This window comes from Lissotriton helveticus, chromosome 4_1 (assembly GCF_964261635.1).
Source record: "Lissotriton helveticus chromosome 4_1, aLisHel1.1, whole genome shotgun sequence".
In the NCBI taxonomy this organism is placed as follows: Eukaryota; Metazoa; Chordata; class Amphibia; order Caudata; family Salamandridae; genus Lissotriton; species Lissotriton helveticus.
In genome coordinates this window covers 1517019483-1518172915 of record NC_136063.1, presented here as the reverse complement: position 1 = coordinate 1518172915, position 1153433 = coordinate 1517019483, and the positions used below count along the sequence as shown (strand labels likewise).

The 1153433-nt window shown below is 43.0% G+C and overlaps 1 protein-coding gene across 5 annotated transcripts; it reads left to right on the top strand.

Annotated features, from left to right (window-relative positions):
• Positions 1-223528: 223528 nt before the first annotated feature.
• Positions 223529-1057238, top strand: LOC144829208 (aromatic-L-amino-acid decarboxylase-like). Of its 5 annotated transcripts, none has more exons than XM_078688111.1 (16): positions 223529-223607; positions 335594-335821; positions 401290-401403; positions 420449-420568; positions 552966-553100; positions 630344-630487; positions 824789-824855; positions 830058-830246; positions 873870-873964; positions 924457-924524; positions 964733-964809; positions 985540-985559; positions 1010003-1010101; positions 1040949-1041050; positions 1045224-1045444; positions 1057079-1057238. In XM_078688111.1, the coding sequence occupies exons 2-15, from the start codon at positions 335618-335620 to the stop codon at positions 1045437-1045439; spliced, it is 1650 nt and encodes a 549-aa protein (XP_078544237.1). In that variant the 5' UTR covers positions 223529-223607; positions 335594-335617; the 3' UTR covers positions 1045440-1045444; positions 1057079-1057238. The 5 variants fall into 5 exon arrangements, with proteins under 5 accessions (XP_078544237.1, XP_078544239.1, XP_078544240.1 ...); XM_078688112.1 differs by lacking the exon at positions 223529-223607 and adding an exon at positions 324653-324700; XM_078688113.1 differs by lacking the exon at positions 830058-830246.
• The last annotated feature ends 96195 nt before the right edge of the window (positions 1057239-1153433 follow it).

Genomic DNA, 1153433 nt, shown 5'->3' with positions numbered 1-1153433 from the left:
GTACATTTAAGAACTAGATCTTTCATTCATGCTAGTAAGTTGGAAGAAACCAAACGTCCAGTAACCACCACCCACCCCCACACAAAATAATATGAACGCGTATACTATGTTTTGGTATGAAAAATAATTATTAAGAAATATATTGAGGTAGTCAAAAAATGAAATAAATTAACCCAACTCACCCCCCTACCTAACCCCAACCAATGTCCAAAAGTCCAAAAGTCCCCTTTCCCAAACACCCAATTCCCACCCCCCCAACAGTCTTTAAAAAAGGGGCAAGGGACAGTCATTTCCTCCGGTGGCTTAGTTTTGCAAGCTGTTGCTTCATGTCCCGCTGCTCTTTGCGGAAGTCCCGGAGCTGGCACTGATGTTTCTCGGCCAACCGCTCCAGGTAGTCCACTCTTTTGCGTAGTCGGCGCACATGAACGATCCAGGATCTGGGGGGGCCGCTGATTTTGTTGCTGCTGTGCGGCGGCGGCGGGAGGCTGTCGGGCCACGGCTCTGTTTGGCTGGAGACTTCTGGCTGGTGGACCCGGGGGCAGTGGAGGAGGATGTAGATGTTGATGTTGTCTCCTCATGCTCCCGAGCCCACAACCGCCGATACTCGACACAAATAGCCTCCAGCTTACGGGCCCTGGCCCGGACAGCCATCTCCTTACGGGTGAGCTTTTTGGGAGTAGCATCTATGAAAAAAGAAAGAAAAATACTGTAGCCAATAGTCCTTAACATAAAGTCAAAATAATTCAACGGAAGGATGACACTCAGTAACACCAGCAAGTAGCAAACACAGTATAACATTTTGGCCTGTATATTTCCGCCGTCTTTGTAAGCCTGTGACACTGTGAGTTTCAGGAATTCCACTAGCAGCACTATAGGTGGACTCACTACTGGACTCACTACTAGTACATACATAGTCAGATAGTACTAAAAAATGCCTTTTTTACTTTTTTTCTATTGTTTTGCAAAAGAAATTACTGGTACGTGAACTTGTGGTAGCCGCCATAATGGCAGCTCACTCAGCTTTAATCCAAGAAATACAGACTCAGGCCATGATGATGCAGACTCGCAGTACTTTAATAGGGAATAAGAATGTCTTACTTTTCTATAGGGTTGGCACTGCCACTGGCCATACTTCATCCACTCAGCATCTGCTCTACTACATCATACACCTCTGCTATCGACGAGGAGGATAAAGAAGATAACATCCAGGCTTCCAAAGTACGTCTATGATTCTTCTTAATGTCTCAAATGTACCAAAATTTCTTTTTGTCAACAACCAACTAACACCATTTTCGTTATATTTTGGAAACCGCCGTCTTCTTTCTTATGTTGAATTGCATTCAACAAAACCATTCTTTACAGTCATAAATAAATATTAGGACTCGCTTGTCCTTCGTTTAACCCTTCTTTAACTTTTCGTTCTTCACATCCCTAAACTACATCTGATCTGATATGACTTGGCTTCACAATAAACATTTTCCAGCTGAGTTCAAGTGAAATAGAGGGTGCCATTGGTTACCAGGGAAGTACCGCCGCTAATGCTATTACAAGTCAAGGTTGACTGTCTTCTCCGTGATAGCCCAAAAAGTAGTTATAAATTAGTAAATGTTCTTGACAGTACAGTGTACTTATAGTGCACTGTGTACTACTGTACAGTACATCATACACTCCTTTACGAGCCTACTCAAAAAAGTTTCAATAAGTAAGGAGTATAATAACTTACCACCATCCACCGCCGCTTAGTCCTCCCCCCCAGCTCCTCCTGTTGGCGCCGCCGCATCCAGAGTGGACCCCTCCGCACTGCTGGCCCTGGCACTGGTGATCATCTGTGCCGCATCAGATGTTGTGACTTCTAGGAAAAACATGTCATATTTTCAGATGCCATACACAACACCCTATTTTGTCTCGTAATGGAAGGAAATGTTACATAACACATTTTTTATTACTGGGATTGAAAAAAAGTAACGGTTTTGGGGAGGGTGTTAACCTTTTAGATGCATATTCCATTAAATGCTACACTTCTTCTTATGACAACTGATGAATGCTTGCTTAACGTGCACCATTTTTCTCATTACAGAAAGAAGATTCCATTGCCCTTCTGCCAGACGATTCACCAACTACTACTGAGTCACCACCAGCAGTACATTAAAGAAGGTGGGGGCTCACGCACAGTTATTCTACTAATTTCCTGTGTCTGTTACTGTTAACTATTATTAAGTTTGAGTCATACTAATTTCATTCATGGGAATGTTGTTTAAACTTTAACGTCATCTTCATCCATAAGAATACTACGCTATTAAAAATAAAGAAATAATATTTTCATTTCTCAATTGAAAATAAAACTTTAAAACTAACAAACACTGTGTTGTTTTTGTTCACGAGTGAGTGAGCGGAAAGGTTTGAACTACTGCACTTGGCAGTCATGTTTCAGTGACTCAGATAGGCCGGGACTCGGAGGTAGTTTTCTTCTGTTCTTCTGGGTCGTAAAATCATTGGTCAGACATTCTAGATAGTCGGTCAGGGGAATGGGGGTTCAACTTCTGGTCGGACTGAGGTATGTAGTCGAACTGCACCTATCATCAACAATGTCCTATTTATCTTGTCCATACTTCTTTGTGTGCAGAATAGTCCCTGAAACACTTGCGGTATGGGATGTGCTCCTCTCAAATCAAAAAGGCAACTGCTACCTTTTACTTGGTGTAAAGAATGACATTTTGTTGTTGGAAATTGTTAAAGCACTTACATAAAGAAGACTAGAATAGACAGCAAGGGCAACCCAGACGACTGCACTCAGTGCCTAGAGCTATTGCTGTATCAGAGTTTTGTTTCACACCATTTGCCGAATGGGCAAGCTTAGCTACCTACATAGACCGACTCATAATTGTAAATAGTAGTAGCACAGAGAGTGATGGTAGAGGCAGGATAAGAATGTAGAAAGTAGTCTACATTAGAAGAAGATCAAAGACTATTTTGTAAAACATAGAATTATTAGGAACCAGTTTGTAATGAATAGGAGCTGTAAAAGTTAGGGAAGTATAAGTATTAATATAACAATAGAACAACTTACTGGGGCCAGCAGAAGAGCCTGCAAGGGACTGAGCCTCTCCACCTTCTGCCACTGGAGTCTCTGTCGCCGCTGCCGCCTTGCCCCTGGGAGGTCCTGGTGATCATGAAATATAGAAACACAACATGGATGATTGTTTTTTGGGAAATATTTGATTTCTTTGTACTCAATCTAAAATTATGTCGGGGAAACAAATTAACATCAATTGCATCTGATCTGGTCAACTAGGAAGATAGTAGTACAGTATTGCAGGATTCACAAACCATCTAATAGGAAAGTTATGTAATTCACTAACTACATCAACAACAAAAAGGTTCTACTACGACTGCCATCACTCAGCAGCACGAGACGTCGCTTGACAGACACAGTCCGTCATCATGATTGCAGACCACTAACAAATGTCCTATTACAAGTAAAAAATAATAAACTCAACGTATCAATCCACCACTATCTCATCAAAGTGGCAGCAGCAGGAGTACAAAGAAGGACTAGACTTGAGTGTACTGTCTCTAGCATTTCGCAGTAATGCTCTCAAATAACTAAAGAGTTGCAAACAAGTAAGCATTGTAGCAACGCCATTAACCAGGCGAGCACCTGCAATGGCAGAAGCTATTTAAACATTAATTTACCTGCAATGTAATTGAATCAGCAGCATTCGTACTCTTCACGAAAAAAATAGATTAGCAATGTAACAGAGCAGAAGGAACAAAAGTAGTTATTAAATAGCTACTTACCAAGGCCAGGGATCTCCACACGAGCAGGTCGACCATGTCATGCTCCCGGTCCAAGATGTCACTCCACCGGTGCGTCACTTGCTGGTAGGTGCGCCGGACCCCAGACTCCTTGTACATGTGCCGGCACTCCATCTCCAACAGCTGGCGACGCTCCGGAGGCCGTAACCGGAAGCAATCCGCCCACCTGCTGCCACGGTTTTAGGGAGGTGGACTTGCACAAACACCATCAAGGCGGCCACCTCCACCGCGGAGAAGATCTCCGTGGCCTGTACTTCCTCGCCCCTCAAACGCCCGCAAGGGAGCCGGGGACAGGGTGCTGGGCCCTTCCCCTTGCCCTTGTCGCCCCCCTTAGCCATGGTCCTGGGCACAAGAAGAAGGAAAGAAGAATAGGTGTGAAACAAAATAGGAGAGAGGGCGAAAGAAATAAATTAGGTAATAAAGTAACAAAAAGTTTAAAAAAACACAAAATATAGATGTAGGAAATTGAAGAGAGAGATAATAAGCAAAAAAAGACAAAAAAAAGTTCAGAAAAACATAGGATTACGAAGATGTGAGATGGATAGAAAGGTAGCATGCCCAACCATAGCAGTGAATGAAAAACAAGATGGCCGCGCCCATAGAGGACCGGGTGGGTAAGTTTGCGCGATATTTTCCCCAACAGCACGCAAAACGCCCATGAACACGTAATTGCGCGCCGCATACATCGCGAGCATGCAACAAGCGCCCGGAAACGGAAACACGTCACGCAAACAAGATGGCCTGGACCATACACGACCGCATGGGCAACCTCGGGGTCGGTGCGCTGCAAGCGGTCCGCGAATAAGCAAAAAAACGCGCGAATACGCTGTGATGAACCAGAGGGTGGCAGGGATGAACCAGAGGGTGGCACTGATGAAGCAGAGAGTGACAGTGCTGTACCAGAGGGTGGCAGGGGTGAACCAGAGGGTGGCAGGGATGAACCACAGGGTGGCACTGGTGAACCAGAGGGTGCTGTGATGAACCAGAGAGTGGCAGCGCTGAACCAGAGGGTGGCAGTAGTAAACCAGAGGGTGGCAGGGATGAACCAGAGGGTGGCAGGGATGAACCAGAAGGTGGTAGGGATGAACCAGAGGGTGGCAGGGATGAAGCAGAGGGTGGCAGGGATGAAGCAGAGGGTGGCAGGGGTGAACCAGAGGGTGGCAGGGATGAACCAGAGGGTGACACTGGTGAACCAGAGGGTGGCAGTGCTGAACCAGAGGGTGGCAGTGCTGAACCAGAGGGTGGCAGTGATGAACCAGAGGGTGGCAGGTATGAACCAGAGGGTGGCAGGGATGAAGCAGAGGGTGACAGTGCTGTACCAGAGGGTGCAGGGGTGAACCAGAGGTGCTGTGATGAACCAGAGGGTGCTGTGATGAACCAGAGGGTGGCAGTGCTGAACCAGAGGGTGGCAGTGATGAACCAGAGGGTGGCAGTGATGAACCAGAGGGTGGCAGGGATGAAGCAGAGGGTGACAGTGCTGTACCAGAGGGTGCAGGGGTGAACCAGAGGTGCTGTGATGAACCAGAGGGTGCTGTGATGAACCAGAGGGTGGCAGTGCTGAACAAGAGGGTGGCAGTGATGAACCAGAGGGTGGCAGGGATGAACCAGAGGGTGGCACTGGTGAACTAGAGGGTGCTGTGATGAACCAGAGGGTGGCAGTGGTGAGTGCTGAACCAGAGGCTGGCAGCAGGGGTGAACCAGAGGGTGATGTGATGAACCAGAGGGTGGCAGTAGTGAGTGCTGAACCTGAGGGTGGCAGGGGTGAACCAGAGGGTGGCTGTGATGAACCAGAGGGTGGCAGTGGTGAACCAGAGGGTGTCAGTGGCGAACCAGAGGGTGGCAGTTTAAACCAGAGGGTGCTGTGCCCACATACACAACCGCATGGGTAACTTCGCAATGCAAGCGGCCCGCGAACACACAAAAAGCCCAGAGAACACGCAAAAATGCCCGCGAACACGCAAAGAAACACAGATTCGCAATTTTGCACGAATTCGCAAAATATGCGGATCACGAATCCGCTTTCGCACGATTTCGCAGACCGCGATTTCGCTGATTTCGCCCATACCTATTCTCTTTTAGGGATCACTCCGAAGCCACCTTTTCCAAGTTTCGTGGCTGCCTGCGCAACATCTCGTCCTGGATGGCCCTTAATACCCTCAAGCTAAACTCGGATAAAACAGAGGTGCTATTTTTTAACCAACCAAGCCTTCAGCCTCCCTCCCTTTGATGGCCTCTAGATCCCCTCCTCCCGAACCAGTGACATCGGCCAGGAACTTAGGGGTCAGATTCAACAGCGAACTCTCATGCAAAAATCAAATTGATCATGTATCTGCAGCCTTCTTTGGAAAACTCCACATGATCAGGAAAATCTTCCCCTTCCTCCCTCAGGACTCACGTAGGACCGTGATTCATGCACTTATTACTTCCCATTTAGACCACACTAATAGCTTGTACGCAGGGGCTCCTGCCTACCTGATTAGATGCTTACAGATAGTCCAGGATGCGGCAGCTATGTTGATTTACAATATCCCTTACCGCCACTCGATCTCACCTTTCCTGAAGAAGCTTAACTGGCTCCCTGTTGCAAAACGTATCCAATTCAAATCTATGATCTTAGTCTTCAGAGCACTTCAGAATACGGGTCTGGCCTATCTGAAAGCTCGACTCAGACAGGCCCAATCTAATCGTGCTTTCCGATCCAACCACTTACGACTCCTCATCTCCCCCTGCTTTCGTCGCACTAGAATGGGCGGCAGAGCCTTTGCGAAAGCTGCTGCTAAAGTCTGGAATAGCCTATCTTTGAGTCTACGACTGACTAACTCAGAATTCATCTTCCGCCGAGACCTCAAGACGTGGCTCTTCTCCAGCTAGTAATTTCACTGAGTCTACTCTCTCCTTTGCCGTCCAAGTGCCGGGATACCCCCGTTGGGGGTAGCGTTGCGCTATATAAGCTCCAAAATAGCGATGGCATCTGTGGCCTGGAGTGGGATGTGGAATAGCTGTGGAGTCGATGAGCCGTGGCGGGAGACATTGATGTGCGCCCGTACCTGGTGGTGAAGTCTGGCAGATTGCATGGAGACACATAGCTGACCTGTGTGAGAAGCCCGCCTTGTGCACCTAGGTGCAGTCAATGGTAGAGGTGATTCTGTGCACTAACATAGTGAGGTCCACTTTGCATACTATAATCCACCACTACACCAGGGTGCACGGAGGGGATTACCAACGCTGAGTACCATCTCCTTGCATCACAGGATGGATGATGTTGGGCTGGCCGGACGCTCTGTAGGGTGAGGCCCCTGTGCTATGCCGAACTTGTATGCTCTGAGCACTACAACTACACACCTAAGGGAACATCAACTGCATCGGGTCGTCCACTGGTGGACTACACGGTGACTGCTGTACCCAGCCCAGTGAAAGCACACCTGGCTCAGGCTCCTTCTGGCTGAGTCACAGATTTGGAGTGAGTGCAGTGGACTGTCCAGGTAAGGAGAAGGTGGGACGCATACCATAGTAGGGCTGGGCCGGGGGGAAGTCCCTCATGCAAATAACACGTAGATGACGCACACGCAGCGGCGGCCCCACCACTACGTTGGAAAATCATTGCCTCACCACCTTAAGCAGGGCAGAAGAGGAACACTCATCACATGATGATAACTCAATCAATCACTCAGGGGAATTGTAAGCGTGCTACTCACCCGTGAGAGTCTTGCGTCACTGGTTGGAGGGGGGCAGATCTGTTAGCCGAAGAGCCAGGTCTTGAGGGTCTTCCTGAAGGTGTTCAGGGAGGGGGTACCTCTGATGTCTGCTGGTAACTCATTCCAGGTATTGGATGCAGTGTGGGAGAATGATCTCCTGCCTGCTCTGGCTCTGTGGATGTGCGGGTTTCGGACAGTGTGAGGTTGGAAGATCGGATGTCTCATCTGTGTACGTGGAAGTTGATTCGCCGTTGAGGTATTTGATTAAGTTGTTGTGCAGGCATTTGTAGGCATGAGTAATGATTTTGAAGGTGACTCATTTCACCACGGGGAGACAGTGGAATCTACGTAAGTGTTGGCTGATGTGTCATTGCCGGGGGATGCCAAGGACGAGTCTGGTGGCATTGTACTGTAATGTTGGTAGTTTGCTGAGTAGAGACTTGTAAATGGTGGCCTAGAGTGTATTTCCATAGTCCATTCTGCTGGTGATGATTGCATGGGTGACTGTCTTCCTTGACTCTGGGGGTATCCACTTGAAGGTCTTGCGGAGGATGCAGAGGGTGTTGAAGCAGCTGAAAGTGACAGCGTAGACCTCACTGTTCTTGGTGAGGGATAGGTCAAGTACAATGCTGAGGTTTCCGGCATGGTCCGAGGGGGTACGTGGGCTTTCAAGGGCGAAGGCCAACATGTGTTGTCCCATGCTGAAGGGGTTGGTTTCAAGGACAAGGACTTCTGTCTTCTCGGCATTGAGCTTTAGGCAGCTGTTGGTCATCTAGACTGCAACGCCCTGCATTCCTTTCTGGAAGTTGGATCTGGCGGTGGTGGGGTCTTTGGTGAGGGAGAGGATGAGCTGGGTGTCATCAGCGTAGGATACGATGTTGAGGCCGTGTTGACGGACAATGGCATTGAGGCTGCCATGTAGATGTTGAAGAGGGTCGGGCTCAGAGATGAACCCTCTGGGACTCTGCAGGTGATTTACCTGGTATCGGAGAGGAAGGTTGTCAGTCTGATCCTGTGGCCTTTTCCGGGGAGGACTGATCGGATCCAGTCGAGAGTTGTTCCTTGTATGCCGGTGTCGTGTAGTCTGGTGACTACAGTGTGTGGTGGGAGACAGTGTTGAAGGCTGCTGAAAGGTCGAGTATGATGAGAGTTGTGGAGTGGCCTTGGCCCAGGAGGGTGCAGATGTCGTCTTTGGCGATGAGTAGGGCGATCTCGGTGCTGTGGTAGATGTTAGGAGGGCAGGAGTCAGTGGGGTGCCCTGAGTGGATGCCTGTCATAGTCGAAGCGGTGTATTCGGTTGTGACCGGCATCCAGGTGAAAATGGTGGGCTGACTGGTGTGCTGGCGGAGGAAGGGGCCAGCTGTGGCATCTAGTGGATGGACAAAGTTGTTGTGGAGTATTTTTGATCCAGGGGTAGAACTAGGTTCAACGCTTATCACAGAGCTCTTGGGATGGGGTGATGTCTGTGGCTTCGCTGCGTGGGTTGGTGAATTCATAAATGACCTTAAAGAGTTGACTGGAGTTGTTGAGGATATGGTTGTGGTAGTCCGTCATGGCGTCCTTGTAGTTTGTGTAGACTTCAGGTGCCTTGGTGTTTCTCCAGTTCTTCTCCGGGCATCGGCAGGTGTGTATTGCTTCTTGGAGATCAGTGGTGACCCAGGTGGCTTTCCTGAGGTGCTGTTTGTCAGGCTTGCATAGCGGGGTGAGCTTGTATGTGCAGTTGGAGGTCCAAGTGTGGAGTTCACTGGCTGCGACGCTGGCGTTGGCTGTTTTGGAGGCCGGGGTGGTGGTTAAGGTCTGGCGGCAGTGGAGGCAGGTGAACTGGCTGTGGGTCGTGTTTCGCGAGGCCTGTTGTCAGTCTCTCAGTTTTCCGTGGTTGAGTGTGTGGAGGATGGCTGAGCTGTAGCAGTGACTGGCTCAACATCCAGGGTTTCTGGCGCTAATGGCGCTTGGGACACGGACAGGCGCAGATGGGCTTGCCTTAGGCACGCCTTCAGCACACCAGCAGGGCCCGACTGCACAGCAGCTACCATTAAGAAGGGGAGTGGGGAGAAATGATTATCTGGGATGTGGGAATGCGCAGGGCAGTGTTGCGGGGCCACAGGGGTAGCAGGCGCAGGAATCGAGAAGTGCGGGCTCAGAGAAGACAAAAATACAGAATGAAAGGGGAAAAACAAGGGAAAACTAACTAATGTGATCATGCTATGTATCCTCACTGCATGGGAGGGTGGGTAGGACTGCTCCAAACACTGAGCAGGGTAGGGTTGATTTGCATGCCCACTCAACTGCGCAATGACAGTTTGGTTGGCCTACACATGACGCCCAAAGCAATCATGGGCACTACCCAGTCAGCGTTTCAGCCTGGATGGAGAACATGGCCACCCCTCAGGCCTCTGGCTGCATGACTTGTCCCATTGCCAATTACCAATCATACCACAGCATTGCAGCGTTGTGATTGACTCAGGGTAAGGAGCCTGGCTGCCTACTTCCTTTTTCTGGAAGCAGACACAGGAGTGCAGGAGCTATGAAGACATGGGACACGTCTTCGAGCTAAGACTTCCCTCAATACATTTTTAGCAACACCCGCTCACACACACAGCCCCGCATCCATGCTCCATCCAGTGTTCTTTCCGGCATTTACCACCTCACAGCTGTCCACCCCCGCCCTTCTCAATGGTGGCTGTTGTGCGCCCATGCACAGCAGGCATACCACTCATGTGCCAAAGGCACTTACGTACTTGCAACGCATGCCATAACATCGCATTCCATTACAATGCATACTAGTGCTAGGCACATTGCAACAGTAGAGTAGGTGTTGCATAGCGGAGACTTTAAGAACACTGTTCCCACTTCGGTGAGTGCAACCCAAAACTATCCTTTCCACCACAAACCCAACCGTGAAGCCTGGAATTCCTGTTTGAGCACCCACAACACACCCAAAAATCTCATTTGATACTTATGCACATCCCATTTTTCATACTTTACCCCATAATACACCCCATTTTCATATTTTACCCCAATAAACACCCACATTTAAATGTTTACATCCGAAACCCATACCAACCTGAAATACTTAAATTACACCATTACTGACCTCACAATGCTTTGTATTCAAATGCAATGTAACAGCACCTGTGTTGTCAGAGTTGCATTTTTAACAATGTACTTCCTGCATTGTAATGGTAGTCTCCCAACCCAAAGGCAACCATAGGCTACACTGTTTGTGTCCGACTGCCCCTGGATCGGTCTTAGCACCAAGGATGATTCCTCCTGGACACTCCACCGATATAATGCCAGCAACCTCCTCGCCATCAACCCTGGACACCACCTCGCCTGCCAAGCCAAACCTCTGCTTCGGACATCGCCATCGCCGTCACTGACGGCTGCAGTATCACCCGCAAGGAGCACCCTGACCGTCAGAGAGGAGGTATTGCCATCACCTACAGAAGCACACTCCAACTGTCCACACACTCTAATGACCCAAGGGTGACCATGAACTATGGCAACTCCAAGATTCATGTGCAGACCCCCGGGCCATGACCACCATTCTCCAACTCCATTGTAGACCTCATTGCACACCAGGGTCTCCCATCCACAGATGACATCCAACTCGGTGACCTCAAGTTCCACCTGGGCAACCCAAGTGACCAGAGCACCAGCCCCTCCTGGGGAGGGTCACCGACATCAGACCCAAGCAGCAAGGCACCTCAACAGGCCACATAGCAAGACACACGGTCAAGCACATCGCCTACGCCAGCGGGTACTTCCACTACAGCCACGACTCAGGACTCTCCTGGCACTACCGTCATTGGATCAATCATGTCTTCACCTTGACAACCAGGCGCCAGCGCCATCATCTCACCCCCTCGCTGCTGGATCAAGGCCACTGCAGAATGTCTTGTCAACTCCCTCCGCACCGGCACTCCAACAATGCTTCCAAACGATGACACCGCAGCGCAGCCACCACTGATGGATTTCCAACAATGCCAACATTTGGGCACCCCTCATGAACGGCACTGTGTCAATACCTTCCGCCTGCCTCATGGCAGGTGTGAGGGTGGGGCAGTGCCATAGGGATAGGCTGACACCATGCATTGCTAAAGTTGCATCATGGTTGTGACACGACGGCAGCAATGCCGGACTTTAGTGCAGAAGATACGTCCGGGTTCCTGACGTACCTGTCATAAGTTGCGTCATGGAGCGCTTAAGCATGGGCGTAAAATCCGTTCCGCTCGCAGAATTAGCAAATTTTTGACAAATTTGCGTTCCGCAAATCGCGCAAATTTGTCAAAAAATTCTCAATTCGCAAGCTTGCGGATTTTTTTGCTTGGTCGCGAGACTTTTTGTCCGCGAGCACGCAAAAACGGACACAAACACGCAATTGCCCGACGCGAGCATGCAACTAGCCCATGTACGACGCATTGGTAACCTCGCGATTGCCACGCTGAAAAAATCTCGCGAACACGCAAAAAGCCCCGCGAACACGCAAAAAGCCCCTCGAACATACAAAAAAAAAAGCGGATTTCGTGGACCATGAATTCTCTTTCGTGCGAATTCGCGGACCGCGAATTCGCAAATTTCGCCCATACTTAGGAGAGCTGTCCAGTGAGTACAGCGCATTGATGCTGTTGTAAGGGGGGCGTAATGAGAAGTGTTGCAACGCTGTCTTGTCGCAGGACAGCAACAATCTTATTGATGGTGCGCATTGCTGCACTGTATTTTTGTCACAGGGCAGCACTGCAACATTGCTTGCAGCGCTGTCCAGCACCAAAAACATGCATAGATGTGGGCCCAAGACTTATCCCCCTTCTTAATACCAGCTACTTTCTGGTCTTAAGTTCCTGCAGCTAACGGGTCTTAGCGCGACTTTGTTTGTTGCTTCGCGGGTCCGGGTCATCCTTGCTAATAGGGAGAAGTGCGGTTAGCTGGAGTTTTTGGGATATTTAGAGATGGAAAGCCTACCCTGCATGTCATTAGCGAAAATTATCGTTGGCACGCAAGGCGATAGAAAAACTGGCTGCTATCGCCGGAAAGCTGTCATTAACGCCTGTAAGGGACAGCTTGCTAATAGGGAGATATATATTGCCACTAAAGCGGCGATAAGCCCTTGCTAATATGCCCCCCAGTGTAGTGTCTGTGACGTAATGACTCTCAATATACTTACTTGCAATGTAATGACAAAGGGCCAAATTTAAGATGTGGTTGATGGCCTGTTTCTCCACTACGTTGACAAAGTAAATGACTCTGTAGCCTTGGCAGAGGTACCATCCGCCAGATTTTGAAACTAGCGCCAGGAAGGCGATCATTTCTTAAATCATTGCCAGGAAATGCAGTCATGGTGGTTTCTGTCAATGCTTTTTGCAGTTTGGTGCAGGGCTTCATCATTTTGATGGAGTCCCGCACAAAATAGTTTTCTTTTTTCTTTTCAAAAAGCAAATCAAAAAATTGGATTTTGTGTTTTGAAAATAAAAAACAAATTCCAAAGTTCTGGCCGCATCTAAATAAAGTGGGCAGACCATTGTGTTGGTGGTAAGCATACTCCATCACCTTTGCAATGGAGTATGCTTACAGTCAACTTATAGTTCAGGCCCATAGATCGCTTCCAGGTAGTGTTTATTTTTTGTGTATAATGCAGTGGAAAACTCTTTCTAAAACAGTTCATGATACAGTGCAAGCTACATTTGCTGTAATTTTACTTTTTTACACATGTGGCTAACAAGTACATTTTAAGCTAAATTGGTACTTCAATGTTGTAGCGACTTTTACAGGGAGTTCTTTCCCTTGCAGTATTGCTGAACTTTTTACACATGATTAAAATAATGTACATGTTTATGGACATACACTACCACTGTTTTGTGTATTTCCAACACTCTGCAAGAGAGCATCCTTGTGCTGATCTCTAAATAAAGTGACATGACCACAGTCACCTGACTAGGAATTTCACAAAACCTCACAGTTTAGCATCCCTGAAGCAAAGGTCACTTGACCAATAGAGTTAGGGTTTACATGGGCCATAATTCACCTGAGTGTTAGTGCTAGTGCTTCCATGGGTGCAGTTGTTAGGGTTCCCCTTGCTTCCAGGCATAGGGTTCTCATTGGTCCCAGGGCTAAGGGTACTCTGTGGTTCCTGAACTTTGGGCTCTTATTAGTCCCAGGTCTTAGTGCTCTTAGTGGTATATCTCCCAATGCAGACACCAAGATGGTAGATGCCACAATGCAAGGTTGTGAAGCCCTTCTAACTAAATGCAAACAGGAGCAGCCGGCACAGGTAACAGCAGTGGGGCGGTGGGCGGGGAGGGGCAGGTGGTGTAGAAGTTGACAGACAACTGGATAGGAAAAGTAAAACAAAAAAAATAAATGAAACCACTTACCTAGTGCTCGCTGCATTGCTGAGTCGGCTATGCGGCGAGCGCTAGGTAAGTGGTTTTATTTATTTTACTTTCCCTATCCTGTCATCTGCCCACTTCCCCCACCCGTCACTCTCAATGGCTGTTGACTTTGCCAGCGTGCCTGAAATCAAACCCGGCCCCACTTTCATCTGCAACTTCTTCTAGCTCACCCAACAATGTAGCATTGACTAATGCTTCCTTTGATGCAGTATCAGATTTGTCACTCAAACTCTGAAATATATATAAACTTGGTGACCTAATCACCTTCGTTTTTAATAAACAAATGTGCCTCAACCATATGCCATTATATTAGGAATAAGCAGACACAACTCACAATAGATTGTCTGTGGGCCAATCCACATAGCTGGTCATATGTCGGATAATTGTTTTCCAACCTTGAGCTAATCGCTGTTCAACAAAATTCTATAGTCACATGGCCTGACCATCACACCATCTCACACCATCTCTTTCTGACTCGAAATTCCAAATCAAATATCAACTGAATTCCACCACACCTCTGCAGCTTACACCCATGGGAACAAAGTAAATACGCCTCAGTTAGAATCTCACCTAATACAACCACTCTACTGGAGACAATAAACTCAGTAGAAAAGCTCCTTTAAAGGATGAACACAGCTTTTGGCATACTAATCCAAATAAGAAAGTCAAAGCAGGACAAAAAGAAAAAGCTTCTTGGATAAATGAAGAGTTAAGAATGATAAAAGGACAAATAGCAGTTCAGTAGAGATGGTAAAAATCCAAGAGTACACAAGACAAAATGTGTTTGCATAGACACAACAGAATTTACAAATAAAATATATAAAACATTCATTTGCGATCTGCTATTCAAGAGGTACTGACAATGCCAAATGTCCACCCAAGGAACTATGCAATACTTTATCTGAATTGTGCAATGCGGAAACCGACCATACATCCACCTCACCTTCACAAGACTCCCGGCATAAGCTAGCAGCATTTAACCAAAGCTGACATATTGGTTCAATATCTATCAATCAAGTCAGCCAGCTGTAGTTCAATCATACCACCAAAAACCATCACAGCAGAAAAGCAATCTCCATCTATTTAATTTTTTCCAGATATTAAAACCTCAGAATTGTAGGGCCCTGGTAAAAGCCAGCAGCATGACTGGCACCCATCAAACCCCTGCTAACCATAAATTGTCTAAAAGAATATTCTATCAACATCTGCAGCTATGTCATTAAGAAATATTATCAATAACTGGATTTTTCCCATAGGAACTGAAGATGTCATTGAGGATAACGGAATTTGTTTCTGTCACTTCCTTCAGGTCTAGGTCAGCTATTTCTTTTTCTAGGTTGTCTATTTCAATTTGGAGTTTTGCTTCCTTTTGTTTAGCGTTCTTTATCACAATGTTAATCAGTGTGTTAGAATTGGAAGTGGGAGTCTCTTCCCATTTGCCTAATAGATCATCATCCAGATCGTCAATTGTAGGGAAGATCTGACAACGCAGTCCTCTTGGAACTCTGTTAAGTCTCAAGTACTGCTTATGGGTGGCACCGTCCCACCACCTGGAGTTCCCAGTCTTCTTCAGTTTTAAGAATTTTTCCTTAAGACCCTCTTTTCTTGGGGTGTTTCCGCTAGTGGATGCTGGACTGCTCGTGATCTCCTTTGATAAGTTATCAAAAAGTTCTGATGCGACCCTATCTCTATGCATAACCTAATGTGGTAGAGTAGTGATGTGAGTGTTAGTAAGCTGCAGCTGCCCTACCTGAGACCAAATAGTAATATCTGGACGTAGGGTTTTCAGTAAAAACAGGAAGATTTGTGCTCAGACTAGTACACGTTATGGTAACTATGCTCGGAATATACACGGTGCTGCCAGGTCGGGGGAATGACCCTATAACCCCCGTAAGTGTGTGAGTCAAAGAACCCACACCAGTTATGAGAAAACAGTCCCGGGCACACGTATTGAGGATATGACAAAGGTATAAATGTCTTGCATAGATGAAATTGCTGCGGTCGACACCAGTGTATTGTTCTAAGTTATTTAAAGATGCAACAACAAAAGAAAAACAACCAGCCGACACGTGTTTTGTCGCAAAGGGGAATTGTCCCATGGCTCTTCAGGGCTGGGGAGGATACAAAACATGGGGTGGGAAGAATGGAAATAATATAGACGGTTGTTGCTGAACAGTAAAAACACTATAAGGGGAATGTGGAAAGGGAGCACTCTTAGTACATGGAAACCCTGCGTACCAAAATGAAAATAACAAGGAAAGTGACTTTAATGCGTGTGCCGCTATCATGATGTGGTCATCATGACTCATTCGCAGAAAAAAGAGTACAATAGTAATGTGACACAGTACAGTAACGTGGGCAAATGTGGTGATGAGCTGAGTAGTGGGTGTCCTGTGCTCAATTAAAAAGAATCCTGTGCATAACTCTATAAAACACACTGGAACACGAAATAATTCGTAATGTTATAGTTAGCCAACGTCGAGTGACATAGGAATTGTAAATAGCCACCAGCTAGTCAAATAAAGGCACGTTTGACATTGGTTGAAATGACTAAGGAGACAACAGTTCATGCACGGTGGCTGGACTGTCAAAACAAGACTGGCCCCAGAGGAGTGAGTGCCAGGTTGTCCTGAAAGTAATGTGAACCTCTATAAATCGTAAGTCCCTGCATAGAACGTGGTAAGGTAAATACCCGTGTAGCATTGTAAAAAGAGATGGTGGTCCCCAAGGAAAGGAAAAACAAGAGTGAGAACGAAATGAGCAGAGTATCTACGCAACCAGGTTAGGAAGCCCAAGAGGGGGCGCAGCAAACTCTAGATAGAAAGTTAAAAACAAATTATGGCTCACAACAAGGCCGGTGTTAATTCCAAACCAGCCAGGGGATCAGGGAGGACCGAGTGATGAAGGATGAAGTGGATGAAGAGGATCTCTTGAGAGTAGTATACACGTCTCAGGTACAACGTGTAGAAGAGATGGGGAAGGCGAGAAAGTATCAGCCACTGCAGAATGGAGGGAAAGAATATGGTGAGTCAAGGAGGAACGACTAAAGAGAGACAGCACAGGCAAAGTTAGGAATGATCTTACCCTCTGGGGAAATTAGTACATGTGAGTACAATATCTCGCGTAGACAAATGGGGCGGATGCCCCAACTTGCGGGATAACTTCAAAGACTGAAAGGATGAAGGATATGAAATAATGAGAGGGAATTCAGGGGTGGGGAGGAAGGACCAGGAGTAGTAACGAGGGATCTTACCCTAGGTGCACTGCGATCTAGTTCATCTAGTGTCTTGGAGGGAGTCAGAAAGCGGGTGCACTGTACTGTGGCAGAATAGTCAGAAGCTGGAAAGGATGGAGCGTATTAAAACACTGCGAAGGAAAGCAAAGGGGGGGGAGATGAGAACAGGAGCGGTGGGGAAGGATCTAACCTGAGTGCAATGCGTTCATGTCCATCCAGGATCTCGGAGGGAGCGAGAGGGCGAGTGCGCCCTGCTGCTGGGTTAGAAAAGATGGGAGAAAGAATCAGTCAGCGAGGACTGAATCAGTTGTAGGGGACTGAGGTTGAGAGCCATGAGAAGCTCATGCAGCCAAGGAAGGGTGCAGCTTACCTGACGTCCATGTGGTGGAGGCAGTAAGACACTGGTTCCATCTCAATTTCCTGGTGCTGAAGTTGGCGGAAACCAGTGCGTGCTATAAGTACCGACGCTCACTGGTAACATCTCTGGAGATAAATACATGCAGGAGCAGGCACAGGTGGATGGGAAACATAAGCGTGGTGTACACTGTAGGGCATCGACACAGGAGGTCGTCATATGGCAATGCGCATGCGTGGTGTGAAGGAAACAACAAGACAGGTCCATGGATGACTGAGGACCTAGAAGGCATGCACAAAAGCACACAAGCGTATGTGAAATTATCCTAAGTTAGGAATGGGTACAGTTGAGAGACGTTTAGTGGATCTTAAAATGTTTACAGCCATCACAAATTCTTGTGCATCTTGTTGTATATTGAGTGTAAATTGCGAAGAACCAGTACATATATCCGAAAGATGCTGAATGCAAGAAGCAGTATGGACTTTAGTTCTATCAGTTACCAACTTTTGAGAAATATAATGAAATATAGAACAGAATCTTTTTTGTCGATTTTTCATAATTTCATGATGAAGATCTTCTAGATAAAAGACAACATTCATAATTACATTAGCATAGCAGTTTGTACCTTAACTATGTTCTAACTGGTAGCCTACAATATCATCAACAGTGTCCATTTTCATTTTCTTTACAGCTTCATCATTCTGTTGAATTGTTTTCTTGTTTTGAATTACACTAGAATGTTTCTCATATTTCCGCTTTGGAGATACTACACATTTCTCATTATGGGATATTGGATATTCACCTAATTAGGAGCGTTAAGTCTTCTTAACCGATTATACTCTCTTACACAATTTGTAGCAGAACTAATCTTATTCTCAATCAAATACCAACCAGATAATGTTCTTACTCGAGACAATGCAACGTATGCCATGCCCTCTTTGAACACTGTACGTCCAATATCAACCAAAGCACTGTCTACACTTAAACCTTGAGATTTATGAATGGTCACAGCATATGCTAAAGAAAGAGGAAACTGTTTTCTACGAACATACAAGTCTATAGAAGCAAAAAACGAACAGTACAACATACAATCCGTTTTACCTCTTCAATTTGATCAAATTACATTTAAAAAAATTCAATTCTATCTCTGTTATGTTAATTAACAAAATCAACAACGTTTCCCATTGTTCCATTTACTAAACTTTTTTCTAAATCCAAATTACGCCGTAAAATTACCTGAAAGTTCACACATACACATAGAGTCTTTTCTAAACCAGAATTCTTAGATACAGATGTCTCCAATTTTTTACTGTAATTTTTCTGAGAGAAGAATAGTAACTCCTTCAAGTTCCATTTTATCAATGGCTTCCATTTTCACTATTGGTTGTTTTTCCAGTTTCAAACATTCTTTATTAAATTTAGAACACTCTTGCAGTGTTGGCATTAGGCACACCCTAGACTTGTTTTCTCCAATTATTTTATACATTATATCAGTTGCAATGTTTTCATTTGGAAACAAGTTTGTTAGTAGCCAACTCTGTAAAGCTTATTTACCACCTTTTGTCAAAAAACCAATTCTTATATCTTGAAGAATGATTCCATAATGATCATCACTTGCTTGTTGCATATTCTTAATAAGTTCTTCATATTCAAAATGAGATCAAATGTTTCCATTTCCAATATTTCCCAAAGATTCCCTAGTATCTTTATGCACAAGTGTTTTAAAAACTGGTTGCCCTTTCACAGAAGTAAGTTGTAGTAGATTGCCAAATACAATTAAATGTTTTCCTCCGAATAAAACATCATAATCTGTTGCATTCTTAAATGTACAAAGGCAAGCATTAAATTTGAGAACATGCTCACCTCATCAATGACTGCAAGTTTCATTTTCTTTATTACTCTTGAGACTTCATAACAAGCTTCTCCAGATAGCATGTGATATTCCAACTTATTTTCATATTCAGATGGTAGCATGAGTAATCAATGTAACGTAATCCCTTTAATGTCATATGCTGCAAACCCAGTTGGTGTTACAGTAAACAAATGATGGACCGAATGCTGGCAATGCAAACATTCTCCCCCAGGCAAAAGATCTGGGTTAAATCCATTGTTCTTTTGCCTAGTACACCACCCCAGTTTGGACCCAGCCATAAGCAAATCAGTCTTGACCCTGTGCCCCATGGGAACATTCCAGGCCAAACTGTCAGGCCAGGTTCTCCCTGGACCAGAAATAAGCATCCTGGGACCGGTTTCAGGGTATGTCACCCTTCATCAACCAGGCTAGCTTGTATCCAGTAGCTCAGTGAGCAAGGGACCCACGTTTGGGCATACCCATTCCACTTATGGTGAAAAGTGTTACAGCAAACAAATGATGGATGGAATGCTGACAATGCAAACATTCTCCCCCGGTCAAAAGATCTGGGTAAATCCATCATTCTTTTACCTACTACGTCACCCCAGTTTGGCCCTATGCAAATCAGTCTTGGCCCTGTGCCCCATGGGAACAGTCAAGACCAAACTGCCAGGCTAGGTCCTCCCTGGACCTGAAGCAAGCATCCTGTGACCGGTTTCATCATATGTCACCCTTCATCTGCCAGGCTAGCTTGAATCCAGTAGCACAGTGAGCAAGGGACCCACGTCCGGGCATGCCCATCCCACTTAGGGCGAAAAGTGTTACAGCAAACAAATGATGGACAGAATGCTGACAATGCAAACATTCTCCCCCAGTCAAAAGATATGTGTTAAATCCATTGTTCTTTCACCCACTAAGCCACCCCAGTTTGGACCCAGCCATATGCAAATCAGACTCGACCCAATGTCCAATGGGAACAGTCCAGACCAAACTGCCAGGCCAAGCCATCCCTGGGCCAGAAACAAGCATCCTGGGACCAGTTTCAGGGTATGCCACCCTTCATCAGCCAGGCTAGCTTAAATCCAGTGGCACAGTGAGCAAGGGACCCACATTTGGGCATACCCACAGCAAACAAATGATGGACGGAATGCTAACACCACCAATGTTGTAAAACATAACACTATTAACATAATTAATTAATCATGAATTAATTAATTAAAATTAACAAGCAATTAAAAAACAATGAATAATAATTTAATTCACACAATTAACAGTATACATCAATTTAAAATACATTTTATAATAAAATGATAAAAAAAATATAGAAATTAAATTACCTCCTAGCCTACTCCCCTATCAACACACAACCCACTCTTTAACAAAATCAAACAAATACAATAATTAATAATTAATCAATAATGATTAATAACCAATTAATAAATCATTACCATTATGTTATTTACCACCATTTACAATATACATTTTTAAAAACATAAATATTACATTATTAAAAATATAAATGCATTAATTATTATTAAATTACTACCCACCCTACTCCCCTATAAACCCACAACACGCTCCTAAAAAAGTAACACAATTTACATAGTTACCAATTAATTCTTAATAATTATCAAACAATTAATAACTAATTAATAATACATTAGTCATCACAATGAACAATATAAAATGATAAATACTTAATTATAAATAATGGACATTATTAATCAATTTATTATGAGTAAATTACTTCCCACCCTATTCCCCTATAAACCCACAACCCGCCCCTAAAAAAGTAACACAATGAAGATATTTATAAAATAATTAATGCTAATTAACAACCAATTAATAAATAATTGATAATAGATTAATTACCACAATTAACAATATGAATATTAAATATACAAGTATGAATTAATAAAAAATATTAAATAATTAATTATAATTAAATTACTTCCCACCCTATTCCACTATAAACCCGCAACCTGCTACAAAATAAAAACACAAAAATTAATTACAAATAATTAATAATTTCTAAAAATTAATATTACATTTAATATAATTAAACTACTTCCCACCCTATTCCCCTATAAACCCACAACCCACTACAGAACTAAAACGCTAAATTTACTTTAATAAAAATAAATAACTTCTAACGATTAAATACATATATTAAAAAAATACAATACTTAACCAAAAATATAGAACACATACATTTAAAATACATACTAAAATACATAATACTAATATAAACATCGATAATATTAACAACAATATTTTTTTAAACGATATTACTGACTTTGATATTAACAAAAACAATATTTCTTACTTTCATTTTGATATTCTGGTCACCGATATTCTTGATGTCGATATTCTGTCCCTTGGATATTGCCAACTCGATACTTTTGTACTTCAAAAATAAAAACTAAATATTATGTCTGTGCATCATTTCTAAAACCATGTATGCATATGTCTGTATCTTTTCCTAGCAGCATCATATATAAAAGTAAAACACAGATAAATGTATACCTGTGTTTTATACATCTATCATCTTCAGAGGCATAACACATATCATAATATATGTGCAAGTAGACAGATGTCTCAGTCAGAACACCCTCCACAGCTCAAAACTTCACAGACTACACTTCAGTTTGTAAACAGACACTGATAATTATGCAGTAAATATAAAATATAACTTTCCATACATCATACAAATTACTCTAATAAATACCATAACACTTCTACAAAAATCACAAACCTCACTTTCGGGCTGCTCCATTACCATTCTATAACTACTTATAATATTACAACCACCCAAAAAACAAAACAATTCTGACCATATTCCTAAAAGAATACTTGAATACGTCTGTACCATAACACTATCTAAACCTTAAAAATTCACGGAACAAACTTCCAATTTCAAGCAAACACCAAAAATTATGTGGCATATTACAACTGTACCTCTCTAGAAACTTTAAAAAAGGCATAATCACTAATACCGTATGGCCACATCTTTTAAACCAAACTATTATGTAGCATCTTCACCTTTCACCTTCACCTTTCCATTAATACTCACAGTCTTGAGCCTACCACATAAAAAGCAACAACACCTCTTTATTATACATCATGCACCTTCAAATGTATGACATATGAAAATACTTACATATACAAGTAGAGACACACTTGAAACCAAAGTCCATGCACACCTTAAAACTTGACAGACTCCTCCTCCAATTTTAAAGCAACACCTACAAATATGTGGTATATTACAAATGTACATATCCATACACTAAAACAAACTACCATAATCACTAATCCATCTTCCAATACACATATTACTATACAAAATCTATTTCAAACAACATTTAACTACAATAAAACAAACTACAATACACATCTCTACATTTAATAATATATTTCAAACATCAGAGTTCATCAATAGTTTTTAAAGATTAAAAATAAACCTAATACATAATACACCTTACAAATGTATAACTCACCTTCCAAATTGATTTATAGAATTTAAAATATCACAAACTCATAAAAGATTTTCTTATGCGCACAATCAATGTAATGCAGCACTCTCAGCAAGGTAAAACCAGTAATGGCAAACTTTCCCCACACAAATCATATTGCTTCCTACATTATTTCAAATTCTAAAAGACATTTCTATTGGTTAGACATATTAACTGTTATCAACTGACTTCTAAAAGTGCACAAACGGGTTCTGGAATTTTTGGGAGTTATAAATCCAACATGCACCAACGCAATTGAGCCAAGAATCCATACGAGAGTTCAAAAATATTACAAATAAAAATACCTCTATTGTTTAAGAACACATCACTTCGAAAGATAGTACTGGCTTGGGAAATCTTACTTTAATAAGATATCACTTATATATAAATTACAATTTCAGATTTTAAGTCCACAGTCAAGTTTTCAACCCTTCCCCCATTCTGCTTAATGCCAGTTTCCATAGTAACCGTTCATGGAACATTCAACTGATCTGACAGGTCACAAGTTCACCATATTTTCAAGTTCAGCACACAAAAGTTTGCAAATGCAAACAGCAGGTATGTTGACGTTTGCAAAATATGACCTTTAGCTACTGTACCTTTCAAGCATGTTTTACTAACTAATAAAAAACATGCTTTTTTTAAAAAAAAGTGACATGCTCCCTTTTTAATGTAGAATGTTAAACAGCCAATTAATTCTCTCCTTTTAAAAAAACAGCATCTTGTCCACCATTTTAGATACCTCTCATTTTAACAACTGACTACCTCAGCTACAGACATATGTTCTTTACTTTCAGACATCCCTTCAAGATGCTTACAGTATATATTGTTGGGCACAGCTATGTTTTGTGGTGCAAAAGGTATGCTGAACGCAGAGGTATTGACAAAGACCTAGCTTTGCAAAATGTGGATATTAAATGGATTGCACACGGAGGATTAAAGTGGCACCAATTGATGCCTTTGGTTAAAACCTTTTTGCATCTCCAACCAACTGACCTCATGATTGTGCACTGTAGTGGCAATGACCTAGGCACATTGACTGGGGTGGGTCTGAAAATGCTAATGAAAGACACCTTTGCACAACTGATGTTTCTTTTACCTCAAACTGTCTTTGTATATGTCAAAGACAGAAATGGAAGTGGTCAAATCAATTTTGTCCACAGATTGAGAAAGCTAGAAAGAATGTCAACGCTGTTTCTGCTTACCTCAGAGACCATTGGATGGGCTCCATCTATGACAACAATCGATGTTTTGATATGGATGACATCTACAGAAGTGACGGAGTACACTTCACATATCAAGGAAACAGAGTCTTTCTCAACAACCTAAAGCTGTGCATCCGCACTTACATGTAGCAACAATAAACTCTTAATGAAAACAAGGCTCTTTTTAGAGCCACCTTATAACATAGTAGCGAATATAATTTTTTTTTACACATACTTAGTTTTTTTACATTTTTTATGGATTTCCGCACCGACGCGAATCTGCAAAAGCAGGACTTCAATGTACTACAACACAATACACTTTTCAAGTTTAACTATACATTTTTTATGTTATATATTTGTAACAACTCCATACATTGTATTCTTGTCTTTAACTGCAAACCCAGTAACTCTTTAAAACACCCTCACAAATAAAAGACTACCTTCTAAATTATATACTATTTAATTATTTATTTAAGGTGAATTCGCTAATCCAACGCAATGTTACATGGATAGAGCTGTGTTGGGGTCGCGACTCCAAACTCAAATGAAAAATAACGCTCTCTTCCATTATTCGGTATTTGGCCCGGAGATACCATCCCCCAGGGCCTACCAGCAGTTATTTTTTTTTTAAATAATAACTGCCAATAACGGCCAAAAATGGCCTGGGGACCAATCCCCCAGAACCTGCCACTATCTTTTTTTTTAAGGGAGGGGGACTGCGCCACCCCCCTTCTCAGGCCAATATTGGCCCGAGGACCCCATCCCCCGGGGTCTGTCTCTATTTTTATTTCTAAAGATGGGGCTGCCTGCCCCCTCCTCAGGCTAATAATGGTCCTGGGACCCCATCACCTGGGGCCTAGCCTCTGTGGTGGGGACTGTGGGGGGAGCCCCAATGCCTCCACGGTCCCAGCCGGCTCCCCGCCTTCTGCGGGAGCCGGCATTGCTTCTGGACAAGGGGAACTCCTAACATGCAGCTGCCCTTGTCCAAAAGCAATTCTGCTTCTCTTTAATGAACCAAAGCAGTGCACGGCTCCCACCCTGCCACAGCAATAAGAAATTTCTCAGGGGTGGGCACACAGGGACATTGCAGGAGCCGGCCCTGGTGTTCCCCATGGCCATCAAGAGCTCCAGGAGGGTGGCCGCCCCCCCCCCCTTGTGAAAATAGCCATGTGGATTTGGAGGGCCCTGGGGCCAAGGGGCCACAATGGACCCCCGTATTTACAAATTCAATGGCCTGGGGAGGTGGTGGTCCCTGAGGCAGTGTGGGGGGGCTCAAGCCCCCCACACTAATTATTTATCAAAGCCCAGGGAGGTGGAGGTCCCCAGGGCTTGGGGTGGGCTGCAAGGCCCTCCCACCCTATTTTGATTAAGCCCCAGGAGGTGGCGGCCCCCAGGGCTGGGTGGAGCCCATGAGTCTCCCCCACCCTTATACAAATAAAGCCCCAGTGAGGTGGCAGTCCCCCAGGCTGCCAGGGCCCCCACAGGCCCCTGCTATATAGAAACACATTGGCCCCAAGACCCGGCCCTCCCCGGGGCTTAAGGAAAACAAAGCACGGGAGACCGCGCTTCATTTTGTTTACATTTTCTCTGTGGGATTTGTGCAACAAGCGCGACTTCTGCAGAGAAAAACAAAAAAATATGCTTTTTTTTTGCCCTGGGGTATATATATATATATATCTGTATGGCGTAAGTATGGGCGAAATTTGCGAAATCGCGGATTTTTTTGTGATTAGCACTGGAGTACTTTCTACTGGCTAATCCAGTAAGTGCTCCCTCGTTGGGTAAATATATAGTGCTTTTACTACACTGCTTTTGGAAAAGGGGGGTGGTGATGGACAGAGTTTCTGAATGATGCAGAATACTCTTACCAAGTCAAGAGATCATGGTTTTAATCCATCACCGTTTTTTAGCTCACTGCACCATCCCAGCTCAGAACCTGGCTATATGCAAATTAGTCTGTTCCTGTCCCAGTGCATGATGGGAACAGGGCAAACCAAACTACCAAGCCAATTCTTATACTGGGAAGGAAACAAGCTTCCGGGGACCGGTTTCTGGCATCACAGCCTTCTTCGGCCCGGCTTGCTTGAATCCTGATGATGCAATGAGCAAGGGACTCACGTCTGAGTATACCCTCCCACACATAGTGTGGATAAAACCGATTTTGGAAATGGGGGGGGTCGTCATCTTTCCCAAAGGGGTTAATGTAGCATTTCTAACCTGCAAATGCCTTCACCACCTGGACTTGGGGATCCCAAATTCTATCAATCCTTACCAAGCCGTCCCGCCAGGATGCGTGTAGCTATAGTTGCGTGTTCTTAATTATCCTAAAGGGCGGCGCTCTTTCTCTGTACAGTTCACAAGTTGGGATGCCACGCCCCTGGATATTAGGTGCTCCCTCCTTTAGTGATTTAGAACGCCTCTTTAGGTGATACACGGCACTAGAAACTGCGTAATGGCGCTATCTAAGTGCAGTAAGTCTTCTCTTTTCCATAGCTCATAATCCCCTCAGTGTCGGGAGAACTCAGAGCGGCATACATCAGAATACAAATAACCATCATAAAAACATAGCTAGCCATGCCTTGTGATGCCACATGGTTTCTGAGACGAGTCTCACTGTTTACGCCGGGTCTGGTGGCTTAGTGGACTAATGCACTCACTTGAGGGGCCTCTGTTCAATCTCCTGGTCACAGGTTGAAATCCCAGCTGGTCTAGTCGGCTTTTCATCCTTCTAAGGTTGATAAAACGAGTACCATTGAATTGTGTAACAGTAGAAATCTGTTATTCAGTGCCAACATACTCTTCTGGGTGAACGTGTGCGTTACAAATACTACAGTTGTTTGAATTTTACAATGTTTCTTGTGCAGCCTAGCCGTGGCACCGCTTTACCTGCGTTTACATAAATACATTGTGCTGCACTCTCTTTAAGAGGAAAGAATTCTGTTGATTTTAGCCCCTGCTCTGCGTTTAAGCATTCCGAGGCAAGATAAGGCAAAGCCTTAGTAAATATTGAAGAGCAGACATTTCATCGATATAATTTAACAAAAGCGCCTTGATGTCAGCAGCTTGTGATAAATATGCCAGCAGGCACTCACTCCTCTACAGTATCATAAGGACATTTGCATCTATTTCGCTGGGCCCAAGTAAAAAGCATCGAGGGAGGACATTTCCGGTAAATCATTCAAGAAGAATGCATTCTTCTCACATGCCAACTTTAATCCATCCTTTGAACATTGATTTAAAGGCTGGCGAGGGAAGCATTTACTGAGGAGGGTGGGGGCTCATTTAAGCATTTATATATGGTTATCATTCATTTGGCTGCAGTCACATACATTATGTTTCATGCCATTCGGTGTCATCTGAGTTTTCAGATTACTAAATCGATTGTATAAATGAAATGATACGTTCTTTGTGAGCATCGAGTTTTCAACTCAAAAATGTAGATGTTCGTGAAAACACCGTGAAGGGCTTAATTTCTCACCTCAATGACAATGTTTTAAAATCTCGACCATACTTTTTATGTTTATCACATTTAGTGTAGAGCGGACACCCTGGCTCCGGTTTTTAAAGTGTGTACCCTTCCTTTCGAGTTTATCTATATTTATTGCTGCCTTATCTTATTTGCTGTTTATCACTATTTATTTTTGGACAGTGAAGCAATGAAGTTGCAACCATAGGCGCCTCGTTGCCTACTTGTAACTTTTCTCTGACCCTGCTTCGAGGGTCAGAGCAGGGTCAGAGAATAGTTGCAAGTAGGCAACCAGGCGCCAGGAAGCACTTACAGGGTTACAGCAGCGAGTGCCCAAGTTGAAGTTAATTTCTTCGTAACCCTTTTGTAAATGGTTACAAAGAAATTAGCTTCAACTTGTGCACCTGCTGCTTTAACCTTGTAAGTGCTTCCATGAAAATTCGTCCCGTTCGCGAATTCGCAGATTTTCCGCGATTTTGCGAGATTCACGGAACGCAAAATTGTGGAAAATCCGCAAATTCTGCGACCGGAACGAATATTCTGCCCACGCTTAATATGGCGGATAAGGAGCCATGTATTAGACAAATGCACTAAGCCAACTCAGTGACCATCTGTGCTATGCTAAAATACATAGAAACACCTTGCGGGAGATAACCACCAATTTTACTCAGATCTAAACCATTGGAGAGCAGTGGGAATTATCTCACAGACAGATTGTAAAATTCCTAAACGTCGAAGCACCAGTGGAATAAAAGTATTTCCATATTCATCCTTAAATAAATGTCAATAAATATAAAAATATTGCATTTCTATCGGCCTGTTGGGAGTGGATTTGAATCCAGTTGTATCAGTTCTCTACTTGATACCAAACGTGCATAAAAACATTGATACACCCCCTGGCCGACCCATCATTTCTGCCATAGGAAACCTCTTTGAAAACACCTCCAAGTACCTGGATTATTTTCTACAGGTCCCAGTCAAAAAGCTGCAGTCATACACCAGGGACACTGGAGATTTTCGGAAGAAAATCTACAATGTAAGATGACAAAGGGATTACATCATGATCACACTTAATGTTACATCCCTATATACTAGTATCTCACACCAAGACGGATTAAGGGCAGTACAACACTTACTAAGCTCACGGCAAATAACACTATAAAAGCACACAGAAATACTGTTGGATATGCTCAAGTGGTGTTTATGGAATAACATCTTTATGTTTGGATCCAATCTGACTCAGCAGATGAGGGGCACTGCTAAGGGCACCTGCTTCACCCCCAGCTATGCACATTTGCATATGGACTAATGGGAGGAGCAGGTGCTCTCAAAGAAATTTGCCACTGAAATGTCTGAGAATGTGATTCTATGGTCGCGCTATATAGACAATCTTTTTGTCAAATGGCGTGGAGACAAAGTTTCTGCCACAAGTTTTGTGTTGGGATCGAATGACAAGGAGCGTAATCTCTAATTTACCTCATACATATTTGAGGAAGAGGTTGAGTTCCTTGATCTTACTATCTATGTGGTGGATGAGACTCTGCAAATTAAGACAGTCAGGAAAAGTACGGCTTGGAACACGGTGCTGCATGCCCATAGCTTCCACCCAACAAAGTTAAAAAACAGCATACCCTATACAGAAAATCTCTGGATGCGGAGAAATTGCAGTGAGGAAGAAAAGCTTAAAATTGCAAAAACAGAAATAACAAAGAGGTTCTTAAGAAGAGGGTATGGTAAAACAACGTTGGATTCAGCAAGGGCTATAGCTAATCAGAGTCCCAGAGCAAAGCTCATTTTCACAGAAGAAAAACATACACATAAGTAGACAGATTCAGGGCAACCCATAAGATTCATCACGGGCTACAGTAATCAACATCAAGAGATCAGTGCCATCTTTCAAAAGCATTGGCACTTGATTTGTAGTGACCATATTTTTAGGCCCTAGAATCCAGAAAAGACCCCTATTAACTTTCCGGAAGGCTAGATCCATGAGGAATGATTTAGTCAACAACACCCCGGTATCTAAACAATTGCAGGGTTGGCTTAGTGAGAGCAGAGGCTTCCGCCACTGTCACAAATGCCAGGTATATAAGTTATGGATAAATACAACTGAGGTATTGCTCTAATTTACAGAAACAAAGTGGCAGATCCTAAAAACCCTAAACAGCAGAAGTAAATATACTATATACGCCTTGAGATGCAGCTGTCTCAAACTGTGTATAGGGAGCACCACCCTAAAAGTACATCAACATATCCTGCAGCACATATGTGCCATCAAGCATAATGACCAATGATACCCTGTTGCTAGACACTTTGAAAAGTCCACATTCGTGATGTCAGAAATGTAGAATACTTTGTGTTGGATGAAGTGTTGTTAAGACCTAGAGGAGGCAACAGAGAGAGGTTTCTGGGGCAATTAGAATCAAGATACAGCTTGAGATTCAATACGTAAATACCACAGGGCCACAATACTGAAGAAGACCTTTACATCCATTTGTAAGGCAGTAAGGTTCAGTTTCTTAGAAGTTACCGTTAGAATTAATGATGTCTCCCAATTGTCTGCCAATAGCCCTCAGTGATAATTTGTATGAACAGATTTTAGGAATATAGTATTGTTATAACTCTATTTCCTAGTATAATCCAGAGCATAATTAATATATTGTTGGTATATGTTTTCACAGAGTAACATATTATTTTTAGGTTTTAGCATGATTATTGGAATTTATTTGCAATCTTTGCCGCTAATCAATAACTTTGACATGACTTGGTTGAGGAATATCAAAATGAGTAACTGGTGTACTACACTGGGGATTGTATCTAGACCTCTAAGGAACACAGGTTATGTCAAGAGTGGGTCCCATTGGGCACTTGCCCGGGATCACCTGAATGTAATGATGAAGATACGTTGCATGCAACATCATTAGCCAGCTAAGAATCTCATGAGTGGCTATCCCAGACAACCGTCACCTATGTGTGAAATATTATTTTAAACAATATGTTTGTCAACGCTTTGCATATTATAATGAGCTGAAATGGGTACAGTACTATGCGGCAATGTGTGTATGTCACTTTAAATGGTAATGCACTATGTCACTTTAAATGTATGAGCACTGTCACTTTAAGGACTGTGGGAGGCCCGGGAACATGTGTATAAAGAAAAAAAGATGGCAACAACAATTGGTTTGATGAAGACAGCTACTTCGGTTGGAACGCGCCACTGTTGTTTTGACTGCAAATAAACCGCAATTGATAGCAAACTCGAGCGTGCTGGAGTCTGTCTACACTGAAAGGCTGGCTTGTGGAATTTATATAAATATATATATATATATAAATATATATTCACTGAAAAAACCATAGGTTTCAGGAGTTATATAGTTAGGAATTAGTTTTTAAAAAACCTTTGAAATTCACTCAAAAAACTATAAGTTTTAGTGGTGTTATAGTTAGCTGGACATTTTACTCATACAAAACCAATGAAATTCCTCCTATATAGTTAGTTGTACTAACTATATTTTGCGCACCCGCAATCCACTCCTGATGATGTCACATATTAGATCATTCATGACAGGGTCAGTGATATCACTGATGACATCTCAAATGACATCACTGATGACATCACTGATGACATCATCCAGTAAATGTGGTTTGCTTCGTTATTTAACTATGCATTATATATATAGCAATTTACATTGAAGAATGAGTGGATATATATAAATAAATATTTGGATGGAGGATTTAGTAGCAGTGTAATTGACTGTTTACTTGACCAATTTATAATGTCTCACTAAATATAGTGGATAGTGACTAAACTGTGTGAATATCTGTATCACTTTGTCAGTTGTTGTGTAAACTGATTCTACAGTTGGTTACTAGCTATGTGAAAGTCTATATTAGTTATTGATTAGTTAACTGAGTATTTGTATGGGAGTGTGAAAGTGTGTGTGGTTCGGTGGGGGGTGTGTGACTGTCCAAAGATGTGTGAATAGTTGATTCAGTAGATATATGAAGTTAAAACTACATGTTCTAACAGTTTGGGTGAGGGAATCTCTTTATGGGTGTGGTGATGAGCAAATATATTTCTCAAAGGTACAGGTCCAACAAACTAGAAAAATAAAAGGCAGTGTATGTGTCAGTTGTTGTATATAAATAAGTATACATAAGATACAATGATTGTGTGAGTGACTCTATGGATAACTGTATACTTGTAATAATGATTTTATCTAAATGAATAGAAGAAGTGATGTTTGTATAAGTGTTTTGCTAAGTAAATATGTAAGTATGATCCATTGTTTGCATAAGTGAGTAGGATGACTTCATATGTGAATAGGATGCGGGCTGTTGTTTAATGTCGATATAGATGTATAAGTATCTTTGATAGTGTTCTATTGTTCATTGACAGCATGTATGAGTGAATCCATAGGTAAGTGATTAGATGTGTGTATACATCTATGAATCACTGAGTGGATTTTTAGATACTTGTATTGCTGTGACAACGGATTTAAATATGATACTCTGTATTTTACAAACAGTGATGAAAAATTGTAATAGTGTATGAAAAGGTATATGTGATTGTCACATGGATGATGTCATCAGTGATGTCATTTGAGATGTCATCAGTGATGTCACTGACCATGTCATGAATGATCTACTATGTGACATCATCAGCAGTGGATTGCGGGTGCGCGAAATATAGTTAGTACAACTAACTATATAGGAGCGATTTCATTGGTTTTGTATGAGTAAAATGTCCAGCTAACTATAACACCACTAAAACTTATAGTTTTTTGAGTGAATTTCAAAGGTTTTTTAAAAACTAATTCCTAACTATATAACTCCTGAAACCTATGGTTTTTTCAGTGAATTTCAAAGGTTTTTTTAAATGCTAATTCCTAACTATATAAGGCCTGAAACCTATGGTTTTTTCAGTGAATTTCAAAGGTTTTTTAAATGCTGATTCCTAACTATATAAGGCCTGAAACCTATGGTTTTTTTAGTGAATTTCAAAGGTTTTTTAAATGCTAATTCCTAACTATAACTGGTGTGTAACCTATGGTTTTTTCAGTGAATATATATATATATATATAAAATTTCTATGGCAAAATGAAACTCCTCATTTTGTTCCTTTTCAAATTTAAGGTATTAAGTGTTACCACTTTATTCCAATCAAGATGACTTCAGGTGTGCCATACTTTTGTCATAAGTAAGACTGTTAGCGTTCTAGTTGTTCTTTAGGACACTCTGGGACATTCTGTCATTGGGCTACATCTGGCTGCTATTTGGGAAACATTTGGGCTCTTTTGTCTCTGCTGGCCATCTTGGGAGACTGCATATCAGAATTGTTTTAATGAAATATAAGAGGATTTGAGAAGTCACTCAAAATGTGCCCTAATTTTTCTTTCTTCAGCACTAATCATAATTTCTATGGCAAGATGAACCCCCTCATTTTGTTCCTTTGCAAATTAAATGTTTTAAGTGTTAACACTTTATTCCAATCAAGATGACTTCAGGTGTGCCATACTTTTGTCATAAGTAAGACTGTTAGCGCTCTAGTTGTTCTTTAGAACACTCTGGGACATTCTGTCATTGGGCTATAGTTGGGCTACATCTGGCTGCTATTTGGGCTACATTTGGGCTCTTTTGTCTCTGGTGGCCATCTTGGGAGACTGCATATCAGAATTGTTTTAATGAAATATAAGAGGATTTGAGAAGTCACTCAAAATGTGCCCTAATTTTTCTTTCTTCAGCACTAATCATGATTTCTATGGCAAGATGAACCCCCTCATTTTGTTCCTTTGCAAATTAAGTGTTTTAAGTGTTAACACTTTATTCCAATCAAGATGACTTCAGGTGTGCCATACTTTTGTCATAAGTAAGACTGTTAGCGCTCTAGTTGTTCACACACTGGGACATTCTGTCATTGGGCTATAGTTGGGCTACATCTGGCTGATATTTGGGCTACATTTGTTTTTTTTGTCTCTGGTGGCCATCTTTGGGCTACATTGGGCTACATTTGGGCTCTAACATATATAGCCCAATGTAGCCCAATATATATTTTTTCAAAGTTAATTTTCGTAAAAACCACTGGAGCACATATCTTGAGACATAGCAAAGGCACATCGGGCTACCAGTCCCTACAATTTTGCCAAGTTTGGTGGAAAACCATTCAGCCGTTCGGGCTAAAAGTAAGTGCAACCGCCCTATGGAAATTAACATGGGGAGAACACGTTTTGGGACCCCCCTTTTATCTCGGCCCCCGCTTGAAGAATCTCCCCAAACTTTCAGGGAAGGAGCGGGGCGCCGCGAGGCAAAGTTAAGGAAAATTTCAGGAAGATTCCTCAACCGGCGCCAAAGTTATTCCCAATAGAATGTTGCGATTTCCCTATGGAAAACAATCCTAACTGTATATACCTACTGGCTATCGCCAGTAGGTAATATAAATATATATATATATATATATATATATATATATATATATATATATATATATATATATATATATTCACTGAAAAAACCATAGGTTATAGACCATATATAGTTAGGAATTAGCATTTACAAAACCTTGAAAATTCACTGAAAAAACCATAGGTTATAGACCATATATAGTTAGGAATTAGCATTTAAAAAACCTTATTTTACTCACACAAAACCATTGAAATTCCATATATAGTTAGTTGTACTAACTATATATCGCGCACCCGCAATCTACTGCTGATCATGTCACATATTACATCATTCATGACATGGTCAGTGACATCACTGATGACATCACTGATGACATCTCAAATGACATCACTGATGACATCACTGATGACATCTCAAATGACATCACTGATGACATCATCCAGTGACTGTGTGTTTCTGTAAAGTTTAAATATGTTTTACATATTGAAGAATGAGTAGATGTAGAAGTGTCTGGATGAAGGATTTAGTAGGTGCGTGACTGACTGTATGAGTGAGTGATTAAATGTGTCTCACTGAATGCATGGGTTAGTGACTAAACTGTCTTAATTTGTGCATCATTATGTCTGTTGTTCTGTAAACTGCTGCATGTGTTGATCAGTAGCTATATGAGTAACTATATGGGTTATTGATTGGTTGCGCAAGCATTTGTATGGGAGACTGAGTGTGTGTGTGGGTGGCTGGGAGGTGTATGACTCTGTGCATATATGTGTGAGCAGTTGATTCACTAGATGTATGGGTTCAAAAGTGCATGTGGAAACAGCTGTATGGGCGGTTGACTGTGTGCATGAGTGTATTGGTGAGTGAATGGATATCTCAGTGCTACATGTCAAAGTAAGTACATATGTAAAATACAGTACATGTGAGAGTTGACATATATAAATAACTGTGCATAGGAGCCAGTGAATGTGTGAGTGGCTGTATGCATCATTGTGAACTTGTATCCAGGATTGTATAAGAGAGCAAATATGTTTTAGTATATGTTTGAATAAGTAAGGTGTGTATAACTGTATAGTTGAGAAAATGGAGGTGTGATTGATTCTTTGCATGGCTGACTAGGTGTCTGAGTAACTCCATGGATGAGTGACAGTCTGTGAGTGTATGTTTACACTGAGTGTATCTAAGGTTATATTAGAGTCTGAAGAGGTTCATTGTATTATCACATGAATGATGTCATCAGTGATGTGATCAGTAATGTCAAATGAGATGTCATCAGTGATGTCATCAGTGATGTCATTTGAGATGTCATCAGTGATGTCATCAGTGATGTCATTTGAGATGTCATCAGTGATGTCATCAGTGATGTCATTTGAGATGTCATCAGTGATGTCATCAGTGATGTCACTGACCATGTCATGAATGATGTAATATGTGACATGATCAGCAGTGGATTGCGGGTGCGCGATATATAGTTAGTACAACTAACTATATATGGAATTTCAATGGTTTTGTGTGAGTAAAATAAGGTTTTTTAAATGCTAATTCCTAACTATATATGGTCTATAACCTATGGTTTTTTCAGTGAATTTTCAAGGTTTTGTAAATGCTAATTCCTAACTATATATGGTCTATAACCTATGGTTTTTTCAGTGAATTTCATTGGTTTTTTAAAAGCTAATATCTATAGCTGTAAAATGTATTCTTCTTTCAATCCAAAAATATATTTTATATGTTTATTAATAATTTTTTTTTAAATATTTTTTTGTTTCGCTCCCGGTTCGGAACCGGGAAGCTTTCCGTTAGCTCAATTTGATGCCGCGACCCGGTCCGCGAACCGGTAAATGTTCCGTTAGCGCAACTGCCGCGTTAGAAATCAACATCGTGACGCGTCGCGGAAGCGCGACGTATCACGTTGTCGCGTAATGCCTCTTATGACGCGCTGCATGAGCGCACCCGGAAGTGCTCCGGTACGCGAACTGAGACGCGAAGCGTAGCTCCCCGGAAGCGATCCGCGGCGCTTCGCGAAAGCGCGACGTATTGCGTTGCCGCGTAATGCGTCTTATGACGCGCCGCGTTAGCGCACCCAGAAGTGCTCCGGTGCGCGAACCGAGGCGCGAAGCGCAGCGACCTGGAAGCGATCCGGGGCGCGTTCCGCAGCGCGTAACATAAGCGTGAGAGGTCATGTGACTTGTTAATAAAACTTTTCATTGGTTCATTTAACTTTTGGTTTCATAATCATGTAAGGCTAGGTCAGGTGACCTAAAAATAACACTTTTCATTGGTTTAGAACTATTGTTTTTCCCAAATGATGAAAACCCCTCCTTCTTTCCTCACTCTGACTTTCATCATTGTGAGAGGAAGACCTTTATTCATAGTAGAGCAATGGCTTCAGTAGTTGCTTCAGCTGGTGCACCCCCACCACCACCTCCACCTCCTCATGGGAAGAGAGGACCACCTCCCCAGGTCATCACCAACACAGAGGAGGAAGAGGAAGAAATAGAGGAAGAGGAGAGAGAAGGACCACAGTTCTTGGAAGAGGTGCCCCGGGTTTCCCATAGGAAAGCCAGTTTCATTTGGCAGTTTTTTTCTATCCCTCCAGGGCAGAAGAAAGTAAATACGAGGTATGTCACCTGCCTCATTTGCAAAGAGAAATTATCAAGAGGGACTGATAAAAAGTATAGCTATGGGAACTATACCATGCATAGGCACATGAACAGGTGGCATCCACTGAATTACAGCCGGGCGGAAATACGAGACATGGAACAAAACCCAACAGCAACTCCTGTGGCCAGGTCAACCTCGTTAATATCATTGACCGCAGCAGAGGCACGGGAAACCGTGCCAAACATCCAGGAGAATTTTGGGTATATGAAATATACTTGTCTGCACTGCGGTGCATTGATATCATGTGGTAACATGAGTATCAATTCAATAAACCTAGCTTATAACAATCATAATTGCCCTAACCGCCCCAGACAGTAATTTTTTTTTTGCTCCTGTTGAGCCCTTTTCAATGCCTGTTTTTGTTGTTTCCCCCCCAAAAAAAAAAAAAATATATATAAAATTGTTCAAAAAATACAAAAAAAAAAAAAAAAAAAAAAATATAAAACAACAAAAACACACAAAAAAAGTTCTTTTCAGAACTACCTCCCCTTTCAAAAAAAATTGCTAGAATGTTTAGCACTCTGGCAAGCTCTATTTCTTTTAGTTCGCTTCCCAGTTCGCTTCCCGGTTCGCGAACCGGGAGCGAACCAAACAATTAAAAAAAAAAAAAAAAGAAGAGTAAGTATAAGGAAAGTAAACAGAGAGTGATGTTAAAAGAAAGACAGCTATAGGGAGTAAACCAGAGATACTGTTTAATAGATCTATTTACCGAAGAAAAGACGGAAGAGGGTATAATTGTGGAAAACAAAATAGATAAGGAAGTGAAAGAAAAAAAAGAGAGTAGAACAATAACAAAGAAGAGTTTCTTGGAGAATGTGAGTGAATGTTCAAAATAAGATTAAAACATGGGGAATAACAGAGAGAAAAAATAGAAAACAGAAAACAAAAAATAACAGAAAAAGATTAATTGAAACAGCAAAGAAATGTAAATAACATAGAGCCATATCATCAACATAGGCAATAAAAGTTTTGCAGCTTTTATCGGCAGAAATATGTCACCAAAGCCGCTTTTGCGGCAGAAAACTGCCGCTAAAACCACTTTTGCACCAGTTTTCTGCCAATAAAAACAGCAATAATTTTATTGGCTGTGTTCATAATATGCCCCTTAGTGTGCTTCAACTACACAGAGAAAGCATTATGAACAAGTAGTGAAAAAGTGATCAGTCAAAGACACTAAGAGTAATAGAGACGGAGTGAGTGAACAAGAGTGAGGAACTATGAGAAGAGAGGGACTGAGAAAAAGAGTGGAAGGAGTTGAGTAAGTAGGTAATAGAGAAAGGAATGAGGAAAGTAGCAAAGGCAGGAAACTGAGGGTTAAAGAAATGAAGCTGTGGAACTAATAGTAGGTGAATGTGATAGAAATGTAACGAAAAGAATACAAAACATTTACCTTATAATTGTCGTTAAATTACTCACTTTTTGTTTTTATACTTTCAATCTGTGAAAGAGACAACAAACATTTGAAAAATATTAAAACATGTATTTAAAAATTACAAAAGACAAGGGAAAAGATTGAAGGACAAACAGTTTTTCAACAACTTTGACACTGACAGAAGCTTCTGCTTCTCCAGGCCCCCTACACAGTCCTAAAGATATACATTTTAAACTAACAGTATCTTGATGCAGATGAAGTGAGGCCTATCTTAAAACATGGTGCATCTTTTGCACTGATGTTGTCTCAGAAAAGTGTTGCAAGACACTAACATTTTAAATGATTGCTTCAGGATGCCAATAAGATGTGTCCTATCCAGAGGTTTGTTTGAGGTGAGACCTACTCAGGGTTCCAAATGAAATTTCGAGTTGTTTGAAGAGAACAGAGGACATAATACATGTGAAGGCCTACCAATGAAGTAAGTCATGTCCACTTCACTCTTGAACAAAGGCCAGACCTCTTCTGTGTCCGTGGACAGACCTAAACTTCATCTGCACAATGTCATTCATAAACTTAGGAAACACAGGTGATGTAATTGAAAAATGTGGAGTTTCTTTTCCTAATTTCACAATCACATCACCTGTGTTGCCTTTGCTTAGGTATCTCATAGTGCAGATGTAGTCCAGCATATTAAACAGTACCTAGAAGTGCAGCACTGCATGCAACAACTTTGACACTTATAAAAGCTTTTGCTTCTGCATGCCCCCTACACAATGCTAATTATATACATTTTAAACTGATGGTATCTTGCTGGAGATGAACTGAAACCTATCTTGCAACATGGTGCATCTTTTACACAAAAGTGACCCACAATGGAGCAAAAGAGGCGCACGGCCACTATAAATCTGACCCTAACATTTTAAATGATTGTTTCAAGATGCCAATAAGGTGTAACCTATCCACAGATTTGTTTCAGGTAAGTCCTACTCAGGGTTGCAGATGGAATTTAGGTTTGTTGAAGAATACAGAGAAGATAATACATGTGGAGGCCTACCAAGGAAGTGAGTAATGTCCACTGCACTCTTGAACAAATGTCAGACCTCCTCTGTCTCCAGGAACAGGCCTAAACCTCATCTACACAATGTGGTGTGTAATGTTAGGAAACACAGGTAATATAATTGAAAAACATGCAAATTTTTTTGCTCATTCCACAATCATATGACCTGTGTTTCCTTTGCTTAGGTATCTCATTGTGGAAATGTAGTCTATCATATGAAAGACTACGTAGAATATGAGCACTGTATGCAAGAACTTTGACACTTACAGAAGCCTCTCCTTCTCCATGCCTCCTACACAGTTCTAAATGTACATCATAAATGGAAACAGTACAGAATTAATTATACATGTTAAATGGTTTATTTTTGCTGTTCTCAGAATGTATCAAATTTCACTAAAAACAGTGACTTGAAGGTATTCATCATATAACAGCGGGGAAAAAAAAATACAATCAAAATGATTGTGTTTAAAAAACCCATACAACATAACAAATCAGAATTCAGAACTCCTTAAAGTTAACTTACTTTCCATGACGTCAAAGGATGTCCTATGAACAGCTTACACTCTGTTGTGCTGTTTCAGCCCGCCACTTTCTGAAAGAAAACCTCCATCGTTTTGAAAAACATGTTACATACAATAAATGACTTCTTGCTCTCTACCACAAGTTTCCACAAGGCCAAATCTTGTCAGAGACATTTATAACTCTTGGATTTCTTGTAAGCCAATCCCGTCATTTGGCATTTCCGCAACTTTCAGAATTAAAATGTTGAAGATCATTTTCACAATCCTGGACTAGTAATATCTTCCCCTTCTTCCTCAGTCATGTTCTACATTTCCTATGACACTGATACTGCTTACTATGAAGCAGACTTACACTACCTCTATGACTACTACAATTATTTAATTCTCTACATCACTTTTAATCACAAAGCAATGTAAAACAGTAGACAGCATTGCAGACTTACATTCCCTCTACTCTATGTTTTGATTGGCTGCTTCAATTAGCTTATAAAAAGAAATAGTTTTTCTGAACTCATTCAAAGTGCACTTATTTCTCCGTGACGTCCAGTCTTATGGTTAGAAGTTATGTCTCTGAACTACACTTATCCTCAAGGCCAAATCGTGTAGGAGCCATTAGAACTTCTTGAAATTCCTCAGAGCACATCACGAGATTCTTTCCCTAAAATTTTGGTTTTAAAAACACCAGGTAAGAGTTTTTAAGGTCATACGGCAATTTTTTTTTGAAAATTAAAACAGAATCATTGCAGAATGACCAGCCATTTCTAGACTTTAAATAAGCTGTGTAATGTCCTGATGTTGTTGAAGGACCGTCATGATATATAATTGCTGCAGTTACAAAAGTCCTTCCTGATATTGACAACTGCGAAGCCACAAAATTTTTAATTAAAGTTGTCAATTTTGTTCCATCAGGCCTACATCGTTGGAACATTAAAATGACATACTGGCCATATGTTCGTATAAATAATGTGGACATCATTTCAGATTTACATTGGCTACACTCCATGTTGTGATCAGCTGCTTTTACTAGCTTATTAAAGGAGACTGATTTACTGTCTGGCAAAGTTAAATATATAAATCTTTCTGAGTCTACACTAGTAGTACTTGATACCCTACAGTTCTCGCAGTCATGCTGCCATTGATAAGAAAGCCCAAACAGCTGATCTACATCTACACCTTCAGCATGCAATACATCAAGCATATACATTAAAAACTCCTGACAATCTTGCTGAATATTTTGAGAGAATTGTGTTTGGCCTGAACATCTGTCTAACAGATTTCGAATTTCAGACACACTTTCTATGTTTGTTCTATCAGTGCTACAATTTTCTAAGACAGAATTTAACAAACTGCAAAATCTTTGATCAGAATTGACCACAATCTCTTCTTTTACATTTTCTAGAGAAAACAAAACATTAACCACTACATTAGCATAGCAGTTGACACCAGAACTGTTTTCAAATTGAAAACCAACAACATCTTCAACAGAATCCTTTTTGTTTCTGCTTATAATTTCAGGTTCATCGACTTTTCGTCTTTTTGCTACAACCTCCCCAGTATTGGTCACATTTCTTCGTTTCCGGCCTACCACACGTTTCTCAAACAAAGGATATTGAGGCAAATGTGGCGCATACTCTCTTCTTAACCTATTGTATTCCTTAACACAATCTAGATCCGCACAAATGCTTGTGACATCACACTCAATCAAGTACAATCCGGATAAAGTTCTAACTCGTGACAATGCCACATATGCCATACCCTCCTTGAACACAGAACTGCCAATATTCACCAATGCACTGGCTACACTTAAACCTTGCGATTTATGGATTGTCACCGCATATTCCAAGCAAACAGGAAACTGCTTACAGCGAACATATAAGTCTTTTACAAGCAAAAATCTAGCAGAACAACGACCAATTAGCTGTACTTCCTCAATGCCATCAAATTTAATTTTTAAAAATTAAATTCCATCTCTATTTCTGTATTTTACAAAATCAACAACATTACCCATTGATCCATTTACCAGACCTCTTTCAACATGTAAATTCCTTCTTAAAATTATACGGCAGTTCAAGCACACATTCAGAGTCTTTTCAAAACCTGCAGTTTTAGATATACTCTTCTCTAATGAATCCAATTTTGTTTTCAGATTCTCAGACAAAATAATTGTTGATCCCATATGCTCTACTCTGTCAATAGCTTCCAGTTTCACAATCTCTTGCTTTTCTAAATGCAACATTTTGTTGTTGAATTTGGCACATTCTGCAAGAGTTGGCATCAAACATATTCCAGATTTCTTCTCAGTAATTTTCTGAAAAACATTCTCAGGCAAAACATCTTGTTCTGGATATAAATTTGACAGTAATCGTGCATGTAAAGCTTCTTTCCCATGCTCGGTCACTTTTCCAATTCTAACATCTTGTAGAATAGTCTTGTAAACTTCATCCTTCGCCTGACGCATATTTTCATGCAGTTCAGCATAATTGAAGTTTAACCATATATTGACGTTGCCAATGCTGCCTAGGCACTTCCTGGTATCTTCATGCGTGAGCATTTTGAACACAGGTTGCCCTTTCACTGGTGTCAGCTGCAGAAGATCTCCGAAAACAATGATGTGTTTGCCACCAAATAACACATCATACTCTGTTTTGAGAACTTCTTGCATTCTCAAATGCACAAAGGCAAGCATGACATTGGAAACCATGCTTACTTTGTCAATGATAAGAAGTTTCATTTTCCTCAAGATTCTTGAAACTTCAAAACAAGCATCTCCAGATAGCTTGTGATATTGTAATTTGTTGTCATGCTCCACTGGCAGCATCAGTAAACGATGTAAAGTAATCCCTTTAATGTTATGTGCTGCCAGTCCAGTTGGAGCGGTGACAACACAAGACAGCGATGACTCTGTCCTTTCCTGCAAATAACATGAAATTGCTTTAATAAGGAAACTTTTTCCAGTTCCCGCTTCTCCACTCACGTACAGTCGGACAGCCTTCAACGACGTACATGAGCACTCTTTCTTGTCATGACTTAATCCATGATCAATTTGCATGGTAACTTCGTCATATATTTTCCTCTGCTGAACGTTGAGTTGTCTTTCCAACTCTTCTAAGTTAACCGCATCCTCCTGAGCATGTGCCATGGCTCTTTCCACTTCATTCATAGCAGTGGCAGCTTCATTTTTGATAACAGGTCCTCCTAGTGGATCCTGACTCAATGAAGCAGAACTCTGACTGTCCTGAGAACTGTCTCTGGCAATCTCGGCTGCAATCATTGCTTCCTGCTCAATTTCCGCATTCAACATTTCTACATATTTGGGAAAAGCAGGACATTCTATGGTCTCCTTGGCGGCATTGAAAGAGTCTTCGTAACAGAGAAAATCTCCAAGCAGTTCCTCTTCTGCACGCCAAGGCTTGAAAAGTTGCAAAAGTGCTAAATAGAAAAACTCCTTTTTTTCAGGAGATTCGCCACTCAATTTTCGATGGTTTACCAAGTGGCATTTTCTTTGCTTGACCAGACATCCCTCACTTCCTATTACAGCATACACTCCTTTCTCAGTATCTTCTTTGATGTTCCTCTTGAATATGTAATTTTGAAGAACCTCATACAGACAAACATTCTCGAGGTGAATGCTTCGATTTGGATAATATGTATCCAACATGTTGGTCTTCAAAATGTCGGTACTGTTTGGCTCCTTTTCCGCCAAATACTCAATTTCCCGCACAGGTTTGAGAACTCGATTACGCGTTGCAGCAAGACCAAGACTCGCCCAAACGATACTCCTGGACTTGGCATAGAGACTTGCTGAAGACAACCGGTCAGAACATTCGTACGCTCCAATTTCTCGATGCGACAACATCTTCAGACTGAAACTGTACAACTTCTTGCTGAGGCTCTTTTCATGGGAAATGTCCTCCCACATATCCTTCAATTCTGTCTTCTCTTTTTTGGTGATGTAAGACGTCACATACCGAGCCACAGCCATACAGTTATCAGCCACAAACTGTATATCCATGTTAGCATTCCACATGGACAAAATCACCGGGTTGTAGTCTTTGATGTACTTGGACTCTTCGTTCCTCTTCAAATTGTATGTGTTTTTAAGTGATTTCTTCATCACATTATGTCGCAGCGAAGACATCAAACTGTTTACTCTTCCTTTAGAAATCACCGGTCGTGGAAAGCCGAAACGACATTTGGTGTAGAACTTGTCCTTGTTTCGGAATTTACGACGACAGTACTTTCCACATCGATGGCTTTGGAAACGCAGAACTTTTTCTCTTAGGCTTTTCTTCTCCTTTGCATTTGGAACAGCACACGTAGAATACTGTTGTATAAAACTCATCACTGAGTCTTCTGGATCCGTTCCAAATTTAGGTGCATCCTTGATCCACAGCAACATATGTATATGAGGAGCACCTCTTGCTTGGTACTCCTTTCTCCAGAAGAAATCCAACACCTCTCCAAGAGGTGGATTCTTCTTATTCATGATGAAAGACATCATAGCTTCAAATCTATGATTGAAGTACCTACATACATTGACTGGATCCAAAGAGCACAGTTCTCCGGGTGTCTTGAATTCGATGTTTTCTACATTAGCATTTGCCTCTCGTAGAAATTCAAGTAAGTCTTCCCAGCCATACTCGGCACAGCTCAGAGTGAGGAACCATGTGGGAGTTCCTAAGTTCCTCAGCATACATTTTAAATCACCATGACGACGGTACCAGTACTCATTAGTACCACGCTGACACGCCATGAGATTAATCAGGTGAGAATCCAAAATACTGTCTTGGACATTGACTTTATCCATAAAGTCACTTGCCGAGATGTTTTGCATGTGTATACCACTTTTCAAGATGTGGTTCACTGCATATGACAGTCCAGACAGATCGCTTTCAAACAGGAGATGAAACAAATAAGGAATGCATTGTCGAAACCTAGCATCTCCTGCATACAATCGCAAAGTCCGGTATTCAGAAGCAGGAATTTGATGAGGTCGCTCATCATATCTTCCTCCCTGACCTGTTGGAAAAAGCTGTGGGAAACACCGAGCTTCCAAACTTTCCTCCCAAACACTAATGGGACTCCCTTTGGCTTGTTTCATTTGAAACAACTCAATAGCATTCCCCATGACTTCCTTGGAATGCAAAGGATGAACACTATAATGTTCATATATTTCTTCACTAGTAGAGGGTTCTACTTTCTCAATTTGACCAGCACACAAATCGCTATCCTCTTCCTCACTTACTTCCTCTTCTGCAACATATACATTCTTATAGTATTTATTATTTTTTTTCAAATACAATGTTGCCTTTTTAACTTTCCTAACATCCACTAAATCTTGCCATATTTTCTTATTCTTTGTCGGAACCCCATTAACTAAGATAACCAGAGGTTCCTCTTCCACTTTTTCTACTCCAATTGTGTTAATGTTTTTCTTCAAATCTAGAGGCAAATAAACAACTCTTCCCTTTAATCCTCTCTGTAAATCTGATGGAGGCAATTTCCCTGTCTTTGGCTCCATTCTTACAATAGCCTGAAAGGGATGGATACTTTGAATCAAAATAGATTCATAAGTATTTAAATCCTTCAATTCAGAAGGAATCTCAACCAATTCCAGATTATTATGAACTGCTCTAGCAGGCATCTGGTTTTGATTTAATTTGCAACAACAATAAGTACACACACACGTTGATCCAATCCCAAATCAAAACAATTTTCTGCCATCAAGTATGTTGCGAAATCCTTCCATTCACTATTATTTTCCCTTTCACTTTTTGCATATAAATCCACTAACTTAGTCTGATTCTTATAATAAGTGCGTCGACAACACACACAAGTGAAATTTGGCCTCTCACTTGATTTGACCTGAAACGTCGCAATTTCCTTCTGGAAATTATCTGTACTGGAAACCTGTACACTATCTTCCACATTACCCGCTTCTTCTTGGTCAATTTCAACATTCTCCTCTTTACTTCCAAAGTAACAAAACTCAATTTCTTCACATATATTCTTCACATCTATTTCAGAACCATGCAAAAGAGCAGCGCATAATTGTTTAAGCATAATTGCTGGACTCTTAGCATAATACAACATTCTAACTAATTTCCTCACTTTATTATGATACACTGCTAGCATCCTGAAATGATGAAAAACACTCTGGCATACTCTCCTGGAAAGACACGCCAGTGAATGACCATGCAAACCTGTCACTTCTCTCACTCTGCAAGGATCTAATTCTTGCAACAACCTCATTTTCTGCTTCAAACTTTTCTTATTAAATGACCGTACAAAATCACAAAGCAAATTGATGGAATCCTGTCGCACACTGCAAATACTACTACACTTCCAGGTGTACACAGGACCCTTAGCACGTCTTCCTAAAACCTCATTACCTAACACCTCTTCTGCCTCTGTTGTCACAAGTTTTTCTTTTTCAACTGGACAACCATCTTTCACTTCATAAGCACGACCACTGGTGTCAACTGCATGCACCAAATCATTATCCTGGAAATAACTCTCCTCATTAAAAAATGCCTCACAGCTTGAACTATGCATCCATTCTGCAGAAAAAACTTCACAAAAATTACTACGATTAACTATTCTCTTCCATCTACTATTTCTTTTGAAATCATAAATTGCCTTGTTTAGCTTCCTAATTCTATTGATTATCAAAATAAATAACTTACGTTTAATTTCAAATGCCTGATCAATAACTTTCTCAACTTTTTTTTTTCTCTTATAAAAAACCACTTTCTGTTGACCTTTCTTAATATTTTTTAACAAATTGCCAATTATCCTGTTGCGGAACATTCGTTTACGAATGTCCCTAAACTGTTGTTTCCTTCTACTATCATGCACAGAGTTATCTCTTACTCTAGCAGTAACATTTTTCATTGGCCTTTCCTTTCCGTTTGAATTGCTTCTCTTTTTCTGGACTGAAACATTTTCTGTAGTAATATTTTTTTTACTACATATATTTCTTATGAATGTTTTTGTACTCTTACCCGGTGCTTTCTTGGTGACTTGACAAATCTTTTTGTTAGAGGACTGCTGCTTTTTTTCATTAACCTGCTGTCTTTGACGTTTTGCAGCCTTTCTCACTCTTTCTTTGGTTGGCATGCTGAAATCTTGAAATGATCTGCAGTTGAATCTGTGGTAAAATATAATAAAAAATGTTATTAACCACTATTACCCAACAGTAAATCAATAACAGTAATCAAAAACTTAAAACACTACTTGACATTTTTACATAGAAGATTTTTTAGTGCTTGGCAAATTTAGAATACAGAAATAGCAGAAAAGAAATGGAATTTATATTCATGTTACCTGTGCTATTTTATATGTGAATCTGATCTAATTTTATGAGCATATTTTAATATTTTATTGAAGACACTACACATAACCTGTTTTTGAAGGTGTCTTTATTTTTAAATTAAACGGTTTACATTTTTACTTTTTATTTATTATAAATTTTTAAAATAAATGTTTATAGTTCCATAGGCTCAAGCACGTCAGCTTCCCATCCTATGTCATACAATTCGGACAAATCTGCATCCTCATCACGTTCTTCTTCATCCTCAGGATTTAAATCATCCAAGGGATCAACATCCACTGATGTTTCAATTATGAGTTCAATGATGAGGTCAAAATCAACTGATTGCTGATTGTCGCTCATGTTGATGTTGTCTTTATCTTTAAAGAAAGATAACAACAATGAGATGTTGCAGAGTAAGAGACAAATCTCAGAGATTATAATAGTAAAATTGTTTAACAAGAGTAACATTTTGCAGCTATTATATAGCCATGTCCAACGATGCTGAGCAGGTGAAGCCTATGTCTAATTTTTCAGGGAACAGGACTCATCTCTTCTTAACCTTGGATAAGCCTCACCGACTCTGTGTCCCCTGCACATACTTAAATGTAAAGGGGCAGATTTATGTTAAATGGCACATCCCCAGGCATGCACCAAATAACGTGCACCGCTGCTCTGCCACTCATGGTGTGCCGCATTTACAATCAGATAGGAGAAAGCTACGTCAAAACCCTGCGCCTGCTTGAAGCAGGCATAGGTCTTGACGCAACATTGTGGAGATGGGGCACCCCTGAGCCTTGCTGGAGCTGCATCACACTTGCGATACAACTCCAGCAATGCGCCACCTTTACGGCACAGATGCGTCACGCATCTGTGCCATTTTTGCCCCATGCTGCGCCGCATTGTAAATGCAGCACACCATGGGTGGCGGAACAGCAGCGCAGGATGACTGGCACATCCCTGGTGATGCGCCAGTCATCATAAATCTATCCCTAAGCTTCTTATCTTGTTAGAGATGAACCGCCATATGTATCATCAAACTATTTAGCATTTCCTAAATAGCGAATTTTAAGGGATAAATAGCAATTCTTTACCATTCCTAATTTGCGATGAGCAAATTGCTAATTGCAAATTACCCATTCATTTCCATGGGCCAGGAGGCTCATAGGAATGAAGGTGCAATTTGCAATTAGCAATTAGCTCATCGCAAATTAGGAATTTTTCCAAAGGTGCAGGGGTGTCTCAAGAACACCCTGCTGCACCCCTGAAAAAGAAATTTGGGGGCATATGGCGCACATACATGCCCTAAGGGCATGTATGGGCGTCATATGGCACCTTTTGTTTTTTGGAAAAAAAGCTTTTTGAAAAGAATTCGCAAATTACCACCAACTAGAAGTTGGTGGTAGTTTGCAAATCCTTAATGGCATTTTTTGCATATTTTTTGTTTGATACATTGCATTTAAGGAATCGCAAAATTTGCAAATCCTTCAGTACAATCGCAAAATAAGGAATAGCAAATTTTGCTATTCCTTATTTTGCATCAAACTTGTTTGATACATACCATTTGTCTAATTAGCATTCGCAAAGGCCGAAATTCGCAGAATTTTGACCTTTGCGAATGCTAATTAGCTTGATACATATGGCCCCAAGTGAGGCCTGTCTTGCAACATGGTGCATCTTTTGCATCACTGCTGCATCGGTTTCATGTGTCACGTTTTTTTTACACCATGACACATCTGCCTAAATGCATCAATTTGTAATTTTGTCGCCTCATAGCAAATCTTTTGCACCGCCGCTGCATCAGAAAAGTGACGCACAGTGGCGCAAAAGAGGCATACACCTATCATAAATCTGTCCCTAGCATTTTAAATGATTAATTCAGGATGACGATAAGGTGTGGCCTATCCAGAGGTTTGTTTAAGGTGAGGCCTACTCAGGATTGCAGATTAAAGTTACGCTTGATGAAGAATACAGAGGAGATAATACATGTAAAGGCCTACCAATGAAGTAAGTAATGTCCACTTTATTGCGCCAGTCATCATAAATGTATCCCTAAGCTTCTTATCTTGTTACAGATGAACCGCCATATGTATCATCAAACTATTTTGCATTTCCTAAATAGCGAATTTTAAGGAATAAATAGCGATTCTTTACCATTCCTAATTTGCAATGAGCAAATTGCTAATTGCAAATTACCCATTCATTTCCATGGGCCAGGAGGCCCATAGGAATGAAGGTGCAATTTGCGATTAGCAATTAGCTCATCGCAAATTAGGAATTTTTCCAAGGGTGCAGGGGTGTCTCAAGAACACCCTGCTGCACCCCCTGAAAAAGAAATTTGGGGGCATATGGCGCACATACATGCCCTAAGGGCATGTATGGGCGTCATATGGCACCTTTTGTTTTTTGGAAAAAAAGCTTTTTGAAAAGAATTCGCAAATTACCACCAACTAGAAGTTGGTGGTAATTTGCAAATCCTTAATGGCATTTTTTGCATATTTTTTGTTTGATACATTGCATTTAAGGAATCGCAAAATTTGCAAATCCTTCAGTGCAATCGCAAAATAAAGAATAGCAAATTTTGCTATTCCTTATTTTGCATCAAACTTGTTTGATACATACCATTTGTCTAATTAGCATTCGCAAAGGCCGAAATTCACAGAACTTCGGCCTTTGCAAATGCTAATTAGCTTCATACATATGGCCCCAAGTGAGGCCTGTCTTGCAACATGGTGCATCTTTTGCATCACTGCTGCATCAGTTTCATGTGGCACGGTGTTTTTTACACCATGACACATCTGCCTAAATGCATCAATTTGTAATTTTGTCGCCTCATAGCAAATCTTTTGCACCGCCGCTGCATCACAAAAGTGACGCACAGTGGCGCAAAAGAGGCATACACCTATCATAAATCTGTCCCTAGCATTTTAAATGATTAATTCAGGATGACGATAAGGTGTGCCCTATCCAGAGGTTTGTTTAAGGTGAGGCCTACTCAGGATTGCAGATGAAAGTTACGCTTGATGAAGAATACAGAGGAGATAATACATGTAAAGCTCTACCAATGAAGTAAGTGATGTCCACTTCATTGCGCCAGTCATCATAAATGTATCCCTAAGCTTCTTATCTTGTTAGAGATGAACCGCCATATGTATCATCAAACTATTTTGCATTTCCAAAATAGCGAATTTTAAGGAATAAATAGCGATTCTTTACCATTCCTAATTTGCGATGAGCAAATTGCTAATTGCAAATTACCCATTCATTTCCATGGGCCAGGAGGCCCATAGGAATGAAGGTGCAATTTGCGATTAGCAATGAGCTCATCGCAAATTAGGAATTTTTCCAAAGGTGCAGGGGTGTCTCAAGAACACCCTGCTGCACCCCTGAAAAAGGAATTTGGCGGCATATGGCACACATCAATTTTAACAACATTCCTTTACCTCAAAAACGATTTTCAAGTCATAATTTGAAAACACTGCCCACGGGGAAATGACTTAAAATGTCCTTAAGACACATGAAAGTGTTTTTTTAAAGCCTTTGCAAGTTTTTGGGTCACTTTTAACATGGCTATGTAACTCAAACAGTCAAAATCTAAATTTACCATGCACAGGTGGGAGCATATTTACAAGGAATGTGCCCCACGGGGAAAGGTCTTTTAATGTAATATGGGAAAAAAGACATCAGAGACACTGAAATGCCTTATAAAGAAGCATACACCATTATATCCTTGTCATAAATTTACAAACCATTCCTTTTCCCCAAAAACGATTTTCAAATCATAATTTGAAAACACTGCACATGGGGAAATGACTTAAAATGTCCTTAAGACGCATGAAAGCGTTTTTTGATTGCCTTTCCAGCATGGTTGGGTCACTTTTAACATGGCTATGTAACACAAACATTCAAAATCTAAATTTGCCATGCACAGGTGGGAGCATATTTACAAGGAATGTGCCCCACGGGGAAAGGTCTTTTAATGTAATATGGGAAAAATGACATCAGAGACACTGAAATGCCTTATAAAGAAGCATACACCATTATGTCCTTGTCATAAATTTAAAAACCATTCCTTTTCCCCAAAAACGATTTTCAAATCATAATTTCAAAACACTGCACATAGAGAAATGACTTAAAATGTCCTTAAGACACATAAAAGCGTTTTTTGATTGCCTTTGCAGCATGTTTGTGTCACTTTTAACATGGCTATGTAACGCAAACATTCAAAATCTAAATTTGCCATGCACAGGTGGGAGCATATTTACAAGCAATTTGCTCCACAGAGAAAGGTCTTACATTAAAATGGGAAAAATAACATCAGAGACACTCAATTGCCTTATATTTATTTATTTCTTTATTTCGGCCAACGGCCATAAAAGACACACATAAATACATTCATTAACTCATACATTTAGAACATAATACATGTGTAAGATCAATTAAAACAATAATTACAGTAATAAGGTGTAAAGTTAATTCTCACCAATTAAATCAAGGATATAGTTCATTCAGCAGGCAAATACAGTTTTAACAGCAGAATTCACTATTTAAAATCTATCCATCTTCAAAGTACCTGTCCCATTTTCTTTCGGACAATAAAAACTGAATGAAGAAACCTACTGATACTGAATACGATAAACTGTGCAGTATTAGTTTTTAGGATCCTGTATGCTATATAACAAGATCTAGTGCCTAAAAGAGCACACATTGGTTTGAGCCATTTTTTTCGAGCTTTCTGGTATGCTTTGCATATGAATAACATATGCACCTCATTCTCCTTACATATATCTGAGCACATAGGGCATCTCTCACTTATATTATTAGGACAATCCAGTTTTTTATTTGCCCAACGCTCAGTATTAGATTTCAGCATGAGGTTCCCATACCTGAACTTCAGGAAGAGAGTCTTAGCAAGGGGAGGCTCTATTTCGTCCAAAAACGATTCAAAACATGGTTCAGTTTTAAAGGTTAAAAAAAGATTGGTTAGGGTGCCGGTTCTACTATCATGAATATATCTGTCATTCATGAAACACCAGTATGCTCTTTTTACTGTATTTTTAGCAAGAGCTGGTAGATTCTCTTGGTTTTCCCAGAAGGAACTCAACCCCAGATTGTTAAACCATTTTTTAACATGCCCGAACCACCGAATGGAATTGAAGGAGTCCAGATTCAATACTTCTTGGAGACCATTTCTGTAATCTACCAGTTCCGGAGTGGACCAAATCCTAATCCAGAACATTAACGGTCTTATAATAGCTAGGTGGTCGGTTCGTTTAAAGTTCAAATCGAGATGAAGAGGTATTAGAGGTGTGCTGGTTGGGACCTTTACAATCGATCTCATAAATTTGTTATCGAGCCCTTGGAAACTCTCCCTGGCCCAAGGACCCCATATCTCAGCCCCATATAAAGCTGCGGATTGAATTTTAAATTAAAAAAGTTCAAGTACGGGAGTTACACTTTTACTTGTACTAGCATTCAATCTACAAATTATAGGTTTTGCATTATGGGCATATGACACCTTACTTTTTTCGATTTGCGCTTTCCATGTCAACTTTGAGTCAAGTACCACCCCCAAATAAGTAAAATTCTCTACAGTACCTAAAGTTTCCCCATTCAGGGTCAGGTTCCCTCTATCCGGTCTAATAGGATTTAAAGCCATACATTTTGTTTTGTCAATATTTATTTCTAGCCCTTTAGTCTCACAGTAACTGCTGAAGGAGTTTAAGAGTGCCTGGAGGCCCTTCTTGGTTTGGGATATTAAGATGGTATCATCCGCGAAGAGCAACGCAGGCACTCTCTCTCCATTCAGTTGTGGTGAATCGTTATTGCAAGTATTGAGATAATCAGGCACATCATTAACAAAAATAGAAAATAGAGTTGGGGCCAGGACGCATCCCTGTCGGACACCACGCTTGATCGGGATATCACGCGTCAGTTCACCTTTTGGACCCCATCTGATATTTGCGTGATTTCTAGCATGCAATTCAATAATGTGGACCAAAAGGCTTTCTGGCAGACCGGCTATGTTTAATGATCTCCATAGCAGATTGCGAGGAACAAGGTCGAATGCCGCCCTCACATCAGAGACACTGAAATGCCTTATAAAGAAGCATACACCATTATGTCCTTGTCATAAATTTAAAAACCATTCCTTTTCCCCAAAAACGATTTTCAAATCATAATTTCAAAACACTGCACATAGAGAAATGACTTAAAATGTCCTTAAGACACATAAAAGCGTTTTTTGATTGCCTTTGCAGCATGTTTGTGTCACTTTTAACATGGCTATGTAACGCAAACATTCAAAATCTAAATTTGCCATGCACAGGTGGGAGCATATTTACAAGCAATTTGCTCCACAGAGAAAGGTCTTACATTAAAATGGGAAAAATAACATCAGAGACACTCAATTGCCTTATAATGAAGCATACACCATTATGTCCTTGTCATAAATATTATAACCATTCATTTTCCTCAAAAACGATTTTCAAGTCATAATTTGAAAAGACTCCACAGCTCCTATGCACAATAACACCCTGTCAGTACTAATACTTCACATTTTCTCCAATTACATTTTCTCAAAGAAACAAAATCTATTTGTAAAACACTTGAGACAAAGCAACATTTGAAAAACACAACTTTCTTCATAATTTTCTCCTTAAAGCACACTATTCTCTATCTAAATTAAAGAAATCTTTTCTCACCTTAGCAAATACTTTGAGTTTCAAAACAGTCTCAGAAACACACCAATTTGTCTTCAGCAGAGCAAAAGGTATGCACTCCAGAGTCTGCAGCTATCAAAAGCACAGAAATGCTGTAATTCTTCACACATATCTCTCATGTCACCCAATCAAAACTCTTCCCTCACTTTTTTTCAAATGAAAACCCTTCCCCCCTCTGCCCTTTCTGCCTTTTTTGCATGGCAACCACGTCTTGGAAGACCTCTGGGGTTTGCAAGTTCACACAACAATGTTGCAATTGAACTCTGAACTCTCAGTGCACCTCATATCCAGTGCATTCTTTCATTTAATGATTTTTTCTTGACCACTCAAAATACATCTTTCAAACAACTCATCCATGCACCCTAACTTTCTGTTTTCAGCAATCAAAATCCACCAATCACTGTTACTGCTTCATTAACACAGAAACTCCACAGTTTTTTTCATTTTAAACTCTTATTTTTTCAACTGCCATTTCATTGCCACACTTCATCTGACTGCAGGAGAACCTTCTCTCATCATGTTTTCTGTCTGGATTGTTGGACATAGTTACATCTATTGGGCTCAGAGGTATGCTGAGAACAGGAATTTACCTAACCTCAATTTACAAGATGTGGAAATTAAGTGGTTTGGCCACAGAGGATTAAAATGTCACCAATTGATACCATTGGTGAAAACCTTTATGCATTTGCCAAAACCTGACCTGTTAATTGTGCACTGTGGAGGTAATGATTTGGGCACTTTGACTGGGGTAGGTCTGGAAATGCTTTTAAAGGACACCTTTGAGCAATTGATGGCACTTTTTCCTCAGACTGCCTTGGTATATTCAAATATATGCCAAAGACAGAAATGGAGGTGGTCAAACCAATTTTGTCCACAAATTGAGAAGTCGAGGAAGCATGTAAACAAATCTGTTTCAGTTTACATGAGAGACCATGGAATGGGCTCCCTGTACAACAATAACTTGCGTTACTACATGCAAGATATCTAAAAAGGAGATGGAGTTCACTTCTCAGATGAGGGCAACAGAATTTTCATTCTGAATTTAAGACTGTGCATTGGTACCTACTTATAAGTACCTAAATGTACCATAAACCCCAAAGCTCTTCTCAGAGCTACCCTACATCTGATCACTCACAATTATTATTTTACTCTAACATTTTTCACTAATTTTCAACAAAGTACGCTCCCTGGGGCGCTACCCGGTACGCGAACCGGGAGCTAACCTCGCTAAATTTAAAAAAAAATGTTTTTTTCCGCACATATGGGCCTCCTCAGCCACCCTCAGAAAACCTAGGGGGTCAAGATAAGTCTACCGTGCCCCCTTCTACCCATTCTGAACATTATTTGCCCTCCATCTTGTATCTTAATTCGACCGAAACACAAAATGGTGGACTCCCGTAACGCTTAAGGTTCGCGAACAGGGGCGCTCACCAGTTCGCGTACCGGGTCGCTCCCTGGGAAGCGCACCATCAAAAAAGGTGGGAAAGTAGTTTACAGAAAAGCGACTGGAGACAATTTCACCAAATATAGATTAGCTCATACTACATACCAATGCCTACCATTTTCACAAATTTGATTGAAATTCCATTTAACCATTTAGCCTGTAGACCTCTCTAAATACCCTGAGGTAAATTACTTCACAAAACACATCTGAAGTGTTGGAATTGACAACCAATTAAAATGTTACTTTCATTTTCTACTTTTTTTACCTGACATTTGATTGGCTATGTACCTGAATATATATAAAGGAAGAGAGAGAAACACAGCCATTTTGACTACTACTTCCTGAACTACATTGCAAGATCATTTTCACTCACAACTTAAACTTGTTTTTAGAAGGTGAGATATTATTTTATAAATTTGAAAACATTTTCAGATAGTTATATACTATCCCTCTGTAAGAGTTAGACATTGAGAAAGGCTTCTTTATTATAATTATGGATTGATTTAGGTTTCTGTGGTATAATTATGAATTTACTTAGGCTTCTTCACAGGCACTTTTTAATAGTACTACTTCACGCCTGAAACCATACAGTGAAAGGCTTCTTTATTATAATTATGGATTGATTTAGGTTTCTGTGGTATAATTATGAATTTACTTAGGCTTCTTCACAGGCACTTTTTAATAGTACTACTTCACGCCTGAAACCATACAGTGCCCATAGATTACTTCTCTGTTATAAACTCACAAGTACCTGTCTGAACTTAAACCCAACAGTGCCCTATCTCTACTGATATATTTATTTTTTATGCAAATTACAGCAATAAAATGGAAGGTGAGCAGAATGTTTCCTTCGAAATTGTTCTGGAGAACAACACAGAAAAAGATATTGAGGACAATGATGACTCAGATTTCATGGATGAATCACGGGACCATGAATTAGTTCAAGGTAGAGAATCTGTGGATCATTTACTTCATTATGATGACGGTCAAATGTGGGAACTTATGTTCACTCAACAAGAGGACATATCGGACAGTCAAATGCTAGACGTTCTATTAAATTTTGAAAAACAATCCGAAAAATAAAATTGTATGTAATATTAAAAAATTGTTTGAGTCTTTAATCATTTTTATATGTAATTCATAAACTAGTTAAATGTTAGAAATGTTATTAAATTTTCAAACACAATCACAATAATAGATAATTGCTTAAAAAATAAAAAAATTAAAAAATAATCAACAAAACCAACAATCAATTAACATACAGTATTTGAAAAGTCTATCATTCTTTTTTCCTTATAGTACGCTGCCCAGAACGCTTCCCGGTTCGCGAACCGGGCGCTACCCACGCAAAAAAACAAATTTTTTTTAAATGTTGTTTTGCCCCGCGGGGCCCTTTTAAAGCCTCCACATTAAACCTAGGGGGTCAGGGAGGATCTACTATGCTCCCTTATGGTCATTTCCCCCTTTGTTTTGGCCTCCTCTTGTCTCTCAATCCTACCGAGAGACAAGATGGCGGCCGCTCCGGACTGTTTAGAATGTTGACAGACACCGGAGAGCCAATCAGCTTCGCTACGCGAAGTTCCGTTACGCGTAAAGTCCGCGAACCGGAGCGCTGCCCGGTCCGCTGTTACAGATATATATCTTTTTTTGAACGTTAATTTCTCAAAATCCACTGAAGCACATATATTGAGACCTAGCAAAGGCACATCGGGCTACCAGTCCCTACAATTTTGCCAAGTTTTGTGGAAATCCATTCAGCCGTTCGGGCTAAAAGTGAGGCCAACCGCCCTATGGAAAACTCAATGTTAAAAACACGTTTTGGGACCCCCCTTTTTTCTCGGCCCCCCCTTGACGAACCCCCCCCAAATTTCCAGGGGCTGCTCAGAAACAAAATGTTCCATTTTCCAGAACATTTCAGCCATTTCCGTCCACAAACGCCAAAGTTATTAGACATAGAATTTTCAAAAATCCCATAGGGAAAAAATCCTAACTATATATACCTACTGGCGACCGCCAGTAGGTAATATATATATATTTTACTTTAAAAACAAAGGTTGCAGAGATGTTATAGTCAAGAAATAGAATTAAAAAAACATTAGAAATTTTCTGAGAAAAACCAAAGGTTAAGGGAGGTTATACTTAGGCTTAGATTTCACTCATACAAAATCAGTGAAATTCAGCAGTTACAGTTACCTGAGCTAACTATAACTTACACACCTGCAATGCATAGCTTATGACCTCAGTTATTACAGCATTCTTGACATGGTCAGTGACATCACTCAGAATCACTCATGGCATAACGATCACTTCAAATGAAGAAATAATTCCTAGGCAGTCAGTACAATTCACGTTACAATAATCTGTTCTTAACATGTTGTGGGGGATAACCCAAGCTCAGTGCAATAAATCAACAGCTGTTTATAACATATAAAATTCTTTTTTATTGAAATTTATCTAGAAAATGAAGCATAAGAAAACAAAAACTCAAAACAAATGCGTGTGAGTGCATATACATCAGATACAACGTATTTACAATGAGTTACGGTCGGTAAGCACTTCATCCAAAACAATGTAGACATAAACATATACATATAAAACAATACACATATAGGTGATTCTTGAGAAGTTTATAAAAGAATTATAAAAATGGGGCAACTGATATGATGTGGCTGAGTGGTGACAGTTCTCAGAGCTCTCAACGTGCGTTTCGGCATGGGACGTGCCTTCAACAGGAGAGCCACAAAAGTATCTGTCAATACATGATTCATTTAACACAAATTAAAATATAAACATTATTGCACTGAGCTTTAAAAGTGTATGGGTGATATCAGTCTACTCAAAGGTTGCCATAACACGAACAATAGACAGAAAATGTGAAACGTGTGTCTGATAGTCAAAGCCATCACCAAGATAGATCAGTTGAGATTTTTGGTGAAGAAAGGTTACATCACCTCAGTGTTTTTCCAGATTATAGAGCACCTAGATTAGAGTAAGATTTAAGAAGGTGATCACCAATAGGACCCATTAATACCAAGACATGAGGATATGGACTTACAAATGAGGGCGGTTACGAAGGACTGAAGAACTTCCATCAACGGTGGAGGAGCCCACAAGTAATAAGTGGTGACGACCTCCACTGTTAACGACCTATAGTCAGAAAATTATAGGATGCAATTGGAATTACTGGAGGCTCCAGAGGTACATTATAGGTGCCTTGTGGCACTATCTACTATTATTTTAATTGAACTGTATCATTTACTTACTGTAAGATAAAGTAGGTACCATTTGCTGCATAACTTAGGCTAGTCTCTTGAGTGGTACTTATTATTTTGAGAAGACTAAGGGTCAGCATAATCACATTTTATAAAGGGCAGGAAACGCGAAATCTACTGGTCTTGAATCTATGCTAATAAATTTACACATGGTGGTGGACCAAAATGGATAAACTTATTAATTAACATTGTAGCAAAGATAAGAAAAAAGGCCAAAGCTGGTCTCACCCTATCTACGGTCTTCTTGCATGGAATGGGTAGAGGGAGCCATGTCTAGCTAGGCTTTTCTTGTTGCTAATAGGTGCTCAAAAGGGTAATATAGACTCACTTTGCCTGTAGGTGCACAATTCCACTAGGTTTGTCTTGGCATCAAACAGAGATAAAGATAAAAAGATCCAGTCAGGAACCACTGGTAGTCCTGCTCTAGAAAGACAAGTAGTTGAAATTAATACAAAGTACGATTAGACACGGGTGGACCATGGTAGTTATGAGGGTTCTAGAATTACCTTTGTAAAGGTGATTCTGTAAACTGCCGTGTTCGGAATGGACGCAGTGTCCGTTTATATGTGGAAATGATTAGCGTGGATTACCGGCACCAAGGAGCTGTACGATAAAGATAAAAAGCAAACAGATTTGACCGTTGATTGTTGATGGGTCAGGGGACTTCATCGGGGAAGTACAGGCTAACTTTATCTATGAGGCATAATAGCTGGCAAAAGGCGGTTCAAGTAGTGTACTTACTTAAGAGGAGATATGTATATAGTCACTGTAAAGCAGCGGGTTTATCTTTGAATGGTATGTGTAAAGAACATCTACACACTGGTTGGTCAGAGACTAACGCGGGACTGCCGCAAACTCATGCTGGAAAGATATGGGGGAAATACAAAAGGCGCGTATGTACGTCGCGGATTGCGACTTCTGTAAGCTACTAGTTGCTCACAGTAGGCAGTGTAAAGTGAGTCGATGGTTGGTTTTTGCCTAGTATGGTAGTGGCGTGGGGGAGCTAGCTTACCTGTCATAGCTTTTCATTCCGATGAAAGAAGCTGCCATAACCGGGAGTTGGCGTGTATACCGGGGCTGTATTTAAGTACCCGCCCACTAGATCACAAGGTGTGGTATGTGTAGACAGGGAAAACAGACTAAGCGATTCTCGCGTCTGTAGAGTGGAGGGTACACGTGCCTGAAAAAATGTTTTTTAGTGGAAACTATAAAAGTATAAGAAATTGATGTAATCATGCTATGAAAAGGAGAGTCGTAAAAATAATAATATTAGAGAATTAACATATTACGGAACCAGTAAGGGTGAAAGCATTTGGCCAGATAGTATATCTGTCTCAAAATAGGTAACGGATAAAAGAAAGGGAAGGCCTAGTTGGTCAAGGGGCTGTGCGAAGATAGATGTTAACTGGCAGTAGCCCAGTAATTGAAATGAGCAAAGACCCGAGTGGTTGCAAAAAATTATATTTAAAAACTATATGTATGCCAAAAAGTATCTGGGCTTCAGCTGTGGCTGAGAGGGGATTACTAGGCGTTAGCTGACTAGCGTAGTGACTATAGAGGAGAGAAGAGATGTATGTGACCTCCAAAAGTTCTATACAGTATTTACCTGAGCAGTGTAATGGCTGTCAATGATTACTATAATGTTTACAGCTCTTAGGTATTGAATAGGATAGCGTTTTCCCATGGAAGGTCCATGTTTAATCCCTGTTTTTTAGGTGTTCAGGCTAAAGATCCAGAATACCTCACGTTTTTTTCCTGATGTTTTTGCTTCTGGACTCAGTAACATTCTGGATTTTCTCTAGGATGTACCAGATTTCATATCCTTATTGGTGTGTTTAAATTCAAGCTAGTGTTTGACCATGGGTGCATTAAGTTTGGCGGTACAAATCGCGGACCGATGTTCTGTTAGCCGAGTGGCAACAGCTCTGCTGGTTTCCCCTACATAACCCAGATTGCAAGGGCAGGTTATGAGGTAGATGACATTGCTTGTTTTGCAGTTACACATGGTATTAGATTGAATCATGGACCCATTATCTGTGTAGGAGCTTCCCTCGATGGCACCCTCACATGCCTTACATTTGGAATGCAGACATCTGAAGGTGACTACGATGGGTGCGTTTCCATCGATAGTTTTTTGGGCAAAAGAGGTTTTCTTATCAATGCGGGAATGTACTATGAGGTCCTTGATATTTTTGTTGCGCCTGTGTGCAAAAAGGGGCTTTTTGAGTTTCTTTTCAGTATGTTGGTCAGTATTAAGTATGTGCCAATTAGCATTTACTATCTGCCTTACCTTGTTGTTCATGGTCGAGTGTTTAGTGACACATACTATTTCTTCTGCTTTTTTGTTAGGTGTCTTAGATCTAAGTAGGGAGTCCCTATCATAGAATCTTGCGCGTTTGAGGACCTCTCGTACCAGCCGGTGCGGGTACCCTCTTTCCAAATATTTCAGTTTCATAGTTACAGCTTGGGTGTCGCAGTTGGCCAAATTGGTGCAGCTACGTCTTAGTCTGAGAAACTGCCCAAATGGGATACTCTGTTTCTGGGTTTTGGGGTGGTAACTCTCAAAATGCAGAAGAGTATTTCTGCTCGTGGGTCTCGTGAATAGATCCACTTCTAGATGGTCCTTGTTACACTGTATCAAGATGTCTAAGAATTCGACTTGTTGGTTACTTATGTAGCTAGTGAATTTGAGATTCACATCGGTAGCATTTAGCCATAGTAAAAATTGTTCCAAATTTTCTGATGTATCGGACCATATGAAGAAAATGTCGTCAATATAGCGGGACCACTTTTTTACTGATTCATAGAAGGGGGCTATTTCATTATGAATGATTTTCTGTTCAAAAAGAGCCGGGTATATATTAGCCACTGATGGTGCTACAGTGGCCCCCATGCTTACTCCTCTGGTTTGTTTATAGAGCTGACTGTCAAACTCAAAAGTATTTCTGTGAGTACTATCTTCAAACATTCTAGGACGAATATTTTGGGACAATCACATCACTCTGCCTACATATCTATATTTCCTTTTTCTTTAGTAACACCATGACTACTAAATCGATTTACACCAAATTACAAAAAGGCCTCTTTTCGGACCAAGAGCTAGCTTTCTGCCAAATTTGGTGTAATTCCGTCCAGCAGTTCGGGCTGTAGTTATGTTCAAAATCCCCATGGGAAATTGCATGGGAAAAACGCGTTTTGGGGCCCCCCTTTTTTCAGCCCCCGGTTTGAAACTTTCCACACAGCAGCTGAACTAAGGTGTGTACTGGTTTTCAGAATTTCGGGACGATTGGTTGAATGATGCAAAAGTTATTATCTATCTATCTATCTATCTATCTATCTATCTATCTATCTATCTGTCTGTCTGTCTGTCTGTCTGTCTGTCTGTCTGTCTGTCTGTCTGTCTGTCTGTCTATCTATCTATCTATCTATCTACCTATCTACCTATCTATCTATCTATCTATTCACAGACCTTGTTTCAGCACTTGCCTGCTTGTCATTACCGCTGGGAGCTCTTCTTTTTCGGACCCATCGCCCTGTTGGTAGGCAGCTGTGCGGGTCACCACATTTCTAGCATCTTAGCTCAGAACTGCTCCATCGCCCAGGAAGAAGCCTACAATATCCAGGGTGCACCACATCCAGCACAGCTGCTGCGAGTGAGGGGGAGGCGTGGTGACAGCACTTAAAGCACTGCCTCACCCCCCACGGTGAGGGAGACCTTGTGGCAGTTCGGGCTGGACTGTTCTGAGGCACAGGGTCAAGACTGATTTGCATATGGCCATGTCTGAACTGGAGTGGTGTGGTGAGCAAAATAACGATGGATTAAACCCAGATGTGTGACTGGGGTTGAATGTTTTGTCATTGTGCAACATTCCATCCATCAATTGTTTTTGCATTTATCACCCGAGTGCGATGGGTATGCTCAGACGTGAGTCTCATGCTCTCCATGCCACTGGAATCAAGCTATCCTGGCTGATGACGGCTGACAGTCAGAAACCGCTCCTAGGATGCTTGATTCGGGTCCAGGGAAGACATGGCTTGGCAGTTCTGGCTGGACTGTTCCCATGAGGCACAGGGTCAAGACTGATTTGCATATGGCCATGTCTGAACTGGAGTGGTGTGGTGAGCAAAATAACGATGGATTAAACCCAGATGTGTGACTGGGGTTGAATGTTTTGTCATTGTGCAACATTCCATCCATCAATTGTTTTTGCATTTATCACCCGAGTGCGATGGGTATGCTCAGACGTGAGTCTCATGCTCTCCATGCCACTGGAATCAAGCTATCCTGGCTGATGACGGCTGACAGTCAGAAACCGGTCCTGGGATGCTTGATTCGGGTCCAGGGAAGACATGGCTTGGCAGTTCGGGCTGGACTGTTCCCATGAGGCACAGGGTCAAGACTGATTTGCATATGGCCATGTCTGAACTGGAGTGGTGTGGTGAGCAAAATAACAATAGATTAATCCCAGATCTGAAGGTGAATGTTTTGCCATTGTGCAACATTCCATCCATCAATTGTTGTTTTTGCATTTGTCACCCCGAGTGGGATGGGTATGCTCAGACGTGAGTCCCATGATCTCCATGCCACTGGAATCAAACTATCCTGGCTGATGACGGCTGATAGCCAGAAACTGGTCCTAGGATGCTTGATTCCGGTCCAGGGAAGACATGGCTTGGCAGTTCGGGCTCGACTGTTCCCATGAGGCACAGGGTCAAGACTGATTTGAATCTGAACTGGAGTGGTGTGGTGAGCAAAATAACGATGGATTAAACCCCGATCTGTGAATGGGGCCGAATGTTTTGCCATTGTGCAACATCTCGTCCTCAGCCTGGATGCAGTCCGGATGCAGCCTGGACGAAGCAGGGACCAAGGGCAGGCTTGTCTGAGCCCGTCAGATACTGGAGGAGACTGGGCTGGGCCCCCCCCCTGCCTTTGTGATATTGCACAAGTCGTTTAGTTGTCTGTATAATTTAATATCTGTGCCGCTTATTCTTACTAAACCAGGGGATAATGAATAAAATCAAGCACAAGTGGTGGGGGGTCAAGAGTAGTGGGAACTTTGGATGCGTTTCTTTCTCGGCCTGAATCTGTGTTAATGCACGAGATTCAACTAACAGAACGCAGACTCTCATTAGAACCCCCACCTCCCCCTCCAGGAATAGCATTAACCCCGTACCCGAGCAATCGCAACAGTTAATTGTTCCCCCAACCAAGTCATACACCTCGGGTGCATTTGCAATTGGGGCCATCCTCTGCACCTAGTTTGGACAGTATTTCATTCATACCGCCTGTTTCTCCAGCCAAGGTACTTGCAAGGCGGCAAAAGTCCACACAGGCTCTTGGTGGGGAACCCTTACAAAAAAAGAGCAAAACACGTGGCATACCTAAGACCAGCTATCAAGCTTCTAAAATCGTGAAACATAAGCCTGCCACAACAGGAAGGTTTGACACCTGTACGTATACCCACAAATTCAGGTGCTGGTCAAACTAACACAATTGTAACTGAGGAACAGCTACCCCGTAACATTGAGGCTGACTTCCTCAACCGGGTTGAAGAGAAGCTTTTAGCTCTGATCAATCCTCTGATGTGAAAACAGTCAGCATTACATATAAGATCAGCTAAAATAGAACAACATATTTTTAAAGCCCCCTAACCCTTCTGTGAGGATCGGCAGGAAGGAATGGTTGATATTAGACAGGAGGTTAGACTTGACAATAGTTTACAATCTAACCTTGCAGTATGTCCTCCCCCTCTCAAGGAGTTGCTCCCATGGTCACCCCTCAGGCAAATCCACTACAAAGTGGTATATTGGCTCACACATCAGTGCCATTGGGTCTGCAGGCTCCACCGCATGGTATGGGTTGGGCCATGAACACCCATATGTCCCTTTATCTCCTTCCTGAAGCAACTACCTATACTATAGTATTTGCCAACGTTTCAGTGCTTCCAGCTAATGCCCAGGAACACTGGTCTTCTCTTCAGAACAAGGCACTACACCTGTTGAGTACTAGGACTGGAGTTAGGAACCATCTTTTTTCGGAATTTAAGATGGTCTGAAGAATATCGTGGATTGGCAAATCCCACAAGGCTTTTAGTGGTGACCGCGTGATTCTAAGTCGTAGGTCCCCGGGCTTGGTCCAGTTAATATTGGAAAGGGCGGGGTTTGGTCATTTAAGTAAAGAAGACATTAATATACTGCTGCTAGGTTTCTTCTACCAAACCCGTCCTAACAGTGGAAGGGGAGTTTTGAGGGAACCTGTTAATAACTCGGGCCCCTATAACTACGCGGACCCCACATTTAATAGCTTTGAAGCATTTGCCTTACTGGATGATATTGATTGACTCAATCCCAGTTTCGCTAGTCTCAAGATACAGGGACCAAGGGAGTCTTGGGTGGCCAATCCTGAAGTAGATATCCTTGATTTAGGAGTATCTCAATCACCAAAGCCAACGGTTCAGACAGAGGGAAGTTACTAATGTGGCAGTCAACTCTGTAGGTGAGGTAGGGGACAGTAGGCTCTCCCAGATTAATGTTCTTTCAGGTGAGGGTGACAAGAGTCACCTCCAAGTAATTAATAAACAGTCTATACCCCACAGCATAAACAGGAGTTCCCCTAAAACAAACTTTCGATTAGTTTTCTGGAATATAGCAAGGCTACTGTCAAAAATACCCTCAGTAGAATGTTCCACTTATATGGAAGGCCATGGTATCATGGCCTTTCAGGAAATTTGGGCCCTGGATCTTGTGTATCAACAAGGGTTTTTAAATTTGTCCAAAACAGCACAGGGGGACCAGAGGGGAAGACCCAGGGGGGCCTCACAACCTGGGTGAGACAGTCAGATAGCTACAAGGTAGAGGGACTATGTATCGATAGTAGGGATATTTTAATAATTAATCAACAGATGTTTAATGTCCCTGATCTACTGATCATTAATGTTTATGCAAGAGGGTTGCCAGGAGGAAAAGCTGTTTGCTCTCTTGGATACTTTTCTGGACCAGCACAAAGGTGCGTGTAATCTGATAATTGCCGGAGATTTTAATTGTTCTTTAGAACCACTAGATAACAATGACGTTAACCTTGGCACAGAGGAGGACACCCATTGGAACATTCCACCACTGGCCCTCTCACCAATTAAAAAATGGACTGAAGCTGCGCAGCAGCTAAAAGCACTATGTTTGGGAACGAGGGGTAAGGGCTGTTAACGGGAGGTCTGTTTCTGATAGGCAGGGCTCGCAAACCTTTAACAACGGGTTGAGAAGCAGTCATATAGACTTACTCTGGCCCTCCCTAACCGACATGGTAGTTCAGGAGCGGTCCGAAAGCGATTATAACCCCCTAGTACTAACAATGCAGCTTAAGGGTTTTTCTGCCATTGATAGCCCGGCATCAGAAAGCACCACTGTAGAAGTCCATCTTAGCAATGACACTAGATGAGTCAAATGGTCTAAATGTATCAATAAAGAAGAGCACCTGGAGCAGATAAGGGAGCTGGTGTCAAGTGCAACAGCTACACTCCTAAACGGTATTACACAAGAGGAAGTCAATGTAATATTTCTACAGGTCCACAAAGAACTGTTTAACAGGCATAAAGGCCTTTTTACTACAAAGGGTAAAAACCCACAGAAAAAGTCTGGACCCAAGGTGGCAGGATGGTATGGGAAATCCTATCGAGAGGCTTACAGAACCCTAACCAGAGCAATAAGGTCAAAGAATATGGAAGATATCAAACGGGCAAGGGCTGGTTAAGCTAGTTCAACAGAGGGCTAAAAGGGACTGGGATGAGCAACATTGGAATGAGTTGCTCAAGGCTAGTAAAGACAGAAGTATGGTTACTTTTTGGCATCTTGTGAAATTGGGCAGTGGTACAACAAGCAAAGCTCCAGTTAACCACGTAGCACCGGAACAGTGGGTATCACACTACAAGGCCCAGTTTTCCACCGCAGAACTAGACATTGAACAGTTTGAAATGCCCCTATATACTTCCTCTCTGCACTTTACAAAGCAAGAGGTAATCACCTTGCGACTGACTCTTGCCGCTGGGAGCCGGATTTTACCAAGACTTTTGTACCCACGCCTTGCCGGACCCGCTCCACGGGTCCCGCTGCGCCTTCCTGGACCCTGGGGTTGCGAGGACTGAGTGAGTAACATCGACTCTAGGCACCGGCAGGGCTGTGAGCAGTACTGCAGGGACTCAATATCCCAGGAGTCCCAGCTTGTCACACCTGTGGCTGCTCTCCCTGCCGGCAACGCCCCCGCCCCTTCTTTACTGCGCTGGTGGAACTCTGCTGTGGGAATCACCTTGCGACTGACTCTTGCCGCTGGGAGCCGGATTTTACCAAGACTTTTGTACCCACGCCTTGCCGGACCCGCTCCACGGGTCCCGCTGCGCCTTCCTGGACCCTGGGGTTGCGAGGACTGAGTGAGTAACATCGACTCTAGGCACCGGCAGGGCTGCGAGCAGTACTGCAGGGACTCAATATCCCAGGAGTCCCTGCTTGTCACACCTGTGGCTGCTCTCCCTGCCGGCAACGCCCCCGCCCCTAGCTCTATATCAGAGTTGGAGGTCCCCGCAGCGCGGTCGCGCGCGGGAGCACCCGGGGCTAAGCCCGGGCAAAGGGCGGGCCCTCTGTGGCCCTCAGAGGCCTGAAGAGACTGGACTGGCCATAGCCCTATGAATATTTGTTCCCTTTTGTGTAAGCTGTAATCAAACTTACCCTGCGTATCTTACCATTGTTGGCTGTTTATCATAAATGTCACTTTTATCGTTAAGTGCGGATATAGTTATGCCTGATAAGACAGGGGGGACGACCAATGGCACCTTGGATACTTATTTCACTAAATCAGTGGGGGACGACCCGAGGGATACTACTTTAGCAGAACGACGAGCAGAACGCCGTTGTTCTGTAGAAAGTATGAAACTTAGGCCGGTATTGCAGTCACCTGTTTCCGTTGTCCTCATGGACCGAGGGAGCCCGAAAGGCAACGAAAGACTATCACAAACGGATGACTTGCCTTTAGTATTTAGAGACTGTATACCTACTCCTGCCACTTCTCCCAAACCAGATCTAATTGTCCTTTTCCCCACACATTGTATAAGTACGCCCTTAACAACGAAGGCCCTGATCACCCCCGCACCTCCACCTTGCATTAGCCTACGGAACAAGGCAAAAGCCAATATTCCGCTAGATAGAAATTATGGCCCACCCCCGACAAAAAAAAGGCGGAAAAGGGGAGAATCCTTACAACCAAAACTAAGTCATTCAGATTTTGGTAAAAAGACAAAAACTATTTCTGGGTGTGATAAGGTTGTAATAGGTGCATCACAGTCCCTAAATCCAACGTCCCAACCGTTGGCCGTTCCTCAATCTAAGGGGGACTCCTATATTCCTATCTGCCCAGATACCATCACATCCCGAACAGTCCAAACTCCTGTAACTTTAGAAAGTATTGAAATTTTAATAAAAAACTATTGTTTAGCAATTTTATGGAGATTGGACAAGGTCGAAGAACGACTTGGAAATTTAGAAAAGGAACTGGGGAAGAGGGACGCTTCCACCTTATTAGTTCAAAATATGGTTACTCAAACCAACCCATCGCCTGTCCAATCTACTACCCCTGCCCTTAGTTCTGTATCATCTAAGGCCCCAACTATAATGAATACTGCTGACAATAAAGGTGGGAGACTTCCACCAACCCTATCAAAGTTACAACCTGCCCAGACTCTGGCCACAATAGCCTGTAAACAATCAATCGGAATAGGAGGAACATTACCGAAAAAACAACTACAGGAAACCGAGGGCCTTAGGCATAAGCAGGGAAGATCACATAGGGTCCCACTATTAGAACTACCCCGGAAGCAGTTCCCTTTGTAGTCGTCCTAACAGGGGTCCCCGTATTAGAGGAAAATAAGCGGGAAGGCTATGCCCAATTAAAAAATAAGATCATTCATTGGCTTAGGCTAAACCGCCCACTTCCAAGTGGTATAGATGGTGACATCATAAATGTTCGCCGAACATACTGGTTGGGTGGTAAACACAAGGACACTATGGGCGATGTAGTGGTGGTGAATTTTAGGGACCCCAATGCAGTCCATTTTATATTAAACTGGCATGCAGGCAATAACACCAATATTATTCCCCGACCACTAACTTACTTCTACCCTAGACCAGCTGTTTTTCCATCTCAGTACCATCCTTCTCAACCCATGCAAACACAAGCTTGTCCCTCGACTGCACATGATGTTAGGATGAACCCTTACCCATCGTACCCTCTGTTGGCTCCAGACCCTTATGGCTGGAACCAAGTACCAACAAGGCCTACTCTTTCCTCCAATAGGAAAATGGATTATCTACACCCATTCACGCCCCTGGAGACTACCAACAGATATGATATTTTCAACGGTCTAGATGAGTGTGATTGACGCTCTATGAGCAGAGGAAATTATGGAAGAGGTATTAATCTCACCAGAGCAGACGGTAAAGAGGTTGGAACTGAAGGGCTGGTGAGTGTAGGGGTTAACTGTTTAACAACAGCAATACTTACCAATCCGGCTGTAGTTGTGGACACACCAGCCTTGAGCTCGAGCGATAACATCCAGCAACTTGTTGGGTGTAATGTCGATCTCCAAGTCTCCACAAGTACACTCAGGGATGGCCGTCTTGAACGGAAGTTAAATGTAGTACATCCTACAAGGGAGTTGGATGATTTGAGCTCCATGGGAAATCCCCAAGATATAGATATTGGGGCTGCTTTGGGTTGTTGGAACGTTTTGCTCAGACCCATATTAAATGTATCTCTGAGGGATGTAAATGTTGGGGTGGAGGATGGAATGGGACATGATGTATTGGGTGCTGTGGAAGAAGGAATGCCGAGACGCCAACCAATGTCCTTGGAGACAACTCTGGTAGGGCAACCCACGACCTCGGCCGATGTGCTCGAGCACATAAGGCTGATCTCCTGGAACATAGCTGGTGTCTCAAAACATCTGAGGGATCCAGAATGGGCAGGATTTGTTGATACTAATGATTTTTGCTTTTTACAAGAAACTTGGGCAGTGGTAACACCCCATAGAATAGGGTATAAAACATTTGGAATAGGCGCCACCCCATCTAGGAGCGGCAGGCCGTCGGGGGGTCTCCTAACTTGGGTGAAAGTCGATTTAAAGGTTCAAATTGAGGTGGTAGATGCAAACTCACCAGACATACTAGTGCTTAAGATCATTACACGCGAAGGGAAAAAATTATATTTAATAAATGTTTATAATAGACCATCACCTCTATCAAAAGCTTCGCCAACACTAGCCAAATTAGACATTTTCTTAAGTGGGTTAGACAGTAAAGATGATCATGTCATTTTGGCAGGTGATCTAAATTGTAATTATGAACCAGTCCTGGGACTTAGTGAAATTTTTGAAGATGAGGATAATGTAAACAAAATCCCCGCACTAGAGAACGCCAAACCGATTAAATGTTCAACTTTGGCTGTCCAGATAACAAATATATGTGCGGCTTATTCTCTCAGGGCCTGTAATGGACGTTTTTCGTCTGATATCCTGAAAAAATCAACCTTCAGTAGAAACAATTACAGGAGTAATCTCGATTTTGTAATTGTCTCTATTTCTACATGGCACTGCATCCAGGACTTCGAGGTCAAGGATAGAACAGAAAGTGATCACTTTCCACTAAGTCTATTAATAGAAGTATCATTATTGCAGGGTGATGTGGGTACTTTTCTAGCAGATAATGTCGCTAATACGGAGATACATGTCAGCAACAATAGACGAGCCCTCAAATGGCCATTCATATTGGACCATGGCGAGATTCTGGCGCAGATATATATACTCCTTGCAGAGTCTTTCGATTCATTCGCAGGCTCCAATGATATAGAAGGTAATCCCACTCATTTTATGTTCTTGCACAAAAATTTTTTTAACGAACTAAAAACGCTTGTAACCAAAATGCCCAAAAAAACCCAACAAAAAATACTGAATCTGTCTCATAGCAAACCATGGTATGACAGAATCTGCAAGGAATCCAAAAAAGTTCTCATTTTAGCTATAAAATCAAATACTTTACCTGAGATAAAAATTGCTAGGAATAATTATAAACAAGTACAAAAAGCCTGGGAAGAAGAATTATGGGCCGACATGTTGTTGGCTGTTAAAAACAATGACAATGTTGGTTTCTGGAGGTTGGTTGCCAATAGGAACCACGTAGGGAGAGTGGTTAAAGACGTCCACTTGGACGAATTAACGTGGGTTAACCACTTTACCAACCTATACAAAAAATATGAGGGCAGCGGAATAGATGTGGATGTTCCATGTCTCGAATACCCCACAGAGTGTATGGGTTTTACAATAGCCGAAACAGAGTCGGCAATTAAATTAGTAAAGTTAGGTAAAGCACCACGTCTGGACAAGATCCCCGGTGATCTTTATAAACATGACACAACAACCTGGGCACCGTATATAAATTACTTGTGTAATATATTATCCCTTTGCTTAGATTTCCCGGAAAGTTGGCGCGGGGCAGAAATTGTTTTAATTTACAAGAAAGGGGACCGGATGAACCCCTCCAACTACCGGCCAATCAGCTTGCTGGACATCCTCCAGAAAATTTATTCACGGCACATATTAACCCGTGTCAGTGACTGGATGGACGTGAACACAATTTTAACTAAATTTCAAGCTGGGTTTCGTAGTAAAGTAAGCACAATTGACCAGATATTTAGATTCTGCTGTCTCTACTGGAAATATGTTCACATCAAAAAGGGTCATTTATACGTTGCTTTCGTTGATTTGAGAGCAGCGTTTGATTTAGTGCCTCGCAATCTTCTATGGAAAACATTGTATGATGTAGGATTGCCAAATAGCCTCTTGGTTCAGATAAAAGAACTACACGAAAGGAACTTCGCGAAAATTCGATGGGGCCCAAATGGGGAATTAACCCAAAAAATCCCCATCGAGCGCGGAGTCCGCCAAGGCTGTGTTTTGGCCCCCACACTCTTTTCACTTTTTGTGAACGACATTCCAAAATTTTTAGAAGGATGCATTAATGACTCACCTAAATTGAATGGCGAAAGGGTGACATCATTGTTGTTTGCTGACGACACTATTTTGATTTCCCAAACAAAAAGAGGTCTCCAAGCTTTACTTAATTCGTTTAGCAGTTATTGTAGGAAGAAAGGCTTGGAGATAAACGGGACCAAGACCAAATGTATGTCCCTTAATCCACAAAAAACAGCTAAAGGATGTTTAATTTTGGATGGAATTAAACTAGAATCGGTCTCGCACTTTACGTACCTGGGTGTTACTCTAGATTCAAACTTTACCTGGAAAGACCAAAGGGAAAAAAGTAAGCTAGCATTCATTCAGAATGTTAAGCCAATCCTTAAAAAACAGAGTTTGAGCACTAGCAAAGCGGTGTCACCCGTAGTTGAATTGTTCAAATTCAAGGTTCAACCGTCAGCGCTTATGGCGCAGAAATCTGGGGGCCAGGGTCGAAAGACTCCTTTCGTCTTCTGGACAATAATTTTATGAGGAGCCTGGTAAGAGTCCCAAGAGGTACTCCTTTAGTTCCTCTTGAATTGGACTTGAACATCAAAAGAACCGACCACTATACCATAATCCGCCCGTTGATGTTATGGGTAAGATTATGGAGAGTGCCCGAACTACAGGACTACAGGGATGGGTTAAAAGAAATCACGGAATATGGTAACTCTTTAACTATCCCATGGATAAAGCATGTCAAGATTTGGCTCACTGAAATAGGTCTAATCCATTTCTGGGAAAATCCGGAACTTTTACCGCCCAATGCAAAATTAATTCTAAAAAGGGCATTCTGGAGTCGCATGGTGAGCAGGGCAACAAATGCTTCGGTTGTTGGAACTCAGGTAACAACATTTTTGAGCTTTAAGGATGAGCCTCTCTTCGAGACTTTTCTCGATGAGATAGAACCACCCCTAGCCAAGACCCTTTTCCTAAAATTTAGGTATGGCAATTTGCTTATTAAATAGACATTATAGGTGGGCCGCACTCCATATTCATCCGTTTCAGTCCATTTACTTTACTAGAAATTTCAACCAGATGCGTGCGTCCCTGGGTTGTGCAAGCCCGAATACACTACTTTGAAGTATAAACATATGGGGAGCGCGTAAAAACACACTCCACTCCCAGGTGCACTGCTAATGAGGATTCCAAATCCAACGTCATTTTCAACCATTTCAACTTTTTCCACAATTTAAACATTCTTCTTCATTGCTTTTTAACGTTATGTTCTTGTCGCTTTTGACCAATCCACACGATACTCATACTGTATTTAAGCAACTTCTCGTATTTCCATGTGTCCATCCGGACCTCTTTTGAAAATAAGATCCAAATACATCAGATTGTTCAGAGCAGCAATCTTTTATTTCATTTTAGAACCCAATGCATTTCGGGCTGCGGTTCAGCCCTTCGTCAGGGGTAGCTGAAAATGGATAATTATAAGCAATGTTTTACTTTTGAGTAGTAACAATATTATTTATAATTGTTTTTTAAAAAAAGAAACGTCTTAAAATCTCATTTGCAATACAAGCGATCTTATGCCAAATGTTATTACATGCGACATACATCAATGCTATCTGAATATATAGAACACATCCCTATAACAATCCTCAATTTCATGTGCAAACAATAAATCAAACTGAACTTCCATCATCTTGGGGAATCCATTCCGTCCGACATCAGGGGGATTTTTTACCAGATGTTATAACAACTTGTTAAGCATAACGATAGCGACACAGCATTTGAACGGTTATTTTCAAATATTACTTTTACTCATTTGTGCGCTTATCGCGGACTACAATCTTTAAGTCTTTCTTGCCCGCTAGTACAGTGCATATTAAACTTTTAGCCTCTTACTGCATCTTAGCGTTAAAAAGCAACCCCGTATTCGTGCCCGTCATACCTGCTATTTTAATCGTCTCATTCAGCTCGCGCTGCGCGCTGCCGGAAATAAAATCCCCCACACGTGCTAACATACACTTTTTATAACCACATCCTGCGCCGCCCATCTCCTCCCTAAATTTCATGTGTTCTCAGTTAGAGCCGGTAACTACATGCCCCACAGTGCAACATAATGCTTATATCTGATAGCACTTGCTGAAATAGCGTTTATTTAAGAAAACCGCTTGCAAAAAATGTCCGTGATCAATGTAGATTCAAGATGCTTATTTATCCTTCCATATTTACGATCACCACCTTCTTAGATTGTGGCTCCGAACACGTTGTTATATTCCATGCGGACTCGTGGGTATTCATCAAGCTTTTTTTTATATTTTTTCAAGGGTGCAATAACCAACGGGGGGCTTAAATTACTACGTAGACATTATAGGTGGTCCGCACTCCATATTCATCCGTTTCAGTCCATTTACTTTACTAGAAATTTCAACCAGATGCGTGCGTCCCTGGGTTGTGCAAGCCCGAATACACTACTTTGAAGTATAAACATATGGGGAGCGCGTAAAAACACACTCCACTCCCAGGTGCACTGCTAATGAGGATTCCAAATCCAACGTCATTTTCAACCATTTCAACTTTTTCCACAATTTAAACATTCTTCTTCATTGCTTTTTAACGTTATGTTCTTGTCGCTTTTGACCAATCCACACGATACTCATACTGTATTTAAGCAACTTCTCGTATTTCCATGTGTCCATCCGGACCTCTTTTGCTTATTAAAAGCACATTAGCAACATGGTCTAGGAGGACAACTGATCCTTCCTTGGAAGCTGATGATTTATGTACCATGTGTGAATGTAAACATCTTGAAACCGAGGCTCACATGTTTTTTATCTGTCCTGCTTATTCAATACCCAGAAAAAGATGGATAAAACCACTATGCTTACTGTTAGGTTTAAACTCATGTAACCAGGCGTTAAAAATAATTAAAACAAACTCTAACCAAGTAATAATATTTAGTGTTAGCCGATTTTTACATTCAATATTTTTTTTAAGGAAAAAAAAGGGACAACAGTTATAAATGATTGATGTATATTCCCACAATTGAACCAGCAGATGATCACCTCAAAATGGGGGTTATTTGGTATATTCTAAAGGATGTGCTAAAAATTTATTTTTTTGTTTTTAGGAAATATGTACATGTATAATTGTTTAGAAATGTTTAAAATTGTAATGTTTTGTGCTTGACTCTTTTATGGCATTTTCTGCCGAAATAAAGAAATTTGAATTGAAAGCAAGAGGTAGAAATGGCGCTAAACTCAGTCCCGAGAGGTAGGGCACCTGGGTTGGATTGTGTCCCCCCGGATTTATTTTTGCATGACAAAGCAAACTGGGTAATATCTATCCAGTTACTAGCGAACGCTATTGCCAGTGGTGCCCCCTTGCCTCACACATGGTCAGGAGCAGAAATCCTCCCAATCTTCAAGAAAGGGGACCGCTCCAACCCAGGCAACTATAGGCCTATAAGCCTCATAGATTGTATACAAAAAGTCACAGCCAGGCTGGTATTAAGTCGAATCCATGGACGAATTTGACATCTTATCTCCATTGCAGGCGGGGTTTCGTTCACATACCAGCACTTTTGATGAGTATTTTAGGTTTATTTTAATTTATTGGTGTGTGTTGATCATAGGAGATGGTACCATCTATGCAGCTTTTATTGACCTTAAGTCGGCTTTCGACCTTGTCCCACGTCCTAAACTATGGAGAGCATTTATGGAACAGGGCATGCCACTGAAATTACTGGCCTTTGTAGTTACATTACACAATTCTAATTATGCACAAGTACGCTGGGGCCAGCAGGGGAGTATTACTGATAGGTTTTCCATAAAAAAGGGGGTTCGACAGGGGTGCGTTTTAGCACCAACCCTCTTTTCCTTGTATATCAATAGGGTAGTGCAGTACTTTTAGAATCATCCCACTGACGCTCCTACCCTAGCAGGCATGAAGATTCATTTGCTTATTTTTGCGGATGATACCCTAATAATCTCTAAGACTCAAAAAGGCCTTCAGGCGGCTATCGTTAGATTTGAGGAGTTTTGTCTGGATCATGACCTTATAGTCAATGTGGAGAAAACCACATTTATTGTTCTGCATAAACACAAGCTTATTAAAGGTAGAGTAGCCATGAACAATGTCATTTTAGAGCAGACTAACGTTTTTACATATTTGGGCATTACTCTAGGTAGCAAACTTAATTGGAAACCCCACACTGACCAAATGGTCCTCAAACACGCCCAATTATCTGGTGCCCTGTTGAAGGAACAACGTTCTTCCTACACAAAGCCTGTTGCGTCAGTCCTAAAAATATATAATTCTAAAATCAGCACCTCGGTTTTATATGGGGCTGAATTATGGGGATTTGACAACTTAGCCCCTTTGGTTACAGCCCAAAAGAAATTTTTGAGGGGCTGTACTGATCTTCCCCAATCAACACCAATGCTGCCCCTCCTTTTATATCTGGGTTGTTATTCCATTGAGTACACAGCGCAATTTAGACCAGTGGCTTTGTGGAGAAGGCTTTGGGTTACACCAGAATTGTCCCTATATGCCCAGGCCCTTCTTGAAATCAGGGAGGCAGATGGTATGTGCAAAATCATCTGGCTGAGAAGGGCCAAGAATATAATGAGCGAGATGGGGATGAGTAGACTGTGAGAAAATCCCGTAGATAATCTTTTTCCCTCAAAGAAGGAATTTAAGGCGATGTATTGGAACATGGTCTACACAAGCGTTTCTCCTCTTTAACAAGGCCGTCATTAACAAGGGATTTCTTAGAGCTTGAACACCACTCAGAGTATGAAGGTTATTGGGATTGTATCACAGTTTTTAATTATAGGAAACTTTACCACCAATTTAGAGTGGGTTCACTCCCAATTAACTTGTTTGTAAGTAAATGGCACACCGAGAACCACAGTAAATGCCCCTTTTGTCGAACTCAGAACGAATCCTTAGTTCACATTTTATTTATTTGTCCTGCGTACAAAAGTCCTAGGCATAAATGGCTCTAGCCTGTTTGTTTGACTTTGGGGATTAGTTCTGGCACCGAAGCATTCGGGATCTTGAAAACAGACACTGATGAACGGATAGTGACTGCAGTTGCCAAATGTTTAAATTGGACATGGGCCTTAGGAGCAATAAAGATGAGGTCTTGATAATTTGTTTTAAGTGTATTCTCCTGGTAATTTATACCTATAAGCTGAGTTGCCGTTATAGACTTTTGTGGCTCAATTGTTAAAAGTTTTATCCATTTTAATTATTTATCTATTATGTATTAGGACCCTTTATCATTGTGGACCTATTTCTTGTGACCACCTTTTTGACATCTAAATATGTAATATCGTATGTAAATTAACTAGAAAATCTGTTTTAAATGTAAACGTCTTTTATGATTTTTAATCAAAATAAAGACATATTGAATTGAATTGAATTATATTCACTGAAAAAACCATAGGTTTCATGCACGTAATAGTTAGGAATTAGCATTTAAAAAACCTTAGAAATTCACTGAAAAAAACATAGGTTTCAGGGGCGTTATAGTTAGCTGGACATTTCACTCATACAAAACTACTGAAATTCCTCCGTTATAGTTAGTTCAGCTAACTATAACTCTCGCACCTGCAATGCACTGCTGATGACACATATTACATCACTCTTGACATGGTCAGTGACATGACTGATGACATCACTGATGACATCTCAAATGACATCACTAATGATATCAGTCAGTGAATGTGTTTTTTTTTTATTAAATATGTTTTATATATGTTTATGTCAAGGTCCATGGAAGAATAAATGGGTATATAAGTGTCTAAATGCATGATTTTCTTTTTAATTGATTGTATATCTGACTGATTAAGTGTTTCTTAGTGAAAACATGGCTTAGTGAGTAATGTTTAAACATATAAATATCTGTATCAGTCTCTCACTTTGTGTATAAGTGGCTGCATGGGTTGGTGAGTAGCTACATGAGTGTCTATATATGTTATGAGTTGGTTTATTGAGTATCAGTATGAGTGTCTGAATGTCTGTATGGTTCGGTGGGGGTATTACGTAGTGCATAGATGCATGAATGAGTGACTCACTGTTTGTATGTGTTGAAGACAGCATGTGTGCAGGACTGTATTGGTGCATGAGTGTGTGTATGGGTGTGTTAGTGAATGAATGACTGCCTCAATAGTGTCTTTATGAATAACTACATATGTTTTAAACTAGTATATGTGAGTATTGGTGTATATAAGTGAGTATATGTGAGAGTGAGAGATTGGAAGAGTTCCTGTATAAATTAGTCTGTGTTTCTATAAGTGATTGGTTAAGAGAGTAAGTATGTGTACGTTTCTGTAGCAGTAAGTATGGTGGTGTGTGTATAACTGTAAATGCAATTGAATGGATGTTTGATACTTTGCATGTGTGACTATGTATGTGAGTAACTCTATAGATGAGTGTCATTGTGTAACAGGATATATAGATGTATGAGTACATTTGATGAGTGAGTACATGAGTGACTGTAAATAACTATTGGTGAATGAGTGGATGTGTGTGTAGATCTTGGAATTACTAAATAGGAGTGTTGTAGGTGGTATTGGGATGCCCATTGTTTTAAAAAAGTTAGTTTCTATTTTTGAGTGTGTGTATCAAAGGTTATATTAGGGTGAGAGGAGGTCTGCCACTCTGTCACAAGGATGATGTCATCAGTGATGTCATTTGAGAAGTCATCAGTGATGCCATGAGTGATGTCACTGACCATGTCATGAGTGTGAAATGCTAGTTTCTAACTATGCCTACAGAGGTAGGACATGTGAAGAAAGAAGAACAAACACACAGAAAGAAAAAAAGTAATGCAGAAAGAAGCAACAGAAGTCCTCAAAGACGAAAAAAGTGCAGGAAGAAGGAAAACGTGAAGAAAGAACAAACAGAGGAGCAGAAAGAAGCCTTGTTGCAAAGTCATCCTGTACCCTCAACTTTTTCAGAGGGGTAATGGTGGTAACGGAGTCTGACTTACCAGTCCTACAGCCAGTGCTATCTTAAAAGACACTCAGAATACAGTGAAAACACCTACATACACTAGGGAACATTATGCGTTGCGGTACACCTGTGATTGCCAGGCCTCCTATGTAAGACCCTAGTACATAATAGGTTAATATCCTAGGAGAGGTGTAAAAAATATGAAAAAAATATGAAATGAAGGATATTCTCTATTTGTAAAAATATTGAATGATAAGTACAAAATCATATGTTGAAGCCCGAAGTCAATAATAAGGACTATTGTGGCAATCTATGGTGTCAGAGGTAATTCTGTTCATAAACATATTAGTTATTGATTTCGGCCTCGGTCCCCCTAAACTGAATCATTCCCCTGTGTTATAAACTCCCTGGTACATAATAGGGCAGGGGGATCAAACCTACCTCTTAAAACGCACCACATGGCGCGTTTGCACACTGGTGAAGGGAGGGGGGCTGAGGTGACATGTGTGCAAACACGCCTTGTGGCCGTTTTAATTTGGGAGACAAAGTCCCCTTGAATCCTGAGAGTCCCTAGGGTCAAACTAGCCCACTAGGTACCTCCAGTAAGAGCCGTGGCAGAGAGGTGTAAAAAGGGGCCTGGCCTCGACCACCTCTCTGCAACGCAGCGCAGTGGCACTTACTGGAAGCACCTGGTGGGCTAGTTGGTCCCCGGGGGCCCTCAGGATTGAAGGGTTATTATTTTCCCACCTTAAAATGTGCTGTCAGTCCATTTGGGCTGAATGAGTTAAGGTGCTGTCCCAGTATGCTAACACTAACATACATAGATAATTAGTTGCTTTTTAAAGTACAATAATGTCAGTAGAAGGAGTAAGATTTATGTACTATGTTTTACCTCACTTAAATGTCTGTTGCACTTGGTTGTATGGAGTATTATGTGACGATTAATGTTTTTGGTTTATTGTTTTGTTACAGACTCGAAGACCTGTATAGAAATGACGAGTGGAAGGCATGGGAGCTACACATATCTATCAACCCCTAGGAGGGGGCTTGAGTTGTTGATTATGCCTACTGGGGCTAGATTGACTTTGCTCGATATGACACTTTCTTTTCTCAGGCTGGGTTGCCTAAAATATTCTATGCGCAGACATGTGCTGCTATGGATTGGGTGCAATAATTGCTTAGCCCACAGGGGCTGTATACCACAGCTGGTGAAACCAGGGTCTTGGATATGTGATTTGTGGCCCAGCAGGATTGATTATTTACCCACAGTGGTGTGGTGCATGTGTTTATTATATACGGGCTTTTTAGCTGATTTTATATAATTATGAGATATATCCCACTAAGGATTGTCAGAACATTAGACACACAACTACTGAGACTAAATTGCATAGCGTAGTGCACGATTGTATTGTATGTCTAGCATTTGCAGCACGCCCTACCTGTTAAAAAAACCCTGAAAGAAAGTGCAAGTGCTAAAGTGCTATAAACATAAAATCCCATATCTGTAGTTTTAACATCTAATAATGCTAAAACCATTGAAAGAGGTCCCGTCCGGGGCCTCTGTATATGATTCACGATGTTGGGTTAAGAAAAAGAGGGCGATAAGAACAAACACTGTCATCTGCATTACTATGATTGAAAAATGTTTTGTGTATAAATACATTTTGCCAAGGAAATGTAATTTCCTCTTTGTAGTACTCGTCGATACAATCATTAAATTACATACATGACCATAATGGGACAATGAATAGAATTCCAAAGTATGACTAGAATATCCAAAAGAACAGACACCCTTAAATAAGGACTAATCCAGACCCATACTTAACACATTTCATGTCCTACTGTGATATCAAGTAATACGTATAATTTAAAATCTGTGCAAATGTCCCATTAAATAGTATAAAACCAATCATTCGTAAAACTCCATAAATAAATGGTAAAAAAACAATCATTCATAAGAACCCCATAAATAAATGGTAAAATACAAATCAAAAGGTCACACTACAAATATCTAGATTTATGAAACGTAAAGGGACTAGGAATGTGCCCGGATGATGTATACAAAATATTTAAAAAAACAAAGTGCTTATGTGCCGTAAGTTAATTCTGTTAGCTGCAAACAATGCCTGGCAAGTGATCTCATAAACAATAATGCAGATCTTCACAAATTTTTAGCCCTCTCGGACTCTTGGTATCAAGCTCGATTATGTATTTAGTTTCCAGTTGCCTCAATATTATATATATATATAAATGCATCAGGAACTGCCATGAGCGACTCATTCTTTCCTCGCCTGAGGAATTCTGTTTATGTTAAGAGGCTTGGTCTGCCTCGAGTTACGCTCCCCTATCAAGAGCGCCGAATACTGCCCGACCTTGACCAAACCTTGAACTTTGCGTGAGCACAATGGGCAGTCGAGCAGCCTCCAAGGACTGGACCTTGGAACAGTCCCCAGCAGCCTGAAAAGCGGCGTGCGGGGATTTCGTGACACTGGACTTGCTTTTTTTTAAAACTGCATTCAGCAACCTTGCAACAGGTAACAATGGACTACAGCTACCAGCACCTTGAGGGAGAGCCAATTTCATCATGTCACCACCAGAGGGCTGCAACCCTCCTTAACAAACTACGTGCTGAGGCAGCTGAACACACCTGGAATCGCCGTGGCATCCTTTTCCTTTGAAAAAGGTCAAAGTCTGACCGAAATGCATCAGGAACTGCCATACATGCAAGCTGCTATTAAAAGCTTTGAAATCACGGAAGGTGAGCGACTCATTCTTTCCTCCCCTGAGGAATTCTGTTTATGTTAAGAGGCTTGGTCTGCCTCGAGTTACACTCCCCTATCAAGAGCGCCGAATACTGCCCGACCTTGACCAAACCTTGAACTTTTGCGTGAGCACAATGGTCAGTCGAGCAGCCTCCAAGGACTGGACCTTGGAACAGTCCCCAGCAGCCTATAAAGCGGCGTGCGGGGATTTCGTGACACTGGACTTGCTTTTTTAAAAAACTGCATTCAGCAACCTTGCAACAGGTAACAATGGACTACAGCTACCAGCACCCTGAGGGAGAGCCAATTTCATCATGTCACCACCAGAGGGCTGCAACCCTCCTTAACAAACTACGTGCTGAGGCAGCTGAACACACCTGGAATCGCCGTGGCATCCTTTTCCTTTGAAAAAGGTCAAAGTCTGACCGAAATGCATCAGGAACTGCCATACATGCAAGCTGCTATTAAAAGCTTTGAAATCACGGAAGGTGAGCGACTTGTAGTGTAGTTCCTATATTCCCAATAGGCTCTGCGCATTGGAATAATATCTTCAATAGTATAGACGTAGGACAGAGGTTAACTAGGTCGTCTACTGACGATATTAGACTTAAGTTTTGTGTGCCAGCTAGCTCAGAGTTCACTAGAAACTTTCTCGAATAAGCGAGGAGGAGTTTAACCTCCCTGGATAGACAAGAAGGGATTTAGTTTCTGACAACCATAGAACATGACAACTTTGCTCTCCCAGATCAAGAGTATATCTCTAGAGTCGTGTGAAAACAAAAGACAGCTATTTTACTCAGTCAATACGTGCATACTTAGTTTCACCAGATTGCAGAGAAAAGGAGAGACGGGCGTGTTCAATAAAAGGTGTTATTTATTGATCAGTCTCTTTTCTCATACAAGAGAAATGAGTCGCTACAATTGCAATACTTATAGTTAAGTAAAGTGCATACAGTAAAAGCAGGATTATAAAATAATACTGTAAAAGCATTGATATGGTTTCTTAGCCATATGATACTTTAAAATGGATAAAAGATATACATACATATATACATTGACTAATCGTACTCAACTGGTGCTTCTAACTACGCCTACCCCGGTGTACCTGACCTAAGCCTAACACATGGGAGGGAGTAAGTAAGTAGCAGTTTAAGTTAAGTTTGTTTTGCCAAGAATCTGACTCAAGAATTCTCTATAAGGGTTTAGTCAGTTCAGTACCTGGGATTTAGAAGGCTGGGGGGCTGGTATCTCTTTCTCAGGACTCGGTATCCCAGTCACCCGCGAAGGTGGGCTGGAAACGCTGGAGGCTGGATTTCTCGGCAAGAGAAAAGACAGCGTCTTCCTCAGCGCGTCAAAAGGGGAGGGGCAGCGTCCGTGGGCTCTCGCATCAGCTGGGCTCTCCGGCAAGTAGTCACTGCTCCAGGTTCATCACCACCGTGTCTCTGCTTAGGGCAGCGTTGGTATATTTATACCTGAGAGGTGCTGGGTTTGACGTAAGGATGGACATAAGACGTCAATAAGATGTCACTGAGAACTGAGCGTTCTTGCAGTGCTTTACAGGATTTCTTGGACTAAATCAAAACATAGCAGGCGGGGATTTCCCAGGTTTGCTTGTGGCTTGGATTTGTTTAAGAACTCGGTGTGCTTTCTAGGGGGCTGGAGGAACAGTGATTGCTTAATGTGACAGCATGCGCTATGACTAATTTATGAAACGGGTTTCTGTGCCGTTGTATGGATATTAGTGAATTATAACCGGACAAGGGTCTGAAATAGGAGTATCGATACAGGTACCTAGATAAACACACGACACCCACTCCACGAATTCATGTCCATATTTACTAACCCAAGCAATAGTAAACATAACTAATAGTGCATGTGTATACCGAACCACCCCAAAATAAATTTTTTGCATTTGAAAAATGGCTTATGCGAAATACACGAAAACGAGTATAGGTACTGTATGCATTCAAGCAGTGTAATCATTCAAGAAAAAGATGCACATTTATATCAGCATGAATGATTTGCGAAATTACACATGAAATGGCTCTTAATATAGAAAAAAAAGTGCGAGACCACTTCATCACATATAAATACAACTACTTGTAAATATGCTAGAGGCTGAGGTAATGTATTGTCTCTAGAGTTCCTAAAAATAGAAGCTCTGTTCTCTAAGAATAGTTCTACTTTAAGCAGAGGACGAGTGCCAAAAGAAAAGGTAAATATTTTGGAATTCCGAAAAAAGTTTTCTTTTTCAGGGGAAGAAAAAAAAATAGTTCTCAGTAGCTTTGTTTTCTAAAACTGAAGGCCAAATTCAGAGTTCAGGGAACGCTGTGTGCTCGATTGCTTAAAGTTATTCTTTCTGCTCGGGGGCAAACATCATGTCAGACAGATTTTCAAAAAAGCAGTTTACCGCTTCAGGTGAAAGTTCGACCAAGTTGGAGAATGTCGCTACCATGCAGTCGTGCGCATGTTCTCTTTCAGTGATGTCTCGATCAGTATTGCTTACTGAAGGTCGTTCCTGGTTGATGCTGCTCTCATCTTGTACTTCACTACCCTTCAATCGTAGTGGTGAAGTCTCCACGAATGCCGTCATCAGGATAGGTAGCCGCTGGGGACAGCACGATGCATGAGCCTTTACTGGACCCAACAAAGTATCTGCATCCAATGGTACTTCTGATTGTAGTGTAAGACAGGTGTCCAACACGCATTCTTCGCCGCATAGCATGCATCTCAATACAGACAGGTAAGACACAATTTTGCCATATGGGTCTGAACGAAAAAAACCAGGTCATATTCAGATCTCTTAGCCGGGCTAATCCAAGGACTTTAGTTATGCGGTCCCGATAGCGTATAGCTAGGATAGTTTCTTCCATTGTTGCTGGAGTTTTGTCTGTGACATGGCTTGTCATAACGAAGCAGGAGTAGCAAAAATAAGATGCCTGCTACGAGTCCCAACAGGAGTGGAAGTCCGCCAAAGACAGAATGGACAAAATTGGGAAATATAACCAGGACTGCTTTGAATGGGGTTAACAGTCCCGAAAAAACTGTCTTAAATACACTCGCGATACCATTCGTATCAGAAATATTTAAGATTTCGTTTAGCATTTCTGCGAAGTGTAGGGGGCAATTTGTCGATAACAATGCATGTATCGCTCCCGTTGTCCTTGCAACTTGGAGATCATACGTTTCTTTTGATGACGTCAAATGAACTGGCGTCTGTAGGAGCACAGTCTTCATTCTGCTTAAAGTATCAATTTGAATAGAAGAGATTTTCAAACTGGGCCAAATTTTTCCCTCCCTGTCTGGAGTATCGTTTGGATACAATACTCGCTCACAACAAGTGACCATGGAACTCACGCTTACTAGATAAGGTTTTCCTGGCAGCAAGCCACAACATCTGTGATCCACAATTAGAATGTAGCTCCCGTTAGAAAGCTGTCTAAAGAATGGTTCTATTTGCGTTGCAGGTGTGCCGAGCTGGTGACATGAAAGGTTATTTGAAGTCCCCTCACAGGCCCCATGCAAATTTATGCCCTGACACAGAAGTATACCACTTAGTGATTTTTCACAATTGTTAACACTAAGAAATACACTCTGTCCTTTTTCACTATAACATGTGTGTGTATAAGGTAGGTTCCATGTTGACTTAATGTATCCTTTACCCAACATTTCATACTGGCCTGCCTGTATATATTTTTGGCAGTATCGAAATTGGAAAGTCGTTATCGGAATAGTTATCATCCCATGTATTATCCATTCAATGACAGGTCGTTCTGACACTGTCAATGGTAATCTCTCAAGTTTTTCAATGCTCAGAATTGTATATTCTGCACCCTTCTGTGCCAAGCTGATTTGTGTATCAGTAAGGTTATAGATAGTGAATAATGACGTTGTGCTGATTAAACGCCAAGGCACGTAGCCTGAACGCAGATTTTGTAACGTCCAGCCAAGCTGTACAATAGAACGTAATTGGGACTGACCGTGTTGCAACAACAGTAAGTCTTGCTCTATTTATATCGATTGCAGATGATACAATACTGTCCAGTGGATATATTCTGGAAGACGGAGTCATTAACCCATTGTCCACAACAGAAAGTGTTTTTTCCAAATTAATACGGTCAATTTCCCGTATTTTTTCTGCTGTCTTAATTTGAGTTACTTTCCAAGCTTCGTTGTAAGCTGCATATATAGAGGCCGCTATGAAACGTTTTTGGCGCTGTTTGCGTGGTACCATAATGATATCACGCAAGTCAGCACCTTCTTTAACTAAAGTCAAGTGTTGCTTAATTTCTGCCAGTGTGGATGTATGTAGCCATTCGAGGCAGAGTTTCCCTACACTGTATGTAGTTACAATCCCTGGATGTTGTCTCTGGGAGTATCTAGGGTCTGGCCTGGTCAATTTGAACCCCTGTATTTTCTTCAGGAATCTATCTTGACAGTTATTTGTGTCTGTGGGCCAGATCAACCATTTCTTCCAATCAGGATGTGTTCTGTTTTGGTTAAAAATATGGGATACGTCTATCTCAACATCTGTAGTGCTATTACTGTCAGGTGTCGGTTTTGGAATAGACGGTTTGTTCAAGTCTTTAATTTTGGCTAGGCCAAGACAGGTAGTCTGTTGAATTGTGTCATTCAAGAATATAATTTGTTCCGGGATCATGCAGGCTCTAAATAATGATTCTATACCTTGGACCTGCCAATCTTTAGTACCCCAGATGGTTTTCGTTTCAATATTATTGTTCCAGAAATCAAAACCGAATGTATTCATTTTTTCAAAAAATGATTCTGAATAGATTAATGTTGTATTTGTAAGCATGGTTTTCATTCCTGTCTTATTTAACAGTTTGAAATAAAACGTTTCTGCATCACTTGTGTTAAACCCTGAGAAATATGAAAATTTTTCATAAAATGTTTTTGAACTGCCTTTTGGTGGAGTTGCACAATGTTCCCATTGGTTATAATTAAAAACATTTCTAGGTTGAGCAGATTTATGCAGATAATGGTTACCATAGTGGTTGTACCAGTACATCTGGTCATAATTAGATGAACCCTGTAAATAATCATGTTCTGTAAATTTAGCTGACATCACTAGATCTGACATCATATCATTAATACTTTCAAAGTCCCAATCATCAGCGAATGTGCTCGCTTTTACAAAATCACTTAATGAAACCTTGAATTGATGAGGATACTTCAGAAGCTCGACCGGGCCATAGATTTCGTAATCAGTTTTGTCCCATGCTACCCCACCGGGTATAGGATTGGCTGTGAAGTTTACTGAAGAAAGTTCTCTTTTCTCGATGTGTGAAGACTTGTGTGGTTTCAGGACCAAGTTGATTTTCTGACTTGCTGTGTCCATTGTTACATATTTTCCCTCAATGAAATGTCCCAAGTATAGTACCATGATGATCCAAAGTATGAGGACAAATACACCTTGTGCCACCCAAAATTCAATCCATGGAGAAGTCAGATAGGTTTCTTGTAGTTGATGAAAGAGTTCTTTTGCTTTGTTTTTAAAAGTCTTTGATGTTGTTGGCTGTTCCTCAGGTTCACTCGGATCCTCAGAAAAATCATCAAAGTTGATGAAGTAGCCTGATGCTGTTCTGTCAATTGTTTAAATTGCTTCTGGATTCCTTTTTGTTTTTGGAATTTTCTTTGTTATATTAGCATAGTCTGTGGTTACATCATTGTAGACTGGTGTTTCTTGATGTAAGATTTGGATTTGGGTTTCAAGAGGTTTAAGTTCCAGGGCTTTGTTGCATAGTCCTTGTTGATTCACTGTAGGTTTAACAAATGTGATTAGTCTGTCAGTTTGAACCTCTGTGTTTGTAGCAAATTTTGGTGTTCTGCTACTTCTTGGGAGTCCACTTGGCCTACTACTTATTATCGGCCACATGATTGTGGTTTAACCAGGTCGATGGATACAACTCGGTTCTCCTTTTTACCAGCAAGGGGCGGTAATACAACTGATCTTGTCCCGTTGATAGCCAAGACAGGCACTGCTTTTCTGTAAGAAGGCCCAAATTCCTTCTTTACCGCGATCTTCTCTCTGACCAGATCCCTGATTTTTGGAATCCAGACAGGCCTTGCTGGGACAGGTGGTTTTTCTTCAGTGGTTGTTGGCTGTTGTTTCAATTTTATGTTGCTCAGGTCTTTTCTTTTTTCGTTTAAGTCCTGTAAAATAGCCAAACGATCTTTGATATCAAAGCATTTTTCTTTAACCACTGAAGTTTGACTATCAAGGTCCTGGATCAACATTCTAGTCCCAAACAATAGTTCGTACGGACTGAGACCTCTCAGAGAATTTCTTGGCAGATTATTAAGACTACGTTGGACACTTATTAAATGTTTGACCCACCCAGCCCCCGAACCTAATACCTTTGCCATTATAGATTGCTCTATGCCTTGGTTTTTTCTTTACACCATCCCGTTTCCCTCAGGAAGGAAGTGATAAGAGTCCCGCAATGCGATTCCCATGCTGGCCATGCCCTCCCTATAAGCTCGAGAGCTAAAGGCAGGACATTGGTCAGAATGTAGCATGCTCCTTGCGTATATGCCATTTTAGACTCGCAAATCTTTTCATAACAGTTCAGACGTCAGCCGAGAGCTGGGGTCTACATTATAAGTGAAAAATAGTCTCTACATGTTAATATGATGCATTATTCATACTGGGTATTTTTATATTTATTGCTTAATCCCATCTTGAGCGAAACGCCATGGCAATACACCGTCTCGGTCGCCACTGCGATCTCTGTTGCAGTTTGGACAGTTTTTTGCAATTATGTGATGTTGCAGGCTCATTCCTGGCCACCAGTATGTGGATTGTAATTCTTCCAGAGAATCCTTAAGCTTAAGGTGTCTAAGACCCTCACCCATATGTGCGTCTGCTATTAACAAGACTCTCCTGTTCGTGTTTGGAATTACTCTATCCCCCACTCCAGGGATTTGAGCAAAAGGAACGGAGTTTGCATCAATTATGTATGTATAATTGAGTGGATAGTTGATGGGTAGCGCTGAGCAGTCGCCTTTTGATGACGTTTTCACCGCCAGCATTGTTTCCCCGTCAATGTATTTTTCCGAACGCTTTTTTGTAGCTACGGAAGCCGATTTAGTTGCTTCCGCTGGGGCTGTTTCAGCCAATGAATTCCCTGCAACGTGAACGCCATCACGCTGATGACTCAGTGAGTGTATCACGTGAGTCTTTGGTAGTTCTTTCTGTAAAAGAACTACTTGTTCTCAAAGCGATTTTTGCTTTATTGTGGCACCTGTGTCATCTTTGTAACCGTTTTGAACCCAGATCTGTAAATCGTTATTGTATGATTCGACACAGTAATACGAATCGCACACTATTAGTGTCGGGAATTCGCGATCGGCATTATCTAGCGCCATTTTTAACGCTGTTATTTCAGTTTGTTGTTCTGAATTATTTTCCACTGAGTGTGTTTTCGTTAACAGAGGTCTTAATTTTTCTCCGCGCCACACGTTTTTTACAATCTCACATGTGGCGTTATAGGCTTGCTTTCCCCAAACTGAGGGTTGAGCATGTCCGTCTGTATATATCACACAGGCGTACTGTCGTATGGGCAGAATGTCGATTGGCAGAGGATATTTTCTTTCATATTCTAGATTTTTTAATTTTTTCATTTCCGGGTCAAAGTAGTATTTCACTCTGTCTGTAGCAAGAGAATTTTCCCATTGTATCCATTTTGGATTTAATGCCATAGTAGGTAAATTACATGGGCTTGTTAATGCCTCAAAGGCTGATTCTGCTGTTCTGACTGTAATTTGTCTGCCGTCAGCTTGGTCTCTTTCTCTTGCTACAGCTGTTTGAACCGCATGAACAATGTTTTCCTTACTGCTGAATGTTTTTTCAGCTTTTGTGTACAAATGTGATTTGTATGCTATTGGTACCGTTTCTCCCTCATTAGAGGTTAGGTATGTGAATCCGCATCTTCCTGGGATGACTCGGATTACAAGGTTGCGTGTGTTATCGCGTGTTTGCAATTTTGTTTTAGCTAACATGTCTGTTTGCAATGATCTCAAAATTTCTGTGTGTTTTTGATTCCAATTGATTGTTTTAAAATCTGGTTTTATTAGGTCATAGAGAGGTTTAACCCTCTCTGCATAATTTATAATGTACATTCTACCGAAATTCAGGAAACCTAGAATTGATTGTAAGTTTTTCAGCGTTCTTGGTGCTTGGATTACGGCACATGTCTCTAGGAAATTGTCTGCCAGGCTTTTGCCTTCACTTGATAATTCATATCCTAAAAACAGGACAGTTAGATGGGCAATTCTTGACTTTTTGAAGTTGAATTTATAACCCTCTGCTGCGAACCCTAGTATTATGGTGTTCACTCTTTTCAAGTGAGTATCCAAGTCATCATCTGTTAGATAGATGTCATCGACATAAGATAATGCCTCATCATCAAATATTTGTAGTAACTCTGTTACTCTCGCTGAGAATAATCCTGGGCTGTTCTTGAACCCTTGTGGTAAACGACAGAAATTTTTTCTGCAAGCCATTTATTGAGAAAGCGGTCAAATATCTGCTTTCGGGTGCTATATTTTGACAAAAGAATCCATTACAGATGTCTAATGTTGTTTTGTATTTTTTGCGCACTATGCTATTCATTAGTGGTGCACTGTGTGAGTTTTGTACTGCAAAAGTTTTGCAACGTGAGTTAAGCTGTCTGTAGTCCAAAACTAGACGATATGAATCATCTGGCTTGGAGACAGGAAACAAAGGATTGTTCATTTGTGAGGTGCATGTTTCAATCACCCCCTGGTATTCAAGTTGATCTAAGATCTCCCTGACCTGTTTTTTAGCTTCTTGTTTAATTGGGTACTGCCTTTGTGCAGTTGGTTGAGATTTTAACTGGATTTTGTGAGGAGGTGAGTCCTCATCCCATCCTAAATGGTTTTTATATAATGCAGGAGCTTGGGCTACTGCCCACTTTCTTGCAAGTGTATATTTTTTATGTATTAGAATGTGATTTGAGAAGGCAGGCATAATCATTTCTTCGCCATGAGGGCACTCCCTGACAAACTCCGGTGGCCAGTCTTTTACAGCTAAAAGGATGTCATAGCCTTTGGAGAGGTTATCCCAAAATAGACCCCTTATTTTCCTAGTCTTATCTCCCTCTATACGTAATGTTATTTCGTATATTTTATGAGGTTTGCTAACTCTGGTATCTGCAGTTTCCACTTGAATGTATTCATTCGTGTCCACTGTCTCCAGATGATTCATCAGGATCTTGCGAGCTATGCTCACTTCTGCTGCGCTGTCTAGCATTGTCTGAGCCCACTCTCCGTTTTTCAGCTGTGTCCTCAGTATCCTCGGCATGTTTAATTACTTTAATAATGGCTACCTTCTTCTTTGGAAATTGTAACTTTTTACTTTGATGAGCAGGTTCATTGTCTTTGGACTTGAAGTGCTCTTCCCTGTGTTCTGACCGTCCTCTTCTTTCCGATTTCTGTGAGGAAGTCTGAAAAGATCGAGAGGGACGTGTATCAATATCTTGATATCTATCAGGTTTCTTTAAATTATCCCTATTTCTAAGGTTGTATTTTTTCTCAGAGGGCTCCCTCTGGGGAGACTTGTGTCCTTGGTACGGATATCTTTCTCTCCGCCGAGGAGACCTTCCTCTGGACTGGAATCTTTTTTCTTTGGGAGTGGATTGTTTATTTCCATCCCAGCTCTTTTTTGGAGTGTTTAGATTATTTTTAATAAATACCTTTTCAGGATTTTCAGTTAGTTGGGGTTTCACTGGTTTCCCACCCAAACTATCTCTTCCTAGTTCTTTATAGGATTTGTCTATGATTCTGGCAAGTTCAAATGGTTGTTCTGCTATATCTGTTTCTTTCAATTTCTGGCGGATCGCTACAGATGCTGTTTCCCCTTTTATGTTGGCTAGTAATATAGCCGAGACCTGCTTGAAGTATTTTAGTAATTTCATACCCAGAGTTAAAGCAGGTTCTGGACCGAATTCGTTTTGAATTTGTCTTAGTACATCAGGTATTACCGCCATGGACGGAACACCATGTGTTTTTGTGTAAATGAAAGCAAAGACTGTGCCCCAAGTGTCACAGTCCTCCACATGTGGTGCGATCCCCATTGGAAGGCAGATAGTCTGAATTCTGTGTTTCTCAGTAGGGGTAGTATGTGGGATACTTGTAAAGCGCACTGTTACTCTACCCGAGTGTCCTGGCGCTGTAGACCGCTGGGGAACCCGTCCTGGTTTTCCCTGTGAGATGGTCCCTTTCTGGGTATATCCAGGGTGAAACCAGGCATCCCCGGCGTCTGTGGGGGGCCGTTGTAGAGATGAGGCAAGCTTAATGCCCAGAGTTGCCGAGTGTGTTCCCTGGTTAGAGTAGGCACTGAGGCGAGAATTATCGAGTCCGTTGACCCTGGTCCAAGACCCTGCCGCGTCGGGAATTGAACCCTGGTCCCGGGCCGTTCTCTGCTTACAGGTCTGCCGCCTCTAACCAGTGAGCCACACCACTCCACAATATCCGGAAATACTGCCTCTATTTGAGTGATTTTCTGTGCTAACCAGAATGGAATTTGTCCCCTTTTATGGGTACTTTACCCAGACATGATTGTATGTTCTGTGGTGTGATTTTATTTGTGTTCCCCTGATGAGGGGTGAGCTGTGGAATTTTAATAGCTGGTTGGACTGTTGAAGTCCGCATTACATATTGGACTAATTGTCTATGAATTTTAATCAGTATTTTAAGCTGTGTTAAAAGTTCTGGTACAGACATTTTTTCAATGTCTGGATGTGGTGTGTAGCTGGCTAGAACCGGCCACGTTGCTCTTGGTCTACCTAGTGGACCGAGCCTGGTGATGTGATTATTATGTTTTAGGGCGCCTTTAAACCAGAGCAGGTGCTCTTGGTATTTTAATGGTATTTCCACCTCCTCGAAAGGAGTGTACTCATCCGATGGTTCCTCTATTTTGTAATAGTGGAACTTATGTGTGACAGCGTTTGCTGCTGGAAAGTTTATCCATGAATAGAATACCTCTGTCTGCCGATATTCATGTGCCTCAATTACGAAATATGACTGTACCACCTCTTGATGTCAGTCCATTTTCTATTAGCTTAAGAGTTATAGTTTTTCTTATGCTGACCGGGATGAGTATAGCACCCGGGTCTTGCTGTAGGAGACTTGTGTCATCCGCTAGGAGTTGAGCTGCTATTCTAGCTGCCTCCCTTTCTCCTTCACTGTCTGACATTTTACTGACAGGAAGGTTTTTTTGTTGTTTTTTTTCTTGCAGATCAGGTTTCCAAGGAAACAAAGATTAGGTGCACAATATTTTGGAACACTGTATCCTTCAACGTTGAATAAACCAAAAACTATACATAGAAATCTCTTTCCACTAAGTTCCGGCGGATTTTAACCTTTGACCCATTCCAGACGTCTTTGGAGTATTTACGGGAGAAAGGGTCTGTGTGAAAAAGCCCGACTCAGTTACTCTAATGTCTTGCGTTAGATTTATCGCCTTACCAAACCGTTGGGCGCCATGTAGTGTAGTTCCTATATTCCCAATAGGCTCTGCGCATTGGAATAATATCTTCAATAGTATAGACGTAGGACAGAGGTTAACTAGGTCTTCTACTGACGATATTAGACTTAAGTTTTGTGTGCCAGCTAGCTCAGAGTTCACTAGAAACTTTCTCGAATAAGCGAGGAGGAGTTTAACCTCCCTGGATAGACAAGAAGGGATTTAGTTTCTGACAACCATAGAACATGACAACTTTGCTCTCCCAGATCAAGAGTATATCTCTAGAGTCGTGTGAAAACAAAAGACAGCTATTTTACTCAGTCAATACGTGCATACTTAGTTTCACCAGATTGCAGAGAAAAGGAGAGACGGGCGTGTTCAATAAAAGGTGTTATTTATTGATCAGTCTCTTTTCTCATACAAGAGAAATGAGTCGCTACAATCGCAATACTTATAGTTAAGTAAAGTGCATACAGTAAAAGCAGGATTATAAAATAATACTGTAAAAGCATTGATATGGTTTCTTAGCCATATGATACTTTAAAATGGATAAAAGATATACATACATATATACATTGACTAATCGTACTCAACTTGTGCTTCTAACTACGCCTACCCCGGTGTACCTGACCTAAGCCTAACACATGGGAGGGAGTAAGTAAGTAGCAGTTTAAGTTAAATTTGTTTTGCCAAGAATCTGACTCAAGAATTCTCTATAAGGGTTTAGTCAGTTCAGTACCTGGGATTTAGAAGGCTGGGGGGCTGGTATCTCTTTCTCAGGACTCGGTATCCCAGTCACCCGCGAAGGTGGGCTGGAAACGCTGGAGGCTGGGTTTCTCGGCAAGAGAAAAGACAGCGTCTTCCTGAGCGCGTCAAAAGGGGAGGGCAGCGTCCGTGGGCTCTCGCATCAGCTGGGTTCTCGGGCAAGTAGTCACTGCTCCAGGTTCATCACCACCGTGTCTCTGCTTAGGGAAGCGTTGGTATATTTATACCTGAGAGGTGCTGGGTTTGACATAAGGATGGACATGAGACGTCAATTAGATGTCACTGAGAACTGAGCGTTCTTGCAGTGCTTTACAGGATTTCTTGGACTAAATCAAAACATAGCAGGCGGGGATTTCCCAGGTTTGCTCGTGGCTTGGATTTGTTTAAGAACTCAGTGTGCTTTCTAGGGGGCTGGAGGAATAGTGATTGCTTAATGTGACAGCATGCGCTATGACTAATTTATGAAACGGGTTTCTGTGCCGTTGTATGGATATTAGTGAATTATAACCGGACAAGGGTCTGAAATAGGAGTATCGATACAGGTACCTAGATAAACACACGACACCCACTCCACGAATTCATGTCCATATTTACTAACCCAAGCAATAGTAAACATAACTAATAGTGCATGTGTATACCGAACCACCCCAAAATAAATTTTTTGCATTTGAAAAATGGCTTATGCGAAATACACGAAAACGAGTATAGGTACTGTATGCATTCAAGCAGTGTAATCATTCAAGAAAAAGATGCACATTTATATCAGCATGAATGATTTGCGAAATTACACATGAAATGGCTCTTAATATAGAAAAAAAAGTGCGAGACCACTTCCTCACATATAAATACAACTACTTGTAAATATGCTAGAGGCTGAGGTAATGTATTGTCTCTAGAGTTCCTAAAAATAGAAGCTCTGTTCTCTAAGAATAGTTCTACTTTAAGCAGAGGACGAGTGCCAAAAGTAAAGGTAAATATTTTGGAATTCCGAAAAAAGTTTTCTTTTTCAGGGGAAGAAAAAAAAATAGTTCTCAGTAGCTTTGTTTTCTAAAACTGAAGGCCAAATTCAGAGTTCAGGGAACGCTGTGTGCTCGATTGCTTAAAGTTATTCTTTCTGCTCGGGGGCAAACATCATGTCAGACAGATTTCCAAAAAAGCAGTTTACCGCTTCAGGTGAAAGTTCGACCAAGTTGGAGAATGTCGCTACCATGCAGTCGTGCGCATGTTCTCTTTCAGTGATGTCTCGATCAGTATTGCTTACTGAAGGTCGTTCCTGGTTGATGCTGCTCTCATCTTGTACTTCACTACCCTTCAATCGTAGTGGTGAAGTCTCCACGAATGCCGTCATCAGGATAGGTAGCCGCTGGGGACAGCACGATGCATGAGCCTTTACTGGACCCAACAAAGTATCTGCATCCAATGGTACTTCTGATTGTAGTGTAAGACAGGTGTCCAACACGCATTCTTCGCCGCATAGCATGCATCTCAATACAGACAGGTAAGACACAATTTTGCCATATGGGTCTGAACGAAAAAAACCAGGTCATATTCAGATCTCTTAGCCGGGCTAATCCAAGGACTTTAGTTATGCGGTCCCGATAGCATATAGCTAGGATAGTTTCTTCCATTGTTGCTGGAGTTTTGTCTGTGACATGGCTTGTCATAACGAAGCAGGAGTAGCAAAAATAAGATGCCTGCTACGAGTCCCAACAGGAGTGGAAGTCCGCCAAAGACAGAATGGACAAAATTGGGAAATATAACCAGGACTGCTTTGAATGGGGTTAACAGTCCCGAAAAAACTGTCTTAAATACACTCGCGATACCATTCGTATCAGAAATATTTAAGATTTCGTTTAGCATTTCTGCGAAGTGTAGGGGGCAATTTGTCGATAACAATGCATGTATCGCTCCCGTTGTCCTTGCAACTTGGAGATCATACGTTTCTTTTGATGACGTCAAATGAACTGGCGTCTGTAGGAGCACAGTCTTCATTCTGCTTAAAGTATCAATTCGAATAGAAGAGATTTTCAAACTGGGCCAAATTTTTCCCTCCCTGTCTGGAGTATCGTTTGGATACAATACTCGCTCACAACAAGTGACCATGGAACTCACGCTTACTAGATAAGGTTTTCCTGGCAGCAAGCCACAACATCTGTGATCCACAATTAGAATGTAGCTCCCGTTAGAAAGCTGTCTAAAGAATGGTTCTATTTGCGTTGCAGGTGTGCCGAGCTGGTGACATGAAAGGTTATTTGAAGTCCCCTCACAGGCCCCATGCAAATTTATGCCCTGACACAGAAGTATACCACTTAGTGATTTTTCACAATTGTTAACACTAAGAAATACACTCTGTCCTTTTTCACTATAACATGTGTGTGTATAAGGTAGGTTCCATGTTGACTTAATGTATCCTTTACCCAACATTTCATACTGGCCTGCCTGTATATATTTTTGGCAGTATCGAAATTGGAAAGTCGTTATCGGAATAGTTATCATCCCATGTATTATCCATTCAATGACAGGTCGTTCTGACACTGTCAATGGTAATCTCTCAAGTTTTTCAATGCTCAGAATTGTATATTCTGCACCCTTCTGTGCCAAGCTGATTTGTGTATCAGTAAGGTTATAGATAGTGAATAATGACGTTGTGCTGATTAAACGCCAAGGCACGTAGCCTGAACGCAGATTTTGTAACGTCCAGCCAAGCTGTACAATAGAACGTAATTGGGACTGACCGTGTTGCAACAACAGTAAGTCTTGCTCTATTTATATCGATTGCAGATGATACAATACTGTCCAGTGGATATATTCTGGAAGACGGAGTCATTAACCCATTGTCCACAACAGAAAGTGTTTTTTCCAAATTAATACGGTCAATTTCCCGTATTTTTTCTGCTGTCTTAATTTGAGTTACTTTCCAAGCTTCGTTGTAAGCTGCATATATAGAGGCCGCTATGAAACGTTTTTGGCGCTGTTTGCGTGGTACCATAATGATATCACGCAAGTCAGCACCTTCTTTAACTAAAGTCAAGTGTTGCTTAATTTCTGCCAGTGTGGATGTATGTAGCCATTCGAGGCAGAGTTTCCCTACACTGTATGTAGTTACAATCCCTGGATGTTGTCTCTGGGAGTATCTAGGGTCTGGCCTGGTCAATTTGAACCCCTGTATTTTCTTCAGGAATCTATCTTGACAGTTATTTGTGTCTGTGGGCCAGATCAACCATTTCTTCCAATCAGGATGTGTTCTGTTTTGGTTAAAAATATGGGATACGTCTATCTCAACATCTGTAGTGCTATTACTGTCAGGTGTCGGTTTTGGAATAGACGGTTTGTTCAAGTCTTTAATTTTGGCTAGGCCAAGACAGGTAGTCTGTTGAATTGTGTCATTCAAGAATATAATTTGTTCCGGGATCATGCAGGCTCTAAATAATGATTCTATACCTTGGACCTGCCAATCTTTAGTACCCCAGATGGTTTTCGTTTCAATATTATTGTTCCAGAAATCAAAACCGAATGTATTCACTTTTTTCAAAAAATGATTCTGAATAGATTAATTTTGTATTTGTAAGCATGGTTTTCATTCCTGTCTTATTTAACAGTTTGAAATAAAACGTTTCTGCATCACTTGTGTTAAACCCTGAGAAATATGAAAATTTTTCATAAAATGTTTTTGAACTGCCTTTTGGTGGAGTTGCACAATGTTCCCATTGGTTATAATTAAAAACATTTCTAGGTTGAGCAGATTTATGCAGATAATGGTTACCATAGTGGTTGTACCAGTACATCTGGTCATAATTAGATGAACCCTGTAAATAATCATGTTCTGTAAATTTAGCTGACATCACTAGATCTGACATCATATCATTAATACTTTCAAAGTCCCAATCATCAGCGAATGTGCTCGCTTTTACAAAATCACTTAATGAAACCTTGAATTGATGAGGATACTTCAGAAGCTCGACCGGGCCATAGATTTCGTAATCAGTTTTGTCCCATGCTACCCCACCGGGTATAGGATTGGCTGTGAAGTTTACTGAAGAAAGTTCTCTTTTCTCGATGTGTGAAGACTTGTGTGGTTTCAGGACCAAGTTGATTTTCTGACTTGCTGTGTCCATTGTTACATATTTTCCCTCAATGAAATGTCCCAAGTATAGTACCATGATGATCCAAAGTATGAGGACAAATACACCTTGTGCCACCCAAAATTCAATCCATGGAGAAGTCAGATAGGTTTCTTGTAGTTGATGAAAGAGTTCTTTTGCTTTGTTTTTAAAAGTCTTTGATGTTGTTGGCTGTTCCTCAGGTTCACTCGGATCCTCAGAAAAATCATCAAAGTTGATGAAGTAGCCTGATGCTGTTCTGTCAATTGTTTAAATTGCTTCTGGATTCCTTTTTGTTTTTGGAATTTTCTTTGTTATATTAGCATAGTCTGTGGTTACATCATTGTAGACTGGTGTTTCTTGATGTAAGATTTGGATTTGGGTTTCAAGAGGTTTAAGTTCCAGGGCTTTGTTGCATAGTCCTTGTTGATTCACTGTAGGTTTAACAAATGTGATTAGTCTCTCAGTTTGAACCTCTGTGTTTGTAGCAAATTTTGGTGTTCTGCTACTTCTTGGGAGTCCACTTGGCCTACTACTTATTATCGGCCACATGATTGTGGTTTAACCAGGTCGATGGATACAACTCGGTTCTCCTTTTTACCAGCAAGGGGCGGTAATACAACTGATCTTGTCCCGTTGATAGCCAAGACAGGCACTGCTTTTCTGTAAGAAGGCCCAAATTCCTTCTTTACCGCGATCTTCTCTCTGACCAGATCCCTGATTTTTGGAATCCAGACAGGCCTTGCTGGGACAGGTGGTTTTTCTTCAGTGGTTGTTGGCTGTTGTTTCAATTTTATGTTGCTCAGGTCTTTTCTTTTTTCGTTTAAGTCCTGTAAAATAGCCAAACGATCTTTGATATCAAAGCATTTTTCTTTAACCACTGAAGTTTGACTATCAAGGTCCTGGATCAACATTCTAGTCCCAAACAATAGTTCGTACGGACTGAGACCTCTCAGAGAATTTCTTGGCAGATTATTAAGACTACGTTGGACACTTATTAAATGTTTGACCCACCCAGCCCCCGAACCTAATACCTTTGCCATTATAGATTGCTCTATGCCTTGGTTTTTTCTTTACACCATCCCGTTTCCCTCAGGAAGGAAGTGATAAGAGTCCCGCAATGCGATTCCCATGCTGGCCATGCCCCCCCTATAAGCTCGAGAGCTAAAGGCAGGACATTGGTCAGAATGTAGCATGCTCCTTGCGTATATGCCATTTTAGACTCGCAAATCTTTTCATAACAGTTCAGACGTCAGCCGAGAGCTGGGGTCTACATTATAAGTGAAAAATAGTCTCTACATGTTAATATGATGCATTATTCATACTGGGTATTTTTATATTTATTGCTTAATCCCATCTTGAGCGAAACGCCATGGCAATACACCGTCTCGGTCGCCACTGCGATCTCTGTTGCAGTTTGGACAGTTTTTTGCAATTATGTGATGTTGCAGGCTCATTCCTGGCCACCAGTATGTGGATTGTAATTCTTCCAGAGAATCCTTAAGCTTAAGGTGTCTAAGACCCTCACCCATATGTGCGTCTGCTATTAACAAGACTCTCCTGTTCGTGTTTGGAATTACTCTATCCCCCACTCCAGGGATTTGAGCAAAAGGAACGGAGTTTGCATCAATTATGTATGTATAATTGAGTGGATAGTTGATGGGTAGCGCTGAGCAGTCGCCTTTTGATGACGTTTTCACCGCCAGCATTGTTTCCCCGTCAATGTATTTTTCCGAACGCTTTTTTGTAGCTACGGAAGCCGATTTAGTTGCTTCCGCTGGGGCTGTTTCAGCCAATGAATTCCCTGCAACGTGAACGCCATCACGCTGATGACTCAGTGAGTGTATCACGTGAGTCTTTGGTAGTTCTTTCTGTAAAAGAACTACTTGTTCTCAAAGCGATTTTTGCTTTATTGTGGCACCTGTGTCATCTTTGTAACCGTTTTGAACCCAGATCTGTAAATCGTTATTGTATGATTCGACACAGTAATACGAATCGCACACTATTAGTGTCGGGAATTCGCGATCGGCATTATCTAGCGCCATTTTTAACGCTGTTATTTCAGTTTGTTGTTCTGAATTATTTTCCACTGAGTGTGTCTTCGTTAACAGAGGTCTTAATTTTTCTCCGCGCCACACGTTTTTTACAATCTCACATGTGGCGTTATAGGCTTGCTTTCCCCAAACTGAGGGTTGAGCATGTCCGTCTGCATATATCACACAGGCGTACTGTCGTATGGGCAGAATGTCGATTGGCAGAGGATATTTTCTTTCATATTCTAGATTTTTTAATTTTTTCATTTCCGGGTCAAAGTAGTATTTCACTCTGTCTGTAGCAAGAGAATTTTCCCATTGTATCCATTTTGGATTTAATGCCATAGTAGGTAAATTACATGGGCTTGTTAATGCCTCAAAGGCTGATTCTGCTGTTCTGACTGTAATTTGTCTGCCGTCAGCTTGGTCTCTTTCTCTTGCTACAGCTGTTTGAACCGCATGAACAATGTTTTCCTTACTGCTGAATGTTTTTTCAGCTTTTGTGTACAAATGTGATTTGTATGCTATTGGTACCGTTTCTCCCTCATTAGAGGTTAGGTATGTGAATCCGCATCTTCCTGGGATGACTCGGATTACAAGGTTGCGTGTGTTATCGCGTGTTTGCAATTTTGTTTTAGCTAACATGTCTGTTTGCAATGATCTCAAAATTTCTGTGTGTTTTTGATTCCAATTGATTGTTTTAAAATCTGGTTTTATTAGGTCATAGAGAGGTTTAACCCTCTCTGCATAATTTATAATGTACATTCTACCGAAATTCAGGAAACCTAGAATTGATTGTAAGTTTTTCAGCGTTCTTGGTGCTTGGATTACGGCACATGTCTCTAGGAAATTGTCTGCCAGGCTTTTGCCTTCACTTGATAATTCATATCCTAAAAACAGGACAGTTAGATGGGCAATTCTTGACTTTTTGAAGTTGAATTTATAACCCTCTGCTGCGAACCCTAGTATTATGGTGTTCACTCTTTTCAAGTGAGTATCCAAGTCATCATCTGTTAGATAGATGTCATCGACATAAGATAATGCCTCATCATCAAATATTTGTAGTAACTCTGTTACTCTCGCTGAGAATAATCCTGGGCTGTTCTTGAACCCCTGTGGTAAACGACAGAAATTTTTTCTGCAAGCCATTTATTGAGAAAGCGGTCAAATATCTGCTTTCGGGTGCTATATTTTGACAAAAGAATCCATTAGAGATGTCTAATGTTGTTTTGTATTTTTTGCGCACTATGCTATTCATTAGTGGTGCACTGTGTGAGTTTTGTACTGCAAAAGTTTTGCAACATGAGTTAAGGTGTCTGTAGTCCAAAACTAGACGATATGAATCATCTGGCTTGGAGACAGGAAACAAAGGATTGTTCATTTGTGAGGTGCATGTTTCAATCACCCCCTGGTATTCAAGTTGATCTAAGATCTCCCTGACCTGTTTTTTAGCTTCTTGTTTAATTGGGTACTGCCTTTGTGCAGTTGGTTGAGATTTTAACTGGATTTTGTGAGGAGGTGAGTCCTCATCCCATCCTAAATGGTTTTTATATAATGCAGGAGCTTGGGCTACTGCCCACTTTCTTGCAAGTGTATATTTTTTATGTATTAGAATGTGATTTGAGAAGGCAGGCATAATCATTTCTTCGCCATGAGGGCACTCCCTGACAAACTCCGGTGGCCAGTCTTTTTCAGCTAAAAGGATGTCATAGCCTTTGGAGAGGTTATCCCAAAATAGACCCCTTATTTTCCTAGTCTTATCTCCCTCTATACGTAATGTTATTTCGTATATTTTATGAGGTTTGCTAACTCTGGTATCTGCAGTTTCCACTTGAATGTATTCATTCGTGTCCACTGTCTCCAGATGATTCATCAGGATCTTGCGAGCTATGCTCACTTCTGCTGCGCTGTCTAGCATTGTCTGAGCCCACTCTCCGTTTTTCAGCTGTGTCCTCAGTATCCTCGGCATGTTTAATTACTTTAATAATGGCTACCTTCTTCTTTGGAAATTGTAACTTTTTACTTTGATGAGCAGGTTCATTGTCTTTGGACTTGAAGTGCTCTTCCCTGTGTTCTGACCGTCCTCTTCTTTCCGATTTCTGTGAGGAAGTCTGAAAAGATCGAGAGGGACGTGTATCAATATCTTGATATCTATCAGGTTTCTTTAAATTATCCCTATTTCTAAGGTTGTATTTTTTCTCAGAGGGCTCCCTCTGGGGAGACTTGTGTCCTTGGTACGGATATCTTTCTCTCCGCCGAGGAGACCTTCCTCTGGACTGGAATCTTTTTTCTTTGGGAGTGGATTGTTTATTTCCATCCCAGCTCTTTTTTGGAGTGTTTAGATTATTTTTAATAAATACCTTTTCAGGATTTTCAGTTAGTTGGGGTTTCACTGGTTTCCCACCCAAACTATCTCTTCCTAGTTCTTTATAGGATTTGTCTATGATTCTGGCAAGTTCAAATGGTTGTTCTGCTATATCTGTTTCTTTCAATTTCTGGCGGATCGCTACAGATGCTGCTTCCCCTTTTATGTTGGCTAGTAATATAGCCGAGACCTGCTTGAAGTATTTTAGTAATTTCATACCCAGAGTTAAAGCAGGTTCTGGACCGAATTCGTTTTGAATTTGTCTTAGTACATCAGGTATTACCGCCATGGACGGAACACCATGTGTTTTTGTGTAAATGAAAGCAAAGACTGTGCCCCAAGTGTCACAGTCCTCCACATGTGGTGCGATCCCCATTGGAAGGCAGATAGTCTGAATTCTGTGTTTCTCAGTAGGGGTAGTATGTGGGATACTTGTAAAGCGCACTGTTACTCTACCCGAGTGTCCTGGCGCTGTAGACCGCTGGGGAACCCGTCCTGGTTTTCCCTGTGAGATGGTCCCTTTCTGGGTATATCCAGGGTGAAACCAGGCATCCCCGGCGTCTGTGGGGGGCCGTTGTAGAGATGAGGCAAGCTTAATGCCCAGAGTTGCCGAATGTGTTCCCTGGTTAGAGTAGGCACTGAGGCGAGAATTATCGAGTCCGTTGACCCTGGTCCAAGACCCTGCCGCGTCGGGAATTGAACCCTGGTCCCGGGCCGTTCTCTGCTTACAGGTCTGCCGCCTCTAACCAGTGAGCCACACCACTCCACAATATCCGGAAATACTGCCACTATTTGAGTGATTTTCTGTGCTAACCAGAATGGAATTTGTCCCCTTTTATGGGTACTTTACCCAGACATGATTGTATGTTCTGTGGTGTGATTTTATTTGTGTTCCCCTGATGAGGGGTGAGCTGTGGAATTTTAATAGCTGGTTGGACTGTTGAAGTCCGCATTACATATTGGACTAATTGTCTATGAATTTTAATCAGTATTTTAAGCTGTGTTAAAAGTTCTGGTACAGACATTTTTTCAATGTCTGGATGTGGTGTGTAGCTGGCTAGAACCGGCCACGTTGCTCTTGGTCTACCTAGTGGACCGAGCCTGGTGATGTGATTATTATGTTTTAGGGCGCCTTTAAACCAGAGCAGGTGCTCTTGGTATTTTAATGGTATTTCCACCTCCTCGAAAGGAGTGTACTCATCCGGTGGTTCCTCTATTTTGTAATAGTGGAACTCATGTGTGACAGCGTTTGCTGCTGGAAAGTTTATCCATGAATAGAATACCTCTGTCTGCCGATATTCATGTGCCTCAATTACGAAATATGACTGTACCACCTCTTGATGTCAGTCCATTTTCTATTAGCTTAAGAGTTATAGTTTTTCTTATGCTGACCGGGATGAGTATAGCACCCGGGTCTTGCTGTAGGAGACTTGTGTCATCCGCTAGGAGTTGAGCTGCTATTCTAGCTGCCTCCCTTTCTCCTTCACTGTCTGACATTTTACTGACAGGAAGGTTTTTTTTTTGTTTTTTTTCTTGCAGATCAGGTTTCCAAGGAAACAAAGATTAGGTGCACAATATTTTGGAACACTGTATCCTTCAACGTTGAATAAACCAAAAACTATACATAGAAATCTCTTTCCACTAAGTTCCGGCGGATTTTAACCTTTGACCCATTCCAGACGTCTTTGGAGTATTTACGGGAGAAAGGGTCTGTGTGAAAAAGCCCGACTCAGTTACTCTAATGTCTTGCGTTAGATTTATCGCCTTACCAAACCGTTGGGCGCCATGTAGTGTAGTTCCTATATTCCCAATAGGCTCTGCGCATTGGAATATTATCTTCAATAGTATAGACGTAGGACAGAGGTTAACTAGGTCTTCTACTGACGATATTAGACTTAAGTTTTGTGTGCCAGCTAGCTCAGAGTTCACTAGAAACTTTCTCGAATAAGCGAGGAGGAGTTTAACCTCCCTGGATAGACAAGAAGGGATTTAGTTTCTGACAACCATAGAACATGACAACTTTGCTCTCCCAGATCAAGAGTATATCTCTAGAGTCGTGTGAAAACAAAAGACAGCTATTTTACTCAGTCAATACGTGCATACTTAGTTTCACCAGATTGCAGAGAAAAGGAGAGACGGGCGTGTTCAATAAAAGGTGTTATTTATTGATCAGTCTCTTTTCTCATACAAGAGAAATGAGTCGCTACAATCGCAATACTTATAGTTAAGTAAAGTGCATACAGTAAAAGCAGGATTATAAAATAATACTGTAAAAGCATTGATATGGTTTCTTAGCCATATGATACTTTAAAATGGATAAAAGATATACATACATATATACATTGACTAATCGTACTCAACTTGTGCTTCTAACTACGCCTACCCCGGTGTACCTGACCTAAGCCTAACACATGGGAGGGAGTAAGTAAGTAGCAGTTTAAGTTAAATTTGTTTTGCCAAGAATCTGACTCAAGAATTCTCTATAAGGGTTTAGTCAGTTCAGTACCTGGGATTTAGAAGGCTGGGGGGCTGGTATCTCTTTCTCAGGACTCGGTATCCCAGTCACCCGCGAAGGTGGGCTGGAAACGCTGGAGGCTGGGTTTCTCGGCAAGAGAAAAGACAGCGTCTTCCTGAGCGCGTCAAAAGGGGAGGGCAGCGTCCGTGGGCTCTCGCATTAGCTGGGTTCTCGGGCAAGTAGTCACTGCTCCAGGTTCATCACCACCGTGTCTCTGCTTAGGGCAGCGTTGGTATATTTATACCTGAGAGGTGCTGGGTTTGACGTAAGGATGGACATGAGACGTCAATTAGATGTCACTGAGAACTGAGCGTTCTTGCAGTGCTTTACAGGATTTCTTGGACTAAATCAAAACATAGCAGGCGGGGATTTCCCAGGTTTGCTCGTGGCTTGGATTTGTTTAAGAACTCGGTGTGCTTTCTAGGGGGCTGGAGGAATAGTGATTGCTTAATGTGACAGCATGCGCTATGACTAATTTATGAAACGGGTTTCTGTGCCGTTGTATGGATATTAGTGAATTATAACCGGACAAGGGTCTGAAATAGGAGTATCGATACAGGTACCTAGATAAACACACGACACCCACTCCACGAATTCATGTTACTAACCCAAGCAATAGTAAACATAACTAATAGTGCATGTGTATACCGAACCACCCCAAAATAAATTTTTGCATTTGAAAAATGGCTTATGCGAAATACACGAAAAAGAGTATAGGTACTGTATGCATTCAAGCAGTGTAATCATTCAAGAAAAAGATGCACATTTATATCAGCATGAATGATTTGCGAAATTACACATGAAATGGCTCTTAATATAGAAAAAAAAGTGTGAGACCACTTCATCACATATAAATACAACTACTTGTAAATATGCTAGAGGCTGAGGTAATGTATTGTCTCTAGAGTTCCTAAAAATAGAAGCTCTGTTCTCTAAGAATAGTTCTACTTTAAGCAGAGGACGAGTGCCAAAAGTAAAGGTAAATATTTTGGAATTCCGAAAAAAGTTTTCTTTTTCAGGGGAAGAAAAAAAAATAGTTCTCAGTAGCTTTGTTTTCTAAAACTGAAGGCCAAATTCAGAGTTCAGGGAACGCTGTGTGCTCGATTGCTTAAAGTTATTCTTTCTGCTCGGGGGCAAACATCATGTCAGACAGATTTTAAAAAAAGCAGTTTACCGCTTCAGGTGAAAGTTCGACCAAGTTGGAGAATGTCGCTACCATGCAGTCGTGCGCATGTTCTCTTTCAGTGATGTCTCGATCAGTATTGCTTACTGAAGGTCGTTCCTGGTTGATGCTGCTCTCATCTTGTACTTCACTACCCTTCAATCGTAGTGGTGAAGTCTCCACGAATGCCGTCATCAGGATAGGTAGCCGCTGGGGACAGCACGATGCATGAGCCTTTACTGGACCCAACAAAGTATCTGCATCCAATGGTACTTCTGATTGTAGTGTAAGACAGGTGTCCAACACGCATTCTTCGCCGCATAGCATGCATCTCAATACAGACAGGTAAGACACAATTTTGCCATATGGGTCTGAACGAAAAAAAACAGGTCATATTCAGATCTCTTAGCCGGGCTAATCCAAGGACTTTAGTTATGCGGTCCCGATAGCGTATAGCTAGGATAGTTTCTTCCATTGTTGCTGGAGTTTTGTCTGTGACATGGCTTGTCATAACGAAGCAGGAGTAGCAAAAATAAGATGCCTGCTACGAGTCCCAACAGGAGTGGAAGTCCGCCAAAGACAGAATGGACAAAATTGGGAAATATAACCAGGACTGCTTTGAATGGGGTTAACAGTCCCGAAAAAACTGTCTTAAATACACTCGCGATACCATTCGTATCAGAAATATTTAAGATTTCGTTTAGCATTTCTGCGAAGTGTAGGGGGCAATTTGTCGATAACAATGCATGTATCGCTCCCGTTGTCCTTGCAACTTGGAGATCATATGTTTCTTTTGATGACGTCAAATGAACTGGCGTCTGTAGGAGCACAGTCTTCATTCTGCTTAAAGTATCAATTCGAATAGAAGAGATTTTCAAACTGGGCCAAATTTTTCCCTCCCTGTCTGGAGTATCGTTTGGATACAATACTCGCTCACAACAAGTGACCATGGAACTCACGCTTACTAGATAAGGTTTTCCTGGCAGCAAGCCACAACATCTGTGATCCACAATTAGAATGTAGCTCCCGTTAGAAAGCTGTCTAAAGAATGGTTCTATTTGCGTTGCAGGTGTGCCGAGCTGGTGACATGAAAGGTTATTTGAAGTCCCCTCACAGGCCCCATGCAAATTTATGCCCTGACACAGAAGTATACCACTTAGTGATTTTTCACAATTGTTAACACTAAGAAATACACTCTGTCCTTTTTCACTATAACATGTGTGTGTATAAGGTAGGTTGCATGTTGACTTAATGTATCCTTTACCCAACATTTCATACTGGCCTGCCTGTATATATTTTTGGCAGTATCGAAATTGGAAAGTCGTTATCGGAATAGTTATCATCCCATGTATTATCCATTCAATGACAGGTCGTTCTGACACTGTCAATGGTAATCTCTCAAGTTTTTCAATGCTCAGAATTGTATATTCTGCACCCTTCTGTGCCAAGCTGATTTGTGTATCAGTAAGGTTATAGATAGTGAATAATGACGTTGTGCTGATTAAACGCCAAGGCACGTAGCCTGAACGCAGATTTTGTAACGTCCAGCCAAGCTGTACAATAGAACGTAATTGGGACTGACCGTGTTGCAACAACAGTAAGTCTTGCTCTATTTATATCGATTGCAGATGATACAATACTGTCCAGTGGATATATTCTGGAAGACGGAGTCATTAACCCATTGTCCACAACAGAAAGTGTTTTTTCCAAATTAATACGGTCAATTTCCCGTATTTTTTCGGCTGTCTTAATTTGAGTTACTTTCCAAGCTTCGTTGTAAGCTGCATATATAGAGGCCGCTATGAAACGTTTTTGGCGCTGTTTGCGTGGTACCATAATGATATCACGCAAGTCAGCACCTTCTTTAACTAAAGTCAAGTGTTGCTTAATTTCTGCCAGTGTGGATGTATGTAGCCATTCGAGGCAGAGTTTCCCTACACTGTATGTAGTTACAATCCCTGGATGTTGCCTCTGGGAGTATCTAGGGTCTGGCCTGGTCAATTTGAACCCCTGTATTTTCTTCAGGAATCTATCTTGACAGTTATTTGTGTCTGTGGGCCAGATCAACCATTTCTTCCAATCAGGATGTGTTCTGTTTTGGTTAAAAATATGGGATACGTCTATCTCAACATCTGTAGTGCTATTACTGTCAGGTGTCGGTTTTGGAATAGACGGTTTGTTCAAGTCTTTAATTTTGGCTAGGCCAAGACAGGTAGTCTGTTGAATTGTGTCATTCAAGAATATAATTTGTTCCGGGATCATGCAGGCTCTAAATAATGATTCTATACCTTGGACCTGCCAATCTTTAGTACCCCAGATGGTTTTCGTTTCAATATTATTGTTCCAGAAATCAAAACCGAATGTATTCATTTTTTCAAAAAATTATTCTGAATAGATTAATTTGTATTTGTAAGCATGGTTTTCATTCCTGTCTTATTTAACAGTTTGAAATAAAACGTTTCTGCATCACTTGTGTTAAACCCTGAGAAATATGAAAATTTTTCATAAAATGTTTTTGAACTGCCTTTTGGTGGAGTTGCACAATGTTCCCATTGGTTATAATTAAAAACATTTCTAGGTTGAGCAGATTTATGCAGATAATGGTTACCATAGTGGTTGTACCAGTACATCTGGTCATAATTAGATGAACCCTGTAAATAATCATGTTCTGTAAATTTAGCTGACATCACTAGATCTGACATCATATCATTAATACTTTCAAAGTCCCAATCATCAGCGAATGTGCTCGCTTTTACAAAATCACTTAATGAAACCTTGAATTGATGAGGATACTTCAGAAGCTCGACCGGGCCATAGATTTCGTAATCAGTTTTGTCCCATGCTACCCCACCGGGTATAGGATTGGCTGTGAAGTTTACTGAAGAAAGTTCTCTTTTCTCGATGTGTGAAGACTTGTTTGGTTTCAGGACCAAGTTGATTTTCTGACTTGCTGTGTCCATTGTTACATATTTTCCCTCAATGAAATGTCCCAAGTATAGTACCATGATGATCCAAAGTTTGAGGACAAATAGTCCTTGTGCCACCCAAAATTCAATCCATGGAGAAGTCAGATAGGTTTCTTGTAGTTGATGAAAGAGTTCTTTTGCTTTGTTTTTAAAAGTCTTTGATGTTGTTGGCGGTTCCTCAGGTTCACTCGGATCCTCAGAAAAATCATCAAAGTTGATGAAGTAGCCTGATGCTGTTCTGTCAATTGTTTAAATTGCTTCTGGATTCCTTTTTGTTTTTGGAATTTTCTTTGTTATATTAGCATAGTCTGTGGTTACATCATTGTAGACTGGTGTTTCTTGATGTAAGATTTGGATTTGGGTTTCAAGAGGTTTAAGTTCCAGGGCTTTGTTGCATAGTCCTTGTTGATTCACTGTAGGTTTAACAAATGTGATTAGTCTCTCAGTTTGAACCTCTGTGTTTGTAGCAAATTTTGGTGTTCTGCTACTTCTTGGGAGTCCACTTGGCCTACTACTTATTATCGGCCACATGATTGTGGTTTAACCAGGTCGATGGATACAACTCGGTTCTCCTTTTTACCAGCAAGGGGCGGTAATACAACTGATCTTGTCCCGTTGATAGCCAAGACAGGCACGGCTTTTCTGTAAGAAGGCCCAAATTCCTTCTTTACCGCGATCTTCTCTCTGACCAGATCCCTGATTTTTGGAATCCAGACAGGCCTTGCTGGGACAGGTGGTTTTTCTTCAGTGGTTGTTGGCTGTTGTTTCAATTTTATGTTGCTCAGGTCTTTTCTTTTTTCGTTTAAGTCCTGTAAAATAGCCAAACGATCTTTGATATCAAAGCATTTTTCTTTAACCACTGAAATTTGACTATCAAGGTCCTGGATCAACATTCTAGTCCCAAACAATAGTTCGTACGGACTGAGACCTCTCAGAGAATTTCTTGGCAGATTATTAAGACTACGTTGGACACTTATTAAATGTTTGACCCACCCAGCCCCCGAACCTAATACCTTTGCCATTATAGATTGCTCTATGCCTTGGTTTTTTCTTTACACCATCCCGTTTCCCTCAGGAAGGAAGTGATAAGAGTCCCGCAATGCGATTCCCATGCTGGCCATGCCCCCCCTATAAGCTCGAGAGCTAAAGGCAGGACATTGGTCAGAATGTAGCATGCTCCTTGCGTATATGCCATTTTAGACTCGCAAATCTTTTCATAACAGTTCAGACGTCAGCCGAGAGCTGGGGTCTACATTATAAGTGAAAAATAGTCTCTACATGTTAATATGATGCATTATTCATACTGGGTATTTTTATATTTATTGCTTAATCCCATCTTGAGCGAAACGCCATGGCAATACACCGTCTCGGTCGCCACTGCGATCTCTGTTGCAGTTTGGACAGTTTTTTGCAATTATGTGATGTTGCAGGCTCATTCCTGGCCACCAGTATGTGGATTGTAATTCTTCCAGAGAATCCTTAAGCTTAAGGTGTCTAAGACCCTCACCCATATGTGCGTCTGCTATTAACAAGACTCTCCTGTTCGTGTTTGGAATTACTCTATCCCCCACTCCAGGGATTTGAGCAAAAGGAACGGAGTTTGCATCAATTATGTATGTATAATTGAGTGGATAGTTGATGGGTAGCGCTGAGCAGTCGCCTTTTGATGACGTTTTCACCGCCAGCATTGTTTCCCCGTCAATGTATTTTTCCGAACGCTTTTTTGTAGCTACGGAAGCCGATTTAGTTGCTTCCACTGGGGCTGTTTCAGCCAATGAATTCCCTGCAACGTGAACGCCATCACGCTGATGACTCAGTGAGTGTATCACGTGAGTCTTTGGTAGTTCTTTCTGTAAAAGAACTACTTGTTCTCAAAGCGATTTTTGCTTTATTGTGGCACCTGTGTCATCTTTGTAACCGTTTTGAACCCAGATCTGTAAATCGTTATTGTATGATTCGACACAGTAATACGAATCGCACACTATTAGTGTCGGGAATTCGCGATCGGCATTATCTAGCGCCATTTTTAACGCTGTTATTTCAGTTTGTTGTTCTGAATTATTTTCCACTGAGTGTGTTTTCGTTAACAGAGGTCTTAATTTTTCTCCGCGCCACACGTTTTTTACAATCTCACATGTGGCGTTATAGGCTTGCTTTCCCCAAACTGAGGGTTGAGCATGTCCGTCTGTATATATCACACAGGCGTACTGTCGTATGGGCAGAATGTCGATTGGCAGAGGATATTTTCTTTCATATTCTAGATTTTTTAATTTTTTCATTTCCGGGTCAAAGTAGTATTTCACTCTGTCTGTAGCAAGAGAATTTTCCCATTGTATCCATTTTGGATTTAATGCCATAGTAGGTAAATTACATGGGCTTGTTAATGCCTCAAAGGCTGATTCTGCTGTTCTGACTGTAATTTGTCTGCCGTCAGCTTGGTCTCTTTCTCTTGCTACAGCTGTTTGAACCGCATGAACAATGTTTTCCTTACTGCTGAATGTTTTTTCAGCTTTTGTGTACAAATGTGATTTGTATGCTATTGGTACTGTTTCTCCCTCATTAGAGGTTAGGTATGTGAATCCGCATCTTCCTGGGATGACTCGGATTACAAGGTTGCGTGTGTTATCGCGTGTTTGCAATTTTGTTTTAGCTAACATGTCTGTTTGCAATGATCTCAAAATTTCTGTGTGTTTTTGATTCCAATTGATTGTTTTAAAATCTGGTTTTATTAGGTCATAGAGAGGTTTAACCCTCTCTGCATAATTTATAATGTACATTCTACCGAAATTCAGGAAACCTAGAATTGATTGTAAGTTTTTCAGCGTTCTTGGTGCTTGGATTACGGCACATGTCTCTAGGAAATTGTCTGCCAGGCTTTTGCCTTCACTTGATAATTCATATCCTAAAAACAGGACAGTTAGATGGGCAATTCTTGACTTTTTGAAGTTGAATTTATAACCCTCTGCTGCGAACCCTAGTATTATGGTGTTCACTCTTTTCAAGTGAGTATCCAAGTCATCATCTGTTAGATAGATGTCATCGACATAAGATAATGCCTCATCATCAAATATTTGTAGTAACTCTGTTACTCTCGCTGAGAATAATCCTGGGCTGTTCTTGAACCCCTGTGGTAAACGACAGAAATTTTTTCTGCAAGCCATTTATTGAGAAAGCGGTCAAATATCTGCTTTCGGGTGCTATATTTTGACAAAAGAATCCATTAGAGATGTCTAATGTTGTTTTGTATTTTTTGCGCACTATGCTATTCATTAGTGGTGCACTGTGTGAGTTTTGTACTGCAAAAGTTTTGCAACATGAGTTAAGGTGTCTGTAGTCCAAAACTAGACGATATGAATCATCTGGCTTGGAGACAGGAAACAAAGGATTGTTCATTTGTGAGGTGCATGTTTCAATCACCCCCTGGTATTCAAGTTGATCTAAGATCTCCCTGACCTGTTTTTTAGCTTCTTGTTTAATTGGGTACTGCCTTTGTGCAGTTGGTTGAGATTTTAACTGGATTTTGTGAGGAGGTGAGTCCTCATCCCATCCTAAATGGTTTTTATATAATGCAGGAGCTTGGGCTACTGCCCACTTTCTTGCAAGTGTATATTTTTTATGTATTAGAATGTGATTTGAGAAGGCAGGCATAATCATTTCTTCGCCATGAGGGCACTCCCTGACAAACTCCGGTGGCCAGGCTTTTTCAGCTAAAAGGATGTCATAGCCTTTGGAGAGGTTATCCCAAAATAGACCCCTTATTTTCCTAGTCTTATCTCCCTCTATACGTAATGCTATTTCGTATATTTTATGAGGTTTGCTAACTCTGGTATCTGCAGTTTCCACTTGAATGTATTCATTCGTGTCCACTGTCTCCAGATGATTCATCAGGATCTTGCGAGCTATGCTCACTTCTGCTGCGCTGTCTAGCATTGTCTGAGCCCACTCTCCGTTTTTCAGCTGTGTCCTCAGTATCCTCGGCATGTTTAATTACTTTAATAATGGCTACCTTCTTCTTTGGAAATTGTAACTTTTTACTTTGATGAGCAGGTTCATTGTCTTTGGACTTGAAGTGCTCTTCCCTGTGTTCTGACCGTCCTCTTCTTTCCGATTTCTGTGAGGAAGTCTGAAAAGATCGAGAGGGACGTGTATCAATATCTTGATATCTATCAGGTTTCTTTAAATTATCCCTATTTCTAAGGTTGTATTTTTTCTCAGAGGGCTCCCTCTGGGGAGACTTGTGTCCTTGGTACGGATATCTTTCTCTCCGCCGAGGAGACCTTCCTCTGGACTGGAATCTTTTTTCTTTGGGAGTGGATTGTTTATTTCCATCCCAGCTCTTTTTTGGAGTGTTTAGATTATTTTTAATAAATACCTTTTCAGGATTTTCAGTTAGTTGGGGTTTCACTGGTTTCCCACCCAAACTATCTCTTCCTAGTTCTTTATAGGATTTGTCTATGATTCTTGCAAGTTCAAATGGTTGTTCTGCTATATCTGTTTCTTTCAATTTCTGGCGGATCGCTACAGATGCTGCTTCCCCTTTTATGTTGGCTAGTAATATAGCCGAGACCTGCTTGAAGTATTTTAGTAATTTCATACCCAGAGTTAAAGCAGGTTCTGGACTGAATTCGTTTAGAATTTGTCTTAGTACATCAGGTATTACCGCCATGGACGGAACACCATGTGTTTTTGTGTAAATGAAAGCAAAGACTGTGCCCCAAGTGTCACAGTCCTCCACATGTGGTGCGATCCCCATTGGAAGGCAGATAGTCTGAATTCTGTGTTTCTCAGTAGGGGTAGTATGTGGGATACTTGTAAAGCGCACTGTTACTCTACCCGAGTGTCCTGGCGCTGTAGACCGCTGGGGAACCCGTCCTGGTTTTCCCTGTGAGATGGTCCCTTTCTGGGTATATCCAGGGTGAAACCAGGCATCCCCGGCGTCTGTGGGGGTCCGTTGTAGAGATGAGGCAAGCTTAATGCCCAGAGTTGCCGAGTGTGTTCCCTGGTTAGAGTAGGCACTGAGGCGAGAATTATCGAGTCCGTTGACCCTGGTCCAAGACCCTGCCGCGTCGGGAATTGAACCCTGGTCCCGGGCCGTTCTCTGCTTACAGGTCTGCCGCCTCTAACCAGTGAGCCACACCACTCCACAATATCCGGAAATACTGCCTCTATTTGAGTGATTTTCTGTGCTAACCAGAATGGAATTTGTCCCCTTTTATGGGTACTTTACCCAGACATGATTGTATGTTCTGTGGTGTGATTTTATTTGTGTTCCCCTGATGAGGGGTGAGCTGTGGAATTTTAATAGCTGGTTGGACTGTTGAAGTCAGCATTACATATTGGACTAATTGTCTATGAATTTTAATCAGTATTTTAAGCTGTGTTAAAAGTTCTGGTACAGACATTTTTTCAATGTCTGGATGTGGTGTGTAGCTGGCTAGAACCGGCCACGTTGCTCTTGGTCTACCTAGTGGACCGAGCCTGGTGATGTGATTATTATGTTTTAGGGCGCCTTTAAACCAGAGCAGGTGCTCTTGGTATTTTAATGGTATTTCCACCTCCTCGAAAGGAGTGTACTCATCCGGTGGTTCCTCTATTTTGTAATAGTGGAACTCATGTGTGACAGCGTTTGCTGCTGGAAAGTTTATCCATGAATAGAATACCTCTGTCTGCCGATATTCATGTGCCTCAATTACGAAATATGACTGTACCACCTCTTGATGTCAGTCCATTTTCTATTAGCTTAAGAGTTATAGTTTTTCTTATGCTGACCGGGATGAGTATAGCACCCGGGTCTTGCTGTAGGAGACTTGTGTCATCCGCTAGGAGTTGAGCTGCTATTCTAGCTGCCTCCCTTTCTCCTTCACTGTCTGACATTTTACTGACAGGAAGGTTTTTTTTTTGTTTTTTTTCTTGCAGATCAGGTTTCCAAGGAAACAAAGATTAGGTGCACAATATTTTGGAACACTGTATCCTTCAACGTTGAATAAACCAAAAACTATACATAGAAATCTCTTTCCACTAAGTTCCGGCGGATTTTAACCTTTGACCCATTCCAGACGTCTTTGGAGTATTTACGGGAGAAAGGGTCTGTGTGAAAAAGCCCGACTCAGTTACTCTAATGTCTTGCGTTAGATTTATCGCCTTACCAAACCGTTGGGCGCCATGTAGTGTAGTTCCTATATTCCCAATAGGCTCTGCGCATTGGAATAATATCTTCAATAGTATAGACGTAGGACAGAGGTTAACTAGGTCTTCTACTGACGATATTAGACTTAAGTTTTGTGTGCCAGCTAGCTCAGAGTTCACTAGAAACTTTCTCGAATAAGCGAGGAGGAGTTTAACCTCCCTGGATAGACAAGAAGGGATTTAGTTTCTGACAACCATAGAACATGACAACTTTGCTCTCCCAGATCAAGAGTATATCTCTAGAGTCGTGTGAAAACAAAAGACAGCTATTTTACTCAGTCAATACGTGCATACTTAGTTTCACCAGATTGCAGAGAAAAGGAGAGACGGGCGTGTTCAATAAAAGGTGTTATTTATTGATCAGTCTCTTTTCTCATACAAGAGAAATGAGTCGCTACAATCGCAATACTTATAGTTAAGTAAAGTGCATACAGTAAAAGCAGGATTATAAAATAATACTGTAAAAGCATTGATATGGTTTCTTAGCCATATGATACTTTAAAATGGATAAAAGATATACATACATATATACATTGACTAATCGTACTCAACTTGTGCTTCTAACTACGCCTACCCCGGTGTACCTGACCTAAGCCTAACACATGGGAGGGAGTAAGTAAGTAGCAGTTTAAGTTAAATTTGTTTTGCCAAGAATCTGACTCAAGAATTCTCTATAAGGGTTTAGTCAGTTCAGTACCTGGGATTTAGAAGGCTGGGGGGCTGGTATCTCTTTCTCAGGACTCGGTATCCCAGTCACCCGCGAAGGTGGGCTGGAAACGCTGGAGGCTGGGTTTCTCGGCAAGAGAAAAGACAGCGTCTTCCTGAGCGCGTCAAAAGGGGAGGGCAGCGTCCGTGGGCTCTCGCATCAGCTGGGTTCTCGGGCAAGTAGTCACTGCTCCAGGTTCATCACCACCGTGTCTCTGCTTAGGGCAGCGTTGGTATATTTATACCTGAGAGGTGCTGGGTTTGACGTAAGGATGGACATGAGACGTCAATTAGATGTCACTGAGAACTGAGCGTTCTTGCAGTGCTTTACAGGATTTCTTGGACTAAATCAAAACATAGCAGGCGGGGATTTCCCAGGTTTGCTCGTGGCTTGGATTTGTTTAAGAACTCGGTGTGCTTTCTAGGGGGCTGGAGGAATAGTGATTGCTTAATGTGACAGCATGCGCTATGACTAATTTATGAAACGGGTTTCTGTGCCGTTGTATGGATATTAGTGAATTATAACCGGACAAGGGTCTGAAATAGGAGTATCGATACAGGTACCTAGATAAACACACGACAGACTCATTCTTTCCTCGTCTGAGGAATTCTGTTTATGTTAAGAGGCTTGGTCTGCCTCGAGTTACGCTCCCCTATCAAGAGCGCCGAATACTGCCCGACCTTGACCAAACCTTGAACTTTTGCGTGAGCACAATGGCCAGTCGAGCAGCCTCCAAGGACTGGACCTTGGAACAGTCCCCAGCAGCCTGAAAAGCGGCGTGCGGGGATTTCGTGACACTGGACTTGCTTTTTTAAAAAACGGCATTCAGCAACCTTGCAACAGGTAACAATGGACTACATCTACCAGCACCCTGAGGGAGAGCCAATTTCATCATGTCACCACCAGAGGGCTGCAACCCTCCTTAACAAACGACGTGCTGAGGCAGCTGAACACACCTGGAATCGCCGTGGCATCCTTTTCCTTTGAAAAAGGTCAAAGTCTGACCGAAATGCATCAGGAACTGCCATACATGCAAGCTGCTATTAAAAGCTTTGAAATCACGGCAGGTGAGCGACTCATTCTTTCCTCGCCTGAGGAATTCTGTTTATATATATATATTCACTGAAAAAACCATAGGTTATAGACCATATATAGTTAGGAATTAGCATTTACAAAACCTTGAAAAATCACTGAAAAAACCATAGGTTATAGCCCATATATAGTTAGGAATTAGCATTTAAAAAACCTTATTTTACTCACACAAAACCATTGAAATTCCATATATAGTTAGTTACACTAACTATATATCGCACACCCGCAATCCACTGCTGATGATGTCACATATTACATCATTCATGACATGGTCAGTGACATCACTGATGACATCACTGATGACATCTCAAATGACATCACGGATGACATCACTGATGACAACATCCAGTGACTGTGTGTTTCTGTAAAGTTAAAATATGTCTTACATATTGAAGAATGAGTGGAAGTATAAGTGTCTGGACGAAGGATTTAGTAGGTGCATGACTGAATGTATGAGTGAGTGATTAAATGTGTCTCACTGAGTGCATGGGTTAGTGACTAAACTGTCTTAATTTGTGCATCATTATGTCTGTTGTTCTGTAATTTGCAGCATGTGTTGATCAGTAGCTATATGAGTAACTATATGGGTTATTGATTGATTGCCCAAGTATTTGCATGGGAGACTGAGTGTGTGTGTGTGGCTGGCTGGGAGGTGTGTGACTCTGTGCAGATCAATGTGTACTTGTATCAATGATTGTATAAGAGACTAAGTATGTGTTAGTATATGGTTGAAAACGTAAGGTGCTCTATGTTTAACTGTATAGATTAGAAAATGGAAGTGTGATTGATTCTTTACAGGACTGACTAGGTGTGTGAGTAACTCCATGGATTAGTGGCAGAGTGTGAGTGTCTGTATAGGTGTATGAGTGCATATGATAGTGTTGTAAAGATGATTGATTGTATGTATGAATGATTGTATGGGTGAATGAGTGAATGTGTGTGTAGACGTAGGAATCAGTGAGTGCGTATGTAGTAACTAGTATTGGTGTGTCAATGGTTTCAAAAATTATACTCTGTATTTAACACTGAGTGTAACAGAGGTTATATTAAAATGTGAGGAGATGCATTGTATTGTCACATGAATGATATCATCAGTGATGTGGTCATTGATGTCAAATGAGATGTCATCAGTGATGTCATCCGTGATGTCATTTGAGATGTCATCAGTGATGTCATCAGTAATGTCACTGACCATGTCATGAATGATGTAATATGTGACATCATCAGCAGTGGATTGCGGGTGCGCGATATATAGTTAGTGCAACTAACTATATATGGAATTTCAATGGTTTTGTGTGAGTAAAATAAGGTTTTTTAAATGCTAATTCCTAACTATATATGGTCTATAACCTATGGTTTTTTCAGTGAATTTTCAAGGTTTTGTAAATGCTAATTCCTAACTATATATGGTCTATAACCTATGGTTTTTTCAGTGAATTTCATTGGTTTTTTAAAAGCTAATATCTGTAGCTGTAAAATGTATTCTTCTTTAAATACAAAAATATATTTTATAGGTTTATTAATAAAAAATGTTTAATATTTTTTTTGTTTCGCTCCCGGTTCGCGAACCGGGAAGCTTTCCGTTAGCTCAATTTGATGCCGCGACCCGGTCCGCGAACCGGTAAACGTTCCGTTAGCGCAACTGCCGCGTTAGAAATCAACATCGTGACGCGTCGCGGAAGCGCGACGTATCACGTTGTCGCGTAATGCGTCTTATGACGCGCTGCGTTAGCGCACCCGGAAGTGCTCCGGGGCGCGAACCGAGGCGCGAAGCGCAGCTCCCCGGAAGCGATCCGGGGTGCGTCGCGAAAGCGCGACGTATCGCATTGCCGCGTAATGCGTCTTATGACGCACCGCGTTAGCGCACCCGGAAGTGCTTACTTCGTCAATGATAAGAAGTTTCATTTTCTTCAAGACTCTTGAAACTTCACAACAAGCATCTCCAGATAACTTGTAGTATTGTAATTTGTTATCATGCTCCACTGGCAGCATCAGTAGACGATGCAAAGTAATACCTTTAATGTTATGTGCTGCCAGTCCAGTTGGAGCGGTGACAACACAAGACAGCGATGACTCAGTCCTTTTCTGCAAATAACATGAAATTGCTTTAATGAGGAAACTTTTTCCAGTTCCCGCTTCTCCACTCACGTATAGTCGGACAGTTTTCAACGACGTACATGAGCACTCTTTCTTCTCATGACTTAATCCATGATCAATTTGGTTGGTAACTTCGTCATATATTTTCCTCTGCTCAATGTTGAGTTTTCTTTCCAAGTCTTCTAAGTTAACCGCATCCTCCTGAGCATGTGCCATGGCTCTTTCCACTTCAATCATGGCAGTGGCAGCTTCATTTTCGATAACTGGTCCTCCTAGTGGATCCTGACTCAATGAAAGAACTCTGACTGTCCTGAGAACTGTCTCTAGCAATCTCGGCTGCAATCATTGCTTCCTGCTCAATTTCCGCATTCAACATTTTTACATATTTGGGAAAAGCAGGACATTCTATGGTCTCCTTGGCGGCATTGAAAGAGTCTTTGTAACAGAGAAAATCTCCAAGCAGTTCCTCTTCTGCACGCCAAGGCTTGAAAAGTTGCAAAAGTGCTAAATAGAAAAACTCCTTTTTTTCAGGAGATTCGCCACTCAATTTTCGATGGTTTACCAAGTGGCATTTTCTTTGCTTGACCAGACATCCCTCACTTCCTATTACAGCATACACTCCTTTCTCAGTATCTTCTTTGATGTTCCTCTTGAATATGTAATTTTGAAGAACCTCATATAAACAAACATTCTCGAGGTGAATGCTTCGATTTGGATAATATGTATCCAACATGTTGGTCTTCAAAATGTCGGTACTGTTTGGCTCCTTTTCCGCCAAATACTCAATTTCCCGCACAGGTTTGAGAACTCGATTACGCGTTGCAGCAAGACCAAGACTCGCCCAAACGATACTCCTGGACTTGGCATAGAGACTTGCTGAAGACAACCGGTCAGAACATTCGTACGCTCCAATTTCTCGATGCGACAACATCTTCAGACTGAAACTGTACAACTTCTTGCTGAGGCTCTTTTCATGGGAAATGTCCTCCCACATATCCTTCAATTCTGTCTTCTCTTTTTTGGTGATGTAAGACGTGACATACCGAGCCACAGCCATACACTTATCAGCCACAAACTGTATATCCATGTTAGCATTCCACATGGACAAAATCACCGGGTTGTAGTCGTTGATGTACTTGGACTCTTCGTTCCTCTTCAAATTGTATGTGTTTTTAGGTGATTTCTTCATCACATTATGTCGCAGCGAAGACATCAAACTGTTTACTCTTCCTTTAGAAATCACCGGTCGTGGAAAGCCGAAACGACATTTGGTGTAGAACTTGTCCTTGTTTCGGAATTTACGACGACAGTACTTTCCACATGTGTGGCGCCGCGGCCAGGGCGACTGACGCTGGAATCTGGGGACCACGGTTCGATCCCCGGCTCCGGCGGCAGGTTAGCCCAGCACCATGTGACTCTGGGCAATAGCTCGCTTAATCTTCACGACGGCCCCCCAGCGCCTAGAGACCCTTACGGGTGATTGTGCACTTTACAAATGTGGACTTTACTTTACTTTTACTTACTTTGGAAATGCAGAACTTTTTCTCTTAGGCTTTTCTTCTCCTTTGCGTTTGGAACAGCACACGTAGAATACTCTTGTATAAAACTCATCACTGAGTCTTCTGGATCCGTTCCAAATTTAGGTGCATCCTTGATCCACAGCAACATATGTATATGAGGAGCACCTCTTGCTTGGTACTCCTTTCTCCAGAAGAAATCCAACACCTCTCCAAGAGGTGGATTCTTCTTATTCATGATGAAAGACATCATAGCTTCAAATCTATGATTGAAGTACCTACATACATTGACTGGATCCAAAGAGCACAGTTCTCCGGGTGTCTTGAATTCGATGTTTTCTATGTTAGCATTTGCCTCTCGTAGAAATTCAAGTAAGTCTTCCCAGCCATACTCGGCACAGCTCAGAGTGAGGAACCATGTGGGAGTTCCTAAGTTCCTCAGCATACATTTTAAATCACCATGACGACGGTACCAGTACTCATTAGTACCACGCTGACACGCCATGAGATTAATCAGGTGAGAATCCAAAATACTGTCTTGGACATTGACTTTATCCATAAAGTCACTTGCCGAGATGTTTTGCATGTGTATACCACTTTTCAAGATGTGGTTCACTGCATATGACAGTCCAGACAGATCGCTTTCAAACAGGAGATGAAACAAATAAGGAATGCATTGTCGAAACCTAGCATCTCCTGCATACAATCGCAAAGTCCGGTATTCAGAAGCAGGAATTTGATGAGGTCGCTCATCATATCTTCCTCCCTGACCTGTTGGAAAAAGCTGTGGGAAACACCGAGCTTCCAAACTTTCCTCCCAAACACTAATGGGACTCCCTTTGGCTTGTTTCATTTGAAACAACTCAATAGCATTCCCCATGACTTCCTTGGAATGCAAAGGATGAACACTATAATGTTCATATATTTCTTCACTAGTAGAGGGTTCTACTTTCTCAATTTGACCAGCACACAAATCGCTATCCTCTTCCTCACTTACTTCCTCTTCTGCAACATATACATTCTTATAGTATTTATTATTTTTTTTCAAATACAATGTTGCCTTTTTAAATTTCCTAACATCCACTAAATCTTGCCATATTTTCTTATTCTTTGTCGGAACCCCATTAACTAAGATAACCAGAGGTTCCTCTTCCACTTTTTCTACTCCAATTGTGTTAATGTTTTTCTTCAAATCTAGAGGCAAATAAAAAACTCTTCCCTTTAATCCTCTCTGTAAATCTGATGGAGGCAATTTCCCTGTCTTTGGCTCCATTCTTACAATAGCCTGAAAGGGATGGATACTTTGAATCAAAATAGATTCATAAGTATTTAAATCCTTCAATTCAGAAGGAATCTCAACCAATTCCAGATTATTATGAACTGCTCTAGCAGGCATCTGGTTTTGATTTAATTTGCAACAACAATAAGTACACACACGTTGATCCAATCCCAAATCAAAACAATTTTCTACCATCAAGTATGTTGTGAAATCCTTCCATTCACTATTATTTTCCCTTTCACTTTTTGCATATAAATCCACTAACTTAGTCTGATTCTTATAATAAGTGCGTCAACAACACACACAAGTGAAATTTGGCCTCTCACTTGATTTGACCTGAAACGTCGCAATTTCCCTCTGGAAATTATCTGTACTGGAAACCTGTACACTATCTTCCACATTACCCGCTTCTTCTTGGTCAATTTCAACATTCTCCTCTTTACTTCCAAAGTAACAAAACTCAATTTCTTCACATATATTCTTCACATCTATTTCAGAACCATGCAAAAGAGCAGCGCATTATTGTTTAAGCATAATTGCTGGACTCTTAGCATAATACAACATTCTAACTAATTTCCTCACTTTATTATGATGCACTGCTAGCATCCTGAAATGATGAAAAACACTCTGGCATACTCTCCTGGAAAGACAAGCCAGTGAATGACCATGCAAACCTGTCACTTCTCTCACTCTGCAAGGATCTAATTCTTGCAACAACCTCATTTTCTGCTTCAAACTTTTCTTATTAAATGACCGTACAAAATCACAAAGCAAATTGATGGAATCCTGTCGCACACTGCAAATACTACTACACTTCCAGGTGTACACAGGACCCTTAGCACGTCTTCCTAAAACCTCATTACCTAACACCTCTTCTGCCTCTGTTGCCACAAGTTTTTCTTTTTCAACTGGACAACCATCTTTCACTTCATAAGCACGACCACTGGTGTCAACTGCATGCACCAAATCATTATCCTGGAAATAACTCTCCTCATTAAAAAATGCCTCACAGCTTGAACTATGCATCCATTCTCCAGAAAAAACTTCACAAAAATTACTACGATTAACTAATCTCTTCCATCTACTATTTCTTTTGAAATCATAAATTGCCTTGTTTAGCTTCCTAATTCTATTGATTATCAAAATAAATAACTTACGTTTAATTTCAAATGCCTGATCAATAACTTTCTCAACTTTTTTTTTTCTCTTATAAAAAAGCACTTTCTGTTGACCTTTCTTAATATTTTTTAACAAATTGCCAATTATCCTGTTGCGGAACATTAGTTTACGAATGTCCCTAAACTGTTGTTTCCTTCTACTATCATGCACAGAGTTATCTCTTGCTCTAGCAGTAACATTTTTGATTGGCCTTTCCTTTCCGTTTGAATTGCTTCTCTTTTTCTGGACTGAAACATTTTCTGTAGTAATATTTTTTTTACTACAAATATTTCTTATGAATGTTTTTGTACTCTTACCCGGTGCTTTCTTGGTGACTTTACAAATCTTTTTGTTAGAGGACTGCTGCTTTTTTTCATTCACCTGCTGTCTTTGACGTTTTGCAGCCTTTCTCAGTCTTTCTTTCGTTGGCATGGTGAAATGTTGAAATGATCTGCAGTTGAATCTGTGGTAAAATATATTAAAAAATGTTATTAACCACTATTACCCAACAGTACATCAATAACAGTAATCAAAAACTTAAAACACTACTTGACATTTTTACATAGAAGATTTTTTAGTGCTTGGCAAATTTAGAATACAAAAATAGCAGAAAAGAAATGGAATTTATATTCATGTTACCTGTGCTATTTTATATGTGAATCTGATCTAATTTTATGAGCATATTTTAATATTTTATTGAAGACACTACACATAACCTGTTTTTGAAGGTGTCTTTATTTTTAAATTAAATTAAACGGTTTACATTTTTACTTTTTATTTATTATAAATTTTAAAAATAAATGTTTATAGTTCCATAGGCTCAAGCAGGTCAGCTTCCCACCCTATGTCATATAATTCGGACAAATCTGCATCCTCATCAGGTTCTTCTTCATCCTCAGGATTTAAATCATCCAAGGGATAAACATCCACTGATGTTTCAATTACGAGTTCAATGATGAGGTCAAAATCAACTGATTGCTGATTGTCGCTCATGTTGATGTTGTCTTTATCTTTAAAGAAAGATAACAACAATGAGATGTTGCAGAGTAAGAGACAAATCTCAGAGATTATAATAGTAAAATTGTTTAACAAGAGTAACATTTTGCAGCTATTATTTAGCCATGTCCAGCGATGCTGAGCAGGTGAAGCCTATGTCTAATTTTTCAGTGAACAGGACTCATCTCTTCTTAACCTTGGATAAGCCTCACCGACTCTGTGTCCCCTGCACATACTTAAATGTAAAGGGGCAGATTTATGTTAAATGGCACATCCCCAGGCATGCACCAGTTAACGTGCACCACTGCTCTGCCACCCATGGTGTGCCGCATTTACAATCAGATAGGAAAAAGCTGCGTCAAAACCCTGCGCCTGCTTTAAGCAGGCATAGGTCTTGACGCAACATTGTGGAGATGGGGCACCCCTGAGCCTTGCTGGAGCTGCATCGCACTTGCGATACAACTCCAGCAATGCGCCACCTTTACGGCACAGATGCGTCACGCATCTGTGCCATTTTTGCCCCATGCTGCGCCGCATTGTAAATGCAGCACACCATGGGTGGCGGAACAGCGGCGCAGGATGACTGGCACATCCCTGGTGATGCGCCAGTCATCATAAATCTATCCCTAAGCTTCTTATCTTGTTACAGATGAACCGCCATATGTATCATCAAACTATTTTGCATTTCCTAAATAGCGAATTTTAAGGGATAAATAGCGATTCTTTACCATTCCTAATTTGCGATGAGCAAATTGCTAATTGCAAATTACCCATTCATTTCCATGGGCCAGGAGGCCCATAGGAATGAAGGTGCAATTTGCGATTAGCAATTAGCTCATCACAAATTAGGAATTTTTCCAAAGGTGCAGGGGTGTCTCAAGAACACCCTGCTGCACCCCTGAAAAAGAAATTTGGGGGCATATGGCGCACATACATGCCCTAAGGGCATGTATGGGCGTCATATGGCACCTTTTGTTTTTTGGAAAAAAAGCTTTTTGAAAAGAATTCGCAAATTACCACCAACTAGAAGTTGGTGGTAGTTTGCAAATCCTTAATGGCATTTTTTGCATATTTTTTGTTTGATACATTGCATTTAAGGAATCGCAAAATTTGCAAATCCTTCAGTGCAATCGCAAAATAAGGAATAGCAAATTTTGCTATTCCTTATTTTGCATCAAACTTGTTTGATACATACCATTTGTCTAATTAGCATTCGCAAAGGCCGAAATTCACAGAACTTCGACCTTTGCAAATGCTAATTAGCTTCATACATATGGCCCCAAGTGAGGCCTGTCTTGCAACATGGTGCATCTTTTGCATCACTGCTGCATCAGTTTCATGTGGCACGGTGTTTTTTACACCATGACACATCTGCCTAAATGCATCAATTTGTAATTTTGTCGCCTCATAGCAAATCTTTTGCACCGCCGCTGCATCACAAAAGTGACGCACAGTGGCGCAAAAGAGGCATACACCTATCATAAATCTGTCCCTAGCATTTTAAATGATTAATTCAGGATGACGATAAGGTGTGCCCTATCCAGAGGTTTGTTTAAGGTGAGGCCTACTCAGGATTGCAGATGAAAGTTACGCTTGACGAAGAATACAGAAGAGATAATACATGTAAAGCTCTACCAATGAAGTAAGTGATGTCCACTTCATTGCGCCAGTCATCATAAATGTATCCCTAAGCTTCTTATCTTGTTCGAGATGAACCGCCATATGTATCATCAAACTATTTTTCATTTCCAAAATAGCGAATTTTAAGGAATAAATAGCGATTCTTTACCATTCCTAATTTGCGATGAGCAAATTGCTAATTGCAAATTACCCATTCATTTCCATGGGCCAGGAGGCCCATAGGAATGAAGGTACAATTTGCGATTAGCAATTAGCTCATCGCAAATTAGGAATTTTTCCAAAGGTGCAGGGGTGTCTCAAGAACACCCTGCTGCACCCCTGAAAAAGAAATTTGGGGGCATATGGCGCACATAAATTTTAACAACATTCCTTTACGTCAAAAACGATTTTCAAGTCATAATTTGAAAACACTGCACCCGGGGGGAAATGACTTAAAATGTCCTTAAGACACATGAAAGTGTTTTTTTAAAGCCTTTGCAAGTTTTTGGGTCACTTTTAACATGGCTATGTAACTCAAACAGTCAAAATCTAAATTTACCATGCACAGGTGGGACCATATTTACAAGGAATGTGCCCCACGGGGAAAGGTCTTTTAATGTAATATGGGAAAAATGACATCAGAGACACTGAAATGCCTTATAAAGAAGCATACACCATTATATCCTTGTCATAAATTTACAAACCATTCCTTTTCCCCAAAAACGATTTTCAAATCATAATTTGAAAACACTGCACATAGGGAAATGACTTAAAATGTCCTTAAGACACATGAAAGCGTTTTTTGATTGCCTTTCCAGCATGGTTGGGTCACTTTTAACATAGATATGTAACACAAACATTCAAAATCTAAATTTGCCATGCACAGGTGGGAGCATATTTACAAGGAATGTGCCCCACGGGGAAAGGTCTTTTAATGTAATATGGGAAAAATGACATCAGAGACACTGAAATGCCTTATAAAGAAGCATACACCATTATATCCTTGTCATAAATTTACAAACCATTCCTTTTCCCCAAAAACGATTTTCAAATCATAATTTGAAAACACTGCACATAGGGAAATGACTTAAAATGTCCTTAAGACACATAAAAGCGTTTTTTGATTGCCTTTGCAGCATGGTTGGGTCACTTTTAACATAGCTATGTAACACAAACATTCAAAATCTAAATTTGCCATGCACAGGTGGGAGCATATTTACAAGCAATTTGCTCCACAGAGAAAGGTCTTACATTAAAATGGGAAAAATAACATCAGAGACACTCAATTGCCTTATAATGAAGCATACACCATTATGTCCTTGTCATAAATATTATAACCATTCATTTTCCTCAAAAACGATTTTCAAATCATAATTTGAAAAGACTCCACAGCTCCTATGCACAATAACACCCTGTCAGTACTAATACTTCACATTTTCTCCAATTACATTTTCTCAAAGAAACAAAATATATTTGTAAAACACTTGAGACAAAGCAACATTTGAAGAACACAACTTTCTTCATAATTTTCTCCTTAAAGCACACTATTCTCTATCTAAATTAAAGAAATCTTTTCTCACCTTAGCAAATACTTTGAGTTTCAAAACAGTCTCAGAAACACACCAATTTGTCTTCAGCAGAGCAAAAGGTATGCACTCCAGAGTCTGCAGCTATCAAAAGCACAGAAATGCTGTAATTCTCCACACATATCTCTCATGTCACCCAATCAAAACTCTTCCCTCACTTTTTTTCAAATGAAAACCCTTCCCCCCTCTGCCATTTCATGCCTTTTCTGCATGGCAACCACGTCTTGGAAGACCTCTGGTGTTTGCAAGTTCACACAACAATGTTGCAATTGAACTCTGAACTCTCAGTGCACCTCATATCGAGTGCATTCTTTCATTTAATGATTTTTTCTTGACCACTCAAAATACATCTTTCAAACAACTCATCCATGCACCCTAACTTTCTGTTTTCAGCAATCAAAATCCACCAATCACTGTTACTGCTTCATTAACACAGAAACTCCACAGTTTTTTTTCATTTTAAACTCTTATTTTTTCAACTGCCATTTCATTGCCACACTTCATCTGACTGCAGGAGAACCTTCTCTCACCATGTTTTCTGTCTGGATTGTTGGACATAGTTACATCTATTGGGCTCAGAGGTATGCTGAGAACAGGAATTTACCTAACCTCTATTTACAAGATGTGGAAATTAAGTGGTTTGGCCACAGAGGATTAAAATGTCACCAATTGATACCAGTGGTGAAAACCTTTATGCATTTGCCAAAACCTGACCTGTTAATTGTGCACTGTGGAGGTAATGATTTGGGCACTTTGACTGGGGTAGGTCTGGAAATGCTTTTAAAGGACACCTTTGAGCAATTGATGGCACTTTTTCCTCAGACTGCCTTGGTATATTCAAATATATGCCAAAGACAGAAATGGAGGTGGTCAAACCAATTTTGTCCACAAATTGAGAAGTCGAGGAAGCATGTAAACAAATCTGTTTCAGCTTACATGAGAGACCATGGAATGGGCTCCCTGTACAACAATAACTTGCGTTACTACATGCAAGATATCTACAGAGGAGATGGAGTTCACTTCTCAGATGAGGGCAACAGAATTTTCATTCTGAATTTAAGACTGTGCATTGGTACCTACTTATAAGTACCTAAATGTACCATAAAACCAAAAGCTCTTCTCAGAGCTACCCTACATCTGATCACTCACAATTATTATTTTACTCTAACATTTTTCACTAATTTTCAACAAAGTACGCTCCCTGGGGCGCTACCCGGTACGCGAACCGGGAGCTAACCTCGCTAAATTTAAAAAAAAATGTTTTTTTTTCGCACATATGGGCCTCCTCAGCCACCCTCAGAAAACCTAGGGGGTCAAGATAAGTCTACCGTGCCCCCTTCTACCCATTCTGAACATTATTTGCCCTCCATCTTGTATCTTAATTCGACCGAAACACAAAATGGTGGACTCCCGTAACGCTTAAGGTTCGCGAACAGGGGCGCTCACCAGTTCGCGTACCGGGTCGCTCCCTGGGAAGCGCACCATCAAAAAAGGTGGGAAAGTAGTTTACAGAAAAGCGACTGGAGACAATTTCACCAAATATAGATTAGCTCATACTACATACCAATGCCTACCATTTTCACAAATTTGATTGAAATTCCATTTAACCATTTAGCCTGTAGACCTCTCTAAATACCCTGAGGTAAATTACTTCACAAAACACATCTGAAGTGTTGGAATTCACAACCAATTAAAATATTACTTTCATTTTCTACTTTTTTTACCTGACATTTGATTGGTTATCTACCTGAATATATATAAAGGAAGAGAGAGAAACACAGCCATTTTGACTACTACTTCCTGAACTACATTGCAAGATCATTTTCACTCACAACTTAAACTTCTTTTTAGAAGGTGAGATATTATTTTATAAATTTGAAAACATTTTCAGATAGTTATATACTATCCCTCTGTAAGAGTTAGACATTGAGAAAGGCTTCTTTATTATAATTATGGATTGATTTAGGTTTCTGTGGTATAATTATGAATTTACTTAGGCTTCTTCACAGGCACTTTTTAATAGTACTACTTCACGCCTGAAACCATACAATGCCCATAGATTACTTCTCTGTTATAAACTCACAAGTACCTGTCTGAACTTAAACCCAACAGTACCCTATCTCTACTGATATATTTATTTTTTATGCAAATTACAGCAATAAAATGGAAGGTGAGCAGAATGTTTCCTTCGAAATTGTTCTGGAGAACAACACAGAAAAAGATATTGAGGACAATGATGACTCAGATTTCATGGATGAATCACGGGACCATGAATTAGTTCAATGTGTAGAATCTGTGGATCATTTACTTCATTATGATGACGGTCAAATGTGGGAACTTATGTTCACTCAACAAGAGGACATATCGGACAGTCAAATGCTAGACGTTCTATTAAATTTTGAAAAACAATCCGAAAAATAAAATTGTATGTATTAAAAAATTGTTTGAGTCTTTAATCATTTTTATATGTAATTCATAAACTAGTTAAATGTTAGAAATGTTATTAAATTTTCAAACACAATCACAATAATAAATAATTGCTTAAAAAATAAAAAAAATTAAAAAATAATCAACAAAACCAACAATCAATTAACATACAGTATTTGAAAAGTCTATCATTCTTTTTTCCTTATAGTACGCTGCCCAGAACGCTTCCCGGTTCGCGAACCGGGCGCTACCCACGCAAAAAAAACAAAAACAAAAATATTTTTATTTGCCCCGCGGGGCCCTTTTAAAGCCTCCACATTAAACCTAGGGGGTCAGGGAGGATCTACTATGCCCCCTTATGGTCATTTCCCCCTTTGTTTTGGCCTCCTCTTGTCTCTCAATCCTACCGAGAGACAAGATGGCGGCCGCTCCGGACTGTTTAGAATGTTGACAGACACCGGAGAGCCAATCAGCTTCGCTACGCGAAGTTCCGTTACGCGTAAAGTACGCGAACCGGAGCGCTGCCCGGTCCGCTGTTACAGATATATATCTTTTTTTGAACGTTAATTTCTCAAAATCCACTGGAGCACATATATTGAGACCTAGCAAAGGCACATCGGGCTACCAGTCCCTACAATTTTGCCAGGTTTCGTGCAAATCCATTCAGCCGTTCGAGCTAAAAGTGAGGCCAACCGCCCTATGGAAAACTCAATGTTAAAAACACGTTTTGGGACCCCCCTTTTTTCTCGGCCCCCCCTTGACGAACCCCCCTCAAATTTCCAGGGGCTGCTCAGAAACAAAATGTTCCATTTTCCAGAAAATTTCAGCCAATTCCGTCCACAAACGCCAAAGTTATTAGACATAGAATTTTCAAAAATCCCATAGGAAAAAAATCCGAACTATATATACCTACTGGCGACCGCCAGTAGGTAATATATATATATATATATATATATATATATATATATATATATATACATACATAAACAGGAACAGTTGACTTAGGGGGATTCACCCCACAACGCAATATTATGTTGAGAAAAAAAGTTGAAATGAGTCACTGCAAAAGATGAAATTTCATGTTATACACAAAAAAACGAAGTATGTACATAGATGAGATTATTATTGTGTCAATGTTATGTAGTTTTATCATGCACTTTACGCACTTTATACTCTCAGCCATTGAAAAGCAATAGAAATGTATGTGAATATGTACACTCTAAGATGGCCGCCCCACTCTTTTGCATGTATTGTCCGTCTTTTATGTTGATGTAAATACTAGAGGCTGGCGGGCTTTAAAATGGCTTTGAAACTTGAGCACAAACTGACACTGACGAAGCTTTTTACAGCAAAACGCGTCTGTCTGGGGTGAGGGGGGTTTGCAGAATAAAATTCTTTACACCGGAATTCCTGAGTGCTTGCCGTTTCTCTGACGAAGGAAAGTCAGATTGTGTTCTAGTTTACGAGCGTTTTCACCAGCGCTGGCTTGAAGCACCCGGGTGAAGGAGGAGCGACGGCGGTGAGAAACCTGTGCCTGAATCAATTTTGGCCGTTAGCCCCGAGGCACTGTGAGCGGAACGGAATGAAAGCACGGGAGATAGAAGCAAAACACTCCTGAGCGCACCAACCGGATGAACAACAAACGGTTTGGACTACGGAACTGCGGTACGGCAGGCTGCGGGGAAGACGTCGGAGGACATCGACTCGGCACCAACTGGGAACAGTGAGTAGACCAACCGGTCTGTATGAACAGCTAACAAACGCTCAGCCTCTAACCCGTGTGGGACCGAAAGTTAATGCAAACCCCCTTTAAACAGTGACTATACCACCCCACAAGACTCTAAATTCGTACATACCTTTGAAAGCTGCAATGCCAGATACGGAGGACATTTCAGGAGAGAGGGAATCAGCAGCAAACGTTATGTTCAGGTCAAGCACAGACAGACCACAGAGGTCTGAAAACATCGGAGTCACCCCAGTTGCAAGTAGCAATATAAAAACAATGTTTCAAAAACGGGAGAGACTATTAGAGAGAGAGGTGAGAAAATGGTGGGAAGCCACCTCTCTCCAACGCTATATTGAATGCGACAGAATTCCCAGGGGACTTCGCATATACACTATCCCATCCTACGAGAATACGGATCCGAACCTTCTAAAAGATTGGGCAGAATATACAGCTGATTCTGCTAAAGGAATGATACGGCTATTGATTAAATATGCCTGGAGTGACCGCGACAAGTGTTTGAAAGATATAGCCGAACTGGAAGAAATTATTAAAAAAGAAAAAGACACAAAAATGTGCGATGACCTTAAAGCTATAATGTCAAAGAGAATCAAGGAATATGAGATGGGCATCAGAAAGCGTAAGCAGAATAAATTTCAAAGGGATGAGCAGGATTACCTCTCGGGCAGGATATTGACATATGCTAAGAAATTTGATGTCACGCGAAAGAGACTGGCGCAAGAAAATGGAACAAGAAGTAATGTCGACACAGAAGAATCAGAGGTCGCGCTCTCGGATGGAGAGCAGGCTGTAGCCTCAGTATCCAAAAGTAAAGCGCCTGAGAAACCTTTTGTCGACGAATACCAGGTCATAAAAGAAACTCGCCAGAGACCCCAACAAACAAACCATCCACCTCAGTCAAATCAAAGAGGAAAACGAGGAGGGGCAAGAGGGGCAAGAAGAGGTACACAGTCCAGCACCTCACAGAGAGTAACACGAAGCACCACGAATCGTTGGAGACAATAATTAAAGATGACAACAACGTAATAAACCTATCTAAGAGAACACTAACAGACTCTGAAATACAGGTTCTCAAGAAAGGACTAAGCTTCTGCCCTACTAGCGAATTTGACCTGGTCGATACAAGAATCGATCTGTTCAGATACATGCGAAAATTAAAATTCAATAAAATCTTTTCATCAAATCCAACAAACGCGGTAATGGGAACGCGTCCGCTTGATATCACGGAATCACTGGAAGAAGTGGATACTAGTCGCCTGGCAGAAATATTGTTAGCCCCAACGCAAAATTCTCAAGAAGAGAGTCTACATACTGGCCAAGCGAATAATGTATCTGTAACAACACATCAAATCAGAGAACCTAGCAATTTGAAAAACAAATCAAGAAAACTGCCAATTTCTGCCCATGATGCAATAGATGTCTTCAATGAAGCGGTGTTAATGGATATGGAGAAAATGGCAAAAACTAGAATGGATATGAGGACATCAAATATCTCAAGGAAGGAGTGGGAGGCAATCAAAGCTCTAAAAAATGATCCAGCAATTGAGATAAAGCCCTCTGATAAGGGTGGGAATATTGTAATTATCAATAAGGAGGACTATGAACAAGAGGCACTAAAACAACTGAAAGATACTGAGTGCTATGTTACTATCAAAAGAATTGAGTATGTGAACAGTATTACAAAATATCACTCAATGTTAGACGAATGGAAGAATGATGGCATGCTCAATATGGAAGAACTTTCATTCCTTAAATGTAATGCTCCCATTTTACCCACCTTCTATCACCTCCCTAAGATCCACAAAAACGCCAAGAGACCACCAGGGCGTCCAATTGTATCCTCAATTGGAAGTCTTCTAGAAAACACTTCCCGTTTCATTGATCATTTCCTTGCTCCTATGGTCAAAGACCTGCCCTCATACGTGAGAGACACTCAAGACTTTCTCCGATTAATGGACAACATCTCTTGGGAGCCTAACATGCTTTTAATCACCCTGGACGTAACTAATTTATACACTTGTATAAAACATGAACATGGTCTAGCAGCTACCAAATGGTTCTTGGACAGGAAACCAGACAAATACCGGACACACAGTAGCATGATTCTTAGCATGATACGTTTCTGCCTATACAATAACATGTTTCTTTTTGCAGGACAAATATACAAACAAATAAGGGGTACTTCCATGGGCTCGTGCTTCTCCCCCAGCTACGCAAACCTCTTTGTGGGCTGGTGGGAGAAGCACGAGGCATGGGGAGGAACCAATGAAATCTGGAATGACAACTTATTGTTATGGACTAGGTACATAGATGACCTTTTTATAGTGTGGCGTGGAGACCAATCCTCAGCTGAAGCTTACATTGCGGCTCTTAATGAGAACCAGTGAAATTTGAAATTCACTAGCACAATAAGTACCACCAGTGTGTTTTATCTTGATTTGGTGGTTTTTGTATATAATGAAAGACTACAGACACGGCTTTACAGGAAGCCTACAGCGGGCAATGCCGTACTACATGCGGCAAGTTACCATCCTAGGAGCCTTGTTAAAAATGTCCCATATGGGGAACTCCTACGGTTAAAAAGGAATTGCTCAATAGATAATGATTTCATAAAAGCAAAAACTGAGGCAGGAGAGCGGTTTAAAGACAGGGGTTATTCCAGCAACCAGTTCAAAGAAGCAGTTAAAAAATCATCAGCTGTAAATAGGAGGGATCTCCTAGTATTCAAAAACAAACCCCAACAGGATGACAATGTAAGAATGATCACTACTTTTAATAACAAATCAGGTGATCTAGTACGGAGTTTTCAAAAAAACTGGCACATCTTGACCACGGACAATGTCTTAAGGAAACATTTGACAGATAGGCCTTTAATTACTGATCGCCGCTGTCAATCATTATCAGACCATCTAGTCCATAGTCATTTCATTTCCAAACCCCCACCTGCACCCTTAACGAAAACTAAGGTTTTTTTTCCTTGTTTGAGGTGTAAAGCCTGCAAAAACAGCAAAAAAGTTCTAGAATTCCCAGGTAGAACAGGTGAAGACAGACCTCACAGAAAAATAAAATATCTCCTTAATTGTAACTCTGACCATACGATCTATTGCCTAGAGTGCCCATGCAAGAAAAGATATATTGGCAGTACTATAAATGCTACGAAGCTGAGAATTTTAGAACATATGCGAGCAATAACAAATAAGGATAAGAATTATCCGGTCGCTCGTCACTTTGCCATATACCATCAGAGCAATAGGGATCTCCTCAGCTTCTACTGCATGGATCAAGTCTCTAAGGCAGAAAGAGGTGGTAACAGAGAAAGGGCACTACGAATCCTGGAGTCAAAATACATTATTGATCTCAAAACAACAACACCTTGGGGTCTGAATAATGATGAGGAGATGTGGGTTCACCTGTGAAACCAACGGAGGAGAGGGAAGTTAGAACAATGTAACATGGCTGATGCCAGAAAATGTGTGTGTATATATTTTTCAGAAACGTTAAAAGAAATGAAATAGGTCCCAATATACTATTACCCAATTTCATGTTGCAGCTCACTAGAAATATAAGAAATAGAAAATATAGCCCATACAGGGCAAAAAGACAGAGAAAAAATAGGAACAGTTGACTTAGGGGGATTCACCGCACAACGCAATATTATGTTGAGAAAAAAAGTTGAAATGAGTCACTGCAAAAGATGAAATTTCATGTTATACACAAAAAAACGAAGTATGTACATAGATGAGATTATTATTGTGTCAATGTTATGTAGTTTTATCATGCACTTTACGCACTTTATACTCTCAGCCATTGAAAAGCAATAGAAATGTATGTGAATATGTACACTCTAAGATGGCCGCCCCACTCTTTTGCATGTATTGTCCGTCTTTTATGTTGATGTAAATACTAGAGGCTGGCGGGCTTTAAAATGGCTTTGAAACTTGAGCACAAACTGACACTGATGAAGCTTTTTTACAGCAAAACGCGTCTGTCTGGGGTGAGGGGGGTTTGCAGAATAAAATTCTTTACACCGGAATTCCTGAGTGCTTGCCGTTTCTCTGACGAAGGAAAGTCAGATTGTGTTCTTATATATATATATATATATATATATATATATATATATATATATATATATATTTATTTATTTATATATATATATATATATATATATATATATATATATTCACTGAAAAAACCATAGGTTTCACACCAGTTATAGTTAGCTGGAAATTTTACTCGCATAAAACCATTGAAATTCCCACGTTATAGTTAGTTGGACTCACTATAACTTGCGCATGCAATGCACTGCTGATGACGTCACATATTACATCACTCATGACATTGTCAGTGACATCACTCATGACATCACTGATGACACCATCCAGTGAATGTGTGTCTTTCTGAAAAATAAATATGTTTTATATATGTATATGTAAAAGTTGATGGTAGAATAAATGTCTAAATAAGTGTGTAAATGGATGTTTTTTTTAAAAAAAATTGATTGGTTAACTGGCTTATTAAGTGTATCTTAGTGAATACATATATTAGTGAGTAATGTTTAAATATTTAAATATATGTATTAGTGTTTCACTTTGTGTATAAGTGGCTGCATGGGTTGGTGAGTAGCTACATGTGTATGTATATTGGTTATTAGATGTTTTTCTTAGTATCAGTATGAGTGTTTGTATGGTTTGGTGGGGGTATTACTTAGCACATAGATGCATGAATGACTGACTCTCTCTTTGTATGTGTTTTGAAGACAGCATATGTGCAGGACTGTATGGGTGAATGAGTGTGTATATGTGTGTGTTAGTGAGTGAATGACTGTCTCACTATTGTCTTATCAGTAACTACATATGTTTTAATCTAGTATATGTGAATATTGATGTATATAAGTGAGTATATGTGAGAGTGAGAGATTGTAAGAGTTCCTGTTTAAATAAGTATGTGTTTCTATAAGTGATTGTTTAAGAGAGTAAGTATGTGTAAGTTTCCTTAGAAGTAAGGTGGTAGTGTGTGTATAGCTGTATATGCAAATAAATGGATGTACAATAGTTTATTTGCATGTGTGAGTATGTGTGAGAGTATCTTTTGGATGACAGTCGGTGTGTAACAGGATGTATAGGTGTATCACTACATATGATGAGTGAGTATATGTATGAGTGACTATATAGAACTGTTGGTGAATGAGTGGATGTGTATATAGATGGTGGAATTATTGAATTGTTTGTTGTAACTGGTATGGGTATCTCCATTTTTTTGAAAATGTTAGTTTCTATTATTGAATATGTGTTTCAAGGGTTACATTACAGTGAAAGGAGGTCTGTCACTCTGTCACAAGGATGGTGTCATCAGTGATGTCATGAGTGATGTCACTGACCATGTCATGAGTGATGTAATATGTGACGTCATCAGCAGTGCATTGCACGTGCAAGTTATAGTGAGTCAACTAACTATAACGTGGGAATTTCAATGGTTTTATGCGAGTAAAATTTCCAGCTAACTATAACTGGTGTGAAACCTATGGTGTTTTCAGTGAATTTATTAGGTTTTTTAAATGCTAATTCCTAACTATAACTGGTGTGAAACCTATGGTTTTTTCAGTGAATTTCATTGGTTTTTTAAATGCTAATTCCTAACTATTACTGGTGGGAAACCTATGGTTTTTTCAGTGAATTTCATAGGTTTTGTAAATGCTAATTACTAACTATATATAGGGCCTCAAACCTATGTTTTTTTCAGTGATTTTCATAGGTTTTTTAATAGCTAATTTCTATAGCTATGAAATATAATATTTTTTAGAATAAATCCTATATTGTATATTTATGTAATACTATTTTTTATGTATATTTTTCCCTTTTTTTGCCATGGTGCGCTCCCGGTGCGCGTACCGGTGAACGCATGGGTAAGCGCAGTGTTATGGCGCACCCCGGTGCGCGTACCGGTGGGCGTCCAGTTAGCGCCATTGCCGCGAACGAAAACATCATCGTGACGTATCGCGTGGCCGCGTGATGCGTCTTATGACGCACGGTGTAAGAGCACCCGGAAGCGCCCGAGCGCATACGAACGCGCAACGTAAGCGCCGCCGGGCGTGCCCCCGGGCGCGTACCGGGGCACGTAGTGTAAGCGCGTCGGGTCATGTGACCTGAAAAAAACACTTTTCATTGGTTCAGAACAGTTTTGTTTTCCAAATGATGAAAGCCCCCACCTTTTTTCCTCATTCTCACTTTGTTCTTTGAGTGAGGAAGACCTGGTTCTATTCATAGAAAATGGCTACAGTACTGTCAGCAGCTGGAGCATCTGCACCACCACCCCCACCACCACCACCACAAGGACCACCACAACATCACATTGGTGGTGAACAAGAAGAGGAGGAGGAGGAGGATGAGAGAAGGCAGTTCCTGCCTGAAGACAATCTCCCATATAAACCTAAGGAGCACTTTATATGGGAGTTTTTTAAAATCTCTGTAAGGACCTGGTCCAACCCAGGTCAGACTGGGAGCTCAACCTTAGTCCAATTAAGGTTTCACAATTGTAATACTAAATTCGTCTTCACTTGTCCCAAATTAAACAAACAATATGCTATGAAAGGGTTCTGGTTGATAATATTCGTTTTTTACTGAACGTAATTAACCAAGTTCATAAGACTTGAACAGATCCAGAAATTGTACATATGAAATCAAAAGTTTTTTCTTCATACATTGTTATCTCACACATGTATAAATCATTGCGCTTTACAAAAGTTACATGTATAAATAATACACATCAAAACATATCCCAATGCATTTCGGGTCACTTGTGGACCCTTCTTCAGGGGATGATCCTTTCCAATCGATACTGGTCCTTGATATTCAATTAATATTCTGTTTATAAGCACTTGAATACTATTTTCAGGCACTGTGAAAATAATAACAGCCATAACAAAAATGTGAGTGTGGGCGTAATGTTAAAAAGATTTGCCGCAACTGCGCTAGATTGTATGTTGTTAAGAAAAGCCTACTAGAATACTATTTTAAGGCTCTGTGAAACTAAAAAATCATAACGAAAATGTAAGTGTGAGCTGGTACAATGCCATTATTTAAAAGATTTACCGTGACTGCACTAAGGTACCATGGTGTTAAGGAAAGCCTGCTACCACCTGTGAATTCTCTCAACCCCCTAGCGTTAAATAAAACGAGCCATTCACCAAACACTAAGTGATCAAGACCTTCAAACCAAGTGCATCTCATGTCCAACTGTATGGAGAATTACGGCTTACCCAACGTGCAAAAACTGCAGTTGGTTGTCTCAAGGACCCATAGGAATCGTCCGGTTCTAAAAAAACATATGTAAATGTGTTAATCACCAACTATTATGGGGAACAGAAGGCTACTCATGCGCAATCAATTAAAAAATGTACTGGCTTACCAAAAGATGAGTATTGCAAACCAAGTTCGATTCTTCCCGCTGGCAGCGGTGTGTCTAAGACAAATGGCCAAAATCCCTGAAATGTGAAGTAACGAATATATCAGTCACCCGCCTGCGCTTTACCCGTGTTCTAAAAAACCCCGAGAAACGGAGAACGCTTAGACGACTCCTACCTCCGTTGTAATGGCGTGCTCTGACCCTCGACCTCAAACTTCTTCCGGTAACAACATCCGGTCAAGCTTCAACTCCACTATATAGTGTTGCGCCGTATCCCTGAGCCTATCTCCATGTTTAAAGCCCTTGGTCTTAAAGAGCTCGACACTTATTCGAGGCCGTGAGCGATGTCGGAAAGTACTTAAGGGAGTACATCTGGTGGTGCCTATCTTTAGTGCGTGACGTATAATAAACGCGGCAATATTATAAAAAGAACTCGACACTCATTCGAGGCCGTGAGCGATGTCAGAAAGTGCTTCGGGGAGTGCATCTGGTGGTGCCTATCTTTAGTGCGTGACATATAATAAACGCGGCAATATTATAACAGTGGCATAGTACTCATGTAAGGTGAATCTCATGGTGAAAAAAATGGGAAATGTAAACAAATAACATTTCAAAACAAAGAAAAAACTTTGTGAAAATACAAAACAATAAAAAGTGCAACATAAGTGAACTCAATAAAGATTGATGCCGTGCTCTTAACAATGATATTCAAACAACACACATTAGGTCATGATGCCTACATGCAAACTACAACATAAAGGATTATCAGTGTTGTAGAAACGGTCTGAACAATAGAGGACATATTTACCGTGCATGTTAAATCAGATCATGTTCATGAGGCCACTTGTTTGTATTATAACAGTGCATGTTGAATCAAATCATGTTCATAGAGTCTCATTCATAATTCATGCCAGTATTACAAGACAATCAAGAGCATGTTTACACAGAAACGGTCTGAACAATAGAGAACATATTTACATTATGACAGTGCATATTAGACCAAATCCTGTTCTTAGGGCCACATATTTACATTGTAACAGTGCATGTTAAGTCAAATCATGTTCATGGGGCCACATTCGTAATTCATCAGTTCATAAAAAACATAACATTTCGTATTGGTCATTGAGCCCCCCCGGTGTGAGGGTACCTAATTTCCTAATCCAAAAAGTTTCTCTACGGGACAACGCCACATTATGATCTGTACCTGAGTGTTTTTCTACCACTTCTAATACTGTGTATCTCAATTGTGGTATGGTGTGTGATGCATTGATCCAATGTGTCGCTAAGCTCGAAGTGGTGGATTTGTTGCGAATCGTGCTTTTATGCTCTATAATTCGAGTCTTGATTTTTCTAGATGTGCGACCCACATATGTGAGTCCACATGGACACTGTATGGCGTAAATGACTCCTGTGGAGTTGCAATCAGCGTTGAATTTCAAACTGATGTCTTTACCAGTTTGTGGATGTGAAAAGGTCTTACTCACTATTGTGTTATTGCACTGTCCACAATTATAACACTTTCTCATCCCTTTGAAAGTGATCTCCTGGTTTCTACGAGGTTTTTTGAGTATCTCCCTTATATTCTTAGCACGAGTATGTGCTATAATAGGAAAGTTTTTGAATACGTGAACAAAATCTGGTTCATTCACGATCATTTCCCACCGCTTTTTCAATATTTGTTTGATCCTATGGGACTGGGTAGAATGTTTCATGACAAAAACTATGCGTTCATTTGGTGACTTCTCAGTTTTTTTTAACAAATTTTCACGATCTATTTGTCGTACTCGTTGTTCCGCTTCTTCTAGTACCTTTTTAGGGTAACCTCTCTCAGTATACCTCTTTAATTGCTCTTTGATTGAACGTTCACATTCACCTGCATCCGATGAGATTCTTTTGATGCGCATGAGTTGTGATGTAGGCAGATGATTCTTCAAGTTTCTCGAATGTGCACTGGTGTAGTGCAGCGCGTTATTGACATCCGTGGGTTTGCGGTAGACAGTAGTGGAAATCCTTTGTGACGTTTTTTGTATTTCTATGTCCAAGAAATGTATCCTTTGATCTTGAATATCGTAAGTGAATTTGATTCGTGGGTTACATTCGTTCAGTTCTTGAATTCTTTCAACTAGTTCTTGTTTGGTACCGTGCCAGAAGACCAGAATGTCATCGATGTACCTTAAAAATAGTATCAGGTTGTCCGTCCATCTGGTGTTTGTGAGTATGTGCTGTTGTTCAAAATGTGCCATGAATGTGTTAGCATACGCTGGTGCTCCTGCAAAGCCCATTGATGTACCTGTTTTCTGCAGAAAAAATTGAGATTGCCAGCTGAAATAACTGTGAAATAGTGAAAAGTGTAACAGTTCTAGTAAAAAAACACACAGTTGTTGATCTAAATTTGATTGTAACAGTCTCCATTCTATGGCTTCCAGGCCTTCCATATGGGCAATCGACGTATAAAGTGCCACCACGTCTATGGTGCACAGTATTGTCCTGTCGTCAATGAGATCGTTTACTTCTGATAATTTTATCAAACAATCTGTAGTGTCTTTCAAATATGTTCCCCATGATTGTACTAGAGGCTGCAAATAATAATCAACAAAACGTCCAACTGGTTCATGTATGGATCCACATCCAGCTACAATGGGTCGAAACGGCGGGTCCTCCAAGCTCTTATGAATTTTTGGCAGCATGTATATATGTGGCACTTGCGGTTCAGTAGTTTTCAGGTATCTAGCCGTATTAGTGTTAATGGTACCAGCGTTTTCTGCTTTGGTTATGATCTCATCTAGAAATGCACTAAACTCCTGAGTGGGATCCTGTTCAAGTTGAATGTACGTGGCTACGTCATGCACATGCTCCTCTACCTTTTGATCATAAAAAGTAGTGTCCATAATAACAAGTGCTCCTCCCTTGTCCGCCGGTTGAAAAGTAATGGAAGTGTCCTGTCTCAGATTGTTCAAAATGCGTTTTTCGCTTTTGGAAAGATTGGAATTCTTGGGTGTTTCATACTTGATGGATTCTAAGTCCTTTTTCACAAGAATCTCAAAATTATCCAGTATTTTATGCGAGATGGGGGACATGAATTTACTTTTTGGCTTGAATATTTCCCTCGGTCGCTGTGACCCATTTGATGTTGTAGTGGAAAAAAACCACTTAAGTCTTAATTTTCGTAAAAATTTGAAGAGGGCTATTTCTGTTTCCAAACCATTTGATACATAGGTGGGAACAAATGAGGTCCCTTTGTTTAGAATGTTCAGTTGCTCCGTTGACAATTGTCGACTCGAGATGTTCACCACTAAGTTACCTTTTTCGTGACCACTCTCTGCGGTCTTCCTCCTTCTGGAACTTTTTTTGCTACTTTGTCCCCTCCTGATCCGTTTGTTCTCGTTTCTGTTGATAAGTCGGGTGGGTGGGTTGCTGATTGTCCTTCCGCTAAAAAAGAAGGTTTCACACCTCTTGATGACCCTGATACTGTTGCTTCTTGAGACTCTGTGCTCACAGCAGGAGCTGGAGCCCTTTGTAGTGATAAGTCTTCATCCTGTACTATGCTTTCCTCTGATGATGTTTGTTTAGGAATCGGCCTACTTGTAAATCTTCTTTGTGCATAGGCTTCCGCCCACGTGTAGACTTCGTCTAATTTATAATCGATCGTGTCCCTACGAAACTTTCGTATTTTGCGATCATGCACCTCTTTCGCGTGGGTATCCAATCTTCGATTAATGTCCTCTAAGGTTTTTGTCCAGTCCTCTGTTGGTATGATTCTGGTTAGTTCCTGTAGCAAATTGTAAATATCTTCCTTCAAATCATTCAAAATCTGCGACAACTCCTCAATAATCAAAAGGATAAGGTCGAGTGAACACTTATTAAGAATCGCCTGCCATTTAATCATGAACGCCTTGTTAAATTTAAACAACATGGGTTTGAGTGCAATTCGAAGACCTCTTGGTATCCTCTTAACTTTGTGATATTCAATAAGTGTTGTCGCATGCAGCCGTTGGTTAACCTCTTTGCGCATAATATATTCTAGTTGCTTCAACATCTGTGCTGTAGTGCCTTTGGAAGTACTGAAAGTGCGAACCTGTTCTATTAATGAATATATGGATGCTGCCTCTTCTGTTCCATATACTTTAATTTCTGCCTGATTCAGTGTAAGGTTTGAGATTTCTTTAAAGGACGCCATTTCTCAATGATTATGCGGGTGCTGGTCTAGCAAATGGGCCGTGATAAAACTGCAATGTGAATAACTAGCCTGCACACCTTGCCAGTTTAAACCTGCTCTTCCAAATGTAAATGAAAGTTGCGTGAGTATGGGAGCATCCCAGTTGCGAATTGTGCCCACAATCCCTTGTCTAACAGCTCTGTAAGGACCTGGTCCAACCCAGGTCAGACTGGGAGCTCAACCTTAGTCCAATTAAGGTTTCACAATTGTAATACTAAATTCGTCTTCACTTGTCCCAAATTAAACAAACAATATGCTATGAAAGGGTTCTGGTTGATAATATTCGTTTTTTACTGAACGTAATTAACCAAGTTCATAAGACTTGAACAGATCCAGAAATTGTACATATGAAATCAAAAGTTTTTTCTTCATACATTGTTATCTCACACATGTATAAATCATTGCGCTTTACAAAAGTTACATGTATAAATAATACACATCAAAACATATCCCAATGCATTTCGGGTCACTTGTGGACCCTTCTTCAGGGGATGATCCTTTCCAATCGATACTGGTCCTTGATATTCAATTAATATTCTGTTTATAAGCACTTGAATACTATTTTCAGGCACTGTGAAAATAATAATAGCCATAACAAAAATGTGAGTGTGGGCGTAATGTTAAAAAGATTTGCCGCAACTGCGCTAGATCGTATGTTGTTAAGAAAAGCCTACTAGAATACTATTTTAAGGCTCTGTGAAACTAAAAAATCATAACGAAAATGTAAGTGTGAGCTGGTACAATGCCATTATTTAAAAGATTTACCGTGACTGCGCTAAGGTACCATGGTGTTAAGGAAAGCCTGCTACCACCTGTGAATTCTCTCAACCCCCTAGCGTTAAATAAAACGAGCCATTCACCAAACACTAAGTGATCAAGACCTTCAAACCAAGTGCATCTCATGTCCAACTGTATGGAGAATTACGGTTTACCCAACGTGCAAAAACTGCAGTTGGTTGTCTCAAGGACCCATAGGAATCGTCCGGTTCTAAAAAAACATATGTAACTGTGTTAATCACCAACTATTATGGGGAACAGAAGGCTACTCATGCGCAATCAATTAAAAAATGTACTGGCTTACCAAAAGATGAGTATTGCAAACCAAGTTCGATTCTTCCCGCTGGCAGCGGTGTGTCTAAGACAAATGGCCAAAATCCCTGAAATGTGAAGTAACGAATATATCGGTCACCCGCCTGCGCTTTACCCGTGTTCTAAAAAACCCCGAGAAGCGGAGAACGCTTAGACGACTCCTACCTCCGTTGTAATGGCGTGCTCTGACCCTCGACCTCAAACTTCTTCCGGTAACAACATCCCAGCACTCCCCGAAGCACTTTCTGACATCGCTCACGGCCTCGAATAAGTGTCGAGTTCTTTTTATAATATTGCCTCGTTTATTATACGTCACGCACTAAAGATAGGCACCACCAGATGTACTCCCTTAAGTACTTTCCGACATCGCTCACGGCCTCGAATAAGTGTCGAGCTCTTTAAGACCAAGGGCTTTAAACATGGAGATAGGCTCAGGGATACGGCGCAACACTATATAGTGGAGTTGAAGCTTGACCGGATGTTGTTACCGGAAGAAGTTTGAGGTCGAGGGTCAGAGCACGCCATTACAACGGAGGTAGGAGTCGTCTAAGCGTTCTCCGCTTCTCGGGGTTTTTTAGAACACGGGTAAAGCGCAGGCGGGTGACTGATATATTCGTTACTTCATATTTCAGGGATTTTGGCCATTTGTCTTAGACACACCGCTGCCAGCGGGAAGAATCGAACTTGGTTTGCAATACTCATCTTTTGGTAAGCCAGTACATTTTTTAATTGATTGCGCATGAGTAGCGTTCTGTTCCCCATATTAGTTGGTGATTAACACATTTACATATTTTTTTTTAGAACCGGACGATTCCTATGGGTCCTTGAGACAACCAACTGCAGTTTTTGCACATTGGGTAAGCCGTAATTCTCCATACAGTTGGACATGAGATGCACTTGGTTTAAAGGTCTTGATCACTTAGTGTTTGGTGAATGGCTCGTTTTATTTAACGCTAGGGGGTTGAGAGAATTCACAGGTGGTAGCAGGCTTTCCTTAACACCATGGTACCTTAGCGCAGTCACGGTAAATCTTTTAAATAATGGCATTGTACCAGCTCACACTTACATTTTCGTTATGATTTTTTAGTTTCACAGAGCCTTAAAATAGTATTCTAGTAGGCTTTTCTTAACAACATACGATCTAGCGCAGTTGCGGCAAATCTTTTTAACATTACGCCCACACTCACATTTTTGTTATGGCTATTATTATTTTCACAGTGCCTGAAAATAGTATTCAAGTGCTTATAAACAGAATATTAATTGAATATCAAGGACCAGTATCGATTGGAAAGGATCATCCCCTGAAGAAGGGTCCACAAGTGACCCGAAATGCATTGGGATATGTTTTGATGTGTATTATTTATACATGTAACTTTTGTAAAGCGCAATGATTTATACATGTGTGAGATAACAATGTATGAAGAAAAAACTTTTGATTTCATATGTACAATTTCTGGATCTGTTCAAGTCTTATGAACTTGGTTAATTACGTTCAGTAAAAAACGAATATTATCAACCAGAACCCTTTCATAGCATATTGTTTAATTTGGGACAAGTGAAGACGAATTTAGTATTACAATTGTGAAACCTTAATTGGACTAAGGTTGAGCTCCCAGTCTGACCTGGGTTGGACCAGGTCCTTACAGAGCTGTTAGACAAGGGATTGTGGGCACAATTCGCAACTGGGATGCTCCCATACTCACGCAACTTTCATTTACATTTGGAAGAGCAGGTTTAAACTGGCAAGGTGTGCAGGCTAGTTATTCACATTGCAGTTTTATCACGGCCCATTTGCTAGACCAGCACCCGCATAATCATTGAGAAATGGCGTCCTTTAAAGAAATCTCAAACCTTACACTGAATCAGGCAGAAATTAAAGTATATGGAACAGAAGAGGCAGCATCCATATATTCATTAATAGAACAGGTTCGCACTTTCAGTACTTCCAAAGGCACTACAGCACAGATGTTGAAGCAACTAGAATATATTATGCGCAAAGAGGTTAACCAACGGCTGCATGCGACAACACTTATTGAATATCACAAAGTTAAGAGGATACCAAGAGGTCTTCGAATTGCACTCAAACCCATGCTGTTTAAATTTAACAAGGCGTTCATGATTAAATGGCAGACGATTCTTAATAAGTGTTCACTCGACCTTATCCTTTTGATTATTGAGGAGTTGTCGCAGATTTTGAATGATTTGAAGGAAGATATTTACAATTTGCAACAGGAACTAACCAGAATCATACCAACAGAGGACTGGACAAAAACCTTAGAGGACATTAATCGAAGATTGGATACCCACGCGAAAGAGGTGCATGATCGCAAAATACGAAAGTTTCGTAGGGACACGATCGATTATAAATTAGACGAAGTCTACACGTGGGCGGAAGCCTATGCACAAAGAAGATTTACAAGTAGGCCGATTCCTAAACAAACATCATCAGAGGAAAGCATAGTACAGGATGAAGACTTATCACTACAAAGGGCTCCAGCTCCTGCTGTGAGCACAGAGTCTCAAGAACCAACAGTATCAGGGTCATCAAGAGGTGTGAAACCTTCTTTTTTAGCGGAAGGACAATCAGCAACCCACCCACTCGACTTATCAACAGAAACGAGAACAAACGGATCAGGAGGGGACAAAGTAGCAAAAAAAGTTCCAGAAGGAGGAAGACCGCAGAGAGTGGTCACGAAAAAGGTAACTTAGTGGTGAACATCTCGAGTCGACAATTGTCAACGGAGCAACTGAACATTCTAAACAAAGGGACCTCATTTGTTCCCACCTATGTATCAAATGGTTTGGAAACAGAAATAGCCCTCTTCAAATTTTTACGAAAATTAAGACTTAAGTGGTTTTTTTCCACTACAACATCAAATGGTTCACAGCGACCGAGGGAAATATTCAAGCCAAAAAGTAAATTCATGTCCCCCATCTCGCATAAAATACTGGATAATTTTGAGATTCTTGTGAAAAAGGACTTAGAATCCATCAAGTATGAAACACCCAAGAATTCCAATCTTTCCAAAAGCGAAAAACGCATTTTGAACAATCTGAGACAGGACACTTCCATTACTTTTCAACCGGCGGACAAGGGAGGAGCACTTGTTATTATGGACACTACTTTTTATGATCAAAAGGTAGAGGAGCATGTGCATGACGTAGCCACGTACATTCAACTTGAACAGGATCCCACTCAGGAGTTTAGTGCATTTCTAGATGAGATCATAACCAAAGCAGAAAACGCTGGTACCATTAACACTAATACGGCTAGATACCTGAAAACTACTGAACCGCAAGTGCCACATATATACATGCTGCCAAAAATTCATAAGAGCTTGGAGGACCCGCCGTTTCGACCCATTGTAGCTGGATGTGGATCAATACATGAACCAGTTGGACGTTTTGTTGATTATTATTTGCAGCCTCTAGTACAATCATGGGGAACATATTTAAAAGACACTACAGATTGTTTGATAAAATTATCAGAAGTAAACGATCTCATTGACGACAGGACAATACTGTGCACCATAGACGTGGTGGCACTTTATACGTCGATTGCCCATATGGAAGGCCTGGAAGCCATAGAATGGAGACTGTTACAATCAAATTTAGATCAACAACTGTGTGTTTTTTTACTAGAACTGTTACACTTTTCACTATTTCACAGTTATTTCAGCTGGCAATCTCAATTTTTTCTGCAGAAAACAGGTACATCAATGGGCTTTGCAGGAGCACCAGCGTATGCTAACACATTCATGGCACATTTTGAACAACAGCACATACTCACAAACACCAGATGGACGGACAACCTGATACTATTTTTAAGGTACATCGATGACATTCTGGTCTTCTGGCGCGGTACCAAACAAGAACTAGTTGAAAGAATTCAAGAACTGAACGAATGTAACCCACGAATCAAATTCACTTACGATATTCAATATCAAAGGATACATTTCTTGGACATAGAAATACAAAAAACGTCACAAGGGATTTCCACTACTGTCTACCGCAAACCCACGGATGTCAATAACGCGCTGCACTACACCAGTGCACATTCGAGAAACTTGAAGAATCATCTGCCTACATCACAACTCATGCGCATCAAAAGAATCTCATCGGATGCAGGTGAATGTGAACGTTCAATCAAAGAGCAATTAAAGAGGTATACTGAGAGAGGTTACCCTAAAAAGGTACTAGAAGAAGCGGAACAACGAGTACGACAAATAGATCGTGAAAATTTGTTAAAAAAAACTGAGAAGTCACCAAATGAACGCATAGTTTTTGTCATGAAACATTCTACCCAGTCCCATAGGATCAAACAAATATTGAAAAAGCGGTGGGAAATGATCGTGAATGAACCAGATTTTGTTCACGTATTCAAAAACTTTCCTATTATAGCACATACTCGTGCTAAGAATATAAGGGAGATACTCAAAAAACCTCGTAGAAACCAGGAGATCACTTTCAAAGGGATGAGAAAGTGTTATAATTGTGGACAGTGCAATAACACAATAGTGAGTAAGACCTTTTCACATCCACAAACTGGTAAAGACATCAGTTTGAAATTCAACGCTGATTGCAACTCCACAGGAGTCATTTACGCCATACAGTGTCCATGTGGACTCACATATGTGGGTCGCACATCTAGAAAAATCAAGACTCGAATTATAGAGCATAAAAGCACGATTCGCAACAAATCCACCACTTCGAGCTTAGCGACACATTGGATCAATGCATCACACACCATACCACAATTGAGATACACAGTATTAGAAGTGGTAGAAAAACACTCAGGTACAGATCATAATGTGGCGTTGTCCCGTAGAGAAACTTTTTGGATTAGGAAATTAGGTACCCTCACACCGGGGGGGCTCAATGACCAATACGAAATGTTATGTTTTTTATGAACTGATGAATTACGAATGTGGCCCCATGAACATGATCTGATTTAACATGCACTGTTACAATGTAAATATGTGGCCCTAAGAACAGGATTTGGTCTAATATGCACTGTCATAATGTAAATATGTTCTCTATTGTTCAGACCGTTTCTGTGTAAACATGCTCTTGATTGTCTTGTAATACTGGCATGAATTATGAATGAGACTATGAACATGATTTGATTCAACATGCACTGTTATAATACAAACAAGTGGCCTCATGAACATGATCTGATTTAACATGCACGGTAAATATGTCCTCTATTGTTCAGACCGTTTCTACAACACTGATAATCCTTTATGTTGTAGTTTGCATGTAGGCATCATGACCTAATGTGTGTTGTTTGAATATCATTGTTAAGAGCACGGCATCAATCTTTATTGAGTTCACTTATGTTGCACTTTTTATTGTTTTGTATTTTCACAAAGTTTTTTCTTTGTTTTGAAATGTTATTTGTTTACATTTCCCATTTTTTTCACCATGAGATTCACCTTACATGAGTACTATGCGACTGTTATAATATTGCCGCGTTTATTATATGTCACGCACTAAAGATAGGCACCACCAGATGCACTCCCCGAAGCACTTTCTGACATCGCTCACGGCCTCGAATAAGTGTCGAGTTCTTTTTATAATATTGCCGCGTTTATTATACGTCACGCACTAAAGATAGGCACCACCAGATGTACTCCCTTAAGTACTTTCCGACATCGCTCACGGCCTCGAATAAGTGTCGAGCTCTTTAAGACCAAGGGCTTTATACATGGAGATAGGCTCAGGGATACGGCGCAACACTATATAGTGGAGTTGAAGCTTGACCGGATGTTGTTACCGGAAGAAGTTTGAGGTCGAGGGTCAGAGCACGCCATTACAACGGAGGTAGGAGTCGTCTAAGCGTTCTCCGCTTCTCGGGGTTTTTTAGAACACGGGTAAAGCGCAGGCGGGTGACTGATATATTCGTTACTTCATATTTCAGGGATTTTGGCCATTTGTCTTAGACACACCGCTGCCAGCGGGAAGAATCGAACTTGGATTGCAATACTCATCTTTTGGTAAGCCAGTACATTTTTTAATTGATTGCGCATGAGTAGCGTTCTGTTCCCCATAATAGTTGGTGATTAACACATTTACATATTTTTTTTTTTTTTTTTTTTAGAACCGGACGATTCCTATGGGTCCTTGAGACCACCAACTGCAGTTTTTGCACGTTGGGTAAGCCGTAATTCTCCATACAGTTGGACATGAGATGCACTTGGTTTGAAGGTCTTGATCACTTAGTGTTTGGTGAATGGCTCATTTTATTTAACGCTAGGGGGTTGAGAGAATTCACAGGTGGTAGCAGGCTTTCCTTAACACCATGGTACCTTAGCGCAGTCACGGTAAATCTTTTAAATAATGGCATTGTACCAGCTCACACTTACATTTTCGTTATGATTTTTTAGTTTCACAGAGCCTTAAAATAGTATTCTAGTAGGCTTTTCTTAACAACATACGATCTAGCGCAGTTGCGGCAAATCTTTTTAACATTACACCCACACTCACATTTTTGTTATGGCTATTATTATTTTCACAGTGCCTGAAAATAGTATTCAAGTGCTTATAAACAGAATATTAATTGAATATCAAGGACCAGTATCGATTGGAAAGGATCATCCCCTGAAGAAGGGTCCACAAGTGACCCGAAATGCATTGGGATATGTTTTGATGTGTATTATTTATACATGTAACTTTTGTAAAGCGCAATGATTTATACATGTGTGAGATAACAATGTATGAAGAAAAAACTTTTGATTTCATATGTACAATTTCTGGATCTGTTCAAGTCTTATGAACTTGGTTAATTACGTTCAGTAAAAAACGAATATTATCAACCAGAACCCTTTCATAGCATATTGTTTGTTTAATTTGGGACAAGTGAAGACGAATTTAGTATTACAATTGTGAAACCTTAATTGGACTAAGGTTGAGCTCCCAGTCTGACCTGGGTTGGACCAGGTCCTTACAGAGCTGTTAGACAAGGGATTGTGGGCACAATTCGCAACTGGGATGCTCCCATACTCACGCAACTTTCATTTACATTTGGAAGAGCAGGTTTAAACTGGCAAGGTGTGCAGGCTAGTTATTCACATTGCAGTTTTATCACGGCCCATTTGCTAGACCAGCACCCGCATAATCATTGAGAAAAAGCGTCCTTTAAAGAAATCTCAAACCTTACACTGAATCAGGCAGAAATTAAAGTATATGGAACAGAAGAGGCAGCATCCATATATTCATTAATAGAACAGGTTCGCACTTTCAGTACTTCCAAAGGCAGTACAGCACAGATGTTGAAGCAACTAGAATATATTATGCGCAAAGAGGTTAACCAACGGCTGCATGCGACAACACTTATTGAATATCACAAAGTTAAGAGGATACCAAGAGGTCTTCGAATTGCACTCAAACCCATGTTGTTTAAATTTAACAAGGCGTTCATGATTAAATGGCAGGCGATTCTTAATAAGTGTTCACTCGACCTTATCCTTTTGATTATTGAGGAGTTGTCGCAGATTTTGAATGATTTGAAGGAAGATATTTACAATTTGCAACAGGAACTAACCAGAATCATACCAACAGAGGACTGGACAAAAACCTTAGAGGACATTAATCGAAGATTGGATACCCACGCGAAAGAGGTGCATGATCGCAAAATACGAAAGTTTCGTAGGGACACGATCGATTATAAATTAGACGAAGTCTACACGTGGGCGGAAGCCTATGCACAAAGAAGATTTATAAGTAGGCCGATTCCTAAACAAACATCATCAGAGGAAAGCATAGTACAGGATGAAGACTTATCACTACAAAGGGCTCCAGCTCCTGCTGTGAGCACAGAGTCTCAAGAACCAACAGTATCAGGGTCATCAAGAGGTGTGAAACCTTCTTTTTTAGCGGAAGGACAATCAGCAACCCACCCACCCGACTTATCAACAGAAACGAGAACAAACGGATCAGGAGGGGACAAAGTAGCAAAAAAAGTTCCAGAAGGAGGAAGACCGCAGAGAGTGGTCACGAAAAAGGTAACTTAGTGGTGAACATCTCGAGTCGACAATTGTCAACGGAGCAACTGAACATTCTAAACAAAGGGACCTCATTTGTTCCCACCTATGTATCAAATGGTTTGGAAACAGAAATAGCCCTCTTCAAATTTTTACGAAAATTAAGACTTAAGTGGTTTTTTTCCACTACAACATCAAATGGGTCACAGCGACCGAGGGAAATATTCAAGCCAAAAAGTAAATTCATGTCCCCCATCTCGCATAAAATACTGGATAATTTTGAGATTCTTGTGAAAAAGGACTTAGAATCCATCAAGTATGAAACACCCAAGAATTCCAATCTTTCCAAAAGCAAAAAACGCATTTTGAACAATCTGAGACAGGACACTTCCATTACTTTTCAACCGGCGGACAAGGGAGGAGCACTTGTTATTATGGACACTACTTTTTATGATCAAAAGGTAGAGGAGCATGTGCATGACGTAGCCACGTACATTCAACTTGAACAGGATCCCACTCAGGAGTTTAGTGCATTTCTAGATGAGATCATAACCAAAGCAGAAAACGCTGGTACCATTAACACTAATACGGCTAGATACCTGAAAACTACTGAACCGCAAGTGCCACATATATACATGCTGCCAAAAATTCATAAGAGCTTGGAGGACCCGCCGTTTCGACCCATTGTAGCTGGATGTGGATCAATACATGAACCAGTTGGACGTTTTGTTGATTATTATTGCAGCCTCTAGTACAATCATGGGGAACATATTTGAAAGACACTACAGATTGTTTGATAAAATTATCAGAAGTAAACGATCTCATTGACGACAGGACAATACTGTGCACCATAGACGTGGTGGCACTTTATACGTCGATTGCCCATATGGAAGGCCTGGAAGCCATAGAATGGAGACTGTTACAATCAAATTTAGATCAACAACTGTGTGGTTTTTTACTAGAACTGTTACACTTTTCACTATTTCACAGTTATTTCAGCTGGCAATCTCAATTTTTTCTGCAGAAAACAGGTACATCAATGGGCTTTGCAGGAGCACCAGCGTATGCTAACACATTCATGGCACATTTTGAACAACAGCACATACTCACAAACACCAGATGGACGGACAACCTGATACTATTTTTAAGGTACATCGATGACATTCTGGTCTTCTGGCGCGGTACCAAACAAGAACTAGTTGAAAGAATTCAAGAACTGAACGAATGTAACCCACGAATCAAATTCACTTACGATATTCAAGATCAAAGGATACATTTCTTGGACATAGAAATACAAAAAACGTCACAAGGGATTTCCACTACTGTCTACCGCAAACCCACGGATGTCAATAACGCGCTGCACTACACCAGTGCACATTCGAGAAACTTGAAGAATCATCTGCCTACATCACAACTCATGTGCATCAAAAGAATGTCATCGGATGCAGGTGAATGTGAACGTTCAATCAAAGAGCAATTAAAGAGGTATACTGAGAGAGGTTACCCTAAAAAGGTACTAGAAGAAGCGGAACAACGAGTACGACAAATAGATCTTGAAAATTTGTTAAAAAAAACTGAGAAGTCACCAAATGAACGCATAGTTTTTGTCATGAAACATTCTACCCAGTCCCATAGGATCAAACAAATATTGAAAAAGCGGTGGGAAATGATCGTGAATGAACCAGATTTTGTTCACGTATTCAAAAACTTTCCTATTATAGCACATACTCGTGCTAAGAATATAAGGGAGATACTCAAAAAACCTCGTAGAAACCAGGAGATCACTTTCAAAGGGATGAGAAAGTGTTATAATTGTGGACAGTGCAATAACACAATAGTGAGTAAGACCTTTTCACATCCACAAACTGGTAAAGACATCAGTTTGAAATTCAACGCTGATTGCAACTCCACAGGAGTCATTTACGCCATACAGTGTCCATGTGGACTCACATATGTGGGTCGCACATCTAGAAAAATCAAGACTCGAATTATAGAGCATAAAAGCACGATTCGCAACAAATCCACCACTTCGAGCTTAGCGACACATTGGATCAATGCATCACACACCATACCACAATTGAGATACACAGCATTAGAAGTGGTAGAAAAACACTCAGGTACAGATCATAATGTGGCGTTGTCCCGTAGAGAAACTTTTTGGATTAGGAAATTAGGTACCCTCACACCGGGGGGGCTCAATGACCAATACGAAATGTTATGTTTTTTATGAACTGATGAATTACGAATGTGGCCCCATGAACATGATTTGATTTAACATGCACTGTTACAATGTAAATATGTGGCCCTAAGAACAGGATTTGGTCTAATATGCACTGTCATAATGTAAATATGTTCTCTATTGTTCAGACCGTTTCTGTGTAAACATGCTCTTGATTGTCTTGTAATACTGGCATGAATTATGAATGAGACTCTATGAACATGATTTGATTCAACATGCACTGTTATAATACAAACAAGTGGCCTCATGAACATGATCTGATTTAACATGCACGGTAAATATGTCCTCTATTGTTCAGACCGTTTCTACAACACTGATAATCCTTTATGTTGTAGTTTGCATGTAGGCATCATGACCTAATGTGTGTTGTTTGAATATCATTGTTAAGAGCACGGCATCAATCTTTATTGAGTTCACTTATGTTGCACTTTTTATTGTTTTGTATTTTCACAAAGTTTTTTCTTTGTTTTGAAATGTTATTTGTTTACATTTCCCATTTTTTCACCATGAGATTCACCTTACATGAGTACTATGCCACTGTTATAATATTGCCGCGTTTATTATATGTCACGCACTAAAGATAGGCACCACCAGATGCACTCCCCGAAGCACTTTCTGACATCGCTCACGGCCTCGAATAAGTGTCGAGTTCTTTTTATAATATTGCCGCGTTTATTATACGTCACGCACTAAAGATAGGCACCACCAGATGTACTCCCTTAAGTACTTTCCGACATCGCTCACGGCCTCGAATAAGTCTCGAGCTCTTTAAGACCAAGGGCTTTAAACATGGAGATAGGCTCAGGGATACGGCGCAACACTATATAGTGGAGTTGAAGCTTGACCGGATGTTGTTACCGGAAGAAGTTTGAGGTCGAGGGTCAGAGCACGCCATTACAACGGAGGTAGGAGTCGTCTAAGCGTTCTCCGCTTCTCGGGGTTTTTTAGAACACGGGTAAAGCGCAGGCGGGTGACTGATATATTCGTTACTTCATATTTCAGGGATTTTGGCCATTTGTCTTAGACACACCGCTGCCAGCGGGAAGAATCGAACTTGGTTTGCAATACTCATCTTTTGGTAAGCCAGTACATTTTTTAATTGATTGCGCATGAGTAGCGTTCTGTTCCCCATAATAGTTGGTGATTAACACATTTACATATGTTTTTTTTTTTTTTTAGAACCGGACGATTCCTATGGGTCCTTGAGACAACCAACTGCAGTTTTTGCACGTTGGGTAAGCCGTAATTCTCCATACAGTTGGACATGAGATGCACTTGGTTTGAAGGTCTTGATCACTTAGTGTTTGGTGAATGGCTCGTTTTATTTAACGCTAGGGGGTTGAGAGAATTCACAGGTGGTAGCAGGCTTTCCTTAACACCATGGTACCTTAGCGCAGTCACGGTAAATCTTTTAAATAATGGTATTGTACCAGCTCACACTTACATTTTCGTTATGATTTTTTAGTTTCACAGAGCCTTAAAATAGTATTCTAGTAGGCTTTTCTTAACAACATACGATCTAGCGCAGTTGCGGCAAATCTTTTTAACATTACGCCCACACTCACATTTTTGTTATGGCTATTATTATTTTCACAGTGCCTGAAAATAGTATTCAAGTGCTTATAAACAGAATATTAATTGAATATCAAGGACCAGTATCGATTGGAAAGGATCATCCCCTGAAGAAGGGTCCACAAGTGACCCGAAATGCATTGGGATATGTTTTGATGTGTATTATTTATACATGTAACTTTTGTAAAGCGCAATGATTTATACATGTGTGAGATAACAATGTATGAAGAAAAAACTTTTGATTTCATATGTACAATTTCTGGATCTGTTCAAGTCTTATGAACTTGGTTAATTACGTTCAGTAAAAAACGAATATTATCAACCAGAACCCTTTCATAGCATATTGTTTGTTTAATTTGGGACAAGTGAAGAAGAATTTAGTATTACAATTGTGAAACCTTAATTGGACTAAGGTTGAGCTCCCAGTCTGACCTGGGTTGGACCAGGTCCTTACAGAGCTGTTAGACAAGGGATTGTGGGCACAATTCGCAACTGGGATGCTCCCATACTCACGCAACTTTCATTTACATTTGGAAGAGCAGGTTTAAACTGGCAAGGTGTGCAGGCTAGTTATTCACATTGCAGTTTTTTAAAATCCCAAGGAGTGCAAAGAAGGTAAACGCTGCAAAGGTGACCTGTCTTATTTGTGGCGCTGTACTATCCAGGGGGAACCCTGCCAAAAAATATTCATTTGGGAATCACACAATGATTCGCCACATGCAACGATTGCACCCCAATAACTATTCTGCAGCAGAGGTGAGAGAACTGTGCAGAAACCTTCCCCAATCGTGTTCCAGAACCTCAACAAGCAAAGAACCCACTCCATCGGGTCCAGAGGCAAGGGAGATGGTCCCAAACATACAAACCAAGTTTGGTGGATACAAAATCGTTTGTATATTTTGTGGAAAAACAATAACCTATGGTGAGCAAAGTATTAATCTCATCAACCTTGCTGGTGACAACCACAAGTGCCCAAAGAAACCTTATTTTTTTCCAGTTTTTTTTTTGCTCCAGTTGAGCCGTTTACAATTCCCTGTTTTTTGTTTGTCCCCATAAAAAATAGAAAAAAAAATAAAATTCTTCATAAAAGCCAAAAAAGTAAAAAAAATTAAAAAAAAACAATAAAAAATATAAAACAACAAAAAGAATAAAAAAACCAGTTCTTTTTAGAACTACCTCTAATTTATAAAGAAATGCTACATTTTTAATAAACTCTGTCATTCTTTTTTCTCCAGGGTACGCGTACTGGTACGCGTACCGTGGCGCACACCCAAAGAAAAATACAAAAAAAATAAAGGAGTGAGCATGAGGGAAGGAAACAGAGAGAGTGATGTTAAAAGAAAGAGAGCTAGAGGGAGCAGCACAGAGGGACTGTTTATTACATAGTAAGACAGAGAGAAGGTGTAATAGGGTGTAAGTAAGAAAAGGAAAATGAATAAGGGAGCGAAAGAAGGGAAGAGAGAGGAAGAAGACTAAAGCAGAGGTACTGGGAGAATGTGAGTGGGTGTTGAAAGTAAAAGGAAGGACAGTGAAGGATGGGGAATGAGGGGTAGTAACGGAACCGGAGTAAAGAAACAACGGTGAGGGAGGGTGAGAAAAGAGCAGTGAGTGTAAGTAAAGAGGGGTGAAAGAGAGTGGATAAAAGTGAATAAGGGTAAGACGTGGGGAGTGACAGAGAGAAAGAACAGAGAGAGTAAAGGAAGGAGTGACTGAAAGGCTCTGAGTGAAGCAGCAAAGAAAGGTAACTGAGGGAGTGTGGGTGAGTTGTAGGGAGTGAGCATGACGAAAGAGTAGTGACAGAGTGAGGGGACAGAGACAGCGATGGTAAGAGAAACAGAGTGAGGGAACGGAAGTGAGGAACTGTGAGGACAGACAGACTGAGAGAAGGAGTGAGAGGAGTGAAGTAAATGAGTAACGGAATGAGTGAGGGAGCGAGGGAAGGGAACAGAGGGTAAGAGAAGTAAAGTAGGGGGACTGAAAGAAGTTGAATGTGGTAGAAGAGTAAGGTAAAGAGGAGTAACCATGAAGGATAAGAATAAGTGAGAGAAGCAGAGTAAGGAAACAGGAGTGAGGTAGGGTGAGAGAATAGTAGTGAGGTTAAAGCAAAGGGTGATGACAAACTACTTTTTTTAGTCACACTTACCATATAATTAATGTAACTTTAATTACATGTTTTTACTACACTTTGTATCTGTGAAAGAGAGAAGAAAAAAAAAAGTTATAATTAGTAAAATATATATTTCAAAATAGAAGATCATAAAAGTGTACTAAGAAATAAAGTAAGAGTGAAGGAGACAGAAAGGGAAATAAACTAATGTAGAAGGACAAAAAGAGAGAAAAAGAAATAGAAGGAGAGCAAATTCCTAAGAGTAAGGGAGATACATTCAGTGACAGAGAGGAAAAGAAGAAGAGAGAAATGAACTGAAGGTAAGAAAGATACTAAAAGAATGTGAGTTAGCAAAACTATCTCAGGAAAGAGGAGTAAGTAAAAAGGGAATGACTGAGAGGGAAAAGGAGTCTGATTGAGGATGCATTTACAAGAATGAGGAATGGAAGATGACTGAGAGTGAGTGAAGGGGAGTCACAGAGTGAAGGGATGAAGGGAGAGAGGATAATATAGAAGGATTGAGGGAAAAGGAGTGAGGAAGTTAGTAGACAGAGGGACTAAGGGAAGGACTGAGTGAAGTGGAGTATAATGAGTGAGGAAAGGAAAATGAGTAAGGGAGCAAAAGAAGGAAAGATAGGGGAAGAAGACTAAAGCAGTGGTACTGAGAGAATATGATTCGGTGATGAAAGTAAAGAGAAGGACACTGAAAGATAGGAAATGAGGGGTAGTAATGGAACCGGACTAAAAGAAATGGGGTCAAGAACGATGAGAGAGGAGCATTGAAGTTGTTGTAAGAGAAATGATAGAAGGTAGATAAACACAAGTGAGCATAACACAAGGAGAGTAAGGGACTGAGGACATAGAGGTAGTGAACGGAAAACAGAGAGAAGAGGTCAAAAGAAAGGAGCAAAGAAAGATAAGTGAGGGAGAGTGGTGAGTTATAGTGACAGAATGCGACAAAAGAGGTGAGTGAGTAAAGAGGAATTACTAAAAGAGCAAAGGAGGAAAAGACGGAAAAAGGAAGTAAAGCAGAGAGACTGAAAGCTGAAAAGTGGTGCAAGGGGGAGAGGGGATGCAGATAGTTGAAATGGAAATGAGGGGTTGTGAAAGAAGTGGAGTAAACAAATGGGGTGAAACAGAGTGAGAGTAAGGCAGTGTGAGTAAGTAAAGAGAGCTGAAAGAGAGTGGAAAAAGGAAAGTGAGTGTAAGACAATGGGAATACAATATAAATTATACAATAATTTGTACAACATGTTAGATAGTTTATTTTTGCTGTTCTCAGAAAATATTGAATTTCACTAAAAACAGTGAGTTCAAACTATTCATCATATAACAGCGGGAAAAAAAACCACAAAAAAACCCATGTAAACTTACAAATCACATATGTACACTATTCTTTGATTTACTTGCTTTTCCTTTAGGCCAAATAGTACACCATGAAGGTCCTTTTCGTTGGAAAGTACTCTGCTGTTCTCTAAAACTTCCATTTCATCGACTTTCTATAAGAAAAACTCCAAGAACATCTGAAATATTTTTCAATGTTTTCCTTTCCTCCTTGTGTTCTGTCATGACTCTTTGCTCAATCCTTCACTTTTCCTTAAGGCCAAATAGTGTCAGATGTATCAGTATGTTTTCAAATTACTCAAAACAAACTCTGAAATTACCGTTTTCCTGACGTTCTGAAAGAAAAGCTCATAGAACATTTTCACAATGTTTAAATATTCATATTTCCATCTCTGGCTCACTTATATTCAACATTTCCTATAATACTGATATCACTTACTATGAGATCCACTTACAGTACCTATATGACAACTCAATTTTTTATATTATCTTGATCACTTTTACTCTGAATATAATTTTAAACAGTAAACTAACTTTTATTAACTGCTCCCGTCTTCATAGGCCAATTAACTTTACTTAAATTTTGGTTCTAAAAACACTAGGTATGAATTTTTTAAGTCAAAAGGCAAACGTTGTTTGAAAGTCAAATGAGTATCATTACACAGCTGCCACCCTTTTTGACATTTCAAATAGCATGTGTAATGCCCTGATGTTGTTGAAGGGCCATCATGATAAATAATGGCTACAGTTGCAAAGGTTCTTCCTGAAATTGATAACTGAGAAGCCACGAAATTTAATAGAAGTTGTCAATTTAGTTCCATCAGGTCTACATCGTTGGAACATTAAAATTACATACTGACCATAAGTTTGTATAAATAATGTGGACAGCATTGCACACTTACATTGGGTACACACCATATTGTGATCAGTTGTTTTAACTAGATTATTAAAAGACACTGATTTGCAGTCTGGTAAAGTCAAATATATAAATCTTTCAGTGTCTTTTCTAGTACTACTTGATAAACTACAATTGTCACAGTCATGCTGCCATTGATAAGAAAGGCCAAAAAGATTTTCTACATCTACACCTTCATCTTCCAATACACCAAACATATACATTAAAAATTCCTGACAATCCTGCTGAATATTCTGTGAAAATTGATTTTGACCAGAACATATGTCTAAAAGATTTCGAATTTCTGAAACACTTTCTATTTTTGCTCTATCGCTGCTACATTTCTCAAACACAGAATTCAATAAACAGCAGAATGTTTGATCCCGATTTTCAACAATCTGTTCTTGTAAATTTTGAAGAAAAAAAACAACATTAACCACTACATTAGCATAGCAGTTGACACCAGAACTGTTTTCAAACTGAAATCCAACAACATCTTCAACAGAATCCTTTTTCTTTCTGCTTACAATTACAGTTTCATCTACTTTTTGTCTTTTTGCTACTACCTCACTGCAATAATTCTCATTTCTTCTTTTTCGGCCTACCATACGTTTTTCAAACAGAGGATATTGAGGCAAATGTGGAGCATATTCTCTCCTTAACCTATTGTATTCTTTAACACAATCTAGATCTGCACAAATCTTTGTCTCATCACACTCAACCAAGTACAATCCTGATAAAGTTCTGACTCGTGATAATGCCACATATGCCATACCCTCTTTAAACACAGAACTTCCAATGTTCACCAAAGCACTATCTACACTTAAACCTTGAGATTTATGAATTGTCACCACATATGCCAAACAAACAGGAAACTGTTTTCGGCGAACATGTAAGTCTTTTACAAGCAAACATCTAGCAGAACAACGACTGATTTGTTGTACTTCCTCAATGCCATCAAATTTAATTTTTAAAAATTCAATTCCATCTCTATTTCTGTAATTCAGAAATTCAACAACATGACCCATTGATCCATTTACCAGACCTCTATCAACATTTAAATTCCTTCTCAAAATGATACGACAATTTAAACACACATTCAGAGTCTTTTCAAAACCAGCAGTTTTAGATATACTCTTCTCTAATGAATCCAATTTTGATTTCAAATTTTCTGACAAAATAATTGTTGCTCCCATATGCTCTATTTTATCTATAGCTTCCAGTTTCACAATCTCTTCATTTTCTAACTTTAACATTTTGTTGTTGAAGATGGAACATTCTTGCAGAGTTGGCATCAAACATATCCCAGATTTGTTCTCAGTAATTTTCTTAAAAATATTCTCTGGAAGAATGTTTTCATTTGGATACAAATTTCAAATTAATCGTGCATGTAATGCTTCTTTCCCATGCTCACTTACTTTTCCGATTCTTACATCTTGTAGAATATTTTTATATTCTTCATCCTTTGCCTGTTGCATATTTTGAAGTAGTTCTGCATATTTGAAATGTAACCATATATTAACGTTTCCAATGCTTCCTAGGCACTTCCTGGTATCTTCATGTGTGAGCATTTTAAACACTGGTTGTCCTTTCAATGGAGTCAACTGCAATAGATCTCCAAAAACAATAATGTGTTTCCCTCCAAATAACACATCATACTCTGTTCTAAGGATTTCTTGCATTCTCAAATGCACAAAAGCAAGCATTAGATTTGAGACCATGCTTACTTCATCAATGATAAGAAGTTTCATTTTCTTCAAGACTCTGGAAACTTCAGAACAAGCAACTCCAGATAGCTTGTGGTATTGCAATTTATTATCATGCTCAACTGGTAGCATCAGTAAACGATGTAAATTAATCCCTTTAATGGTATGTGCTGCCAGCCCAGTTGGAGCGGTAACAACACAAGACAGCGGTGATTCAGTCCTTTTCTGCAGATAAGTTGCAATTGTTTTAATCAGAAAACTTTTTCCAGTTCCCGCTTCTCCACTCACGTATAGTCGGACAGGCTTAAATGATGTACATGAGCACTCTTTTTTCTCATGACTGAATCCATGTTCAACCTGTTCTGTGACTTCGTCATATATCTGTTTCTGCTCAAGGTTTAGTTGCTTCACCAAATCTTCTAAGTTTACTACATCATCTTGAGCTTGTTCCATAGCTCTTTCCACCTCATCCATGGCAGTGGCAGCTTCATTTTGCATAATTGGTCCTCCTAGTGGATCCTGACTCAATGAAGTAGAACTCTGACTGTCTTGAGAACTGTCTCTAGCAATCTCTACAGCAATTGTGGCTTCTTGCTCTATTTCTTCGTTCAACATTTGCAGATAATTTGGAAAAACAGGACATGCTATGGTATCTTTGGTTGCATTAAAAGAATCTTCGTAACAGAGAAAATCTCCAAGTAGTTCCTTTTCTGTACGCCATGGCTTAAAGAGTTGCAAAAGATCTAAATAGTAAAATTCCCTTTTCTCTGGATTTTCGCACCTCAATTTTCGATGATTAATCAAATGGCCTTTTCTCTGCTTCACCAGACATCCTTCACAACCAATGACAGCATATATTCCATTATTGATATATTCTCTGATGTTCCTCTTATAAATATAGTTTTGCAGAACTTCATACAAACAACTGTTCTCAAGATGACTACTTCTATTTGGATAGTATATATCCAACATGTTTGTCTTCAAAATATCTGTACTGTTTAGTTCTTTCTCCGCCAAATACTCAATTTCTTGTACAGATTTCAAAACTCGGTTTCGTGTTGCAGCAAGACCTAGACTCGCCCAAATAATTGTTCTAGATTTGGCGTAGAGACTTGCTGATGATAACCGATCAGAACATTCATATGCTCCAATTTCTCGATGCGACAACATCTTCAGACTGAAACTGTATAATGTTTTACTTATACTCTTTTCATGTGAAATGTCCTCCCACATTTCCTTCAGTTCTGTCTTTTCTTTTTTTGTGATGTAAGACGTCACATATCGAGCCACAGCAATAGAGTTGTCAGCAACGAACTGAATATCCATGTAAGCATTCCACATGGACAAAATCACTGGGTTGTAGTCGTTGATGTACTTGGACTCTTCGTTTCTTTTTAAATTGTATGTATTTTTTGGTGATTTCCTCGTCACAGTATGTCGCAGAGAAGACATCAAATTATTTACTCTTCCTTTAGAAATCACTGGTCGTGGAAACCCGAAATGACATTTTGTGTAGAACTTGTCCTTGTTTCTGAATTTTTGACGACAGTACTTTCCACAACAATGGGATTGAAAGCGTAAAACTTGTTGCCTTAAACTGTTTTCTTCGGTAGTTTTCGGAACAGCACATGTTGAATACTCTTCAATGAAACTCATCACTGTGTCATCCGAATCTGTTCCAAATTTGGGTGCATCTTTAATCCATAACAACATATGTATTTGAGGGATGTATGACGTTATAACGCATACTTTTACTCCGCAGACCATTACAACGCGACTTTTACTCCGCATACCGTTACAACGCATAGCGCCTTGGGGCGCTGGATAGTGGTAAGTATAATTTACTATTCTAACTCCAGTCCCCGTGGACCCTAGGGAAGGTGTTGGATAGTAAATTATACTTATTCCCTATCCTAGAGCGCCCCCCAGCGCAATGCGTTGTAATGGTATGCGGAGTAATGGTCGCGTTGTAATGGTAGTGCGGAGTAAAAGATCCGTTGTAACGGGTTTATACCGTATTTGAGGAGCACCTCTCGCTTGATACTCCTTTCTCCAAAAGAAATCCAAAACCTCTCCAAGGGGAGGATTTTTTTTTGTTGGTAATGAAAGACATCATAGCTTCAAATCTATGATTGAAATATCTGCATACATTCACTGGATCCAAAGAACACAGTTCTCCAGGTGTTTTGAATTCTATATTTTGTATGTTTGCATTTGCCTCTCGTAGAAATTGAAGTAAGTCGTCCCATGCATACTCAGCACAACTAAGAGTGTGGAACCATGTAGGAGTTCCTAAGTTTCTTAGCATACATTTCAATTCCCCATGACGATGGTACCAATACTCGTTTGTACCACGCTGACATGCCATGAGATTGATTAGATGAGATTCCAAAATATTGTCTTGCAGATTGACTTTCTCCATGAAGTCCCTCGCCGAAACATTTTGCAGATGTGCTCCACTTTTCACTATATGGTTTACTGCATAAGAAAGCCCAGACAAGTCACTTTCATACAGTAGATGAAACAAATATGGAATGCATTGATGAAACCTTGGATCTTCAGCATATAATCTTAAAGTCTGGTATTCAGATGCAGGAATTTGAACTGGTCGATCGTCATATCGTCCACCTCCACCTGTTGGAAATAAATGTGGAAAACAACGAGCTTCCAAACTTTCTTCCCATACACTAATGGGACTTCCTTTTGCTGCTTTCATTTGAAACAAGTCAATTACATTCCCCATTACTTCTTTGGAATGCAAAGGATGAACAGTATAATGTTCATATATTTCTTCAATTCTAGACACATCAACTTTTTCAATTTGGCCGGCTGAACATTCACTGTCTTCATCTGCAGCTGTTTCCTCTGCTCCAACACATACATGTTTGTAGTGCTCATTGTTTTTGACCAAATACAACGTTGCCTTTTTGACTTTCCTAACATCCACTAAATCTTGCCAGATATTCTTACTCTTTGTCGGGACCCCATTAACTAGAATAACCAGAGGTTCCTCTTCCACTTTCTGTACACCAATTGTATCAATATTTTTCTTGAAATCTAGAGGCAAATAAACAACTCTTCCCTTTAATCCTCTCTGTAAATCTGAAGGAGGCAATTTCCCTATCTTAGGCTCCATGCGAACAATAGCCTGAAAAGGATGTACACATTGAATCAAAATAGATTCATATGTATTTAAATCCATCAATTCAGGAGGAATGTCTACCAACTCAAGATTATTATGAACAGCTCTAGCAGGCATTCTGTTTTTATTTAATTTATTATAACAATATTTACAAATACGCTGATCAGAATTTAAATCAAAAGAATTCTCCACCAACAAAAAAGTTGCAAAATTCTTCCATTCACTATTATTTTCCATTTCACTTTCTGCACATAAATCAACTAACCTAGTCTGAATCTTATAATGAGTCTGTCGACAACACACACAAGTAAAATTAGGCCTTTCACTTGATTTCACCTTAAACTTGCTAATTTCCTGGTCAAACGTTTCTGTACTTGAAATCTGTACATTGTCTTCCACATTACCTTCTATTACTGTGTCAATTTCTACACTGTCCTCTTTTTCACCAAAATAACAAATCTCAATTTCTTTCACAAATCTTCTTCACATCTAATTCAGTTCCATGCAAAAGAGCACTGTTTAATTATTTAAGCTTAAGTGCTGGACTTTTTGCATAATACAACCTTCTCACTAATTTCCTCATTTTGTTATGATGCACTGCTAACATCCTAAAATGATGAAAAACACTCCGACATACTTTTCTAGAAAGACAAGCCAGTGAATGCCCTTGCAAACCTGTGTTTTCTCTCACTCTGCAAGGATCTAAGTCTTGCAACATCTTCATTTTCTGTTTTAGACTTTTCTTACTATATGTACGTAAGAAATTACGAAGCAAATCGATTGAATCCTGTCGCACACTACAAATACTACTACACTTCCAAGTGTACACTGGACCCTTAGTATGTCTCCCTAAAACTTCATCAGTTAACACCTCTTCTGCATCTCTAGACACAAGTTTCTCTTTTTCAATCGGACAACCATCTTTCACCTCATATGCTCGACCACTGGTGTCAACTGCATGCACCAAATCATTCTCCCGGAAGTAACTCTCCTCATTAAAAAATGGCTCACAACTTGAACTATGCATCCATTCCCCAGAAAAAACTTTACAAAAATTAGTCCGATTAATTACTCTTTTGCCTCTACTGTTTGATTTGAAAACATCAATTGTCTTGTTAAGTGTCCTAATTCTATTGATTACTAAAATAAATAATTTTTTCTTAACTTCAAAAGCCTGATCAACAATCTTCTCTACATTTTTTGTTTTCTTATAAAAAGCAGCTCTCTGTTTACCTTTCTTAATATTTTTAACAAATTTAAAACCACCCTATTGCGAAACATTCGTTTACGATTGTCCCTAAATTGGTTTTGCCTTCTATTCCTATATATATTATTCTCTCCTGCTCCAGTAGTAATATTTTTGGGGGGCCTCTCCTTCCTTTTCAAATGTGCTCTCTCCTTCTGTATATTCACATTCTCATCAACATTTTTTTTTGATCTACATATGTTCCGAAAGAAAGACTTAGTTGTCTTACCAGGAGCTTTTTTCCTGTTTTTTGAAGTATTTGTTGTAGAGGAGTGCTTTAATTCCGTTGCTGTTTTTGATTTTTTCCGCTTGGCATCTTTTCTTCTCCTCTGCCTTGAGGGCATATTTCCTTACTATTGAAATCTTGATTTCAATCTGTGTTAAAGAAAAAAGATAACATATTTTAGACCACTATTACCAAACAACAAAGCAATGACAATAAGCAAACGATATAAACACTAGTTTACAACATATCTAAGTTTATATCACAGCAACTATGTAACTAGGAGTAAGACAGAGAAAAAGAGCTAGAGGAACTAATACAAAAAGACAGAGAGAGTCAGACAAAGAAACAGGTAGAGGGAGTAAAACATAGAGAAGGAGTAAGACAGAAAGAGTGTATAATATGCTGTAAGACAGAAAAAGGATGTAATAGGGAGAGGGAGTCAGTCAAAGAAAGGGACAAAGGGAATAAGTCAGAAAAAGGATGTAACAGGGTGTAAGACAGAGAGAGGGTGTAAGAGGATGTAAGACAGAGAGAGGGTATTAGAAGGGTAGAGGATGTAAAAGAGACTAAAACAGAGAGAGGCTGTAAAAGGGAGAGAGAGAGAGTAAGTTTGAGAGAGGGTGTAAGAGGAAGTAAATCAGAGAGAGGATGTAACAAGGAGTAAGTCAGACAGAGGGTGTAACAGGAAGAGAGGAAGAGAATGAAAATGTCAGAAAGAGGGAGAGAGGGTGTAAAACTGACAAAAGGTATAATATGGAGTAAGTCTGGGAGAGAATGTTACAAAGAGAAAGGTTGTAAGACGGAGTAAATCAGGAAGAGGATGTAAGAGAAAGTATGACTTACAAATTGCTGTAAAAAAGAGAGAGAGGGAATAAATTAGAGACAGGATGTAAGAGAAAGTAAGTCAAAGAGAGAGTGTAAGAGAGTGTAACACAGAGTCAGGATGTAATAAGGAATAAGTCAGAGAGAGGGGACAGGTGGAAAAATAGATTAAGTCAGGAAGAGAAAATAATATAATACCTCTAACGCCCTGTTGCTGCCTGGAAACTCTGCCACGCTGCCCACCAACCCTTCGCCGATTTCCTGACCCAGTGCGGACCCGCCCGCCTGTCTCCTGCTGCCCGGCTGCTCTCTGACATCCAAAGCGGGGCCGCCGAGCGGAGACCGGCGAGGGGCGGACTTCATAGTCCAGAGGCCCTTGCGGTAAACCGCGTCACCGGGGAGCGCCAGGAGGCGCTTAAATACAGCATCGGCTCCATCGAGGGGGTGTACCTCTAATGCCCTGTTGCTGCCTGGAAACTCTGCCACGCTGCCCACCAACCCTTCGCCGATTTCCTGACCCAGTGCGGACCCGCCCGCCTGTCTCCCGCTGCCCGGCTGCTCTCTGACATCCAGAGCGGGGCTGCAGAGCGGAGACCGGTGAGGGGCGGACTTCATAGTCCAGAGGCCCTTGCGGTAAACCGCGCCACCGGGGAGCACCAGGAGGCGCTTGAATACAACATCAGCCCCGTCTCGCGGGACGCCGGGCGAAGCCCGGGCCAAGGGGGGGCCCGTTTAAGCCCGTTCAAGACCGGGCAAGACTGGACTGGGCCACCCCATTAACATTTTCTTCCTCAGCGACTATTTAGCTCGTTGTATTCACTTAACGTATGCACCACTTTCATTTGGCTAACGCATGTTCCCCGTAATATCATTCTAGGTGCACGTTTTTTATTTTTTATTTTTATTTCCTTTAGATACATTTTGATTTTTGATTTTACAACCCACCATGAGCCCAAGGGGAACTAGGAGCAAAACAGCTCAGGGGTTAGCCCAGGTTACAGGACCCATTGACCAATTTATGACGAAGGCTAATGAGGCAATTAATCAGGGGATAATCCTTTTAGATAGAAGAGTCTCACAAGATCTTGCTGCAGCGCGTAGGTCCTCAATGGGCCTACTGGCGCTAGCTAAAACTCCAACGCAGCCAGAAGTAACGGGTCCTTTACATCTGGAAATTCCCGTAGATATCCACACCATCCCCAATAACGTAGATTTATCCGCAACCCAATTCTCAATAGACTCAGAAAGTAGGGATGATATAGAGAAAACACCCATTCTGACAATAAGTCCAACCCAAATTGTATCCCCTACCTAACCAGAACCAGTAAAAAACCAGGAAATGGGCATAAGGGAGGGAGCTATCCCAAAACAAAATAACATTAAGACGAGGCATGATCGTAAACAACAATCCATCATACCTCCCGTAAAGAACCAAAGATCCCATAAATCCACCTCTAAGCAAAATGGCCCAAATTTTGCAACCAGATCTACCATTAACCTTCCTTCAACATCGCTTAACTTAGATGCTACAGATATGGTGGAGGGTGAAAGTAATACAAATGAATCAAACAAGCAGTTGCTAGCCTGCATCGGGGATCTCATTAAGATATCCTTTCTCCCAATGGAGCGTACACTGATGAATATTGAAAAACAAATTGCTAAGCTGTCCACCCACTTAATAACTTCGACTAACCATAGTACACCAGGGGCCACCAACCTAGCGGGCCATAAAGGTACCACCGTACAGAAACAGCTAGGGTTACCACAACCTAACAATCCTAAAACTATCCCCAATCAAGAAAAACCTAAAGTAGTCCAAGTCTCCTCACAGCCTAATTCGGATACACCTGGAGGTCCTACTCAAATTGAAAAACAAAAGACAATACCATCCAAAACCCCGGTGTCAAAAGCAGAGGGACCAGATAAAAAGGGAGGGAAGTTTAGGCGTCCCATCAACCTTCCCCCGGAGGCAAGCCCTTACACCGTGATTCTAACAGGAGTCCCAGAACTATCCGAAAATATAAGAGAAACCACATGGTCTCTAACAAACAAAGTACAGCAATGGCTTAGTATAAATAGACCCCTTCCCCCGAATTGTAATTCTAGATTCTCAATTGTGCGTAGAGTCCCCTGGATTGGTGAAACAAAGAAAAAAACACAGGGAGACTGTATCATCATAAACTTTGACGACCCGGGTACGGTCAAATATATTTGCTCGTGGACAACATTGGAGAAAAAGGGAGGTATCGACGCTAATCGTCTATCCTTCATTTACCCTCCAACATATGATTATGACCAAGAACCCCCGTATCACTGGAATCAATGCTCTGATTGGAACTGGACCCAAGTAGAGCCTCGGAGCAGGAGGAGGGACTGGGAGCCATGGTCTTGGAATCCAAGAAGAGAGCAACCCTACATGGAAGGGTGGAGGGGCATTTCAACCAGCAATCGTTTTTCATCTTTAGAAATGGTGGATTGACCACCAGTATCCCAAAACCTATCTCACGAATTATCGAGGGTTACTAATAACCAGTTCAGTAACAAGGGAGATGAAGAACCTTCTCTTGAAGTCAAATTAGATAAATCCTTAGCGCAAAGAGACATTGTAGGAATAAACCATAGTTTAACTGAGCGAAGGGTGGGATTAACCCAAAAGGACCAAACTCAAACGAGACATAATAAAATCTCTGGGGAATGCCTATCCCTCGTATCATGGAATATCGCGGGTCTCTCTAAAAAAGCCACAGACCCATCCTTCCTGAACTTTGTAAACAACTTTGATTTAATATCACTCCAGGAATGCTGGGATCTGGCGCCTACCAATCTTGATGGCTTTAGCACCAATTTTACCCCGGCCATTCGGACTAGTATGGGTAGAAACTCAGGCGGTCTCTGCCTTTTTGCCTCAAATAGTGCAAACATAACCATAGAGAGTCTGTATTCACTCCAAGATAAACATACGAATAAAGACAAAAACACAAAAGTGGGAAATTCCATGCAGGCATTCAAAGTAAAGAAGACAGGGGCCCCCAATTTTGTCCTGATTAATCTATATAATAACATAACAAGGGATGATCAAGCAGCTTTCGTAGATGAATTATCAAATGTTTTGAATCAGGGACTGGGAAGTGACAAAGTGGAACATTGCGCCATAGTGATCGGCGACTTCAACTGCCACTTATGCCCACATACTGGAACAAATATCTGCGATATAAGAATCCTTAACGGTGAACTCACTACCCACTATGAACATACACACTTTGGTAATTTAATGAACAAATTCATACACGAGTGGGATCTAGGAATTTTTAATGAGCTAACTGAGCCAATGATTGATTTTCAACCCACTTTCCATGGCAGAGGGTCACATTCATTGATAGACTTTGTGCTAATGTCAAATACTCATTACCGGAGTGCTGTGGACTTTAAAAAGGAGGATATAGTCATGAGCGATCACTACCCAATTAGTGCGAAATTCGATGTCGGATGTAGTACCACCCGGACACCGGATGGAACGGAAACTTTACATTGTCATTCAATCTCTCTGGCACGCACAAATGGTTATTCCATAAAATGGTCCAAAGTAAATACCGAAATCTTTTTGAAAGATCTGATCACGGAGAATTTTGAACAATTCAAGATCTGTCTCGAAGACCCCCCAAACCCACGTGCAGTAAAATCCGCCTTTGAAGATATAGCAAGCACAATTAAGAAAAACCTTACCAGGAAACAAAAAAACGCGGCTAGGGATAAGTGTGTAGGCTGGTTTAACTCTGAGTGCTCTAAAGCACATACTACTCTAAAAGATGTATTAAAAAGAGTACCCAAAAATCAATCAGAAATTAGAACAGCACGACTGGCGTACAAACAATCAATTAAGAACAGAAAAACGGAACTTAAAAACGCCGCCTGGGAGCTAGCATTCTAAAAGACAATCTGGCCTTCTGGAGGGAAGTGAACGCACCCTTCTTCAAGGAGAGGACCACGGACCTCTGAGAAATCGCTATTATAGAGGACGTGTGGATCAACCACTTCACAGAGCTATATAAAATAGATGAGATGGTTGAACCACCTTATGTTGACCCCAGGATGCCACAAGAGAAAGATCTGCAGAGATCTATGGAAAACACATTCCCGCTACATATCCACTTCACACTTTCAGAGATAGAAGAGGCTATAGCGGAAAGTGCAAACTCTAAAGCTCCTGGACCAGATGGAATTCCAATTGACCTATTTAAAGATAATAAGTCTCTATGGGCCACCCTTCTCACAAATGTACTCAATTCTTATACCGTAGCAGGATTTCCTACAACATGGCAAGAAGCTATTATAATCTCAATCTTCAAAAAAGGAGATAGAATGGACCCAAAATGCTACAGGCCAATTTCCTTGCTTGACTCAATGATGAAGGTGGCAGGAAAAGTTTTGCTGAACCAATTACAAACCTGGGCCACAGAACATGGAATCCTCTCAAAATTCCAATATGGATTTGTTGCAGGTCTAGGTACAGTAGAACAATGCCTCAACCTGGCTCTGATTACAAACAAATACGTCGCGGTAAAGAAGACAAACTTATACATGACTTTTGTTGACTTAAGCTCAGCATTCGATTGTCTCAACCACAGCGTACTTTGGGACACCCTAAAGGAGATGGGAATAGATGTAAACATCCTTGCGTTCATAAAGGAACTGTATCGAGGGGCGGGGGCAATGGTACGTTACGATATTAATGGAAAATGCACCAAAAAATTCCCTATAAATAAAGGAGTACGTCAGGGATGTATCCTTGCCCCGTTCCTTTTTAATTTATATATAAATAGTGTTGCAGACTACCTGGTCAAGCTAGAAGTAGACTATCCTAGAATTAATGGTGCGGCAGTTCCAATATTATGATATGCAGATGATGCTGTCATTATGTCGCGAACACAAATAGGCCTGCAAAAAGCACTTATTGGCTTTTCCTCATACATGGGTTCTAGAGGCCTAAGGATAAACGTGGGTAAAACCTTTACAATGTGCTGTAGCTTGAAAAACAAAGTAGATTGTAACACCTTCTTAAACTCTACAAAGATAAGCTTAACTAAATCTTTTACATATTTGGGTATTGTTTTTAACAACAGGGGTTCATGGAACACAGCCATCAATACGCGCAACTTGGACTTCTGTAGAGAAATAGGTGCCCTAAAGAAATTTGCCAATAAACTGGGCGGTAAGCCGGTCCAGATCCTGCTCAATATCTATGCAGCGAAATGTGTTTCCACCGCAACCTACGGCGCAGGAATCTGGGGCATGGCGGACAGTCGTGAGATCCAAACCACAGAGAATGCTTTTCTGAGATTCCTGTTAGCAGTCCCAAGATCTACTTCGACCACCATTTGTCATAACGAACTTGCTAGGGTCCACATCACTGATATAATTAAGATAAGCCTAATTTTGTTGTGGCATAAGATATGGACCTCAAATAAAACAACATTTAGCAAGGAAGTGATCAGAGACTGTATGGGCTTAGCCCCCCTGCGAAACATACCTTGGCTTACTTATATCAGCACATTTTTAAACTCCATAGGGCATTCTGATTTTTATGAAAATCCTACGTCATGTATCTTAATTACAAAAAAGGCCCTCAAAGAATGCTGCTTAGGCCTATTACAAGATAGATGCTCTTACTTAGAAGGAAACAAGTCAAATCTTGCGCATCACTACCTCCTGTTGCACGGAGCTGGTATTCCACTATATTTATCTGCTCAATATACCATCTACACGAGATTGTTGCTGACAAGAATGAGGACTGGCTGTTTCTACAGACTGACAACATTTCCCACTGCAAATGATTGGTCCACTAACCTGTCAAGCTGTCCCTGCGATAATACCTCAAAACAATCAAATATCCATTGCATACTATTTTGTAAATACTATGAATGGGGAAGAAAGAGGTATTTGCTTCCGCTGCTAAAAATATGGGGACTCAGGCAATGCAGACCAGCATTGATTAAATTATACATGCTTCAGGATTAAATTACAGTGGCTACGGTAGCCAAGTTCCTGAAATATGCAGTGAAGTGTAGAGCATCAATGAATTAAATACTTTTTAAAGTTTGTATATATATCTTATGAAGAAATTTTTCACTTTTCATTTTTAACTTGTATAATCTATCTAATGATTGATAATGCTTTTTCTATGAAATGTGCTTTTATGGTTTTTATCCTGAAAAATCGAATAAAGCTATCTTTGAATTGAATTGAATAGAGACTAATACATTGTTGATAATGCTTGGTAAAGAAATGTTGGTGCATAAAGGAATTCTATTTTCTAAATGAGTGAGGTTTCAGTAGTGTAATGAAATGCTTATACATATGACCTGTGCTCTGTTTTGTAAATGTTATTTTAAAAAAGATTTCGGGCACATGAATTGGTTTTACATTATTGACAAGGATTAGATAGTATCTGCCTGATTAAAAAAAAATATTAGCACATTTCACAATCATGTCACCTGTGTTTCCTCAGATTAGTAAGCAGATTGTGCAGATGAGGTGAGGCCTGTCCACGGGTGCAGAGGAGGTAAGTCCTGTGTCCAAGAGTGCTGTGGACAGGACTTACCTCCTCTGCACCCCTGGACAGGCCTCACCTCATCTGCACAATCTGCCTAATAATTGAATGCTTGTACATAGGACAAGCGCTCTGTTTCTTGAATGTTATTGGAAAAACGATTTTGGGGCAAATTAATAGCTTTTACATTTTTGAGAAGGAATAAATAGTGTCTGCAAGATTAAATAGATATATTTGACCCTTTCACAATCATGTCACCTGTGTTTTCTCAGATTAGTAAGTACATTGTGCACATGAGGTGAGGCCTGTCCAGGGGTGCAGAGGAGGTAAGGCCTGTGTCGAAGAGTGCATTGGACAGGACTCACCTCCTCTGACCCTTGAACAAGCCTCACCTCCTCCGTGCACCCTGGACAGGCCTCAATGTATTGGGTATAATTGATGGTAACAGGATGCAGATAAGGTGAGGCCTAACCAGGAGTGCAGATGAGGTGAGGCCTGTCCAGGGGAGCAGAGGAGGTGAGGCCTGTGTCCAAGAGTACAGTGGACAGGACTTTATAAAGCCTCTCCCCACTGCACTCCTAAGACACAGGCCTCACCTCCTCAGCAACTTTCACAATCATGAAAACCATTTCGACTTTCCTCACCTCCTCTGCACCTTTCGCAATCATGTCAGGTGTGTTTCCTCATATTATGAATCAGATTGTGTTCTTTTATTGTTGCTTTCTGTTATTTTTTTGTTAATGCTTGGTAAAACTTTTCTGCTGCATAGAGGAATTATATTTTGTAAAAAAATGAGCTTTCAGTAGTGAAATGGAATGCTTGTACATATGACCTGTGCTCAGTTTCTTTAATGGTAATATAAAAACGATTAAAGGACAAATGAATGGCTTTAGAATTTTTCAGAAGGATTAGACAGTGTCTGCATGATTAAATAAATATACCTGCACTTTTCACAAACATGTGAGCTGTGTTTTCTAAGATTAGGAAGCAGATTAAACTTTTTTATTCTTTCTTTGTGTCATATTTCTTGATAATACTTGGTAAAGAAATGATACTACATAGAGGAATTGTATTTTGTAAAAAAAATGAGGTTTCAGTAGTGCAATGAAATGCTTCTATATATGACCTGTACTCTGTTTTTTAAATATTAATTAAAAATCGATTTAGGGCACATGAATTGGACCTCTGGACAGACATCACCTCATGTACACCCCTGGACAGGTCTCGCCTCATCTGCACCCTGTTACAATCAATTATACCCAATACATTTAGGCCTGTTTAAAAAACGATTTAGGGTTGCAGATGAGGTAAGGATTGTCCAGGGGTACAGAGGAGGTGAGGCCTGTGTTCAAGAGTGTACTGGAAGAGATGCGTGTCCTGTGGAGCAGAGGTGGTGAGTAATAAATAAATAGGGGCCCTCTGAAGTTGATGAAGAGCAGACCGGCAGGGGAAATAACAGTAAATAGAATCAAGAACGTGGCACTGCCCTATATATTTAGTTAAAGGCTCATTAAGAGTCCAAACATTTTTACAAAAGATCAATGAACATAACCATGAGCTCACTTTCAATTAGGGGCCATTCAAAAAAGGTTCAACACAGAATACAAAAATACATCTTTTTATTTTCATAAATATTTTTCAATCACATGATATTTTATACAAAACTGGTGATGGTTTAATCAAATTAGGTTCCATAGCGCGCCCCACGCATCCCATTCATTTCTTCCATTCACATCCTAACAGTTATTCTACACATTCATCACCCATACAAACACTCATACCTTATTTACACATCCAGAAAAAATTATACAGGGATACACTGGAAATATCCTGCAACATCAACTCAGTACATTGCTGGGAGGAATGTTGATGGTATAGGCAGGCTCAAAAATTAACACGCCAACGCGCGTTTCAGTGCTAGGCCCGATCTATGGCCGCACCTTCATCAGGGCATGTATACTGTGGAACACAGGTGGGGGCTACGACAATTCACAGAGAATGGCCACTCTATAATGCACATGAAAAAGGAGAGAAAAAACTTTTTTAGCATATGTTTATAGATAATCCCAAAATTTTTCTACTAAACAGTCAGAGACATATAAGCAGATTTAAACCAAACATATACATTTTTTATTTATATATTAAAACAAACTAAAGAGAGATGTTTCATTGCAGATATGCATCTAATTCTTTACAAAAACATCACCACAGTGAGCTCAGGAAACGTTACATTGAAACAGGGATATTTTGAGGTAATACTTACGCGGGATGCAGAACAAGGCCCGGGAGGGGCTTAGATCAAACAAACATATAGGAATCCCTTCAACAAACAATACGCACTACATTCATTGGATCATAGATCAAGTCAGGGCGAAGAGAAGTAAGGCAAACAGTCCCTGCACACAAAGACTTTAACATTGAGGGGTTTAGAATCTTCGAGTTTAGAATGTATAACAGAATATATATAACGAAGCTCCTAACTTTGTAATGATATTCAATCGGCTTGACACTTCAAGGTGAGTCATAGTTAGGCATAGATGGTTCAGGAAAATACCATCAGAATAAGATGGCGCAATTTTACCTCACATAAGGTGGTCGCCGGTCGCTAATATACCAAGACCCTGGTTAATTAGACATCGTGGTTCTCTTGTTTCATCGGACAGCGATTTACTCAGGTGGATGACATTCACAGGGTGGGGTCTGGCTGAAACCAAAATATATCCGCTTTAAGCAAATATCGGCTGGAAGATATCCAATATGTACAGAGAGTAAAAATGCAATGGGGAACTATCTAATAGGCACAAACAGGAGATGACCAGGCGTTGTCAGCTGGCTTACATGTTTTAAACAACAGTAATTAACTGGTTTTCACTATTCTCTAATCGGTTTTTCGTTTTACCATTAATTGTTCATGAAACTAAATAGGGAAGGGTCAAAATAAACCGAGATTGATTCCAAAACTTGGGCGGAACTAGGGTCTATCAATGCGGGTGACATGGCCAGTGTTTCGCAGTTTTGTTTAAATAACTCACCGTCTGAGGTTTAACACAGTGATCCGGGCTGCAGTCAAAAATAAAACTTCAAGGCAGTCCCAGCTACAAAACTGACAGAATGTAGATGAAGCCTAGCATAGGCTCGCTAAAAGAAACCGAAGGTAATCGTTAAGATGCAATAAAGGATTTTGTAAATACAGAGAAATGGTAATCATGGAGCTAATAGGACGAAACCGCTTAATATAGGTGACATAGCCGATGTTTTATGGTTGTGCTTAAATAACTCACCGTGTGATGTTTAAAACCAAGATCAGGGCTGCAGTCGGTAAAAACTTCAAGGCAGTCCCAGCTAGAGAAATACAAGGGGGGGCCAATAGGCCCCCACGCAAGCATGGCGGGGCCCGGTCCCTCCCACACCCCGTCCCTTTCGGGGCCGCTTTCCCCGCCCCTTCGCCCCGGAAGTACTGGTGTGCTTCCGGGGCGAGGGGGCGGGGGCCGTGGCGGCGAAAGGGTTAAAAGCCTGGGGAGCGCGGGAAGCGGCCTCTTTGTGCCCGCGCTCCCAGGCTCGCTCCTCGCCCCACCGTGGGGCCGTTTAATTTTCTACTTTTGTTTTTCAGGTGTGCTTCGCGATAGGAAACTGCGACGACGCGTTGGAGTGGAGCACTAGAGTGTTTGGACCGTAAGAGTTTTGCCGCGTTCGAGGCAGTGAGCGGAGGAGCCCGACCGACCGAGGACTGCGGTGTGCGAGGAGATCCAGAGGCGCACCGCCGAGCTGAGGGATTCGGAGCGACCATTCGGGACACGAGCGGAGCGAGGTCACTCCAGGTCGACCGGGCACAGAGAAAAGGGTCGCAACGAGACACGAGGTATTGTGCGGGGCGTGGGGGGGCCTTAGCGGACGTGCGCAAGAGCCGGTATCAAGGTATTGGGGTGAGCGCAGGCTGATCATTGTGCGTGATAAAAGTATAAGCTCATAGAGCTTACATCGAGGTATCGTAAAGGGCAGGGGGGGGCTGCAGCGGCGTATATTGGTGTAATCCTGCTTTGCATTACTGCCAGTTAAGCCAGTTTGAACTTTGTAATAGGTAGTGAAATCACGAATTTTCAGGAGCGGCCAGTCGGGTGTGAGGCTGCAGCGGTGTACAAGCCGGCGCTTGGAAAGCTAAGCAGGGACAGCTAGGGCAGGAACTGGATGGGGGACAAAAGCGGTTCACATGGAAATTGAGCACTGAGCCAGTTTGAACTTTGTAATAATAATCAAGGTGTTTCAATAATACGCATAACTTTGCCTGTGTTTGCATGTGTGGTCTCTCACTGTGAATTTTAACAAAAAACGCTTAGTTGGGATTGTGGGAGCACTTGGGGGTCAGTTACTGTGCTATATGGGTAGTGAAATCACGAATTTTATGTTTTGAACAAGGATTACTGCACGATTCATAGCGCTTTCATTCTGGGGGATACAGTTGTGTGTTATATTGGTGTAATCCTGCGAATATATGTTTAAACTGTAACACATACCATTAGATGCACATAGCAGGGTGCGCTATTAACTTAATCGTGCTGAAGGGGGTTCTGATACTTTCTATATGCTGATAGTTTTGGCAAGTGCTTGCAATTCAAGTATTGACGATTAAGCAGTTAATTATCCAGTGAGGGGAAGGACCTCTAGGGCACCAAGGGAATTTGCATTACTGCCAGTTAAAGAATTTTTGTGTGTTTATTCGGATTGGTGGGTAAGCAGAGGGGAATGTGCTAATATTTTTCCCGGTACAAGGTTTCTCTAGTTCATGGTCACTAGTTGGAAAGGTAACGCTCTTTGTTTTGCAGGACTACGAGACTAGGTGTGGTCGCCATACATCAGCACAGGCGCTTGTGATCGGGTCAGGTACTACAGGTCGTGCACCACCAACTGGGTCAGGTACGGAGCACGGTGTGCTCATAAATATGTCTCAAAGAAGGGGGCGTGTCAATCCAAATGTGGGTGTAATGTTACAAAAAATGATGCGCAGAATGTCTGCAATGGATAAGAGACTGGGGAAGGTTGATAAAATGGATAAGGCTTTAGCGGACCTGGGGGCCAAAGTAGATGCCCAGGCTGGTCCATCTGGAAGACCCAAGCGGACGATAGTACCACCCAAACCAAGGGGCGTCTTTGTGACACCACCCAGGCGGGCAAGAAATAAGAGGGTGGGGGGGCAGCCACAGGGTATTACTCCCATCCTACCTCCTGCTGCACCAATTCTGCCACCACAGGTGCCCCCTGCTGCCCCACTCCTGCCACCTCAGGTCCCGGTGCCCGTTCCAGCCCCGGTGCCCCAGTTGCCAGTGGCACTACCAAATGTGCCAGTAATACCGGCAGCGGCACCAGTGCCACCCGTCGCGCCACCACAGGCTCCGGGGCCCCTAGGTGCGGGCCATACTCCCATTCCCGCGCCAGTGCCAATAGACCTGGCAGCTCAGGTGGCGGCCATTCTCCCATGGTTAGGGGGGGGTGCGTTGCCGGTCAATACTGCCCTGACAACGGAGCAACAAACATTGCTGACTCAGATATTGTTGGCTAGTGGTAGGGGCGCAACGCCGCCTGCACCGGTTTCTCCCCAAACAGGTCCAGCGAATGATGGAGGCAGTGCCAAGACCGCGGAGGCAACGTTACCCAACGACAATGGGAATGGTAAGGAGATTGCCCTTCCTTTGCTGGGCGAAGGAACATTGCCCTCTAGGGGTGAGTGCTTAGCACAGCATGTGTCACAGAGTGTAAAGGAAATGATATGGGCTGATAAGTATGTGAACATGTTTTCATTGCTGATAGATAACAGGGAATGGGAATATGCAAAATCACAGAAGGAAATGTTGTTGCCCAGTGAATGGAGAGCGAAGTTGTACAAGTTTAGGGTAGAAGAAAACCTTATCAACTGGCTGAGGGCTTTTGCAGTGTTCGGCGCAGTAATGGGCGAACGTTTTAAGGGAATGCAACCAGCCATGAACTGCTATCAAAGTAGGATAACAATGTTCCATGAGAATCATGCAGGGGATGTATGGAAGGAATATGATGTCGCTTTCAGAAAATCCAAAGAATTTGATAAAACTTTATCATGGGACAAGGTGGATTCTATCTCATGGCACAATCAATTCGAGAAGGGTCAGGGGGCAAGCACAAGCACAAATGCGGGTAGAGGTTATTTCCCCAGGCCGCAGCAGCCGTTTCAACAGCCCTTTCGATCAGCACCGGGAGGGGAGACGGCCCAAAAGCAGAGAGCAAATGGAGGGGCGAAGGGGGTATGTTGGGACTTCAATAGGCGGACATGCAACAGGGCACCAGGTACCTGTAAGTTCAGGCACGCATGCAGCGTATGTGGCCACCCTTCCCACCCCGAAACAACATGCCGAAATAAAAATAGTGGTGCAGGAAACAGGGGTAGGAGGAAACCTGAATAGTAAGATCCACCCTCTAATAGCACATTCACCCATTCAGTTGTCAGCATTGATCCCCTGGTTGAACAGGTACCCGAATCACACGTCTGCTAGGTTATTACAAGAGGGTTTCACACATGGTTTTTGAATTCCTGCTGGGGGGTATGTCGGGAGACCACAGTGTAGGAATCAGCTATCAGTCCTTGCCAATCCAACAGTGGTGTCAACAAAAATAGCTAAAGAAGTGCGTTTGGGGAGGGTAGCGGGACCATTTCACGTCATTCCCACGCGGAATTTTGTGTGCTCTCCTCTGGGGGTGGTGCCTAAGAAAGAACAAGGGGAATTTAGGCTCATCCACAACTTGTCCGCACCGAGGGGGACATCATTGAATGATGCTATTGATGATACAATTTGCTCTGTGAAGTATGCGTCCTTCGATCAGGCAGCGGACATGCTGAGGAGTTTGGGCGCGGGAACACTGATGGCTAAGTCAGACATTGAGTCAGCCTTTATACTACTCCCGGTTCACCCAGAGGACCAGCACCTGCTGGGTTTCTCCTTTAAGGGGAAGTACTACATGGATAAGTGTATGCCCATGGGTTGCTCAATTTCATGTGCTTATTTTGAACAGTTTAGTTCCTTTTTGGAATGGGCATTAAGACAACATACGGGTCACCAGTGGGTGATGCACTACCTGGATGACTTTCTTTTTCTGGGCCCGGCGGGTTCACGGGAGTGTGCGTCAGCATTGCAGGAATTTTGCGTGCTCATGCGCTCTTTCGGGGTCCCATTGGCACAGGGGAAGACAGTTGGACCAGTGACATGCCTGGAATTTTTAGGCATTGAACTGGACTCTGTTGAGGGTTGTTTTAGATTACCAGCAGAAAAGATCCAAAAATTCAAACAGACTCTAGGACTGTGCTTACAAGCGAAGAAGGTGAATTTAGGGCTGTTGCAGCAGACAGTGGGACAGTTGAATTTTGCGTTGCGAGTCATTCCTATGGCTCGCCCATTTTCACGCTCAATTGCACAGGCCATGAGGGGTCTTCGTGAAAAACATCACCGGACACGGCTGTCTGCTGAGGTGCGCCAGGACATGCGGATATGGATGGCATTCCTGGCGGATTTCAATGGAAGAGTGCTGTGGGGTGCACCCACGGTGTCTTCAGAGGACATCGGTTTATGGACCGATGCGGCGGGCAGTGTTGGGTTTGGTGCCATCCTTGGCAAGAAATGGGTGGCGCAGAAGTGGCCCGCCTGGTGGGAGGAGAGCGTGCTGACGGTGAACATTGGTTTCCTCGAGCTCTTCCCAATCTGGGTGGCACTGAAAGTCTGGCCCGAGGAGCTGGCCAACAGATCGGTAATATTCTGGTCAGACAATATGTCAGTGGTTGAATGCATCAACCAACAAGCTGCAAGGTGTCCACTCATTTTACGCTTGATCAAAGAGATTGTGCTGTGTTGCATGACGAGGAATGTACTTTTCAGAGCAAAACATGTCCCAGGGGTGTTAAACAATGCAGCTGATGCCCTTTCTCGCTTTAAGATGCAGGTGTTCAGGGATCACTTGCCGGAGGCAGAGACAGCGCCAGCTCAATTCCCGGCGATTCTTTGGCAAATTGGTGCCCCCAACTACATGACCTCGTGGCAGCCAGCCTAGCACCCAAGACAAGGACGGCATACGAAGGGGCGTTCAGGTCTTACTGTCACTTTCTGGGACAGGGCTGGGAGAGTAGTTGGACTATGGAGGCTAGCTTCAATGGGTATTTAGGCAGCCTACACAAGGAAGGGCGCACGGTGGCAACAGCCAACAGGCACAAGGCCGCTATCTCCTTTTTCGCACGGGCACGAGGGGGCAGGGACCCTACGCACAGCTTCCAGGCCCAGAGGGCATTAAAAGGATGGCGGCGCATGCAGCCCCCCTCCATAGATTCTAGGAAACCCATAGGTTTTGAACGTCTATCAGCTGTTCTCCTCGCGCTGCCGGACACATGTAGCTCTACATCTGAGGTGGGCCTATTTAAAGCTGCTTTCTCTTTAGCCTTCTATGGGGCATTCAGGGTAGGTGAACTCGTGGCGGCCAACAAAGGTGATAAGATAGGCGGCCTTCAGCTGCAGGATATCAGCATAAGGGGCGACACTATGTGGATCAGCATCAGGAAATCTAAAACTGATCAGGACGCTAGGGGCCAAAGTTTGGCGTTACATCGGGCAAGGAACAATCCCTGCTGCCCGGTGACACATGTGGAGGAACTGATAAGACAGCGGGCACAGGAGTGTGTGGGGTCACTGCTAATGCATGGGGATGGGACTCCTCTTACCAGATTTCAGTTCCAGAGGGTACTAGCCATGAGCATGGCAAAAGCTGGTTATAACCACAAAGAGTTTGGGACACACTCCTTCCGGATAGGGGCAGCCACAGAAGCAACAGCCAGGGGTTTGACCACAAATAGTGTGCAAAGAATTGGGAGATGGTCCTCAAGCGCTTATAAACGCTACGTGCGGTTGCACATGTTGTGAGAGCTGCCGCCATGTGGAGTATTGCTAATACCTGCTGTTTTTCTGGTTATTTACAGTTTCACGGGCCTGTGACGCAGGACGGAAACTACCCATGGATCATCAAGGCAACTCTACTACAGCAGGGAGGAACCAGGAGGACATACAGAAGACCGTAGTCATTTGGGTAGTGGGGCATTCATATGTCAAACGTGCTAACCAAATTTTTCTTGCAGGTTCAGGCAAACAAAGGGTGGAAAGTAGGGGGTGCAGGGTCTCCTTCCATGGCAGGGGGGGGCTCCGCCTCAATCAGTTCAGGGACTATATGTCGGACCTACTAGCGCGACATACTACACCACCCTCGGCGGTAATAATTCATTTAGGGGGGAATGATCTGGCAGGTCTGGGCAGAAGGGTCCTCCTTGAAGAAATTATATCGGCAGCGGGTTGGCTAGCAAAGCGGTTACCAGGTAGTGTTGTAGTATGGTCACAACTGATACCAAGGATGCAATGGAGGGGGGGAAACTCAGTCAGCGCGTTGAACAGCTCGTTAAAGAGGGTCAACAACAAGCTGGACAGGTTATTTAGGACTCCGGTCTTACAGACCATCCCTCACGGTTGCATTTGGGGGGAACACTTCTACCTGCGGGACGGGGTTCACTTAACAGAGGAGGGGAATGCCCTTTTTATAAGAAACATCCTGGCATGGGTGGAAGTTTTTGCAGGAAGAGAATGACCTTTCTAGAAGGGGGGTGTTCTGGGGGGGGGCCAGATAGTCGGTTAACTACCTGGCCTGTGGCGGTAAGGTCATTAATCGGTGAGCAGCATTTTAAGGTCCTTACGGGGGGGGCGGACCCATTCACGAAAGGGGCCGCCCGCGGGAGGGGCCATTTGGTCTCTCTCAGAACTTCAGGGGCAGGATATGATCTCCATTAATTTAAAGGGTGCGGGGGAGGGAGTCTACGCTTTCCTCAGGCTGGTAGCCACCCCTCACAACACTATGACGTCACTAAGGTGCGCGAGTGTCTGGGCCCTCCTGTTATGGTTAAATGGAGTTCGGGGAGCGCACGTGGGTGTAACGTGCCCTGGGTTGCGCATGCGCATCTTCAACGTGAGAGCGCAGCTGTAAAAAGGATCTGACACCGGTTGGCGACCTTGCCGTAGGACTTTATTAAAGGTATTAAAAGTATTAAAAATATTAGAATGCAGTTTAATTTTCAGGATAATTAGATTACGTTAGGAGACACGCTGTATTAGCTATTTGTTAAGGTTAGCCCATCATACCATGTCGAAACGGATGTCAATCTAATATTCTGAAAAGTGTGCATTTTAATAATTGTCAGAAATGTTTATTTGATTAAAATTTTTGATTTGTTTTTATATTTTAATAAATACGGCCAGGGGGGGGGCCCCGTACCCCCCCTTGACTTCCAAAGACCCCCATGTGTTGACTGGTTGAATTGGGTCATTCAGTCGGTGTTCAAGGGGGGAGGTGGCCGGCAGTCCAAGACCATGATACAAGGGGGGGCCAATAGGCCCCCACGCAAGCATGGCGGGGCCCGGTCCCTCCCACACCCCGTCCCTTTCGGGGCCGCTTTCCCCGCCCCTTCGCCCCGGAAGTACTGGTGTGCTTCCGGGGCGAGGGGGCGGGGGCCGCGGCGGCGAAAGGGTTAAAAGCCTGGGGAGCGCGGGAAGCGGCCTCTTTGTGCCCGCGCTCCCAGGCTCGCTCCTCGCCCCACCGTGGGGCCGTTTAATTTTCCCCACCCTCCATCCCTTTTTTAGCAGACCTTGGGGGCTTGGCAAATGGTGAGTATCAGGTTTGTCAATGTGCCGGAACATAGATTAAAGGGGGGCTTGATCCAGTAGGCCTTGAATTTCCTGTTTACTGGAAGGAAGAACTGAATTTAAACTTTTGGTGCAGTGTTGTGATATTTAACTAATTCTTTCCTTAGGCCCTTTTTTCCCGCTTACAGGAGTAACTATTTATGTAGATGTTTGTGCTTTGCTGTGTGTTAACAATTTTATCCTTAGGCCTTTTTTTTCCTTTTAGAATAGCAATGTCGTATTTATTATGTGTGTCTGGCGGTAAGGTCATTAATCGGTGAGCAGCATTTTAAGGTCCTTACGGGGGGGGCGGACCCATTCACGAAAGGGGCCGCCCGCGGGAGGGGCCATTTGGTCTCTCTCAGAACTTCAGGGGCAGGATATGATCTCCATTAATTTAAAGGGTGCGGGGGAGGGAGTCTACGCTTTCCTCAGGCTGGTAGCCACCCCTCACAACACTATGACGTCACTAAGGTGCGCGAGTGTCTGGGCCCTCCTGTTATGGTTAAATGGAGTTCGGGGAGCGCACGTGGGTGTAACGTGCCCTGGGTTGCGCATGCGCATCTTCAACGTGAGAGCGCAGCTGTAAAAAGGATCTGACACCGGTTGGCGACCTTGCCGTAGGACTTTATTAAAGGTATTAAAAGTATTAAAAATATTAGAATGCAGTTTAATTTTCAGGATGATTAGATTACGTTAGGAGACACGCTGTATTAGCTATTTGTTAAGGTTAGCCCATCATACCATGTCGAAACGGATGTCAATCTAATATTCTGAAAAGTGTGCATTTTAATAATTGTCAGAAATGTTTATTTGATTAAAATTTTTGATTTGTTTTTATATTTTAATAAATACGGCCAGGGGGGGGCCCCGTACCCCCCCTTGACTTCCAAAGACCCCCATGTGTTGACTGGTTGAATTGGGTCATTCAGTCGGTGTTCAAGGGGGGAGGTGGCCGGCAGTCCAAGACCATGCTGATAGTACATGGACGGCGCCTCGCATAGGCTTACTGAAAGAGACCGAAGGTAATTGTCAGAATGCACTCGAGGGTTCTGCAGATATCACAAGGTAGCAATCATTGGGCTAACACAGAGATCTCACTCGGCACGATTTATGAAAGAGAGAAACACAAGATTTTCGAACATTTAGTGAGAATCTTACCGCGTCTTTCAAGGAAAAAGAGGACACGGTTTAGAGCTTTTTAAAAAAAAAAAATCATATCGTATATTATTGTACTAATGGGCATCGGTATATTTCTGATTAACAAACATGCCCACGACTCGCTGGTTATTTTTAAGGAACACTACATGAAGAGAACAATCATAATCACCGGGGGCCAGAGGTGTAAGGGCGGAGGGAGGCTTACCTCTTGGGAATCAAGTTTTCCTTACATAGCGAAGCGTCAGAGCCCAGGCGTCGGGTCAGCTACACGTCGGGAGAGCAAAAGGCTAACTCCCTTTATACCGACGGAAGCACACCCCGCCCTGGTTCTAAATAAAGATAGGAGAGGGTCATACACGGCAGACCACAAATTCTGAGATGGACTCCATGGCATATTCACGTAGTTGAATTAATCGTTCTGTTTAATTTCTGAAACAACCAAACACGGGCGCAATTGCAGGATTGATCCTGTTGGTGGCATTTTAATCTTTCTTAAGGGGCTGATAGACCGATAAAATAGACTATCACACGCAAAACAATGTGCACCGTATGCACATAGAGCTAAAAGTCAGAGTATGCCCATACTATAAATTTAAATGAAGACCCATAGCATAACAGGGCGGAGAAGAGATTTAGGATAAAGTGGTCATGGGTTTATGGAAGGTGCATCAGTATATCAAAGTCTCAACGACTGCTAGTGACAAACAGGAATGAGATATCCTTCCTATATGATTGCATTTTCCCAAGGGCAGCATTCATTAAGGCCTGACTTCACAGAGTCCAGAAAAATAGACGAATCCTTGCCATTAACACTGCGCACTTTTTCCAAAATGGACCATTTGAGTTCTGCCTCGGAATGTCCAGCCGTGATCCAATGTGTTTCAAGTGGCGCCCCACTTTTTTGGTTGCGGATGTTGGATTTGTGCTCGCCCATCCGCACCCGGCATTCACGGCCTGTTTCACCAACATATGGGAGCCCGCAGGGACATAGTATCACATAGATTATGTTGGTGCTACGACAATTGCTTATATTTGTAAGTGTAATACATCGCTCACCAATGGTAAGGGTATTGCCAATCAAGGCCTGTGGGCATGCATGGCACATGCCACAACGATGGTTTCCTTTGATCACTGGCAATCCAAATATGCCAGTCTGATTACGATCTTTGCGAGTCTTGACAGGTCCCTGTACAAGATGATTTCGCAGATTCTTATTGCGACGAAATGCAAATATTGGTTTAGTTATTTGGTTCTCCGTGTTGAGAATATGCCAGTGAGAATTAATCACTTGTCTAAGTTTGTTGTCAACAGTGGTGTGTTTGGTGATACACACCAGGCGTTCTTGTTCTTCATTGCTTTGTTTATCAAACATGGTGTCCCTATCAAAGTATCTAGCCCGTTTAAACGAGTTACGTATGATATGATGGGGATAACCTCTCGCTGCCAACTTCGTTTTCAAGATATCAGCTTGAAATAAAAAGTCCTTCATTTGAGAGCAGTTTCTTCTCAGCCTTAAAAATTGGCTGAAAGGAATTGAGTCTCGCTGGCTACGCGGATGGAAGCTCCCGTATTCCAGCAAAGTATTTTTAGCTGTAGGTTTAGTGTATAGGGATACATATAGTTTTTGATCTTGATGCTCAACCCATACATCAAGAAACTCAATTTTCTCATTGCTGGTGTTGGCGGTAAGGCGGATATTCGGGTCCGCCAGTTTTATCCAGCTAATGAATTCTTTCAGCACGGCCTGGTCACCGCTCCAGATGAAAAATATATCATCAATGAAGCGTGACCAGGCTCGCATGTTCTGAGAGAATGGAGCCATCTCGTTATAGATGTGGGTTTCTTCGAAATGGCCCATATACAGGTATGCCACACTAGGGGCGCATGCTGCCCCCATGCTCACCCCCTTGATCTGGTGGTAAAATTGCTGATTAAATTCAAAATAGTTTTCACTCAACACTATCTTCAAAAATTCCAAAATTACATGGGCATTCGGGAGATTGGTTTGTCTGGTCAGGATTTCCTCAAGGACACTCAGTGACCCTTCCTGTGGGATATTAGAATATAAAGATTCCACATCCATGGTAACCAAACACTCCGTAGAGGAATCAAAGGGCAAATTCTCGATCTTGGAGATGAAATCACCAGTGTCTTTGACATATGACTTAAGGTCACACACGATAGGTTTCAGGAATTTATCGATATATTTCGATAACGGTTCCAAAGCCGCACCAATAGTAGATACGAACGGGCGCATCGGGGGATCATGCTGATCTTTATGGACCTTGGGGAGACCATAAATTATGGGCATCCTCGTGTAGGTGGGGGTTAAATACTCGGCTTCTTTGATGCAAATGAAGCCTCCTTCGACTGCCTCAGTGACTTGATGCAAAATGCGTCTTTTTAGAGCTTCCTCCGGGCATCGCATGATGCGATTGTAATGGGTGTCCGAGGCGAGAAGATTATTCATTTTCTCCACATATGTCATGGTTTTGAAGACATCTATCCCCCCACCTTTGTCACATGGTTTTATGGTCAAGTCGGGGTTGTTGCGTAGTTCTTTAAGTGCTCGATTCTCTTCCATTGGAAGATTGTAAACAGGAGGTGTGAACGAATTTCAAGACACTATTTAGTTTATTCATCACTACCTTCTCAAATATACCAACCTCGGGGCCCAGGATATCAAGGCTGGGTGTAAAATTGGAAGGAGGTCTAAGACCAGACAGGTTCTCAGATTCTTCCAAGGTAGGTCTAGTTTGGAAGAATTTTTTAAGGCGGATCTTCCTGAAAAATGCATGAATGTCTTTGATAAATTCGAACCGATCTATAGTGGTGGAAGGTACAAATGTTAGACCGTGGAACAAGAGAGCCAGGGATTCGTCCGAGATATTGGAGTCTGACAGATTGAACACAGGAATATTTCTCACTTTCTCCAATATTGTGTGTTGCGGGTCTGAATATACCTCTGAGGACGGCCCGGGCCTTGCCGGAATTGACCCCGGTTCCTCGATCTGGGATTGCCTCGGCGATTGGATAAAAAATGGTTCTGACCAGTCGTTCTATCATATGAATCGGAATGTTGTTGATAACCTGTGTTATAGTTGGGATCATGGTTGGGACCATTGTCTCCATCTGAGTCTGTAGTGTCCGAGAATGTTTGGACCCTTCTGTTGTCCCCTCGTTGGTTTCCCTGATGTTGATCACCCCCTTCATTGCCTGAATAAAATTGGGGAGCGAGATATGGGTATGCCTTTTCCTGAGAAAAGAGTCTAACATATTTCCTGAATTTATCCATTTTCCTTTTTAAAAGGTATTCAGCAAAAGAATCCACCTCTTGGCTGATCTCTTCTAATTTCTTCAAGCCAAAGTCCACTGGATTGTCCTTTTTAAGTTTTTCCTCTAGTTCATCAATCTCTTTTGCCAAAATGGATAAGACCTCACGTGCCGTTTCAATAATCAGCATCATGTAGTCTCTTGAGCACCTGTTTGATATTAGTGCCCATTTTTCTAAAAAGTGGCGTAATTCAACAAACAAACCAGGAATATTCCTGACCCTTAGACCGATAGGTATAGTTCCGGCCTTTAGATAGTCCAGCATAAATTTAGCATGGGCTTCTGTTCGAAGGGATTTCTTTTTTAGATTGAGCAGTTTGTCCCACTCACCTTCAATTCCTTTCGTCAAGGTGAAGCGACTGCCTGCTCCTTCAGTTGAACCAATCATTCGCGCGAAGTCGTCATCGCTAAAACCAAAGGTTTTTATGCTGTCCATCGTAGGACGAGATAGTAACTAATTCTAATGGGAAAATACCCGCCTGAGATATTTAGAGATAAGGAAGAAAGTATCAAAGAGTGCAAAAGATTTTGCAAAACTTAAACCCTTCGCCTAGATAAATCATTCACCAACAACATGCATTCCACTTGAAAATTAATCAAGGGTTCCTCATTCAATTCACACATAAATGGAGAACCCCATAGCACAGGGCTGGGACAGGTACCTAATAAATAAATAGGGGCCCCCTGAAGTTGATGAAGAGCAGACCGGCAGGGGAAATAACAGTAAGTAGAATCAAGAACGTGGCACTGCCCTATATATTTAGTTAAAGGCTCATTAAGAGTCCAAACATTTTTACAAAGATCAATGAACATAACCATGAGCTCACTTTCAATTAGGGGCCATTCAAAAAAGGTTCAACACAGAATACAAAAATACATCTTTTTATTTTCATAAATATTTTTCAATCACATGATATTTTACACAAAACTGGAGATGGTTTAATCAAATAAGGTTCCATAGCGCGCCCCACGCATCCCATTCATTTCTTCCATTCTCATCCTAACAGTTATTCTACACATTCATCACCCATACAAACACTCATACCTTATTTACACATCCAGAAAAAATTATACAGGGATACACTGGAAATATCCTGCAACATCAACTCAGTACATTGCTGGGAGGAATGTTGATGGTATAGGCAGGCTCAAAAATTAACACGCCAACGCGCGTTTCAGTGCTAGGCCCGATCTATGGCCGCACCTTCATCAGGGCATGTATACTGTGGAACACAGGTGGGGGCTACGACAATTCACAGAGAATGGCCACTCTATAATGCACATGAAAAAGGAGAGAAAAAACTTTTTTAGCATATGTTTATAGACAATCCCAAAAAATTTCTTCTAAACAGTCAGAGACATATAAGCAGATTTAAACCAAACATATACATTTTTTATTTATATATTAATACAAACTAAAGAGAGATGTTTCATTGCAGATATGCATCTAATTATTTACAAAAACATCACCACAGTGAGCTCAGGACAGGGATATTTTGAGGTAATACTTAAGCGGGATGCAGAACAAGGCCCGGGAGGGGCTTAGATCAAACAAACATATATGAATCCCTTCAACAAACAATACGCACTACATTCATTGGATCATAGATCAAGTCAGGGCGCAGAGAAGTAAAACAAACAGTCCCTGCACACAAAGACTTTAACATTGAGGGGTTTAGAATCTTCGAGTTTAGAATGTATAACCTCCCAACCATGAAAGAGGAGATTAAGAGCCTGGGAGTCTGGCTGGAGCAAGATCTCTCCCTCAGAACTCACGCTAAAAGAACTGCGGGAGTCTGTTTTGCCCTGCTGCGGGCCGCGCGTAAAATTCTCCCGCTCCTTCCCTTTCCATCGAGGAAGTTGTTGATTCAGGGTTTGATAACATCTCGCCTAGACTACAGCAATGGCCTGTTTCTGGGCGCCCCTGAATCTACCTTTAACAAGCTTCAGCAGGTGCAAAACGCGGCGGCCAGACTCCTTATGGGAATCCCCCGAACAGAATCTGCCAGACCCGCTCTCAAGGCCCTGCACTGGTTACCAGTGCGGGAGAGAGTGAAGTTTAAGGCACTATCCATCGCACACAAAATTCTTCAGGGCAGTGGACCTCCTATCCTGGGGAGTTTGGTTGTGCCTTACAAAGCTAACAGAGCGCTGAGGTCTGACCAGAGGTGTCTGCTCCATGTCCCGAGAGTAAAAAGATCACGCACGGGCGGGAGACGATTCTCTGTGCACACAGCAACGCTCTGGAACTCCCTCCCCTTAAAACTTCGTGCTGAGACCTGTACCCTGCGCTTTCGCAGGGGTCTGAAAACACATCTGTTCCCCGTGTGAGTCGTTACTACTATTTCATGGTCCCACGGTTGATGCACTGTTCATAGCGCCGGGATGCCTTAGGGTAGCTGTGCGCTATATAAGTTTTATTAATAATAATAATAATAATAATAATAACAGAATATATATAACGAAGCTCCTAACTTTGTAATGATATTCAATCGGCTTGACACTTCAAGGTGAGTCATAGTTAGGCATAGATGGTTCAGGAAAATACCATCAGAGTAAGATGGCGCAATTTTACCTCGCATAAGGTGGTCGCCGGTCGTAAATATACCAAGACCCTGGTTAATTAGACATTGTGGTTCTCTTGTTTCATCGGACAGCGATTTACTCAGGTGGATGACATTCACAGGGTGGGGTCTGGCTAAAACCAAAATATATCCGCTTTAAGCAAATATCGGCTGGAAGATATCCAATATGTACAGAGAGTAAAAATGCAATGGGGAACTATCTAATAGGCACAAACAGGAGATGACCAGGCGTTGTCAGCTGGCTTAGATGTTTTAAACAACAGTAATTAACTGGTTTTCACTATTCTCTAATCGGTTTTTCGTTTTACCATTAATTGTTCATGAAACTAAATAGGGAAGGGTCAAAATAAACCGAGATTGATTCCAAAACTTGGGCGGAACTAGGGTCTATCAATGCGGGTGACATGGCCAGTGTTTCGCAGTTGTGTTTAAATAACTCACCGTCTGAGGTTTAACACAGTGATCCGGGCTGCAGTCAAAAATAAAACTTCAAGGCAGTCCCAGCTACAAAACTGACAGAATGTAGACGAAGCCTAGCATAGGCTCGCTAAAAGAAACCGAAGGTAATCGTTAAGATGCAATAAAGGATTTTGTAAATACAGAGAAATGGTAATCATGGAGCTAATAGGACGAAACCGCTTAATATAGGTGACATAGCCGATGTTTTACGGTTGTGCTTAAATAACTCACCGTGTGATGTTTAAAACCAAGATCAGGGCTGCAGTCGGTAAAAACTTCAAGGCAGTCCCAGCTAGAGAACTGATAGTACATGGAAGGCTTACTGAAAGAGACCGAAGGTAATTGTCAGAATGCACTCGAGGGTTCTGCAGATATCACAAGGTAGCAATCATTGGGCTAACACAGAGATCTCACTCGGCACGATTTATGAAAGAGAGAAACACAAGATTTTCGAACATTTAGTGATAATCTTACCGCGTCTTTCAAGGAAAAAGAGGACACGGTTTAGAGCTTTTTTAAAAAAAGAAATCATATCGTATATTATTGTACTAATGGGCATCGGTATATTTCTGATTAACAAACATGCCCACGACTCGCTGGTTATTTTTAAGGAACACTACATGAAGAGAACAATCATAATCACCGGGGGGCCAGAGGTGTAAGGGCGGAGGGAGGCTTACCTCTTGGGAATCAAGTTTTCCTTACATAGCGAAGCGTCAGAGCCCAGGCGTCGGGTCAGCTACACGTCGGGAGAGCAAAAGGCTAACTCCCTTTATACCGACTGAAGCACACCCCGCCCTGGTTCTAAATATAGATAGGAGTGGGTCATACACGGCAGACCACAAATTCTGAGATGGACTCCATGGCATATTCACGTAGTTGAATTAATGGTTCTGTTTAATTTCTGAAACAACCAAACACGGGCGCAATTGCAGGATTGATCCTGTTGGTGGCATTTTAATCTTTCTTAAGGGGCTGATAGACCGATAAAATAGACTATCACACACAAAACAATGTGCACCATATGCACATAGAGCTTAAAGAAAGAATAAGCCCGTAATATAGATTTATATAAAAAAAGACCCATAAGATCACAGGGTGGAGTAGACTCCAGATGGACTCCATGGCATTTTGGTGTAGTTAGTTTAATCGTTCTGTTCCATTTCAGAAACAGCCGATCACGTGTACAACTGCAAAATTAATCATGTTGGTGACATTTTTATATTTCTTAGAGTGCCGATAGACCGATAACATTCTCTATCACACACAACAATGTGCACCATACGCACATAGAGCTAAAAGTCAGAGTATGCCCATACTATAAATTTAAATGAAGACCCATAGCATAACAGGGCGGAGAAGAGATTTAGGATAAAGTGGTCATGGGTTTATGGAAGGTGCATCAGTATATCAAAGTCTCAACGACTGCTAGTGACAAACAGGAATGAGATATCCTTCCTATATGATTGCATTTTCCCAAGGGCAGCATTCATTAAGGCCTGACTTCACCGAGTCCAGAAAAAATATCCAAAAAACTTCACGTTTTTTTCTTAAAACAGACGAATCCTTGCCATTAACACTGCGCACTTTTTCCAAAATGGACCATTTGAGTTCTGCCTCGGAATGTCCAGCCGTGATCCAATGTGTTTCAAGTGGCGCCCCACTTTTTTGGTTGCGGATGTTGGATTTGTGCTCGCCCATCCGCACCCGGCATTCACGGCCTGTTTCACCAACATATGGGAGCCCGCAGGGACATAGTATCACATAGATTATGTTGGTGCTACGACAATTGCTTATATTTGTAAGTGTAATACATCGCTCACCAATGGTAAGGGTATTGCCAATCAAGGCCTGTGGGCATGCATGGCACATGCCACAACGATGGTTTCCTTTGATCACTGGCAATCCAAATATGCCAGTCTGATTACGATCTTTGCGAGTCTTGACAGGTCCCTGTACAAGATGATTTCGCAGATTCTTATTGCGACGAAATGCAAATATTGGTTTAGTTATTTGGTTCTCCGTGTTGAGAATATGCCAGTGAGAATTAATCACTTGTCTAAGTTTGTTGTCAACAGTGGTGTGTTTGGTGATACACACCAGGCGTTCTTGTTCTTCATTGCTTTGTTTATCAAACATGGTGTCCCTATCAAAGTATCTAGCCCGTTTAAACGAGTTACGTATGATACGATGGGGATAACCTCTCGCTGCCAACTTCGTTTTCAAGATATCAGCTTGAAATAAAAAGTCCTTCATTTGAGAGCAGTTTCTTCTCAGCCTTAAAAATTGGCTGAAAGGAATTGAGTCTCGCTGGCTACGCGGATGGAAGCTCCCGTATTCCAGCAAAGTATTTTTAGCTGTAGGTTTAGTGTATAGGGATACATATAGTTTTTGATCTTGATGCTCAACCCATACATCAAGAAACTCAATTTTCTCATTGCTGGTGTTGGCGGTAAGGCGGATATTCGGGTCCGCCAGTTTTATCCAGCTAATGAATTCTTTCAGCGCGGCCTGGTCACCGCTCCAGATGAAAAATATATCATCGATGAAGCGTGACCAGGCTCGCATGTTCTGAGAGAATGGAGCCATCTCGTTATAGATGTTGGTTTCTTCGAAATGGCCCATATACAGGCATGCCACACTAGGGGCGCATGCTGCCCCCATGCTCACCCCCTTGATCTGGTGGTAAAATTGCTGATTAAATTCAAAATAGTTTTCACTCAACACTATCTTCAAAAATTCCAAAATTACATGGGCATTCGGGAGATTGGTTTGTCTGGTCAGGATTTCCTCAAGGACATTCAGTGACCCTTCCTGTGGGATATTAGAATATAAAGATTCCACATCCATGGTAACCAAACACTCCGTAGAGGAATCAAAGGGCAAATTCTCGATCTTGGAGATGAAATCACCAGTGTCTTTGACATATGACTTAAGGTCACACACGATAGGTTTCAGGAATTTATCGATATATTTCGATAACGGTTCCGTAGCCGCACCAATAGTAGATACGATCGGGCGCATCGGGGGATCATGCTGATCTTTATGGACCTTGGGGAGACCATAAATTATGGGCATCCTCGTGTAGGTGGGGGTTAAATACTCGGCTTCTTTGATGCAAATGAAGCCTTCTTCGACTGCCTCAGTGACTTGATGCAAAATGCGTCTTTTTAGAGCTTCCTCCGGGCATCGCATGATGCGATTGTAATGGGTGTCCGAGGCGAGAAGATTATTCATTTTCTCCACATATGTCGTGGTTTTGAAGACAACTATCCCCCCACCTTTGTCACATGGTTTTATGGTCAAGTCGGGGTTGTTGCGTAGTTCTTTAAGTGCTCGATTCTCTTCCATTGGAAGATTGTAAACAGGAGGTGTGAACGAATTTCAAGACACTATTTAGTTTATTCATCACTACCTTCTCAAATATACCAACCTCGGGGCCCAGGATATCAAGGCTGGGTGTAAAATTGGAAGGAGGTCTAAGACCAGACAGGTTCTCAGATTCTTCCAAGGTAGGTCTAGTTTGGAAGAATTTTTTAAGGCGGATCTTCCTGAAAAATGCATGAATGTCTTTGATAAATTCGAACCGATCTATAGTGGTGGAAGGTACAAATGTTAGACCGTGGGACAAGAGAGCCAGGGATTCGTCCGAGAAATTGGAGTCTGACAGATTGAACACAGGAATATTTCTCACTTTCTCCAATATTGTGTGTTGCGGGTCTGAATATACCTCTGAGGACGGCCCGGGCCTTGCCGGAATTGACCCCGGTTCCTCGATCTGGGATTGCCTCGGCGATTGGATAAAAAATGGTTCTGACCAGTCGTTTTATCATATGAATCGGAATGTTGTTGATAACCTGTGTTATAGTTGGGATCATGGTTGGGACCATTGTCTCCATCTGAGTCTGTAGTGTCCGAGAATGTTTGGACCCTTCTGTTGTCCCCTCGTTGGTTTCCCTGATGTTGATCACCCCCTTCATTGCTTGAATAAAATTGGGGAGCGAGATATGGGTATGCCTTTTCCTGAGAAAAGAGTCTAACATCTTTCCTGAATTTATCCATTTTCCTTTTTAAAAGGTATTCAGCAAAAGAATCCACCTCTTGGCTGATCTCTTCTAATTTCTTCAAGCCAAAGTCCACTGGATTTTCCTTTTTAAGTTTTTCCTCTAGTTCATCAATCTCTTTTGCCAAAATGGATAAGACCTCACGTGCCGTTTCAATAATCAGCATCATGTAGTCTCTTGAGCACCTGTTTGATATTAGTGCCCATTTTTCTAAAAAGTGGCGTAATTCAACAAACAAACCAGGAATATTCCTGACCCTTAGACCGATAGGTATAGTTCCGGCCTTTAGATAGTCCAGCATAAATTTAGCATGGGCTTCTGTTCGAAGGGATTTCTTTTTTAGATTGAGCAGTTTGTCCCACTCACCTTCAATTCCTTTCGTCAAGGTGAAGCGACTGCCTGCTCCTTCAGTTGAACCAATCATTCGCGCGAAGTCGTCATCGCTAAAACCAAAGGTTTTTATGCTGTCCATCGTAGGACGAGATAGTAACTAATTCTAATGGGAAAATAACCGCCTGAGAAATTTAGAGATAAGGAAGAAAGTATCAAAGAGTGCAAAAGATTTTGCCAAACTTAAACCCTTCGCCTAGATAAATCATTCACCAACAACATACATTCCACTTGAAAATTAATCAAGGGTTCCTCATTCAATTCACACATAAATGAAGAACCCCACAGCACCGGGCTGGGACAGGTACCTAATAAATAAATAGGGGCCCCCTGAAGTTGATGAAGAGCAGACCGGCAGGGGAAATAACAGTAAATAGAATCAAGAACGTGGCACTGCCCTATATATTTAGTTAAAGGCTCATTAAGAGTCCAAACATTTTTACAAAAGATCAATGAACATAACCATGAGCTCACTTTCAATTAGGGGCCATTCAAAAAAGGTTCAACACAGAATACAAAAATACATCCTTTTATTTTCATAAATATTTTTCAATCACATGATATTTTATACAAAACTGGTGATGGTTTAATCAAATAAGGTTCCATAGCGCGCCCCACGCATCCCATTCATTTCTTCCATTGTCATCCTAACAGTTATTCTACACATTCATCACCCATACAAACACTCATACCTTATTTACACATCCAGAAAAAATTATACAGGGATATACTGGAAATATCCTGCAACATCAACTCAGTACATTGCTGGGAGGAAGTTGATGGTATAGGCAGGCTCAAAAATTAACACGCCAACGCGCGTTTCAGTGCTAGGCCCGATCTATGGCCGCACCTTCATCAGGGCATGTATACTGTGGAACACAGGTGGGGGCTACGACAATTCACAGAGAATGGCCACTCTATAATGCACATGAAAAAGGAGAGAAAAAACTTTTTTAGCATATGTTTATAGACAATCCCAAAAAATTTCTTCTAAACAGTCAGAGACATATAAGCAGATTTAAACCAAACATATAAATTTTTTATTTATATATTAATACAAACTAAAGAGAGATGTTTCATTGCAGATATGCATCTAATTCTTTACAAAAACATCACCACAGTGAGCTCAGGAAACGTTACATTGAAACAGGGATATTTTGAGGTAATACTTAAGCGGGATGCAGAACAAGGCCCGGGAGGGGCTTAGATAAAACAAACATATAGGAATCCCTTCAACAAACAATACGCACTACATTCATTGGATCATAGATCAAGTCAGGGCGAAGAGAAGTAAGGCAAACAGTCCCTGCACACAAAGACTTTAACATTGAGGGGTTTAGAATCTTCGAGTTTAGAATGTATAACAGAATATATATAACGAAGCTCCTAACTTTGTAATGATATTCAATCGGCTTGACACTTCAAGGTGAGTCATAGTTAGGCATAGATGGTTCAGGAAAATATCATCAGAGTAAGATGGCGCAATTTTACCTCACATAAGGTGGTCGCCGGTCGTAAATATACCAAGACCCTGGTTAATTAGACATCGTGGTTCTCTTGTTTCATCGGACAGCGATTTACTCAGGTGGATGACATTCACATGGTGGGGTCTGGCTGAAACCAAAATATATCCGCTTTAAGCAAATATCGGCTGGAAGATATCCAATATGTACAGAGAGTAAAAATGCAATGGGGAACTATCTAATAGGCACAAACAGGAGATGACCAGGCGTTGTCAGCTGGCTTAGATGTTTTAAACAACAGTAATTAACTGGTTTTCACTATTCTCTAATCAGTTTTTCGTTTTACCATTAATTGTTCATGAAACTAAATAGGGAAGGGTCAAAATAAACCGAGATTGATTCCAAAACTTGGGCGGAACTAGGGTCTATCAATGCGGGTGACATGGCCAGTGTTTCGCAGTTTTGTTTAAATAACTCACCGTCTGAGGTTTAACACAGTGATCCGGGCTGCAGTCAAAAATAAAACTTCAAGGCAGTGCCAGCTACGAAACTGACAGAATGTAGACGACGCCTAGCATAGGCTCGCTAAAAGAAACCAAAGGTAATCGTTAAGATGCAATAAAGGATTTTGTAAATACAGAGAAATGGTAATCATGGAGCTAATAGGACGAAACCGCCTAATATAGGTGACATAGCCGATGTTTTACGGTTGTGCTTAAATAACTCACCGTGTGATGTTTAAAACCAAGATCAGGGCTGGAGTCGGTAAAAACTTCAAGGCAGTCCCAGCTAGAGAACTGATAGTACATGGACGGCGCCTCGCATAGGCTTACTGAAAGAGACCGAAGGTAATTGTCAGAATGCACTCGAGGCCTGTGTCTAAGATTGCAGTGGGCTGGACTTCATGAAGCCTCTCCCCCACTTAGACACAGACCTGACCTCCTCTGCACCCCTGGACAATCCTCACCTCTTCTGCAACCCTGAACAGACCTCACCTCATCTGCACCCCTAGACAGGCCTCAGGTCATCTACACCCCTAGAGACGCCTCACCTCATTTGCACCCTGTTACCATCAATTATACCCAATACATTGAGGCCTGTCCAGGGGGCACAGAGGAGGTGAGTCTTGTCCAAGGGTCAGAGGAGGTGAGTCCTATACACTGCACTCATGGACACAGGCCTCACCTCCTTTGTACCCCTGGACATGCCTCACCTCATCTGCACAATCTACTTCCTAATCTGTGGAAACACAGGTGACATGATTGTAAAAGGTTCAAATATATTTATTTAATCTTGCAGACACTATTTACTTCTTCTCATAAAATATAAAAGCCATTCATTTGCCCCAAAATTGTTTTTTAAATAACATTTTAGAAACAGAGCGCAGGTCCTATGTACAAGCATTCAATTTCACTATTGAAACCTCACTATTTCACAAAATACAAATCCTCTATCTTTTTATCTTATCAAAAAACATGACACAAACCAACAAGAAAGAAGCTCAATGTGCTTCCTAATCTGATGTAACACAGGTGACATGATTGTGAAAGGTTCAAATATATTTATTTAATCATGCAGATACTATTTATTCCTTCTCAAAAATGTAAAAGCCATTCATTTGCCCCAAAATCGTTTTTTAAATAACATTTTAGAAACAGAGCGCAGGTCCTATGTATAAGCATTCAATTTCACTACTGAAACCTCACTATTTCACAAAATACAAATCCTCTATCTTTTTATCTTTTCAAAAAACATGACACAAACCAACAAGAAAGAAGCTCAATGTGCTTCCTAATCTGATGTAACACAGGTGACATGATTGTGAAAGGTTCAAATATATTTGTTTAATCATGCAGACACTATTTATTCCTTCTCAAAAATGTAAAAGCCATTCTTTTGCCCCAAAATCATTTTTTAAATAACATTTTAGAAGCAGACCGCAGGTCCTATGTACTAGCATTCAATTTCACTACTGAAACCTCACTATTTCACAAAATACAATTCCTCTATCTTGCAAATGTTGATACCAAGCATTATCAAAAAACATGACACAAACCAACAACAAAGAAGCTCAATCTGCTTCCTAATCTGAGATAACACAGATGACATGATTGTGAAAGGTTCAAATATATTTATTTAATCATGCAGACACTATTTATTCCTTCTCAGAAATATAAAAGCCATTGATTTATCCCCAAATCGTTTTTTAAATAACATTTTAGAAACAGAGCACAGGTCCTATGTACAAGCATTCAATTTTACTACTGAAACCTCACTATTTCACAAAATACAAATCCTCTATCTTGCAAATGTTGATACCAAGCATTATCAAAAAACATGACACAAACCAACAAGAAGGAAGCTCAATGTGCTTCCTAATCTGAGGTAACACAGGTGACATCATTGTGAAAGGTTCAAATATATTTCTTTAATCATGCAGACAATATTTATTGCTTCTCAAAAATGTAAAAGCCATTCATTTTCAACAAAATCGTTTTTCACATCACATTTAAGAAACACAGCACACGTCCTATGTACAAGCATTCCAGGTCACAACTGAAACTTCACAATTTTACAAAATACAATTCCTCTTTCCAGCAACAACTTTTTATCAAGCATTTTCCAAAAACATGGCACAAAGCACCATTAAAAAACCACAATTTGCTTCCAAATCGTCTCCATAGAGTATACAAGTCTCTATCTATATTAAATGAATCATTACTCACCTTTACAAATGCTTTGGGAGATTGAGACCAATGTCAGACACACACACCAATATTTCTTTAGCAGAGCAAAAGGTATGTACTCCAGGCACTGCAACCATGAATGGCACAGAAAACCTCTAATTCTACACACATACCCCTCATGTTAACCAATTAAAACTCTTCCCTCTCTATTTTCAAACCAACACCCTTCCCCCCTCAGCCCTTTCTACCTGTTACCATAGCAACTCCCTCCTCACTGACCTCTCAGGTTTAAAAGTTTATTCTACAATGTTGCAAATGAACTCAGCAAGGATGTTTGACCTCTCAATACACCAGCTTATCCGGTGTAATGTTCCTTTAAATGACTTTTTCTTAACCATTCAAATTACTTCTTTCACAGAACAGAACCATGCACCCGAACTTTCAGTTTTCAACTATCTGAATCCACTAATCATTGCTTGTGATTCAAGAGCACTGAAACTCCACAGTTTGTTTTTTGCAAACTCCTACTGTTCCAACTGCCATTTCATTCCTACACTTCATCTGACTGCACCAGAACCTCCTCTCACCATGTATTCTGTCTGGATTAGTGGACATAGCTACATCCACTGGGCTCAAAGGTATGCAGCTATCAGAAATTTTCACAACCTTGATTTACCAAATGTGCACATCAAGTGGATTGGCCAAAGAGGATTGAGATGTCATCAATTGATACCATGAAAACCTTTTACCATCTGCCACACCCTGACCTCATAATTTTTTTTTTTTTTTTTTTTTTTTTTTTTTTTTTTTTTTGCGTAAGACCTTTATTAACATAAAGTAGAATACACAGCATGAGCCCACAACCCTGAGGCCGGCTCGCCACTGCACCTTGTTAGATCAGTACAATCAGAAATGAATATGCAAAGTCATCTGTTAACGGTAGATAGAACCATCCGGTATTTTCCAGTCAGGGCACGCATTGTACAATCAACATGAGTCTTACATTTTGTGATTTTATCAACCAACCTCTAACTTCCCCAACTTAAGACCTGCTATTGCCTTCAGTGACATCCTATACAGTGAGCTAAGCAGTGTTCCATAATTCCTTCTAAATAGTCTTCAGGGGCCATAACCACACGACACTCACTCACCTCACGGCGTCACCCACACATCAACTAATCCTCCCCATTCTCCTGTAAGGAGTTCAAATAGTCTGTCAAAAAGCACCATACATCCTTGGGCTTAGATTTAGCAGGTAAGTTCTCTTCATACGTTTGTAGGTTATCACTACAAGTAGACATGCTATGCATCCACATCTTTACAGTCGGTATCTTACGGCTGTGCCAACATTGTGCCACCTGTCTTTTGGCCAACAGCAGTGCGATAGCACAGAATTTGCGCTTCAGCGCTCTGAGTTGGGGTATAATACCGAGCAGACAGACCTGTGGTGTGCAGTGCACCTCGTCATCCAACATGCTCGACAACGCGGCTGTGACCTCCTCCCAGTAACTCGCCACACGCTCGCACTTCCATGCCAAATGTACAAAGTCTGCCCCATCCCTGTTGCAGCGCTTACATTTGTCTTCCTCTTGAAGCCCATATCTGCGCATTTTCACCGGTGTGTAATAGCTTTGGTGGATGAACTTGTAATGAATAATCCTTAGATTCCCGTTTGGTGTAAGTATCTGAGTCAGTGCGCATGAACTGTACCATTCCGCCTCCGTCAGTGGAGCCTCCAGTAGTGTATCCCATCTTTCTTTGGCTTTAAGTGTGTGGCCTGCTATGTCCGATTGTGCAGCAGAGTAAAGTTTGGATACCAAATGAGACAGATCGCTCGTGGTGATCAGCATCTGTAATGGCGCTAGCGTTTCCGGCTCCTCCGGGAATGAAGGGTAATGTCCCTTCAATGCCCTAGTCAATCTGTAATATGAGAAGCGGAACATAAGAGTCTGATTTCGTATGTAATCTAGTTTATCAAGTTCTATAAATGTGCCCCCCTGAAACACGTCGCTCATTTTGTCGATCCCGGCTCTGGACAGTAGTGACATCCCCACTTTCTCGCTAGTGACTGATAAGGCCTGATGGTGCTGTAATGGCATGTTCGGTGCGTATAACGGGGTCTTGTGGGCCAATTGTCCTAGTTTATTCCATGCCTTGATCGTGGTGTCTACCGTGTTGATGTCTTTTGTATGAAGCGGGGGTCTAGTGTGTGTCAATATCGCCGATAGTGGGACCGGATGGGCATCCCCTTCCTCAATGGCCACGTGTGTAATGTAGGGGACTTCGTGATACCAGTACGCTGCGTACTGAGCCTGAGCACAGAGATAATATAGGAGAAAATCGGGAACCCCGAAACCACCCTTTGCCACTGGGAGCGTTAGGGTCTGTAATTCAATGCGAGCCTGCTTACCCGCCCAGATCAAGTTTAGTACTAGTGATTTGATGCGCCGAAAGACCTCCCGTGTAGGCGTGATTGGGATGTTGTTGAAGAGATACAACAACTTAGGCAGGATGTTCATTTTGACGATCGCTATTCGATCAGCTATGGACAATGGCAAGTGTATCCAGCGATTGACCTTATCTTCCAGTTTGGCGATGACCACTCCGTAATTCGCACGTATGACTTCGTCTGGGTCCCTATGAAACATGACACCTAGATAGCGTATGGGGTCGCGCTGCCACTCTAGTGGATAATCTATTGCAAAGGAATCAGTGGAATCGGTGAGGGGTATTAGCGAGGATTTGGACCAGTTTACCGCCAATCCTGAGTGACCCCCAAAGCGGATGTACTCCCTAAGGAGCGGGTTTAAATGTGTTTCTGGATCGCGAACATAAAGCAACATGTCGTCCGCATAGAGCGATATGTGCAATGGTCTGGACACAAATTGCAACGCCGATTCCCTGTAATTTTGACGCACTATGCACGCTAGTGGTTCCAACGCTAGCGCGAAGAGCAGGGGTGACAGGGGGCAGCCTTGTCTCGTTCCCCGACCAATGTCGAATGGCGCCGAAACGTACCCATTTATCCGGACCCTCGCACACGGTTTGGTATACAACAAGGAGATCCACTGAATAAATCTTTTAGGAAAACCCATCCTATTGAGGACGGTCAACATGTATCTCCATTCTATTGAATCAAACGCTTTGGCGGCGTCGAGTAGTACAGCCACTGCTTTAACCGAGGGTTTTAGATAGTGCGCCAGAGCAAACAGGGACCTTGTGTTATGTGAGGTGGATCTCGTGGGGACAAACCCTGCTTGGTCCGGGAGCACTAAGCGAGTCATCAGGGGGGAGAATCTGACAGCTAGTAATTTTGCAAGTATTTTTGAGTCCACATTTATTAGGGATAGGGGCCTGTAGGAGTCACAGTAGTCCGGGTCTTTAGCCGGTTTGAGGAGCGCAATGATCATAGCTTCACGCAGAGTGGGGGGGAGCAGTGAACCTTCAAGGGAGGTGCCGTACATGTCCACCAAATATGGGGCAATGATATCGACAAATTTTTTGTAAAATTCGGACGTGTATCCATCCGGACCCGGCGCTTTACCGTTTGGGAGCGATGCAATCACTTCAGTGACCTCCTCTACCGTGATCGGCCGAGCCAGATATTCCCGATGGGCATCTGACAGCCAGCCAATCGCCACATCATGGAGGTATTCGTAAGTTTCCTCCGCTGTAGCCGTTGGCTGAGATTGGTATAGTGTGCAGTAGGAGTCCGCAAAACATTTGACTATGTCCGCCGAATGTGTGTGAACTACACCCGCCTCAGATTTGACCCGAAGGATCGCCGAATGCCCCCGCCCTTCACAAATTTTCCGCGCCAGTACTCGCCCTGGCCTACCCCCTTCACCAAAAGCCCTTGCGGAGTGTTTGCGGTCTAGATACTTGATTTCTGACGTTAGGAAGTCGGCATGTTCTGTGTGTAAGTCTCGTAGTTGGGATAATAGCTGTATGTCCCGTGTATTTTCATATTGCAGTTCCAAATCCCTCATCTGACTTTCGCAGCGGCGGATCTGGCTCCTAATGTCTTTGAGTACACCTATGGTGGTGCTAATGCAGACGCCCCTTATCGTGGCCTTAAAGGCTTCCCAGAGTAGACATGGGTCGTCCGTAGTGTGAGAGTTATTAGTGAAGTAGTCCTTGATCGCTGTAATCAGGGTGTCAACATATACGGGGTCTGTGAGGGCCTGGGAGTTAAAACGCCAGTGAAAGGGGGGAGGCGTGTAGTGCGGAATGTCTAGTTGCAATACTACCGGATTGTGGTCCGACAATGTGCGTGGAAGCACCTTTACCGTACGAGCCCATAGTGCAATATCCCTGGACCCTAGCCAATAGTCCAGTCTGGACCAACTATTGTGCGATGCTGTAATGTGAGTAGCGCCTGGCTCGTCGGTATGTTGTAGTCTCCAGATATCCGCTAACGCTAGATCGCTCATCATGTGGTCTATCATAATCCTCGCCTGCTTGTGTTGTTCCACTGATTGGGAAGATCGATCCAGCCCGTCCCGCAGTGTTACGTTCCAGTCCCCCCCACATAAAATGTGTGTGCCAGTGTGGTCCTGTAAGTGTCCCCAGATTTCCCGATAAAAGTCAGGTGCGTCGGTGTTCGGGCCATATATGTTGAGGAGTGTAATGTGTTGCCCCCTGAGCTTGCCGGACACCAGCACGTATCTACCAGCTGGGTCTTGAGTCACATGTCTCTCTTCGAAGTGTACCCCTTTCTTGACCAAGGTGATCACCCCCCGGGAATAGGAGGAATATGAGGCTCTGTAGGACGATCCCGCCCATCTCGACCCCAATGTAGCGTGAGTATGCGGAGCCAAGTGCGATTCCTGCAGGAATGCAATGTCAATATTCCACCTGGTGAGACTGGCAAACACTTGCCTAATTTTCTGTGGGCGTGAGAACCCTCGTATATTCCACGTAAGGACGTTTAGTCCGTACTTGCTACCAGCATTGGAACCTGGCGTACCCATTTAACACAGTACCATTCAACCCTAAGCACGCAAGCAATCCACCCCCATCCCGACCCCATCCAGCTCCATGAACACCACTTGCAGACACAAGCCCCAGCAGGGCTAACACGTAACATGCACTGGTTTGCAATACCTTCGGTCTTAGTAAACAGTTAAACATCCCTCCTCCCCAGATCCCTCCCACTCCAGCAACCCCAACCTGCCGAAGCCTTACCCTCTCAGAGCACAATTCCCTCAACAGTGTAACCAACAACTTGGTGCTCATGGCAAAACTCATGTAGGGTTGTACCCTCATGGAGGACCGCTAGTGGCGCAGCACGGCACCCGACAGACAGGTGCAGGCGACATTAACATGAATCTAACTGAAACGCAAAGTATGTGTCCATTAATCCACATGCCCACAATCCCAGTACCACCCCTGCTTTGGATGTAGGCAATGATGCCGCCCAGAGAAAACAGAACCCCCTTCCATAATGTACAGACGTGTAGGGGAGGGGCCAATCTCACTCAAAGCAGTGTGTCTCTGTCCCCGCACTTAATTATTGCCCGGCCCCACCCAACCTGGACCTCAGCCGCCAGTGCGGTCGAGACGCCTCCAGTAGTGCACATCTCTCGACGTGGGACGAAGCACAATGTCCACCAGACTGCTACGTTAGAGGCCGTTCCCCTTCCAGTTCTGAGGGCTTGTGAGCACAGAGTACACATAAGGACCCGATCCAGTGCCCCAACGTGCGGTAGGAGCAGGCGCTTCATGGCCGTTGGTTCTGAGCTCCCATGTGGGAGGTCTGGTAGTTTAGTTCGAACATGAGTGCCCGCTACAGGTCAGGGCAGGATAGGGCTCTAGTTACAGTTAGTTCAGCCGCTCCCCACCCTTTCACCGCCCAATGCACAAATCAAAAATAAAACGCCAGCAGCTCACCTCAAGCAGATGTTCATCAACAAACCTTATATAGATAGCCGAAAGTGACAATGTGGCAGAACCTCGTGGCAGTTTGTGCAGAATTCTCCACCGCTCTGCAAAGTTTGAGTGGTCTAGGCGCCTCAGTCCGATTCTCCGTTCTGGTCTCGTCGGGCTTCCGATCTCGCCTCTTGCTGTATTTTCTTGACAAGTTCGAGGGCCGCCTTAGGTGTCGGTAGCACTATCGTCCGCTCCTTCCACACCACTCGCAGCCGGGCAGGATACAACATGGAATATCCAACGTTTAATTCTCGCAACTTGGCCTTGACCGCAGTGTATTCCCTGCGTGCTTGCTGCACAGCGACCGTGTGATCGGGGTAAAATTCCAGAGTGTTGCCCTGGTGAACGATTTTGCCCTTCTCCCTTGCAAGCCTTAGGATCACGTCTCTGTCCCTGTAATTTAGGATCCTCGCAACTATCGGCCGGGGCGTGGTACCTGGAGGCGGTTTGGGGCCTAGCGATCTATGGGCCCGCTCCACAATGAAGATCTGCGATAAGGCTTCCGGTCCAAATATATCCCTGCAGAGCCCCTCAACATACTGTTCCATGCGGCCCGTGTTGGTGGATTCTGGCAGGCCCGCTATGCGCACGTTATTGCGCCTCGAGCGCGCTTCCAAATCCTCCTCCTTTGCTTTTATTACCTCCAGGATGCGCTCCATTCCCGCGCATTTTGAGGTGGATGTGCGCGCCTCGTCTTCGACCGCAGAGATCCTAGTTTCGGCTTCATCCAGTCGTTCTCCGTGCTGTTCTTGTCGGGCAGCCATGCCATCCATCCTGCACGTTAGATTGTCCAACTTCCCGTTGATGTCCTGAAGATTTGTTTGGATCGCCAGTAGTATTTTCTCCATGTTGGTAGACGGTGGCGTGGCCGAAGACCCGCCAGCCTCCGCTGCGTCATCCACTAGCTTAGCCCCCTTCCTATTGTCAAAGGAGAGTTTTGGCTGTTGTTTGTCAGGCTTGCCCATGGTGGCGGGCGGTGAAGGCGCCTTACTCAGCTGGGGTCTAGCCGCCCTCGTCACCCTGGTCGACGTCGCCGTGTTTCCGTCTTGGTGGCAGGCAGTAGACGTACTCAATGGCTAGGTCGTTCCCAAGGTGGCCTTCTCCTGTTGTAGTAGCCCTGCAGTGTTATGGAAGCGATGTATACCTGCCAGTACCACAACGTTGAGGGTCGAGGGTGATGGTTGCGTACGTGCCTGTGCATATAGGGCGCCCTGTTGTTAATCCATCCGGGGCCACTGCCCCCTGTGCGTGTGGTTCGCTGCCCCCGAAGTCTGTCCTCCCTCCAGTCTCCTGCTCCTTGGCCTGCAAGTCGGCGGATGCCAGAAGGCCCTCAATGCGCTGTGCCCAGCCGCTATGCGTGCTGTAGTGTGCCCAGATCCTCTATGCGCCGGTCCGCCGTTGGGTCCGCCGTTGGGGCGCCTCGTTATTCGAGCAGGGGTCCGACGGCGTTAGGCCACCGATACCGCCACTACTGGAGGGGGTGCCGCCATCTTGTCAGGCAAAACAGGAGGTGTGGTGGCGGACTCCGCCGCTAGTACTCAGGTATGCTGCGTTTCGTTCACGCTCTCCGGCCCTGGTGGTCCGCGTGCAAGGATGGGCGCTGATGGTGGGGTTAAGCGGCTCTCCCGCTCACGCCCTTGCTCTGCTCGCAACGTACCTCCAGGCGGCCGCCGGCCATGTTGTCAGGCAGTCCGATGCCGGTCACCGCGACCTCGGCTTTTCTCCGCGATGAAGGGGAAGCGGCCGCCTCCGCATACATCCAACTGTGCTCCACATCATCCCACACTAGAACGTGGTCTTGCAGGGTGGTATGGTGGGGTTTTAGTGGCAATGAATCACATCGTGTGATATCGCCCGGCGGAGCTGCAGTTCAAGCAGCCATTCCGCTGTGCGCCCCCTAGCGCCTCCTCACCTCATAATTTTGCACTGTGGTGGAAATGACCTAGGCACTTTGACTGGGGTAGGTCTGGAGATGCTTTTAAAGGACACCTTTGGGCAATTGATGACACTTTTTCCACAAACTACCTTGGTATTTTCCAATATATGCCAAAGACAGAAATGGAAGTGGTCCAACCAATTTTGTCCACAATTTGAGAAAGCACGGAAACATGTGAATAAATCTGTTTCTGCTTACATGAGAGACTATGGAATGGGTTCAATATACAACAATAACTTGCGTTACAACATGCATGATATCTACAGAGGAGATGGTGTGCACTTCTCAGATGAGGGGAATAGAATATTCCTCCTGAATTTAAGACTGTGCATTGGAACCTACTTGTAGGTACCTAAATCAGCCAGAGAAACCAAAAGCTCTTTTCAGGGCTACCCTACATCTGATCACTCAAAATGATTACTTTACTCTAACTTTTTTTCACTGTTTTTCACCAAAGTACGCTTCCCGGTACGCTCCCCGGTATGCGTACCGGGCGCTCCCCCCACGAAAAAAAAAAAAAAAATTGGATTTTGTTTTGGCCTCCTAAGCCCCCCTCAGAAAACCTAGGGGGTCAGGGGGTGTCTACCGTGCCCCCTTTTCCCCATTCCCAACGTTGTTTGTCCTCCATCTTGTGTCTCAAATCTACCGAAACAAAAGATGGAGGACTCCCGTGGCGCGTACCGGTAAGCGCTCCCAAAAAATGTTAAAAGTTAATTTACATAAAAACCACTGGAGAGACTTTCACCAAATATAGAAAAGGCCCTACTACATACCAGTCCCTACCATTTTCCCAAATTTGGTGGAATTCCATTGAGCCATTTGGGCTGTAGCCCTGTCTAAATATCCTGAGGTAAATTATATGACAAAAACACATATGAAGTGTTAGAATTTACAACCAATTAAAATGTTACTTTCATTTTCTACTTTTATTTCCTGACATTTGATTGGTTATGTACATGAATATAAATGAAAAATGAGAGGGAAACACGGCCATTTTGACTACAACTACCTGAGGTACATCTTTAAAGGATTTTCTCATTTGTCTTCATCACCTTTCTATAAGGTAAGTTGTTAATTTGTAAGGGGCACTTTAAGTTAATTTGTAAAAACGTTTTCTGATAGTTATTTACTGTCCCTCTGTTATACTTATAGATTGGGATAGGCTTCTCTGTTATAGTTATAGATTGAGTTAGGCTTCTCTGGTATAATTATGAATTTACTTAGGCTTCTTCACATACACTTTTTTATATTTCTACTTCCTGCCTGATACCATACACTGCCCAAAGATAATTTCACTGTTAAAAACTCAGAAGTACCTGTCTGAACTTAAACCCAACAGTGCCCTAACTCTACTGATATATTTATTTTTTATGCAATTCACAGCAATAAAATGGAAGGAGAACAAAACAAAATTAATATTTCTTTCGAAATTGTTGTGGAGAATAATCCTGAGAAAAATATTGATGACTTGGACTTTATGGATCAGTCTCTGGACCAAGAGTTACTTAATTGTGTTGAAGAAATAGAATCATGGAATCAAGATGAGGAGATTCCAGATGATGTAATCTTGGAAGTTCTTTTAAATTTAGAAAAATCACAACAATAAATGTATATTTAATAATTAAAAATTGTTCGAGACATTATTCATTTTTATATGTAATTCATGAAATAGTACCAAAATGAATATAATATAAAGTGAGACTTACAGTATACTGTTCAACTTTTTTGTGTTACATAGTAATTTTGCTCATAGTTACTTCCTTTCTCCCACTATATTATCTCCAATGAGTATTTGACATCTCTTTTTCATCTCCTGCCTCCATGTTGTTTCTGCTTTCCTGACACACTATGGTATAGATTCCATATACCACAATAACTTCTGTAACAACATGCAAATTATCTACAGAGGAGACGGTGTACATTGAATTTAAGACTCTGTATTGGTACCTACATGCTGGTACTTAAATCACCCACACAACACAACAACTCTATTCAAAGCTACCCTACCTCTAAGCACTTTAAATTATTATTGTACTGTTTCACTGGGTTTTCCTCATGGTACGCTCCCCGGTACGCTCCCCGGTGCTCGTACCAGGCGCTACTCCCGCGAAAATCGAAATACTATTTTTTTCTAATTTGACCCGCGAAGCCCTTTTATGGCCCCCACATCAAACCTATGGGTCAGGGTGGGTCTACCCTGCCCCCTTTTGGTCATTTCCCCCTTTGTTTTTGCCACCTCTAGTGTCTCGATCCTACCGAGACACAAGATGGTGGCCGCTCCGGACTGTTTGGAATGTTGACAGACACCCGAGAGCCAATCAGCTTTCCGCTCGTGAACTCGCGTAGCGCGCTGGTACGCGCCCCGGTGCGCGCCCCGGTGCGCGTACCTGGGCACGCTTATAGATATATATTTTTTTTAACCTAAATTACTCAAAATCCACTGGAGCACATATCTTCAGACATAGCAAAGGCACATCGGGCTACCAGTCCCTACAATTTTGCCAAGTTTGGTGGAAATCCATTCAGCCGTTCGGGCTAAAAGTCAGTCCAACCGCCCTATGGAGATTAACATAGGGAAAGCACGTTTTGAGACCCCCTTTTATCTCGGCCCCCGCTTGACGAATCCCCCCCAAACTTTCAGGGAAGGAGCAGAACGGAGCGGGCCAACTTCTTTGAGAACTTCGCGAAGATTCGTCCACCGGCGCCAAAGTTATTCCCAATAGAATGTTGCGGATTTCCTATGGAAAACAATCCTAACTATAACTACCTAGTGGCGACCGCCAGTAGGTAATATATATATATATATATAACATACTGGCAGTTGTCAGTAGTTAGTTATAGTTAGGGCCTAGTTTCAGTAGGAAAAGCATTTATTTATTTGCCCATTTCTTTGAAACCGGTCGATGAATCTTCACAAAACTTACCCAACAAATTGTCAACTTAAGTTCTGTTGGGTATTGGAAGTTTTGCGGTGATTCATTTAGCAGGAGCTGAGAAAAAGGAGGCTCACGAGAAGTGCATTTTCCCATTTTAATTCCCATGGGCTGTATAATCGAACCTACAGCCCACACTGCTGGATGGAATTGCATTAAATTTGGCAGGAAGGTAGATGTTGTGATGCAGATTACTCTTTTTGTAATTTGGTGCAAATCTGTTCAGTAGTTTTTTGGAAATTGAAGTAGAAAAAGTTTGTGATATCTCTGACCGTGTCAAGGCTGCAGTACAAATTATAGATGATCGTGGTGAGGAGCGAGCAGAATGAAGGGCGGGTGAACAAGCGATCATCTACCATTTCTGCCACAGCATTGACGTGGTCCTCTGCTACTGACCCAAAGTGCACTAATTCCTTGATTGTAGGGTTGGCTTAGGAGACCTCCTTAGGTTTATTCAATGTAGGTACTTTTTTTACTTACTTCCCAACTTAGAGCCTCATTGCGATGTTGGTCGGAATTGTTCTGACCTACTTGGGTTCGGGGAGTCGGACTGACTGATTACAATGGTTCCAAACACCATTCAGTCAGACTCCCATTGACTTCAATGGGAGCCTGTATTCTGACCGACTACACAGGCTCCCATTGAAAAACGCAGTGGTTGCGGAAAACCTTGCACCCTGTGGTGGGCACCCGATGGCGCATGCCACAATGTGCATGGTTGCAAAAAGGGGTTCCATGGGTACCACCACCGGCCCAACCGGAGGGCTCCCAGTGAAGGGGGGCCTGCTACGCCCCCCCAAAGTCAGTTTCTGACAGACTTTTCTTGTCTGACAAACCGATTCAGAGGGGCTGTCCGAATCCGACATCGTAATACGTCGGTTGGAAACACAGTCCATAGAGCTGTACGATTTGGCTCCGACTGACTTGGAGTCTCCGAATGCCGATGAGAACCAAGTTGGACAGACCAAACGGTTACTTTTCATCATAATTGGTTGTTCGGATATGGCTTCTGACTCAGGTTAAGAAAATCCAAATTCCAACCGACATCGTAATGAGGGACTTAGTCATTTTCTGGTAACCATTTGAGACCATAAATGCATGCACCTAACCCTGACTAAGGGTAAGGATTCCTATTAATATTTTTTGGTCCTCAAGAAACACTATGGATCCCTCCTGGACCCCTGAGGCATGAAAAATGTCAACCTTCATATATTGAAAGATTGGCATTCTTCATAATTAGAAGTTAACAATCTACACATACTTTTTATCCATACCAAGAGACCCCTGATTAAATGTATCTCAGGTATCCCTTGGGTAGTTTTAATTCACACATTTCACTCACGCCACACACCCGCACTCACAATTGCAGCTATATTTAAAAGATCTCCACCAAAGAGGCCTCTTGAAAGGCGCATGGGGTATTGCACAAGGAGTTAAACCCGCTGATGAAGCATGACACCCTCATGGTGTGTGAGGGCACTACCTTCCAATAAGGAAGAACACCTCCCTCTTGCTAAAATCCAACCAGACGCACACTTTCTTAGGAACATTTACCCTACTAGTGTTTTCGTACTTGGGCTTGGGAGCAAGGGGTCAGGACCTGTTAACATAACAGGTGTATTTGTAAAGCGCACGTTCGCCCCAGCAACGGGGCATCTTGGCGCTGAAATAACAGATTTATATTGTTACCCAACTCAATGGTACTCATTTTATCGACCTCAAATGGATGAAAGGCTGAGTGGACCCGCCGGGATTTGAACCTGTGAACATGAGGTCGAACACAGGCCCCTGCAGTGGATGCATTAGTCCACTGAGCCACCAAACCCAGCTGGGTCCCTGGACCCGGCTAGCTCCCTGTCCCCCCCTCTTTGTGATTGTCATACTATTTTATCAATAACGAATATTGCTGCAACCTCATCGTCTCACTAACTAACCACTAAATCTGATGCAATGTTCACACCTCTGTAAGGGTGGGTGAGTCAAGAAGTTAAGTGTCTGGCTTGGATCATAGAGCCCGTCAGTGAGCCAGCCCTCAAAATGTTTGCTATGTAAATTATACAACAAACATCACTTAAATATTATAAAGTATAATAAAAATTTTAAAAATTGTATTTCTTTACCATGTGGAAGCTTTGACATTATTACTTCGCATTTAGCACTGCACTGAGAGGTACTTATTAAAAGTGACAGCTTCTAAATATGAACCATTTGTGAACTAAGATCACACAATTTGTGCAGGTTTTCTGGGTTCACTTCGAAACAAAACAACCAGTAAATGGTACTAATTTGACTTTGGTTATGTTAAGGATTTGTTCCTACCTCTTTGTGAATTGTTGTGCAGTTTTATATATCACAAATGTTTATTTCTTTCTGGCACTGGGAATATTAAGTGATGTGCCCAGAATCACAGGATCTTGAGCTGACACCAAGACTCAATCCTGGTACCCCAGTTTCAAAGTCAGCAGCTGTGGCCCTGACACCATCCTAGGTAGAGGGGAGGTGTCAGCCACATGAAAGCTCAGCTTTCTATGGTTAGAGGTTCCAATAGGATTTCAGGCTGAGCCATAGTTAGGCTTCAGGCTCAAGTCTGGCTAGAGCTTTTCTGTGGCTCACATACCTTTACCCCTCTGCCCAAAACCATTACCCAGAACACAACACCCCAGTGAGGTGACCTCTGAGCTCCACTCCTTTTCTGGCATGACATTTACACCCACATTCTCAGAGCACTCCTTTCATTTCCTCCCGCATTCACCCTACTCCTCCCCTTGCCACATTAAATGTTTGTCTCACGTGATTTTAATAAAAGCTCTCTAACATAAAGCGCACAACTGTCCATGTGCACAGCAGCAGCAAAAAACACATGAAGGTACCTCTAAATGTTCTAATCGATGCCTCTTGCCTCAATATCCTGGGGTGGGGTGTCTAACTGGGTCAGGGACCCCTTAATTTGATACCTTGTGCAGGCAGTCACGCGACGCCCACTGGCCGACACTGTGCACGGGCAGTGCGACCCCGGGCTTAAAGTTCCTGAATCGGGCGGGGTGGGAGGAGCACTCTCCAAGTACTTTGGAGCGGGGCCCCTCAAGTTTCGCTACGTCACAGTCCGCATAAAGCTCCAAAACACCACATCAGGGGTACAAGCACAGAAGCACTTCATAAATGCAGGTACAAAACAATATAATAGGAGAATATAGGCCACCCGTACTGGTGTCGGAATACTACATTCAGTGGCGTCACTGGGGATGGTGTCACCCGGTGCGGGTAACTCATGGTGTCACCCCCTCACGACTTACAGCATGGACCACCTCTGTCGGAAATGTACGGTGCTAGGTACTGTCTTACTCCCTCTAGCTCCCTCTCTCTGTCTAGCTCCCTCTCTCTGTCTTACTCCCTCTAGCTCCCTCTGTCTCCCTTTCTCTCTGTCTTACTCCCTCTAGCTCCCTCTCTCTCTGCCTTACTCCCTCTAGCTCTCTCTCTCTCTGTCTTACTCCCTCTAGCTCCCTCTCTCTGTCTTGCTCACTCTAGCTCCCTCTCTCCCTCTCTTACTCCTTCTAGCTCCCTCTCTCTCTGTCTTACTCCCTCTTGCTCCCTCTCTCTCTGTCTTACTCCCTCTAGCTCCCTCTCTCTGTCTTACTCTCTCTAGCTCCCGCTCTCTCTCTTACTCCCTCTAGCTCCTGCTCTCTCTCTTACTCCCTCTAGCTCCCTCTCTCTCTCTTACTCCCTCTAGCTCCCTCTCTCTCTCTGTCTTGCTCCCTCTAGCTCCCTCTCTCTGTCTTACTCCCTCTAGCTTCCTCTCTCTCTGTCTTACTCCCTCTAGCCCCCCTCTCGTACTCCCTCTAGCTCCCTCTCTCTCTTACTCCCTCTAGCCCCCTCTCTCTCTGTCTTGCTCCCTCTAGCTCTCTCTCTCTCTGTCTTACTCCCTCTAGCTTCCTCTCTCTCTGTCTTACTCCCTCTAGCCCCCCTCTCTTACTCCCTCTAGCTCCCTCTCTCTCTCTTACTCCCTCTAGCCCCCTCTCTCTCTGTCTTGCTCCCTCTAGCTCTCTCTCTCTCTGTCTTACTCCCTCTAGCTCCCTCTCACTCTATCTTGCTCCCTCTAGATCCCTCTCTCTCTTACTCCCTCTAGCTCCCTCTCTCTGTCAAGAGCCCTCTAGCTCACTCTCTCTCTGTCTTACTACCTCTCTCTGTCTAGCTCCCTCTCTCTCTGTCTTGCTCCCTCTAGCTCCCTCTGTCTCCCTCTCTCTGTCTTACTCCCTCTAGCTCCCTTCTCTCTGTCTTACTCCCTCTAGCTCCATCTCTCTGTCTAGCTCCCTCTAGCTCCCTCTCTCTCTTACTCCCTCTAGCTCACTCTCCCTCTGTCTTGCTCCCTCTCTCTCTATCTTAATCCCTCTAGCTCCCTCTCTCTGTCTAGCTCCCTCTCTCTCTGCCTTACTCCCTCTTGCTCCCTCTCTCTCTGTCTTACTCCCTCTAGCTCCCTCTCTCTGTCTTGCTCCCTCTAGCTCCCTCTCTCCCTCTCTTACTCCTTCTAGCTCCCTCTCTCTCTGTCTTACTCCCTCTTGCTCCCTCTCTCTCTGTCTTACTCCCTCTAGCTCCCTCTCTCTGTTTTACTCTCTCTCTTACTCCCTCTAGCTCCCGCTCTCTCTTTTACTCCCTCTAGCTCCCTCTCTCTCTCTTACTCCCTCTAGCTCCCCCTCTCTCTGTCTTGCTCCCTCTAGCTCCCTCTCTCTGTCTTACTCCCTCTAGCTTCCTCTCTCTCTGTCTTACTCCCTCTAGCCCTTTCTCTCTTACTCCCTCTAGCTCCCTCTCTCTCTCTTACTCCCTCTAGCCCCCTCTCTCTCTGTCTTGCTCCCTCTAGCTCTCTCTCTCTCTGTCTTACTCCCTCTCGCTCCCTCTCACTCTGTCTTGCTCCCTCTAGCTCCCTCTCTCTCTTACTCCCTCTAGCTCCCTCTCTCTGTCAAGAGCCCTCTAGCTCACTCTCTCTCTGTCTTACTCCCTCTCTCTGTCTAGCTCCCTATCTCTCTGTCTTGCTCCCTGTAGCTCCCTCTGTCTCCCTCTCTCTGTCTTACTCCCTCTAGCTCCCTCTCTCTCTGTCTTACTCCCTCTAGCTCCATCTCTCTGTCTAGCTCCCTCTAGCTCCCTCTCTCTCTCTTACTCCCTCTAGCTCCCTCTCCCTCTGTCTTGCTCCCTCTCTCTATCTTAATCCCTCTAGCTCCCTCTCTCTGTCTAGCTCCCTCTCTCCCTGTCTTACTCCCTCTGTCTCCCTCTCTGTCTTACTCCCTCTAGCTCCCTCTCTCTCTGTCTTACTCCCTATAACTCCCTCTCTCCCTGTCTTACTCCCTCTAGCTCCCTCTCTCTTACTCCCTCTAGCTCCCTCTCTGTCTTGCTCCCTCTAGCTCCCTCTCTATCTGTCTTGCTCCGCCTAGCTCCCTCTCTCTCTGTCTTAGTCCCTCTAGCTCCCTCCAGCTCCCTCTCTCTCCGGCTTGGTCCCTCTAGCTCCCTCTCTCTGTCTTGCTCCCTCTAGCTCCCTCTCTCTCTCTTACTCCCTCTCTCTCTGTCTTGCTCGCTCTAGCTCCCTGTAGCTCCCTCTCTCTCTATCTTACTCCCTCTAGCTCCCTCTCTCTGTCTAGCTCCCTCTCTCGCTGTCTTACTCTCTCTAGCTCCCTCTCGCTCTCTCTTACTCCCTCTAGCTCCCTCTCTCTGTCTTGCTCACTCTAGCTCCCTCTCTCCCTCTCTTACTCCTTCTAGCTCCCTCTCTCTCTGTCTTACTCCCTCTTGCTCCCTCTCTCTCTGTCTTACGCCCTCTAGCTCCCTCTCTCTGTCTTACTCTCTCTAGCTCCCACTCTCTCTCTTACTCCCTCTAGCTCCCGCTCTCTCTCTTACTCCCTCTAGCTCCCTCTCTCTCTCTTACTCCCTCTAGCTCCCTCTCTCTCTGTCTTGCTCCCTCTAGCTCCCTCTTTCTGTCTTACTCCCTCTAGCTTCCTCTCTCTCTGTCTTACTCCCTCTAGCCCCCCTCTCTTACTCCCTCTAGCTCCCTCTCTCTCTCTCTTACTCCCTCTAGCCCCCTCTCTCTCTGTCTTGCTCGCTCTAGCTCCCTGTAGCTCCCTCTCTCTCTATCTTACTCCCTCTAGCTCCCTCTCTCTGTCTAGCTCCCTCTCTCTGTCTTACTCTCTCTAGCTCCCTCTCTCTCTGTCTTACTCCCTCTAGCTCCCTCTCTCTGTCTTGCTCACTCTAGCTCCCTCTCTCCCTCTCTTACTCCTTCTAGCTCCCTCTCTCTCTGTCTTACTCCCTCTTGCTCCCTCTCTCTCTGTCTTACTCCCTCTAGCTCCCTCTCTCTGTCTTACTCTCTCTAGCTCCCACTCTCTCTCTTACTCCCTCTAGCTCCCGCTCTCTCTCTTACTCCCTCTAGCTCCCTCTCTCTCTCTTACTCCCTCTAGCTCCCTCTCTCTCTGTCTTGCTCCCTCTAGCTCCCTCTCTCTGTCTTACTCCCTCTAGCTTCCTCTCTCTCTGTCTTACTCCCTCTAGCCCCCCTCTCTTACTCCCTCTAGCTCCCTCTCTCTCTCTTACTCCCTCTAGCCCCCTCTCTCTCTGTCTTGCTCCTCTAGCTCTCTCTCTCTCTCTGTCTTACTCCCTCTAGCTCCCTCTCACTCTGTCTTGCTCCCTCTAGATCCCTCTCTCTCTTACTCCCTCTAGCTCCCTCTCTCTGTCAAGAGCCCTCTAGCTCACTCTCTCTCTGTCTTACTCCCTCTCTCTGTCTAGCTCCCTCTCTCTCTGTCTTACTCCCTCTAGCTCCCTCTCTCTCTGTCTTACTCCCTCTAGCTCCATCTCTCTGTCTTACTCCCTCTAGCTCCATCTCTCTGTCTAGCTCCCTCTAGCTCCCTCTCTCTCTTACTCCCTCTAGCTCACTCTCCCTCTGTCTTGCTCCCTCTCTCTCTATCTTAATCCCTCTAGCTCCCTCTCTCTGTCTAGCTCCCTCTCTCTCTGCCTTACTCCCTCTTGCTCCCTCTCTCTCTGTCTTACTCCCTCTAGCTCCCTCTCTCTGTCTTGCTCCCTCTAGCTCCCTCTCTCCCTCTCTTACTCCTTCTAGCTCCCTCTCTCTCTGTCTTACTCCCTCTTGCTCCCTCTCTCTCTGTCTTACTCCCTCTAGCTCCCTCTCTCTGTTTTACTCTCTCTCTTACTCCCTCTAGCTCCCGCTCTCTCTCTTACTCCCTCTAGCTCCCTCTCTCTCTCTTACTCCCTCTAGCTCCCCCTCTCTCCGTCTTGCTCCCTCTAGCTCCCTCTCTCTGTCTTACTCCCTCTAGCTTCCTCTCTCTCTGTCTTACTCCCTCTAGCCCTTTCTCTCTTACTCCCTCTAGCTCCCTCTCTCTCTCTTACTCCCTCTAGCCCCCTCTCTCTCTGTCTTGCTCCCTCTAGCTCTCTCTCTCTCTGTCTTACTCCCTCTCGCTCCCTCTCACTCTGTCTTGCTCCCTCTAGCTCCCTCTCTCTCTTACTCCCTCTAGCTCCCTCTCTCTGTCAAGAGCCCTCTAGCTCACTCTCTCTCTGTCTTACTCCCTCTCTCTGTCTAGCTCCCTCTCTCTCTGTCTTGCTCCCTGTAGCTCCCTCTGTCTCCCTCTCTCTGTCTTACTCCCTCTAGCTCCCTCTCTCTCTGTCTTACTCCCTCTAGCTCCATCTCTCTGTCTAGCTCCCTCTAGCTCCCTCTCTCTCTCTTACTCCCTCTAGCTCCCTCTCCCTCTGTCTTGCTCCATCTCTCTCTATCTTAATCCCTCTAGCTCCCTCTCTCTGTCTAGCTCCCTCTCTCCCTGTCTTACTCCCTCTGTCTCCCTCTCTGTCTTAGTCCCTCTAGCTCCCTCTAGCTCCCTCTCTCTCCGGCTTGGTCCCTCTAGCTCCCTCTCTCTGTCTTGCTCCCTCTAGCTCCCTCTCTCTCTCTTACTCCCTCTCTCTCTGTCTTGCTCGCTCTAGCTCCCTGTAGCTCCCTCTCTCTCTATCTTACTCCCTCTAGCTCCCTCTCTCTGTCTAGCTCCCTCTCTCGCTGTCTTACTCTCTCTAGCTCCCTCTCTCTCTGTCTTACTCCCTCTAGCTCCCTCTCTCTGTCTTGCTCACTCTAGCTCCCTCTCTCCCTCTCTTACTCCTTCTAGCTCCCTCTCTCTCTGTCTTACTCCCTCTTGCTCCCTCTGTCTTACGCCCTCTAGCTCCCTCTCTCTGTCTTACTCTCTCTAGCTCCCACTCTCTCTCTTACTCCCTCTAGCTCCCGCTCTCTCTCTTACTCCCTCTAGCTCCCTCTCTCTCTCTTACTCCCTCTAGCTCCCTCTCTCTCTGTCTTGCTCCCTCTAGCTCCCTCTTTCTGTCTTACTCCCTCTAGCTTCCTCTCTCTCTGTCTTACTCCCTCTAGCCCCCCTCTCTTACTCCCTCTAGCTCCCTCTCTCTCTCTCTTACTCCCTCTAGCCCCCTCTCTCTCTGTCTTGCTCGCTCTAGCTCCCTGTAGCTCCCTCTCTCTCTATCTTACTCCCTCTAGCTCCCTTTCTCTGTCTAGCTCTCTCTCTCGCTGTCTTACTCTCTCTAGCTCCCTCTCTCTCTGTCTTACTCCCTCTAGCTCCCTCTCTCTGTCTTGCTCACTCTAGCTCCCTCTCTCCCTCTCTTACTCCTTCTAGCTCCCTCTCTCTCTGTCTTACTCCCTCTTGCTCCCTCTCTCTCTGTCTTACTCCCTCTAGCTCCCTCTCTCTGTCTTACTCTCTCTAGCTCCCACTCTCTCTCTTACTCCCTCTAGCTCCCGCTCTCTCTCTTACTCCCTCTAGCTCCCTCTCTCTCTCTTACTCCCTCTAGCTCCCTCTCTCTCTGTCTTGCTCCCTCTAGCTCCCTCTCTCTGTCTTACTCCCTCTAGCTTCCTCTCTCTCTGTCTTACTCCCTCTAGCCCCCCTCTCTTACTCCCTCTAGCTCCCTCTCTCTCTCTTACTCCCTCTAGCCCCCTCTCTCTCTGTCTTGCTCCCTCTAGCTCGCTCTCTCTCTCTGTCTTACTCCCTCTAGCTCCCTCTCACTCTGTCTTGCTCCCTCTAGATCCCTCTCTCTCTTACTCCCTCTAGCTCCCTCTCTCTGTCAAGAGCCCTCTAGCTCACTCTCTCTCTGTCTTACTCCCTCTCTCTGTCTAGCTCCCTCTCTCTCTGTCTTACTCCCTCTAGCTCCCTCTCTCTCTGTCTTACTCCCTCTAGCTCCATCTCTCTGTCTAGCTCCCTCTAGCTCCCTCTCTCTCTCTTACTCCCTCTAGCTCCCTCTCCCTCTGTCTTGCTCCCTCTCTCTCTATCTTAATCCCTCTAGCTCCCTCTCTCTGTCTAGCTCCCTCTCTCCCTGTCTTACTCCCTCTGTCTCCCTCTCTGTCTTACTCCCTCTAGCTCCCTCTCCCTCTGTCTTGCTCCCTCTCTCTCTATCTTACTCCCTCTAGCTCCCTCTCTCTGTCTAGCTCCCTCTCTCTCTGTCTTACTCCCTCTCTCTGTCTAGCTCCCTCGAGCTCCCTCTCCCTCTGTCTTACTCCCTCTAGCTACCTCTCTCTGTCTAGCTCCCTCTCTCTGTCTTACTCCCTCTAGCTCCCTCTGTCTCCCTCTCTCTCTGTCTTACTCCCTCTAGCTCCCTCTCTCTCTGCCTTACTCCCTCTTGCTCCCTCTCTCTCTGTCTTACTCCCTCTAGCTCCCTCTCTCTGTCTTGCTCCCTCTAGCTCCCTCTCTCCCTCTCTTACTCCTTCTAGCTCCCTCTCTCTCTGTCTTACTCCCTCTTGCTCCCTCTCTCTCTGTCTTACTCCCTCTAGCTCCCTCTCTCTGTTTTACTCTCTCTAGCTCCCACTCTCTCTCTTACTCCCTCTAGCTCCCGCTCTCTCTCTTACTCCCTCTTGCTCCCTCTCTCTCTCTTACTCCCTCTAGCTCTGTCTTCTTGCTCCTTCTAGCTCCCTCTCTCTGTCTTACTCCCTCTAGCTTCCTCTCTCTGTCTTACTCCCTCTAGCCCCCTCTCTCTTACTCCCTCTAGCTCCCTCTCTCTCTCTTACTCCCTCTAGCCCCCTCTCTCTCTGTCTTGCTCCCTCTAGCTCTCTCTCTCTCTGTCTTACTCCCTCTAGCTCCCTCTCACTCTGTCTTGCTCCCTCTAGCTCCTTCGCTCTCTTACTCCCTCTAGCTCCCTCTCTCTGTCAAGAGCCCTCTAGCTCACTCTCTCTGTGTCTTACTCCCTCTCTCTGTCTAGCTCCCTCTCTCTCTGTCTTGCTCCCTCTAGCTCCCTCTGTCTCCCTCTCTCTGTCTTACTCCCTCTAGATCCCTCTCTCTCTGTCTTACTCCCTCTAGCTCCATCTCTCTGTCTAGCTCCCTCTAGCTCCCTCTCTCTCTATCCTAATCCCTCTAGCTCCCTCTCTCTGTCTAGCTCCCTCTCTCCCTGTCTTACTCCCTCTGTCTCCCTCTCTGTCTTACTCCCTCTAGCTCCCTCTCCCTCTGTCTTACTCCTTATAGCTCCCTCTCTCTCTGTCTTACTCCCTCTAGCTCCCTCTCTCTTACTCCCTCTAGCTCCCTCTCTGTCTTGCTCCCTCTAGCTCCCTCTCTATCTGTCTTGCTCCGCCTAGCTCCCTCTCTCTCTGTCTTACTCCCTCTAGCTCCCTCTAGCTCCCTCTCTCTCCGGCTTGGTCCCTCTAGCTCCCTCTCTCTGTCTTGTTCCCTCTAGCTCCCTCTCTCTCTCTTACTCCCTCTCTCTCTGTCTTGCTCGCTCTAGCTCCCTGTAGCTCCCTCTCTCTCTATCTTACTCCCTCTAGCTCCCTCTCTCTGTCTAGCGCCCTCTCTCGCTGTCTTACTCTCTCTAGCTCCCTCTCTCTCTGTCTTACTCCCTCTAGCTCCCTCTCTCTTGCTCCCTCTAGCTCCCTCTGTCTCCCTCTCTCTCTGTCTTACTCCCTCTAGCTCCCTCTCTCTCTCTCTTACTCCCTCTAGCTCCCTCTCTCCCTGTCGTACTCCCTCGAGCTCCTCTCTCTGTCTTCCTCCCTCTAGCTCCCTCTCTCTCTCTTACTCCCTCTAGCTCCCTCTCTCTCTGTCTTACTCCCTTTAGCCCCCTCTCTCTCTATCTTACTCCCTCTAGCTCGCTCTCTCTGTCTAGCTCCCTCTCTCTCTGTCTTGCTCCCTCTAGCTCCCTCTCTCTCTGTCTTACTCCCTCTAGCTCCCTCTCTCTGTCTAGCTCCCTCTCTCTCTGTCTTACTCCCTCTCTCTGTCTAGCTCCCTCGAGCTCCCTCTCTCTCTCTGTCTTACTCCCTCTAGCTCCCTCTGTCTCTGTCTAGCTCCCTCTCTCTCTGTGTCTTACTCCCTCTAGCTCCCTCTGTCTCTCTCTCCCTCTGTCTTACTCCCTCTAGCTCCCTCTCTCTCTGTCTTACTCCCTCTAGCGCCCTCTCTCTCTGTCTTGCTCCCTCTAGCTCCCTCTCTCTTATTCCCTCTAGCTCCCTTTCTCTCTGTCTTGCTCCCTCTCTCTCTGTCTTGCTCCCTCTAGCTCCCTCTCTATCGTACTCCCCCTAGCTCCCTCTCTCTGTCTAGCTCCCTCTCTCTCTCTGTCTTACTTCCTCTAGCTACCTCTGTCTCCCTCTCTCTGTCTTATTCCCTCTAGCTCCCTCTCTCTCTGTCTTTCTCACTCTAACTCTCTCTCTCTCTGTCTTCTTACTCCCTCTAGCTCCCTCTCTATTGCACATTAAACCCCATGAAACCACATGAAACTCTCTGTCGCTTTCATGTGGTTTCTCTTTTAAAGCTTTTCAAAATGCAAAAAGAAATCTGTGTACAAGGCACCAGCGAGTTTGTGAGAATTTTACGATATGAAACAGCTAAAGTAAAAGCTCATTTCCAATCGGTTAATACCCCCCTCCCCGGCCCCCCCTCTTTAGCACCGTGTCTTTTTCCATATAAATGGCTGGGGCCCCTCATTACTACACTTTTCAAACTTTAACTAATGAGAACATTTTAATTCGAATAGGTGAGAAAATATCTCTGTTCGCTTTTGTTTTTAAAGCGGATCGAGTCTCTCCGAGGCCTTCGGGTGCGGTGCAGGGGGTGCCATGTACAGAGGCCTGCTGGGGAGGGGGGGGTGGCGCAACCAGATGGTGTCACCCCCATGTGAGGGTGTCACCCGGTGCGGTCCGCACCCCCCGCACCCCCCTAGTGACGCCACTGACTACATTCTCGGTGCTGGGAAAAGTAAATTGAGGCACAACGTCTGCCAGTTACAGATTGACAAAGTTAGGTATTACTCAAGAGTACTAAATGCTGCGGTTGCTCACTCGGTGTCCCTCACCCACAGTTTACGTTGGAACGACTGAGTACTCTGCTCGAGATAATGAGGACGCTGTGCTCATTCACTAGGACCTCGTGCACCGCGCCTCGCGCTGCGCGCTTCCGGCAGTGCCGGCTCCTGCAGCTAAATGTCAGAGCCGCGCAAAGCACTTTACTCTGATTGGCTTAGAGGACATGGATACCTAGCCCATATAAACTCGCTGCGTGCACCACAACTGTCTGTCACCGTGGATAAGACGGAGAAAAAGACGAAGGGTGAGAGATAGCGAGGACGTCTCATCAGCTGTGGGTAAGTAACACTTCATAGCGGATTTGTACTCACCGCAAGGAAAACACAACAGTCACTGCGAGCGGTCTGCTGCGGAGTCAGGCTCCGCTGATTCTATAGGTGCCAGCGAGCTCCCGAGGTCTGTCGCTTTCATTACCACATTCATGTTTATCGTTCGAATTGCTTTTTAGCCTGCAATTATAGCAAGCATTGAAAATGCAATAGGTCTCCTCCTTTGATTAAGTTAAAGCCATTATAATCTTAATATTAAACACTGATCAAAAAATGGTGGTACACTACACACCTTTAATATGCTGTGGGATCGTCACTACAAAACAACTCAAGAACAGTGCACAAATTACTTCATTACAACAAAGTAGCAAAATTGTCCCAATGGGACGGGAGGGAACTCCTAGGTTTTTCGGAATTTTTGGAAATAGTAATCTCAATAGCAAAGAAAGCCCCTTCTATCAAAAAATATACAGTACTCCCCAAACCACTTCGGCAACTAAACATTGAAATAAATAAATTGATAAGGGGGCAATATTTACTGTTTAACCAAGAAAGGCACCATAAATTAGTCCTGTTAAAAAGAAGAAGGTCAAGGTTGAAGGCCAGATTAAAAAGAGATAAAGAGGATTCTCTATGGATTAAACTCCGGGAATCCTCTTATAAGGGTCAAGCCAGAACTTTTTGGTCATTAATTGGCAAGGGTTGCGGTTCTAGATCCTGTCCTACGCCCATCTCTATTGATGAGCAGATCTGGATTCAATATATTGATAAATTATACAGTAATAATGGCTTGCAACGGGACAAGGATCTCCCTTATGAGGATAATCTTCCATATGATTCACCGTCCGAAAAAGATATTGAGCTAGCTATTAGGGGCATGCGCTCTTCTGGCGCGATGGGTCCGGACGAGATCCCTATTTCTGTCCTAAAACAACCGAGTGAATTATGGAGCAAAATCCTTTATCAATGTTCAAATTTTGCTTCATTAGTGGAACCGTTCCTGCATCTTGGAAAGGGAGCATACTAGTCCCTCTTTATAAAAAAGGGGCTAGAGATCTACCTCAAAATTATCGCCAAATTGCTTTATTAGATGCTATCGGCAAGGTATTCGCAAAATGCCTTCTTAAATTAATCAACGAATGGGTGTCTATGGCTGAAATTTTACCGTTTGAACAAACTGGTTTTAGGCAAAGGCACGGTACCCTTGATAATCTGACTGCTCTCCAGGTTATAACAGAGAAATATGTTAAGGTTCGTGGGGGGCGAGTCTATGGCGCCTTCATCGATTTCTCCACAGCTTTTGATAAAGTGGATAGAACATTGCTGTGGGGAAAATTATTCGATTTAGGGATGCCATCATTTCTTGTTAGATTAATCCGTGCCTTGCATTCAGATACTTGGTGCAAAGTTTTGTTGGCTGGGGAAAGAGGATTATCAAGAACGATTCCTACAGCCAATGGGTTAAAGCAGGGTTGCCTATTGGCTCCTTTGCTGTTTTCCCTTTATATTGCTGATTTACCCCAGACCCTGTCTACAAGTACAGGTATAGCCCCTATTTTGGGGGGTCTCCAATCGTTTGTCTAATGTATGCTGACGACATCTTGGTTCTTGACTTAACGCCTAAGGGATTGAATAATCGCCTGCATGCCTTATATATGTACGTAGGAAAACATCATTTGCTGATAAATATCGCGAAAAGTAAAGTGATGTGCTTTTCGGGCAAGAAGAATTTTAAATATGCAAACTTTTCTTGGAAGGTGAGGGGCCAAAAACTGGACACAGTGAAATTGTATACTTTCCTTGGCAAAATCGTTATGAGTAATTTAAGTGAAAAAACTAACATAGTTAATAACATCCGCAAAGCTATTGTCCAGGGAAAGAGTTTGATGTCTTTATATAAAGCCACTGGTAGAAGGCATTTTCAATATTATTGGATGTATATCGAGCAAAAATTCCTGCCTCGTTACTCTATGGATTGGAGCTAATCGATATAAAAAGCTGGAGCTTCTTGAACTCTACTGAAGGTAAAATCCTACGCAGCATTTATCTGTCAATACAGCTAGTTCTACAGCTGCTCTTAGACAGGAATTCGGTTTACGCAGCAGTTGGGTTCAAGGTTTAGCGGGGAGTGTGCGCTGGATCTTTAATCTGTCAAGGGGTGAGCCTGGCATATTAAGACATTTTTCACGGATGGTCCGTGAGGGCTAATTCTTCATCTGTTATGGCATGGTCATGAATACAGCATTTTGATCCCGTATCTGTTTTCTGCCTGCCTTTCGTATAACAAACTTATACTCGTAATCCGTTTGTGTTCCTGAAGACTCTCTTTGCCGCTACAGGAGTAGCCTACCAACGCCTCCCAGTGCTGCTGATCTGTGGGGAAGCCTTGAGAGACCTAGTGGCCGCAGAGGAGGGTGAGGCGCCGGCCCCGGGACTGCGAGGACCAGCATACAACAGCTCCAGCTGGTCCTCTTCCCGCGTGAGCCGCGCCCCCTCCCAGTGCCACGCCCCCAGGACAGCGCGATAACTTCTCCCGGCACCCGCTTCGCGGGTGCCACTCGTAATCCGTTTGTGTTCCTGAAGACTCTCTTTGCCGCTACAGGAGTAGCCTACCAACGCCTCCCAGTGCTGCTGATCTGTGGGGAAGCCTTGAGAGACCTAGTGGCCGCAGAGGAGGGTGAGGCGCCGGCCCCGGGACTGCGAGGACCAGCATACAACAGCTCCAGCTGGTCCTCTTCCCGCGTGAGCCGCGCCCCCTCCCAGTGCCACGCCCCCAGGACAGCGCGATAACTTCTCCCGGCACCCGCTTCGCGGGTGCCACTCGTAATCCGTTTGTGTTCCTGAAGACTCTCTTTGCCGCTACAGGAGTAGCCTACCAACGCCTCCCAGTGCTGCTGATCTGTGGGGAAGCCTTGAGAGACCTAGTGGCCGCAGAGGAGGGTGAGGCGCCGGCCCCGGGACTGCGAGGACCAGCATACAACAGCTCCAGCTGGTCCTCTTCCCGCGTGAGCCGCGCCCCCTCCCAGTGCCACGCCCCTACAATCAAGCGCAACGTAAAAGCGACCCCAGCAACGCGCATCGCGGGACGCGCGCGGGGCATAGTCCGGGGCGAAGACCGGGCAAAGAGCGGGCCGTTTTAGGCCGTTCGAGGCCCGGCGAGCCCGGGAGATCGCCCAAAGCTCTATCTATTGGAAGCTACCTCACCTACCTTTCTCCACATTCGCTACCTAACTCATATCATCATAAATCACGAAAACTACCATCTATTACTTCATCATCTCATAGTATTACAAGATGGTAGCCACAAGAGGGTCTAAACAAAAAACCCCCGCTCCAGGGAGCGCCAGAAAGTTACTGGGACCCATGGACGATTTCCTGGCAAAAGCAAATTCACTCATTGATCAAAGTATCACCCTCATTGAAAAAAGAGTGTCACTGGACCTACAATTTGCCAAGCGATCTTCCCTGGGTAATCTCGCAGAAGCTAAAACTCCCGCCCCGACTGCAAACAAAAAAGCGCCAGTTATCTCGCAAGAAGGCAGACGCAGCCTTCCAAACAACATAAACCTTTCTGTTTCTGACCTTGCAGACTCCCCGCTAGCCTCAGAATTGGAAAAAACGCCAGAGCTACCACCTCAATCCCCTACCCAGAGATCCCCCCTGGAAGACATCCAAGCAAGAGGAAGGAGAGAAGGAGCGATTAGCAAAAGTAAGTTCCCCCAAAATAATTTTATACTAGCCAACACTGCTCCTCCTCCGAATATTCCTCAGATCGCACTAACGTCGACACTAATTCCCCTCCAACCACAGCAAGCACTTGCGACAGTAATAGTCCATCGAGAACAACAGGAAGGATCCACACCTATTCTGTTGGACTCGCCATCGCAACTACACATAAAGGCCCCTGAAAATCCGGATAATTCCATACTATTAGAGAAGATAACAGAAATCTTTAAACAACTACTACTACCTGTAGAATTAAAGCTAACTAAGCTAGAATCACAGATTTCGAAGCTCATCCCATCTTCACAATACTCCCAGGGGCCCTCCCCAAAGAAGAAAGGGAACGCAATTTCTTCTCACAACGCTCCCCCTAACTCTTCGAGCAGCACCACAAAACCCCCTATCCCCCACACAATCACCTCACAGACAGTACCACCCACCGTTCCCCCCCCCATCCCAATACCTCCAGCCACTCTGACCCAAAGTACTCCAAACCCTTCCACTGTAGGTCCGGCTACACTAAAACAAACCAAAACGCAACCACCCACAATCACTCGACCACAACCAGCCCCCAGAAAAACTGCTCCCCTTAAAACCCCGGCACACAACTCCTCCTCTCAACCAGCTCAAAAAAATCATCCAAAAGAGCATGGGGAAGTCAGACTCCATACGGAGCTTCCTCCCGAGGCTGCCCCCTACGTAGCAGTCATGATTGGAGTAATCGAACTACCTCCTAACACGGCGGAACCGCCGTGGTCCTTAAAGAACAAAGTTCATCATTGGCTGCAGACTAACCGCCCCATGCCGCCAAACTGCCATGGTAGGATCTCTTCACTTTATAGGACTCCGTGGGTGGGGAAAGGCAGCAAACAATACCCAGGGGACTGCATCATCATCACCTTCGAGGACCCATGGGTGGTAGATTATATCACCTCTGGGGAACATCCAAATCCAAAGGGAAGTATAAGAATTAAACCCCTCTCATTCTTCTACCCCTCCATCCAAACCCCAAACACTAATTTCTTCGAGGACCCCGCTTTTCCCTGGGTCGAGCCACTCCAGCGCCAACTAAGCTTCCCCGACAACAGACAATATGGCACTTCTCGCTTTAGGGAACAGGAAATCCCTTGGCAATTAGTCAACCAACGCCAGCCGGGAGAAACTCACGGAGAATGGGGATACCAACAACAGAGGAGGATCCGTAGAGCTCCACCTAGATGGGATCCCTGGCACAACATCCCAACAACAAACAGATACAGTCCCCTAGAAATGGTGGATTGACCATTAAGGGACTCAGAACAAATCACCCCAAGCTCGATACACTCCTCCTCCCAAAGTAACAACCCCGTCATAACTTCACCATCCTCTGCCCCGAAAGAGAACCCGCATACAATACCTTTACTATTCTGGAATGTGGCGGGCCTCCGAACCAAGATCAACGATCCTGTGGCAGTCAACTTCCTAGAGCAAGGCAAAATAATCTGCCTCCAAGAAACCTGGGCAACTTCGGAGTTACATCTGTTAGGGTATAAAACCTACTTTTCACCTGCTACTCGAAGCCCAATAGGCAGACCCAAAGGAGGTTTAACAATTTATATTGCAAACACTCTTTCCCACCTAAAAGTGTCTAACCTCTTCACTGACTCCAATTACCAGATACTTTCCCTCTCCTTCGCAAACGAAGATACCATCATACTCGTTAATTTCTACAACAACATAGCGGAAAACGACTTCCTCACCTTCATCGATAACATGCAGGAGAGACTAAGATCCCCCCAATACGGGGAGACTAATTCCAAAACGATCCACTTCATTTGGGGAGGGGATTTTAACACACATCCGTGTCCATTGGCAGATTCCAAAATTTGCGGTTTTTTGGATGATAATGATGCCCCACTAGCTCACTTCATCCATAATAAACCTGGCAACGCCCTGAATAACATCCTCTCAGAGCTTGACCTATTTATTTCCAATTCCCCGAAGGCTGAGAAAAATCTGTTTAAACCAACCTATGTAGCTAGAGGCTACCAGACAACAGTGGACTACATCCTGCTGTCCTACAGCCTTGCCGCAAAAGTCACAGACCATCAAGTAATACACAACCTACTAAGTGACCACTATGCATTAAAAACCGAACTTCATCTATCGGAACATAGATCCAAGGCTACGGACATTGCAGCTGCCCTTACCCAAAATAATCTACAACTGCACAAACAAAATGGCTATTCCATAAAATGGGAAAAGATCGACCCACAAAAACTCACAAAACAGTTAGTCAACCAGGCATACTCGCATATTATTAACTGCCTGGACTTAGCTTTAAACCACGCCGAGGTCCTGTCGAACTTTGCAGAAATACTGAAATTAGCCAAGAGCCTACTCATGGGGAAAACAACTAATAAACACACGGATAGGAAAGGTTGGTTCAACCACAACTGTACGAGAGCCCTAACTGATCTAAAAACCGCCCTCCATAAAAAACCAAGGGATGCGGGCCATATCCAATTTCTGAGAAAGAAATACAAGTTGGAACGTAAAGAAAAATTACAACAAATGAAAGAGAAACTCTGGAATGACCTAGATAAGAGCTCTCTATCAAAAAATAGTAAGGACTTCTGGAGAACGATCAGATCCCCTTTCCTCTCGGACAACAACTCTCCTAAGATAGAGGTGGCAATAGATGAGGGAACTTGGATAGCTCATTTTGAACAAATTTTCAAAAACCAAGAAATTACTGACCATCCACCTCATCACCACAACGAAGTACAATACCCAATCCCAATTTCTTTTGACATCACAGAAATTCTGGTGGCTCTGGATAAAAGCAAAACCGGAAAGGCCCCGGGTCCGGACGGCGTGCCTGTGGACCTTTTTAAGTTTAACCAGGAGCTTTGGGCACCTATCTTAACAAGAGTATGTATAGCAGCAGCTAGCGAGGGCATTTTGGACTCCTGGACAAGATCAATTATGGTCCCCATCTTCAAGAAAGGGGACCGACAGGACCCAAAATGCTATCGTCCCATATCCCTCCTGGACTCCCTTGGCAAAGTGGTGGGAAGGGTCATTCTGGAGAGACTACAACTGTGGAGTGAGGAAAAGTCCATCATCTCGGATTTACAATTCGGCTTTAGAGAAGGCCTGGGGACAGTTGAGCAGGCACTTAACCTCAGCCTCATAATGGCCAAATATATGCACGCAAAGAAATCGACGGTATACATGGTCTATGTAGACCTGTCTGCCGCTTTCGACTGCGTAGCACATTCCAAACTATGGACAGTCCTAAAAGAGATGAATGTGGACCCCTCATTGTTGGACCTTCTAAGAGAGCTGTATTCAGGTGCTTCAGCTAGAGTACGGTTCGGAAAGAACGGCGAGCTGACGGCATCATTTGGGGTGGAGCGAGGAGTTAGGCAGGGCTGTGTCCTGGCCCCCTTTCTCTTCTCGCTCTACACAAACGGCTTGGAGGAGGCAATGCTGAGAGGGGCCCAGGACCTCCCAAAAATGAAACAGAGATTGATTCCAGCGCTCCTCTACGCGGACGATGCCGTCATCCTGGCCCGAACCCCGCGTGAACTCCAGTACTCTCTAAATAGATATACCACCTTCATGAACTCCCTGGACCTAAAGGTTAATGTAAAAAAAACTTTTGTCATGACCACGGGGAGGGGGAAGAAAGGGAAAAAAAACATCTTCCTCGATAGTCAACCTTTGGAGAGTGCCACACAATATCCATACCTTGGGATTGTGATTGATGATAATCTAACATGGAGACCAGCAGTTGAGGCGAGATGTCACAACTTTAAGCGCGCAATAGCAGCCCTGCAGACTTTTTCCCGAAAACTGGGAAGGAGGCGCCCAATAGAACTTTTAGGAATCTACAATGCCAAGTGCCAGGCGATAGCTCTTTACGGAGCAGGGATCTGGGGTCATACAGATGTTGGAGCCCTCCAAATAATTGAAAATCGATTTGTAAGATTTCTTCTTGCCACCCCAAAAGGCTCACCAAACTACGCCTCTCACATGGAATTGGGTATTCCTTACTTGCAGGATCTCCTTAAAATTCAGCCACTACTTTTGTGGAGGCGTATTTGGACGTCGGAAGCTAACACACTATCACAGTCGATAGTGGCTGACACAATGTCACTCGACTATGCCTACAGAATCAAGTGGCTTAGCTACGTCAGAAACTTTCTCACCGACCTTGGCCTCGAAAAATATTACCTACAGCCAGAATCACTGGTAGCTCTCCCAAAAAAGGAACTCAAAGAACTCGCACTACGGCACCTGGAAACACTAAGACTGTCATCCGAGTCAGCAAAACCTTCAGTGGTTAACGCTAACACAATCCAGCAAACGTTTGGCATTCAACCGTATCTTACTCTTGACATTAAAACATTCGAGAGGATGTTACTTACCAGGCTCAGACTGAACCTTTTTTACAGACTGGTCGCCTTCCCATTAAACAAAGCCTGGGACCCGAACCTGCCTCCGTGCCCATGTGACGCGATAACAACCCAATCCAATATTCACGTCATTTTATTCTGTAAATTTTATCATCTCCACAGAAAATACTGGATACTTCCGCTGTGCAGGCGATGGGGCCTCAGACAATGTCGACCAGCCTTTCTAAGACTGCAAACCTTAGAGTCGGAAGAAGTCTGTTACCTGGTTTTAAACTTTTTAAAATGTATTTTGAACCACAGAAAAAACCTTTAGCAAACCGCACTAAGGAAAAAGTAAAAGGAAACTATTTAATGATCGAAGACTCTCTGAAACAAAATTACCTTTTTCCCTCTTTGCTCAAATGCACAAAATGTTTTCTTCTTATGAAATGGTTTTTCCTTTTTAAACTATGTATGTATGAATTTCTTATGTTATTTGCTTCTTTTATGGTTTCTCTTTGTGATTAACCGAATAAAGAATTATTATTATTATTATTATATTAAGACATCTAATAAAAACTGAGTTGCTGGGAAACCTTAATGATTATTCGTTAATTCTAAAAAAATTTAGATATGCTGTGAGCCAACTTCAATTAGATAAAACTGATTTATTTTCTTTATCGCAATTTCAGCTAAAAACCATCTTGAAGTCCGCTTCTTGGGACCTAGGGTTTAGATTAGATAGAGAGTTTCGTACTTTGAAAAAAGGCTCTACTCCTGTTATTAATTCATGTTTGGTGAAGTCGGCGCAACCATATGTTCACTGGAATATTCCCCATGGTGTCAGGCGTCTACTATTCTTACTAAGACAGGATTTACTTCCCCTGAAATCTCTCTTATCTAAATGGTATAGTTCTTCAGCTGTTTGTGATCTCTGCTATATGAAAGATCAGGATTTGCTCCATGTTATTTTCGTTTGCCCAGCCTTAATGTTTCATAGGCGTAAATGCCTAAGATCAATTTGTTTCCAATTGAACATTTTGTCTGCCTCCGATTTCATAGTTGCTATGAACAACCCCCCTAATGAAATGTTTTGTTTTAAACTGTATACATTTTTCAAATGTTTTTTGAATTTATATTAGGTGGTGATACTGATGCTCTGTTTTATTTTTTGCATTTTTTAATATTTCTTGCATATGTAATATCTCTTGTATTTGATTTGTTGGAATGTATTGTTTTTTTTTTTTATGTGGATCTCTTATGAGTTCCGTAATCATAAATAAAATAAACTGAAACTAAACAATGCAAAGAAAGAGGTAACGGTATTTTCATGTATAATGATCACTTGTGAATTGTGCCGCCCCCTAATTTAAAAGTATTTGCTTCCGAAACCCCTAACGGCTGCTTTTGTTGGTGCTGTTCTATTGTGGGGCTCAGCGGGCAGACAGAGTCTTCGGAATGTCTGAGGGTGTCAGGATACCAGAAAGGCTTTGCACATTGCTGTGGAGTGAGGGTATGAAGCGTGACAGTCAGCGTGAGGGTTTTGAGGTTGCCCGAATTGGCGGAGGCTTTATGGCATGTCCAATGACTAAATCTGCTTTGGCGGGTTGTTTGTGGTGTCCTGCATGAGAGTTAGCAGGGACATTCTCTGGACAGCAACAGACTCACCGAAGATAGTCCTGGACTAAGGAAGTGGGTGCTGCGGAGGCTCCCGTCCTGAACCTGCCTCCCAGAGTCCACTGCAGGCTCATGGTTCCCATGCCCGCAATACTAAACCGTTACACCTCACTGTATTGTTAGCCGCTTGCCGTGGTAAAAACAGCTGTAAGTCCTGAGCACGGCCATGATTCTCGACTCAATGCATCTAAGGTAGGGGTGACGCCTCTGCAGGTACAGTGTCTTGGACCACGTGGTGAATTTATAAGGCTGCAGGCAGACACACCAGAAGCAGATATGGGAGAGCTCAAACATCCAGCACATAGGTATGTTAGTAATATGGCCCAAACCAAGGTGGCATCCTTTTAAATTTACACACAAAAGGCTTGGCATTTCTCAGTAGCTTCAGTAGTGCCTACCTGCCCTCTGTTACTATGGACTGCAGTCACGGAGTTTGTCTCCGGTTACTGCCCTTCTATTTCTGGTGCTTTGCTGCAGTTTTAAGATATTAATTAGAGTTTCTTGATGCTCAAATGGGTGTAACTTCTGATATTGATATGTTTCTCTCATTTTCGTTACTTGATGTGGCTCAATGGTTAGAGCGGCAGACCCTGATGCCGAGGTCTAGCCCGGGACCAGGGTTCAATTCCCTACCTCGGCGCGTCTTGGGCTCAAAATTCCACAGACCTGACAATTCTCGCCTCGGTGCCTATTCCAATCATGGAGTCCCACTCTGCAACTCTGGGCAATAGCTTGCTTAATCTACACAACGGCCCCCACAACGCTAAGAATGCCTGGCCTCCACCTTGGGGGTGCCCAGGAGCGGACACCTCACAGGGAAAGCCAGGATGGGTTCCAGAGCGGTATTCGTACAAGCGCCTTGAGACCCTTGCGGGTGAGTAGTGCGCTATACAAGTATCAATTTACATTTTTTACATTTACATTTTACTCGTGTGAAAGTGTCACTCATAGTCGTTGAAATGTCACTCATAATTACACTGAAATTACGAAAATGTCATTCATAAGCAATCTGAAACCTTGGCAGCTATGACTATGCACTCCATCTTGATAACCCGTGAAACGGCATCTGTCTAAGAGGAGTGACAAGCATCTACAAACAGCCAAGAGGGAGATACGCACAAAGATAACGGCACCATTTGTGGTCCTTAGCGACAGATCCCGATGTGGCGGCACTGACAGGTGCTATTCTCGAGAGGAAAGGAGTTGTGCACTGGTAATTCTGTGACAGTATCGGATGTACAAGGACTCTGAAGCATCTCTGAATCCTAGAGCGAATGGAGAAACCCGATCTCTGCTCACTGGAGCGGACCCTGCGCCATGGGTGCTCACTCTGTGCTACACAAGATTTCTGGAGATAGTTTGTTCCACGGTTCCATGTTATCCTCACAGGCAGTGAGTACCCTTCATCCTGGAGGCTTGCAAGGAAAAGGGCCAGCGTCCGTCACTGATACATACCACTCCAAGTTGGAGGGAAATGTAATTACCGAAATGTAAATCGGTCACCCACACCTGTTACCAAATGTTGCCATGACAACTGACAGATGGTGCCTGCTGATATTACAATGAGATGCACAGGACTTCGTTCGCGGCCCGCCTTGTAAATGCGTTCATTTTCCAAAACCGAGCGTTTAATCCTAACACAATGGTTTAGTCCCTATCGGACAACAACTTAGTCAGGGAACACTGCAGCCTTTGTCAATGCGGCGAGCCCAAGTACTTATATGACTTATTCACACAATCAAGGAGTGCCTACCAATGTGCCTCTCATGGAGCTGCCAGGGTTGGACCAAAATAGTATAAAGACCGTCAGTGTATCAAAATGGTGTAGCCACGGTCTGTGCATGCTGTTGGTAGTCGCAACGAGAGTTGGCAGCAGATACGATGCAGCTGGAAAGCTTCACTCTACTATCACAAAGAATCTTGACATTTAGGGCGATGGCCCTAGCCAATTTGTATTTGTGAATGCTCTAAAAAAATATTTTGTAAGAGCAGGTAGTGGTTCCACTGACCATTTCTTACTCTTAAAAAATTAAACTTAAAGGTTTCATTTCCTTTTTTAAATGGATTTTGTTTTCCTTTATGGAAAATGAGATGCATAAAAAAAGATCGCTTTATTAAAAAAAAAAAAAAAAAAGCAATCACAGATATGGTGGTCTACTGACAACCATCCCTGTGATGATGGCGATTCATAATGGGTTGTAAATTGTGACCTACCTTATTAATATTCATTAGGTTGGTTGATTTGCAAACTACTAGGAATCGGTATTTTCTTTCATACTACAGGAATTCTGATTTCCTAATTGCAATTCAGAGACAATCACAATTAGGAAATTGGTATCCCAAATGTTGATACATCTGGCCCTTAGGACGGGTCAGAGGAGACTGAGTAAGGCAGGAAATGATATGATAGAGAATGGCTGGGGTGGGCAGAAAGAGTCCGCAAAAATAGCACAGAGGAAGCAAATGAGGTTATCATTTTGGGTTCATCAGCCAGAAGAGCAGGAAAAAGTAAACTTGAGATATCTCACAGTAGTATAATGCAAAATGATGGGGTCCCCTGAAGAATGCGTGGAGGATCTCTGAGACTCTACTAGCTCACAGATACTAATTGGCCTTGAGCTCAAGGTCCGCTCCCCCCGATCTGACAGCAGGGTCCTGTGTTACGCCCCTGGTCTCGAGAGAATGTTTACAGATATACTTATTGGATATCTGTTGAGTTGCAGATAGGTGCAAGGACAAAAGCCCACAATAATCTGGAGCCATGACGTCCAGCCCAGTTTTTTTTTATCCCTGAAAGTTACCCTGTCTTTTTTGCTGTAGGCAATAGTGTGTGTGGCTCTTGATCCTTGGAGACCCCTTAAACAGCAATATTTGATTTTTTTCCAAGGGCACAGTTTGGTGTGTCCTGAAATGAGGTGACCCCCCCCTTCATGTCCCCAATGTGTAATCTCAAGGAATGTCCTTTCTCATTTTGCTCTCCTCTGCCCTGGCAAGGCAAGAATTTTAGTTGCAGTGGCACACAAGGCAGATTTCAAAGGAATTGGGGTATATACTCACCAATTTCCTTTTCGTCCCTTCAATCTCCCAGATGGATCCCTTCTTCCAGGGTCCCCCTTCCTTGGCGCCAAGATCCGGGTACGTCCTCTTTGCAATATTTACCCATTGACTGGACTAAGCACACATGATAGTGGGAAAGTACTCGTAGTAGGTATTTTTCCACATATATCATGCATATGTGACATTTAAAAATTGTGCAGTCAAAATATACACACCTGCATCACCTCATATGGAAAAGTATTCCCCACCATCAGAAATGCAGCTGCTTGGCCAGCAGGTGCATCGTAATACAGGGGAGGAAGACCGCTGTGGCGGCGGTACGGCGGTCCGACCGACAAACTTATAATCAGGCACTATATGACTTTGGTGTCATTTCGTGCCTTTAAAGATGAAAGTGTATCTTCTTGAAGATCGATTACCAGAATAGCAATGATGAAATATAATCCTGAATTACTTTGTGTGAAATGTACAAGAGTTATCTATTCTTACACTTTTGATTAACTGCACTACTTTCAGATATTTTTTATACTAAATCTGAGTGTAAAGTTACTCAAAAGTATAGACTTACACATCTTCATCCCCTGAAAAAGGAGCTGGAGCCAGTTGCTGTGTCGGGAAGACCGACAAAATATTCCCTGTAGAAATGTAGGGCGTCAGCGACCTCTTGATGAGGCCCGAAGGGCCTTGATCCGCAGGCTTCGGTTCCGGAAGTCGGTGCAGGAGTCTTCGGGCCCTTGAAGTCACACGTGTTGCAAATAGAACTCCTCGCAGTTGAAGTCGGGAGCGCCCGAGTCGGCAGGCATCGGGGCTGCGGTGCGAAGGTCAGCGGTGCGGCATGCGGTTCCCTCAGGTCACTGTGTAGGCAGCAGCTCGGTGACGGTCGTAGAGCAGTGGCAGTGAGACCAGGGTTGCGGTGCGAAGTGATGCGGTGTTTGTCGCATGCTGGCAGGTCACGGTGCAAGCAGCGTAGTTGTCGTTGCTGAAGCGCTGACATCGGCTGACAAACTGTAGTCAATGGTGCCGACGTCAGTAGGCCAAGGCTGCTGTATGTAATGAGGATGGTATATCATGTAACTTATGACGGGTGCCCTCGAACCATGGTGCAAGTAGCGCCATCGATGTTGGCGTGGAGCGTCATCGTCAGGGATATCAAGGCGGTGTCATGAAGCAAGGTGGTGCGAAGTGCGGTGCCCACAAGTTGCCGTGTAAGCAGTGGCTCGGTGGCAGCATTAGGTGGTGTCTTTGGTGAGACAAGAGCTGCGTCGCTGCCCTCTGTGGTGCCTTCAGGTCATGGAATCGGCAGTGGCATTGTAAACAGCTTTGGGTTGCTTTTTTTTCTGTTGCAGCACAACACACACAGTCCCCATTGCTGATGGCAGAAGAACTTGGTGTCTTTGCTGTTCCTGAGACTTCAGAATAGGGGGTAAGCTCTACCTCAAGCCCTTGGAGAAACTCAATAAAGTCCAGTTCTTTTACTGTCCAAAACAGAAGCAGCCATGGCAGGCTAACACAGCAAAGCACTCAGCAAAGTGGTAGTTCTTCCTCACAGCTTCTCCAGTTCTTCTTCGTGGCAGTCTTCTTGGTCCAAAAGAATTCTAAAGTTCTGGGGTCTGGGCCCGAATATTTATACTCCAAATGCCTTTGTCCTCTTAGGCAGAGTGTGTCTGTTCTTAGTCCAAACCAGTTTGGTGTTCTCCGGTCCGGCGTTCCATCAAGAGGCGGAAACAGAATTGTCTGCAGCAGACCAGGCCCATTCAGGTGCAAGGAAATCTCCTCCCACTACTCTAAATGCATCCCAGGTCTATTCAGCCCAGTCCTGACTCACCCAGACTCTCTGGAGCCACTGCACATCCCCAGCCCAACCTGTCACTCCAAAGCCAGACAGTCAATACACATCCTATCAAAGGCACACAGGATGGCTAAGCAAGAAAATACATACTTTCTAAAAGTGGCATTTTCAAACACCGAATGTAAAACTCACTTGTACTAAAAGATGCATCTTTAGATTCTGAGTTCAGCCACACTAAACTTTATTTTTCTATCTGGTCCCAATGGGAAGATATATTTATACGATGTCATAAATTAACTCCCATGCTTTCCCATGTGCCAAAAAGCCTTTCAATAGTGAGAAACGAAATTGACAGTATTTCACTATCAGGACATGCCACACACATCAGGGCATGTCCTACCTTCCACATACACTGTACCCTGCCCACCGGGGTACCTTGGGCCTACCTTAAAGGTGACTCACATGTAAGAAAAGGGAAGGTTAGGGCTTGGCAAGTGGGTGCACTTGCCAAGTCGACATGGCAGTACGAGACTGGACACAGACACTGCAGTGGCAGGTCTGAGTTACCTTTGAAGTGCTGCTTGTGTGGGTGCCACAACCATCGCTGCAAGCCTACTAGCAGTATTTGATTTAAATGCACTGGTCACACACAGTGTACTGACTAGTAAATCAAATAACCAATCATGGAATCACCAATTCATTACAACCACTTACGACAGGAGCACTTGCATTTTAACACTGAACAGCAGTGAGAAAAGTGCACAGAGAAACTTAACCAGCAAAAACCGGGAGGTCAGTAAGCAAACAGAAAGGGGAAACATGCCAAAAGATGCCAAGTCTAACAAGTTTTTTCTGCGATCGTCATTGTTAAGCTGGTGAGCACAAGCAAGAAAACTCCTACTCCAGACCACCTACAGGCAAGATTTCTCATCGACGGGTGGTCGCAGATGGCTGCTACAGCTCACGTTGCGAAACCTTCCGTTGTGTTGAAGAAGGTCCTGCTCAAGTAGAACATCTACTCGAGCAGTAGAAAGTAGCATCGCCTTCTTGTGGTGCACATGGTGCAGTTCGCTCTGATTTTCCAGCATGGGGCAAACACCCGGCTCTAACAATCAGTGCAAGCAGGGCGACCTAACACATTTGTGAAACTCCGCGTAGTGCATCGGAACTCCGCAAACTCTGCCCAGACTTACTCTAGACATGTGTTTCTGGATTCATTCTTTCTTCAGTAGAGAGCAACAGGTTAATTTGGGGGTGCTGGAAGTGCTGTCCAAAGTCTTCTCAGGTCTCTGTACCACTCTGAAATGTGTCTAGAGATACAAAGCACTGTCATCTCAAACAATGGTGGGTACTAAGAACTTTCAACTGAAGAGAGTGTTATCATGCATTACAATTACCACAAATACGCCTGGGCTAATTGTGAGTTGGTATGCCGGGCAGTGTGATCCCTCCTCCTTTTGTGATTGGCTCCTTACATGAAATGGGTCATCATAAACTAATCTCTGTCACCTACATTTTGTCTAGAACATTCGTTCATCAGAGAAAATCATTGGTCACCGGTGAACCCTCTGCTTTCCAATTCTCGTATTCCCAGTGCTATAGCCTCAATCGATATAGACTTTGGCTAACGCTAAACCTCTGCAAATTATTTTGATAAACCCAAAAGAAACTTCTACCACCAATAGGGAAATAGACTGTGCAATTCCAACTATTTCTAATGCGATGATTCCATGTGGACGAACATCTTCTGTATCAGAGGGGAAGGATGATTTTTTAAAACAATGCCTGCAAGATACTCTCTAGAATGGTTTAACTTACTGCTGAACTTCATCTGCAAGAGTGTCCTTATTTTTGGTTCACGATAAGAACCAGTAATTAAGCTGTTTGAGTATTGGGGATTAAATCAGGTGACAATAAATGATTGCTACCCAATGGCTTGAATACAAAAACAAGAATCGTTACAGAAAAAGAACTCCACAGGTATACTATCTGCCTTGCTAGAAAGAAGGAGGCAAGTGCAAGACCACTCTTTGGATGCCTTTTTTGCATTGTAAGTATCAAGTAAGGAACTTTGGTCTCTTTAATGGCACCCATTTCTTCCAATCATTTTTTACAACTTTTTATCATATATTTTCAATCAGTTTGTAGTTATTTATTTAGATGACATATGGATATTTTTTACTATTGTGCAGGATCATGGAAATCATCACTTTACTAACAAGACTAAGACAAATCTGAGAAATTACAATTTGAAAAAAAGTTCTTAGCTATTTCCTGAGTTCAGTTGGTGTGTCTCTGGATCCATAGAAAGCAGCAGCCATTCAAGAATGGTCATTGCTAAATTCATTAAAGGCAAACCAATGTTTTTTGCTTAGCCAATTTTTCTTCTCAATTCATCAGGGAATTTACTCATGAGACTTGCTTTAGATCAAGCCAGCTCAAGAAAGAAAATTTGCTTAATGGATTCCTTTGGGAGGATCCAACTGAACAAGATGTTTAGGATTCCAAAAAGACCTTCATCGAAATCTCAATATTACTACCTGGTTCTTTTATACAACATAGCAAAAAGTTAGGGTGGCGACTGTTGGGCATTGGCCATAAATCATATTGCATAACCCAGGCAACGAATTTAGAGAACATTCAGCTTCCAGCTTTAAACAAAGGAGCATTAAAGAGAATACGGTAGGGGAGACCACTGGAACAACAATTGGCTGGAATACGCCCTTACCCTTCTAAGAGAGCGGGAAGATTCCATCTACAGACCAGTCTTTCATTTCTGGAGTAGTACTTTTTGAACCATGGGATATATTTAAAGTTCCAATTGCTAATCCAGCATTAATTCATCAATCTCCAAGTTTTAATCATACAAATCATGCAGGAGATACCCATAGCGCATTCGGGTATTCTCAGGGTCAAAATACAACATTTCAAACTCATACTGTACATATTAAAACAATGTATACAAATAGTAAATATAAAATTTAAAACAGCCATCAGTTCTTATTAATCAACTATCCAATACAATAAATCCTTAGTATGTATAATCTTTTCTCTCCTGAACATTAATGTTTTGTATACATATCTAGTTTTGCAGCTTTGGTTAGGTCCTCGTTTAGGGACGAAACAAGTTAGCTGAGCGCATCTCTGTTTTAACTTTCCCCACGAGTGTATCTTTCAATAGTGGGGCAAATTCAGTGACATCGGGGCTCAGTGGCTGTTTTTACTAGAAAATGATTGGATGGGAAGCAGGGAACACATTTTCTTTGTTGTATTAGGGTCCACTGCACTCTTGCTACACCACTGACATGCGTAGGGCACAGTCACCTCTCAACACCAAGACAATTGGAACAACAAAAACCTACAGCCTATAGCAGTTTGAACTACAATTTTACTTAGAGGCTCTCACACCTTGAAACCATAGAGTAAACAAAATTACAAATACCATGCATTCTCTATCTTTTCCCCACCTCAGAAATCTTTAGACATGAATTTGCGGCTGCCAAATATGTCAAAAATGTAGGCTTTTTTGCAGATGTATCACTTAGCACTTAGATGGGTGCAGTGGTGAGTAGCTGCTGTCATCTCATCCTTAAATTGAGACCCATCCTTCCCTAGTTATCACCGGAGCAGAGAGCTAGGGTGGTTGGTGCCACTATTAACTCGCAGCAAGACGACTATAATGCCTTCTAGTCAAATCTTCCTTTTTGTATAATCCCTAGGCTGATCTTTGTCTCTGAAATAAACCTGTTATAAGATAGGAAGGGATGTTTTAAGGCCCATGTGAAGTGATCTCTTCAAAGAGTAGTGAGCTGGTTATGAGAGCAGTCAGTTCTCATTTCAGTTTTGTACTTAAGAGTGCACCTGTGGAAGATTCTGTGTGTTGCATGTAGATATCTCTCTCCTTGGCAGGTCAGGGTGGGACTAGTCTATCACTGAGAAGGCATGCAGCCTCCAAGGCCTCGGGTGAAGTTTTCATTGTGTTTTGTGATGCAGCATGGAGTGGCCCACAAAGGGTTGGAAGACAGTGATATAAACACTTACTGCCATGCAGCAAAAACAGCAGTACATTGTTGGTTGTTTGTTGAGACTGTATGTTCACTAACATTCTGCAGCACACATAGAAAGAGGAAAACGCTGCACAAAAACAATCCTGCTTACAACAAAGCCACCCTTACACCATGGTGCAAAGGTACCTGCATTGCAATTAGGCTGCCAAAAGAGCACCAGTACAAGGGGAAAGGACAGGAATGCACTGCATTGGATAAATACAGTGCATTCCTGCTCTTTCCCTGTAATACAGGGCAGCACAACAAGGTGACTTGTTGCACTGCCCTGCACCGCTAATGTTATAAATATGTCCCTAACTCTGTTACAAATCAAGCATTGTGGTATAAAGTGAAATGGAGTCAGATGAACACAATTTGAGTATGCAAAGTAGTTGGTGTGTTTGCACTGCCTTGCGACCCAACATTCATTTTAAACAGCGACAGATGTACATATCAGTTGCAGAGCAAAATTACTATTTCGTAGGCTTTACAAAATCTTGCCCTATTAAAGATAGCGAGGCATGATCCTTCTAGAAACCCCTTCATTATTGACTGCAAAGGCATAAATGGAGGCCTGCAAAGTGAAAGCAGGTCTCCATCCCAGCATTTGCTTTCACAGTATGACAACCTTTTTTTTGGTAAACATTCTTTACAACGCAACTTTTACCACGCAGTGCCTTTACGACGGAACTTTTACAACGCAAACCATTACAACGCATTGCGCTGGGGGGCGCTCTAGGATAGGGAATAGATTTAATTTACTATCCAACACCTTCCCTACTATCCACGGGGACTGGAGTTGAAATAGTAAATTAAACTATTCACTATCGAGCGCCCCAAAGCACTATGCATTGTAAAGGTATTCGTTGTAAATACCGCGTTGTAAAGGCATGCATGGTAAAAGTATGCGTTGTAACATCATACATCCCTTTTTTTAATGCAACCCCTACAGACCCCCCAGGATATAGCGGCATGGATTCGCAAATTTAGTGGCACAAAAATGGAAATTTAGCGGCACAAATATGGAAATTTAGCGGCAATTTTGCGGCATTTTATTTGGCCATTTTTCCTACAACAAACACAGATATCTTACCTTTTTTAGTTATTTAACAACATGAAGCTATGTATATTTGGTTTAATTACAATGCAGACACTTTGTTTCCCTCGAAAAGCATGTACAGATATTCGAGTGTATCTCTGGATATGGTTTGGGAATTCTCAACGTGTCAAATCTTGGTGCTGGTCGTGGGGAAATGAAGTGGTGAAGTATTCCAGGGGCGTGACGTCATTGGACAGTCCGCACATTTGGTCTCTTGAAGTGTGTGCTCTGCTTGTTGTTGAACCAGACCTGGAGTAGGTGATGGCATGACCGAGTGAGAAGTCAAATGCAGAGATCACCCGAGTCCACCGTGATGCACACCCTTTGGCTCACAGCCCTACTTATGCATCATCGTGATGCACGGTGCACTTTTGGTTCTCTGCAGCTACATTTTGGCGCTACGTAATACACACAGATAAATATAAACAGGAAACATGATAGCCACAGGGCCTAGGCCAGCTCAATGTGCCTGGACTAGGCCTCAGTGGTGCCATTTCTTCCTGCTCTTTCGTGTGTGCCCTCTTCATTCAGTACCACTAGAACCCTCCTACAAATCATAATTTTGTACAGACAGGGGCAATGGAATTAACCAATTGCACAACCGCTGCATTGCCTGCATAATTATGAAGTGTCCCCACTTTCCATATAATATGTGCTTCATAATACACGTCAGCCATTTGGAAGCACTGAAAATAACCAGTGTTAATATCGCCTGATTTAATAGGAGTCAGTTTACTGGCCTCGGAATGATGGATGTCTGAGTTGCCAAGATTCAAACTGTGAATAGGATGATTTACACACAAATACCTCTGCATGCAGCCCAGCTGAACCTTGCTGGGAGCACCAGTTACCCTTCCTGTGCCAGAAGGGGTCTGCTGTCCCCAACGATTCATTCTGCCAGGGTGTGGCAGTACCCCCACCTCACGTGTGGGGCGGATGTCTCCATTCATCCTCCTATAGAAGGTGCATTCAAGAAGGGACGTTTGGCACACCTCCGCCGGTTTTGAAGGGAAAAGGCCAGCAGGGCTAGTAGTTGAAGTGCACCCTTCATACTCCAGGGCGTCGGTGCCACTGCACCTGTTGCAGTATTGGTAGCTCTGCCCCCTGCCTTTCTGTCCCTCGGTGGGGCTTTAGGTTTCTAAGCATGCCCACCTGGAGTGCCGTGTAAGGGGGTGCACATAAACAAAAGCCTTGTGTTTCAGCTGTCCTGCGTTGCCCACAGACATTTGTGTTTCTCCAAAGCACTTTGCTTGAGAGCTCAACGTCCAAAGGTATTAAACATGTGGGCATACAGTTGTGGGACATGGTGTGGGTGGCCCGGTGCGTAGAAAGTTGATCATAAATCTGAACGAGAGCAACAACATCATTGACTCACTCACAATATAAAGCAAATAAAATGCCTACATAGGACTCACTAGATGGTATTTTACCAGTTAGAGCAAAATCAATGTTCAACAGATCATCTCCTAGCTGGAAAGCTTGTAGTGAGGACCACTTGTGTTCACATGCGGTGGTCATGCATGCATGCGTGCTCAGCTCTTGAAAGAAGTGCTGCAGCACATCACAACACTCACCAAGTTCGAGCCACCGCTTTACCCAGCACCGCTCTTAGGACACCAGGTGAGAACAATGAATGCCCACCCATCTCCAAAGGGACGGCTGACAGGGACGACTACACTGCACATGCCCGGGGGCTCTGGCTGCCCCTTGCAAGAGACCAGGCGGAGTGATAGGCCACGGATGCCGCCACTCTTGAGGACTGTGTGGGACCGCGCAGCGGGTGTTAATGGTGCAGATGCGCCCGAGCCTGACACTGGGAGGGGGTTTCCACCGATCAAGGTCGGTAGCAGACCTCTATTACAGACAGCATCAGATCAGCCCCAAACCAGTCCGTCGTTACCTCTTTCTGAACACAGAAAAATGAACACAGGCTGCGACACTTACAACATATTCAATTAAACAGTCAGGGCCCAGCGTGCTTTCTCCAAGAGGCAAGGGATTATTTTACTGTGTTTTGACTTAAAAGCCTTTTTAGTGATTAACAAGAAGTGTCTGCCTTCTGAAAGCCCACTTTTAGTCAGACCCCCCAGGATATAGTGGCATGGATTAGCTTTTGTAAAAATAAGGCGATTTCTACAAAAGTGCCGATTTCGCTGGCACTTTTGTAAAAATCGCGGCAAATCGCGAAATCACGAAATCGCGATATCCTGGAGGGTCTGATTAAAAGGGACATAGACTGATTTAACAATAGATGTGTTATATTCTGAATGGCATTAGGGAGGCAGGCAGTGGTCTTATGGGCCACTATCTACTTTCCTCAGGACCTACAGCCTGCATTCACATGTTGGAACAGCACAAATGTCAGTATCCAAACAATGGTTTGTGGCTACATTGCTCCTACTTACAAATGATACATTCCATAGCGAACCATTCACACCCAATTTCCTTGTGATTAGTTATGGGTTGCAAACTGTATAATGTGACATAAAAAGATTTTTAAATCGAAATTTAGAATCGATATATTACAACACAGTATTTTGCAGTCGCAAAGCCTGTAATTTTGTGAATCTCTGACTTTACAAATGTAAAATCTCTGGATACTTCAGGCCCAGGAATTTAGGGGCAGCAAGGCCCTCACATAGTGGAAGAGAGCAGGTAAGCAGGTTACTGTAGCATCATTCAATGATACAGAATATTCAAGGGAAGAAAAACACCTAATATATGACTGAAATTTAAAGACATTCTCAGAGATACCACGTCTGGGTGCCTTTTTATTTATTTATTTTAAAAGTTTTATATAATACGAATGTTACCCTTGCGGGTATCAGATCACTTTACAAGTGAATGAGGGCAAAAATGTATAAATCAATGAACATAGTCTAAATACATAGAGGATAAGAGAACAGTTTGCCTGAAAAACGAAATTCTGAAGATCTTTTCTAGAAATGTGTTCATACATGACAGTTTGACTTCTTTCTTGAAAGATGTAGTTGAAGGTATCATTCCAATTACAGGGGGAAAAGAGTTCCACATTTGAGGGGCAATTTCAGAGACAGCTCTATTGTAAGTTTTCTACCTGAATAATCTCTGTGGTTTTAGCTCTAGGGTGCTGGAATTTGTAGAGGAGCTTCAGCCTCCAGAAAGTTCAAGCTTCTAGCGAGATAACTTGGGGTATTGAAGTGTAGAGCTTTGTGAGTCATGCAAGCAATTTTCAATTTAATTCTTGCTTCACTGGGGAAACAGTTCAGGGATTTCAAGTCAGGGGAGATTGTTCCTGTTTGATCTTGTAATGAGTCTTGTAGAAGAGTTAAGGGAGGCCCTTAAAGGGGCTGTTGTGGTTCTGGGCAAATCTGCGGGGGTTGTATAGAATCACAAGGGCTTGCACAGCAGACTTGAAGTCATTTTGAGGGAGGAAGAGTTTTTGTTTTCTTAATATGTTCATTTGGAGGTTTGCTCCTTTAGTGGTGGCACTAATGTGATTTTGCATTAAGGTTTTTGTTAATCAATTAATCAATCAGGGTTGGTAAAGACAGCTACTCACCCGTGAACGTCTCAAGGCACTAGGAGGAGGTGGGGTGGCTCCGTTGAGTGCTGGGGTTATCCGAAGGGCCAGGTCTTGAGGTCCTTCCTGAACTGGAGCAGTGGAGGAGGAGGTCGTTCCAGGACTTGGCTGCAAGGTAGGAGAAGCACTTTCCTCTCATTCCGGTCTGTAGTGTAGTTCCTATCTTCCCAATAGGCTCTGCGCATTGGAATAATACCTACAGCAGTAAAGGCCTAGGCCAGACGTTAACTAGGTCTACTACTGTCGATACTAGACTTAAGTTTTGGGTTTGCCAGCATAGCTCAGAGTTCGCTAGAAACTTTCTCGAATGTTCAAGGAGGAATTAACTTCCCTGATTAGACAAGAAGGGATTTAGTTTCTGACAACCATAGGACATGACAACTTTGCTCTCCCCTAATCAAGAGTCAATCTCGAGAGTCGTGTGAACAAAAGGCAAATTATTTTACTCAGTCAGTACGTGCATTCTTAGTCTCATCAGAATGTAGAGAAAAGGAAGAGACGGGCGTGTTCAATAAAAAGGTGTTATTTATTGATCAGTCTCTTTTCTCATACAAGAGAAATGGATCGATATTATTGCAATACTTATAGCTAAGTAAAGTGCATACATTAAAAGCAATAGTATAAAATAATACTGTAAAAACATTGATATGGTTTCTAAGCCATAAGATGTTTTAAAATGAATAAAATATATTTACATACACATATACATTTGACTAAACGTACTCAACTGGTGTTTCTAAATACGCCTACCCCGTGTACCTGACCTAAGCCTAATACGTGGGCGGGAATAGAGAGTTACAGTTTAAGTTAAGTTTGTTTTTGCCAAGTGACTAACTAAGAATTCTCTATGAGGGGTTATTGTAAGGATTGCAGGCTGGTTCCACAGGAGCGTCAGGAATCCGAAGAGTAATCCGCAGCCTTCCCCTACGGTCTTCCGACTCTATCAAGCACTAGAGTACGAGAGACACGCCAGGGGAAAACAGGGAAACAAAACAAGGAAAGATGGGGGAAGACAATGATGATTGATGGTACTCTCCAGTAGTGAATACGATGGTGTCTCTACGGAAGGAACCGGAACAAACAGGTAGGCTGTAATAACAAAAGGAAGTCAACAACTCTAGCTCTAATCCAGTAACTAGAATATACCAATGTACAAATACAACCATATCACATACCCCAGGTTCTTATTATGTAGCAGAGGTAACATGTGAAGGTGAAGACAATGGCACAGCGTCTGGAGCTATAACAGGGATGACACGATAGGCTGTTGAGCACCTGCATGTGAGATGGTGTTAGGTACAATAATGGCCCATATAACTCCCTTCTTACATCAACTATAATGGACCAGCCTTCGAAGACACCTTCCCTACTGTATGGCATATAATGACCTTTCCGCCCAACACTTCTGGAGATATTGTACACAGTGTATCACCATCTAGAAGAACCAAAGCAGGACATATAATTCATACATATGTATATATTGTACTAGTAAAAGATTGGTAGCGCATGTGCGCTCTTACCGCGATTCTTGGTAGTGTGGAATATGCACCCACCCTGATCCACGCAAGAGTGCCACCAAATATCAAGGAAAGAGGGTTCCAGTATTATCTCAGCGATAATGGCTGATGTTCAGGAAATAGGGGATAACAGGGACTAGGTGGAAACAGGATAGGGACAGGAAAATCGTGAAGGAGAAACTAACTAACTAGCTAAGAGAAAAAACAATAACCGGGGAATTTACTGACACCGGACAGCGGAGCAAAGCCCGGCCGCCGGGTGCAGTACACAAGTAGTTGAAAACCAAAAGGGAAAAAACAATCCCCACCGGATGGCGGAGCGAAGCCCGGCCGCCGGGTGGAGAATGCAGCCTGAGGACAATTAGAGAAGAACCCTCTGAAATGGATCCCACCGGACGGCGGAGCCAGGCCCGGCCGCCGGGTGGAGAACACAACCAGTGGATGTCAAGGAAGTACACTCCGGCGCTGAGTACAGGCTCTCTATCAACACCGGAGAATGCTGTGCCCGGCCGGATGGCGGAGCTAAGCCCGGCCGCCGGGCGGGGCACACGGAAAGGGGAAGAGGGGGATAGGCGTTCACGAGGTACGCCGAAGGCAGCGGAACACTGCCAACCAATGCTGCGTAAGCGTCTCCCGAGTTAGGAGAAGGCAGGGGACGCATACGCTCAACCAGCAACGGAACAGGAAAGCGAATCAGGAACTGCAAGGTCAGGCAACAAGGAATAGACGGAACCGGAAACAAGGGAAGCTTGACGCTAGAACGTGAAGCGTCGTTCTCTGTTTCCTGGTTCTTTAAATATCCTGTATCTTAAAGGGACAGCGTAGGGAAGACCCGAGGCATGACAGTTATTCAGTTCTGTACCTGGAAGTTAGGATGAATGAGGAATGGTATCTCTTTCTCTGCTCTCGATATTCCAGGCTGCCTGCGAGGGCTACCCAGAAACGCCGGGGCTGGATTCTCGGCAGGAGAAATCAGCGCGTCTCTCAGCGCTTCAGGAAGGCGGGGCTGCTGCCAGCGGGGTCTGCTCTGCTCTCGGCTTCGGCAAGTATGGCTGCTCCGTCTCGTCACCACGCGTGTCTTTGCATAGGGCAAGATCGGTAATATTTATACCTTTAAGGTGCCGAGATTGACGTAAGGATGGACATAGATACGTCAATAAAGATGTCATACGATTTGCTCGTTAGCACATTCTTTTACAAAAGTTCTCGGTGAAATCAAAACAATGGACGCAGGGTTTTGCCCAGGTTGTCATAGGTTTGATTTGTTATGAGAACTCCGTATGCCTTATCAGGGGCTGGAGGAATATCGCTTGTCTAATTAGATCGCAAGCGTTATGACCTAATCAGATAACACGTTCCTGTGCCGTAGTGTGACTGCGTCAGATAACGGTATCTGCATCATGGGGGTTTTCTGCCTCATGGGCTGACTGCTAGTTAACTCGTTGGTTTGTTTAACTAGAATAGGGTCAGGAATAGGGGGATCGATTCAGAACCGATAGGAATACATGACACCCACTCCACGCTAACTATGGACATATTTACTAATCTAGGCATAGTATAACATAGTACAACATACTATAGAGTAGTGTGTATACCTTACCACCCCAAAATACATAAATGCATTTTGAAATTTTTCAAATATACGGAAAAATTGCAGACATATATATATGGTATGCACTCAAGCTGTAGAAAAATGCCAAAGTAATTGCATTTGTATACATTATTGCTTATTTGGTATATGAGAATTACACATGAAATGGTTTCTGACAGAAAAAAGTTTCGAGACCATTCCATCACAGAATAAAATATCTTTATGAACATGCCAGCGGGCAGCTAATGTCTATAAGCTATCTAAATTTTAGAAACCTTAGTTCTCTAAGAATAGTTCTTACTTTAAGCAGAAGATAGTGTCCCGAAAAATATGCAAAAATATTTGGGGCTGCTGAAAAAACTGCTGTCCGTGAACTGGAGCGAAAATGTTCATGTGACTTTATTTTTAAAGTTGAAGGCCGAATTCAGGGAACGCCGTGTGCGGGCTTGCTCAAAAGTCTCTATTTCTGTTCGGGTGAGAACATCATATCATTTAGGCTTTCGAAAAAACTGTCAACAGCTTCCTGGGAAAGTTCCACTAACTCGGAAATAGGTGTAATCATGCATTCTTGCGCATGATTGTCTCCATTGACATTCTGATTTGCATTACTGACAGAAGGTCGTACCTGTTCGATGCTGCTTTCATCTTGAACTTCACTACCCATCAATCGTAGTGGTGAAGCTTCCACGAATGCCGTCATCAGGATTGGTAGCCTTTGAGGGCAGCACAAAGCATGAACCTTGATCGGGCTCAACAATGTTTCTGCATCCATCGGCGCATCCGATTGTAGCGTCAGACAGGTGTCTAACACGCATTCTTCTCCGCATAGCAGACACCTCAATACAGGTAAAACACATCTTTGCCACATTGGTCGAAATGATAGAAACCAGGTCATGTTCAGGTCTCTAAGCCGGGAGAGTCCCAGGATTTTTGATATCCGGTCCCGGTATCCAATGGCTAGGATTGTTTCTTCCCTTGTCGCAAGAGTTTTGTCTGTGACATGGGTTGCCATAACGAAAAATAAGGACTAAGAATACGATTCCTGCAATTAGTCCCAGGATCAGGGGAAGTCCGCCAAAAATCGAATGGACGAAATCTGGAAAAATACCCAGTATGGCTTTGAATGGTGTTAATGCCATCGAAAATACTGTCTTAAATACCCCTGAGATCCCATTGGTATCAGAAATATTTAAGATTTCGTTCAGGATTTCCGCGAAATGTACGGGGGAATTAGTTGATAATAATGTATGTATTTCTGCAGTCGTCCTTGCGACTTGTAGATCATACTTTTCTTTTGATGACGAGAGCCTGGTAGGCGTCTGAAGAAGGACTGTTTTCATTCTGCTTAAAGTATCTATTCGAATAGAAGTAATTTTCAAATCGGGCCATGCCCTTGCCTCCCTGTCTGGGAAGGAGCTGGGGAACAATGAGCGTCCGCAGCACTTGACCTTCGCAGTCGTAGTTACTAGATAAGGAGTCCCGGGCATAAGACTACAACATCTGCGGTCTACAATAAGAATGTAACTCCCATTATAGAGTCTTTGAAAGAATGGTTCTATCTCAGTTGCAGGTGCGCCTTGCTGGTGACATGAAAGGTTGTATGAATTCCCTTCACAGGCTCCATGCAAACTAATTCCGTTACACAGAAGCGTGCCGCTTAGTGACATCGCACAATTGTTGCCACTAAGAAACACTTTCTGTCCTTTATTACTGACACATGCATGTGAATAGGGCAGGTTCCAGGTTGTTTTAAGGTACCCCTTTCCCAATTTCTCGTACATGCCAGCCTGTATATATTTTTGGCAGTATTGAAACCTGAAGGTTGAGATTGGAATATTTATGATTCCATGTATTATCCATTCACTGACAGGTCGTTCTGACATTGTCATTGGTAATCTTTCTAGTTTTTCAATGCTCAAGATTGTATAATCAGCACCCTTTTGCGCCATACCGATTTGTCTATCAGTAAGGTTAAAGATTTGGAATAGTGACGTTGTGTTGATTAAACGCCGAGGCACATAGCCTGAACGCAGATTTTGTAACGTCCAGCCAAGCTGTACAATAGAGCGCAATTGTGACTGACCATGTTGTAATAACAGTAAGTCTTGCGATAATATATCGATTGCTGACGACACAATGCTGTCCAATGAAAAAATTCTGGAGGACAGAGTCATTAACCCATTGTCCACTACAGAAAGTGATTTTTCCAAATTAATACGGTCAATTTCCCGTATTCTCTCTGCTGTTTCAATTTGAGTAACCTTCCAGGCCTCATTGTATGCTGCATATACAGAGGCTGCTATGAAACGCTTTTGACGCTGTTTGCGTGGTCCCATTATGAAATCACGCAAGTCAGCACCATCAGTAAGTAAAGTTAGGTGTTGCTTAATTTCTGCCAGTGTGGAGGTTTGTAGCCATTGAAGGCATAATTTGCCCACACTGTAGGTGGTTATTATCCCTGGGTGATGTCTTTGGGGATATCTAGGGTCTGGCCTGGTCATTTTGAACCCCTGTGTTTTGTTCAGGAATCTGTCTTGACAGTTATTAGTATCTGTTGGCCAGATCAACCACTGTTTCCAATCAGGATGTGTTCTGTTTTGGTTTAATATATGGTTTACGTCTATCTCTTCATCTGTATCAGAGTTATTGCTAAACATTGTTGGCTTTGGAATAGACGGTTTATTTAAATCTTTGATTTTGGCTAGGCCAAGACAGGTGGTTTGTTGAACAGTGTCATTTAAAAATATCATTTGTTCTGGGATCATGCAGGCTCTAAACAAAGCTTCTATACCCTGTACTTGCCATTCTTTTGTACCCCAAACACTTTTTAATTCAACATTTTTGTTCCAATAATCAAATCCAAAAGTATTCATTTGTTCAAAAAATGAGTCTGAATATAACAATTTTGTGTTGGTTATCATGGTCTTGGTCCCTGTCTTGTTTGACAATTTAAAATAAAATGTTTCAGCATTACTTGTGTTAAAACCTGAAAAATATGAATATTTGTCGTAAACGGTTCTTGAGCTCCCTTTTGGAGGTGTTGCACAATGTTCCCATTGATTATAATTTAAAACATTTCTAGGTTGTGCAGATCTATGTAAAAAGTGGTTACCATAGTGGTTATAGCAATACATACTGTCATAATTTGTAGAACCCTGCAAATAATCATGTTTGGTAAATTTAGCAGACATTACTAAGTCAGACATCATATTATTAATGCTTTCGAAGTCCCAATCATCAGCAAATGAGTTTGGTTTTGCAAAGTCACTCAAGGAGATCTTAATTTGGTGTGGATATTTCAGGATCTCGACCGGACCATACATTTCATAGTCAGTGTTGTCCCAGGCTACCCCACCAGATATTGGATTGGCTGTGAAGTTGGCTGAAGAAAGTTCTCTTTTCTCGACGTGTGAAGATGTGTGTGGTTTGAGGATCAAGTTGATTTTCTGACTTGCTGTGTCCATTTTAGCATATTTTCCCTCAATAAAGCGTCCCAAAGTTAGTATCATCATGAGCCAAAGTATGAGGATAAATGCACCAAAACCCACCCAAAATTCAATCCATGGAGAAATCAGATATGTTTCTTTCAGTTGTTTCAAAAGTTCTTTAGCTTTATCTTTAAAGGTTTTTGATGATGGCTGTGTCCTTGATTCACTGAAGCCTTCAGAGGAATCATCGAAGTTTATGAAGTAGCCGGATGCAGTTCTGTCAATTGTTCCAATTGGTTCAGGATTTTTGTTTCTTGCATTATCACTTGGTACTTCAGTATAGATTGGTGTGTCTCTGCTAAATGTTTTTATTTGGGTTTTCAGAGGTCTGAGTTCTATTGCATTGTTGCATAGTCCTTGTTGTTCTTCTGTAGGCGTTTCGAATGTGATGAGCCTCTTCGTTAGGACCTCTGTACTGGTAGCAAACCTTGGTGTTCTGCTACTTATTGGGAGTCCACTTGGCCTACTGTTTGTTATCGGCCACATGTTGTGGTTTTACCAGGTCGATGGATACAACTCGGTTCTCGTTTTTACCAGCAAGTGGCGGTAGTACAACTGATCTTGTCCCGTTGACAGACAAGACAGGAACTGCTTTTCTGTAAGAAGGCCCAAATTCCTTCTTTACCGCGATCTTTTCCCTGACTAGATCCCCGACTTTTGGAATCCAGACAGGTCTTGCTGGGACAGGTGGTGGTTCTTCAGTGGTTGTTGGCTGTTGTTTCAACTTTATGTTGCTCAGGTCTTTTCTTGTTTTGTTTAAGTCCTGCAAAATAGCCAAACGGTCTTTGATATCAAAGGTTTTTTCGTTCACCACTGAAGTCTGACTATCAAGGTCAGAGATCATCATCCTAGTTCCAAATAATAATTCGTACGTACTGAATCCCTTCAGAGAATTTCTTGGCAAGTTATTTAGACTACGTTGGACACTTATTAGATGTTTGACCCACCCAGCTCCCGAACCTAATATCCTTTCTGCTATAGATTGCTTTATGCCTTGGTTTTTTCTTTACACCATCCCGTACCCTCAGGAAGGAAGTGAGAAGATTCCCGCTGGACTGTGCTCATTCGGCCATGTTTCCCTCCAGGCTGGTGGGCTTGAGTGAAAACAATGGTCGAACGTAGCATGCTCTTAGCGTATATGCCATTTAGACTCGCAAATCTTTGTATAACAGTCCGGACGTCAGCCGAGTGCTAGTGATTTACATTATAAGTGGAAACTAGCCTGTATATGTTAATCGCAAGCCATTCTTTTTACTGGTAATATTATCTGCCGTAATACCACGAGGTATAAAACTGTTTCTCTCCCCACTGCGATCTCTATTGCAGTTTGGGCAGTTTTTCACAAACATGGTGTGGTGCAGGCTCATGCCTGGCCACCAGTACCGTGATTGTAATTCTTCCAGAGAATCTTTTAATTTAAGGTGTCTGAGACCCTCGCCCATGTGTGCGTCTGCGATTAACAAGTTTCTCCTGTCCATGTTTGGAATCACTCTATCCCCCACTCCAGGGATTCGAGCAAAAGGGACGGAGTTTGCATCGATTATGTATCTATAATTGAGTGGATAGTTGATCGGTAACGCTGAGCAGTCGCCTTTTGATGACGTTTTCACCGCCAGCACTGTTTCACCGTCAATGTGTTTTAATGTACGCTTTTTTCGAACTACGGGAGCCGATTTAGTGGCTGCCGCTGCGGCTGTTTCAGCCAATGAATTCCCTACAACGTGAACGCCATCACGTTGATGACTCAGTGTATGTATCACGTGAGTCTTTGGTAGTTCTTTTTGTAAAAGAGCTATTTGTTCCCAGAGCAGTTTCTGCTTTATTGGTGCATCTGTGTCGTCTTTGTAACCGTTTTGAATCCATGCCTGCAAATCGCTGTTATATGATTTGACGCAGTAATATGAATCTGACACTATAAGTGTCGGGAATTCGCGATCCGCATTATCTAGCGCCATCTTCAATGCTATTATTTCAGTTTGTTTTTCTGAATTAGTTTCTACTGAGTGTGATTTTGTTAATAGAGGTTTTAGTTTACCTCCGCGCCACACTTCTTTTGTAATCTCACATGTGGGGTTGTATGCTTGTTCTCCCCAAACGGACGGTTGAGCATGTCCGTCTGTATAGATTACACAGGCGTAATGTCGTTAAGGCAGAATGTCGATTGGCAGAGGATATGTTTCTTCATATTCTAGATTTTTTAATTCTCCTAGTTCTGGATCAAAATAATAGTATACTTTGTCCGTTGTGATTGAATTCACCCATTGTATCCACTTTGGATTCAATGGAGTTGTTGGCAAATTACATGGTGCTGTTAATGCCTCAAAGGATGATTCAGCTGTTCTGACTGTGATATGTCCACCGGTAGCTTGATCTTTTTCTCTAGCTATTGCGGTTTGAACTGCATGAACAAGTTTTTCTTTTTTGCTGAATTTCTGTTCAGCTTTTGTATACAAGTGTGATTTGAATGCAATTGGTACCTTTTCTCCCTCATTAGAGGTCAGGTATGTGAATCCGCATCTTCCTGGGATGACTCGAATCACAAGATTGCGTGTGTTATCACGTGTTTCTAATTTTGTTTTAATTAGCATGTCTGTTTGTAAGGATCTCAGAATTTCTGTGTGTATTTGAGTCCAACTGGATCTTTTAAAATCTGGTTTAATTAGATCATAAAGGGGTTTGACCCTTTCTGCGTAATTTGCAATGTATGTTCTTCCGAAATTTAGGAAGCCTAGAATCGACTGAAGATTTTTTAGTGTTCTAGGTGCTTTGATTACGGCGCATTTCTCTAGGAAATTGTCAGCCAGGCTTTTGCCTTCACTTGATAATTCATATCCTAAGAACAGGACTGTCAGATGGGCAATTCTGGATTTTTTAAAGTTGAATTTGTAACCCTCTGCTGCGAACCCAAGTATTATGGTGTTCACTCTCTTCAAGTGAGTATCCAAGTCATCATCTGTTAAGTAAATGTCATCGACATAAGATAATGCTTCATCATCATATAGTTGTAGTAATTCTGTTACTCTCGCTGAGAATACCCCCGGGCTGTTCTTGTACCCCTGGGCTAACCGACAGAATTGTTTTTGAGTGCCATTTACTGAGAATGCAGTTAAATATCTGCTCTCTGGTGCTATGTTTTGACAAAAGAATCCATTGGAGATGTCCAAGGTTGTTTTGTATTTTTTGCGCACTATGTTATTCATTAGTGCAGCACTGTGTGAGTTTTGCACTGCAAAAGTTTTGCAACATGTGTTAAGGTGTCGGTAATCCAAAACTAGACGATATGAATTGTCTGGTTTGGAGACCGGAAACAAAGGATTGTTCATTTGTGAGGTGCAAGTTTCAATCACCCCCTGGTATTCTAGCTGTTCTAGTATTTCATTTACCTGTTTTTTAGCTTCTTGCTTAATCGGGTACTGCCTTTGTGCAGTAGGTTGTGATTTTAACTGGATTTTGTGAGGAGGAGAGTCCTCATCCCATCCTACATGATTTTTATATAAAGCAGGTGCTTGGGCCACTGCCCACTTTCTAGCAAGTGTGTATTTTTTATGAATCGGGATATGATTCGAGAAGGCAGGCATAATTATTTCTTCGCCATGAGGGCACTCCCTGACAAACTCTGGTGGCCAGTCTTTTTCAGCTAGAAGGATGTCATAACCCTTGGAGAGGTTATCCCAAAATAGTCCCCTTATTTTTCTAGTCTTATCTCCCTCTATACGTAATGTTATCTCGTATATCTTGTGAGGTTTGCTAACCCTGGTGTCTGCAGTTTCCACTTGAAGATATTCATTCGTGTCCACTGTCTCCAGATGATTCATAAGGACTTTGCGAGCTATGCTCACTTCTGCTGCGCTGTCTAGCATTGTCTGAGCCCACTCTCCGTTTTTCAGTTGTGTCCTCAGTATTCTCGGCATTGTTAACTACCTTGATACTGGCTACCTTCTTTTTTGGAAATTGTAATTTCTTTTTTAGCTGAGCAGGTTCCTTGTCTTTGGACTTGGCGTGCTCTTCTCTTTGTTCTGATCGTCCTCTTCTTTCCGATTTCTGCGAGGAAGTCTGAAAAGATTGAGAGGGACGTGTATCAATGTCTTGATATCTATCAGGTTTTTTAATATTATCCCTATTTCTAAGGTTATATCTTTTCCCAGAGGGGTCACTCTGAGGTGACCTGGGTCTTTGGTTTGGAGATTTCTCCCTTCGCCTGGGAGACCTTCCTCTGGACTGGAATTTCTTTTCTTTAGGATTGGATTGTTTGTTTCCATCCCAGTTCTTTTTTGGTGAATTATTGTTAAAAAATATTTTTTCTGGACTTTCAGTCAGTTGCGGTTTTACTGGTATTCCACCTAAACTGTCTCTACCTAGTTCCTCATAGGATTTTTCTATGATTCTGGCAATTTCAGCTGGTTGGTCTGCTATATCTGTCTCTTTTAACCTCTGGCGGATCGCCACGTTTGCTGCTTCACCTTTTATGTTGGCTAATAGTATAGCCGAGACCTGCTTGAAGTCTTTTAGTAATTTCATACCAAGAGTTAAAGCGGGCTCTGGACCGTATTCATCTTGAATTTGTTTTAGCACATCTGGTATTACCGAAATGGATGGAACACCGTGCGTTTTTGTGTAGATGGAAGCAAAGACTGTACCCCAAGTGTCACAGTCCTCAATGTGTGGTGCGATTCCCATTGGAAGACAGATAGTCAGAATCCTGTGTTTTTCTAACGGGGTGGTGTCAGGAAACACCGCCTCTATTTGGGTGATTTTTTGTGCCAACCAGAATGTTATCTGTTCCCGTTTAGCCGGTACTTTACCTAGGCAGGACTGGATGTTCTGTGGTGTAATTTTATTTGTGTTCCCCTGGTGAGGGGTCAGCTGTGGGAGTTTAATCGCTGGCTGAATTGTTGAAGTCCGCATCACATACTGAACTAATTGTCTATGAATTTTTATTAATTGTTTTAGCTGTATTAACAGCTCTGCTGCAGCCATCCTATCGATGTCTGGATGTGGTGTGTATCCGGCTAGTACCGGCCACGTTGCTCCTGGTCTACCTAAAGGACCGAGCCTGGTGATGTGATTATTATGTATTAGGGCGCCATCAAATAAGAGCAAATGCTCTTGAAATTTGAGTGGTACTTCCACCTCCTCGAATGGAGTGTAAATGTCAGGTGGTACCTCTATTTTGTAATAGTGGAAGTACTTTGTTACAGCATTAGCTGCTGGAAAATGTATCCATGAATAATATACCTCTGTCTGCCGATATTCGTGTGCCTCAATTACGAATATGACTGTGCCACCTCTAGGTGTCAGTCCATTTTCTATAAGTTTTAAGGTTATAGATTTCCTTTTGGTGACCGGGATTAGTATTATATCCCCGTCTGCGTCTTGTAGTGCAGTATCAGCTAATGTAACTGCCTCTCTTTCTTCATCACTGTCTCCCATTTTACCGACAGGATGGTATTATGTTTGTTTGCAGATCAGGTTTCTTATGGAAACAGAGATTAGATGCTCAATATTTTGGAACAGTGTATCCTTCAACGTTGACTATACCAAGAACCATACATAGGTTTTGGAGGATATAACCTTTCACCCACTCCAGACGTCTTTGGAGTATTTGGGAAAAGGGGTCTGAATGAGAAAGCACGACTGAGTTACTCTAAATGTCTTACGTTAGTTTTATCGCCCTTTCCAAACGCGTTGGGCGCCATGTAGTGTAGTTCCTATCTTCCCAATAGGCTCTGCGCATTGGAATAATACCTACAGCAGTAAAGGCCTAGGCCAGACGTTAACTAGGTCTACTACTGTCGATACTAGACTTAAGTTTTGGGTTTGCCAGCATAGCTCAGAGTTCGCTAGAAACTTTCTCGAATGTTCAAGGAGGAATTAACTTCCCTGATTAGACAAGAAGGGATTTAGGTTCTGACAACCATAGGACATGACAACTTTGCTCTCCCCTAATCAAGAGTCAATCTCGAGAGTCGTGTGAACAAAAGGCAAATTATTTTACTCAGTCAGTACGTGCATTCTTAGTCTCATCAGAATGTAGAGAAAAGGAAGAGACGGGCGTGTTCAATAAAAAGGTGTTATTTATTGATCAGTCTCTTTTCTCATACAAGAGAAATGGATCGATATTATTGCAATACTTATAGCTAAGTAAAGTGCATACATTAAAAGCAATAGTATACAATAATACTGTAAAAACATTGATATGGTTTCTAAGCCATAAGATGTTTTAAAATGAATAAAATATATTTACATACACATATACATTTGACTAAACGTACTCAACTGGTGTTTCTAAATACGCCTACCCCGTGTACCTGACCTAAGCCTAATACGTGGGTGGGAATAGAGAGTTACAGTTTAAGTTAAGTTTGTTTTTGCCAAGTGACTAACTAAGAATTCTCTATGAGGGGTTATTCAGTTCTGTACCTGGAAGTTAGGATGAATGAGGAATGGTATCTCTTTCTCTGCTCTCGATATTCCAGGCTGCCTGCGAGGGCTACCCAGAAACGCCGGGGCTGGATTCTCGGCAGGAGAAATCAGCGCGTCTCTCAGCGCGTCAGGAAGGCGGGGCTGCTGCCAGCGGGGTCTGCTCTGCTCTCGGCTTCGGCAAGTATGGCTGCTCCGTCTCGTCACCACGCGTGTCTTTGCATAGGGCAAGATCGGTAATATTTATACCTTTAAGGTGCCGAGATTGACGTAAGGATGGACATAGATACGTCAATAAAGATGTCATACGATTTGCTCGTTAGCACATTCTTTTACAAAAGTTCTCGGTGAAATCAAAACAATGGCCGCAGGGTTTTGCCCAGGTTGTCATAGGTTTGATTTGTTATGAGAACTCCGTATGCCTTATCAGGGGCTGGAGGAATATTGCTTGTCTAATTAGATCGCAAGCATTATGACCTAATCAGATAACACGTTCCTGTGCCGTAGTGTGACTGCGTCAGATAACGGTATCTGCATCATGGGGGTTTTCTGCCTCATGGGCTGACTGCTAGTTAACTCGTTGGTTTGTTTAACTAGAATAGGGGGATCGATTCAGAACCGATAGGAATACATGACAGGTCTTGTAGATGTGTGGGACAGTGGTCAGAGAGAGGTCAGCTTATTGGAGGAGTCTCTGGTGTGTGGAAGGAGAGGCAGTTGTTAAGGTATGCTGGTCCGATGTTGTGGAGGGCCTTGTATGCGTGAGTGAGGAACTTGTACTTGAAGGTTATTCTTCTTTCGATTGGGAGCCAGTGGAGATCGCCGAGGTGTTGGGTGATGTGGTTGTGACGGGGGATTTCTGGGATCAGCCTGGCTGCAGCGTTCTGGATGGCCTAGAGTTTGCGAAGTAGTTTCCGGTTGAATCTGGCATAGAGGCCATTGCCTTCGTCCAGTCTGCTACTGATGAGGGCGTGCGTAACCATTTTTATGGATTCAGGTAGGATCCATCTGAATGTTTTTTGGGGTATGTGGAGGGTATCGAAGCAGGCTGAGGATAAGGTGTTGATCTGGTGGTTCATCATGCGCGATGAGTCAAGTATGATGACGAGGTTTCATGAGTGGTCTAGCGGGGCGGTGGGGTTTCTGAGGGCGGGGACCATGAGGTGTCATCCCACGTTGAGGAGTAGAGCTTCTGTTTTCTTGGAGTTGAGTTTCAGGCAGCTCTTCTTCATCCAAGTGAAGACGGTTTTCATCCCTTCTTGGAAGTTGTGCCTGGTGATGTTGGGTTATTTGGTGAGGGAGAGGATGAGCAGGATGTCATTGGTGTTTTAGCAAGAGTTATTCCCAGTGATCTTAGTGAATCAATAATTTGTTGTGTGCAATTGAATACTGTTAGTTGCTTCAGCCATTCATTAATAGTGTGCAACTGACTGGGTGGGTGATTAGGAGGAATTCCAGTTTTTAGAGTGTTAAGTTTGAAGTGGTTGCAAGACAGCCAATTTTGTGTATTTTGAAAAATAGGATTGAGGAACCAGATGTCTTCGGGGGGAGACTTTCAGGTTCAGTTGGATATTATCAAAGTACATATGATAGTGGAAGCTAGATGATATTGGATTTCTGTTAGTGGCTCTATGAACAGGTGAAATACAGTGGGTAGATAATGAGGAGCCTTGTGGGACACCAAGTGTGACTGGAGCAATCTTAGAGAGGGACTGATTTACCTTGTCTTGACTTTTTGCGTTCTATTTGCATGAAATAAGGTGAACCAGTTTAGGAGGGGCTCTGAGATTCTCCGCCTGTGCTCTATTAAATCAAGTAGTTAGTAATGCTTAACCGTATCAAATGATGAGGATAGGTCCAAGAGGATTAGAAGGCATGATTCTTTTTGATCCAACATTTTTAGAGCATCATCCACTATATGTGTCAGGACCGATTCAGTGCTATGCTTGGAGGGGAAGCCAGATTAGAATCGGTTGAAAAGACTGAATTGTCAATGGAGTTACAGAGTTGGATGTGGACACATTTTTCAAGAAGCTTCACCAGAGTTGGAATGTTGGAAATGGGGCGAAAGTTGTTAAGGTTGGATGGATCGGCCATTGTTTTTTTGAGAATGGGGGTGACCTGCCCGGATTTTAGACAATCGGTGATTTTGCCCTGTAGTAGTGATGCACTTACACTCTTAGTCCAGACTGAGAGTATAGACATTTTGATTTCAAAGAGGTTGGGGGAGAAGTGGATCGATGAAGTGGGTTGAGGGTTTTAAATCCGTTCGAATTTTGAGAATTGTGTTTTGATCAATTGTTTTGAAAGAGCTCCAGGAAGCGTTGTTTTTGAGAATGTGTTACAGAAGATATGTGGGCCTCCTTATCAATTTGGGGGAGACTAGTGTATAGTGTGTGAGGACAGTGCTCCCGTGCCATCTCCAAGTCAATGTTCAATATGAATAAAGGACTTAGAAGAAAGATTTTCTCTAAACAATTTTGAATGAAGTCTGTGCATCATTTGATTTATATTCCTTGGATTGTACAATTATTTTTTAAAGAGAACAGGCAGTAGGAGCTGATAATTTTTTTAAAGTTTATATCTCTATATATATACATATGTATACACACACATGCTCACACACGCACACACGTACTTAAAATGGTAAATGTTGAAATATAGCTTTGTACGCATATGTGTATAGATCTATATACGTATTCATATATATATATGGCGGCGAAGGTGTTGCACGAATAAAGACTTCGCAAGCTACCTGAATGGGTCCGGTTTCGTTTTGTTCCTAAAGACAGCAGAGGAAGCAACGAAGTTCCGCGAGTATTCATATATATATATATATATATATATATAGATATATATATATTCTGCTCGCTTGCATTAAGTGAATGCACTCTCGGGCGGATGCCTTCGACGCGGCGGTGTAGCCGCGTCAACAATTATCGCTCTCTCTCCGTCATTCAGTCCGAAGATAGGCACTCACGGCGGTCACCACCGTGAGTGCCTATCTTTGGAGTGAATGACGGACAGAGAGCGATAATATATATATATATATATATATATATATATATATATTACCTACTGGCAGTCGCCAGTAGGTAGTTATAGTTAGGATTGATTTCCAAAGGGAAATCGCAACATTCTATTGGGAATAACTTGGCGCCGGTTGAGGAATCTGCCTGAATTTTTCAGCAACTTTGCCTCACGGCGCTCCGGTCCTTCTCTGAAAGTTTGGGGGGGATTTGTCAAGCGGGGGCCGAGATAAAAGGGGGGTCCCAAAATGTGTTTTCCCCATGTTAATTTCCGTAGGGCGGTCGGTCGCACTTTTAGCTCGAACGGCTGAATGGATTTTCACCAAACTTGGCAAAATTGTAGGGACTGGTAGCCCGATGTGCCTTTGCTATGTCTCAAGATATGTGCTCCAGAGGATTTTGAGTAATTTAGGTTCAAAAAAATTTATATATCTACAGCCGCGCCCCGGTACGCGCACCCGGGAGCGCTCCGGGCGTGCCACGCGACTTGCGCACGGGAAGCTGATTGACTCTCGGGTGTCTGTAAACATTCGAAACAGTCCGCAGCGGCCTCCATCTTGTGTCTTGGTAGGATCGAGACACAAGAGGTGGTAAAAAACAAAGGGGGAAATGACCAAAAGGGGGCAGGGTAGACCCCCCCTGACCCCCTAGGTTTGATGTGGGGGCCATAAAAGGGTCCCTCGGGTAAAAAAATATTTTTTTTATTTTTTTCGGTTACGCGCACCGGGGAGCGTACCGGGGAGCGTACCACAGGGAAAACCCAGTGAAAGAGTAAAATAATAATTTAAAGTGATTAGAGATAGGGTAGCTCTGCATAGAGTTGTTGTGTTGTTTGGGTGTTTTAAGTACCAACATGTAGGTACCAATGCTTAGTCTTAAATGTAATGTACACCGTTTCCTCTGTAGATATCTTGCATGTTGTTACAGAAGTTATTGTGCTATATGGAATGCATATCATAGTCTGTCAGGAAAGCAGAAAGAACATGGAGGCAGGAGATGAAAAAGAGATGTCAAATACACATTGGAGATAACATAGTGGGAGAAAGGAAGTATCTATGAGCAAAATTACTATGTAACGTAAAAAAGTTGCACAGTATACTATAAGTCTGACTTTACATTATAATCAATTTGGTACTAGTTTAAGAATTACATATAAAAATGAATAATGTCTCAAACAATTTTAGAATTATTAAATATAAATTTATTTTTCAGATTCTTTTTCCAAATTTAACAGAAGTTCTAATATTTGACTGTCAGAAATGTCCTCATTTTGAAGCAGCAAATCTACTGATTCTACACATTGGAGTAGTTCATAGTCCCGTGACTCATCCATGAATTCTAAGTCATCATTGGGTTCAATTACTTCTCCATTGTTGCTCTCCAGAACAATTTAAAAAGAAATGTTTTGCTCTATTTCCATTTTCGTGCTGTAATTTGCATAAAAAATAAATACATCAGTAGAGATAGGGCACTGTTGGGTTTAAGTTCAGACAGGTAGTTTTGATTTTTTAACAGTGAATTTATCTTTGGGCAGTGTATGGTATCAGACTGGAAGTAGAAATATAAAAAAGTGTATGTGATAAAGCCTAAGTAAATTCATAATTGTACAAGACTAGCCTAATTCAATCCATAACTATAACAGAGAAGTCTATCTCAATCTATAACTATTACAGAGGGATAGTATATAACTATCAGAAAATGTTTTCCAAATTAAATTAAAGTGCACAACATACTTCAGTTTTCAAAGTAACATCTTACCTTTCAAAAAGAAGTTTAAGTTGTCAGTGAAAATGCTCTTGAAATGTACTTTAGGAAGTAGTAGTCAAAATGGCTGTGTTTCCCTCTCATTCTTTATATATATTCATGTACATAACCAATCAAATGTCATGAAATAATAGTAGAAAATGAAAGTAACATTTTAATTGGTTGTCAATTCTAACACTTCAGATGTGTTTTTGTGAAGTAATTTACCTCAGGATATATAGAGAGGTCTACAGGCTAAATGGCTCATTGGAATTCCACCTAATTTGGGAAAATGGTAGGGACTGGTATGTAGTATGGCCTATTCTATATTTGGTGAAAGTCTCTCCAGTGGTTTTTATGTAAATTAACTTTTATAATTTTTTGGAGCACTTCCCGGTGCGCGCCCCGGTACGCGTACCGGGAGCGCTACGAGAGTCCTCCATTTTGTGTTTCGTTAGATTTGAGACAGAAAATGAAGGACAAACAACGTTGGGAATGGGTATAAGGGGGCACGGTAGGCACTCCCTGACCTTCTAGGTTTTCTGAGGGGGTCTTAGGAGGCCCATATAGGCCAAAAAAAATAATAATAATTTTCGCGGGGGGAGCGCCCGGTACGTGCACCGGGGAGCGTACTTTGGTGAAAAATAGTGAAAAAATGTAGAAAAAGATAATCAATAGGAGAGAACAGAGGTAGGGTAGCCCTGAAAAGAGCTTTTGGGTTCTGTGGCTGATTTAGGTACCTACAAGTAGGTTCCAATGCACAGTCTTAAATTCAGGAGGTATATTCTATTCCCCTCATCTGAAAAGTGCACACCATCTCCTCTGTAGATATCTTGCATGTTGTAACGCAAGTTAATATTGTATATTGAACCCATTCCATAGTCTCTCATGTAAGCAGAAACAGATTTATTCACATGTTTCCGTGCTTTCTCAAATTGTGGACAAAATTGGTTGGACCACTTCCATTTCTGTCTTTGGCATATATTGGAATATACCAAGGCTAAAGAAGGCCTCCCTTGATCCGGAGGTTTTAAAAAACTTCCGTCCGATCTCGCTGCTTCCAGCTCCAGCGAAGATGCTTGAGGTACACCTTAACAAGCACCTCGCTGCCTTTGTGGAAAGCTTGGGCTGCCTGGACTCCTCCCAGCATGGATTCAGGAGGGAACATAGCACCGAGTTGGCCCTCACCACTGTGCTTGATAAGATCCGCACAACTGTGGATGGGGGCCAGACTTCCCTCCTGGTCCTATTAGATCTAACTGCGGCCTTCGATACCCTCTCACCCTCAGTTCTTACTTCTCGTCTGAGGGATGTGGGGGTGAAGGACACAGCTCTGGATCTGCTGACTTCCTTCCTTGATGGGAGAGTACAAACAGTCAAGCTGGGGGAGTTTCTATCTCCATCCCGAACAGTGCTGTGTGGGGTCCCACAAGGGTCGGCTCTGAGTCCGACCCTATTTAACATCTACGTGACCCCACTAGCCAGACTTATAAGATCTTTCGGGATGGACGTAGTTTCCTACGCAGACGACACCCAAATCCTCGTCTCTCTCTCTCATTCAGATGTACGAACTGCCTCCAATTTTAGATCTTGTATGGAGGCGGTTGGTTACTGGATGATCCAGAATTCTCTCAAACTGAATGGGGAGAAGACTGAGGTAATGGTGTTCGGAGGGAAAGAGAATATCTGGTCAGCCAACTGGTGGCCTGACTCGCTGGGAGAGTGTCCTTCCCCCACAACATCGGCTAAGAACCTTGGGGTGATGATAGACCCTGCCCTGGATATGGGCAAGCAGGTGAGTAGAACCATCTCCACCTGTTGGGGATTGATTCACACCCTGCGAAGGATTAGGAAATACCTCTCCCCTCAATCTAGAAAGCAAATAGCGGTCGCACTTATTGGCTCACGTCTGGACTACTGCAATGCGCTGTATGTAGGGCTAAGCAGGAGCCTGCTACAGCGCTTGCAGGTGGTCCAGAACGCTATAGCCAGATTTGTCTTGGATGCTCCCAGACGCTCATCGGCCACGTTGGCCAGGAAAACACTGCACTGGCTACCGGTAGAATACCGAGTAAGGTTCAAGGCTTTATGTATGACCTATAGAGCCATCACAAAAATCAGTGATTCGGGAGTTGGTTCCATCATCTCCCTCTATATTCCCGGAAGGAGCCTACGTTCCTCAGGGAAATCGCTCTTGACAGTTCCCCGCACACGAAAGGCCAAATGGGGCGGCAGGGCCTTTTCTACCCTAGTTCCCAAATGGTGGAATGATCTTCCCCTTGACCTTAGGTCCCCGCCTTCCCTACAGAAATTTCGAAGTGCTCTTAAAACTCGCTTTTTTCTGCAAGCCTATATGTAAGGATGTATGTTTCAACTTTCTGATGGTATTGTTAGGCGCCTTGATACCTTCGGGTTATTGTCTTGCGCATTATAAATTTTATCAAATCAAATCAAGGCAGTTTGAGGAAAAAGTGCCATCAATTGATCAAAGGTGTCCTTTAAAAGCATTTCCAGACCTACCCCAGTCAAAGTGCCCAAGTTATTTCCTCCACAGTGCACAATTAAAAGGTCAGGGTGTGGCAAATGCAAAAAGGTTTTCACCAATGGTATCAATTGGTGACATCTCAATCCTCTCAGGCCAATCCATTTAATGTTCACATTTGGTAAATCAAGGTTGTGAACATTTCTGGAAGCTGCATACCTTTGAGCCCAGTGAATGTAGCTATGTCCAATAATCCAGACAGAATACATGGTGAGAGGAGGTTCTGGTGCAGTTAGATGAAGTGTGGGAATGAAATGGCAGTTGGAACAATAGGAGTTTGCAAAAAAAAAAAACTGTGGACTTTCAGTGCTCTTGAATCACAAGCAATGATTGGTATATTGAGATAGTTGAAAACTGTAAGTTAGGGTGCATGGTTGTGTTCTGTGTAAGAAGTAATTTGAATGGTTAAAAAAAAGTCATTTAAAGAAACATTGCACCAGATAAGCTGGTGTATTCGCAGGTCAATCATCCTTGCTGAGGTGATTTGCAACATTGTAGAATAAACTTTTAAACATGAGAGCTCAGTGAGGAGGGAGTTGCTATGGTAACAGGTAGAAAGCGCTGAGGGGGGGAAGGGTGTTGGTTTGAAAATACAGAGGGAAGAGTTTTTATTGGTCACCATGAGGAATATGTGTGTAGAATTAGAGGTTTTCTATGCCATTAAGGTTTGCAGTGCCTGGAGAACATACCTTTTGCTCTGCTGAAGAAATATTGGTGTGTGTATCTGACACTGTTCTGAATCTCCTAAAGCATTTGTAAAGGTGAGTTATGATTCATTTAGATAGAGAGTTCAGATTTAGAAGCACATTGATTTTCTTTGCTGTTGATTTGTTTGATGTTTTTTGAAAATGCATTCTTTCTATATTTGTAAAATAGAGGATTTGTATTTTGAGAAATAGTGATATTTCAGTAGTGAAGTTGGAGGGTTGTACATAGGACTTGCACTCTGTATCTAAAATGTTATTTTAAAAATCAATTTTAGGGTAAATCAATGGGTTTCAGTAGTGAAAATGAATGCTTGTACATAGGACCTGTGTTCTGTTCGTAAAATGGTTATTGAGAAACGATTTTAGTGCAAATCAATGGGTTTCAGTAGTGACAATGAATGCTTCTAAATAGGACCTGTGTTCTGTTCCTAAAATGGTAATTGAAAAAACGATTTTAGTGCAAATCAATGGGTTTCAGTAGTGAAAATACATGCTTGTACATAGGACCCGTGTTCGGTTCCTAAAATGGTAATTGAAAAACGATTTTAATGCAAATCCATGGCTTTAACATTTTTAAGAAGGAAAAATTGTGTGTGCTTAATTACATAAAAATATTTGAATCTTTTACAAACATGTTATCTGTTTTACCTCAGATTGGGAAGCAGATTGAGTTTCTTTGCTGTTGGTTTGCTTAATGTTTTGGGTAATGCTTCGTAGGAATGTTTACAAGAGATAGGAAATGTATTTTGTAAAATAGTGACTTTTCAGTACTCAAATGGAATGATTGCACATAGGACTTGCACTGTGTTTCTAAAATGTTATTGAAAAATCGATTTTGGGGCAAATTAATAGCTTTTACATTTTTGAGAAAAAATAAATAATGTGTGCATGATTAAGTAAAATAATTTGAAGCTTTCATAATCATGTCACCTGTGTTACCTCACATTAGGAAGCCCACTGAGAGCTTTATTTATGAAAACAGTGATGCATCACTTTTCACTGTGCACTCCTTGTGACACCAATGATGCATTATTTTTTAATGTATGACGGATTATGATTCTAGGACTTACAGATAAGTCAGTATTTGTGATGTATCTGTAAGCGCAAAAGTGACGAATTGCTGGAGTGTGTCACAAAAATGACGCAACTCCAGCAATGCATACTTTCACATGGGGAAAGCCCCATGTGAAAGCGTTTGCCTCAGTCTTACGCCTGCTGTGAGGCAGTGTACCGCCCAGATAATTTCTAGCCTTTCCTAGACTAAAAACGACTATAATATACCCTCATCTCAGTCTAAGCAATCTTTCTATTCAGTAATAGGGCTTAATTGAGAGCTTTAACAGGGTTTAATGCCTTTTAGTCGTTAGTTAGGCTTGTAGGCCCAAAACCATAGAGCAGCCATCTTGGATGGCTGTCTCACTCATTTCAGATAGCTGCCTCGTCTGTGCGAGGCGCTTGGAGAGCAAAGGGCATGTTTAGAGAAGAGATGTTATTCGCTAGCTAGAAACCGGTCAAGACTGGCCCTTATCGAAAGAATGTATTTTGTTCACTGGTGGTAGACGCAATACGCAGGTGGCCACTGCGGACGGCGTGAGACCCCGGAGGCTGGTACAGGAATTCGGTGGGAGTCGGCCTATGACTGGAAATTTCCATAGAGAAAGGGAGAGATATATTATCAAAGAGCAAGTAGCAGAGAGCGAGAGAGCTATGTGCGGAGCAGACAGATGAAGTTACCCTGAGAGCTGGTGATTAACTACCGGCTAGTAAACGAAGAGGAGGAAGAGATCAGGAATCCTGTGAGGTCAACATGCAGGAGTGGTAGAAACCGAGACGAAATCCAGACGAGGGTTCGAGTCCAGAACCAAGGCAGCGTAGATGAGGTGTAGCGGTGCAGACGTGTACCCGTGAGCCATAGTGGGAGAGCAGAGTCCCGAGCGAGTAAAGACCCGGGAGGGAGAGGGAGAGCTCAGCTCCACTGCCGAGATGGAAAGACGCACGAATAAGGTGCGGCGTTCTGAGTTAGTGTAGAATATATATATAGATCTAACAACCTACTTTTCCTCCCTTTTTAGGACGTAATGAGCTACTAATTGTAATTGTGAAATGTTGTAATAAAAGGATGTAAGATTCCCTAAATATATTTGAGTGTTGTTTCTTAGACAGGACTAACCTTTTTCTTCAACCAGATACTGGCAGGTTAGCAGGTGATTGGACCCTTCTAGCAGGTAACTGAGCAATGGGAGGGAGTGTTGTAGTCCATGGCTGGAAGGAACTCCCAAATGTCCTAATCCGATAACTCTTCTAAATTGAGACTAGTGAATATCGTTGGCGCATCTTAGGTGTGTGCCACTGACCCTTATAGAACCCCTGCCGGGAGACACAAGGTATCACGTCAGGAAGCATAGATAAACATAGTGGTCCCGAGAGACGTTAAATCAGGTAAGTAGAGTACAGGTAAGTACTCCGTCTGGCGACGTTAAATCAGGTAAGTAAAGTCTGGCGACGTTAAATCAGGTAAGTAAAGTACAGGTAAGTACACAGTCTGGCGACTATAAATCAGGTCCTGTAAATACTAGATAAGGGATCCTCTAGATGTTAGTTATATTCCTACTTGTATAAGAGGCTTGTAAATAGCTACTAACCACCTTCTCAGGTGAGTTCTCTAAATATCTTGTAAATAGTCCTCTGAGAAGACTGTGATTACGTAACGGCTGAGGCAGCCATTTTCGATAGGCCACCTACTCCAAAAAACCCAGTCGTTACAGGCAGGCGCAAGATTTTGACGTAACAGTGCCCTAAAAGTGACGCAGTAAAATCTCATAGATTTCACTGCGTCTTTTTTTAGAATAACATTTGAAAAACAGAGAAAAGGTTATATGTATAAGTTTTTCATTACACTACTGAAACATTTTTGGGACAAAATTATGTCTTTTACATTTTTGAGAAAGAATAAATAGTGTGTGAATGATTACATAGAAATATTTGATCTTTTCACAATCATGTCACCTGTGTTACCTCAGATTAGGAAGTAGATTGTGCAGATGAGGTTAGGAATGTCTGCTATGAGGCAGGCGCAAGATTTTGACGTAATAGTGTACTAAAAGTGATGCAGTGAAATCTCATAGATTTCACTATTACGAGGCTTTTTGTGGGGGAATGCCTCTTCTGTGTACATTACAGCTGATAGAGGTATATTGTGGCGCAGAGGTTTAAAAAGTGACGCATCTATCTGCATGCATCAGTTTTTAAATATGGCGCAAAAAGGTACATGTTTTATGCCGCCGATGCGTCACAAAAAGTGACGCATCAGCAGTGCAAAACTAACGCAGGGCCTCATAAATAAGGTTCATCTTTTTTTGCACATTACTCCAGTATAGTCCTGTTCACTGCACTGTTGGACACAAGCCTCACCTTTTGTGCTCCCCTGGACAGGCTTTATCTCATCTGCACTCCTGCTTAGGTGTCAGAATCCTATCACATAGCGAAAGCCCCATGTGAAAGCGTTTGCTTCAGTCTTATGCCTGCTGTGAGGCAGGTGCAAGATTTTGATGTAACAGTGTCCTAAAAGTGAGGCAGTGTAATCTCATAGATTTCACTGCGTCACTATTACGAGGCTTTTTGCGGAGAAATGACCCCTCTGTGTACATTACACCTGACAGAGGTATAATGTGGTGCAGAGGTTTGAAAAGTGACGCATCTACCTACATGCGTCACTTTTTAAATATGGCGCAAAAAGGTACATGTTTTATGCCGCCGATGCGTCACAAAAAGTGACGCATCAGCAGTGCAAAACTAACGCAGGGCCTCATAAATGAGGTTCATCTTTTTTTGAACACTACTCCAGTTTAGTCCTGTCTACTGCACTCTTGGACACAAGCCTCACCTTTTGTGCTCCCCTGGACAGGGTTCATCTCATCTGCACTGCTGCTTAGGTGTCAGAATCCTATCACATGGGGAAAGCTCCATGTGAAAGCGTTTGCTTCAGTCTTATGCCTGCTGTGATGCAGGTGCAATATTTTTATGTAACAGTGTCCTAAAAGTAACGCAGTGTAATCTCATAGATTTCACTGCGTCACTATTACGAGGCTTTTTGCAGAGAAATGACCCCTCTGTGTACATTACACCTGACAGAGGTATAATGTGGCGCAGAGGTTTAAAAAATGCCGCATCTACCTACATGCGTCACTTTTTAAATATGGTGCAACAAGGCACATGTTTTATGTCGCCAATGCGTCACAAAAAATGACGCATCAGTAGCGCAAAACTGACGCAGGGCTTTATAAATGAGGCTCATCTTTTTTTTGCACACTACTCCAATTTAGTCCTGTCCACTGCACTCTTGGACACAAGCCTCACGTTTTGTGCTCCCCTGGACAGGCTTCATCACACGAGCAGTCCTGCTTAGGCCTCATAATCTTTTTTTAGAATAAAATTTGAAAAACAGAGAAAAGGTCATATGTATCAGCTTTTCATTACACTACTGAAACATTTTTAGGGCAAATTAATGTGTTTTACATTTTTCAGAAAGAATAAATTGTGTGTGCATGATTACATAATTTTTTTTTGACCTTTTCACAATCATGTCTCCTGTTTTACCTGAGATTAGGAAGTAGATTGTGGAGATGAGGTGAGGCATGTCCAGAGGGACAGAGGAGGTGAGGTCTATGTTCAAGACTGTAGTGGGAGAGAGGCCTTTCCTGGGAAGCATAGGTGGTGAAGCCTTTGTATAAGAGTGCAGTGGACTAGACTTCATGACGTCTATCCCCTACTGGACTCTTAGACACAGATCTCCCCTTCTTTGTACCTGTGGACAGAGCTGTCTTCCACTACACTCTTCAATACAGGCCTCACCTCTTCTGCACCCCTGGAGAATCCTGACTTGATCTGTAACCCTGAATAGACCGTTTGCTTTTTGTCACTGCTTTGTTGTTTGGTAATAGTGATCTATAATGTGCTATTTTCTTCTTTAACACAGATTGAAATCAAGATTTCAAGAGTATGAAAAAATGCCTTCAAGGGAAAGGCGAAGAAATCAAGATAACCGCCAAAAAACAAAAAGAGCAACGGAATTACAGCACTCTTCCACAACAAATACTTCAAAAAACAGGAACAAAGCTCCTGGTAAGAAAACTAAGTCTTTCTTACGTAACATATGTACATCCCAAAAAAATGATGGACAGCATGTAGAAAAAGAGAATGAGAGAGTAAATTTGAAAAGGAGGGAGAGAACCTCAAAGAATTCTACAACTGGAGCAGGAGAGAATATTATGTATAGGAATAGAAGGCAGAATCAGTTTAGAGACATTCGTAAACGAATGTTTCGCAATAGGGTGGTTTTACATTTGTTAAAAAACATTAAGAAAGGTAAACAGAGAGCTGCTTTTTATAAGAAAAAGAAAAGTGTTGAGAAGATTGTTGATCAGGCTTTTGAAGTTAAGAAAAAATTATTTATTTTAATAATCAATAGAATTAGGACACTTAACAAGACAATTGATGTTTTCAAATCAAACAGTAGATGGAAAAGAGTAATTAATCGGACTAATTTTTGTAAAGTTTTTTCGGGAGAATGGATGCACAGTTCAAGTTGTGAGCCATTTTTTAATGAGGAGAGTTACTTCCAGGATAATGATTTAGTGCATGCAGTTGACACCAGTGGTCGAGCGTATGAAGTGAAAGACGGTTGTCCGATTGAAAAAGAGAAACTTGTGCCTAGAGAACCAGAAGAGGTGTTAACTGATGAAGTTTTAGGGAGACGTACTAAGGGTCCAGTGTACACTTGGAAGTGTAGTCTTATTTGTAGTGTGCGACAGGAATCAATTGATTTGTTTTGTAATTTCTTACGTACATATAGTAAGAAAAGTCTAAAGCAGAAAGTGAAGTTGTTGCAAGACTTAGATCCTTGCAGAGTGAGAGAAAACACAGGTTTGCAAGGGCATTCACTGGATTGTCTTTCTAGAAAAGTCTGTCAGAGTGTTTTTCATCATTTTAGGAATTTTAGCAGTGCATCATACCAAAATGAGGAAATTAGTGAGAATGTTGTATTATGCAAAAAGTCCAGCACCTAAGCTTAAACAATTAAACAGTGCTCTTTTGCATGGAACTGAATTAGATGTGAAGAAGATTTGTGAAGAAATTGAGATTTGTTATTTTGGTGAAAAAGAGGACAGTGTAGAAATTGACACAGCAATTCAAGGTAATGTGGAAGACAATGTACTGTCAAATACAGAAAAGTTTGAGCAGGAAATTACCAGGTTTAAGGTGAAATCAAGTGAAAGGCCGAATTTTACTTGTGTGTGTTGTCGACGAAGTCATTATAAGCATCAAACTAGATTAGTTGATTTATACGAAAAAAGTGAAAAGATGAATAATTATGAGTGGAAAGATTTTGCAACTTATTTGTGGGTGGAGAATTGTTTTGATTTGAGTTCTGATCAGCGTATTTGTAAATATTGTTATGATAAATTAAATCAAAACAGAATGCCTGCTAGAGCTGTTCATAATAATCTGGAGTTGGTAGACATTCCCCGTGAATTGATGGATTTAAATACATGTGAGTATATTTTGATTCAATGTGTATATCCTTTTCAGGCAATTGTTCGCATGGAGCCTAAGATAGGGAAATTGCCTCCTACAGATTTGCAGAGAGGATTAAAGGGAAGAGTTGTTTATTTGCCTCTAGATTTCAAAAAAAATATTGATACAATTGGTTTAGAAAAAGTAGAAGAGGAACCTCTAGTTATTCTAGTTAATGGGGTTCCGACAAAGAGTAAAAAAATCTGGCAAGATTTAGTGGATGTTAGGAAAGTCAAAAAGGCAAAGTTGTATTTAGTCAAAAACAATGAGTATTACAAAGATGTATGTGTTGCAGCAGAGGAAACAGCTGCAGATGAAGACAGTGATTGTTCAGGCGGCCAAATTGAAAAAGTTGATGTGTCTAGAAGTGAAGAAATATATGAACATTATACTGTTCATCCTTTGCATTCCAAAGAAGTAATGGGGAATGCAATTGAATTGTTTCAAGTGAAAGCAGCAAAAGGAAGTCCCATTAGTGTATGGGAAGAAAGTTTGGAAGCTCGTTGTTTTTCACAGCTATTTCCAACAGGTCGAGGTGGACGATATGACGATCGACCACTTCAAATTCCTGCATCTGAATATCGAACTGTAAGATTATATGCTGAAGATCCAAGGTTTCGTCAATGCATTCCCTATTTGTTTCATCTACTCTATGAAAGTGACTTGTCTGGGCATTCTTATGCAGTAAACCATATACTGATAAGTGGAGCACATCTGCAAAATGTTTCGGCGAGGGACTTTATGGAGAAAGTGAATCTGCAAGATAATATTTTAGAATCTCATCTAATCAATCTCATGGCATGTCAGCGTGGTACAAACGAGTATTGGTACCGTCGTCATGGGGAAATGAAATGTATGCTAAGAAACTTAGGAACTCCTACATGGTTCCTCACTCTTAGCTGTGCCGAGTATGCATGGGACGACTTACTTCAATTTCTACGAGAGGCAAATGCAAATATACAAAATATAGAATTCAAAACACCTGGAGAACTGTGTTCTTTGGATCCAGTGAATGTATGCAGATATTTCAATCAAAGATTTGAAGCTATGATGTCTTTTATTACCAACAAAAAAAATCCTCCCCTTGGAGAGGTTTTGGATTTCTTTTGGAGAAAGGAGTATCAAGCGAGAGGTGCTCCTCACATACATATGTTGTTATGGATTAAAGATGCACCCAAATTTGGAACAGATTCAGATGAGACAGTGATGAGCTTCATTGAAGAGTATTCAACATGTGCTGTTCCGGAAACTACAGAAGAAAACAGGTTAAGGCAACAAGTTTTACGCTTTCAATCCCATCGTTGTGGAAAGTACTGTCGTCGAAAATTCAGAAACAAGGACAAGTTCTACACAAAATGTCGTTTCGGCTTTCCACGACCAGTGATTTCTAAAGGAAGAGTAAATTATTTGATGTCTTCTCTGCGACATACTGTGACGAGGAAATCACCAAAAAATACATACAATTTAAAAAGTAATGAAGAGTCCAAGTACATCAACGACTACAACCCAATGATTTTGTCCATGTGGAATGCTAACATGGATATTCAATTTGTTGCTGACAACTCTATTGCCGTGGCTCGATATGTGACGTCTTACATCACAAAAAAAGAAAAGACAGAACTGAAGGAAATGTGGGAGGACATTTCACATGAAAAGAGCCTGAGCAAGAAATTATACAGTTACAGTCTGAAGATGTTGTCGCATCGAGAAATTGGAGCATATGAATGTTCTGATCGATTGTCGTCAGCAAATCTCTATGCCAAATCAAGAACCATCATTTGGGTGAGTCTAGGTCTTGCTGCAACACAAAATCGAGTTTGGAAATCTGTACAAGAGATAGAGTATTTGGCGGAGAAAGAACCAGAAAGTACAGATATTTTGAAGACAAACATGTTGGATACATACTATCCAAATAGAAGTCCTCACCTTGAGAACGCTTGTCTCTATGAAGTTCTGCAGAGATATATTTATAAGAGGGGGTAGCACTCTCAATGTTGAGAAATGTCCTCCGGGCTCCTCAAATGTCCGTATATGAAGGTTTCTTATAGAGTTGAGTATATGATAAATTGCAAAGTTCAGACGGCAATAATGTTCTGGTTTTTAATCAAATATTTTTTTCATGCATCTCGTTGTATTCACAAGTATACATTTGATGATGTCATCACTATTCAATGAATGCACTCAAACTTTCCCAATGCATTTCGGCATTGAAAACATGCCTTCTTCAGGGAACATATTCTGTTAATAAAGAGGAAACAATAGTGGTCTAAGTATTGAATGAAAGGAATGGAGGTTGGTTACATATATCGGCTTGGTGAAGTGATCATGCAGTAAAAGTTTGGGGTCGGTGAACGTGTGATTCAAAACGATAGCAAGTGGAGTGCTCCAGCATGTCTACTGATAACCATTGACAAAAAAAACGTATCATTACTAACACATTACCCCATTGAGATAGGTGGCAGTCTCGGGGAAAAAAGCGCGCTGCGCGGCGGGTGTTCGTGGTGAAGTTTAAAGTGAAGTGAAGGATGTATTCTGCGCAGTGCTTTGACTTAACGAGCAATCTGGTGACCAAAAAGTGAGCGTGTGGCTTACCGTAAACGTGCAAACGGGTTCCGACTCGTGTGTGCGAAGATTCTCATGCCGGGATTAGAGAAAGCTGAGCCCCGGAAGTGTTTTAGAGGGAGGTTACTGAGGCGGGTGGAACTCGTTTCTTAAAGGTGCAGAGTATAATTATCCCGACTGAAGATTCAGTGTACGTGAAACGCGATCAAAACTAAGGGATCGATGATAAAGGACTAAATCAAGGTGCTAGTCCATGTGTAGCTAACTGGAATAAGAAGAAAAGTATTTCAAAGGTAGACATACACTGTTTCAAACAGATAATCAATTATTGAACCAAAGACAAAAAATTTTAATGAAATGGTAAATGCGTGAAGCGTGAATCTAAAAGTCAACATGCATGCTGGTGACAAGTACATGTGATTGAAAGTAAAAATTGCTGATGCTGGTGAAGTAATCAATACTTGTAGTGTGACCATAAAGGTGACTGAGCTAGTCACTTTGCGCATTTAGGGAGCTATAGTCTAAAAAAACAGTCTGTTATAGATAACATAGATATTCCACACGATCATTGAGACCATGCGGTTTCATGCTGCACAGTGTAAAAATCCAGAAATTCTCTCTTCTAAGCAGTTCAATGTGATTGTCTCTGCCTTCTTTTTTGATAACTGTCTCCAAGGCACAATATCGTAATTGGCTGATTCCGTGTCCTGCTTCGAGAAAATGTTGTGCCACAGTGGATTTAAGTTGTTTAGTTCTAATGTTGGACTTATGTTCATTGAGACGTGTTTTTAATTTCCTCTCCGTTTGTCCAACATAAATCTTCCCACAGGGGCATTTTAACATATAGATGGCATTTGAGGTGTCGCAGGTTGCTGTCGCTCTAACCTTGATTTTGTTGCCCTTCATGGGATGGTTTATAGTGGTACCTTGAATAACACTGTTGCAGTGATTGCAATTTCTGCATGGAACTGTTCCTTTGAACTCAGTGATGGTGGATTTGGGAGACTTAAGGACTTCTCCTAAATGTTTTGATCTGGTGTAGGCGAAGATTGGTTGGTTATCAAAAATCTTGTTGAAGTCAGGTTCTATCCTGAGGATCTCCCGATGTTTTTTGATTTAGTCCTTTATCATCGATCCCTTAGTTTTGATCACGTTTCACGTACACTGAATCTTCAGTCGGGATAATTATACTCTGCACCTTTAAGAAACGAGTTCCACCCGCCTCCGTAACCTCCCTCTAAAACACTTCCGGGGCTCAGCTTTCTCTAATTCCGGCATGAGAATCTTCGCACACACGAGTCGGAACCCGTTTGCACGTTTACGGTAAGCCACACGCTCACTTTTTGGTCTCAGATTGCTCGTTAAGTCAAAGCACTGCGCAGAATATATCCTTCACTTCACTTTGAACTTCATCACGAACACCCGCCGCGCAGCGCGCTTTTTTCCCCGAGACTGCCACCTATCTCAATGGGGTAATGTGTTAGTAACGATAAGTTTTTTTGTCAATGGTGATCAGTAGACATGCTGGAGCACTCCACTCGCTATCGTTTTGAATCACACGTTCACCGACCCCAAACTTTTACTGCATGATCACTTCACCAAGCCGATATATGTAACCAAACTCCATTCCTTTCATTCAATACTTAGACCACTATTGTTTCCTCTTTATTAACAGAATATGTTCCCTGAAGAAGGCATATTTTCAATGCCGAAATGCATTGGGAAAGTTTGAGTGCATTCATTGAATAGTGATGACATCATCAAATGTATACTTGTGAATACAACGAGATGCATGAAAAAAAAATTTGATTAAAAACCAGAACATTATTGCCGTCTGAACTTTGCAATTTATTATATACTCAACTCTATAAGAAACCTTCATATAAGGACATTTGAGGAGCCCGGAGGACATTTCTCAACATTGAGAGTGCTACCCCCTCATATTACCCACGCCTCCAGTCAGAAGGCGATACTCTGGAGCACCTTACAAAATAAAATATACGACTCAAATAGCTGTGCGCCCAGTTACAACCCTTTTGTACATATTTATAAGAGGAACATCAGAGAAGATATCAATAATGGAATATATGCTGTCATTGGATTTGAAGGATGTCTAGTGAAACAGAAAAAAGGTCATTTGATTAATCATCGAAAATTGAGTTGTGAAAATCCAGATAAAATAGAATTTTATTATTTGGCTCTTTTGCAACTCTTTAAACCGTGGCGTGAAGAAGAGGAACTACTTGGAGATTTTCTCTGTTATGAAGACTCTTTTAATGCAACGAAGGATACCATAGAATGTCCTTTTTTTCCAAATTATCTGCAAATGTTGAATGAAGAAATAGAGCAAGAAGCAACAATTGCTGCAGAGATTGCAAGAGACAGTTCTTAAGGCAGTTAGAGTTCTGCTTCATTGAGTCAGGATCCACTAGGAGGACCAATTATCCAAAATGAAGCTGCCACTGCCATGGATGAGGTGGAAAGAGCTATGGAGCAAGCTCAAGAGGATGTAATTAATTTAGAAGATTTGGTGAAACAATTAAACCTTGAGCAGAAACAGATATATGACGAAGTCACAGAACAGGTTGAACATGGATTGAGTCATGAGAAGAAAGAGTGCTAATGTACATCATTTAAGCCTGTCTGACTGTACGTGAGTGGAGAAGCGGGAACTGGAAAAAGTTTCTGATTAAAGCAATTGCATCTTATCTGCAGAAAAGGACTGAATCACCGCTGTCTTGTGTTGTTACCGCTCCAACTGGGCTGGCAGCACATAATATTAAAGGGATTACTTTACATTGTTTACTGATGCTGCCAGTGGAGCATGATAACAAATTGCAATATCACAAGCTATCTGGAGATGCGTGTTCCGAAGTTTCGAGAGTCCTGAAGAAAATGAAACTTCTTATCATTGATGAAGTAAGCATGGTGTCAAATATAATGCTGCTTTTGTGCATTTGAGAATGCAAGAAAATCTTAGAACAGACTATGATGTTTTATTTGGAGGAAAACATATTATTGTTTTTGGAGATTTTCTGCAGTTGACTCCAGTGAAAGGACAACCTGTGTTCAAAATGCTCACGCATGAAGATACCAGGAAGTGCCTAGGAAGCATTGGAAACGTTAATATATGGTTAAATTTAAAATATGCAGAACTACTCCAAAATATGCGGCAGGCAAAGGATGAAGATTATAAAAATATTCTACAAGATGTAAGAATCGGAAAAATAAGTCAGCATGGGAAAGAAGCTTTACATGGACGATTAATTTCTAATTTGTACCCAAATGAAAACATTCTTCCAGAGAATATTTTTAAGAAAATTAACGAGAAGAAATCTGGCATATGTTTGATGCCAACTCTGAAAGAATGTTCCATGTTCAACAACAAAATGTTAAATTTAAAAAATGAAGAGGTAGTGAAACTGGAAGCTACAGATAAAATAGAGCATTTGGGAGCAACAATTGTTTTGTCTGAAAATTTGAAATCAAAATTGGATTAATTAGAGAAGACTATATCTAAAACTGCTGGTTTTGAAAAGACTCTGAATGTGTGTTTGAATTGTCGTATCATTTTGAGAAGGAATTTAAATGTTGAAAGAGGTCTGGTAAATGGAGCAATGGGTCATGTTGTTGGTTTTGTGAATTACAAAAATAGAGATGGAATTGAAATTTTAAAAATTAAATTTGATGGCATTGATGAAATAGAACAAATTTGTCGTTGTTCAGCTAGATTTTTGCTCGTGAAAGACTTATATGTTCGCCGAAAACAGTTTCCTATTTGTTTGGCATATGCAGTGACAATTCATAAATCTCAAGGTTTAAGTGTAGATAGTGCTTTGGTGAACATTGGAAGTTCTGTGTTTAAGGAGGGTATGGCATATGTGGCATTATCGCGAGTCAGAACTTTATCAGGATTGTACTTGATTGAGTGTGATGAAACAAAGATTTGTGCTGATCTAGATTGTGTTAAAGAATACAATAGGTTAAGAAGAGAGTATGCTCCACATTTGCCTCAATATCCTCTGTTGGAAAAACGTGTGGTAGGCCGAAAAAGAAGAAATGAGATTAATTGCAGTGAGCTACCATCAAAAAGGCAAAAAGTAGATAAAAGTGTAATTGTAAAGAGAAAGAAAAAAGATTCTGTTGAAGATGTTGTTGGATTTCAGTTTGAAAACAGTTCTGGTGTCAACTGCTATGCTAATGTAGTAGTTAATGTTGTTTTTTTTCTTCAAAATTTACAAAAACACATTGTCGAAAATCGGGAACAAACATTGTGCTGTTTATTGAATTCTGTGTTAGAGAAATGTAGTAGTGATAGAGCAAAAATAGAAAGTGTTTCAGAAATTAGAAATCTTCTAGACATATGTTCAGGTCAAATATCAATTTTCACAGATAATTCAGCAGGATTGTCAGGAATTTTTAATGTATATGTTTGATGTATTGGAAGATGAAGGAGTAGATATAAAAAATCTTTTTAACCTTTCTTATCAATGGCAACATGACTGTGATAACTGTGCTTCATCAAGTACTACTAGAATAGACTGTGAAAGATTTATATATTTGACTTTACCAGACTGCAAATCAGTGCCTTTTAATAATCTAGTTAAAGCAGCGGATCACAATATGGTGTGTACCAAATGTAAGTCTACAATGCTGTCCACATTATTTCTACAAAGTTATGGTCACTATGTCATTTTAATGTTCCAACGATGTAGACCTGATGGAACTAAATTGACAACTTCTATTAAAAATGTAGTGGCTTCTCAGTTATCGATATCAGGAAGAACCTTTGCAATTGTAGCTATTATTTTTCATGACGGTCCTTTTACAACATCAGGGCATTACACATGCTATTTAAAAAGTTGTAATGGTTGGACCCAATGTAACAACACTCATTTGACTTTCAAACAACGTTTGCCTTTTGGCTTTATAAATTCATACCTAGTGTTTTTACAGCCAAAATTTAGGTAAAGGTAATTGGCCTATGAAGACGGGAGCAGTTAATAAAGGTTATTTTGCTGTTTAAAAATATATTCTGAGTAAAAGTGATCCAGGCAATATAAAAATTGACTTGTCATATAGGTACTGTAAGTGGATCTCATAGTAAGTGATATTAGTATTATACAAAATGATGAACATGAGTGAGTCGGAGATGGTTTTACAAATACTTAAATATTGTGAAAATGTTGTAGAGCCTTTCTTTCAGAACGTCGGGAAAAAGGTCATTTCAGAGTGCCTTAGAATTAATTTGAAAATATACTCATACATCTGACACTATTTGGCCAAATGGAAAGGTGCAGGAATGAGTAAAGAGTCATGACTGAAAAAAAGGAGTATATGAAAATATTGAAAATATTTCAGATGTTTTTGGAGCTTTTCTTGTAGAAAGTCGATGAAATGGATTTTTAAGTGAACAGCAAAGTACTTTGCAACGAGAAAAGGACCTCCATGATACAGTATTTGGCCTCAAGGAAAAGTAAGTCAATCAAAGATTAGCGTACATTTGTCATTTGTCAGTATCTATGTTTTTTTTTAAGACCTTGGCTGCTAGAGGGTTTTCCCCTCCTGCGCTGAGCGTTGATGTTTCCCATCATACATGACGAGTTGACCTTGTCATGAGCACAGCTCCTGTGTGCCTCATGACGAGTTCACCTTGTCATTAGCATGGAAAAGGTTAAAACACAATCTTTTAGATTGTATTTTTTTCCCCGCTGTCATATGATGAGTAATTTGAACTCACTGTTTTAAGTGAAATTCAATATATTCTGAGAACAGCAAAAATAAACTATGTAACATGTTGTACAAGTTATTTTATACTTTGGATTGTGTAAATTAAATTGTATTCCCATTCTCTGACACTCACTTTCCTTTTTCCATCCTCTTTCAGCTCTTTTTACTCACTTATGTCTTTCTCTCATTCTCTGTATCCTCCGTTCCTTTACTCCACTTCTTTGACAACCCCTCATTCTCATTTCAACTGTGTGCATCCCCTATCTCCCTTGCATAACTTTTCAGCTTTCAGTCTCTCTGCTTTACTTCCCTTTTCTGTATTTTCCTCCTTTGCTCTTTTAGTAATTTCTGTTTACTCACTCAGCAGTATTATTGCACTCTATCACTATAAATCACCCGCTCTCCTTCACTTATCTTTGTTTGCTCCTTACTTTTGTCCTCTTCTCTCTATTTTTCGTTCACTACTTCTATGTCCTTAGTGCCTCACTCTACTTATGTTATGTTCACTTGTGTTTATCTACCTTCTATCACTTATTTTACAATAACTTCACTGCTCCTCTCTCATCGTTTTTCATCCCATTTCTTTTACTCTGGTTCCATTACTATCCCTCATTTCCTTTCTTTCAATGTCCTTCTCTTTACTTTCATCACCAAATTATTTTCTCTCAGTACCACTGTTTTAGTCGTCTTCTCCTCTCTTTCCTCCTTTTTGCTCCCTTACTCATTTCCTTTTGTCACTCATTGTACTCCACCTCACTCAGTTTTTCTCTTAGTGTGTCTACCTACTAACTTCCTCAGTCCATTTCCCTCAATCGTTGTATATTATCCTCTCTCCCTTCATCCTTTCACTCTATGACTGTTCTTCACTTACTCTCAGTTATCTTCTATTCCTCATTCTTCTAAATGCATCCTTAATTAGACTGTTTTCTGTCTCAGTCATTATCTTTTTACTTACTTCTGTTTCCTGATTTAGTTTTGCTAACTCACATTGTTTTAGTATCTTTCTTACCTTCAGTTCATTTCTCTGTTCTTCTCTCTCCCTTTGTCAGTGAATCTATATGCCTTACTCTTTGTAATTTGCTCTCCTTCTATTTCTTTTTCTCTCTTTTTGTCCTTCTACCTTACTTTATTTCCCTTTCTGTGTCCTTCACTCTAACTTTATTTCTAAATAGAGTGTTATGATTTTTAACCTCTTCATTTGTATCTTTTAATTTAAAATACATATTTTACTAATTATAACTTATTTTTACTTCTCTCTCTCACAGATACAAAGTGTAGTAAAAAAATTAATTAAAGTTACATTTATTATATGGTAAGTATGACAAAAAAAATGTAGCTTGTCATCACCCTTTGCTTTAAGCTCACTAACATTTTCTCAATCTACCTCACTCCTGTGTCTTTACTCTGCTTCCCTCACTTATTCTTATTCTACATGTTTACTCCCCTTTCCCTATTTCCCCTCTCATATTCAACTTCTTTCAATCCCTATTCTTTACTTCACTTACCCTCTGTTCCCTTCCTTTGCTTCTTCACTCATTCTCTTTTTCTTAATATTTACCTTACTCCTACACATACACCTCATCCCCCTTCCAACACATACACACACCTGAAACATACACCCCACACACACACACCACACAGACACCTCATACACACAAAAAATCCTCCCACACACACTCCTCAAACACATACACACATTCCATACACACACCTACATCGTACACATATACACCCCACACTCATACACTCCTCACACATATTTCACATACCCTCACCTCCACCCACACCGAAACACCCCACACCCAAAGACACACCTTACACACCCACACCCCGACCTACACTCACTGACTCCCTATAAGTCACACACACTGCATTACTTATCTTTCTTTGCTGTTTTACTCAAGCCCATTCAGGTACTGTTTCCTTTACTCTCTTTGTCCTTTCTCTTTGTCACTCCCCATGTCTTATCCAAATTCAATTTTACCCCCTCTTTCACCCCTCTTTACTTATACTATCTGGTCTTTTCTCACTTTCCCTCATCGTTCTTCATTTATCCCGGTTCCGCCACTACCCTTCATTCTCCATTTTTTACTGTCCTTTCTTTTTCTTTTAACAGCCAGTCACAGTCTCCCACTATCTCTAATTTAGTGTTCTTCCTCTCTCTTCCTTTCTTTCACTCCTTTAGTCATTTTACTTTTCTCACTTTTATCCAATTACACCTTCTCTAATTTTTACTATGTAATAAACAATCCCTCTGTGTTCATCCTGTAGCTCTTTTTCTCTTAACATAACTCTCTTTGGGCCAGATGTAGGTCGGCAAATACCGGTCGGTAACGGACGATTTCGGCCGTTGCCGACCGGTATTTACAAATGGAGATGCAGGGGCCTTAAAATTTACAGAATCGGTATATTTACCGAATCGATAAAGTTACCGATTTGGTAAAATACTGATTCTGTAAATTTAACGAATCGGTAAATCAATATGTAGGTGGCACTGACAACAGTGCCACCGGCCCTTACCGATTCGTTATTTACCATGTAATATTATTGCATGGTAAATAATGAATACCTGTGTACATGCACATCTGTGCATATACACCTGTGCCTTGTGGCACACATACATGCCCTAAGGGCATGTATGTGTGCCACATGGCACACAAGCCACAAACAGGGGTGCAACAGGGTGTCAAAGTGACACCCTGTCCCCCTTGGCAAATCGGTAATTTTACCGATTCTGTAATTACCGAATCGGTATTTGCCATTGAATCCTATGGGCTTCAAGGCCCATAGGAATCAATGACAAATACCGATTCTGTAATTACAGATTCGGTAAATACCAAATCCTACCGATTCGGTATTTTTTACCGAAAAATTACCTACATTAGATTTACCGATTCATGAATACCGAATCGGTAAAATTCGGTATTTATGAGTCGGTAAATCTAATTTACCTACATCGGGCCCTTTGTGTCCTTCCCTCATGCTAACTGCTTCATTAAATTTTTTTTTTCTTTTTTTGGGGGGCGCGCCCCGGTACGCGTACCCTAAGGACAAAAAATTGACAGAGATCCTTTAAAAATATAGGTTTAATTTTATAAATGAAAGGTAGTTCTAAAAAGAACTGGTTTTTTATTCTTTTTGTTGTTTTATATTTTTTTTTATGTTTTTTGAACATTTTGTACTTTTTTTGGCTTTTCAAAACAGTTTTATATTTTTTTTGTATTTTTTATGGGAAGAAACAAAGAGAAAGGGAATTGAAAATGGCTCAACTGGAGTAAAAATCAAACAACGGAAAAAATTACTTCTTTTTGGGGCAAATGTGATTGTCACCAGCAAGGACAATGAGCTTTACGCTCTTTTCACCATAGGCGATGAGCTTGCCACATTCACTACATGTGATTCTGAAATCAGCAAATCGTGGCTGAATGCAAGGCATCGTCTCCGTTGTTTCCGGTCCCGATTGAGTGGGTTGCTTTCTTTTGGAGCTGGGCCTTGAACACTGGGGGAGGTGACTGGCCAGTTCCCTGATCTCTGCACGAGAATAGTTATTAGGATGCTTCCGGGTCATATGTCGAATCATGGTATTATTACCAAATGAATATTTTTTGTCTGGATTGCCCCTTGAGAGTTCTGCACCACAGATTAGACAAGTTACCTTGGCCGCATTAACTTTTTTCTTGCCCTCTGGAAGAGAAAAAAACTCCCATACAATGTGTTCTTTTGGCTTGTATGGGGTATTTTGTTCAGGCAGCCATCTTCTCCCCTCCTTCTCTTCCTCTTCCTCCTCCTCCTCTTCTTCACCACCAATGTATTGTTGCGGTGGTCCTCTTGGTGGTGGTGGTGGTGGTGGTGGTGCAGATGCTCCAACTGTTGCTGCTACAGTAGCCATTTCAAAGTACAAAATAATTGTCTCTGTAGATGAAACAGGTCTTCCTCAGTCAAAGGACAAAGTCAGAATAAGGAAGAAAGGTGGGGTTTTTCATCATTTGGGAAAAAAAACTGTCCTCAACCAATCAGAAGTGTTATTTTCAGGTCACAAGACCCAGGCTTTACTCATTTGGAAACCAAAACTGTTCTGCACCAATAGAAAGTGTTATTTTCAGGTCACAAGACCCAGGCTGGTCACAAGACCCAGGCTTTACTCATTTGGAAACCAAAACTGTTCTGCACCAATAGAAAGTGTTATTTTCAGGTCACATGACCCAGGCTGGTCACAAGACCCAGGCTTTACTCATTTGGAAACCAAAACTGTTCTGCACCAATAGAAAGTGTTATTTTCAGGTCACATGACCCGACGCGCTTACGCTACGCTCTACGCTACATCACTCATGACATGGTCAGTGACATCACTCATGACATCACTGATGACACCATCCTTGTGACAGAGTGACAGACCTCCTTTCACTGTAATGTAACCCTTGAAACACATATTCAAAAATAGAAACTAAAATTTTCAAAAAAATGGAGATACCCATACCAGTTACAACAACCAATTCAATAATTCCATCATCTATATACACATCCACTCATTCACCAACAGTTCTATATAGTCACTCATACATATACTCACTCATCATATGTAGTGATACACCTATACATCCTGTTACACACCGACAGTCATCCAAAAGTTACTCACACATGCAAATAAACTATTGAACATCCATTTATTTGCATATACAGCTATACACACACTACGACTTTACTTCTAAGGAAACTTACACATACTTACTCTCTTAAACAATCACTTATAGAAACACATACTAATTTAAATAGGAACTCTTACAATCTCTTACTCTCACATATACTCACTTATATACATCAATATTCACATACACTAGATTAAAACATATGTAGTTACTGATAAAGAAGCTAGTGAGACACTCATTCACTCAGTAACACACACATATACACAGTCATCTACCCATACAGTCCTGCACATATGCTGTCTTCAAAACACATACAAAGAGAGAGTCAGTCATTCATGCATCTATGTGCTAAGTAATACCCCCACCAAACCATACAAACACTCATACTGATACTAAGAAAAACATCTAATAACCCATATATATACACATGTAGCTACTCATCAACCCATGCAGCCACTTATACACAAAGTGAAACACTAATACATATATTTAAATACTTAAACATTACTCACTAATATTTATTTTTCAGAAAGACACACATTCACTGGATGGTGTCATCAGTGATGTCATGAGTGATGTCACTGTATAGGAGCAACATGAAAGGGGTGTTCCCTAAATATCTAGAGAGCAAAACATCTAATCATACATTCAGCTCAACCCACAGCAACACCAACAAGAAGAATGTTTATTCAGAAAATACTTTTTTATTATTCATTTTTTTCATTATAGATTTCATGGAGCATTGATTTCATTTAGTCAGTAAAACAATATATATCATTAGAGTTTTTTTTGTACAGACAAACAGTATAAAAGCTAGGACACGCATACATACATATCATACACAGAAAAGCGCTTTTCTGTGTATGATATGTATGTGATTGTTTGTGTATGAATCTGACTGTACATAAGGTGTGTCTGAGTGTTTGAGTGAATGGATTTTGTGCCCCCCCCTTTTTTCGAAATTATGTTTTGCGTGTCCTAGCTTTTATACTGTTTGTCTGTACAAAAAAAACTCTAATGATATATATTGTTTTACTGACTAAATGAAATCAATGCTCCATGAAATCTATAATGAAAAAAATGAATAATAAAAAAGTATTTTCTGAATAAACATTCTTCTTGTTGGTGTTGCTGTGGGTTGAGCTGAATGTATGATTAGATGTTTTGCTCTCTAGATATTTAGGGAACACCCCTTTCATGTTGCTCCTATATTTTCTCGCCCTGGTGGGTTGTTCCCCCTTCTTGAATTCATTTTTTAGATTCAGGGCCCCTTTTTTGTTTTTGTGATGAGTGATGTCACTGACCATGTCATGAGTGATGTAATATGTGACGTCATCAGCAGTGCATTGCACGCGCAAGTTATAGTGAGTCCAACTAACTATAACGTGGGAATTTCAATGGTTTTATGCGAGTAAAACTTTCAGCTAACTATAACTGGTGTGAAACCAATGGTTTTTTCAGTGAATATATATATATATATATATATATACACACACACACACACATATATTCAAAGTCAAATTTAAACATGTTAAGCAAGCAGCACTGTTTTGAAGTGAAAGGTATTTGGAAAAATTAATATGTGTGGCAAGGTGCAGGGTCTGTTTTTTCTGCCTTCTAGTACATTTAGTAGTTGTTGTGTTTGGGCACAAGGAAGGGCCAAGACAAATAAAACCCAATCAGCCCCCCTTCCAGAGACACCACTGATGACAGCAATCGAGCATCACAAAGTTATAAAGTTTGCCACTTTCTCAAAATGTCGACCACGGGCAATAACAAAGCTTTTGCGTAATATGTTTCCACAAACACATTTCTTGCAGGATAATTCACCCACAATAATGTAAAGGGTTATTTAAGTTGTTTGAGGACGAGGTGCACAAGAAATCTTCTTACAAAGTGCATCAAAAGGTAAGTGTCTGTGCTACTAATTGAGCATCTAGAACTCTCTTTGCACCAGTTGTAGGGTGACAAAGCAGAGGGGGGTAAAAAACACAACTGCTGCCTAACCAATCATGCAAAACGTAATGTAACAGTAAATTCATGAATCAAACTATTCAACGAAAAGACTTGAAAATGTTGGTTGAACTGCCGTATAGCTGATAGATGGCTTGCTCACATTAAGGCTTTACAGTAGTAGCGAAAGCACATATACTTTTTGTGTCACAAACAACGGTTTATTTGTATATAACATTTTTGAAAAACAAGTTAAAGGTTGGAAATAGTCAATTAAAACTTGTACAAACTGATGTTCTTCAAACAACCATGCCATTGCATTCACCTTACTGAATATGGGCCCTTTTCAGCCTTGTTTAAACATTAGCATGGTATAGAAATCCATCAACATCTTCACAGTAGCTGTATTTGATATGCTTTGGGCCTCCTTTATGAAAATTGTTGCATCGACAAAACAGAGATGCAACAGTTTTCACTGTGCCCTCCATGAGACATGATGGATACGCCATATTTAATGTACGGTGCTCCATGTCGCAATGAATGATAGATACGTCAGGAATCCTGGCGTATCTGTTGGTGCAAAAGGCACACATTGATGGAGTTGTGTTGCAAGAATGACGCAACTCCAGCAATGCATGTGGCAGGCCTATACACATAGCACTGCATCACCCTTACGCATGCTATGAGGCAGGCATAAGGTTTTGACGCAGTAGTGTCCTAGAAGTGGCGCAGTAAAATTTGATAGATTTCATTGCGCTATTGCTATGAGTCTTTGTTGCGTGGTAAATGCCCACCCTGCATACATTATACCTGTCTAGATGCGACAGCTTGTAAATATGGAGCAACATTATTTATGCCACCGTCAAGAAAATGATGCACCAGTGGCGTAAAACTGTTGCAAGGGGCTCGTAAATAAGCCCCATTGTTTTTATTTGTTAGTTTGTTATTTATTTGGGAGATTTGAAAACAAACTTTGCTATGTGCAGCAGAGGGCCTGGCGTTCCAGTCAGATCTGCTCTCTTTGGGTTGGGATCAAAGTTCGAGTCCCAGGGTCAGCTCAAAATTCTGTGATTCTGGTTAAATCAGTTAATTTGACTAGCGTTGATTGCTTACCTCGCATTTCACTACAGAGGATTAAAAATGCAGTGAACAGTGCAACTAAACGAATCTCGCTGTCAAAGGACAAAACAGAATTTTTTAAGAAAAACCATACTTGGGCAGTGATTCAATCTTATAAGACGCTTAAACCACAACCATATTTGTCAGAACACTTTTCACATCATAAAAAGCATTATCTGATGATTTTTCGGTTGGGGTCATTACCCATGAAGGATCTAACCCCAAAATGGAAGCACGTATGGCTGACAAAAGAATGCCGGTTGTGTGGACAAGGAGAAGAGAGTCTATTACACCTCCTATGCATCTGCATCTCGCTTTTAGAAACTCAAATAATTGTCCTCCGCGAGCTTTTGAGAAAGAAACAGCTAAGGTCGTGCAGAGCCGCAGTCATGCACTGCCTTGGAGGCCTGCCAATTGACTATCTCGTAATACCATCACGTTTTGGAAAATGGCAGCCAAAGAAGTAGACAACAAAAATGAATGAACCTGAGTGGCTTCGACAAAACTGCTTGGACCTTTCTCATTTGCACTGATATTATTTCCTGATTTTTTGATCACTAAACTGCCTTGCATCGCTTAAAATTGCACTGATTACAAATGTATACTGTGTGTATTAACCAATTGATGATGATTGAGCACATGTTTGCGCTATGTTTTTAGATTTTGTACCTTTTTAACCCCATTTTTTAACCATGTTGTACTGTATGCTTTATCCACTCTTTTACGATTTTTAACAAAATCAAATAAAAGTATTTTTGACTGACTGACAGTTAATTTTTGTGTACCTAAAAAAACAATCTGACCTTGTATAATGTAACTGGTTCTCATGTAAAGCGCCCCAATGCCCTTAGACCGAGTTTGTGCTATGTAAAACTGCAAAAATAGGTCGCTTTTACAGCAACACAGACTATTGTCATGCATTGCAATAATGTTACTCCTTTTGCAGATGTGCTTTTAAGCTCCCTTAAATCCCAGCTAACAGTCGACACAAATGAATTCATCCTCAACTGACAATGGCTTTAAGTTGTCAGCACTGCATTGTCCTTCAAAGTATGGCCCCCGGTGCGCTATACAGGTGGCGGTCGGTTTGGGGCCCCTGGGGGCCGTTTTTGTTACAGGGCCCTGGGGGGGGGCACTTTGCCAGGGCTGGTTTTTGTTCCCAGTCCGGCCCTGCAGAGGATTACAATAATCGTAATAATCATGAGGCGTCGGTAGAGGGATGACTAGAGAAATAGAAGCCTGAAAACACCCTGCACTCTGGTCACTGGCGTTGATTGCTTACCTCGCTTTTACCTGGAAGTTCCACATGAAAAATTGGGCTTAGAAATTCGAGCAACCTTTCTAATATTGCAAGAATCTAAATTCAAACCTCTGTGACGTTTTGGTTATGGACTGTGGTTTAAACACCCTCTCTCATTTAGCAAGTATTTATGACCTAATTTAAGGTTTTTATGGTTAGATTTTCTGCATTTACCCATGATTTCCTTATGCTGGAATATATTCATAGTATCTTATTTAAGTAGGTAAGCATTTCACAGAGGAACAGCAGATGTACAGCTGTACAGATAGGATTACACTTTGTACATTTTGTGACCCATAATAATCAAGCTTTTTTACAATGGTGAAACGCTATAAAATGGTATTGACATCCAAAAACATGCTTCCCGATTCTACTAAATAGGTGAAAACTGTAAAGTTGAACATATGCAGTCGAATATGGTACTTCTTCCTGCTTCTATATTGTTGTAGCCTAAGAAGTTGCTTCATGATGTGATGGGTTAGGACAGCTGGTGGCAAAACAAAGTTGTTCAACTATTATCAAACAGGTGCCCTAAAAAAAAGTCAGACTTTTTGACTTTGCCTATGCTGGTTACTTTGTTTTCCTAAAGGTTCTCCTGTCATTTTCTTCTTTTATGCTGAGTTTATGGAACTCCTAATAACAAGGGTACCCCAAACTGGAAATCTTTTCATCCCAGGTGATACCTTTAGTGTGTTTGTGGGCTGGAAAGAATTTCAATATGTCTCCCGACCATACAATCATGAATGTAGTTACAAACACAACCCTTTCTCCAGGTTATAGATGATGAAATGTTTATAAATATTTTGAGAATACAGTAGTTGCAGCTGTGGTGATGCCTGCTGGCAACCCCATGTAAGTTAAGCACACTGACCTGAGGCAAGAGTGACTCACACGTGCTTTTTAAAAAGACTGCAGATGGGTTTTTTCCAAAGGCTGAATCTACTTTGCTTTATTGATTGCAAACATTGAACAATTTGATGATTGATTGCAATCAATCTCGTTCTCCTACATGGCACCCAAATCATGGAACAACCACCCACAACTTCAGAGCCTCGTCATCGCTTCATGACATCCACAAGAAGCTGAGGACCTGTGTCTCCGAATACCTCTGCGGGGACCAAACACCGACACACCAGCTCAAGTGCCTGGATACCCTCACAGCTGATGAATTCGCTTTGCAAATCAACAGTAACCTTTGGTGCACCTATAAAACACTAGAACAGGGGTATTGGGCCAAAAAATCTGCACTTTATCCAATCTATTGTGGTCCAGTGGATTTGCTGTGGGTGCTATTAACCTGAAGTCATATACCCCTAGACTCCCAACATAATTCAAAACAACACAATGGTTCAGCACCCCACACAGTGTGTATTTCACAATAATATTAGGCGCAGTGGTCCAAAAAGTACTTCAGTAAGACTTTTCGTTCTTTTCTTTCTTTTATTGGTAATCTTCCAGTTAAGAAAAAACGTAGCCAACGCGTTTCGTCTGTAGGACTTCTTCAGGGCGAAAGATATTCTTGCGTATTCTTTCAAGAATTTGCAATCAGGACTCTTTATATAGTACGTTTTCAATTTCTACTGTAAGCAGTATTTAACGGCCTTATTATTTGTTGCTGTAGTAGAGAGTCTCTTATTATTCCAATTTTTGTATTCCAATATTTTAATTTTTCAGAGCATCAAAAAGTACAGGGCATAAATGGCCTTACTGCGAAGGATGACTGTCAAGTCCTTCTGTGCATCATAATCGAAGGGTCATCAAGACGTAATTATTCATTATCCACAACCCACCAGTTTTCGATCACGAACAGCGTGTGACGTCTTACTCGATCCCAGTGGTTCGTTTTGGTGCACCTGTTTCCCCCACATGATTGCACACTCAGTGATGATGAACATACATTATAATTAGGGGAAAGAACATTATCCTTCCATACTGTGTTAGTTCTGAGAACGGAGTTAGTGATTTGATCAGGCAGTACCATCTTTGACATTCTTACACAGGAAGAATACAGCCCAACTCTCTTCCTGTAACTCTTGAAGGTGTTGCCCGCTTCTGTAACCCTGTAACATTTCCTCAGGCAAAATGTGAATTTAATAGGCCTAGTTTTTTTAAGATTGCACTTGTCTTGTTTAAACATTATTTACCACCTAGGGCTAGTGTTCTACCTAGTAGTCTTTTCAAGATTGCCGTTTGCATCACAATTCACTGATAATGCAAACGTTCTCAAATTTGCACTTTTGGTATTCATAATAAAACTTGTATGTGTTGGTGTTTATGCAGCACAAATCTATATAGGGTCATGGGAGCAGACTACATCAATATGCTGTAGCTGATCATGTATAACAAGTAGAGTTTGTGTACATATTACTGTGCATCTTTACATTTGGCACATATAGGCAACATAAGCGATTGGCCAGAAACAATCCCATTTTTTTCCACATGTTGAATTTGCGAATAAAACCCAGATTTTGAGGTCCCAAAGAGATGATATAACCACTAGACCGTAGACCCCAACCCTACATTCAGATTCAGGCTCTTCTAATTTCGAAATATGCTGAAGTTTAGCATCTAATAATAATGAATAAACCAATGTAATTTATCTCTTGTGCTATTTTCTGTAAACTTGGGACACATCATTGTTTTTACCTTTAACAACATCAAAACACACATTGGAAAACCTTGCAGGTCTGTATTCAATGTGCAAATGCATGCAAACACAGGCACACATAAATCACATAAATGTTGTTTCCATGAAAAGCCACAACGTTTGTCTTTGCCAATGATTGTTCTCTAAACTATGTTGAGTGTGCAGCTTTTGCCATTAACTATTAACTATCTTGCTGCATTGTCAGATTCCTAAACCGGGCGAGCCGTGAAAGCAAAATTGTATGCAACAGGTCTCGGGCACCTGATCTAAACCGGTCATGTGCTTCTCATGAAAGCACTGCAGCATTAGGCTAAAGCATGATGAAAGATGGTCCATGAAAGAATGTTCAAAGCTCTTGTCATGTGTTCTTGTTAAATGTACTCTTGACGAATCGAATTGGGAACGGCAGTGACTTCACAGCCACTACTAATATAGTGTGGATTACTGTTAATGATTGAAAGGAAGTTCTTATTCCCGAATCATTGTTTCGACATGCAACATTCCTTGATGTGGAGTCAGTCACACTGAGGCTTGAATATGTGGCTTGGGAGTACGCCAGCACACTTCTGTCAAACGTGAAATAACAGGTTGAGCCCATATATCTAATTATTTGTAAGAAAATCATGAGATCAAGCAGCATTAAGCAATATTCTGAGCATGTCTTTTCATATCGATTTGGGAAGGGGCACATAATTATATTGCACCATCAAGAATCCTTCCACCTGCTTTCCTCCCCACGCCCATGTCTCTCCTATACGTTTTGAAGTCCTGAGGCAGGAGGAGAGAGGAAGATGGCAGAACTATGACTGCCAGGACTGTCCCAGTCCTCACTGGTTTTCTTATGCTAGTGTATGCGGGCCCCTGATTCTTTGTGGCAGCGGTAACAGGGACAGATGCTGCTGTCCAGAGCAGGGATTGACGAGTGCAAACTGGGAAAAGGAAAGAAAGTCAAATATTCAAACTCAAGTTTTGAGATGGACTTTTGCCACTGTGACAAAGGTGTAAATGAGGGCTGCAGAGTACAGGCCCCGTCGCCTAGCAATGGCCTTCTGCCTCCCTGGGAAGCACCGAAGGGCCTGGAGATAAGCCACCTGAGTGCTAACGAGAGCCAGGGCAGGTGTGTGCGCAGCACCGTGGGTCCTTGCCTGCTATTAGGGAGGCGCAGGGATTTCTAGCTCGAGCAATCTTCCCCCAATCCCAATCAGAGTGGCGGATTAATCTTTTCCCCGCTGCCCCGTCTGTCCAGTGTAAACAGATAGCTTGCATGCCGGACGGCACCCGGGGCTGCTGCTGGCAGGTTTTCTGGGAGAGGCCCGGCTGCATTATTGATGTCTGCTGTCTCTATGGGCACGAAGGGCATGAGGGCGTGTCAGACCGCGCTAAAAAATAAACAGCATTCTGCTCTACCCTTAGTTTCCTGCCCCGGCTGTCTCTCGTGGGAACGCCGGGGGCTATTGGTTACCTGTCATTGTGATTTCCTCTGGGTGCTGTTAAGTCCTACAGATGCAGGGGATGATTTCCAAAATAAATAAACAAACGCGGCGTGAAAAACAGATGACACACTGCACCCAAGCTGAGCGGAGGAAAACTGTAGTTAGGCGCCGCTGCTTCGGGTCTATACGGAAGTTACCATAGGATAAACAGCCAACAGAAAGCAAGATAAGAACAGCAATGCCGGGAGGAGCTTCGCGAGCATCCAAGATGGTCGCGTGAGCACAGAGCTCCCGGGACCCTTGCCGCCCTTCGCAACTATCCTGAAATATATCCTGATTTCGAAGATGGGCTTTTGAAGACGCGCTTTAGCTGATCTCAATACTTTTTTGAGAATTTTATTTGGACGTCGGGAGCCACTGCTACATCGACTTCAACTTTTGCGGCCTGCCCCAGGACATGGCCGGGGGCTCTATTAGCCAGCAAGCCGTGGAGTAGTTGAATAACATCGGCCGAAGGGGTTTTCCCCCAGACGGCCTCATCTTAACTTTCGGTTTCGCTTTCCTACTCCGGGCCTCGTTCGATTGGAGAACGGCTCAGATCTACCCTTGATCCGGCTTGGCTTCGCCCCTTCGCAACGTGTTTCCTCTGTGAGCATTTTGCCTTCAACTTTTCCGGCACTTATCCCACTGTGGCTCACTTTTGCTGACTTTTGGCCTCGCCATAAACGGCCATTTTCACCAGGTCTCGCGGGCCCCTTCGGGGCACCCTTTTCAATATGGCCACCAGACCCGACCCTGAGAAGCGCAAGACTAAGACGCCTCTCCGAGGGGGACAGATTCAAACCAATGTTATGGGTCATTAGACCCATCCTAAGGGATCCCCCGGTGGTACCGGCCGTACTCCTGAAGATCCGGGAGCTGAATCTGCCGCTTCTCCTGAACTTTCCCTACAGGATGTCATGAGTGCCATCGCCGGCATGAAGGCTTCGATGGGTCAGCAATACGAGGCCCTTGCCTCGAAGATCGACACGGTGGCCGTCGACGTCACTTTGATTAGAGCGGACCTGGCGAAAACTAATGAGAGGGTCAAGTCCTTAGATTTGAAGATCTCCAGCCTGACTACCGACGTCTCCGACATATAGACTGAAGTCGGCAACCTGCGTTCCTCGAACGACTTGATGGCACACCGGCTTGAGGATTTTGAAAATAGGGCACGGCGTAATAACGTACGCATTATTGGAGTCCCTGAGAACCATGAACATTCTTCGATCGATCTCCTGGTGGAAGATCTTGTTTTAAATCATCTCACCCCCCTCCGGGCTCAGCAAATTCTTTGCCGTTGAGCGAGCCCATCGAGTTCCCGGTGAAAAACCAAAACTGGGTGCCCCCCCGAGACCTATCATTGCAAAACCTTTTCACTTTCGTGATAGAGACGCTATCCTGCAGGCCTCTCGGGTGGGCGGCCCGGTGAAGTTCGAGAACACGTCCGTTAACTTCTACCCGGATTTTACTCAGTTGGTTCAAAGGCAGAGAATGGGTTTTCAGGGTGTGAAACGGAGGCTACGTGACTTGGGCCTTAAGTACGCCATGCTGTTCCCAACTAGACTTCGGATCGAATCTGAGGATCGGACATTTTTCTTCGATCGCCCGGAGAGTGTCAGTGACTGGCTTGACTCTTTGCCTAAAAGGGATGATCGATCCGAGCACCCTGGTGGTGCCGAGGGTGGTTTGCCGGAGCAAGAGTGACACTGTGGTTCCTGATGTCTGAACTTTTCATTCGTATTTCAGCTGAGGCTAATATTTGTGTCTTCTTTTGTGCTGTTCTATATTGGCCCGGGGTGGCGGGGGGGTAACTCGGGACTCTTTCCTCCTCCTGGGTTTCTTTGTTTAGATTAGTTTAATGACTGGGCGACAGGCACACTGCAAGTTGGGGTGGCTATTGAGTAGTAACGGGTTCAAGTTGGGAGGTGGTGGGGGGGTGTTTGTTCGTTTGTTCTCTTTTGCAAGGCATCGCATTGTATTCTTTATTGCTTCGATTGATGTGTTCTTTGTGGAGTGCGCTCTGCAGTCTCTTTGGGAATGGGGGTAGTGAGTTGAGACTGCTGTCTTGGAATGTCAACGGGTGGGGGGACAGGATAAAACGAGGGGTTGTGCTGCAGTTTTTGAGACGTCATTCTCCTGATTTTGTCCTTCTGCAAGAAACACACTTAATTGGTAACGCTTGTCAAGCCATGAATAGACGAGGCTATCGCTTGGTTGCTCATTCCGGATTTACTTCTGGCTCTAGGAGGGTGGGTATTCTGGTCCGGTCTTCCCTCCCCTTTGAGATTGATGATGTAATACTTGATGATAGGGGGCGCTACGCCGCGCTCACTGGTAGATGGGAGGGGAAGACGCTCTCCATACTCACGATCTATGTCCCTCCTGGCCTGCAGACTCCCACATTTGCTGATATTGGACGGGCTGTTCTAGGGCTTCCTGAAGGTCTTTTAATCCTGGGTGGGGACTTTAACTCTGTTGTCTCTGGCACCTCGGATCGCTACCCTCCCAGAGATTTGGCTAGATCTCAGTTGTGGATGAGTGGGTTTTTAGAAACTTTCGGGCTGGTGGATAGTTGGAGGTTGATGCATCCTGTGCAGTTACAATATACCTTCAATTCAGGTGCCCACAGGAGCCTCTCCAGGATTGATTATCTCCTAATGCCAGCGGCTCAATCCTCCTCTATCAGGGAAATCCGACACCTTCCCAGGGGAATTTCAGATCTGTGGCTCTGTGTGGAAGATGGGGTGTGCAGCGAAGGCAGGGTTGCTCCCATCAACCCCTGGTATCTCCGGAATCCTAAGATCCGCTCGGAGCTGATAAAATCTATTGATCATCACTTCCTCGATAATGTGGGATCTGTTTCTTCATCTGTGTCATTGTGGGAGGCTTTCAAGACTGTTATACGTGGACATTCTTTGTCGTTAATTACTGGTGCCAAGAAGGCCAAATGTGAGGAACTGGTCCACATTGAAGCTGAAATAACTGTGATTGAGAGTGACCTCGAAAAAAAATATATATATATATATAATAAAAAGAACAGCAATGCCACAGGTAAACCAATGGCTAGCGGAAAAACACATTACAGGGACTTTCACCCCACATACAGATTACTTTAGGTCTCGCTGAGACAGTGCACCCACCGCATGCACTGCCAAGGCGAGACCTAAAAATAAGCAAGCACTTTTATTTTGTTGTTGCAAAAACATGCCATAATTAGAAAGAAAATAGCTAGCATGTAAAAAGAAGGGTGCTCAGCAGTCCAGAGATACCAGTCCTGGCTTCAAGTGCACTCGTTTTCAAGTGGCTGTGCATATGTGAACAGAAAAGTCCAGTGAAGCACAGTGCAAGAAAGTGTGTCAGTCAAGAGGGATGACACATTGCTCTATGTCGTGTGCTGTGGTGGGCAGAAGCAGAATGTGGATGACACTTGAACAGATGAACAGATTAAAGGGGGTGACCGAAAGCCCTTTGTGTTTTAATGTATGTATTTTTAATTTGACTATTTCAGAAAACATGTGCCTGGTGCAATAGTTACAGTTGTCTCCAGGCCAGAGCTAAAAATATTAGACACTAAAAAAGCCCCTCCAAATATCTCCCCATTGGGTGTTGGGCCACGACCCATTGGATTATGGTGGTACAGCCTCACGTGTAGCAGCATCTGTGTATTATTTTAACCCATGGTGGTGACACAATACTTCATTATAATTTAAGAACCTACATCTCTCAGTTCACTGTGGAGACAGTGGATTTGTAATGTAGTTCCTATATTCCCAATAGGCTCTGCGCATTGGAATAATATAAAACAGCAGTGTAGACGTAGGACTGAGGGCGACTGGGTCTCTACTGACTATATTAGACTTAATTAGTTTCGCCAGCTTGCTCAGAGGTCACTAGAAACTTTCTCGAATAAACAAGGAGGAGTTTAACTTCCCCGGATACACAAGAAGGGATTAGCTTCTGACAACCATATAACATGACAACTTTGCTCCCTCAGAATAAGAGTGTATCTCTAGAGTCGTGTGAAAACAATAGACAGCTATTTCACTTAGGCAATTGTGCATACTTAGTTTCACCAGAGTGCAGAGAATACAGAGACTGGCGTTTTCAATAAAAAGGTGTTATTTATTGAGCAGTCTTCTTTCTCATGCAAAAGAAATGAATTGCCACAATTGCAATACTTATAGTAAAGTAAAATGCGTACAGTAAAAGGAGTATTATAAAATAATACTGTAAAAGCATTGATATGGTTTCTTAGCCATATGATACTTTAAAATAGATAAAATATATTCATACATAAAAACATTGACTAACGTACTCAACTGGTGCTTCTAAATACGCCTACCCCGGTGTACCTGACCTAAGCCTAATACGTGGGAAGGAGTAAGTAAGTAGCAGTTTAAGTTAAGTTGGTTTGGCCAAGAATCTGAATCAAGAATTCTCTTTAAGGGTTTAGTCAGCTCCGTACCTGGGTAATAGAAAGCAGGAGGTCTGGTATCTCTCTTTCAGGACTCGATATCCCAGCAACCCGCGAGGGCGGCTGGAAACACCGGAGCTGGATTTTCTCGGCTGGAGAAAAAGACAGCGTCTTTCTCAGTGCGTCAAAAGAGAGGGGCGGCGTCCGTGGGCTCTCGCATCAGCTGGGCTCTCAGGCAAGTAAATAGCCGCTCTGCTCCAAACCACCATGTGCTTGCTTAAGGCAACGTTGGTATATTTATACCTGAAAGGTGCCGGGTTTGACGTAAGGTTGGACATAAGACGTCAATAAAGATGTCACTAAGAACTGGCCGTTCTTTCAGTGCTCGCAGGAGTTCTAGGACAAATCAAAACAGAAGCATGGGGATTTCCCAGGTTGCTGGAGGTTTGGTTTGTTTAAAGAACGGGTTGTACTTTCTAGGAGTCTGGGGAAGTAGCCTTGCTTAATTTGGACTGCATGGGCTACGACTAAATATGGATATGATTCTTATGCCTTTATAGGGATATTATTTATTATAGTATAAATCTAAGGAGAGTAACCCTTGTATCTCAGGGGAACAGGGTAAATTATATCAACAAACACAAAAAGTTCCCTTGAGTTCCTGTCTCTAAGTTTTAGGGGAGTTCTGATGTTAGTTAGAGGTCTCCAAAGCTTATTCACTTAACAGGCTTCCTGTGTATTAACTAACATGATTTTTCATTCACTCACAACTTCTGTCTCAATTCGAACCATCAAAGGAGCACTTACATTCTAAAATAATATATATTACGTAGCCAAGGTGTATGTGTTATTTCCAAAGATTTATTTTATCTTTATATAAAACAGTTCAGAATTACAAACACATTTTGCATTTAAAAATAAACATATATCACTGTTACATAGATATTCATATATGGGTTTGCATATGCTTATTCAGTAATATACATGCCTAATATCACAATAATCACAGAAATAAATAAATTTGCAAGATATCAAAAATACACTTAAAAATATAATCAAATCCAAGTCGACGCGTTTCGGTGGATCTTGCTGTGCGCACCACCTTCCTCAGGACAGTTAAAAACAATTCTTAAGTATGTTCACCTTTTGCCCCATTGATTAATCGAAGGCCAATTCCAACTTGTATGATTTTCTTTGTCTGGATAAAATTATGGTGTGTTTCTATTACAACCTTTTCACTATACTCTTTTCAGTATTCTTGACACCATGTGGGCACGTCTTTCTTATTCTTAGGAATACGTACTGGCACCAGTATTGATTTAGAATGTTTTTCAATCTGTCATTCCTCTTATTCGAGAGTTATGTCACTTCTGTTCACGCTTATTTTCGGGACTTCTTCAATTATCCCAACATCAGCGTTCTGGTGCCTCATTGTTCGTCAATGCCGCGGTCGGTGTCAACAATCAATACTGGTGCCAGTACGTATTACTAAGAATAAGAAAGACGTGCCCACATGGTGTCAAGAATACTGAAAAGAGTATAGTGAAAAGGTTGTAATAGAAACACACCATAATTTTATCCAGACAAAGAAAATCATACTTGTTGGAATTGGCCTTCGATTAATCAACTGGGCAAAAGGTGAACATACTTAAGAATTGTTTTTAACTGTCCTGAGGAAGGTTGTGCGCACAGCAAGATCCACCGAAACGCGTCGACTTGGATTTGATTGTATTTTTAAGTGTATTTTTGATATATTGCAAATTTCTTTCTTTCTGTGATTATTGTGATATTAGGCATGTATATTACTGAATAAGCATATGCAAACCCATATATGAATATCTATGTAACAGTGATATATATTTGTTTTTAAATGCAAAATGTGTTTGTAATTCTGAGCTGTTTTATATAAAGATAAAATAAATCTTTGGAAATAACACATACACCTTGGCTACGTAATATATATTATTTTAGAATGTAAGTGCTCCTTTGATGGTTCAAATTGAGACAGAAGTTGTGAGTGAATGAAAAATCATGTTAGTTAATACACAGGAAGCCTGTTAAGTGAATAAGCTTTGGAGACCTCTAACTAACAAAAGAACTCCACTAAAACTTAGAGACAGGAACTCAAGGGAACTTTTTGTGTTTGTTGATATTATTTATTATAGCCATACAAGGGCATGCATTGGGAATATCGAATTAGGGTCCTAGATAGAAATACAACACCCACTCCACGATCTAATGTCCATCATTACTAAAACTAAGCAATAGTAAACATATATTGATGCATGTGTGTTTTCCAACCCACCCCAAAATACATAAATCGCATTTGAAATGGTATATTGTAAATACACGAAAAATGAGTATTGGTACTGTACGCTTTCCAAGCAGTGGTATCATTCAGTTAAAAATGCATATATATATATATTAGCTGAATGAATTGCGAAATTCACACATGAAATGTGAAATTCACACATGAAATGTCTCTGAATACAGAAAAGAAGGTCGAGACCATTCCATCACATATTTATACAAATTCTGTACATATGCTAGAGGCTGAGGTAAAATATTGTCTCTAGAGTTCCTAAAATAGAAGCTCTATTCTCTAAGAATAGTTTCTACTTTAAGCAGAGTATTTTGTGCCAGAAAAAGGTAAATATTTTGGAAATGAAAAAAAATATTAATTTCGTTTTCAGGGGAAAAATAGTTCCAATTGTTTTCAGTAGCTGTGTTTATCAAAAACTGAAGGCCGAATTCAGAGTTCAGGGAACGCTGTGTGCTCGTTATTTAAAAAGAGTTATTCTTTCTGTTCAGGGGAGAACTTGCAAAAAAACTGGTCTACTGCATCAGGTGAAAGTTCGACCAATTTTGAAAATGCGGTAACAGTGCATGTGTGAGAATGATTGCTATCATCGATGTCAGGATCAGCAATGCTCACAGAAGGTTGTACCTGTGTGATGCTGCTCTCATCTCGTACTCCACTGCCACATACTCGTAGTGGTGAAGTCTCAACGAATGCCGTCATCAGAATAGGTAGCCGCTGGGGACAACACGATGCATGAGCCGTTACGGGATCTAGTAAAGTATCGATATCCATTGGTACTGCTGATGGTAGTGTGAGACAGGTGTCCAATACGCATGCTTCTCCGCATAGCATACATCGAAGCACAGGTAAGATGCAATCTTGCTAGATCGGTCTGAATGAAAGAAACCAGGTCATATTCAGATCTCTTAGCCAGGCTAATCCGAGGACGTTAGTTATGCGGTCCCGGTACCGTATTGCTAGGATCTTTTCTTACATCGTTGCTGGAGTCTTGTGTGTGGCTAGGCTTGCCATATCGGAGCAGAAGAATCAAAAATAAAATTCCTGCTACGAGTCCCAATAGTAGAGGCAGACCACCAAAAATGGAATGCACAAAATTCGGGATAAAGCCCAGAACTGTTTCAAAGGGTGTTAACAGTCCCGAAATTTTTTTCTTAAATACATGTGCGATACCACTGGTATCTGACATGTTTAAGATTTGGCTCAACATTTCTACAAAATGCACGGGGCAATTTGTTGATAATAAGGAATGTATCTCTACTGTTGTCCTTGCGACTTGCAGATCAAACGTTTCTTTAGATGAGGTCAAAGGCACAGTTGTCTGTAAAAGAATAGACTTAATTCTGCTTAAAGTATCAACTCGAATAGAAGAGATATTCAAATAAGGCCATATTGCCGCCTCCATGTCTGGATTGCTGTTTGGATACAATACTTGCATACAGCAAGTGACCATGGAACTAACGCTCACGAGATAGGCTTTTCCTGGCACCATGCCACAACAGCTGTGGTCACTTATTAGAACATAACTGCCGTTGGAAAGCTGTCTGAAAAATGGCTCTATCTGAGTTGTAGGAGTGCCTTGCAGGTGACATGAAAGGTTAATACCTTGTCACAGAAGTGTACCGCTTAGTGATTTTTTACAATTATTACCACTAAGAAATACCTCCCTTTTCTTTTCACTGTAACATTTGTGTGTAAGGTAATTTCCATGTTGACTTGATGTATCCTTTACCCAACCTTTCATACTGGCCCGCTGGTATATACTCTTGGCAATATTTAAACTGGAAAGTTGTTATCGGAATTGTAATTATTCCGTGTATTATCCATTCAATGGCCGGTCTTTCTGACATTGTCAATGGTAATCTCTCAAGTTTTTCAATGCTCAGAATCGTATAGTCTGCTCCTTTTTGTGCCAAACTGATTTGTTTATCAGTAAGGTTAAAGATAAAGAATAATGACTTTGTGTTGATTAAACGCCATGGCACGTAGCCTGAACGCAGATTTTGCAACGTCCAGCCAAGCTGTACAATAGAACGTAATTGGGACTGACCATGTTGTAACATTAGTAAGTCCTGCTCTATTATATCAATAGCAGATGATACAATACTGTCCAGTGAATATATTCTGGAGGACAGAGTCGTTAACTTATTGTCCACAACAGAAAGTGATTTTTCCAAATTAATATGATAAATTTCTCGTATATTTTCTGCTGTTTCAATTTGTGTTTCTTTCCAAGCCTCGTTGTATGCAGCGTATATACCGGCCGCTATGAAACGTTTTTGACACTTTTTGCGTGGTCCCGTGTGGATTTCTGTAGCCATTCGAGGCATAGTTTCCTACACTGTATGTTGTAACTATCCCTGTATGTTGTCTCAGGGAGTATCTTGGGTCTGGCCTGGTCATTTTGAACACCTGTGTTTTGTTCAGGAATCTATCTTGACAGTTATTTGTGTCTGTGGACCAGATCAACCATTTTTTCCAATCAAGATGTGTTCTGTTTTGGTATAAAATATGGGATACGTCTATCTCCACGTCTGTAGTGCTATTACTATCAGGTATGGGCTTCGGAATAGACGGTTTGTTTAAGTCTTTTATCTTAGCTAGGCCAAGACAAGTAGTCTGTTGAATGGTATCCTTCAAGAATATCAATTGTTCTGGGATCATGTAGGCCCTAAATATTGCTTCTAGGCCTTGTACCTGTCAATCTTTGGTACCCCAGATGGTTTTATGTTTCAATGTTATTTTTCCAGAATTCAAAACCAAATGTAGTCATTTTTTCATAAAATGTTTCCGAATAAATCAATTTTGTATTTGTCAGCATTGTTTTCATTCCTGTCTTATTTTGCTTTCTAAAATAAAACGTTTCTGCATCACTTGTGTTAAACCCTGAGAAGTATGGTAATTTCTCATAAAATGTTTTCGAGCTGCCTTTAGGCGATGTTGCACAATGTTCCCATTGGTTATCATTAAAAACATTTCTAGGCTGTGCAGATTTATGAAAATAGTGATGACCAGAGTGATTATAGCAGTACATTTCTTCATAATTTGATGAACCCTGTAAATAATCATGTTCTGTGAATGTGGCTGACATTACTAAATCTGATATCATATTGTTAATATTTTCAAAGTCCCAATCATCAGAGAAAGTACTTTGTTTTACAAAGTCACTTAATGAAACCTTGAACTGGTGTGAATATTTCAAGAGCTCAATCGGGCCATAAATTTCATAATCCGTTTTGTCTCAAGCTACCCCACCGGGTATTGGATTGGCTGTGATGTTCACTAATGACAGTTCTCTTTTTTCGATGCGAGATGATTTGTGAGGCTTTTGGACCAAGTTGATGTTTTGACTTGCTGTGTCCATTGTGATGTATTTTCCTTCAATGAATTTTCCCAAACATAGAACCATGATGAACCAAAGCAGGAGGAAAAGTACACCTAACACAATCCAAAATTCATTCCATGGTGAGATCAGATAGGTTTCTTTTAGTTGATGAAAGAGTTCAGTTACTTTGTCTTTGAAAGTTTTTGTTGCTGGCATTTCTTCAGGCTTGCTTGGATCCTCAGAAAAGTCATCAAAATTGATGAAGTAGCCAGATGCAGTTCTGTCAATGGTTGGAATTGCTTCCGAATTTTCATTTGCTTTTGTATTTTTCTTTGTCTCATTAGCATAATCTGAGGCTACATCGTTGTAGACTGGTGTTTCTTGACGAACTGTTGCAATTTGGGTTTCAAGAGGCACAAGTTCCAAGGCTTTGTTGCACAGTCCTTTTTTATTCACTGCAGGTTTATCAAATGTGATCAGTCTCTCAGTTCGAACCTCTTGTATTGTAGCAAATTTTGGTACTCTGCTATTTCTTGGGAGTCCACTGGGCCTAATACTTATTATTGGCCACATGATTGTGGTTTTACCAGGTCGATGGATACAACTCGGTTCTCCTTTTTACCAGCAAGGGGCGGTAGTACAACTGATCTTGTTCCGCTGATTGCTAAGACAGGTACTGCTTTTCTGTAAGAAGGCCCAAATTCCTTCTTCACCGCGATCTTCTCTCTGACCAGATCCCCAATCTTTGGAATCCAGACACGTCTTGCTGGGACAGGTGGTTTTTCGTCAGTGGCTGTTGGCTGTTGTTTTAATTTTATGTTACTCAGGTTACTTCTTGTTTCATTTAAGTCCTGTAAAACAGCCAAACGGTCTTTGTTATCAAAGGATTTTTCTTCTACCACTGAAGAGTGACTATCAAGATCCTGAATGTGCATTCTAGTACCGAACAATAGTTCATACGGAGTGAGACATTTTAGAGAATTTCTTGGCAGATTATTAAGACTACGTTGGACACTTGTTAAATGTTTGACCCACCCACCACCCGAACCTAATACCCTCGCCGTTATAGATTGCTTTATGTCCCCGTTTTTTCTTTCCACTACCACATATCCCTCAGGATGGAATGGAGAAGAGTACCGCAATGCAATGCCCATGCTGGTCATGGCCTCTTTGTAAGCTCGAGAGCTAAACGCAGGACCCTGGTCAGAATGTAGCATGCCAATTGCGTATGTGCCGATAAAGACTCGCAAATCTTTTATAACAGTTTTGGCGTCAGCCGAGCGCTAGGGCCACATCCAAATGAATCTTGTGCAGGAATCCACTGCGACCATGATATATTTATAGTTGCCATCCCTTTGTAAGGGACCACAGTGGTCCAGGTAAACACATGCTAAGGATTTATCAGAGATTAGAAGGGGCGTCTGTGCTGGTCGTTTCACTGTTGATACTTTCATTCTTTGGCATATTTCACATTCTAGAACATAGTTCCTAGTTTGTTTTCTCATGCGCCGCCACCAATATCTCTGTTTTAATAACGATATTGTGGCAGAAACAACAGCGTGTGCAGAAGCCAGCGCTTCATGTGCCGCTGTAATTAGTCCTAACCTGTGTTCCATGTTTGGAATTGCCCTAAACCCACTCCAGGGATTCGAGCAAAAGGAACATTATTCGCATTAGTTTGTATGAGTACTTACTGGAAAGCCTTCCAGGAGTGTTTTACTATCATCTTTTACTGAAGCACTGACAGCTTGCATTATATCGCTGTCTATTTTTATTTTTGACCGGGTGATAGCAGCTACGGAAGCCGTTTGCACAGCTGCCTTCGCGGCTTCATCAGCCAATGAATTCCCCGCAACGTGAACGCCATCACTTTGATGACTCAGTGTATGTATCACGTGAGTCTTTTGTAGTTCTTTCTGCAAAAGAACTACCTGTTCCCAAAGCTTCTTATGCTTTATTGTGGCACCTGTGTCATCTTTGTAATCGTTTTGAAACCAGTTCTGCAAGTCATTTTTGTAAGACTTGACGCAGTAATGCGAATCGCACACTATTAGTGTCGGGAATTCACGATCGGCATTTTCAAGCACCATCTTTAAAGATCTTATTTCAGCTCGCTGAGCTGAACCGTTTCTGAGTGATTCAGTTTTGGTGACTATTGGTCTGAATTTACCAAAGCGCCAGCGACCTTTAACAATCGCACACGCTGCGTTCTAGGATTTTTTCTCTACATCGTAGTGTTGTGCAAATCTGTCCTTGTAGATTACACTTGTGTACTGTTCGAGAGGCAGAATTTCGATTGGCAGAGGATATTCTTCTTCATATTCTAGATTTTCTAGTTTTTTCATTTTCGGGTCAAAATAGTATTTCACGTCTTCTGCAGCAAGAGAATTTTCCCATTGTATTCATTTTGGATTTTTTATGAATTGACATATGATCTGAGAAGGCAGGCATAATCATTTCTTCGCCATGAGGGCACTCCCTGACAAACTCTGGTGGCCAGTCTTTCTCAGCTAAAAGGATGTCGTAGTCTTTGGAAAGGTTATCCCAAAAGAGACCCCTTACTTTCCTAGTCTTATCTTCCTCTATACGCAATGTTATTTCGTATATTTTATGAGGTTTGCTAACTCTGGTATCTGCAGTTTCCACCTGAATGTATTCATTCATGTCCACTGTCTCCAGAAGATTCATCAGGATCTTGCGAGCTATGGTCACTTCTGCTGCGCTGTCTAGCATTGTCTGGGCCCACTCTCCGTTTTTCAGTTGTGTCCTCAGTATCCTCGGCATGTTTAATTATTTTAATACTGCCTACCTTCTTTCTTGGAAATTGTAATTTTTTAATTTGATGAGCAGGTTCCTTGTCTTTGGACTTGGCGTGCTCTTTCCTGTGTTCTGACCGTCCTCTTCTTTCCGATTTCTGCGAGGAAGTCTGAAAAGATCGAGAGGGACGTGTATCAATATCTTGATATCTATCAGGATTTTTCAAATTATCCCTATTTCTAAGGTTGTATCTTTTCTCAGAGGGTTCCCTCTGGGGAGACGTGTTTCCTCGGTCTGGAGATCTTTCTCTCCGTTGAGGAGACCTTCCTCTGGACTGGAATCATTTTTCTTTGGGAGTGGATTGTTTATTACCATCCCAACTCTTTTTTGGAGTATTTGGATTATTTTTTCAGGATTTTCAGTTAGTTGGGGTTTTACTGGTGTCCCACCCAAACTATCTCTTCCTAGTTCTTCATAGGATTTTTCTATGATTCTGGCAAGTTCAAATGGTTGTTCTGCTATATCTGTTTCTTTTAATTTCTGGAGATATGTTATATCATCCATTGCCAGTTGAACTAATTCTCTATATGGCTTTGTTAATTCTTGTATTTTAACTAAGAGTTCTTCGCTTGACATTTTTTCAATGTCGGTTTCTGGTGTGTAGCTGGCTGGAACCGGCCACGTGGCTCCTGGTGTACCTAGTGGACCGAGCCTGGTGATGTGATTTTGATCTTTTAGGGTGCCTTTAAACCAGAGCAGGTGCTCTTGGTAATTTAATGGGATTTCCACATCCTTGAAAGGAGTGCATTCATCCGGAGGTTCCTCTATTTTGTAATAGAGGAATTCTTTTGTTACAGCGTTTGCTGCTGGGAAGTGTATCCATGAATAGAATACCTCTGTCTGCCGATATTCATGGGCCTCTACCACGAATATGACAGTACCACCTCGTGATGTCAGTCCATTTTCTATAAGTTTAATAGTTATAGTTCTTCTTATGTTTGCCGGGATGATTATTGCACCCGGTTCATTTTCATTAAATCCTGTAACATCGAAACCCGGCTGATTCGCATCTACTGCAGTTTCACCGGTTTCGTTGCTGTCGCCGTTAGTTGACATTGTTTTAATGAGAGTTTGCAGAGCAAGTTTCCAGGAAACAAAGATTAGGTGCACAATATTTTGGAACACTGTATCCTTCAACGTTGACTAAACCAAAAAACTATACATAGGAATCTCTTCCTACTAAGTTCCGGCGGATTTTTAACCTTTTACCCACTCCAGACGTCTATTGGAGTTTTTACGGGAAAGGGGTCTGTGTGAAAAAGCACGACTGAGTTACTCTAACGTCTTGCATTAGTTTTATCGCCTTACCAAACGTTGGGCACCATGTAGTGTAGTTCCTATATTCCCAATAGGCTCTGCGCATTGGAATAATATAAACAGCAGTGTAGACGTAGGACTGAGGTCGACTAGGTCTCTACTGACTATATTAGACTTAATTCGTTTCGCCAGCTAGCTCAGAGGTCACTAGAAACTTTCTCGAATAAACAAGGAGGAGTTTAACTTCCCCGGATAGACAAGAAGGGATTAGCTTCTGACAAAAATATAACATGACAACTTTGCTCCCTCAGAATAAGAGTGTATCTCTAGAGTCGTGTGAAAACAATAGACAGCTATTTCACTCAGTCAATTGTGCATACTTAGTTTCACCAGAGTGCAGAGAATAGAGAGACGGGCGTTTTCAATAAAAAGGTGTTATTTATTGAGCAGTCTTCTTTCTCATGCAAGAGAAATGAATTGCCACAATTGCAATACTTATCATAAAGTAAAGTGCGTACAGTAAAAGGAGTATTATAAAATAATACTGTAAAAGCATTGATATGGTTTCTTAGCCATATGATACTTTAAAATAGATAAAATATATACATACATAAAAACATTGACTAACGTACTCAACTGGTGCTTCTAAATACGCCTACCCCGGTGTACCTGACCTAAGCCTAATACGTGGGAAGGAGTAAGTAAGTAGCAGTTTAAGTTAAGTTGGTTTGGCCAAGAATCTGAATCAAGAATTCTCTTTAAGGGTTTAGTCAGCTCTGTACCTGGGTAATAGAAAGCAGAAGGTCTGGTATCTCTCTTTCAGGACTCGATATCCCAGCAACCCGCGAGGGCGTCTGGAAACACCGGAGCTGGATTTCCTCGGCTGGAGGAAAAGACTGCGTCTTTCTCAGTGCGTCAAAAGGGAGGGGCGGCATCCGTGGGCTCACGCATCAGCTGGGCTCTCGGGCAAATAGATAGCCGCTCTGCTCCAAACCACCGTGTGCTTGCTTAAGGCAACGTTGGTATATTTATACCTGAAAGGTGCCGGGTTTGACGTAAGGTTGGACATAAGACGTCAATAAAGATGTCACTAAGAACTGTCCGTTCTTTCAGTGCTCGCAGGAGTTCTAGGACAAATCAAAACAGAAGCATGGGGATTTCCCAGGTTGCTGGAGGTTTGGTTTGTTTAAAGAACGTGTTGTACTTTCTAGGAGTCTGGGGAAGTAGCCTTGTTTAATTTGGATTGCAAGGGCTACGACTAAATATGGATATGATTCTTATGCCTTTATAAGGATATTATTTTTTATAGCCATACAAAGGCATGAATTGGGAATATCGAATTAGTGTCCTAGATAGAAATACAACAGATTGACAGGCTGAAAAATACCTCCTAGAGACAATCAATCAAGGCTCTTATAGAGCGCAACTACTTACCAGTGAGGGTCTCAAAGTGCTGAGTGAGGGGCCGGGGTGGATCTGCCGTTCAGTCGAAGAACCAGGTCTTTATTTATTTATTTATTTATATTTAAGTTTGTAGAGCGCACAGCTACCCGGAGGTTTCCCGGCGCTAAACCAGCAAGGAAGGTGTACAGTTGCATACATTATAGATCGAAAAGCCAAGTCTTTACATCTCTTCGGAACTTTAGGTAGTTGGGTTCAATTCGAATCGACAGAGGGAGAGAGTTCCACAGGGAGGGTGCCAGAAAAGCAAAGGATCGACCATCCATTCTGACTCTCTTCGTCCTGGGGATCAGAAGTTTGTGTTGACTGGATGAACGAAGAGTGCGGGAAGGAAGGTACGGATGAATTAGGGATTTCAAATACTGAGGGGCCCTACCAGTGTTAATCCTATGTATAATACAAAGAGCCTTGAATTTACAGCGATTGCTAATGCAAAGCCAATGGAGGCTACGACGATGCAGAGATGTGGAGGATTTATAAGGTAATTTACACAAGAGACGGACTGCCATATTCTGGACCGTTTGTAATTTCCGGATTACCTCTTTGCCCGCTCCCAGAAAGAGAACGTTACCATAGTCCAGGCGAGATGTTATTAGCGCCTGGACTACGGTTTTCTGGGTTTCCAGGGGAAGCATCCAGGTGATTTTCCTCAACCATTTGGGGATGGTTATACAAACGGAAGAGACTCTCACAGCATGTTGTCTCATGGGCAGCTGGTCGTCAAATATTATTCAAGGAAGGAAGGACTTCAAGGTCTTGAAGTCCTTCCTGGATTGCGGAAGAGATGGGGATTGCCTGAGGAGCAGAGGCAGTGAGTTCCACTTTTTCGCAGCGAGTTAGGAGAAGGATCTTTCTCCAGCAGTGGTCTTGCGGATAGGTGGGATGGTGGCCAAGACCAGCTGGGCGGAGCTGAGATGTCTGGTGGGAGTGTAGAAGAAGAGGTGGTGGTAGAAGTATGCAGGTCTGTCTTTGTGGTGGGCTTTGTAGGCATGCCTAAGGAGGTAATTCTTTTGTTGATAGATAGCCAGTGAAGGTCTCTCAGGTGGCCGGTGATGTGGCTGCGATGTGGGATGTTCAGGATGTCTGGCGGAGGCGTTTGGATGTTCTGCAGTTTCTGTAGGAGTTTCTGGGTATGTCGGCGTAGAGTGTGTTTCTGTAATCTAGTCTGCTGCTGACAAGCTCCTTGGTGACCATTTTCCTGGACTCAGTGAGGATCCATTTAAGGATCTTACGAAGCAGGAGGAGCATGTCAGCAGGAGGCCGAAACAGCATTGTTTTGGTGGTTCATAGAGTGAGTAGTCCAGGATGAGGTTGAGGCTTCATGCGTAACCTGTGTGTGTGCGGGGTTTCCGAGCACTGCGGGCCACCAGGAGTCATCCCAGGTGGTGGGGGTGGAGCCCAGGATGAGGACTTCATTTTTGTCTGAGTTAAGTTTGAGGCAGCTGTCCTTCATCCTGGTGGCAACTGCCTTCATCCTGTTATGGAAGTTGCTCTTGGCGGCTGTGGGTTCGTCAGTGAGGGAGGGTTTCTTCGGCGTTGGAGATGATGTTGAATCCGTGGCTTCTGACGATGGCTGCAAGCGGGGCCATGTAGATGCTGAAGAGGGTGGAGTAGGGACAAAATAATCATATGCTGTGTACAAGACACCCATTAGCCTCATTATGGAAGAAACAAATGGAACAATTAAGTCCCTTCCAAACCAGGGTGATGATGTGGAATATGATGGTCTGAAACATGTTGAGACCAGTTACTTCAGATTGCAGGTAAATACCAAATTTAAGCATTTTAACAACTATTACACCAAGCGGAAGAAAGGCGAGTCCATTATTGTCTTCTATGCACTAGGCAAGCTCATGCAATTTTCTGGTTTGGATTCCAACACAGATTTCATAATACTAGGGCGAAGGTCATGAAGCTTCTCTAACAGCAGCTTGGTGCAGCCAGAGATGCATCTCAGGCAGCTTGTAGAAATGTACAGATTTTGTCTCAGGTAGAAATTATAGCAGGAACAAGCCTTATGGCACATCTTTATGCTTGCTACACCCATGCATCATGGAGAACCATCATGTTTCACTTGGAATGGGCACTGTGAGGAAAGGTGACTGAACTGTGAGGGTAATAATGGTAGAGAGGTGGACTGCCCATGACCACATCTACCCTGCCTGTGATGTGGGAAACTATTCATTCAGCTAGGGTCTGCTTAGCAGTGAAACTCCCAAACCAAGCCCACTGTCGCACCGCTTGTTCACAAGTATGTAGGTGCTGATAGAGACAAGGGTGGAGCTAATTAAGAGGCATTCTTGATACAGGAAGAAATGTCTGACGGTGGTTTGTCAGAGGTCAGAGATCAAATTAAGTGACAACAGCACCATAGTGAATGTCATAGTGAAGATGCAGTTTGATATCTTGAAGACCAGGCACACTCTTCAACCACAATGCAAATATCTAGGTATCTGACGGTGCAGTTTCTTGGCCCCTGCTTTTGGTTTTCATGCATTGGTGCCCAGTGGTACAAATAACGCTATTGCCACTTTCTACCAAATGGACTTTGGGGTGGATTTACAAAGTAGTCATGCAATGCACCTAAGAGAAGGTGCTCTTGGTTTATTCTGTGCCTAGCAGCACACACATTTGGTGGAAAGGTATCTGCCTTATGTCTATCATCAGTTTTGTGCTGGAAGGGCACAGTTTAATTACAAAATACTACACTTATACAAACTTTAAAACTTTTCCCACTTTGCATGTTTGATGTATAGGGCAGCACAAATGCAAAGGTTTGGAGGAAAACAATATTGTTTTAAATGATCACCATTGCCATGTTTTGGCACAAAACCCTGTCTACAAATTTTAGTAGATAGGACTTTGAGTCAAAACCCATGGGTGGTTCCATGGGAAGACCCATGTGCTTCCCATGGTATTCACTCTTGATGCAAAGCAACAAAAATCAGACAAAATGATACTTTGCGTTGCTTTAGGGCTATTTTCCAGCACAAATAAAGTGTTTCACTGGAAAGTAAATCCCAAATAAACATTTTGCATAGGTGATGAAAAAAACCTGCATACGATATTAGTAAGTCTGCAATTTGTACATAATATAATGAGAATGGTTTTGGGGGGAACCTAGAATAATCTGCTTTCATTTTAAGGGCATAGATAAGATAAGCTGACAGACTAACAGGCAAACATTCATATTAAGTCTGTTAACTGGCAGTGTACAATAAGGCAAGGTACCATTCAATATGAAATGAAAGGAGGCTATGAGCCAGACCAAGATGCACAACAAAGGGATAATAGAGAAAAATGAGGGTTCATTACATGGATCTCCCCCGTATTAGGTGTGTGCAACCTAAGCATCTGAAGGATGTTCTGTTTACATAGCTATGCACCAACGTATCTGTTGTTTTAGAAGGTACCGCACTCCACACCTGCTTCTTCTCATGCCATATAAACATCAGGGGCCCTATGACACATAGGGCACACATTCCCTGTTTGCACCACAGCGCACCTTCAAACAGGTTTGCTGTGTGCAAACAGGGAAAGGGCACCCTATTAGGTTGAAACCTGTGCTGCCCTGGGGGAAGTATATTCAAGTGAAATACGGAGCGGCTTTGAAGCAGCAATTCCATGTTTCAGTGTGCAGGAGGCATCTGCCTGCACTTTAAAGAGAGGAGAGAGATCCTCTTGCAGGCGGGTGCAGTGAGTGACTGCACCCACCTGAAAGGTTATGCCTGGGGGTTCAATGGGACCCCATGACCCCTTCCAGATGGCTGCCATCAAGGGGGGGGGGATATACTCACAGTACACCACCTTTTTGTGCCACACTGTCAGTGCGCCTCCTGACAGCTTCTTTACCTTTGCATCTGAATCCATAATACGGCAGGGGTGCTGAGGCATTGAGATTGCCCCCTTTGTTTATGGCCAATCTCCCATGCAAATAAGAGAACGCCCTCTTGAGATAGCGCTGGTGCTATATGTGCACCAGCACTATCTGTAAAGGACCGCACAAGCGCCTGCCGCTCCTTCTATAATACTAAAGTGCACCAGAGGTGCACAAAGCAGGCGCAAACACTCTTTGCGCCCCCAGGGCACTTCTATAATATGGCCACTGCACTCTTTAATGACATCTTCAAAACCTTTTAGTATACTACATCTTCCACATTCCCACATTGTGGCTGTAAGATACACAATTTTAAGATATTTACCCACGTGGCACCATCTGGGCATATTTCCTCTCCAGACATCGAAAGGATCCCAGACTAGAGAAATAAAAAGAAGAATGACTGAGATAGATGTCCATGTTGTCATTTCTAACAGGCAATGTGGCAGTGGCTGTACGGAGGCCGATGCCCGCATGCAATCCAGAACAGTTCTGCAGATCATGGTCATGGGAGTACACAGACTTCTCTTCCTTACCAAATGTATGATATCAGTCTATAGTTATGGATGGATAGTCAAGTTATCCAGAGGTGGATTACATGTAGACTTCAGCCGTGAGGATAGTTCCTCTTAGCAGGACAAAAATGTGACTAGGAGAGTTGCAGTCTGACAGAGGTCACCATTACAAGGCAAGGAGTTCAACTCATATGTCAAATGTCTGGGCTGGCTGCAATTAAATGAAGAACTAGAATAATATATAAGGATCAACAACGTTCTGTGAATAGTGCATAGGATTCCACAGAAAAATGAGATGTAGTCTTTCAGTGCATGATGGTGTATCGAAATACCCTCCAGTCCTCAAATGATAGTGCCCCAGCATTGGTCATGTTTGGCTCCCAGTTTCATTTAACATAGCAGCACATAAATCCTGGCAACAGTGGCGGCTCCTCCGCTAAGCCTGAGGAGCATCGCCCCGCTGCTTGGCAGCAGTGAAGTAAAGGAAAAATAAAATTATAATAACTTGATGTTATTATCGTTTTATTTTGTCCTGCTGCTGCAGCTTGGCGGCGAGGAACTGGGCTGCTCTCCTCTCAGGGCAGGGGGAGGAATGATGAGCACACTCTGTAATTGCACATAAAATATTTGTCCGGCCGTCTCTTGCCAGCCAAACATTCATGCGCACTCTGCATGTTTGCCACCCAGGCTTGATTGCAAAACATTCCCAAACTCCCACTGCTTGTCTGAGCGCTGAACCATGGTGATCAGACCAATCATAACATTGTACTGCAGCATTATGATTGGCTTAGGGGAGCCTGGGTGTGTTTCCTGTTCCAATCAGAGCAAGGGACTACGGAGGAGAGATGTGGTAAGGAAGCGGCTAGAAGGTACATTTTTTCTTTTTTTACACTACTTCACCCCCACCTAGCCACTTCAGATACGTGCCGGCCTCCACTGCTTGGCAACCTAATTTAACGCCGTCTCCCAGAATTCAAGAGTAATGCTGAAAGAGCAGTAGACCTGTAAGTAGAAAGAGAGAAAATTATACCCTTGAGGGATATTTTACTAGTACATAATAGGTAATTAATATGGAATATGAACCTAGTCTTGAATTGATAAAGTTGTAAGGTTGGTTCAAAATAATCAGGTGGTAACCTGTAACACGTGTTTCTCTGAAAAGATGTAGCTCCCTCAGAAACAGTAATGAGGTAGATCATAGAGCTGATCGATCAGTCATCAAATAGACCAAGTCCATCCTCATGTTACTCACCCCCTTTCAAATCTTCGCAAATTTGTCTCTCAGAAACTTTACCGACATTCAACCAAACAACAGTGAGTTAGAAGAATAGGTTGCACTTCCCAAAGTTTGCAGGACTAACAAGAGACACCTGTGACTTTTGTTCTGAGCTGGCAATGCTCAGGCTGCAATTTACAACCTTAAGCTCTGCAGCAATCTAGACTCCAGTTCTAAATAAATTGGTCATGATCACGAAGTATTCTGTCAATCACAGTTCTATTTTATGCCAAAGCCCTGGTTTAAGAAGGTAGTTTGATGCTGTTTGAGCAGTATGTTATACCTAGGACAAATGATGTATGCTGGCTCAATTTGCATGTACCTGTGCTAGAGATTTTCCCCAGCATGCTGAGTGATGACTTATTATGTCTTTTAGGTAATCAAACTTTGTGGTTCACTGCTAAGGCAGAGCACAGCTAGTTTAACACTGAACTAAGAGAGCAGTGTCATTTGTACGTTTTTCGGAACAGCTCTGAATTGTCTTGGTGTTCGAGGGGAATAAAACTATTCAACGATTCCAAGGCTGTCACAGGCCAGAGAATTCCACGTTGGAGTTCACTTCTGAATCATCCCTACCCTCTGCGCTGCTCAAATGAAACATTCCAATCAGCAACAGAGCTCAGCTATTTTTGAGGTGTTGTTTCTGCACATACAGCACTGCAATCAATACTCCTAGAGTGAGCTTCATGTTTGCACATTATGGGGTGGCTTCTTTATCTATTTCCCGTTTTTGTTCCTATTTCAATGGCCTTGCTCCCTATTCTTGTATTCGTTCCACCTCTGGACCATATTTGTGAATTAGCGCTCTCAGGGAGTATATGGCCTGCTTCTTTCTCTTTCTCACTCTCTCTTTGCCCTCTCCTTACCTGACTGAGTGCACATTTGACCTCTTTTCCTCACTTCAGCAAACCCCCATCTCTTTCTCTGTGCACCCCAGTCATCTTTTTCCACTTTCGTCTGCCATCGAGCACTGCTGCGGCCCAGTCTCAATCAATCAATAAATCAGAGGATTTGTAAAGAGCGCTACTTACCTTTGAGGGTCTCAAGGCGCAGAGGGGTGGGGGGGGGGGAGCCGCTACTGCTTGAAGAGCCAGGTCTTGAGGAGCCATCTGAAGGTGAGCAGGTCTTGTCTCTGCCCGTAGATGGGTGGGAAGGGTGTACCAGGTCTTGGCGGCGAGGGAGGAGAAGGATCTGCCGCCGGAGGTCGTTTGTTGGATGCGCGGGACAGTGGCGAGGGCGAGGCTGGCGGAGTGGAGCTGGCGGGTGGGAGTGTAGAAGTTGAGTCTGTTGTTTAGGTAGGCTGGTCCGGTGTTGTGGAGTGCCTTGTGTGCGTTGGTGTGGAGCTTGAAGGTGATCTTCTTGTTGATGGGTGCCAGTGCAGGTCTCTTAGGTGGGAGGAGATGTGGCTGCAACGGGGGATGTTAAGGATCAGTCGGGCTGAGGCGTTCTGGATGCGTTATAGTCATCTTAGGTGTTTGGCCGGGATTCCTGAGTAGAGTGCATTTCCGTAGTCTCACACTCTCTCTTCCCTCCCGTATTTTTCTCTCCTGTCTCAGCCACCCATTGGTTTTGCCAATGCTGGATGCTTTCAAAATTGTGCTGACATTAACAAAGCAAATAGTGGCTGACAGTCTCTTTGTAAGTGTATTTTTTATACATCCAAGCTGGTCAACTGATTGCTTGATGCAAGATGGCGCAACATGGTGTGGCGCAAGGTGGCAACCATATCTGAAGTGTTATTTATATGCTTCCAAGGTGGCTGCCATATTGTGTGACACAGCATGACATAAAGCAGTGGCTATCTTGGAAGTGTATTTTCATCCTTCCATGATGGCAGCCATGCTACATGATGCAATGTTACAGCCATCTTGGTTTTGTACAAGATAATGTTCCAAAATGCCCAAAAATATTTTCTGTTATTTCAGGATGGCTGTAAAGTTATGACATGATGGCCATCTTGGAATTATAGAAGATGGTTGCCCACTGCTATTGAATTTGACAGTGAGAGATACACATATCTCCCTATACTTATTCACCACTAATCCTCTTTGGATTCCGGAGTAGCATGTTACTTGTTGAAAAAGTGCTTTGACGCCTCATCAGGGTTAGTAAGTGATATATAAATACAATTACAATTACAATTTAGTACGCATGTAAGCAATGGCAAAGCTGGACCTATTGACTTTGCTATTTTTTTTTTTTGTTGGTAACTACTGTGGCATAGCTAGGGCTTTTGATGCCAGGCGATACCTCAATGTGCCGCAGCCCAGTGCCGGTAAGGGAGGGGGGATGGGGTGCTGGTGAACAACCACGCCAAGCAGGGTGGCTACGGGCGACAGGCGACAATGAGCGTGGGGGTTTGTTTAGCAGCACCAAAGACCGAAGAGGGAGATTAACCAAGAAAATAAAAAAAAACTCAACCTGCGCTCTGGCTTGCCGCTGCCCCTAATAACTGACGCCAGGGGCGGACTGCACCTCCAATCTACGCCACTGAGTAACTGTTCCCCTCAGATGCCTACTGTTACCATTGAAGGTGTGCTACATTAGGTCACCTTTACAGAGTCATTGCAGCTTCAGTATACGTCCTCTACATAGCTCCAAACAGCTATTGTGCCTATTAGGAGATCAAAGATTTTAAATGCGGCTCGCTACCACCAGGTCGGACATGCTAATAATTGGCCATGCAAACATTATGCTTAATGACGTGCATAAAAAAGGAGCAGATAACATTTGCGTACATTGTTTGCCTTTTATTTTAACTGGTCACAAATAACACATACTGGTGCAAATGTTATTTGCGTTGCAGTAAGTTTGTAGAAGAGAATAAATAGGTTGATTGTGACAAGTTAAAAACGTCTCTGAACTGTCATCGCACAGTTGTTCCAAGACCCTTGACCAGAGAGTAGTCTCACAGCGGAGAATTTGCAAATCTTTCAAGAGATTATGTCAGGAAAGTCATTGGAATGTCTGCCTTTGCAGCATGCACTATGGAAGCACTAGGCATTTTGGGCAAGATAGACCTGTGCACTGTGTTCAGTTTTTCAGCCTTAGAAAAACATGACCGATGGAATAGATTGCACTCATCCTGCTGCCCTCTCCCACAACATTTGTGCATCACACAAATTGGGCTGGTGATATTTGGCAAAAGAGACATTTCCACTGAGAGATAAGTAGGAAATAACTTTTTGCATTAGTTGGTTCAGCGAAAAGTCAGTGCAAATATTCACTGGCACTGAATGAGCCTGTGACCTCCGGTCACAGGCTCATAGTGTGCCGGCGTATCGACGGAGAGAGCGGTGCACCTTTTCCTGAGATGTTGCCAGGTAGACCCAGTAGTAGCGGGTAACTACTTCCTATGAAACAGACAGATTAAGAATGGTTTCTGTCTTTGTATCCTTTTTGTTGCATCATTTACACTTATCTAGCAGCAGCATCATAGCTCCTGACGAAAGCCTGGCCTAAATCTAGGTTTATGGCTGACACATGTTGACCATTACTTTCTACTTCACCGTTGCGGTTTAAATCCATACCGCTGGTGCACTATTTTTAAAATTCTGGCAGGGGGCGTTTCTTAATAAAGTATAATTTTTATGCTCCTTTGCTAGTTTTAACTTCAGTATGCTCACTTTTTTTATTTTTTGCGCTGCGCCCTCATTCACACAGTTGTCTCTACATATGTGGATTTAGAATATCCTACTAGTTATTCAAAACATCCCTGAGCTCCTCCCTCTCAGAGAGGGGATTGTAGCCCCCCGAGGAACTAGGTTTTTCCTATGGGAGGAGAATCCCATATGATGAACCATGTCACCTCTGGTGAGTGAGGGATTTCGTCCTTAAAAGGGAAGTGCCCACAGTTAGTTCTGGGGCATGTAGTTTTTGGTTCTGTACTGTTCAGGAGGTTGTTGTTCACAAACTATTTTGTAGTGGTTTTCCACACTCTTAGATTCTAGCAATAGACCCAAGGATCTCGTACTGTTAGTAATCTATGGAATCCCACCTCTGATGTTAAAAACAGTGGGCCTTATTTATAAGCCCTTGCATCACTTTTGCCCCGCCGGTGCTTCACTTTTTGTGATGCACCAGAAGTGTAAAAAATGAGCCTTGTTGCTCCATATTTACAAAGTGATGCATATAGGTGGATGCGTCAATTTGTAAACCTCTGCGCCACATTATACCTGCCCTTCACCCCTCTCAAACGGGCTTCCACCCTGGTCAAGGGACAGAAACCGGCATGCTATCAGCAGTGGAGGAAACCAGGGAAATCCTGGATGCAGGAGGTACAGCTGCAATCATCCTCCTGGACCTAAGAGTGGCCTTTGACACGGTTAACCACCGTGTCCTGATCCACCGCCTTAGGGGGGGCAGGAGTGTCCGGAACAGCGTTAACATGGCTGCAATCCTTCTTAGAAGGAAGATCTTTTCTAGTCTTCCAAAACAACCTCACTTCACGAACCATGCCATTAGGGTGCGGAGTCCCACCCTCTTTAACGCATATGTGGCTCCACTAGTGGATATAGTAGCCCTATTTGGAATACATGTGGTTACCTACGCAGACGACACCCAATTGGTCGTAGTGCTGAGCCACCCCTGCCAACAAGCTAAGGGCCTCCAACCCTGCCTGGAGGAGGTAGTAAAGTGGATGAGTCCCTCCCACCTGAAACTCAACAGGGAGAAGACAGAACTCATGATCCCGGGTGACCAATTGAGCCTCTGAATAAATACCCTCTGGCCATCCTCGATGGGCTCATTGCCCTCCTCCAAAACAGAAAGAAAAAGTCTAGGAATATGGCTAGACCAGAACCTCTCCTTTAAAACCCAGGCAAGAAAGACAGCTGCCTTGTGCTACAGCCTTCTCAGAATTATTCGTAAGGTCCTCCCTCTTGGAGTGTCGTCTGAAAACCAAGTGATTGCTGAAAACCAAGTGATTGCTGAGTAGCATAAAATACTGGCAATAGCCAAAGTATAGAACTTAAGTAAGCATGTGGATAGCAGGAATCCTAGACTTTTTCTCGTGTAGTGCTAGAAGAGTAACTAGGGAGTAGCCAGAACATTGTAATACCCCCCCACTTTGATTTATCCGTTTAACGCAAGTGAGCAAGCCTGACCCACCCTAGAAGAGTAACCTTCACCCTTACATCCATCCATTCATGCTTTCAACCTACCATCCACTCATCCTTTCACCTTCCACCAATTTACCCAACCATCTATCCTATCGTCTCAACCATCCACCTGTGTAACCAAACATTCATCCAACCATCCTTTCATCGTTCTTCTGTTCATCCAACTGTCCTTTTAGTATTCTATCTTTACTTTCATTTATCCAAACGTTTCACCCATCAATCATCTCATTCACCCTTCCATTCATCCACCATTCACCCATTCACACATCTGTATATTCAACCATGCGCCCTTCAGACGATTCATATATCCTTTACCCATTCATCCATCTGTTCACCCGTAGATCATTTTATCCCTCTATCTAAATGTGCATGCATCATTCTGGCCTTACACCATTCTATCATTCCCTTGATTAACCCATCCTTTCACCTTTGCATACACCCATCGATCCTGTCACCCTTACATGGTCCTTTCACCCTTCCATCCAACCATCCTTTTGCCCTTTCTTCTTTCACATCCCTTCCTTTCACCTTTACTAGATGTCACTATTTCTTTCAACCTTTCTCCCTTTCAGCGATACTCTTAATTTCACCCATTCTTTCCTTCATATTTTCCTCTTTCTTTTCATAGTCGTTTCCATTCACCCTTTCTTATTACCTTCATTCTCTCCCTTTACCCACCTACCCATTTTCCCTCCCCTGCTTACTTTTCCACCATTACTTTTCTTTTTTTTTGGCATTTCATTTTCTTTCTCTGCCCTTCTCTCTCTTCCATTTTCATCAGTCCTCTTTCCTAGTCTCCTTCACTGTGCTTGGCTCCGCGCCACCACTCTGTCATGATTCTAGTTTAAATTGTAACTTATGAGCTTTTATCTGCTGATTTACTGGTCAAAGAATCCCATAAATAGCGCGGAAGCATTATTAAAACCCAGCTTACCAACCCAATGCGCCCAATACCAACACCTCTACCCAATTTAGCTGCTAAAATCGGGATTCACAACAAACCTACATCCTGCATTTCTCACCAGGTTCGTCAGAGACTGACAGTGCCAATCTTAACCAACACTGTACTTCACTAGGGTGGAAAGTGGAAACCAAGAAACACAAACTGCCCAGAAGATGAATAGAGAGAAAGAAAAAGACACCACTGGCACGCCAAGTCTGCGTTACAACGTTCTGTCCAAATTCAAATCAACTGAAGAAGGTGATCAACCAGAACTGGCACCTACTAAAAAACTTACACGAGAAATTTTCCAACAATCCCCTGTTAGCATTCAAAAAGGAAAGCAGCATTTCCAATTATATCGTAAGGGCGGCAATAAAACCAAATCCCAAACCCACATTAAGACAACTTATGGGATTGCCACCGGTTACAGGACGCCATAAATGTGGTACGTGTATATGCTGCGACTCCACTGTGGTAGGATCCCTCTTTTTACATGGGGGACATATTGGAAACACGAGTCATTTTCAAACTGTAAAACCAAATCTGTAGTATATGGGATAACTTGCCCGTGTGGCCTATTATATATATCGGTAAAACCAGCCAGGAAATCAGACAAGGAATTTGCCAGCACAATCATGAATTAGAAAAAAAGTCGAAAATGCGCCTTTGGTCAACCATTGGTCGAAACACGCACATACAGAACAGGACATGCGATGGACAATAATCTCCAAAATCGAGAGAGACCCCCGTGGTGGCGATCATGAGGCAAAATTGTCAAAACTTGAAGCCCTGTTAATTGTAAAATTTAACACCGCACTTTCAGGACTCAATGAAATTTCTGAATTATATCAATTGTAACTTTTTAACTATTGATGTACAAACTGCCCAATCCTTTGGGATATGTGTCATTAGCCAGACATCAGTATACCATCAAATAATGTCAAAGTTGACCGCATTTCACTTCACCATCCCCATTCAGACCTGAGGTTAACCTTAATTACCAACATCAGGTGTGAGTAAGAGCTCACACGTGAGCCAATCCCTGACAAGCGCAATTGTGGGCACACGGGCGCATAACTGAGGTCCCCCCACACTATAGTATAACGATGCCAGGAAGGGCTGCAACTATTTGGACACCTGTTTTTCGCGCACTCAACAATGTAGTTGGAGCACAGAATAAAGTTGTGATTGTTCCCTCCCGAGTACAGCAGCAAACAAGCCGAATCGCTATAGTAAATAAACAAAAAACAGAGAACAAATTTTCAACTACATTTGCCATAACCCTCGGGCAGAAGAATGCATCACGCCGCACCCATAAACAAGGAAGTGCTCCGTAACCGAGACGAGGTGTTCCGGAGTAAAGAAGAAGGTGATTCAGACTCCAGGACTCTGACGAAAGGGTAAGTGGACGCGAACGCCCGGACACTACTGCTTTGACTGGTGGAGGGTCATCCTAATTTTAGTACGGACAATCAAATGTGATTAGAATTCAACCAGAACATTGCACCATTCGCCCCCTTTTACATGCTCGTGCAATTGTAGCCAATAACCACGCGTTCAAGCCAGCTTGGGACGGACCCCCATTTTCGTTTCAGCTTACGGCGGACCGAAAACACGCTAAGCCTGACCCCCACGCGGATTGAACAAATACAGTGGGAGGTTAGACAGACTCTTTTGCTAACGGAGTGCTGTGATTATAAATCTTTAGAAAGGCGGTCCATAATAATACAACACCCCCCCCCCCCCCCCCGTTCTTTTAGGACACCAAAAGAAACATTACATGGGCTGGCCACATACGAAAAAGACCACCAGCTTAATATGCCACACACATCGTAAATCTAAGTGCGAGTACAACCTGAACAGTCAGAGAAACGACAATGGGTTTGGATTCATTTAGTTTCATATTTATTTGTATTCATTTTTTTCTTTGAAGTGCACAAATGAACAGGTCATTAAACGAATACATTTGATGCAAGGCACACTCACGTGAAAGGTAAGGAGGCAGACAAAAGGTGGGAGAGTTGTGAGGTTTAATTGGACACTTAGGAATAAGGTTGTGACGATATCCTTTTATTGGTTTTTTCATCAGGTTGGTCCTGAAGAGAACCTGTAGTTATAAGGTTCGAAACGCGTAGACCGTGGAATACCAAACAAATTGCCAATAACAACTGGTTCTGAAAGAGCTAAATTGATGTTATTGAAAACAATCAAATGTGTTAGATAAATAAGAAAAGAAATGTATATAGAATGTAATTATATGTTTCATTGAGTGCAATTGGGTTTGGTATGTTTGTGTGTGTGAATGTAAGGTTCTTTTGTAATTTTCTCTTTTTGTAAAATTGTAGATTCAGATGGTGCATGGCGTGTATATTCAGTGTGTCCCATTTAAATTGTATATATGTATGTTGTATAGAGATACAAATTTGTATTAGTCATTTGTTCTAATGGAATTGAAAAAAAATTCTCCCTGAAATTAATCAAATAAAAAAGCAATTAATAAGCTCGAAAATGGTTTGACGGTATACCCGCTCATTTTTCTTACAGGACTTAGTCACAAATAGATAGCAGTATGGGCTTTTGGTTTTGGTTGTTCAGAAGATGAATAGAGCAGAAAACCATCTGGAAAGATGGCTCCTTAGAGTCAGATCGAAATCAGAGTCCTATATTTTTTCACTTTTGATAAAAACAGTCTTTTGGGATTGACCTTATAATCAAAAGTTTCTCCAAGCATATACATTTTGGAAGGAAGCTATGCTGGACAACATTTAAACTCACTGTTGTAGTACTAAACTTGGACCCTATTAATGTCATGCACATTCTCAGTTTATTTAGTAAAATATACGTTTTGATTAATTTCTGTATTGTTTTTTTAATTTCCAAACAACATATTAATTATACAAAAGAGCAAGCGTCCGGCTATTGAGTATGTCAATTACAGTTATGGGGCGCACAAATGTGGTCTCTCAGTCCACTTGCCCATTAGACCACTGTATAAAAGTAACGTCTAGCAACCCATAACATTGATGTAATTCTGTTACTACCACTACAGTTATTCCTTGCTATCTTGTCCTATAATTACATTTTATACATATTCCGTGACATAACATGGGTTCGTCTCTGGGGAGGGTGGGGGGGGAGGGGTGGTTAGGGTGGGAAGGTTGGGAGGTAAGCTAAGGATGGTTAAAGTAGAATGAAGAGCATGCAGCAAGGGATATATATATATATTTATAAATATTCTTTCATATTCATACATACATTTTCACATGCAGCAGTCACTAGACCTTGATCTCGCCCGTTTTTATTGCCATGCAAATACATGTAGTTAAAGGTTGGGGTTGGAGCTATTCCCATGGAAACACTGTTCGGCTCGTAGATGGTAGAGGGTCTTGGCGTCTAATGCGTTTCTCTTATGTGGCCAGTCCGAAGAGTTCACTGGATCATTCGAAAAGTGTGTGAGGTGCACCAGTGTAAAATACAAATTTTTACCACCATTTAGGCTTTGGCCCCCAATTGCATCATTGTGCGGTAGCTTTGTCAGTGACTGATTTATCATGCAATGACGCCTTTTTGGTTGACTCTACAAAGGGCAGATACTAGTAGTGTATGCTAAACTGGTGCCCAGTAAGTCTGAAGTCGTGAGCAGCACCATAAAACGCGTGCAATGTTACATTCTTGAGAATTACATTTCCAGCAGCAGTCATCAGGAATCAGTTGTTCAGTCGTTCAGATGTAGTCTTTATGTGGACCAATACCAACTGTGCAGTATTTTTAAATATGTGCATTTAAGCCTGGATTGTCCAGTTTTCTCCTGTGTAGTTCAAGCTTAGGCGTTTTTGCCACCACTTTTCCATAGAGAGTGTTGCGGGTGCTGAATATAATCCCGAGCCCATCCCTCTATTATGTATCGGTAGTGTAAACGGTTTTGTATATGAGGGGCCCAACCCACTATGTAAGTAGTGCTGCAAATTCTGCACTGCCACTGTTGTGACTGTGGTAATCCTAATTCCGCACATAAATTCCAAAAATGTTTGGGTCCTTCATTACTTTTTTTTTTTTTTTTTGTAATCCTCATCTGCCCGACACACGTTCTTAGATACAAAGCGAAAAACCAGACCACCTCCCTGCCAATGGGAGCAGGCCCTATGAATTGAGCCGCAACACAACTAGGCAGATGTTATTACGAGTTGGTATGGAATTCAATGCATCTTGTTAACGTTTCTCCAAGCAACTAATTGCCTGACAGGCCAGTATGTATATATTGGAATCGGGGCAGACCACAAAACTGAGCCATGGAGTAAGTGGGCTTAATCATCGGATCTATGGGGAAAAAAAAAAAAATACCCCAAGAGGATGAAGGAGGCATCACTTCCAATCTGTCAAAAGCTTCCAAAATGTGAGGTTCTGGGCTCTACAAGATCTTGTCAAGTCAACCTTGGATGTTACATAAAGTGAGGTTAGCCAGGCAGAGTGAGTGGGGGGGGGGGGTGGTATCTACCCAGTGCATACATATCTGCCGTCTTGCCAATAAGATAGCGTAGAATAGAAAGGACCGCGCTACCCCTGTAATAGTCCGGTCATACCCAAAGATGACAAGTGATAAAGTTAAGGGAATATTAATGTTAGTAATTGAGTCTAAAGTGGTTTTGATTTCTTTCCAAAAAACGGATATATGGGGACATTCCCAAAACATATGTATATCAGAGGCTGCTAGCAGTTGGCATTTGTTACAGCATTTTCCTTCTTGATATTTAGATAAACGTAGAGGGGAAAGGTATGCCCGGTGTAGGGTAAACAAATGGTTTCGTCTAAGCCAGGCCGGATTAACTAGTTTATACAAAAGGGAAAAGTATTGTATCCACAGATCTTCATCTAATGCCACTGTTTCTCTACCCCATAGTTCCATTGGGAGATTGAAATCCCCATCTATCTCTTCCACTATGGACCAATACCAAAGGGCCACCTCCATGCCTCCTGTCTGCTTTTCAACTAAATTTTGTTCTAGGTGGCTAAGTCTCCCGATGTTAGGATCTTTCCTAATTGATTCTCTAGCCCAGCTCCTAATTTGTATATATTTAAATCTTGACAGGGTCGGCCCTACCTTCTCCCTGAGCTCCTCCCACTCTATCAAGGTGCCTCCAGATGTCAATTCGCCCCATCTTAAAAGCCCTGCTGTTATTAGGGGAGTTGCAAGAGAATCTTGCAAACACGGTGGAAGCCCAGGAGAGTCCCATATCTGTGCATAGTTAGAGTAGTATGCCAGCCCCACCCTGCGTTTAATTAGTACCCATGATTTCAATTGTGTTAACAAAATCTTCAACCTCACCTTTTTGAAATTTTTTCGATCTCCAAACTTAAATAGGAACCCATCTAGCGGGAGGTTTGACCCTACCAGCATTGCCTTGAATAATCTCCCATTTGAAGAAAGATCTGGTGTTTTCAAAAGCATTCTTGAGTGGGAAAGCTGGAATGCCCAAGAGTAATACTGCAAGTCTGGAAGGGCCAATCCACCTTTTTCCCTCCGCCTTCTTAATTTTTTCCAGGCCAATCTCGTAGCTTTATTGCCCCAAATAAAAGAATTTATGTCTTGCTGACATTTAAGAAGTTGCTTGGAGTCAAAAGCAAAGGGAATAGTGTTAAAAATGAAAGTCAGTTTCGGAAGGATGGACATTTTTATGATGTTAGTTTTCCAAAAAATTGAGAGTTGAAGGCCAGCCCAAGATCTGAATAGGGCCCTACATTCTCTGGACACCAAGTCTAAATTAACTTTTGCTAAAGTGTCTATGTCTTGCGTAATTTTAAGTCCGAGGTAGCGGATTGAGGATGCCACCCCAACGCCCGGATTAGCAATGTTCCAAGTCATTAGCTCGGTCTTCTCAGCATTGATATCATAGCCCGATAAGTTTCCGAATTCCTTAGCCTTTTCCACCACAATTGGAAAAGCATTTACTGGGTCGCTGGTGAAAATTACAATATCATCAGCGTAAAGCCCTACCTTCCTTTCCCATCCACCAAATTCAAATGAGGAAATTTTTGGGTCATCCCTAAAGGATTGTGAAAGTGGCTCGATATATATGTTAAAAAGTAAAGGGGACAGGGGACACCCCTGTCTTGTTCCCCTAGTAATCAGAAAGGGCTGTGTACATGAACCATTGACCATAATGCTTGCACTGGGATTAGCATATAAGAGGCCTATTGATCTCTGAAAGTTAGGTCCAAATGCAAATTTTTTCATGACCTCAGCTAAGTATGCCCAGTTTACTCGATCAAAAGCTTTTGTAGCATCGAGGGTCATAATGGCCAAAGGAAGTGAAAATTTTGAGGCTATGTCCACCGCCCCTATTAGATCATAGGTAAGGTCAGAGAGCTGTCTACCTTTTATAAAGCCCTTCTGGTTGGTGTGAATTATTGAGCCAACCTCACGTCCCAGCCTATTCGCCAACACGGCCGCAAAGAGCTTATAATCGCTATTTAAAAGCGAGATTGGCCTATAAGAGCCACATTTAGCTGGATCTTTCCCGGGTTTCGGGATCAAGACAATTGTTGCCTCCCCCCATGATTTCGGTGGAGTCACACCATTGACTAAAATGTCGTTAAAAAGTCTTGTAAGCACAGAGACAATTTCAGGTGCCAATACTCGATATAATTCACCGGGAAGTCCATCAGGGCCCGCTGCCTTACCCCGCTTCACTTTTTTAATAGTTTCATTCACTTCATCCTCTGAGATAGGCCTATCAAGACGATCCCTTTGTACTAAAGAAAGGGTGGGGAGAGCGGTCTTTTCCAACCATCTAATCTTTAATGTCGGTCGTCCGGGATCTCCTCCTTGTATATTTGCTGAAAATACTCCAGAAATGCTTCCCCAATGTCGCTAATAGAGGATCTTTCGTGGGTCTCCCCATCTACTCTGATGAGCTTTATGTATTTTTTAGCCTGGTCTGATTTAATTTTCCAGGCTAGGACCCTACCCGCGGATTCCCCATACTCAAAGTTGGAGAGCTTACTCACTTCCCATCTCCGTGCAACCCTCTCTTGAAGAATACTATCTAGCTCCTCTTTTAAAACTTTACGTTGCTCCTGCTCTTTGTTGGTCCCACATCTGGAGCCAGTACGTTGATCAAGCAGTGCAATTTCCCTTTCGATATTAGCGATCTTTGCCCTATATATTTTCCCTCGATATGAGGCCCTGTTGGTTATATGACCTCGCAAATAAGCCTTATATGCCTCCCATACTATACTTAGCTGGGTTGAATTTATGTTGGTGTCCATAAACATTTTTGTTTCTTGGATGAGAAGATCAGTTTCTTCAACCTCTAGAAGAATCGTACCGTCAAATGACCATGATGTATGCGGGGGTTGCTGAGCCAATTGAATGGAAAAAGAAATAGCAGCATGATCTGATAAGTGTGAGGGTATATATATTAAATCCTTTAGGGGATCTCTTAGTGAATAACTGAAAAGAGCATAATCGATTCTCGATTTATGATTATATTTATGATTATGATATGATACACCGAGTACATCGCCTGCTCTCTCTCTCCATGGATCCGCCAATCCGAGCGTTGACATGACGACCCCCAATACCCGCCTGGAGTTGTTATAGGTTAATGCCCTTGAGTTGGGGGATTTATCCAGTTTTGGATTGAGTACTAAATTAAAATCTCCCATCCAAATTATTGGACCTTGAGTTGTTAAGAGCTTGCTTTGAACTTTGTTCAAATATGAAGGGTCATCCTGATTGGGACCATAATAACCGACCAGATTGTAGGGTTTGCCCTCCAGACTTACGTTGACATAAAGCCACCTACCGCTAAAATCTTCTTCATAATTAAGAATCTGTGCTCTAACTTGCTTTTTAAAGATAATAAGGATGCCCCGGATATTCGCGTTGTGGTTGGTACAAATAAAACAATCTACCCATCTCGTTTTCCTCAACATGTCTTTCACTTCTTGTTGGAGAAGATGTGTTTCCTGTATGACAATGACCTGCGCAGGAGAGTCTCTCAAGTATTGTAATATTCTGTACCTCCTACTCTTAACACGCAGGCCATTGACATTCCAGGACAGAAATGTTATTCCCATCATATAATAATTTTACTCCGACTCTTTAGGGTTAAATATAAGAAGCAGCTCCCGAGGCAGATTAAGCAAACCTGAGGTGTGCCAAGTAAGGTGTATAAGTGTTGAATAGTGTCTGTCAAATGAGGATATTTTACAGTTATGGCCCTTCCCCCCCCCACCCCTCCCTGGAAAACCCCCCCTTACTTAATCTGGCCGTTGATGCCAGAATTGTCTCTCTGAGGAGTTCCCTCCCACCCAGCCAATTGCGGATGTTTGTTTGACATATGGACCGGCTTAACCATAATCGATACCCTTAATCGATGCCCCTAAGGGAGAATACTTCATGAAAAGAAACAGTTACTGAGGGTTTTAGCCTTCAAGGCAAGCAGGGATCTTAGGGGTTTCCTTTAATTTCTCCATATGTGTTTATTTATTTATTTATTTATTTACTTATATATTTTTTATTTTTATTTATATATATATATTTTATTTTAATTTATCTATTTTTTTTTTTCCTTCCTTTCCTTCTTTTTTCTTTCTTTCTTTTTATATTTGTTTTTCCTTTCCTTTTTTTTTTTCCTTCTTTCTATTCCCTTCCTCTTTTCTTTGATCTCTTCCTCCCCTTTCTCCCCTTTCTCCCCTTTTTATTTTCTTTCTTTATTTGAAACACCTTCCGTGAAATCTTCCTTTTTCCCTATAAACATCTCTTTTTTTTTTCCTTTCCCCTTTTCCCCTTTTCCTTCCCCCATGTCCTTAAGTGAATCTCTGCCGTGGTAAACTATCAGATAAAGTTAGTAGCGGGGTTATCCCGTATAAGGAGGGCAAAGTAGAATGATATAAAGTGGTTTAGAGAGCTAGGGTATCCTTATCTTTTAACTCTTCTTAAACCCCCTTGTCTACAGAACTACTACTCTATAGGGTACCAACGACTACACAGCTCCCTGTTGGTGGTCACTAATGGAAGCCAATAAATCGTCTGCCTCCGAAGGGGAATGGATGTTGTGCATTTTATTATTATACATAACCCTAAGGAAGGCTGGGAACCTCATCTGGACGGTGGCGCCTAGTGCCCTGAACTTCTCCATTTTCTGTCCTAATTCCCATTGTCTGTCAAGGGTTGTTTTTGACAAGTCAGACCTAATAACATAGGAGAAATCTGAGGCTTTTATGGCCGTGGATTTAAGCGCTAAACTCAGGATCTTCTCTTTGATAGAATAAGTTAAGAAGTTGACTAAGATCTTTCTCGGTTTAGATCTCCCCTGCTTTAGGCGAAATGGGTTCCTATGGGCTCGTTGGATGTCCCTTTCCAGGTCTTCGACAGACTCCTCTAAGTTCAAGGACTCTTTAAGCAGGCATTTCCAGCAGCAGTCATCAGGAATCAGTTGTTCAGTCGTTCAGATGTAGTCTTTATGTGGACCAATACCAACTGTGCAGTATTTTTAAATATGTGCATTTAAGCCTGGATTGTCCAGTTTTCTCCTGTGTAGTTCAAGCTTAGGCGTTTTTGCCACCACTTTTCCATAGAGAGTGTTGCGGGTGCTGAATATAATCCCGAGCCCATCCCTCTATTATGTATCGGTAGTGTAAACGGTTTTGTATATGAGGGGCCCAACCCACTATGTAAGTAGTGCTGCAAATTCTGCACTGCCACTGTTGTGACTGTGGTAATCCTAATTTCGCACATAAATTCCAAAAATGTTTGGGTCCTTCATTACTGTGAAAGTCAACTACCAACTTTATCCCACAGTTCTCCCACAGAAACCAATGTATAGCTTTATGTCCTTTCCTGATGTCACTGTTGTACTACACTGGTGCCTCTGAGTGCAAGAAGAGAATCCTTCTATGTCTTTTTCATGGCTATTGTCATGGGTGATAAAAGCACAACTGACGGATCACTCTTCAAGTAAAGGATGCCAAGATCTGGTGGTGCTTGTGGTCGGGATCTTTCTATGGGCACCCACAGAAGCTGTTCTCTGTATCCATCATTGCAACTGAGACAATTTGTGTTCATGGCTGGTAAACATAGCCCCCCAGCCCTGTGTCTGCATGTGATTTTGAAAGCTTTAGTATAGGTTTCCTGCCTTCCCAAATGAAGTATTTTTATGCGGTAGTTGATGAAATGTAGTACTGCTGTGTAAATAGGTAGTCGTAGCATCTCAAATACACAGTTAAATCTCGGGGCAATCACCTGCACCCTACACAAGATTGCAAGTTGTAGGGAGCACCATTGTTGGAAATGTGAGTTAGCTTTATCCAACAATGGTTGTATGTTATGTACCACCATGTATTCCAGAGCCCAATTGATTAGGATGCCAATATATTTTAATTTGGATGTTTTCCAAGTTAACCCAGAGTCATTGACCCCTCGCGTACATTGACAGCCATACATTGGCATGGCTTCATTTTTGCCCTAATCTTAAAACCAGAAAAAAACAAGAATTCATCAATGAAGGACATGAGGCGTGAAATCCCACGATGTGGGTCACTAAGTGTCAGGAGAATGTCATCACTGTATAGCATTATTTTGATTTCTCCTACTGCAGTCTCCATGCTTCATATTTGCTCTGCCTGTGGCTCTAGAGCCAGCAAAAAGAGAAGCGAGGGCACCTTTGTCTCATTTCCCGGCGTATCTGAAATGTGTTTGACTTGTGTCTTCCTCAATCTAACTGGACAGTTGGTTCTCTATAGAGCCAGCATAGTTTGCCAATAAAGTCTTAGCCCATTTTTTCGAGTGTTTGCAATTAGTACCCCATTCTACCCTATCATACACTTTTTCAGCATATAATGATGGCATTATTTTACTGTTAATAGCCCTCTTCACGAGCAAGAGTATGGTGGAAAATACATATATGATGTGTGGAGGAGCAGTTTACTTAGGATTCATATATTGGGATTGGCACTACTTTTTTCAGCTTATTTGCTAGCCATTTGGCCAGGATTTTTTATGTTTGTGTGAAATGGTATGAGCTTCAACATGCACAGCATGCTTGGTTTTTACCCTGCTTCAAAATCAGATTGATGATTGCCCTCAGTTCACCCACCTATTCTGCTTCCTTAAAGATTTTATAGATTAGTGGCACCATGAGTATCATGTTTTGCTATAGTGCAAACATCCTCTCCAGGGGACATATTGTATGGCAGGTCCGTAACAGCTCAGTCATTTCCTCGTCTGTTATTTCCCCCACAAGTAGTCGTTGAATGTCATTGGAAAGAGTGGGTATGTGGAACTTTTTCCAGGAACCTTATCTCACCATGGGTACACTTGGGGCTTTCAGGACTATACTAGTCCCTTAGAACTGAGCATATATGTCCTCTATTACAACTGGATGGGTCACCAGGCAGTCTTGCTGGATTCTAATGGCAGAAATAGCTTCGTAGGCTTCCCTCTGGCCCAGTAGTGTTGCCAGCAATCTGCCTGCTTATTCGCCATGTTCGTAATGTCTGTACACTTTAGGCAAAGCAAGGCATATTCTGCCTGATGGGTAAAATAAGGGGTTAATTCAAATGTAGCCTTTTCTAAGCATCGGAAGATTTGCAATATGGGACTATCATCATATTGCCCATTCAGGGTGTGTATTTTCATCTGCAACTTTTTTTGGTCCTCCTGAAATTTCTTACTCTCCGTTTTGGAGTCTATCCTCAGAAAACCTTGCATTGAAGCCTTGTGGGCCACTGCTTGGGATTGAGATGATGGGACGTAAGTATTCCCTCAACCATTTTATCTCGGCTGGCAGCTTATATCTGTTCACATTCATCTATTGTTGTGTGAAGACAGGGAAATATGTCCAAGGACAAGTTCTAATAGTATTAAGGCATGGTCTGAGACTTCTCCCTCATGTATTGTGCGATCTCGTCGCACTGGTAATACAGGGTGGATTGGTTTAGGAAAAAAACTCTATTCGTGAACCTGTGCCATGTGCACATGAAACTAATGTTTACTCGCTGTCCCTTTATTACTGCTTTTTGGTTGTTGTTTTCCTTTTATGCTCCCCGCTCCCCTCCTTTTCTGCCTTTCTCTTTTTCGGGCTCGGTCAAAATCTGATAATAAAAATAAGTCCCAGTGCTTAAAAATGACTGCAACAACCTGCTCAAATTAAGCACTGAATTGATCTGTCATTTTGTTTAAATGTGCACTATTAAGGTTAAACATGTTATATACAAATCAGGAGAGAGTACTGTAAAATGTTTTAGTTTGCACTCTATTGATGATTAACATCATCTGTGTTCTTCTTCAGGGTTTACTCTTATTCACTGCGTAAATGATGGATTCAGCCGAGTTCCGAAAGAGGGGAAAGGAAATGGTGGATTACATGGCGGATTACCTGGAGGAGATTGAAAAGAGGCAGGTGTATCCTGGAGTGAATCCAGGGTATCTGAGACCCATGATTCCTGCATCCGCCCCCGAGGACCCAGAGACATTCGAAGATGTCATGAAAGATGTTGAGAGGGTTATTATGCCTGGAGTAAGTAGACACGTTTTTAAAATATGTACATTAAGATGTTGGTTACTTCAGGCTTTCTTCTCTATTGAAGGTTTTTCATGTCAAGATTGAAAGTGCCACAGGATAAAGTAGGTGGCTTATCCAAGCAGACTTTTATGTGGGATAGAAAGGCAAGAAACGCATAATACAGCGGACCACAGTTTTTTTTTATTCCACATAGGGCCTCATTTCCAGGGGCCCAGTAACCGCTATGGGGTCAGTAACAGGATTTGTTAGGCCTATAGAGATTACCAGATTCACAATAACTATGAGGATCAGAAGAATTCCCCCACAATCCCCTACTAGAATTACTGTTGTCCAGGTATTGTCAACTAGGGTGAGGTGAGAAATCCTAGCCAGAAAAATGCACAGTTTGAATTGGCCATAGGGCCACAAGCGATAAAGTACCCAAGTCATACTTTCTTTAAACAACCATACACATTGTAGTGTAGTTCCTATTATCCCAATAGGCTCTGCGCATTGGAATAATACCTTCAATAGTATAGGCCTAGACCAGACGTTAACTAGGTCTACTACTGTCGATATTAGACTTAAAGTTTTGGGTTTGCCAGCTAGCTCAGAGTTCAGTAGAAACTTTCTCGAATAGGCAAGGAGGAGTTGAACCTCCCTGGATAGACAAGAAGGGATTTAGTTTCTGACAACCATAGAACATGACAACTTTGCTCTCCCCTAATCAAGAGTGTATCTCTAGAGTCGTGTGAACAAAAGGCAATTTATTTTACTCAGTCAGTACGTGCATTCTTAGTCTCATCAGATTGTAGAGAAAAGGAAGAGACGGGCGTGTTCAATAAAAGATGTTATTTATTGATCAGTCTCTTTTCTCGTACAAGAGAAATGGATCGATATTATTGCAATACTTATGGTTAAGTAAAGTGCATACATTAAAAGCAGAAGTATAAAATAATACTGTAAAAACATTGATATGGTTTCTAAGCCATATGAAGGTTTAAAATGGATAAAATGAATACATACACATATACATTTGACTAATCGTACTCAACTGGTGTTTCTAACTACGCCTACCCCGTGTACCTGACCTAAGCCTAATACGTGGGCGGGAATAGAAAGTTACAGTTTAAGTTAAGTTTGTTTTGCCAAGTGACTGACTAAAGAATTCTCTGCGAGGGGTTATTCAGTTCTGTACCTGGAATCTAAGATGAATGAGGGATGGTATCTCTCGTCTCTGGTCTCGATATTCCAGGCTGCCTGGGAGGGCTACCCGGAAGCGCCGGAGCTGGATTTCTCGGCAGGAGAAAGCAGCGTCTCGTTCTCAGCGCGTCAGGAAGGCGGGGCTGCGCCAGCGGGGTCTGCTCTGCTCTGGGCTTCGGCAAGTCTGGCTGCTCCGATCTCGTCACCACCGCGTGTGTTTGCATAGGGCAATATCGGTAATATTTATACCTTTAAGGTGCCGAGATTGACGTAAGGATGGACATAGATACGTCAATAAGGATGTCATACGACCAGGTAGTTAGCACATTCTTTTGCTGAAGTTCTCGGTGAAATCAAAACAATGGCCGCAGGGTTTTTCCCAGGTCTATCATAGGTTTGATTTGTTTTGAGAACTCCGTATGCCTTATCAGGGGCTGGAGGAATATCGCTTGTCTAATTAGATGGCAAGCGTTATGACCTAATCAGATAACACGTTCCTGTGCCGTAGTGTGGCTTTATCAGATAACGGTTCCTGCATCATGGGGGTTTTCTTCCCCATGGGATGGCTGCTAGTTAACTTGTTAACCAGAATAGGGTCAGGAATAGGGGGATCGATACAGAACCTATAGGAATACATCACACCCACTCCACGCTAACTATGGACATATTTACTAATCTATGCATAGTAAAACATACTGTAGAGTATCGTGTATACCTTACCACCCCAAAATACATAAATGCATTTTGAATTTATCAAATATACGGAAAAAACAGTCATATGTAATATATGCACTCAAGCTGTAGAATAATGCTAAAGTAATCACGCATATCTATACATTATCACTAATTTGTATATGAGAATTTACACATGAAATGGCTCTTAATACAGAAAAAAGGTTCGAGACCATTCCATCACAGCATAAAATAATTATGAACATACCAGCGGGCAGCTAATGTCTATAAGCAATCTAAAATTAGAAATTTTAGTTCTCCAAGAATAGGTCTTACTTTAAGCAGAAGATAGTGTCCGGAAAAATTCGAAAAATATTTTGGGGCTGCTGAAAAAAAATTGCTGTCCGTGAACTGGAGGGAAAATTGTTCATGGTATTTTGCTTTTCTAGTTGAAGGTCAAATTCAGGGAACGCCGTGTACGAGCTTGCTCAAAAGTCTCTATTTCTGCTCTGGTGAGAACATCATATCATTTAAACTCTCGAAAAAGTTGTCAACAGCTTCCTGGGAGAGTTCCACTAACTCGGAAATAGGTGTAACCATGCATTCGTGCGCATGATTGTCTCCATTGACTTTTTGATTAATATTGCTGACAGAAGGTCGTACCTGATCGATGCCGCTTTCATCTTGAACTTCACTACCCCTTAATCGTAGTGGTGAAGCTTCCACGAATGCCGTCATCAGGATTGGTAGCCTTTGAGGGCAGCACAAAGCATGAGCCTTTATTGGACTCAACAATGTTTCTGCATCCATTGGCGCATCTGATTGTAGCGTCAGACAGGTGTCTAACACGCATTCTTCTCCGCATAGCAGGCACTTTAATACAGGTAAAACACATCGCTGCCACATTGGTCGAAATGAAAGAAACCAAGTCATGTTCAGGTCTCTAAGCCGGGATAGTCCCAGGATTTTTGATATCCGGTCCCGGTATCCAATGGCTAGGATTGTTTCTTCCCTTGTCGCAGGTGTTTTGTCTGTGACATGGTTTGCCATAACGAAATATAAGGACTAAGAATAGGATTCCTGCAATTAGTCCCCAAATGAGGGGAAGTCCGCCAAAAATCGAATGGACGAAATCTGGAAAAATACCCAGTATGGCTTTGAATGGTGTTAATGCCATCGAAAATACTGTCTTAAATACTTTTGAGACTCCACTGGTATCAGAAATATTTAAGATTTCATTCAGGATTTCTGCGAAATGTATGGGGGAATTAGTTGATAACAATGAATGTATCTCTGCAGTCGTCCTTGCGACTAGGAGATCATACGTTTCTTTTGATGACGTGAGCCTTGTCGGCGTCTGAAGAAGCACTGTTTTCATTCTGCTTAAAGTATCTATTCGAATAGAAGTAATTTTCAAGTTGGGCCACGTTTCTGACGCTGTTTGCGCGGTCCCATAATGAAATCACGCAAGTCAGCACCATCAGTAAGTAAAGTTAGGTGTTGCTTAATTTCTGCCAGTGTGGAAGTTTGTAGCCACTGAAGGCATAATTTGCCCACACTGTAGGTGGTTATTATTCCTGGGTGTTGTCTTTGGGAATATCTAGGGTCTGGCCTGGTCATTTTGAACCCCTGTGTTTTGTTCAGGAATCTGTCTTGACAGTTATTAGTATCTGTGGGCCAGATCAACCACTGTTTCCAATCTGGATGTGTTCTGTTTTCGTTTAATACATAATTTACGTCTATCTCTTCATCTGTAGAGCTATTGCTGTTCTTTGTTAGTTTTGGAATAGACGGTTTATTTAAGTCTTTGATTTTGGCTAAGCCAAGACAGGTAGTTTGTTGAACAGTGTCATTTAAAAATATAATTTGTTCTGGGATCATGCAGGCTCTAAACAAAGATTCTATACCCTGTACTTGCCATTCTTTTGTACCCCAAACACTCTTTACTTCAACATTTTTGTCCCAATAATCAAAACCAAAAGTATTCATTTGTTCAAAGAATGAGTCTGAATATATCAATTTCGCAGGTGTTTTGTCTGTGACATGGTTTGCCATAACGAAATATAAGGACTAAGAATAGGATTCCTGCAATTAGTCCCAAAATGAGGGGAAGTCCGCCAAAAATCGAATGGACGAAATCTGGAAAAATACCCAGTATGGCTTTGAATGGTGTTAATGCCATCGAAAATACTGTCTTAAATACTTTTGAGACTCCACTGGTATCAGAAATATTTAAGATTTCATTCAGGATTTCTGCGAAATGTATGGGGGAATTAGTTGATAACAATGAATGTATCTCTGCAGTCGTCCTTGCGACTAGGAGATCATACGTTTCTTTTGATGACGTGAGCCTTGTCGGCGTCTGAAGAAGCACTGTTTTCATTCTGCTTAAAGTATCTATTCGAATAGAAGTAATTTTCAAGTTGGGCCATGCCCTTGCCTCCCTGTCTGGAAAGGAGCTGGGGAACAATAAGCGTCCACAGCACTTGACCTTCGCAGTCGTAGTTACGAGATAAGGAGTCCCGGGCATAAGACTACAGCATCTGCGGTCCACAATTAGAACGTAACTCCCATTATAGAGTCTTTGAAAGAATGGTTCTATCTCTGTTGCAGGTGTGCCTAGCTGGTGACATGAAAGGTTATTTGAGTTCCCTTCACAGGCTCCATGCAAACTAATTCCATTACACAGAAGTGTACCGCTTAGTGACATCGCACAATTATTGCCACTGAGAAACACTTTCTGTCCTTTATTACTGACACATGCATGTGAATAGGGCAAGTTCCATGTTGTTTTAATGTACCCTTTTCCCAATTTTTCGTACATGCCAGCCTGTATATATTTTTGGCAGTACTGAAACCTGAAGGTTGATATTGGAATATTAATTATCCCATGTATTATCCATTCACTGACAGGTCGTTCTGACATTGTCACTGGTAATCTCTCGAGTTTCTCAATGCTCAGGATTGTATAATCAGCACCCTTTTGTGCCATACTGATTTGTTTATCAGTAAGGTTAAAGATATTGAATAGTGACGTTGTGTTGATTAAACGCCAAGGCACATAGCCTGAACGCAGATTTTGTAACGTCCAGCCAAGCTGTACAATAGAACGCAATTGGGACTGACCGTGTTGTAACAACAGTAAGTCTTGCGATAATATGTCGATTGCTGAAGACACAATGCTGTCCAGAGAAAAAATTCTGGAGGACAGAGTCATTAACCCATTGTCCACTACAGAAAGTGATTTTTCCAAATTAATGCGGTCAATTTCCCGTATACTTTCTGCTGTCTCAATTTGAGTAACCTTCCAGGCCTCGTTGTATGCTGCGTATACAGAGGCTGCTATGAAACGTTTCTGACGCTGTTTGCGCGGTCCCATAATGAAATCACGCAAGTCAGCACCATCAGTAAGTAAAGTTCGGTGTTGCTTAATTTCTGCCAGTGTGGAAGTTTGTAGCCACTGAAGGCATAATTTGCCCACACTGTAGGTGGTTATTATTCCTGGGTGTTGTCTTTGGGAATATCTAGGGTCTGGCCTGGTCATTTTGAACCCCTGTGTTTTGTTCAGGAATCTGTCTTGACAGTTATTAGTATCTGTGGGCCAGATCAACCACTGTTTCCAATCTGGATGTGTTCTGTTTTCGTTTAATACATAATTTACGTCTATCTCTTCATCTGTAGAGCTATTGCTGTTCTTTGTTAGTTTTGGAATAGACGGTTTATTTAAGTCTTTGATTTTGGCTAAGCCAAGACAGGTAGTTTGTTGAACAGTGTCATTTAAAAATATAATTTGTTCTGGGATCATGCAGGCTCTAAACAAAGATTCTATACCCTGTACTTGCCATTCTTTTGTACCCCAAACACTCTTTACTTCAACATTTTTGTCCCAATAATAAAAACCAAAAGTATTCATTTGTTCAAAGAATGAGTCTGAATATATCAATTTCGTGTTTGTTATCATGGTCTTTGTCCCTGTCTTATTTGACAATTTGAAATAAAATGTTTCAGCATTACTTATGTTAAAACCTGAAAAGTATGAATATTTGTCGTAAACGGTTCTTGAGCTTCTTTTTGGAGGTGTTGCACAATGTTCCCATTGATTATAGGTTGTGCAGATCTATGTAGAAAATGGTTACCATAGTGGTTATAACAGTACATACTATCATAATTTGTAGAACCCTGCAAATAATCATGTTTGGTAAATTTAGCAGACATCACTAAGTCAGACATCATATTGTTTATACTTTCAAAGTCCCAATCATCAGCAAATGAGCTTGGTTTTACAAAGTCACTCAACGAGATCTTAATTTGGTGTGGATATTTCAGGATTTCAACCGGACCATAGATTTCGTAGTCAGTGTTGTCCCATGCTACCCCACCCGTTATAGGATTGGCTGTGAAGTTGACTGAAGAAAGTTCTCTTTTCTCGATGTGTGAAGATGTGTGTGGTTTGAGGATCAAGTTGATTTTCTGACTTGCTGTGTGCATTTTAGCATATTTTCCCTCAATGAAGCGTCCCAAAGTTAGTATCATGATGAGCCAAAGTATGAGGATAAATGCACCAAAACCCACCCAAAATTCAATCCATGGAGAAATCAGATATGTTTCTTTCAGTTGTTTCAAAAGTACTTTAACTTTATCTTTAAAGGTTTTTGTTGATGGCTGTGTTTTTGATTCAGTGAAGCCTTCAGAGGAATCATCGAAGTTTATGAAGTAGCCAGATGCAGTTCTGTCAATTGTTCCAATTGCTTCAGGATTACTGTTTCTTGCATAGTCGTTTGTTACTTCATTATAGATTGGTGTGTCTCTGCTAAATGTTTTTATTTGGGTTTTCAGAGGTCTAAGTTCCATTGCAGTGTTGCATAGTCCTTGTTGTAGATCTGTAGGCGTTTCGAATGTGATCAGCCTCTTAGATTGAACCTCTGTGTTTGTAGCAAATCTTGGTGTTCTACTACTTATTGGGAGTCCACTTGGCCTACTATTTGTTATCGGCCACATGATTGTGGTTTTACCAGGTCGATGGATACAACTCGGTTCTCCTTTTTACCAGCAAGCGGCGGTAGTACTACTGATCTTGTCCCGTTGATAGACAAGACAGGAACTGCTTTTCTGTAAGAAGGCCCAAATTCCTTCTTTACCGCGATCTTTTCTCTGACTAGATCCCCGACTTTTGGAATCCAGACAGGTCTTGCTGGGACAGGTGGTGGTTCTTCAGTGGTTGTTGGCTGCTGTCTCAACTTTATGTTGCTCAGGTCTTTTCTTGTTTCATTTAAGTCCTGCAAAATAGCCAAACGATCTTTGATATCGAAGCTTTTTTCCTTCACCACTGAAGTTTGACTATCGAGGTCTAAAACCAACATCCTAGTTCCAAATAATAATTCGTACGGACTGAATCCCTTCAGAGAATTTCTTGGCAGGTTATTTAGACTACGTTGGACACTTATTAGATGTTTGACCCACCCAGCTCCCGAACCTAATATCCTTTCTGTTATAGATAGCTTTATGCCTTGGTTTTTTCTTTACACCATCCCGTATCCCTCAGGAAGGAAGTGAGAAGATTCCCGCTGTGCTATGCTCCTTTGGCCATGTTTCCCATCTGGCTGGAGGGCTAGAGTGAAAACAATGGTCAAACGTAGCATGCTCTTAGCGTATATGCCATTTAGACTCGCAAATCTTTGTATAACAGTCCAGACGTCAGCCGAGTGCTGGTGATCTACATTATAAGTGGAAACTAGCCTGTATATGTTAATCGCAAGCCTTGCTTTTTACTGTTGATTTTTTCTGGAGTGAAACGACACGGTATTACACCGTTTCTCTCACCACTGCGATTTCTGTTGCAGTTTGAGCAGTTTTTTACAAACATGGTGTGATGCAGGCTCATGCCTGGCCACCAGTACCTTGATTGTAATTCTTCCAGAGAATGTTTCAGTTTGAGGTGTCTAAGACCCTCACCCATATGCGCGTCTGCAATTAACAAGTTTCTCCTGTCCATGTTTGGAATCACTCTATCCCCCACTCCAGGGATTCGAGCAAAAGGGACGGAGTTTGCATCGATTATGTATGTATAATTGAGTGGATAGTTGATCGGTAGCGCTGAGCAGTCGCCTTTTGATGACGTTTTCACCGCCAGTACTGTTTCACCGTCAATATACTTCACTGTACGCTTTTTTCTTGCTACGGAAGCCGATTTAGTTGCTACCGCTGTGGCTGTCTCAGCCAATGAATTCCATGCAACGTGAACGCCATCACGCTGATGACTCAGTGAGTGTGTCACGTGAGTCTTTGGTAGTTCTTTTTGTAAAAGAGCTATTTGTTCCCAAAGCAGTTTCTGCTTTATTGTTGCATCTGTGTCATCTTTGTAATCGTTTTGAATCCATGTCTGCAAATCGTTGTTATATGATTTGACGCAGTAATATGAATCGGACACTATAAGTGTCGGGAATTCGCGATCCGCATTATCTAGCGCCATTTTCAATGCTATTATTTCAGTCTGTTGTTCTGAATTAGTTTCTACTGAGTGTGTTTTTGTTAATAGAGGTCTTAGTTTACCTCCGCGCCACACTTCTTTTGTAATCTCACATGTGGGGTTATATGCTTGTTCTCCCCAAACGGAGGGTCGAGCATGTCCGTCTATATAGATTACACAAGCGTATTGTCGTAAGGGCAGAATGTCGATAGGCAGAGGGAATGTTCTTTCATATTCTAGATTTTTCAGTTCCTCTAGTTCTGGATCAAAGTAGTAGTATACTTTGTCCGTTGTAATTGAATTCACCCATTGTATCCATTCCGGATTCAATGTTGTTGTTGGTAAATTACATGGTGTTGTTAATGCCTCAAAGGCTGATTCTGCTGTTCTGACTGTGATACGTCTACCGTCAGCTTGATCTTTTTCTCTAGCTATTGCGGTTTGAACTGCATGAACAATGTTTTCTTTAATGCTGAATTTCTTTTCAGCTTCTGTGTACAAGTGTGATTTGAATGCAATTGGTACCTTTTCTCCCTCATTAGAGGTCAGGTATGTGAATCCGCATCTTCCTGGGATGACTCGAATCACAAGATTGCGTGTGTTATCACGTGTTTCTAATTTTGTTTTAATTAACATGTCTGTTTGTAAGGATCTCAAAATTTCTGTGTGTATTTGAGTCCAATTGGTTCTTTTAAAATCTGGTTTTATTAGATCATAAAGGGGTTTGACCCTTTCTGCGTAATTTGCAATGTATGTTCTTCCGAAATTTAGGAAGCCTAGAATTGACTGTAGGTTTTTTAGTGTTCTAGGTGCTTGGAGTACGGCACATTTCTCTAGGAAATTGTCAGCCAGGCTTTTGCCTTCACTTGATAATTCATATCCTAAGAACAGGACTGTCAGATGGGCAATTCTGGATTTTTTAAAGTTGAATTTGTAACCCTCTGCTGCGAACCCAAGTATTATGGTGTTCACTCTCTTCAAGTGAGTCTCCAAGTCATCATCTGTTAAGTATATGTCGTCGACATACGATAATGCTTCGTCATCATATGTTTGTAGTAATTCTGTTACTCTCGCTGAGAATACCCCTGGGCTATTCTTGTACCCCTGGGCTAACCGACAGAATTGTTTTTGAGTGCCATTTATTGAGAACGCAGACAAATATCTGCTCTCTGGTGCTATGTTTTGACAAAAGAATCCATTAGAGATGTCTAATGTTGTTTTGTATTTTTTGCGCACTATGTTATTCATTGGTGCAGCACTATGCGAGTTTTGCACTGCAAAAGTTTTGCAACATGAGTTAAGGTGTCGGTAATCCAAAACTAGACGATATGAATTGTCTGGTTTGGAGACCGGAACCAAAGGGTTGTTCATTTGTGAGGTGCAAGTTTCAATCACCCCCTGGTATTCTAGCTGATCTAGGATTTCTTTTACCTGTTTTTTAGCTTCTTGCTTAATTGGGTACTGCCTTTGTGCAGTAGGGTGTGATTTTAACTGGATTTTGTGAGGAGGAGAGTCCTCATCCCATCCTACGTGATTTTTATATAAAGCAGGAGCTAGAGCTACTGCCCACTTTCTTGCAAGTGTGTATTTTTTATGAATTGGGATATGATTTGAGAAGGCAGGCATAATTATTTCTTCGCCATGAGGGCACTCCCTGACAAACTCTGGTGGCCAGTCTTTTTCAGCTAGAAGGATGTCATAGCCCTTGGAGAGATTATCCCAAAATAGTCCCCTTATTTTTCTAGTCTTATCCCCTTCTATACGTAATGTTATTTCATATATTTTGTGAGGTTTGCTAACTCTGGTGTCTGCAGTTTCCACTTGAAGATATTCATTCGTTTCCACTGTCTCCAGATGATTCATAAGGACTTTGCGAGCTATGCTCACTTCTGCTGCGCTGTCTAGCATTGTCTGAGCCCATTCTCCGTTTTTCAGTTGTGTCCTCAGTATTCTCGGCATTGTTAACTACCTTGATACTGGCTACCTTCTTTTTTGGAAATTGTAGTTTCTTTTTTAGATGAGCAGGTTCCTTGTCTTTGGACTTGGCGTGCTCTTCTCTTTGTTCTGATCGTCCTCTTCTTTCCGATTTCTGCGAGGAAGTCTGAAAAGATTGAGAGGGACGTGTATCAATGTCTTGATATCTATCAGGCTTCTTTATATTATCCCTAATTCTAAGGTTATATCTTTTCCCAGAGGGGTCACTCTGGGGTGACCTGTGTCTTTGGTTCGGAGATTTTACTCTTCGCCTAGGAGACCTTCCTCTGGACTGGAATTTCTTTTCTTTAGGATTGGATGGTTTGTTTCCATCCCAGCTCTTTTTTTGTGATGTTGAATTATTATTAAAAAATATTTTTTCAGGACTTTCAATCAGTTGTGGTTTTACTGGTATTCCACCTAAACTATCTCTACCTAGTTCCTCATAGGATTTTTCTATGATTCTGGCAATCTCAGCTGGTTGGTCTGCTATATCTGTCTCCTTTAACCTCTGGCGGATCGCCACGTTTGCTGCTTCTCCCTTTATGTTGGCTAATAATATAGCCGAGACCTGCTTGAAGTCTTTTAGTAATTTCATACCAAGAGTTAAAGCGGGTTCTGGACCGTATTCGTCTTGAATTTGTTTTAGCACATCTGGTATTACCGAAATGGATGGAACACCGTGCGTTTTTGTGTAGATGGAAGCAAAGACTGTACCCCAAGTGTCACAGTCCTCCACGTGTGGTGCGATTCCCATTGGAAGACAGATAGTCAGAATCCTGTGTTTTTCTAACGGGGTGGTGTCTGGAAACACAGCCTCTATTTGGGTGATTTTTTGTGCTAACCAGAATGGTATTTGTTCCCGTTTAGCTGGTACTTTACCTAGGCAGGATTGTATGTTCTGTGGTGTAATTTTATTTGTGTTCCCCTGGTGAGGGGTCAGCTGTGGAATTTTAATTGCTGGTTGAATTGTTGAAGTCCGCATCACATATTGGACTAATTGTCTATGTATGTTTATTAATTCTTTTAGTTGTACTAAAAGATCTGCTGCAGGCATTCTTTCGAAGTTTGGATGCGGTGTGTATCCGGCTAGGACCGGCCACGTTGCTCCTGGTCTACCTAAAAGGACCGAGCCTGGTGATGTGATTATTGTGTTTTAGGGCGCCATTAAATAAGAGCAGGTGCTCTTGAAATTTAAGTGGTACTTCCACCTCCTCGAAAGGAGTATACTCATTAGGAGGTTCCTCTGTTTTGTTATAGTGGAAGTACTTTGTTACAGCATTTGCTGCTGGAAAATGTATCCATGAATAGTATACCTCTGTCTGCCGATATTCGTGTGCCTCAATTACGAATATGACTGTGCCACCTCTAGGTGTCAGTCCATTTTCTATAAGTTTTAAAGTTATAGATTTCCTTTTGATGACCGGGATGAGTATTATATCCTGGTCAGCTTCTTGTATAGAAGTATCAGCTGCTACTATTTCAGCTGCTAATCTAACTGCCTCTCTTTCATCATCACTGTCTACCATTTTACCGACAGGAAGCTTATTTTGTTTGTTTGCAGATCAGGTTTCTTATGGAAACAAAGATTAGATGCACAATATTTTGGAACAGTGCATCCTTCAACGTTGACTAAACCAAGAACCATACATAGGAGTTTCCTCCTGCGAGGTCTGGCGGATATTACCTTTTACCCACTCCAGACGTCTTTGGAGTATTATGGGAAAAAGGGGTCTGAGTGAGAAAGCACGACTGAGTTACTCTAAATGTCTTACGTTAGTTTTATCGCCCTTCCAAACGCGTTGGGCGCCATGTAGTGTAGTTCCTATTATCCCAATAGGCTCTGCGCATTGGAATAATACCTTCAATAGTATAGGCCTAGACCAGACGTTAACTAGGTCTACTACTGTCGATATTAGACTTAAAGTTTTGGGTTTGCCAGCTAGCTCAGAGTTCACTAGAAACTTTCTCGAATAGGCAAGGAGGAGTTGAACCTCCCTGGATAGACAAGAAGGGATTTAGTTTCTGACAACCATAGAACATGACAACTTTGCTCTCCCCTTATCAAGAGTGTATCTCTTGAGTCGTGTGAACAAAAGGCAATTTATTTTACTCAGTCAGTACGTGCATTCTTAGTCTCATCAGATTGTAGAGAAAAGGAAGAGACGGGCGTGTTCAATAAAAGATGTTATTTATTGATCAGTCTCTTTTCTCGTACAAGAGAAATGGATCGATATTATTGCAATACTTATGGTTAAGTAAAGTGCATACATTAAAAGCAGAAGTATAAAATAATACTGTAAAAACATTGATATGGTTTCTAAGCCATGTAAAGGTTTAAAATGGATAAAATGAATACATACACATATACATTTGACTAATCGTACTCAACTGGTGTTTCTAACTACGCCTACCCCGTGTACCTGACCTAAGCCTAATACGTGGGCGGGATTAGAAAGTTACAGTTTAAGTTAAGTTTGTTTTGCCAAGTGACTGACTAAAGAATTCTCTGCGAGGGGTTATTCAGTTCTGTACCTGGAATCTAGGATGAATGAGGGATGGTATCTCTCGTCTCTGGTCTCGATATTCCAGGCTGCCTGCGAGGGCTACCCGGAAGCGCCGGAGCTGGATTTCTCGGCAGGAGAAAGCAGCGTCTCGTTCTCAGCGCGTCAGGAAGGCGGGGCTGCGCCAGCGGGGTCTGCTCTGCTCTGGGCTTCGGCAAGTCTGGCTGCTCCGATCTCGTCACCACCGCGTGTGTTTGCATAGGGCAATATCGGTAATATTTATACCTTTAAGGTGCCGAGATTGACGTAAGGATGGACATAGATACGTCAATAAGGATGTCATACGACCAGGTCGTTAGCACATTCTTTTGCTGAAGTTCTCGGTGAAATCAAAACAATGGCCGCAGGGTTTTTCCCAGGTCTGTCATAGGTTTGATTTGTTTTGAGAACTCCGTATGCCTTATCAGGGGCTGGAGGAATATCGCTTGTCTAATTAGATGGCAAGCGTTATGACCTAATCAGATAACACATTCCTGTGCCGTAGTGTGGCTTTATCAGATAACGGTTCCTGCATGATGGGGGTTTTCTGCCTCATGGGATGGCTGCTAGTTAACTTGTTAACCAGAATAGGGTCAGGAATAGGGGGATCGATACAGAACCTATAGGAATACATCACAACATGCGTTTAGAAATCAAATGGTAATTGACTGAATGCTAATGTCAAAATGGACCCACAAATATCAAAGAACTCTGATCATACAAACAGATTACCCACAAGTACATTAGTCAGAATGTCACAGTTTTAAGGAGAAACAAGTGCAAGCTCAGGATGTGTCTGACACCTACCACTTGCCAACTTCCATAGGACTTCTTTGGAGGAAAAGATAAAATTAACAATTGTGTGGTTTTGCAGAAATTAAGTGTGTTAAATGATAACGTTTTGGCACTATCCCTGCTTGTTTAAAACCCATCTGCATGTGAATGTATGTGATGCCCTGCATCTCTGGGAGCATTTGCATCTCTGGGAGCATTAATAAAATAATTTTTACATCTGAATAATGAATATTGTGCACTGTATGCTTGGGTTATAGGAACAGCGGAATTAAGTCTGAATCCTACTATACCATAGTTTTAAATAGCGCTGAGTGATGCAGTTTTGTCAATTTGTAATGCTTTAAATAACAAGTATTGCTAGTACCCAACTCATTGGTGTTGCATTTTTTGACTTAGGAAGGATGACTGACTGAGGCAGGACTGAGTTAGCCAAATACTATTCAGATATGTGATTGCAACATGCACGGTCAAGCCAACATCAGAATGCGAATTCACTGAACTAATTTAGAAGTTTCTTTGAAAGACAGGGTCTTTTCTTTCATTTCACTGGAGTTATATACTGCAGCTCACTTTGGACCTCCCATGCCTCGTCTCTTAGTGTGCAGTGATTGACAAAGAGCCGCAGAGACTCTATGTATAATAATATGTTCATACATGTGAGGAAGGGTTGTAGATTTCATTCGTATTCCTTTCAAGTCATAGAGAACTGGTGCAGTGCTGCACCCTGTTTCACACCAACTGCGGACCGAAAACAAAAAAACAGATTCCACGCAACGCAGCAAATCAGCTTTCTGAGTGGGAGAGAACACAAATGCGCCATATGTACTAAGATATGGTGCTCTTCTGCGCCATGGTGCACGGATGTCTGGGTTACAGGCAGGATTATTTTTGTACAGGGATACTTTCATGCACAAAAACAGTCCTTAGAGTAATATTCCCGCAGCACGAATTAAAAAAAGATAACAAGGAGAAATAGAGATATTTCTCCTTGTTATGCCCCTGTCATGTAGGCACACTATTTTTGCACAAAATTAAGTTTACATGTCTTTGTAAATCTGGCCTTGGGTTAAAATACATGGGTGGATGCATGAGAATGCCCATGCTTCACCCATGTAACGCGTATCCCATGCAAAGTAAGGCAAGATAGCACAATATTCTGTGTTGAATTTCTTTTTATTTACTAAGCCAGGCTATAGTTAATGCCATAAAAAGATTTTGCATTAGTCTGAGTCACAAGAGTGGTGCAACCTCATCAGAAAATCATAGTACATCTAGGCCAAAATGAATACTTACTACCTGGGGCCATATTACGTATGCGGCACATTTTCCTTGTTAGCGTTGGGCGCACGTTTCATAAGGTAAGCCCACCTCTAACCAGGAAAATGCACCACATTACATTATAGTGAATGCACTGCCTCCATGGCAGCCGCGAACATGCGCTGCCCTAGGGGCAGTGCATTCAGGTGAAAAACAAAGCGGCTGCTTTGAAGCCATTCCATGTTTCACTGTGCAGGCAGCAACCCGCCTGCACTTTGAAAGGGGACTAGAGATCACCTTGCAGGCAGGTGCAGTGAGTGACTGCACCTGCCTGCAAGAAGAAGGCCGGGGGTCAATGGGACTACTTTTCACCCCCATAGGGCTGCCATCAGGGGGCGCACTGGCAGTGCGCCTCCTGACAGCTTCTTTGCCTCCGCGCCCCATCTGTAATACGGCACAGGTTCAGATGCAAAGGGATCCGCTCACTTGCATCGGGTCACACCCCTTGCAAATGAGGAAACGCCCTCTGATGATTGCACTAGCGCTTTATGTGCACAAGTGCTATCAGTATTACAGAAGTGGACACCCAAGCATCTGGGACCCCTTCTCTAATAGCAAAGTGCCCCAGGGACGTGCAAAGCGGGTGCAAATGCCCATTGTACCCCCACCCCCGGGCACTCAGGTAATAATGCCCCTGTTGCAAATGTTCTTATTTGTAAAGGTCAATCAGTGAAAATGTAATTTCTGCAATTGTTGGTTTGTGCAAACGATAAAGCAAAGTTGCACTGATACCAGCAAAAACAATCACCAATAGTGCGATCTTAATATGGTCCTAAGACTGATAACTGGTGAAGTATTAAAAAGGGCAACAGTGGAAAAAAAGGAAATCTGCAACTCCTGCAGCATCCCAGCACAGTAAAAATGAGGTGTTGTCATGTGGTACGGTTATTGCAGTGAACCATTGCTTTTAATGGAATAACAATAAAAGTGCAGCAAGCGTAGAGAGCCCATAGGTCTGGCCTTGTTAATCAGATGCTCATAGTTTTTATTTTTTAATGAAAGTAGATGCCACAAAGTAAAAAACAATGTTTTAAAGATTCATCCCTTTGTCTAAATGTTGTCGCCATTCGCTTGCAATAAAAATGTAATTTAAACAGAAATAAACAATCACAGAGATTCTTAATAGAACAGTTTGGGTGTTTCCCAGCAGGCAGTTGTACTTAAGACAGAAATAGAAATCATTTAAGCTTCAATGCACATCACAGGAAAATATGATTCTTCTTGGTGAAAACATAAAATCACATTTGACTTTGAATTACTGCAACCGGAATAAACAGAATTAGCACGAAAGTATCAATAACATTGTAAAGAAGCATAAAGAGAAGAAGAAAAAAACACACTGGCACAGTAATGTACTGGGTACGGATATATGACGGTACAACGCGTACCGTCACAACGCATACCTTTACAACGCGGCCGTGACAACGCAAGTCGTTACCACGACTTGCGTTGGGGGGGCGCGGATTTCGAATAGTTTAATTTACTATTCTAACACCAGTCCCCGTGGACCCTAGGGAAGGTGTTAGGATAGTAAATTAACTATTTTTAGACCTTGAGCGCCCTCCAGCGCAAGTCGTGGTAACGACTTGCGTTGTCACAGCCGCGGTGTAAAGGTACCGCGTTGTGAAAACATCGTTGTAAACGATGTTTACCACTGGGTACCATCCCTAGCACTGAAGGGCACTTTTCTTTTTTAGGGGGATAGCGCTAATCTAATCTGACAAAGTACCAACTGTCGCAATGCAAGCAAGCCAATAGCTGAAGTGGGCTGAGCCATTGCCCATGATATATGCATTGTTGGGTGGAACCAAAATATGAATGACGGGCCAACAGATCAATGGATTAACAAGGATGACCTAAAGCCTCTCTATGTAGGTACATAGGTATGCTTTTTTTTAGGATATGGACCAGCACTAAAAAAGAGAATGTTAATAATCTGCTTTGAGAGGGCCCAGATGTCTATGAGGGGAATCATGACACCTTCAGATAAATGAACGCACATGAAAGGTACTGCCAGAGACTTTAGGAGCAGTGGCAGGCCTGTAGCAGCCCTAACAGACCTCATGTATCTGCTGCTACAAGAGACAGTGCACAGCCACAAGCTATTATAAATACATGGGTTCCTGCACTCACAGATGCTTCTCTGGTAGAATATGGTCCAGAAGATAGATCAATATATGATCTTCGGTATGGAATAGGCTGCTAAAGGAATCAACATACTCAACCCTGTTTTCATGAAAGGAAGATCAAGATTTCTGAAGCACTTCAGACCAATTTCCTGCTGGATGGGAAACAAAAGTAGAGATATATACAATGAAGGCATTCCATACAATCAAGACTTCCATTGCCCCCTGAAGTCTTACCTCAATTGCCGAGTTTACTTTATCTTCACAGGTGGAGCATCTAAAGGGTGACTTTGTCTGGCTGGTACTGCACTCTAATGGAGGAACTCCAGTCTAAACAGTTATGGTTTTCCTTGAGGGAATACTAGCAGACAACTCTAGGAAAAACCTGTAAGAAAGAAGACTTGGATATGCTGATGGGGCCTTTTGGTAGAGGCCTCAGAGAAGCAAGACTGACATTCAGTTAATTCAAGCTGGTATATAACTGGCACTGGTCCAGAAAAGGGAGAGACTTGCAAACTTCTCCCAATCCTCCGATTGATGGAGATGTGGAGATCCTGGAGTGGATATGTTGCATTTGTTCTGGTATGAGGGGGTCAACACGATGAATACCTGAAATGATGTCCTACTCAACTTTTATCTTGCATAGGTAATTTACACACTGACATTGACCTCCTACATGTGTCCATCAGCATAGGAAGAGGTGGACAGACACAGCATTGGCTGTGGTGAAAATGTGTATTCTGAGTTGTTGGGGACAAGCCAGTCCCCGCCCACGCTGATATGACGTAGCTCTACGGCAGGGCAACAACAGCACTACATGAAAAAATAATTTAGCATTTAACTGATCAGTCTCAGATATATGAGGCTATGTCATCTCCCTTTTTATGATCCTAATCTTAGAGCATAAACTGCTCCGTTAATCTTAATATGGAGCTTGCTGAATATTAAGAAATTGTGAACTGGAACATGTACAGTACCTACTCCTATATACACCACTAACATAATGCACACTAACTCCATAACTGGCTGTTTAGTGGACCTTGCTTTAGTTGACTACTCTATATTAGGTAAAATATTACCATCGTTTTTAAAATTATGTTTGTATTTTCAATATTACTGCCTGGAGTGCGGACTTTTATACGGCGTCCATATTTCTTTCCTCCCCTTCTCCCCTTTTTTCATTTTACTTGTTCTTCTGTAATGGAAAGTAAACATGCATCATTGCAATAAACCGAATAATGATAAAAATAACAACAACAAAAGAAAAAACTTTACATATAGTTGAAGATGACGCAGAAACATACTCCAGCTGAACCTGGTGCAACAGTGATGCTCAATCAACAATTGTCCACTCAGTCCTTTCTTCAAAGTCCCAAAGGCCCAAAATGGTGGGCAATGACTTCACTTTGGAATTGATCGATACGTGAAGTCATGGGTCCCTCCACCTCTGTGGACAGTGTTCCGTTTCCCAGCTGGTGACTGTGGCAGACAGACCGAGGCCACTGGTGAGAGGGTTGGATGAACATAGGCACAGGCGAGAAGCCCTGGGTAAACAGTGACCCTGGCACATAGAGAAATAGCAGCAAGTGCAAGGGGCAGATGGGAAGTCTCCAGCAGTGGTAGGCGGAGAGGGAGGTGGGTTGGCAACACAATGTGGGCAGGGAGGCTGTAGGGGTAAGGTAAGGCAAGGTTTATTGTACAGTTAATAAAAACTCACAATATAAAAACGCACAAATGTATAAAAAAGCAACCATTGTTACAGTTGAAATATGAAAGGAGCAAGTGAATTTGCTCGTTAAAATCATAAGTGTCACGATGGGTTTTGATCCGACCATCAGGAACAAAGAGGACTCACAGGGGCTTAGCACAGTTTTGAGTTGACTAGTGCTTTAGGCGATCTATGTGTCTGTTTCATGAGTCTTCTGGCCACAATGTCAAAGAATTTTGTTAGTCTGCAATTTAACTGAGTTTCTTCAGGGTTAAAACACAGCATCACGGCCTCCCTACAGCTTGTTATGCCCTTCTGATTCTGTAGGGTCCGGAGTAGAGATCGCCTAATATCCATAAGGTTTGAGCAGATGCAAATTATGTGAATGAGGTCCTCTTTTCCTGATAAGCAGAGTCTGCAGCTGTTTGGTGAGCTTTCCCTTTTCCAAGGTGCCAGGTGCGACAAGATGGGTATAATCCCAAAGCGTAGGTTTAAGAACTTACTTTTTGTTATCTGTGTGAGGCCCATTTTTAGGTATTCTTGTGGTTTCAGAGCACTGTAGTCTTTAAACACGGTCCATCCATGGGCCCTCTTGGCCAGGGTTTCTTTGTCCTCTATTGATGAAATCGTCTTAGTTACTTTCGTTACTATTTTTTTTGAAGGTTTTGAGGTCTGCTGATGACTCCCAGAGGTTTGTTAGTTCCAATGTCTTCAGTGAGTCTTGTAGGTAGTTCCTTGCCGGTGAGTTTTCTCTTGTGGATAGTTCGGTCCAAAGTTGGGCGTTTAACGATCCGTGGTCGGAACTTCTAATATTCCGCCATGTTTTAATATATGCGCCCCTTCTCTCCACCGTTTGTTTTTGTAGCCCGAATTCGAGGCGGATTTGGGTGGGTGATGTTTATGTGGGTAAGTGGAATATTGCCCTATATGCACGACTTATGGTGTTATCTAGTGTCATGGCACCTTTTCCTTGCATGGATTCACTACCATACGTGAGCATGGGTTGCAGGCGCGCTCTTATTACCTGCAGAAGAGGGTCCAATGACCGGTCTGGGAGAGCTTTCTTCAGGGGTTTGATCGACACATAAAATGTCGCTCCCTTCCGAGGAATGGCCTCTAATTGATGTCTGTGTGATCCTCTGTTGTCTATGATAACGCCTAGGTATTTATAAGTGGTAACCTGCTCTAACCTCTGTCCATCCAGAAACCAAGCCAGTTTCCTTTTTTGTTATAATTCATTGTCATAACTTTTGTTTTATTTAAATTGATGGTTAATGAGTCATTTTTAGAAAATGTTTTGGTTGTTTCCAAGAGATTTTGGAGGCCGATCGGGGACCGGCTTATGAGGACCAGATCGTCAGCATAAAGGAGGTTTGAGAGTGTGGTTTCGCCTAGCCGTGGGGCGTGGGATTTGGTTTTCTCCAGTTCGCCGGGGTGATCTGCGAGGAACAGGTTAAACAGCATAGGGGGGATGTATGATTAAACAATTACCACTACAACAACGAATGCCTAAACCACGAAGGCTAAACCACGACCAAAGCCAAACCACTACATATTTAACAACGATTCACTAAACCACGAAAAGTTATTCATTTCCTTGTTACCCGAATCTACCACTACGTTCAAATGAACGCAAGATTGAAACATGTTAGAAATGTATTTAAATCAAACAACACTTATTTTTTAAACTATTTATAGTAAAGAAACTTAAATTTTCAGTCAAATAATCTTTTTCTTAAATTACAGACGAAATTACAGAGACAGTAATGTTCAGCAAAAAACTATCAAAAATAATTCCATCTTTTTTGTCACAAAAATTAAATTATATTAAAATGGATTCCAGAACATATTTTCATTTTTTTTAAAGAATTGACTCATATTAAACATATAATTAACGTCCAACCATCATTTTGTGACCAATTCAACTGTGAAAACCAGCGAGGAACATTTGCATCGAGCACAGTTCAAAATCATATAATTGGAAAACAACCCTACAGTGCCATCTACTGGCTAAACAATTTTAATTTATACAAAGTCTATTATAACGTTAGGGTAATTAAAATAAGGAAATGTATAAATCAATTTAATAAAGATATATATTTTTATCTTTTGTATTTAATTATTGACACTTACCTCTGGTTTTAGAGGTCGTGGTTCAGCTATAGTAGTTGTTAATGAGTTCGTGGTTCAGGCACAGGTCGTTGTTTGAGAGTCGTTGTTAAACCCACTCGTTGTAGGGGATTCGTTATTAAGGTTGTTTCCCGCATAGGGGCTAGGACACAGCCTTGTTTCAAGCCTTTGGTGGTGCTGATTTTCCTTAAGATGTGTGTGCCGGAGCCCAATTTGATCCTAACCCAGGTGTTGGTATGTAGCATGATCAGCTGCTGTAGGAGTGGCCATGGAATCCCCCATCTTTCCAGCTTCTGCCAAAGTTTGCTCTGGTCTACGTTGTGAGAAGTTGGCCTGGTATATGCTGCTCACTAGTTCTAGTGATCACCTTGTACCATGCCAAGCAACTCTTATGGTGCAGGTTGTAAAGTCAACCTTATAGACAAGCTATCCTAGGGGTAGCATGGACTAAGCAGTCTTAGGCTAAACTCTGTAAAGGCCTGTGAAGCAAGCTGTTTTACCATACACAATCCCTTGAATACCAAATGAAAGGACACCACACAGATATATATTGAAAATATATATAGATTTATTAACTACAAAGATACCCTATACTCTTTATGAGCACAGAAGCACAAGCGTTAAAACAAAACACAGTTTAAATATACAAAAGTTGCACGAATATGGATGAGCCCTAGGGGCCACCTAAACCATATACTAAAATAGTGGTATAAGGACCACTATGAGGAAAGTGAAGAGGCCTAGGGCCTAGGGAATCGCTGGAGCTGTTCGGGACTAACAGTGATGAAGTCGGGAAAGGCCCGCGGGACTCGGGTGCAGTACGGAAAGTGCACGCAATACCAATGCAATGTCATTGGTGCGTAAAAGTTACAAAGTTAGCTATTAAGGAACCTTCCGAGGGACCTACAGGAATGAAACTTTAGACACAGACCCTAGAGGTGTGTACCAGTGTGGGAACACCGGCGTTGCTGAGTTACCTCACCCACAGGAAGCGGGTGCATAGGGTCGAAGTAGTGTCGGGTTTCGTCACGCTGGTCGATGGTGCTTGGAGCTGAAGATGCTGCAGGCGGCTCGATGTGAAGAGTTCCGGTGGATCCAAGGGTGGATCTGAAGTCGTGAAGACCTGAAAGCAGAGGGGACAATGTTCAAAGTCACTAGCCAGTGACTACCGTGGAACCAGATTGGAACCAGGCGATGTCGGGTGCAAACAGGCGTCGAGGTGTAGTTTCTCTCTGCAGCCACGAAGACACGAGGGGTCGAGGACGTCCAGGAGTCGGTCACGAGCTGTCCCACGCAGGCTTCTCGCTGTTGGCGGTGTCGGCAACTTGATTGAAGCAAACAGGCCTTGGCTAATGCAAGCCACGTAGAAATCAAAAAAGGCTTGTCACTCCAACCAGCAAGGTCAGAGCGGGTGCTCCCTTTTACAGGAGCGAGGGCAAGTCTGGAGCAACCAGACCTGCAGTGAAAGTTGAAGGTTTCATTGCCAAGATGGCCGCTAGCCACGTGGCAAGTGGCCAGGATGGCGCGTTGAGTGGCACGGTGCAAAAGGGCCCCACGCAGATCGTGGAGATGCTGGGGGGCTGATCTTTGGTGCACGGGCTGCTCGAGGTTGGGGCTTCTCAAACCCCAAAGCACAGCATCGAGGGTGCCTCTGATGCTGCACAGTCAGCGTTTCGGGGGTCTTCCAAGAGGTCCGGTCCCACGTCTCTTGGTGCCTCCACGGGTCCCTTCTTTGCAGGGACTGTGGATCGGGCTGTGAGAAGTCTGGGAGTCTGGGTCTTGTCAGGCTCTGGGCTCGGGCTCCGGCGGGAGGCGGCGGCAAAGCAGATGTCGAGTTGCTGGTTGGTGCCTGTGTTCACAGGGTGGTCACTCCTTGGCCACAAGGGAGATTCTCTTCCGTCTTCTGAGCAGCAGAATGTCGAAGTCCAGTCTTCTTCTGTATTTCAAGTTTATTCAGGATGATCTAAAGTCTCAGGACACAGCTCCCACTCTTATTCGAATCTGGTGGGCCGGATCACCTACTAGGTCCCTCATCTGGGTGGAACCAGGAAGGGGTGTGGTTACACCCCCTTTCCTTAGTCCAGTTTCGCGCCAGGACTGGCGCAGGAAAGTCCCAGCACCAGTTTGAACTGGCCTATGCGCAGGGACACCTTGTGTGCCCCAGGCATGTCTGATTCTATTCAGCCCTGTCCTACCCAATACACAAAATCCTGTCTGGGGTGGTGCTAGCACCACCCAAGGCAGGAAACCCTTTGTCCAAGCTGCCCTCGCTGGAAGGACTCCCAGCAACAGGAGGTCAGACTTGTGTCTGTGGTGGCAGCATCCATTTTGCGATGCTGAGGCTCTGTTTAACTTTAACCGGGGTTCAGGTTAGGTACATGTCGTGCCCCTCTAGAAGGGTGGAATGCTACCCCCGTCGCCAGAACTGGCGAGGGGGTAGTATTCCAATTCGTATGACACCTTACTCGACATGCTTTGATAAAGCCAAACCTAAGATAGCATTTAAACGCAAGAGTATATGGTATGGCAGTATCATGAAACAGCTAAAGGACATGGTTCCGAAAGCTGCAGACAGGCTCAGCTCATGCCAGAGCACCATCTCACATATTTCCAAGCACTCTGCCTCCAGGATTGATGAGGCCTTCCATAGGAGTGACTGATAGGAACATATGTGTCCATTTTAGGTTAGGTATAGGCATACTACACCTAAGTAAGGGGTGGTTACACCGACGTACCCCAGCTGAGTGATCAGCCAGTTGTGTCAAATATGGAGGCCAGGCCAGGGGTGGCACAATACGTGCTGCAGCCCCTGGTAGGCCTTGGAAGCACCTATGCCCTGGGTACCTGGGTACACTGTTACAGGGGCTAATAAGGTGAACCAGTTCCAATTTCGTTATGCACCTAAAGTGCATGGGTTACAATTTAGAGAGAGAACAGCAGGCTGTGGGTCTGATTAGCAGGACCACAGCCACATTAAGTCATAAACCAGTGAAGCAAAAAGCAAAAATTTGGGGTGACCATAGGATAGCAGACCCTACTCTCCTACACAACCCCCCCCAAACGCAGGGACATTAGACTAACCTTGACCAGTTGTGTCTTCATGTTCTAAGTTGAAGTACCTGGAGAGACCATCTGCGTTGCCATGGTCAGTCCCTGGGCGGTGCTCCACTGTAAAGTCCATCCCCTGTAGGGAAATGGACCACCTGAGCAGTTTGGGGTTTTCACCCTTCATCTGATTAAGCCATAAGAGGGGCTTATGGTCGGTCTGAATCTTGAAGTGAGTGCCAAACAAGTATGGTCTCAACTTCTTCAGGGCCCACACCACAGCAAAGGCCTCCCTCTCAATGGCTGACCAACGTTTCTCTCTGGGGGTCAGCCTTCTGCTAATGAAAGCAATGGGCTGGTCTTGACCATCTACATTAAGTTGTGAAAGCACAGCTCCCACTCCCAACTCAGAAGCATCTGTTTGGACAATGAACTCTCTTGAGTAGTCAGGACTCTTCAGGATAGTTGCAGAGCACATGGCCTTCTTCAGGTCATCAAATGCCTTTTGACAGTATTATGTCCACTGAACGTTTTTGGGCATCTTCTTGCATGTCAGATCATTAAGAGGAGTCACAATGGACCCATAGTTATTAACAAACTTCCTGTAGTACCCAGTCAGGCCCAAGAAAGCTCTGACCTGAGTCTGGGTAGTTGGAGGAGTCCAGTCCTTTATGGTCTGAATCTTACTCTCCAAAGGTTGAACTTGGCCTCCACCCACAAGGCGGCCCAAGTACACAACCTTACTCTGCCCTATCTGGCACTTGGTTGCCTTGATAGTGAGGCCTGCCTTTTGCAGAGCCTCTAGCACTTCCTTCAGGTGGACCAGGTGATCCTCCCAGGTGGAGCTAAAGACAGCAATATCGTCCAGATATGCTGCACAAAAGTCATCCAACCCAGTAAGGACTTGATTCACCAACCTTTGGAAGGTGGCAGGTGCATTTTTCAAACCAAAGGGCATCACCACAAACTGATAATGCCCACTGGGGGTAGAAAATGCTGTCTTGGCTTTAGACTCCTCAGCTAACCTGATTTGCCAGTAGCCAGCTGTCAAGTCAAATGTGCTCAAATACTTGGCAGAAGCCAATTTGTCTATGAGCTCATCTGCCCTTGGAATAGGGTGTGCATCTGTCCTGGTGACAGCATTGAGTCCTCTGTAATCCACACAGAACCTCATCTCTCTCTCCCCATCTTTGGTGTGAGGTTTGGGGACCAGAACCACTGGGCTAGCCCAGGGGCTCTCTGAAGGCTCAATGACACCTAATTCCAGCATCTTTTGTACCTCAGCCTTGATACAGTCTCTGACATGGTCAGGCTGCATGTAAATTTTGTTCTTTACAGGAAGACTATCACCAGTGTCCACCACATGGGTAAACCAGTTAGTCTGACTGGGTGTCAGGGAGAACATATGTCGATATGACTGCAGAACCTGCCTACAGTCATGGTGCTGATGTTCAGTGAGGCTGCCATCTAAGGCCACACCATCAACTGAGCCATCCTCAGGGTTCTGAGTCAGCAGGTCTGGGAGAGGGTCACTCTCTTCCTCCTACCCCTCATCTGTAGCCATGAGCAAGCCCATGTCCGCCCTGTCAACATATGCTTTCAGCCTGTTAACATGGAGCACCCTGTGGGGGCTCCTGGGAGTTCCTAGGTCCACCAGGTAGGTAACCTCTCCCTTCTTCTCAAGGATTGTATGGGGTCCAGACCATTTGTCTTGGAGTGCTGCTGGGGCCACTGGCTCCAACACCCATACTTTCTGTCCAGGCTGGTACTCAGTCAAGACAGCCTTTTGGTCATGCCAGGCTTTCTGTAATTCCTGGCTAGCCTCAAGGTTTTTGGATGCCTTCTCCATATACTCAGCCATCCTGGAGCGGAGACCAAGTACATAGTCCACTATGTCTTGCTTGGGCTTTTTGAGAGGTAACTCTCATCCTTCCCTCACCAGACAGAGGGGTCCTCTTACAGGGTGCCCAAACAACAATTCAAAGGGGCTGAAGCCAACCCCCTTTTGTGGGACCTCTCTGTAAGCAAACAGAAGGCAGGGCAGAAGGATATCCCATCTTCGCCTGAGCTTTTCAGGTAATCCTTTGATCATGCCCTTTAGGGTCTTGTTACATCTCTCAACAAGCCCATTGCACTGTGGATGGTAGGGAGTGGTGAACTTATAGTTGACACCACACTCCTTCCACATTGCTGTCAAGTATCCTGACATGAAGTTTGCACCTCTATCAGATACTACCTCCTTAGGAAACCCCACTCTGGAGAAAACTCCAAGTAAAGCCCTGGCCACAACAGGAGCTGTTGTGGTCCTAAGGGGAATTGCCTCTGGGTACCTGGTGGCATGGTCCACCACCACCAGTATGAATCTGTGCCCAGATGCTGTAGGGGGATCCATTGGTCCAACAATGTCAATCCCTACCCTTTCAAAGGGCACCCCCACCACAGATAGTGGTATTAGGGGGGCCTTTGTGGTACTACCTGCTTTGCCACTTGCTTGGCAGGTTACACAGGAGCGACAAAACTCCTTTGTATCTTCTGACATGTGAGGCCAGTGAAAGTGACAGACAAGTCTGTCCCATGTTTTGTCCTGGCCTAGGTGTCCTGCTAAGGGAATATCGTGTGCCAAGGTAAGAAGGAAGCCCCTAAATTGCAGAGGTATGACCAACCTCCTGGCTGTACCAGGCTTGGGGTCTCGACCCTCTGAATAAAGGAGCCCATCATCCCAATAGACCTTATGGGTACCTTGAGCATTCCCAGCAGCCTCAGCAGCAGCCTGCTGTCTGAGGGGTTCAAGAGAAGGACAGGATAACTGGGCCTGCCCCAAGTCTGCCCTAGAAGGTCACCCTGTCCCCAGAAACTCAACCTGATCAGGTTCAAGCTCTATAGGGACAGTTCTTTCAGGGGTCTCAGAATCATCTTCCTGTGAAGGCTGATCCTCACTTGTAGGCATTTGGGAAGGCACAGCCTTTACCCTCCTGTTCCTTGTCTTGGGAGGTACTTGGTCCATTGTTCCAGGATCCAAGACCTGAGGTTCAGAGAGGCACTTTTTGGCCTGTGACCTGGTCACAGCAAGGACATGTGCTGATATTCCTAACATCTCTGCATGAGTCCTGTACTCAACTTCTGACCATAGAGAGTTCTCCAGGTCATTGCCCAACAAACATTCTACTGGGAGATCAGCACTAACCACAACTCTTTTTAGGCCAGTTACCCCTCCCCAGGAAAAGTTAACAATTGCCACACTATGTGTAGTAGTGACATTGCTGGCATTGGTCACCAGGTAATTGTCACCTGGTAGGTACTGTCCAGGGTCCACAAAGCTAGGCGTCACCACAGTGACACTGGCACATGTGTCCCTGTATGCTTGAGCCACTTTCTTGTTAATCAGAGGTGTCTGTCTGTTCTTGCCCAGATTATTGGGACTGACAGTAGGGGAAAAATCAATCTCCCCATCACAAATCAGAACAGCCTGTGTGGGGATTCTGACTAGGTCAGAATCTCCCTCAGTTCCCAAGGTGATACCCACTACCCCCTTAGTCTGTGGACCAACACTGCTAACTGTACTAGTGGGTGCAGGTGCCTTAGGGGCTGCAGTGTTGGGGGCTCCACCCTTTTTACAATCACTTGTCCAGTGAGTGGTGTTTTTGCAAAAGCTACACCAGGGTTTTCTTTGACCTTCTTTCTTCTTCTTCTTGGAAGTTTGGGACCCACCCTCAGTATTAGTTTGGGGCCCTGTTGAAGACTTCTGGTCTTTAGCTTTCTGCTCCCCACCCTTCTGGTCTGTTTTCTTTTGGTCACCACCCTGGTTCTGGTTCTGGTTCTTTTGCTTAACTCTGGTTCTAACCCATTTGTCTGCCCTCTTTCCCAATTCTTGGGGAGAGGTTAGATCTGAGTCAACCAAATGTTGATGCAACTGCTGGTTCTGACAGTTATTTAAAATATGTTCTCTCATAAGCAAATTGTACAATCCTTCATAGTCTGTAACCTTACTTCCCAGCAACCAGCCCTCCAGAGCCTTAGTGGCACATTCAACAAATTCAGACCAGTCCTGCGTCTGTGTCTTCTGGGTATCTCTGAACATTAACCTGTACTGTTCAGTGGTTAAGCCTAACCCATTAATCAGAGCACTCTTCAGGACTAGGTAGTTTCTAGACTCCCCATCACTAACTGTGAGGAGTCTGTCTCGGCCTCTACCTTCAAAGGAGAGCCACAAGATTGCTGCCCACTGCTCCTGAGGAACCTGCTGTACTTTGCAAGCTCTCTCAAGTGCAGTCATCCACTTGTGGATATCATCCCCAACCTTGTAGGGGGGCACAATCTTACTCAGGTTTCTATTGTCATAGGACCTGTCTTTATCCTTAGGGATAGTGCTGCCACCAGTGGATCCTAATCCACTCTCTCTAGGCTGCCTTGCTCTAGCAAGTTTCTCTTTGGCCAGGGCAACTTCCAACTCTTGCTTCTGGATCCTAAGTTCAGCCTCTCTCATTTTGGCCTCATGTTCCCTTCTCTGAGGGCTAGTCAACTCCCTTCTGGAGTTGCCATGAGAACCTCTAGAAACATGGGAAGTATTGGATTCACCTGAGTGATTCCTCCTCCTCCTATGCTCCTGGTTAAGTCCATTTGGGGGTCTGAATGGGTTGGACCCACCTTCAGTCCCAAATAAGCTTAAGTTAGCCTGGTTAAGCCTGCTGACTAACACCTGGCTATTTCTACCATCATCAGAATCACTTTCTTCCTCCTCCTCCTCCTCTTCCTCTTCCTCAGGCTGAGTATTCCCAGGGGTCTGGTCTTCCTCATCTATCTGGATGACAGGGGCAGGGGCATCAGAATTATCATCTTCAGTGGGAGAGCCTCCATCTCCAGTCCCTGAGGGGCCTGGGTTGGTGGCTTTTAGAGCTTCAGACTGGTCTAACAGCTCTCTGAGGTGTCCTGCTGTAGGAGAAGGACCTGTTTTGATTCCTCTCATGGAACACAGTTGCCTCAGTTCCTTAAAAGGAAAGATATCAAATTTGTATGGTGCCCTTGGAGGGTCACTCTCAACAGAGATAGGTCCAGTGGATCCCTCTGCTCCAGACATTGCTCTAGTGTGGTGGATGTGTTGCAATCTACCTACACTTGTGTTTTCCTACCAAACCTATCTAGTAGTTGTAGTCAGGGTGTGCTACTCCCTATCCTCTACAACAACTAAGTTCAGTAGAACTTAAGTATACTAGTCTTGTTTTAGTGTACCTATCAGGTACCTGTATGATCTTTCAAATGATACTCTCAAAGATTGTAATGGTAAAACAACAGCAAGCTCAAATCCCAATCCGCTGCTCACCAATGTGAGAAGTTGGCCTGGTATATGCTGCTCACTAGTTCTAGTGATCACCTTGTACCATGCCAAGCAACCCTTATGGTGCAGGTTGTAAAGTCAACCTTATAGACAAGCTATCCTAGGGGTAGCATGGACTAAGCAGTCTTAGGCTAAACTCTGTAAAGGCATGTGAAGCAAGCTGTTTTATCATACACAATCCCTTGAATACCAAATGAAAGGACACCACACAGATATATATTGAAAATATATATAGATTTATTAACTACAAAGATACCCTATACTCTTTATGAGCACAGAAGCACAAGCGTTAAAACAAAACACAGTTTAAATATACAAAAGTTGCACGAATATGGATGAGCCCTAGGGGCCACCTAAACCATATACTAAAATAGTGGTATAAGGACCACTATGAGGAAAGTGAAGAGGCCTAGGGCCTGGGGAATCGCTGGAGCTGTTCGGGACTAACAGTGATGAAGTCGGGAAAGGCCCGCGGGACTCGGGTGCAGTGCGGAAAGTGCACGCAATACCAATGCAATGTCAATGGTGCGTAAAAGTTACAAAGTTAGTTATTAAGGAACCTTCCGAGGGACCTAGAGGAATGAAACTTTAGACACAGACCCTAGAGGAGTCTACCAGTGTGGGAACACCGGCGTTGCTGAGTTACCTCACCCACAGAAAGCGGGTGCATAGGGTCGAAGTAGTGTCAGGTTTCGTCACGCTGGTCGATGGTGCTTGGAGCTGAAGATGCTGCAGGCGGCTCGATGTGAAGAGTTCCGGTGGATCCAAGGGTGGATCTGAAGTCGTGAAGACCTGAAAGCAGAGGGGACAATGTTCAAAGTCACTAGCCAGTGACTACCGTGGAACCTGAATGGAACCAGGCGATGTTGGGTGCAAACAGGCGTTGAGGTGTAGCTTCTCTCTGCAGCCACGTGGACACGAGGGGTCGAGGACGTCCAGGAGTCGGTCACGAGCTGTCCTACGCAAGCTTCTCGCTGTTGGCGGTGTCGGCAACTTGATTGAAGAAAACAGGCCTTGGCTAATGGAAGCCAAGTAGGAATCAAAAAAGGCTTGTCACTCGGACCAGCAAGGTCAGAGCGGGTGCTCCCTTTTACAGGAGCGAGGGCAAGTCTGGAGCAACCAGACCTGCAGTGAAAGTTGAAGGTTTCGTTGCCAAGATGGCCGCTAGCCACGTGGCAAGTGGCCGGGATGGCGCATCGAGTGGCACGGTGCAAAAGGGCCCCACGCAGATCGTGGAGAGGCTGGGGGGCTGATCTTCGGTGCAAGGGCTGCTCGAGGTTGGGGCTTCTCAAACCCCAAAGCACAGCATCGAGGGTGCCTCTGATGCTGCACAGTCAGCGTTTCAGGGGTCTTCCAAGAGGTCCGGTCCCACGTCTCTCGGTGCCTCCATGGGTCCCTTCTTTGCAGGGACTGTGGATCGGGCTGTGAGAAGTCTGGGAGTCTGGGTCTTGTCAGGCTCTGGGCTCGGGCTCCGGCGGGAGGTGGCGGCAAAGCAGACGTCGAGTTGCTGGTTGGTGCCTGTGTTCACAGGGTGGTCACTCCTTGGCCACAAGGGAGATTCTCTTCCGTCTTCTGAGCAGCAGAATGTCGAAGTCCAGTCTTCTTCTGTATTTTAAGTTGATTCAGGATGATCTAAAGTCTCAGGACACAGCTCCCACTCTTATTCGAATCTGGGGGGCCGGATCACCTACTAGGTCCCTCCTCTGGGTGGAACCAGGAAGGGGAGTGGTTACACCCCCTTTCCTTTGTCCAGTTTCGCGCCAGGACTGAGGCAGGAAAGCCCCAGCACCGGTTTGAACTGGCCTATGCCCCAGGCATGTCTGATTCTATTCAGCCCTGTCCTACCCAATACACAAAATCCTGTCTGGGGTGGTGCTAGCACCTCCCAAGGCAGGAAACCCTTTGTCCAAGCTGCCCCCGCTGGAAGGACTCCCAGCAACAGGAGGTCAGACTTGTGTCTGTGGTGGCAGCATCCATTTTGCGATGCTGAGGCTCTGTTTAACTTTAACCGGGGTTCAGGTTAGGTACATGTCGTGCCCCTCTAGAAGGGTGGAATGCTACCCCCGTTGCCAGAACTGGTGAGGGGGTAGTATTCCAATTCGTATGACACCTTACTCGACATGTTTTGATAAAGCCAAACCTAAGATAGCATTTAACCGCGAGGATTATAATGCACTTAAGAGTATATGGTATGGCAGTATCATGAAACAGCTAAAGGACATGGTTCCGAAAGCTGCAGACAGGCTCAGCTCATGCCAGAGCACCATCTCACATATTTCCAAGCACTCTGCCTCCAGGATTGATGAGGCCTTCCATAGGAGTGACTGATAGGAACATATGTGTCCATTTTAGGTTAGGTATAGGCATACTACACCTAAGTAAGGGGTGGTTACACCGACTTACCCCAGCTGAGTGATCAGCCAGTTGTGTCAAATATGGAGGCCAGGCCAGGGGTGGCACAATACGTGCTGCAGCCCCTGGTAGGCCTTGGAAGCACCTATGCCCTGGGTACCTGGGTACACTGTTACAGGGGCTAATAAGGTGAACCAGTTCCAATTTCGTTATGCACCTAAAGTGCATGGGTTACAATTTAGAGAGAGAACAGCAGGCTGTGGGTCTGATTAGCAGGCCCACAGCCACATTAAGTCATAAACCAGTGAAGCAAAAAGCAAAAATTTGGGGTGACCATAGGATATCAGACCCTACTCTCCTACATACGTGATCGAATGCAGCGCTATAATCAATAAAGCTCAGGAATAATGAGCTCTTGATGGCTTTTTCAGCGTCTGTCAGTAGTGTTAGCGCCATAATGTTGGTCGTTGTCCCGTGGCGTCTGCAGAATCCGGTTTGGGTAGCCGGGACGATGTGCTTTTCGTTTGCCCAGAGTGTTAAATCCTCCAGGACGAGGCCTGCATAATACTTAGCCTCTGTGTCGACTAAGGCTATTAATCGATAACTGCTTGGGTTGTTCCTTTCACCCTTTTTGTAAGTTGTAGGGGGGCACAATGTTCAAATCCAATGAGGGAGCACATAGATAAGGAAATGGGGGGGCACAAAACAAAGGAAATGCACTAGGGTGTTCCCTAGTGCACTATTAGTACGTACATGGTAATTCGTGGAGGAATAGAGAAATTAGCAGATAAACTCTATGGGAAGATTGTAAAAAGACTGCTGCTGGAGGACAACAACAAGCAATAGGCTGATTCAAACACATAATGCAGACTCTTCAAGTTCAGCTAGTACCGGTCAAAAGTTCCAAAACAAACACTCACGTTTCCCAGTCCTTTTTCATACTGCAGAACTTCAGGTTGCGCATGTCTAGAGCATTTATCTATTGGAAACCTTCATTGCAGATACTCCAAAATTTGTTATAAAAGCATATCGTCAGTTCAACGTGCCACCGGGCTATGCCATACTGCAACTTAATTGAGAAGTACTAGGAGTGGTCTCGGCCAGGGACCACTGCACACACAAAGAGATTAAACACTCTCTCTCTCTCTCCCCCCCCTTAGTGTGGGAACGCGAATCCTAGTGACTGTCGACCCCAAATCCGACACCAAAAACTATGCTCTGACTTAGGATCTGTACATACCCCAAAGAATTGTACTCTACTGCGTATTTGTTAGAATATGAACCCTTCGTCACTATTTGCAACAAAACCGCACCTCTCCCAAAGATAAATGTGATCATTTAGATGGTATGGCACATGCTCTCTGTATGGGACAAGAGTTGCAAGTGTCATATCACACCTTTGCCTGCAAGCCACAGTCCCCATTCACTCCCTACTGCTGTAGCTAGCAGCTGCCAAGACTTCTCTTTGTACTAGCCTGCTGACAGCTAGTGTGCTTTGCAGGCATATGCACAAAGGAAAACAGAGTTTAGTAGATGAACTTCAAACTTCAATGGCCAAATCAATAAAGTTAAACATTACATAATTACACCCAGAAAAGGTTAAGCACTGCAGAGCAATCACTGACATCATTAGTAGTGATTGAACACTGCTCCAAACCCGCTCACAAACGGGGGCAAACTAAGAAACTAAGGGCCAGATGTGCATAGCTAATTTGAGGTAGCAAATGTCCTGATTCTCGGAATCGGGCTGTTTGCGACTGCAAAACAGCATTTCTAAATGTACATAGGCTCAATATGCGATAGAAGATAGCCGCGATGTGGGGTTAGCCAGTAACCCTGTGTTAGCCAATGTGGTTAATATCACTTCTACCGCAAATGAAAACTTGGAAGTGTTGCTGTTAAGACATATATAAAAAACATATCGTACTTGATAATATACATATCCGTGCCTTCTTGCTCCATAGGCCTTCGTTAGGGAAGACTTACATAAATTGCTAAGGGAAGTGTGGGTTTTGCCCTAGTTTAAATGGCAAATTCGAACTAGCTGTGTTACCACTGCACTTCCAGTCTGCTGTGGCAGGCTGGGACCCATGTTTGTAAATTGTCACACGCAGCGTAGCTCAAGCAATGACGCAGCTCTGGTTGGACACTGTGCCTTACATGCCCTAGGTACCCTGGGTACAATATTAGGGACTTATAAGTAAGTCAGCCTGTGCCAATCGGGGATAGCCAGTTTGACATACTTTGTAATCGGTTTGAACACTGGCAGTGAAGTCTGGTCAGTTAGACTCAGTGCACTCTCAGTCCATAAACCAGCAGCATAAGTCTAAAAATGTGGGGGTGAACATGCAAAAAGAGGCATTTCCATACAGTACTCTTTCTAGTACCGTTATCTCTTTATGTACAAGAAAAGCCATAAGGCCACCTCTCACAGCAGTCCAAACTATAACCAGGAAAACCAGTGCTTGTGCAGCCTCTCAAGGATGCAAGGTATGTCAGACTGAGCGATCGCTTCAAATCCCATCCTCTTCCTGCCCCACTCTGCAACAAAGAAGTACACACCCAACTCTCTTCATCTCTTGAATACAATCACCCTACCAGAGATACAGGGGAAACATGTGAAGAATTGTACACAAAAGTATCTTCCCATCTGCTGCCACGATTTTGGCACTTCCATTATCCGCTCCCATAGTCAGAGACTATGAAAGCCAATTCTGCTCCTCTCCCATACACCCACCCATGGTAGATCCACGTGGGCCCTAAAGAACATGCACTTTAGAATGACCTTGCAGAGCTAGGGAGAACAGAAAGAAAGTCGTGCCTAATCTTTGTGTGGACTCAGTTTTCATCAAGTAGAAAAAGTCAAGTAAATAAAAGATTTGTCAGTAAGTCATATGATTATTGGTTCTAAGTAGGCTCTGTGTCACACATTGCTCAGTCTTTGTCACTCACTACATTTGTTTAAATATAATAACAAAGTATAATAAGAATGCTTATTACAAAACTCATTGTTTGGACAAAATATTGGTGAAAACATAATGTGTGGGCAAAATATTGTGTCAAGAATATCTGGGACAAAAATACTGAATGTAACTTCCTACAGGTAAGCAATTTACTATAAATGTGCCTTTGACTATATGTTTATCTTAGTGGTATATAGATATGGAGTTAAGAATTGTAAATCTATATTTACCTATTACCTTCTTAATATTTGTGTCCTCAATATTTTTGACACATTAATATGTCCATAAATGATTTTTATTTGCGATATTCTATCACAGGGGAAACATTAATAGACTAACTGCTTCTAAAATGGCATTGCTCTAAAGTCTAAACTACAGTTCTAAATAACTTTAAGAAATGTATCTATTAGTTAAAGGGGGTGATGATTGACCTTAAACAATATTCACAGTCCTTGTCAAGGTGAAGAAGTAAAGTACCTAAATGAACCTGACCTCAACGCCCGGTAGCTATGGCACAGAACAGACAGGCATGACTTAGAGGCAATGTGCAAAGTATTTTTATGCAGTACCGAAACAGTAATAGTGCCAAAAAACAAAACACAAACAATCCCAAAAGAATTTTCAAAAATAGATTAAATTCTAATAAATAAAATGACACCAAAAAAACAAAAACCCAATACTGGGAACCGGATATATGAATTTTTTAAGTTTATTGTTGAAAATAGTACCATAATGCATTAAGCACCAACCGTGGTCCTATGGTTGAGATTGACTGGTGCCTGAGCGCTAGTTAAGGATGACCACGATGGAGTACAGATGAATACAGAAACCAGCATCGACCCAGTAAGAAGTTTTACCTTCAGACTTAGACTCTGAAATGGAAGTCAAAATTCCTCAGCAGGGTAAGGTTTGAGGCTGTGGCTGAAGAGGACTTAACATTGTCAGATAGTCGGTGAAGCAGTTGACTTATGGCTGGGAAAGAGAATGGAAGTCAGGAGTGGAAGAAATGTAAATTTCAGACACAGGAAGGTCCCTTGCTGGCAGGACGCTTTAGGCACCTTCGACCGGTGAAGATTTCTACTTTGCGAGTTAGTTACTTTTTTAGAGCTTGGATTTTTCCAGTGGGCAAGGAAGCAGGCAGTAGCGAAGAGGGTTCCGCGAGGCCAGATGATTTTCCGTGAGATGCAGCTGAATCGGATTTGCTGCTGCTGAAAAATGATGCGCTCTTTAGTACAGCCGCAACGCAACCTTGTCAAATCGTTTTGGCAGGTTAGTCTTGGTCTTCCCTAGGTCTTTGGAGTCAGAAAGTTTCTTAGGTTTCAGGATTTTTTAGGAGGAGTACACTTTGACAGCAGCCAAGGGTTCAGGACCTTGAAAACAGCTGTTGGGGGTTAAGACTCCCTCCAGCAGATGCCAGCAGCAGAATCCAATGAAGGTCCAATTGGAATTGGTCAGCTGGGCAGAGGTAGGAACGGCCTCTTGTAGTTTATTGTGTCCCTGTAGCTTGAACCGATGGTCACTCTTATGATCCTCGGAGTCCACTTCTTTGTCCTGGGTACAAGAGGTAAAAGAGATTCACTCTTCTAGGTGATTCTCCGGTAACAGACAGTAGTACCAGCCCTCTTCTGCTCTTCCACAGGTCCAGAAAGTTTACTGAAAAGATTACTTTGGGTGAAACATGTACGGCTGTCACCCGCCTGTGGGTGTGAGTGACTTCTGGCACATCCCTAACAAATAGTGTTTGTTAGGCCTGTCATTCTTAGGATGGTCTTCCCCCAATGTTTTGCCAACTTCCCACCACTTTTTGCTGTATCCTTTTGTTGGCTTTAGGACCCTTAGCACTTTACCGCCACTAATCAGTGCTAAAGTGAATGTGTTTATCCTAAAACATGGTAACATTGGTGTACACCTGATTGGCATATCAAGTTTACCTAGACGTACCTTGTAAAGTGGAATACCATATACCCAGGGCCTGTAATTTAAATGCTACAAGTGGGCCTGCAGCACTGGTTGTGTAAGTCACACAAGTAGCCTTTCAAACTTATTTCATGCCTGCCACTTCAGGTCTTATGTGTGGAGTTTACTGCCACTTTACCTTTGCATTTAAAACCACTTGTCAAGCCTTAAACTCCCCTTTTAATACACATACATCACCTCTAAGGTAGGCCCTAAGTGACCCTATGGGCAGGGTGTTATGTAACTGAAAAGATAGGACATGGACTTGCACTTTTAAGGTTTACATGTCCTGGCAGTGACAAAAAGCTGAATTAATTTGTCCCTGCTGTGAGGCCTTCTGCTCCCATACGCTAGCATTGGGGAGTCCTTAAAACACTTTTTAAGTTGTACTTCCTGATCAGAAAGGAGTAGTTACATCATGTTTCATATCTTTTGAGTGGTGGTGTTAAATCCACTTCAGAGGTAAAGTTGGATGTGACATTACTTTTTTATAAATATGACTTTTAGAAAGTGCACATTTCTCTTCTCTTAACTTTGCTCTGTGTGCCTGCAGCCTGTCTTCAATACACATCTGGGCTGGGTGACAGCTATAATTTGTGCATTCCCTCTAGACAGCCACAAATCCAGGAAGGGCTTGCTCTGAGAGAGGACTCAGAATGCAGATGATAGCCTTCCTGGGCAGGTAGGTAGCTCACACTTACATATTAATAAGCTGTGTGCTCTCCTTACACAAAGGGCAGAGTAGCCCCTCAGAGAGCCTGGCAGACCGGACTGGGTTGAAAGAGATCCCTATGCCCTTCAGAGAACTCCTTTGAAGTCACCCCCTACATGAGTCCTTTTTGGGTAGAAGTACTAGGGCTCTGACCCTACTTTACCAACTCAGTACACTACTGGATCTGGGACGAACTCTGCTGGAGTAAAGGCTGCTGTGCTGTAAGGATTTCCACTCTGCTGTGCCTTCTCTGCTTTGCTGAGTTTCCCTGCTGCCTTCTGATCTTTGCCCTGCTGAGAACAAGGACTGGAACCATCTCACTTGAACCCAGAGTGACTCCAATGGCTTGCTGGCATGCCTCCTGTTTTCTCAAGTCTCAGGGACACAAAAGACTTCTTGAAATCCTGCTGGAGCTGCTGGACCCTGCCATCTGTGACTCCTACCCTTGCCTGAATCGACCCCTCCAGTCCTGAGCCTTAGAAGTTTATTCTGCAACTGATTTCTGCAAAACTGACGCATTGCCTTGACTGAGTGAGAATTTCTGCCTCATCGTCCTTTGATGCCGATTCAGGGACTGTTAGACGATGAAGAATCCAGCCTGCGCGGCTCGACACAAACCTTGGTGTGATTTGACGAAAAAGCATTGCATTCCCTTCAACGGAGCTCAATGATATCATACAAAGTGTTAAATCAACCAAACTTCTACTCATTAACTGGAAGAAAAATTATAATTCAAAAGTGTACGATAAATTCAGCTTTTACTTTTACATGCTGAAGAGATAACCAATGTAAGACTTAAGGTCTGATTTGAATTTCGGTTGCCAGGTTACTCCATTACAATAGTGATGGATATCCATCTGCTGAAATCTAAATTCCATTGTTTCATATGGACTCATATTTCGGTGGACGGGATATCCATCACCGTTGTGAAGGAGTAACCCGCCCTCCAAAATCTAAATCAGGCCATTGATCAACTGTGTTTTCCTGAATGGCAATATGTTAGCAATGACAAACTGATAAACATTATAAAACAAATGATATTTTTTAATATATAAAATACAGTACCACACCGTGCATATATAGTAAATCTATTTTAAAAGCACACAAAAAGTTCACAATATTTATTATCATGTATATGGACAATTCTGTACTGAATTATGCATTATGCATTTATACTGAATCTATTTTCTCAGCTGACACATAATCAATGGTTTAATAGAGAAAACAGCCCTTTTCCATGCATGCATTAAATATCTTACTCTGTGGCATCAGCTGTCCCACACCCCAATGCCTGTCATCAGTTTGACAGCAGGTCTTTGGATCAGATTTTTTTGTAAATATTCTCAAGCATAATCTCTTTCTTTTTAAACTGTTTTGTGAAACAACTCCTAGACATGGAAGCTGAGCCTCCTTGCATATTTTGCTCAAAAAGGATTAACAAAAAAGATGCCATTAAGATTGCTACCATGTCCATCAGGCAGCCTGGTACTGTCTAACACGTCTATTATTAATCTCTATCTCAACCTCATTACCTTCTGAAAACCCCAACATTCTCAGATAGCCTGTCTGTTGCACTTTTTGATATCTTCCCACTTTTCAGGTGCTTCTGACTGAGCCTGGCATGATCCTTTTCCTATTTCTCCTCAAGCTGCAATATTTTCCTAACTTCTAAGTGTTGTTGCTCAAAAACAGAACATATTTCTGTCTAGTCTCTGCATGCTGAAGGAAGGAAGCTGTAACCTCCCTGAAAGGTTCCGCTTACTTAGAAAGTTTACTCCCAATCTCCTTCTTCACCTTTTCTAAAAAGGGCATTGCTTCAATACAAGAAGAGACCTCGGCTATTGTTAGGTCAAATGAGTGTGTGAGTAGACCTATCATGCCTCTGAAAATAGAAATGTCACTTCCTCCAGTACGATTTCTATTGGGTTCTGTCTCAATTACATTCATATTGGCCGATACTTATCACCTAATGCATGAAAGATCCCCAAGTCTCCCTTCTCTCGGTATCTTGACATTTGAGGTAACATCAGCTCTTTACAAAACTCACTGAAAGACACATAACCACCCATACTCTTGCATAATGATTGCTTCTTAAGCACTAACCCCAATTGAATTTTTACTCCTCTGTACTTTTACTACCAGTGAGTTGACTGTCAGTTTCAATCCCCACCTCACTCAATAAAAAAAATAAAAAAACTGTGCATAAGAACGTGGGGGGTGAGGCAGGAGTTTGGGGGCCTGCAAAACACGAAAGAAGGCGACAAAAGTTTCTGCAGTTTGTCCCCTCAATCGCTTTTGCCCAGAATGCTGCTTTTTCCCCTATGTAGAGAAGAGTTGCGGGTATGAACAACAGTATGCACCATGCAGAATAGTGGGTTAGTAAAACAGCAACTTCAGCCTATTAAGTTCTACAAACTATTGGGGTGAAACATAAAGCCCATATTAGTACTACCACTGTTGAAGTTAAATGTGTCAATTTGGAGCGCTGAGCTGGGACAGAAATAGGCCCGGACACAAAAATAAAAATGGCCGCCATCGGTGAATCAGATATCTAAAAAATTGTCTGATGTTTGCAAATTGGGGCAGTTTTGAACTTGTAAAGACACGCTGTATAGTGTTTTGCAAAATATGGAAGATTGAATGGATTTGAGTTTGCTGCAGGCAATGTTTGTTTTCATATCAGGGAGCTCAACAGTAAAAACCCACCCACATATTGACCTGGTGTAAGACCAGTCCCTCGGGCACTGCCTGAATGCCTTACCCATATATAGGTGTGGTGAAATTGGTGGGTGGAGACATCAGAACAAAACTTGTGTGGTAAATGTCTTCAAAGTGAGGGGAGGGAAACAAAGAGAAAGCGTGGATAAAGTATTGAGCTTAGTTGAGGCTCTGACGTCTTTCCTTAATGAGATTACTGCTAGACTCTGCTCTATGTCCAGCATGCCAAACCCTGGCAGATTGGATAGCTGTTACTTTGCTTGAGGGCATGAGGGGGATTATTGCTCTTTTCCTTGCTTCAGTCACTTGTTCTGGCATAGAGGGCTGAAACATATTGTTGTCAGGAGTACATTCGCTACTGTTTCCACAACACAGACCGCCCCAACTCACCTCCGAGCCAAGGCTCAGGTGAATAGTTCTAAATGAGGTCAACTGCGCAGTGTGCGATTGTTAAATAAACCAGTAAAAATAAGCTTCGAGCCCACAGTTCACCTTAGGAGCCTGCCGCTGCTGGTCATGAATGCCAGGGCTGCCAAATACCAAGGCAGCCCCACCTAGATTCCGTCCCATGCTCTGTCTTCCACAATCTAAATTCTATGTCTTTGACTTACTCTTGTAGGTTCGTTTTCATCTCTGCCTTCTATCTTTTTCACTGTTTCCCTATATTTTTCAATATTTTTCTCTCTTTTTGCCTTTCTCTCTCTTTCTCTGTGTCAAAGTCTGATGATAAAAAAAAATAACCCCTGGGCTTCAGAAGTGTGTTCTCGTGCCCACCACCTGTGAGCACCAGCACAAATTAAGCACTGTAAATGAAGTTATTTATCTGAAAGGGCAATCCCAAATGTCCAACATGCCCAGCATTTCATAAACGTATGGGTGTGAGAGCTTTTTAAAAAGATGAAAAAATCCGACTCATTTTACAATTTGAAGACTAAATACATAAGCAGCTGCTGAAAGCGGCATAAGGCATGTCAATAATAGTACTACGCAAATACAACAAATAATAAGGGTTTGCAGTGGCGCAGCTGGGATGAAAGCTGACTCAGGTCTTGCAAATCTGGAGCAATGCTGTGCCCTTAGGATCACTGACAGAATATCGACAGTCAAAATATCGAGATGACAAAATATCGAGGTAAAAATATCGACTGCCAAAATATCGACTTCCTATCTTCAAACAGGTAAGTACAAAAATATCGACTACAAAATATCGAGTGTAAAAAATATAGACTGTCAAAATATCGAATTTTTTAAATGTCTTAAAAGTAATTTAAAAGTATTATAATAATAAATACAATTAATTTTAACTTATTTAAAATATTCAAATAAACGTAACATTAAAAAATAATTAATATAACGTATTTTTTTTAATACTTATATATATATATATATATATACATATATATATATATATATATATATATATATACATATTATTAAAAAAACATATACAATATTTTTACCGTAGGATAGCAAGAGGTTTAAATCTACTGTAACGACTCCAGTGAGTGCAAGAGAAGGGAAAGCGTTGGATAGCGTAGGGGTAAAAATTACTATTCCCACTCCAGAGAGTGCAACAGTAGGGAAAGAGTTGGATAGCGTAGGGGTAAAAATTACTATTCCCACTCCAGAGAGTGCAACAGTAGGGAAAGCGTTGGATAGCGTAGGGGTTAAAATTACTATTCCCACTCCAGAGAGTGCAACAGTAGGGAAAGAGTTGGATAGCGTAGGGGTAAAAATGACTATTCCCACTAAAGCGAGTGCAACAGTAGGGAAAGCGTTGGATAGCGTGGGGTAATAATTACTATTCCCACTCCAGAGAGTGCAACAGTATGGAAAGCGTTGGATAGCGTAGGGGTAAAAATTACTATTCCCACTCCAGACAGTGCAACAGTAGGGAAAACGTTGGATAGCGTAGGGGTAAAAATTACTATTCCCACTCCAGAGAGTGCAACTGTAGGGAAAGCGTAGGATAGCGCAGAGGTAAAAATTACTATTCCCACTCCAGAAAGTGCAACAGTAGGGAAAGCATTGGATAGCGTAGGGGTTAAAATTACTATTCCAACTCCAGAGAGTGCAACAGTAAGGAAAGAGTTGGATAGCGTAGGGGTAAAAATTACTATTCCCACTCCAGGGAGTGCAACTGTAGGGAAAACGTTGGATAGCGTAGGCGTTAAAGTTACTATTCCCACTCCAGCGAGTCCAACAGTAGGGAAAGAGTTGGATAGCGTAGGGGTAAAAATTACTATTCCCACTCCAACGAGTCCAACAGTAGGGAAAGCGTTGGATAGCGTAGGGGTAACAATTACTATTCCCACTCCAGAGAGTGCAACAGTGTGTAAAGCGTTGGATAGCGTAGGGGTAAAAACTACTATTCCCACTCCAGAGAGTGCAACAGTAGGGAAAGAGTTGGATAGCGTAGGGGTAAAAATGACTATTCCCACTCCAGCGAGTGCAACAGTAGGGAAAGCGTTGGATAGCGTGGGGTAATAATTACTATTCCCACTCCAGAGAGTGCAACAGTATGGAAAGCGTTGGATAGCGTAGGGGTAAAAATTACTATTCCCACTCCAGACAGTGCAACAGTAGGGAAAACGTTGGATAGCGTAGGGGTAAAAATTACTATTCCCACTCCAGAGAGTGCAACTGTAGGGAAAGCGTAGGATAGGGCAGAGGTAAAAATTACTATTCCCACTCCAGAAAGTGCAACAGTAGGGAAAGCATTGGATAGCGTAGGGGTTAAAATTACTATTCCAACTCCAGAGAGTGCAACAGTAAGGAAAGAGTTGGATAGCGTAGGGGTAAAAATTACTATTCCCACTCCAGGGAGTGCAACTGTAGGGAAAGCGTTGGATAGCGTAGGCGTTAAAGTTACTATTCCCACTCCAGCGAGTCCAACAGTAGGGAAAGAGTTGGATAGCGTAGGGGTAAAAATTACTATTCCCACTCCAACGAGTCCAACAGTAGGGAAAGCGTTGGATAGCGTAGGGGTAACAATTACTATTCCCACTCCAGAGAGTGCAACAGTGTGTAAAGCGTTGGATAGCGTAGGGGTAAAAACTACTATTCCCACTCCAGAGAGTGCAACAGTAGGGAAAACGTTGGATAGCGTGGGGGTAAAAATTACTATTCCCACTCCAGAGAGTGCAACAGTAGGGAGAGCGTAGGATAGCGTAGGGGTAAAAATTACTATTCCCACTCCAGAGAGTGCAACAGTAGGGAAAGCTTTGGATAGCGTAGGGGTTAAAATTACTATTCCAACTCCAGAGAGTGCACCAGTAGGGAAAGAGTTGGATAGCGTAGGGGTAAAAATGACTATTCCCTCTCCAGAGAGTGCAACAGTAGTGAAAGCGTTGGATAGCGTAGGGGTTAAAGTTACTATTCCCACTCCAGAGAGTGCAACAGTAGGGAAAGAGTTGGATACCGTAGGGGTAAAAATTACTATTCCCACTCCAGCGAGTGCAACAGTAGGGAAAGCGTTGGGTAGCGTAGGGGTAAAAATTACTAAACCCACTTCAGAGAGTGCAACAGTAGGGAAAGCGTTAGATAGCGTAGGGGTAGAAATTACTATTCCCACTCCAGAGAGTGCAACAGTAGGGAAAGTGTTGGATAGTGTAGGGGTTAAAACTACTATTCCAACTCCAGAGAGTGCAACAGTAGGGAAAGAGTTGGATAGAGTAGGGGTTAAAATTACTATTCCAACTCCAGAGAGTGCAACAGTAGGGAAAGAGTTGGATAGCGTAGGGGTTAAAATTACTATTCCAACTCCAGAGAGTGCAACAGTAGGGAAAGTGTTGGATAGTGTAGGGGTAAAAATTACTATTCCAACTCCAGTGAGTGCAATAGTAGGGAAAGTAAATACTTCATATATAAATATAAATAACATGAATAGTAATACCAATTACAAATTAATTAAAATATTTTACAATTGTATAAAATATATTAAATAATTATTTATAAATACAAATTAAAATTATTTAATTATAAAAATTACCTACTAATACTAAATAATTACCTATAAACAATAAATTAATTTACTATTTAAAAATTAATCAATTAATTTTAATTACCAATTATATTTTAATTGATTACCTATTAAAAATCAATTAACAATTAATTCTAAATAAATACCAATAAATTAAATTACATATTTAATTAATTATAATTAAATTACTTCCCACCCTATTCCCCTATAAACCCACAACCTGCAACAAAAAATAAATTAATGAAATTAACATATTTATCAATTAATCAATTAAAATTATTTACCAATTATATTTTAATTAATTACCAATTATTATTTAATTAACAATTAATTCCAAATAATTAACAATACATACATTAACATATTTAATTAATTATAATTAAATTACTTCCCACCCTATTCCCCTATAAACCCACAACCCGCTACAGAAAATAATTTAATAAAATTAACATATTTATCAATTAATCAATTATAATTAATTACCAATTATATTTTAATTAATTACCAATTAATAATTAATTAACAATTAATTATAAATAAATATCAATACATAAATTAACAAATTCAATTAATTATAATTAAATTAATTCCCACCCTATTCCCCTATAAACCCACAACCCGCTACAGAAAATAAATTACTAAAATTAAAATATTTATCAATTAATCAATTATAATTAATTACCAATTATATTTCCCCTATGAACCCACAACCCGCTACAGACTTATATTACACAAAAAAATTAATAATAATATTAACTTATCTTAAATTCGATATTTTTGTTGTCTATATTATGTCTAGTCGATATTATGTCCATTCTATATTTTTGATTCGATATTATGTCCATTCTATTCGTTATTAATTTTTTCTAGGAGATAGTTTTCTTGTCTACATTATGTCTAGTCGATATTATGTCCATTCTATATTTTTTACTCGATATTCTGTCCAGTCGAAATAAAAAACTCGATATTATGACTGCACACCGTGCCCTTAGGATACAATAATGCACACACTCGAGATAACATTAGGTGTAAATTACAGGGCATCTTTGTGAGCTAGGAAACACCCCCTCAAGGACACAGTAGCATTCTGTAAATGAGAAGGGAGGGACAGATCTCTGACTCAGAAGGTTCCCCTTTCACAATGGCAACGAATGATGGCGTTGTAAGGCATTAATCTTACGGATTCCTTGCTTTAAAGATAATCCCTTAAAGTCTAGAATTAGCATAATGCACCTGGGTTTCCATGAAAGGGGTGTGGTTAACATGGTACTTTGTCACTTGGAAGTTACAGAGTAAGCAGTGTGTTCACCATGTGACACAACGTATGGAGCTAGAAACAGTCATTCTTTCAAGATACCAGAGAATTTTTTAATAGAATGGAAAAAGGTGAAATAATGATATTGATACACAAGGATGCATATGGAGAGGACGATGACATTTTTAGAGCATCTCCTGGGCAGTGATTATCTAAGTATAAGAATGAAGTCTTGTACTCAGGCTAGGTTATATCATGACAGCTCGATACGTCAGGAAACTCTTCTAACCACCTTTGTTTTCTAACATACTCATCAGTCTGGTTGCATGGACTTGTGGGTGTCAGATGCAATGCATATGTCTTATTTTTAACCCTCGCTCCCTATATTTATCATGATCCATACCCTTGCAAAACCCCTTCAATAAGGCTTCCAGGGGTTTCGCTCTAAGGAAAGCCCTCACTTTCATGTGTCTATGTTTACAACGCTTCCCCACTATCAACTTCTGCCTTCTATCCTCCTGCCTCTTGAGTGACTGCACCTACCTGCATGGGGATGTCTGGGGTACATAGGATCCCCTGTCCCACTCCAGAGGACTGCCATCACCTTTTAGGTGGTGCAGTGTCAGTTTCTTTGCCCCTGTGCCTGCGTCTGTAGTACGGCACAAGCACAGAGGAAGAGGGATTCCGTCATTTGCATTGGGCCACCACCCCATGCAAATGAAGGAACATCCTCTGGTGATAGCTCTGGAGCTATATGTGCACCAGTGCTATCTGTGTTACAGAAAAGGCCGCACAAGCATCTGCAACCCTTTCTGTAATACCAAAGTGCCCCTAGGGCGCGCAAAGCAGGTGCACATGCCCACTTTCCATGATACTGGCCCTACTGTTTCTGACAAGTTTTGCAACTATAGATTTCTGCACTTGACTGCCTTTAGCTTTCTGGCTGCTTCCTCTGTATTATCCTCACCCCCACTCTCACCTAGTGCCAGAAAAACTTTATACTTTCTTCTATTGCCATGGTTACCCAATTACTCCATACTAGAAATGCTATGCTCTTGAAGACCTGACCTTCATATGCATACTGAAACAGGTACCAGATTTCAGCTACTAAACTTTTGAAAAATCTGTCTTTTCCTCTCTCTTCCACAAAGTTAAAGCCATAAGCAGAGCTTTGGTTAGAAGTAAAATTGACAGTTGCAAGAGCTTTTCAGTTTTGCTTCCTCTTTACTTCTTCTCCTCCTTTAATAAAGGTATTAAATTCGGCAACCATACTATCTTCAACATCCTCCAGGCAAACACTGACCAGGTGTCAAAAATAGGCCTCGGTTCAAATTTTGTTATATAGTGTTCATTGCTGTCCATGGCAGCTCTCGCACATATCTGTCTAAACAATGAGATGTAGTGGAGTACACACTTATTATTTAGGAGCCCACACTGCAACAGATAGAATCACTACAGTAAAAACAGTGAAGATAGAACATATGCGAGGACAGTGGAAGATAGTGGAAGCCAGTGAGGAGTACATTAAAAAGATCCAGATAAGCGAGGTAACAAATACATGGACAAAATACAGGGAAATAACTTGTGAAAAATGCAGGTAAAACTACAACAAACCTCCTTTTAATGTATACCAATGAACGAGCTATGTCACTAAAATAGTAGTAAATATTGCTAGTCAACCAAAAATCTTAAATGCCCAGGTCTTTTAACCCATTGTGGACTTCTTCTTTAAACTGCTCAACTTTTAGGTTCTTGGGGGGCGCTAGGTGGCACACGACCATGATGGCCGCGCACCAGTGAGTCTCCTGCCGGACCGGGCGGAAAACTAATCATTACCCTCATCCTTTTCATCTTACACGTTCCCTAATGTGCACCATCGGATGGCGGAACTTGCCCTGAGCTCAGCGGTACCTTTTGTGTGCGGATCCGGCGCGGCGGGCTGTACATGCCAGCTGAGACACTTGGCCGCGTGTGGCGCTTCGGCTGACCTGGTGCGCCGCGCCGGCCGGAGGAACTGCGAGAGGCCGCGGCTTCTGCGGCCTAGCGGGGTAGAGTGACCCGCTGCATCGGAGGTCCGCAGCATCTGTGCCGAGGGAGTGAGCGTAGGCGGTGCTGGGAGCGCCTAGAGAACACGGCGGAGCTGCGCTCAAGCAAGTTGAGAGTCGAGTGCTGTGGTGGACCTGGAGGGTCCTGCGACATGGATTCCTTGGAGGTGACCCGGGCCTGGTGCAGAGCGCGAGGTGAGGTGGCGAGCTGAAGCGGGGGTGGAAGGAGAAATTCCTGAGCGGCAATCACAGAGTACAAACGCAGTGCCTGTCGCCATTTAGACCCACCCCTGGCCTGTGTGGGGCCCTTACTGCGAAGCTGCTACTCTACATAGACCCCCACAAGAGAATAACTTGGAGGAGTCTGGGGTGTTGTGAGACTGCAGGGAGTTCATTCCCTTAAAACAGCGTCTGGTGGAGGTCTGAGAGGCGCACAACCCTACAGAGTGAATAGGCCCAGGCGGAACATACGCTGGCGAAGCCGCTTGCCCTGCGCTGTCATTGAAGCCCATCTAGAGGCCGGAGCGGTGCCCCAGCGGCGCCGAGTTTGGAAGCATCTTGAGAAAAGGAGAGTGGCAGCAAGCAATCTATTGGTGGTAATAACTGCACTGCAGGCACCCCACGCTGTGCGCTGTGACTGCGCATTCACAAGAAGGACACACCGAACATACCCTTAACCTGCAATGGGGAGGTCGGAGGCCAAAATGGCAAAGCTGACTTTTCACCAGCGTAGGGCACCACGTTCAGCCTCTTCGGACCGCCCGGGGTCGGGCGCCACTGAACCGCGGGAAGAAGACTGGAAGGCGATATTACTGGGAAGGAAGCAGTGCCTCTCCTCCATTGACGCCAAGATGGATTTCATGAATACCAGACTGGACGCGGTGGTCACCAAGCTGGATCAGCACGATCACAGGATCAAGGAGGCAGAACATCGGGTGTCGGAACTGGAGGATGGAGCAGCACCCAGTAAGAAACATGAGCAGCAAATGGACAAGTTATTAAAAGTGATTACGGAAAAAATTGAGGAGTTGGAGGCTCGCTCACGCAGAAATAACGTTCGCGTACTGGTCCTGGCTAAATCCACAAATACAGGAAGAATGGAGGACTTCATGGAAAAACTAATCACAGATCTGTTCGGAAAGGACTCCTTCTCGGCACCTATGACGATTGAACAGGCTCATCGGTCTCTGGCTGCTCTACCACCCCCGGGGGCATCGCCGCGTCCTGTGTTGCGTTTAACCCGTGAGATGGGATAAGTGAGATATGAGAATGCCACCCTTGCCTTTTATCCCGATTTTACACAAGCAGTACAGGAGGCTTGGCTTAAATTCGTAGCAGTTAAGAAAAAGCTCCAGTCGCAGGACATCTCGTATACCATGCTGTACCAGGCAAAGCTGAAGATCACCCATTTGGGAAAGCAACATTTCTTCCATAACCCCCAACATGTGGAGGACTACCTCAAACAGGCGCTCAAAGAGGCAGCCCGTGACCTGACCGCTTGCAGGAGATCAAGATCGCAGTCCCCCGGGATGAGTACATAATCGTATGGTATATTGTGTAAGAACCTGCTGGACTGCGAGACTGTTTCAGAATCATACAGAGTTGGTGATGTATCTACTTTGGTAATACCTGGTATGCCGTATTCTGCCCGGACGCTCACCTCCGTCCTGCTAATGTTGCCTGCTTAATTAGGCGGTGCGGCAGGCGGGTGTAATAGGGGGATTGAGTTGGCAAGGCGTGAGCCCCTAGTGACCCCTGTAGGAGGACATACCCCTTTTTTTTTGTTGCGTCTGTTAAGGGATATACACGGGAGGGTTGGGTTACATAGTTGGGGAGAGGGAGGAAGTCATTGCTCGGCATGTTTGGGGAACCGTAGTGGGAGGGGGAGGGAGGTTGGGGTATGGCGATGTTCTAATTGCAGAAATGGACTATGGCAGGACAAGTACAAACTATGTGCCAGCGACTCTTGGAATGAAGGGTGATGGTCCTAAGACTGTGAGCGGTATCACTATTTTATCGTGGAATGTGCGCAGGCTGAATGACCCCAGAAAAAGGAGGCAAGTGCTGAGTTATATGGATAGGCACGGTATCCAAGTGGCTATGTTGCAAGAGACACATTTGGGCCCGAGCAACCTCAATTTACTGCCCGATGGGCTTCCCAGCGATGCTTTGCCTCCGCCTCGAGTTACTCAGGTGGAGTGGCTATCCTGATTAAACATGGGGTACCCTTTGTGTGAGGGGGGAGAGGAGGCGGACTTGAATGGGCGGTACTGTTTGCTATGGGGAAAACTGAATTCTTGCGACGTTCTGTTCACCAATTACTACAGGCCCAATTCGGATGACCCACATACCCTGCTTGAGTTATAGGGCAAGATTCAGATGATAGGTACTATGTACGTGGTCTGGGGGGGGACTTCAACACTGTGTCAGACCCTGGTATCGACAGATCCCGCCCCAGCCCCATGCATTACACCAATACGCAAGGGACACTTAAGGATATCATATCCACCCACTGCCTGCTTGATGCATGGAGGTATAAGCACCCCACACTTAGGGAAGGGACACACTACTCCGCGGTGCACGAGACCTGGGCATGGCTTGACTATGTGCTGGTGACGGTGGTGATTACGCTGCAGCCCCCGTTGGACCACTCCCCCTACATTTACTGGCGCCTTAACCCCCTGCATTTCCAGGACCAAGTATTTAGAGTCGAAATAGAGCAGGAAATCCGGGAATTTTTTGAGCGCAATGTTTACTCTGTGTCTAGCTTGACCATTGTTTGGGAGGCCTTTAAAGTGACGGTGCGCGGCTAGTGCATCTCCAAGGGGGGAGGTATCCTGAAAGACTTGCGTAGGAGTTTGCGACAGTTGGAAGGGGAACTTAGATCCCTTGAGAGAGAGCTGGCGGAGGGGGACGAGACTGGGGCCAATAGAGCAGCGTTACGCACCAAGCTGCCTGAATATGAAGAAGTAGCCGATAGGGAATGTAGGTTCCGGGGGAAAGCGCATAGGGCACGTCTGTTTGGAGACCGGCCGGGGAAGGTGTTAGCAAATGCTGTACGACCCCCCAAGTTTACAAACTACGTAGTGGAAATACAGGATGAGCAGGGTCATGTACATAGGAACCTGCCGGATGAGTTGCGCACGTTCGTGGATTTTTATACAGCGCTGTATACATCCCAGAGGGGGACGCCTTAGATTTGCAGAGCTACTTTGAGGATACTGCCCTGGCGTGGCTGGGCGATACCCAGTGCAAGTTCCTTGCTCTGGATCTCGAGATTGATGAGGTCACTGAGGCTATAATGACCATGATGTCTGTACGGGCACCGGGTACTGACGGGTTGCCAGTAGAATTTTATAAGACATATGTAATGATTTTAGCTCCCTTATTGAAAGCGGTCTACTACGAAGCGCTCGTGGAGGGGGAACTGCCAGGGACAATGAGGGAAGCCCAAATCGTCGCATACTAAAGCCAGGGAAGGACCCGACATCCTGTGATTCCTACCGGCCTCTGACGCTTCTCTACTGCGACACTAAAATTCTGGCTAAGGTGCTAGCGACGCGCCTCATTCTCCTGATGGAGAGGGTCATTTTGCCTGACCAGGCGGGCTTTGTTCCCAACAGAGCAACGACACATAATCTCAGAACTTTGATGGCACTGTTGCAAGACATTGTTCCTAATAGTGCTGCGGTGGCGGTCTTTCCTGACGCCACCAAAGCCTTTGATTCTGTCAAGTGGGATTACCTCATAGGCACCCTCAGTTACATGGGCATGCCGACAACCACCCTCAATTGAGTGAAACTGTTATATTGCAATCCACGAGCTTCTGTGTTACTGAATGGCACCAGATCAGACCGTTTCCCCATTTCAAGGGGAACAAGGCTGGGGTGCCCGCTGTCCCCGGTCCTTTTTGCGCTTGCTATTGAACCCCTTGCGGCGAAAGTGAGGCAGCATCATAAACACAGAGCTCTGATCTATCCCACTAGACAATTATTGATCTCCCTCTACGCGGATGACATAACGTTATACATTCACAAACCCCACGAAAACCTAAACCCAGTGTTGAGGGAAATCACGAAATTCAGGGCTATCTCGGGGTTCAGATTAATTGGGCTAAATGTGCAGTGTTGCCACTGACCAATGAGACAGAGCAACACCAGCTAGACTACCCGTTTCAATGGGAGATGGAGGACTTTAAATACTTAGGTGTCCATGCCACTAGAGACAAAGATGAACTGCTGCGTACTAACTATGGCAGAGCTATGGATAAGGTCATGAATAGCATAACTAAATGGCTGAAACTGCCCCTCTCGATGGCAGGCCGAATATCCCTCATCAAAATGACGATCTTACCCAAATTTCTCTACTTATTTATCAATATACCGTACTACCCGGGTATTTTCTTCTTCCAACCTCTAAAAACACTGTTACTTTGTCTTATCTGGGGAGGGAAGCAGGCATGGCTGTCTTTGGCGACACTGATGCTGCCTTACCACCAAGACGGATATGATGTCCCTAACTTCGAACAACATTATTATAGCGCACAGGCACATTTTGCCATGTACTGGCTTCACCCACCTCCATTTATGGAGCATCTTGCTGTAGAGGACGGTTATATGGCCCCCATCCCCCCGGGAGGGTATTTATTTATGCCGGTGAAGGAGCATGGCTGAGACCCCTCCACGGTAGATTGCACGGTGGCGGCATGGAGATGGATGGCACGCAAGATGGAGGCCCCTCCTCATGTACTGCCCACGCCTCCCACTACTACGTAATCCGTTACTGCGGGTTACATGTGAGGGCCTTGGCTGCAGGATGCTACGCGCACTGAAATACAATACTTGGTGTGACCTATATACAAGGGGAAATGCCACACGTCTGAGCAGTTTTTTGGTGACCGCACGCCCACCAGTATGGACATGTTCCTGTACATACGACTAAGGCAGAATATTAGAGCAGTTACCCCTGCATTTCCAACAGAGCCCAATACATTTGCACCACTGCATATGCTGCTGCAGCCTGAGGCTTCCACACACGTCATCTCCCTGCTCTATAGACAGGTTTGACTGGGAATCTCTCAGGGGTCATTGCGAGCCAGGGTGGAATGGAACAGGGATTTGGATGAACCGCTGACAGATGACCAATGGGAGAGAAGCTGCACACAGACAGAGGCGGTCACTGGCAGTAGCCGGTTGCGACTCATACACTACAAATTCCTACACCGCGTGTACGATACCCCTGTCAAAATGCACCGCTTCGGCCTCTGGGAGCGTGATAGATGCGAACGTTGTGGTAGGGAGGTCGCAGACTGCATGCACCTGGCATGGCAGTGTCCTAGGGTGGAAACCTACTGGGCGGAGGTCTTCGGGGGGTTGTACAAATAGTTGCATCCCCACTCATGGGCCTCCTGGGGCTGACACATACGGTGCAGACAATACACAAGAAATTTCTCGCTATGGGACTCCTGATTGCCAAACGGAGGGTGGCATGCCGGTGGGGTCGGGGACGGGCACCTAAATTTAAAGAGTGGCTCTATGATTTATCAACATGGCAGGAACAACTGCATACCTATGGGGAGCAACTTCCTCTTAAGTCGCGTCCCAGAGACATCTGGGGTCCCTTGGTGGCATACCTCCTGGCACGAAATGTGGATAATGTGAATAATGATGTCACAGTGGAGGCAGCCGAGGAGGAGTAGGGTGTCGTGGGCACTTATGGATGGCCTAGATGCCGTGGGAAGATGTATGACGGTACTACGCGTACCATCACAACGCGTGCTTTTACAACGCGCGGATAGTAAATATTATAATTTACTATTCTAACACCAGTCCCCGTGGATACTAGGGAAGGTGTTGGAATAGTAAATTTACTATTCTTTATCCTCTAGCGCCCTCCAGCGCAAGTCGTGGTTACGACTTGCGTTGTAAAGGACGCGTTGTAAAAGTACTGCGGGGTAACATCCGCGTCGTAAAGGATGTTCCCCGCTGTGGGATGGTACTACTGGGGGGCGGAGGTGCAGCATGGAGTGGGAGGTCATGAGATTGCCCCTTGCCACTTGATATCAGTTGGCAAATATGAGCACGTCCTGATAGGATAATACATTCAGGCAATCCCCGGAAGGGAATGAGATAAGTGAATGTCCATGAATTCTGTAGCGTTCCAGAGCATATAGTCCTTGTCCAGTTACATGATCTTCTAGCTTGAGGGGTGGGGGGTTGGGAGGGGAGAGTGTGTTGTTGTAGAATGCAGAGGGGATGTTTACCTCAATGATATGAGCTTGTATACCACGATTATTGCAATTAAGCTTTAATAAACGTTTTTTTAACTAAAAAAAATAAAATATGCCAGACCTCTTTTACCGTTATCCAAAAAAAAAAAACTTTTAGGTTCCTCCACACCACCTTCTACTGTGCTGTGACGTTCCTCTTCAATGTGTTGCAGGAAACATCATTGATTCAATCATCACAGATCCCTTGCTCCCGAGAACATGTTTACCTAGATCAACCCACAATTGTATCAGATTTTTCCATCACAGTATTGTCATTGAGAAAATGTATAACTCTATTGAGGTTCCAACACCTCCCAGATACCAATTTCACAGAGTATCAGGCTTTGTCTATCACTTAAAGGGGCTTTAAAAATTACTTATCCTTGATCACAAAACAGAGATCTTTATCCTTGACCCGATGTTTTATCTCTACCTTAAAACCTTTAACACTATTCCAAGAGCCATAGAGACGTTTCATCTTCTCCTGAATGTGTATTACTTTTTGACAAACTTTACCCTGCATATCATCACAGATGTTTCAAGCTATGTGTTTGGTAAGCCAGCTTGAATTGATAACACAAATGGAAAGAGTTCTTTCAATGCCATAATTGGAAATATCATGTGTGGTGTGCGTTGGTAGACCCATAATTTCTCTTGAACAAAATCCCTGACATTCATCGTATTAGCCAAAGAGAAGTCAATACCTTCATTTACATTTATGTTTTTTAGCTATGTCATTGCATTGAGGGGAATACAAGGAAGTGAATGACATTTTAGGCCAACATTTCCTTCACTTTATCAGATAGAAATTGCACTCCATTTTCTGTGGTAATTGAACATGGAAACCCTCCCTGAAATAAAATTATTTAAGAAACCTAATCACATCTTCAGTTCACATAACATAACGTGTATTTGTAAAGAAGAACATCATAATGCAACATGATGTGTCCTACTACTTAATGATTGATAAGGACCTAAGAAATCCATGCTTAAATGCTGCAATTGTTTTCTTAAAAGAGAATTGGAATCAAAGACATCTTAAAGACATCTTGCAAAATGTAAGATACTAAATGGCATTTGAGCATTACATACATACTTTGACTTACTTTGAAATCCTATCATAAACATTTTTTGTGGCACACTCTCCCAAATGTCCTTTGTAGGCAACCTTGGAAAATTCTTACTTCGAACTTTCAGGAAGAACAAGCTTATCTTCCCTCAAAAAACACTCAAATGCCAACTCATATTTAACCGTCTAAAATACTTGTAAAATCTCTGTTTAATGACCCTTCACGAGACCTGCTATTAATAACAACATTTTAAACTCACCTCAATGTTCAATCTGCATGTCTTTCATTCAATTAAATTCACCAGAAACCGAAGCAACAACACATTCCTCCAAAACTTAATTAATTTCACTTTCATCCTCACTGCCTGGTAACCAAGAAAGACATCCTGCCCTTTACTTGCTATATATTTAACGTCAAAATTAAATTAGATGATGCCTTATCAATACCTTTACTTTAAAGGATGAAACAATTTTTTTAGGATCTATCTTCAGTGTAAAACGCTTACTTTAAAGAAATATCTTGACATGTTCCACACCCACATGCATCCCAGTGCAAATCTCTCTCTCTGTTGTGAAGTATCTCTTTCTCTTAGGGTTTTAGACCCAAAACCAATTATATTATCCGTCACACTTCTCTTTTTGACATTCTGTTCTAAAACTGCTCCATGGCCTATACCATTGGCAATCACAGTAACAGTACATTCTTTCTTCTGCTGAAATGATGTTAAAGGCGGAGACTTAACAGTAGTATTATTTATTTCAAGAAAATCATCAGTCATCCATTGTGTCCACTAATAATTGATGTTCTTCTTTATGCATATTCTCATACTCACACTATCCTAGTAATGAGGCTAACTGATCCTTGTATGTAGGAATTGCATGTCCTTTATGACCGTGACCGGAGAACATTTTGGTTGAATTCCCTATGAACGAAATACTGTGCCAAAAATTGTTTACATAGTGTTTGCACTTTTACTTCTGTCGGGTCATTCACCTACTTTGAATTATCTAAAAAATGTAGCACAAAATACTGTTATGTTCTTCAAGCGAACATACAAATACCAAGATTGTCATCCAGAAATGTAGTGACCCCTTCCATGATTCCAAGTAACATGTCTATAAGTCTTTGAAAACACGGAGGCGGCTGATGCTAGGCCAAAAGGTAAGCACAGATAGCAAAAGGCCCAATCAAGAGGTATAGAGTAGTCAAATCTTTGCAACTTTCTATCAATTGAAGTGAATAGTAAGCAGAGCGTAATTCTAATATTGAAAAGTATTTTGCTATACCCATGATGATGATGATTAAATCTTTTAATTTTGAAGGAGGATGGCAGTCAATTAAAATTTGTTCAAGGATTGGAGGTCGGGACATCTTATATCTCCAGACCTCTTTCCCCATGTTCTGGTTGTGGATAAAAACATTCTTATTAATTAGGACATAGTAGGCCCCCAGCCCTATGAACCCCACTACCGCTGTACCTTCTGCAATATTCATAGCTACGCCCCTGCCTCTTATGCAAAAGAATGAGTGGGGACACCCATTTAGAAGAGCATATGGATTCAATAAATCCAATCATGTACGTGTTTAAGCATATTTGCTCCTGCCCAATGCTTAAAGGAACATTGTAAAATGTAGGCTTTGCAGGAAAAGGATTCTCTTTACTTTTGACTTCATGTTGAAAACTTCTGCATTACCCAAGCAATTACAAAATATTTATTTACATTGTGAGAGAATCTGGTCAATATTATGGTTCACATCTAAAACAAAGGAAACAGGTGTTGTGCTTCCAGGTTTCGTGGTCATCTGCAAAATTCCCTGTTATTACTGTTTCAATAATTGTTGATCTTTTATCACTAAACATATGTTTTCTATTATTTAACTCAATTAAATTGAATGTCAGCAATAACAAACCCAACATACTAATTGAATTTTCACAGTACGACAAGGTTTTCACACTCATATCATACATAACATTGTTGGACCACTTTTGTTTTTTCATTGACCATGTAATTTGAACCAGAGTCTCCTAGAACACCCACAGACACTTTGTCAATAGAAATATCACAACCTGGTTGTCCACATGGTTTATCATCAATATCCAAAGAGGTTGAGGCTTAGTGGATGTTGTATTGAGATTCTGAAGAATCTAAATAATTTCCTTATGCCAGGAATCATGATTACTCTGAAATTTGATGACTCAAATCTGTCACTCTGAGTTAGATTGATCTTCAAATTCAATAGAGTATCCCCATGCTACTATTTTTCAGAAAGGTGCTGAAAACCTGGCTCTTTTCCAATTAACAGGATCAACACACCATTCTGGCAACCTTACTTGACCCACCAGTCTGTAGCATCAAGATGCCCCTGGGCAAACGTGCACTTTAGAAATGCACAAATCAAATCAATATGTTGCACACTAGAAAAGTGGCTCCTTTCTGCACTTGGAGCATTATTTTCCTATAGCTGGGCAATTTTTATAGTTGGCTGAGTGCTAAATTGAACTACAATAGCTTTAGCACTGTAAAGAGCAGTGGAGCTGATTCATTACCTGCATTTTGTAGTATATTTATTAGTACCACAACAGTACCAGTCACATTCTACAAAATGCTATTCAGACACCTACATGTGGAATTTTACTTCTCTCCTATCTTTTATGTGCAGAGATCTCTACCCAGATGCGGAGATCTCTAAACATGCATTCCTACGTTTTATTGGTAAATGTGGGCGGGACAGGGGAGTGGCTGGAAAATGAGGAATACTTAGTGCTAAATAGGAGGGGTTCTGGGAGGAGTAAGGAGAGGTTACAGAGGGAAAGAGGTACATGCACGTACCCACAGAGGTAAGGCCACTGATATTAAAAACAACCGCACTTCTTAAGCTACTACAGACTAAAAGGACCAATAACAGCAGTACAAGGATTCCAGATAACAGACTTGGAGTAAGTCCAGCACCACACATGACCAATCACTGGTGCTGCAACACACTATCCTAGAAAAATATGGAGGTGTAGACTCAAAATAGCATATAAAGGTAAAATAAACTGATTCATTTAGACATCTAAAAAAATATATATATACATTTAATTAAATATTATTAAATGTTTATATGCATTATATACATATAAAAAATAATTATTAGTTTACTTTAAAATATTTTAATAACGTGTTTTATCTAACAAATAAATGTAACTTTAATTTTGTTATGAATTAATTACATTGATTTAAATTAATTCTATACATAACTTTTGATATTTTTTATATCTTAAAATAAATATAGAAATGCTACCTTCGGTGATTTAAAAAAATGTCTACGATGTCTAAAATCTGGATTTTAAATAAATCTACTTTATCAAATATATCTAAAATACTTAAATGTTTAGTTGAGCATTAAGTTAATAGAGCTGCAGTATATTTATTTGTTTAGATTTAAATTAAATGTATGAAACCAATTTACATTACTATTTATCTTATTTACACACATTTCTTTTTTTAAATATCAATACATTTTCCCATACTTTACCACAGGGAGATCTCACACCAGTGCAGAGATCCCTCATATGTGGGAAAAGTTTCAAGTAGAAACTTTACACTCTTATATTAGGCACCACGCCATCATTTCAGGGGGTGGAGACATGTAATACTTTGTAGTAACATTACACTCATAAATGATGAATAGCAAAAAGTAGTACATTTACTATTAAAGTGTAACATAAACTAAAACATGTAGATTTACTCATATGTACGTTTACCTTTCTGATTAGCCCCTCTATCTTTATCTTTCAATTTGTCGTTAGTTCTACTTTCTTGTTTTGCCTTCATAAGTGTGCTCTTGATGGTACATACTTCGTTTGTAAGTTGTTGTGCATCGACTAATTCCCTGACAGGAAGGATAGATAGCTCCACACACTTGAACGTATGAACTGTTTCATAAGAGAGCGGCACCTGTGCCTTAATACTTTTTCTTGAATATTTTTTTTAAAGCAGTGAACCAATATTTTATCTCATATATAAACCCAGCATGCCATCAAATTTGCATTGTGACTCTAGAAAGCATATGTCTGCTACATATGCATCAATTGGTTCACTAGGAAGTTAAACTCTTCTGCAAAATGTGAGTATTTCCAATGCAATGTGAGGTTCATTCGTAAAAATACGCCTTAGAACAATCAACAGCTTCAGCAAATCCATCATAATCTCTAGCAGTTATGCTGGTAAGTGTGGAATGGTTAGGTAAGGGTTTAAGGGTGGGTTGTGCCCCTTTCCCAAGCAGATTGAGCAGCAAAACATTCTTTCAATATTAGTTTTTTCTACAGAATGCTGTAATGCAGTTGGTATACATTTTAAACCATCCATCTCACTTTATCGATGACTTTCCAAGATAGTCTAAAAAATTGGCGATGCCTTGCATTACATATTGGCTAAATAGCACACAGTTAGCATTTCCATTGTGTGGAGAAAAGCTGAGGTTAGGAACCCCCTCAAATAAGTGGTCATTTCGAAAACACACTGACTACAAGCCTCACCCACGTCAAAGGAACTTGAGGAGGAAGGTAGGTCCAGAAAATCACCTAATGTATGCCGAGCAAACTGGAGGAGGCTGAGCAGCTGAGGTTGAACAATGGTGCAGGTGCGCCACAACATGGAAAATGTGTCATGTGATGGTTGTCCTTTAATGGTGTCAGGAGGAGCAGTGAGCCATCAGGACCAGAATAGGAGGCTGAGAAAAACATTGGTGCAGGCTAAAATAAGCAGGATGCTCCCAAGACTTTGGTGCAGTGATGTCATAGAGATCCCATGATTTGGAACGCAGGTAAATGGCACTAGGGGCAGACAGCGGAGCAGCTCGTCACATAGTTAAACTATGAGATGGGGGTAAGTACAGTAAGAAATTGGGTTGCTGGCTGACTGGGGGGTGAGCCCTGGTCAAGCAGCAACCAGCATCCTTGTCAGGGTGAGGCATACGCCAACCCTAAATTAACCAGTGCGCAACCCTCTGGTAGGTAGGCCTCTAAAAACTTAGAGGCAACTTGCAAAGCTTTTGTACAACACTTCAACAGTAATAAAGTGATAAACGCCACACAAAAACGATCCCACCCCAAGTCAGAAAAATAGAGCTTTCTTTTATAGGGCATAGGTATGTAAGGGCCCTGTGGGGTATCAACCCCTGTGCATAACCCTTGGTGCCCTTATATACATTTGTAAGGGCACATTTGTAATGTGCACTGCAGTGACTACTGGAAGTGCTGGTTGAGGGAGCAGTCCCTCTATGTTTAAAAATCAATGGGTTTTAAAAATAAGGAGACTGTTCCCTCTCAGCTCTGGCCTAGTATCATTACAATTCCGCCTACTCCTACTTAAATCCTGGTTTGAGGAGCATTGCGAGGATGTGTTGCGTAGCTGAAGTGATGCATTGGTTCCGAGAAGCAGCGAGGCTGCGGTGCGAGGTCCTGTGTCATCATTGAGGATCCTGTCTGCAAGAGCTTGCGATGGGAAGGCAACATCGCACAGTCGAGCCGATGATTCAGTTCCAAGGAGCTACGAGGCTACAATGCAGAGTCTGGAGTCATTGTCAATGCTACTATCGATGCATGCGGGATTCAAGGGCCTGCACCAAGAATGCATTGCACAATGGCAGTTCCAATGGGTTACAATTTGATGCGGGTCTTTGTGATGGGTCCAACACATGCAGCAGTAGTGATGTGACGGTTCTGCTCGAGTTTGCACCATGCAGCAGAGGAAATGTGTCTGTTCTGCTGGACCCACAGAGGCTTGCAGAGCCCACGTCCAAGGGGCCAGGACAGGGGCAGCACATCTTGGCAGAGTAGTCTCACAGATGGTAGAGTTCACATACAGGTGCAAGGTTGTTGAAAGCATGTTGAGTACCTGAGTCTTCAGACCAGGAGGTCAGCCAACTAACCATTGGAGTCACTCTCGGGTCAGGGTTCAGGAGATACAGGTCCACTCCTTCTCACCCAGGCAAGAGGACAGCAGGCAGCAGGTAAGTAGGTCTGCAGTTATTCAGAGTAGCAGTCCATCAGAGTGGTAATCCTTTTATCAGCACAGCAGTGCTTCTTCCTGGCAGAGCATCCACCGGCCCAGAAGTGAAGTGAAGAGTTGGTATCTGACTTCCAATATTTATAACCAGTTGTGCCTTTGAAGTGAGGACTAGGTAGTGCACACGCATGACTGGAGCTCCGGAGTAATTATGTTGTAAAGGCTGAGCCAAGAAATTGCGCTAAGGAATGATCGCGGAGACCGGATGCGAAAAGGTGAAGCCCATTAGAACACATCTTTCTTCCTTGGGCACTATAATCGGGGTTGCAGTTCTGAGATATGTTCTTGGGAAAACCTCTGAGATAAATACTCACTCTGTCAAAGCCGAAGTGATAGAGAACCAGCCTCGGTAAAAACAACGCCAATCATACCTGACAGCGGGAGCGGGAGCCGACGTCGATACTGAGATGGCCCCGAAGGTGGTAGCGGTATCTGCAGCTGCTAAGGCCAGGGCTGCAAGGCTGGTGCAGCGCGAGGGTCCCGAGCTGGGCAGCAATGCAAGGGGAAGAGATGTGGCAGAGGCGCTGATTCTCTCAGACCCTTTCGACATCCAAAACGCCATCCAAAACGCTGAAGCGTGGAGCTGGTGCCACGACGAGAGGACGTTCGGCCGGCCCTACTGTGGCTGACCTGCTCCAGGGAGTGCCGGCGAAATCAACACTGGGTCAGCTGAGGCAGAGTGAGCTCACCTTTGCTGGGGGAGCAGAGGGAATGGAGACTGCTGGGGAAGGCAACGCGACAAACAGAATGGGAAGCACTGGTAAGGAGCTGGTCTGTGCCACGTATGGTACACCTGATGTCCCTGAATCGTCTGACAAGGTGGAAACTGGTCCATAGTTGCCGCCGAAATCGACTGCAAGGACTCAATCTACAGAGGGAAATAGAGGTATACCTTTGTCGCTGTTATCTCCACAGATAGTTGAGACTGCTCCTAATGCTGACAGAGCCTCAGGCACAACCATTATTTCCAAGGGCACTAATCAAACGATACATTGTCCTGGTAAGCTAATTAATGCACAACACATACAGCAGGCAGCTATGGGTGGACCTGATCAAGGGAATAAACAGAATACTGGCGAGGTCAAAGAGAGCACTGAGACTGGGGAAACTGGTGAAATCGGTCTTGATGATTGTGAACCAGAAAAATACCCTAGCGATTTCTTTTCTTTCTCGGATAGGGGTGAATGGTCAGAAGATATGTCTTCTACTACCGACGAAAGCTGCAGTGAGCAAACGGATGACCCAGGCTCCAGAGCTAAAACTATTGTAAGAAAAAAAATGAAATGGCATGGAGCAAAAGATCTTGCTTGGGATTACACCCCTCTCATTAACCCATCTCATTAACCATCCAAATGCCCCAAACGATGAACAGCCAGAGCATTTGAGGCACTCAGATTTGACAGGGGGACCAGCCCCAGTATCAGCCCCAACATTAGATACCATTCTTCAAGCTATCTCTCTGCACCGTGAGGAAACACGACAGGATGGGCGAAAAACCCAAGCTGCTATCCGCAAAGTGCAGGAGGTTGTTCGTAAACTAGCCAAGACATGCAGTGCATTTGGGGATCGTCTTACTGAGCTAGAATCCAGGATGGTTTCTAAGGAATCAGAATTGGCATTGAATCAGGAGCGGGTGGATTCCCATGAGGTTCAGCTAACAGACGTTAAATGGAAGCTGGAAGAGTTTGAGAACCGCCAACGGAGGAACAATCTGCGGGTTCTTGGGGTTCCTGAAGGGGCAGAAGGGGAGGATGCCCGCTCCTATGTGGTGGATCTCTTCTGGGACTCTATGCCTGAACATACTGGGTGGGATTGGGCCCTGGAAATCTAACGTGCCCACCGTGTTCCCTTTACGTTAAAACATCCAACAAAAACCAGGGCTTACCCTCATGCCATCCTGGTTTACTTTGGTAACTTACTGCTCCGGCAGGCGGTCTTCGAAAAAGCTAGACCAGAATCCAAAAGAACCAGGAATGCGGTCTCTTATTTTGTCCGCCCAGATTTCTGTTATTCCACCGGCGAGAGGCGGTGGAGGTTGCGCCAGCTAATTAAACCGACCCAGGATAAGAAGGCACAAGCTTACCTTAACAATTCTGCTCCGCTTAAAGTGATCTGGGGCGGGCAAACCAAATTCTTCCCTTCCGAAATAAAGGCCAAAGAATACCTTGATGGGCTATCGGGCTAGGATAAGGTTGGATTAGTGATATTTCTGCTCTGTCTTTGATGCAGTCAAATATACCTATATAATGGCCAGGATTGCAGCATATTACTGTTAAAAAAAAAAGAGAAATAAAAAAAAGGGGGAAAGAATAAGAAAAGAAATATAGGCAATTCGTGTGCGAGTTTTGGAGCTCAGCCTTTGATATATTTAGGAATGACACAGGGAGTGGGCTTTGGTCATGTGTTGCATGTTCATCACTAGCAGACTCTAACTGGAGTCTGTATGCCTGAAAGGGGGCGGCAGGTGTGTTTGTGGGGTGGGTGGGGTGGGTCGGGGAAAGGTGGTGGGGGGGCGTGGGCTAAATACGAAAAAAAGATGCAACTCCAGAATCAATGCTATAACAATGAAGCAGAAAGTAGTGGGAAATGGTATACAAAAGACAAACTATGTTCTGAAGCTGTGTAAGAGTTCTGGGACTGTTTTGGATGGATCTTTGAAATGAAGAAGAATAAGCTTTATTGTATAGTTAGTAAAAACCATTACAAAAAGTAGAAAAAGGAGCAGCGGTTTAAAATGAATGATCAACGAGCATCCATGATTTAGACTTAGCAACATTAAAATACAAGATTACATACAATGGACGTCAAGTGCCAAGTCAATTCAATTATATATTGTCCATTTACTTGTTGTGGAACGGTGAGTGGAACTCGTCTTCCGTTGACTACCAAAGAACAAACGGCAGGTGGAAGTCTTGCGTGACATTAAAAAAGAGAGAACTAAATCTTATTTACTCTAAAAATAGCGGTATAATCTTTGTCTTCATAATTTTTTTTTTCTTTTTCAAACTTGTGCGGTAATACCCCTTTTGTTCTCAAAGTTCGTGACAAGTTTGACTGATCTGCAGATTAATTGTGGATCCGCTGTACACAAGACTTGTATGACAGCGGAGCGGCAGGTACGTACTCTATATTCAATTAACTTTGGGGCATATTATCAAGGGGGTTTATCTCCACTTTTTTGGCGTTAAAAGCCAAGAAAGCGGAGATAAAATGATCTCCCTATTACCTAGCTGTCGCTCCACCAGTTAGCGACAGCTAGTAGGAGATAGCGACCATCTTGGGCCCCACTTTGCATGTCAGGGATATTTATCACTAATGACATACAAAGTGGGCGTGCCAAGATCTTAGCGACTGGAAACATCGCTATCTCCTATAACCAACTTTTGGAGATATTCACGCTAAGCGCGAATATCTCCAAAAGCTAACACCTGCCCTGAGTAGTTCTTAGCCATGTTATCCAATGAGAGGTTGATAACATGGCTAAGAGCATTAGCTCGGTAAGGCATGAATATCGCTGACTTTTCAGCGATATTCATGCATTGCGGCCGTTTTTTATCGCATTTGCGATAAACCTTGGTAATACCAAGGTTTATCTGCGATAAAAATTGCCGCAGCTCAGCGGTAAAATGTTGTCTCTAACCAAGCAATAGCGATAATTATCGCTATTGCTTGGTAATATGCCCCTTTGTCTTCAAGCAGTACCGTCGTTCCTGATCCAGTGCAGGACAGATGCAGAGTAGGTGGATAGAGTCTTGTTTTGCATCGCCACATAGATCACACTCCTCGGTGTCTGGTTTCCTCCAATCCGGTTTGTCTGCGTTTGTTGGCAGATTACCCATCCTCAAATTAAGGTATTTCGTTTTGATATATGAGGAAAAGGAAAGACCAAGATAGGCTGCAGTTTTAAGCACTTTGTACAATTGAATTATCATCCAGGCATGCGCTCGGTGACTGAGGATCGACTTGTCATTGATCAGCGAATGCCTGTTTGCAGCCTTTTTAATCGCTAGCTTGAATGATGATACCGGTAGCTTAGTTTGCCACAAGGATGTAAGAGTTTTGTGTAATCTGCCAGTTCGTGCAGGAGACGTTGCAGACCTATTTTTGTTTGACTTAGGAGCACCACATCGTCGGCATAGGAGAGATGTGTCAGCCGTAGTGTTCCTAGCCGCGGTGGGTGAGCATTAGTCCCATCCAGCCTTGAGGTTAGGTCTGCCATGAACAGATTAAAAAGATGCATCACTCCTTATGCCTGTGTCAAGCAGGCATAAGGTTTTGATGCAGTGGCATCCTAAATGTCAATCAGTGAAATCTTGTAGATTTCACTGCGTCACTTTTACAGGGCTTTCCTGCGTAGGAAAGCCTACCCTGCATACATTATACCTGATGCAGGTCTAATGTCACGCAGGGCTTTACAACGTGACGCATCTCCCTAGATGCATCACGTTGTAAATGGGCCGCAACTTTTACGCCGCCGCTGCATCACAAAAAGTGACGCAACTACGGTGCAAAAGTGACGCAAGGGGCTTGTAAATCTGCCCCTAAATTTGTAAACAGTATAACACCAGAACCCTCACACTACTTTAAAAAGCAGGTGTGGAGGAACTTGCAAAATCACTCCTCTTGCCTACTTAATTTACAGCGACAACATATTCCGCACCTTTGGGCCCAAGAATAGTACAGTGTCTGTCCTCTTCACTAGCAACATGCTGATAATATTGTATGTAGTTTTTTTTCTTTATTGCATTTATCTGTATAAAATAACAGGGATCTCACAGCTATATTATTTTATTTGCAGGTCACCCACTGGCAGAGCCCCTACTTCTTTGCCTATTTCCCTACCGCCAGTTCATATCCATCTTTACTAGCAGACATGCTGTGTGGTGCTATTGGATGTCTTGGGTTCTCTTGGGTGAGTTTACTGTCATTCACCCCACCTGTTGCAACCGGGAATTAGGAAGTTTTCATAATTGCGAAATTCTTACAGTGAGGTCTATGTGTAATGTATAATGTCTATGTGTAAAATGAAGAGAGTGGTTCTAAAGTAAGAGGCATGATTCAAATTATGGTGAACCCGTGGCATCTGTCTTTAACATCACTGTCTTTAATGGCAACAGGGACAGTTGACTCAGTCTAAACATGTTTAATGGTATCCCGGACCCAAAAAGTACCAATTCAACAAGAATCTGTACTGATTCTGAAATTGCCACTAAGAAATGGGAAGTAAAATTTGGAATCAGTGTTTCTGCATCAATTCTGGCATGTAATGACTAATTTGCTCGTCATTTTTACCTCCTACTGTCGGAGTGAGAAAACATTAGCTAGCAATATGATATTCCTGTATGATTTGTAACTTCGAAGTCCACAAGAAATACGGACAAATTATGAATTAAAAAGCCCTTTCAGTTGGGCCCAAAGAATGGTCAAACAGGCATTATATATAGACCTGCTCATATCACAACTGTGTATCCCTACCAGTGCTTAATTTGAACCTGTGGTTTCTGAGCACTAGCACTTAATCATCAACATGGGTGCTTTTCATGAGCACCAGTTACGCAATTTAGGGTCAGACATGGGGAGATTGAGTGATTTGCCCAGATTCACAGAATATTGAGCCAATGCCGAGACTCAAACGTGGTTTCCCAGCTCCGACGTCTGCAGCTTTGGCCATTATGCCACATACTCTACCTACTTTCATGGTTAGTTGTTGGTTCTGTCTTGGGCAGCACTAACAGGAGAAAAGGGCTGATGAAAGCTGCCTCCTGACGGAAGCCCAATACTTATTTTTTCCACAAATTAACCACTGACCCACAACATTGCTTTAACATTCCCTATTCATTTCAGTCTAGTAACTGAAGAATGCACATGTGGGCGTGTTAGTGGACTAAACACACAAGCCTTACTCAGAAAATCATTTAAATGTGTAAGCCTGACTTCTATATTTGAATTAATAAGTGCAGGATTTCAAAATGTGATCTCACTGGCATAAAACCTCCTGCTCGTGTGCTATATTTCACCACAAACACATACTGTTGTGCATGACTAATTTCCATTTAAGGGGTAGGAAAATGTGATTCAGAGCATGGCTTCCAAATAATGTTTGGGAGCATCCACAAACCTGAGAGTTTGTTTGTATTTTAAAATGCAACACTGAGTTTTTCCCAACCTCAATCAATCACAATTATGTTTATTTAGACCAATGGCCTTTAAACAGCACACCATTGAGATATAATACAAATACATATATAAAAATAAATTTCATCTAAAAAGACCATGTAGCAATTGCCATATAAAACGTGTTCCGATAGAATTTGCAGGTGCCCATTAAAGGTAGATCAACCCTCCTTCTAGTTCTCCATAAACAATGCTGTGGTAATTGAAAGTCCTTCGAGCCAGGTGTATAAAATAGGTTAGATTTATTTAAGCTTAGTTCCAGGTTAAGTTCATTAGAAGAAGATAAGTAGATATAAAGTAACCCCACCAGGAGCAGCCTCTCTGCTACTCAGCCTCCCTACCTTCAACTGACACTCCACACACAAGCCAGGCACTCAAACACTCCATAAGGTCGTCAGGCATTCTAACACTCACCCCAGCTGTGCAGCAGGGAAGACACAGCTAGAGCAAGTAAATACATAAGTAAATTATAACATATCCCCCTTCCTTAGGGAATCAACAATACAGAAGTAAAGGAAGGAAATGTAAACATCCATCAATGTATACAATGCATCCTGAAAGGAAAGCATTTACATTGCATCCTAAATACATTGAGATTAAACCCAAATAAAGACAATGAGATTAACCCCCATCCCACTCCCTTGGGGAAAACCCACACCCCACCCAACCGCACGGAGCGGTAGAACAGAACTGAGGCATACACCACCCCATAACCATCACGTAACATGGTAGACACCACCCTGTGGAACAGAACTAGGGCACTCCCCACCCCACAATCTCAACTTAATAGGGTACTAACCACTCTTGAAAACAAAACTGAGGCACACAGCTCCCACAATCATAGTAAAGTAATGGGTACTCACCACCCTAGGCACAGAACAGGAGCACTTAGCTTCCACAACCTCACTGCAAAAGGGTTCTCACCATCCTTGGAACAGAACTGGTGCACTTAGTTCCCATAACATCACTGCAAAGGGTACTCACCACCCTAGGACCAGAAATGGGGCACTTAGCTCCCAACACCTCTTAAAATTGAACTGGGGCCCTTAGCTCCCAACACCTCTTACATTTGTACTGGGACAGTTAGCTCCCAACACCTCTTAAAATTGAACTGGGGCCCTGACCTCCCATACAACCTTCCCATGACAGGGTAAGCAACACCCTAAACATTTTATTAAGTCACCAAACCAGAGCATGAACGGGTACAAGAGGACCACAAACAGAATACGAAACACTGACCACCCACTAAACGTCCTGGTACACCACCCCCATAACTCCCCAACGAAGACTACACAGTGCAGTAGTAAATTGTATGGAGGTTGCCTTACACCAGATAAAGGTCTTAAGCGCAAAACATGACCATGAGCACACACTCACAAAAACAAGTGCATGCATAACAATGGCAAGTTATAAAGAAGTGAAAGTCTCAGGCTCCAGTGAGCCATCTCTCACCCGAGGTTCTCTGTCAAAGTGAACCCAGAGTCCAAAGTCCAGTGTCTCCCATGTATTTCAGGGAAGAAAACTGACCACCCCAAACCTCAGTGGGTTGCCAGAAACTCATACGTCTCCATGAACAATGTGCTTCCTTCCAACATCATTAGAACACGCAGGGCATATCGTGGTTGGCAACACAAGTGAACTACCTGCTTGGTAAACTTAGACTCACCATTCTGAACCTCCGTGATTACAGACTTCACAGCGTCCCTATGGTACTACTCTGCCTCCTTCAACTTCCGGCCGTTAGTGCACACCTTGTGAGCTATACCTCATCAAAACTCCAACACTTCTTCAGAGTCAAGAGGCAACAGCAGAGCACCGAAGAACAAAGATGAGTGCCAACAACCTTTCCCCGGTAAACTTAGTGCTGAAATAACAAAATTGCAGCATCTTGATCTTACGCCTGCTGGGTGGCTCTAGGCACGTTTATGCTGGAAGAGGTCCAAAGGCAGCAATGAGATCTGCCTAGCCACGACGGGAAAATATCACATCGAACTCTCCAGCTGATCCGCGAGAAGAGGTGAGGAGTGCGTGCTGGTGCTCGTGGCGCACATTCAAATATTCAAACGTTGCGCACTAACGATTGAAATTCCCCAAATCCAAATAGGCTGGTAACAGTGAGCCATATGGCTTTAAAACTAACAGGCAAATCCAGACGAAAACGACATTGCTCCTGTGTGGCTCCTGTGTGGCGCTCCACTTTGAATTCAAACAATGACTACAACATTATCAAACACAACACGAAAAGGGCAATAAAAACAGGACTAACCTCACCCTAGATGGCCTCTTCGTGCTGTGGACACAGTGTCAAGCAAATTCCTTTGAGAGAATGACCCCGAATTCCTCTCCTAAAACTCATGCAGTTGCTACATTAAGCTGAAACTGGATGCCTCTTCTAGCTCAGGGGTGCCGGTTTTCCCAGCACACGGTGCTGGTGCCAATTCCCAAGCACCTGTTTCTATAGACAGCAGGGCAGGAGGAACACATCCATGGGTTGCAGCAATCTCCACAGCAGCTGCACGAATACCAGCAGTAGAAGGTCAAACGCCTTAGGGTGCAGGTTGTCCAGATTAAAGAGGGCACTGGTGAGGTTGACCGAGGCGTTTCCTTTGCTTAAGCTTTCAGTAGTTCCAATGTTTTTATAGTAGGTTCCTTAGTTGCAGTAGTTCCTTAGTTCCTTCAAACACAGTCTCTTTCCTTCACGCAGTAGGCTCTTTAAATCATCGCCAAATGTGGTAATTGAAATTCCTTCGAGCCAGGTGAATAAAATAGGTTAGATTTATTTAAGCTTAGTTCCAGGTTAAGTTCATTAGAAGAAGATAAGTAGATATAAAGTATCCCCACCAGGAGCAGCCTCCCTGCCGCTCTACCTGCCTGCCTTCAGCGGATGTACGTTGTTACAACACATGCTTTTACCATGCATGCTTTTACAACGCAGGTTTTTCAACGCAAGTCGTTTCAGTCGTGGAGTCGTGGAGAAGTGTGGCTCACCGGTTAGAGCGGCAGACCCTGATGCAGAGGTCTGGCCCAGCACCAGGGTTCAATTCCCGTCGCGGCAGGGTCTTGGGCTCAATGTCCTCGGACCTGATAATTCTCTGGCCTCGGTGCCTACTCTAATCATGGGTCCCACTCTGCAACTCTGGGCAATAGCTTGCTTAATCCACACACCGGCCCTAAAGCTAGGATGCCTTGCTTCCCCTTGGGGTGCCCAGGAGTGGGCACCTCAAAGGAACAGGCCAGGATGGGTTCCTCAGTGGTACAGCGCGGGGACACACTGGCTAGTGTAACCAGGCGCTTTTTAAACTCAGGATTATTATTATTTACAACGACTTGCGTTGGCGGGCGCTGGATAGTGAATAGTTTAATTTACTATTCCAACTCCAGTCCCTTGGATAGTAGGGAAGGTGTTGGATAGTAAATTAAACTATTACCTATCCTAGAGCCCCCGCCCCCAGCGCAATTCGTTGTAATGACTTGCGTTGAAAAACCTGCGTTGTAAAGGCACAGCGTGGTAAAAGTTGCGTCGTAAAGGATGTTTCCCCCTTCAACTGACACTCCACACACAAGCCAGGTACTCAAACATTCCATGAGGTCATCAGGCATTCTAACACTCACACCAGCTGAGCAGCAGAAAAAGACACAGCTAGAGCAAGTAAATACATAAGTCAATTATAACAGATGCCCTTACTGCCCTCATGAATCTTCAAATGGCACATCCTACATCTAAAAAACACATATAGGTTAAAAATTCAGCAGCATACCCCCGAGACATAATTCCCTATTTCAGGAATATTGGGCGTAACCACATTCTCCGCTGTTGTTTGATTGTTAGGCAGTCCAACAAAATATGCAACATATTACATTTAGTGTTCACACACAAGAATAATTCCCTCCTAAACTTACCATTTAAAGCTTTTATCATATCATTTATCTTGCAAGGGTTAAGACCATTTCTTACAGTTCTTTCCCTATCGCTTTTAGCTCACTTTTTGAAATTTCAGTCTGTAGGGCCTGCTGAAGCAACCTTACTTTCATATCTTTACATACAGCAACCATGTTGGTCCTAACCCTTCAAGCCCATTGAGTTCACTTTGAACAACTTTATTCTCGCACCATTGAGAAACTTTCTGTCTTTCCTCCCCATTCAATTTTACCCGGAACCTTATTAAGGCTTTTGCAGCCAAAATATTCTAGGAAATCATGCCAGTTTCCAATCTTATTGCTTGTATCATGGCAGAGCTGGGAAGTGAAAGCAAATATTTCAAGCAGTTCTCCTCCTCTGCATCCCACCTGCTTTTTTCCTCTAATGTGTAGCAATTCAGCTCCATATTGCAGTTGTGGGGGGATCATTGCTACGTAGGCGTTTAGGGCTGGTCTACATGACATTTTTCCAAAGGCCTTATTAAATGTTTTCCGCCCACTCACCGAGCCAATAGCCCTGGTCTTCAAGGCCTCTATATGAATTTTCTATTTCAAGGACCGTTCAAACCAGACTCCAAGATATTTATGTTCATCAACAAGTTCCAATCTCTCTGCGCCTAGGTGCCAATTAAATTTGCTTTTATATTTTCCAAAGCAAAGAATCATAGTTTTATCCATATTTAGTTTATTCCACCTACAATAATCCTCAAACTTGTCTAATTTTCTTTGCAAGCCTATTTCTGTCTTGTCTAAAATCACAAGACCGTCTGCATACAGGAGACACGCCACATGTTTGCCATTCATCTTAGGGCTAAACCAATGTGCAGCAGCTTAAGTCATTGGTAGATTGGCGACAAATAAAGAAAAGAGTAATGGGGCAAAAACACATCCCTGTCCTAATCCATTATTCTCTTGTATTTTTTGTGTTAATGTCCCCGCAATATCCATAATCACCTGGGCCCAGTTGCTCCTATGTAGTTCCTGAATCAGTCTTATTCAGTCTTTTGGGATATCTAATTTTTCCAAAGTCTCCCAAAGGTGTTTTCTATCTACCAGATCACAAGCTGCACGAAAGTCTACAAAGCAGCAGAATAAGCTCCCATTCTGCTCCACACACTTGCATGCAATAGACCAAACTGAAAAACCATGGTCAATTGTCTAGTGCCGTTCCTTAAACCCCCCCTGTTCAGGTGGTACTATGTCATTAAGGTCTGACCAATCTTTTAACATTCCTAGGATTACTTTTGCAAACAAGTTTTTGGCCACATCCATGAGATTCATTAGCCTATAATTTTTGGGGCTTTTATATCTCCCTTTTTATGCATCACCCTGATAATTGCACCTCTCCAGCTTTCAGGTATAATCCCTGTATCCAAAATTCTATCATTCGACCTATACAATAACTCCTCCCACCAATCTGGGTGAGTTTTTATAATTATTGCTGGCATATTGTCAGGTCTAGCAGCTCAGGTGAGGTTTAATCTTGCGATAATATCTCTAATGTTACTTAATGTAAACATAGATCTTGCATCCTCCCCGCCCACCTTCTCCCAAGGAGTTACTTGTTTTCTCCCTCGTCCTTTAGCTTTTTACCATATATCTCCTTCAAGTAGTCCACCTAAGCCTCTTCTTCTACCGCACAGATCATTTTTCCCTGGTTTTTCCCTGACACCTCTTGTACAAGTTTCCAAACGTTTTTTATGTTTTTACTTTCTATTGCCTCAATCATAAGTCTCCAGCACTTCTCTTTATGTTCTCTTTTCTGGTCTCTAATCTAATTTTTATACCTACGCCTTAACTTCATCAGCACATTTTGGCTTTCTTGGCCTTACCTTATTTTGAGGTTTCTCTCCCCTTTCCTTATCTGTGCCTTTAGAACCTTACATTCCTCAGTAAACCAGTTATTTTTATTGCTTTAATTATTCTGAATTTTTGAATTTCTTATTCCCTTACCTTTTCCAATGGCATTCTCATACCCTTCCGGATGGGTCTTTGGCTGGTTTGTTTTTGTTTGTACTGATCCTATTTGACATACAATCTATACCACATTAAACCTTGGAAGTCGACCTCCTTTACTTTTCTAAAGAACATTATTTTATATTTTTGGTTTTGACCACAAAGACTAAATACTCTTTATACGTGTGCACAGGACTTTGTCTCATATGGGTCTCCAAGTAATCACTTAATAATATCTTTTGCTGTAAATTTGACAATTTTTCCATATGCTCTTCAGTTAATCTAGTGGTCGGCCGTCTAGGATAGTCAATCTTAATGGGGATCACCTTTTCTCTTTGAATAACTTTTCCTCTCCTCAGTTTTTATTTCAGCGGATGGTGATCACTTCCCTTTTCAGAGCCCACTATTAAGTCCCTTATTTTGTTAAAGTTCCAAGCAGGCATAAACATGTAATCAATTGGGTATTACTGTTGACCACTCTTAAAAGTCTGTTGTGCTGGCCAAACCTCACCTACCCGTCCATTTCAACAGACTAGACCCTTAAAGCCTAAATAAGTTCCCAGCACTACATCCCAATTTGATCGTTTAGTTCTTGGGAATGTTGCCATCTTTATATTAAATAATTTTAGCAATTATTTGGTTCCTCTATCCAATTTAATTGGGTTCATTCTGTGATTCAAGTCCCCGTCAATATAAGAATATCTTTTGGATTACTTTCACACAGCCAGTCCTCTTTCATCCTTCCCATTTCCTGCCTATACTCCTTAGATCCCCCAGCCCTGTATATAGGCGTTAACTATTATCAGCTTTTCAATCCTTAAGAATGGGTCCTGAGGCTCCAGCTTACATGCTACCAGCCATTTACTTTTTCCTGATAGTGGTGTCACCTTTCTAGCCATTCTAGGTGATATTAGGACCCCCTGTAGGTCGTCCTTGCTGACCTTTTGTTGCAGACTTAAAAACCGGGACTTATCCTTCTATTATTGGGGTCACATCGCACAGCCAGGTTTATTGCAGACACACAATTGCATGGGTATGTATTATTTGTTTAAAGGCTCCATATTTTGATATTTTGCTTAAGCCAATAATTTTCCAAGAAAGAATCCCTAGGTTCTGCGATGTCCCGATATCCTAGCCTATTTCATTTAGCCACCCCTCCTCTCTCTGGGTTGGTGTAATATAATTCAAGGACATATATCCACAGTTTGTATCCCTCAATCCTTTTACCTTCCTCTCCCGGTTACTATGATTTCTGTACCTTCCTTTCCATCCAGTTCCTGGTCAATTAATCTTATTTGTCTTTGCCCTAGCCTGCATGGTGGCTCAGGACCACTGATCTTTGATTATTTGCTGTTGGTAGTTCTGCATCAGGGACTACCCTTATTCCTTCCTTCTCTAACTCCTTTTCAGTTTTTTTATTGTAGACTTCACTAAGCCGGAGTACATCTGGGCTTTTGTGACCCGCTTCCCGGTTTTATTTTGAATAAACGCTACTTGCCGAAGGTCGTTTGCCCCTGTTTCCTTTAGGCTAGCATATTTAGAGAAGGTTAGCAATAGCTGCGATTGATTTAAGGAGTGTAGTTTCCTTAATCCTTTACCCCCATCCCTATAGCTTAATGCTTCCAAGTACAATCATAGATTTTCCCCTCTTTATTCTCCTTTTCTTGTCTTTTTTCTGTGCTTCCCTTTTTCATTTCCCTTGTCCACGCAGTTGAGTTCCAACTAATCATTCCTTATCCAACCAATTATCTTTCCTTATTGGCAGTCTACTTGGGTCTCTAATCTCTAGCCCTCTTCTTTCATACTTTTCTGATCTTAATTGTATTTTCTTTCCTTTTTATTTTCATCCTTCATTGTGGGCTTTAGCTTTTACTGAGTTTTCTGGTACTTATTTTTTGTACGCAGATTTTCCAATTTCCTAATACTACTGTAACAAGCCCTAACGCTGGCACTGTTCTTTTTTCTAATGATTTCTCCCACCCTTTTATGTTCCTAACTACCCTTCTCACTCTAGGTATGTATTGTTTGTAACTGGTTGCCTCTCCAGATTTCTTTACAAGCATTGGGCACTTTGAGACGTATACACTGTGACCCCCTACTGTATGTGTAGCTTGCTCTCCCAGCTCGTTGTTTATATCTTCACTCCCTTCTGGTCTAACTATAGAAGGCATATATTCTCGAATTTGTTCCAACTTGCCCACAATTAACTGTTACTGTTCTTTTTGAGATTTCAGGATATCGTTATTCATCATGAATACTTCCAACAGTCCTTGTAGAGTCTTTTGCCGAATCACCATCACATCCAACATAGTTGAAGAAGGGGTCTAGGTTGGGGGTAGAGTCAAATACTGAGCTTACAGTTTCCACGCTCACACTTTTCAAGTTTCGCTCGGGTCTCACCTTCTGCCTCCCTTGATTGGACTCATTACTCACCAATCCTGAGATGCTATTCTCTGAAGGTCCCACCTTCTCCTTCTGTTGATGTGGGCTTCCGCCTGTTGGAGTTGTGAATAGACATGGTGATGAAGACAGCCTTGGGTTGAGAGTAAGGCCACTTTGGTTTAATAATGATCGGTTGGTAGTAATAGCGAGGTCTAACTTTGGTGGGAGCGGGCAGTCTAACCCGACCTTGATTTGGGCCATTAGTTGCTGCTCCTCTTCTCTTATGCCCGGACTTGGCATAGTCTCTTTTCTTTTAAAATGTTGGCTCACAAAGTTCTTGATAGGGTTATAAGGGGCGGACCCTCCACCCTTCTCATCTTGCAGGGGGCTTTCCTGGGTTATTCTGCTGTTGATCTGACAAACTGACTTTTTTACTTTACCTTCTGAGGCTGCCTAAGCTTCATCAACTGGGTCATTTCTCGTGGAGTCTGTTGACTGGCCAGTGTCTTTCCACAATTTGCCTCTGCCAGGTGCCATCGCTGCTACTTGCAACCCTTTTCCTTACACTTCTCTAAGAGCACCTACTACACTTTTGCATTGTGTAGATTAGCTTACTCTGCTTGGTTACGGCTCAAATGACACTGACATTGTTTTACTTATAAACCACACTTCCACTTACTTCTGCTGTGCCTGTTTGCCTATACACCTGTATGTTTTGTCCTCTCCTCTCACTGCCACCACCCAATTTTGCAGTTTCCTCCAATCTTCTCCGATGATAAAATGCTAGGCTTTTTAAACCAAGATTTTGTAGGCAGTCATAGGCAATTATGGGAGTTTATGGCTGATTTACCGTTTTTTCCAGGTAATCCAGTCTCTAACGGCATACTTCGGCCGTAGATGCTGCTTTTTGCCTGCTCTACCTCATAGCCCCCCTCCGTTGGGGGAGCTGAGGGATATTGAGCTGCTCTGTCTACAGCGTTCGCCCCATGCCTTTCCCAAAAATATTTTCCCCGGGCTTCCCAGGGCTTGGGGTCGACAACCGATGCAGAATTAGAATCTTTATTTTCTTAGGTTGATTCTGGAATATACGTCAATTTCAGTTTACAGAACGCCGGCGTCCGCGTTCAGTGCTGCAGGTGGGCGGGAACGAGCATTACAAGGCGAATGTGCATGATGCACGTCAGGATACAGCTTGGCAACAGGGAAGGTTCGGCTTCCCAACCTGAAATTTACCAGAGATTTACTCATGTCAAGGGTAGAGGGAGTTCTATTTCTAGTGTCGGAAAGGGATAGAAAATGTTATGTTATGTTATGTTATGTTATGTTAACTGTGTTTTTTATACCGCTCTGCTACTCCAAGGAGTGTCCCGGCGCTTTTATTTATAACCTGTAACAGAAAACACAACGGGGCAAAATAAAAAGAGACCAGAAATCAAAAGAAAGAGCAAATCTAGAGAACAAAAAGCCAAGTTTTAAGGCCCGTCCTAAATGCTAGTAGGTTGGAGGTGCTGCGCAGTGACACGGGCAGAGTGTTCCACAACTGTGGAGCCAACAGCCTAAAAGACCGGCCCCCAATGCGTGCCCTTTTTTCCCGAGAAACCACGGCCAAGAACAAAGACTCGGATCTCAGGGATCGGACAGGATGGTAGAAAGCTAGCCTCTTTTGAAGATATTTCGCTCCAGATGCATAGAGAGCCTTATGAGCCAACGTCAAGGCCTTAAAAACTATCCACTTCCGGATAGGTAGCCAGTGGAGTGACTGCAGGAGGTCAGATGTTCTGGCTCGCCCGCGTAGGCCAAAAATGGTCCGCGCCGCCGAGTTCTGGACCACCTGCAGCCGTTGCAAGAGATACTCCGGCAGGCCGAGATAAAGGACGTTGGAATAGTCCAATCTCGAGCCAATTAAGGCCTGCACCGTGATCTTCCTATGCTCTGCCGGGAGCAGAGGAAGAAACTTGCGGAGCATCCTGAGGAGGCCAAAACATGTTCCCGTTAGGCCCAGAATCTGGGATCTTAACGTCAAGCCGTTATCGATCTTCCCCCCCAGATTCTTGGCTAGCTGGGAAGAGCCTGCTGGAGGGAACATGTTAACAGGCCACCATTCCTGCAAGTCTGGATCAGACCGACAACCGAAGAAGAGTACCTCAGATTTATCTGAGGTGCACTTGAGGCTGTTTAGCTGGAACCAATTAAAAACAGCCCCAAGGCACCCATGGATACTTTCTCCGTCAAAGTCTGCTCCCTTCCCATACGTAAAGAGGAGCTGGGTATCATCGGCATGGGATACGATCTGGGCCCCAAAAGACTCCGCCAGTGCCGCCAAAGGGGTCATAAAGATGTTAAAGAGAGTCGGGTTCAACACTGAGCCCTGTGGGACTCCGACCTCCAGTGGCGGCACCACGGCAGAGCAATGGGGGGCCCAGACCGTTTGTCGGCGGCCAGCCAAAAAAGATCTAAAACAGCTGAGCACCGTCCCCCTCAGACTGATCTCATAGAGTCTGGCGAGGAGACCCTCATGGGGGACGGTGTCAAAAGCCGCCGACAAATCAAGTATCACAAGCATAGCCTTGCCTCCTGAATCCAGCACCTCCTTTATTGCCTCCGAGACTTCCAATAGCGCCGTTTCGGTGCTTAAGTTGGTACGGAAGCCGGATTGGGTGGAATGAAGCAAATTGTGGGATTCCAGGAAATTGGAGAGCACAGTGTGCACATGCTTAACAAAAGCAGGCAGGAGAGAAATGGGCCTGTAGTTGGCAGGAACCTCAGGATCTAAACTAGGCTTCTTGAGTAGAGGAATGATCATCGCCTGCTTCCAAGCGTGCGGGACCACCCCCTCACCCAAGGAAAGATTCAAAAGAGGATTCATCAACGGATTAATGACCTCCGCCACTTTCGCCAAAAATTTGGCAGGGCACGTGTCAAGAGGCGACCCGGATTTTAATTTGGCCAGAAGTCCCCAGGACGTGGAGACTGAGAGCGGCGGAAATTCTACCAGAACCGGATCCGATCTAGCTATTGAATCTAACCCACCCTCAGTGTTGGGAGATACTCCAGCCGTACTCAGGGGAAAAGAGTCCTGGATCAATTTTATCTTGGTGGTAAAAAAATTAGCTAGTGCACTTACCCACGGCTCCGCAGGAGCTGCCTGGGTCGAATTCATGCGTGGGGCCGTAAATTCTCTCACGATAGTAAAAATCTCTTTAAACGAGTTGGCGGCCGTCTCAATCCTCCTTGCAAAATAACCTTTCTTTTCAAGGAGGATATCACGATGGTAAGCTTTGACAGATGTCCTGTAAGCAAGCTTGGCCGTAGAATCATACTGTGAGCACCAGGCCCTCTCTGCCACCTTGCACTGCCGTCGCAATGTCGCCAGTGCTTCAGTGAACCAAGGGGCAGAGACCCGTTTAGCTGTTTTTTGGGGGGCCACCAGAGGGGCAAGGTCGTTAAGCCTATCCATCAGCCATGCTTGCAGAAACTCTAAATCCCTTTCCAGGTCACCTGACATAGGACAGGGATGATCCAGACATGCTTGTGCCAGCATTTCCGGGGTCACCCGATGATACGCCCTCGGTGCTTGACACGGCTGCAGGCGAGCAGCCCTGGATGTTTTTTTTACACCCAACACATGAAATTTGACCAGCCAGTGATCCGACCAGAGCATCGGCAAGGGTGCCGAAATCTCAACGAGGGTAGTGGAAAAGACCTGATCCAGGGTGTGGCCTTTTTCATGAGTCGGCCCAAAGAGATAAGGAGAGAGACCCAAGGGAGCCGTAACATCAATCATTTTGATCGTGTCCGCATCCAACCCATCATCCATATGGAAATTAAAGTCCCCCGCCAATACACAATGCTCGGATCTCAACACCAATGCTGAGACTACCGACTGGAGCTCTTCAAAATAAATCCAGACACTAAAATAAAAGTGGCCTTGATGATCAAGTGAAGTCAGATCTTTTAAAAGTGGCCTAAATTTCTAAATCACAGCCATTTTGAACTTGTAAAGGCAAACTTTTATATGTGTTTTGGAAGATTTGTATGACTGCATGAATTTGTGTTTGATGTAGCTTGATATAGCCAATGTTTGTGGCAATACCAGAGAAACAAATCGGCTCCCCAGATCATAAAACAGGCCCACAAGCAACCAGAAAGACTTCTAGATTGTCATGTAGGCCAATCTGACCCTGTCCATTTCAAAGGTGAGGAAGGAAACGGAAGAACCAAAAATTGGTGTAGATGTAGGAAAAGGGGTTTCTTCACACTGGAATGTTTTTTCCAATGGAAGAAAGGCATTTAAATATAACGGTGCCATTGCACGAATGCACTGGAATTTCACCATGTTTCGTTATGCAGAGCAGACAATTATGCATTGGGTAAAATGCCTCTGCCAAAGATAAAATGGGAATTCCCATGGTGTTTCCAGGACTACTCCTGAAAGCTGCAACTGGGAGAAGTTTCCAAGCATAAACCAGAAACGTTTGGAGAATTCCAAAATTCGTGCATCTCCATCCATGCTAGGTCACAGACTTGTGGGAGCGATATACAACTTTACTTTATGAACTGGGTCACAAATATTTTTTTCACATTCACTTGTGATGAATAGTGTGGGCTAGCACGTTCCTAATTACTTTTGAGTCCTTTGGTGTACACGCTCTTTGCATTAAAGCAGTCGTGCACTCTATATTTTAGTTACAGGGCCCAGCCTTTTAATGAGGTATCCGACCAGCAAACAGTGGTAATCCACCATACAAAGACCTAAGAGCATGTATCATTGAGTTTAAGTTGTTATGTCTATCATGAAACTGGGTTTGTTTTAGATATTTAAATTCGATTTGAGCAACCCTACCTAGAACAGATGTGGTTCAAAATGTACAGACTTTCAGGAGTAAAATGTTTCTTTGTTAACAGGTAGGGCTTTAAAAAGTTCGTGCACATAGCCTAACAGAACATGTCTTCTTTTGGCTGACACTCCGTATCTCACACAGGATGAAGTGATTGCTCCACCTCCTTCTCCATAAGCATACATTTAATTGTGGCTATGCATGAACAACTCTCGGATTAAACAGGTTTTACAGGTTCATGTGAACACCAGGGCTATTTGATAAGAGGTTATGGTGAAAAATTGCTCCACCATGAGCTAAGAGAGACCCCGCCTGTAAGAGTGAATTACACGGAAGTCAATATATAACATGCTTACATTTTTGTACCAGAGAATAAATATTATATCATATTTTGTTTTGTTATGTTCTGTTACGTTATTTCATGGGCATTTATATAGTGCTTATCATTTGTATGCCACACAAACATTTTCTGAATGTTAGAATTCTTTGTGTTGTGGGATATTCATCGAGTCAAAGTGGTCTGCTGTCATTTCATTTGGTTGCCTTTCTTATTGTTTAGTGAGCCATAGTAGAACGAGGTCACAGTAGACTACTGCAGTTTTTAATCTCTGACTACATTATTTAGTGGCTCTGCGCACTTAAGTCCCAGAAATTGCTTCATTGCTACAGCCTCCACCAAAGAACAATTCCCACTAGTCCCCACAGTCATCCCTCAAGAGTGTGACCCTTTGACAGATAACTTCACAATTCCCACGAAGACCCAAAGAATCCACAGGGTGGGAAATAGGGTTTCAGGTGTGTTGACCCCACCCTCAATCATCACGATGCACCCAGTAATAGAAAACAGTGGCTCTACACATCAGAGGCCATACGCCACAGACCTGATGCCTCCTTTCGTAAGGGGCCAACTCCATCAGGCTTTTCAGTGCTATGGCTTTAACTTCTAGGCCTCAGCAATGCCCACTGCCGCTTTGGCTCCCAACTCTAGGGAAGCACACAAACCACATTAGGAAAACCATTGGAATTTGTAAGCCTGACTTCTATGGTTGAATTTATAAAAAAGCAATATTTCTGAACAGCGCTACACCCACCCTGTTTCCACTGAACACTACACCAGGAGCCTCCCTCTCTGAGGCAAAGGGGAGAATTTTACAAAAGCAAGCCCCAGCTAAAAGCTATGAGTGATCAAACTGGAAAACCAAAGTGCCTGACCAAGACACCAGGCCTGATTGCCACAGTACCAGCAAATAAAGGGCTGTGAAGGCAGGGGAACACAAATTGCAGCCACAGAAGGACACAGTTCAGTAACAGCATGGAGGAGGGCTGCAACCAGGGCTGGCTTTAGGGGGATGCGACCAGTGACACAGCTTCTGGCGCTGTGCTACGGGGTGCTGTGTTTAGAAATTTCCTATGAGTTTATAAGCATTTGCTGCAGAGGTCCTTGTGTGTCCAGCAGTTTTCATGCATCAATAAAAATATCAAGATAACTCTGGTGATTAATGCTCCTGCTGGAGGGAGATGGAGTTTTAAATTGGCTTATAATTAATAGCAATCTGTTATTCTCTTCAGATTTCTTCCAGGAGGGAACTGCCTACCTTCCTTATAGGCAAAGAGAATAGCAGTATAGCTGACTTTATACTGTTATCCTCAGACCTCGCACCTTTTATTATAGACTCTAAGGATCTAACCAACTCCACAAGTAATCACAACCCTTTGTTAATTAGCTCCAATTATGATCTGCATGGGAACAAAGATACCAATTTTTTTTTCAAAAATCTAAGCTATTCTTCAAACAAGGGAGTACAAATTAAATGGGATAAAGTTAATCCAACTAAATATTTTACTAAACTTATAGTAGCAAATAGAGACAAGATCAATACTTGTTTATGAGCTGATGCCCATCATGGGGAAGTACTGAGTAGCTCTGAGGAGATCTGCCACTCTCTAGTATGCTGATATCCAACAAAACCCCAAAGGCCACCTCTCTTCATAGATGGCTTAATACTCTATGCTCGACTGCACATAGACACATTAGAGCTAGCATAAAAACTTCACTCCCTAACAGAGAGGCCTTTAAAATAGCTAGACACACATATATGCTGATATTAGAGCAGCCCAAGGAAGAATTAAGAGGGGTGATTTAGGAAGATATGAAGTCAGCGACTCAAACTAGGGACCCAAAGGCGTTTTCGGAAATTGTTTATCAACCGTACTTCAATGAGCACAACATGCCAAAGATAGAGTGTCATACCTACTCTTATCAGTGGGTAAACCATTTTCCTACGGTGTTTGACCAAGAGAGTGCTACCCTGACCCAGAATGACCTTACAAATCCTCCTATCTTCAACCCTGTAATGCCTTTAGTGTAAGTAAAACGACTGAAATCATTGACATGTCAAACATTATACTAAAATGAGCGGTAGGCAAACCACCCGACCCGGTGGTGTCCCTATCGATATTTTTAGGCAGAACTCTGCGCTGCGGGCACTGTTAATAACTAATGTTTTCTGTGCTGCAATAAACGGAGATCCGCCAAAGTCATGGGTGGAATCCATAATAGTAGCCATCTTCAAAAAGGGAGATAGGAGCCAGCCAAGTTTCTATCACCATATATAGCTTTCAGGATTACACCACAAAAAAGTAGAGAGGGTTATCCTCTAAAAATTAGAGGACTGGGCAATACAGCTTCCATCCTGGCATTATGATAGTAGAACAATCTTTAAACGTATCCCTATTAATCGAGATAATTGTCAAAGCCAGGAGAGGTTCATAAACAATGGCTTTCATGGACCTCTCCTTTGTCATTGACATGATGAATTGTGGAAAATTGTGGAACTTTATGGAAAAAATGGGAGTTGACAGCTCTCTCGAGGACCTATTTAGACATTTGCACTAGGGGACCTTAGTGAAAGTACATTACGGCCTGGATGGGGAATGTTCTTTTCTGATTAGGTCGGAATCAGAGGATTAGACAAGGATGTATTTTTGTATTTTTGCACCTTTTAATTCCTTTTTTTATAAAAGCTATATATGCTATGCTGCAAAAACGGTCCTGTAACAAAAACGGCCCCCAGGGGCTGAAAACCGGCCCCCACCCTCGCGGCGCACCGGGGGATTGCCCGGGGCCCGCAACGGCCAGTCCGGCCCTGGTCCAGAATGGGTGACAAAAAAGATTGTCGCACCAGGGACTGCATGCACTAAATCCGGCCCTGGCCACAACAAGTAACACGGGCAACAGGAGAGAGCACACAAAAGTGAGCATGGGTTGAGAGACAGCCTGGGAAGTGAATACAAAAAAGAGCAATCCGGCAATAGGAATAGGGAAGAGTAAAACACAAAGCTGTACACAAGAAGAGAGGATGGACATTGGGCAACTGGAGTGGAGACTGATGTCCACTGGATCCCAGGAGAGACCCAATTCCATCCATATTGAAAATGACCATATTGGGAGAGAATAAAAGAACATGCTTCAAACATTGTGAGAAATGTGCAAACTGTGTCGTTTTCTAAAGGTTAGCCCAATATGCACTCTGCCCCAATATGCCCTTTGCCCCAAAACGTAATGTTCCACTGTCAAACCAATTAAATGGTCTTCATAATGGTGTTTCCCACACCAGTGTCAAAAGTGCAATACAGTTTAGTAATGGCGGGCAAATGTGAAATCCAGCCCGGCAATACATGTGGAAATATATACTCCTAGTTTTAATAGGTCACCACAAGCCAGTTCACACTTAGCCGCCCAAAGTCAACATCCTGTATATATAGTGCATCTGCAGGAAACGCGATTCCTAGCTATATATTGACTGTACAATTGTTTGTCAATCAAAGCTCATTTAAATTAAAGGACAATTGTAGAGGTTTTGCTTCTACAGATATTTAACTATGCAGGAGAATGGTCACAGATATTGTATTTATAAAAATGTATTCATATAGGAGGATGTAGTCTTTAAGTGTAAGTAAGTCTGTGCAGGTTGAATATTGGAGTCTTCATCAGCATTGGCTCAGCAAGGCTGCTATGGGCTCCAACTCAAGCTAGGAAATTAGACCCTCTCCTCCTTTGCTGGGTAGTAAAAGATATCCATAATTAGGGAGTATTAGCATCTTCACATTCCTTTCCCTTGGTGCCACTGCACCCGCTGCACTAATAATAGCTGCGCTCTTGTTTGTTAGGCCTCAAAAATATTTAAATCTCGTTGAATGCGTGATCAGAGCACTATTTACCGACATCATTAAGGCATCTCATAATTAAAAAAATTACTGATTATTTTATGGGTTGATATGCTACGAAATGGCTTGAAAAGGAGACTGTAATATATTTAATGTATGTTAGTAATAAGGCGAGATACAACATATTACCAGAAGTACAAGAGAAGACATCAAGTCTGATGCACAAAACAGTTTCGCTCATCTCGATAACATTTGGATCATGGCACTATTCCAATTATATGCAACTGGAGTGGGAAGCTCTGGTGTGATATTAGATACTATTTGTTCATGGAAGGACATTCAAGTTTAAATGATGGAAACTAAAACGATGACTGAATCAAAAGTTAGCTGCTTGAAGCACTTCATTGGTTAAAGAAGGCATGAGTCAGTACAATACAAGCAAAAGGAAAGGTAATATTTGTATTTTTTTAAATTATGATTATTTTTCTTTTTTTTAAAATTATGTTTATTTCCCTTCTGCAGACTGCCAGCCCGGCTTGCACAGAGCTCGAGATAGTCATGTTGGACTGGCTGGCGAAGATGATCCATTTACCCAAAGAGTTTTTAGCTGGGGGTGACGGAGATGGTGGCGGAGTGATTCAGGTAGGTAGAAACAACAAAGAAGAAATATAAAAGAAACCCACAGGTCACTCATTAATGACTTACTCCAAACTAACATGCACCCAAAACAATAAACAGCAATTTTTGGGTAAATATGTTTTAATCAATCAAGTTCAAGTGAAAATTGGTCATGCTGTTTCACTCTTTTTCCTACTTACTCTGCTGGAGTGGAGCATTCAATTGCATGATAAAAGCCAAATCTAGAGTTGTGTCTGTTTGCTTCAATTTAATGTAAAAATGTATAAAAGTAAGTTTGCATCAATTGATGATGAACTACCCATCTGCTTAGGTCAACCTTTCTAGTTGAAAGCATAGATGGCGCGCACACCGTCAAGCAAATTGCATCTGGTTATTATATCCTCTACATCGATTTTCCCTCTTTTGCAGAGTCATGGTAGTCCCCTGAGGCTAAGTAAAACCTCTCCTAGAGCTTAATTAGGCTGTGGGGTTTTAGGTTTAAACCTATAATAACTGATAAAACCCCACTGAAAGAAAAATAGCCCTCACCGGTGAAAACATATAAACACTGAAAAAACACCTGCACAACCACAAACTAAATGCCATTCAAAGAAAGGGAAAAGAAAGTGAAAGAGTAATTTTGTTCTTACTGAAGGGGTCAATAAAATGTAACTTTGTTATACAAGCTAGCAGTAAGAAAGACTAGCTAACATTATTGTGCTTGAGTTTTGTTCTTTAGGGATGCCACTAAAATATTGTTTCTTCTTCCTTTTACTTTTTTCAGATTTATGGCCTTTGGTCTAAAGATGCAGGGTTTAGTTTCACGTTTGAGGTTTAGTTTAATTATTTTATAAATTGTAGAGAATCAGGACATATCAAACTCACATTTGATATTTTGGCTGAATTTGATTCTTTCACTGATAGGTAAAATGGCTAGTTTCATAAAAATCTTTCCTAATATGTGTCATCACATTTGCCCACAGAGAATGGGTAAAAACCCTTAATACATCAGACCATAGTTTCTAGTGGGTCAGTATTGATAGTAGGTGAATTGCCAACACCTCAGGCTTTAAACATTAAATGCAAGGTATAGTGACAAGTATATATATCACCAAGCATCTGGGATAGTGGTGAAAATGTGACACCAGACATTTGGAAAACATGGAACGCAGGGGCATATCACTAAGCCTGGCGAAATGACATTATCGCCGCTTTAACGGCCGTTTTCGGCCGCTAAGTGGCGATAATATCATAGGCCCTATTAGCAGGCTGTCGCTAACTGATGTTAGCGACAGCTTTTAGGCGATAGCGAGCAGTTTGGGGCCCGCTTTGCATGTCAGCGATGTTTATCGCTAATGATATGCAAAGTGGGCGTACCCAACCTGTTAGCGACTGAAAGCAGTCGCTAACGTCGCTATCGCCTATTAGCAAGGCAGGCGTAGCGATGGAAATATTCCCGCTATTGCCAAAAAACAACGTCTGCTCAGACCAGTTCTTAGTCATGTTATCCAATGGGAGGTGGATAACATGGCTAAGAGCATTTTGTTGCTAAGGCGTGAATATCGCTGTATTCTCAGCGATATTCACGCATTTCGCCTGATTTTTATCGCTTTTGAGATAAACCTTGCTAATAGCAAGTTATCTCAGCGATAAAAACCGGTGATGCGCGACAATAAAAATATTGTCGCTAACCCTACTTAGCGATAAATATCGCTATTTGTTGGTAATATGCCCCTCAGACTACCGTCCGATTGCGGTACTGCCTATGGTAACGAAGGTAATTGAAAAATCAATGAACAAGGTGCTCAGTGACTATTTAAATTCTCTTAACTTACTAGACCCGACACAACATGGCTTTCGGGCCTGTCACTCTACCGAATCGGCCTTGATCATTGCATCTGAGGAAATACGGAGGGTTGTCGATGAGGGGGGCAGGGTGGTCCTTATTCTCCTGGACCTATCGGCAGCATTCGACACCGTGAATCACACGGTGTTGGTGCAGCGGCTGAAGGATCTAGGGGTTGAGGATAACACCCCTGCCCTGCTCTCCTCCTTTCTGGAGGATAGGGAACAAAAATTGGTCTGGGATGGACTGGTATCTACGAGCTTTTATTCTCCATGTGGAATTCCGCAGGGATCTGCTCTATCCCCCACACTCTTTAATATTTATGTCACCCCGTTAGCAAGGCTCATCAGAAGGTTCAGCTTTACGTTGGTATCCTATGCGGATGACTCACGGCTTGTTATTTCCATCCGCAAGCAACCTGAGGTCACAGCCGCAAAATTCCATGCTTGCCTATCTGAGATCATTACCTGGATGAACCACAATTTTTTGAAGATCAATACAGATAAAACGGAGGTGATGGAATTTGGAGGGGGACCCCCTGTATGGAATGATTAATGGTGGCCAACTGAGGCTGGGAAGTGTCCAGTTCCAGTCTCTAAGGTTAGGAACGTGGGGGTCATCTTTGATGACAAGCTAAACTTCTCTGCCCAGGTCAATAGCCTGACCTCTTCTTGCTTCTTTCTTTTAAAAACACTAAGAAAGATTTTTCCATTTATCTCACATGAGCTTCAGAAGACAGTAATGGTGAGTCTTTTTTTACCTAAATTAGATTACTGTAATGCCCTCTTTTTGGGCATAGATAAAGCACAGATGGGAAAGCTCCAATCTCTCCAGAATGCAGCAGCAAGGCTGCTCTTGGGCATGCCTAGGGGCTACTCAACATCAGCGGGTATTAAATCAATGCATTGGCTTCCAGTACAGCAGCGTGTGGAGTTTAAGGCCTAGTGTTTGGTTCATAAAGCGCTGTATGGAGATGGTGCAGTCAAGATTTCTAAATTATTTACGCCTTATACCCTCACACGCCTTCTAAGATCGACTAATCTAGGTCTGCTTAAGATGTCTAGGGTCAAGCGGACCAGATGGGGAGGCAGAACACTATCCAATGGGGCAGCCTATCTATTGAATTTTTACCTCTGGACTTGAGATTTCAAGCTAATAGAAAGATGTTCAGGAAGAACCTGAAGACGCTTCTTTTTGTCACTTAAACTGCTGATGAATCAATTTCTGGACTCCTCACACACATCAGCGCCAAGACGCCACGGCAATCGAGCGCTTTATAAACTCGTATCCTATCCTATCCTATCCTCAGTGTCACTTGTTATGCTCTGCAAATAAAGGTTCTTTCCAAGTTGAACAAAGATTGGAGTGATATTGTTGGTATTTGTAGTGATTCAGCTATGTATATAAAAAATTTGTGTGATGACCTGTCAAAATTGATACCCGAGCTGAAGTGATTCCCTGTAGGAGATCCTTGCCACTTGTTAGATGGTATGCTGAAAGCATCTTTACAATCTTCAGAGGTTATGAGGGATGCTATTGACTTTTTAGTCCATTCTGGTGCACTGTTTTCTTATGCCCAGGAAATAAAACGCAAATATTTATAATTTCGTGCTTTATGTGGCATCAAAGAAAGAGTCATCCCAACTGTGCCCCTAAGTTGACGGTTCTCAGCCCAAGGGGCTATGAATGCTGAGAGGGCCTTTTCTCAGAACTTTACATGGGAAGGAAAGCGCGAGCGCACATGACTAAAGACTCACTGAAGAAGTATTGTATGGTGTACTACAATAAGATTAATTTGCAAAAATCTCTTTGGACCTCATAAACACTATATGTACACTGTCTATATACCATGTTCTTTCAGTGCAGAAAGCAAGCAATGATAAAAGCAAAACGTTCCAGAAACACCGGAAAAACAATTTCTGTTTTTTTTAGTGGGGTGAAAATGTGTAACCACTGATAACTGTTTTTTAAGATATTGAAAACACTGACAAAACCCCACCAGAATTTACCAAAAATAGAAACTGAAAACAGGACAGCCTAAGCATAATGAAACATATCTTCATTTCAATTTCTTTTATAACAAAGACTTTGGGACGACGTTGGGTTTGCTACGGTGCACTAGGGATAGTACACTAGAAATCACACTGTTAGACACTCCACCAACTACCGGGGCACCGTCCCACCCCGGGTGAAACTGAGCTAATACGAAAAAAAGAGCTGGGAGTGCAATATTTATGTCAGAAACAATTTAAGTGTTTTAATTTACAAAAAGAAACATAAATCAATCAATGATACAAGATCCTAAATTGCGAAAATACAGTCAAAATTCTTCTTTTTCTTGTTTTTCTGCAGCCGACGCGTTTCGTCCTAGAGGCAGGACGTCATCAGGGCTGCAATAGCAAACACACAATACAGATACATCAGTATATGTATACAATATCACTCAATAACCTTAGTAACCTGTGAAATGAAACAACGCATCTTCAGGTAACATATTAGATCCAATACAGCTCATTGTGCCGAATGATACTGTCCGAAAATTAATTGACATAACAGTTCTACAGATAAACGGGAAAACATTCCTCAAATCATCCAGTTGGTTCCAGCAAGTACATATTTCACAACATATTTGTTGTGCCTATTTTAAACACTTACATATTTAATCTACATCCTGTGATGAAGTGCTAGCAAACTGTTGTACAAGTGTTAAAAAACAATCATTCATAGATAGTGGACCGCTCACCTAATATTGTTGAAAATAAGACTCTTCTTTTATTATGGCTCCTAATTTTAAACCAGTGGTCTAGGCAACAGTTACTTCAAGAGGCCGATTCTTCATATGCACTCTAGTAATATTGTCAGACTAGGGTGAGGCAGAAAAAAAGGAAAGACCAATGAGTTATCCAATCAGTTTCTGAATGTCCACCCAGATAACCTTCACTACTCAGGTTCTCTTTTATCCTGTACTACCTCCATATGCCAAACCATAATAGCATCCATACCTTTTCAAACTCCACGTTTCGTCTTCTCTCTAAATCGATTTAACCATTCTTTAAATCGAGAGTCTCTTAAAAACGATCCACCCGTGGCTTCTCGCACCTACGAGATGTCCAAAACACAATAATGTAATCTAGAATTCTATATTTGTCCTCTTCAATATAAGCCCAGGGTGTTTCCCTATTAACTCACCGCTTTCCAATATAGTGTAGCCAAGCGGGAAAATAACTTCTATGTCTGCAGTCGCAATGTCCGTTTGTTCATAAACTGCTCATTCTAAAAAATATTTTTAACAAAAAAGGAACAGATGCTGTAAACTTGGCATATCTTATATTGGAATTTCTCTCTTGCACTCAACGCTACCTAAGTTTTTCGCTTACCTTCGTAATCTCGCCTCGTGAACCTATGACCACGCCAACCGGGTGCGATAAATCCCGGAAGTGCGGTTGTTCCAATCTCCCTTTGTTAAAAAAGAGTTCAATAACCAATCAGAACTCTCAAAAATTACGCGCGCATTATCATGCCGTTCACCTGTAAGTGAATGTGAGTTTACATTCAGGTCCGCTACCTTTTCGTTGCCGCTTGTCGTTTCCGATCATGCGCATTGCGCTGTTACGAGGTTGGATCGCTACCTCTGTTCATTACCGATAGTTATCCGGTCATGCGCAATAGACTATTCTGCAAGTCAATTTGTTCACCATAGTGTTTCCGGTCCTGCGCATTCGGTGTGCATGAGTTTCCAGTCTGGTCCGCCATGTATAAAAATCTTGATGTATACTAAAAGGAGGTTTTCCCTGGATAATCCTTGTAATCTCTGCATGATGATAACCTCTAATAATGCGCATATGCGCACTCATCTACAATCATGAAAAACCGTCTACACGTACTCGTCTGCAGTAAAAGCTACTAACCCGACACCACCGTACGCCATTGTCCTTTTTGCGCGAGATTACATCTTTTCATCTATACTAACACGTTCGTTTAAAATCTCCAAAACCAATTAGCAAACTCTCATCAGCAGAGAAGTATATATATCCAATGCCTCCGTGTACCAGCACACTCATAACAAAAATACCGTTGCGACCTCTACCTCTTCTTATTATTGCTGTGCTTATGTATTCCCCTTTGAGTCAATAATTTGTGAGTATATCTTCATATAAATGATTATCACACCGGGGCACATTTATGTAATGTTTCCATGTTACCTCGGAAAGCTTATCATCTGGTTGATCTAATAATAGATTATATATGTCTACACTCGAAAGCTTATCATCTGGTTGATCTAATAATAGATTATATATGTCTACACTCGATAAGAAAGTATCCCATAAGAAACCAACAGTTTGCCTGCTCAACATCTCAGGATGTGTACAATAGACACATAAAGTCTACACTTGATGAGGAAGTATCCATGAAGAAAACAATAATCATTGAAGATTTATGCCAAAAAATAGTGTAGTTCAGAATCAATATTTAAGCCATGAGTCATACTACGACATTTGATTATCCAACGTGCTTCTGTTTGACGGATTCGTAGTTCCCAATTCCCCCCCCTTACATGCTGCGGCACCTTTTGTATGCCATGGAATTTAAATCCCAAGTTGGCACCATGTTCCTTTTCCATATGCACGTAGAGTGGGGATCTAGTATCTCGATTCATTATTGCTCGTCTATGCTCCTGCATTCTTATTTTTAAGGGTCTTTTGGTGCTGCCTATATATACTTTGTTGCAGCTACAGATGATGACATAGATTATTCCTACACTGTTGCAATTAATGAAATCATTAATGTGAAATTGCTTGGATCCATTGAATCTGAAAGTTTTTGTTTTATTAATGCCGTGCGAACATATAACACAGGATCCACAGGTGTAAAAGCCTTTAGGCTGGGTGGATAACCAATCTGTCGTTGGCTTCTTTGTTGGACGAATATAATTCGTCGAAACTTTGTCCCTAATGGTCGGGCATTTTTTGAACGTAATTGCGGGTCTATCATCCAGTATCGTGGATAGACCCGGGACACCTTTCAACAGGGTCCAATGTCTACTTAATGCTTGTCTGATTTTTTCTTTTTGCACACAATATGCTGTGACAAAGGAAAGTTTGTGCCTGACTAATTCTCTCTTTTTTGGAAGTAAAGTGGTTGCTCTGTCAATTTTAGACACTTTCTCACTAGCCCTTGCTAGATCTTTTTTGGCATAACCTCTCTTACTTAGTCTCAGTTTCAGTTGATTGAGTTCTTGAGTATAGTCTTCATCCCGACTGCAATTTCTGCGGGTTCCGACCATTTCACCGTAAGGTATTCCCCCAATCACAGATCCTGGGTGAAAACTGTCTGCTCCTGAAGATGCGTTGTTTCATTTCACAGGTTACTAAGGTTATTGAGTGATATTGTATACATATACTGATGTATCTGTATTGTGTGTTTGCTATTGCAGCCCTGATGATGTCCTGCCTCTAGGACGAAACGCGTCGGCTGCAGAAAAACAAGAAAAAGAAGAATTTTGACTGTATTTTCGCAATTTAGGATCTTGTATCATTGATTGATTTATGTTTCTTTTTGTAAATTAAAACACTTAAATTGTTTCTGACATAAATATTGCACTCCCAGCTCTTTTTTTCGTATTAGCTCATTTCAATTTCTACCTACATCCTTAATGTCTGGTTTTAGCATTTTGGCACTCACTACATGAGTGGCTTCGGAGATAACATCTTTCATCCGTTCCACTCTCAAACATATATACCTACAAAAAGTTTGACTGGTTACAAATTCCTGATTCTTGCCAAGTCAAACTTCTGAAGGATTGGGTTAAATTCATATTTTGATTCTAATCACAGCATATTTGGAAACAATTGCAACACTCTGTTTCCAGGAGGGAATGAGAGATGTAGCCGCCTGGAAGAAAAACAGCTGCCTGAAGTTCAACTCGGAGAAGACCGAGGTCCTCATCCTCGGATCCTCCACCTGGGACATCACCTGGTGTTTCTCTGACCTCCGGGGTCCGCCCACCCCGACAGACCACGCACGGAACCTCGGCATCATCCTTGACGCCTCCCTCACCATGACCCGCCAGATCAACTCCATCGCCTCCACCAGCTTCAACTGCCTCCAGATCATTAGCAAGACCGTCAAATGGATACCCCCAAAATGCAGAAAAAACGTTACCCACATACTCATAACCCGCAGGTTGGACTACGGCAACACCCTCTACACTGGAATCATCAGAACTCTCCTACACAGGCTACAGACCATCCAGAACACCGCAGCCAAACTCGTCCTCGGAACACCACGGCACAAACACATGACCCAACACCTACGTGACCTACATTAGCTCCCCATCGAGAAGAGGGTTACCTTCGAACTGCTCACCCACGTATTTAAATCCCTCCACATCATCGGACCCATATACCTCAATGCGAGAGTCTCCTTCCCAAGAGTAACCTTTGCTCCACAGACCTTGCCCTTGCAGAGATACCCTGCTCGCATCCGCAGAACCAGAGCAGGAGGTGAGCTTACTCCTATGTTGCAGCCAAAGCCTGGAATGAGCTCCCTGTGAACATCAGACGCTCCCCCACTCCCCACATCTTCAGGAAGAAGCTCAAGACCTGGCTCTTCGATTGAACCGGAGCTACACCACCCCCCTCCACCCCAGTGCCTTGAGAACCTTACGAATGAGTAGCGCGCTTTATAATCCCCTGATTGATTGACTGAGGGATTACGTGTGCCTGTATTTGTGAGTATTGTGTTACCGGTTCCAATGTCAATCCTCCCCACGCCCAAAATGTAGCTCTTCCGGTACAAATAAGAAAGTTTGAGGCTGAACCAAATACTAGAGGGAAGAGGTAATTGGATTGAAAGAGAGAGAGAGAGCGAGAGAGAGAGAGAGAGAGAGAGAGAGAGAGAGAGACAACCAGAAGTCCCAGGTCTTCTGTGGCACCACTCTCTCAAGTATTGCATCTTCCATCACAGCAAAGGGCATAAAAAATGTTTTGTGGCAAAGTTAGTATCACTTGTAATAATGAGAATTTGCAGCTATGGTGTGAAAACACAGGATACTCACTAGCTTCAAGATGGTGGGCCACAGTGAATCTAAACCCAGCAGAAGGGGAGTCGGTAAATCAGCAAACATGCGATGATCCAGGGGTCCACTACCAGGTGAAGGGAGCAGGTAAAAAGCTCTGCAATATGATGAAGACAAAACTAAGTTGAATATTCATGGTCAGTCAAATTGGCGAAGGTCTGGTAACTGAGTAAACCATAGAGGCAGAAAATGACAAAGGCGAGGGGTGGTAATCGCAAACAAACTCAACAGCAAGCAAAATGCCAGTACAACAGGGAAGGTTGCCAGGTAGCTTCCATTTACCTAAGGACATCTACATTATGGCACTTTCTGATGTGACCTGGAAGTATTGACCTCTGGCCTGAGCTGGTCTGCTAGTCATGGCACCCCAACCTCTAGAGTCTGATCTACCTTAGTCTTAAATGGAAACACGTCTGAGGTTTACTTACAACAGTCCTTGACTCCAAATCTCCTGCTGATTCCTGAAAAGGTTCATGCTAATAGTTTTATTTATAAATGTATTTGAATATTTTTATATGGGCTTTTTATGTTTTGAGTGGGCACTGCTGATTCTTTATTTTAGTGAACTACATTTAATTTTTTAGTCTTTATTATGATATGCTATGGGTATATGTGGTATGCGTATGCCCACTACGATGTATGTACACAAGAACACACACAGATTGTACCTGCACACGGTTTTGGGACTTGTGCTATGTATGCACGAGCACATTACAACTTTACCTACACTGATTCATGCCTAGTATTGTTCATATTGCTACTTAATACCAGTCAGCGTTTATTATTGTCTCTCATTGGCATCCGCGTTAAAAGCAGAAAAGGCAGTGCTATATCAATTGGTTATTACCATGCTGTTTAAACGTGTTGGGAAAATTGACCTGTAATTGTAAGTGAAAGCTGGAATCGTTACTAACAGAAAGAAGGACAGAAGTTTGGCCCTGGGTATGCGGGTACGAGCCATCAGCGATAATACCTCTCCAGCGGGGGTCACCATAGAAACCAATGTCCATCTGCAAGAGATGAGGATTTATTATAACAGGCACGGCCCGGGGAGAAAAAGGAGAACAAATAGAGAGCAACGTGATCCCTTTATAGAAAATGTAAAAAAGCTGAACTTCGATGCCTGTCATGCATGCTTTTCTATGAAGAAAAGCAGGATAGCTTGTTTTTTAGTTTACGATCCTTAGCCATCTGGTAAATTAAAATGTCACAACAAAAGGTGTATCATATTTATAGAAGTTTGAGCAGATGTTTTGAAACAAAAAGGTTGATTTGAAATGCTACCATGGCCTATCTCCAAATTTAAGAATTGTCTGCTTTAAAACAATGAGGTTTGAAAGCAGATGAGATATGAAATAAAAAATGTATTTGAACTTTTAAATTCACAAACCGGCTCTTTGATCTGAGAAAGTAAATTGCCCCCTGACCTGGATAACTTCACTATGTCCAGAAGTAAACAGAAGTTGCGGGCGTTTATTCCTCCTTCCATCATCAATAGTCTTATCGAAATTTTAAGGAGCAGTAATCGTCAGGTCAGGAATCTCCGGGTAAATCCGCTGACAGCGGAGATTCCCGACCTGACGATTACTGCTCCTTAAAATTTAATTAAGACTATTGATGATGCGTACATCAACGTGTGATTATGAATATACATGATACTTTGCTGCCTGGTAAAAAAGAAAAAAGACTATAAACTAGCCCTGGCTCGACTTGCCAAACAGGGTGAAACTGTTCTGTCCTTTGTTGTAAGAATTACCTGCATAATGGATAAATGAAAAATGACCAAAATGGATGAAACCTTATGCTAACACTAATAAAAAGAACTCTGCTCACACAAATCAATTGGCACTGTGGTATCTCTACCAACTAAGGAAAATCTGCCCCTTGATGGCAATGAATGAAAATATTGGGAAAGAGGAATAAACGCTTGCAACTTCTGTTTACCTTTGTTCTTTAGGGGCTGGAGAGATCCAGAACCTTGAGCCAACTTTTCTCCAAGTAAAAGCCTATTTGGGATAAATATCCAGTCTCGGGATTCCTGGACCGTATTGTTTCTTCTCTACTATCTCCAGAAGTAGTTCTATAAAGATTAGAGCTCGTAACTGACTGTATTTAGTCCAATTGGTGGTGATCAGGCTCACGTAGAACACAGCACTAGAAATACGCTGCACTACATGTGGGGTGTAGTAAGGGTGCCTTCAGTTCCAATGCAAACGTAAAGCCCTTTTGCCACAGGTTGGCTAGTACAAAATAGCCATAATATAGTTCATTGGCCTCCTTCTTCAACGGTAACTGGTTGCACTCCATGCATTGCACTAATGGTAGCTACAGCTCCTGGATTAGATCAGCCATGACCTAGCCCATCGGGGACTTCTGCATAAACTGTCTTTCTATGGCTGTGTGACCTGCTCTGCTTAGTGCTCACTAGCCTTGCTCCCTTGATATCTCCTGGTGTACATTATATCAAAGAGAGTAGATAATTCTGAAGCATGCTCAGCTGCAATGCAGGTTTATATAGTACTATTTTTTTTTTGTGCAGAGTTTTATATAGCGCGAACTAGACCCGAACCGAATCAGGTATCAGAGCGCTTTACATAGCACCAGTTACGTTACATGAGGACAGACACCAGGGACCTCTCTTCTGCGCTATTCCCCTAGCGAACTTCGCTCATTTCTACCTCATGGTGATGGGTGTCGTACGGTATTCCCTGGTCGCTACCATGGGAAATCCCGTTGCCCGGGTTGTGGCTGGCGCCCGACCCGCTCGCTCTTCTCACGGCCCAGCAACAACGTCTCTAGAATGGGCTTTGGGTGCATGCTTTTGAACACCAGGTCTGCCTGCAAACATGCGCAGGACATCTATGAGCTTCTAGATGTAGATAAACCACTATGCCTTATGCTCACCGAGACTTGGTGGGGTGACTTCTCTAATACTGACGTCGCCCTGGCAATCCCGCCCGATTACAACATCTTTAGAAAGGACAGAACCAACGGAAGGGGAGGTGGAGTAGCGCTAGTGGTACGGAAGGGAACCCCTTGTGAGATCCTTCCAGCCTTTGACATCCGAGGTTCAGAAACCCTAGCCTTTTCCATCACTCTGTCGCCCCATCAATCCTTTAAGGGATTGCTTGTATACAGGCCACCTGGTTCTCCCGGCACCTTCTTTGAAGACCTGGATATGGTACTGGTGGAGCTGGCCCTGAAAGCCGAACATTTCATCGTAGCTGGTGATTTTAACTTCCGGATGGATGATTCATCCGATCCGGCAGCCGCTAAACTTTCGGAGGCGCTGACCCCGCTGGGGCTCACCCCCTATTTTCAGGAGCCTACGCATGAGAAGGGGCATACCCTTGACCAGGTCTTCTCGTCTGTTCCCCTTGAGGATATAGAGATCACTCCTGTCCTGTGGTCGGACCACTTTCTTGCAAAATTTGTCATCAAGGGCATAGTTAAATCTGTGCCTTTCCCGGTACACCAACAGGGTCGTGTCCACAGGGCTTTCCGTCGTGTTACCCCGGAGATGTTGGCCCAGGCAGCTGAGGCCCATCCCTGCCTTTTTGTGGGTGATCTAGACAGGGATCTACAGACCATGCAAGACTGGCTATTGGATAGGCTAAACGATCTTGCCCCGGAAGTAACATCTCGCCCGACACCGAAACGGGTCTCTGCACCTTGGTTTACCGCTGCACTGTCGGCTACGCGGCAGCAGTGCAAGGTAGCCGAAAGAGCCTGGCGGGCGCAATATGACACTGGCGCCAAGTTGACATACAAAACGGCGGTTAAGGCTTATCACCGGGATATCCGTTTGGAAAAAAGAGCCTATCTAGCAAGGAGGATTGATGCTGCGTCCAACTCTTGCAAGGAGATTTTCTCCATTGTAAGAGAATTCACCACACCTTGGTCCAACACCTCGAACCAAAAACCATCTAGCTCCTGGGCCACGGACCTTGCTGTTTTTTTTACAAGCAAGATCCAACGCATTCAGGAGTCATTCCGGGCACCAGTGTCTGCGGGCCAGACTGAACCTGACATTACCACACTGCCACAGGCTGGGCCAGGGGCGACGTTGAGTGTGTTTCCTCCTATCTCTGCTCCGGACTCTCTGGCTCTTATGGGCAATTTAAAATCGGGCTCTCCTCTTGACCCATGCCCTGCCAAATTTCTGGCGAAAGTCGCGGAGGTGATCAACCCGTTGGCTAATCCGCTTTTAAATCTTTCGCTGAGGCTCGGCGTGGTCCCGCAGGCCTGGAAGCAGGCGATGGTGATTCCATTGCTTAAAAAATCTGGCCTAGATCCGAAGGCCCCGGTTAATTATAGGCCCATTTCTTTGCTGCCGGCCCTCACGAAGATTCTGGAAAAGCACGTCCAAGGCGTGCTCTCCAACTTTCTTGAATCTCATGAGATTCTGCACGCCACCCAATCGGGCTTTCGTCCCCATCTCAGTACTGAGACAGCGCTCCTGGAGGTCTCGGAAACCATTAAAGGGGTTCTGGACTCGGGGGGCAAAGTCATGCTGGTGATGTTAGATCTGTCGGCGGCGTTCGACACCGTTCCCCATGATGGTCTTCTCGCCAGACTTTTCGAGATTGGCCTACGGGGGACGGTGCTCGACTGGTTTTCTTCTTTCCTAGCCGGCCGCCGGCAGTCGATCTGGGCCCCGCCGGATTCCGCCGCGATGCCGCCTCTGGGAGTCGGGGTCCCTCAGGGTTCTATTTTGAGCCCGACCCTCTTTAACATCATTATGACCCCATTGGCGGCGCTGGTGGAGTCGCATGGTGCCCAGATCGTATCCTATGCGGATGACACCCAGCTCCTCTTCTCTTGTAAGAGAGGAGGCGACTTTGATGGGGAGAGCATTCGGGATTGCCTTGGGGCTGTTTTTCACTGGTTCCATCTAAACAGCCTTAAGTGCAATTCCGACAAGTCCGAAGTTCTTTTCTTTGGGTGCGATACAGAACCAGACTGGCAGACCTGGTGGCCTCGGGATATGTTCCCTCCGTCCTGCTCCTCTCAGGTCGCTAAGAATCTGGGGGTGAAGATGGATAACAGGCTTTCCTTAAAATCCCAGATCCTGGGGGTGTCGGGCATGTGCTTTGGCATCCTCAGGATGTTGCGGAGGTTTCTTCCTCTGTTATCCGTGGAACATAGGACGCTGACTGTCCAGGCTCTGATCGGGTCCAGGTTGGATTATTCCAACGTTCTTTACCTGGGCCTCCCAGAGTACTTGTTGCAGCGGCTACAAGTGGCACAGAATGCCGCTGCCAGGGCTGTCTTTGGCCTTAGCAGGCGTTCCAGGGCCTCGGGTTTGTTGGCAACGTTACACTGGCTTCCTATCCGCAAGAGGATTGCCTTTAAGGCGCTGACCTTGGCCTATAAAGCCCTTCACAAGGAGGGAGCCAAGTACCTCCAAAAGAGACTGGTCTTTTATCATCCGACCAGGTCTCTAAGGTCGGAAGCCTTGCACCTTGCAGTTGTTCCCCGGGTAAAGAAAGCGCGCCTTGGAGGCCGCTCTTTCGGACTGCTGGCATCTCAGCTCTGGAACTCTTTACCACTGGCCCTACGGGGAGCGACCAGCCTACTGGCTTTCAGGAAGGGCCTCAAAACGTGGCTGTTTACTCAGTAGCCGGTCTCCCGCTAACTTCCGGCCTATTCTTCTGTTAGTTTTTATCTTGGTGTTATGTTTTTTATGTGTGGCAGCATTGTTTCTTTCTCCATTAAAGCGCCGGGACACTCTTTTTGAGTAGCCGTGCGCTATAGAAATCAATAAATAACATAACATAACATAACATAACACACATTCATTTTAGGCACGGGGAGATTAAGGGGCATATTATCAAGGGGGTTTATCTCCGCTTTTTTGGCTTTAAAAGCCAAGAAAGCGGAGATAAAATTATCTCCCTATTACCAAGCTGTCGCTAACACCAGTTAGCGACAGCTAATAGGAGATAGCGACCATCTTGGGCCCCGCTTTGCATGTCAGTGATATTTATCACTAATGACATGCAAAGTGGGCGTGCCAAGATGTTAGCGACTGGAAACAGTCGCTAACATCGCTATCTCCTATTACCAACTTTTGGAGATATTCGCGCTAAGCGCGAATATCTCCAAAAGCTAACACCTGCCCTGAGCAGTTCTTAGCCATGTTAACCAATGGGAGGTGGATAACATGGCTAAGAGCATTTGCTCGATAATGCATGAATATCGCTGACTTTTCAGCGATATTCATGCATTGCGGCCGTTTTTTATCGCATTTGCGATAAACCTTGCTAATAGCAAGGTTTATCTGCGATAAAAATCGCCGATGTGCGGCGATAATTTTTGTCTCTAAATAAGTTAGAGACAAAAATTATCTCTATTGGTTGGTAATATGCCCCTAAGTGATTTGCCCAGTATCACAGGAGGTTTTGGCGTCGTTACCGAGACTCGAACCCAGGTCCCCAGGTCCGAGGTAGAGCGCCCGAGCCGTTAGGCCAGCTCCTCTCCCCTAATGCATGCAGTAGGAGTTACATATAACATCGGCTGAGGGGTCGTCATCAAGGCAAAATAAAATGACTTCTCCAAGAACCAGACGGACATCTAATAATTTAAAAGGCTGGCATGGGAATGACTCTCTATTTAAAATTAATCTGCACTACAGAGTACCTTGGAGGCTCACGTAGAATACACTTGCTGACCGCCTCCCCCACAGGAACACCGCGCAGTTTTATCTCATGAATATTATCCCAGAGAAGGCAGTAAGAAGAAAAAAGGCGTTGAAGTGAAAGTAGGCATGACCAGTTGGTTAAATTCATATCTGAAATAAGGCAGCGCTGCCTATCCCTGTCTTTGGCGTGCTCATAACCTGCCAGGAGGTCTCATAAACCTTGTTATTTGTCAGAGGTACAACTAGATGGAAATTTCGGTGTGGGGGGGGGGGCTAATAACATTTTCGGGGTGGGGGGAGTAATTCTTCCAGCAATAGGCAGAGTGGAGATGCAGGGGCTCTAAGAAGGGGTGAAAAAACACAACAAAGCCTCGTTAACAAGTAAATGGTCTTTTAAGGCCCAGGAAGCTGTTTGTCCAGGCTTACACACACGACGGCAGGGAGGGGGGGGGAGGCTGAAGCCCATTGAGCCCATTGGGTGTTGCGCACCTGCTCTCTGTGCCACATTTCCAGCAAATGATGTGTGCTGATTACATTTGATCAATCCAGTGATGTGTGGGGGCGCACAAAACTTGCAAATCTAACTTTTACAACCTCGTGTAGCTGGAAAAAAAAGTTGCCATCTTTACCATCATCACGATGCTTGCAAAGTTTTATAAATACTTTGATAAACACAAAAAGGAGCAGTGATCCTAAATGGCATAGTTCAGCGTATGCAGTCAGAAAATTGTCATGTGCCTAAAATGCAAAATCACTGTGGGCTAATAAACTAAGGGGTATATTTACAAGCCCGATTCGCCACAGGAGCGTCACTCTTTTTGATGTTCCCGTGGTGTAGCACCATTTACCATATTTATAAGGTGGCGCATTGCCACTTAACGTGGCTTAACAACACCTTGTAAATAGGCCCCTTTTCATATTAGTCATTTGTGACAGAGGGGTGTGCAATAGATGTTGCAGTGGGCGTTCCACCCTAACACTCATTGCTTTTTGACACTGCTCAAAATGTACAAGGCTGAGGGCAGCACCAAAAACTAATGCCAGGGAATACCTGGTCTTAGCATGGTGATAAGAGTAGAAATTATCAATGTCTCCTCCTATTTTGCTCTTTCTGTGTGTGCTGTATTTTGCAAACACAGGCGTGTGGCACATTCTTGTGAGTACGGTGCCTCTCTGAGTTTAAAAAATGTTGGAGTGCGGCGTTGCCAAATTTGGCATAGCCCCACGCTTCAAGATGTTTTTGTAAATATGCCACTAAACTGAAAGGTAAAGGCCTCTGAAGGTGAATCAGGAGAGAAGGCTTCCACCGTTGTTAGAGAAACACAAGGGCCATGTTATTGTGCTAAGTCATTAGGAGAGATGCACAGAGCAAGGCTTCCATCCAGTGTCATCAGGAGAGACCCGTACTTTGTTTTGCCATGCCATTTCATAAGCAAATTTGAACGGTATAGGTTTCATATTGTAAACTTGTGGACAAATAATAATGGAGGAGTGTTTACACTGATGTACTTGCTAAAAAACATACAAAGTGACTTTACACTGTCTGACAAAAAAAAATAGGAAAGGGTGTTACATTGTATGAAAACTCCTTGCCAAATACCATAGACAGGAACTTTACACTGTGAGGCCTCCGACAAAATAAGAAGAGGTTTTAAACTGTGAATTGTGACAAATGCAACAGGAAGGGATTTTAAGTTGTGAACTCAGGCACATGCAATAGGAAGAGGTTTTACAATGTGTACTTCATGACTAACACCATAGGAAAAGGCTTCACTTTTTTAACAATTCGACACATACAATAGGAATGGGTTTTACATTGTGAAGTCCAACAGGTGAAATAGAAAGTGGTTGTATACGGTGAAATCTATGAGAAATACAATAGGAAGTGGACTAACATTGTGAGCTCTCTGACAAATGCAATACTACTGTATTAAATGCATATGCCCTTCTTCACTTTGTGATATGAAGAAAGGGGAAACACAATAACAACTTGAAAGCTTGGTACGTACATCAGACACAAACAGTAGTTCCCAAAGGAAATGCCTCATTCATGATTCGGAGCAGTTGATTGAATGGATCGAGATGGTATGAACAACAGACCAGCTGGAGCACTTAATTCAGCTTATTAGCAACAATGTACATGTATAGCAAAGTAGATATTGGCACACAATGAATAAAGGAAAATATGTAATTGTTTATGCAAATGTTAACTAAAACTAAAAGGGATTAAATAAAAGCATGCACTTAAATATGGCAAGCAATATATTCAATAATGCCACAAAACAGTGAGGCTCTCTAAATGTGCTACTTATTCATATAAATATAATATATGTAAGTCTTGTATATGTAATTTGGAATAACTTATTTTATTTGCTATTATTTCCTATAGGGATTTATTTTTAAATCAGTCTTCATTATTTTCTACGAGAGTGTGTTGCAGTACCTGTGAGTGGCCATGTGTGGTGCTAAACTTACTCCAAGGCTGTGCTGGAGTACATTACAAATGTGTTGGACCCTTACTGGTTGTGGTAACAATTGGCTTACTCTTGTGGTGTATTTGCATGCCCCTCTGTACCCCTCCTTACCCCTCCATAAACCTCTCCTTAACCTTCCCTATTGCCCTCTCATTTAGCAGCAAGTATTTTTCATTTTCCAACCCCTCTCCCAAGCGCCTCCTATACCTAATACCAAAACATATTTCTGTGTGTGCAGAGACCATCATAACCTGGGCAGAGACATTTGTATAGAAAAGTAGAGAGGTAGGTGGAGGTTTCTGCATGGAGGTTCGGGAATAGCATCTTGTGTGCAGGAGTAGTGCTAAGGTAGTACTGCTAAAAGTACTGCAAAGTGCAGTTTGTGAATTGGTCCCTTTGAATCTTCCTATAATGTATTATGGGGCTCTCTAGACAAAAAAAGCAAATTTGTAAAGTGCACTAAACCTGAAGGTGTCAAAGTGTTAAATCAGTGAGAGACAAGCACCTGCGGATAGGGAAAGTTCTCCAGAGATAGGGGATTAAGAAGAAAAGAGCCAGGTCTTAAGGTCTTTTCCGAACAGGGAAAAATACTAAATTTCTGAAACTTGAGCTGGCAGAGTGTTCCAGAGGAATATATGTTATTACAACGCAAACAATTACAACGCATGCTTTACAACACAGTTTTTACATCACAACTACCATTACAGCGCATACATTTTACAACGCATGCCATTACAACGCATTTTCTACACTACCATTACAACGCATTCCATTACAACGCATACCATTACAATGCATAATACTTTTAGGGCAACAGCAGTGTAAGTGTTGGATAGTGTAGAGGTAAAAATTACTATTCCCACTCCAGTGAGTGCAGCAGTAGGGAAAGTGTTGGATAGTGTAGGGGTAAAGATTACTATTCCCATGTACCCCAATACCCATACCCACCTTAAAACTAAAAAATCTCCATTACTTACATTATAATGCATTGTAATGGCATGCGTTGTAATGGTATGAGGTCATGGGTGTTAATGAATCTAACCAGTTCCTGGTTAATCTACTTCTCTAGAATTTTAGCCAGAGTGGCAGCAAAGAAATAGGTTGAATATTTTTGGGCTCCTCAAGATGACAATTGGGTTTCTTAGTTAAAGGGATGAGAATGGCTTCTTTTCATGGTTTAGGAAAGACTCTTGTTTCCTATAATTGATTGAAAAACTTCTACAGATATTCTGCAACTCTATCAGGTGCAAGTTGCAAACCTCTGGGAGAACAGGGATCTGATAGAGAGCCAGACTTTTATGCTCATCAGGCACTCCTTTATCTGGACAGCTGAGATGGGAGCGAAAGTGGAAAGCGTAGTGGGATGAGAGGAAGGATGTATGACATTACAACGCATGCTTTTACATCGCATGCTTTTACAACGCTGTTTTTACAACGCATACCATTACAACGCATAGTGCTTTTAGGCGCTGGATAGTGAATTGTTTAATTTACTATTCCAACTCCAGTCCCCGTGGATAGTAGGGAAGGTGTTGGATAGTACATTAAACACATTCCCTATCCTAGAGCGCCCCCCAGCGCAATGCGTTGTAATGGTTTGCATTGTAAAAGTTGCGTCGTAAAGGCACTGCATGGTAAAAGTTGCGTTGTAAAGGGATGTACGTTACTACAACGCAGGTTGTAACAACGCATACCTTTACCACGCGGCCGCTACAACGCAAGTCGTTACCACGACTTGCGTTGGAGGGCGCGGATTTAGGATTTTTATAATTTTATATTCCAACACCAGTCCCCGTAACAGTAGGGAAGGTGTTGGAATATAAATTTATAAAATTCCTTATCCCACAGCGCCCTCCAGTGCAAGTCGTGGTAACGACTTGCGTTGTAAGGGCCGCGTGGTAAAGGTACCGCGTGGTAAAAACTTCGTGGTAAAGGTTGTTTACCGTTGTAAAGGATGTTTCCCTGAGAGGAAGCATGTTAAACCTTAATAAAGTCTCCAGGACATCCAAGTGATTGAATTCTGTATATATATTTAGAATTTTGTCTCTAAAATAATTGGCTAATTTATCACAGAAAGCTTGTGAAGTATCCATACATTGCAGAGCAGCCAGATTCGAGAGTTCCTTGATTACTTTAAATAGCTCATCAGAAGAGTTACTGGCTGATCTGAATTTATTAGTATAAAAGAGAGATTTGACTTCAAAGATGGATTGCTTATATAAGAGTAAGTGATTTTGCTTATCTTTCTCAGCAGGAACCAAATTACCTTGTGATTTGCACTCCTGTCTGAGGCACTGCTGCCCTGGTTCTTTACGTTTTTTGTAGAACCAGGGGGACGAGGCTTTAAATCTGGTAAATGTCTTGGCTTTCATTGGCACCACAATATCTAAGGCAGCCTTGACCCAGTCAGAAAAATCCTCAGCAGGATGGCTGGAAGGGCAATCACTATCCAATACCGAGATATTAAGAGCGTTCTCCATATCAACTGGCCTAATCCAGCTCCAATTTCTACAGGCCACAGACTTGCACTGAACATGGTCAGAGCTGATGAAAGGCTGGGGTAACAAGATCTTAAAAGTCATCACCTGTTGATCAGACCAGCTACGGGGAAGTATATCTCTAATGATAAGGTCATTATTGTTGGTAAAAAAATAGATCCCAGGTATGACCGGCAATATGTGTGGGAGACATAACCAATGAAGAGCATCAAAGGTTAGCCGTAAACTCAAGGAGTGAGGCTGAATCTCTACAAGAGAGATCTTCCAAAGCATCTCCAAGAATTGTAAAGTTAGGTTGAGTGAGAAATGGTTCGAGAGGCATAATCGAAAAGGCAGGAAAATGTGTTTTAGTCCTGGCGGGCAATAAACCAAAAGGCCAGATAAAGTTGCTCTAGTGTGGGCTTTTAATCTGAAAAAATGCCACCTCAAACAAATCCTGCGAGTGCGGGCCCAGAGTTTCAAGAGTGCAATCAGCTAGAATCGCTAGGCTGCCCTCCATTCGACCTGGCCAGTCTGATCTAGAAATTACATACCATGATGGGACCGCTGCCACAATGTCAGATCCTGAGTCTCCTCTTGCCCAAGTCTCAATTATGAATAAACAATATATTACCAAGTATTGTACTAGATCTATGATTTCATATTTGTGTTTAATGAGAGAACATGCATTAGTTAAAGTGCAAGTAATCGTTTAGTTTATAGTTTCAAAATGCTTTATTCGGTTTGTACGAGTACAACCATATAGCAACATTCAGAATGCAGTTGAAATCACATTTGTAAAGAGAAAAAAAAGAATAATGAAACTTTTACTAAAAACAATTACATCGATATCCAAGCCAATCTGGTTAAAACCTGCAAGATATATCACATTTGTATACAGTAAAAATTGGTCACTATAATTAGCAGCATTTAAAAAGTTTAGTGCAAAACATGCCAAATGGAATAGTGCAAATCAGAAAAAGGCCTATGCTGGGCATAAAGTGCAATGGTATGTGCAAATATGCAAGGATATAACTAAAGTGCAATGTCTATATAGTCTCTTACGTGTTTTAGCAGCAGTTTGTATACAGAAAATTTAAAAGGACGTTAGTGCAAAAGGGTTCAAAGCCGGAGGACAATCATTACCAGGATACACAACAAGTATAAAATACAGAATAACCAAAAATCATATATAAGAGAAATGCATGTGGTTTAACAATAGCTCTCAATTAGTCATAGGATGTGTTTACCAACGGGGGGAAGGACAACGGGAATCATATAATGATAGATTTCCTGTGCCCGATACATTTGAGAACATAGATGGCTACACGGTAACACACATTCGGAGAGGGCAAGTCAAACAACAATTGCATTGCAGCTCTTATATTGCACGCACTGTATTCTAAAAATAGTTGCTTCAAATAAAACTTTCTAAAACCAGTATAAAAATTACAGAATAATAAAAAGTGGCAGATGCTCTGTTTAGATTTCCCATCGCATGGGCACGGACATGACCCGGGTTTTTTTACAGTAGGGAAAGCCACCAAATGGTGGACTATGCCCAGCCTCAGGCGTGCTTGAACAAAGCGATGGGAGTTAATATTAACAAATGTAAGATATGATGGGAATCCTGTGCTTAAATTATACTCCAGGTACAATTTGAAGGTGCTTTGTATAGCGTACCCCTTCATTCTGATCCCTTTTGCATGATCCATATAGGTGGTTTTGAGGTCACGCTTCGTTAAAACTGATTCTGTTGGGATTTCTTTAAAAATATCCTGACCAAAAAGGATCTTGTACCAGTGGAAAATGTGTTTTAGCCAAGGGATTTTTAAGTGCTGATCCAATTTAATACAGTCTAAAATTACTTCCTGGGTAAACTTGGTTTCTTCTTTAGCCCAGATGGATCGCCAAAGAGAAAGGGGACGTAGTGCAATCAGATCTGTGGCATGATATATGCCCAGCTCCCTATGGGTGATCTCATTTGACGCTGAAGCAGGGAGACATAATAAGCGTTTCAGGTACCTGTTTTCCTCCTGCTGAATGGATAGGGCGATCTGGGAGTTATATCCCCATATCCCTGCTCCATATAGAGCAGAGGCCTAATCCAGCTCCAATTTCTACAGGCCACAGACTTGCACTGAACATGGTCAGAGCTGATGAAAGGCTGGGGTAACAAGATCTTAAAAGTCATCACCTGTTGATCAGACCAGCTACGGGGAAGTATATCTCTAATGATAAGGTCATTATTGTTGGTAAAAAAATAGATCCCAGGTATGACCGGCAATATGTGTGGGAGACATAACCAATGAAGAGCATCAAAGGTTAGCCGTAAACTCAAGGAGTGAGGCTGAATCTCTACAAGAGAGATCTTCCAAAGCATCTCCAAGAATTGTAAAGTTAGGTTGAGTGAGAAATGGTTCGAGAGGCATAATCGAAAAGGCAGGAAAATGTGTTTTAGTCCTGGCGGGCAATAAACCAAAAGGCCAGATAAAGTTGCTCTAGTGTGGGCTTTTAATCTGAAAAAATGCCACCTCAAACAAATCCTGCGAGTGCGGGCCCAGAGTTTCAAGAGTGCAATCAGCTAGAATCGCGAGGCTGCCCTCCATTCGACCTGGCCAGTCTGATCTAGAAATTACATACCATGATGGGACCGCTGCCACAATGTCAGATCCTGAGTCTCCTCTTGCCCAAGTCTCAATTATGAATAAACAATATATTACCAAGTATTGTACTAGATCTATGATTTCATATTTGTGTTTAATGAGAGAACATGCATTAGTTAAAGTGCAAGTAATCTTCATCTGGTACTCAAACCCCTTACCTAGAGCCCCAAACCCCCTTTTTCCTTAAGACTCTTACATCGAGTAGCCGCCCATCAGTTTCACATGAGCAGCGCGATTGGGACAACTGATCTCTCTATCTTCGTCAACATTGATTGTAACACACCTCTGATTCTTACCTTTAGGATGCAAATCTAATAATTGCATTTATGAATACTGTCTGGTAAATAACAGCTAGATTCATCAAGCTCAATTGCGCTCGCAAAGGGCCAGATTCTGAGAATCTGGCCCTTTGCGAGTGCAATTTTTGCATTTGGGATTCATCATCCCAAATGCAAAATTCGCTAATAAAGAATTCGCACATTTGCGAGGAAATGCATTTAAGGAATCTCTATTTGAGATTCCTTAAATGCAATTCATTAACCATTTCTAGATTGCGAATTCGCTATTTTTGGTCGCTATTTACCACGAAGTCTGACTTCGTGGTAAATAGCGAAAAAATAGAAAAAAGCACTTTAGTGCATTTTTCTCAATTGCATGGTACACACACACATGTCCTTTGGACATGTGTGTGCGCAACACCTGTGTAAATTTACATTTCAGGGGTGCTACAGGGTGTCCTTTGGACACCCTGGCACCCTTGAAATCGCAATCTTATTTGCGATTAGCTAATTGCTAATCGCAAATAAGGAATAACTCCCCATGCATTCCCATAGGATTGAATGGGGAGTTATTCCTTATTTGCGATTAGCAATTAGCTAATCGCAAATAAGGAATCAGTGGGAATCGTAATAAATATTGCCATTCCTACATGAATCCCGTTTTGCGAGTCTGTAATAGCGATTCCTTATGAATCGCTATTATAGACTCGCAAAACGGGTCTTTCATTAATCTAGCCGTAAGTCCTTTGGATCTGTCTCCACACCGGCACCATCACTGGCACTGTCAGGTGAAGAGGGGTGTATATGGGCTTGCCTTTTGCATGCTAGCCGCACAGACGCTGCATGGATACACCTGCATGCTGAATTTAAAGCCCCGTCTCTAAATTTTACTCTATTGTTCTAAACTAATTTGAGATTTCTATTGTGTTGTGTGTTTACTTATCACTGTGTGTGTGCTGCATAAATACATGACACATTACTTCTAAGTTAAGCCTGACTGTCTTTGTGCCAAGCTGCCAGAGGGTTAAGCACAGGTTATTTTAGTGACTTTTGTGGTTCACCCTGACAAGGATTTGGTTTATTATTTAAATAGGGCTTCCACATGTCCCAACTAATAGCCCAATTTTTTTACAGATGTGATGTACATTGTGTAACAATAAGACACCATCTGAAACAAATCTTTATTTGAGGTGGTGCTAGAGACGTCACATTTTCATGGTGTACATACGTAATTTTACGTTTAGTATTTAGTTGTATGCGGATTTAAGTACTTTTTCTTTTTAAAAGTGAAAAAACTAGAAATTGATTAATTTAGAAATAGTGTGTGATTTAATCCCTTCAATTGTTTCCTTTGTTGTTCCTTTTTAACTATGCTGCTGATGTTCAATTGTTGATATGATAAAGTTGTAGCAATTCTGACATTTCCCTTAAACTTCGGGAATGTTGTGCTTCAGTCATAATTTGGATGACAAATAACTTTTTGAATTTGAATGCTGATAATAAAATGGAGGTGTTGGTTTTAGGGACACATCTTTAGTGCTGAACATCCGTTTGGGAGTCCCTGGCTCTTGGGTCAATACTAGCCTGTGATATTTTGACCGAAACATTTCGGTGTTTCTGTTTGTGTTTGCTCACCTATTAACAAGATTGCTGATACATGTTACTCCATTTTGAAGAATGTAAGGAGCTTGCCTTTTAGTTGAAGGGAGAAGGTTTGTGATGCTGACAGCGATCTCATTCTATTTGGAGTATAGGAATTCAGCCTTGGTCAGCTTACCTAAATATTGGATCTATTGCTGTCAGAATGTGCAATTTTGAGAAATGCAGTTGCCATGTTTGTTACTTTATTAACTTCAGGACCCTTTTTTTAAATCCCAGTTAGACTTCCTTCATTGCTTACCACTGAACAAACGTTCCTTTTTAAGACACTTTACATAGTGCACAAAACACTAACTGGCACCCGTTCTGATCATCTCAGCTCTCTGCTTCTGTCCTACATCCCCTGTCACATGTCTCATTCCTCTTTTCAGGCAGACTGGACTTGGCCCTTTTTGCAGGTTTATCCCTAAACATTTTGCCTCTCTCCTAGCCTTTTTTCTGACTTTGTGTAGGTCATCACAACTGCAAAGCAATTAGTGGCAGCTGCAATGTTTAGGCCTGCACAATTGCACACTTTGGGATTCTGCTGCATTGGCAGCCAGCTCTGACATTTTGGGACAGAGGGCATTTGAGCCCCACCGAAAGGCCACTTGGCCAGGATGTCAGTTCTATGTTGGTAGGGCGCAAGGCCTAATGTGATGGCGTAATATGATTCATGCATGTGATGCCTATGACATAACGTGTTTATGTTTAGGATGTTTGTGCATAATGTGTTTATGCTGGTGAGGCCTAATGCGTAATGTGTTTATGCCAATGAGGTTTGGGCCTAATGTGATTTATTGCCTAATGTCATGCCATGATATTTTAGGATGGTGTCTAATATTAGTGTGATGATGCTTAGGTCATTATGGTACCAGTGGTTACTGGTTGTGTTTTGCATTTCCTTACCTGTTCTGATAGTTCTGACCGTAGCGATTGGCCTGGTCCTGTATATAATCCCCTGTGAATATTGCCTAGAGCCAGTTTGCACAGGGTAAATGTGTGATTACGTTTCTTTTTTAAAAAAAATCTTTTTATTATTCACACCAGAGAAGACGTTTTTCCAAGAGAGACATATATAATACATAGTATCTTAGCATTTTGCCATATGAGAATTAATAGAACAGATATATGATACACGATTTTACAATAAGGGAATTAGCACCAAAAACAACAAAAACAAAAATAAAGCAAGCAGGTATATTCATAATCTACTATATAATAAATGATGTGTTCAAATAGGGCCCCTATCAGAGCAGAGAAAGGTGTACAACTTAAAAAACGGATACCTACATGGTTAATCCATACAGAAGACTTATTTTACTCTTTATTATACATTTTACTGTTTTTGCTGTTATTACACCCCCCCCGCCTCACCATTCCACTTTGCAATGCAGGCCCATATTTGTATCCCACGGCTTCTAGATTTCCTGCCTTTACATGCATATAGGGCTGCCTCTTGTTTCCAGACTCCCAGAAGTCTGGCTAACCACATCTGAAAGGTGGGAGGTTCCTTATTCTTCCATCTTGCAGCCTGCATTATTCGATATATAGCTGTACCCAAAAACAAGCAATATTCTTGTTCCTTATTGCATCTGAGAGAGCTGTCATATCCCAAAACTGCTAATGTAGTAGTTAACTCCAGATTGCTACCAAATAGGGATCTCCAAAAGCCTGAGACCCCCGATTTTAAAAGGATCAATTAATCACAATCAGAAAACATATGTATCATTGTGGCCGGACCCACCCCACACCTAGGACACCGATCATCCTCTCTTTTCCCCCATGAGAAGAGCTTCGCCGGTGAGAAGTACAGGTTCAATACAGTCTTATATAGGTATTCTTTCAAATTAGAAGCTAAAAAGATTTCCGCTGATAGCTCTAAACTCCTATAAATGTCTACATCTGGATTGTTTAGTTTTACTGCCCATAATGCCTCGTTCTTTTCTAAATCATCCGGCATCTCTGCCAATAGAAGATTGTATATGCCCCCGATTCTACATGACTTAGTTCTAATTAACTCCATCAGGGGAATCTTTCTGATCGTCACCCTGGGTCTATATGCCTTAAGAATACTCCTAACCTGTGCAAATTTAAAAAACTGATTGGGATGTATCCCAAACTCTGTTTGTAGATCCACTAATTTCGGCTGCTGTTTTTCACCGTAGAACTCTCCAGCGGTAGTTATACCCTTATTCCCCCATTCCTGCCCGATGATATCAAAGGTGTCCTTCAAAAAGAATGACCTGTGCCATAAGGGGGAATATTGTGTAACTCTAGGGATTCTCATAAATGTTGATATCTTTTTCCAGATACACCATGCGCTCTTTATGATTTTAAAGCGTACTTTGTTATAATAACTGTGCTCCACTTGTTTTAAGAGAAGCCCCGCGGCTTCTTTTCCTACTGCTAATTCGAATATTGTAGGAATTCTTTCACTCAGACTCATACCGTCTGTTCTATCCAGCTTCAATAAAAAAGAAATTTGGTGAAGCAGAGCTGCCCAATATTATAATGTGATGTTTGGGATTGCCAACCCCCATTGATCTTGTGTCAATGTCAGCAATTTCATAGACCTCCTTATCTTCCCATACTGCCACACAAAATTAGAGCATAGAGTTGATGTTTTTAAGTATGGTGTCATCCAAAACTAGTGGAATTGACCTTAACAGGTATAAAGATTTTGGCAAAATGTTGATTTTCAAATAATTACCCCTCCCTATGATTGACAAATGTAGCCCATTAACCCTCTTTAATTCCAAAGCTATAGTTTTAATTAAATGGTCGAAATTTTCTTTAATAATCCTATCCACTTTTGCCGTTACACGGACCCCTAGATAGACTGCTGATTGTGCTCAGTTTACATCCTTAAATTCCACATTCTGTGTACAAACCACAATAGTTTTTTCCCTATTCATGATATACCCTGATAGCCTGCCAAATCTCCCTGTTATAACAGCAATCTCCCCTAGAGCCTCCTTGGGATCTGTTGTAACAATTGCCACGTCATCAGCATAGGCTAGAACTTATGTGTGGTACCCGCTAGTACAAGTAGGTTTAATTTTAACTGCCTCAGCAGCATCTCTACAAGTGGGTTGATATATAGAGTGAATAAAATGGGTGAGCAGGGGCATCCCTAAAGGGTTCCCCTGCGAATTAAAACCTCCCCTGACTCTTTGCCCATTACAAGTATCCGAAACCCCCTTAGCTCCAGTATTCCCCTCAGAAAATCCCATGTTACACGATCAAACGCCTTCTTGGCATCCAGAAGGATCATGGCCATCTGGCCCCCGTCTCTGACATAATATCAATCAATGAGATTACTCTTCGGATGTGGTTAGTTGTTTGCCCTCCTGGTATAAAACCATGTTGCCACGGGTAGACCAGACGACCAATGACTCTTCCCAACCGAGTTGACAAAATCTTAGAGTAAATCTTTAAGTCTGTATTGATTAGAGAGATTGGTCTGTATGACCCTGGGGGTTTCCCCTTTTTTGGACAGACAACAATTCTGGTTTCCTTCCAGGACTACGGAATGTTTCCATTGTATTGGATCCTTTTAAACAGATCTAGCAAGAGTGGTATTATTGTCATACCCAATACTTTATATAACTCAAGGGGTATTTGGTCAAGGCCTGTAGCCCTTTCCTGTAGCCAGACTCTGTACTGCTATTTCAGTTTCCTCTTGTGAGATCTCTGATTCCAAATCATCCCTTAGATCTTCATTTAAAATTTGCCCCAGGTCTTCTTTTGTCACCAGCTGTCTGATATCATCTAATGTAATACTTTCCTCCCTACCAGCTTTTTCAGAAGATAACAATTGATAGTAATCTTGGAAAGTTTTAACTATGCCTTCCGGGACAGTATATTCCAACCCCCCCCCCCGATTGATTGCTAAGATTTGGTTCTGCACTGACTTTTGCCTAGTGCGAAGAGCTAGTCTCTTCCCAACTAACTCTCCGCTCTCATATGAGCTATTACGGTGGGACTGGAACTCCTCCGCTGCCTTTTGTGCAAGCCACCCATTCATCTCTGCCTTAAGCGTCTGTATCTGCACCTGCCTCTGCATTGTCTCTCTCCCCTGCCTGAATAAAAATGAGTGCTCATCTTCTGCTGCCTTCAACCTTCGCATTAGTTCCTGATTTTTCAGCTTACCTATAGCTCGAGTTTTAGCCACATAACTAATTGTTTCTCTCCTCACACCTGCTTTAAACGCTTCCCAAACTATTATTCTTGAGGCACCATACCTGTTGATGTCAAAATAGTTGATTATCCATTTTTTATATGCTCAACATATTCCCCATTAACTAATAACTTCTTGTCAAAGGTCAATTTTCCCCTACTTCTAATGCCGTCTAAAACTTCCACTCCTAAAACTAACTGATTGTGATCCGATATAATCTTAGGTAGGATTGTTATATTAGCCTTATCAAGGAGGTCTGTTGTACAAAAAAATAATCTATCGTAACATATTTCCTATGCGGAAACAAGTAATTAGTGCTACCAAAACTCTGAGGTGTCTTTTTTGCCTGCCACATATCCACTAATCTGTGACTTTTTATAAGTGATGTAAGTGCCCTATATACTGTAGTGTAGTTCCTATATTCCCAATAGGCTCTGCGCTTTGGAATAATATAAACAGCAGTGTAGACGCAGGACTGAGGTCGACTAGGTCTCTACTGACTATATTAGACTTAATTAGTTTTGCCAGCTAGCTCAGAGGTCACTAGAAACTTTCTTGAATGTTCAGGAAAGAGTTGACTCCTGATTTAGACAAGAAGGGATTAGCTTCTGACAACCGCATAAACATGACAACTTTGCTCCCTCAGAATAAAGAGTGTATCTCTAGAGTCGTGTGAAAACAATAGACGGTTATTTCACTCAGTCAATCTTGCATACTTAGTTTCACCAGAATGCAGAGAAAATAGAGAGACGGGCGTTTTCAATAAAAGGTGTTATTTATTGAGCAGTCTTCTTTCTCATGCAAAGAAATGAATTGCCACAATTGCAATACTTATCATGAAGTAAAGTGCGTACAGTAAAAGGGGTATTATGAAATAATACTGTAAAAGCATTGATATGGTTTCTTAGCCATATGATACTTTAAAATGGATAAAATATATACATACATAAAAACATTAACTAACGTACTCAACTGGTGCTTCTAATCTACGCCTACCCCGGTGTACCTGACCTAAGCCTAATACTTGGGAAGGAGTAAGTAAGTAGCAGTTTTAAGTTAAGTTGGTTTTTGCCAAGGAATCTGAATCAAGAATTCTCTTAAGGATTTAGTCAGCTCCGTACCTTGGTAATAGAATGTAGGAGGGCTTGTCTCTCTCTCAGGACTAGATCTCCCAGCAACCCGCAAGGGTGACTGGAAACACCGGAGCTGGATTTTCTTGGCTGGAGAAAAAGACAGTGTCTTTCTCAGTGCGTCAAAAGAGAGGGGCGGCGTCGTTCGGCTCCTCGCATCAGCTGGGCTTCCGGGCAAGTAGATAGCCGCTCTGCTCCAAACCACCGTGTGTTTGCTTCAGGCAACGTTGGTATATTTATACCTGAAAGGTGCAGGGTTTGGCGTAAGGTTGGACATAAGACGTCACCAAGAACTAACAGTTGTTTCTGACTCTAGGAGTTCTTGTGCATATCAAAACAAGAGCAGGGGGATTTCCCGGGCTGCTGGAGGCTTGGTTTGTTTAAAGAACGCGTTGTACTTTCTAGGAGACTAGGGGAGTAGCCCTGCCATATTTGGACTGCATGGGCAATTACTAAATATGGATATGATTATTATGCCTTTATAAGGATATTATTTATTATAACCACATCAGGGCATAAATCAGGAATATCGGATTAGGGTCCTAGATAGAAACATAACACCCACTAAAATTACTAATGTCCATCATTACTAAAAACTAAGCAATATTAAACATATAACGATGCATGTGTGTTTTCCAACCCACCCCAAAATACATAAATCGCATTTGAAATGGTATATGGTAAATACACGAAAATGAGTATTGGTACTGTACGCCTATTAAACAGTGTCATCATTCAGTTAAATGCATATATATCAGCTGAATGAATTGCGAAAATTACACATGAAATGGCTCTAAATACAGAAAAGAAGGTCGAGACCATTTCATCACATATTTATTTAAATGCTGTACATGTGCTAGAGGCTGAGGTAAAATATTGTCTCTAGAGTTCCTAAAATAGAAGCTCTGTTCTCTAAGAATAGTTCTACTTTAAGCAGATTACCATGTGCCAGAAAAAAGGTAAATATTTTGGTAGTAAAAAAAAATATTTTCGCTTTCAGGGAAGAGAAAATAGTTCCAAATGTTTTCAGTAGTTTTGTTTATCAAAAACTGAAGGCCGAATTCAGAGTTCAGGGAACGCTGTGTGCTCGTTGTTTTAAAAGTTATTCTCGTTGACTGGAGAGAACATCATTTCAGACAGGCTTGCAAAAAACCTGTAGACATCCGGTGAGAAGTTCGACCAAGTTCGAAAAAGTTGAGATTGTGCACATGTGAGAATGATTGCTATCATCGATGTTGGGATCAGCAATGCTCACAGAAGGTTGTACCTGTTTGGTGCTGCTTTCCTCTCATACTTCACCACCACCTACTCGTAGTGGTGAAGTCTCAACGAATGCCGTCATCAGAATAGGTAGCCGCTGGGGACAACACGATGCATGAGTCGTTACAGGACCTAGCAAAGTATTGATATCCATTGGTACTGCTGATGGTAGTGTAAGACAGATGTCCAACACGCATTCTTCTCCGCATAGCAGACATCGAAGCACAGGTAAGATGCAATTCTGCCAGATGGGTCTGAATGAAAGAAACCATGTTGTATTCAGATCTCTTGGCCGTGCTAATCCGATGACTTTAGTGATTCGGTCTCGGTAGCGTATTGCTAGGATCGTTTCTTCCATCGTAGCTGGAGCTTTGTCTGTGGCATGGCTTGCCATATCGGAGCAGTAGGATCAAAAATACAATTCCTGCTACAAGTCCCAAAAGAAGAGGCAGGCCGCCGAAAAGGGAATGGACAAAATTCGGAAAAATGCTCAGAACTGTTTCAAAGGGTACTAACAGTCCCGAAAAAATTGTCTTAAATACATGTGCGATGCCACTGATATCAGACATGTTTAAGATTTGACCTAACATTTCTACGAATTGCACGGGGCAATTTGTTGATAATAGGGAATGTATCTCTGCCGCTGTCCTTGCAACTTGCAGATCATACATTTCTTTGGACGAAGTTAAAGACACAGTTGTCTGTAAAAGAACTGAATTAATTCTGCTTAAAGTATCAATTCGAATAGAAGAGATATTCAAAGAAGGCCATATTGCCTCCTCCATGTCTGGATTGCTGTTTGGATGCAATACTTGCATACAGCAAGTGACCATGGAACTAACGCTCACGAGATAGGCTTTTCCTGGCACCATGCCACAACAGCTGTCGTCACTTATTAGAACGTAGCTGCCATTGGAAAGCTGTCTAAAGAATGGCTCTATCTGTGTTGCAGGAGTACCATGCAGGTGACAAGAAAGGTTATTTGATGAACCTTTGCATGCTCCATGCAAGTTAATACCTTGACACAGAAGTGTACCGCTTAGTGATTTTTTACAATTGTTACCACTCAGAAATACTTCCTTTTTCCCTTCACTATAACATTTGTGTGTATCAGGTAATTTCCATGTTGACTAGATGTATCCTTTACCCAACCTTTCATACAGGCCTGCTGGTATATATTTTTGGCAATACTTAAACTGGAAAGTTGTTATTGGGATTGTAATCGTTCCGTGTATTATCCATTCAATGACAGGTCTTTCTGACATTGTCAATGGTAATCTCTCAACTTTTTCAATGCTCAGAATCGTATAGTCTGCTCCTTTTTGTGCCAAACTGATTTGTTTATCAGTAAGGTTAAAGATAGAGAATAATGACGTTGTGTTGATTAAACGCCATGGCACGTAGCTTGAAAGAAGATTTTGCAACATCCAGCCAAGTTGTACAATAGAACGCAATTAGTAAGTCCTGCTCTATTATATCAATAGCAGATGATACAATGCTGTCCAGTGAATATATTCTGGAGGACAGAGTCATTAACCCATTGTCGACTACAGAAAGTGATTTTTCCAAATTTATACGATAAATTTCTCGTATTTTTTCAGCTGTTTCAATTTGTGTTACTTTCCAAGCCTCGTTGTAAGCAGCATATATACCGGCGTATATGAAACGTTTTTGACGCTGTTTGCGTGGTCCCAGTATGAAATCACGCAAGTCAGCACCGTCTTTAAGTAAAGATAAGTGTTGCTTAATTTCAGCCAGTGTGGATTTTTGTAGCCACTCAAGGCATAGTTTACCTACACTGTATGTGGATGTTGTCTCTGGGAATATCTTGGGTCTGGCCTGTTCTGTTTGAACCCCTGTATTTTGTTCAGGAATCTATCTTGACAGTTATTTGTGTCTGTGGGCCAGATCAACCATTTTTTCCAATCAGGATTTGTTCTGTTTTGGTGAAAAATATGGGATACGTCTATCTCCACATCTGTTGTGCTATTACTATCAGGTATGGGCTTCCGAATAGACGGTTTATTTAAGTCTTTATCTTGGCTAGACCAAGACAGGTTGTTTGCTGAATGGTCCATTGTACTAATTTTCCTTCAATTAATTTTCCCAAACATAGAACCATGATGAGCCAAAGAAGGAGGAAAAGTACACCCAACACAATCCAAAATTCAATCCATGGTGAAATCAGATATGTTTCTTTTAGTTGATGAAAAAGTTCCGTTACTTTGTCTTTGAAAGTTTTTGTTGCTGGCGATTCTTCATGTTCACTTGGATCTTCAGAAAAGTCATCGGAATTGATGAAGTAGCCAGATGCAGTTCTGTCAATTGTTGGAATTGCTTCCGGATTTTCATTTGTCTTTGGATCTTTCTTTGTTTCATTAGCATAGTCTGAAGCTACATCGTTGTAGACAGGTGTTTCTTGACGAACTGTTGCAATTTTGGTTTCAAGGGGCACAATTTCCATGGCTTTGTTGCTGTGAGGGGGCAGGATCAGGGGATGCAGTGGGTGGCGAGCCAGAGACAGGGGGAACAGTATCAAGTGAGACAGAGTCAGGAAATAGCGCTCTAAGTGAAGGTTTTATTTTAAGATATGCTTTCCTTCGTTTGGTAGTCACTCTCAGTCTTGCAAATTCAGAGGGTTCCGTCCTGACGCCTCTTGTGAATCCTGAGCTAGCCAGAATGAAGCAGGTGCGTAGAACAGCAGATCCGCTCTCTCAGGTCGTGAGGGGGGAGGCTTCTAGCACGCCGGGGCACTGGCTCGAGTCTCCGTCCGGAGGTTTCCCGGAAAGGAAAGGAAAGAAAAGGAAACAGTCACTGGGGCGTCCGTGACGGACTTGCAAGGGCCCGGGGTGTGAGGGAAACCAAGTGCTCAAGTATATACAAACGTCCGTAGTGCTCGTGTGGGGAAGGGTTCTCAGACTGTACAACTTTACACTGGGTCTCGGGTGTTCGACTGGCCGCTCCGTCCCACCCAGCCCGCAACTTTACCCCGTACCTTGTCCAGCCACGCTCCTCCCGTGGGAACGTGGCAGGGCGAAGCGCCGAACCGGTGGCCTCCTGGCTTGAAGAACTCAGCTGGGCTCTCCTCGTACCCTTCTTCTCCGACACACGACTTCACTGCCCTCTGTCTCCACTCCAAAACTCCTTCCGCCTCCAGGGAATCGCCGTCCGTCGTCTCTCTCGTTCATCCGGCTTTTGGCTCTCCCTCGCTCTCAGGGGGCGGGGCCTCGTCGTCCTGTAGTCCCGGGTTAAAGGGACCCTGTTCATTTACTGGAGGGTGGTTCCACACACTGTCGACGTTCGTCGTGAACCAGTCCCCTTGTTCGGTCGCCTCAGTCTGTGCAGGGATGATAGAAAGGGGGGTCAGCGGCACAGCGGACCACCAGTCCGCGGAAACATCAGTATCGACATCCCCAGGGCCCGCCTCCCCGTCACACACCTCCCCCCCTGGACTCTCCCGATCGGGGAGAGGGAGGACCCTAGACAGGTAATCAGCGTTCCCACTGTCGGACCCCTTCTTGTGTAGCACCGTGAAGGAGTAGGGCTGCAGAGACAGAAACCACCTGAGTACTCGAGGATTAAGGGACCTGTTCCGGTACATCCATCGCAGGGGAGCATGGTCGGTTTGCAGGATGAAAGGCCGACCCTCCAAATAATATTGCAGCTTTTCAACCGCCCATTTGATGGCGAGACACTCCCGCTCCACAGTGGAGTATTTCTGTTCCCTATGGAATAGCTTTCGACTGGTAAACAGGACTGGGTGTTCTACTCCTTTGTTGTCCAACTGCGATAACACGGCCCCTAGGCCGGTCTCAGAGGCGTCTGTGGCTAGGGGGAAGGTTTTAGAAAAGTCCGGGGATGTTAATATCGGTGCAGAGGTGATGGCGTTCTTCAAGAGCCCGAATGCTTCCAGGGCCTCCCGAGGGGGGTTCTGGATTTCCTTGGTCTTTACGTCTTTTCGTAGGAGATCAGTTAGGGGGTGGCCACCTCCGCAAACCTAGGAATGAACCTTCTGTAATAACCGATCAGCCCTAGGAAGGCCCGGAGCTCCCTTTTTGTAGAAGGGAAACACGTGTCCCTGATGGCCCTGACCTTCTCGGCCTGGGGAGCGATGGTGCCTTCGCCTAGCACGTAGCCCAGGTATTAGACCTTCGTAAACGCAGCACGGGATTTTTTTGAGTTGATGTGGAGGCCTGCCTCCTGCAGAGCCCGGAGGATGGTCTTGAGGTGTTGCAGGTGCTCTTTCCATGTTTTGCTGTGGACCACGATGTCGTCTAGGTATGCAGAGCAGAATGATGGGAAGGGTTTCAGGACGTGGTTCATGAGCCGTTGAAACGTGGCAGGGGCACCATGGAGCCCAAAAGGGAGAACCGTGAACTCATAGAGCCCTTCATCGGTGATGAAGGCAGTTTTTTTTCGGTCCTCCTCTCTGAGGGGTACCTGCCAATATCCCTTGGTCAGGTCTATGGTTGTTATGTACACTGCCTCACCCAGGTTCTCTATCAGCTCGTCCACGCGGGGGATGGGATAAGCGTCGAAAGAGGATATCATGTTCAAGGCTCTGAAGTCCATGCAAAAGCGTTTTGTGCCATCTGGTTTGGGTACCATCACTATCGGGGAGGCCCAATCACTGGAGGACGGTCGGATCACCCCCAGCTCCAAAATGTCCCGTACTTCCCGTCTCACGGCCTCTCTCCTGGCTGCAGGGATCCTATAGGGCCGTTGTTTCACTATTTTCCCTGGGATAGTCTCGATGCGGTGCTCCACCAGGGTTGTCTTTCCTGGCAAGTCGGAAAACACAGACATAAAGGGGAGTAAAGCATCCCTTAATTCTTGTTTTTTTCTTTCCGGCAGTTCGGGGTTTACCACGAGTTGTCCGAGGGTGGTTTCTTCCGTTCTTTTGTTTGGGACCGCCAAGTGGGCATTCCGGGGAGGGGAACCAAACCACTTCTTGAGAATGTTTATGTGATATGTCTGTGTTTTTGATGGAGAGAGTCGCAGCCGGTAGGTGGTCTCTCCTATCGTTTCCGTTACCTCATAAGGACCGGCCCACTCGTTTTTCTTCGTGATGGAGGGCAATAATACCAGGGCCCAGTCACCTACTCTCAGTCTTCGCAGCCGTGTCCCTCTGTCGTAGGCCTTCTTTTCTCTCTTCTGTTGTTGTTCGAGGTTCGTATAGGCCAGACTGCGGAGTTTCCCCAATTTGGACCGCAGTTGTGAGGTATATTCCAGAGGGGTATGTCTTTCTTGGTCTTCCTGTGCTTCCCAGGCGTCTTTGGTTATTTCTAGCAACGTTCTTGGAAGCCTCCCGTACAGTAGTTCAAAAGCCGAATGGCCGAGGCTGCTCTGTTTTTGGGCCCAGAGTACGTAGAGGGCTAACGGGAGCAGCCTGTCCCAGGCCGGGCCTTCGGAGGACAACATCTTCTTCAAGGTCATTTTAAGGGTCTGATTGTACCTCTCAACAAGGCCGTCCGTCTGGGGGTGATAGACGGATGTTTTCAGATGACGGATGTCCAGGGACTTGCAGATTTCCTTCATGAGACGTGATGTAAACGGCGTTCCTTGGTCCGTTACAACCTCTTTTGGAAACCCCACCCTGACAAACAATTCCACGAACTTCTCAGCCACATTGGTGGTAGTGGGTGTTTTTAAGGGAAAGGCCTCTATGTATCTTGTGGCGTAGTCCACTATCACTAGGGCGTATAGATGCCCTCTGGGGGTCTTCGGGAGAGGCCCGATGAGGTCCATACCCACACGCTCGAAGGGCACCCCAATGATAGGCATCGGTTGTAGGGGAGCCGCCGGGGGTCGGTGGGTGTTTTTCCTCTGGCAGATCTCACACTTCCTGCAGTACTCCTGCACGTCTCTGTAGATACCCGGCCAGTAGAAATGTCGTATAACACTCTCTGTGATCTTCTCTTTCCCCGCATGACCGGCTGTCAGATGAGCATGGGCAAAAAACAGCACTTGTTCTCGAAATGACATCGGAACCAAGAGCTGTAACACATTTCCTGCAGCGGCTTCTCTGTATAACAGTTCCTTTTTTATGACGAATCTGGGATAGGAGGGGTTAGGCCCTTCCTGTGCTGCCTGTGCTGCCTCCCACGCGTTAAACAACGATCTGTCCTCGGACTGGGCGAACCTGAAACTGCGGTCAAGGACCCATGGTTCAGAAGTGATCAGAGCAGATTGGGGGTTGGGCTCAGGTAAGGGCTGTTCGTATACCGTTCTCCGAAACAGGTCCAGGAAGTCAGGGTTGTCCACACCAAGGATCATATCCTCTGGGAGGGTCGGTAACACACCTACCCTTACTGAGCACTCAGGGAGGTTACTAGGGGCAATGGACACCTGAGCCACGGGATACGGCTTAATGTCTCCGTGTACACAACGAATATGTACTATCACATCCTGATCATATTGGTCGGGCAGGACAAACCTCTCTTGCACCACCGACTGTCTACACCCTGAGTCCAGGAGGGCTTTGATGTTATACCCGTTTACCTTAATACTCACATAAAACGAGGTCCCCAACTCTGCAGAGTAGAGGACAGCCTTGGGTAGATATCCCACCTCCATGGGTTCCTCGGGAGGTCTCTTCCTGGGGCAAAGGCGGGCGATATGCCCCCACTCGCCACACTCAAAGCATTGAGGGCCACGAGTTAGGGGGGGCTCCATCCGGATAGGGCGAGGCCGAAAAGGTTCAGGGGTAGGTCTTGGTTTCTTTTCTCCTTTTCCGGCGGTCAGGGGTTTTGGATTCTTCTCCGGTTCCCATCCTATGCCCCGTGGCTGCGCTCGTGCATAGTTGGCGGCCATCTCTATGGCCTGTTCTACCGTGAGACCCGAGTGCTGTCTCAGCCACCTCTGTGAGCCATAGGGGAGAGCCTCCATAAATTGCTCCAAATATATTTGTGCCAGGATTTCCTCCTTGGTGCTGGTGCCGGACTTCAACCACTTGTCGGCCATCATCTTCAATCGGAAAAAGAGGGTTTTTGGGTTCTCACCCGGGATCCCCTTCTCTTTGCGGAACCTGACTCTGTATGCTTCGGAGTCCAGCCCCAAGTGATCCAGTATCACGTTCTTGATTAGAGCATATGGGGCGTTCCCAGCAGGATTCGCGACCTGATACGCAAACTGGGCCTCCCCAGTTAACAGCGGGGCCAAGAAGAAAGGCCACTTCTCTTCGGGCCATCCCAGAGCTCTTGCCGCTCGCTCAAAGTTCATCAAAAATGCATCGGGATCTTCACCGTGCACGTATTTTTGTAGCGCTATTCCTGATGGGCTGGGAACATGGGCTCTACTCTCCACAGGAACGAGGCCTGAGGGATGGGCCATCGTTTTCTGCATGTTGTCCATCTGGGCAGATATAGTGGTTTTGAACAGGTCCCTATCGGCTTGGGCCGAGGTCATCTGCCGCTCGACCGCCCATTCCAGTTTCTCCTGCCCCTTGATGAGATGCTGTAAAAGGGCATCCATCTCGGATTCACAGATGGACTGGGATGGAAATCCCACTTCTGACACCAGTTGTGAGGGGGCAGGATCAGGGGATGCAGTGGGTGGCGAGCCAGAGACAGGGGGAACAGTATCAAGTGAGACAGAGTCAGGAAATAGCGCTCTAAGTGAAGGTTTTATTTTAAGATATGCTTTCCTTCGTTTGGTAGTCACTCTCAGTCTTGCAAATTCAGAGGGTTCCGTCCTGACACCTCTTGTGAATCCTGAGCTAGCCAGAATGAAGCAGGTGCGTAGAACAGCAGATCCGCTCTCTCAGGTCGTGAGGGGGGAGGCTTGTAGCACGCCGGGGCACTGGCTCGAGTCTCCGTCCGGAGGTTTCCCGAAAAGGAAAGGAAAGAAAAGGAAACAGTCACTGGGGCGTCCGTGACGGACTTGCAAGGGCCCGGGGTGTGAGGGAAACCAAGTGCTCAAGTATATACAAACGTCCGTAGTGCTCGTGTGGGGAAGGGTTCTCAGACTGTACAACTTTACACTGGGTCTCGGGTGTTCGACTGGCAGCTCCGTCCCACCCAGCCCGCAACTTTACCCCGTACCTTGTCCAGCCACGCTCCTCCCATGGGAACGTGGCAGGGCGAAGCGCCGAACCGGTGGCCTCCTGGCTTGAAGAACTCAGCTGGGCTCTCCTCGTACCCTTCTTCTCTTACACACGACTTCACTGCTCTCCGTCTCCACTCCAAATCTCCTTCCGCCTCCAGGGAATCGCCGTCCGTCGTCTCTCTCGTTCTTCCGGCTTTTGGCTCTCCCTCACTCTCAGGGGGCGGGGCCTCGTCGTCCTGTAGTCCCGGGTTAAAGGGACCCTGTTCATTTACTGGAGGGTGGTTCCACACACTGCCGACGTTCGTCGTGAACCAGTCCCCTTGTTCGGTCGCCTCAGTCTGTGCAGGGATGATAGAAAGGGGGGTCAGCGGCACAGCGGACCACCAGTCCGCGGAAACATCAGTATCAACATCCCCAGGGCCCGCCTCCCCGTCAAAGTTGCATAGTCCTTTTTTATTCACTGCAGGTTTATCAAATGTGATTAGTCTCTCAGTTTGAACCTCTTGGATTTGTAGCAAGATGTGGTCTTCTGCTATTTCTTGGGAATCCACTGGGCCTACTACTTATTATTGGCCACATGATTGTTGTTTTACCAGGTCGATGGATACAACTCGGTTCTCCTTTTTACCAGCAAGGGGCGGTAGTACAACTGATCTTGTTCCGCTGACAGCTAAGACAGGTACTGCTTTTCTGTAAGAAGGCCCAAATTCCTTCTTTACCGCGATATTTTCTCTGACCAGATCCCCAATCTTTGGAATTCAGACAGGTCTTGCTGGGACAGGTGGTTTCTCTTCAGTGGCTGTTGGCTTTAACTTTATATTACTCAGACCTCTTCTTGTTTCATTTAAGTCCTGTAAAACAGCCAAACGGTCTTTGATATCAAAGGCTTTTTCTTCTACCACTGAAGTGTGACAATCAAGATCCTGAATATGCCTTCTAGTACCGCACAATAGTTCGTATGGAGTGAAACCTTTTAGAGAATTTCTTGGCAGATTATTAAGACTACGTTGAAAACTTGTTAATTGTTTGACCCACCCATCACCCGAACCTAATACCCTCGCCGTTATAGATTGCTTTATGTCACGGTTTTTTCTTTCCACTACCGCATTTCCCTCAGGATGGAATGGAGAAGAGTACCGCAATTCAATGCCCATGCTGGCCATGGCCTCCTTGTAAGCCCTAGAGCTAAACGCAGGACCCTGGTCAGAATGTAGCATGCCAATTGCATATGTGCCGATAAAGACTCGCAAATCTTTTATAACAGTTCTGGCATCAGCCAAGCGCTGGTGTCTGCATTTTAAGTGAATCTAGTCTTTTTTTGGGTGTTTTTTTTTGGTTCCTCATCTCAACCATGGCTAGCCCGTCGGTACCGTGGACAGGGAAAAATGAGATATGAGAAGTAGACATGCTGTCTGAGTGCAGGACTGGTTGGGGTGCAATCGTAATGCGGATCCGTCAAGACCCTACAGCTATGTCATTGTCCCAGCTGATCTCTGCCCCGTGTGCACCATTTGACAGGTGATTGCCATTAACCAGATTCCACCAATGCTGTTACCACTAATTTGTTTTAAGGAAAGGACGACAGTGATAGAGCGAAGAGAGTGTGTCATGGCTTCGTAATCATTGGAACTGGGGGAAAGAAAAAAAAAACCCAGCTCAAGTTATAGGGACCAATCAAATTTCGACCAAAAAGCTCTTTTATCTGATTTTCCAGTCCTGGAAAGATCCATTTTAGATATTTGTAACTTGGAGGAACACCAGTCATACAATGGAGGAGAAACCTCTGTCCACCGCCTGCAGATTTCACGTCGAGCCAACAGCATTGAGTAGAACAAAAGGTTGTTATTAGCATTTCGCTTTTTGTCCACTGTCATATTGCTATTGATAATCTGAATACTGTGTTAAGTTAGCATAGGCTCATATAATGTTTAAACGCCATTTTCCTTTTTGCTGCTTCTGCACACGTTACATAATTGTTGATATAGCTTTCACCCTAGTCGTTTACTTGAGAATAATATGTTATTGCCTTCAAATCAACGTTGCTTAATAAATGATGTCTGTACAGTGAGTGCTGAAGAGACAAGGATAACAAGATACAGATTGTTGTGAGAACTGATCTCCACACTTACATAGACACAACTCCAAAAATGACCAGGCGGAGATCTATACTCACAATGGAGCCTAGTGAGGATGTTAAACTATTGCCTATTGATTGCCAATAAGATGTTAAATGTGGGCAATCGTAAAACATATGCGCATCTGAGGCTGCCACTTGGCCACAATGGGGACAAGCCACTGGTACGCCTGTTGAAAAATTTGACAACCTCTGAGGTGAATAGTAAGCCCTGTGAAGGGTAAAAAGGTGGTTTCTGCGACGCCAGGCAGGTTTGACAATATCCCAAAGAACATTGCAGGAGGTTAACCATAGTTCATGCAGATTTATTGTAGGCAATAGGGAGCCCCACAACTGGTCTGGAAGATGGAATTCCCCGTCAATCTCCTCTAAGATTAAATTGTAGAAGTAGGAGACCTTCTTGGGTGCAGGTGACTTGTCAAGTAGAGAAGATTCCAGTTGGCTACTTCCTCCTTAAGGTAGTTGTTGGCGACGAGGGGGCCCAGTTCTTTGTGGTCGTGCCCAGCTTGAAATTTGTAAGAATTTTAATCTAGAGAGATTGGGGCCTAACTTGCTCACTAGGTGCTCCCATGAGAACATATCCCCTTCAAAAAAGAGATCTCCCCATGTTGAGATACCAGCGTCTTTTAGTGGGTTTATCAATGTGTCATTGGTCCAGCAATGGGGTGCAGGAAGATCCCATATAGGAGATCTATTAGAGTGGTAGCCTATTTTAGTAGTGACTCGAAGGTTATACCAAGTTTTTGCAAGGCCCTGCAGTACCTTCAGTTTGGTCGTCTTAAAGAATTTGCGGTCCCCGAACTTGAATAAAAAACCCAACTGACTTAGACCTTCACACTGTAGTAATGTTGAAAACATTAACCCGATGCCTTGATCTAATGGAGTTTTAAGTAGCTTTCGGACGTGTGTCAACTGAAAGGCCCAAGCATAAATCTGGAGGTCAGGACCGGCCAAACCACCCTTCTACCTACGACGCCTCAATTTGCTCCAAGCAATTCTTGCGCTCTTGTTCCTCCAGACAAATGAGGTGATGTCGCTCTGCATCTTTGCTATCAGTGTTTTATCAAAGTAAAGTGGTATGCTATTAAAAACAAAAGTCAACCTAGGTAGGATAGACATCTTGACTAAGTTTGACCGACCCAGGAGCGATAATGGAAGATGACCCCAGGAACTCATTAGTTTCCTACATTCTTTAGCCTCCAGAGTAAAGTTTGTAGAGGCGATCAAATTGATATCCTTTACATTTTTATGCCAAGATATCTCATGTTGTCACAGGGTTGCACAGGAAGCCCCGCTGCTGCACCATTCCACACCATAACCTCAGCCTTAGTGGCATTTACTTCATAGCCAGAGATGTTACCAAATTGTTGTGATAAGTTTATGACTGTCGGAAACGCAGTGTTGGTATCTGAAGTTATGATCATAATATCGTCAGCATACAGGGATACTCCAGGAGACACATCTAGTTGAAGCTGAAGTATCAGACCTGGTAAAAAAAAACAGGTGGATAGATTTATTTGTTGCCACTTCCCAAACAGTTAACACTAGAGGGGTTACCATTCTATTTAAAAAAAACTATTACAGCAAGACTCTTGAAACAGAAGGTTGATCCCTTGGGTAGGTGGGTAAATGCGGCTGTCAAGTTAGGCGGTACATGTGTCACGTTGGTTGGATACTACGGGCCTAACCGAGATGATCCCTCTGCCCTGGCCTCGTTGTTTTCTGAGCTCTTGCATTTTCCAGAACCAATGATAATAGTGGGTGACTTTAATATCGTGCTTGACCCTTTGCTGGATAAGTCCACTTTTGGCCGACAACTCACCCTCTCTAAATCCAGAGACTTCTTGCTTAAATCTATGCATCAATATGGATTTTTTTATATTTGGAGAGCAAGATCGGGACAGATAACTGGCTTTTCCTTTCGAAATTACAAGTATCGTCAAAGATCAAAGATCGATTTCTTTCTAGTAAATAAAGTTCTGGATAAATCAGTTAGGAGCATAGCTTATCTACCATCTCATCTGTCGGATCACTCGGCGGTACTCCTAGATCTTGATCTGCAATCTCAACCCCTGATTAGGTCATGGTCAATTGACAGGTCTTTCCTTACATCTCCTGATGACTTGGAGTATATTAGAGTGGAAACACAAGAATTCTTTAAAGTAAACATCGGTTCTGCTTGCTCCAGTACAGTATGGGATGCCTTCAAATGTTTTCTGAGAGGGGTCATTAAGAACAAAACTTCGTTTCGAAAAAAGCAATATACCCAAGGGGTCGCGTTGATAGAGGCTGACATATCGATAGCCCAATCAGAGTTAGACAATCTTAACAATGCTCCTGAGCATGTCATACTGGCTAAACGGGAGGACTTGATAAAGCTTAAAGGGCGTCTAGCTTCTCTATTAAACCAACGTATTTTGCAAAGGTGGGAAGCTAGCAAATTAGCCAATTTTGAATTTGGTGAAGGGGCGGGCAAATTATTAGCCTGGAAGTCTAGAACTGATCAGACTTGTAACAATATTGAGTCGATAACTACTGGCTCCGGCACAGTATCCCCTGACCCAGAAATCAGGTCAGCCTTTAAAGACTTTTTTCAGGCTATTTACAGAGAGGATAATAACATCTCCCCTGACAATGTAGGAAATTGGCTTAATAAAATTTCACTGCCATCACTATCTACAGAACAAGTGGCTTTTTTAGATCAGCCCATAACGGTAGAAGAGGTATCAACTGCCATACTCAACAGTAAGTGTGGTAAGGCGGCGGGGCCTGATGGCCTGCCGGCAGAGATATATAAACATCTTGCAGCTGATATTGCTCCCTTTCTCACCAGGTTATTTAATCAAGTTCTGATAGATGGCGATTTACCGCCCACAACGTGGAATAAAGGTATGATCACGCTAATTTTGAAATCAGGAAAGGCTTCCACTGCCTGCGGCTCGTATCGCCCTATCTCAATACTTAATGCAGACTACAAGATCTTCGCGTCACTTCTAGCCAAAAGGTTGGGGCAGGTCGCTCCTTCAGTTCTACACTCAAATCAAAAGGGCTTTGTTAAAGGCCCCCAGCTGTTTGAGTTGATTTATGACCTAATAGGAGCGATTGATATGGCAACTAGCTCATCTTTGCCTTTGGCTATTCTCACGTTGGACGCAGCCAAGGCCTTCGACAGGGTCAATTGGGTATACCTGTCGGGGGCCTTGGAAAAATTCGGCGTGGGTCGGGCCTTCCGTAGAGCGGTGGAACTGCTGTACCATGACCCATCGGCTTCGGTCTTGGTTAATGGCGGATTGTCGGAACCATTTACCATCACAAGGGGTACCCGGCAGGGTTGCCCGCTTTCGCCCCTGCTCTTCGATCTCTATATCGAGCCATTTGCTCAAAAAATTCGAGAGGACATTAACATCATACCTTTCAGATATAGAGATTGGGAAGTGAATCTAGTCTTAATATTTATGGGATCGCATTTCTCTTGCTGGATTTTTGCGTATAGATAGCCTTATGCTTTCTAATAGAGGTGTCCTGGCACTAGTCTGGTCCGGTTCACGACTGCGATCTCGATTGCAGTCTGGACAATCCTTTGCAAATTTGTAATGTTGCAAGCTCATCCCCGGCCACCAGTATTCTGATTGTAATTCTTTTAGAGATTTCACGATCTCTAAGGGCCATATGTAGGTGGCCAAATACCGGTCGGTAACGGACGATTTCGGCCGTTACCGACTGGTATTTTGATTTTCTGATGTAGGTGGCCAAAATATTACCGATTCTGTATATTTACCGAATCGGTAAATTTACCGAATCTGTAAATTACCGATTCGGTAAATGTACAGAATCGGTAATATGGGATGTAGGTGGCACTGGAAAGGGTGCCACAGGCCCTTAGGAATTCGTTATTTACCATGAAATATCATGGCATGGTAAATAACGAATTTCTGTGTACATGCACATCTGTGCATGTACACCTGTGCCATGTGGCACACAGACATGCCCTAAGGGCATGTATGTGTGTCACATGGCATAAAAGCCAGAAACAGGGGTGCAACAGGGTGTCAAAGTTACACCCTGTCCCCCTTGTAAAATCGGTAATTTTACCGAATCGGTATTTACCGATTCGGTATTTGCTATTGAATCCTATGGGCGTCAAGGCCCATAGGAATCAATGGCAAATACTGATTCTGTAATTACCGAATCGGTAATTACCGATTCTTACCGATTCGGTAATTGTTAAGGAATAATTACCTACATTGCATTTACCGAATTGTAAATACCGAATCGGTAAAATTCGGTATTTACGATTCGGTAAATGCAATTTACCTACATATGGCCCTAAGTGTCTTAGACCCTCTCATATGTGTGCGTCCGCTATTAATAAGACTCTCCTGTTCGTGTTTGGAATTACTCTATCCCCCACTCCAGGGATATGAGCAAAAGGAACGAAGTTTGCATCTATTATGTATGTATAATTGAGTGGATAGCCGAGAGGTAATGCTGCATAGTCGCCTTTTAATGAGGCTTTTACCGCAAGCATGGTTTCTCCATCTATGTATTTTTTAGAATGCTTTTTTGTGGCTACAGAAGCCGGTTGAACCGCTTCCGCTGTGGCTCTGTTAGCCAATGAATTCCCTGCAACGTGAACGCCATCACGTTGATGACTCAGTGTATGTATCACGTGAGTCTTTCGTAGTTCTTTCTGCAAAAGAACTACTTGTTCCCAAAGTTTTTTATGCTTTATTGTGGCACCTGTGTCATCTTTGTAATCGTTTTGAACCCAGTTCTGCAAGTCATTGTTGTAAGACCTGACGCAGAAATGCGAATCGCACACTATTAGTGTGGGGAATTTGCGATCGGCATTTTCAAGCACCATCTTTAAAGATCTTATTTCAGCTCGCTGAGCTGAACAGTTTCTGAGTGATTCAGTTTTGGTTATTATTGGTCTGAATTTACCACTAATAGGGAACGTGAGCTGGGTTTAGACCGTCGTGAGACAGGTTAGTTTTACCCTACTGATGATGTGTTCTTCCAATAGTAATTCAGCGACCTTTAACAATCGCGCACGCTGCGTTGTAGGATTTTTTCTCTACATCGTAGTGTTGTGCAAATCTGTCCATGTAGATTACACATGCGTACTGTTCGAGAGGCAGAATTTCGATTGGCAGAGGATATTCTTCTTCATATTCTAGATCTTCTCGTTTTTTCATTTTTGGGTCAAAATAGTATTTCACGTCTTCTGTAGAAAGAGAATTTTCCCATTGTATCCATTTTGGATCTAATGCCACAGCAGTCAAATTGCATGGGCTTGTTAATGCCTCAAGGGCTGATTCTGCTGTTAAAACAGTTATCTTCCTGCCTTGGGCTTGGGATCTTTCTTTTGCTACAGCAGTTTGAACCGCTATTAGAATTTTTCCAGTAGAACTGAATTTCATTTCAGCGCGTGTGCACAAGTGTGATTTGTAAGCTATTGGTACCGTTTCTCCCTCATTAGAGGTTAGGTACGTGAATCCGCATCTTCCTGGGATGACTCGGATTACAAGGTTGCGTACGTTTTCGCGTGTTTGCAATTTTGTTTTAGCTAACATGTCTGTTTGCAATGATCTTAAAATTTCTGTGTGTTTCTGAGTCCAATTTATTGGTTTGAAATCAGGTTTTATTAATTCATAGAGAGGTTTAACCCTCTCTGCATGATTTAGAATGTATGTTCTTCCGAAATTCAGGAAGCCTAGTATTGATTGTAAGTTCTTCAGCGTTTTAGGTGCTTGGAGTACAGCACACTTCTCTAAGAAGTTGTCTGCTAGGCTTTTGCCTTCACTTGATAATTCATATCCTAAAAATAGGACAGTTAGATGGGCAATTCGTGACTTTTTAAAGTTGAATTTGTAACCCTCAGCTGCAAACCCAAGTATAATGGTGTTCACTCTTTTCAAGTGTGTCTCCAGGTCATCATCTGTGAGATAGATGTCATCGACATAAGATAATGCCTCATCATCATATATTTGTAGTAACTCTGTTACTCTAGCTGAGAATAATCCTGGGCTATTCTTGAATCCCTGTGGGAGTCGCAAGAAGTGTTCATGTGACCCCATTACTGAGAAAGCGGTCAAATACCTGCTTTCAGGTGCAATGTTTTGACAAAAGAATCCATTAGAGATGTCTAATGTCGTTTTATGTTTTTTGCGCACAATGTTATTCATTAGTGCTGCACTGTGTGAGTTTTGTACTGCAAATGTTTTGCAACAGGAGTTTAGGTGTCTGTAGTCCAAAACTAGACGATATGAATCGTCTGGCTTGGAGACAGGAAACAAAGGATTGTTCATTTGTGAGGTGCATGTTTCAATCACCCCCTGGTATTCAAGTTGATCTAAAATCTCCCTGACTTGTTTTTTAGCTTCTTGCTTAACTGGGTACTGCCTTTGTGCAGTGGGCTGAATTTTTTAACTGGATTTTGTGAGGAGGAGAGTCCTCATCCCATCCTACATGATTTTTGTATAATGCAGGGGCTTGGGCCACTGCCCGTTTTCTTGCAAGTGTATATTTTTTATGAATTGGAATATGATTTGAGAAGGTAGGCACAATCATTTATTCGCCATGAGGGCATTCCCTGATAAACTCTGGTGGCCAGTCTTTCTCAGCTAACAGGATGTCATAGCCTTTCGAAAGGTTATCCCAAAAGAGACCTCTTACCTTCCTAGTCTTGTCCCCCTCTATACGCAATGTTATTTCGTATAATGTATGGGGTTTGCTAACTCTGGTGTCTGCAGTTTCCACTTGAATGTATTCATTTGTGTCCACTGTCTCCAGAAGACTCATCAGGATCTTGCGAGCTATTGTCACTTCTGCTGCGCTGTCTAGCATTGTCTGGGCCCACTCTCCGTTTTTCAGTTATTTTAATACTGGCTACCTTCTTTCTTGGAAATTGTAGTTTTTTTATTTTGATGAGCAGGTTCCTTGTCTTTGGACTTGACGTGCTCTTCCTTGTGTTCTGACCGTCCTCTTCTTTCCGATTTCTGTGAGGAAGTTTGAAAAGATCGAGAGGGACGTGTATCAATATCTTGATATCTGTCAAGTTTTCTTAATTTATCCCTATCTCTAAGGTTGTATCTTTTTTCAGAGGACTCCCTGTGGGGAGACTTGTGTCCTCGGTCCGGAGATCTTTCTCTCCGTTGAGGAGACCTTCCTCTGGACTGGAATCGTTTTTCTCTGGGAGTGGATTGTTTATTACCATCCCAACTCTTTTTCGGGGGATTTAGATTATTTTTAATAAAGGTTTTTTCAGGATTTTCAGTTAGTTGGGGTTTTACTGGTTTCCCACCCAAACTATCTCTTCCTAGGATTTTTCTATGATTCTGGCAAGTTCAAAAGGTTGTTCTGCTTTATCTGTTTCTTTCAATTTCTGGCGGATCGCCACAGATGCTGCTTCTCCTTTTATGTTGGCTAATAATATAGCCGAGACCTGCTTGAAGTCTTTCAGTAATTTCATACCCAGAGTTAAAGCAGGTTCTGGACTGTATTCATTTTGAATCTGTCTTAGTACGTCTGGGATAACCGCCATAGACGGAACACCATGTGTTTTTGTGTAAATCGAAGCAAAGACTGTGACCCAAGTGTCACAGTCCTCCACCTGTGGTGCGATCCCCATTGGAAGACAGATAGTCAGAATTCTGTGTTTCTCAGTAGTCATAGTATCTGGAAATACTGCCTCTATCTGAGTGATTTTTTTGTGCTAACCAGAATGGAATTTGTTCCCGTTTTGCGGGTATTTCGCCAATGGCTGATTGAATATTCTGTGGTGTGATTTTATTTGTGTTCCCCTGGTGAGGGGTGGTCTGTGGAATTTTTATTGTTGGTTGGACTGTTGAAGTCCGCATTACATATTGGACCAATTGTCTATTATTTTAATTAGCAATTTTAGCTGAGCTAAAAGTTCCTGGTCTGACATTGTTTTAATGTCTGGATGTGGTGTGTAGCTGGCTAGAACCGGCCATGTGGCTCCTTGTCTACCGAGTGGACCAAGCCTGCTGATGTGATTTTGATGTTTTAGGGCGCCTTTAAACCAGAGCAGGTGCTCTTGGTAAGTTAGTGGGATTTCAACGTCCTCGAAAGGAGTGTATTCATCCGCAGGTTCCTCTATTTTGTAATAGTGGAATTCGTGTGTCACAGCGTGTGCTGCTGGAAAATGTATCCATGAATAGAATACCTCTGTCTGCCGATATTCATGGGCCTCTACCACGAATATGACTGTACCACCTCGTGATGATACTCCATTTTCTATACGTTTTTTAGTTATAGTTCTTCTTACATTTACCGGAATGATAATAGCATTCGGGTCATTTTCTTGGAGACTTGTGTCATCCGATAGGAGTTGAGCTGCTAATCGAGCTCTCTCGGTTTCATCATCACTTTCCACCATTTTACTGACAGAAAGTTTTGTTGCAGATCAAGTTTCAATGAAACAAAGATTAGGTCACAATATTTTAGAACACTGTATCCTTCAACGTTGACTAAACCAAAAACTATACATAGGAATCTCTTCCTACTAAGTTCCAGCGGATTTTAACCTTTTACCCACTCCAGACGTCTATTGGAGTTTTTACGGGAAAAGAGGTCTGTGTGAAAAAGCACGACTGAGTTACTCCAATGTCTTGCATTCGATTATCGCCTTACCAAACGTTGGGCGCCATGTAGTGTAGTTCCTATATTCCCAATAGGCTCTGCGCATTGGAATAATATAAACAGCAGTGTAGACGTAGGACTGAGGTCGACTAGGTCTCTACTGACTATATTAGACTTAATTAGTTTTGCCAGCTAGCTCAGAGGTCACTAGAAACTTTCTCGAATGTTCAGGAAAGAGTTGACTCCTGATTTAGACAAGAAGGGATAAGCTTCTGACAACCGCATAAACATGACAACTTTGCTCCCTCAGAATAAAGAGTGTATCTCTAGAGTCATGTGAAAACAATAGACGGTTATTTCACTCAGACAATCGTGCATACTTAGTTTGACCAGAATGCAGAGAAAATAGAGAGACGGGCGTTTTCAATAAAAGGTGTTATTTATTGAGCAGTCTTCTTTCTCATGCAGAGAAATGAATTGCCACAATTGCCATACTTATCATGAAGTAAAGTGTGTACAGTAAAAGAAGTATTATGAAATAGTACTGTAAAAGCATTGATATGGTTTCTTAGCCATATGATACTTTAAAATGGATAAATTATATACATACATAAAAACATTAACTAACGCACTCAACTTGTGCTTCTAATCTACGCCTACCCCGGTGTACCTGACCTAAGCCTAATATGTGGGAAGGAGTAAGTAAGTAGCAGTTTTAAGTTAAGTTGGTTTTTGCCAAGGAATCTGAATCAAGAATTCTCTTAAGGATTTAGTCAGCTCCGTACCTTCGTAATAGAATGTAGGAGGGCTTGTATCTCTCTCTCAGGACTCGATCTCCCACCAACCCGCAAGGGTGACTGGAAACACCAGAGCTGGATTTTCTCGGCTGCAGAAAAAGACAACGTCTTTCTCAGTGCGTCAAAAGGGAGGGGCGGCGTCCTTCGGCTCCTCGCATCAGCTGGGCTTCCGGGCAAGTAGATAGCCGCTCTGCTCCAAACCACAGTGTGTTTGCTTAAGGCAACGTTGGTATATTTATACCTGAAAAGGTGCCGGGTTTGGCGTAAGGTTGGACATAGACGTCACCAAGAACTAACAGTTGTTTCTGACTCTAGGAGTTCTTGTGCAAATAAAAACTAGAGCTGAGGTATTTCCCGGGCTGCTGGAGGCTTGGTTTGTTTAAAGAACGCGTTGTACTTGCTAGGAGTCTAGGGGAGTAGCCTTGCCGTATTTGGACTGCATGGGCTATTACTAAATATGGATATGATTCTTATGCCTTTATAAGGATATTATTTATTATACCCACATAAGGGCATAAATCAGGAATATCGAATTAGGGTCCTAGATAGAAACACAACACCCACTCCACGTACTAATGTCCATCATTACATAAAAACTAAGCAATATTAAACATATAACGACGCATGTGTGTTTTCCAACCCACCCCAAAATACATAAATCGCATTTGAAATGGTATATGGTAAATACACGAAAATGAGTATTGGTACTGTACGCCTATTAAGCAGTGTCATCATTCAGTTAAATGCATATATATCAGCTGAAAGAATTGCGAAAATTACACATGAAATGGCTCTAAATACAGAAAAGAAGGTCGAGACCATTTCATCACATATTTATTTAAATGCTGTACATGTGCTAGAGGCTGAGGTAAAATATTGTCTCTAGAGTTCCTAAAATAGAAGCTCTGATCTCTAAGAATAGTTCTACTTTAAGCAGATTACCATGGGCCAAAAAAAAGGTAAATATTTTGGAAGTGAAAAAAAAAATTGCTTTCAGGGGAAAAAAAATAGTTCCAAATGTTTTCAGTAGTTTTCTTTATCAAAAACTGAAGACCGAATTCAGAGTTCAGGGAACGCTGTGTGCTCGTTGTTTTAAAAGTTATTCTCGTTGACTGGAGAGAACATCATTTCAGACAGGCTTGCAAAAAATTGGTCTACGACATCAGGTGAAAGTTCGACCAAGTTCGAAAAAGTTGAAATTGTGCACATGTGAGAATGATTGCTATCATCGATGTCGGATCAGAAATGCTCACAGAAGGTTGTACCTGTTTTGTGCTGCTTTCCTCTCGTACTTCACCGCCACTTACTCGTAGTGGTGAAGTCTCAACGAATGTCGTCATCATAATAGGTAGCCGCTGGGGACAACACGATGCATGAGTCGTTACAGGACCTAGCAAAGTATCGATATCCATTGGTACTGCTGATGGTAGTGTAAGACAGATGTCCAACACGCATTCTTCTCCGCATAGCAGACATCGAAGCACAGGTAAGATGCAATTCTGCCAGATGGGTCTGAATGAAAGAAACCATGTTGTATTCAGATCTCTTAGCCGTGCTAATCTGATGACTTTAGTGATTCGGTCTCGGTAGGGTATTGCTAGGATCGTTTCTTCCATCGTAGCTGGAGCTTTGTCTGTGGCTTGGCTTGCCATATCGGAGCAGTAGGATCAAAAATAAAATTCCTGCTACGAGTCCCAAAAGAAGAGGCAGGCCGCCGAAAAGGGAATGGACAAAATTCGAAAAAATGCCCAGAACTATTTCAAAGGGTGCTAACAGTCCCGAAAAAATTGTCTTAAATACATTTGCGATGCCACTGGTATCAGACATGTTTAAGATTTGACCTAACATTTCTACAAAATGCACGGGGCAATTTGTTGATAATAGGGAATGTATCTCTGCCGCTGTCCTTGCAACTTGCAGATCATACGTTTCTTTGGACGAGGTTAAAGGCACATTTGTCTGTAAAAGAACTGACTTCATTCTGCTTAAAGTTTCAATTCGAATAGAAGAGATATTCAAAGAAGGCCATATTGCCGCCTCCATGTCTGGATTGCTGTTTGGATACACTACTTGCATACAGCAAGTGACCATGGAACTAACGCTCACGAGATAGGCTTTTCCTGGTACCATGCCACAACAGCTGTGGTCACTTATTAGAACGTAGCTGCCGTTGGAAAGCTGTCTAAAGAATGGCTTTATCTGTGTTGCAGGAGTACCATGCAGGTGACAAGAAAGGTTATTTGATGAACCTTTGCATGCTCCATGCAAGTTAATACCTTGACACAGAGTGCACCGCTTAGTGATTTTTTACAATTGTTACCACTAAGAAATACCTCCTTTTTCCCTTCACTATAACATTTGTGTGTATAAGGTAATTTCCATGTTGACTTGATGTATCCTTTACCCAACCTTTCATACAGGCCTGCTGGTATATATTTTTGGCAATACTTTTTTTTTTTTTTTTGCGTAAGACCTTTATTAACATAAAGCAAATTACACAGCATGAGCCTACAACCCTGGGGCCGGCTCGCCACGTGATGTTGATAATCCAATAAACATTAAGTTATTAATGAAAGGCAGAGTAAAAACTTCTGGCTGAGTCGCCGTACATAACCTTCGTAGGTCTCTGAGCAGACAATCGAAATGAGTCTTACATTTTGTCTTTTTTTTTTTTTTGAAAACTGAAGTTCAACATTCCCCAACTTAAGACCTTACATTGCCCTCATGCACAACCTATACAGTGTGTAAAGCAGTGGACCAGCATTTCCATGGTGCAACCCCCCTCTGACCCCCATTCACACCCCACTTATCCCTCCCGACAGTATAACCAAGATCGAGCTATTCCTCCTCATCTTCCTGCAATGTGGCTAGGTAGTCTGATAAGAAGCACCATACATCCCTCGGTTTAGATTCCGCTGGCAAGTCCTCCTCATACGTCTGCAATTTGTCCCGGCAGATGGACACGTCATGTAGCCATATTTTTGTAGTCGGTACCCTACGGCTGTGCCAACACTGTGCCACCTGCCTTTTTGCTAACAGCAGGGCTATTGCGCAGAATTTGCGTTTCAACGCTCTGAATTGGGGTATGATTCCTAGCAAACAGACCTGTGGCGTACAGTGCACTACATCCTCTAACATGACCGTGAGTGTGGCCGTAATCTCTTCCCAATAACCCGCTACCTTCTCGCAAGTCCAGGCCAGATGCACAAAGTCCGCACCCTCTCTGCCACAGCGCTTGCATTTGTCTTCCTCTTGCAACCCAAATTTACGCAATTTCGTTGGTGTGTAGTAGGCCTGGTGGATGAACTTGAAATGAATGATTCTCAGGTTCCCGTTCGGTGTCAATATCTGTGTGAGCGCGCAGGAGCTGTGCCACTCCTCCTCTGTCAGTGGAGTTTCTAGCAGTGCATCCCATCGCCCCTTAGCTTTAAGTGTGTTGCCCGCAATTTCTGATTGTGCAGCAGAGTACAGTCTGGACACTAAGTGTGATAGATCCCTTGTGGCGATCAGCATTTGCAGTGGTGTCAGGCTGTCTGGTTCCGCAGGGAAGGATGGGTAATGTTCCCTCAGTGCCCTCGTCAACCTATAGTATGTGAATCGGAACATAGGAGTCTGATTTTGAATATAACCCAATTGGTCAATGCCCGCAAATGTGCCTCCCTGGAATACGTCGCTCATCCTGTCGATACCCGCTTTGGTCAGCAAGGACATCCCCACTTTTTCGTTAGTGACTGACAGAGCCTGGTGATACTGTAATGGCATGTTCGGTGCGTATAACGGGGTTTTGCGAGCCAGTTGCCCTAACTTGTTCCATGCTTTAATCGTGGTGTCAACAGTGTTAATGTTCTTTGTGTGTAGTGGTGGCCTGGTGTGCGACAGTATCGCTGACAGGGGAACAGGATGGGCATCTCCCTCTTCAATGGCCGTATGAGTGAGATAGGGGACCTCATGGTACCAGTATGCTGCATATTGTGCCTGTGCACAAAGGTAGTACAGGAAGAAGTCAGGGACTCCGAATCCGCCCTGTGCAATCGGGAGTGTTAGTGTCTGCAGATCAACACGAGCCTGCTTACCCGCCCAAATCAGGGTTAGTGCCAGAGACTTTATGCGGCGGAAGACTTCCTGAGTTGGCGTGATGGGTATATTATTAAATAGATATAATAACTTGGGCAAAATGTTCATTTTGACGATCGCTATTCGATCAGCGAGGGACAGAGGCAAGTGTATCCAGCGGCGGATCTTTTCGTCCAGTTTAGAGAGTACCACCCCATAGTTAGCTCGCATGACTTCGTCCGGATCTCTGTGGAACATGACCCCCAGGTATCGAATCGGATCTTGCTGCCATTCCAGCGGGTAATCAACTACAAATGAATTTGTGGTGTCGGTGAGAGGTATGAGTGAGGATTTGGACCAATTAATCGCTAACCCTGAGTGCCCCCCAAAACGGATGTATTCTCTAAGGAGCGGGTTTAGATGCACCTCTGGGTCGCGAACGTACAGCAGCATATCGTCCGCATAGAGTGATATGTGCAGTGGCCTAGCCGCAAACTGCAACGCCGAGTCCTTGTAGTGTTGCCGCACTATGCACGCTAGGGGTTCTAACGCTAGTGCGAAAAGAAGGGGCGACAGGGGGCAGCCCTGCCGAGTACCCCGCCCAATATCAAACGGAGCGGAAACATAGCCATTGATCCGGACCCTTGCGCATGGTTTAGTATATAGCAGGGAGATCCATTGGACGAACCTTTTAGGGAAACCCATCCTATTGAGGATCGTTATCATATAATGCCATTCGATAGAATCGAAAGCTTTCGCGGCGTCTAACATGACGGCCACCGCCTTAACCGAGGGTTCCAGATAGTGCGCCATTGCAAACAGGGATCTGGTGTTGTGCGAAGTGGATCTGTTGGGAACAAACCCCGCTTGGTCCGGTAGGACCAGTCGATTCATCAAGGGGGACAATCTAACAGCCAGCAATTTAGCGAGTATCTTCGAATCTACGTTTATCAGGGACAAGGGTCTGTAGGAGTCGCAGTGTTCCGGATCCTTGGACGGCTTCAGGAGCGCAATTACCATTGCTTCTTGCAAAGTAGGGGGTAGCAGCGCTTTCTCAAAGGAGGCCCCATACATATCCACCAGGTAGGGGGCGATGATCTCTACAAACTTCTTATAGAATTCGGATGTATATCCATCAGGGCCTGGTGCCTTTCCATTTGGAAGTGAAGTGATCACCTCAGTGACCTCCTCCACCGTTATTGGCTGAGCTAAATATTCCCTTTGGGCGTCTGATAACCAGCCAATTGCCACGTTGTGCAAGTAATCATATGTTTCATCTGCTGTCGCTGTTAGCTGAGATTGATATAATGTGCTATAGGAGTCCACAAAACTTTTCAAAATGTCAGTCGAGTGTGTTTGTAACACCCCCTCCCCTGATTTGACTCGGAGTATTGCTGATTGCCCCCGCCCTTCACATATTTTCCGCGCCAGCACACTCCCCGGTCTGCCCCCCTCACCAAAGGCTCTGGCCACACGTTTGCGATCCAAATATTTAATTTCTGACGTTAAGCAGTCCGCATGCTCAGTGTGTAACTCGCGCAATTTGGGTAACAGTGATATGTCTTGGGTCGCTTCATATTGCAGTTCCAGGTCCCTCATTTGACTTTCACAGCGGCGTATTCTATCCCTTATGTCCTTGAGGATTCCTATGGTAGTACCAATGCATACACCTCTGATCGTGGCCTTAAAGGCTTCCCAGAGGAGACATGGGTCCTCCGTAGTTAGGGAGTTATTAGCAAAATAGTCTTTGATCGCTTTCGTCAGGGTGTCTACATATATCGGGTCTGCGAGGGCTTGGGAGTTAAAGCGCCATTGGAACGGGGGGGTTCATAATGTGGGATGTCTATCTGCAACAGGACTGGGTTGTGGTCCGATAGTGTGCGCGGTAGTACTTGTATATTACGAACCCACAGTGCCACATCTTTGGAGCCCAACCAATAGTCCAGCCTGGACCAACTGTTGTGAGATGCGGTGATGTGCGTGGCGCCTGGTGTGTCAGTGTGTCGTAGTCTCCAGAGATCTGCTAAGGCTAGATCGCCCATCATGTGACCCACCATTAGTCTCGACTGTTTATGTTGTTCTACGGACTGTGAGGATCGATCCCGGCCATCCTGCAATGTCACATTCCAATCCCCCCCACATAACAAATGTGTGTTAGTATGTTTCTGCATGTGTCCCCACACTTCCCGGTAAAATTCTGGTGCGTCCGTATTTGGGCCGTATACATTAAGGAGTGTCATATGTTGGCCTCTAAGTGTACCTGTCACCAGCACATATCTGCCAGCAGGGTCCTGCGTCACATGCTTCTCCTCAAAGTCGATCCCTTTCTTAATCAGTATAAGCACCCCCCGAGAGTAAGATGAATATGAAGCCCTGTAGGATGCCCCCGCCCATCTCGATCCCAATGTGGCGTGTGTGTGAGGTGCAAGGTGTGATTCCTGTAGGAATGCTATATCAACGTCCCATCTAGTCAGGCTAGCGAATACCTGCCTAATTTTCTGAGGACGGGCGAACCCCCGTATGTTCCAAGTAACCACGTTCAGGCCAATTTTGCTTCCATTCCTAGAACCAGTTGTACATCAAGATCAGAAAAAGACTACTCTCTGCACCCTCAGGTACCATGCCCAAATCCCGTCCACCCGCAGCCCCCTGTGCAAAAGTTACAATGACAGTCTCTTTCAATTGAGCATCAAATAAATTGTGCAATAGCAATGTCTTTGGTCTTAGCAAACAGTCAAATATCCCCCCTACCCAGTTCCCACCCACTCCAGCAACCCCAACCTGCCGAAGCCATACCCCTTCAGAGCACAACTCCCCCAAACATACAACTAACAACTCAGTGCTCATTTTAAGAACTTGTATTGGGTTTTACCCTCATGGAGGACCGCCAGGAGCACAACCCTCACCCGGTGAATGGGTGCGGGCGATTCTAGAAAACATGTACATATTCGCAAGATATGTGTCCACTGATCCGCAATCCCCACCCTCCCATTGCCACTCCTAATATGGGGGAAAGCAGCGGCGCCATCAGAAAGGAAATGTATCTCCGCCCCATACCGATCAAATATACATGGCAGTGAATAGACCCGGGTCATCCAGTTGCAGGCAGTGCCGATCACAACTCGGTTAGTCTATACCTTACAGCATGAAATGCATCGCAGTGGTCAGCAGCTTATTGTCTCCATACCTACTGCACTGCACATCGTAGGGCCTGCGAGGGTATGTAATTGAAATGGGTCTGACCCAACGCACGCTGCATCAATAACAGTCACAGTTTAGCGCAGCTGCGGGACTAGTCATCCAGTGGGGAGATTGCCGCAGCAAGCGCTAGCCACGGGTAGCAGCTGTGCTCCAGGACATGTTTGTGAAGTAGCCCTTGCTACAGCCCCTGTCATCTCCACGTGTCCCCACCTTCACAATACCCAGTTTCGCAGTAGTGCGCGTTTACCTCACCTCTATGTGTCTTGTATCGATCAGTCCTGCTCAGTGCTGCTGTGGACGGTCAAGTAGCAGCTCGTCGTAGCCATCCGCTCAATAGTACTCCTCGCTGTCCAGCGATGAAGATCACCAGCGTCATCAATCCGAGTCTCTGCCCTGATTGTTCTGGGACTCTGACCTCGCTTCCCGCTGTATTTTCTTGACTAGTTCAAGTGCCGCTTTAGGCGTCGCCAACACTGTCGTCTGTTCCTTCCACACCACTCGAAGTCGGGCAGGATACAACATAGAATATGCTATGTTCAATTCTCGCAGCTTAGCCTTCACCGTGGCGTATTCTTTCTGTGCCTGCTGTACAGCTACCGTGTGGTCAGGATAAAACTCCAGATTGTTACCTTGGTGAGTGATTTTCCCCTTCTCTCTTGCGAGCCTGAGGATCGCGTCCCTGTCACGGTAGTTGATAATTCGCGCCACAATCGGCCTGGGTGTAGCGCCTGGTGGCGGCTTGGGGCCTAACGATCTGTGGGCCCTTTCCACAATGAAGATCTGCGACAAGGCCTCCACACCAAATATATCCTTGCATAGACCCTCGATGTAATGCTCCATTCGCCCTGTGTTGGTCGATTCTGGCAGGCCCGCGATTCGCACGTTATTGCGCCTCGAACGTGCTTCCAAATCCTCCTCCTTCGCTTTTATTACCTCCAGAATCCGTTCCATTCCGGTGCATTTAGAGGTGGACGCACGCGCTTCGTCTTCAACGGCTGAGATTCTTGTTTCCGCTTCGTCCAAGCGCTCGCCATGCTTTTCTTGCCGAGCAGCCATGCCATCCATCCTGCACGTCAGATTGTCCAGCTTTCCGTTAATATCTTGCAGATTTGACTGGATCGCCATCAGAATCTTCTCTATGTTACCAGTTTGCGGTGATTCTGAAGACCCGCCGGCCTCCGCCATCTCCTCCGCAGGCTTCGTCGCTTTCCTGTTGTCAAAGGAGAGTTTTGGTTGCTGCTTATCTGGCTTCCCCATCGTGGCGGGCGGTGTATGCACTTTCCGCAATGTGGGTCCGGTCGCCCTCGTTATTCTGTGCGTCGTCGCCGTGTTTCCTCGGCAGTGGTAGCCAGCAGCTTCCTGCGTCGAATCTCCGATTTAGATATGGCCAACGTCTGTGGGTTCCCTCCAGAGTGTTTGCGTTATGGGCAGGACGGTGACCACGTACGCCAACAGTGGCCAGCGGCAATACGGAGATATAGGATCGTTCCCTCAGGGGGGTCCCCTCGTTACCAGCCGGTGTAATGAAGCGCTACTTCTCCGTGGGGTTTCCCGCTTCTGTGTTACAGCCCATGAGGACACTCCTCAGTTCGCTTGTTTGTTCGGCGCTACTACGTCAGTAACCGGCCATCTCCAGTCACATATGCCCCACAGTGGTGTTTACAACGCCTATCTTCGCCGATCCGGCGGTCAGCCAGCCCCAGCAGCCGAGCACCAGTCACTAGCGCTGGTCCGAAGCGCCTCCCGTCCCCTCAACAGGCGCCGCCATTTTGTCAGGCAATCGGCCGGCGGTGACCACGGACACAGCCGACCTCGCTCGGGGGATGAAAGCAGCGCAATTCAGTGCCAGGCATCAGGAACTCACCCCCGGACCTTGCGTGGTGAGGTATCTGGGCTATCCAACGATGAGTCCACCGTGTTCGTGCTAGTATTGTTAGTCGCCGCCGGCCATCTTGTCAGGCACCACGATGGTCACCGCGGTCACCTCTGCATTTCTCCGTTTAGCGGGGTCGGAGGCCTCATTAGCCCAGCGTCGCTCATGCCCCTGATCTTCCCCCACCTGAATCTTGTCGCAAAGTGAGGGTTGGTGAGGTTTTAGGGACAATGGATCACATCGTGTGCGATCGCCCGGCGGAGCTGCGGTTCAAGCAGCCATTCCGCTTTGCGCCCCCTAGCGCCTCCCATATTTTTGGCAATACTTAAACTGGAAAGTTGTTATTGGGATTGTAATCGATCCGTGTATTATCCATTCAATGACAGGTCTTTCTGACATTGTCAATGGTAATCTCTCAAGTTTTTCAATGCTCAGAATCATATAGTCTGCTCCTTTTTGTGCCAAACTGATTTGTTTATCAGTAAGGTTAAAGATAGAGAATAATGACGTTGTGTTTATTAAACGCCATGGCACGTAGCCTGAACGCAGATTTTGCAACGTGCAATCAAGTTGTACAATAGAACGCAATTTGTAAGTCCTGCTCTATTATATCAATAGCAGATGATACAATGCTGTCCAGTGAATATATTCTGGAGGACAGAGTCGTTAACCCATTGTCCACTACAGAAAGTGATTTTTCCAAATTTATACGATCAATTTCTCGTATTTTTTCAGCTGTTTCAATTTGTGCTACTTTCCAAGCCTCGTTGTAAACAGCGTATATACTGGCGTATATGAAACGTTTTTTACGCTGTTTGCGTGGTCCCAGTATGAAATCACGCAAGTCAGCACCGTCTTTAAGTAAAAATAAGTGTTGCTTAATTTCAGCCAGTGTGGATTTTTGTAGCCACTCAAGGCATAGTTTCCCTACACTGTATGTTGTAACTATCCCTGAATGTTGTCTCTGGGAATATCTTGGGTCTGGCCTGTTCTGTTTGAACCCCTGTATTTGTTTCAGGAATCAATCTTGACAGTTATTTGTGTCTGTGGGTCAGATCAACCATTTTTTCCAATCAGGATTTGTTCTGTTTTGGTGAAAAATATGGGATACGTCTATCTCCACATCTGTAGTGCTATTACTATCAGGTATGGGCTTCGGAATAGACGGTTTATTTAAGTCTTTTATCTTGGCTAGACCAAGACAGGTTGTTTGCTGAATGGTGTCATTCAGGAATATTAATTGTTCTGGGATCATACAGACTCTAAATAATGCTTCTAAACCTTGGACCTGCCATTCTTTTGTACCCCAGATGGTTTTTGTTTCAATGTTGTTTTTCCAGAATTCAAAACCAAATGTAGTAATTTTTTTCATAAAATGTTTCAGAATAAATCAATTTAGTATTTGTCAACATTGTTTTCATTCCTGTCTTATTTAACATTTTAAAATAAAATGTTTCTGCATCACTTGTGTTAAACCCTGTGAAGTATGGGAATTTCTCATAAAATGTTTTCGAGCTGCCTTTAGGCGGTGTTGCACAATGTTCCCATTGGTTATAATTAAAAACATTTCTAGGTTGTGCAGATTTATGCAAATAGTGATGACCAAAAAGATTATAGCAGTACATTTCTTCATATTTTGTTGAACCCTGCAAATAATCTTGTTCTGTGAATTTAGCTGACATTACTAAATCTGACATCATATTATTAATATTTTCAAAGTCCCAATCATCAGAGAAAGTACTTGGTTTTACAAAGCCACTTAATGAAACCTTAAACTGGTGTGGATATTTCAAGAGCTCAATCGGGCCATAAATATCATAATCAGTTTTGTCCCATGCTACCCCACCGGGTATTGGATTGGCTGTGATGTTCACTGATGACAGTTCTCTTTTCTCGATGTGAGATGACTTGTGAGGCTTTAGGACCAAGTTGATGTTCTGGCTTGCTGTGTCCATTGTACTATATTTTCCTTCAATGGATTTTCCCAAACATAGAACCATGATGAGCCAAAGTAGGAGGAAAAGTACACCTAACACAATCCAAAATTCAATCCATGGTGAAATAAGATATGTTTCTTTTAGTTGATGAAAAAGTTCAGTTACTTTGTCTTTGAAAGTTTTTGTTGCTGGCGTTTCTTCATGATCACTTGGATCTTCAGAAAAGTCATCGAAATTGATGAAGTAGCCAGATGCAGTTCTGTCAATTGTTGGAATTGCTTCCGGATTTTCATTTGTCGTTGGATCTTTCTTTGTTTCATTAGCATAGTCTGAAGCTACATCGTTGTAGACAGGTGTTTCTTGACGAACTGTTGCAATTTGGGTTTCAAGAGGAACAATTTTCATGGCTTTGTTGCATAGTCCTTTTTTATTCACTGCAGGTTTATCAAATGTGATTAGTCTCTCAGTTTGAACCTCCTGGATTTGTAGCAAGATTTGGTCTTCTTCTATTTCTTGGGAGTCCACTGGCCCTACTACTTATTATTGGCCACATGATTGTGGTTTTACCAGGTCGATGGATACAACTTGGTTCTCCTTTTTACCAGCAAGGGGCGGTAGTACAACTGATCTTGTTCCGCTGACAGCTAAGACAGCTACTGCTTTTCTGTAAGAAGGCCCAAATTCCTTCTTTACCGCGATCTTTTCTCTGACCAGATCCCCAATCTTTGGAATCCAGACAGGTCTTGCTGGGACAGGTGGTTTCTCTTCAGTGGCTTTTGGCTTTAACTTTATATTACTCAGACCTCTTCTTGTTTCATTTAAGTCCTGTAAAACAGCCAAACGGTCTTTGATATCAAAGGCTTTTTCTTCTACCACTGAAGTGTGACAATCAAGATCCTGAATATGCATTCTAGTACCGAACAATAGTTCGTATGGAGTGAAACCTTTTGAGAATTTCTTGGCAGATTATTAAGACTACGTTGGACACTTGTTAAATGTTTGACCCCCCCATCACCCGAACCTAATACCCTCGCCGTTATAGATTGCTTTATGTCACGGTTTTTTCTTTCCACTACCGCATTTCCCTCAGGATGGAATGGAGAAGAGTACCGCAATGCAATGCCCATGCTGGCCATGGCCTCCTTGTAAGCCCTAGAGCTAAATGCAGGACCCTGGTCAGAATGTAGCATGCCAATTGCGTATGTGCCGATAAAGACTCGCAAATCTTTTATAACAGTTCTGTCGTCAGCCGAGCGCTGGTGTCTGCATTTTAAGTGCATCTAGTCTTAATATTTATGGGATCGCATTTCTCCTGCTGCATTATTGCGTATAGATAGCCTTATGCTTTCTAATAGAGGTGTCCTGGCACTAGTCTGGTCCGGTTCACGACTGCGATCTCGGTTGCAGTCTGGACAATCCTTTGCAAATTTGTAATGTTGCAAGCTCATCCCTGGCCACCAGTATTCTGATTGTAATTCTTTTAGAGATTTCACGACCTCTAAGTGTCTTAGACCCTCTCCCATGTGTGTTTCTGCTATTAATAAGACTCTCCTGTTCGTGTTTGGAATTACTCTATCCCCCACTCCAGGGATTTGAGCAAAAGGAACGGAGTTTGCATCTATTATGTATGTATAATTGAGTGGATAGCCGAGAGGTAATGCTGCATAGTCGCCTTTTAATGAGGCTTTTACCGCGAGCATGGTTTCTCCATCTATGTATTTTTTAGAACGCTTTTTTGTGGCTACGGAAGCCGGTTGAACCGCTTCCGCTGTGGCTCTGTTAGCCAATGAATTCCCTGCAACGTGAACGCCATCACGTTGATGAATCAGTGTATGTATCACGTGAGTCTTTCGTAGTTCTTTCTACAAAAGAACTACTTGTTCACAAAGTTTTTTATGCTTTATTGTGGCACCTGTGTCATCTTTGGATTCGTTTTGAACCCAGTTCTGCAAGTCATTGTTGTAAGACCTGACGCAGAAATGCAAATCGCACACTATTAGTGTGGGGAATTCGCGATCGGCATTTTCAAGCGCCATCTTTAAAGATCTTATTTCAGCTCGCTGAGCTGAACAGTTTCTGAGTGATTCAGTTTTGGTTATTATTGGTCTGAATTTACCAAAGCGCCAGCGACCTTTAACAATCGCGCACGCTGCGTTGTAGGATTTTTTCTCTACATCGTAGTGTTGTGGAAATCTGTCCATGTAGATTACACATGGATACCCTCTGTTCGAGAGGCAGAATTTTGATTGGCAGATGATATTCTTCTTCATATTCTAGATCTTCTAGTTTTTTCATTTTTAGGTCAAAATAGTATTTCACGTCTTCTGTAGCAAGAGAATTTTCCCATTGTATCCATTTTGGATCTAATGCCACAGCAGTCAAATTGCGTGGGCTTGTTAATGCCTCAAGGGATGATTCTGCAGTTAAAACAGTTATCTTCCTGCCTTGGGCTTGGGATCTTTCTTTAGCTACAGCAGTTTGAACCGCTATTAGAATTTTTTCAGTAGAACTGAATTTCATTTCAGCTTGTGTGTACGAGTGTGATTTGTAAGCTATTGGTACCGTTTGTCCCTCATTAGAGGTTAGGTACGTGAATCCGCATCTTCCTGGGATGACTCGGATTACAATGTTGCGTACGTTTTCGCGTGTTTGCAATTTTGTTTTAGCTAACATGTCTGTTTGCAATGATCTTAAAATTTCTGTGTGTTTCTGAGTCCAATTTATTGGTTTGAAACCAGGTTTTATTAATTCTTAGCGAGGTTTAACCCTCTCTGCATAATTTAGAATATATGTTCTTCCGAAATTCAGGAAACCTAGTATTGATTGTAAGTTCTTCAGCGTTTTAGGTGCTTGGAGTACAGCACACTTCTCTAAGAAGTTGTCTGCTAGGCTTTTGCCTTCACTTGATAATTCATATCCTAAAAATAGGACAGTTAGATGGGCAATTCGTGACTTTTTAAAGTTGAATTTGTAACCCTCAGCTGCAAACCCAAGTATTATGGTGTTCACTCTTTTCAAGTGTGTCTCCAGGTCATCATCTGTGAGATAGATTTGATTTTAAAAACCAGCACGGTGTGATGTTTAACTTGTACCTCACCTAGAAACACGTAGGTCCCCTGTTGCCCGGTCCTCGGGAAGCGCTAGCTTTGTTGTGGGGAAGGCACAGGGCGGTACCTTCTTCCTGCCTCCTGGCTGGGGCAGGCTCTGATTGGACAAAGTAAGTTTGCAGAGGCGGAGCTGAACTCAAGCACGTCCTCTACAAAAGCCCCTGTAGTTCATTCTGTACCTGCTGACTACATTGTAAGAAGGCTATGATATGCTGTGTGTAAAGAAACAGAATGATATTGCCGTAATTTAGCTGCGTGACTGATTAATAGAAACGCTGCTTTACTTTTAAATTTTAATCCTGTGACCAAAAGCGCTGAAAACGAACGCTGTTCGAGCGCCTCACTTTTATTTCTTCACCGCGCCGATTTGATTTTAAAAACCAGCACGGTGTGATGTTTAACTTGTACCTCACCTAGAAACACGTAGGTCCCCTGTTGCCCGGTCCTCGGGAAGCGCTAGCTTTGTTATGGGGAAGGCACAGGGCGGTACCTTCTTCCTGCCTCCTGGCTGGGGCAGGCTCTGATTGGACAAAGTAAGTTTGCAGAGGCGGAGCTGAACTCAAGCACGTCCTCTACAAAAATCAGTCCCTTTGTATGACGCGCAGCGAATACGCGCAGCACCTGCGCCAAACACCGCGCCAAAGACTAGCCTAAGACATGCCCGTCTGGGCCCGTCCGGGACAGGACGGGACATGGGGCATGACATCCTACATCCCTCGCGTTGCAGGTATGACCTCCATGCAACTAAAAGCGCTGCGCCCTAAATTACATCACGACTGTATTGGCCTCTCGCCACTAGGGGACACACATTGTAACAACTGCAATTTGGAACTTACAAATATCCAACCCTATGTGGACCCAACACCAACTTCCCAACGTACAACTAAACGCCCATTTTGCACTCATCCCAACTACTCCTTCATTAGCGCTAACTGCAGATCTCTACCTCAGCACAAATTAGACATCTTCACCCTGTTACAAGATGACGCCCCAAGTGCCCTCTTTCTAACAGAAACTTGGCTACACGAGAGCTCCGGACCAGATGTAGCTATGGCTCTCCCTGAAAACTATGCTATCGTACGGCAAGATAGACAAGGTCAAGTGGGTGGAGGGATTGCAATTATATATCTTAAAGAATTTATTTGTAAATTGCTCCCAGCCAATATCCCAGACTGTGAAGCCGCCTCCTTCCAAATCACCCTCAACCCGAATTTCACTCTGTCTGGTCTGCTTATATATAGACCACCCGGAAGCGCCAACTCCTGGACAGCCAATTTAGCAAACCATATCGCTCCATTGCTGTTAAATTTTAAAAACTTTACACTCCTAGGGGACCTAAATTTGCACCTTGAGGATCAAACTAACGTGGCGTGCTGTAATCTTATAGAAGATTTCACTGCTCTAAACCTAACGCTTCTAAATAGTGGTCCTACACACAGGGCAGGTCACCTATTGGACCCTGTTTTTTCTAATACCCCTGACCTAAAATGGACCCAAACCAGCCCCATATGCTGGTCAGATCATCATCTTGTCAGTTTCAGCCTAACTAAACCATTTCCTCCCAGGAATAATACCTGGTCTGCACAACCCATGAAAAATTGGAAACTATTAGATATGCATAGACTAAACAACGTACTTACAACTAGCACCCCCTTTTATGACCAAAATATGGAAAACATTGCGACAACTACCAACCAGTGGCTGGAAACTGCAGCCAACCAATGCCTTCCTTTAACGGGGGCAAAAAAAAATCTCCACCGCCCCCCTGCCCCTTGGTTCAATGAATCCCTCAGAAATGAAAAATCTAAATGCAAAGTTTTAGAAAGGAAATGGCGCAAAAACTACATCCATGAAAATAAAATAATTTACAATAATGCAAGAAATGCGTATCATACCTCTTGTAGGAAAGCCCGAGCCCTTTATGTAGCAAACACCGTCAACAATGCCACAAACAAAACAAAGACCCTATTTAATATAGTAAAGGATCTAGCAGGTGCGCAAACAACGGCTACAGCCCACCCGTTAACAAAAAAACAATGTCAAGACCTGGCGACTTTCTTTAACGACAAAATTTAAATCATTGTCACGAATTTCGCAACTAGTCCTCAGGACATTGTTTCAAAGCAGTATATCCAAAAAACCTTGGAGAAAGGAAAATCTCTTGAGAAATGGCCCCCCATAACTTTGGACTCCCTAAAAACGTCTTTGAAGTCCATTTCCTCAGGCTCTCCCTGTGATCCTCTCCCAGTTCGATTTTTAAAACAATTAGACACTTCCCCTCTAACTACTATAGCAAACATGCTAAATACTTCTCTTCTAACTTCCACTGTCCCGTCAAGCTGGAAACACGCTATCGTGACCCCATTATTGAAAAAACCTTCAGCTGACCCCGCGGTCCTGTCGAATTATCGGCCTATATCTTTACTCCCCGCCTTTTCTAAATTGATGGAAAGACACATACATGCCACCCTCACCTCCTTTACGATGAACAACAACCTCCTTCACCCATCGCAGTCAGGTTTCCGTGCAGGACACTCAACGGAGACCGCTCTTTTGGGTGTAACGGAAAAAATCCGAAAGCTCCTGGATGAGGGTCAGACTGTCGCACTCATTCTTTTAGATTTGAGTGCGGCGTTTGACACCATATCACACAAAATTCTCCTGACCACACTAGAGAGATTCGGCATCCGCAACGAGGCCCTTCAGTGGATAAAGTCTTTTCTAACCGACAGATCCTTTCAGATCAAATCTAGCATTGCATGCTCAGATACGTTCCCCACTCCATATGGAGTCCCACAGGGCTCTATCTTGAGCCCGCTGCTTTTTAATCTGTACCTGAGACCACTGGCCGATCTAGCCGACTGCGTTGGCCTTACCTTAATGTCATACGCTGATGACTCTCAGATCATTTTTTCTCTATCTGAGTCAAATTCTTCAACCCCATCTGCTCTGAAAAATGGTCTTCAGGAAATTTTCAACTGGATGACCACCAACCAGTTGAAGTTAAACGGGGATAAAACTGAGGTCCTCCTTCTGGGAAGAAAAAAAGAACTTTGGTGCCCCTCACATTGGCCAACAGAGATGGGCAACCTTCCCATTCCAGCCACACAAGTGAGAAATTTAGGAGTCATTATCGACAATACTCTGTCGATGAAACAGCAGGCAAATAAAGTGGCTGGCCTCTGTTTCACCATAATAAAATGGTTAAAGAAAATGATCTGGATGTTGCCCCAAAATACCCAAAAAACCGTAGTCAATGCACTAATAACATCCCGCATTGACTACGGTAACATTCTTTACCTGAGCTCAAATCTAGCAGTGATTAAACGACTGCAACTGATCCAAAACTCTGCTGCACGACTCCTATGCAAGATCCCAAAGTTTGACAGAATTTCAAAACACATAAATGATTTACACTGTCTCAGGATAGAACATCGGATTAGTTTCAAAACCTTGACATATATGTTCAGAATTAAAACCAAAACTGCACCCGGCTACTTACAAGCCTTGGCCTCCCCCTATCTCCCAACAAGGGATCTCCAATCTCAAACTGCAGCAAATTTCACTGTTCCAAGATTCAAACTGCAAAAAACGGGAGGGCGCTCTTTTGCTGTGAGAGGGCCCACTCTATGGAACTCACTCCCCCCGCAGATTCGGAAAGAAGAAAGCTATATTAAATTCCGAAAATGCGTAAAAACCTGGCTGTTCCAGAAGCAACTGCAGTAATTACCACAATTTAGCTATCTTCCTTCTATCCAATCGAATGTCACAGGCACCGGGAAACACTTTTTGGGTAGCTGTAGCGCCATACAAATGAAAAAAATAAAATAATAAAATAAAATAAAAATAGATGTCATCGACATAAGATAATGCCTCATCATCATATATTTGTAGTAACTCTGTTACTCTTGCTGAGAATAATCCTTGGCTATTCTTGAATCCCTCTGGGAGTCGACAGAAGTGTTTTTGTGACCCCATTATTGAGAAAGCGGTCAAATACCTGCTTTCAGGTGCAATGTTTTGACAAAAGAATCTATTAAATATGTCTAATGTCGTTTTATATTTTTTGCGCACGATGTTATTCATTAGTGCTGCACTGTGTGAGTTTTGTACTGCAAATGTTTTGCAACAGGAGTTTAGGTGTCTGTAGTCCAAAACTAGACGATATGAATCGTCTGGCTTGGAGACAGGAAACAAAGGATTGTTCATTTGTGAGGTGCATGTTTCAATCACCCCCTGGTATTCAAGTTGTTCTAAAATCTCCCTTACTTGTTTTTTAGCTTCTTGCTTAACTGGGTACTGCCTTTGTGCAGTGGGCTGATTTTTTAACTGGATTTTGTGAGGAGGAGAGTCCTCATCCCATCCTACATGATTTTTGTATAATGCAGGGACTTGGGCCACTGCCCATTTTCTTGCAAGTGTATATTTTTTATAAATTGGAATATTATTTGAGAAGGCAGGCATAATCATTTCTTCGCCATGAGGGCACTCCCTGACAAACTCTGGTGGCCAGTCTTTCTCAGCTAACAGGATGTCATAGCCTTTCGAAAGGTTATCCCAAAAGAGACCCCTTACCTTCCTAGTCTTGTCCCCCTCTATACGCAATGTTATTTCGTATAATTTATGGGGTTTGCTAACTCTGGTGTGTGCAGTTTCCACTTGAATGTATTCATTCGTGTCCACTGTCTCCAGAAGATTCATCAGGATCTTGCGAGCTATTGTCACTTCTGCTGCGCTGTCTAGCATTGTCTGGGCCCACTCTCCGTTTTTCAGTTGTGTCCTCAGTATCCTCGGCATGTTTTATTATTTTAATACTGACTACCTCCTTTCTTGGAAATTGTAATTTTTTATTTTGATGAGCAGGTTCCTTGTCTTTGGACTTGAAGTGCTCTTCCTTGTGTTCTGACCGTCCTCTTCTTTCCGATTTCTGTGAGGAAGTCTGAAAAGATCGAGAGGGACGTGTATCAATATCTTGATATCTGTCAGGTTTTCTTAATTTATCCCTATCTCTAAGGTTGTATCTTTTTTCAGAGGGCTCCCTGTGGGGAGACTTGTGTCCTTGGTCCAGAGATCTTTCTCTCCGTTGAGGAGACCTTCCTCTGGACTGGAATCGTTTTTCTCTGGGAGTGGATTGTTTATTACCATCCCAACTCTTTTTCGGGGGATTTAGATTATTTTTAATAAAGGTTTTTTCAGGATTTTCAGTTAGTTGGGGTTTTACTGGTTTCCCACCCAAACTATCTCTTCCTAGTTCCTCATAGAATTTTTCTATGATTCTGGCAAGTTCAAAAGGTTGTTCTGCTATATCTGTTTCTTTCCATTTCTGTCGGATCACCACAGATGCTGCTTCTCCTTTTATGTTGGCTAATAATATAGCCGAGACCTGCTTGAAGTCTTTCAGTAATTTCATACCCAGAGTTAAAGCAGGTTCTGGACCGTATTCATTTTGAATCTGTCTTAGTACGTCTGGTATAACCGCCATAGATGGAACACCATGTGTTTTTGTGTAAATCGAAGCAAAGACTGTGCCCCAAGTGTCACAGTCCTCCACATGTGGTGCGATCCCCATTGGAAGACAGATAGTCAGAATTCTGTGTTTCTCAGTAGGCGTAGTATCTGGAAATACTGCCTCTATCTGAGTGATTTTTTGTGCTAACCAGAATGGAATTTGTTCCCGTTTTGCGGGTATTTCGCCAATGGCTGATTGTATATTCTGTGGTGTGATTTTATTTGTGTTCCTCTGGTGAGGGGTGGTCTGCGGAATTTTTATTGCTGGTTGGACTGTTGAAGTCCGCATTACATATTGGACCAATTGTCTATGTATTTTAATTAGCAATTTTAGCTGAGCTAAAAGTTCCTGGTCTGACATTGTTTCAATGTCTGGATTTGGTGTGTAGCTGGCTAGAACCGGCCATGTGGCTCCTGGTCTACCGAGTGGACCGAGCCTGCTGATGAGATTTTGATGTTTTAGGGCGCCTTTAAACCAGAGCAGATGCTCTTGGTAAGTTAGTGGGATTTCAACGTCCTCGAAAGGAGTGTATTCATCCGGAGGTTCCTCTATTTTGTAATAGTGGAATTCGTGTGTCACAGCGTGTGCTGCTGGAAAATGTATCCATGAATAGAATACCTCTGTCTGCCGATATTCATGGGCCTCTACCACGAATATGACTGTACCACCTCGTGATGATACTCCATTTTCTATACGTTTTTTAGTTATAGTTCTTCTTACATTTACCGGAATGATATTAGCATTCGGGTCATTTTCTTGGAGACTTGTGTCATCCGATAGGAGTTGAGCTGCTAATCGAGCTCTCTCGGTTTCATCATCACTTTCCACCATTTTACTGACAGAAAGTTTTGTTGCAGATCAAGTTTCAAGGAAACAAAGATTAGGTGCACAATATTTTGGAACACTGTATCCTTCAACGTTGACTAAACCAAAAACTACACATAGGAATCTCTTCCTACTAAGTTCCGGCGGATTTTAACCTTTTACCCACTCCAGACGTCTATTGGAGTTTTTACGGGAAAAGGGGTCTGTGTGAAAAAGCACGACTGAGTTACTCTAATGTCTTGCGTTAGATTATCGCCTTACCAAACGTTGGGCGCCATGTAGTGTAGTTCCTATATTCTCAATAGGCTCTGCGCATTGGAATAATATAAACAGCAGTGTAGACGTAGAACTGAGGTCGACTAGGTCTCTATTGACTATATTAGACTTAATTAGTTTTGCCAGCTAGCTCAGAGGTCACTAGAAACTTTCTCGAATGTTCAGGAAAGAGTTGACTCTCCTGATTTAGACAAGAAGGGATTAGCTTCTGACAACCGCATAAACATGACAACTTTGCTCCCTCAGAATAAAGAGTGTATCTCTAGAGTCGTATGAAAACAATAGACGGTTATTTCACTCAGTCAATCGTGCATACTTAGTTTCACCAGAATGTAGAGAAAATAGAGAGACGGGCGTTTTCAATAAAAGGTGTTATTTATTGAGCAGTCTTCTTTCTCATGCAAGAGAAATTAATTGCCACAATTGCAATACTTATCATGAAGTAAAATGCGTACAGTAAAAGGAGTATTATGAAATAATACTGTAAAAGCATTGATATGGTTTCTTAGCCATATGATACTTTAAAATGGATAAAATATATACATACATAAAAACATTAACTAACGCACTCAACTGGTGCTTCTAATCTAAGCTTACCCGGTGTACCTGACCTAAGCCTAATACGTGGGAAGGAGTAAGTAAGGTAGCAGTTTTAAGTTAAGTTGGTTTTTGCCAAGGAATCTGAATCAAGAATACTCTTATGGATTTAGTCAGCTCCGTACCTTGGTAATAGAATGTAGGAGGGCTTGTATCTCTCTCTCAGGACTCGATCTCCCAGCAACCCGCAATGGTGACTGGAAACAGCGGAGCTGGATTTTCTCGGCAGGAGAAAAAGACAGCGTCTTTCTCAGTGCGTCAAAAGGGAGGGGCGGCGTCCTTCGGCTCCTCGCATCAGCTGGGCTTCCGGGCAAGTAGATAGCCGCTCTGCTCCAAACCACCGTGTGTTTGCTTAAGGCAACGTTGGTATATTTATACCTGAAAGGTGCCGGGTTTGATGTAAGGTTGGACATAAGACGTCACCAAGAACTAACAGTTCTTTCTGAATCTAGGAGTTCTTGTGCAAATCAAAACAAGAGCAGGGGGATTTCCCAGGCTGCTGGAGGCTTGGTTTGTTTAAAGAACGCGTTGTACTTTCTAGGAGTCTAGGGGAGTAGCCTTGCTGTATTTGGACTGCATGGGCTATTACTAAATATGGATATGATTCTTATGCCTTTATAAGGATATTATTTATTATAACCACCTAAGGGCATAAATCAGGAATATCGAATTAGGGTCCTAGATAGAAACACAACAATACCCTTGGTTTCCCCCCTTGATACCTCCCTTGGTTATTAACATCGGGTAATGGATCCAGTGCAACATTCATATCTCCACATAGGATGAGGGGTATAGACCATGCAGCCAATTCTACCTGGAGATCCTTGAAAATTTGGGGATCATCATAGTTTGAGCCATAGATTGAACATATAGTGAGACCCAGTCCTAGCTTGGCTATAACCCACCTGCCAAGCTTATATTCTGCCTTACGTTTGACTGGGCCCAACGATGTTTTGGCCAAATGGCTACCCCTCGAATATTCGAGGTTTGTGATGTGGCTACCAATAAATTATACCCCTGTAACACCATAGGATGCCTTTTGTCCCAGGGGAGATGGGTCTTTTGGAGACAAATAACGTTGAATGCATTTATTTTTACCAACTCCCCCAGTTTACCCCTTTTGGCTGCATCATTAAGTCCTGACACATTTATTGAAAAGATATTTATTCTCCCCATCTTAAAATAGTTCTAACAATTCCAACCATCTCTAGTACTCGTACTGGTCCTCTTTTCTGGGTAATTTTCTGTAACATTTTCCCCTTTAAACCACTTTTGTGAGTTATATATCTGCCTTTCGACTGTCCACCTTTACCCACTTCTTCTCTGTGTGTGTTTTTTCTCAAATTTACCCCCTGCCCCCTCCAGCCCCCCACTGCCCACCTCACCACCCCCCCACACCCACATCCCCTTCGAGAGACACTCAGACTGTCTGTGTGTGATGAATGCATCGCACCAGCCTGAACGCCTGTAAATAAACCATTTTTTTATTCCAGTTATGCAGTGTAGCTACAATATGTGGCCTAACTCACTACTTTACATTGTCCGCAAAGAAAAAGAGGGAGCCAGGAGCAAAGGAATAGAAATTGAAAGACTGAAAGAACCCCCCAAGAAACAGAGTACTAAAGAAGGCATCTATTTCTATTTTAAATCTTTTCCGACCCTATTCAAGCTGTTAGGCTGTCCAGGTATTCTTTGGCTTTTATCTCGGACAGGAAAAAACGTGTTTGCCCATTCCAGATAACCTTTAGTTTTGCGGGGTTGTTCAAAAAAGCCTGTGATTTATTTTATCTTGGAATGGTTTAACCATCTGCCTCAGCCTCCACCGTCTTTCGACGGTGGTTTGGCAAAAGTCAGTGCGGACAAGATATGACACCCCATTCCTAGTACGTTTTGCTTCGGGCCTTGCCTTCTCAAATACTGCTTGTTGTAGCAAGAAGCTACGAAATGATACCAAAATAGCTTGTGGGAGTGACCCTGCTCTGCCAGGCTGCTTTTGCACAAAGGGTACTTTATGCACCCGCTGAATTTCTAGTGACCAGTTCCAGTCCGTGAGTTCTGGAAGAGATTCTCTAAATAAATCAATGACATATCTGCGGGCATCCTACACCCCTCTGAAACACCAAGAACGCGTATGTTATTCCGCCGTTGGTGGTTCTCATGTTCTTCCAGTTTCCACTGGATATTCGTTATATGTGCTTCCTGTGATTTTGCCATTTCCTGGATACTTGCCAAATCTGTCTCTGCGGGTCAAATCCATGTTTCCAAATCCATCATCCGCTCCCCGAAAGTGCTAAATGTTTTGGACAGTTTTCGCTCTACTCCTTGTAGTTTCCTCATTACGCCTGAGCCTTGCGGCTGTCCTGTCGGGTCTCCTCACGGAGAGCAGCTATCGCCTGCATGATAGTCTTTAGTGTCGGTACCGCAGCAGTAGTCTCCACTCCCTTCACTCCCATCTCTGGGGTGCCTGTAAGTTGCACTGAGGGAGTGCAGGCCCATGAGAGCTCTTTCTCCCGTGCTTTTCTTCTCCTCCCGGATTTTCTGCCATCTAGGGTGTCTAGTTCCGAATGGCTGTCACTTATCTCAGGGTTACTACTATAAGTAACCTCACCAAACCACTCTCCTCCATCTGAGAGAGAATAGAAATCCTGCTCCTTCTCTGAGTCCTTCTCGGGTTTTCCCCCTGCACATAACCCTCCTTCCTCTATCTCTGTCTCTACTTGCTATATAGTCTGATGTGGAGCCCCCAAAACAGTAACAGTGTTGCCAACATTGTCTACCGCATCTACCTCATCGACTGTTGTCACATTGGTGTTATTTTAATTTATGCCAACATCAATGGGGTGAGCCCTAGTCTCATCCTCCGTTAGTATTATTTCAGGTCCGCCCCCACCTTTCTCAGCAAGGACTACATGTTTGGTTTGTATGTCAGACTCAGAGGCCCTTCTGCATCCCTGTGTGTCCAGTACCTGTACCTGTACCTGTGTCTGTTTTATATTCTTTCCCTCTCTGGTCTCAGCTCCTGCTGCTGCCTCCGGCGCTTTGCTGCCATTACCTCTCAGGAGGTCCACTACAGTGGTACCTGTTGGTCTTATCGTTGCTCCTCCTTTCCTCCTCTCAGACAATGACTTGGCTCCTGCACCGGCCCCGGTACCTTCTCCTCTTTGTGCCCGTGTTGGTGTGGCTGCCACATGGGTTTCTTCTGCTGCCACCGGTGATCTCACCACAGGGGGGGCCTTCAGGGCGAGTCTTGCTTTCGCCTTTGCTGATACTGCTGCTGATTTTGGGGCCATTTTCGTGCTCAGACTGAGCACCTCTGATTCTGCTGCAGAGCAGGTAGCTGCCTCCTCCTCCTCTGCTACTGGCTCAGTCTGTACCGCCTGTACCGACATTGGATCTGCAGGACTCGCTGCCAAACAGGAAAGCGTCTCGCCGCTACCTCCACTACTGCTGCCAGCAGACTGACCCCGGGGCTCTGAAGCAGAGATCACCAAGTGACCCGAAAGTGCCAGGAATATTCCCCGAAGATTACGGGAGCTAAGCACCGTCAGACCAACGCAAGCCGCCAGCTGGAGAATCCGCCCCTGCGAAGACCACGGAGTCTGCGGAGTTGGGACGCTGCATATAAGGTCTGATCGCATAGCTCACACCCTGTGCTGCCTCAAGTTTTACTTTTCCATTAGTATTCCGTAATATTTTCGGTTCCGTGAATTAGCATGTCCTCCACAGCTTAACTTAGACTTAATCTGCCATCAGGCTCTGTGAGCAGTGCGAGCTACAGCCTCATCCGACCTCCATCTTGCCTCTCCCAGAATGTCAATCCCCGTGCAAGCCGGGGTTTGTGGGGGGGCGTGGCTTGAGGCTCGGCAAAATGGCCGCACTGTAGTGTTGCTCTGCCTGCCACCTACAGACATCCTGCAGTTATCCTCTTCCCACTCGGACGAACTGGCGTAATTTAGCTGGAATCTTGCTCCTGATCCTAAGCGCTTTCTATCGAGGTGCGGCGATCCCGTGGCAGCGCTCATACCAGCTTCGCTGAGGGACACGCGGCAGACGTAGGGGATCCTGAAATGGCAGCCTGAGAGCAGCGGTGGAGACCGGGAGATCCTATTTATACCCCAGAAGATAGTGCACTGACTGGGCGGACGTCTCTGCCGAGCGCTGTCGAGGACGGAGGGCTCCTGGACATCAAGTAAGCTGAGGGGGTAGCTTGTGGAGCTGGGCTGCCGGAGGGACCGACATCGGTGGGGGGTCTCCACCAGGCACGTCCTCCAATGCAAGCACCCGGCGTCGAGGTGAGGAGCGGGCCGCGCTGCCCTGCTGACCCCCCCGCCACCCTGTGCGGTTTTGTCTCCTGCTGTTCCCCATCTATACCCGGACCTACGCTGACGCCCGGGCACACAAGACTGCGGCTCTTCTCCCTGGCACGGCGCGGAGTGGACCCTGGGGCCGCTCTGTGAGCGGACAGGTGGGAGTTGACCGGCCGCCTGCAGAACTGTGATCTCCCTCCCTCCGGCTGGCTGCATGCGGGCGATACACGAATTGCAGTGCATTGGAAGGGGCCGCGAACGGCAGTACCCTACCTGACTGCCGGCGCAGGACACCAGTGGCATTCCCTTGCACAACCACGCTGCGCTGCCCGGGCTGTCGGGGCTCTGGCCGCCATTTTGGGAGCTGGGGGAGTCAATGTGCCGTCAATGCCTGTGGGCTCATGAACCTGCAGTTCTGTATGCCAAACATTATTGATCCTCCGAGCACTGAGGCGATGTCTATGAACTTGCCTACACTGTGAACTGCGCCGGATTCAGCCTGAGAGGGGATTGCTGCGCCGCGGAGGGACATCCTCTATACTGAGGGAATACTGCTGCGCATCAGGGCATAGGCTGCCACTCTTCAGCCCTTGCATACCGGTGAGATACTGCGGGGGATAGGAGGTTCCGTTCCCACCAGACACGGACGGACTCCCAGAGAGCAGATTTTCACCTCTCCTCCGTGTCCAACTATCTCCTGCCATCACTAGCGCTGGGCGCACACATGGAGAGATACGCCGCAATTATTCTGCGTCTGGACCAGCTACACTCCGCGGGAGCCATGGGTAAACCTGATAAGTCCCAGCCACGACTCACGTTTGAGCTGCGGAAAGGGACGAAGCCCGGCCAGAACTCGGCATCGGACACTGAGGCGGACGCGCCTACGGGATCCTCCACTGCGCTGGAGAAATCTTTGGCAGCCATTCAGGCGAGCCTGCAGGCCATTGTCGGAAAAATTGAGGCCTTAAACGGACGAATGGACCAATTCTCATCCAAATTAGATAAACAGGCGACGCGGATTGGGGAGGCTGAACAACGTATTTCGGATGCGGAAGATGGGCTCCAGCAAGTTGCAGAGAAGACGTCTGATATCTCCAAGCTGCTAGAAGTCATCCAGGCAAAGAATGAGGACATCGAAGAGCGCTCGCGCCGGAATAACTTCCGCATTCTGGGCCTGCCAGAGTCAACGAATGTGGGGCGCCTCGAGGAGTACGTAGAGGAGATGCTCTGGGACATATGCGGGAAGGATGAGCTGTCCCCCCTCTTTGACATCGAACGCGCGCACCAATCACTTGCAGCGCGCCCACCTCCAGGTGCCCCCTCGCCCCCCCCCCCGAGGCCCATAATTGCGTGGCTGCTCAACTTCCGAGATCGGGACACTGTTCTCTGTACCACCAGACTGAAGGGCTCAATCAACTATCAGGGAAATGCGCTGTCATTTTACCCTGACTTCACGGCAACAGTACAGGCAGCCCGCAAGGAATTCCAGGCCGTCAAGAAGCTCCTTCAGACAGAACAGATCCCGTACGCAATGTTATATCTAGCCCTGCTCCGCATTGGCACCATTGAAAAAGGCAAAATCTTTGCGAAGCCCAAGCAGGCGATGGAGCACGCAAAAAATGTAAGACGCCAGAGACAGCACCCACCGGCCTCCCAAACGTCGGACATTGATGATTGAACAGTAAGGAGACTACTGCACTCCTTTAGCAGGGCACGCCTTGCTACGTTTGGGGGGTGGACGGATGGACAATAATGCCCTTGGGGCGACGACCTTAACCTATGCAGTTCATTCCGTCTATATCTCTATACTATGCACTTAATGCACTGGGATCCGAGATGGGAGGCACGAATGTAACTATGGTGGCACCACTCCCTTCCACACCCGGGAGTGGCTATGGCCAACACGACCCCCCAATGGGTGATCCCCAATGGACCTTTTGTTTACTTATGATGGGGTTTTTGTGGGAGTTAATTGAGGGCTATGTCTTTAGCAGGTTGGTTATGCTGAAGTGGGTGGAGGGCGGGGGGGATATTATTGTTTATTGTATGCCAAAGCCATATGCTACACAACACTACACGTTGCACTACTGTGTCTGATGGACGCATCCCACTGTTATAGCGCCGACTGCCAGGTCCGGGCACTGACATGAGACATATAGCCGGGTCCACATAACTGGGCCACATGGAACGTCAGGGGGCTCAATTCGCCCCAAATAATCAGACAGGTACTAGCACAATTAGAAAGACACCACGTGCACCTCGTGTTCCTACAAGAAACACACCTGACGAAATTGACGGAAGACAGAGTGGCCAAGCCCTGGGCGACATACAGACTAGCCTCCTCGTATTCCTCTTACGCTCATGGGGTCCTTATATTGGTGAAGCAGGGAGTGGCCTTGACGGCCCTACGCTCGCAAATGGACCAGGAGGGCCGCTGGGCGATCGTGATGGGCAAATTAGGTAATGCATTGTTGACACTAGTCAATTTGTATGGCCCCGTGGTGGATGATGCGACGACGTACTTACAATTATTTGGGGTGCTTCGAGAATGGCCGGACACGGAACTTATACTAGAGGGGGACCTCAACACTTACCTTCACCCCAGTTTGGACAAATCTAACCCGCTGAGTACTAGGATGGCACGTGTTGCACAATGTGTGAATGATGGTATGATGGAGTTTGAGTTGATTGATGCATGGAGGCACAGAAATGGGGGGCCCACGGGGGGACCACACATCACGCCGGCAACCAATGGTTGGTCTCGTCTAGATTACTGGCTGTTAAGTGCAGGAGCACACACGTGGGTTATGGACGTCCACAATCTTCCAAGAACGCTTTCAGATCACAATCCGGTAGTCCTGACCCTACACATCCCGCACAACCTGCATAAACCGTTCACTTGGCGCTTCAGGGCGGAATCTCTCCTAGACCCGATATACACCGACACCATCCACAAGGCCATAGTGCAATACTTTGAGCATAACGTGGGGTCGGTGGACAGTCAGGCAACGTTGTGGGAGGCCTTCAAGGTCACGATTAGGGGCGCATGCATTGGCACATCTGCAGGCATACTAAAAGACATAAGAGGGCGCATCTCCACTGTTGAGGCGAAGCTGCGCGAACTTGAAACAAACTATGATCTTGCACCCTCGACTGCTCTCCTTGCTTCCATACGTGCATATATAGACGAAAACAACACCCTTGCAGACACCGAGGTGAAATACCTATCCAGGAGACACATAGCTAGACGATACGGGGAGGGTGGGAGACCGGGTAGAATCCTGTCAGGTCGACTATTGGCGAGATCCTATCAGCCTCCAATCGATCATATCATAGATAATACTGGCCAATCACATTACTCCCCCGCTGCCATAGTGGAACAATTCCGTACTTTTTACTCTACACTGTACACGTCCGTGGGCGACATGGCTGAGTCAGCAATGGATGACTATCTTGACGACGTCGCCTGTGCATGGCTGTCGGATGTACATCGCAAGTATTTGAGCCTCCCAATTGACATAGAGGATGTCACCAATCCCATTAAGGCGCTACCAAACAGGAAAGCTCCTGGGCGGGATGGCCTGACGGCAGAATTTTATAAAAAGTTTGCTGATATCCTGGCACCCCATCTCCTGGAGATGTACGCTGAAGCGCATGACACTGGTCGACTGCCCCCCACGCTGCGCCAAGCACTGATAATTACTTTGTTGAAGAAAGATAAGCCCCCCGAACGATGCGACTCGTATCGCCCACTTTCCCTCATTAATCTGGATGCAAAAATCCTAGCTAAAATACTTTCCACCAAATTATAACCCCATATGCTACCTGATCAAGCCGGGTTCATTCCGGACTGCTCCACTTCCCTAAACCTACGCACTATTTTCGCTATGCTTCATGTTTTGAACCCAGACCTTCCAGCAGTCGCGGTTCTACTCGATGCTGCGAAGGCATTCGATTCCATAGAATGGTGATACATGAGGCACATATTGCGTAGAATGGGCTTCCCCCCGTTTTCCTACAGTGGATGCAGATATTTTATACGGAACGGACGGACCGCGAGGGTCCGGGTGGGCGGGGATACCTCAGAGCAATTCGCTCTGTGCAAGGGCACAAGGCATGGGTGCCCTCTCTCCCCACTCCTATTTGCCATCGTGCTGGAACCGCTGGCTTGTAAGATTTGTCAGATACACATTCGAGAGCCCAGCACATACTTGTCCCCCATTCTGCGGGAATATGTTAAATTTGGCTTATTCTCAGGCTTACATATTAACTGGGACAAATCGGTAATCATCCCTCTAACAGACATAACTACCCCCCCGCGGTTGAATATCCATTGATATGGTCAGCTGACCCTGTTAAATATCTAGGCATATGGCTACACAGAGACCCTCAAACCGTGATAACCGCAAACTATGGCGCAGCATATACGTCCCTTGTTGCACAGATAGACAGATGGCAGAGTCTCCCGCTGTCTCTGGCGGACCGCATTTCCATTATAAAGATGGTGGTGCTACCTAAATTTGTATATTTATTCTGTAATATCCCGGTCCCTCTAACTTTGCATTTTTTAAAACATTACAGACGCGACTACTGCGATTGGTTTGGGGCACCAAGCCACCGCGGATTGGCTGGAAAACCTTGTCTCTATCCTACGATAGGGGGGGATTCAACGCACCTGATTTCTATGTGTACAATCGGTGCTGCCAGGCTCATTACGCATTCTACTGGTATAAGCTGCATGAGTTCACTCCGCATGTTGCGGTCGAGGAAGGAGATGCACACCCTGTCCCTCTCTGCGGCATGCTGACGCACACTCACAGGCACACGCCCAAGATAGAAATCAATACCATCGACACCACGGTGGCAGCGTGGCAGGCGATCGGGTGCCGGACACAAAGGCTTCTGTTATACGCACCTGCAATGCCCATAGAGGGACATGCAATGCTGTCGGTTGCCAGCGACAAAGGTGCGGTCAGAGCACTCAGGGAAGCGGGCTTCACACTTATGAGTGACTTGTTTCCAAACGGCACGTACATCTCAGGTGACGACTTAACATACATCCAAAACCCTACACTGTTATTTCAATTCACATGCTTCAGATTGCGGCGCGTGATGAGGGAACTATACACTTGGTTCCCAGACGAACCCACGACACTTTCCGCCCTACAACAGACCATCACGGCACCCACGAAGCGTAAGCTAGTCACTAAGCTGTACACGGCCGTTCAAAAAGATACGTCGCACGGCCCGGCCCCTTGCTTAACACGCTGGAGTGCTGATGTTGACCTTCCCATAACGGAGGAGGAATGGACACGCATTTGCTCGATCACAGGACGCTTGACGTCCAACAGCAACCTTCGCATTATACATCTTAAATTCCTCCACCAAACATACCACACCCCCCACAAACTTTGGAAAATTGGCCTGAGGGCGACTTCGGACTGCAGACGATGCAGAATGGGGGAGGCACGTTTTGTGCATTTAGCATGGCAATGTCAAAGAGTCTTCCAGTATTGGGAGAAAGTGGTGGGTTTTATCGTTAATATGACGGGGTTGGCTTTATGTAACACTCCAGCGCTATGTCTACTGGGCTATGGCCCTCACCTGCAGGGGGTAGTGGGGAGATTTGTGCAACTGGCCTTACTTCTGGCAAAGAGGCGTACCCTATTCACGTGGGATAGTAAACTGAGTCCAAAAGCAGAGGACTGGCTCAAAGATATGGTGTATTGTCGAGACCAACTGGAAACTTATGCTGAGGAACTGCCTGGTGTCTCTCGCCCGAGGGATATTTGGGCCCCCTGCGTGAATACTTCCTTGCCCAGGCGGAGCTGGACTCTGAATGAATCTGCCTCATTGGAAGGACCTGGACGGTGCAATGACTGTATTGGAACTTGATGCTATGCTGTTCTTATATTTCAGGGGGTGGCGCGCCTGCTTAGACACATGGACCTGTCGGGTTTACACAATTTGTAGTGATTACGATGCAACGATATGAGAGTTGTCTCTTTGGCACTGTTTATGTTTGATTTTTTCTCTTTACGGTCTTTGTAGATCGACTGTTCACGAGCGCCTTGCTTTTGTACAAGGATTAATGAAGATACATGCTCTCTATATGCTTACTATGTGCTCAATAAAAACAAATAAAAAAAAAAAGCTGGGGTTTGTGTATGATTACGTTTCTAATGTGTTTATGATAATACAAAGGCTATTGTTTTATATAACCTTGTGTGGAGTTCCTTTTTGTGCTGGGCCTAGTGTGTTGCTGCTGTGCGTGTGTGTGTTGCGTGAACGCTTTACACATTACCTCTGAGATAAGCCTGACTGCTCGTGCCAAGTTACCAAGGGGGTGAGCAAGGGTTATCTTCAATGTGTAATTTCCTTGCCCTAACTAGAGTGGTGGTTTCTGCCTGGGTTTGGCTCAAGCTTAGCCAACCAGAAATCCCATTTCTAACGCTCTCTTTCTTAGTTCTCGCTTCCATTCCCAGTATACCAGTAGACTCTGTCCAGATGAGTGCAGGGTGAGCGGTGTACCTGTGGCAGTGCACGGTGCAGCACACTATCACCAGACCTATTGTTATCAAAGCATACTTCACTTTTTTAAATTGTAAGGGATTTGAAAATATATAAAGTTGGTATTTTGGGAAAATACAATATCGTTTTGCGTAGTGTGACAGATTTATGCTGAATCAAAACTCTGACAAAGACCAGTAAAGTTAACGTTAATTAACACCTTAGGAGCTTGTAAATAAACCTCCCCAGTGCTGCGCTGTCCATTATCCAGTGCTGAACTGGACGTCCAGCGGTCGCACGCAGCACTGGGGAGGTAGTGCCCGTGACGACCGTTGGCCGACGGCAGCACTTAAAGGGTTAACGGAATTGATACATATTAAAGCAGAACATAAAAATATAATAAAATACAGTAAAAATATGCATTCAAAATCGCACTGATCATCTCCCAGGCTCATTGTCTAAGCTAATACATTCTTTAGTCACAGGATAACCGAGGTGCAGACACTTAGGAATGATTCAGTAGATGAAAAGAATAGGAGTAAAATAATATGATTAGTTCTGGCAATTCGCAAGCCTAGACTTATTGCAGGCATATACTTCATAAAACCATTTGATAATTGCATATCATCAGGAGTCGGCTAAAGAACGGTGATGGATTAAACCCAGATCTGTTGGCTGGGTGTGAGTTTTTGATTGGTTCAGATGCTCTGTCCATCACCACCCCCCCCTTTTGTACCGCTTTGTTTGCCATAAGTTGGCAGGGTATGCTCAGACGTGAGTCCCTTGCTCACTTTGCCACTGGATTCAAGCAAGCCTGGCTGAAGACGGCTGAAATGCCAGAAACCGGTCATAGGAAGCTTGTTTCCGGTCCAGGGAAGGCATGGCTTGGCAGTTCGGGCTGGACTGTTCCCATGAGGCACAGGGTCAGACTGATTTGCATATGGCCATGTCTGAACTGGGGTGGCAGAGCGGGCTAAAGAACGGTGATGGATTAAACCCAGATCTGTTGACTGGGTGTGAGTGTTTGATTGGTTCAGATGCTCTGTCCATCACCACCCACTTTTGTACCGCTTTGTTCGCCATAAGTTGGCGTGGTATACGGAGACGTGAGTCCCTTGCTCACTTTGCCACTGGATTTAAGCAAGCTTGGCTGAAAACAGCTGAAATGCCAGAAACCGGTCCTAGGAAGCTTGTTTCCGGTCCAGGGAAGGCATGGCTTGGCAGTTCGGGCTGAACAGTTCCCATGAGGCACAGGGTCAAACTGATTTGCATATGGCCATGTCTGAACTGGGGTGGATGAGTGGGCTAAAGAAAGGTGATGGATTAAACCTAGATCTTTTTACTGGGCGTGAGTGTTTGATTGATTCAGATGCTCCGTCCATCACCACCCCCTTTTGTACAACATAAGTATAGTGGCAGATTCAGGTTCACCCTATACCATAGTGAATGAAAAGGTTTGGGCAGAAAAGTTCAGTGGAAGTATTGGTGGACAGTTGAAAAAAACAGATATAAAAATAAAATCATTCACAAGAGAGCCAATAGATGTGTGTGGCTACAGAGATCTCGATTTTGTATACAAAGGGAGAGAATCTGCTGGAAAACTTTACGTGTCAAAGGTTGGACCATCAGTTCTAGGATGGATGGACCAAGGAAATCGTGGCATAATTCTTGACCCTAGCAAGGCTGACCCTGTATTGAGTGTAACAGAGTACAAATATTACACCAAATCTTTGTTGGAAAAGAATCCCAAAGTGTTCAGCGGGGCAGTAGGTGCATTGAAAGGGTACCAACACACGATCAAGTTAAAGGCAATCACGACCCCCGTTGTACATAAGGTAAGAAACATTCCTTTTGCCATAAGAAATGAATTTAAAGCCCAACTTGACAAACTGCTAGAAGAGGGAATAATAGAGAAAGTAGAAGCATCAGAATGGGTTGCCCCACTGGTTTGCGCCAAACGGCCCAACGGCAAGCTAAGACTTTGCATGGACCTGCGCAACCTAAACCAGAATAAAGTATTGGATCAGTACCCCCTACCAAAAATCAGCTGAATGCTTGCTACTACGAAAGGAATCAGGTGGTTCTCCACCATTGACTTAAAGTCTGCCTATCACCAGGTACCACTTCATAAGAACAGTAAGAAATTGACAACGTTCATAACACCATTTGGATGTTTCAGGTTCACTAGAGTTTCTTTTGGTCTTGCATCTGCAGCTGCCATGATTCAGAGACTTATGCATAACATTTTTGAGGGGTACAGCACATTCTACTATTCCAAGATGACATCTTGGTCATGGGCAGAAGAAGAGAAAAACATGATACCAGGGTTAAGCAGGTATTAGAAATCCTCAATGAAAAAGGTTTGACAGCAGAACACCTCAAATGCAAATTTGCAAGTAATTCTGTTAACTATCTTGGTCGCCGCTTAGCAGGTGATGGTATCAGCCCTAAACAAGAAGTCGTTCAAGCTATAAAAGACTCGCCAGTACCCACAAACAAAGATGAACTGCGTTCGTTTTTGGGTATGATTGAATTCTACTCCAAATTTATCAGGAATTTTTTACAAAAGATGTATGTATTGAGGCAACTTCTTAAATTAATAAACCAGTTTGAGTGGACAGAAGAATGCAACAAAAGCTTCCAAGACCTAAACTGGGACATGTGCACAACGTTGCCCTTGCAAGGATTTGACACATCACTGCAAAATTATGTGACAACAGATGCAAGCAATAAAGGATTAGATGCCGTACTCACACAAAAAGATGCAAAAGGTAAGGAGTACACTATAGCTTTCGCATCACGATCACTTTCTCCTGCAGAAGAGAACTTTTCAGTAATTGAACGCAAAGCACTTGCCTGTGTGTGGGCGATAGAACATTTGAGACATTTTGTTTGGGGCAGGAAAGTCACATTGTGAACTGATCACAAACCTTTAACTAAAGTCTTCACCACAAAGGGTTTGTACACAGCCTCTCCTAGATTAGCCAGACTGTCCGTTCGTTTATTTGATTACATGAATGACATCCAATATGTCCCTGGAATACAAAATGTAGTAGCCGATTTTTTAAGTAGGATGCCAGTGGGTAAGGCTGACAATGAGGACAGTACGGAAATGGATGAAGGGACAATCGCTAATGTACTTGAGCATTCCAGCGGAATTTCAAAAGAATGGTTCTTGGAACAAGACAAGGACAGTATTATCCAACAAGCAATACAGAAGACGACCCAGGGATGGAACAGCAAAAACAAACTAAAGGAACAACTCAAACCTTTCTGGGAGGTAGGAAATGAATTGTCACATGAAAATGGGTTTCTTCTAAGAAGTGGTAGGTTTGTGCCGCCCTACAGTAGAAGAAGTAAACTACTCAAGCTTTGTTATGATGGACATTTGGGAATTGCGAAGACAAAGGGCAGAGTAAAAAAAATATACTGGTGGCCAGGAATAAGCATTGACGTAGAGAGAACGGTCAGAGAGTGCTCTCTTTCTATGGACACAGACAAGACACAGGTGATGTTCAGACCACCCCTGCAACCTCCTCCTTGTCCAGGCATGCCATGGGAGAGAATTGGCGTGGACATAATTGGCCCTGTAGCTGATGGTCAAGAAAAGTGGTACATAATTGTTATGATTGACCACTTCACCAAGTGGCCTGAGGTATAATTTATCAACAAACCTGATGCGTTAAGCATAGTCAAGTTCATGGATGATACATTTACTCAGGAGGGACTCCCAAAACAGATCGTTAGTGACAACGGAGCTCAATTTATGTCTGACATTTTCAAAAATGACATTCTAAAAAACAAAATTGTACATAAGACAACCTCAGTCTACCACCCTGCCGGAAACGGAGCCGTTGAGCGATTCAACAGGAATATAAAAGGAATAATACAACTAGCGAACAGCAACAACCTAAACTGGAGACAGGAGACACTCAAGACTGTGTGGGCCTACAGAATCACACCATGTGAGACAACAGGACACAGCCTATTTGAATTGATGCGGGGAAGAACTCCTCTCACAAAGGACAATGTGGGTTGGATTAAAGACGCAAAGAGGGTATATTGGTCTTCTCACCAAGTCAAAGAAAGGGTGGAACAAGCTCAGTCCTGAGGCAAAGAGATATATGACAAAAAACATGGGTGCAAACTCGTGGAACTCAAAATAGGAGACAACGTAGAGGTTAAGAGGAGTGGACATATTGGAAAGGGTCAGGACAAATACACACAACCTCTGTACGTGAAGTGTACTGCAATTCTGGACTATTGAGTCATGGGAGAGTGTGGCATTTCTCTAACCTCTGCGCCTATAAACATCCCTTGAAAGACACTGAAACCACCATGCCCACTGAGTTGGAAATGGACAACTTACAAACGCGCAAGAGCAACACTGCACAACTCTGGGCATCTGACTATGAGTCCGACCATGAGTATCCCGCCTCACAACCGATAACAGGCAGTTACGTCTCACAGCCCATCTCTGGACCTTTGGATGCTACTTCCACTCCGTCTGACACCGGAAGAGTCAGACGTATGCTGCCAACCCCACCGGCACATGACGATACTGAATCCGTAGGTAGGAGCAGGGCAGGTAGGCTACTTGGCCCACCAATGAAATTCAGAGACTACATTTGTGAGTAACTTATGCCATGCTAGGGTACCCCATCTTCTTTAACCTCCCCCTTCCTCCTTTTCTCTAAGAGGGAGGATGTGTTGTGACCTTTGTAATTGTGTCCGTGCGTGGACACCGTATTTGCTTTGACATTCTATGTCCATGCGTGGACACCGTACCAGCTGTGATGTCATCGGCTGACAACTGTCCACTGACAGTTGACAGCTGATCACAGCACTGAGCTGACGTTGTTTTAGCTCCAGTTGTTCCTGGAGCCTGTGCTGGTTAATTTAATAAAGAACGACTTCAACTTCAAATACAGTACGTATCAAGTTCTTTACAGTTTCTTCCAGTTTATTTGATAACATTTTACCCTCAGTGAGGGGTGGAATGTTTTAATAGCTGCCTTGAGGTAGCAAATTGCCTCAATCCCGATTAATAACCCAAAGATATACTTTAAGCTTCTTCTGATCTTAGATCCAGAGTCAAATCAGCCCTCACGGTGGCTGTCGCAGGATGCCTATAACAAGCCTCGGTGGCTTAACAATGATTGATCAAAGGCGCGGGGTTCCTTGAAGATAGCACTCAAGTTGCGTCCAAGAGATAGGGTCGAGAGACACCGTTTAAAAGCTTTGTACAAGAAGGCTTTGAAAGAAAGAAAGGAGGCCCTTAAGGCTGATATTTGAGATGCGTTGCTAGAAGCCAGTGAAAATAACGACAGTGGCATTTTGGAAAATTCGAAACCCCCCTATTCTGGCTGCAGATTCCTTACTCGGTCTGGCCTCAGTTAAAACAGAACCACGGTGAAAGTGTTGGGTCAGGTAGTTTTAAAAAGATGTGCGGATTGAGCAGAGGATAAGAAAATTATCTCCAGCTGTCAGTATGGGTTCGGACCTGGGCTAAGTATGCGTACCAATACTTGATCTTAATTTGTTGATTCAGAAATATACCGTGGCCAAGAAGGGAACAGTGTTTTTAAGATTTATGGATCTATCAACAGCTTTTAATAGGATGAACTGATCAAAACTGTGGTCCCTTCTACTAGCTCTGGGGGTGGTGCCAGCTTTAGTCTCTTTTATGGTGGATCTTCATAGGGAAATGTCGGGCTCTGTCAGATTTACAAGTGAGGGCACCTGTACAAAGAGTTTTCCCATTTCCTGTGGTGTTCGTCAGGGATGTATTCTGGCCCCATTTCTGTTTACCATCTATACAAATAGTCTGGAACGGGCTCTAATGGATGCACAGGGTGATCCCCCTAGGATAGTTTTGAGGGCTTTTCTAGTCCTCTTATATGGGGATGACACCGTCCTCATGTTGAGGACGGCCCGAGGTCTCCAACATATTTTGGACTCCTATGCTTCCTTTATGGAAGGTCTAGACTTGTCAATAAACTCGGTTAATCATTTACAATGATGTTGGGGCCCAAGCCTGCGAAATAGAGGAGTCACTTCTGTCAGAAAACCTGAATTGCCCTGGTGGGATCTTTTAATTATTTGGGTGTTTTATTTGGTGATAAATCTTTCTGGGCTCCCTCTGTTTATAAAAAGAAGTCAGCACTGGCTAGGTTGTGTGGAGAAGTAATGGAATGTAGCTTGTGGATGGGTAAGAAACCTGTGAAAGCCTTGACTGAGGTACATAGGGCCAAGTGTGTCTCAGTGGTTAGTTATGGTAGTGACCTTTTGGGCCACCAGGACTGTGACCCTATTCAGCAGGAAGAGAACAAATACCTCAGGAGGCTTTTGGGGCACATCCACATTTGCAGTAGATGAGGAGTTGGGTATCTGTTATATCTCAGACCTGCTCAAACTAAGGTTTTTATTGAGCTGCATTTTTATCTGGCTTAAGAATGAGCCCATTTTAAATGAGTTGATGATGCAGGACTGTCTTTCCGTTGATAACCATAAGACAATTGCTTGGCTGAAATACCTAAATTCTGCATTTTTTACATTGGGTCGTTCCAGCCTGTTTACGCATCCAGAGAAATATCTAAGAAATATTATCAATGCATTTAACAACATCCGTTACTGCAGCTATTGGTCAATCATTAGGAACAATCATTAGGAACATGAATCTCGTAAAACATCAGTACGGGCTTATTTCCTGACACAGACAGTTAGCTATATGGAACCATATTTAACCTGGGTAAATAATATTTATGGTCAACATCTCTTATCAAGATTTAGGTTGAATGCATTTCTGCCATTGGTCAGTTTTCCCATAGGATGGGTAGCAGGTGGCCGTTTAGGCCTCTGTGGGTGGGACGATTTCTCAGAGCAGGCTCTGCTGCATGTGGTCATGTTTTGTAGTTACTACTTTCTACCAAGGAAAAAGTATTTGACCCTGATTTTTAAGGAGGCTAATTTTAGCCAAGTGATGCCGGGTATGCTCTTTCTTGCCATGTTGGGAGAAGTCCGCACATGTGTCTGTATGGGGCAGTTTTTGTGTGGTAAAGTTACGAGGTGCTTGCCCGTGATATATGGGCCTCTCTAGAAGCATGCTCCTGTTTTTAAGTGGTCAGTCAGAGAAGTGTCCATTATTCATTGTTAAATGATATGGGAGGATGGTTCGACGCGTTTTTTTGATGTATTTTCAGGGGCATAACAAAGGCCCCTGCAGCCCCCGCGGTGCGCGGGGCCCTAAAGGACCGGGTTTTCAAATACCCAGCGGCGCCAGGGACACGCCCAAAGTCCTCTGGGTTCCCTTGCCTTGGTATACAGAGACACGGAATACTTCTAGGTGGCGTCAGAGATCAAATTTATTAGCTGCAGCCAGTAGCAGAAACCCCAGTAACACAACACGGTGTACAACTCAAGAAACTGCTCAATTTTACTAAGGCGAGACATCCCTATTTATACACAAAAAGGTACATTTAAAATGCACGCCCCTGCACCAAAATTTAACCAATAGTAAATACATGACATCACACAGCATCATACAGTAAAGCTCATTTTACAGTGTCCCAACCCACAAGTTAATATTTAGGCATATCTAAATAATAATCTGGAAGGCCCGCACAAACCCTTAATTGAAACCGTAACCCATGAAATGAAGAAACAGTGGAGAAAAGTAGTTTCAGATAATGTGCAAGATAACAGATACGTAAAGAAACTTAAAAGTTAACAAATGTCTTGGATGATAATTGGAAAAGTAAATAACGATCTTGCAGGGAAATTGGCTTGGCAGGGTCAATTCCTAGGTGAAAGGCCAACTTCTGAAATTAACTCCAATGCACAAAGGAATCCTTGGTTAATGTATATATATATGATTCACAATAGGTCAGACTGCTTTGCTCACAGACTAACTTCTGAGGCCTACATAAAAAGTAACACCAGATGGCAGTCACGACACATGTTTCAGAAAAGAAAGTTTTAAGGAAAGAAACCATTTAGATATTGTTTAAGATAAGATATGCGCAAGGAAATTAAAGGTTAACGAGGTCCTGAATAGTGATTGAAAAACTCAGACAACAATCAGCTAGTGAAACTGGTTTTGCAAAAGGTCAGTTTCAGGTGAAAAGGGTTACCCTCTCTGCAGTTCATTCAGAGTCAGAGAAACCCAAATTAATATATGCACGAACTCAGAAGGCAAGGCCACTTGTTCGTTGGGCCTACTTCACTGGCCTACGTGAGGGCAAAACTAAAATGCAGTCAGGTTTGAGAATTACAGAACCACAGCCCTGCGCTCCAGGGGGCCACCTCAGCGCAGAGCCAGCAAGCCCTGCACATCCGTGACCTTTGGGAGGTATATGTAATAATTCGAACTAATGCATAGTGTCTCAGCCATCACTGTGACTGAAGCGCTGCAACGTGTGTATTTGTATGTGGCAGCTCAGCTGGCTGGCGGCGTGCTGCCTGTGGTCTGCCTGCGCTGAATTGCTGCTCCAGTGGGCTTCCTGCTGCTAGCTACAATGTATCTCTTCATGAAGGATTACCGTGACGCCATGCGGCTGAGACACTGTCTCAACCAGATAGCCTGCCTGACCTCACATGCTAGGTAGTGCTCAGCCTCAATAGCTGCTACCTACCAAGACAGCCTGGGGTCCAGTTACGTTGCGTGAAAACCAGTGTGAGCGGCGTGGCGCCGTGGTGGAACATTACGTCCCTGTGCGCTGGGATTTTGTGTTCATTAAGGCGGTGGAGAAACATCCCTCGACAAAAGAGGCAGCAATACCACTCAGTTTGCAGCATGGAAGGCAAGCAACAGGAAATAAAACATTCATGAAGCCATAAAAAACAAGCGAAAGTGCTGCAGCAGTGTTCACATAATTTTTGAAGCCTCAGGGGATAAAAGAGAAGAGAAAGTATGCTCCTCACTGGTTTGCAGGTGAGTGCGGCCCCACGTGGTACTAGGTCCGCAGCGCTGCGGCTTGCACCGTAGCCGCTCGCCCACCCGCAACTGAATTAATTATTTTAATTATTTTTTAATTCCGTACCGGCTTAGAGAAAGTGCCATTGGACGGGACGTAAATGACGGGCCTGCCTCATGGGTGCAGCGGCCACCAGGACTCACTGAGGGGACACAGCCGACAGACACCTGGACCAACTAAGACGGATTTTCTTGGGGTGGGGTGGGGGGCGCTCGCTCGTTGAGGCCTGAGCTGCCAGCTGCCTCAAGTCTCAGACACGCCAGTCAGGCAGCGCTGCTTGTTTGAAGATCAATGAGAACAGTAGTTGTTGTTTAACCAGCCACCCACGAGGATGCATCAGTGTATATTAAATAAATAACACATTACAGAGGTACCAAGGAGCTGGAATCTAAGAAATTCCTGCATTTATGAGTCCAGCACCTAGAATCAGGAATGATTGCACGGATCCAGTAGTGCCGGCCTTTTTCCATGTATTTTTTCACAATTCTGGGATCAAATCCACCTGCTCAGAGATGGCCTAAAAAATCATGGGGAGTCATTGAAGGATGACGTTTGGGGTCCCGTGGATGGGGGAGCAGTGCAGCCTAAAGGAGTCTGCTCTCCAACATATGTTCTCGGCAGGAAAAAGGGATGAGAAGGGTGCTCACAGTCCGAGACATGCCAATGCCCTGTCAATCGTACTTTTGGCGGTTGGAACAGGGGCAGGGGAATGTAAGATGGTCTGTTGTACTACACTGGTAGCTTCTCTCAGGGCAGATCTGTGTCTGCTTTGCGGGGGCAGAGTGGGGATTTGGACCAGATGTCAGGTGGGAGCTCTGTCTCACTCTGCCCTGGGGCTCATTCTGTGGCCTGGCGCACTGTGCTTGAGAGGGTCAGTTTTTGCACTGTGCTCTTGCTGCTTAGGAGGGGTGGAGGAAGACATTAGGGGATCACGCCCTGACTCAGGGGTGCATTGTGGTACTGCAGAGCCTGGGGTGGAGGGTGCTGATTGTTTAGAAATTAAATAATAGCTTCAAAAGCACCTTCTGCAGAGTTCGACATCCTCTTAGCTCAAATGAGGTTAATTTCTGGTATTTGTCTATTTCCTATGACTTCATATCATGATTTTGGTCACAAGAGAGTGCCACTCAATGTTTTACTTATTTAGTTGTTGCCTGCCTCTCTTAAATCCACTGAATCTATGAAAATGTCACACATAATCAATCTGAAACATTAGCAGCTATACTCAAATGGATGTACTTTCTGATATTTACATGATTCCCTTGTCTTCATTGCTTGATTTTGCTAGCGAGAAAGTGTCACTCATAGTTGTTGAAATGTCGCTCATAATTACCCTGAAATTATGAAACTGTCACACATAGCAATCTGAAACCTTGGCAGCTACGTAAATTATGCGTGACAATGCATTTTAGTGTGGTGCTGCGGAGCAATTTACTGAAATGCATTACAGTCACGTCTGATGCGTGATACTTGGCAGGACTGACTATTACGCTCGCTCAATCCTTCATAAATTATTTAAATGGTAAAACGTAAAAAACACTGGGCAGCGTGCAGATGTCGCCGCCGCATTGCACGGCCTTAGCCCTTAGGATAGGGCTGGTGACGTGACCAACAATTGTCGTACGCATTTCAGCTTGCGCAATTCAAAGTGAGCGTGACTCGGCCATGTTGTAATTCCCCAACTTTTTGAAAACAGAACCAAACGAATGCTGTCGTGTTTGGTATGGAGCTCTTTGTATTCTTGCCAAGTTGCCTGAGACATTGCATTTCATAATGTCACTGATAGTTAAAAGTTGCTTTACTGACTCTTCTTTCACTTTATTCACTTTCATTCTTGCGAAACAGCAGTGTTTTCTAAAGGCATTTCTGTATTGTTTGTTTTATAGCTGCTGAACTCGGGTATTGTGTTCTTTTTTTAATGAAGTAGCTGAAAATGAGCACTTTTGATGTTTGATGTTTCTAAAGCATGTGCTGCGATTACACTGGCTGCAGAGACAGAAATAATGTGCACTTTCAATATTGTCAAATAGAAGTGTGTAGTTCAACCTGCTGGACTGTAGTTTGTTTTATAGTGTTCATGCGTGTTGTGCCTGTACCTTATATTCTGGTGAAGCAGACGTATTTGGGCGTATTCAAGTTACTTCAATTTCACCCATCTTATGTTTTGCAGCTCATGTAATGTGACTTGTAGAGATGATTTTCTAAAGCAGCACTATGTCTTGCAACAGATATACAGCGCTTACTCCCGTATGTGGGGCACTGACGTGCTTGCCTGAAAGGGCAGCAAGCTACACTTTGGAGGGTGTGTGGTTGGAAAGGTGCTGTTTTTGTTCTTTTATCCTATTTATAAAGGGTTTCCTTGTTTTGCATGATAATGGTTCGGTCATAGTGTTGGGGGGGTGCAGAGCTCAATAGTGCAGTGGATGAGTAGCCGGTGGAAAGAGATCTGCAGTGTAAGGATTTCAATAAGCCAGGAGCTTTGACCGGCTATTCCGGTCCCTTTATGGTACTTATTAGGGAGCAAAAAGGTAATAGAGAGAAGAAAAGGTAATAGAGAGAGGAAAAGGTAATAGAGAGGAAAAGGTGATAGAGAGGAGAGAGAGATAGGTGAGAGATTGTGTATTTGAGAGACCGACAGAGAGCGAGAGGTGGATGAGGTGGGTTAAAGTGTGTGTGTGTGTGTGTGTAATGTGAGGCAGAGAAAGTGTGTGTGTGTAAGAGAGTGACACCTGCTGCATTGTTAGGTGTATTGGGACATAGAACACATGTGAACATACACGAACTCTTAAAGTACCATGCATGGGGGGCCATTCGTGAACCGACACGCGCGTGGCTGCATGCGGCAGATCTGTTTGGGAAGGAATGGGCGTGCCTCTCTGCATAGTGCTTCCTATGCTTTATACCTGTGTGAGGGAAGGGGTGTGCCCCTGTGTGCGAGTGCAGGCCTCGCTCGAGAGCACAGGTCAATGCAAGAGGGAATTAACAGAAACTCAATTCCTATACTTTCATGTTCACTGTTAGATTGCTTAACGTATCTTAAGAACGTTTTCAGTTCCTTATCTATTTTAAAGTTGATACACATCTCTTTTATTTCAGAAGCGTACTTGGTTCTTTGCAGGGAGCAAATTATTTCTGGTGTATTTATTGTGCGGTATGAAACACTGTAATCTGTTTTGAACGAAGAGACTGCGTTCCTGACCACACATCTGACAGAGACTACTTGATGCCGGTCTATAGATCTGGTGTTTTGGAGAGGCGGTGGATTTGCCACGGGATTGGAGTGCATCGGTACATTTATTGTATGAGAGGGGTCTGTATGCATCCCTTGTAGTGTTGCCGGTGCATAGATGGGGAGAAATGCGTCATGTCTTCCCATTGGCTAGGTACCAGGTCTGTCAGAGGCTACTGGGTGGTAACTGTGGGGGTGTACTGGGCTGGGACATAATACTTGCACTCAAACTGAATCACCCACTACTCTTTCACCACGTGACACTTCCATGTTGTGGGTGGAGAGGTCGTGGCTAATACACTGCAGTGAGGGCGGAACGAGCGAGGTGGCTGGTTGCGGCTTGCGCAGTAGGGCCCAGGGGCCTCCTTCAAAAGAAGCTTTACCTCTTCTTAAAAGGCAGGACAACTGTATCTTCCTGTTTAATAACGTGCCATTGGCCAGGATTGGGCCTTAAACTTCGTTTACAAGAGGTTTCGTGGCATTGACAAGAGTCTGCAAAATATTGTTTACCGATAGTTCCATCCTGGGACCCAGCAGGTGTTCTTCAAAACGAGGTTCATCATGAGTTCATTCATCATTCCGCTGAAACATGTGCATCAGCCTTGTAATTGCCTTGCACACCACTGCTGGGTTTTATTCTTATCATGTGTCTTAGCTACTTATATTCTGTCTGTGAGTCTAAAATGTATAAGATGTCCTTGAGCCAATCATGGACAAAGAGCAAGAACGTACTGGAGTACTCTGCAGGTTCAAAACGCTCTTTAGTGTCCTTTTCATGAGGTCATTGGTTCAAGGATCTAGTCACAGGCAGCTCGCCTGGCTGGCAGTGGTAAGCTGAAGTAGGTCAGATAACAGCAACGCCAGCCCTGCAAACAGCCTGTTAAGGTAACAATTTATTTTTTTCTATAAGCGGTAGCGCATGATCAGCTGCCTGAAGTTCAATCTCCTCTGTGATGCTGGCATGGCTGCAGGCTCACGGCTCAGGCAGCAAGTGGGCAGTGGGCTGCCCGCTGCAACCAAGTTTGTGCCTCGCAGAGCCTGAGGCTGGCTTGCCCAAAATCATGCCCGGCGGACGGTGCGTGCTGTAGTTTGGCGCTGTAACGAAGACTGACAATTAATCCAGCTCCACTTAAGTTCCTGTAGTGTAGCCTCCATATCATCTTAATGAATAGTGCTTATGTATTGTTATGTTATTTTTGCTCTATATTTTAGATACCTAATAATTGCAATTGAAATGTATGTTGCACATAAGCAATCTAAAATCACTTGGCAGCAATGCCGCAGGTACAAGCGCACATTATTTCAAGTGCTTGTTGGTAAATGCAGCTGACTTTGTGGCAGCCCTGCTTGGTTCGTATCTTGGGGGTGATTTAAAACAGGTGGGTCTCTTCTGACAGTCATACTAGCTGTTGGTTTTGCTGTGGGATTACTGCACGGCTCCTGCCTCAGGCAGCACTGCCAGTATGGTGCCTGTCCGTCCATGAGTCAGTGTCACACTTTGGCAGCTAAGATGGATCCTTGTGTTGTAACTGTTCATGTTGGTGCTGACTCACATCCTGTTTGGTCGGGTCTCACGTGGACAGAGAAGCCCTGGAGTCCTGGTGCTCTCCTGATTGATTCATGGCAGGATTAGGGCCCAGTGCGGGAAAAGGCTGGCAATCTTAGGGGTGCCTCTGCAGCAGGCAGGAATCAGCAATCTTGTATTTCATAAAAGCACATGGGAATTGGCAGATTAAGTATCAGGAGCTGTCTTAAACATTCCTTTTGCCCCCACATACAACATGGGAGTTTCCATACTGGTCATGATGTGTACAACTACCACAAGCCATTTCATGTGCTTAAACTGTGTTCCCGGCTGGACTGTGTTATAAAACACTCCTAATAGCTTTTGACAAAACACATTTCCAAGCCGTAGGTTGGCAAAAACCTTTGATTTCTGTTTCCCAATCCTGGCATGAGGTTTAGGTATGTGTTTTTTAATGACGCATGGCACCGGGTGTTAGTTTGTATCAAGGTGGTTCTACGTTGCCAGCACTGCACCCTGTTTATTACGGTGCAGTTTCTATGCCCTACAGGTGTGCGTCTAAGAGGTTGGCGGGGCTTGGAAATTGCCCATTGGCCTATTTGGAAGGGAAGGACACACACAGTACATGACCATCTTCTATACAATGCAAGGCCATATCGTGCCATTTCATAACTAAGTGCCCTTTCATTTGTGGTGCTTTGCACCATTTCTTGTGTTTTAAGATCTTCTTCAAGTCGTCTTGAGGCGATCAAAACCAAGGATAAAATGGAAGCATCATGTGCGAGTCAGATACGGTATTGAGTCTTAATCGGCGTATCTGGGTAGAAGGCGTCCGTGTCAATACAGGGAGCAGCGTCTGAATAAATCTGTACTGCTGCCGGAGTCTGAATCCCGAGCGAAGGTTCAGGTCGGAACGCAATACCGTATCTGACTCGCACATGATGCTTCCATTTTATCCTTGGTTTTGATCGCCTCAAGACTACTTGGTACAAATTTGAACCAGCGCCTATCTGAACTCCAGCACTACACCAATTCGCCAACCCTGTCCTGAAGAGGATCCCAAATCATTGTGGATCTAAACGCCGTCGACACTACAGCGCAATTATTTGGCGCACTACAACATTTGGCTCATAACTGTGATCTAATGTGCTATAAAAACTTGAATTTATAAATCATCTGAGCCATCACTGTATATAACTCTGTCACCTTGCGCCGTTCACGCTGTTCATCCCCTTCACTTGCGTCGTCACCCTTCACTTGTACATATCACCTTGTCACCAAGTGCTTCTTGGGCTGTTACATGATTTTTCACTTACAGTGCTGCTTTCAACTGTATTTCCATGTGTAAATATCTCAAAAAATTGGTGAATTACAAGCCATGTACTAACTAATTGAGCCTCCTTGTTTCCTTCATATGTAATGTTTTTTGCATGCACAACTTAATTGCCTGTCAATTTGTTACCTATTGGGACATTGTGTTCTATATGTAGAGCACACAGGCAGCACCACACTCTCTTGCCGGCGTTGGTTGCACCAGCAGTGAATTGCCACTTGCGTCCTGTCTCATAAATTAAATGGTGCGTGCTGCGTGAGGTTGGTGCAGGTGACCAGAGCTTCCAGGCCCAGCAGCAAGGGGGTTGAAGGGAACTGCCTTGAGGCAGAGACCATTTGCATATTTACATACCTTTGTAAACTGGTTACTGAGGTTTAGTTTTTTCTGGTTCCAGCACCCCTTGGGCCCCCACTCTGCCTATTCCTTACATTTGAAATTTACATTTACTCCTGTAGTGTGAGTTTGCAATCATGAAAAGGAATATATAGTAAGGTTGCCAAAAGAAAAATGCCAGCAATGTGTTGTTTAAAGAGCCTGGAAAGACCTTGTCTTGACACTAAATAGGGTTATAAATAAAGTATGTATTCATTTGTAATGTGACTTTTCTGTCTTTGTCCTTATTCTCGCCCTTCACTTTTATACTCACCCTGCACTCATAGCAATCACAATGCACTCACTGATCACCATGTCCTCCCACCATTCACCCGCTCACCCTGCACTCCCAGGGATCACTCTGCACTCACACTGCACTTGCGCTGTTCATCCTGTACCTCACCCTGCAGTCAAACGAGCACACTATTCACCCTGCACTCATGTCATACTTCACTCACCTGTCACCCTCACTGCTCAATCTGCAATCTTATTCAAACAAGACCATCACTAACCATGCATTATTTTGTCCCACTATGCACTTATATCTGCACCCAAATTCATATGGTCCCCTCACTCACGCTGCAGTCACTCCTCTTACCTACTCTCACACTGTTGCATCACTCACCCTGCACTCACATGGGCACTCCTACCACCCAAAACACGCAGAGGGTTAATGTGCTTGCTACAAAGAATGTATACCATGCAGATCACAGAACTGAGTGTGAGTAAACTATGAATAGCCCTATAAAAATGAAATGTTTGTCAGAAAGGTGCTATAGAGAGATGAGGTGCATTGTTGGTCAGTGGTAGTGAGGGAATTCATGGAAAAGGAGGACATGGGGGAGGGGGTGCCAAAAAAGACTGTTGCACTATGTGAGACCAGTGCTAGGACCAGCCCTGGCTTGGAGTGGTAGCCTCCCTAAAGTTTGGGTCTTGTAGCGCCTCCTGGTTTCAATACCCCAGCCAACTTAGGACTTTTGTTCTCTCTTTGCTGTTTTTTATGCGAGGCTTAGGTCGGTGATGGACACTGGGGAAGCAAGGGGCAAATCTAATCCGGAATGGCACAGGTGTGCCACCCCCAGTGCCACACCCATTTGATCTACATAGTATATATATGTCTATCTCTGGACATTCTATGGTATGGTTCCCGCATTTTGAACCATGAGTGAAAGCTCACAAAATTGAATATGGACTTTGATTTTTTTAAGCATACTGCTATGCTAATACAGATTTGTCAATCATGTTGAAAATAACGAGTTGCCTGAAAATTTATATTTTTTGTAGGCAACAGTGTGTATATTGTGAGGGCACATACGTCTCTTACTCCTCTCAGTATTGATGTTAATTATTCACCGAATGTGCAGTATTCATCTATGATCTGCCTTCAACTCCTGCGTTCGGGGCTCTAATCATCCTCATCCAACTGTTGTTCATTAGCCATAGGCAGTTCCCTCAGACAATAGGATTACTCCTTGGCATCGTTCTGATTGCTGCCTCGGTTAAATAGTCTGCTTTTGACATTATTATTACAAATGGCATAGCTTATATGTTAAGAGGGTTTCCCACTTTCTCATTAGAACTTTGAGAAAGACACAATAGAGACATTTAATATAAATGTTGGAGGTTTCAAAGCAAAACATGCCAGATTTTTGGGTGGTGGGGAAAAGTGGTAGGTGGTGGGCCGGGCCGCCGGGGGTGGTCGGTCCGCCCGGACGGGGGGCTCTCCTTGTGCTTTGCAGGGAGGCCCCCTCAGGTTTTGTTACGCCACTGTGTATTTTGTATAATGAATCAAGATTTTATGATTGTATATATTGTTTTTTGTATGATTATCATGTTTTATATCTTTTATGGTTAAGTATTTAACCGAATAAAGAAATGTATCTATCTATCTAATAGCATTATAGCCCTTCTGCCTTGGACAATAAATGTTCTTGTTTGTGAAACTCACTGCAGAGGCCTAGATCTTGTTCTGTTTTGTGCAAAGGAACAGTAAGGAGAGATCAAACTGACACTGCTAACAAGAGGGAACAGTTTTCTCAAACAATGTGTACCGAAGCTCCTTGCAGTAATATAGAGCATGGGAGCACTGTGATGTGTGTTCCCTTTGACTTATCAAAGCCTCAGACCATATCTTAGTTTCCACCGTCACCAACAGGAAATTAAAATCGCCACTGCCTCCCCTTTGTTATCAAATTCAACAAATACATCTAATGAAAGTATCTGATCCAAGTTAGCTATCACCATTTTATTTAATTAAACAAGATTCAAAATCAGTTATACGTTTGCAAACAGCTCATAATTCTGTGGCAGCCTTGCTTCTAACTCATAGAAAGTAACAGTGATCAGTCCCTTTGTCATAGAAGCATCTCATGCCTGTGGCAGTACGTCACGTGATGCTTCATAGGCAACAACTACTTTTCGGTGCAGACGCTTTACAAAATAGGTAAATGTAAATAGGTTGAAATGTTCTGGTCTCATTGGGTACTTTGCAGTGTAAACTCCCTCTCTCGCTCAATCACTCTCATTTTTTTATTTAGTTAAGCAGTACTGTTTTAAAATTGTCACTTTGTCTCTAAAACTCCCCCAGGACAAATTCAAAACACCATGAACCCCAGAACATATGCATTTATCCCGGATACGCAAATTATATTAACAACGCCATGCTCTGTGATGCTTTGCTTTCTCTGAGTTGTGCTGTCTTATCTGTGTAGCAGGTTGCTCTGCGGTCGCTGGGGAGATTGTTGTGTGTTTGGAGAGCACACACAATCCAACATTATCTGTGTTGTCACAGTGTAGGGAAGCACTAAGCAGTGTTCTTTCATGGACAATTAAAGGGAGGCAAACCAGTGAAACAAATGACATGCCATGTTTTTTTTGTGTGACATTATTTAATGGATGCGGATTTCTGGTTCCTTACGCTAATGTGTGTCATACTACCTGTTGGTTTTGCTGTGGGATTACTGCACGGCTCCTGCCTCAGTCTGAGGATAATGCAGCACTGCCAGTATGGTGCATGTCCGTCCATGAGTCAGTGTCACACTTTGGCAGCTAAGATGGATCCGTGTGTTGTAACTGTTCATGTTGGTGCTGACTCACATCCTGTTTGGTCGGGTCTCACGTGGACAGAGAAGCCCTGGAGTCCTGGTGCTCTCCTGATTGATTCATGGCAGGAAGCGGGCCCAGTGCGGGAAAAGGCTGGCAATCTTAGGGGTGCCTCTGCAGCAGGCAGGAATCAGCAATCTTGTATTTCATAAAAGCACATGGGAATTGGCAGATTAAGTATCAGGAGGTGCCTTAAATATTCCTTTTGCCCCCACATACAACATGGGGGTTTCCATACTGGTCATGATGTGTACCACTACCACAAGCCATTTCATGTGCCTAAACTGTGTTCCCAGCTGCACTGTGTTATAAAACACTCCTAATAGCTTTTGACAAAACACATTTTCAAGCCGTAGGTTGGCAAAAACCTTTGATTTCTGTTTCCCAATCCTGGCATGAGGTTTAGGTATGTGTTTTTTTAATGATGCATGGCACCGGGTGTTAGTTTGTATCAAGGTGGTTCTACGTTGCCAGCACTGCACCCTGTTTATTACGGTGCAGTTTCTATGCCCTACAGGTGTGCGTCTAAGAGGATGGCGGGGCTTGGAAATTTCCCATTGGCCTATGTGGAAGGGAAGAATACACAGTACATGACCATCTTCTATACAATGCAAGACCATATCGTGCCATTTCATAACTAAGTGCCCTTTCATTTCTGGTGCTTTGCACCATTTATTGTGTTTTAAGATCTTCTTCAAGTTTCTTCTTGCTCAAATGGGTGTAAATTCTGATATTTACATGTTTTGATTATCTTCATTGGGTAATTTTGCTTGCAAGAAAGTGTCACGCATAGTTGTTGAAATGTCACTCATAATTACATTGAAATTGTGAAAATGTCACGTATGGCAATCAAACTTTGGCAGCTATGCCCACAGAAGCCCCCATGTTCCAGCCTCCAGAGGCCCATCTGTGCTGTAGAGCACACAGGCAGCACCACACTCTCTTGCCAGCGTTGGTTGCACCAGCCATGAATTGCCACTTGCGTACTGTCTCATAAATTAAATGGTGCGTGCCACGTGCGGTTGGTGCAGGTGACCTGAGCTTCCAGGCCCAGCAGCAAGGGGGTTGAAGGGAACTGCCATGAGGCAGAGACCATTTGCATATTTACATACCTTTGTAAACTGGTTACTGAGGCTTAGTTTATTTCTGTTTCGAGCACCCCTTGGGCCCCCACTCTGCCTATTCCGTACATTTGAAATTTACATTTACTGCTGTAGTGTGAGAATGCATTCCATGAAAAGGAATATATAGTAAGGTTGCCAAAAGAAAAATGCCAGCAATGTGTTGTTTAAAGAGCCTGGAAAGACCTTGTCTTGACACTAAATAGGGTTATAAATAAAGTATGTATTCATTTGTAATGTGACTTTTCTGTCTTTGTCCTTATTCTCGCCCTTCACTTTTATACTCACAGCAATCACAATGCACTCACTGATCACCATGTCCTCCCACCATTCACCCGCTCACCCTGCACTCCCAGTGATCACTCTGCACTCACACTGCACTTGCGCTGTTCATCCTGTACCTCACCCTGCAGTCAAACGAGCACACTATTCACCCTGCACTCATGTCATACTTCACTCACATGTCACCCTCACTGCTCAATCTGCAATCTTATTCAAACAAGACCATCACTAACCATGCATTCTTTTGTCCCACTATGAACTTATATCTGCACTCAAATTCATATGGTCCCCTCACTCATGCTGCAGTCACTCCTCTTACCTACTCTCACACTGTTGCACCACTCACCCTGCACTCACATGGGCACTCCTACCACCCAAAACACGCAGAGGGTTAATGTGCTTGCTACAAAGAATGTATACCATGCAGATCACAGAACTGAGTGTGAGTAAACTATGAATAGCCCTATAAAAATGAAATGTTTGTCAGAAAGGTGCTATAGAGAGATGAGGTGCATTGCTGGTCAGTGGTAGTGAGGGAATTCATGGAAAAGGAGGACATGGTGGAGGGGGTGCCAAAAATGACTGTTGCACCATGTGAGACCAGTGCTAGGACCAGTGCTGGCTTGGCCTCCCTAAAGTTTGGGTCTAGTAGCGCTCCCTGGTTTCAATACCCCAGCCAACTTAGGACTTTTGTTCTCTCTTTGCTGTTTTTTATGCGATGCTTAGGTCGGTGATGGACACTGGGGAAGCAAGGAGCAAAGCTAATCTGGAATGGGCACAGGTGTGCCACCCCCAGTGCCACACCCATTTGATCTCCATAGTATAGATATGTCTATCTCTGGACATTCTATGGTATGGTTCCCGCATTTTGAACCATGAGTGAAAGCTCACAAAGTTGAATATGGACTTTGATTTTTTTAAGCATACTGCTATGCTAATACAGATTTGTCTATCATGTTGAAAATAACGAGTTGCCTGAAAATGTATATTTTTTGTAGGCAACAGTGTGTATAATTTGAGGGCACATAAGTCTCTTACTCCTCTCAGTATTGATGTTAATTATTCACCGAATGTGCAGTATTCATCTATGATCTGCCTTCAACTCCTGCGTTCAGGGCTCTAATCATCCTCATCCAACTGTTGTTCTTTAGCCATAGGCAGTTCCCTCAGACAATAGGATTACTCCTTGGCATCGTTCTGATTGCTGCCTCGGTTAAATAATCTGCTTTTGACATTATTATTACAAATGGCATAGCTTATATGTTAAGAGGGTTTCCCACTTTCTCATTAGAACTTTGAGAAAGACACAATAGAGGCATTTAATATAAATGTTGGAGGTTTCAAAGCAAAACATGCCAGGTTTTTTGAGTTGTGGGGAAAAGTGGTAGGTGGTGGGCCGGGCCGCCGGGGGTGGTCGGTCCGCCCGGACAGGGGGCCCTCCTTGTGCTTTGCAGGGGGGCCCCCTCAAGTTTTGTTATGCCATTGTGTATTTTGTATAATGAATCAAGATTTTATGATTGTATATATTGTTTTTTGTATGATTATCATGTTTTATATCTTTTATGGTTAAGTATTTAACCGAATAAAGAAATGTATCTATCTATCTAATAGCATTATAGCCCTTCTGCCTTGAAAAATAAATGTTCTTGTTTGTGAAACTCACTGCAGAGGCCTAGATCTTGTTCTATTTTGGGCAAAGGAACAGTAAGGAGAGATCAAACTGACACTGCTAACAAGAGGGAATAGTTTTCTCAAACGATGTGTACTGAAGCTCCTTGCAGTAATATAGAGCATGGGAGCTCTGTGATGTGTGTTCCCTTTGATTTATCAAAGCCTCAGACCATATCTTAGTCTCCACCGTCACCAACAGGAAATTAAAATCGCCACTGCCTCCCCTTTGTTATTAAATTCAACAAAAATATCTAATGAAAGTATCTGACCCAAGTTAGCTATCACCATTTAATTTATTTAAACAAGATTCAAAATCAGTTATACATTTGCAAACAGCTCACAATTCTCTGGCAGCCTTGCTTCTAACTCATAGAAAGTAACAGTGGTCAGTCCCTTTGTCATAGAAACATCTCATGCCTGTGGCAGTACGTCATGTGATGCTTCATAGGCAACAAATACTTTTCAGTACAGACGCTTTACAAAATAGTTAAATGTAAATACGTTGAAATGTTCTGGTCTCCTTTGGTACTTTGCGGTGTAAACTCCCTCTCTCGCTCAATCACTCTCATTTTTTTATTTAGTTAAGCAGTACTGTTTTAAAATTGTCACTTTGTCTCTAAAACTCCCCCAGGACAAATTCTAAACACCATGAACCCCAGAACATATGCATTTATCCCGGATACGCAAACTATATTAACAACGCCATGCTCTGTGATGCTTTGCTTTCTCTGAGTTGTGCTGTCTTATCTGTGGAGCAGGTTGCTCTGCGGTCGCTGGGGAGATTGTTGTGTGTTTGGAGAGCACACACAATCCAACATTATCTGTGTTGTCACAGTGTAGGGAAGCACTAAGCAGTGTTCTTTCATGGACAATTAAAGGGAGGCAAACCAGTGAAACAAATGACATGCCATGTTTTTTTTGTGTGACATTATTTAATGGATGCACTGCACCCTGTTTATTACGGTGCAGTTTCTATGCCCTACAGGTGTGCGTCTAAGAGGATGGCGGGGCTTAGAAATTTCCCATTGGCCTCTGTGGAAGGGAAGAACACACAGTACATGACCATCTTCTATACAATGCAAGACCATATCGTGCCATTTCATAACTAAGTGCCCTTTCATTTCTGGTGCTTTGCACCATTTATTGTGTTTTAAGATCTTCTTCAAGTTTCTTCTTGCTCAAATGGGTGTAAATTCTGATATTTACATGTTTTGATTATCTTCATTGCGTAATTTTCGTTGCAAGAAAGTGTCACGCATAGTTGGTGAAATGTCACTCATAATTACATTGAAATTGTGAAAATGTCACGTATGGCAATCAAACTTTGGCAGCTATGCCCGCAGAAGCCCCCATGTTCCAGCCTCCAGAGGCCCATCTGTGCTGTAGAGCACACAGGCAGCACCACACTCTCTTGCCAGAGTTGGTTGCACCAGCAATGAATTGCCACTTGCGTACTGTCTCATAAATTAAATGGTGCGTGGTGCGTGCCGCGTGCGGTTGGTGCAGGTGACCTGAGCTTCCAGGCCCAGCAGCAAGGGGGTTGAAGGGAACTTTGAGAAAGACACAATAGAGGCATTTAATATAAATGTTTGAGGTTTCAAAGCAAAACATGCTAGATTTTTGAGTGGTGGGGAAAAGTGGTAGGTGGTGGGCCGGGCCGCCCGGACGGGGGGCCCTCCTTGTGCATTGCAGGGCGGCCCCCTCAAGTTTTGTTACACCACTGTGTATTTTGTATAATGAATCAAGATTTTATGATTGTATATATTGTTTTTTGTATGATTATCATGTTTTATATCTTTTATGGTTAAGTATTTAACCGAATAAAGAAATGTATCTATCTATCTAATAGCATTATAGCCCTTCTGCCTTGGAAAATAAATGTTCTTGTTTGTGAAACTCACTGTAGAGGCCTAGATCTTGTTCTATTTTGGGCAAAGGAACAGTAAGGAGAGATCAAACTGACACTGCTAACAAGAGGGAATAGCTTTCTCAAACGATGTGTACTGAAACTCCTTGCAGTAATATAGAGCATGGGAGCTCTGTGATGTGTGTTCCCTTTGACTTATCAAAGCCTCAGACCATATCTTAGTCTCCACCGTCACCAACAGGAAATTAAAATCGCCACTGCCTCCCCTTTGTTATCAAATTCAACAAAAATATCTAATGAAAGTATCTGACCCAAGTTAGCTATCACCATTTAATTTATTTAAACAAGATTCAAAATCAGTTATACATTTGCAAACAGCTCACAATTCTTTGGCAGCCTTGCTTCTAACTCATAGAAAGTAACAGTGGTCAGTCCCTTTGTCATAGAAGCATCTCATGCCTGTGGTAGTACGTCACATGATGCTTCATAGGCAACAAATACTTTTCGGTGCAGACGCTTTACAAAATAGTTAAATGTAAATACGTTGAAATGTTCTGGTCTCCTTTGGTACTTTGCGGTGTAAACTCCCTCTCTCGCTCAATCACTCTCATTTTTTTATTTAGATAAGCAGTACTGTTTTAAAATGGTCACTTTGGGCCAGATGTAGGTGGCCGTTTCAGGCCATTTACCGACCGGTAACGGCTGATTTTGGCCGTTACCGATCGGTAAATGGGTGACAGGTATGTAGGGGGCATTTTTTTACCGATTCGGTAAAATTACGGAATCGGTAATTTTACTGATTCGGTAAAATAAAAATAAGGTAAATTTACCGAATCTGAGGCACCCAGATGTAGGTGGGACTCTTCTGAGTCCCAGAGGCCTTACCGAATCTGTATTTTACCATCAAATCCAATTTGATGGTAAAATACTGATTCCGGTGTGAATGCACATGTGTGCAGGCACTCCTATGCCATGTGACAGGCAGACCTGCCCTTAGGGCATGTATGCCTGCCACATGGCACCCGAGCCTGTTTTGGGGGGGCCAGAGGGTGTCAAAGTGACACCCCCTGCACCCTTGTGAAAATCGGTATTTACCGATTCGGTAAATACCGAATCTGTAATGCCCATTCATTCCTATGGGCTTCAAAGCCCATAGGAATGAATGGGCATTACCGATTCGGTATTTACCGAATCGGTAAATACCGAATTTTTCCGATTCGTTATTCCAGCACATCTGGAATACCTACATATCCACCCCTCAGATTTACCGATTCTTAATTACTGAATCGGTAAAATTCGGTAATTTTCGGTAATTAAGAATCGGTAAATCTATTCTACCTACATCTGGCCCTTTGTCTCTAAAACTCCCCCAGGACAAATTCTAAACACCATGAACCCCAGAACATATGCATTTATCCCGGATACGCAAACTATATTAGCAACGCCATGCTCTGTGATGCTTTGCTTTCTCTGAGTTGTGCTGTCTTATCTGTGGAGCAGGTTGCTCTGCGGTCGCTGGGGAGATTTTTGTGTGTTTGGAGAGCACACACAATCCAACATTATCTGTTTTGTCACAGTGTAGGGAAGCACTAAGCAGTGTTCTTTCATGGACAATTAAAGGGAGGCAAACCAGTGAAACAAATGACATGCCATGTTTTTTTTGTGTGACATTATTTAATGAATGCAGATTTCTGGTTCCTTACGCTAATGTGTGTCATTACTCAGCAATACAGTTCGTGATGGTGCATGCGTGCCCTGGAGGAGAAGGCAAAGCGCAGAATTTCCCCAATCACCGTTTTTCGAGGTCAGCCCAATTGATATAACATCCCGCCACTGACATCACTGAAGTGAGTCATTTTAAAGGGATAGCCTCTTATTTGAAGAATACGATTTTGTTTTCCTACCTCAGACAGACACAACCAATGTTAAGAGTGCATCAATCACTGACAAAGGCAAGAGTGGATTTTTAGACCAGCAAGCCTTAAAATATACTACATAGTTGCATTGCCTTAGTTTCACCTGTAGCAGATATTAACTAGTAATATCCTTCTCCTACGTGAACGAGTATAACACTGAGGCGGATATTCTCAAGAACGTGTGATAACCATTGCAAAATTAGCTTTAAACAACTTTCAACATCGCAGTCTATTGCGGGAAAAGAACGCCGTGTTAACAAACTATTCACAACACGGAGGCCCTGTGCGATAGGCCCCGACAATGCATCAAATGTTTGCGATAAAGTCAACGGGATGCCGCAAAAATGCGAGACAAGAACGCAAAAAAAGTTGCGATGAGGCCAATCGCGATACAAAAAGCAGCAAAAACCAGTGGCAGGCCTTCAAATCCCAGACGTCTGGCGGGAAAATGTACTATAAAAAACCCAAACAGAAAACACCAAAAACAATCCAAAACAATCCAAAGTGCGTAGCAACATGGATGCACCCAGACCGCGTGCAGAGGCCATCGCGAACCCCACAAGCCCCACAGACCATCAGCAAGGAACAACGGGGTCGGGGAAGGCCAAGGAGAAGAGGGAGAGGAAGATGGGGTGCAGTCCGCAGACAAACCAGATCAGCGTCATATAGGTGACAGAACACTACCATCAACCGACCCACAATTAGACTACCGTGAATGAATTTGAATTTGAACTTAAAATATTTATATAGCGCAACATTCACCATGCGGTTTCTTGGCGCTGTGGAGGCTAATGTAGCAGTAAACACAAAAAAACTGATGGAGAAGAGAGGATTAAAATCAATTTACATTAAGAAAAGCCTGGGTGAAAAGGAAGGTCTTGAGATCTTTTCGGAAAAAGGAGTAATGTGTGGCCAGACGCATGTGATCGGGGAGGGAATTCCAAAAGGATGGTGCCAAGAAAGAAAAATTGGCTCCGCCCATTTCTTGTGTCTGTACCGGGGTACCTGGAGGAGTGATTGGGTAGATGAACGAAGCTCATGGGCAGGAATGTACTCTTTTAGTAGGGAAGAGATAAAGGCTGGGGCAGTCCCTTGGCGTGCCTGGAAAACCATACATCCGGTTTTAAAGAGGGATCGCTCCCTAACCGGTAGCCAATGTAGTGCTTTCAGTAGGGGAGTAGAGTGATGGAAGCGGGGGAGGCCATACACCAATCTGGCCGCCTGGTTTTGGACCAGCTGGAGCTTCCGCAGACTATACGCTGGGATGCCGTTGTAAAGGGCGTTAGCGTAGTCCAGCCGGGAGATAACCAGAGCGGACAGGAATAGCTTAAGTGCAGGGGGAGAAAAGAAACGAGAAACAGAGCGAATAGTTCGAAGGACAAGAAAACAGGAAGAGACCACAGAACTGATTTGTGAGTGAAGGTTGAGATGATTGTTAAGTTTAATGCCCAGAGTTTTAACTGAGGGAGAGGGTGTAGGAGGGGATCCTAAAGAAGAAGGCCAAAAGAAAGGGTTCCAGGGACTGGAGGAACCACCCGTAAGGACCAATTCTGTTTTGTCAGGGTTCAACTTCAGATGGTTGTGGTTCATCCAGTCCCTGATGAAAATCATAGTAGACTGGAAATTAGAAATAGAACGAGGGGAAGAAGACAGGTTAAAGATAAGCTGGAGGCCATCTGCATAGTTATAAACAGTGACCTCCAGTTGCTGAAGTGCAAAGATCAGAGGATAGATATAGAGGTTAAACAGAAGGGGGGAAAGAGAAGAACCCTGAGGGACACCGCAAGTGACTTTGAGTTGGGTGGCCGAAAAATCCCCCAACCGGACCGCCTGGGTGCGGTCCCTCAGGAAGGACGATAGCCAGACCAGGGCTGAGCCCTCGACCCCGCCGCTCCGACACGGGAAAGTAAGATGGAATGATCCACCGTGTCGAAGGCGGCGGAAAGATCGAGGAGTACCAGAGCCTGGTAGTTGTTTTGGTCCATGCCCTCCCTGAGATTGTTCAGGACCGACACCACGACGAACTCGGTGGAGTGCCTAGGCCGGAAGCCTGCCTGGCAGGACGCTAGACCCCCATTGGCTTCTACATGGGCACTGAGGACCGATGTTACGTGTCGCTCCAGCACCTTGCCTAAATAGGGCAAGAGAGAGATGGGACGATAATTGGCTGGAGCGGAGGGGTCAGCGCCAGGCTTCTTAAGAATGGGGACTATGGTGGCAGATTTAAGAGCTGGAATTACCACCCCCTGAGCCAGCGAGCTATTGAGGAGGGATATGGGCGGTTTGGGACAGACGGAGTAAATCTGTTGCAGGATGTGGGCTGGACAGATGTCCGCCGGGGAACCAGATTTTACTTTGGGAAGTATTGCAAGGAACACTTCTTCGGTGAGCGGAGGAAAAAAAGAAAGAGAACCGTGAACAGTCGGGGGAGAAGGCTCAAGAAAAGTAGGGGAAGGAGGTGAGATGTTGGCTCTAATGTTAGCAATTTTTTCAAAAAAGTAGGTGTTCAAGGAATCACAGAGGGGCTGAGAAGGGGGGGTTTGAGAGTGGCCCTGTCGGAATAAGCCAGTTCCTGAACGATGCAGTCAGAGTGTAGAGGTGGTCAATGGAGGAGGCCAAGAGGCGCTGGCATGATGTGAAAGTGAAACCAAGGACAAATCTGCTGCCAACAGGAAGGCAGCAACGGCGACAGGAGGTGGGAGTCCTGCGCCACAGGAGTAGCTGGAGGAAATGGAGGCCACAGTCATCAGTGTGGAGACGGTGCAAGAAGCTGGGAGTCCAGACACAGCTCGAGAGGACCTGACACAAGATCAACAGGGTGAGTAACAACCAGGGACGGGGGGAGATGGGCACAATGGCACACATGTACAACGATGTGCAGCACACTGCCCACCCACAATGACCCTGGATCATGTCCCTAATCCCCGTGGCACACGGCAGCACACACACATAGCAATAACAGCACATCCACATTGACGACAATGTGGTACAATGTGCAACCCCGACACTGCAGAAGCAGAGAACACAACTGGCTCCGTACACGCACAGAAACAGGACAACTACATCTAAAAGAGCAGGAAACTGTGAGATGGAAATGCACGCGTACAACCTCACATCCATCATGTAGTCCAAATGTCCACTGTCCAACATTAAAATCCAGCACCTCACAAACAGTCACAATGTACATTGCCATACAGTCTGCATGTAAACAAGAACAATCTGCCAATCTACATGTCAACACAATATCAACATGCATCTTCCCTTCACATTGCCGTGGGACAAACAACACCTCCAGCAGAGCAGACCAGAAAACTTATCTGTGATGCAGGAGCGGACCACCACACCTTCGACACTAACGCACTACAACAGCTCATGAACATGCCAATCATCCCACGAAGAAAACCAAGCCCCTGCACAGACCACACAGCAGGAAGCACCACATGCCATTCCAATGCCATGTGTCAGAATGCCAAAAGGAGGTGGCCGAACAGGTGCAGGTGGGGTCCGAACCCATGGAAGACGAACTAGATCACATACATTGGTGTCTAATACTCTTCAGGGACCACCTACACCCCACAAAGGAGACCCACACTGTTACAGATACACATGCATATGCACATTTCGAGTACAGAACCACGACCAGAGGCACACAATTATCATTCACTCACCCAAGTTGACTCTGCGTATGACGGCCCAGTCCACTCCTCTTATATATTGAGTGGGTGAAGAAAAAGCTACATGTCCAAGCTCTAATCTGCTGCCTGCGGTGACTTGTCTGCGTCCGCCCAGGGCCCTCATGCATACATCATGACCTCACAGACACTCAGATGTGGAACTGGCTACGGGCATGTACGCCCGGCCCCTTTATTGGCAGGGCCTTATGTACAGTGACGCCTGTGCTGGATGTGTGTGGGGTGATTGTAAGCCAGCCCGCATGAAGTGTTTGGCGCTGGCAACAACTTGAACAGTGAACACCATTAAAACGAAAACTGAAAACACCAGCATAACTGAGAAAACTGCTGAGCAACATGGAGGTAGCTGGAGCAAGTACAGAAGTCACCCATTATGCAAACAGAAGTGTCCCTGATTTGCAGTGCACTGAGGTTGTGGCACTAGAGCTGAGCACTCTCATGTGTACAAATTGCCTAGGATTGTGTCCCTTTGGGATGTACCTGATGCAGCTGCAGTGGGGTGTGTTACACCTGCATCATCTTCCTCATCATTGTCCCAGGTCTCCCACACTGCCTGAGGTGACATTGCTGCGTAATCTCTCCACAGCACAAACCTCAATCAGTAACGGTCCATGTGTTGCATTGCACTGAGTCAGTGGCACCTGGAGTGCTGAGCAGGGTATCAAGCAGATTATGGTATCGACGACAGGTGTGAGCAAATTCATTACTCTGCCAGTACGACTGTTTCAACTCTGGCAGTTGGCGGTTGGAGGTGGTCCTGGTGATGGTGGCGTGTGCCTCCTGTGGTGATGTGACGTCCACGCCGGTCAGGGCTGGATTTGATGTGTGAGCCCTGGTGGGCCGCAGTTGAGGCCAGAGGCAGCAGACAGCGCAGGCCCACAGACACATGGCATTGATGACCCCAACGCTATCGTCTCAGAGGCCATCCAAAATTCAATCAGACAGGGTCCCTGTCTAGAGTTAGTGGCCCCAGATGCACAGCGACTGGCACAGGCACACTGCCACAGGACGCTGAGTTACGGTCCGCTGAGGTAGGGCCACGCAGACTGAGCGGTACCTCGACGATGTCCAAGGGGAATGTGGCAAAGGGGTTGCGGGGGACAGTGGAAGGTGTCCTCCAGGGCATGATGTAGAGGGCAGTAGCCGTCCGGAAGCTTTAAATGGAGGAGTGGAATGCTGATACCTCGTTTTCACCACCAAATCGGTATCAGCTACATGAGGCTGAAGACAACCCTCCAGTCCATAGACTAAGACGCCACCAAAGTTCAACCAGAGAGTGTCCATGAATGTCGGGGAACAGACTTAGTGGCACCGGGGCTGAGAGGGGATGCAGTCTGCGATGATGGTGGTACAATGATATGAATGGCCATTGCTAAATCAAGACTCAGTCCCAAATGTGTGACCTACTCGACTGCAGTATAGGCCGGAGGCAGCGGTCAGCAGTGGCCCACAGCCACGTGTCGTTGGCTTGCGATGCACAGAGTTAGTGACACCATGGCAGTTGTCGGTAGTGTTCAATCACCTCTGTAACGATGATCCTTTTTTCCTCCTGACTGAAACTCGTCATCCTCTTACACCTTTCCTTGCATGCAATGATATGTACATTGAAAAAGCCTCAGTTCTAGTTGTGTGACCTACTCGAGCGCAGCGTAGGCCGAGGGCAGTAGTCCGCGTGGGCCCACAGACACATGTGGTTGTAATGATATGCACCGAGTTGGTGGCACCACATCGAAGGGAGTATAATGACATCAAATATCCCATGAAGATATGAACTCGCCCATCAGGCTATCAAGACTCAATTCTAAATGTGTGACCTACTAGTCCGCTGTGTATGTCGGTGGAGTACATCAACATGAACAGAGTACTGTGGGCCTCGCTCGTGGAGGCAGTGATGGTCTGAGCAGGCTGCCAGGGTCGCGGACCTCAGGCTTGGAGCTTGCACCGGCACGTGGTGGGCCCTCTTCGACACACGCCGGTGTCGGCAGGTGTTTTTTTTTTGTTTTGTTTTTTTTGTTTACAGAGGAAGGGGTCCCAGTAATGTAAGACAGGGATTAGAAATAGTAGAAATGTAAATCACACAGAAAGTGAATCTATCCACATTGTTTTATTCACAATGGGACTGCATAATGAATATAAAAAACATCAATACATCAAACACTAAGTTTGGGTAGTGCCCCAAGAAAGAGAAGTGACGGTGGGGAGGTTTGTGATCGTGTGAGGACACAGTGCAGGAAAAAGCAAATGATTCGAAGGTGACAGTACAATCAACCGATAAAAAGTCTTAAAGTTGACAAAGTTACATATTATGTACAAAACACATGACTTAATAGTCAGTTTTCAAAATAGAACATACTCCACATCGTTCAATTTATGAAACATTTGGGGGTGAAGTTGACATTCAAAAACACGTGGTTGTCGACGTTTCGACCCTTAAGAATACGCAGTAGGGTCTTCATCAGGACAGGAAGACGGGGCAAACAACCATCCTTTATGTGCACATGGCATTCATCACTGAGAGTTCAATAAACGTCAGGAGTCAAACGGACCGGCGAATAATGAAATTCGATTAGTGGTGTTGGACAGCGCGTTCAGCGTACGGTGATACCAGCATGTCGGGCATTTAATGGTGAAGCAGTCGTATGAGTATCAGGCCACCCGACAATAGTAATGAATCGATGAATGAAGTCGGAAAAGCGAAAGCCTGGCGGAGAGAGCCCGCAGTGTGGCATTCAAAGGAGAGAGAATCTCCGAATATCAGTCGCGGAATGTATCTCGCTCTGAATGTCGGCAGGTGAGCATTGAGGCCTGGGTGCACAATGGCGGGGATACTAGTTTGGGGATCAGCAGCCCAGGGTGCAGCTGGCACACAGGATAGCAGGCAACACCGCTCACGGCGACGACGTCTGCTTCGTTGTGGGGTGAGAGGCACTGCCCTGGCAGAGACATTGGGCATTCCGGAAGAGAACCACGCCCAGAGTTGCGTGCCTTTTATTTACACCCCTACGCTAGCCTGGTGTACGCTGGGCCAGCCCACTCAGCTCACGCTTACGGGGGGACGTAACTAGCTAAATTTCAGCGATCTTCCCCACTTGCTAGGGTGACATGGTTGCGTCCACTGTCCACTACACTCCAAACACCACCGGTGTATGTCAATATGAATATGTGTGTGGTCTGCATACTGCAGTCTGGCCCTCACATCCACGCCACACTTGGCATTGTGTACATTCTTATTTATCAGTCACTTTCCTCCTTCGCACCTGCCTGGTAACCAACCTCTTCCCACATTCTGATATTGTGTGGCTCAGGTGCCATGTAGTTGACACCTATTGTGTATATACCTCTGTGTAACTTCAATCACGTCACTAGAACTGGTACATTCACTTATCATTGTCACAATTGCCAAATACTTGATGAAATGCATGTTGTATACAAGCAGGCAACGATGAAGCTCAAGCCCATCTAGGACTCCATATGGGTTATTTTGACCTCTCCACTCAGTGTGTGACCACTTGATGAAATGTTGTCCACATGTACAGTCACTACACACCACCGCCATGATAATTGATGATTTGTGATTATTCATTTACTGTTATTCCATTTGGGTACTGGATTCAAGCATGCAACTGCTTTGCATGCCCGTTTGTATTCAGCACCAATCCAGTCATTGAATACTGTTGCTTCCCTTTTTCTCCTTTCGTCTAGGTTCCTTGACTTTTCGATTGCACAACCTCATGCACTGGGAATGGCACAGCACCAGGTAATGCATGTACCTCTGAACAATCTCCCTTTGAGTAGTTTAGTTGTTCACATCTCATGGTCCTGACGAATTGCCTCGATCCTTCGTAACATTTCCGGCAAGAAACATGTTGACCAATACTTATACTTAGAGTTAATGTGGACCATTACATCCACTCTAGCCTATATTTGTTTTTAATGCAACCCAGGGTTCCATACATTAAATATTCACCTTATGAACACCTCAATTTATTTTGAACTGACCACTCTTCTCACTCACGACACCCTCACATCACACCTCATACTTCACTATGGCAGCTTAAAAGAATTCCGGCAAAGAGCCCCCCTGCGGGGCCCGTTGGGCATTGCAGCGCCGGCCCAACAAGGAACTACCCTATGATGAAGCATGACACCCCTAAGAGTGTGAGGGCTCTTGCTCCAGAAGGATCAGATCCGCTGACTTGAACCCGCAGGCTCCCTCGACCTTCTTCACTATAGGAACTGCACACCTCTACATATACCTAAAAGCTACAACCACAACATGTAAGATAAAAATCTTTGTGGAGTTTAAAAACCAGCCAAGCACCATAAGGAGGCATTACTGGAATGAAAACCTTTTGTACCAGAGGCAGTGTTGCTTCTGGCAAGTTGGTACCATGCTCAGAGTACGCCTAGTCTTGCCTGTTGCCAGTATGGGTGGGTGGAACTCGCAGCTTCACTCCATGGAATTCCACTGAGCTACATAAAAACTCACAGAGTTTCGCGAGCAGGTGATATTTAGCACCGGAAGCTTGTTCCATGCTGTAAAATCAGTGCGAACAGCACCATGTGGCGGGCCAGTGGGTGCGGCTTCTTTTTGTCGTTCGAGTAGATTTTCGACTCGAGTGGTAGCTTTCTCACCAAGAACGGTTGGAATCTGCTGCGACCGCCCATGTTGAGAAATCTCATCGGGAGGCATTCTAGCACCCAAAGAATGTTGCTACAGGATCGGGCCGGACTGGCTTTAGCGGGCACCAGGCGTTTCCCTCGGTGGGCTGCCAGGGTGGGGGCCAATTTTGGGCCCCTAGGGCCATTTTCGTTACCCGGCTCTGTTTGCAGCATAGCTGCAATACCGGCCTCTTTAAAATATTTGGCCGAAACCGGCTTTGGTTCCCAGTCCAGCCCTGTACAGGATGCAAATTCTTGCTTGCACGTGACAACCTAACGATTTGCAGGAACTCTGCATTCCAAGTGGACCACAGAGTACGCAGAAATCTGCAAGTTGAGCAGAATTTTTCACCCACCCTTAATAGCCTGTCAAGCTCTACTTTTCCACTCACTAAACAAGGCTTTATGTACAGCGATGTAACTATTTGATAGAAGCAATACATACGTGTGTTCCATTAATACTTTAGGCAAAGATGCATTTTAAACAGGGTTACAAGAGCAGTCTCGGCAAGTCTGGCTGAAAACCAAGAGGTGGAGACAATGACATCTGGAAACTCATGGTCACTGATTAGGAGGTTTGGGGCAAATTAATCTTATTTGCCTCTGGCCCCAAAGCTCGACCTAAGTCCAGATCACACCAGTATACCCTTTCTTACTTCAGTGCATCTCCCCACACCCAGGGGAGAGGCTTTAGCCTGATAATAGTAGTGAGGTCAGAATGCCCTGAAAAGGCTGTCACCAGCTCTTGAAGGGGACCCATTAAAAATGGTCCTCCAGTGTGAAAACAGTGATGCAGTGTTATTACTCTAATGCAAACCGCAAATGCCTGTCTCTGGTGCTCCTTTGGAAAATGGGAGAACCAATCAACTGCTTTCTGGGGCAGCAGTATACCCACTGGTATAATGTGATTCTGTGCCTGTGGTGATTTTCGCATAATTATAGATTTACCACATTGGCCACATAATACATCATCTGCTGCATAATCTGCAGATTTTAACAACAACAAAAAAATTCTTTCTAGCTCAAATGATTCAAAAGTTAGTAAAAACGCTTCAACACATGTTGCCGTGCAGTGGAAGGCCCCTTGGAAAGGTTGACTGGTCACCTTTCTGTAGCCTATTGCTATATTTTTTTTTGTACTGGTACTAATGAGGTGCAACTAATGATCAGATAGTGCTGGCAAGTGTAAAAATAACAAAATGATGAAGTGATACTATCACAAAATGTGCCGCACAATGCTGCATAACTGGCCTTTCCTTGTCACATAATTTACTCAACACTGCCACATACTTGCAACATAATTCCATTGGCCCTGATTATAACTATCAAATCAATAAGCGGCTGTCCTTACTCGGATACACAAAGTACTCTTCAATTTATAATGTAAGGAGGGTTTATTTCTTTTTAAACCTCACCTACAAGTACTACCATTACTATATGGTTATTTCGCTAAAGTGTATCTCAATTCAACCTAAAAACTACAATCGACCATCCACCCATAAACTGAAAAAGTTTGGAAAGGAAAAAAGGCACCTCACGGTAGCAACACCAAGGGGGGACAACTGACTGGTAGTCGCCAGTGAACCCCACTTCTCATCATAGGTTACCTTTTTTCCAAAAAGAAAAGAAAAATGTGTGTGCAATATAAAGAAGACCTCAGCCCAATGAAACAAAAAATGACAGAGAACCAAGATGTGATTCTACTTTCTACAAATATACCAAAATAGTGAGACAGACTCCATCCAATTGGACATTTGATAATACCAGCAGTGAAGAAGAAGATCAAGGAGACCAGCAGGCCACAACATCAAATCAGAATAGAGTTAGATACACTCCTACACTCCAGACACAAGATCAAACGAAGACCTTGGGGCATTGTTGAGGTCTTTTTAAGGTCAACATCACAGGGGGAACCAGGGCGGCGGGGGCCAAGCTCCAAGAGGCAGAGGCAGGGGCAGAGCAACCCACATACCAACATGGGCAGACGTACTCTCCCCGCATCACGCGCAACCGAGGAAGAAACCATGAGTAGGTGGGTCCCTGGGTGCTGCATCTTCTACTCAACATACTGAGGATGATATTGTGGTCAACTTATCCAATTATGCACTATCTACAGACGAATCCAGAGTGTTAAATAAGGGCTTAGGCTTTGTTCCGACTCCCCGCCATGATTCATTTAATTGTCGGAAGGAGCTCCATGAGTTAATAAGAAAGATCAAGATCCACACATTTTTTTGTGGCCAAGAAAGAGAAACGCAATCTGTTTTTTCTACTAACTTGAGAAGACCGTCAAACTTCTGTCCTCCAAGTGCCTCAGTGGGCCCCGAGGTCGCGGTGTTTGAACAAAAGGTACTAAGTGACATAGAAGCCCTTGAACACGCTCCAGGGCCAGCACGTGAATACAATATGAGCAGAGCTGATTGGGTAGCCATAAAATCTTTACAGGACAACAAGTCCATTACTATTAAGACAGCCGATAAGGGTGGGGCTGTTGTTGTGCTCAACACCAGTGACTATGAGGAAGAAGTGCTTAGGTTGTTGGGATCCCGCGCGAATTACCATCCTTTGATGAGGGATCCCACACCTGAGCTCCCAGACACCATCAAGACCTGGGTGGTGGATGCGCTTGAGAAGAAGTGGATCACGCATAAGGAAGCGGATTTCCTTATCAATCAAAAACCTAGGATACCGGCGTTTTACATCTTGCGGAAGATTCACAAACCCCAGCGCCCAACCCCCGGCCACTCGATTGTTTCGGGTATACAATCAGTGTTGGAGCCCCTTTCCCAATTTTCAGATATTTTTTTCTTAGGGAGAATGTCATAAATCAGCCCTCATTTTTACAGGACACTACTGATGTTCTCAATATCTTGCAAACTGTGGTATTTGACGCTATGAATCAATATCTAGTCACGATAGATATTGAGTCGTTATATACCAGCATACCCCAGGATGCCACGCTGGTGGCAGCGGTGCGGGCACTTGGGGCGTTCGACTGGTTCTACGACACTCCGCAGTCCTTTGTATTGCAGTGCATTGAGTTAGCCCTTACAAAAAATGTCTTTGAATACCAGAACCAGTTATACCTTCAGGTCTCTGGGACTTCAATGGGGGCCACATTCGCCCCGAGTCTGGCCTGCATTTATGTGGGCCAGTTCGAGGAAAATGTCATTTACCCTCAGGCCAATCCATTCAAAGAGAATATTTCTCTTTGGAGGCGATATATCGATGATGTCCTCTGCATCTGGACGGGATCAGAGGACCGTCTCATCGAATTCTTCTCTTGGCTTAACCAGGCCGATGACAGTCTGCACTTTACTTGGACTAACAGTAACTCAACGGCTGTGTATCTGGATGTTGATATCACAGCAGTGGATCAAGGATTAGTTACCAATGTCCATCAGAGACCAGCGACAGAAATTCTCTTCTGCACTACCTTTCTTTTCACCCTAGGTCTCTTCGGGACAATCTCCCCATGGGGCAGTTTTTGCGCTACCGTCGCAACTGCTCCACGACGGAGAAGTTCATTGAACAATCGGAGGAACTTGTTGGGAAACTCCAAGTGAGAGGCTATCCAGGGAAAACCATCAAACAGGCGCGCAAACGGGCATTAAATACAACGTAAATGTAAATGTAAATGTAGTTGAGCTTATATAGCGCACAGCTACCCGCAAAGCAGGTGTCCCGGCGCTTGCTTAGGGAACCCTTCCTGATATTCCCCTGTGAGATAGCAGGGTATCCACAAGGTGAAAGTCAGGCATCCCGCCGCGAGGGGGCGTTGTGGAGATTAAGCAAGCTGTTGCCCAGAGTCGCAGAGTGTGAACCCGTGAGTCGAGGAGGCACCGGGGTGAGAATTATCAAGTTTGTGGAATTTTTAGCCCAAGACCCGCCGGGGCGGGGAATTGAACCCTGGTCCAGGACCGATCTCAGATTCCGGGTCTGCCGCCTCTAACCCCTGAGCCACACTTCTCCACAACGTGTGATGCCTTGCTGCAAAGAAACGTGAAAACTACATCTGAATGCCTCCCAGTTGTGACCACGTTTGATCCTCTCTCTACGAGAGTGAGGCAAATAGTTAGGAAACACTGGACCATTTTGGACACCCCTAGCAACAAAATGCCACAGCCGCGTTTTTCTTTTAAGAGAGCTCCAAGCCTCAAGGATAAGCTGGTACACACACGGTGGTTGAGTTCATCTGCTACTTCGACCCTCCCCTCCGGCCATTATCCATGAGGTGGGTGCTCAGTATGTAACCTGACTAAAGCCACTAAAAGCGTGACGCTGGATGGTGGATGTGAATGGTTTCAGCAACTCTAACACCAAGAACGTTATATATAGATTGACATGCGAATGTGGCTTACATTACATTGGCCTTACTTCGAGGAAGGTCAAGATACGGATGCAGGAGCATCTTAGCACCCTTAAAGCAAAAAAACTAACCACCAGGTTGGTCCAACATTTTCAAGAAAAACAGCACGACCCCAATGACCTGAGGTGGACTGTTCTTGAAAAGGTTCATGGTGAAACACATAACATCGAAATGATTTTGGCGAGAAAGGAGCCCAAGTGGATATTCTCTGAAAAAACAGACAAACATGGTCTGAATGACCTTATCGAGTGGAATAAGGTTACGAGCAGGTGAAGCTTTTGATTAATTACTGAACTTTCCAAACTAGCATTTAACTGTCAGTACCATTCAATCCTGCTGATGAATGGTGCTGCATGCAAATCTTTTTCTCAATCAATCAATCAATCAATCATCACATTTGTATAGCGCGCTACTCATCCGGAGGGGTCTCAAGGCGCCGGGGGAGAGGGGTCCGTTACTGCTCGAAAAGCCAGGTCTTGAGTTGCTTCCTGAAGGAGAGATGGTCCTGGGTTAGCCGGAGGTGGATGGGGAGGGAGTTCCATGTCTTGGCTGCCAGGTAGGAGAAGGATCTTCCTCCGGTGGTGGCTCTGCAGATGCGTGGAACGGCGGCGAGGGCGAGGCTGGTCATTCGTAGCTGGCCGGTGGGAGTGTAGAAGGTCAGGCGGTTGTTGAGGTACTTGGGGCCCAGGTCGTGGAGAGCCTTGTGTGCGTGGGTGAGGAGTCTGAACGTGATCCTCTTGCTGACGGGGAGCCAGTGCAGGTCTCTCAGGTGGCCGGAGATGTGGCTGTGTCGGGGGATGTCCAGGACGAGTCGTGCAGAGGCGTTCTGGATGCGTTGGAGTCTTTTCTGAAGTTTGGCTGTGGTTCCGGCGTAGAGAGTGTTTCCGTAGTCCAGTCGCCTGGGTGACCGTCTTCCTGGTTTCAGTGGGGATCCATCGGCAGATCTTTCGGAGCATGCGTAGGGTGTTGAAGCATGATGATGAGACGGCGTTGACTTGTCTGGTCATCGAGAGGTAGGAGTCCAGGATGAAGCTCAGGTTACGTGCGTGGTCTGTTGGCTTGGGAGTTGTGCCCAGGGCAGGGGGCCACCAGGAGTCGTCCCAGGCGGAGGGCGATGATCCCAGGATGAGGACTTCGGTCTTGTCTGAGTTCAGTTTCAGGCGGCTGTTCTTCATCCACTCGGCGACGTCTTTCATCCCTTCATGTAGGCTGGTTCTGGTGGTGGGGGGGTTGTTGGTGAGAGAGAGGATCAGTTTTCTCCTATGGTCATCTGCACTACGCCCCCTTTACCTGTACCTTGGACATCACTGGTGTTGAGTATGGCGTAGCACGCCTTATCGAGTTATAGATTACTGCCTACAAGAGGGTGCCTAGCTATATCTGTTGGGCACTCATTCCTGCTATCTATGAGAGGGTGCCTAGCGATGTGTGTTGGGCATTTTTCCCCCTTTTTTCCCCCCTTGCTGTCTGTCCAGGCTATCACTGCAAGTGATTGGACATGGGCCGATTTTTATAGAATCAGGCAGGGCGGAGAAATAATAAATCTATGTGGAACAGCTTCTAACTGTTTTCTACTTTGTAGCTGTCCAACCTGCCAGTTTATGAAGGAATAAGTGGAGTGATGTGCATTTATGCAGACACCTATGAAGGTCAGAGCATGATTTTTTATTTATTCTCGAAATATTTTTAAAATATTTCATAACACGTGAATAACAAGGATTGGCGTGTAATTTTGTTTTAATCGCTCCAATGCTGCATTCACTCAAGTCTCCCCAAACCAAAATGGCGCTGGTTTTCAGACGCGTTGTGTGTCGCGTCACGTGACCGGCGCCAACACCGGCATGCCTGCTCTTTATATTACGGTGGCGTCACTTCACAATGGCGGGACGAGTGAAATCATTTCTGGTTCCAGACCGCGGTAAAAGTATGATTGACTGAGTGGCCTGGAGAGGTAATCACGGGGATTTTCTTATGATAGCAAGTCGATTACGTCCTGATAATGTAGCGGGCATTTTGACCAGCCAGGATTCAATACTATTGTTTGGCGTTTGCAGTGGCGGTATTTGGATCTTGCTGTTTTGAAAACAGACACATGACTCGATTCACTAACGGAGTATAATCAGCATTAGGCTTTTGTACCACTGCATGCCTTACATCAAGATTTCAGGTTATTTTGAACCCTGAATATAGATTCCACGATGTACATATTTTAAACTTTTGCGTGATGTGGGTGAACAAGTACTAGGCTCCCATGGGGGTTATCTGGGCTTAACGTGTCAGTCACAGTGTGGCCTTTATTTGAAAAATCTTTAGGTGACAAGATCAGGTGGCAGTCACCCTGTGGGTTCGCGATCAGCTGACGTGGTTCCCCCATGTTAAGGTTGCAGGTACGCAATCTTGACGCAACCTGTAGGTATGAGTATTGTTAAGTTTTAATTATTTTTAACTTTCAATTACCTTTGTGGAACATGTTGGCACTTTCAAATGTATTGTGATTTATGTGTGGTGCTTCCTGTCCCTCTTGTTTGTTTCTTACTACCATCACAGGTTTGATGTGAACCTCCCATGAAAACCTATTTTGGATCCCTAGCCCTGAAGAAGTTGCTTAAAATTGCTACAGCAACGGAACATGTTGGCTAATAACGACTATTATGGTTCCATATGAGCCATTTTTAATGTGGGAAAGCTTACAGCAAGGAATAAAAGTTATTAGAAGCAAGTAAGCTTTACCAATTTTTAATTGGTGAGAATTATCTCTTTATATTCTCACGGGGTCATGATACATTGGTACTATTTTGGCATATTTGTAGAAAGTAGAATCACATCTTGGTTCTCTTTCATTTTTTGTTTCATTGGGTTGAGGTCTTCTTTATATTGCACACATATTTTTCTTATCTTTTTGGAAAAAAGGTAACCTATGATGAGAAATGGGGTTCGCTGGAGAGTACCAGTCAGTTGTCCCCCCTTGGTGTTGCTACGGTGAGGTGCCTTTTTTCCTTTCCACACTTTTTCAGTTTATGGGTGGATGGTCGATGGTAGTTTTTAGTTTGAATTGAGATACATACACTCTAACGAAATAACCATATAGTAATGGTACTACTTGTAGGTGAGGTTTAAAAAGAAATAAACCCTCCTTACATTATAAATTGAAGAGTACTTTGTGTATCCGAGTAAGGACAGCCACTTATTGATTTGATACATGTTGAGTGGGGGGCTTGTTGTCCTGTTATTCCCCCTGAAGCTCCTATTGTAGTCCTGATTTTAACTAACCAAACAGCATGCTCAACAGTAGGAACGACAGGTCTCAACCAAACTGAGAGTTCATTAGTGCAGTTTCCTCTATTTTACATAATTGTTAAGCAAGAATTCCTCTCCTACTATAAGGGTCATTAAATGTTTGAAACTCTTTGTACATCACCTGATGACTTCCGGGGCCATTCCCGTCCTTGTGATCAGAGTCAGTCAGAAATCATAAGTCGAAATATATATTTCAGCTGCCGTTCATTTTAGCCTATTAAAAAACCCTTAGATAAGTAATGAATAAGACTGGTTCTAGTTAAGTTATATCTCAGACACTTGGTTGCATCCTCATTGCTTGAGGGAGTTCATTTATTAAAGAATGTGCTCTGTGTGCATGTTGATTGATGCAGGGCTTGGTAACAGAAGGGAGGTCAGGACACTCGTAGTTACCTTGTCCCACCACAATGTATATGTTTTCAAAAGGATTTCCCTAGTGTTACACATGTTTCAGGCTGTACACATATTTTTCGGTCCAGTTTTATCCTGGTATACACTGAACTCTTTTTAAGGAGTTCACAAATATCTCTATCTCTAAGTGTTCATGCCCACCCTATTCTGTCGAATTGACAACTGGACCGAAAAATATGTGTACAGCCTGAAACATGTGTAACACTAGGGAAATCCTAGTATGGAAAAATGCATTGTAACACTGTTGAGATAAGTGCAAAGGCTGACATTGGCAAAATAATGAAAAACTAAAGTCTGATCAAAGAATGAATGGCCGTAATTGTATCCCTGTAGAGCTGTGCATGATGACTGTGGCTATTTCCAAAGATTGGTTGATGGATTCATTTGACATTTGATCTCGGTCTTTGAATGCACAGCAAATATGACAAGATAAGAACAAGATTTACAGGCTTGTTCACAGAAACAGAGCTCGGAGCGAGTGAAAACACAAGTGCTTGTGTGAAGTGCTCGTCAACAAAGAAAATAGTTGTTCCTAAAACAGTTGCTAAAATGGGAGCATCAGGGAGTGCTAAACACAGGAAGAGGTATAACGCATGCATGCTATGGATAAATGGGGAGAAAGAATATGAGAGCGACGATGGAGTCAGCAAACGGGAAGCCCATGGGCACGCTGAAGCACACTTAGTGAATGCAACATGTCTCTTTGAGACAGCTCATGTGCTGCCTGAGCTGAGCCCTACAAATGTAAAACGTTATGGTTCTTTAGCCTTACCTGAAAATATAGTGATTTAGGACTGTCTGCATGCATATAAATCCACACTTTTTATAAGCATATGTACATACCTTGGGATTTTTTTCATATGCCTTAGCCTGTAACAAATACATTTACTTTTTTTTGTAATCAATACTGAATATACTGCAATTGTTAGAGGAGGTTTTTTTTCCGAATCGAAGACTCCCACCAAAGTGTTCAAATTTGGAAATTTCTAGTTGAGCATGAACATCAGTTAGGATGTCTACATACACTTTAACACATCCTGAAGCATTACAGAAGTTATTTCTCGTAAGTTAAATATGGTAAATGCATATCCCCATTTTGTATAACCCTGTACATTCTTATTTAGGAGTTATAGTTTTTAAAAACCCTCTGACTGCAGCATTTATCAAAATTTAAATACAGGACTTTGGCTAAAAAGACAAAAAACATGTTGAGTTGCATCTAGACCTTTACACCAACCCAACCTGTAAAGATTAGCATAGCAGTGGTACAAGCAGTGGCGGCTGGTGATATTTGAAAGTGGTGAGGAGTAACAGTTCTGAGCGTCCTGTGGCGAGCAAGCGTAGCAAGTGAGCCTGACTGTCATAACAGGGGGTCGGAGGGTTCTCCCCCCAAGAAAAGTTTGAAAACAGAGTGGGCAAATGTTGCATTGTCAAGCAAATATGAGAAAGCAAGAAGGTTAATAAAGTAATTGTGAAAGTGTAGTTATGACAACAATAAAGAGTTTTCACATGATAATGCTGTAGGTAGCTGCTTATTTAGTACAACCACAGCACTTCACACCAGACTTTAAAATAGCAATGCTGAGTACCTCACAGATTTCTTTATTTATTGATATACCTCGAAGAGGGACATCACAGGGCAGCCTCTGTCCTGAAGAGGGAGAAGAGCCCTGGGGCTTTGGAGGAGAAGAGAGTGCTCATCATTGCACAGCCAATGGGGGTTATTACAGAGCAGGACATGCCAGGAGGGGGACATAGAACCACCCAGTTCCCACCAAAAGGTCCATGTCTCTTTGAAGCCAGTAGGGCTGAGGCTGGGACTGTACTATACTTTAGCGGAATCGGATGGTTTCAGACAGTCTAAGGCCAGTGGTGCTGGTTGCCAGAGTCAGTGCTAGACTTTAGGGGAAGGAAGGTGGTTCCCACCAGCCATGATGCTCTTAAGGCTGGTGGGGCTGGGAAAGGTTTTGTACTAGACTTTATGGGAGGGGTGATTTCCTAACAGTAAGGGTTATTTCTAACTCTGGTGGGCCTGGAGCAGCCTCAGGGCCGACTTAAAATATATAGTTGCATGTCTTCAGCCTCTCTAGCAGTGCCCGAGTTGAGACTGCAGTAGGGATCGGGATTGAACCCATGCCATGTTTACTTGGGTTTAGAAATACTGTAGAAAAAAACAGTTTTGGCCATTAGAAGCCAAACACCTACTCAAAATCCGATGAAAAGAGGCAGGCACATCGTCAGAAACTTACACAACTCATGTTAGGTGTGTTTGTGGCCTCATTTCACATTTCTACATTCTGCACTCTCACTTAATTGTCCGCCTGCCTCCCGCCTTACTGCTGTCCTATGTATCTATCAAGATGCCAGGTTTGATATAACATCAGATATGTATGAGATGGCTCAGGTATGAGGATATTTATCGACTTCTACGAAGCACACATCACTCAAACCCAAGAGACATCACAAACCAAACTAAGCAGGAACATATCACACTTGATTGATTGTGGGTTTCTAAAGTGCTAGAATCGACTACCGAAGGAGTATCTCTGCGCTGTAGACCGCTGGGGAACCCGTCCTGGCTTTCCCTGTGAGATGGTCCCTACTGGGTATCTCCAAGGTGAAACCAGGCATCCCTGGCGTATGTGGGGGGCCGTTGTGGAGATGAGGCAAGCTAATGCCCAGAGTTGCCGAGTGTGATCCCTAGTTAGAGTAGGCACCGAGGCGAGAATTATCGAGTCTGTTGACCCTGGTCCAAGACCCTGCCGCGTCGGGAATCGAACCCTGGTCCCGGGCCGTCCTCTGCTCCCGGGTCTGCCGCCTCTAACCAGTGAGCCACACCACTCCTTACCCCTCAAATTGCAAATAATGCATCAGCGCCTTCATTGGACTTCTAGCCGCACTTTCGTCCCAACAATAACACTACACACTATTGTTGCAGTCACACTTACAAGTGGTCTTTCTCGAACAACACACATTGGACAGAACCTATTGCACTCTTGTACACAAGCGTGGCACCAGAGTTATATAGTTGGCAAAGTGCACCGCTGCCATCTCAACATCACTGTCGGGCAACGCAACCAGGTACATAGTCTAATCAGACAGATAAAGTTGCATGCTCACAGTACAGAAACATATCTACCAGCACATCCTGAAAGCACTGCATCACAGCTGCTTGCACATCCTCACAGCACTGCATCATAGCCACATGCCAAAACCGTGAAGCTACCACCCCGTGGAGGTGACATCGGACTTTTGCTCAATAGAGAAGAACTTAAAATGATCATACTCTTTGACAGTATACGAGTGGTCTTAACCGTAATGAGGATTGGACTTCACTTTTGTGAAAAGTAGTTGCCCTGTCTCTAAATTAATGATTGACCTTTACTTCTGTATTAATGTAAATCCACTAATTCTTGTGAATATGCAAATTGTTTAATGTTCCCCTTAAAATGATAAAGTGCGCACCATTAACTTCACTATGTCAAGTTACCTGCATGCCCTTTGGGATTCCTTCACTGTCATTGACACCTTAAATCACCATTCTAACATGTCAGCCGTTCTCCGGGGTTGCCCCCTCCAACATGGCCGACATATTGTGCCAGTTCCCACTCCATCATGGCCGCCGCCGCGTCTACTACTTCCTTCTAGCACGCCCACCCCCTGACAATCCACGGCGCGACTGTGCACCGGGATGCTGGTCCAAGTTCCTTGTGAACCCTAGGTAAGCTGTTTGCCTTATTCCTCGGCCGCTCACGCATTGGTTCAGCGACTAGATATTCATATGGGCTTATACATTTCCTTCCCCAGGAGCTCCATTACAGGCAATCACGCTCCGTAGCAGGAGCCAGAATTATCAGCCCGCAGGTAAGCGACCCCATCCTTGGACTGGTGTCACTCACGCCCCTTAACGTATCGTGGCAAGCTTGCTAATGCCAATTAATTCTGGTCCCAGGTATCCCTTAACATCGGAACATTCTCCGTTAACGCGCCTCCTTCAGCTACCGTGCTCCTTAACCGGAGCCACAATTGCCGATCCATAGGTAAGCGCTTTCATTCATGGGTTGTTGTCACACACGACCCTTAACGTACCTTGCACGTGTGCTAATGTTTACTAATTCTGGCCCCAGGTACCACCTCATAACTACTCAACACTGGAACCTTCCCATGTAACGCGCTTCCTTCAGCCTCATCGGGATCCCTATTTACTCCATAGCGAGGTGAGCGCCATATATCAAGACCACCTTAACTACCTATAAGCGGTATTACCTATACGTGACTTCGTTTTGTATATCGTCAACAGGCACATTGCGCCCCTGTAAGCTTCTCTACTAACCGATCGGGTTAGATCTCCACCCCCTTATCATAGCCATACTCTACGAGGTAAGCCAATTCTCCCTGCCCCCGTTAGTCAAATGCCCGGTTAATTAACAAGGCCCGTGCTCACTGTGGGTCTAAATCTCTTAGGCACCGCAAGTATTGACTTCCACACCATGTCATCGTTCCAAGGCTCCAGAATTGGTTGCTGGCCCACAATTAATACCGTGACAACCGAAACCTATGTAATTAATTCCTCTTGTACATCAGTTCTAGTACCTTGTTGCACAAATGTTGGACATGCACTAACGTCGTAGGATCCCTCACTATCTTGGCAGATATCACTTGGGCATGCTATAGGCACCTTGTACACATCATGTTCAAGACACATATTCCGAGCGTGGCATGGTTTGTTCACTATCGCGCCGTGTATGGTTGGCACAGGTTGCCTGGCACTTTTTCACTTTAATGACCGTTAGCACCCTAAGCTTGGCATGAGTTTGCATCAGAATTGTCCTATGAGTAACACAGTTGGTTAATGAAATGTTATATGTTCCCTTCCTCCCTGTCAATACAGGCTTTTGCATTCAGGCAAACAATAAATGTCCTGATGATGATCCTTTATTGCTAATTGGATCGAAACGCCGTCGACACAATATGTGGGTTAAACACTAATGTACTATTATGTGCCAAAAACCGTGTGTTTCCCACATATGTGAAGCAAATGCACCTTAAAATTCCTTTTTGCTCCTGTTTTTTATATGCCTGAAATACCCCAAGTATATGTACTGTTTTAATGTATGTGTAGCACTGTGGATGCAGGATTGTGTCCCACTGTTTCATTGTTGGTTCGTCTAATCTGATATATCTAAACATTGATTACATTTTCAAGTCCGACTGGACTTTTTTTCATTATAGTGCATATTGTGGCCTATAATTATTGTAGTTGTTATTTTCCTTGTCAAGGACCGTTGTCTTTAGCTTAAAAGCCTCACAGCAGTGCATCATAGCTGTGTGCACACCCTCACAACACAAACATAGCTACCTGCACACCCTCATGCACACTCTACCGTAGCTACCTACCTGCATAATGACACCTTCTTAAAACCATAGCTACCTGCACAGCCTCACATGCACATGACTATATCTGCTTAGCACCTACCTGCATAGTAACACCTACGTAAAAATGACTCTACAGTCTGCATTCACCAAGTAACGGACAGGCATCCAAAACCCCAAAGAGAAAGATAATAGCCACATCCCTTCAAACACACAAAGCTCTACAAAGATCTTTACCTGACTCACAAGCTACCAAACAGCACTCAGTTGTATGATTGAGCATCCAGCACAATTCGAAAGACTGACTAGATTTAGAAAGTGCGAGACATACTAATGGGTTTTCTGTAACTGAGGAGTGTGTGCGCCTAATATCCCCCAGCCCCCCCCCCTTTACAATGTCTGCATTTACATCCTACTGAAGTGGAGCTATTAAAGAGACACAAACGTGCCAGTGGGGAGCCAAGAGACTGAGCCCACAATAAACAGGTTTACATCCCCCCATTAAAGGGAGACTGCCCATTAAAGGGAGACTCCAGGCAGATGAGATATGATGCATCTGCTTCTTGGGTTTGATCACAGTCCCACAGTGTACAGTTGTTTAGAGTGCCGCCCTATGGGTGCTTAAAATGATATATGCACGATACGATAACATGTAGGGAATACATGTATGATGAACATAATGGTATGCCCGTGAGTAATTATGGTTGGTGGTGAAACATGTCATGAGTGAAAGAGCTTCCTTCACACTTCATAGCCGAGGAAGAGGGAAAAGAACTAGCAGCTGGCTGCAGCATTCGACCAATGGAAAACACCACAAGCGGTGGTAGCAGGCTGCCACCCGGGGAGGAAGGAAGGCAGAGACTGGCTGAGGAACACATTGTATCCCGTGAGCAAACAGACACATGGCCAGAACGGGCCACGTTAGGAGGAGAGGAAGACAGGCCTGCATTTTTATCAGCTTTGAGTGGTGGTGACGACGTGTCCTTGCTCAAGAAATATTGCTAACAGGACGACCTGTCACGAGAGGAAAGAACAAGGAAATGGGCATTGGTTTAGGAAAGACACAGAGCAGCCGGTCAGGCGCGCCTCACCCTGTGTTGTCTGGATTCCGGTAATATGTATTTAGCACAGTCACCAAACTCACTTTACCTGTGTGGACGCAGGAAGCTCTTCATTGTGCGGTACCAGCACAATGAACTCTGAGACTTGTCTATTTTTGTGCCGCATTAAAAGGGGAGAGAGAGAGCTTCCTCCCAGCCCCTCACTGCATCACGTGCACACACTTCCAGAGGCCCCCAGCCTCTAAGCCAATCCAGACACTGCTCCAGCTGTTACAACAGCACCTGGATTGGCTCGGGCAGGGAACCTCAACACTCATGATTGAGCCCGGGGGCTGCAGCTGTGGGTCACTTCGGGCTCCATTATGAGCTGGTGGAGAGACTCTGAGTGGCCTTTAGTGCGCATGTGGGGCTGGGCGGAGGGTGGCAGCCGTCCACCCCAACATGGGCACTTGGGCCCCAGGTGCTGGCTACTATCTCTTATGTTGTGCGGTGGCTTGTGAGGACTGGATTAATTGTCTGACGAAAGTGGGTTCTGACTGCCACATTCTGATCACTACGTTCATAAGAGCAACAAAAACATAAGTGAGATACATTAATTATTCAGAAATCGGGAGACAGACCAGACATGAAACCACTGTCTAAATTTTCTATGCGTATTTGCTGCTCTCGTTCTCATTTTGCTATAACAGATTATTTTATTATTTATTTCAGGGAACCGCTAGTGAGGCCTGCTTAATGGTGATGCTTGCTGCCAGAACAAAAGTGATACAACAACTACATCTTAAACACCCAGAGCTATCGAGAGGCGAAATCATGGACAAGCTTGTGGGATATTTTTCAGACCAGGTGAGTGAATATGTGACTGACTTCTACCTCTGTGCAAGAAGTCCTCGGCTACCTAAGATCACATAGGCATAAATCCACATAAATATTTGGAATTTTTTTTCTAAGTATAAACAAAGATTGTGAACCTTTTTTCTATTTCCTTTAAAGAGTGAATTCCTGTTCCATTAGCTGTCAACCAAGGCAGCTGTCAGTGTGTGTTATTTGTCAGCCAGTATTCATCTACAAGCTTGGAGCGCCGACAGAATGTACTACGTATATACATTTAGACATGCATGAGTGTATAGCACAAACTGTGTTCTAAGCCAGGGTTCGACAACCTCGGTCCTGGAGTTGCCGGATCCATGCCACATTTTTAAGATAACTGCATTTATCTAAATGTGGATATGCTAAAATTATGGCAAGGATCTGGCCACCCAGGGCCAACATTGGACAATAATACATCTAATCTCTTAATTAAATAATTTCTCTTCATAGGGATGATGTACTTCTTTGTTTTAACTGAATTCGGAAGAGTACATCTGAACCCCTTTCTTATCCATCTCCCCCATGTGTATTTGTGAGTTTTACAGTATATCATGAACAGTGACATTATTGCTTACATTGAACAATGAAACAGTATGAACAAGCATGGTCTCATTAGATGACCATAAGGTAGATCAAGCATATTCTCATTAGTTTACAATAATGATAAATCAAGAAGCTAATATGGTTTAGGGAAGACACAGTAGAGACTGTTAAGTTAACATTAGCTGACTGTAAGTAAAGAAAACAAGCATTTGCAATGCAATCGGTCCGGCCTTTGGGACCTTATATGTATTTAGCTATGCAGCACATTAGCCTGGGGGCTGAAACATCTATTGTTCTTTAACATGGAGGGAAATTAAGCACCAAAGTGCGTGACACGCCAGGTATAGGAACACATGGAGAGAAATATTACCTTTCAGCTGGAAATTGTGTGGTCCAAAGCTCTGTTTTTAATATAAAAGCATGGCCTTCGGTGGTCATATCACTGAAAATACAAGATTTGGAAAAAAAATTATTGTTTATGGGTGCTCATGGAAGACAATTTCTATTCACTGGAGTCTAGAGAATGCTAAAGTGATTCTGATATTTTACTTGCCTCTGCTGGTCGTTTTCTATCAAGACAGTTAAATAGAGACAGTTGAACAGAAAAAAAGTCCCTAAGCAAAAGCAGACAAGTCCTAGGGCTGATCTCCAGAGCCCACAAAGTACATACACATATAAGTGTATGCTAAAGTATATATACTAACCTAAATACTAAAGTTTATACACAAGGTCTCAAATGCTCGACCTAAAAACTTAAGTATTTAGGTACTCTGGGGAAAACAGTGGGTCCTAGAGAGGGACTAGTGAGTTCAGGTCACCTTAGATGGCAACAAGATGGAATAAGAGCTCAAAACGCATGTATGGTTCACGACAAAACAGGCGTCAAGAGGATACCAGGGTCTGACCAGAAGAAAAAGTGAGAGGAAGCTTATAGGGAAAGTGATATGGAACTTAGGGTAATTATTGGCCTATTTCTCTGCTCCCATTTCCAATAAAAAATTTCAGAAACATATGTAAATTCTATTTTAGTAGGCAATCTCCAGAGTAATGAGCTATGGGATCTGGCTCTGTTGAGCTTTCGCCCTATGAAGGTAACTGAGACCTGCTGGTATCTGTTCTGAATGATCTGAGTATCTGAGGATGGCAATTGGCAAAGGTAACTTTGTTGGCCTGGCATTACAAGACTTGTCAGCTTCATTCGATGCAGTCTCCCATGATTTACTGGTTGTGAGACTATCTGATAGCTGTATAAAGGATAAAGCTTTAAAATGTTGTGTGTCTTATTTGAAGGACAGGACTCAGTCGGTTTATACCCTCAGAACTCCAAGCTATAGTACAGTGGGTACCCCAGGGGTCAGCACTGAGCCACACCCTATTTAATGTATTTCTGAGGCCGTTGGCTAAGTTGCTTCACAATGGGTGGAGTAGTCTTCATGAGTTCTGTCAGTGACACCCAGCTTATAATATCAGTTGACTAAAAATTACCCACACCGTAGGATAGTTTCCATCAATGTATGCAGGAGGTTACTAATTGGCTGACATAAAATTTTCTAATTTTCTCAAAGTTAACCAAAACAAGTCAGAGGTGCTCTGTTGTGTGCTAAATAAGATCTCATGACCACTACCAGTGGATTTTTTGCCAACTCAGACAATTTTCCACAGGTGGCCTCTTCGGTGGTCAGAATACTTGGAGACTATTTTTTGACAGTGCTAAATTGGTGACCTCTCTTGTTAATCAGCAGAAGCTGGCTTTATGATACAAAGTAAATACGTACTGACTCTCTCGGGATGGTGGTCGAGCATTCCCTGTTCAAGCTGTCTACCTGTGGAACAAACTACCAATTTCTTTGTGAAAGTCGCCAAATCTTGGTCAGTTTTGGAAATTTCTTAAAACATGGCTGCTTAAAAGATAATGGCGTGTGATATTGTGATTGACTATAACAGTCTCTCTAGTGCCAGGATGCATTTTAGTTGATTGTGTTTTATAAATAACATTAATAATAATAATAATAATTATAATAATAGAACGGATAGTAGGAAGGAAGAAGCAAAAGCAAGCAGCAATTGGAATAGGAATGAGGGTGCAGCTGAAAGTCAACTTAAATGGAGTGGCACTGGGTCAATAGGAAGAAGGAGGATAATAGAGTATGAAAGGTATCTGGGGCCTGGAGGGATCCAGTGGGTTATGAGCAGAGGATGTGTGGGAAACTAAGAGAGAGTAACAAGGAATAGATAAGGAGAGAGGCAGAAACGTGCAGGCAGAGCAGCAAGGGTGAATATCTAGAGATGGCACTAAAAAGGAGCAGGTGGTCATAGTCAAGACATGAGTTAAATAGAGTCAGAAATGAAGCATCTTTAGAGGTTGACAAGAAAGTGCTTTTATTCCCGAGATTGACAGCGAGATGATTCACAGAGGAGAAGCAGCTCCTGAGAGCGATAGTTGCTATGTGTGAAGTTTTGAAGCCTCGAGTTTTGAGTGAAAGGTTATTTTGCTTTTGAGACCTCTCATATCACCAGATAATTTGAGGAGTTTAAAACGGTAAGGTGGATAGTTGGAGTGGGCAGCTTTGTAGGCTAGGCACCCAATTATAAATGTAATTCTAGGCTCAATCTGACACCTTTGCAACTCAAAAAGAACTTGAGTGATATGATCAAAACGTTTAGTGTGGCCATATTTATTTGTTTTTTCTTTCATAAATTGGATGGGTTGAGCCGGATCACCCATGTAGACGGTGTTCAAAATTTCTAGATTATCATGAATACATTGTTGGTTTCTATACATTTCTCCTATGAATTAGTGATAAATGGACAAGCATGGGGATATGGACAGTGCTGAACAGCTAAGAACATTAAAATGCGTCTGATGGAAACCTTGCTGATGATGGCTTGAAGTAGGCTGCCTTTAGTAAAGTGATAACTGTTGGACTTGGCCCTTCTGGCAGGTTCACCCCTGAACTTTTTGCCTTCTAATGTTACATTAGTATAATGATTTCTGGTCTTTGCGCACTTTAGCACTGTGGCGCAGTGTAAAGTGCGTGCGCTCTCTGAGTGTGCGTGTGAGATTGGCCTGCCCTCCCATTGGAATGCTTGGGGAATGTGTGTGTCCATGGTAATTCCTGATGCGTGGGGAGTGCAAGCTCGAGTTTGGTATGTGCGAACTCGTGAGAATGCATGCTGCGTGATGATGTGTGCGGCGTTCATGTGTCTAGTGTGAAAGTGCCACTTCTAGAAGTTGGCCTGTCTGTGCAGTGACTGTCTGGCTTGTGATTGGCTGGAGCTCGCTGGTGTGCCTGGCTCCAGAAGTCAGGATGGGTCTGCCCCGGTGGTGAATGGGGAGATCTGCATGTTGATGGCAGGGAGGGGCTGCACCTGGGACCTGAATAGGGCTGGCCTTTCCCTACACAATTCTGGCTCCGCCCCCTGTGGTGCGACTGATGACCCTAGCCTGTCCTGTGAATAGGGAGAGTGGCTGAGCAAAACAAAGTGCTCCAGAACCAGCTGCGTCTGGTTTTCCCCCACCCTGCACCCTAGAGACAAAGGGATTTTGTGTATAAAATGAGGCTGTGACCTCATGTGCAATCTTCTTGTTTTCCTCACTAGAATCTACCAGGGGCATGCTGCTGCTGGGGCCCAGGGGAAGGCTTGCTTCCCTGGGCCCTGCCCAGCCCCTGGATTGCTGATGGACTTCTTGTGGACCCTTCTTCCTGGCCCTGAAAGCCTTGTCCTGAGTTGCCAGCTTGTTGCTGGGACCCTGTTCTGTCTTGAGGAGTCCTTCTTTCGGGGGCTTGTGATTACCATGCCACTAGCACCTGGGAAGTGCTTTATTTCAAATTGCCCTGTTGCGTAGGGACTCTCACCCCTCCTCCTTGTGCCTCGCAGGTGCCCATCCTGCGTTATGCCTGGTTATTTAAAGTTGCAGGTGCCCACCCTGCATCATGGCCGCTTCTCGCATATCCTAAATTCGCAGGAGCCCACCCTGCTTTATGCCCTGATATTTGGTGGGAGCCTACCCCTCATTTGTGCACTTTTATCCCCTTAATTTTAAATCTTAGCGGGTGCCCACACCGCGACTTTGCCGCCGCCGCGGCCCACCTGGTTGTGGGCGGGTCCGCTGGACGGAAGTGAAAGTGCGGTCATTTTGCGCAAAAGGAAGTCCCGGAGCCTCGCAGGCTCCATCTGCAAAAGTCCCGGTCCCGAGATGGGGGACCGGGTGAAGACCGGCGCGTCGAGAGGACGGGGTTCTCATGAGGTGAGAGAGCCCCGTAATGACCGCCGCCGCCTAAACAGAGCCCCGGGTCCCAGAAGGGGGCCCGGGTGAAGTGGGGAAGCAGCGGCTGAGGCCGCTGGTAGCAGCAAGGGGCTCCCGTTAGGAAGGAGGGAGCCCCACAGGTGCCGCGCTGCCCGCCGAAGCCTGCCTGCAAGACGTCCTGCCCGGTGAGTGATGCTTGTTTGGTGGGGGAACCCATAGCGAGGCACCCGATAGGTGCCCGCCCCCATTGCTGCTTACTGGTGCCATTTTTCAAGGGCAGCCCGATGGAAGTGGACCGCCCAGACCTTCACGGGCATTAGTTCATGACCAAGCCCCGAGTGGCTCCCACGTAGGTGGTGTTGTTTTCGGGCCCCAGGCATGGCCCAAGCATGTGCGTAGCCCAGTCGCTGGAGACATGATTGCTTTAAGGTCCCGATCCTTTCCCCCCTTTCTGCCGCATTATTTTTAGAGCCCAATGGCTCCCCGGGGTATATGAGTTATTTGCCAAGGCCCAGATGGCTCCCACAAGGCCCCATAATTTTTGAGACCCTAGAGGGCTCCGGGGGGCACATTGTTTCAGAGCCTAGAGGGCTCCAGCCTTTGGCGCAGTTTTGGTTCCTGAGGGCTAGTGAGAGCCCATGCCGCAGTTTGTTTCATAGCTGTCCAGAAAGTAGTGGGCAGCTGCACCGTTTAGGTCTTTCTTTCTAGGGACATGTACTTTGGACTCATGAGTTAGTCGCACTCCTTCATCCCTACTGTTGCCTTCCCCAGCTGCCAGCACTTAGTGCCAGCTGCAGCATTTAGGCCCTGTTCCTTTCTCTTAGCTGCCCAGTAAGTAGTGGGCAGCTGCTACGTTTAGGTTTTGGCGCAGTGGCGCAACCTGGACCCTAATGTGATTTATGTGCTATGATGATTCATGTGCTATTGCTTTTTGGGTGTTAGGAAATGTACTGTGTGTAGTATGTTTTGCGCACCCTGTGTTCTGATACCTCTAGACATATGTTTATGCTTAGGAGATTGTTTTATCTAGTATGGGTTATACTAGTGAGTTCATGGTTTCCTGCGTGATATATGCCTAAAGTGGTTAGGATTGTGTGGGAGGTACTTACCTTTTACCAGTGGTTACTGGTTGTGTACTACATTTGCTCTTTGGTGCTACAATTATCTTATGTTCTAAGTGCTAGTTCTAAAAGTGCCTATTCCTGACAGTGGCCCACATGGCCCTGTCCCATGTACATAATCCCCCTGTAAATTCTGCCCGTGCCTTTTGGCACATTGTAAAGTGTGAGTTTATTATCTAATGTGTTTGGTATAATACAAAGGCTATTGTTATATATAACCTTGTGTGGAGTTCCTTTTGTGGGGGGCCTGAGATGTTGTTGCTGGTGGGTGCGTGCGCAAATACTTAACCTACATTGCCTCCAGGATTAGCCTTACTGCTCGTGTCACGTTACCTAGAGGGTGAGCAAGGGTTATCTTTGGCGTGTAACTCCCTTGCCCTGACTAGAGTGGTGGTTTCTGCCTGGCTTTGGTGCAAGCCTTAGCCAACTGGAAACACCATTTCTAACAATAACTGTCTGCACAAAATGCAGAGTTTCTTTAGGGTCTTCAGGTCTTACTCTGCAGAATTCCGTTCAACCATTCTTCCTGTCGTCTGATGCTCAATTTGTTGTCAACAACTCCCTTGTTTTAAAATGGAGCACAGAGTGGTGCATGGGTATAGGAACCAATGGAACAAGAGACCACAGAAGGTAGGGCTGGAGTGAGGGGATTGGAGAAACGGATGGATTGGTGGATGAAGAGAAGGAGTGATAGAGGAAAGGGTAGGTGGAAAGAATGATGTGAGATAGGTGGTGGATGATTGAGAGAAACATGAATGGCTGATGGATGGAGCAAGGTATGGATGAATGGGCAGGTGGATGGATACAGCAATGGGTGGATGATGGGGAGACGAATGGTTAGATGGCTCAAGGTATGAATGAATGGGTGGATGGAGCAGTGATGGATGGTTGGATGGATGTAGAAAATTATGGCAGGATGGATGAGAAGAAAGATAAACAGATGGACACATTGAAAAAAGGTGAGAGAGAAGGATGGCAGGACAATGAAGAGAAGGATATGGAGAATGATGGGGAAAGACTGAATGGATGGAGGGAAGGAACGAGAGATGGATGGACGAATGAGAAAAGGAAGCTGGATTATTGCTGAATGGATGGAAGGAATGAAGATGTACAACGACAGGCAACAAGATGGATTGATATCAATATGGATGAATGGAAAAAACTGTAAAAAGGATGAATGGAACAAAGTTAAAAATATATATATATATATATATATATATATATATATATATATATATATATATATATATATATATATATATATATATTCACTGAAAAAACCATAGGTTATAGACCATATATAGTTAGGAATTAGCATTTACAAAACCTTGAAAATTCACTGAAAAAACCATAGGTTATAGACCATATATAGTTAGGAATTAGCATTTAGAAAACCTTATTTTACTCACACAAAACCATTGAAATTCCATATATAGTTAGTTGCACTAACTATATATCGCGCACCCGCAATCCACTGCTGATGATGTCACATATTACATCATTCATGACATGGTCAGTGACATCACTGATGACATCACTGATGACATCATCTAGTGTCTGTGTGTTTTTGTAAAGTTTAAATACGTTTTACATATTGAAGAATGACTGGATGGATGGAAGACTGAGTGTGTGTGTGGCTGGCTGGGAGGTGTGTGACGCTGTGCATATCAATGTGTACTTGTATCAGTGATTGTATAAGAGAGTAAGTATGTGTTAGTATATGTGTGAAAAGTATGGTGTTCTGTGTTTAACTATAGATGAGGAAATCGAAGTGTGATTGATTCTTCACAGGACTGACTAGGTGTATGAGTGCATATGATAGTGTTCTAATAATAACTGACTGTATGTATGAGTAATTGTATGGGTGAATGAGTGAATGTGTGTGTAGACGTACGAATCAGTGAGTGCGTATGTAGTAACTGGTATTGGTGTGTCATGATGTCATCAGTGATGTCATTTGAGATGTCATCAGTGATGTCATTTCAGATGTCATTAGTGATGTCATCAGTGATGTCACTGAAGTATGGTGTTCTGTGTTTAACTGTATAGATGAAGAAATGGAAGTGTGATTGATTCTTTACAGGACTGACTTGGTGTGTGAGTAACTCCATGGATGAGTGGCAGTGTGTGACTGTCTGCATAGGTGTATGAGTGCATATGATAGTGTTGTAATAATGAGTGACTGTATGTATGAGTGATTGTATGGGTGAATGAGTGAATGTGTGTGTAGACGTAGGAATCAGTGAGTGCGTATGTAGTAACTGGTATTGGTGTGTCATGATGTCATCAGTGATATCATTTGAGATGTCATCAGTGATGTCATCAGTGATGTCATTTGAGATGTCATCAGTGATGTCATCAGTGATGTCACTGACCATGTCATGAATGATGTAATATGTGACATCATCAGCAGTGGATTGCGGGTGCGCGATATATAGTTAGTGCAACTAACTATATATGGAATTTCAATGGTTTTGTGTGAGTAAAATAAGGTTTTCTAAATGCTAATTCCTAACTATATATGGTCTATAACCTATGGTTTTTTCAGTGAATTTTCAAGGTTTTGTAAATGCTAATTCCTAACTATATATGGTCTATAACCTATGGTTTTTTCAGTGAATTTCATTGGTTTTTTAACAGCTAATATCTGTAGCTGTAAAATGTATTCTTCTTTAAATCCAAAAATATATTTTATATGTTTATTAATAATTTTTTTTTTTAATATTTTTTTTTCTTCGTTCCCGCTTCGCGAATCGGGAAGCTTCCCGTTAGCTGACCTTGATGCCGCGAAATAGACCGCGAGCCGGTAAACGTTTCTTTACCGCAACTGCCGCGTTAGAAAACAACATCGTGACGCCTCCCGTCCGCATGACGTTTCACGTTGTCGCGTGATACGTCATATGACGTGCTACGTTAGCGAACTGGTACGCTTACCGAGTCGCAAAGCACAGGTTTCTGGAAGCAAAGCGGGAGGCCCTGCAAAGCGCTTAACGTAAACACAGCAGGTCATGTGACTTGGTAATAACACTTTTCATTGGTTCATTTCACTTTTGGTTTCCTAATGATGTAAGACTAGGTCATATAATCTAAAATGAACACTTTTCATTGGTTGAGAACTATTGTTTTTCCCAAATGATGAAAATCCCTCCTTCTTTCCTCACTCTGACTTTCATCATTGTGAGAGAAAGACCCTTTGTTACCAGTGAGCAATGGCTTCTTTAGTAGCTTCAGCTGGTGCTTCCCCACCACCTCCACCACCTCCAAGGAAGAGTGGACCACCTGCTCAAGTTATAATTCACCAAGAAGAGGAAGAAGAGGAACAGGACGACGAGCACGAAGAGAGGCACTTTTTGCCTGAGGAGCCCAGGACGTCTCACCGGAAAGAAAACTTCATTTGGCAATTTTTTACAATTCCCAAAGGTCAGAAAAAAGTAAATGCAAGATACGTAACTTGCCTTATATGTCAAGATAGACTGTCCAGAGGGACCGACAAAAAATACAGTTTCGGAAACTACACAATACATCGCCATATGACTAGGTGGCATCCTAACAACTACAGTGCTGCACAGTTTCGTAACGACCTAGATAATCTCCCTATTATGGCCAGAAGATCTGTTGTACCGGAAGTAACGGGACCAGAGGGCAGGGAGATGGTGCCAAATATTCAAACGAGATTTCATGAAGTAAAAGACGTCTGCGTACATTGCAGTGGATTCATTTGCTACGGAGAAAGAAGCATCACTCTGATCAACAGAGCTATTGACTATCATATGCAAGTTTGTACGAAACGCCCCAAATAATAAATACTTTTTTTTTGTTTTGTTGCTCCTGTTGAGCCCTTTACAATGAATCGTTTTCATTGCCCCCTGCAAGAAAACCCCAAAAAATATAAAACTGTTCAGAAAAATTCAAAAAAAGTAAAAAAATGTTCAGGAAAAATAATAAAAAAAATATAAAACAACAAAAACAATTAAAAAAAAGTTCTTTTCAGAACTACCTCCCCGTTATTAAAAAATTGGTACAATATTTGGAACTGTGCCAACCTCTATTTCTCGTAGTACGCTTCCCAGTTCGCTCGCCGGTACGCGAACCGGAAGCGAACCAAAAACAGTAAGTATAAGGGAAGGAAACAGACACTTATGTTAAAAGAAAGACAGCTATAGGGGAGTAAACTAGAGATACTATTACCCGTAATCCACTGCTGATGATGTCACATATTACATCATTCATGACATGCTCAGTGACATCATCAGCAGAGGATTGCGGGTTTTTTGGCAACGTGCCTTATCCACGGTTTAATAACGCTGCCTTTTGCTTTATATAAGTTTTCAAATTGTATGAAATATATACCAATAGGTCGTTATGAACCTTTAGGTAGTGCTTTTCTTCATGAGGTCTGGTCGCTTCCATACACATACAGATGTTTCAAAGATGATCAAGAAGTTTATCTGAATGGAGAGGAATGCACTGAGACGCCAGATCATTCACTAATGTGTAGGCACATACAGTTACACGGTTCATGCAACAAACACCGACCAAATATGGCTTGCGTGTTGCAAGGCACGCCAGTTCCTGCTATCATCCCCACGTTCAAGTTGTTGGAAAATGGTAGTTATTTGATGCTCAATAATGAAGATTGTTCTGGGTTAATTAAAAGTATTCCTTTTATCGTAACAGTAAGTGAACGGGTTATTTGCTGCAGAAATGTTCTATTTCCTCCCACACATGAACATAGGGAGTTTTCAATCTGGCCACAAATACCAACCTTGGGAGCAGATTTCAACGGCATGGCAAGAATAAGAGCTCTTTTGTCTCAGAGAGAGGTGGCCTTGAGTTCGGCCCGTGAAACTTTCGTGCTTCACATAGCGAACACCCGTACAGAGGTGCAGACCCTTTTCAATAGTGATTCGCCTTTCCATTTCAGCAAGATGGTTCGGACTATCTTTAACGCGTCCTCCACAAAGGCCCTGGCGCACTTTTTTAAAGTTGTTACCAGTGGTCTCGTGACTTCATTTGAGAAAATCTTTGGAGTCATCCCTGCTTTCTTTCATTCTATTTTTTCCACTGTGCTTCGTGGATTGCCATTTTTACTTGCATTACCAGCGGACGCTCTTGTGCTTTTTTACATTTTTAAATATGGATGTCCCTCCTGTGCAAGCTCCCGCCCTGCAGCTGCTGACACTGTTCCGCAATCGCATGCTAGAATATTATGGCACAATGCCGTTGGCGATATTAAGCACGGCATATGGATTATCTTTTCGATTCTCCTACTTCACCTGTGTCCAGCCTGTATTTCACTGCCTGACCTGTGATTTCGATTGGGCCATTGATTTGTGTCTCTGCGGACCGGTTTCTCCTGACGTCGACTTTAATCAGCTGATGACTCCTATCATTACTCACGAGTTGGTTTGTCCTGGCGAAAGGATTATGGCTGTGGCATTGATGCATGGACTAATTGGTCCCTGGAATTTACTGGCGGCAACACAGTCTTTCTTGGAACAGAGCTTTCTTGAAAACCCACCCAGCTGTCCTCTGATGGTGATAGAGGATCCGGTGCTGGGAGAGCACGTATGTTCTTTTCCGCTTTTAAATTGGATGGCTGAACTCTTTTCGGATGAAGACGGTGACTTCCTATTGGAGGCTGTTGCAGCTTATTTTGCATACACAGTTATGTCATAGACCTTTTTCATGTTTGATATGCTGAGTACTAGCATTTCATTGACAATTCATTGACTTATTTGTCAAGTTTTTATTATTTAGCTTGCCTATTGGCTTAAGACTCGATAAAGTACTTGGCTGTTTTATTTTTCTTTAGCATTAAATTTTCCTAGTTTTTAATGTTTTACCTTGCGGACCGTCCACATATAAAGTTGCAATCTGCTCTCATGAGATGGCACTTCTATTATCTTATTCAGTTCGTTTCCGGATCATGGGGAGGTGTCATCTAGGTCCTGGATATCTTTACACCGTGTTAAGTTAGCATGGGCTCATTACCGGTTTAAACGCCATTTTTCCTTTTTTGCAACTTCTGCACACGACACTTAGTTGTTGCTTTAGCTTTCAACCTAGTAGTTCATCGTGGTTTACATGAGAATAATATGTTATTGCTCTACTATCTGCTTTGCTTGTTAAACTATATCTGTACAGCGAGTGCTGAAGTTTCAAGAACAACACGATACAGAATTGTTATGAGGTCTGATCTGCACGACTTCATACTCATAACATAAGTGCAGCTTCTGCCAATTCTGGGCATGAGGCGGGTTTTATATTGCTTTGCCGAACACACATACACAACAGTTGATGCGGTTCACATGAAGAGAGAGCTGGTGTATGCTGATGTGATTCCTTCAAATCTAAGACACTAAAGTATGGGCACGCCCTAAACCAACACAAACAGACCTTCTTAGCAAATAATATAATATGTGTATTAGGGAGGGTGAGATATAAGCAGCCGCGGGCCGTGGAGGGAGTTACGGTGGGGCAGGGAGGCGGGGAGGGGGAGGGGCAGGGTGGAGCCCTCTCCACCCTGCCCCTCCCCCTCCCCGCCTCCCTGCCCCACCGTAACTCCCTCCACGGCCCGTGGCTGCTTATAAGTGTTGATAACTCTTATTCATTTACAGCATGTTAACATACTGTCACCATTCGCTTTTTATGTACTAGTAACTATGCTGGTAATTTTGCTACTGATAATATGTGTACTTGTATTATCTAAGATACTACGCCTGAGAAGACGGCATTAGTAAATAAACATTTCAAATACACATGTGTTCTTCTTAACTCCATGTTCTGGTTTCTAAGAAATATATAACGACCGACTGTTCATGAGTTCCACGTATCCTGAGGTACTATAAGTTCATATTCTGGATTGTCTAAACATTGAGAGTTTGTTATATCCAATGTGACACTGTACCTAGCTTGCTAAGGGGTTTTTGATTACTAACGTGAGTTTTGGGGCACCCTAATTCGCCGAGGTTCCAATCCTCTGTCCACAGTTCTGTGTGAGAACAGAAACCCTGCAACAGGGGCACCCCCGACCCTTGCTGGAGCTTCATCACACTTGCGATACAACTCCAGCAATGCGCCACCTTTACGGCACAGATACATCACGCATCTGTGCTGTTTTTGCCCAATGATGCGCCGCATTGTAAATGCAGCACACCATAGGTGACGGAACAGCGGCACAGAATGACTAACACATCCCTGGTGATGCGCCAGTCATCATAAATCTATCCCTATGCTTCTCATCTTGTTCGAGATGAACCGCCATATGTATCATCAAAGTTTTTTGCATTTCCTAAATAGCGAACTTTAAGGAATAAATAGCGATTCTTTACCATTCCTAGTTTGCGATGAGCTATTTGCTAATTACAAATTACCCATTCATTTCCTTCATTTCCATAGGGCGGTTGGACTCACTTTTAGCTCGAACGGCTGAATGGATTTCCACGAAACTTGGCAAAATTGTAGGGACTGGTAGCCCGATGTGCCTTTGCTATGTCTCAAGATATATGCTCCAGTGGTTTTTACGAAAATTAACTTTGAAAAATATATATTGGGCTACATTGGCCTATATATATGTTGGAGCCCAAATGTAGCCCAATGTAGCCCAATGAAGCCCAATGAAGCCCAATGTAGCCCAAAGATGGCCGCCAGAGACAAAAAAAACAAATGTAGCCCAAATATCAGCCAGATGTAGCCCAACTATAACCCAGTGACAGAATGACCAATCAGCTTCGCAAACCTCCGTTACGCGAAGCGGAGCGCTGTTACAGATATATATCTTTTTTTGAACGTTAATTTCTCAAAATCCACTGGAGCACATATATTGAGACCTAGCAAAGGCACATCGGGCTACCAGTCCCTAATATTTTACCAAGTTTCGTGCAAATCCATTCAGCCGTTCGATTATTATTATTATTATTTTTTTTTGCCCCGCGGGGCCCTTTTAAAACCTCCACATCAAACCTAGGGGGTCAGCGAGGATCTACTATGCCCCCTTATGGTCATTTGCCCCTTCGCTTTGGCCTCCTCTTGTCTCTCGATCCTACCGAGAGACAAGATGGCGGCCGCTACGGACTGTTTGGAATGTTTACAGACGCCGGAGAACCAATCAGCTTCGCTTCACAAAGCTCCGTTGCGCGAAAAGTCCGCGAACCGGAGCGCTTCCCGGTCCGCTGTTACAGATATATATCTTTTTTTGAACGTTAATTTCTCAAAATCCACTGAAGCACATATATTGAGACCTACAAAAGGCACATCGGGCTACCAGTCCCTACAATTTTGCCAAGTTTCGTGCAAATCCATTCAGCCGTTCGGGCTAAAAGTGAGGCCAACCGCCCTATGGAAAACTCAATGTTAAAAACACGTTTTGGGACCCCCCTTTTTTCTCAGCCCCCCCTTGACGAACCCCCCCCAAATTTCCAGGGGCTGCTCAGAAACAAAATGTTCCATTTTCCAGAAAATTTCAGCCAATTCCGTCCACAAACGCCAAAGATATTAGACATAGAATTTTCAAAAATCCCATAGAGAAAAAATCCTAACTATATATACCTACTGGCGACCGCCAGTAGGTAATATATATATATATATATATATACACATACATAGATATATATATATATTACCTACTGGCGATAGCCAGTAAGTATATATAGTTAGGACTTAGCTACCATAGGAAATCTGCAACATTCTATTGGGAATAACTTTGGCGTCGGTTGAGGAATTTGCGTGTAGTATGCCAAAATTTTGGCCGGCTCCGCTGCGCTCCTTCCCTGAAATTTCGGGTGATTCGTGAAGTGGGGGCTGAGAAAAAAGGGGGGTCCCAAAACGTGTTTTCACCATGTTAATTTCCATAGGACGTTCTGACAAGTCTACAGGCCGAACTGCTGAACGGAATTACACCAAACTTGCCAAAATTGTAGGGACTGGTACGCAGAAGTGCCTTTGCTATATTTGGTGAAAATTGCTCCAGTGGATTTTATGAAAATTAACTTCAAAAACACATATATATCTAGGCGGAGCCTAACCACTCATCTGATCTGATTGGCTGTCAGCACTTCATCCAAGAAGTGTTGGCAGCCATCTTGGGACCAATATACATGATAGCACCTCATTAAAAAGCATTGTAGTTAATAGAGGGTTTTAGGACTTTAGTTACATTATAAATCATTTGTTGATGGTACCATACTCATTTTAGGAATTGTGGTGTGTTCTAAGGTGATTTTACCATGTGAAAAAGCCTTCTGCTGTGATATCATGAATCATGTTTGAAAGAAAACTATTATCTCATGCTTTTCCCACAGTGGTTTATAAGCTAAACTGAAAGCATATTTTCTGTAAATTCACATTATCTTTCTCAGTCATGTGAGAATGAAGTCTAACATTCTCAGTAAAACATGTACATCCAACAAGGACAGAGACTGTCAGTTGATTCCTTTGTGTTCTACTGCAGCCTCCTAGAGTGTTCTAAAGTACAACTAGAGCGCTAACAGTCCTACTTATTACAAAGGTATGGCACACCTGAAGCCATCTTGATTATTGGAATAAAGTGGTAACTCTTAAAACATTTAATTTAAGAAGGAACAAAATGAGGGGGTATATGTTGCCATGGAAAGTATGATTAGTGCTGCAGAAAGAAAAATGAGGGCACATTTTGAGTGACTTCTCAAATCCTCTTCTATTTCATTAAAAAATTCTGACATGCAGTCTCCCAAGATGGCCACCAGAGACAAAAGAGCACAAATGTAGCCCAAATATCACCCAGATGTAGCTCAAGTATAGCCCAATGACAGAATGCCCCAGAGTGTTCTAAAGAACAACTAGAACGCTAACAGTCCTACTTATTACAAAGGTATGGCACACCTGAAGCCATCTTAATTGGAATAAAGTGGTAACTCTTAAAACATTTAATTTAAAAAGGAACAAAATGAGGGGGTATATTTTGCCATAGAAAGTATGATTAGTGCTGCAGAAAGAAAAATGAGGGCACATTTTGAGTGACTTCTCAAATCCTCTTCTATTTCATTAAAAAATTCTGACATGCAGTCTCCCAAGATGGCCACCAGAGACAAAAGAGCACAAATGTAGCCCAAATATCACCCAGATGTAGCCCAAGTATAGCCCAATGACAGAATGTCCCAGAGTGTTCTAAAGAACAACTAGAGCGCTAACAGTCTTACTTATGACAAAAGTATGGCACACCAGAAGCCATCTTGATTGGAATGAAGTGGTAAGTCTGAAAACATTTAATTTGAAAAGGACCAAAATGAGGGGGTTCATTTTGCCATAGAAAGTATGATTAGTGCTTCAGAAAGAAAAATTAGGGCACATTTTGAGTGACTTCTCAAATCCTCTTCTATTTCATTAAAACAATTCTGACATGCAGACTGAAACATGTACTTTGAATACCAGCAGCAGACTTCCCTGGTGAGCAGTAGCTTTACTACAGTGATCTAATGAGCAACTAGAGTGCTAACATTCAGAATTTAAGGCAAATGTGTGACACATCTGAATGCCTTCTTGATGGAACCAAAGTAAACAAGCATTGAAAATGCAATAGATCGCGCCCTCGTTTAAGTTAAAGCCATTCTGTTTGTAATGAGGTGGCTTTTTAGCTTTGCTTTTATTAGTGTTTTTTAAACTTTCATGTAAATAACATGCATATGTATGCATATATGTGTATGTATGCATGCATTTATATTTGTATTTATATAGATATACAAATTATATATGTTTATATATGTATGTATATATATATATATATATATATATTCACTGAAAAAACCATAGGTTATAGACCATATATAGTTAGGAATTAGCATTTACAAAACCTTGAAAATTCACTGAAAAAACCATAGGTTATAGACCATATATAGTTAGGAATTAGCATTTAAAAAACCTTATTTTACTCACACAAAACCATTGAAATTCCGTATATAGTTAGTTGCACTAACTATATATCGCGCACCCGCAATCCACTGCTGATCATGTCACATATTACATCATTCATGACATGGTCAGTGACATCACTGATGACATCACTGATGACATCTCAAATGACATCACTGATGAGATCTCTGATGACATCATCCAGTGACTGTGTGTTTCTGTAAAGTTTAAATATGTTTTACATATTGAAGAATGAGTAGATGTATAAGTGTCTGGACGAAGGATTTAGTAGGTGCATGACTGAATGTATGAGTGAGTGATTAAATGTGTCTCACTGAGTGCATGGGTTAGTGACTAAACTGTCTTAATTTGTGCATCATTATGTATGTTGTTCTGTAAACTGCTGCATGTGTTGATCAGTAGCTATATGATTAACTATATGGGTTATTGATTGATTGTCCAAGTGTTTGTATGGGAGACTGAGTGTGTGTGTGGCTGGCTGGGAGGTGTTTGACTCTGTGCAGATCAATGTGTACTTGTATCAATGATTGTATAAGAAAGTAAGTATGTGTTAGTATATGTTTGAAAATGTAAGGTGCTCTATGTTTAACTGTATAGACAAGAAAATGGAAGTGTGATTGATTCTTTACAGGACTGACTAGGTGTGTGAGTAACTCCATGGATGAGTGGCAGAGTGTGAGTGTCTGTATAGGTGTATGAGTGCATATGATAGTGTTGTAAAGATGAGTGATTGTATGTATGAATGATTGTATGGGTGAATGAGTGAATGTGTGTGTAGACGTAGGAATCAGTGAGTACGTATGTAGTAACTAGTATTGGTGTGTCAATGGTTTCAAAAATTATACTCTGTATTTAACACTGGGTGAAACAGAGGTTATATTAAAATGTGAGGAGATGCATTGTATTGTCACATGAATGATATCATCAGTGATGTGGTCATTGATGTCAAATGAGATGTCATCAGTGATCTCATCAGTGATGTCATTTGAGATGTCATCAGTGATGTCATCAGTGATGTCACTGACCATGTCATGAATGATGTAATATGTGACATGATCAGCAGTGGATTGCGGGTGCGCGATATATAGTTAGTGCAACTAACTATATATGGAATTTCAATGGTTTTGTGTGAGTAAAATAAGGTTTTTTAAATGCTAATTCCTAACTATATATGGTCTATAACCTATGGTTTTTTCAGTGAATTTTCAAGGTTTTGTAAATGCTAATTCCTAACTATATATGGTCTATAACCTATGGTTTTTTCAGTGAATTTCAATGGTTTTTTAATAGCAAATATCATAAGCTGTCGAATGTCAAGTACGTGGTAAGTGAAAACATTTTCGTGTTTATGCACACTGATCTGCTTTGAATGGTGCCCCCCCCCTCATTTCTATTAGGAGTACTCTCTCTTTGCACATAGTGAAGGGTAGTTAACGCAGGCCTTTGCCCCCGTTGTAATACGTCGTGCCTGCTTCTCTCTCCATTTGATTGATTGTTATCCAAGTATTTACTGTTTTAGAATTGGTTCTCTTTGGTTCATTCTCTATTTACAAACAAACACAGAGTCGCAATACTCTGTTTAGTCTTCGCAGATAACGAAAAATCGTGTAAAAAAAAAAGAAAAGGAATCGAGCAAAATCAGTAGGCCACTAATGGGATCTCTTTTTGACCTCGCTAAAATAGAAACATTAGGAACAACCCCTCATGACAAATACAAAACTAGTGAGATGAACTGAACTCCACACAATGATGGCTGCAAAACAGCTTGGCTCCGCCACCCACCCCGCCCAAAATAACGATAAAGAGCGGCTGCCATGATTGGTTGCGGAATGGCCACGACGGAGCTACGAAATGGTGCTGCTCTCATGCTAACCCCAGCTTCAGTCTGAAACATCCAGAAACACTGTAGACTACCAATTCGATCAGTTCCGGTAGCGCCCCAATGTAACCCGGTAGAGAAGAACTAGCCCTCCCCTCTTTGACTGATGGTTCTTGTTGCCTGTCCCTTCTGTTGTCATTTAACAGAACTATTTAGCCTGCTGAAAGGGGTTGTGTTCCGACCGCTGGTTGGTGGAGACATTTTGACTATATTCTGGACCTGCGTTGTCGCGTAATGCGTCATATGACGCGCCGCGTTAGCGCATCCGGAAGTCATCCGGGGCGCGCAGCGCGTAACGTAAGCATAACAAGTCATGTGACTTGTTAATAAAACTTTTCATTGGTTCATTTTACTTTTCTTATTTTAATGATGAAAGGCTTGGTCATATGACCTAAAAATTACGCTTTTTATTACTTCCGAACATTATTTTTTCTTAAATATATGTTATAATGTTCCAGGCTAATGTACTTTCCCGGAAAATTTACAACTGTCCTGCAAGTAAAATATATTCTTTTTTCGAGAAAAAGAGCGTTTCTTCGTCCCATGACGGAGCCGTTGAGCAAAAGAGGGTCGACCTGCTGTCTTAGTCGCCGATACGCCTGAATATGAGATTCTTATCGATCACTTTATGTTGCAGGAGTAGAAAACACAACAGCCCTTGACCATTTATCTTTACTGCGTTCCTTCGAATTATACCTTTTACCCTTCATGTAATTGGTCTGCTTTATTTCACTTGCCTTTTACTGATTCTAAAACAGTGACTATTATTAAAAACTTTACCAATGTATATACTACTACCATGTTTTCTATTAAAAACCTTTATTGTGAAAATTTCATTATACAAATACGAGCCTATAACCACGTGGGCCGGCCACGGAGCAAACTGTAATCGTATATGATGAGTAGACATTTACACTGTAGAGGAACGTAACGGGCGGGCCATTAGGTTGCAAGAACTAAGGTGTCTAACAGTTACGGAATCGGTGGACGTACATTTTATAATTAAAATACGACAGGGCCAGTTACAATAAAATTATCTAGATATACATTTGCGGGCAAGTACCATGGGTGACGTTAATTCGAACTTTCAATAGTACAGTAATCAATAACACATCAGAACTTAATATCAATAGGGATGTCGAAATATTCAATCAATTCTCGTCCCCGCCCGCCATGTGCTTCAAAACTGCATACGTATCTCGTGATTTCAAGGTTCTGCAACCAGTACACAACAAGGAGTTACGAGTCCCATTTATTCCGGCGCCATTTTGGGCGAGGACGGGCAGGTCCAGGATATAGTCAAAATGTCTCTACCAACCATCGACTATGATGATGTTCATATGCTGTATTTATTAGAGTTGGAAAAGGAAAAGGAGTTAGGTCCTGGGACGTGTAGTTAGTTGGACCAATGATATAAAAGGAATTTTTTTTTTTACCAACTACAAGTTGTTTTAAACCTGCTATTTATAGGAATAAACTTACCACATGAAACTCCTAGGTAATTGGGGCATATATTATTCGTGCCCTTTTATTTCATTATTTTATTATTTTTTCAAAAATCTGATTATGTCATGAGAAAAATGGGAAACTAAATGTTTTCTACACTTTTAGCAATTTACAGTCATATATACAAATATACAATACATTTAAACAATACAATACAACATTTTCTTTGCAATATATACAGACTATTATTTCTCTAAACAGAAGAATCAAGAGTAAAGCTTGCGACTCACAAGACAATTTGATTGCAAACCAAATATAAACAATTTTTTACACAACAGTGGACCCTAACAAATTTTTTTTCTGTGGTCCAGTTAAGTAACTAATCACTATCCTTTGTCTTAGTGCCGACGCGTTTCGAACTCGGTATGTTCAATTACGAGTTCTCATCAGGGCTTGATCTCTTGGATATTTCTTTGGGTTGGCAGCCGCCGGTCCGCGGGTATTTTATTTATTTTTCTTTTCTTTCAGGCTGGAGTTAATGGGACCTTTGGGGCTACAGCGTGTCTCACGGATTGTTCTTTTATGACGAATTTACTCGTTATATTCAAACTCCGGTCTGTGAACCACTTGTTACCTTTCAAGAGGCGGCAATACGGCGACTTTCTCCTCGAGTCTGTCTCGAGGAGAAAGTGAGACACGCTGTAGATTAAAGAAAAGCGGCGCGCCCGCCAGGCATGCGCGCCTAACACCAGAGAGAGATTGAAAAACGCCGCTGCCTGAGCATTAAACCGGCGAGTCAGCCAGGCAGATAAAGTGCCGTGGATTACAGCGCATGACACTCTAGTGGCTCCGTTAAAAATCTTCCAGAGAAGCCCCAAAGGTCCCATTAACTCCAGCCTGAAAGAAAAGAAAAATAAATAAAATACCCGCGGACCGGCGGCTGCCAACCCAAAGAAATATCCAAGAGATCAAGCCCTGATGAGAACTCGTAATTGAACATACCGAGTTCGAAACGCGTCGGCACTAAGACAAAGGATAGTGATTAGTTACTTAACTGGACCACAGAAAAAAAATTTTTTAGGGTCCACTGTTGTGTAAAAAATTGTTTATATTTGGTTTGCAATCAAATTGTCTTGTGAGTCGCAAGCTTTACTCTTGATTCTTCTGTTTAGAGAAATAATAGTCTGTATATATTGCAAAGAAAATGTTGTATTGTATTGTTTAAATGTATTGTATATTTGTATATATGACTGTAAATTGCTAAAAGTGTAGAAAACATTTAGTTTCCCATTTTTCTCATGACATAATCAGATTTTTGAAAAAAATAATAAAATAATGAAATAAAAGGGCACGAATAATATATTCCCCAATTACCTAGGAGTTTCATGTGGTAAGTTTATTCCTATAAATAGCAGGTTTAAAACAACTTGTAGTTGGTAAAAAAAAAATTTCCTTGTATTTATTAGAGTAACACTCATCTGTCCACATGAAATTAATTTGCCACAATCTAAACATGTCATTTTAATCTTTCCAAAGTTCTTCTAAATATTTGGGACCGTTTCCCTTGCCTCTGATGCTGTCAGTGCCACTTCTTTGATGAATGTACTAGCAGGTCAGGGGTTCTCCTCCAAATCTCTCTTTTATGCAGCACTATAATTAATTGGTGCCACCTCTCCATATGACGATGCATGGTATAGTTACCATAACTATATTTTTTTTCGGTTCCTCTGGAGAGTTCATCGTGGCAGATGAAGCATGTAACGTACCGGGCATTTACCTTTTTTTGCATGTACAGGAAAGGAAAAAAAAATCGAGCGGCCGAGTTCTAAGGTGTCCCAGGGCCATTTTAGTGGACCAGGCCCAAATCCAAAGAACAGGCCGCCATTTTGAGAGTCCTGTTGCAGCCGCCTGTCGCTGTAGCATCAAGAGCAGCCGAAACTCAGCTGAATGGCAATTGAAACGGAAAAGGGGCGCCCCACTACAGCAGACGAGCCTCCACCTAGGAAGGCCCGTTCACGCCGCCTCCCCCCCCCCCCCCTTCGGGCACCCCACGCCGTTATTAGGAGCAGTATTGTAGGATGGCCACACCAGTGCGGCAACTTGCTAGACATCACCTCGGTGGTAACCGAATCTCAGCCCCTTGTGGTGTCTCCTCTTCAGAAAATATTCTTGCGCTACCTTTGCCCCATTCACACATCGGTCCGCTACTGACGCCATCTCACAGGCTAATGGGGCGCCCCACGCCGAGTTTCAGCATTGTAGGATGACCACACCAGTACAGCAACTTGCTAGACATCACCTCGGTGCCATCCGGATCTCGGCGCCCCACTGCAGATGAAGTACCTCTCAACTATGAAACCACCACGGTGACATCCAGATCTTGGCGCCTTGTGCTGGTTCCGGCCTATTCACACATCGGTCCGCTACTGACGCCATCTCACACGCTAATGGGGCGCCCCACGCCGAGTTTCAGCATTGTAGGATGACCACACCAGTACAGCAACTTGCTAGACATCACCTCGGTGCCCTCCGGATCTTGGCATCTCAACGCCTAGTGGTATCTTCCATACAGAAAATATTGTTGCGCTGCCTTTGGCCCCATTCGCACATCGGTCCGCAACTGACACCATCTCACAGGCCAACAGGGCGCCCCACGCCGACTTTTACCATTGTAGGATGGCCACACCAGTACAGCAACTTGCTAGACATCACCTCGGTGCCATCCGGATCTTGGCATCTCAGCGCCTTGTGCTGTCAGTCAGAAAATATTGTTGCGCTGCCTTTGGCCCCATTCGCACATCGGTCCGCTACTGACACCATCTCACAGGCCAACAGGGCGCCCCACGCCGACTTTTACCATTGTAGGATGGCCACACCAGTGCCACAACTTGCTAGACACCACCTCGGTGCCATCCGAATCTTGGCATCTCAGCGCCTTGTGGTGTCTTCCAGTCAGAAAATATTGTTGCGCTGCCTTTGGCCCCATTCGCACATCGGTCCGCTACTGACGCCATCTCACAGGCCAACGGGGCGCCCCACGCCGACTTTGAACATTGTACGATGGCCACACCAGTGCGGCAACTTACTAGACACCACCTCGGTGCCATCCGGATCTTGGCGCGTTGTGCTGCCTTTGGCCTATTCGCACATCGGTCCGCTACTGACGCAAACTCACAGGCCAACGGGGCGCCCCACGCCGACTTTCAGCATTGTAGGATGGCCACACCAGTGCTGCAACTTGCTGGACACCACCTCGGTGCCATCCGGATCTTGGCGCGTTGTGTTGCCTTCGGCCTATTCGCACGTCGGTCCGCTACTGACGCCGCCTCACGTGCCAACGTATTTTCTCCGCATTTTATACCCTATGCCGCATAACAGGTCATGTGACTTGTTTATAAAACTTTTCATTGGTTCATTTTACTTTTGGTTTCCTAATGATGGAAGGCTTGATCATATGACCTAAAAACAACACTTTTCATTGGATGAAAACTTTTTTTTTTTCCAAACGATGAAAGCCCCACCTTGTTTCTGGATGTTTCAGACTGAAGCTGGCGTCAGCATGAGAGCACCACCATCTCGTAGCTCCGTCGTGGTCATTCCGCGAGCAATCATGGCAGCCGCTCCCCACCAGAAGCCTACAGGAGTCGGGGGCCCCCAAAACTTTTGATGAATCCTCAAGGCGGAGGGGACGCTTTCGAGAATGGGGTCCAAGACCTAGCAGACAAGCTTCCGATTTCCAAGGTGTCCCAGGGCCATTTCAGTGGACCAGGCCCAAAAAGGAAACAGCCTGCCGCCATTTTGAGAGTCCTGTGACAGCCGCCTATCGCTGCACCGCAAGAGTGGGCGCAACTCAGCTGAATTGCGGCTTTTGACACAGTGGACCAAAATCGGACGGAATGGCAACTGAAACGGTAAAGGGGCGCCCCACTACAACAGACGAGACTCCACCTGGAGAGGCCCGTTCACGCCGCCTCGCCCGGGGCGCCCCACGCCGTTATTCGGAGCAGCATTGTAGGATACCAAAACCAGTGCGGCAACTTACTGGACATCACCTTGGTGCCATCGTTCTGCTGCCTTGGAACTATTCGCACAACAGTTTGCTACTGATGACCCACCCCCCGCGACGCCCCACGCCAGAAATCTGGACGTTGTGCTGCGTTGGGACTATTCGCACAGCCGACCGCTACTTCATTGTTTTTCCCTAAAAATGTTTATATGTTATTATTGTTTTTGTTTTCTTGTATATATTTATAAGTTATTAAAGTTTTATAATCTTACTACTTTGTTGGAGTGCTATATATTTTTAATGTGACACATAATTGTAAAAACTTTGATGTACAAAGAGTCATCCCTGGAATCTTCCGCTTCAGGCTCGGTCCCCTCCCCAATCACAATACAGGATGGTTTTCAGATAATAGGAACGCGTCTGCTGTGACGGATCTCATCGAGTGTGGGCCTTGATCTACTATAACTCCTTTGAAGAGGGGTGATTCTTTACAGCTGGGGCCATAAACTACATCTGCAGGGCTAGCTGATACCTTAGGACCGGCCTGGACAATCGGACACAGAGGAAAAGGAGTGTCAGAGGGTGCGGTAGTGAATAGGGCGAAAGGGAGGTGTCGGGCGGGCACAGGGTGTGATTCTCAGGGAAGAGCAGCGCAGATGGGGGGTGGTTTATTACCCATGCATAAGACAGAGAGCGGGGGTGACCACTGCCTGGGGGAGATGCTTGCGAGGGTGGGGAGCCATGCTAAGGATCGACAGCGTGCACAGAGTGGGTCTGGTCAAGGCATCTAAAATGACTGCCGTGCACGACAAGAGTGTGGCATTTGAAAAAAGGCAAGATGGCGCAGACAATGTTTTTCAACACTTCCTGATTTCCTTCGAATCGAACGTTAACAGACGTTGGGGCATATTACCAAAGTTAAGCGATATTTATCCCTAACGATGCTTAGCAACGATTTTTTTACCGCTAAGCATCGTCAGAAATTATCGCAGATAAACCTTGCTATTATCAAGGTTTATCGCAAATACGATAAAAAACGACCGCAATGCATTAATATCGCTGAAAACTCAGCGATATTCATGCATTACCGAGCTAATGCTCTTAGCCATGTTATCCACCTCCCATTGGATAACATGGCTAAGAACTGCTCAGGGCAGGTGCTAGCTTTTGGAGATATTCGCGCTTATCGCGAATATTTCTAAAAGTTGATAATAGGAGATAGCGATGTTAGCGACTGTTTCCAGTCGCTAACATCTTGGCATGCCAACTTTGCATGTCATTAGTGATAAATATCACTCACATGCAAAGTGGGGCCCAAGATGGTCGCTATCTCCTACTAGCCGTCGCTAACTGGTGTTAGCAACAGCTTGGTAATACAGATATAATTTTATCTCCGCGAAGCGGAGCGCTGTTACAGATATATATCTTGTTTTTGAACGTTAATTTCTCAAAATCCACTGAAGCACATATATTGAGACCTAGCAAAGGCACATTGAGCTACCAGTCCCTACAATTTTGCAAGTTTCGTGCAAATCCATTCAGCCGTTCGATTATTATTATTATTTTTTTTTTTGCCCCGCGGGGCCCTTTTAAAACCTCCACATCAAACCTAAGAGGTCAAGGAGGATCTACTATGCCCCCTTATGGTCATTTGCCCCTTCGCTTTGGCCTCCTCTTGTCTCTCGATCCTACCGAGAGACAAGATGGCGGCCGCTACGGACTGTTTGCAATGTTTACAGACGCCGGAGAACCAATCAGCTTCGCAAACCTCCGTTACGCGAAGCGGAGCGCTGTTACAGATATATATCTTTTTTTGAACGTTAATTTCTCAAAATCCACTGGAGCACATATATTGAGACCTAGCAAAGGCACATCGGGCTACCAGTCCCTAATATTTTACCAAGTTTCGTGCAAATCCATTCAGCCGTTCGATTATTATTATTATTTTTTTTTTTGCCCCGCGGGGCCCTTTTAAAACCTCCACATCAAACCTAGGGGGTCAGCGAGGATCTACTATGCCCCCTTATGGTCATTTGCCCCTTCGCTTTGGCCTCCTCTTGTCTCTCGATCCTACCGAGAGACAAGATGGCGGCCGCTACGGACTGTTTGGAATGTTCACAGACGCCGGAGAACCAATCAGCTTCGCTTCACAAAGCTCCGTACCGCGAAAAGTCCGCGAACCGGAGCGCTGCCCTGTCCGCTGTTACAGATATATATCTTTTTTTGAACGTTAATTTCTCAAAATCCACTGGAGCACATATATTGAGACCTAGCAAAGGCACATCGGGCTACCAGTCCCTACAATTTTGCCAAGTTTCGTGCAAATCCATTCAGCCGTTCGGGCTAAAAGTGAGGCCAACCGCCCTATGGAAAACTCAATGTTAAAAACACGTTTTGGGACCCCCCTTTTTTCTCGGCCCCCCCTTGACGAACCCCCCCCAAATTTTCAAGGGCTGCTCGGAAACAAAATGTGCCATTTTCCTGAAAATTTCAGCCAATTCCGTCCACAAACGCCAAAGTTATTAGACATAGAATTTTCAAAAATCCCATAGAGAAAAAATCCTAACTATATATACCTACTGGCGACCGCCAGTAGGTAATAAATGCATATGCATATATATGCATATATATATGGAAAGTAATCCTTAGAAAAAGAGACTTCTTCAACAGGAACAGACCACACAAAAGGTTTTTGAATTTACGTGCGTTTATTAGCCTCGCACAACATTAATATATATATGTGTATATGTGTGCGTGTAGAGAGAGGTAGAGAGGTAGAGGTGTAGAGAGGTAGAGGTAGAGAGGTAGAGGTAGAGAGGTAGAGACTAGTAGAGAGAGAATTAGAGAGAGGTAGAGAGGTAGAGAGTAGAAAGTGAGTAATAGAGAGAAGAGAGTGAGTAGTAGAGAGTAGTAGAGAGCAGTAGAGAGAGTAGCAGAGAGTGAGTAGTAGAGAGTAGTAGAGTGAATAGTAGAGTAAGTAGTAGAGAGAAGTAGAGAGTGAGTAGTAGTGAGTAGTAGAGAGTAGTAGAGAGTAAGTAGTAGAGTGAGTAGTAGAGAGCAGTAGAGAGTGAGTAGTAGAGAGTAGTAAAGAGTGAGTAGTAGAGAGTAGTAGAGAGTGAGTAGTAGCGAGTGAGTAGTAGAGAGTAGTAGAGAGAGAGTAGCAGAGAGAGAGAATAGTAGAGAGTAGTAGAGAGTGTGTAGTAGAGTGAGTAGTAGAGACTAGTAGAGAAAGAGTAGTAGAGAGTGAGTAGTAGGGAGTAATAGAGAATGAGTAGTAGAGTGAGTAGTGGAGAGTGAGTAGTAGAGAGTAGTAGAGAGAGAGTAGTAGAGAGTGAGTGATAGAGAGTAGTAGAGAGTGAGAAGTAGAGATTGAGTAGTAGAGAGTAGTAGAGAGTGAGTAGTAGAGAGAGAGTAGTATAGAGTGAGTAGTAGAGAGTAGAAAGTAGTAGAGAGTGAGTAGTAGAGAGTAGTAGATAGTGAGAAGTAGTGAGTGAGTAGTAGAGAGAGAGTAGTAGAGAGTAGTAGAGTAGTATAGAATGAGTAGTAGAGAGTGAGTCTTAGAGAGTAGTGGAGTAGGAGAGAGTAAGTAGTAGAGAGTAGTGGAGAATATTCCAAACTTTGGCACAGCACCACTTGCACAATAAGTCCAATCAAATCATATCACTTAGAGTCCTTATTGAAGCGCTGAATCTCTGTGTATATTCAAATGCTTTTATTTTCCTTAAGTGTATGTACCACAGCCAGCCGACACGTTTCGTTCTGTACAACAGAACTTCTTCAGGGCGTTCTTATTTCCTTCAAATTATGTTGGTATCCTGTTGTCATATAACTACATATTTCTTCCAAATGTTAGACGAGACGTAAGTACATTCTTATTCAAAGTGACTAGGTATCAATTTTACCCACACAATTCGTGCAGACTTGAGTAATTTATAGCATCCTCAAAGTCAGTCTTTCAAAAATTCCAAAGTATAGGACATGATAATCCAAATCCAAATGTTTCTCAAGAAAAGTCATTTTCAATCGTTCGGAATATCGGCGTTTGGGCAGATATGACCCAGGGACCCCCAGTATACAAGGGGAATTAGTCCCCCCTCTGCAAACGGGCCAGTGGCCTGCGTTGCAGAGAGGTGTAAAAATGGGGCATAGCCTCATTACACCTCTGTGCAATGCAGCCCCCTGGTGCATACTGGAGGTTCCAGGTGGGCTAGTTGGCCCCCAGGGACCCCTAGTATGCAAGGGGAATTAGTTCCCCCTCTTCAAACATGTACGGGGGCTGCTTTGCAGACAGGTGTAAAAAAGGGTGTGGCCTCATTACACCTCTCTGCAATGCAGTCCCCTGGCGCATACTGGAGGCTCCAGGTGGGCTAGTTGGCCCCCAGGGACCCCTAGTATGCAAGGGGAATTAGTTCCCCCTCTTCAAACATGCACGGGGGCTGCTTTGCAGACAGGTGTAAAAAAGGGTGTGGCCTCATTACACCTCTCTGCAATGCAGTCCCCTGGCGCATACTGGAGGCTCCTGGTGGGCTAGTTGGCCCCCAGGGACCCCCAGTATGCAAGGGGAATTAGTTCCCCCTCTGCAAACGCGGCAGGGGGCTGCGTTGCAGAGAGTTGTAACAAGGGGCATAGCCTCATTACACCTCTGCAATGCAGCCCCCTGGCGCATACTGGAGGTTCCAGGTGGGCTAGTTGGCCCCCAGGGGCCCGCAGTATGCAAGGGGAATTAGTTCCCCCTCTTCAAACATGCACGGGGGCTGCGTTGCAGAGAGGTGTAAAAAGGGTCGTGGCTTCATTACACCTCTCTGCAATGCAGTCCCCTGGCGCATACTGGAGATTTCTGGTGGGCTTTCAGGTCTTATATAGTTAGGAATTAGCATTAAAAAAACTTTGAAATTCACTGAAAAAAACATAGGTTTCAGGCCTTATATAGTTAGGAATTAGCATTTAAAAAACCCTAAAAATTTACTCAAAAAACTATACGTTTTAGGGGTGTTATAGTTAGCTGGACATTTCACTCATACAAAACCAATGAAATTGCTCCTATATAGTTAGTTGTACTAACTATATTTCGCGCACCCGCAATCCACTGCTGATGATGTCACATATTACATCATTCATGACATGGTCAGTGACATCACTGATGACATCTCAAATGACATCACTGATGACATCATCCAGTGAATGTGGTTTGCTTCGTTATTTAAATATGCATTATATATATAGCAATTTGCATTGAAGAATGAGTGGATATATAAAAATAAATATTTGGATAGAGGATTTAGTAGCAGTGTAATTGACTGTTTACTTGACCAATTTATAGTGTCGCACTAAATATAGTGGATAGTAACTAAACTGTTTGAATATTTGTATCACTTTGTCAGTTGTTGTGTAAACAGGTTCTCCAGTTTCGTTACTAGCTATGTGAAAGTCTATATTAGTTATTGATTAGTTAACTGAGTATTTGTATGGGAGAGTGAATGTGTGTGTGGTTCGGTGGGGGGGGGTGTGACTGCCCAAAGATGTGTGAATAGTTGATTCACTAGATATATGAAGTTAAAACTACATGTTCTAACAGTTGCATGGGTGAGTGAATATCTTTATGGGTGTGGTGATGAGCAAATATATATCTCAATGGTACATGTCCAACAAACTAGAAAAATAAAAGGCAGTGTATGTGTCAGTTGTTGTATATAAATATGTGTACATAAGACTCAATGATTGTGTGAGTGACTGTATGGATAACTTTATACTTGTAATAATGATTTTATAATTCACTAAGTATGACTTACTATCTAAATGAATAGATGAGGTTGTGTTTGTATAAGTGTGTAGCTAAGTAAATATGTAAGTATGATCCATTGTTTGCATAAGTGAGTAGGATGACTTCATATGTGAATAGGATGTGTGCTGGTGTGTAATGTCGATTTAGCTGTATAAGTATTTTTGATAGTGTTCTATTGTTCATTGACAGCATGTATGAGTGAATATACAGGTAAGTGATTAGATGTGTGTATACATCTATGAATCACTGAGTGGGTTTTTAGATACTTGTATTGCTGTAACAATGGATTCAAATATGATACTCTGTATTTTACAAAGAGTGATGAAAGATTTTACTAGTGTATGAAAAGGTGTATGTGATTGTCACGTGGATGATGTCATCAGAGATGTCTTCAGTGATGTCATTTGAGATGTCATCAGTGATGTCACTGACCATGTCATGAATGATGTAATATGTGACATCATCAGCAGTGGATTGCGGGTGCGCGAAATATAGTTAGTACAACTAACTATATAAGAGCAATTTCAATGGTTTTGTATGAGTGAAATGTCCAGCTAACTATAACACCCCTAAAACGTATAGTTTTTTGAGTGAATTTTAAAGGTTTTTTAAATGCTAATTCCTAACTATATAAGGCCTGAAACCTATGGTTTTTTCAGTGAATATATATATATATATATTTCTTTATTGATAATATGCAATAATGTTGCAACAAGGTTACATAACTTAAAGGAAAATTTCAGACAGTTACATTCATTCAAATATAAACAGGCCGCTTATCAGACACATATGTGAGTACACTTCCTTCCACACCCACACCCTCCACCAGCAGCCATCACCACTCATTATAGTGCCCCTGCATGTTGTTGGACCCCTTTGTTCATAACACCTCCAGAGTTACACCCCCCTGCCGGTGTTCCCTGCGTAAGGTCCCCATCCGACTCACTGCCTTCAAATGGGGCTAACAGTCCCTGCAACATCCCTGGCCATTCGAAGCAATCGTCTTACATCTTGTCATCCATACTTACCTCCCGCATCCAGCATTCGTCTGCAAGGGCCCATTCTCCCATCACTGTTCATGAGTAGGTCCTTGAGGAGACATCCATTGGATGGCGATATGTCTGTTAGCTAATATCAGCCCCAACAATGCAAACCTGTAATATACCCTGTTTCCGTTTGAAGTCTACACCAGGTTGAGAAGGCTACATGTATTGGTCACTTTTCTGAATCTCCGATCAACTACGTACCAGTACTCTCGGGGCCCTGGGCACTCCCACATCATGTTTATGAAATCTGCCTCAGTCCCTGCGCACTCTGAGCAGTCTTCCAATCTGGTTCTGTACATCTTGTGCAGTCTCATATACAGTAGGTAAATTACGTTGCTACTAGAGACACCCTTTACCAGAGAACACCCTCCCTACAGACACTATCCACCAGGAGTTCCCCAAAATCAGCCTTCCACTCACGTCTGACCGCTAACAGGGCAACCAGGCAACCTTTCGTCAGCGGGAGAGATAGAAGGGAGGATATAAAGGAAGATAATAACCTTCACAAAGAGTGCTGGATGGTTTGCATCACTCGGTCACTTGTGATATGGTTAAAAAATGTAGTTTCTTTTCTTTTTCTGGCTAATCTATTGATCATAATCCTCACAAAAAACACCACCCCCTACAAACACATCGTTTTATTTTAACCCACAGACATAAACCTGAGATTTGTTCCTACATCCTTCACCTTAAGTAAAGTCACTTGATTTCTTGGAGAAGTGTGGCTCACTGGTTAGAGGAGGCAGACCTGGAAGCAGAGGTCAGCCCGGGACCAGGGTTCAATTCCCGGCTCGGCGGGGTCTTGAGTCCTAAAATGTCCATGGACTCGACAATTCTCGCTCCGGTGCCTACTCGATTCACGGGTTCACACTCTGCGACTCTGGGCAATAGCTTGCTTAATCTCCACAACGGCCCCTCGCGGCGGGATGCCTGGCTTTCACCTTGCGGATACCCTGCCGGGGTTATCTCACAGGGGAATACCAGGACGGGTTCCCTAAGCAAGCGCTTAGAAACCGCTTGGTGATTTGCGCTATATAAATTTCTGTACATCTATACATTTACATTTCCACAATCGACACCTACGTTTCAAGATCCACATTGCAGAGAGGCTGGATTGCAGGGTCCATCTTTTAATGTCATTTGAATCAATACCATTTACAGCCAACAGATATTCAGGAACAAAAAGTCCAGAAGGCCAACCAAAAATATAAGTTAAAACAACTCTGCCTACTAAAATGCATGCAAAGCACCAATATGTTCTATCTTACTTTGAACTTAAACATGTGATCATACCGGAATTGGAATACTAAACTGTATTGAGGAACACTTAAATATATGAACCTAATATAAACTTATTAAAACAAGGAGGGGCAAAAGGAACAGATCAAGAGTCTGACAGACTGATGAGGAGCAAAACCAAGATAACCTAGTGATAAACATCTCTAAAATTACATTAACGCATGCTCAAACTGCAGCTTTAAACAAAGGAACCTCTTTTGTACCAGCATACAGAACTAATGTGGCAGAGACCTAAATTGCTTTATTTAAGTTCACCAGAATTCTATGTTTGAAACATTTCTTCAGTACCATTGAAACATCTTCCACCATTTCTTCATCATCTGATACACGAGAATTAAAACCTAAAAGCTCATTATGCTCGCCTATATCGCACAAATCCATTGATACCTTTGAAAGACTCTTTAAAGCGGACATCAACAGGATTGATTCCCGGAGCAACAAATGCATTAATTTCACTGCCGAAGAATGGAGCACATTGAAACAGCGTGCTAACAATGAGGATCTCACCTTTCTTAAAGCTGATAAAGGAGGAGCGTTGGTGGTCTTAGTCACTGAATTCTATGAACAAAGCATAATGGCCCACATAAACGATCTCCATACTTCCACCAAACTGGAGAATGACCTCACTGCAGCCTACCAACAAACTCTATTACAGATTCTGAATCACGCATTGGAAATGCGGTGGATCAATACCAACACCATAATTTTTTTATATACAGTTCATCCTAGACGCCCAAAAATGTATATGCCCCCTAAAATTCATCAAAGCATGAAAAAAGCACCTTTCCATCCTAATGTTTCGGCCTGTGGTTCACTATCTGAATCCATAGGAAGATATTTGGATTACTTCTTTCGGCCTCTAGTGCAAAACTGGCAAACGTACGTCAAGGATTCGGCATCTCTGCTGAACCTACTCAACGATCAGGATACTTCTGATATACAGAATTGCCATCTTTGTACTATTGACGTAACAGCGTTATGCACCTCGATACCTCACGCAGATGGTTTGGAAGCCACTGAATGGGCTTTGTTACAACAAGAAGCCATCGGAGCAGAGTAAGTGTTACTTTTGGAACTATTAGAATATGCGCTGTACCATAGCTATTTTGAGTGGCAGGGAGACTACTATGCTCAAAATCATGGAACTTCCATGGGTTTGGTGGGGGCCCCCTCATAGGCCTATATTTTCATGGCTTGAATATGAACATGTTTTGACCAATTAAGAATGGACTCAAGACCTAGTTTTATACAGATGCTACATTGACAACATTCTTATCGTCTGGAAGGGTGATGTTACGAAATTACAACAGAACATTAACACACTCAACCAAAGTCACGATCACATCACGTTCACGTTCCAAATTGATTGCCATCAAATTGCTTTTTTTGATGTCATGATTCAAATAAATACTTGAAAAATACAAACAACTGTATTTACCAAAACCACAGACAGGAACAATGCGCTGCATTTTAAAAATTGCCATCAAGACACACTTAAGCAAAATCTTCCATATTTTCAATTTGTCAGACTTAAACGGATTACCTCAGATCCAGCTTTAGCCGTATCCACTATTGAAATATTTGCTCAAAAGTATCATCAACGACAAGGTCATTAAACGTGTCTCTGAGCTGTCGAGAGAATCCTTGCTACGCGGTAGTCTACCCAAACGGTCTGATTCTATAATACGTGTGCTGAAACATTCTATTCAGGACAAGGCTATAAAATCCATTATCATGAGACATTGGAAGATCATCCAAACAGAGCCTGATTTTAAACAGCTGTTCTCGCAAAGTCCAATCTTTGCCATGCATCGCTCCCAGTAATGAGCAAATCTCCGTCTTCTTACACTGCTGCCATCTGACGTATTTTGAGGGCATTCATATAATTTCAAGGCATACCACACCTTTGACCACTCACTTCACTCTAGCTGCATGGGATTTACTCCTGTGTAGTATTAAGCTGTTGTGAGGTAATATTATGAAAGTGGAAACAAGCAATGAGTGTGTCTAAATTTAATACTGCTAGGTTGCCTTTTGTGAGCACCTAGCAAATGTGACGTTTATTCTCAGTATGCTGCGTTGCTCGTGCACATCGTTTTGAGAATGAGGCCTGATAGTCTTGTTCCTTTACTTGCACCGGCCTGGGGTTCGTAAAATATTTTTCACAACTGTGCACAATGACAGCTCATCCCTTAGCACATTAGGGCCAATGCTGCCATCACAGTAAACTCATCAAACAGGCAGGACAGTTGTTTGTGCATGGAAAATACACTTTTATGCTTCACTGTCTGTACAAGTACACTTGAACCTACACGCTTACATGTGACTACTGAATTTAAGGCATGTTCTGCTAATCTGAATTTTAGCCATCGCAGGTTACAGACAGAAACGCTTTCAAAATGTGCCCCATTTTTTATTTATTTAGCACTGAATTGCCTATAGGCACTTCCTCTCTGAAAAAGTAGAAAAGATACAAATTACTTCTTTTTTTTCTGAACCTGCAGGAGTCAAATAAAAAAAGAATGGTATACGTCGTGCATAATATACATAAACACATACTGTGCTCTAAAGCCCCATATGATTCGAAAAAACAAGTTTACCAAGATACACACCATCACAGCTTATCACTTGCATGAATAAAAGGTAGTATTTTATAAAAGTAGATAACAATGCCCCAATAGGGCACTTGAAAGATATTTTCAACTGGCCCATTTCATGAAATAAAATATCACATTATTTTCGTCACACAACGAGATATGCTAATCCCACGAAAGAAAACATTTGCAGCAAAAGGCAAAATAACATTTTGTTCTTGAAATGTCAACATATCAAGCAAGTCCTTTCCGCACCCCCACAAGGTGCGGTGTAATTGGATCGCTCAGTAAATGGAATGTTCTGCTTGGACTTTTCTCAATGTGAAGGCATTAAGATCAGTCACAACCTAATCAAAGTGTCTTCTTAAAGTGCACTGGTGGGGGCCATTGCCACTGGAGCTTCGCCAATTAAAATACATGTTCTTTATTACCAGTAGCGGCTCGCACACCACTGCTTTTCGCAGTGAAAAAAAGTAAAAATAAAATGATGATAACTCAACATATTATTATCATTCTAATTGTTCCTGCTGCAGCATCGTAGCAGGGCGGACATGCAGGGGAGGAGTGGATGGCACTATGTAAGTGTGCATGAATGTTTGGCCGGTCCTCTTGAGCCAGCCAAACAGTTATGTGCACTTCGCTTGTTCGCCATCCAGGCTGCATTACAGCCTGGGTAGAGAACATGCCCAGGCTCCCAGTCCCTGGCTGAGCGCCAAACCACGTCTCTCAGATAAATCACAATGCTGCATTGCAGCATTGTGATTGGGTATGGGGAACCTGGGAGTCCAGGTGCTTCCTACTTCCTGACAGAGGAGAGGTAAGTGATTTTATTGTTTTTAACCCCCCCCTTTAATCCCTCTCTTTCCCCCTTCCCGCCCCACTGCTGCTTCCCAGGAGCAGCCGCCACTGTTCATTACTTACTGTAATCTTCATTACTCTTAGTCCTAGCGTCCTTGTACTAGTTGTAACTTGTGAGTCCAGGTAAAAAAAGAAACAGGGAAAATGCGGTAAAAACGAACCCCTCACATTCCCACCTGGGTGCCATCAACCTCCTGTCAAATAAGCTCAACACATATCCAGGGGATGGAAGGGAAAGGCAAGTCCTTAATGACTGGTATGAGGGAAGTAGCGCTACGAATAATGTAGATTAGCAGGAAGTATTCAAGAACATTACCTATATATTCTCTGTCATCATCCCAGTCATTACATTTGAGGAATATCAAAGCCTCATGAAACCAACTGGAATACACATTCAATATTGAGACTAATCCAACACAGAGTGATTTAATGCACGCAAAAGAAAATCAAAAAGAACAACTCTGACAGAACTTAATAAGACTCTCACACCAAAGGACTCTTCATCAGACTCAATTTCTTACAGTCTGCATGCTGAATAAAAGAACTAGGAAAAGCTCTAGTCACAGTTCTGCAAGTCTCTGCCGAAAGCACACCTTTTACATCTGCTCAAGAGGCTCCCAGTCCCCTAGTATATCTCACTGGATCCCTTTAGGGAGAGGACAATCAGCAACTGAATAGACCAAAATAATAATAGATCTAATCCACCCACTGATCTTCATAGAAGAAACATTTCTAGCCTGACCTTCAGAACCAACAGAGACAAACAAATTGTCATACTTACTAAAGAAACAAGACCCCTGATAATAGATGATCAATCAGAGTCCACATAACATGCCTCAGGTGCAAACATGCTTCTTCCAAAGAAGAAGGAGAAGTGCAAAACTCACAAATTATTCTTGGTATCTATTTTGAGATATAAGAACTTATGGAAGAACATTGGAGTCAAGTATAAAGATTACTCTATCTTCTGAAATTGGAGCTTGACACAGTGACCAATTTCTTTGCATAAGTAATTGCTACTAAATAAATGATTTTCTTGGCCAGAAACCTTATATGAAATAACTCATGAAGCTTTTAAGGATGACCTTGTGGAACCCGCAGCACCAATATTAAATCCCAAGGAGTCAAAATCCTGGAAGTAGGATGTGCAAGAAAAAAAAATCTACCCTCACCTAGATTCTCTCAAGGTTCCCTGCATGTTCTAACATACAGCCACTGGGACTTTAGAGTAGATATGGAAAACTCATGCTTAAAAATTGCAGACGAGAAGGAAATTCACATTGCAAAGCATAGAGAGAATGAGAATCATGCTACTGGTGGGCATTTCCATGCAATTCTGCCTGTTCAATTTCACGGTAGAGATTATTGAGTTGGTCCTGAAGTAGATGCACAGTTTCCTTCAAAGATAAGGTATCCAACAGAAGGTGCCATGGGGGAAAGAGAGCTGTGGATCTCAGAAGAGGGAACAACTACTTCAGGGACCACCTCTGATTTTCTCAAGCAACCTGGGAATGAATGGAGATGGATGAAAGCATTAAGGAGCATAACCTGATTGTTTGTTCAGAATGAAAGTAGGTTGAGAAAGGAATATCTGAACCTTCTGCAAATCTCCTGGAGCACTAGAGAAGACAGGGTCAGCCTTTGAGATGGTAAAAGACATTGACTAAACTGATATGACTGGATGTTGTTTTACATAATCTACTTTCAGGGACAAAATATACCTCTCTGCCCAAGAACAAATCTGTCAGATAATCATTCTCAATACCTTGGTTCTTGTTCTGCACAAACAACACTGTCACCATGTTGTGTGTTTAAATCAGAGCATCGTCTCTTGAATTAAAGACTAAAATATTTGCCAAAGCTATCGGTTTTCTCCAATTGGATGAATGGTGACTTTTCACTAAAGACCATCAACCTTGAACTGAAAAGGTCAGTGTGACTCCCCATCCCAAATAACTTGTGTCTGTTGTAATGATTCACGGATTACCTGCTTGAATAGGAAGACCCTTTTTTAGATTCAACTAGTCTGCCAAGCATTGCACATCAGATTTGGCTTGAACTGACACGGGCAGCCATCTCTTAAGCCTCTGGGATCTCAGACGCTGATGTGAGTGAAGAGTAATCAAGCTCCGGGAAACCACTATGCAAGATGGTAGAGCATATAAGAACTGGAGAAAGGATGTCACTAGCTGATGAATCACTGCAGCTCTGTTTTCTGAGAGAAAAAATAAACGCACCAGTGTGTTAGATCTTGTCCCTATTAAAATCTGTTGCTTTGATGAAACTGATTGACATTTCTGCCAATTGAGAAGAAACCAGTGCCGTTACAGACACTTCTGGGCTGCTTTCAACACCTTTAGAGATCTGGAGCATGTAGAAGCTAGTTAGTGAGGTATGGGAACACATTCCAGTATTAAAGATGAAGAAGGGAAATTGGTCGTGCCACTATCTTTGTGAAGACAGGAGGTGTAGATTCAGGACCTGTGAAAGAAATCAAAATTGAGGCAGTCTGAAAAAACTATAATGGAGAGAATGTTGTGAGATACAAATATTACATATCATGATGTCTAAAATATCGTGGGTCAGAAAATGGCAGGTAAGAAGTATCATTTAAAAACATTTTTTATATAGCTGTTAAAAATAATATTGTATGTTACATTGTTGTTATTTACCTCTTTCTATGGTGCATTTTGTGCATGTGATGTGTTAATATTTTTATTTGTTTTTAAAATGTTTGCATTTGGTTGTACAATAATTTTAGATTTGGGATGTTGGGTTTATGGGGTACTAAGTTACAGAATATATTAAAAGTTATAATTTTATAAATTTGTATGTGTAAAATTGCGGTTTTGTTGTTTTTAAAAATCTTTACAGTAACATATTTTTATAATACATTTCATTTTGAATGTTTTTTATTTTTAATTATTGCACATTGCTATATGATTTTTTTAAATTGCTTAGGTTTGTTTTAATATTTCTATATTTTTTAAAGTTTGTAAAAAGTATGTTTTTCTGTATATAATTTTTTTAAATGTTTGTTATGTAAAAATATTATTTGCTAATTCTTTTTTTAATTTAAAATGCATTAATTTTAATATTTTTTTATTTTAAAGAATGGTATTTTTGTAATTTGTGTTTTTTCCTTAGTGGGAGTTAAAAATGCATATAATCAAAAAAAATAATCATATAACAATATAAAAGTGTGAATGTTAATTTTGAAAACTTTTGTAAATGTAATATTTTTTCAATATGGTACACATGTATTGTTTACTTTTTGTTTATAGTACTCCCAAATTACCTTATTTATGTTATCTTTTTTGGGATAATTAAATGGATTTCTGTAATGTATTTTTTTTGGCATTAAATCTATTACGTGTTTTTTTGGTAGTAGTTAATTTTGCTACCTACCAGTCCAGCACTTTTCCTAATGTACTTAAGTTTTGAATGGGAATAGTAAATCTGACTTCCCAAAGTTGAGTACTTTCCTCAATGTGGTTAATTGTGGAGTCGAACTTGCTATTACCAGTACTGGCCCCACCCATGATTAGAATATGTCAAATCTATTAGCATTCTGTGGCTCCCTGACAGTTCAGGTACCAGAAAAATGGTCAAGGAAATCCCTACCCCTCTCTTTTTCTGGGACTTAAATTACTAAATTCTTCATTGGAAGTTCATGGATGGCCTTCAGACCGGCAATTCCCTTTTCTGGAGCACTCTTTCCAAATCAACTCAATCAATCAATCAATCAGGGGAATTGTAAGCGCACTACTCACCCTTGAGGGTCTCAACTAGGTGCAGGGGTGGGTGGGTTAAGCAGCTCCGTTCAGTCAAAGAGCCAGGTCTTGAGTGTCTTTCTGAAGATGTTCAGGGAGGGGGCGTGTCTGATGTCGATTGGGAGTTCGCTACAGGTCTTCCCCCTGCTCTGGCTCTGCGAATCCGCGGGATAACAGCAGATTCATGAGTAGCATTCATGCGTCTGAAGTAGTGGAAGGACCAATCCAGGCCTACAGGCTTTTGTTTCTGCTATGCTTTAACAGAGTGGTCTATTCCATGTTTATGAAATTGAGAAGTCTGCTGCTGTTTTCTTGATGCTTGTCTAGAAGATTTTCCTCAAGAACCAAATGCCATCGATTGATATTATAGTTGATACCTGAAGTAAAAACTGTGCTTATTTTCTTTTCAAAATTAATGCAATCTTTCCTCAAGATTTGGGACAAACAGTTTGATCCCTTACAAAGACATATCAAGAGCTTCCTCCTTTCGGGAAAAATCATTTAACAATCATATATTCTTAGCTGACACAATTGCTTCTTCATCCAAATCTGATACCATCACAACATCAAAAGACACATCAGGCTAAAATTCTATTGGTCTTTCAATCCCTTCCAGGAGAGCTGAAAATCCAAGGGCTGATTCACAAAGGACCTCTGTACTCGTGGTGGAGGCCCCACAGTCATGCTGCGGGAGAGGGTGCAATCGTGGCAAGGGCCTCGCACTCGTGGCGGAACCTCCACGATAGGTAACTGCAGTACAGATGTCCCACAACGAGTGCAGGCCCCCGCCAGGCTGCAGGGTCTATGCCACGAGTGCAGAGGTCATTTGAGGATCAGCCACTCAGTCCCTTTCTCAATGGCTATAAACAGAATTTTACAATACTAACCTAGAGATAGAGCTGTAAAATCACCATAAATCCCAGCTCTATGTGCCAAACAATGTCTGAATAAGTTTTCTTTAATGAGGAATCTTATATGATAAAACAAAAAACAAGAAAGTACCGGGCAAAAAAGGTCCAGCATAGGTGTCACGGGGGTAAACTATGAAAACAAGAAATATGCCATTCCTATAAAGGGAGGCAAGGTAGGAATGGAAGTGCGGTCCTAACCAGATGGGAAAATGAGGACAGTGCTCCTAATGGGAGCAAGAGCCCTCACACAACCTGAAGGATGTCATTCTTCATCATCGGTCAGCTCCTCGCTAGGCTGGCACTGCAATGCCCAATGGGTCCTCCGAGGGGGCTCTCTGCCAGTGATCCCTTACCTGTGACCTTGGTCGATTATGAAGAGTGGGTGTGTGGTCTGTGGTGTAAATAAAGTACATAGAGTGCAGGGAATATATGAGATAAAAACAAATATGAGAATCTGCTGCATCATCTTTTATTAGCGGGTTCTATGTTACTATCAAAATAAGCTTCAATGTTGGAAGAAAGGGATGAAATAATCCTATTGCGCATATGTTGAGAAGGGATGTGGGTATACATGTTTCATGCCTGTTAGCGTCTGTTAGATCATGGCATTTTTTCAGGACCCATAAACCCTTTTATCTACTCACTGAGGGGGAGTTAATATACATGCGAAAATGAGAAACCATGTCCTCACCAAATTACACCAACCATAACAGCATCCCTTTAAGAACCTATGGAAAAATGAGGTTGTGGGAAATAAAAGGATCATAGTAAAAGTAAAATATGTTAATCAAGGTAAAAGTTTAAAAGCTATCATCAATCTGTATTCGTGGTTAGTGGAGGTGCACCTCACAGTAAATTAATGTTAACCATGCGACCTGCAGTTCTGCAATGTGCTCACACAGCATCTCTTATGGCATTAACAGTCATCCATCTTGCTGGATCAGGGGACTCCTTAGTGCATGAGAACCTAAGTGCTCAGGTTGTTTGGTAATGGCCTGGCTATTAACACGTCACTAGGTGCATAGTTAGTATGATTAGGGTACATACACACCCAGGTCAATGAAGTCACTCGGGGCTAGTTCTCGTACACATCTCCCCATTGTGGATGGGCATTACGCAATCCAAACAAATAGTTACTGATGTCGCAGAACTGCCCAAAAGTGTGGATATCACCTGCCCATGTAGCTCCAGCCTTCAATCGGGGGCTCCAGAAAATGGCCAAGACTGAAACTTAAACTTACTCCCAAAGGGCGGAAGGCAGGAGCCAATCTTTATGAAGTTAATGGACGCTCAATGGCGTTGCGTTAAACTCTGAAAAATAGCACAGGGTAGTGTGTAGTTAGATCGCTGAGAGCAGAATAAAAGAAACCATAGGTCAATGTCAATAAAGGAAACAGGACATGTACTTATGAGAGTCGTTGAACAAGATTATCGGCTTACCTACCCTCCATTCATTCCAAAGTGGAAAGGTTGCTCCGTCGTGCAAGTGGGTAAAAACAAACCAGATCCAGAAAGTTTCCGGGCCAAAGAGCTCAACCGGAAGAATGCTGGGACAGGTATCAAGTCTGTGCGAATCCGGAAGCCATATTGAAGGGGAATCCAGAAATAGGCTGGCAATAGTTACCAATACATATGTGGCTCCTCTCAGAAGCAGGCGGAGGCAGCAGCTCGGATGGAGAAGTGCCTGGATGGAAAAAAAGCCTTGAGAAATGGGCCTAACAGTGGGTGTCATCATGGAGATACGGGCAGGGATAGTGTAATGCCCCCAAGTGATCCTAGTCCATGCAATCTGACAGTCCAGCCTGGGGCAGAGATGGCAGGGACCTGCGAGGGGCAAAGGTGGCAAGTGCCTAGAAGATAAGTCAGGATCCATAGATTCTGATCCCAGGGTGGTACACGAGCCATGCGAGATTGGCCTGACAGTGGAAGTCATCATAGAAGGTGCATGGCTTTACATAGTCCTACTTCGAGCAATCTGACAGTACAGCAGAGGTCAAGGTGGCAGGGGCCTTAAGGATACATCCTAATACGGGACATCTAATAAACCTGCAGGGGTCACAGGTGGCAGGGGCCTGGATGGTGAGTCAGGGCCCACAGTCCAAAGGGTGGCGCTACATATAGGAAGCAAAATCAGCACCTGTGGCGTCAGTGGAGGAAGTACTTGTCCCTAGGTGAGGTTGATCACAGTTTCACCTCACTCCAAGGAATTTCATCGTTTAGACCTGTCAGATTAGTAGAAAGGTGAAAGATCCAAAGTTATTCCTTGCGGAACAGAATTTCTTTGTTTGTCTACATGAGCCATTAGGATGGTCTAGTAAGGCTCGTCAGGGGAATGGCCCTTGCCCTTATGGTAGGAGCTCCTCTTAGTTGTTTCCTTCTTGCACCTGACATTGCTACGGTGCTCAGTTATCCTTGTTAAGCTGCCCTAGTTTTCATGCCTACATATTGTTTTTGGCACGGACAAATAATAATATATAAGCAATTCTTTGTGTTGCAACTTTTATGGGAGGTTTGAGTCCATGTACTAGTGGAACTCAACTGGATTTATTTGGAAGGTTTTGTCATGTGACACACACTACACGACCCACAGGGAAAGTGTGCTTTGACTGGGGAAGTCCCTAGAGAGTGTTATGAGATGTTGTGTTGTGGTTCTAGTGTGCACAATACTGTGTCTGAGGTTCATGGTGCACCTAAAGGCAAAGGGTGGTACTGTGGGTGATAAACTACCCATGTGTACATGGGCCAGTGCTTGTTGATGATTCTTTTAATCTGAGCGTGGTTAGGGGTTAAATAAGTGATACATGCCAGGACATTGTTCTATGGGCAGGTGTGATTTTCTAAGACGCTTACTCTGTTAATATTTCTACTTCTTTTGCACGCCGACTCAACCACCCTGGAAGGATATCTCCGGCTGACCAAATTGTTGGTAAGGGTTGCTGCCTGTTCTTTGTAGTCATGGATGGCACTACAGTTGCAGCATAGATCCCTGAGTTGTCAGTAGACTATTAAAATTGGTTGGTTTTTCATATGTAGTAGTGTGTGGTCTCCCATCCTTGAGGGATATCAGCAGATTAAGTAATTGAAGTTGTGTCCCTGAAATGTTCTTGGTGATTTTCAAATATGGGTTAAGTCTGTTTACCCAGTCACAAATGTTTTGGCACATATACAGATTCCCTCGCCACAAAATGAGGATATCATCTATGTAGCGTCGCCAAATAATAATGTTGGATTGGAAAGGGTTATCATTCATGAGGATGTGCAGTTTCTAAAAATTTGCCATGTATAAACATGTTAGGCTCGGGAAAAAGGTGCTGCCCATCGAAGTGCCCTGTTTTTGATGACAGAGTTGTTCTTGAAATTGAAAACAAATTTCTTTCAGTGCTTGTGTAGCACATTTGATTATGAAGCTGACGGGGTTGGGGGGAGACCATATCTCTGTTAACAGAGTTTGTTTAATCACCTCAAGGGTCTCATCTTGAAGAATGTTGTTGTAAAGTGCGTCCACATCTAAGGTGACCAGCAAGTCAATGGATACATCAGCCTCAAAAGTCTCTAGCAAATTCAGTACATCTTTAGTATCTTGCAAAAAAGAAGGAGTCTTAGTTACTAAGGGTTGTAGGAATTTGTCACAATAATGTGACAGGGGTTCTAACAAGGACCCTATGACTGCTAATATGGGCCTGCCTGGAGGAGGGGAGGTAACCTCATGTATTTCAGGCAGCATGTGAAAAATATGTAATCCTGGGATGTTCTTTGATCGAGAACTCTGTAATCCTTTTACTGATCCAGCCCTGTGCCTCTGCTGAAAAATACATGGATCCTATGTGGGCCCTTAACCTCTTGCTAGGGTCATCTGTGATAGGTGTGTAGTATGAGGTGTTAGATAGTTGAGGTTGGCATTCTGTCACGTAATCCCCTGTGTTCGTAATGACAATAGCACCTCCTTTGTCTGCCTTTTTTTATAGTAATGGAAATGTCCTCACCCATTGTTTTCATGGCCATATGATGACATCATCAGACATCAATGTCCTTCCCACCAGACATACTTCCAGGGAATTGACAACCACAAAGTCTGGTAACTTAATCTGCATCTGCTCCAAATGATACACGTTTGACATAATCATGGGAAGACTGATATTATCAAGGTCCTTCTATTTTCTTCAAATTACATCTGTAATGTGGATGGTTAGTGCTGGAAATGGGAGGTCTTTAGATGGCAATGGTTTGCACCTTTGTCAAAGTAGAGACCCTTCTTCCTAGTCAGAGGAAGGGGGATACACTTTTAAAATAACCCCTGCTCACCCCCTAGGTAGTTTGGCATGAGCAGACAGGATGACCTCGGAGGCAGTATGTAAAGCATGTGTGCACACATATAGTAATACAATGAAAACATTACAAATGTACACCACACCTTTTTAGAAAAATAAGTAATCTTTGTCTAAACCAAACAAGACCAAAACGACAAAAACCCACCATACAATAATAACAATGTGATTCTTAGAAGGTAAAAACAGTACTGTCCATAGCAAGCTATAGATGCAACACTTTCAACACAAAGTACCTTGGATGCGTCAAAATCATAAACAAAAACAGCCGCAGGGAAGGTGATGCGTTGGTTCCTTACGCCCAGGGAAGGTGATGCGTTGGGTCCTTACACCCGGGAAAGGTGATGCGTTGGTTCCTTACTTAAGGGGAGGTGATGCATCGGTTCCTTACTGCCATGCAGGGGAGGAGATGTGTCAGTTTCCTACTGAAGAGGAGGTGATGAGTTGGTTTCTTACTGTGCGAGGAGGTGATGCGTTGGTTTCTTTCTGCTGCCCTGGTGTTCTTGTAGACTTGCCACCCTGTTGCAATGCGTGGGTGTTGGGGATATGTCGGTTCTCGATGTAGCTGCAATGGCACTGCATTAGTCTTTCCAGCCGTGGTCCCACGATGCGTTGGTTCTTGCAGCCGCACAGCAGGGCCTGCATTGGAATCAGTGTGGTGATGTCGGACTTCGGTGATTGGTGCACAGGATTCAGCATGTGGTGATTTCTCCAGCCGCGGGTAGGCGCTGCATCCATTCCTTCAACGTCACAATGACGATGTGTCGGAAACGGGTGCGGATGTGCTATGCTTCTCTGAGTTGCTTCCTTTTTCCAGCTCCCAACAGCAGGGACAACCTCCAGAGGCCCAACACAGCAACGGGCACCTCTTGGCAGGTCAGAGCTCCCAGCAAGGAAGTTCAGGGGAGCTGATAGTGAAGTCTTTGTGTCCCTGAGTCTTCAGAACAGGAGGCAAGTTCTACTTCAAGCCCTTGGAGATCTTCTTCAAGTAGGATACAGAGCACACAGCAAAGTCTTTATCCTCTCCTTGGCTGAAACAGCCACCACAGGCCAACCCCAGATAGCACACTGCAAAGGGGCAGTACTTCCCCTTGAGTTTTCCCAGCTCTTCTTAACAGAGGTTCCTCTTGAGTCCAGAAGTATTCTAAAGTCCTGGAACACAATATGTATACAGCATTTCTCTTTGTTCTCTGGTGGCAGAGAGGCTCTGTGCTCAGTCAAAACCAATTCTGTCCTCTCTGGTCCAGCTTCCCGGCAGGAGGTGGAGACAGCATTGTGTAAGGCAGACCAGGCCCATTCAGGTGCAAGGAAACCTCCTCCCCCTACTCTAAATACAGCTGCTGTCTACACAGCCCAGCCTGACTCATTCAGGAAAGGCAGGACATGCATCAGCCCCCCCACGGCTGTCTGAGAAAATACACATCTGCAGACCCTGTCACTACAAAACCAGGCGGTCAATCCACAAACTAGCAGAGGCACCCAGGATGGCTATACAAGGAAATACCCATTTTCTGAAAGTGGCATTTTCAAACACAGAATGAAAAACATCATCTTTACAAAAAGATGCATTTTTATAATCTGAGTTAAGGCATACTAATCTCCATCTTTCCATCTTGTTCCAATGGGAAGTAATACTTATAATATGTTATAATTAAAGGCCCATTCTATCCTATGAGACTGATTGCCTTTCAATATTGAAAAACAAAATACACTGCATTTCACTACCAAGACATGTCACTCACATCAGTACATGTCCTTACTTTTCACAAACACTGCACCCTGCCCACAGGGATACATAGAGCCTACCATAGGGGTGTCTTACGTGTATGAAAAGGAAAGGTTAGGGACCGCCAAGCGGGTGTACTTGCCAGGTCTACATGGCAGTAAAAACTGCATGCAGACACTGCAGAGGCAGGTCTGAGAACCCTTAAAAAGGCTGTTTGTGTGGGTGGCATAATCAGTGCTGCAGGCCTACTAACTGCATTTGATTTACAGGCCCAGGGCACACACAGTGCACTGTATTAGGGGCTTAGGATTAACTCAAATAAGCCAATCAGGGAAACGCTAATCCATAAAAACAATTTACAGGGAGAGCATATGCACTGTAGCACTGATCAGCAGTGGTAAAAAGCCGAGAGTCATAAAACCACAAAAACAGGTCAGAAACAGGAGGCCCAAAAGCAAAAAGTCTGGCGAGAAACCCACTGGAAAAGCTAGGTCTAACAGCCAGAAAGGAATATTTGCATTGATTTTTAACAACATTTGTTCCAAGGATCTGAAGGGATTCCCAGAAACTCAGCTGTAGGGAACCTCATACTTTGGCATACATGAGTAAGGGGGCTGGGCTGTGGAGGCATGACCTAGTTTTAATGACAGTGTTGCCGAATACCAAGACTGCATGTTTTTCATTCCATTGTGTGCCCTTTTCTTCCTCCACCATACACTTCTTCTTCCTTTCCCCAGTTTTGCAGTTTTATGTAGCCCAAACATGTCCATGGCCAATGGAGTGCTTTTCTTGAGCACCAGTTACAGCGCACAAGGTCAGAATAATTTTTTAGATATGAGGGGATTCAAAGATTTGCCAAGAACCACAGGATATTGAGTTCATGCATTGACTTGAACTTGAGCTATGGATGTTTTGCCATATCCTCTCTCACTTACAGGTTCTTTTTTATCTCTGCGTTTCCATCTGTCACTCTTCTCAAATATTTTTTTTTTCTTTCTCTTTTTCCTGTCTTTCCTTCTCTTGGTCTTATTCTAATTCTGAAAATAAAACATCAAAGTCCCAGACCTACAAATGAGTGTTTTTACCTTCCAATGGACCCCTGCTCAAATTAAGCACTATTTCGTGATGGAAAAATGCCCACTCGTCACCTGAACTCTCACAAAGTCTATTTATCAAGATTCTCCAGGATGCACTTTCAATTAAGAAGTCATGGGCTCTTTGTGTCTTCTCTGTTATCTTTAATCTAATTGGCTTAGCTCTGTAAGCAGTGATGTTCAGACGCATCCTTTAGTTGAGTAGCCACCGGCCTCGAGCGATTCCAGATATTTGCAATCACTGTACAACCAGGCCCACCTTTATGCTCATGCTATGCAAGAACCTAGGCAAAGGTCAGAGAACTCCAAGCAAAACAGCCCAAAAATGTAATATACTCGCAGAGGGCAAAAATATCAGCGCAGATATTAATAACGTGGAACAGAGGGAAGTACTTGACCTTTCGGCCAGGAACTAAAATATGATAAATGTTTCTCTACAATATACAAATTTCATAGGCCATCCTAAGTGGTAAGTTCAAAGCACAAGCCTATCTTATGTGGACAGTTTGCAAACAAACATTAAGATCACGCATTCTAAAGGTTATTTCATATTCCCGCATTTGGTATATTTCTTTTCCATTAAAAAATAATTCATCTAGTGAAATATTATAAGCTCAGGTGACAGGAAGTTAATGGGGAACTCACTACGAGCAGGGCCAACATGTGATTCTGTGGAAGCAGCATTTTTTTTACATAAATATACATGTGGCAAAATCTCCACAGAACCATCATTTGCAGCTTAATTTGTAGATAGTAACATAAAATGTTTCTAGCCGAAACGATTCAAACGTTACTAAAAGATAAAAGTGCCGGGCAAGGGGTGCAGTTCTGCATAAGGCACTTGTGGAAGTTAACTAGCCACCTTCTGATGTGGGTTGCTGTAATCAGGAAATAAAAGAGGTGACCACATTTTCAGAGAGTGTAAACAAACTCTTAGTAATTCAGACATGGCGGAAATATTTCTTTCCTCCTCATGTGCTGTTTTTGTTTCAATATTCACACAAACTCATTTTCACATCATAGCAACGATTCTCCAAACAGCCATTATATCAAAAGGGTACTCACACTTCAGGATAACCCCAACAATGGGGATTTATTTTTCTGTTTCATGTCATAAATCCCAATGAGCTCTTAGTGAGAAATTGACATAATAAATATGAAAGGCAATATACCGTTTGCAGAGCCAGCTTTTTTGAAAATAGGTGCCTCCGCATACCTATATTGAGAGCTCTGGGTAAACCTGAAACTCAAGAGAAGTCTTAGAGCATAAATTTGATGAGTTGAATAAGTGAAGCATGTCTTTTCTTTTTCCTACTGTTATTATTTTTTCTTTAGGGCGCCTCAGGAAACTGAGACAAGCATAACAACGTTGAAGAGAATAATTCTAGCTACAGTAAGATATGGATGTCCTAACAAACAAATATTTTCAAGCATGGCAAAGCCAAATATAGTACTTAATCTTTCTCAGTTTGAGGGGCTGTTTGTTCTACAACCTAGGTTCCTGATAATAAAAGTAACGACCTTTACACTGTTCTCTCTCAATGCACGGAATGCACATATGGTGCCAGTTTTCTGACTATAGGTTGATGGCTGATTTTTAACCCCCTCAGAAAAACATACGGTTATAAAGAGACATTGAAATGCACCAAGGTTCTGACAGTGACACGTGGTTGTTTTCTGCTAATTGCAACATTGTATATGTTTTAACACTCAATCTATTTTATTCTGGGATGGTGGAAAAGGACAGTGTCACTAAACTGGCGTTCATGTCAATCAATTTAAGAATCAATTAATTATTGTTGACGAAATTCTGAATATATCTGCTGACTGAATGTAGTTTTCTTTCTTAAGAAACCTGTATGGTATAGCACTAGAATCACTTTGTTATGAGTGTGTTAAAATGTAAAAACATCTAGATGATAATGGCACAAAATATGTTACATGATTTGCCATTCTGAGACGAATAATTTTCCATTCTTTGTCAAATAATTTACCTAGTTTTGTACATTAATTAGGTCCTTTGCTACTGTATAATGCCTGTCGCATTAACGACGGATGACAACTTACACTGCAAACAGACCAACAAAGTGGGCCAAAGTATGGTTCCAACTGCTCCACACGACGGAGAATAAGCCAAACACTTAGGTGGACAGTTTGAGTAAATTGCACTTTGCATTGCACAAGTGTACTGCCACACAAGAATATAGACATAGTTTTCCAAATAGGGGCCAACCTTTTCAGGGACTTTGTCACCTCTCCAGACTATAAGCAGCACACCTTCTTCTTAAAGAGAAATACACAAAACAGTGATGGATGGAATGCTTCAATGAACCTCAGCCATTTGCATTTACTCTGGCCACTTCCCAATCCATCATTATTTTACCCACCATGCCACCTCAGTTTGGACCCAGCTAAAGGTAAATCAGTCTTAACCCAGCACCAATCAGAACAATCCAGCACGAGCCGCCAAGCCAGGTCTTCCACTAATCAAAATGCCAGCAACCCAGGATCGGTTTCACCCTAGTTATGGGCTCATCAGCTAAGTGCAGATTGGCTCCAGTGACACAGTGTGCATGGGACCAATGTTTGGGCATACCCGACCCAAGTATGGCAACAAACTAAAGTATATACCAACAAAAGGAGAGGTAGGGAGTATTTTGGGACACCCTTATTCCCCGGTTATATTCAATAAGCAAAAAAAGGGATGTCATATGGTTTTGAAAAAACACAAATGAGAGGAGCAACACAGAAATAGGAATAACGGCCACATTTAGGACGTTTTTAGGAAGGCCCTCACTCACCACCTGGTGATGACATGCTTCATCATTGGGCCCCACTGAAGAGGCAGAATGCCTCTTCAGTGTGCTTCGACGCCAGGTCTACTGCGGAGCAGATAGTATGAGTTTAAGGCGTGCAGTGAAAAAAGAAACTAAATAGTGGTGAGGGGATTAAAAAATGTCTTTGGTGTATCTGGAAATGATTTATTAGGAGATCACTTAGGACATATCGTTAAAAATTAAGTGTAGGAAAGTAGTCTACAGATTAATTGTGTCGTTATTTCCTTAGTCAGTCAACATGTTTCTGCCTTTGAAACGGTGTAGATTTACCAGGTTTTCTTCAGGACTGTTTATTGGTGTACCAAACCCTGGCGGTATGGGCACGCTAAGGCCCACCCTTACCTAGGGACGTGTACTTGTGAAAAATAATAAAAGTGAAAAAAGTGCGAAAAAATAGTAAGGTAAAATGTCTTCCTATTAACTCCTGGTTTAGGAGGCTTCCTTCATTACGGTTTCTGCACCTAAAAGGAAGGAAAGACACAGACACACATAAAGGACAAGACAAACAGTTATCGGTTTGTTTATGATCACAGTTGTGCATCTTGCGTGCTCCATTCGATGTGAGGAAACAGTGTGTGGCGCTAATAACACTATGTTAATCACCACCTCTGCCCCTGGGTTGATAAGCACTAATCACTAATGAAGTGCAAAGTGCTATACGTGAAAAATTCGTGATGATGGGAAAAGGACATTAAAAAGGAAAGAATATCTCCCCACGAGCGATCAATAAGCCAAAGTGGTGAACCGATCGCTATACAGGTAAGTTAAAATGTCTCACTTTAGTGGTGTAAGAGCGGTACACCATGGGTCACAGGAGGGGGGTGGTAGCGTAATTGGTAAACCCTTGGGAAAAGGAAATAACATACATATCGTCAGAAGATAACAGAAAGTGTACTTATCTCCGTGATTTGTCGAGATCGAGAGTGTTGAAGATCACAGTTTGACTTACGCCCTCGACGCTAGGCACCCTCAGTATACCTGCATCACCCTCAAACTGGACCCCGACGATCGAGTGCCGGTCTCCATGAGTGATTAAAGTATGTTTGGTAGCGAGGCAAGGGTTCCGGGGGGCGGGGCCCGCCTGAGTGAGAGGGAGACGCCCAATGTCAGAAGGCCAACAGGAACTGAGGCCGGGAAAAGCACAGCCAATCATGTGTTCCCGCGTAGGAGGCCGGTGGCTGATCACATGCGCGGAAGACTAGAGAGAGGCTTGGTTGGTTGCTAGGCGATCAAACGTTAGTCTTTGAGAGGTGGAAACTTTATCGACAAATCGCCTACTGACAGGACAACGTTGTTCGTAAACATAGCACTGGGAATCTACTTTAACACGGAATTCCATGGGATATCATCGTTCAAGCCCACAAGGTGGGTCCCCAATCGGTAAACCCATCTTTGTTCTTTCTCGAAAAGACGGTTGCTGATGTTGTTGCCTGTATTCACCTGTTCGATCACAGTCCACTGCATGTCATTGGTGGTGTGATTGTGTTCAAGGAAGTGCCTGCTCATTTTTGTTGTGGCTTTCTTGCATCTTATGTTCGACCTGTGCTCGCAAATCCTCTGCTTAATCTTTCTGGTTGTCATGCCTATATGGCGTAAACTGCAAGTACAGGTTATCATATATATCAGATTTTGAGAGTTACAGTTGGTATGGTCTGTCTGAGTCCATATTTTCCTAGATTCCAGTGGTAAGGTCTTCGTATGGGTTGTGAGGTGGCCGACGCTGCAGTTTGAACACGGGAAATGACCTATTACTTTCGGCATTCCCCAAATCTCTGTCACAGATCTGGTTGTTGTTTGGGTCACTTGGGGTCGTGTGTGGACCAAAGCATCTTTTAAGCTACGTCCCTTCCTGAAGGAGAACAAGGGTTTTTCCCAGGTCTTTTTCGTACTGGATATAAACTTCCAGTTTTTGTTAATTGACTTTTTTATGGTATTTGACAGGGTACTGTATGTTGTAACACAGGTGAGCGGAATGGCAGTCGGATGGTCAGTCTTATCCTCAAGGAGAGCATCTCGTGGTTGATTGCGCGCTCTTTTGTAGCCTTTGTTCAGAATTGTTGCGGGGTAACCTCTTGACTTGAGTTTCTGTGTTAAGTCATCTGATTTTGACTTGAAATCCTGTAGTTTGGTACAGTTACGTCTGATTCATAGATACTGACCATACGGGAGGTTCTCTTTCAGTGGACGAGGGTGAAAACTAGTAAACTCAAGTAAGTTATTTTTCGCAGTGGGTTTATAGAAAGTTTTAGTTGACAAACTAGTCCCAGTAACGCTGATGGTCACATCCAGAAAAACAGCCTCTTTTTTGCTGGTTGTATGAGTGAATCTCAAATTAGGATCCAGGGTATTGATCCACGTGAGAAAAGATAGTAGTTGTTCATCACTGCTGGTCCAGACCACAAGGACATCGTCAATATAACGTTTCCAAAGCTAGATGCATGAGGTGAAAAGGCCGTTAGATGGTAGAATATATTTAGCCTCAAAATCAGCGACATAAAGTCCTGCCACGCTTGGCGCAAAGGTACTGCCCATCGACGTTCCCGTGCACTGCAGGTAAAATTGGCCCTTGTATGCGAAGAAATTTTCTTTTAGGGCTAGGGTGGCACAGTCAATGATGAATTTTCCAAATCAATATCAACAGCCTTTTTTAGAGAGGGGCCGGAGAGGACGAGAGAAGCGGAGAGGGTTCAACCAAGTATCATGGGAAGACAACGATGCAGTGGGCAACCACACTCGCAGCAAGACCCAACAACCAGGGACGAGCGGTCTCTAAGCCTAATCACCAATCTTTCAGACAAAATACTGACTACAACCGAAACCAAGGTCCTCGAAAGGGGCTTAGGTTTTGTACCTACATCCTGCTCAGATAAATTCAAGCTCCATTGCGAGCTTGCCGCCTTTTTTAGGAAACTCAAATTAAAAGCTTTTTTTGAAAACAAAGAAGACCCGAATGAGGCCGTCCGCAAAGGGGATATCGGACTTAGACTTGATTCTACATTCACCCCTCCTCCCCACACAGTACCGGCAGCAATCACTGCCTTTGAGCAGGCCGTGTTTTTGGATCTTGAAACTTGCACAAATTCCCCTACCTTTGGCAATTTTAGCACTGCAGAATATCATGCATTACAGAGTCCACAAAAAGACCAGAATATAACCATAAAACCGGCGGACAAGGGGGGTGGCCTAGTAATACAGAACACAGTGGATTATGACAAAGCCTGTCAGGTCCTACTTGATGATAGACGAAACTACCTTCCTCTCACACAAGACCCTACTGAGGAACTCAAGACAAAGATCTCCATCCTTGTCAGCAGGGCGTTGGAAGATGGACATCTATCCAAAAATGAGGCCGACATTCTCAGTACTAATGACAGTGTAATTCCTTATTTTTACACACTGCCTAAGACACACAAAAATCGGTCGCCCCCCCGGGACGCCCTATTGTCTCTGGCATCGGTTCCATCCTGGAACCACTTTCTCGTTTTTGTGACCATTACCTTAAGCCTATCGTTCAGAACACCCCCACCTACTTGAAGGACACCAAAGATCTCTTGCAACTTCTGAAAGATTACAATTTCGCCGAAAATTCAGTGACCCTTGTGACACTGGATATCGAGAGTCTTTATACCAGTATCCCCCAGGACGATACCATCAGAGTCCTGGGGGCAGCTCTAGACACGGTGACCTGGGATCATCAGACCCCCAAAAAATTCACCATTGACTGTGCCTCCCTAGCCCTAAAAGAAAATTTCTTCGCATACAAGGGCCAATTATACCTACAGTGCACGGGAACGTCGATGGGCAGTACCTTTGCGCCAAGCGTGGCAGGACTTTATGTCGCTGATTTTGAGGCTAAATATATTCTACCATCTATCGGCTTTTTCACCTCATGCATCCAGCTTTGGAAACGTTATATTGACGATGTCCTTGTGGTCGGGACCGGCAGTGATGAACAACTACTATCTTTTCTCACGTGGATCAATACCCTGGATCCTAATTTGAGATTCACTCATACAACCAGCAAAAAAGAGGCTGTTTTTCTGGATGTGACCATCAGCGTTACTGGGACTAGTTTGTCAACTAAAATTTTCTATAAACCCACTGCGAAAAATAACTTACTTGAGTTTACTAGTTTTCACCCTCGTCCACTGAAAGAGAACCTCCCGTATGGTCAGTATCTATGAATCAGACGTAACTGTACCAACCTACAGGATTTCAAGTCACAATCAGATGACTTAACAAAGAAACTCAAGTCAAGAGGTTACCCCGCAACAATTCTGAACAAAGGCTACAAAAGAGCGCGCAATCAACCACGAGATGCTCTCCTTGAGGATAAGACTGACCATCCGACTGCCATTCCGCTCACCTGTGTTACAACATACAGTACCCTGTCAAATACCATAAAAAAGTCAATTAACAAAAACTGGAAGATTATATCCAGTACGAAAAAGACCCGGGAAAAACCCTTGTTCTCCTTCAGGAAGGGACGTAGCTTAAAAGATGCTTTGGTCCACACACAACCCCAAGTGACCCAAACAACAACCAGATCTGTTCAAAATTCCTGCCGAGCAATCAGTAGGTATATATAATATTTACACCTTCATTAATTGTAGTAAAAAAAGTCCATATATTGTCCAGTAACCAATTAGACACCAGAGTCCTGATGTACGTTGATCCGTGTTTATTTTCAGCATCAAAGTTCAAAATTAATCTTTGTATCCAAAGTGACCAAAATTCAAAACTTTCTCTGTCGCCAGATTCACAACATTCTTTGTAGTCAGATCAGCCAACACGTGTTTCGTTGTCAAAACAACTTCATCAGGGCTGCAAGCCAAAAGCAAAATATAAACATTTGTGTATCCACACACATCTCTCATTATTTAGAAGAGTTTAATATTAATTAATCTAGCACCACCTAAGTGAGAGTGAAAGCACATAGTTCCCAACATATAAGTGTCATTAGTTGATCGGTTTAGATAAATTATATGTGACTCCCGGTGTCAATAAATGATGCACAACAAAAACATTCGGGTATTTCGCCATACATTGTGAACAGATGTATGTTTTACCTAGGTTAAATGATTTATCTTCCGTTATTTTCGGTCTGTAGTTTTTTCTTAAAAAGAATTATTTTTCATCATTGATTAAAGTCTCTGGAATGATATAAGGAAACTCTTAGCTCTGTCCTAAAAAATCTCGACCAGTCAAACTAGGTATGAAGTTCATCTAATAAACAGTTCTGATGGTTACCATACATACTCAACTGGTAGAACGCTAATAGGAGCAACTTCTCACTGGACATGTATGCTTAGGGTTTTACTTAAAATCGTGATACTTTATCACTAGATTAGTACAAATAGTACTATATTACCTCTCTAATATTCACGCCGATCACTCAATAAATTTTTCTTTCAACGTCTTTATTTTTTGCAGGTTCTGTTAAAATAAATAGATATGACCTATTGGTCTGTGTCCTGCATACTTATGTATCAGTTATAACTATTTGTTAAATTCCGCTTACCAATCCAAACGCAAAATCCTGTGTATCTTGTATTTAGTCCTTAGCTCGTATATTTCTATTATCAACGTCTTAGATAGTATCTCAATTACGAAATCTAGCAAAATAGGAGAAAAAAGTCTATAGATCCATATCCTTCGTTACTTTTAAAGTTTTCGACTTCTAATAGATTAACGCTCACCTTTCTAATCTGTGTATCTTCCGCTACATCCTACCGTGTTCGGTTTCTCGGGCGTCTATCTTCAGCGCCATCTTCCTTAAGTGTTCTACGGTCTAGTCAATACCGTATAGTGATTTAAGGCCGCCATCTTGTGTAAGTTTTCAACGTCTTATATAAAACCGATAAAAAGTCACTATGGGAGAGTTGCTGTCTCGATTATTTTACTTTGTCTGCGGTAGCAGAATTACAATGATGCATTGCATATAAAATTACATTTTGTCTGCAATTTTAGGAAATTATCAGTATTTCTAATTTATCGTTTTAAATGACAACCTTAATTATTATATAGGTACAAGGAAAGTGTATCTATTCATTACACAAGTATAGTGGCATAAATGCGGCATATTATATCGCTGCTTACACTGGTTGAATTTGCCTCAATTATCGAAACCTACTGGTGAAAATAAATATTCTTGTTCCGCCATGTTGGAATGGTGGATCTACCCATATTAATCATAGTCTGGTCACCGTACAGCATATTTATATGTCATGTTTAGGTTGCTAAGGGATACATAGGAATAGAGATTCCAGTTATATATCAAGATTTGGAGAATAAAAGTAATTTGGAATTTTCTCGGAAGTGATTGTCAGTGACAGAGTATCAAGCACCTCTCATCATTCCATTACGACTTCTAATTTGTAATTATGGTAATATATTGATTACGACAACAGAAGGGGTCATGGCAATAGCATTTGAAGCACCCTAGCATCATTAAGAAAATTGTGTTGTACTTTTTCAGACAGTATATAACAGGTTCTTGACTTGAAGAGCCGGTTCACATTTAGAGGTTATATTTATTCATATTCTTAATGTTCACCCAAGTAGTATTGAAGCTCTGAATCCATGTTAAGTCCATCTTCAACTGCTCGAAGAACCATAATCCATCTTGCCTCTTTACGTCTCAGGTTAAGTAACCTGTTTCCTCCTCGTCTATCTTATGCCACTTGTTCAATACCATGATACAGAAATTTATGTTTTTCAGAATCATTCCCATTTTGTATGAAATGTGAAGCAATCGGATACCTTGTGTCACCATTTTTTAGTGCACGATAGTGCTCAATCATACGGTCTTTAAGTTTCCTTACTGTGCTTCCTACGTAGATTTTACCACAAAGACAAGCAATGACATAAATTACAAATGATGTTTCACAATTAATAAAAGAATCAATAAAAAATGTACCAGTATTGTTATATTCAAATGTCTGTACTTTCCTCATTGCCCACCGGCATGAGCTGCAATTTCCACAGTGATAGAAACCTTTCGGGCGAGTTCGAAGCCAGTCACTCTGGCTTATTAGTGTAATCGGCTTTGGATAACTTGGGCTCACAATATTAGCTACAGACATACCTTTTCTGTACGTAATACTTGGTCGCTCCGTTAGAAAGGGCTTCAAATCTTTATCAGAACTGAGCATATGCCAGTATTTGCTCATGATATTGAAAAGTTTATAGCTCCCTCTACCAAAGTTAGTAATCAATCGGATTTTCTGATTGTTTTTTGAAACTTCAGGTTTACTCTTAGGTTTCAATGTGTCATTTCTCTGTAATTTATGGACTCTTCTAGCCGCTTTATTAATTACAGTATCTGAGTATCCTCTGTTTTTAAATCTTTTAGCCATATCTTTTACATTTGCATGAAAGTCTTCGTCTTTAGAGCAATTCCTCCTTGCTCTAATCATTTCCTCATAAGGGATTGAATTGATTTGGCTCTTTGGGTGGCAGCTATCTGCTCGTAGTAATGCATTGCAGCTGGTCTCTTTACGAAACATACGGCTGCCCAGTTTGTTATTTTCCACAAACAATTCAATATCTAGAAAAGTCAGTTTTTCTTTGCTGTAATGAGTAGTGAATGACATATTCAAATCATTTGTATTAAGATACTCAAAGAAAGAGTCTAATTCATCGGATGTACCTCTCCAAAATAACAGACAGTCATCAATGAATCTACCCCAATAGTATATGTGATCGATCCATTGACTGCCTTTAGGGCCCCAAATAAGCTCCGCCTCCAGCCTCCCCATAAAGAGGTTCGCGAAGGACGGAGCAAACTTGGAACCCATCGCAGTCCCAATCTTTTGTTTGTACCAGGTAGATTCAAAAAGAAAATAATTATTTTCTAATACCATCTTTGTCATCTCAAGTAGCATAGATGTGTGATTCAGATACTCCACTGGTCTACTGTTTAAAAAACTCTCAATAGCTCGTATTCCTTTCTCATGATCGATATTAGAATAGAGAGATACTACATCTAGTGTAGCTAGAATCATATCATTATCCCACTGTACATCATTCATTGTATTAAGAACATGTTTTGTGTCCTCAATATGAGAGCGTAAGTTCTGCACAAAAGGTCTAAGGTATGAATCTACAAATTGAGACAATCTCTCAGTTGGTCCCCCTATACCTGAGATTATTGGTCTCCCCGGTGGTTTTTGTCTGTTCTTATGGATCTTAGGTAGACAGTACATGCATGGGGCCCTTGGTGAATGGATTTTAAGGAATAAATACTCATCATGATCTAAAAGACAGTTTTCATACCATTCCTTAAGCTTCATATTAATTTTGTTCTTAATCATTTCTAAGGGGTTGGTACTTACTCTCTCATAGTATCTGCTATCTCCCAATTGGGATAAAACTTCATCATTATAGTCTTTACGGTTCATAACAACAATGTTGCCACCCTTGTCAGCTCTACGAATCATAAGTTCCGAGTGGTCTGTTAATTTCCGTAATGCTTCCCTTTCATCCATTTTTAAATTGTCTGGAAAGGTTATTTTATGCTGTTGATCCCTTTTAATCAGATTATCTATCTCCAAGTTGACAGATTTATAAAAGGCATCTACCACATTACCCGTAGATAACTGAGGTGTCCATTTAGATTTCTCCTTAAAACCGCTTCTAGATGCTAAACTTGGATTTATCTCAAGATCATTCAAGAGAGAATTCATGGTTATTGGATCTTCTTCTGATTCAGTTAAGGATAACAATAACTTTGTGTCATAGAGTTCTTGAATAGTGATTTCACTCAAAACAGGTTTATTGGTAGTTTTAGCCACATCATCATCTTTGTTTGAAAAGAATTTTTTAAGCTTCAATAAACGAACAAATTTATACAAATCGATCTTGGTAGCATACCAATCAGTATTTTTAGTAGGACAAAATCCAAAACCTTTCTTAAGTGTGTTAGTCATACTCTCCGACAACTCAATAGATGAAAGATTAATTACCTCAATCTCATTAGTTCCTGTAATCATTTCCTCCACGACCTCAGTCTCTCTCTCATCCCTGTGGCCACTTCTCCTGCGCTTGCCACGTCTCCCCCTCCTTGTCTTCCCATTTGATTGTTGCCATATCTCTCTCCTATATTTCGATTGCCTTTCCCGATTCTTTGAACATCCACTAAAAAATTATTGTTGGAAGTTATACTATCTCCACTGGGGACAATGGGAGCCTCAGTATTATCGCCATCAGTAGATAGGCTACTTGTTGATGTATTAACAGCCGAACTCAAGGGAGTGGTAGTTCTCGTCTTTCCTTGCCCTTTGGGAAATAGATAGTCAAATTTGCGGGCAAAGGTAAATACCCTACCCGCTAGATAATCTTGTTCATCCCTCTTTATTTTGCGTGCTTTTCTCCTCTTAATATCCGCCTGTAAATTGGCCAGGATCTCATCTAATTTGTTATAGTTTTTTATGGTTGCTTCCGGTAAATTTAGTTGTTTTATTTCATCCTCAATTGTTTGTATTTCTATCAATAATTTCGCTATCTTGCGTTCTGCATTATCAATAAGAATTCTTATCAGATTACACGAACTAGTAGTTAATTCGTGCTCCCATTTGTCCAGTAAGTCTGGTTCCAGGTCTTCATAAGCTGGTATAATAGTTGATCTCAAACCTCTTGGGATTCGATTAATGGTTAAGTATTGTTTTAGTGTTACCGCATCCCACCATTTGTTTAGTTCTGCTATTTTGAGCCTCTCCAGTTTAACAAATTTGGCTCTAAGACCCTCTTGTTTAGTGTGCGTTGTAGAGGCTACCGCTACATTTATAGAGGAGCCTGTGCTTAGGTTTTTGAATAAATCTAGCGCTTCTTGTTCACGATTCATAGTTATTACAAGCCACGTGCGGCAGCCCAACCTAATTACAAAACTAGAAAATAGGTAACAGGTGATAGGGCGCACTGCAAAAGATTTTGGCTAAATTAAATTCACAAGTTTCACAAGGTTGCTTCTAGGCAGAATAGGAAGGCTACCTCACTCCCCAACTAGTTCCCTGAATTCCAGGGAGCTTAAATAAATTCAAAATTCCTGCCGAGCAATCAGTAGGTATATATAATATTTACACCTTCATTAATTGTAGTCAAAAAAGTCCATATATTGTCCAGTAACCAATTAGACACCAGAGTCCTGATGTACGTTGATCCGTGTTTATTTTCAGCATCAAAGTTCAAAATTAATCTTTGTATCCAAAGTGACCAAAATTCAAAACTTTCTCTGTCGCCAGATTGTATCAGTTATAACTATTTGTTAAATTCCGCTTACCAATCCAAACGCAAAATCCTGTGTATCTTGTATTTAGTCCTTAGCTCGTATATTTCTATTATCAACGTCTTAGATAGTATCTCAATTACGAAATCTAGCAAAATAGGAGAAAAAAGTCTATAGATCCATATCCTTCGTTACTTTTAAAGTTTTCGACTTCTAATAGATTAACGCTCACCTTTCTAATCTGTGTATCTTCCGCTACATCCTACCGTGTTCGGTTTCTCTGGCGTCTATCTTCAGCGCCATCTTCCTTAAGTGTTCTACGGTCTAGTCAATACCGTATAGTGATTTAAGGCCGCCATCTTGTGTAAGTTTTCAACGTCTTATATAAAAACGATAAAAAGTCACTATGGGAGAGTTGCTGTCTCGATTATTTTACTTTGTCTGCGGTAGCAGAATTACAATGATGCATTGCATATAAAATTACATTTTGTCTGCAATTGTCTGCAATTTTAGGAAATTATCAGTATTTCTAATTTATCGTTTTAAATGACAACCTTAATTATTACATAGGTACAAGGAAAGTGTATCTATTCATTACACAACTAATGGCACTTATATGCTGGGAACTATGTGCTTTCACTCTCACTTAGGTGGTGCTAGATTAATTAATATTAAACTCTTCTAAATAATGAGAGATGTGTGTGGATACTCAAATGTTTATATTTTGCTTTTGGCTTGCAGCCCTGATGAAGTTGTTTTGACAACGAAACACGTGTTGGCTGATCTGACTACAAAGAATGTTGTGAATCTGGCGACAGAGAAAGTTTTGAATTTTGGTCACTTTGGATACAAAGATTAATTTTGAACTTTGATGCTGAAAATAAACACGGATCAACGTACATCAGGACTCTGGTGTCTAATTGGTTACTGGACAATATATGGACATTTTTGACTACAATTAATGAAGGTGTAAATATTATATATACCTACTGATTGCTCGGCAGGAATTTTGAATTTATTTAAGCTCCCTGGAATTCAGGGAACTAGTTGGGGAGTGAGGTAACCTTTCTATTCTGCCTAGAAGCAACCTTGTGAAACTTGTGAATTTAATTTAGCCAAAATCTTTTGCAGTGCGCCCTATCACCTGTTACCTATTTTCTAGTTTAACAACCAGATCTGTGACAGAGATTTGGGGAATGCCGAAAGTAATAGGTCATTTCCCCTGTTCAAACTGCAGCGTCTGCCACCTCAAAACCCATACGAAGACCTTACCACTTGAATCTGGGAAAATGTGGACTCAGAGAGACCATACCAACTGTAACTCTCAAAATCTGATATATATGATAACCTGTACTTGCAGTTTACGCTATATAGGCATGACAACCAGAAAGATTAAGCAGAGGATTTGCGAGCACAGGTCGAACATAAGATGCAAGAAAGCCACAACAAAAATGAGCAGGCACTTCCTTGAACACAATCACACCACCAATGACATGCAGTGGACTGTGATCGAACAGGTGAATACAGGCAACAACATCAGCAACCGTCTTTTCGAGAAAGAACAAAGATGGGTTTACCGATTGGGGACCCACCTTGTGGGTTTGAACGATGTTATCCCATGGAATTCCGTGTTAAAGTAGATTCCCAGTGCTATGTTTACGAACAACGTTGTCCTGTCAGTAGGCGATTTGTCGATAAAGTTTCCACCTCTCAAAGATTAACGCTTGATCGCCTAGCAACCAACCAAGCCTCTCTCTAGTCTTCCGCCCACGTGATCAGCCACCGGCCTCTTACGCGGGAACACGTGATTGGCTGTGCTTTTCCCGGCCTCAGTTCCTGTTGGCCTTCTGACATTGGGCGTCTCCCTCTCACTCAGGCGGGCCCCGCCCCCCGGAACCCTTGCCTCGCTACCAAACATACTTTAATCACTCATGGAGACCGGCACTCGATCGTCGGGGTCCAGTTTGAGGGTGAAGCAGGTATACTGAGGGTGCCTAGCGTCGAGGGCGTAAGTCAAACTGTGATCTTCAACACTCTCGATCTCGACAAATCACGGAGATAAGTACACTTTCTGTTATCTTCTGATGATATGTATGTTATTTCCTTTTCCCAAGGGTGTGCCAATTACGCTACCACCCCCCTCCTGTGACCCATGGTGTACCGCTGTTACACCACTAAAGTGAGACATTTTAACTTACCTGTATAGCGATCGGTTCACCACTTTGGCTTATTGATCGCTCGTGGGGAGACATTCTTCCCTTTTTAAAGTCCTTTTCCCATCATCACAAATTTTTCACGTATACCACTTTGCACTTCGTTAGTGATTAGTGCTTATCAACCCAGGGGCAGAGGTGGTGATTAACATAGTGTTATTAGCGCCACACACTGTTTCCTCACATCGAATGGAGCACGCAAGATGCACAACTGTGGTCATAAACAAACCGATAACTGTTTGTCTTGTTCTTTATGTGTGTCTGTGTCTTTCCTTCCTTTTAGGTGCAGAAACCGTAATGAAGGAAGCCTCCTAAACCAGGAGTTAATAGGAAGACATTTTACCTTCCTATTTTTTCGCACTTTTTTCACTTTTATTATTTTTCACAAGTACACGTCCCTAGGTAAGGGTGGGTCTTAGCGTGCCCATACCGCCAGGGTTTAGTACACCAATATACAGTCCTGAAGAAAGCCTGGTAAATCTACACCGTTTCAAAGGCAGAATCATGTTGACTGACTAAGGAAATAACCACACAATTAATCTGTGGACTACTTTCCTACACTTAATTTTTAACGATATGTCCTAAGTGATCTCCTAATAAATCATTTCCAGATACACCAAAGACATTTTTTAATCCCCTCACCACTATTTAGTTTCTTTTTTCACTGCACGCCTTAAACTCATACTACCTGCTCCGCAGTAGACCTGGCGTCGAAGCACACTGAAGAGGCATTCTGCCTCTTCAGTGCGGCCCAATGATGAAGCATGTCATCACCAGGTGGTGAGTGAGGGCCTTCCTAAAAACTTCCTAAATGTGGCCGTTATTCCTATTTCTGTGTTGCTCCTCTCATTTGTGTTTTTTCAAAACCATATGACATCCCTTTTTTTGCTTATTGAATATAACCGGGGAATAAGGGTGTCCCAAAATACTCCCTACCTCTCCTTTTGTTGGTATATACTTAGCAGCGCAGAGCTGTGAGAGCTGTTCTTACTGAGTTAGACTTGATCTACTCTTTTAAATTCTTGTCTCCTTTTTGTGGTCACCATGTCGAACTTGGGACTAACGTACTCTGAGTCAGTAATATCAGACATCTTATCTGACTCCAACCTTTTTGCTGATCCAGCCATTTCACAAGTAATAGCCCACACATCTGAATGGGAGAAACTCACAGAATTGAAACGAGATAGAATACGCACAATTCTGCATGGGACAATTCTGAAACAATATCTGCTCAAAAACACCGCTCCTAAAGGACTCCTTGTCACCAATGCCCCGCGAATCTTTCTTAACGATGCGACATTCCGAAAGGATTGGACCATGATCGCATGGCATTGCACACGCAACTGGCTCTTCCTAATTATTAAGACAGCGCTGAGACTCTCTGAAACGCTCCTGGTAGAAATACAAGAAACTGAATCACAGTTCAAGACGACTATCACTGGCTACAAAAAAAGCTAGATGAGATCAACAAAGATTTAAATGAATATAAGGATAACCTTATGCAATCAAAACTTACCAAATTTCAGAAAGACTTAAAGAAATTCGAATTTGATAAGGTCTACCCATATTCGGCAGCCACATTCTCCTCACCATCAAGAAACCCTAGCAACACTGATCAATCTGATGAGGATTCATCCAACAGCAGTGGGTCTAGCAACAGATCCTTTAAACAAGGAAGGAAAAGGGGAAATAGAGGCAACCGTAACAACAGAGGAAGACCTGGTTACTATAACCCACAACATGGATGGCCAGTACCCCCCAAAATGGGTGGAATGGGAAGTCCATTCCCCTTCCAACCCCCCTTGCCAATGATGGGTTGGAATCCAGGCTTTATACCACCACCTAACTTTCCAAATCAATATCAACAGCCTTTTTTATAGAGGGGCCGGAGAGGACGAGGGAAGCGGAGAGGGTTCAACCAAGTATTGTGGGAAGACAATGATGCAGTGGGCAACCACACTCGCAGCAAGACCCAACAACCAGGGACGAGCGGTCTCTAAGCCTAATCGCCAATCTTTGAGACAAAATACTGACTACAACCGAAACCAAGGTCCTCGAAAGGGTCTTAGGTTTTGTACCTACATCCCGCCCTGATAAATTCAAGCTCCAATGCGAGGTTGCCGCCTTTTTTAGGAAACTCAAATTAAAAGCTTTTTTTGAAAACAAAGAAGACCCGAATGAGGCCGTCCGCAAAGGGGATACCGGACTTAGACTTGATTCTACATTCACACCTCCTCCCCACACAGTACCGGCAGCAATCACTGCCTTTGAGCAGGCCGTGTTTTTGGATCTTGAAACCTGCACAAATTCCCCTACCTTTGGCAATTTTAGCACTGCAGAATATCATGCATTACAGAGTCTACAAAAAGACCAGAATATAACCATAAAACTGGCGGACAAGGGCGGTGGCCTAGTAATACAGAACACAGTGGATTATGACAAAGCCTGTCAGGTCCTACTTGATGATAGACGAAACTACCTTCCTCTCACACAAGACCCTACTGAGGAACTCAAGACAAAGATCTCCATCCTTGTCAGCAGGGCGTTGGAAGATGGACATCTATCCAAAAAAGAGGCCGACTTTCTCAGTACTAATGACAGTGTAATTCCATATTTTTACACACTGCCTAAGACGCACAAAAATCGGTCGCCCCCCCCGGGACGCCCTATTGTCTCTGGCATCGGTTCCATCCTGGAACCACTTTCTCGTTTTTGTGACCATTACCTTAAGCCTATCGTTCAGAACACCCCCACCTACTTGAAGGACACCAAAGATCTCTTGCAACTTCTGAAAGATTACAATTTCGACGAAAATTCAGTGACCCTTGTGACACTGGATATCGAGAGTATTTATACCAGTATCCCCCAGGACGATACCATCAGAGTCCTGGGGGCAGCTCTAGACACGGTGACCTGGGATCATCAGACCCCCAAAAAATTCATCATTGACTGTGCCACCCTAGCCCTAAAAGAAAATTTCTTCGCATACAAGGGCCAATTATACCTGCAGTGCACGGGAACGTCGATGGGCAGTACTTTTGCGCCAAGCGTGGCAGGACTTTATGTCGCTGATTTTGGGGCTAAATATATTCTACCATCTAACGGCCTTTTCACCTCATGCATCCAGCTTTGGAAACGTTATATTGACGATGTCCTTGTGGTCTGGACCGGCAGTGATGAACAACTACTATCTTTTCCCACGTGGATCAATACCCTGGATCCTAATTTGAGATTCACTCATACAACCAGCAAAAAAGGGGCTGTTTTTCTGGATGTGACCATCAGCGTTACTGGGACTAGTTTGTCAACTAAAACCTTCTATAAACCCACTGCGAAAAATAACTTACTTGAGTTTACTAGTTTTCACCCTCGTCCACTGAAAGAGAACCTCCCGTATGGTCAGTATCTACGAATCAGACGTAACTGTACCAACCTACAGGATTTCAAGTCACAATCAGATGACTTAACACAGAAACTCAAGTCAAGAGGTTACTCCGCAACAATTATGAACAAAGGCTACAAAAGAGCGCGCAATCAACCACGAGATGCTCTCCTTGAGGATAAGACTGACCATCTGACTGCCATTCCGCTCACCTGTGTTACAACATACAGTACCATGTCAAATACCATAAAAAAGTCAATTAACAAAAACTGGAAGATTATATCCAGTACCAAAAAGACCTGGGAAAAACCCTTGTTCTCCTTCAGGAAGGGACGTAGCTTAAAAGATGCTTTGGTCCACACACGACCCCAAGTGACCCAAACAACAACCAGATCTGTGATAGAGATTTGGGGAATGCTGAAAGTAATAGGTCATTTCCCCTGTTCAAACTGCAGCGTCTGCCACCTCACAACCCATACGAAGACCTTACCACTGGAATCTGGGAAAATATGGACTCAGAGAGACCATACCAACTGTAACTCTCAAAATCTGATATATATGATAACCTGTACTTGCAGTTTACGCTATATAGGCATGACAACCAGAAAGATTAAGCAGAGGATTTGCGAGCACAGGTCGAACATAAGATGCAAGAAAGCCACAACAAAAATGAGCAGGCACTTCCTTGAACACAATCACACCACCAATGACATGCAGTGGACTGTGATCGAACAGGTGAATACAGGCAACAACATCAGCAACCATCTTTTCGAGAAAGAACAAAGATGGGTTTACCGATTGTGGACCCACCTTGTGGGTTTGAACGATGATATCCCATGGAATTCCGTGTTAAAGTAGATTCCCAGTGCTATGTTTACGAACAATGTTGTCCTGTCAGTAGGCGATTTGTCGATAAAGTTTCCACCTCTCAAAGACTAACGTTTGATCGCCTAGCAACCAACCAAGCCTCTCTCTAGTCTTCCGCCCACGTGATCAGCCACCGGCCTCTTACGCGGGAACACGTGATTGGCTGTGCTTTTCCCGGCCTCAGTTCCTGTTGGCCTTCTTACATTGGGCGTCTCCCTCTCACTCAGGCGGGCCCGCCCCCCGGAACCCTTGCCTCGCTACCACACATACTTTAATCACTCATGGAGACCGGCACTCGATCGTCGGGGTCCAGTTTGAGGGTGATGCAGGTATACTGAGGGTGCCTAGCGTCGAGGGCGTAAGTCAAACTGTGATCTTCAACCCTCTCGATCTCGACAAATCACGGAGATAAGTACACTTTCTGTTATCTTCTGACGATATGTATGTTATTTCCTTTTCCCAAGGGTGTGCCAATTACGCTACCACCCCCCTCCTGTGACCCATGCTGTACCGCTGTTACACCACTAAAGTGAGACAATTTAACTTACCTGTATAGTGATCGGTTCACCACTTTGGCTTATTGATCGCTCGTGGGGAGATATTCTTCCCTTTTTAATGTCCTTTTCCCATCATCACAAATTTTTCACGTATAGCACTTTGCACTTCATTAGTGATTAGTGCTTATCAACCCAGAGGCAGAGGTGGTGATTAACATTGTGTTATTAGCGCCACACACTGTTTCCTCACATAGAATGGAGCACGCAAGATGCACAACTGTGGTCATAAACAAACCGATAACTGTTTGTCTTGTTCTTTATGTGTGTCTGTGTCTTTCCTTCCTTTTAGGTGCAGAAACCGTAATGAAGGAAGCCTCCTAAACCAGGAGTTAATAGGAAGACATTTTGCCTTCCTATTTTTTCGCACTTTTTTCACTTTTATTATTTTTCACAAGTATACGTCTCTAGGTAAGGGTGGGCCTTAGCGTGCTCATACCGCCAGGGTTTAGTACACCAATATACAGTCCTGAAGAAAGCCTGGTAAATCTACACTGTTTCAAAGGCAGAAACATGTTGACTGACTAAGGAAATAACCACACAATTATTCTGTAGACTACTTTCCTACACTTAATTTTTAACGATATGTCCTAAGTGATCTCCTAATAAATCATTTCCAGATACACCAAAGACATTTTTTAATCCCCTCACCACTATTTAGTTTCTTTTTTCACTGCACGCCTTAAACTCATACTACCTGCTCCGCAGTAGACCTGGCGTCGAAGCACACTGAAGAGGCATTCTGCCTCTTCAGTGGGGCCCAATGATGAAGCATGTCATTACCAGATGGTGAGTGAGGGCCTTCCTAAAAACGTCCTAAATGTGGCCGTTATTCCTATTTCTGTGTTGCTACTCTCATTTGTGTTTTTTCAAAACCATATGACATCCCTTTTTTTGCTTATTGAACACACTAAAGTATACAAAACAGTGATGGATGGAATGCTAGAATTAATCTCAGCTACTGGTAATTATTATTATTATTATTATTATTTAGCGATTTATAGAGCGCCTGGTGACCCGGAGGCATCCCCGCGCTGTGAAATTGTGTAATTACTCGAACCCCATCCCAATCCATTGTTATTTTGCACACCATGTCACCTCAGTTTGGATCCAGCTACATGCAAATAAGTCTTGCCCGGCTCCAATTGGAACAGCCCAGCCTGAACTGCCAAGCCTGAACTAGAACACAAGTTATCCAGGGCCGGGTTCCCATGCTGTGTCACTGGCACAAAGCTATATGTGGCTGATTAGACCATAACTAAGGTGAAACCGGTCCTGAGTTGCTTGTCTTCTGGTTTAGGGAGGACGTGGCTTGGCAGTTCAGGCTGGACTGTTCCTAAAACACTCTCTAACCTCCAGATATATCAATGTTGTGCTGAGAGAGACTGCTACAGAGAGTAAACCCTACAATCAGTCAGGAAAGCATTACTGTGTCACTGTTAAACAAGCACCATTCGAATGCCTGATTTACAAGGTCTTTTAAGTCACACATGAAGCATGAACTTTTAGATTCATTCAGTGGGCTACTGTGTGAAAAACTTCAGAGAGTCTGTTAGATCTGGCAGCCTTGCCTTGGGTTTCCCCTGCATTTTGGCATTTGATTTCTGTGTGGTTACTGTGGGACTTTGTTTTTGCTGGTCTATATGCTTTGGGCACTTTGCCACTGCTGTTCAGTGCCAACGTTCAAGTGCTCTCTCTGTAAATTGTTATGATAGATTAGTGCTTCCATGACTGGTTTATTTGGTTTACTGTTAAGTCCCTAGTACTGTGCACTATGTGTGCTCAGGGCCGTAAACCAAATGCTGCTAGTAGGCTTGCAGCACTGATTGTGCCACCCACACAAGTAGCCATGCAAAAGGGTCTCAGGCCTGCCACTGCAGTGCCATGCTGACCTGGCAAGTGCACCCACTTGCCAGGCCCTAGCCTTCTCTTTTCTTACATGTGAGTTGCCCCAAAGGTAGACCCATGGTACCCCTGTGAGAAGGATGCAATGTATGTGAAAGGTAGGACACGCCCTGATGTGAGTGGTGTGCCCTAATAGTGATATACTTCCAATTTCGTTTTTCACTATTGAAAGGCCATCTGTCCCATAAGAGAGAATGGGAAGTTTACTTATAACATCTTATAAGTATAACTGCCTATTGGAACAAGACTGGAAAATGGAGTTTATGTGCCTGGACTCAGAATCTAAAATTGCATCTTTTAGTGGGATGATTTTCACATTTTGGGTTTGAAAATACCACGTTTTGAAAGTAGGTATTTTCTTGCTTAGCCATTCAGTGTGCCTCTGACTGTCTGGCTTTGGGAGTGACAGGGGCTGGGGATGTGCATTCTGTTCAGACAGCCACTTGAGGGGTTAGATGTATCCTGCCTTTCCAGGGTGAGTCAGGGCTGGGCTGAATAGACCTGGGCTGTATTCAGATAAGGGGAAGGACATTTCTTTCACACCTGAATGGGCCTGGTCTGCCAGGGACAATGCAATCTCCACCTCCTGCCAGGAAGCCGGGCCAGAGAGGACAGAACTGGTTTTGCTGAGCACAGACTCTCTGCCTCCAGAGAACAAAGGATTTGGTGCTATAAAAAGTGGGGCTGAGACCCCTAAGACTTTAGATCACTTTTGGACTTCAAGAGGAACCTCTGCCAAGGACAAGAGCAGAAGAAGCTGAAGTCTGGGGTTGGCCTGCAGTAGCTGTTTATGCCAAGGAAAGGAATTGTGTGTATATCCTGCTTGAGAAAGTATCTGCAAGGGCTTTGGAAGTAGAGCTTGCCCCCTGTTCAAGAAGTCTCAGGAACAGCAAAGACTTCACCATTCTACTGGGCACTGCCTCTGGAACCACTGGTTTCAGTTGCAGCAAAAGAAAAGAGCAGCCGACTCTCTCACCGAGTCTGTCGCTGGTTCAGTGTCTGGAAGGCATTGCAGAAGGCACCACCGCACTTCGCACCTCATCCTTGGTTTCACCCACGCTGCTGGGTGACCATCAGAGAGCTGTTGATTGGACCGCATCCTGTGAGCACCGTACTCCGCAACGCCTCGCTTTACTCTGCCTGTACATCACCAACACTGTTGCTGCCCGACCCAAACACCGACCGGCTCCGTCACCTGCTTCATGACCTGCCAGCACTGCATCGAGCACCACCTCACTTTGCATCGCAAGCCTTGGCCTCACTGACGCCGTTTGATGACTATCACTGAGCCACTGCCTGTAAAGCACCGTGAGGGCACTGTACCCTGCACCGCTCCACTTCACCGTAATGGCGGTGGTTGCCCCAAACAGCCCATACTAACGTGTCACCACAACGAGAAAGGTACTGTCTGGAAGTCTGTCAACACTTTAGCTGGCCTGGACCAGCGCGGTCGGCTGGAACTCTTTGCCTCTGTCGTTTTCAGCCTCGCAGTCACCCCAGACGGAGCTTCCGACTCGGAATAACTGTGTTTTGAGCAATTTTTGCATTTTAAAGGTTATCTTGCAAAGTAACTATTTTTACAGTATTGTATGTTGGATTTTTTGTCCATTTGTAGTGTTTTCCCTGTGTTACTTTATGCATGCACAAATGCTTTACAGACTGCCTCAGAGATACGCCTGCATGCATGGGTTATTTTAGAAGTGTATCCCCCTTACTCTGACTAGGAAGAAGGGTCCCTACTTGACAAAAGTGCAAACTATTGCCAACTAGAGACCCCCATTTCGAATAGAGGCATTGTGCAAACGACAAAAAAAATGTGTGGAGAAAATCTATAAAGTGATGCATGCTGATCATAATGCAAGCACTTGCAGGTTTAGTGTGGCTTTGCAAGTATGGTGTAAGTGCAAAGTAGTGGTGTCTCACATGGAATATGTACTCAATATACACTGTCAAGTTAAAATTCCAATTTAATAAATATCAGCATAAAAGTAAACTACATAAAGGAGTAATTGTGCCAAAATTACACTTAATGTATGTGAGTATGGCACAATATTCTGTTCACCAATTGCTTGCTCATGGTTTGATTTGGCATTAAGATTCTATGCCATTTTTAGTCTAAACCTAGGATTGACTGTGCTGTCAACTCCCAGTTATACAATCTTTGCATATTTTATCAGAGAACTTGGATCTGCACGACACAAGACATATTTTGGCAAGGCAGTCACCTCAACTTTTTCTATTCAAAAGTTAACTTTTTCTGCTGTTTTGTGCTGCGTTGCGCCATTCGTCCAAGCTTCATTGTGCAATCGTCTGTACTAAGATATAGTAAATTTAGGCCATGAAGCCTAAGTCCACTAGAGCTGAATCATGGACAAAGAAAGTCTAATGCCCTCAAAGCACTTAAGGAACTTGTAAAGTGAGAGACTATCCATTAATAATACATTGAAAATATGATCTTGCTTCATCATTAGTCTACTTGATGAGCTTCAGTTGTGCTTCTGACCTGGCTGTAGCAAGAAGATGGCGATATTGCAATGAATGGATGACATGCCGAAAATCCTGGACAGCAGCACATCTTCGCTTCTTGTTCTCCTTGACAGTTAAAAAGTTTTTGACATTGCCAAACATGCTTCTCTTCTAAAAATCCTGGGAAGAATGAATGAGAAACAGAGGCACAGATCTGAGATGTTTCACATACTATCGTCTCAACCAATCAAGCAAGTTAAACTTTCAAGCTGTCTCTCCAGCCCCATGCTTCTTCAGTGAGGAGTCTCTAAGGTTCCATCCTCTCCATTACATTCTTCAGTCTGCACATGAATCCTTCAGTTGCCTCCTAACACAAACCAACATTCGTTTAATCTACATGCAAACAATACTCCGCTATTCATGATAGTCTTCTTCTCAGAGGACCTAGAGGGCATTGCAAAGTCACTAGGGGCTCTTCAGGCATGACTGACACCTCAACAGCTCAAAATTAATACCCAGAAAATGGAGTTTATATTGTTCAATCTTCCCTTGCTGCCATGAACCTATTTGAGTGCAAACCATCCATTGTTGCAAACACAAAATCTTTGCACTTTACCCTGTTCGAAAACCTGAATCTGCACACCTAAATTAATGCTTTGGTGAAAAGAGTTTTGCATCAATTCAGACTGCTCTGAAGAACCAACTCCCTCATTCAATGAGAAGATTAAAACAGCTCAATCAATGGTCCTCTTAAGGCTTGTTTATGGCAAATACATACTGTCTGGCATAACCAGAATTCACCACATCCCTATAAAAGTCTGCCCTCAATGTATTGGCTTGGCTATTTTCTGGCACCAGAAGGTCAGATGACATTACCCGTATCGTACATACTACAAAAAGTCTTCTCGTTGAGGCCACAATCTTGTTGAATGTGGCTTGTATTGTCCCTAGAGTATTTGTGCAAGAGCTACTAACTGCAGTGTTCAAAAGTCATTCATCATAGGATAACAGTATATTTTCTTCTACAACTTCTTACTTAAAAAAATGAAAGCATGCAGAAATCTTTCTCGGGGAGTGCTCCCAAAATATGGAAAGCCTTCCCTCCTGGTATCGAGGAGGAATCCTTCCAAAGACCACTACAAGAGACATCTCAAGGATTTACTTTTCAAGCAACATTTCCAAATATGACTAATGCATTCCTTTTTTCAGTTAGTCAAGAATACATGGGCACCCATGAAATACTCTTTCTGGGGCTAATTAAGACCGTTTAAATATATTACATAGCTGACTATAGACCTATATTCCTTTAAGCATGAAACTGAGACTGATTTGGGGCCTATTCAAAGGTAAATTAGTAGCACTGGTTTCTGAGTCCACTTACCTTTTTAACTTTTTTATGATTGTCAAGATTATATACAAAGGAGTTTCTGCCAGGCACAGCTGCACACTACAAGTATGAACAAATATAACCTTAAAGTCTACTGAAAGAGTGGGAAGTGGAATGGTTTGCCTTAGAATTTTGGGAACAGCCACATTTGTAGGCATTCCCACTATTCTCTCCTTTACCTTACCACCCTAAAAAGGGTCAGGGGCTACGGAAACGTACCTATCAGTAAGGGAATGCGAATAGATCACCCCTACATTTGGTGTAGGTATACAGAAAGGGCTTTCTCATGGGTAAAAATGTTTTCCTCATAGGGAAAATCATAAAAATAAATTTAAAACATACATTTGCACATAGGGATCATTTCCTCCTCTCCGCTTTCCTGGCATAGTAATCAGGATGTTAGTGAGTAGGGAATAAACCGAAATATACTCTCAGACAGAGGAGAACATCTTCACCCATACTTCTCTGTATATTTTTGTAATTAGGACCAATTATGTTACTAAATTTAAAATGGTGAATCTGTTTGATATATTTCATTAGCTATTCCCAGCACATAAGAATCTAAGATACTTTGGCAGATATTAGCTTCTACTTGTATGAACACTCACTCCCATACTGTGGAACAATTTTGGCCTACTGTATACCTAAATGATGCTTTATATTGTAAATTAGACCTGGCATCTTTTTGTGTGGTTTCTCATTCTTTTGGCTTCTGACCTCCTGTTTTGACTAAGTGCTGAATTTAGTTTTTGCTTGTTTTAGGACTCCGGGCACTTCACCTCTGCAAATTAGTACATGTACTCTGTGTCTAATATGTAATGGTATTTGGTTTATTCATGATTGGCATATTTGATTTACTAATAAGTCTCTTGTACCATGCACTACATGTGCACAAGACCTGTAATGAAATCCTACTAGTGGGCCTGCAGCACTGATTGTGCCACCCACACAAATAGTCCTTCAAACCTCTCTCAGGCCTGCCCCTGCAGAGCCTGTGAATGCAGTTTGAAACTGCCATGTTGATGAGGCAAGTTCACCTACATGCAAATCCCAAACCTTCCATTTTATTACAAGTAAGCACCCCTAAGGTTGGCCCTAGGTTGCCTCATGGACAGGGTGCTGTGCATTTAAAAGGTAGGGTTGTGCTTTTGAGCTTTACATATCCTGGTGTTGAAAAACTGCAAAATTCGTTTTTCACTACTGCAAGGCCTATCTCCCTCTTAGGTTAGCATTAGAGCTGCCCTGTAACACTTTACAAGTGTAACTTCCAATTGGTAGAAGATAGAAAATTTTAGTTGTGTGTCTCTGAACTCACAATTTAAAAACACACCTTTCAGTGAAGTTGATTTTTAAATTGCAGGTCTGAAAATTACACTTTTTGAAAGTTGGCATTTTCTTGCTTTAACCATTCTGTGCCTCTGCCTGTCCCTAGAATACAAAACTGGGTAAGGATGACAGCTGGGATTTGTGAATTTACTCTAGACAGTCACACACGAAGGGAGCTGAGGTGTGCCCTGCATATCCTTATGGCTTATTACCAGGCTGATGGGCCTTCATGAGGTAGAGTGGTGGGAGGAGCTGACACTTGCACTTGAATAGGGCTATTATGCCTGTCACCACACAGAGAGCTTCATAACACCCTGCAGTGTGATTGGAGCCAGGAAGGGTAGGGTATTGTGCACTACAAAGACCTTTCTTTAAAGTCTTTGAACTTCAAAGGCTGAAATAGGTATAAGTACTGGACCTCTGGCATTGTATACTACGAACACTTCCGGATTGAAGACATTCTGTCAGGATGAAGAGCTGTTGAGCTACCAGGAGGAGCTGCCACTTTGCTGCTTGTTTTGCTGTGTTGGCCTGCTGTCCGCTGCATTGTGCCTGGAAGTGAGAGGACTGAACTCTACTCTCTACATCCTACATCTAAAGGTTCTCCAAGGGCTTGTTTGGGCTTGACTCCTGTTGCTGAAGTCTCAGGGACAATAACGACTTCACCTGCATCCTGCTACCAGCACCTGGGCTCCTCTGCTGTGAGTCCTGCTCTGCCAAGTGGTGACAAATCCAGTCCTGGGCCCTTGGAAGTGAGTTGTTATGCTACAACCAAAAAACCCAAGCATCAACTCCAAAGCGTCATTTTGAAACCAATGTATCCACTTCAGCCCAGCCGTTCAAGCTCAACACTGTGGAAGTGACGAACCACGCTCTTGACATCAACGCATCCTTGACACTGAGATGCCTTCAGAAACGAGGCCTTGCACCAACAACCAACACATCACCTCCTTTGGCCACCGCATCGTCCCTGAGTGCCAAATTATTAGTGACTTAGCACCGCCTCCAGTAAATGATGCATCACCTGCATCTGCGACACCTCACCTCCTCTATGCACCGCATTGTCTACGATTTCTCGCACATACAAGGTACTGTCAGTGGGTCTGGGTGACTCCTGTATCAAACTGCACTCTGTTGCGTTCAAACTGAACTTTTGGATTTGTCCCAGTCATGCGCGACCAGATAGCCCCAGTTGGAGCTATTGATTTCTAAGCACTGCATCTTGATTGAATCTTGCAAAATTCATATCTTGACTTGTATACATTGTATTTTTGTCATTCGGGTCTTGTTTTACTCAGATAAATATTGGCTATCTGTTCTAAACTAGTGTGGAGTACTGTTGTGGTGTTTTGTCACTGTGTATGTGCACAACTATTTTACATGCCTCTTTAGTTTAGCCTGACTGCTCTGAGCCAAGTTACCAGAGAGTGGGCACAGGTAACTTATAGTGTGTACTGCACGTATGTTGACTAGAGTGGTGGTTCCTACTTGGAGAGGGTGCATCCCTCTGCCAACTAGAAATCCCATTTCTAACATTGTATACCATTTTCGGTGTGTAATGTTTGTGGAACCTCATATCTTCATATTAAATGACCTGCTAGCCTTCTGGTCCTGGTAGGTGCAATAGAAAACTGCAAAAATAATTAAATTGCAGAGTTATTATGCAATTAATATGTTCTAGTCCAGTTAATACAAGATGCCTTTTGCATCTATAAATCTATGAACCATAGACTCTGTGCCAGTTTTCAAAACAAGGAAGAACCGCACTTAACGTTCTGTTTAACTCAACCAATTTACTCGGCTCCGCTACTTGTTTCAACCACACGGGGTCTTTGTCATGGCTTGCTACAAAATCAATGTGCCCAATCACCATTTAAAAAAAATCAGAACCATAAATATAGAAGATACATTTGCAGGATTGTCCAGAACGCTGTAAGTGCGTGCACAAAGCCTATTTAGCTTAATACAAAATCCAAATCATATTATGTTGCATAACCTGTATTTGACTGGGCATTGGCTGTAATATTGAAGTGAACTCACTTTAAATTAAAAGAAAAATTAGTTTTTCGTTAATGGCGACAATGCTGTCTGAGCATGAGAAATATTGCTCTGATGCGACACAAAGTTATTTCGGGTTACACTGTGAGTGTTTAATTATTTTGCACTCAATTACAAATACATGTTAGCCTAATTACAAGGAAAGAAAATGCGCTCTTCGTTAATAAGGGAAGTGCTTTCTGTGCATGTATGATATTGCATTAATGCGATCAGGCGTGATTGCGGGTTATGTTACTTTTTTTGACACACCCCTATCAGATTCCGTTTACAAACCCATGGACAAACACTTGTCATAAGGTTAAACATATGTGCGAAAACTGAAATTCTATATATATATGAGGTTCGAGGATAGTTATCTCTATTATTTTATTGTACACCATTTGTCATTCATTTAGGAAATACAATAACATATTTAAATATAAGTTTATCTTTATTGCAGGCCCACTCGTCGGTGGAGAAGGCTGGTTTGATTGCTGGTGTGAAAATGAGGACGATCCCTTCTGACGAAAAGTTTGCGGCCCGTGGACCAGCCCTGAGAAAAGCTCTGGAAGAAGACAAAGCTGCTGGCCTCGTTCCATTCTTTGTGAGTGTCTTTAAGTATTTCCACAAAAAATTATCTTTGGTATGATGAGAACCCGTGGTGAACCCAGAATTCCTTCAGAAGTTCCAAAGCCCTTTCAGTGGATGTGGGGTCTGTGTTCCCTGGCGAAAATAACCTGGAGAGTTCACTGAACCCATTTAGGGTTGGTAATTCCTAAAACATCAATAAAAAACCAACTACTATGCTTTTTAGGCGTGGCAGGGTAGCTAAAGGATCGGCTGTTAACACTGCAATCGCATTTTGGTCATTGTGCCTGTCATCAAAGACATGCTGACACGAAGCGGCCACTACAAATATCATCCCCTCATTTATGTCCATCACACAGAGGTGAGTATACGGGATGTGCCTAGGATTGTGGGAGATGTAGTCCAGGTGGTATCCCATTTGATTACCTCTATTCATTTACCAAGATTTCAATCTCGGTGATGAAACACCACAAAGCCACCTTCCTTTTTCATAGGATCCTGCTGTGTCTGATCCAATGATTACTGTTGTGCTTGTTGCCAGCACCAACCATTCCACTATCTATCTCCGTCCGTGGGTTCATTATGTATACAACATGCTGCCCCGGGGCCATACCATATTACACTGTGCTCTGGACAGAGTATGCAACCATCTTTCCTTTTAAAGTGGGGGAAAACTTTGGTTATGTAACTTTGTCTTGGTCATGTATGTATGTATGTATAGGCATTTATATAGCGCACTACTTACCCGTAGGGTCCCAAGGCGCTTCGACCGCTGCGAAACCCTTCCTGGTTTCCCTGAGAGATGGTCCCTTAATGGGTATCTCCAGGGTGAGACCAGGCATCCCCGGCGGTCTGGTGGGGCCGTTAGTGAAGATGAGGCAAGCTAATGCCCAGAGTTGCCGAGTGTGATCGCTGATCAGAGTGGGAACCGAGGCGAGAGAATTATCGAGTCCGCTGACCCTGGTCCAGAAACCTGCCGCGCCGGGAATCGAACCCTGGTCCCGGGCCGTCCTCTGCTCTCGGGTCTGCTGCCTCTAACCAGTGAGCCACACTACTTCACGTACGTAGAGACTGGAAGGAGAGTGTATAGTGAATTTATAAGTGCGTGGGGATTGGCGGAGTGATTGTATAGGTACATATGTTGGCACAGCCTACCTCCGACAACAAGCTTGGCTCTAATTGGCTGCCCTCCATGTGCCAAAAACTTAAACTTGAACATTCCATGACCCTGTATTGCTACAGCTGCAACACTCCACTGAATGTGCAATAAACATTCATATCCACACAGATGTGTCATGTCCACCATCTTTCTTGTGTGGAACTATGGATGAATGTAGGGTCAGTGATTTCCCGTACCTTCCATGTTGGAGATGTTGTGGGACTTGGCTCACAGAGTGCCACATTGGTGCTTGCGACTCGGATGACAGCAGCACTACAACATGGACACCCACATCAGTTGATTCCTCATACAGCTCACGACAGAGCCACGCCCATAGCTCCAGAGACATTCTTCACTGCCTCATGCAGAACTGGCATACGCCAGGCCAGCCACTCCACTTACGCTTACATGGAAGGACAACAACCCTACATGGCACAGATTTTCGTTGAAGTGACCTGCTAGCCACAGCTCTAGTTGTCAGTAGGACACGCCACTTCCTCACAGCTGGGATACACCCACACCACACCCATCCAGCACAGGCATCACAGGACACGTGACCCTGCCAATAAAAAAGACCGGGCGCATGTGCTCTATGCCATTTTAGAGTTGCTCGCACTGGATGCACTGCGACTGGCACAGGCACACCGCCACGGGATGGTGAATGTCGGTCCACTGAGGTAAGGGAATTGTAAGTACTGAGCGGGTGTGCAGCCTGCGGTGATGGCCCATCCCGGTGGTCCGGACACCTCATGTTTTGTGTGCCCTGCTGGACCGCAGTGTAGGCCTGAGCCATCGAACGGGGGGCCTCCCGCCATGTGCTTGGCCTCACTGGTCACGGAGTCTCACTGGTCACTGAGTTAGTTGCACCGCAAGGACTGAGCGGGTGTGCAACCTGCGATGATGATGGGTGCACGAGATTGTCCTCTGCCATGGCAAAATCAAGACGCAACACCAAATGTAAGACTTGTTGGCTTGCGGAGGGGGGCGGCATGATGTGGAGGGTGCCCTGTCCACAAAAAGGTGAGCAGTGAGGCCTGGGTGCACAACGGCGGGCAGATACCTCTGGGCAGCGGAATTGGATAAGGTGCAGCAGCCTGGATGCACAAAGGCGGCACTGCGATTTAGGCGTACGCAGTTGAATATACTTTGCCATTACTAATTTTGTACTATGTTTCAGATGTCAGCGGACCCCGGCACTTGTAATCACAGGTGCTCTTGGGACTTCAGGGGCCTGAGCCGCAGGAACATTGGGACAATTAGGAGCAGCGCTACCAAACCTTTCCCCTAACAAGGAATATTTATTTTAACGAGGCACAGGAGCGGCCGCCACTGGGTTAGAGGAACTACAGTCTTGAGGCAGCACGTTGAACTACCAAGTCCAGCATACCTCAGGCCCACATGGGCGTGACTTCACATGTTAATAATATTCAAGTGTTCCTTGAATCAGTTTCCTGTGTACTTTGCGCCAGTGATCAAGGGCTCATGGGAGCCCAAAACACTTTTGGCTGTGGAAAGGAAAGGGGGAGTCAGCCTACGCACCTTCCTGCTGTCTGCGGCGTCGTGTGTGTTCACCCTGAGGTATGCGACATCCTCACCTGGGCAACCTTGTGTTTTTTGTATATTATGCGGCCATGTCCGGTCGCGAGCATGCCCTGACACTGTGAGCGGACCCCGGCACTTGTAATCACAGGTGCTCTTGGGACTTCAGGGGCCTGAGCCGCAGGAACATTGGGGCAGTTAGGAGTGGCGCTACCAAACCTTTCCCCTAAAGAGGAATATTTATTTTAACGAGGCACAGGGGCGGCCGCCACTGGGTTAGAGAAACTACAGTCTTGAGGCAAAATGTTGAACTACCAAGTCCAGCATACCTCAGGCCCACATGGGCGTGACTTCACATGTTAATAAATCAAGTGTTCCTTGAATCCGTTTCCTGTGTACTTTGCGCCAGTGATCAAGGGCTCATGGGAGCCCGAAATGCGTTTGGCTGTGGAAAAGAAAGGGGGAGTCAGCCTACGCACCTTCCTGCTGCCAGCGGAGTCGTGTGTGTTCACCCTGAGGTATGCGGCATCCTCACCTGGGCAACCTTGTGTTTTTTGGATATTATGTGGCCATGTCCGGTCGCGAGGATGCCCTGACGCTGTGAGCGGACCCCGGCACTTGTAATCCCAGGTGCTCTTGGGACTTCAGGGGCCTGAGCCCCAGGAACATTGGGGCAATTAGGAGCGGCGCTACCAAACCTTTCCCCTAACAAGGAATATTTATTTTTAACGAGGCACAGGAGCGGCCGCCACTGGGTTAGAGGAACTACAGTCTTGAGGCAGCACGTTGAACTACCAAGTCCAGCATACCTCAGGCCCACATGGGCGTGACTTCACATGTTAATAAATCAAGTGTTCCTTGAATCCGTTTCCTGTGTACTTTGCGCCAGTGATCAAGGGCTCATGGGAGCCCGAAACGCATTTGGCTATGGAAAGGAAAGGGGGAGTCAGCCTACTCACCTTCCTGCTGCCTGCGGCTTCGTGTGTGTTCACCCTGAGGTATGCGGCATCCTCACCTGGGCAACCTTGCGTTTTTTTTAATATTATGCGGCCATGTCCGGACGCGAGGATGCCCTGATGCTGTGAGCGGACCCCGGGACTTGTAATCACAAGTGCTCTTGGGACTTCAGGGGCCTGAGCCGCAGGAACATTGGGGACAGTTAGGAGCGGCGCTACCAAACCTTTCCCCTAACAAGGAATATTTATTTTAACGAGGCACAGGAGCGGCCGCCACTGGGTTAGAGGAACTACAGTCTTGAGGCAGCACGTTGAACTACCAAGTCCAGCATACCTCAGGCCCACATGGGCGTGACTTCACATGTTAATAAATCAAGTGTTCCTTGAATCAGTTTCCTGTGTACTTTGCGCCAGTGATCAAGGGCTCATGGGAGCCCGAAACACTTTTGGCTGTGGAAAGGAAAGGGGGAGTCAGCCTACGCACCTTCCTGCTGTCTGCGGCATCGTGTGTGTTCACCCTGAGGTATGCGACATCCTCACCTGGGCAACCTTGTGTTTTTTGTATATTATGCGGCCATGTCCGGTCGCGAGCATGCCCTGACACTGTGAGCGGACCCCGGCACTTGTAATCACAGGTGCTCTTGGGACTTCAGGGGCCTGAGCCGCAGGAACATTGGGGCAGTTAGGAGTGGCGCTACCAAACCTTTCCCCTAAAGAGGAATATTTATTTTAACGAGGCACAGGGGCGGCCGCCACTGGGTTAGAGAAACTACAGTCTTGAGGCAAAACGTTGAACTACCAAGTCCAGCATACCTCAGGCCCACATGGGCGTGACTTCACATGTTAATAAATCAAGTGTTCCTTGAATCCGTTTCCTGTGTACTTTGCGCCAGTGATCAAGGGCTCATGGGTGCCCGAAATGCGTTTGGCTGTGGAAAAGAAAGGGGGAGTCAACCTACGCACCTTCCTGCTGCCAGCGGAGTCGTGTGTGTTCACCCTGAGGTATGCGGCATCCTCACCTGGGCAACCTTGTGTTTTTTGGATATTATGTGGCCATGTCCGGTCGCGAGGATGCCCTGACGCTGTGAGCGGACCCCGGCACTTGTAATCCCAGGTGCTCTTGGGACTTCAGGGGCCTGAGCCCCAGGAACATTGGGGCAATTAGGAGCGGCGCTACCAAACCTTTCCCCTAACAAGGAATATTTATTTTTAACGAGGCACAGGAGCGGCCGCCACTGGGTTAGAGGAACTACAGTCTTGAGGCAGCACGTTGAACTACCAAGTCCAGCATACCTCAGGCCCACATGGGCGTGACTTCACATGTTAATAAATCAAGTGTTCCTTGAATCTGTTTCCTGTGTACTTTGCGCCAGTGATCAAGGGCTCATGGGAGCCCGAAACGCATTTGGCTATGGAAAGGAAAGGGGGAGTCAGCCTACTCACCTTCCTGCTGCCTGCGGCTTCGTGTGTGTTCACCCTGAGGTATGCGGCATCCTCACCTGGGCAACCTTGCGTTTTTTTTAATATTTTGCGGCCATGTCCGGACGCGAGGATGCCCTGATGCTGTGAGCGGACCCCGGGACTTGTAATCACAAGTGCTCTTGGGACTTCAGGGGCCTGAGCCGCAGGAACATTGGGGACAGTTAGGAGCGGCGCTACCAAACCTTTCCCCTAACAAGGAATATTTATTTTAACGAGGCACAGGAGCGGCCGCCACCTGGTTAGAGGAACTACAGTCTTGAGGCAGCACGTTGAACTACCAAGTCCAGCATACCTCAGGCCCACATGGGCGTGACTTCACATGTTAATAAATCAAGTGTTCCTTGAATCCGTTTCCTGTGTACTTTGCGCCAGTGATCAAGGGATCATGGGAGCCCGAAACACTTTTGGCTGTGGAAAGGAAAGGGGGAGTCAGCCTACGCACCTTCCTGCTGCCTGCGGCGTCGTGTGTGTTCACCCTGAGGTATGCGGCATCTTCACCTGGGCAACCTTGTGTTTTTTTTTATATTATGCGGCCATGTCCGGTCGCGAGCATGCCCTGACACTGTGAGCGGACCCCGGCACTTGTAATCACAGGTGCTCTTGGGACTTCAGGGGCCTGAGCCGCAGGAACATTGGGGCAGTTAGGAGCGGCACTACCAAACCTTTCCCCTAAAGAGGAATATTTATTTTAACGAGGCACAGGGGCGGCCACCACTGGGTTAGAGAAACTACAGTCTTGAGGCAGCACGTTGAACTACCAAGCCCAGCATACCACAGGCCCACATGGGCGTGACTTCACATGTTAAGAAATCAAGTGTTCCTTGAATCCGTTTCCTGTGTACTTTGCGCCAGTGATCAAGGGCTCATGGGAGCCCGAAACGCGTTTGGCTGTGGAAAAGAAAGGGGGAGTCAGCCTACGCACCTTCCTGCTGCCTGCGGGGTTGTGTGTGTTCACCCTGAGGTATAAGGCATCCTAACCTGGGCAACCTTGTGTTTTTTTGATATTATGTGGCCATGTCCGGTCACGAGGATGCCCTGACGCTGTGAGCGGACCCCGGCACTTGTAATCACAGGTGCTCTTGGGACTTCAGGGGCCTGAGCTGCAGGAACATTGGGGCAGTTATGAGCGGAACTACTAAACCTTTCCCCTAACAAGGAATATTTATTTTAACGAGGCACAGGAGCGGCCGCCACTGGGATAGAGGAACTACTGTCTTGAGGCAGCACCTTGAACTACCAAGTCCAGCATACCTCAGGCCCACAAGGGCGTGACTTCACATGTTATTAAATCAAGTGTTCCTTGAATCCGTTTCCTGTGTTCTTTGCGCCAGTGATCAAGGGCTCATGGGAGCCCGAAACTCGTTTGGCTGTGGAAAGGAAAGGGGGAGTCAGCCTACGCACCTTCCTGCTGCCTGCGGCGTCCTGTGTGTTCACCCTGAGGTATGCGGCATCCTCACCTGGGCAACCTTGTGTTTATATATATATATATATAGATATATATATATATATATCTATATATATATATATATATGACGCTCAAACTCTTCGTTCGTTGCTCCAAAGAGGCAGCACTCACAAGCCAAGAGGTGTCCAAGTCTATATATATTCACTGAAAAAACCATAGGTTAGAGACCATATATAGTTAGCTGGACATTTTATTGACATAAAACCAATGAAATTCCATATATAGTTAGTTGCACTAACTATATATCGTGCATCTGCAATCCACTGCTGATGATGTCACATATTACATCATTCCTGACATGGTCAGTGACATCACTGATGACATCACTGATGACATCTCAAATGACATCACTGATGACATCATCCAGTGACTGTGTGTTTCTGTAAAGTTTAAATATGTTTTACATATTGAAGAATGAGTGGATGTATAAGTGTCTGAATGAAGGTTTTAGTAGGTGCGTGATTGACTGTATGAGTGAGTGATTAAATGCGTCTTACTGAATGCATGGGTTAGTGACTAAACTGTGTGAAAGTGTGCATCAGTATGTCTGTTGTTGTGCAAGCTGCTGCATGTGTTGATCAGTAGCTATATGAGTGGCTATATGGGTTATTGATTGGTTGCCCAAGTATTTGTATGGGAGACTGAGTGTGTGTGTGTTGCTGGCTGGGAGGTGTGTGACTCTGTGCAGATCAATGTGTACTTGTATCAGTGATTGTATAAGAGAGTAAGTATGTGTTAGTATATGTTTGAAAATGTAAGGTGTTCTATGTTTAACTGTATAGATGAGAAAATGGAAGTGTGATTGATTCTTTACAGGACTGACTAGGTGTGTGAGTAACTCCATGGATGAGTGGCAGAGTGTGAGTGTCTGTATAGGTGTATGAGTGCATATGATAGTGTTGTAAAGATGAGTGATTGTATGTATGAATGATTGTATGGGTGAATGAGTGAATGTGTGTGTAGACGTAGGAATCAGTGAGTGCGTATGTAGTAACTAGTATTGGTGTGTCAATGGTTTCAAAAATTATACTCTGTATTTAACACTGGGTGTAACAGAGGTTATATTAGAGTGTGAGGAGATGCATTGTATTGTCACATGAATGATATCATTGATGTCAAATGAGATGTCATCAGTGATGTCATTTGAGATGTCATCAGTGATGTCATCAGTGATGTCACTGACCATGTCATGAATGATGTAATATGTGACATCATCAGCAGTGGATTGCGGGTGCGCGATATATAGTTAGTGCAACTAACTATATATGGAATTTCATTGGTTTTATGTCAAAATGTCCAGCTAACTATATATGGTCTATAACCTATGGTTTTTTCAGTGAATTTCATTGGTTTTTAAAAGCTAATATCTATAGCTGTAAAATATATTCTTTATTACGTGACGTATCACGTAGCCACGTGAGACGCCTCATGACGCGTCGCATAACCGTGACTAAGCATGAGCGCAAAATCCGCTCCGATCGCGGATTTTGCGGATTTTCGGTAAATCCGCGATCCGCGAACTCTCGCGAATTTACCGAGAATCCGCAATCCGCGATCGGAGCGGATTTTGCGGTCAAAAGTTCAAGCCTGCATAATTTACGATGGCGCCGGCAAGCTGCCAGCGCCATCCTCAAATGGTTACTTAATTAGCTTCGACAGGAAGCTCTAACAGATAAGATAAAGCAGGGGCTGGAGCGCCTGCTTTATTGTATCAGTTGGAGCTTCCTGTTGAAGCTAATTAAGTAACTTTTGCAGGATGGCGCTGGCAGCTTGCCGGCGCCATCGTAAATTATTTACATGGTGTGTCTTCTTGAATAAATATGTGCCCTAGTTGAAGCTTAAATTCAGTGACTCATTCATTAGCCCAAAAATAATCGTGAGCGTTCTGGAGGCTGGGCAGGTGTGCCTTGTTCCCAAATATACCATGGGAAATCCGCTGTGATGCTGGCCAGAGGCATTTGCATCTTTGGCTTTCACGTGCGCAATACCCCTGCTGTTCCTGTGACCAGGGGCTTCTGTCTCTTAATCTGCTGCTCTGATCGGTCTCTGACCTTTTGTATACACACAAGGGGCATGTGCGCTCGCATGGAAGCCCCGTCCGTTTGGCCCCACCCACACACTCGAGGTGTGCACCCGCCCGTCTTCCCGCCATTTACCCACTATGATGGACATTTCACTCAAGGGACCCCTGCGCACTTCGGCGCGATTGCATAGTAGTAACACACACTTGGTCGCTGGAACTAGTTGAAGCGCAAATGCAGTGACTCATTCATCAGCCCAAAAAAAATCGTGAGCGTTGGGAGGCTGGGCAGATGTGCCTTCTTCCCAAATATACCATCGGAAATCCGCTGTGATGCAGGCCAGAGGCATTTGCATCTTTGGCTTTCACGTGTGCAATCCCCCTGCTGTTCCTGTGACCAGGGGCTTCTGTCTCTTAATCTGCTGCTCTGATCGGTCTCTGACCTTTTGTATACACAAGAGGCATGTGCGCTCGCATGGAAGCCCCGTCCGTTTGGCCCCGCCCACACACTCGAGGAAGCCCCGCCCCCAAATCCGCCGATCCGCAAAATCCGCGGATTTTGCGGATCCACGATCCGTGAATCCGCAAATTCGTGAATCGTGGATCCGCAAAATCCGCCCATGCTTAACCGTGACGTATCGGCTCTGCAGCGCAAACAAAACCCGTAACGTAAGCACGCCGGCGCACGCTTACAGATATATATATTTTTTTTAACCTTACTTAGACAAAATCAACACGTGCACATATCTTGAGGCCTTGCAAATGCACATGAAACAAACAGTCCCTACAATTTTGCCAAGTTTGCTGGAAATCTATTCCCTTAATTTTTTTTTACTGTTTCTCTTGGTTTTCCCCTTGTTACGCTTACCGAGACGTGAACCGGACGCTCCAAAAACACAAGATGGCGGACTCCCGTTACGCTGCCGGTTAGCTGCCCGGTTCGCGTACCGGGAAGCACCTCTACCGCGAAAAATCGGAAATTTTAATTTTTTTAATTTTTTGCCCCGCGGGGGACTTTAATATCCCCCTCATCAATCCTAGGGGGTCAGGAGGGGTTTACCTTGCCCCCTTTCCTTCATTTCCCCCTTCGTTTTTCACCACATCTTATCTCTCGAACCTACCGAGAGACAAGATGGCGGCCGCTCCGGACTGTTTAGAATGTTGACAGATACCGGAGAGCCAATCAGCTTCGCTTCTCGAAGTTCCGTTACGCGTCAGGTACGCGAACCGGGGCGCTAACCGGAGCGCTGTTACAGATATATATATTTTTTTGAACGTTAATTTATCAAAATCCACTGGAGCACATATATTGAGACCTAGCAAAGGCACATCGGGCAAATAATATCTACAATTTTGCCAAGTTTTGTGTAAATCCATTCAGCCGTTCGAGCTAAAAGTGAGTCCAACCGCCCTATGGAAAATTGCATGGGAAAAACGTGTTTTGGGACCCCCCTTTTTTCTCGGCCCCCCCTTGACGAAACCCACCCAAATATTCAGGGGCTGCTCAGAAACAAAATGTGCCATTTTCCTGAAAATGTCAGCCAATTCCGTCCACAAACGCCAAAGTTATTAGACATAGAATTTTAAGAAATCCCATAGAGAAAAAATCCTAACTATATATACCTACTGGCTATCGCCAGTAGGTGATATATATATATATATTCACTGAAAAAACCATAGGTTATAGACCATATATAGTTAGGAATTAGCATTTACAAAACCTTGAAAATTCACTGAAAAAACCATAGGTTATAGACCATATATAGTTAGGAATTAGCATTTACAAAACCTTATTTTACTCACACAAAACCATTGAAATTCCATATATAGTTAGTTGCACTAACTATATATCGCGCACCCGCAATCCACTGCTGATGATGTCACATATTACATCATTCATGACATGGTCAGTGACATCACTGATGACATCACTGATGACATCACTGATGACATCTCAAATGACATCACTGATGACAACATCCAGTGACTGTATGTTTCTGTAAAGTTAAAATATGTCTTACATATTGAAGAATGAGTGGATGTAGAAGTGTCTGGATGAAGGATTTAGTAGGTGCATGACTGACTGTATGAGTGAGTGATTAAATGTGTCTCACTGAGTGCATGGGTTAGTGACTAAACTGTCTTAATGTGTGCATCATTATGTCTGTTGTTCTGTAAACTGCTGCATGTGTTGATCAGTAGCTATATGATTAACTATATGGGTTACTGATTGATTGTCCAAGTATTTGTATGGGAGACTGAGTGTGTGTGTGGCTGGCTGGGAGGTGTGTGACGCTGTGCATATCAATGTGTACTTGTATCAGTGATTGTATAAGAGAGTAAGTATGTGTTAGTATATGTGTGAAAAGTATGGTGTTCTGTGTTTAACTATAGATGAGGAAATCGAAGTGTGATTGATTCTTCACAGGACTGACTAGGTGTATGAGTGCATATCATAGTGTTCTAATAATAACTGACTGTATGTATGAGTAATTGTATGGGTGAATGAGTGAATGTGTGTGTAGACGTACGAATCAGTGAGTGCGTATGTAGTAACTGGTATTGGTGTGTCATGATGTCATCAGTGATGTCATTTGAGATGTCATCAGTGATGTCATTTCAGATGTCATTAGTGATCTCATCAGTGATGTCACTGAAGTATGGTGTTCTGTGTTTAACTGTATAGATGAAGAAATGGAAGTGTGATTGATTCTTTACAGGACTGACTTGGTGTGTGAGTAACTCCATGGATGAGTGGCAGTGTGTGACTGTCTGCATAGGTGTATGAGTGCATATGATAGTGTTGTAATAATGAGTGACTGTATGTATGAGTGATTGTATGGGTGAATGAGTGAATGTGTGTGTGTAGACGTAGGAATCAGTGAGTGCGTATGTAGTAACTGGTATTGGTGTGTCATGATGTCATCAGTGATGTCATTTGAGATGTCATCAGTGATGTCATCAGTGATGTCATTTGAGATGTCATCAGTGATGTCATCAGTGATGTCACTGACCATGTCATGAATGATGTAATATGTGACATCATCAGCAGTGGATTGCGGGTGCGCGATATATAGTTAGTGCAACTAACTATATATGGAATTTCAATGGTTTTGTGTGAGTAAAATAAGGTTTTGTAAATGCTAATTCCTAACTATATATGGTCTATAACCTATGGTTTTTTCAGTGAATTTTCAAGGTTTTGTAAATGCTAATTCCTAACTATATATGGTCTATAACCTATGGTTTTTTCAGTGAATTTCATTGGTTTTTTAACAGCTAATATCTGTATCTGTAAAATGTATTCTTCTTTAAATCCAAAAATATATTTTATATGTTTATTAATAACTTTTTTTTTTAATATTTTTTTTTCTTCGTTCCCGCTTCGCGAATCGGGAAGCTTCCCGTTAGCTGACCTTGATGCCGCGAAATAGACCGCGAGCCGGTAAACGTTTCTTTACCGCAACTGCCGCGTTAGAAAACAACATCGTGACCCCTCCCGTCCGCATGACGTTTCGCGTTGTCGCGTGATACGTCATATGACGTGCTACGTTAGCGAACTCGTACGCTTACCCAGTCGCAAAGCACAGGTTTCTGGAAGCAAACCGGGAGGCCCTGCAAAGCACGTAACGTAAACACAGCAGGTCATGTGACTTGGTAATAACACTTTTCATTGGTTCATTTCACTTTCGGTTTCCTAATGATGTAAGACTAGGTCATATGATCTAAAATGAACACTTTTCATTGGTTGAGAACTATTTTTTTTCCCAAATGGTGAAAATCCCTCCTTCTTTCCTCACTCTGACTTTCATCATTGTGAGAGAAAGACCCTTTGTTACCAGTGAGCAATGGCTTCTTTACTAGCTTCAGCTGGTGCTTCCCCACCACCTCCACCACATCCAAGGAAGAGTGGACCACCTGCTAAAGTTATAATTCAGCAAGAAGAGGAAGAAGAGGAACAGGACGACCTAGATAATCTCCCTATTATGGCCAGAAGATCTGTTGTACCGGAAGTAACGGGACCAGAGGGCAGGGAGATGGTGCCAAATATACAAACGAGATTTCGTGAAGTAAAACAAGTCTGCGTACATTGCAGTGGATTCATTTGCTACGGAGAAAGTAGCATCACTCTGATCAACAGAGCTATTGACAATCATGCTCATGTTTGTCCGAAACTCCCCAAACAATAAATTCTTTTTTTTTGTTTTCTTGCTCCTGTTGAGCCCTTTACAATGAATCGTTTTCGTTGCCCCCTCCGAAAAAAAAACAAAAAAAATATAAAACTGTTCAGAAAAATTCAAAAAAAGTAAAAAAAAATTCAGAAAAATAATAAAAAAATATAAAACAACAAAAACAATTTAAAAAAAAGTTCTTTTCAGAACTACCTCCCCGTTATTAAAAAATTGGTACAATATTTGCAACTGTGCCAACCTCTATTTCTCTTAGTTCGCTTCCCAGTTCGCTCCCCGGTACGCGAACCGGAAGCGAACCAAAAATTTTTTTTTAAAAAAAAGAACAGTAAGTATAAGGGAAGGAAACAGACAGTTATGTTAAAAGAAAGACAGCTATAGGGGAGTAAACTAGAGATACTATTACCCGTAATCCACTGCTGATGATGTCATATATTACATCATTCATGACATGCTCAGTGACATCATCAGCAGAGGATTGCGGGTAACAGTATCCCTAGTTTATTCCCTATAGCTGTGTTTCTTTTAACATAACTGTCTGTTTCCTTCCCTTATACTTACTGTTCTTTTTAAAAAAAATTTTTTAGATCAGTCAGAAACAGTGAAAGTAATGAAATATAAAAGACTACGTAGAATATGAGCACTGTATGCAACAACTTTGACACTTACAGAAGCCTCACCTTCTCCATGCCTCCTACACAGTTCTACATGTACATCATAAATGCAAACAGAACAGAATTAATTATACATGTTAAATGGTTTATTTTTGCTGTTCTCAGAATGTATCAAATTTCACTAAAACAGTGACTTGAAGGTATTCATCATATAACAGCGGGGAAAAAAAACCACAATCAAAATGATTGTGTTTAAAAAACCCATACAACATTACAAATCAGAATTCAGAACTCCTTAAAGTTAACTTACTTTCCATGACGGCCAAGGATGTCCTATGAACAGCTTACACTCTGTTGTGCTGTTATTACTTTCAACCCGCCACTTTCTGAAAGAAAACCTCCATCGTTTTCAAAAACATGTTACATACAATAAATGACTTCTTGCTCTCTACCACAAGATTCCACAAGGCCAAATCTTGTCAGAGCCATGTATAACTCTTGGATTTCTTGTTAGCCAATCCCGTCTTTTCGCATTTCCGCAACTTTCAGAATTAAAATGTTGAAGATCATTTACACAATCCTGGACTAGTAATATCTTCCCCTTCTTGCTCAATCATGTTCTACATTTCCTATCACACTGATACTGCTTACTATGAAGCAGACTTACACTACCTTTATGACTAGTACAATTATTTAATTCTCTACATCACTTTTAATCACAAAGCAATGTAAAACAGTAGACAGCATTGCAGACTTACATTCCCTCTACTCCATGTTTTGATTGGCTGCTTCAATTAGCTTATAAAAAGAAATAGTTTTTCTGAACTCATTCAAAGTGCACGTATTTCTCAATAACGTCCAGTGTTATGGTAAAAAGTTATGTCTCTGTACTACACTTATCCTCAAGGCCAAATAGTGTAGGAGCCATGAGAACTTCTTGAAATTCCTCAGAGCACATCCCGAGATTCTTTCCCTAAAATTTTGGTTTTAAAAACACCAGGTAAGAGTTTTTAAGGTCATATGGCAATTTTTTTTTGAAAATTAAAACAGAATCATTGCAGAATGACCAGCCATTTCTACACTTTAAATAAGCTGTATAATGTCCTGATGTTATTGAAGGACCATCATGATATATAATTGCTACAGTTACAAAAGTCCTTCCTGATATTGACAACTGTGAAGCCACAAAATTTTTAATTAAAGTTGTCAATTTTGTTCCATCAGGCCTACATCGTTGGAACATTAAAATGACATACTGGCCATATGTTAGTATAAATAATGTGGACATCATTTCAGATTTACATTGCCTACACTCCATATTGTGATCAGCTGCTTTTACTAGCTTATTAAAAGAGACTGATTTACTGTCTGGCAAAGTTAAATATATAAATCTTTGAGTCTACACTAGTACTACTTGATACCCTACAGTTCTCGCAGTCATGCTGCCATTGATAAGAAAGCCCAAACAGGTGATCTACATCTACACCTTCAGCATGCAATACATCAAGCATATACATTAAAAACTCCTGACAATCTTGCTGACTATTTTGAGAGAATTGTGTTTGGCCTGAACATCTGTCTAACAGATTTCGAATTTCAGACACACTTTCTATGTTTGTTCTATCAGTGCTACATTTCTCTAACACAGAATTTAACAAACTGCAAAATCTTTGATCAGAATTGACCACAATCTCTTCTTTTACATTTTGTAGAGAAAACAAAACATTAACCACTACATTAGCATAGCAGTTGACACCAGAACTGTTTTCAAATTGAAAACCAACAACATCTTCAACAGAATCCTTTTTGTTTCTGCTTATAATTTCAGGTTCATCGACTTTTCGTCTTTTTGCTACAACCTCCCCAGTATTGGTCACATTTCTTCGTTTCCGGCCTACCACACGTTTCTCAAACAAAGGATACTGAGGCAAATGTGGCGCATACTCTCTTCTCAACCTATTGTATTCCTTAACACAATATAGATCCGCACAAATGTTTGTGACATCACACTCAATCAAGTACAATCCCGATAAAGTCCTAACTCGTGACAATGCCACATATGCCATACCCTCCTTGAACACAGAACTGCCAATATTCACCAATGCACAGTCTACACTTAAACCTTGCGATTTATGGATTGTCACCGCATATGCCAAGCAAACAGGAAACTGCTTACGACGAACATATAAGTCTTTTACAAGCAAAAATCTAGCAGAACAACGAGCAATTAGCTGTACTTCCTCAATGCCATCAAATTTAATTTTTAAAAATTCAATTCCATCTCTATTTCTGTATTTCACAAAATCAACAACATTACCCATTGATCCATTTACCAGACCTCTTTCAACATGTAAATTCCTTCTTAAAATTATACGGCAGTTCAAGCACACATTCAGAGTCTTTTCAAAACCCGCAGTTTTAGATATACTCTTCTCTAATGAATCCAATTTTGTTTTCAGATTCTCAGACAAAATAATTGTTGATCCCATATGCTCTACTCTGTCAATAGCTTCCAATTTCACAATCTCTTGCTTTTCTAAATGCAACATTTTGTTGTTGAATTTGGCACATTCTGCAAGAGTTGGCATCAAACATATTCCAGATTTTTTCTCAGTAACTTTCTGAAAAATATTCTCAGGCACAACATCTTCGTCTGGATATAAATTTGTCAGTAATCGTGCATGTAAAGCTTCTTTCCCATGCTCGGTCACTTTTCCAATTCTAACATCTTGTAGAATAGTCTTGTAAACTTCATCCTTTGCCTGACGCATATTTTCATGCAGTTCAGCATAATTGAAGTTTAACCATATATTGACGTTGCCAATACTCCCTAAGCACTTCCTGGTATCTTCATGCGTGAGCATTTTGAACACAGGTTGCCCTTTCACTGGTGTCAGCTGCAGAAGATCTCCGAAAACAATGATGTGTTTGCCACCAAATAACACATCATACTCTGTTTTGAGAACTTCTTGCATTCTCAAATGCACAAAGGCAAGCATGACATTGGAAACCATGCTTACTTCGTCAATGATAAGAAGTTTCATTTTCCTCAAGACTCTTGAAACTTCAAAACAAGCATCTCCAGATAGCTTGTGATATTCTAATTTGTTGTCATGCTCCACTGGCAGCATCAGTAAACGATGTAAAGTAATCCCTTTAATGTTATGTGCTGCCAGTCCAGTTGGAGCGGTGACAACACAAGACAGCGATGACTCTGTCCTTTCCTGCAAATAACATGAAATTGCTTTAATAAGGAAACTTTTTCCAGTTCCCGCTTCTCCACTCACGTACAGTCGGACAGGCTTCAACGACGTACATGAGCACTCTTTCTTGTCATGACTTAATCCATGATCAATTTGCATGGTAAGTTCGTCATATATTTTCCTCTGCTCAACGTTGAGTTGTCTTTCCAACTCTTCTAAGTTAACCGCATCCTCCTGAGCATGTGCCATGGCTCTTTCCACTTCATTCATAGCAGTGGCAGCTTCATTTTCGATAAGAGGTCCTCCTAGTGGATCCTGACTCAATGAAGCAGAACTCTGACTGTCCTGAGAACTGTCTCTGGCAATCTCGGCTGCAATCGTTGCTTCCTGCTCAATTTCCACATTCAACATTTCTACATATTTGGGAAAAGCAGGACATTCTATGGTCTCCTTGGCAGCATTGAATGAGTCTTCGTAACAAAGGAAATCTCCAAGCAGTTCCTCTTCTGCACGCCAAGGCTTAAAAAGTTGCAAAAGTGCTAAATAGAAAAACTCCTTTTTTTCAGGAGATTCGCCACTCAATTTTCGATGGTTTATCAAGTGGCATTTTCTTTGCTTGACCAGACATCCCTCACTTCCTATTACAGCATACACTCCTTTCTCAGTATCTTCTTTGATGTTCCTCTTGAATATGTAATTTTGCAGAACCTCATACAGACAAACATTCTCGAGGTGACTGCTTCGATTTGGATAATATGTATCCAACATGTTGCTCTTCAAAATGTCGGTACTGTTTGGCTCCTTTTCCGCCAAATACTCAATTTCCCGCACAGGTTTCAGAACTCGATTACGCGTTGCAGCAAGACCAACACTCGCCCAAACGATACTCCTGGACTTGGCATAGAGACTTGCTGAAGACAACCGGTCAGAACATTCGTAAGCTCCGATTTCTCGATGCGACAACATCTTCAGACTGAAACTGTACAACTTCTTGCTGAGGCTCTTTTCATGGGAAATGTCCTCCCACATATCCTTCAATTTTGTCTTCTCTTTTTTGGTGATGTAAGATGTCACATACCGAGCCACAGCCATACAGTTATCAGCCACAAACTGTATATCCATGTTAGCATTCCACATGGACAAAATCACCGGGTTGTAGTCGTTGATGTACTTAGACTCTTCGTTCCTCTTCAAATTGTATGTGTTTTTAGGTGATTTCTTCATCACATTATGTCGCAGCGAAGACATCAAACTGTTCACTCTTCCTTTAGAAATCACCGATCGTGGAAAGCCGAAACGACATTTGGTGTAGAACTTGTCTTTGTTCCGGAATTTACGACGACAGTACTTTCCACATCGATGGCTTTGGAAACGTAGAACTTTTTCTCTTAGGCTTTTTTTCTCCTTTGCGTTTGGAACAGCACACGTAGAATACTGTTCTATGAAACTCATCACTGAGTCGTCTGCATCCGTTCCAAATTTAGGTGCATCCTTGATCCACAGCAACATATGTATATGAGGAGCACCTCTTGCTTGGTACTCCTTCCTCCAGAAGAAATCCAACACCTCTCCAAGAGGTGGATTCTTCTTATTCATGATGAAAGACATCATACCTTCAAATCTATGATTGAAGTACCTACATACATTGACTGGATCCAAAGAGCACAGTTCTCCGGGTGTCTTGAATTCGATGTTTTCTACGTTAGCATTTGCCTCTCGTAGAAATTCAAGTAAGTCTTCCCAGCCATACTCAGCACAGCTCAAAGTGAGGAACCATGTGGGAGTTCCTAAGTTCCTCAGCATACATTTTAAATCACCATGACGACGGTACCAGTACTCATTAGTACCACGCTGACACGCCATGAGATTAATCAGGTGAGAATCCAAAATACTGTCTTGGACATTGACTTTATCCATAAAGTCACTTGCCGAGATGTTTTGCATGTGTATACCACTTTTCAAGATGTGGTTCACTGCATATGACAGTCCAGACAGATCGCTTTCAATCAGGAGATGAAACAAATAAGGAATGCATTGTCGAAACCTAGGATCTCCTGCATACAATTGCAAAGTCCGGTATTCAGAAGCAGGAATTTGATGAGGTCGCTCATCATATCTTCCTCCCTGACCTGTTGGAAAAAGCTGTGGGAAACACAGAGCTTCCAAACTTTCCTCCCAAACACTAATGGGACTCCCTTTCGCTTGTTTCATTTGAAACAACTCAATAGCATTCCCCATGACTTCCTTGGAATGCAAAGGATGAACACTATAATGTTCATATATTTCTTCACTAGTACAGGGTTCTACTTTCTCAATTTGACCAGCACACAAATCGCTATCCTCTTCCTCACTTACTTCCTCTTCTGCAACATATACATTTTTATAGTATTTATTATATTTTTTCAAATACAATGTTGCCCTTTTGACTTTCCTAACATCTACTAAATCTTGCCATATTTTCTTATTCTTTGTCGGAACCCCATTAACTAAGATAACAAGAGGTTCCTCTTCCACTTTTTCTACTCCAATTGTGTTAATGTTTTTCTTCAAATCTAGAGGCAAATAAACAACTCTTCCCTTTAATCCTCTCTGTAAATCTGATGGAGGCAATTTCCCTGTCTTTGGCTCCATTCTTACAATAGCCTGAAAGGGATGGATACTTTGAATCAAAATAGATTCATAAGTATTTAAATCCTTCAATTCAGAAGGAATCTCAACCAATTCCAGATTATTATGAACTGCTCTAGCAGGCATCTGGTTTTGATTTAATTTGTTACAACAATAAGTACACACACGTTGATCCAATCCCAAATCAAAACAATTTTCTACCATCAAGTATGTTGTAAAATCCTTCCATTCACTATTATTTTCCCTTTCACTTTTTCCATATAAATCCACTAACTTAGTCTGATTCTTATAATAAGTGCGTCGACAACACACACAAGTGAAATTTGGCCTCTCACTTGATTTCACCTCAAACGTCGCAATTTCCCTCTGGAAATTATCTGTACTGGAAACCTGTACACTATCTTCCACATTACTCTCTTCTTCTTGGTCAATTTCAACATTCTCCTCTTTACTTCCAAAGTAACAAAACTCAATTTCTTCACATATATTCTTCACATCTATTTCAGAACCATGCAAAAGAGCAGCGCATAATTGTTTAAGCATAATTGCTGGACTCTTAGCATAATACAACATTCTAACTAATTTCCTCACTTTATTATGATGCACTGCTAGCATCCTGAAATGATGAAAAACACTCTGGCATACTCTCCTGGAAAGACAAGCCAGTGAATGACCATGCAAACCTATCACTTCTCTCACTCTGCAAGGATCTAATTCTTGCAACAACTTCATTTTCTGCTTCAAACTTTTCTTACTAAATGACCGTATAAAATCACAAAGCAAATTGATGGAATCCTGTCGTACACTGCAAATACTACTACACTTCCAGGTGTACACAGGACCCTTAGGACGTCTCCCTAAAACCTCATTACCTAACACCTCTTCTATCTCTGTTCTCACAAGTTTTTCTTTTTCAACTGGACAACCATCTTTCACTTCATAAGCTCGACCACTGGTGTCAACTGCATGCACCAAATCATTATCCTGGAAATAACTCTCCTCATTAAAAAATGCCTCAGAGCTTGAACTATGCATCCATTCTCCAGAAAAAACTTCACAAAAATTACTACGATTAACTATTCTCTTCCATCTACTATTTCTTTTGAAATCATAAATTACCTTGTTTAGCTTCCTAATTCTATTGATTGTCAAAATAAATAACTTACGTTTAATTTCAAATGCCTGATCAATAACTTTCTCAACTATTTTTTTTCTCTTATAAAAAACCACTTTCTGCTGACCTTTCTTAATATTTTTTAACAAATTCCAAATTATCCTGTGGCGGAACATTCGTTTACGAATATCCCTAAACTGTTGTTTCCTTCTACTTTCATGCATAGAGTTATCTCTTACTCTAGCAGTAACATTTCTCATTGGCCTTTCCTTACCATTTGAATTCTTTCTCCTTTTCTGGACTGAAACATTTTCTGTAGTAATATTTTTTTTACTACACATATTTCTTATGACTGTTTTTCGACTCTTACCCGGTGCTTTCTTGGTGACTTGACAAATCTTTTTGTTAGAGGACTGCTGCATTATTCCATGGTCCTGCTGTCTTTGACGTTTTGCAGCCTTTCTTACTCTTTCTTTGCTAGGCATCCTAAAATCTTGAAATAATCTGCAGTTGAATCTGTGGTAAAATATAATAAAAAATGTTATTAACCACTATTACCCAACAGTAAATTAATAACAGTCATCAAAAACTTAACACACTACTTAAGTATATAATATACTGAAGCCTATCTCCAATTTTTCACTGAACAGGACTCATCTCTTCTTAACCTTGGATAAACCTCACCTACTCTGTGTCCCCTGCACATAATTAAATGTAAAGGGGCAGATTTATATTAACTAGCACATCCCCAGGGATGCACCAGTTAACGTGCACCGCTGCTCTGCCACCCACGGTGTGCCGCATTTACAATCAGATAGGACAAAGCTACATCAAAACCCTGCGCCTGCTTGAAGCAGGCATAGATCTTGATGCAGGTAGGCTGAAAGCTAAAGCAACAACTAAGTGTCGTGTGCAGAAGTTACAAAAAAGGAAAAATGGCGTTTAAACCAGTAATGAGACCATGCTAACGTAATACAGAGTAAAAATATCCAGGATCTACATCAGTTTGGGGTTCACGAACCTGGCAGGTACAAGGCACTGAGGCTTTCCACCGTGCATGTCTCATCCCAAAACATATGTTGTTTGTGAATGAAACAATTTCCCAGACCAAATGCTTTGGATTGGCTACTTCTAAAAAATTAAACACCCCTACTATCCCGGAGTTAGAGGAATATGATGGTTGGAGTAATTTTACTCGTTGTCTATTAAAGATTTACAGGCCCTACTCCGTAATTCTTCCTTTAACATTTCCAGTATAAATCCAAAAGGTTGACTGCTTTGGCAACGTGCCTTATCCACGGTTTAATAACGCTGCCTTTTGCTTTATATAAGTTTTCAAATTGTATGAAATATATACCAATAGGTCGTTATTAACCTTTAGGTAGTGGTTTTCTTCATGAAGTCTGGTCGCTTCCATACACATACAGATTTTCAAAGATGATCAAGAACTTTATCTGAATGGAGAGGAATGCACTGAGACGCCAGATCATTCACTAATGTGTAGGCACATACAGTTACACGGTTCATGCAACAAACACCGACCAAATATGGCTTGCGTGTTGCAAGGCACACCAGTTCCTGCTATCATCCCCACGTTCAAGTTCTTGGAAAATGGTAGTTATTTGATGCTCAATAATGAAGATTGTTCTGGGTTAATTAAAAGTATTCATTTTATCGTAACAGTAAATGAACGGGTTATTTGCTGCAGAAATGTTCTATTTCCTCCCACACATGAACATAGGGAGTTTTCAATCTGGCCACAAATACCAACCTTGGGAGCACATTTTAACGGCATGGCAAGAATAAGAGCTATTTTGTCTCAGAGAGAGGTGGCCTTGAGTTCGGCCCGTGAAACTTTCGTGCTTCACATAGCGAACACCCGTAAAGAGATGCAGACCCTTTTAAATACAGATTCGCCTTTCCATTTCAGCAAGATGGTTCGGACTATCTCTAACGCGTCCTCCACAAAGGGCCTGGCGCACTTTTTTAAAGTTGTTACCAGTGGTCTCGTGACTTCATTTGAGAAAATCTTTGGAGTCATCCCTGCTTTCTTACATTCTATTTTTTCCACTCTGCTTCGTGGATTCCCATTTTTACTTACATTACCAGCGGACGCTCTTGTGCTTTTTTACATTTTTAAATATGGATGTCCCTCCTGTGCAAGCTCCCGCCCTGCAGCTGCTGACACTGTTCCGCAATCGCATGCTAGAATATTATGGCACAATGCCGTTGGCGATATTAAGCACGGCATATGGATTATCTTTTCTATGCTGATGTGATTCCTTCAAATCTAAGACACTAAAGTATCGGCACGCCCTAAACCAACACAAAGAGACCTTCTTAGCAAATAATATATTATGTGTATTAGGGAGGGTGAGATATAAGCAGCCGCGGGCCGTGGAGGGAGTTACGGTGGGGCAGGGATGCGGGGAGGGGGAGGGGCAGGGTGGAGCCCTCTCCACCCTGCCCCTCCCCCTCCCCGCCCCACCGTAACTCCCTCCACGGCCCGCGGCTGCTTATAAGTGTTGCTAACTCTTATTCATTTACAGCATGTTAACATACTGTCACCATTCGCTTTTTATGTACTATTGACTATGCTGGTAATTTTGCTACTGATAATATGTGTACTTGTATAATCTAAGATACTATGCCTGAGAAGACGGCATTAGTATCTCTTAGCTCTAAGTTATCTCTTAGCTGCTAGCGCCGAGACACCCACGGGTAATTGCAGCGCTTTAAAAATTGCCAAAAATAAATAAATAAATAAATAAGTAAATAAACATTTCAAATACACATGTGTTCTTCTTAACTCCATGTTCTCGTTTCTAAGAAATATATAACGACCGACTGTTCATGAGTTCCACGTATCCTGAGGTACTATAAGTTCATATTCTGGATTGTCTAAACATTGAGAGTTTGTTATATCCAATGTGACACTGTACCTAGCTTGCTAAGGGGTTTTGATTACTAAGGTGAGTTTTGGGACACCCTAATTCGCCGAGGTTCCAATCCTCTGTCCACAGTTCTGTGTCAGAACAGAAACCCTGCGACAGGGGCACCCCTCAACCTTACTGGAGCTTCATCACACTTGCGATACAACTCCATCAATGCGCCAACTTTACGGCACAAATACGTCACGCATCTGTGCTGTTTTTGCCCCATGATGCGCCGCATTGTAAATGCAGCACACCATAGGTGACGGAACAGCGGCACAGAATGACTAACACATCCCTGGTGATGCGCCAGTCATCATAAATCTATCCCTATGCTTCTTATCTTGTTAGAGATAAACCGCCATATGTATCATCAAAGTTTTTTGCATTTCCTAAATAGCGAACTTTAAGGAATAAATAGCGATTCTTTACCATTCCTAGTTTGCGATGACCTATTTGCTAATTACAAATTACCCATTCATTTCCATGCAGCAGGAGGCCCATAGGAATGAAGGTGCAATTTGCGATTAGCAATTACCTCATCGCAAATTACGAATTTTTCCGACGGTGCAGGGGTGTCTCAAGAACACCCTGCTGCACCCCTGAAAAAGAAATTTGGGGTCATATGGCGCACATAAATTTTGAAAACATTCCTTTACCTCAAAAACGATTTTCAACTCATAATTTGAAAACACTGCACATGGGGAAATGACTTATAATGTCCTTAAGACACATAAAAGCATTTTTTGATTGCCTTTGCAGCATGTTTCAGTCACCTTTAACATGCCTATGTAACGGAAACATTCAAAATCTAAATTTGCCATGCACAGGTGGGAGCATATTTACAAGCAATTTGCTCCACAGACAAACTTCTTACATTGAAATGGGAAAAATAACATCAGAGACTCTCAATGACCTTATAAAGAAGCAGACACCATTATGTCCTTCTCATCAATATTAAAACCATTGCTTTTTCTCAAAAACGATTTACAAGTCATAATTTGAAAACACTCCACAGCTCCTATGCACATAAAAGCCCTGTCAGTACTAATACTTCACATTTTCTCCAATTACAATTTCTCAAAGAAACAAAATCTATTTGTGAAACACTTGAGACAAAGCAACATTTGAAAAACACAACTTTCTTCATAATTTTCTCCTTAAAGCACACTATTTTCTATCTAAATTAAAGAAATCTTTTCTCACCTTAGCAAATACTTTGAGTTTCAAAACAGTCTCAGAAACACACCAATTTGTCTTCAGCAGAGCAAAAGGTATGCACTCCAGAGTCTGCAGCTATCAAAAGCACAGAAATGCTGTAATTCCTCACACATATCTCTCATGTCACCCAATCAAAACTCTTCCCTCACTTTTTTTCAAAGCAAAACCCTTCCCCCCTCTGCCCCCTCTCTGCTTTTTCTGCATAGCAACCACCTCTTGCAAGACCTCTCACACAACAATGTTGCAATTGAACTCTGAACTCTCAGTGCACCTGCATATCCAGAGCATTCTTTCATTTAATGATTTTTTCTTCGCCACTCAAAATACATCTTTCAACGAACTCATCCATGCACACTAACTTTCTGTTTTCAGCAATCAAAATCCACCAATCACTCTTACTGCTTCATTAACACAGAAACTCCTCCGTTTTTTTCATTTTACACTCTCATTTTTTCAACTGCCATTTCATTGCCACACTTCATCTGACTGCAGCAGAACCTTCTCTCACCAGGTTTTCTGTCTGGATTGTTGGACATAGTTACATATATTGGGCTCAAAGGTACGCTGAAAACAGGAATTTACCTAACCTCAATTTACAAGATGTGGAAATTAAGTGGTTTGGCCACAGAGGATTAAAATGTCACCAATTGATACCATTGGTGAAAACCTTTATGCATTTGCCAAAACCTGACCTGTTAATTGTGCACTGTGGAGGTAATGATTTGGGCACTTTGACTGGGGTAGGTCTGGAAATGCTTTTAAAGGACACCTTTGAGCAATTGATGGCACTTTTTCCTCAGACTGCCTTGGTATATTCAAATATATGCCAAAGACAGAAATGGAGGTGGTCGAACCAATTTTGTCCACAAATTGAGAAATCGAGGAAGCATGTAAACAAATCTGTTTCAGCTTACATGAGAGACCATGGAATGGGCTCCCTGTACAACAATAACTTGCGTTACTACATGCAAGATATCTACAGAGGAGATGGAGTTCACTTCTCAGATGAGGGCAACAGAGTTTTCACTCTGAATTTAAGACTGTGCATTGGTACCTACTTATAAGTACCTAAATGTACCATAAACCCAAAAGCTCTTCTCAGAGCTACCCTACATCTGATCACTCACAATTATTATTTTACTCTAACTTTTTTCACTAATTTTCAAGAAAGTACGCTCCCCAGAACGCTTCCCGGTTCGCGAACCGGGCGCACTCCACGCAAAAAAACTAAAAAAACGGTATATTTTTTTTTGCCCTGCGAGACCCTTTCAAAGCCTCCACATCAAACGTAGGGGGTCAGCGAGGATCTACTATTCCCCCTTATGGTCATTTGCCCCTTCGCTTTGGCCTCCTCTTGTCTCTCGATCCTACCGAGAGACAAGATGGCGGCCGCTACGGACTGTTTGGAATGTTGACAGACGCCGGAGAACCAATCAGCTTCGCTTCACAAAGCTCCGTTGCGCGAAAAGTACACGTCCTGGGACGCTGCCCGGTCCGCTGTTACAGATATATATCTTTTTTTAAACGTTAATTTCTCAAAATCCACTGGAGCACATATATTGAGACCTACAAAAGGCACATCGGGCTACCAGTCCCTACAATTTTGCCAAGTTTCGTGCAAATCCATTCAGCCGTTCGGGCTAAAAGTGAGGCCAACCGCCCTATGGAAATTAACATGGGAAAAACGCGTTTTGGGACCCCCCTTTTTTCTCGGCCCCCCCTTGACGAACCCCCCCAAAATTTTCAGGGGCTGCTCAGAAACAAAATGTGCCATTTTCCTGAAAATTTCAGCCAATTCCGTCCACAAACGCCAAAGTTATTAGACATAGGATTTTTTCTCTATGGGATTTTTGAAAATTCTAACTATATATACCTACTGGCGACCGCCAGTAGGTTATATATATATATATATATATATATTCACTGAAAAAACCATAGGTTATAGACCATATATAGTTAGGAATTAGCATTTACAAAACCTTGAAAATTCACTGAAAAAACCATAGGTTATAGACCATATATAGTTAGGAATTAGCATTTAAAAAACCTTATTTTACTCACACAAAACCATTGAAATTCCATATATAGTTAGTTGCACTAACTATATATCGCGCACCTGCAATCCACTGCTGATCATGTCACATATTACATCATTCATGACATGGTCAGTGACATCACTGATGACATCACTGATGACATCTCAAATGACATCACTGATGACATCACTGATGACATCTCATTTCACATCATTCTTGTGCTAATACGATAAACCTCTTCAGACTCTAATATAACCTTAGATACACTCAGTGTATACAGACACTCACACACTTCCACTCATCCATGGAGTTACTCACACACCCAGTCAGTCATGCAAAGAAACAATCTCATCTCCATTTCTTCAACTATACAGTTAAACACACCTTACTTATTGAAACATATACTAACACATATTTACTCTCTTATACAATCCCTGATACAAGTTCACAATGATCGATACAACCACTCACTCATTCGGTGGCTCTCATGCACAGTTATTTATATATGCCAACTCTCACATGTACTGTGTTTTACATATGTACTTACTATGACATGTAGCATTGAGATATCCATTCACTCATCAATACACTCATGCACACAGTCAACTGCCCATGTAGCTGTTTCCACATGCACTCTTGAACTCATACACCTAGTGAATAAACTGTTCACACATCTATGCATAGAGTCACACACCTTCCAGCCACCCCCACACAAACTCAATCTCCCATAGAAATACTTGGGCAAGCAATTAATAACACATATAGCCTCTCGTATAGCTAATGATCAACACATGCAGCAGTTTACAGAACAACAGACATAATGATGCACAAATTAAGACAGTTTAGTCACTAACCCATGCATTCAGTGAGACACATTTAATCACTCACTCATACAGTCAGTCACGCACCTACTAAATCCTTCATCCAGACACTTATACATCCACTCATTCTTCAATATGTAAGATATATTTTAACTTTACAGAAACATACAGTCACTGGATGTTGTCATCAGTGATGTCATCAGTGATGTCATTTGAGATGTCATCAGTGATGTCATCAGTGATGTCACTGACCATGTCATGAATGATGTAATATGTGACATGATCAGCAGTGGATTGCAGGTGCGCGATATATAGTTAGTGCAACTAACTATATATGGAATTTCAATGGTTTTGTGTGAGTAAAATAAGGTTTTTTAAATGCTAATTCCTAACTATATATGGTCTATAACCTATGGTTTTTTCAGTGAATTTTCAAGGTTTTGTAAATGCTAATTCCTAACTATATATGGTCTATAACCTATGGTTTTTTCAGTGAATTTCATTGGTTTTTTAACAGCTAATATCTGTAGCTGTAAAATGTATTCTTCTTTAAATCCAAAAATATATTTTATATGTTTATGAATAATTTTTTTTTTTAAATATTTTTTTTTCTTCGTTCCCGCTTCGCGAATCGGGAAGCTTCCCGTTAGCTGACCTTGATGCCGCGAAATAGACCGCGAGCCGGTAAACGTTTCTTTACCGCAACTGCCGCGTTAGAAAACAACATCGTGACGCCTCCCGTCCGCATGACGTTTCGCGTTGTCGCGTGATACGTCATATGACGTGCTACGTTAGCGAACTCGTACGCTTACCGAGTCGCAAAGCACAGGTTTCTGGAAGCAAACCGGGAGGCCCTGCAAAGCGCGTAACGTAAACACAGCAGGTCATGTGACTTGGTAATAACACTTTTCATTGGTTCATTTCACTTTCGGTTTCCTAATGATGTAAGACTAGGTCATATGATCTAAAATGAACACTTTTCATTGGTTGAGAACTATTTTTTTTCCCAAATGGTGAAAATCCCTCCTTCTTTCCTCACTCTGACTTTCATCATTGTGAGAGAAAGACCCTTTGTTACCAGTGAGCAATGGCTTCTTTACTAGCTTCAGCTGGTGCTTCCCCACCACCTCCACCACATCCAAGGAAGAGTGGACCACCTGCTAAAGTTATAATTCAGCAAGAAGAGGAAGAAGAGGAACAGGACGACCTAGATAATCTCCCTATTATGGCCAGAAGATCTGTTGTACCGGAAGTAACGGGACCAGAGGGCAGGGAGATGGTGCCAAATATACAAACGAGATTTCGTGAAGTAAAACAAGTCTGCGTACATTGCAGTGGAATCATTTGCTACGCAGAAAGTAGCATCACTCTGATCAACAGAGCTATTAACAATCATGCTCATGTTTGTCCGAAACTCACCAAACAATAAATTCTTTTTTTTGTTTTCTTCCTCCTGTTGAGCCCTTTACAATGAATCGTTTTCGTTGCCCCCTCCGAAAAAAAAACAAAAAAAATATAAAACTGTTCAGAAAAATTCAAAAAAAGTAAAAAAAATGTTCAGAAAAATAATAAAAAAAATATAAAACAACAAAAACAATTTAAAAAAAAGTTCTTTTCAGAACTACCTCCCCGTTATAAAAAAATTGGTACAATATTTGCAACTGTGCCAACCTCTATTTCTCTTAGTTCGCTTCCCAGTTCGCTCCCCGGTACGCGAACCGGAAGCGAACCAAAAAAATTTTTTTATAAAAAAGAACAGTAAGTATAAGGGAAGGAAACAGACAGTTATGTTAAAAGAAAGACAGCTATAGGGGAGTAAACTAGAGATACTATTACCCGTAATCCACTGCTGATGATGTCACATATTACATCATTCATAACATGCTCAGTGACATCATCAGCAGAGGATTGCGGGTAACAGTATCCCTAGTTTATTCCCTATAGCTGTGTTTCTTTTAACATAACTGTCTGTTTCCTTCCCTTATACTTACTGTTCTTTTAAAAAAAATTTTTTTAGATCTGTCAGAAACAGTGAAAGTAATGAAATATAAAAGACTACGTAGAATATGAGCACTGTATGCAACAACTTTGACACTGACAGAAGCCTCACCTTCTCCATGCCTCCTACACAGTTCTACATGTACATCATAAATGCAAACAGAACAGAATTAATTATACATGTTAAATGGTTTATTTTTGCTGTTCTCAGAATGTATCAAATTTCACTAAAACAGTGACTTGAAGGTATTCATCATATAACAGCGGGGAAAAAAAAACACAATCAAAATGATTGTGTTTAAAAAACCCATACATTACAAATCAGAATTCAGAACTCCTTAAAGTTAACTTACTTTCCATGACGGCCAAGGATGTCCTATGAACAGCTTACACTCTGTTGTGCTGTTATTACTTTCAACCCGCCACTTTCTGAAAGAAAACCTCCATCGTTTTCAAAAACATGTTACATACAATAAATGACTTCTCGCTCTCTACCACACGATTCCACAAGGCCAAATCGTGTCAGAGCCATGTATAACTCTTGGATTTCTTGTAAGCCAATCCCGTCTTTTCGCATTTCCGCAACTTTCAGAATTAAAATGTTGAAGATCATTTACACAATCCTGGACTAGTAATATCTTCCCCTTCTTGCTCAATCATGTTCTACATTTCCTATCACACTGATACTGCTTACTATGAAGCAGACTTACACTACCTTTATGACTAGTACAATTATTTAATTCTCTACATCACTTTTAATCACAAAGCAATGTAAAACAGTAGACAGCATTGCAGACTTACATTCCCTCTACTCCATGTTTTGATTCGCTGCTTCAATTAGCTTATAAAAAGAAATAGTTTTTCTGAACTCATTCAAAGTGCAGTTATTTTTCCATGACGTCCAGTCTTATGGTTAGAAGTTATGTCTCTGTACTACACTTATCCTCAAGGCCAAATAGTGTAGGAGCCATAAGAACTTCTTGAAATTCCTCAGAGCACATCCCGAGATTCTTTCCCTAAAATTTTGGTTTTAAAAACACCAGGTAAGAGTTTTTAAGGTCATATGGCAATTTTTTTTTGAAAATTAAAACAGAATCATTGCAGAATGACCAGCCATTTCTACACTTTAAATAAGCTGTATAATGTCCTGATGTTATTGAAGGACCATCATGATATATAATTGCTACAGTTACAAAAGTCCTTCCTGATATTGACAACTGTGAAGCCACAAAATTTTTAATTAAAGTTGTCAATTTTGTTCCATCAGGCCTACATCGTTGGAACATTAAAATGACATACTGGCCATATGTTCGTATAAATAAAGTGGACATCATTTCAGATTTACATTGGCTACACTCCATGTTGTGATCAGCTGCTTTTACTAGCTTATTAAAAGAGACTGATTTACTGTCTGGCAAAGTTAAATATATAAACCTTTCTGAGTCTACACTAGTAGTAGCTGATACCCTACAGTTCTCGCAGTCATGCTGCCATTGATAAGAAAGCCCAAACAGGTGATCTACATCTACACCTTCATCATGCAATACATCAAGCATATACATTAAAAACTCCTGACAATCTTGCTGACTATTTTGAGAGAATTGTGTTTGGCCTGAACATCTGTCTAACAGATTTCGAATTTCAGACACACTTTCTATGTTTGTTCTATCAGTGCTACATTTCTCTAACACAGAATTTAACAAACTGCAAAATCTTTGATCCGAATTGACCACAATCTGTTCTTTTAAAGTTTCTAGAGAAAAGACAACATTAACCACTACATTAGCATAGCAGTTGACACCAGAACTGTTTTCAAATTGAAAACCAACAACATCTTCAACAGAATCCTTTTTGTTTCTGCTTATAATTTCAGGTTCATCAACTTTTCGTCTTTTTGCTACAACCTCCCCAGTATTGGTCACATTTCTTCGTTTCCGGCCTACCACACGTTTCTCAAACAAAGGATACTGAGGCAAATGTGGCGCATACTCTCTTCTCAACCTATTGTATTCCTTAACACAATCTAGATCCGCACAAATGTTTGTGACATCACACTCAATCAAGTACAATCCCGATAAAGTCCTAACTCGTGACAATGCCACATATGCCATACCCTCCTTGAACACAGAACTGCCAATATTCACCAATGCACAGTCTACACTTAAACCTTGCGATTTATGGATTGTCACCGCATATGCCAAGCAAACAGGAAACTGCTTACGACGAACATATAAGTCTTTTACAAGCAAAAATCTAGCAGAACAACGAGCAATTAGCTGTACTTCCTCAATGCCATCAAATTTAATTTTTAAAAATTCAATTCCATCTCTATTTCTGTATTTCACAAAATCAACAACATTACCCATTGATCCATTTACCAGACCTCTTTCAACATGTAAATTCCTTCTTAAAATTATACGGCAGTTCAAGCACACATTCAGAGTCTTTTCAAAACCCGCAGTTTTAGATATACTCTTCTCTAATGAATCCAATTTTGTTTTCAGATTCTCAGACAAAATAATTGTTGATCCCATATGCTCTACTCTGTCAATAGCTTCCAATTTCACAATCTCTTGCTTTTCTAAATGCAACATTTTGTTGTTGAATTTGGCACATTCTGCAAGAGTTGGCATCAAACATATTCCAGATTTTTTCTCAGTAACTTTCTGAAAAATATTGTCAGGCACAACATCTTCGTCTGGATATAAATTTGTCAGTAATCGTGCATGTAAAGCTTCTTTCCCATGCTCGGTCACTTTTCCAATTCTAACATCTTGTAGAATAGTCTTGTAAACTTCATCCTTTGCCTGACGCATATTTTCATGCAGTTCAGCATAATTGAAGTTTAACCATATATTGACGTTGCCAATACTCCCTAAGCACTTCCTGGTATCTTCATGCGTGAGCATTTTGAACACAGGTTGCCCTTTCACTGGTGTCAGCTGCAGAAGATCTCCAAAAACAATGATGTGTTTGCCACCAAATAACACATCATACTCTGTTTTGAGAACTTCTTGCATTCTCAAATGCACAAAGGCAAGCATAACATTGGAAACCATGCTTACTTCGTCAATGATAAGAAGTTTCATTTTCCTCAAGACTCTTGAAACTTCAAAACAAGCATCTCCAGATAGCTTGTGATATTCTAATTTGTTGTCATGCTCCACTGGCAGCATCAGTAAACGATGTAAAGTAATCCCTTTAATGTTATGTGCTGCCAGTCCAGTTGGAGCGGTGACAACACAAGACAGCGATGACTCTGTCCTTTCCTGCAAATAACATGAAATTGCTTTAATAAGGAAACTTTTTCCAGTTCCCGCTTCTCCACTCACGTACAGTCGGACAGGCTTCAACGACGTACATGAGCACTCTTTCTTATCATGACTTAATCCATGATCAATTTGCATGGTAAGTTCGTCATATATTTTCCTCTGCTCAACGTTGAGTTGTCTTTCCAACTCTTCTAAGTTAACCGCATCCTCCTGAGCATGTGCCATGGCTCTTTCCACTTCATTCATAGCAGTGGCAGCTTCATTTTCGATAAGAGGTCCTCCTAGTGGATCCTGACTCAATGAAGCAGAACTCTGACTGTCCTGAGAACTGTCTCTGGCAATCTCGGCTGCAATCGTTGCTTCCTGCTCAATTTCCACATTCAACATTTCTACATATTTGGGAAAAGCAGGACATTCTATGGTCTCCTTGGCAGCATTGAAAGAGTCTTCGTAACAGAGGAAATCTCCAAGCAGTTCCTCTTCTGCACGCCAAGGCTTAAAAAGTTGCAAAAGTGCTAAATAAAAAAACTCCTTTTTTTCAGGAGATTCGCCACTCAATTTTCGATGGTTTATCAAGTGGCATTTTCTTTGCTTGACCAGACATCCCTCACTTCCTATTACAGCATACACTCCTTTCTCAGTATCTTCTTTGATGTTCCTCTTGAATATGTAATTTTGCAGAACCTCATACAGACAAACATTCTCGAGGTGACTGCTTCGATTTGGATAATATGTATCCAACATGTTGCTCTTCAAAATGTCGGTACTGTTTGGCTCCTTTTCCGCCAAATACTCAATTTCCCGCACAGGTTTCAGAACTCGATTACGCGTTGCAGCAAGACCAACACTCGCCCAAACGATACTCCTGGACTTGGCATAGAGACTTGCTGAAGACAACCGGTCAGAACATTCGTAAGCTCCGATTTCTCGATGCGACAACATCTTCAGACTGAAACTGTACAACTTCTTGCTGAGGCTCTTTTCATGGGAAATGTCCTCCCACATATCCTTCAATTCTGTCTTCTCTTTTTTGGTGATGTAAGATGTCACATACCTAGCCACAGCCATACAGTTATCAGCCACAAACTGTATATCCATGTTAGCATTCCACATGGACAAAATCACCGGGTTGTAGTCGTTGATGTACTTAGACTCTTCGTTCCTCTTCAAATTGTATGTGTTTTTAGGTGATTTCTTCATCACATTATGTCGCAGCGAAGACATCAAACTGTTCACTCTTCCTTTAGAAATCACCGATCGTGGAAAGCCGAAACGACATTTGGTGTAGAACTTGTCTTTGTTCCGGAATTTACGACGACAGTACTTTCCACATCGATGGCTTTGGAAACGTAGAACTTTTTCTCTTAGGCTTTTTTTCTCCTTTGCGTTTGGAACAGCACACGTAGAATACTGTTCTATGAAACTCATCACTGAGTCGTCTGCATCCGTTCCAAATTTAGGTGCATCCTTGATCCACAGCAACATATGTATATGAGGAGCACCTCTTGCTTGGTACTCCTTCCTCCAGAAGAAATCCAACACCTCTCCAAGAGGTGGATTCTTCTTATTCATGATGAAAGACATCATACCTTCAAATCTATGATTGAAGTACCTACATACATTGACTGGATCCAAAGAGCACAGTTCTCCGGGTGTCTTGAATTCGATGTTTTCTACGTTAGCATTTGCCTCTCGTAGAAATTCAAGTAAGTCTTCCCAGCCATACTCAGCACAGCTCAAAGTGAGGAACCATGTGGGAGTTCCTAAGTTCCTCAGCATACATTTTAAATCACCATGACGACGGTACCAGTACTCATTAGTACCACGCTGACACGCCATGAGATTAATCAGGTGAGAATCCAAAATGCTGTCTTGGACATTGACTTTATCCATAAAGTCACTTGCCGAGATGTTTTGCATGTGTATACCACTTTTCAAGATGTGGTTCACTGCATATGACAGTCCAGACAGATCGCTTTCAAACAGGAGATGAAACAAATAAGGAATGCATTGTCGAAACCTAGGATCTCCTGCATACAATCGCAAAGTCCGGTATTCAGAAGCAGGAATTTGATGAGGTCGCTCATCATATCTTCCTCCCTGACCTGTTGGAAAAAGCTGTGGGAAACACCGAGCTTCCAAACTTTCCTCCCAAACACTAATGGGACTCCCTTTCGCTTGTTTCATTTGAAACAACTCAATAGCATTCCCCATGACTTCCTTGGAATGCAAAGGATGAACACTATAATGTTCATATATTTCTTCACTAGTACAGGGTTCTACTTTCTCAATTTGACCAGCACACAAATCGCTATCCTCTTCCTCACTTACTTCCTCTTCTGCAACATATACATTTTTATAGTATTTATTATATTTTTTCAAATACAATGTTGCCCTTTTGACTTTCCTAACATCTACTAAATCTTGCCATATTTTCTTATTCTTTGTCGGAACCCCATTAACTAAGATAACCAGAGGTTCCTCTTCCACTTTTTCTACTCCAATTGTGTTAATGTTTTTCTTCAAATCTAGAGGCAAATAAACAACTCTTCCCTTTAATCCTCTCTGTAAATCTGATGGAGGCAATTTCCCTGTCTTTGGCTCCATTCTTACAATAGCCTGAAAGGGATGGATACTTTGAATCAAAATAGATTCATAAGTATTTAAATCCTTCAATTCAGAAGGAATTTCAACCAATTCCAGATTATTATGAACTGCTCTAGCAGGCATCTGGTTTTGATTTAATTTGTTACAACAATAAGTACACACACGTTGATCCAATCCCAAATCAAAACAATTTTCTACCATCAAGTATGTTGTAAAATCCTTCCATTCACTATTATTTTCCCTTTCACTTTTTCCATATAAATCCACTAACTTAGTCTGATTCTTATAATAAGTGCGTCGACAACACACACAAGTGAAATTTGGCCTCTCACTTGATTTCACCTCAAACGTCGCAATTTCCCTCTGGAAATTATCTGTACTGGAAACCTGTACACTATCTTCCACATTACTCTCTTCTTCTTGGTCAATTTCAACATTCTCCTCTTTACTTCCAAAGTAACAAAACTCAATTTCTTCACATATATTCTTCACATCTATTTCAGAACCATGCAAAAGAGCAGCGCATAATTGTTTTAGCATAATTGCTGGACTCTTAGCATAATACAACATTCTAACTAATTTCCTCACTTTATTATGATGCACTGCTAGCATCCTGAAATGATGAAAAACACTCTGGCATACTCTCCTGGAAAGACAAGCCAGTGAATGACCATGCAAACCTATCACTTCTCTCACTCTGCAAGGATCTAATTCTTGCAACAACTTCATTTTCTGCTTCAAACTTTTCTTACTAAATGACCGTATAAAATCACAAAGCAAATTGATGGAATCCTGTCGTACACTGCAAATACTACTACACTTCCAGGTGTACACAGGACCCTTAGGACGTCTCCCTAAAACCTCATTACCTAACACCTCTTCTATCTCTGTTCTCACAAGTTTTTCTTTTTCAACTGGACAACCATCTTTCACTTCATAAGCTCGACCACTGGTGTCAACTGCATGCACCAAATCATTATCCTGGAAATAACTCTCCTCATTAAAAAATGCCTCAGAGCTTGAACTATGCATCCATTCTCCAGAAAAAACTTCACAAAAATTACTACGATTAACTATTCTCTTCCATCTACTATTTCTTTTGAAATCATAAATTACCTTGTTTAGCTTCCTAATTCTATTGATTGTCAAAATAAATAACTTACGTTTAATTTCAAAGGCCTGATCAATAACTTTCTCAACTATTTTTTTTCTCTTATAAAAAACCACTTTCTGCTGACCTTTCTTAATATTTTTTAACAAATTCCCAATTATCCTGTTCCGGAACATTCGTTTACGAATATCCCTAAACTGTTGTTTCCTTCTACTTTCATGCATAGAGTTATCTCTTACTCTAGCAGTAACATTTCTCATTGGCCTTTCCTTACCATTTGAATTCGGTCTCCTTTTCTGGAGTGAAACATTTTCTGTAGTAATATTTTTTTTACTACACATATTTCTTGTGACTGTTTTTCGACTCTTACCCGGTGCTTTCTTGGTGACTTGACAAATCTTTTTGTTAGAGGACTGCTGCAATATTCCATGCTCCTGCTGTCTTTGACGTTTTCCAGCCTTTCTTACTCTTTCTTTGCTAGGCATCCTAAAATCTTGAAATAATGTGCAGTTGAATCTGTGGTAAAATATAATAAAAAATGTTATTAACCACTATTACCCAACAGTAAATTAATAACAGTCATCAAAAACTTAACACACTACTTAAGTATATAATATACTGAAGCCTATCTTCAATTTTTCACTGAACAGGACTCATCTCTTCTTAACCTTGGATAAACCTCACCTACTCTGTGTCCCCTGCACATAATTAAATGTAAAGGGGCAGATTTATATTAACTAGCACATCCCCAGGGATGCACCAGTTAACGTGCACCGCTGCTCTGCCACCCACGGTGTGCCGCATTTACAATCAGATAGGACAAAGCTACATCAAAACCCTGCGCCTGCTTGAAGCAGGCATAGATCTTGACGCAGGTAGGCTGAAAGCTAAAGCAACAACTAAGTGTCGTGTGCAGAAGTTACAAAAAAGGAAAAATGGCGTTTAAACCAGTAATGAGACCATGCTAACGTAATACAGAGTAAAAATATCCAGGATCTACATCAGTTTGGGGTTCACGAACCTGGCAGGTACAAGGCACTGAGGCTTTCCACCGTGCATGTCTCATCCCAAAACATATGTTGTTTGTGAATGAAACAATTTCCCAGACCAAATGCTTTGGATTGGCTACTTCTAAAAAATTAAACACCCCTACTATCCCGGAGTTAGAGGAATACGATGGTTGGAGTAATTTTACTCGTTGTCTATTAAAGATTTACAGGCCCTACTCCGTAATTCTTCCTTTCACATTTCCAGTATAAATCCAAAAGGTTGACTGCTTTGGCAACGTGCCTTATCCACGGTTTAATAACGCTGCCTTTTGCTTTATATAAGTTTTCAAATTGTATGAAATATATACCAATAGGTCGTTATTAACCTTTAGGTAGTGGTTTTCTTCATCAAGTCTGGTCGCTTCCATACACATACAGATTTTCAAAGATGATCAAGAACTTTATCTGAATGGAGAGGAATGCACTGAGACGCCAGATCATTCACTAATGTGTAGGCACAGACAGTTACACGGTTCATGCAACAAACACCGACCAAATATGGCTTGCGTGTTGCAAGGCACGCCAGTTCCTGCTATCATCCCCACGTTCAAGTTCTTGGAAAATGGTAGTTATTTGATGCTCAATAATGAAGATTGTTCTGGGTTAATTAAAAGTATTCATTTTATCGTAACAGTAAATGAACGGGTTATTTGCTGCAGAAATGTTCTATTTCCTCCCACACATGAACATAGGGAGTTTTCAATCTGGCCACAAATACCAACCTTGGGAGCACATTTCAACAGCATGGCAAGAATAAGAGCTCTTTTGTCTCAGAGAGAGGTGGCCTTGAGTTCGGCCCGTGAAACTTTCGTGCTTCACATAGCGAACACCCGTACAGAGGTGCAGACCCTTTTAAATACAGATTCGACTTTGCATTTCAGCAAGATTACCCATTCATTTCCATGCAGCAGGAGGCCCATAGGAATGAAGGTGCAATTTGCGATTAGCAATTACCTCATCGCAAATTACGAATTTTTCCGACGGTGCAGGGGTATCTCAAGAACACCCTGCTGCACCCCTGAAAAAAAAATTTGGGGTCATATGGCGCACATAAATTTTGAAAACATTCCTTTACCTCAAAAACGATTTTCAACTCATAATTTGAAAACACTGCACATGGGGAAATGACTTAAAATGTCCTTAAGACACATAAAAGCATTTTTTGATTGCCTTTGCAGCATGTTTCAGTCACCTTTAACATGCCTATGTAACGGAAACATTCAAAATCTAAATTTGCCATGCACAGGTGGGAGCATATTTACAAGCAATTTGCTCCACAGACAAACTTCTTACATTGAAATGGGAAAGACTCTCAATTACCTTATAAAGAAGCAGACACCATTATGTCCTTCTCATCAATATTAAAACCATTGCTTTTTCTCAAAAACGATTTACAAGTCATAATTTGAAAACACTCCACAGCTCCTATGCACATAAAAGCCCTGTCAGTACTAATACTTCACATTTTCTCCAATTACAATTTCTCAAACAAACAAAATCTATTTGTGAAACACTTGAGACAAAGCAACATTTGAAAAACACAACTTTCTTCATAATTTTCTCCTTAAAGCACACTATTTTCTATCTAAATTAAAGAAATTTTTTCTCACCTTAGCAAGTACTTTGAGTTTCAAAACAGTCTCAGAAACACACCAATTTGTCTTCAGCAGAGCAAAAGGTATGCACTCCAGAGTCTGCAGCTATCAAAAGCACAGAAATGCTGTAATTCCTCACACAGATCTCTCATGTCACCCAATCAAAACTCTTCCCTCACTTTTTTTCAAAGCAAAACCCTTCCCCCCTCTGCCCCCTCTCTGCTTTTTCTGCATAGCAACCACCTCTTGCAAGACCTCTCACACAACAATGTTGCAATTGAACTCTGAACTCTCAGTGCACCTGCATATCCAAAGCATTCTTTCATTTAATGATTTTTTCTTCGCCACTCAAAATACATCTTTCAACGAACTCATCCATGCACACTAACTTTCTGTTTTCAGCAATCAAAATCCACCAATCACTCTTACTGCTTCATTAACACAGAAACTCCTCAGTTTTTTTCATTTTACACTCTCATTTTTTCAACTGCCATTTCATTGCCACACTTCATCTGACTGCAGGAGAACCTTCTCTCGCCATGTTTTCTGTCTGGATTGTTGGACATAGCTACATCTATTGGGCTCAAAGGTACGCTGAAAACAGGAATTTACCTAACCTCAATTTACAAGATGTGGAAATTAAGTGGTTTGGCCACCGAGGATTAAAATGTCACCAATTGATACCATTGGTGAAAACCTTTATGCATTTGCCAAAACCTGACCTGTTAATTGTGCACTGTGGAGGTAATGATTTGGGCACTTTGACTGGGGTAGGTCTGGAAATGCTTTTAAAGGACACCTTTGAGCAATTGATGGCACTTTTTCCTCAGACTGCCTTGGTATATTCAAATATATGCCAAAGACAGAAATGGAGGTGGTCGAACCAATTTTGTCCACAAATTGAGAAATCGAGGAAGCATGTAAACAAATCTGTTTCAGCTTACATGAGAGACCATGGAATGGGCTCCCTGTACAACAATAACTTGCGTTACTACATGCAAGATATCTACAGAGGAGATGGAGTTCACTTCTCAGATGAGGGCAACAGAGTTTTCACTCTGAATTTAAGAATGTGCATTGGTACCTACTTATAAGTACCTAAATGTACCATAAACCCAAAAGCTCTTCTCAGAGCTACCCTACATCTGATCACTCACAATTATTATTGTACTCTAACTTTTTTCACTAATTTTCAAGAAAGTACGCTCCCCAGAACGCTTCCCGGTTCGCGAACCGAGCGCACTCCACGCAAAAAAAACTAAAAAAACGGTATATATTTTTTTGCCCTGCGAGAACCTTTCAAAGCCTCCACATCAAACCTAGGGGGTCAGGGACGATCTACTATGCCCCCTTATGGTCATTTGCCCCTTCGCTTTGGCCTCCTCTTGTCTCTCGATCCTACCGAGAGACAAGATGGCGGCCGCTACGGACTGTTTGGAATGTTTACAGACGCCGAAAAACCAATCAGCTTCGCAAACCTCCGTAACGCGAAAAGTACGCGAAGCGGAGCGCTGTTACAGATATATATCTTTTTTTGAACGTTAATTTCTCAAAATCCACTGGAGCACATATATTGAGACCTAGCAAAGGCACATCGGGCTACCAGTCCCTACAATTTTGCCAAGTTTCGTGCAAATCCATTCAGCCGTTCGATTATTATTATTATTTTTTTTTTTGCCCCGCGGGGCCCTTTTAAAACCTCCACATCAAACCTAGGGGGTCAGCGAGGATCTACTATTCCCCCTTATGGTCATTTGCCCCTTCGCTTTCGCCTCCTCTTGTCTCTCGATCCTACCGAGAGACAAGATGGCGGCCGCTACGGACTGTTTGGAATGTTGACAGACGCCGGAGAACCAATCAGCTTCGCTTCACAAAGCTCCGTTGCGCGAAAAGTCCGCGAACCAGACCGCTGCCTGGTCCGCGCTTACAGATATATATCTTTTTTTAAACGTTAATTTCTCAAAATCCACTGGAGCACATATATTGAGACCTACAAAAGGCACATCGGGCTACCAGTCCCTACAATTTTGCCAAGTTTCGTGCAAATCCATTCAGCCGTTCGGGCTAAAAGTGAGGCCAACCGCCCTATGGAAATTAACATGGGAAAAACGCGTTTTGGGACCCCCCTTTTTTCTCGGCCCCCCCTTGACGAACCCCCCCCAAATTTTCAAAGGCTGCTCAGAAACAAAATGTGCCATTTTCCTGAAAATTTCAGCCAATTCCGTCCACAAACGGCAAAGTTATTAGACATAGAATTTTCAAAAAACCCATAGAGAAAAAATCCTAACTATATATACCTACTGGCGACCGCCAGTAGGTAATATATATATATATATATTCAATCTCTGTTTGACCCCAGGGCCTCCCGGGTCCAAAACAAAAGAAGCCGCAACTCCAGTCAAAGTATTTTTAAGAAACTGATAGATTTATTACTCAAATCTGTACAGCATATTTCACAGCGAGAAACCAACGCGTTTCGTGAGCTCCCTACTCACTTGATCACGGTTGTTACAAACACTGTTTGCTGAGAATAATTTAAAATGGGAGACCCTCCTACCATCGGTCACATGATTCCAACCATAAGTTTTTTTTGACACTATGGCCTTCTGGGACTTGTAGTATTCACATTGCCAAATGTTATTACATGTTATTGTCACAGAAAAACAGATTGTGCACCACTTTACCCCCTATTGGTTGACAATTTCTAAATCATAAGTTTCATTTCATGATATTTACAACAAGAATTTGCTATGTACCGGAAAAACTCAGTCATGATTTTAGGCACTTAAAATTTCAAACGGCTTTTCGAAAATATGTGAAGGCCCTCTAGTGGGCTAACTTAGTCATGTGGTACCTTTAAGAAAGTTTTTATGGGTCTTGAGACTTACTTAAGGTCAATTATGCCTTACAATTGGAAAGATGGTTAGTGATTCCAGTACTTTACATTCGAAAAATTTTTCAACATGTAATTATTCATGGTAATCAAACAATAGCTTATTTTTTACTGGTCTTAGTACATTCGACCTACTTGAAGCCCTCTAGTGGGCTGACATTTACCAGGGTGTTGGATACTGACACAAAATTTAGTACATTATAAATTTTGGCCCAGAATTCGGTTTGCATGTATGCTGTGCCGTGGTTGCGTGGAGGGAAAAGTTCATTATGGAGCTTATCAAAGGAGGCTTTCATTGTTATTAAATATGTACATAAAGTTCTTCGGACTGGTTCAGACCATAAGGGGTCATTGTTCGAAAGTTCAAGATGTGGCGTGATTCTTTTTGGCGTAGCAATTTTTCTCGATGTCCACCCCTTTCCGTTGGGGCCAATGTTTCCAATCCCAGAAATTTTAAAAGTCGCCAATTGCCATTGTGATTTGTCTCCATGTGTCTGGCCACAGCATTACCTCTATCCTTGTTGGTTGTGGCCCTGGTATGTTCCAAGATGCGCTTCTTAAGCTCACAAATTGTGCTTCCTATATAGCGCAGCTTGCACGGACATTCAATTAGGTAGACTGTATACTGGGTTTTACAAGTAATTAGTTCTTTGATCTTCCAAATTTTTCCATTTGTCATCTCAATTTGTTTCGTTGGTTTTGCTATCTCACAAACTTTACAGTTATAGCATTTGTTGAATCCAACTGTTTTGAGCCAAATTGTTTTTTTCGGGTTCATGAAGTGACTATGGATCAATTGATCCTTCAGATTTTTTGTTCTGCGGTATGTAACCACTGGGTGATCTCCCATTTTCTGACCAATTGTTGGATCCAGTTTCAACAGTTTCCAGTTTCTTCTGAGAATTTGGACAACTTCTTTTGCTTCTTTGCTATAATCCAGTATCAGTCTTATAGGTTCTTCCGTTTCTTTTTCTCTGATTTGTGGTTTCAAACATTCTGCCCTTGATTTCTCGTTGGCTCTCTCCCAACATTTTTTCGTCAGGTTTTTTCCATATTTTCTCTTACGGAATCTCTCCATTGTAATTGCACTGTGCTTCTCCCATTCTGTTTTTTCGCTGCAGATGCGTTTAACACGGAGGAATTCACCGTATGGTATGCTTGATATTAGGGCAGGCTGATGGAAGCTTGTAGCTTCCAATGTTGAGTTTGTGGCCGTTTTCTTCCTGTGTAAGGTAGTCTCCAGTTTGTTATTCTGGATGTATACTTCTGTATCCAGAAAGGATATCGATTGCCTGCTTTTTGTGTAGGTGAATTTTAAACCTCTTGTGCTGTTGTTCAGAAGTTCAAAGTATTCTTCGAATTCACTCTCACTTCCCCCCCACACTATAAACAAATCGTCAATAAATCTCTTCCATTGTACGATGTGTTGGGTGTGTTTCACATTTCGCTGGTTCCAGGCTATCTCCTCCTCCCACCAACCCATTGCTATGCAGGCATAGCTTGGGCTGAATGAGAATCCCATTGCCGCGCCATTTCGCTGACGATAGAGTTGTTCTCCAAAGAAGAAGATGTTATTTGAGAGTAATAATTTGATCATTTCATACAACATGTCATTATGTTCCTTATAATGTATGTTTCGTTTTTCCAGAAAGTATTTGCAAGCCATCAATCCCAAATCATTGTCAATATTTGTGTATAGTCCGATAACATCCATGGATATTAGCCAATAATTATCCTGCCAAACCAACTCAGATATTGTACACAAAAAGTCTGTAGTGTCTTTCAAATATGATTTTAAATTTTCCACGTAAGGTCTTAAAAAGAAATCAATAAAATTCCCCATTGGTTCCATCAATGAACCGTTTGCAGACACTATCGGTCTCCCTGGTGGTTTCGTGGGGTTTTTGTGGATTTTAGGCAGAAAGTACATGGTTGCCATCCGTGGAAAGTCGACTGTTAGGTATTTCCTTTCTTCATAGTCGATTAGATTGCTGTTTTCCCATGTTAATAGTTTTTGATCTAACTCTCTCTTCAGTTGATCTGTTGGGTTCTTCATTAGTTGTTCATAATACTCCGGGTTTGATAGTTGATTCGATGCTTCCTCCGTGTATGAGTCTTTATCCCAAATCACGACGTTTCCCCCCTTGTCTGCCATTTTTATTTCCACATGTTTGTCATTGATGAGGGTTGTCAGTGCCACTCGTTCTTGTGGAGTTAGGTTATCTTTGAATTGCATTTTAGGAATACTATATAGTTCCTGTATGACCGTGTCCTGGAAGATGTCAATTTTATTGCCCGGAGTGAGTTGCGGATAGAATTTTGACTTAGCCTTCATTTTGCTTGTCCCAGCTCCTAGTTGTGGTATTGCTGTTGCCAAATTTATTTCATTTTCCTCTTCCGCATTCAGGTTGAGAAGGTTTAGATACCCATCCGCGTCTTTCACAGTTAGGTCTGAGAATGGTTTCATGGGAATTCTGCTGATTTGAGGTTTATTTTGTCTCTCTAGAAAATGTTTAGCCAGTTTAATTTTTCGAATGTATAGGTACAAATCTATCCTTGTTTGTGCTAAATCCATTTTTCTTGTGGGACAAAAATTGATGCCCCTTTTAAGTAGAGTAGTTTCCGCTGGTGTCATTATCCTTTTGGATAAGTTGACTACTTGTAGTTCTTCCATTATTTGCCCCTCTTCTGTTTCATGCCCCTTGTTTCCGGGCCACTTTGTGGGTTTTGTACATTTTCTCCTCTTGCCTCTTCTGGTTTTTTTTGATATTGTTGTTGTGGTTGGCTTTTTTGTCTGGATTGCCAAAATCTTCCGCGGCCTCTTCCTCTTCCTTGTATTTGTCTGGGCGCCCCTTGCTCCTGTTCCCACTGCCGCTGTTGGAGTACGAGGCGCATATCCCCTAAAAAACGTTTCTGTTCTTCATCCAAGTTTAAATCTTCATCTATCAATTCAGTTGATGTGATTGAGGATAGGCTAGAGGATGAGATGGTTTTAGCTTGTAACGGTTTCTTATAAAGGTCAAATTTTCGGGCAAATGTGAAGATTCTACCTTCTGCGTAATCATTGGCATCTCGTACAAATTTATTATGTTTTCTCAGTCTTACAGTTTCCTCATGTTTCTCTATTTGTTGTTCTAAGTCTTCTTTGAATTTGGTCATTTCTTGATTTAATTTTAATGCTTCCAATTCTTTTTCCACACGGTCATACACGGTCATACAGGAACTATATAGTATTCCTAAAATGCAATTCAAAGATAACCTAACTCCACAAGAACGAGTGGCACTGACAACCCTCATCAATGACAAACATGTGGAAATAAAAATGGCAGACAAGGGGGGAAACGTCGTGATTTGGGATAAAGACTCATACACGGAGGAAGCATCGAATCAACTATCAAACCCGGAGTATTATGAACAACTAATGAAGAACCCAACAGATCAACTGAAGAGAGAGTTAGATCAAAAACTATTAACATGGGAAAACAGCAATCTAATCGACTATGAAGAAAGGAAATACCTAACAGTCGACTTTCCACGGATGGCAACCATGTACTTTCTGCCTAAAATCCACAAAAACCCCACGAAACCACCAGGGAGACCGATAGTGTCTGCAAACGGTTCATTGATGGAACCAATGGGGAATTTTATTGATTTCTTTTTAAGACCTTACGTGGAAAATTTAAAATCATATTTGAAAGACACTACAGACTTTTTGTGTACAATATCTGAGTTGGTTTGGCAGGATAATTATTGGCTAATATCCATGGATGTTATCGGACTATACACAAATATTGACAATGATTTGGGATTGATGGCTTGCAAATACTTTCTGGAAAAACGAAACATACATTATAAGGAACATAATGACATGTTGTATGAAATGATCAAATTATTACTCTCAAATAACATCTTCTTCTTTGGAGAACAACTCTATCGTCAGCGAAATGGCGCGGCAATGGGATTCTCATTCAGCCCAAGCTATGCCTGCATAGCAATGGGTTGGTGGGAGGAGGAGATAGCCTGGAACCAGCGAAATGTGAAACACACCCAACACATCGTACAATGGAAGAGATTTATTGACGATTTGTTTATAGTGTGGGGGGGAAGTGAGAGTGAATTCGAAGAATACTTTGAACTTCTGAACAACAGCACAAGAGGTTTAAAATTCACCTACACAAAAAGCAGGCAATCGATATCCTTTCTGGATACAGAAGTATACATCCAGAATAACAAACTGGAGACTACCTTACACAGGAAGAAAACGGCCACAAACTCAACATTGGAAGCTACAAGCTTCCATCAGCCTGCCCTAATATCAAGCATACCATACGGTGAATTCCTCCGTGTTAAACGCATCTGCAGCGAAAAAACAGAATGGGAGAAGCACAGTGCAATTACAATGGAGAGATTCCGTAAGAGAAAATATGGAAAAAACCTGACGAAAAAATGTTGGGAGAGAGCCAACGAGAAATCAAGGGCAGAATGTTTGAAACCACAAATCAGAGAAAAAGAAACGGAAGAACCTATAAGACTGATACTGGATTATAGCAAAGAAGCAAAAGAAGTTGTCCAAATTCTCAGAAGAAACTGGAAACTGTTGAAACTGGATCCAACAATTGGTCAGAAAATGGGAGATCACCCAGTGGTTACATACCGCAGAACAAAAAATCTGAAGGATCAATTGATCCATAGTCACTTCATGAACCCGAAAAAAACAATTTGGCTCAAAACAGTTGGATTCAACAAATGCTATAACTGTAAAGTTTGTGAGATAGCAAAACCAACGAAACAAATTGAGATGACAAATGGAAAAATTTGGAAGATCAAAGAACTAATTACTTGTAAAACCCAGTATACAGTCTACCTAATTGAATGTCCGTGCAAGCTGCGCTATATAGGAAGCACAATTTGTGAGCTTAAGAAGCGCATCTTGGAACATACCAGGGCCACAACCAACAAGGATAGAGGTAATGCTGTGGCCAGACACATGGAGACAAATCACAATGGCAATTGGCGACTTTTAAAATTTCTGGGATTGGAAACATTGGCCCCAACGGAAAGGGGTGGACATCGAGAAAAATTGCTACGCCAAAAAGAATCACGCCACATCTTGAACTTTCGAACAATGACCCCTTATGGTCTGAACCAGTCCGAAGAACTTTATGTACATATTTAATAACAATGAAAGCCTCCTTTGATAAGCTCCATAATGAACTTTTCCCTCCACGCAACCACGGCACAGCATACATGCAAACCGAATTCTGGGCCAAAATTTATAATGTACTAAATTTTGTGTCAGTATCCAACACCCTGGTAAATGTCAGCCCACTAGAGGGCTTCAAGTAGGTCGAATGTACTAAGACCAGTAAAAAATAAGCTATTGTTTGATTACCATGAATAATTACATGTTGAAAAATTTTTCGAATGTAAAGTACTGGAATCACTAACCATCTTTCCAATTGTAAGGCATAATTGACCTTAAGTAAGTCTCAAGACCCATAAAAACTTTCTTAAAGGTACCACATGACTAAGTTAGCCCACTAGAGGGCCTTCACATATTTTCGAAAAGCCGTTTGAAATTTTAAGTGCCTAAAATCATGACTGAGTTTTTCCGGTACATAGCAAATTCTTGTTGTAAATATCATGAAATGAAACTTATGATTTAGAAATTGTCAACCAATAGGGGGTAAAGTGGTGCACAATCTGTTTTTCTGTGACAATAACATGTAATAACATTTGGCAATGTGAATACTACAAGTCCCAGAAGGCCATAGTGTCAAAAAAAACTTATGGTTGGAATCATGTGACCGATGGTAGGAGGGTCTCCCATTTTAAATTATTCTCAGCAAACAGTGTTTGTAACAACCGTGATCAAGTGAGTAGGGAGCTCACGAAACGCGTTGGTTTCTCGCTGTGAAATATGCTGTACAGATTTGAGTAATAAATCTATCAGTTTCTTAAAAATACTTTGACTGGAGTTGCGGCTTCTTTTGTTTTGGACCCGGGAGGCCCTGGGGTCAAACAGAGATTGAATATTTTGCGGTTTGGTTCTACCGCGTGAAGCGACGCACTTGCCAGCAGCGCCTAAACGAGAGGAGAGCGGAACCATCTGTGGATTATATATATATATATATATATATATATATATATATATATATATATATATATATATATAATCCTTGCAAATTGCCCTCTGCATTTAGAGGAGCACACACGATGTCCTGCACCCCGGCCTACTCCGTGCCGCTAGACTTTCAAGTGTGCATTCTGTTTGAATATCGCCATTGCCTATGCGTTTCAGGGCCAGCGCCCCTTCTTCCTGGGCATTCAGTGATCACACCTGACACCTGTGCATTGTATTCTCGGTCTTTATTAAGCATGCCTTTCTTTAACACGCAATGCACAGGTGTCAGGTGTGATCACTGAATGCCCAGGAAGAAGGGGCGCTGGCCCTGAAACGCGTAGGCAATGGCGATATTCAAACAGAATGCACACTTGAAAGTCTAGCAGCAAGGAATAGGCCGGAGGGCAGGACATCGTGTGTGCTCCTCTAAATGCAGAGGGCAATTTGCAAGGAAGATACCACGCGGCGGCCCGGCCGTGGGAGGAGGCACCGTCATCAGTTGGGACAGAACGCCACCCCAGCAGAATGGAACCGCAAGCACTGAACCTTCAGGACTAAAAGCGGTGCAATGTTTTAAAATGCATGAAAGCTGACATTTCAAGTGTGATAAACTCACTTAGAGTCACAAATGAACGAAAATGAAGGAGAGCACCTGAAATTTCGCAATGGGAAATAAATCACCTGCACTGAGGACTACATGCCCCATCATGCATCTGGGAATGATTGAAATCGACACGCCCATGAAAGAAAGGCATGCTTAATAAAGACCGAGAATACAATGCGCAGGTGTCAGGTGTGATCACTGAATGCCCAGGAAGAAGGGGCGCTGGCCCTGAAACGCGTAGGCAATGGCGATATTCAAACAGAATGCACACTTGAAAGTCTAGCGGCAAGGAATAGGCCGGAGGGCAGGACATCGTGTGTGCTCCTCTAAATGCAAGGGGAATTTGCAAGGAAGATACCACGCGGCGGCTCGGCCGTGGGAGGAGGCACCGTCATCAGTTGGGACAGAACGCCACCCCAGCAGAATGGAGCCGCAAGCACTGAACCTTCAGGACTAAAAGCGGGACGATGTTTTAAAATGCACGAAAGCTGACATTTCAAGTGTGATAAACTCACTTAGAGTCACAAATGAACGAAAATGAAGGAGAGCACCTGCAATTTCGCAATGGGAAATAAATCACCTGCACTGAGGACTACATGCCCCATCATGCATCTGGGAATGAGTGAAATCGACATGCCCATGAAAGAAAGGCATGCTTAATAAAGACCGAGAATACAATGCGCAGGTGTCAGGTGTGATCACTGAATGCCCAGGAAGAAGGGGCGCTGGCCCTGAAACGCGTAGGCAATGGCGATATTCAAACAGAATGCACACTTGAAAGTCTAGCGGTAAGGAATTGGCCGGAGGGCAGGACATCATGTGTGCTCCTCTAAATGCAGAGGTAAATTTGCAAGGAAGATACCACACGGCGGCCCGGCCTTGGGAGGAGGCACCGTCATCAGTTGGGACAGAACGCCACCCCAGCAGAATGGAACCGCAAGCACTAAACCTTCAGGACTAAAAGCGGTGCGATGTTTTAAAATGCACGAAAGCTGACATTTCAAGTGTGATAAACTCACTTAGAGTCACAAATGAACGAAAATGAAGGAGAGCACCTGAAATTTCGCAATGGGAAATAAATCACCTGCACTGAGGACTACATGCCCCATCATGCATCTGGGAATGAGTGAAATCGACACGCCCATGAAAGAAAGGCATGCTTAATAAAGACCGAGAATACAATGCGCAGGTGTCAGGTGTGATCACTGAATGCCCAGGAAGAAGGGGCGCTGGCCCTGAAACGCGTAGGCAATGGCGATATTCAAACAGTATGCACACTTGAAAGTCCAGCGGCAAGGAATAGGCTGGAGGGCAGGACATCGTGTGTGCTCCTCTAAATGCAGAGGGCAATTTGCAAGGAAGATACCACGCGGCGGCCTGGCCGTGGGAGGAGGCACCGTCATCAGTTTGGACAGAACGCCACCCCAGCAGAATGGAGCCACAAGCACTGAACCTTCAGGACTAAAAGCGCTACGATGTTTTAAAATGCACGAAATCTGACATTTCAAGTGTGATAAACTCACTTAGAGTCACAAATGAACAAAAATGAAGGAAAGCACCTGAAATTTCGCAATGGGATGTAAATCACCTGCACTGAGGACTACATGCCCCATCATGCATCTGGGAATGAGTGAAATCAACACGGCCATGAAAGAAAGGCATGCTTAATAAAGACCGAGAATACAATGCGCAGGTGTCAGGTGTGATCACTGAATGCCCAGGAAGAAGGGGCGCTGGCCCTGAAACGCGTTGGCTATGGCGATATTCAAACAGAATGCACACTTGAAAGTCTAGCGGCAAGGAATAGGCCGGAGGGCAGGACATCGTGTGTGCTCCTCTAAATGCAGAGGGCAATTTGCAAGGAAGATACCACGCGGCGGCCCGGCCGTGGGAGGAGGCACCGTCATCAGTTGGGACAGAACGCCACCCCAGCAGAATGGAGCTGCAAGCACTGAACCTTCAGGACTAAAAGCGGAACGATATTTTAAAATGCATGAAAGCTGACATTTCAAGTGTGATAAACTCACTTAGACTCACAAATGAACGAAAATGAAGGAGAGCACCTGAAATTTCGCAATGTGAAATAAATCACCTGCACTGAGGACTACATGCCCCATCATGCATCTGGGAATGAGTGAAATCGACACGCCCATGAAAGAAAGGCATGCTTAATAAAAACCGAGAATACAATGCGCAGGTGTCAGGTGTGATCACTTAATGCCCAGGAAGAAGGGGCGCTGGCCCTGAAACGCGTAGGCAATGGCGATATTCAAACAGAATGCACACTTGAAAGTCTAGCGGTAAGGAATTGGCCGGAGGGCAGGACATCATGTGTGCTCCTCTAAATGCAGAGGTAAATTTGCAAGGAAGATACCACACGGCGGCCCGGCCTTGGGAGGAGGCACCGTCATCAGTTGGGACAGAACGCCACCCCAGCAGAATGGAACCGCAAGCACTGAACCTTCAGGACTAAAAGCGGTGCGATGTTTTAAAATGCACGAAAGCTGACATTTCAAGTGTGATAAACTCACTTAGAGTCACAAATGAACGAAAATGAAGGAGAGCACCTGAAATTTCGCAATGGGAAATAAATCACCTGCACTGAGGACTACATGCCCCATCATGCATCTGGGAATGAGTGAAATCGACACGCCCATGAAAGAAAGGCATGCTTAATAAAGACCGAGAATACAATGCGCAGGTGTCAGGTGTGATCACTGAATGCCCAGGAAGAAGGGGCGCTGGCCCTGAAACGCGTAGGCAATGGCGATATTCAAACAGTATGCACACTTGAAAGTCCAGCGGCAAGGAATAGGCTGGAGGGCAGGACATCGTGTGTGCTCCTCTAAATGCAGAGGGCAATTTGCAAGGAAGATACCACGCGGCGGCCTGGCCGTGGGAGGAGGCACCGTCATCAGTTTGGACAGAACGCCACCCCAGCAGAATGGAGCCACAAGCACTGAACCTTCAGGACTAAAAGCGCTACGATGTTTTAAAATGCACGAAATCTGACATTTCAAGTGTGATAAACTCACTTAGAGTCACAAATGAACAAAAATGAAGGAAAGCACCTGAAATTTCGCAATGGGATATAAATCACCTGCACTGAGGACTACATGCCCCATCATGCATCTGGGAATGAGTGAAATCAACACGGCCATGAAAGAAAGGCATGCTTAATAAAGACCGAGAATACAATGCGCAGGTGTCAGGTGTGATCACTGAATGCCCAGGAAGAAGGGGCGCTGGCCCTGAAACGCGTTGGCTATGGCGATATTCAAACAGAATGCACACTTGAAAGTCTAGCGGCAAGGAATAGGCCGGAGGGCAGGACATCGTGTGTGCTCCTCTAAATGCAGAGGGCAATTTGCAAGGAAGATACCACGCGGCGGCCCGGCCGTGGGAGGAGGCACCGTCATCAGTTGGGACAGAACGCCACCCCAGCAGAATGGAGCTGCAAGCACTGAACCTTCAGGACTAAAAGCGGAACGATATTTTAAAATGCATGAAAGCTGACATTTCAAGTGTGATAAACTCACTTAGACTCACAAATGAACGAAAATGAAGGAGAGCACCTGAAATTTCGCAATGTGAAATAAATCACCTGCACTGAGGACTACATGCCCCATCATGCATCTGGGAATGAGTGAAATCGACACGCCCATGAAAGAAAGGCATGCTTAATAAAAACCGAGAATACAATGCGCAGGTGTCAGGTGTGATCACTTAATGCCCAGGAAGAAGGGGCGCTGGCCCTGAAACGCGTAGGCAATGGCGATATTCAAACAGAATGCACACTTGAAAGTCTAGCGGTAAGGAATTGGCCGGAGGGCAGGACATCATGTGTGCTCCTCTAAATGCAGAGGTGAATTTGCAAGGAAGATACCACACGGCGGCCCGGCCTTGGGAGGAGGCACCGTCATCAGTTGGGACAGAACGCCACCCCAGCAGAATGGAACCGCAAGCACTGAACCTTCAGGACTAAAAGCGGTGCGATGTTTTAAAATGCACGAAAGCTGACATTTCAAGTGTGATAAACTCACTTAGAGTCACAAATGAACGAAAATGAAGGAGAGCACCTGAAATTTCGCAATGGGAAATAAATCACCTGCACTGAGGACTACATGCCCCATCATGCATCTGGGAATGAGTGAAATCGACACGCCCATGAAAGAAAGGCATGCTTAATAAAGACCGAGAATACAATGCGCAGGTGTCAGGTGTGATCACTGAATGCCCAGGAAGAAGGGGCGCTGGCCCTGAAACGCGTAGGCAATGGCGATATTCAAACAGAATGCACACTTGAAAGTCCAGCGGCAAGGAATAGGCTGGAGGGCAGGACATCGTGTGTGCTCCTCTAAATGCAGAGGGCAATTTGCAAGGAAGATACCACGCGGCGGCCTGGCCGTGGGAGGAGGCACCGTCATCAGTTTGGACAGAACGCCACCCCAGCAGAATGGAGCCACAAGCACTGAACCTTCAGGACTAAAAGCGGTACGATGTTTTAAAATGCACGAAATTTGACATTTCAAGTGTGATAAACTCACTTAGAGTCACAAATGAACAAAAATGAAGGAAAGCACCTGAAATTTCGCAATGGGATATAAATCACCTGCACTGAGGACTACATGCCCCATCATGCATCTGGGAATGAGTGAAATCAACACGGCCATGAAAGAAAGGCATGCTTAATAAAGACCGAGAATACAATGCGCAGGTGTCAGGTGTGATCACTGAAAGCCCAGGAAGAAGTGTCGCTGGCCCTGAAACGCGTTGGCTATGGCGATATTCAAACAGAATGCACACTTGAAAGTCTAGCGGCAAGGATTAGGCCGGAGGGCAGGACATCGTGTGTGCTCCTCTAAATGCAGAGGGCAATTTGCAAGGAAGATACCACGCGGCGGCCCGGCCGTGGGAGGAGGCACCGTCATCAGTTGGGACAGAACGCCACCCCAGCAGAATGGAGCTGCAAGCACTGAACCTTCAGGACTAAAAGCGGAACGATATTTTAAAATGCATGAAAGCTGACATTTCAAGCGTGATAAACTCACTTAGACTCACAAATGAACGAAAATGAAGGAGAGCACCTGAAATTTCGCAATGTGAAATAAATCACCTGCACTGAGGACTACATGCCCCATCATGCATCTGGGAATGAGTGAAATCGACACGCCCATGAAAGAAAGGCATGCTTAATAAAAACCGAGCATACAATGCGCAGGTGTCAGGTGTGATCACTTAATGCCCAGGAAGAAGGGGCGCTGGCCCTGAAACGCGTAGGCAATGGCGATATTCAAACAGAATGCACACTTGAAAGTCTAGCGGTAAGGAATAGGCCGGAGGGCAGGACATCGTGTGTGCTCCTCTAAATGCAGAGGGAAATTTGCAAGAAAGATACCACGCGGCGGCCCGGCCTTGGGAGGAGGCACCGTCATCAGTTGGGACAGAACGCCACCCCAGCAGAATGGAGCCGCAAGCACTGAACCTTCAGGACTAAAAGCGGTACGATGTTTTAAAATGTACGAAAGCTGACATTTCAAGTGTGATAAACTCACTTAGAGTCACAAATGAACGAAAATGAAGGAGAGCACCTGAAATTTCGCAATGGGAAATAAATCACCTGCACTGAAGACTACATGCCCCATCATGCATCTGGGAATGAGTGAAATCGACACGCCCATGAAAGGAAGGCATGCTTAATAAAGACCGAGAATACAATGCGCAGGTGTCAGGTGTGATCACTGAATGCCCAGGAAGAAGGGGCGCTGGCCCTGAAACGCATAGGCAATGGCGATATTCAAACAGAATGCACACTTGAAAGTCTAGCGGCAAGAAATAGGCCGGAGGGAAGGACATCGTGTGTGCTCCTCTAAATGCAGAGGGCAATATGCAAGGAAGATACCACGCGGCGGCCCGGCCGTGGGAGGAGGCACCGGCATCAGTTGGGACAGAACGCCACCCCAGCAGAATGGAGCCGCAAGCACTGATCCTTCAGGACTAAAAGCGGTACGATGTTTTAAAATGCACAAAAGCTGACATTTCAAGTGTTATAAACTCACTTAGAGTCACAAAAGAACGAAAATGAAGAAGAGCACCTGCAATTTCGCAATGGGAAATAAATCACCTGCACTGAGGACTACATGCCCCATCATGCATCTGGGAATTAGTGAAATCGACACGCCCAATAAAGAAAGGCATGCTTAATAAAGACCGAGAACACAATGCACAGGTGTCAGGTGTGATCACTGAATGCCCAGGAAGAAGGGGCGCTGGCCCTGAAACGCGTAGGCAATGGCGATATTCAAACAGAATGCACACTTGAAAGTCTAGCGGCAAGGAATAGGCCAGAGGGCAGGACATCGTGTGTGCTCCTCTAAATGCAAAGGGAATTTGCAAGGAAGATACCACGCGGCGGCTCGGCCGTGGGAGGAGGCACCGTCATCAGTTGGGACAGAACGCCACCCCAGCAGAATGGAGCTGCAAGCACTGAACCTTCAGGACTGAAAGCGGTACGATGTTTTAAAATGTACGAAAGCTGACATTTCAAGTGTGATAAACTCACTTAGAGTCACAAATGAACGAAAATGAAGGAGAGCACCTGAAATTTCGCAATGGGAAATAAATCACCTGCACTGACGACTACATGCCCCATCATGCATCTGGGAATGAGTGAAATCGACACGCCCATTAAAGAAAGGCATGCTTAATAAAGACCGAGAACGCAATGCACAGGTGTCAGGTGTGATCACTGAATGCCCAGGAAGAAGGGGGCGCTGGCCCTGAAACGCGTAGGCAATGGCGATATTCAAACAGAATGCACACTTGAAAGTCTAGCGGCAAGGAATAGGCCGGAGGGCAGGACATCGTGTGTGCTCCTCTAAATGCAGAGGGCAATTTGCAAGGAAGATACCACGCGGCGGCCCGGCCGTGGGAGGAGGCACCGTCATCAGTTGGGACAGAACGCCACCCCAGCAGAATGGAACCGCAAGCACTGAACCTTCAGGACTAAAAGCGGTGCGATGTTTTAAAATGCACGAAAGCTGACATTTCAAGTGTGATAAACTCACTTAGAGTCACAAATGAACGAAAATGAAGGAGAGCACCTGAAATTTCGCAATGGGAAATAAATCACCTGCACTGAGGACTACATGCCCCATCATGCATCTGGGAATGAGTGAAATCAACACGCCCATGAAAGAAAGGCATGCTTAATAAAGACCGAGAATACAATGCGCAGGTGTCAGGTGTGATCACTGAATGCCCAGGAAGAAGGGGCGCTGGCCCTGAAACGCGTAGGCAATGGCGATATTCAAACAGAATGCACACTTGAAAGTCTAGCGGCAAGGAATAGGCCAGAGGGCAGGACATCGTGTGTGCTCCTCTAAATGCAAGGGGAATTTCCAAGGAAGATACCACGCGGCGGCTCGGCCGTGGGAGGAGGCACCGTCATCAGTTGGGACAGAACGCCACCCCAGCAGAATGGAGCCGCAAGCACTGAACCTTCAGGACTAAAAGCGGGACGATGTTTTAAAATGCACGAAAGCTGACATTTCAAGTGTGATAAACTCACTTAGAGTCACAAATGAACGAAAATGAAGGAGAGCACCTGCAATTTCGCAATGGGAAATAAATCACCTGCACTGAGGACTACATGCCCCATCATGCATCTGGGAATGAGTGAAATCGACATGCCCATGAAAGAAAGGCATGCTTAATAAAGACCGAGAATACAATGCGCAGGTGTCAGGTGTGATCACTGAATGCCCAGGAAGAAGGGGCGCTGGCCCTGAAACGCGTAGGCAATAGCGATATTCAAACAGAATGCACACTTGAAAGTCTAGCGGTAAGGAATTGGCCGGAGGGCAGGACATCATGTGTGCTCCTGTAAATGCAGAGGTAAATTTGCAAGGAAGATACCACACGGCGGCCCGGCCTTGGGAGGAGGCACCGTCATCAGTTGGGACAGAACGCCACCCCAGCAGAATGGAACCGCAAGCACTGAACCTTCAGGACTAAAAGCGGTGCGATGTTTTAAAATGCACGAAAGCTGACATTTCAAGTGTGATAAACTCACTTAGAGTCACAAATGAACGAAAATGAAGGAGAGCACCTGAAATTTCGCAATGGGAAATAAATCACCTGCACTGAGGACTACATGCCCCATCATGCATCTGGGAATGAGTGAAATCGACACGCCCATGAAAGAAAGGCATGCTTAATAAAGACCGAGAATACAATGTGCAGGTGTCAGGTGTGATCACTGAATGCCCAGGAAGAAGGGGCGCTGGCCCTGAAACGCGTATGCAATGGCGATATTCAAACAGAATGCACACTTGAAAGTCTAGCGGCAAGGAATAGGCCGGAGGGCAGGACATCGTGCGTGCTCCTCTAAATGCAAGGGGAATTTCCAAGGAAGATACCATGCGGCGGCTCGGCCGTGGGAGGAGGCACCGTCATCAGTTGGGACAGAACGCCACCCCAGCAGAATGGAGCCGCAAGCACTGAACCTTCAGGACTAAAAGCGGGACGATGTTTTAAAATGCACGAAAGCTGACATTTCAAGTGTGATAAACTCACTTAGAGTCACAAATGAACGAAAATGAAGGAGAGCACCTGCAATTTCGCAATGGGAAATAAATCCCCTGCACTGAGGACTACATGCCCCATCATGCATCTGGGAATGAGTGAAATCGACACGCCCATGAAAGAAAGGCATGCTTAATAAAGACCGAGAATACAATGCGCAGGTGTCAGGTGTGATCACTGAATGCCCAGGAAGAAGGGGCGCTGGCCCTGAAACGCGTAGGCAATGGCGATATTCAAACAGAATGCACACTTGAAAGTCCAGCGGCAAGGAATAGGCTGGAGGGCAGGACATCGTGTGTGCTCCTCTAAATGCAGAGGGCAATTTGCAAGGAAGATACCACGCGGCGGCCTGGCCGTGGGAGGAGGCACCGTCATCAGTTGGGACAGAACGCCACCCCAGCAGAATGAAGCCACAAGCACTGAACCTTCAGGACTAAAAGCGGTACGATGTTTTAAAATGCACGAAATCTGACATTTCAAGTGTGATAAACTCACTTAGAGTCACAAATGAACAAAAATGAAGGAAAGCACCTGAAATTTCACAATGGGATATAAATCACCTGCACTGAGGACTACATGCCCCATCATGCATCTGGGAATGAGTGAAATCGACACGCCCATTAAAGAAAGGCATGCTTAATAAAGACCGAGAACGCAATGCACAGGTGTCAGGTGTGATCACTGAATGCCCAGGAAGAAGGGGGCGCTGGCCCTGAAACGCGTAGGCAATGGCGATATTCAAACAGAATGCACACTTGAAAGTCTAGCGGCAAGGAATAGGCCGGAGGGCAGGACATCGTGTGTGCTCCTCTAAATGCAGAGGGCAATTTGCAAGGAAGATACCACGCGGCGGCCCGGCCGTGGGAGGAGGCACCGTTATCAGTTGGGACAGAACGCCACCCCAGCAGAATGGAACCGCAAGCACTAAACCTTCAGGACTAAAAGCGGTGCGATGTTTTAAAATGCACGAAAGCTGACATTTCAAGTGTGATAAACTCACTTAGAGTCACAAATGAACGAAAATGAAGGAGAGCACCTGAAATTTCGCAATGGGAAATAAATCACCTGCACTGAGGACTACATGCCCCATCATGCATCTGGGAATGAGTGAAATCAACACGCCCATGAAAGAAAGGCATGCTTAATAAAGACCGAGAATACAATGCGCAGGTGTCAGGTGTGATCACTGAATGCCCAGGAAGAAGGGGCGCTGGCCCTGAAACGCGTAGGCAATGGCGATATTCAAACAGAATGCACACTTGAAAGTCTAGCGGCAAGGAATAGGCCAGAGGGCAGGACATAGTGTGTGCTCCTCTAAATGCAAGGGGAATTTCCAAGGAAGATACCACGCGGCGGCTCGGCCGTGGGAGGAGGCACCGTCATCAGTTGGGACAGAACGCCACCCCAGCAGAATGGAGCCGCAAGCACTGAACCTTCAGGACTAAAAGCGGGACGATGTTTTAAAATGCACGAAAGCTGACATTTCAAGTGTGATAAACTCACTTAGAGTCACAAATGAACGAAAATGAAGGAGAGCACCTGCAATTTCGCAATGGGAAATAAATCACCTGCACTGAGGACTACATGCCCCATCATGCATCTGGGAATGAGTGAAATCGACATGCCCATGAAAGAAAGGCATGCTTAATAAAGACCGAGAATACAATGCGCAGGTGTCAGGTGTGATCACTGAATGCCCAGGAAGAAGGGGCGCTGGCCCTGAAACGCGTAGGCAATAGCGATATTCAAACAGAATGCACACTTGAAAGTCTAGCGGTAAGGAATTGGCCGGAGGGCAGGACATCATGTGTGCTCCTCTAAATGCAGAGGTAAATTTGCAAGGAAGATACCACACGGCGGCCCGGCCTTGGGAGGAGGCACCGTCATCAGTTGGGACAGAACGCCACCCCAGCAGAATGGAACCGCAAGCACTGAACCTTCAGGACTAAAAGCGGTGCGATGTTTTAAAATGCACGAAAGCTGACATTTCAAGTGTGATAAACTCACTTAGAGTCACAAATGAACGAAAATGAAGGAGAGCACCTGAAATTTCGCAATGGGAAATAAATCACCTGCACTGAGGACTACTTGCCCCATCATGCATCTGGGAATGAGTGAAATCGACACGCCCATGAAAGAAAGGCATGCTTAATAAAAACCGAGAATACAATGCGCAGGTGTCAGGTGTGATCACTTAATGCCCAGGAAGAAGGGGCGCTGGCCCTGAAACGCGTAGGCAATGGCGATATTCAAACAGAATGCACACTTGAAAGTCTAGCGGTAAGGAATAGGCCGGAGGGCAGGACATCGTGTGTGCTCCTCTAAATGCAGAGGGAAATTTGCAAGAAAGATACCACGCGGCGGCCCGGCCTTGGGAGGAGGCACCGTCATCAGTTGGGACAGAACGCCACCCCAGCAGAATGGAGCCGCAAGCACTGAACCTTCAGGACTAAAAGCGGTACGATGTTTTAAAATGTACGAAAGCTGACATTTCAAGTGTGATAAACTCACTTAGAGTCACAAATGAACGAAAATGAAGGAGAGCACCTGAAATTTCGCAATGGGAAATAAATCACCTGCACTGAGGACTACATGCCCCATCATGCATCTGGGAATGAGTGAATTCGACACGCCCATGAAAGAAAGGCATGCTTAATAAAGACCGAGAATACAATGCGCAGGTGTCAGGTGTGATCACTGAATGCCCAGGAAGATGGGGCGCTGGCCCTGAAACGCGTTGGCTATGGCGATATTCAAACAGAATGCACACTTGAAAGTCTAGCGGCAAGGAATAGGCCGGAGGGCAGGACATCGTGTGTGCTCCTCTAAATGCAGAGGGCAATTTGCAAGGAAGATACCACGCGGCGGCCCGGCCGTGGGAGGAGGCACCGTCATCAGTTGGGACAGAACGCCACCCCAGCAGAATGGAGCTGCAAGCACTGAACCTTCAGGACTAAAAGCGGAACGATGTTTTAAAATGCATGAAAGCTGACATTTCAAGTGTGATAAACTCACTTAGACTCACAAATGAACGAAAATGAAGGAGAGCACCTGAAATTTCGCAATGGGAAATAAATCACCTGCACTGAGGACTACATGCCCCATCATGCATCTGGGAATGAGTGAAATCGACACGCCCATGAAAGAAAGGCATGCTTAATAAAAACCGAGAATACAATGCGCAGGTGTCAGGTGTGATCACTGAATGCCCAGGAAGAATGGGCGCTGGCCCTGAAACGCGTAGGCAATGGCGATATTCAAACAGAATGCACACTTGAAAGTCTAGCGGTAAGGAATAGGCCGGAGGGCAGGACATCGTGTGTGCTCCTCTAAATGCAGAGGTAAATTTGCAAGGAAGATACCACACGGCGGCCCGGCCTTGGGAGGAGGCACCGTCATCAGTTGGGACAGAACGCCACCCCAGCAGAATGGAACCGCAAGCACTGAACCTTCAGGACTAAAAGCGGTGCGATGTTTTAAAATGCACGAAAGCTGACATTTCAAGTGTGATAAACTCACTTAGAGTCACAAATGAACGAAAATGAAGGAGAGCACCTGAAATTTCGCAATGGGAAATAAATCACCTGCACTGAGGACTACATGCCCCATCATGCATCTGGGAATGAGTGAAATCGACACGCCCATGAAAGAAAGGCATGCTTAATAAAGACCGAGAATACAATGTGCAGGTGTCAGGTGTGATCACTGAATGCCCAGGAAGAAGGGGCGCTGGCCCTGAAACGCGTATGCAATGGCGATATTCAAACAGAATGCACACTTGAAAGTCTAGCGGCAAGGAATAGGCCGGAGGGCAGGACATCGTGCGTGCTCCTCTAAATGCAAGGGGAATTTCCAAGGAAGATACCATGCGGCGGCTCGGCCGTGGGAGGAGGCACCGTCATCAGTTGGGACAGAACGCCACCCCAGCAGAATGGAGCCGCAAGCACTGAACCTTCAGGACTAAAAGCGGGACGATGTTTTAAAATGCACGAAAGCTGACATTTCAAGTGTGATAAACTCACTTAGAGTCACAAATGAACGAAAATGAAGGAGAGCACCTGCAATTTCGCAATGGGAAATAAATCCCCTGCACTGAGGACTACATGCCCCATCATGCATCTGGGAATGAGTGAAATCGACACGCCCATGAAAGAAAGGCATGCTTAATAAAGACCGAGAATACAATGCGCAGGTGTCAGGTGTGATCACTGAATGCCCAGGAAGAAGGGGCGCTGGCCCTGAAACGCGTAGGCAATGGCGATATTCAAACAGAATGCACACTTGAAAGTCCAGCGGCAAGGAATAGGCTGGAGGGCAGGACATCGTGTGTGCTCCTCTAAATGCAGAGGGCAATTTGCAAGGAAGATACCACGCGGCGGCCTGGCCGTGGGAGGAGGCACCGTCATCAGTTGGGACAGAACGCCACCCCAGCAGAATGAAGCCACAAGCACTGAACCTTCAGGACTAAAAGCGGTACGATGTTTTAAAATGCACGAAATCTGACATTTCAAGTGTGATAAACTCACTTAGAGTCACAAATGAACAAAAATGAAGGAAAGCACCTGAAATTTCACAATGGGATATAAATCACCTGCACTGAGGACTACATGCCCCATCATGCATCTGGGAATGAGTGAAATCGACACGCCCATTAAAGAAAGGCATGCTTAATAAAGACCGAGAACGCAATGCACAGGTGTCAGGTGTGATCACTGAATGCCCAGGAAGAAGGGGGCGCTGGCCCTGAAACGCGTAGGCAATGGCGATATTCAAACAGAATGCACACTTGAAAGTCTAGCGGCAAGGAATAGGCCGGAGGGCAGGACATCGTGTGTGCTCCTCTAAATGCAGAGGGCAATTTGCAAGGAAGATACCACGCGGCGGCCCGGCCGTGGGAGGAGGCACCGTTATCAGTTGGGACAGAACGCCACCCCAGCAGAATGGAACCGCAAGCACTAAACCTTCAGGACTAAAAGCGGTGCGATGTTTTAAAATGCACGAAAGCTGACATTTCAAGTGTGATAAACTCACTTAGAGTCACAAATGAACGAAAATGAAGGAGAGCACCTGAAATTTCGCAATGGGAAATAAATCACCTGCACTGAGGACTACATGCCCCATCATGCATCTGGGAATGAGTGAAATCAACACGCCCATGAAAGAAAGGCATGCTTAATAAAGACCGAGAATACAATGCGCAGGTGTCAGGTGTGATCACTGAATGCCCAGGAAGAAGGGGCGCTGGCCCTGAAACGCGTAGGCAATGGCGATATTCAAACAGAATGCACACTTGAAAGTCTAGCGGCAAGGAATAGGCCAGAGGGCAGGACATAGTGTGTGCTCCTCTAAATGCAAGGGGAATTTCCAAGGAAGATACCACGCGGCGGCTCGGCCGTGGGAGGAGGCACCGTCATCAGTTGGGACAGAACGCCACCCCAGCAGAATGGAGCCGCAAGCACTGAACCTTCAGGACTAAAAGCGGGACGATGTTTTAAAATGCACGAAAGCTGACATTTCAAGTGTGATAAACTCACTTAGAGTCACAAATGAACGAAAATGAAGGAGAGCACCTGCAATTTCGCAATGGGAAATAAATCACCTGCACTGAGGACTACATGCCCCATCATGCATCTGGGAATGAGTGAAATCGACATGCCCATGAAAGAAAGGCATGCTTAATAAAGACCGAGAATACAATGCGCAGGTGTCAGGTGTGATCACTGAATGCCCAGGAAGAAGGGGCGCTGGCCCTGAAACGCGTAGGCAATAGCGATATTCAAACAGAATGCACACTTGAAAGTCTAGCGGTAAGGAATTGGCCGGAGGGCAGGACATCATGTGTGCTCCTCTAAATGCAGAGGTAAATTTGCAAGGAAGATACCACACGGCGGCCCGGCCTTGGGAGGAGGCACCGTCATCAGTTGGGACAGAACGCCACCCCAGCAGAATGGAACCGCAAGCACTGAACCTTCAGGACTAAAAGCGGTGCGATGTTTTAAAATGCACGAAAGCTGACATTTCAAGTGTGATAAACTCACTTAGAGTCACAAATGAACGAAAATGAAGGAGAGCACCTGAAATTTCGCAATGGGAAATAAATCACCTGCACTGAGGACTACTTGCCCCATCATGCATCTGGGAATGAGTGAAATCGACACGCCCATGAAAGAAAGGCATGCTTAATAAAAACCGAGAATACAATGCGCAGGTGTCAGGTGTGATCACTTAATGCCCAGGAAGAAGGGGCGCTGGCCCTGAAACGCGTAGGCAATGGCGATATTCAAACAGAATGCACACTTGAAAGTCTAGCGGTAAGGAATAGGCCGGAGGGCAGGACATCGTGTGTGCTCCTCTAAATGCAGAGGGAAATTTGCAAGAAAGATACCACGCGGCGGCCCGGCCTTGGGAGGAGGCACCGTCATCAGTTGGGACAGAACGCCACCCCAGCAGAATGGAGCCGCAAGCACTGAACCTTCAGGACTAAAAGCGGTACGATGTTTTAAAATGTACGAAAGCTGACATTTCAAGTGTGATAAACTCACTTAGAGTCACAAATGAACGAAAATGAAGGAGAGCACCTGAAATTTCGCAATGGGAAATAAATCACCTGCACTGAGGACTACATGCCCCATCATGCATCTGGGAATGAGTGAATTCGACACGCCCATGAAAGAAAGGCATGCTTAATAAAGACCGAGAATACAATGCGCAGGTGTCAGGTGTGATCACTGAATGCCCAGGAAGAGGGGGCGCTGGCCCTGAAACGCGTTGGCTATGGCGATATTCAAACAGAATGCACACTTGAAAGTCTAGCGGCAAGGAATAGGCCGGAGGGCAGGACATCGTGTGTGCTCCTCTAAATGCAGAGGGCAATTTGCAAGGAAGATACCACGCGGCGGCCCGGCCGTGGGAGGAGGCACCGTCATCAGTTGGGACAGAACGCCACCCCAGCAGAATGGAGCTGCAAGCACTGAACCTTCAGGACTAAAAGCGGAACGATGTTTTAAAATGCATGAAAGCTGACATTTCAAGTGTGATAAACTCACTTAGACTCACAAATGAACGAAAATGAAGGAGAGCACCTGAAATTTCGCAATGGGAAATAAATCACCTGCACTGAGGACTACATGCCCCATCATGCATCTGGGAATGAGTGAAATCGACACGCCCATGAAAGAAAGGCATGCTTAATAAAAACCGAGAATACAATGCGCAGGTGTCAGGTGTGATCACTGAATGCCCAGGAAGAATGGGCGCTGGCCCTGAAACGCGTAGGCAATGGCGATATTCAAACAGAATGCACACTTGAAAGTCTAGCGGTAAGGAATAGGCCGGAGGGCAGGACATCGTGTGTGCTCCTCTAAATGCAGAGGGAAATTTGCAAGGAAGATACCACGCGGCGGCCCGGCCTTGGGAGGAGGCACCGTCATCAGTTGGGACAGAACGCCACCCCAGCAGAATGGAGCCGCAAGCACTGAACCTTCAGGACTAAAAGCGGTACGATGTTTTAAAATGTACGAAAGCTGACATTTCAAGTGTGATAAACTCACTTAGAGTCACAAATGAACGAAAATGAAGGAGAGCACCTGAAATTTCGCAATGGGAAATAAATCACCTGCACTGAGGACTACATGCCCCATCATGCATCTGGGAATGAGTGAAATCGACACGCCCATGAAAGGAAGGCATGCTTAATAAAGACCGAGAATACAATGCACAGGTGTCAGGTGTGATCACTGAATGCCCAGGAAGAAGGGGCGCTGGCCCTGAAACGCGTAGGCAATGGCGATATTCAAACAGAATGCACACTTGAAAGTCTAGCGGCAAGAAATAGGCCAGAGGGCAGGACATCGTGTGTGCTCCTCTAAATGCAGAGGGCAATTTGCAAGGAAGATACCACGCGGCGGCCCGGCCGTGGGAGGAGGCACCGGCATCAGTTGGGACAGAACGCCAACCCAGCAGAATGGAGCCGCAAGCACTGATCCTTCAGGACTAAAAGCGGTACGATGTTTTAAAATGCACAAAAGCTGACATTTCAAGTGTTATAAACTCACTTAGAGTCACAAAAGAACGAAAATGAAGAAGAGCACCTGCAATTTTGCAATGGGAAATAAATCACCTGCACTGAGGACTACATGCCCCATCATGCATCTGGGAATGAGTGAAATCGACACGCCCATTAAAGAAAGGCATGCTTAATAAAATAAAGACCGAGAACACAATGCACAGGTGTCAGGTGTGATCACTGAATGCCCAGGAAGAAGGGGCGCTGGCCCTGAAACGCGTAGGCAATGGCGATATTCAAACAGAATGCACACTTGAAAGTCTAGCGGCAAGGAATAGGCCGGAGGGCAGGACATCGTGTGTGCTCCTCTAAATGCAGAGGGCAATTTGCAAGGAAGATACCACGCGGCGGCCCGGCCGTGGGAGGAGGCACCGTCATCAGTTGGGACAGAACGCCACCCCAGCAGAATAGAACCGCAAGCACTGAACCTTCAGGACTAAAAGCGGTGCGATGTTTTAAAATGCACAAAAGCTGACATTTCAAGTGTGATAAACTCACTTAGAGTCACAAATGAACGAAAATGAAGGAGAGCACCTGAAATTTCGCAATGGGAAATAAATCACCTGCACTGAGGACTACATGCCCCATCATGCATCTGGGAATGAGTGAAATCGACACGCCCATGAAAGAAAGGCATGCTTAATAAAGATGGAGAATACAATGCGCAGGAGTCAGGTGTGATCACTGAATGCCCAGGAAGAAGGGGCGCTGGCCCTGAAACGCGTAGGCAATGGCGATATGCAAACAGAATGCACACTTGAAAGTCTAGCGGCAAGGAATAGGCCGGAGGGCAGGACATCGTGTGTGCTCCTCTAAATGCAGAGGGCAATTTGCAAGGAATATATACAGGGAAAGCTTCGTCCATATATATATATATATATATATATGGACGAAGCTTTCCCTGGGCCCCTGGGCCCCCTCCATACTGCCCAGCCATTTCTCTCTGGAATTCGTGCAGGTGGGGGCTGCCAAATGCGAGGCGTTATGCTCCATGGAGGTAAAATATTTCCGTCTTCCTGATTCCTTCCGAGAGTCCTGGCGGTCTCCGACTATTATTGATTACTCAATCTTGTGTTACGCTGGAACAGCGGGATTGCCTGGAATTAAGTCGGGACTCTTGTCGGGTAGGGTTATCTTTGCTGCGTCTTCAGGCCGGCCCAGAAAATATGGACGAAGCTTTCTTTGCAGAAAAAAGAGGCCAGAGGGGGTTTCAAGGGAACAGCAGGTTTTAATGGGTTGCTGGCAGTGGCGGTAAATGCATTTCGGCATCAAGGCCTTCCTCAGTACCCTTCACTGGTTCTCTCCAAATGTCACTCAGTCCTGTTAAAAAATGCTCGTCTGCAACTTCATACTCCTCCCCCTTATGCATTCGACACACCTGGGCAGTTCATTCCAGTGCTGAGAACTACCTCTCCCAGCATGCACTGTGTTTGGCAATACCGGGTCGGTGGCGTGGGCAAGTGGTTCCAAAGACTGTAGGTCTGTGCGGACAGCAGGTGAGTGGAAACAACCCTAAACAGCTTCCCAAAGTTCACGAGCATGCCCCTGGGCCCCCTCCATTCTGCCCAGCCATTTCTCTCTGGAATTCGTGCAGGTGGGGGCTGCCAAATGCGAGGCGTCATGCTCCATGGAGGTAAAATATCTCCGTCTTCCTGATTCCTTCCGAGAGTCCTGGCGGTCTCCGACTATTATTGATTACTCAATCTTGTGTTACGCTGGAACAGCAGGATTGCCTGGAATTAAGTCGGGACTCTTGTCGGGTAGGGCCATCTTTGCTGCGTCTTCAGGCCGGCGCAGAAAATATGGACGAAGCTTTCTTTGCAGAAAAAAGAGGGCAGAGGGGGTTTCAAGGGAACAGCAGGTTTTAATGGGTTGCTGGCAGTGGCGGTAAATGCATTTCGGCATCAATATATTACCTACTGGCTATCTATTTCTATATCTATACATACATATATATATATATATATATATATTACCTACTGGCGATAGCCAGTAGGTATATATAGTTAGGATTGTTTTCCATAGGGAAATCGCAACATTCTATTGGGAATAACTTTGGTGCCGGTTGAGGAATCTTCCTGAAATTTTCCTTAACTTTGCCTCGCGGCGCTCCGGTCCTTCCCTGAAAGTTTGGCGGGGATTCGTCAAGTGGGGGCTGAGATAAAAGGGGGGTCCCAAAACGTGTTTTCCCCATGTTAATTTCCATAGGGCGGTTGGACTCACTTTTAGCCCGAACGGCTGAACGGTTTTCCACCAAACTTGGCAAAATTGTAGGGACTGGTAGCCCGATGTGCCTTTGCTATGTCTCAAGATATGTGCTCCAGTGGTTTTTACGAAAATTAACTTTGAAAAAATATATATTGGGCTACATTGGGCTATATATATGTTAGAGCCCAAATGTAGCCCAATGTAGCCCAATGTAGCCCAATGTAGCCCAAAGATGGCCACCAGAGACAAAAAAAAACAAATGTAGCCCAAATATCAGCCAGATGTAGCCCAACTATAGCCCAATGACAGAATGTCCCGGATTGTTCTAAAGAACAACTAGAGCGCTAACAGTCTTACTTATGACAAAAGTATGGCACACCTGAAGTCATCTTGATTGTAATAAAGTGTTAACACTTAAAACATTTAATTTGCAAAGGAACAAAATGAGGGGGTTCATTTTGCCATAGAAATTTTATATATATATATATTCACTGAAAAAACTATAGGTTACACACCAGTTATAGTTAGGAATTAGCATTTAAAAAACCTTTGAAATTCACTGAAAAAACCATAGGTTTCACACCAGTTGCAGTTAGCTGGAAATTTTACTCGCATAAAACCATTGAAATTCCCACGTTATAGTTAGTTGGACTCACTATAACTTGCACGTCTGCAATGCACTGCTGATGACGTCACATATTACATCACTCATGCATATATTTAAATATTTAAACATTACTCGCTAATATATGTATTCACTAAGATACACTTAATAAGCCAGTTAACCAATCAATTTTTTTTTTTAAAACACTGTCATGAGTGATGTAATATGTGACGTCATCAGCAGTGCATTGCAGACGTGCAAGTTATAGTGAGTCCAACTAACTATAACGTGGGAATTTCAATGGTTTTATGCGAGTAATATTTCCAGCTAACTGTAACTGGTGTGAAACCTATGTTTTTTTCAGTGAATATATATATATATATATATATATATATATATATATATATATATATATATATATATATATATATATATATATATATATATGTATGTATGTATGTATGTATATATATATGTATGTATGTATGTATGTATGTATGTATATATGTATATATATATATATATATATATATATATATATATATATATATATATATATATATGACACCTACTGGCGGTTGCCAGTAAGTAGTTATAGTTAGGACCAAGTTTCCATATGAAGAACATTTTTTGTTTTGCTAATAACTTTGTCGTCGTTCGATGAATCCTAATGACATTTTCCAAACTAATTCTTTGTTCATAACAGCTCCTATGTTGAAAGCTGTGGGGTGATTCGTGAAGGGGGGGGGGGAGAAAAAAGGGGGGTCCCAAAACGTGTTTTCTCCATGTTAAATTCCAAAGGAAACTTTAGACAAGGCTACAGGGCGAACAGGTGAACAGAATTACCCCAAATTTGGCAGATATCGATATTTGGGAATTCTCAAGCACGAGCTTGCTGCTTATTGGCTGCGAGCGGTGAAACTAGGAAGTGTTGGCAACCATTATGTTATTCCGTTGAAATGAATAAGGTGAAAAAAGGGCAAAAAGAGTAGGAAACATGAGGATAGGAGCACTGTAACCTCTGTGGGGGAGTAGTCACTCCTACCAGTCTGGAAGTGCGGTGTTTCTCAGAGTGACATGGTGCTCAGATGAGATGCTGCTACACTCGGGTATGAAACCGAGAGCCTAAACCGTGAGCTCATTGCTGTAAAGTGATGTGCTCTGGTCTTTGTAGCATACATGTGCAAGTAGTGTTAGTAGGCATTTATACCATACAGGGAGTGGGAAGCGAACTACTGACCCCTACCGTGTGTTTATACTATACCGGAAGTGGGAAGCAAAGTACTCACGTCTACCGGTGTGAAGACTTGGGGATCAAACCAAACCGATTGCTGTAAAGTGATGGGCTCTGTGCGCTGTAGCATACTGGCCGCTGTAGTATAACTGTGTAAGTAGTGTTAGTATGCGTTTATACTATACAGGGAGTGGAAAGCAAACGACTCACCCCTACCGGTCTGAAGACTCGGGGATTAAACCATGAGCCTAAATCGTGAGCTCATTGCTGTAAAGTGATGTGCTCTGGGCGCTGTAGCATACCTGTGGAAGTAGTGTTAGTTTGCGTTTATACAATACAGGGAGTGGGAAGTGAACTACTCACCCCTACCGGTCTCAAGACTTGTGGATGAAACCATGAGCTCATTGCTGTTTAGTCATGTGCTCTGTCTAGTATTCCAATGTAAGTCATAGTAGAATGTTATTACGTAATGCTAGTAGAATGTAAGTACGTAATGTTAGAATGTAGAGCTGTCATGAGGGGAATCTTGGAGAGTTTGTACACTGTGCTCGAGAAGACGGTGGCCTTGTTGTCTGCTCCTGATGGTGGCTGTTTAAAGCTGTCTTGTTTTCCTGCAATAAATCTACTTATCGGATCCACTGCTGTCTGCCTCTTCACTACATAAATTTGGTGGCGCGCTGGAGAAGGTAAAAAGAAGGTAGCACTCACCAATATTTCGAGCTTGCTTGCGTTCTGCTGAAGACCCGTTTTCTTCGTGAAGCTGTTTCTACTCATCCCAGGGTCATCGGCTCATTGAACTATGTCATCTGACCTCTGGTAGGATTTATATTTTTTGATTTTGGACTTCCTCTGCCTCTTCACTACACTCTTGTCGCTGTACTACATGTGTGCAAGTAGTGTTAGTATGCGTTTATACTAATTCTGTTGTTTTGCAGTAACCAATGCATCATGGCCCTAGGGTGCGCCACCTCCCAGGCCCACTCACACAATGTCCCGGGGTGTGCATCTGCGGGACATTTATGTTTGCTATTACAGGGCAGGAGCATGGCTTCCACCCTGTGATAACAAATCCTTGTTTGCCTCATTGAAGCGAGAGGAGAAAAACCTTGTATTGCTACAATAAAGCGGATCCGGATGGTAAAAATGGGGAAAAAAAATGATGAGGGGTCTCACCCGTTCATTTAAATGAGTCCCCTGGTGGGTAATGTTCCGGGGCCAATCTTATTATTATTTTGTGGGGTGTCTGCAGCACTCGGGACCTTAATCTCACATGTAAATTAGGCATGGGAGGGCACAGAGACGTTTCGCAGCCTAGGGGATCGCCACGTCCCTGGGTATAGTTTACTAATTGTTCGGGGGCTTAAAGGCCAACTCAAGTCCATGGATAGCCACCCTCCGGGTCATTACTTAAATATGCAGGGTGGACCTAGCAAGGCCTGAAGCCTCGATGGCCCTAGGCAGTGCCTTATTGGTTATGTAATCTCACGGGTAGTACTCATGGTGTTATGAAGTGATACACTCATACAACCCTTACAATTGTAGAATTACACGGGTTTCATTTATGTTATAGTCTGCTGCTTTATATTTGGTAGGTGCACCACCAAATTACAAATGTTTTCCCTTATAACCTCCTATAAACAGTCGATTTTCACAATAAACTACAGACAAGTGTTTTCAGAAAAAGAAAACCCATACACTCACTTATTTATTGGTAAAAAAAATAACCTTTATTAAAACAAAAGAAATAAATGTAAAAGTAGCTTTATTCGAACACACAACAGTATAACATGAAATAAGTGGGTTAGACTCCTCGGGAAACAGCGTACAAAACCTGCAAGACAAAAAAGAAACATTAGTATGTGTGCCATGTCCAAGAGAAAAAGAAAGGCAGCCAGAATGAAAGGAAGATAGTGAGAATGGGACAGATAGGGAGTGGGTGGAAGGGAGAATGGGAGCGAGGACTGAACTGAGGGAGGAGGAGACAGAGCATCAGCCTACTGCACCCAGCCCTCACTATTCACCTCCCGTCACCCGTGTGGGATGCAGAGGTCCGCGAGAAAGAGTGCGGTCGAGAAAGTCCTTAAAATGAAACAGATATGAATGAGGCCAGAGATTACATTATTATCTATGGCAACATCGCTTGCCTGCACCTGTGCAACCAGGCTGCTGCACCCCAGCCCCTTCCCCCACACTGTGCTCAATTGCAGCTCCTGCACACCGGGCTTCACTGCTCACCTGCCACCACCGGTGTGTCCAATGACATGCCGGTACAAGCTCAGACTCCGGGGTGCCTCTCTCAGGGTGGCACAGCAGGTCTCCGATCAGTGACGGTGTCTTGATACCACGATGGAAGGCGTCAGACTGCCCAGGGCATCGTTACAAGGTGAGCACCCGCTCCGCCCATTTTGGCGCTACCAACTCAGTGTCTGAAAAGGGAGAAATAATATAATGCTGGAAACGTAAATGAAGGTTGATTTCAAGCTTAATAGAGAACACCAGTTGAGTGCATCCTTCCTTCTTGAAGTACGATCTACCAACTGTTAGTGGTAATCGTGGTTCAAAGAGGAGTTGGAGTGCACAATAATACACAAGGTTAAATAATAATATGTTATGCCAATGTTCACATACAAAGGAACAGAAGCATAATGTGCGCGTATAATGCAGTGGCACAAGCCTGTGTGCATGTACAGTTAGTAATTAGCTCACTACAGTGTTCCAAAAGCCAACACCACGTGTCTGTAGGGCAGCGCTGCCCGCTGACTCAGGCCTACAGTACGGTCCAGCAGGTCCTTAAAATGAGCCAGGTATGTGACTGAATGAGGTCAGAGATCACATCATTATGCATGGTAACATCGCATGTTTGCACCTGCGCACCTAGGCTGATGCACCCCCCCCCCGCAGCACTGCGCTCAATTGCAGCCCCTGTGCACCCAGACCCCACTGCTCACGACGGCCAGCAGTGTTCACAATTCATATCCAGTGCTGATTGCCAGGATAGTGTACACCTCATGGATCCCTTTCCAAACACGACGGCCAGTAGGGTTCACAATTTATATACAGTATTGATTGCCAGGATGGTGTACACCTCATGGATCCCTTTTTTTTATTGTGCATTGAGATATGCGAGGTGGATGCGGCCATATCACCTGAAGCAGTGTGGAAGAACTTGGACATGTGGCATTGTCGTTATTCTATTTATACGTACCCAAAGTGGGATGGACTTGCGGACTCCAGGCCAGCGTAGGGGTGTGAATATTTATTATGGGGACCTGGGCGTTGTTCAGTTCCTTCCTGGCCAGGAAGTGTACTTATGTGTGTGTCCCTGTTGCAGTTTTGATGTTGCAGAATGCGCAATTTACATGAATGTAACATGTACCGGGAGGGTGGCAACTATCGCTAATGAGATGCTGTTCGAAAACATTGAATGGACAACATCAAGCTTGTGGATATGCGCAGACACGCATGTCAATGGTGTGCGGTATTATTGAAAGTGTTGCTATCTTGAAGCGCACATATGTGAACGTGCTCGGATGGAGGGAGGATCAGCAGTGAGGATACGTCATACACAGTGATAACGCTCATTACAGTCAAGCAATGCATGACAAACGTGAATATGAAAGTCTCACATATGACAGAGGACTGTACTTGTAAAGCCTGACAACAGAGCATACTGCAACACAAATCTGCAGATTACTCTTTACAGTTTGTCACATGTGATCTAGGATGTGCACTCTGCCCATGGCTGATGACACCCCGTCGAGCCACCAATACCCAGGCCGAAAGGCAGCACAATAATGCACACACAAACACACACACACACACACACACACCAGGGGTATCGTGTAACACACATTTGTTTTTGATGTAACCTTTCAGATTCATGGCCATCACAAGTGGAAGGCTAATGTACAGACCATGAATATTGATTAAGATGATCATTACATGTTGTGTGTAGTATAAGATATGTGTACACAGCAAAAAACTTTTAAAAAAAAGCTCTCTAAGTAGTAGAGGTGTCTCTCATCAAACGCTGTAGAGAGAATGACTAAAATGGGTGGGGTCCTCCAACTGTTACAATGGGAAATGTTATGAACCAATCAAATGCTTTTTTTAAGGTCACATGGCAATCGTGCATTGAGCGTGCAAGAAGGCCACACCCGACATGATTTTGAAAAAATATATTTTTCATAATATAAGTTTATTACAGTTAGAAATATATAAATGTTTAAAATATTTTAGATTATCACTTGTTCTCATATACACTTTAAACTTATTTAGATGCAGTTTTGAGCCATAAAACAAAAATTAGGGAATGGCTTACCCGGCGCGACACCATACGTCTATGATGTAACACAGGGCCTGGCAGCGTGCACTCGTCGCATACAGAACACGCAGCCGGCGCGACCCTATACTTACATGACATAACGCGTGGCTGTGTGTATATATATATATATATATATATATATATATATATATATATAATTTCGTGGTGTGGTTCTATGTAGAACGCCGGCGCTCTTTTTTTGTTGGGTGGTGCCCTCCTCAAAACGACAGAACCAGTCGTAAAAATGCACGCAGAAACCGTCTGGAAACCGGTAAGGAGGCACTCACTCAGGCAATATTCAATTTTTAGACCAACTGCTTTATTTTCAGCATACTCGTCTTAACCCCAGACGAGTATGCTGAAAATAAAGCAGTTGGTCTAAAAATTGAATATTGCCTGAGTGAGTGCCTCCTTACCGGTTTCCAGACGGTTTCTGCGTGCATATATATATATATATATATATATATATAAATATATGTCACAGGAGTTTCCTTGCTGGAAAGAAACGGGGAGCCACAGCGGGGAATACCAGGAGGAAAATTTCTTTTCACGGGAGAAATGGCATGACGCGTTTCGGACTGTGCCTTCATCAGATGCCTACTCCATCACAGCAGATCCCGACAGGCATCGCAAAAATAGTCCCATTCGATCTCCCATTGGTGGATGCTCAGGTGGGTGGGGTGAAGTCACGAACAGCACTGCAGTTGCGTCGGCAAACTGCAAGTACCAGCATGCACCACTCTCGGCTAGCGGGTAAGTTCCTTCTTTCCAACCCTGTGTCCTCTTGTGGGACCTGAACAGAGTATGAGCGTGGGTTGCGGTGCGAGGCAGGCAGGTGCTGGTGAGATGAATAGTCCTCCCGGGTCGCCAACGCTTCAACCACATTAAGTCCAACTTCAGTTTGAGCCTGAGACAACGGATGCAGTGATCCTAATCCCCCCGTGCAGTCACGAACTGCCAATGGTGCAGCGGCGCCTTGCTGAGGCTGGATGCGGTGGGTTGAGAGCCTGTCCAATACCTTGGATGGTGAGAGAAATGCCGAAGCTGTCCTTATGGCTCTTACCCTAAACGAAGCGGGACTCTCCAAAGCGCCCAGGACTAGCGCTGTAATATGTCACAGGAGTTTCCTTGCTGGAAAGAAACGGGGAGCCACAGCGGGGAATACCAGGAGGAAAATTTATTTTCACGGGAGAAATGGCATGACGCGTTTCGGACTGTGCCTTCATCAGATGCCTACTCCATCACAGCAGATCCCGACAGGCATCGCAAAAATAGTCCCATTCGATCTCCCATTGGTGGATGCTCAGGTGGGTGGGGTGAAGTCACGAACAGCACTGCAGTTGCGTCGGCAAACTGCAAGTACCAGCATGCACCACTCTCAGCTAGCGGGTAAGTTCCTTCTTTCCAACCCTGTGTCCTCTTGTGGGACCTCAACAGAGTATGAGCGTGGGTTGCGGTGCTAGGCAGGCAGGTGCTGGTGAGATGAATAGTCCTCCCGGGTCCCCAACGCTTCAACCACATTAAGTCCAACTTCAGTTTGAGCCTGAGACAACGGATGCAGTGATCCTAATCCCTCCGTGCAGTCACGAACTGCCAATGGTGCAGCGGCGCCTTGCTGAGGCTGGATGCGGTGGGTTGGGTATATAAATATATATATATACCAGGGCAGTTAGTGAAACATCAGTGAATTAATTGTCTATTAAGATAGCGGGTATTTTTCAGAATTAGCACTAAATGAAATGCACTGTATTTCTTTATAATGCTATGATAATCGCTGCTTATGATCCCCTTTTTTACACATGTATTTAAAGTCTGTAAATATGTAATGATGTTGCACCCTGCAAGATGGCGCTCACCAGGGTAATGCCGGTGAGCAGTCCTATCTCCACTTCCCCCATCGAATCACGTGCTGTGTCCCTTTAAAGAAAGCTTCCGTGTTGCACCAAAGTGAACACATTGATAAAGTAGTTTCCCGAAACGCGTCTGTGCGAAGCGAATAAAAGTGAATCTTGAACAAAGCCACCTCGTGAGTGCCGTTTTCCTTCCTTCCCGGCTGGGAGAGGGGGACTTTGGAGCGTTATATATATCTATATATCTATATATATATATATCTATATATATATATATATATATATATATATATAGATATATATATATACCAGGGCTATCTTCTTCTCTCGAAGTAGAAGAGGCGTCACTGCGGGGATTAAAAACAACCATTTATTTAAACAGGCATGACACGTTTTGGAGTTCAACCTTTATCAAATGCCTTTAAGTTTTAAAAGTTCCTCTGGTGCTGGCAGCTTCTAAGTAAGTCTCTTATTGGCTCAATCACTGAACTAGTGTTGAGTGCACCTGGAAAACGTTGCACGGAATCACCGATGTCTCCACTATTTGGACTGCATTACCCAGCATGCAGTGTATCCATCTTGCTGGTTGGTGGTTCTGTTCAGTCGGTATTCACTTCATACTCCCAATTGGGAAGCCGACTAGTAACGTTGCCAGATTGAAGCTGTGGCATTTGTACAGAGCTAGATGGAGTTCCCATCCCTCACTCCCAGCCTCACAGTTCCATTCGCAGCAGAGTCGGAGACATTGGTAAAGTAACGATGTCTCTCCATGAAGGTATGGACTGCCATTTGGCAGCGTTCTGTTGTCTCCGTTGTGCGAGGCGGTCCGGGAAAGAATCATTGACTCCCTTCTTAGGACATGCAGGAGGGCCATCCTCGCGTGTCAATGGGAACACGCAACATATACCAGGGCTATCTCCTTCTCTCGAAGTAGAAGAGGCGACACTGCGGGGATTAAAAACAACCATTTATTTAAACAAGAATGACGCGTTTCGGAGTTCAACCTTTATCAAATGCCTTTAAGTTTAAAAAGTTCCTCTGGTGCTGGCAGCTTCTAAGTAAGTCTCTTATTGGCTCAATCACTGAAGTAGTGTTGAGTGCACCTGGAAAACGTTGCACGGAATCACCGATGTCTCCACTATTTGGACTGCATTACCCAGCATGCAGTGTATCCATCTTGCTGGTTGGTGGTTCCGTTCAGTCGGTATTCACTTCATGTTCCCAACTGGAAAGCCGACCAGTAACGTAGCCAGATTGAAGCTGTGGCACTTGTACAGGGCTAGATGGAGTTCGCATCCCTCACTCCCAGCCTCACAGTTCCATTGGCAGCAGAGTCGGAGACATCGGTAAAGTAACAACGTCTCTCCATGAAGGTATGGACTGCCATTTGGCAGCGTTCTGTTGTCTCCGTTGTGCGAGGCGGTCTGGGAAAGAACCATTGACTCCCTTCTTAGGACACTTGCAGGAGGGCCATCCTCGCGTGTCAATGGGAACACGCAATATATACCAGGGCTATCTTCTTTTCTCGAAGTAGAAGAGGCGACACTGCAGGGATTAAAAACAATCATTTATTTAAACAGGCATGACGCGTTTCGGAGTTCAACCTTTATCAAATGCCTTTAAGTTTAAAAAGTTCCTCTGGTGCTGGCAGCTTGTAAGTAAGTCTCTTATTGGCTCAATCACTGAAGTAGTGTTGAGTGCACCTGGAAAACGTTGCACGGAATCACCGATGTCTCCACTATTTGGACTGCATTACCCAGCATGCATTGTATCCATCTTGCTGGTTGGTGGTTCCGTTCAGTCGGTATTCACTTCATGTTCCCAATTGGAAAGCCGACTAGTAACGTAGCCAGATTGAAACTGTGGCACTTGTACAGGGCTAGATATTTATATATGTGTGTGTCAGTGGCGGTTCCTGCATGAGGGTGTACGGGGCAGAGCACCACCAGTCTCAGAGTACGGAAAAGGAGATTAGACTGGTCTGAGGCTGCAGTACTTACAATGTCCATTCTGGTAGCAGTGCTGCTCAGCTGTGTACAAACATATGCTGCACATGCAAGGTGTACGACTTCAATACAGCCCAAATCCCGCTTGTGCGGTGTGTGTCTGTGAGGCAGTGGTGAGGGCAAGCAGGCTCTACTTAGAGCTGCAGTTTTGCCAGGACTTTGGTTGAATACTCTGCTCGACCGGATCTATGGCGTAGCTCATAACATCCTTCTAGGATCCCGCCTCCTCCTGTGACTGGCTGACCCTTGGTACTGTCAGCCTATGAGAATAGGAGATGGGTTTTTCCAGCACTGCTTCCTTCGGTCTGTGATGGGTTCCTATTTTCTTCCTTTTTTCAAGGAGCTGCAAATGCTATGTCCGTGACCAAGCTGAAAACGAAGAGTACAAGAGCGCCTTGCCTTGTTTTTCAACGGCCGCCACTGTTAAATGGAGAATAATATGAGAAAATTGTTCTTACAGAAGTTAATTCTGCATATAGGCATTCATCATGAATTTTCCTCAAGGAAATATTAGCAGACCTCACCTGGTGAAATTTACGTGCATGAAAACTGCAGTTGCGGAAAGGTCGGTAATGACTGCAAAATTCCAAATGCCGATATGCGAAGTGATAAGAGACGACGTCTAATTCTGAACTGAATAACCCACTTGTTTTCGGGCTCTTAACATAAATGAGTACCAACACAGGCAACAAACTAGCACAACTGGATCTAGCCATGGGCCCGTTCAATAGGGCGTGAGGCTATTCAATACACTTGGCCCAAAAGTAGAAATAACTGCATGAAACAGCACCTTGCCAACAACTTTTTACTATACACAGCACTGGAGCCTTAGAGGCCTGGCGCCTCATCATCTGCCTTCCATAGCCGCCAAATTTAAAGTCTCTGGGGATAAACGGAATGCCCCTCTACTTTCAAAATTCACCGGCCACCCCTGATATGTGTATATATATATATATTATATATATTCCTCATTCGAGTGGTGGGCTTTCTGCAAGTATTCTATTAAAGGGGTGGTAGCAAGAAGATGCTCACCAACTCCATTAACCTATTCCAATTCCATTCATTGCATAAAGGAAGGTGCCAACACTCACAGCTTGTGTCATTCTGTGTTTGTTATCTAAACGTGCTGCCAAGCATCCTGCATTTCGGCTACGGCATGGTCATGATCACATACTTTACTACACATTTTCTATGCACCAACATCAGGTCATTTTTTTTTACATAATATAGGAAAAGTACTATGCATGTGTTCAGTGTATGTCATGTACAGAGACTAAAAATCCAAATTCTAATCCAGAGTGTATCATGAAATTAATCTAAAGTATATTTTTACCTGAGCCCATGAAATTATAAATAACAACTAGCATCTAAACAAGATTTTGAAAATGATGCACATGAATGGTAGAAGATGTCAGGAGACAAGGTATGCTAACTAATATCACAATGAAAATTTCTTTGTAATTAATTACAGTCAGTCCATGTACACTTGTTGACAACTGATCTCATTCACATTCTAGACGTTTATTTAAGTGAAGTTACAAGTTCGTCACCAGTACTGGCATAGGCTCCTGATAGGAAAACACAGAAGATGATGGACGGACTGTTGCACAATGGCAAAACATTCACCCCCAGTCACAGATCTGGGTTTAATCCATTGTTAATTTTCTCACCAAGCCTCCCCAGTTCAGACATGGTCTTACGCCCTACTCCTGATAGCAGGTATGTACTATACCTCCTATCCCACTCCCTCTGACATGGGTTCAGCACCTTCCGTAACAAGCCAGTCACAGCAGATGACGATGTGGCTTTGTCAGATATTTCAGTGAATTAATTTTTACTCAATCCTCCAAACACCAGTACGAAGGTGGTACAAGTCACGGGCGTGAGGCACCCAAAACAATAATCCAAAAAGCAGTTATCAAGGCTTTGCATTAAATCCACTTTGCAAGCAGCTCTGTAGTGATTCATTGTGTCTTGATGACTCTTCTTTGAAATATATCTACATATACCTAGATATATATATATATACATATATGTATATATATATATATATTACCTACTGGCGGTTGCCAGTAGGTAGTTATAGTTAGGATCGATTTCCATAGGGAAATCGAAACATTCTATTTGGATTTAACTTTGGCGCCGGTTGAGGAATCAGCCTGAATTTTTCAGCAACTGTGCCTCGCAGCGCTCCGCTCCTTCCCTGAAAGTTTGGGGGGGATTTGTCAAGCGGGGGCCGAGATAAAAGAGGGGTCCCAAAACGTGTTTTCCCCATGTTAATTTCCATAGGGCGGTCTGTCGCACTTTTAGCTCGAACGGCTGAATGGATTTTCACCAAACTTGGCAACATTGTAGGGACTGGTAGCCCGATGTGCCTTTGCTATGTCTCAAGATATGTGCTCCAGAGGATTTTGAGTAATTTAGGTTAAAAAAAATTATATATCTAGAGCCGCGCCCCGGTACGCGTACCGGGGAGGCTCTGGGCGCGCCACGCGAGCTGATTGGTTCTCGGGTGTCTGTAAACATTTGAAACAGTCCGCAGCGGCCGCCATCTTGTGTCTCGGTAGGATTGAGACACAAGAGATGGCAAAAATCAAAGGGGGAAATGAGCAAAAGGGGGCAGGGTACACCCCCCCTGACCCCCTAGGTTTGATGTGGGGGCCATAAAAGGGTCCCGTGGGGCAAAAAAAAAAATCGATTTTCGCGGGGGGAGCGCCCGGTACACGTACCGGGGAGCGTACCGGGGAGCGTACTACAGGGAAAACCCAGTGAAACAGGAAAATAATAATTGAAAGTGATTAGCGGGATTAGAGGGTAGCTCTGCATAGAGTTGTTGTGTTGTTTGGGTGTTTTAAGTACCAACATGTAGGTACCAATGTTGAGTCTTAAATTTAATGTACACCGTTTCCTCTGTAGATATCTTGCATGTTGTTACAGAAGGTATTGTGCTATATGGAATCCATATCATAGTCTCTCAGGAAAGCAGAAAGAACATGAGGCAGGAGATGAAAAAGAGATGTCAAATACACATTGGAGATAATATAGTGGGAGAAAGGAAGTATCTATGAGCAAAATTACTATGTAACACAAAAAAGTTGCACAGTATACTATAAGTCTGACTTTACATTAAAATCAATTTGGTACTAGTTTAGGAATTATATATAAAAATGAATAATGTCTCAAACAATTTTCGAATTATTAAATATATATTTATTTTTGTGATTGTTTTTCAAAATTTAACAGAACTTCTAATATCTGACTGTCCGAAATGTCCTCATTTTGAAGGAGGAAATCCACAGATTCTACACATTGTAGAAGTTCATGGTCCCGTGATTCATCCATGAATTCAATGTCATTTGGTTCAATGTTTTCTTGATTGTTCTCTGCAAGGACAATTTCAAATGACACTTTTTGTTCTCCTTCCATTTTGCCTGAAATTTGCATTAAAAAATATATATATCAGTAGAGATAGGGCACTGTTGGGTTTAAGTTTAGATAGGTAGTTTTTAACAGTGAATTTATCTTTGGGCAGTGTATGGTATCAGACTGGAAGTAGAAATATAAAAAAGTGTATGTGATGAAACCTAAATAAATTCATAATTATACAAGACAAGCCTAAATCCATCCATAACTATAACAGAGAAGTCTATCTAAATCTCTAACTATTACAGAGGGATAGTATATAACTATCGGAAAAAGTTTTCCATATTAACTTAAAGTGCACAATATACTTCAGATTTCAAAAAAACAACTTACCTTTAAAGAAAAGTTGAAGTAATTAGTGAAAATCCTTGTGAAATGTACACCAGGAAGTAGTAGTCAAAATGGCTGTGTTTCCCTCTCTTTCTTTATATATATTCATGTACATAACCAATCAAATGTCAGGTAAAAAAAGTAGAAAATGAAAGTAACATTTTTAATGGTTGTCAATTCTAACACTTCAGATGTGTTTTTGTGAAGTAATTGACCTCAGGGTATTTAGAGAGCCTACAGGCTAAATGGCTCAATGGAATTCCACCAAATTTGGGAAAATGGTAGGGATTGGTATGTAGTATGAGCTAACCTATATTTGGTGAAAGTGTCTCCAGTGGTTTTAATGTAAATTAACTTTTAACATTTTTTGGGGAGTGCTTCCCGGTACGCGCCCCGGTACGCGTACCGGCAGCGCTACAGGAGTCCTCCATTTTGTGTTTCGGTAGATTTGAGACAGAAAATGGAGGACAAACAACGTTGGGAATGGGCATAAGGGGGCACGGTAGGCACTCCCTGACCCCCTAGGTTTTCTGAGGGGGTGTTAGGAGGCCCATATACGCCCCCAAAAAAACAAATGTTTAAATTTTCGTTGGGTGAGCGCCCGGTACGCGTACCGGGGAGCGTACCGGGGAGCGTACTGTGGTGAAAAATAGTGAAAATACTAACAAAAAGATAATCATTTGGAGTGATCAGAGGTAGGGTAGCCCTGAAAAGAGCTTTTGGATTCTGTGGCTGATTTAGGTACCTACAAGTAGGTACCAATGCACAGTCTTAAATTCAGGAGGAATATTCTATTCCCTTCATCTGAGAAGTGCACACCATCTTCTCTGTAAATATCTTGCATGTTGTAACGCAAGTTGTTGTTGTATATTGAACCCATTCCATAGTCTCTCATGTAAGCAGAAACAGATTTATTCACATGTTTCCGTGCTTTCTCAAATTGTGGACAAAATTGGTTGGACCACTTCCATTTCTGTCTTTGGCATATATTGGAATATACCAAGGCAGTTTGTGGAAAAAGTGCCATCAATTGATCAAAGGTGTCCTTTAAAAGCATTTCCAGACCTACCCCAGTCAAAGTGCCCAAGTCATTTCCTCCACAGTGCACAATTAACAGGTCAGGGTGTGGCAAATGCAAAAAGGTTTTCACCAATGGAATCAATTGGTGACATTTTAATCCTCTGTGGCCAATCCATTTGATGTTCACATTTGATAAATCAAGGTTGTGAAAATTTCTGGTACTAGCATACCTTTGAGCCCAGTGGATATAGCTATGTCCAATAATCCAGACAGAATACATGGTGAGAGGAGATTCTGGTGCAGTCAAATGAAGTGTGGGAAAGAAATGGCAGTTGGAACAATAGGAGTTTGCAAAAAAAAGAAATGTAGACTTTCAGTGCTTTTGAATCAGAAGCAATGATTGGTAGAATGAGATAGTTGAAAACTGAAAGTTAGGGTGCATGGTCGTGTTCTGTGTAAGAAGTAATTTGAATGGTTAAAAAAAAGTCATTTAAAGAAACCTTGCACCAGAAAAGCTGGTGTGTTGCAGGTCTAACATCCTTGCTGAGGTGATTTGCAACATTGTAGAATAAACTTTTGAACCTGAGAGGTTAGTGAGGAGGGAGTTGCTATGGTAACAGGTAGAAAGGGCTGAGGGGGGGAAGGGTGTTGGTTTGAAAATACAGAGGGAAGAGTTTTGATTGGTTACCATGAGCAATATGTGTGTAGAATTAGAGGTTTTCTGTGCCATTCATGGTTGCAGTGTCTGGAGAACATATATTTTGCTCTGCTAAAGAAATATTGGTGTGTGTATATGACACTGTTCTGAATCTCCTAAAGTATTTGTAAAGGTGAGTTATGATTCATTTACTATACATAGAGACTTGTATACTCTATGGAGAAGATTTGGAAGCAAATTGTGGTTTTTTAATGTTGCTTTGTGTCATGCTTTTTGATAATGCTTGGTAAAAAGTTTTTACTGCATAGAGGAATTGTATTTTGTAAAATTGTGAAGTTGTAGTAGTGATATGGAATGCTTGTACTTAGGACCTGTGCTGTGTTTTTTAAATGTGATGTCAAAAACGATTTTGGGAAAAATGAATGGCTTTTACTTTTTTTAAAAGGAATAAAGAATGTGTGCATGTTTAAAGAAATATATTTGACTCTTTACAATGATGTTACCTGTGTTTTAACTCAGTGTAGCAAGCATATTGAGTTTGTTTGCATAGAGGCATTGTATTTTGTAAAATTGTGAAGCTCCATGTGAAAGCGTTTGCCTCAGTCTTATCCCTGTTGTGAGGCAGGTGCAAGATTTTGCCTCAGTCTTATCCCTGCTGTGATGCAGATGATTGTACATAGGATCTGTGCTGTGTTTCCTAAATGTGATGTCAAAAACGATTTTGGGGAAAATGAATGGTTTTTACATTTTTGAGTATAATGTGGCGCAGAGGTTTAAAAAGTGACGCATCTACCTACATGCGTCAATTTTTAAATATGGGGCAACAAGGTACGTGTTTGGGCTTTCCTGGGGAGCGTATGTGTTGAGGCTTGTATCTAAGAGTGCAGTGGACTAGGCTTCATGAAGCATATCCCCGTCTGCATTCTTAGACACAGGTGTCAATTTGACTCTTTACAATGATGTTACCTGTGTGTTAACTCAGTGTAGGAAGCATATTGAGTTTGTTTGCATAGAGGAATTGTATTTTGTAAAATAGTGAGGTTTCAGTAATGACATGGAATGGTTGTACATAGGAACTGTGCTGTGTTTCCTAAATGTGATGTCAAAAACGATTTTGGGGAAAATAAATGGCTTTGACTTTTTTGAGTATAATGTGGCGCAGAGGTTTAAAAAGTGACGCATCTACCTACATGCGTCACTTTTTAAACATGGCGCAAAAAGATACATGTTTTATGCTGCTGATGCGTCACAAAAAGTGACGCATCAGCAGTGCAAAACTGACGCAGGGCCTCATAAATGGACACAAACCTCACCTTTTGTGCTCCCCTGGACAGTCTTCATCTCATCTGCACTCCTGCTTAGGTATCAGAATCCTATCACATGGGGAAACCTCCATGTGAAAGCGTTTGCCTCAGTCTTATCCCTGCTGTGAGGCAGATGATTGTACATAGGATCTGTGCTGCGTTTCCTAAATGTGATGTCAAAAACGATTTTGGGGAAAATGAATGGTTTTTACATTTTTGAGTATAATGTGGCGCAGAGGTTTAAAAAGTGACACATCTACCTACATGCGTCAATTTTTAAATATGGGGCAAAAAGGTACATGTTTGGGCTTTCCTGGGGAGCGTAGGTGGTGAGGCTTGTGTCTAAGAATGCAGTGGACTAGGCTTCATGAAGCCTATCCCCGTCTGCATTCTTAGACACAGGTGTCAATTTGACTCTTTACAATGATGTTACCTGTGTTAAGTCAGTGTAGGAAGCATATTGAGTTTGTTTGCATAGAGGATTTGTATTTTGTAAAATTGTGAAGCTTCATGTGAAAGCGTTTGCCTCAGTCTTATCCCTGTTGTGAGGCAGGTGCAAGATTTTGACATAATAGAGTCCTAAAAGTGATGCAGTGAAATCTCATAGTTTTCACTGTGTCATTATTATGAGGCTTTTTGTGGAGAAATGACCCCTCTCTGTACATTACACTTGACAGAGGTATAATGTGGTGCAAAAGGTTTAAAAAATGACGCATCTACCTACATGCATCACTTTTTAAATATGGTGCAACAAGGCACATGTTTTATGACACCAATGCGTCACAAAAAGTGACGCATCAGTAGTGCAAAACTGACGCAAGGCTTTATAAATGAGGATCAATTGTGTCATCTGTGTTACCTGAGATTAGGAAATAGATTGTGTAGATGAGGTGAGACATGTCCAGAGGGACAGAGGAGGAGAGGTTTATGATCAAGACTGTAGTGGGAGAGAGGCCTTTCTCGGGAAGCATAGGTGGTGAAGCCTGTGTATAAGAGTGCAGTGGACTTAGACATAGGTCTCATCTTCTTTGTACTTGTGGACAGAGCTGTCTTCCACTATACTCTTCAATACAGGCCTCACCTTTTGCGCACCCCTGGAGAATCCTCACCTGATCTGTAACCCTGTATAGATCGTTTGCTTTTTGTCATTGCTATGTTGTTTGATAATAGTGGTCTATAATGTGCTATTTTTTTATTTAACACAGATTGAAATCCACATTTGAAGAGTAAGCAAACATGCCCACTAGGGAAAGGAAAAGAAAAGGATGTAACCGCCAAAAATCAAAAACAGCAATGGAATTACAGCACTCTTCCACAACAAATACTTCAAAAAACTGGAACCAAGCTCCTGGTAAGACAACTAACTCTTTCTTACGTAACATATGTAGTTTAAAAAAAAAATGGACAGCATGTAGAAAAAGAGAATGACAGAGTAAATTTGAAAAGGAAGGAGAGAACCTCAAAGAATCCTACAACTGGAGCAGGAGAGAATAATATGTATAGGAATAGAAGGCAGAATCAGTTTAGAGAAATTCGTAAACGAATGTTTCACAATAGGGTGGTTTTAAATTTGTTCAAAAACATTAGGAAAGGTAAACAGAGAGCTGCTTTTTGTAAGAAAAAGAAGTGTAGAGAAGATTGTTGATCAGGCTTTTGAAGTTAAGAAAAAATTATTTATTTTAGTAATCAATAGAATTAGGACACTTAACAAGACAATTGATGTTTTCAAATCAAACAGTAGATGGAAAAGAGTAATTAATCGGACTAATTTTTGTAAAGTTTTTTCGGGAGAATGGATGCACAGTTCAAGTTGTGAGCCATTTTTTAATGAAGAGAGTTACTTCCAGGATAATGATTTAGTGCATGCAGTTGACACCAGTGGTCGAGCGTATGAAGTGAAAGACAGTTGTCCGATTGAAAAAGAGAAACTTGTGCCTAGAGAACTAGAAGAGGTGTTAACTGATGAAGTTTTAAGGAGACGTACTAAGGGTCCAGTGTACACTTGGAAGTGTAGTAGTATTTGTAGTGTGCGACAGGAATCAATTGATTTGTTTTGTAATTTCTTACGTACATATAGTAAGAAAAGTCTAAAGCAGAAAGTGAAGTTGTTGCAAGACTTAGATCCTTGCAGAGTGAGAGAAATCACAGGTTTGCAAGGCCATTCACTGGCTTGTCTTTCTAGAAAAGTCTGTCAGAGTGTTTTTCATCATTTTAGGATGTTAGCAGTGCATCATACCAAAATGAGGAAATTAGTGAGAATGTTGTATTATGCAAAAAGTCCAGCACTTAAACTTAAACAATTAAACAGTGCTCTTTTGCACGGAACTGAATTAGATGTGAAGTAGATTTGTGAAGAAATTGAGATTTGTTATTTTGGTGAAAAAGAGGACAGTGTAGAAATTGAGACAGCAATTCAAGGTAATGTGGAAGACAATGTACAGATTTCAAATACAGAAAAGTTTGAGCAGGAAATTACCAGGTTTAAGGTGAAATCAAGTGAAAGGCCGAATTTTACTTGTGTGTGTTGTCGACGGACTCATTATAAGATTCAGACTAGGTTAGTTGATTTATATGCAAAAAGTGAAAAGATGAATAATTATGAGTGGAAAGATTTTGCAACTTATTTGTGGGTGGAGAATTGTTTTGATTTGAGTTCTGATCAGCGTATTTGTAAATATTGTTATGATAAATTAAATCAAAACAGAATGCCTGCTAGAGCTGTTCATAATAATCTGGAGTTGGTAGACATTCCCCGTGAATTGATGGATTTAAATACATATGAGTCTATTTTGATTCAATGTGTCCATCCTTTTCAGGCAATTGTTCGCATGGAGCCTAAGATAGGGAAATTGCCTCCTACAGATTTGCAGAGAGGATTAAAAGGAAGAGTTCTTTATTTGCCTCTAGATTTCCAAAAAAATATTGATACAATTGGTATAGAAAAAGTAGAAGAGGAACCTTTAGTTATTCTAGTTAATGGGATTACAACAAAGAGTAAAAAAATCTGGCAAGATTTAGTGGATGTTAGGAAAGTCAAAAAGGCAACATTGTATTTAGTCAAAAACAATGAGTATTACAAAGAGGTATGTGTTGCAGCAGAGGAAACCGCTGCAGATGAAGACAGTGATTGTTCAGGCGGCCAAATTGAAAAATTTGATGTGTCCAGAAGTGAAGAAATATATGAATATTATACTGTTCAATCTCTGCTTTCCAAAGAAGTAATGGGGAATGCAATTGAATTGTTTCAAATGAAAGCAGCAAAAGGAAGTCCCATTAGTGTATGGGAAGAAAGTTTGGAAGCTCGTTGTTTTCCACAGCTGTTTCCAACAGGTCGAGGTGGACGATATGACGATCGACCACTTCAAATTCCTGCATCTGAATATCGAACTGTAAGATTATATGCTGAAGATGCAAGGTTTCGTCAATGCATTCCCTATTTGTTTCATCTACTGTATGAAAGTGACTTGTCTGGGCTTTCTTATGCAGTAAACCATATTCTGAAAAGTGGAGCACATCTGCAAAATGTTTCGATGAGGGACTTTATGGAGAAAGTGAATCTGCAAGATAATATTTTAGAATCTCATCTAATCAATCTCATGGCATGTCAGCGTGGTACAAACGAGTATTGGTACCGTCGCCATGGGGAATTGAAATGTATGCTAAGAAACTTAGGAACTCCTACATGGTTCCTCACTCTTAGCTGTGCCGAGTATGCATGGGAGGACTTACTTCAATTTCTATGACAGGCAAATGCAAATATACAAAATATAGAATTCAAAACACCTGGAGAACTGTGTTCTTTGGATCCAGTGAATGTATGCAGATATTTCAATCATAGATTTGAAGCTATGATGTCTTTTATTACTAACAAAAAAAATCCTCCCCTTGGAGAGGTTTTGGATTTCTTTTGGAGAAAGGAGTATCAAGCGAGAGGTGCTCCTCACGTTCATATGTTGTTATGGATTAAAGATGCACCCAAATTTGGAACAGATTCGGATGAGACAGTGATGAGCTTCATTGAAGAGTATTCAACATGTGCTGTTCCGAAAACAACCGAAGAAAACAATTTAAGGCAACAAGTTTTACGCTTTCAATCCCATCGTTGTGGAAAGTACTGTCGTCGAAAATTCAGAAACAAGGACAAGTTCTACACAAAATGTCGTTTCGGCTTTCCACGACCAGTGATTTCTAAAGGAAGAGTAAATAATTTGATGTCTTCTCTGCGACATACTGTGACGAGAAAATCACCAAAAAATACATACAATTTAAAAAGAAACGAAGAGTCCAAGTACATCAACGACTACAACCCAGTGATTTTGTCCATGTGGAATGCTAACATGGATATTCAATTTGTTACTGACAACTCTATTGCTGTGGCTCGATATGTGATGTCTTACATCGCAAAAACAGAAAAGACAGAACTGAAGGATATGTGGGAGGACATTTCACATGAAAAGAGCCTAAGCAAGAAATTATACAGTTACAGTCTGAAGATGTTGTCGCATCGAGAAATTGGAGCATATGAATGTTCTGATCGATTGTCGTCAGCAAGTCTCTATGCCAAATCTAGAACCATCATTTGGGTGAGTCTAGGTCTGCGGCAACACGAAATCGAGTTTTGAAATCTGTACAAGAGATAGAGTACTTGGCGGAGAAAGAACCAGAAAGTACAGATATTTTGAAGACAAACATGTTGGATACATACTATCCAAATAGAAGTCCTCACCTTGAGAACGCTTGTCTCTATGAAGTTCTGCAAAGATATATTTATAAGAGGAACATCAGAGAAGATATCAATAATGGAATATACGGAATCATTGGATGTGAAGGATGTCTAGTGAAACAGAAAAAAAGTCATTTGATTAATCATCGAAAATTGAGTTGTGAAAATCCAGACAAAAGAGCATTTTACTATCTGGCTCTTTTGCAACTCTTTAAACCATGGCGAGAAGAAGAGGAACTACTTGGAGATTTTCTCTGTTATGAAGACTCTTTTAATGCTACGAAGGATACCATAGAATGTCCTGTTTTTCCAAATTATCTGCAAATGTTGAATGAAGAAATAGAGCAAGAATCAACAATTGCTGCAGAGATTGCGAGAGACTCTCAAGGCAGTCAGAGTTCTGCTTCATTGAGTCAGGATCCACTAGGAGGACCAATTATCCAAAATGAAGCTGCCACTGCCATGGATGAAGTGGAAAGAGCTATGGAGCAAGCTCAAGAGGATGTAATTAATTTAGAAGATTTGGTGAAACAATTAAACCTTGAGCAGAAACTGATATATGACAAAGTCACAGAACAGGTTGAACATGGATTGAGTCATGAGAAGAAAGAGTGCTCATGTACATCATTTAAGCCTGTCCGACTGTACATGAGTGGAGAAGCGGGAACTGGAAAAAGTTTTCTGATTTAAGCAATTGCATCTTATCTGCAGAAAAGGACTGAATCACCGCTGTCTTGTGTTGTTACCGCTCCAACTGGGCTGGCAGCATATATTATTAAAGGGATTACTTTACATCGTTTACTGATGCTGCCAGTGGAGCATGATAACAAATTGCAATATCACAAGCTATCTGGAGATGCGTGTTCGGAAGTTTCGAGAGTCCTGAAGAAAATGAAACTTCTTATCATTGATGAAGTAAGCATGGTGTCAAATATAATGCTTGCTTTTGTGCATTTGAGAATGCAAGACATTCTTAGAACAGACTATGATGTTTTATTTGGAGGTCGACGCGCGTTACTTGCTCCCAAGTTTCACAATCACATCGCACACTTCAATTCTCTTCATAAATTGTGAAAGAATGTGTTCTTCACATATTGCTCATGATTACGTCTTTTTAATTTTCGTTATTTTGTTAATTGTTTCATCATTAACATTCCAGTTTTTTACGTATTTAATTTCCAAACTTTTCAATCTGCCCAATGCATTTCAAGCAAAAAGATGCCCTTCCTCAGGGGACTTCGTTCTGTAAAGGTATAACAATATGTCGGTACATTCATATATATACACAGGCTTATATTCATAGAATGATTAAAATTCCCTTCCAACATTTTCATTACGTGATATCAATGTTATGCACCTTATAACCCTTACTGTTATTTAACTATATACCCAAGCTACTTCCCAATGTCCTTCATGCTGAACTCATGTATCTGTACTTACATATATGTATGTGAACTTCACTCGCCGTTTTTCAATATTATTTCATAACTGTAACCAATGACAAAAATACCTAGTCACTCAAAACGGTCTCATTTATGTAGTTTGAGCCATTAAGATCTCTACCCCTATCTCCTCTTACCGGGTAATTTGTAAGCGGACGCCCATAGCGATTTCTCCTTTCTTCCGTCTTAGTGTGATGTTCGGCGTGCGTCGCTCTAGCCTACTTCTACTCTATCACTCACTCGTCCGAGCACGTGATCTGTGTTTGGGTAACTGAGCTAAAAAACGGACTTTACTATGAGTGATTATGTGTGAAAACATCGTATGTGAAACATGATTGAATAGGAAAAGGTGCCTCCGTAATTAGTTATAGGTTAACTCCATCATTCTGAAACTTGGTTGTAAACAAACCAATAAATAAATGGTAAATGTAACAGGATGCCCGTTTTTAAATGTAACTGTAACCTACTCCAAATGTACCATCTTCATTAAAACAAAATTCTACATGTCATCCAATCTCATCAGAATACCTCAAAATGTTATCATTCAAATTAAATACTTGTGGATTATATGAAGCAACTAAGTTCCATCCTCTCATTTAACCCTTTCGGGTACAACGTGCAAAGAAAGTTCATCCAAAATGTTTCTCTTTTTAAGAGTTCAATGTTATTGTCTGTACCAGGTCGAGTTGACACCAGTTCTAGTATACAAAATTTTAATTGTGCAGGATTATGTTTCGCTTCATTGAAGTGAGCTGCCACAGTTGATTTGAGATTCTTTAATCTTATGTTGCTCTTATGTTCCGTTAGTCTTGTTTTAATTTTTCTTTGGGTTTTGCCCACATAGGACAATCCACACGGGCATCTTAGCATATATATCAGGTTGCTGCTGTCACACGTTCCCGATACCTTAAGCTTGACTGGTGTGCCTTTAGTGGGGTGATTAATCACGTTCCCTTTGATGATCGCCGAACAGTTACCACAATTGTGGCATGGCAGTGTACCTTTGTAGTTTTCCGTGTTTATCTTCTTGGGATTCTTAATGATTTCTTTAATGTTCCTTGTTCTTTCGTATGCAAAAATCGGTGAGTTTGAAAAGATGCCTTTAAAATCTTCTTCCAACGCAAGCAGTGGCCAATGTTTAATTATTGTTTTTTTGATACTGTAACTGCGTGTAGAGAATTTTGACACAAATACAGATCTTTGTTCTTCTTGCTTAGTTCTGGATGATAACAGATGTTTTCTCTGTAATTTATCTGCTCTTTCCGCAGCGGCTTCCAGAATGGGTTCAGGATATCCTCTATTTTTGAATTTGTTCAATGTTTCTGCTTTATGTTTGTTGTATGACTCTTCTGTTGAAGCTATTCTCTTTACTCTGACAAGTTGCGAAAACGGAAGGTGTTTTTTAAGTGGTGGTTGGTGGAAACTTCTGTAATGTAACAGATTATTTCTGTCCGTACTTTTTGTGAACACGCTTGTTGTTAACTGCCCTTCCTCATTGGTTATTGCTACATCCAAGAATGTGATACTCTTTTCATTTATGGTGAATGTAAATTGAATTCTTTCATTAATTTCATTCAGATTTTGTAATGCTTTTTCCAGACTTTCCATGGTTCCTTTCCATAAGATGAAAATATCATCTATATAACGCTTATACAGGATTAGATTGTTTTGCCATATCTGTTGGTTCAATATGTTGTCCAATTCAAATCGATGCATGAATGTGTTCGCATACGTCGGCGCTGCACAATTTCCCATACTTGTACCAGAACATTGCACATAATATTTGTCTTTCCACGTAAAATAACTGTGAAATAAAGTAAAGTGGAGAAGTTCCATGATGAATATTTTGAGATGTTCACTTTTTTCTTCATGTACCAGAAAGCTTTCCACAGCTGTCAATCCCATGTCATGTGGAATGGATGTATAAAGAGATTTTACATCCACTGTCGTCATTATCATCTCTTTTGTAAATTTGGTATTTTCTTCTTCCAATATATTTAAAAAATGGGTAGTGTCTTTTATATATGTCGACGATTTCTGAACGATGTTCTGTAGATGTTTATCTATGAACCTTCCTATCGGTTCATGTATGGAACCTATGGTAGAGACTATTGGCCGTAGTGGTGGTTTTTTGGCATCTTTATGAATTTTGGGTGTCATATAGATGTATGGTATTGAAGGATTGGTATTCAATAGGTACTCTCTGTCTTTTTGATTGATTATTCCCTGTTCCAATGCGTTATCTATGACTTTTGTCAAAATGTTGAGGAATTCTTTGGTAGGGTCCATGTCCATTGTCATGTATGTGTCCTGATCATTGACATGAGTTTCCACTTGATTTTCATAGTATTCTGTATCCATGATGATAAGGGCACCCCCTTTATCCGCTTGTCTGATTGTTATTTCATGATTGTCTGCTAATTTTTGTAAAATTTGTCTTTCTTTTCCAGTGAGATTTGTTTGTTTTGATTTAGGTTTTTTAAACGTTTCTTCGATTTCTTTCATCACAACCTTTTCGAATGCGTCTAAAACCTTGTGGCTCACTGGAGCCATAAATTTGCTTTTAGGTTTCAATCCCAACATAATGTCCTCCTTTGGTTCTGTAGATTTTGGTTTTTCAATGATGTTAGTGAAGAAATGGCGCAATCTTAATGATCTTAGAAACTTGTACAAGCATACTTTTGTCTCCAATAGGTTTGAATGGTATGTTGGTACATATGATGACCCTTTTTGTAACACTCTATTTCATCAGTGGTCATGGTGTGTTTGGATATGTTGATTACTAAGGTTTCTGACTCCTTGTATTTTTGGCTACCCCTTCTGTTGATGTTTGTTTTTTTCCCCCTCCTGGTTCTACTTGGGGTCCAGTGACAACCTCTAAAAAAGGAGATGATGTAATTGTTGATGTTCCACCTTCTATGTTTGATGTTGTTGGTTGTAATGTATCTAATGTGCTTGTTTGTTTACTTTGTGGAACCGTACGTTGTCTCCTATTTTCAAATGGTGCCCTTCTTTGTTGTGCATATCTTTGTTGTGCATCATCTGATGATGTTTCATCGGAAGATCTATCGTTATTAGGTTTTTGTTGTCTCCTTCTTGCATAAATGTCAGCCCACGTATACACTTCTCCTAAACGATAGTCTGCTGTATCCCTTTTGAATTTCCTGAGCTTACGATCATTAATTTCTTTAGTGTATTCCTCTACTTTTTTGTTGGTGTCAGTGCGAATTTGATCCCATTCTTCCTTGGTTGTCATTTTGGACAATTCGTCTTTTAACACATTTATTTCTTTTTAGGAAAATAATAAGTGCATAAATTAAACTGAGTGCGGAGCCACACCCACTGTGGTTGTTGTATCTATTTTTCACTGAGCCAGTGGTCTCCACGCACCGCAAACATGCAATTTGAGGATATAGCACAAACCACCGAACAACGAGCTGAAACGTTAGCTTTTGATAGAGCTGACATAGACAGAATATATGCTTTGATTGAGGACTCTGAGGAAATATGTCAAGGTACAGGATCAAAAGAAGCAAACATAAAACAGTTACTCTACATGTCAAAAAAGATCATCAACCAAAAACTACATGCCAGTACACTTATTAAATACCACAAAACACAACGGATCCCGCGTGGTCTCAGGATATCATTGAAATCAACACTGTGTAAAAACAACGCCAGATTTACCGAAAGATGGTTTGCAATCTTGAACAAATGTTCTTTAGATTTAATTCTATTAATAGTGGAAGAATTGGCTAAACTGTTAGAGGAGTTAACGAAAGAAATAAATGTGTTAAAAGACGAATTGTCCAAAATGACAACCAAGGAAGAATGGGATCAAATTCGCACTGACACCAACAAAAAAGTAGAGGAATACACTAAAGAAATTAATGATCGTAAGCTCAGGAAATTCAAACGGGATACAGCAGACTATCGTTTAGGAGAAGTGTATACGTGGGCTGACATTTATGCAAGAAGGAGACAACAAAAACCTAATAACGATAGATCTTCCGATGAAACATCATCAGATGATGCACAACAAAGATATGCACAACAAAGAAGGGCACCATTTGAAAATAGGAGACAACGTACGGTTCCACAAAGTAAACAAACAAGCACATTAGATACATTACAACCAACAACATCAAACATAGAAGGTGGAACATCAACAATTACATCATCTCCTTTTTTAGAGGTTGTCACTGGACCCCAAGTAGAACCAGGAGGGGGAAAAAAACAAACATCAACAGAAGGGGTAGCCAAAAATACAAGGAGTCAGAAACCTTAGTAATCAACATATCCAAACACACCATGACCACTGATGAAATACAAGTGTTACAAAAAGGGTCATCATATGTACCAACATACCATTCAAACCTATTGGAGACAAAAGTATGCTTGTACAAGTTTCTAAGATCATTAAGATTGCGCCATTTCTTCACTAACATCATTGAAAAACCAAAATCTACAGAACCAAAGGAGGACATTATGTTGGGATTGAAACCTAAAAGCAAATTTATGGCTCCAGTGAGCCACAAGGTTTTAGACGCATTCGAAAAGGTTGTGATGAAAGAAATCGAAGAAACGTTTAAAAAACCTAAATCAAAACAAACAAATCTCACTGGAAAAGAAAGACAAATTTTACAAAAATTAGCAGACAGTCATGAAATAACAATCAGACAAGCGGATAAAGGGGGTGCCCTTATCATCATGGATACAGAATACTATGAAAATCAAGTGGAAACTCATGTCAATGATCAGGACACATACATGACAATGGACATGGACCCTACCAAAGAATTCCTCAACATTTTGACAAAAATCATAGATAACGCATTGGAACAGGGAATAATCAATCAAAAAGACAGAGAGTACCTATTGAATACCAATCCTTCAATACCATACATCTATATGACACCCAAAATTCATAAAGATGCCAAAAAACCACCACTACGGCCAATAGTCTCTACCATAGGTTCCATACATGAACCGATAGGAAGGTTCATAGATAAACATCTACAGAACATCGTTCAGAAATCGTCGACATATATAAAAGACACTACCCATTTTTTAAATATATTGGAAGAAGAAAATACCAAATTTACAAAAGAGATGATAATGACGACAGTGGATGTAAAATCTCTTTATACATCCATTCCACATGACATGGGATTGACAGCTGTGGAAAGCTTTCTGGTACATGAAGAAAAAAGTGAACATCTCAAAATATTCATCATGGAACTTCTCCACTTTACTTTATTTCACAGTTATTTTACGTGGAAAGACAAATATTATGTGCAATGTTCTGGTACAAGTATGGGAAATTGTGCAGCGCCGACGTATGCGAACACATTCATGCATCGATTTGAATTGGACAACATATTGAACCAACAGATATGGCAAAACAATCTAATCCTGTATAAGCGTTATATAGATGATATTTTCATCTTATGGAAAGGAACCATGGAAAGTCTGGAAAAAGCATTACAAAATCTGAATGAAATTAATGAAAGAATTCAATTTACATTCACCATAAATGAAAAGAGTATCACATTCTTGGATGTAGCAATACCAATGAGGAAGGGCAGTTAACAACAAGCGTGTTCACAAAAAGTACGGACAGAAATAATCTGTTACATTACAGAAGTTTCCACCAACCACCACTTAAAAAACACCTTCCGTTTTCGCAACTTGTCAGAGTAAAGAGAATAGCTTCAACAGAAGAGTCATACAACAAACATAAAGCAGAAACATTGAACAAATTCAAAAATAGAGGATATCCTGAACCCATTCTGGAAGCCGCTGCGGAAAGAGCAGATAAATTACAGAGAAAACATCTGTTATCATCCAGAACTAAGCAAGAAGAACAAAGATCTGTATTTGTGTCAAAATTCTCTACACGCAGTTACAGTATCAAAAAAACAATAATTAAACATTGGCCACTGCTTGCGTTGGAAGAAGATTTTAAAGGCATCTTTTCAAACTCACCGATTTTTGCATACGAAAGAACAAGGAACATTAAAGAAATCATTAAGAATCCTAAGAAGATAAACACGGAAAACTACAAAGGTACACTGCCATGCCACAATTGTGGTAACTGTTCGGCGATCATCAAAGGGAACGTGATTAATCACCCCACTAAAGGCACACCAGTCAAGCTTAAGGTATCGGGAACGTGTGACAGCAGCAACCTGATATATATGCTAAGATGCCCGTGTGGATTGTCCTATGTGGGCAAAACCCAAAGAAAAATTAAAACAAGACTAACGGAACATAAGAGCAACATAAGATTAAAGAATCTCAAATCAACTGTGGCAGCTCACTTCAATGAAGCGAAACATAATCCTGCACAATTAAAATTTTGTATACTAGAACTGGTGTCAACTCGACCTGGTACAGACAATAACATTGAACTCTTAAAAAGAGAAACATTTTGGATGAACTTTCTTTGCACGTTGTACCCGAAAGGGTTAAATGAGAGGATGGAACTTAGTTGCTTCATATAATCCACAAGTATTTAATTTGAATGATAACATTTTGAGGTATTCTGATGAGATTGGATGACATGTAGAATTTTGTTTTAATGAAGATGGTAAATTTGGAGTAGGTTACAGTTACATTTAAAAACGGGCATCCTGTTACATTTACCATTTATTTATTGGTTTGTTTACAACCAAGTTTCAGAATGATGGAGTTAACCTATAACTAATTACGGAGGCACCTTTTCCTATTCAATCATGTTTCACATACGATGTTTTCACACACAATCACTCATAGTAAAGTCCGTTTTTTAGCTCAGTTACCCAAACACAGATCACGTGCTCGGACGAGTGAGTGATAGAGTAGAAGTAGGCTAGAGCGACGCACGCCGAACATCACACTAAGACGGAAGAAAGGAGAAATCGCTATGGGCGTCCGCTTACAAATTACCCGGTAAGAGGAGATAGGGGTAGAGATCTTAATGGCTCAAACTACATAAATGAGACCGTTTTGAGTGACTAGGTATTTTTGTCATTGGTTACAGTTATGAAATAATATTGAAAAACGGCGAGTGAAGTTCACATACATATATGTAAGTACAGATACATGAGTTCAGCATGAAGGACATTGGGAAGTAGCTTGGGTATATAGTTAAATAACAGTAAGGGTTATAAGGTGCATAACATTGATATCACGTAATGAAAATGTTGGAAGGGAATTTTAATCATTCTATGAATATAAGCCTGTGTATATATATGAATGTACCGACATATTGTTATACCTTTACAGAACGAAGTCCCCTGAGGAAGGGCATTTTTTTGCTTGAAATGCATTGGGCAGATTGAAAAGTTTGGAAATTAAATACGTAAAAAACTGGAATGTTAATGATGAAACAATTAACAAAATAACGAAAATTAAAAAGACGTAATCATGAGCAATATGTGAAGAACACATTCTTTCACAATTTATGAAGAGAATTGAAGTGTGCGATGTGATTGTGAAACTTGGGAGCAAGTAACGCGCGTCGATATTCATTGTACCTCCCATGCTCAGTGGGAGCATCACATGAGCACCAACCACATTGTGCAAAATTTAGGAAAATAATAAGTGCATAAATTAAACTGAGTGCGGAGCCACACCCACTGTGGTTGTTTTATTTGGAGGAACACATATTATTGTTTTTGGAGATCTTCTGCAGTTGACTCCAGTGAAAGGACAATCTGTGTTCAAAATGCTCATGCATGAAGATACCAGGAAGTGCCTAGGAAGCATTGGAAACGTTAATATATGGTTAAACTTCAAATATGCAGAACTGCTTCAAAATATGCGTCAGGCAAAGGATGAAGATTATACAAATATTTTACAAGATGTAAGAGTAGGAAAAATAAGTCAGCAAGGGAAAGAAGCTTTACATGGACGTTTAATTTCAAATTTGTACCCAAATGAAAACATTCTTCCAGAGAATATTTTTAAGAAAATCAACGAGACGAAATCTGCCATATGTTTGATGCCAACTCTGAAAGAATGTTCCATTTTCAACAACAAAATGTTAAATTTAGAAAATGAAGAGATAGTGAAACTGAAAGCTACAGATAAAATAGAGCATTTGGGAGCAACAATTGTTTTGTCTGAAAATTTGAAATCAAAATTGGATTCATTAGAGAAGAGTATATCTAAAACTGCTGGTTTTGAAAAGACTCTGAATGTGTGTTTGAATTGTCGTGTCATTTTGAGAAGGAATTTAAATGTTGAAAGAGGTCCGGTAAATGGAGCAATGGGTCATGTTGTTGGTTTTGTGAATTACAAAAATAGAGATGGAATTGAAATTTTAAAAATTAAATTTGATGGCATTGATGAAATAGAACAAATTTGCCGTTGTTCAGCTAGATTTTTGCTTGTGAAAGACTTATATGTTCGCCGAAAACAGTTTCCTATTTGTTTGGCATATGCAGTGACAATTCATAAATCTCAAGGTTTAAGTGTAGATAGTGCTTTGGTGAACATTGGAAGTTCTGTGTTTAAAGAGGGTATGGCATATGTGGCATTATCACGAGTGAGAACTTTATCAGGTTTGTACTTGATTGAGTGTGATGAAACAAAGATTTGTGCTGATCCAGATTGTGTTAAAGAATACAATAGGTTAAGAAGAGAGTATGCTCCACATTTGCCTCAATATCCTCTGATTGAAAAACGTGTGGTAGGCCGAAAAAGAAGAAATTAGAGTAATTGCAGTAAGGTAGTAGCAAAAAGACAAAAAGTAGATGAAACTGTAATTGTAAGCAGAAAGAAAAATGATTCTGTTGAAGATGTTGGATTTCAGTTTGAAAACAGTTCTGGTGTCAACTGCTATGCTAATGTAGTAGTTAATGTTGTTTTTTTTCTTCAAAATTTACAAAAACAGATTGTCGAAAATCGGGAACAAACATTGTGCTGTTTATTGAATTCTGTGTTAGAGAAATGTAGTAGTGATAGAGGAAAAATAGAAAGTGTTTCAGAAATTAGGAATCTTGTAGACATATGTTCAGGTCAAAATCAATTTTCACAGATAATTCAGCAGGATTGTCAGGAATTTTTAATGTATATGTTTGATGTATTGGAAGATGAAGGAGTAGATATAAAAAATCTTTTTAATCTTTCTTATCAATGGCAACATGACTGTGATAACTGTGCTTCATCAAGTAGTACTAGAATAGACTCTGAAAGATTTATATATTTGACTTTACCAGACTGCAAATCAGTGCCTTTTAATAATCTAGTTAAAGCAGCTGATCACAATATGGTGTGTACCCAATGTAAGTCTACAATTCTGTCCACATTATTTCTACAAAATTATGGTCACTATGTCATTTTAATGTTCCAACGATGTAGACCTGATGGAACTAAATTGACAACTTCTATTAAAAATTTAGTGGCTTCACAGTTATCGATATCAGGAAGAACCTTTGCAACTGTAGCTATTATTTTTCATGAAGGTCCTTCTACAACATCAGGGCATTACACATGCTATTTAAAAACTTCTAAAGGTTGGACCCAATGTAACGACACGCATTTGACTTTCAAACAACGTTTGCCTTTTGGCTTTATAAATTCATACCTAGTGTTTTTACAGCCAAAATTTAGGTAAAAGTAATTGGCATATGAAGACGGGAGTAGTTCATAAAGGTTATTTTGCTGTTTAAAAATATATTCTGAGTAAAAGTGTTCCAGGCAATATAAAAAATTGACTTGTCATATAGGTACTGTAAGTGGATCTCATAATAAGTGAAGTTAGTATTATACAAAATGATGAACATGAGTGAGTCAGAGATGGTTTTACAAATACTTAAATATTGTGAAAATGTTGTAGAGCCTTTCTTTCAGAACGTCGGCAAAAAGATCATTTCAGAGTGCCTTAGAATTAATTTGAACATATACTCATACATCTGACACTATTTGGCCAAATGGAAAGGTGCAGGAATGAGTAAAGAGTCATGACTGAAAAAAGGAGTATATGAAAATATTGAAAATATTTCAGATGTTCTTGGAGCTTTTCTTCTAGAAAGTCGATGAAATGGATTTTTAAGTGAACAGCAAAGTACTTTCCAACGAGAAAAGGACCACCATGATACAGTATTTGGCCTCAAGGAAAAGTAAGTCAATCTAACTTTAGCGTACATTTGTAATTTGTCAGTATTTAAGGTTTTTTTTAAAACACAATCTTTTAGATTGTGTTTTTTTTCCCCGCTGTCATATGATGAGTAATTTGAACTCACTCTTTTAAGTGAAATTCAATATATTCTGAGAACAGCAAAAATAAACTTTGTAACATGTTGTACAAGTTATTTTATACTTTGGATTGTGTAAATTAAATTGTATTCCCATTCTCTGACACTTACTTTCCTTTTTCCATCCTCTTTCAGCTCTTTTTACTCACTTATAATGTCTTTCTTTCACTCTCTGGAACCCCCGTTCCCTTACTCCACTTCTTTGACAACCCCTCATTCTCATTTCAACTGTGTGTATCCCGTCTCTCCCTTGCATAACTTTTCAGCTTTCAGTCTCTCTGCTTTACTTCTCTTTTCCGTATTTTCCTCCTTTGCTCTTTTAGTAATTCCTGTTTACTCACTCAGCAGTATTATTGTACTCTATCACTATAAATCACCCACTCTCCTTAGCTTATCTTTGTTTGCTCCTTACTTTTGACCTCTTCTCTCTGTTTTTCGTTCACTACTTCTATGTCCTCAGTGCCTCACTCTACTTGTGTTATGTTCACTTGTGTTTATCTACCTTCTATCACTTCTTTTACAACAACTTCACTGCTCCGTTCTCATCGTTCTTCATCCCATTTCTTTTACTCTGGTTCCATTACTATCCCTCATTTCCTTTCTTTCAATGTCCTTCTCTTTACTTTCATCACCAAATTATTTTTTCTCAGTATCACTGTTTTAGTCGTCTTCTCCTCTCTTTCCTTCTTTTTGCTCACTTACTCATTTCCTTTTCTCACTCATTGTACTCCACCTCACTCAGTTTTTCTCTTAGTGTGTCTACCTTATAACTTTCTCAGTCCATTTTCCTCAATCGTTGTATATTATTCTGTCTCCCTTCATCCTTTCACTCTATGACTGTTCTTCATTTACTCTCAGTTATCTTGTATTCCTCATTCTTCTAAATGCATCCTTAATTAGACTGTTTTCTTTCTCAGTCATTATCTTTTTACTTACTTCTGTTTCCTGATTTAGTTTTGCTAACTCACATTGTTTTAGTATCTTTCTTACCTTCAGTTCATTTCTCTGTTCTTCTCTCTCTTTTTGTCAGTGAATCTATATGCCTCACTCTTTGTAATTTCCTCTTCTTCTATTTCTTTTTCTCTCTTTTTGTCCTTCTACCTTAGTTTATTTCCCTTTCTGTGTTCTTCACTCTAACTTTATTTCTAAATAGAGCGTTATGATTTTTAACCTCTTCATTTGGATCTTTTAATTTAAAATACATATTTTACTAATTATAACTTATTTTTTCTTCTCTCTTTCACAGATACAAAGTGTAGTTAAAAAATGTATTTATTATATGGTAAGTATGACTAAAAAAATGTAGTTTGTGATCACCCTTTGCTTTAAGCTTACTAACATTTTCTTAATCTACCACACTCCTGTGTCTTTACTCTGCTTCCCTCACTTATTCTTATTCTACATGTTTACTCCCCTTTTCCGATTTCCCATCTCGTATTCAACTTCTTTCAATCCCTTTTCTTTACTTTACTTACCCTCTAATCCCTTCCTTTGCTTCTTCACTCATTCTCTTTTTCTTAATTATTTACCTTACTCCTACACATACACCTCATCCCCCTTCCAACACATACACACACCTGTAACATACACCCCACACACACCACACACACACTTTATACACACAAAAAATCCTCCCACACACACTCCTCAAACACACACACACATTCCATACACACACATACATCGCACATATTTACACCCACACTTATACACTCCTCACACATATTTCACACACCCTCACCTCCACCCACACCGAAACACCCCACACAGCCACACCCCAGACACACCTTACACACCCACACTGCGACCTACACCCACTGACTCCCTATAAGTCACACACACTGCATTACTTATCTTTTTTTGCTGTTTTACTCAAGCCCATTCAGGTACTGTTTCCTTTACTCTCTTTGTCCTTTCTCTTTGTCACTCCACATGTGTTTTCGTAATTCAATTTTTCTCCCTCTTTCACCCCTCTTTACTTATACTACCTGGTCTTTACTCACTTTCCCCCATTGTTCTTTATTTATCGTGATTCAGCCACTTCCCTTCATTCTACATTTTTTACTGTCTTTTCTTTTTCTTTTAACAGCCAATCACAGTCTCACACTATCTCTACTTTAGTGTTCGTCCTCTCTCTTCCTTTCTTTCGCTCCTTTAGTCATTTTACTTTTTTCACTTTCATCCAATTACACCTTCTCTATTTTTTACTATGTAATAAACAATCCCTCTGTGGTCATCTTGTAGCTCTTTTTCTCTTAACATAACTCTGTTTGTGTCCTTTCCTCATGCTAACTGCTTCATAACATTTTTTTTTCATTTTTTGGGGGGGCGCGCCCCGGTACGCGAACCCTAAGGACATTACGCTTACCCGTGCGTTCACCGGTACGCGCACCGGGAGCGCCCCAAAGTAAAAAAAAAAAAAAAATTGACATAATTATACAATATAAAATTCACTTTAAAATTTCTTATTTTTTATAACTATAAAGATTTGCTATTAAAAAACCATTGAAATTCACTGAAAAAACCATAGGTTTTACACCAGTTATAGTTAGGAATTAGCATTTAAAAAACCTATGAAATTCACTGAAAAAACCATAGGTTTCACACCAGTTATAGTTAGGAATTAGCATTAAAAAAACCTATTAAATTCACTGAAAAAACCATAGGTTTCACATCAGTTATAGTAAGCTGCAAATTTTACTCGCATAAAACCATTGAAATTCCCACGTTATAGTTAGTTGGACTCACTATAACTTGCGCGTGCAATGCACTGCTGATGACGTCACATATTACATCACTCATGACATGGTCAGTGACATCACTCATGACATCACTGATAACACCATCATTGTGACAGAGTGATAGACCTCCTTTCACTGTAATGTTAGCCTTGAAACACATATTCAAAAATAGAAACTAAAATTTTCAAAAAATAGAGATACCCATATCAGTTACAACAACCAATTTAGTAATTCCACCATCTATATACACATCCACTCATTCACCAACAGTTCTATATACTCACTCATACATATACTCACTCATCATATGTAGTAATACACCTATAAATCCTGTTACACACCGACAGTCATCCAAAAGTTACTCACACACATACTTACACATGCAAATAAACTATTGAACATCCATTTATTTGCATATAGAGCTATACACACACTACCACCTTACTTCTAAGGAAATTTACACATATTTATTCTCTTAAACAATCACTTATAGAAACACATACTAATTTAAACAGGAACTCTTACAATCCCTCACTCTCACATTTACTCACTTATATACATCACTATTCACATATACTAGATTAAAACATATGTAGTTACAGATAAAGACACTAGTAAAACAGTCATTCACTCACTAACACACACATATACACACTCATCCACCCATACAGTCCTGCACATATGCTGTCTTCAAAACACATACAAACAGAGAGTCAGTCACTCATGCATCTATGTGCTAAGTAATACCCCCACCAAACCATATAGACATTCATACTGATATTAAAAAAAATCTAATAACCCATATACATACACATGTAGCTACTCACCAACCTATGCAGCCACTTATACACAAAGTGAAACACTAATCCATATATTTAAATATTTAAACATTACTCACTAATATATGTATTTACTAAGATACACTTAATAAGCCAGTTAACCAATCAATTTTTTTTTTTAAAACATCCATGTAAACACTTATTTAAACATTTATTCTTCCATCAACTTTTACATATACATATATAACACATATTTATTTCTCGGAAAGACACACATTCACTGGATGGTGTCATCAGTGATGTCATGAGTGATGTCACTGACCATGTCATGAGTGAGGTAATATGTGACGTCATCAGCAGTGCATTGCACGCGCAAGTTATAGTGAGTCCAACTAACTATAACGTGGGAATTTCAATGGTTTTATGCGAGTAAAATTTCCAGCTAACTATAACTGATGTGAAACCTATGGTTTTTTCAGTGAATTTAATAGTTTTTTTTAATGCTAATTCCTAACTATAACTGGTTTGAAACCTATGGTTTTTTAGTGAATATATATATATATATATATATATATATATATATATATATATATATACATATATATATATATATATATATATATATATATATATATATATATATATATATATATTCCCAACACAAAAAAGCGGCGTGTTCCTGCCTCTTTTTTTCTCTCGGTGGGCACTCGACAGGGTCGCCGACCCTAAAACATTTAAACATCTCCTGGTTATATTCGCTTACCAAAAACCAGAGTCGAGGCATCAATGATGTGCAGAAAGGTTTATTAGGCACAAAGAAAAATTACCCTCCGCGTTTCGAAGTCAGCCGACCTCTTGCTCACGGGTGGAGTTCTCATTCATTGCCATTCCTTTTAAAGTGGTATCACCATGTTACTCAAAGTGCATGTGATCAAAACAACATAAACAAAATACTAAGAGTTTTACATTGTTGCATCTTCAAAACCAAGTGGTGTTAAATCAAAATGCAGTAAATTGGTACAGCGGATTTACAGTACTGAACCGTGCATATACTGTATAGATAAATCATATTGTTGATTCTGTCTATTCATTGTCCGTGTACGCCCTAGTGGGCGTATATTGTCTTATGCAAATGTCCGATTGAACTTAAAAAGTTCTCGCGTATTACCCAAGTGGGCTTGAAGACAATCCTGTTTCCTTGTAATCGCTTCCAATCCTGCAAATCAAACAGATAATGATACTCTTATTCCATACAATATGTTAAGTTTGATCACTACAAAGAAGTTTAAAAACATTTAAAACCATAGGAATGGAGATATACTTTCTAGGCAGCTGTCATTCACTCGTAAACCTAAAGACTAAGTTTTTTAACTCTGCAGATGGATTGCCAACTCCTCTCCCATATTGTGTCCTTTCGGCTGTAAAGTGTCGTATTGAATAATATATCTTGACTCAAGTTTATGTAATTCCAGCCACCTGTTCCCACCCTTCTCCTTTTTCTCGATGCAATCAATGACAGTGAACTCTAGAAGATCAGAATTCTGTCTATGTTCTACTGCAAAATGTCTGGCGAGCGGATATTGCTGATTTAAATTCTTTATCGCCCTAAGGTGTTCTAATATTCCCAATTTCGCTGGCTTGGTAGTGCAGCCAATGTAACATTTATTGCATGGACACCTTAACGCATAAATTGCAAAATCAGTATTACAATGTAAATGTTTAGTGATTTTGTGGGCTTTGCAATCCGGTGAAAGTTTCAGTGATTTGCAATTGTGACTGTGTCTGCAAGCCTTACATTTCCTACAAGGGAAAAACCCTTGAACAGTATTCGATCTTCGCGGTTCCTTAATAAGAGTAGTACTCAGACAGTCTTTTAGGGATTTAGATTTTCTGTAAGTTATTGAGGGAATTTCATTTATAGCCACCTTCAAATCACTATCTAATTTTAGTATGTCCCAATACTTTTTCAAACTGCGACGAACTTGCCATGCCTGGCTATCGTAGGTAGTGATGAAACGTATTTGTTCTGTTTGATCAGGTATTTTAGGAATTAGTAAATCCTTTCTTTCAAGAAGATTGACACGATCTATAGCCTGTTTGATTATAGCTTGGCTATATCCCCTCTCTAGAAATCTCTTTTTCATACATTTTTTCTCTTGTGTATAATCCTCTGGGGTGCTGCAATTCCATTTGGCCCTTATAAGTTCTCCCACTGGGATGCTTCTTATTAAATTGGGGGGATGGCAACTTCCCGCGTGTAACAGGCTATTGCCTGCTGTCTTTTTACGAAACAGGGAACTACACAATCCTCCATTTTTGACTGTAAGTTTTACATCTAGAAATTCTAGTTGCGTTTGACTCATTGTACTGGTGAATTTCAAATTAAGAGAGTTATTGTTGAGAATGGTTTCGAACTCCTTAGCCTCGTCCAAAGAGCATCCCCAAACACAGAAAATGTCATCAATGTAACGGGTCCAGAGGACGACGTGGGTACTGTAGTGGGAGATGTTGTTCACTACTAGCTCCTCCCACCAGCCTAGGTATAATCCCGCAAAGCTGGGGGCGAAGCAAGTACCCATGGCCGTCCCCCTAATCTGTTTATATAGCTGTTTGTGAAAGATGAAATAATTATTCTGAAGACAGATTTTTATCATCTCTAACAACATGCTAGTATGTGTCAGATGTGAGAGCGACCTGCCTCTTAAAAAGTGTTTACTAGCATCCATACCCAGGGTTTGTGGAATACTAGTATAGAGGCTAGAGACATCAAAGAAAATCACCCAATATTCTGGTTTCCACGTCAGGTCGCTGATAATCCGAAGAAAATCTGTGGTATCCCTGACATATGAGGGCAATGTGTGTACAAAAGGCTGCAAAAAATAATCAATATATCTTGAGGTCTTTTCCAGTAAGCTGCCCACTGAGGAAACAATAGGTCTCCCCGGAGGTGTATTCACATCTTTGTGCAACTTGGGCAATAAATACAGTGCTGAAATCTGTGGATATTTACAGAGAAGGTAGTTGTATTCGTCATCTACTATTGTACCTCTCGCTTTCCAGTCACTTAATTTGTCAAAATATTCTTGTTTTGTTGTGTTATATTCCTGCATAGTTGCTTTAACATAACTCTCCTGGTCACCAAGTTGTTTAAGACCCTCATTCAGATACATTTCTAGCGGCCAGACAACTACATTGCCCCCTTTGTCGCTATTTTTTATGACCACATCCGACCAACCCTCCATCTCCTTAATAGCCAGAAACTGTTTTTTGGTCAAATTCAAGTTTAGTTTGGGTTTATGCCTTTCAATCCTTTTAAACTCTTCAACCATACCGGTTTCAAAGCTGTCAATAAAACTGTTCACAATTTGTGGCACAAAAATAGACTTAGGCTTAAACCCACTGTGACTGCACATTTCAATGTCAATGTCCGAGTTAATTGCATTCAAAAGTGGGTCATCATCAATATAGTCACATTCTGCTAGTTCGTGAACCGATTGTAGTAATTCAACATCATGCACTGACAATGCACTAGGTTTATCCCCAGTCCGATCCTTCTTGGATCTCGGCTTGGTTGCATGCCATTTCTTTAGCTTAAGTTTACGCGTAAATTTAAACAAATCTATGCGTGCATTCGCAAAGTTGAATTTAGCAGTCGGACAGAATGATAGACCACGTGTTAAAACTTCTAACTGCTCAACAGAAATAATACGATTAGAGAGATTTACCACAGTCATATTGTTGGTTACTTGCGTGCTGTGCTTCCCCTTGTCCGGACCGCCACTGGACTTGTCCATTTGCTTAATGTATTTTTTCCTTTTGCTCTTGTTCCGCCTCTGCCGCCTCTTCCACGATTCCTTGGCGGGGTGCCTGTTTGATGTCCCCGTGCTATCAAAGCGTACTCGTTTAAAATTCGGTCTTTTGCCGGCAGGTGTTCAACTGTTTCCGAAACATCGCTTTCTGTTGAATCACTTTCGGATTGTGCGGCTTGTGCACCTTCTGTGACTTCATTAGTTTCTTGACCTGAGGATTCTTTGCTTTTGTCTTTCCTCTTGGTTTTAATATTCCGTAATGCATCAAAGTGTTTTGCAAAAGTTAAAATTTGACCTTTTTTATAGTCGACCTCGTCTCGGTGGAACTTACTTTGTTTCTTGGCCTTAATCTCTTCTTCTATTTTCTCTAATCGTTTGTCCAACTTCGACATTTCATTATCAAATTCACTCTCAGTATATTTTTCTTTCAGTTTCAAAATTAAGGCTTCACTCTCTTGGTTGAGTTTGGCACATTCTTTCTCGGCATTTTTAATCAGCATTTTCAACATGTTACTCGAACATGTATGATTGTTCTCCATCCACTCATTTACAAGTTCGGGATCTGGGTTCTGGAATGTTGGGATTATGAAAATTCGTAGTCCTCGTGGGATTCGATTACACTCCACATATTTGGTGAGGGCAGCCGCCTCCCACCATTTGGACTGTTCTCGTTTGAGTATTTTCCATAATTTGTCCCAAAGTTGTTTTAACTCGTCAACCTTTTTGGCATGTGGGGCGGTTGTTTCCTCCTCGCCCGAGTTAGTTTCAGTGAATAACTTGGCAGCCGCCTCCTTCCTCCGACTGTTCCTTGATTCCACCATTTAAACCTTATGCACCGCGCTGGCCGGCAACCGATGCAAGACTCTGCACTCAATTATTTATTCCGATGAGCCAGAAAGCCTGTGACTTATGTTCTTGCACATAAAGAACAAATCCGCAACCACTGTGTGATTCCCGCTTGTAACACCCACGCACTAGATAGTCCTCTCGACTTTGTGCTCTGTTACTCTCCAGCGTTTGTTCACCACACCTGTGCGTCTTCCTTCAGCAGTTCCTGGCGGGCAAGAACTTTCAATAGAAAATCCCAACACAAAAAAGCAGCGTGTTCCTGCCTCTTTTTTTCTCTCGGCGGGCACTCGACAGGGTCGCCGACCCTAAAACATTTAAACACCTCCTGGTTAAATTCGCTTACCAAAAACCAGAGTTGAGGCCCCAATGATGTGCAGAAAGGTTTATTAGGCACAAAGAAAAATTACCCTACGCGTTTCGAAGTCAGCTGACCTCTTGCTCACGGGTGGAGTTCTCATTCATTGCCATTCCTTTTAAAGTGGTATCACCATGTTACTCAAAGTGCATGTGATCAAAACACATAGACAGAATAGACAGAATCAACAATATGATTTATCTATACAGTATATGCACGGTTCAGTACTGTAAATCCGCTGTACCAATTTACTGCATTTTGATTTAACACCACTTGGTTTTGAAGATGCAACAATGTAAAACTCTTAGTATTTTGTTTATGTTGTTTTGATCACATGCACTTTGAGTAACATGGTGATACCACTTTAAAAGGAATGGCAATGAATGAGAACTCCACCCGTGAGCAAGAGGTCGGCTGATTTCGAAACGCGTAGGGTAATTTTTCTTTGTGCCTAATAAACCTTTCTGCACATCATTGGGGCCTCGACTCTGGTTTTTGGTAAGCGAATATAACCAGGAGGTGTTTAAATATATATATATATATATATATATATATATATATATATATATATATATATATATATATATATACATTACCTACTGGCGGTCGCCAGTAGGTATATATAGTTAGGATTTTTTTCCTATGGGATTTTTGAACATTCTATGTCGAATAACGTTGGCGTTTAAAAACGGAATTGGCTGAAATTTTCAGGAAAATGGAACATCTTGTTTCTGAGCAGCCGCTGAAAATATGGGGGGGTTTCGTCAAGGGGGGGCCGAGAAAAAAGGGGGGTCCCAAAACGCGTTTTTCCCATGCAATTTTCCATAGGGCGGTTGGACTCACTTTTAGCTCGAACGGCTGAATGGATTTACACAAAACTTGGCAAAATTGTAGATATTGTTTGCCCGATGTGCCTTTGCTAGGTCTCAATATATGTGCTCCAGTGGATTTTGATAAATTAACGTTCAAAAAAATATATATATCTGTAACAGCGCTCCGGTTAGCGCCCCGGTTCGCGTACCTGACGCGTAACGGAACTTTGCGTAGCGAAGCTGATTGGCTCTCCGGTGTCTGTCAACATTCTAAACAGTCCGGAGCGGCCGCCATCTTGTCTCTCGGTAGGATCGAGAGACAAGATGTGGTGAAAAACGAAGGGGGAAATGAAGGAAAGGGGGCAAGGTAGACCCCTCCTGACCCCCTAGGATTGATGAGGGGGATATTAAAGTGCCCCGCGGGGCAAAAAATTAAAAAAAAAAATTGCGATTTTTTCGCCGTAGAGACGCGTCCCGGTACGCGAACCGGGCAGCTCACCGGGCAGCTAACCAGGCAGCTAACTGGCAGCGTAACGGGAGTCAGAGGAGAAGCTGAATGGCTGTCAACATTGTAAACTGTCCGGAGCGGCCGCCATCTTGTCTCTCGGTAGGTTCGAGAGACAAGATGTGGTGAAAAACGAAGGGGGAAATGAAGGAAAGGGGGCAAGGTAAACCCCTCCTGACCCCCTAGGATTGATGAGGGGGATATTAAAGTCCCCCGCGGGGCAAAAAATAAAACCATTGAAATTCACATATATAGTTAGTTGTACTAACTATATATCGCGCACCCGCAATCCACTGCTGATCCTGTCACATATTACATCATTCATGACATGGTCAGTGACATCACTGATGACATCTCAAATGACATCACTGATGACATCACTGATGACAACATCCAGTGACTGTATGTTTCTGTAAAGTTAAATATGTCTTACATATTGAAGAATGAGTGGATGTATAAGTGTCTGGATGAAGGATTTAGTAGGTGCACGACTGACTGTATGAGTGAGTGATTAAATGTGTCTCACTGAGTGCATGGGTTAGTGACTAAACTGTCTTAATTTGTGCATCATTATGTCTGTTGTTCTGTAAACTGCTGCATGTGCTGATCAGTAGCTATATGAGTAACTATATGGGTTATTGATTGGTTGCCCAAGTATTTGTATGGGAGACTGAGTGTGTGTGTGGGTGGCTGGGAGGTGTATGACTCTGTGCATAGATGTGTGAGCAGTTGATTCACTAGATGTATGGGTTCAAAAGTGCATGTGGAAACAGCTGTATGGGCGTTTGACTGTGTGCATGAGTGTATTGGTGAGTGAATGGATATCTCAGTGCTACATGTCAAAGTAAGTACATATGTAAAACACAGTACATGTGAGAGTTGACATATATAAATAACTGTGCATAAGAGCCAGTGAATGTGTGAGTGGCTGTATGGATCATTGTGAACTTGTATCAGGGATTGTATAAGAGAGTAAATATGTGTTAGTATATGTTTGAATAAGTAAGGTGTGTATAACTGTATAGTTGAGGAAATGGAGGTGTGATTGATTCTTTGCATGACTGACTAGGTGTGTGAGTAACTCCATGGATGAGTGACAGTCTGTGAGTGTCTGTTTACACTAAGTGTATCTAAGGTTATATTAGAGTCTGAAGAGGTTCATCGTATTATCACATGAATGATCTCATCAGTGATGTGATCAGTAATGTCAAATGAGATGTCATCAGTGATGTTATCAGTGATGTCATTTGAGATGTCATCAGTGATGTCATCAGTGATGTCATTTGAGATGTCATCAGTGATGTCATCAGTGATGTCACTGACCATGTCATGAATGATGTAATATGTGATATGATCAGCAGTGGATTGCGGGTGCGCGATATATAGTTAGTACAACTAACTATATATGCGAATTTCAATGGTTTTGTGTGAGTAAAATAAGGTTTTTTAAATGCTAATTCCTAACTATATATGGTCTATAACCTATGGTTTTTTCAGTGAATTTTCAAGGTTTTGTAAATGCTAATTCCTAACTATATATGGTCTATAACCTATGGTTTTTTCAGTGAATTTCAATGGTTTTTTAATAGCAAATATCAAAAGCTTTAAAATGTATTCTTCTGTAAATCAAAAAATATATTTTATATGTTTATTAATAAAAAAAAAAATGTTTTTTTTTATTTATTTTTTTGTTTCGCTCCCGGTCCGCGAACCGGTTAGCTTCCCGTTAGCTCAATTTGATGCCGCGATCCGGTCCGCGAACCGGTAAACGTTCTGTTTGCGCAACTGCCGCGTTAAAAAACAACATCGTGACGTGTCGCGTAAGCGCGACGTATCGCGTTGTCGCGTAATGCGTCATATGACGCGCCGCGTTAGCGCACCCGGAAGTGCTCCGGTACGCGAAGCGAGGCGCGAAGCGCAGCTTCCCGGAAGCGATCCGGGACGCGGCGCGGAGCGCGTAACGTAAGCACAACAGGTCATGTGACTTCTTAATAAAACTTTTCATTGGTTCATTTCACTTTTGGTTTCCTAATGATGTAAGGCTAGGTCATGTGACCTAAAAATAACACTTTTCATTGGTTTAGAACTATTTTTTTTCCCAAATGATGAAAACCCCTTCTTGTTTCCTCACTCTGACTTTCAACTTTGTGAGAGGAAGACCTTTTTTGATTACTTAGAAATGGCAAGTCTTGTAGCTGCAGCTGGTGCACCCCCACCACCACCACCACCTCCTAGGAAGAGAAGACCACCTCCTCAGGTTATCATTCAGCAAGAGGAGGAAGAAGAGGAAGAAGAGGAAGAAGAGGAAGAGCAGCAAGAGAGGCAGTTTTTGCCTGAAGAGCCTAGAAGGTCCCATGTCAAGGAACATTTCATTTGGCAATTTTTCAAATATCCCCGGGGCCAAAAAAAAGTAAATGCCCGCTATGTAACTTGCCTTATCTGTAAAAAAGATCTGTCCAGAGTGACAGACAAGAAATATAGCTATGGCAATTACACCATGCATCGCCATATGGAGAGGTGGCACCCTATTAATTATAGTGCTGCGCAGGTACGTGACCTGCAGAATAACCCCCCTCCTGTGGCCAGAAGATCAAATGTAGAGGCAGTGACGGGACCAGTGGCGAGGGAGACAGTCCCAAATATACAGATGAAGTTCGGGAGAGTCAAACAAGTGTGCGTGTATTGCGGTCAGTTGATTTGCTACAGGGAAAGTAGCATCAATTTAATCAACGTAGCAATTGACAATCATGATTGTCCAAAACGCCCCAGAAAATAAATTATCTTTTTTTTTTGTTGCTCCTGTTGAGCCCTTTACAATGAATCATTTTCGTTCCCCCCCCCAAAAAAACAAAAAAATATAAAACCGTTCAAAAAATACAAAAAAAGTAAAAAAATGTTCAGAAAAATAATTAAAAAAATATAAAACAACAAAAATAATTTAAAAAAAAGTTCTTTTCAGAACTACCTCCCCTTTATAAAAAATTGCTAGAATGTTTTGCACTCTGGCAACCTCTATTTCTTTTGATTCGCTTCCCGGTTCGCGCGCCAGTACGCGAACCGGAAGCGAACCAGAAAAAATAATTAAAAAAAAAAAAGAAGAGTAAGTATAAGGGAAGAAAACAGAGAGTAATGTTAAAAGAAAGACAGCTAGAGGGAGTAACACAGAGATACTGTTTAATAGATCTATTTACCGAAGAAAACATGGAAGAGGGTATAATTGTGAAAAACAAAATAGATAAGGAAGTGAAAGAAAAAAAGGAGAGTAGAAGAATAATAAACAAGAGTTTCTTAGAGAATGTGAGTGAATGTTCAAATTAAGAAGAAAAACAGTAAAGGATGTGGAATGAGAGGTAGGGATAGAACCGGACTAAAAGAACAATCCTGAGGGAAAGTGTTAAGAAAACAGTGAGCAAAAGTAAATAGGAATAAAACAAGATGTATGATAGTGACTAAGGTTAAAACATGTGGAATAACAGAGAGAAAAAACAGAAAGCAGAAAAGAAGAAGTGACAGAAAAGGAATGATTGAAACAGCAAAGAAATGTAAATAACATAGGGGCATATTATCAACACCGGCAATAAAATTATCGCTGCTTTTATCGGCAGACAACTGCCGCTAAAGCCGCTTTTGCGGCAGAAAACTGCCGCTAAAGCCGCTTTTGCGGCAGTTTTCTGCCGATAAAAGCAGCGATAATTTTATCGCCTGTGTTGATAATATGCCCCTTAGTGTGTTTGAACTACAGGGAGAAAGCACTATGAACAAGTAGTGAAAGAGTGATGATTCAGAGATAGTGAGGCCTATCTTGCAACATGGTGCATCTTTTGCACTGCTGCTGCATCACAAAAGTGACGCAACAGCGGCGCAAAAGAGGCGCACGGTCATCATAAATCTGCCCCTAACATTTTAAATGATTGTTTCTAGATGCTGATAAGGTGTGGCCTATCCACATATTTGTTTCAGGTGAGTCCTACTCAGGGTTGCAGATGAAATTTAAGTTGTTGAAGAGTACAGAGGAGATAATACATGTGCAGGCCTACCAACGAAGTGAGTCATGTCCACTGCACTCTTGAACAAACGTCAGACCTCCTCTGTCTCCCGGGACAGGCCTAAACCTCATCTACACAATGTGATTCGTAATGTTAGGAAACACAGGTAATGTAATTGAAAAACGTGCAATTTTTTTTTCCTCATTCCACAATCACATCACCTGTGTTTCCTTTGCTTAGGTATCTCACTGTGCAGATGTAGTCTATCATATGAAAGACTACGCAGAAGGTGAGCACTGTATGCAACAACTTTGACACTTACAGAAGCTTCAGCTTCTCCATGCCTCCTACACTGTTCTAAATGTATATCATAAATACAAAAAGTACAGAATTAATTATACATGTTAAATGGTTTATTTTTGCTGTTTTTCCAAAAAGAGGGAGAAAGAAGAAGTGATCCCTAGATCAACGGACACAATTTACCATTCAGGTGAATGGAAGGTCCAGTCGTAGCGCGTGCCCGTTTCAATGATTACAACAAGGAGGGGTTGCTGGACTGTTCCTATACGTGACTAAGGGAAGGGTTATCTGGCGTGACCAAAGGTGTAAGTGTAACACCCTAGGGCATCCATTTTGTTGGATGGATTTGCCTCACACACCCAGAAGGGTGTCATGCTTCATCATCGGCGGTTGCTCCTCGTCGGGGAGGCGGTGCAATCCCCGACGGGCTCACCTCAAAGAGGGGCTCTTTGGCGGAGATCTTTTTCCAACAGCCTTATGGTGAGGTGTGGGTGTGTGGGCAGGGTGGTATGTGATAGTGAATAAGGATATTAAAATGAAGCTAAGGGTACCGGAATGAACTTTATTCTGGGGGTCCCCTGGCTGCAAATAAAAACAGGATGCTAGCTCACTAGGAGTCAACGAGTAAGGTCAGGTGAACCTAGGTGAGGCTAGTGGTGCAGGCGGTCGACATGTTTCTCGCAGTGGGCAATAGTTACCCGCGATTCATCAGGACCTACAAAAAAGGTGAATTACAACATGCTGGTGTCATGTGTGGGTTGTTGTGTGTATTACCTCTGTGGGGGTTGTCCTATGCCTAACAGTCAAGAACTACCAGCCACCAGAGGGGTCGGCGGGATAAGGCATCAAGGATGTGTCCATGGGTCAACACTCCAGTCTCTTGTGCCTCAGCTGCATGACCTACCCTTCTCCGCCGAGCTCGAGTGAGCTCGGCGGAGAAGGGTAGGTCATGCAGCTGAGGCACAAGAGACTGGAGTGTTGACCCATGGACACATCCTTGATGCCTTATCCCGCCGACCCCTCTGGTGGCTGGTAGTTCTTGACTGTTAGGCATAGGACAACCCCCACAGAGGTAATACACACAACAACCCACACATGACACCAGCATGTTGTAATTCACCTTTTTTGTAGGTCCTGATGAATCGCGGGTAACTATTGCCCACTGCGAGAAACATGTCGACCGCCTGCACCACTAGCCTCACCTAGGTTCACCTGACCTTACTCGTTGACTCCTAGTGAGCTAGCATCCTGTTTTTATTTGCAGCAAGGGGACCCCCAGAATAAAGTTCATTCCGGTACCCTTAGCTTCATTTTAATATCCTTATTCACTTTCACATACCACCCTGCCCACACACCCACACCTCACCATAAGGCTGTTGGAAAAAGATCTCCGCCAAAGAGCCCCTCTTTGAGGTGAGCCCGTCGGGGATTGCACCGCCTCCCCGACGAGGAGCAACCGCCGATGATGAAGCATGACACCCTTCTGGGTGTGTGAGGCAAATCCATCCAACAAAATGGATGCCCTAGGGTGTTACACTTACACCTTTGGTCACGCCAGATAACCCTTCCCTTAGTCACGTATAGGAACAGTCCAGCAACCCCTCCTTGTTGTAATTATTTTTGCTGTTCTCAGAATATATCAAATTTCACTAAAAACAGTGACTTGAAGGTATTCATCATATAACAGCGGGGAAAAAAAACCACAATCAAAATGATTGTGTTTAAAAAACCCATATAACATAACCAATCAAAAATCAGAACTCCTTAAAAGTAACTTACTTTCCATGACGTCGAAGGATGTCCTATGAACAGCTTACACTCTGTTGTGCTGTTAATATTTTCAGCCCGCCACTTTCTGAAAGAAAAGCTCCATCGTTTTGACAAATATGTTACATACAATAAATGACTTCTCGCTCTCTACCACACTTCTCCTCAAGGCCAAATCGTGTAAGAGCATTTATAACTCTTGGAATTCTTCTAAGCAAATTCCGTCATGTTCTTTTTCCGCAACTTTCAGAAAGAAAACGTTCAAGATCACTTTCACAATCCTGTACTAGTAATATTTTACCCTTCTTGCTCACTCATGTTCCACATTTCCTATGACACTGATACTGCTTACTATGAGGCAGACTTACACTACCTCTATGACTACTACAATTATTTAATTCTCTACATCACTTTTAATCACAAAGCAATTTAAAACAGTACATAAAATTATATCAACTCCTAGAATCATGATAGGCCAGTTACCTACCCAAAATTCTTCTAAAAACAGAAAGTAAGAATATTTTTAAATAAAAAGGCAACATTGTTTCATAGTCAAATGTGAATCATTTCTGGAACATCAGCTTTTTTTACATTTTCAATAAGCTGTGTAATTAGTGGATGTTGTCAAAGGATCATCATGTCATATAATAGCTGCAGTTAGAAATGTTCTTCCTAAAATCAACGACTGTGTAGCCACAACATTTGTAATTAAAGTTGAAAACTTATTTTCATCAGGTTTATATAGTTGGAATTTTTAAATGACATTATAACCAAAAGTTTGTTCAAAATATGTCGACAGCATTGCAGACTTACATTAGCTCTACTCCATGTTTTGATTGGCTGCTTGAATTAGCTTATTAAAAGAAACAGTTTTTCTGAACTCATTCAAAGTGCAGTTATTTTTCCATGACGTCAAGTGTTATGGTAAGAACACTGTTTGCTTTGGGAAATACTCTGTTGTCCTTTAACTAATCCGTGCCCACCACTTTCTGTAAGAAAACCTTCTTTTTTTTCAGGAACTACTTAAAACTCAAAAATAACTTTTTACTCTGTACTACACTTATCCTCAAGGCCAAATAGTGTAGGAGCCATTAGAACCTCTTGAAATTCCTCAGAGCAAATCCCGAGATTCTTTCCCTAAAATTTTGGTTGTAAAAACACCAGGTAAGAATTTTTAAGGTCAAAAGGCAATTTTTTTTTTAAAGTTAAAACAGAATCATTGCAGAATGACCAGCCGTTTCTAGACTTCAAATAAGCTGTGTAATGTCCTGATGTTGTTGAAGAACCGTCATGATATATAATTGCTGCAGTTACAAAAGTCCTTCCTGATATTGACAACTGCGAAGCCACAAAATTTTTAATTAAAGTTGTCAATTTTGTTCCATCAGGCCTACATCGTTGGAACATTAAAATGACATACTGGCCATATGTTTGTATAAATAATGTGGACAACATTGCAGACTTACATTGGCTACACTCCATGTTGTGATCGGCTGCTTTTACTAGCTTATTAAAGGACACTGATTTACTGTCTGGCAAAGTTAAATATATAAATCTTTCTGAGTCTACACTAGTAGTACTTGATACCCTACAGTTCTCGCAGTCATGCTGCCATTGATAAGAAGGGCCAAACAGATGATCTACATCTACACCTTCATCTTGCAATACATCAAGCATATACATTAAAAACTCCTGACAATCTTGCTGAATATTTTGGGAGAATTGCGTTTGACCTGAACATTTGTCTAACAGATTTCGAACTTCAGACACACTTTCTATTTTTGTTCTATCAGTGCTACATTTCTCTAACACAGAATTCAACAAACTGCAAAATCTTTGATCCGAATTGACCACAATCTCTTCTTTTAAAGTTTCTAGAGAAAAGACAACATTAACCACTACATTAGCATAGCAGTTGACACCAGAACTATTTTCAAATTGAAAACCAACAACATCTTCAACAGAATCCATTTTTTTTCTGCTTATAATTTTGGGTTCATCAACTTTTCGTCTTTTTGCTACAACCTCCCTACTATTGGTCACATTTCTTCGTTTCCGGCCTACCACACGTTTCTCAAACAAAGGATATTGAGGCAAATGTGGCGCATACTCTCTTCTTAACCTATTGTATTCCTTAACACAATCTAGATCTGCACAAATATTTGTGAAATCACACTCAATCAAGTACAATCCCGATAAAGTTCTGACTCGTGACAATGCCACATATGCCATACCCTCCTTGAACACAGAACTGCCAATATTCACCAATGCACTGTCTACACTTAAACCTTGCGATTTATGGATTGTCACCGCATATGCCAAGCAAACAGGAAACTGCTTATGGCGAACATATAAGTCTTTTACAAGCAAAAACCTAGCAGAGCAACGACCAATTAGCTGCACTTCCTCAATGCCATCAAATTTAATTTTTAAAAATTCAATTCCATCTCTATTTCTGTATTTCTCAAAATCAACAACATTACCCATTGATCCATTTACCAGACCTCTTTCAACATGTAAATAATACGGCAATTTAAGCACACATTCAGAGTCTTTTCAAAACCAGCAGTTTTAGATATAGTGTTCTCTAATGAATCCAATTTTGATTTCAAATTCTCAGACAAAATAATTGTTGCTCCCATATGCTCTATTCTGTCAATAGCTTCCAGTTTCACAATCTCTTGGTTTTCTAAATTCAACATTTTGTTGTTGAAGATGGCACATTCTGCAAGAGTTTGCATCAAACATATTCCAGATTTCTTCTCAGTAATTTTCCGAAAAATATTCTCAGGCACAACGTCTTCTTCTAGATACAAATTTGATAGTAATCGTGCATGTAAAGCTTCTTTCCCATGCTCGGTCACTTTTCCGATTCTAACATCTTGTAGAATATTCTTATAATCTTCATCCTTCGCTTGACGCATATTTTCACGCAGTTCAGCATAATTGAAGTTTAACCATATATTAACGTTGCCAATGCTCCCTAGGCACTTCCTGGTATCTTCATGCGTGAGCATTTTGAACACAGGTTGTCTTTTCACTGGTGTCAGCTGCAGAAGATCACCGAAAACAATGATGTGTTTGCCACCAAATAACACATCATACTCTGTTTTGAGAACTTCTTGCATTCTCAAATGCACAAAGGCAAGCATGACATTGGAAACCATGCTTACTTCATCAATGATAAGAAGTTTCATCTTCTTCAGGACTCTGGAAACTTCACAACAAGCATCTCCAGATAACTTGTGGTATTGTAATTTGTTATCATGCTCCACTGGCAGCATCAGTAGACGATGCAAAGTAATACCTTTAATGTTATGTGCTGCCAGTCCAGTTGGAGCGGTGACAACACAAGACAGCGATGACTCAGTCCTTTTCTGCAAATAACATGAAATTGCTTTAATGAGGAAACTTTTTCCAGTTCCCGCTTCTCCACTCACGTTCAGTCGGACAGGCTTCAACGACGTACATGAGCACTCTTTCTTCTCATGACTTAATCCATGATCAATTTGGTTGGTAACTTCGTCATATATTTTCCTCTGCTCAACGTTGAGTTGTCTTTCCAAGTCTTCTAAGTTAACCGCATCCTCCTGAGCATGTGCCATGGCTCTTTCCACTTCAATCATGGCAGTGGCAGCTTCATTTTCGATAACTGGTCCTCCTAGTGGATCCTGACTCAATGAAACAGAACTCTGACTGTCCTGAGAACTGTCTCTAGCAATCTCGGCTGCAATCGTTGCTTCCTGCTCGATTTCCGCATTCAACATTTCTAGATATTTGGGAAAAACAGGACATTCTATGGTCTCCTTGGCGGCATTGAAAGAATCTTCATAACAGAGGAAATCTCCAAGCAGTTCCTCTTCTGCACGCCAAGGCTTGAAAAGTTGCAAAAGTGCTAAATAGAAAAACTCTTTTCTTTCAGGAGATTCGCCACTCAATTTTCGATGCTTTACCAGGTGGCATTTTCTTTGCTTGACCAGACATCCCTCACTTCCAATTACAGCATACACTCCTTTATCAATATCTTCTTTGATGTTCCTCTTGAATATGTAATTTTGTAGAACCTCATACAGACAAACATTCTCGAGGTGACTGCTTCTATTTGGATAATATGTATCCAACATGTTGGTCTTCAAAATATCGGTACTGTTTGGCTCCTTTTCCGCCAAATACTCAATTTCCCGCACAGGTTTCAGAACTCGATTACACGTTGCAGCAAGACCAAGACTCGCCCAAATGATACTCCTAGATTTGGCATAGAGACTTGCTGAAGACAACCGGTCAGAACATTCGTAAGCTCCGATTTCTCGATGCGACAACATCTTCAGACTGAAACTGTACAACTTCTTACTGAGGCTCTTTTCATGGGAAATGTCCTCCCACATATCCTTCAATTCTGTCTTTTCTTTTTTGGTGATGTAAGATGTCACATACCGAGCCACAGCCATACAGTTATCAGCCACAAACTGTATATCCATGTTAGCATTCCACATGGACAAAATCACTGGGTTGTAGTCGTTGATGTACTTGGACTCTTCGTTCCTTTTCAAATTGTATGTATTTTTGGGTGATTTCCTCATCACATTATGTCGCTGAGAAGACATCAAACTGTTCACTCTTCCTTTGGAAATCACCGGTCGTGGAAAGGCGAAACGACATTTTGTGTAGAACTTGTCCTTGTTTCTGAATTTACGACGACAGTACTTTCCACAACGATGGCTTTGGAAGCGTAAAACTTGTTCTCTTAGGCTTTTGTCTTCCTTTGTCTTTGGAACAGCACATGTAGAATACTGTTCTATGCAACTCATCACTAAGTCATCCGGATCTGTTCCAAATGTGGGTGCATCTTTGATCCATAGCAGCATATGTATATGAGGAGCACCTCTTGCTTGGTACTCCTTTCTCCAGAAGAAATCCAACACCTCTCCAAGAGGTGGATTTTTCTTGTTCATGATGAAAGACATCATAGCTTCAAATCTATGATTGAAGTGCCTGCATACATTCACTGGATCCAAAGAGCACAGTTCTCCGGGTGTCTTGAATTCCATTTGCCTCTCGTAGAAATTCAAGTAAATCTTCCCACCCATACTCGGCACAGCTGAGAGTGAGGAACCATGTGGGTGTTCCTAAGTTCCTCAGCATACATTTTAAATCACCATGACGACGGTACCAGTACTCATTAGTACCACGCTGACACGCCATGAGATTAATCAGGTAAGAATCCAAAATACTGTCTTGCACATTGACTTTATCCATAAAGTCCCTTGCCGAGATATTTTGCATCTGTACACCACTTTTCAAGATGTGGTTCACTGCAAATGACAGTCCAGACAGATCGCTTTCAAACAGTAGATGAAACAAATAGGGAATGCATTGCCGAAACCTAGGATCTTCTGCATACAATCGTAAAGTCTGGTATTCAGAAGCAGAATTTTGATCAGGTCGCTCATCATATCTTCCTCCTTGACCTGTTGGAAATAGTTGTGGGAAACACCGAGCTTCCAAACTTTCCTCCCAAACACTAATGGGACTCCCTTTGGCTTGTTTCATTTGAAACAACTCAATAGCATTCCCCATGACTTCCTTGGAATGCAAAGGATGAACACTATAATGTTCATATATTTCTTCATTTTTAGAGGCTTCTATTTTCTCAATTTGACCAGCACACAAATCGCTATCCTCTTCTTCACTTACTTCCTCTTCTGCAACATATACATTCTTGTAGTACTTATTGTTTTTCATCAAATACAATGTTGCCTTTTTGACTTTCCTAACATCCACTAAATCTTGCCAGATTTTCTTACTCTTTGTCGGAACCCCATTAACTAAGATAACCAGAGGTTCCTCTTCCACTTTCTCTACTCCAATTGTATTAATGTTTTTCTTCAAATCTAGAGGCAAATAAACAACTCTTCCCTTTAATCCTCTCTGTAAATCTGATGGAGGCAATTTCCCAGTCTTTGGCTCCATTCGTACAATAGCCTGAAAGGGATGGACACTTTGAATCAAAATAGATTCATAAGTATTTAAATCCTTCAATTCAGAAGGAATGTCAACCAATTCCAGATTATTATGAACCGCTCTAGCAGGCATCTGGTTTTGATTTAATTTGTTACAACAATAAGTACACACACGTTGATCCGATCCCAAATCAAAACAATTTTCTACCATCAAGTATGTTGCGAAATCCTTCCATTCACTATTATTTTCCCTTTCACTTTTTGCAAATAAATCCACTAACTTAGTCTGATTCTTATAATAAGTGCGTCGACAACACACACAAGTGAAATTAGGCCTCTCACTTGATTTCACCTCAAACGTGACAATTTCCTTCTGAAAATTATCTGTACTGGAAACCTGTACACTCTCTTCCACATTACCTTCTTCTTCTGGGTTAATTTCAACATTCTCCTCTTTACTTGTAAAGTAACAAAACTCAATTTCTGCACAAATATTCTTCACATCTACTTCTGAACCATGCAAAAGAACAGTGCATAATTGTTTAAGCATAATTGCTGGACTCTTAGCATAATACAACATTCTTACTAATTTCCTCACTTTATTATGATGCACTGCTAGCATCCTGAAATGATGAAAAACACTCTGGCATACTCTCCTGGAAAGACAAGCCAATGAATGACCATGCAAACCTGTCACTTCTCTCACTCTGCAAGGATCTAATTCTTGCAACAACTTCATTTTCTGTTTCAAACTTTTCCTATTAAATGTCCGTACAAAATCACAAAGCAAATTGATGGAATCCTGTCGCACACTGCAAATACTACTACACTTCCAGGTATACACTGGTCCCTTAGGACGTTTTCCTAAAACCTCATTACCTAACATCTCTTCTGCCTCTGTTGTCATAAGTTTTTCTTTTTCAACCGGAAAACCATCTTTCACCTCATAAGCTCGACCACTGGTGTCAACTGCATGCACCAAATCATTATCCTGGAAATAACTCTCCTCATTAAAAAATGCCTCACAACTTGAACTATGCATCCATTCTCCTGAAAATACTTCACAAAAATTACTACGATTAACTGTTCTCTTCCATCTACTATTTGATTTGAAATCATAAATTGCCTTGTTTAGTTTCCTAATTCTATTGATTATCAAAATAAATAACTTTCGCTTAATTTCGAATGCCTGATCAATAGTTTTCTCAATATTTTTCTTTCTTTTAAAAAAAGCCACTTTCTGTTGACCTTTCTTAATATTTTTTAACAAATTGCCAATTATCCTGTTGCGGAACATTCGTCTACGAATGTCCCTAAACTGATTTTTCCTTCTACTACCATGCACAGAGTTATCTCCTGCTCTAGCAGTAACATTTTTGATTGGCCTTTCCTTTCCGTTTAAATTGGCTCTCTTTTTCTGGACTAAAACATGTTCTGTAGTAATATTATTTTTTCTGAAAATATTTCTTAGGAATGATTTCGTTCTCTTACCCGGAGCTTTCTTGGTGACTTGACGAGTTTTTATTGTAGAGGACTGCTGCAAGCAAGCAGCAAGCATAAGCTGCTGTCTTCGACGTTTTGTAGCCTTTCGGCTTCTTTCTTTAGATGGCATATTGTAGTTTTGAAATGATCTGCAGTTGAATCTGTGGTAAAATATAATAAAAATTTTTATTAACCACTATTACCAAACAGTAAATCAATAACAGTCGTCAAAAAAGTAACATACTAGTTGTCAATTCTGCATACAATAATTTTTTGTGCATTTACAAATTTAAAACTCACAAATAGTAGCAAAGAAATGGAATGCTTCTACATTTGACCTGTGCTCTTTTATATGTGAATCTGAACTAATTTTATGAGCATATTTCACTATTTTATTAAAGACACTTCACACAAGCAGTTTTTGAAGTTGTATTTAATTTTAAATGAAACGGTTTACATGGTTACTTTTCATTCCCCAGGGATGCACCAGTTAATGTGCGCCACTGCTCTGCCACCCATGATGTGCCGCATTATCAATGCGGAGCACCATTGAGCAAAAACAGCACAGATGCGTCACGCATCTGTTCCACAAAAGCGGCGCATTGCAGGAATCACGTCATAAGCGCGACATATCTACTGCAATGCACAGGGGCAAGCCACACATTGCATGGTGCATCACTCCTTATGCCTGTTTCAAACAGGCGTAAGGATTTGATTCAGCAATGCCATAAAGCTGACTCAGTGAAATCTTCTTAATTTTACTGTGTTAGTTTTACAGGGCTTTCATGCAAATGACTGCCCACCCTGCAACAAAACACCCACATGAAACCTGACGCAGGTTTCATGTGGCACAGGACTTTACAGCGTGACACATCTGCCTAGATGCATCAAGTTGTAAATATGTCGCAACATAGCACATCTTTTGCGCCGCCGCTGCGTCACAAAAGTGACGCACAGCGGCGCAAAAGAGTTGCATGGCCCTCATAAATCTGCCCCTAACATTTTAAATGATTGATTCAGGATGCCGATAAGATGTGGCCTATCCAGAGGTTTGTTTGAGGTGAGGCCTACTCAGGTTTACAGATGAAATTTAGGCTTGTTAAACAGTACAGAGGAGATAGTACATGTGCAGGCCTACCAATGAAGTGAGTCATGTCCACTACACTTTTGAACAAAGGCCAGACCTCCTCTGTGTCCCTGACCAGGCCTAAACCTCATCTACACAATGTGATTTGTACTGTTAGGAAACACAGGTGATGTAATTGAAAAATATGCAATTTATTTTGCTCATTTCACAATCACATCACTTGTGTTTCCTTTGCTTAGGTATCTCATTGTGCAGATGTAGTCTAGCATATCAAAGAGTACGCAGAAGGTGAGCACGGTATGCATCAATTTTGACACTAACAGAAGATTCAGCTTCTCCATGCCCCCTACACAGTCCTAAATGTTTACAGTTTAAACTGACAGTATCTTGTTGCAGATGAAGTGAGGCCTATCTTGCAACATGGTGCATCTTTTGCATCACTGCTGCGTCACAAAACTGACGCAAGAGCGGCACAAAAGAGGCGCACGGCCATCATAAATCTGCCCCTAACATTTTAAATGATTGATTCAGGATGACGATAGGGTGTGGCCTATCCAGAGGTTTGTTTGAGGTGAGGCCTACTCAGGTTTACAGATGAAATTTAGGCTTGTTGAACAGTACAGAGGAGATAGTACATGTGCAGGCCTACCAATGAAGTGAGTCATGTCCACTACACTCTTGAACAAAGGCCAGACCTCCTCTGTGTCCCTTGTGGAAAAGTAAATTTTGTCATGTTCTGTGTCCCTACGTGTCTTCCATCATATGTTATGTGTGCATGATTAAATATGCATATGCATTCCCCATGTCTGATTAATGACGCAATTACAGTTGTGTCCCCCTCTAGTATGCCAGTTTCCAGTCCTCGTGAATAATACGAATATCAGGCCTATGTAAAGCTACGTTGCCACGTTTCTCAGTGTGCACGTTATTCCATTATAAAGTCCCCGTTTCTAGGCCTCAAAAGGGCCCGGACACCAGATTCAGCTCCTGTCTCCTGAAGCCTCGCTGAGGAGGGATACAGCCCCCACCTGTATCCTCGACCTTTCACTTACTTCCTGCCTCTCAATGCCCGGTGCAGCCTGGCTCTGCCTCTGAGTCTGCCAAGAGTATGTTATGAGTCCAGTTATCAGTTCAGTCCTCCTTCTCTGCATTCCTAAGCTACTGAACTGCATCAATAGTTTCCGTCATTGTCTAGCCTTCACGTCTCCACGTTAGAGAAATACTGTATTTAATGGTCATTTAATATTCTTCATCACGCACTACATGTAGAATAATACATGGTCCAGTCTTAGAATCAAGTTAGCCTTTCCTCTCCTGACTTATAGTTTATATCAACATGTTCTCTAAACATCAGATACTAGATACTGTTTAGGTACATGTCGCCCTGACTCTCCAGACTTCAGTCTCTGCTCCTAGCACAGAGTTCATAGCCCCCAGCTTCTCCTAGTGATACGTCATTGCCAGTTTGCGCGCACCATCAGGTTAGAGGTCCCGGCTCCTCAGGTAGCCCCCTCCATGGTTTCCGCCCCATTCATGACATATCCTGTTACGTTTGCATCACATGTCTATGTATACGCCCAGTTACACCTACTTTCGCCCTTATCTTTCGCGACTGCTACGCGTCACGCCTTCTGCTCCACCCACTGCTACGCCTACTGCAATGTAATGCTATGTGTTTGCGTTATGTATATATGCTCATGTATTGTTATTAAAAGCCAGCGCGCTCATCCCAGATCCAGCCCCAGCAGCTGCTGGGCCCTGTCATCCTATTCCTATGCAGGTTGTCCTGTTCCTGTCCTTATGCTGTAATAAACCTGCAGAACTCCTACTACCTCGAATCTTGACTCTTATTTATTGAGCTATCTGTTATGATATACGTCTAGTCAAAAAGAGAGGTATTATTTATTTATTTACCACATAATGGCGCCCGAACAGGGACTTGCCCTTTCCCCACGCGTCGGTGAAGCCACGCCGACCCCCTGACCCTCTGCAGTCGTGACGGAACTCTTCTGCGCAGTGGCAGATATTTCTGCTCAAGTATCCCTCAGGCCCACGGAGGAGACGGAGGAGGCGGTCCAGCATCCAGACGAGACGGTGGAGGAACGCGGCGAGTCCCGACCAGAGCCCAAGCCAAGAGTCCAAGGTCCGAGGTATCCGGAGGTCCACCCGTAACTGAAGTCCGAAGCCCGAAGTTCGTCGTCCGTCGTCGTAGCAGTCCAGTCCAGTCCGAGGCTTTCCGTTCTTGCTGCCCGGTGAGTACCGTTACTGGGGTGGTATCTAGACAGGGTCAATTTAATTGACTCTGGTCTGTGGGTTGGTGGTACACAGTCCCACAAACGAAGTGTTCACTTCGGTGGATGCGGGTCCTGACGTGTCTCTTTATGAGACCGGTAAGTTTCGTACTGTTTCAGCAGTGCATCTAGTTTCTGTTCTAGTCAGTTTCTGTTCTCGAGAAAATTTATGTGTTCTGTTCTCAGTATTTCCAGGTAGTATTCTGTTCGAACTGATTATTTTAAATGTTTTTCATGTATTTTAATGTCGTGGTATGAATGGGGAATAAGTATCGTGTTCATTGTGTATTGTATTGTGTCTAGATTACAGTTCAGTCATGCCCATATTTTCCAAGTTACGTCAGTTAAAAACTAGAAAGGGTCTGCTGGAAGCAGCAGTTCCCGTCCCGCCCAGGGACAGTCCAGGTCACTTTATGTATCAGAAACATGGCATAAGTGCCATATTGTATCTAGATTTATGGGTAGAGTATACCAAACAGTTAGAAGAAAAGTATAGATGGCCCGTATCGGGTACATGGGATGCCGAATGCATCATGCGAGTAGAAGAAGCATTATGGAAAAAGAAAGCCAGACAGTCACAGAAAGATGCCATCGAGTTATGGCGCAAAGAAGCTCATAAAAGAACCGAAAAAGAAATCAGAAAGTCAGAATTAAGTAGAGAATCCTTAGAGCGAGCCCAAGAAAAAGAATTAATCGAGATAGGTGAACAAGTCAAAGCCGAACAGTCAGACAGACAGAGGCATGCCCTTATTAAGGGTATGTATCCTCTTCTTGCCGAGGGCTTGCCAAAAGCGACCCCGGAGGCATCCAGTAATTTCCCGCCACCACTAGTTCTGACCAAGCTACGTCACAAACCGACCGCAGCTGATATTTTTATTTCGTCCTATCTGGACGACACAGTCCCTGAATATGCAGATCCTGTTCGCGCTCCGCCAGTCCCTGTAAATCAGGCACATCCTGCTCCTCCAGACACCGGGGCACCCCATGCAGTACCTGCTACGGTACCCCCGGTCCAGCCAGCATTTCAATTTCCCGCTCCGCCACGAAGAATATCAGTCGACGATTCTAGTCTAGGGGCCGCAGGAGGAGGTCCTCCTCAAACCCCGCCGCCACGCAAGCGTTTATCAGCACTCGAATTACATGCTCAAGCATCACAGCGTACTCCCAAGAGTAATAAGTCTGTTGCAGAAATCAGGCAAGCCCTTGGCGAATGTGCCTATGACCCAGTCCCAGGCGAGAATAATATGGTTTTATATTCAGTACGCGTAAGGAGGGTGACCGAGTATCTAGTCACCCTACCCAATATGAAAGAAGATCTAGACAGAATATATCGTTTCATCCGTACAGGGGATGATCCAGAAAGTATTAGTGATGCCATGTCTCAAAGGAAAGCTGAGATCCAGCGTATGATATTAAAGTTTTTAATTAACTGTCTAATAAGAGAACAAGATTACCCGTCTAAAGATCCGGCCGAAATGAAAACCCTGACAAAGTGGAGTGATAATATAGCCGAGGGTAAGCACAATACCATTAGTGCCATGGAGAGTATGTACAAGAAAATCCGTAGAGAAATAATAAAGATACACGAACAACGTAAAGCAGCACAAGTAAGCGAGAAAGAAAGTAACTCTGATACTGAAGAGGTAGAGGACGAGAATCCCGCCAGAATAGCGTATGTAGGAAAATCTAGATTTCCAGATCGCCATTTACGCCTAGAACACAAGTCAATTTTCCATCATTCAGCACCAGAACAAGGTTCCCTAGAACAAGTGTTCCAAGCTACCGATCACATTCTGAAATCACGAATCGGTTACAGTGAGTTAAGTACCATGCATGAACAAGAACTAGCCCGATCAGCAGTCCGATGGATTACTGATTCTACCACTTTTCCAGACGAAATAGTGGCACAAATGTTTCTGAAAATGCCCCCAGCCGAACAACGACTGGTGGGTATGTATATGATCCAGCACCTCATTACTCTGTATGAGGGTCAGCACTCTGATCCAGGTCCGTTACACGATGTCCTGAACGAGTTACTCCAGTATAGATGGAGAGGTCTAGGTACCGACTTAATTAGTGTCATTCTAGAACAGCGCCACAAATATAGAACGTTTCTGAACCCGCATTTTGTTCATGTCTCACCACCAGAAAGTAAACCATTTTACATGGAAAGACAGAACCCGTTACGAGAAGTGCATCCAGTTAAGACAGAGGACGGTGAAATGCAACGAGTGTTTGTTTACACCCCGATTACAAAGATGGAACTCCTCGAAATGAAGAAATTAATTCCCTGTCATGACAAAGATCCAGCAGGGTTCCATAGAGAATTAAAAGACATGCTCCGTATGGGAGAATACACTTACCCAGATATCATTAAAATGTTAAAGGTCCTGTTGCCCGCAGGGGTGTATGAAAAGCTAAAGGAAAAAGAATGGGAGGTGGGAGAGAAAAAGATCGATTGGGCAGTTCTAGAAGCTGAAGACAAGGCACGAGTACCAGGTACCGGTCTAGGAGAGAAATGCAAAGAATTACCAGAATTATTGATTCAAGTTTTACCCAGATTATTGACAACTAGAAAAGAAGACTGGGATGCAATCTCAGCCTGTAAACAGAAACAAGAGGAAGATATTAGTGATTTTTATTCTAGGTTTGAAAAATGCTTTAGCATCAATAGTGGCCTCAAGACAAGTAGTGAGTCATACCCTCACCTTTTTGTTACTAAATTAGTCGAGAATTCAAGCCCACAAGTTAAAAATCGAGTTTTGAAAGTCGAAAGCACCTGGCAAGCTAATACCCCGTCCCAGATGCTCCAGATGCTCCAGTACCACCAGAATAGAATCAGGGAAGAGCAAGAACACGAGAGAAAACGTATGAAAGACACGAAAATGAAAGTACTAGTTGCACAATCTGTTCCTCAAGACAGTCAGAAGAGGGGTCCGAATCAAGCCAGTCATCCTGCAGCTCCCGTTAAAGGGAACTGCAATTATTGTAAACAGCCAGGTCATTTTATAAATGAGTGTGCGGTTCTGAAACACAACATAGCTACTGGTAAGACTAAGGAAAGACCACGTCCGCCTAGACAAGAACAAGTTTCACAGATTCCTCAGCCACAGAATGCACAACAGATAGTTACAGTACCGCAGCCTATTGCTGCAACACAGCACGTTACATCGCAGATGTACCAGTATGCACAGTCTGAGTATCCAGAGTACCAGCAGTATTCATGAAACAGCCTAGAGAGGGAGGTAGGCTTGCCTCTCATCGAGATACCTGTAGATCAAGAAGGTCCCTATGTTCACAGTCAAGTATTAGGGAAAGACAGAAAGTTTTTGATTGATACAGGGGCAAGTAGGACCACAATTAGTCACGCCGAAGTTCCAGGGGCTCCGCTCTCAGGCTCAAGAAATGTTTCCCTTGGATTTTCAGGAAAACCTATCGTAAATGAGATTTCAAAGCCAGTTACTCTAGAAGTAGGTCCATTGTCCCGCACTACTGATCTGTTACTTACTAAGTCATGTCCAGAAAACCTATTAGGCATTAAGACACTGAAAGAGTTAGGTGCAGTTATATGCTGTTCCCCAGAGGGAATACGATTGTTCCTACGTGACTTCAAGGGTCACTATGTATTACGAGATTTTGATTTGAGACTATCTAATGTTCCACAGCATTTATGGGCGCAAGGTCCAACTGATGTAGGTTACATGCAAATCACACCCTATCGTGTGACTCTCAAGCCAGGTGTAGTGTTACCACGAATCAGACAGTACAGATTGCCACCTGAGGCTGTAGCAGCCTTATCCAAAATTATTGACGAGCTCATCGCTCAAGGAGTGGTTGTAGAAACTGACTCCAACGTATGCAATTCTCCGATCATTCCAGTTATGAAACGTACTGATCCAAATGCACCCCCAGTATATCGATTAGTGATCGACCTACGAGAGCTTAATAAATGTATTATTCCGCAGTACCCAGTTGTCCCAGACATCTCTTCCCTATTAACCGCCATTGATTCCGAAGCCGCGTTCTTCACTGTCATAGACCTCAAGAACGCATTTTTCAGTGTTCCTATTCATCCAGACAGCCAGTTCCTTTTCGGATTTTGTTTAAATGGAAGGAGCTATATGTTCACACGAGCTCCTCAAGGTTTCACAGAAAGTCCTAGTATTTACAGTCAAGCACTTAAGAGACAACTAGATAACATTCACATGCCAACTGACACTGCCCTGCTCCAGTATGTCGATGATCTACTGGTCACAGCCCGTTCTGAACGTGCTTGCGAGCGGGCATCCCTTACAGTCTTGTATTTCCTAGCCGAGATGGGGCACAAGGTGTCCCCTTCTAAGCTTCAATTCTGTGTTCAGCAAGTGGTATACTTAGGACACTTGCTGTCCAAGAGGGGTAGGCAGTTGACACCAGACCGTATCCAGTTAATAGCGAGTCTTCCTCAGCCCAAGACCCAGAAGGAGGTACGTGCTTTTATCGGCCTCACTTCTTACTGCAGACAATGGATTCCTCAGTATGCATTTCTGGCCAAGCCACTGATACAGTTAACGACACAGGAGGCAGCCGTATCGACTGTCCTCCCTTGGACATCTGAACATACACTTAGTTTCAATGAGTTAAAGAAAGCCCTATGCCAAGCTCCAGTTCTAGCGACACCGAACTACAGTAAGCCTTTTACACTTTTCGTCACTGAACGTGAAGGTACAGCATTATCTGTTCTCACACAAGATCAAGCAGGACAATACAAGCCCTGTGCTTATTTTTCGAGCACATTAGATTCTGTAGCCCAGGCTCTGCCTGCGTGCCTCAAGTCAGTTGCAGCCACAGCCCTAGCTATCAGACAAAGTGATTCCATAGTCTTAGGACATACCTTGACAGTACAAGTTCCACATTCTGTGGAAGTTCTTCTGAACCGAACACAAACTCAGCACTTGACAATTGCACGTTTAACAGGTTATGAATTGACACTGTTCCAGCCACACATAGAAATCAGACGCTGCAACATTTTAAATCCTGCTACACTATTACCATCAGTTAATTCAAATTCTGCCACACATGACTGTGTGGAAGTAGTTAACATTATGACAAAGCCAAGACAAGATCTGACAGATACTCCGTTACCAGACCCCGACCTGACACTTTATGTGGATGGTTCATGCCTAAGAACAAGTACAGGAGAACTAGTCGCCGCGTATGCAGTGACTACTGACACTGAAGTTATTGAAACACACCGTATTGATACCCTGTCCGCTCAAGCAGCAGAGCTAGTTGCTCTGACACAAGCCTGTATACACGCCAAGAACCTGAAAGTTAATGTTTACACAGATTCACGCTACGCATTTGGAGTTGTACACGACTTCGGAGTGCTCTGGCAGGAGAGAGGTTTCATGACTTCTCATGGAACCAAGATTCAGCATGGTCTCCTTATTCAAGCTCTGTTAGATGCAATACATTTACCGACATCTATCGCTATCATGAAGTGCAAAGCACATACGAAGGTCACTGACATTATTTCCCAGGGTAACGATCTAGCAGATCGCACAGCCAAGCTTACAGCACAGACTCCAGACATTCAAGTTAATCAGACACATACTCCAGATCCGACTACATGCATGACAGTTAAGGACCCTACTCAAGATGTCGTAGATATCCAGTTACATGCTACTCCCGATGAAATCAAGAAATGGTCCGAACAAGGAGGGGTCCAGACAGATCAAGGATGGGTAACGAAGGGTAAAGCCACATGGTTTCTCCCCGACTCTATGGTTCAAGTCATTATTAATACCGCACATAGTCCAGCACATTTAGGAGAAAAAGCTATGTTAGACAGTATCCAGAACATTTGGTTCAACAAGCATTTACGAGCTGCAGCCAAGCAGAAAGTCCGTACCTGTATGATATGTTGTCAGTTTAATCCAGGTAAAAGTGTCCCGGTGGAACAAGGTGGTTTCCAGCCCCCTGACCACCCTTTTGAAGTCCTCCAGATGGATTATATTCAGATGGAGCGATGTCGAGGTTTCAAGTATGTCCTTGTAGTTGTATGCGCTTTGTCCAGGTGGACAGAAGCATATCCAGTCCCAGATTACACAGCCGCGACCACTGCCAAGCAGTTGGTTCGTGAGTTCTTCCCCCGTTATGGACTCCCTAGAGTCGTATATTCTGATAACGGCCAGCCATTCTCATCTGAACTCATGAAGCATGTTTCCCTTTTGCTAGGGTACCAGTGGAAGTTCCATTGTGTACGCCATCCTGAAGCAGCCGGTCTCGTTGAGAGACATAATCAGACTCTGAAAATCCGAGTCGCCAAAATATGTAAAGAAAAAGGTGTGGACTGGCTAGTAGCTCTGCCAGTCGCTTTATTTTATATGCGCATGGTCGCACATTCCAGATCAGGTCTGTCCCCGTATGAGGTCGTATTCGGCCGCCCCCCTAACATGTGGGGTACTCCTAGACCCCGAAGTATTACCGATGTTTCAAGTAATATGCTGACAGATTACCTAGCTTCCTTGATGTCTGCCCTCAACTCATGTCGTTCACAGGTTGCCGCCGCATTTCCAGACAATACCGAGGTGGCACCGCATGAAATCGTTCCAGGATCCATGGTGATGGTCCGCAACTTTGACAGATCAAGTCCGCTGGAGCCTCGTTGGAAAGAGCCCCGACAGGTCCTCCTCACTACCCGTACAGCCGTGAAGTTGGAAGGACGCAAAGGCTGGGTACACCTTTCTCATGTCAAACTTTTTAATGGACTGAAACCCGTCTTAAAGAACATTTCCCAGGATTCAAAGGATTGCCAGAATATTGTTCTCAAGGACTGTCCCGCAAAAGACATTGCTACAACCCCTCCCCTGTTAGAGAAAACTCCACAGCAGGAGTATAAACAGAAACTACGGTCTAGTAAATTAAGTCAGCCAGTTTGATTGTCTAAGTCCTCCCCTAGGTGAAACGGTTAGACTGTTTCTGACATGTATAAAACAGACCCCCATAGTGAGAGAGTTAGTCAAAACTCAATCCGATGTATCGTTTTTCTATGTTTCATATTGTTTTCCAGCCTTATGATTTCCTGCACCAGTTATGCATTTTACCTATGTTTCCCAGTTTCACATGTAAATATGTCTGCTAATGCTACAGTAGAGCACACGTTTAGTGATCTGCCCCCTCATGAACTCTCTTACCGCCTCGCTATGCGAAATAACTCATTTATCCGCATGTTACATTACTCACACCAGACCAGCAATGCCACTAATTGTTGGGTGTGTGGTCGACTCCCCCCTTTCCAGACCCCGAAGGGAGTTCTGCCACTCTTTCCTTATCCTTTTTCACATAATGGTTCGTGTGGAGCATGGTCCACGTTAACGTCATCCTCAACAGATATGTTTTTCCTTAACAGTACATGTTTCCCAGACAAGCAAGGTCTCCCTCACCGAACAGGTTTAGATCTAGAAAATGAAGTGTATAATTTAGGTAATTATTCGTCGAATTTCATGGTCTTGAATGTTCAGTCTGATACTACTCCAGACTTACCTGCTATTTCAGTACTACCAGTCAAAGGCGAATTATGTGTCCGAAATAATGGTTCCGTACATGTAGGACATAGTGATTGTACTACTATTGTCAAGTATAGTGACAGTGGGAAATCTATTTTCAAAGCTTCACGTCATTCTTATTTTATTTGTGGTCAAACCGCATATGTTCGTCTGCCCCTCGATTGGGAGGGAACCTGTTACATTGCCTTCCTACTGCCACCAGTTTTCCTAGCCCCACCTGATTATCATAGAAATACACATCTAGTACACATTAGACATAGAAGGGAGTCCCCAATTGTCGATTACACTGAAACTGCTCTAGAACAGTATACAGATTTCAATAGAGGTTTCTTCTTCTTTATAGGACCTATCCAGAATAGTAAGTTGATCCGTAGGTTAACCAGAACCCTTGAAGCTGTAGTAAATGAGACTGCCTCTGCTCTAGGTAATTTAACTGAAGAGCAATCTGCTATGAGATTTGTCGTTTTACAGAATCGTCTCGTCCTTGACGTCATACTGGCCGATAGGGGCGGGGCCTGTAGAGTCATCGGATCTAGTTGCTGCATTTTCATTCCAAATAACGCGCCGTCTGTTTATTCAGCTATAACCAGACTCCATAAAATTGCCCATCTGATACACCAAGACCCAGGCACCTGGACATGGTCCGGTTGGTTCTGGAATATAATTTCCGCATGGGGATGGAAAATATTGTCCTTTCTAGGTATTGCAGTAGCGATCATATTTAGCTGCTGCCTCTGTATACAATGTGGCCCTGCGATTTGCGGCATTTGTGCTACCTCTTGTATTCCTAGTCTCAAGCCCCGTTCTAAATCCCGTTCCAGGATAATTCGAGACGAGCAAATGATACTGTATGAAATGATAGACGGTATCATGAAAATTGATGTTTCCTGATGAAAACGTAGTGACAAGGAGGGAATGTGGAAAAGTAAATTTTGTCATGTTCTGTGTCCCTACGTGTCTTCCATCATATGTTATGTGTGCATGATTAAATATGCATATGCATTCCCCATGTCTGATTAATGACGCAATTACAGTTGTGTCCCCCTCTAGTATGCCAGTTTCCAGTCCTCGTGAATAATACGAATATCAGGCCTATGTAAAGCTACGTTGCCACGTTTCTCAGTGTGCACGTTATTCCATTATAAAGTCCCCATTTCTAGGCCTCAAAAGGGCCCGGACACCAGATTCAGCTCCTGTCTCCTGAAGCCTCGCTGAGGAGGGATACAGCCCCCACCTGTATCCTCGACCTTTCACTTACTTCCTGCCTCTCAATGCCCGGTGCAGCCTGGCTCTGCCTCTGAGTCTGCCAAGAGTATGTTATGAGTCCAGTTATCAGTTCAGTCCTCCTTCTCTGCATTCCTAAGCTACTGAACTGCATCAATAGTTTCCGTCATTGTCTAGCCTTCACGTCTCCACGTTAGAGAAATACTGTATTTAATGGTCATTTAATATTCTTCATCACGCACTACATGTAGAATAATACATGGTCCAGTCTTAGAACCAAGTTAGCCTTTCCTCTCCTGACTTATAGTTTATATCAACATGTTCTCTAAACATCAGATACTAGATACTGTTTAGGTACATGTCGCCCTGACTCTCCAGACTTCAGTCTCTGCTCCTAGCACAGAGTTCATAGCCCCCAGCTTCTCCTAGTGATACGTCATTGCCAGTTTGCGCGCACCATCAGGTTAGAGGTCCCGGCTCCTCAGGTAGCCCCCTCCATGGTTTCCGCCCCATTCATGACATATCCTGTTACGTTTGCATCACATGTCTATGTATACGCCCAGTTACACCTACTTTCGCCCTTATCTTTCGCGACTGCTACGCGTCACGCCTTCTGCTCCACCCACTGCTACGCCTACTGCAATGTAATGCTATGTGTTTGCGTTATGTATATATGCTCATGTATTGTTATTAAAAGCCAGCGCGCTCATCCCAGATCCAGCCCCAGCAGCTGCTGGGCCCTGTCATCCTATTCCTATGCAGGTTGTCCTGTTCCTGTCCTTATGCTGTAATAAACCTGCAGAACTCCTACTACCTCGAATCTTGACTCTTATTTATTGAGCTATCTGTTATGATATACGTCTAGTCAAAAAGAGAGGTATTATTTATTTATTTACCACACCCTGACCAGGCCTAAACCTCATCTGCACAATGTGATTTGTAATGTTAGGAAACACAGGTGATGTAATTGAAAAATATGCAATTTCTTTTGCTCATTTCACAATCACATCACTTGTGTTTCCTTTGCTTAGGTATCTCATTGTGCAGATGTAGTCTAGCATATCAAAGAGTACGCAGAAGGTGAGCACGGTATGCATCAATTTTGACACTAACAGAAGATTCAGCTTCTCCATGCCCCCTACACAGTCCTAAATGTTTACAGTTTAAACTGACAGTATCTTGTTGCAGATGAAGTGAGGCCTATCTTGCAACATGGTGCATCTTTTGCATCACTGCTGCGTCACAAAACTGACGCAAGAGCGGCACAAAAGAGGCGCACGGCCATCATAAATCTGCCCCTAACATTTTAAATGATTGATTCAGGATGACGATAAGGTGTGGCCTATCCAGAGGTTTGTTTGAGGTGAGGCCTACTCAGGGATGCAGATGAAATTTAGGCTTGTTGAAGAGTACAAAGGAGATAATACATGTGCAGGCCTACCAATGAAGTGAGTCATGTTCACTGCACTCTTGAACAAAGGCCAGACCTCCTCTGTCTCCCTGGACAGGCCTAAACCTCATCTGCAGAATGTGATTCGTAATGTTAGGAAACACAGGTGATGTAATTGAAAAACGTGCAATTTTTTTTGCTCATTTCACAATCACATCACCTGTGTTTCATTTGCTTAGGTATCTCATTGTGCAGATGTAGTCTAGCATATCCAAGAGTACGCAGAAGATGAGGACTGTATGCAACAGAGCAATGTACATTACTCACCTCCCTTGACACTTACAGAAGCCTCAGATTCTCCATGCCTCCTACACAGTTCTAAATGTATATCATTATCATCATAGTGACTATGAAACTCTTGCAGAACATATTGTGAAACCTTAATGAGTTCAAGAAACGTGTTTTTAAACCGGCAAACAAGGAATATTATTCTCACAGATTCATGGTGGAAACTGAAATATTTATTTAAAAAAACAGACACCAATATGACCTTCTCATAAATGTGAAAAGCGTTTAAAAAAAAAAAAAACGATTTTCTGGTCATAATTTGAAAACACAACACAGGTCCTATGTAGAAGCACACCCTGTCAGTACTTAAATTAGCCAAGCACACATGGGGGCGTATTTACAAGGACCTTGCACCACGGGGAGATGACTTAAATTAAAATGGGGAAAATAACATCAAAGGGACTCAAAGGCCTTGTAAATATGCCCCAAGCAGCCTATGAAACTCTAGCAGTACATATCAAGAAACCTAAATGATTTCAAGAAACGTTTTTAAACACATCAAATAAATTAATTATTCAACCACATTCATGGGGAAGTGACTTAAAATGCCCTAACACACATGAAAGCGTATTTTTAAGGCCCTTGCACCATTTTTGCATCACTTTTAACATGGCCATGTAACTCAAAGAAACAAAATCTAAATTTGCCAAGCACACATGGGGGCGTATTTACAAGGACCTTGCACCACGGGGAAATGACTTAAATTAAAATGGGGAAAATAACATCAAAGGGACTCAAAGGCCTTGTAAATATGCCCCAAGCAACCTATGAAACTCTAGCAGTACATATCAAGAAAACCTAAATGACTTCAAGAAACGTTCTTAAACACATCAAGTAAAGTAATTATTCAACCACATTCATGGGGAAGTGACTTAAAATGCCCTAACACACATTACAGCGTATTTTTAAGGCCCTAGCACCATTTTTGCATCACTTTTAACATGGCTATGTAATTCAAAGAAACAAAATCTAAATTTGTCAAGCACACATGGGGGCGTATTTACAAGGACCTTGCACCACGGGTAAATGTCTTAAATTAAAATGGGGAAAATAACATCAAAGGGACTCAAAGGCCTTGTAAATATGCCCCAAGCAACCTATGAAACTCTAGCAGTACATATCAAGAAACCTACTTGATTTCAAAAAACGTTTTTAAACACATCAAATAAAACAATTAATTACCCACATTCATGGGGAAGTTACTTAAAATGCCCTAACACACATGAAAGCGTATTTTTAAGGCCCTTGAACCATTTTTGCGTCACTTTTAACATGGCTATGTAACTCAAAGAAACAAAATCTATTTGTAAAACACTTGACACAAAGCAACATTTTAAATACACAACTTTCTTCATAATTTTCTCCCTAAAGCATACTATTCTCTATCTAAATTAAATGAATCTTTTCTCACCTTAGCAAATACTTTTTGAGTTTCAAAACAGTCTCAGACACACACCAATTTTTCTTTAGCAGAGCAAAAGGTATGCACTCCAGAGGCTGCAACCAACAATGGCACAGAAATGCTGTAATTCATCACACATATCTCTCATGTCACCCAATCAAAACTCTTCCCTCACTTTTTTCAAATCAACACCCTTCCCCCCTCTGCCCTTTCTGCCTTTTTTCCATTGCAACCACCTCCTGAAAGACCTCTCATGTTTACAAGTTCACACAACAATGTTTCAATTGAACTCTGAACTCTCAGTACACCTGCGTATCCAGTGCAATCTTTCATAAAATGATTTTTTCTTGACCATTCAAATTACATCTTTCAAAGAACTCATCCATGCACCCTAACTTTCTGTTTTCAGCAATCAAAATCCACCAATCACTGCTACTGAATCATTAGCACAGAAACTCCACAGTTTTTTTCATTATAAACTCTTATTTTTTCAACTGCCATTTCATACCCACACTTCATCTGACTGCAGCAGAACCTCCTCTCACCATGTTTTCTGTCTGGATTGTTGGACATAGTTACATCCACTGGGCTCAAAGGTATGCTGATACCAGAAATTTACACCACCTCAATTTACAAAATGTGGAAATCAAGTGGATTGGCCACAGAGGATTAAGATGTCACCAATTGATACCATTAGTGAAAACCTTTTTGCATTTGCCAAAACCTGACCTGTTAATTGTGCACTGTGGAGGAAATGACTTGGGCACTTTGACTGGGGTAGGTCTGGAAATGCTTTTAAAGGACACCTTTGACCAATTGATGGCACTTTTTCCTCAAACTGCCTTGGTATATTCAAATATATGCCAAAGACAGAAATGGAGGTGGTCAAACCAATTTTGTCCACAAATTGAGAAATCGAGGAAGCATGTAAATAAGTCTGTTTCAGCTTACATGAGAAACCATGGAATGGGCTCCATGTACAACAATAACTTGCGTTACTACATGGAAGATATCTACAGAGGAGATGGAGTTCACTTCTCAGATGAGGGGAACATAATTTTCATCCTGAATTTAAAACTATGTATTGGTACCTACTTATAAGTACCTAAATCTACCACAGACCCAAAAGCTCTTCTCAGAGCTACCCTAACTATGATCACTATAAACAAATTTTAAATGTAACTTTTTTTTTACAAATTTTCACAATTTACGCTTTCCGGAGCGCTACCCGGTACGCGCACCGGACGCTAACCGCGCAAAAATTTGAAAAAAAATGTTTTTTTCTCGCACATATGGGCCTCCTCAGCCACCCTCAGAAAACCTAGGGGGTCAGGATACGTCTACCGTGCCCCCTTCTACCCATTCTGAACATTATTTGCCCTCCATCTTGTATCTCAATTCTACCGAAACACAAAATGGAGGACTCCCGTAACGCTGCCGGTTCGCGTACCGGGGCGCTCACCGGGAAGCGCTCAATTAAAAAAGGTGGGAAAGTAATTTACAGAAAAAACACTAGAGACAATTTCACCAAATATAGATTAGCTCATACTACATACCAATCCCTACCATTTTCACAAATTTGGTTGGAATTCCATTTAGCCATTTAGCCTGTAGACCTCTCTAAATACCCTGAGGTAAATTACTTCACAAAACACATCTGAAGTGTTGGAATTGACAACCAATTAAAATGTTACTTTCATTTTCTACTTTTTTTACCTGACATTTGATTGGTTATGTACCTGAATATATATAAAGAAAGAGAGAGAAACACAACCATTTTGACTACTACTTCCTGAAGTACATTGCAAGAGCATTTTCACTGACAACTTAAACTTGTTTTTAAAAGGTAAGATGTTATTTTGAAAACTGAAGTATATTGTGCACTTTAAGTTAATATGAAAAACTTATTCTGATAGTTATATACTATCCCTCTGTAATAGTTATAGATTTAGATAGACTTCTCTGTTATAGTTATGGATGGATTTAGGCTTGTCTTGTATAATTTTGAATTTACTTAGGTTTCATCACATACACTTTTTTAAATTTCTACTTCCAGTCTGATACCATACACTGCCCAAAGATAAATTCACTGTTAAAAACTACCTATCTAAAATTAATCCCAACAGTGCCCTATGTCTACTGATATATATATTTTTTTATGCAAATTTCAGGCAAAATGGAAGGAGAACAAAAAGTGTCATTTGAAATTGTCCTTGCTGAGACCAATCAAGAAAACATTGAACCAAATGACATTGAATTCATGGATGAATCACGGGACCATGAACTACTACAATGTGTACAATCTGTAGATTTACTCCTTCAAAATGAGGACATTTCAGACACTCAAATGTTGCAAGTTATGCTCACTCAAAATAATGACATTTCGGACACTGAAAATGACGACATTTCAGACAGTCAAATGTTAGACGTTCTATTAAATTTTGAAAAACAATCACAAAAATAAATGTATATTTAATAATCATAAATATTGCTACTTAAATAAAAAAACAACAACAAAAAGAACAATCAATAAACATACAATATTTCAAAAGTCTATCATTCTTTTTTCCTCATAGTACGCTCCCCGGACCGCTCCCCAGTGCGCGTACCGGGCGCTCCCTTTTAAAGCCTCTACATCAAACTTAGGGGGTCAGGGAGGATCTACTATGCCCCCTTATGGTCATTTCCCCCCTTAGTTTGGCCTCCTCTTGTCTCTCAATCCTACCGAGAGACAAGATGGCGGCCACTCCGGACTGTTTAGAATGTTGACAGACACCGGAGAGCCAATCAGCTTCGCTTCGCGAAGTTCCATTACGCGTCAGGTACGCGAACCGGAGCGCTAACCGGAGCGCTGTTACAGATATATATATTTTTTTGAACGTTAATTTCTCAAAATCCACTGAAGCACATATATTGAGACCTAGCAAAGGCACATCGGGCAAACAATATCTACAATTTTGCCAAGTTTCGTGGAAATCCATTGAGCCGTTCGAGCTAAAAGTGAGTCCAACCGCCCTATGGAAAATTGCATGGGAAAAACACGTTTTGGGACCCCCCTTTTTTCTCGGCCCCCCTTTGACGAAACCACCCCAAATTTTCAGGGGCTGCTCAGAAACGAAATGTGCAATTTTCCCGTCCACAATCGCCAAAGTTATTAGACATAGAATTTTCAAAAATCCCATAGAGAAAAAATCCTAACTATATATACCTACTGGCGACCGTCAGTAGGTAATATATATATATATGTTCAAACAAGATGCCTGTGACATGAGAGGCACACTGCAGGGCTCTCCCCTCCGGGCTGAAATGTCTCAGCGCGCTTCTCCACGTTGCAAAGAGTAATGTGCCCGACGCGTTTCTGGGGGGACTCCACCCCCGTCATCAGGGGCTGCTTCCAGTCAAATCTCAATGTATTTCACGTGATTTATGGACTTTTTCTATCAGGCAAATCTTGTCATGAAGGATGTAATATGTGATGTCATCAGCAGTGCATTTCAGAACTAACTATAATGGGGGTATTTCTATGGTTTTGTATGAGAATGTCCAACTAACTATAACGTCCCTGAAACCTATGGTTTTCTCTGTAAATTACTAAGGTTTTTTAAATGCTCATTTCTAACTATAACGTGCCTGAAACCTATGGTTTTTTCAGTGAATTTCAAAGTTTTTTTTAAATGCTAATTTCTAACTATAATATGCCTCAAACCTATGGTGCTAATTTCTAATTATAATGTTCATTAAACCGATATTTTTTTCTGTGATTTTAAATTATCATCCCATTCTCAACCTGGTGAGAACTGCTGATATCGCCAGTTTTCCAATGAAAGCTTCCACAAAAAAAATCGCCACACGTGAGAGCAACAACTAACATTAGTGATATGCAGAGTATGTGCAAAAATAACACATAAACACCACTTCCCGATATTTTCAACGACCAGCTAAATTTGCGATGTGATCCAAAAACAGGCGAAAAGCCATGTTAGCAGTAGTAATTTAACAACTGCCTTTTACTGGTGTAAAGCAGGACAATTACCTACAGTATTAAAGGGAGCCTAGCCCAGAGCAACATCAGAAGACCAACACATGTCATAGAGCTACTTATCATACAGCTCCAACATGCAAGAAGGCCACAACGCCCACCGCCACCACCCCCAGGACCACCCCCCCTACTACCATTGAGGCAGCACAGAACATGACAGGACAGCATGGCCCCTTAGCCACAATAGCTGAATGTTGGGAGATGTGGCAACCAAGTATGTGTGAAGGACTCAGTGCACACAATGCCAAGTGTAGCGGTGATGTGCTGGACAGACCTCACTATGCAGAGCCAGACCTCTCCATGTGTAAATATACTGCTGGTGCTTGTAGTGTTGTGGACAGTGGACACAACCATGTAACCTCAGGCAGTGGGGAAGATCTCGGTCATGTAGGTGTGTCACCACCTGTTAGCGGAACCGGAGTGGGCTGGTCCAGCGTATGCCACGCTAGCGTAGAAGTGTGAACAAAGAGGCTGGGGCTCTGGGTGTGGTTCACTTCTGGGAAGGCCAACTTTTCTGCCACAGCGGCGGCCCTCACCCTGTCACAAGGCCGCTGCCATGACCACTGGCCTCCTCGACACAGGCCCCCTGCGAACACAGGGACCCAGCACCATAGAGTTATGCCTTCAATGTATACTGCGGACAGCAGGGCTCACAATTCAGACTGAGTCGCAGTTGCAGATGACGCAGTCAAGTAGGCAACAGACATTGCTCCCATGCAGCCCGCCTGAACCATGCATCATCGCAGGCTGTGCACTCGCTGAATGCTTCTGAAGCCACTAACTCAGTGCACCAAAAGTCATCGCCATGTAGCCTTATTAAGGCAGAATTCATTAGACAAAAGACATTGCTACCAGTACAGCCCGCCCAGACAATGCATCATTGCAGGCTCTGCACACGCTGGTTGCTTCAGGTGCGACTAACTGTGCAGCTCAACTCAACGCCATGTGGCTGTGGACCCTTGCTGACCGCTGCCTCCGGCGTACACTGGGGCCATTGGGCTCACAATTAAAAGTGGGTCTTGATTCATTAATTGCAGAGTCCAGTAGGCAACTAAGTATAACGTCCCTAAAACCTACATAATATCCTTTTAGTATTCTTGCATCAAGAACTTGTTTTATATCAGGTATAGCTTTAGTACAATGACCAAATTCATCTTGCTAGTCCAAAGGAACACTGAATGGCAGTCTACCCTTCATACAGCAGAGCTCACAGTTCGAATTCAGTTTTGATTTATTAATTACAGAGTGAACTGTACTCTATGTCCTCAGATTTTGTCAATAGGAAGTGATAAAAAGCATTCCTCGATGTCTGTGCTGACTACTGCCTTCGATCTACAATGCGGACACCAGGGCTCACAATTTAGATCGAGTCGCGATGTCTGATGACGCAGTCCAGTAGGCATCGACAATGATCACAGTGTGGCTTCCCCGGACCACGCATCATCACTGGCTGCGCACGCGCTGAGTGCTTCAGGTGCCACTAACTGTGTAGCTCAAGTGAACACCACATGACTGTCCGCCCTTGCTGACCGCTGCCTCTGGCCTACACTAAGGTCAGCCACAGCTGTCAGCAGGGCTGACATTTCAGATAGAGTTGTGATTACAGATGATGCAGTCCAGCAGGCAACAGACATTGCTACCAGTGCAGCCCGCCCGAACCACGCATCATCGCTGGCTGCGCACACGCTGAGTGCTTCAGGTGCCAATAACTCTGTGCAGCTCAAGTCAACGCCACATGGCTCTGGGCCCTTCCTAACCACTGCCTCCGGCATACTCTGTGGTCAGCAGGGCTCCCAATTCAAGATTAGTACCGATGCAAATTGTGTAAGAGAGTATAATCGGTTAGGAAGACCAAATTCTCCCAATCTGTGCAGCTAAAGTCAACGCCACGTGGCTGTGGGACTTTGCTGACCCCTGCATCCGGCCTACACTGTGGTCAGCAGGGCTCACAATTCAAATACAGTCTTGATTCATTAATTTCAGAGTCCAGTAGGCAACTAACTATAATGTCCCTGAAACCTACATATTTCGACAATGTAGTCCATACATATTTCATCTTTTATTCCATACACCCACACTGCGGTCAGCAGCGCTCCCACTTTGAATTCAGTCTTGATTTATTACTTGCAGATAGAATTGTACTTTATGTCCTCGGATTTTGTCAAGAGGAAGTGACAAAAGGCATTCCCCGATGTCTGTGCTGACTACTGCCTTCGATCTACATTGCGGACAGTAGGACTCACAATTCTGATCGAGTTGCGATTGCAGATGACGCAGTCCAGTAGGCAACAGACATTGCTACCAGTGCGACCCTCCCGGACCATGCATCATCGCTAGCTGTGCACATGCGGAATGCTTCTGATGCCCCTACCTCAGTGCACCACAACTCATGGACCCTTTATGATACAATCTTTTGTGTATGATTTTAGATCTGCTGCCCCTACCTCAGTGCACCACAAGTCATGGACCCTTTACAATAGAATATTTTGTGTATTATTTCACATCTGGTGCCCCTACCTTAGTGCAGCACAAGTCATGGACCCTTTAGGATTCAATCTCTGTATGTGATCCGATGATTACTGTTGTACTTGTTGCCAGCACCAACCATTCCCTGAGGGCTGGCTTACACTGACCCCACACGCACCCAGCTCATACGTCACTCGACATGTGACCCTGGTAATAAAAAGGGGCAGAGCGCACGTGCCCGTACCCAGTACTACTATCTATCTAACTGTGTCCGTCTGTTCAATATGTATGCATGATGCTTCCCCTGGGCCCTACCACATTACATTGTGCTGTGGACAGCGCTCACAACCATGTTACCTCTGGCAGTGGGGAAAACTTTGGTTATGTAACTTTGTCTTGGTCATTGTATAAGTACATAGGTAGAGACTGGATCATTAGAGTACTGCAAGGAGAGTGTATAGTGAATTTATAAGTGCTTGGGGATTGGGGAAGTGATTGGAAAAGTACATAAGTTGGCAGAGCCTAACCCCGGAGCACGAGCTTGGCTCTAATTGGCTGCCCTCCATGTGCCAAAAACCGAAATTTGGGCTTTGCATGGTCCTGTATTGCTATAGCTGCAACCCTCCACTGAATGTGCAATAAACATTCATATCCACACAGATATGTCATGTGCATGATCTTACTACAAGTGTGGAAGTATGGATGAATGTAGGGTCAGTGATTCCCCTTACCTTCCATGTTGGCCATGTTGTGGGACTTGGGTCACAGGGTGACACATTGGCGCTTGCGGCCCGCGTGGCGCCAACACTACAACAGAGATACCCACATCAGCTCATTCCTCATACAGCCCAGACGGAATCACGCCATAGCTTCGGAGTCATTGTTCACAGACTCACGCAGTACTGGCATACGCCAGGCCAGCCCACTCCGCTTACGCTTACAGAAAAGAAAAACAACACTACATGTCCCAGGTCTTCCCTGTAGTGATCTGCTGATCACAGGCCTAGTTGTCAGCATGCCACAGCCACTCCCTTATGGCTGGTTTACACCCACAACAAACCCATACATCACAGGAGTCACAGGACACGTGACCCTGTCAATAAAAAGAGCCTGGCGCATGTGCTCAACGCCATTTCCGATCTCTCTCGGGGTGTATCCGTGTGGTGTGCATGTGGGCCAAGGGGCCTATAACATCGCATCTGCCAGCCCAGAGGTGACATTATGGCGTCCACACCACGTTACCCAATCATAGAGGGTCCATGACTTTTGGGGCACAGACTTGGTGGCACCGGATGCACTGCGGCCGGCACAAGCACACTGCCACGGGATGGTGACTTTTGATGCACTGAGGTAAGGGCATCGTAACTGCTGAGCAGGTGTGCTGCCTGCCATGAAGCCTTGTCCCGGTGGTCTGGACAACTCAGGTATTGTGTGCCCTGATGGACCGCAGTGTAGGCCGGAGTCATCGGACAGTGGGGGCCTACTGTCACGTGGCGTGGCCTCGCTGTTCACAGAATTAGTGGCACCGCAAGGGCTGAGCAGGTGTGCAGCCTGCGATGGAGCCGGGTGCACTGGTATGTCCTCTGCCATGGCGAAAGACCGGCCCAGCACTAAACGTAAGACCTGGTGGCATGCGGAGCGGGGCTGCATGATATGGAGGGTGCCCTGTCCGTGGGCCCCGGGCTTGGGGCTTACAGCGGCACGTGGTGGGCCCTCTTTTCTACACGCAGGTTGCAGAAGGTGAGCAGTGAGGCCTGGGTGCGCAAAAGGCTGGACTGCGATGATGGCTTGTGCAGTTGTATGTACTCTGCCATTACTGATTCTATACTATGTTTCATATGAGTGAACTTGAGGACTGCAGTATGTCCCGGCACGTGGTTGGAGACAATTTGGTGGCAGAAAGGTGAGCTGTGAGGGTTTTGTCCACAGTGTCGGCACTTACTCTCCCTCTCCATCTCTTTCTTTCTCTCTCTCACACTCTTTCTCTCTTTCTCTCTCGCACTCTGTTTCTCTCTTTCTCTCTCTTTCTCTCTCTCTTACTCTCACTCTAACTCTTTCTTTCTGTCTTCCTCTCTCACTCTCACTTCCTCTCTCTCACTCTTTATCTCTCTCTCCTTTGATGGGCTCATGATGCACAATCTTATCTTGCTGTTTGTCTTGCAGGCTTTGATTCACAGATTCTTGACCCCCTCTCCGACATGGGCCTCCCGCCAGGTGGCGATGACTTGAGTTCCACTGAGTTAGTGCCACCAGAGCTGAGCCGGTGGTCAGCCTGCGATAATGCATGGCCTTGATACACCATCCTGTCAATCAAGACTGGATTTGAATTGTGAACTTGGCTGGACCGCGTGTACACGATGGCTGAGGACGTTGCTTTGGCGCGTGGTGGGCCTTGTTGGACAAACGCCAGAGGCGGGCAGTCACCCCTGGGTAGTGGGAGTGGATGGTGTGCAGCAGCCTGGGTGCGCAGGAACAGGCAGACACCTCTGGGCAGTGGGAGTGGAAGGGGTGCAGCAGCCTGGGTGCGCAGGGGCAGGCAGACACCTCTGGGCAGCGAAAGGTGATGGGGTGCAGCAGCCTGGGTACACAGGGACGGAACAGCGATTTAGACGTGTGCAGTTGTATGAACTCTGCCATTACTAATTCTATACTATGTTTCAGGTGAGTGAGCTTGAGGGCTGCACTATGCCCCGGCACATGGTTGGAGACACACCAGTGGCGGAAAGGTGAGCTGTGAGGGTTTTGTGCACAGTATCGGCACTCACTCTCCCTCTCTTCCTTGCTCTCCCTCCCACTCTATCTCTTGCTTCCTCTTCCTCTCTCTCTCACTCTTCCTCTCTCTCTTCCTCTCTCACACTGTTTCTATCTCTCTCTCTTCCTCCCTCTCTCACTCTTTCTCTCTCTCTTCCTGTGTCTCTCACTTTTTCTCTCTTGCTCTATCTTCCTCTCTCTCACTCTTTCTTTCTCTCGCTCTTCCTCACTCTCACTGTTTCTGTCTTTCTCTCTCTCTCTCTCTCTCTCCTTTGATGGGCGCATGACGCACAATCTTATCTTGCTTTTTGTCCTGCAGACTGTGATTCACAGATTGTCGAAGGATGACATACCATGGCTGTACCTACTTTTATTTTATTGTTTTGTTTAAATAAAATGTTTTATATGTATATCCATAGATGACTGAGATTCTCATTTGTCCGAACTCACATGCATCTTTTTTATCATAATTGTGCGACATCAGCCGATTTGTTACGTTCCAGATTTCGGAAGGTTGCTGTCACATTTGTTTGTCGGGTGGTCAGGGGGGATCAGGGGGGATGGCGGACAAGGGGCTGGTTCGTTTGCTCCATTGCATCTGTTATCGTTCAGGTGTGGCTGAGGCATGGGCTCCTTTTCATGTTGCAAGTTGTAATCCGACTTTACACCAGGTCAGAGCAGGTGTAAACTTCCTGTTGCTAACGTACCTTATTGCATGTTTTGTATTCTCTTCACCGATCTTGCTGGTGGTTGAGAAAGTGGAGACGTGGTCTGTTCACCGCTTTTTGCATGGGAACTCCTACTCTGCATTTCATTAGCAATATTTGCCGGGGTCATCTTTGATAATGCTTTTTGAGGCTGCTGTGGCTGGTAAACTGGTGATATGGGCTGTTTGCATCAGCTTGTGAATGGTGCGTTAAATTTATCACCATTTTGGCTGTGATAAAGTGCCGTTAACTCAGCAATGTGTCCTTGAGAATATGCCTCTCTGTGTTTTAAAGACCTGAGAAGTACTCGAGTGCCACGCTGAGAGCTGCGCACCCATCGCTTTCACACTAGAGGGCTGCGTTAAGAGTAGCACACCCTTCGCATTCACCGTAGGAGGCTAACGTGAGAGCCACGTACCCTTCGTGTTAACACTAGGGGGCCACGCTGAGAGTCGCGCACCCTTCGTGTTCACACTAGGGGGCCCCTCTAGGGTCATGACTCCAAACTCTTTTGAAAATTAAAAAGCATTCAGTTTTATTAATTTACATTACACTCGGGGCCCATCCCCTGAGGAATGCCCACATCTACATATTTTCTTTTTTTTTCAAAGGGGAGGGGAGACGTGTGGCCCCACCTCCCAGGCCACTTCTGGCCCCGAGACCCCACCCCCCGGTCCTGGCCACTCTGTTGGGGACTGTGGGGAGAGCCCCAATGCCCACACAGTCCCGCGGGCTCCCCGCCTCCTACGAGAGCTGGCATTCCTTTTGGGCAACGGGACCTGCTAACATGCAGCTTCCCTTGCGCAAAAGCAATTCTTCTTTCCTTTATTGAAGCAATCCTCCTCTCGCTTAAACAAAGCAAACCAGGGTTTGCTATCACAGGGTGGAAGCCATGCTCCCGTCCTGTCATAGCAAACGACAATGTCCCTGGGGTGGACACCTGGGCACACTGCAGGCCCTGCGCGGTGATGGTCCCCAAAGCCATCAAGCACTCCAGGAGGAGGCCGTGCAGCCCCCCTCCCTCTACTTTCAAACCCCAGTGTGGTGGGAGGCCCTGGGGCTGCGGGAGGGCCGTGTGCCCTCCTGCACCTAATTTACATACCCCGATGTGGCGGTATGATTATATGATTGCCCCCGGGACCTTGCGCACCTGGGGGCTAATTTAAATGAAGTGAGGGAGCCCTCGCTTAACTTTTTTTAATTGTTTCATCTGGATTCGTGCACCAAGCGCGCATTCGGATGATTAAAAAAAAATTGGGGGTCCTTGTGCGACCTCCTGAGCATGCCTAGGGATCAGGGTGTTTCTACCCTGCCCCCTTTTTATTCATTTTTCACTTTATTTTACTGTTTTCTTGTTATGTTATGTTATTTATGTTACTATAGTTTTGAATAGCGCAAATCACCACTGGTCTCTAAGCGCTTTTAAAGAAAAAGAAACACAACAAATAGCCACCTGTAGACCGCCCGCGACCACGCAGATAATTTAAAATATAGATGTTATCTTTCTAAACAGGTGGGTCTTTAACGCCTTTCTGAAGGACAATAGCACTGGCTCCCCTAGCAAGGTTGCCGGTAACTCGTTCCAGATTTGTGGAAGGAGGACCGACAGAGCTCTACCACCCTTTGATTTGAGGTTAAATCTCAGTGGAGTTATTTTACAAGCTTTGGAGTAGCGCAAGGTTCTGCCCGGGATGTACTTTCTCAAACGGTCTTTAATATATTTAGGGGCTTCTCCATAAATAGCTTTATGGGCTATACAGAGGCACTTAAACTGCACTCGATGTTCAATAGGCAACCAGTGCAGCTTCTGTAGCAGGGGCGTCGCTCGTGTTCTCCTCGGTAGGGAGAAGATCAGTCTGGCCGCATCATTCTGAACCACCTGCAGTTTCCTAAGGAGCTTCCGCGGAAGACCCAAATAGAGAGCGTTACCATAGTCTAGCCGCGAGATGACTGTGGCGGACACAATGGATTGCATTGTCGAAACAGAAAGAATGGGTACAAGTTTCCGGAGTTGCCTAAGTAGGCCTATACAAGAGCCCACCACCGCGGAAACTTGACGGGCCATGGACAGATCTGCATCAATTTTTAGTCCTAAACTTTTTAATACTCTTCCCGGAGTTGGCACCTCCCCTAATTCGGGGGGTCAGAAAAGCTCGCACCAGGGGTTATCTCGTGTAGTGATGATGAGCACCTCAGTTTTATCTGGGTTGACCTTCAAGAGATTGTTTGCCATCCAGTCAACCGTAAATATAAGAAGATTCTTTACAGAGTCATGTACCTGGCTGGTGTTATCAAGTTGGACTAGCAATTGGGTATCATCTGCATAGTTAAAAACTTGACAGTTTCTATGCGTGAGTTCCTCCACTAGAGGTTGTAGATAAATATTAAATAGGAGAGAAGACAGTGCAGATCCCTGGGGTACGCCACAAGTCACGGAACTAGCAGCGGATAGTTGATCTCACATTTGAACTTTTTCAAACCTGCCAGTTAAGAAGGATTTAAGCCATTTAAAGGCTTGCCCTGTTATACCCAGTTTTGATACTCGGTTCAGCAGGATGGCATGGCTGACCGTATCGAATGCTGCTGACAGATCCAAGAGAATCAGGGCACTAGGCTGTTTGTTATCGGCCCTGATTCTCAGATTGTCAACAACCGAGGCCATTACCAGCTCCGTGCTATGCTGTGATCGAAAACCTGCCTGTCTGGGGTGGAGAAGTCCATGTTCCTCCAAATAGCTGGCCAGAGTATTCAAGACCTGCTTTTCCAGGATCTTTGCTAGAAAAGGTAGTTGGGAAATGGGCCTGTAATTATTTAGAGCTTTTGTATCTGCTCCTACTTTTTTCAGGAGGGGGATAACCCTAGCTTCCTTCAGATTAGCTGGCAGGTACCCTGATTCTAATGACTCATTTAGTAGATCCAGCAGCTGCTTTTCCAAGCCCGGTAAGGCCATTTGAAATATTCCCGGTGGGCAAGGGTCCATTCTGGAGCCTGATTTGATCTGGTGAGCTATTGCTGCCAAACTTACTTCATCGAGGCATGGAATACTGTTCAGATTCCAGGCCAAGTCCTGGGGATTAGATGGATCTAGTACCCTGAGGTAGTAGTAATGTTCATGATGATATCCTGGACTTTCTGAAGAAAAAACTTCTGGAAGGTATCACAGTCTGGACGATCGTTTATTGGGACTTTACCCTCCATCTGTGTAAGTTCCTTCAGGATGGAGAAAATCTCTTTTTGCTTGTTACCAACTCGGCAAATTCTGACCTCATAAAAAGCTGCCTTCCTGAGTAGGATATCACCCTTGTATTTAGACAGGAGAGCCTTGTAGGTGTCAGACTCCGCAAGGGTATAATTGAGTCTCCACCTCCTCTCTGCTTGGCACATTGCTTGTTTTTTCTCTCCCAGAGAGTCATTGAACCAAGGGGCTCCTTTCCCTTTCGCTCTGGCCCTCTCTATCCGTTCAGAGGCTAGAGTATCAATTACAGCCTGAAGCCAGGACATTAATGCTGTAGTTTGTTGGTCTAGGTTGCCCTCACTCATAGTTGAGGGTGGAGTAGAAAGAAGCGTCGAGACTAAAGATTCAGCCTCCACTTTCTTCCAAGATCTAACCTTCCTCCATAGAGGATCTGACAGTAAAGGTGAACAGACACACGCGACCCAACATTAAATCAAGGAATGGTCTGACCACACACAAGGGCTAATATCGGTTATTTCTACCCGAGGCATAGATGACCAAATCAAGTCAAGAGTGTGGCCCTTAACATTAGTAGGGCATGTTACCAGTTGTGACAGGTCCAGAGAGGATGGTTCTACCAAGTCACCACCCCCAGGCTTTTTATATTGTGGGAGGGGTGCTGCGTGGGCCCCCTCCTGGAGCTGTCGAGGGCCCTTGGGCTCTCCGTGTGGTAAAGCAATGCCGGCTCCCAAAGGATGCGGGGAGCCGGCTGAGACCATGGGGAATTGGAGCTCCCCCCACAGTCCCCAACATTCTATATAGACCCCGGGGGATGGGGTCCCCGGGGAGAATAAAAATAAGTGATAGGTGCCATTTTTTAAAATGTTTTTTTAGGTGCTCTGCGTGGCCCCCTGGTGTGCACACGCTGGGGGCGCGACTCCAGCGTGTTTGATGCACGACTCTTAACGCATTGGGTGCACGACTCCTAACGCGTTAGATGCGCGACTCCAAGCAAAAAAAGTTATATTTTTCAGATATACATCAAGCATATGTGTTTCGATCTTGGGTGGCTCTAAAAAGAACCTTTCTGTTTATTGAGAGATTTTGGTACCTATAAGTAAGTACCTATGCAGAGTCTAAAGTTGATGAGGAAGACTCTGTTACGCTCATCTGTAAAATGTACACCATCTCTCCTATAGTTGCCATCCATATTGAAACGCAGATTGTTGTGGTAAATGGACCCCATCCTATATTCTCAGAGATAAGCAGAAACAGCTTTATTGACATGTTTCCTAGCTTTCTCAATCTGTGGGCAAAATTGATTGGACCAGTTCCATTTCTGTCTTTGGCATAGGTTAGAATAGACAAAGGCAGTTTGGGGGAAAAGTGACATCAATTCTCCAAAGGTGTCCTTCATAAGCATTTCCAGACCTACCCCAGTCAAAGTGCCTAGGTCATTGCCACCACAGTTCATTATTATGAGTTCAGGGTGTTGGAGATGCAAAAAGGATTTAACCAATGGCATCAATTGGTGCCACTTTAATCCTCTCTGTCCAATCCATTTAATGTCTACATTTGGCAAAGCTAAATCTTTGTCAATGCCTTGGTTCTCTGCATACCTTTGGCTCCAGAAAATATAGCGGTGTCCTACAATCCACACTCTAAGCATCTTGAAGGAGGCCTGGAAGCTTTCAGGTGACTGTATGTAAAATGGCAGTTTGAGAACTAAGATTTTTCTACAATGGTGGATAAAATGCAGTTTTGAAAAAGAAAAGAAATTATTTGCTGTTTGAGAACATTCTAGACTGAAAAGTAGGGTGCATGTTTCTGTTTTTTAAAACTATGTTTCTTATGGGTTAACAAAAACTGTTTGAAAGGAACATTACATAGAATAAGGTGATAGTTTGAAAAGTCAAGCAAACTTGCTGTTTGGATTAGCAACATTGTGTGCTGAACTTGTGACCTGTGAGCTCAAACAAGTGTTCCAGGAACTGTTACTATGGTAACAGGCAGTAAGCAGATTGGGGCTAGGGTTCAAACTTATGTCAATTGGGAAGGGTTGAAATGTGTAACCATAGAAATGTGTGTTAGCTTTTGAATTAATATGGGAAGCAATGTGATTTGATATTTACATGTATATGTGTGCAGAATGAGAGGGAAAGTTTGCCATTTTTTGGTTTTGGTAAGAGCAGTACAGAAAATCTGTGTGTGACTGACATACTTCTTAATCTACAAATCAATTTGAAAGGTGAGATATTAATTTGTGAGGGGATGTATGTGGTGCCTTTGTTTTTATTAAGAGTAACGTGTTTCTCCTGCTAAAGTGCAGGGAATCGTTTTGCTTGTCTAGAATCACATTGTGAGTCTGTCTGCATTTGGTCAACCATTATGAGAGAAGCATTTGGTAACTTAATGTGTTTGCTGATAGATAACTGCTTTAAAACCTGTCATGTTGTCAAGTTTTAGTAGTATTGCAAGCCAGTCATTCCTTATGCATTTGCAAAATTAGTGAGGCTTTCAAACTAAAGTGCAGTACTGAAATATGTGAAATGTTTGCAGTCACCTTACCCCTTCCATACTAGTAAATGTGTTTTAGTAAAGTCCAAGAGATAGTGTTGATTGTCTATAATCACACTGTGAGTCTGTGTGCAGGGTACTTCATGTCTTTGCAAAGACATAATTGTTAAAAACCTATCCTGTTCACAAGTTTTTGTAGAATTAGAAACCAGTCATTGCTTATGTATTTGCAAAATGAGTCAGGCTTCCACACCAAAGTGCAGTACTAACATATGTGGAATGTGTGCAGTCACCTTAAACCTTCCAGACTAGTAAATGTGTTTTGGTAAAGTCCAAGGTTTAGTGTTGCTTGTCTAGTATCACACTGTGAGTTTGTGTGCATTTGGGAACCGTTGTGAGAGAAGCATTTGGGTACTTCATGTCTTTGTAGACACACAGCTGCTTAAAAGCCTATCCTGTTGTCAATGTTTGGTAGAATTAGAAACCAGTCATCACTTATGTATTTGCAAAATGAGTAAGTCTTCCGCACTAAAGTGCATTACTAAAATATGTGGAATGTGTGCAGTCACCTTACCTCTTCCAGAGTAGTAAATGAGTTTTGGTAAAGTCCAAGGGATAGTGTTGCTTGTCTAGAATCACACCGTGAGTCTGTGTGCATTTGGGAACCATTGTGAGAGAAGCATTTGGGTACTTCATGTCTTTGCAGACACATAACTGCTTAAAACCCTATCCTGTTGTCAATGTTTGGTAGAATTAGAAACCAGTCATTGCTTATGTAGTTGCAAAATGAGTCAGGCTTCCACACTAAAGTGCAGTACTAAAATATGTGGAATGTGTGCAGTCACCTTACCTCTTCCAGACTGGTAAATGTGTTTTGGTAAAGTTCAAGGGATAGTGTTACTTGTCTACAATCACGCTGTGAGTCTGTGTGCATTTGGGAACCATTGTGACAGAAGCACTTGGATACTTCATGTCTTTGCAGACACATAACTGTTTAAAAGCCTATACTGTACTCAAGTTTTGGTAGAATTAGAAACCAGTCATTGCTTATGTATTTGCAAAATGAGTCAGGCTTCCACACTAAAGTGCAATACTAAAATATGTTGAATGTGTGCAGTCACCTCACCCCTTCCAGAGTACTAAATGTGTTTTGGTAAAGTCCAAGGGATAGTGTTGCTCATCTAGAATCGCACTGTGAATCTGTGTGCATTTGGGAACAATTGTGAGAGAAGCATTTGGGTACTTCATGTCTTTGCAGAGACATAATTGTTAAAAACCTATCCTGTTCTCAGGTTTTGGTAGAATTAGAAACCAGTCATTGCTTATGTATTTGCCAAATGAGTCAGGCTTCCACACTAAAGTGCAGTACTAAAATATGTGGAATGTGTGCAATCACCTTACCTCTTCCAGACTAGTAAATGTGTTTTGATGAAGTCCAAGGGATAGTGTTGCTTGTCTGAAATCATACTCTGAGTCTGTGTGCTTTAGGGAACTATTGTGAGAGAAGCATTTGGGTACTTCATGTCTTTGCAGACACATAACTGCTTAAAAACCTATCCTGTTCTCAAGTTTTGGTAGAATTAGACACCAGTCATTGCTTATGTATTTGCAAAATGAGTTAGGCTTCCACACTAAAGTGTAGTTCTAAAATATGTGGAATGCGTGCAGTCATCCTACGTCTTCCAGACTAGTAAATGTGTTATGGTAAAGTCCAAGGGATAGTGTTGCTTGTTTAGAATCACACTGTAAGTCTGTGTACATTTGGGAACCATTGTGAGAGAAGCATTTGGGTACTTCATGTCTTTGCAGACACATAACTGTTCAAAAACCTATCCTGTTCTCAGGTTTTGGTAGAATTAGAAACCAGTCATTGCTTATGTATTTGCAAAATGAGTCAGGCTTCCACACTAAAATGCAGTACTGAAATATGTGGAATGTGTGCAGTCACCTTACCCCTTCCAGACTAGTAAATGTGCTTTGGTAAAGTCCAAGGGATAGTGTTGCTTGTCTAGAATCACACTGTGAGTCTGTGTGCATTTTGGAACCATTGTGACAGAAGCATTAGGGTACTTCATGTCTTTGCAGAGACATAGCTGCCTGACAACCTATCCTGTTCTCAAGTTTTGGTATAATTAGGAACCAGTCATTGCTTATGTATTTGCTAAATCTGTCAGGCTTCCACACTAGAGTGCAATACTAAAATATGTGGAATGTGTGCAGTCACCTTACCTCTTCCAGAGTAGTAAATGTGTTTTGGTAAAGTCCAAGGGATAGTGTTGCTTGTCTAGAGTCACACTGTGAGTCTGTGTTCGTTTGGGAACCATTGTGAGAGAAACATTTGGGAACTTCATGTGTTTGCAGACACATAACTGCTTAAAAACCTATACTGTTCTCAAGTTTTGGTAGAATTAGAAACCAAGCATTGCTTATGTATTTACAAAATGAGTCATGCTTCCACACTAAAGTGCTTTAATGAAATATGTGGAATGTGTGGAGTTACCTTACCCCTTCCATACTAGTGAATAGTGTTGCTTTTCTAGAATCACGCTGTGAGTCTATGCGCATTTGAGTAACCGTTATGAGAAAAGCATTTTATAGCTTCATGTCTCCTTGTACTACTGTAATCATTCTGTCAGTATCCAAGTACTCATGCAGCGATTCAGGGCCTTAGCACAAGAACTGCTACAAACTCTTATGAACCACCTACACACTTGTGTTTCAGGCCTACAACTCCCCAGTCAGTATCCATACAATCCTGCCAACACCCTGTTTCTGCCCTTGCACTCCTTTAGTGACCCTTTCAGCACCATGTACTAATTCATTCACTAAAGTAAAACTCAACCAATTATTCAATTTCAAAAGCATTATTCGACTGTATGTCATAAAAGCACGCACACTACATATGTCACAAAACAGAATAAATAGTACATAACCATGCACATGATAAAAAGTTATTAAATTCTAATGATTACTGTTGATAATAATCAAGTTAAAATACATATAAGAGCCAATAAAAATTATTCATAATAAAGGAACAACATTAATAGCATCATTCATCGTACTAACCAGCAGCGGGTGGCAGTAAAGAACGTGTACGGATAATCCAGGCCCACCTAAAAAATCTGGCTACAGCAACAACTATGCAAGGGTTAAAGTCTGACTCTAATATCATTAAGGCGTCTATGTGCCGCCGGGTGCCCAGGTTTGAGCAAGTGGGTTTCAGCCATTTACGTTGTGGAACAACATAAAGGGGGCATACAAAGAAAAGGTGAGCTGTTGTCTCAACCATGTCTAAACACTTATGACATTTGTCATCAGGGGGATGCACCCATTTATAAGTAAAAGCTTTAACTGGAAGTGATCCTACCCAAAACTGAAAAAACAGTTTACGATCTAGTGGGCTCTCGATAATATCCCAATATGCTTCACAAAAAGGCTGTGATTTATTGTTTAGAAAACGGCCAGTTAAGTTAGTGTTCATGCAAGCTCTATGGGATGAAGTCAGAGCCGTTTCCCAGTATATAACTTTCAATTGCTATTTTGAAGGGAAGGTTGATGTGTCCAGTTCATCCCATGAAGGGGTTAGATCTAGCTTTATCAAAAGCTTCCTGAGCTCTTTGAGCCAGTGGATTTTGTGGAAACGATCTACCGAGATCACATCCTTCAGGGCCTGGACATAGTGTGTGAGTTCAGGGGTGGTCCAGATTCGCCTCCAGTACAAAAGTGGGCGTAACCTCACAATGTCTACAACATTTTTCCTGCCTAAGTCAAGCAAAAGCGGAACGGTCGGGGTGCTTTTGGGAACACCGACTAAACTACGTAAAGATGTATTCTCTGCTTTTGCTAATTGACTCAGGTTGGTTAGACCCCATAGCTCTGATCCATACAGGGTAGCACTTAACACTTTCATGTTGTATATCTCCAAAGCTGGCATGATTGGCTTTGTGAGAGAGGATTTGTGTTTAGACAATAGGGCACCTGCAAGCTGGTGAAATTTTAAAGTGGCCATGTCCGTGTGACGTTTCCAATGCATGTTACTCTGGAGTAGAATACCTAGGTAGGTGAAAGCCTCCACCTGCTCTAGGGGTGTTTTGTTCAGAAACATTCTACCTTTACAAATTTATGCTGATTAAGGGACATGAACTTGGTTTTTGTTGCATTAATCCATGCAGTTGGCAAAAGTCCCCGAAGGCGTTAACAGCCTTCTGTAGCCCACTCGGAGTCCGTGAGATTATCAGCGTGTCATCCGCGAACATGAGAACAGGAACGTGAACCCCAGCTATTACAGGGACATCAGAGGGGGAACTACAAAGATGGTCAACTATTCCGTTAATGTATAACGAAAACAGGGTAGGGGCCAAGACACAACCCTGCTGACACCACGCTTGACTGGGAATGTGTCAGTGACCTCACCCTGTGCCCCCCATCCGATTCTTGCAAAGTTGCTCTCATGTAAGTGGACGAGGATAGTCAGTAGCTCCGGGGCCATTCCCAACTCAGCAAGAACTTTCCAAAGTTTACAGCGAGGGACCAAATCGAAAGCCGATTTCAAGTCGACAAAAGCTGCGTAAAGTGACCCTTCAGTCAAGACCACGTTCCTCCAATATAGTGTAATAAAATAGAAGACTTGGTCTATAGAGCTAGTGCGGGGGCGGAAGCTGGCTTGAAAAGGGGATAAAATATTATGTTCCTCTATCCAAGTCTGGACTTTGTTTTGTAATAGTCACCCAATAAGTTTTTGTGCTGAGTCGATAAGACTAATGCGCCTGTAATTACTTGGGAGGGATTTATCACCCTTCTTAAAAACAGGAATTATTTCGGCTCCCTTCCACGACACTGGAATGGGAGCACCCCTGGCCACTGAGTTCGCTAAAAGTGCAAAATACTGGCACCAGGACGATCTGTCACTTAAAATGACTTCGGCCGGGATACCATCCATGCCTGGAGCTCTACCGCGGGACACACAATCTAATGCTGTACTAACATCTTTAGTGGTAAAAATCTGGCTTTGGTAAAAGATGGCAGGCGGTAGAGGGCACTCCACCCCTACTAAACTTCGAGCATATTGGGGTTTAAAAAATTCTACCCACTGGGACTGAGCAACATTATTTTGTGGAGGTTCTGCTAATCCTCCCCTATCCCATATTATAATGTTCCAAAATTGCTTGGAATCATTCGCCTCACAAGCATGTTTCAAGTCGCGCCACCTATCCTCATCCCACTGTCTTTTTGCCACCTTCTGGGCATGTCTATATAAATCTCTAGCCTCTCTCACTCTGGTGGGATTCTTTGGCCTTAATTCCACACTCAGGTATTGGCGTGCAGATTTACATGACTCATTATAGCACTTGGCCATTGACGACTTTGTGCCTCTATTTCCTGGGTTGCAAGCCCTCAAAAAGAAGGCTGTAAGCCTAGAAAAGAGGTGGGAATGTGCCTCTAGCATAATTAGAGGGAAATGTGGGCTACTAATTTGGGGATTGAGTCGGGTCAATTCACTCACGACCTCTGCTTTAAGCGCGACCAGATTTGCAGGGTTCTCGATAAGTTTATTCCATTTGACATGGCGCATGTTATTAGAAACAACGATATCTAGTGTAGTTAGCCCTACTCTTGGAGGCTCGTCGCTGACCCCCTTTTGGGCTTGGAATATCGAACAGAGAGGGTTATAGTCGCTTTCCAACCGGGTTTTAATGACCATATCTACTAGACAATGCCATAGTCTAATATCCACCAGAAGATAATCAATACGGCTGCTGTTCCGTGAATTGTCAAATGCGTTAGCACCCTGCAGGTCTGAAGGGGTTCTCCCGTTTGCTGCTCTAATGCCTCTTTCTGGGCATAAGGCTTTTAATTGAATAGCTGTAGCTGTCCATCTTTTTATAGCAGGCAGTTCAAGTTTGGGGATACCCCATCTAAGATCCTGGTCTGCTGAGAGATCCTGATCCTCTTGGCCAAGTGGTTCATAAGTGGTGTTAAAATCTCCACCCACTATCGGGAGAATCTGCTCCAGGGGAGCCTCAAGCTGATTGTCGAGTGCGTCTATTACCTCAGAAGTATACCCCCCTGTTAGCCCCCTGGCATAGACATTAAAAATGGCCTTCCTTTGACCATGGGACCATTCAAGTCTAATCATCATAATGTCATTCGCCAGGAACCCAGTTTGATGCACCTTACAACGTAAACTCTGGCGAACCCAAATCACCAGTCCACCTGCAGGCCGGCCTTTCGATATTTTTTGTTGCTGGGACATAGAAATTAAGATATCCCACACGAAAGACTGGGGTTATTGACCAGGACTCCTGGAAAAGATTATTGTCATGTTGATCTATGAAACTACAGCATTCAGGTGACAAAACCTTGTTACCAATTCCCGCAAGATTCCATGAAAGCAAAGACCAGCCTTCCTTTTTTTGCAAAATTATACTCGTATTAGGGGGACTCTCTATTCCTCCCATCATGTCACTCTCCCTCACTAATGTTTTCTTGGTACTTAAGTATCTGTGAGTTTAGCGGGGTACTATTTGTTGTGCAAGGACCACCCTCACTAATGGAATACAAACAGGTCACTAGGGGGTAATTAGTGTCATGAGTGGTCCCAACATTGGCCAGCAAGCTTACAAGGGGACATACAGGTGTCTTGGGATCTTGACAGACAACCGCATTACCCTGTGCCCAATGGTCATTCACCCAACCATTCGAAGGGATGTTTCCCAAGGGGATGTTAGAGTCACCCTGTAGTCAATCACATTCTTCCATATCGGTGAGGGCCCCAAACCGGTTCCTCGTACTTATTCCATCCCATAGGGATGGGATCATCCTCCCGAATGGCATGAGTGCGTGCGCTCGTTTTGGCCTAGACCTACAAGATCTCTTTGCACATCAGAATTTATCATAAAAAAATTCCAGGGTAAGTGGTATTATCACCGAGTCCCTTTGTTGGGAGGAGTAGGTTTTCTAATACATTTGTTAGCACTTGTGGACTAGAAAAGCTCATAGCTATACAATAGCCCTCAAATATTTTCTTGTAATTGCCTAACCATGTCACCCTTCTAGCCATTATGATTTCCCTAGCTAGTTGCTGGCTACCCCTTGCAGATATCCTCATGTTGTTGGTCAGCCAGTACATTGCTTTGTCAATTAAAGTGGCGGCTGTTTCCACTTGACCAGAACCCAAAGGTGGAGCATTGGCTAAAACAAGTACTAATGGGAGGGCCTCCGGAATAAATTGAAATTCTGCTCTCTCTAATGAGGGGTTCTGAGTAGCTAAAGGGACAGTCAAGCTTGAAGTAAGGGTAACAAGAGGGGCCCCTTTCTCTAGATTTACCATATCGCTGGAGTGTTTGGGGGCAGCTGATTCGAGGGCTAGGACCTTGGTGGTTGAACCCTCAGCATTAAGAGGAAGATTATGTATAGGCTGAGATGGGGGAATCAGAATGGCCTGCCTCTTAGGAGTGGATGACTGCCCGACAGACTCCAGGGGTACTGATGTTGGTCGTACGGAGTGGGCGTTATGCTACATTATTGGCCCACTATTCTGCTCCAAAGCTATCACCCTACCCTTGATGGAAGTTAACCTGGACATGATGGGAGCCAGAGTAAAATCTAGTTTCTCTTTGAGAATTACCCAGAGTGAACTAGATAAATCCTCCAGTGATGGCTGGATGTTTGTGGATAACTGTCTGGATAATTTGGTCTTTGCTTTTGGAATCCGTCCCCTCTTCTGTTGTATAACCTTGCTAGGGGGAACCAGCCCACCAGCCCTTGTACATCGTCTCGTAGGTGGAGTAGGCGAGGGGGAAGAGCTGGATGAGGCATCTACATTGCGGTCTAGGGGGAGTACATTTTGGGACTGATTGTGACAACTCGGAGACATGTTGGATGGTTCAACCAGGTCAATCAAGCCCCGTGGTAGACCTGGGGATGGAGTCTCTAGCTGGGAGGTAAGACCCTCTGAAATGTCATGCACCATGGCGTCAACAATACGGCCTGGGTCCAAAGAGAGCCTCCTCTCAGTTCTTTCAATTTCATCATTGAGCATGCTAGACACTTTCACTAAGTAAGAATCCAGGGTTGCCACTCCCCCTCCATTGGGTTTTGAAACCTCAGTTCTCTTTTTACCCATTATTGCTTAACAATATAGGATTGATGGGAGACAGTACCTTTCCTTGGAGCCAATGTTATGGGGGTGGCCCAGCCCTGCCTCGTCCTGCCCCGCATAGCCACAGACGACCTGCCCTTTGCCCTGGCTTAGCCCGCACGTGGTCCCGCGACGCAGGGGCTGCACTCTGTTTAAAGCGCCTCCGGGTGCGGAAATGGTGGTGGCTTCTTCCGCCGAAAGGGAGTCTGGTGGATGTAGTCCCCCTCCACACTGCGGCCACCACGATGTGAAATTGTGGCGGCGGGAGGGAGACCTTGAGGACCAGCGGCAAGGCAGAGTGCTGAGATAAGAGGTAGATTGCCCCCTCGAGTGTCCTAAGTGCACCCGCTCCACCGGGGCTGCACTCTGTTTAAAGCGCCTCTGGGCGCGGAAATGGCGGTGGCGTCTTCCGCCGCAAGGAAGTCTTGGCGATGTAGTCCCCCTCCACACTGCGGCCGCAAGGATGTGAAATTGCGGCGGCGGGAGGGAGACCTTGAGGACCAGCGGCAAGGCAGAGTGCTGAGGTAAGAGGTAGATTGTACATTTACCCAGAGTCTCTCCTTGTACTACTCTAATCATTCAGTCAGTATCCAAGTACTCATATAGTGAGCCAGGCCCTAGCACATGGACTGCTTCCAAACCCCATGCACTATGCATGTAGTCTTCTAAAAACCTACACACTTGTGTTTAAGGCCTACAAGTCCTCATGAAGTATCCATACAGTGCTGAAAACACTCTGTTACTCCTCTTGCATTCTTTTAGTAATCCTTTCAGCACCATGTACTAATCCATTCACTGCAGTAAAATACAACTAATTATACATTTAGCCAGTGTCTCTCCTTGTATTACTGTAATATTTCAATCAGCACGTAAGTACTCATGCAGTGATCCATGGCCTTAGCACTTGGACTGGTACAAACTCCTATACACTATGCATGTAGTCCTCTAACCACCTACACACTTGTGTTTCAGGCCTACAATTTCCCTGTCAGTACCAATACACTCCAGCAAACACCCTGCCACTCCCTATGCACTGCTCCAGTCAGCCATCCAGCATCCTGTAGTAATCCACACACTGCACCAAACCCCAAACATTTATTCATTCATCCAGGCATTCTCCTTGCAGGACTGTAATCATTCAGTCAGTGCCTAAGTACTCATATAATGTCCCAGGGCTTAACACAAACACTGGTATAAACCCTTGTCCATTACACATGCAGACCTGTAATCTCCTATACAGTTATGTATACACCTTGAATTACAATTTCAATCAGTGATGACAAAAGAAAGTGGTTAATGGTTTTTATATAGAGTGTGTTTGAATTGTAATAGAAACGTATAATTTATACATTTATTAAAATACATTTATTTATGTTTATTTTTTACAGATATTGTTTATCATCATTAAAATAAACTTCTCATGCCTGAAAAATCAAGAAAGAGAAAAAGACAGCAAAAGGACAATTATTTGAAGAAAATCCAACAAGTATTGGATGACCAACATCATGTGGGTAAAAAGAGGAAGTCTTTCGGTTAGACAACAAAGGAATTCATTAAAGAAATTCAAAGCCTAGAAACAGTGTTCAGAATGTGCAAACTACCGAGAATGGTTCAACCAGAAAAAAGAATATGAATAACAGGAAAGGAAAAAAAGAAAAATTACTTTCAAGAGATTAGATGTATGGTAAAAGAAGGCGAAATCAGTATAAAGACATCCGTAAAAAACTTTTTTATAATAGAGTGGTTTTTAACTTGCTCAAAGATGTGAAAAATATAGAAAAAGAGCACTATTTTATAAAAAGAAACATATTGAATTCATTGTTCAAAAGGCTTTTAAAGTAAAAAGGAAACTATTAATTTTAGTTTTAAACAGAATTCGATCACTGGATAAACCAATCCATTTAATGAAGGCCAAAAGTAAGAGGAAAAAAGTAATTAACAGAACTAATTTTTGTGATTTTGCTTGGGTGAATGGAAACACAGTTCAAGTTCAAAGCCTTTCTTTAATGAAGAGCTATTTTCAGATCAATAATTTATTGAATGAGTTGATACCAGTGGTCGAGCTTATGAGGTTAGAAATGGTTGTCCAATTGAGAAAGAGAAGATGGTTCACAGAAATGCAGAAGAAGTGTTAGCTGATGAAGTTCTAGGAAGACGTCCTAAAGACTCAGTGTAAACCTGGGATTGCAGTGGTATTTGTAGTGTACAACAAGAATCTATTGATATGTTACACAATTTCTTACAATCATATAGTAAAAAAAGTGTTAAACAAAAGATTAAGATATTGCAAGGACTAGACCCTTGCAGAGTGAGAAAAAATACTGGTTTGCAAGGTCATTCTCTGGCTTGTCTTTCTAGAAAAGTATGTCAAAGTGTTTTCACCATTTCAGGATGTTAGCAGTACATCATTCTCAAATGCGGGAATTGGTCAGAAGATTGTATTATGCAAAAGTCCAGCACTAATGTTAAATGAGTTGAACAGTGCTCTTTTGCGTGGATCAGTATCAGATGTGAAGAAGGTTTGTGATGAAATTGATTTTTGTCACTTTGGTCCTGAACAAGAGTGTGCAGAATCTGATACATTAACCCCTTCTATGCTCCTGTCGGCGAACGGTCGACGGGAGCACTCACTCCCTGGTGCTGTGAATGGCCAACGGCCGTCGCAGCCCCACCCACTCTTTAGAACGCCCACACCGCGGCGGAATTGCCGCCGCGGTTAAAGCGTTAATAGAAGAAAATGTTGAAGAGAATGTGCAACATAGTAGTACAAAAAAATTTGAAGAACAAATTACAAAATTTAAGGTGATTTCTGGTGAAAGGCTAAATTATACTTATATTTGTTGTCGGCGAACTCACTATAAAAATCAGACTAAACTGTTGATCTGTATTTAGAAAGTGAAAGAGAAAATAATGATAAGTGGAAGGAATTTCCAACTTATTTGTTGGTAGAGAAGTGTTTTGATTTGGGTTCTGATCAGCGTATTTGTAAATATTGTTATAATAAATTAGATGAGAATAAAATGCCTGCTAGAGCTGTCCATAATAATCTAGAGTTGGTAACTATTCCTCCAGAACGGATAGATTAAAATATCTATGAGTCTATTCTCATTCAATTTGGGCACCCATTTCAGGCTATTGTTCGTATGGAGCCAAAAATAGGTAAATTGCCTACTTCAGATTTACAGAGAGGATTAAAAGGAAGAGTTGTATTTACCTCTACATTTAAAGAAAAATATTGAAACTATTGGTGTAGAGAATGTAGAACATGAACCACTAGTTATTCTAGTTAATGGTGTTCTTACTAAGAGTAAGAAAATCTGTCAGGAATTAGTGGATGTTAGGAATGAGCAAAAGGCAACATTGTATCTGATAAAAAACAATGAGTACTATAAAAATGTGTATGTGGGAGAAGAAGATATACTTTTAGCAGAAGATACTGAAACGTCAAGTGGACAAATTGAAAAAGTGGACATGTCCAGAAGTGGAGAAATCTATAAACATCACAGTGTACATCCACTTCATTCAAAAGAAGAGATGGGGAATACTATAGAGTTATTCCAAATGAAAAAAGCAAAGGGAAGTCCCATGAGTGTATGGGAAGAAACCTGGATGCTCGTTGTTTTCCGCAGTTTTCTCTCTACACGAAAAGGAGGACGATATGATGAACGACCTGTGCAGATTCCTGCATCTGAATATCGGACAACAATATTGTATGCAGAAGATCCAAGATTTCGACAATGTATCCTATATATATATAGGGCTAGATGTAGGTAATTTCATTTTACCACTTCTTTAATACCGAATTTTACCGATTCGGTATTTAAGAAGTGGTAAAATGGAGGGGGGGTGATGTAGGTAACACAGAATCGGTAAATACCGAATCGTTAAGATTCGGTATTTACCGATTCTGTAAATACCGATTCGATAATGCCCATTGAAGCCCATAGGAATCAATGGGCATTACCGAATCGGTATTTACCGATTCGGTAAATACCGATTCCAGCAAGGGTGCAGGGGGTGTCACTTTGACACCCTCTAGCACCCCAAAAACAGGCATGTGCGCCTTGTGGCACACAGACATGCTCTGTCACATGGCATAGGTGTGCATGCACAGATGTGCATGCACACCTGAATTCGGTATTTTAGCACACAATAGGATTGTGTGGTAAAATACCGAATTCTAAAGGCCTGTAGCACTGTAAACAGTGCTACCTACATCTTAGTTTTACAGAATCGGTAAAATTACCGATTCGGTATTTTACAGATTCGGTAAATTTACCGATTCGGTAAATTTACCGAATCTGTAAAAAGATGCCCCTACATCCCGAAAACCCATTTACCGGTCGGTAACGGCCGAAATCGGCTGTTACCGGCCGGTAAATGGCCTCCTACATCTGGCCCTTAATCTTTTGTTTGAGAGTGACTTGTCTGGACTTTCATATGCAGGCAATCACATATTGAAAACAGGAGTTCATCTTTAAAATGTTTCTGCAAAGGAATTTATGGATAAAGTACACCATGGAAAGCGCCACATATCTGGGGGTCAACATAACGGCCAACTTAGACAAACTGGTAAAGGCCAACTTGGAAGCGCGTATGAAACAAACTGAGAAAGACCTTAATAGCCTACACAGTCTTCATCTAACTATAGTGGGTAGATGTAACGCGATGAAAATGCTATTCTTTTCCAAATATTTTTTATTATTTTAGGACCATATGCCTAGAGTTTGCCCCGCAGATTTTTAAAGATATAGACAACATGTTTTCTCGATTCATTTGGGGATACAGAAGGCCATGTAGGGCACTCAGATATATCTCTCTCCTAAAAGATAGAGGCGGCGTTGCCTTGCCTAATTTTAAAGTCTATGGATGGGCTACAATCTTAAAATACGGCAATGACCTATTGTCCCCAAATGGGAATAATAGACAAGATGGAGAGATACCAACACAACCAGAACCCATCTTGGGTAATGAGGCTAGCGAATACCTTTGGCGACTTACATACAATTGCTACTTTAAAAGAGTATGATTTAAAACTTTAGAGGGCATCCATATAGCATGGAATAACATGTGTAAACTCCTGGGAATCGGAAGGTTCTCCTACTACACTGCTCAATCCAGAAATAGTCTCCCGGAGATTTTTAATGACGCATGCATGAATAAATGGCTAAGGGCAGGGATTATCCGGTGTGGATGCTTAAATCATTCGAAGATCTAAAAAATGAATATACGTTAGATGATAGATTTTTTTAAATGTTTGCAAGTCATAGATTTCTTCATGAAAAAAGGGGGTGGACGATCTAAATTTCAAAGAATTCAGACCATTGAATTAATAAATAAAAACGTGACGTTTAAGATTGCGGAAATTTATGATAGCTTGACCGCCGCAATCCCGGATGACATGAATAAATGTATTGTAAAATGGCAGGACAAACTGGGACCAACAGAGGGGACAGGTCAGAAATCCTACGAACTATCCCAATCACTGCTAATGTCGGCTAGACTACAAGCCCAATTCTATAAAACATTCTTCCAGCTGTACTACACACCAAATTAGATAGCTAAATGGGGACCAGGTAAAGGTACAGATTGCCCGCAGTGTGCGTTATACGAGGCTGACATTGTATATATCTTCGCCACTTGCGACACACTACGACCTCTGCATAGGGAATTTTCCACCTTCCTATCCGAAATCTTTAACGCAAGAATTGAAGTCACAACGGGAGATATAATATTAGGAGTAGATGGAGACATCCGACCAAAGAATATGCAAGGGCTTATATTTATTTCTATGGCCATATTCAGAATATGTCTGCCTCGGCTTGTCTGGATCCAAACCCACCAGCATTCCAACAATGGCGGGCACAAGTATTGGCCGCATACAGCCTAGAGATAGCTATCTATAGAAGGAAAGGACGGAATAAGAAGAAAAAGGGGCTGGAAATTTTGGACCCCCTGTTGCAATGGATGCAAGGCCTATAGCCTCAATAGTAGTCTTAGAATGTCTATTTGATGTTTCAAAGTGTAACGTAATATACATGATGTTATAGATATGCCTGACAATTTGTAAATATCAAGAAATATTATGCCTGGGGGAAGAGGGGGGGGCGTTGGGTGGGTAAAATACCTTAATAAAGATTAAAAAAAAGGATAAAGTACACCAGAGAGATAATCATTTAGAATCTCAGCTGATTAATCTGATGGCATGTAAACGTGGCACTAATGAGTACTGGTACCATCGTCATGGAGAACTTAAATGTATGTTAACACCTTGGGAGCTTCGTAAATAAACCCTCCCAGTGCTGCGCTGTCCATTATCCAGTGCTGAACTGGACGTCCAGCGGTCGCACGCAGCACTGGGGAGGTAGTGCCCGTGACGACCGTTGGCCGACGGCAGCACTTAAAGGGTTAAGGAACTTTGGAACTCCTACATGGTTCCTTTACCTAAGCTGTGCTGAATATGCTTGGGATGATTTACTTGAATTTCTTCGAGACGCAAATTCAAATTTAAAGAATATTGAATACAAGACACCTGGAGAATTGTGCTCTTTGAATCCTGTTAATGTATGCAGGTATTTCAATCATAGATTTCAAGCTATGATGTATTTTATCTGCAATAAAAAAAATCCTCCTCTTGGAGAAGTTGTGGATTTCTTTTGGAGAAAGGAGTATCAAGCAAGAGGTGCTGCTCATATACATATGCTGATATGGATCAAGGATGCCCCCAAATGTGGAATAGATTCAGATGATACTGTTTTGTCTTTTATTGAAGAATATGCCACACCCAAAAGCACAAAAGAAAACAACTCCAGACAACAAGTCTTACGATTCCAAAGCCATCGATGTGGAAAATACTGTCAACGAAAGTACAAGTCTAAGGAAAAGTTTTATAATAAATGTCGTTTTGGATTTCCACGTCCTGTAATATCCAAAGGACGAGTAAACTGTTTTATGTCAGCTATGCGACATACCATCACAAGAAAGTCTCCCAAAAATACCTGCAATTTGAGAAGAAGCGAAGAATCAAATACATAAATGATTACAATCCGGGTATTCTGTCAATGTGGAATGCCAACATGGATATTCAGTACGTTGCGGACAATTCCATTGCTGTTGCTCGATATGTAACATCCTACATTACAAAATCAGAAAAGATGGAATTGAATGAAATGTGGGAAGAGATTTCTCGCGAGAAGAGTCTAAGTAAGAAATTATACAGTATCAGTTTGAAGATGTTATCCCATCGAGAATTCGCCAGAGCGTATGAATGCTCAGATCGGTTATCATCTGCAAGTTTATACTCAAAATCTAGAAGAATCATTCGGGTGAGTCTAGGTCTTGCTGCAACGCGAAATCGAGTACTTAAATCTGTACAAGAAATTGAATATTTGCAGAAAAAGATCCGGAAAGTTCAGATATTGTGACAACAAATATGTTGGATACATATTATCCACAGAGAAGTCATTATCTTGAGAACATATGTCTCTATGAAGTGCTGCAAAACTACACCTTTAAACGGAATACTACCGAAAACATCAATGATGGAAAATATGCAGTGATTGGTTCTGAAGGCTGTTTGGTGAAACAAAGGAAAGGAAATTGAATTAATCGCAGGAAACTGAGTTGCGACACTCCTGATAAAAGGGAATTTTACTATTTAGCACTTTTGCAATTGTTCAAACCATGGCATTCAGAATTGGAATTACTTGGAGATTTTCAGAGCTATTAAGATTCCTTCAATGCTTGTATTGATACCATAGAATGTACTGTTTTTGCAAAGTATGTGAAAATGTTGAACGTTAAATTGATCAAGAAGCTACTGTTGCAGCTGAGATTGCTAGAGACAGTTCTCAAGACAGTCAAAGTTCTGCTCCACTGAGTCAAGATCCACTAGGACAAACAATTGTTGAAAATGAAGCAGCAATCGCCATGAATGAGGTGAAAACAGCAATGCATCAAGCTCAAGTAGATATAATGGACTTAGCCAACTTGGAAGAACAACTAAATGTTGAACAGAAAGAAATATATCAGCAAGTGAGACAACAGATTGACCATGGATTTCTTCCTGAAAAGAAAGAATGCACATGCACATCATTTATACCTATCCGAATGTGTGTGAGTGGAGAGGCTGAAACAGGAAAAAGTTTCTTAATTAAAGTAATCACCAGTTATCTGCAGAAAACAACTGACTCACATTTGTCTTGTGTTGTAACAGCTCCACATGGGTTGGCAGCACACAACATTAAAGGAATTACATTGCATCGTTTAATTATGCTACCTGTGGAGCATGAAAACAAATTAGAATATCACAAGCTATCTAGAGAAGCTTGTTATGAAGTTTCAAGAGTGCTAAAGAAAATGAAAGTTCTGATTATTGATGAGGTAAGCATGGTCTCAAACTTAATACTTGCTTTTGTGCATTTTAAAAATGCAGCAAATTCTTAAAACAGAGTACGATGTCTTATTTGGAGGAAAACATGTCATAGTTTTTGGAGATCTACTGCAACTTACTCCCGTAAAAGGACAACCAGTATTTAAAAAACTTGCTCATGAAGACACCAGAAAGTCTTTGGGTAGTGTTGGAACTGTTAATATCTGGTCATATTTTGAATACAAAGAACTCATTACAAATATGCGACAGGCAAATGATGTTGATTATGGAACTATTCTTCAAGATATAAGAATTGGAGTACTGACAGAACATGGGAAACAAGCTTTGCAAAGTTGATTACTTTCCAATTTGTTCCCAAATGAAAATATAGTTCCTGAGAAAATGTACATGAAAATTGCAGAAAATAAATCTATAATCTGCTTATTGCCAACACTGCGCGAGTGTTTTATATTGAATGATCAAGTTTTGAAGTTAGAACATGAAGAAATAATGAAAATGGAAGCCAGTGATAAAATAGAGCATGAAGGAATCACTATTATTTTGACAGAAAAATTGAAAACAAAATTGGATACTTTAGAAAAATCGATATCTAAAACTGCTGGTTTAGAAAAGAATCTATATGCATGTATAAACTGTTATGTGATGAATATGATTGAAATCACTGTTTCTAGTGAAATTCAATATATTCTGAGAACAGCAAAAAAGGCAAAGAAAATTATTTATAAAATGTTAAAATTATGCTGTGTTGTAAAAATGTTATATTATATATTATAACTGTATTTTTTCTTCTCTTTCACAGATCCTAATTCTAAAATATGACATTTTCAGAAATTTTAATTATAAAAAACAACTGAAAAAAATGTGTAGCGTTTTTTATTTCTATTACTGTGAAGGTAAGATTAACTAAGTATTCATATGCACAATGGGCAGTGTTTGCACACTGGTGAAGAAAGGGGGGATGGACGGGGTAGATATGTGTGGAAATATGCTCTGTGGGCATTTTAAGTTACGGGATAAAGTTGCTTTGAATCCTGAGTGTCGCTGGGGGCCAACTAACCCACCAGATATGTGAACAAAGTGCCAGAGAGTTGCATTGAAGAGAGGTGTAAAATGGGACATGGCTTCGGAACACCTCTCTGCAAAGCAGCTGTATGATGTTCAACAGAGAGGCATGGTGGGCTAGAAGGACCCAGGGACTTTTAGGGTTAAAAGAGACTAAATTCCTTAACTTAAAACACTTCACAGAGTGTGTTTGCACATGTCATATGAGGCCCCATCCCTTCACCACTCTATAAACATGTCCTATCACTTTGCCAAAGCAGAAAGCTGCTACTGAGACACGAGCAGCATGTAAGTGGATGGATGCATGGTGATTGAGCATAGCCCTCGCTATTCGTGTGCCTGTAGGCGTATAAATGCTTGACCTTGGAAGCATTTTGTACTTTTAAATCGTAATTGCTGTCACAGGCACCTAGAAAACGCAGATTTTAAAAGCTGACTTGCACTTTTTATTAAAACACGCACTGCTTGTTTTCACTCACCTCCCCCTTTCACTCGGTATTGGCGCCGCACCTCCCCGATCCACCGCAGCTTGTGCTGTTTGTGTGGAGGGAGTCCTGGCAGACGCAATACCACCGTACCCTCACTTCCTGTGGCCCGAGTTTGGCAGCCATTTTGGGGGTAGCGCTCTAGTCTTCGGCAGCCTCCGGCTGTCATAAAGGAACAGCTTGGCACAGCCGCGATAGAAAGCTGCTACTGAGACACGAGCAGCATGTAAGTGGATGGATGCGTGGTGATTGAGCATAGCCCTCGCTATTCGTGCGCCTGTAGGCGTATAAATGCTTGACCTTGGAAGCATTTTGTACTTTTAAATCGTAATTGCTGTCACAGGCACCTAGAAAACGCTGATTTTAAAAGCTGACTTGCACTTTTTATTAAAACACGCACTGCTTGTTTTCACTCACCTCCCCCTTTCACTCGGTATTGGCGCCGCACCTCCCCGGTCCACCGCAGCTTGTGCTGTTTGTGTGGAGGGAGTCCTGGCAGACGCAATACCACTGTACCCTCACTTCCTGTGGCCCGAGTTTGGCAGCCATTTTGGGGGTAGCGCTCTAGTCTTCGGCAGCCTCCGGCTGTCATAAAGGAACAGCTTGGCACAGCCGCGATAGAAAGCTGCTACTGAGACACGAGCAGCATGTAAGTGGATGGATGCGTGGTGATTGAGCATAGCCCTCGCTATTCGTGCGCCTGTAGGCGTATAAATGCTTGACCTTGGAAGCATTTTGTACTTTTAAATCGTAATTGCTGTCACAGGCACCTAGAAAACACTGATTTTAAAAGCTGACTTGCACTTTTTATTAAAACACGCACTGCTTGTTTTCACTCACCTCCCCCTTTCACTCGGTATTGGCGCCGCACCTCCCTGGTCCACCACAGCTTGTGCTGTTTGTGTGGAGGGAGTCCAGGCAGACGCAATACCACCGTACCCTCACTTCCTGTGGCCCGAGTTTGGCGGCCATTTTGTGGGTAGCGCTCTAGTCTTCGGCAGCCTCCGGCTGTCATAAAAGAACACCATGCCCCGTCCGCGCAGCGAGCGGGCGCAAGGTCCGTCTGCGCCCGTCCGCGCTCGATCCGGACTCAGGGCCACCCCCCATGCCCGATACACTCCAGGCAATGTGACTTATAGATTTAGCAGGGAGGCACTGATAATGCTTGACCCACTAGGCGGTAATGCAACCTGCCCACGACTAGCACCTAATATAACATCCAAGGATAAGATACCCTGCCCAAACTGTTTAATCTGTCTGCCGCATATAAACCCCCTCCCACTCAATTTATTATCAAGAGTTGACCTGGCCACTATACCGGGAAAGGGGATGTACTCACAACCCAGGGAAACAGCAAACAGCCGCACCCTGCCAAGCAAAACGACGCATCCAGAACAAGGAGATAGATCTAAGGGAAAGCTGAGAAGCGGATTACTTAACGTCAGATCCCTCCAAAAAACTTGCAACCGAGATACAGTTGCTGATAGAGTCCAGCCACCTGGATATCCTGTTTCTAACTGAAACATGGACGGTAGCTGGGCTCGAATCAGAGCTGGGTCCGGCATGGCCAGTGGGGTATAAGATTCTCCACAACCCCAGGCCTAAGGAGCGAGGGGGGGGGAACGGGAGTCATCTTCAGGGAAGAACTGAACATCACTATGTTAGACATTGACAAAGTTTCCTGTGCAGAACTCCTTGGGTTCTCAATAAAACATGACTCAGGTCACTGCCTCACCTGCCTGATATGCTACAGGCCACCAGGGGCCATTAATGCTATGCAACAGCAGGAACTGATCGGTGTCATTAACAACTTGACACTTACCCATAGCAGATTACTAGTGCTGGGGGATTTTAACCTATGGACCAACGGCAAACTAGACACAGCCTTCCACAACATCATACAATCCTGTGCCAACCTAGGGTTAAAACAATGGGTAACCACTCCCACACACAGGGAAGGCAACATTCTAGACCTAATCTTCGCAGAAGAAGACCTTGTATCCATGGGAAAAACCCTAACAGTGGGATGGTCAGACCACTATCTAGTAACATTCAATGTCCACACTCTGGTTAACGTAAGGCCTAGAAACAAACAGGTCAGAACCTTTATCAGCCGTGACTGGAAAGGACTACTAAAAAAAGTGGGAAAAGGGGATGCCCTCTTTCAGTTAGAGACCCTGTTCAATCCAGAGAATGACATTACAGTGAACTATCGCTCGCTTTGTGAACATGTTACCAGGAAACTTGATCATATTGCGCCTCTGAAAGTAATCAGGAAAAGAGGCAACCCTTCCGCGCCCTGGTACACGGAAAAACTGAAAAATCAGAATATCGCCTGTAAAAAGGCGGAAAGACAATGGAGGGGAGATTATACAGAACAGAATACACTACTCTGGAGGCTGACAATAACTAAATATAAAAAAGAGATTGCCACAGCCAAAGCAGAACACTTTGCAGCCATTATCCTAAAAAGCTCTAATAAGTCACGCGACATTTTTAAGATAGTAAGAGAAATGTCCCACCCAAACTGCGCCAGTTGCAACATCAAACCTTCGCAGGAGCTAACTGATGGTCTGGCCTCCTTCTTCCGGGAAAAAAATCATAAAAATAGTAGAGAGTATGGAGGACGCTCCCACGTCCTTAGCACAGCACCAGAGCAGCGTGGATAACGGGAAGAAGAGAGAAGGAATGGATGGGCACTTACTACCAAGGGCCATCTTGGACAAATTCGAAATTCCCCCAGAAAAAGAGTTTCCTCAAATAGCCCTCAACATATCCTCTGGATCCCCACTGGATCCTCTACCCCACAAAGTCGTAAAGGAACTCGGGCTGAATTCTTTCCCATACTCCGTCAGTTATGCGGTCAATCCCTCTGCACAGGCATTGTACCGAGGGAATGGAAACAGGCGGTTATCACACCCCTGCTAAAGAAACCAAATCTTGACCCCAGCTGCCACAAGAATTATCGACCCATCTCGCTCTTGTCGTATCCAATTAAGATCACGGAACGGCTGGTCAGTAGGTCTCTGTCCCTCTTCCTGGAGACAAATAACATCCTACAAGAGGAGCAATTTGGGTTTAGACCAGCCCATGGGACCGAGTCAGCTCTGCTGTTTCCTGGACAACCTGCGAATGAGGGCGGACAGGGGAGAATCAGCAATTCTAATTCTGATGGACCTGTCCGCCGCGTTCGACAAGGTGAGCAATGACATCCTACTGACAAGGTTGGAAACCTTTGGAGTAGAAGGAACGGCGCTCAATTGGCTGCGCTTGTACCTGACAGATAGATGGCAGGCAGTGGCACTCCATCGATGCCAGTCTGAATTTGCTAAAGTCCCACACGGGGTCCCACAGGGGTCTGCGATCAGTCCAATTCTTTTTAACGCCTACATGCAACCCCTGATGGGCATCATCAAGGCCCGTGATATTAGCGTGATCAACTATGCGGATGACACGCAACTGAAGATCTCCCTTAATGGCGCCCATGCAGAATCACTTGAGACCTTCCACACCTGCATGCTGGAAATGGCAACTTGGCTGAAAAGTAACTTGCTACAATTTAATAGCGGTAAAACAGAGATCATGCAATGTAAAGTGGGAAGAATTGCCAGAAGCCTGCCTGTTGACTTCTGGCCTTTAGCCTCAGATGGACCACTGACACCAGTAAAGACGGTGCGGAATTTGGGGGTCAGCTTTAATGAAAACTTAAACCTGGAGACCAACGTCAACAAACAGGTGAGCAGTTGCTTCACCCTAATGAGGGGCCTCCGAAAGCTGCTACCTCTCCTTCCAGCACAGACCAGAGCAACCGTAGTCAGGAGCACCATTCTTAGCCGCCTGGATTACTGCAACGCTCTGCTACTGGAATGTTATGTTATGTTATGTTATTCAAATTTTTGAGCGCACAGCTGCCCCAGCCAAGGGGCGTCCTGGCGCTATAAATTAGTACAGATAACACAACTGAAACACAAAAGGTGGAGGCTAATTAATAAGGCAGAGGGAAAAGGTAAGTTTTAACAGCCTTCCTAAAGGAGAACAGATCCTCCAGTGAACGTATGTGGGCCGGGAGTGCGTTCCAGAGTTTAGCGGCCAGAACCGTAAACGATCGGCCACCCAGTCGACATTTTTTGAAACGGGGAACAAGTGCCAAGTTTTGTCTGGTAGAACGAAGGCTGCGCAGAGGGTTATACGGGGACAACAGGTGCTGAAGTATGGTCGGGGTACCGAGTTTGAGAATTTTAAATGAAAAGCAAAGGGCCTTGAACTCGATGCGTCTGGATATTGGTAGCCAATGCAAGTTAGAAATTGTGGCACGAGCTGAGCAGAAGCGCGGGAGGCCAACCAAGGCCCGAGCTGCCGCATTCTGCACCCGTTGGAGTCGCCGAACTTCCGCCTGGTTGGTGCCCAAGAACAGAGAGCTCGCATAATCAAGCCTTGATAGTACACTAGCTTGGATCACCATCTGGCGAGTAGGGGCATCAAAAAACTTGAGAATTGGCCTCAAGCCCCGTAGGATGCCAAAACACATGGATGCCACCTTCTTAGTATGGGGCGAGAAGGATAGTTTGGAATCCAGCCAGACGCCAAGATTTTTAAGTTCGGAGACCGGTTTCGGTGAAGGTCCCAGCTCCTCAGGCCACCAGTTGGCGCTCCACAGATCAGGGTGTTTCCCTAACACCAACACCTCAGTTTTGAGGGCGTTGAGTTGTAAACAATTGGCAGTAAGCCAGTTAGCAACAGCCCTCATGCCATCCGCGAAGTTCGATGCCAGTTGGCCAGAGTCCCCATTAAGGGCCACTGCCAACTGGGTATCATCGGCATATGATACCATAGTGAGACCCCAACTCTTCGCCACCTCCGCCAGAGGTTGAACGTATAGATTAAAAAGAGTGGGGCTCAACGCCGAACCTTGCGGGACTCCTTTGGTGATAGCGTGGGACTTAGATCTGAATGGTGGCACCACAACCTGAAAAGATCGCCCTGAAAGGAACGAACAGAACCACTCCAACGCCCTTCCGGAAATGCCAGCCTCACTGAGCCTACGAATGAGAATGGTATGCGATACAGTGTCAAATGCGGCACTTAGGTCCAAAAGGACCAAGGCCGCCGTTTGACCCTTATCTAGTACAGAGCGGAGATGTTCTACCATAAATAGAAGTGCAGTCTCTGTACTATGTCCAGATCTAAAACCATTCTGTGTTGGATCCAAAAGGTGTACAGAAGCCAAGTAATTTGTTAAAATGTTATTCACGTGGGCCTCTGTGATCTTTGCCACCCAAGGAAGAAGGGAGATAGGTCGATAACTCTCCGACTTCAACGGATCCAATCCAGGCTTCTTTATAATGGGCGTGACACAAGCAGCCTTCCAACTAGGAGGAACGGAACCGATGGTGAGGGATTGCTCCACCAGATGACGAATAGGAGGAAGGCAGAGGGGGGCCGAGTCCAAAAACTGGGTAGGTCTCAAAGGATCATCCGGAGAGCCAGATTTAACCTTGGTCACTAGATGATTAAACTCCTGCTCTGATGGTATGGAGAAGGAGGCCAGACACTGAGAAGTATGCATTAACAAGGGCGTACTATCAGGATCGACTTTGGGAAAAGAACAGTAGATGGCATTTACTTTATCCACAAAGAAGCTGGCTAACGACTCACAGTGAGCTAGAGAACACACTTCCGTAGTGGGAAGTCTGCTCATTGTGAGCTCCTTCAAGACCTTAAAAACCAGTTTGGACGGGTTAGAGCTCGCCTGGAACTCCCGTGCATAGTAATCAGCACGGGCCCTACAGACGGCTCTGTGGTATACCTTTACTTTGGCCAGATAACTGACCTTCAAGGCTTTGTCATAGTTCTTTCTCCAGGCTCTTTCAGCTTGTCGGCAGGTGGCTTTAATACATCTGAGTGCCTCCGTATACCAGGGGTTAGGAAGAGCATGACGATTCCTGCTCCAACTGGCTGGAATTAATTCGTCAAGAGCTTTGACAATCCAAGAGCAGTAGCTGGTATAACCGGTTGCAACGTCATCGGAAAGGACCCAAGGTGTAATGGATAACAAACGATGGAAATCCTCCAGTTTGAGCTTTTTCCAGGGTCGCCTGTAGGATGTTTTACCAGGCTTCCCAGTGGATTGTGTCGTCATTGTGACAGACAGCTCAATGAGGTGATGATCACTCCATCCCATCGATCTAGGGGGGGAAACCTCGACCAGCTGGAGATTGGTAAAGACCGGGTCGAGGATGTGACCTCCATCATGGGTCGGATGACGGACCAGTTGAAGTAGTTGTACTGCTTCCAAGTCATCAAGCAGGCCTCTAACCGCCGGTATCTCCATGGCATCAAAGTGCATATTGAGATCGCCAACGATGGTAAAATTAGAAGAGAGCAAGGAGAGAGAGCTGACCAGCTCAGGAAGGGCTATCCTGAACGCAGCGTCACTACCAGGTGGACGATAAATCAGGAGACCAGATAGTGTTTGATGGTGACTAAGGCTGATAGAAAAATGGGCACACTCGGCACCAGCCAAGGTCGTTGGTTTCCAGGTACAGGTAAAGCAATTTTTAAAGGCCACAGCTATACCTCCTCCTCTCCCCTTACGGTTTAATGTGTGACATACATAGCCAGGTGGAAGGGCCAAATTAATAGTGGCCATGTCCTCGTCACCAAGCCATGTCTCCGTCATAAAGAAGACATCAGGGCTCTCTAAGGAGATTAGTTCATAAATATCTCGGTGATGTTTCGACAAGGATCTGACGTTCATGTGCCACAGTTTACCAGTAATGGGAAGTGGAGGTTCCCTCTTACGAGGCGATGATAACTGGCTGGAAGCCAGCGACGGGGCCGATAGTGTCCAGCAACCACATGAACACATATAAGGTCCACATAGAGGATACTGGGCTGGATGTAAACAAGAGGGCAGACATCGTCTGAACGAGTGAAGAGCTTGACTAGAATACTGGCGGATCATACTCACAGTGTGGTGGAGTCCTGCCACGTCCAGCGTCTCCCTAGCGCGGACGAGCGCAGACGGGCAGGACTCTGGCACGACTCCGGCACAGCGAAGGCGTCACAACTGCGCGTCCCGCTGCGCGGGGGAGGGGAGCTTTAAATAGGCCGACCAATCTCATCGCGAGCGCGAGTACGCTCCAAGATGGCGCCCGTATTTCCAAATATGAGCCCAACACAAGATGGCGCCCACAGGACCACCCTCGGGACCAGGACCCACCAAATGGCGGTGAAAACAACTATTTAAATGCAGGTGAGAGGGAGGGAGGAAACCCTGACCAAGCCCCGCTAAAAACAGGGGAAAAGTGAATTAAACGAACAATAAAGCAAATAGCAAAATCAGGAGGTTTAAAAACCAGAAGCGCCAGCAGCAGCGCGTGCGCAGCAGCGGTAAAATCTGTCCAGACTGCCAGATAAGTGGGTCCGCCTTAAATAGGCCGACCAATCTCGTCGCGAGCGCGAGTACGCTCCAAGATGGTGCCCGTAATCTCCTGCATATCTGATTTCCAGACTCCAGAGTATCCAGGCGGCAGCAGCTAAAATGGCACTCTCTCGAGGACGCCGATCCTCCACCACTCTAGCACTGGCCGAGTTGCACTGGCTGCCCATGCCTTAAAGGATCCTCTTTAAATCTCTATGTACTGTTTTCAAAGCAGTACATGGTCTGGGTCCCAAACCTCCACAAGCCAAATGCCAATGGTATGAGCCCACATGGACCCTCCGCTCTTCATCCACTAACCTTATCAGAATACCTAGAATCAGGAAAGCAACTCATGGTGGCAGAGCCTTTAGCATAGCAGCAGCCCACCTCTGGAATAGCCTTCCAATTGCGATTAGGAAAACCAGTGAACTGCTGCCTTTCCGCAAAAAGGAAAAGACCTGGCTCTTTCTTAAAGTTTAACCACCCTAGGAGTAACCTGTTCACTCCCCCATCCTGCCCCTTGCTGATCACTTCTTAGTTGCAATTTTCCAAAGCGCCAGGATGCCCGTAGGGTTGCAGTGCGCTCTAAAAATGGTATAAATAAATAAATAAAATAAATAAATAAGTACTTATACATGTATCTTGTTCTCTCTTTGCAGTACTGAAATTACTCTACTTATTAGTCATATAGTTAAGGATTGGCCTAGCCATTAACCCTAGTGCAAGGTAATTTCTTTATATACTATGCAAGCAGATCTGCAAGAAGCTACAAAGTATTAATACAATCTTCAAAACACCCAGTTTATACCTATGTAGTTTTGAAATCTCCGTGTCATAGGATATCGTGGACCTGAAAAAAAAGATTTGATTGGTTCATAATATTTCCCGTTGTGCCTATTGAAGGACCGCAATCATTTAAATTATTCTTCGAGCATTTTTGGAGACATAACTCTGTGCTTACCTCATGTCACTCTCATGCAATTTTTTATACAATTAACTAGCAATATGTTCTTATTGTAACAGACTGCCAATACCTAAGCACTTATGAGGTACATTTAGAAGCATCCTGTACCAACAATATGTCACTTTTTGTAACATAGTTATAGCGCAAGTCACTCTTTCATATTTACAAAGAGAGGAAAAGGCACTCTGTGTACCTTTTCTTCTCCATGTAAATATGACCTCATAATACACACCACTTTGCATTGAAAGGGCGTTCTATAGGTGTTGCTGTGCGTGTTTGCACAGAACACTCATAGAACAAGACACATCTCCAGATTTATCAGCAATCATAAATCTGGACATGTGTGTGAATGCTGCACCGTCCTTCAATTGTTGTAGCAAGGTACAACAAGGAGAATTGTTTCCATTTCTCCTCATTTTTTCTCTTTCAATATATGCTACAATGCACAGCATACATTGAAGGAGAAAAATGCCTTCACTGATTCTTTTTGTGCAGGAAGGTGTGTCTTCCTGCACAAAAACAAACTCCATACCACACAGATATCCTTGCACCATGGTGCAAGGGTGCCTGCGTCACCACATGGCTGCAGTTTAAGCAGCCGTGCAGAGGGAGGCATAGACTTGCAACATATTTATGTACATATGTTGCATCCCTGTGCTTCGGAAGTATCACAGCGCACTGCAGGTAAAGAGCTTATTTATTTATTTATTTATTTATTTAGTTCATTTATATAGCGCAACAGCTACCCAACAAAGGGTTTCCCGGCGATAAGGATCCAGTAGCTTGATTTGAAGCAGGTCTTTTAGATGTTGAACAGCCAGGTTTTTAAGGCTTTCCTGAATTTCATGTAACTCGTCTCATTCCGTAATGTGTGTGGTAGAGTGTTCCAGAGTGAGGGTCCAAGAAACGAAAAGGATTTTCCACCCATACGCGACAGCTTAATTTTAGGGATTACAAAATGATTAGCCGTTGCTGAACGAAGGGTCCGAGATGGGCAATAGGGACGTACAAGATTTTGTAGATACTTTGGGGCATTATTAGTGGAGATCTTATGCATAAAGCATAGGGATTTAAATTTGATCCGATTCTCAATTTTCAGCCAATGCAACTCCCGGATGTACTTGGAGGTTGATGTGGAGATGGGAATTTTCCACAGTAGTCTCGCTGATGCATTTTGCACTGTCTGCAGTCTGCGGATTGTGGCCTTTTTTGCCCCCAAGTATAACACGTTACCATAATCAAGCCTAGAGGTTATTAAGGCATTGATAACTGTTTTCTTAGTATGTTCGGGCAGCATCCAGCAGATTTTTTTTAGCCATTTTAATATTGCAAAGCAGGTGGCCGAAATCTTCACAACTTGCTGGTTCAAATTGAGAGAGTCATCAATGATGACACCCAGATTCCGAGCTTACCTGAATGGAACCGGGGGAGTGCCCATTTCTGATGGCCAATGTTGGGGTCCCCAAAGCTCTTTGTTCTTCCCCAGGACAATTAACTCGGTCTTCTCACCGTTAAGTTTAAGAAAGTTTTTGCGCATCCACTCCGCAATCTTACTTAGTCCAAATTTTAAGGAGGAGGGATTGTCAGGTTCCGCAGAGGACAGAGAAAAAATAAGCTGAGAATCATCAGCGTAGGAAAACATAAGTAGTCCAGTCTCTTCTACTATTTTGGCAAGCGGGCTCATATAAATGTTAAACAATAGCGGGCTCAAAATAGAGCCCTGCGGTACTCCGTGTTTGAAGGTCATGATGTCAGAGCAAGCGGATTGTGAGAAGACTTGAAATGTACGCTTTTCCAGCAGTGATTTAATCCAATTAATGGCCGCACCACGAATGCCTATGGAATGAAGTGTCCGGGCAAGAACCGCATGTGACACCGTGTCGAATGCTGCACTGAGGTCGAGCAGCACAAGGGCCACAGTTTCTCCTCTGTCCAGCATAAAACGGATGTTCTCAGTTACGCCTAACAATGTTGTCTCTGTAGAGAAGCCTGCACGAAATCCTGATTGATGGGAGGGTACCAGATCATGAGTAGTTATGTAAATGTAAATGTAAATGTGCTGGATTTGTAAAGCGCACAGCTGCCCGTAAGCGTCCCGGCGCTTGCTTAGGGAACGCATCCTGCTATTCCCCTGTGAGAAACCCCGGCAGGGTGTCCACAAGGTGAAAGCCAGGCATCCCGCCGCGAGGGGCCGTAAGAGACCTATGAACATGCTTCTCCAGTATTTTTGCAAAAGTGGGCAACAAGGAGATGGGCCGGAAATTAGCTGGCAGATTATGGTCTGCAAAAAACAATGGGAGAGGTAGGGAATTACAGGAACACTCTCTTAATCCCCAGTGATATAACAATAAACAAAGGAAGAGAGGTTAATGTCTCTTATAAGCCACTTAAATGGAGCCTCAAAGACTCGAGAAGTTCACACCCTATTTGGGTTTGAAAAGAAAGCCCTCACACACCAACCTGGTCGGTGTCATGCTTCATCATCGGGCCCCACCGAAGAGACCTAATGCCTCTTCGGTGTGCTACGACGCCAGGAGACTGCGGAGCAGGTATTGTGTGATGGGTGTGTTGGAGGGTTAAATTAAACTATAAAAGTGTATAAAGGGTATCTACAAAAATTTTTATTAATGATCCCTAACACACAGTAAAAAGAGTTCTATGTGACTGAATTATAAAGCCAAGGTAATGGATGGTTTAATTCAGAAATAACTTAGTCAACATGTTTCAGCCTTAGTGTTGGTTTCAATTTACCTAGGCATTCATCAGGACAATGTTAAACCCCGGCGGTATGGACTCTCTAATCGTCCACCCTAACCTGGGGACGTGAAAGTGAAAATAAAAAAAGTGTTAGAGTGCATAAAAATAGGAAGAGCAATTGCTCATTCCGAAAAATCACTCCTAGTTATGGAGTGTCTTGGCACCTGTGGAACAAAAAGACAGACAGACATATAAGACAAACAAACAATTATTTGTAAAGCTATGCCTTAGCGCCTTTCCGTTCAGGGTGCTCCAAGTAAGTGGCAGCAATTGTGTTCCCAGACTAACTGCTAGAATTAAACACCATCCGCATACCCTCTAGGGATGATAAATCTAGTTCTGGGAAGTGTCGTGACAATAAGTGATTTAAAAAAGCCGTGGATGGCTTGCAAGGGATTAAAATCACGTGGTGTGGGTGTTTCGGAGGATCAATGGACAAAGAGTCAGTGACCCACACACATCAGTTTGATATAAAGGAACATATCTCACTTTAAAGTTAGGCGCATAGATTATGGTCTGCTCCCGTTTTCTTTAGCAGCGGATGAATCATCGCGTGCTTCCATTCATCAGGCACCCATTCTTCCTGCAGGGATGCGTTAAGAAGATCGGTGATTATGGCCAGAGCACTACTGTTAAGTTGTTTTAGAACTGAGCATGGCAATGGGTCTTTGGGCGAGCCTGATTTAATAGTATTAAGTAGTTTGTGAACCATATCAGGGCTAAGCTTTGGCCAGTTATCTAGTGTAACAGGAGATGCCTCAGCAGAGGGGATGGGGCCTGGAATGTTAGCATTATAACTCGGCTTGACAGGTGGAGTATTGGGCAGGATCGGGTAAATCTGATTATGTTCATTTAGAGCTTGTTCGATGCCCTGATGTATTTTGTCAACTTTATCGACAAAGAAGGCAGCCAGTAAGTCGCATTGTGTCTTGTTAAGGTCTGGCGGAGGTTGTATCGTATATGAACCAGCCAACTCTTTCACTATCTTGAAAAGTGTTTTGGATTGGTCTAGGGCTTCTGTAATTTACAGTGTAATGCTGCAGCACTTCCTTATAGTTCTGCACTTATACATTCCCCATACACTACTAATGAATTCTTTCAGTCAATTATGCACTACACATACATTCATCTAAACTTTCGCACATTATCATACACATGTAGCTATTTTTTTAACCAGAGAAGTTTGTTTTTTGATTTTTGGGGGGTTTTTATCAAAAGGAAAAAAAAGAGAACTTGAGGAACAAAACAATGAACTTCAGGCAAAAAAACAAAAAACTCTAGCACCAATGGTTTTCTTATGCTCTGCAAATCAAATCCATGGACTGCACTCCGTAACATAGTAATCTGTTTCACTTAATGCAGTGTATATTCACATGCGCGAATTGTGGACGTATGCCCAGATGTTCTGTGGATGGAGAAGTCCCAGAAGTACTCGGTACTGCAGGTGGTGGATGGATTCTCACGCAGTGTTCTGCACTCCTCGTGCTCCAGGTTTACAGGGTGCAGAGTCTTTAAGTGCTTGAGCATACTTTCGGTCCTGCAAGAGTACTTTTTAGTTGGATCACCATGTGAGAGAACTTTTTTGCAGATCTTGCAAGTTACTTTCGTTGCATATACTTTTTTTTGTCCCTCGGGAAACGCACAAAATGTCCACACAACTGATGTGTACCTCTCAGGGCATGGAGGTTCAGCCACAAATCCATCATCAGATGAATGTTCAGACTCATATGATGGCTGCTGTCCTGAAGCCATTGTTTTCCAATGAAAAGTAATAGCATGTGTGGTATCAGCAAAAAAAAGGTTCTTCTCCGTAGAGAGTTGTTCCTCCAAAGAAGGTCTAAGAAGAATGACTGAAATGGGTGAGGTCCTTCAATAGTTAGAATAGGAATTGTTATGAACCAATCAAATCTCTTTTTTCAGGTCACATGGGGTCAGCGCAGAGGCAACACGAACCCAACGCGACTTCGCAAAATCGCATTAAAAACTAATATAGGTTTATGAAAACTAAAGGTATATTATTTTTATGATTACCTTAGATAATGTATTGCTTTAATATGTATATTAAATACATATATATATATATATATATATATATATATACTTTTAGACATTAAAAAATTCAGCATTAATCGCGCACCCACCGTGTCGAACACATATGACATCACGCGGAAGCGTGCGAGCATCACGTAACGTAATACGTATGTGTCACGTATGCGCCTGGAGTCGCGTACTGGTCGCATAGCGATTGCACAGGAAAATACACACCCGTCGCACACCCTACGCGGATCCTACACAACAATTCTAAAATGGCGGCAAGGTTGCATGCAGTGATCGAGAAAGGTAGGCTTTGGGTGCGCGACTCCAAAAAAAAAAAAACAATAAAGAAAATCATTTTTTCTATTTATATTAAAAATATGTAATGTAATTTAAAAAATAAAATATGTGAAAATAAATAGGTAAAAAAAATTAGAAAATCAGTATCAAAAAACTAAATATAACAATTTATACATTTACAAATTGTCATTTAAAAAGCTTTGAAATTCACAGAAATAACCATAGGCTTAAGACATGTTATAGTTAGGAATTAGCATTTGAAAAACCTTTGAAATTCACTAAAAAAAAAACATAGGTTTCAGACATTTTATAGTTAGGAATTAGCATTTAAAAAACCTTAAAAATTCACTGAAAAAACCATAAGTTTCAGGGGTGTTATAGTTAGCTGGACATTTCACTTGTATAAAACCGTTGTAATTCCTCCGTTATAGTTAGTGCCCGCAATACACTGCTGATGATGTCACATATTACATCATTCATGACATGGTCAGTGACATCACTGATGACATCACTGATGACATCTGAAATGACCTCACTTAAAACCCTCTACATTTCACATGTGCTATGATAACAGATAAAATGCTGCGCAATGCACATACAAAATATACATAGTCACATGGATATATGTTATATGGGTGAAGAATTTAAGCATCAAAACAATAAGGCCCAGATGTAGGTAGCCAAATATCAGTCGGTAACGGCCGAATTCGGCCGTTACCGACCGGTATTCGGCTTTTGAGATGTAGGTGGGTAGTTATTTACAGAATCTGTATATTTACCGATTTGGTAAATTTACTACTTCGGTATTTTACCGAATCGGTAAACATACCGATTCTGTAAATCCATATGTAGGTGACACTCCTAAGAGTGCCACAGGCCCTTAAGAGTCTGTATTTTACCACCAATGCTATTGGGTGGTAAAATACCGAATTCAGGTGTGCATACACATCTGTGCATGCACACCTGTGCAATGTGACACACAGACATGCCCTTAGGGCATGTATGTGTGCCACATGTCACACTAGCCTGTACTTGGGGTGCTAGAGGGTGTCAAAGTGACACCCCCTGCACCCTTGCAGGATTTGGTATTTACCGATTCTGTAAATACCGAATCTGTATTTCCCATTGATTCATATGGGCTTCAAGGCCCATAGGAATCAATGGGAAATACAGAATCGGTATTTACAGAATCGGTAAATACCGACTCTTACAGATTCGGTAATTTTTTACCTACATCTGCCTCCTTCCAATTTACCGACCCTTAAATACCGATTCGGTATGAGTCTGTATTTAAGAGTCGGTAAATCGGAATTACCTACCTCTGGCCCCAAATCTTTATGTTGCCAAGTGGGAAACCTCATATATTGCACATGAGACGCCAAGTGCTATAAATGTGTCGCCTGTATATCTAACATTAAATAAAATATAAAGTCTATAACAGAATAGTTGACATTAAAACACACTGCAATTATATTGTAATAAAGATAAAAAGCACCTCTGTCCCCCCTCAGATCTGGAATGCTTTTCTAAAGTGATAGATGGTCTGACGATAATTTAATGATGACTCACACTGCAGCCATAGTGTCTCTGAAAGCCAAATGAAAATTGCAATGAACACGAACTCAAGCCACAAGAAGCATTCTACTGAGGTAATTACTTTTGTGCTGCAGGACCATATACAAAGTTGTATCAATGTGAGACATGGAAGTCTGTTGCCCAACATATGCACATGTCCGTATCAGGACTACCCCTCCCATAATGCAACAGGGCAATCGCAAGCATAACGGCAAAGTTTAGAGAAAGTCACTTTTGCAAGACAGCATCACTGAAAAACATATTATCGGATCCAGAAAGGAATCCAAGGTAAATCACCATAATAGGGGTCGCATATTCAGTTTGTAAAATGCACCTAAGTCTCAATGTCTTTAAACGATAGGCAGCGTGGAAAACCTGTTGCAAAACAGACATTAACTCAGGGTGGAAGGGGATCGATGCTCAAACAATTGCAGATGTGCCAAACCAACCTCACCGCTTTGGCATAGGCATCAGCAGTCCCTCTCCACTGGGCGTCAGACTCCTGGGCGCGGCATTTCTTGCTGGGAAATGTTGAACCATATATATAATTATAGCTAGGACCATGTTTCCATAGGGAAAGAGATTTTTGACTTGGCTCCCCCTCCACTCTTAGTCATCGATTGCAAGACCATCTGCCTCCCACTTACCTCTGAGTGCAAGTAAGGGGTCTGGGGTGTGATTAATAAGTTTTTAGCTTGGAGGGAGAGCCTAACTTGTATATAGCGAAAGTGTTCTGTTTGTGCTAGATCATAGGTGCGCTGAAGCGATGCAAATGTAATCGCTCCATCAGGTCCCCACAGGTCTTTTATATGTGAAATCCCTATCAGGTCCCAGGTGTGGAATCCTTTGGTGCGCCCCAATGTACCCAGCTTTTCGGAGACCCAAAGCGGGGTAGCCAATGTTAGTTTGTCACCCCAACCCAATTTACGGTGAACGATATGCCAAAGTTGGACGGAGTGTTTAGTGGGCCCTGTCAGGGGGTATCTACTTGGTTTAGAGTAGAGTGCAGCTTCAAAGTTCCCACCCGGAAGGAGCCACTTATCCATCCCATATCCGGGATCATCCCCACCACTGTAGGTGCCCTGGTTTATAGCTGATAGGTGTGCAGCCCAATAGTATTTACTAACAACAGGGAGCGCTATTCCCCTGTCATACCAACCAAATGTGAGTTTCTGGAGTGATATTCGAGACATACCGACCCACAAAAGGTCTCTTTGGGTGGCCTCAAGTTCAGACCCAAGGCTTTCCCAGTCCAGAGCCTCTCGTCCTCCTCAGAGAGGGTAGGGAGCTTGATGTCAGTTAGGAGTGCAGCGGAGTCTTCCTCTGAAAGATCTGATCCCCTGCTATACACTACTTTGAAATGGGCCTCAAATTCACTAATTATCTCTTGGGGTTCAACAAGAAGGTCACCCGAGTCAGTCCTAAGCTCAGACACCACCTTCTGCGCCTGCTTCTTTTTGTCTATCCAGGCTATCAATTTGCCCGCTTTGTCCCCTTGATCATACAGCCTGCCATCTCTATCCCGCACCAGTGTTTTAGCAGCGTTGGTGGCCAGTGCTTTATATTCTGCCGCTTTAAGCTGCATCCGATGCAAAGTTCAGGGATCCCCGTCGCTTTGCGCTTCCCTTTCCAATGTGAGTAAATCTCGTTCAACTGCTAGTAATTGTGCCTCTTTCTCTCTATGGTGCCCAACAATCCCTGAGAGGGCTTCACCCCTCAGCACGGTCTTAAAAGCTTCCCAGAGGATGACTGGGGACTCCACTGACCCAACGTTTTCCTGGAAGTAGGTCTCAATCAAGTGGACGATCTTCCATTTAGTCTCAGGATTATGAAGGTACCAGGGGTTTAAGGGTGCCACACAGCCTACACTCTTCTCCCCAATAGTGAGGTGTGCCCATATAGGGGAGTGATCCGAAATACCCAGTGCTAAATGTTTGATTTCTTGAATGGTTGTGTCCTGCTGCAGTGGTGTAAGAATGTAATCGATTCTGGAGAAAGTATGGTGCGTCCCCGAGAAAAATGTGTACTGTTTTAGAGTCGAGTGCGCAAGCACCAAAGATCAACTAGACCGAATATGTCAAGGAGGTGGGAGAACCACATGTGTCCCGTTGCTATGTCCCGTGGCGGATGCCTATCCAGGCCTCTTGCCAATACTGCGTTGAAGTTCCCTCCTATGAGGAGTTGCTCCTCAGGTAGGCCAAGGAGAAGCCCACCCTAATAATGATATGACATAGTCTGGAGACCCGGCGGCATGTAAACCGTCCCCAAATTGAGTCTGCGTGATGCCCACCTCCCCGAGAATGCTGCAAAGTGAAGCCCGCATGTTTCGCCAGTGTATATCCCCATTTATTCAGCGTATGAAAGGTGTTGCCAATCACGTGCGTCTCCTGTAGGAGGACCACATCTGAGAGGTGTCTTTTGACAAACTGATTGATCACGCTTCTTTTGAGCTTGTCCCCATTGACATTCCAGCTGAGTATTTTAAGACATTTATCCCACCTTGTAGCCATCTGTAAGAGCTATTCTAGCATGCAGTTGAAGATACTTGCACAACACACAAGATGATGGACGGAATGTTGCACAATGGCAAAACATTCACCCCCAGTCACAGATCTGGGTTTAATCCATCGTTATTTTGCTCACCAAGCCACCCCAGTTCAGACATGGCAATATGCAAATCAGTCTTTACCCTGTGCCTCATGGGAACAGTCCAGCCCGAACTGCCAAGAGGTACAGGGTCAAGACTGATTTGCATATGGCCATGTCTGAACTGGGGTGGCTTGGTGAGCAAAATAACGATGGATTAAACCCAGATCTGTGACTGGGGGTGAATGTTTTGCCATTGTGCAAAATTCCGTCCATCATCTTGTGTGTTTTGTTGAAGATACTTGCAACATTGAACCGGCATAGCATTGCATTCTTTGTGTGACCAACCCAAAACCACCCCGCCTCCCCCCGATGTGTACCCTCCAACAATACATAACAATGACCCCCCCTTCCCCCCACCCTGCTACCCTGCCACGTAGGCTCGAACGACCCACATCCCCAACTAGCACAGCTCCTTTCGCCCCACACACCCAAAGAGAGAGAAAACCCTCCCTCCGATAAACTGCTTAAAGATGGGAAAATGCGCCGGCTTCAACTCCAGCCGCTAAGCGCCCTTCCCCACAAAATGAACAATTTTCAAGCATGTGCACACATTTTCCAACTAAGTCCACCTGGCTCTCTTACAGTGCTCACCCCTCCCACCAAGTGCTTGTCTCACTGCTCCATATACTGGCAGGGCCCCTCCACCCAGGAAGGACGAGTAAGTAAGGCCACGCAGTGGTTCCTCCCCAGGATCTCCCCCATCACATGTCCAGAGAGCCCTCTACCCAGTTGGATGATACCCCCTCGGGGAGGATCATAACCCCAACATTATAGAAAGTATGAATACATTACATTACAACTCGTCTGGGTCCATATTTGCAGCTCTTCCACCACCTACAGTCTGCTATCGTCCCTGGGTGTCACCCATGTTGGGGCTGGCAGACCTCAATCACCATGATCGCTGACTTGTTCTGTCTGTGTCTGATCTACCATCTAGAGAGCCTGGGGACTTTGCCAGAGTATCCCTTCAAGTGTCTCCAGCGGCCGACGCGGACGTCTGTGATGCTCCTCTGTTCAACCAGTCCTGAACCTCCGATGGCGTTGCAAAGAAGAGAGATTTGCCTCTCATGATCATTTTGAGCTTGGCCGGAAAGAACATCATGTACCTTGTGCCTTTATCTCGAAGCGCCGCTTTCACCCCATCAAAGGAGCGTCGGTCACGTTGAACTTTGAGCGTGAAGTCTGGGAAGAACCTAACAGTTGCGTTCTCATATTGTAGGTCTCCTGTCAGCCTGGTGGGCTGCTGGATAGTGTCCATGTCTCTATAGTTGAGAATTCTCGCAATGATTGTCCTTAGCGGAGCTCCTGGTTTGGGTTTGGGAATCGACGCTCGGTGTGCCCTTTCTATCGTGAACATGTTGGAGAGACGTATTGGCTTCAGATGGTTGAGAATCAAGTCCTCCAGGAAAAGGTCCATACTGGGTCCCTCTGATCCTTCTGGAACGCCCACCACACGGACTTTGTTCCAGCAGGCCCTCCCTTCCTGGTCCTCCAGCCACAGGGCCACCTGAGGATGTTAGTGTACAAGTTCATTGTCCCTCTGTTCGAGCCTTTTGGAGGATGCCTGGAGCTCCCGAATGTTCGTCCCATTTGAGCTGGCCTTGTCTGATGTCTTGTTGAGGTCTGTACGAATGAGATTCATCTCAATTGACACATTATCGATTTTTTTCCAAGGTGGTGCCCAATGTTTGGATTGCCACCATAATAGAGGCCAAGCAGGGTGCAGAGTGTCCCCCCGTTGCTCCCTCGGTCTGGGAGGCCACCTTCGGGACCGCATATTTATCCAACTTGTTTAGTTGCGTAGTTGCAGCGCTTTTTGGTTTCATTTTTTAATCCCCAACGCCCGAATGCAGTCCTGGCGGTCCTGAAAGTCCCTGTGTTGATGTCTTGCGATACCCAGCTAGCACTCTCGGGAGTCAGTTACTAGGGTATTCCACTACCCCCGATATTTCTACGCTTCAGCTGCAGTTGGCCGCACTGCTGCCCAGTCAGATCTCCGGGCGCAGGGGCGTCCACTCCCCAGTCACGGGCATAGACCATGCTTCAGATAAGAGTCTCTTTTACTCTTCAGGCCCCCCGTCCACACTCAGGTGTGACAGTGATGTATGTCCAAGGCAAACTACGGCCGCCACCCCTTCCTCAGAGTGGGCACCGGTAACAGCGCACTCCACTGTGCCCCGCACTCCTCACCGTCTCCACGTCTGGGGTACCACCTTCTCTCAGCCGGCTGTCCCACCTGATCTTCCCGCAATGCACGAAACTTCCCTGATTTGAGGCCTCCTAATTCTTGATCAGCCTGGATAAATGGCGCACCGAGATGTGTCTAGCCACGCTGCTAGGGCGCCACCACTGTTTTCCACACTGTCCCGGTGAGTACAGGCCTTGCCAGGCCTTGCCACCGTTTGCGGACTCCTCCCTCCACCGTATCTGGGCCTTGTCCAACCCCGCGTTCCTGACCTGTTTCACCGCGGGTCTGGGGATGCCCGCAGTCCTGCCCTTCTCCCTCAGTGTGAGTGCTTTTCAGCCCTGTGGTGCAGCCGTCGCGCAGATGGCCGAAGGGAGTGCCGTTCTCTCCATCTCCAGCTTGCCAAGCTGCCACCTATAACTCCGCACGTGCCAATATGCGGGGTCTGCCCAGGGCGGAAGACCGTCACCCCGCCTCCAGGTCTCACCTGCGCCTCAGCCCGCTACAGATATAAGGCGGCCTCAGAGGGGAGTTGAAAAGCCCAGATTGCACTCGCAGGTGCCGCTTAGATTCTCGAGGCCATCCCCGCTTCGTGTGTGTGCCTCATGCCGGATTTTGGACAGATTGCTGAGGGTTTAGGGCGGTGCTCCGGCGGAGCTCTAAACTAAGAAGCCATCATTGTTTCCTCCAGGCCACGCCCCCTCATATCTACTGATCTTAATTTACATTTGTAGGTTTTTGTCTGCTTTTACTGATGGCATGTAGCCTGTTACTCCTGCTGTTGAACATGCATTTGGAGACATCATTGTCCCATAGCTTTGATTTTAATAATTTGGCCATGGGTTAGACTCTGTTATTAAGGGACAGTCCTCCAAATGTTCAGTGGAAGCATTACATCTAGGAGAACCTTTAAACTATATTGTCCTGATGGTACTGTAAATTACACCAGGGGACTCTCCTCTGGCCTTAACTCTTCCTGCAGCAAACAAAGGATATTTGAGTACCTCCCTAGTTTAGTGCAGTGAAATTGAAGGGCCTTCAAAGAATTCTCCATTAATTAAACCATATCTAAGATATCACTATAAATCTGCTTGGCTGTATTTTGCCTATAATAGGCAGAGACAAAAAGAAACCTCATCTCCTTATACCCGTACTGGCTATTTGGTAGCTGTGTAACAGTGAATATAGAAAGAATAATATCCTGCAGTATGCTGCAATGTTTTGTGCATATAAATACTAGTGACTGATTTTGTGCCTAATGACTTAACTGCAAAGCCACCAGTGGTCTGGATGGAATGAAACAATTTGCAAGTTTATTGCTTGAGAATATAATAAATACATTAAAATCATGAACTGCAATTGGCATTAAGTTTACATTATATTTCCTTTTATTTTAATCCATAGTTTTGTGCAACGCTTGGAACCACTCCCTCCTGTGCCTTCGACAACCTTTTAGAACTTGGTCCAATTTGTAAGTCCTCATATCCTTTATTTATCCTATTGTATTCATGTTCAAACATTCTAACCCATGTTTGCTCACCTCTGATTCATTGCCACATCATTTTCAAATAAAAAGTCCATATGGTGTATGCCACTTCACAAACACAAAATCTCCATTTGGAGTCCTGTCTTTAGGCTATATATATGGTTAATTTAATTAGGATGAAAACTAATCTGATTTATCTACATGTGTATTCTGTCCTAGCCATGATGTGGTGCATGTTGCGAGGGCTGGACTCTGCACTAAAAGTATCCAAAGCAAACATGTTCATGCCAGCACACATTGCACTGAGCATCAAGCATGGCCAGCCAGCCTGATGATCTTCGAGGAATTGTTTGGATCTTGGGAATGTCCCTGGAAGAAACTTTTGGGCAAATAAGGCAATTTACAGCCAATTGTTTTAAATATATTTGCTGAAAAGCCACTGTGACTTACCATTAAGAACAGGACTGTCCCAATGCACCTTTATGTAGTGTTTCACATTGCTATCCCAATAAGGAGACATTCACACGGGCCTCACTATAGTCCTCAGTTTGACTTCTACTATGCATTGGTATCTGACTAATGAGGCACCATCAGGGCTTTCACAATGGACATCTTTTCTGACATGCAACAGGCACAGATATCCCACTTTGAAATATTCTGAGCATCCAAAGCTATTGCACCTCATTTCCTCCAGTGGACTTGAGGAGGGGGGTTGTATTTCCTTCAGTATATTCTTGAACATCGAATAGCTACACAGATCTTACAATGTCACATTGTCAACAGCAAAGCCACAGCAATCCCTGGGGCGCACACAAATGTATTTATTTATTATATTTATACAGTTTTATATAGCGTGAACAAGATCCCAAAGGATATCAGAGCTCTTTACAAAGGATGGAAGGCAGGACATAAATCTATTAACGACATGAAGTAAGCATACACCATAAGAATAATAGCATAATTCCCAGAGAGATGAATGAAGGAGAGTAGTACAAAAAACAGGTATAAAGCAGGCTACAAGGGGGGTACATAATGATGAAAAGAAGAGCATAGATCCAATATCGACATCAAGTAGGAATACACAATAGGAATAATGGCATGATTCCCAGACAAAGGAATCCAGGAGAGTAATACAATAAGCAGGAAGATAGCAGGCTACAAAGGGAGGCACATAATACGGTACAGAGGAGCAACATCACATGATGGTACCTGAAGGTACAAGGGTGTACGATCAATGATTTCGAACAAACATTTGTTCATTAGGAATCTTTTGGCTTCCAGTTTGAAAGCAGGTGTTGATGAGATTCTGCGTACTTCTGGTGGAAGAGAGTTCCATATCCTTGGCGCAGCGCCGGAAAAGGCTCGGAGACAAGTTCTCTTTTTCCTAAGGTTGGGTGATTTCAGGAGGAGAGTGAAAGTGCTTCTTGAGGCTCTCCCACTACAGGATAGTTGAAGCTTTTGTGCTAGGTACCTGTGGATTTTGAAGTGCGGGGCTTTGTGCGCCAGAACGTCAATCTTTAACTGAATTCGATCTTCCTAGGGCAACCATTTGAGAGATTTAACTATTAGGGATATGTATTCATTTCATTTGGTACCTCTGACCAGTCTGGCCGCAGCGTTCAGTGATGCCCTTAGGGAAGCCACGGTGTATATGGGAAGGCCACAGAGCGCAGCACTGCCGTAGTCTAGCCTCGGCAGGACCAATGCTTGTACCACCTGTTTGAAGTCCTTTTAACGAAGGTATGGCTTGATATTTTTAAGTGTCCTCATCAAGTGGTTAGCTCCCTTACACACATTACTGATATGATTTTGCATATTCATGTGCTTGTCCAGGGTGATTCCAAGAGATTTGGCTGAGTCTATGATGAGAGGGGTGCAGTTGAAGGCAGTGAGGCGCTTCAGCCAAAGGTCTAGTATGGATATGTGGTTCAGGGGGAGATGAAAAGGAATTCCATTTTGGAGGTGTTGAACAGTAGATGGTTCTCTGTTAACCAATTTTGCGTAGAATTTAGGGTGGTGTTGAGTGAGATGATGTTGTCCGAGGATGAAATTATCAAATAAAGTTGTGTGTTGTCCACGCACATTTATTTTATTTTATTTTGCGTGTTTGTAGAGCGCTAGAATAGACTCCCATGAATGAGAGTGTTTGTGGACTTTAGAGAATTAGCTAGTGGTTCCAAGAAAAGGTTGACGAGGATAGGAGATAGGGTGGACCCTTGGGGCTCACCCATGAGTACTGGAGAGGGCTGGGAGAGGGAGTGGTTTGCCTTGATTCTTTGCAATCTGTGGTGAAGGAAGGATGAGAACCATTGTAACACCCGACCCGAGAAACCCATTCGGTTCTTCAAAATGGATAGGAGGTTGTCGTGATTAACCGTTTCGAATGCGGATGAAAGGTCAAGGAGGATTAGGAGGCAGGAAACAAGAGTGTCACCACCCCATTTATGGACACCTTTCAGATCTAGAAAGCATAGATGCTACTCCAATTTTATGAGCTAGGGTTTAAGTATATTTTGAAATGCAATTCACTTTGTCCCTAAGCATACACTTTAGATCTTCTAGAAATAAAAATATTTTGCTGTCAAATATATGCTTCCATTTTGGATCAAAAAAATAAGTCCCACCAAAATCTTGGCATGTTAGCAAAAAGCTTTTTTATTTTTCTGAAGCACCAGCTTTTCATTATTAGTAATGCACATTTCACCTTCGGCATCCACTTGCACTCATCAGGTACTTACATGTACTGCTTCCCACCCACAAGCATCAAACGCTATTGACAATCATCATGTACCTTTCTTTCATACCACATTACTGAGATGGCCACATCAATGCCAAATACATTTACCCTAGCCAAAGATTGCACCATTATTGCAGGATCACTGTTATGCAGAGGATAGGCTAATTAATTTCACGGAGGCCAACAATATTCAAATATGATAAGCAGTAGGCCTTTGATGTGCCCCTTCAGTCCTTAAATTTCCATAATGTGTTAAAAATGTCAAACATTATGCCATGCACGGTCACTATCATGCCTAGGTTGTGCACAATATGTCAGGACTGAATAGCACTGTCCCAGAGCCAGGAGTAGGCCGAGGATGAACTCTATAATGCCAACCAATTCCACAATATGCCACATTGTATAGGTGGGATCCTTATTGACAAGGATGACCATAATAAACCAAGAATAACCAGCCTTATATCAGGGCTATTTTATGCCGGGGTTAGGTGACCTAATGCTGGAGATGCCCTACCATGTCAAGAACAGACACCATAACAATGGATTAAACGTGAGTCCGTGCTCTCCACGCCACTGGAGTCAAGCTATCCTGGCTGATGACGGCTGATAGCCAGAAACCGGTCCTAGGATGCTTGATTTCGGTCAAGGGAAGACATGGCTTGGCAGTTCGGGCTGGACTGTTCCCATGAGGCACAGGGTCAAGGCTGATTTGCATACGGCCATGTCTGAACTGGGGTGGCTTGGTGAGCAAATAAACAATGGATTTAGGCCTAGATCTCTGTGCTGGGGTGAATGTATGACATTGTTCTGCATTCTGTCCATCAACTGTTGTTTTTGCACCCTTTGCAACTGCTACAATCGTTAGACAGAATGCGAAGTATAATGCGTACAGCACAAACAGTAATATGAAATAATACTGTAATAGCATGATCTGTTGCTATGACATTTATAAAAATGATTCATAAATAACACAGGCTAAAATACTCAACTGGTGCTTCTAAAATACGCCTACCCCTGTGTACCTAACCTAGGTCTAGTACGAGGGAAGAAGTAGGTGCTGTTTTAGCTTTAGTTTAGTTTAGTTCTGCCAAGATTTGACAAAGGTTTCTCTAGGTTCTAATCAGCTCCATACCTTAGAATGAGAGAGGGTGGTATCTCTTTCTCGGGACTCGATTTAGCAACACCCTGTAAGGGGAGTCAGAAACACTGGAGCCCGATTCTCGGCAGGAGGATGACAGCGTCTGGTCAGTGCGTCAGCTGGGGAGTTGGCTTCCTTTGGTACTTGCTGTGGCGAGCTGCGCCTTGCAAGTTGGTCATCACACCGTGCTTTGCCATAGCAAGTGAAGGTATATTTAAACTTTGAAGGTGTTTAGGAATGCCTAAATAGGGACTGGATTTCTATGCCTATATAAGGGCAATGTGAAATGTACCTATATAAGGGCATGAAGCGGGACAATCACACGGAATCTAAATCGATACACAACACCCACTCCACTTTCGTATGTACGACATTACTAAATTCTAAACATGATAACATATATAAAATGTATCTATACATGAAGAGCTAAAATCATGTTTCAAACACATTGTAAATAATGTATCGAAACTAGTTGTAAGCATAAAATTACATTGGTGCTATACACATTAAAGCAAGTATTCAAGTTTAAGTTCAATTCAGCTTTATTCGGTGCATAAAGAAAAATCACCATAAAAGCACAATATTCAAACAGAAACAATTCAATTAATAGAAATCACCGTTCGTAAAATATAAAAGTGGTATACATTATTTCAATGAAAATATTATATCATAGAGAGCAAATATCTGTAAAAGGCAATATATAAAAAATGATGAAAAGCTTAAACAAATTATTTTTTTTCATAGTTAAAGCAAGTATTCATTCTAAGTACATGTTGACATCTTGAATGCTAACTAAATGAATCACAAAAATAAACATTTATGAAATGGCTCTTAAATACAGAAGAAAAAGTGCCGAAACTATTTCATGTCAGATTACATGAAACTTTTTGTATGTGAACAAGGTCAAACATTGTCTCTGGAAGTATTCAAAAAAATCTTGTTCTCTATGAATAGTTCTACTATAAGCAGATTACTTGTGCCAATATTGAAAAATACTAATTTGGAAAAAAAAAATGTATCATAGGAAAAAGTTCATAAGTTAGTTTCTTGTTTTGAAAAATGAAGCTCAAATTCAAAGTCTCTCTGTACACTGTGTGCAAAAATCAAACGTCAGTGTTAGGGCTTAGAGAAAACATGAATTCTTCCATGTCTGTAGACAAAAAGTTGTCTACTATTGTAGATGAAAGTTGGATTGCCTAGTTTTGAAGATTAACCACACATAAATGGGAACTATCACCTTCAGCATTGGTTGCATCAGCAATGTTCGTATTGGATGGTACCTGCGCACCTGATGTTTCCTCTCATACCTCAGCAGTTGCAATTTGCTTTTGGGAGATCTCAATGAATGCCGTAATAAGAATTGGTAGCCGCTGGGACCAACACAGAGCATTGGCCATTACGGGGTCCAGCAGAGTATCAACATCCATTTGCATGACTGATGGGAGTGTTAGACAGGTGTCCAGCATCCATTCTTCTCTGCATACCAGGCGGCGTAAAACAGGTAAGTTGCGATCTTGCCAAGTTGGTCTGAATGTCAGAAACCATGTGGTATTTAATTCTCATAGATGAGGTAACCCCAAAATTTAGACGATGCACTCATGACACTTCATCACCTGTAGAGTTGTCTCCATGGAGAACTGGGTGTCGCTGGTGATTTGGCTTGCCATATAGTAGCAGAAGGAGCAAAAATAGTATCCCTGCAAAGTGTCCCAAAATGAGGGGGAGTCTGCCAAACACAGAGTGCACAAAGTTTGGAATGGTTCCAAGGACTGCTTGAAAAGGTGCTAACAGTCCAGAAAACACGGTCTTTACAATACCGCTCATATCAGACATGTTTAAGATACGACTTAACATTTCTGAGAAATGTATAGGGCAGTTTGTATACAAAGGGGCATGTATCTCGGCAGAAGTCCTTGCGACTTGTAGATCATAGGTCTCTTTGGCCGAGGTCAGTGGCACAGTTTTTTGCAAAAAAATGGCCTTCATTCTGCTTAGAGTATCAATTTGTATAGAAGAGATGTTCAGTGAAGGCCAAAGTGGAGACTCTCTGACTGTCTTGGTTTGTGGAAACAATACTTGCATACAGCAAGTGACACTGGCTGACACAGTTACTAGATATGGAATAACTGGCACCATGCCACAGCAGCTGTGATCGTTCAACATGAGGTACCTTCCATTTGAAAGTTGTCCAAAAATTGGATCAATCACTGCAGCTGGTGAACCTGCAGGTGACAGGATAAGAGGAACCATCACAGGCCACTTGTAAATTAATACCCTGGGAAAGGAGAAAAACGCTTAGTGTGTTTCCACAGTTTGAACCGCTAAGAAACAATTCACTCCAATATCTATCTGTGTATGGTTACATCCCTGGATGTCTGGATGTATTCTTTACCCAACCTTTCATATGTGCCTGCTGGTAAGTGTTTTAGGTAATACTGAAAATGGAAAATTGTAACTCGCAGAGTGATTGTTACATGTATTATCCATTTATTAGCTGGTTTTTCTGCCACTGTGAATGGTAATCTTTCCAGTTTTTCAATGCTCAGTACCGTATAGTCTGTTCCCCTCTGTGCCAGTTTGATCTGTTTATCAGTGAGATTGAATTCTGAAAACAGTGACGGAGTATTGATTAAACGCCAGGGCACATAGCCTTAACAAAGGTTTTGTAACGTCCAGCCTAATAGCATGATAGAACGTAGCTGAGACTGACAATGTTGCAACATGACCAAGTCTTGTTTCATGATGTCTATGGCAGAAGACACTATGCTGTTCAATGAATATATCCTCGTTAACCCATTGTCAACCACAGACAGAGATTTCTCTAAATTAATATGATCAATTTCTCGAATTCGTTCTGCAGTCTCTGCTTGCGTAATCTTCCATATTTCAACATATATGAAACGTTGTTGAAGTGGTTTTCTTGGTCCTAACGAGAATTTCCTAAGGTCTGCACCATCTTTAAGTAAAGATAAGTGTTGCTTTACATCCTTCAGTGTAGATTTTGTAGCCAATCAGGGCAGAGCTTCCCTACACTGTATGTTGTTACGATTCCAGGATGCTGTATTTGAACTTATCTTGGGTCTGGCCTATTGAATGTGAAATCCTGTGTTTTGTTCAGGAATCTATCTTGACAGTTGTTTGTGTCTGTGAGCCAGATTAACCATTTGTTCCAATCTGGATCTGTTCTGTTGTGATGCAAAATAGTATGTACATCGACCTCCCCCTCTGAAGTGTTATTTCTTTCAGGTGTAGGTGTAGGTATGGACGGATTGTTCATGTCTTTGATCTTGGCTAACCCAAGACAAGACGTCTGTTGGACAGTGTCATTCAAACACATAATTTGCTCAGGGATGATACAGGCTCTAAACAAAGCTTCTACCCCCTGCACTTGCCAATCTTTCAAACCTCAGACAGTTTTTGTCTCAGTGTTGTCTTTCCAAAAGTCAAAACCTTGTCTAGACAGTTGGGCATAAAAGGCTGCAGAATAAATCTGTTTTGTATTTGTTAACATACTTTTCATTCCTGTTCTGTTCACATTTCTAAAGTAAAATGTTTCCGCATGGGATATATTGAACCCTGAAAAGTATGGAAATTTCATAACAAACGTTTTTGAGCTACCCTTTGGTGGCGTAGGACAATGTTCCCATTGGTTATACATTAATACATTTCTAGGCATTGAAGATTTGTGCATGATATGATGACCATAATGGTTATAACAATACATGTGTTCAAAGTTTGATGAACCTTCTAAATATTCATGATTTGTGAAAACTGCTGACATCTCTAGATCAGACATTATTAACAGTCTCAAAGTCCCAATCATCAGAAAAGGTACTAGATGAAACAAAGTCACCTAATGAAATCTTGAGTAAGTGTGGAATCTTCAACAGCTCTGACAGGCCAAAAATATCATAGTCTGTTTTGTTCCAAGCTATACCATCAGGTATAGGAACAGCTGTGATGTTTACTGCTGACAAGTCTCTTTGTTCACGATGAGATGATTTGTGTGGCTTGAGGAGTAAGTTGAGTTTCTTACTTGCTGTGTCCATTTTTGTATATCTTCCATTTATCAGCATACCCAGAGTTATTACCAGAGCTATCCATAGTAGAAGAACAAATATTCCGAACCCAATCCAAAGTTCAGTTCAGGGTGAAACCAGATAAGTCTTTTCCAATTGATGAAAAAAGTCAGTTGCTTGTTCTTTGAAAGTTCTTTTCACTGGGGTTGTTTCAGGTTCACAGGGATCCTCAGAAAATGTATCAAAGTTAATGAAATAGCCAGAGGCAGTTCTGTCAATGGTTGGAATTGCATCCGGATTTGTTGAAATCGCTGGAACCACTTGATCACTTGTTACTTCATTGTAGACAGGTGATACTTCATTGTAGAGTGGTGTTTCATGACGCACTGTTATTTGCGTCTCAAGAGGTACAAGTTCCATAGTTTTGTTGCTTAGTCCTTCTTTACTCACTGCCGATTCCTCAATGGTGATGAGTCTCTCAGTTTGAACCTCTTGGATTTTAGCTAGAGGACTACGTCTGCTACATTGTCGGAGTCCACTTGGCCTACTGCTTAGTATTGGCCACATAGTGTGGTTTGATCAGGTCGATAGACACGGACCTGTTCTCCTTTTTACCAGCAAGGGAGGGCAGTATCACTGTTCTTGTTCCTTGGATTGCTAGGACAGGTACTGGTTGATTGTAAGAAGGCCCGAATTCCTTCTTGTCCCCGATCTTTTCTCTAACTATATCACCAAGCTTTGGGATCCAGACAGGCCTTGCTGGGACGGTTGGTTCTTCCCTACTGGTGGTTGGCTTCAGGAACATGTTGCTTTGTTTCGTTCTTAGTTAATTTAAGTCCTGTAAAACAGCCAAACGATCTTTGATATCAAATTTCTTCTGTTCCACCACTGATGTGTGACAATCAAGGTCCGAGACCAACATTCTTGTCCCAAAAAGGACCTCATATGGAGTTATACTCCCAGAGAACTTCTTGGCAAGTTGTTAAGACTCTGTTGGAAACTTATTAGATGTTTGACCCATCCGTCACCCGAACCTAATACCCTAGCTGTTATAGACTGCTTTATGTCCCGTTTTTTTCTCTCGACAACCGAATTTCCCTCAGAATGGAATGGACTAGAATACCGCAATGCAACGCCCAAACTGGCCATGGCATCTTTGTAAGCCCGAGAGCTAAACGCAGGACTCTGGTCAGAATGTAGCGTGCCAATTGCGTATGTGGCGATAAAGACTTTCAAACCTTTTATAACAGTTCGAGCATCAGCCGAGCCCTGAGGCCACATCCAAAGAAACCCTGAACACGAATCAACTGCGACCAAGATATATTTATAGTTACCATCCCTTTGTTAGGGACCGCAGTGTTCCAGGTAAACGGAAGCTGATGGTTTATCCAAAATTAACAGGGGCGTCTGCGCAGGATGTTTCACGGTTGACACTTTTATCTTCTGGCATATTTCACAATCCAAAACATAGTTCTGGGTCTGTTTCCTAATACCTGGCCACCAGTATCTCTCTGTTTTAATAACGTTACTGTGGCTGAAACACCTGCATGAGCAGAGGCGAGCCCTTCATGTGCTGCTAGGATCCGTCCTAATCTATTTTCCATGTTTGGAATTACCCTATCCCACATTCCAGGGATTCGAGGAAACAGACTTTAACGATCGCGCATGCAGCACTATAAGCTTGTTACCCCCCATAGCGGGTTGTGCTGATCCGTCAGTATAAATTATACATTCATACTGTTCTAGAGGCAGAATTTCAGTAGGCAGAGGGTATTCTTGTTCGTATTGTAGAAATGCTTGTGTTTTCAAATAAGGATCAATAATGTATTCAACATCAGTTGCAGAAGAGAATTAACCCATTGTATCCATCTCGAATGTAAAGCTTTGGCATTTGTAATGTTCGCTTTTGTTACTGCTTCTAAGGCAGGTACGGGAGTATGCAATTGGTACTTTTTCACCTTTATTAAAAGTTAAGTAGGTGAACCCACATTGACTCGGCACGATTCGGATCACTAAGTTGCGTACGTTTACGCGTGTTTGTAAATGTTTTATTGCTAACATGTCTGTTTGAAGTGAACGTAAAATTTCTGTGTGTTCTTTAGTCCAATTTATTGTTTTAAAATCAGGTTTGATTAATTCGTAGAGAGGTTTAACCCTTTCTGCGTAGTTTAGAATGTAAGTTCTTCCAAAATTCAGGAAATCTAGAATCGACTGTAAGTTTTTCAGCTTTTTTGGAGGTTGGAGAAGCGCACACTTTTTTAAAAAGTTGGCTGCCTGGCTTTTGCCTACACTTGATTACTCATATCCTAGAAAAAGGACATTGAGATGGGAAATTCTTGATTTCTTAAAATTGAATTTGTACCCCTCAGAAGCGAAGCCCAGTATAATGGTGGTCACCCTGCTCAAGTGCCTATGCAAGTCATTGTCTGTCAGATAGATATCGTCAACATATGACAATGCCTAATCATCATAAGTTTGAAGTAACTCTGTTACCCTTGCTGAGAATAACCCAGGACTATTCTTGAATCCCTGAGGGAGACGACAGGAGTGATGCTGTGTCCCCATTATTGAGAAAGCAGTCAAATACCTACTTTCTGGTGCAATATTTTGACAAAAGAAACCATTTGAAATGTCTAATGTTGTCTTATATTTTTTACGCACAATGTTATTCATTAATGCTATACTGTGTGCATTTTGCACAGCAAATGTTTCGCAACAAGAGTTTAGATGTCTGTAATCCAATACTAGACGATATGTATTGTCTGGTTGGAAGATAGGAAACAAAGGATTGTTTATTGATGAGGTGCATGTTTCAATCACCCCTTAATATTCAAGTTGATCTAAAATCTCCCTGACCTGTTTTTTAGCTTCTTGCTTTACTGGGTATTGCCTTTGTGCAGTTAGTTGATTTTTTAATTGGATTTTATGGAGAGGAGAATCCTCATCCCATCCTACATGAGTTTTGAATAATGCTGGGGCTTGGGCAACTGCCCATTTCCTGGCATAAGTATATTTTAAATGTATCAAAATATGGTTAGAGAAGGCTGGCATAATGATGTCTTCGCCATATGGGCACTCCTGGACAAATTCTGGTGGTCAGTCTCGTTCAGCTAGAAGTATATCATAACCTTTAGAAAGTCGCTCACAAAAGAGTGCTTTCACTTTTCTTGGTATGTCTCCCTCCATCAGGAGTGTTATTTCATATAACCTATGTGGAGAACTAACCCTGGTGTCAGCAGTTTCAACTTCAATGTCCTCATTCAAGACAACTGTCCCCAGAAGTCCCTTCAGGTTCTGGCGAGCTATTGTTACTTCTGCTGCGCTTACCAACATTGTCTGACCCATTCTCGAGCTGTGTCCTCAAGATCCTCGGCATGTCTGATTTTTAGACCAGCTACCTTCTTTTTGGGGAATTGAGCTTTTTTGTTTTTCTGAACGTGTTGATCGTCTATGGACTTCATGCGTTCTTCCTTGTTCTCTGACCGTCCTCTTCTTTCAGATTTCTGTGATGAATTCTGGAAGGTACGAGAGGAATGTGTATCAGTATCTTGATATCTGTCAATTTTTCTCAAATTATCCCTATTCCTGAGGTTATACCTCCTTTCAGAGGGTTCCTTTTGAGGAGACCTGCCTCGAGAATGAGAACGCTTCTCTTTGGAAGGTTGTTTGCTATTTTCCCACTTCTTTTTAGAAGAGGTAGGAGTGTTTTAGTAAAGACCTTTTCAGGACTTTCAGACAGTTGTGGTTTTACTGGTTTTCTACCCAAACTGTCTCTGCCTAATTCTTCATAGGATTTTTCAATTATTCCGGCTAGTTTTTGTGGTTCTGTTACATCAAATTCCCTCAACTTCTGGCGGATCGCCACTGATGCTGCTTCTCCTTTAATATTTGATAATATTATTGATGAGACCTGTTTGAAATCTTTCAGTAGTTTCATGCCTACATTTAAAGCAGGATCTGCCCCGTATTCGTTATGAATTTGTTTCAGGACGTCAGGTATTACCGCCATAGACAGAACACCTTGTGTTTTAGTGTAGATTGCAGTGAAGACTGTACCCCAAGATGTGCAGTCCTCCAGATGTGGTGTGATCCCCATTGGAAAACAGATTGTTAGAATTCTGTGTTTCTCATGAAGGCTAGTATTAGGAAATACTGCTTCCATTTGAGTACTTTTTTGAGCTATCCAGAACAGTATTTGTTCACTTTTTGCCTGTAATTAACCCATGACTGTGTGTAAAGTATGTAGTGTAATTTTTAGTGTATTCCCCTGGTGAGAGGTTTGTTGTGGAATAACTATTGTAGATTGGACTGTAAGAGTCCACATGACATATTAGACCAATTGTCTGTAGATTTTGATTAACTATTTGAGTTGAGCAAGTAATTCTACGTCTGTCATGTCTACGATTTCAGGATGAGGTGTGTAACCTGCTAAAATTGGTCATGTTGCTCCTGGTCTACCTAGTGGACCGAGCCTGGTAATGTGATTCAAAAGTTTTAGGGCGCCTTAAAACCAGAGCTCATGCTCCTGGTATGTGAGTGGAATTTCAATATCCTCAAAAGGAATATATTCATCTGGTGGATCATCTTCTTTGTAGAAGTGAAACATACGTGTTACTGGATTTGCTTCTGGGAAGACTATCCATTAATAGATTACCTCTTTCTGGTGATATTCATGTGCCTCTATAAAAAAAACTGCTCTACCACCTCTTGATGATAGGCCATGTTTTATAAGTTTTATAGTGATGGCTTTCCTTAAATTTTGAGGAATTATTACAGCATTCGCATCGGTTTCAGTAAAACCTGTTAAGTTTAAAGCTGGTCCGGCATCATCACCTGTAGCTCCACCGGTACGGTGTTATTATTGAAAACTGCAGAGCAAGTTTTAAGGGAAGAAAGAAAAGGTGCTCAATATTTTGGAACACTGTATCCTTTAATGCTGAACAAACCAAAAAGCCAATAAGTAGGATTTCTCGTCCTACTCAGTTATGGCAGATATTATCCCTTTACTCACTCCAGACGTCTATTGGAGTATTATGAGTGTAGGGGTCTCTGAGAAAAGCACAACTGAGTTACTTTAGTATCTAGCGTTAAATTAGTGCCTTACCAAAACGTTGGGCGTCATGTAGTGTAGTTCCTATATCCCTAATAGGCTCTGCGCATTGGAATAATATACACTATAGATTTGACATAGGATTGAGGTCAGTATGTCTCTATAGAGTATATTAAACTTTATTGTATGTGCCAGCTAAGTCAGAGGTCATTAGAAACTTTGTCGAATGAACAAGAAGGGATTAGTCTCTGACAACCGCATAAACATGAAAACTTTGTTTCCCTTGGAGTTGGAACAATATGTTCAGAGTCGTGGAAACAATAGATAACTGTTTCACTCAGTCAATAGTGCATGCTTCGTTTCTACAGAGTTGCAGAGAAATAGAGAGACGGGTGTTTCAATAAAAGGGGTTTATTGAACAGTCTTCTTTCTCATGCGAGAGATATGAACTGCTACAATCGTTAGACAGAATGCGCAGTATAATGCATACAGCACAAACAGTAATATGAAATAATACTGTAATTGCATGATCTGTTGCTATGACATATAAAAATACATTCATAAATAACACAGGCTAAAATACTCAACTGGTGCTTCTAAATTACGCCTACCCCAGTGTACCTAACCTAGGTCTAGTACGAGGAAAGAAGTTGTTGCTGTTTTAGCTATAGTTTATTTTAGTTCCGCCAAGAATTTCCAAAGGTTTCTCTAGGTTCTAATCAGCTCCATACCTTAGAACGAGAGAGTTTGGTATCTCTTTCTCGGGACTCGATTTCCCAACACCCCACAAGGGGAGTCAGAAAGACTGGAGCTAGATTCTCTACAGAGGGATGACAGCGTCTGGTCAGTGCAACAGCTAGGGAGTTGGCTTCCTTCGGTACTTGCTGTGGCGAGCTGCGTCGTGCAAGTAGAAAGTCGAACTGCACCGAATCACACCGTGCTTTGCCATAGCAAGTGAAGGTATATTTATACCTTGAAGGTCTTTAGGAAGGCCTGTATTGACGTAAAAGTCAGGCATATGAACATCATGAATGAACCCCTAAGGAATAGATGTTCATGCATAATAATGAGTTCTTGGAGAAATCAATATCCAAGCAAGGGGATGTCCCAAACGGCTTAAGAGTCTGGTTTTCCAAGAAATCGTTGTGACGTAGATAAACGGATGTAAGTAGCCATACCTGTATTTGGTTAGCATGGACAATGCCTAAATAAGGACTGGTTTTCTATGCCTATATAAGGGCAATGTGAAGTGTACCTATATAAGGGCATGAAGCGGGAAAATCATACGGAATCTAAATCAATACACAACAAGACCATACACTAAATCAACAAACAATTGAAAATATATGGAAAACAACAATGTGCACACAACATCAGAATGCATTAAATCAATAAGCAGGGAAGAACCTTCACACACACAGACAAAACCTTTTTTCTGATTTGGGCAATCTAATTCAGATTCTTTTGTAGACAGCTAGAGAATTTCACATCTTTACTTAATCTCTTGGAATTGAGAAATCATTTTTAGCTGCACCACTAAATTACCTTGTTTAGGGACCTCTGCCAGGCCTAACTTTCAAAAAGGTTTTCTAAATACAGGTGTTACTTGTGAGAAGTTGGCCTGGTATATGCTGTTCACTAGTTCTAGTGATCACCTTGTACCATGCCAAGCAACCCTAATGATGATTGGTTGTAAGTCAACCTGATAGACCAGCTATCCTAGTGGTAGCATGGACAAAGCAGTCTTAGGCTAAACTCTGTAAAGGCATGTGAAGCAAGCTGTTTTACCATACACAATCCCCTTGAATACCAAATGAAAGGACACCACACAGATATATATTGAAAATATATATATATTTATTTACTACAAATATCCCCTATACTCTTTATGAGCACAGAAGCAAATGCGTTAAAACAAAACACAGTTTAAATACACAAAAGTTGCACAATATAGATGAGCCCCAGGGGCCACCTAAACCATATACTAAAATAGTGGTATAAGAACCACCATTGGGAAAGGAAAGAGGCCTAGGGCCTAGGGAATCGCTGGAGCTGTTCGGGACTATCAGTGATGAAGTCGGGAAAGGCCCGCGGGACTCGGGTGCAGTGCTAAAAAGCGCACGCATGCACCAATGCAATGTCAATGGTGCGTATAAGTTACAAAGTTAGTGTTTAAGGAACCTTCCGATGGACCTAGAGGGACGAAACTTTAGAGCTAGGCACTAGAGGTGTGTACCAGTGTGGGAACACCGGCGTTGTTGAGTTACCTCACCCACAGGAAGCGGGTGCACAGGTGCGAAGTCGTGTCGGGTTTCGTCACGCAGGTCGATGGTGCCTGGAGATGAAGATGCTGCAGGCGGGTCGTCGTGGAGAGTTCCGGTGGATCCAAGGGTGGATCTGAAGAGGTGAAGACCTGAAAGCAGAGGGGACAATGTTCAAAGTCACTAGCCAGTGACTACCGTGGAACCAGGATGGAACCAGGCGATGTCGGGTGCAAACAGGTGAAGAAGTGAAGATTGTCTCTGCAGCCACATGGACACGAAGAGGTCAAGGACGTCCAGGCGTTGGTCATGAGCTGTCCCACAAAAGTTCTAGCTGTTGGCGGTGTCGGCTTCTTGATCGGAGCAAACAGGCCTTGGCTAATGCAAGCCATGCAGAAATCAATGCAAGCTTCTCACTCGGACCAGCAAGGTCAGAACGGGTGCTCCTTTTCAGGGGAGTGAGGGCTAGTCTGAAGCAACCAGACCAGTGGTGTTGTTTGTAGTTTTCATCGCCAAGATGGCCACTAGCCACGTGACAAGTGGCCAGGATGGCGCGTCAAGTGGCAAAGTGCAAAAAGGCCCCACGCAGATTGTGGAGATGCTGGGGGGCTGATCTTCGGTGCAAATGCTGCTCGGTGTTGGGGCTTCTCAACCCCTAAAGCACAGCATCGAGGGTGCCTCGGGTGCTGCGCAGTCAGTTTCTCGGAGGTCTTCCAAGGGGTCCGGTCCCACGTCTCTCGGTGCCTCCACGGGTCTCTTCTTTTCAGGGACTGTGGATCGGGCTCTGAGATGTCTGGGAGTCTGGGTCTTGTCAGGCTTTGGGCTCGGGCTCCGGCGGGAGGCGGCGGCAAAGCAGACATCGAGTTGCTGGTTGGTGCCTGTATTCACAGGGTGGTCACTTCTTGGCCACAAGGGAGATTCTCTTCAGTCTTCTGTGCAGTAGAATGTCGAAGTCCAGTTTTCTTCTTAGTTTCAAGTCGAGTTCAGGATGATCTGAAGTCCTGAATCACAGCTCCTACTCTTATTCCAATTCTAGGGTCTGGATCACCTGCTAGGTCCCTCCTCTGGGTGGGACCAGGAAGGGGGGCGGTTACACCCCTTTCCTTTGTCCAGCTTCGCGCCAAGACTGGGGCTGGAGAGCCCCAGCACCGGTTTGAACTGGCAAATGCACAGGGACACCTTGTGTGCCCCAGGCATGTCTGATTCTATTCAGCCCTGTCCTACCCAATACACAAAATCCTGTCTGGGGTGGTGCTAGCACCTCCCAAGGCAGGAAACCCTTTGTCCAAGCCTCCCTCGCTGGAAGGACTCCCAGCAGCAGGAGGTCAGACTTGTGTCTGTGGTGGCAGCATCCATTTTGTGATGCTAAGGCTCACGTTTAACTTTAACCGGGGTTCAGGTTAGGTACATGTCGTGTCCCTCTAGAAGGGTAGAATGCTCCCCCTGTCGCCAGAACAGGCATACTATACCTAGGTATGGGGTGGTTACACGACTTACCCCAGCTGAGTGATCAGCCAGTTGTTTCAAATATGGAGGCCATGCCAGGGGTGGCACAATACGTGCTGCAGCCCCTGGTAGGCCGTGGAAGCACCTATGCCCTGGGTACCTGGGGTACACTGTTACAGGGGCCAATAAGGTGAACCAGTTCCAATTTCGTAATGCACCTAATGTGCATTGGCATTAATTTAGAGAGAGAACAGCAGGCTGTGGGTCTGATTAGCAGGCCCACAGCCACATTAAGTCATAAACCAGTGAAGCAAAAAGCAAAAATTTGGGGTGACCATAGGATGGCAGACCCTACTCTCCTACACAACACCCCCCCAAACGCAGGGACATTAGACTAACCTTGACCAGTTGTGTCTTCATGTTCTAAGTGGAAGTATCTGGAGAGACCATCTGCATTACCATGGTCAGTCCCTGGGTGGTGCTCCGCTGTAAAGTCCATCCCCTGTAGGGAAATGGACCACCTGAGCAGTTTGGGGTTTTCACCCTTCATCTGATTAAGCCATAAGAGGGGCTTATGGTCGGTCTGAATCTTGAAGTGAGTGCCAAATAAGTATGGTCTCAACTTCTTCAGGGCCCACCCCACAGCAAAGGCCTCCCTCTCAATGGCTGACCAACGTTTCTCTCTGGGGGTCAGCCTTCTGCTAATAAAAGCATTGGGCTGGTCTTGACCATCTACATTAAGTTGTGAAAGCACAGCTCCCACTCCCAATTCAGAAGCATCTGTTTGGACAATGAACTCTCTTGAGTAGTCAGGACTCTTCAGGATAGGTGCAGAGCACATGGCCTTCTTCAGGTCATCAAATGCTTTTTGACAGTTTACTGTCCACTGAACCTTTTTGGGCATCTTCTTGGATGTCAGATCATTAAGAGGAGTCACAATGGACCCATAGTTCTTAACAAACTTCCTGTAGTACCCAGTCAGGCCCAAGAAAGCTCTGACCTGAGTCTGGGTAGTTGGAGGGGACCAGTCCTTTATGGTCTGGATCTTACTCTCCAGTGGTTGAACTTGGCCTCCACCTACAAGGTGGCCCAAGTATACAACTTTACTCTGCCCTATCTGGCACTTGGTTGCCTTGATAGTGAGGCCTGCCTTTCACAGAGCCTCTAGCACTTCCTTCAGGTGGACCAGGTGATCCTCCCAGGTGGAGCTAAAGACAGCAATATCATCCAGATATGCTGCGCAAAAGTCATCCAACCCAGTAAGGGCTTGTTTCACCAACCTTTGGAAGGTGGCAGGTGCATTTTTCAAACCAAAGGGCATCACCGCAAATTGATAATGCCCACCTGGGGTAGAAAATGCTGTCTTGGCCTTAGACTCCTCAGCTAACCTGATTTGCCAGTAGCCAGCTGTCAAGTCAAATGTGCTCAAATACTTGGCAGAAGCCAATTTGTCTATGAGCTCATCTGCCCTTGGAATAGGGTGTGCATCTGTCCTGGTGACAGCATTGAGTCCTCTGTAATCCACACAGAACCTCATCCCTCTCTTTCCATCTTTGGTGTGAGGTTTGGGGACCAGAACCACTGGGCTAGCCCAGGGGCTCTCTGAAGGCTCAATAACACCTAATTCCAGCATCTTTTGCACCTCAGTCTTGATACAATCTCTGACATGGTCAGGTTGCCTGTAAATCTTGTTTTTCACAGGAAGACTGTCATCAGTGTCCACCACATGGGTACACCAGTTAGTGTGACTGGGTGTCAGGGAGAATATATGTCGATATGACTGCAAAACTTGTCTACAGTCATTTTGCTGATGTTCAGTGAGGCTGCCATCTAAGGCCACACCATCAACAGAGCCATCCTCAGGGCTCTGAGTCAGCAGGTCTGGGAGAGGGTCACTTTCTTCCTCCTGCCCCTCATCTGTAGCCATGAGCAAGCCCATGTCTGCCCTGTCAACATATGCTTTCAGCCTGTTAACATGGGGCACCCTGTGGGGGCTCCTGGGAGTTCCTAGGTCCACCAAGTAGGTAACCTCTCCCTTCTTGTCAATGATAGTATGGGGTCCAGACCATTTGTATTGGAGTGCTGCTGGGGCCACTGGCTCCAACACCCATACTTTCTGTCCAGGCTGGTATTCAGTCAAGACAGCCTTTTGGTCATGCCAAACTTTCTGTAATTCTTGGCTAGCCTCAAGGTTTTTTGATGCCTTCTCCATGTACTCAGCCATCCTGGAGCGGAGACCAAGTACATAGTCCACTATGTCTTGCTTGGGCTTTTTGAGAGGTAACTCCCATCCTTCCCTCACCAAACACAGGGGTCCTCTTACAGGGTACCCAAACAACAATTCAAAGGGGCTGAAGCCAACCCCCTTTTGTGGGACCTTTCCGTAAGCAAACAGAAGGCACGGTAGAAGGATGTCCCATCTTCGCCTGAGCTTTTCTGGTAATCCTTTGATCATACCCTTTAGGGTCTTGTTAAATCTTTCAACAAGCCCATTGCATTGTGGATGATAGGGAGTGGTGAACTTGTAGTTGACACCACATTCCTTCCACATAGCTGTCAAGTATCCTGACATGAAGTTGGCACCTCTATCAGATACTACCTCCTTAGGAAACCCCATTCTGGAGAAAACTCCAAGTAAGGCCCTGGTCACAACAGGAGCTGTTGTGGTCCTAAGTGGAATTGCCTCTGGGTACCTGGTGGCATGGTCCACCACCACCAGTATGAATCAGTGCCCAGATGCTGTAGGGGGATCCATTGGACCTACAATGTCAATCCCCACTCTTTCAAAGGGCACCCCCACCACCGGTAGTGGTATCAGGGGGGCCTTTCTGGTACCACCCGCTTTGCCACTGGCTTGGCAGGTTACACAGGAGCGACAAAACTCCTTGGTATCTTCAGACATGTGAGGCCAGTGAAAGTGAGAGACAAGCCTGTCCCAAGTCGTATTCTGGCCTAGGTGTCCTGCTAAGGGAATATCATGGGCCAAGGTAAGAAGGAAGCCCCCAAATTGCAGAGGTATGACCAACCTCCTGGTTGTACCAGGCTTGGGGTCTCCACCCTCTGAATAAAGGAGCCCATCATCCCAATATACTTTATGGGTACCTTGAGCATTCCCAGCAGCCTCAGCAGCAGCCTCAGCAGCAGCCTGCTGTCTGAGGGGTTCAAGAGAAGGACAGGTTAACTGAGCCTGCCCCAAGTCTGCCCTAGAAGGTCCCCCTGTCCCCAGAAACTCAACCTGATCAGGTTCAAGCTCTTCAAGGACAGTTCCTTCAGGGATCTCAAGATCATCTTCCTGTGAAGGCTGATCCTCACTTGTAGGCAGTTGGGAAGGCACAGCCTTTACCCTCCTGTTCCTTGTCTTGGGAGGTGCTTGTTCCATTGTTCCAGGATCCAAGACCTGAGGTTCAGAGAGGCACTTTTTGGCCTGTGACCTGGTCACAGCAAGGACATGTGATGATATCCCTAACATCTCTGCATGAGTCCTGTACTCAACTTCTGACCATAGAGAGCTCTCCAGGTCATTGCCCAACAAACATTCAACTGGGAGATCTGCACTAACCACAACTCTTTTTAGGCCAGTTACCCCTCCCCAGGAAAAGTTAACAATTGCCACACTATGGATAGTAGTGACATTGCTGGCATTGGTCACCAGGTAATTATGACCTGGTATGTATTGTCCAGGGTCCACAAAGCTAGGTGTCACCATGGTGACACTGGCACATGTGTCCCTGTATGCTTGAGCCACTTTTTCATTGATCAAAGGCGTCTGCCTGTACTTGCCCAGATTACTGGGACTGACAGTAGTGGACAAATCAATGTCCACATCACAGATCAGAACAGCCTGTGTAGGGGTTCTGACTAGGCCAGAATCTCCCTCAGTTCCCAAGGTGATACCCACTACCCCCTTAGTTTGTGGACCAACACTGCTAACTGTACTAGTGGGTGCAGGTGCCTTAGGGGCTGCAGTGTTGGGGGCTCCACCCTTTTTACAATCACTTGCCCAGTGAGAGGTGTTTTTACAAGTACTACACCAGGGTTTCCTTTGACCTTCTTTCTTCTTCTACTTGGACGTTTGGGACCCACCCTCAGTATTAGTTTGGGGCCCTGTTGAAGACTTCTGGTCTTTAGCTTTCTGCTCCCCACCCTTCTGGTCTGTTTTCTTTTGGTCACCACCCTGGTTCTGGTTCTGGTTCTTTTGCTTAACTCTGGTTCTAACCCATTTGTCTGCCCTCTTTCCCAATTCTTGGGGAGAGATTAGATCTGAGTCAACCAAATGTTGATGCAACAGCTGGTTCTGACAGTTATTTAAAATCTGTTCTCTCATAAGCAAATTGTACAATCCTTCATAGTCTGTAACCTTACTTCCCAGCAACCAGCCCTCCAGAGCCTTAGTGGCACATTCAACAAATTCAGACCAGTCCTGAGTCTGTGTCTTCTGGGTGTCTCTGAACATTAACCTGTACTGTTCAGTGGTTAAGCCTAACCCATCAATCAGAGCACTCTGCAGGACCAGGTAGTTTCTAGAATCCCCATCACTAACTGTGAGGAGTCTGTCTCGGCCTCTACCTTCAAAGGAGAGCCACAAGATTGCTGCCCCCTGCTCCTGAGGGATCTGCTGTACTCTGCAGGCTCTCTCAAGTGCAGTCATCCATTTGTGGATATCATCCCCAGCTTTGTAGGGGGGCATAATCTTACTCAGGTTTCTATTGTCATAGGACCTGTCTTTATCCTTGGGGATAGTGCTGCCACCAATGGATCCTAATCCACTCTCTCTAGGCTGTCTTGCTCTAGCAAGCTTCTCTTTGGCCAGGGCAACTTCTAATTCTTGCTTCTGGATCCTAAGTTCAGCCTCTCTCATTTTGGCCTCATGTTCCCTTCTCTGAGGGCTAGATATCACTCTTCTGGAGTGACCATGAGAACCTCTAGAAGCTTGGGAGGTATTGGATTCACCTGAGTGATTCCTCCTCCTCCTGGGCTCCTGGTTAAGTCCACTTGGGGGTCTGAATAGGTTGGACCCACTTTCAGTCCCAAATAGGCTTAAGTTAGCCTGGTTAAGCCTGCTGACTAGCACCTGACTATTTCTCTCATCATCAGACCCACTTTCTTCCTCATCCTCCTCTTCTTCCTCATCCTCAGGCTGAGTATCTCCAGTGCTCTGGTTTTCCTCATCTATCTGGATGACAGGGACAGGGGCATCAGTGTTAACATCTTCAGAAGGAGAGCCTCCATCTCCAGTCCCTGAGGGGCCTGGTTTGGAGGTCTTTAGAGCTTCAGACTTTTCTAAAAGCTCTCTGAGGTGATCTGCTGTAGGGGTAGGACCCGTTTTGATTCCTCTTAAGGAACACCTCAGTTCTTTAAAATTAAAGATCGCAAATCTGGATGGTGCCCTTGGAGGGTCACTCTCAACAGAGATAGGTCCAGTGGATCCCTCTGCTCCAGACATTGCTCTAGTGTGGGTGGATATGTTGCAATCTACCTACACTGGTGTTTACCTACTAAACCTATCTAATAAAACTAAACCTAAAATCTAGTAGTTGTAGTCAGGGTGTGCTACTCCCTATCCTCTACAACAAATAAGTTCAGTAGAACTTAAGTATACTAGTCTTGTTTTAATGTACCTATCAGGAACCTGTATGATCTTTCAAATGATACTCTCAAAGATTGTAATGGTAAAACAACAGCAAGCTCAAATCCCAATCCGCTGCTCTCCAATGTGAGAAGTTGGCCTGGTATATGCTGCTCACTAGTTCTAGTGATCACCTTGTGCCATGCCAAGCAACCCTTATGATGATTGGTTGTAAGTCAACCTGATAGACCAGCTATCCTAGTGGTAGCATGGACAAAGCAGTCTTAGGCTAAACTCTGTAAAGGCATGTGAAGCAAGCTGTTTTACCATACACAATCCCCTTGAATACCAAATGAAAGGACACCACACAGATATATATTGAATATATATATATATATATATATATATATATATATATTTATTTACTACAAATATCCCCTATACTCTTTATGAGCACAGAAGCAAATGCGTTAAAACAAAACACAGTTTAAATACACAAAAGTTGCACAATATGGATGAGCCCTAGGGGCCACCTAAACCATATACTAAAATAGTGGTATAAGAACCACCATTGGGAAAGGAAAGAGGCCTAGGGCCTGGGGAATCGCTGGAGTTGTTCGGGACTAACAGTGATGAAGTCGGGAAAGGCCCGCGGGACTCGGGTGCAGCGCTTAAAGCGCACGCATCCACCAATGCAATGTCAATGGTGCGTAAAAGTTACAAAGTTAGTGTTTAAGGAACCTTCCGATGGACCTAGAGGGACGAAACTTTAGAGCTAGGCACTAGAGGTGTGTACCAGTGTGGGAACACCGGCGTTGTTGAGTTACTTCACCCACAGGAAGCGGGTGCACAGGTGCGAAGTCGTGTCGGGTTTCGTCACGCAGGTCGATGGTGCCTGGAGATGAAGATGCTGCAGGCGGGTCGTCGTGGAGAGTTCCGGTGGATTCAAGGGTGGATCTGAAGAGGTGAAGACCTGAAAGCAGAGGGGACAATGTTCAAAGTCACTAGCCAGTGACTACCGTGGAACCAGGCGATGTCGGGTGCAAACAGGTGAAGAAGTGAAGATTGTCTCTGCAGCCACGTGGACACGAAGAGGTCAAGGACGTCCAGGCGTTGGTCACAAGCTGTCCCACGAAGGCTCTAGCTGTTGGCAGTGTCGGCTTCTTGATCGAAGCAAACAGGCCTTGGCTAATGCAAGCCACGCAGAAATCGATGCAAGCTTCTCACTCGGACCAGCTAGGTCAGAGCGGGTGCTCCTTTTCAGGGGAGCGAGGGCCAGTCGGGAGCAACCAGACCAGTGGTGTTGTTTGTAGTTTTCATCGCCAAGATGGCCGCTAGCCACGTGGCAAGTGGCCGGGATGGCGTGTCGGGTGGCAAAGTGCAAAAGGGCCCCACGCAGATCATGGAGAGGCTGGGGGGCTGGTTTTCGGAGTAAATGCTGCTCGGTGTCCGGGCTTCTCAAACCCCAAAGCACAGTGTCGAGGGTCCCTGAGGTGCTGCGCAGTCAGCTTCTCTGGGCTCTTCCAAGGGGTCCGGTCCCACGTCTCTCGGTGCCTCCACGGGTCTCTTCTTTTCAGGGACTGTGGATCGGGCTCTGAGATGTCTGGGAGTCTGGGTCTTGTCAGGCTCTGGGCTCGGGCTCCAGCGGAAGGCGGCGTCAAAGCAGATGTCGAGTTGCTGGTTGGTGCCTGTATTCACAGGGTGGTCACTCCTTGGCCACAAGGGAGATTCTCTTCAGTCTTCTGTGCAGCAGAATGTCGAAGTACAGTTTTCTTCTTAGTTTCAAGTCGAGTTCAGGATGATCTGAAGTCCTGGGACACAGCTCCTACTCTTATTCCAATTCTAGGGGCTGGATCACCTGCTAGGTCCCTCCTCTGGGTGGGACCAGGAAGGGGGGCGGTTACACCCCCTTTCCTTCGTCCAGCTTCGCGCCAAGACTGGGGCTGGAGAGCCCCAGCACCGGTTTGAACTGGCAAATGCACAGGGACACCTTGTGTGCCCCAGGCATGTCTGATTCTATTCAGCCCTGTCCTACCCCATACACAAAATCCTGTCTGGGGTGGTGCTTACACCTCCCAAGGCAGGAAACCCTTTGTCCAAGCCTCCCTCGCTGGAAGGACTCCCAGCAGCAGGAGGTCAGACTTGTGTCTGTGGTGGCAGCATCCATTTTGTGATGCTAAGGCTCACGTTTAACTTTAATCGGGGTTCAGGTTAGGTACATGTCGTGTCCCTTTAGAAGGGTGGAATGCTACCCCCGTCGCCAGAATTGGCGAGGGGGTAGTATTCCAATTCATATGACACCTTACTCGACATGTTTTGATAAAGCCAAACCAAAGATAGCATTTGACCGCGAGGTTCATAATGCACTTAAGAGTATATGGTATGACAGTCGGACTTGGTTCCGAAAGCTGTAGACAGGCTCAGCTCATGCCAGAGCACCATCTCACATATTTCCAAGCACTCTGCCTCCAGGATTGATGAGGCCTTCTATAGGAGTGGCTGATAGGAACATATGTGTCCATTTTAGGTTAGATATAGGCATACTATACCTAGGTAATGGGTGGTTACACCGACTTACCCCAGCTGAGTGATCAGCCAGTTGTGTCAAATATGGAGGCCAGGCCAGGGATGGCACAATACATGCTGCAGCCCCTGGTAGGCCGTGGAAGCACCTATGCCCTGGGTACCTGGGGTACACGTCTACAGGGGCCAATAAGGTGAACCAGTTCCAATTTCGTAATGCACCTAATGTGCATTGGCATTAATTTAGAGAGAGAACAGCAGGCTCTGGGTCTGATTAGCAGGCCACAGCCACATTAAGTCATAAACCAGTGAAGCAAAAAGCAAAAATTTGGTGTGACCATAGGATAGCAGACCCTACTCTCCTACATTACTGTGAACTCATTTCACAAAGCTAGACCTAATATACTGGATGAATTAATAACTATGGGCCTGATTATGAGTTTGGGGTGTTGGCTGCCATGCCTCCACCCCACTCCAACACTGCCAAACCTCATCACCGTACCTCGTAAACTGGCAGGCGGCCAGCTGTGAGGTTTGGCGGTGTGGGATTGGGGCGGTGGCATGGTGGCCAATCTCAAAATCAGACCCTTAATAAATTGACAAGATACTTATGAAAGGCAAGTAGCTAAGCTCTAAGTGAAGGACACATGATCGCACAAAATATACTTTCAACTTAAACTCCAATGGGTCCTAATTAAAATGAGAAAGACTAAAGAAGGAATTGGAGTTGCCAAAACGCGAGTATTGACATATTAACCAAAGTTTCATGAGTAAGAATTTAGCTTAGTCAATTATGCAGAGAGATCTGTCATTGAATGTGATACCTAAGGTCCTTGTGGTGGCTAAATCAACATATGTACAGGATAGAAATTAAGAGCGACCATGATAATATGCGAGTTGCTTATCAAAAAGGCACCTACAGGGATCCAACAAGCCGAGTTCACCAACGGGAATGGTACAGTCATTTGTGAAGGCCACCTATTTTATCCTTGCTCTTCTTGATTAACCTCATCCTAAACAACATATTAAATCATACTTTCTCTTCAATTTTTACTGCTATTAACTTGTCTGGTCTTGACCATAACCTCCACATTCCACATTGGGCAACAGGAAACAAAGATAAAACATGCTTGCATCTAGACTCCTCCTGGACCAAACTTTCCCAAATACTGCCATTCAGTCGTGGTTCGACTGCTGTTTGGTTTAATCACTTTTTCTACTGGTACACTTTTGTTGCACCTTGTGATCATAATGTGAGTGATATATTAATTTTGATTTAAGACAAAATGGTCTGTTTAGCTCACAACCTATATATATATACATCTGTATGAAACTTACTGGTTCAGTTTAGCTGTATTTGTTCTGATTACACAGTGAATTATTGATTTATCCAGTATAATTAGGTCTTGCTTTGTCCAGTCAGTCCAGAGTTGACCTCTAGATTTATATAGCTATGCTTCACCAGTGATACCCAGGTGGCATGTTGAGCGGCCCTTGTCAATACGTTTTGCAAGTTTCAAAAGGGGCACGTTTTATGGCTTTGAAAGTTTAGGAGTGATGGCCTGACTTTGTGGCCTGTAAAGTTGATATTGAATTGACTTCCTCACACCTACTTCCTTTTAGAAGAAGGTCCTGACAGCCCCACTGAATCTATTGCCCTATCGAGCATTCTGAAAGAATGTTAGTGGAAGGCGGTAGAATATCTTTGAAATGGACCCGGCTGACCTTAGTGATTGATGAAGAGGTGTGTAGGGAGAGTTGATTAACTGAATTGATTTCGCAGGCCATTATTCATCTTAAACAACAAACTACTGATGGAAATCTAGGCATATGAAGTAGCTGAGAGTGAATTGAAAGTGTGAGTGAGGTGTGTGGGATTTCTTTATGGATTATTTTAGGGGCATTCTACTTTTATAAACTCATTCTTGCCCCACTGATACATCTATGGTAGCCTGGATTCACTCCTGCCTTCTCCATTACAATATGTTGCTATGTGCCAGAAGAAAATGGAAGTGTATGTTCCTCTCTGTCTCTTGCACTTCTGCTGCATGCTGTGAGAACCATGGAAGCCAGTTTGCTTGTAGGTATTTTGATCTTCATTTCTTCGCAAGACCACCCAATGGAGCTGTCTGCTTCAAGTGACTGAGTAAAATAAATCTGGAAACGTTCTGGACTAAAATACCAGCCTACTCAAAATAAAGAATCAAATTAATTTCATGAAAAAAACAGTCATGAAAAACTACATCATAAGTGAGTTTTTGAAATTGTAGTTATCCTTTTTAGTATCTGAACCTAAAATCTCCAGAAGGGGAATTGACATAGAAGCCTACTTTGACTCATAGTGATTGAAAGTGTCTTTGTCTGCTCGGACCTTTTGAACGACCAGCCTGGAAGATTCTACAGAGCAACTTCGCTGGGTGCCACCCATGGCTCAACCCACTAAAGTTACTCCAGTTACAAAAAAAAACCTTCTAAGTCTCAATGTTTAACTCCAGACCAGGAAAAAAATTGTTTTCAAGCGGAAGCAGGCACCTGTGGCACAACATTACTTGTGACTTTGTAAAGCTTGCAACTTTTTTAGACCAGATGACTGTGTCTGACCGAGACCTCCTACAGGAAATGCCTGAATTCCTGATCAGGTAAAGATCCGGAATAAGATCGCCACAGCTCTGTAAGTAGCGATAACAACATGAATGGTTGTCCTGGAGGTAATGGAGGGAGAGGGTAGCCGCCGCTCTCCTCAGTACGCTCCTGTATCCAAGGTTGGGGATTGTTTGAGTGCCGTACCGGATTAGGTATAGGGCTTGCTCCTTAGGGTTGCCTGATGGCAGGAATCAGGAGACAGCAGCGATGTGCCGTGAGGTTCCCGGCACATCGCTGCTGTCTCCTGATTCCAGCCATTATCGCAACTTACAGAGCTGTGGCGATCTTATTCTGACTATTTCGAAGTCACAAACTCAATTTTTGATACTTCTGCCGACTGGCACAAATATGTTCTGAACCAGGCAAATGTTATTTTCTAGTCCTGATGATGATCCCAGTTTACCATGAGCAAGGGGTCTAAACGTCGACATTTCTAAATTGAACCACAAATGTTCATTGTGCTTAACTGTTGTGGTATCTATTTTTGGTCAAAACTTGCTGTTATTTAAAACTGAATGCAGGTGGCCAAAGCTCATAGTCTTTGCCTGTATTTCTCTTTTGGTTTGATTGTCTGTATTGATACCCCATTCCCCCACACTTCCCGGTTCTTTAAAGGTACAGGCTTGTGCCTCACTATTTATGCTGTTCAAAGTATTTCTGACTTTATTTTCTCCATTGTAAAAATAAAACTCCATTGTCCGGCTGGACACTGGATGGCTACAGTAACCCATTGTTGGTTATATTCTAATTATTTTGTGTACATTATTATTTGCTTAGGACCTATGTTCCTTGAAGCTAGTGGGCTTGCAGCACTGGTGGTGCAACCCACAGAATAGGCCTTGTAAAATGTGTCTAATGTCTGCCATTGTAGAGCAAGCGTGCAGTCTGGTACTGTCATGCTGACTGGGCAAGTGCACCCACTTGCCAGTCCCTAAACCTTCCCTTGACTTCATATTAGTCACCCCTATTGTAGGCCCACGGGCAGGGTGCATTGTAAGTACAAGGTAGGGCAAGCCCTGATGTGTGTGGCATGTCCTACTAGGGAATTACAGCCATTTTTGTTTTTCACTATTTCACGGCTACCTGTTCTCCATAGGCAGAATGGGCTGCTGGATTATTACATGTTTATAATCCTAGCAGACTCAGGGAACATGGTAGAAATTCGAGTTTTGTATGCCTGGATTCAGAATAATAAAATACATCTTTTAGCGAAGTTTATTTTAATATTCTGTGTTTGCAAATACCACTTTTAGAAAGTAGGTATTTGCTTGCCTAACCGTTTAAGCCTGCCTCTACTAGGTTGTGTATTCCTTCGTCTGGTTTTGCGAGTGACAGAGCTGGGGATTCCAAGAGACAGGCTGGGGCCGCCCGGTGGTGAATAGGGAGATCTGCATCTAGATGGGAGGGAGGAGTTGCACCTGGTACCTGAAATGGGCTGACCCTTCTCTCTACAATGCTGGCTCCACCTCCTGTGGTGTGTCTGATGTCTCTGCCCTGCACACTGAAAGAAGAGAAGGAAGACTGTCAACAAAGTGCTCCAGGACTGTACTTGCCATCCACAATGCTGGCTCCACCTCCTGTGGGGCGTCTGATGTGCCTGCCCCACGCCGTGTAAGGAAAGGAAAAGTCTGGTAAAGAGAGTGCTTCAGAACTGGCTTGAACAAGGCACAGGCCCCTCTCCCCCAGAGAACAAAGGATTTTAGGGTAAAAGTATTGGGACCCTGATCCCAAGAAATTAGATCACTTCTGGAATTACACGACGAAACCTCTGCCGAGGAGAAGGAACCTGAAGAAACTGAGGAGAGACTATTCCCAAGCTGAAGTGCTGCTTGGGGGATTGGCCTGCAGTGGTTGCCTGACTGCCATAGAGAGGAGAAAGAACTTTGTGGACTTTACTTTCAACTTGTGCAAAGATCTGCAAGGGCTTGGAAGAGAGCTTGCCCCCTGACCGAAGCCCCAGGCACAGTGGACTTCACCAAACTTTGTGAATTGCTACTGGAAACAAGTGGCTACAGAGGCCCGGAGCTGTAACCAAATCTCACGACCGGCCCGGCGTCCTGTAGGGACCGCATCAAGCAAAGTCTGCCTTGAACAACGCAAGCTCTGTGCTCACCGACTCCGTCCTGATGCTGTCACTGAGCTATAGCCTGCACCGCAATAGGTAGACACCGCAACGTGCAGTGCCTCGCTACACCGAATCGTACTGGTCTGACCAAAGAGGTCCCTGCTGCTGACTTTGAGTCCTGTGACCGCACCGGAGTTGGGCACCGCCTCGCATGATTCGCGATACACCGCCCGACTTGCACCGCTGTCAGGACTGCTGATGGATGCCAGCTCCCGAACTCTAGCTCTGTCGCCGCACCGCAAGCTGCAAGCACCGCATCGAAGCACCGTCTCACCCTGCAACGCAAGCCTTGGATCCCCCGACTCTGTCAATGGGCCGCTGCCTGCACAGCATCGAGGGACAACGTGTCCTGCAATGCTTCCTTTCGGCACCGCGACGAACACCGGAACTGGCTCACACATCCGTGCCGGCCGCCTCAAGAAAAAGGTACTGTGACTGAGTCAGTCGACATTTGAGTGGGCCTGTACCGAAGCGGTCCGCTGGATTTGCTAGACTCTGTGTTATTTTGAACAACGCTGTAGCCGGACCAGGCTACCGACTCACACAGAACCTTGGTTTAAGCCTTTTTACAAGAACTCTTGTAATCTAATAGTACTGTGGATTCTTATTGTCGTTTATTGGTCTTGTGGTAACTCTATATAAAATATACTTATTTTTTATATAAAACATTGTGTGGTGTCCATTTGTAGTGTTGTCACTTGGTTACTGTATGTTGTCACAAATGCTTAACTTACAACGCATCTGAGATAAAACCTCGCTGCTCGTGCCAAGCTACCAAGGGGGTGAGCAGCGGTTATTTTAGGAGTGTAGTCCCCTTATCCTGACTAGAGGAGAGGGTCCCTATTTGTCACAAGTACCTACCTGTGCCAACTAGAGACCCCCAATTCTAACATTGGTAGTCAGCGGAAGGGATTTCGAATTTGCATTTGTGACTCATGTACAGTGATTGGTGAACACTACTTAGTGAGTGCAGACCATAACGCAACCACGTACTTCTGATACTTGCTTTTGCCAGAGATCTCCTTTTCTTTAAATCATGCCTGATTCAGTCATTGTGGAGGAGACAGCCTCTGTTGCATCTATTGACTGTGATTGGGAGGAAGAAAAACTAGAAAGCTACACCAATAAACAGCTCAGGAGCCTCTGCAAAAATGTTAACATTTCCGTGACCGTACTCTCCAGAAGGGAGCAGTTCCAAAAGCCGCTGAGGACCTGGGTCGAGGCAAGGAATGCCCCTGGAAATGAGATTGAATTTGAGGATGCAGAGCAGCAGCTGGAGGGACCACTGGGTCCAGAAGGGAGGGGTGCAACCTCCCCATTGGGTAGCAGTGTTTCTGCCCAGGTCTGTCCCCAGAAGAGTTGGCAGACAGGAAAGAAAACAGGATGCATGAAATGGAGATGGCCAAGCTTGAGTTGAGTGGACAACTGGAGCTTGAAAGCAAGATGACGACTCTAGAGGTGGAGCTAGAAACTAGGATATTAGCCCTGGAAGAAAAGAAAATGCAGTTTGAGCATGACTTTATAATGAGGAAGCTTGATTTGGAGCTCGAGAGGCTTGAGGTCATGAGTGTCTCAGCCCAGCAACAAGAAATGTTTGTAGCTCAGAGATTGAACTTTGCTGAGTTGGAGGTGGAGTCCAGCTCAGATGGTGGCAGCAATAGTCTGTTATCTAGTGCTGAGGGAGTAGTACACACACGCAGAGATGTGGCACCTGACTTGGAGGGGTTAACATACACCAGGAGGTTCAAGGACATAAGGTAGCTCCAGTAGTGCGCAGTGTCCCTGAGAGGAATAGGGTAACTGGTGCAGGGTTTCATGGTCCTAGTGGTGGGAGAGACACTCTACTGACTCTAGATGAGAGGTGCAGGGAGAGGCGTTCCCCTAAAGTTGAAGTCCTGTATGTGAGTGTGGAGACCGATCAGAAGAGTGTGGGTTGTGTGACAGAGAGAGTCAGATACAGTTTAGCCAAACTCAGAAAAATGGTGTGGAGTACGTGTGTGAGGCACTGGATGGTGAGGTGAAGGATAGTTTGGTTAACCCCTGTGGGGGGGTGTGATCCAATTGTGGGAGAGCATATTGTAAGTCCCGGTTTTCCAGAGCTATGCCAAAACTTGTTGGAGAGTGAGTTCTCTGACTCCAGGGAGCTCACATTGGAGGCTGACCTGTTGGTGGATTCCAGAGGGTCTGGAGAAGCATTGGGGAGTGATTCCAACAAGATTGGCTCAGGTAACTTCCAGTCCTGTGTGATGGAAGAGGTTCAGTGTAACCCAGCTAGGTCTCAGTGTAGTGGGAGGGGTGTAGGGTCTCACGTCCTGTCTCGGAGGAAGAGTGAGTGTGGGTTCTGTCCCAAGGTACCCGAAACCCAGGCTCAGGGCCTGGATGGTTTCTTAAGGGAACATCAGGTTGGGGGCTAGGCTGTACTTGTAGGCCAATTGAGGAGGATCTCCCAGTGTCTAGAGAATGTGGAGCCTCTGTAAGCAGAGCTCCAGTAGTTCTGGTGTCTGGCAGTGCTGCTCCAGTTGGGATGGTGCAGAAGTCCAGATGGAGGGGTGAGAGGGGGAAAAGTCCCCAGTGGAGGAACCAGTGGGTCAGGGCCAGCTAGAAGGGCTGCGTCACCAGTGAATGAACATGGTGACACCACTTCTGTCCTGGGGGATCTTCGCGCACTGTCAGATGACAGGGGACAGGAGATCTGCGCCAGGCAAACTGTCACACAACACAGGAGTTATGTGTTACTCTCAGGGGGGGCATACGTGCTCCCAAGGAGGTCCTGGTGCGCTAGGCAAGGGTTCAACTTCAGGGTTTGGTCCCTGAGTTGGGAAGCCGGGTACAGGGGTTACCTGACCTGGAGGGAGGGACATCTGTAAACAGTGTCCCTACCAGTCTGTCTTCTTGGTGTAGCACTCCAGGTGGGGAGGTATAGCCATCTGGAAGGGGGTGCAGAGGGAGGGAGTCCTCGCCTCTGACCCCGGTGCAGCCTGAGGGTTTAGACCCTAGGTTGGAGAGGCAGTTTCAGGTGTTGTCTGACCTGGAGGAAGGGGCAACTGTAATCAGTGTCCTGACCGAGGTAGCTTCTAGGGGTACACTCCAGTGGGGAGAGTGCTGTGTTCTGGAAGGGGGTGCAGAGGGAGGGAGTCCTCGCCTCTGGCCCCGGTGCAGTCTGAGGGTTTAGACCCTAGGTTGGAGGTCCATGTTCAGGGTATCCCCGCTGACCTGTTAGCACAGTTGCAGGATAGAACCCCTGAACTGGTGGGAGAATTGTGCAGTACACCTGCCACAGGTTCCCTGACAACTCTATAAGGGGGTACCGCTCCAGGTGGGAGGGTACAGAGCCCCAAGAAAGAGGACCGGGTGTGGGAGAGCCCACCCCAGTCTCTGGTCCAGCCGCCGGGTACAGGTCTGGGGCTGGTGGGTCAGTGCCAGGATGTCATTCCTGACCTGACAGGAGGGAGAGTGGACAAAGGGTGCCAAGCAACTGGGGCTACTGCCCCAGCTCTCGGATGCCACAGAGGTTTGAGAGCCCTGAGAGGCATAAGGCCTGGGTCTCATCCCTGACTACCGTCAGTGGCCACTGAGGCTTGCAGTCTGTCTGTTGGGACACACCTGTGAGCAAGTTAAGGTTAGATGCTGCACAGGTGGTGTCCACAGGTGAAGCGGAGTGTTCCCCAGGGATTAGCTTGGTGAACCCTGAGAGTAGGGCCAGAGGAATTGAAAGGGGTTCAGATTGGTGTAGAACTGGAATGTGTCCCTGCTGTTGCGGGCCAGGTCCATGTTCTATCGCCCAAAGCAGAGAAGCCCATCAAGGTAGTGATTGGTCTACCCTGTGTTTTGGCTGGAAGGGGGTTGTGTTGGACTTGGCCCTTTCTGCAGGGTCATACCTGAACTTTTTGCCTTCCTACTATATTTTTCCTGACCTGTTGTTGGCTGTTTTATGACTCTGGGCACTTTTCCACTGCTGATCAGTGCTAAAGTGCATATGCTCTCCCTATTATAAATAAATATATCTATTGATTAGTGGTTCCATGATTGGATATTTGGTTTACTTGTCAGACCCTAGTACAGTGCACTGAGTGTGCCCAGGGCGTGTAAATCCAAATGCCGCTAGGGGGCTTGGAGCACTGGTTGTGCCATCCACAGAAGCGGCCTTCTAAAATGTGTCTAAGGTCTGCCATTGCAGAGCCTGTGTGCAGTCTGGTACTGTCATGCTGACTGGGAAAGTGCACCCACTTGCCAGTCCCTAAACATTCCCTTGACTTCATATTAGTCAACCCTATGGTAGGCCCACGGGCAGGGTGCATTGTAAGTACAAGGTAGGACTAGCCCTGATGTGTGTGGCATGTCCTAATAGCGAATTACAGCCATTTTCATTGTTCACTATTGCAAGGATACCTCTTCTCAATAGGCCAGAATGGGCTGCTGGATTATTCCATGTTTATAATCCTAGCAGACTCAGGGAACATGGTAGAAATTCGAGTTTTGTATGCCTGGACTCAGAATAATAAAATACATCTTTTAGTGAAGTTTATTTTAATATTCTGTGTTTGCAAATACCACTTTTAGAAACGAGGTATTTGCTTGCCTAACCGGTTGAGCCTGCCTCTGCGAGGTTGTGTATTCCTTCATCTGGTTTTGTGAGTGACAGGGCTGGGGGATTCCAAGAGACAGGCTGGGGAAGCCCGGTGGTGATTTGGGAGATCTGCATCTAGATGGGAGGGAGGGAGGGGTTGCACCTGGGACCTGAATAGGGCTGGGCCTTCCCTCTACAATGCTGGCTCCACCTCCTGCGGTGTGTCTGATGTCTCTGCCCTGCACACTGAAAGAAGAGAAGGATGACTGTCAACAAAGTGCTCCAGGACTGTACTTCCCTTCCACAATGCTGGCTCCACCTCCTGTGGGGCGTCTCATGTGCCTGCCCTGCACTGTGTAAGCAAAGGAGAAGTCTGGTAAACAGAGTGCTTCAGAACTGGCTTGAACTAGGCACAGGCCCCTCTCCCCTCAGAGAACAAAGGATTTTGGGGTACAAGTATTGGGACCCTGATCCCAAGAAATTAGATCACTTCTGGACTTACAAGACGAAACCTCTGCTGAGGAGAAGGAACCTGAAGAAACTGAGGAGAGACTATTCCCAAGCTGAAGTGCTGCTTGTGGGGATTGGCCTGCAGTGGTTGCCTGACTGCCAAAGAGAGGAGAAAGAACTCTGTGGACTTTTCTTTCAACTTGTGCAAATATCTTCAAGGGCTTGGAAGAGAGCTTGCACCCTGACCGAAGTCCCATGACCAGTGGACTTCACCAGACTTTGTGAATTGCTGCTGGAAACAAGTGGCTACAGAGGCAGGGAGCTGTGACCGACTCTCACAACCGGCCCGGTGTCCTGTAGGCACCGCATCAAGCAACGTCCACCTCGAACAACGCAAGCTCTGCGCTCACCGACTCCGTCCTGAGACCATCACCGAGCAGTAGCCTGCACCGTGACTGGTAGACACCGCGACGTGCAACGCCTCGCTACACCGAATCTTACTGGTCTGACCGAAGAGGTCCCTGCTGCTGACTCCGAGTCCCGTGACCGCACCGGAGTTGGGCACCGCCTCGCGCGCTTCGCGGCGCTCTGCCCGACTCGCACCACTGTCCGGACTGATCGACGCCAGCTCCCGAACTCCAGCTCTGTCGCCGAACGGCAAGCTGCAAGCACCGCATCGGAGCACCGTCTCACCCTGCAACGCAAGCCTTGGATCCACCGACTCTGTCAACAGGCCGCTGCCTGCACCGCATCGAGGGACAACGCGTCCTGAAATGCTTCCTTTATGCACCGCGACGAACACCGGAACCAGTTCACACATCCGTGCCGGCCGCCTCAAGTAAAAGGCACTGTGACTGAGTCTTTCGACATTTGAGTGGGCCCGTACCGAAGCGGTCTGCTGGATTTGCTAGACTCTGTGTTATTTTCAACAACGCTGTAGCCGGACCAAGCTACCGACTCGCACAGAACCTTGATTTAAGCCTTTTTACAAGAACTCTTGAAATCTAATAGTACTGTGGATTGTTATTGTCGTTTATTGGTCTTGTGGTAACTCTATATAAAGTATACTTATTTTTTTATATAAAACCTTGTGTGGTGTCCATTTGTAGTGTTATCACTGGGTTACTGTATGTGTTCTTAAATGCTTAACTTACAGCGCCTCTGCTATAAATCCTTGCTGCTCGTGCCAAGCTACCAAGGGGGTGAGCAGGGGTTATTTTAGGAGTGCAATCCCCTTATCCTGACTAGAGGAAAGTGTCCCTATTTGTCACAAGTACCTACCTGTGCCAACTAGAGACCCCCAATTCTAAAACTAAAATGTTATACCAGTCTGGCCTATCATTTGTACTTGGAAAGATTGATGCAAATAATGGTGCTTAAAAAGTTTATGAAGATGCATTAAACTTTGGCTTGTCATGTATATTCCATTATATGAAGAAGTAGTTGTCTTGAGTCAGTACACAGAGCATCCACAATTCACAACAACTAAGATCATGCTTTAAAATGCAGAAAGGTGTGTTTCGTTGCTTGTACAATCCGAAACATAATTAACACATCCAAATGTACCATGATGGAATAACACTATCAAAGAGGTGTTCACATTCACAGGAGACAATAATTATCTTGATGGGATTTTCTGCTATTGTTCTCTGTAGAGAAGCACGTTTTTTTCATTTTCATTGTGCATCGTGGATTTCCTCGGGCCAGATTTGAATTGAAATACCATAAATTAATGAACAGTCTCATAATCTAAATGTCTTGTGTGCATACAGTGTGACGTCTGATCTTTAAGAAGTAAGCACAGTAAGGCCAGAATGCTAAACTGAAGTGTGTCAAACATAGGAGAAGCAGCTACTAAAAGATAGGTACACAATTCCTGACATATATGGCAGGTCATGCCCACCTCACTGTATATCATACAATTTCTCTATGGTTATCAGATCTAATCAATAATGCAAGTTGGACCACTGTCAGCCCCATCAGAACAATGTGGGTTGAACCCTTCATAAAGGGTTTTTTGTATCGCAGTCAAAAACAAATCCAAACACTTTGTCCAGTTGTGATGGGAAAGACAAATGTGCCTTCAGCTGACAGTGTAGGCAAGGTTTGCAGCAGAGTTATCTTAACTAGACAAGATAGAATAGAGCAACAAAGAATACAGCATACCAACTAAAAATGTTCATATTTCACGAGCTTAACTAATAGAGAATTGGCGAGGGGGTAGTATTCCAATTCATATGACACCTTACTCGACATGTTTTGATAAAGCCAAACCAAAGATAGCATTTGACCGCGAGGTTCATAATGCACTTAAGAGTATATGGTATGACAGTCGGACTTGGTTCCGAAAGCTGTAGACAGGCTCAGCTCATGCCAGAGCACCATCTCACATATTTCCAAGCACTCTGCCTCCAGGATTGATGAGGCCTTCTATAGGAGTGGCTGATAGGAACATATGTGTCCATTTTAGGTTAGATATAGGCATACTATACCTAGGTAATGGGTGGTTACACCGACTTACCCCAGCTGAGTGATCAGCCAGTTGTGTCAAATATGGAGGCCAGGCCAGGGATGGCACAATACATGCTGCAGCCCCTGGTAGGCCGTGGAAGCACCTATGCCCTGGGTACCTGGGGTACACGTCTACAGGGGCCAATAAGGTGAACCAGTTCCAATTTCGTAATGCACCTAATGTGCATTGGCATTAATTTAGAGAGAGAACAGCAGGCTCTGGGTCTGATTAGCAGGCCACAGCCACATTAAGTCATAAACCAGTGAAGCAAAAAGCAAAAATTTGGTGTGACCATAGGATAGCAGACCCTACTCTCCTACATTACTGTGAACTCATTTCACAAAGCTAGACCTAATATACTGGATGAATTAATAACTATGGGCCTGATTATGAGTTTGGGGTGTTGGCTGCCATGCCTCCACCCCACTCCAACACTGCCAAACCTCATCACCGTACCTCGTAAACTGGCAGGCGGCCAGCTGTGAGGTTTGGCGGTGTGGGATTGGGGCGGTGGCATGGTGGCCAATCTCAAAATCAGACCCTTAATAAATTGACAAGATACTTATGAAAGGCAAGTAGCTAAGCTCTAAGTGAAGGACACATGATCGCACAAAATATACTTTCAACTTAAACTCCAATGGGTCCTAATTAAAATGAGAAAGACTAAAGAAGGAATTGGAGTTGCCAAAACGCGAGTATTGACATATTAACCAAAGTTTCATGAGTAAGAATTTAGCTTAGTCAATTATGCAGAGAGATCTGTCATTGAATGTGATACCTAAGGTCCTTGTGGTGGCTAAATCAACATATGTACAGGATAGAAATTAAGAGCGACCATGATAATATGCGAGTTGCTTATCAAAAAGGCACCTACAGGGATCCAACAAGCCGAGTTCACCAACGGGAATGGTACAGTCATTTGTGAAGGCCACCTATTTTATCCTTGCTCTTCTTGATTAACCTCATCCTAAACAACATATTAAATCATACTTTCTCTTCAATTTTTACTGCTATTAACTTGTCTGGTCTTGACCATAACCTCCACATTCCACATTGGGCAACAGGAAACAAAGATAAAACATGCTTGCATCTAGACTCCTCCTGGACCAAACTTTCCCAAATACTGCCATTCAGTCGTGGTTCGACTGCTGTTTGGTTTACTCACTTTTTCTACTGGTACACTTTTGTTGCACCTTGTGATCATAATGTGAGTGATATATTAATTTTGATTTAAGACAAAATGGTCTGTTTAGCTCACAACCTATATATATATACATCTGTATGAAACTTACTGGTTCAGTTTAGCTGTATTTGTTCTGATTACACAGTGAATTATTGATTTATCCAGTATAATTAGGTGTTGCTTTGTCCAGTCAGTCCAGAGTTGACCTCTAGATTTATATAGCTATGCTTCACCAGTGATACCCAGGTGGCATGTTGAGCGGCCCTTGTCAATACGTTTTGCAAGTTTCAAAAGGGGCACGTTTTATGGCTTTGAAAGTTTAGGAGTGATGGCCTGACTTTGTGGCCTGTAAAGTTGATATTGAATTGACTTCCTCACACCTACTTCCTTTTAGAAGAAGGTCCTGACAGCCCCACTGAATCTATTGCCCTATCGAGCATTCTGAAAGAATGTTAGTGGAAGGCGGTAGAATATCTTTGAAATGGACCCGGCTGACCTTAGTGATTGATGAAGAGGTGTGTAGGGAGAGTTGATTAACTGAATTGATTTCGCAGGCCATTATTCATCTTAAACAACAAACTACTGATGGAAATATAGGCATATGAAGTAGCTGAGAGTGAATTGAAAGTGTGAGTGGGGTGTGTGGGATTTCTTTATGGATTATTTTAGGGGCATTCTACTTTTATAAACTCATTCTTGCCCCACTGATACATCTATGGTAGCCTGGATTCACTCCTGCCTTCTCCATTACAATATGTTGCTATGTGCCAGAAGAAAATGGAAGTGTATGTTCCTCTCTGTCTCTTGCACTTCTGCTGCATGCTGTGAGAACCATGGAAGCCAGTTTGCTTGTAGGTATTTTGATCTTCATTTCTTCGCAAGACCACCCAATGGAGCTGTCTGCTTCAAGTGACTGAGTAAAATAAATCTGGAAACGTTCTGGACTAAAATACCAGCCTACTCAAAATAAAGAATCAAATTAATTTCATGAAAAAAACAGTCATGAAAAACTACATCATAAGTGAGTTTTTGAAATTGTAGTTATCCTTTTTAGTATCTGAACCTAAAATCTCCAGAAGGGGAATTGACATAGAAGCCTACTTTGACTCATAGTGATTGAAAGTGTCTTTGTCTGCTCGGACCTTTTGAACGACCAGCCTGGAAGATTCTACAGAGCAACTTCGCTGGGTGCCACCCATGGCTCAACCCACTAAAGTTACTCCAGTTACAAAAAAAAACCTTCTAAGTCTCAATGTTTAACTCCAGACCAGGAAAAAAATTGTTTTCAAGCGGAAGCAGGCACCTGTGGCACAACATTACTTGTGACTTTGTAAAGCTTGCAACTTTTTTAGACCAGATGACTGTGTCTGACCGAGACCTCCTACAGGAAATGCCTGAATTCCTGATCAGGTAAAGATCCGGAATAAGATCGCCACAGCTCTGTAAGTAGCGATAACAACATGAATGGTTGTCCTGGAGGTAATGGAGGGAGAGGGTAGCCGCCGCTCTCCTCAGTACGCTCCTGTATCCAAGGTTGGGGATTGTTTGAGTGCCGTACCGGATTAGGTATAGGGCTTGCTCCTTAGGGTTGCCTGATGGCAGGAATCAGGAGACAGCAGCGATGTGCCGTGAGGTTCCCGGCACATCGCTGCTGTCTCCTGATTCCAGCCATTATCGCAACTTACAGAGCTGTGGCGATCTTATTCTGACTATTTCGAAGTCACAAACTCAATTTTTGATACTTCTGCCGACTGGCACAAATATGTTCTGAACCAGGCAAATGTTATTTTCTAGTCCTGATGATGATCCCAGTTTACCATGAGCAAGGGGTCTAAACGTCGACATTTCTAAATTGAACCACAAATGTTCATTGTGCTTAACTGTTGTGGTATCTATTTTTGGTCAAAACTTGCTGTTATTTAAAACTGAATGCAGGTGGCCAAAGCTCATAGTCTTTGCCTGTATTTCTCTTTTGGTTTGATTGTCTGTATTGATACCCCATTCCCCCACACTTCCCGGTTCTTTAAAGGTACAGGCTTGTGCCTCACTATTTATGCTGTTCAAAGTATTTCTGACTTTATTTTCTCCATTGTAAAAATAAAACTCCATTGTCCGGCTGGACACTGGATGGCTACAGTAACCCATTGTTGGTTATATTCTAATTATTTTGTGTACATTATTATTTGCTTAGGACCTATGTTCCTTGAAGCTAGTGGGCTTGCAGCACTGGTGGTGCAACCCACAGAATAGGCCTTGTAAAATGTGTCTAATGTCTGCCATTGTAGAGCAAGCGTGCAGTCTGGTACTGTCATGCTGACTGGGCAAGTGCACCCACTTGCCAGTCCCTAAACCTTCCCTTGACTTCATATTAGTCACCCCTATTGTAGGCCCACGGGCAGGGTGCATTGTAAGTACAAGGTAGGGCAAGCCCTGATGTGTGTGGCATGTCCTACTAGGGAATTACAGCCATTTTTGTTTTTCACTATTTCACGGCTACCTGTTCTCCATAGGCAGAATGGGCTGCTGGATTATTACATGTTTATAATCCTAGCAGACTCAGGGAACATGGTAGAAATTCGAGTTTTGTATGCCTGGATTCAGAATAATAAAATACATCTTTTAGCGAAGTTTATTTTAATATTCTGTGTTTGCAAATACCACTTTTAGAAAGTAGGTATTTGCTTGCCTAACCGTTTAAGCCTGCCTCTACTAGGTTGTGTATTCCTTCGTCTGGTTTTGCGAGTGACAGAGCTGGGGATTCCAAGAGACAGGCTGGGGCCGCCCGGTGGTGAATAGGGAGATCTGCATCTAGATGGGAGGGAGGAGTTGCACCTGGTACCTGAAATGGGCTGACCCTTCTCTCTACAATGCTGGCTCCACCTCCTGTGGTGTGTCTGATGTCTCTGCCCTGCACACTGAAAGAAGAGAAGGAAGACTGTCAACAAAGTGCTCCAGGACTGTACTTGCCATCCACAATGCTGGCTCCACCTCCTGTGGGGCGTCTGATGTGCCTGCCCCACACCGTGTAAGGAAAGGAAAAGTCTGGTAAAGAGAGTGCTTCAGAACTGGCTTGAACAAGGCACAGGCCCCTCTCCCCCAGAGAACAAAGGATTTTAGGGTAAAAGTATTGGGACCCTGATCCCAAGAAATTAGATCACTTCTGGACTTACACGACGAAACCTCTGCCGAGGAGAAGGAACCTGAAGAAACTGAGGAGAGACTATTCCCAAGCTGAAGTGCTGCTTGGGGGATTGGCCTGCAGTGGTTGCCTGACTGCCATAGAGAGGAGAAAGAACTTTGTGGACTTTACTTTCAACTTGTGCAAAGATCTGCAAGGGCTTGGAAGAGAGCTTGCCCCCTGACCGAAGCCCCAGGCCCAGTGGACTTCACCAAACTTTGTGAATTGCTACTGGAAACAAGTGGCTACAGAGGCCCGGAGCTGTAACCAAATCTCACGACCGGCCCGGCGTCCTGTAGGGACCGCATCAAGCAAAGTCTGCCTTGAACAACGCAAGCTCTGTGCTCACCGACTCCGTCCTGATGCTGTCACTGAGCTAGAGCCTGCACCGCAATAGGTAGACACCGCAACGTGCAGTGCCTCGCTACACCGAATCGTACTGGTCTGACCAAAGAGGTCCCTGCTGCTGACTTTGAGTCCTGTGACCGCACCGGAGTTGGGCACCGCCTCGCATGATTCGCGATACACCGCCCGACTTGCACCGCTGTCAGGACTGCTGATGGATGCCAGCTCCCGAACTCTAGCTCTGTCGCCGCACCGCAAGCTGCAAGCACCGCATCGAAGCACCGTCTCACCCTGCAACGCAAGCCTTGGATCCCCCGACTCTGTCAATGGGCCGCTGCCTGCACAGCATCGAGGGACAACGTGTCCTGCAATGCTTCCTTTCGGCACCGCGACGAACACCGGAACTGGCTCACACATCCGTGCCGGCCGCCTCAAGAAAAAGGTACTGTGACTGAGTCAGTCGACATTTGAGTGGGCCTGTACCGAAGCGGTCCGCTGGATTTGCTAGACTCTGTGTTATTTTGAACAACGCTGTAGCCGGACCAGGCTACCGACTCACACAGAACCTTGGTTTAAGCCTTTTTACAAGAACTCTTGTAATCTAATAGTACTGTGGATTCTTATTGTCGTTTATTGGTCTTGTGGTAACTCTATATAAAATATACTTATTTTTTATATAAAACATTGTGTGGTGTCCATTTGTAGTGTTGTCACTTGGTTACTGTATGTTGTCACAAATGCTTAACTTACAACGCAGCTGAGATAAAACCTCGCTGCTCGTGCCAAGCTACCAAGGGGGTGAGCAGCGGTTATTTTAGGAGTGTAGTCCCCTTATCCTGACTAGAGGAGAGGGTCCCTATTTGTCACAAGTACCTACCTGTGCCAACTAGAGACCCCCAATTCTAACATTGGTAGTCAGCGGAAGGGATTTCGAATTTGCATTTGTGACTCATGTACAGTGATTGGTGAACACTACTTAGTGAGTGCAGACCATAACGCAACCACGTACTTCTGATACTTGCTTTTGCCAGAGATCTCCTTTTCTTTAAATCATGCCTGATTCAGTCATTGTGGAGGAGACAGCCTCTGTTGCATCTATTGACTGTGATTGGGAGGAAGAAAAACTAGAAAGCTACACCAATAAACAGCTCAGGAGCCTCTGCAAAAATGTTAACATTTCCGTGACCGTACTCTCCAGAAGGGAGCAGTTCCAAAAGCCGCTGAGGACCTGGGTCGAGGCAAGGAATGCCCCTGGAAATGAGATTGAATTTGAGGATGCAGAGCAGCAGCTGGAGGGACCACTGGGTCCAGAAGGGAGGGGTGCAACCTCCCCATTGGGTAGCAGTGTTTCTGCCCAGGTCTGTCCCCAGAAGAGTTGGCAGACAGGAAAGAAAACAGGATGCATGAAATGGAGATGGCCAAGCTTGAGTTGAGTGGACAACTGGAGCTTGAAAGCAAGATGACGACTCTAGAGGTGGAGCTAGAAACTAGGATATTAGCCCTGGAAGAAAAGAAAATGCAGTTTGAGCATGACTTTATAATGAGGAAGCTTGATTTGGAGCTCGAGAGGCTTGAGGTCATGAGTGTCTCAGCCCAGCAACAAGAAATGTTTGTAGCTCAGAGATTGAACTTTGCTGAGTTGGAGGTGGAGTCCAGCTCAGATGGTGGCAGCAATAGTCTGTTATCTAGTGCTGAGGGAGTAGTACACACACGCAGAGATGTGGCACCTGACTTGGAGGGGTTAACATACACCAGGAGGTTCAAGGACATAAGGTAGCTCCAGTAGTGCGCAGTGTCCCTGAGAGGAATAGGGTAACTGGTGCAGGGTTTCATGGTCCTAGTGGTGGGAGAGACACTCTACTGACTCTAGATGAGAGGTGCAGGGAGAGGCGTTCCCCTAAAGTTGAAGTCCTGTATGTGAGTGTGGAGACCGATCAGAAGAGTGTGGGTTGTGTGACAGAGAGAGTCAGATACAGTTTAGCCAAACTCAGAAAAATGGTGTGGAGTACGTGTGTGAGGCACTGGATGGTGAGGTGAAGGATAGTTTGGTTAACCCCTGTGGGGGGGTGTGATCCAATTGTGGGAGAGCATATTGTAAGTCCCGGTTTTCCAGAGCTATGCCAAAACTTGTTGGAGAGTGAGTTCTCTGACTCCAGGGAGCTCACATTGGAGGCTGACCTGTTGGTGGATTCCAGAGGGTCTGGAGAAGCATTGGGGAGTGATTCCAACAAGATTGGCTCAGGTAACTTCCAGTCCTGTGTGATGGAAGAGGTTCAGTGTAACCCAGCTAGGTCTCAGTGTAGTGGGAGGGGTGTAGGGTCTCACGTCCTGTCTCGGAGGAAGAGTGAGTGTGGGTTCTGTCCCAAGGTACCCGAAACCCAGGCTCAGGGCCTGGATGGTTTCTTAAGGGAACATCAGGTTGGGGGCTAGGCTGTACTTGTAGGCCAATTGAGGAGGATCTCCCAGTGTCTAGAGAATGTGGAGCCTCTGTAAGCAGAGCTCCAGTAGTTCTGGTGTCTGGCAGTGCTGCTCCAGTTGGGATGGTGCAGAAGTCCAGATGGAGGGGTGAGAGGGGGAAAAGTCCCCAGTGGAGGAACCAGTGGGTCAGGGCCAGCTAGAAGGGCTGCGTCACCAGTGAATGAACATGGTGACACCACCTCTGTCCTGGGGGATCTTCGCGCACTGTCAGATGACAGGGGACAGGAGATCTGCGCCAGGCAAACTGTCACACAACACAGGAGTTATGTGTTACTCTCAGGGGGGGCATACGTGCTCCCAAGGAGGTCCTGGTGCGCTAGGCAAGGGTTCAACTTCAGGGTTTGGTCCCTGAGTTGGGAAGCCGGGTACAGGGGTTACCTGACCTGGAGGGAGGGACATCTGTAAACAGTGTCCCTACCAGTCTGTCTTCTTGGTGTAGCACTCCAGGTGGGGAGGTATAGCCATCTGGAAGGGGGTGCAGAGGGAGGGAGTCCTCGCCTCTGACCCCGGTGCAGCCTGAGGGTTTAGACCCTAGGTTGGAGAGGCAGTTTCAGGTGTTGTCTGACCTGGAGGAAGGGGCAACTGTAATCAGTGTCCTGACCGAGGTAGCTTCTAGGGGTACACTCCAGTGGGGAGAGTGCTGTGTTCTGGAAGGGGGTGCAGAGGGAGGGAGTCCTCGCCTCTGGCCCCGGTGCAGTCTGAGGGTTTAGACCCTAGGTTGGAGGTCCATGTTCAGGGTATCCCCGCTGACCTGTTAGCACAGTTGCAGGATAGAACCCCTGAACTGGTGGGAGAATTGTGCAGTACACCTGCCACAGGTTCCCTGACAACTCTATAAGGGGGTACCGCTCCAGGTGGGAGGGTACAGAGCCCCAAGAAAGAGGACCGGGTGTGGGAGAGCCCACCCCAGTCTCTGGTCCAGCCGCCGGGTACAGGTCTGGGGCTGGTGGGTCAGTGCCAGGATGTCATTCCTGACCTGACAGGAGGGAGAGTGGACAAAGGGTGCCAAGCAACTGGGGCTACTGCCCCAGCTCTCGGATGCCACAGAGGTTTGAGAGCCCTGAGAGGCATAAGGCCTGGGTCTCATCCCTGACTACCGTCAGTGGCCACTGAGGCTTGCAGTCTGTCTGTTGGGACACACCTGTGAGCAAGTTAAGGTTAGATGCTGCACAGGTGGTGTCCACAGGTGAAGCGGAGTGTTCCCCAGGGATTAGCTTGGTGAACCCTGAGAGTAGGGCCAGAGGAATTGAAAGGGGTTCAGATTGGTGTAGAACTGGAATGTGTCCCTGCTGTTGCGGGCCAGGTCCATGTTCTATCGCCCAAAGCAGAGAAGCCCATCAAGGTAGTGATTGGTCTACCCTGTGTTTTGGCTGGAAGGGGGTTGTGTTGGACTTGGCCCTTTCTGCAGGGTCATACCTGAACTTTTTGCCTTCCTACTATATTTTTCCTGACCTGTTGTTGGCTGTTTTATGACTCTGGGCACTTTTCCACTGCTGATCAGTGCTAAAGTGCATATGCTCTCCCTATTATAAATTAATATATGTATTGATTAGTGGTTCCATGATTGGATATTTGGTTTACTTGTCAGACCCTAGTACAGTGCACTGAGTGTGCCCAGGGCGTGTAAATCCAAATGCCGCTAGGGGGCTTGGAGCACTGGTTGTGCCATCCACAGAAGCGGCCTTCTAAAATGTGTCTAAGGTCTGCCATTGCAGAGCCTGTGTGCAGTCTGGTACTGTCATGCTGACTGGGAAAGTGCACCCACTTGCCAGTCCCTAAACATTCCCTTGACTTCATATTAGTCAACCCTATGGTAGGCCCACGGGCAGGGTGCATTGTAAGTACAAGGTAGGACTAGCCCTGATGTGTGTGGCATGTCCTAATAGCGAATTACAGCCATTTTCATTGTTCACTATTGCAAGGATACCTCTTCTCAATAGGCCAGAATGGGCTGCTGGATTATTCCATGTTTATAATCCTAGCAGACTCAGGGAACATGGTAGAAATTCGAGTTTTGTATGCCTGGACTCAGAATAATAAAATACATCTTTTAGTGAAGTTTATTTTAATATTCTGTGTTTGCAAATACCACTTTTAGAAACGAGGTATTTGCTTGCCTAACCGGTTGAGCCTGCCTCTGCGAGGTTGTGTATTCCTTCATCTGGTTTTGTGAGTGACAGGGCTGGGGGATTCCAAGAGACAGGCTGGGGAAGCCCGGTGGTGATTTGGGAGATCTGCATCTAGATGGGAGGGAGGGAGGGGTTGCACCTGGGACCTGAATAGGGCTGGGCCTTCCCTCTACAATGCTGGCTCCACCGCCTGCGGTGTGTCTGATGTCTCTGCCCTGCACACTGAAAGAAGAGAAGGATGACTGTCAACAAAGTGCTCCAGGACTGTACTTCCCTTCCACAATGCTGGCTCCACCTCCTGTGGGGCGTCTCATGTGCCTGCCCTGCACTGTGTAAGCAAAGGAGAAGTCTGGTAAACAGAGTGCTTCAGAACTGGCTTGAACTAGGCACAGGCCCCTCTCCCCTCAGAGAACAAAGGATTTTGGGGTACAAGTATTGGGACCCTGATCCCAAGAAATTAGATCACTTCTGGACTTACAAGACGAAACCTCTGCTGAGGAGAAGGAACCTGAAGAAACTGAGGAGAGACTATTCCCAAGCTGAAGTGCTGCTTGTGGGGATTGGCCTGCAGTGGTTGCCTGACTGCCAAAGAGAGGAGAAAGAACTCTGTGGACTTTTCTTTCAACTTGTGCAAATATCTTCAAGGGCTTGGAAGAGAGCTTGCACCCTGACCGAAGTCCCATGACCAGTGGACTTCACCAGACTTTGTGAATTGCTGCTGGAAACAAGTGGCTACAGAGGCAGGGAGCTGTGACCGACTCTCACAACCGGCCCGGTGTCCTGTAGGCACCGCATCAAGCAACGTCCACCTCGAACAACGCAAGCTCTGCGCTCACCGACTCCGTCCTGAGACCATCACCGAGCAGTAGCCTGCACCGTGACTGGTAGACACCGCGACGTGCAATGCCTCGCTACACCGAATCTTACTGGTCTGACCGAAGAGGTCCCTGCTGCTGACTCCGAGTCCCGTGACCGCACCGGAGTTGGGCACCGCCTCGCGCGCTTCGCGGCGCTCTGCCCGACTCGCACCACTGTCCGGACTGATCGACGCCAGCTCCCGAACTCCAGCTCTGTCGCCGAACGGCAAGCTGCAAGCACCGCATCGGAGCACCGTCTCACCCTGCAACGCAAGCCTTGGATCCACCGACTCTGTCAACAGGCCGCTGCCTGCACCGCATCGAGGGACAACGCGTCCTGAAATGCTTCCTTTATGCACCGCGACGAACACCGGAACCAGTTCACACATCCGTGCCGGCCGCCTCAAGTAAAAGGCACTGTGACTGAGTCTTTCGACATTTGAGTGGGCCCGTACCGAAGCGGTCTGCTGGATTTGCTAGACTCTGTGTTATTTTCAACAACGCTGTAGCCGGACCAAGCTACCGACTCGCACAGAACCTTGATTTAAGCCTTTTTACAAGAACTCTTGAAATCTAATAGTACTGTGGATTGTTATTGTCGTTTATTGGTCTTGTGGTAACTCTATATAAAGTATACTTATTTTTTTATATAAAACCTTGTGTGGTGTCCATTTGTAGTGTTATCACTGGGTTACTGTATGTGTTCTTAAATGCTTAACTTACAGCGCCTCTGCTATAAATCCTTGCTGCTCGTGCCAAGCTACCAAGGGGGTGAGCAGGGGTTATTTTAGGAGTGCAATCCCCTTATCCTGACTAGAGGAAAGTGTCCCTATTTGTCACAAGTACCTACCTGTGCCAACTAGAGACCCCCAATTCTAAAACTAAAATTTTATACCAGTCTGGCCTATCATTTGTAGTTGGAAAGATTGATGCAAATAATGGTGCTTAAAAAGTTTATGAAGATGCATTAAACTTTGGCTTGTCATGTATATTCCATTATATGAAGAAGTAGTTGTCTTGAGTCAGTACACAGAGCATCCACAATTCACAACAACTAAGATCATGCTTTAAAATGCAGAAAGGTGTGTTTCGTTGCTTGTACAATCCGAAACATAATTAACACATCCAAATGTACCATGATGGAATAACACTATCAAAGAGGTGTTCACATTCACAGGAGACAATAATTATCTTGATGGGATTTTCTGCTATTGTTCTCTGTAGAGAAGCACGTTTTTTTCATTTTCATTGTGCATCGTGGATTTCCTCGGGCCAGATTTGAATTGAAATACCATAAATTAATGAACAGTCTCATAATCTAAATGTCTTGTGTGCATACAGTGTGACGTCTGATCTTTAAGAAGTAAGCACAGTAAGGCCAGAATGCTAAACTGAAGTGTGTCAAACATAGGAGAAGCAGCTACTAAAAGATAGGTACACAATTCCTGACATATATGGCAGGTCATGCCCACCTCACTGTATATCATACAATTTCTCTATGGTTATCAGATCTAATCAATAATGCAAGTTGGACCACTGTCAGCCCCATCAGAACAATGTGGGTTGAACCCTTCATAAAGGGTTTTTTGTATCGCAGTCAAAAACAAATCCAAACACTTTGTCCAGTTGTGATGGGAAAGACAAATGTGCCTTCAGCTGACAGTGTAGGCAAGGTTTGCAGCAGAGTTATCTTAACTAGACAAGATAGAATAGAGCAACAAAGAATACAGCATACCAACTAAAAATGTTCATATTTCACGAGCTTAACTAATATATATTTATTATATTGCAGGCAAAGAAGAGAATATCTGGTTGCATATTGATGCTGCATATGCTGGGAGTGCTTTTGTGTGCCCAGAGTTCAGGCACTTTATGAAAGGAGTTGAGGTAAGCATAGTTTTGTGAAACTCAGACTACTGAAATTGCCCCAACAGACTATTATAGAGGCCTCTTCCACTTTTAAATTATAGTAATAATAAAACTATTGGTAGAAATCTTGTGCTACCAAGCACACCTTTATATTGTTAAAATTAAAATAGTAAACTACCACTAACCTTTTCAGTACTGCTTTATTTTATAGCCTTGTTGTGAAAAGAATCTGGGATTTCGCTTTACAGAGCAGACTCAATATACTCACATCTTATAAGGTCTTAATGAAATTTCAAACACTTTTGCATAATTGACGATAATTGTCATTTTCGTGACAGGGCCACATGCAACCTAATAAAATGATATATGGGTTATAATTTCTCTACCGAATAGTCACACAGCTGGTCATGTTTCAAACACATTTGAATAAGTGCATCTCTAGGCAGTTGCTCTAGAATATTTCTCAGTTTAAATATATGGAGTGGTGGTTAATTTCTGAAGTTCAAAAAGTACTATCATCTTCCATGGACAAAGAAAATACATATAATTGTAGATAAATAGGTATCAATAACAGGTTTATTTTCCAGGAGGGTTTCAATTGAGATCATTGACACCTACGGTAAAGCTTGAGTTATGTTTGATTGGAACCCAGACATCTTAACATCCATTTGCTGACACCCACACATGTATCATTTTATGGTATTTCCCCATCTCCATTGCCCTGCCTTTTAATTGATCACAGGGACTAGCTTTGAGGGTGATAAGAGCCAGGAAGCACTCATATAAAATACATTTGTTTCTTTACATCAGTAGCCTTCTGATAACCTTACAGAGTTCCCAAGTCATAACTTTCACCTCCGTCATGGCTACCCTTCTTGACTACGTGAAAGCGACAAAAATAATTGGTGTGTAGCGGCCCATCCCCACACCTCCAAAACATACCTGTCTCCCTGCTAAGTACGCACTCTAGCTATAGCCTTCTCTCTACAACTGCACTGCTTCAAGAGGCACCATGTTTGGCAAATGGATGTCACACATATCTACTTCCGAGCAGAGCAAATATCTCATGGAAGAAGGCATGGTGTTAGATATGGAATTCCTGGTTGGCTGAAGTATGTACCAAAGTCAGGCAGGAACCACCACTCTAGTTAGTATAAGATAAGTAACACTAAAAGATAAACTGTGCTCATTCTCTGGTAGCTTGGCACAGAGCAGTCAGGCTTATCTAAAGAGGCAATGTGTAAAGTATTTGTGCAACACACACACACAGTAGCACAGTGAATACACCGCAAAAAGACTCCACATGTGTTTATAAAAACAGTTGTCTTTATTATTAGCAAAATGAGACCAAAACTCTAAAAATATCATATACATTTCTCAAGCTATGCACAATTAAAGAATACCAAAAATCACGGTATTCAATAGTACTTGAGTATCGAAGGGACACTCATGTTCAAAGCGTTTTGTTTAAGGTAGGCAAAAATGCAAGATCAGCAAACTCTGCAATGCCAAAAGAACACTTACGTTGGATCGTAATGTCACTGTATCTCTGACCGGAACAACAAGGCCCGCTACTGAGGCAGACTTGGCCACCTGTCAATGGGAGCATGGAGGCTGTTGGGATCCACAAGGTCTGCTGTGAATCCATACGTGCTCTGGGTGCTGAGAGGAAGGGAAGCTGATTGCTGGCGTTGGATGGCCCAAGGCTGCTGGAGCAGGTATGATGTAGTTGCTGCACTACACGTTGCTGAAGCAACGAGTTCAAAGATAATACAGCTGATCCACTCAACACCCAGGTGGAGGTGCCACTCTCATCTGGAGTCTCCACTTACAGCGCACGGATGTGGTGGGCATGCAGCGTCAGACTCACAAGGTGGAGTGCTAGTATTTAGAGAAGTAAAGCACAGAGTATGAAAATGTTTCAGTTGCTGGACTCAGAGTTGCCCGGCACTGCCAGTACCGGAAAATGTCTTTGGTGACCCTGAGACATTAAGGAACAGGAGCCAATCCAACAAGCCCCTGGAGAACACTTGTAGCACAACAAAAGGTAACAACAAGCAGGCCAGCACACAAGAGCAGGTAACACAGTGGCTGTCCCTACTTACAGCACATCAGTCCTTCCGACAATGTGCAAATGTAGAGCCGGCATCCTCTAGTTAAAAAGTCCCATGCATGACCTGACTTTATCCTGTCAGAGCCACAGTACTTATACCTAAAGTGAATTTGATGTAGAGAGTGAATTCAAAGGAGTTCTATGATTTGAACAAGGATCCCTTTCAACCCAGTGCTGTCTGCTAACTTATAGTGGGGGGGGGGGGGGGGAGTTATCAGTACCTTGTGTGTGAACAGGACACTACCCATCCAAGTGGGGTGTGAGCTCCTTCCACCCATTCCAGTTCAGGAAGACCCATCCGAATGCAGATGAATGCAGACGCAGTAGAGTGACCTGTGTGGTGGCTGTCTAGAAGAAATTCACAAATGTAGCTGTCACCCAGCCCAACCCAGGTCAGACTAGTTGCACATAGAGCAGTAAGTGCAGCGAAATGTCAAATTTCTAAGAGTGGCATTTCTAAAGGAGTAAAGTTAAATCCAACCTCACCTTGGATTTATCAATACCATTCCAAACATATGAAACATCAAAAAACTACTCCTCTCTGATCAGGAATTACCACTTAAAATGGTTTAAGGAAATTCCCAATGCTAACCTATGAGAGGAGTAGGCCTCACAGTAGGGAAAATGAAATAGCCTCTTTGCCACTACCAGGACAAACAAACCACAACAGTGCATGTCCCACCTTTTACTTACATAGCACCCTGCCCTGCCATTAGGGCTACCTACGACCGCCCTTAGGGGTAACTTGAGCGTATTAAAGGGAGAGTTTACGGCATTGCAAGTAGTTTTAAATGCCAAGTCAAAGTGTCAGTAAACTGCACGAAAAGGCACTGCAGTGACAGGCCAGAGACAGGTTTAAAATGTTACTTCCGTAGTGGGTCCAATCAGTGCTGAAGCTCACTAGTAGAATTTAATTTACAGGCCCTTGGTATATGGTATACCACTTTACAGGGGACTTACAAGTACATTTAATATGTCAATTGGGTATACACCAATTACACACATATGTAGGTAAGAAGCACATGCACTTTAGCAGTAATTAGCAGTGGTATAGTGCTCAGAATCCTATGGCCAAAAAGAAGATACAGCAAAATGGGGAGGTAAAAAGCAAAAATATTGTGGGAAGACCAACCTAAGGATCCCAGATATAGCACATGGGTAGCAGCCATTGAACATGTTCTCCACCTTTGTATTCCACATAAATGAAAAAAAATTCTTTTTTCACTCCTTGCAGTGATGTAACAGCAGTTAAAACAAAGGGAATTTTTTTTATCTGTTCTCACTAAATAACTTCTATGAGAGCTGTTGACTGCCTATAAAAATCTAAATGAAGAGGTATCAAAAAGTTGGTTATATTCTACACACTCAACTCACGTAATGTTGTAGACAACTATAGGAGAGTTGTGGGTGATGTCTTTTGAAACAACAAGGTGGTGTCTGAAATGACCATATTTTGTGTAGTATACCCCCAGATTTCTTACTTTCACTGTTTTGCTGGCTATAGGTTTGTGAACCAGTGGTAAAGACGCTTCGCTCCCCTTTGAATATAATAAAATTGCATATACTTATTGGCATAATTCACTTACCTATAAGACCCTAGTACATTTATAGGACCTGTAATTTAAATATCATGAGTGGACTGCAGCACACATTGTGCCAACTACTACAATGACAGTGTAACCATGCCTGCAAGCCTACCTTTTGTAGCCTGGCTGTTAAGTTTTAAACTGCAAATTTGACCTGTCAAAATAACTCCTTCTGAGAGGTCTAAACCTTCCTTTTAAATATTAGTAAGTCATCCATAAGTAGGCTTAGTGTCCAAGTGGAGAAGTGTGGCTCACTGGTTAGAAGCGGCATACCCTGAAGCAGAGGTCGGCGTGGGACCAGGGTTCAATTCCCGACGCGGCAGGGTCTTTGGTCAATGTCCGCGGACTCGATAATTCTCACTTAGGTGCCTACGCTAACCATGGATCACACTCTGCAACTCTGGGCAATAGCTTGCTTAATCTCCACAACGGACCTTGCAACGCCGGGGATGCCTGGCTTCACCTTGGGGTGCCCTCTCACAGGGAAAGCCAGGACGGGTTCCCCAGCGGTATACAGCGCCAGGACGCCACGTAACGAGGTAACAGTTCGCTTTACAAGTATACATACATTACATTACATAAAGCAGAGTGCATGGCATTTAAATCTTGGGCATGTAAACATGTATGTTAAATCTTTACAGAGAAAAGGCCTCAAAGCTACTTTCACTATATCAGGGTTGACTATACCATCTAGCTAGGAAACAACTAAAAATTTAATTATTACATTTTTTTAAATGTTTACAAGTCCAATTCACTTGTGAAGTTGGATTTGTAATAAATGTTTTGGAAAAGGTACTTTTAAAAGTTACTTTTCCCCTGCCTTAAACCTCAGGAGACCCCATTGGCTTGGCGGCTCCAACTGCCATGTGGCAGCTGAATAGCCCCCTCCTTAATGATGTGTCTTAGGCAATGCCCAGGAACATGTTTAGGGTTCTGGCAGGATGAACATCTGGGTTGCGCCTAGGAACTTGATTAACTTCACAGAGGCCTATCCTGTCACAAGCAAATTTTATCTGACATCTGGGCAGGGCCCTCATTTGTTCCTGCAGTCAGACGGGCACCAGTCCCAGGGGAGAGGAACTGTCCCCAGAATTGAGCGAGAGTGACCATAGAGATGGGGCTTCTCATTTCACTGGATACGCCACTAGGACAGGAACAGTTCTGCACAGGACAGGAAGGGCTCTGCTAGCTTGGTTGTAGGCAGAGAAGTGCATTGTGGGATTGTTTGCAGCAGAACATACAGTAAATGCTGAGCTCCTGAGCAAGCTACTGGGACACAATAAGCTACAATAGGCCCTTCCTTCAGCTGCCCAGCTGACTAGTTCCAACTGAACATACCCTGGACCATGCTGCTGGCCTCTGCTGGAGTGAGTCTTGCCTCCCAAGTGCTGTTCCCCAGGTCCTGAACCCTTGACTGGTGTCAAAGTCTACTCCTCCTAACACTTCCTGGAACCTGGGACTTGAAACTTTTTGGCTCAAAGACCCCCATATGATCATTAACAAACTGCCAAGGCTATCTGAAGAATGTGCATCTGTGCTAGGCCGCAGATTCAGGTTGCTACACATCTGAACTTTTCTGCAACACCAAATCTAATTCAGTTGGACCTCACAGAGATGGTATCAGGCCTCATGGAGTCCATCTTATCTACAGCAGCCTTGCCCCGCTGGAAGAATCTGAGTTCCAGGAAAAAGTGAATAGGTCCAACCATAGAAAGAATGTGGCAAAAATAGCCTGGATGCAAAATTCTTAACAAAAACCAAAAAAGGGAGAGTCAGGGGAAGATGAGGCAACACTACTGTCCCCATGACGAAACAATAAACACAAAATAGGTAGGTTGCCAATATTAATGCAATAAGCAATAAAAACGTGGTTGATTGTGGAAATCTAGATCCTGTGAGCCATGTGAAGTCTCAGTAGGTCTAAAAGGCTATACTTAGTGGAAGAGGATGCCTCACACACAATATTTTGTCATGCTTTATTGGAGGCATCCTCTCCCCACCCTGGAAAGATGGTACTACCAAGGAGGGCTCAAACTCTACGAAGACTACTGGTGCAAAGAGGGAGTTCTTACATAAAACCTACATGACAAAAATCAGGATCCCGTTCAATTAAAAATTCCTTCTCGTCCCTCAGTTATCACCTTTAATAGTGAGGACCAGAGGTACGGTAAAACCACTTACGTTGATGGAACCTAAAGAGAGTAATGTTTCTAATCCATCCCTCAATAGGCCGACATGTTTCTGCCCAACCAAAGAGCCAAAAAGGTCTGGGGCATTCGTCAGGGCTGTCGGATCCCTACAAGAACAGAATAATGTTCTACAAGCTAAAGTGGGAGAGTACACCTAAAGTGTGCCCAAGTGAATCCAACCAGGGATACTCTCATGCATAACTCATCATGTACCCTAGATTAGAGGGTATACCATAGATCCGGTCAGAAGGAAGGGTGGTGGACTTCATAGTCACACATTCACCAGAAGTACTGCCACGCGAAAGCACCAACTCCCTCCGCTCCTTGCCGGTTAGTTCTTAACCTCATCTATGTTTACAATGTGTATTTTTACAGTTCTGTATTGTGTATAGATGTACATCTGTCCCCCACTATGCTAGTACCATGATCAAGCTCTGAGGAGGGATTGGTGATGGAGGGCTCCCATACAAAATATGTAGGCTATCCTGTTTCAGGTTTAAATCTGTAACAACTGAAACAAAACCAATGAAAAGGGAAACTGTCCTCATCGGTGTTAACATATAAAGACTGAGAAGCACTTGTGCAACCACAAACTAAAATGTTGTTCAAAGAAAGGAAAGTGAGAAAGAATAATTTTTATTTTTATCTGAGAGGGCTAACAACATAACTTTATTATGCAAGTTAGTAGCAAGAGAGACATGTTTAAGATTATTCTGCTTGAGTTTTGTTGTTTAATGAAGTCATTAAAATATTGTTCCTTTGGTTGTACCTGTGTGGAATAAAAGTGCAAAGTTTAGAAATATGGTTCAGATCTGATCTTTATATTTTATGCACAGTGCAGAATCTAGGAATAATAAAATCATATTTTATCTTTTGGCATTGTTTAATTAATTCACTGATTGGTGAAATGGATGACTCATCAGAATCTTGGTCAATACAGCCCATTACGTTTAACCACATCAATGGTAAAACCCTTTGATATATCAGACCCCATTCCTAACAAGGTAGTATTCATAGCAGGTCTTCTGCGAAATTCCCTAGGCTTTAATCATTTAATGCAAGCAACGTGTAGTTACAGGTACCTGTGCTGTCACTGTGCACATGGAATAGTGCTGAAAACATGGCAAAAAACTTTCCACATGCCAACAAAATTCATAGCAGTAAGGTGTCACCTTGTTATGTGTGATACATTCAACGAATCCTGGCTTTGTATCAAACTAAACATTACTGCTGGGGGTTTGGGCCCATAGTTGCAATCTTAACAGCAAAGTCTAAGAACACAATGTGATGCCTGATAAAAGGTCAGCACTGGATTAAATTTAAACATTTACTATAGGGACACTTGACACCTATGAATGTCCACATAACAGCAGCACCACCTTAAAGCAGCCGGTCAAAGAGTGCTGAAAAACAGTGACAAACATGCTTAGTTGCAGGTGCCTCGGAATGTGGGGCTACAAAGTAATCCAGAGTAATTAAAATAGCTAAATGTTTCCCAAGGTACTATGCTGTTGGCTGGGTTAACCACCCGTAGAATGACATAATATTCAGTAAGAAGTAGGTGAATGACCACAACTATGCCCATGAATTTGCTTATTACATAATTTGAACAAGGCACTCTTACTTTTGAAACATATTAATAGCCCTGTCAAGTGCTGACAGAGAGCGAGTGAGAGGTAATGGAATGGGAGGGGTTAATGAGTGGTGAGAGCTAGTGGGAGTGCAATCCACAGACTTTCTATGTGTAAAACAGTCTAAGATAAGCCTATTGGACACACTGCTAATGGGAATACACAACTTACCCTGTATTGCTTTTCTTTAAATTAAATATGTGCTTTATAACAATCACTGCAAACAACAGCATGTTTGCAAACACTGACAAAACAGTTTTTGTCTATTTTGGCGGTTAGGCAATTTAATGAATACTGATAAGCATTAATTTCAAAAGAGTTGGAAAACACTAAGGAAACACCATGGAAATACACAAAAATTAAACACTGAAAACAGGACAGCTTACAATATGCCAGCATCTCAAAACTGATTGACTCTGGATACACTTTCCAAGACCATCATGCCACCCCCACTAATTTTGTATAAAATATGCCTAGGGTCTTTCCATTCTCCTCTGCCGATCACTGGGATTCAATTCCTCCTTTCCTAACAATGCATAATATAATTCTCAGTGTCCTGCTAAATGTCCTTACATCCCTCAGCAGTTCTTCCTTCATTGTCTTTCACAAAGACTATCTTGTGTCTTAATAACCTAAACTACCTCCATCTAACCTCAAAATGATACACTACAAATTCTTGCAGAGATTATACTATACTCCAGTCAAGAAATTCAGATTTCACTTAACTAATGATGATAGATGTGAACGCTGTCATGCAGAGCGAGCTGGCTTTCTCCATCTGGCCTGGGAGTGCCCTGCGGTGCGGGATTACTGGCGACAGGTGCGAGATGCCCTAGAAGCCATGGTCGAGGAATCCATAAACTTTGAACCTATATTAAAGCTCCTAGGATACACATTACCTATCCCATAAATGTGTAGAAAATTCCTAGATATCGCCATACTCCTGGCAAAACGACAAGTGGCATGTCGTTGGGGTCGTGGCAGGGCCCCGAAATCTAAAGAATGGCTAGCGTATGTGATATACTGTCAGGAGCAGTCTGCAGTCTTTGCTGAGACACTGCCGATACCCAGTAGACCTAGAGACATCTGGGGACCATTGACCACATACTTACTTATTCGAGGGAGTGCAGACGACGACGAAGCGCTAAGAGAGATACAAAATGTCGATGACGAGAATGTTGTATTGTAAACCTACATGCATCCAATGGATATTGCTCCAGTACAGTGAGTTGAGGTGTACACTTTCCTATTGGGATAACTCCGTAATGGTATCCTACCTTTTGTCAACAATCTGCATGCTGTGTGTATGACTGTATTGGCGTCCTCTGAAGGGGACACACTGCTATAGCTCTGACATTTTTGACTGTTTCATGCTGTTGTCCACATACTGGGCCTCCGTTGGACACTAAGTGCTAGCCCTGTCACCTGTCCAGATACATGTCGATTTATTCTTATGCTATGTCATATGTACGATGTGAGATGTAAATGCCACTGTGTTGCCTCCCTCTGTTTGTTTTCTTCTTCTGAAAATGTCAACAAATAAAATAAAAAAAATAACAACTACCTCCATCTAACCTTCTTTCCTAATGTGCTGCTCTCACAACCACTGGACACAACATCAACGCTAACAGAAACTCTGCCAAGTACAACAGACACCCACTGCTTTATTGGGTGAATGCAGAACTGCAGGAGTCAACAAGGATGGAATGCGGTGAATACATAGTGTGATTTGCCAATTCTATATTTTCTCCCAGGTGTGTTAGGACAAAGAGGAAGCATAGGAATGTGGGAAAATACTATCAACCATTCAACCATTCAACAACTTAGGGCCATATGTATCAACATACAGTTTTGCGATTCCTAAATAGCGATTTTTAAGGAATCGCTATTTAGAAATCGCAAAATGGTATGTATGTAGGAAATCGCTTCTTTCTAGCGATTCCTTAACATTCCTAAATTGCGATTAGCAAATTGCTAATCACAATTTTCCCATTCATTTCTATGGGCCAGGAGGCCCATAGAAATGAAGGGGAAATTTGCGATTAGCAATTTGCTAATCGCAAATTGCAAATATTTTCAAGGGTGCAGGGGTGTCACAAGAACACACTGTTGCACCCCTGAAAATGACATGTGTGGGCATATGGCGCACAAACATGCCATGCTTCCCACAAACCCTAGGCCAGTTACAGATGTTAGACGTGCTATGGACATAGGATCTCATCATAGGCTGGTATCCTGATTATAAAGAGTGCTAAAACAAGGCAGACTCAAGGTTTCGTTGCCAACAAGACAAGGATGGGACAGCGACCCAATGGACCTACTTGAAGATGGTGAATTGCGTAGAGACTGCACACTAATGTGGGAAATGCCATGCAATGCACGTTTTAGGTTGACAGACCCGTAGAATGGCATAATATTCAGTAAGAAGTAGGTGAATGACTCTATCACACCTACCCCTGGAAGGTGAGACTGCATAGAATTTATCAGACCAGATACCTGCCCCAGATACAGAGTGGGAGACCAGACTTTCTGTATATGACCTGCAGTTGTATGCGTCTAGTGCCCTGTTTGGAAACCATCATGTGTCGCCTATGTGAGGTGACTGATATAAATATAGTCAGTACTGTCAGGCACTGCCTCTTACATGTAATCCCTTACTCTAATGATAGCAAGGTCCAATATAGGATTGTTTTGCCGGGTCATATATTTGCAAACAGGCAAGTAGCCATCAGATGGCTCTCACCCTCGAGCCCCACACATGTATCATGGATTAAAGACTTGGGAGAGTGGGCCCTGGCAGAGAAATGGCAAAAACAAGAGGCTAGATGAGATGATAAGGGAGAAGATGAATGCTTTGAATGGGCTGGGATGCTACAAAAACTCCTAGCTTCAATGTCTGGTGACGTTTTGAGGTCAGTCTAGGTTCACATACACCTACATAGGAGAACACATAGAAGACACACAGCAGCTCCAAGACAGTAGGGGTTGAATGTCCAAGTGTGAATGGGACACCGAAGCGCAGCGGGAATGTGCTTATACATTGTTTTTAGGCAATGCCCATTGTGTACTGTTTATTATAACATTGAAATAAAAAAATGTAAGAAGATACTCAACAACTTCCCAGAGGTCTGTGAAGAATCCAAGGGATATAGTGAATAAACATCTGACCTTTCATCGCTTTCTTTGTTGCTTTGGTGACCAGGAGAAAGAAGGTATTGACAAAGGAAGTGTATGTTATATTACTTTGGGGATTTTGAAATTACTACAGCCCAAAACATTTTTTTTTATAAGTCTCATTGAAACCTCTAATTACCGTTGAGATTCTTTAAGGAAAGAAAATCTTGGGTACGTCAATTATGGATGGTTAACGCAGAGCCTGAAATGAGTACTTAAAACAGCATGTACAATATAAAGTAAAAGGTCCCTCTTGGTCTATCGGGCCTCTTGTGTCCTTTGCCCTCCTGGTTTGGTTTTTCCTAGTCCTTCTGAATATGTAGCTTGCTATCTTAGTCTTACTGGTACTGCATCCAATAGGGCTCACCCTCTTGATCCAGGTTTTTCTCGTTTGTGTTCGCCTGAGCCTAGTCATTTGGTCCAGTGAAGTCTCCTTGATTTTCCAGTTTCTTTTGTCTTCTTTACATGTGATCCACATCAACCTGGTCCTGCTACCCGAGGCGATAGTTCCACCCCTCTTGGTTGTCTGATCCTGGTCTTCATGGCCCTCTGAGCCCTGTTTCCAATCCTTTTGCTTGTGATTCTTTTAGTTCACCTAGTTCTCTATTCCCTGATCATGTGGGCCCTTGCCACTGGCCACTTGATCCTCCTAGTCCCTGTACAGCTTATCCTGGTCTGGTCCTAAAGACCATTGCTGTCCTGGCTCTGATCTCCATCGTTCTCTTTAATCCAGTCCTGGTCCTCCTGGCCCTAGTCCTTCTTCTCCTTTCCATCTTGGTTCTGCAATAACCTGGTCCACCACAGATCATCATAGCCTTTTTTAGTTCTGATGTTCATTCATTTCCAGTTCATGCTAGCCATTGAATTTCCTGGTCCTGAAGTTCATAGTTTTTGTCTTTCTTATCCTTTCCATTCACCTGGGTCTGCTACTCCTGGTCTTGATCTCCCTTGTCCCTCTGGTCATTGTTGGTATGCTTGGGATCTCCTAGCCCTCCCTGTCAAAGTGGCTGAAGGCCTTCTGTTCCTTCTACCCCTGTTTCTCCTGTTCCTTTGAGCCCTTGTTCACTGGGCCCTGATCTCTCTGTTCCGTATCCTTCTGGACATCATGATCTTTCTCACCCTGGTCCCAGTACTTAGCCCGGGCAGAGAAATTCACTCTGCTCACGGAGTTTGCCAAATTTAGGAACTTTGCACTCTGTGTGCAACACAGAGTTCCTGATAAAACTCTGCTTCCTCCGTGGAGTAGAGTTTCAACACTAGATAAGCTGCTGAAATAGCTTGGTGGGTCGAGGACACTGTTGAGGCCCGTGGGTAAACTATAAGCCACAGTTTCGCATCACAGGGGAATGAGGAATCCCACCCTTGGCTGAACACCCTTCGATTCTGGACGAATCACTTACTCTTTGTGTGCCTATAAAAAGGGATACATGTGGTCCTCAAAGTGCCTAATTCTCATATAAAGAGCTAGAGTACCCATGGGCCAAGCCTGCGCTATATAGTCGATCAATAGCTACTGTAATTAAGATCAATAAAACCAAACCGCACATAGTGGGCACTTTACAAATTATCTTACTTTGACTTTCCTACGGGGAAACCTCCAGGCCTCAATTAGAACTTCATTAGTCAAAATATCGCCATAATCACTTGGTTCCTGCCGGGGTTGCTTCCCACTCACGTGGTATCACCATATCATCTGCATTCCCTTCCTGGCCCATCCAAGGTGAGGCACCTGGCGTCACAGCCTCAGCCCCCACATACCCTTCTCATGACATCTGTATCTGCTTTGCTCTACTAATGCCCCTTTGTGCTCAGGTCCTCTCAACTCAAATATGCCAAGCTATGTATGCCTGCCCTACAAGCTTGAGGAACACTCAAGCCAGGGATTTACCATTTAAAAATGTTTAACTCACAGTAGGATCTTGTTGGCCCTTTACTGATCGGATGAGTTATTGTTGGCCATAGCTACAGCAGATGGAAGGAAGAGCCAAGAATGACAAGAACAGCTGATTCGCAGCTCTAGATGTGCTGGTGAAAAGTGTTCAGCTTCCGGGTGAAGGCAGAGCACAAAGTGCAGGACTTGTGCATATGAGAACATTTCTCGTATGCAGTACGAATGCATATGAGAAATACGTATGCATTTCTCGCACTTCTGCACGGGGTTTCTTATATACATAGGAGGCACATCATGATCACCCTGCTGAAATATGCATGCTTATCTGTTGATTCGCCTTACTTGCTGCAGTAGTGTGCTTTCTTTATGAAGTGCAAAACTCAATTTCCTGGTATAATGCATTCACAAGCGACTAATGGGTGTCACCGTCAGGCAATGGTGACGCTCAGCGGAAGTGGCAGAGGCGAGCTTCCACTTATGCGTACTAGCGCCGCAGAAAAGTCGGAGCCGGATTTCTGATTATATTTGTGACAAGATGGCATTGGCAGGGCTACCCTGCAGGATCATCAATGTGAGGTTCGGCACAGAGCAAAGAGGAATTGTTGGGGGTGTATGGGCCTTGGGACTGGCTCAGGCTTAGAATTCTACATTGCATAGGGGTGAGTAACACAAGGCTGTCACTTTTTGCGTCTTCGTGTATGTGGTGGAATAGTTACCTTTGGAATTGAACTCTGTCTAGAGATATTAGGCTATTAATATTTAAAAGTATTATAGGCAGTGAAACGAAGGAGAGCAGTCGACAGCACACCCAAGACTAGGCTAACCTGACTGGTTAGGGCCGCCTGAGTGACATGTTTGTCGTATCTAGGCATAGGCAGAGCTTGAGGAATCTCACAGAGTTTTTATTCAACTCCGCGGGATTCCGCGTAGTACAAGTCCGTGAGCTTCACCCACCCTTACCCAGTACCCCAGTCCTGGTTTTCCTTGTCTATGTGTTCCTGGTCCTGTCTGAAATTTGCAATGCTAATTCTTGTGGATTATGTCTTGCTGGGTCTGGTTCATCTTGTCCAGGTCCTCATGGCTCTGGTCACCGTAATTGTCCAGGTGGTTGTCTTCCTGATTTCCTGTTGCTGAGACAGCTCTGACAAGGACAGAAATTGGGGCTCAGGAGAAGCAGGTCCTTGCCCAATTGAAACAGTGCTTAAAATGTTAAACACTAAGCTACCAGTCACACTTTTGTCAGCTGACTAAAATATCATTGTGGCTGAAGGGGCCACTCATGACACAGGAGCAAGAAGAATCTTTGTCTGAAACACACTAAGCTGGTGGAATAGTATAAAAAAGTGTTTATTGAGCAGGCAGCTGAGTGAATAGATACTCCTAATAATTACTAAGATGCATTGATGAGCGTTTGCCTCTTGCTTTAACTTCCAAATTTCACAGATGCCCCATTACTGTGTCTCACTCAATTTACCAAATGGGAGGAGCTAGGAGTGTATTAACATCCAGCATACATGATCCTGCAAATTGAACATTCTAAAGGGGGCATGCAGTTCCTATTGAAAGCAAGAGAGAAGGTCTCTACTGCAGGTCGGACATGTCCTTAGGGGTCAACAGGCAGCGCAACTTCTTAGGAGCAAGTGCCGTCACACACCCAGATGGGTGCTATGCTTCATCATAGGGCTTTTGCTCCATGTCCGACCAGAATTGCAATACCCGACCGGCACCCTCAAGGGGGCACTTTAGCTGAGAAATTTTATTATGCCGTCTGTGAAGGCTGGGTGTGTGGCTAGCAGTGTAGATTGGTGTAATTAGTGAATAAGTGTTGGTGCAATCTCAGAAAAGGACAAGGGATCCTCTCAATAAAGACTTTTCAATTACTATTATTATTATTAATCATTTGTAAAGTGCAGCTTTCATCTTGCAGGCATCTTGGCTCTATCAGCGTTTAACAGTGAGACCGGGGCTGGGGCCACAATAATATTCTTTTGGAGGTGGCAGACTTTGGCCTAATTTGTTTAGGAAAGAGCCGGGGTTTTAGGCTATGCCTAAAACTAAGTACATTTCCATTTGTTCTAAGAGAGATAGGCAGCTTATTCCATAATTGTGTTGCCTTGACTCACGTTCCTAAACATGGGTACTCATACAAGATTGGCTTAAGACGATCTCAATCTCCTTGTCGGTTTGTAGTAGGTGAATTTCTTCTGTAGAAGTCTTGGTCCTAGGCCATTCATGACTTTATGGACTATGCACACAGCTACAAAAATGTGCCTCTCTTTTACTGATAACCAGTGGAGTTCTTTTAGGGTATTGATTGCGGAATCAAACCATGATTTATTAAGTGCTACTTTAGCTTCCATTACCTGTATTCTATCAAGTCTTTTAAGCAGATAATCTGGGATTACCAGTAGGAGGGCATTGCAATGGTCAATTCTGCTTAGCATTGCACTCTGTATGACCATCTTTCATGCAGGCTGTGGAAGCAAAGGAGCAATTTTCCTCAAATGTCTCATAAGTTAATGGCAAGTAGTTACTGTCCTATTAACCTGATATTCCATGGAAAGTTTTATTGTCAATCTGTACTCCCAGATCTCATACTGATTGAATTGAAATCAAGTTCACATCTTTTGTCCATGGCCAGAACTTAATTGGAAGTAGGCATGGTGCTTTGCTGGGGGTACAGAATAGGAACTCTGTTTTACTTCCATTAGATTTTACTGTGTTATAGCTGAGCCTCTTTGCCATTCTGATAAGCATACGTGAAATTCATCCAGCTGGCTTGGACCATCATTATTCAGGAATATTATTAATTGGATGTCATCTATGCAGTTTACAGAGACAGCCCAGATTATTTGATTAGTGTTAGTAGGGGTCGTAGGTAACATTGAACAGAATAGGGCTTAATGTGAACCCTTGTGGCACTTCAGGCAAGATGTCTTTAAACTCTGATCTGAAAGGCGGAAGAGATTGCTTGATATCTCTCAGATAGGTAGGATTCATTCCACTTTAGAAAAATACCTTCCACCCTTAACTCCTTTAATCTGTTTAGTCGGATTTGGTGGTTAACGGTGCCAAACGCCACTGCCAAATCCAGTAAAACAAGACTACAGTCTGTGCATGTCAAACTGTATCTTCAACTCTTCTATAGCCATAATTAAGGCTGATTCCGTGCCATGGGCTGGTCTAAAGCCCATCTGTTTAGGTTTGAGTTGTGCCTTAGATTCTAAGAAATTTGCCAGTCTTTTAATGGTATGCTTTGCTACGATCTTAACCGGATATGGGAGCTGAGAGATTGACCTGACATTACTAGGATCCTGTATGTCAGCTTGTGGTTTCTTCACTATAGGTGTAACTAACACTTTACTTTCTTCCAGGCTGATAGTACCGTCCCTGTGGCTAATGTAAATGTAAATGTAGTTGAGCTTATATAGCGCACAGCTACCCGCAGTGGGTTTCCCGGCGCTTGCTTAGGGAACCCTTCCTGGTATTCCCCTGTGAGATAGCAGGGTATCCACAAGGTGAAAGTCAGGCATCCCGCCGCGAGGGGCCGTTGTGGAGATTAAGCAAGCTATTGCCCAGAGTCGCAGAGTGTGAACCCGTGAGTCGAGGAGGCACCGGGGCGAGAATTATCGAGTCCGTGGAATTTTTAGCCCAAGACCCGCCGAGGCGGGGAATTGAACCCAGGTCCAGGACCGATCTCAGCTTCCGGGTCTGCTGCCTCTAACCCCTGAGCCACACTTCTCCACTAATGATTGATTACAGATTTTTCTTAAGTCTGGGAATAGCTCACTCCCTCTTTCTTTCCAGGTTTTATGTGGTACAGGGTCTATTAGTGAGCCGGATTAAATTGACCTACCTAACACACTAAATTCTTCCTCATTTAGCAGGTCTATTTTGGGCAAATTCCTATCAAGCTCTTCTTTCTGTACGTCAACCACGGAACTGCGGGGGTGGGGGGGGGGGGGAGGGGGTAGAGGGTGAGTCCATAGTTTTAGGATTTTCCCCTTATTACGGTAAATCTTTTCTGCTAATATCTTTTAAAATGAAATCCACTTTATTGTGAAAGAAGTCCAACAGTTTACTGCACAATTCCTGCAATATTTGCTTTGTTCAATCTGTGTGAGCCAGCTCTTTTACAATATCAAAAAATTGTGTGCTTTCTTAACTGCATTGGAAATAGTAGTAGCATAGTAGCTTTCTTTAGCTTTTTTGATTTCTATTTTATGATTTTTCAACACAACTTTTCAGTAGTACTTATCTTTGCCTATATATGTTTTTCTGCATAAAAATGTTCTTTCCTTCAGGGTTTCTGTATATCACGGAGCTGAAGGTTTTTGTTTTGGCATTAGTATTTTCATTTGAATAAGTTAGTCTAAAATGTCGTTGTGATAAAATTCTGTAAGTGTTCATAGTTAGTGTCTACTGTATCTTCTTCCTGAAAGCAATGTAATGTGAAGTCTAGGTAAGTTCCCAATCACAAGTTACCTATTAAGGACAACCTACCCTCGCTCAGCTTTATGGAAGTAGCTGAGACACATGGTGCCGGAGTCTAGGATCAGCGTCGCGTCACGCCATAGAGCTGAAGTTCGAATGAAGTCCTACTAAGGACTACATGCCAAACGTTCAGTGTTATCAAGCTCGGGTTCGAATGGAGGCGTATTAGGGAATCCTTGGTGAACTGACAGGGTTTGCTTTATTGTGTCCAGGACAGCCTAAAGAAAACACGTTATTTTTTTAACCTATAGCTTTAACCTTACTTAGCAAGGAGTTTACAAGAGGATACATTTTAGGAATCCGGTTTATTACGAGTGGTTCACCGGATTCAGAGCTAATACCACGCTGTGATAAGGACATTATGGCTTGCTATTTCCGATTTAACAAAGAGATTTTTCTTACAAACTGCTACTGATTGAATTTTGGAGTTGAATTCTTTGGACATCAAGATTTTAATATGTGACAGACAGTGATACTTGGATTATATATTTGTTGAGCTGCCTTGACAAAGTCTTGTGAGTAAGATGGAACACGTGTCGGCTGATTGTTGTGAAAAATTGAATAAAAACGACAGTGGGTTCTCACTATTTATCTAGACTTACATACTTATTTCTGTTAAGAGAAGAGAGACCCCGAGATGCGAGGACTGGCTTAAAGCCACGTTCACTGTGGCCCGCCTAGACCAGGGAGAGTGTTGAAAACATCTGGCAGGCGCTAGTGATCTGGGGCCTGGACTTAAGATTGATATAAAATCCCCCGGATACTGCCCGGTCCAATGATTACACCAAGCTTACATCAAAGAGGCTGGTCTGGTTAGTCCTAAGCAAGTGCAGTCGCCGTAAGGTGAACAGTTTGGTATGACGGCGCTATGCAAGATCTGCAGATGCTTATTGGTGAGATGAGGACAAAAAAAAAGAGAAGAGAGAATTTCAACCTTATAATCCGGTCTGCAATTGGAATTTGTGAACTAAATATAACTATCTTTGTACTGTCAGTGTAATTTTGTTTGAAGACCTAATGGTCTAGCAATATACTTAAGAGGTAATAAGGTTCTAGTAGTTCATACTGTGAGAATTGACACTGGACACTCACGCAAATTGGCGTGCCCTTCCGCTATCTTTCTTGGAGTCACTACTGATACCTGGAAAGGGACATTTTCATGAACTATTTTAGAAAAACCAATACAAAACCCAGAGAGGTAACGTGTCATTGGGAACTTACCTAGACTTCACATACCGATTCTCCAATCACTGTGTAGATTAGCTTACATAGGTCCTAAAGAATAGCTGCTAGATCATTATTGAGACAGACTCTGCCTTAAAACATGTTGATCCGCTTGCTATCTTAGATGATTATTTCTAATGGATAGCACTCCTATTTTTAACATAGGCAAGTAATGTAATGTAATGTAAGTAGCATTTCTATTGCACGGCTGCCACCCAGCGGGTATCCTGGCACTGAGACTACAAATAAAAGGACACTGTGCATAACTGAAATTCATAAGAATCAGGCCGAGGGGACTAAAAAATTATTCTCTGGGGAAAAGTCTGGTTTTCAATTCCTTCTTTAACCGCAACAGGGTGTTAATTTGTCTGAGCTCGATTGGCAGTACATTCCAAAGTCTGGAAGCTACACGACTATGTGATCTACCACCCAGTCAAGCTTTGTTAAAATGTGGAATACATATCAAATTGGCTGAAGAAGAACGGAGGCTTCTAGCTGGTGAATACCAGAGGAATTTCCTCTGTAGGAGCTTAGGCCCCGTTTTATGTGCTGCCCTATAAACAATGCAGAGTGCCTTAAACTGAACTCTCTGTGCGATGGGAAACCAGTGAAGATCTTTTAGAGCAAGCAAGGCAGAGGCTCTGCGTTGTCTGTTTAATGCATGCTTAGCTGCGATTACTTGTATCCTTTGCAGCTTTTTTATTAAGGAGACTGGGGCTCCCAGGAGTAGGGCATTACAGTTATCTAATCTGCTCATAATAATATTACTTACCACTTGAGGTCTAGCTAAAGCTAGTAAAAAAGGAAGTATTTTTCGAAGAGCTTGGAGCAGAGATAAGCAAGTGCTCACTGTTTTATTCACTTGGGAGTCCAGTTGTAGATTACTATCTAGTAGTACTCCTAGATTACGGGCTGTCTTAACAGGCAGCGGGGGTTATTTGCAGGGACTGGACAATAATCTGCTGGCCGGGGAACTTTACTTGCAGCACAGCATAATACTTCTGTCTTGTCGCCACTGAATTGCAGAGAATTATCTCTGAGCCAGCCTGCTGTTTCCCGCATGCAGTGATGAAATTGTTCCAAGGGGATTGCATTATTGCCCTCAAATGAGAAGACAAGTTGGGTATCATCTCCATAATTTACAACTTCAATACCAAAGGATTTTATAAGGGAGATTAGTCGGCGGAGATAAAAATTAAAAAGGATTGGACTTATAGCCGAAACCCTGCGGAACCCCATATTTTACGGGGCTATTCTGAGAGAGAAATGGTGTCATGGTCACTGCCTGCTGCCTGTTTAGAAGATAGGACTGCATTCAGTCCAATGCCTTGCCCACAATACTATTCTTTTGATCAGGATCTTTTGATTGACCGTGTCGAATGCGGCTGACATATCTAGTAACACTAGTATGGCTGTTTGGCCATTGTCAGCCCGCATTCTAAGGTCATCAAGCACTGTCACCAGGGCAGTTTCGGTGCCATGTCCTGGGCGGAACCTAAATTGAACTTCATCTAGGAGATGGTTGTCTTCTGCATATTGTGGGAGGGACTTACTCACTACTCTTTCTAGGATCTTTATCGAGTAAGGTAGCAGGTAGATGGCTCTATAATTAGAGGGAAATTGGTGGTCTAGCATAGCTTTCTACAATCAAGGAGACACAACTGCCTTTTTCCAGCAGTTTGGCACTGTGCCATTAGTTAGAGATTGGCATCAAATTCGGTAGAGATACGGAAAGAGCTCCATTCCGAACACTTTCCACATCTTATGTGGGAGCGGGTCCAAGGGAGAACCTGAGGAGATGCCAGCTGCAATTATATTAAATTTGTCTTGTGAAGGGACCTGGAAGAGCTCCAGAGACGTCATAATTTCTCTGGCAGATTCTTCATGTAGAGTTCTGCTACTAAGTGATACATACATATCATCTTCACTATCCATCTCTATTTCTCTGGGGATATTTAAACCATTTATAATTGTATTGACTTTTTTCCTCGAAAAACACTGCCAAGCCATTGCAAAGCTCTTGTGAGGCTGGGATCCTATTCTTTGCACAGTCAGGATTAGACATGTTTCTTACTATGCCGAATAAGGTTTTAGACTTATTGGGCGCTTGCAGGATAGTTTCCTCAAAATATTTAGCTTTGGCCTTACCCATCATTTCTTTATAGGTATGGAATTGTTTCAAAACTGCTTTATCTGTCTCCTCATATTTCCTCCTCCACTTACTCTCTGCCTGTTTACATTTTGTCTTCATCAGCCTCAGCTCCCCGTTATACCATGGAGCTGCCGCCTTTTTTTTGCTTTTAACTTTTTTCAGCAGGGGCACCAGATCTATTGTGTTAATAATCTGATCACACAGATTCATATAGTTCTCATCCACCAATGGTTTAATATCAAAGCGACTACCATTTATAAGTCGAGGGAGCTCTTTAGATTTTGATAGTTTAGACGATTCCCTTCCCAGTCTGGTGTTGGCCGTGTTGGGGATTTGTTTATTTGTAGTGGCTAACCTTAGTGAGAAAAGGACACGAAAGTGGTCTGTCCAGCATAGTGGGAGTATATCCCCCACAGCTACATCTGTTTCATTGGCGAAGCTTAGGTCCAACACATGACCTCCCTGATGAGTGGGACGCAACAACAGCTGCTGTAGGTTGGTATTTTCACAAACTTGGCATAGTTCTTTAAGAGCAGTCTCATGGTTACCATTCTCTTCGAGATTAAAATCTCTGCGAATCATTAATTTGGATTGAGCGCGTGAAAGATTATATATCACATCAAACAATGCTTGATAATGAGGAGTAACCCCTCCAGGTGGTCTATAACAGTGTATTCCAGAACACAGATGGCCACTCGTATCCTTCAGTGAAAACAAAAGTAACTCAAAACACTGTACTTCCTCTACACATATTGGGGCAAGATTCCAACTTTCTTTATGTATAATTCCTACCCATCCACCTCTCCCACCCACAATGGGTTTATGAAGTATTTTAAAGCCCGAAGGGCAGGCCAAGCCTAGCTCAACTTCCCTATCTGGTTGTGTCCAAGTTTCTATAAGAAACAGAACATCCATATTCTAAATACATTTCCCAGTGGCGCTTTACAAGGGATCTCACGTTAACCAAACCAAAGTTAAGAACCTTTGACATAGCGTCTTTAAGTATATCCTTACCGCAAGTCTGTCCCCTGCTGTCAAGTGCTGTATCCTTCTGTTCACCTATGCTAAGAATTTTATCTCTAGAATAGAAGAGACAGGAGGTAAAAGATGCAGCATGGCTGGCGCTGAGCGCGACGGGTGCACGGACAGGCACAGACGGGCTTGCCTTTGGCACGCCGAAAGGTGTGCCCGCTGCGTGCGCGCTGCACGCTTGTATAGCGTCTCCTTAAGCTTAAGTAGGGAGGAGTGCAGCTGACAACTAGAGCGCTAACCAAGATGGCGTGGCTTCTAGTGACCCACTCTTACAGGCGGAGTACACCCGCACACCTTGGTAGCGCTAGGAAAACTAAAGTGCAGATGCTAGCTGGTAACGCTAAAGTGACTAAGTGCAGGAGCGACTTTCACATGTAATTTGAAAACAATTGGACTCTCATTAAAATGTTTTTTTTTTTAGAGGACCCCTTGTTTTATTTCAGATTGTACCAACACTTATTCACTAATTACAGCAATCTACACCACTAGCCACACACCCAGCCTTCACTGGGTGTGTGGCTAGTGAAGGTGCTCACGCATCAATTGTATACTGTGAATGTCCCTAACTTCATAGTCCAGATATCATCTAAATTGCTGCACTACCTCTTTGCTGGTGCTTGTTAACTGTTACTGTGTTGCCATGTCCAAAATACCAAGTAAGCACACTCCTCCTTAAACAGCAGCCTACAACTTGTACATGGTCTTCCACAAGAAGCCCAAAATGAGCCCAGCCCTAAAAAATCATTAACATCATTAGAAGATCATGAACATTAAAAATACCAATGTCTTCTCAGTGGAGAAAATATTTATGTAACATGCTTTAAGACCACACTCAAGCTACTCCTAGACAGTGTAAAAGATTTGTGTGCCAAATCCTGAAGCCCCTAAAACACATACTTTAATTCCTACATCTTATATTAATATTAAGATAACATAGATGTATTTATTTAAGTGTATTTTGCTTTTTTTATCTGTAAACAACGTAATTCATGCATTTACCTTTGTACATGCTATTGTATATTTTCATATGCATTTAGTTTCAAATGCTTCACATATGTGGCGTGCCCATTATAAGATAATCACCACCCTATCATTGCCTGGAGTCCTCTTTTTCTTTATGTCTGGCTGAATAAAGACCTCATTTGCACTAGTCATATCCGACGCTAGTCAATAGCACATCATCTCTACTACTTAGCAGGTGGGCAGATAAACAGTGAGATTTCAGATATTTAGCCCTAGCTAAATTGTAGCGATTATTTAATATTTTGCTGGCCACTTGATTAATAGCAGAAATGATGTACAATTTGGCTGGCGGACAAATAAATAGCCACTTCCTAGTAGGAACGCTCTGTTGTGCACTGTAATAAAAATAGGGTGTTGTGTATTTTGCAGCAACCTTTCTCCCTTTAAAACTAGTTTATGTAATACATCTGTCATTGGGGACAGCATTTTTATATACATAAGCAGATTAATGTTCTGAAAGTGCCTGGTTCTCGTCATGGTGAATAGAGCGCACACTTCTATGCCAGCTAAATCTGCTGCAATATCCGGAGAATACACCAGACCAACAGAAAACGTCTCCATTTTTGTCTCACCGGTCTCATTGAGGGGAATATATATGGCTGTTTGCATCCGGCAGACGTTCAAACATTGCAACCTGATGTTGGAAGATAAAATGGAGGCCCATAAAGGCTGAAAAGCTTAATTTATGGGCTAGCAAAAACAGATATCATTTCCTCTTCCTGAGTTTCTTTTTTTTCTTTGATTCCTGAAGGAAATTAAGGATGTTTGGCTGCATCTGTCTGTGTAATTATCCGCAGTTTGAAGAGGGGGTTGTAAGTCCTGACAACTCACATGGAGCCACCATGTGTCACAGAATTTCGGCTCACATGGTCACCCAGTTAGGAGCCGAAATCATATGGTGGCAAGGAAAACTAGCTGAAAACTAGGGGTGGGCGTAGTGGGGCTACGCGAAGCTCCACGAAGTGGGGCAGAAGCTACGCCCACCCACACATTTCGCGTAGCCCCACTACGCGCCGCCCGCCTCCCTCCCGCCCTCTTCTACATGCCCAATTTAATGTTAAACAGAGTAAAAGTAATTCAAAAGAACTTAACTGAGATGCGGTGTCCCGGGGCTCCCTCTTCCTGCTGTCCCGCCAACTTCTTCCAGACAAATGCGCATGCTCGGGAGCCCGCGTATGCGCATTTCGCCCGCGTATGCGCATTTCTTGCGAGAAATGAGCATGTGCGGACGCCCGCGCATTTGTGCATTTGTCTGGAAGAAGTTGGCGCGTCAGCAGGAAGAGGGAGCCCCGGGACGCCGCATCTCAGGTAAGTCCTTTTTAATTACTTTTACTCTGTTTAACATTAAATTGGGCGTTTAGGTGAGGGAGGGAGGTTGGCGGGCAACTTCGCTCCGCCATGGCGTGTGTGTAGTGTTGCCTACTACGCCTACTTTGCGAATCACGAAGTAAGCAACACTACGCACACTCCATGGCCGGAGCGGAGCACTGCGCCCACCCATACTGAAAACCACTGTAAACAGGAAGTAATATGTCCTTTAAAGGGTGTGAAAACACCCCAGGACATCGTCGACAGATTTGATAACCTTTTTTTGGAGGGTGGCTTGGTGAGTGCCTCCTAGGTAGCTCTCAGCACACACTATGAAATTAAGTTGTAAGCTGACAGGTATGGGCTTGGTAGAGGTAAAGGGGAGCATTACATTCAAATACTTATCACATCAAATTAGACATTTTGCTTAGGGGCAATGAACAATAACCATAGAATAATAACTTTGAGTCCTGGATGAGAATCGAATATGAGTTGATACCTGTTGACTTTAATTGATTAGTCGCACATGAAGCAATATTCACCCCAGGTAATATATATGTGTTTCTGGTCAATAAAATCATCTTGTGAACAAAACAGATCCAAAGAGCCAATCTTATTATTCCACAGTGGAGAATGTTCACTGCCCCTCTCTGAATCTCATTGAGTATCAGCCTTGGGTGGAAGGGTCAAAGGGTCAACCCCCAAAGGCATAACTATCAATAGCACAGCAGATGCAGTGCTACGTGTGCTTGGGGCTTATATACTACAAAAAGATTGGACTGGGTGGCTCATTTTCCTTGTTTGCATTAGGGCCCACAGCATTCTTGCTACACAACTGGCATGAGACGGGCACAAAACACATCTCAACTACAAGAGAATTGGAAAAACAAAAGTTTTTAGCAGTTCCAACTAAACTTTTACCTAGAGACCCTCAGTCCTAGAAACCCTTGCAGAGTAAACCAATTTACTAATACTATGCATTCTCTCTATCCTTTCCCCCACCTCAGGAATCTTTGGACAAATATTTGAGGCTGCCAAAATAGTCATGAATGTTGGCCTTTTTTTAGATCTATCACTTAGCACTTAGATAGGGGCAGTAGTGAGTAGCTGCTGTCACCTCATCCTTAAATTGAGACCCATATTTCCATAGTTATTACTGGAGCAGAAAGCTAGGATGGTTAGTGCCACTATTAACATGTGACTAGACGACTATATTGCCCTCTAGTCAGATCTTCCTTTATACCTCATCACTAGGCTGCAAAGTGCACAAAATGCTGCGGTGTGACTGGTCAAAGGATCTTCCAAATAAGCCCATGTCTTTTCTGCACTTCGTTGGCTACTAGTGCAGGACACCTATATGTGTTGGAAAATGTGGCTGAGAAGTTGAAGAAACAAAATATGGCTATACTACTGGTAGCCACAACAGTGCCCTTGGCTTCCCGGCAAACACATTTACAAAGCTTAAATCTACAAGACATAACATCTCGTTAAATATCTCCCCCTGACTAGAATGGCAAAAATGGGCACTGCTAAACCCCTCTTCAGCTTCACAGCCAAAGATATTACTTTCAGAATGTGAGCATAAAACACAATCCCCGCCCAAAGTAACAACTGTTTCTTTGGCAAATTTTCCCCATAAGGATTGTAAATCTCTACATAGCTTTATAATAACATGATCAATGTAAGTGCTGGCATATTATTGTAAATGTTAATCAAAATCAAATGTTGCTTAATGTCTAGTTCAATCTTGATTAGCTGATAGTAGACGTCCTCTATATAAAGATCAGCCTGAACGTTTAAACTATTGGATATGTAAGTACAGAGCCCACCTATAGGTTTTCCTCTGTGTCCTTCAATTGCCCTAGTATGTAATGTTTTAAAACTATTGATGAGAATCGCATCACTAGCCATTGTCTCCTGGAGACAAAGGAGATCTTGATTTAATAGGAACTCACACCAAATGGGCTCACTCAACTTTGAGTGCAAGCCGGCAACATTCTAGGACACCAAGTTACAAGGGACATTCTTATTAGTGACGTTTGAAAAGTTGCACGTTGTGGATGTCATTTCCGGGATATCGGCAGTATCCGATACTTGTACTGAAATTATGTTTGGAGTTTTCACTCTGGAGTCTTCCTGGTTCTTGATAGAGAATCTCATACAGTCTCTCTGTGGTGCTGGCTCGCTATTCGGTATTTCAGTGGTAGGATAAACTGGGATAACATTATCAGATAAGGACAACTTTGGTCAAAAAGTCAATCAATATCTTCTAGGGAATTAAGGATTTCATAACGGTTATTTATTGGTACCGCATAGGAATTTCGCCTATTCTTTAAGGGTAACCTTCCTCTCTGATCGCAAAGTAAAACAGTGGCAGGTTGGTAAAAGAACCGCAGGGGCAAGATATTAGTACCATTTGGATCAACCTGCCATTTCGCTGTCCTTTCAAATATAAGCTGGACCAGTCTGGGAGACCCAGAGGTTACAATTATGCAGTCTCCTTGTAGGCGCTTTATGGACCTGCCTTTCCATGATACCCTAGGGACCATTTTGAACTCTGAAAAGAGAATATTGTTTAGCCCAGTTCTAGAGCTCACTAAGTGGACTGCTTTGTTACGTAGTGTAGGCCAGTGTTCAGAATCATTTGAAACTAGAGGTGGAACATTCTCTAAAACAACAGTATATGGCGCAGCTCTGGAGGGAGATTTAAACTCAAATTATTAGGAAGATTGCTAGCTACCACTGCTCATGTGACTCTCCAGTGTTCCTTATCGCAACCCCGTCCCTAGGACTTAGCCTATGATTTGTTGAAGATGGATACTGAATGTGTGATGACAATGTGTGGGACAAAGTCTCCCTTCCAAATGTAGGGAGCTGGTATATGCTGAATCAGTTGTAGTGAAAGGGACATGTTTAATATTAAGGCAAGGTTATTTAATTGTGAGACCGTCCCTTACATTACTCAAAGTCCTCATCTGCGGAGGCATAGCCCCAATGGCTCCGCCCCCGCAAATACATGTATCGGGATTCACTGACCGTACTTCGGAGCCAATTTGCTCTGAATTATTCATTCTGGCTTCTATTTGACACAATTTCTGCAGTAATGGGTCTAGTACAGTAGATATCATTAATTCTAATCTTTTACATATATCATCCTCACTTGACCATTGCATGCTCATTTTAGTGTTGGCGGTAGTAACCGTGGGCAATGGTATACTACTGGGTATGTCACAACAGCCGGAAGTGCTAACATGTCCTTCAGGTTTACGACTTAGTCGTTTTGATTTCTGAGCCTGTGTTTTTTTCTTACTGGTGACAGGTTCCTGCCCTTTATTTAAACTTGCCTTCTGCCCTCTTGTGCTTACGCCATGCTTACATGCTGAAAGCGGATGGTCATTAGTAGTCTTCACTATGGGGTTAGTTTCATCAATTTGCAAATCGTTAGGTATTACACCTGAGGAATTTAAGGCCCGATTTTCTACAGCAATGACTGTGCTGGGCTTCTGGAAGAGCTGGGATTGAGGCTCCAGAGACAAGCAACATTCCGTGAGCTCTATCTCATGCATAAGGGCAGATTCTGCTCGAACAAGAAAAGTATCAAGAGCACCTACAACCCCGGCACCCACCCCTGGCTTACGCCTACTCATATCCAATTAATTGTAAAGCAACAAATAAAGGAACAAATATCTATTCACACAGTACCTCCTAGCCCACACATACGGGTGGACAGGTCAAACAGTCCGAAACCAGTCTAGAGATGTCCAAAGTCCACAGATGCGATGAGTTGCGCTGTCCCAAACGTGGGCAGCGTCACCAAATGCACTCAATAAATGAAATTTCAGAAAAGTTGTTATGCGTTTGATGTTGAACATTTATTGAAAAAAGTTTTTTTAAACTTGATGTTATATTCACATCACAAATTTCATGAAAAGAATATCTTTGTTCACTTTTTGCAAGTCATTAATGGTTTCCCAATGCATTTTGGGCCAAAAGGCCCTTCATCAGGAGATTAGTAGTGCTGTTGATAAAGTCCACAGATGACAATAACTTGGCCCAGCCCGGCCTCCTTCGGGCTCTGACGGGTGCGGACAGGCCCGCCCTTGGCCTGGGCTTTGACCGGTCGCCGCCCGCGCGCCTCCCGTGCCACAGTGGTGACTAGCGCTTTTTAGCGCACTCAAGCAGGTAAAGCTCCTCCCTCCTGGGAGGGCACAGAAAGGCACAGGATTCTGGGACAGATATTCCCCAGCAGCCACAACGAGCAAGGCGTCCTGCGCTATGGTGGTGACTCGCGCCTTTTAGCGTGCTCAAGCAGGCAAAACTTCTCCCTCCAGGGAGGGCACAGAAAGGCACACGATTCTGGTAAAGGTAGTCCCCAGCAGCCACAAAAAGCAAGGCATCCCGCGCCGCGGTGGTGACTCGCGCTTTTCAGCGCGCTCAAGCAGGCAAAGCTCCTTCCTCCAGGGAAGGCACAGAAAGGCACAGGATTCTGGGACAGGTAGTCCCCAGCAGCCACAAAAATCAAAGCTTCTCCCTCGCTTGTTCTGGAGGGTGGTGCTGAGCTATTCCACTAGTACCTATTGCTCCTGAATCTCTTTACTGAACTGCATACAGTATGCTATGGAAACACTCTGCCAGAGGCTAGAGGTAAAGGTTCTACGTCCATTGTTAAGTAGGACTCACAGGTGAGCGGGATGTAACTTATGTGCGACCTCAATGTACAGAATAACTGTCAGATTTTTGATTGAGGGGGCCATCAGACACCTTCAACTTGTCACCAAATTAAAGTATCTTGCTTAAGCGGTCAATGTTACAATAAATATACATGCAGCTTTTAGAGTTTATTGGTGAGGTGGGAGTCACAACATGGTCGGAATATTGACCTGCAACAATGTCAAGTACACAGTGTCGACTACCACTACATCACCCTGAGAATCAGATGTGTGAGTCAAGAATAATATTCTGCCTCTGTAGACACTTACCTCGACAAAATAGAGATTGTCGTTATTGTGATCTCGATATTTTGGAATGCCAATATTATTGTAGTTGTAGTTGATATTGTGACATACAATCATGGAGAAGGGTAGAAATTATTTTAAGTATTTTGTAGCCATAAAGAGCCCAGTCTGAAAACAGGTAGCGGTAAAGCTTTCGCAAAGCTGCCTGTGCCTTTTGTGGGTGAACATGCATATGTGGATGCCACCTTTAAATATGCTTTCTTATGTTTATTCTTTGAGAAAATCCTCTCTTAGGGAGGCAGGAGGCGGGAGGCGGTCTGGGCAATGTCGGGGCGGGCGGGGGCTGGGACGGGAGTGCACCCAAGCCTGAAATGTTGCCCCCAGCCCCCTTCTGCCCCGGGCAACGCTGCCGCAATCCGGATATGCTGCCCCCAGCCCCCTTCTGCCCCAGGCAACACTAGGGCGGGCTGCTAGTCATGTTATAAAATAGGGTTGGGGAATATTTATATTTGAATAGATGAGTATAAATTGTGCCTCGCATCACTCTTTCTCTATCAAGGATTGTTCGTTGAACATGTTCACACATTTTAAGAATAATTTGCATGCTGTTATGTCGCTATCTATGTTTTAAACTGAACAAAAAGAAAGTTAAAAATACCAATAATAGGTGCCTTCCATCATGCCATGGGCACTAATGTGCTTGTGAAGTAATTGCACCGAAGTAAACTCCCATGTTCCCTATGGTTCATGTTAGTGAAAGAAGTATGTGTTTGACTTGACCGTATAGAATGTTGCCTGATGCAGTGAAACCAGAGAGGTGGAAAGGGTGTCTGATGTTGTTAAGCCAGAGTGGTGGAATGCTGCAGGTGGGGTCAGATCAGCACACAGGCCTGAAACAGTGCATGGAAATAGACAATTATATCATGGCCTAATTTAATAAAGGGGCTAGTTGAGGATACGTCTGCACTCAAATATATAGTCAATAAACCATGGACATGCATTCTGAAAGTATATAAACAAGGGTAAATGTTGGACATGGCCCTTTCTGCAATGTCATCCCCAATATTTTTGCCTGCATCCTCCTGTCTTCTGAACTTATTTTTGTCCAACTTATCACTGCCAACCAGTGATAAACTGCTTGTGCTCTCTCCTTTAAACATGATTCATTTATGAATAAGACCCTAATAAAGTGATACTACATGTACCCAGAGCATGTCAATTAAATGTTACTAGTATGTTTGCAGAACTTATTGTGCCACTCAGTTAAGTAGCCCTTTAAACATGACTCACACTTGCCATTGCGGCCTGTGTGTGCATTTTTAAACTGCCATTTCAACCTGGACAAGATAAACCTCCTACCAGGCCCCAGAAAACCTAATTAATACATATATGCCACCCCGAGGGTAGGCCCTACACAGTCCAGAGGGCAAGGTCAAGTGTACACTTTAATTTTACATCGACTGGTAGTGAAAAACTCCTAAATTTATTTTTCACTACTGTGAAGCCTACCTCTCCAATAGGATAACATTGGATTACCTTATTATATTTAATAAGTGATAGCTTTCAATTGAGAGTTGGTATCCAGGTTGATTATGGTGTTCAAGTAAATTATGATTAAAAGCCATCTTTACTGGTAAAGTCAGATTTTTTGTCACAGTTCTGGAAATGTCACTTTTAGAAAGTTGGCATTTTTTGTCCTAAATATTGATGCCTGCAGTTGATCCTGGATCACATGACTAGTTGTAGCTGGTATATGTTCTTTGTGTATTGCTCCCAGACAGGGAGACAAATCGAAGCTAGGTGCTGACAGAATGGGCCACACTCAGTTAGCGAGGGGGCGGAGCTGTCACCTACAAAACTTGCACATCACAAAGGCTCTGCCTGAGCACTCTCATAAAGGGGTTTGACACTAGTCTGTTATTTGCCCAGACACTCTAGGGCTAGGGCATGGAGCTAGGAAATTCCCGGGACCTCTAGTGGTAGAAATCTCCAGAAGCTTCTCCTACTTCAGAGTGGGCACCAAGTATAAATATTGGACCTCAGACCCCAAAGTTCTGGACTTGTAGAGGACTCAGAAGAAGAAGGACTGCTGTGCTACTCTGCTCCAAGAAGCACTGCCACTCCACTGCCCTACTATGCTGCCCTTCAGCCTCAGTGAGAAGGACTGGACTTTCATCTTGAACCCGGGACCACCAGAGTGACTCCAAGGCCTAGTTGGCCAAAAGACTGGCCCACCCAGTGACCTAACAGAACCCTCCATTGGGCACTCCCTAATTGCCCTCTTGGTCAGCCCTACCCTGCAATGGATGGAAAGTCACATCAAGTTATCAAGCATGTAATTCTGGGTGATTGAGTGGGTGCTCCTGAAGGTAGAACGAAACGAGGAGTTAAGAGTGCTTACTTAGAGCCTGTGGCTGTAGGTGGGGCCCACTTGTATTTATTATTGGGAATCAACACTTAATTTTTCTCTCTACTCATTGATCCAAAGCGAGAAAAAAACACAAAAGGGGAAAAGAAGGTGGAAGAGAAAAAAAAACAGTGACAAAGAAAGAAAGCGGGAATTAAAATGAACCATGGAGGGCAAGATAAACTGGCAGGGAGTGTCTGTTAGTGGATGGAACTGGCATGTGGTGGAATCTGCAGTACGTTACCTTGGCACTCGGGAACCACGATATTCAATTGCATGAGCCATGGGCTTTGAGCAATTCTTTGAGCCCCAGCATTACCTCTTTTGCCAATTAAGTGCTGTGGAGACACAGTGAAATGGAGCCATTTGTGCAAAATTTGAGGATGCAAAGCATTTGGTGTGTTGGCACACATGCTGCATTGTGCTGCAACCTTCTTTTTTTGCAGTGACAGATGTACAGATTTGTTGCAGAGAAAAATTACCATTTTGTAGAATTTACTGAATCCTGCCCCATTAGACATAATGAGGCAAGATTGTTTATGAAAATCCTTCTGTATTGGTTGCAAATGCACGAATGGAGGCCTGCAAAGTGAAAGCATATCTCCATCCCAGCATTTTCATTCACAGGAGAGCAACTTTTTTAATGCTGCTCCTTTCACCTAAAGGGACAGGCACTGATTTAACAATAACTGTGGGATTTCGTGAATGGCATTCAGAGGCAGGCAGTGGTCTCCTGGACCACTAAATGCTTCCCTCTGTGCTTCACAGCCCAGATTCACAAGATGAAAACTGTCCAGCAAAGATAGTTACCACTTTGCAAATGTTAGTACCCAACCAATGGTTTGTGACCATATTGCTCTTGGGAACCAATGATATATTCTATAGAGAATCATCCACACCCCTTTTCCTTGCAATTTGTAATGGTTCGCAAACTGTACAATGTGACATGAAAAAACCAAACTTTATTTAGCATTGATACTACAAAGTAGCCTGTCATTTTTGTGAATCGCTGACTTTACAACTGTAAAACCTTTAGCTACTTCAGTTCCAAGGTGCCCAAGACATAGTGGAAGAGAGTAAAGCAGGTGATAGTAGCAGAAGAGTTATTAATAGTGCAGCATATGCTGTCATGTCTTCACATATAAGGCATCACATAATGGTACAGCAAATTTAAGGAAAGGAAAACACTAAACCTCCAAATATGTGACTGAAATGTAAAGACGTTCTCAGAGGCACCACTTATGGGTGTATTAAATAATATACCTCCTACCGAGGAGGAAATTACAGTGTTATCCTCTTGAAATGCAAGGCACATTCTGGTTTGTACTCATATTTTCATTGGGTACAATCTAAAGTTTATGGTTTATATATTTATAGACACAATCAGGAGCTCAAATAGGGACTGCCAGTGCCCCCCCTAAGTAAACTTTAGAGGGGGGCACATATTGGACGACAGACACAATTGACAAGCCGTCAACAAAATATATATTATTTAGTCACAGTCACCACTGGGTAGTTACTGTTAAGATCGTGTTAGCAAACGGAATGCTTTATAAGTGTTGCGTATAACTTTGGTGTCGTTTGACGAATCTCCTTAAAACTTTCCAAAAAAGTGCAACTTTTTGACTAGTTTGCAAATGGAAAGTTTTGGGTTGATTCGTCAAGCGGCGGTTGAGAAAAAAAAGTGGTCCCTATATGTGTTTCCCCATTAATTTTTCCATAGGAACTTTAGATACATCTAGAGCTCAAACCACAAGGCTAGATCTTGTCCAGAAGGAGTGCTTTTTGTGATTTGTTGTAAATGCGTACATTCGTTTTTGAGCAATTGATGCTTAAAAATGTTGTACATCTCATTCTGCCGAGGATATACAGAGCCAACAGATCTGCAGAGATCTGATTGGCTCCCACCACATTAACAACTATGTGATGTCAGCCATCTTAGGACTCAGGACTCAGGGTAGGGATGCCTGATTGGGGCCCAAAACATTTTTTTAAACTTTGCTCCAAATTTGCAGAGGATATGTGAATCTGTGGCAAAATAAAAAAAATGCAGGCTCCTGTGTCTTTAAAAAAAATAGATTTGGAAAAAGGGGACCCCTGTATAATTAAATAGACTTGCTATACATAGGGAACAAACATGGTACGGAAAGTTGTATTGCTCAGTCAGTCATCAAGTTGACAAAAAAGGGGGGACTAGTAACAGGTCACAGTGAGAACGATTCTATCAACCCATTTGCAGGTAGATATGCGAAAAAGTAAAGTATTCCACATAACTTGGGTGCCTGTATATATATTTTTATTAATTATACTTGTTGAGACTCTTTTCTCTCTTTGTTGTGTCATTCAAAAGTATATACATTAGGTGACAATTCATAAAAAGCAGAACAATAAGAACTGAGACAATTGATGGAGGCAATGGCAGTAGAGAGACTATGCGCGTTTCGGCGTTATCGCCTTCATCAGGTCACCGTCATATTGCACTGATGTTTGAAGGTGAATAGCTGTGTCTAAATTCAGCACTCTGGAGTGGAGGGATATAAATGTCCAAGCTGATTGGATTGTTATCGCAAACTTATGTAGCAGTTCTGTGCAATTGTGGGGAAATGTTATCCTGGTGTGGATGAATCACATTAGTAGTTTTCAGGAGAGAGTTCTCAGCTAAACAGGGGCTCTTGATACTTAGCAAGTGAAATTCACATCATTGAAAGAAGAAAACATCGGCTACTCCGACATTTCAGATTGCGTTCCGATGAAATAGATCAAAGGATGATAACAAGCCACTGTACTGCGAAAACGACAAACAAAGGAGCAGAAGTATTCAGAGAGCTCAAATGTATTGTTGCTTCAACGGATACATTAACTAAACGGCAGTGAAAGAAATGGTACAATCTTCTACCTTAAAGGGACGTTTACTGCTCAAAGTCCGATGGAATTACACATATTTCGAAACCACTAGATGTAGGGTGATGTCTTAAAGTAGGACAGGTTTCGTCTGGGGCGCAGCGGTATACATGTTACCCTGGGAGTCCAAGATTCGTGTAGCAAGACCAGCAGCCAACGAAGAACTGCTTCACTGCCAAAAAAATACCCCGGGGGTGGGCCAGGGACTGGGGGGTAGCACAGATAGCACTTAAGGGGATGGATCCACATGGCCCCCTCCCCAAGTCTCTAAGAAGCCCAGGGACCCCATCCCCTGGGGCTGATATGTAATAGGGAAGAAGCGCATGTGACCCCTTCCCAGAGACTATTAAGGCCCTGGAGATCATATCCCTGTGGCTAAAATGCTTTGAAAAGGTGAGGGGGCCATGTGCCCCCCCCTCCCCAAGCCTAAAAGGCCCAGAGGACTCCATCTATCCAAATCAATGAAGGGAGAGGGGCGCACGGCCCTCGTTGCTTAGCCTAATTAGGCCCTGGGGACCCCATCCCCAATGTTAATAAAAGCCTATGGGGCAATATAGCTCCCACACCCAACCCCTAAAGGCACCGGGGACCCCATCGCACAGGCCCAACTCAGTGACTGTGTCCCAGGGAGCCCACACCTAAGACAAAGTAGTTTCCCTGATCATATTAGTCTGCTCCCTCCCGGTCGAAGATTTAAACATGTTCCACTAGCTTTGAGCCGACTGTTTCCCTGCGCACACTCCTGCAGGCAGGAAAACAGTACACTCTGCATGGAGAAAGTATAGATGGCTGCTCCCACTAGGCAAAAGCAATGCTGATTCCCGCACAATGTGGGGAACCAGCTGGAGCCAAGGGGGCTTCCCCATGCCCCCAGAGTGTTGTTTATGGGTGTCTCGGGCATCGACTGATGATATAAAGACAATGAACCTAGCTCTAACAAGAACACTTCTATGGCTAACCAAGAACCACCTAAAGCTAAATCCTCAGAAAACTGAATTCCTTCTGATTACTCCTCAAAAAAGCAAAACAACGATTGTAGAATGGTCCAACCTCAACACTGCACTAAAGTGCACTCTGAAGATTGTTAAGTCAACTAAATCACTGGGTATCATTCTGGACAAAAACCTGCACATGTCAGCACACATCAACACAATGGCAAAAAACGACAGGTTCCACTTAAGCTACTTACGAAAACTAAAACCTTTGATAAATAAAGCAGACCTCAAAACAGCAGTTCAGGCACTGGTCATTTCTAGGATTGAATATGGTTGCAAAACCTTAGCTGGGCTCCCTAAGATCTCAACAGCCCCATTGAAAGCATGTCTTAATGCAGCCACAAGACTTATAGTGGGATCCAAAAGATTTGACCATATCTCCCCTCACTTGAAAGCTCTCAACTGGCTTCCTTTCGAAGCATGAATCCAGTTCAATTTGGCATGCATCACCCATAAAGCAATACACAACAAATCTCCAGTCTACCTTGCCCAGAAACTCACGCTTTCGGGAGGGACACGTTCCTCCAGGAGCAAAGCTGATCTACTACTGAAACCGGCGGGTTTCCGTAAGAAAAGAACTTATGACCGAGCATTCTCAAGGGCTGCACCGAGAATTTGGAACGCCCTCCCCCCGACATGAGAAGAATTCCAACCATCGCAACATTCAAAAAGGAAGCAAAATTGTTTTATATGAGATAATTTCTCCCCTAACTCCCTACAGCTGTACTTTATTTATTCCATTCCGGCTTACCGGTAGAATGTCCACACAAGCATCTCACTGTATGATTTTGGACTTGTATATTCATTTTTATCTCATTGTATTTTATAGTTCTAGAGGCTTTATGGTAATCTATCTGTGAACACTATATTTGTTGTTATACCTTATGGAATTGCAAATGCCGCAAACCATAAATGTCTCGTAATATTTAAAGGTTGGTGTGTTTAAATGCTCCTGTAAAGCGCTCTGATACCCTGTGCAGGGTCATGTTCGCGGTATAGAACACACTAGATAAATAAATAAATAAAAACACTGGAGCACCAACCTAATAGAAATAAAGACCCTGGGGGATGGGGTCTCCAGGGCCTGAGAAGGCTCGGAAGGGGCACATGACTCCCTCCCCTTTTAAATAAGGTACAGCACTGGGGAAGTGGGGTCTTTGGGGCCTTTTTTGGGCTCGGAAAGCGGGGCCACATGGCCCCCATCCCCTTTTTTTGTTTTATTTAGCCCCAAGGGATGGGGTTTTCCAGGCCTAATGAGGCTCAGGAAGGGGGTCCCTGCAGCCCTCTCTCATTTATTTATTGAATTTGGCCCCAGACGATGGGGCCCCAGGACCTAATGAGGCTCAGGGAGTGAAGAGCCTCACGCCCCCCTCCCCTTTTGTATTGAATTTGGCCCTAGGGGGATGGGGTCCCCGGGGCCTAATGAGGTGCAAAGAAGGGGTTTGCGTGCCCCTCCCTTTTATCTAAATGTTGTTTGATAGGTGCCCTGGGTGGGCACCCACCTATAATTTAGAGAGACCCTGGGGATGGGGTCACAGGTTTTACAATAGGGTTGCGGAGGGGGCCTCCCCTTTTTAATGGAATTCGACCCAGGGAATGGGGTCCCCAGGGCCTATTAAGGCCTGCAAAGGGGGCTACATGCCCACTCCCCTAACATATATATGTTTTGGCCCAGGTGGATGAGGTCCCCAGGATCCAGAAGCCAATCCAACACCATGCAAGCCAGGGGCTGTGCATGGCATGGGGCTGGCAGCTTGCGAGGCAGTTGGCTGTCTTCGGGTGAGTTAGGCAGGTCCTGTGGCCACCCGCCTGATGTGCATGGCCAAAGGCAGTTGGTTGCCCTGAGGGGGTTGGCCACAGGGCCTGGCTTGTGGCCCTACAGTCTACCTCTTGCATGCATGGCCAAAGGCGATTTGTTGTGTTGGGTTGGTTGCCTCTGTGTGAGTTGGCCACAGGCCCTCCTCTCGTTGTGCATATATCAAAGCAGTGTGCAACATGGGCTTGGCTGTCTGCAGAGGGGTTGACCCGTGGCCAACCTTGCAGCATGGGATTAGCTGCTGCAGGGGTTTGGAAGCAGGCCATGCCCTGCAACCAACCTGCTTTGGCCATGCTTGGCAGAGGTTTAGCTTTATGTATGGTAAAAAAATATTAATTTATGTTAAAAATAACTAGAAATGTTCCTAAAAGGCTAAAGTAACATTATAGTTAGGTAAAATGTTCAGCAACAATGCAACATTTTAAACTAAAACAAAAAGACCGAAATTCACCAGTTGGAGTTATAGTTATCTCCAGTAACTAGAATTCAAATTTGTGCCCTAAGGTAACTACATCTTGCACCTTTGCCATTCACTGCTAATTACTCCACTTATTACATCATTCATGACATCTTCTATTACATCGTTGGTAATATCACTGCAACATTTGCAATTAAATTATTCATAAGAAAACTGGGCATTGCGGGGGCTCAGATATGACAGGGTAGTGTGCTGCAGGGAACATTTGGCTGACCCTGAAGCCATGAAAACCCAGTTCTAACCCCAGCTTAACCACTTCACGCCTGCAGGGAATCCAGTTCAGGAGGTTCAGGGCAATCAGAAGTTCACCAGAGGGAGTACAAATTGCCCCTATAATAGTCCTGGAGATAGCAGAGAGCAGGTACCAAGCCAGTTTTTAGCTGGTTCCTCCACAGTTCTGTTCTGAAACAAATGGACATCTTGAGCAATTCAGATCATGACACCTTTTGCAAATGCGGAGTAAATGTAAATTCAGTACTTGTATAGAGCACTAATCACCCCTGAAGGGGTATCTTGGTGCTGTGGCCCGTTGGGAAGATTAAGTGAGCTATTGCCCAGAGTCGCATGGTGCTGGGCAGACCCCTGCTGCCAGAGCTGGGGATTGTACCGTGATCCCCAGCGTCCAGCATCAGTCGCCCTGGCCGCGGCGCCACACATCTCTCCCAGTATCCAGAGCCAAACTCCTGGCCACTCCAGCGTCTGGACACTTTATCTGATTCTGTGGTGGTAAGGTGCATCTCCCGCGGACATGCTATGAGGATATGTCTCCAGCTGAGGTATGCATATATTTTGTGAAGACGTACAGGCATTGCTATACCCCTGATGTTTCATGTCATTGGGTTCTATGTAATAGCCATAGAGCATGTAAACCGCCCCACCATGGATGCTCGTTAATACCTTTATGTAGCACAAAGAACACATCGCCCATGTATACCCCCACCGCCCTGCTCAACCCCAGGTAAAAACAAAGTACAGAACAAAACATTAACACCCACTCCTTTGGCTTGGACTCCGACAAGCATCATGCCACATTTTCCCCAACTAGTCATTTTCTAACTTAAACATGACTTTAATGCTGAACAGACCTTGTGGAATAGCTTGAGGGTCGGGACAATAGGCGTGAGGTAAGGTTCAAAGTGGCCAGGATCATTCGTGATAACCAATCTGTGAGAGAGAGCTCCACATTATGTCCTTCTGCTCTTTGGCGAAGCCCAGTAAGTGTTGATTTAATGGGAGGAGGGGCACTCCTTTATTAGTTAAGATTTATCTACCTTCTATTCCATGTATAACAAAGCGTGCTGCCTAGGCGTACACAATTTCCCTATTGTGTTGAAACAAACTCTAAGCCAAATCAAGTGGAACCACTTGGCCTCGGCGCACTGTTGCTTATCCACCTTTTGGTGGTACAAAATTTCTCAATTTTTTCATGTACAAAATTAAACCCTCCACATTTGTTTTAATCAGCAACCACAAACTCAACTAAATGTGGTAAACCATCAACTGGTAATTTTTACCCATATTGTATAATACACAAACATAATTCACAAATACAAATTCATTAGTAACACTTAGAATCCATTGCGTATTTGTCCTATGCATTTCGGGCTGTGAGGCCCTTCGTCCGGGGCTCAATCAGTAAAATGAAAATAAATCAAATATAACGTCCAAATTACATTGACCTCACAATATCCAAGAAGCAGAAAAATACATATGCCGTGAAATTTCAATTTGCAACATTGTGACCCAAATGAATGAATGAAAGAATGAATGAAAAGAGCATTTGTATAGCGCGGTAGCTACCCTCAGGCGTCCTAGCGCTCCATGATATGACATTTGACATGTTGTACTAATAAACATAAATATAACAACAAAAAACAATATTAATCAGTGCACTACAAAAATAAAAAATAAAAAAGAAGATAGAAGAAATTAGATGTAGTGAACTCATGAGATAAAAGAAAAACAGTAAGTCAACGATTCGCTCCGTATGAGATGTCTCATACCACTAATATAATAAACACAGGAAGCCCAGGAATTGAGCATTTTTGCGCCTCGAGTGGCCCGCAGCATCCTCCATTGTCGCTTTGAGGTCTCGCACCTCTGTCTGTCGTAGCTTTAGTTGAACTTGTATGATCATTTGGGAGAGTCGCAGAGAGGTCAGGGAGGACTCCACCTTGTCCACTCTCTCCATGAGCTTGGCGTGATCTGCTCGCAGAATCAGTTTCCATCTGGACATTCCACAGTTGAGCCTCCATAACACTTGTCCAGGATAGTCTGCTGTACCCTGTTGAACATTCCAGTGTGTTTTCAAGAGTACTTTCCAGATGGTGGATTGGGTCCATCATTGTGGGGGAGGCAGCCAGCATACCCATTATTGATTTCTTTGGGGGGGCAGAGGTATGGAGGTTTTTGGCCTAACCATGCCCCGATGGCCGCCATATATGGCACCTGGGCATCCAAGGTGAGGAAACACAGTCTCTAGGCACTATGCCAGAGGCCCCCTTAAAAGATCAGGCAGGTGGAGGGGGGTGGAAAGCACTTGGCACCACATGGCACACCCAGGCTGTCACAGCGAAATCACATTGTTTCCTGTACATGATTCAGGGAAGAAGCCCTCAGTGCAGAGCAAGGTCAGGTGCAGAATGGGCTAGTAACCCAGTGCCACGCTGTGGGCAAGTATTCACAGTCTCCTCCTAACACATGACATGCATCCTGATATGGGCCATACCTCCCCAGGCAGCCCCAAACTGCTCAGGTTGATAATGACTCTGGCCTCCAATGGAAACAATTCAGCAATCCCTCACCGTAGGAGCCACTAGAGGTCCCAGGTGTCAGCTCTATTCCCCCTTTGATGCTCCCCCCAGTAAAAGACTGGAGTGGAGCAGCACTGTCCTCTCGAGCTTGGGCCATGTTCATCTTGCAGGCCGTGGCAGTGCAAAATTAATTAACAGCCCGCAGAAGAAAGCAATAAAGTAAACACAAATGGTATTGTGTTTAAAAGTTTAACCCCTTCCGTGCAACGGCCGACGGGAGCACTCCCTCCTGTAATATCGGGATGCATTCTAGTGGTTGGGGTGGAGCCAGGGAAGGAACAGGAACAGGAGGAGCTGGGGGACACAGGAAAGGGGTAGTTAGAGTAGGGACAGGGTTATGAGCAGAAGTAGAATAAAGCTCTTATAAATGTACTCACATTTTGTCAGTCGTTATTGCTGCCACGACATGACAACTGGCGACGAGGGTGGGATGACAAGATAACCATCCCAGAAAGAGAAGGAACTGAGAGCCCACCTCAGTCCTCCTGAAGCGCCTTGAAGGAGTGGGGAGAGTCCGGGAAAGTGAGGGACCCCTACGGAGGCACCAGAGAGAAAGCGCCGGTTCCGCCGACATCGGGTCTCACCCCCGATGCTTGAGAAATGGCAAGCGCATCGGGTCTCACCTCCGATGCGTGAAAAATGGCAAGCGGCAAACGTAAGACGCTGGAACTCGCCCCTGGCCTGCCTGGACGGTGAAAGTGGCCTAGAAGTGGGAGCGGAGCTGCCAAATCCCTGCTGCTGGGAGAAGAGACCCTCGGTGAGTGCCTAAAGAGACCGAGTGTGATCGATGCTGAATGGGAAGTCAAGCCTCGTAGGTGACTGGTGGCGGCCATCTTGAAGTCAGGCAATACTAGGCCCAACAAGCACTGGCCAATACAAAGGTGTGATGAGACGTGCCTAAGCAAATGCAAGCAGAATAAGAGAACAGATCTAAGTAAATGCCAGAGACAAATGAAACCAACGGTGAGCACAAACAAACACTGATAAATGTAAATGAACAAGCATTGGTAAATGTAAGCAAGTGTAGACGGACAAGCATTGATAAATGCAAGTGAATAATAAGGAACCAGCCTTAGCAAGTGTGAATGTACAAACGTTGGCAAACATAAATGAACAATCACTGATAAATGTAAGCGGACAAAAAGAACAAGTGTTGACAAGTGTCAAACGCAATAAAACAAACCATGGTAAATGTAAAGGAACTAGCATTGGTAAATGCACAAGAGCAAGCACTGGTAAATATCAATGAACAAGCAAAGACAAGTGATGAGGCAAGGCAACATTCAATAAGCACAGGCTCAGACTAGTGCGCAGAGTGAGATCAACAAGCACGAGTAAATGCAATCCTCTGAAGTCAACAAACACGAGCAAAGACGACGTGTGAGAACAAACAGACACCAGCGAAGACAATCAGAAAGGCAATAAGCACAAGCCAATGCAAGAGGCTGATCAAGTAAACAAGCACAGGCAAAGAAAGGGTGACAGCACAAACAAATGCAAGAATTGCATTGAAACAAGTACAAGCAGATGTAAGGACCAAGCCAAGGCAACGATCAAGAATAAAACAAACACAAGCAACTGCAAGGCCTGAAATAGACGAGCCCGAGCTGAAACAAGCATCAGATGTAAATAAGCACAAGGAAACGTAAGGGGCGATTACAAAGAACGCAGGCAAATATAAGTCACGAATACAACACATAAGCCGATACCAAGCGCAAAGGCAACAAGCACCAGCTCTTACAAGCCTCAGATGCAACAAGCCCGAGCAAATGTAAGTCTGGAATGCAACAGGCACAAACGAATCCCAGTCTCAAAGTGAGTTCCAGCGCTAAGTGAAAGCAAGTGATTAAAATCAAAGTGGAAACAATTGTACATAAGACCTCGACTGCAGAGAGTTCTAGAATAACGCGGAAAAGCACAAGGAAACAGTCTTGTGACAGTAGCATACTAGGACTCTCCTCCGCCATGTCGGTGGGAAAAGGAAAACACAAATCCAATATCTGCCTTGAGGTGCCACCCCCAGTGACACAGACCAGTGACCAGAGTCTGGGTTCTAGATGGAATCGGTGGCTAGAATCACTAGATGCATTTCTTGAAACAACCGGAGAGCAAAGAGATAGCAACCATCTACTGTTACTACGTCGGCTGGTGGGTCACGAAGGCCGATGCCTGATAAGGACATTCTCAGCAAAGGACACAGAGACATATAGAAACCTCAAAGAGACGCTACGCACTCATTTCAACGCACAGGAAAACGTGGATCATGAACGCATGGTTTTCAATGCAGCACGGCAGGAACCAGGAGAATCATTGCCCAGCTTCATCACAAGGCTGAAAGGTCTGGTACAATGCTGTCATTTCAACACATTCACAAATGAAGAAGCAGTTCGGCTCCGGATCATCGAAGGCTGTTCAAGTGCTGACACGAAGCGCAAGATTCTTCAGGGGCAGTGGTCGCTAAAGAGAATCATCAGAGGGGCCGAGGTTGGAGTGCGGATCAAAGCAAGAGACATATCAAAAGACGTGCACTCGAATGCAAGACACAAAGATGTCTGGAAGGAGACATCCCTCATGTCTGGGGGCAAGGCTCAGGAACCAAACATAACCAGAAAAAGGGAGGGTGAAGACAGATCAGAGCCAAGACAAAACAAGAGACAAAGTGTCATGAAACACTCCGAGCCAACAACACAAAAGACCAGGATGAGTCAGGATTGCGATAGAAAAAGGGAGGGTGAAGACAGATCAGAGCCAAGACAAAACAAGAGACAAAGTGTCATGAAACACTCCGAGCCAACAACACAAAAGACCAGGATGAGTCAGGATTGCGATAGCGGCATTGATACAACCTCAAAGAGTTATTCAACCTCAAGGAGTCATTCAGAGTATGGCACAACCTATTCTGACGAGGATGAAGCGTCAAGTGGGACAGATCACACCAATGGACAAGATGACAGCCTGCACAACAAGCGGGTAAGAAAGACAAACTATAGAAGATTGGACCAATCATGTCAACACTGGAATTCGTCGCACAAACAACCCCGAGCATCTCACCATTCGCCAAAGTCTGCAGATGAGTCCGAGGAAGCATCAAGCAGCGGGACACATCATCCCCATGGCATGGATGCCAGTGCACCAAACAAACGAGAAGACAAAGCAAATCTCATAAAGCGGAGTGATTCACTCAGACACCGGAGAGGCGGAGACAAACGCACTCATGACACCCGAGACAACGAGGAAACTGAGAGGAGGACATTATCATTATATGAGAGAGGCAGAGACGAAGTACCCTGGGATCAAACACCAGAAATAAACATGTGGTTAGCAAACAACCTCTCCAGTGAGATGGCGCCAAAGCCACTTCAAGAAAGGTACCTAGAGAAACATCCCAAAGAGAACTCCGACGCTAGGAGCGGCTCGTCAAGGCCTACCTGTGTCAGAAATCCATCATTCAAGACACACACAAAGGAACGTTCTCGTAGGAAATCAACACAAGACTCCTCCGACTCAGAAAGCATGTCTGTTCGATCCCACTGGTCGACCGAGTCATGTTTCTGACAACATCCGTGGCATCAATCACCCGAACACACCATCGAACCAAAGGACTTTCTTCCCGTCAAGGGCAAAACATCTCACGCCAATGCCTCCGAAGACAACATCACACCACAAGACAACCTGTCAGGTCAGTCACAGGTGTGTCGAGACATAAAGAACGAATCTATGACATAATATCGACAGACAGAATATCTACATACAAAAATATCGACACAAAAATATCGAAATCAAAAATATCGGAGTCCTATCTTCATAAAGGTAAGTACAAAAATATCGAAAAATGTATATCGTAGTACAAAAATATCGAAAATAAAAATATTGTTTTTTTAAAAATATTAATAATAATGTCAAAATAATTTTAAAATACATATAAATTTACAAATATTAAATAAAAACATTAAAACATACTTAAAAAATTAAAACTAATACATATACATTTAAAATAAATTAAAAACGTAATAATTTAATGTAATTTTATTTTTTTTAATTTCATTTAATTGATTTAATTTAAATATAAATTTATTTTATTTTTACCCTGCACGCCTGTACCTCAAAAACCCAAAACTGACCCTGAACCCTAAAAATACCCCTTTACCCAAAAACCCAAAACTGACCCTGAACCCTAAAAATACCCTTTTACCCAAAAACCCAAAACTGACCCTGAACCCTAAAAATACCCCTTTACCCAAAAAGCCAAAACTGACCCTGAACCCTAAAAATACCCCTTTACCCAAAAACCCAAAACTGACCCTGAACCCTAAAAATACCCTTTTACCCAAAAACCCAAAACTGACCCTGAACCCTAAAAATACCCCTTTACCCAAAAACCCAAAACTGACCCTGAACCCTAAAAATACCCCTTTACCCAAGAACTAAAAACTGACCCTGAATCCTAAAAATACCCCTTTACCCAAAAACTGAAAACTGACCCTGAACCCAAAAAATACCCCTTTACCCAAAAACTGAAAACTGACCCTGAACCCTAAAAATACCCCTTTACCCAAAAACTGAAAACTGACCCTGAACCCTAAAAATACCCCTTTACCCAAAAACTGAAAACTGACCCTGAACCCAAAAAATACCCCTTTACCCAAGAACTGAAAACTGACCCTGGACCCTAAAAATACTCCTTTACCCAAAAACTGAAAACTGACCCTGAACCCTAAAAATACCCCTTTACCCAAAAACAGAAAACTGACCCTGAACCCTAAAAATACTCCTTTACCCAAAAACTGACAACTGACCCTGAACCCTAAAAATACCCCTTTACCCAAAAACTGAAAACTGACCCTGAACACTAAAAATACCCTTTTACCCAAAAACTGAAAACTGACCCTGAACCCTAAAAATACCCCGTAAAAAAACTAAAACATATAAAATGTAAAATATTATTATATACTTACCTATACTTACGTTGTAATGGTATGCGTTGTAAAGGTACCTGCGTTGTAAAAACATGCGTTGTAAACACATGCGTTGTAATGGTTTTTGCGTTGTAAAAATTTCGTTGTAATGGTAGTGCGTTGTAAAAGTTGCGTTGTAAAGGTTGTTTCCCCGGTGGATAGCGTAGGGGTAAAAATTACTATTCACACTCCAGAGGGTGCAACAGTAGGGAAAGCGTTGGATAGCATGGGGGTAAAAATGTATTCCCACACTACTCCCACTTTAACACACAACACACTACACATATAAAAAAGACAATTAATATAAATTTCAATTAATCAATTAATAATAATTAATATTACTAAATTGATGTAATTATAAATGAACTAATTAACACATATTAATTACTAATTAATTAACAATAAATACCAACAAATAAATACAATCGCTTTAATTTATTAAATTTAATTATATCACACCCTATCCACCTATAAACACACAACCCACTACACATAAATAAATCACATCATTTAATCACTTAATAATTATTAATTACCAATTAATTATTAATTAACAATAACAAAAACAATAAATATATTAGCACATTAACTCTAATTAATTTAATTAAATAATTAATAATATTTAATTACCAATTAATTATTAATTAACAATAACAATAAAATAAATATATTAGCACATTAACTCTAAATAATGTATTGTACTAATTAATATTATTTAATTACCAATTAATTAATTAACAATAACAAAAATTTATATATATTAAAACATTAACTCTAATTAATGTAATTAACGAATTAATATAAATTAATTACCAATTAATTATTAATTATTAATATTTACAAAAATATATTAATTAATTATTATTAAATTACTTCCCACCCTATTCCCCTATAAACCCACAACCCGCTCTGATACTAAAACGCAAAATGTAAACAAATTTACTAATTTTCAAACATACATTACAAAACATATTTAACAAACATATAAACAAAATAATAAAATACATAACACTAAACAAATTTTAGATATCACTAAATTTCGATATTTTCGATATTATTTACATACATACCTTAAAAAAACGATATTCTGTCTGTCGATATTTTGGACATCGATATTCTATACCATCGAAATTAAAACATCGATATTATTGTATATCGATATTTTAATTTCGATATTTTGTCTCACTACCATAAAGAACATACCGTCACCCCTGATGGGGTCAGCGAGGCTGACTCAAAGGACCTACCGAATGAAAACAGATATAAGGGACACTACACACCGGATGAGAAAGGACTATCCAGTCACTCCTCAAGGAAAACTTGACATGTTGACAGAGACAAATCATCATCAGACGAGAGGGAAACCTGCACATGTTCAGACAGTCAAAGGGTTCACCAGTCCCAAACGCGAGTGGGAGTGGGTGAATCAACCAGCGGCAGCAAATGAGTCCCCGGATCAAACCAGGATGATCTTTCCAAACGGTGTATCACCATCTGGTATGCATGACGCTGAACCGGAGGACAGTACTGCCCTCGACTGGACAAGACAAAAGGAAGTAAAATTATATGCCGGTGCTCGAAAGAGAACCAGAACAACATCCTCCCACGAAGGAAATCACGAGTCAATTGAACAAGAGCCCCAAAGGAAGACAGACTGCTGCCATCACGCGGCGCCCTTCATGGTCACCTCACAAAGGGCAATCGTGATCGCCCCGGAGACTGAAGATGAGTGGACAACCCAGAATCCTATCGGAAACCGCCATGAATCTGGGAACAAGAAAATCACACGAGACCTCTCGCAATTTCAAAGACGCACCCCTGTAGTCAAAGAGACTTTTGTCGAGGCAAGAGAAAGCCACGTCATGGAACTGGACATGTGTCTTCATAGCTTAAACGGGCGGCCTGCAGACCCGCGTGGCTGATTGAGGAACTACAGACATGGTGGACGCTAAACTTATTTTGTTAACAAGGGGGAGATGTAATATCAGGATGCATTCTAGTGGTTGGGGTGGAGCCAGGGAAGGAACAGGAACAGGAGGAGCTGGGGGACACAGGAAAGGGGCAGTTAGAGTAGGGACAGGGTTATGAGCAGAAGTAGAATAAAGATCTTATAAATGTACTCACATTTTGTCAGTCGTTATTGGTGCCACGACATGACACCTCCCTAGTGCTGCAGTCGCCCAACGGCCGACGGAGCCCCGCCCACTCAATAGAACGCCCGCACCAAGGCGGAAAACCCGCCGTGGTTAAGGCGTTAATATAATTCCCCTTAGTGCCAAATTTTCTATGTTGGTGAGTGCTGCCAGTTAGGTCTGACTATATGCCTTACCGTTAATGCAAAACTGTAGATCTTCCTTTATGTTTCCGGAATGTAAATTTTTTGGGCTTTAAAATCAAGACACCCTACCTTCAGAAGGATGAAAGGCTTGATTTAGTTTGGGCAGGGAGAGGTCCTAACATATCACTTCCCGTGGTCACAAGTCCCAATAAAAAGGTTCTTTTGGTTTGACCAACATCACCAAATGTCATTCACAATGCAATCCCACATTATGATAATTAAATAAAACCAGTCCGACATACAACGGCAAACATTAAAGTAAAGAAATAAATAGATACAACTACTTGCCTTGCGCTCGCCGTATCGCTGAGTCGGTAAAAAGTCAGAAAGATGGATCATTTTGAAGCAGCGCCTGGGCTATACAAGTTTGATGCATGAGTGCACTTGGAGATATGCTGCTCTGGGTATCGTGCTGGTTCGAAAATGTTATGTTCGGATTTTCTCTTAAGCTTCACCACTAGAATGGGTCTCTAAAATGATTCAATCAATCAGGTTTCTTATAAAGCTTGACTATTCACCCGTAGGGGTCTCAAGGCAACAAGACTCTTGTCACTTGTTCTGCAACTAATTTTGTGTTAATGCAGCCTGAGTAGCTGCTGTGCATTCAGTACTTGTAGTGTGCGTTAGTGAAGCTTGATAATCCACTTTTTACTATAAAAACAAAACAGAATTGTTAGTTAAGCCGATAGTTGTTTGGATCCTGTTGCAAACAGTTTAGTTTTTGTTTGGCAGTAAACTTACAGGAACAGGACCATGTGACATAATTTCATAGTTTGACTTATATAATATTTGGATCGATTGCATTGTTCTATGTGATGTCGCTATAGACAAATGACTACTTATCCGCTTTGGCTGTTAACGTTTTGAAAAATCTTATTCCGAAATAGTTACAACACAGTATCTATTTTTCCAAATCCTGGCTGTTGATATTCTTTAGGGGTAATTAGTGGTTGAAGTGCATGAACAAGTATGGGAACTGAGATGGTGCATGCAATGGTGCAGGGTGAGTGATCCAGGAGACGTGGTCAAAGGCATGGCTAAAAAAAAATATTCTGTAACTTTTTTTTAATCTTTTAACTTCAGGTAACTACATGTAAAATAACAAACAACTTAAATGAAAATTCAATGCAAGTTATCTTAATCAGTGGAAAAGGCACTATCATATGGTCTGAAACCTCAATCAGTTAATGCAGTGTACCCAGTGCTTAATTTGTGCCAGTGGTTTCCAGTGCTCAGCACTTATGGCTGTCTGCCACATTGTGGCACTATTTGCCTGATTTAGAGATGAGAACAACAGTTGTTTATTAATTCAAAAAACATAACAAGTGACTAATACCTGCAGTTCAAGCTGTTCTTATAGCTTTGGGGCCAGGTAGAGTCTGAATTGTCACACTTGTAGAAGTGTGATTGTTAGAAGTTGTTTTGGTACTGTCCTTAACAGCCCTGACAGGAGCAATGGGTACTGAGAGCTGTGGTAGTCTCCTGATGAGGGCCCTGTAACTTATTGTTTTTCAAATCAAGCACCCGCTGCACCAGAGAGCCACAGAATTCAATCCTGGTTGATTAAGTAGAGAATTGTGACTTGTGTATGTTTAGCGCTACAAGATCCCAATCAGTGAGAGAAAGCACCTCGAACATCTAAGCCATTATATAAAACTTGCATTACACATAGAATAAGAAAGGATGATACAAAATGTGCAAAAAGATTTAAGATTAAAAAAAAAGTTCTTCTGAAATATAGATTTCAGCAGTACCCAGACTGTGGGCCAGATGTACGACCGTGGAAATAGCGCCTCCTAAATTGCGACATTTTTGCAACTCGCAATTTGCAAGTCGCTATTTCCAATGTACAACAGTGTTTTTAGCACTGTTAGAGATTCCCAATGAGGTCGCAAATTGAGAGGCTCATGAATATTAATAAGCCTCTCGCAATTTGCGACTCCATTGGAAATGGCAGGCCCTACCAGGTATGGTGGCCTGCTGGGCTCAGTAGACCACCATGCCTGGGACTGCTTTTAAATAACACAGTTTTTTTTTTTAAATGCAGCCCGTTTTCCTTAGAGGAAAACGGGATGGATTTGTAATTTTTTTTTTTACTTTTTTGATTCATTTTTTAAGGGCAGGTTGTTGTCCCTGGGACCACTGCCTCCCCTTAAAAACATATTCCCCTGCATTTGCAAAGGAGAAGAGGTCCCCTGGGGACCCCTTCCCCTTTGCGAGTGCATTACCAGAGGGTGGTAATTTGTCAGTGTTTTGCGACCGCAATTGCTTTTTCAAAACATTTGTACATGGGGTTGCGCTCACTATTAGGAAGGGAATGCCCTCGCAATTCCAAAATAGCGAGTCGCAAATAAATTGCGACTCGCTATTTTGGAATAGTGCATACCCCTATAGGAAGCTCCCTTACAGTGAAGCACATTTACATTTCTTTCAGGGAAGCAGGCAACCTGGCAAGAAGGCTTGTTCACGTCTGCCCCTCTCTCGGTTTCACAGCACTGGAAACTCCTTGCCTTACATTGTCGGAATTAACCGTCTCGGGATGGTTATCTTTTCATAAAAAGTAGGGATACCGTTTTACGAAAAATAAAAAAGTATGGACAAGTCGTGCCCCTCAGAACCCCCCACCCCCCTTCCGACTGCTGGGGGTAGTCATCTTCTGGCTTCTGAAATTTCGGACTCTTGTGCTGAGAAGAACCTTGATCTCACACAGAGAGGTCATACAAAATTGCCTAGCAAAGAGGGCTTCAAATTTAGTTTAAGTGAGGGAAGAATTAGGAAATTATGTTTGCCAAGTCAAGACACAGAGTGATGCCACAGCAGTAGTTGAATGAAGTGGTATGATTTCAGTGCAGAGATATGGCACCTAGTTAGGTTCAGACTTTCTTTCTGAAGGGCCTCATATTTTAACTTAAACTTTGAAACGTTATCTTTTGTAGTCGATTTTAAGAGATGCACAATCACTTTTATTAATTAATTAACACAATAAAGAACAAATGCCATGATTTTTCTGTAAAATTCTTTTATTTTACCTACAGTTTGCAAATTCCTACAATTTTAACCCTCACAAATGGCTCTTGGTGAACTTCGACTGCTCAACGCTTTGGTAAGTTATTATTTTCTTAATATTTTATTTGTTTTTCTTGGTGTACACTATTTCCTAAGGGATGGCAAAAAGCGATTGGACTGAACATTTTAATGCCATCTTCATTTGGTTACATGGGAAATGCTCTATATGTGGTTGTTTTCAGATAAATTGTTTGTCCTGACTGAGATAGACTTCACATACAAATGGTTAGCATTATTCAAAGGCATAAGGGAGAATCCAGAAACACTGAAGTAGTGGGTTTGAGGATGCTACTTGTATTAGCACGCAAACGCTTGCAGACGCATTCAAATGATTTTTCTCTTTAAGAAAATCCATTCCAAGATGGTAGTCGATGCACATGTGTTGGGAAATGTGCACATGCTTACAGAAAGACATGAATGGATGCAGCTGTTGTGATGCGTGCATGCATGTGCGTCATGATGCATGGTGCCCATGTTTGATTTACCTTTCTAATGTGGCAGATGGCCATGTTAGATTGATAAATTAAAATTAAAATGATGGCAACTGAAGCGGGAAGAAGGAAGTGAGCAACACATTGGAGCTGCAATGCCTCAAAATAAATGAACGAATAAATAAATAAGATAAGATAAGTAAATAAACAATGTGATATGGGAACCAGGATGGAGAAAGCGATGAGGAGGGAACTAGTGAGCTTGGGATCATCGAGAAGATGGGGAAAGTTAAAGGAGACCATGCAGGGGTACCTTCCAGATGGAACTCATATAAGAAAATAAAAATGTTGAGAGATTGAACAACTAAAACTTAACTTCTGCTCAAAAAAGAGCTACACTGTTCTATGAAACAAAAAAAGAGGTTAGAATGTGCACGTGTGGCTGTTCGCAGACATCTCTATTCTCCAGCAATGATCTCAGTTGGGTAAACACTTTTTAAATGGCATAGCAACTTCTTTAGAAGTCTGACATGTCCCCACATATTTAGCAGGCAATTTCTCCAGGCTGAGCAGACTGAAATTGTTTCAGGAGTACGGGTTGGATGGAGGTTCCAGCTATTTTAATTCACGTCCTATTCCTCAGTTTTAGGAAGTGTTAATAGGAGGATATCGTACTACATCGGTGAAAGTAATCCAGTGAGAAACTTTAAAAACCACATACGTCGATGGGTGGATTTTTGAAGTTTATGATTGCTAGAAATACAAAGTAAATATTGTGAAAACTGAACCAGTTTGAATTTGCACTCACCTCCTGCTAGGCGCCAATGCTAAAACTGCCAAAGCTGGGTTTTAACACTGTTGCATGACGTCTGTTCAAGTAACAAATCTGCCAGAATATATAAGATTTTCTCTGGAATTTTCCAATAAAAAAAGTGAAAGTATACAAAACGGAATGGAAGTGAAGAGCTGCGTGGACGTGGGCAAATCGACCTAGTATTTATACACAGTATTTTCAAACAGAGCTTAGGCGGTCACATCTGTGGCAGCCAAAGGGAGAAGAGCAAACATCGTTCAGCAGTGCCCAATTGTACGTGCACCCACGTGTAATTAAAACTCCATTGACTTGTTGTACTAGGATTATCCTCTTTCCGCCTCCGCACTTTCAAAGGATACCATTTAAACATCAAACTGACTCATATTTGTGCAGCATATTAGCAATGTATTTGTTTTTCTAGGGGCAGATATTGAATGTAGACAGTGTGTGCTTTTCTCTGTCCACGCTTAGTCTGAAATGATAACTGTTAATGAGAGTTGTAGCCCGCAACCTAACTTACCTCTATTTGACTTGAATCTGAAAGAAGGCCCGAGCAGGTCTGGGCTTCAGCTCTGCTGGCACCCGGTGCAACAATTGCATTTTTACACCCCCACACCATTGACCTCCTCCAATGATTCCCTCACTACCACCCTTCAACAGTGCCCATAGCCCCTCTCTCACATGCATTTCACTTGTTTTAAAGCGAAGTTTGGGTTAGTTTTACTAATAAGAATGTGTATCTACCATAATGGAGCCTTTTTTTAGAAACTTTACGAATAGATAATGAAAGACTGGGGGAAAAATATACAGCCTGATTCATGAAGCAATATTGCGCCCGTAATCGCTGCGAAAATGCAATTGCGGGTGCAATGTCCGTAATCGGCATTCAACATGAAGTCGCAAACACATAATAGCGAATTCGCAATAATAATCGCAGAATCCCGGTAGGAGAGCATTAGCGAATCGAAAAAAGCGAAAAACCACGGATCCTGCGAAATAAATTGCGAATTCGCTATACAATCGCAATCGGTATTCATGAAAAACCACAAATAGCGAAAAACCCAAAAATCGCTGTTTGCGCGGCGCAAATTAAGGACAACTCAAATCAGGTGGTAACCATAAAAGCCATTCAAAAATATTTTTCAAAAAAACGTTGGCCAATCAGTAACAGGTTCAGGCCTGACCAATCACACATAAGGACAATCAGCAGCAGCATTAGGAGTTCCACAATGCCAGGAATGTACATGGTGGTCAGGCGGAGAAGGCTACAGCGAGCAGCACGGAGGAGAGGCCGGATCCAGGACAGGATATTCCGCCAGCGGGTCACCTTGCTGGGCCAAACCAGAGAGCAGATAAATGCTAAATACAGGCTGAATGGGGAAATGATAATCCAGCTGATACATGACCTTGACCCCCTGATGCAGCACCCAACAAGGCGTACCAATGCGGTGCCTACACATGTGCAGGTATTGTGTAGCCTGCACCTCCTGGCCTCCGGGAGCTTCCAGGGGATAGTAGCGGCTGCTGGGGGGATATCCCAGCCCACCATGTCACGCTGCCTCAAGACTTTTGTTGACGCTATGCTTACCCAGCTACACCGACACATCAAATTTCCCACCAGCCAACAGGATTTGGACTTGACCAAGCTACAATTCTACAATGTAGCCCATTTTCCACATGTACTCGGATGCATAGACTGTACCCACATCGCCATCTGCCCACCAGCTGCCACGGAGTATATGTTCCGCAATCGCAAGTCCTACCACTCCCTCAACATACAGATGGTCTGCAATGCCAAGACATACATCACTGACATTGTGGCCCAGTACCCAGGGAGTACCCATGACTCCTACATATTCCGGCACAGCGGCCTCCACACACGACTGGCCAGGGGAGACTTTGGGGAAGGACACCTACTTGGTAAGTATACTTTGTCAACAATGTCACATTGCTATGAAGTAGCAGCGCAGCACAGGCACTCACCCTCTGCTCCTCTCATTCAGGTGACAGTGGCTACGCCCTCCGTGATTACCTCCTCACCCCATACCTCAACCCTGCTACACCCCAGCAACGGCGCTACAATGTTGCACACATTCGGACAAGGAATTGCATAGAAAGGACATTTGGGCTGCTCAAGAGCAGGTTCCGCATACTGCACAAGACAGGTGGGGCCATGTATTACAGTCCTGCAGTGTGCTGCCGCATTGTGGCTGTCTGCGCAGTACTACATAACATTGCAACCAAGCGCCGGATACCTGTCGACATCTCTGGCAGTGAATCTGAAGGGGACGACCGGCCACCTGCACATGCGCGCCATGCACGCGGGGAGAATCCAGCTGAAGGCCACAGACGTCGCAACCACATCACACTGAACAGTTTCTAATGCACCCTCTTCCCTCACCCCACAAATCACAAATGCATGCAGAAAATAATAATGACACAACGCCAATGTGTGCTGCTAAAATAAATATTATTGTTTCATTCACAATAATGGTACCACTGTAAATGTTGTCATTGCTAACAGTATTTCAGCATACTGCTGTGTGAAAGGACAGGGCAGGCTTATACTCAGCCTGTGCCTGTAAGAGTCATATGAAGTCATGTGCGCCTCCTGCGCGTACCACCCAAGCGCCTCTGTGGCTCATCCTCATCCAAGGCACGTGCAGCTGCTGTGGGCCTGGTGCTGTGCCTGAGTGCCCCTACGTGTGAGGCAGAGTGGCTGCTCACACTCGATGTCCCCTCACTGGCATCATCACCCCCAACAGTGGCAGGTAGAGCAGGATGGTGTAGTGCTATCACGGCACTGGTCAGGTGCTCAAGGACCCTGGCCACATCCTCGCAGCACTGGATGAGCTGCTGCTGCTGCGCAAGGGACCGCCGCGACAACTGTGATGTGGCATTGCCTATGATATAATTGGACCTGGTGTAGGCGGTCAGCTGGGTCAATAGCTGACGGTGGCGGCGGCGTGCTGCATTGCGCTGCGATGTATTTGCAGCAGTGCTGGCCTCCATGGCTGCAGTCATGCGGGCCATACCCTCCCCCACACCTGCCATGGCTGCAGTCATGCTGGCCATTCCCTCCCCCACACCTTCCATGGCTGCAGTCATGCTGGCCATCCGGTCCCCCACTCCGGCAACATTGCGCCCAATGTTGTACAGCTGTAGCTGTATGGCACCTTGCTGGCGTGCTTGCAGCTGATGTATACGGAGCATGTGTCTTTCCACGCTCACTCTCACCAGCTCATGTCCATTCCCCCTCCTGCTGATAGGTGCATTGGTCTGCAGGCGAGGCCTGCCACGCCTGCTCTGCTGGTCTGACACAGTGGGTGGCCGCTGAGTTGCCGCTGTCGCAGGCCCTGATGTTGAAGCACCAGCTGCTGGTGGTGTCACGGCAGGCGTTGTTGGTGCGGCAGGGGCTGGAGGCACCCTGGTAGTGGACCTGGCTGCGGGAGTAGTTGCTGCGCCAGACGCAGGAGGCACACTGGTGGTGGACCTGGCTGCGGGAGTAGTTGCTGCGCCAGACGCAGGAGGCACACTGGTGGTGGACCTGGCTGCGGGAGTAGTTGCTGCACCAGACGCAGGTGGCACCCTGGTAGTGGACCTGGCTGCGGGAGTAGTTGCTGCGCCAGACGCAGGAGGCACACTGGTGGTGGACCTGGCTGCGGGAGTAGTTGCTGGGGCAGGGGCTGGTGGCTGTGTATGTGGCAGCACCTCCTCCTCATCCTGTGCCTCCTCATCTATTTGCAGCCTCTCGCTGTCGCTGCTGTCTGCACCACCTGTGAGGGGAAGTGGACGTTCATTAGTTGCATGTCTCTGTCACACGTGCAGTTGCTACATGCATGCTGGGTGACATTCCCTGACTGGCTATGGCTTTGCGTACTTTGGAACCTGTCTGGCTGCATTGTGGTACATCTACATTGTGGCCACACTACATGTCCCACAATGCTTCAGGGCATTACCTGATGTGGAACGATGGCATAACTATGGAACAATATGGGAGGCTAATTGGTCATGGACATTCATAGGGGACAGGGTCGCAGTCGCATGCCACTTACCTTGGTTGTCTTGGGTGGTGCGGGATGAGTCCAGATGAGTCACTCCGATGACTGCCTCTGTCTCCAGGGTGTTCTCTACTTGGTCCTCCATGGGGGTGTTTGGAGGGACTGTAGGTCCTCCCCCTCCAGTGCCCGATGACTCTCCAAGGCGCTCAGCCACCCTCTCTTTGGCACGACTTTGGAGGTCGTACCAGCGTTTTTTGAGTTCGTCCAGTGACCTATCAGCCACACCCACGGAGTTCACCGTGGACGCTATACCCTGCCAGATCCTGCATTTTTCCTGTTCCGCCACCCTCCTAGAGTCCTTCCCAAACAGTTTTGAGTGGTTGGCCACCACCCCTTCTATTAAATGCTCCAGCTCCTGCTCGGAGAATTTTAACTTTCTCTTCCGCCCTGTGGTGTTGCTGGGCCCAGGAACTGCATCCTCAGACATTGCTGCACTGTACTTTCTGAGTTGTATCCAAACAGAATTGCAGGAGCTCTCCCAGTTGCTGACTCGAGGTCTGCCTCACTGTGGTGAATGGGGGTGGGCCCTGGCTGCTTCCTGGTTGTGATGTCATCGCTGTGCTCGACATGCGACTTCACGTTTTCCCAATCTCGCGCTATTTGCTGTCCCGCTATTGACAAACTCACTATTAGAGAATTCGCAATTCCGACACGGATGTAGCCGGTAATAGCGTATTTTATGCGATTTTCGATAATCGCAACCGGTATTAGCGGCCGCGTGCGAATCGCTTTACTTTCTCTAAATTAATCATGAATACCGTTTTGCGTGTCCTTGATAGCGAGTCGCTATTAATCGCTATTAGGGCCACGCAAAACGTCCCGTTGATGAATCAGGCTGATAATGTTCTAACCTATATTATGCAATTTGCATGCTGCTCTTTTATGGCAGTTAATAGGTCACTGTTCTATTTTAGGATTGTAACTTATGAACTGATGTGAAAAAAGCAGTAACTCACTGAGCTAGCCACATAAAATGCATTATGTGATCTGCGTTGTATAAGGCATATTATCCATCTGCACCACTTTAGATTGCCACTAGACAAAACTTTGATCTCTCTCCAGCAGGACCATTAATCACAAGAGTTTTTATTGCTGCCTAAAAACTGCTGGACTCACAAGGAACTTTGCAGCAAGTGTATGAGAAATTGGGTTGTTGCTTGACTGGATTGTGGGCCTGGTCAAGCATGAACCACAATCCTTGTCATGATTGATGAGGCACTAGTCAAGCCTAAATTAACCTGTGCTCAACCCTCTGGTACCTTGGCACAGAGAAGTCAGGGTGAACTTAGAGGCAATGCCTAAAATATTTATGTAACACTTCAAATACTAATAAAGTGCAAAACACCAGACAAAAAGGATCTCACACCAACTTAGAAAAATAGAGTAAAATGTATTAAATAAAGCAAGACCAAAATGACAAAAATTCAATCACTGGAACTGGAATATCATTTTTAAAAGATTTATAGTGAAAATAGTGCCAAAAAGCACAACGCGCCAACTAGGGATATCTGGTCATGCTAGACAGGGTCAAAGTCACACTTTGGCTAACAGTGATGAGGCACCAGTTGGCTGCACTCACCAGGTTAGGCCTGCTGAAGTTTACCTTCTCAGGTCCGCGCCATTCATGATGGAGGGGGAGGGTGCGAGAAGCTCGGAGAGAATTGCAGGTATGCTGCCGGAGTAGCACGAAAAAGGACGGTTGTCTCTGCCAGGTTTTTCAGAAGCTTTGCATTGGCAGTCCCCGCTAGCGGTCGATGCAGTAGTGTCAACAGTAGCGGTCGGTGGTGGTAGTAGCTGCTGGGCGGTGACGTGGGGAGGGGCAGGGTGGGGGGGTAGTAATCTATGGATTACTGAGGATTACAGGTAAGTAAACATATAAATAAATAAAATGAATTTCATTGCGCGCACTGCATCCCCAAATGCGATACAGTGCCTGCAACAAAATTTGTTTTATTTATTTAAATGTTTACTTACCTGTAATCCCCAGTAATCCATAGATTACTACCCTCCCCCCTGCCTCTCCCCCTTCCCACGTCACCGCCTGGCAGCTAATCCCACCACCGACCGCTACTGAGTCTCAAGAGGCAGCTGCCAGAGCTTCACTTAAATTGTGGCGTGACCAGTGAGGTCTCAGTGCAAACAGGCTCGTTCACCGTTGCAAAGAGCCCAAATGCTTCAATACAGCTCCCTGAGCCACACCAAAGGTCCAGGACCTGAGGGGCACCACTTGGAGGTGAGGAACCCACTTCAGCTGGATACAGGGGCAGGTGCAGGATGTAGGCAAGCTTGTTATGTCCCTGTGGCTTGGATCAGTATGGCAGCAGACTAGCCCTTGGAGTCTCCTCTGGTGTCCTGGGTTCAAGGGTGAAGTTGCAGGTCTAGTACTCTTCTCACCCAGCCAAGAGGGCAACAGGCAGCAGGCTAGCACAGCAGGGCAGCAGTTAATTCAGAGCAGCAGTCCAGCAGAGTGACAGTCCTTTCAGTAGGGCAGCAGTCCTTTCTTCCTGGCAGAGTATCCAAAGGTCCAGAGTGTACTCAAGGCTTGGTGTCTGAGGTCCATTATTTATACCCATGTGTGCCTTTGAAGTGGGGAGAAGCTCTAGAGGCATGCCTTTGAAGTGCATAGGTGATTTGACTAATTGGCCCTGGCTCCAGCTTAACTACAGACGGTATGTAGCCCTTTGTGTGGAAATAGGACACAACCTATTTAAGTGTTAGTGGGGCTAGGCCCTGCTCCTACTTCTCATCCTGCCAGTGATGGCCCATTAAATCACACCTAAGCTCCCCATTGTGTTTGGAGAAATACGCTAAGCCCACTGTCAACTACACCCAGTAATGTGATCCAGAGACAGGTTGCAGGCATCAAAGGGCTAAGCAAGAAAATGGCAACTTTCAAAAGTGCAATATAAAATTGAAACTTCATCATGTTAGGATTTTTCATTACAATTCCATCGACACCAAACATAAAGGGGTTACCTGACCCCATTTCGAAATTACACTAATAAAATGTAATAAAGTATTGCCAGTGTTATCCTACTGTAGAAAATAGAAACTTTCTCAGGGGTCTCACTGATAAACCTGGTCCTTTTAAACCAACAAAGAAAAGATTGGCACAGAGGCTGTAATACAAAATCCATATTTTAATAACCTCAGATGAGGGAGACTACTTCCCACAGTACCCTTAGGAACTGTAGGAGGCAGTCTAAGGAGTACAGAAAACAGGGACCTTATATATGCTTAGGTTACATTAGTCAGCATAAAACCAAGGGGAGGTCCTGGCACATGTAAGCATGCAAAATGACTACTATGGAAATGCAAGATTTGCTTGCTCAAAAAAGTGGGAGGAGAGCCGTTCTCCTTACATCAGCAAGAATAGCCTTACAGTTATATACTAGGAGCAGGTGCATTCTACTAGCTAGGCCTCTCTGAGCATGTGCAAGGCTCTGGAAGAGGGAAACAGCACATGGCGAGAACATGGCTACCTAAAATGGCTGCCAAGTACATAATGGCTTTCAGCTCATGCTAACAAATCCCTGCAATCTTCAACAGATAGTCCTTTTAGCATGAACTAAAGACATTCCTATGATCCAGTAGGAACACAGAAAATATTTGCACATTAATTTTTAATAAATGTATCAATATCCTAATTTATTGCTAGGTGGGCATTTTCCATTCTAAACATTTCATTAAGCGGGTATATATAAGGTATAAGCAGGAATACAAAAGAAAACGGAGCATTGGGTCATAATTACCATAGCAGGAGAGAGTAATGACTATTATCACAAACAGAATTATCATAATTTTTCCTTTTTTATTTTTAATTTTTTACCCTTAAGCAAGAAGCAAACCCTAGAACCATCTAGTAAAAACATTTTCAGGGCTCCTATGCATTTCAGTGACCATCCATTTCAATTTCAGAATAGCCAACAGCACATAGCTAATAAAAACATTTTGATTAGTACATTCAAGGAAAGGGCAAAGTCACATTTTTCAAATGCTCTGAACAACTTTTTTTCGTGCAGAATGAACAAAACTAATGCAAATATTAAAGCAACTAAACAGATTATTACAAAAACAATCCTGGCTCTAAGGGACCAGGAGGACCACACAGGTCCATAGGAATTAGGACGAAGAGCTGCAAAGGCTGCTCCTCCTCAAAAACGGGACAACTAAAGGGGTACATTTTTGATGAAAAAGAAGTCCTTGGGGAAATTGAAGCCGCTGTACAACCAATCCAGGGGGAGTCTTCTCCCTGTGTCCGTTTGAGCCTCACAGGCAGGCTCTTGTTGTTTCCACGGTGGAGCTGCGCAACTCAAGAATCATGGCCCAGTTTCAAGGGAAAGGTTTCTTCTTTCAGGATAGGGCAATCACCCACCAGGGCAAATGCTCTCAGCGATCCTGTCCAGTGTCTCAGGCAGTGCACCAGTTTTCTTCACTTCAATCTAACAGGCACCAGAAACACAGCACCTGTACCCTAAACTCAAGTCCTTCCCTAACTCCTACATTGCTCTGCTGGCGCACTGCTCATTCGTTGGGGCCACAGATTGCATCCAGTGTTCCCAGGCACCTCTTGATCAACAAACAAAGGTGGAAACTTGCATTCACTTTGGGACCAGGATTCAGAGGTCTGATGCTAGGATCTCTGAAGCAACCCTTGTTTTAAAAGGGGTTACCTCAAGCAAAGCCTCCTCACCATTCTGGTCGGTCTGTGACTCTCAGCTGGGCATCAAAAACTTGATCCACGATTTCTCCTTTCTGATTTGTGACCCTGTCTTTCGCCCAGGACAGTGGCAGGGGTACACAATTTATCCCAGGGCTTCCGCCTTCACTGAAGTCCTAGTTGCCAGCCGCTTCTGTGCTGGTTACCTTCACTTTGGCTTCAAGCTGGACTGGTGCTGATGCCCTAAGCTGAATCTGATGTCCGGGCCCCTCTGGCAATGGTTGTAAGGCAGCAAATATCTATTGGTGGACAGAACAAAAGGTCTTTAGACAAGGCACAGAAATAATCTATCAACAGAGAGGATAGTCTCAGAATACTTCCTAGTCTTGGGACACCCCATATATTAGCAAGGCATCCAAGAACCACTTCATTTATCTATGTGAGAGTAAAAAAACAACAGCCTGGACCTATTGGCAAGTATAAAAGGAACTCTTTGGTGAACTGACAAGAGTAATACATCACCCAATCTCAAGCAGCCAAGGAAGTCTATGTTCATTTACTAAATTCGGAGGAAAAGAGAAAAACAATACAGACATACCCTTACATTGGTGTATTCCTGTGTACTAATCTGAAAACCCTCAAGAAAAAAGGAAATGTTATACACTTTTACTCATGGATGTTGAACTACTTGTACAGGACTGCAGACCCTTCTAAAATGATTTCTCTTAATAAAAGCACCTACATTGTATGCTTAGGACCATGCCCCCATATTATAGGAGCAACAGGAAAATCTAAAACTGCTAATTTAACAGGGATTACAATTTCTCCAGCAGAACATGTCATGACAAACAAACTTCTATAAAACAATATTTTCTTCAAAAATGTTTGCCAAGGATCACATGGGCATCTTCCTGCGCTTAACTTTTCACAATCCAAACTATGCAATATCAGCTCTAATAAGGACTGTCAGTTTATTTACACAGATTAGCTAATAAAAACTAGCAATGCCCTTGCAAAACTATGTAGCATGAGAATAACATACAATAATGGTATTATCACTTAAGAATTTTAGAACAAAAACTACACACATCTATTTCCCCTTAAAGATCAAAAGAAGGGAACAGCAATCTAGACTACTCATCATCCTCTCATAATTTCATCAAACAGGATGAACAGTAACATAACATATATATGTATTCATTTTAATAATGCTAACAATGTTTAAAACAGTATTACTGAATAGCCAAATGTCTCATTGCTATTTCACAGACAACTTAGGCTAAAAAAAGAATTGAGAAAAAGAGAGAGAAAACATAAATTAGCCTATCCTTAATTTGCAGTGGAGCCAGCCTCCTTCCCCTAGTTTGACAGTAGGAAACCTGAAACAGGTTTCCCTTCTGTCATCACTATCAACCCCTATTTGTAGCAACTGGGCATAAACAAAGTTAGAGGAGGTAAATAGCACTTTTGAGCGAGCTAAAAACATGAATAACCAACCACCAATCCCTTTAGCAAGTATACTAGTAACATGAGGGAACATGAATTCAATACTAAATCCCATTGCCTCAGCTTTTGTACAGTAATCTTCAAACTAAAAGCATCAGTGCTGTATATATGGTAAAGCTATCTGTTAATCAAAGTTCACATATACCATTATATTGCCGTTTATTCATATCAGTGCATCCCTGTCGTCTTTCAAAAAGTTTCAGAGGTCAAAATGTCAAAGGCAAACCTTACTGTGAGCCTCACTAGGCTTCTAAATGTAGAACTCGACCTATAACCCATTAGCAGCTGTCCCATTTCGTGTGCAAGGGTTTCCATGTGGTTCTCCTAATTCAAAGTCACCCTAGAGACAGAGAGCTGGAAAGCAGACCTATTCCCCTGTTTGCCAATTTAGAGGTAAAAGAACAACTTCTGCTGTTTTTTATATTCATTTTCAATTGTGATCAGTGTGCAGTATACATTTCTAGCAGTATAGAGGTCAGCTGTTTGTGTTATACTCAAATGTGTGCATTTACTGAAGCCTAATGCAGTTTAAAAGCTGCTCTGAGTGGCAGAACTGTTTTTAAATAGTGAATTTTACCCAATTTCGACGTTGATGTTTGGGGCAGTTAAAAATTAATATCCTCCAATGTTTTTGCATAATAGTCATCCCCAGAATTTTCCCTACACATTCCAGAGATGGGGCATCAGAAATACATAATGTATACCCTTATACAAATGAGTTTTGTATGCCTGCCCAGAGTGACATTTCACATGCAATTGTCCTCATTATGCGGTACAACACTACTTAAATTTAATTTTAATACTAGGAGTTCATAGTATGATTATTAAGCTTTATAAATAAAACCAATCATTTTGATAATTCTACATATGAAAAGCAAGCTTCATTCCTTGCCTATCATATTTAGACGCATTCATTCATAAGACTAAGCACAGAAGCCTAACTTGAAATCTGAAAATTCTGCGCCACTTTTTAAAGGACAGTCATTATTTAACATCAGAATCACTGATGTGCTTATGTAAAAAGGCATTAAGAAAAGAAATATCCATACTTTCAATCTGTTCTCTGTTATCCAAAATAATTAAACTGATTTTTTTGTAACTTTTTAAAAGCATGCTAGCCTCTATACCAGTTTGACACTGACTTAAAATCCTAGCTGAGTCAGCATCCCTTTCTCACTGTGGCCTACAGTCAAAAAGACAGCTACTTCTCAGTGACAGTTAAAACACAGCTGTTAAAAAGCTTCTTTTTTAATGTTAACATGTAAGCAGGGTACCAGTCTATTTAAAACTGAGGCATTTCAATGTATTGGTCCATAATGTGTGTTTAGTTCAGCAACAACCAATTTACTCACCTGATGAGAAATGCCTTTTAATATCTAATACAATGTATCTAAGGAAAATGCTGTAACACTTTATATGTTAGTCATAATCATTACAAAATACACAATTTTGTTTTTGAGGCCTATTTTATTCCTATTGATTGTGAATTCTAATTTAATTTTTTTAGCATTGTGGCAGTTTGTACATGTGCATAGTTTCTTACTCTATCAATTTAATAGTAACATATGGTTCATTTCTGGATTTTTAATTATTTTTATTTAATATTAATTAAATAACATTTTGCATAACAGAATGATGAGAGCATAAGATAAACAAACATTCCAGACATGTACAGAAGGGGGTCATACACTCACGTGTTACTGTTTAAAAAATTGTAGTTTCAACCTGCCTGTGATTGGATATTTTATCACCTGTTTTGTGTTTTAAACGTGTGTTTTTTCCTGCCCATGATTGCTTCCATTTAACGTGTTGAATTGTGGGATTTGCAGTCCAAACTCAGTCGTGTTTCTCCTTTGCTCGGTGCTAAGACCTGTATGTTAAAACAGTGCATTCACAAGCCAGTGAAACCAGCCCCCCTGCCTCCCCCCCAGCAACAGGGATATTCTACATCAGAGGGTGCTTTCGTGAGCTGTTTAAACTGTGTTTACTAGGGATTGTGCACTTTGTTTTTTGGCCAGTATAGGGAGTCAAGTTTTATTCAAACAGTATTGTTAGATATCAAGTTAGTGAGGCCTTTACCTGCAGAAGTCCAAAGTGTGGATTGAGCCTGTCTGTCTCCTAGGAGATTCTGAACAGGAAAAACAGCTTCCAACTCCCTGGCCAGCAAACCTTGTCTGAGGTAGCTTGGACCTTATATGGTCTGATATTGTTTGGTACATGTGTACAGTGATTTGTGGTCGTATCTGATGTTTCTATTGGATTAGGGTTAGTGTCCTCATTGGTTGGGTATTTGAGTGTTCTGATTGGTTTCTGGGTCTGTGATTCAATCAATGTAGGGTTGGGACTAGGGCTAGGATTTCAATTGGAATTAGGGACTAGGGTTTCCTGTGTTATTGGTTGTTGGGAATAGGGTGGGACTAGGGCTTGGGTTAGACTTTTAATTTGAAGTAGGGATTAGGGCTTCTAGTGTGATTGGTTGCTGGACTTGTTGTGGGACTAAGAGTAGGGTTAGGCTTTCTATTGGAAGTAGGGACAAGGGCTTCCTGTGCCATTGGTTGCTTGGACTTGGGGTGGGAATATTGGTAGGGCTAGGGCCTCTATTGTACGCAGAGATTAGGGTTTTTGAACTGATTGGGTGCTTGGACTAGGGCTAAGCTTTAAGCATGGGCACATTTTGCAAATCTGGCGTTCGCGAATTTGCGTATTTGTGAACTCGCAATCCGCAAAATCCGCGGACTCTCGCAAATTGTTTTTTTTTGTGTGTTCGCAAGGGTTTCTGCCAGTTCGCGAGGGTTTTGTACCAGTTCGCAATTGCGAACTTACTTGTCGGCTCGCAACCGTCGCGACTTTGTTGTTTCTACGTCTGGTTCATCATCACAGGTTCACAGCACCCTCTGTTTCAACACTGCCACCCTCTGATTCACCCATGCCACCCTCTGGTACATCACTGCCACCCTCTGATTCATCACTGTAGATTATGGGGGGAAAGCAAGCACACCTGCCCTGCTTCAACTGACATGAATTAATTTCTGGTTCATCACTGTAGATTATGGGGGGGGGGAAGCAATCACACCTGCTCTGCTTCAACTGACATGAATTAATTTGGGGTTGATTAATGTGTCACTGAATTTAACCTTCCTGTCTGGCACCTACTTCCTTATCTGTAATTTGCTTTCTGTTGCAGTGCAATTTTTTCCCCAGGACCTTTGTGGCCTACTTGTAGCTATTCTATGAGCCTGCTGTGAGGGTCAGAGCAGGGTCATAGAATAGTTGCAAGTAGGCAACTGAACTCTGGAGGGGCCCCTCAGGAAGCACTACAGGGAATGGTTACTAATGATGAGTTTGAACTTTTGCACCTGTTGAGTGCTTTCAGTTTTGCAAAACTCGTTTTTCTGCAGAACAGCAAGTGTAATGCTCCAAACAAACGTACTTGTGAAAGTTGATTTCTAATCCAAAAGTGATCCAAAGAAAGTCAAAAAGGCCTCAAATCCAAAAAAGTGCAGGCAAATGTCAACCTGAGGAGTTATTCTGATAAAAATCATCATTTTCAGAAGGTTTATGCTGCTTGCTGGTGGATTTCTTGTGCAGAATTGCAAATTTTGTAATTTCGCGAGTGCGAGATTGTTGCTGCCCGCCGCATCTACATGTTCGCAATTGCGAACTCTTGCGATGCGTCGCCAAACTCCCACGGGATCCCGCAGCAAGATCCAAAATGGCGCAGCACTCGCAAAATATCGAGAAAAACAACTCGGCAAACGCTGAATGACAGTAAGTGAACACCGCACGCCGCAATATTGTATCACCAAGCAAAAAAAATCCGCTGCGTGCGAATTTGCGGATTTTTGGTAAATTCGCGAGAGTTCGCGGATTGCAAATTTACCGAAAATCCGTAAAATCCGCGAGCGGAACGGATTTTCCGCCCATGCTTACTAAGCTTGGCTGTAAGGTCCTGGTCTCCTATTGGTTCTAGATTTTTAGGGCTAGTAATATGATTGGATAGTGTTCGGGCTAGGGTTCCCATTGGCTGACGGGGTCACCTGGTTACTAGGGCCATAAAAGGCCAGGCTTAGGGCATCTCAGCCCGGGCGTTGAGGCTAAGGGTGCAGGGGACAAGGGCAGTTGCCTGTTTGAGCCCGTTAAGGGCGGAGAGGAAAAGGGCAGTTGCCTGTTTGAGCCTGTTAGGGACGGAAGAGTACAAGGGCATTTGCCTGTTTGAGCATGTTGGAGACTGACCTGGGCCAGGGCCAGAAATGCAGCGCAATATACATACCTTCATTATGCATCTATATACTTTCAGTGTACTTATGGATCTATATATTTATCACTTTCTTCGAATTTAGCATTTCCAATGCACTTCCCTATTTCTCAGCTTATACTTTGCTCAATATTTACACCACTACTATGATCCCCAAAATAACCCTTTATAGACTCTCTCCTACTCTACCCCTCATTGCATCATCTTACACCTCTTTTACTATACCGATCCCCCAAAACAAACCTTTCTAAACTCTTCCCTCTTTTCTACCTCTCCCCAACCCTTCTCAATCCAAATAACTGACTAACATATCCACCACTAAACATACTAATTCAACACTAATCCTGATGGGTTCCAGAGTAGCGTGCTACTTGTGCTTCAAAACCCCATCAGGGGTAGCAAGTGCTATATAAATACAAACCTCTTTCCCTTCACTATCCTGCCACCTACCCTTCTCTACCCAAATAACTGAATAACATATCCACTACTCAAATAACTTCATATTTTACTATACTAACTTGAAACACTAATCCTTTATGAGTTCCGGAGAGGCGTGCTACTCGCCAGAAAAGCGCTTCAACATCCATCAGGGGTAACAAGTGCTATATGAATGCAAACCTTTCTTCCCCTTTTATCTCTCCGCTATCCTTCTCACTCCAAATAACTGACTAATATCCACCACTGAAATTACTTTCATATTTCACCGTATTAATTCAACACCAATCCTTTATGGGCTTGCTAAATAGCATGTCACAACACCCAATCAAGGGTAACCAGCGCTATATAAATACAGACCTTTTTTCCTCCTCTATCTCTCTGCTATCATTCCAAATCCAAATAACTGACTAACCTATCCACCATTTAAAATGAACTTGCATGTTTCACTATACTAATTCAACACTAATCCTCTATGGGTTCCGGAGTAGCTTGCTACCCGCCGAAAAAGCGATTCAACGCCTCGTCAGGGGTAGTAAGCGCTATATAAATGCAATTACAATACAATACAACAATACAGTGTGCTTAAGGCTAGCCATTCTTACACAAAGAGCGCAATTGCTACTTATTCACACAAGTACCACCAATGTGAAACCACAAACCACATAGACATTTAAACACATATTTAACCCACATATCAACACTTAGGACAGAAACAAAGGACAACCCACAGACTGTACTTAAACCAAACCATTTGTAAATACTAGTTGTAAGTCATATTTACAAGAAGAGCTTCTCAATAGTAGCCCAGAAAGTCTGCACAAAAAACAGCCTGTTCCAATTTGAAGAAGCTAAAAAACACCAAATTCACTAGTTTTGGCTGGAAGAACACCGAAAATCGCCCCTCATCATTACTAAGTGCACAGAGCAGGATCCTTGCACATATTTTAATTCCATGGGGTACTGAGTCACCAAGGAAGAAATACGGCTAATTCAATTCACATCACATTAGCAAATCCCTGCAATCTTTAACACGACTCCATCATAGGATAACATTGGAGTTAACATTTTATCAGTTTAAATTTATAGGTAGGCCTTGCAGTTTATAGGTAGGCCTTGCAGTAGTAAAAAACAAATGTAAGTGTTTTTCACTACCAGGACATATAAAAGCTAACAGTACATGTCCTACTTTTTATATACATTGCACTCTGTCCCCTGGGCTATCCAGGGCCTTAACTATATTTATTAAAAAGGAAGGTTTGGGCCTGACAAAAGGTTTACTTGCCAGGTCGAAATGACATTTTAAAACTGCACACACACACACACACAGGTTGCAACGGCAGGACTGAGACATGGTTAAAGTGCTACTTAAGTGGATGGCACAATCAGTGCTGCATACCCACTAGAAGCATTCTATCTACAGGCCCCAGGCACAGGTAGTGCCACTTTACTAGGGTCTTACAAGTAAACTAAATATGCCAATTTAATATGAGCCAGTCTCACATGTTTCAAGGAGAACGCACAAACGTGTAACCATTTTTACCGGTAGTACAGTGTGAAGAGTCCTAAGGCCTGCAAAAACAAATTCAGCAAAAAGTGAAAGGCAAATAGAAAAATGTTTATGGACGACCCTGCAGAAAGGCAAAGTCCAACAAAGTTCTTTTCAAACCATAAGTTATTTCTGAACACAGCGCCCCTCCAGCTCAGTACCAGTTGTAGCTGCACCTGTCGCACCGCACTAAAGTCAGACCTAGGCCCGAGCCAGGCAGTTCAATAATGATTATTATCTTTAAACATAACACGGATTCAAGTCTGTCACCCATGCTGGTGGTCATAAAAAGACTTGCACTGCCTTCTTAATCACTGTGGTCTTCTATGAGGAAACATTCACATTACTATGCTATTTTGATTCTTATAGCTTAAACAAAGCATGCAAATATAACAATAGTGTTAAATGAGGCTATCAGCATTTGTACTGCATGTCTCCACAATGTATAAGGTCTGGAATCATTTGTTGAATTTGTGTGCCTTTCTGCGTTGCCCTGTGGTTTTATGTTGACCTTAATCATTGTGTGAAAGTGTCATCGTGTGAGGCTTTTTTAACAATGGCTTTGTTCAGTAATGTGTGTAGTGATGATTTTCTCTAGTTTATAGCAATAAATACAGTGTGGTCAAGGTTGTATTTTCGGTGTATTATTCTGTCACTGAAAGTGTGCTAGAGGAGTTTGCCATGAGTTCTATTTCATTAGGGTAAGTGAAAAGTAGTTGATTGACCAATTGGTTGTGTTGGATCGCAAAACTTGAAGAAGTTTACGATTTGTGCTGTGGCTGGGACATCCAAGCACTACCAGAGGTGGAGGTCTTCTAATCTCCGTTAACTAAGACACTGGATACTCAGCGGCTTATTTATGAGAGTTCTGCATCACTTTTACACCAAGTAACATGGTACATGTGTAACACAGGATTATCATAAAGATTTATGAAGCCTTTGAGGTGGCCTCATAAATCATGAGTAAGGCAATGCAGCGCAAATCAATGCGTTGTCAGACTCTGAACCTGGGAGGTATTCCATGGGCGTTGCGGTGGGTTTTCCATGCAACATCCATGTAATGTGACGCTGGCCCAGGTTTACAAAGTGATAGAAAGCTGTGGGAGTGTCAAATCCATATGGCTCCCGAGTTGAGGCAAAATGAGGAGAAATATGTTAATGTCTCCTAATTTTTTCCTCTTTTCATGTGTCCTAACTATGGGCTGAAAATCTGTTCTGCTCGTGGAATTTGCGGATTTTCTGCAATTTCGCAATCCGCGAATCTCGCGAAATTGCCGAAAAATCTGCAAATCCGCTCGCGGGCGGATTTCAGTTAAGGCAGGTGCTCGAGTTGAAGAAACCTAACTTTGTAACCATTTTAGAATGGTGACGGCAAGCTGCCAGAGTTGCAACTTGCAAGTAAGCAATTCTGGCAGCTTGCCGGCGCCATTCTAAAATGGTTACAAAGTTAGCTTCAACTCGGGCACCTGCCTTAACTCTGGAAGTGCTTCCTGTGGGACAAAAATTAAACCTAACAAGAAAGCACTTACAGATATATATAAAGCAGGTGCCCAAGTTAACGCTCAAATTCAGTAACGTTTTAATCATCCCAAAACATTAGTGAGCACGGTCGAGGCTGGGCAGGTGTGCTTTAACACCATATCTGCCGTCGAAAATTAGCTGTTATACTCGATGGAGGTCTTTCCATCCATGAGTTTCTCGAGCGCAATCCCTGTGTAGTTCCTCGGACCATGAGGCTGCTTTCTCCTCACCTGCTGCCCTGCTCCCTCTCTGACCCTTTATTCACAAGAGGCATGTTGACACCCATAGAAGCCCGGCACCACACACTAGCCGTATCAAACATCTTTCCGGCCTTTCCCAACTATGATGGACAGCTCACTCAAGGGACCTCGGTGCCTTTTGGTGCGGTGGCAAAGTTACAGGCAAACAGGGTCACTGGAGGCAAATCTTCTGGCCCTTTACGCAGCTGCAGTGTAGGAAAAGCACTATGCATTTACCCAACGAGGTAGCACTTACTGATTAGCCAGTAGAAAGTACTCCAGTTGAGTAGAGGTATTGCTCAAAACAGTGGCATCTTCGTGGATAACTATGCAGGGCAGGATTCATTCTGGCACGAGGCCCCTGTCACAAAAATGAAACCTCAACAGGAAGCACTTACAGATATAAAGCAGGTGCCTGAGTTGAAGCTTAAATTCAGTAACGTTTTAATCAGCCCAAAACATTAGTGAGCACGGTTGAGGCTGGGCAAGTGTGCTTTAACCCCATATCTGCCGTCGAAAATTAGCTGTAATACTCGAGGGAGGTCTTTGAATCCATGAGTTTCGCGAGCGCAATCTCCGTGTAGTTCCTATGACCAGGAGGCTGCTTTCTCCTCACCTGCTGCCCTGCTCGCTCTCTGACGCTTTATACACAAGAGGCATGTTGATGACACGCATAGAAGCCCCGCACCACACACTAGCGGTATCAAACGTGTTCACGCCCTTTCCCAACTATGATGGACAGCTCACTCAAAGGACCTCAGCGCCTTTTGGCGCAGTGACATAGTTACAGGCACACACGGTCAGGGGAGACAAATCTTCTGGCCCTTTACGCAGCTGCAGTGTAGGAAAAGCACTATACATTTACCCAACGAGGTAGCACTTACTGATTAGCCAGCAGAAAGTACTCCAGTTGAGTAGATGGAAATCGCGAAACAATCCACGAGTTCGCTGGGAAATCCGCGAATTCGCAGACTTTTTTGCGATTTAGCGTGAATTCGCGGACCACAGATCCGCAAAATTCGCCCATACTTGCTGCATTCTGCAGCACACATGGAAAGAGGAAAAGCCTCGTAGGACTGTTTTTGTGTAGGAGGGGAACCCTTCCTGCCCAAAAACAATCCTGCCTGCAATGAAGCACCCTTGCACCATGCGGCAAGGATACCTACTTTAGCCGTATGCTGCCAAAATGGCATCAGTGCAAGCAGAAAGTACAGGAATGCACATATTACTTAAATATGGTGCATTCCTGCCCATTTACTTTGGCGTAGGGCAGCACAGCAAGATGCCTTGCTCCGCTGCCCTATGCCAACAGGTAATAAATGAGGCCCTCAGTTTGTGATGAAACAGTAGCCCCTCAAGGTTTCTTAACTTGCTGTGTAGACTTGGGTGAGAAGACAAAATGTAGCTCAAAGATGGTTGTGTACGTTCAATGCAAGTACATACAATTGCAAGTATGTTCAGCTGTGAGTTTTTGTAAAGAAACAATACGTTTGTCATTTATCAGTATATGAATATATGTAAAAATGAAAGCAAAAAACGAGACTGCAATCCAATGGAAAGAGAAAATCTGGGTCTGTGGAGAAAAATGGGACTGCAGTCCAACGGAAAAAGAAAACCTACGTCCCTGAACAATATAAACCACTGACAGTCGCTAAATGCTCAAGAACAGTAACCACGACTGAAAGTGAGCAACACAAAGTAATGCAAGGAAGTTGCCGTGAAATGGCAAAAAAGGTTATGCGCTGTTTGCCAACATGTACAGTTTGGGACCACAACCAGATGGCAAGTAGCTCATTGTAAAATGGAGCACATCATTCTTCATGCAAAAATCTTTTACTTTATGAGTACACATTTCTTTACTGGTAGTTATCCTGGGGAATGTAAGACAGCAGCAAGAGCACAGATCCAAGATTAACTCTACAGTACCTTTGAAAGGGAAAACTGAGGGGCATATTATCAAGGACTGGTGCTAGAATTATCGCAGTTTTATCGGCAGGAAACTGCCGATAAAACGGCGATAATGGGCTTGATAATACACCCTTGTTAATTCTCATAGAAGCCCATGTTCTAATGTTAACATGGGCTTCTATGGGAATTAACAAGGGCGTTTTATGAAGCCCATTATCGCCGTTTTATCGGCAGTTTTCCTGCCGATAAAACAGCGATAATTTTAACACCGGTCCTTGATAATATGCCCCTGAGTATCTTGGAGTTTGGGAAAGTGAGCTAAATCATCCGGACCATACGCATGTCTATTAGTTGAAGGCTAATGTTTTCTAGTGCCATAAAGTATGTTAACTAGTAACGTGAGGTCTAAACTTTTCCATCCAACCTTGATGATAAATGGTGGCAGACCACATTCAGCCCAAAACGACAACTGTGTATGAGCTAAACAGGGCAGGAAGGGCACAAGTTGGGATCACTCAGGCTATTCATGATTGCCCTTGCACGAAGGCCAACTATTTGCAGAACTTCTGCAACAAAGCAGGGTGTTAAGCTCAACAAAACATTAAAAGGTGGTGCAGAGGAGACCATATGGCTCCTTGCTGAGCCCGACACTTTTCAATCTTCACGTCACCCCCATCTGCTCTCTCATAAAGTCCTTCTCAGGGGATTCAACGGACACTGCACTGAGAGTTCATGACTGTCTGCGCAAAGTTGGACATTGAATGTCACAAAACTGCCTGAAACTAAACACAGGGAAAACTGAGGTACTTCTTTTTGGGCATGATACCTCTTTTTGACAACCAATCTGGTGGCCACAGGAAATGGCAGAAATTATAACTCCGATCTCTAAGGTGAAAAACTGAGGAGTCTACTTTGACACCAAGCTGTCCTTTGAGGGCACACAACACAATCACCTTCACATGTTTCTACATGCTCAAAACTATCAGGAGAATTCTCCCTTTCATCCTGCTAGAACCCCAGAAAGTGGTGGTAACAGCTCTTATCCTGTCTAGAATAGATTATGGAAGTGGGCTGTTTCTCAACATACAATGACACAAAATGCAGGTCCTACAAAATGCAGCAGATTACCTACTGCTCGCTATTCCAAAGCATCAATCAGTGACTTATGCCCTCCCAAGATTACATTGGCTATCAGTTAAAAGAAGGATGAATTTAAGGCCCTCTGCATTGCTCTTAAAGGACCACATTGTCTTGACCCTAAATACTTTGCAAAAAAGTTCAAGTGGTACATCCCAAAGAGGCAGCTCCGCTCGGGGACATCCACAAAACTGATAATTCCCAGGGCCAAAACGGCCTCATGGTCGGGAAAAGTTTCATTGCAGGCACCGCCAGATTGTGCAACACACTCCCACTTGCACTTAAGGTGGAAAACAATCTCTTGGCATTTGGTAAACTTTTAGGAACTCAGCTCTTTACCAACTAGCCCAGTCACTCCTTCCTTAACACCATACTGTGTCTAGCAAACATGTGGTGTGCCGCCGCGCCTAGACATCTCCTGGTATTAGCACGTGTTACAAATTGAAATTTCATTTCACGCTCGACCGCCTGAGTCATTACTTACCCACTTGAACTTATAGTAGTAGATTCTCTAGGCATCCTTCTCTCATGTGGTACATGGAGGGCTTTTTGACACTGTGTCCACATCATGTCTGGGGACTTTCAATAAAAAAGGTCACCAACATGGCAGAGGAGAGCTTCTGCAGTGCTGTCTATTGTCTTTGATGCCCTGAGGATGCGGCCCACATTCAGCTTCACATTCTAGAAAAACCGCAGCAGGAGGGTTCATGAAGGTCAATGTCCATACTGAAGGTGTTTACATGCTGGTTGAAAACTGCAGCTGGCAGTTCAGAGCTAACCCTGTTCCAGTGAGTGTCTGCATCCCTTGTGGTAAAATAAATCTGACCAACCTGGATTGTGCAAAGTTTCCCGCCTCAGAGAAGCTGCTGGGGATTAAACTCCTTCCTACATCACAGAATTCACTGTGGTGGGCATTCCCTACGCAAAACTGGCCATATACAATCTACAGAAGCATGCTCTGGTGGTAAACGTGCTGTATTTCTTTAAGACAGTTCCTGGAGAGAAAACAGGAAGAAGCATTGTGGTTTGTGCCCTTGTTTTTTTGTGGGTAGCATTCATCCTCCATCCTTCAATGACCATTCTCAGAAACCTGAAGATGTTCATGATCAGCTAATAGTAAGCTTAAAGAGAGATATACTGCTTGCCATTACACAGTATCTTCCATGTGCATACATTGCGATGAGACCAAGGAAATCCCACTGGTTTGTTTATCCATGGGGCAACATGAAATGCATTTTTTGACAAAAACTTGGACAATATTAATCTACCTGTAAAGCATAATATCAGTTACAATTCCCTGATGCGGCGCATGAATCCAAAGCAAACAGAAAGCAGAGTAAAATGAAGGCTTAACCTACCAAGTGACAACTTAGAGGTGCTACAGCTACTGCACCATCTTGCTCACCTGTGTGCCGATAACATTTCCCCAGGGATTTTGTGAGACATTGCGATGAGAAGTAAGAGTGGGTGAGGGTGTGTGTGACTACCTGTATAGATTAGTGAGTGGGTGAGTTAGTGATTGTGTGGGTTACTGAGTGTGTATGTGTGCGTATGTGTGTGTGAGGGGTTGTATGGGTGAATGAGTATGCGTATGGCTGTGTTGGTGAGTGAGTGCATGTGTTATATGGGTGAGTAACTGGGTATGTGAAAGGCAGTATAGGTGAGTGAAGGGTATGTGTGTAACTGAATGGGTAAGTGAGTGAATGTGAGAATAGCTGTATGGATGAGTATGTGCTTGTGTCAGTGACAGCTTAGGTAAGTTAGTACATGTTAGTATATTTATGAGTAAGTACGTGGGTCTGTGAGTGCCTTTGTGATTGACTGAATGGGTGATTGAGTAGGTATGTGAGTTTGGGTGGTTGACTCAATTTGACTAGTTGTATGAGTGTATGATTGGATATGTCAGAGTCTGTATTAGTGAGTGAGTAGGTGTGTGGCTGTATGGGTGAGTGAGTGGAGATGTGTGTTGATCTATGAATCAGTGACTGGCTGTGTAAGTACTGGTATGTGTACGTGAATGAGTTTGAGAATGGTTGTGTGGCAGTTGAAGGGGGTGTATGAATGATTATATGGGTGTGTGAGTGTGCATCAGAAATTCTCTGGATGATGTCATCAGTGATGTGATTTGAGATGTCTTCAGCGATGTCACTGACTATGTCATGAGTGATGTTAAATGTGAGGTCAGAAGCAGTGCACTGCAGGGGTGTGAGTTATAGGGAGCTCAATAACTATAACAATTGTTTTCCTCTGGGTTTGTACTAGTGAAATGTTAGCCTAACTACAACAACTCTGTAACCTTTGTTTTTTCAGTGAATTTGAAAGGTTTTTTAAATGGTAATTCCTGACTATAACGTCCATGTAATCTTTGGATTTTCAGTGAATTTCTAAGGTTTTTTAACTAGTAGTCACCTTTACAGAGTGGTGGAGAAAGGGGGCTGGGCCTCCGAATACCTCTCAGGAATTCCATACGGCTACTCATACAAGCAGTCACTCACACATACAAACACTCACACACCCACAAAACCACTTATATACCCATTCACCCACCCATACAAGCACTTCCACATCTGCTCACTTAGACATACAACCATTCACATAGCTAGTCACTCATTCATACAACCATTCAGACAACCCCTTACTCACCCAGTCACTCACACACCCATTCACATACTCATACAGCTACACACTCACCCATACAGCCACTGACACACTTACTTATTCGCCCATACAGCTACTAACGCACCCATACAGCACATCGACTTATACAACCATACAGCTACTCACACACCCATACATCACACCGACTTATACACCCATACAGCTACTCACACACCCATACAGCCACTCACACACCTACTCACGTACAGATACAGACAGACACACAACCACTCAGGTAACATATGTTAGAAATAGTATTACTCAGTAGTATAGAAAGAATAGTCATTTAACTTATGCAGTAGCATAGTATATATCGTTAAATCTCAGAAGAGGTTACAAAACTCCTCCACTCACTGGCTGCTGTAATCAGTGATATCACTGACCATGTCACCATGTAATGATTGGTATAAAATGTGAGGTCATAAGCATTGCATTATAGGGGCATTAGTTAGAGTTAGCTCAAGTAACTATAACTGCTGAATTTCAATGGTTTTGTATGAGTGAAATCTGAGCCTAACTATAAAGTCCCTGTAACATTTTGTTTTTTCAGTGACTTTCTAAGGTTTTTGTAATTCTATTTCTTAATTATAATATCCCTATAACCTTTGGTTTTTTCAGTGAATTTCTATGTTTTTTATGTTATTTCTTAACTATAACGTCCCTGTAACGTTTGTTTTTTAAGTGATTTCTAAGGTTTTTAAATTGTATGTGCTAACTGTAACCTTTGAGAGTAAGTGAGAGAGTGCAAAGGTGTCTCAGTGGGTCTGTGTGTGGGTATGAGAGTGTCTGAGTAGGTCTGCCAGTGGGTTGGGTTCATGAGTAGGTCTCAGAGTGACTAACAATAAAAATCTCACTGGGTGTGTGATTGGATGCATGAGTGTCTGAGTGGGTCAGTGAGTGGGTGTCAGAGTGTCTGAGTAGATTTATGAGTGTCTCCATTAGTGTGTGAGTCAGTCTGTGAGTGAGTGTATGAGTCTCTCAGTGGGCTTGCGAGTGGGTACATGAGTGTCTGAATGGGTCTGTGAGTGGGTGCATGAGTGCCTGAGTGGGTTTGTGAGTGTCTGAGTGCATCTGTGAGTTGGTGCATGGGTGTTTGAGTGGGTCTATGAGTGCATTTGAGAGTGTCTGAGTAGGTCTGTGAGTGGGTATATGAGTGGGACTGTGAGTAGGTGTGTGACTGGGTGGGTCTATGAATCGGTGTGTGTATCAGTGTCTGAGTGGGTCCGTGAGTGGGTGTGTGAGCGTCTGAGTGGGTGTCTATGTGGGTGTGTCGGTAGCTGCGTGAGTGACTGGTCCACCAAGGAACCACACCTGCCCTTTTACCCAACAAGAGTCCAGAGTTTTGCACAAAATATCTACCCAAGTGGAGTACTTTCTACTGGTTAATTACTAAGTGTAACCATCTTTGGTAAATGTCCAGTACATATTCTAAACTACAGCTGCAAACGGAGCACGAGAAAATGTCACCAGTGACCTTGTGTGCATTTTGGCAATGTGATTTTTCCTGATGCATCTTTTTTCCAGAAATATTTGATAACATAAATCCTCCTATAGAGAAGACAACAAGATTACAAAGAGGTAAATACCAACCAAACAAGGGTCTTTCTTCTTAACAATATGAAGTAAGTGTTTCTTGGGGGATATGTCCTCATATTCCTCGTCATCAACAATGCCTCACCAAAATCAGCAGGAAACGCGCCGGGGGATGCTTGTTCAGCTGCCCATCATCCTTGCAAAGGGCCGGAAACCTTTGCATACTGCTAAGGTGGACAGGGCCAAACGGCGAAAACTCAATGGCCACCTGAAAGACCGAGGCTAACTTACTTTTAAGACTTCATCGCTCCTAAGTAACTAAAGGGGGGCACATAGCACCCTAAAACATATGTAAAAAAATTCATCCTAGCTTTCTAGAACAGGATCCATGCAAAGACAGTCTTTCGAATTCAAATTGTAGATGAACCCCAACCATGAAGACTAGCACTATTCTGAGTCAGGTGATGTCTAGGCACATGGTTAGGGCTCCTGAAGATAAAACTCATGGGTCCAAATGACAGAAGTGCATCGTGAGGCTGAACACAACCACAGATGAGAGGTGGGATATGTCCATCCTTGCTGGGCCTTGAGATGCTGTTCCAGTTCTGTCAAAGGGAAGAGTGTTTGGGAGCGCCTGGTGTACGCCTGAGAATGCCACTGAATCATGAGGTTTCTTAAGGCTGTTTCTACCTGCCTCTAAAGCACATGCTTACCACATTCTCTTTATAGTTCTGTTTGCTAAAAAGCTGCTAATGTGCAGCCTTTTATAGCAACTAGCTTATGACACATTGTATTGTAGATCTGAGCCACGTGACGGGAACCGTGTCAAAAATGACCTGAATATTAAACGAAGAATCCTTTTATACAAACAAGATGCTCAAGGGGAGACCCCATTACAGACCTCATACAAAGGCTGGAAACATTTGGAAAAAACGAATTATATATATATTCACTGAAAAAACCATAGGTTATAGACCATATATAGTTAGGAATTAGCATTTAAAAAACCTTATTTTAGTCACACAAAACCATTGAAATTCCATATATAGTTAGTTGTACTAACTATATATCACGCACCCGCAATCCACTGCTGATGATGTCACATATTACATCATTCATGACATGGTCAGTGACATCACTGATGACATCACTGATGACATCTCAAATGACATCACTGATGACATCACTGATGACAACATCCAGTGACTGTATGTTTCTGTAAAGTTAAAATATGTCTTACATATTGAAGAATGAGTGGATGTATAAGTGTCTGGATGAAGGATTTATTAGGTGCATGATTGACTGTATGAGTGAGTGAATAAATGTGTGTCACTGAGTGCATGAGTTAGTGACTAAACTGTCTTAATTTGTGCATCATTATGTCTGTTGTTCTGTAAACTGCTGCATGTGTTGATCAGTAGCTATATGAGTAAGTATATGGGTTATTGATTGGTTGCCCAAGTATTTGTATGGGAGACTGAGTGTGTGTGTGTGGGTGGCTGGGAGGTGTATGACTCTGTGCATAGATGTGTGAGCAGTTGATTCATTAGATGTATGGGTTCAAAAGTGCATGTGGAAACACCTGTATGGGCGGTTGACTGAGTGCATTGGTGAGTGAATGGATATCTTAGTGCTACATGTCAAAGTAAGTACATATGTAAAACACAGTACATGTGACAGTTGACATATATAAATAACTGTGCATAAGAGCCAGTGAATGTGTGAGTGGCTGTATGGATCATTGTGTACTTGTATCAGGCATTGTAAAAGAGAGTAAATATGTGTTAGTATATGATTGAATAAGTAAGGTGTGTATAACTGTATAGTTGAGGAAATGGAGGTGTGATTGATTCTTTGCATGACTGACTAAGTGTCTGAGTAACTCCATGGATGAGTGACAGTCTGTGAGTGTCTGTTTACACTGAGTGTATCTAAGGTTATATTAGAGTCTGAAGAGGTTCATCGTATTATCACATGAATGATGTCATCAGTGATGTGATCAGTAATGTCAAATGAGATGTCATCAGTGATGTCATCAGTGATGTCATTTGAGATGTCATCAGTGATGTCATCAGTGATGTCACTGACCATGTCATGAATGATGTAATATGTGACATCATCAGCAGTGGATTGCGGGTGCGTGATATATAGTTAGTACAACTAACTATATATGGAATTTCAATGGTTTTGTGTGAGTAAAATAAGGTTTTTTAAATGCTAATTCCTAACTATATATGGTCTATAACCTATGGTTTTTTCAGTGAATTTTCAAGGTTTTGTAAATGCTAATTCCTAACTATATATGGTCTATAACCTATGGTTTTTTCAGTGAATTTCATTGGTTTTTTAAAAGCTAATATCTGTAGCTGTAAAATGTATTCTTCTTTAAATCCAAAAATATATTTTATATGTTTATTAATAATTTTTTTTTAAAATATTTTTTTTCTACGCTCCCGGTTTGCGAACCGGGAAGCTTCCCGTTAGCTCATCCTGATGCCGCGACCCAGTCCGCGAACCGGTAAACGTTCCGTTTGCGCAATTGCCGCGTTAGAAATCAACATCGTGACGCGTCGCGGAAGCGCGACGTATCACGTTGTCGCGTAATGCGTCTTATGACGCGCCGCGTTAGCGCACCCGGAAGTGCTCCGGAGCGCGAACCGAGGCGCGAAGCGCAGCGGCCCAGAAGCGATCCGCGTCGCGAAAGCGCGAAGTATCGCGTTGCCGCGTAATGCATCTTATGACGCGCCTCGTTAGCGCACCCGGAAGTGCTCCGGAGCGCGAACCGAGGCGCGAAGCGCAGCGACCCGGAAGCGATCCGGGGCGCGTTCTGCAGCGCGTAACATAAGCATGAGAGGTCATGTGACTTGGTAATAAAACTTTTCATTGGTTCATTTCACTTTTGGTTTCATAATGATGTAAGGCTAGGTCAGGTGACCTAAAAATAACACTTTTCATTGGTTTAGAACTATTGTTTTTCCCAAATGATGAAAATCCCTCCTTCTTTCCTCACTCTGACTTTCATCTTTGTGAGAGGAAGACCTTATTTCATACTTGAGCAATGGCTTCAGTAGTTGCTTCAGCTGGTGCACCCCCACCACCACCTCCACCTCCTCATGGTAAGAGAGGACCACCTCCCCAGGTCATCACCAACACAGAGGAGGAAGAGGAAGAACTAGAGGAAGAGGAGAGAGAAGGACCACAGTTCTTGGAAGAGGTGCCCCGGGTTTCCCATAGGAAAGCCAGTTTCATTTGGCAATTTTTTTCAATGCCTCCAGGGCAGAAAAAAGTAAATGCGAGGTATGTCACCTGCCTCATTTGCAAAGAGAAGTTATCAAGAGGGACTGATAAAAAGTATAGCTATGGGAACTATACCATGCATCGGCACATGGACAGGTGGCATCCATTGAATTACAGCCGGGCAGAGATACGTGACCTGCAGGAGAACCGAACAACAACTCCTGTGGCCAGGTCAACTTCTCAAATTTCGTTGTCAGGAGCAGAGGCACGGGAAACCGTGCCAAACATTCAAGAGAACTTTGCACACATCAAGTTCACCTGTTTGCATTGCGGTGCATTGCTTTCCTGTGGAAACATGAGCATAACGTTAATCAACGTAGCTTATGAACATCATAATTGCCCTAACCGCCCCAGACAGTAATTTTTTTTTTGCTCCTGTTGAGCCCTTTTCAATGCCTGTTTTTTGTTGTTTCCCCCCCAAAAAAACCAAAAAAAATATAAAATTGTTCAAAAAATACAAAAAAAACAAAAAATGTTCAGAAAAATAAAAAAAAATATAAAACAACAAAAACATTAAAAAAAAGTTCTTTTCAGAACTACCTTCCCTTTCAAAAAAAATTGCTAGAATGTTTAGCACTCTGGCAAGCTCTATTTCTTTTGGTTCGCTTCCCCGTTCGCTTTCCGGTTCGCGAACCGGGAGCGAACCAAAAAAAAAAAAAAAAAAAAAAAGAAGAGTAAGTATAAGGAAAGTAAACAGAGAGTGATGTTAAAAGAAAGACAGCTATAGGGAGTAAACCAGAGATACTGTTTAATAGATCTATTTACCGAAGAAAAGACGGAAGAGGGTATAATTGTGAAAAACAAAATAGATAAGGAAGTGAAAGAAAAAAAAGAGAGTAGAACAATAACAAAGAAGAGTTTCTTGGAGAATGTGAGTGAATGTTCAAAATAAGATTAAAACATGGGGAATAACAGAGAGAAAAAATAGAAAACAGAAAACAAAAAATAACAGAAAAAGATTAATTGAAACAGCAAAGAAATGTAAATAACATAGAGCCATATCATCAACATAGGCAATAAAAGTTTTGCTGCTTTTATCAGCAGAAATATGTCACCAAAGCCGCTTTTGCGGCAGAAAACTGCTGCTAAAACCACTTTTGCACCAGTTTTCTGCCAATTAAAACAGCAATAATTTTATTGGCTGTGTTCATAATATGCCCCTTAGTGTGCTTCAACTACACAGAGAAAGCATTATGAACAAGTAGTGAAAGAGTGATCAGTCAAAGACACTAAGAGTAATAGAGACGGAGTGAGTGAACAAGAGTGAGGAACTATGAGAAGAGAGGGACTGAGAAAAAGAGTGGAAGGAGTTAAGTAAGAAGGTAATAGAGAAAGGAATGAGGAAAGTAGCAAAGGCAGGAAATTGAGGGTTAAAGAAATGAAGCTGTCGAACTACTAGTAGGTGAATGTGATAGAAATGTAACGAAGACTACAAAACATTTACCTTATAATTGTCGTTAAATTACTCACTTTTTGTTTTTATACTTTCAATCTGTGAAAGAGAGAACAAACATTTGAAAAATATTAAAACATGTATTTAAAAATTAGAAAAGACAAGGGAAAAGATTGAAGGACAAACAGTTTTTCAACAACTTTGACACTGACAGAAGCTTCTGCTTCTCCAGGCCCCCTACACAGTCCTAAAGATATACATTTTAAACTAACAGTATCTTGATGCAGATGAAGTGAGGCCTATCTTAAAACATGGTGCATCTTTTGCACTGCTGTTGTCTCAGAAAAGTGTCGCAAGACACTAACATTTTAAATGATTGCTTCAGGATGCCAATAAGATGTGTCCTATCCAGAGGTTTGTTTGAGGTGAGACCTACTCAGGGTTCCAAATGAAATTTCGAGTTGTTGAAGAGAACAGAGGACATAATACATGTGAAGGCCTACCAATGAAGTAAGTCATGTCCACTTCACTCTTGAACAAAGGCCAGACCTCTTCTGTGTCCGTGGACAGACCTAAACTTCATCTGCACAATGTCATTCATAAACTTAGGAAACACAGGTGATGTAATTGAAAAATGTGGAGTTTCTTTTCCTCATTTCACAATCACATCACCTGTGTTGCCTTTGCTTAGGTATCTCATAGTGCAGATGTAGTCCAGCATATTAAACAGTACCTAGAAGTGCAGCACTGCATGCAACAACTTTGACACTTATAAAAGCTTTTGCTTCTGCATGCCCCCTACACAATGCTAATTATATACATTTTAAACTGATGGTATCTTGCTGGAGATGAACTGAAACCTATCTTGCAACATGGTGCATCTTTTACACAAAAGTGACCCACAATGGAGCAAAAGAGGCGCACGGCCACCATAAATCTGACCCTAACATTTTAAATGATTGTTTCAAGATGCCAATAAGGTGTAACCTATCCAGAGGTTTGTTTAAGGTGAGGCCTACTCAGGATTGCAGATGAAAGTTACGCTTGATGAAGAATACAGAGGAGATAATACATGTAAAGGTCTACCAATGAAGTAAGTGATGTCCACTTCATTGCGCCAGTCATCATAAATGTATCCCTAAGCTTCTTATCTTGTTAGAGATGAACCGCCATATGTATCATCGAACTATTTTGCATTTCCTAAATAGCGAATTTTAAGGAATAAATAGCGATTCTTTACCATTCCTAATTTGCGATGAGCAAATTGCTAATTGCAAATTACCCATTCATTTCCATGGGCCAGGAGGCCCATAGGAATGAAGGTGCAATTTGTGATTAGCAATTAGCTCATCGCAAATTAGGAATTTTTCCAAGGGTGCAGGGGTGTCTCAAGAACACCCTGCTGCACCCCTGAAAAAGAAATTTGGGGGCATATGGCGCACATACATGCCCTAAGGGCATGTATGGCCGTCATATGGCACCTTTTGTTTTTTGGAAAAAAAGCTTTTTGAAAAGAATTCGCAAATTACCACCAACTAGAAGTTGGTGGCAATTTGCAAATCCTTAATGGCATTTTTTGCATATTTTTTGTTTGATACATTGCATTTAAGGGATCGCAAAATTTGCAAATCCTTAAGTGCAATCGCAAAATAAGGAATAGCAAATTTTGCTATTCCTTATTTTGCATAAAACTTGTTTGATACATACCATTTGTCTAATTAGCATTCGCAAAGGCCGAAATTCGCAGAATTTCGGCCTTTGCGAATGCTAATTAGCTTGATACATATGGCCCCAAGTGAGGCCTGTCTTGCAACATGGTGCATCTTTTGCATCACTGCTGCATCGGTTTCATGTGGCACGGTTTTTTTACACCATGACACATCTGCCTAAATGCATGAATTTGTAATTTTGTCGCCTCATAGCAAATCTTTTGCACCGCCGCTGCATCAGAAAAGTGACGCACAGTGGCGCAAAAGAGGCATACACCTATCATAAATCTGTCCCTAGCATTTTAAATGATTAATTCAGGATGACGATAAGGTGTGGCCTATCCAGAGGTTTGTTTAAGGTGAGGCCTACTCAGGATTGCAGATGAAAGTTACGCTTGATGAAGAATACAGAGGAGATAATACATGTAAAGGTCTACCAATGAAGTAAGTGATGTCCACTTCATTGCACCAGTCATCATAAATGTATCCCTAAGCTTCTTCTCTTGTTAGAGATGAACCGCCATATGTATCATCAAACTATTTTGCATTTCCTAAATAGCGAATTTTAAGGAATAAATAGCGATTCTTTACCATTCCTAATTTGCGATGAGCAAATTGCTAATTGCAAATTACCCATTCATTTCCATGGGCCAGGAGGCCCATAGGAATGAAGGTGCAATTTGCGATTAGCAATTAGCTCATCGCAAATTAGGAATTTTTCCAAAGGTGCAGGGGTGTCTCAAGAACACCCTGCTGCACCCCTGAAAAAGAAATTTGGGGGCATATGGCGCACATAAATTTTAACAACATTCCTTTACCTCAAAAACGATTTTCAAGTCATAATTTGAAAACACTGCCCACGGGGAAATGACTTAAAATGTCCTTAAGACACATGAAAGTGTTTTTTTAAAGCCTTTGCAACTTTTTTGGGTCACTTTTAACATGGCTATGTAACTCAAACCGTCAAAATCTAAATTTACCATGCACATGTGGGACCATATTTACAAGGAATTTGCTCCACAGGGAAAGGTCTTACATTAAAATGGGAAAAATAACATCAGAGACACTCAATTGCCTTATAAAGAAGCATACACCATTATGTCCTTGTCATAAATATTATAACCATTCCTTTTCCTCAAAAACGATTTTCAAGTCATAATTTGAAAACACTGCACATGGGGAAATGACTTAAAATGTCCTTAAGACACATAAAAGCGTTTTTTGATTGCCTTTGCAGCATGTTTGTGTCACTTTTAACATGGCTATGTAACGCAAACATTCAAAATCTAAATTTGCCATGCACAGGTGGGAGCATATTTACAAGCAATTTGCTCCACAGGGAAAGGTCTTACATTAAAATGGGAAAAATAACATCAGAGACACTCAATTGCCTTATGAAGAAGCATACACCATTATGTCCTTGTCATAAATATTATAACCATTCCTTTTCCTCAAAAACGATTTTCAAGTCATAATTTGAAAATACTCCACAGGTCCTATGCACAAAAAAACCCTGTCAGTACTAATACTTCACATTTTCTCCAATTACAATTTCTCAAAGAAACAAAATCTATTTGTAAAACACTTGAGACAAAGCAACATTTGAAAAACACAACTTTCTTCATAATTTTCTCCTTAAAGCACACTATTCTCTATCTAAATTAAAGAAATCTTTTCTCACCTTAGCAAATACTTTGAGTTTCAAAACAGTCTCAGAAACACACCAATTTGTCTTCAGCATAGCAAAAGGTATGCACTCCAGAGTCTGCAGCTATCAAAAGCACAGAAATGCTGTAATTCTTCACACATATCTCTCATGTCACCCAATCAAAACTCTTCCCTCACTTTTTTTCAAATCAAAACCCTTCCCCCCTCTGCCCTCTCTGCTTTTTTTGCATAGCAACCACCTCTTGGAAGACCTCTGGTGTTTGCAAGTTCACACAACAATGTTGCAATTGAACTCTGAACTCTCAGTGCACCTGCATATCCAATGCATTCTTTCATTTAATGATTTTTTCTTGACCACTCAAAATACATCTTTCAAAGAACTCATCCATGCACCCTAACTTTCTGTTTTCAGCAATCAAAATCCACCAATCACTGTTACTGCTTCATTAACATAGAAACTCCACAGTTTTTTTCATTTTAAACTCTTATTTTTTCAACTGCCATTTCATTGCCACACTTCATCTGACTGCAGGAGAACCTTCTCTCACCATGTTTTCTGTCTGGATTGTTGGACATAGTTACATCTATTGGGCTCAGAGGTATGCTGAGAACAGGAATTTACCTAACCTCAATTTACAAGATGTGGAAATTAAGTGGTTTGGCCACAGAGGATTAAAATGTCACCAATTGATACCATTGGTGAAAACCTTTATGCATTTGCCAAAACCTGACCTGTTAATTGTGCACTGTGGAGGTAATGATTTGGGCACTTTGACTGGGGTAGGTCTGGAAATGCTTTTAAAGGACACCTTTGAGCAATTAATGGCACTTTTTCCTCAGACTGCCTTGGTATATTCAAATATATGCCAAAGACAGAAATGGAGGTGGTCAAACCAATTTTGTCCACAAATTGAGAAGTCGAGGAAGCATGTAAACAAATCTGTTTCAGCTTACATGAGAGACCATGGAATGGGCTCCGTGTACAACAATAACTTGCGTTACTACATGCAAGATATCTACAGAGGAGATGGAGTTCACTTCTCAGATGAGGGCAACAGAATTTTCATTCTGAATTTAAGACTGTGCATTGGTACCTACTTATAAGTACCTAAATGTACCATAAACCCAAAAGCTCTTCTCAGAGCTACCCTACATCTGATCACTCACAATTATTATTTTACTCTAACTTTTTTCACTAATTTTCACCAAAGTACGCTCCCTGGGGCGCTACCCGGTACGCGAACCGGGAGCTAACCTCGCTAAATTTAAAAAAAAATGGGTTTTTTTCGCACATATGGCCCTCCTCAGCCACCCTCAGAAAACCTAGGGGGTCAAGATAAGTCTACTGTGCCCCCTTCTACCCATTCTGAACATTATTTGCCCTCCATCTTGTATCTTAATTCGACCAAAACACAAAATGGTGGACTCCCGTAACGCTTAAGGTTCGCGTACCGGGGCGTTCGCCAGTTCGCGTACCGGGTCGCTCCCTGGGAAGCGCACCGTCAAAAAAGGTGGGAAAGTAGTTTACAGAAAAGCGACGGGAGACAATTTCACCAAATATAGATTAGCTCATACTACATACCAATCCCTACCATTTTCACAAATTTGATTGAAATTCCATTTAACCATTTAGCCTGTAGACCTCTCTAAATACCCTGAGGTAAATTACTTCACAAAACACATCTGAAGTGTTGGAATTGACAACCAATTAAAATGTTACTTTCATTTTCTACTTTTTTTACCTGACATTTGATTGGTTATGTACCTGAATATATATAAAGGAAGAGAGAGAAACACATCCATTTTGACTACTACTTCCTGAACTACATTGCAAGATCATTTTCACTCACAACTTAAACTTGTTTTTAGAAGGTGAGATATTATTTTATAAATTTGAAAACATTTTCAGATAGTTATATACTATCCCTCTGTAAGAGTTAGACATTGAGAAAAGCTTCTTTATTATAATTATGGTTTGATTTAGGTTTCTGTGGTATAATTATGAATTTACTTAGGCTTCTTCACAGGCACTTTTTAATAGTACTACTTCACGCCTGAAACCATACAGTGCCCATAGATTACTTCTCTGTTATAAACTCACAAGTACCTGTCTAAACTTAAACCCAACAGTGCCCTATCTCTACTGATATATTTATTTTTTATGCAAATTACAGCAATAAAATGGAAGGTGAGCAGAATATTTCCTTCGAAATTGTTCTGAAGAACAACACAGAAAAAGATATTGAGGACAATGATGACTCAGATTTCATGGATGAATCACGGGACCATGAATTAGTTCAATGTGTAGAATCTGTGGATCATTTACTTCATTATGATGACGGTCAAATGTGGGAAGTTATGTTCACTCAACAAGAGGACATATCTGACAGTCAAATGTTAGACATTCTATTAAATTTTGAAAAACAATCCAAAAAATAAAATTATATGTAATATTAAAAAATTATTTCAGTCTTTAATCATTTTTATATGTAATTCATAAACTAGTGAAATGTTAGAAATGTTTTTAAATTTTGAAACACAATTACAATAATAAATAATTGCTTAAAAAATAAAAAAATTAAAAAATAATCAACAAAACCAACAATCAATTAACATACAGTATTTGAAAAGTCTATCATTCTTTTTTCCTTATAGTACGCTGCCCAGAACGCTTCCCGGTTCGCGAACCGGGCGCTACCCACGCAAAAAAACAAAACATTTTTTTTTTTTTTTTTTGCCCCGCGGGGCCCTTTTAAAGCCTCCACATTAAACCTAGGGGGTCAGGGATGATCTACTATGCCCCCTTATGGTCATTTCCCCCTTTGTTTTGGCCTCCTCTTGTCTCTCAATCCTACCGAGAGACAAGATGGCGGCCGCTCCGGACTGTTTAGAATGTTGACAGACACCGGAGAGCCAATCAGCTTCGCTACGCGAAGGTCCGTTACGCGTCAAGTCCGCGAACCGGAGCGCTGCCCGGTCCGCTGTTACAGATATATATCTTTTTTTTAACGTTAATTTCTCAAAATCCACTGAAGCACATATATTGAGACCTAGCAAAGGCACATCGGGCTACCAGTCCCTACAATTTTGCCAAGTTTCGTGGAAATCCATTCAGCCGTTCGGGCTAAAAGTGAGGCCAACCGCCCTATGGAAAACTCAATGTTAAAAACACGTTTTGGGACCCCCCTTTTTTCTCGGCCCCCCCTTGACAAAACCTCCCCAAATTTCCAGGGGCTGCTCAGAAACAAAATGTGCCATTTTCCTGAAAATTTCAGCCAATTCCGTCCACAAACGCCAAAGTTATTAGACATAGAATTTTCAAAAATCCCATAGGGAAAAAATCCTAACTATATATACCTACTGGCGACCGCCAGTAGGTAATGTGTTCTTTCTCCCTCCTTCTCTTCCCCCTTCCTCTTGTTTCGCTTCAGGCCGTGTATATCCCATGGGACCTAGAAACAGGCTGGGACCCCTTCTCCATGACTAATCACACTGCTGGGCTCATACAAGATGTCTCTTTCTGGATAAATTATTGAGGCCCTCCTCTGCTCGCGCCCATTCTCAGTATCATTCACTTGTCTGTAACATAGCCATTTTTCAAACCGTTTGATGTTGTGAAAAGTTCTGTTGCAAATTGTTAAAGTTTTGTCTGAAAACAGATTACATTTTCACAAAGTTTTCATGTATGTCTGTAAAACTGTGGCACACACTGTCTCCAGCTTGCTGCCCAGCTCCGAACACATGAAGTGCCCGCACTTACTCATCTGTATTAAGAAAGCACCTTAACAGCAAAGAAATTAATTCACTGTCCATGAACCTTTTTGGAAAGATTCTTAGATATACATCAAAAGGGGCCAAAGTTATTAGTAACACAAACATCGCTTTTGCTATGGAACAGGTGACCTAACTACAACTATCCAATGGCGGGTGATTCACGGTTTAGCAAATAGTTCATGCTGGTCTAGAATTAGAGTCACACATTCACATTTTTAACTACTCTGATTCAAGGAAAAACAGAGAGGAGTACAGCATTACCCGAGTTCCAGGTATAAAACACAGATTGGTCCCATAATTGCACAGCCACTAAATAACACAACTCATGGCATTAGTATTTTGATGGGTGCACACTTACCACCCAGGATTGTGTGGTACCTGTAATGAGTACCTAGGTAGTTTTCTCAGATATTGGCACTTGATAAAAATACATATTTGCAAACAGGAAACAGGATATTTTTTCTGCAATCTTTGGGATACAATTAGCAAATGGTGATTTTTTTAACCCCTCCCATGCTCATGACGGAGCCGCTCCGTCATGAGCATCGGTTGAGCTGTGCTCATGACGGAGCGGTTCCGTCATGGCCCGCTCGGCGCGCCTGCGCTGGACGTTCCATTGAGCGGGCGGGGCCATGACGGAACCGCTCCGTCATGAGCACAGCTCAACCGCGGCTCGTGACGGAGCGGCTCCGTCACAAGCATGCGAGCGCAGCTCGGCCCCTCCGCCCCCCTAGCGCTGCGGCGGAATTGCCGCCGCAGCGAAGGGGTTAAAATGTTATCTTTATTACACTGACCACTAGACAACTGCCAAGAAACTGGAAATTGAATAATGTTGTAGTTGATGTAGCATCCATCTTCTTTTAGTTATGCCAAGCATAGATCTAATAATGGCTCCACTTTAAATTTAGTGGGAGAAAGCAGATACCCTCTAAACAAAAATGTGCTGCTGGTCATGTCGTGCCACCAACAAACTTCCATGTTGAATCAGTCAGCTTTAAAAACAAACTGATTTTCGACATGGTGGCCAATGAGTGTGGAAGAGATATGAGAAGCCACCTCAAGCTGCCAGCTGACAGATATTCTCCTTGCCTTCCTCTTCAGGTCAGGAAGAATCATTGGCGTTTCCACTGGGCATTTCCCCAAGCCTGGGAAGGTGTAAAGTGAGCCCTCATTGTAGAGTGAAGTTACGAGAAATCCCAGTGATTTCCTTACCTGGTATGCCAACAATTGCTGCTGGCTGCCTCTACATGTATCATTAGGCAACCAAGAAGGGCCACCTAGCGTCCTGGACATAAGCCTGGTGGTAACTCTGTGACAACTCTGATCTCTGTCATTGTGCTGCCATCGTCCCACCATCCCAATTAACAGGAGGACCTACCTGTGCTGAATATGGTGAGACTTACTTCTCTAAGGATTTAATTCTGGGCAGAATCTTAATACTGTAGGAAAGACACAATAGCCTTAGTATTTTCATCCTCCCTTAACATGAAATAATAGCTTTAGCATAAACTAGTTCGTTCGTCATTTAGTCTGTATTCGTCTATCAAAAGATATACATAAAAGTACATCATTCAAAGAATAAACATGTATAGAATATAAGTACAATAAACTAGTTATTCTGGTCATTAGTTACTGTTGTATATGTTGTGCTTCAACACTGATTAACTATTAACACATTTGTGGTCTTGCTTTCTCAGGGTCAAGGAGAGAACAGATTTAACCGACGCTTTCAAACTGAATCCAGTCTACCTCCAACATAATCACCAAGAATGCGGTAATTATTTACATTTTGTGAAATCGTGTCAGTTCATCCAGATACAATCCATTTTTGTTTTTACCATTTGTCGAGCACAAATAATGACATAAAAGTTTCAAGGAGGTAGAAATGCTAAACAAACCGAACCTATTCCATACGAATCGAAAAATACGAAACCTTACAGGAAAAAAACATAGGACATCAAATAAAAAGAACATAAAATCTGGAAATCCATCCCAGGGTCATTCAATAAAAGAAAACCCAACTTAAATACCGAAAGTGTCATGAGATACTTCTCAACACATACATCAGCATGCATTTCAGAAACATGAAAAACTGCAATACATTCGAGCTGTTTCTGAAAACCATTCCATAAAAGTGCACACACAACTATGAAGTATTTGCCACCAAGACTCTGAAGAGTCTTATGTGAGATTTTCAAATGTCTGTTTGAATTGCTCTAACTCTGCCAGGTAGGAGGGGGATGGGCCCACAATCACTGTCCACATCATACTTTGGGATGAATTCTCTTTTTGGGGTTTAGCTTTTTTAGCCCCCTGCAAAATATAAAAAGAATGTCACAGGGATATTGAGGTAAAAATGTGGAACAGTTTGGGGCCTGCACAGCATTTCTCTGACATTTTAAAGTATACACACACATACACATACAGATCAAATTGTTGCTGAGCCATAAATATGGCTTGGACAGGTGAGTGTGCCAGCGCCACCACAGCATTGACCGGAGGTTTTAAGGTGTGACCACTGTCAAAGATTACACGCAGATTCCTAAATGACTTCACGGTTGTGGGTGCTTTGCTAAAATATACCTGTCACTATAATAGGAGAGTGCTGAGTCAGCTGTACTCAAGTGCACGACCTCTGTGTAATCACCATTCTGCTCATGACAATCCCACTGCATCCAGTTCTGGTGGGGCCAGCACCCTCAACAGTTTCATTAGAACCCAAAGTAGAGCGATCAGGAACTGGCATAGACTATGCATCGAAGGAGGTTTGTAAGGTCAATGGTATTGAAAGCTGCTAACAAACAGATCCAGCCGAATGAATGCAGCTCTCTCAGTTCCATAAAATGGGCAATCCCCAAATCAAAGCAAAAGGTGCTTTCTTACTTTTCTAAGTAATGCTTGAGTTGGGCAGTGGATTCAAGGCCCATTATTTATAAAAAAAAAATAGGAGAGAGTCTTTGTCTGTGGTGCATAACTTTCTCTGGATTAAGGCCAGCAGATAATAAAAGGGGAAAACAATAGCTTGTTTAGGAATATTGGGCTTGATTCCAGCCTTACAAAAAGCAATAGAAAAAGCAACTTGATCCTTGGCTGAACCCTCACCATTTTAGTTAAATAAAGTCATAGGAAATACATCCAAATGGGAATTGGAAAAATTACTTATCCATGTTACGCTATGTCATTTTATGGATCACTTGAATAGCACATATTCACCGTATCAGTATCTCGTATCTCTATTGAAGGGGAGGCAAGTGTAACAATTGTTATCACACTTGGCCGTAGGGAAGGGAAACAATAACAGGTAGGACTATGGCCAAAAAGAATGATCTTTAGTGTTCTTTCCAGGATGTAAAAAATGTGGATTTCATTAATGGAAAAAGTAATTGTACGCGGAAGAGTGGGTGCTAAGGCAGAGAAGAGCATCTGTGAATCTTGACCTTCCTGATTTTACATATTTTAGTTCAATTGAATATGAGGAGTGTATGAACTGATTACTCACATTTCTGACTAGTCGGAGTGCAGGAAGGAATAAGATTTTGCATAGGTGAAAAGTACATTAGGCAGAAAACCTCTAAGGATATTCTGGTATGAACAGTAAAACTCTTTATTAATGGCGGATACTAAATTTGGGGGGTAGATAACTTAATAATAGTTGCCTTATTATGCAAAATATGAAGGAGGATTCCATAGGGATTTGTGTTTGTTAATGGCAAAATAAAGAGCTCCACATTCGTCAAGCTTGCATTCATTTGATGCAAACATCCTAAATGAGGACATATCAGCTGTGAGATAGTGTAGGAGCCTTCAAAGCTTTTTAATTCGATAAGTACAGGGGGGGACATTTCCTGAGATATAATCACCCAGTAACAGTTCTAAATCGATTTTAACTTCATTGACTTTGTCTACTTTTGAGCTAAATGGATTTGTTTTTTTTTCTCTGTGGGCCTGCATGTAGGATTTCAGAGGCCTGCACTCTTGCCTGCTACAAAATGTTTTGTCTTATCGACAGTAAGCTTTAGCCACTAATCACACAATCTCACCTTGATTTCCAGTATACACAGATAAAGGTCACAGCGTTATGTCCAAAGAAGTATCATCAACTTTGGGGACGAACTGTAAGCCACAAGCAAATGAAAGTTGCACTAAATGCCACATAAATATTAAACAAACCTAGCAAGAGAACAGACCCTGGTAGCACCCAACACATGCTGTTCAATCTCTGAGGCTTAAAGGAACCCAGAGTGAGTGTTTGTGGCTTCATTAAGAAAAACTAAAATCAGGCCACCTAATTTAAAAGAATACCTCCTAGGTAAGTGTTGATAGTGTCAAACATGACTTATACAGCTAATAAGAAACAAGATCAGAGTATTCACATTGTTCTTGACCATCCCCACCTAAGAACACCCACAAAGATAAAACCCAATGGCTTCTGTGCCCTGGATGGGATGAAAGGCCACCTATCTGTCATTGAGGATGTTAAAAAATTCTAGAGCCATCTACACCACCGCATTTGGAAACACTTCATTAATATTATAGTAGATGGAGCAACAAATGTTTGATAACAGCATATCAGCGTTTTTTTATTCTTTGACCGTGCTGTGCTGTACTTTGAGCCTAGTGTCCAGATTTAGTAGTGCTTACCTCCCAACATGTCCAGTCAATTCCCCTTCTCTTCCTTCTGATGAAATAAAAGTGGATGGTTTTACTGGCAAAGGGAAAGTTCCTTTCTCAGTTTTCTTTTATCTGTCATCACAAGTATGTATTTTCATGAGTTCCATGAGGGGCCCAAAGCGTGCCATCTGAGCAGCCATGAGTTTTTTAGAGTGAAAGCTCAACCACATACCCCATTCAAGCATTGAATACATTTGTTCAGTCTCCAATTTATTTACAATAATCAAGGAAAGGGAATATAGCTGTGATCAGGAAACCATCACTGGATACTAGTGATCCAACAGAAGCGTTATAATAGTTCACATTGTTATCTCTTACTTCCACTACATAGTTAATGTATCCCTCTAACTGTACTGGGCCCTCTACAGTAAGACGGATCAAAGCATTACCCTTACCACAGAAAGGAATGTTCCTCTGATGGCTCTTTCTCCAGCAATAGGAGTGGTGGGAAGTAGGGTGTCCAAAACACAATTGTAGCCATCCTGAGGACCATTAATTGGTGACCAACTCACAAGTTCAAGATCAGGTTCAAATACCCACTCGCAGGACCATGCAATAGAAATAAAGTATCGCAATGGGAAATCAAACCTCCTAAAGAAGTTGTCTAACTAAAATTATGCACACTAGGAGCTCTGCTACAGCAACACAGAATAAAAAATGAAGCAGAACTTGATACTCTGAAAAGATTCACTGATTCTCCCTACAACGCATTTAAATGTATGTAAAAAATGGCACAGTTCAATGACAGAACATCAGGACACATTATTAGTCTCAGATAATTTAGATAGTTTGGTTAGTGTATTAATGATCTGAAATCCATCCAGATAAGTAATCTCCTAATCGTTTCAGTCAGGCATATTACAGCCTGTAGTACAAGACTACACAATGAGTCAGAAATTCAAATCCAAAGATGATGGCTCAGAATAGTCAATAGATACAAGGTTACAGATACCTACCACCATTAAAGGCAGAATGATGTTTAATTTCTCTAAAAGCATCCAAGGTTCTAAAGCATAAAGCATAAAAGGAATCAAATTAAAGTCCACTAAGGGCGAGTCCTTTAGCAACAAGCATTTGCAATGCAATTGGTCTCGCATTTACGAAAGTTTAACCTGTTAATATTGTAAATGGCAATGCCTTTTATTTACGTTTTAAAACCCAAAACATATATAAAATACATTGTCATTCACAATGCCAATAGCTCAAACTGGTTTGAATGCGAGACCTAGTGCATTACATTTTCAGTGCTGTTTGTGGTCTCCTTTGTTTGTACGTGAATTTCCAGGGCTTTACATAAGCACAAATTAAATTACACAAAGTCAGATACATTTTTAGGCTGGGGAGATTAAGTGCTTTGATCCGATGCAGAGACTCGAACCTGGTTCTCCAGTTTCAAAGACAACAGCTCTGGTCGTTACGCCACATGATCTCTCACTTAATGCAGAAAGAACAGATAGTTTAAAATACACAGTCTGCAAAACTTGGCTATTAATACCAAAGTGAGTATCTACTGCGGAAGTAGCCCTGATCAAGCGGGCGAGCAGCCCCAAAGCTTGCAGTCTCTGCTTTGTCTCGGTTTCAGGGGTGATGGTGGTGGGGGGAGCGGGAGGTTCAGTCGTGAACGTTTCCAAGTAAAGTAAGTGGGTTTCACTTAAAGGTAGGGCTGCTGGAGATAAGACATGAGGGCTCTCCAAGGAAGGAGAAAGATCAGAACCTTGAAGAGGTGTCGGGCACAGAACGTGTGAACCACTGAGTGCCGTCCAATACTAGCTGAGCGGCCTGCTGCTGTGTCAGTGACAGGTCAGGTTAAAGAGAGTCCTGAGAGCAAAGCTAATAAACTTATTATACGAGGTGAAAGTCCCAATTATCAGCCTCTAAAACTGAACCGTTTACTTATTGCAACGCGTTAATAAAGGGGCATGTGCATCTGGAAGGAGTATTTTCCTAACACTGAGCCACTCAGACATGTGGCCAGACAGCAGTGGTGGATCTAAAGAACTAACTAAGCGACACACTTGTGTTAAATTGCACTGCTAGGTTGCAAGAAGTGGGAGAGGGTGTAGAGTGACCGGAAGAGTGGTGTGGGAGGATTAGGGTGACCAACTGTCCGTAAATTTCACGGACAGTCCGTAATTTCGGCCGTCTGTCCGTTGTCCGTGAAGGATTCTTTAACAGACGCCATTTGTCCGTAATTTTAACCGGGCACGGTCGCACATCCCTAAAGCCGGCACAGCTTCCACTCACCTTCCTTCTTGACTTGACATGACGCATTCAGGGCTGTTTGCATCTGAATAGATGCCCCTGCTCTTGAAGCTGCAGCCCCCACCCCTCACACCTCCAGCCCTTGATGAGCTGTTAGGAGGTGCTTGAAGGTGACCGAGAGGGAGGGGCTGCAGCTTTAGGAGCAGGGGCATCTATTCAGATACAAACAGCCCTGAATGCGTCATGTCTCTGCAATTTGTGTGAGACATTCCCTTTCTGCCCCGGGCCCCAAACATCCTACAACCGGAGGAAGGAGGAGGAAGTTTCCACACATCCTCTGGGTGTCACAACATAACAAAGTTTGGAGCAAAGTCAAATAGGACAGATTTTTTTTTAAAACATTTTTTTACAGCTCGGACTAGAAGCTGCAAACATAAAAAGTGTCCAGCATTCCTTATCTATCGTGGGTGGGTTTGGGCGGCAAAGAGATTAATACTGCTTGTTCATTGCACGACCCCCAGCTAGTAAGTCACACCAGCAAGACAGAGAAGTGCAACGCACTGTCACGCACGCCAGCAAAACACTCCCCTGACACTCCCACAGCCATCTAATCTGACTCAAATATGATGCTCAGGTGTGCTACCTCTCTCATCCTTCCATGCAGACGATGCTACAGGTGTCAAGATAAGTGTATCACTTTGGTCATTAGGCACAACACCAAAAACACTTCCAACACAAACACACAGCAATTCAACATCCTTCCAACCAAGCACACCCAAAGTAGTAGACTGCATTACACCGATTACACCGAGGCAGCACGTGGTTCTCTTCACAGCACAGAGCTTGATTACTGTCTTTAGTCATTGTAAAATGTGTCATATTTATTCTTACTTTTGCTTGTACACTCTGTTCAGGCTATTTTTGTTTGTTCTATTCCTGCAACAGTTCTCTGACACCTTCGGGTAAAGTCCGCGCTTTATAAAAATGCATTAAATAAAAATAAATAAATAAACTGTCACTAAATTGTAAACAAACCTCAATTCTTCAAACATGAAGTCTTTAATGTAATAAAATAAAGAAATGGCACAATCGCACCCACACTGATTAACAAAGTATGGAGGCCAATCAGTTAAATCAGTTCTCTTGGAGTATCTCCTGTAAGTACTGTACATCACAGTGGGGGATGGCAAAACTAACATTTTGGAAAGAGAGACTGACCTTGTTGTCTTGTCCAGGAGGGGGCAAGGAGCCCAACCCCACCCTGGAAGAGACCAAGATGATACTAGAATACCGCATGCCCACCCCTGTGCCCACCCTGGTGGATCCTGTTCCCCCTCCTGCCCCCATACCCCCAGTGATGGCTCCTGTCCCTCCCCCTCTTCCCACCCCCCACACCTGTGGTGGATACTGTCTCTGCCCTGGGTGGCATCTATCCCAGTCCAGGAATAGCTCCTGCAGCTCAAAAATGCTCAGCTCAAAATGAATATGAAAAGGTGGGCGAGTGAGTAAGTGAAGGGAAGGGTGGATGGCTGGATGAATTAGTGAAAGGGTGAGTGGATGAATGAAAGATTGAATAGATGGATAATAAAAGAGGATGGATGGATTGATGAGTGAGTGGTGGAAGGATGGAAGGGAGAAAAGGTAAATAGCTGGATGTATGGGTGGACGTGTAGCTGGATGGGTAAAAGGATGGATGGATGAGTGAAAGGATGGATGAGTGAAAAGGTGTATGAGTGAGTGAGTGGGTGGGTGGATGGATGAATGAAATGATGGATGGATTGATTAATTGATAAGTGCAAGGGTGAATGGATGGACAGATGAGTGAAAGAGTGGATGTAAGGATGGATGGGTGAGTGAAAGGGAGGGTAGATGGACTAAAGGATGAATAGATGAGTGAAGGAGTGAAAGGATAAATGGATGAGAGAAAGGATGGATGAGTGATAGGGTCAATGGATGGATTCATGAGTGGATGAGTAGATGGATGGGTGGGTGGATGGATGGAAGGAAAGATTGCTAAGTGAAAGGGACGATGGAGACAGAAAGGGAGGATGATGGATGACTGAAAGGGTGGATGGGTGGAAGGATGAGTGACTGGGTGGATGGATGAGTAAGAGATAGGATGACTGGATGGGTGAAAGGGTAAATGGCTGGATAGATGAGTGAATGGATGGATGGGTAGAAGAGTGGATGGATGAGTGTGCAGATGGCTAGGGTGAAAGGGTGGATGGATGGATAAAGGATGGATGAAGGGATGGATGAGTGAAAGGATAGGTGGAAGGATACATGATGGATAGGTTTGCAAATGGTTGAATACTTTTGGATATGGCTGGGCTTACTTATATACTATTGCGCGACCTCTGATGTGTCTGTAAAACTTATCCAATTGTCCTGAAGTTTTGTCCTGAATTTTGACCTCCTGTCCTGAATTTGTGTGCTGAATTTTGACCCTTTGTCCTGAATTTTTACACTCACTGTTCTGAATTTGCACCAATGCCAGTTGGTCACCCTAGGGAGGATGGAGACACGTGGCGGCAGCACGGGAGGGGAGGAGCTATCATGGTGAGCACACCATAGACACACATGCTGCCTGTCACCATCAGAAACGTCATCAATACAATAAAGGCATGGCTGTCAGAGAGTTAATACATTTTCACTCTTGGGACTGGCTTCTGCCGTGGGGATACCTATTTCCACCCACTCTCTGGCACCCTGTCCAATTTAATACAGTCCCGAACTCTCAAGTGAAATGTCTTAAAAGAAGAACTGCTATCAGTCAATCCGCAAAAATATACATAGCCTACCCCACAGCAAGTGAGTGAAGAACACTTACTGAAAAGAAGTGAAAGAGTGAGAGTGCACCTCACGTATGCAACACCAGAGAGGCTACCAGCAGGTTTTCGCCAGTATGCCCACGTATATCATCATCGGTTGCCCACTCACAGAAACAAAGAATATATATTGTCCAATAGAGAGATAACAGAGCAGAAAGAAACAATTAACTGTCCCAAAACATAAACCCCATCATTTGCAGAGAACAGTGTGTTCCATGCAATTAAAATTGAGTTAAGACTCACTGTTAGGTTGCCCTCTTTATTCGCAATTTTGAGCTTACTCAGATTAAAAGCACTGCATGTTGCGAACCTTTTCCAAGAAGGCCAACATGTTTCATTGCCATTTACTTATAAAGTAAATGGCAAACTAACAGTGAGTTTTAACTCATTTTTAATTGCATGGAACACACTGTTATTTTCAGTAATTGTTCTTCACTCTCATGCTGTGGGGTAGGATATGTATATTTTTGCGGATTGACTGACAGCAGTTCTTTTAAGACATTTGACTTGAGAGTTCTGTGACTGTATTAAATTGGACGGGGAACCAGAGTGTGGGTGGAGATAGGTATCCCCACGGAAGAAGCAGGTCCTAAGAGTGAAAATGTATTAACTCTCTGACAGCCAGGACTTTATTGTATTGATGATTTGTGAGAGGGGGCGGCCTGGTGTGTTCCCTCTAAAGCTTCTTGTTGTGTAGACCATCAGAAACGTACCCTGTGCACACTGCTGTCGGACAGAAGAGACGAATGCCATGCTGCTGGGTGAGACCAGCAACATGAGCCCATATTATGTGAAGAATTCGACAAATCTACATTTTGTCACAAATTAGATCGAGCATCCTGCCACGTGACATAGATATACATATGAACCCAGCTTAAGATGTTTACATGTCGTGTTCTCAACATATGTCCTCATTAACGGCTAACTTCTAATTGCCATGTAAGTCTCGGGGTTGTCCAGCCACTGATGAAAGACAAAGGGAGTGAGTGTCCAGCTCAACCAGCCCATTACTTCTCGTTGGAAGGACAAAAGTAGCAGAGGGTGGAAGGGATAAATATAAATAGGAGCAGACAATAAAAATTAAGGAGACGCGAAGAGTAAACAAAATTTACACAGGGAGGAAAGAAAGTGAAAGCACACCGTGAGCACGTTCTGCTAAGAAGCTGTAATTACAGGAAATGCCTGTGTAACTTTGCAGAATGAAAGCAAAGCAGCGCGCTGTGCTAGTACAACATATGCATGCATATGTCCTGTCCAGGCCCGTCCACATGCCCTGTCCGGGCAGGCACGCCAAAGGAAGACAGGGAGGCAACCAAACATGCTTCCCTCCCAATAGAAAGCACAGATTTGGCAGGCACGCCAGTAAGAAGCATGGTTGGACCTTCTACCCTCGCTTCGCAAGCTAAAGCGGCAACAATAGGACTTCGCCAGGAGCGGGCAGCGCATGCACTGTGTCACTAGGCGAGACCTAAAAAGGGGAATAAGGCAAAATCAAATAGTTAGGCAAAGAATGATTCTAGATCAACTGCTTAAAGAAACAGTATCGGCAAAAGACAGTCCAAAAGAAGAGATATGGGGTGGTTTATACAATCATTGGAAAACCGTTCTGTCCACCGACATAGGAAAAATGTATCACCTGTAGCTCTTTCAAAGGAAAGAAAAAGCATGGTATGAAGTATGTCTTTAATGGAAAAAAATAGCCTCATAAAGAAAAGAAAAGAAAAGAAAAGGTATAGTGTTTGTTGTTGACCTTCCTATGGGGTTTCTTCTTTTATAGCCTTAATGTTGCTTTAGTGGTGTAGCATCACTCCACTAGTCAGTCCATCGCATGATTAGTTTATGTATGAAAAGACCAAATGCAATTTAGTTGTTCATGAATACTTTCCCATATTGATCATGAGAAAGAACTGGCTTTCTTAGTCTTACAGGTTTGTCAACGATAAGAAGTTTACATTTGATCAGTCCATAACATTGGGTTATAGTTTACTTTCCCATCAGACTATTTCACAATGAACTCTAAAAGAATGTCATTCAAACGTAAGATGATGCATGTATTGAACAAATAAGGCAACATTTGCTGAAATGCCAAGGGGCCATTGTACTTGGCTATGGGGAAAAATGCAGTTTAGGAAAGAACACATTTGAAAAGCCCTTAAATGCATATGTCAGCTTTAAATGAATTAGGTTTAATTCAAACCAAATAAAATCCATTAAATCATAATTTCATAGTTAGAGAAAAATAGCAATACTTCATCTATGTATTATCACACAAAATTGATTAACGTTAACTATGGCCTACTGCCACAATTTTCAACATCTATACATGTAAATTATTCTTAAAAATCTTTTTACTAAGATCGTTTCTTCTATTCTTTGACCATTGTGGTCTCTACTATCACATTTAGAAATGTCAGGTTCCTTACAAATGTTATTACATAATTGCACCACAATCTATTCATGATGCATTTCATTGTAAGGCATTAGAAATGCTAAGCCACATCATTAGAATAATTAGTTTAATCAGTAAATGAATAATAAAACATCATTTTCATAAGTCATCTTGTTATGGAAGCCTGATAATAAGCATTATAATCAGTTTCCAATTAATTTCTCTTTTTATAACACTTTCAAACACGCTTTACCGGTGCTCTTACTTCATTTGTCTCAACTGCTGTGTCACTTCATTTAACATGTGCAATGTGCATGTTCAGGTTTCTCTCTCTAGAATCAGTAAATGTGTGGTGTAATATGTTTTGAAATATTTCACGTCATCACTAGATAACAGTAAGAGATGTAGTTTAGTGACTAAGGGCCTGATGAAGAGTTTGGCAGACAAGGTATTCCATCGCAAATGTGACAGAGTGACCTGTCTGCCAAATCCTAGGTCCAACTGCTCTATTTTGAGTTGAGAAGACCATCAGTTTTTCTGCAATATACAAAACACAACTATCACAACAAAACAAATCTTTAGGACCATTGAATTCTGAAATGCACTGTACCCAGCTCAAAGAAGAGGCCAAGACAAATCAAAAGATCTGGCGTTGTCTGTTTTGCACCACATACTCAGAGCATGGCCAGCACTGCCATCAAATAAGACAAGGCAGTTGCTTTACCGCAATACAAGCAAGGGGATACATGGAGTTACAGATTGCAGCTCGGAGTTACAGATATAGCTTTTTATAGGATCAAGAGACACCAAATGTTCCACATTTTATTTTGCACGTGGAACTCAAATTCCTTGAACGGTTCCTGGCTTCAAGTGTGCCACAGACCTTCCAACTCACGCTATGCCACTGTGTGTCACACAATATCGGCTCTCATCACAGCGCTACCCGGTGAAGAGCCAATATCTCACGGTGGGCACACAATTCGCTGGAAACCCCTGCAGGGAGCAGATCTCCAGGTTATTGTTTGCTAATTGTAAATAGCTGATGTTCATTACAAGGTGCGAAACCTTCCCTGGACATTGACGCAAAGAATGGACAAAGTGGCATCTGGCCCAGGACCCCCGCCTTTCAGGGGGCCTCCTTACGGAGCTGACTATGTTCTGCAGAGTCTTACCCTGATAACCCTGAATAATTGTTAAACAGATTGTTTGATATACCCTTTTCCTTTATTGTAATTTTAATGTGGATGATGTGTGAGTCTGTTACAGACATTTTGTAGACAAATGTTGTATTTATCTTTCATTCGGCATCCATAAAAATGGTTCTTTTAGATCAAAACTGGACCTCACATGTTTATATGTCACAGAGAGTACTTGCAGTAATATCAGTGAGCTGCTGTTGTGTTACAATATTGAAAATGCTCGTCACTATCCCTAAATAATAGATGTAAACACATTTAGAATGTGGACCAGTGTGGCTGTGCACTGTCAGTGACCTGGTCAAAGAGGGAATGAAAGAGCTGAAACGGTATCATATGATCGAATCCATTCCGAAAACGGGGCCCAAAAAAGTTTGGCCCAGGGTCCCTTAAAATCCCTAAAATGTCCCTGCTTCAAAGGCAACCTCAAAAGCTTTGATTTGGTTTTGGAGGGACAGTGGTGCCTTTGAAGCAGTGAATTTAAAAGTGTCTTGCGCTGTGCTCAGCATTAAGTTCCACCCCTTCCTCACAAGTAAAACAATTTCACAACTTGGCAGATCTGCAGACATAGAAACCTACAATGGGATTATTACTCTTGTGGTAATCTGTAGGGTGTGATTCTTTATAAAACGTGATCTCCCATCTAAACTTTGAATGTTGGTATGTATCACTTGGCCTGCATTAAGCATGATACTCCATTGTTTCCCTGCTCTTCCAAAAGGTATTTCTTTGGCTGCATGGGGACTTACATGTTTCTTTTAATGTATTTTTGGAAAATTATGTTTAAGGCAGTGACATTTTATACTTAGAGATTTGGGAAAACCACTTAAGTTGTTAATACTAAACCGTGTTTTAAGTTGAAAAAAATATCTCATCCAAATGTCACCCTCCATTCACTGGAGCTACAGATCAGTCAGCGATAAAGTGGGTATGTTATGTTATGCTATGTTATGTTAGACACATTTATAAGGCACATGGCTGCCCCAACATCGGGGCGTCCCAGCGCAAGCAGATAAGTGGCCATAGAGAAGGGCTAAATGGAAGAAAAATGCCTGGTTTTAATCAATTTCCTAAATGCCCAGTGATATTCTGTGCTCAGGGCGGCAAGTGTAATGGAGTTCCACAGGGCAGGTGCCAGAGCTTCGAAAGAGTGCCTCCCTGCTCTGCACCTGCGCACACAAGGAATACAAGCCAGATGCAGGTCAGCAGAACGCGGAGCTCCGATGGAGCATATGGTGTGCAAAGCCCCTGCAGAATTTGAAGACCCTTGCCATGTAGGATCTTATTTATTTATTTATTTATTATTGACATTTATTAAGGGCGAACGAATACCCGTAGGCGTCTCGGCGCTAAACCAACTACTATCTTCGGAAAGTGTTTCGCTACAAATTTATTGGTTAGAAAGCCAGGTCTTTAAGCGCTTACGGAAAAGCAGAAGTGAGTGTTCCATAGCTTAGGGGCCGACACCACAAATCGACGGTCACCCCAGGTAACAGTTTTTGTCCGTGGCACCACTAGCTGATTCAAGGTGGCGGAACGAAGATGTCTAGAGGGAGTATATGGGATTAACTGATCCCTGAGAAACTGCAGACCTTGATTATGTAGTGCTTTATAAACTATACATAAAGTCTTAAACTTGATTCGATTACGAATCGGCAGCCAATGATAATTCCTTATTGTGTCTGAAACAGATTTAAATCTAGGTGTTCCAGAGAGGAGTCTGGCCGCCGCATTCTGAATGGTTTGCAATTTGTTAGTCACTCGAATCTGCTCATTTGCGAATAGTCCGTTGCAATAGTCCAGGGAAGATAAAACTAGGGCAACCACCAAGGTTTTTCCAGCTGTGTCAGGTAAAAAAGGAATAATTTTCCTTATCAATTTTAATTTATGACAAGCTGTAGCTTCTGTTTTTCTAGCATGAGCCATGAAATTAAGACCATCATCAAATATCACTCCCAGGTTCCTCACCTTGGAAGCTGGCTTGGGAGGAACTCCAAAAGATGCTGGCCACCAAGCCGGAGACCATCCTGGTAAGAGAGGTCCAAAGATGACCACCTCCGTTTTCTCAGAGTTTAACTTAAGACAATTGGAGGCCATCCACTCCCCAAATGCTAGCATGCCTCCTTGAAACCGTTCTTCCACCCTGTCTCCATCACTATTTATGGCCAGAACCAGCTGCGTGTCGTCTGCGTATGAGGTTAGGCTCATCCCATGGGCTTTGATGAGTTTAGCCAGGTCCGACACATAGATATTAAACAGTGTCGGACTTAGGGATGAGCCTTGAGGAACCCCACACGGCAGAGACAGCTGAGCTGATTGGAAGGATCCTAGAGTGACCATCTGAGTCCTCCCAGCCAGAAATGAGGCCAACAAATCTTCGGCCACCAGTTGGATGCCCATTTTTCCGACACGGTTGACTAAGATCTTATGGTCGACCGTGTCGAAGGCTGCAGATAAATCAAGCAGCACCAGGACAGCTGTTCCTAGCTGGTCCTGAATGACTCTAATGTCATCAGCTGCCTTGATTAGTGCCGTTTCCGTGCCATGGAATTTACGGAATCCAAATTGGGTACTATCCAGCTGGTGATGTTCCTCAATAAAATATGAAAGCTGTTGATTCATGGCTTTTTCAGCTACCTTTGCTAGGAAAGGAAGGATAGCTATAGGTTGGTAGTTTTTTAACTCGTCCCTATCCAGGTTTGATTTTTGTAACAGTGGTTTTAAAAGGGTCTTTTTCAGTATGTCTGGGTAAATCCCAGATCTAAACATGGTATTACATAATTGTGTGATCACCGTAACAAGAGAGTCCATTACCGGAGGCAGGACTATAAAAGGACAGGGGTCTAAGGCTGAGCCTGTTTTAATGGATGAGATAATATCCATTGTCTGGTCGTCCGTAAGATCTGCAAATTGCAATAGTGGGGAGTGAGAAACAATATGGCAACTGGAATTCAAGGAGATATCCATTTTAGAACGGAAAGCCAAGTATATGTCATTTACTTTCGTGAAAAAGAAATGTGCGAGCTCGTCGCATAGTGATTGAGAGGGTGTTGGCGTTAAATCGGGAGTACTTCCCGCCAGTTGTTTTGTTATCTCATAGAGTTGCCTGCTCGAGTTTTTTGCCTTATCTATTTGTTCGGTAAAGAACTTCTTCTTTGCCTCGGCAATCATAGCTTTATAAATTGAGAGCATTTCCTTGTAGCTGATTTTGCTCTCTAAGCTGTAGGATTATGTGTGGTGCAGGGAGTTTTAAACTAGACTCTCCATTCATTCGGTAGCCAATGAAGATGACAGAGAAGATTGGAGGTATGACAGTGCTTTGATAGGGCAAAAAGGATGTGAGACACCGCATTCTGTGCCCACTGAAATCTTTTAATTACAGTTTTATTTGCACCAAGAAGGAGCCCATTACAATAATCTAGGCGCGACTAAACTACAGATTGAACAATCAGTTGGCGGGTAGATGTATCAAAGAACCCCAAAATGGGTTTTAGGCTGCGTGAGAGGCCGAAACAACTGCCTGCCACTTTCTTAGCGTGAAGCTCAAATGAGAGGGCATTATCCATCAGGACCCCTAGGTTCTTGACTGCAATTTTTGGTTGGGGAGGGCTGCCCAAAGCCGTGCCCACCATTGGTAGTTATATCAAAGAGAGGGGACAAGACGGGCATTTTAGGAGGGTCCAGCGTACGTGCCCTGGAAAGTAAGAACAAAGAAGGGTAAGCAGTTCCCTGGGAGGGAAAAGGAGAGGTATGTTCTGAGAGACCAACCTAATCTAATTAGAAGGGACCCAGAGAGCAAACTAAGAGTGACCAAGGGAAAAAGGGGGGGATCCTCCCTTTTGGGACCTAAAATTCTCACACACCCAGCAAGCTAGGTGTCATGCTTCATCATATGGGTTTTTGCTCCTCGTCAAGCTGGCGGTGCAATGCCTGACGGACATCCAGATGGGGCTATTTGACAGAGATCTTTTGTCCCTGCCACTTGATGCATGCGGGTATGGGGGCCTAATGTAAAAGGGTACAGATGTCTGGGAGTGATGGTGGTGCAGAATTAAAAAAGGTTAGGTAATCCACAGGGATTTTTATTAGCGTGGTTATCTACCTTAGTAAAAACAAAATGGCGAGATGGACTCCCTGGTAAAATGATCCAGGGCAGTGTACTCTACCATGTGGTCAATTGGTGATTGGTCAACATGTTTCTTGCAGTAGTTCTTAGGGATACAGCGCAATTCGTCAGGACCTATAAAATTACACTATCTACACAGTGTGGACGGCGATACATTTACCTACTACACATGGGGTCGACTGGTAGGCCGTGGGTCCTACCTCGTCTTAGTGCAATCCTAGTGAAAGGGGTGTAGTGCTTCAACAGTCTCCTCCAGTCTTGTATTGATGATACAATGATTGTTAGCCTTATTTCGTCGCGTGTTGCGTCTGTCAACCTACCCGGACGAGAGGCTGACAAGAGGAGTCGGCTCAATACAAGACTGGAGGAGACTGTTGGAGGAGACTGTTGGAGGAGACTGTTGAAGCAATACACCCCTTACACTAGGATTGCACTAAGACGTGGTAGGCCATATGATTTACCATTAAGGTCAAAAGTGTTAAGAGCAGGGGCTTCCTGAATTAATCTTTTAATATAGTCAAAGGCATCATCATGCTCCTTAGTCCACTCAAATAAAACACCTTTTCTCAACAATTTTCTTATGGCTCAACATCACCGTGTATGAACCTTGAGTAATACTCTCCGAGTCCTAAAAATTATCTTAAAAAGACTTGTCGTATGGTTCTGTTGCATTATTATGTGCTTTAATAAGGCCCTCCTTGGGGAAAATTCCTTCACTTGAGATTCTATGACATAAATAGACAATTTCCCTCACAAAAAACGTGCATTTTTTCTTGCTAACAGTCATGCCCCTAACCTCTGATGTTCTGAGTACTGTTTTCAACAACTCTTCATCCTCCCCGCTGGTTTTGTCAAAAATGAGGATGTTGTCCTGTAACACCTACACTCCCTTTTTTCCTTGAAACATTAAATCAATTAACTTTGAAAACATTACCTGCCGAGGCCAAACCAAAGAGTACCCTTAAACACCTGTACACCCAAAACAGAGTTACAAAAGCTGTTAAGTCCTAGGCAACGGATGACTGTCAACCACAATATTCTTGTTAAGGGACCTGAAGTCAACACACAGCCATAAATTGCCAATTTTTTAAAAAGTGATATCCATGGCAGAAACCCACTCCGAACTATCAGTGTTCTCAATAATGCCTTAATTACACAAAGCATCAAGATGTTATGTAGTAGTTGATAAACACCCCAACAGTACCATCCTTACCGTGTGCTGAACAGGTAAAGCACAATCTTTTGGTTTAATGTGATTGGTGAAACCTTTCACTTGCCTAAGACAAAGGATTCTGTTTAGCTACAATCATTTCTACATTAGGATCCTGAATATCAATTGGATTCACAGTCAAGTCCCTCAGAACAATGGGTGAATCAGTCCCTGGACATGACATTATACCCAGTTTCCCTAAATCAAACCACCCAATAATATCTTTTCCATCAACTGCAACATAAATTCTTGTATAAATGCTACACCCTTTGAACTTCAGTTTGTCTTCAAAGTGTCACAACATGGTAATATCAAAAGTACCCAAAGCTTTCAGATTAACATACATCTCCAATCTTTTTTAATGTTATTTCAGACACAATAGTAATCAGGGAACCTGAATCTGCCATCATCTCCAACACAACCCCCCCCCCAATGCACACTTTCCCAATAGTGCTTTAAAACCTGCACCAATCATGTTCACATCAAAAGATGCATATTTCCCAAATTGTTTCCTACACCACTAATTTTGCTTACACTCACACCAGACCCAGACTTCAGGCTGCTACCTACAATCTAGAAATGTCCAAATTTATTGCACTTGTTACACCTTCTCCTTGTTGCAGGGAAATCAGCACGATTTCCAAGATGAAACTTGGAACCACATCTATAAGAACTAGGCTTAGTCCCCTTGACCTCACCTGACTTAAATGCTTTTTTCCCTACTTGAACAACAGGAGCGTTATTGGCATTTACCACATCAGTAGATGATGCTTTAGATGATATAATGGATCTTTCAATCCCTTTGGCAATGTCTAGAACCTCATCTCATCAAGAGTGGGATTTCGAAACTCAAATAACCTCTCATGAAATGTTTATGATTCACAGTTAAAAGCAATTTGGTTCCTGGTGGAGGTATTCACACCAGCCCCAAATTCAAAATTGGCAGCAAGTACCCTCAACGGAGCGACATACTCTTCAACTGACTCTCCCCCAAATTGCTAACTTTTCAAAAAACTATGCCGCTCAATCATTGAATTGGGTTCACCTACAAATTCCTTTTCAAGTCTCGTCACTGCCTCCTTGAATACATCCAAACTGTCTCCTTCTCCACCTGGTGGTGGTACTGGTTGTAAATTGGTAAAAAGGTTGTAGTCCGCAAAAAACTGAATAACAATATTCTTTTCTTTTCTGGTTTAAATCCAACTCCATCAATTGCAACAATATAATTTTAAAAAGTCTTTAACCATTTCTCCCAAATAAGCAGAGGTTTTCCAGGTAGCAGCAAAAAAACAGATAGCCAATTAAGCGTGTGAGCTAGCCATGTTAATGCAAACAATAAGTCATTTACAATCATTATAAAATGTTGAACCTCAAAATAATTTCCCAAAAAGGTGTGCATATCCGCGAAATATACTCCACAGATATGCTGCTCTAAACCATTGCCAGTTCCAGAAGAGTAGAAATCATTTACAATCTGATCCGCTGTTAAAATTCTGGGTGCATCACAGTATTCGAAAAGGAACCAGATGAGCAGTTGCACCGTAACAGCATGAAGTGGAAATTACGATAACCACTTAGTAAATTCAAGATGGCCACCACGTCCAACAACTACATGATGACGTCTATCCTTCCACTACATTAGCCGTTCTAGACACAATTCAATATAGCCAGCCAAATCAACTCCTACATGATGACGACTCCTCACATTAATCTCTGCCGCAGCTCCGCATGCACTTCATGCAGTGAAGATCCAAGTGTAGCAAATCCATGCACCGATTCAGTTAGACGTGTCGCTCTGAAGGTCTACCCACAAGCATTCCACATGCACGATTCATTTGTTTATGGTTACTTTTAGCACACTGTGCAAGCACACAATGTGATTCAAAATAACACAGAGCTTTATTTATGAAAACTATTGCATCGTTGCGTGAAAACAGCGATGCAACATTTTCCACTGCACAATCCTTGTGACATGATTGTTGCATAATATTTACTGTATGTTTCATCATGTTGCAAGGAAAGTCAGATACGTCAGTATTACTGACGCATCTGTCGGAGCAAAACTGACTAATTCCTGGAGTTGAGTCAGAAGTGTGACGCAACTCCAGCAATACAGGGGGAGGGCTATGAATATAGCATTGCGTCAGTCTTATGCTGTGAGGCAGGCATAAGATATTGACGCAATGGCGTCCTAGAAGTGGCGCACTGAAATCTCATATGCAGCACTTCTGTGGGGCTTTTTGCGAGGGAACACCCACTCTGCATACATTACACCTGGCGCAGGTATAATGCGGCGCAGGGACTTGCAAAGTGGTGCATCTGCCTAGATGCGTCACCTTGTAAGTATAGCGCGCAATGTGGTGCATTTTTTATGCCGCCTGTGCTATCAAGGAGTGTAACTATTGTAAAGGATCAGAGCTGTAAGTAAGTATCAGTTTTATTTTAGCGTAGAGGTTTGAACACAGGACTTATGATGATCAATGAAAATCATCCTGACTGACTAAATATAGACCCCACATGTTGTGCAGTTTTTTTCGTTGCAACAATGTTCATAGGGGCTCATTACTACTGTATTCAAGGAGGACATCATTTCCCCTGGCATCGTATTTAAGTCAGGTGCTACTCATGCTGTTGCTTAATGCTTCGAAGAGAAAAAAACTTTGACTGCTCCAGGGCTGGCTCTAGCGCTGGTGGAACCCAGAGCGACAATCATTTTTGGTGCTGCCCCTCCGCATGACCACCTTCTTGGATTCCCTTACTATCTCAAGGCAAAGTGCTCCTCATCTCTCTAATCATAAGTTATTACTAAACACAGCGCTTCCCCATCCCCCCTTCTCCTCCACAGGACAGCCCCCCTCCTCACCTGTTGCACTGCCCTAAAGCCGGCCCTGGTTGCCCCACAATTTACTTTCTAGGGATCAATCTAGTAACAAAGGGCCTGATGCAGAGAGGGCCTCTGCAATCGTGGAGCATGCCTCACTGTAGTGGGGGTGTCTCCGCACTTGGAACAGAATCTCTGCAATGAGAATCCTAATTACAGAGATTATGCCCCGATTGAGGAGACTCCCCCACGACTGCAGGGCCTTTGTGAATCAGGCCCATTATGTTTCTAATGTGAATACCAAAGGTTTTCAGCATCTGAGGGATAATACACTAGGTTGGTTGGAAAGTATTAATTTTAGGTGAATTTACAAGGTTGACATCAAATTTGCCTTTAAATAAGACCGTTCCTGGACTGTCCCCCAAAATAAGGGTAGGAAGAGGCAGCGACATTCAGGGAGGGTGATCCTACACAGTACATGGAGGGGGTTCCTCATGCTCCGGACCCAGTCAGGAGCACTCTGGCCAGGGGCCAGCTGCCAGTGCATAGTGCTGGGGTGAAGGTTTGGCCCTGGAGCTAGCCCCCCCCCCCCACACCACTGGGACTGTGGAGGGTATTGCTATGTCACTGGGAAGAGGGTGTTCGGAGTTTGTTTCCAGTGATACGTTATCCGCACAAAGAAATATTTTCTGGTGAGAAATATGTTCATAGCATCTGGTTTTACATTACATTATTACCACTCCTATACCACACTGCATCAATACATTCAGAAATATGCATATCATAATGTCATGAAAAACCCTGCATTTCTCTCAGTTTCCTAATTTCGCTTCTGCTTGGAGGGTTTACCTTATTTCCTACTTTTGGCTGTAAATTGCAATAAATATGCGTGTCTTATTGTGCAATTATCAGACAAGATTTCCTGCACACATCCTTTCACAGTTAGCTCCTCTTGAACACAGAATAAAGAACATAAATTGAACTTTTAATAGGATCCGATATGCCCTCCAATAACATCTAGTATCCATCAAATAAACTGTTTTGTCGTTTTATTGCAGGTCTTATCACCGATTACAGGGTACGTATCGTGTTGTGAACAAAGTGCATATGTGTAAGTTATCTCAACAATTTTCAAGTGTGTGCCCTGGTTATCACATCAAAATAATTTCCCATCAACCAATCAAAAAGTGTTTTTTTATGTCTAAGTGTTAAATGGGTCTTATATATAGACCAGAGTAATAGATAACTGTCTGTATAATGCGTTTGTATGACTGTTTCGTAGGAACAAATAATGTATGCATCAGGCGGGGGTGGTATTTACACTTGATTTACTGGGTGTGTTATTAACCCATGCATACAAGTTAGCATAGCTAGTTGCTACCAGGGACAATCTGATGATAGCTAACCGTGCTAGCATTTGCCATTCAACTTCCAATTGGAGTTTCATTTGGACAGAGGCCATTTTGAGAGGTCTAATTTACCTGGTTAACCTCATGTTTCTGCTAATTATTAAAAGTTTGACATTTAATTACTTGTCGGTTGGGTAGCAGATAGAGAGTATTTTCGAAGGTCAATATTGTTTTGTAAAGTGTAAATGACAGAAAGGGAAACTGCAAGGACCATCATATTTTTTCCTTGCAAAATATCGAATAATAGAGCTTTATAGGATGTTTTTGGGGTTGTAAAGTCCAGAAAACCTTACGCACTTAAAAGATGCTTTATTGCAAATTGGAACACCGATATAGAGGAGCACCGAAATGCACATCTTCACTCGCTCCGTCCTCTCAACGCCCTCCCTGGAAGTTCTGCTCCAAGTCGAAAGCGCACCACCAGTGCAGGCGCCAGAGAACACAGTTAGTGATGACAGTTACACTAAGCACAATACTCAAATATAAATATACCCAACAGTAGGCTATGAATGATGTGCAATGCCATCTCACTGAGTAATTGACCAGAGAATCATACGAGGACCAGGAATGGAGGAGAGACCATTGAAAGGCCAACAGAGTTCAAGGCAATAGAGGTAAATCGCTCTTACGCTCTTTAAGGGTAGACTATCTAAATAAAACAGGGAGAAACAAAAGGAAACATTACAATTTTGGAGCAGATGGCACACACCCCCTATTATTCTGCTCACACAGACTATTGTCGCCAATAGAGTTCCGAGCATTTCAATGTTTTAATAAAATATTATAGCCCATTGCTGAGGGCAGGACCAGTCACTAAATGACACAACCAAGAGTCACAGGTAATAAAAGCCTAGGACATGGAAGAGGGCCTTAACGACTGATGTAGCCTGAGGCTGTCCATTTAGAATGATATTTAAACATTACAATCATTGTGAGCAGGATATTTATTCTTTTGCAATTGTATGTAGTGCATACTTGGCTCAAGGACTTAAGAGTATTTTAAATGAATACCAGATTACAGTACACATTTGTAAGCACAGAAAGATTGTTAGAAATGGGGGTCTCTAGCTGGCAATGGTTTGCACCTTTGTTCAAGTAAGGACCCTTGCTTCTAGTCAGGGAAAGAGAGTTACACCCTAAGAAAACCCCTGCTCACCTCTTTGGTAGGTTGGTATGAACAGTCAGGCTTATCCCAGAGGCAGTTTGTAAAGCATTTGTGCACACTTACAGTAACACAGTGAAAACAGTACAAACAGACATCACATCAGTTTAGAAAAATAGGAAATCTTTATCTAAACCAAACAAGACGAACACAACAAAAATTCACAATATGTCAAGATATCATCAAAAATAGGTTGTTCACAAAAATAAAGTCGTCCGATGAAAATCCCAAAGTACGACTCAAACCTCGTGGTGCGCAGGCAGAGCACTGTGTTGCACGGACCAAAAGAACAGTACTTTGGCAAACGATGAAAACAAAGATGATGCCCATCGTCAGGGAGATGATGCGTCGTTGGAGCTGGCCAGCGTCAGTTTCTTATGACCACAGGGGAATAGACACAATGGTTCCTTATGACCACACGGAAGGTGAGGCGTCGGTTCCTTACTGCGATGCAGGTAAGGTGAGGCATCTGTTCCTTACTGTTACCGGGTAGTTTACGTCATGATGGCAGTGAGGTGTCTGTTTCTTACAATGTTAAGGGGTTGATGGATTAGTTCTTGATATAGCCCATGTAAGGTATCGGCTCTGCAAATTTGAGGCACCGGTTTCTGAAAATTCTGGGCTGCGGTACGAGTCAGGGTGATGCATCATGAACGTTACTAGCGGTGCCCTCGGCTCTGGTGTAGGTAACGGCCTTGGTGATGTTGTTAGAGGGGATACAGTGCAGCGTTAGCGGGGCTGCGGTACAAGTCGCTACGGTGGTTTGCGCACTTCATGAGCAGTGCCCACTTCTTCGTTGCAGGTCGCAGCATCAGTGTTGCTTTTTCCCTCTGTGGCAGCTGTAACAGAGGTTCCAGGTGCAGGAGGACAGAGGAAGTAAAGTTGTTGTGTCTCTGAGACTTAACAGGAGGCAAGCTCTACTCCAAGCTTGTGGAGATCTTCAAACAGGATACACCGCACAGTTCAGTCTTTGTCCTCTCCTTGGCAGAAGCAGCCACTGCAGGCCAACTCAGCACAGCATCCATACAGCAATGGGGAAATGTTCCTCCTTACAGCTTTTTCAGCTCTTCTCCTTGACAAAGGCTCCTCTTGGGTCCACAAATATTCTAACATTTGTGGACTGGGTCCCAATATTTATACCCCATTTTCCTTTGTTCTTTGGTGGCTAAAAGTCTCTCAGCTCAGTCCAAACCAATCCTGGCCTCTCTGGCCCAGTTTCTTGGCAGGAGCAGGAGACAGCATAGTGCACAGGAGACGGGCCTATTCAGGTGCAAAGACAAATACTACCACTACTCTAAATGCAGCCCAGGTAAATTCAGAACAGCTCTGAGTCATGTAGGAAAGGCAGGATTCACCTCAACACCCTCAATGGCTGTCTATAGTGAATGGACATCCCCAGCTCCTGTCAGTCCAATTCCAGACAGAAGTACACAGGATGGCTAAGCAAGAAAATGCCTATTTTCTAAAAGTTGCTTTTCAAAACCACAATTTAAAAACCATCTTTACTAAAATTGGGTTATTAAATTCGGAGTTTAGGGAACCTAAACTCCAGCTTTCTATCTTGTCCCCATGGGAGGTTATACATTGTAAGCTGTTACAAAGTATACCCCGTGCTATAATTTCAATAGTGTAAAACGAGGTACACAGTATGTCACACACCCAGTACATGTCCTACCTTACAGATATACTGCATCCTGCCCATGGAGTTACCCAAGGCCTACCTTAGGGGTGAATCACATGTAAGAAAATGGAAGGTTAGGGCCAGGCAAGTGGGCACACTTAGCAGGTCAACATGCCAGCAAAAACTGCACTTAGACACTGCAGCTTTGAAAGGCTGCCTGTGTATGTGGCACAATCAGTTCTGCAAGCCCACTAGCAGCATTTGATTTACAGGCCCTGGGTTAAACAGTGCATCGTAGTAGGGTCTTAGCAGTAAATCAAGTAAGCCAAAAATAGAAAATACAAATTCATAAACAGAATTTATACAGGGAGCGCTCACACTTTGGCACTGATCAGCAATGGCAAAGTGCCCAAAGCATCTAGACCAGCAAAAACGAAATTCAGCATACAGCAAAAATACATGCGGTTTAATAAAGATTTAAATGATTGACCCAGGATCAAAGGATTTTGAGCAGAGGCAGGGTCTCAAACTTTGTTCCCTAGTTCCAAAGTCTGTAGCTCCATCCATTAGACCACATCTCCTCCCATAATTAAAGAGGAAAAAACTAAACGGAAGCATCGGAATGCTGAAACAGCCACTTTCTGCCTTCTGCCACTCCATTGCCTTCATGGAGCGCCCAATATTTCAATGTTCTAAAACTGAATTCTAATTGTATTTTCAAAGGAATTGTTTCCAGGTTAGAACATATGTTGTTCCCCCAATAGAAGGTGAGATTGTGGTATCTCCTGTTGTTTGCCCAATAGAAGGCAAGATTGTGGTATCTCCTGTTGTTCTCCCAATAGAAGGGAGATAGTGGTATCTCATGCAGATTAGGGAGACAGCATATGTGGTGCAGCTTGCCAAGTTACGTTCTTTGGTTCTTCCCTGCCTGCTGCCATGTCCTGCCGTTCACTGTTGCTGATCTGTTGAACTTTGTGAATATGTAGGAGAAAAGTCGGGAAAAGCAAGTAAAAGTGAGGAAAATAGTGCTAAAGGAAAACTCCTTTCCAGTGATGTCATATGGCAAGTGTTGGCTGGCTTGTACTCCGGGTAGTAGGGCAGGGGGCACAAAAATGAAAAAACAAAATAGACTTACCGAACTTGCAGTGCAACGTCCTGCTCCCTCGGGTGTCTTCTCGAAGCTCCAGATGCAGGAAACTGTACTACCCATTCATGGGGCTGATCTCACAGCATGAGAGCAGTGGCAGGTTTGGATAGAGCAGACTCTCTGAGCTCTGCTAAGAGCACTGGAGGCCTGTGCCTTTTCTAACCCAGCTGTCTAAGACAGCTATGTTAGAGAAGTTTAAAATGCTCATATCTGGCCATCCCAAGATGGCTGGCCAAAGAGACATTTACATTTTAAAGCGCACACCTCCCTGCTGGCCCTGCCCCGTCCTGACACTTAGTTCAAGAATGTTGCTGAAAAAAAATGGCAATAAATAAACTTATTATAATTTTATTTTTCAGCTCTGGGGCTTGTGGGGCAACGCTCTTCCGCTCAAATGGTGCAACGGCCCTGTCTATAGCACCCGTCGCCTCATATCCTTTCCTTGAGAAAAAAGCTTGCGGAACCACACTGGTGACTTGATACCTTGTTATTTCAGTCAGTCATAATTTCTTTTTTTGACACAAATGCAATAAAAGCACATAATACATCAATGGACAAATTGAAATAAAATAAAAACTAGGCCCAGAAGTAGCATTACAATCTTAAAACTATCATGTGGTCAGTAGAATTACCATGTTACATAAAAAAATTCTCCTACAACATACTGATGTAACTAATAACATAAATACTTACGAAGCATCAAAGGACCCATACCCCTTCAAAATTCTTAGTGCAGCTTTAACGAAGTTTAAAATGGCAAAACAAACTTCAAGGGTTTGCTAATATTTGTAAAAATACTAAAGCAAGGTGGTGTTATCTAATATTTACGGCACATAGGTGAGGAACTAAATGTGCTTTCGGAGATGAGTATAGAGCGCACAAAGCATTAAAAGTGACTAATGCTTTGGTGCTGAGACCAGTCACAGGGGCAGATATGAAGTTGGTTAACAGAGTCACAGGGAGTGTTTGGGGTGTTATACCCCCCTAATGAATGTATTTTCTGATAAAGAGTTGGGTACAGGTGCTTTTGTTCGGGTATAATGAGATGTCTGTTGGATTTCACCAGAATTTTTACATACACACAGACAAAAACACCACACTCTGTCCTCTGTTTTGAATGTCCTCAAAAATATAGGTTATCTTACAAAATATTGTGTTTTCTCTCTTAGTACTCCTATCAATCTGCACTCCTCTCCCTTTCTACAGCCCTTAGGCCCCACTCATGCACACTGCTTTTTATATAATGTATTTAAAAGTTATATGTGATCCAGCAGAACACCAACCTGCGGACAAGTATCACTAAAATACACATACTCGGACCCATAAACGATACTCACTTACAATATCTGGTCGATGAAACCTCGCTGGAAATCTATTATAGGGCTTTTCGATATGTCCTATTTGTCTAACGAATTGAGTCTATTTAATTACTAAGCCCTTTCTTACACATGGATCTATTTTAGTTGATTAGATATAGGTAATTATCACAGAAATATGAACCTGGTTTATTCATTAAATGACCACAGACTCAGTTTTGATTTAAAGTTTTATCTGAAATATTTTAGTGAATCAAATACAAATTACAGTGTTAACTCCATTATTCTGAAGAGGTGAGATTCGGTTACCTGAATTAGACTATACATTTTAATGATGAGTACCTCAGGAAAAAGAAGAAAGAGAGAAAAGGCACATTGACGAAATACACAGATTATATTTACCTAGGATGGTGCAAGATCAGACCCCTCTGGCCAAGAGTCTGTGCCCCTCGAGAAATAACAGGTAACAGATTCAAGACATGATTAGGGCAGGACAGATAACCTCTTTGGACTTAATGCCAGCATCAAACCCCTCTCAGATGCTAGTTTCCCACCTCGATTCTTCCCCAAAACTCCATCCTAGGTTTCCTAGCCTCCTTGATTCTTCCGCAATACTCCTTCCTAATTTTTATTTATGGAAAAATTCTAAGTCTGCTTCAGGTATTTTGATCAGCATTCGGACAGCATTTCTATCTGTCAGCATTCTCCGAGCGATCAGGCTACTTCATCTAACTAACTACCCCAATCATACCTTCTGGTGGCATGTTCCACCCACAAATGTTTCAAACTTGTGTAAATTGTGAATTCTGATTGGACAAGCTAAGGGGATGATCGTCACACCATACTAAGTTTACATTTTCTAAGGAGCATTATCTTATGTTCCCGCCCATTTATTTGTTTCTCCCAAGCTTTATTTCCGACCTGTCTTCATAGTAACTTTATAACATTGTATAACATAAATACATTTGTTCATTGAGTCTTCAGGATGTTCCGTCATCTTTCAGAACATGAGAAAAGGTCATCCTTGATCGAGTTCCAAGACTTGAGATCACGACTCCGGGGTTGTTTCTAATGTGCCAGTGCGCACGACCCAAGTGGATATTTGCCTCGTCTCTCATTTTAGGCCCAATTACGAACTAACAGAGAAGTCAAAAAACAAGATGTTAAATTCAAATAAAATAGTTTCACTGTATACCACTAATATCTACTCTAATCCCATTGAATAAAAAATAATTCTTTATGCATTAGCACTTAGTATAAAATATAATTTAGTTTCAAGCAGAGCAGATGTTTAGCATGTGAGTTCTAAAGCGGCCATTTTCAGTGTTAGTACGCAAAAGCAAAGCTTTCCCTCCAAGCATTATGGCATCATGCAATTGGCGCATGCGCAATTCATTTCCCGCGTTTTTATGGCCATTTTAGGCTCATTCAGGTTACTTTTTAGAAGACACATAGACAGGCTTCCCCTTTTTCTACATTGTGTACAATTTTGTGTAAATTAGTATTACAAACATTTATTAGTAATTTATTATGATTTTATGAGAAGATTCATCCAGCAAGTTGCTTACGTGCAAATCCTTGCCCCATTAAATGTCAGCCTGATTATGTGAAAATCTCAAGCTCACCTCCCTAATCCTAATGACCAAGCAACGCCCCTGTTGGTCAAACCAGGTGCGCTGAGAGAGAAAAACAAACAAAAATGCAGTGTACTTAATCTAAACTGGTAAGATAAAACCTTTGATGAGGCCTAGAAATAATGATCTATTTGGGTTAAATTCTCTGGGATATACAAACAACAACATAAACAGTAACAGTCTCCATTGTAAGTCATCGTCAAAGAGCATACCTAAATAGTTGAAACATTTGTCCCTGTTTGTTATTTTAATCTGACAAGTTATGTAATGTAACTGACGGAGCAGCCTGGAAATATTGTGGAAAACGCCTCTTAGGGCCATAGCCTTAAGATTAATTTTAGTTTTTTTTTAGGACATTTCTTGAGCCAGTTGCTTGCTGTTCTCTGTTTCCAGTTCTGAGTGCCACCAAACAGTGCATAATATAAAACCAGTGCGGAGTAAAACATGGAATAAATAGGTAAGTAAGAAGATGCAGGGGATATACGTACCCCGACCAAGTTTGGTCGCATTGTGCATTCACTCTTCCATCCTCTCCACTTCGATATGATGAGATTACTTACAGGCTATAGGGAAAACCAATTTTTGTCCATTGAAAAGCTCCCTTGCTTAATGAATCCTCTTCCTTAAGGAACTTACCAGAAGCTACCTGCTGCTTGAGGGTTATACTATCCCGAAAAGACCATCTCTAGTTGACAGGACTGTTGAGTTCAATAAAAATTCAAAGGGCAAGAAAATACAGGCTCCAGTAGGAACTTGAAATAGAGTGGAACTCCACCCATTTGGACGCAACCCCAACTGCAGAAATATATCATGGGTTTCATGTTGTAATTAAATAATTCTAACTCACTAAAGGAACTCACAAAATAAAAGCATTTCTCACAAAGAGATAAGTTCTATCAAATCATCATTTTAGCAACCGACTCAAATTTATTGAGTGATGATGAAATGAAAAATAAATTTATAGAGCGCGTTTGCTGCCCAGGGGCGTCCAAGCGCTAGTGACCAGAATGAAATGCTTGACAGAAGAAACATTGCAGAAAACTAGTGAGGAGCATTAAACAAAAAAGTCTTCAGCTGTTTTCGAAAAGAGGAGAGGTTTGAGTTGGACCTGAGATGAAGAGGGAGTGAGTTCCAAGTTTTGGCGGCATTATAGGTAAACGTCCTGCCGCCAGCGCTTGCCTTTTTTATTCTCGGGACTATGGCCGTACAGGATTGGCTGGAGCGGAGGTTTCTGCTGGGTTGGTACTGTTTTACTAGGTCCCGGGTAATCTTCGGTCCTGTGTCCCAAAAGGACTGGTGAGAAATGCACATGGCCTTAAAGGTGACTCTTTGTCGTACCGGTAGCCAGTGCAGGCTAGTCAGTCCAGGTTTGGCTGACTGTCTGCGTTGCAGCTGGAGCAGTGTGCGAGCCGCACAATTCTGAACTAACTGTAGTTTGCGTAAGGTGTATTCCGGGGCGCCAAGATAGAGGACATTGTTGAAGTCTAAACGGGACTGAATCAAACCTTCGATGGCCACCTGTTTTGCCTCCATAGGCAGAAGAGGGAGGACTTTCTTTAGCATCCTAAGAAGTCCAAAGCAGGTAGCCGAGAGTTTTGTAGACTGGGTGTTAAGAGAGAGGGTCTTGTCCAGCCAAACCCCAAGGCTCTTGATATTGTCCTTGGGTATTGGGGGGGCACCTAGACAGGTGGGCCACAAGGAGTTGAAAAAGGTGGGGTTTGAGGGACCCAGGAGCATCTGATCAGTTCTGTCCCCATTAAGCTTAAGGGATGAGGAAGTCATCCATCCCATGACCTCCTCTAAGCATTTTGTTAGCCAACCTGAAGATGGCAGGTCAGCCTCCTGCGCCAAGGAGACCACTAGCTGGGTGTCGTCTGCGTAAGAAATAATTTTAACCCCGAATGGACGAACAACCTCAGCTAGTGGTCTCATGTAGATGTTAAAAAGCGCAGGGCTTAAGGAGGAGCCTTGAGGGACTCCACACCTCAGAGGCCTGCTCGTGGACACTGTGTCTCCATCAAAGACTTTAAAGGATCTGTCACTCAAAAAAGATCTAAGTACTACATCTCACTGTTGGATCTGGTCCTTTTTGCAGGGTTATCCCCAAACATTTTGCCTTGTTCCTCCTATTTTTCTGACCCTCTTTTGTTGGCTTTAGGATTCTAGGCACTTTACCACTGCTAATCAGTGCTAAAGTCCATGTGCTTTCTCCTTCAGACATTTTCTGATTAGTTTACACCTGTTTGGCATATTCAATTTACTTGTAAGTCCCTTGTACAGTGGTATACCATACACCAAGGGCCTGCGAATTAAATGCTACTAGTGGGCCTGCTTGCACTATCCACAGAAGTAGCCTTTTGAACCCCTCCCATGCCTGCCACAGCAGGGCCTGATTGTGCAGTTTACTGCCACATTGACTTTGCATTTAATGTCGTGTATTCCTATAGGTTCTGAATCAGTCCCCCTATTCCTGACCCTATTCTGGTTAAACTAACTATCAAGTTAACTAACAGTCAGCCCATGAGGCAAGAAAACCCCCATGATGCAGATACCGTTATCTGACGCAGTCACACTACGGCACAGGAACGTGTTATCTGATTAGGTCATAACGCTTGAGATCTAATTAGACAAGCGACATTCCTCCAGCCCCTGATAAGGCATACGACGTTCTCATAACAAATCAAACCTATGACAACCTGGATAATCCGTGCGGCCATTGTTTTGATTTCACAGAGAACTTTAGTAAAGAATGTGCTAACGAGCAAGTCGTATGACATCTTTATTGACGTATCTATGTCCATCCTTACGTCAATCTCGGCACCTTTAAGGTATAAATATTGCCGACCTTGCCCTAGGCAAACACACGCGTGGTGACAAGACGGAGCAGCCATACTTGCCGAAGCCGAGAGCAGAAGCAGACCCCGCTGGCAGCAGCCCCGCCTTCCTGACGCGCTGAGAGACGCGCTGCTATCTCAAGCCGAGAGACCCAGCACCGGCGTTTCTGGGCAGCCCTCGCAGGCAGCCTGGAATATCGAGAGCAGAGAAAGAGATACTATTCCTCATCCATCCTAAATTCCAGGTACAGAACTGAATAACCCCTCACAGAGAATTCTTTAGTTATTCACTTGGCAAAAACAAACTTAACTTAAACTGTAACTTTCTATTCCCGCCCACGCATTAGACTTAGGTCAGGTACACGGGGTAGGCGTATTTAGAAACACCAGTTGAGTACGTTTAGTCAAATGTATATGTGTATGTAAATATATTTTAATCATTTAAAACATCATATGGCTCAGAAACCATATCAATGTTTTTACAGTAATATTTTATACTATTGCTTTTAATGTATGCACTTTACTTAACTATAAGTATTGCAATAATATCGATCCATTTCTCATGTATGAGAAAAGAGACTGATCAATAAATAACACCTTTTTATTGAACACGCCCGTCTCTTCCTTTTCTCTACAATCTGATGAGACTAAGAATGCACGTACTGACTGAGTAAAATAATTGCCTTGTGCTCACACGACTCTCGAGATTGACTCTTGATTAGGGGAGAGCAAAGTTGTCATGTTCTATGGTTGTCAGAAACTAAATCCCTTCTTGTCTAATCAGGGGAGTTAATTCCTTCCTTGAACATTCGAGAAAGTTTCTAGCGAACTCTGAGCTTAGCTGGCAAACCCAAAAATTAAGTCTAGTATCGACAGTAGTAGACCTAGTTAACGTCTGGTCTAGGCCTTTACTGCTGTAGGTACTATTCCAATGCGCAGAGCCTATTGGGAAAATAGGAGCTACACTACATTAAAGTTTCTTACCAAGCCTAAAACTCCCCTTTTACTACAAATAGGTCACCCCTAAGGTAGGCTCTAGGTAGCCTATGGGCAGGGTACTGTGTAGGTAAAAGACAGGCAATGTGCCTTTTTTGCGAAGCATGTCCTGGTAGTGACAAACAGCCTGTTTGGTTTCTCACTGATGTGAGGCCTACTCCTCTCATAGGCTAGCATTAGGAATTTCCTTATAGGTACATTGTGGTAATTCCTGATCTGAAAGGAGTAATGTTGCCATGTTTGGAATAGTGGTGATACATCCTGCTTACTAGTGTTGTTAATTTTACATTACTATCTTAGAAATGCCACTTTTTGGAAAGTGGCCATTTCTCTGTGCATATGACTCTAGCTTTGCAGCTGACTCTAATCCACACCTGGGCCTGGTTGACAGCTACACTTTGTGCATGCTTTCCAGACTGCCATCACACATGAAGGGTTGAGTGTGACAGCGTTACATCTGCATAATTATGTTCTTCCTGGGCTGGGAGAGAAAGAGGCGGGGTGAACTTACATTTGTATAGGTTGTGTCCTGTCCTCATACAAAGGGCTGATTTACCCCCTACTCTATGTCTGGAGCCAGGACTGAGTTGGAAGGGGATGGTGTGCACTTCTTAAGGTTCCTTTGAAGTTTCCCCTAGATAAAATAGATTTTCACAATAAGTACAGGGGCTCTGACCCCATCATTTCAGACACTGCATGGGACTTGTAACCAGACACTGCAGACTCTCCATACTGCACCAGAGGACTGTGGTGCTGCTAGGAAGATCACCACTTAGACTACCTTGCTTTGTTGTGCTTATTGACTTGCCTGCTTGGCTGCTGAACAGACTGTCATTATGAAGAGGAAACCAGTGTGCTGTCCTGCTGCCTGTCTCCCTGCTTTGGTGCCTCCAGCTGTTCTCCTGGGATTGGTGACTGCCCATAATTGTCAATGGGACTCTGAGTCCAGTCTCTCAAGTCACCTGCAACCAGCGTTTGGCAAGGGCTTCATTTGGCATTTGATTTGTCCTAAGGAGAAGTGCATGGTGAGTGTGTTATGCCTTTTTCCCCAGAGCATATGGCAACAGTGCTGGGTGAGCGCTCTGGTCAAGAATTGGTTGTGCTGAGCGCTCTCATTGCTGTACCCTCTGATCTGTGAGACCAGGTGGTTTTGTTTGCGCCTTGCCCCGCAGCCAAGAAAGAAGCTAGGAGCTGCTGGGTACTGTGACCCTGTGGCCGTCTAAGAGAAAACAGCGCAGCTGTCATCCCAGCGGGTGGTTGGCTCCTAACTTTGTGCAGTCAGGAGAGACCAAAGGAGGTCTCCCATGTCAGCAGCTGGCCAAAATACTTGTTTGCAAGCGGCACAACAGCTCATGACCAGAAAAGGTCTGTTACGTAACCTGCACCCTCGAGGCCCAGATATGGAACCACAAAAGTTATGTGCTGCTGGGTGGAGGCTCGCAAGGTCCACTATGGGCATTGGGACCCGCACAACAGCCTCACCGCTCTTTGTGTAATGGGTGTATTTGCACTGCCCAGATCAGACCTGGATAAGGGTACTGTGCTTGCCACTGCAGTTGCACCGCTTGCTAGCGGGCAGCTGCCATAGACCGTCACACGCGGGGGACCCAATGAGATCTTCCCGCGGGAGTAGGCAGTGTGTTCCCCTGTGTTGGCACATACCTTGGGGGCACTTATCTGCCGTAAGGGTGGCTGTAAGGGGTGAGTCCTCGACTGCGGCATCCCTAGGAACTTGCACTACATGGATATCCAGAAATTACCATCATAAATGTCTTAGGTGAGCAGGTGTGCCTGTGCCCTGTGTTTGGGGTTAACTATTGTTTAAAACAAAACACAAACTTCTGGTAACCAGATTTAAGATAGGACGCACTACCGTAAGTTCGGGTAAAATTTTAACAGTCGCTAAGTAATAAGTAGGGCTTTAAAAATGGGGGGATAGAGGTTGGTTACCAGACAACCCCACAATACCCACCAAGTGGGCACCAAACAAACTGAAATACAGTTTCTCCATGAGCACACTCTAGGTCAATACAATTCAATAATCTTGGTTGATAATTTATTCCTCAAAAGTCCAAATAGATACAGCCGTATTTGACGTTATTCCAGTTCAATAAATCAAATCTGTCTTCTTTTAGTCGTTCTTCAATTTTAATGTCAAAGAAATATGGTCGTTCAAATCAATGTTTCCTAAACAAATACAATCATATCCAACAAATGATCTCTAAATTATCCAAAAGTGCAGCCAACACGTGTTTCGTCATGCACTAGTTAGTGCAGACATGACTTCTTCAGGGCTGCAACTCATAACAAATAAATATAAGCACAATATTCTTTACATATACATCTATATCTAAGACAATAGGAAATTAAAGTCAAGATCAAAAGTCAAATTAAATATAAAATCAAGATAAGACCCGAATCACCGCTAGTGAAAATATAGAGTTAATAACCAACACAAGCATTAAAACATTGTGATAATTTAATCACCCAAGTGCATACTTATCCCGCGAGATAAGCGCCAGGTACTTGAATTCAAAGTGTATAAGTCACCTTTCAGATGATGATCATTTAGTTCCTGCCACTTTTGGTCCTACTTGTGCATGTTTAAATCTGCAAAAGTGGACGACAAAAACCAATCGACCATAATCTATAAAAGAAAAGAGAAGCATCATGATAACAAATGATCTCTAGGTAATGAGAACAGAACTTTGGGATGTCTTAAGCAATAGGGTAGTGATCTAGTTGAAGGACAAATCAGGGCAAGTCCTGGTTTGCTGAAATTATTTTGATTTTATAAGAAGATTTCATATTCCAGGGCACAATACCAAACATGATTGTATCCATATGGGATGAAGAAATGGAAGCCCCCTAGAGACCCTCAGAGATAAAGTGAAAACCATCTGATTGTGAACTCAGATTGTGAATAGCTGCCTTGTTTATTCTGCTTCTCCTTCGCATCTAAATCGCCAAGTCATACCTACACCGAAGCTAAGGTTGCAAAAACTGAAATTTTAGGATCCACTTTATAGCAAACAGCAAAAGCCTTTTATAGCCTTTCGCTTGTTTTACTTTCCCATGTTTTAGGCTCAACTGCAAATTTTAGTTTCTTACCAGTATCTATACATAACGCTATTTCTTTTTTTCTGTTTAACGAATTATGAATTTCTTTTCTGTACATGAATGGCTTATGGGGCTGAATGTTTTAATTGTCCTAGTACTTGTATTGTTGCTGCACCACTGGCACCTGAAGAAGAAGTGTGTGACTGATAGCATTTGCAGTACACCTACAGATAGTCTCCTTGTCTCTTTCTTCTAACACACTATGATGACTGCAATACTAATAATCTTAATATAACAGTGCTATTTCAAGCTGCACGTTTCTTGTAGTATACTCTTACTGCCCACTAGACCCGTTGCCAGCCAGAGACTTGAAGAACTGTTCCTATTTGTACTTATTGGCACTAGATTGTAGGAGAAGTGTGGCTCAAAGGTTAGAGCGGCAGACCCTGATGCAGGGGTCTGGCCCGGGACCAGGGTTCAATTCCCGTCTCGGCAGGTCTTGGGCTCAATTTCCTCGGACCTGGTTTCTCGCCTTGGTGCATATTCTAATCATGGGTCCCACTCTGCAACTCTGGGCAATAGCTTGCTTAAACTCCACAACGGCCCCAAAAGCGCTGGGATGCCTGGCTGCACCTGGGGGGTGCCCAGGAGTGGACATTTCCCAGGGAAACCAGGAAGGGTTCCTAAGCGGTATACGGACAGCGCCAGGACACCTCCGGTGGAGGTAGCTGTGCGCTTTACAAATTCCGACATTTATTGTAAGAACAGGAGGCGGGGTCTCACTACACTTTGATGATATGTTGGCAGTTGGTATGGTGGAAGTAATATTTTCGTAGGTTGATACTCACACCACGATATAGTGTTGTTAAGATATTGTGAATATATATACTGTATACATCTGTATAAAGTAGTTGCTAGACTGCAAGAGCAAGCTTTTAAGTGGAAGAAGCTTCAGGAGTTTTCCCTCATAAATGTGTCTGGAATTTCCTGCTTCCCTGCCTGGCGCAATATGTTTGGAGGCCCAAAAGGCAAATGTGAAGTTCTTTGTGTGTGTATGCTGAGGCAGGGCAGCTCCTTGGAAGTGCAAGTGGAGGTGTGCACAGCTCCTCTCCTCGCATCTTGCTAGGATGGCCCATACTGACAACACCTACTACTCCTTTGTGTTACTGTCAGTGACAAATACACAAAGGCCAGCTACATCTTAGGCCCACTCTTCAGTTCACTTCTAGATCTGTGTAGGACTCTCAAAGGACTGCCTTGCTACCTGTGGCCTGCTATGTACTTCATAGGACTGCCTTTCTCCTCCAAGAGGATGGCCTTGCTGCCTGAGGTCTTCATGTGCCATCAGAGGACTACCCTGCTGATTGAGACCTGCTTTTCTGCTTGAACCCAAGATTACGAGAGTAACTCCAGGGCTAGTTGGCTGGTCTTCTGATTAGATCCTAAGAGACAGAAAATACTCAAACTATCTTGAACCTGCACTTGGACACAACCTGAGCGAATCCGGACCCTCCAAGTGGTGCCTATGCAGTCCAGGCCACTTGGAAGTGCTGCTAATGTTGTCTAGATAGCCCACATCAAAAATTGATGACTTAGAACACTTTCAGCCAAAAAGTACCCAGAGAACTGAGAGGAGACTGGGACCTACCTGCTTGCCAATCTGCCCAAGGTGCATCACCTGTCAACCGGACATCACTGTAGCTTTCCCTACTATCTTCTCCGCAACAACAAATCCTGTTCAGCAGCTCATCCCTAAAACAGCTGCTGGGTAACTCCAAATCATGAGTCCTCCAAGGGCTACTCATAGTAGACCTCTTAAGGGTTATTGCCATCTAATGTGCAGCTCCTGGTTCCCAGCACTCCTTTCACCAGCACCTCACTGCTAATTTTCAACTGCCACCTATGCCTCACCCCTGCAGTACTAAGTCCAACATTTTAATGATTAAATGAGCACAGTCAAAAAACACAAGAAATTTTACTTTGAACCAGTTTTAGTATAAATTATGCTGGGAACACTACAGAATACTAACCACTCTTGCTTTGCAATGTCTCCTAGGCAAGTGTTGGAATTGTTGCTCTCAAAAGGGCTGCACACCATCCTTGTATGTGCACTGCATCATCTTTGTATCTCACTTACTCCAATGGAATGCATATTCACCTCAAAACTTTGTAGTCATGCGTCGATCAGTTTATGTTAATGTTTTGTTGAGAGAGCTTCATCTATTCTAATAAAGATAGATATTTTCTTATGCAGTTCTTTCCAAAGACCCAAGAGGCTCATATCTAACAATTCAAAAATAATATGCTTTAAATCACATATTTCAGAAATCTCTTTCAGTAGAAAGATATGAACACATTGAGAGATCAACCCTTCTGGGACCTAAGAAAAAACAGCTGCACTGATGCTAATTGAACGAAAGTTGAATAATATGTAGTGAGGCGGGTTGGGTTTCACTATGCAATACTCTCACAATACCCCAAATAGGTCCTGTGGATCCTCAATAATAATTACCTAGCACAGTCCTGGTAGTGTGAAACAGAGCAGTCAGGGTTTACTAGGAGAGTATGTATTAAGCATTTTATTGCACCAACATGAACAATAAAGTTATTGACATGACTTGAAAGAAATTCAACGCCAATTTATAAAAATAGAACAGATTTTTATATAAATTAAGACATCAAAATGATCACAATCGGAGGAGTATAACGTAGGGATGGATTATAGAAGGTAAAATAAATCAGTGCAATTCACTACTTCAAAACTTTAACGTTGCAGTCAAAAGAGAAAATCACCAGTGACAATCAGTCACTTGCAGGTCAAGTCCAATGGAATCCACTGGAGGGTAAGAGGATGCGGGTACCAGGACCAAGCCACAGCAGTCAGTTGAATTTTATCTGGCTTGTTGGGCCCGTGAGCAGAGTTGTACAGGCTGTCCCTGGTGCTGAAGCTTGAGCCACGGTTTTGCTGGTTTACCACTGAGACTGTGCTGGTGCGGATATGCATGCAAAAACTCAATAACTGTGTCACTGAGGTGATGAGTTGAAGATGCTGTGAGGTTCCCTTGAAGCACAATGTCCAAAAAAGGTAATGGTAGCTGGACTGACCACCAACAAGTCTTGGCAGTCGCGAGCTCAGTCTTGTTATTTTTTTGATGTACTGGAGTCTGGGGGAATATGGTAGCCACCTGAAACTTTCTAGAGTTCAGGATTATGTATTCCACAATGCACTAGACCATTTACTTTTGGGCGATCCCTTGGCAGCCCCAATGGCCAGCAATTCTTTGGTTCCAGGAGTGTGCTTTACCTGGGTGCTGCAGGGGTTTAGTACCTCTAGTCTATAGGAGTTCTGGGGTTGCCTTTGGCTCTCAGAGGGGTTCTTCTTTCCTGGGGAACCAGTCTTTGGTCCGAGATGAGTTGCATCCATGCAGTTGCAGGGTGGTTGCCACAGGCTAGGAGTAGTGTGCCTTTGCTTTGTGCAGGTCCTGAAGTCACAGATTTGGATCTCTTCTTTGTCCTTTGTTTTTGCATGCAATTCAGATCTGAGGTTCTAGTGTCAGGAGTGCCCCTTAAATCCTAGATTAAGGGGCGTTAAGATTGTGGGTGCAAGTAGCTAATGGACTACTAGCCCCAGAGACTAATTTGCCCCTAATTCGGGAGGGAGGGGCACCTTTGCAACCCAGAACCCTCTAGAATGCCACTTTTAAAAATGGCAGAAACAATCCTTAGCTGTAAACACCAGGTAGCCCACCCTAGGGTTGTGGCTAGCCTCTGTGGATGTGCACCTCCTGACTACCTAATGGTTCCACCTGCCCTGGAAGAAATGTGCCTAGGGGCAAGAGGGTTGCTCTTTTCTCCTTTAGGGGCAGCCTGGATGCATATCAGAGGCAGTGTGAGCTTTGAAGCACAATCCCTTGATGTACCACTTCAGTAGCCATCCTAACAGGAAGGGAAGTGTCACTGCTTCCCATTTAGGCCTTTGTTTCTGACTTCTGGGAGTGTTCACACCTCCTAGCTTGGGGTCCAAATCCTGTCTTGGTGGCAGCAGCTGCAGGCTTTCAGCCTGGGCACAGGAAAGGCTGGGGCAATCAGGTGTGCAACTACTAAGGTTGCCACCTGGGGGCTTACCACATTAAATCTTGACTCTGTGAAGAAGTCCGATTTGATGAGACAAGTTGTTTGATACCAAACATGACACTTTTCAGTGGGATCAAAATGGAGCTGGCAACCTCAAGGTGCCCGGGTGCCAGCCCATGTTAACCTATGGCCCCTGGACACTTTTAGTAGCCCTTAATAGAAAGAGGCTACTATAGGAACATATACGCTTGCACGTATATGTTCACACCTTAAATATAATGCACCCTGCCTCCCGTGCTCAGAAGGCCTACCTTAGGGGTGACTGACATATATTAAAAATAATGCTGTGACCTTGCCACTCATGGTGGGGCACAGTCGAGTTTGAGCAGTTTGCACCTCTCATTCACTTTTAAATGGCAAGACTACTGTCATCTGTTTTCAGGGTGGCACAATCAATGCTTCAAGCCCTGGTGAACCCTTTAACTGTCATGCCATGGGTACCCCTGGTACCCCTTACCAGGGACTTATAAGGCGGTTAACGGCCTTGCCAATTGGGGTTGCCAATTTACATACATCATAATTAGGGAGAGAACACTGAGGCCGGGTTAGCAAGCTACTGTGCACTTTCAGTCATAATCATCAGCATTGAGGGAACAAAGTGTGGGGCTGAACTTACAAAAGTGGCAATTTCCTACACTAGTCAATATGCAAACTAAAGGTGCCGAAAAATAGGTTTTGAGAATAAGAAAGTTCCCTATGGTGTCAATAATTAAATGGGTCTTACACCTTGTGGCTACAAATTACGAGGATAAATTAATGAAGGATATTTGAAAAAAGCTCTGGGCAGAAGATTGGCATGTTATAAAATAATAATTCCTTGTTAAGTTTTTTGAAAAAATTATTTTGGTATTAATGTTGGAGGTTTCATCTTTGGAGTCATAAAATTGGACATCTGTTGCTAGTGTTATGTTTCAATAGCCCTTGATGCATTATATTTGTGAAATCTGATATACATATCAGATTTCCTTTTTCCTCTTTTTTTCTTCAAAGCAGAGGAGACCTTGAAATACCCACCTCCACAACTGTCCCTCACAGTAAAACTTCCCATTTGCTTTCCACTCACTCCCCAGCTATTCCTACACTTGCTGCAACCCTATCCTTATCACTATCCCAAACCCTATTTTATACCCCATCATTAACCCTTTACATACCCCTTACTCTAACTTTTACCCTTACAAGAAACCTAACGCTTCAATTAACCCTTAATATAGCGCTTACCCAAACCCTAAATGTAACCCAAAGCCCATCCCCATTTTTAACCATAATCACAGAAATAACACCATACCAAACACTTCCACTTATTTGTACAAGTTTACAAGGTTTTTGTCTTCTGTTTTTTCCAAGTCATAATTTTGTCCCCATATTTTTAACTTCCGAGATTTATGTCCAGAATCAAAGAAACATGCCCACGACAATATCCACTTCTTATAGCAGCCATGGAATAGACAGCCAGACCAGGAGGAGAAAGCCCAACAGCAAGGTTCCGTCTCATGCATGTACCCATCAGAAAGCCTCAGTAGGCAATCTGTGCAGCCCTTGGACTATCAGGCACTTGTCATGCTGGCTGGATTGATGGATGGGTTGGCGGTCTACGAGTTATAGCGCTGAACCAGTGGCAGGGTCCTCACAGTACCTTGAGTAGGAATTATCCCTTTCTGCACACTTACTAGTAGTGTACTAACCAAGTGGTAGCGAGCCAGGCCAGTGGAAAACATCCAGCACAACATTCTTTCTCCTTGGATGCACCTCAGAAACCCAGGGTACTTGTAGAGTCTTGCAGCAGGCTTCTTTGTGCACTGTCATCCTCGGAGTGACTATCAGGGTGACATAGCCAATCCCTGACAGTAAGCAGAGCTCCATCCATTAGATATTATAGCAGCCATAGAAAGCAATACATAATACATTAATGTCTATTGCTCTGATGTTGTTTCACACACTGTGGCTCCCATTACAAAATCTGCTGTAATTCTGATCAAGATGGTTACTCAAGATATTGTCCTCTCTGGAATTCTGAGATTCCAAGCGGATCAATTGTGTCCCATCTTTGGCTGCTAAACGTACTCAAAGGCTTAATTTTTTATTAAAAAAGAGATTTGTTTTAGAGGATAAAAACAGCACATAAATTCTTAATGGAGTACCAATAAAATTGAAGCCAAAATACATCAAATGCCTCATTAAAGTTTTGAGTGGAGTATTGGCAATCGTCTCTTTGTAGTGGAAACATGAAGAGATGGTTGCCTTTGATTTAATCACATCTCCTAACTATGCCAACGTGCTTGGAATATCCTAGCTGGAATGACAAAACCCATACATCAGTTGGGAGATGGGTTGCCTCTCTTTCCTCTGCGTTCTGTAGGGACAATTGTTTCTTGAGCGGGAGCTATTGAGCCCCAGTGACACAAGAACTTTCTGAAGTCCAGTCTAATTCCACTATAGTCCAGACTTTGCCCATTCCCAACCTATGGCTTATCATGATTTTCTTGATGACTCCCAGAAGCCTACTTCTGTGTGTCTCTCTCTCCTCGTAGGGTTTTGGACTGTGCCATTCAGGCCATACCTGGAGCCTTAATTCCATATGGAAGGATACATTTTCTTTCCCAGCTTGAGAAACTGGTTCTGCAGGAATATCTGGATAAAAACCTACAGAATGGCCAGATTGTCTGGTCAACATCCCCTGGTGGAGAGCCTCTCTTCTTTGTCCTAATGACGTTTTTAGTGCTAAAACCGTGTATTGATTACTACGGATCGAATAGGGTCACCATTAAGGTGCATTACCCACTTTCACTCATCAAAGACATCCGATCAGTTTGCAAAATATTTCACAAATTTACATTTTAAATATATCTGAAAGACATTGTTAAACAGTTTAACCAACGAAGCCAAGAATAACAATGTTAACATGGTGTTCAACTACAATCACCTTTTGAAGTGCACCCAATATGTTAGAACTTATAAAACTAGAAGGTTCAACTTTGTAACACTCGCACGTACTGTTTGAAAGTACTCTTTTTCAAAATGTGAGCATTTTGGTTATTTGACCAACAAATCTAATTTAGAAAAATAATTGTAAGCTTTTTATGAGCCCAACAGTATAATTCCAATAACGAACGAGACTCCTCCATGCTTAATAGTTACGCGACCCCCCAGCCATCTGCAGCAATTTCGGAATAAAAATTTGAATAATTTATTGGAACTTGGCCTGCTGACCGTTTGCTGAAGAAATACAATAATAAATTGTTGATATGGACATTACTATAAGACGTTCCTTTGCATTTTTGTGATTTGATTTTGAGGTTTGTGGCCAGGAGTGGTGGGCTACGGAGAGTTGAGCGTCTTCTTTGGAATCTTTGAAGAAAAGTACTAAACAGTGACTATAGTGCGCACTTTTTTTGTCCTCACCGCCTTGCTTTTGGTACTAAGCATAATACAATAGCTTAGACATTTTTAACTGGCAGTTCAAAGCTTGCTTAAAACTCAATACCCATTTCATTGAATTCTTATATTTTGAATATAAGATATTGTTTGTGTTGTGTCAACACCAATAAATGATACAAAAGAAGAAAATATAGCCTGGCACTTCCACAGCCAAATATCACAATCTGACCAGTCTCTAACTTAGACATAGGATATATAGTACCTGCAGATAGTTTAGGTAGAAATTAATAAAGCCATTTGCTAGTCACAAAACACTAATTAGACAGTTCAAAATGTTGCAAAAATATTTTCAATTTTTTTCTAAAACGTAAAATATTAAAAATAATTAAATATTATTTTGGTAAACACATTGTGTTAAGGTTTCCCTGGTCACTATTACAATTGTTTATCCAAACATTCCTGCTTAAAAAATAAATCATTTTAACAAATGTTAACCTTTTTTAAATCTCTACAAATGTTTAAGGAATGTCTAACTGACTACTCCTGTTTTATCATAAATTTGAGCTGTAGTAATCAGTTTTCAATTTCAAACAATAAACCTTAAAAAAAAAACGTAGAATTTGTACAAAGGTAAAAGGAAATTAGATAAGGAAAAGGAAGGAGCAGGGATATGAACGAGGTATGGAAAGAGATTGGCAGAAGAGTGTGGAAGGGAGGTAAAAGCCCCAAGATATGTACAGGATAATGGGTCACCATTTGTATATTGAAAAAAGAAACACAAAAATTGTGGAAATAGATTTGGAGACACGGAAGAGAAAAAAATAAGGGTGAATAGGCAGTAATAGGAAATATGACTTTGGACTGTCTACTCCACTGCCCCCAGAACTGTCTTGAGTAAATGAAGAAATAAGGCAGAAGGGAGGAAGAGGAGACAAACTGAATGAGCAAAAAGGAGCAGTAGTAAAAAAGGTGGTTAAAAAGAAGAATATGCTCAAAAGTAGGTCAAGAGCATAATTGAGAACAACTGTGCAGTGGAAGAGAGGGGACGGGGTCAAAAAGGAAAAGGGCACATGTGTAAGCATTTAAACAAACTGTTTCAAATGCAAGCGCAAAATAAAAGATATTGCACAAATTTGTTGTGAGCAAATTGTCAAGCCATTTATCATAAACATTTTATTAAACATTTTAGGTTAAATAGTTTTTCTCAATTGGAATTCTACAAATGTGTTTTTCTCATACAACCACCCTACTGCCTGGAATACTGTAAGGGACTTGTTCCGGTCTTGGCAGAGCAGGACCTCCACCATAGTCTGTCATCATAAACCTATTACTTGGTGGCCCATCTGCCACAAAGCCACTTGATCAAGGATTTGAAAGCTCCACCTTAGATAAGGAGGCCCAAGGCATACATTTCCTCCTGGGATCACATTGCCTTGCCTGGTGGTCTAAAGCTGGAAACATAAATAGTATCCCACACATTCAGTGACAATTCATCCTGTGCATCAGGGCCATTTTTATTGTGTTTTGAACAAATAAACCTCTGTGTTTGAGGCTTATTTATGCAAAACAAAAATGAAATACCAACTGAGTGCCAAGCAGGGTGGCAGGAGGGATGAATGATTTAAAGAAAATGCTCACACTGCAACTGAGGGAGCACATTTGTCAAAATGATCCCCAACATCATGGGAGAGGGTTCTAATTATGGCAGGTGCTCCCCCACTTGTGGGTGGAGGCGAGAGCCACTACCAATTCAGTGGGCATTCCACCAATGTATAAATGCTTGCTTATATTTTTCTTTATTTGTGAGAATGAGGTCTGCAATTACCCTACCTCAATGGACTCTGTTATTATTTGTTGGCATCGCACTCCATATTTTAGTGTTGAAATATTCCTTATGACTAATTGACAATCAGCATGAGGGACTGTGAAATGCAGAAAGCGCCAATAGAAATGCTACAGTCTGTCTTTTTGAACCTCTGACATAGGTATGTGAAAACTGGAATTCTCTTGTGATCACTGATTCATATTTTAAATTTGCATTGATTATACAGCTGAGCATCAGAAGAATTCAAACATAAGTTCTCAATTCAATCTGAACTAAAACTTACAGATTGTGGTACGTTCATAGCTGGAATGAGCATATGGTGAATGTAAAAATCTATGGAGGAATCCAGAGGATAGGGATAACTAGGTAAGTCAAACCTACTCATAGCAACATCTTTGATAATTGGAACTGCAGCTCAGAAGGCTGCCAGTGCTCCTTGGGCACATCTCAAAGAATGATGGAAAATGCGTTACTGTTATGGGTGTGGAGTCTGCACTTTAATTGGAAACCAGGCTACTGGTGGACAGGTGGTGTTTATAATTTCTGTAGGGGATGCCCCAATGCAGGCAAAGTCTATTCAGATGGATGAACATCCAATTGCATGCCCCATAAGCAGATTTTAACTGCCAGTATATCAGATGGCTTAGGGTCAGTTGGTCTGTCTGTCATCGTAGGTCAGTAACAATGAATAGTAACCATGGCTACCACCTGCCAGCACTGCACCATCCTTTCTGAGATATGTGCCAAATTGATTATGTCATTGTGTCAATAGAAACAATCTGCTTCACTGTGCAATGTAAAACTAAAACATTTTTTATATCTGAAACTATAACGTCATATAACATTATCAAATGCAGCCATTGGAATGTGTGTACAAATGATCTGTAAGATTATTTTTCAGCACTGGCATATGCATAAACTAAGAAATTGTCATTTGCATCTGAAAATTTAATCTCTCTAAAACCAGCCATTGGCATTGACTCAAAGCTCAATAATAATTTTTTGCAGCATTGGCAGATCCCCCAGGGCCGCAGGTTCCGTTCCCTGAAATTGTGGTTTGTGTTCAGGCTGTATGGTGTGAAAGGACTACAGGAATTCATACGCAAGGTAAATACATTTCATTATTTGTAAATTATTTTAATAATCTTTAAACTCCAATGATTGTTTATAAAACGTGTCGTCACATTAAAAATCTTGTTTTGCTCTCTCGGCAGAGCAATGAAAGAATGTGGTTTGTTAGTGCTCCTCATTTGTCTCCTGCACTGAAATAACTTAAAAGATATATATTGGATCAATTGGGTCATGCCTTATTGGTGAAATAAAATATCACTATTAGAGGGCTGTCTTAAGTAAACTATGTATGGCCATGAAGATTCTACAGTGAGTCCCACTTTTCTTGAATATAACATTTTGTATGGTATATTCTAAGAATATTTCTAAAACTGTTCAGGTTTATTTGAATAAATCATGAAATTCATGGGATTTTATTGTGCCAGTCAAGCTTACATTTAGCTAGGGGTTTTTATGGTCTGGCTTGGCAGCGCATCTGTCACCAGAGAATTTTGAGAAAATCACCAAGAGAGGGGTGTTGACTCGACTCCCAGGTGTGAATATTTTGTTTAGTTATCTAACTGCCTGAGCTTGAACTTTCAGAGGCACACGCATGATATTTTAATGCGATTAAAGTGTCTTAGATAACTAGCTCATTTATAGTGGTTTTCGCTAGCAGCAGATCAAAAGGAAGGAGGGCAGGCATTAAGTTACATAGATTTTTAGATCTTGCGGGACAGTCAATCAATCAATCAGGCATTTGTTGAGCATGACTACTCACACGTAAGGGTTTCAAGGTGCTAGTGGTGGTGGGGGCAGGTTCCAGTCCATCAAGGAGGAGGTCTATCGAAGAGCCAGGTTTTGAGCTTTCTTGCAAAGATGGGGAGCAATGTTGTCTGTCTTAGGTGGAGCGTATGACACAATGTTGAGTCCATAGGTTCTAACGATGGGGGAGAGCGGAGCCATGTAGATGTTGAAGAGCGTAGGGCTGAGGGAGGACCCCTGGAGGACTCCGCAGGTGGTTGGAGTAGGGTCAGAGAAGAAAGGGGGGAGTCTGATCACTGCATTCTGCCGGAGAGGAAGGAGCGGATCCAGCCGAGGGCCTTGCCTGAATCCCTGCGTTGTGGAGTCTGCATATTATGGTGCGGTGAAAGACTGTGTCTAACGCCGCTGAGAGGTCGAGGAGGATGAGGGCTACTGCTTCTCCTCTGCCCAGTAGGGTACCGGATATTGTCTGTTTTGGCAAGGAGGGCGGTTTCCATCCTGTGTTTTTTTCTGAAGCCGGATTGGGAGGAGTCGAGGATGTTGTGCTCTTTGATGAATGTGCCGAGTCGGCTGTTGATGGTTTTCTCGATGACTTTCGCTGGGAACAGAAGCAGGGAGATGGGTCTGTAGTTTTTTTTTTTGTTTAACTTTATTTTATTGAATTTTCAAAGCATCAGGTGTCCACCCCGGGATAATCAACCTTAACCTGAACCTCTAGTAGTAAGTGTTCATGCCTAGAGATCACTGGGATGGATTGTGTCCAAGAGAGCATGTTCGACTTAGCATCACTAGTCCGACACCCAACCGCTCCAGCAAATTACAAAAGAGGAAGAGGAAAGGAAAAAGGAAAAAACACATTAAACCCCTACCCCCTTGGAACCCCCTCCCTTCTCCCCCCCTTCCCAACTGGTGTGCCGCGTACTCGCCCTTTAGAAGTGCTAAGTCAAAGAGCCGTCGTATATTTAATTATTGGGGGTCTCATCTGGGAATGTTGTGTCGGTGAGCCGTAGGAGGCGGAGGTATTTCGGACACGTGACCTCGTTGAATTCCTTGGCCAAGCGGGAAAGAAAGGGCCACCAAATGGTGGCGAACGATGCTGTGAATTGGGTAAGGGTGGCTTGAATCCTCTCCATACCCACTACGTACCAAAGTTTATGTAACCAACCTGTGTGCGTGGGACACCTGGGAGTTTCCCAAAGCGACAGAATGTGTTGTACGCAGCTCCCATAGCCAGCCCTCTCTGCTTTCCTCTTATTGAATTTAGTGGGAATGTGAGTGCGTTAGGAAGCCCTAGGAGTGTGTAGGCTGGGAAGCGAGGAATTTCTGTGTTGAAATGTTTGTCAATATCGTTAAGGAATGCTGTCCAATAGTCCGTCACCTCTTTGCATTCAAACAATAGGTGGGTCAGTGTCCCTGTTTCATCACATCCCCTCCAGCAAGTGGGGCTGCGGTCTGGGTTAACTTTGTTGAGACTGGCTGGAGTTAAGTACCAATAGGTCGTGATCTTAACTGCTGCTTTCCTGCTGGCGGTATTCCTGGCTGTATAGTGGGCCCTGTAGTATATGGCTTGCCATTCTATGACAGAGAGGCTTCTCCCTAATTCAGTTTCCCATCTCTTCTGGCCCGCAGAACGTTGCGTGGAGGGCGGTGGATTAAGCAACTTGTAGAGGTCTGTGATCATTAGCTGGTCAGACTTTTTAGTAAAAAGCCACTTCTCATATGTCGTGAGTTGCATACCGATAAGAGGTCGAGTTTCCGGCTGCGCCAGCCAGTGCCAAATCTGAAAGTATTGATAGCGTTGTGGTGCTTGTAGATCATACAACTCCGTGATCTCGGTGAATTGAAGGAAACCATCAAGAACAAACAGGTGGCCCGCTGACCTGCATTCAGAATTTCGCCACTGTCGAACGCCCAACCTTCCAGTCATGGAGCAAAGGCTGGGTTGTCAAATAGAGGCGTGAGGGGAAGGTAGTGAGTCCCCTCTAGACCGCCACCGTATCCCAGTTCCGCATTACCGTGCGCGTAATGGGAGATTTGTTGAGTTAGGCCGGCCTGTCAGGTCTCTTCAAAAAGGGGATCTTCCAGAGTGATGTTTGCGCCATCGCTCTATCTTGGAAGAGCTATCTCTTCTCTGATGCGGTTCCACTCTAATAAGTAACGTAGCTGTGATGCTTGGAATACCACAGCAAGTTTACATTTTAAACATTTGAGTGTTATTTGCTGTACTTGTATTAAATCATTCGCCTACCTGGTAAAGGCTTTTCTTATCGCCCTGGGAGCCTGCTGACTAGAAGCAGCGCCTCCCAAACCCCGACCTACGCCCCCCTGATTGCCGCCATTCCCGGCGTGCAGCGAGGCCACGCCCCCTTCTGGCCACGCCCACCCTCGCTAGTTCAAAGAGCGCTGAGTAAAAGCGCGAGGTGTTCATTTCTCCACTCCTGAGGCGGAAAGCCGGGAGCTCATTTGTAAACTGCTGCTTTTTAACATTTTAAACATTTGAGTGTTATTTGCTGTACTTGTATTAAATCATTCGCCTACCTGGTAAAGGCTTTTCTTATCGCCCTGGGAGCCTGCTGACTAGAAGCAGCGCCTCCCAAACGCCGACCTACGCCCCCCTGATTGCCGCCATTCCCGGCGTGCAGCGAGGCCACGCCCCCTTCTGGCCACGCCCACCCTCGCTAGTTCAAAGAGCGCTGAGTAAAAGCGCGAGGTGTTCATTTCTCCACTCCTGAGGCGGAAAGCCGGGAGCTCATTTGTAAACTGCTGCTTTTTAACATTTTAAACATTTGAGTGTTATTTGCTGTACTTGTATTAAATCATTCGCCTACCTGGTAAAGGCTTTTCTTATCGCCCTGGGAGCCTGCTGACTAGAAGCAGCGCCTCCCAAACGCCGACCTACGCCCCCCTGATTGCCGCCATTCCCGGCGTGCAGCGAGGCCACGCCCCCTTCTGGCCACGCCCACCCTCGCCCCTCACTCATCATAAAATGGACCACTGGAGGAAGCGCAGCGGACGAGCGCAGTGGGAGCGCCGTTTGCGCGCCGAAGGCGCGCCAAAGGCAAGCCCGTCTGGGCCCAGACGGGCCCAGACGGACCCAGGCCCAGAAATGCTGCTGGAGATCCCATGTGAGCGCGTGGTATATACTGGAGACATGCTCCGCGCACTTCAACCGAAAACAATCTTGGCCTGTCACCATACGCATACCGATGGTAAACCTTTCTACTACTGTACGCGCTGCGCTCCATCCCCTACTGCATCTACAAAACCCGGACTTAAGATTGGACTTCTCAACTGCCGTTCCCTCCCTAAACATGCAATTGAAACAAATTTGCTAATTCTAGACCATGGCTTTGATCTGCTCTTTCTCACGGAAACGTGGCTATCAGACAGCACCGACTCGGACATTGTCACGGCTTTGCCGTCTGGGTACCTCTGTCAAGCCCTACACAGACCCAAAGGGAGGGGAGGGGGGGTAGCCATAATCTTTAAGGAGCATCTCACTTGTAGAATTACTGATGCTCAAATCGAGGACTGCGAAAGCTGCCAATTCTCCATCCAATTCTCCCCAGCTCACTCCCTGTCGGGGTTACTAATCTACCGCCCTCCGGGCCCCTCGGGAAAATTCCTTAACGCCCTCATTGAATCAGTCGCACAACTAGCATCCTCTGTCGGCAATTTTCTCGTCTTAGGCGATCTTAACTTACATCTGAAAGACCCCACAGATCGGATAGCCGCTGACCTTCTACAAGACCTGTCGTCACTCAATATCCGACTGGTAAACAATGAACCCACCCATGAGAAGGGACACTTATTGGATCCCGTCCTCACTAACGCGACAGCCATCACCACTAAGCCTCCCCTGATCCTCCCCTGGACGGACCACTTTCTCGTCCCAATCTCCTGGGAAACACCCCCCAACAACCCTCAGACCTCTAAAATTCAGACCACTGACAGACGGTGGCATAAACTTGTACCTGGGGACTGGGCCGCCGCTTTAGCAGAGTCCACTCCTGAGCTCTCCAACGACCCTGCTATTGCTGACGAGCAGCTCAATGAATGGATCACCTCCTCTCTTGATGCACTCATCCCTAAAACCTCCTCCCTCAAACACCCCAAAAGAGTAGCCTCGGCCCCATGGTACTCACCAGAGCTTAAACCCCTGCGCCAAGAGTGCAAGAGAACGGAACGAGCCTGGAGGAAAGTCAAATCGGAAATAAATAAAGAGACCTATTCTGCTGCTCTCCTTAATTACAAAACCACCATCCGTAAAACCAAAATTGCGTTTTTTCAGGAGAGAATAGAGAAAGCAGTATGCTCCAGCAAGGAATCCTTTGCCATCCTAAAAGACCTTCTGAAAACCCCAGCACCCGGACCTAAACATCCCACTGACCCTACAGCTGACCAGTCCAAATGCCAACAATTGGCGGATTTCTTTCACGGGAAAATCCTAAAAATCCTCGAGTCTATTCCCTCCGCAACCCTGGGCGAGGAATACGATCCCCTGCAATCTTCATCACCCTGCCGTCTTTCTTCTTGGGGCCAAGTTACGACTGAAGAAGTGGAAAACACGTTAACATCTATAAAAAGCGGCTCCCCTAAGGATCCCGCCCCACTCCGAATTCTTAAAAAGGTAGCCCCCACGATCATCCCCCCCGTGACTCACCTGATTAACACCTCACTCCAACAGGGAGTTGTACCCCTAAGCTGGAAGGCGGCGGTCGTGAAAGCTCTGTTAAAAAAAACCTCCCTCGACCCCGAAAACCTGGCGAACTATAGGCCCATCTCCCTACTCCCAGGAATCAGCAAGATTGCTGAAAAACTGGTCAATAGAAAACTCTCCCAGTTCCTGGAAGTCAATAACATACTAAAAAGCTTCCAGACGGGCTTTCGCCCAGGGCAGGGCACAGACATCGCCCTCCTAGCAGCGGTTGAGGAGGCCAGAACGCTACTGGACGGAGGAGGATCAGTGGCAGTGATCCTCCTCGACCTAAGCGCGGCCTTCGACACCGTCGACCACCGACTCCTTATTAAAAGACTCAAGGGAGCAGGTGTAGAGGGCTCCGCCTTAGCCTGGCTCACATCTTTCCTGGCTCAACGGACCTACCAAATCTGGGAGAACAACGCCCGCTCCTCCGAAATTCCCCTCCATTGTGGCGTGCCTCAGTGCTCCTCCCTGAGCCCCACATTATTTAATATCTACATGTCCACATTGGAGGAGGTCATCACTCCATTCGGAGTGAGTGTCGTCAGTTACGCTGACGACACACAATTGGTTGTGTCATTATCCCACCCCAAACAACAACCAGCAGACCTATTCAATTGCCTTGCGCAGGTCCATCACTGGATGAACACCTCTGCCCTAAAACTAAATGGGTCAAAAACGGAGGTTCTGCTCCTTGGCCCAAAAGGACTCACATTGTCCCCGAACATCTGGCCAGCCTGTCTGGGCCCTCTTCCCGAACCCAGAGAGGAAGTAAAGAGTCTGGGAGTGTGGCTTGACACTGACCTCTCGTTCACTGTGCAGGCAAAGAAAGTGGCCGGGACCTGCTTTGGACTTCTGAAATCACTGCGGAAAGTCCTGCCCCTCCTGCCCACCGACTCCCAAAAGTTGCTTATTCAAGGCCTAATAATCTCGAGGCTTGATTATAGCAACGTAATATACCTGGGCGCCCCAGAGGTGACCCTGAATAAACTTCAGAGAATTCAGAATACCGCGGCCCGGATTCTCACAAATACCCCTGCCAGAGCATCGGCCAAACCGGCCTTAAAACTCCTCCACTGGCTCCCCATGAGAGAGCGGGTCAAATTCAAGGCCCTGTGTCTGGCTCACAAACTACGACGAAATCAAGGCCCCCCTGTTCTCAAGAAATTTATCACACCTTACAAATCCTCAAGACCCCTCCGTTCTGACACAGAAAACCTCATTGTTGCCCCCAAATTCAAGAGAGCCCGATCTGGAGGAAGGCCTTTCTCAGTCCAGACTGCACGACTTTGGAACACACTTCCCCGAGTCCTGCGCCTCGAACCTCAATACCTCCGCTTTAGGAAACAGCTCAAAACCCACCTCTTTCCACAGTGAATCACTCTTGGCCCTTATCTTGTTCTTTCGTTCCGTCCTCCCTGTCCTCTCTCCCTTCTCCCCCTCCCTTTCCACCGTACTCAGGAGATAGGATTTGTTTTTAGCGCTGGGATACCTCCGGGTGACTACGCGCTCTATAAAAAATAAATAATAATAATAATAATAATAAGTTAGGGATCCCCAGTCCTCCCTCATCAGGAGCACGGTAGGCAAGGTCCTTGCGCATCCGTGGACGGTTCCCGGCCCAAATTAAATGTTGCACTGCGTCTTGTAATTTCCGTATAGTACCTCGCGGAGGGCTCACTGGTATGGTCTGGAATATGTAGAGAATTTTGGGTAGAACAGACATTTTGACTGATGCAACACGCCCGAGTAGTGACAATCGCTGTTGTTGCCATCTCCCTAGGTCTCTCTGTATTTGGGAGAGGAGATCTGAGTAATTCTGATTAACTGTCAGTTCGCTGGTCGGCATCAGCGTGATCCCCAGGTATGGGATCGAGTCGTGAGATAATAGGCCCCCATAAGACGATGGAAAACCTTCGAGCTTACGCGCGTTACGACCTAGCGGAAGGAGCATGGATTTCCCTGTGTTCATTTTAAAGCCGGACACTCTCCCAAAGGCCTCCATTTCCTTCAGGAAAGCCGGCACTGATTGCTTGGGGGTGTCAAGTGCTGTCAGGCATTCTAGGCCAGTCTTTGGAAAGGAGATGCGTTTCTTGTAACAAACAGATCAATGCACCTGAGTTCTCCAGGTACGATAAAACAGCCCATCTTTTGATGGGATTGTTAAGCCCTTTCACATTCAGGGTAATTACTTTCAATGTGGTGTCTGACATAGTGTCCTGAGTCACAAAAATTGCATGGTCAATGGGGGGAAAGCCCCCATACGGCGGCTCTCCCGTATCTTCCCCCTGTGTGGCACACCGGTTCCCTCCCTCACCCCCTACCCCAGTCCCCCCTCCCAACCCAACCCTCACCATCAAACAGAACGCCCCTCCCTCCCTCCCTAACCCCAACTGGACAGCCCCACCAAACATTCAAAGTCCAATGCCTGCCTTCCCGTGTCACATGCATGTGGTAAATTCACCTGTGCGAGCATGCAACCTTGTCTCCATTAAGCCCCCCGCCAGCTATGAGTCGCTTCAAGTGTGTCCCCATCTGTAAGTCAAGTTAGGCAAGAGGTGACGTATCTCTGTACACCGCATCCACGGCCGCTGCCCTCTCCTGCGATAAAGTTGCATAATCTGGTTTCAGGCCCGCCGCTGCAGATGTTCTCCGTCTGCGCACTCTTTGCCAACCCCCATTTAGTGATTGTTGGGATTGGGTCGGGGAGGCTTCAGGATCTGTGTGAACGAGGCCCAGAAGGTCACAAGTCTCAAATGAGAGGAACCTCATTTGATGTAACGCTCCGTTCCATTTGAAGATCAGTCAGAAGGGGTGGCCCCAGGAGTAGGCCACACCTTTGTCCCTTAGGAAGGAGGTGACTTCTTTTAACGCCTTTCTCTTCTGGAGTGCGATTGAAGAGAGGTCCTGGAAGAGCGCCACTGAGTGACCTTGGTACTGTAGTGGTTCTTTCAGTCTAGCTTCTTTGAGGATTTTCCCTTTCAGAGGGAAGTCAGGTAGAAAGGCCAGGATTTCGGGGGGAGGGGCCGCAGCACATTGCGGTGGGTCCACTCTGTGTGCAAGATCCATCCGAATTTCAAAGTCCGGGCCTTCGCCGAGTATGTCCCTGGAGAGACCCTGTAGGTATTGTGTTACATCTGACCCCTCTGCAGACGATTGGACCCCCAGGACTCGTATGTTTCATCGCAACCTATTTTTGAGGTCCTCGGCATGGGCTTGGAGGTCCACCTGTTGCTCCTTAAGACAGATGAGTTCTTGTTGAAGGTGTTCCATTTCCTCACTCCTGGTTTGGTCATTGTCCTCAATTGCGGCCACTCGTTCCCCCAGGGGTCTACGTTTCGCCATATCTCCCTCACTTCTCCTGCTACTTCCTGCTTAAGTGTGTGGAAGTCCTCCCGGAGAGAGTTAAAAAGTGATTCCATCTGCGTTGTCTACTGGTTGTTTTGGATGGGAGGGTGAAGGTGTACCCTTTTCCCCCCTGTTGGGACCCTTGAGAAGCATGTCCGTGAGTGTGTGCTCTCCATTCTTGCGTGTCGCGGCCATGGCCGAACAACTGCGCCACAAAGGTTATGTCAGGAGGGCCAGCGTCCTGGCGTAGAGGTCCCTATTGACCCGGTGAGGTGCCCTGTATGGTCTGTGTTTACTGTCCCAGCTGATGATTTCCCGGGGGACTCTCACCTAGGCAGGGGGGCCCAGAGGTGTTCAGGTGCCTCCCCCTTAGGTTCACAGGGGAGACAAGCAGGTCCTGTTCGCCTGTGGCTTGCAGGTGCGATGTGTGGACGGGTCACCCGGCCACAGAGCGGACCCTGTTGTGCGCCCAGGGAGGAGTGGCGTGACCTCTCTCGCAGTGTCTGTGCAGTCTCAGAGCCCCTCCAATCAGTCCCAGCTCTGGGCAGTGCTATGGGGTGAGTGTGTACCTGTTAGCAGCTGGAGGGTCGATGCACCCCCCCAAAGCCGCGCTTGAGCTGTGCCATCAATCGCTTGAGCCCCTAGTTTCTGGGCCCCTTGCCATGTCTGTGGATATTGGGTGTTCTGAAGGTGAAGTGGAAGCATCGAAAATCAGTCCATGGGAGTTTGGTGGTGTGGCTGAAGGTGATGGAGTTTCTTGTTGTGAAGAGGGGGTCGAGGGTGTGTCCTGCTGAGTGCGTGGGTTCGGTCACGATTTGGTAGAGTCTAATGTTGTGGAGGTTGTCCAGGAGGGACGTGGTGTTGGGGGCCAGTTGGTTGTCGATGTGGAAGTTGAGGTCTCCCAGCAGGGTGTAGTTGGTGGATGCGATGGCATGCGGAGAGATGATATTCATGATCGAGTTGGTGAAAGGTCTGCAGGATCCATGGGGTCGGTAGATGAGGGTTCCTCAGAGGGTGGTGGTAGGGCTGGCCAGTATCTTGAAGTCAACGTGTTCCATCAGGTCTGTGGGCTCGTCGGGGCGTGTGCTGAGGCAGAGGGTGGAGTTGTGGAGGATGGCGATTCCTCCTCCCAGGTGGATGGGACGGTCCTACCTGGAGATCTTGTATCCTTGGGGAATGGCGATAGCGATGTCCGTTCCTGCGGTGGTGTTGGTCCAGGTTTCGGTGAAGAACGCTACATCCGGGGTGGTGCTGTTGAGGAGTTCCCAGATTTTGGTAGCCTGCTTGTGGAGGGATCGGACTTTGGGGAGGATGCATTGCAGGCTCTTCGGCTCGGTGGTTTTCTTGCGGGCGGATTGTGTTGGGCCTGTCTTCCTGGCGGTGCTGTAGGTGTGCCTGCAGCGGTGACAGCTGAAGGGTCTGTGGGTGTCAACCAGTGACGATAGCTTACAGTTCTTGTTGTGGCCTGCTGGGTTAAGTGCTTGGAGTGCCACTGGGTCGTAGCATTGGCGGTGCGGAGGTCCAGGATTCCAGGCGCTTGTCGCGTTGGGTCACGGACGGGTGCAGACGGGTTTGCCTTTGGGGCGCAAGCGGCGCGCATCCGCTGCGCAGTGGCCGCCAATAAATAGGTGTCAGGGAGGGCTGGTCAGCTGGGAGGCGGGAGCGGGGAGGGGAACTGGAATGGGCTGGTCTTGCAGGTGGGAGAGGCCGCAGAGGCAGTGGCAGCGGTGAAAAAACAGGCAGAAAAAGGCCAAAAAAAAAAGAGGAAAGAGTGGAATAGATCAGAAAAAGTGCAAGAAAAGTGGAGGAAAGACACAGAAGGAGAGTGAAAGGAGGAGATTGAAATGAAGGAACAATTAGTGTAAATGGAGGAAATACACAGAAGGAGAGTGAAAGGTGGAGACTGAAATGAGGGAAAAATTAGTGAAATCGGAGGAAAGACACAGAAGTAGAGTGAAAGGGGGAGATTGAAATAAGGTAAAAACTAGTGAAAACTGAGAGAAAAACGGTGCAAGAGAAGGGAGACAGAGGTCCACTAGACCACCAGGGATGCGGCGCAGGTAACACCTGCGGTTGGAGGAGGACCTCAAACACCAAAACTCAAGAAAGCAGGGGCTCGGGGGAAGGCCTCACTTAATGGTGGAGCTGCGCGGGAGGGAGAGCAATTTCACTGACAATGAGTCAGTGGTCTTACTGTAATCTGACAGTGCAACTGTCATCTGACATTTTAGGCTACACTAAAATTTTTCAACAGTTCTTTGCTTCCACACAAATACACATCCATTTCAATATAATGCTTCACATAACCATAAAACATTCATTTAGAGCCAGACCTATTGGCATTGCCTATGCATGTTGAAATTAGGCTAATGAGCACACAGCTATTGAGCAATTAATTGAACATACACAGTTTGAGAAATTAAAAGAAATACGACCTAAAATGCACAATCAACCACTATCTAACTTGTGGAATTTTAATTTTGAGAAGGTCAATGGGAAATCGTAGGCAGAGAAAACTGAAGAAAAAAACAGTTGACTAAAGGCCCACAACTTTAAATGACATAGAAAGTAACATGAACCTGAAATTGAGCATTTTGTATGTGCAGATCCCATTGTCGCTGACATTTGCTCTGGTTTAGTAGCTGTATAATTGAATGATTGCATATCTGACAGACTGTACGTCAGTCCATACTAGTACAAAATTGACAAATATGTTTAACAGATCTGTATTTAAGACACTCCATGTCCTTCCTTGAGGGTTAGACGCTCAGATTCTTTGGTTTTGAGTGGATTAAATATGGTTCCCTATAGAAAGTCTCCCCATAGAAAGTTCCTATTTGCATTTTTGCATCTTAACCATCTTTGAATCACTTACATTCGTAACCAATGTATAGTTCTTCCACCCAAAACACAAAGGAAGCCCAAAATACTGTTTAAAACAAAACCTTAGATATAATTCTCAAAAAGAAATATGCAAGCAAGGATTTCAAAGATGCTTCCGTTCCATATTTTAACCCTTTGCTGCTAGGCCTTTTCCCCCCTGTGCTAAGACTTTCTTTGGCTATTTGGGGTAGTTTGCGCTTAGGCCCCTGTAACCTTTTGACCACATAAGGTATCCATGCCAAATTTGCGTCCTTTTCTTCCAACATCATAGGGATTTTAAAGGTACCCAGGGTTTGTGGGTTCCCCTGCAGGGGACCCAGGAATTAGCCAAAATACAGCTAAATTTTGTTTTTTTGGGGATGCGATGGGAAAAAAGTGCTGCAAATGAAAGCGTCCATTCACACCGCCAGCCGCGGGCCCAGCACATTACAACAGTCACACCAGCAGACTGCGCCATTCACACCCCCACGTTCCAGATACAGCAACCACACCAGCTCACGGATTGCAGGAAGAGGCGTTTAGCTAGCAGTGTGTGTAGTGACCAGCAGCAAGTCACTACTCACACTGCCATCCAAGCGCCAATCCACGCACACCGCCAGCCAAGTGCCAGCCCACTCACCACCAGCCAAGCACCAGTCCACGCACACCGCCAGCCAAGCACCAATCCATGCACACCGCCAGCCAAGCGCCAGTCCACTCACCGCCAGCCAAGCACCAGTCCACGCACACTGCCAGCCAAGCGCCAGTCCACTCACCGCCAGCCAAGTGCCAATCCATGCACACTGCCAGCCAAGCTCCAATCCACGCACACCACCTGCCAAGTGCCAATCCACGCACACCCCAGCCAAGCGGTAATCCAAGCACACCGCCAGCCAAGCGCCAGTCCACTCACCGCCAGCCAAGCTCCAGTCCACTCACTACCAGCCAAGCTCCATTCCACTCAGAGCCAGCCAAGCGCCACATCCTCCACCACTCTAACTGTAGGCACACTTGCCTGTTCCACAACAACAAGGCTGCCTATCACAGACTCCTGAAACTGAACAAAAGCCAACTTTGACGCAGGAGAACACTCTTTGAACACAACAAAAGCATTGAAAGTTGCTAAATTGAAGAGATGGATGGCCAACTTCTTATACCAAATGTAAGCCTTACGAATAGCAGTGTAAGTATCCAAACGCTGATCTATTCTATCAACACCACCCATGTGCTTGTTATAATCTAAAATGCACACAGGTTTGCGCACTTCAGCAATCTGACCCCAAAAAGTCACAGGTGAATACTCTCATCATGGATGGTAGTCCGCATGTACACATCCCTCCTGTCCACAAACTTCACAGCTAGTAGTTCATCACTACACAAGGAACTGCACTGACTCCTCTGAAGTTTTTTTGGATAACCTTTACAGTTAGAGCGGATTGTGTCACAAGCAGAAGTGTCCACTTTGAACAATTCCTTAAACAATTGCACAGCAGTGTAAAAGTTATCAAGGTAGTAGTAACATAGCTTTATTTCGATATATTAATCATATCATAAAAAGCATTACAACACAGTAAAAAATTTAAATATACAATGCATTTTAACAATCTGAATCACAATTAGGGCAATGCTAATTCGCCTTTCCTTAAAATACATATAATTTAACAATAAAACAAACACAATAGTGTTAAGGGCGACTCATTTACGGGAAGAATCAAAAAACAGCATGAGGGTAATTATAAGACCAATACAGTTTGCATTTAAGGAAGACTCAGTTGCCTGGCAGATCTAATCCGCCATGCCCAACCTAGAAATTTTGCCAAACAACAGGCAAACAAAGGGCGGGCATCAGATCTTAAGATGCGCAAGGCCTCCAAGTAAGATCTAGTGCCAAGATTCCTACATAGAGGTTTCAGCCAAGTACGCCGCGGGGCTACATAGGCTGGGCACTCAAACAATAGGTGGGCAACTGACTCATACCTGTTTTCACAGAAAGGGCAATATGGTATAGTTTGCAACGGAGGCTTCCAGCTTGCTGTCAGCTGCCCTAATGGCAGCAAGCCCACCCTAAATTTAAAATATAATGCCCTGTCCCATGATTTGTGGATCATGTCTAAGTAACGTTCTCTAGCAGGGAGCTCCTTAACCATCAAAAATTCTATGGTTGATCTACAAAATCTAGAATTACTATTTCTCCCGTTTACCACCCAAGTCCAATATAGTTTCTTTAGAGTCTGTTTGGGGGGAGCAGTTCTATTAGCCCAGGCATCTTCGAGGCCCAGGTCATAAAGAAGCCGCCTAACTTCCTTAAGCCAACGGACCTTGTGCCAGCCAGATATTGAGAGGAGTTCCCGTAAGCCTTCTGCATAGCTGGACAATTCTGGTACCCTCCATATTCATGCCTACAGGAGAAGGGGACGCAGCCTTGCCTGCTCGCTTATTGGGAGTGTACCTGCGTCTAGTAAAAGTGGGAGGGAAGGAGTGCTATGTGGAAGCCTCATGAGGTCTTTGTGGAATTTATTTTCTAGGCGCCTCAAGTAATCGACTTTCTGCACGCCCCACAATTCGGACCCATACAGAGCTGCGCTCACCGCCCTTGCCCTATAAATATCTAATACAGCACCTATTGGTTTGAGGGACGAGGCACGTTGTTCCTTCAGCAAGGCCCCTGTTACCCTCTTATGGGTCAGAAAGATCTTTTGGTGATGGGACTTCCAGGTCATAGAATCAGAGAGGCGGATACCTAGATAATCAAACTCCTTTACCCTTTCAAGCGGGACTGAGTCCAAGGTGGGGGGAATGACAGTTTTCTTTGGAGGGTTTAGGACCAGAAATTTAGTTTTACCTACATTAGTAGCAAGGCCCCTAGAATCCCAGAATGTCTTGAAACTGGAGAGTAAGGATTGGAGGCCTATTGGAGTCTTTGAGATCAGGAGGGTGTCGTCCGCAAATAGGAGGGTAGGGATTTTCCTGCCAGCCAGGGAAGGTGCATCTGCTGGGTGTTTAAGTAAATGCTCCACCACTCCATTAACATATAAGGAAAACAGAGTGGGGGCTAGCACACAACCCTGGCGGACACCCCTATTTACGGGAATACGCGATGTTTTTTGGCCCTGCTCTCCCCACCTGATCTGTGCAAAATTACTCTCGTGAAACTTGATAAGCATGCTAAGTAGGTAAGGAGGGATGCCCAAACCCTCTAGGACACTCCATAACTGGGCGCGTGGGACCAGGTCAAAGGCAGTCTGCAAATCTATGAATGCGAGATACAGACTGCCCTTGCCCAATACAACCACTTTCCAGTACAGCATTAATAAGCGGAATGTCTGTTCAATGGTCCCCATTCCAGATCTAAAACCAGCCTGGAAGTCTGACAGTACTTGATTTTCTTCAACCCACAGTAGGATCCTGCCTAAAACTACCTTCCCAGCTACCTTCTGGGTGGAATCTAGTAAACTAATTGGACGGTAGTTAGCGGGGTCGTCCCGACATCCTTTTTTGAAGATCGGGACGACCTCCGCGCCCCTCCAGGAGTCGGGGAGACGTCCACCCATCAGTGCCGCGTTCAGAAGTAGGGCAATAAGCTTGCTCCACACCTCCGAATTGGCCCGTATTAGATCCCCAGGGATGCCATCATGTCCTGCAGCCTTATTGGGAACTAGGCACTTAATTGCTCTTTCAACTTCCCTGGTGGCAAAAAAGTGGTCCTCATCTAGGTAATCAACAGACGCTCGAGGGAAGAGATCCGACGATACATCTAGAGAGCCCGCTGAAATGGAGTAAAGCTTGGAAAAATGGGCAAACCAGGCCTCCCCCGTGATGTTACATGTCAACAGAGAATCGGCGGGTTTATCCCTAGCTCTCAACAATTTCCAAAAGGCCCTCGAGTCTTTCATGGAACTAGCCATCATTAAATCTTCCCAGTATTTAGTTTCATAGGCACCCCTGGCCATTAGCAAAGCTTTTTTGTAATTCTTCCTAGCTAGACTAATGTGGCCCGGTACCTTGGATTTTACTGCTAATATAAGTTCTCGTTTAGCAGCAGAACAGGTAGGGGAATACCATTTAACTCTATTCTTCAAGGTGGCTCTATTCGTGGCCCTTACTCTACCCTGCGGGACAACGAACAGCTTACTAAGTGCTAAGGTTGTTCCTATAAACACATTATAAACATCAGAATTGCTAGGTTCCAATAGGTCTAACCGCACCTTCACAGTTGACATTATGGACTTTGCTTGGGCCATCCTCCCCTCATCTGCGGCAACTTTATTCCATTTTAACCGCCTGCCACAGTTCGAGGGGACTAATTCATGTGACGATTTCCATGTGTGTGGTGGCGAAGATGGGATCGTGCCTTGCCATAGGGGAGTGAGGGTCAGGGCTAGTGGGTTATGGTCACTATCGATAGTCGGTAGGACCTCCATATCTTGGAGATATGGCCAGAGCTTGTGGTTCAACAATATGTAATCAATTCGTGAAGTGAAGCCCACCCTATTATAAGTGTGTGCTCCCCTGGTGTCAGACTTAGATCTACCATTGGTTGCTCTGAGATCATATTCCATACAGAGGGCATTAATGTCTATGGCACTCTGGGTCCATTTTTTGATCGGATTTAGAGAGAGCAAGGGAATACCTCTCTCAACATCATCCTCCCAAATGTCTAATGTGTCCTCACTAGCTAGTGGCTCGAAACAACGATTGAGGTCTCCAGCCAATAACACAAAAGAATCTGTATTGCAAGATCTGAGCTCCTCCTCAATTCCTGTTGAGGATAACAAGGAGGCACCACCCCTTGCCCCCTTAGATAGAGGTTAAACACTTTTAGCTTTTTCCCCCCTTGACATTGAACTGATAATCTCTGCAGATCAGGCGATTTTGTGGGTATTTGTCTAATGGTTAACCCGAGTGTGATGCTGACCCATATGAGAAGGCCGCCCGAAGGGCGACCTTTGCTACCAGGAGCTTTGGATGCAGGCACAAAGTAGGTTGTATAACCCACCCTGTGCCGGGGTTCCATGCACCAGGTTTCCTGCAGAAGACAAATCCTGAAGGGGTCCACAAAAGTATTCCAGTCGGGAGCGTCGATGTTACGTGCAAGTCCTGCTACATTCCAGCTTAGGAGCCTCAACAAAGGATTTCCTGCAACACTCAGCCCCAGGGATGGGGCAGGTACAGGGGGGCCTAAGGCAGAGCTAGATGTTCTTGGCCCTTGTGACAACACAATAGGGTCAGCCACAACCCCAAATGAAGTTAAAGTGTCCTCTTCCTTAGTAGGATCAATTACCAGGGTGTCATGAGTGCCAACAACAGTAATCCTTACACTAGTGGGCGATGTTAATAGATGCGACTTCATTGGGGTCAATGGGAGGATAGCTACCTCATGCCCTATTTCATGAATTATTTTGGTGTTGGGAATTTGTATCGCCCCCCAGTCTTTTGGACCATGCACAGTTTGTTGACCAAAAAGATAGGTGCTGTTTCTAGCAGGTTTGAACGTCAAAGGTGGAGGGTCAGGTACCAGAAGAGGCAAGGAGACCTTGGCATAAGATGAAAAGCCAGCAGGCATTGAAAGTCAGTCTACCTCTTCGAGACACCCAAACCTATTGGATGTTGGGGCCCCAAGCCACCTTCTATTTGGGACTTGCCATTTATCTCTTGCCCCTCCGTGAGCTTGGTAGCGTACCGAAGACCATTCCCTCCCATAATTTTGATTTGGGCGTGGGGGATAAAAGAATGTTAAAGGCCTAGGTAGGATGGCTGAATCCTCCCCGAAGGTAGTCCACGAACATACGTGCTGGGCCGTATGTGGGTCCTCAAAGGACACAACTATACAGTCACCTGGACTAGATTTTCGCGAAGGGCCTACCCAAGGGACTCTACGTACCATCAGGATTCTACTTCTCCTTTCGTTTGGAATCGGTCTATTCGCATTAAGCCAGTGAATAACCTTGTTCTTCAAGGACCCGTGGCTTTCTTGATAGTTATTTTCTGTTTCCGGTACGCCTGTCAGTACCACCACATATGGCTTTGCGTCTGGGGGAAGATCTATATAACCCCCTCGAAAATTGCTCCTATTTTGAGCGGCCTGAGATATTTGGCAATCAGCCTTGGTTGCATTCAAATTTGGGGCAACTCCTGTTTTGCGATATGTGGTAGGTTGTGGGATAAGGTGCTTGGGTGACTTTGGTATGGGGGTGGAAGGTTTATGGTCATAGCCCTTAGTACGTGGTTTAGGTACTGGCCTGATTGGAGGTGGTGCAGGAGGAATAGTGTTGGGAATCAGTGGGGCTGAGTTGCCATCTAAGATACCATTATTTCCCTGGCCTTGCAGACTAAGAGTTGCTAGTTCTAAGATACTCTTTTCCACCTCTAAGAGGTGGTTCTCAATACGTGAGAGTCTTAGGTCGAGTGGGGATAGCAGCTTTTTTAGAGTTTCCCAGACTATTTTTATGAAGCCCACATCCTTTCCTTCCTGTTCATCTGATTGTATCCCAGTAGTCTCTGCTGTTGTATTTTCCTTGGAAATTCCCAGGGTGGAACTATCCTCATCTGTTCCTGGAGGCAACTGAACAGGAAAAACAGACCCACCTTCAGCACTAGTTACAGGGGGATTGCTAACATTAAATTGGTGAGCCATAGCAACTTTGGCCTTTTTGCGTGAGTAGGCAGACATTATGTTGCGTTTCCTTTTATATGTTGTGCCCTTAGTGTTAATACATGGGGAATTATCATATATCTCTGTAAATTGCGATATATTGTCATGCAATTGACCGTGGTCTAAACCAGGGGTGACCACTGATGGGAACTGACTAGCGGGCTGGAGAGTGGAGCAGAGGGTTGGTGATAGGGCAGGGGGCGTATCTGAGGTGCGGTGGACATCAGCATGCGTTATTACGCACCGCGGGTTGGCCACTCGCTCCGGAGTTATCGCAGCCGCTATGTGGCCCAGCGATGATTTTTTGGACTCGGTAATTATCAAGGATAATCTTCGAGCTGCGTCCAAATCTAGGGAGACACGTTTTTGCATTTTGGTAATTTCCTCATCTATGGCAGTATTTGTCCTCGTGATAAAATCATCCAGGGTCCCCTTTTTCTTCAGGCTCCCTTTAGCAGCCCTACTGCGACTTACCCGTGTGCACATCTCCTATGACGCTATACAAAACAGTTACAACAATATACACGGACAAATAAATGGAACGGGGGATACCAAGAAGACGAAAAGGGGGGGGGGCCAGGCCAGGCTGTACAGGCCTCGGAGGGCCACAGAGGGCCCGCCCTTTGCCCGGGCTTAGCCCCGGGCGCTCCCGCGCAGCGGCAACCTCTATCTCTTATATAGACCTAGGGGCAGGGAAGTTACCGGCAGGGAGAGCAGCCACAGGTGTGACAAGCAGGGACTCCTGGGATATTGAGTCCCTGCTGTACTGCTCGCAGCCCTGCCGGTGCCTAGAGGCGATGTTCCTCACTCAGTCCTCACAGCCCCAGAGTCCAGGAAGGCGCAGCGGGACCCGCGAAGCGGGTCCGTCAAGGCGTGGGTGGAAAGTCTTGATGAAATCCGGCTCCCAGCGGCAACGGTCAGTGTTCAGCTATCAGGTCCTCCTCGCAATGTGTTTCCCTCAGCACAGTACCACCGGCGCGGTAATGAAGGGGCGGGGGCGTTACCGGCAGGGAGAGCAGCCACAGGTGTGACAAGCAGGGACTCCTGGGATATTGAGTCCCTGCTGTACTGCTCGCATCCCTGCCGGTGCCTAGAGGCGATGTTCCTCACTCAGTCCTCACAGCCCCAGAGTCCAGGAAGGCGCAGCGGGACCCGCGAAGCGGGTCCGGCAAGGCGTGGGTGGAAAGTCTTGATGAAATCCGGCTCCCAGCGGCAACGGTCAGTGTTCAGCTATCAGGTCCTCCTCGCAATGTGTTTCCCTCAGCACAGTACCACCGGCGCGGTAATGAAGGGGCGGGGGCGTTACCGGCAGGGAGAGCAGCCACAGGTGTGACAAGCAGGGACTCCTGGGATATTGAGTCCCTGCTGTACTGCTCGCAGCCCTGCCGGTGCCTAGAGGCGATGTTTCTCACTCAGTCCTCACAGCCCCAGAGTCCAGGAAGGCGCAGCGGGACCCGCGAAGCGGGTCCGGCAATGCGTGGGTGGAAAGTCTTGATGAAATCCGGCTCCCAGCGGCAACGGTCAGTGTTCAGCTATCAGGTCCTCCTCGAAATGTGTTTCCCTCAGCACAGTACCACCGGCGAGGTAATGAAGGGGCGGGGGCATTACCGGCAGGGAGAGCAGCCACAGGTGTGACAAGCAGGGACTCCTGGGATATTGAGTCCCTGCTGTACTGCTCGCAGCCCTGCCGGTGCCTAGAGGCGATGTTCCTCACTCAGTCCTCACAGCCCCAGAGTCCGGCAAGGCGTGGGTGGAAAGTCTTGATGAAATCCGTCTCCCAGCGGCAACGGTCAGTGTTCAGCTATCAGGTCCTCCTCGCAATGTGTTTCCCTCAGCACAGTACCACCGGCGCGATAATGAAGGGGCGGGGCCGTTACCGGCAGGGAGAGCAGCCACAGGTGTGACAAGCAGGGACTCCTGGGATATTGAGTCCCTGCTGTACTGCTCGCAGCCCTGCCGGTGCCTAGAGGCGATGTTCCTCACTCAGTCCTCACAGCCCCAGAGTCCAGGAAGGCGCAGCGGGACCCGCGAAGCGGTTCCGGCAAGGCGTGGGTGGAAAGTCTTGATGAAATCCGGCTCCCAGCGGCAACGGTCAGTGTTCAGCTATCAGGTCCTCCTCGCAATGTGTTTATCAAGGTACAGATGGTGGCCTCTGTATAACAGCAAGATCCCACACAATGTTCTCTGAGGCTTCAAAAGTGGACGGACAACCAGTGGGGTCAATAGTGTAATCCCTACCAGTGTACACACAAAGTGAAACCCAAAAACTTCTTCATCTCTTCCAGATTTTTGGGAGTCCACCGGGTAGCTCTAGAGTAGGGCCTAAGTCTGGCACTGTTGTCCCTCAAAAACTGTTCAGAATACAAATTAGTCTGCTCAACAATCTCACCCAAAAATACATCATCCATTAACAACTGAAAAAACTGTATAGGCAAAACAAATTCACAATCCACTCTACACCCTGCATCACCACTAAAGGCAGGCAACGCCGGCACCAACTTTGGATCAACCCAGAGTCCAGCACTTCTAATGGGAAGCCTTAAAGCCCCAGGCTGCAATCCAGATGCACCATCGGCTCAACAGTGTCCTCCTCTAAAACAGACACTTCATCTGCACTGAGAGTAGCTTCACCCACACTGAGCGTAGCTTCAACTGCACTGAGAGTAGCATCATCAACCGATGATTCGATGTGGAGAGAAAACTCACTGCCTGAATCTTCACCTTCCTCCTTTCCCTCAGACACACTGTCAGTCTCATAATCCTGCTCAGAGGAAGATTAAAGAAGCATACCAACCACCTGCTGAGCAGCCATTCTATGGCTAGCCTTAATGCTTACTGATAAAGGTAACTTGTCAAAAAAGTCAACAACAATAAACCTTTTATACAAAACAGAAATAAACAGAAAGTAGCTTCATCACAAAGACCTATATACTCCAACACTATACCACTCACTTGCTAGAACCAGCTAGACTCACCACCACCTACTCTGGACAGACACTGTAAGGACCAACAGTATCCCACTAAAAAAGAAATTACACTTAAGACAACGCAAAACACATTGCAAACAATTTCATGCACAAAACACTAGCAAAATATGCTGCTATTATGACACCACTTACAAAAAATTCATTCATGCAGGACGTCAATACTCAATTGGAGTAAACACAACGAAAAAGTTTTTCTTATCAAAAAAATGCAACTATGCAAAACTGCAGATTAACCACTGCCGAAACCAAATCCAAAGCTTTGCACTAGAATAAAAAGGAAAAAAACACATTACAATCACATATGGAAATAATGCATTAGTTCACACACTATCCCCCAGCCAAGCAAAGTTGGTCAGTGGCCCTAAGAGCATAAGGCTGATCTGCCCCCCGGGGAGCAGAAACTGCCAAAACATTCACCTTCATAAAGGGGGAGAGACCCTTGCCCAAGAAGTCACTCCCCAACATCAACATTTAAAAAGCCCTGGTGTCTAGTGGCTTCTGCCCCCGAGGGGACAGGTGGGCCTGAAAACATATGGCCAAGCTGCCCCCTAAGGGGCAGAAACGGCCACAATATTTCCCCCATAAAAGGGAGCGACCCTTGTCCAAGGGGCCGCTCCCAACAACACTAAAACAAACCCTGGTGGCCTAGTGGGCTTACAATAAAATTAATTGTTTATTTTGGTCGATCTGCCCATCCAGGGAATCAGAAACGGGCCAAATAAATGCTTCCTAAAGGGGAGCGATCCTTGCTGAAGGGCCGCTCCCCAAAAACATATTGCTCCCCCAAAGGGAGCGACACTTGCACAAGGGGCCGCTCCCTGACACACAAATTACATTTTTTAAATCCCTGGTGGCCCAGTGGGGGCACACATAATCTTTTTTCAAATTACCACATCTGCCCCCTACACACATTGTCCCCCCCCAGGGGACAACCCTTGCCCAAGGGGCCGCTCACCATCACACAAAGGGCATTAAAAAAAAACCTTGGTGGCCCAGTGGGCCCTTAATAATTAATAGAGGCCGCTTTGAGACTCTGTCTACGAACAGTACTGCAGTGTGTCCAGTTCCATTCTCACCCACTGTGGAAATACAGAAAAACAGCACAGACTGTGGCGGCACCCACACCGGGGGAAAGGTGAAGAACTACGATGACCAGAATGCTCTGTAGCATACGCCCAAAGAGGCGGGTCTTCAAATACTTATCAGGGTGTACCTTATCATGCCTGCCACTCTCTGTTCATCTGCCCGTGATCAAGAACACCAGCTGTTCGAAACGCGTTGGGCCTCGGATTATGAAGAGTGAGACTCCTACCTGCTGTGCTGAAAATCTCAAATAAAGGCATTTAACTCTTCGTAGCGGCATCTTCATGTGGGGCGACCTTCTTGTTTGATGTTTTAGCGGCTTTGCTCGGCCGCGAAATGCCCGCTGCATACCTTGCAGATCTGGCGTTTGGGAGCACCGAGCGCTACTGAGCGGAGGGGCCGCTTTGACACTTTGTCTACGAACAGTACCGCAGTGTGTCCAGTTCCATTCTCACGAACTGTGGAAATACAGAAAAACAGAACAGACTGTGGCGGCACCGAGCGCTTCTGAGCATAGACAAAGTCTCAAAGCGGCCCCTCCGCTGATTGGTGTGGTGGGAGTGTTTGGATGAATGAATACAAGTGTGAAAAGATTGAATGGAAAAATGAAGAAATCAGTGTGGCTGAATGGATGGCTAAATGCATGGAGTGAATAATCGAAGGAATTAATGTATGACCATGGATGAAAGAATGGACGGATGAGTGCACAGGTGTATGAGTGGGTAGTGAGTGCATTGCTTTACACAGATGACTGGGTGGAGCAACAGATAGGCAGGTGGATTGATGAATCTCTGAGTTAAAATTGTGTAGAGATGGACAGATGTATTCTACTCTCCTGTGTTCTATCCCATGGGTTAACACCACACCCACCATTTCTCAATGTAGCTGGGTATAGTGGGTGAATATATGGGTTGATGGAATCATAAATGTGTAGGTGCACCCATATACATAGGCCTAGTGGAGTGACAGGCGAATGTGATGCATGAACAGATAAATACATTTGTGGGTGGTTGGATTGACATGGTTGTATGAGTATGATTGGCGGTCTACAGGAGTACAGATGAGTGACTATGGCTGAATAAATGCATGAATGGTAATGGATGGGTCAGGGTCTTGGTATATGTGTTAGATGGATTTGCATGTATCTAGATTGTTGTTTGTCACATAATGTAATGTTGTAGATTAATAGATGGATGTTGGAGGTTGAATTGATGAATGCATGGGTGGGAATGGCCAGTTGTATGGATGGGTATGTTTCTGGGATTGAATCGCTCAAGATGGATGCTTGAATAATTGGAGGTGGGTGGATAATTGTGTTTGTGGCTTGGTCATCTCTCTTCTGTTACCTCTATTTTTGCCTGATGTTCCTCTCTCATTCACCTTCCTATATCCACCAATCCCCATTTACGGACCAGGAATAACAGTTACTAACATTGTGAGCTAGATGAGCAGCAAAATGTAAACTTTCTTGGGGGAAGGGTTGAGGTTAATAGTGGGTCTTTTTTATGGATGTGTATTTTGCTTTATAATGCCACGAAAGGGGCAGAATGAAATACATCCCCACATGAAATAATTCGTTATTTTCCATTAAAAAGTACATAGTATTTGGGGAAGAAAATCATACTGTGACCCTGTTTTGAATCAAGCGCTGGCCCCTTTAAAAATAATAAACACTGGGCCCGAAATGAGGAAAGACGCCAGATCCGAGCTGCTGAGCAGCGTTGCAAGGAGGTGCGCTGGCTGCGTCAGGTTGTGACGCATGGGCAACATACGGGCCAAAGAATGGAAGTGTCTGGCGTGGGCTCGAGGGTGGCAAATTGGCTGTAAGGACTGGAGTACCGAGCAGAGCCGAGTGAGGCACGGTAAGGCCTGAGTGCAGTAGAGTTACCGTTCGCTGAGCGTATGCCCAGGCCTTCCGCAGAAGCAGTCCAGTCAGGTCTGGGTGCAACTTGCGGTTGGCCTGGGGTGCTCTCGCTAGCGCCCTCCTTCAGCCCCCTCTCAGTCTTCTCAGCTCCACAGGTTTTCACCTGCAGTTTGCTGCTTGCAAGTTGCGGGCTTCTTAAGCTTATTGAGCTTTATAAGTTTTTTCTGTGCCAAGTTTTCTTATATCAAGTTTTAATACCCTTAATTATGGCCATATTCGTGCATACAGCTTTTATATGTGCTGCTGGATACGAGCTGGACCCTGTGGGGGCATTATTGGTCACTGTCTAATGGCATAGAGGCCTATATAAGCTCATTGAAGTATATAGACACGCACCCCACTCAAAGTTGGGCCTTTGTGCCACCTGTTGCTTCGGACATGGCCTTGAGTCAACCTTTAGACGGTCCTCCTAAACGTCCTCCATTACCGGCTTTGCACAGTAGTATAACTTCTTTCCATATGCACATGGGCACCAAGCCTTCATGCAGCCATCGAACTTAGGAGATCGATGAAACATTTGGGGGGGGCGTCCCACTCCAATATATTACTCTCTTTAGAGCAGAATCTTTCGCCAATCTTGACCTTGTTGGACAAAACTTTTGCTAATTCTGATTATGTCCTGGATGTGTTGTTCCCCATTCTAAGGGGGATGCAGCACCTCACCGCCTTTGGTTTACATCCAGAGAATGAATGATGAAAGGGGCACTGAAATGAGATCCCAGGTTACCCAAATTAATGTAGTGGCATTACGTGGGGTGGTAGAAATGGGAGTCCAGGAGGGGAATTATGACAGTCAGGGGGACACTCCCTCTGGGCAACCCAATGATTTATTTAAGGAGAGTGTCAGTGTGCCTTTTTCTTGCTTCCTAAACCATGTCTCTGGGGATCAATGCCAGGCTGCTCAATGGGAACATTAAATTGTATCTGTACTTGAGAATCCTCCTACTGTTTTCTGAGTTTTAAAAAAGGGATCTCCCTTACTCCTGTTTCACAAAATGACCCTCCTAGTGTTAAACTGCTAGTGTCTTTCCTGAGAAGGGATCCTCTCTATCGGGTTGTAGTGAGGCCAAATCCCAGAAGGAGAAAAATAAAAGGATACCGATTATTACAAAGCGAAAGCCTAAAAAAGTGAGGTTTTCAAACGCTTCTGAAGTGTCCAATCCCATTACCTAGCCACAAAAAGTAGAGGTGTTGTTGAAGTCTGGGCCTCTCATAGATCCGGAGTCTGTGCCCCCAGAAATAAATAATCTGCCCCCTCATTCTATTATAGCTGAAGTATCAATTCTAGGGTGCCAAAGGAAGGAGAAGGTGCTCACGGGTACGGGTGTAACCACCCTTAATTGTGGTGGGTGTAGTACGGGAACTGTAACGATGACGTTGAAGATAGGATTATTGAATCAGGGGCTGGGCCAAGGCAGAACAACGTGGCCAACAACAAGGATGTGGCCTAACGGCTAGGGTCGGTTGAGCTCGAAGCTGGGGAACTGGGTTCAACATCCTGCGATTCTGGGCAAATTACAATCTCCCCGTGCCCTAAAAAAATTATGAATGTGTCAATCTGAAATGCAACTGGTGCTCATGTAAAGCTCTCTGATACATTTGGTTCTAGTTCGTGCTACAAAAAACTTCCCCCAAAAAATAAAAATATCTTGAATTTCTTTTCCTGGTTTGATAGGGATATAGGCCCACTGAATAGAAATGGTATTCTGCAGTTTTGATCAGATATCAAGGATTTGTGCCTGGTATCAAGTAGAGATATTGATCGGGTGCTTCTAATTCCTCTAAGCAAACTTTAGAGTTCCAGAGTAACATTTAGCCCTAGGATCATTGTAATACTAATCCAGGGTAATGTTGACCACGTTTGAAAAAAAGGTATTGATGTCTTTCCGTTTTATCAGATTGTGGACACTCAGTTAGATATTCAAGGGTGGGCACTCAGGACTAGAGTTGTTTACAATGACATGGGGGTTGTAACTCCAAAGGATATCATAATCTCTATTGGAAGAGTCACGGGGAGAAGAGTGATCTATATTGCAGGGTATGAGAACCAGATGGTCAGGGAATCTAGACAGGGAAATGAGTTGGTTCCCTGGAGTTGGGTGGCAGGTACACTGAATGCCTCCAAAGAAAACATAAAACTTACAATGCTGCAGCAGTAGCTGATTGGGTAAAATTCTCTCCTGGATGATGGCAGGCTTAGGATTGTCCAATTCCAAGCTAAACTTTTTAATGCAATTTAATTCAATGATAATTTGCTTACAGGAAACTTGGATTTGTTCTGATTTTAAATACAAAAAATATTTTGTTTTCTCTTGTGCAGCAAAACCGACAGTAAATGGTCATGCCGGTGGAGTTTTAGCTATTTTACTTAGTGGCAGTATAAACTGGAACCCAATGGTTTTTGTCCATCCCTCAAATCTTTGTATGAAGCTGGCTCTGGGCACTTCAATAGGAAGACTGCATTCTTCTTTTCTTCTGGCAAATGTTTATATTCCCCCTGCAAGGTCGTCTGACTATCTATTTGAGTCTTTGTTCTCTTTTGTGCATAATATTAGCATCTCAGAAGCATGCACACGGATATTTATGGTTGGAGATTTTAATGCTAAAATCTCAAATTGCTCTTCTGTGACCTTGGAAATCTGAAGTTGGATGAGGTATTGAGTATTCCAGACACAATTTTTGCCAGGTAAGATTAGATCAGGCAGAGATTAAGCTTCCTGGATTGCCTGAGAACCAATGACTTTGTTGCTTTAAATGGCAGATTCCCAGAGGATTCCCGAGACTCTTTTACTTTCCAATCCTCTCGAGGTCAGACATTATTTGATTATATTGTTGTTTCTTACCAAATGCCAGGTGCCTGCACACAGTTTAATATGTTGAGGATGGATCTGAGCAACCATAGTATTGTCTTGGTTTTTATCGATTTAGAATCAAGGTGCTCGAGTCCTGGAATCTTAGAGATGATACAATTGTTTTTAACTAAATAAAAGGGTGTAGCATTTGGCCAAACATTAAAATGATAAGATTGGTAAAACTGTGATTTCTGGCCATATTCAAGAGAAACCTATTGCATGGTTTGAAAAGCAGTTGTCTCTATTTCAATTGTGTGGGAGTAAACACAAGCGACTAATGCGAAACCCTTGGTGGCTACCTCCTCTGAGGTAAAAAAGGTAAATAGGGTGCTAAATTCCCTAGTATTGGAACAAACTAAGCATCCATCACTACTGAGGCAAAGGGAAATCGATCAGTTGAAGCAGGTGATAAAGAGACTGAAAGCATCCAAACACAGAAGGGAGAAGGATCAGAAATGGATTAAGATGGTGATTTGAGTAAATATTGGTCCCTAATAAATGGATATTGTGATAGTAGATTTAAGGCTGAAGCAATTTTAATAACCAATGCAGTGTGGATCCATTATATCTTGCAGCTATATGCTTTTAACTCTAGTGGCAGGTTTCTGTTAAAGTCAACTAATGAGCCTACCACACTGAATGTATATGGCCCTCCTTGCTGTAAGGAGATAGAGAGTTTTATTAAGGGTGCTAGGTACTCTGGGACGATGGGTCTGGATGATCTCCCTATATCTTTCATTGAACAAGATGTTTCTGCATGAGCCCTTTTTCTCCATTTGGTGTTTCAATATTGTTATTTGCATGGGACCTTACCGAACTCTTGGACATTAAGTATATTAGTGCCCTCATATAAAAAAGGGTCCTAAAACTTCTGCTGCCAGGCAGATTGCATTATTGGACATGATTGGTAAACTGTTCTCAAAGAGTATTCTTCTTCACCTTCAGGACTTGCCATTTGGTAATAACCGTGTCCCTGTGGAGCAGGCTGGCTTTCGTATGCATTGTGGCACCCTAGAATATATCACGGCCCTCCAAACTCTGATTGAGAAGTATCCAGAGTGTAAAGGCATGACTTTATTTGCAGCCTTTATAGATTCCTCCATAGCGTTCAACAGGGTTGATCGTGGAGGACATTGCCTGTACAAGGGATCCCTGTGCACTTGCTTAGGCTCTGCACTCTTTTACCTGGACTCAGGTCCAGATGAGAGGGAACCAGGGCTTGTCTAGTAAAGTAGAAACTTGCAATGGGTGAAGCAAGGGTGCTTAATAACGCCCCTCCTCTTTCCTCTATATATGTCTGACTTGCTGAGCAGAGTCGCACAATGTAAGGGGGACATGGATGACGCCATTTTGTTATATTTATCACCAATAGGTTTACAAAGGTGTCTCTCAGAGTTAGGCAACTACGTTGATGAACATTTCCTAAAAATAAACACCACTAAGAGCAAAGTTATGTTTTTTTGGTCCCGGGGGGCAGGGGTAGGAAAGATTTGCATTGGTCTTTAGGGAAAGACAATCTAGAGCTGGTAAAGGTGTGCCCATATTTGGGTAGACTTTTTTCTAGTTACTGTTATAATAGTGATCATATTACCCAGTGCAGAAGTAAGGCAATATCTCTGGCTTCAGCAATTGGCAGGTTATATAAATGCTGTGGACAAAGATATTTTACCCACGCTCTGACGGTATATGAGATGGAAATTCTGCCCTCATTGAGTTATACCTGTGAATTAATGGATGAGCAGTACATGTCCATTTTTAAGAAGGTGGAGGGGCGTATTTGGCACTAAATATGTAATGTGAATTATGCAGCTGCTCCAATGGCATTCCGGCTTGAATTTAGGCTTCTCTCCACGACAGTGTTTGCTATGACTGCAACTTTAAGGTGGGGGGATAGTATATTGAATAGTAATCCGGGGTCATTATGGGCTGCATTTAAACATGACTGGCCTCATTAATGAATAGTGACGCATCGTTGCATCACTTTTCATTGTGCCCTCTTGCGACATGATGGATGCGTCTTACTTTATGACGCATCATGTCGCAAGGAATAACAGATACGTCAGTTTTACTGACATATCTGTTGGCCCAAACTGAGGAATTGCTGGATTTGAGTCTGAAGTGTCACGCAACCCCAGCAATGTAGGGGGGAGGGCTATGGTAGCACTGCGTCACCCTTACACCTGCCATTAGGCAGGAGTAAGGTTTTGATGCATTTGTGTCCTAGAAGTGGCATGCGTCACTTATACGAGGCTTACTTGCGTGGGAATGCCCCCTTGCATACATTATACCTGATGCAGGAATAATGTAGCACAGGGGTTTACAAAGTGATGCATCTGCTTAGATGTGCCATTACGGAAATAGAACACAAAAGGGGGCATGTTTTACGCCACCAATGCCTGCCAAAAAGTGACTCAACGGCAGCGCAACACTGACGCAATGCCTTATAAATAAGGCCCAAAATCTCTTTCTGTCTGAAGGAGAGAAGTGCTGCTTTTTCAAATTATGTGAAAGCACTGGATATGTTTGGAATTGGGCAAAGTAAAGTGGGACCCCTTCCAAAGCCTATTTTAAAAAATATGATTAAGAAATCAATCTACGAGGTTAGACAGCAAAGAGATATTGTATTGTGTTCTCAACACATTAGGAATGATATAATTGTGGAGAGTAGCATTTGTAAACAAATCTCAATCCTATGTTCAATGGAAACTTCCCTATGGTGTGCGTAGAATCATTTTATCATTAAGGCTGAATTTGCTTCCTCGTAGAAATATTACGGGAGGGATTACCTAGGGAAGAGAGGCTTTGTGACCTCAGCGTGAACTATGTTCAAGATTGAAATCATGTGCGATTTTTTTGTCCCTTTCTGCACTACAAGGTCCACTGTTAAGATCATTGTTCCAAAAGAGTAATATTGCCTTGGCAGCAGAAGCCTCAAATGTGTTTTTGCACCACCCTCGGAAATAGCATGTTCAAAACTGTTTACCTTTTTTCAATAATTCTTAAATATCTTATAGATGGGACCATATAAATTGTATTTGTCTTTGTATTTGACGAACATGGTATTTTAGTGTAGTAAGATTTGAACAACTTAATTGATTTATAGTGTTTACTTTGCATTCTAAGCTGATTGCACTGAATTCTATGGCAGTACTGTACTATACTTGCACTATTGCTTACATTAGATTCCCTATGCTTGGATAGGTTTTGTATTTCTCACCTAAACAATTGTGGATTTGCACTTTATTAGTCCAAGAATATTTACAGAAGTGGAGTGTGTTGACACATTGAATGATTTTGTCAATTAGTTTACTCTGTACACTATTATCTTTGAGAACCGTTTATTGTAGATCTTTGTGTATTTTTATGGGGACCTCTTAGGGTTCCAAATCATAAATACATTTTACTTGGCAAAATAATAAATGACGCCAGTACTTGAGCTAAACATGACCAATACGAGGAATAGACTGCTTTTACATATCAATTACATTAGTAAAAACCAAAGGCTAATGGTGCCATTGATAACTTCTACACACGACCCCTGATTCTTGTATCTCTTATTAAGGATCCTTCACAACATCTACAGGTTTGTACTCCACAGCAGACAGCCTTCTTCTTATGTATGCCTATGACACAAATGGCATTAAAGCCAGGGGGATTAGGGTAAGCATATGAACATGGCTAGAAAGCAAATCAAGTGATGTAATGCAGCTTTCCTCTCTTCTTTCTTAGCACGTAAGGTTGGCACACGAATTTGAAGATTTAGTGCGTCAGGATGAACGGTTTGAGATCTCTGCCGACGTGACACTGGGGCTGGTGTGCTTCCGACTAAAGGTAAGAGGGAAGACTAAAAAGTAGAACCTTTCTACTTTCCAGCGATGTGCATCTCACTTTAAATATTATACCGATTGAACAGCTGTCAGTTAAGCAACCTTTCCTGAGGAGAAACAAATGATGGATCACAGAAGTCATTCTCATCAAGGACCTTATGTTATGTTATGTTATGTTAAATGGTTTTGTATAGCGCTCAGCTGCCCCAGCCAAGGGGCGTCCCGGCGCTGTCACTGACAAGGAGGGCAGCTGTCCCCACTGACAGCACAGCGAAACTCAACAAACAATCTTCTGGAGCTTACTTTAAAGGAAAAAGTGGGTCTTAATGGCCTTCCTGTATGTCAGCAAATCCTCTAAACCACGGATCTGGGACGGCAAATCGTTCCATAGTTTAGCGTCAAGATAGCGGAACGAGCGGCCGCCCAAACTGGAGCGCTCCACCCGAGGAACTGCTACCAAGTGCTGGCCCTCAGAGCACAGGGATCGCAGAGTAACATACGGGGTCAGTAGCGTAAAGAGCATCGGTGGAGAAGCGAGATTTAGAATCTTGAAAGAGAGACAGAGAGCTTTAAATTGGATACGCTTTGCCACAGGAAGCCAATGAAGTTTGCTAATAGTATCGGCAATAGGATGGAAATGAGGGAGACCTACCAGAATTCTCGCTGCCGCATTTTGTATGCGCTGCATTCTCCTAACCTCTGCCTGGTTGGCCCCTAGCAGCAAGGAGCTAGCGTAGTCCAGGCGAGAGAGGATAGTCGATTGCACTATTAGCTGGCGGGTAGGAGGGCCCAAAAAATTCAGAATGGGCCTGAGACTCCACAGGAGCCCAAAACACGTAGCTGCCGTTTTTTAGTGTCGGTACAGAGACTGAGGGAGGAGTCTATCCATACCCCGAGATTTTTACCTTCTGTTTTGGGGTCTGGGATTTTTCCTAGTGTATTTGGCCACCATAGTATCAGGCTAGAGGCTACCTTCCTCACTTAGTAAGAAATTAGTGATCCTAATTTTCAGGTTTTAATGTCAACAACACTTATCCTATCATTGTGCCCTTTGGGGGGAATCCTACACATTAATAATCAACATCCTTAAAGCATGAGGTTCTGAAATGCGTTTTTTAAAGTTATTATTATGGAGCTATGGCTCGTTCGCTTTCGTGATTGCAATGTATGGTCCACTATGGTCCTCTGGAGCAAGGTCGGACTGGGGCATAAAACAGGCCAAGGGACCACAGAAAAAGTGGCACATACTTAAAACAATTGTGGCCTCATGTTACAAAAATGGGTCCTCATACTAAAAAAAAGTGGCCCTCATTGGCAAAACATGGCAGCTTAGAACTTTCTGAAATAGCTTGATGTAAATGTTGTCTACTTGTAAAGCGCGCGGCTACCCCAGCAACGGGGCGTCCCGGCGCTGTATACCGCTTTGAAACCCATCCTGGCTTTCCCTGTGAGATGGTCCCTCCTGGGCATCTCCAAGGTGAAGACAGGCATCCCCGGCGCTGAGGGGCCGTAAGTGGAGATTAAGCAAGCTATTGCCCAGAGTTGCAGAGTGGGATCCATGGTTAGAGTAGGCACCGAGGCGAGAATTATCAAGTCCGCTGACCTTGGTCCAAGACCCTGCCGCGTCGGGAATCGAACCCTTGTCCCGGGTCGACCTCTGCTTCCAGGTCTGCCACCTCTAACCAGTGAGCCACACCACTCCACTTCAATGCAGCACAGTGGTCTTTGAGGGTTACAGGGACACATGTTTCTCATTGATGCTGGCATGGTTTGTGAATTTTAAATATTGATCATGATGACACCACCCGTGTCGAGGCCCCACCTCCCCCAAAATTGAAATAGCTGACACAGTGATCACTACCTAGGCTCAGCTGCAGTGCACTGTGGCGGAACCACCTGCTGCTGTCCAGTAACAGAGCAGATTTGGTGCTTCCAAAAACAGGCCCATGGGACAAGCAAAAAAGGAAGTAAGTAAGAAAGGAAGAAGCTAAGAAAAAACACAGCAGTAGAGAGAAGGCAAGAAAGAAAGAATGCAAGAAAGGGCATGAAAGAGGGCATAAAAGAGGGCAGGTAAAAGAGATAGCAGGCAAAAAAGACAAGAAAGGAGGAAAGAAAAGAAGCAAATAAGGGTTAGAAAGAAAGCATGAAGACAATTGAAAGAAAGAACAAAGGAAAGGGAGAAAGAACGAAGAAAAGAGAGAAGGAACAAAGGGAAGAGAGAAGGAAAGAAAGAAAAAGAAATCTGGAACATCAAGTAATAAATAAAAATGAGTTGTAACTGCATCTATCTTGACACATTTGCTGCTCAAAGATGGAGGTCAAATGTCAGGCTATGTCTTCTGAGACATATCAGCTTTTCTAACATGAGGATTGGTGTTTACAAACTCGTTTCACTTTGCAGTCAGAGAAAGAAAAGTAAATGAAATATGTAATAAACTTGCGGAAGCACAGGAAAGGCTGAAGGGAAAATGAAAGGTTGTGCTATGTCATTTTGTGTAGCACAGCAAAATGTAAATACCTGTAAATTCACTGTACACATTCAGCAGTTACGAAAGCAAAAATTAAGCACATCGATTTGGTAGTTGTTAAGTGTGACGGAAATAAAGATTTTAATGGGATCAAAACAATTCAGACACTCTACTTGGTGATGCACTAATAATAAATATTCACTGAAACCCGATTTCCACATATTATTTGTGTGCAAAGTAGTTTTATCTATAACAATGTATGCCTGTGCACATTTAGTGTCAATTTCACGGGAAAATGTACTGTTTGTAAGTGACAGATGGCTATCAGACGATGCTTTAGTTACATGAAAATAAAATCACCCGCCTCATGCCCAGGAATGCGAGGTGGGTTGTGAAAGTTTGTCATTCTAAAAACTGGGACATGGTTCTTAAAAGTCTGGAAAGCACGCAAAGTTGAAGACAACAGTTATGTTTATGTTGGCTTTATACTACATCTGCTCCTACCTCAACTACATGCCCTCGACTGCCCTGCCTGAAATAACACCCCTCCTCCTCCTCTGGTCCCATAGAGAGCTATGGAGCTTACAGTGTTTTGGAAACACCAGAGGTGGTCTAGATTGCAATCCTTGGGACTGTTTTGATTCTGATGGCCGCTCATGTTATGGTAGATGCCTCCTGAGGACTGGAGTCAAAGGTCATTTGCACGATTCACTGCTCTTGCCAATCGCAAACATTGAACTAAGTGCACTGGGCTTTTCAGAAGTGTCCTCAACACACCATCAGTAATATCAAAATGTACCAGTAACATGATTGACATATCTGTAAGGTTATTATACTGCTTTAAGCAGCTGTTTTGGGTAATATGGACCGAAAATATAGCATGAAGACTTTCAAAGAAGCACCCAAAAATGGCGTGCCTTTGATTACTATTAAAATTATGTATTTCAGAATGAAAAAGGAAATACATACTCCCCATACTTTGAGAGAGAGAACAGTTTCTTTAAATGAATAGTATTCATTTAGAGACTATTCTAATCTCTCTACAAACTGTACTGAATGCTTATCTGTTTTCTGGTGTTTTTATAGATATACATATTCAATTGAGTTTAACGTGAAAATGCTTTTGGGTTTGATTTAGAGGGGATGATAGCGGGATAGTTGCCAAAAATGCTGACAGTTCCATCTTCCCACCCTAGTACTTCCACGCCTCATCTAAAGGTCAGCGATGGGGGAAAACTCTTACAGCTCAGCAGTTATTTGAAGGTCCGCCCCATCGAACAAGGGCCTTCTGATGGCATGACCGCCTTCTTTTTTTCCTATTCAAATCCTCCATGAGCACCAGGGCAGTGCCAGGGAGGAAAAATTCTCAATTATCCCAGAACTATGGTATTTTTTCCATTTTTAAAAAGTGCCAACAGACTAGGGTCAGTTTAATGGAAAAAAGAAGAGTAATCCTTTAATACTTTTTGCATCTGTCTTGCAAAAGGTTTTATTACTATAGGAATTGAATTATCCACTTCTCATTTGGCTTTGCCTTGAATGGAATGAGAAGGAAAATGGACAAACAGGAGTACACACTTGAATATATGGTACGCACAAACATGATTGTATTGATTGTTGCATATTATAATTCTACAATGTATGCCTTTAAAAATTATATTAAAAATCTTTAAGCAATGTATTCTATTCATGTAATATCTTTCTTGTAGGGATCCAATGAATTGAACAAAACACTACTTGAAAACATAAATCAAACCAAAAAAATTCATATTGTTCCCTGCAAGCTGAGGGACAAGTTTGTGTTGCGCTTTGTCATCTGTGCCCGCACAACGGAGTCTCATCATGTCCAATTTGCCTGGAAACACATTAAAGAGTTGGCAGTAGAGTTACTGAATGGTGGATATCAGACCCAGATAAGGAATTGAACAAGGTAAGGCTTTTCTCATTTCTTATTAAGTGTGAGGCTTTACACATAGAGAAGGGAAACTTGATAAAGGAAATAGGGGCCAGATTTACAAAGAAGTTACACAATGCAGCACAGTAGAGTTGCTGCTTGAATGGGAGACAGCATAACAGCACCATATCTACAAAAATGTGGCACCGATCTGCCCTCTCCCTATGCTGATGCAATTTTGGCTGCCACGCACCAATGCAGTGCCCGTTGCACCATGTTGCAATGGTGTTTGTGTTATGATCAGCATAGTTTAAGTCAGTTTCCTCTCCAGATGTGTGATGTAAAATGCAGCACATATAAAAAAAGAAACAAACCAGGAGAAAAGAAAATATTTCCCCTCATTACTCCTGACTCAGGGATGTGCAGGATTTCTGCTCAAATCCCTTTCTACAATTCTTTGTACATAGGTACTTGCATCATAATCCATAGGTGGTTGCATGGAAACACCCATGCACCACTCAAGGAACAGCCCCCTTCTTGCATAGTAATACCTTTCATTAGTTTGGGTTACAATCAATGCAAATTGTTAGTTGTGTTGGATTGTAAATATCAGCTCAACACTTTACGTCAGGTCCATGTTAAAAAAGAAACACAAACCTGACGCTAAGTCTTTGTAAATCTGGGCTTAACTTACTAGAGAATTTCATAAATCTATGCCCTAGACTTTCTGGTCAGCAAGAGGGATGTTTGTGCGCATATAAAGTTGTCGGCTCCTTGTTGACCTGGGAGCTAGCTTGGTTCAGGAATTTCAATAGACTATCTTACACATTTGGAGAAGAACTGGACAACTGAGTCTGTGTCATGACTACTGAGCACTAAGAAGTGAAGTAGTATATTTTGAGGAGCATTCACTAGCATCTTAGCTGATACTTTGTTTTTTTCTCAAGTTAAGTTGCATTAAATAGGCCCATAAGTTTCATTTTGGGATTAATCCTTTCCAAACTTTAACTGTTGTAATACCATTGGCCTTCCTCTTCACAGTCTTAACACGCGAGGCGTGTTTTTCCTTTGGAGACAAGCGCCTCTTATTTATTTATTTAAAAAAAAGTTCCTTTATATGCCACACTCCTCCTCTCCCAGGTACAACTTTCTCCTGTCCCACACCACTTCCAGTATTCCCTATCGCCTTTAGAGACTGATGTCACTTTGTCCCCCTTATAGATGAGTGTTGGTTTGCTTTTTTGTATCTTTTATATCTCTCTCTCACTCTCTCTCTCTCACTCTCTCTCTCACTCTCTCTCTCGCTCCCTCGCTCCCTCTCTCTCTCTCTAGTGGCTCTTAAGTAGCATCCACATCCTCTCAATGGAGTACTCCTGTTTCTGCTTGGAGGATGCTAATTCTTTCCTTATACTCAGTCTTGGGAGTGTTGGGGCTCATGGGAATGCTGTGTGTGCTGCCACTTTGTTTTACTCTGCACTTTGTTTATGAATGACATTAGGTTCTTTCACAAATTTTCACTATTCTGTTCATTATCTTTACTTTCTGGGATGTCAATGACTTTCACATTGCAACATGTCCACACTTATTTTGGGTAGAACATATTCTTTGTGAAGCAATATTACATTCCTTACCTTTCCCCTAGATGGTTACCCTCCCCCACCCAGAGGCTGTTTTATAGCTGGCCTGTAGCACTATAGGCTTCACCAGCTGGGTTAGAGTAGACTGTGCTGAAATGGCTATTGCACCTGGAGCCTATGCCTGTAGATTCATAGAATCACATGAGGAGTTTTTCCACTTCCAGGCAGAATGTGTGGCACATTGCCACACAAGGTAGAAATCGCATTTTGTTGTGCCTGACCTTTATATGCTGCGTTTGCGTGTTGCAATACCACACCTCTGGATTGTTGCCATGACAGCTAGGCACCAGAAAAACATGTTTCAGCATTCGCTCTCCTACAAGATAGAGGTTCTAAGATCTATTGGGCAGAAACCATCGTAGAAGCAAAGCAGCACACCAATATGCAACAAACCCCTAAATTGAGATAACCCCAAACTTTATCTCAAAAGTTCAATCTGAGGTTGATCTTGCACAAATAGGCACCCTACCTTTCATCAATTTAGCATTGTAAAAAACGTAAGTAACTGGGAGGGCGGAGCTTGCTCGCTACCAAGTTGGCCCCTTGAGCTGAGCGTTCCTGCAACTGCTTGGAGCTTGGGAGCTGCATCTTTACCCCCAGGGCTCCAGAGATCTGTTGAGGCATATTTGCGGCAGTCCCGACTGTTATAATGTGTCCTGGGCCGAAGTTGGAGCGACTGACCGGGGCGGCCGGCTGGGTCTCTGACGCCGGGCTTGCATAGGTGAGGAGGGCAGAGCACCCATAGAGCAGCTGCGGCCTACAGACGAGTGGTGAACGCGAGGAGGCACGGCCTGTGCGCGAGACGAAGCCCCGGCCTGAGATAATGCAGCGTGACCTGAAGGTGAGGACCTGGCCCCCTGAAGCGATTCTCCAGAACGCGGCAAGGTCCCTACTGACGATCCCGGCCCCCGCATTGGTACAAAAGACAAAAAAGGATTGTAGCACAGAGGGCATATGCTGAGAGGATTTAACCCACAAGACAATAGGTGTGCAAACCGGGGCAGACGCCAGCAGGGAACTCGCTCCCCTTCACACCGTATAGTGAGGGAAGCACGAGCTTGCGACTGCGACCGCTGAGAAGCCGCCATTATTGAAGACATCGCCTGGAGCTGGTAACCAGCAATGATTGCCTAAAAGTGGCAGACTCTACTGTGGCACTGGGGGGTCTCCTGGAAGAGGTCATTGGCAGATCGACAGCAGGGCGATAGAATTAACTGCAAGCCTGGAGAAGCGGCGCACCTTCAGACGGATGGACTAGACGCGTGGAGGCACGCCAGACGGGCACACGAAGCGGGGGAGAGCTGAACTGTGCAACTGGTGAGAGTGAGCCTCTACGTGGGGTATGCTGTGGTTCAGAACTGACTGCAGTAACGGAGAGTCGCTAGGTTAGGGAGTGGCAGCGCGCGGCGATAACGGAAGGCTGGATTGAACCCCCCAGGACACACCAACGTAGAAGCAGAACGTCTAGATGAATAGCAACAGCGTCAGTTACTGGTAGTGTGGACCTGAGGCAACGCAGGGCTTCCAGCCGGAGTGAAAGCTGAGGCCCTAATACGAAGCCACCACTGGCCTGAGGTTGCTCCTGGTAACTCGACTTGAGACGTCATTGATAAAGTATGTATGGCTCTCCCTGCTGCAGAGTTGCCCTCCTGAGTTGGTAGAGTCGGCCGGATACGAGGTCAGCAAGCTGCCACAATGGGAAAAGTGGACAGGGCACAGTCAAAGCTATCATTTGAACAGAAGAGGTCTAAGTCCAGTGACGCGTCCATGGGGGAAGCCTCCAGAACGCATGCCCAGTCTGTGGAGGATCGCGGCCCAGACATCCGGGGTATGCTAGTCGGTATGGAGAAAAGCCTGCAGAGTGGTATCACTAACCTCAGCACGAAAATGGATGCGCTATCCTATAGAATGAATGAATGGCTTTATTTCGATATATAAAATATCATAAAAGCAGAGATACAGAATATTAAAAAAAAATAAAAGCAATCACACTCTGTTTGTACAATAAAAAGACGTAAGAGCAATTAATACAAGCATTAAATAGCCAAGGAAAGCCTATTCAAACGAATTAACCATAACCATTTTAAAAATGTGGACACCCCGCAAGCAACTAAAGTGCATGTATCAGATTTTAAAATGCGGAGCGCCTCTCTGTGCTGCCGGGTGCCTAGTAGCCTACATAGAGGTTTAAGCCATCTCCGCCTCGGCAGTGCATATGCTGGACACTCAAAGAAAATGTGAGCGACCGATTCTACGTGAGTTGGACAGGTCACACAAAAAGAGGAGGACAGGCGGGATGATTGCCAATGGGCGGTGAATTCGCCTATGGGTAATGTCCCCACTCTGAATTTGAAATACAGTGCTCTATCTGTTGGATTAGAAATTATGTCAAGATAGGGTTCATATGCCACCACGTCCTTAATTCTCAAAAATTAATCGGTGGATTTACAATGATTCGGATCGGTGGAGTTTTTACCGTGAACCCAACTCCAATAGAGTTTCTTTAAAGCAGCCTTGGGGGGCGGTCCTGGCTTCCCACTGATCCCCAAGGCCCAAAGCCCCTAACAGCCATTTGACATCCCTCAACCACTTGATCTTAGACCAGCCCTCCAAAGACATGACCTCATCCAAGGCCTCTAGAATGGATCACATGGCTGAGAGGTTGGACAAACTTGCTTAGAGGCTGGACATGTCCAAACAAAGGCTTACGGAGGTAGAGGAAGTGCATAGCACCCTTGACTCTGACCACAAACAACTAGGAAGAGTGCTGCGGGTCCTAAAGGACAAGACTAAAGAGTTAGAAGCTCATTCCTAGCGCTGCAACCTTAGAATAAGGGGACTTCCGGAGACCACACATACTGGCAATATGGAGCAATTCACAGAGAAGTTGCTGAAGACCCTGCTGGGGGAAGACTCGTTCTCGAGTATGTTTGTGGTAGAAAGAGCTCACCATTAATTGGGGCCTCGGCCGCCCCCGGGGGTACCACTCACCCCATAATAGCAAAGCTACTCAACTACAGAGATCGAGATCTCGCGTTGAAGTTGGCCAGGGAGAAGCAGCCATTGGGGTATGAAGGTTCCATGATTGTTGTTTCCTGATTTTATGATACGTGCCCAAAAGGCGTAACGACGGTTTGCCCCTATGAAAAAACAACTCCGCGAACTCAGAGTGGACTACGCCATGCTATACCATGAAAAGCTACGCATCAACAGGCAGGGCCGATCCCACATCTTCACAGACCTGAAGGCCCTGCAGAAGGCACTGAAAGACTTGGTGAGAGAATAACGTTCGAGTCCGGAGCGGCAGCTACAAGACGAGGCAGCAGGATTGACTTGCAGCTGGCGGCAGAGTGCGATATGTATGGTCCTTGCCCAGTGATACAGTTGGACGTGATGTTTGAAAGTAGGGGAGAGAGAGGATTTGGAGCTGGATGGGTATGAGGTGGGGGGGTAGAGTAATGTATATGCTTCATCACATACCCGGGACCCACGCAGGGAAAGAAGCGGGTCACTGAGGGCCACTGAAGATACTGACTGAACTAAGGCTCTGAGCATAAGTGGGGTATATTGGGCCTGGACTAAGATGCATGGCTTGGCAGGTGCGGTCCGGCGGGGTGACGTATCAGGGTGTCCAGGACTTTGGCACTTGGACAGTGGTAAGGGAGCCTGTGGGGTATTACTTTATAACTGGCAGTTGCCCGAGATGTAGTAGACGGTACCTAGACAGCAGCTACATGGTGGCTGGATAGTTCGCCTTGCTGGATGAGCAACCTCTGCACATACGTGAATCACACCTGGGACTGTTGCTTGTACTCGGTGTATAGGAAGGGAGGGAGGAGAAGGGGGAGGGAGAGGGGAAATGTTTGTAGCCATGTTGGGGGAGGTCAGGTGTTGAAGGGGGGTGAGTGGGAGTTCAGAAGCACACGGATATCCTTTCAGAGAGATGTTTTAATTATGCACATGCATGAAGTAAGTGAATGTTGTCATCAGTACAGATCAAATTGCGAGATGAGACCGAACACTTGGGATGGGGCACCTGGTAACAACTGTACTAACCTGCCAGTCAAAGCGCTCCGGGTGCTCACGAGGAACGTCAGGGGCTTACATGACCACAGAAAACTCAGTAAGGCTTTATACTATCTACACAATCATGCTATAGACGTCGCCTTGCTACAAGATACGCACCTACCAAACGATAGCCCCCTCCTATGTAGTAAAGGTCTACGGGATAAAATACATGCTTCAGGTTTCACTACACATGCCAGGGTGGTAATCATGTGGTTGAACCCTAAATCCTCGTACACTTTGACACCACTAGACACGGACAGAGACAGTAGATATCCAATATCTTGATGTCAGGGGAGAGGGATGGACTTGATCCTTGTGAACATTTATGGTCCAAACCACGACTGCCCTGACTTCTTCGAGGCTCTGGTGACTGTAGCTACGAAGTACACTGACAGTAGGTTTCTCTGGGCGGGACCTAAATCTGGTTCGGAACCCCGACGTGGATAGGTCGGGGGCCCGGAGAGATGCCCCACAGTGGCCGCTGAGGCGCTGGAATGTGCAATGCTCCGCTTAGATATGCGCGATATGTGGAGCTTGAGGTTTCCACATACAGGGGGGTACACGCATTACAATGCTTATTATAATAGACTATTGGCTGGCATTCACTTCCCTCTACGAAGAGGTGCGGGAATGCAGGGTACTTCCCCGTTCATTGTCGGACCATTCCCCCCTGTTGATAGCGATCACTACCCCCAAGAAAGGTATACCACCGTTCACATGGCGATTTCCCCACATTCGCTGTTAGACTAAGCCTTCAAGGCTGAACTTGCAGAAGCTATTGAGACGTTCTTTGCAACTATTGGGGGGTCTGTGGACAGTTTCCAAGTGATCTGGGAGGCCTTTAAAGCTTACATTCGGGGCATAGCTATGGCAAATCACTCAGGGGTTCTCTGAGACATTCGCAAGCACCTGGCTGACCTAGAGAAATTACTGGGAGAGCTGGAGCGGCATCAGCTGTTAAGCACGGACAGTGTGGTGACCTTGGAAATTAAGACACTTTTGGTGGAATACCACGCCAAACTTGAACATCTAGGCAAATATGCCCCGGCGCGAGAGTATGGGGAGAGACCAGGAGCGGTCCTGTCACAGTTACTCCGGAGGCGCCACAGTAAAGTGCTAGTTTTAGAACTCAAATTGGCGGTAGGTGAGGTGCTGACAGAGGAGACAGATATAGCAGAGCGCTTTAGAAACTACTATGCAGAATTGTATTCTGCACGTTCTTTTGGGTCAGAAGAAGAAATTACAGATTATCTCCTATATTCAATTGCCATTCCTTACGAATACTCATCGGGAATTCCTCATGAGACCAGTGGAAAGGGACGAGATAGTCCTGGCCCTGACCGGAATGGGAGCTGGCAGTGCACCTGGGACGGACGGCCTCACAGTGTCCTTCTACAGAGCATTCATTGATTCTCCTATCGCACATGTCTACCCTCTTTGACGACATGTGTCAAACTGGCAAAATGCCGCCCACGATGAGGGAGGCAGTGATTATGGCTATACCCAAACACAGGACGCCGCCAGACGAGTGTGGGTCCTATCCTCTGCTCTCCTTGCTAAATGTAGATACGAAAATCTTAGCGAAAATCCTTGCTAATTGGATAGCTCCCGTCGCACAGATTCTAGTAGCCCCTGAGCAGGCTGGGTTTATCCCGGATAGAAACCTCACTTACAATCTACGTACTGTCTTTGGGGCTCTACAGCACACCAGACAAGACACTAAGGCAGTCGCAGTCTTTTTGGATATGGAGAAGGCCTTCGACTCAGTAAAGTGGCCCTTCTTGCGTCAGGTCTTAACTAGGATGGGTTTGGGAGTGGTATTTCTGCAGCTCTGTATAATCAACCCTCAGCCAGAATTCGAATTGGCAATTTGGTGACGAAACCTTTTAACATCACTCGTGGGATGAGGCAGGGATGTCCACTCTCCCCGCTACTCTATGCTCTAGTGGCGGAGTCACTGGCCTATCCACTCAGAGAATACCACAGCCACAGAAGCATTACATTGTCGAAACTCGAATTGATAGTGTCAATGTACGCTGATGACACTTTATTATATATACGCGACCTCGAAAATAATCTCTCCTCCAACTTATATGAGGTGGTGCGCTTCGGCGCTCTTTCTGGGCTAAGAGTCAATTGTCCAAAGTCAGTATGGTCCCGCTCACGCCTGCTACTAAACAGCACGAACCAGAGTTCCCATTGCAGTGGTGTACAGACTCTATCAGATACTTGGGAATTCAGGTCCACCCTGATTCGGAAGTCGTCTTCGGGGACAACTATGGCGTTGCTGTCAGTAGGTTTGAAGGAGACGTGGATTAAGATGCCACTGTCCCTGATGGGCAGAGTCTCCATAATGTAGGTGGTGGTGCTACCACGGTTTTTGTTTTTATTCATAAATATCCCCATGGTAATACCCGCATCCTTTTTTAGCCGGGTCACGACGTCATTGATAAAATTAGCCTGGGCGGGCAAGCACGCTAGGATAAGATGGCAGACACTCACCTTGCCGTATCACATGGAGGGCCTGGGAGCACCAGTCTTAAACTTATATTTTAGAGCTGCGCAGTGCGCACATGCATACTATTGGATACACGGGCCTCCGGAAGCTCCCCACCTACGCCTTGAGGCAATAGTAGCGGAACCATTACCACTCCCGGCCTTACTGATGTAAGACCCAGAACGCAGTACAGAGATTCTTGACTCTATCAATGCTACGCGGCATGCCTGGCATTTTTTATTGCAGATGCAGGCGGGAGCCCTGTTATATCCTCCAGACATGCCACTCGGGTGGGCCCGCTGGTTGCACCCCTGCAGAGAACGAGGGGTAATATGGTCCTTAAAATCACTACACCTGCAGACAGCTGGTGATCATTTCCACAACGGCGTGGTAAAACGATGGGAAGACTTGGGGCAGCGGGAAGACCCCACAGCCTGCTGCAGCGCTTCCAATTCCACAGTACTCGGCATGGGCTGCGTAGTATATTGGGCGATGACCGCTCAGAGCCACAGGAGATTGTGGAACTCAGATATGTCATCAAAGCACAATATTCAACGTATATAAGACGGCCATGACACACAGGGCAAATCAATGCTCCAAGGCCCGGCTACAGTGGATAGATGATGCCATGTGGGCACCCTGAATCTCACTAAATGGTAGGCACTGACTAATCCACTTCAAGTACCTCAATGGGGTGTATTATATGCCAGAGAGATTACACAGATATGGGCAGAGGGAAACGTCAGCCTGTGATAGATGTGTGGAGCCCACGGCTGATTGTATGCATCTGGCCCGGTCTTGCCCAAGAATATACACATTTTGGGAAACAATTTTCAATGAGATAGCGAAAATAATAGATGCAGAACTATTCCTGGACCCAGCCCTGGTTCTACTGGGCTAATCCAAAAAAGTTGGTAGATATGGGCCTACTATTGGCGAAAAGGCCTGTAGCGATACATTGGATGCGTGGCCCTACCCCAAATATGGCACAATGGTCCCACGATTTGCTTTACTGTTGTATGCAGGCTGAGAATTTCAGTGAACTATTACCTCCCATGAGCCACCCTAAAAACTTCTGGGGACTCTACACGACATAAGTATTAACCAGGGGACAGGATCATCCGGAAGCTGAGGAAGATACACTGCCACAAGTCCACACACCGCTTGCGGTTTGAACTCACTGGGGACTAGGCTAGGGGGGCATAACGAGTGCAGAACCAGGGCACTTTTCTCCCCATGGTGTGTCATGGTATCTTCTGAAAGGTCTGCTCAATCATGAGGTGTTTTTATATTCTCTCTGATCTGTGATACGTCAATAGTGTCCTCTGCTCTAGGCTAAAAAGCATGCCTTACTCCTAAGAAAATCTAAGACTCTTTTGATAGATCTAGTAATAGTGATATTATCTTGGATTTTTGAGTGCAGTGAAAATGAAGTATTCCAAATGAGAAAGAGAGCAAGCGAGAAAAAAAGAGAGAGAGAGAGAAAGAGAGGCAAAGAGAGAGAGAAAGAAAGGGAGAGAGAAACAAATAAAGAGAGAGAAAAAAAGAAAGAAAGAAAGAAAGAAAGAAAGAAAGAAAATAAGAAAGCACAGTGACAGTCGCCGCTGTGCAGTTATGGTTCAGACATACTTTCCTTTGAAAACTCATTTATTGATTTGCCTATAACTTTTGCATATAACTTTGCCTTGCCGTAGATGGTTCTACACCAAATATGGCACTTGCTTAGCATAGTCAGCTAAGGTCTGGCTCGCCAAATTTAGTGCTTGGGAAAAAAGTTAAGCAGGGCTGGGTTAAAAAAAGATGGGTTTTCCAATTTGTGCTCCACTGTCAAATTTAGTTTGCAACTGCAGCAGAAATGCGTAGGATGTTGAAGCACGCCGAGGAGACGTTGTTGACTTGCCTGGTCATGGAGAGGGAGGAGTCCAGGATGAAGCCCAGGTTGCGTGCGTGGTCCGTCGGTTTGGGTGCGGTGCCCAGGGCGGGGGGCCACCAGGAGTCGTCCCAGGCGGAGGGCGAGGAGCCCAGGATGAGGACTTCCGTCTTGTCTGAGTTCAGTTTCAGGCGGCTGGTCGTCATCCATTCGGCTACATCTTTCATCCCTTCGTGAAGGTTGGCTCTGGAAGCGGCGGGGTCATTGGTCAGTGAGAGGATCAGCTGGGTGTCATCGGCGTAGGAGATGATGTTCAGGTTGTGTTGGCGTGCGATGGCCGCGAGGGGGCTCATGTAGACGTTGAAACATAGAAATTAATTGGAAATTAATTGGAAAAAACGGTTATGCTTCAGCGAACACAAACCTGTAAATCCCCTCAAATTCAGTAGTTATGGCATGCAATGTACACAACATCCACCATAACTGACGCTGCCACTTCACATGAAGTCCTGACTCAACCAATCTTCTATGGTCACTTTATGATGCTACTCTTCCATAGGTCAGTTGTCAAAAATATAATACTTTCAGACTGGTAGGGAGAAATAGAATACGAATAAGCACACTCAGTTTCCACCATTTCCTAATCACGCTATATACCAGGACTCGGAAAAAGCACCGTAATGATAGACTAACAGGCGCTATCCCTATGCAGAAAAATCACAAGTGAGCAAACAGACAACCTATCCGTAACCCAGGCATATGCACATACTACCAGGACGGAAGACGTTCCACCCTGTCTGTAGATATATTCTCCCATAAAAAAACTAATCATGGGTAGTTTGGGAAACCACTATTGATTTAACTGACAAGCATCTACTCCTCTACCATGCTAAGTTGACAATAAACTGCCAAAGCAGTTGCAGTACATACCAACAACATTGAAGGATCCATGGATCTTGGAATTTACACCATGTGGTGTCTCTATGCGAAAAGACCAACTGAGCAGGTCTAGTACAAGTTGCCCGCATGAACAATGGTTGCTTCAACTGAACGGGCTATCAAACACTTATATTTACAAGAAAGTCGCGAAGCGTATTATTAAGCCAAGAAGGCTAACAACACGCTCCGTCACTTTAGAAATGCAGGGCTGCACCTCATTTACTAGAATATGGTGCAGCCCTGAGTTTCCCCCTGCGTTGGAACTAATATTAGCTGCTTAACACCAATGCAGGCACCCTTGCACCATAGTGCACCATAGTGCAAGGGTGCCTCTGTTGAGGGGAAGATTGTTTATGTGCAGGAAGGTGTCCCTTCTTGCACATAAACAATCTATAAATGCCGTTTTGTAACTTCTAGGTGAGATGCTTAATGCAGCACTAAAAGTGATGTTGTGGTGGCAATAGTGGCTTGTAAACAGTCCCTCCAGGTCAGCAAGGTAACCAAAGGGCTGGGCTACAGATATCAATCCCTTTGACATATACACAAGTTCTTTTACCGATATCTTAAATGTGTAGTAATATGTGTTGTCTAAAATCACAAACCTCAAAAATATACAAAATGTTGATTCACTCGTGCTTGATTTATTTTCTTTAATACAGATGGAGAATTCATGGTGAAGAGGAAGCAAAACCACCACCTTCTGTTCTTTAATGCAGACGGAGAATTCAAGATGGAGAGGATGCAAGATCACCTCCTTGTATTTTGTATATGTAATGTCCTTGTCTTGAAATCTCACCAGATAAAGTTTTAAACTTTCAATCTCCTTTATTAATCAGGTTTCAAACATGGAGGCATTTTTTATTTTCTAATTTGATAGGGAAGAATATGGATGGAATTGGGATGCAGGTCGACTGGTAGAAATATAAATAAAATGCAAGTCATGTTTTTGAGTTGCAGGACCCCGAAACACAATGGACTCGATCCTTAAAGATTCTGCTATGTGACTTTCTCTTTTAGCACTTTCACCTCACTACAGAAATGTAGGACTAAGCCAAGAACATCACAAGAGTAAGTCACTCCAAAATCTTTTTGAATAGACCCAAAGGTGTGCTTTGCGTTTGTGTTACTTACGCTATCAGTACTTCGGGCTTACTCCTGAATTTCAAGCGTAAATCACAGACAAATCTTTGTGAATCATGCACTTTATGTCGACAAGTCTTATATGCACAGTCCTGCACCACAACGTTCTTCACATATGAAAAGACTGCCCACTCTCTGCTCCGATTGGCAATTTCTCAGAGTTTAGTCGAGGTCTGTCCCTCTCAGCAGGCATATTCAGTGTTGAGGTTTTGCGTGTTTCCCCTTAGGTGCCCTGTGGAAGTCAGGATGGGGCCGCCTTCTTCTCTTCCGGCTGCAATTAATTCTACCTGGCTGTAATCCAATTGTGTTTTCAAGATTAGACTAATCCTTATGAATGTGGCCTGCTTAATCCGTCTATCCATATGTCTGAAGAGATTTAACATGAGGTATTGTTCCAGAAAGTACGCTGTGCACCAAAAACGACCCCGCTTGCCTCTGAATGTTCTTGTCAATATAGAAAAGTATTTTTCCATCATGACTGTAAAACTGTGAGTGAGTGTAATCCAACGTAACAACTTGGTCTGGATAATAGCGTCACTACAATTGTAGGTGTGTGTGTGCCTTTAAAAACGTTTTATCAGTTAGGTTCACGTGCAGAAGACAAGTGATGTATTGTAGCTTTGTAGCAGCTAAAACACAATGCAGTGTATGTTTCATACACTGTTTCTGCAGTTTCAAATTAGATGTGAGCAGATTTAGATAAAGAGTCTGCAACGCGCCCTTATTTGCGCCCGGCTGGTATGCAAGTCCAGTTTTGTTGATTGGGAACGTGTCGTCATGCTCATGGCATATATTTGTCATATTTATATCAAAGGGGTGATGCCCAAGGAGATCAATTAAACCGAATGCCCTTGGTATACTTCCACAAAAAAGTCCAGGCTGCTGAGCACTTCTAATGGACAACATGGAACTGCGTCACGGATTTCGACCCCTGTGCTGCTGAGGACCTTCTTTGCACCCTTTGCTCAGGCAAGAGCTGATTTACCCACCCTACAGCTGCCGTGATGGCACTGCTGTGTGATGTAAAGGGGGACAGTGCAAACTACAGATGTGAAAGAGACAGCAACTGCTTCGTTTTCGGACTAGGCAGTAAAGAGCCAATCGCATCGTAGTTTTCATGCGCAGGGTGCACACAGGTATGAAAAAATCTAAGTGTGCACCACGCCTATGAGAGTCATTGCAGAGGTGCATGGCAAACGAGCAACTCCCTATTAATATGGGTTCTCAATGCAGGATTTGGAAGTAATACCATTTGTTGAGGCATTTCTGAGTTCATCCATATGGTTTCAACTTATTTTATATGCCATGTTCTGTATAAAATGCACTGTTACAAAAGGTGGTGTGAACAACTGGAAACCTAGCCTTGTAGCGTTTGGGTAAAATTAGATAAACAATATTTGAAAAAACAAGTTGTATACTAAACATGGTCCTGGGTGGAAAAAGGCCTCCCATCAAAAAAATGCAGAATCAAGTACACAACTGTAAGCCAAGTGCTTTTTGGGCAAGTTGACTGCTTGCTATTTTGGCTAAAGAAGTGTCTAGAACATGAATTATCAACCCCATATGATTTCTAGGGTTTCCTGTTCCACCTGGAAAAGTGTGGGAATAGATGCAAAAACAACGATATCCCATGTTTCTCCCCAGAAGACACACAATCAGCTTCCTACCTATTCCTCGAGTTACTGATACACTTGATGTAAATAACTCAGGGGAGGAAATACCAGGCCAAAATCCACGCAACATGTAATACCGCCCTTAACAGTGAGGCTAGACTAATGTTATACTACTCACTGTATATTGTAAGACGCATTTACCTATTTTATTTTTATTTCATTTAGGTTTTCTATGTTTTCACTGCTATTGCGTCCTCTATTCAAAAGTATGTTGGGGTTTACCAAAGTTATCCTCCTATACCTGGGTAAAGAACTACAAAAAGTAGAAAAAAAGGAATTGGAAAGGAGGAAGAAATATCTATATCCACTAAATCATAGGGGAACTTCATATTACCCAATTAACAGTACATCGTCATATCTTTAATTCATGTGGACCTTTATTCAAAACAAACCACATACCACAGACTCATTTTTGAAAAAAATAATCATTATTTTTGGTTCTCTTTCAAAACACACAAACATATATATACAAACAACATATACATCACAAATCAACATAAACCAAATTCATTTGTCCCTTCTACCCACTTGATTGGAAACTAATCAGTGTTTACAGACCGAGTCAAGGCAATACACCGTGAGGTAGTCTTCTATGCACACAAGGTTAACACACCTCATTTGAAATGTGCTTTCAATCATAAGAATTTTTTGTCAATTCCAGTTGGACTCCTCTTGTCATAAACTGTCGACGCGGATTCGTTTCGGCCTTCATTTGCATCTTGGTCTCCGCAGGACAAGGGTAAGGGAACAAACGTGCAGCAAGCAAAGATAACGGACTGTAAGCTTCTGGACAACTCAATCCGACCTGTGGCAAATTCCAATGGACCAGCCACTAGTTACATCACCTTAAAATCGGGGTAACAGGCATTCTGTTGTTAATTCACTAATCATGTACAAAAATAAACAGGAATTTTCTCAGTATACTAATTGCTTCAAGTCAAAATGCCACACGCGCACGTTAAATCCTTTAAAATAATGCACATAAGTAGTGACAAGCGTTCCTCACTATATTCGCTTCAACAAAGATCTAAGGTCCAGTTTCCAATCAATCCGCCGGCAGAGACCCTTTTTCTTCCTACTATTGCTTGCTCATCAAGGTCAAAATATAGCACGTCTGTTGTATACCTATCCAGGGCTTAATTCCCAAAGATTTTAACGTCTTAACCGCAGCGGTTATTCCGCCGCGGTACGGGCGTTCTAAAGGGTGGGCGGGGCTCCGTCGGCCCTTGGCAGACGGCAGCACTAGGGAGGTAGTGCTCGGACCTTGCAAGGGGTTAATGTGACTTACTCTTGAGGTGCTCATGTCTTACATCTTAATTCAAGAAGTGAACAAGGAGTATTATAACAGTAAATTGCACCTGCTCCCAGCGAAATCTTTAGGAATCAGGGCCTGAGAGTTCACAAATATGGATTCATTATTAGGGGTGGGCTGAAAACTCCGCTCCACTGACAGAGTTTGCAAAGTTTTGCCCTCTCCGCGCTTGCCTAGAGCACGGATTTCCAGATAACCTCTGCCAACCTCAGCATGGTGAGGTTTTTGAACAAGCAAATCACCAACATTAAGTTGGCGAGCAAGAAAATTGAGCGCAAGGACAAGTCTCGGCACGAGGCAGGTCACTACCATTCACATTGAGAAAACTACCGCTCAAATTGAAAATCTACTCAAGCTGCAGAAAGAAGCAGCACTCTCTGGCACGCTGCATAGTGCAAGTCGCAATGATTTTACAATGTGGAACAAGTTCCTGGTGCTAAAAATCAGCTTCAGCAGCACGACATGCCAAAATTATGCCGCTTTTGGAACTCTGTGGAATCTTGCAGACTTTTTTGGAACTCTGCTGAATTCTTTAGAGTAAAACTCCACAAGTTCCGCCCACCCCTAATTATTATGAACTCTCTCCAAAATATCATTAACATATTTGATAATCAGTGATTTGAATTAGCTGTTGTTTTTTTAAAAGCAGCAAGCAGTAGCCTATTAGTGAAGCACGTAAAAAGTGGAGAGTTAAATATTCCAAAAAGATCCAATATGTTTATATCACCAATGAAAGATTCACTGCCAGGCAAGTGGCATGTTGCATCCTAAGAATTCAATGTAATAGCTTTTGAGAATAATTGATGCACGTCTGATTTTGTCCAGACCAGTCTGACTTTTGTTCAAATGTTGAGCACTTTGCTGTAAATTGCTTTGCTATGCCTATTGATTGCTTGAAATAGCACTTTCATAGAATTTGGCTGAATGTTAGTGCATAGCGCACATATTTAGCTCCTACACCAGTCCAGGCACGTGAAGCAATACTGTTGGTGCTTCTGTAGTCATAAATGGCCTGATTTACAAAGGCCTTGCTGTGAGTAGCTGTTACTTTCCCTTGTAGCATTCCTAAGTTACTCCTGAATTCTAGAGGTGAGCCAGGAATATATATATATAAAAACATTAAGGCCTCGGAACAAGCAACAAACAAAGGGACAACAGCAGCAGTTAAACGCATCAGAAACAACAAAAGGCGTGGTGAGCGCCGCAAAAAACATAAAGTCGCCCAAAAAACCAAAGCGGCAATACTGGCGCAAAAACAAGTAAGTGACAATACTATAATCAACTTGTCCACTATTGATCTAACCGTGGCTGAAAAACAACTGTTAAGTCTTGGACTCTCATATTGTCCAACTACTGACTTCAATTATGCCAAGACACGTGTGGATGTATATATGTATATTAGAAAACTTAAACTCAAAAAGTTTTTTGACATCAAGGAGGGTCTGAGCAATAAAACAACACAAGTAGTGGATAGTGCAATCAGCGCTATTTCAAATGTGCCCACACTTCCGGCAAGAGACAAGAAAATGTTACTAACACTCCATAATCTTGTATCGGCTGATGCATCAACCAGTTACTGTGCATCCACACAAGAGGAATTAAGAGCAGCATCCATTTCCCAGATAGGAGCTAAGATCAGCCCCTTTAAACCTGCGTCAAAATTCAATCCTACCATGCCCAGAGACTCTATTGACGTTTTCCAGGACGTGGTAGTGGAAGATTTAAAGCATTTACATCATCAGATCAAACATAAAAAACGGTATAAGAGCAAACAAGAAACCAATTATTATTCACTGGTCAAAAAGCTGGGGAATGACCACAACATTATTGTAACCACTGCCGACAAAGGTGGTAATGTGGTCATATGGCCCCAGGATGCCTATATCAAGGAAGCTAAGAGACAACTGAGTGACGATGCCTGCTACTCCATTGCCAACGCAAGACACTTTGAAGCCTGCAAAGATGTTTTAAAAAAGTTATTGTTCAAGTACAAAAGGGAGGGCATGATTTCATTACAGGAATTTGAATTCCTCCATGTTGAATTTCCTGTGTTGCCCAAACTGTATTTACTTCCTAAGATTCACAAGTTGACAAGACCGGTCCCGGGTCGACCAATTATTTCGGCTATCGCAGGGGTGGCTGAACATGTCACTGAATACATAGATTATTTCCTGCAAGCCCTAGTCAAGGACCTGCCTACATATGTGAGAGACACAGGTGATTTTCTTGCTAAAATACAAAACACAACATGGAATAATGATATGCTCATGATTACACTTGACATTGAGTCGCTCTATACGAGCATAGAGCACAGTTCTGGGCTGAAGGCACTGGAATTTTTTCTCGGCAAAAGGCCCATGAACTGCTACCAACACAACAAAGTCCTCATTGAACTAACATCTTGGTGTCTCAACAATAATTTCTTTCTATTTGGCAGTGATTTGTATTTGCAGAAGCGTGGGGTTGCTATGGGGGCCTGCTTCTCTCCCAGCTACGCGTGTTTACACGTGGGCTGGTGGGAGGAGCAGGTCCTCAGGGGATAGCACGCTGGAGTTTTTTCTGATCATGTTTTGCTTTGGCTCCGTTATATTGATGACGTTTTTGTGTTATGGCAAGGTGATCGTGACAGTGCAGAAATGTTTATTAATTTAATTAACACCAACAAGGAAAATCTTAAGTTCACGAGTTCTATCAGCAACAGCGAGGCAGACTTTTTAGATGTTAAAGTCTTTATCAACAATGGCCAGCTAGCTACCAAACTACATCGGAAAAGCACTGCTGGCAACAGCATTCTTCATGCCAGCAGTGCACATCCTCGACATGTAGTCGATAACATTCCTTTGGGTGAGCTCTTAAGAATTAAGAGAATTTGCAGTACAGATTCTGATCTTAAAATCTGTACTGATGAAGCACTGAATAGGTTTCGAGACAGAGGTTATCGTGAATCAGTGTTAAAAGTAGCAGTGGATAAGACCAAATGTAGATCCCGTGTCTCTTTATTGGAGACAAATAACACTGGTAGACGTTCAGAAACATTGGATGGTAATGCCACGGCGCCCAGGTTCATAACCTCATACAGCAGGCAGGCCAGACAGATAAGATCTATTGTAACCAAGAGATGGCCAGTCCTTAAAACTGATCCTGTTCTCAAACCTCAACTTGCGGATGTCCCTGTGGTGACCTTCAGGAAGGGCCCTTCACTGAAGTCCCATATTTGCCATGATTTTCCAGAACTCAGGAAAAAACAGGAATGGATGAAATCCAGATCAGGCTTTAAACGCTGCACCTCCTGCAGGGCCTGCAAATTTGGTAAAAGTACACGGCAGTATTATACGCCTTTTAGTCCTGACCCAATTCAGATCATGGGTCAATACAACTGCAAAACGGAATTTGCTATCTATGTTCTCACTTGTACATGCTCGTTGAGATATGTCGGCAGTACACGACAGCCAGTGCATGTGAGAATCCTCCAGCATTTACGAGCGATCGTAAATAACGACCCAGCCTACCCGGTGGCCAGGCACTTCAAGGCTGTTCATAACAACAATTTGGAGTGCCTGTTCTACTATGTTATCTCTGCAATAGAAAAACCAAGAAGGGGCGGAGATAGGGAGAAGATGCTAAGGAGGTTGGAATCCCAATATATTCTTGAGTTAGATAGCAGATCCCCTAATGGACTGAATAATACAGATGACTTACATGTGTTTCTGTAATTTAGTCCTGTACTGGCCTGTCTTTATAACTGTTTTACATTGGAGCCGCGGCGGGCTGCCGCCTACCCTCACACACTATTTTAAATCTCCTTATGCATTTATGCATTTAATGCAAATAATGCACTTAAATCTTTTTCTCTTATTGTGATTCATGGTGATTTATTATTATATAATTATATTATTTTTGCATTACTATTTCTTTTGGGTAGCACTGTTTTTTTTTAGGACATAGACAATAGGCATTTATGTTTATCCAAAAAATATTCCGCATTTGCAATGTTCATAATTTGTGACTTTTTTTATATTATGTAGTCCTTGCCCTATTACTATGCTGCTATGAGTCATATGTTTACATATAGCGTTAATTTGCACATATTATGACGAGATGCAATAAGTGATGTTTACAATACTGCGTATTTTGCACATGCGTATTTTTGCACATACATCTGATATTTTATTGCCTCTACATGGATATTTTAAACCATGCATTAAGCACTTTATTGCGTAGTTTTGCACTTTGATATATGCTAGGGCATCAACTGCTAGTATTGGATTTAATGGAATGTAGGCATTTTAGGCTTTAATTTCCCTTCCATTATTTCAATGAACTGTATATATGTATATATTTATATATGTATGTATCTCTTCAATGTCACAATTTGTTTGGATTTTATCCTTGCATTTTACCTTTACTTTGGGTTATCAATTTGCAATTGTTTGGAAAACAGACTATAATGTGCAGTATTGATAGTTTGTCCTCTATGTCAGTCATCACGTGGTACTGAACAAAAAAATGAGAAAAAAATGCACTTTCACTGTGGGGCATAAGATATTTAAATGTGGCCATTCCCAACACTGACTGTCTGTGAGCAAGAGCGGATGCCCGAAACGCGTCAGATTGTTTGGTTCAGCTCGTAAATAAACTTGTGCCTACAACAAAGCTGTGTTGGATCAGCGTGATTTTCCTGGGTCGCTACGGTTGGAGCCTGGGAGGTTGCACTTGTTTGGATATATATATATATATATATATATCAATTCATTGCAGGGTGCACAAATTGAAAGAGTCTGTACCCGGAGAAGTTTGAACTCAGGCTTTATTTATCTTTCCTGCCAGCAAAGAGTCTCTGCATACCGTCCATTTCAAATAAGCGCCGGACGCGTTTCAAGACTGACGTCTCTTCATCAGTGGCATGTTGGTTTGGAGCTGCTTACACGTTTACTCAGGCGCACCTGAATAAATGCTCACCACTATGGGCGTGGCTTGTTACAGAGCCCTCTGGCTCTTGTAGTGCGCTGTGATTCTTACCCATGTGGGCGTGCAGGTAGTTCCAATAGTCAATACAGTAAAATCCCAGTGGATGGAGCAGGGTGACTGCAGGTGCCCCTTGCCCTGCTTTGCGGTCGATATCCTGGTGAGCGGCTGTTGTCCCGCACCGCAAGCCACTCACTCTCCGCTCCTGGAGATCCCAATGCAGACAGCATCGGGACAGGACCCACAGCTAGGTGGTGAGCCTCCTTCGCGACCGTGGCCAGCCGCTAAATAACAATTCATTGCAGGGTGCACAAATTGAAAGAGTCTGTACCCGGAGAAGTTTGAACTCAGGCTTTATTTATCTTTCCTGCCAGCAAAGAGTCTCTGCATACCGTCCATTTCAAATAAGCGCCGGACGCGTTTCAAGACTGACGTCTCTTCATCAGCGGCATGTTGGTTTGGAGCTGCTTACATGTTTACTCACGCGCACCTGAATAAATGCTCACCACTATGGGCGTGGCTTGTTACAGAGCCCTCTGGCTCTTGTAGTGCGCTGTGATTCTTACCCATGTGGGCGTGCAGGTAGTTCCAATAGTCAATACAGTAAAATCCCAGTGGATGGAGCAGGGTGACTGCAGGTGCCCCTTGCCCTGCTTTGCGGTCGATATCCTGGTGAGCGGCTGTTGTCCCGCACCGCAAGCCACTCACTCTCCGCTCCTGTAGATCCCAATGCAGACAGCATCGGGACAGGACCCACAGCTAGGTGGTGAGCCTCCTTCGCGACCGTGGCCAGCCGCTAAATAACAATTCATTGCAGGGTGCACAAATTGAAAGAGTCTGTACCCGGAGAAGTTTGAACTCAGGCTTTATTTATCTTTCCTGCCAGCAAAGAGTCTCTGCATACCGTCCATTTCAAATAAGCGCCGGACGCGTTTCAAGACTGACGTCTCTTCATCAGCGGCAGGTTGGTTTGGAGCTGCTTACACGTTTACTCACGCGCACCTGAATAAATGCTCACCACTACGGGCGTGGCTTGTTACAGAGCCCTCTGGCTCTTGTAGTGCGCTGTGATTCTTACCCATGTGGGCGTGCAGGTAGTTCCAATAGTCAATACAGTAAAATCCCAGTGGATGGAGCAGGGTGACTGCAGGTGCCCCTTGCCCTGCTTTGCGGTCGATAGCCTGGTGAGCGGCTGTTGTCCCGCACCGCAAGCCACTCACTCTCCGCTCCTGTAGATCCCAATGCAGACAGCATCGGGACAGGAGTGGACCCACAGCTAGGTGGTGAGCCTCCTTCGCGACCGTGGCCAGCCGCTAAATAACAATTCATTGCAGGGAGCACAAATTGAAAGAGTCTGTACCCGGAGAAGTTTGAACTCAGGCTTTATTTATCTTTCCTGCCAGCAAAGAGTCTCTGCATACCGTCCATTTCAAATAAGCGCCGGACGCGTTTCAAGACTGACGTCTCTTCATCAGCGGCATGTTGGTTTGGAGCTGCTTACACGTTTACTCACGCGCACCTGAATAAATGCTCACCACTATGGGCGTGGCTTGTTACAGAGCCCTCTGGCCCTTGTAGTGTGCTGTGATTCTTACCCATGTGGGCGTGCAGGTAGTTCCAATAGTCAATACAGTAAAATCCCAGTGGATGGAGCAGGGTGACTGCAGGTGCCCCTTGCCCTGCTTTGCGGTCGATATCCTGGTGAGCGGCTGTTGTCCCGCACCGCAAGCCACTCACTCTCCGCTCCTGTAGATCCCAATGCAGACAGCATCGGGACAGGACCCACAGCTAGGTGGTGAGCCTCCTTCGCGACCGTGGCCAGCCGCTAAATAACAATTCATTGCAGGGTGCACAAATTGAAAGAGTCTGTACCCGGAGAAGTTTGAACTCAGGCTTTATTTATCTTTCCTGCCAGCAAAGAGTCTCTGCATACCGTCCATTTCAAATAAGCGCCGGACGCGTTTCAAGACTGACGTCTCTTCATCAGCGGCATGTTGGTTTGGAGCTGCTTACACGTTTACTCACGCGCACCTGAATAAATGCTCACCACTATGGGCGTGGCTTGTTACAGAGCCCTCTGGCTCTTGTAGTGCGCTGTGATTCTTACCCATGTGGGCGTGCAGGTAGTTCCAATAGTCAATACAGTAAAATCCCAGTGGATGGAGCAGGGTGACTGCAGGTACCCCTTGCCCTGCTTTGCGGTCGATATCCTGGTGAGCGGCTGTTGTCCCGCACCGCAAGCCACTCACTCTCCGCTCCTGTAGATCCCAATGCAGACAGCATCGGGACAGGACCCACAGCTAGGTGGTGAGCCTCCTTCGCGACCGTGGCCAGCCGCTAAATAACAATTCATTGCAGGGTGCACAAATTGAAAGAGTCTGTACCCGGAGAAGTTTGAACTCAGGCTTTATTTATCTTTCCTGCCAGCAAAGAGTCTCTGCATACCGTCCATTTCAAATAAGCGCCGGACGCGTTTCAAGACTGACGTCTCTTCATCAGCGGCATGTTGGTTTGGAGCTGCTTACACGTTTACTCACGCGCACCTGAATAAATGCTCACCACTATGGGCGTGGCTTGTTACAGAGCCCTCTGGCTCTTGTAGTGCGCTGTGATTCTTACCCATGTGGGCGTGCAGGTAGTTCCTGCTCCATCCACTGGGATTTTACTGTATTGACTATTGGAACGCTCACACCAACAACTGGTTCTTACAAGACTGCTCTTGTAGTCCTCGTATTTTTACAATGGCCACTTAGTGTTTAAATATGGGGATTAAATAACAATAACATATCAAGATTACAAAGAACGTGTGCAAATGTGAACTCATACAAACAAACAAGATCATGTTTTGCAGGAAGCTATAGCAAGGATCCACAATCTCACATTAGGACTATGGGCATGATTCAGAACAGTTTCAGTGTGATTTACCCTTGCAGAACTCCTTAATTTTAGGATGCAGCCAGCAGTAGGAAGGTTGTACTGGAAGTCAGGAATATGCAAGGAGTACTACAGGAGTATGCTACATCTACTAAGAGAAAACTCTTTGAAAATGTTGCCCTCTAAATCTTTCATTTGGAGTGTGAAGACGCCAGGGTGCTGTAGAATTAGTGCCACCCTTCACATTTTTATTGTAGATTATGCTGCTTAATAACTGACTGTTTATGAAAATGCAAGCCATTCCATGAACACCCTGGGTCTTGACACGCCCCATTTTCAAATGCCACTTACAGAAGGAAAAACAGCGCCCTGTTTCTATGTCAATTATTTCAAGAGCTTGTTCGTCGAAATCAAGAAGTGATAACTACGAATTTTCCTGGCTATATTTGTTGCTCAATTTCCAGAAAAGTAAAGGTATCAGCAGGGAATTTTCCCTACAAAAACATGTTCAACACATATGTATTAAATTGGTAGTATAAGACGGCTTTGTCACTTGACCTGCAGAAGCACCAAATGATGACAAAATTGCTTACAGAGTGAAGCTCCTCTGTGGATGATGTATGCGAGCTAGGAGGTCATTAAACAACATGTGCACTATCTCACTGTAATACCTGGTGCTCCTCAAAAATGATGTTTGCATTTAGGTGTCCACTTTGGTTTTGTCCACACAATTTGTCAAAAAGTGTGTCTGCCTTGCTTTAACTACGGTAAACATAACAATGTTCACAATATTTAGTGTTTTGCTTTTTATATTATTAACCCCTTCGCAGCTGGGGGCCTTTTTATATTATTAACCCTGCTGTGCTGGGGGGCGGGGGGGCACGCACAGCGCCCCCGTGCTCATGACGAGCTCAGTTCGTCATGAACCACGGTGGTCGGGTGCTCATGACGAGCTGAGCTCGTCATGACCACACCCGTTCCTTTAGAACGCTCGCACAGCAGGGGAATTTGTCCAGCAAGCGAGCGTTCTAACAGTCATGACGAGGTGAGCTCGTCATGAGCACACGAGCACCGTGGCTCATGACGAGCAGAGCTCGTCATGAGACTCGAAGGAGTTAAACACATGAATATTTAACAATAGGACACGTAATAGTATATATATATTATCTACTGGCGGTCGCCAGTAGGTAGTTATAGTTAGGACCTGGTTTCCATAGGAAATCCGCAACATTCTATTGGGAATAACTTTGGCGCCGGTTGAGGAATTTGCTTGTAATTTTCCAAAATTTTGGCCAGCTCTGCTGCGCTCCTTCCCTGAAAGTCTTGGGTAGATTCGTCAGGCGGGGGCCGAGAAAAAAGGGGGGTCCCAAACGTGTTTTCCCCATGTTAATTTCCATAGGACCTTTATACACGGCTACAGCCCGAACCGCTGAACGGAATTACACCAAACTTGGCAAAATGGTAGAGTCTGGTACGCAGATCACGCTTTTGGTTAAATAGTGTAAATCCCTCCAGTAGTTCCTGGGAAAATTAAAGTTGAAATCAATTATATATTTATAAGCGTGCACCGTGCGCGCACCTTGCCGTGCACAGGCTTCATGCTGATTGGCTGCCACTGTCTGTCTACACTCCAAAACAGAAATGGATGGCAGCCATTTTGTGCCTCAGTAGACTGAGGCTCAAGAAAGCAGAAAAAAAAGTGTAGAACTCAAAATGGGGACAGGGTAGAAGCACCCTGACCCCTTAGGTCTGCTCAGGGGGTCACACAGGGACCCCCAAGGCGAAAAAAAAACAACAAAAAAAATGCGGGGTGCGCGCACGGTCGGTGCGCGCACCCCATGATTCCCCCCCTCTCCAATAGTTTTTTTTGTGCCTTGGGGGGTGCTTGTGGGAACCCCATAGCAGGCCTAGGGGGTCAGGATGCTTCTACCCTGCCCCATGTTTGAGTTCTAAAACTTCTCGAGCACGAGCTGCATGCTCATTGGCTTTCAACACTTCAAACCAGGAAGTGTTGGCAGCCATCTTGTGCTCGGTAGACCGAGGCACAAGAAAGCAGAGAAACAAACGTGTAGAACACAAAAAGGGGGCAGGGTAGAAGCACCCTGACACCCTAGGCCTGCTCATGGGGTCCCACAAGGACCCCCAAGGCCAAATATATGTATTTTTTTTAAAAAAACCCGGTATGTTTATTTAAAAATGACTCCCCAGGTGGACCAAATTGTGGGGGCATAGTGATAAAAAAGAGTGGGGGGTGCCCAAAATCCCCCACACTGCCCCGGGGACTGCCGCCCTCCGGGGCAAAGCAACGCAGCCCCCTGGCGCATACTGGAGGCTCCTGGTGGGCTAGTTGCCTCCCAGGGAATTAGTTCCCCCTCTGCAAACGCACCCGTGGGCTGCAGAGAGGTGTAAAAATGGGTGTGGCCTCATTACACCTCTCTGCAATGCAGCCCCCTGGGGAATACTGGAGGTTCCTGGTGGGCTAGTTGGCCCCCAGTACTCAAGGGGAATTAGTTCCCCCTCTGCAAACGCGTCAGGGGGCTGCGTTGCAGAGAGGTGTACAAACTTTTTTTATCAATTTATATTAAAAATATGTAATGTAATTTAAAAAATAATATATCTAAAAATAAAAAATGTATAATAATATAGTAAATCAGTATAAAAAATATAACAATTATTACATTTTTTTTCAAAGATCTTTATTCGGAATAAATCATCCATAAAAGTGCATAACAAATTACAATGACAATGAATACAAAAATAAACAAACAAAGTTTAGTCTATCCAGCTCTACAACAATGCAGGTACATATTAAAAAGACAGTATGTGTGATTTAAAAAATGTGATTATTTAAAAATAGCGACAACTATAGAATACAATACAAAGACAAAGACTAAAGTCAAAACAGATATATGTGCAAATAACAGACGTGCAAATTGTTTAGCGATATAAAGTGCAAAAGTACAATGTGCGAATTTTATCAATCAATGTGCAAAGTAGCTCGTGAGCGAACAGCGGCTTTGAGGAAACAGCTCACTCTAAATATTATTTCATCTGATCCTAACATTAATAAATTCCTCAACGCTATCTTAAAATCCGACCAGTCATGTTTCCGACAGTAAGGCATTAAGTAATGGACAGTAAACATTTTATAAAAACCACAAAAAAACATAAAATGCATTAGACTTTGTTTCTTAATCGGGTTACACGGACAACTTAAAGTTTCCAAATGTCTGTTATAACCCAAAGGAAAGTTTAACAAATTTACGATGCTCCCGTCCCGAAAACGGAACAGTAAACTCCTGTTCCATCTACCAAGATTTAAACAAAGGTATTTCTGGGGCGGGGCAGGGTAACAAGCAGGAGGCTCCAGATGGCCCATATACTTTACAACTGTACACTTTTTAAAATCACTCCTTTCTCGCTCTCCTCTATAAATGTTATACAGAATCAGAATCTTATGTGAGCGGTCTATAAGATTGGGAGATATAAACAAGTGTCCATGCCCTACATTCATTCACTGCTCTCAACCATGGTATACAGTGTGCCCTGTCACACTTTAAACAATATGAGATTATGTCACGTGTCAATGAGGCTGCAGGGTTCTGCCATATCTTTAGCCAAAAAAGGGCCGGTCTTGATCTGACAAAGTCCTCTATAAAAGGGATATTTAATTCACTATGGCATATATAGTTTGAAGCACAGATGACTCCACCCAGCACCTTCCGACAGAATATATTTTCTTCTGTCTGGATATGGAGCCAATTTGTATGTCCCCATACCTCTGCGCCATAGGTACCTGTTGGGATACATTGGGTTTGATAAATCTTAAGTAAAGACGAGATCACATCAGCGTGATTCGGTTGGCGCAGAGAAATAATTGAGTTAATCGCTTTACCTAGTTTAGTCGTCGCGTAGGAGACATGTGGTTGCCAAGAACCAGTGTTAGAGAACAACAACCCCAAGTATGGGAAAGTGCAAGTGCTTTTTAAAACATTTTCCCCTGACTTGATCTCCATAATTTTATACTTTTTTGGGCCACAGGACATAATAAGTGATTTTTTAAAATTTGTGGTTAAACCTAAATCAGCCATAAAAGTAACAAAACCTGAAATTAAAATACGCAGTGCCTTTGGGATGCGGCCCATTAGGACCGCATCATCCGCGTAAAGAAGAGTAGGTATGGGAATGCCATTTACATACGGTACATCCTTTGTTAGGGTACTCAAGGAGCTGCTCAGCTCATTAATGTATAAAATAAAAAGCAGAGGGGCCAGAACACAACCCTGTCTGACCCCCCTGCCGATTAAAATATCACTGGAAACTTCGCCCGTGTGATTGATGCGCACGCAGGCTCTTAGGTCGCTATGAAGGTAAGATAAAAAGTAAACTAAATAATCATCTAAACCATAATTAAGTAAAACAGACCATAAACGGGAGCGATTTACAAAATCAAAAGCAGAACTCAAATCCATGAAACCAAAATATAAGGGGGACTTTTTAGCAATGGTATATTTGGCCATTATTAAATTCAAGTGCAGACATTGTTCTACTGTGCCCACATTGCTTCGGAAACCTAGTTATTACATTAAAACATTTTCATTTACAAAACCATTGAAATTCACTGAAAAAACCATAGGTTACAGCCACGTTATAGTTAGGAATTAGCATTTAAAAAACCTTTGAAATTCACTGAAAAAACCGTAGGTTTTACACACGTTATAGTTCGGAATTAGCATTTAAAAAACCTTTGAAATTCACTGAAAAAAACGTAGGTTTTACACACGTTATAGTTAGGAAGTAGCATTTACAAAACCTTTGAAATTCAGTGAAAAAACGTACGTTTAACACGTTATAGTTAGCTGGACATTTCACTCATATAAAACCATTGAAATTCCCCCGTTATAGTTAGTTCAGCTAACTATAACTCGCGCGCCTGCAATGCACTGCTGATGACGTCACATATTACATCACTCATGACAAGGTCAGTGACATCACTCATGACATCACTGATGACATCTCAAATGACATCACTGATGACATCACTGATGAAATCATCCAGTGAATGGGTGTTTTTCTAAAAATTAAATATGTTTTATATATGTATATCTGAAGGTTGATGGAAGAAGAAATGGGTATATAAGTGTGTAAATGGCTGCTTTTTTGGTGAAAAATAGATTGTATAACTGACTGATTAAGTGTATCTTAATGAATACATGGGTTAGTGAGTAATGTTTAAATATATACATTTCTGTATCAGTCTCTCACTTTCTGTATAAGTGGCTGCATGTGTTGGTCAGTAGCTATATGAGTGATACATGAGTGTCTATATAGGTTATTGTTTGTTTGATTATCACTAGGAGTGTTTGAGTGTCTGTATGCTTCGTTGGGTGGTCTTACGTAGTGCATAGATGCATTAATGAGCGACTTACTGCTTGTATGTGTTGAAGGCAGCATATGTCCAGCTAACTATAACGTGTCAAACCTACGGTTTTTTCAGTGAATTTCAAAGGTTTTGTAAATGCTACTTCCTAACTATAACGTGTGTAAAACCTACGTTTTTTTCTGTGAATATATATATACATATATATATATATATATATATATATATATATATATATATATATATATATATATATATATACACACACACATGCACAGAACTGCATTTTCTGCAGTTTCTTAGTTGCACTCCCTCAGATTACAGGTGCTCAAACTTTATTCTCATTTCATTGTCATATTATAGTTTGCCGATGCTTTTCAGCCAAATAACCTTGTTCACGAATAGCAATGTGATAGTACCAATAAAAAGACAACATCAAATACAGAAACAATGCCAATGGAACCATTTATTACATAGACTTACCAGCGCCATCTATGAGTGGTGTGGATGTCCTTTATCCTAATTAATTGCCAGTCGGTTGGTAGTACTCTGAATGCAGATTGAAACAGCAGAAACAAGACATGATTCCAAAATTATTAAATAAATAATTAATGCATATCACAAAAGAAACGTCCCTTTTCTATGGACAAAGATCATAACATTCATTCATGCTGCAGATTTTGCTATATGCAATCTAATCATAAAGAACATGATCAACATATCTCCATTAAATTGGTAATAGAAGACATGGCATTGTAAATTAAAAGAGTGACGTGACCTGCAGAAGCATCCTAAATGTGCAATCATTCCCTCCACGTAGTTTAACCTAGGAGTAGTCATAGTTTCTACATCCATACTATAGGAGGAATCTAAGTGTCGCCCAGCAATCTGAATGAAGTTTGATCTTTTGCAATGACGCACACTGTGCCCAACAGGGTCAGTGACAGGATAACCATGTGCCAAAAAGTGATATATATATTTATTTATTTAGTTTTTTTAAAGTTTTTGACCACATTTTTTCCTATGTCTTCCTATGTACTACACTGCTGTTTTTCTGATTGTTTGAATTCTTGCCAGCCCATTTTCCAATACCCACTCCTGAACAACTGCTTAAACAGGATCATTTCAAGTTGTGAATTCGCAATTACCACAAAAGTGCAAACTTTTGGCGTTTATGGAAATATGTGCATTTGGAAACCGTGTAGTACTGTCTGTGTACTGCCTGAAACTACAAACGTTTGCTTTTGTGTTGTCATGCGATAGATGTTTCACTTTGACATCATATATTATGGAAATGTAGAGACAAGTGTATTTAAATTCAGTCTCTTGCATTTAATGCCTATACATCTAAATCATTAATAAATAAAGATAAGACAAATACAATTCTGTCTAATTACTTACATCTATTTGCCTTTTCCCTATGCCATAACAGAACATAAAGGTACATGCACGTTGTTCTATATACAGACCAGCTTCTACTTTTCTACAACAGGTTTTGTTATCCTCTACTGACCACCACATCAAACCCAACAGAGGCACAAGAACGTGTCCTTTCACTGAATACCCTTGTTGTTTAAATCTGTGACGTATCATTCTGATGCTTGAATAATCTGATTGGTTCCCAGGATTGCTCATTAACTGGATGACTACAGACAAATTACCAGAGCCCATGTACAGTGACCTCATAGGCACTGACAAGACAGCCTCCATAATAGCCTTTATAGTGATGGGAATAGTCCTATTTACAGTCAATATTAAAATACAAACTATACCATAATACACTAATCTATGTGTATGCATATTCACTGAAGCAGAGTTATAGTTTCGAATACGACATCAACATGGGTTAAAATTGTCCGCAGGAAAACCATGAAAAAACATAGTTAAAACAAAGTTATGATTATTTAACAAACCAAAAAAAAGCCACTTAAATTGGTCAGGTGCCATTAGCTACTCACACTACAATACAAGCCCCCTCTTCAGCCCTGCCTATTACTCACACATGACATCACTGACAAAATCTTAAATTATATCACTGATAACAAATAACATAAGATATTACTAATACATCACTGTGTGAACAACTGTAATGGGCAATGCAGAGTGCGTGCACGTCAAGCAACTGCATAGACTAGCATCTTGCACTGTCCTTGACAAACGTAGACCCACACAAATGAATATCTTGCCACAAAATAATGGTCACAAACTGTGAATAGTATTTTCCAGTCATTAAGGATTTTTAAGAACTGAACTATGTACTAATAGGTCTGTTCCTGAAAATCTGAATGGGAGTAGGATGGAATCTGGCTTACCTCATGAATATTAATGAGGCAAGTAGCAAATTGTGGCTCACTGTGAGTGGATGCCATCACAGGAATAGTTGCTGATGGGCTCAGCAAACCAGCATGTCTGATCACATATCAATAAAGTAAACTTTTGTTTTTAAATGCAGTCCATTTTCCATAAAGTAAACCGGGCTGTGTTTAAAAAGGAAAGTTTACATTTTTTTCTAGTTTGTTTGGAAGTTTGCAGTGGTTTCGTGGAACACTGTCCACTCCCAAACAAAGTTTATTTTAACATTCCAACATACAAAGGTTTGCAAATGAGTTACCATACCTACACGAGGGTTTGGTATATTTTCAGTGGTTTACACCCACCATTGCAGTCCTAAACCATTCATGCATATGGATAGGTATCCTTATTTGAATGGGATGTCTCCCTTCCAAATGGGGATCCCTTATCCATTTCTAAATCCATTTCATAGGCTGGTAAAAAGTTTTCATATGCATGGAATTAGTACATTGCTAAAAGCAGTTTATCGCTTGCAAGCTCCTAATTGGAGTGCTTGCGACCAAAAACCTGCTTTATAATTCTGGCCATAGTGCTCCTACAACATGTATAAAGTACAAATTGATTGTGAGTACTTAATCTAATGTTGTGGGTAATCAACACAAAGGGGAAGGGGATAGAGTACGATTTAAGGATACATTAGCTTTATAACAGGCTCCATGTAGGAATGAATTATGCGTCCAGGATATACACTTGAACATTCACCATTCATTTAGTACATAGTGCAAACAGTATCTTTAACACTTAGGGGCTGATTACGATGTTGGGCGGACTCAGGTCTGTCTGACACTGTTGCTGAAACGGGACCTACCGACCTCTGTCGGATCTGAAACCTTGGATGCTGTCGGAAAGGCTCCGACTTCCGACTGACATCCAAATCGGCCCCTTCATAGTAAGTGTGAATACAAAGCAGAATATATTTTATCAACCTTAAAATAAAGAACTAATGAGTTAAAACCTCCAAGCTTTCAAACAGATGCCGGGCATTTTACATCATGCTGCTTGAAGTAAGTGCAAAACTCACTGAGCTATCTTACGAGAAGTTTAACTTGTGATTAGTAGGCAATACAATGATTTCTACAACAAAAGCATTAACAAACTAACTTTAGAAAAATTTAAATGTGACCTACATTTTACACACTATACTCTGCAGCAGCAATTATCACTGTGAGATATTCTTTTCGATGATCCAAATCTATGACCGGAGATCACAGATAGATCTCTCTACCGAGTGCATTAATCACCATTATTATTTTAACAATATTATACACAGAAATGTGGCATAAACAGAAAGAGGTCCACATGTGCATTAACTCCCTAAGCTATATTAAAATGAGGTTTATTTGTGGCCACTATAATAAACCACCATAGCTCACTATTTTTCATTGTTGCCATTGCTTTGGAGAAGCAGCTTGTCAAAAACCAAAGTAAAAGCTGAGTATCATCAACTCATGGAGCCACCCCTGGTGACCATCTCCAACACCACACACTTCCACCCAGTATACTTATTCCACTTTGTGTACTGCCAACCACAGCAGGTATAATCAGAGAAAAGTTGTCCCACAAATCATGTTGGCATTATTACCCACGCACCTCATTACATCTCTTGTTTAATGTATACGTGCGGCCTCTTATACCTATTATCAAAAATAATGGAGTGGGCTGGCTTTTGCTCAATAGTGATGGTCCAAATCAAGTACATTTGATGAGATCTCAGATCAACAGCTGAATGCCCACCTGACCGAGCCACATTACACTTCTGCAGGCTGTCAGCAGCACTGCCTGTCCAATGTAAATGTGAAATCACAAGTCCTCAGGTATAATTTAAGATTGCATGAAAATCTCCAAATTGTAGTGTGGAAATGTGCCTTTTAATAAGCACATCGGTGCAGGGTTCACCCTTATCTTGTCCACGGGTCCATAGACCAACAAAATAGAGATTGGCACTGAAGCTGGAATTCAAAGAACAAGTTCATTAATCACTCATGAGTGGGACTACGCCCAATCAACAACCTCAAGTGTTCCAGGAGATAGTACATTGAAGACACAGACCATGGTGCTTATATACAGAGGGCCTAATTTATGAGAAGTGATGCATCGCTGCGCGAAAGCAGCAATGTGTCTCTTCTCAGTGCGCCCTCCTTGTGACATGATTGATGCGTCATATTTACTGTATGCGCAAGGAGATTCAGATACGTCAGTATTTCTGACGTATCTGCATGGTGCAAAAATGATGCATTGCTGGAGTGTGTCACAAACGTGATGCAACTCCTGCAATGCGTCCTTTCACATGGGGCATGCCCCATGTGAAAGGGCCTGCATCAGTCTTACGCCTGCAGTGAGGCAGGCTCAAGATATTGGTGCATTTGCAGCCTAGAAGTGTCGCAGTGAAATCTGGTAGATTTCACTGTGTCACTTCTACGGTACTTGCGTTAGAATGGCCACCTGCATACATTATACATGATGCAGGTATAATGTAGAGCAGGGATTTACAAAGTGATGCATCTGCTTAGATGTGTCACTTTGTAAATAGGGAAAACAGGAGGCATGTTTTACGCCGCTGATGCGTCACAAAAAGTGACGCAACGGAAGTGCAAAACTATCGCAAGGCCTCATAAATAAGGCCCAGAGTTTGTTGCAGAGTAAGCTTGTAGATACAAATCGAAGGTACAAGTCTACACAGAAATAATACAACCAGACATTGGCAGATGAGTAATCACTTAGGGCCATATGTAGGTAAATGAAGAATACCGAATCCTTAATACCGAATTTTACCGAATCGGTATTAAGAATTCGGTAAACGCGATGTAGAAAAACATTCGTTAAAGTTTACCGATTCGTTAAAGTTTGGTATTAAATACCGAATGTGAACCAATCGGTAAAAAAAAAAAAATTACCGAAGGTCAAATACCGATTCGGTGTTACAGAATTCATTACCGATTCGGAAATACCGATTCGGTAATTCAAAAATTCATAATTCGTTGAATCAGCCAATCCTGCATCACCCATTTACCTCCCAAACAGGAAGTGGCCACACCCAGCCAGGTGCACAGGACCTGGAGCTCATGGTGAGGCAGGCAGGCAGGTGAGCTGAGGAGCCAGCAGCAACACAGCCACACAGCTATAAGCAAGACTGAAAAACATTATAACAAGCATTGAAATGGCAAGCCAGGACAGGGAGAAGGAGGGAGGTGACAGGAAGAGAAAACTGAAGTTCAGTGACAAGGAGCTGGAGGTACTGATCCAGGATGTCAGCCAAGAGCACCACAAGCTTTTTGGAGCCCAGTCCCACCAAGTGCCCGAGTCACAGAAGAGGCAAATCTGGAGTGGCATTCGGGACAAAATTAATGCCATAGGTGTGACTCAGCGCACCACAGAGGACATCAGGAAGAGGTGGTACGACCTCAGGAAGACTGCAAAACTGAGGATGGCAGAGAGACAGAGGCAGGCTGGCAAAACAGGTGGAGGTAAAAACCGAGCCCCAGTACCGACACCGCTGGAACTGATGGTGGAGTCCACCATCCAGCCGGAGAGTGTGAGTGGCGCGGGAGACGCAGACAGCTCCGCCAGAGCAGCAAGAAAACAAGGTAAGAAGCATGCCCAGCATGCTGTGCTACCCCCTCCCCAACCCAAATCCCCATAGTGGCAAAGGGGCTCCCACTCCACCCCATGTCTTACTGGTTACCTGCAATGCATTATGGGTGATGTAGTCAGAGGGAACTCATGTATAGGACAGTCAGGCTAGCAAACAGAAAAGAATGGTAAAGTAATTGGCTACGTCAGGACAACCACTGTGCTCTGTAGGCATGTTGTTTAATGTAATTCCATTGCAGACAGAGCAGTGAGTATATCTACATTTGTGTCATTACAGGCGAGTCATCTCGCAGTGCAGCAGAGGGCAGCAGAGCCAAGTCAGCCAGGCCAGAGGGGAGGCAAAATGAAGATGACAGCATGCCTGCAGGGACCACAAGCTCTGCGCCATCACAGCCATCTATTCCTCCACCACAGCCATCACCACAGCACCAGGGAAGGCCGCAATCCCCTCTCACACAGTCCCCACTGCGACGATCACCAACACCCCCACCACCACAGTCAGGCAGGAGGCATGCCGTTGCCACCCTCCAGTAGATGGAGGAGTCGGAGGAGGAGGGCACAGTGGGCGAACAAAGTCCAATGCAACATAGATACAACAGGGAGAGGGCTGGTTCTCCATCCGAGGGCGCCCACATCTCATCCAGACGCTGCAGGGCAAGGCCAGACAGTCCAGAAGCATTGGAGCAGGATGACAGTGTGTTTGCTGGACTGGAAGGCAACATGCTGAAGGTCCAGCGCCTGCAATGGAGGGAGATGAAGTCAATGAACAGGGAGGTGGCACACATTAACAAGCATATGCACAGGATGGAGAAGGGCATCAGTACCATGGGGGAGAGCTTGTGTGTGGGAATGGAGAGAGTAGCTACCTCAGTGCACAACCTCTGCAGCCAGCTTGAGCAGGACCGTCTTAGCAGGCGCAGGGAGAGACAGAGGCTCCAGGGCTATACCAAGTCGGTGAATCGGCTGGCCACTGCAACATCACTGATGTGTCGCAGGTCCATCGCCATGCAGGAGGAGATGGCGCATTGCAGCAGGGACGTGGCCAGGGGGATGATGTCTATGACCTCAGTATTAGAGGTCATGCAGAATGCTAAGGCGGCCACAATGGAAGGGGGGGTGACAGTGAGGAGGCTACCAGTCGTGGTAGCACTACACGCTCACCCACAGAGAGCAGGAGGCATAGTGAACGCAACGTGGCTGCACAGGAACAGTCCAACACACCAGACAGTGTTGATAGGGAACGTTCACGTGCAGCGCGTGGGCGCAGGAAGTAAGGACCTATGGCTGTTACCATGCCTGAGATGGGTGATGTAACCCATGGCCAATTGGACATTCTTCACAATACTGGAGGTGTGCCTAATAAACACCTTGACATGTAACTGTTACTGGCTGTGTATTGTTACTCACTCAGAAATAGTTTGACGTAATCTCTGCCCGTCTCTGTCTCCCATCATGTTCAATTGCAACACCAGCTGCGAAGGGCTCTGGCTGAGGGTTGTCCTCGTCCTCGTCCTCTGAGTCAGTTATTTCCACTGCTGTTCCTTTTTTCATGGCCAGATTGTGTAGCATTGCACATGTGGCAATTATCTTGCAACATTTGATGGGGCTGTACAGACGTGCACCTCCAGTTTTGTGGAGGCAACGGAATCTGCTTTTGAGCAATCCAAATGTGCGCTCCACCAAGTTGCGTGTGCTCCTATGTTCCACATCATACCTCCTCTCCTTTGGGTTGGTTGGGTTGAGATATGGTGTGAGTAGATATGGCCGGAGGGCATATGCGCTGTCACCTATGTACAGAAGTAAGTGGCATTAATTTTTGTGACCTACAGCTTGAGCCAGGGTGTACATCAGGGTGTGTCACATTGACTTACCTAGTATGTATCCGTCTCCAAATTCACCAGAAAGCAGACGTGTATGGATGCCACTGTTCCGGAAGATGTACGCGTCGTGGCTACTCCCGGGGAATTTGGCCACAATGTCAGTTATTATGTACTTGGCATTACATATCACCTGCACATTGATGGAGTGGGTGGATTTGCGGATTCTGTATATGTATTCACTTGCTGCAGGTGGGCAGATGGGTATATGGGCCCCATGGATGCAGCCAATTACGTGTGGGAACTGCGCAAGTTGGTAGAACTCCAGCTTCGTCCTCTGCAGCTCCGCCAGTGTACTGGGGAAGGAAATGTAATGTAACTGTCCATCATGGCATCCAGGAAGGTGTTGAAGAAACGGGATAGGCAGCTCTGTGACACTCCACCCACTGCAGCTATCACACCCTGGAAACTTCCGGAGGCAAGGAGGTGCAGGCAGCAGAGTACCTGGACATGGGTGGGGATAGCGTGGGCCCTTGGTGTCTGATGCTCCAGATAGGGTTTTAGGTCCTGTATTAGGTCCAGGATGGTATCTGGGTGCAGTCTGTATCTTTCATGGATTTCAGGTTCAGTCAATTGGAACAGAGTGATGCGTAGTCTGTACACCCGCTCTTCACGTCTTCAGATCCTCACTCCTGCTGCTCTCAAGCGTAGCCGCCTTGCTATGAGGTATAGGCCCGCCATTGTGTTCACACTGTTGCATTTGGGGGCTGTTTTTATGCACTGCACCTGATTACCACATGCTCTTGAAACGCGGTAAATACCGAATCGTTATTACCGAATCTGGTCATATTCGGTAATAACGATGTTTGGTACATCGCATTTCTGGGTCTTTTACCGATTCGTTAATTCCGATTCGGTAATCATTGTTTCGGTATTTTCAAATCGGAAAATAAGGAATCGGTAATTTTTTAGCGATTCGTTATTATCGATTCAATTCGGTATTACGTACACCTCACATGGCTGAATACCGGTCGGTAACGCCGAAAACGAGCCGTTTTCGGTGTTACCGACCGGTATTTGGCCACCTACATATGGCCCTTAGTCAGCAAAGTGGGAGGGGGAATAAAACTGTTCACAGCAGCACAAAATATCTGACAGTTACATCTTTAACCAGGTGCATTTCAGCAGCTACAGGCCTTTTCACACCACATACATTGCTTTGGCTCAGTACAGGAGTTAACTAAAGTTGACGACTCAAGCAGAATAGAAGGGCAAGCAGCAGTGTAGACAGAAGAATTACATAGCTAACAAAATGGATGCCACAGACAAGATGGCTTCAGCCTATGCTACCAGAAATGATTTTCAATTTCCACAGTAGGCCCCCACAGTTCATGCAAACCCCATTTGGAAGTACATAGGAGTTGTGCTACCCTTGAGCTTTGTGCAGGCACACTACAAAAGAGATCATGGCACACACTAAAGAAATAGTTTAAGTTGGTGGAAATACCACTTCTTGTAAAATGTTTCTGAAACAGAATGAGATGGGATGGAGAGACTGCTATGGACCTGGGAGGTTCTTGTTCATCAGGAAATTGGGAAAACAATTTTGAACCTATGCCAGATCACCAACCTTGACTCTAGCTATCAGTAGTAGAGGTATTATAGATAAACAGAGTATCAGAGCAACAAGTGCCAATCTTGGACAAAGGTCAAAAATGTCCTTGGTAGTCAGACCAATCCTTGAAATCAGTCCTCTTGAGAGGAAAAGGATAATCCCTGCAAAGAGAAAACTCATAGGCCTAAGCCTGCTAACTTTCCAGGCAGAAAAGACGGTGCCTGGGTATCGGTCAAGAAAAGGATGAACGCATTCTGGACAAATATACAGCCCCCCCCGGGCTGGCGCTGCGGCGCTTGGAGGATCTCAGGGGGCTACACCGGATATTCCGGACAATGCTGCGCTCATGGCAGCTTTAACACACTCCAGAGATGTCCTTGATGCTAAAATTGGGGCGGTTGGCTTGGATGTCATGCTCCTTCGGCAGGACCTGCGGAATGCAGTGGCCCATATTAAGAAAACGGAACCACGCATCTCTTGAGTGGAGGACGAGGTCGTCGGCTTGCGGAAGCGGGTGGCTGCCCTCAAGACATCCCAGCGGGGCTTGGCTATGTGCGTGGAGAATGCGGAGGGCTGGGCCTGGCACGGCGCAACAACCTCTGCTTTGTGGGCTTTCCGGAAGGGTGCGAAGGGGGGACATGGAACGGTTCCTCACTAAGTGGCTGGAGAGCTGGCTTCCCCCTGAGTCCCTGTCCCATTTATTTATCACTGAGCGTGCCCACAGGGTTCTCGTGCAGAAGCCTCCACCTGGCGCCCGCCCAAGACCAGTTATTGCAAAGCTGCTGCACTATGACCACGATGTAATACTCAAGCAGGCCAGGGCCAAGGAACATCTGTTCTCCAGTATTAGGGGTGTCTTTCATAGATTCACATGCCTGAATCATTCCCCGTCGTCGGAGTAGGAGTCTCACGGTATATAAAAAGCAATAAAATGCCATAAAATATATAGCAAATATCAGAAATACCAAACCAGGAAGTAAGTAGCCCCAGCTACAGCAGAAAAAACTTCCATACTCGTGACTATCCAAGTCATTATGTGTTAGTCCAAACTGCAGCCAATCAGGCGACAGCACCCACCAGAATGTTCTCCCCAGAGGCTCAGGCTCTCAGATTTTCTACCGCACGTTGTGTGAAGGGAGTCTCCCTGAGCTCTGCTCAGTTTTTTCTTCTATATCATTGATTTCTTCAAATTTCACAGATGTCTTCATCTAAATCCCTGTTCAGGGCCTGTGATTCTTGTGGGAAGCCAAGACTTTTCAAGGAGGACCCCCACAAGAAATGTTTGTATTGTCTTTATCCTGACCATGAGGTGAAGGAGTGCAAGATCTGCCGGACTTTCCCCTCCAAGACCATCAAGGATAGAGAAGGGCGACTTCTATTGTGGCTCAATAGGCTCAAGAACAAGGATGACCCTGTCTCTGAGGTAGGAAGTTTTGCCTCCGGCTCTTCATTTCTTTCAACTAAGAGGAAGGCTGAAACTGATGTTTCATCTCTGAGGGCGAAGGTGGTTAAGAAGTCTAAATCTTCTCAGGATGCTCCTGGGCCTAGTTCTTCAAGTAAAGTTATCCTACTTACCAAAGGGGATTCTGCGCCCTCTAAGAAGTCTGGGACTAAGACAGTGCCCAAGAAATCTTCTAAATCTGCGCCTCCTCAGTTGCCATCATTGACAATTTCAACGTCAAAGAAGGACTGTGTTTCTTCTCATGTGGCCACTTCTACCACCTGCACTATGACTTTCTCCTCGCCTAAGCCTACCCTTGTCATGTCTTCAGCTTCTTCGCCTACACTGGTTCATGTCCAGATCAGGCCTATCTCGTCGTCGGCAGTTGCCCCGACGACGACGGCCAAGGTACCGTCGACGAATTTCTCGTCTTCATCTATGATGTCGAAGATTGGATCCCCGTCGACGATGAAATTGGTACCGTCGACGAGACCATCGACGTCGACGGCCCTCCCGTCGACGGTAAAATCCTCGTCGACGACGAAGTCCACGTCGACGAACTCACCGTCGACGACCTCGACGACGCCACCGTCGACCGCGACGGCGAAGCCACCGTCGACGACCTCGACGACGAAGCCACCGTCGACGACCTCGTCGACGACGAAGCCACCGTCGACGACCTCGTCGACGAAGAGATCCTCGTCGATGACAAAGCCCACGTCGACGAAGCTACCGTCTACGAACCCGTCGACGACCCCGTCGACGACCATACCGTCGACGAGGCAACACTGTCAGCAGTATGCAGACGTCCCATTGATGCCGCCTCTTTCAAGCTGCACTACTTTGCAGGTTTGGTCAGCGCAAACAGCAGGGATTCCATTGCAATCACCTGCGACTACAGCTACATTGTTAAAAAAGAGAGCTACTGCGGAATCTATTTCTACTACCCTTGTGGTGCCTGACAAGCTTTTGGATTCCGATGAGGAGGGATCCTATGAAGACGAAAATTTTGGGGCAGCTAGAAGTCCATCTGAACTCCATATTAAAGTTCAGGAAGAGGTTGAGGATGACATGGAGGACGTTCAGCCTGCTCCGCGTGCTGACAGACCTGAAACTGATATGCAATTGCCTGAAGACTTGTTTCGCAATTTGCAATACATGCTCAGTGACTATTATAGACGTTTCCCACCTTCAGAGTCTGGTGACTCGGTAATGTCTACACCTTTGCCGCAGGGAAGGCCTCCCCTTTCTACGCGGACACACCCAATGACTACTACTGCGTTGGAGGAAAGTCGCCCAACGTTGCCTACGTCAGCAGTTTCATCTCCTCAGCCAAGGGAAGAGGAGCTCTCGGAGCATGAAGATCAGGAGGAAGGGGAGCTGAATGAAGTGTCTGAATCGTCGGAGTATGAGGATTCTAATGCAAACACACCCTCTCCGGCGGAGCCTACTACTTCTGAGTCGCCACCCGTGGACGTTGCCTCATTCCACAAGATCATGGATAGAGCAACTAGGAGGTTTCTGATAACCATGGAGGCAAAGCAAGAAGACTGCTTTTTGTATGATTTTAAATCTACACCACATAAGCAGAGTTGGACCATTCCAATTATAGATTTCATCTGGAAGGAGGGTCTTAAGATCATGGCCAAGCCAAATTCCTTACCAGCAGTGCTCCCAAGAGTAGATAAAAAGTATAGGGCGCCTACCTCTTCTCCAGCATGCCTTGTCGGACAAGCTAAAGCCGATTCTGTGGTGGCACAGGCAGCGCAGAAGAGATCTTCCAATCCTACGTCTCATGTCTCTGTTCCTCCAGACAAGGATGGGAGACGTCTTGATTCCATCGGAAAGAAGGTTTCTACCATTGCAGCTACGACCATCAGAGCCGCAAACTCCCTAGCCATTTTAGGGAGATACGATAGGCAGATGTGGTCGGACATCTCACCGTACATGGACAAGCTTCCCGAGCCTGATCGCACTGAGGCCAAGAAAATCCTTCAGGAAGGAGAGTGTGTCTCCTCGGAAATGATTGACGCTGCTGTGGACGTTGCTGCCACTGGCTTTCGACAGCTAGCGGGTGCAGCTGTTCTTAGACGGCAAGGATGGTTACGAGCAACCTCCTTCAGACAGGAGGTTCAAAACAGAATCATAGACATGCCTTTTGATGGGGAGTCAATATTCGGAAAACATATTGATGAGGCTCTGGAGGCCATAAAGAAAGACACTGAAACAGCACGTTCACTGGGTACTCTACAATACCGGAAATCTTCCTTTCGTGGTGCAAAAGGAAGGGGGAATTTCAATAATAGAGGAGGTTATACCCAACAACGCTCTTATTCTTCCACCCAGGGAAACCAAAGATTTCAGCCTTACCGGCAACAAACCTATGGGCAAAAGAGAGGACATTACTCTCAACCTCGAGGAAAATCTAATTATCGAGGAAGAGACAACAAGAAATGAGGTACGCATCCTGCCACCACTTTGTGCCAACCCGAACCAAATTGGAGGACAAATATCCCAACACTACTTACATTGGTCCAAAATTACTACAGACAAATGGGTCCTGGATGTAGTAGCCAGAGGTCACATTTTGGAATTTGTGAAAACTCCCCCAAATTGCCCCCCAAAAGGACCCAGTCCAGCGCACCTCAAGGAGCTATTCATCCAGATCAACACCATGATCCTGAAGGGGGCAATCGAAAGAGTGCCTCATCATCAGAAAGGAAGAGGCTTCTACTCAAGGTTTTTTCTTGTTCGCAAGAAGTCAGGAGAATGGCGCCCCATCCTCGACCTGCGAGCCTTGAACAAGTTCCTGAAGAAGTTCACATTCAGGATGCTAACACTTCAGGAAATCCTCCAATTTCTTTCGGCGGGAGAGTTTTTGGCAACACTCGACCTTCAAGATGCATACTTCCACATACCGATTTTCCCACGGCATCGGAAGTTTCTCAGGTTCAGAGTGGCTGGCAGGGACTTCCAGTTCAAGGTCCTCCCGTTTGGACTGCGTTCAGCCCCCAGAGTGTTTACGAAGATGCTGGCCCCAGTAGCGGCCCATCTTCGGTTGCAATCGATACAAATATATCCATACCTGGATGATTGCCTTATCAAGGCCAGTTCTTTCGACATGGCACAAGATCACATTCAAAGAACTTTGTCGCTGATGCAGGACCTAGGTTTCTCAATAAACTTCGAGAAGTCTCATCTCACACCAACAGCAAGAAAGGACTTCTTGGGAGCGACACTAGACACCAACCTTGCCCAAGTATTCATTTCAGAAGAAAGACAGGTCAAGATTCAACGACTCGCGGCGGCACTGTCACTAAAAAAGTGCGTTTCAGTACGCATATTCAAGTCATTCCTTGGGATGCTTTCTTCCTGCATTCTGCTCACCCCCAACTGTCGTCTTCGGATGAGACCCTTACAGGAGGAGCTCAGTCGCCAATGGATCCAAGTCACAGGATCTTTCGAGGATATCATCCAGATTACGCCACGCATGCGACGAGCGATAAAATGGTGGACCCACCGATCCAACTTACAAGTGGGATGCTCCTTCCTAGCGGAAGTTCCCAGGTTCATAGTGACGACCGATGCATCAATGACAGGCTGGGGTGCACACCTCCAAGGCATGACTGTCAGCGGGAAGTGGAACCAGGTCCAAATGAAATGGCACATAAACCGGCTCGAGTTACACGCCATATTTTTAGCCCTGAAGTCCTTTCAAGCGACTCTACAAGGTGCCACAGTCTTGATACGGACAGACAACACCACCTGCATGTATTATCTAAACAAGCAGGGCGGCACAAGATCAGTCCGATTGTCTCAACAAGCACAAGAGATATGGAGTTGGGCCTTGACTCACAATATCCATCTGTCAGCGGTCCACGTTCTGGGGATTGCGAATGTATTGGTGGACTCTCTCAGCAGGTCCGGGGGCTGCACTCACGAGTGGGAACTACATCTACCATCTCTACATCGCATCTTTCAGATGTGGGGGCATCCGGGCTTGGACTTGTTTGCAACCTACCAGAACCGGAAATGCCCATACTTTGCAAGCTGGGTTCCCCACAAGGACTCGTGTGGGGATGCCCTTTCGCTGAACTGGAATCAAATATTCGCGTACGCCTTTCCACCGATACCTCTGATCCCGAAAGTCATCAGGAAAATGAAGAAGCAGCCATGCCGGTTGATCCTGATTGCTCCTAGATGGCCCAGGCAATACTGGTTCACCGAACTACTCCTTCTCTCGGAATGCAACCCTATACCACTGCCACGCATTCCGCACCTTCTATCCACCCAGCAAGGCAGGGTATACCATCCGGACCCGAACTCGCTGAAATTGTCAGCTTGGCTCCTCAACACATGGAATTTGCACACCTAAACATTCCACAAGATTGTCAGGAGGTGCTGGCAAAAGCCAGGGCTCCATCCACGATCAAAACATACAAACTCAAGTGGAAACGGTTCTGTGCGTGGTGCCAAGCTAATGACTTACATCCCATTCAAGCAACACCGGAACAAATCCTTCCTTTCTTTCTGCATCTAGCCAGATTGGGTTTGGCGCACTCTACTCTTAAAGTCTTCCTAGCAGCCATCTCTAGGTTTCGCCAAGATGGATCAAACTCTCTGTTCTCTGTACGGATCATACAACAATTTTTCAAGGGCTTATTTCGCATGTTTCCGCCGGTCCGGAAACCTCCTCCGGAATGGCATCTGAACATCGTCCTATCTCAGCTCATGCGTCACCCCTTTGAACCGATCCATAAGGTGGACCTGAAATTTCTGACATGGAAAGTATTGTTGCTACTAGCTTTGACATCTGCTAGGAGGGTCAGCGATATTCAGGCGTTTACATCTAAAGCACCTTTCCTTCAATTCACCACGGACTCAGTGGTATTGCGTACTAATCCAACGTACATGCCTAAAGTGCCTCTGGACTTTCATCTAAATGAGCCTGTTGTCCTTAAAACATTCTTTCCAGACCCACAGTCTACGGCTGAGAGAGCACTGCATTCTTTAGACATTGGAAGATGTCTTAAATTCTATCTCTCCAGAACTTCGGCCATCCGCAAGACAGACCAACTGTTCGTGGCTTATGGGCGGCAACGCCGGGGTTGTGCTGTTTCAAAACAGACCATTGCTAGATGGGTCTCCTCTACGATTGGACTTTGTCATCAACAGGCTGGTAGACCCTTACAAGCATTGCCAAGAGCACATTCAACTAGGGCAGTTAGCTCTTCCACTGCCCTTTTTGCTGGTGTGCCACTTCGACAGATCTGCAGAGTTGCCACGTGGTCTAGCAGGCACACCTTTACTAGACACTACTGTTTAGATTCAGCAGACGATGCAGATGCTTCGGTTGGAAGAGCAGTGCTTCGCAATCTTTTCAAATAAGGTAAGCCTCTGTTTCCACCTCCTCATTTATGCTCTTTAGACGTTTGCTCAGAACCTGATGATTACTGTTATGCATGTCTACTGTATATATACTTATATGCATATATGATATTCTGACGTCTACGAGCGTTATGATGTGAGTACTGCTTACTATTCTGATTCAGGCATGTGAATCTATGAAAGACACCCCTAATACTGCAGAAGAACAATAGTTACTTACCTGTAAACAGGTGGTTCTCCAGTATTGGTGTCTTTCATAGATTCACATGCAACCCGCCCGCCTTCCCCCAGAGACTCTCTCGGATAGCATGGGACTTCACTCCTGTGCGAGAAAATCTGAGAGCCTGAGCCTCTGGGGAGAACATTCTGGTGGGTGCTGTCGCCTGATTGGCTGCAGTTTGGACTAACACATAATGACTTGGATAGTCACGAGTATGAAAGTTTTTTCTGCTGTAGCTGGGGCTACTTACTTCCTGGTTTGGTATTTCTGATATTTGCTATATATTTTATGGCATTTTATTGCTTTTTATATACCGTGAGACTCCTACTCCGACGACGGGGAATGATTCAGGCATGTGAATCTATGAAAGACACCAATACTGGAGAACCACCTGTTTACAGGTAAGTAACTATTGTTCCTCTTTGATAATGCGCGCATATTAATTTCCCCTGACTTTACAAAGTTGGTTCAGCAGCGGCGGCAGTCCTTTATGGCAGCCAAGGCTCGACTTTGTGATCTTAAGCTTCCCTACGTGCTGCTGTACCCTGCGCAGTTGCGGGTGGTGTATCGATCACGCACGCATTTCTATGATTCGCCGGAGGAGGTGTTTCAGTGGACAGATGAGAAAGTGCGACTGCATCACCATACGCCTCCTCGGAGGGAGTTCGATACTGCTTCCAGCGAGTCAGCTCATGGGCAGACCCACCCGAAGCTCAAGAATCACAAGTGCTCCAGATTTAATTGTAGATCACGCTCCTGCAGTACATCCCCCGGGGCCAGCGCGGCCTCCCAGCAGACTGCAATGGCTTCCTATTTGGTGGGGGAGATTGCAGTCCTCTGTAGCTTTGACATTACTGTTTGAATAGGAGGAGTCCATGTGCAGGCCGGCTTCTCTGTTGGACCTTCCGACAGAGTGTGGGCCTGCTGATTTTGGGCTGTAACTTGGGGATCCATTGGTGGAGGTGGACCGGGACTCCCTGTTGGAGTCTGCCAGCCGCACTTGCCGTGACAGATGCTTTGTCGTTCTTGAAGTATTGGATGGGGAGATTTTAGGTTGTTTTTGTTTGTGTTTTTCTCAACAGGTCGAACTTTGCTACAGTGTAATTAGGTCTCCTTGTATGCACCACTTGCTTTCTCCTGATGATGGCTCCCGGGTGTCCGCTGGGACTCTTAGAATCGTGAGCTGGTATGTCAGGGGGGTCCGGGATAAAATTAAGCGGGGCTGTTCTTCAGGAGGCTAAGTGGGCCGCTGTACTCGTGCTCCAAGAAACACATCTTATGGGTTCAACGGTGCTCTGCCTCCAACGTTATGGCTATGTCCATGTGTTCCAGTCAGGGTTTGTAAGGGGGTCATGGGAGGTGGCGATTATGATTCACCAGAGGGTCCTATATACACATGTGAAGACGTGGGCTGATGCCCAGGGGCACTATTTATTCCTACAGGGCATGGCCAGAAAGGCACCGGTGATTCTAGGTTGTGTATATTTCCCCCCTCTGCTTTCATGGGGCCTAGTGGAGCAGCTCATGTCCTTATGAGTCGATATGCCTGAAGGCCTGTCTATAGTTGGGGGCGACTGGAATGACGTGCTAGATATGACCCGGGATTGCTGGAGGACTGGGGAAGGTGCGGCCGCTAGCCAGGTCACAAAATCTTTCTCTTTGATGTCTGGGCTTGATTGGGAGGACCCGTGACGCCGGATGCACTGGAAGGTTCAGGGCTACATGTTTCTCTCTGCGGTGCACAATTCCTACTCTTGCCTCAATTATTTGTTTGTCCCTTGGGTGGCAGCTGGTAGTGTAGTGGAGCCAGATATCCTTCCGAGGGGTCTCTCAGATCACTCGCCGATTACTTTGATGGTTCAGATGGGCTGGACACAGCAGCCCTTCCGCTGGCACCTCTCGACGTGAAATTTACAGAAAGCAGATTACAGGGAATGCCCGGAGGGCACCATTGACCAATACTTGACACTTAATGTTGGGTTGATCTCTGGGGCTGAACCTCTATGGGAGGCACTGAAGGCCACTTTGCGGGGCGTTGATATCTCCTTTTGCCCTGCAGCCCGCAGGGCTCAGAGGGAGGCACTGCTATTGGCAGAGACTAATATTGCAGAGCTTGAACATCGTAGTAGGGGCGAGGGGGGCGAGCACGTACAGCAAAAGTTGCTGCTTGTGCAACAGAACTATGCAGCTCTTCTTAGGGATGAGGCCCGTCTTATTTGGTTGGCGACGCATAGTAGGATTTACCAATGGGGAGACAAATCCAGCAAGATGCTTCATTGGTTGTGCCAGAAGATGTTTCATGCCCAACCCCTTCCTGGTAATATTGATCCGACTGGAAGGCCCCTCACAGATGCCCTTCACATTGCTGAGAGTTTCTCCTCCTATTTTGCGGAGTTGTATGCCCCCAGAGAATGCCTTCTCAAGGACGTGATAGGCCGGTTTTTGGATGACCTCCCGCTTCGGGCTCTGTCTGATGAGGCGAGTGCCGAGCGATCTCCTGCTCACAAAGGAGGAGATGGGTGCTGCCTTGGGAGAACTCCATTTGGGTAAGGCCCAGGGCAAAATGAGTTTCCCTGTGAATTCTTTAAGAAATACTTCCTGCAGCTTAGACCCCATTACCTGCTGGTGGTGGAGGAGTCCCGCGACCGAGGCGGTCTTCCGCCGCGTTCGCGGAGACATACGAAGGTGGTGGTGTTTCATAAGCCCGGTAGACCCCCAGGCCATCACGCCACCTACTATCACATTTTGCTTCTAAATGTGGGGGCCAAGATACTGGCCAAGGCACTAGCCAAACGCTTGCGGTCCAACATCACCACTTTAGTCCACCCAATCAGATTGGGTTTAAGCCTCAGAGGGCGACTAGACATAATATCCGTCACACACAGGTGGCGGTGGCTGCTATCCGGGGTCTCGGCACGTGGGCTCCGCACCTCTTGGCAGATATGGACAAAACTTTCGAATCCCTTAGCTGGGTTTACCTTTTTTGCGCTGTTACTCAGGTTAAATCTTGCTCTGCTCTTCCTGTTCTACCTGTCCTTACTCTACACTGATCTTACTGCGGCAGTACGCGTCACGGGCTCCACCTCCTCCACCTATTCGCTGGGGCGGGGTACCCAGCAGGGGTGCCCGTTGTCTCCCTACTTGTTTGTGCTGGCGGTTGAACCTTTGGCCGGTTGGGTGCGCATGGATGCGCAGGTGACCGGCTTCGAATGGGCGCATGGCTTGTCGGATTGTATTGCCTTATACACTGATGACGTTTTATTTTTTCTTATGAACGTGGACAGGACAGGCCGTGGCTGCTTCGTATAATGCAGATCTTCGGGGAGTCATTGGGCCCCTATTTGAATCCCAGCAAGTCTATCTTGTGGTCCCGGGGGGCCTGCGTGCCTGGGCCTCAATGGTCCGGGTTTTTACCAGCGAGATGAAGTATCTTAGGGTCTTTTTATCGGACTCACCTAGTGTGGCATGGGAGTGGAATTTAGCTCCGGTCTGGGAGCGTGGCGGGACGATCTCAAGACATGGTCACATATGCCTTTATCGATTTATTGCCGATCAGCCATTTTTTCCCTCCTTGGTCGTCACCTACCCAGTCGGTCTTTAGACAGACTTCCTTTCATCTGTCCTTGTTGTCTCTTCCCTTATCCTTCCTTTCTCACCTCCCCTGCCTCCACCAATACTTTTCTCTCTCCTTTTTCTCCTCTCCTAATTGTATTGCTTATTTTTTTATATATTGTGTAATTGTTGATCTTTTTCTGTTACATTGTTGGTTCTCTTGTAGAGTGCTCTGATACCGTCGGGTCTTGCCAGCACTATATAAAACTCTTTAAATAAATAAAATAAAGATCAGTTGCAGAACCACCCCTATCCGATTCCTCCTAGATTGCTTAGGCAGGCTAATGTGGCTTTGGGCCAGTTTCTAAAGGTGGGAGGTGCGGCTAGAAACGCCCTACGGACATGATTCCTTTCCACGTACTCCGGTGGACTGGTGACCTCTGACATGCTACTGTATTACATGGCTTCGCACCTGCTTGTCTTGAATGAATAGTGGTATAGGGTTACAGATGACCCTGCATATGCTGTGGAGCGGTGCCTTATGGGGGATGTCTCCCTTCATACAAATCTGTATTCAGCACCGGTGCATAAATCCCTGCCGCCGGCAATGCAGGTGGTCTTTCAGCTCTGGCGACAAGCCTTGCAGAGGATGGGGTGGTGGAATACACTGACACAGGAGACTCCCCTATGGAACAATGGCCACGTGCCGCAATTGGCTACTCTGCTAGGGTTCCGTGGATGGGACAACATTGGTATCTCTACCCTGGGGGGACATCATACGGGGGTTGACACTGAGGTCCTTTCAAGACCTACAAAGGATTTTCAGATACTAAAAACCCAATTCTACACATACTTACAGTTTCGGCACGCCCTTTCCCCTAGCTTAGAGGGCCTGAAGTCATTGGCGGAGTTTAGCCCGATAGAAGCAAAGGTGTTTGTGGGGGACCTCCAAGATCATAAAATATCTAAGATCTACCAAACCCTGGTGACACAAAGCTCTCCCACACTACTGAAGCTCAGAGGGGCCTAGAAGGAAGATGTGGGTCCACTTGATGAAGAGGACTGGACCGAGGCCCTGGCCTTCCGCCGGGGAGGCGGCCATAGTGGTGCCGCTTCACCTAGTTCGGCTTAAATATCTGCACCGGGTTTACTTTACGCGGGTCCAGTTGTGGAGAGCGGGATTGGTGGCCTCCCCTATATGTCTTAGATGCGAGCTGGAGGAGGGAACCCTGCTGCACAAGGTTTGGCACTGTCTCTCTTTGTCACGGTTCTAGAGAGGGTTGTTATTCTGTCTTTCTGAAGTACTGGGCTGGCACTTGTCCCATTCAAACTGGTGCTTTTACATGTTATGGATGAATTGGGGGCAATGTCTTTAAATGTCATCTTATGCTGTTGGGGTTTACCTTAGCTAAAAGGGACATTGCTAGGGCATGGAAGAAGGGACTGGACTTCTGCATGGGCCTGGAACTTCCCATTTTCATTACAAGAGGGTACCCCTGAAGCACTTTAATGTGTGGAAGCGCTGGGCAGACGATCGGGTCCTGCTGCTTGAGCCAGTCGCTGCACCGGGACATCTCCACCTGGATTGATGATTCCTCACTGGTGCAGGAGCGAGTGGTAATGGAGCATAATTTACAGCTAGGCTGCTATTTACGAGGCTGTTAGTGCGACGGGACAGAGGGAGTTGGGGGGATTTTCAATTGACATATTGCATCTGTATTTGCTCTTATTTTCTCCTTGCATTTATTAGTAACAATTCAAAGTCATAATGCTGAATCTCAATCGTGCAGACGTCACAGCCTCTGTTGTGCATGCACAGAACCTCGAGTTCAGGTGCATAGAGGGAGTTCCTTTGTGCTGCAATGCTACTGCAGAAAACTTGAATTTCCTCATTTACAACCCTACCAATATTTGGACACAGTCTACTCAAGAAGAATTCTGTTGCTCAGGTCAACCAGTGATCTTGTTCCAGAGCTCATACCAAAAGTGGTGGACACAAATTGAATGCCAACCTAGGATGCAAAAGTAATTTTGTGAATGTTTACAAGTATTTGAAAAACTGTCACTTAGTACCTATACCCATGCTATATTCTAAAGACCATTTTAAACTGAAATTATGTCCTGACTATTGTTTTCAAAACATTCATACATAATATACATACATAGAGGGGCTTGTGGTCAGCAGGCTTCATCCATTGATCTGTTGATTTGTCCATCACATTTTGCTTCCACCCACCACAGCATACAGAAAGGGGTTGTGGGTCATCCCACTTTAACCAATGGCTCCCTTCAATTTGAGTGACTGCTCAAAGCTTATGCAAACTGTTCACATCCACTTACAAATCTTCCTTTCTTTTTAGTAGAAAAATTCTTTTAAAGTGTGCTTTTTAAACTTTATTTTTTACATTACCCTTAAAACAGCTATTAATTTTGCTTGCACTTCAGGCGCCTAATTAGATGATGATTTATTTTCTGTGTCCTTTTTATAGCCGGTTTTATAAACTATTTAAGTGACCCTGTATTGTAATTTCCTGCAATTCCAGTGCCTGGTTGGGTGATGATCACTTCTTGTCGCCTCCATAAAAAAATTTTAAGATGTATGGCACAGCTGAATTGCTTGTATTATTTAAAAAAAATAAGTGGGTTTTACATTTCCCACTTGGGTGAACTAACAGCATTTAAAGCATAACACAATGCTTTGCTCCTCTATGGCTCATCCAGAACAGGCTAAACAGCTAAAGATCTTATTTGACAGGACAATATAATTTTACAGATTTATCATGTTTTCGTAGCTTGGTTTTTGAGCAGACATCATTGCCTCGTTTCAAATAAGTATGACCTCTTAGTGTCATCAAAATGCAAGCTTTGTATTTGACAAGGATCTTTCAATTTGTTCTATTACGACATGCAGGGCCTGATTCACAAATTGGCTGTGGCTTTCTCCTGTAGCTTCCCTATCTTTCTATTGTATTCAAGGATTAGGACTACTCTTGGCTTTATGCTAAGAATTCACCAGTAAGTGTGGAGTTCCACAAAATTAAGTCACAGCAACTCCCAACAAAATCTTTCTGAATCAGATCCATCGATAAGTATGCAGAAACCTGTAGAATAAAATGTGAGGGTTTTTTAAATTTAACAAAGCATGGATGATTAAATCCTAGAAATCCACAAATGTGATCACTTCCTCAACACACTTTGCATTGGAAAATACATATATAGTGCTTCATACTGATGACATAACCTGAAAACACTCTTTGGTGCTCTGGTAACTTGGAGGACGCCTGGATGTGATTGATTGTATGTGATTTTGGTTTAAAGCATTTTTATTTGTATGGACAATGTGCCCCAATCATGCTGCAGTAAACCTGTATCTGTGCTCAAGTATAAGGTTGTGCGAAAAGGTGTGAAACCAGGTGCAGCGCAAGCAGCTATAGATCAATTTCTTATGAGACTATTCTGGAGATATCAGATGAATGAAACAGCCAGGCTTTACAAAATTGGATGTGGTAGTAGATTTTTCTTGATTTCACAGGAATGGAGCACAAAGTCTTGTCTGTCCATGTCTGCAAGATTTCTCTCCAATGTGATACTTTCTGGAAAGAAGGAATGGTCAAGAGAGGGTCCACTCTTGAGCATAGCAAACTAATTTGGCAACCGGTGCAGAATTTACATTGAAAGATGGCCCAGTAGCCTTGAGCGCTCAATGTGTGCTGAATGTGGACGTAAAGGCATTGAATCAAGCCACAGTCAGCTAGTGTAAGGAGATGATGGCCCGTAAGGGTCCCAAAGAAGTTGACTTGGGTGTTGTGATGCTGCAATATTCTCCATTCCCAAGAGTGTGCAAAGTAGAAAGCAGGAGGCTTTCTAGGCACAACCTAGACATGAAATCACCAAGACGATTGTAGCTAGTACTCTTAGGGACCCAAGAAATAGGAATATGTGATTGTGGCAAAGGGATTGTATTATGTAGAATTCTATAGAAGAAGTGTAATCTTGATTCTATCTGGAGATAATTTACGAGTGCATCATACTCATGCAAAGTCAGCAATCAAATATACTCTGTCATAACTAATGTACTAAAAGGGGTGGAGTAGTTTATACTAAAGGGTGTTTCGTTTGACATATATGTATTTAAAATGTGATTAATAGTGACATGGCAATTTATGTATTAAAGTGACATGGGAAGAATAACCTAAAATGTCATATTGTGAAATGTTTAATTAGGATGTAAACAACTAATGTTTAACATTTATATGCTATTTATACGTTATTTGAATTAATCATGTGCAAATGCATTTACTGCGAAATGGGTATGATTCATAACATTTATTCATGCCTTAAGCAACGGCATTAATTTTATATGTAGAAGGGTGTATATATTCTGTAAGTCTGTGCAAATGTTAACTTAGCAACCAGACCCACAAATAACCAAAACAAACTCACCTGATATAGTAGGTCAAACAAATTAATTCTCCACTGTGGACTCTTCAGACCATACTTCAGATACAATGGTTTCGCTGTGCAGGACTCCAGTCAGGATGACCACTGGACGAGGCACCGTCCGTCGGGACAGAAGGGACAGCTGCGAGTACCAGGAACGCTTCTTGCAGGGATCCCTGATCTGTCAGTCCGACCCAACAATGGTCTCAACCCCCCCGTCCTCGGAAGGGGATGGGTCACTCACCCGAAGGAGTCCCTGTTTGTGTTCCAACTGAAGGAAGTGGCCTGGTTAGGGTCACTCAAGTCACTCACGACCACCTCTCAGCCTTACATACAAATCAAGTGTTGGTCAGACAGTAGAGAATACAAACCAATAACAATGTATTCAAAGTACACTCAGAGCAGAGCCCTGTCTGCCCAGTCGCTAGGAGTGCTGCAGAGGGCCTGACATCAGCAAGCATAGCCATACATTATGTACATTTCAAAACCAAGGAAAGCACGCCCACCATGGAATTTTCAGGTGACATGCAGCTGGACAGTAAATTACAAAGGAGTAAGTTTTGATTCTGAGGCTGGGCTCACGCTATCTGCTCTTCAAGGTCAATCTTCCTGTGCCCACCGCTAGACATGTGGGAGAAGGCCTACATCTAACAAAAAGATCTACACTAATAAAAGAAGTGTATTCATTAGTGTAGCAAAATTCAGCTCCGAAGAAACATAACCTGGAGAAGGCCGTTTCTCGGAAACGGCAAAGGATTGGTTTTGATCATGATACAAAATGGCGCCTATACACAAAATGGCGCAGCAAATGCTTACTCATATAAAACAATGCGAAAGCATGATTTTTATTCCATCAGGTTAATCGATCATGGCCGCTGATAAAACCATTAATCAGAAAAAATGAAATTTTTTCAAAATGCTGATTTTTGGGATGCAAGGATTATGAAACTGATTTGAATGAATGTCTTTCTGTCCAGTATGTGGGAGATGGCTGTGTTCTTTTACTACTTTTGGTGAGTGCATGCATTGCTGTGATTTGTTATAGGAGATGTGGTGCCATCTACTGGCATGCAAGGGAACTTTCCTTTTCACAGAAGTAAGCTTTCCTATTATGAGGCCAGTAAAATTAATTGGATGACAGCAGTCATTAATGTACAGTGGGAAAGATGCATGCCGCCTATATACTCCCACCCCTGTCTCTACCGTCGCCTTGTCACGTTTTTCCGCCAAGATCAAAGTATTCATGTATGGTGCTCAGTCTCAATATTGTATAATCTGATTAATTACTGACAAAGAGTAAAAAACTCTACACACTGCACCTCCAGTTTTCACCAAGAATTTCTAACACACTTATGTTTTCTCTGCTTTATTTAAATCAACAATAAAAGAAATTCAGCTGCATCAGCAATGCCTTGTCCCTCAATCGTTTTCTTTTAAATAAGAGTAAGTATAAGTAGTTTATTAGTCAATTTAAACCAGAAAAATTGCAAAATTCATGCTTTTATAAAATATTTCAAAAGGATGTGAGAGTTTATTATACATCAAAACAACTATTGTGTAACCTAATTAGGAGACAGTCTCATTATGTTTCACCCTTTATTTTATAAATTAGAAGTTCCAATGTACAAAAAAATTAATAAGGTTTAGATAAATCAAACCAACCACAACGCCTTCCTATAGATGTAAAAATAATTTGTCATAAGCCAGGTTTTTCTCTGAGTACGAAAATATATATACTTGACTGTGCGGTAAGTTGTAAATTTACCAATAAAATACCAGTGCACAAAACTCTACTGCATTTAAAGTGTCTGTGCGTATGACTACAGGGCAAATAAAGTGCAAATGTGCAAATAATAACTGCTTTTTAGGCAAATATATATATAACTTGATGGGATAAGGAACAGCTTCTATCGCTTACCCCAGCAGCCCCCCTTACACATCAGTTTACCCAATCACAATTATTTAAATAATTTGACAGGATTGACTAAACCTTATATCAAATTCACTCAGCGCATGTATCAGCGTGTCCATGAAGGCACCAGGTGCTTATCAATTCACTTCGCCGCCTCCCCCAAGTCCACCCAGTGTCTGACCTGTGCTCCTTTTAGGTTTCTAAAGACGGCCAGGAACTGCACTAATCTGATTTTAAACCTTATATTTCTTGGGTCCAGTGTGTCCGTTAGTGCAGTTCTGCAAGACCTGACTGCCAGATTGATAAACTCTCTTCTTAGTAGACATGTTCACTGATTAACCAATACTGGGAGCTGCTGATGAGGTGCTGTAGGGTCTCGATCCCCTGATGGCATAATCATCAGTTCATATCTTCGCCTAGGATGCCTTTTCTCCATTTGGATAGGAGATCTAGTGTGAGTATCTCACCAAGTCTGAAAGCCAGGAATTAATGTTTAACCTTCCAATGGTAAGGGGCTGGAAGCAGTAGTGATTCACTTAACATTGTTTATTTGATCTGGCCGAAGAATCCAGCTCCGTCGTCAAAATCCCCTCCGCCGTCGTCAACCGGGCCACGATCAGCATCGAGGAAGGTAACTCTGCCGCCGTCAACCGGGCGATGGTCGGCGTCGAGATCCAAGGCCTCTCTGCCGTCGTCAACCAGGCGACGATCGGCGTCGAGGGAGGTCACTCCTCCGCCGTCGTCATCCAGGCGACGACCGGCGTCGAGAAGTGTGACTCCTCCGCCGTCGTCTAAGAAACGATGTTCGGCGTCAAGGACCAAGACCCCTCCGCCGTCGACAGAAAAACATTGATCGGCGTCGTGGACGCAGTCTCCGTCGGCGTTTCGTCGACACTCAGCGTCGAGGGTGACCAATACCCCTCCGCCGTCGTCGCAGAGACATTCAACGTCGAGACAGAGGGCTCCGTCGACGGCTGGTCATCGCTGTTCGACGTCAAGAGAGAGGGCTCCGCCGACGGCTGGTCATCGCCGTTCGACGTCAAGAGAGAGGGCTCCGTCGACGGCTGGTTATCGCCACTCGACGTCGAGAGACCATAGATCCTCGCATCGATCGCCATTGAGGCACTCGAAGTCGAGATTGTTGGACCCGCCGACTCCCCAGAGGCGTTCGACATCGAGAGAAAAACATACGATGCCAGAACGCTCGACGTCGAGACATTCAGAAAGGGCTCGATCGTCGTCAAGAAACTCTGTGACCATGGTTACGGAGTCAGCTTCTCGTCATTCTACTTCACAGTCTTCTGGCTCTTCAACAACATCCTCAAGGTCCAGAAGTCTTGTCCTAAGATCTCCTGTGCGTCAGCCAGATCCTTCGGCTGCAGAGGTCAGACTGTCACCCAGATGGTACAAGTAATTGGACCATTGGCGAGATTCAGGGGCTACCAAACGTATGCACGAGTACGTCAGTCCGCAACACAGATCTCCTCTCCAGAGACTGGTGGATGAAGTGGACAGGCGTAGTCCTCCCAGGCACCAAGCAGACAAATCACCTGTGAAAAGACCAACCAGATCTCACCCTCCGAGAAGGGAAAATCCGGTGAGATCCCGATCTCCCAGAGAAGATCCTGTCAGATCTCGTTCACCAAGAAGACAGGATCCGGTCAGATCTCGCTCGCCTAGAAGGGAAGAGCACCCAAGAAGATCACGTGAGAGGAGGCACGGTACTCACTGTAGACATCAAAGAACTCCGTCTACTTCATCTACCTCTTCTATCAGGTCTTCCAAGAGGAATTACTCTCCCACGTTGCCGGATAGTCCTACTTCTAGATCCTCTCCAGTGGATGACTTCGGCACTTATCTGGATGTCCTGCAAAGAGGAGCTCAGAAGCTGAGCATTGAAATGTCTGTCCCCCTGGTTACCACGACAGTAATTTTTGAAACTTTGCACAAAAAATCTATCTCTCGTCCACTGCTGCCTTTATTCCCTGGGATTATGGATCCGGTCAAGGACGTTTTCCGAACTCCAGCAGCCATCAGAGCGGTGCCAGCCCGCATACAGAAGAAATACAAACCGGCTTCTTCTGACCCAGTTTTTGTAAAATCTGACCCTCCAGCAGACTCTGTGATAGTGGCAGCGGCGAGGAAGACGCATGCAGTTGCTGCTTCCTCTTCAGTCCCAACAGATAAGGACAGCAAATCTCAAGATTCGTTGGGTCGCAAAATTTGCAATTCATCTGCCTCCACACTGAAGGTCTCCAGTGTGGAGTTGTGGAGAAGTGTGGCTCACTGGTTAGAGGAGGCAGACCGTGATGCAGAGGTCAGACCCGGGACCAGGGTTCAATTCCCGACGCGGCAGGGTCTTAAGCCCAAATGTCCACGGACTCGATAATTCTCGCCTCGGTGCCTACTCGAATCATGGGTTCACACTCTGCACTTCTGGGCAATAGCTTGCTTAATCTCCACTACGGCCCCCCCGCGGTGGGATGCCTGCTCTTCACCTTGGGGATGCCCAGTAGGGGTAATCTCGCAGGGAAAGCCAGGACGGGTTCCCAAAGCAAGCGCTAAGAGACCTGTCGGTGATTTGGCGCTATACAAATCGAAATTAACATAACATAACATAACAGTTCGGCCGCACTGCTGGGTAGATACGACAGAGCCTTATGGGACTCCATGGAAAGGTTCAAGTCCAAACTGCCAAAGGAAGACCAGAAGGACTTCGAAGAAACTATTACAGAAGGATGTCTGGTGGCGAACCAGTTGATAAGCACAGCAGCGGACGGTGCAGTGCTTGCGGCACATTCCTACTCACATGGGGTTTGTGCCAGGAGGTCGGCTTGGTTGCGCCTCACAGGGCTGAAGCCGGATGCTCAGCATCGCATCCTTAATCTTCCCTTTTCGGGTTCCTCTCTCTTCGGAGAACATGCTGACGAAGAGATGACCCGTATGAAGACAGAACTGGATACGGTAAAAGCGGTGGGTTTGGAGAAGAAGAAAGAATTCAAACGCCGCTTTCAGACCAACAGGGGGAAAGGGGCTCAACAGAGGGTTCAAACCCCTCAGTGGTCCCAGAATAAGAACCAGGGAAAATCCCAGTTCCGAGGCAAATCCAACAGAGGTAGAGGAGGTCACCAGCAGTCCTCTACCACCACGAGAGGAGGAAAGGCTTGATCAGTGGCTTCCTCTGGCACCTTTGCCCACTCCAGTTGGAGGAAGTGCTTCACAACACCTGGCAGAGTGGGTCAGCATCACAAAAGATCAGTGGGTGCTGAATATACTGCGCAATGGATACAGGTTACGTTTCCGTGCGCTCCCGAAAAGCATTCCTCCAAAGAACTCTTGCCCTCACCAGCTGAGCTTGCTCCGAAGAGAGGTGACAGTCCTACTACAAAAAAGAGCAATAGAGGAAGTTCCTCCCTCTCAAAGAGGAAAGGGAGTCTACTCCAGATACTTTCTTGTCCCCAAAAAAGATCAGGAGGACAAGTTCAGACCTATACTCGATCTGCGTCTCCTAAACAAAATCATCGTCATAGAAAAATTCCGTATGTTAGCTCTTCACCAAATATGCCCACATCTTCAAGCCGGAGATTGGATGTGTTCGGTGGACCTGCAAGATGCATACTTTCACATTCCGATTGCTCTACAGCATCGCAAGTACTTGAGGTTTGTCTTTTTTTCTTTTTTAAAGCAAAGGATGGTGCACCAGAATTTAGTAGTCCAAACAGGCTGTTGAATTTTTCAAAAAAGTCCTTTATTATTTTCAATCTTTAAAAAGGCCATCAGCAAACACTACCAGTACAAGGTGCTACCCTTCGGACTCAAGTCCGCACCACGAGTCTTCACCAAATGCATGGCAGTGGTGGCGGCTTTTCTTCACAAAAAGGGACTCTTCATCTACCCATACCTGGACGACTGGCTCCTAAAGGGCCCGTCTCCGGTACAGGTAACGCACGATCTGCAACTTTGCCTACACCAGTTGCACAGGCTCGGTCTCCATGTGAACCTGGAGAAGTCAGTCCAGCGGCCGACACAGTCCATCCCCTACCTAGGCTCCGTTCTGGACACAAAATTGGGAAAAGCGTTTCCTTCGGAGGAAAGACTTTTTTCCATGAGGCAGAAGTGTGGGATTCTATTAGAGTCTCGGCTTCCAACAGTCCGACAGATAGCCTCCCTGCTGGGTTACATTGGCGTCCTGCTTTTTTCTCATCCCGAACGCCAGGCTGAGAATGCAGCCTCTCAACAGGTTCTCAAAGACCATTGGGACCAGGCGACAGGGCGTTGGGAAGATCGTATCACTCTTTCCCAAGCAGCGAAGGATGCCATCAAATGGTGGACTCGGACGAGGAATGTGCTGGTGGGAGTGCCTTTTCACCAGCCACTACCAACCCAGTCTATAGTGACAGATGCCTCTCTACAAGGCCGGGGAGCGCAATGGGTCCCCTTCAGATTCAGGGTCAGTGGTATGCACAGGAGCGGACGTACCACATAAACATGCTGGAGCTCAGAGCGGTGTTTCTAGGTCTCAAAGCTTTTCTTCCAGTCATCAAGTCCAACTCAGTCTTAGTTCAGACAGACAATACAACCACCATGTTCTATCTGAACAAACAAGGAGGCACACAGTCATGCCCTCTCTCCCGGGAGGCTCAAACCATCTGGCACTGGATTCTCTCTCAAAACCTTTCAGTGGTGGCAGTGCACCTTCCAGGCGAGTTAAACATCAAAGCAGACGCACTCAGCAGGCACTTCGAAGATCAGCCAGACTGGGTGCTAAACGATGAAGTGGTAGAAGAGCTTTTTCGTTGTTGGGGTCGTCCAGCCATAGACTTGTTTGCACACGAAGAAAACGCAAAATGCCACGCCTTCGCGTCCAGATTCCACTGGCCAGGGACGCAGGGGAACGCTCTCCTGATGGATTGGTCGGGAACATTTGCTTACGCGTTTCCTCCCCTGCCTCTGATTCCGAAGGTAGTTTCCAAGCTCCTCAGGTCGGACATGGAGATGATCTTGATAGCTCCGGATTGGCCATGACAGTGGTGGTACCCGGACCTGCTGCATCTGTCTGTGTGTCCACACAGACGACTTCCTTGCAAACCGGACCTGTTGAGCAAGATGAACGGGAGGATACTACATCCCAACCTCTCATCACTGAACCTGACAGCATGGCACCTGAAGTCCTGCAATATGGCATTTGAATCTCCCTCCCGAATGTATGCACATTTTAAAGGAGGCTAAGAGACCTTCCACGATAGCGTCTTATGCGTTCAAGTGGAAAAGGTTCTACATATGGTGTAGGGATCATCCCTTAGATCCGACTAAAGGGCAGGAGGAAGTAATCCTGCCATACCTCCTTTCCTTGGCAACTTCTGGTTTGAAATATGCTTCCATTAGAGTGCATTTGTCAGCCATAGTAGCGTACAGGAAATCACCTAATCAGATTTCTTTCTTTCAGGTTCCGGTGGTTAAGGACTTCCTCCAGGGGTTGAAAAAAGTGTATCCCCCTGTGCGAAATCCTTCTCCTCCTTGGGAATTGAACCTGGTTCTATCCAGGTTAATGTCACCTCCTTTCGAGCCCATCCACAAGCCCTCCTTGCAACATTTCTCTTGGAAAGCGGCCTTTTTGGTGGCGATTACCTCAGCGCGCAGAGTAAGCGAGATACAAGCGCTCTGTGCGAAGGAACCATACACTGTTTTCTACCACAATAGAGTAGTCCTGAGGGCTCATCCATCTTTCTTGCCTAAAGAGGTTTCTGATTTTCATATAAATCAGTCCAATTCCCTCCCTTTGTTTTTTACAAATCCTACGACCCCAGCCGAGCGGTCACTGCACTCCTTGGATCTTAAGAGAGTGGTCAAGTTCTATTTGGAAAAGACTAAAGGGATCAGGAAAACGGATCAACTGTTTGTGAACTATGGTTCAATGAGGACGGGCTTTCCAGCGGCCAAGTGGCCATCTCCAGATGGATTGTCTCTTGCATTAAATTGGCCTATCAGCTTGCAGGCAAGCCTTTATTGGTGTCTCCCAAAGCGCATTCCACTAGATGGAAAGCCGCTACAGTAGCTTTCCTACATGACATTCCAATGTCAGAAATATGCAAGGCTGCAACCTGGAAATCGGTTCATACGTTTACGAGGTATTACTGTCTCAAATCTGATTCCAGGGCCGATACTCAAGTAGGGCAAGCCTCCTTGAGAAATCTGTTTGGGTAGCCTATAGCCTGCTCAGGCTTGTTGATGAGATTACTGTCTTGTCATTCCTTTGCCCGCAGGGAAGAGGAGAGGCTCCCTATTCTATTCTAATGCTTATGACTATTGAGGAGGATCCCCTGGAAGAGAAGGATTAGTTACTTACCTGTAATCCTAGTTCTCTTCCAGGGGTATCCTCCTCAAAGTCATAAGCAACCCTCCCGCCTCCCTGGGCAAAGGATATTCTTTAATAAGGAGATATTGTTAACCTATTTAGTTACAGGGCTTGTTTCAGTCTCCGAAAAGAACAACTGACCTAACTGTCACCCCTGAGGCATGATGGGATACCGGGGGTCATGGGTGCCTTAAAGGCACGGTGTCAGTTTTTTGTATACAGCTACAGGTTAGCTTTTCAGTCTTTTTAGACTGTGTGTTTGCAATGCAGCCTGGGAGCTCTCTATGCTTTCAGTGAGTTATAAGAATTTCTACTGCTACCTAAGCATTAAAACAGTTTCTAAACAATCTTTGGTGTTGTTTCTCATGTTTCTAATGCATATTATTCATGTATGGTGGAAATTCTTCACAGGATATTTCAGCTCTGGTATGATTGGGCTGCAATTGCATGTTTTTATATATATATATATATATATATGTATATATATATATATATATATATATATATATTACCTACTGGCGGTCGCCAGTAGGTATATATAGTTAGGATTTTTTCCCTATGGGATTTTTGAAAATTCTATGTCTAATAACTTTGGCGTTTGTGGACGGAATTGGCTGAAATTTTCTGGAAAATGGAACATTTTGTTTCTGAGCAGCCCTTGGAAATTTGGGGGGGTTTCGTCAAGGGGGGGCCGAGAAAAAAGGGGGGTCCCAAAACGTGTTTTTAACATTGAGTTTTCCATAGGGCGGTTGGCCTCACTTTTAGCCCGAACGGCTGAATGGATTTGCATGAAACTTGGCAAAATTGTAGGGACTGGTAGCCCGATGTGCCTTTTCTAGGTCTCAATATATGTGCTCCAGTGGATTTTGAGAAATTAACGTTTAAAAAATGATATATATCTGTAAGCGCGCTCTGGGCAGCGCTCCGGTCCGCGGACCTTAAGCGTACCGGAACTTCGCGTAGCTAAGCTGATTGGCTCTCCGGTGTCTGTCAACATTCTAAACAGTCCGGAGCGGCCGCCATCTTGTCTCTCGGTAGGATTGAGAGACAAGAGGAGGCCAAAACAAAGGCGAAAATGACAATAAGGGGGCATACTAGATCCTCCCTGACCCCCTAGGTTTAATGTGGAGGTTTTAAAAGGGCCCCGCGGGGCAAAAAAACCAAAAAAAATTGTTTGTTTTTTTTTGCGTGGGGAGCGCCCGGTCCGCGAACCGGGAAGCGTTCTGGGCAGCGTACTGCAATGAAAAATGAATGATAGACTTTTCAAATGCTGTATGTTAATTGATTGTTGTTTTTGTTAATTATTTTTTATTTTCTTTATTTTTTAAGCATTTTTTTTTATTGTGATTGTGTTTCATAATTTATTAAACTTTCTAACATTTCATTGTCAGAAATTTCATAATTATCATTGAATATACATTGCAGTCTCTGAGGGTGTAAAATGTCCTCATTTTCAAGGAGGTTATCTACTGCTTGTACACATTGCAGTAGTTCTTTGTCTAAAGTTTCATCGAAAAATTCAATATCATTTTCATCATTGATTTCTTGGCTGCTCTCTTGCAGGACAATTTGAAATTCAACTTTCTGTTCGCCTTCCATTTTGCCTGAAATTTAGATTAAAAAAATATATATTAGTAGAGATAGGGCACTGTTGGGATTAATTTTGGGCAGTGTATAGTATCAGAGTGGAAGTAGGAATATAAAAAAGTGTATGTGATTTAACGTAAGTAAATTCATAATTATACAAGAGAAGCCTAACTCCATCCATAACTATAACAGAGAAGTCTATCTAAATCTATAACTACTACAGAGGGATAGTATATAACTATCAGAAAAAGTTTACCATATTAACTTATAGTGCACAATATACTTCAGTTTTAAAAATAAAAACTTACCTTTAGATAGAAGTTGAAGGAATTAGTGAAAATCCTATTGAAATGTACACCAAGAAGTAGTAGTCAAAATGGCTGTGTTTTCTTCTCTTCCTTTATATATATTCAGGTATATAACCAATCAAATGTCAGGTAAAAAAAGTAGAAAATGAAAGTAACATTTTAATTGGTTGTCAATTCCAACACTTCAGATGTGTTTTGTGAAGTAATTTACCTCACGGTATTTAGAGAGGTCTACAGGCTAAATGGCTAAATGGAATTCCAATCAAATTTGTGAAAATGGTAGGGATTGGTATGTAGTATGAGCTAGTCTATATTTGGTGAAATTGTCTCCAGTGGCTTTTCTGTGAACTACTTTCCCACCTTTTTTGATGGTGCGCTTCCCAGGGAGCGACCCGGTACGCGAACTGTTGAGCGCCCCGGTTCGCGAACCTTAAGCGTAACGGGAGTCCACCATTTTGTGTTTCGGTCGAATTAAGATACAAGATGGAGGGCAAATAATGTTCAGAATGGGTAGAAGGGGGCACGGTAGACTTATCTTGACCCCCTAGGTTTTGTGAGGGTGGCTGAGGAGGCCCATATGTGCGAAAAAAAAACATTTTTTTTCAAAATTTCGCGAGGTTAGCTCCCGGTTCGCGTAACGGGTAGCGCCCCAGGGAGCGTACTTTGTTGAAAATTAGTGAAAAATGTTAGAGTAAAATAATAATTGTGAGTGATCAGATGTAGGGTAGCTCTGAGAAGAGCTTTTGGGTTTATGGTACATTTAGGTACTTATAAGTAGGTACCAATGCACATTCTTAAATTCAGAGTGAAAATTCTGTTGCCCTCATCTGAGAAGTGAACTCCATCTCCTCTGTAGATATCTTGCATGTAGTAACGCAAGTTATTGTTGTACAGGGAGCCCATTCCATGGTCTCTCATGTAAGCTGAAACAGATTTGTTTACATGCTTCCTCGACTTCTCAATTTGTGGACAAAATTGGTTTGACCACCTCCATTTCTGTCTTTGGCATATATTTGAATATACCAAGGCAGTCTGAGGAAAAAGTGCCATTAATTGCTCAAAGGTGTCCTTTAAAAGCATTTCCAGACCTACACCAGTCAAAGTGCCCAAGTCATTACCTCCACAGTGCACAATTAACAGGTCAGGTTTGGGCAAATGCATAAAGGTTTTCACCAATGGTATCAATTGGTGACATTTTAATCCTCTGTGGCCAAACCACTTAATTTCCACATCTTGTAAATTGAGGTTAGGTAAATTCCTGTTTCCAGTGTACCTTTGAGCCCAGTGAATATAACTATGTCCAACAATCCAGACAGAAAACATGGTGAGAGAAGGTTCTCCTGCAGTCAGATGAAGTGTGGCAATGAAATGGCAGTTGAAAAAATGAGAGTTTAAAATGAAAAAAACTGGAGTTTCTGTGTTCATGAAGCAGTAACAGTGATTGGTGGATTTTGATTGCTGAAAACAGAAAGTTAGGGTGCACGGATGAGTTATTTGAAAGATGTATTTTGAATGGTCAATAAAAAATCATTAAATGAAAGAATGCACTGGATATGCAGGTGCACTGAGAGTTCAGAGTTCAATTGCAACATTGTTGTGTGAACTTGCAAACACCAGAAGTCTTCCAAGAGGTGGTTGCTATGCAGAAAAGGCATGAAATGGCAGAGGGGGGAAGGGTTTTCATTTGAAAAAAAGTGAGGGAAGAGTTTTGATTGGGTGACATGAGAGATATGTGTGAAGAATTACAGCATTTCTGTGCTTTTGATAGCTGCAGACTCTGGAGTGCATACCTTTTGCTCTGCTGAAGACAAATTGGTGTGTTTCTGAGACTGTTTTCAAACTCAAAGTATTTGCTAAGGTGAGAAAATATTTCTTTAATTTAGATAGAGAATAGTGTGCTTTAAGGAGAAAATTATGAATTATGTGGCGCAAATTGCTTGTAAATATGCTCCCACCTGTGCATGGTAAATTTAGATTTTAAATGTTTGTGTTACATAGCCATGTTAAAAGTGATACAAACATGCTGCAAAGGCAATCAAAAAACGCTTTCATGTGTCTTAAGGACATTTTAAGTCATTTTCCCATGTGCAGTGTTTTGAAATTATGATTTGAAAATCGTTTTTGGGGAAAAGGAATTGTTTTTAAATTTATGACAAGGACATAATGGTGTATGCTTCTTTATAAGGCAATTGACTGTCCCTGATGTTATTTTTCCCATTTTAATGTAAGACCTTTCTCTGTCGCGCAAATTGCTTGTAAATATGCTCCCACCTGTGCATGGCAAATTTAGATTTTGAATGTTTGTGTTACATAGCCATGTTAAAAGTGATACAAACATGCTGCAAAGGCAATCAAAAAACGCTTTTATGTGTCTTAAGGACATTTTAAGTAATTTTCCCATGTGCAGTGTTTTGAAATTATGATTTGAAAATCGTTTTTGAGGTAAAGGAATGTTGTTAAAATTTATGTGCGCCATATGCCCCCAAATTTCTTTTTCAAGGGTGCAGCAGGGTGTTATTGAGACACCCCTGCACCTTTGGAAAAATTCCTAATTTGCGATGACCAAATTGTTAATCGCAAATTGCACCTTCATTTATATGAGCCTCCTAGCCCATGGAAATGAATGGGTAATTTGCAATTAGCAATTTGCTCATCGCAAATTTGGAATGGTAAAGAATCGCTACTTATTCCTTAAAATTCGCTATTTTGGAAATGCAAAATAGTTATATGATACATATGGCGGTTGATGTCTAACAAGGTAAGAAGCTTAGGGATACATTTATGATGACTGGCGCAATGAAGTGGACATCACTTACTTCATTGGTAGAGCTTTACATGTATTATGTCCTCTGTATTCTTCATCAAGCGTAACTTTAATCTGCAATCCTGAGTAGGCCTCACCTTAAACAAACCTCTGGATAGGCCACATCTTATTGTCATCCTGAATTAATCATTTAAAATGCTAGGGACAGATTTATGATAGGTGTATGCCTCTTTTGCGCCACTTAGAAAACACTGTCCATGGGGAAATGACTTAAAATGTCCTTAAGACACATGAATGTGTTTTTTTAAAGCGTTTGCAATTTTTTTGGGTCACTTTTAACATGGCTATGTGACTCAAACAGTCAAAATCTAAATTCGCCATGCACAGGTGGGAGCATATTTACAAGGAATGTGCTCCATGGGGAAAGGTCTTATAATGTAATATGGGAAAAATGACATCAGAGACACTGAAATGCCTTATAGAGAAGCATACACCATTATGTCCTTGTCATAAATTTGCAAACCATTACTTTTCCCCAAAAACGATTTTCAAATCATAATTTGAAAACACTGCACATGTGGAAATGACTTAAAATGTCCTTAATTCAAAATTTGCTATTCCTTATTTTGCGATTGCACTGAAGGATTTGCAAATTTTGCGATTCCTTAAATGCAATGTATCAAACAAAAAATATGTAAAAAATGATATTAAGGATTTGGAAACTACCACCAACTTCTAGTTTGTGGTAATTTGCGAATTCTTTTCAAAAAGCATTTTTTTCCAAAAAACAAAAGGTCCCATATGACGCCCATACATGCCCTTAGGGCATGTATGTGTGCCATATGCCCCCAAATTTCTTTTTCAGGGGTGCAGCAGGGTGTTCTTGAGATACCCCTGCACGCTTGAAAAAATTCCTATTTTGTGATGAGCTAATTGCTAATCGCAAATTGCAACCTTCATTCCTATGAGCCTCCTAGCCCATGGAAATGAATGGGTAATTTGCAATTAGCAATTTGCTCATTGCAAATTAGGAATGGTAAAGAATTGCTATTTATTCCTTAAAATTTGCTATTTAGGAAATGCAAAATAGTTTGATGGTACATATGGTGGTTCATCTGTAACAAGATAAGAAGCTTAGGGATACATTTATGATGACTGGCGCAATAAAGTGGACATTACTTACTTCATTGGTAGGCCTTTACATGTATTATCTCCTCTGTATTCTTCATCAAGCGTAACTTTAATCTGCAATCCTGAGTAGGCCTCACCTTAAACAAACCTTTGGATAGGCCACACCTTATTGTCATCCTGGATTAATCATTTAAAATGCTAGGGACAGATTTATGATAGGTGTATGCCTCTTTTGTGCCACTGTGCGTCACTTTTATGATGCAGCGGCGGTGCTAATTTGCAATTAGCAATTTGCTCATTGCAAATTAGGAATGGTAAAGAATTGCTATTTATTCCTTAAAATTTGCTATTTAGGAAATGCAAAATAGTTTGATGGTACATATGGTGGTTCATCTGTAACAAGATAAGAAGCTTAGGGATACATTTATGATGACTGGCGCAATAAAGTGCACATTACTTACTTCATTGGTAGGCCTTTACATGTATTATCTCCTCTGTATTCTTCATCAAGCGTAACTTTAATCTGCAATCCTGAGTAGGCCTCACCTTAAACAAACCTCTGGATAGGCCACACCTTATCGTCATCCTGGATTAATCATTTAAAATGCTAGGGACAGATTTATGATAGGTGTATGCTTCTTTTGTGCCACTGTGCGTCACTTTTATGATGCAGCAGCGGTGCAAAAGATTTGCTATGAGGCGACAAAATTACAAATTGATGCATTTAGGCAGATATGTCATGGTGTAAAAAAAACGTACCACATGAAACCGATGCAGCAGTGATGCAAAAGATGCACCATGTCGCAAGACAGGCCTCACTTGGGGCCATATGTATCAAGCTAATTAGCATTCGCAAAGATCAAAATTCTACGAATTTCGGCCTTTGCGAATGTTAATTAGACAAATGGTATGTATCAAACAAGTTTGATGCAAAATAAGGAGTAGCAAAATTTGCTATTCCTTATTTTGCAATTGCACTGAAGGATTTGCAAATTTTGTGATTACTTAAATGCAATGTATCAAACAAAAAATATGTAAAAAAATGACATTAAGGATTTGGAAACTACCACCAACTTCTAGTTGGTGGTAATTTGTGAATTCTTTTCAAAAATCTTTTTTTCCAAAAAACAAAAGGTCCCATATGACGCCCATACATGCCCTTAGGGCATGTATGTGCGCCATATGCCCCCAAATTTCTTTTTCAGGGGGTGCAGCAGGGTGTTCTTGAGACACCCCTGCACCCTTGGAAAAATTCCTAATTTGCGATGAGCAAATTGCTAATCGCAAATTGCAGCTTCATTCCTATGGGCCTCCTGCTGCATGGAAATGAATGGGTAATTTGTAATTAGCAAATAGGTCATCGCAAACTAGGAATGGTAATGAATCGCTATTTATTCCTTAAAGTTCGCTATTTAGGAAATGGAAAAAACTTTGATGATACATATGGCGGTTCATCTCCAACAAGATAAGAAGCTTAGGGATAGATTTATGATGACTGGTGCATCACCAGGGATGTGTCAGTCATCCTGCGCCGCTGTTCCGCCACCCATGGTGTGCTGCATTTACAATGCGGGGCATCATGGGGCAAAAATGGCACAGATGCGTGACGTATCTGTGCTGTAAAGGTAGTGATTGCTGGAGTTGTATCGCAAGTGCGATGCAGCTCAAGGAAGGCTCAGGGGTGCCCCATCTCCACAATGTTGCGTCAAGACCTATGCCTGCTTAAAGCAGGCGCAGGGTTTTGACGAAGCTTTCTCCTATCTAATTGTAAATACGGCACAACATGGGTGGCAGAGTAGTGGTGCACGTTAACTGGTGCATGCCTGGGGATGTGCCATTTAACATAAATCTGCCCCTTTACATTTAAGTATGTGCAGGACACACAGAGTCGGTGAGGCTTATCCAAGGTTAAGAAGAGATGAGTCCTGTTCACTGAAAATTTAGACATAGTCTTCACCTGCTCAGCATTGCTGGACATGGCTAAATAATAGCTGCAAAATATTACTCTTGTTAAACAATTTTACTATTATAATCTCTGAGATTTGTCTCTTACTCTGCAACATCTCATTGTTGTTATCTTTCTTTAAAGATAAAGACAACATCAACATGAGCGACAATCTGCAATCAGTTGATTTTGACCTCATCATTGAACTTGTAATTGAAACATCAGTGGATGTTGATCCTTTGGATGATTTAAATCCTGAGGATGAAGAAGAGCGTGATGAGGATGCAGATTTGTCCGAATTATATGACATAGGGTGGGAAGCTGACCTGCTTGAGCCTATGGAAATATAAACATTTATTTTTAAAATTTATAATTAATAAAAAGTAAAAATGTAAACCGTTTAATTTAAAAATAAAGACACCTTCAAAAACAGGTTATGTGTAGTGTCTTCAATAAAATATTAAAACATGCTCATAAAATTAGATCAGATTCACATATAAAATAGCACAGGTAACATAAATATAAATGTCATTTCTTTTCTGCTATTTCTGTATTGTAAATTTGCCAACGACTAAAAAATCTTCTAATTAAAATGTCAAGTAGTGTGTTAAGTTTTTGATCACTGTTATTGATTTACTGTTTGGTAATAATGGTTAATAACATTTTTTATTATATTTTACCACAGATTCAACTGCAGATCATTTCAAGATTTCACCATGCCAACAATAGAAAGACAGAGAAAGGCTGCAAAACGTCAAAGACAGCAGGTGAAAGAAAATAAGCAGCAGTCCTCTAACAAAAAGATTTGTCAAGTCACGAAGAAAGCACCGGGTAAGAGCACAAAATATTTCATAAGAAATATGTGTAGTAAAAAAAATATTACTACAGAAAATGTTTCAGTCCATAAAACGAGAAGGAATTCAAATGGAAAGGAAAGGCCAATCAAAAATGTTACTGCTAGAGCAAGAGATAACTCTGTGCATGATAGTAGAAGGAAACAACAGTTTAGGGAGATTCGTAAACGAATGTTCCGCAACAGGATAATTGGCAATTTGTTAAAAAATATTAAGAAAGGTCAACAGAAACTGTTTTTTTATAAGAGAAAAAAAAAAGTTGAGAAAGTTATTGATCAGGCATTTGAAATTAAACTTAAGTTATTTATTTTGATAATCAATAGAATTAGGAAGCTAAACAAGGCAATTTATGATTTCAAAAGAAATAGTAGATGGAAGAGAATAGTTAATCGTAGTAATTTTTGTGAAGTTTTTTCTGGAGAATGGATGCATAGTTCAAGCTGTGAGGCATTTTTTAATGAGGAGAGTTATTTCCAGGATAATGATTTGGTGCATGCAGTTGACACCAGTGGTCGTGCTTATGAAGTGAAAGATGGTTGTCCAGTTGAAAAAGAAAAACTTGTGACAACAGAGACAGAAGAGGTGTTAGGTAATGAGGTTTTAGGAAGACGTGCTAAGGGTCCTGTCTACACCTGGAAGTGTAGTAGTATTTGTAGTGTGCGACAGGATTCCATCAATTTGCTTTGTGATTTTGTACGGTCATTTAATAAGAAAAGTTTGAAGCAGAAAATAAGGTTGTTGCAAGAATTAGATCCTTGCAGAGTGAGAGAAGTGACAGGTTTGCATGGTCATTCACTGGCTTGTCTTTCCAGGAGAGTATGCCAGAGTGTTTTTCATCATTTCAGGATGCTAGCAGTGCATCATAATAAAGTGAGGAAATTAGTTAGAATGTTGTATTATGCTAAGAGTCCAGCAATTATGCTTAAACAATTATGTGCTGCTCTTTTGCATGGTTCTGAAGTAGATGTGAAGAATATTTGTGAAGAAATTGAGTTGTGTTACTTTGGAAGTAAAGAGGAGAATGTTGAAATTGACCAAGAAGAAGAGGGTAATGTGGAAGATAGTGTACAGGTTTCCAGTACAGATAATTTCCAGAGGGAAATTGCCACGTTTGAGGTGAAATCAAGTGAGAGGCCAAATTTCACTTGTGTGTGTTGTCGACGCACTTATTATAAGAATCAGACTAAGTTAGTGGATTTATATGCAAAAAGTGAAAGGGAAAATAATAGTGAATGGAAGGATTTCGCAACATACTTGATGGTAGAAAATTGTTTTGATTTGGGATTGGATCAACGTGTGTGTACTTATTGTTGTTGCAAATTAAATCAAAACCAGATGCCTGCTAGAGCAGTTCATAATAATCTGGAATTGGTTGAGATTCCTTCTGAATTGAAGGATTTAAATACTTATGAATCTATTTTGATTCAAAGTATCCATCCCTTTCAGGCTATTGTAAGAATGGAGCCAAAGACAGGGAAATTGCCTCCATCAGATTTACAGAGAGGATTAAAGGGAAGAGTTGTTTATTTGCCTCTAGATTTGAAGAAAAACATTAACACAATTGGAGTAGAAAAAGTGGAAGAGGAACCTCTGGTTATCTTAGTTAATGGGGTTCCGACAAAGAATAAGAAAATATGGCAAGATTTAGTAGATGTTAGGAAAGTTAAAAAGGCAACATTGTATTTGAAAAAAAATAATAAATACTATAAGAATGTATATGTTGCAGAAGAGGAAGTAAGTGAGGAAGAGGATAGCGATTTGTGTGCTGGTCAAATTGAGAAAGTAGAACCCTCTACTAGTGAAGAAATATATGAACATTATAGTGTTCATCCTTTGCATTCCAAGGAAGTCATGGGGAATGCTATTGAGTTGTTTCAAATGAAACAAGCCAAAGGGAGTCCCATTAGTGTTTGGGAGGAAAGTTTGGAAGCTCGGTGTTTCCCACAGCTTTTTCCAACAGGTCAGGGAGGAAGATATGATGAGCGACCTCATCAAATTCCTGCTTCTGAATACCGGACTTTGCGATTGTATGCAGGAGATGCTAGGTTTCGACAATGCATTCCTTATTTGTTTCATCTCCTGTTTGAAAGCGATCTGTCTGGACTGTCATATGCAGTGAACCACATCTTGAAAAGTGGTATACACATGCAAAACATCTCGGCAAGTGACTTTATGGATAAAGTCAATGTCCAAGACAGTATTTTGGATTCTCACCTGATTAATCTCATGGCGTGTCAGCGTGGTACTAATGAGTACTGGTACCGTCGTCATGGTGATTTAAAATGTATGCTGAGGAACTTAGGTACTCCCACATGGTTCCTCACTCTGAGCTGTGCCGAGTATGGCTGGGAAGACTTACTTGAATTTCTACGAGAGGCAAATGCTAACGTAGATAACATCGAATTCAAGACACCCTGAGAACTGTGCTCTTTGGATCCAGTCAATGTATGTAGGTACTTCAATCATAGATTTGAAGCTATGATGTCTTTCATCATGAATAAGAAGAATCCACCTCTTGGAGAGGTGTTGGATTTCTTCTGGAGAAAGGAGTACCAAGCAAGAGGTGCTCCTCATATACATATGTTGCTGTGGATCAAGGATGCACCTAAATTTGGAACGGATCCAGAAGACTCAGTGATGAGTTTCATCCAACAGTATTCTACGTGTGCTGTTCCAAACGCAAAGGAGAAGAAAAGCCTAAGAGAAAAAGTTCTGCGTTTCCAAAGCCATCGATGTGGAAAGTACTGCCGTCGTAAATTCCGAAACAAGGACAAGTTCTACACCAAATGTCGTTTCGGCTTTCCACGACCGGTGATTTCTAAAGGAAGAGTAAACAGTTTGATGTCTTCGCTGCGACACAATGTCATGAAGAAATCACCTAAAAACACATACAATTTGAAGAGGAACGAAGAGTCCAAGTACATCAATGACTACAACCCGGTGATTTTGTCCATGTGGAATGCTAACATGGATATACAGTTTGTGGCTGATAATTGTATGGCTGTGGCTCGGTATGTGACGTCTTACATCACCAAAAAAGAGAAGACAGAATTGAAGGATATGTGGGAGGACATTTCCCATGAAAAGAGCCTCAGCAAGAAGTTGTACAGTTTCAGTCTGAAGATGTTGTCGCATCGAGAAATCGGAGCGTACGAATGTTCTGACCGGTTGTCTTCAGCAAGTCTCTATGCCAAGTCCAGGAGTATCGTTTGGGCGAGTCTTGGTCTTGCTGCAACGCGTAATCGAGTTCTCAAACCTGTCCGGGAAATTGAGTATTTGGCGGAAAAGGAGCCAAACAGTACCGACATTTTGAAGACCAACATGTTGGATACATATTATCCAAATCGAAGCATTCACCTTGAGAATGTTTGTCTGTATGAGGTTCTTCAAAATTACATATTCAAGAGGAACATCAAAGAAGATACTGAGAAAGGAGTGTATGCTGTAATAGGAAGTGAGGGATGTCTGGTCAAGCAAAGAAAATGCCACTTGGTAAACCATCGAAAATTGAGTGGTGAATCTCCTGAAAAAAAGGAGTTTTTCTATTTAGCACTTTTGCAACTTTTCAAGCCTTGGCGTGCAGAAGAGGAACTGCTTGGAGATTTTCTCTGTTACGAAGACTCTTTCAATGCCGCCAAGGAGACCATAGAATGTCCTGCTTTTCCCAAATATGTAGAAATGTTGAATGCGGAAAGTGAGCAGGAAGCAACGATTGCAGCCGAGATTGCCAGAGACAGTTCTCAGGACAGTCAGAGTTCTGCTTCATTGAGTCAGGATCCACTAGGAGGACCTGTTATCGAAAATGAAGCTGCCACTGCTATGAATGAAGTGGAAAGAGCCATGGCACATGCTCAGGAGGATGCGGTTAACTTAGAAGAGTTGGAAAGACAACTCAACGTTGAGCAGAGGAAAATATATGACGAAGTTACCAACCAAATTGATCATGGATTAAGTCATGATAAGAAAGAGTGCTCATGTACGTCGTTGAAGCCTGTCCGACTGTACGTGAGTGGAGAAGCGGGAACTGGAAAAAGTTTCCTCATTAAAGCAATTTCATGCTATTTGCAGGAAAGGACAGAGTCATCGCTGTCTTGTGTTGTCACTGCTCCAACTGGACTGGCAGCACATAATATTAAAGGGATTACTTTACATCGTTTACTGATGCTGCCAGTGGAGCATGACAACAAATTACAATATCACAAGCTATCTGGAGATGCTTGTTTTGAAGTTTCAAGAATCTTGAGAAAAATGAAACTTCTTATCATTGACGAAGTAAGCATGGTTTCCAATGTCATGCCTGCCTTTGTGCATTTGAGAATGCAAGAAGTTCTCAAAACAGAGTATGATGTGTTATTTGGTGGCAAACACATCATTGTTTTTGGAGATCTTCTGCAGCTGAAACCAGTGAAAGGGCAACCTGTGTTCAAAATGCTCACGCATGAAGATACCAGGAAGTGCCTAGGCAGCATTGGCAATGTCAATATATGGTTAAACTTCAATTATGCTGAACTGCATGAAAATATGCGTCAGGCGAAGGATGAAGTTTACAAGACTATTCTACAAGATGTTAGAATTGGAAAAGTGACCGAGCATGGGAAAGAAGCTTTACATGCACGATTACTGTCAAATTTATATCCAGAACAAGATGTTGTGCCTGAGAATATTTTTCAGAAAATTACTGAGAAGAAATCTGGAATATGTTTGATGCCAACTCTTGCAGAATGTGCCAAATTTAACAACAAAATGTTGCATTTAGAAAAGCAAGAGATTGTGAAACTGGAAGCTATTGACAGAGTAGAGCATATGGGATCAACAATTATTTTGTCTGAGAATCTGAAAACAAAATTGGATTCATTAGAGAAGAGTATATCTAAAACTGCAGGTTTTGAAAAGACTCTGAATGTGTGCTTGAACTGCCGTATAATTTTAAGAAGGAATTTACATGTTGAAAGAGGTCTGGTAAATGGATCAATGGGTAATGTTGTTGATTTTGTGAAATACAGAAATAGAGATGGAATTGAATTTTTAAAAATTACATTTGATGGCATTGAGGAAGTACAGCTAATTGCTCGTTGTTCTGCTAGATTTTTGCTTGTAAAAGACTTATATGTTCGCCGTAAGCAGTTTCCTGTTTGCTTGGCATATGTGGTGACAATCCATAAATCGCAAGGTTTAAGTGTAGACAGTGCATTGGTGAATATTGGCAGTTCTGTGTTCAAGGAGGGTATGGCATATGAGGCATTGTCACGAGTTAGAACTTTATCGGGATTGTACTTGATTGAGTGTTATGTCACAAACATTTGTGCTGATCTAGATTGTGTTAAGGAATACAATAGGTTAAGAAGAGAGTATGCGCCACATTTGCCTCAGTATCCTTTGTTTGAGAAACGTGTGGTAGGCCGGAAACGAAGAAATGTGACCAATACTGGGGAGGTTGTAGCAAAAAGACGAAAAGTCGATGAACCTAAAATTACAAGCAGAAACAAAAAGGATTCTGTTGAAGATGTTGTTGGTTTTCAATTTGAAAACAGTTCTGGTGTCAACTGCTATGCTAATGTAGTGGTTAATGTTTTGTTTTCTCTAGAAAATGTAAAAGAAGAGATTGTGGTCAATTCTGATCAAAGATTTTGCAGTTTGTTAAATTCTGTGTTAGAGAAATGTAGCACTGATAGAAGAAACATAGAAAGTGTGTCTGAAATTCGAAATCTGTTAGACAGATGTTCAGGCCAAACACAATTCTCTCAAAATATTCAGCAAGATTGTCAGGAGTTTTTAATGTATATGCTTGATGTATTACATGCTGAAGGTGTAGATGTAGATCAGCTGTTTGGGCTTTCTTATCAATGGCAGCATGACTGCGAGAACTGTATGGTATCAAGTACTACTAGTGTAGACTCAGAAAGATTTATATATTTAACTTTGCCAGACAGTAAATCAGTCTCCTTTAATAAGCTAGTAAAAGCAGCTGATCACAACATGGAGTGTAGCCAATGTAAATCTGAAATGATGTCCACATTATTTATACGAACATATGGCCAGTATGTCATTTTAATGTTCCAACGATGTAGGCCTGATGGAACAAAATTGACAACTTTAATTAAAAATTTTGTAGCTTCGCAGTTGTCAATATCAGGAAGGACTTTTGTAACTGCAGCAATTATATATCATGACGGCCCTTCAATAACATCAGGACATTACACAGCTTATTTAAAGTCTAGAAATGGCTGGTCCTTCTGCAATGATTCTGTTTTAATTTTCAAAAAAAAATTGCCGTATGACCTTAAAAACTCTTACCTGGTGTTTTTAAAACCAAAATTTTAGGGAAATAATCTCGGGATGTGCTCTGTGGAATTTCAAGAAGTTCTAATGGCTCCTACACAATTTGGCCTTGAGGATAAGGATAAGTGTAGTTCAGAGACATAACTTCTAACCATAGGACTGGACGTCATGGAGAAATACGTGCACTTTGAATGAGTTCAGAAAAACTGTTTCTTTTTATAAGCTAATTGAAGCAGCCAATCAAAACATGGAGTAGAGGGAATGTAAGTCTGCAATGCTGTCTACTGTTTTACATTGCTTTGTGATTAAAAGTGATGTAGAGAATTAAATAATTGTAGTAGTCATAGAGGTAGTGTAAGTCTGCTTCATAGTAAGCAGTATCAGTGTCATAGGAAATGTAGAACATGACTGAGCAAGAAGGGGAAGATATTACTATTCCAGGATTGTGAAAATGATCTTCAACATTTTAATTCTGAAAGTTGCGGAAATGCCAAATGACGGGATTGGCTTACAAGAAATCCAAGAGTTATAAATGGCTCTGACCAGATTTGGCCTTGTGGAAACTTGTGGTAGAGAGCAAGAAGTCATTTATTGCATGTAACGTGTTTTTAAAAACGATGGAGATTTTCTTTCAGAAAGTGGCGGGCTGAAAGTAATAACAGCACAAAAGAGTGTAAGCTGTTGATAGGACATCCTTGGACGTCATGGAAAGTAAGTTAACTTTAAGGAGTTCTGAATTTTGATTTCTTATGTTGTATGGGTTTTTTAAACACAATCATTTTGATTGTGTTTTTTTTCCCCGCTGTTATATGATGAATACCTTCAAGTCACTGTTTTTAGTGAATTTTGATACATTCTGAGAACAGCAAAAATAAACCATTTAACATGTATAATTAATTCTGTACTGTTTGCATTTATGATGTATATGTAGAACTGTGTAGGAGGCATGGAGAAGGTGAGGCTTCTGTAAGTGTCAAAGTTGTTGCATGCAGTGCTGCACTTCTGCGTATTCTTTCATATGCTAGACTACATCTGCACAATGAGATACCTAAGCAAAGGAAACACAAGTGATGTGATTGTGAAATGAGCAAAATAAATTGCACGTATTTCAATTACATCACCTGTGTTTCCTATCATTACGAATCACATTGTGCAGATCAAGTTAAGGTCTGTCCAGGGAAACATAGGAGGTTTGGACTTTGTTGAAGAGTGCAGTGGACATGACTCACTTCATTGGTAGACCTTCACATGTATTATCTCCTCTGTACTCTTCAACAAGTGTAAATCTCATCTGCAACCCTGAGTAGGCCTCACCTCAAACAAACCTCTGGATAGTAGACATCTTATTGGCATCCTGAAGCAATTATTTAAAATTTTAGTGTCTTGCGACACTTTTCTGAAACAACAGCAATGCAAAAGATGCACCATGTTTTAAGATAGGCCTCACTTCATCTGCATCAAGATACTGTTAGTTTAAAATGTATATCTTTAGGACTGTGTAGGGGGCCTGGAGAAGCAGAAGCTTCTGTAAGTGTCAAAGTTGTTGAAAAACTGTTTGTCCTTCAATCTTTTCCCTTGTCTTTTCTAATTTTTAAATACATGTTTTAATATTTTTCAAATGTTTGTTCTCTCTTTCACAGATTGAAAGTATAAAAACAAAAAGTGAGTAATTTAACGACAATTATAAGGTAAATATTTTGTACTCTTTTCGTTACATTTCTATCACATTTAACTACTATTAGTTCCACTGCTTCATTTCTTTAACCCTCAGTTTCCTGCCTTTGCTACTTCCCTCATTCCTTTCTCTATTACCTACTTACTCAACTCCTTCCACTCTTTTTCTCAGTCCCTCTCTTCTCATAGTTCCTCACTCTTGTTCACTCACTCCGTCTCTATTACTCTTAGTGTGCATTTTAAACTAGGTTGATTAGTACATTTCACTTCATGCTGATTAATACGATTATTATATTATGGAAGTTTAACTTTGCGAGTCAAAACAAAATGTTATTCTGAAGCTCGCTCCATCAGACGCAATAATGTTCATTAAGTCGATTTGAATGTCCAACTTGTCAGATTGCATTATCAAAGTTGTTGTAGACGTTTGCAAAGCTTTTAGAAGAGGGCCAACCAGATTCAGCCTCGAGGAGCAGCTTCAAGCATGGGGAGTAACTGTGACGGTGAGTAAGCTGTTTTCTGGGCTAGTTCTTTAGATGCTTACCGTGCTGCGAGAGCGGGGATGGGGCTTCGTGATAGGAGAATAAAGACTCTGCAATGGACAGAGGCTGGGAATCTATAAGAGCGGCATACGTGGCATTGTGTGAGCCTCGGCCATGCTGAATCACGGTAAAATATCTAATCCACGTCTCTGTACAGGGACAATCAAATAATGTAATGTGTTTCAATTCCATCACTTTCAGGGACTTATTTCAACAAACCGCTAAACCATGTCATTTTCAACAACTCTATACGACAATGCTTAATCTTATACATTGTAGCACTGCCAAAGCTGTTTCTACCAAAGTTATTATAAAGCATCTAAAAAATGGCCTGGCATGCATGGCCGTGGGGCCAGGGAATATAACTCGCTGGGTAATTTACACAAAACGAGGCAGAGTAGTCGGGCCGTCAGTATGGACTAAATTAATGTTTAGAAGTTTGCGGTGAATAATCCTCGGCAAACGGTCTGCAAAGAAAGACGCCCGCATAAATATCTCATTAAAAGACGGAGATTCGGTCTAAAGTATCGGATACGCACTTTCTACCTTATCAAGGCTTACCTCTAAATCAGCTTAATACTGCGCTGAAACGCTATCACTGCAAGTTCAGAACGCCGTGCCAATACTTCCGGGCATCGCTTCGTATGAAGCTCCCTCCCATGGGGGACAATGAGAACAGACTATGGCGACGTTCTCTGTAGTTCCCATTATGACTCATCTATCGATATTTACGAGTGACTCAGGGTAACAAAATGAGTATTTAATAAATAAAATAATACTGTCGCGACAAATGTTTACTCTAAATACCGGCGCAAAACCCAAGCGACCTCAGCCCAGCGTGTATGGCTCCAACAAGAAAACTGCCTTCACTGGGAAAAGATGCCCGCAGCTCCACCGCAGCCCCTGCTCGGTCACCGCTTGGAGCTCCCTGCAACCTCTGATCACTTGTAAACAGAGACACGGACAGCGCGGGGGGTGGGGGGTGGCGGAACAAAGACACGGACAGTGGGAGGGGAGACAGACGGCGGGATACAACCATGCGGGACCAGGACGATCTTAGCAATGAGGAAAAACATCCATGTTAAAAAAAAAAGTACACGCCCACAGTGGCCCACGTCTTCATAACGTTCTAAAAGGGGCAGAGAGAGAAAAAATCACCGGAATGCCCACAAATCTGCTCCCAGAAAGAGTGACGCATCTCTCTTCCAATGGCTAGCCTCCATTCATGGAGCTAGCCAATGGAAGAGAGAGGCGGGACAAAGCCCCTTACTGCTAAACAAAAGATTTCACCTGTGCGAACACTGCTGCGCAGTGGACGCCAGGCGAAACCTAAAAAAGAAGCGGGAGGGCTAACCAAGTTAGGCAGCATGCAAGTGACATCATGGTGTGCAAAATCACAGCGTGCAACATCAGCGTGCAACATCAAGGCGCATGATATCCCGGTGCACGACATCACAGCACATGACATCACACATGGCATCATATGAATTGACATCATAGAAAATGGCATCACAAGCCACGACTTTACAGGAAGTGGCATCACAAGAAGTGACATCAGATCTAGAGCCCTCACAAATATGTTTTAACAGGTCTATCATGTGTACGTTTGAGCGCATTGCGAGGATATTAGCGCAGGTAGCTATGGAAGATGATATGTGACTTCTACACCTTGTAATCCCCCAGTTTTATGTAACACATCCTGTACATTCATTTACAAACATTTAATTTATTGTACATGTAATATGCACATGTTGCTGTAAGGCGCTGCATTGTAATGAGTAGGGCTATACAAGAAAAAATAGTGGTACTTAGATTATTTCAACGCCACCTCAGGGGAAGTAAGCTCTAAATAAATGCAATTTGTTTTGTTGTAAATACTGGGTAAGACCAATACATCTGATATCCTTACAGTGCATGCATATCTCCTCAACAGGGACTGAACAAAGTGAAAAGCTGCCTCACTCAAGTATGTGTGAAGTGCTAACAAGGTGTGAGCCGTTGTTTCCCCTCCTCTTCATTTGCATCAGGCTTGAGGCTTCTGCCTGCTCCCAGCCAAGAGACTCGGAAAAAAGCAGGCCTTATGACCCCTCAAATTCAGCCTTTGTTATGGGCCTAGCAGGAGTCTTAATTCAGAAAGCCCCATTCTGTCCCTGCCTGCATGTTGTTGCTTGTTGCAGAAGGAAAGCAGTCAATGTGCAATCGTAGCTGAAAATGTCCTGGTGTTATTTACAACAGGTCACATTTTTCAGTGGTGCCCAAATTCGCACGTAGGTGGACGGCGTTCACACGAGTTGCAGCGAATTGTTGGTGAGCAGTGAGCAGTCGTGCTGAGCGCGGGATGGAGCGGAGCAGTCCCGGAGCAGTCCCAGCTGCATTACGGAGCAAGCTTGTGCCTGAGCAAGCCCGCGAGAACGCAAGACCGCAAGAAGACCGCAAAAAGACAGGCGTGCACGGTCCTGGTGAGTCGTCTGCGAGCAGGGAGCAGAGAGCTGAGCGGGAGACGGATTACTCTTTCGGCTGCCGGCTACCGGCCGGCCCACGTTCTTACGGCTTCCCTCTTCTTGCGGCTTCCCTTCCCCTTTGCTCCTCTGATCCGGAGCACTACGGAGTATTAGCAGCGCAGCGCAGTGCTCAAGTTTTTAAACGCTGCCATCGGAGTGCTACGGAGTACGGAGTACACAGTATCAGCGGCGCAGCACGGTGTTCAAGTTTTTAAACGCTGCTATCTGAGCCTCATTACTCGCTCCTTACACGCATTTGTCACGCCTCTCCCTGTTGCGGTGAAGGGGGCCGGAGCTGGTGCTCCCTGGGTCGTGGAGGTTGCTTAATAATTGGAGTCCTGCGGAGTCTTGTGGAGAGTCCTGTGGCAAGGCAAGGCAAGGCGAATAAGGCAATAAGGCACACAGTGGTGAATTGTACAACTGCGTACTTATTCACTACCACTACCACTATCACTCGTGCCTTCCAACTGGCAACTAGTTGACTGTTAACTATCCACCTCCCGAATCGATTAATTGTGGAATTGGGAGGAGCACGGCAACCCGGGGTTAAAGAAGTACTAGGTGCAGAGGTGCCAGGGCTTTGCCAGGTCTTTGCAAGGTCTTTTCCAGGACTTTGCTGTGAGCCAGGCACTGCTGCTGGTGATGGTCAGGGACGGTTAGGGACGATTAGGAGCCCAGACCCTAGAGCCCAGACCCCAGATCCCAGACCTCAGACCCCAGAGCCCAGAGCCCAGAGCCTAGAGCACAGAGCTTTGAAAGAAGTGAAAGAGGATCGCATGATTGTGGATAATCAGTAAGAAAAAAAAAAACACAAAAAAAACCCGTATTAGCATTTGGAAAAGTATCAGCCGGTGGTTAACTAAAAGAAGTAATAGCACTGACAACAAGTGTGATTGCTTTGCTGGCTACTGGTTGTACCACCTGGGAGGCGATACAGGATCCGGTGAGCCCCTTCTTCGTGAAACATCTTGCAAAGGTCAGCAAGGGGTCCGTTTAATCCCACATATAGTCTGCAAAAGGCAGGACCAAGACAAAAACCAAGGACCTAGACCAAAACAAAGACAAAGACAAAGACAAAGACAAGTCAAGTCAAGACCTAGGGCCAGATGTAGGTGGCCATTTACCGGCCGGTAACGGCCGATTTCGGCCGTTACCGACCGGTAAATGGGTTTTTGGGATGTAGGGGCATCATTTTACAGATTCAGTAAATTTACCGAATCGGTAAATTTACTGAATTTGTAAAATACCGAATCGGTAATTTTACCGATTTGGTAAATCCTAGATGTAGGTAGCACTGTTTACAGTGCTACAGGCCTTCAGAATTCAGTATTTTACCACACAATCCTATTGTGTGGTAAAATACCGAATTCAGGTGTGCATGCACATCTGTGCATGCACACCTATGCCATGTGATAGACAGACATGCCCTTAGGGCATGTCTGTGTGCAACATGGTGCCCATGCCTGTTTTGGGGGTGCTAGAGGGTGTCAAAGTGACACCCCCTGCACCCTTGCTGGAATCGGTATTTACCGAATTGGTAAATACCGATTCGGTAATGCCCATTGATTCCTATGGCTTCAATGCCCATAGGAATTAATGGCCATTACCGAATCGGTATTTACAGAATCGGTAAATACCGAATCTTAACGATTCGGTATTTACCGATTCTGTGTTACCTACATCACCCCCCCCCCCCTCCATTTTACCACTTCTTAAATACCGAATCGGTAAAATTCGGTATTTAAGATGTGGTAAAATTAAATTACCTACATCTAGCCCTTAGTTCCTTCAGGTCACACCATGAGGTCTGGTAAAGTGAGGAAGGCACCAGGGGACAAGATACCAGCCTCACGAGGTGCTCTCAAATAGAAAAGATTGGAAAAACTGAATGCTAATAAGGCAAACAGTCCAAAACAGAATCCACTCATTTCACCAATTGCCTCTCTCTTTGAAAAGTCAATTCAAAATAAAAACTCGTCATGTTCTAGATTCCAGTTTTTGAAAGACCCCGGGGATGTTTTATTCTCCTCAACGGAGGGAGTCTTGGGCTTAACAACTCCGATTGCTCCTATAACTAGGATTTCCCCGGGGGAGTACATGGCGGCCATGCCAAACAAAGCTTTTTCAACACCAGCAATAATAACTGCCCTTGGGAGGCATAGTATTCAATCAAGCGATACGTGTGATCCCTGCAAACATACTGAACAGTCGGAGATTTTAGGAAACATAGAAAAACAACAGGTCTTTGTGAGAAAAATGAAGTTACAACAGTAGCACACACTACCCCTGTGGACAAACCAATGACATCTTCATTAAAAATGCAGTTCCACAAGGGCGGGGCCTAACATTAAATAAATTTGTTCTTCAAATTTCCGCCTCCTGTGTTCAGCCAGCCAGTGACCAAGAGCGAAATGCTTGAAACGCATATGGCAAAAGAGAGGGCAGCTACCTGATTTGAAGCTCTGCAGCCTTGGGTGCGAGTGCGGATCTCTCCGTGTGTGGCAATTCCTTTTGGGGCAACTCGTGTGTTTTATATATATATATATATATATATATATATATATATGTATGTATATATATATATATATTCACTGAAAAAACCATAGGTTATAAACCATATATAGTTAGGAATTAGCATTTACAAAACCTTGAAAATTCACTGAAAAAACCATAGGTTATACACCATATATAGTTAGGAATTAGCATTTTTAAAACCTTATTTTACTCACACAAAACCATTGAAATTCCATATATAGTTAGTTGCACTAACTATATATCGCGCACCCGCAATCCACTGCTGATGATGTCACATATTACATCATTCATGACATGGTCAGTGACATCACTGATGACATCACTGATGACATCTCAAATGACATCACTGATGACATCACTGATGACATCTCATTTGACATCAATGACCACATCACTGATGATATCATTCATGTGACAATACAATGCATCTCCTCACATTTTAATATAACCTCTGTTTCACCCAGTGTTAAATACAGAGTATAATTTTTGAAACCATTGACACACCAATACTAGTTACTACATATGTACTCACTGATTCCTACGTCTACACACACATTCACTCATTCACCCATACAATCATTCATACATACAATCACTCATCTTTACAACACTATCATATGCACTCATACACCTATACAGACACTCACACTCTGCCACTCATCCATGGAGTTACTCACACACCTAGTCAGTCCTGTAAAGAATCAATCACACTTCCATTTTCTTGTCTATACAGTTAAACATAGAGCACCTTACATTTTCAAACATATACTAACACATACTTACCTTGTTATACAATCATTGATATAAGTACACATTGATCTGCACAGAGTCACACACCTCCCAGCCAGCCACACACACACTCAGTCTCCCATACAAATACTTGGACAATCAATCAATAACCCATATAGTTACTCATATAGCTACTGATCAACACATGCAGCAGTTTACAGAACAACAGACATAATGATGCACAAATTAAGACAGTTTAGTCACTAACCCATGCACTCAGTGAGATACATTTAATCACTCACTCATACAGTCAGTCATGCACCTACTAAATCCTTCGTCCAGACACTTATACATCCACTCATTCTTCAATATGTAAGACATATTTAAACTTTACAGAAACATAAAATCACTGGATGTTGTTATCAGTGATGTCATCAGTGATGTCATTTGAGATGTCATCAGTGATGTCATCAGTGATGTCACTGACCATGTCATGAATTATGTAATATGTGACATCATCAGCAGTGGATTGCGGGTGCGCGATATATAGTTAGTGCAACTAACTATATATGGAATTTCAATGGTTTTGTGTGAGTAAAATAAGGTTTTAAAAATGCTAATTCCTAACTATATATGGTGTATAACCTATGGTTTTTTCAGTGAATTTTCAAGGTTTTGTAAATGCTAATTCCTAACTATATATGGTTTATAACCTATGGTTTTTTCAGTGAATTTCAATGGTTTTTTAATAGCAAATATCTATAGCTGTAAAATGTATTCTTATTTAAATCCAAAAATATATTTTATATGTTTATTAATAATTTTTTTTTTATATTTTTTTTGTTTCGCTCCCGTTCCGCGGACCGGGAAGCTTCCCGTTAGCTCAATTTGATGCCGCGACCCGGTCCGCGAACCGGTAAAAAATCAACATAGTGACGGTATCGCGTTGCCGCGTAATGCGTCTTGTGACGTACCGCGTTAGCGCACCCGGAAGTGTCCCGGGGCGCGGACCGGGGCGCGAAGCTTAGCGACCCGGAAGCTAACCGGGGCGCGTTCCGCAGCGCGTAACATGAGCGTGAGAGGTCATGTGACTTGTTAATAAAACTTTTCATTGGTTCATTTCACTTTTGGTTTCATAATGATGTAAGGCTAGGTCAGGTGACCTAAAAATAACACTTTTCATTGGTTGAGAAGTATTGTTTTTCCCAAATGATGAAAACCCCTCCTTCTTTCCTCACTCTGACTTTCATCATTGTGAGAGGAAGACCTATTTTGCTTGTTGGAAAATGGCTTCATTGGTTGCTTCAGCTGGTGCACCCCCACCACCACCTCCACCTCCTCATGGGAAGAGAGGACCACCTCCCCAGGTCATTACCAACACTGAGGAGGAAGATGAAGAAATGGATGAGGAGGGAGAAGAACCACAGTTCTTAGAAGAGTTGCCCCGGGTTTCCAGAAAGAAAGCCAGTTTCATCTGGCAGTTTTATTCGATCCCTCCTGGCCAAAAAAAAGTCAATGCGAGGTATGTCACCTGCCTCATATGCAAAGAACAATTGTCCAGAGGGACGGACACAAAATATAGCTATGGAAATCACACAATGCACAGGCACATGACAAGGAAGCATCCACTAAATTACAGCCGGGCGGAAATAAGGGATATGCAGGACAATCCAAGACCAACTCCTGTGGCCAGACCAACAATACCGATTTCTCTAACACCAGAAGAGGCACGGGAAACTATGCCAAATATTCAAGAAAATTTTGGGCACATGATTCACTTATGTATGCACTGTCGTGCATTATTAGCTTGTGGCAACATGAGCATCAATGCACTCAACCTGGCATATGAACACCATGATTGCCCTAACCGCCCCCAGTAAATTTTTTTTGCTCCTGTTGAGCCCTTTTCAACGCCTGTTTTTTGTTGTTCCACTGCTTTTTTGTTGTTGAACTGCATTTGTAACAAATTGCCAGGACTTCAACCCCACTTCTATTTTTGTGCAGTTTTAAATAACGCGAAAGTAGGTATTGGAGTGCTTTACATGAGCACCAACTACATTACACAAGTACATTAGGTAATGTTATTCTTTCTGTGCTGTGGCATTTCTGAAGTAGCGTCCAAACCTGGGCCTGTGGTGTTCCTGGATCCAAAGCACAGTGGTATGCAGTAGTGTACGAGGTTGTTATTCCTCCACTATAGTTGTACGCCGTCTTCTTCCCAGTTCAGTGGTATTTGTCCCCCGCAGTTACAATTGCAGCCTCTCTTGTGTAGTCAGGACATAATGTTTCTACTTCTGAGGTTTCATTTAGCTATTTAAGGTATTCTGGGAGTTGTTTTCGTTTGAGTGGCAGGCCGGATACCAATGGTTTGTTCAGAATAGCCAAGCACTGGAAACATGGTTGTGCTTGCTTCCCGGCCCCCTGGCTGTGCTTGCTTCCCTGCCCCCTGGCTGTGCTTGCTTCCCTGCCCCCTGGATGTGCTTGCTTCCCTGCCCCCTCGCTGTGCTTACTCTCCTGAGTGTGTGTGTGGCTCTGGGTGGGTGTGGCTCTGGGTGGGTGTGTGTGGCTCTGGGTGTGTGTGTGGCTATGGGTGGGTGTGTGTGGCTCTGGGTGGGTGTGTGTGTGTGTGTGGCTCTGGGTGTGTGTGTGTGTGTGGCTCTGGGTGTGTGTGTGTCTCTGGGTGGATGTGTGTGTGTGTGTGGCTCTGGGTGTGTGTGTGTGTGGCTCTGGGTGTGTCTGTGTGTGGCTATGGGTGTGTGTGTGGCTGGCTCTGGGTGTGTGTGGCTAGCTCTGAGTGTGTGTGTGTGGCTCTGGGTGTGTGTGTGTGGCTCTGGGTGTGTGTGTGTGGTAGTAATTGCTGTCTGCTGAGCTCGTCCGTAGGGTACAATAGGTCTCACATTTGCGAGAGATTAAGCTAATGGCAATGTAAATGACAATGCCATTTATTTATCTGTTTTCAAAACCAACACATAAAAACTAATTTTGTCATTTACAATGCCAATAGCTCTAACTTTTCCAAAGGCGACACCATTGCATTGTAAATGCTTGTTTAGTACTTGTGCCCTGTCCCCTCCTCAATGCACAACCCCTCGTCACCTCTGCCTACATGTTCTGAGCCAAGAATAACACTGGGGTGCTGATTGCCACCACTGCATACAAGGGGCTAACTGCTCAGCTTGGCATATACTCGTAAAGTGGTGTCACACTGGGCTCTTAACCCACCAGGCAACATCCTCCTTATACTTGAAAGCGGCCCAGGACAGGGCATCTGTGGAGCTCTTAAGTCTGAAGGGAAGTGGTCACTGTTGTCCCATTTCATTGCTTAAATATGTAAGAACCTCGTACTTCTTTGCTTTGATGATAGTTATCATAGTTATCATGCTTAGCCTCCCGTGCTTCCTTGCCTCAACCCAGCGCTTGGGCGCCTACGGGCAGCAACCGCGCTTAATAAATATCGTTACAAATACAATAAAATACAAGTTGACGCTACGAGCATGCGCACATTATAGTTGTGATTGATTGAGTGCCAGGATAATATGCTGCATTGCTAAATACTTATAAGGTCCCAAAGGTGAGGCCAATTGCATTGGAAATGCTTGTTTGTAAAAGTACCCCATACCGTGCTTTCTCTCTAATGGCAACTGCACACCTTTCTTTAGACACGTCATTAAAGTGTAAGCGCGGCATGGGGCAATTTTACAAACAAGCATTTGCAATGCAATAGGTCTCGCATTTAGGAGAGTTTGAGCTATTAGCAATGTAAATGACAATGGGTCACAAGCATCAACAAAAAAAACTGTTTGCAACGGGCAGATTCGCAGAATCTGCCCTTTAGCGACCAGTATTTTTGCATTTGGGATGCATTATCCCAAATGCAAAAATCGCAAATGAAGTAATCGCAAAATTTGCGATTTAAGTAATCCCAAAATATCCGATTAATTAAATTGCAATTGCATTTAAAGAATTTCAAATTGCGATTCCTTAAATGCAATACATTATCCCCCAAAAATGGGCAATTTCGCAAATAAGATTAGTAAATTACCATCAATTCCAAGTTGATGGTAATTTGCTAAAACTTTGAAAAATGCACAAAAGTGCATTTTTTTAAGTTCCATGTTGCACACATACATGCCCTTGGGGAAAGTGTGTGTGCAACATGTGGTCCCATGCCAATTTCAGGGGTGCATCAGGGTGTCCTTTTGGAACCCTTGAAATTGCATGCGCCTATTTGTTACACTATTAATCAGATTTTTAATTGGTCATAGGGTCTTCCCTAGAGGAACAAGGTGGTTGTAATGTTACAGTAGTTACCAAATTTACACTTCAATGAAATTCACACTTGAGAGGGACGTGCAAAATTTTGTCCGTAAAATTAGACTTAACAAATACTTTGAAGGTAAGGATAGAATACCATCAGAGAACAAATCCGGTCTACGCCCCAAGTCCGTGTGGACGCCGTCCAGCTCTATGGTTAATAAAAATGTGGAAGCATTTGAAAAAGTTATAAGCAGAAATATAGAGGAGATATTTGAACAAAAAATTTGGACCCAACATAATATCTCAGTGAAAGAAAAAGAAGCCCTCAAAAGTCTGGAAGAGGATAGCACAATCACTATCAAGCCAGGAGATAAAGGTGGGAGTATAGTGGTACTGGAAACATCAGATTACGATAGAAGAATGAATCTTCTCCTTGACAACCCAAAACATTATGTCAGATCTAACACATTAGAATGGCAAGATTTAGGGAAACGAATTAAAAATCTACTTCTGTTAGCAAAGGAAGACGGGGTCATCAACCAGGAGGAATTTAATTTCCTCCATAACGAGACACCCACAATTCCAGCAATTTATGGACTACCAAAAGTGCATAAAGACATCAATGACCCCCCAATGCGACCAATAGTCTCTAGCCTGAATTCACTAACAGAGCCCCTAAGTAAGTATGTGGATAAATTCATTCAACCAATGGTCACTGAACAACCAGCATACATAAAAGATACCACCGAGATGATAAAGAAAGTGGAGGGCATTGAATTTAAATCAGGTATACAATGGTTAGTTACGCTTGACATAGAAGCATTGTATACTAACATTCCACAAGATGATACTATCAAGGTAATTAAAAAAATGTTAGCCCAAGATGGGGAAGATCTATCAGAACACTCTACATTTATAATAGATTGCTTAGAACTGATCCTGAAAAATAATATTTTCCTATGCAAAGAAACTATGTATAAACAGACCAAGGGCACCAGCATGGGGGCTACTTGTGCCCCCAGTCTGGCATGCCTATACGTAGCAGACTTTGAGCAAAAACACATCTTTAATACATCAGCACCCTTCTACGAAAATATATCTCAATGGTCTAGGTTTATAGACGATATATTTTTCATCTGGGAAGGTAGTGAAGAATACTTAAATGAGTTCATCACGTGGCTCAACTTAGGGGACGAGAACTTAAGGTTCACCTCCGCATACAGTAATGAGATGTGCAATTTCCTCGATATAACGATAAAGAACGTGGAAGGCACTCTTACAGTAGAGTTATATACTAAGCCATCTGACCGCAACACTATGCTCCATTTTAACAGCTACCACCCTGCGACCCAAAAAAATAACATACCCTTTGGGCAATTTTTAAGAATAAGACGAAACTGCACCACTAAAAAAGAATACGATAAACATGCGGGCATCATGATTAACAAATTTTTAGAGAGAGGATACCCTAGATCAATGGTAAAAAGAGCCTAATATTATAATCGGGAGAGTCTTTTTGAACAGAAAACAAACCAAGACAGAACAACCAAACCGATTGTTTTTGTATCTAACTTCTCCTGTATATCCAACAAAATAAAAAACTGTATAAACAGTAATTGGAAAATAATTAATGAGGTAGGAGAAGTACCTATGCCAAAACCAATATTTGCCTTCAGGAGAAACAGGACAGTGAGAGACTGCCTTGTACATACATACCCCAACAGAAACAATAGAAATATGATTAGAACCATAGATGGCTCGAAACCTACCGGTAATGTAGCCTGCGGAAACTGCACAAACTGCCCCCTAATAATATCAGGAACAAACATCAAATGTGGTAAAATAACCCATACCCATAGATCTTTATTCAACTGTAAGACGCAAAACGTTGTATATCTGATCAAATGTCCCTGTGACAAACTATACATTGGCGAGACACAGCGTGAAATTAGATCAAGGATCAATGAACATAGATCAGCAATTCGTACAAAGAAAACGGCCGCCCCCCTAGTGACGCACTGGCTAGAACAGAACCACAAAGTGGAGGATCTTAGGTGGTGTGTTTTAGAAGCAATAACCACAAACAGAAGAGGGGGAGACATAACCAGGAAACGCAAATTAAGGGAACAGTTTTATATGTCCAAATTCAACAGTTACAAAACGGGATTAAACAATAGAGAAGAATGGGAGAGAATTTTGTAAAAAAGCTGCAGGAGTAAGAACATATTTAGAGAGAATTGGAATATAAAAAATGTATGATAAACGTGCAGATGGTTCAGACATCGAGACATGAAAGAACAAATAGCTAAAGCAATGTCTGGCTGCACATTCATGCATACCCCCAGGGAAGACAAATACATCCCCATGGATAATATTTTGAAAAATACTGCAGACAACCATATAATTTGCAAATAGCTTCAAATAACAAATCCTTATTGATAAAATAGCGCTATGAATCTAGCCAACACTTATGAGATGTAAAATTATAAATTAATTTGACTGTATATTAAGGAGTGGTCAGTAGGAAAATAAAGATCAATAAGGAAGCAGGCTCCACCCCTACACAACCTAGTGCGAAAGGCAACTCCTTCCTGATCCAAAATGGCCCCCACAAAAATAACAATTTACCAATTACACTCAACGCACCTAACATGGAATAGTGGAAGACAGCGCTCCCACTTTAAAATGGCGAGCAAATAAATGCAACCGCCATTAACATCGTGAAAATTTCTTAGACAAAAGGACTGAGAAACTAACCCCAAGACAAACGGAGGTTATAACCATGCAAAGAACAACAAAGATATGATGAAGATCAAATAATCGTAGAAGCGGAATTAGCTTTAAATATATGACGAAAGGATAGGGCCACGCAAGGTTAAAACAGCGAGAATCTGGGATAATAATAAGCCAACCGAAATATTTAAATAAAAAACACCCAAAAAAGTTTTATCCCCAAGCACAGGAAATAAGAGATAGGAGAATAGCAATAGGATGCACACTACAAGATGGCGGCCACGATATTTGACCCAAACCATCCTATAAAGAAACCGAGCCCGGTTAAAAAATCGTGCTACCACCGAAAAACGGTAGTAAATTAAATATTCTCTAAGTAAAGAAGAAGCCTCAGGCAATACAAAGAGCAAAAAGACGCGAGTATTATAATATCCATTACCGAATATAGACAACTCACAAAAGGCTTCTAGGACGCTCCGTTTTTAATGTTAAATGCTGTAAATATACGGGATGGAGATAAGACGAGAAGATACCCTTTTAAAAATACTCAAAAAATAGAGAAACCTCAAATCATAAGGAACAACAATCAGTATAGTAACTTAAAGAGGTACACTACAAGATGGCGACCGGTGTGTTTAATCAAAAAACATCCACCGAACACAATAGGTGGAATGATAAACCACAGGTGCAAATAATCGCCCAACAAGACGTAGTATAAAAATGAGGGTGTGGATTAGGAACCATTCATTCCAAACAAGCCCAGGAAGGTGGAGGACGCCGTGCAGTTCAGCTATCCTTGACAGGTGAGCAAGTGAGAAAGTACCCCTTTGACTCCCAACACCGCGGCTAGGCTTAGGCACCCCCAAATAGTTTAACTAAGTTAAAACAATCTATAACAAATAAAGTTAAATTAAAAGTAAAGTATAGAAAGGTATTACTTGACTAAATGTGAGCATTTTTTGATTCTCCCTCATAGAGTGGACCGCTAATGTGATAAAAAAGCCCCACAAAGATGAAGCTATAAGGAGAAAGAAATAGACTTAAGAAGTATTCATTCTAACCATACAGGTAATATATTACCCCAGTCAAGTAGAATTGAATGACAGACGTTATGGTATTAGAGTAATAAATATAACATAATGTACTTCACAGGGTAAATGGTGGATGAAATTATCAGAAGGTAGCTCCCAGAGGCGTCCTCCATTACTCTCAAAAGACCAAAAGTAAAGCGGACCGGTAAGAAATGTCACATTAAATTTAGACGATATAGAACCTCTAGACAGCTAGTAACATGCTGCCTTAGTTGTAAAAATTGTTGAATATTGGAGCAAATATACCAGATAGCCAGTGATGTAACTAGAACACATCCTCTCAACAGGACTGAAGTGCGTCCCCAATCTTTTCCAAAACAAGTGACGTTCAACCAAAGACACTTGTACAAGGTAAAAATTCGGAATAAAATCTTTACAGTATTAAAATAAGCACAGTTGTCAATCATGACGTATGATACAATTCTCTTTAGAAATAAGAGATAAGGCAACACAGTGAGCACAGGAAAAAACGTGTTCAATTTGAAGTACAAGAAAGATCACCAGGATGTTCGCACCTGGGTAAGTGAAAATGTTCAGTTTGATCTAAAAAATCAAAGAACCCATCCAGACGATATGTATACCCTGAGAGTGAGAACCTGCAGGGAATAGAACACGAGGTGTCTAGATAAACAGCAATTAGACCCCCCAAAACACAAGGGATGTATCCCATCCCCGGCATTCTATCAATAAAATGAATGCTTAGAAACCGCAGGGCGCTTGTAAATATGTTCATAGTTACCAAATACTAGTACAAATCGAGAAATGTTATGAATATCTATGTGCAATTGTACGAAAATACGGGCCTAACGTTATGTATCACTGTATCTTTTCAGAGTAGAATAACTGAATCGTGAACGAGTCCTTGAAGAAGGTGCAAAATAAAGAGGCACCGAAACGCCGCGTCGACACTTTTTCGTTCCTATGTCCCATTAATTTGTAATTTTTAACAAATATCATTGTATAAATGACAGTATGATGTTTTAATAATAATCTTTTTTAAAATGATGGATGTTTTTTTGTGTTTGTAAAATCCTAGAATAAATTTGTAATTTTGTATATGTTGTGACTTATTCTAATTTGTTTTCAATATGCTTTTTAAATAAATAATTGATCAATATTTTTATACAACAACATTATTGTTTCATGTCTTTGTTGATACCTGTGGGCACCATTTTCATTGAAGTGTAAATTTGGAAACTACTGTAACATTACAACCACCTTGTTCCTCTAGGGAAGACCCTATGACCAATTAAAAATCTGATTAATAGTGAATCCAGGAGAAGGAACTCTGAATTTTTGCTATTGTTGACCCAATCCTTTTCCTGATAGAAAGGGTAGCTCCCAGACAACCTATTTTGCCTATTTGTTACACGCAAATTGCGCATGCAATTCCCATTCATTCCTATGGTCCTCTACGCTCAAATGAATGAATGGGAAGCAATTCTTTAATTGCGATTCACAATTTGTGAGTCGCAATTAAGGAATTTGTAGGAATGACTAATATTTTAGCGAAACCTACATGCATAGGCAATTGCGAATACTTAATGGCGATTCCTTAATAATTGCTATTAGGGATTTAGGGAATCGCAATTGCCTAACTTGATGCGTGTGCCCCAATACCTTTTATTTATCTGTTTTCAAAACCAACATATAAATAAAATACAATTTCATTTACACTGCCAATAGCTCTAACTCTCGTAATTGTGAGACCTATTGCATTGGATATGCTAGCTATGTCTTCTCGGCCTACTGTTTTAGCTTCCCTTCCTCTCTTACATGTGCTAATGAATAAGAAGACATATTTTTGTCTATTTTTACGTAGTTGCACTCTTTGCTATCACTTGATACTTTACAGATTTGTATCAGTGGTTTATACCATAAAACAAATCAAATGAAACTACTTAAGTTTGCTTGAATAAATCACTGGGAGACTTTATTTACTGATCCTGCTACTTTTGTTTGTCTTTAACTAGAAAAGAACCGGTACAGGACACAATAAATCCATTCTATCCTTGTCACGCGAGAGTGCTGAGCCTACTCGGCTGTTCTTAGCATGTTGACTTTCTGCTGTGAAGTTTGGCATTAAAATATAGTGTTGTGGCTTGAACACCCGCTGGCTATTCTCAGCATTAAACTTCAGAAAGACGACTAAAACTAAATATTTTAGTACTTTAAGTCTATGATGCCTGTGCTTCAAAAGACTGCAACTAAAGTTGGTGGTGTCATGAAAGGAAGATTTCTATAGAATATGTTTTTCTATTCGATACACTGTCATTATTTTTAACATCTGATTTCAAATTGTTTTTCTTTCAAATGTACTCTATTGGTTTAATTATGCTTTGATTGATATTAACAAAGAAGCTTGCGATGGTCCTACACTATTAAATTGTCTTATTAGTTTTATTTACATTAACTATCATAGTGTTCACCACGTGTTAGGGTGGTGGGAATTGTTGGGGCATTCAGCACACCGCACTCCTCTTCCTCCAAAGTGGCTGCAATTAAATTGTGGTGAAACTACAATTTTTATTCACCGGGGATCTGATTCACAAACATTTAGCACACCTAAGTTAACGTGTGTGTATAGTCACAATCCTGGCCCACTGCCAATGGGATTCATTGCAGCCTAGAGATACCAAGGTAGCCCCCCTGGGTCACAGTTTTCTTTCAGAGGAGTATAATTAACTCTTTTCTCCACCCTTGTCACAGTCTTTAAGTTTTGACCAGTTACATTTTCCAGTGGACTGCTCTAGCAGAAAACCTCACGTATTTACTTCAACCAGACCTGGAAAAATAGTACCAGTAAAAGAAGAAGATGTGGGGAATAGAGTTGACAGCTCTGACTTTTCAACTGATTTTCCTCAGTGCCAATAATTGCGACATGAAAGTTAGGTGCTACATTTGAAGGGTAGGAAGAGGCCATTGTGAAGGTAATATTTGCAGACGAGGGGTATTTTTACAAGAACTGGCACAGTGCTGTTTTGCCACAGTGGTGCACCAAACAAAATTACTGCCGTGGTATGACAGATTCCAATCCCATGTTTGCTTCATATTTACAATACGGTACACCATGGCATTAGGAAGAAGCCAGTGTCATAAAAAGTGATGCTGTTGTGTGCGCCGTGTCATTTGGAAATTTGACGCTTTTGCTGCAAAAGAGATGTTCCCTCAATTAGCGTCTGTAAAATAGATGCTAGCCATCCTAGAGTCACTTTTGTGAACCTAGCGGGGGAAAAATTGCCCCTATGTGAAAAAAATGGTACACCTGCCTGAAAGCAATAATGGAGCAGCTAGCAGTAAGCAGAGCTCAGGACAACAACCCAAGCAACCCCATTACCAGCCAGAGTCCTAGGGGAAGAGAAAGAGGAAGTGCACGTTTAGTGCGGAGTAGAATGAGATCTTGGGCACAAAGGTGACAAAGCACCAACACCAGCTCATCGTCAAATACAAAATGTCATTGGGGAGGAAAAAGGCCATACAGCAGACCATTGTGGAGAAGGTGAAAAGTGTTGCTGAAGGCAAGAGACTGCAAAAAGCTGAAGTCAAGAGACTGCAAAAAGCACTGGCATAATTGCAAGCACAGGACAAAGGAGAGAAACTGTCAACCAATCTCAAGGCGTCATTGCAGACCGGAGGTGGTAGTCCAAAATCCCAGAAGGAGCTGGATCCCTTGGAAGAGCGGGTGTCCTCTGTCATCTCCGAGAAATCGGTGGCAGGAGTTGTGGGACAGGACAGTGCTGGCTATGATGAACTACAACAGCAACAGGAGAAGTTGCTACAAGTTGGCAATGTGGGTAACTAGGTTATGTTGTGCACTGCAGGCAGCAATGTCCCAGCACTCTCTGGCACTAGCTGCAGGACAATGGGTTGTATGCTGGCTCATCTATGGTGAAACATAACATAAAGGGAAGGTTCATGGGCATTTTGACAATATTTTGGCGTATGACAGCATCACAAATATTCCAACTGTGTTGCCCTACGTCAAAAGATAAGGGCAGGAATGTGCTGTATCTTCAAGATACAGCTCATTCCCATCCTTTCTGCCAGAGCCGGTGCACAAACAACAGCTGCCCGCCAAAGCAGGCACCCTTGAACCATGGTGCAAGGTTACCTACATTGGGGCTAGCCAGGCTATTGTGCACCAGCACAGAGAAAAGCAGAGGGATGCATTTATTGTTGTAAACACAGTGCATCCCTCCACTTTCCTAATGATACTGCTTGGCGCAGCAAGATGTTTTGTGGCGCAGCACAAATGTTTATGAAAGGCGCCCCTTTGTCTCACCTGGGCCCATGCACACTAACCTAGCCTGCAAATCCATAGCATGGTATGGGTTTCTCAGAGAAGAAACAACCCACCTGAGGGATGGGGGATATGCGAGCCATGGGAAGTATCTACACAGATGGGCATTTCAAGAGCCCTGTGCCTAGTTGACTATATTAAACTACATGCACACAGCTACCTGGCATGCAGGGTTAGAGCACACAGGTTTTAGATGCCATGGTTCATCTACTAAATCTGACTGGGTGTGGGGGTGAATGCAAGTGAAATACCCAGAGGACCAGAGGGCATAGTTACAATGAAATGGCGCAGGGCATCACTGCAAACAATCCATCTCTGCTGATCTGTGCCATTTAAAAAAATGTAGGGATGTGCCATGTTTGGAGGAATACATGCCACCCCTGTGCTCACTCCTGCGCCTTTGCAAAAAGACCACCTTTGCATCATGGATCAAAAGTGCCTGCATTGCAGGGATGATTGTTTATGTGCAGAAAGGTGTTGCAGAAATTATTGTTTATATGCAGGAAGCTGTTCCTTCCTGCTCCACAACAATCAGTCCTGTAATGCAAGGACTGCTTTGTTCTTTTTGCACTGGCGCAGTGGTGAGCATATGGGTGACACATATTCCTGTAAATACGAGGCAACCCTTCCTGCACATAAACAATCAATAATGGCATTGTGCTCCTTTTATGTGTGCTACACAATGTAGCACACATAGAAAGAACAAAAAACCAGGGGAAAACGTATTTCTACTTGTTGGCCCACTCTAAATCCTCCTTTTGAAAGACGTTAGTTTTTGGCGCAGCCTCATATTTATGATTACTTGTAAATGTAGGGCAGTGCCAAACAGCAATGGGTGTTGCGTGGGAACGCATACAGAAACCCACATTGCACGCCCCTTTGATGCAGAAAACTGTGTTAAAGGGGACAATGTTTAGCATAGCATAGTGCCTTAGCACCACTTTGTAAACATGGAGCAGCATTGCGCGAACAGAGTGTTGTAAGAAGTGATGCTCTGGTTGCGCAATGCCCTTGTAAATATTCCCCCATGATGGTATGTGACCTTGGTAGGCTCCTGCTAGTGCAGTGCATAGTAGGTGCTTGCCCTGCGAGTCAAACTGCCACTTTGTCTGAATTGAAAGACATTGGATGGCAAGGAGGTGAGAAGGGACATGTGTATTGAAAGGTACCCTTAAAAATACACATGGACTGCTGTATCTGACTAGGTTACACTGGTGTAGCAGCTGGTTAGGGATGACAGACAACAGCGCATTGTGGTTCAACATTCTACATGTTATGTGGACGTGGGTGACGATGTGATATGTGCAAGCAGGAAATCTGGTGCAAAATTATTAATCTGTGAAACATGTACAAGTTGGAGGATTTCATACATGTAACTGTCAAAGGATATGGAGAACTACTTACTCACCACAAAGGATGCGTATCCAGAAAGGTCTGAGACTGAGGTGGATGGGCCTAGTTGTCTTAGAAAACTGGGTAGGTACATGTCACCATTCCCAGCACTGCTGGTGCTGGTGCTGCCTGATCCATATCACTCTATAACAGCCTGCCATGTCAGCCCATTGGATATAGTCATGCATAATGTAGGGGTCGTAGGCACATGAGAATAAATGCATGATCTGGGTCCCATCACTGTGTGGCAGTAAGTTGGCTGCCAGGACCAAAGTGGGAACAGCCATAGGAGGTGTGTACACATACAAGTGAATGGGTCTGATTAAAACAATGTGTGACACCCTTTAGGTAACAAACTGTGGTCAGGATGAAATTAGACAAACTTCAGTGATCGTAATCTGACTAGTATGACAGGGCCCATTCACTCAGAGTAGGCATACTTTGGTAGTGAGAACAATGCTGAGATCCAGTCATCTGAAAGAGAAATACAGTGCAATTTGCAATCCATACCCTTGCATAACAGGTGTCCTTTGCATCAATGAGGAACTGAAAGTGAAATGCATTGAACCTTGATTGTCAACTGGAGTACTCATGTCAATGTCTTAGAGAGATCAGCTGTAGCTTTTCTCCATCTAATTGCAGGGGATGAACCCTGCCCTCCTGGCCTGCAAGCTGTCCTGGTCTTCAGCAATGATGGCGATGACAACTTGCAAACCATCAATCAGGACACATTCGGAGAACTTCTGGACTCCATCTGGACACCATCTATGGACATTGGAAGGGTTAACAGCATCATGGGGTCTCCACATTCAATGCCTACCAACCAACAGGCACCACCTGCCACCCCACCCACAGCCCAGGACTCCAAGGACCCACAGATTAATTTCTAAAAATACTATGGTAGGTGTCAATCCCAAGATGGAAGAGCAGGTGCAGGTGAAAATGGAGACCATGGTGAGCACCCTAGAGGGAGTCCGTGTGTGCCTCAGTTCCAATAGGGACAACACTGCCGCCATCAGAGGCACCTACTCTCAGCTCCATGGCCTCCAGCAATTCCTTGCTGACATCACAGGATTCATGAGGCTTTTGTAAGTCCATGGTTGACCATGCCAGCGCTCGTTACATGCTTCCAATATCATAGCATGTGCAACTGACATGCAGTCCAAATTGATCAACATCGTATCCTCATCATGGTTCCACATGCTCCGTCGGCTTCGAAAGACATTCAGATGGATCCTCACGGAATCAAGGAAATGGTCACCAACGCTCTCATCACCAGCATGCTCAACTATGGCAAAGCACTCTTTGCCAGCATCGCCCAAAAAACCCTCATAAAACTACAGAATATTCAAAACGCCACAGCCAGACTGGTCCTCAACATCTCCCGCCGCAGCCACATCACAGAACACCTTTTAGAACTCCACTGGCTCCCAGTCAACAAAAGAATCACCTTCAAGCTCCTCACACATGCCTACAAAGCCCTCCACGACTCAGGACCTGCCTATCTAAACCACTACATCTCACTCCACGATCTTCACTCCACCCAACTGGCCATGGCTACCACCCCTTGGATTCACAAGACCGTTAGGGGTGAGTAGCTGCACTCTATACACCCCTGATTGATTGATAGATTGAATAACTGGATTCAGAATCCAGCATCCACACTACTGGCACTCTATGAGAGACATAATGATATACAGAATTAATGGTGAGTAGCTTCAATAATTGGGTTGTTTTCACTGAAGGCTTCTAAGTGACATCAGGGAGATAAGGGTAAAGCTTCCCTTGACAATGATGTTGCTTTGAATCATCAAGAGAAAACTCAGCATTTTTGACAGCTATCCATGTAGAAGTTTATTGTGTGCATGGTCCACAAATTCTCCTTTCCTTCTCAGCTGGTTCAATTGATCTTCTGTGGAAGGTTAGGGTAGCTACCAGCAAGCCTTCTCCAACATTGCCATATTGTTGTGCTAGAAAATAGCATATTCACATTGTCCTGCTATCTACCCCACCACCTTCTGGCCATCTTTCCACCCTCCCTTGCCCACATCTTTTTATTAAATGAATGCCTTCCCACTCTTTGCCACCAGCCTTAGCAATACCCTTCCCTCTCCTCACCTTAATACAAAAAAATACTATTAACCTGCCAGTCTTACCTACAACTATCACTTTGTTTCTCCATTCATCTCAACGAACAACTTAAAAAAATAAAACATCATCTTGCATCCTCCCACACCACCCGTGGTAACTCCCTCCACCTCCAAAACCGACATTTTGCCATACTTCCTGACCACCCATATAGCACCCCCACTCAAACTCCCCACATCAATCTCCACTCTCTGAGAGCCAAACCCATTAAGACATTGACTTGATAGCAAGGCTGGTATCCATGGTCATTGCAGAGCGGAGCACACCTGTGATAAGAGGGGATTGAGATGGTTGACATTTATCTGTGTTTCTCAGGTTTAACAGAGTTTGGTTTAGTGTGGATATTTTGGCAACATCATTTACCTCTCCATCAATGTTTTACACGCCAAGGATTTCTTAATAATCATGGGCACTCCACGTTTCTGCAAAGGCTCCCGCGCCTCACGCCACTGCAGTTTCCTTCTTGGCTTCGTCTCTCAGTAAACCTATGCACCAGAAAAGCATTGTTTCGCTTTGTGGTACAATAAAAAAATATGTAAAAAGTGAAAGGAGGAAGGCTGTACTGAAGTCACTCTTGGCCGGCCACGCTGCAACCTTGCACGTCTGCATGGTGCTGCTTATTTCCTCTTAAGCAGCTCTCAGCAAAGCCAGTCACCCGTCCTGAACATCATTAACATGCCACCATAGTGCAATGGAATTTTAGCACTATGCTCTGTATGTCCTGGTCAGCTGTTCGGGCAACACGGTGGAAGGTTTTCACTGTGTTTTGGGTCGCTGTCCTAGGTTCTCTCCGGTGTATGGACTATTCAGGTACTATATATATATATATATATATATATATATATATATATATATTCACTGAAAAAACCATAGGTTATAGACCATATATAGTTAGGAATTAGCATTTAAAAAACCTTATTTTACTCACACAAAACCAATGAAATTCCATATATAGTTAGTTGTACTAACTATATATCACGCACCCGCAATCCACTGCTGATCATGTCACATATTACATCATTCATGACATGGTCAGTGACATCACTGATGACATCACTGATGACATCTCAAATGACATCACTGATGACATCTCAAATGACATCACTGATGACATCACTGATGACATCATACAGTGACTGTATTTTTCTGTAAAGTTAAAATATGTCTTACATATTTAAGAATGAGTGGATGTATAAGTATCTGGATGAAGGATTTAGTAGGTGCATGACTGACTGTATGAGTGAGTGGTTAAATGTGTCTCACTGAGTGCATGGGTTAGTGACTAAACTGTCTTAATTTGTGCATCATTATGTCTGTTGTTCTGTAAACTGCTGCATGTGTTGATCAGTAGCTATATGAGTAACTATATGGGTTATTGATTGGTTGCCCAAGCATTTGTATGGGAGACTGAGTGTGTGTGTGGGTGGCTGGGAGGTGTATGACTCTGTGCATAGATGTATGGGTTCAAAAGTGCATGTGGAAACAGCTGTATGGGCGGTTGACTGTGTGCATGACTGTATTGGTGAGTGAATGGATATCTCAGTGCTACATGTCAAAGTAAGTACATATGTAAAATACAGTACATGTGAGAGTTGACATATATAAATAACTGTGCATAAGAGCCAGTGAATGTGTGAGTGGCTGTATGGATCATTGTGCTCTTGTATCCAGGATTGTATAAGTGAGTAAATATGTTTTAGTATATGTTTGAATAAGTAAGATGTGTATAACTGTATAGTTGTGAAAATGGAGGTGTGATTGATTCTTTGCATGACTGACTAGGTGTGTAAGTAACTCCATGGATGAGTGACAGTCTGTGAGTGTCTGTTTACACTGAGTGTATCTAAGGTTATATTAGAGTCTGAAGAGGTTCATCGTATTATCACATGAATGATGTCATCAGTGATGTGATCAGTAATGTCAAATGAGATGTCATCAGTGATGTCATCAGTGATGTCATTTGAGATGTCATCAGTGATGTCATCAGTGATGTCATTTGAGATGTCATCAGTGATGTCATCAGTGATGTCATTTGAGATGTCATCAGTGATGTCATCAGTGATGTCATTTGAGATGTCATCAGTGATGTCATCAGTGATGTCACTGACCATGTCATGAATGATGTAATATGTGACATGATCAGCAGTGGATTGCGGGTGCGTGATATATAGTTAGTACAACTAACTATATATGGAATTTCATTGGTTTTGTGTGAGTAAAATAAGGTTTTTTAAATGCTAATTCCTAACTATATATGGTCTATAACCTATGTTTTTTTCAGTGAATTTTCAAGGTTTTGTAAATGCTAATTCCTAACTATATATGGTTTATAACCTATGGTTTTTTCAGTGAATTTCAATGGTTTTTTAATAGCAAATATCTATAGCTGTAAAATGTATTCTTATTTAAATCCAAAAATATATTTTATATGTTTATTAATAATTTTTTTTAAATATTTTTTTTGTTTCGCTCCCGGTCCGCGAACCGGGAAGCTTCCCGTTAGCTCAATTTGATGCCGCGACCCGGTCCGCGAACCGGTAAAAAATCAACTTAGTGACGGTATCGCGTTGCCGCGTAATGCGTCTTATGACGTACTGCGTTAGCGCACCCGGAAGTGCCCCGGGGCGCGGACCGAGGCGCGAAGCTCAGCGACCCGGAAGCTAACCGGGGCGCGTCGCGAAAGCGCGACGTATCGCGTTGCCGCGTAATGCGTCTTGTGACGTACCGCGTTAGCGCACCCGGAAGTGTCCCGGGGCGCGGACCGAGGCGCGAAGCTCAGCGACCCGGAAGCTAACCGGGGCGCGTTCCGCAGCGCGTAACATGAGCGTGAGAGGTCATGTGACTTGTTAATAAAACTTTTCATTGGTTCATTTCACTTTTGGTTTCATAATGATGTAAGGCTAGGTCAGGTGACCTAAAAATAACACTTTTCATTGGTTGAGAAGTATTGTTTTTCCCAAATGATGAAAACCCCTCCTTCTTTCCTCACTCTGACTTTCATCATTGTGAGAGGAAGACCTATTTTGCTTGTTGGAAAATGGCTTCATTGGTAGCTTCAGCTGGAGGACCCCCACCACCACCTCCACCTCCTCATGGGAAGAGAGGACCACCTCCCCAGGTCATTACCAACACTGAGGAGGAAGATGAAGAAATGGATGAGGAGGGAGAAGAACCACAGTTCTTAGAAGAGTTGCCCCGGGTTTCCAGAAAGAAAGCCAGTTTCATCTGGCAGTTTTATTCGATCCCTCCTGGCCAAAAAAAAGTCAATGCGAGGTATGTCACCTGCCGCATATGCAAAGAACAATTGTCCAGAGGGACGGACAAAAAATATAGCTATGGAAATCACACAATGCACAGGCACATGACAAGGAAGCATCCACTAAATTACAGCCGGGCGGAAATAAGGGATATGCAGGACAATCCAAGACCAACTCCTGTGGCCAGACCAACAATACCGATTTCTCTAACACCAGAAGAGGCACGGGAAACTGTGCCAAATATTCAAGAAAATTTTGGGCACATGATTCACTTATGTATGCACTGTCGTGCATTATTAGCTTGTGGCAACATGAGCATCAATGCACTCAACCTGGCGTATGAACACCATGATTGCCCTAACCGCCCCCAGTAATTTTTTTTTGCTCCTGTTGAGCCCTTTTCAACGCCTGTTTTTTGTTGTTTACCCCCCCCCAAAAAAACCAAAAAAAATATAAAATCGTTCAAAAAATACAAAAACAAAAAAAATGTTCAAAAAATTAAAAAAAAATATAAAACAACAAAAATATTTTAAAAAAAGTTGTTTTCAGAACTACCTTCCCTTTCAAAAAAAATTGCTAGAATGTTTAGCACTCTGGCAAGCTCTATTTCTTTTGGTTCGCTCCCGGGTTAGCTTCCCGGTACGCGGACCGGGAGCTAACCAAAAAAAAAAAAAAAAAAAAAAAGTGTAAGTATAAGGAAAGTAAACAGAGAGTGATGTTAAAAGAAAGACAGCTATAGGGAGTAAAGAAGAGATACTGTTTAATAGATCTATTTACCGAAGAAAAGACAGAAGAGGGTATAATTGTGAAAAAAAAAAATAGATAACGAAGTGAAAGAAAAAAAAAGAGAGTATAACATTAACAAAGAAGAGTTTCTTGGAGAATGTGAGTGAATTTTTAAATAAGATTAAAACATGAGGAATAACAGAGAGAAAAAATAGAAAACAGAAAACAAAAAATAACAGAAAAAGATTAATTGAAACAGCAAAGAAATGTAAGTAACATAGAGCCATATCATCAACATAGGCAATAAAAGTTTTGCAGCTTTTATTGGCAGAAATGTGTCGCTAAAGCTGCTTTTGTGGCAGAAAACTGCCGCTAAAACCACTTTTGCACCAGTTTTCTGCCAATAAAAAGAGCAATAATTTTATTGGCTGTGTTCATAATATTCCCCTTAGTGTGCTTCAACTACAAAGAGAAAGCATTATGAACAAGTAGTGATAGAGTGATCAGTCAAAGACACTAAGAGTAATAGAGACGGAGTGAGTGAACAAGAGTGAGGAACTATGAGAAGAGAGGGACTGAGAAAAAGAGTGGAAGGAGTTGAGTAAGTAGGTAATAGAGAAAGGAATGAGGGAAGTAGCAAAGGCAGGAAACTGAGGGTTAAAGAAATGAAGCAGTGGAACTAATAGTAGTTAAATGTGATAGAAATGTAACGAAAAGAGTACAAAATATTTACCTTATAATTGTCGTTAAATTACTCACTTTTTGTTTTTATACTTTCAATCTGTGAAAGAGAGAACAAACATTTAAAAAATATTAAAACATGTATTTAAAAATTAGAAAAGACAAGGGAGGAGATTGAAGGACAAACAGTTTTTCAACAACTTTGACACTTACAGAAGCTTCTGCTTCTCCAGGCCCCCTACACAGTCCTAAAGATATACATTTTAAACTAACAGTATCTTGATGCAGATGAAGTGAGGCCTATCTTAAAACATGGTGCATCTTTTGCATTGCTGTTGTTTCAGAAAAGTGTCGCAAGACACTAAAATTTTAAATAATTGCTTCAGGATGCCAATAAGATGTCTACTATCCAGAGGTTTGTTTGAGGTGAGGCCTACTCAGGGTTGCAGATGAGATTTACACTTGTTGAAGAGTACAGAGGAGATAATACATGTGAAGGTCTACCAATGAAGTGAGTCATGTCCACTGCACTCTTCAACAAAGTCCAAACCTCCTATGTTTCCCTGGACAGACCTAAACTTGATCTGCACAATGTGATTCGTAATGATAGGAAACACAGGTGATGTAATTGAAATACGTGCAATTTATTTTGCTCATTTCACAATCACATCACTTGTGTTTCCTTTGCTTAGGTATCTCATTGTGCAGATGTAGTCTAGCATATGAAAGAATACGCAGAAGTGCAGCACTGCATGCAACAACTTTGACACTTACAGAAGCCTCACCTTCTCCATGCCTCCTTCACAGTTCTACATATACATCATAAATGCAAACAGTACAGAATTAATTATACATGTTAAATGGTTTATTTTTGCTGTTCTCAGAATGTATCAAAATTCACTAAAAACAGTGACTTGAAGGTATTCATCATATAACAGCGGGGAAAAAAAAACACAATCAAAATGATTGTGTTTAAAAAACCCATACAACATAAGAAATCAAAATTCAGAACTCCTTAAAGTTAACTTACTTTCCATGACGTCCAAGGATGTCCTATGAACAGCTTACACTCTTTTGTGCTGTTATTACTTTCAGCCCGCCACTTTCTGAAAGAAAATCTCCATCGTTTTTAAAAACACGTTACATGCAATAAATGACTTCTTGCTCTCTACCACAAGTTTCCACAAGGCCAAATCTGGTCAGAGCCATTTATAACTCTTGGATTTCTTGTAAGCCAATCCCGTCATTTGGCATTTCCGCAACTTTCAGAATTAAAATGTTGAAGATCATTTTCACAATCCTGGAATAGTAATATCTTCTTGCTCAGTCATGTTCTACATTTCCTATGACACTGATACTGCTTACTATGAAGCAGACTTACACTACCTCTATGACTACTACAATTATTTAATTCTCTACATCACTTTTAATCACAAAGCAATGTAAAACAGTAGACAGCATTGCAGACTTACATTCCCTCTACTCCATGTTTTGATTGGCTGCTTCAATTAGCTTATAAAAAGAAACAGTTTTTCTGAACTCATTCAAAGTGCACGTATTTCTCCATGACGTCCAGTCCTATGGTTAGAAGTTATATCTCTGAACTACACTTATCCTCAAGGCCAAATTGTGTAGGAGCCATTAGAACTTCTTGAAATTCCACAGAGCACATCCCGAGATTATTTCCCTAAAATTTTGGTTTTAAAAACACCAGGTAAGAGTTTTTAAGGTCATACGGCAATTTTTTTTTGAAAATTAAAACAGAATCATTGCAGAATGACCAGCCATTTCTAGACTTTAAATAAGCTGTGTAATGTCCTGATGTTATTGAAGGGCCGTCATGATATATAATTGCTGCAGTTACAAAAGTCCTTCCTGATATTGACAACTGCGAAGCTACAAAATTTTTAATTAAAGTTGTCAATTTTGTTCCATCAGGCCTACATCGTTGGAACATTAAAATGACATACTGGCCATATGTTCGTATAAATAATGTGGACATCATTTCAGATTTACATTGGCTACACTCCATGTTGTGATCAGCTGCTTTTACTAGCTTATTAAAGGAGACTGATTTACTGTCTGGCAAAGTTAAATATATAAATCTTTCTGAGTCTACACTAGTAGTACTTGATACCATACAGTTCTCGCAGTCATGCTGCCATTGATAAGAAAGCCCAAACAGCTGATCTACATCTACACCTTCAGCATGTAATACATCAAGCATATACATTAAAAACTCCTGAAAATCTTGCTGAATATTTTGAGAGAATTGTGTTTGGCCTGAACATCTGTCTAACAGATTTCGAATTTCAGACACACTTTCTATGTTTCTTCTATCAGTGCTACATTTCTCTAACACAGAATTTAACAAACTGCAAAATATTTGATCAGAATTGACCACAATCTCTTCTTTTACATTTTCTAGAGAAAACAAAACATTAACCACTACATTAGCATAGCAGTTGACACCAGAACTGTTTTCAAATTGAAAACCAACAACATCTTCAACAGAATCCTTTTTGTTTCTGCTTGTAATTTTAGGTTCATCGACTTTTCGTCTTTTTGCTACAACCTCCCCAGTATTGGTCACATTTCTTCGTTTCCGGCCTACCACACGTTTCTCAAACAAAGGATACTGAGGCAAATGTGGCGCATACTCTCTTCTTAACCTATTGTATTCCTTAACACAATCTAGATCAGCACAAATGTTTGTGACATCACACTCAATCAAGTACAATCCCGATAAAGTTCTAACTCGTGACAATGCCACATATGCCATACCCTCCTTGAACACAGAACTGCCAATATTCACCAATGCACTGTCTACACTTAAACCTTGCGATTTATGGATTGTCACCGCATATGCCAAGCAAACAGGAAACTGCTTACGGCGAACATATAAGTCTTTTACAAGCAAAAATCTAGCAGAGCAACGACCAATTAGCTGTACTTCCTCAACATTACCCATTGATCCATTTACCAGACCTCTTTCAACATGTAAATTCCTTCTTAAAATTATACGGCAGTTCAAGCACACATTCAGAGTCTTTTCAAAACCTGCAGTTTTAGATATACTCTTCTCTAATGAATCCAATTTTGTTTTCAGATTCTCAGACAAAATAATTGTTGATCCCATATGCTCTACTCTGTCAATAGCTTCCAGTTTCACAATCTCTTGCTTTTCTAAATGCAACATTTTGTTGTTGAATTTGGCACATTCTGCAAGAGTTGGCATCAAACATATTCCAGATTTCTTATCAGTAATTTTCTGAAAATTATTCTCAGGCACAACATCTTGTTCTGGATATAAATTTGACAGTAATCGTGCATGTAAAGCTTCTTTCCCATGCTCGGTCACTTTTCCAATTCTAACATCTTGTAGAATAGTCTTGTAAACTTCATCCTTCGCCTGACGCATATTTTCATGCAGTTCAGCATAATTGAAGTTTAACCATATATTGACGTTGCCAATGCTGCCTAGGCACTTCCTGGTATCTTCATGCGTGAGCATTTTGAACACAGGTTGCCCTTTCACTGGTGTCAGCTGCAG

Coding starts and splice junctions, on each gene's coding strand:
- LOC144829208 (XM_078688111.1), top strand. CDS start 335,618: ATGATGGATTCAGCCGAGTTCCGAAAGAGGGGAAAGGAAATGGTGGAT. Junction 824,856..830,057: donor TTTAGAACTTGGTCCAATTT/GTAAGTCCTCAT, acceptor CTCATACCTCAG/CAGTTGCAATTTGCTTTTGG. Junction 964,810..985,539: donor ACATAATCACCAAGAATGCG/GTAATTATTTAC, acceptor GTTTTATTGCAG/GTCTTATCACCGATTACAGG.